Consider the following 969,081-nt stretch of genomic DNA (forward strand, 5'->3'; position numbering starts at 1 on the left):
TTCCTGCTTATTTGCTGAGGAAGAAAAGAAGAAGGCCAATGATTCATGAGCTGGGAAGGCTGAAGGAAGCCGGGATCCGGGGATACTTCATGCCTCACACACCCCAGCTTCAGAGGTCAGCCCTCCCCTCTGGGCAGCTGTCACCTCCTCACACTTCACCAGAAGAGGGAGTCCTAGGCTCACAGATCCCTAAAGAGAGGCGGCTGGGAGTTTCTTGTTAGCATTCAGAGACCTGTGTCAGAGAAGGGAGAGGGGCTTGAAGAACGGTGCCTTCCTTTTTGGAAAGCCAGATTGGGGTGTGGGGGTAGCAGGATAAGCTGGCCAAAGTGGAGACCCATGAGAGAGAAGCATCTTGTCTGCCTGTGCAACCCTGGGTGACTGTGGGGCCCTTATGTGGTTCTCCTGGCTATTGTGAGCTTATGGGGACCAGGGATGAGGAGGCTGGGAGGAGGGAGGCAAGGCTCTGTCCCTAGTGGCTTTGAGTGAGGGTTGGAACCCTCTGCAGAAAATCTCCAGCAGAAAGAAAGAAAACCCCCTCCCTCTCCTGCCGACTGCGGCCAGAAGAATCCCACTCTCGAAGGGCATTTGTGTCAAGCTCTGACTCCTAGGACTGGAGGCCCACGAAGCCTCATTCATTTTTCTTTTTTAGAGACAGGGTCTTGCTCTGTCACCCAAGCTAAAGTGCAGTGGTGATCATAGTTCACTGCAGCCTAGAACTCCTGGTGATCCTCCCACTTCAGCCTCCCAAGTAGCTGGGATTACAGGCACTTGCCACCACACCTGGCTAATTTTTTAATGCTTTTTGTAGAGATGGGGTCTCCCTGTGTTGCCCAGGCTGGTCCTGAACTCCTGGGCTCAAGTAATCCTTCTGCCTTGGCCTCCCAAAGTGCGGGGATTACAGGCATGAGCCACTGTGCCTGGTCCCTCATTCATCTTTGACGACAACCTGAGGGATTATCAGCTCCCCTGCTGAGGGGGTGAGGCTTGAGCTGGGGCACCCAGAGGGACCAGAATGGGGTGGCATGTAGGGGGGATAAACGGGATCAGAAAACAATCTTTTAAACTATTCAGCTGGTGGGAGAGACCTGTGTATGGCCTCATGAGAGGCGACTGAGGGAGGGGCAGTCTCTTTTTCTTCTGGGAAGAACAGAATGAGAGTATTCATGGACTCCTGGGAGTGGGGGGAGTATATTTATTAGGGACAGCTGGCTTGGGATATTGGCTCTGGTTACAGCAGCATCAGCTATGTCTAAGGAGGGGCGGGAGCCTGCGTGCATAGAGGTGCACGTGTGCACACAAGCGCCCAGGGCCACACTCTGGTCCATGCACAGTCTGGTCCATGCAGGCATGGACTGTCTGTGTGGCGCATGCATGGAGCGCTATGGCTATGTGCCTGGTACTGGCACAGGTGTCAGGGGAACACTATGCCACCTCTAATACAGTGGTTACTCCATGGGGACATGGAGAGGCTTATGGAAAGCATCACCAGGATGTTTGTGAGAAGCTCTATGCGTTACGAAGCGCACTTCTGTCTCCCTGACCCATCATGTTTAGGGAAAGGGGAGCGCAGTGTGTTAGACGAGGCAGCTGGTGTGCGGAGGGGCTAAACGAATGTGACCAAGGTCATACTCTGGGCTGGTCCTGGGCACATTACAGCAGGTCTCCCTACAGAACCTTTAGAAAACGTTTTTACAGTCCATCTTCTAATTTTTGCACGCTTTATTCCCTCACCTTAACCCGTAGGTAGCTATCAAGTTGTTTTGTCGTGAAGGACTCCATCTTGGGGAGTTAGGGATTCAGACAACCACAGCTTACAGGCCTACATTTAAAGATCCCCTCGTGAATTCCTGCTCACATTTAGTCCTCACTACAGTGTTGGGAGGCGGGAGACCACCTTCAGATGTGATTTCCCCCACTTACAAGTGGTAGAAACACTCCAATTGAAGCCTAATGCCATTTATTCTCTCTTTCTCTGTATATACACACGTTATATATTATGTATGTAATCTATATTTAAATTTCGGAATTTTGGCCAACCACAGTGGCTTACGCCTATAATCCCAGCACTTTGAGAGGCCAAGGCGGACAGATCACCTGAGGTCAGGAGTTTGAGACCAGCCTGGCCAACATGACGAAACCCTGTCTCTGCTAAAAATACAAAAATTAGCTGGGCGTGGTGGTAGGTGTCTGTAATCCCAGCTACTTGGGAGGCTGAGGCAGGAGAATGGCTTGAACCCGGGAAGTGGAGGTTACAGTGAGCCGAGATCTCACCACTGCACTCCAGCCTAGGTGACAGAGCAAGACTCTGTCTCAAAAAATAAAGTAAAAAAATAAATTTTGGAATTTTGAAAATACAGAAAATACAATAAATTATATAATAAACATCCATATGTATATTACTTATAATTGCCTAAAGTTAACATTTTGCCCTAATTATTTCTAATGCTTAAAAAAAGGTAAAATTTTATCTTTATTCTCCTTTTCTCATCTACCGTCCCTCTCATCTTCTATGTCAACAATTTCTTTTTCAGTAAATGGTCAGTTAATAAATATTTTAGACCTTGCAGGCCACATTTGGTCTCTCTTCCTCCTCCTCCTTCTTCTTCTTTCTTCTTCCCTTTCCTCCAAACACTAAAAAATGTAATATCAATCACCCTTTCCTGATAAAGATTTAATACCCAGAATATATAAAGAATTCCTCCAACTCAACAATAACAACAAAAACAAACAACTTGATTAGAAAATGGGCAAAGGAGCAGGTGTGGTGGCTCATGCCTGTAATACCAGCACTTTGGAAGACCGAGATGGGCAGATCACTTGAGCTCAGGAGTTTGAGACCAGCCTGGGCAATATGGTGAAACCCCATCTCTGTCAAAAATACAAAAATTAGCCAGGCATGGTGGTGCATGCCTGTAGTCCCAGCTACTCAGGAGGCTGAGGAGGAGGATCACTAAAGCCCAGGAAGCGGAGGTTGCAGTGAGCAAAGATCATGCCACTGCACTCTAGCCTGGGCGACAGAGAGGGACTCTGTCTCAAAAATAAAAAAAAAAGGGGGAGTGGAGGGGAAGTGGGCAAAGGACTTGAATAGACATTTCTCCCAAGAAGATATACAAATGGCTAATAGCACATGAAAAGATGCTCAACATCACTAATCATCAGGGAAATGCAAATCAAAACTATAATGAGATATGACTTCACACCAACTAGAATGTCTGTTATAAACACCAAACAAAATAAAACAGAAAAATGGTGTAGCCACTATGAAAAACAGTATAGTGTTTCCTTTAAAAATTGAAAACAGAGTTGCCATGTGATGCGGTAATTCCATTTCTGGTTAGATATCCAAAAGAATTGAAAGCAGGGACTCAAACAGATATTTGTATACCTATGGTCATAGCAGCATTAATCATAATAGCTAAACTTTGGAAACAATTCAAATGTTCATCAGTGGAGGAATGGATAAACAAAATATTGTCTATACATGTAACAGAATATTGTTCAACCTAAAAAGGAAGGATATTCTGACACATGCCAAAACATGGAGGAACCTTGAAGATGTTATGCTAAGTGAAATAAGCCAGTAACAAAAGGACAAATACTGTATGATTCTGTTGGAGGTGTTCAATCTAGAGCAACTCCATCTTGAATAGAGGCTGGGTAAAATATGTCTGAGACATACTGGGCTGCACCCAGGAGGTGAAGGCATTCTTAGTCACAGGATGAGATAGCAGATCAGCACAAGATACAAGTCATAAAGACCTTGCTGATAAAACAGCCTGCTGTAAAGAAGCCAGCCAAATCCTACCAAAACCAAGATGGTGATGAAAGTGACCTCTGGTCACCTTCACTGCTCATTATGTGGTAATTATAATGCATTAGTATGCTAAAAGACACTCCCACCAGTGCCATGACAGTTTACAAATGCCATGGCATTGTCAGGAAGTTACCCTATATGGTCTAAAAGGGGGAGGAACCCTCAGTTCCAGGAACTGCCCATGCCTTTCCCAGAGAACTCATAAATAATTAAACCCCTCTTTATCAAATAAATCAAGAAATAACTATAAGTATCCTAGTCCAGCAGCCCAAGCTGCTGCTCTGCCTATGGAGTAGCCATTCCTTATTCTTTTGCTTTCTTAATAAACTTGCTTTCACTTTCCTCTGTGGACTTGCCCTGAATTCTTTCTTGCTCAAGATCCAAGAACCCTCTTTTGGGGTCTGGATCAGGACCCCTTTCTGGTAACAATTCTACTTATATAAGGTACCTAGAGTAGTCAAATTCACAGAGACAGAAAGTAGAATGGTAGTTGCCAGGGGCTGGGATAGGGATGGTGGGACTGGGGAATCAGTGTTTAATGGGCACACAGTTTCAGTTCAGGAAGACAAAAACAATTTTGGAAACAGATGGTGGTGATGGTTGCACAACAATGTACTTAATACCACTGAACTGTACACTTAAAGATGGTTAAAATGATAAATTTGATGGTATGAATATCTTAACACAATAAACAAAACTAAAGTCATTCTTATCAGAAGACTACAAAAATAAGCTGCTGGCTGGATTTAGCTCAAGGTCAAAGTCTGTTAAACTTTGTGCCATATTATTATTAATTTCATTATGTTTTTAAACAAAATAACTCATTAGGGGTGTTATTATTGTGTATTATAGTCAATTCTTTTTTAGTGTCAGCTACAAGTTTACCCAAATTTGTGCTCATCACTCCTCTTTGGATACCACTTCTTTTTCCTGGTCCAGTTTTCTTTGTACTGAAGTGCATCCTTTAGTGATTCTCTCACTGATGGCCTTGAGAGAAAAGTCTATTTTTTGGTTTTAAAAATGTCTTTATTTTATCCTCAACACTATTTTACCCTATTATTATTTTAATCATTTACTATTAAATAATCATTTAGGTGAATTGAAAAAGAGAGGTTGAGAGTAATTTCTCCTTGGGAATTCAGATAGTATTTCATCATCTTTTGTCCTGTCTTGTTGCTGATGAGAGGTTCAATTACTGTTGCTTGTTGTGGGAAGCCAGGAACCCCAAACGGAGGGACCGGCTGAAGCCATGGTGGAAGAACATAAATTGTGAAGATTTCATGGACATTTATTAGATCCCCAAATTAGTACTTTTATAATTTCTTATGCCTGTCTTTACTGTAATCTCTGAACATAAATTGGGAAGATTTCATGGACACTTATCACTTCCCCAATCAATACCCTTGTGATTTCCTATGCCTGTCTTTACTTTAATCTCTTAATCCTGTCATCTCGTAAACTGAGGAGGATGTATGTCGCCTCAGGACCCTGTGATGATTGCATTAACTGCACAAATTGTAGAGCATGTGTGTTTGAACAATGTGAAACCTGGGCACCTTGAAAACAGAACCGGATAACAGCAATGTTCAGGGAACAAGAGAGATAACCTTAAACTCTGACCGCTGGTGAGCTGGGTGGAACAGAGCCATATTTCTCTTCTTTCAAAAGCAAATGGGAGAAATATCGCTGAATTCTTTTTCTCAGCAAGAAACATCCCTGAGAAAGAGAATGCGTCCCTGAGGGTGGGCCTCTAAAATGGCCCCCTTGGGTGTGGCCGTCTTTTATGGTCAAGCTGTAGGGATGAAATAAGCCCCAGTCTCCCATAGCACTCCCAGGCTTATTAGGACGAGGAAATTCCTGCCTAATAAATTTTTGGTCAGACCGGTTGTCTGCTCTCAAACTCTGTCTCCTGATAAGATGTTACCTATGAAAATGTGTGCCCAAAACTTCATTAACAATTTTAATTTCGTCCTGGTCCTGTGGTCCTGTGATCTCGCCCTGCCTCCATTTGCCTAGTGATATTCTATTACCTTGTGAAGCATGTGATCTCTGTGACCCACACCCTATTAGTACACTCCCTCCCCTTTGAAAATCACTAATAAAAACTTGCTGGTTTTGTGGCTTGTGGGGCATCATGGAATCTACTGGCATGTGATGTCTCCCCTGGACGCCCAGCTTTAAAATTTCTCTCTTTTGTACTCTGTCCCTTTATTTCTCAACCCGGCCGACACTTAGGGAAAATAGAAAAGAACCTACATGACTATTGGGGGCAGATTCCCTGATAGTTGCTTAATAGATTTTCTTCTCTATTTTGCCTCTAAGTACTGGTCTTTGTCTTGAGTGTTCTGCAGTTTCCCTGTAGCATGTCTAGGTACAGAGGTGTTTGTGTTTATCCTTCTGGGGGTGATGCTTCTTCCATCTGAGGACTCATATCTTGTTTCCACTCTGAAAATTCTCATTTATTGTCTCTGGATAATGCTTCCTCCTCCTCTCCATTTTCTTTGCTCTCTCTCTTTTGGCAGCTCCTACTGCATGTTTGTTATACCTTAAGGAGAAGTGTCTCTTTTCTCGAGTCCCCTTTTCCTGCCCTGGGCAGCCCTTCAGGAATTTCACCTGATGGAGGGGTCTTAGGTCTGGTTTCCCAAGCCTTTGGACCACAGGCCATTTCCTGTCACTCTTCCCTGGGGCCAAAGTAGTTGTTCTCTTCATTCAGTATTAATTCCAAGTTTTCTGATAGGAGGGAGTTCATGTTAGCTCAGTTGTCCTATTGTTAGAGCTGGGTGTCCACCAAGGACTTTCTTTTCCACAACAACATAGCTGCCTGCATATGTGTCATATATTGTTATACACATATATTTCATATACTTAAATGAATATATTTCATATAAATTCATATGTATATTTTATTTATATATACACACTCTGCTCTAAGTTATCAAATTATAGTATTTCCTTCTCCATTGTAGCTCCATTTTAACAGGGACCTCTGGCTTAAGAAAATGCATCTCCAAACTTGGAATTGTAGGCACCACAACAAGCTGTAACTTGGGGACAGGGAGATTCACACTTCTTTGGGGATGCTTTACGAGGTTGGCTCTGGCTTTGGCCCTGCTGTGAAGTGCCTCTTTGATTTCCATCCTAAACACACAAATGTGTCCACACCATCTACCCTCATCATTCCATCCATCTGTCAATTCATCTATCCATCCATCCATCCATCCATCCATCCATTCATTTATCCATCCATCCATTTATCCATTCATCCATCCATCCATTTATCCATTCATCCATCCATCCATTCATCCATCCACCCCTCCATCCACTCCTCCACCCATCCACCCATCTATCTGTCCGTCTATCTCATAGGATCCCCTTGGACCCACCAATGTCATATGAGGGTTATCTAAAGCCGAAAACATCTGAACAAACAGCAGCCAAAGCGGGGAAAAAAAGACCCAAAATACCTTATCTAAACTTTTTTCTTTTTTTTTTGATGACTTAATAAAAGTCTCCTGAAAATATAGCTACCATAAATACTCTCTCCAGGAGGTTTACAGACAGAAAGGAGATGGACCACTCACACTTGGATAAGAAATTATATAAACAAAAAAAATCAGAACTTTCCATGCTTTCTGCTTGTTTCTCATTAGTTCCCCATCATTTGCTCTCCTGGAAAGTCTTAAACCCCCTTCTTATTAAGATGATGTATAAATCCTTACCTCTCACTATTCAGAGAGATAGATTTTTGGGAACTCTTAGGTATGCAAATAAACTTTGTCTTTTCCCAACCTGTTTTTTTGTCAGTTAATTTGCAGGCCCCCAACCACTGAACCTAAGTTGGTAGAGGGAAACATTTTTCTTCCCCTCACACCATAGCCATCCATCTATGCACCCCTCTAAGTTTCATGGAGGGTCCACTAGGCATTTGGTATGCTATCATGAATAAAATTAGGCCTTGATCTCAATAATGCATAGGTTGGATGGGGAGCATACTTTTAAACTAAGAATTACAATACACTGTGTTAGGAGTGGCTGCAAAACTTGACAGCTGAGGGTACACACTCTGGTGTCACACTGCTTCCGGTCAGATCCAGGTTCTACCCTTCCTAGCCAAGTGGCCTTGAGCATTTCACTAAAGCTCTCCAAACCTCAGTTCTCTCATCCATAAACTTGACATCAGAATAACACAGCCTCCTTGGGGGTCAGGGTGTGAGGATCACCAGCTAACTTATGTAAACAGCTCAGATCAGTGGCTGGGACCTGGTGAATGCTTGATGAATATTTCCTCCAAGGTAGTGTTGAAGCAAAGAGGAGCCTTGAGAGAGTCTTGCTGGCCCCAGAATGTGGCTCTGTGTGTGTGTATTGGGCTAGTGTGTAGAAAGCATTCGTTCCTTTGATGAACATGTAGCAGAAAAGGTCAGAAACATAAGAAAATAATCACAGAACACTTACATTTGATAAATGAAAAATAACATGTTAAAATATGATCCCATATAAAATGAGAAGGCACTGAATGAAGGAGACAGCTACTTCAGTAAGGAGCTGAAATAAAGTATTTTCTGGGATGATCGTGTCCTTGGAAGACTAGGAGTCAGTGTTCAGGGACAAAGAAAGAGCAGTGCCTATTTCAGGCGGTAGGGAAATCTGGGCACCTATTCAGGAACTGTTATGGCTGGCTCTGTGTCCCCACCCAAATCTCATGTTGGATTGTAATTTCCAATGTCAGGGAAGGGACCTGATGGGAGGTGATTGGATCATGGTGGTGGATTTTTCCCTTGCTGTTCTTGTGATAGTGAGTGAGCTCTCACAACATCTGGTTGTTTTAAAGTGTGTAGCACCTCCAGCTTCATTTTCTTTCTCCTGCTCCCACCATGTAAGATGTGCTGGCTTTCCCTTTGCTTTCCACCATGATTGTAAGTTTCCTGAAGCCTCCGGTACAGCCCGCAGAACCATGAATCAATCAAACCTCTTTTCTTTATAAATTACCCAGTCTCGGGTAGTTCTTTATAGCAGTGTAAGAATGGACTAATACAGGAACACAACAAGCTTTTTATCCAGCAGCATCCACATACTTGACATACTTGACCCAAGTCGTAGGCTTCCATTGCATATGGGATTAGTTAGACATTAGAAAGACCTAGATGGCAGAGGTCTCTGCTTGTTTTGTAGAGCGCCCAGTCCTGGTCCTTCCCTCTGCTAAACCTTAGTCTTTTCTCCCTATTCTTGGGCTTCTAGGCAAAGGGAATTTGAAGGATTGCAGTAACACAGTACTCTTGGGACTTCTGGCCAGTCCTCTGGGTAGGCCTTTGTCCCTGTGTCATGGTTCTTGAATTTTGTGTGTATGGCTCATTACCTTCATCTCAATATATTTCAACAATGGGAACTTCTGTGGGGCACAACTCATGTCCACAGCCTCGTCTATGTACAGAGCCCAAAGCAGCACCACTATCAGTTTGGGGTTTAGGGTGTTGAAGATGTTGAGTTGTCCGTTATTAAGTTAAAAATCTCCTGATTATATAGAAAATGTCCAGATATATCACTTTATCAATGGAGGCCAATATTGTGAATGAGTGGCCCTTTTATTATTTCATTTGTATCTCCCATTTAATCTCTAGCATTCTTGTTAAAACAGATAAAGTCCATGACTTCACAGCAGTCAGTGGCCTGGATTTTTGTCTTTTTAAAAAGATTTCTGGCTGGGCAAGGTGGCTCATGCCTGTAATCCCAGCACTTTGGGAGGCCGAGGCGGGCAGATCACGAGATCATGAGTTCAAGACCAGCCTGACCAACATGGTGACACCCCGTTTCTACTAAAAAATACAAAAATTAGCTGGGTGTGGTGGCGTGCGCCTGTAATCCCAGCTACTCAGGAGGCTGAGGCAGGAGAATTGGTTGAACCTGGGAGGCGGAGGTTGCAGTGAGCAGAGATCACGCCATTACACTCCAGCCTGGGCAACAGAGTGAGACTCCATCTCAAAAAAAAAAAATAATAATTTCTAAAGGTGATTTTACTGAAACACTAGTCGTGCTGGATTAGGGTGGGCCATAAGCCCAATGACCAGAGTCTTCATATGAAGTGGGAGGACACACAGAGGCACACAGAGGTAAGAAGTTCATGTGAAGATGGAGGCAGAGATTGGAGTGAGGCAGCTGTAAGCCGGGAACCCCAGGGATTGCCTGGAGCCATCAGAGGCTGGAAGAGGCAACAAAGGACCCTCCCCTAGCCTCAGAGGGAGCACAGCCCTGCCAAAACCTTGACTTTGGACTTGTAGCCTCCAGAACTAATAGAGAATTAATTTCTGTTGTTTTAAGCCACCTTGTTTGTGGTCCTTTGTTACAGCAGCTCTGGGGAATTCATAAGGTAGGCTTGTATCATAGTTCGATTATTCTCCTACAGATGAACATTGTTTCCAACTTTTCATCAAAACAAATGCTGTTGTAATGAACATCCTTGTACATTTCTCTATGCGCATCTATAAGTATCTCCCTGGGATGGAAACCAAAGGCCAGGTATGGTGGCTCATGCCTGTAATCCCAGCACTTTGGGAGGCCAAAGTGGGAGGATTGCTTGAGCCCAGGAGTTGAAGATAAGCTTGGGCAACATAGGGGACCCTGTCTCTACACAAAATTTTTCAAAAATTAGCTGTGTGGTGGTGCATGCCTATAGCCCCAGCTACTTGGCAGGCTGAGGTGGGAGGATTGCTTGAGCCTGGGAGGTCGAGGCTGCAGTAAGCTTTGATTGCACCATTGTGCTCCAGTTCCAGCCTGAATGACAGAGTGAGAGCTTGTCTCAAAAAAAAAAAAAAAAAAAAAAGGAAAAGAAAAGAAACTAAAAAGAGGAATCGCTGGGTTAGAGTATGCATATTTTAAGACCAATCTTCCATGCCAAATAGTCTTTTTAAAAAATTTATTTTATTATATTTGTTTGTAGAGACAGGGGTCTCCCTATGTTGGCCAGGATGGTCTCAAACTCCTGGGCTCAAGCAATCCTCCCACCTTGGCCTCTCAAAGTGCTGGGATTACAGGCATGAGCCACCATGCCTGGCCACCAAATCGCCTTTTTAAAGTCTGTACTAATTTAGATTGCTACCAATAATGCATGTGTGAGGATAATCATGCCCTTACATCCTAGCTGGAACTGTTAGGAACACTTTCACATTGTTGGTGCTAGCATTTACTGCAGCAGTGAGACCACGTGGGGAGCACCACATTCTTCTAGAGGCCAAGAATGTTAGGGGCTCTGGTCCTCCTGCAAACTCCTAACCCTGGGAGGACAGAGATGATAAGGATGACCAGAGAGACTGCGGGGCATGAGCCTCCCTGCCTGTCCTCTGGTGTATCCTAGCCTGTGCCAGATGATTCAGCCTCAGTGGGGCTTTTGGTGCTTGTCTTGTGCCACCAGCATCAGTGGTCCCAGTGTAAAGCTTAACAGGAAATCAGAGAATCTGTTACATTTCACTTTGTATCTTTTTTTTTTTTGAAACCGGATCTCATTGGTTGCCCAGGCTGGAGTGCAGCGGTGTGATCAGGGTTCACTGCACTTAAACTCCTGGGCTCAGGTGATCCTTCCACCTCGGTCTCCAGTGTAGCTGAGAATATAGGCATGCACCACTATGCCAGGCTAATTTTTTTTTTTTTTGGTAGAGACAGGATTTTTCCATGTTGCCCAGGCTGGTCTCAAACTCCTAGGCTCAAGCGATCTGACTGCCTTGGCCTCCCAAAAGTACTAGGATTACAGGTGTGAGCCACTGCACCAAGCCTGTATTATTTTATTTATTTATTTGTTTGTTTGTTTGTTTTTTGAGATGAAGTCTTACTCTGTCGCCCAGGCTGGAGTGTAGTGGCCCGATCTTGGCTCACTGCAAACTCCACCTCCCAGGTTCAAGCAATTCTCCTGCCTCAGCCTCCTGAGTACCTAGGATTACAGGTGCATGCCACCACACCTGGCTAATTTTTATATTTTTAGTAGAGACAGGGTTTCACCATGTTGGCCAGGCTGGTCTCGAACTCCTGACCTCAGTGATCCACCTGTCTCAGCCTGTCAAATTGCAGGGATTACAGGCATGAGCCACCACACCCACCCTGTATTATTTTAATATGTGATTTATCTTTCTGAAAGTTTGTGAAGTCATTGGGATTGGGGACTATGCAGTCCTCTTTGCATCCCTAGACATAGAAGAGCCTGTTCCTGGAAGGGACGGAAGTGGGAAACTGTTTTAGCCTCCTTGTTGGGGTTCTGCCCTTGAGGTTGCTGGTGCCCTCATGTCTTCCCCAGTAACACATTCTGTCCTGGAAACATAAGTGTGACATCCCACTCCCCTATGGAGTCAGGCTTCAGATGTCAGTTACCAGGGCAGGTTGGCCTGACCCCAGAAAGTGACTCAGATTCCCCAGGCACACCCTTGTCCCTTGTTGTGGGAAGTCTCACCCCGGAGAGGCTGACTCCAGGGTTGTTGAAATAGAGCAGGCAGGTTCTGCCAATGAATGCTTAAAATTCATGTTGCCATGGTAGCATGGCATTAGGCCACCGGTGATCCTGCTGCACAAAGCTTTGATCTCAGAGAAGGCAGAGTTTCTTTTGCTCTCTAGCTGGTTCTAAGGGGACTGCCTTGGGACCAAGCTTTGGCTTTGCTCCTGGGCCTGGGGATTGTCCTAGAAGCAGAGAGCTGGGGACAGCAAGACAGAGAACAAGGCCCTCAGAAGTCAACTAAGCCCCGAGACTGCGATTCCAGTCGGAGGGAGTTGGCTGGAAACCCTAAGGGCAAGAGATCTGGGTCTGAAGAGAGAGCAGTCAGATAGATCTGTAATGAGGGGATGTGTATGCACTGCTTGACTTGAGAGAAAAGTGCAAATGAGATGGTCTGTGTGTGTTTTTAGTAGCAGAGCTAAGAAGAGGGTGGCTTATAAATGGGCTGGCTCAGCATGTCTCAGCATCGTTTGTAACTTACGCATTCATTCAATACCCATTGATTGAGGATATACTATGTTGGTGGTGCCGGAGGATGTGAATGGCTCACATGGCTTCAGTCCTTGAGGACTTTCCCAGCTGTCAGGGCATGAAAATGCACTAAAATAATACAAAGCAGGCTGGACATGGTGGTTCACACCTATAATCCCAGCACTTTGGGAGGCCAAGGTGGGAGGATCATCTGAGGTCAGGGGTTTGAGACCAGCCTGGCCAACATGGTGAAACCCTGTCTCTACTAAAACTACAAAAATTAGCCGGGTGTGGTGGCATGCGCCTGTAGTCCCAGCTACTCGGGAGGCTGAGTCAGGAGAATCGCTCGAACCTGAGAGGTGGAGGTTACAGTGAGCTGAGATGGTACCACTGCACTCCAGCCTGGGTGACAGAGGGAGACTGTCTCAAAAAAGTAAAAAAATGATAAAAATAAAAAATAAAAAATAAAATAATGCAAAGCAGAATGTGATCAATTGTCTGGAGATGATGACATTTCAGAGGGAAAGAATCACCCCACCGGTGCAATCAGGGTGTCCTTAGATGAATTTGGGTTGGACCTCAAATGACAGAGGAAGAAACAGGAAGCATCTAGTTGGAGGGCAGGGCAAGAACAACAGTGTGGCGAGGGGATGGGGGCGAATGTGAGAACCACAAGGAGTTTGGTTCATTAAAAGGATGGAAGGAGATAATATTGTAAAGGTAGGTTGATCCCAGAGCTGAACTGAGTTTAGACTTAATTTGACAGGCCTTGGGGAGCCACAGGAGGATTTTGGGCCTGGCAGTGGCTGATTGGAGCTGCACTTTGAAAAAATGAATCTGGGTGCAGCTGTAGGATGGACTGAGAAGTAAAGCGGCTATAAGTTTTTGAAATCTCCATGGGGCTGAAGAGGTAAGGAGACTGTGTTAGGGTGACATGATGGCTCTGGGATGGAAAACGAAAGAACAGCCTGATAGGGATGAACAGGACCTGGAATGCGACCTGGTGGAGGTGGGAAGGAGAGGTGGAGTCCATGGAGGTTGAGATGCAAAACCTAGTTGTATTCTGGCACTGCTATAAAGAAATACTGGAGACTGGGCAAATTATAAGAAAAGAGGTTTAATTGGCTCATGGTTTTGTAGGCTGTACAGGAAGCATAGCAACATTAGCTTCTGGGGAGGCCTCAGGAAGCTCCCAATCAGGGCAGAAGGCAAAGTGGGAGAAGGCACATCACATAGCGAGATAGTGAGGATGAGATCAAGCAAGAAAGAGGAAGAGACAGAGAGAGAGAGAGAAGCCACACACTTTTTTTTTCTTTTTTCTTTTCTATCTTCCTTTTTTTTTTTTTTTTGAGATGGAGTCTTGCTCTGTTGCCCAGGCTGGAGTGTAATGGCGTGATCTTGGCTCACTGCAACCTCCGCCTCCAGGGTTCAAGTGATTCTCCTGCCTCAGCCTCTCAAGTAGCTGGAATTACAGGTGCCCACCACCATGCCCGGATAGTCTTTATATTTTTAGTAGAGATGGGGTTTCGCCATGTTGACCCAGTCTCAAACTCCTGACTTAAAGTGATCCGCCTGCCTCCGCCTCCCAAAGTGCTGGGATTACAGGTGTAAGCCACTGCATCTGGCCACGCCACACACTTTTAACAACCAGATCTCATATGAACTCAGAGCAAGAGCTCACATATCACCAAGGGTTTGGCTGAAGCCATTCATGAGGGATCCACTCCTCCATGATCCAAACACCTCCCACCAGACCGCACCTCGAAGATTGGGGATTACATTTCAACACTAGATTTGGGCCGAGGTGGCAGGGGCACAGATATCCAAACTATATCACCAGTGCAATAGAGGAAGGCACTGCCAGTCCACGGGGCCAGGAAATCAGGAGGAGGAAGCAATGTGGGGGAGACGAGCTCATGATGGTGAGTTTGAAAACGACTAGCTTGTACCTGGGAGAGGAAACAGGACTGGAGATGTAGCCTTTGGTGACATCATCCTCTTGACATAATGGAAATATTGGGGTCCTGGAAGGGAGGAGGCATTGAGGGACAGAGTTGGGGGTGTGGGAGAGGAAGTATTAGGACAGAACCTGGAGGAAAGCTGGCCTTAGGGAGGGAAGCCAGGCGGGGAGGCCAGAGAAGATGAAGGAGGGCCTGGTGGTGGAAGTGCATGGTGAAGGTTCAGGAAGCATCTGCCACATGCTAAGTACTTGCTGCATACACCGTCATTTCCAGTGGAGCATTCCAGGGAACTGAGACTGAGAAAAAGCCACTGCCTTCTGGAAACCAAATTCAAGAGTTAAGGAATGGGCAAGAGTGGTGGCTCATGTCTATAATCCCAACTCTTTGGGAGGCTGAGGCTGGCAGATCGCTTGAGCCCAGGAATTTGAGACCAACCTGGGCAACGTGGTGAAACCTCATCTCTACAAAAAAAAAAAAAAAAAAAAAAAAAGCTGGGTGTGGTGGCGTGTGCCTGTAGCCTCCAGCTACTATGGAGGCTGAGGTAGGAGGATCACTTGTGTCTGGGAGGTCCAGCCTGCACTGAGATGTGATTCTTCCACTGTACTTGAATGAGACCCTGTCAAAAAAAAAAAAAAAAAAAAAAAAAAAAAAAAAAAAAAAAGAAAGGAAAGGAAAGAAAGGAAAAGGGAAAAAAGAGTTAAGGAATGAATGCTATAGGCCTGAGAAATTTGGCAGTGAAGAGAATGAGAGATGATGCTAACAGGGTCAAGGGAAGATTTTTTTTGTGCTTTTATTCTCTTGCAAACTGAAATTTCTTTTTAGAATGAGTAGACCATCTAGAGTTGTTATATGACCCAGCCACTCCACTCCTAGGTGTATACCCAAAAGAACTGAAAACGTATGTTTACAAAAAACTTACACACACATGCTCACAGCAGCACGATTCATTCATAATAACTGAAAAGCGGAAACAATCCAAATGTCCATCAGCAGATGAATGGATAAACAAAATGTGGTCTATCCATATAATGGAATATTATTCTGCCATTAAAAGAAATGAAGTTCCAATACATGCTCCAACACTGATGAAACTTAGAAACATTATACTGAGTGAAATAACCCAGACACAGAAGACCACACATTATGAGTCCATTTATACAAAATGCCCAGAAAAGGCAACCCATGGAGACAGAAATTAGATGGGTGGTTGCCAGGGGCTGGGAGAGGGGAGAAGGAGGAGCGGCTGCTGATGGGATTTCCTTTTGGGGTGATGAGAGTGTGCTGGAATTACACAGTGGTGATGTTTGCACCACTCTGTGAGTATACTAAAAAACAATTTAATGGTTTGCATTAAAAAAAAGAAGAGGTAGATCAAATACTCTCTTTAGATGAAAAGCTTATGGGTTGAATATTGGAGAGGATAAGTGACAGAGCAAGGAAGATGGGGGAAGTGATCATGGCCAAAGGTAAAACAATGGAATCTAGGAGGGGGATGTTCCTTCCTTCCCAGGGATCAGAGCAAAGAAAGAGACGCAGCAGCCACCTGCTCCACCAGCACAGCAGGCACTGTGGCCAGGGCCCGTGCCACACTTAGGGGTCCACAGAAATGTTTTATTTTCTTTTAAACTTCAGAAAAAAAAAGATCAATGCAATTCAACTTGGATTATATTCATCTTTATACCAACACAGTTGTAATGTACATAATTTTGTATTTTTTTAAATTCTGTGAATTAAAAAGTTTACATCAAGGGCTGGGTGTGGTGACTCACCCCTCCAATCCTAGCACTTTGGGAGCTGAGGCAGGTGGATCGCTTGAGTCCAGGAGTTCAAGACCAGCCTGAGCAACATGGTGAGGCCCTGTCTCTACAAAAAATATAAAAAATTAGCTGGGTGTGGTAGAGTGCACCTGTAGTCCCAGGTACTTGGGAGGCTGAGGTGGAAGGATCACCTGACCCCAGGAGGTGAGGGTTGCAATGAGCTGAGATCATGTCACTGCACTCCAGCTTGGGTGACAGAGTGAGACCTTGTCTCTTAAAAAAAAAAAATTCACATAAGTGCCCAAGGCCCATAAAAGTCATAGTGAGGTCCTGGATGCAGTCCGAGAAGGAAGAGTGAGATATGGAGGGGACACACTGTCTTTTAAGAAAGGCACAAGGAAGGCCAGCAGTGGGAGCTGGAAGGAAGAAACACCTGATTTCAATGAGGTTTTGGCTTTTCTGAGCACGTTCATGGACTTTCTCTTAGGCAATCCTCAAACATCGTTTGCTATTCACAGCCCCATTGACCTTTGAACAACACAGATTTGAACTGCACGGGTCCACTGATACACGGATTTTTTTCAATAAATATACTGAAAAATTAGGGAGAGGGGATTTGTGACAATTTGAAAAAATGGACAGGCAAGCCTCACAGCCTAGAAATATGGAAAATAATTAAGAAAAAGGTACGTCATGAGTTCATAAAATAGATGTAGACGCTGGTCTATTTGTATGTCAGTTGACAGTTTATGTTATTGGTAAAGCGTCTGGTCACTGTTGGCTATTGGTAGTTAAGTTTTGGGAGGAGTTAAAAGTGATATGTGAATTTTTGACTAGGTAGGGGTTGGTGCCCCTAACCCGGGTGCTGTTCAAGGGTCAACTGTATTCACATACTATGCATTATTATAGAAGATTGTAGCCTTTTTCCTCCAGCACCCAAACCGCAAGCACAATGTTGATGACATATAGGCAATTTGCACTCTTTCAGAAGACTTCAGGTTTGCTATGTTTCTTATGAGCTGGTCCCTAGATCCCAAGACTACTAGGGGTTATATGGATAATGTCAGCTCACTCTCCTTGTCACTTAATTTCCTATTCCCTCTCCCTGTGCCCCTGCTAGTCCTTTCAATGCCTTTGTGCAAATCAGAATAAAGGTATCTTCTCCAGATAATCCTAGTCCTTCAGGCATGTGGCTTGGCAAGCACTCTACCCCTTTGTGCAAATTCCAAAAGGCACCCTTTCTTCTACCATTCAGCTTGTGAAGAGGAGCAAAGGCTAGATTTCGGTCTTTGCTGATCCCCACGGCTGGGGACCCAACCTGTCGACTGTGGCAGGGACCCATCTCCTCCTCACCTCTGAGCTTAGGATGTGGCATCCTTGGTATCCTCCATAGTCATTGGCTTACCTGGCACATCCAGACTTTGCAAATTCTTGAAGAAAAACATCATGGCTTTTACTTTTCAAAGGTCTGCATATTTTTACTGCAACGTAAGTTTCTTTCTTTTTTTTTTTTTTAAGATGAAGTCTCGCAGTGTCACTCAGGCTGGAGTGCAGTGGCATGATCTTGGATCACTGCAACTTCTGCCTCCTGGGTTCAAGCGATTCTCCTGCCTCAGCTTTCTGAGTAGCTGGGACTACATGCACCACCATGCCTGGTCAATTTTTTTTTTTTTTTTTTTTAGTAGAGACAAGGTTTTACCACATTGGCCAGGCTGGTCCCAAATTCCTGACCTCAAGTAGTCTGCCTGCCTTGGCCTCCCAAAGTGCTGGGATTATAGGTGTGAGCCACCACGCCCAGCCTTGGAATGTAAGTTTCTTATTTGCTTTTTTTTCCCCATAGGAGATGCCTCATGAATTTTTAGTGTTACTACTACCTTCCAGTTGCTGGGTTCTGTTTTAAAGGCTGAGTGTGTGAGCCAAGCATTACATCTCTCTCTCTCACCCACCCCTAAACACACACACACACAAACACGCACACATGCACTTACACACACTCTCATTGACTCTTCACAGTCGTGTAAAGCAAATACATCTCCATATTCTTTTGATAGGCTGCCGTGACAAAATACCACAGGCTGGGTGGTTTAAACAACAGAAATTTATTTTATCAAAGTTCTGGAGTCTGAAAGTCTGAGACCAAGGTGTTGGCAGATTTGCTTTCTCCTGAGGCCTCTCTCCTTAGCTTGCAGACGGCCATCTTCTCACTGTGTGTTCACATGCTCATCTCTCTGCGCATGTGTGTGCCCAGTGTCTCTGGGCTGAGGACAGATGGTGGAGGCAAGGGTGAAAGCAGGAGGACCATGCATGTAAGAGGCTCTCAGATACCAGGGCGAGAAAGCATGGTGTGTTAGAACGCAGTGGTGAGAGTGGAAGTGTGAGAGGGAGTTGGGTTCTGCTTATATTTTGACATGAAAGCTGAGGGGTTTCCTGATGGCTGGGACATGGAATATGAGCAGAGGAAGAGTCAAGAGTGACTCTAGATTTTCTTTGGCCACAGAAATGGAGAAGATGACACGGACTTTATTGCCTTGGGGGAGAGCAGTTATTGGGAAGAGTTTCCTTATGGACAGGTTAAGTGTGGCTGTTTACTGGATACTCAAGTAGGAAGTCAATATGTAAGTCCAGAGCTCAGAGGGTTACCTGGGACTGAAGTTATAAATATGGGATTTCTCCAACTTATAGATGAGATCACCCAAGGAGTGAGTGTTAATGGAAAAAAGTAAAGGCCCAAGGATGGTCTTGAGGGTGGTCTACAACTGGAGGTTATGTAGATGAGGAAAAGCCAGCAAAGAGTATGGAAAATAGCAACAGATGAAGGAAGAGAACTAGACAAGTATCGTGTCCTGGAGAAAGGGAAGAACATGTTTCAAGAAGGAGAGAGTGATCAGTGGTGTCAAATGCTGCTGATAGGTCTAATAAAGTGTGGGCTTATTCACCATAGCTTTAATGATGTGGAGAGCACTGATGGCCTTGATCATCAATTTTTGGTGGGGTGGGGGGCAGACAGTGGTCCAGTGGACTTTTGGGTTCAAGAGAGTAGGTACAGAGAAAAATAGGAGACAGTATGGAATGAAAACTTTCTTTCAAAAAGTTTTCTTACAAAGGGAGGATGAAAATGGGACACTAGCTAGCACGAGGAGTAGGGCCAAAGAGTTTTTAATTTTAAGACGGAAGAAATAACAGCATGCTTCGCAGTTGATGAGAAAGATTCAATAGTAAGGGGGAAAATGAAGATCCAGGAGGGAGTGGGAGGGGTTCTGGAGTGATGTTTCTGCCAGGGAGAAAGCGGATGAGGAGAACGTGCAAGGGGAGGGATGAGCTCCTGCTGGGAGCACAAAGATCAGAGGAGAGGCCGGGTACACAGGCACAGATGCAGGGAGGTGGATGGATGTGGTAATGGGAGCAGGGGAGAGCTCTCTTCCAGTGGCTTTGATTTCTCAGAGAGAGAGCAAAGGGACATGGAAGAGGAGTTACTGGTAGTGTGTGGAGAGTGGGGATTCCAGATAGTCATGGAGGAGAGTGGGAGTGAGAATGAGTGAGGTGAGTGCAGAGGGTTACCTGGCAGCATTAAGGACCCATTTGTGGTGAGAGAGCACGAGCTGGCATTCTGCATTGTAGAATGCAAAATTGCATGAGCTTGCATTTTGCTTTATGCTACAAGTTTTCATAGGCAAATGCCTCAGCCCCACTACTAACTTATAGGTCCAAATATACGTCCTTTACTCCACTCTTTGTGCAGGCTGACTCTAAATATTTGACCTCATAAGTAATGCTTCTGGTAACTTTCAACTTCTCCTTTTCCCAAGGCATAATTAAAATTCCCTTTAACATTCCCTACTCACCTTTACATAGTAGGTAGGAAAAAAATGCTTTATCCTTAAGCAACTTTTTCTTTCACATTTCTCCATATCTCTTTGACCCACCATGGGTGAGGATATGATTTGGCTCTGTGTCCCCACCCAAATCTCATCTCGAATTGTAATCCCCACAGTCTCCACATGTCAAAGGAGGAACCCAGTGGGAGGTGATTGGATCATGGGGGTGGTTTCCCCCATGCTGTTCTTGTGATAGTGAGTGAGTTCTCATGAGAGCTGATGGTTTTATAAGGGCCTCTTTCTTCTTCGCTCCTCACTCTTCTCTTTCCTGCTGCCTTGTGAAGAAGATGCCTGCTTCCCCTTTGCCTTCCATCATGATTGAAAGTTTCCTGAGGCTTTCCCAGCCATGCAGAACTGTGAGTCAATTAAACCTCCTTTGTTTAGAAATTATCCAGTCTTGGGTATTTCTTTATAGCAGTGCAAAAACAGACTAATACAATGAGCATAAAAGTAATAGTATTATTTTTCCTTTCCTCATACATGTTAGTGGTCACTTATATCCCATCTCAGTGATTCCTAAAACTTAGTAGCATTTTTTTTTTAAGACACAGTTTTGCTCTTGTCGCCCAGGCTGGTGTGCAATGGTGCCATCTTGGCTTATTGCAACCTCCGCCTCCTGGGTTCAAGCGATTCTCCTGCCTCAGACTCCTGAGTAGCTGGGATTACAGGTGTCTGCCACCACGCCTGGCTAATTTTTGTATTTTTAATAGAGATGGGGTTTCACCATGTTGGCCAGGCTGGTCCTGAACTTCTGACCTCAGGTAATCGACCCGCCTCAGCCTCCCAAAGTGCTGGGATTACAGGCATGAGTCACTGTGCCCAGCCTGCAGCTTTTTAAAAAATTATTACTGTATTCCACTCATGTATACCAAGTTTAAAAGGAATTAAGAAATGGAGTTTATTTAGCATTTATATGTTTTCCCATTATATTAATTAAAAATTATGTAATTCTCAGTCAGCTCTTCTGATCTGTAGCTTTTCTGATAGTTTCAGGATGTTGTAAGTCATTCATATGGCCAGAAACAAGTGTGAGGAATGGAGGGACCAGGGACAAAGCTAGAGGAGTGAGCCAGGTTATAAGCACTTTCTAAATAGGGAATTATTCTGTAAGACAGTGGAAAGTCACCAAAAGATTTTAAATCAGGAAAGACACAATAAGATTTCTATGACTGAAGCTCTCTCTAGGAGCAATGTAAAAAATACATTGGCTGAACCAAGAAAGTGGCAATGAAGATGGAAAGAAACAGATTTGAAAGATATGTAGATCATAGATTGAATAGGACTTAGGGAATCCTTTGAGTGAGAGAATGAGGGTTGAGGACAAGAGAATAGTCTTTGGTGGCATCAGATTTAGGGCTGGAACATAGCAAAGTAAGGTCATAATGGATTCCAAAGAAGCAGTCTATCACAGAGAAGAGGCTAGCACCATAGGACACAGGGCATATACACCTGCAGGGAAATGTATAAGCCAGGGCATAAATTCATTTATTCAAATATCAATGCCACTGACATTGATCAGATGCTAGCTATAAGAGAAACCATCCCTTCCTTTGAGAAACTGACTCCTTAGGGAACCAGATGTAAAGAAACAAACATCAATACAGTCTATTATAATAAAAGTATAAACAAAGTTCATTTTGGTATATTTTCTTCAGGTCATATTTATTGCACATACAATATTTTCTTAAACAGTTTACTTTGTTGGCTTCTCTGAAGATCATGCATTCTTTTCCCCCTTTAGGACTGGTCGCAAATTGTCAGTCATGCTTTGGATTTGGCTCATGGTCATATTTCTTTGGCTCAGTGTTTTGAAAATAAGAAGAATTTATTTTCAATATATTAAAACTGAGCTTTTTTTTTATATAAATTCAGGTTTCCAGGTCCTCTTGAAAACTGAAAGATCTGGCAATAATGTTCCCATATGGCAATTCCTGATTGAAGCTGAATAGTGACTTCCTTAGACCGCACAATTTCCATGGGTGCTATGAATCATGTGGCCCATCAGGACTCTCTCTAAGCACCAGCTCTGGGAAGATCAGAGCCAAATCTTCCATGAGTAGTGTGTGTCAGAGCTGTACATGTGTTAAATGTATAGAAAAAAGAATGAAACACATATTTAATGTATAGGAAAGAGAATGGAAAGAAATGTGTTAATGTTTTATCAGCAACATCTTAGGTGGGTTTCCCAAAAGCAGACCCTGAGATGAGAATTCATGTGCAAGGGATTAACTAGATAAGTGGTTCCTGGAAAAATTAGTCAGGGATCGGGGAAGCAGGACAGGCAAGGGGAGAAGCCAAGAAAGGGTGGCATGTCAGTACCATGGAGAGTAGCTTCAGTCTCCTCTCACAGGACAACCCTGGAGTGGGAGGTGCACCTGCCAGGATTTTGTACTCCTTTGAGTATTATCTGCCCAGTTACTTCCACCTCTCTGCACATTTGCACAAAGCAGCTCTGATAACTAGTGGGCAGTCTTTCAGAATCCCAGATGCTGGGGGTTAGAAGCAAAACCACACTGAAGTCTATAGAGGAGCTCCAGAAATGGAAAAAGCGATCCAGGACTCTAAAGAGAGGACCAATGTCCACTACCCAGTGATTATTTCTGAGCAGCAAGATTACATGTGATTATTATACTTTTTGATACATTTTTGTAATGTTCATATTTTTTCTATACACTTGAAATATGATTTTGTAACTAGAATAAAGACTAAAAAGATAAACCATCCCTTGACCCTGTATCTTCCTCTAGGCACAACTCTTTCTTCTGTTCTTATTTGCTAAGCTTCCCTTAAAAGAACATTCAAGATAAATTTAATTTACTGTCTCATTCTAAAAGCAATACATATTTATTGTAGAAAAGAGAAAATACAGATGAGTAAAAAGTAAAAAATAAAACCCTCGAATCCCACCACACAGAGATAACCACTGTAATCACCTTCAAGTATATAGTTCTAGGTGTGTGCGTCAAATAAAAATGAGATAGTACTATAAATACTTGCTTTTAAAAATATTTAAATAAGGCTGTGCACAGTCGCTTATGCCTGTAATCCCAGCACTTTGGAAGGCTGAGGCAGGCAGATTACTTGAGGTCAGAAGTTTGAGACCAGTCTAACCAACATGGTGAAACCCCGTCTCTACTAAAAATACAAAAATTAGCTGGGTGTGGTGGCACATGGCTGTCGTCCCAACTACTCGGGAGGCTGAGGCATGAGAATCACTTGAACCCAGGAGGTAAAGGTTGCAGTGAGCCAAGATTGCGCCACTGCACTACAGCCTGGGCGACAGAGAGAGACCATCTCAAAAAAAAAAAAAATTAAATTAACTTTTAAATTTTAGAATAGTTTTATATTTACAGAAAAGTTGGAAAGATAGTACAGAGAGTTCCTGTATGCCTCTCACCCAGTTTAATACATGCCTTTTTTTCATTTCATTCATTTATTCATTCATCATTCATTTATTCAATTCATTCATTTCATTTCATTTCATTTAAGTTGTCATGCACACTTTCCCATGCCAATAAATATTCATTTCCACACCATTTTTAATAATGGGTATTCAATTGTAGAGATATAGCATAATCTCATTTTGTTGGATATTTGGAATATTTCTAATTTTGTACTATTAAAATTTTTTAATTTGTAATGTTTAATATTTTTTGTGTGTGAATTAATTCTCCTGAGAAAATTTTTTACTTTTATAGGTGTTTCTCACCAAAAGTTTCTAGGGGTAGAATTGCTTGGTCAAATGCAAAAAAAATCCTTAAGGCCCCTAATACCAGCTGATCATTGCCTTCCAGGAGAACATGCTCTGCAGAATATGAGAGTTTTCATTTCACCCACTTAAATTTTACTATTCTTTTAATCCCATGGATAACATGAATCATGTGGCCAATCAGGACTTTCTCTAAGCACCAGCTGGTATACCAACCGATATCATTTGGCTGTGTCCCTACCCAAATCTCATCCTGAATTGTAGCTCTAATAATTCCCACGAGTTATGGGAGGGACCTGGTGGGAGATAATTGAATCATGGGGGTGGTTCCCCCATACTGTTCTCATGGTATTGAATGAGTCTCACAAGATCTGTTGGTTTTTTAAGGGGTTTCCCCTTTTGCTTGGCTCTCATTCTTTCTTGCCTGCCACCATGTAAGATGTGCCTTTCACCTTCCGCCATGATGGTGAGGCCTCCCAGCCATGTGTAACTGTGAATTTATGAAATCTCTTTTTCCTTATAAATTACCCAGTCTTGGGTATGTCTTTATCAGCAGCATGAGAACAGACTAATACACCAGCACTCTGGGTATTATAATTTAAGAAGTACCATCCCTTTCGTCCCACTGCTATGATCTTTGTCTAAATCACGGCCATCTCTGGCAGAGCCCACCTCCTCTTCTCTGGGCTCCCTATCTCTAATCCTTGCTACCTATTCTGCACAATGCCTCCAGTGTGAGTGTTTAATAACACAGACATAAGCATGCAAGCACCCTGCTTAAGATCCTTCTGTGGTCCCACACTGACTTCAGAATGGGGACCAAACTTCCTGGAATGACATCTAAGGTTGTCCTCAAGTGGGTTCCTGCCCATCCCTCCAGGCTTTGCTCTTCCTGTATCCCTCCTACAGGTTTCCTGCTATTTAGGGGACACACAGCTGCTTGCATTCCCTAAACTCATCATGCTGCTTTCTTTTTCCAGAAGTTTCTCATGCTCTTCTTCCATCCTGCCTGCCTGACATATATATATATATATTTTTCTTTTTTTTTTTGAGACAGAATCTCACTCTGTCACTCAGGCTTGAGTATAGTGGTGCGATCTCAGCTCACTGCAACCTCTGCCTCCCAGGTTCAAGCGATTCTCTTGCCTCAGTCTCCCAAGTAGCTGGGATTACAGGTGCATGCCACCACACCCGGATAATTTTTGTATTTTTAGTAGACATGGGGTTTTGCATGTTGACCAGGCTGGTCTTGAACTCCTGACCTCAGATGATCCACCCGCCTTGGCCTCTCAAAGTGCTGGATTATAGGCGTGAACCACTGTGCCTGGCCCTGTGTGACATTATTAAGAAGTGTCTTACGCAGTTTTTTAAGACTCCCTTCAAGCATTACCTTCTCTAGGAAGCCTTTATGGACTCTTTTTCCCTCCTTCCCCAGCCTCCTACCTGGCCTAACGGCTTTCCCTTTTGTGCCTAACTCTGGAGGCCAACTTAGTCAAGGTTGAGTCTCATTCTCCAGTTAACTGACATTTTTAAAATGTGCCATAGGTCCCTAAGGTGGTAACTAAGGGGAGGACAGGTATCCAGTTATGTGTCTACTGCAATGATCCTGGCAACAAACTGTTGTGGATGGGATGAGAGAAGGGGGATTGATTCTGGACATATGCAGGAGATGAAATCACAGGGCTTGGGTGCCCAAGGTGAGAGGAGTGAGAGTGAGTGAAAGGAAGGCTGTAGGAAGAGTCCTGGTTCCTGTTGGTGATTGACGATGCATAATGGTTTCCTAGCACCATTGTTTTTTGTCTTCCCATCAGATCACCAACACCCCAAGGTCTTAATTCCCCAAAGCACTAAGCACAGTGTTAAATATTCAATAGGTCCTCAGTGATCCCCTGTGGCTCATACACACCGTGGCTTTAAATTCAACTCAGAAGTAGCTCCAGGGCAGTGCGGTGGCTCATGCCTATAATCCTGGCACTTTGAGAGGGTGGGGTGGGCCAACTGCTTAAGCTCAGGAGTTTGAGACCAGCCTGGGCAACATAGTGAAACCCCGTCTCTACAAAAATTACAAAAATTAGCCAGGTGTGGTGGCACACACCTGTAGTCCCAGCTACTTGGGGGGTGAGAGTGGGGATGGGGGCTGAAGTAGGATGATTACTTGAACCTGGGAGGTTGAGGCTGCCACAAGCCATGATTTTGCCACTGCATTCCAGCCTGGGTAACAGAGTGAGATCTTGTCTCAATTTAAAAAAAAGAAAAGAAAAGAAGTAGCACCAAACACCATGCTAGGCTCCTCATTGACCTACAGAATTTTATGTTGTGCCAATGTCATTGATTTGTAAGGTACACCTAGTAAGTATTAACATGGAGTTAATATGGAGTTGTTAAAAAGCCTAGAAGGCTATAGAATATTTTAGTGGTGTGGAAGGTGCCTCTCCTACTTTTATCTGCCAGGGCATGGGTATTTGAACTTTTCTGACTGCCGTGCATGGTAAGGAATACATTTTACAGGGCAGAGCCCACGCTGTTGGTGCTCCATCTGTATGCCCTGGGTCTACCCCGAAGTCACTGTAGGCGGCTCCTTTGCACTCCTATGGATGACCCAGCCCTCTCAAGGACATTCTCTGGCCATGGGGGCACACTTGGTCCCTATGAGGCGCATCCTAGGAACTAATGCCCAGGTGAGACTCCAACCAGCAGAGGACGGGTGTTATGGCTGATGCTCCACTTCCTCATCTTAGGTAGGGACAGCTCTGAGGCACGGTCCACAGGGTCCCTCCAAGAGTCTCCATGAGATTGAGCTCCAGGGTCCCAAAGCAGGGGCCCGGTCATAAACAAGTGCTTCACTGACTTCTCTCTTTCGTTGCCTCCTTTCTTCCATTCCCTCGCAGTACATTCTAGAATGACCTCCCCCACAATAACCCATTTGCCCTCAAACCTTTATCTCAAACAATAGGATGACTACAGTCAATGATAACTTAATTGTTTATTTAAAAATAACTTAAAGAATGTAATTGGAGGTCGGGCATGGTGGCTCACACCTGTAATCCCAGCACTTTGGGAGGCCGAGGCTGGTGGATCACAAGGTCAGGAGTTCAAGACCATCTGGCCAACATGGTGAAACCCTGTCTCTACTAAAAATACAAAAATTAGCTGGGCATGGTGGTGCACACCTGCAATTCCAGCTACTCAGGAGGCTAAGGCAGCAGAATCGCTTGAATAGGGACCCAGGAGGTGGAGGTTGCAGTGAGCTGAGATTGCACCACAGGACTACAACCTGGGCTACAGAGTGAGACTCCATCTCAAAAAAAAAAAAAAAAAAGAATGTAATTGGATTGTTTGTAACTCAACAGATAAATGCTTGAGGGGATGGATACCCCGTTCTCCATGATGTGCTTATTTCACATTGCATGCCTGTATCAGAACATCTCATGTACCCCATAAATATACACACCTACTATGTACCCACACAAATTAAAAAAAATAAACTCTTTATCTCAGGGTCTCTTTGTGGGTAAAGGGACAGTGAAGACATTTGGTGATCCAATGTACTCATATCTGTTTTTGTTTGTTTGTTTGTTTGTTTGTTTTCTTTTTGGAGATGAGGTCTTTCTGTGCTGCCCAGGCCGGTCTCAACTCCTGACCTCAAGCAATCCTCCCCATCCCCCTCCAGAGTAGCTGGGATTACAAACATGTGCCTGGCTGCATACTCGTAAGTGAAACAAAAGTTTCGAGAATGCTTATCCTAATATATCAAATGTGCTGATCTTTTCCCTTCCCTTGGAGATCACCATTCCAGAGGGTGGGTGTATTAAGGAGAACTGGGTCTTGATCATAAGCCTAATTTAATAGTCAAACTGCTCCTTGGGAGGCACTGCGAGCCCTGAGGTCAGCTGGGAGGGTTTCTAGTGGCTCGTGGATGCCTCCATTTCATTGAATTTCAAACTGATGTTTCTTGTCAAGGGGCTACTTTATTGGCTTTGCTGACCATTTTGGCACGAAGCCCAGTAGAAACAATGTCCCCCTTTTCTCTGAATAGTTCTTCGGGTCACCTCAGAGAAGACCAGGGCTTGGAATTGAGGGTGGAGAGAGCAATTAGGAAGGAGGAGGAGAAGTGGATGTGGATTTTCAAAGGTCAGGCAGAGTACAATTAGTGAACTCTTAGACTTATTCCAAGTGCCTTTCCTGGCTGGAAAAACAACAATAAAAGAAAGAAAGAAAAAAAAATCCAAACCCACAAGTGGGGTAAAAGTTGAAGAACACTTTAATTCATAAGGAAAAGGGCTTGAATAATTGATGCTGCTGCCATGCCAAAGATAATTTCAGTGCTCTCTCTATCTCACAAAGACATTTAGCATTGATTGAGATCAAAGTATCAGGGATCCCTGCTGCTAGGCTGAAAGGCAAAACTCACAGCGGCCTTTCTCTGCTCTGATAATGTCGTCTTTATGTAGTTAATAAACTGCACACTTCAGTCAAACTATATCATTACAGAAGACTTAGGGAGCTAATAATTTAAAAGCAAAGAATTGCCTCTGTTCTTCACTTTGAACTAAACAACATTCTGTTGAAGGAGGAGGACATCAAAGTCTTGTCACTATTACCAGTGTGGATTGAGCAGAAGGCCGCACAGAGAGGGTACTTCAGTCATCAAGGAAAAAAAAAAGAGAAAGAAAGAGAAAGATTAAAGATATTGGCTTATCAACCCAAAGGCAGTACCAGGTGTTTTATTATTATTTTTTTCAACAATGTAATAAGCATCAGGTGGCTAGCTCATCAGTGAGTGTCCTTGTTAAATGGATGTACATGAACCAGGTCACAGACTGTTCCCTTTCCACCTTGGCCCCATTCTGAACTTTGTCCTTAACTACCTTTATGTTCACTTTCAGCTTGACCACCCCTCTTGCCACCCCACCCCTGGCCTCCCTTAGCCTCCAGGGGTTCTGTTTTGGTGCCTTCCACGACCTCTCTTTGTGAAGAGCAGTAGAGCTCCACATCTCCCACCCCTCAGCATTGGCTTGTCTGTATTTTGCCTCTGAGACTCCACTGGCTTGCTGGAAGAGGTGGAGATGCAACCATTTGAACAGGGGTTTTCTGAGATCGAAACTCCATTCCACCAGTTTTAAAGAGTGACACTGCATAAAGCACATAAGGCCTCTTCCTGACCATCCTCACACACTGCTCTTGGAATCATTCTTAGAATGGATTTGCTAGAAGCAGAGATTCTCATACAAGTGATTTATGGAGGGAGGCTCTTGGAAGAAAATCCTTTAAGGAAGCGATGGAAACAGGGTAGGGAAGAGGAAGAAGCGAAGATGTGGCTCAGCTGAAGTCTCATCTTAGCCTGATCCCAGGGGGAGCTGGAAAGTATGAAAGGCAACACAAGGTGGTCCCCACTTCTGGCCTTTGTACCCTGTATCAGTCACCCGTTAGCTGCAGCTGCCTCAGGGTAGTAGGCTAACGTTCCAGACACTTCCTGCCTCAGTGGCTCCCACAACAGGCCAAGGGCCGTTCTCCGGGTAGCAGCCAGGTGGCTTTTGCATCAACACTCACAGCAGCTGGGAGACGGAGGCATCGTCCTGGCATAGGGGCTTTGGGCAGGTCACTATGGAGGGTCAATCCAGTGATTTACCAGAAGACTGTAGAAAATGTTCTTGTCGTTTAATCTAGCCGCTTTGTGTTTAGGTCTTTATCCTGAGGATTATATCACGAATTTGTGAGAAGTTTTGTTGTTGTCATCATCAACATAACCACCGTCATCATCCTCTGTTGAGCGTGTATTTGCAGAGCACTTTACAGATACTGTCTTATTTAATCCTTGCAACCATTCTGTGAGGTTTAGAGAGATAATTACTCTTGCCTTTGAATGCAGGGCTTGACAGTGGCATGTTCAGGGGATATTCATTGCAATATAATTTACAGTAATAAAGATTTGGAAAGAATCCATTTCTCCAACACTGGGTGCAGAGAGGTAAATTACTTACCTCTGTAGAATGGCATAATGCGTAGACCATAAAAATGCTATAATAATACAGGGGTGAGTCCACAATACACTGCTAAGTGGAAAAATTAGGCCACAAAGCTGCATTATACTGGTGCGTGCGTGTGTGTGTGCGTGCGTGTGTGTGTGCGTGTGTGTGTGTGTGTGTAGACAATATGTTTTAAATATTAAGGGATATTTTTGTGTCCACATTTCCTTTTACTCTTTGTGGAACCTCCTCCCTACCCCCATCCTCTGTATTAAAGTTCAGCTCTTTGGTGCTGTTTGCCTCAGGGAAGGGAAATAAAATAGTAGGCAGTGGAAAAGTTGGAGGAGTAAGAAGAGGGGGAGGAGCTGGAAGCAAGGCGAGGCCACCTGGTCCTGGGATCTAGCATCCATCCACCGACCACATCCCCTTGCCCCCCATTTTCTCCCAATCCTATTCCAAGAGGGGAGATTGAACTGGAGATTTTGAATTCCTGCCTGCAGGAATCAAGAATCACAACAGAAATCAAGCTGAGCTAGAGGAAATAAAGATCTATTTCTTGCCTACATAAAGCTTTGGATGGAGATTTACACCCACTGCTTGTGAACAGGAAAAGAGTAAAAGGAAATACCACAAAACGATGATTCAGTGGTTATCACTGAGTGATTTGTATTTCCTTCTTGGTGCTTTCCTGTGTGTTTCGTGGTTTTTTTTTTCAGTAAAACATTAATTTTGAAGTCAGAAAAAAGTTTTTTCAAAAAATTTAGAGAGTACTTTATTAGTTTCTGTGATCAAACTCATGTAGATAAGACTTTACATATTTAATACAGTGTGTTACCCTTGTACAAATGGAAAAAAAATAAGTTTAACTTTTCTAGAGCAATATGGTTGTTAATTTCTGTACAATGCCACCTCAACATGGTAAACTGGAATATTTTTCCAAAGTGGATAGCACAGCTAAGGTTTCCAAAAATTCCAATTATATGTAGACCAATAATAGCAGTATGTTATGCATTAATAGCAGCAACAGCTTAGGAAAAAGTTATATTTAAAATCTTTTTCTTAAAGGGAACACTCACACACAGTTGGGAATGTAAATGCATTCAGCTACTGTGGAAAACAGTTTGGAGATTTCTCAGAGAACTTAAAACAGAACTACCATTCAACTCAGCAATCCCATTACTGGATATATACCCAAAGGAAAATAAATCGTTTTACCAGAAAGACACGCACACTCATATGTTCGTCACAGCACTATTCATCATAGCAAAGACATGGAGTCAACCCAGATGCCCATCAGCAGTGGATTGGGTAAAGAAAATGTGGTACATACACACCACAGAATACTATGTAGCCATAAAAAAGAATGAAATCATGTCCTTTGCAGCAACATGGATGCAGCTGGAGGCCATTATCCTAAGTGAATTAACACGGGAACAGAAAACCAAATACCACATGTTCTCACTTGTAAGTGGGAGTTAAGCATTGGGTACATATGGACATAAAATAGGAACAATAGACACTGGGAACCACTAGATGGGGGAGAGAGGGAGGGAAAAAAGAGCTGAAAAACTACCTATTGTGGACTATGCTCACTAACCTCTGCATCACACAATATAACCATGTAACAAATTAGCACATGCTCTGAATCTAAAACAAAGGTTGAAATTATTAAAAAAAAATCTTTCTCCTCCTTCTCCTCCAACAAGAAGAAGAAGAACAACAACAATACCAGCTTATATTTATTAAGGAAGCTTAATATGTCAAGCATGGGGCTGGCCACTTCATATTACCCCATTCATTCCTCCCAACTCCCCTATGGGGTAGGTACTATCATTCTTGCATTTTACAGATAGGAAATTTGAGGCTCGGAGAAGTCAAGCAACTTACCCAAAGTGGCAGAAATGTGGTAATAGTCCAGGTCTATCTGAATTCAAATCCTATGCCCTTTCCAGCTCTCTCTATTGTCCATCTGGGGAACTTTTTCTGCTATACACAAAATTAGCCAAGGCATCTGGGGATGGGGTTAGAGACTGCAAGAGAGCCCAGGTGCTGAGCAATGCTAGCCTTGCTGATAAACAGAAGAGCCCATAAAAAGGGCCAGCATGGGGCCTGGGACACAACTCTCTGTATAGTGAAAAAGAAACATTTGCCATGATGAATTATGTTGATGCAATAATGAAAGGAAAATTTTTGGAAGAACTGAACTGTTATTAAGAGACAAAGGCACATGAATCACATCAACATTGATCTACTTAGTATTACTTCTGAACTAGGCAGTATTTTTTTTTGTTTTTGAGACATGGTCTCGCTCTGTCACCCAGGCTAGAGTGCAATTATGTGATCACAGCTCACTGCAGGCTCAACCTCTGGTGCTCAAGCGATCATCCCACCTCAACCTCCCGAGTAGTTGCGACTACAGGTGTGTGCCACCACACTGGGATCGTTTTTTGATTTTTTGCAGGGAAAGGATCTCACTTTGTTGCCCAGGCTGGTTTTGAACTCATGAGCACAAGTGATCCTCCTGCCTCGGCCTCCCAAAGTGCTGGGATTATAGGCCTGAGCCATCATGTCTGGCAGTAGTATTTTTTTAAGGTACATTTCCATTGAAGTTTGACAGAGAAGAGCACACAGAAAACCAGGATACAGCGTAATGAATTTTCACAAAGTGAACACACTCATGTAACCAGCTCCCAATCAAGAAACCGGCATTCCAAGAAACCCAGAAGTTCTCTCATGCCCTGGGCCAGTTACTTTCCCCTCAATAAAGGTAAAAACTATGGTATGTTAATGAGATTTATCCCTGATGTTTATGTGAAGTTTGTTCATGCCCATTGACATATAGCTTTTCACATATTTATCCTGTGTGAGTATATACAGTAGAATTTGCCCATTCTTCAACCCATTCATTATTTACCTATTCATCATTTACCCATGATGCCAATGCTGATTGGCATTCATTGTTTCTTTTTTATTTTTTTGTGTTGTTTGGTAAACATACATATGCATTTCTTTTGGGCATATACCTAGGGGCAGAATCGCTCTGTCACAGGGTATATGTATGTTTTACTTTGGTAGATGCCAAAAAAAAGATTTCCAAAATGATTGTATCAAGTTACATCCAGCTACAAGTGTGTAAGAGTTTCCAATTTCTTTACACTTTTGCCAACACTTGGTTTTCTATTTTGGTGGGTGTACTATGGCATGTCATTGCCTTCGTAAAGTTAAGTACTTGAATACTTTTTCATGGGTTTATTTGCCAATTGGATATTCATTTTCTGAAGTCCTGTTCACATCTTCTGTATAGAGTAATTAAAGAATAATTACTATAGTCCTTTGTAAATGGTAGAATTCTGATCCTTACTGTTGGTCTTGTTGGACATTGTGGTTCGTGTGATATAGTTTTTGATGTTTTCTTGCTCAAAAGTACATGTACCCATTAGACTTTTCACTGATGCATAAAATGTCTATGTCACAGTTTCTATTGATTAAGACATTAGCTGCCTACCCAAAAAAGTGTAGATGTTAGAGAGAGAACAGAGTGTAGTGTATGATAGGTTCTTTTAAGTTGTATGGAACAAGGGCATATTATGATATGGGTATACAGGAAACCCAGAGAGACGGGAAATGTCTCAGCAGCCTCATAGTCAAGCTCCACAAAGAACTGGAACATCTCATAACATGAGTACTGGTATTTTAACAGCAACTTCAGTCACCTAACAGAGTGACCTGGCCATATGCTTGCCTTCTGAGAAGAAGGTGTCATTTATCAGCTGCATGGCCAGTGGACTCCTGCTGTTATTGACAAAGGAGTACTAGATTTTCTTTCTTCCCACTTCCCAGATTCTGCCACATTAAGGCTTCCATAGTCTCAGAGTTTCTATAGCATCTGCATAATATCTTCTCTCCATGTGTCTTTCCATGGCTTCTCCTGCTCCACTAATATCTCTCTTTCTCTGCAGGCCTCACTTTTGAGTGAAGAATCTGATTGGACAGCCATTGTAGGGCACTTTATGAACAGAGCTCTTGCACCAAACCACTTAGAGGGCCACTGGCCAGCCAAGATGGTTGCTTCATGTCAGCCAGCTGTGTCAGCTTCACATGTGCTATGGATTGGATGTCTGTCCTCTCCAAACCTCATGTTGAAATTTGATCCGAGTGTTAAAGGTAGGGCTGAGTAGGAGGTGTTTGGGTCATGGGTGCAGATCCCTCATACATAGATTAATGCCCTCCCTGGGGGAGGGGGAGTGAGTCCTTGCTCTATTAGTTCCCATGAGAGCTGGTTGTTAAAAAGCTGACACCTCTCCCCTCTCTCTTGCTTCCTCTCTCACCATATGATCTGTTCATACACCAGGTCCCATTTGCCTTTTGTCATTAGTAGAAGCAGCCTGAGGCATTCACTAGAGGCAGATGCCCACTTTTGAACTTTACAGCCATCAGAATCACAAGCCAAATAAACAGCTTTTCTTTATGAATTATTCCATCTCAGGTACTCCTTTATAGCACACAAAATGGACTTATATTTTGTTCATTTCGTTTTAGAGAGGAGAATATTGAATGCCAGAACATTTCAGTGGCTTCTGTAATTTACATTCTATAAATGGTAGAGCTGGGATTTGAACTCATCCCTATTTTATTCATTTATTCATTCATGCCATAAATTATTTTATTTATTTTTAGTTGAAAAATAAAACTATACATATTTTTGGTGTATAAAATTATATTTTGAAACACGTATACATTGTGGAATGGCTGAATTGAGTTAATTAACATATTATTTCACGCATTTTTTTATAGTGAGAACGCCTAAAACCTACAATATATTTTTATTAACTATCATCACCATGTTATACAATAGATCTCCTGAAATTATTCCTCCTATCCAACTGAAATTTTGTACCCTTTGACCAATATCTCCCAAATTCCCCTTAATCCCCAGCCCCTGTAAATTACAATTCTTTTCTTTGTTTCTATGAATTTGATTTTTCAGATTCCATATACAAGTGAGATCATGCACTATTTGTCTTTCTGTGCCTGACTTATTTCACTAAGCATAATGTCCTCCAGGTTCTTTCATGTTGTTACAAATGGCAGAATTCCCTTCTTTTTAAAGGCTGAATAGTATCTCATTGTGAAAATGGACATTTTCTTTGTCCATTCATCCATTGATGAACACTTACGTTGATTCCATATCTTGGCTATTGTGACTAATGCTGCAGTGAATATGGGAGAGCAGACATATTTTTGACACACTGATCTGATTTCCTTTGTAGGTATACCCAGTAGGGGGATTGCTGGATCATATAGTAGTTCTATTCTTAATTTCTTTTGGGACTTCCATACTGTTTTCCATAATGACTGAGCTAACTTACATTGTTTCCCTTTTCTCCACATTTTCACCAACACTTGTTATCTTTTGTCTTTTTGATAATAGCCATTTTAACAAATATGAGGCAGTATCTCATTGTATTTCTCTGATTATTAGTGATGTTGAGCATTTTTCAAATACCTGTTGGCCATTTGGATGTCTTCTTTTGATAAATATTTATTCAGGTCCTCTATATTTTTTAGTTGGGTTATTTATTTTCTTGTTATTGAGTCGTTTGCATTCCTTATAGATTTTGAATATTAACCCCTTATCAGATGTATAGTTTGCAATTTTCTCCCATTCTGCAGGTTGTCTCTTCACTCTATTGATTGTTTCCTTGGCCGTGCAGAAATTTTTTAGTTTGATGTAACCCCATTTGTCTATTTTTGCATTTGTTGCCAGTGCTTTGGGGTCACATCAAAAAAATCATCGTCTAGACCCATGTTATGAACCTTTCCCTTGTGCTTTCTTTTAGTCATTTTACTATTTGAAGTCTTTTGTTTAAGTCTTTAATTCATTTTGAGTTGATTTTTGTATATGGTATGAGATAAAAGTCTAACTTTCTTCTTCTGCATGTAGATATCTAGTTTCCCAGTGACATTTATTGAAGACATTGTCCTTTCACTGTTGTGTGTTCTTGACACCTTTGTCAAAAATCAAATGACAACATATGTATGGATTTATTTCTGGGCTCTCTATTCTGTTCTATTGGTCTATGTGTCTCTTTTCATGCCAGTATCATGCTGTTTTGATTACTGTAGCTTTATAGTAGATTTCAAAATCATATAGTATGGTGCCTCCAGTTTTTTAAAATTTTGTTTTGTTTTGGAGTTTTTTGCCCAAGATTACTTTGGCTACTTGAGCTCTTTTGTGATTCCATATGGAGTTTAGGATTTTTTTTCTATTTCTGAGAAAAATATCATTAGAATTTTGATAGAGATTGCACTGAATCTGTAGATCACTTTGGGTAGTATGCACATTTTACCAATTTTAAGTCTCCCAGTTCATTGGCACAGACTATTTTCCATTTATTTGTGTCTTCTTCAATTTATTTCATCGATGTATATAGTTTTCAGTGAACAGATCTTTCATGTCCTTGGTTTAATTTACTTTTAAGTAGTTATGGCTTTTATGAAGGTAAATGTGTCCTAAGGAGATGTGGAGAAAAACATAGTTGTAGCCTGTGGCAGAATATGCAGGTCAGGGTGGTGGTCAGGTAGAATCTTTATGTTCTTCGTGTCTCTCCTTGTGGACATACAGCCCTCCCTTTCCATTCAGCCACCACCACCAATCTGGCCTGACCAATCAGAGTATTTATTCTAATTTTCTAGTCACTGTGATTGGTTCGGGAATAGGCACCTGATCCAAGCCAGGCCTGTAAGAGTTAGCCTTGGGACTTTAGCTAGAACTACTGGGAAAGACTCTTACTTTTTTCACGATGATCATTGCCTGTAAAGACAAGTAAACTTGTAGCTACTTGGTGTGCAGTATCTTTTAAGGCTCCATGTTTAAGAACCTTGGAGAATGAAGCCAAACTAAGGAAAGCAAAACTGAAAAATGAAAAGAGAGTAAGATTTTTGACCGCATTGTTTATGGACCTGATTTCAGCTACATATAGTGGCAAATTTACCTTTGGATTTTTGATGTATACGTACCAACACATCTCCTATGGGGCTGAAGTCAGATTGAGTTAGTTTCTTGCCCTTGCAATTAAAAAATGTTCTGATTCATGTAGTCAGCTTCCTACATAAATATTAACATGGAGAAATTGAATCAGAAGTTTGCAATGTTCTCCTTGGAAAAAGATTTCAAGGTTCCAAGGATATGAAATCATCATGTAAAATAGCTGTTCCTCCTTCAGAAGAGATGAATCTGAAGCAAGGCTGGGCCTGAAAGAAATGACCTATAGCTAAGTGAGACTTGTATGGGTCAGGAAAGAAGGGACACATTTTTGCTTCTGCTGTGACACTCGCTTCTGGTCATTTTTATTATGATAGTGTCTAAGTCCATTCATTCTGCTGTGACAGAACACCATAAAGTAGGTAGCTTATAAACAACAATTTATTTCTCACAATCCTGGAGCCTGGGAAGTTCAAGATCAAGGCACTGACGGAATTGGTGTCTGGGGATGGTCTACTTTCTGGTTCATAGATAGCACCTTCTAGCTGTGTTCTCACGTGTTGAAAGGGGGAAGGCAGCTTTCTAGGGCCTATATATATAGAATTAGTGCCTATATATATGAATAGTGAATAGAATTAGTGTCTACATATGTATACATATAGACACTAATTCTATTCACTAATATATAGACACTAATTCTATTCACAACAGCTCTTCCCTTATGAGCTAATAACCCCTAAGGTTCCACTTACTAATACACATTGGTGATTAGGTTTCAACATATGAATTCTGGGGGAGACATAAACATTTAGATTATAGCAGATATAGAATTCTGGGCAGGGTAGAAAACATTTGTTAGTCTGGTAGAGTTTCCATCCATCCGTCTATCCAACCATCCATCTGTCTGTCTCTATCTTTGCCCATTAATTAAACAAATATCTGTTGAGTTTAAATAAGTGCCAGATACAGGACTTCTGAGAGAGAAGGTTTGAAGCACTAGGTCAAGGTCAAACTAGCAAGACACTTCCTCTCCTGGAGGCCAGGGTTCAGCCAGATGTCCTCTTTTTCATCTGCAAAATAAGAAAATCTAACCTAGATACTTGCTCATGTCTCTCCCAGTGCTATTACTTGACGATTCAAACAATTTTCAAAGCCAGGCATGGTGGCTCACACCTGTAATCCCAGCACTTTAGGAGGCCAAGGTGGGAGGATCACGAGGTCAAGAGATGGAGACCATCCTGGCCAACATGGTGAAACCCCCTCTCTACTAAAAATACAAAAATTAGCTGGGCGTGGTGGCACGTGCCTATAGTCCCAGCTACTCGGGAGGCTGAGGCAAGAGAATCGCTGGAACCCAGAGGTGGACACTGCAGTGAGCCGAGATCACACCACTGCACTCCAGCCTGGCAACAGAGCAAGACTCTGTCTCAAAATAAAGCAAAAAACAATTTTCAAAAGGGCTGATACCTTAGAGTGTTATCTGGTTCAATTTTCTCATGTCTGGGATGAGAAAATCTAAACCTGGGGAGCTTGAGGGATTTGATCTGAAGTCCACTTCACTCTCCTGGTGACGATGACTCAGTGATGCTGTGATGACTGGTGGACAAGGACAGAAGAGGCTGTAGGCAGAACGCATAGATTCCAGGACAGCAGGTTCAGCAAAGACCAGCGGTAGCTGGTATGGTGGCTACCTCAAAGGGCTGGCTCAACCCAGGCACGGAAAGTGGAAAAGATTGGGGTATAGGGACAGAAAAGCTGCCCCGTGGTTTTCTTTCTTTCTTTCTTTTCTCAGCGATTGAAACCCAGCACATAACTGTGTGGGCATTGAGAGAAAACAGGCCCAGCTGCCTAGCAGTGGCCCCAGGAGCCTGTGAAACGTCTGCTCCCACCAGGCTCACGGAGGGCGCCAGGATGCTCTGCCCAATGGCTGTTTCCTTGACTTCTCTCTTCCAAAAAGGAAATTGCAGGCATGTTACTGCTTTGCTCAGGACCGGGGATTATGGAGCTTAAACTCTCTCCTCCAAGCCATGTTCAAGTTTTTGACTTAAAAGGGAAATGTTTCATTTTAGGCCAAATGCATCCCCCTCTTTCCCCCTTCCTGGAACGAGAACAAAGCAATTCAAATCAGAAAACAGGGGGAACTCCATGCGCCCTGTCCACGGGGACCCGGCTCCCAACTGGATCCCACGGAATTTGATTGAAGTGCAACTGAACCCCTCCGCGTTTGTTCAAATGCCATTTAAATAGAAACGTTTCAAATCTCTGCCAAGGAACTGCCCAGGGGGTGGCATGGAATGGAGTCAGGCCCTCACTGCTCTGCGGGCTGCGGCGGGCCCAGACCACAGGGGCGGGACCCAGGCGAGGCTGACTGAAACCCAGCACGAGAGAAAAACAAAGTGGTGGGAAAAGAGGGGAGAGGGGAAAGAGGAGGGACAGAAAGGGGACAGAGGTGGACTCTCTGGGCAGTTTTTACACTAAAGATACAAGATATAAATGAGACACAAGATGTCTGCATTTTGGCATGTTTTCTAAAAAAAAAAAACTTTAATATGTTTAAGATAGAGACAAACTCTCAAAGCCTGAAAGGATTCATGATCAGGATTGCAGCGAGCCTTCAAGATTTTGGCTGTCACCCTCTTTGGTGTCATGACGATTCAAACGTGCATGCATCATCGCAACAGTTTTTAGCTTACCAGTTTGGAAAGAGGACAACAATGTTTGACCTGCCTGGCCTTTGTCAGGGCTGCTGGGTAAGATTTGTCTTGAGGTTTGGGGCTGAGGGTGTGGGTCTTAGTTTCCTTACCCCACTCCATAAAGGCAGCCATAAGGTCAAGGGTTTGAGATACTGTTGGTACCCAGGACTGGAAATCTGCAAGCATTGCCGTGGTGTACTCTGGGGGTGCCCAAGAGGAGGAGGCTGGACTTTCATCCTCCACTCAGCTGTAATGACTACTCTTTGATTTGTTTTACGTTTTGAGTTCTGGGTAAAATTTTGTGGCAAAAAGAAATCTGCCACTAACAGCACTGTTTAGAAGCACTTAAGTAGACATTTCAAAAGATCCATGGTTCTGACATTCTACGAGATCAAAATTGGGGAGAGATTGTAGTGAGGGTCGTTCCTCCATCCCTGAGGACCCATTAGCATGGGATAGAGTTAATTTGCTGCATTAAGACCTCCTTCCTGGCCGGGCATGGTGGCTCATGCCTGTAATCCCAGCACTTTAAGAGGCCTTGGCGGGCAAATCACCTGAGGTGAGGAGTTCGAGACCAGCCTGACCAACATGGAGAAACCCCATCTCTACTAAAAATACAAAAATAGCTGGGCATGGTGGCACATGCCAGTAATACCAGCTACTCGGGAGGCTGAGGCAGGAGAATTGCTTGAACCCAAGAGGCAGAGGTTGTGGTGAGCCAAGATCACACTATTGCACTCCAGCCTGGGCAACAAGAGTGAAACTCTGTCTCAAAAAAAAAAAAAAAAGTCTTCCTTCCTGGCCGGGCCCAGTGGCTCAGGCCTGAAATCCAGCACTTTGGGAGGCCAAGATGAATGGATCACCTGAGGTCAGGAGTTCGAGACCAGCCTGGTCAACATGGTGAAACTCCGTCTCTACTAAAAATATAAAAACTAGCCAGGCATGGTGGTGCATGCCTGTAATCCCAGCTACTCGGGAGGCTGAGGCGGGAGAATTGCTTGAATCCAGGAGGTGGAGGTTGCAGTGAGCTGAGATTGTGCCATTGCATTCCAGCCTGGCTGCTGGAAAAACCATGTCGTCAGGACACTAGAACTTGAGAAGGATTCACATGGGCCTGGATCTAGCAGACTGGTGAGTGACTTAGGACTTATGAAACCCCAAGAAAACTCAGTATTGGTGACGCTATAATATGAGCCCCCTCTGAATTGAAATAACCTGAAGATGTACAAGAAGTGCAGCTCAAGAGTTGCTGATGGTGAAATCTCCCCTCCCTCATAGACATTTACTCTTTTATCTTAGAGAGCCTCATATAGCAGCAGGATATAGTCAAGCAAGGTGCATCCCCTTTCATCACTATGTTCAGCCAAGAAGTAGCTCTGAGACTGAAACTGCCTTTGCAAAATTATAACTAGTAACTGAGACAGTGAAAGAGATTTAACCTAACTGACTCCATCTTGCTTCTAACCTTTAAGCTGTCCTTGCTCCTTCCTGGGTGTAGGTTGAACTAACTTCGGGAGGAACTTAATTTACACTTATAGTTTTAAAAAAATAAAAAATAAAAAATAAAAAAATAAACCTCCTTCTTGCCTGGGGACTCAACTGCCTTTGCAGGACTAACAAATTTAGCCACAGGGTTAGAAATTATGGTTTAGGAGTCATGCAGCTGGAGGCTACAAGATCTGGACTCTCCCTAAACTGCTCCTAAGATCAGTGCCTGAGACATTTTGCAGACCCTGCACTTGATGGATCAGGTGGCACCACCCAGATGGATAAACTGGCTCATCTGATCTTGTGGCCCCCACCCAGGAATGGACTCAGTGCAACAGGACAGCTTCAATTCTTGTTGATTTTTATCTCCTACCTAACCAATCAGCCCTCCTCGCTCACTGGCTTCCCCCCACACACCAGGTTGTCCTTAAAACCCTGATCCCCTCATCAGGAGATGCTTGGGAAGACTGATTTGAGTAATAATAAAACTCCGGTTTCCCACACAGCCGGCTATGTGTGAATTACTCTTTCTCTGTTGCAATTGCCCTGTCTTGATAAATCGGCTCTGTCTAGGCAGCGGGCAAAGTGAACCCATGGTACAGTTACAAGACACCCCTTTCAAGAGGAACACCAAGGGAAGGTGATGGCTCATGCACGAGCAAAGACCCGAGATGCGACGGAGCCCTTCATTCACTAAAACTTGGCTACTTACTGAAACCATAGACCTTCAGAACTAAAAGAGACCTAAGAATCATCTCCGTTTACAGATGAGAAAACTGAGGCCCACATCTATGAATATCATACATAATTAATTACTTCATTAATTAGTGATCTAATTTGGCATACTTGTACCTTCATAACCTTCATCAATTTTCAGTGACTTTGGTTAAAAATCACAAAAGAGGTTGGGTGCGGTGGCTCATGCCTGTAATCCTAGCACTTTGGGAGGCCGAGGCAGGTGGATCACTTGAGGTCAGGAGTTCGAGACCAGCCTGGCCAACATGGAGAAACCCTGTCTCTCCTAAAAAGACAAAAAATAGCCAGGCGTGGTGGTGGGCACCTGTAATCCCAACAACTCAGGAGGCTGAGACAGGAGAATTGCTTGAACCTGGGAGGCGGAGGTTGCAGTGAGCCGAGATCGTGCCACTGCACTCCGGCCTGGGCGACAGAGCAAGACTCCATCTTAAAAAAAAAAAAAAAAAAAAAATCACAAAAGCCATGCCATTTAATTTCAAGATGGTATGCTTAACCCCTAATCAAACTTACTGTGCATCTTGACACTCTTAGTCATAGATTAAATTTGATGCAAATCAGCTCATTCCTTTGCAAGTGGCTATGGAATAAGATAGGCAAATATAAAATGCTCCTTTATTGCACAGATTTGGATAGAAAACTGTGTCATTTTGCTGTCATTGTAAGGTCACAGCCATATTGGCTTTTATCAGTCAGTGTAAGACAATTGGCCTGAAGAACAGACCGTTGTCCTGTTCCCATTATCAGTGTGCTAAGACAGTTCCCTTATCTGCCCACAGCTTTTCTTCCCTTCCCTTTTCAAAGATAAAATGCCATGGGGTCAAAATCCCTGCTTTCCTTTTTACAGGAATTGACAAGCTGGTCCAATAATTCGTATGGAAATGCGAGGGACCCAGAATGGCCAAAACAATTTTGAAAAAGAAAAACAGATGTGGAAGGCTCACACTTTCCCAATTTCAAAGCTGTAGTAATCAAGACTGTGTGATACCGGCACAAGGACAGATCTATGGATCGTTGGAATAGAATTGAGAACCCAGAAATAAACCCAATTCAACTGATTTTAGACAAAGATGCCAAGACAATTCAATGGGGGAAAGAATAGTCTTTTAAACAAATGGTGGGGTCAACTGGATTTCCATATGCAAAAGAATGAGGATGGACTCTGACCTCACACACCATATACAAAAATTAACTCAAAGTGGATTAAAACCCTAAATATAAGAGCTAAAACTTTTAGAAAATAAACATAGATATAAATCTTCATGACCTTGTATTAGGCAATGGTTTCTTAGATATGACATCAAAGGTAGAAACAACCCAAAAAAAAGTTAAATTGGACTTTATCAAAATTAAGTGCTTCAGAGGACACTATCTACAGAATGGAAGGAACTGTGTATTTCTAATACATGTCTAGTATCCAGAACTCTTACAACTTAAAAAAAAAAAACAACAAAAGAAAACCAAAAACTCAATTTAAAAACTTGGCAAAGTATTTGAATAGATATTTCTCCGGAGAAGATGTACAAATGGCTAATGAGGACATGAAAAGCGGCTCAATATCATTCGTCATTAGAGAAATTCAAACAAAAACCACAATGAGAGTCCTCTTTGCATCCACTAGGGTGACTCTACTCAAAAAGATCGATAATAATAAGTATTGGCAAAGACGGTGGAGAAATTGAAACGCTCACGCATTGCTGGTGGGACTGTAAAATGGTGTACGAACTTTGGAAAACGATTTGTCAATTCCTCAAAAAGGTAAACATGGAGTTACTCGAAGACCCAGCATTTTCTTATATATACTTTCTTATTTTATTATATATATATACTTATTATATACTTTCATAAGTATATACCCAAGAGAATGGAAAACAAATGACTGAACAACCACTTGTACACAAATGTTTATAGCAGCATTATTCTTTTTTTTTTACTTTTGAGACAGAGTCTCGTTGTGTCACCAGGCTGGAGTGCAGTGGCGCGATCTCGGCTCACTGCAAGCTCTGCCTCCCAGGTTGAAGTGATTCTCCTGCTTCAGCCTCCCAAGCAGCTGGGACTACAGGCATGCGCCACCACACCCAGCCAATTTTTGTATTTTTAGTAGAGATGAGATTTCACCATGTTGGCCAGAATTGTCTTGATCTCTTGACCTCGTGATCCGCCTGCCTCGGCCTCCCAAAGTGCTGGGATTACCGGCATGAGCCACCGCACCTGGCCTATAGCAGCATTATTCTTTTTTTTTTTTTTTTTTTTTTTTTTTTTTGAGATGGAGTCTCACTCTGTCGCCCAGGCTGGAGTGCAGTGGCGCAATCTCGGCTCACGGTAAGCTCCGCCTCCCGGGTTCACGCCATTCTCCTGCCTCAGCCTCCCGAGTAGCTGGGACTACAGGCGCCTGCCACCCCGCCCGGCTAATTTTTTTGTATTTTTAGTAGAGATGGGGTTTCACCATGTTAGCCAGGATGGTCTCAATCTCCTGACCTCATGATCCGCCCGCCTTGGCCTCCCAAAGTGCTGGGATTACCGGCATGAGCCACCGCACCCGGCCTATAGCAGCATTATTCTTAATGCCCCAAAGCTAGAAACAACCAAAATATTCATCAAACATTATTCGTTTTTATGAATAAGCAAAATGTAGTATATCGTACAATGGAATTTTTTCAGTCATAGAAGAGGAATGAAATACTGCTATGTGCTACAGCATGGATGAACCTTGACATCATTATGCTAAGTGAAAGAAGCCAGACATATTCAGACCACATATCGTATGATTCCATTTATAGAAAATATCCAGAATAGGCAAATCCATGGGGACAGAAAGAAGACTGGTGGTTTCCAAGGACTGGGGATTGGGGATGGGGTAGAGAGTGACTGCTAATGGGTATGGGATTTCTTTTAGGGATGACACAAATATTCTGAAATTATATAGTGGTGATGGTTGCACAACTTTGTGAGTATACTAAAAACCACTGAGTCACACACTTTTAATGGGTGAATTTGATGGTATGTAGATTATGTCAATTTTTAGGAAAGACCATGGAAATTAATTTGGGGGATAGTTTAAGCATGCTAACGGGGACTAATGAGAACTTAGGAGGCATCAAGGCTCATTTCTCTTGGTTCACTCTAGGATTTTTCTTAATCATCAAATGTAGGTGGTACAGGCAAGAGGTTACTTGTCCATCACATCATTGGCCCAAACTGGTGTCATTTCTTTCCTTGCTACAAAACTTTCAAGCAGTCAATGGATATCTTATATTCTCCTATACATGTAGGTGGCTTAGTACAGAAGAAAGGATATGAGCTTCAGAGGCCAGCAGTGTTGTGTTGAATTTTGGTTCTGTCCTTTGCTCACTGGGAGACCTCAGGCAAGTTACCCAGCCCCCTGGACCTCAATTTCCTCATTTATAACATTGGTTGGTGGGAAGACTCAATGTCAACTTTCAGGCACATGGTGCATACCCAGTCCACGTTAGTGCCTTGCTTTTTCCTTCTCCTTGTCTTCCCAGGGTGGTGAGAGCTCAGTGTTTATACACAAGACAGCATAGGTAGGGGAAGTCTGGTTAAAGGGGCAAATTGCATCCCCTTCACTCCTTCACTCAAGTTAAATAACAGGAGGGGAATCTGATCACAGCCAAATCTCTCAGGTGTAGATTTTGTCTGAGGGCAACTTCCATGAGCCGTACAAGAATGCAGCTGAGCCGTAAGAATCAGAGCTGGTTGAATTTTCTAAGCCAGGTAACTACAATGAGTTTCCAGGTACCCAAGCTTCTGCTGCTTCCTCACCTCCCCTAGAATAATTTGGATAGCTTGCCAGACTCGTAGGTATCTGAACCATTGCAAGGTGTCACCTGACTTCCCTTAGTGACCTCCCTGGCACCCCTTCCTTATCATCAGAGAGAGCCCTCAGCAGGGGCAGAAACTGAGTCAGACGCTTCTTCCAGAAGCCAGTCCTTCTCTCATCGCCCTCCCCCCCACCTCCTCTAACCCGCAAGCTGGCTTTCATTTCCCCTCTCTCTCAAGCTGCGAAGAGTATCTCTCCCTAACACTTGTCAAAAATTAAAGCGAGACCTGCTTTCAAATGTTCTGTCTGTACTCGCCGGCCAGGAAGGCGAGTCTGTCTCCAAAGAATTTGCATTTACAATTCCAAATATGCACTCGTGCTAAGACGAAAGAATGTCTCCTCGCTTTCAAGCTGGGTTTGGCATGACCTCTAGGTTTTAATATTTTCAACAAAGTGTCATTTGACAATTCAACCACATTTAGAAAGAAGAGAAAAGCGAATGTCCTCTCATAAACGTGCCGACTGGATTGAGAGTCAGATGAGAAGACTTAGCCCAGAGCCATCGACTTTATTTTATCTTTTGCTTTCACCCATTATTTAATTTTTTAAAATCTCCACAGAAACACAATTGTTTTCATTTCTAGGTCTTAACTTCTGTTTTGGTTACGAGGGTCAACATGAGGCTTCCTAAGAAGACCAGGGAATCTGCATTTCCTGATGCAAAAGCATTAAGCCAAGTGGTTTTCCTTGTCTGTCTCCATGTCTTGCATCCAACCCAGCCTCCCTATCTTCTCCATCCTAGCTCCAACAGGAAGGGGATCTAATCACAGCCAAATCTTCCAGGTGTAGATTTTGTCAGAGGGCAATACCCCATAAATGCTACAAGACTTCCGGGGACTCTGTTCTTTGCCCCCAAGCAATGGTGAATAGTGGCTTCCAAAGGCCCCCTTGGAGTCTCAGGTCATCCCGCAGGCAGGGAGCCCAGTTGTGATGGGTGCAGTCCCTTGAGAGGCCAGGAGGAGGGTGTCTTGTCCTTCAGAAGTCCTGTTATGGGCCGCGGTCCCCCTAGCACAGAAGGCTCCGTCCTGATGAATGTGTGGAATTGGCTCCACGACTCAGCCTGCAGATCTGCTTGTCACAATAATCAGTGACGCCTCAGGCTGTGCCACCCAGCTCCGTTTTACTTAGAAGTCGGTGGAACAGTGGGATTCCTCATGATGGCTTCATTCAGCACTCCAGCAGGTCTGTGGGCACAGGACGGGGGTAGGTTTACACAGATGCTAGCCTCTCTGGCACCCTAGCAGGTGTCTGCTAACCTCCCTCAGACCACCCTCACAGTAAAGAGCCCCTCTCGGGTTTGAGATATGAGAGACCAGTCTCTGGAGTGGCCTTGGGGGAAGGGATCTGCTTCCTGCCTATTGCCCACGGTTTGGCTGGTGGGTGAGGACTTGCGTCCACGTGGGAGGATGATAACACAGGGTCCAGTTTGGCAGAGCACGTGGGTGCTTCATGCAACACTGCATTGATTAGTCCTGGCCGCCCCAAGTGGTATTATATGCCCATTTAGCCACGAGGAAACAGGCTCCGATCAATGGCGTGCCCTGCCAGAGGTCACAAAACCAGTAGGTCACAGACCCAGGTCCTGATCAGCAGCCTTTTGCCCATGCTTGGACTGCTGCACCACCTGTAAAAACAGATCGGCCCCTTGGAGGCTGAAGAAATAGCCAGCCACCATCAGATGCTTTAAACTTATAAAAGCCTTTTCACAGCCAGGCGCAGTGGCTCACGCCTGTAATCCCAGCACTTTGGGAGGCCGAGGCAGGTGGATCATGAGGTCAGGAGATCGAGACCATCCTGGCTAACACGGTGAAACCTCGTGTCTACTAAAAATACAAAACATTAGCCGGGTGTCGTGGCGGGCGCCTGTAGTCCCAGCTACTCAGGAGGCTGAGGCAGGAGAGTGGTGTGAACTGGGGAGTTGGAACTTGCAGTGAGCCAAGATCGCGCCACTGCACTCCAACCTGGGTGACAGAGTGAGACACTGTCTCAGAAAAAAAAAAAAAAAAGCCTTTTCACATCTACTTCTGGTATCTTTTTTGCTTCTCCCAACAGACCCCCTGCTGGTGTGGTTGGTGGGGGATGCCAGACTTGGAGCTGATATCTTCCCTCAAGAGATCCTGCAACTGTGTCGGGCAACCTTACAACCCAGGAAGGTGCAGGCAGCCACCCTCCCACCTTGATACCTCCTGGGCTTAATGGCCTTTATTTGCACTGTGAACTGATGGGACTCACCTGTACCAGAGAGGAATGCAATTGAGTGACATCCTCCAAGCACCTGGAAAGGCCACCACTTAGTGCCATATTTGCAGTGCTTCCCAGCAACGTCCACCTGTGTGTCCTTAACAGCGGAGGCGAGGGAGGATGTCTGAAAATTCTTTGAAGTGTTATATTTTATCTAAAAAGAAAAAAAAAGTTTGTGAGGCCAGGTGCAATGGCTCATGCCTGTAATCCCAGCACTTCGGGAGGCTGGGGTGGGTGGATCGCTTGAGGCCAGGAGTTCAAGACCGGCCTGGCCAAAATGGCGAAACCCTGTCTCAGGTAGAAATACAGAAATTAGCCCGGCGCTGTGGCGGGCGCTTGTAATTCCAGCTACTCAGGAGGCTGAGGCAGATGCGTCACTTGAGCCTGGAAGGTGGAGGTTGCAGTGAGCCAAAATCGCACCACTGTACTCCAGCCTGGGCAACAGAGCGAAACTCTGTCTCAAAAAAAAAAAAAAGTTTGTGGAAAATTACATTCTACTTCATCACATATCTGTTTCTTTCTACTTCTTTTATCTAAAAAATTATAGTAAAATATGCATACCATAAAATTTGCAATCTTAACCATTTTTAAGTGTACAGTTCAGTGGCGTTAAGTACATTCACGTTGTTGTGCAACCATGCTGCCATCCATCCGTATGGCCTATAAATCCTAAAAGATCTGGTTGTGATCAGACCCCCTTCCTGGTGGAGCTGGGATGGGGTATGGTAGGGATGCCAGGTTGAAGGGGAGAGATGAAGAGAGACCGGATTCTTTGTCACATTACAAACTGAAACTTTATACCCATTAAACATTCATTTCCTGCCAGGCACAGCGGCTCAAGCCCATAATTCCAGCACTTTGGGAGGCTGAGGTGGGCGAATCGCTTGAGGCCAGGAGTTCGAGACCAGCCTGGCCAACATGGTGAAACCCTGTCTCTACTAAAAATACAAAAAGTAGCTGGGTGTGGTGCCGCATGTCTGTAATCCCAGCTACTCGGGAGGCTGAGGCAGGAGAATCGCTTGAACACAGGAGGTGGAGGTTGCCGTGAGTTGAGATTGCACCACTGCACTTAAGCCTGGGTGACACAGAGAGACTTCGTCTCAAAAATAATAAAAATAAAATAAAATAAAATAAAATAAAAATGAAAAAGATTCATCCCCACTCCCTGCTCCTCAGCCCCTTGCAACACAATTTTTTCTGTCTCTATGAATTTGACTGCTCTAAATACCTCATATGAGTGGAACCATACAGTATTTGTCTTTTTGGTGATATTTCACTCAGTGTAATGTTCTCAAGGTTCATCTAAGTTGTAGGAATTTCCTTCTTTTTTAAGTCGGAATTTCTTTCTTCTTTAAGACTAATATCCCATTGTACATTTGTACCACATTTTGTTTCTGTATCTGTGTCTTTTAAATAAAATGTCTTACATTACTCACCAGTTAAATGAGGTATTCACATTATAATAAGGCCTGACATGTAAGGCCAGGCCCTAGCAAACTTTTTCTTAAAGGACCAGATAATAAATATTTCAGGCTTTACAGGCCGTAAGGCCTCCATTGCAATCACACAACTGTGAAATTCTTCTGTTGCAGCACTAAAGCCATGACAGACCACGTGTAAATGAATGGATGGAGCTGTATTCCAATAAAACTTTGTTTACAAAAACAGGCAGTGTGACAGATTTGGCCTGTGGTGAGTGGTTTTCAGACCCCTTGTCTAGGAAGTCAATCTGGTGTATCATTAAGAGCATAGGCTTTGGTGTCAATGGAATGAGTTTTTCAATTCACACAAAAAAACCTTTTTCTTCTTCAGGGTTCACATGTGTCCCAGGGTACCCAACTGGATTACTCTGCCCAGAACTGCCCTCACCCCTGATCTTCAGGTCCTGCGACTGAATCTGACACACTCTGGTCAAACTCCTCCCCAAATGATTGATTTTTTTTTCTTGGATGACTCACAGGTCCTCCCCAGCATGACCACCCAAAGTTGAACACATATGCCTGCGGGTGACTGAGTGATGATTGTGTACAAGAAGGTTGATATGGTTTGGCTATGTCCCAACTCAAAATCTCATCTTGAATTTCAATCCCTATAATCCCCACATATCAAGGGAGAGACCAGGTGGAGGTAATTGAATCATGGGGACGATTTCCCCCATACTGTTCCCATGATAGTGAATTCTCAAGAGATCGGATGGTTTTGTGTTTGGAGTTCCTCCTGTATTCATTCTCCTTCCTGCCACCTTGTGAAGAAGGTGCCTTCCTTCCCCTTTGCCTTCCGCCATGATTGTGAGTTTCCTGAGACTTCCCTAGCCATGCTGAACTGTGCATCAACTAAACCTCTTTTCTTTATAAATTACCCAATCTCAAGTATTTCCTTATAGCAATGTGAGAATGGACTAATACCAAGTTTTCCCTGCAGCACTTCTTCAGTCCTGACATAGGCCCAGATGGGTACAGACACTTGGGGAATTGAGTGTCGCTACTGCAGATGCTAAGAGTACCCAAAGGCCAGTCCTGGCCCAAATAAAAACTCTGCATCACTCTGTTACAGTAAAATCTTTGTAGTTGTTTGCAAAGTGTCTATTCCCATCATGGAAGGGATTTTTACTGGGGACAGTTGGCACTTTATCTTGGCCTCCCAGAGATTCTGACTCTAAACCGAGAATGCCAAACAATGTATCTGATGCCTCCACCAATATCTCAGGAGGAGAATACGTGAGTTTGGGGACCAGGTAGGTTGTATAACCTCCAAAACAAGGTTTCCAAGTGGAGGCTTTCTCCCCTGTCTTCTGGACAGTCTTAAGATATTTTAAAAAATTATCTAGGTATAACTGACATATAATAAGCTGCACATAAAGCATATAATTTGATGAATTTTGACATAGGTCTATAGCAATAAAACCATCACTACAACCAAGATAGTGAACAGATCCATCTCCTGCAAAGTTTCCTCATACTCCTTGGTAATCCCTCCCTATCTCTCCAACACCCTTCTCCCCAGGTAACCACTGATCCACTTTCTATTAGTTTGCATTGTTTGGAGTTTTGTGTAAATGGATTCATATAATACAAACTCTTTTTTGATTCACTTTTTTCGCTAAACATTTTGAGATTCATCTATGTCATTGAATGATCAATAGTTATTTCTTTTTATTGCTGAATAGTAGTCTGCTGTTTGTATATGCCACAATTTGTATAGTCATTCTTCTGTTGATAGACACTTGGTTTATTTCTGGTTAATTTGATCAAGTTGGGGTAATAGTTCAAGTTTACTGTATCTTTTCTGATTTTCTGTCTACATGATTTATCAATTATTGAAAGAGAAGTATTAAAGTCTCTGGCAACAGTTGTAATTTGTCTATTTCTCTTTGCAGTTCTGTCAGATTTTGCTTCATCTATTTTGAAGCTCTGTTATTAGGAGCACATATGTTTAGAATTGTTATGTCCTCCTGATTAGTAGATCCCTTTGTCCTTAAGAAATGTTCTTGTTTATGCCTAATTCATGGCCCACAAGGCAACATTCTTATTGCTTAAGTTTAATTTCACCAATTAAGACTGGGGACTCAAGTGAATTCAATGCATTGTAGGAGGCCAAGCCACACTCATGCCTGGCTCACCTTGATGGGCTGTGCACTACACCATATCTAGTTTCCTTCCCGTTTCCCCACTTCGGAGGGGCTTAATGGAAGCCAGATCCCAGATGGGGAAGGATTCGGGTTAGAGGTACAGGACATGGAATATCTTGGCTTATTACTGGGCATGCACCTCAACGTAGTGACATATGAAGACCCAGAAGTGGCAGAAAGGTCAAAGTGACTTTGTCTAGACTCTACATTTATTTTTAAGACAATTTTGGAACCAGAGACCAGACTGTTCAGTGTGTTCTGAGGTGGTGCTAAAAGAATCTACTGTACAGGGGCGACATCCTAGGTTTACAGTTTCCTGACTAATTCCATCATAAACTTAATTGCCTTTTCTTTGGCTTTGAAGCCCGAAGACTCCCTTGGCACAGGGTTTCCTCCCCTTATACCCAGACTCCTGGCAGGAAGTAATGACTGAATATCCAAGTGCCAGGACTCCTTGACTCACTCTCCAAACGGTGACTTCTGCCTGGCCCAAGACCTGGACTCTCCCTCTTCAGGAGATGATGTCAGAGAGAAGGCGCTTTACCAGCAACCCACTGGAGGCTTTAGAAGCAAATGCCCAGGAATCACTACTTCCAACCTGTCTTAAATGCTGTCCCAAGCACTGAAACTTGCAGCTTATCGTCTTATCCCCACGAACGCAGCCTCTACATAGTAGGAGCTCTGCCAGCTCTGCCAGATGCTTTAGGTGCATTGTCTGGACTTCATTTCATTCTTACTGCAACCCTCGGAGCCAGGTAATAGTGTGCCCATTTTATAGAGAGAACACTGAGGGCCTGGATGATGGTAACAAAGTTGTGCAAAGATACACAGCTAGGAGATACAGAGCTAGTTAACTGACTGTAAATACAGAACTGGTCCCATTACTCTACACAAATCTGTATTAGTTTCCTCGGGCCACCATAACACATTACTACCAAGTTGGAAGCTCAAGGCAATAGGAATTTACTTGCTCACAGTTCTGGAGGCCAGAAGTCCAAAGTCAAGGTGTTGGCAAGGTAGGTTCCTTCTGGAGAGTCTGTGAGAGAAGCTGTTCGATGACTCTCTACAAGCGTCTGGTGGCTGCTGGAAACCCTTGGCATTCGTTGGCTTGTAGATGCATCACTAGTCTCTGCCTCAGTCTTCACATGGGTTTTTACATGACTGTTTTTTAAAAAAATTTTAACTTTTGGCCGGGCGCGGTGGCTCGTGCCTGTAATCCCAGCATTTTGGGAGGCCGATGCCAGTGGATCATGAGATCAGGAGGTGGCCAGGTCACCATCCTGACCAACATGGTGAAACCCTGTCTCTACTAAAAATACAAAAATTAGCTGGGCATGGTGGTGCGCACCTGTAATCCCAGCTACTTGGGAGGCTGAGGCAGGAGAGGCGCTTGAACCCAGGAGGCAGAGGTTGCAGTGAGCTGATATTGCACCACTGCACTGCAGCCTGGGTAACAGAGGGAGACTCCATCTCAAAAAAGAAAAAAATTAACTTTTATATCAAGTTTGGCATACATGTACAGGTTTGTTACATGGGTAAACTTGTGTCATGGGGGATTCTTGTACAGATTATTTCACCACCCAGGTATTAAGCCTAGTACCCATTAGTTATTTTTCCTGATTATCTTCTTCCTTCTACTCTTCCTCCAATAGGCCCCAGTGTGGGCTGTTCCCTTCTATGTGTCCATGTGTTCTCATAATTTAGCTTCCACTTACAGGTGAGAACATACAGTATTTGGTTTTTTGTTCCTGTGTTAGTTTGCTAAGGATAATGGTCTCCAGATCCATCCATGTTCCTGCAAAGGATATAATCTCATTCCTTTTTTATGGCTGCATGGTATTCCATGGTGTATATGTACCACGTTTTTTTTTTTTATCCAATTTACCATTGATGGGCATTTAGGTTGATTCCATGTCTTTGCTAATGTGAATAGTGCTGTAATGAACATAAGCATACATGTGTCTTTATGACAGAATGATTTATATTCCTTTGGACATACAACCAATAGAGGGATTGCTGGGTTATTTCTGCCTTTAGGTTTTTTAAGAATTGCCACAATGTCTTCCACAATGGTTGAACTAATTTACACTCCCACCAACAGCATATAAGTGTTCCTTTTTCTCTACAACCTTGCCAGCATCTGTTATTTTTTCACTTTTTAGTAATTGCCATTCTGACTGGTGTGAGATGGTATCTCATTGTGGTTTTGATTTGCATTTCTCTAGTGATCAGTGATGTTGAGCTTTTATTTCATATAATTGCTGTGCGTGGCCTTCTTTTGATAGTAGTGAAGTAAGTTGGACAGTTGGAAGCACTGTAGGAAAGGTAACCTAAGTTAAAAGAGGATTTAGAGTCAGGGGCTTCTGGGCTGAGTCTTGGGGCAATCAACTCCAGCTTCCTACACTTGAGCTTCCTCATCTGTAAAATGAGGACAGTAATGATGTGCACCTTGTGGGGTTTCTTGTAAGAGTTAAATGTTTGTAAAGGGCTTAGCCCCATGCCTGGCACCTAGTAAGAGTCCAATTAATATTAGTCATGAAAAAATATGATTGATAAGATGGCTCCCATCTCACTGTGAATAAAACCCAAAGTCCTTGCCATGGTCAACAAGACCTTCCATTTATGGTCTCATCCTACCCCCACCCTTCTTTCTGATCTCATCCTACCCTCACTCATCTTTTCTCTGCATTTTAGCTGCCCTGACCTCATGCCTGTTTCCTGCCCAAGACCTTTGTGTTTGCAGTTCTTTCTGCATGGCCTGCTCTTCCCTGCATTTGCTACTCAATGTGTTCTGGACTCTCTTTAAAAGTCATCTTATTCGAGACCTTCACTGACATTTCTATTTAAAATACCACCTCCTGCCTTCCATGTGTCCCTTCCCAGCACTTCTGGCCCCATGCATTGCTTTATTTATTTATTTAGCACTTATCATTAATTGACATATATACACACATATATATGTATACACACACACACACACACACACACACACATATATATGATTATTTATTTTTGTCTCCACCAGAGTGCAAGCTCAGTGGGAATCTGTTTGGCTCATTGCTACATCCCTAGTGCCCATGACAGTGACTGGCAGATAGTAGTTTCCAATAACTCGTTGTTACATGAATGAATGAATGAATGAAATCTGACTGGTCTGTTCCAGTTGGTAGTGAGATCCATGTGTATAATCCTGCCCCATTAGCTGTCTTTTGAAGAAATGGCTCAACAGTTGATCGGTAAGACAGTGAACTACAGCAGAGGGTAGCTTTGCTGGATGCCTGGCCAGCTGAGACCACAAGGGAAATGACCATGTATGCTTAGCATATATGCCATGCACTGTATACAGTTCCTTGATTTTATCTTGAAATCTACTTTCATAGCTGAAGAAACATGCTCAGAGAGGTTAAGTCAGTTGCTCAGGATCACACAGTTAGTAAGTAGCGGGAGCTGGAATTCAAACCCATGTCTGCTTGTCTCAGCGCCTGCCTGTTTTCTATCACCCCAAGCTGGGGTCTCCCTCAGCTTTGACTTCTAGAGGAGGAAAATATGGGTAAAGATGGAATTTGTCCCATCAGGGGGCTCCATGGGAAACTCTCCAACCTCAGCTCCCAGAAGAGGGTCTTGGCCTCTGGAATTCTTGGCAGGAGGCGTGAGATGTGCCTGGACCCTCCTGTCACTGACCTTGAAGAAGTATCTCTGGAAACTCTTTTAATCAAAAATCCCCTGCAGCTTCCAGCCACCCACATCTTAAATCGTGTCAGCAGAACCCTCTCATATTTGACATTCTTTCCCGGAGTTCCTGACCCCAGCATTCTCCAGCAGAGCTATCTTAAGCATTCCCACCTCTGTGGTTAGTGGAGCACCAGAGAAGGAGGGGCAGAGGGCAGGATGGGCTGGGAGGCTTCAGCCACTCACCAGGGACAAGAAGCAGCAGTTCCTCCGTGGCTTTGTCTCAGAAAATCCATCTCTAGGAAGGGTTCCAGAAGTTGTCATGAGATATTGGGGGCTCTTCAAGGGATGTCTAGAATCAAGAACCCAGGATTGTGACTCAGTGCATGCTGGGTCCAACTTCAGAGGCAACTGACCCACCCCACAGGCAAGCAGAGTCATCTGCCTGCTGTGGCTGGCTCTGTGCTCAGACAATGGGAAGCTGCCCCCATCCTGGATCTCCGAGTCCATCTTGCATTGCTCCCATCTCCACCATGACACCTCCATTAGAGTGAAGTTGAAAGCTTGTTTATGGAGTCAACATACAACTTGTTTCTGGCTCTGGATCCTTCATGCTCACATGGAATGTCCATCCCACTTTCCCTGCCAATCCATTGCTTGGTCGAAACTTAGCTGTTATCTCAGATGCATCCTGAAGGCTTCCCAGGTTAGCTCACCCAACTTGGATTCCTCCAAACCATACTCCACGTGGTGGCACAGATCTGGTGAGAGCAATCATCCTGCTCAAGAGAATCCAGTGGCTTTCAAAGCTCTTGGAGACCAGGCTGGCTTCCTCTCCAGCCTCATTTTTGCTGCTTCTGCTCTTAAGAGGTGCTCCAGTCTCACTGACCCCCTTCTTTGGTCCCACTTTCTCTTTCTTCTTCCAGGCCTTTGCGCCAGCTATCCCCCCATGTACTGGGTGGAATAGTGTCCCCCCAGGATTTATGTCCTTCCCAGAAAACTCAGAATGTGACCTCATTTGGAAATAGGGTCCTTGCAGACATAATTGGCTAAGATGAGATCCTGCTGGAGAAGGGTAGGCCCTTGAACCAATATGACCAGTGTCCTTATAAGAAGAGACACATGGGGAGGAGAAGGCCATGTGAAGATGGAGGCAGAGATTGGAGTGATGCAGCCACAAGCCAAGGAATGCCAAGGGTTGTCCACAATCATGAGAGCTTAGGGCGAAGCAAGGTGGTCTCCTTTCCTGGAGCCTTCAAAGAGAGACGGCCACTGCCAAAACCTTGATTTCAGATTTCTAACCTCCAGACCTGAGAAAGAAAAACTTTTTGTTGTTTGAAGCCAGCTAGTTTGTGATCCTTTGTTATGGCAGTCCTAGGAAACTCATAGGAAACTAAGACACTAATCCCAAAGCCCCAGCATGGACATGCCCTTGCCACCGCCCAATCCTATATCCACTCTGCCTTCCCTCTACCGCCTACATTCTACTGATCTCCCAGCCTCACCACATCAGACATCACCTCCTGACCTCTCCAAACCAGGTCAGATTCTCCCAAAACATATCGTGTCTCCCATCCTCGCCACATCAGACATCACCTCCTGACCTCCCCAGACTAGGTTGGATTCCCCAGAAATACATCACCTTTTTTCTTATTGAAGCAATGCTCTGTTTGCTTGCCATCCGTCCCTCTTACTCCCATCCCCAGCTGTAAGTTCCTGGAAGGCGAGGGGTCAGGAGTATGGCTCTCTGAGCCATTCCAGGCAGATCTAAGCATATTTTTCGGGCACCTACCAAGAGATTTCCTCTGAATAGTTCCATGGTTGTAGTAGACATGAACATGAACCCGTGTGTCTGCTCAGATTCCCTTCACTATCCTTTTCTTCCTCCCTCTGGGCTGGTGTCCCACCTTGCTGGGACACTCTTTCTCTTTTAGACTTCAATGGAAGCTCATACCTTCAGATATAGAATTTGGAGTGGCTACAAAGGAACCAGATGACACAACCAGATGGAGTCAGTTTCTTGTGGAGGGAAATTTGACCAATGGGACCCGGGAAGGAGCTGGACACATATATTTTCCCTCTTTCTTTAGTGGGGAAACTCTGGAGTGCTTTGCCTCCTCGTAGACATTCGGGAGAAATCCTGTAGGCTCAGCCAGCACACCTGCTGAGCAGCCTCGTTGTAAAGACGGCACTGTGATACTGCTTCCCATTTCAATTTGCTCTCTTTTCCCTTTCTTCACCTCGCTGCTCTGGGCTTGTATCTTGCAAATAAAGTGCCAGGCTTTCATCTCTTTTTATTTTTTCAGGCTTTGCTTTCTAGAAGGCCCAGTCCAAAACAGTGGTCAAATAAGATTAGGAATCATCCAGCACTTTGGGAGGCCGAGGCGGCCGGATCAAGAGGTCAGGAGATCAAGATCCTGGCTAACATGGTGAAACTCCGTCTCTACTAAAAATACAAAAAAAATTACCTGGTCGTGGTGGCGGTCGCCTGTAGTCCCAGCTACTTGGGAGGCTGAGGCAGGAGAATGGCATGAACCTGGGAGGCGGAGCTTGCAGCAAGCCGAGATTGCACCACTGCACTCCGGCCTGGGTGACAGAGCAAGACTCCTTCTCAAAAAAGAAAAGAAAAAAAAGAAAAAGATTAGGAATCGTACATACTTTACCCTGCTCCTCACCTAGAGGGCAGGTTGCAATGCCCATAAGCACATCAAAGGCCCTGAGAAGTTCTGCGGTGGAAAAAAACCCAAACACCTGTTTAACTTATAAGGTAATGTTTACTGGACACTTACTCAATGACAAACAGGATTCTAAGAACTTTACATATATTAATTTGTTAACATTCCTACTACAACCCTCTGAGGTAGGAATTATTATCCCATTTCACAAATAGGGAAACTGAAGCATGGAGCTGTTAAGTAACTTGTCTAGGTAATACAGTTAACAAGTAGAAAAGCCTGGGTTCTAATCCAGGAAGGCTGGCTCCAGAGTGAGTGCTCATAATCACCATGCTATATACATACTTTGCTTCATCTCAAAACTGCCCTTATTTTTTGATGATGGATTGTTTTTAATTGGATCACCTGTTAACATCAACTGAACTGGTTCTACTGAAAAGTTTGCTGTTTACAGTAGGAGTTTATCTTGATTTCCTGCACAGATGTGCAACCAGCAATGATCTTTCTGCCCTTATCTGCACAGAGGCCTAGCCCAACCCCCTGATTAGCGCATAACTTTGCACTACAATAAACACTTTGAGGAAGGGAAGGAAGGAACAAAGGAAGGAAAGGTTGTCCTTATAAAAAGACCAGGGCCCCTGTCTTAAAAGAAGAAACCCTGGGTAGAAATTCAGTAGCATTTTCAATTTCTGGTTATGGCCCAGCCCTCAAGTTGACAGTGAAAGCCTTCTTCTAGTACATGCACGGCCATCAGTTGCTCTACTTCTTTGTGGCTTCTAAACATGGGCATTGCCAAGAAGAAAACTAGGAAGGTCTGCTGTGATGATGAGGCATGATCCCCTGATTTCTGGGAGTGAAGCTGCCAGGTACAGTTGCATAGGTTGTATACTGCACAACTGTAGGGGTTACTGTTCACATCGTTTTCATGGAACACTTGCCCTGCATGAGAACTACACTGTGTGGCAATTGCAATGCTGAGGTTTGGGTGGGGTGGAGTGAGAGTAATTGCAGGACTAAAATCATTACAAACACAATCTGTCTTATCAGGGTGTAGTCCGTGCCATAGCACAAAGCACCAGGAAGTTCTGACACTGGCGCCTGGAAACTTGCCCTGTCTGAGGCGAGGCTTGGGTTCCAGCGGGAGTGTCTGAGTGGCATCTCCCTGACCACACGGCATGGGGCACTCACTTCCTCTAGCATTATGTGGAGCTCTGACTTGCCTCTATGGACATTTGGGGCCAGATCATCCTTTGTTGTAGGGGTCTGTCCTATGCATTGTAGGATGTTTAGCAGCATCCCTGGTCGCTACCCACAAGATGCCAGTAGCATCCCTCATCCCAAGTTGTGCAACCAAAACTGTCCCTAAACATTGCCAAATGTCCTTGAGAGGAGCCAAATCACCTGGGTTTGAGAAACAATACTGTAGAGGTTAGCTCAGTGTTCTCTCATACAGTCACCACTAGCCACATGTGACTTTTTTTTTTTTTTTTTTTTTGAGACAGAGTCTCGCTCTGTCCTCCAGGTTGGAATGCAGTGGTGAGATCTCGGCTCACTGCAACCACCACCTCCCAGGTTTAAGCGATTCTCCTGCCTCAGCCTCCTGAATAGCTGGGATTACAGGTGCCCACCACCATGCCTGGCTAATTTTTGTATTTTCAGTAGACCCAGGGTTTCACCATGTTTCACCATGTTGGCCAGGCTGGTCTCGAGCTCCTGACTTCGGCTGATCCGCCCATCTCCCAAAGTGCTGGGATTACAGGCATGAACCACCACTCCCGGCCCACATGCAACTTTGGAGCACTTGAAACGTGTCTGGTCCAAACTGAGATGTACTCTAAGTGTAAATTATACACCAGATTTCAAAGAGTTAGTGCACAAAAATGTAAAAGATCTCAATAATAATCTTTAAACATTGATTACACGTCAAAAAGAATATTCAGGATATATTGTGCTAATTAAAATATGTTACTTCAACTGTTTCTTTTTAAAACTTTTTAAAATGTGGCTCCAAGAAGGCTAAACATTACATGCATTCCTTGCATTAGATCTCTGCTGGGCAGTGCTGATTTAGCTCTCCTCCACTTGTATTAGTCCTTTAGGCAACATTGTGAAGTCAGTTTCCTGGGGCTGCCTCTCTCTTACCCTAGCCTTTCCCCTCCCCAATTCCTAGAGAACCTTCTGCTGCATCTTGGCACTCTAAGTTGAGATTTTTTTAATTTTATTTACTTATTTATTTTTTTGAGACAGTGTTTCACTCTTGTCACCCAGGCTGGAGTGCAGTGGCACAATCTTGGCTCACTACAACCTCTGCCTCCCAGGTTCAAGCAATTCTCCTGCCTCAGCCTCCCGAGTAGCTGGAATTACAGGCGTGTACCACCAAGCCTGGCTACTTTTCATATTTTTACTAGAGATGGGGTTTCGCCGTGTTGGTGAGGCTGATCTGGAACTCCTGATCTCAAGTGATCCAACCATCTGGGTCTCCCAAAGTGTTGGGATTGCAGGCGTGAGCCACTGTGCCCAGCCCCTAAATTGAGATTTTTAATGATCATCCTCAGATGATCTTTGAAAAGATGGTCTTTGGAAAGATGGTCTTTGAAATTTCACCCCATCAAAAGCACTAAGGAGGAAGGATTCAATCAGCCTGCTCCTCCACACTAACTGGTCACACCCCTGTCCCATGGGCATCTGCATTTTGTGCCACCCGGTCACGCGGTCCTGCTGTTTTTGCCACCCTAGTACCACTCCATCAGTTTCTCAACCACTGTTCCTGACTCTCATCTCTTCTGCAAACTACCAGACGCATTGCTCTGATCCTATTAACCCCTATTTAACAACTTTCGATGGCTCTCTCGTGACACCCGGAGGAGGAAGCCCTGACTCATTAGCTGGAGCTTCAAAGCCCATTGCAAACTGGCCACAATCCCCCTTCAGGAGGCCATCATCATCACGGGCTTTACTTCCTGTTCCAACCAAATGGGTACACTTCCTTGCACTGTTCACCTCTTCCTCACTTGGCATCCTGCCCTCCTTATTTCTGCCCGTCAAAACCTATTTACCTGTTAGGACCCTTTTAAATCCCTCTTCTTCCCAGAAGCCTTCAGGGTTTCCATGGTGACCTTTCTTATCTTTAGGACATGTCGGCACCAATTAATTGGGAACGTTCATCCAATTGTCTTGAGGACACTCTGGTATCAAACTGATCTTAATAGACTGTATCACTCCTTAGCTTTGCATCTTTGTTCAGTTAATTTTTTTAAAGAGATAAGGTCTCAATCTGTTGCCCAGGCTGGAGCGCAGTGGAGTAATCAGGGTGCACTGTTGTTGAATTCCTGGGCTCAAGCAATCCTCCCTCCTTAGCCTTCCAAGTAGCAGGGACTGTAGGTGTGAGCAACCATGCCCAGCTATTTTAAAAATGTTTCTGTAGAGATGGGGTCTCACTGTGTTGTCCAGGCTGGCCTCAAACTCCTGGGCTCAAGTGATCCTCCCATTTCAGCCTCTCAAAGCTCTGGGATTGCAGGCCTGGGCCACCATGCCTGGCTAATGTTTTTCATTTCTTTAGCTCTTCTTCACTCTTCAAATGTCTGAAAGACTTCTGTGTGTTAAAGATCTTCTGTAAACACTGCTTATTAAGTTTGTAAAGTACTTGCCTTATGTGAATATACTCACTGGAATAACTAGAGAGCGTATTTTAAAGTGAGGGATCATCCTCCCACATTGGAGAGAGATGGTGATCTATTTAAGCTTCTTGCTATTCCCTAAAACCTCCACACTGTACATGCCACATCTGTGGATTCAGAAATATTTCTTAGTTAGTTTAATGGGGAATGCGGCCCCCATTCAGAAGAACAAATCAAATGGGAGTTGATTCTGGTAGAAACAGCTGTCCACCGCAACTATGCATGGCCGGACCCAGCCCAAATGTCCTTCCCTCCGCTGATAGGGGCCTTGCTGGCCATGGTGGCCCCCAGTCTTTGGCAGCACATCTGAGGAACTATCTCCTTTGCTGTCTTTTAGGTTAGTGATTTCCTACCAAGCGGCTGTCCTCTCTTCTGCATCCACCTTGCCGCTCATTATTTGAACCGGCAAATGATGGCAATTAACCAGAATGGGGGCCTCATTTCTCTGCATCAAGTGGTGCCAGCCTTGGATGAGGAGTTGTAAACCTGATTCAAAGGGAGGGAGGAGAGACAGCGTGCCCAGGAGGGTGGGCCTTCCAGAATCACACGCCCCACATCAAATAACAAATCAACCTGCCCTAAGCGGTTATTTCTCTCTATTTGCATTACAGAAAAGCCACCCTCGGTTTATTTGGCTGTGAATGGCCCTGCCTCCAGCCTTCCTGGCAACTTTGCCAAGCTGGGATCAGCCTTGTGCAGGGGGCTGGTGCTTTGCCGTCAAAATTACCCCTTCCCTTTTGCTTCTGTGTTCAGGGCAGGACAGGAGGAAGACGAAGGTCCTCCCAGGCCTTTTTTAGGGACCCGTCCAGCTTGGCCTAAGAGCAGCGAAGAACCCACAGGAAACTCTACCAAATGGTTCTGCTCACCAGGCTCTCAGTGGAATGGGGGGACTGAGCCATGTTCCTGGGTTTCCAGGGGCCTGTGCTCAGAGCAGCCAGTAGGTGTCTCCATCACACACTATTCGAGGACTCGCACCAGAGCAGACGTAGATAAGGCCTTCAGCTCTTACCCAGGTTGCTCAGGGAGGCTCTGGGGGTTCCTCAGGCACTGTCTTCTTGGGAGGAAGCAGGAGAGGGCATTTTAGGGATTGGGAGAGGAGCGAAGACTAGGCAGGCAGGACCAAGTGTGAAAGGATGGAGGGAAGGGCAAGTGCAGGTTTGCACAGTGGAAGAGGAGCTGGAAGGTGGAGCAATTCCTGCTGGGGAAAGGTGGGGAGAAGTGGGGAGGGAGGAAAAGGCTGAGGGCAGGCAGGATTTACAGAGGATTTCAGTACACAGCCCCTGGAGGAAGGGCCGGGGCTGGGTTTGCACTGAAGTTCTAGCTCTTACTGGCTGTGGGGCTTTAGGAAAGTGATTCAACCTCTCTGCTGCCACTCACTCATCTATAATTGAAGACCCTACTACAACATAGAGGTGTTGGGCTATTTAAGTGAGAGTCCACATGAATAGTGCCTGCCGCCTAGTAAGCACTCAGTACATCTGAGTTATTTCTTATTAATTCGACAAGATGTTCAGGAGAAGCTGGTGCAAACTTGCGTGGCTCCTGCCGCACTTGCCCGCTCCTCACCCCCCCTTAAAGAAGCAAGAGGAGGCTGGGTGCGGTGGCTCATGCCTGTAATCCCAGCACTTTGGGAGGCTGAAGCGGGCACATCACTTGAGGTCAGGAGTTCAAGACTAGCCTGGCCAACATGGTGAAAGCCCGTCTCCACTAAAAGTACAAAAATTAGCTGGGCTTGGTGGCAGGCACCTGTAATCCCAGCTACTCGGGAGGCTGAGGCAGGAAAACCTCTTGAACCTGGGAAGCGGAGGTTGCAGTGAGCCGAGTTCATGCCACTTCACTCCAGCCTGGGAAACAGAGCGAGACTCTGTCTCAGGAAAAAAAAAAAAAAAAAAGAAGCAGCTGGAAAACTTGGAAGCCAGATCTATTCAAACCAGCAGGACCTGTGGTGATGTTACTCAAGGGGTCCCTAAGGGACTGGCACAAGTCAGGGTGGAGCTATTATTTTAGTGGCATCATAGATGACAAGGGGATCCCCAATGACGGAAAGCAGCAAATGACTGCTCAGCTTTGAAGAAGGAAATGAGAGCAGACCAGCCTGTTAGCCAATGGCCAGCAGGCTTAGCCTTCCTTGAGAAGATGCTAGAATTGAACACCAACTATCTAAGGGACACAGGGGTGACGTAGCTTAGGGACAAAGAGCAGGAGCTCTGCTATAGTAAGGGCCTCAGCTCTTTGTCCCTAAGCTAAATAAATACTAAGGCTATAACTGGTTATGTGGCTGTAGGGCAAGTGACTTCAACCACTACAGTGCCTACTACCCCCCATGAGGGTATTGTAAGGATCCAATGAGTTAGTATGTGTGAAGGGCTAAATAAATGAGGACTATTACTGTGAGACAGGAGGGAATAACCAAATGATGTTGTAAAGACCACATCGTCCCAGCCAAATCATTTACATTCATCTTTGCTTAAGGAGAAAACGTGGAAGGTTGGGGCTACAAGGGGAATCTGATCACTTTGCTGAACCAAAACCCAGAAAAAAGAAAATTATCAAGGTCATAAGCTCATTAAGAGTGAAGGAGGGACCGGGTCTCCTGAGTTTAAATACTTTAAGAAATTACTATTACTCTTCATCCTGATGTCAAGATATAATCTATGACAGTATTTCCCCAAATGTTTCTTAAAGGAATAGTCATAGGTGCTTCTAGAAACAGGATCTTATGGATTATTACATTTGGGGTATGCTGAATTAGAAAAAAATTTACATAGATTTTTTTAAATTGTAGGACTTCTCAGAGCCTTTTTAAAAATTTTTTTATTTTATTTTATTTTTTTTAGAGGAGTCTTGCTCTGTTGCCCAGGTTGGAGTACAGTGACACGATCTCGGCTCACCGCAACCTCCATCTCCCAAGTTCAAGTGATCTCTGGCTCATTTTTGTATTTTTAGTAGAGACAGGGTTTTACCATGTTGGCCAGGCTGGTCTCGAACTCTTGACCTCAAGTGATCTGCCCACCTCGGACTCCCAAAGTGCTAGGATTACAGGCATGAGCCACCACACTCGGCCTTCTCAGAGTCTTTAATATGTCTAAACACATTGTGACTTTAAAAATTAATAGATTTTTAAGTTGCAGGACTTCTCAGAGCATTTAATATGTCTACACACATTGTGACTTTCCTAGACACCAGTATAGGGAAAAGCATTTCTCAAAGGAATAAACCATGCTACTCTTGTTTTCCTGGAATATCTCATGGAGCTAGTATTCATGGAATATAGTTGGGATTACCAATACAATTGTTCCTCAGTATCCATAGGGAATAGGTTCCAGGTCTTGCCATGGATACTAAAATATGTGGATGCTCAAGTCACTTATATAAAATGATGTAGTATTTGCATGTAACCTACACACATTCTCCCATATACTTTAAATCATCTCTAGCGGCACGATCTCGGCTCACTGCAACCTTCGCCTCCAGGGTTTAAGAGATTCTCCTGCCTCAGCCTCCTGAGTAGCTGGGATTACAGACGTGCGCCACCACACCTGACTAATTTTTATATTTTTAGTGGAGATGGGGTTTTACCATGTTGGTCAGGCTGGTGTCAAACTCCTGACCTCATGATCTGCCTGCCTCGGCCTCCCAAAGTACTGGGATTACAGGCGTGAGCCACTGCACCTGGTGTATTATTTTAAAAAATTGTTTTATTATTGTATTGTTATTTTGAATTTTTAAAAGACATTTTCAGTCTGTGGTTGATTGAATCTAAGGATGCAGAACCTTAAGAATCAATCTAAAAGTTCTTATTACATATAAGAACTTTTGATTTCAGAATGTCTTTATGGCAGTCAAGTGTGAATAACTAGCTCTGGGATCATGCTATATTATCAGGTCTGCAAATAAGCATGTCACAGTACAATCTATGCCACTTAATCTATACTGATGAATGTATATATTTAATAAGAAGGATCCATACCAAATGACAGCATTTGTGTCTTCATGGTAGGATTACAAATTGTTTTTGTTTCCTTCTTATGCTTATCTGTACTTTGTGAATGTTCTACAATGAACATATGTGTCTAGAGCCCAGAAGAAAGCTCGGTCTTTATTGCATAATCAGTGATGAGGCATCTACTTGAAAGAAAGCCACTCCTCTGGGGATTAACTGTTGGGACCTATCTTACTAATGACTTAACAACAAAAGGATGGGGCTTGTGTTCATCAGATATTCACATGATACTAAATGTGGTGGGGTGGCTCACACTCAGAGAGCCAAGAATAAAATTCAAAACAACCATGACAAATTGAAAACATGGCCCTACAAAAACAAGATGAAATTCAATAGTGCAATTATAAGGTGATATATTTAGGGCTAAAAACAGCCACCATATGTTTAGAATGAAGGCAGGACCAGCTTCCAGTTGGTCAGCAACTACCAGGGGAACCCCTACCAGGTAACCGACCTCGAGATAAGGCTTGGCGCCAGGCATAGGTTTAGGAAAAAAAGACCTGGTGAGGATCAAAGTCCATGGACCAGGGACACATGAGCAAGATCGTCCCCAGGATCCCGTTGTCTGAATACAAAATCCTAACAAAGTGGTCTGGCATGAGCTACAACTTCTGGTTTGCATAATGGAAGGATCTCTGAAATCAGAACAACCTTCCCATTCCAGGACTGCCATTGTGTGACCTCACCACATCAGGATGTCATCTGCCCCCTGCCAGGCTAGGGGAACACTTTGGTGTCACGTCCATGTGTTAGAGGCACTCTGGAGTCTGCAGTGGGAAGCAGAAAAGTTAGAAGTTCTATGACATTTTACTGGTTTATGGGGACAATCAAATAGAATATTTGAAATCTGAGCCATCTCTGAAGAACTCGTTTTGGAAAATCCAGGGCATCTGGTCGCAGTCAACAGAGCGCTTTGCCTTCTTCAAAGCTCCCTGGATTCCGCACACATAAAAGGCCCATGACATGCTGTGGCCCCCAAGTCAACCCCCTTCTCAAGTCTCGCATCAGTCAGCCCCTTATTAGACTGCTGAGTCGAGTCTGTGTCACTGCCTCCTAAAAGGGCTTGGAGAGGCTGGAGGATGTCCAGGCAGGAGACACAAAAATGATCAAAGAGCTGGAAACTGGGCCCTGTAAAGAAAGGTTAAAGGAATTGGAAGTGGTTTGCCTGGAAAAAGCGAGGGAGAGCCTGAAGCACCCAAAATCAGAGATGAACCACACAAACCTCACATTAGCCTCGGTTTTCCTGCCACTTGCAGCTTTCATTTGCAGGGTCAAATGGAAGCAATAACCAATCGTTCACTTTGATCATGAACTTATGATGCTCCCAGCTTTCTCAGTACTTGGCGTCGTTATCTCATTTCATTGTCATGACCGTCCTATGACTGTCCCTGCCTTTCAGATGAAGAAGCGGAGGCCCAACCGAGAAGTTATGTAACTAGCTTGAGTTCATTCCACTAGGGAGTGATGGGTGCAGGCTACAGACTCTAGGCTAGGGACACTAGGGAGTGATGGATGCAGGCTAAGGTGCACACTAGGGAGTGATGGGTGCAGAAGATGCTTCAGACTACATCTCCAACAGCAAGTGTTTTTATGGGTGTCCTTTTTTTTTTTTTTTAGACACGATCTTAGAGTTTCATTCTGTCACCAAAGCTGGAGTGTAGTGGCGATCATGGCTAACTGCAGTCTTGAACTCCTGGGCTCAAGCAATCCTCCCACCTAGGCCTCCCAAGCAGCTGAGAACACAGGTGCTTGCCACCACACTTGGCTAATTTTTTAAAATTTATTTTTTGTAGAGTTGGAGTCTTGCTATGTTGGCCAGGCTAATCTCGAACTTCTGACTTCAAGCCATCCTCCTACTTCAGCCTCCCAAAGTGCTGGGATTACAGGCATGAGCTGCCATGCCCAGCCTACAAGTGCCCTTTAAAAATGTAGCATCATGTCATACAGTACAGCATGAAATTTGCAGGTGATTGTTAACAACAAAAACTCCTTAAATGACTGAAGGCATTGAGCTGTCACCAGGTTTGGGTTCAGCAATGTGCCCTATACAATGTAATATCATCACTCCCCCTGTTACCTCAGGTGTTGTGGGCTCAATTGTGTGTCTCCTCCCCCCACCCCCAAATTTATGTGTTGAAGTCCTAACCTCCAGTACTTCAAGTTGTGACTGCATTTGGAGATACAGTCACTGAAGAGGTAATTAAGTTAAAATGAGGTCATTAGAGCAGGTCCTAATTTACTATGACTATGTCTTTATAAGAAAAGGAGGTTGGGACACAGATACCCTCAGAGTAAAGATCATATGAAAGCAGAGGGAGGCAGCCAGGCGCAGTGGCTCACGCCTGTAATCCCAGCACTTTGGGAGGCCTTGGCGGGTAGATCACTTGAGGTCAGGAGTTTGAGATCAGCCTGGCCAACATGGCGAAACCCCATCTCTACTAAAAATACAAAAATTAGCCAGGCATTGGTGGCTCATGCCTGTAGTCCCAGCTACTCGAGAGGCTGAGGCTGGAGAATTGCTTGAGCCTGGGAAGTGGAGGTTGCAGTAAGCCAAGATCATGCCACTGCACTCCAGCCTGGGTGACAGAGCAAGACCCTGTCTCAAAAAAAAAAAAGAAAAAAAGAAAAAAAAGACAGGGAGAAGACAGCTGGCTAAGCCACGGAGGGAGACCTCAGAAGAAACCAACCCTGCTGACACCTTGATCTTGGACTTCCAGCTTCCAGACTGCAAGATAATAAATTTCTGTTGTTGAAGCCACCCAGACAGTGGTACTTTATTATGGCAGTCCCTTACAAACAATACACTGGGCAATCCTCAAAATAACCTGTTATTAACCCCCTTTTAAAAAGAAGAAACAGAGACTTGGAGGGTCTTAGTCACTTGCCCACTGTCACACAGAGAGCTGGCGGCAGAAATAGATTCACATCCCTTTCTTGTCACTCAGAGTCCAGTGCTCCTTTAACGTCCCTCCAGAACATAGTGGAGACAAAGAAACACAAACAGTGGGCAACACCTGCCTGGAAGGTCAAACCCTTGCTGACATAGGCTGTGTTTCCATCCTGCAGCTCAGCAGACCTTCCCATCCCCTAATGTGGAGACACAGTTTTATTTAATAGGGAACCCAAACATGGGCAGGAAGACCCTGTCAATTGCAAAGCAAACAGGGGCAGAAAGGCTTGGCAAGGTGCTCTTAAAATGCAAGTCTGGGGCCAGGTGAAGTGGCTCATGCCTGTAATCCCAGCACTTTGGGAGGCTGAGTAGGGTGGATCACTTGAGGTCAGGAGTTCAAGACCAGCCTGGCCAACATGGCGAAACCCTGTCTTTACTAAAAATACAAAAATTAGCTGGGCATGGTGGTGCATGACTGTAATCCCAGCTACTTGGGAGGCTGAGGCACGAAAATTGCTTAAACCCAGGAGGTGGAGGTTGCAGTGAGCTGAAATCACACCATGGCACTCCAGCCTGGATGACAGAGAGAGACCCTGTCTCAAAGAGAAATAAAAATTTAAAAATGAAATAAATGCAAGTCTGAAAAAGCCTAACTGGTTCCTCAGGGGGTTAATGCAATGGGTCAGTGCATCTTGAACTATAAGAAAATTCCTTCAGATGAAAGAAGAACATGCTGGCCATCACCATGCTAGGAAAAATGTGGATTTAGGCCTTCATAATCAGACCTCCACTTCAGTACAGGGGCACGATCACCACTGAATTAATAGAGAAAGATGATTAAGTTCCACAGCCCAGCTGCAGCTCTACAGGTCAAGGTAGGAGATGGAGTCTACAGGAGAAGGCAGTCCTAGGGCTAAGGGCTCTAAGGGACCCCCAGAGATCATCAGGATCTGGTTTCCCTGGAGGAAGCAGGTTTCTGGATGGGGAAGTGGCATCGGGAGGGGGTTGTGGGATTTGCTCATAGATCTTGGATCGCAGGAGATCCAATGTCCTCTGATTTCTGCCCATGAAGGGAACAGTCTTTGCATACCACAGTGATGACTACCACTTACGTCAGGTGCTGTGAGTACCAAGTCCTTTATATCTATTTTATTTCAAGGCTTGGTAACATTTCAAGATATTCTTATTTTACATGGGAAGAAACAGAAGCACAGAGAGGTAACTAAACAGAAGCCACAGCAATCATAAAAAAGGGCAGACCCAAGCCTTGAAACCAAGTCCGCTTTATTCTAAGCTTCCTGCCCTCTAAAATATGCCGTGTTTTCTCCTGACTCCCTATCTTTTCTTTGCTTTTCAACCTTCCCAGTGTTCAGCCTGACGCTATACCCAGTATGGGTGCCCAGTTCTGCTGAATCAAATAACAGCTGTGGTAAAACACAACCCAAAGAATCCATCTCTCCATTGGACCAAAGCATTATTTGAGTGTTTCTCAAAGTGCCCCTTGGGATGCATTGTTCCTCACCAAAAGTGTTCTATGGTCAGATAAAAGTGGGGGCCATGCATATTACAGCCCCTTCTCTGAGGACCAGAAAGCACAACAGAGTGTGGAAGGAGCAGAGGATGCCAGGTGAACTCAGCCCAGCCCAGCCCAGCCCTTGACTTCAGGAGGAGCTCAGCAAATATTTATTGACCAAACAAGTGAATGAATGAATGACTGTGTTGAAACCTGTTCATTTGGCTTACCATAGTGTATTAGCCTGCTCAGGCTGCCATAACAAAATACATTAGACCCGGTGGCCTCAACAACAGAAATTTCTTTTTCTTTTCTTTTTTTTTTTTTTGAGACAGAGTCTTGCTTCGCTGCCCAGGCTGGCGTGCAGTGGTGCAATCTCGGCTCACTGCAACCTCCACCTCCCAGTTTCAAGCGATTCTCCTGCCTCAGCCTCCTGAGTAGCTGGGACTATAGGCATGTGCCATCACGCCTGGCAATTTTTTTTTTTTTTTTTTGTATTTTTAGTAGAGACGGGGTTTCACCATGTTGGCCAGACTGGTCTTGAACTCCTGACCTCAGGCGATCCAGCCTCCCAAAGTGTTGGAATTACAGGTGTGAGCCACCACGGCTGGCCCCAGAAATTTATTTTCTCACAGTTCTGGAGGCTGGACATCCAAGATCAAGGTCTAGTAGGATTGGTGTCTGGTGAAGGCTCTCCTCTCAGGTTGCAGGCAGCTGTCTTCTCACTGTATCCTCACATCACCTTTCCTTACTACACACAGAGAAAGAGAGAAGGAGAGAGAGAGGGAGAGAGAGACAGAGAGAGAAAGCACACTCTGGTGTCTCTTCTTATAAGCACACTAATCTCATTGAATCAGAGCTCCACCTTAATTACTTTCTTGGAGGCCCCATCTCCAAATACAGACACACTCAACATATTAATTTGGGGTGAGACACACATATTCAATCCATAGCACCCAGTATCTCAAACTTATTTATCTAGCAAATCTCCCTTTGGCTGGTGTGTATCCCCAAAACATTGTGTTCTGGAAGCCATTCTTATAGAAAGGCTGGCCTGTGTTAGGGCTGCCTGGCAAGGCAGCCCCAGATAGCTGTGCTGGGGTGGGGAATTCCCACAGGGCCAGGTTTTTCAAAGTCTCTTGGTAGAGAAACTAGAGGCAGAGTGGTGAATGAGCTTGAGGTTTAGGGAGGAAATTCGGTCGTGTCCAGATGCTGTCTGAGGCTATGGTGAACAGAGGAAAACAGGAGACATAAGACCAAGCTCAGCTGCGGTGAGACAGGCAGAATTCAGGGCCATTCTTGTGTCAAACTTCAGGTCACTCTACAAAGAGCAGATTTTCCCTGAAGCTGAGAGGTATGCGGGAGACCTAGTGTCTTAGTCTGTTGGGCTGCTTTAACAACAACAACAAAAAATCCCACAGGCTGGGTGGCTGAAACAACAGACATTTATTTCTCATGATTCTGGAGGCTGGAAAGTCCAAGATCAAGTCTTCTGCAGATCTGGTGTCCAACAAGAGTGCCCTTCCTGCTTTGCAGACAGTCTCCTCCTGGCTGTGTCCTCACATGGGGCGGAGGCAGAGGACGTGTCTCTCTGTGTCTCTTCTTGTAAGGGCACTAACCTCATCACAAGAGCTCCACTCTCACAGCCCAATCACCTCCCAAAGGCCCCACCTCCTAAAGCCTTTACTGTGGAGTTAGGATTTCAACATATGGATTTGGTGGGGGGTGGGGGCGGGCATAAACATTTAGACCATAACATCTAGGAAAAGGATCCTAGTATTTTTCTTGGAAATTGACAGGGAAGAGAAACTGGAGAGAGATTGAAAGAGAGAAAGAGAGAGAGAGAGAAGGAGTAGGGGGTGGGAGGGAGGGAGGGAGGGAGAGGGAAAGAAAGATGGAGAGGGAGAGATTGAAGATTGAATAAGCACAGCCTGGACACCTAGGGGTAGACACAAAATGACCCAGCAGGAGGCAAAACATATAGTAGGATGGAGGCAAAGTCAGTGAGTGCCTGTAAGAACTGAATCCAGTGCCACAGACCCATGCTGAGTCCATGGGTTGATAGCAGCTTGCTCTGCTGCAAAATTTGAACCCTTCATGCCCACCAGTGGGTGCAAGGGCAGTGGGGCTGGACGAGTTGGCAGGATGAGGGCTCAGCATCACGTCAGCAAAGTACCCACTGGTGCCCTGAGTGACTCAGGCTGTGGCATCCCCAGGGGAACTCTGGCTAGGGGCTGCTGCTTCCTGGGGAGGGGGTGGCCCCATGATGCCCCCCTCAGAAAGAGCACTCAGGTTCTCCTCCTGCCTCTGCTGCTGACCCAGTTGGGTTGACCTGCGGTGGTCCACTCTGGCCTCGGCTTTTTATCTGCCCAGTGCCCCTCTGTAAGTTCCCTTCCAATAGTGACAACATGGCTTTACATGATCGTGAGGGCACCTAGGGAGGCTTAGAGCCTATTGGCCCAGGAAGTGAAAAGGTCTGGCTCCATGGGAGGGAGGAAACCACACCACATCCCCTTCCCTTCTCCAAAGCAGGAGCCCAATCTTGTTGAATCCATGACATTACAGAGTCAGTTTGGAATATTTTTGTTCCATTCATGGGACTCTAATGGAATCAAGACCAGGCTATTTATATTTACAGATGGTGCAAACTTGAGTGGAACATCAAATGTGCCAGATGTCGTTAGGATAGAGGAAAATTAGTGAACTTGGCTAATCGAAATCAAAGAGCTTCCCCTCCCACCCCCCGCCCCAGAGAAGGCTTTCTGGTCCCAAAATGCAAAGGGCTGTGAATGTGCAGAAGATAAGGAACTCGGGGACTGGAGACCCGCTTGATTGAGTGCAACTTCTGCAACCCAGCATGGAAAGTTTATTCCAGCATGTTTTGCTTGGGGAAAAAGAAATGCAGTCACTGTCTGCCTCCATTGTTTCTTTTGAGACTGTGCGGGGGACCAAGCAGCAGGCGTTTCATCTCCAATTATTTTCAGCCAAGGGAGAAAACAGATGGTAAATAGCACTGAAAAAATTCTTTTTAGAATTAATATTAATAAAAGATGTGTTGGAGGCTCTGACTGAATCCCAAGGAACTAGGGCCAGCCTCAAGTGTGGGATGGGGGAAGGGGAGGTAGAGGTGTCAGAAGAGGGCTGGGGCAGGAAGAGGGGGCAGTAGAGGAAGACCAGACACATGGGTCTAAGCTGAATTCTCTCCAAGCGACCCCAAGGTGCCAGGGGACAGTGCGATGGCGGTCCACCCTTGGGACCCCAGCATGTGGCCAGGAATTGGAGCCCTAATGCCATGCTGCGCTTCTGGAGGTTGTGAGCACTGCAGGGAAGGAGGGTGGTGGGGCCAGGCGAAGGGCTGCACAGTGCTCCCAAGGAATGCTGGTGCCACCGGGACCCCCTTCCAGCAGGTTGTGGCCCAGATGGCTCTTTTGGGCAACTGCAACACACAGTGGAGGTGGGTGGGTGTACTCACCTCCCTGGCCAATGCCAGACTCTGTTCCCACCCCAAGTGCTATCGAGTGTCCACTGACTGCCCGGCTGTCCTCTGAGAGTTGAGATTCCACATTCGAGCAGAGAAACTATTTGGCTCCTTTGGGGTTTCTAGACTTCTCTGGGAGAAAGGGCTGACACACAGTGGGACATGTGTGGAAGGGGAGAGGCTGGTTCCTGGAGACATTCATTTATTCAGAAGAAAACCTCTTGGGCTCTCACTCCATGCTTGAGATTATTCTAGGCCAGCAGTCCCCAGCCTTTTTGGTACCAGTCATTTATTTCATGAAAGACAATTTTTTCCATGGGCTGGGTGGGGGGAGGGGTGGTTTCAGGATGATTCAAGTGCATTACATTTATTGTGCACTTTATATCTGTTATTATTACATTGTAATATATAATGAAATAATTATACAACTCACCAGAATGTAGAATCAGTGGGAGCCCTGAACTTGTTTTCCTGCAACTGGATGGTCTCATCTGGGGATGATGGGAGACAGTGACAGATCATCAGGCATTAGATTCTCATAAGGAGCACACAACTTAGATCCCTCACATGCACAATTCACAATAGGGTTTGTGCTCCTATGAGAATTTAATGCTGCTGATGATCTGACAGGAGATGGAGCTCAGGTGGTAATGCAAGCCATGGGGAGCAGCTGTAAATACAGATGAAGCTTGGTTTGCTCACCAGCTAATTACCTCCTGCTGTGCAGAAACAGGCCACAGAGGTTGGGGACCCCTTTTCCAGGCCCTAGAGAGACAATGAGGAGCAAAACAAATGAGGTCCAGCCCTCCAGTGAGGGAGAGAAGCAATCATCCAATGCACACTCAAGTGTGTGTGAACTACCATTTACCAAGAGGTTTCTTCTAGCTTCTGTCTCCCTTCAGTCCAGAGGTTGGGGACACATGAGTTTGGAGAAGCTGAGAAGAGAGTTTGTATTGCAGTTATGAACTATAGACATTAACATTAAAACAAAAGCTATCTCACAAGATAGAACTCCCAACATGGGACCATCCCATTTTCCTGTCTATGCATTCTTGTTTCCTTCCTTGCCTTGGCCACTAGAAAGCTTAGAGGCAAAAGCATGGCTTACTTAAGCAATAAACATAAAGGACTTCAAGGTACATCCTTGTGAAATGATCTCATCCCCAGCTTCGGCTTCTCTTTTCTCTCATCTGTTTCTTTTTCTTTCATCTGATATTTGTTGTTTGTATTTTATCTTATTATATATTTATGTCTTTTTTGTATGCTGTTTGAAATTCTTTCTGAAACCCAGTGGAGAGTTCATAAACCAAACAGCATGGACATTGATGGGGTTCAATGAAGACCTAAAGATCATCCTTTACTTTATGTGATTCTGGATAGATCATGAACCGGAAAACAAGAATTGCTATAATGGACACGTTTTGGGGATAGCTGAAGAAATTGGAACAGAACTGTGGATTAGATAAAGCATTGTCTTAATGGAAATTTCTTAAATTCAGTAATTTACTGTGGTTATAAAAGAGAATGTCCTTGCTCTTAGGAAATGCACATCAGAATATTAAGAGGTCAAGGGCTGCAATGTATGCCACCTACTCAAATGGTCCAAAAGTAAGGGGAAAATCTATCTATCTATCTATCTATCTATCTATCTATCTATCTATCTATCTACTTATCTACCTATGTACCTACTATCTATCTAGAAAACAGAACAGGAAAATAGTAATAGTTGCAATCTCATACTTGAAAAATGAGAGCACTTGTATGTCCAAATGAATTTGCTTCACAGTTTTAATTACAGAGGGTGCCCCTTTAAAAGGGAATCTCAAAAAAATGATTTTGTCTTGCTTTCCACACTCCCTTTTCTTACTGCCTTCTTCTATCCTCTCTCCCAAGACTCCCACCCCCACTGGAATGCTAAAAGAAGACCGAATTTTAGAGCGATTCCAGGAAGAATTGTTTTCAGACAATTAGGCATGGTCCACATTTGCCTCTGGCACTGGTGTAGATATAAAAATCCCATCTGGGTCATCAGCAAGTGTTTAAGCTTTTAAGCATTTTCTTTTGGAGGTTTTCATTAATCCACGAAGAAACACCCTCAAAGTCTCTCCCCAAGCCCCAAGTTCTTGTCATTTGCAATCCAACTGCTTTGGGCTTCAGAAGAAAAGAAAGAGAACACTGCCAGTAAGGGTAGTCACAGATTCTCTAGAATCAGAAATAAGCACTTTCCACCAGCTCCGCTGCAGCTGTTGAGTCCCTTCCAGCCCTATGCCCCTCCCTCCCTCTCTCTCTCACATCTCACTCCGCACCCCAGTTAAGGTGGGCTTGGCCAGAGCTCTGCAAGGGAACTGTGAGCTCAAACCTGTACCTGTTCAAGAAAACCCAATGTGCTCCAGACTTCTCCCCACTCTGTACTTTTATTCCCGAGGCATCAAGAAGTCAAACTAAGGAAACACCCTTCTAAGAGGGTGGCGCATATACACATTCCAGTCCCTAGGCTACCTGGCCAAGTCTTCAGTTCTGGCCAATGCTCCCTCTCTCCAGACGAGCCGCTGTCTTCAGACCACAGGGCAAACACCCCAGTGTCTTCTGGGCTGGCTCAAGCCCAGTTGAAAGGACTTTGGTTTGTACCCAGCAAGAGAAAATTGATCACACCTGCCTCTCTACTTAGTGAAACCTCAGTGGCCTTCTTATTTGTTCACCTTCCTCTTTCCAGTGATCCTTAACCTTCTGTGGGTGTTCGGCTCATCTGCACTTAAGTGAATGATAAAGTGATCTTTGACTCTCTGATGGTCCCTTTCTGCAAGTCATGGAAAAGGCTATTGAAATGCACTTCTTTAGCCCAAAGAAATTCCAGGTGACTGGGGGTCAGTAGGAGTTATCCCATTCTATGGAAGGGGGTGGGCAGGGAGAGGGAGGGAAGAAAAGATGGTAATGGCAGAGAGGCTTTTACTGAATTAAAAGGTGGGCCGGGCACGGTGGCTCACTCCTGTAATCCCATCACTTTGGGAGGCTGAGGTGGGTGGATCATGAGGTCAGGAGATCAAGACCATCCTGGCCAACATGGTGAAACCCCATCTCTACTAAAAATACAAAAATTAGCTGAGTGTGGCGACGCACACCTGTAATCCCAGCTACTCAGGAGGCTGAGGCAGGAGAATTGCTTGAACCTGGGAGGCGGAGGCTGCAGTGACATGAGATCACGCCACTGCACTCCAGCCTGGGTGACACAGCAAGACTCCATCTCAAAAAAAAAAAAAAAAAAAAAGGGTGATGGGGAGTTCAGAGAAGCAAAGCGACTTTCCTTGCAATACCTAGAAGTGGCACTTTATCCCCATAGTCCATTATCTCACTCTTTTCCAACACTCTTCTTCGAACCCTTTCATGCACACAGTTCAAAGTGTTTTTCCATCTCAGAGCTCTTTAATCCCAGCAATAACTGCCTGACACAGCAGATGATGACAGTGATTCGACTGGGAGAGGGAGGAACCAAGGCCAGGCAGAACAAGAGGATTTAGCCTGGGACACGGTTGAGTTGACCTTGGCACCCGACAGGCTGCTTCTGGGAGGCTGGGCTGGAGAAGGACTCCAGGGACAGGTAGAGGCATTGTAGGTGGGGAGAGTGGGCTGACCTGGGGTTCCTGGGTCTCTCCAGCCAGGGGCAACGATGGCTGAAGGCCAAGGTCAAGACTGAAAAGTAGATGCCCTTCATCTAGAATCTGCACAACCTCACTGCTCAGCCCCTGCTCCGCCTCAACCCTCCACTCTGTCCCTGGGTCCCTCATACTCTCAAACTGCCCATCCTACAGATGCCAACTGGTAGGTTGGAACTTGAGCATATTTTGGTGTCTCTGGGGAGTCAAGGTGTCTGACTTTCTTGAGGTGGTCTGTACTTGACCTGGACAATCTCATCCCTCTCTTACTCTCGTTTTGTTTGTTTGTTTGTTTTTGAGACAGAGTCTCGCTCTGTCGCCCAGGCTGGAGTCCAGTGGTGCGAGCTTGGCTCACTGCAAGTTCTGCCTCCTGGGTTCACACCATTCTCCTGCCTCAGCCTCCCAAGTAGCTGGGACTACAGGCGCCCGCCACCACGCCTGGCTAATTTTTTTGTATTTTTAGTAGAAATGGGGTTTCACCGTGTTAGCCAGGCTGGTCTCGATCTCCTGACCTCGTGATCCGCCTGTCTTGGCCTCCCAAAGTGCTGGGATTACAGGCATGAGCCACCGCACCCGGCCTGTTTGTTTTTTTGAGACAGAATTTTGCTCTTGTCACCCAGGCTAGTGCAATGGCATGATCTCGGCTCACTGCAATCTCTGCCTCCTGGGTTCAAGCAATTCTCCTGCCTCAGCCTCCCGAGTAGCTGGGATTACAAGTGTGCACCACTGCACCCAGCTAATTTTTGTACTTTTAGTAGAGACGGGGTTTCACTATATTGGTCAGGCTACTCTCGAGCTCCTGAGCTCAGGCAATCTGCCCACCTTGGCCTCCCAAAGTGCTGGGATTACAGGTGTGAGCCACCACACCCAGCCCCCTCTCTTACTCTTAAATGAGTTTGCTTTTATTTTTCTTGGAGCCCTCCTGCTGTCAGCCTACAAATCAACGTATATTGAGGGTGATGTAGGCAGATGGGTGACTGGGGTTCCCCTTCTGGGAAAATGTTCTTATTAATTATTCAGACCTTGTGTCAAGGGCTAAGTGGATGACAAGTGGCATTTGGGTTGAAAAGATGCATTGGGCAATCTGTCTCCCCTGCCCTTTAATTACAACAGTGACAATGACCACCCAAGCACTTACCACCAGAGCCACCAGAGGATTTACTAAGCATTTATTTTAGGCTGGGAGCCATGCTCATTTTGTCCCAAACCAGACTGGCCTGGCGCGGTGGCTCACACCTGTAATCCCAGCACTTTGGGAGGCTGAGGCAGGCGGATCACCTGAGGTCAGGAGTTCAAGACCAGCCTGAACAACATGGTGAAACCCCTTTTCTACTAAAAAAAAAAATACAAAAATCAGCTGGGTGTGGTGGCACCCATGTAATCCCAGCTAGCATCTCTTAAACCTGGGAGGTGGAGGTTGCAGTGAGCCAAGATCACGCCACTGTACTATAGCCTGTGTGGCAGAGTGAGACTCTGTCTAAAAAAAAAAAAAAAAAAGATAGGCTGAGATTGTCCCCATTTTGTAGATGAAGACATTGAGGCCCAACATATTTATGTAACTTATAGAAGGTCCTAGTGCTGGTAAGTAGCCAAGCTGTTCCTCAAATCTGCCCAAAGTCTTCATCTTAAGTCAAAGGCACTTCAAAGAGCTCCCAGGAAATAGACAAAGGGCAGCATTTTATCCATTGATTTAAAAAATGTATATTTCCATTGCCAAGATGTGCCATGTCTTATCCTAGGCATTGGGGAAAAGGGGTGTATCAAATGCAGACCAAGCGCTTGGAGGGTCTGGCGTGTGTTGGGTCCTTAAAGATTGTGGTAAATTCACAGAGCGAAGGGGGCAGTACCTGGCAGGGAAGGGTCCACTTTGGGTCAGGAGGTGACATTTGGGCTGAGATCTGAAGGAGGAGAAGGAGCTAGGAGAAGCAAAATCCTGCTGGACATTACTGCAAAGACAAAGGTCTAGAGGCAGGACTGAGTCTGGCAAGTCGAAGGACCCCAAACTGGCCCAGTGTGGCTGCAGAGAAATGAGCTAAGGCCAAAAAGGCCGCATCAAGGGGGCCTTCGCAAGTCATAGGAAGGTGTTAGAGTTTTATTTTATTGGTGAGATTCTAGCAGGGAGCAGAATGTTCTGATTCATGATCTAAATAGATGGCTCTGGTGTTGAGGGATGGGTTGGAATAGAAGCTGGAGACCCATCAGGAGTGTCAGGGAAGAGGCCTATGCATCTTACACTGTGCAGAGAAGAGTCTTAGGAACAAAATCAGTAAGCAAAACCCTAGCACCGGTACTGATACTTTGCTGAGCCTGGGAGGCGGCCGATGCAGGGCACAAATAGACCACATGGAGCCCATTGGGATGGGGCTCAGCCTGCTTAGACATAGCACAATGATAAGGCCCATTGTAGGCACCATCCAGAGGGCTCAGCACCGACTTCGCCCTCTCCAGAGCTCCCTCTTGAAGGAGCTGCTCCACTGGCACACATGCTGCTCTGGGTAGACGAATCCCCAAACATTCCCCCTTCCCATCAGCAGCTGCAGTTTCAGCCTCTGTTTTAGCCCCTAGCTGTGAGTTCTTGTCCCACACTACACAATGGGCCAGCTCAGGTGATTAAACCCCTTACATGGAGCTATCGGGGGCATGAGGCAGGGAGCAGAAAAATCATGGTAGCTGGCAGTCTGTGGATGTTTCCCTGTACCAGGCACTCTGCTAAGCACTTATGTATTGACTCTGGTCTTGTCCTCAAATAACCCTATGAGGCAGACACTATGATTATCCCACTTTACAGGAAACTGAGGCACAAAGCAGTTAAGCAACTTCCCGAAGGTCACAGAGAGAGAGTCAGGGAGCAGCCAGCATTTCAACCCAAGCTGTCTGGCTGTGGAGTTCCTGCCGTTGTCTTATGCCGACTGCCCTCTCAGAAAGTCTCTCCCAGGGGTTAAGAATGCGCAGATCCTTCAAGGTCTAGGCAGCCTCAGCCTTCTTTAACCAGGAGCAATTCATCTTCCAAAATAATGCCATCAGAAAATGAGGAAACTTCAAAGAGAAACAAAAAGGATGAGCATTCTGAGAAACCCTAATGTGCAAAAATAGTTAAAGAAACAGGATTATCAGAGGAGAAAGGTCCCTGTTGTGGCTGAGCCCACAGCCTTGCTTCCCTGGGAAGGCAGAGGGCTAGGGAAACCCTCTGGTGCTTGGTTGCTGATGCTGGGAGAACCAAGCCCTTCTGTGGGAAAATCAATGATGGCAGTGACTGTTTTCCTGCCACAACAAACCTATACTTAAATATGATTAAATATGCTTTCTGCAAAGGAAATACCCTATGGTTTATCCAAACACGGGGTCACCCTCTCTCTCCCATGCACTGTTCTGGTGGTTTACATGGCACACTATATTCTGAACAGGGCTCAAGTCTATTAGGCCAAGTTCCAAACTATTTTTTTTTTTCTAGCAGTCAGGCCTCACTTAGACGCCAAACGGGTCAGACCACGGGAGCTCCAGCCCTGAGCTCCACTCTCCCCTTGAGACTGGGGAAGGGCAAACACCAAATATCCCCAGATCGTTCCTCTCTGTGACTCTGAGCTCCACCTGCTGACCTTCCAGTTCATTTTTCTGAGTCTCTGAAACATTCAGCTTCCCTTCTCCATGGGGAAACATTGGGAAGAACAGTGTATTTCTAGGTGACAAAAGAAAAACATATATCTTTGTCCCTTTCTCATATCAGGCAATTAAAGGAATTAGAGGGTGACTTGGTAAAACCAATCCCCTTCCCTCTCCTCCCACCCCCAATTCAACTCAGAAATAGAGATAATGGTTTCCATTTTCCCTCTCCAGTGTAGTTGGAGGAAAGCCATTTTATTCCCCTAATTATATGGACACCCACTCACATACATAAATATCCACATACGAGATGATACGTGTGCTTGTGTGTGTGTGTCTACACCCTCATGCATCTGCTTCCAGATCCTGTAATTAACACCCCATAAAGAACAATTCTGTGTACCTGAAGACACCAGCCTAGATCCTGGGTGATTGACAAGCCAGAAAACTTAATTTTCCCTCTTTGCAGGAGAGATCTTTTAAGCTACTGTTTGATAGCCTTACCAGATTAGCTAGCTCTGAACTGCTTTGGAGAATTTTGTTCCTTTACCCAAACTCCCTGACTCTCCCTCCCCACCCCCAGAGCGATAAGGCATCTGTAAACACTCTCTGAAACTCCTTCCCCAGCGTTCTTGGGTTTGCCACTTTGAAGTAAAACTGCAGGAAGACCTCTGTATGAGATGAAAATGTCTTGCCAACTGATAAAGAAGTGCGGATCCAGCTAAAATCCACTCGGAAATAGGGATTAGTGAACCTGAGAAGGTTTGTTTGGATTGAAGACTATGTTGAAAAAAAAAATGGGAGATTTGGATTCCATCAAAATGAACCCAAACCCCAGTCTCCCACCACCCCCAGCCCCAACCTGCAGACACTGTGAGTGCCCCTACCTTCACATTCAGAAAGTCCTTCAATTTCAGAAATGGTTATCACTTTTCCTCTATGTTGTGGTTCTCAAATTTCATCAGGTGCTCAAATTGCCCAAAGAGCTTGTTAAAATGCAGATTCTTGGGGCTATCCTGCCACAGGATCTTATTTGCATAGTCTAGGTTGAGACCTAGTGAACTGGATTTTTAATAAGATTCCAGGGGCTTCTAATGTGATCAAGACTAGATTTTTTTTTTTTTTTTTTTTTTTTTTGAGAAGGAGTATCACTCTATCGCCCAGGCTGGAATGCAGTGGCGCCATCTCAGTTCATTGCAACCTCCACCTCCTGGGTTCAAGCAATTCTTGTGCCTCAGCCTCCCAAGTATTGGCTGGGACTAGAGGCACACCACCACGCCCGGCTAATTTTTGTATTTTTAGTAGAGACAGGGTTTCTCCACGTTGGCCAGAACTCCTGACCTCAGGTGATCCGCCCACCTAGGCCTCCCAAAGTGCCGGGATTACAGGCATGGGCCACTGCACCCAGGGCAAGACTAGATTTTTTAAAATACTGTTCCAGAACCAGCTGACCAGTGGCCCCAGTACCACATATGCAGGGCTGTGATCCAGTGGGACATCCTAGCACCGGGTAGAAAATATTGAAATACTGGGCTAATGGTTGATAAACAGCCATAGCTTCTAGTTTCCTGAGTGCCATCTGCTGTCCCAACTACTTGCCCCCTCTCCCAGGACCTCCTGGACTTCCCCACATTTCAGACACCTAACAGTGAATGACTGACACAGCAGAGGGTCTCTGGGTCCCTGAACCTGCTGCTAGGGCCCGCATCTGCTCTGATTGGCCTGTGTCTTATCACTGGCTAAGTGTTTTCACTATTTCCCTTCACATGCAATTGTATGACAGAAGCATACCCAGCGGTGGTTGACATCGGGGACGTGGTTAACCACTTGCTCCCGCCTGCAACACCTCCCTGCCATTTTCCTGGTTTCCTACTACCCTTGCCCTCTGTCTGCTGCTTCTCTTTTGCAGTTCCCTTTTTTTTTTTGTTCCATATTGGTGCCCTGTCCTAGTCCCCTTCTCCTGTCCAGCCCTAAGTGATTATTTTAAGCACCATCTATATGTCCTGAACTCAGAAGGCAATAGACAAGCTTATCAGACTTGTGTAAAAAGTAAAAGTTAATAATTCTGAGGAAGGCAGAGACTCTTTCTCAAAAAGAAAAGATGCCTATGGTTTACTGTGGTGGTCCCCAGACACTCATTTGTGGATTAACCATAGCAGAATTACCCAGGAATATCTAAACGATGAGGATTCATTCAACTCCTTCCCTAGAGGACCGGTTTCAGTAGGTGTGGAATAGGTTCTGAGAATCTCTGTTTGTTCAAAAGCAGCCTAGGCAAAGGATATGAATAGACAATTCTCAAAAGAAGATAAACAAATGGCCAAGAAACATGGAAAAATGCTCAAATGCATATCACTAATTATCAGGGGTATGCAAATTAAAACCACAAGGAGCTACCACCTTACTCCCACAAGAATGGCCATAATTTAAAAATAAAAAAATAATAGAAGTTGGTTTGGATGTGGTGATAAGTGAACACTTTTACAGCAGCACAATTCACAACTGCAAAAATATTCAACCAGCCTAAATGTCCATCAACCAACGAATGGATGAGGAAATTGTGAGATACATATATATATAAACACACCGTGGAATACTACTCAGCCATTAGAAGGAACAAAATAATGGCATTTGCAGCAACCTGGGTGGAGTTGGAGACCATTAGTCTAAGTGAAGTAACTCAGGAATGGAAAAACCAAATATTGTATGTTCTCACTTATAAGCGGGCGCTGAGCTATGAGGACGCAAAGGCATATGAATGATATAATGGACTTTAGGGACTCAGGGGAAAGGTGGGAGGGGAGTGAGGGATAACAGACTGTGCATTGGGTACAGTACACTGCTCAGGTAACAGGTGCACCAAAATCTCCGAAATTACCACTAAATAATTTATCCATGTAAGCAAACACCACATGTTCCCCCAAAACTAGTGAAAAATAAATAAATAAATAAATAAACCAACAAATAAATAAATAAAAAAGCAGCCCAAGGTGTTCGCATGCTTTTTGGTAACTGCTAGCTGGTGCACAGGCTGCAGGGAGAGACCTTTACCGACTGCCTCTGTGGCTTGCCACTATTGACATTTTGCGAGTGGCAATTCTTTGATGTAAGAGGCTGACCTATGCATCCTGAGGAGTTAAGCGGCATCCCTAAACTCCTTCTACCCTCTGGATACCATAGCACCTCTCACTCACTGTGACAACCAAGTCTGTCTCTAGACATTGCTACGTTTCCCCTGGAAGGCAAAATTGACCCTGGCTGAGAAACTCTGCTCTAGGATTTCAGCTATGTTCTGGACAGATAGATGGTTGATAGGAGACCTCTATATTCTATGGACCAGAAGATTCAGTTACCCAAAATATACAACAACATACGCAGCTGCTCATAAGACCAACTTCTTGTATACGAAATGATTGCCTAAGCTGATAACTGCATCTGTGCTGGCTAATTGTGTACATGAAAATCAAGAACAGCTTTTCACTAATCAAAAAGAGATAGCCCGGTCAAAGCTTATTTGAAGACTGCCATGTTTTAAAACTCGACACGACTTAAAACAGAATCCTCTAAGTTCCTTTGCTAAAATACTTTCAGGATGTGTTAGGTATAACAATAGTTTGCTACATGAAAATGGCTTTGAAAATCTTAAAAGTGTTTTAAAAGAAAAGGGACTTTTTTTTGCAAGGCATTAAATCAGATGTGAATATGACAGATTTCAAAGACTGTCAAAATAACGAATTTACATCATAAATGCGTCGGCTTTCTTTTTAAAGGCTCTTCCACCACTCAGGAAGGCATTTAATGGTGAGCAGGTTCAAAATGTCGCCAGCTCCCACTGGTACAAAAGGGAGGCGATCCCCACTAGAGTCTCCGGGCTTCAGATAATGTCTCTGCCTCTTTTCAAGTTAATAAACTGCACTCCTGTCAAATTGCAGATAAATGAAAGAGACAGCACCATTGTTTTCTCCCACATCTTGCTAAGAAAGATATCTCCCAATATTTCGGGAGGACCAGTATGCCAAAAAATAAACTTGAAATAAATCCACCCTGCCGTGACTTTACCGGATCAAAGACGATGGAATTTCCACAGAAGCACTTTTCTGAAGTTTGCTCTGTTTTAGTTCAGATAGCGGCTCATTATGAAGCTTCTAATGCATTTGATTGTTTCAAAGTTAGCCATCTAAATTTTTAATCATGTGTGGATGCAAGATAGTCACGGGGTTGGGCCCAAACACTGCAAATCCTTGATATTCTAAAGAGTCATGTCAATATAATATTTTCCTGAATAATCAGCAGGTAGGCTTGGGGAGGGGGCTGCTTCAAACAGCTCCACTCTTTGATGGAGGGGTGGACAGGTTTCTGAAGTTGCCTTTTGAAAGAAAAATAAGTCTGAGCGTTTGAAATCTGGATTCCTTTCTTTTTGAGGGAGTGAGGCTGCTGGTCTCTTTTCTCCTCTCTCTCCCTTTCTTTTGGCTGAGATGGGACTGCTATTAATAAGATGGGGAGCAGAGATGTTTAACTGGGATTCAACTCTCTTCAACTGGGGACTCTAGGACAAGAAACTCACTCATTTACTCACACTCTCAGGTTAAGTTTCTTCCACCACAAACCACAAAATGGTTTTTGTTTTTACCTCCTCTTTGGGGACAGTCTGGTTTTCTTTCTCAAGACCCTAGTATTTGGGAGCACAGAAGGGCACAGGAGCTTGCTACCCATAGCTGCGTAGCTCTCAGCCTAGTCTCAGGGCATCAGCTGCTTTGTGCATGTTGGAGTAGGAGCTGCACTTACTCTGGGCAGAAGATGAGGAAGGAGAAGGGGCTTGGAAGAGACCTTGCTGCAACCTCCTTGTAGAAAATATGGCATAGGTGACCTGGATCAGAAGAACCTTGGGGGGCCACCAAATTCATCCCATGGCCTTGAGACAGCTCTTAATCCACTCCATATTTATTGAGCATTTACTCTGTGCTGACCCCTGTTCCAAGCACTTTACACAGATTAACATATTTAATCATTACATCAGCTCTGTGTGGCAGGTTCTTTGATTGGCTCCATTTTATAGGTGAAAAGGCTGAGACTCAGAGCTAGCGAGTTGCAGAATGAGGATTTGAACCTAGGCACTCAGACTCCAGAGTCCATGTTCTGGATGTCTGGATATTGTTCTCATTGATCAAGTCCAGGTAGCGGAGTTGGTTGCCAAGCCTAGAGTTTTTATAAATACAATTAACTTTGCTGTTTTCCAGGGCCATGAAACTGACCCTTCTCCCTGGCTCAACCAGCCCTTGACAATGAACATGACCAGAGATAGGAAGTGAGATGAGATAAAGCACTCAGAGCAACCAACTCTTCCACTGGGAAGATGGCCCTAGACAGGAGGTCCGTGGCCTTGCCTTTAAAGATGAAGTGACATTGAGCATCAATGGCTTAGTTCCATCATCAGACTACTTGGTATTTGGGATAATGAGATTCTGCCTGATCATAAATTCCTTTATGCCAAACCACTGTTTCGTGCTTGGTTACCTTATACTTTATCTCCTGCAAAAACTGTCCTATTTAAATGCTTTGTTGTCTAAGTGAATGCCAGGATAGTATTTCCCATCGAGTGTTGCTTTTTATTTTTTTCTTAGAAGTTATTATATATATCCCAAAGACTCCCATTGTTTTGATGTAACATCCAGGAAGAAATGGCCCCTATGTTTTATAACAGCAACAACAGATTCCATTTACCAAGTGCTTACTATGTATCAAGTTCTGTTTTAAACATTTAATATATATCAGTGCATTTAATCTCGTGTCAAGTGTATGAGATTTTGCAATTATTATAATGGGAAAACTGAGGCATAGCAAAGTTAGGTTACATAGTTAAGGCCATATAGCTAGTAAGTAGTAGAATCAAGATTATATCTATATATCTATATCTATATCATCTGTATCTATATGTCTATGTCTATATGTCTTTATCTGTGTCTGTCTATATCTATAACTATCTATATCTATATTAGAGCAGTATTTATGCTTTTTTTTTTTTTTTTTTTTGAGAAGGAGTGTCACTTTTGTTGCCCAGGCTGGAATGCAATGGCACAATCTCAGCTCACTGCAACCACCGCCTCCTGGGTTCAAGCGATTCTCCTGCCTCAGCCTCCCGAGTAGCTGGGATTACAGGCACATGCCACCACGCCCAGCTAATTTTTGTATTTTTAGTAGAGACAGCGTTTCTCCATGTTGGCCAGGCTGGTCTCAAACTCCTGAAATCAGGTGATCCACCCGCCTCGGCCTCCCAAAGTGCTGGGATTACAGGCGTGAGCCACCGCGCCCAGCCTAATAGGGCAGTATTATACCATGACCCACTTTTGTTTGGAGATTATGAATTCATCTTAGATCTTATTTTAAAAACTTTTCCAGAAACACAAGAACTTCTCTAAACTTACAGTTCACCTATGTGTGCTCCTTTGCACAGGACTCTGAACCTTAGAAGGAAGCCATGGCAGGTGTACAAGAGAATGCTCCAGAAAGTCTCCCAAGAGGCCTCAGATAAGGACAGCAGGATAAATTTTTGGAGAAAGAATCCTCCATGGTGACTCAGGACCCACTGCCAAGAGATGGGCCAGGTCACTGTGTGGGTAGCAGAGCAGGAGCAAGCTCTTATCAGTCCAGCCAGGGGGATCTCCAAGGTAAGACAAACGTATGAGCAGACAAGTGCTCATGAATGCTATTCTACCTTTTGGATTAAAAAATGATAAAACTCAAAGCGGGCACAGATGTGGGGAAATAGTCACTCTCATACTCTCAGGGTGGGAGAGTAAACTGGTGCTACCTATCTGGAGGGCAATTAAACCAACATAAACAGCCCTAAAAATGTGCACACTTTTCAATACACCTAGCAATTTATTCTAAAAGAAGCCTACATACACACAACGATTTAGCTGGATGTTCCTTGCAGTACTTTTTATAAGAGTGATAAATTTGAAGCCATCTAAATATCCAAAAAATAGAATATTGCATATATAATTTGAAGTAGGTCTACAACAAAGAATATTCAATATTAAACATGTTGCAGCCATTACATATGACATATGAAAGAGTAATTAATGACATAGTACACAATGCATACCATACAATTAAGATAAAAAGCAACTTACAAAGTAATATATAGTAAGATTTCATATATAGGAAAGAAACACATTCACAGAGAAAGAAGGGTGTAGAGATAATATTAGTCTGCTCAGGCTGCTACGACCAAGTGCCATAGACTGGATGACTTAAACAACAGAAATCGATTTTCTCATGGCTTCAGAAGTTGGGAAGTCCGAGATCAAAGTGAAGTTGGTTTCCTGCTGAGGGCTTTCTTCCTGGTTTATAGCCACCTTTTCTCTCTGGGGTGACATGGTCTTTCCTCAGTGCATGTGTATATTTAATAGAGAGATCTCTTTCTCCTCCTCTTCTTGTAAGGCCACCAATCCTATAAGATTAGGACCCCATTCTTATGACCTCATTTAACCTTAATTACCTCTAAAAGCTCTGTCTTCAAATACAGTCACATTAGGGTTAAGGCTTCAACATATGAAGTATGGAAGGACACAGTTCAATCCATAGCAGAGAAGAAAATGTTGAGTAATTGTATGCAAATGATGCTGATGATAGGTTTTTAGTTCCTTTATTTCCACTCATTTTTTTTTTTTTACAATAAACATAATTTACTTGGTGTAATAAGTAAAAAAAAAAGTGTTTATAAGCTTCAGACTTTTGGTCCAAGTGATTTTAATCCACTTGGTACATATGAATCCTGCAGGCCTCACTTTTAGCAAATCCTTTGGCCCCATCCCTCCACATCTAGGGTTATTTTATTTTATTTTATGTTTTGAGACAGAGTCTCACCCTGTCACCCAGGCTGGAGTGCAGTGGCGCGATCTTGGCTCACTGCAATCTTTGCCCCCCGGGTTTAAGCGATTCTCCTGCCTCAGCCTCCGGAGTAGCTGGGATTACAGGTGCCCACCACCACGCATGGCTAATTTTTTGTAGTTTTAGTAGAGATGGAGTTTCACCATGTTGGCTAGGCTGGTCTCGAACCCCTGACTTCAGGTGATCTGCCCAACTTGGCCTCCCAAAGTGCTGGGATTACAGGCGTGAGCCACTGCTCCCAGCCTAGGGTTATTTTATAACATGGAGCACTGCCTTTCTCTGCTCTGAAGTAGCCTGAGAAGTGCCCAGATCAGAGCATCTCCTGAGGCTGCTTCCCAAGCAGGCCCTGTGTGTGGCTGACATTGTTGGGCCAAGTAGAACGTGGCAATGGCCGCAGAGTGGCTGGGACTTTTGTAGATAGCACCCTTTTTGTAGCCATGCTACTTAGAAGCGGAACCAAAGCGCATTAGGCAAGGTGGTAACTTGAGAGACAAATATTTGGGGCTTTGTTCAGGAGGATGCCAACAAATCCACAGCCTGAATGTCTGGGAGGAGAAATTCAGCAGACTGGAACAGCCTCAGCTTTGGGGCCAAACCATGAGGTTCAATTACCACGTGGGAGGCCATAGACAGGGAGTCTCCACTTACAAATTCCACCATTCTCAAGCAGGGAAGCCAAAAGGATCACTGTCCTACCAACCTAGAAAACATATCAAGGACAAGATCCAGGCTTTGACATTCGTTCAAGTGTTTCTTCCCCAAAGTTCAGTCTCTTTCTGAGGTCAGGCCTGCAGACTTGGACTAATTTGCACAGATGAGCAGGAAGCATAAAAGTGAACTCAGATATGCACTGTTGCAGCTATCACTGCAATGCAAAGTATGGCCTCAGCCAGGAGACCTGCACCCTAGTCCTCCTCTACTGCTGACTGCAGGTGTAACTCTGGGCAACCCATTTGCCTTTCTAGTCTCCATTGACTCAGCTTTCAAACTGGAATAAAAATATGTGCCTGCCTACCTTACAGGATTATATTGAACATACAGTCCCTCTTGTTTACTGTTATATCCCTTGTGGCTTGTGCAGTGCCTGGCAACAGGACAAAGCTGTAGGGAAAGATTCCGTGGTGATTTGGAAGTTGAAACTGCTTAGCTTAAGGGCTGGGGTCAAGTCACTGTGCAGGTAGCAGAGCAAGAGTGAGCTCTCATCAGCCCAGCCAGGAGGATACCTAAGGGGGAGACAAACCTGTGAGCAGAGAAGCACCCACATATGTTTCTAGGGACAAAGAGGAAGTGCAGAAGACCACTCATGTCTTCTTGAGCACACAATGGGTGCTTAACAAATATATCTTGAGGCACTGGACAAGAAAAGAAAAACATGAGTTAATACCTATGAAAGTGGTCTTCAAAGTATAAGGAACCTTAGACTTGGTGGCAGAGGCTGAGTAGCTAGTCATCTTCTCCCTTTCCTAGACTTGTTGTTGTTGTTGTTGTTGTTGAAACGGAGTCTTGCTCTGTCGCCAGGCTGGAGTACAATGGTGCGATCTTGGCTCACTGCAACCTCTGCCTCCCGGGTTCAAGCGATTCTCCTGCCTCAGCCTCCCAAGTAGCTGGGATTACAGGCGCACACCACCATACTCGGCTAATTTTTTTTTTTTTGTACTTTTAGTAGAGATGGAGTTTCACCATGTTGGCCAGGATGGTCTCGATCTCCTGACCTCGTGATCCGCCCACCTTGGCCTCCCAAAGTGCTGAGATTACATGCGTGAGTCATCATGCCCAGCTTCCTAGACTCTTTTGCTGTGGTAGCACAAAACCTGGCCATGAAAATACCTGGGAAGCAAGGCATTGGACACAGCTCAGCCATGAGATGAAAGGAGACTGCATCTCTGAATGTCCATTTGAGGAAAGCCTGCCACCAAGTCACCAATTAGGCCGACTTCTTTTGATTTTATGTAAATAAGTAACAAACATGATCCCTTATACATCTTGGAGGTTAATGAGCATCTAGTGCTATCTTAACTAACATACAGTCTCTGATATAATTCACATCATTGCACTGTGAGGTTTCTAGAGGCTATGGGATGTTGGCAAGGGGGTGGTTCTGGAATGTTGGACCCAATTCTGTGGCAGTGACTTGCATGGAAATAAGCCTCAAGAGAGTTAGAAGCTTGTAAAAATGTAGCTGTGACTACGCAGTTTCAAATGGTCCCAATGAAGATGCACAAGGGATATGCCTGAAGAAACTAAATGTAAAGGGAATGCCCAGAAAGCTTACATTCTAAAGGACACATATAACAAAAGGTGAAAAGGTAACATAACCAAGAACAAAGATTCTAATTGTGGACAAGTAGTTTAGAATTAGAAGAATAACATCAGGCAGGTGAGACTTCTGAAAAATACTTAGGATGACTCTATTAATTAGAGAAACACTAGCCACTGAAATCAACAAAGCACAGTTTGAAGGGCATATCATAATTAAAGTTTCTTTCTCATTCACGTAACAGTGAGGGTGTCCTTATCAGCAGGAGGCCTTCCATGTGGTGATGCAGGGATCCATGCTCTTTCCACCTTGTGTTTCCACTTTCCTCCAGGGCCTCAGAGCCCTTTGCTGTCATCTCACAGGAGCAGGAGTAGAGGAAGAGGAAAATATCACTTACATCCTAAGCTGTTTAGCCCAGAAGTGACACTTATCACTTCTAGCATTTCACTGGAGAGAACTAGTCACATGGCCTCTCCAGGTGCAAAGAAGGCTGGGAAATGTAGTCATTGGCAAGCAGTCCTTTGCAGGTAAAACCCTACACCATGAAAGGGAAAGGATACATTGCTGGTGGATATCCAGCTGTCTCTGTTACAGCAATATGAAAGACTTTTCTTTTTTAAAGTGATAGTTAAAGCAAGAAGATGACCAAGAAAGGGGTAGACCTACCTTTTGCATCTAATGTTAGAGAATTTATAATGGAAAAAAGAATAGGAAGTTCTTCATCTCCTCTTGCTTTGATTCTCTGTCTGGAAAGAGAATAATCAGACTGACTAGAGTAGAGTTGACACTGGTAAGAAGGAATTAAAGCCAACCTGAAATACTTACTGACTCCAGTTGGATCTATTCTCTTGACTGGATGGTTCTACCCTAGAGATCTCAAGAAAACTTGATAAAATAGTGCCAAATCAAACATCACAAATAACAATAAACACATCTGACAACCAAAGATGGGTAAAATGCACTCCTAATTGTTATAAAAGAGAAGATGGTGTTTTCATGCATGCTTGCTGGTGTATTAATGACCAATCCCAGGTTAAGCCCTAGAAAGTCCTAAAAACAATATTTTAAAGGGTAGTTTGTATGATCTTAGAAAGGTAAATAGTGATAGTTAAGAGTCAGCATAGGACGGGTGTGGAGGCTCATGCCTGTAATCCCAGCACTTTGGGAGGGCAAGGCGGGTGGATCGAGAGGTCAGGAGTTCAAGATCAGCCTGGCCAAGATAGCGAAAACCCGTCTCTACTAAAAATACGAAAACTAGCCGGGCGTGGTTGTGGGCATGCCTGTAATCCCAGCTACTCCAGAGGCTGAGGCAGAGAATTGCTTGAACTTGGGAGGCAGAGGTTGCAGTGAGCCAAGATCGTACCACTGCACTCCAGCCTGGGCAACTGAGTGAGACTCCATCTCAAAAAAAAAAAAAGGAGTCAGCATCGTTCTCCAAATCAAGACAGGCCAGGCTAGTTGCAGTTTTATCTTCCATGGTCATAATAATCTGTAAGTCAAGGAGATGCAGTGAACCCTGATAACTGAGTTTTATGCATCACTTAACAAAGTCTCTTATAAAATCCAGGGGAGACTATATGGCCTGGCAGATGTTACAATTAGATGGATTCATAACTGGTTGAGAAATCATACCCAAAAGGTGCTGATAAATCGGGAGTAGAGGCTACTAACTCAATACCTTTAGGAGTGAGACAGGTATCATCAATGAGTGCGAGTGGTCAGGTGCTTGGAACAGGGAATAGTGTGGGGACAGAGGCAACATAGAGAGCCCATGTCTTGCCTAGTGGCTGCGGTCACTACACGCATCCAGGTGGAATGCGCAGTCTACAACCTATACAATCACACATAGCTGCTCTTGTTGTTGAATTGTGGAGTCAGTGTTGAACATCTTTGATCTTCCAGGGAAAGCTAGAAGTCCAGATGTTGGCCACTAATTCAAAGTTTAAAAAAAAGAAAACATTATCAGGCCAAACAAAACACATCTGCAGGCCACATTTGGCAATCAGACCATCAGTGTGTGGCTTCTGACCCCAAGAAAGATTTCTAGTAGCACAGGGCTGTTGTCATTGGTCAGGTTCTATTCAACATTTTTGTCAATGGCTTGGATTAAGTTCTAGAAAGCATGCGAATAAAATTGGCTGTTGACCCAAAGCCAGAAGGACAGCTGGATGACCGGCTCGGGCTTTTGAATAACCTTGACAGACTAGGGAATGGGCTGAGCTGCACGAGAAGGAACTCTTGGATAGTCAAATGTTAGATCATGTACTTACGTCAAAAAAAAATTAGTAGTACAAGTACAGAATGACTTAACAAGGGCACATGTTAAGAAAAAACAAATGCTGTCAAGTTTTAGTTGCCTGCAAATCAATATGAGGCAACAGTGTGATGTGGTTGCCAAAAGCAAAGGCGATCTTAGGCTGCAGCAAGAGGAGTGAATCTTGCACTGCTCAGGCCAACTGTATCTGGAGCTCTGCCTTCAGTTCTGGGAAACATTTGAGGAGGAACATGGAGAAACTGGAACACATTTGGAGCATTTCAACCAGGAGGGTGAAGAGATTAAAAAGTATTCTAATGAAGGACAGCTAAAGAAGCCAAGTCTCCTTCCCTTGGAGAAGGGAAGCCTCAGAGATACATAAATGCTGGGTTTCAACATTTTGGAGAGTTGTCTTATAGATGAGGACGCAAGTGCCAAGGCGGAAGTGGTACAGAGAACCAGAACTCAGTTCAATGTTCCCATACCCTTCAAACATGTGTCTGGTTAGGGGAAGGGCTGCCCAGGATGAAGTTAGTTCCCTAACCCCACCCCTAAAGTTAGAAATGTGGAAGCAGTCGATGGGTAACCTTTGGCCAGGGATAGGGTGGAGGGAATGGGTGGCCATCACAGCAATGATGGACACACCTGAGATGGAATGCAGAAAGAGTCCAGGTGGGGCGGAGGGCTTTCCTAGTAATTGCTGAAAATAAACAGCCACACAATAGACCTGTGACAGACAGGGCTGGTAGGGAATAGCACATCAAAGAAACTTATGGGGGAGGGAGGCCGGGCATGGTGGCTCATGCCTGTACAGCACTTTGGGAGGCCGAGACAGGTGGATGGTTTGGGTCCAGGAGTTTGAGACCAGACTGGGCAACATGGTGAAACCCTATCTTTACAAAAATACAAAAATTAGCCAGGTGTGATGATGTGTTCATATAGTCCCAGCTACTTGGGAGGCTGAGGTGGTAGGATTGTTTGGACCTGGGAGAAAGAGGTTGATCATGCCACTGCAGCCTGGACGACAGAGTGAAACCCTGTCTCAAAAATAAAATAAAATAAAATAAGAGAAAAGAAACTTATGGGAGAGGGAAGGGCAATGACAGTGTGGATTTAGAAGAAATCTAAGTATGAGCATCATTGCAAACCATAGTCTCAAAAGAATAAATCATGCAAATTAGAGTCAGCTGAAGATGGCACATCAATCCTGCGGGAGGATAAGGGGACTGAATGTTCCGCTGAATTTTCAGTAAGGTTGTGGAATTTCTGGGTCTCCTTATAATTGTCTTCCAATTAGCTTAATTGTATATCACCAATTGAGCTACAGTTCTAGAACAATGTCTCCTTGAGTCCTTAAACCAGAAACCTCATGGATGAACGGTTCAACCTCTTTGTAGCATAAATTAGGAATTTGATTCTCAGGAAGGAAAAGTGTCTTGTCTAGGGTCAGATAGCTGGTAAGTGACAGAAACAGAACCTGAACCAGGTCTCCTGACCCAAGCTTTTTTCATAATCCTCATGACTCAGTTTGGACATTCCATAGAAAACTTGACCTTGCAATCACATTCATGCTCAAAATCATCCCCGTTGTGGTGGCATTAAAAATGGTCTTGGTGGTCATGATAATGGTTTTCAGACACAGAACCCTCAAGAGCCTCAGAGATGGGTCTTCAAATACATCCATTCTGGTTTCCATGTATTTTCCCTCCAGGTGGATTGGTTTTGAGACTCACATTTCATATATATTCTTTCCATATTATAGACCTCTACTTTCTGTGGTTCCTTTGGCATTTTCTTGCCAAAATGCAGGTCTAGTAGGGTCCCTGGGGAGAAACTGGAGCCTTCTCAGTTCATCTGTGGAAGCCAATTTCCAAATCCCCTTCATAGTTGTTTCTCTTCTCTGAAGTCCAACTGGCATGATGAGGGAGGTAGAGGCTGCCAAGGTCCACCCATCTGCCAGATTGGACCTGAATTCATTCCATGGGCACAGACTCTGCCTGAACTCATTGCCATGCCAATCTCATCCCTTGATCTCCTGGGAAATATTGCTGAGACACTACTGTGTGGAGATGAAGACAGCAACTGCTCACAAGGATGGGGTCACTCCATGCTGGGGTACCATCACAGTTCAGTGAGCCCCCTTCACCTTCCACCCACCAGTGGCCAGAAAGGGTGATGGAGCAATGCTAACTGCAGAGTCCATGTGTCATCACACCAAGGTCCACCAGGTAGAAGCTTTCTCTTGGAGGTTTGGATGTTATTCTGTTGGGGCAAGGCTTCCTGGTAATAGAGCTGAGGTGGCATCCACAGGGTTTGGCTCCTTGCACATCAGCAGAGACCTTGGTTCTCTCTGTTGCCTTTCCCTTCTGTCTTACTGAAGTTCAGTGATTTCATACTTTGATAGTCGTGATTTTCTCAAAAGTTATGCGACCTTTTTCCACTCCCAAGTTCTGAAACAGGAGAAACCTGGACCAGGTGTGGTAGCTTATGCCAGTAATCCCAGCACTTTGGGAGGCCAAGGTTGGAGGATGGCTTGAGGCCAGTAGTTTTAGACCACCTGGGCAACATAGGGAGACCCCATCTCTAAAAAAAAAAATGAATAAAAATTAATTGAATGTGGTGGCTTATGCCTGTAGTCCCAGCTATTAGGGAAATAGAGGTGGGAGGATCGCTTGAGCCCAGGGGGTCAAGGATGCAGTAAGCTGTGATCATGCCACTGCATTCCAGCCTTGGCAACAGAGTAAGACCCTGTGAAAGAAAGAAAGAGAGAGAGAGAGAAAACCAAGAAAGAAAGAAAGAAACCAAGAAACCAAGGAACGAAGGAAGGAAGGAAGGAAGGAAGGAAGGAAAGAACCAAGGAACCAAGGAAAGAACCTGCGCCCTTAAGCCTAACTCAAAACAAAGCACGGGAGATCAATTGTCTTCCAATCATGGGAGGAAACGTACATGTTACTATTGCCAAAGAAGGAAGAGAATCTTTGGAGTCCAGAGTCTTTTCCTATGCTCGTGTAGGCCTAAGGCTGCTCTAGGAAGTGTTAAAAGCACCTGTCAGAACAGGAAGTGAGATGACCTCTAGGTTAGGCAGGGAATCTGAGCTAGGGCCTGACCTCCTGGTCCTCTTTTACTTCATATCACTTCATATTGACTGTCCTGTGGTTGAACAAAATGGAACCAAATTTGTTGCAGACCATGAGTCTCGTCCTTGGTTTTGCTCAAGAGGGTTCTGCTCATGAGCCTTTGTTGGCAGTGCAGTGATGCTGGCTCACAGTGAGCAGAGAAGGCCTTTAGGCTGAGACCAACCCTTTTTGTCTGTACCTTTAAGGTGACCTCCAATTGGAGCATTTGTCTGTACCTTTAAGGTGATCTCCAACTGGACCTCCAACTGGAGCTCCAATTGTGCACATCAATGGCACAGTAATTTTCCTGAGTGCAAGAACATCTAATTCAATTTCTGTCCTTAGTACTTGGCCTTGCTCACCACTCTGTGATAGCCAGCCTCCAAGATGGTCCCCAATCATTCTTGTTTTCTGAGGCTCACACCCAGTGCAAACCCCTCCCACACTGAGTAGGGCCAACCTGAATAAGGCTGGCCCATGAGTGAACATGATATTGCAGAAATGATAGTGACTACTTAGCCAAGGTTGTAAAAAATATTGCAGCTTCCTCATTGCTCTTTCTTAAATCACTTGCTGTAGGAGAAGCCAGTTGCCATGGTGTGAGGATGCTCAAGGAACCCTATGGAGAGGTCACATGACAAGGAACCAAAGTCTCCTGCCAACATGTGAGTGAACAAGCCACTTGGAAGCAGATCCTCCAGGCTGAATCAAGCCTTCAGACAACTGTAACCCCAGCTGACCTCTTGACTGCAGTCTCAGGGAGGACCCTGAGCTGGGACCACCCAGCTAAGCTGCTCTTGAATTCCTGAGCTGTAGAAATTATAAAAGGTAATACAAGTTTATCGTTGTTGCTAAATTTTGGGGGTAATCTATCGCACAGTAACAGCTGATACATTCTCCACAAATTCTTGGTGAATGAATGAATGAATAAAAAATGAATGAATAAATATGACAATGTCTTACAAGACTCACTGGTCAGTGCTATTGAAAAGAGGCAAATGGCCCATGTCCTGCCATAAAATGCCTCAATACCTGTCAATGCAGCAGGAAGGAAGTGGAAAGCCTGACATGGCTCCCGTTCTACCAAAATAAACTCATTTTCCACCAGTCCCCATCAGGCAAGGTCCTTTCCCCCGTGCCCCCAACAGACCATCCTAAATATCTGAAACCTGTTCCTTCATACATCAACACTATTGCATGGGCTCTCTACCTTCTCTGAGGGCTCTTCCCTAATTCTTTCTCCTGGTAATTCCTACTTATATCTTTAAAAAATGAGAAGTTATTTTTATTTATTTTTTTTGAAATGGAGTTTCACTCTTGTTGCCCAGGCTGGAGTGCAGTGGTGTGATCTCGGCTCACTGCAACCTCTGCCTCCCGGGTTCAAGTGATTCTCCTGCCTCAGCCTCCCAAGTAGCTGGCATTACAGGCATGCACCACCACGCCTGGCTAATTTTGTATTTTTAGTAGAGACGGAGCTTCACCATGTTCGCCAGGCTGGTATTGAGCTCCTGACCTCAGGTGATCCACCTGCCTTGACCTCCCAAAAAAATAAGAATTAAAAAAATGTCCAGAGTGAACTTATGAATCCCTATAAATCCTCCAGGGACTGTGGACCCCAGTTTAAGAAACTGAACAATATGATGGAATATTATAGTCATTTAAGTGGATATTTTAGAAGAGTCCATGATAAGAAAAATGTTTGTTAGATACTGTTAATTGAAAAAGAAAAACATGCACACTTCAACAAATATTACATCATGTAATATTTGTTATTACTTATATTATTAATAAGTATGATATAGTTGTACATATAAATGTATGGATAACAAAATAAATCCTTCCAGGTATTAAGTCTGATGTAAAAAATAAAATAAAATACATCCTCACATAAACTTAGAGGTAAGTCGATTGAGAGAGGGAGAATATACATAAAATGCTAAGAGTTCACCTCCCCAGGAGAGTATGATGAATAATTTTTAAAATAATTTTTTGATGTTCTGTAATGTCCAGATTTCTACAATGAACATGTGTACAGTGCTTATAATTAGAAAAAATGAGTTTTTTTTTTTTTTTTTTTTTGAAAGGCTGAAGACAGGGCTTGTGGCTGACTCCTCAGGCTCTGGGAGAAACTCTGCTCCTGGGGGCTGGAAGAACAAAGGGACAGTCGTGCCTACTGGTCCTTGGAGAATCTCCTGCAGTCACAGGGCAAGGCCTGATAGGGACCGGAGGCCTCGCCAGGCTCCCACAGGCACGGGGAGCTGGGAGCAGCCTAGGGGCCACCATCTGGGCTGGAAGGTCAGAGTCTTTTCCTTCCAGCCCAGCAGGAGTGGGATGAAGGGGTGTTGGGAGAGTAGGAATACAGAGCAGGGACTGGAAACTAGGTCACCAGGAAATCGAGGAAATAAACAAAGGGTTCCTGTGGAGGGAAGCTCGCTTTGATCCTGGGTGGGAATGGGACGGACTGACTCTGGGAAGAGTGACCAAGTGACTCTGACATCCTCAGCCCACCGCAGGCTGACACAGTGAGAGCCTTAGAGCTGCGCATCTGGGAAGGGGACAGGGCCCAGGAGCCACCCCCAGCCTCCCTCCACTCTCACTCCCCAACTGGCCACCCCACAGCTCCATTCCCACTTCTGGTGACCACACCAACCTCCGAATGAGGTCTCAATCAGACACCCACCTTTGCCTCTGCCGATGCCTCTGCCTGGACCACTCTCCTCAGCTCTGCTTGGTGAACAACCCTCCTTTAAGAGTGAGTTCGGCTCTCCATTATCCAGAGCAGAATTATCCATGTTTGTTTTCTTTCTTTCTTTCCTTTAGTTAATTTTTAGAAATTGTGGTACAATGCACACAACACAAAATTTACTATTTTAACCATGTTTAATTATAGAGAGGTGTTTAATAAATTCACATCATTAAGCAGCCATCACCCCTGTCCATCTCCAGAACTCTTCATCTTCCTAAACTAAAACTCTGCAACCAAAACACACTAATTTCCCATTCCCTACTCCCCTAGCCCCAGGCAACCACCATTCACTCTCTATATGAATTTGACTATTCTAGGGACCTCATATAAGTGGGATTATACAATGTTTGTCCTTTTGCGTCTGGCTTATTCACTTAGCATAATGTCCTCAAGGTTCAGCCATGTTGTAGCATGTGTCAGAATCTCCTTCCTTTCTAAGGATGCATCATATTCCACTGTATGTATGTACCATATTTTGTTTATCCATTCATCTGTCTGTTGATGGACACTTGGGTTACTTCCAGGTTTTGGCTATTGTGGATAAGGTTGCCATGACATGGGTGTACTACTGGGTTACATTTTGACTGCAGCAAATCTTACCTTGGACTGTGCTGACATCCAGCAACACTATTAGTTCAATCACTAGCTTTACTGATGTTAGAATTTTATATTTAATTCTACTTTCCATACTGCTTTTCTAAAAGAGGCCATTGGAAACCTTCTTGTCTCTTGTGCAAGAGAAGTTTTCAGAAAGAGGAAATCCTAGGGCTGCACCTTGCATCAATCTAAACCACAAAAGCAATCAATACAGTTTTTGTCTTCACTGAATACTTACAAGTTAGGTGGAATAATGCCCTCCAAATATGTTCACATCCTAATACTTGGAACCAGTGAATATGTTACCTTATATGGCAAAAAGAACTTTGCAGATGTGTTTGAGTTAAGGATTTTAAGATGCAGAGATTTTCCTGGATAATCTTGGGGGATGCACTGTAATCAAGAATCTTTATAAGAGGGAGACAGGAGGGTCAGAATCAAAGGAGGTGATATGATAATAGAAACAGAGGTCAGAGAAATGCAAGGAAGAGCCCATGCACCAAGGAATGCAGGTGGCCTCTAGGTGCTGAAAAAGACACAAAAATGGATTTTCCTGCAGAGCTTCCAGAAAGAACACAGACCTGTTGTGCTTTTATTTTAGGGCATTTGACCTCCGGAACAGTAAGTTAATAAATGTGTGGGTTTTCAAGCCATTATGTCTATAGTGATGTATTACAACAATAGAAATGAACACCCTGACTGCATACCAAACTTGTTCTAAGCATGTCACTCATTTGTTACCATTAACCTCTTCCTACCCCATGAAATAAACGATATTATTGTCCTTATTATATGGGTAGGAAACTGAGGAAAGGGAGTGACTTGCCCAGAGCCTCCTGGTGATGATTGCTTTAGCTGTCCATAATCTTTGCCCCCTACTTTTGGGAAAGCAGCCCCATTTCTTTGTGGCAGATTATTTCTCTCATCGAGGCCAATGTGTGGCCACATGACATAAACCAGGCCAATCCTAGGATGTGACTCTTGAGCTGAGTCACCTAAAGACATAGTGGTTGCAGCAAATTCTTTCCAACAGAGGCATTTTCATAACTGCCTGCTACTTCTCTCCACCCACTGCATTCCCACTGCAAGAGTGGCCCTGGTTCCAGCCCATTTTCCAAGTCAGAGAGTTTCTGTTGTTATGTGTGAGGAACTTTGTATCAGGTTACAGCCTCCACCTGAGATAAGGTAGACAGCAGGAGTAAGGGGAGCAGATCAGACTTCCTGAATTCGAAAATACCTGCCATAGTCAAATACAGCAGATTTGGAGGGTGTATTAGTCTGTTTTCACACTGCTATAAAGAAATGCCTGAGACTGGAAAATTTATAAAGCAAAGAGGTTTAATTGACTCACAGTTCCCCATGGCTGGGGAGGCCTCAGGAAACTTACAATCGTGGCAGATGCGGAAGCAGGCACATCTTACAAGGTGGCAGGTGAGAGAGTGTGTGAAGGAGGAACTGTCCAACCCTTATAAAACCATGATAACTCACTCATTTTCATGAGAACAGCATGGGGGAAACTGCCCCCATGATACAATCACCAGGTCGCTCCCTCTACACGTGGGTTGTTGACACAATGGTGATTACGATTTGAGGTGAGATTTGGATGGGGACATAGAGCTAGACCATATCAGAGGGTCACATTCCCTGGTTATAATTCTGCTCCCCTCATCTGGGCACAGATAGCCAAGAGTGGACCACATGATAATACGCACACTTTCTCATCCCCCTTGAACAAGCAGGGGAAGGAGCGACAAGCAAGAAGGCCTTAAAGACAAGCCTCTAAACTTGCTGTTGCAATGGTATCCAATAGAAGTTCCCCAATCTGGCAAATCTTACAGGCTTTTCTTTTCCAAGAGGTCCCTTAGGGCCCTGAGTTGCCCTCATGACTCTCACCACCCTGCATGGTGATGATATCATTTACCTGTCTGTCTTCCCCAAAGCCCTACTGAGACTCTTCTTATTTGTTTTTTGTCCTCAGTGCCTACAGAGTATCTGGTATGGTATCCATGCTCCCACATTGTACGTAGGTGAGTGAGCAAATAATTCTAGAAAGAAGATACGCTGCTTGCCTAGATGATAGATTTCTACCCCACCCAGAATAATCTTCAGTGGCTAGACACTTGGGCCTGCCTGGCTTTGCTTGATGTTCAGAGCAGCATGTCCCAGAGAGTGCAGGTCATTCTGACATCCCAGCATTTTCCCATGCTAGGCAAAGCTGCAAGCAGGGGCAAGCCACTGCTCATGGTTAAGTGTTCCTGCTGTCTTCCTACTTCTGTGTATATTATGCACAGAAATGCATGATTTTAATTTGTACTCAAACCTCCCTACCCACTTCATATCTATATCCCAAACATGTATCCCTTAGGTCCAGGAGGCTGGCAGCATGGTGGCCTCAAATGCATAGCATTACAACTAATTTTAAGAAAAAAATCCAGAAAACAAAATCAAAAAAAGGCTGCCTTTGTCTATTGCTACTCTTCGGGGTTGGATTCACCAATAATAAAATGAGGAATAATCATCCTTCAGATTGTCTCTTTCCTTCTCAGACCTGCTAAACACAAGCTACAGTAAGCTAAGGTCAATTTATTACTGAAGAAAGAAATTTTTAAATATTTAGTGTCACCTAAGAGTACAGTGTTTATAAGTCTACAGTCATGTACGGTAACCTCCTAGGCCCTCACATTCACTCACCACTCACTGACACCCAGAGCAACTTTCAGTCCTGCCAGCTCCTCTCATGGTAAATGTCCTATCCAAGTGTACCATTTTTAATCTTTTATACTGTATTTTTGTTGTACCTTTTCGATGTTTAGATATACAAATACTTACCATTGTGTTACTGTTGCCTACAGTATTCCATACAGTCACATGTTACACAGATTTATAACTTAGGAGCCATACGCTATACCATATAGCTTTGGTGTGTGGTAGGCTATACCATCTACATTTGTGTGAGAGTACTCTATGATGCTTACATAATGAGGAAATCACCTAACGATGCATTTCTCATAATGTGTCATCATTGTTAAGTGGCACATGATGTCTCAATGTTGCTGGGAGGACTCAAGGAGCAAGTAACTGTCAGGCGTGTAGCGCAGTGGGAGACACTGTAAAGGCTCTGAATAATGACTGCTATGGTTGGATAGCAGCCCCCATGACTCCAGTCGGAGCTAAGTTAATTATTTCTCTGGCTCTTGATTGCTTTGCCCATGAAATGAGAGAGGAAAGGGCTAGGCTCTGCACTTCAGCTGTACTGATCCCTCCATTCCCTGTGTGTATCTCATTCCTTCTCACCATTGGGACTTCGTGCTCATAGTTAGGGCACGGAATTAGTTAATATTAAATTACTTAGCATAGTTAGGATCAAATTCAGCTGCATAGAGAGAAAAATCTTTAAAGAAAAAAAAAAACCAGTGTGTAAAATGATATAGGAGTTAATTTCTCTCCAGGTAGGTAGGCTAAAGCTGATCTACCAGTTTCAAAACAATCAAGGACCTAAGCTCCTTCTATCTTGTTGTTGCACTATTCTCAACACATAGTTTCTACCTTGTGGCTAATATAGCTACTCAGTTTGGGCAATCATGTCTACGTTCAGCTAGCAGACAGTTGAAAAGTTAAGGCAAAAGGCACGTCGGCTCCTTATAAAGACATTTCCTGGAAGTTGCACGCAGACTTCCACCTATATCCTATTTGTCAGAATTTAATCACATGGCCTCACTTCCCTCAAAGGAGGCTGGGAAATATCGTTTTCATTCTGAACAACAATATACACAACTAAAATTTGTTGAAAATGTGTCAAAAGTTTAGTTCAAACTGAAATATGTTAAAAATCCTCTAGTACCATCGAGGAAACAATAGGTATACCAAGTATTGAGGTATAGCTAGCAGTCTGTGATACAGTATCCTCTTACCTTCCCCTCCTTCTCCTAGTAAACTCCCATTCATGAATTAGGTGAACAATTACTTTCACAAGGAAGTATTATTTCCATCCTAAAAGCCTATTCATTTCCTTTACAACATTTATTTTAGGTTGTAGTTACACATTTTAGTGGGAATATTTGATTAGCCCCTCTTTTTCTTCCTAAAGTATAAACACAATGAGAAGAAGGGTATTGTCTGATTTTATACACTCACTTTATCCCCAGTGCCTAGCATAGAATCTAAAATGTAGTAAACACTTAGTTAATAATGGAGTGAAATAATCGTACATTGTAAGGACCCTACTAGCTCTCACTTACCATGGCCCTGTGATGTTTCTTACATTAGTTAGAGTGCCTCATTTGGCACCTCTCTAAGTTAGCACTTGAATTTCTTCTTCACAGATACACACAGCCTCCCACAGGACTCACAGCTCATCCTCAAAACTTACTGTAAAGCTACAGTAATCAAGACAGTGTGATATTGGTATAAAGACAAACAGATCTACAGAACAGAATAGAGAGTCCATAAATAGACCCATGCATACCTGGAATCTAAACAACTGACTTTTAACAAAAGTGTAAACACACTTCAGTGGAGAGAGAAGAGTCTTCTCAACATATGGTGCTGGAACAACTGAGTATCGATAAAATGAATTGGACATACTGGAAAATATTGAACATGAATAAAAATGGACAATAAAAAGAAATAAAGTTGGTCATCAATAAAAGTGAACTTTGGAAATCAAAAATGAATAAAGAAATGTTGAGCCATACTTTATATCATGTGAAAACAAATTAACTTTAAATGGATCATTGACCTAAATGCTAATACCTAAAACTATAAAGTGTCTGAAAGGAACTGAACTTTTGTGACCTGAGGGTTAGGCAAAAGTTTCTTAGAAATGACACCAAAATCATAATTCATACAAGAACAAATTATTAAATTGGACTTCATCAAAATTTAAAACTTCTGCTCTTTAAAAAAGACTTAAGAGAATGAAAAGACAAACTACAGACTAAAATAAAATATCTGTAAAGCATATATCTAATAAAAGACTTATGTCTAGAATATGCAAAGGATGCTCAAAATTCAATAATAAGAAAACAAAAACAAAAAAACTAATTAAAAAATAGTCAAAAGATTTGAAAAGAAACTTTATCAAAGAGGATATATGGATGGCAAATAAGCACATAAAAAGATCCTCAACATCAATTAATTTAAATTAAAACCAGAGAGAGATACAACAACATACCTATCGGAATGTTTAAAATTGGAAATGTCTGATCATGTCAAGTATTGGCAAGGATGCGGAGGAACTGTAACTCTCATACACTTGTGATGGAAGTGTAAAATGTAAAATGTCACACTATGGTACCTTGGAAAGTAGTTTGCCCTTCCTTCCTTCTTTCCTTCCTTCCTTCCTTCTTTCCTTCCTTCCTTCCTTCCTTCCTTCCTTCCTTCCTTCCTTCTTTCCTTCCTTCCTTCCCTCCTTCCTTCCTTTCTTCTCTCTTTCTCTCTCTCTCTTTCGTTCTTTTCTTTTTTCTTTTCTTTCTTTCCTTGCGTGTCTCACTCTGTCACCCAGGCTGGAATGCAGTGGCAGACAAAGGCTTCCTGCAGCCCTGACCCTCTGGGCTCAATTGATCCTCCCACCTCAGCCTCCTGAGTAGCTGGGACTACAGGTGTGTGTCACCATGCCCAGCTATTTAAAAAAAAATTTTTAAATAGAGATGGGGTCTCATTACGTTGCCCAGGCTGATCTCAAACTCCTGGGCTCAAGCGATCCTCCCATCTTGGCCTCCCAAAGTGTTGGGATCACAGGCATGAGCCACCATGCTTGGCTTCCATTTTTTTAAAAAATTAAATACTTAGCTACCATGTCATCCTACCATTTTACTCCTAGGTATTTATTGAAAAGAAATGGCACCATATGTTCTACATGGCTTTTGCATGAATGTCTACAGCAACTTTATTTGTTTTTTTAATTTTAATTTTAATTTATTTGTTTTTTTAATCATCCAGCCCAAAATGCCAAGCAACTTTATTTGTAATAGCCCAAAGCTGAAAACAACATAAATGTCCTTAAACTATGATATATTCATACAGTGGAATACTACTCAACAATAAAAAGAAATGGACCATTGATACACATTACAACATACCTACATTATGCGGAGTGAAAATTCAAACAAAAAAGAGTACTAAATTATCTTATGTGTCTAAAATTGTAGAAAATGCAAACTAATTTATGGTGACAGAAAGCTGATCATGATTGCCTAGGGACCATCAGGAAGAAGGGAAGGGGCAGAGAGGAAGAAAGGATGAAATATGAAGAAGCGTGAGAAAACTTGAGAGTGATGGATATGCTCACTATCTTGATTGTAGTGATGATTTTCCAGATGCATACATATGGCAAGACTTAAAATATTGTACATTTTTGATATGTGCAATTTATTGTATGTCATCTATACCTCAAAAGATTCTAGGAAGACATTTCTTAAAATGTAAAAGAGGAAAGAAGAATTGCTGTGGAGAGTAAAAAAATACTGCATATCAAATTCAGATATATATATATATATTCATATATGTATATGACCAAGTTGTAAGCCTAACTTCCATAGAAAGTATCCTAGGAATATGTTTCTAATTAACATTAGAAAATCTAGGTATGTGTGGCCGGGCATGGTGGCTCACACCTATAATCCCAGCACTTTGGGAGGCCAAGGTGGGCAGATCTCTTGAGATCAGGGGTTCAAGACCAGCCTGGCCAACATGGTGAAATCCTGTCTTTACTAAAAATACAAAATATTAGCCGGGTGTGGTGGTGTGCACCTGTAGTCCTAGCTACTTGGGAGGCCAAGGCATGAGAATTACTTGAACATGGGAGACAGAAGTTGCAGCAAGCTGAGACTGTGCCATTGAACTCCAACCTGGGCAACAGAGTGAGACTCTGTCTCAAACAAACAAATAAAAAAAGAAAAAAAGAAAAGAAAATCTAGGTATGTGATTTAACACATTAACAGATTTTTAAATGACAACCATATTATCATCTTAGTAAATGTAACATAAAATATTCAATAAATTTACCACCTAACAAATCAGTAATATAAGGGAACTCCCTCATCCAATAACTTTAATAAATTTCATACCTAATGTAGAAACATTACGAGTTTCCCTTTAAAGTCAGAAATGATATAAATACGGTCCCTATCACTGTGTCTACTCAACATTGCACAGGTGATCCTAGCCAATGAAATAAGACAAGAAAAATAAATGAGAGGTAAGGTTGAAAGAGAACAAATAGTATTGGCAAAGATACAAGTTTCCACGTAGAAAATTCTTAAAGACTCTACATAAAACCTATTCGAACTATTAGTATAATTTTTAAAGCTGATTACTTGGGTACAAATTGCATGTTGAGCCAGAGTCAGGCATCCAGGGCTACAAGGAACTGTGATAAATAAATCTAGTTAACTTCCTGCCACTAAGTAAAATAACAATAACTACTACTTATTAACAGTCTGCTATACCACAAATTCTACACTTTTTTAAAAAGAGAATTACATTTGATTAACCATAATATCATCTACCTATAATTGAAAACGCAGGATGGAATGTATGTACAAGACATAGTATTTATATAGCCTATCCATAGTGCCTGGTGCTCCTGCAAATATGCATAAGTTGAAGTAACCCCACCACCCCTAGATGTCTGCAACTAACAGGTTGGGATTCACTGCCATGGAGAATTATAGCCTTTGGAGTTAGTTAAGCTAAACCCTATTTCCTTAAATATTTTTGTCCTGTTTATGCATGTGTCTTCTTTCCTTGTATCCAGTAGTGGGAAACAAAAGCTTTCTTTAGACTTAGGGAAGTCACGGTGTTTGCCTCTTAGAAGTATGTGATGAGTAGCAAATATCTTTGGTGGGGAAAGGGAGAGTCTTTAGATCATAGATATTATTTTTCATATTTCAACAATTATTTAAGGCAGATACTGTTACTGTCTACATATTATAGTTAAGGAAATTGAGGCAAAAAGAAGATATTAATAAGTCAACTTGCTTAGGATCACACAGCTACTAAGAGATAGAGTTCAGATTTCATCCAGGTCTGTCTGATCTTACCATCCAAGCTCTTTCATCCTGCTAGGCTACACCACTCCAAAAAGATGAAGAGTTACACTGTTGTAAAAATATCTTCAGATGACCATATTAAACAAAGAGAACAGTCAAGCAGGTCGTTCAAATTGGCAGATAATCAAACATCAATGGCTTTGAAGTCAGACAAGTTTTAAATCCCTGCTCTGCCATTTCTACCTGTATGACTAGCAAGTTTCCCCCTGACCCTGTTACTTTATTTATAAAATGATAATAATAAAATGCCAGTTTTACAGAGCTGTTTTGAACATTATTTAGCCATTAATTTATTCAGCAAATACGTGTTGAGCAACTGCTATGTGACAGGTATTGTAGTGCTTGAGATTCACAGAACAGAAAAAAATTCTGTCTCAATGGGCCTGTGAGCAATAACAACTCAGTGTCAATAATCACATCTGGAGCCCAGATCATGGTTTCTAATACCATTCTCTAATACAAAGAACCAGGACTCCTTGGAGAAATGGCTGTTTCTGGGCTTTGGGCACAGAATATACAGGATGAGCTTGTAGCATCTTATAGTGTTAGAAAGTAGGAAAGTGCTCAAGGAACAAAACCATGGGGGCATATCAATAACATAGGTGCCAACCAAAAAGGGATCCCAATAGCCAGAACTGAGTAACAAGATAAATAACAGTATTGGGTTATAATCTAGGGTATAAAATAAATATTCATGAGTCAATACTGATATAAAAATGATTGCATAAATAATTGAATGGGGGCACTGCTCAAAGAAATCAGAGACAATACAAACAAATGAAGAAAGAGTCCCTGCTCATAGACAGGAAAAACCAATATTGTTAAAATGGCTATATTGCCCAGAGCAATTTATAAATTCAATAATATTCCTATTAAGCTACCACGAATTTATTCACAGTTAGAAAAAAATTATTTTAAAATTCATATGAAACCAAAAAAGAACCTGAATAACCAACGCAATCCTAAATAAAAGGAACAAAGCTGGAGGCATCACGTTACTTGACTTCAAACTATACTACAAAGCTACAGTAACCAAAACTGCATGGTAATGGTATAAAAACAGAGACATACACCAATGGAACAGCATAGTGAGCCCAGAAATAAAGTTGCACATCTGCAACCATCAACAAAATAAATAAAAACAAAAAACAAACAAGCAATGGGAAAAGTTCTCCCTATTCAATAAGTGGTGCTGGGATAACTCACTAGCCATATGCAGAAGATTGAAACTGGACCCCTTCCTTACACCAAATACAAAAAGCAACTCAAGATGGCTTAAAGACTTAAATATAAAACCTAAAACTATAAAAATTCTGGAAGACAACTTAGGAAATATCATTCTGGACATAGACCCTGACAAAGATTTCATGACAAAGATGCCAAAAGCAATTGACTAAAATTGAAAAAGTGGACCTAATTAAAGAGCCTCTGCACAGCAAAAAACAAAAACAAAAACAAAACAAACAAACCAAAAAAAACTATCAATAAACAGACACCTACAGAATGGGAGGAAATATTTGCAAATGATGCATCTGACAAAGGTCTAATATCCAGACTCTATAAGGAACTTAAACAAATTAACAAGCAAAAAACAATCCCATCAAAAAGTGGGTAAAGGACGTGAACAGGCACCTTTCAAAATAAGACATATATGTGACTAACAAGCATATGAAAAATGTTAAACATCTCTAATCATTAGAGAAATGCAAATCAAGACCACAGTGAGATATCATCTCACACCAGTCAGAATGGCTATTATAAAAAGCCAAAAACTAACAAATGCTGGCAACATTACAGAGAAAAAGGAATGCTTACACACTGCTGGTGTGAATATAAATTAGTTCAGCCACTGTGGAAAGCAATGTGGTGATTTTTCAAAGAACTTAAAACAGAATTACTATTCAACCCAGCAATCTCACTGTGGGGTATATACCCCAAAGGAATATAAATTGTTTGACCATAAAGACACAATCATACATATGTTCATCATAGCACTATTCACAATAGCAAAGACATGGAATCAACCTACATGCCCATCAATGGTAGACTGAATAAAGAAAATGTGGTACATATACACTGTGGAATACTGTGCAGCCATAAAAAAGAATGAGATCATGTCCTTTGCAGCAATAAGGATGGACCCGGAGGCCATTACCCTAAGCAAAATAATGCAGGAACAGAAAACCAAATACCACATTAGTTCTCACTTGTAAGTGGGAACTAAACATTGAGTACACAGTGACACAGATAAGTTAACAATAGACATGGGAGCCTACTTGAGGGTGGAGGGTGGGAGAAGGGAGAGGATAAAACAACTACCTATCAGGTGTTATGCTTATTACCCGGGTGATGAAATAATCTGCACATCAAACCCCTGTGACATGCAATTTACCTGTGTAACAAACCTGCACATGTATCCCTGATCCTATAAATAAATAAATAAATAAAAGTTGAATGAGAGAAAGGAGATAAATCCCCCAGACAGAATAATTTTAAATAATTTATGTAGGTGCTCCACCATCAGTGAGTATGGGCTATTGTATTTCTGAGGCTGCCACAACAAAATCCCACAATCTGAATGGCTTAAACAACAGAGATTTCTTTTCTCATAGTTCTGGAGTCTGGAAGTCCAATATCAAAATGTCAGTAGGTTTGGTTTCTTCTGAGGCCCCTCACCTTGACTTGCAGATGGCCATCGTCTTCTTGTGTCTTCACATGGTCTTTTCTCTGTGCACATGCATATCAGGTTCAAATTTCTTCTTAAAATAACACCAGCCATATTGGATTAGCACACATCTTAAAGACGTCCTTTAACTTAATTACCTCTTTGTAAACTTTATCTCAAATATGGTCACATTCTGAGATACTGGAGGTGAGGACTTCAAAATATAAATTTTGGGAGAACACATTCAGCCTACATTGGCTGTGCTTACTGACTTGCTTCCAAAGAGTAAGCTATAGAAAAGGGGGAGGGGAAATGTAACTTTACGGTGGCAAAACCTGGCAAACATTACCTCAGCCAGTGGATCAAGGTTAACATCCTCAGTGATGAGTTGTGTTGATAATATGATCTTTGCTATAAAGGATGAGAGTAACACTTTACCTCTATGCTCTTCCTTCCAAAAACCCGTAACTCCTAACCATGAGAAAAACATCAGATAAACTCCCTCCTGAAGGACATTCTTCAAAATACCTGGCCAGTGCTCCTGAAAACTGTCATTACCAAAAACAAGGAAAGTCTGAGAAACTCTCACATATCACAGGAACCCAAGGACATATGACAATTAAAAGCAATGTAAGATCCTGGAAGGGACCCTGAAAGAGAAAAAGGACATGAGGAAGAATTAGCGAAGTCCGAATAACGTCTGCAGGTTAGTTAATAGTAATGCACTCATATCATTTCCTTTTCTTTCTTTCTTTCTTCTCCTGTTTTTTTTTTTTTTTTTTTTTTTTTGACAGAGTCTTCCTCTGTTGCCCAGGCTGGAGTGTAGTAGTGTGATCTCAGCTCACTGCAACCTCCGCCTCCCTGGTTCAAGTAATTCTCATGCGTCAGCCTCCCGAGTAGCTGAGATTACAGGCATGCACCATCGGGCCTGGCTAATTTTTACATTTTTAGTAGAGACAGGGTTTCACCATGTTGGCCAGGCTGGTCTTGAACTCCTGACCTCAAATAATCCACCTGCCTCGGCCTCCCAAAATGCTGGGATTACAGGCGGGAGCCATGGCGCCTGGCCCCACTGTCATTTCTTTAGTTGTGACAAATGTACCATAATAATGTAAGAAATTAACAATGGGAGAAACTGGATGTGGGGTACATGGAAACTCTATTATCTTTGCAACTTTTCTGTAAATCTAAAACTCTTCGAAAATAAAAAACTGTATTTTAAAAAACTTCCCGCCCTTGTGGACTTATATTCTGGTAGGTGGACAGGGACAACCAACAATAAACAATAAGTAAGTTTAAATTCAGTACATTATATAGTATGTGTGAAGGAAATACATACTCTATTTAATTATTCATGTGGCAGCCCTGCTTTCCAAATATTTTGGTAGGATGATGTTCAAATGAATTGCATGATACAGTCCACATAACAGAGGGCAAGGAGAAACAACCCTAAAACTCGCTGGTTCACAAGAGGAAGAAAGATTTAAACATTTGCCTACAGGTGATCCACAAAATGAGATGAAATATAGCAACACACCTGAGAACTGATGGCTGTCTATTTCATTAAAAATCTCCTGGGAAGGGAGGGGAACATCACACACCGGGGCCTGTCGGGGGATGGGGGTCAAGGGGAGGGAGAGCATTAAGACAGATACCTAATGCATGAGGGGCTTAAAACCTAGATGATGGGGCCGGGCACGGTGGCTCATGCCTATAATCCTAGCACTTTGGGAGGCCAAGGCTGGTGGATTACCTGAGGTCAGGAGTTCGAGACTAGCCTGACCAACATGGAGAAACCCCATCTCTACTAAAAATACAAAATTAGCCAGGTGTGGTGGCACATGCCTGTAATCCCAGCTACTCGGGAGGCTGAGTCAGGAGAATTGCTTGAACTCGGGAGGAGGAGGTTGCAGTGAGCCGAGATCGCACCATTGCACTCCAGCCTGGGCAACAAGAGCGAAACTCCATCTCAAAAAAAAACAAAAAAAACAACCTAAATGATGGGTTGATAGATGCAGCAAACCACCATGGCACATGTGTATCTATATAACAAACCTGCAAGATCTACACATGTATGCCAGAGCTTAAAATAAAATAAAATAATCTCCTGGGAAAGAGGTTTTATAAGAGCCCATTCTTTTAGGTAACAAGCCCAAGATTTGGAAAGTTCTATTTTAACATTCCCATTATTGGTGATAAATAATGATAACAAAAACGAGTTAAGAGGTTTCTCCATGTTGGTCAGGCTGGTCTCGAACTCCTGACCTCAGGTGATCTACCAGCCTTGGCCTCCCAAAGTGCTGGGATGTATGGAGCTATGTATGTATGGAGCTATGAAAATAATTATAGCCATGTATCCTAAGTGTAGAGTATTATAAAGTCTACAGTAGTGGGCAGTAACATCCTAGGCCTTCATGTTCACTCACCACTCATTCACTGACTCTCCCAGAGCAACTTTTAGTCCTGCAAGCTGCATTCCTGCTAAGTGCCCTGTACAAGTGCACCATTTTGTATCTTTTATATTGTATTTTTACTGCACCTTTTCTAGGTTTAGATATGTTTTCTATGTTTAAATATGCTCTTTGGCATGCCAACTGGGTGTCATAATAACCCTGCAAAGGAGATCATATTTCACCTATTTTACAGGTAAAAAAACTGAAGTACCGTGTGTTTAGAAAACTTGCCCCAAGCAAAGCCAGTAACCAGGTGCGGTGGCTCATGCCAGTAATCCCAGCACTTTGGGAGATCAAGGCGGGCAGATCACCTGAGGTCAGGAGTTCGAGACCAGCCTGGCCAACATGGTGAAACCCCGTCTCTACTAAAAATACAAAAACTAGCCAGGTGGGGTGGCGGGCGCCTGTAGTCCCAGCTACTCAGGAGGCTGAGGTGGGAGAATAGCTTGAATCCGGGAGGCGGAGGTTGCAGTGAGCCAAGATCACGCCACCGCACTCCAGCCTGGGCGACAAAGGGAGACTCCATCTCACAAAAAAAAAAAAGAAAAGAAAAAAAGAAAACGCCCCAAGTCGTGGAATTTAAGCCTTAGTACCTAAATTCCTCTGTTAGTCTTTGACGTTGAGGACCAAGTACAAGGCGAGGTCAGCTCATTTGTTCCATTCTTAGGAGCCATGGGGGCCTAGTACCCCACGCTCCCTTAAAATAGGCTGGCCAGACACCCCCACCCCAACCCACCTCGACGCATGCCAAAGAACCAGAAAAGCTCCATTTATGTGGTCCCACAGGAAGCAAACACACGCAGGGCTGATGACGGTGACTCACAACTTCTAACCCTCCTCCTGGCCCGTTGCATAAACTTTTCCAATGTATTGAAGTCTTGTAGAAACAGTGCTTCATGGGAAGATATCAAGGAAGTCGTCCCAGGAGCCAACCAGCAGGACCTACTCGGAATCCTCGGCCCCTTTTTGAGGTTTCTCTTTTTTTTTTTTCCCTCAGCAATTCCTTTCAAAAAAATTTTTTCCCTCACCATTGACCTTGTTAGAGTTGCTAGTACTTTTTCCCCTTACACTGTAGCACTTCTGTAAATGTTTTTGTTCTTTGTTCTACTTCCTGCACTCTTTGAGCTTGGCTGTGATGTCTGTTCAGTGGGGCCTTTCTGATCCAATTGGCCCTTGCCTGTACATCCTCTCCCCAGGTATCAAAAATGAGGGCAGCACGGCCTGGAGGGCCCCTCATTAGAGGGAGGCGGCTCAGCTCTCCCACCAGTCACAAGCAGAGAGGGCAGAGCCAACTCCACGAATGACCAGTATTGAAAAGAAAGCTCCAGGGGTGAGAGAGAGACACAGACTGGCAGAGTCAGAAGCAGAAGGTTAAAAAAAGAAAAGGGGGAGAAAAAAACCAAAAAAAAAAAAAAATTCTTTCTGACTGCCTCAGCGGCTCCCTTTCACGACCTGAGGCTTTCCAGAAAAATGTCTTGTGAAGAGCGACCATTTCAAGCTGCACACTCTTCCATCAGAGGGCAACACCTTGGTACATTGGGCATTCATTCCCAGGCTGTGGGCCAGGCTTGGCTCTCCACTCTGGAGATGAGGAGATGCCTTTTATCCCAGGAAACTCTGCCACGGTAATCAGAGGGTGTGTTGGTGGCCAGCTCCAGTAGGACCAGAGTCCAGGAACTTTGCTTGGAATCCAGATGAGTCAGTCTCCTTGGAGGGAGGAGGATGAAGAGAGAGGCCTTGGAGCACTGCCCAGGGTGGGCCAGGGCTGGGTGCAAGACCTGGGCAGACAGCTACAGTGGTTGGCAGGGACGTTGGCTTTCCCCAAAATGGAGAGGCTTGGCCCTCTACAAAGAGCACCATTTATTCTGCATAGTGCAAGCAGCACTGGCTGCGGGCAACTGAAGACCTGGCTTCAAGCCCCGGCTGACCCAGTGTGACCTTGAACAAACCATCCCAACCCTCTGAACTTTATTTCCTTTTCCATAAAATGGGGACAATGCCTCGTCTTTATTCTGCGTTGACTGTGTGTTTTCTTGAGCACCTACTCCATGCCAGCTACTGGAAATAGAAAGACATCAAGATGGCAAGATGCCTGCCCTCAAAGACCAATCACTCTAGTAGGAGAGGTGGACACATAAATTGATCATTAAAGTCTGGCGGGATAAGTACAGTGAAAGAGGTATATTCAGGGCGAAGAAATAACACAGGGGAAACAGGGATTCTTTCTTTCTAGGGAGATTATTGATGCTGATGTTCAAGTCTTGAAAGTTAACTGAGGAGTTTGATAAGCGAATGAGTGGAGAAGAGAAAATGGCATTGTAAGCAGCAGACACTCTTGGTAGCAAAGTATGAGGAGCTCAAAAAAACTGGGATGTGTTTTGTAGAGATGGAGAATGGGGTACCAGTTGTGCGTGTGTGTGTGTGTGTGTGAGAGAGAGAGAGAGAGGCAGGGCCATGACTAGAGTGAAGCAAGAGAGGCCTTTGCCTAGTGCCCCAAATTTAAGTAGACAACAAAAGAACAACCTCAGTCATCAAGATAAATAAAATGTCCATGCAAGATTTTAAAAACTCAAAATTAATGCAAAAAAATTGATGGTGAAAACAGTGACAAAATTTTAAATAGAGGCAGGATTGGGCCACGCGCTTGCACAACTCACCTTGGTTGCCTCTCCCTAATCCTGGCTCTGTCAGATCCTCCCACCCTTTATCCAGCCCAAACATGAAGGTTCAATAAACGTGGGTATTTCTGAGCAAGCATTCGGTGTAACACAGCATCTGTTCTCTCTTTTCAAAGAGCATCTTCCTCTAGTCTATGGGGGACAGTGGGGGTAGAAGGAGGTCAGGGCTTGTTAGTTTTTCTGCTGATTGTCAAGCTGTCCCCATTTGACACAGTGCTGCTGCTGCTGTTATGGTGCCCTCAGAGGAGAGGGATAGTCCCGGGGCAGACCCCACTTCCCTTGACCTCTTTAATTGCCCTCAGCACACATACATTGCCAACAATAAGGCTGTCGTTTATATAGTGGATGTTACTGAAAGTATAGAGATAAATAGAAAAAAAAATAATGTAAGGAAAAGTGTTTCAAACTGAATATGAAATATGAAGTTTTCCAGAACTGAAGGGAATCAGGAAAAGAGAAAATACGATAAACTCTTCCAAGCTGAGCTTCCTTGCCTTAAGGGCTTTTTCTTTCCTTCTTTCTTTAGACATAGACTCACCTCAATCCTTTTATCTCTGTTTCTCTTTAGGAAAAACATTTTGTTTTTCCTAAAAGTGTTTGAGGCCGGGCATGGTGGCTCACACCTGCAATCCCAACACTTTGGCAGGCAAAGGCGGGTGGATCACCTGAGGTCAGGCATTCCAGACCAGCCTGACCAACATGGAGAAACCCCGTCTCTACTAAAAATACAAAATTAGCTGGGCGTGGTGGCGCAAGCCTGTAATCCCAACTTCTTGGGAGGCTGAGGCAAGAGAATCGCTTAAACCTGGGGGGCAGACGTTGCAGTGAGCCGAGATCATGCCATTGCACTCCAGCCTGGGCAATAAGAGCGAAACTAAGTCTCAAAAGAAAAAAGAAGTGTTTGAAACATGAAACAAAATGTTTGTTTTGTCTGGGAGCTGTTTTGCCACCCACCAGTGCAATTCATGGGATACAATAATCTCTGAACTAGAATCCGACCACCTGAGTGACACAGCCTGCAGTAACACTGTAGGGGTCTTCTGTGGGGAAAGTCAGGATAGGCACTGGTGATGCAGGTTTAGTCTCTTTCAAAGTCTTGGCACCAGTGAGACTTTAGACTTGGACAGAATACATATAACTTCCATGGATATCATACAGTTCTCAAAGATAGTGGAACCTAAACTCATATTCAGAGTAAGAAATATTTTCTTAAAAAGACATATTGATCAAGAGTTTCCCAGTCCCTAATACAGAAATATAGGCAGAGAAATTTCTATTTTTCTTTTTTACGAATTCTTCTGCTTATAGAACATGTCCACCAGACCTAAGAAATGGGAGCTGTTCCATTACCTTCACAAACAGTCATGCACTCTTTATGTCCATCCTAGCTACATGAAGGCTAGGTAGAAGCTTTGAAATTCCACTTTTTCTCCACTTTAGCTAATAAAATTCTTAATCATGCCTGTCAGCACTCTGGAAGTAGAAGGAGGGTACAGAATCAAGGTTTGTTTGCCTCAATCCAGAGCACGTCTTCAAAAGTAAGGAAAGAGAGGGCTTCTTCCATAAATTATATCAGGCACAGAATTCCTCTGCCACGAATTCTAGGCTTTTCATAGGCATTACTGAGTTTTCTCCCTTAAGTAAAAAAATAGATGGGAACAAATGGTAAAACTGAAATGTTATAACTCTAAGGCCACTGCAGCTTGAGCCATGTGCAGTCAGTGATAGGGAGAGAAAAGCTTGTATTCTAACAGGCAGTCCAATGATTGGTCCAGGAGATCTTACTACTTCTAAATCTACATACCAAATCCAGTGGTTTAAACTATATATTGAAGGGATATAGCAAAGTCTTCTTATAAGATGAGTGCAATTCATGCAATACTGAGTATGTGATGATTAAATAATGCCATCTCAAACTTCACTTCCAGGAATGAAGAACAAGGTAACTTAGACTAATCTCCCAAACTATGTACCATGAGATAAGTTGGATAAAGCAGTCTTAAAATCACTCTAAGGCAGGAGAGTATTAACAAGGTACTGAAGAATTATTGGGCCAAGATCTAGGAGAGGTTGGCAACCCAGAGAGATGAGCCTGGATTTCAGGACTGCTTTTCCTCTGGGAGCTTTTGGCAATTCTAGAAGAGACACTGAGAAGCTGAAAGGCTGAACAGTACCTTCTGCAGACTCCCAGCAGTAAGAGAATAAAGTTGTTGTCCATTGTCTTCCAAGGTTGAATGGCACCTGGTAAGACTTCTGCACTTAGAAAGATCTATGGCAAAGACTACAGTCCAGGTTTCAGTAATCTCAATGGAAATGGGATTAAGGCAATGCCATATTGCTAATATTCCCTATAGAAGCAAAAGAAAATTCTTTCTAGAAGATAGTCATCATCTTAGTTCACAAATTATTCCCAAAAATCATTTTTCAAATACAAAGCCTAGCTCACAGTCATCATCATCATTATGATCATCACCATCATCGTCAAATAAAAAAAAAGACAAGAAAACATGAATGAGAACTAGTGAGGTAAAGATAACAGAAACAGATCTACAGGGACTCCAGATACTGAAGTTATTAGACACAGACTTTAAAATAACTATGCTTATTATGATCATGAAGAAGAAGATAAGAGAGAATTTTTGGCAAGTAACTCTAAAATACTTTTTTAAAAAAGAGAGAAGATAGCATATTTTAAAAGAAACCAAAAAGAAAACGTAGAACTAAAATACATAATAACAAAAATTAGAACTCAATGAATAGATTTTTGTATATAATTAGACAAAACTGAAGAGAGAATTAGTGAAATGGAAGGTAGGTCAAACATAATCACAATGAAGGAGAGAGAAAGGGAGGGAAAGACTAAAGTGATGTTATAAAAACAAATTGGAGCCGGGCGTGGTGACTCACACCTGTAATCTCAGCACTTTGGGAGGCTGAGGCAGGTGGATCCCCTGAGGTCAGGAGTTGAGACCAGCCTGACCAACGTAGACAAACCCCATCTCTACTAAAAATACAAAATTTTCAGGGTGTGGTGGCACATGCCTGTAATCCCAGCTACTTGGGAGACTGAGGCAGGAGAATTGCTTGAACCTGGGAGGCAGAGGTTGCAGTGAGCCCAGATCATGCCATTGCACTTCAGCCTGTGCAACAAGAGCGAAACTCCATCTCAAAAAAAAAAAAAAAAAAAAAAAGAAAAAGTAAGTTAAATAAAAACATTTCAGATGAACAAAAACTAAGTATTCATCACAAGCACACTTACACTAAAGGAAATACTGAAGTGTATTTCAGACAGAGGAAAAGTTTTCTCAGATAAAAAGTAGGAAATGCAAGAAAGAATGAAGACCAAAAACATGAAAATATGTGGATAAATCTAAATGGATTGTCTAAAACAGTAATAATAAAGAGATAGATAAATAGCCCCCTGTTGAGAAAAATTGTTGCAGAGTAACCAGTAGAGAAAGAGCAAAAGAGTGTGTAACTTGCAAGTTACTAGATAAATAAAATAGGATGATAAAATATACTTAATCCAAATGAACCCTCACTGTCTCAAAAGGAAAAAAATAAAGACAATAGGATGGTGAAACAATAGGCAGTTTTGAGTAAAATCATACATGTCAACCCAAATGCTTCAGTAATTGCATCAAATATAAATGGATTAAATGTGCCAATTAAAAGGCAAAGATTGCCAACTTAGATTATTATTATTATGTATATACATTTTTTGAGACAGAGTCTCACTCTGTTGCCCAGGCTGGAGTGCAGTGGTGCAGTCTTGGCTCACTGCAACGTCTGCCTCCCAGGTTCAAGCTATTCTCCTGCCTCAGCCTCCCGAGTAGCTGGGACTACAGGCGTCTGCCACCATGCCCGGCTAATTTTTGTATTTTCAGTAGAGATGGGGTTCCACCATATTGGCCAGGCTGGTCTTGAACTCCTGACTCAGGTGATCCACCTGCCTAGGCCTCCCAAAGTGCTGGAATTACAGGCATGAGCCACTGTGTCTGGCCACCAACTTAGATTATTTTTTAATAACACCTAACTATTTGACTTTCCCCAGAGATTCATATGAAATATAAGGGTATAAAAAGGTTCAAAGTAAAAGCATGGAACAAGGTTTACCATGTAAACATAAAACAAAAGAAGGCCTGTATAACTATATTCGATCAGACAATGTAGATTTTAAGGGAAAAAATAATTGCTAATGACAAGAAAGTTTAAAATGCGAAAAGTTAAAATTCATAAGCAAGTCAGAGAGTAATTCTGAATTGTATGCAGCAAACAAGACCACTTTAAAATATATAAAGCAACAATTTTCAGAAGTGTAAGGAGAATGAGTCCACAGTCATAGAGAAATATTTTAATACAGTTCTTAAGTTACTAATAAAACAGACAAACAATCAGTAAGAATATAGTAGATTGGAATAACATAATCGGCAAACTTGACTTAATTGATATATATAGAATGCTGGAATCAACAACTCCAAATACACATTCTTTTTAAGCATTCCTTAAAAACATGATCTATAAATGAATATATGCTGGATCATAAGGCAAGTATCAATAAATTTCAAATATTGAAATCATACTTAATAAATTCTCTGAACACAATGCAATTAAGCTAGAAATCAGTAATCAAACAATAAGTAGAAAATTCCCATATGTTTATTAAGTGATATACTTCTAAAACATACACGTGTAAAAGAATAAATCATAATGGAAATTAGAAAATATTTTTAACTGAATAATGATGAAATGTGGCACATCAAAATTTGTGGGATACAGCTAAAGTAATGCTTAGAGTAAGCTACATATCCTTAGTTTCATACATTAGACTAAAAAAAAAAGCCTGAAGCTCAGCAACCTAAGTACCAAACTTGAGAAGTTAGAAAAAAAGAACAGTAAATTAACCTCCCTCCCCCACAAAGTAGAAGGTAATAAGAAATAAAGCTAATAGCAGAAATTAATAGAATAGAAAACAAACAAAAATATAGAAATTAAATAATGCCAAAAGCTGATTCTTTAAAATAATTAATAAAACTGATAATTCCCTCATAAGGTTAATCAAATAAAAAGGAAAGAAGACACAAAGAACCATTATCAAGAATTAAGTTTAAAAGGAGACATTACTGCGATTCTTAAAGGCATGAAAATGATAACAAAAGAAGATATTATAAATAACTTTACACTAATACGTTTGAAAATTTAAATGTAATAAATATTTAGGAAAGTTTAGTTTACCAAAACTGACACTAGAAGAATTGAGAAATGTGAATAATTCTAAATCTAATAGACACAATAAATCTGTGATTATAAAGTTTTCCAACATTGAAAGATTCAGGTCCAGATGGCTTCACCAGTAAATTATTTCAAACACTTAAGAAAAAAACAACACCAATTTTGTATGGACTCTTCGAGAAAATAAAAAAAGATGAAAAGTTTTTCAGTTCAATTTATGAAGACAGTGTAACGTTGACATCAAAATCTGATGAGGCATTTATAAGAAAGGAAAATTACAGGCTGATGTATCATATAAATAAAGACACAAATTCTGAACACAAGATTGGAAAACCAAATCCTGAGATACTAAAAAAAGATAATATATTATAACCAAGTTGAGTTTATTGCAGTAATTCTGGGTAGACTTTTATTTCAGTAATAAATTCAACTTTGCTTAACACTAGAAAATTAACCACTGCAATTCACCATACTAGCAAAATAAATAAGCAAAATTGTATTATCTCTATAAATGTGGAAAATTTGCTTTATAAAATTTTACAACCATTTATGATCAAAAAATAAAAGCCTTTATAAATTAGGAATAGAAGAGAACTTTCTTAACCTGATAAAGGGTATTTACCCAAAACAACTTACTACAAACATTATATTTATACAGTCTCCCCTTGAGATCAGGAAAGACACGTGGTTGCTCACTACAACCACTTCTATTTAGCATTATACTGAAAGACCTAGCCAGTGCAGTAAGGCAAGGAAAAGAAATAAAGGTATAAGAAATATTATTCACGAACAGCACAATTGTGCTTGTAGAAAATGTAAAAGAATCTCTGATCAACTGAAATAAATAAGAGATTTAGAAAATTATTTGAATATAAATTTAACATTAAAAATATAATATATTTCTATATACCAGCAACAATTAGAAAATGAAATTTTATTTTTACATACATACAAAGCCATTAAACATATAGGTAAGCTGGAAACTAGTTAAGTTATTCAGGACCACTATTAGAAAATTTACAAAAGATTATTGAGGAAAATTGAAGATAATTTAAAAAAATAGATAATTGTATCATATTCATATATTGAAAGATGTTAATTCTCCCTAAACTGATCTGTAGATTCAATGCAATCCCAATCAAAATCTCAATAGATATTTTATGTGTGTATATATTAACAATTTGATCCTAAAATTTACACTGAAATGCATATAGCCACGAATAGCCAAGAAAATATTGAGAAAGAATGATAAAATACAAGTACCAGCTGTACTTGATATGAAGACATTAATTGCTATATTTAAGACATTGTGGTAATGGTGACATGTTAGATAAATGAGCCAAAATAATAAAATGGAGAATTCAGAAACCTACCAATACATATATAAAAACTTGATATATTATAAAGTTGGCACTACTGGACAATGAAAAAAGCAGAATACATCTTTACAATAAATAGTGCTGGGTCAATTGGATATGCATATAGAATAAAATTAATACTGATTCTTTTTTATATCATCTATGAAAATCAATTCTGGGTAGATTTTAGATGTAAATAGTAAAGCTACAATGCAGAAAAACATCTTCACGATCTCAGAGTAAGCAAAGATTTCTTAAACAGAATTCAGAAAGCACTTACCATAAAGTAAAAGTTTAGCAAATTGGACTACATCGAAATTAGTAACATCCTTCCCCCCCGCCACAGACACCATCATAAAGCGAGAAGGCAAGCCACATGATGGGAGAAGATATTTGCAGTAAATATAACAACAAAGAACTCAATGTAAAATATATAAAGAACTCTTACAAATCAATAAGAAAAAGCCAGAAGTCCCAGTAGAAACATGGTCAAAAGATATTAGTGGGTAGTTTACACATTGGATATTCAAATGTCCTCTAAACAAGAAAAGGTGATTAATTTCATTAGTCATCAAGAAAGGCACATTATAACCGCAATGACTTACCTCTATATACCCGTCACAATGGCTAATATTTAAAAAGTAAAAACCACTAGTACTAATAATTGGTAAGGATGTGAAGTAATTAGACCTCTCATGCGTAGCTTATGGAAGTGTAAATTATTACAATCACTCAGGAAAACTATCTGGCATTCTTTACTGAGGTTGAAGATAGGCTTATCCTGTGAGGAATTTTACTCTTAAGTATATGCCTAACAGAAATATATGTACCTGTGTACCACAAGGCTGACACACAAGTGTCCCTAGCAACATCATTCATGTTGGCCAAAAATTGGAGACAAACCACATGTCTATCAACAGCAGAATGAATAATAAATTGTGGAATATTCACATAATGGAATGCTATCTGGCAATGAAATTGAACGAACCAAAGTAACACAACAGAGTGGATCCGTCTCACGATGCTGCACAAAAGACATCAAATGCAAGAACATGCGTTCCTTTGTGTCCTGTATGATTCAATTTATATACAACTCAAAAAAGCAGGCAAACTGCTATAGTGTTTAGGAATGCACACTTAGGTGATATAGCTATAAATAAAATAAGGAAGAGGTTATAAAATTTACTCGTGGTGGAGAGGGAAAGATTAGTAATAGGGAGGGGATATGAGGGGATATGAGGGATCAGTGACGGGGAGGGGATATTAGAGTGTGTTTTTTTGTTCTGGCTACATGGGTATTCACAATAAATCTGTAGTAATATACTGAGCCATACATTTTTGCTTTGTACACTTTTCTGTATGGATGTTGTCAATCTTGGGTTTATGTTCAGCAGCTCCTGCTGAACCTCTGTGGAAGAGCGATGGGTGCAAATACTATGGAACAGGAAGCAATATATGAGTCCATTCTTATGCCCCATGAGGGATCCACTCTCAGCCTCTCCAAGGAGGAATGACTCTTTTCACCAAACAAGGCTTGAAAACCCTGGCCCATCTCCAGACCTCGGAAGAAAACGGACTCTTCCAGTCAAAAAACCATCATCATCTGCTTCAATGGCTACCCCTAGGGAGGAGAGGGGAATGAGGAACCCGGGCTGGGGAGACTGACTTTCCTGGTGGTTTCTTACTATAAGCATATATTACAGTCATTGAAAAAAAATTTTTTAGACATGGTCTTTTTCTGTCACCCAGGCTGGATTGCAGTGGGTTGATCTTAAGCTCACTGCAGCCTCAAACTTCTGGGCTCAAGTGATCCTCCTTCCTCAGCCTCCTGAGTAGCTGGGACTACAGGCATGTGCCATGCACCCAGCTAATTTTTTGTAGAGATGGGATCTTGCTTTGTTTCCCAGGCTGGTCTCAAACTCCTGGCCTCAAGAAATCCTCCGGCCTTGGCCTCCTGAAATGCTGAGATTACAGGAGTGAGACACTGCATCCAGTCTGAGGAGAGAAAAAGAGAGAAAGAGATGATGACAGTGTTAAAAAAGAATGAGGTGAGCAGGGCATGGTGGCTCATGCCTATAATCTCAGCACTTTGGGAGACTGAGGTGGGAGGGTCAGTTGAGCCCAGGAACTCGGGACCAGCCTGGGTAACATAGTGAGACCTCATCTCTATTAAAAAAAAAAAAAAAAAGAATGAGGCAGAAGACATGAACTGAAATAGAAAGATCAGATAGATAGGTAGATAGGTAGATAGCCAAGTTCAAAAAGGAAGTCACAGAATGATATACAATTATGTATATATAGGATAATCTGATGATTTAGCAATAAAAATTATATATATATAAGTATTACAAATTTTGAAACTCATGTCCAGATGTTCAAAATAATTGACTACTTCGAAATGCAACTTAGTGGTAGGAAATAGAGTCATAGTCGATTCTAAGGAAACTCACTCCATACGATTTTTTCCTCTTTTTTTTTCCCCCAGGTGGCCTCTGATCTTGGAAGGAAGAGTGCTCAGACAGTGTCCTGCTGCTAGAAGAAGGGTCTCATCTGGGGGCTGTGTCTGTCCACGCCAGATTCCCTGTTGATGGATGCTCCAGTCTGGTCCCCAGGAGAGGCTCACACCACACCCACTTCACTGGAGGGATCTCCACTGCTCTGTCCCTACCTCCCAGGTCTCCTGAGCCTCCCTTCTAGCTACTGCAGCGGTCCTTTTATTCACAACAGCAGAGGTGTGTGAGGTTGGCTCTCCCTCAAGCTCCCCTCTAGGACCATGGGACACCCAGTGGCACTGCCTCAGGTCCTCTCTGGCCCTGGCAGCCCTTGTGGCTGGCTCTATTGTTTCCACACCATGGAGACCGAGAGCTCCTCAGTGGCAGCCACTTCCCAGCCAGGGAGCCAGGGGCACAGTTCCACTGTGTTGGTGGATTTCCAGACATTTCCAAGGGAGGGTTCTTTTGCCACCTTCTTGCTCTTGCAGCTTGCTGGGAGTGAGGGCAGCATGTGAGTAGGGGTCTGTGTAGGGTTCACATCCACCAGCCCCTGACTCTCTGACTCCTCCTATTCCTCTGTCCAGACAGTGCATGCCCCAGGCTGGTGGGGAAAAACTCCTCAGCAAGGAAGTTGGTCTCCTGGACTCTGGTTTTTTAATACATAAATGCCAAGATATTTTGATGCCTTTGTTCTCTGCATTTGTGGTCACAACTCTCCCTCAGGGCAACAAGAGGTAGGAAGAAAATGTGAAGAAGAAAGAAATTGACATTTGTCCCTATTATGTGATATCATCCTGCCACCTGTGTGTGGCTGTGGCTGTTGGGGGGAAGATCTGGAAGGAAGCCCAGTGACCCACTCTTGGGGGTTATTATAAGAACAGAAGTGAGCTGGAGCAAGGTGCAGGCAGGGAGAGAGAGAGACTTCATTTTTTATCTTATATGTTAGGTTGGTGCTAAAGTAATTGCGGCTTTGCAATTACTTTTAATGGCAAAACCGCAATTGCTTTTCACCAGTCTAATACTTCTGCAACGTCTGAAATGTTTGAAATGTTTACAGTAAGTCTATAATCACACATTCTTGCAGTACTTTTGAAATTACAGTTTTTTTGTTTTAAAAGGAAACAAAATTGATAGTACTCAGAGGCTTCTGTGGCTGAATGCAGAAGCACAGGTTAAACTTAGAGGTGGAGGCTCTGAAGGGCATTTTGGAAATATTAATATTTCTCAACAGAGAAATGGATGTTTTCATTCCCATCAGCGTAGTAGTCCCCTTTTTGGAAATTTGTCATAAGAACTGATCAAAGATGCATAATTAATATACAAAATTTTCATAGTAACATTTATAATGGCCAAAAATTAGGTGCAATAATAGGGAATTTGGGTGAGCTGTGGTGTAACCATATTATGAGCTACTACATGGTCATTAAAATGGTGATATGGGCCAGGCACTGTGGTTCATGCCTGTAATCCCAGCACTTTGGGAGGCCAGGGCGGGTAGTTCACTTGAGGTCAGCAGTTCTGGGTATCCAGCCTGGACATCAGAGAGAAATCCCATCTCTACTAAAAATACAAAAATTCACCGGATGTGGTGGTCAGTGAATGTAGTCCCAGCTACTCAGGAGGCTAAGGCATGAGCATCACTTCAACCTGGGAGGTGGAGGTTGCAGTGAGCCAAGATGGTGCCACTGCACTCCAGTCTGGGCAACAGAGTGAGACTCTGTCTCAAAAAAACAAACACACGCAAAAGAGAATAAAATGGTGATATGGAAGAAATGTTAAGTGAATAAAGTAGGGTGCAAATTGCATATGACTCAGATTGACTGATGGGTGGATTAATAGATGAATGCATAAATAGATAGGTGTGTATCAGTCAGCATTCTCCAGAGAAACAGAACCAATAGGAAATATATGTATGTATGTACATATAAAGGAATTGATATTGCAGTCTTGCAGCAGAATTTCTTCTTTTCTGGGAAACCTCAGTTATGTTCTTAAGGCCTTTCAACTGTTTGGATAAAGGCTGTATTAGTCCATTCTTGCATTGCTATAAAGAAATACCTGAGACTGGGTAATTTGTAAAGACAAGAGGTTTAATTGGCTCACAGTTCTGCCGGCTGTACAGGAAGCATGATGCTGGCCATCTGCTTGGCTTCTGGGGAGGCCTCAGAAACTTACAATCATGATGGAAGGTGATGGGGAAACAGGCTCATCCAAGGCCACGTCAGGAGGAAGAGAGTGAAGGAGGTTGGGAGTAGGGTGGCACACACTTTTAAACCACCAGATCTCATGAGAACTCTATCATGAAACAGCACTAGGAGGATGGTGTTAAAACATTGGAAACTGCCCCCATGATCCAATTACCCCCCATCAGGCCCCACCTTCAACACTGGGAATTACAATTCGACATGAGATTTAGGTGGAGACACAGATCCAAACCATGTCAGGGGCCAGCCAGATTATGGAGGAGAATCTTTTCTATCCAAAGTCAACTGATTGCTGATGTTAACCACAGCTGCAAAATACCTTCCCTGCAACATCCAGATCAGTGTTTGATTCAATAATTGGATACTACAGTGTCTTAAAATGCAGGTTTTATTATTATTCAGGTATGGTATTCAGATCAGGAGGCGACTGCCATTGAACCGATGGTTATGCTCACACATCTCATGAGGAGGGGTGCACCATGCCACAGTGGGGACCATGGGAAGGCACACACGGGAGCACCAGGATCTGTCAGGAAGCAGAGAGAGTGAGGGGAAAATGCAGGCAAGAGACTTTTTTGTGGTTTCTGCAGGAAGGAATGGGTGAGTCAGGGTAGGCAGGCTTAGGATTGACTCACCTAAATAATTTCACTGGGCTCTGGGGCATGGGGGCTGTCCCTAGTTGCTGACAGCTGGCTCTGGAGTGACTGGAGAAGGGCAATAGTAAGTAGCCCTGTGTGTAAGAGCCCAGTTTTATTAGTCTATTGTCACGCTGCTATGGAGAAATACCAGAGACTGGGTAATTTATAAAGAAGAGGTTTAATTGATTCACCATTCTGGATGGTTGGGGAGACCTCGAGAAACTTACAATCATGGCGGAAGGCACCTCTTCACAAGGTGACAGGAGAATGAGCTGAGCAAAGGGGGAAAAACCTCTTATAAAATCATCACCCCCATGATTCAATTACCTCCCACCAGGTCCCTCCCATAACACATGGGGATTATGGGAACTACAATTGAAGATGAGATTTGGGTGGGAACACAGCCCAACCATATTATCAATAAAGGAGGTGCTTGGGGTGTGGGCTCTAGATTCGCTGGTTTGCCTGTGTGAGGCACTCTAAGTGAATCTCTTGCTATCTCTAGAAATTGACTAAACTTGGAAGAGCCCATGCCTCCAGGGTTAGCAAGTCCTCAAGATGTTAAAGCATTAGAGTAAAGAAAAGGCGTGATTAATTAAACTAAGCGTGGTAATAGGCAATTAGAAAAATGACTAGAAAGCGTAAACAGAATTGTTAACAATGGTTATCTCTCAGTGAGCAGTGAGATTGTGTTGTGGAGTATTTTCTTTTCTTTTCTGTCATTTCTACATTTTTTGTATAATCATGAATTGCTTTTCTGATGGGCATGGAGGAGGAACTAGAATAAATCATCATTTTTGGTGTTCAGAGGGACAAAACTATTAAATAGCTAAGCAGCTGCCCTCTAGAGTTCTGCTCCTGTCTGGGCTGGTGGCAGGTGACACAGGTAACACTATGTCCCTGTCCAGCCCTCACTGTCTTCTCTGTCCCCAAGGGCCAGGCTGACCCAAGGATAGCAATACCTTCTCCTCCCTTGCCCAGGCACTCTGAGAAAAACGGACTCCCTTAGAGGACACTGGGGTGTTTCTTCTGAGGAGCCTGTAAGGAAACCTGGGCTTTTGCAGGGCTGTGTGTAAGCGCGACTGTGTGAGTGCCTGTACATGAGTGTGTGAGTGTGTACAGCTGTGTCGGTATGTGTATATGAGTGTGTGACCAGACATCACAGTGTGTGTGTGTCAGAAAATATGTATATGTATGAGTGCACACATGTGTGTGTGCATTTGTTAGTATGTGTGTACATGAGTGTGTGTGCATACATGTATGTAAGTGGGAGTGACTATGTGTGTGGGTGTTTTGGGGTCAGCAGGCAGGGGGAGAAGGGTGGAAGGCAGGAGGAGGCACAGACACCTGCACTCCAGTGTCCTGGATGAACTATGGTCACAGAACCCAAGAGCCACGGAAGGAGACCAGTCTCAGCGCCCTGCTCTGTCCGGGTTATACCCATGAATTTTCAGGTGCATAACCCCCAGCCAGGAGGTCTGCATGGCTGGCCAAAGAGGCAGGTCTCCACTGTCACTGAGTCCCTCATTACTTCTCAACCAGGAGAGAGGGACCAGCCCCCTCAGGGGGCATTTGGAACCGTAGGGGGACATTTCTTGATTGTCGCATGTCTAGGGAGGACTCTGATTTAGTAGAAAGAGGCCAAGAATGCTAAATGCCCCTCATAGTGCAATGGGCCTGTGGCAGCTAGGGGCTTGGTGGCAGCTGGGGGCTTCGTGCCCGCTGTCTTCCCAGAGCCCTCACTCCATGCTTGCTGGGCCCTGCCTCTGGGGAATGTCAATTAAATGTGAAACAAGACACTGGTGCGAAAACAGTCTCCAGTGAACCTACCCAGCGCCACCAGCATTGCCAAGGTGCAAACAAAAGCACCCGAGGCAATCACACACCAGGAGAGTCCGCGCGTGCCAAATTCCCACTCCTCCCAGCCCCACCCACGTACATCTTCCTGGACCCAGACTGAGATGACATGAAACACATGAAACAGGGGGTGGGAGGAGGAGGAAAACAAGGTCTGTCTTTCAAAAGGGACGTCCTTCCCCTCTGCGATGAGAAGGCCTTTCCTCCGGGGAGTCACCCCCAAAGTGCTAAGCCTTCTCTGAGCGGGAGCTGGCCCCCAGTCACACATTATCTTTGAAGCTGACCTCCCGGTGCTGGGGCTGCGAGGGCTTCATGGGATGTCCCAGCCCCTTGGTGGGAAAGTATTTGAAGTGTCTGGTGAGGCTGAGCTTCTGAGCAGCTGAAAGTTCTGCATCAGACACTCAGGCAGGAGGGGGGTGTGGACTCCTCAGGTGGGGAAAGGCAGGGGATGGAGAAAGGCGCTGAGCCTTGTCTGAAGTTGAACAGGAGCCAAAATGAACAAGGGGCCAGTGGGCCCTTCGAGGTCCTTGTCCCCTCCCTGCTAGGTTGTCAACCCTGGCAGCTGATCCCCCAGATGCTGGGGAGGCCCCGGGCCCCAGGAACTTCTGATTCTGCCGCTCCTGAAGTCAAAGATGGGGACGTGTCCCCCAGGCCCCCTATCCCTGACAAAAGCAGCCAGAGACACCCACTGAAGGGATTCTCACCCTGTGGGCCCCTCCCCTGGCCCCCCTGTCCTCCAGGGCCCTGCCACTCAGGGTGTGGGCTAGGAACCAGCTTTATCAGCTCCATCTGGGTGCTGGGAAGAAAGGCAGCACCTGGAGCCCCACCCCAGACCTGCAGAATTGGAATGGACATCTTAACAAGATCCCCCCACCAGAATTCAGGTGCACGTGGAAGTTTGAGAAGCACTGCTCCACTGAAGTAAATAAACCCTTTGCCTCTCTCTGGGAATAAGATATAATCCCTGTCTGGAATAAAACGGCAGTGGAGAGGAAAGTAACCCAACGCAGCATTAACTGGCACAGGACAAGCTTTCTATTCTGCAAAAATGCCTCAATCCTGGTAACTGCTGGTGAGAGTTACTTTATTTTGTTTTATTTTCTTTTATTTTATTATTTTATTTTATTTTTGAGACAGAGTGTCACTCTGTCGCCCAGGCTGGAGTGCAGTGGCATGATCCCGGCTCACTGTAACCTCCAACTCCCGGGTTCAAGTGATTCTCCTGCCTCAGCCTCCCAAGTAGCTGGGATTACAGACACACACCACCATGCCCGGCTAATTTTTGGACTTTTAATAGAGACAGGGTTTCACCATGTTGGCAGGGCTGGTCTCAAACATTTGACCTCAAGTGATCCGCCCATCTCAGATTCCCAAAGTACTGGGACTACAGGCATGAGCCACCACACCCAGCCAAGAGTTCTAATATGACGAGTGTTTCCATTTTGGAGACAAAGAAATTCATCTGGGCTTGTGTAGAGGGAGGTTATGAGATTTAATGAAGCCACACACCCCTGACAAACAGATACAGGACTGGGACTCAGGTCTCCTGGAAGGTCAGCAGGCCAACTTTCCACCACCCTGGTGACCATTTATCAGCCACCCCAGTGGAAGGATGCTGGATAGGATGGAGAGTCAGGAAACCTCAAATTGGTCTCAGTTTGGTCCAGGCTTGGCTAGATAACCTTGATCAGGTCAATTAACCTCTCTGGGGGTGGGACCACATGACCTAGAAGAATAATTTCTGCCCTGAAATTATGTGCCTCTTTCCTCTCCAGAGGAGTTCACTAGAGAATATTTCCTTTGTATATTTCAAAAGGTGATTCAACATATCAAAATGCTGTTTACATCCACCCATTACATAAAACATGGCACTTGGATGTCCCCGGAGGTCAACAGGGAAGGAGAGTTAGACTCAGGTTTCATGTGTCACTAACAGGGAGGTGACTGTTGCTCAGTGCGCAAAGCAAGGTCAGGAGGAAGTCTGTCTCAGAAGAAAAGGATGCTTCCCAGGTAACCACAGGTCTCAGTGAATGCCCGCTGGCCATTAACTACAAAATAAACATTCCACGTTGGAGGGAAGCCTCCCCTTGCTCACCTCTCCTCTCCCTCCTGTTTTTGTTGCTTTTGTCCATGTGACTTTTAAAAAAAAATTAATGAATAAACTTTATTCCTTTTTTTTTTTTTTCAGGGTCTGGCTCTGTCACCCAGGCTGGAGTGCAATGGTGCGATCATAGCTCACTGCAACATCTGCCTCTTGGGCTTAGACGATCCTCCCACCTTGGCCTCCTGAGTAGCTGGGACTATGGGTGCGTGCCACCACGCCTGGCTAATTTTTCTATTCTTAGCAGAGATGAGGTTTCACCATATTCCCCAGGCTGGTCTTGAACTTCTGAACTCAAGCAATCCTCCCTCCTTGGGCTTCCAAAGTGCTGAGATTACAGGCGTGAACTACCTCATCCAGTCAGACTTTATTCTTTTTTTTTTTCTTTTCATTTTTAATCCAGATCCTGCACAAGACTTTCTTCTTTAGAGTGGTTTTAGATTTACAAAAAATGAGTGAAAATAACAGTTTCCATATTACACCACCACCAAATTTCTCCTATTATTAACATCTTGTTAATAACTCATTAGTGTGGTAGATTTGGTACAATTGATAAGACAATACTGATACACTATTGTTAACTAAAGTCTATAGCTTCCATGAGGGTTTCCTTTTTGTGTTGTATATTTCATGAGTTTTGACAAACATACAATGATATGTATCCATGACAATATCACAGAGAAGAGTCTTACTGCCTTAAAAATGCCCTGTCCTCCACCTATTCACCCTCCTCCCTCTCCCCCCCGGCAACCACTCACCTTTTTATTGCCCCTATAGTTTTGCTTTTTTCCAGATGTCATACAGTTGGATTTTTACAGTACATGGCCTTTTCCGATTGGCTTCTTTCACTTAGCAATATGCATTTCAGTTCTTTCCACATCCTTTTGTGGCTTGTTAGCTCATTTCTTTTTAGTACTGACCCTTTCACCTTTTGATATGGGGCTGAAGGTTCTGCAGGTTGGGCCAGGATCTTCATGGGAGACCCTCCAGTGTCTGGCAGTGCAGTCTTAGAACAGCTGCACACAGCAGAGCCTGCCTCCATCAGCTGAGATGTGCCAACATGTGAGGGACAGAAACAGAAGAAACGGGCCCAGGCTGTTGCTAAAGCCCAAACAAAATGGGTAGAAGGAGCTCCAGGGAGAGCTTTTGAGATAGGCTCTTGGCATCCTCAGATACACACCTCCCTGCAAGTGATGCAGAAGCCATCACCTGAATAGAGGATGATGACTTGTGACAAGGGGACCCCTCAGCACCTCCATGCTCCATCCTGCTCCCTTCCCCCTAACTGGGGAAAGAGAATTCTGGGAGGAGAAAACCCAACTTCCAACCCACAATAAATCACTGTCATCAGGGTCTGAGCTCACCAGCCCATGAGCCATAACAGCTGGCCAGGAACTGGCCAGGAAAAGCAGATTGGCTGTCTCCCAGCCCCTCCTCTGGTAGGTGGTTTTCCAGAGGAACCAGACAGTGTCCTGAATACCCCCAGCATAGGCAGTGTCAGCTTGATCTCATCTGTCTAACTCCCTCCCGGGCCAGGACAAAAGTGTCACTCTGTGCCTGACACCGAGGCCTGATTTGCTCTCACCCCTGCTGTCCCCATCAATGACTACCAACTTTCGAGGCCTCATTCCTGCCTTTAGTCTTTGGCTGCCATTATTTATCACTGCAAAGTGAACAGAGGAACATGATATTCACTCAAGGACAACACCTTTCGGAGGAACTTATCCAAAGTTTTGCAAAACTTGGGCAGAATCAAGGTCTCACCTCCTTCATCTTGGTGGACTCGAGAAGGTCTGGGCTCAAAGAATTTCTGCACAATCAACCAAAGGTGGGCTATAGAGGCAGGAGGAAAACACAAGACACAGACTGCCCCCAAAAGAAGAAAAGGTCCTTTAAACACCATCTGATAGATCCTCCGCACAGGGTTTGGTGGAGCTGTTTTTAAAGTCTACATTTAACAATCTGGTGTACCCCAGGCCTGTGTATCTCAGTCTTAATGCCTCTGAAGCAAAAACTACAAAGGTCTCTGATGTTTCTTCTTTCAGACTTTTTTTTTCCACGATATGAACTTTTTTTAAGGCTCCTGCTTCCCGGTGAACTCGCCTCCATCTCTTTTTCTTGCTGAAGCTGCAGATGTACATTGTGGTAGTGTGAAATAAGCTAATTAAACTGCAGCAGCTCGGCGGGAGGCAGGGAAGGCCCCGCGGAGCACACGGGATGATTGATTTGCACTGTCACAGGGCTCTGCTGGGTGTCATAACTTAGTGACAAATCAAGGATTACAGTGGCCCAGAGTAACTCTCTTCCTTTGTTGTTCCATAGACATCAAAGCAGCCAAGGATATTAGTGTTTTTAATAAGTAGCTAAGTCAGGAGTAGCTTACAGTTTGAAATTACTCTATGTACAATTGAAGGTGTCGGGGGACAGGGGTAAGGAAAACAACAGCTCAAATGTTATTAGTTAGATTTAAAAAAATTTAATAAAATAAAACAAAACAAAATAAAATGCAGCCCATGCACCAGGAGCAAGTTCTTTGTAGGGGTTGTTGGAGATTTTTGCATTATTTGTGTAAGCCACGTGGAGGCCTGCTGTGGTGAGGCATACCCTCTGGAAATTAGGTTTTCTAGGGACAGGAAAAAAATGACTATCAAAGCCACAGGTCTGGGGGGCTTCATAAGCAAATGGCTTCATCTTAATCAGCACAGAAGGAAGCTGGGAGGGTCACAGTGATGTGTTTGAGGACGAATATCCTGTTCCCCAACAATTAGGATCATAAAATGATTGGGGCAACTCACCTTATCTTGAAAGTACACAGATCCCTGAAGACAGCTGCAGCCAAGGTTTGTTTTTCTTGGGATATTTACCTTCCACCACAGAAGAGAGGCCTGAAAATCAGAGCAAGGTGGGAATCTGAAATTCATTCCTGCCTACTATGCAATTATCATCATTGTGTTGCTAATGGTTTCTCCCTGGATGGGCTTGAGTCGCTCTGGAAGATGCTGCTGGGGCCAGGGCTGTGATGAGATGTTGGAATGGATGGCCACCTCGCTCTGTGGGTGCCCATTTCTCCTTAGTGATTTTAAGCTCGGTTAGCCCTGGACATGGAGAAATACCACCATAATCCCAAGATGCACCCTGAGATGCGCATGTTTCCATCGACTGTGGTGCAACCCAGCCCTCTTGGACCCTACCCACTTGGGAGAGGAGCAAAGGTGACTCAGGACAAGTCTGTCAACCTCCCTGGGCCTCGGTTTCTTCATTCTGCATAATTGGAGATCATCCCTTCTTCCTCACTCACTAGGTTATGAAAATCTAATTAAACAACGCTGGTGGAAATATTTCACAAATTCCTAAGCATTACGCAAATCGGTCAGAAAATGGAAGCAAAGGATGAAGTCATTTCCCACGCCCACGCTTCGCTGGTGTGGGTGGAGGAAGCCTGTCATGGAATCACCACTGTGGGCACCCATGACAGATTTGAATCTCCAGCAGTATTTTCACTGAAATTCACTTTGGTCTATGTTGTGCATAAAATCCATTTGGGGTTAAACAATGGTCTTGATTTTCTTTTGTGTGTATCTGTGAATCTATGCGTTCCTGTTTGCATCATTGTGAACAAAACCCAAAACAATTTAAAATTGCAGTCATATGTTCAGTTTTCATTATTATGAATTAAATGAGGGAATCGGCCAGTTTTACGTAAAACAGTGAGGTTGAGTGAGGCGGGCTTCCCCATACAGAGAGGAGGCTGATAAAACAACACCCATTGGGGGAGATGAGGCTTTAAGGAACTGATGGTCCTTCAAGCAAATTCGCGTTGACTGAGGAGCCAGAGGGGACAGTTCCATCTGAAAACTGGGATCCAGGCCCCAACTAGTTAGTGCCATGGGCAGTGCCAGCATTCCCTGACTCTTTCTCCTTTGGCTTTACCTCAAACACATCACAATTATGTGCATCACACTTTTGCCTACTTAGGGCAGTCCACTATCTAACAGGAGAAGCACCCTGTATTCATCGATGCATCCCACGGCTTGGGCTCCTTCCACGTACGCCAAAGTACTTTGTTTATGTGGATTCTTATTTATTAAAATTGCAGACTTACTTTTTAAGAAAAACTAATAAATTTCTTTGTAATGGTTAGAGAAGCTACTTTTGAACCCACCCGGACCTATGTTCCCCTTTCCTAACTACAGAGAGCTTTCTTCAAATGACAGTTTTCTGGAAAACAAAACAAAACAAAAACAAAAAAAAAACAAAAAACAACCAAATAAAAACAAAAACAAAAAAAACGCTCTGCTTTGTCTGGTAAAGTTGAATCTGCTCATAACACTTTGAACCAGCAATTCTGTTCCCCAATGTATGTCCATGTGCACCAGGAGGCAGGACAGGGAGTGTTCATTACAGCATCATATGCAAGAAACCAGAAACCGCCTATATGCCCATCAGCAGAAGGGACAAATTGTGGCATTTTAATATAAAGAAAAACTATTATTTAGAGAAAATATCTAACAGCTGTGGATATGAACATGAATAGATTTCAAAAACATGAAAAAATGATGAACAAAGAAACACATGTCATAGAGGAAGCCATAGCATGTGTGTATGATTTCATTAATACAAAGTGCAAAAATGGCAACAGTAAACAATAAATTGATGATGGATACATATGTAAAGAGTGAAACTGTGAGAAGGAAGAAGAAAGGAAACATGGAAAGAGGAAGAGAGAAAGGAAGGAAGGAAGCAAGGAAGGAACAAAGGAAGGAAAGAAAAAGGGAGGAAAGAAAGGAAGGCAGAAAGGGAGAGGGGAAGGGGAGGGAGGGAAGGAAGCGAGAAGTGTTCTCATTTCTGGGGAGAAGTGGTGTCCTCTCCTAACTCAGAGAGTTAGTGTGTTGGGAATGAGAGTAAAAATAATGAGGATTTCCTAGGAACTTGGAGTCCTTAGCATTACTACACAACATTTAGATCTATAGTTAGTAGGTACCAAGAGTTTACTAGCCAGAATGCTTACATAATTGGCTTATTTTCTTCTTCAGTCCTTTGGAGAAACAAAAGAGGACTAAGGTGGTTCACTCCAGAGATGTATTAAAAACAAAGAGCATCTAGAAGACGGTCTAGGGCTAGCAGATGTTCAGGATGGCCTCCCACACTTCCACAATCTCCAACTTGCATCACACACTTTATATATTCAACATGCTGCTCATGAACTCCTCAGATGGGGTGGGGGACATGTGGAGTGTATAAGGACAGGGGAGAATGGGGTCTTAGTTCCGATACAAGAAAGGGGGTGGAGGGAACAATAGGCGGCCCCAGATGGTGGATGGTCTGAGGCTGCCCCTTTGACTGTTAATGTGTGAATGTCAGTGTGAGTCTGTATAAGTGAGAGATGACATACACATGGCATCGGAGCGACTCTCAACATTAAGTACTGTTAGAGATTATAAAGCTAACAAAGAAGGAAGAGATGTACCAGTTATTCATATTATTCACCTTAAAAGCCATCTGCTTATAGAGAGACTGGGAGTGACCACCCAATTACTTACCAGCATATCAGTCTATTTTAATCCTCTGCCTAATACTTAACACTTATCAGTATCTCACATTTTATGATCTGTTTGTGTGTTTGTTTACGGTTGGATTCTCCGAACCTTGAACCTCGTTGCCTGCCACTATTCCCACCATCAGGAAAGAAGTTTTGTTCTCTTTTTATTCTGTTTTTAAAAAAGGTACATATCTTTTTTTCATTTTTAATTTTTCATTTTTTTTTTTTTTTTGCCTCCCAGGTAGCTGGGGCTACAGGCACACACCACCACACCCAGCTAATTTTTTGTACTTTTGTTTTTGTTATTTATTTGTTTATTTATTTATTTTTCATTTTTAATTTTTGTGGTTACATAGTAAGTATATATATTTACACAGTACATGAGATATTTTGATACAGGGATGCAACATGTAATAATCACATCAGGGTAAATAGGGTATCTGTCACCTCAAGCATTTATCTTTTCTTTCTTTCTTTTTTTTTTGGGATGGAGTCTCGCTCTGCCACCCAGGCTGGAGTGCAGTGGCATGATCTTGGCTCGCTGCAACCTCTGCCTCCCAGGTTCAAGCAATTCTCCTGTCTCAGCCTCCCGAGTAGCTGTGATTACAGGCATCTGCCACCACGCCTGGCTAATTTTTGTATTGTTTAGTAGAGATGGGGTTTCACTATGTTGGCCAGGCTCATCTTGAACTCTCAAGTGTTCTGCCCACGTCCGCCTCCCAAAATGCTGGGATTACAGGCTTGAGCCACCACGCCTGGCCATTTATCCTTTCTTTGTGTTACAAACAATCCCATTATATTCTTTTGGTTATTTTTAAATGTACAATGAAATTGTTATTTTTAAAATTTATACTCTTTTAAAAATATTTTAACTTTTATTTTAGGTTCAGGGCTACTTGCGCAGGTTTGAGTTAATCCGAGTGGCATCCCTTGAAGGCTCTCTGCATTAGGATAATATTCAGATATCCAACAACTTTCATCTCACACAGATCTTCAAGAAACATTTTAAAAAATTACCAAGTAAGAATAAGAAAATAAGAATACCCAACATACTGGTAACAGTAATTGTTTCTGGGAAAACAAGCCAAGGAATTGAAGAGTAGGGATTTAAAGATCAACTTTTCACTATATACTGTTTTTTTTTAAATTTTATTTATTTATTTATTTATTTTGAGACTGAGTCTCACTCTATCGCCCAGGCTGGAGTGCAGTGGCGAGATCTTGGCTCAATGCAACCTCCGCTTCCCCGGTTCAAGCGATTCTCGTGCCTCAGCCTCCCAAGTAGCTGGGATTACAGGGGCAGGCCACCACGCCTGACTAATTTTTGTATTTTTAGTAGAGATGGGGTTTCCCCATGTTGGCCAAGCTGATCTCAAACTCTTGACCTCAAGTGATCCACCTGCCTCAGCCTCCCAAAATGCTGGAATTATAGGCATAAGCCACTGTGCCCGGCCACTACATACTTTTTTAATTGACTATTTTACCAAGCACATGTATTTCCATACTAAAAGTTTACCTTAATTAAAATCTCTTTCTCTTAACTCTCCCTCCCTCTGTGTCTTTTCCTCTGCCTCTGTCCCTGTTTCTTTATGAATTCACGAGAATGAACATTTCAAACTACCTCATTTAAAGTCCCTTGGACCTGACTAATGATGTTTCAAGGGTTCACCTTCAAGTCTTTCCTGCGTTTTCGAATTTAGATAAAATATATGGGTGTTTCTTGGATTTTCTTTTAATCTCCTTCACTGCCTTTTTCCCTGGAGGAGAAAGGAGACATTTCCAGAAGAATCTTGGGAAATGATCTGCTAGTGTGCCCACATCCAGAAGTGATGGCTGGACTTGTTTTGAGCGTTTGTTGCGGTGAACCGCAGCAGGATAAACAAAAGCTTTCTCCTCTCTCTTGCTGATGTCCTGCTGGGTTGGACCTCTGCACCTGAGCACCTCAGCACGAGTCTCCCCAGAGCGGGTCGGTGCCCTCCTTTCTGCACTGGAAAGAGCTCCACTCTCCCAGAAGGAACCAGGTAGAGGGGACTGTCCATCATCCGTGCCAGTTGGCCAAGTTCCTCCCTCAGCGAAATCAGGAAGCTCATAAAAAGACCTTATCTCTGGGTAAGCCATGACTCTTCAGTTCCCACCCGCCTGGCGCCTGGGAAAGGACAACAAAGGGGTGTTGAGAACAATGACCATCTGTAGAGCCGAGCCTGCACCAGCAGAGTCACGGGAACCCCAGGGTCTCAGTGCCTCCCTTCCCCGGCCCCGTGCCCGGCGGGGTCAGGTATCCTCCCTGGTAGACAGGCAGCCCTGGTGGCCATGTGTGCTCTCGGGCTTGTGGTGTTACCCACATCCTATCTTAAGTGTTACACCTCTCCTAAAACAGACTGATGAGTGGCCTAGACTTCTCCTTTTATTTCTTAGAATACTCCTAGTGTCACAGCTCTAGAGTAACTGTGCTATTTCATTTCTTACCACCCCCTTCCTGAACTGGGCTAAAGACAATGTCCAGTGCAACATGTCACACCCTGCCCCTCACTTGCCCCCTGCTCAAGTCGAATCCTCTGTCCACCAAGACCACAGCCCTAGGAGTTAGGAAATGGTTCCATTTTCCTCTGCCTTGCCTGAGCCACACAATTGCCTATAAATGCCAAGACATCTAGTCCTCTCTCCCATGAGGTGTGGTTTCCCCAGACCCTTCAGGCATTTACGGTACCTCAGTAGGTCTCCAAAGTAGGCCTCCAAACTCCCCCACCAGGGCCCTGATCTCCGCTGAGTAACTTCCTAATCTTTTCTTTACAATTCCCACCTGCTGTTTCACCTGTATTTTATTCACCAACCTGAGATATAAATAGATAAGTGTTTTATGGATAAAGAGACTAAGGCACGATTTGTCTAAGGTCATTACGCGTTGCTGACTGAGAGAGAACTCAACACCTTTGACGCCTAACCTAAGGCTTTTTCAATTCTATTACCATTTTGGGCACATGTCACTGGATTTCGGTCCTAGTCCATGTCTCTATTCACATCATAGACTGCTAGGGCTGGGAAAGACTTGAGTGTATCCTTGTCTCCCATGCTCATGGTGAAACTAAGCCCCAGAGAGAGAAGTGGCTTCCAAGGTTATGTAATGAGTTGGTGGCCAAGTTCGGATGAAGTGGTTGGGCCAGTCCCCAACTCGGCCTCATGCCAGACCTCCCAGCTCCCTGATGCCAGGATCCAAAGCCCTTTCACTCTGAACCCTCTCCTCCCCTTCCTCCCTGGCAAGGTCAGCAGGTTTGCCAGGCAGTCCTTGGCCTCCTGGCCCACAAGTCCTTCTGCATGGTGCTTGTTGGTGCTGGTACTCTCTGAAGGGGGCAGGAAGCAGGGAGAAAGCCTGGGGGACTCCTGGGGTCCAGGGAACAGAAGGGGAAGAAAGCGTGAGGTGAGAGAGATAGGAAAAAGGACAAAAATTGCAGTCATCAGGGACATAAGACTTTGGCAAAATCCCTCACCATTTATGCTGATTATTGGTTCAGTCCAGAAGAACTAATAAAATGAGAAAAGAAAACAAAAGCAAACAAACAAAAAAACTGTATCGGTTCTGTAACACCACCACAAATTACAGGTGATGAAGCAGAATGCTGTTCCCTGGGTCTGACTGCCATGTGGCTCCATAACTGTACACGTCCTCAAGCATGTCAGATGGACTTGCTGCACGCTGTACTTTAGTAGAATGGTAAGCTGTATCCCACCTGTTCAGTCTTCTAAGCAGGTTGTCTCGGCAACATGGCTAGAGCTTCAGGGTTAGAAGGGACTTGAAAGGATAGACCCCTATTTAGAACAAACCTAAGGCAAAAAATAGTGTCCTTGAGTTTTGCCTGTGGCTCCTTCCCTTTCTGGTTTCTTTCTTTCTTTTTTTTTTTTGAGATGGATTCTCGCTCTGTCGCCCAGGCTGGAGAGCAGTGGCGCGATCTCTGCTCACTGCAAGCTCCACCTCCCAGGTTCACGCCATTCTCCTGCCTCAGCCTCCCGAGTAGCTGGGACCAAAGGCGCCCACCACCATGCCCGGCCAATTTTTTTGTATTTTTAGTTGAGGCGGGTTTCACTGTGTTAGCCAAGATGGTCTCGATCTCCTGACCTCGTGATCTGCCCTCCTCGGCCTCCCAAAGTGCTGGGATTACAGGCGTGAGCTACCGTGCCCGGCCCCCTTTCTGGTTTCTAAGAGGCCACACTGAGTAGCCAGGGGGGCTGCTTAGGCCACTTATCAGCCCTGAGTTAAGTTCTAGAGAAGCTGGGGTGAAGAGCAAACTGCTCACTGACCTCTTTCGTTCCTGAGCAAGCGGGGTGAGTCACCTTAAACTAGGGACAGGAGCACCATGAAGCCAGGACGGCAGGGACACGGAGTTGGAAGCATGCAGGGAAAAGGACACTTTCTAGCTTTTGGCCTGGAGGTTGTAAGTTTAGTGGATTTCCTCACCTTCCTTTGATGGGAGGTGTGAAACTGACATCCCTCCCAAATTGTAGCAGCTCTTCCCAAAAGCTGCCCAAGCTATTATGCCGCCCAGTAAACACATGCTTGTTTTGCAAACACAGCTTTAAGACTTATCCTCCCACCTCCCCTTCTACCAGAACGATGCCCCCAAACTCTCTCATGTGTAAATCTGGGAGCCGTCATATAAACCTAGCAGTTATTTCCCTGGAGAGTAAAAAATCTTGTGCAGAAAAAAAAAAAACCCCACCTAGAGGGAAATACTCTAAATATTAACGGTGATTTTCTTTCTTTGGTTGGTGGGATAAAGCCTAATTTTTTCCCATCTACTGTTTTCAATTTCTAAATGGGCTATAATGAGTATATAATACCTTTATGCTATAAAATAGAAACTAAAATTTTTAGCAACACTAATTAGCACTGTCGTCCATGTAACAAGAATACAGTGAGCTATCTCCATGCAGACAGGGTCTCCAGAGGGAAAGTTCTTCCCCGAAGGAAAGCAGGTCCTGAACTATATCCCCAGTGCCTTCTGTCAAAAGCTCAGTTTAAGCATCCTTAAAGAGGTTCACATCCTTCAAGAGCTTCTCATTCCCTCCTGACCTCGCAGAGACAGGGCCATATGGGGAAAGACAAATCTCGTTATCCTGCTCAGCTGAACGGTGAGAAAACAGAGACTGGTGCAGGCACCCGTGTTTTACTATGAAGTTTCAACAACTGCTTCTAAGTCTTTCTCTGGCTTGCTTCTCTCCCCCATCAGGTATAAATATCCTCAGAAAAGAAATAAATATCTCTTCAGGTAGCTCCAATGCAGTAAATAATTTTAACCTTTAATGTCCTGCACGAGCTCTGATCTTAAATTCTTTAACACATTAAAAGCTTTAGCTACTTTAAACATAGACTTACCAGGGGATTTCTGCAGCAATTCTACTCCTAGGTATATAATTAAGAGAGTTGGAAACATACCTCCACATGAAAGCTTGCACGTGAATATCTATCTGTAGCACCATTATTTATCAGAGCTGAAATGTGGAGACTACATAAATCTCCACCAACTGTTAAATGAATAAACAAAAAGGTTGCATATCCTCACAAAGGAACATTACTCAGCCACCAAAAGGAATGAAGTACAGTCTGTCCTCCTTATCTGTGGGTTCCACATTTGTGAATTCAGCCAACAGTGGATCAAAAATAGAAAAAAAAACCCAGAAAATGAAAAAAACCATGAAGCTCTAAAATGCAAAACTGAATTTGCCATACCCTAAGTACTACACTGAATCCAAGTGAATGAAGTGATGTGTAGCCTTGTTTGGGGGTATTTATAAGTGATCTAGACATACTTGAGATGATGTGCATAGGTTGGATGCAAATATTACGCCATTTTATATTAGGGACTTGGGCCTCTGTGGATTTGGGTTTGTGAAGGGAGTCCTGGAACCAATCCTCCTCCTGGATACCAAGGGATGACTATACTGACGTGTGTTACAACATGGATGAACCTTGAAAACATTATGCTAAGTAAAAGAAGCCAGTCACAAAAGGCCACATCATATATAATTCCGTTCTTATGAAATGTCCAGAAAAGGGAAATCAATCTACAGAGACAGAAAGTAGACTAGTGGCTTCCAAGGAGGGATTAAGTGGTTGAGGGAAGTCGGGAGTAATAATTCAAGGGACTGGAAGTTTCTTTCTCATCATTGATGAACATATTCTCAAATTGATTGTGTTGGTTGCACAACTCTGCGAATATACTAAAAAGCATTGAGATGTACACTTTCAATGGGTAAATTATATGGTAGGGGAATTATAACTTGACTTATTTTTAAAAAGCTTAGCTAGTTTATTCACAAATAAATCACATGCACACACTTGCATGCAGGTTGTGTAGCAGCTCTGAGGCAGGGCCAGGGAGAAAGTCAAGGTTGAGCCCAGCTCCTGGGCGGCCAGATCAACAATCCATGCAGAAAACAAACATCTGGCTTAGGATCCAGGAGGCCAGAGAGATGTGCCAAGAAGTCAGAGCAGGCATGGGAGGGCTTTGCAGACATCCTGGAAACCCCTAAGTCAGGTGCACCAGTATGAGGTGGGAGAGGAGCAACTGCTCAGAAGAAACCAGAGGTTGCAAGAGGGGCTGGACTCTTTTCTCATGAAAAGCAGTGCAGTTCCCTGGAGCCATGCTGGCCCATGTTTTTTCACCTGGACATGCTTTGCCCAGGGGCTTTTTTGCTCTGGGGTCATGCTCTGTGCCCTAGTTTCTTGGTGCCCTGGGTGGGTTCCCTTCTCCCTGGAAGGCCAACACGCAAAAGGGAAGGGGCAGCAGTCAGATCACCTGCATAGAGTTTTGTGAGGGTTTGCTTTATGGATGTTGATCCCTGTACTTTGGAACATTTTAGTCCTTGAACTAAATTGCAAGCCAGGGACAAGAAGTTCTTTGTACCAGGCAAGGAGCCTATCTTGAGATTTCCTATTTTCCATTAGAGAAAACAGGAGACTGATTCAATGTCACTTCCACACACAAAACCTTTGCACAAAGGTTGCTGCTATGGGGCAGAGAAGGCCAAGGTTAGAATCAAGAGGAAAACCACTCACTATGTGCTAGGCACTGTGCTTTGTAGACATGAACTCATTTGAGCCTCTCAATTATCCTATGATAATTAAGCTTCAGTTTCCTCCTCTGTATAGTGAAAACCAGGCCTCAAGCCTGCAAGTTATTTGAAAGAGTTAAGTGAGGTAATATATGTGAAATTTTCCACCACTCTTAATGCATCAGAAATCTTGGGTCTTATCATTTTACAAGATATTTAGATACTGTAGGCATGCTTTCATTTGGTCCTGGCTGGAAGATATATTATCGATATATTATCTCTTTCTTACAGATGAGAAAGCTGAGATCAAGTAACCAACCCATGGCTATACAGAAAACTAAGGAATCATGGAATTAAAACCACCTCACCTAGTGCCCCTCCCATCACCAGGGGTCTCAAAGTTCGCTTACATCTGAACTATGTGGGCACCTGTCAAAAACAAAGAGGCCCAAGACCTACCCCAGACCTATGGAATTCAAATCCCCAGAGTGGGGCCCAGCCACCTGCATTTTTAAATCTTCCTCAGGAGATTCACGTGCACACTATAGTCAGTCTCTGCACTAACAAGAAGAACTAGGCAAGAGAAAACCTAAAGGAAAAAAGAAAGAAGTAACCAGAAAAACTAAAGGGTAAAGAAAGAATCTAGAAGATACAACCTGCTTATATATTACAGCTTTTACAGTTTTTACCAGGTGCAGGGTATGGTTGTAAGTGCTTTGTAAGTCTTATATGAACTTAGTTGAGTCTCAGAGTCACCCTATGACATAGGTGCTATTATTAGCCCCATTTTACAGATGAGAGAATTGAGGTTCATAGAAGTGATAAGTTATTTGCCCAAAGTCACATAGCCAGTAAAGAAAGACAGGAGATAATTTTTTTTTTTTTTTTTTGAGATAGAGTTTCACTCTGTCATCCAGGCTGGAGTGCAGTGGTACAATCTCGGCTCACTGCAACCTCCACCTCCTGGGTTCAAGCCATTCTCCTGACTCAGCCTCCCAAGTGCTGGGACTACAGGCATGCACCACCACAGCTGGCTAGTTTTTCTATTTTTAGTAGAGACAAGTTTTCACTATGTTGGCCAGGCTGGTCTCAAACTCCTGACCTCAAGTGATCCACCCGCCTCGGCCTCCCAAAGTGCTGGGATTATCCAGCATCGTGAGTCATTGCGCCTGGCCAGCGAGAGAGAATCTTAACCACCTTGATACACCTGTAGAGAGGAAAGTGAGCCAAGATAATGAGAAAGGAGAAAGGGCAAGAAAAGAGGCACCATGGAAAGCTAGCATGAAGCAAAGCTGTGTCCAGGTCCCAATCTAAGTCTTCAGAAACCCACCTGTGGACTTGGCAAGTTTGAGAATGGGACTTGGGTACCTGTAAAAACATTCATGGTGTGTGGATGGCAAAACCAGTCCAAATGCTTCCCTGCCACTTGGCGGGGGGCACCCCACATTGGCTAAAGTGGTTTGAATGGTGACTCCAAACTCTATGTCCATGTTCTAACCCTCAGAACGTATGAATGTGACAGTCTATGGGAAAGGGGTCTTTGCGAATATAATTAAAGATCTTGATTTTTGAAATTATCCTGGATTCTCTGAATGGACTCTAAATCCAATAACAAGTGTCCTCATAAGAGGAGAAGACACAGAGAGGAGGAGAAGATCATGTGAAGATGGAAGCAGAGACTGGAGTAAGCAGTCACAAGCCAAGAAATGCTGACCACCCCAGAAGCTGGAAGAGACGAAAGGAAACTCCTCTGGAGCCTCTGGAGGGAGTGTGGCCCTGACAACATTTTGATGTTGAACTTCTGGCCTCATGTTGTGTTAAGCCACCAGATTCTGGTCATCTGATACACGATATAGCAGCCCCAAAAAACTACACACTGAGCAATGTTCCATTGATAACTGATATATATATATATATATATATATATATATATATATATATATATAATTTTTTTTTTTTTTTTGAGACCGAGTCTTACTCTGTCACCCAGGCTGGAGTGCAGTAGTGCGATCTCAGCTTACTGCAACTTAGCCTGTCAGGTTCAAGTGATTCTCTTGCCTCAGCCTCCCAAGTAGCTGGGATTACAGGAGTGTGCCACCACGCCCAGCTAACTTTTGTATTTTTTGGTAGAGATGGGGGTTTCATCATGTTGGCCAAGCTGGTCTCGAACTCCTGACCTCAAGCAATCCGTCTGCCTTGGCCTCCCAAAGTGCTGGGATTACAGGCATGAGCCACCACACCCGCCTGGCCTGATAACTGATTTAGTGGACACTGCTGTTTAAGTCTGCCTAGCAACCCTTTTTCATTTTCTCTGGTTATAACTCCTCCCTTTCCCTAGACACCTGTTTCCCAAAACCTCCTGCATGTGATTCTGGTGGCCCATTCTAGACACACGAAGTGCCATTCATCCAAAACTGGCCAGTCAGAGAACCCCATCTCTTCAGCTACAGTGATTGGTCCAGGGGTGGCTCATGACCCAGGCTGGGCCAATCAGAGTCTTTCTCTAGATTTTTGTAGAAGTGAGCTGTGAGAGTTATACTTCTCTTCCCTTTGGAATTGTTAAGTTGATGCACCACTGAGGGGCATGTTTTTCTATATGGAGAAAGCCCATCCATGTACAGTAGGCAGGAATGAGGCCAATGTGCAAACGGAGACAGAAATGAGCGGTGGAGTTAGAGCGTGAGGGAATCCTGATAGTGTCTAAGTTTCCGGAGCACCTGTAACATAGTACACACCCATTATTAAGTGTGAAAGAATGTTTCGCTCTTAAGTGAAACAATGTTTTGGCTTAGGCTACCTTAAGTTAGCTTCCTGACCTTGCAACCATCAGAGCTTGGACTAACACAAAGGACTTAAAGCAATTGCTGTTTTCTCCAGGCAAAACAGAGGGCTCTGGGGATAAACTTTACTGCACCATTTGCATCTCATCCATTTCAGAGAAGTTCTGAGGATAAGATCAAGAGCTAGCGGTGAAGAAAAGATGTGGTGAAGAAAAGAAATGAGAAACATGCTTGAGAAAATCAGTCTCCTTTATCTTGATAGCATCAGGCAGAATGTCCTAAAGACGGAATGGGGACCATTTCCAAGCAGAAGCAGGTTAATTCTCATTTGGCAGAGCATGGAAAAGAGAAGGAAATGAAAAGATTCAGACGGGGAGTCAAGTCAGGGGTGGGCAGAGAGGTCCTGATTCCCCTTTTCATAACCGCACGAAGCTACCTATACATCCAAACACCAGCCTCAGGATCGCAGTGACATCTGAAACTTCATTTAGCCATTTCCTTCCCTGTTCAAGTCTCTTTGGGTTACTCAGCCCATACGTTGCTAATTTTTCATCTTTTCAAAGCTCTCCATTGCATTTAAAGTCAGAATGCATCCTATTCATCGCTTCTGAATTTGAGGGGGTGGATTACAGAGGTCAGCAGGCCCTTTAATATAGAAAGTAAATGAGCAAGCGAAGCCGTGCGTGAACATGTGTGTGCATGTGAGCACACACATAGCTTATTATTTCCTGCCTTAATCCACTTTTCAGCTCTACTGTGCAAGATCACAAGAAAGACTTGGACAGTACCTCTAAGAAAGGTTCCTGGCTTCTCCTTCAAGAAGCTTCTTCCTAAAAGTTGCCTTTTGTAGTTCACCAGGTCTGCTGTGCAGGCTTCAGCCAAGCTAATTACTGGTCAGCCGGCAGTCACTTTGAACTAGTCACACACCAGACGCCCTCCAAGGATCTTGTTTGCTAGGTGACTGTTTTCATACAGTGCCTATTATATCTTCACGTGGCAAAGGGCCTTTCTCTCTCACTTGAGGCAGAGCAGAGAGGAAGCCCCTCCAATTAAAGCAGGGACAAAGAAATGGAGGAAGGCTGGGGCACATGGTCTTCTGACAAGGCTCAACAGAAAAGGGGGTCACAGAGAAACTAAATTTGGCTGCTATAATCCACTTAAAGGAAAAACTAAATCAAAGGAAGAGAGTGTGTGGAATAGGCGTGTGAGCCATTGGTGTGCTTTAGGCATAACCACTAGATTTCCAACCTGTTCATGGCCACCTGCAGAGTTCCCAAGGGAGTTGTGTATAGGTCTGGACTTTTGGATCCTATTCACCTAAGGTAGCTTAGAGTGGGTGCTAGGAAAATAGAAAAGTGTCAGGGGTCATTCCGTTTACCAAATCAGGCCTTTACAAGATAAGCAATAGGGAAAAAATAGTGAAGACCAAAAAGTTGGTGGCATTCAGTCCCAGGCTCTTAATAAATTCGTTATAAATGTGACCTTAATTTCCGAACCAAAAATGAAGACAAATGGTCTTATGACTAGGAGTATACATGGAATTCATGTAATGGAATTTTTTAAATTTGACTGCCCCTGAAATTATAGAGTAGTAGTTCTCAACTAGGGGCAGTTTTGGCGATGTCTGGAGACAATTTTGATTGTCATGACTGGGAGGATAGGGTGTGTGTGTAGTATTGGAATCTCTTGCATAGAAGCCAGGGATACTGCTCAACATCCTCCTAGGCACAGAACAGGCTCCAACAACAAAGAATTATTCTGTCTTAATGTCAAATGTGCCACTGTTGAAAAATCCTGAGTACAGGTTGTATAATTGGCAAACCCATCAGAGCCATCTGATATGGTTTGGCTGTGTCCCCACCCAAATCTCATCTTGAATTGTAGCTCCCATAATTCCCATGTATTGTGGGAGGGACCTGGTGGGAGATAATTGAATTGTGGAGGCGGTTTCCCCAATACTGTTCTTGTGGTAGTGAATAAGTCTCACGAGATCTGATGGTTTGTTTTCCCTTTTGCTTGGCTCTCATTCTCTCTTGCCTGCCACCATGTAAGACATGTCTTTTGCCTTCCACCATGATTATGAGGCATCCCCAGCTATGTGCAATTTTGAGTCCATTAAAGCTCTTTTTCTTTATAAATTACCCAGTCTTGGGTATGTCTTTATCAGCGGTGTGAAAACAGACTAATACACCATACAAGACCGTTTTAACCCCTAGGCAGTATATTCATCTTCCCTAAATTATGAGTGCATTTCTCACTAAAGACCTTGGATGCCTCCTCTCTGAAGAGTAAGATATTTTTCTTACAAACTCTCCTTTTGGAAATGATGAAGCCAGGCACATTTTAATCATGATTTATCTCAGCCCCAACTACATCTTATTGAACTGAGATGGACAACTGACCCAGGCTATGCCACTCAAATTCTTCCACCAATAATTTATATTCACACAGGGTCTATTAATTAGGAAAGGATAGGATATGCTGCAGCAGTAAACAACCCTCAGATCTTAGTGGATTAAAAAATAATTTATTCTTTGCTCACCTGTTTATTCCTGGCATTACATGCAAAGGTAGGTTGCCAAGTGTGGGGTGGGGGTGGGAGACTTTCTCTGTTCCACATAGTCACTCAGGCCCCAGGATGACCGAGGTTCACCCATCTTATGACACTGTCATCTCTACATGAAGCTTCAGGGTTCACCTTAGCAGAGGAAGAAACCACAGAAGGGATTCATGCTGGCTTTAAAATCTTTGACTGGTAAGTGACACATGCTTCCTTCCTCTCACAGCCCATTGGCCAGAGCTAGTCACATGGCCCCACCTGCTTGCAATGGTGTAGAGATGTGCAGTCTTCCCAAGACCCAAGAGAAGTGAGGAGCCAGTGAGCTGTGAGAAAGTGGGCTGCAAGGCCTGTAGTACCAGGGCTTGAGTGGACATTAGAAGGAGCCAGAACTGAGGTTACAGGAGAGCAGACCTCAGGAAAAAACAGAAGAGGCTGGTCAGAAAAGAGAAAATGAGGCAGGTGTGCAGGGAGAATCAGAGAGCAGGAGGCTCCTGAGAGATCCAGAAAGTAGATGCTTCAGTCTTGGGCAGCTTCCTGCTCTCCAAGTAGCCTGCTATGCTCTGTTTCATGAGAACTCTAGGTCAGTACACCAACACCTTGCTCTGAGCCAGCATGAATAGATTTCTCTTCCTTGCTACCAAAACAGCTTTGACCCATGCTTGCCATTTGTCCTTCTTTAATATGTAATTCCCTGTTAAGATTGTTGGGTTGTGGAAGGAAGCTGGACTCTCACACTAATGGAACTGCCCAAAGATGACGAAACTCCTGGGGTGAGCTTTTCAGAAGAGCCCAACTTTCCAACAGCCCCAGCCTAACACAGCCAACTGAGCCCAGGCAGGTAGCGGCCACTGAGGCAACTTAAGAGGCTCAGAAGGACAATCCCTATGTCCCAGTGCCACCCGCACATCCAAAAGATGCTGATGCTAGGCTTTTGGCCTGCTTTGTGCCATGGTGCCCTTCTCAGAATGATGCTTTTAAATCATTTAAATATTTTTAAATGCAAAAAATAAAATACATAGGATTACAAAGGAAACCAATTACACTGAAAAGCAGTTAAAATATTTTAAAATCGAGACATAGTATTATGTGCACTTGTTAGTATTGCATTTAGAAACTCTAGTGACAGGTTTATACCTATCATAATTTCAGTAACACTGAGAATAAATAACGTCAAGATATTTGCAACGACTCTAACTTCATATGAAAATATTTATTTGTTTTGATGGTAACAAAGTCAACAAAATCACAGACACTTTTACTATGTAAATGTTTATTCTGTAAGTGTTTATTATGTAAGTGTTATTTTACTATGTAAAACAGTAAAAACCATTTTACTATGGTTTGTTGCCTGCATGTATAATGAACACATATGCCAAATTTCCATTAAAGGTTTGTGAATGGAATGATGTACTTTATTATTTAGTAAAAAAAATACATATTTTGTTGTTAGGGAAAATAAAAACATATTTTCCCAGCCATGTTCATGGACCCCTTGAATTCTATGACCCGTTGGCCATCCATAAACCACAGATTGAGCATCTCTGGCCACAAAGCCCCAGACAAAGCTCAAATAGATTTTCTGAGCAGGAAAACAGTTGGTGAAGAGGAAACAGAAATTATTTATTACTGTAAGGCTAAGCAATAAACACTAAACAATGAGTGACACCTAAGGCAATATTAGTTGATCAGCTTAGTTCTTGTCACCCTCTAGAGACTTGAGTATGAACAGAAGAGGTAAGTCTTAACAAGAACTTGGTGTCTGTAGAGGATGCCAAATCAGAAAACATGAGCGTGGGCTCACTGGGGTGGAACAGCCACTGCCTACAGGGCTATCTTCAGGAGCAGGGACACACTGGAAGTGCCACCAGACCAAAGGAAGAAATATCTGCCACTAGGCTTCAGGCCTGGCCACTGGAAGGAAATGTTGAAAATGTTCTTCAGAAATTAAGGTGATAACTGAGGAAAGAGAAAAAAAGGTGGGGTGGTGGTGGTGGTAAGTCAAGGCAGATGGAATGAAATTCATGGGAACAAAGTTTGTAGGGTGGGGGTGGGGAGGCTGAAGTCAAATGCCTCAATCACTGCAACCCAACCCCTTCGTTCTTTCTGTGGCTGAAGGCACTTGAAAAAACAAAGATTGTATGTGTTTGGGGAAGAACCGAAATTTTTCTGAACACATTTACAAAAGAAGAAACAATGAACTGGGTTCTAATTTCCCTTTTGCCTCCCTAATCTGCTGGGCCATCTAAGTCAAGTCTTTTCATCTCTCTGGGCCTCGGTTTGCTCATCTATAAAATGGGAGAGTTAGACTAGATAATCTCATGGGCAACCATTTTACAACTTCAGGATCAGCCATCAGTACCCTAACACTGTGATTCCCAATCCTGGCTGCACATGGAACTCTCCTGGCGAGTTTTTTTCAAACAACAAACAAACAAATACTGATGCTTGGGTCCTACTTCCAAAATTCTCATTTAATTGGTCTGATGTGGCTTGAGCATGCAGAGTTTTAAAATTCCCCAAGTGATTCTAACATACAGCCAAGGTTGAGAAACAGTGTTGTAGCACAAATTTGTTAATTAGGTTGATTCTAGTCACTTGGGAAAGCACTTTTAGTTGGGTAGAGGACAAAAATCAGACACCTGGGACAGACCAAATGTTCAATAGACTCAGTCACATTGAGACATGGGACCCGGACCCAGAGAAGACAATGGACATCGTGTAGGGGTGAGCAGGGAATTAGGTAGTTTTGGCTTGGAATGCAAGGAATGAATCTGTCCTACTAGCTGAATGAACTTGGGCCAGTAACTTCCTCTTTCTGAACCTCCATTTTCTCTTCTGTAAAATGAGCCGTGTGTAGAGGAAGGGGAAACCAACATACGTTAAATACTCCCTATGTGGCAGGCCCTGCCTGAGGTGCAGTACCTATATTATCCAATTTAATTCTCACACTGTATTTGACAGATGAGGAAACTGCTGTTGGAGAGGTTAATTAACCTCTTTCCCCATCTCATTGAGTTACTGCAGGGCCAAATGAGAACAAGTGTCTGAAATAGTGTTGCCACCTTCCACAAATAAAAATACAATATGCCCAATTAGAGTTTTAGATAAACAATAATTTTGTTAGTCTATCTCAAATGTTTTGTCTGACAACTCAAGTTGGAAATCATTTTATCAACTCATGAAGTATCATTTAGAGTTTTATTGGGTTGTTTGGCTTACTAGTAAGAAATTTTTCGGTATTAGGGATATTAACCTCCTGACATGTGTCCTAAACATTTTCTCTAGTTGTGTTTCATTTTTTACTTTGTTTTCGGTGTTTGTTGTACAGAAGTTTTTAATTTTTTATGTTGCCACAAGTCCCAATCTTTTTCTTTATGGCTTATGGCATTTGTGTCATGCCTACACGTTTCCACCCAAAGATTATACAAGTATTCATCAGTGCTTTCTTTGAGTGCTTTCTTTTACGACTTGATTTTTTACATCGAAAGCATCTGGAATTTATTTGGGGGGATGATGGCACTTCCCCCCAAATGGCTAGCCAGTTGTTCCAATAGTGTTCGATAAATTATCTTTTCCCTTGCTTGTTTGAAAATACCCTTTATCATAGACTGAATTCTGAGATTTACATGTTGATATTTCTGGAACCTCTAATCTGTTCCACTACTTTGTCTTTTCCTTTCTCAGTGACACTATTAAAATAACTGCAATTGTATAGCATGTTTTATTATCTGGGGTCGGGGGAGGGGGCTACTTCTTCCTTGTTTTCCTTCTAAGGATTTCCTGTTTATCCTCACCTTTATATTCTTCCAGATTAATTTTTGAATTATTTTTATCAAGTACCCAAAACACTTGTGAGGTTTTGATTAATGTTGGGTCGAATTTTCAGAATAGTTTAGAGAGAAAGGACCTCTTAACAATACCGTATGTGCCTATCCAAAAACAAAGGATATCTCTCCGTTTAGTTTCCTCTTTATGTTAGCAGAATTTTCTTCATGTAAGTTCTACACATTCTTATTAAATTTATTCTTAGCATTTGATATTTCATTGATATATTCTATTTATTATTTTTGCACAAGGTGTTTATCTTTTCTCTTTCTCTCTCTTTCCTTTTCTTTCTCTTTCCCTCTCTCCATCTCTCTCTCCCTTTTCTTTCTCTCTCCTTCCCTCCCTCCCTTCTCTCTCCCTCTCTTTCTTTCTTTTTCTTTCTTTCTTTCTTCCTTTCTCTTTCCTCTCTCTCTCTCTTTTTGTTTTTTTTTGATAGGTTCTCATTCTGTTGCCCAGGCTGGAGTACAATGGTGTGAAGCTTCAAAATCCTGGGCCCAAGGGATTTTCCCGCCTCAGTTTTCAAAGTAGCTGGGACCACAGGCATGTGCCACCGTGCCTGGCTAACGTTTTTATTTTTTGTAGAGATAGGGTCTTGCTATGTTGCCCAGGCTGGTCTTGAACAGCAATCCTCCCAACTCGGCCTCCCAAAGGGCTGGGATTACAGGTGTGAGCCACCACAGCTGGCATGAGTAGTTTTATTAATGGGAAGAAGACAGGAGTAGCAAAGAGGGAAAGAGAGATAAAAGCAAATTTGGTCCTCAGAGTGTTGCCTTTATCTTCCCAAGAGATTCTAGGGAAGGTTCAATTCATGATGGTGACACCGATTAAAGGAAAGATGGTATGTTTGAGGACACCATTTTAAAAACTGGAGAGTCAGAAGAACCAGATACAATTCTCCCACATAATTCTATAATAACAGACTATTTCACAGCTAAAGAGAGACCCGGGGTGCAAGGACCAGGCTCTTCCCACAGGCGCCCGCCATCTTTGCCCCAACCACGCTGGGCATCCCGTTGGCTCTCAGTGAAAGTCCTGCCCCTTCCTGCTGAGGCTCCACTTCCGGTTCGGAGGAGCCAGTGTTCTCTGGAAATTCTCTCTACGGTTTTTCGTCTCTGGGCTTATTTCATGATAATTTGCTCCTCTGAAGGGAGTCTGGCATCTCCCTGACAAACACGTTTGCTGAAAGATTTACATTTTCGATTTCCTCGCCCATTTTCTGACTGCATACATAAAAGAGAATTGTAAATGTTTAGAAAAATCAAAGTTCTTCTTAGACACCTGCAGTTCCACCCAGTTAGTTTTCTCGATAATACACGCCAAGAAAAGGCTGAAGAAATGAGGTGGAATAACCTGGCCATTTTCTTGCTGAGGTTTTCCAGACTTTATTTCCTCTCATTCTTTGAGTAGCTTCAAATTCTCAGGGCAGTTGGGAAGCTTGTCAGATAGAGCTCCCTGCTTTCCTGGGGCTAGAGGTAGTCCTGGGAGCCTCCTGGTCACTCCTCATGGGTATAAGTGCCAGGGGAGGAAGGGCAAGGACAGCAGCCACTACTGAGGCTTGGAACATTGGCCTGGCCCTGGTTAGGGGCTGGCACTCGGCATGTCTACTAGACGCTGCCTTCCCCATGCCACGGTGTAGACTCTCTTGCCAGACCCTGCTTCTGTCCGTCCTTCTCTGCCTATTCCTCTTCTTTCTTTCTCTCTGTTTTTCTCTCTCTCTCCCTTCCTTCTTCTTTTTCTCTCTCCCTTCCTTCCTCTTTTTCTCTCTCCCTTCCTTCCTTCCTCCTTCCTCTTTCTCTCTTTCTCTTTTCTTTCTTTTTCTTTCTTTCTCATCCTTTCTTTCTTCTTTCTTTTCTTTCTTCCTTCTTTCCTTCCTCCCTCCCTGCCTCTTTTCTTTTCTTTTCTCTTCTCTTCTCCTCTCTTTTCTTTTCTTCTTTTCTTTCCAGAGTCTTGCTTTGTCACCCAGGCTGGAGTGCAGTGGCATGATCTCGGCTCACTGCAACCTTTGCCTCCAGGGTTCAAGCGATTCTCCTACCTAAGCCTCCCAAGTAGCTGGGACGACAGGCCCGTAACACCATGCCTGGCTAATTTTTTTGTATTTTTAGTAGAGACAAGGTTTCACTATGTTGCCCAGGCTGGTCTCCAACTCCTGACCTCAAGTGATCCACCCGCCTCGGCCTCCCAAAGTGCTGGAATTACAGGCGTGAGCTGCCCCGCCGGGTCTCTGCATATTCCTTTTCTTTAATTTACTACCTGTGGGGTGCCAGTGGCTCTGCAGAGGGCATTCAGGGCTGAGGAAGGCTGCAAGCTCTTGACAATTAGCAAACATTTGAGTGTTAATAAAACATTTGAGTGTTAATAAATTCACACTCAGAAAAAGCATAAGCTGGGTTGTCATTTCCATTTTTTCAGATGGGCAAACACAAATGCTGAGAATCTTAAGGCTGTCCCTAAGAAGATGTGGAAGGGGAATGCACTTACTGGTCTCAAGAAGGACCAGTCCTAGACTCATGACCTTGGCCCATTGCAGGGAATACTTGCTGAGTGAGTCTAGGATTTCTAGGCTGAGTGACGCTTGTCTGTGGAACACTGGCGATGAAAGCTGATTGCACAACTCTCTGCAGGCTCCTTGGACAGTGACTTTCAAACCACCCCAACCAAGATTGCTAAGAGAACTGCACTATTAGGTTTCAAGTTCACATCACATTGCCTTAAAAACCCCATGCTGTTCCTACGACCACACCTACAACTTGCCCTTGAAAATGGAAAACTCCATTCCATAAAACAGGTTTCTTCTTTCAAGTGCCCCACCAGGACCCTTCAAGAGAAGTCTGAACTATCATGAATCAAAATTTCCCATATTTTCCACACCCCAGTTATGAAGGATTGGACCACATTACGATTTCCCCAGGGCTTATATAAGACATATTTCTATTTTTCACTTTCCATTTAAAGGAAGGACCCTTTTGGTCATCTTAATCCTCTGGGCAGAGACAGAAGAAAAGACCTTATTCTCCAATTATTTTCCCTGTTAGACACAGTTCTTTTGAATGTTACAAAGAAAAGATACAGACCAGAAATATCTTTCCAGGAACTGATTTCAAATGTTGATTCCATATACTCCAAGAGACTGCTGGCATCCACAGCTGCAATCTTCATTGAATAATGCATCAGGAGACAATTAGCAAGAGCTTGAGACTGTTTTGATTGCATGGAGAGTTGGTTTGGGCAGTTTGTGCTATAACAAGGTCTCAACAGTATAGTTAAGTTTGGAAACACCAAAGTTAAAGAAAAGAATGAATTCTGGACAAGGACCCCACTCCCATCCCTGGGACATTCACAGTGCTCTTCATTTTTGGCCTACTTATGTACATGGGTCCCAATTTTGTGCAAGCTTCTTATCCTTCAACCCAGCCTATAAAAATGAGAGCAGCTGGGAATTCCAAGGCAGGGTGATGGGGAAACAATTTCATGGTTCCTCTCCCTCTCCCAACCTCGTAAGTTTTTATTGCTTCACAGTTCATGATCTCGCTCTTTCCCCCACCTCTCACCACTATCCTTCTGTTCACACAGGTCCTATGGGACACTTAATCTGGAGGGGGCTTCATGTTCCTTTGGAATAGCCACTGGATGAGAATAGGCTCAACCAAAGGCCCAGCTAGGAATATCCCTGCCCCTTTCAACATTCCCTCCATCTGGCTTACTGTGGAGCAATTTCAAGGCTCGCCACAGCTAAGGCTTGGGGTGTTTCCTTGATTTCTGCTTCTCATCTGTTGTACATTCCCCAGGAACAGTCTGGTGATAAGAGTCAGGTAGCAACAATGCAGTGAGTCTCTGAGACCAAAAGATAATTGAAAAATCCCAGTAAGTCCATTCCCTTTGGCCTTGAGTTCACATATGGTCACCACATTACAGACCTTGTCCAAAAGACCAGCTTGGGACATGGGGTGGAGATGATTTCTGTCGTTAACACAGCCACATCTTCCCCCAAGTCAATGGGCAATCAGAGCTCTGTGTACTCTGATTCATTGCAGGGCTGACCATGTCACTGGTTTTAACCCAACATGATGTCCTTTCTAGCATGGTTCTCACTCTAGGAGATAAAGTAGCTGTCTTCATGAGTGATTGCTTCCAGACCCAATGAAGAGAAACTCATGTGTTTGAAATGCCTGCCATTCTTCTCCATTTCACCATAAAGTAGCCAAGTTAATTTTGCACAATACTGTTTGATAACAACCACGTGTGTGTCTTCTGTATTTATATACTCAGGAAAGGACCTACTTGGTCAGTGTGAGATGATTTCACAAGAAAAATGGAACCAGATGTGACTCCTTTTTATTTGGCTCTTCAAGCTCAAGCATTCTAATTCCAGGGTCAGCCTTTACGCAGGTTTTCGGTTACCTTGCAGAAGAGGATCCTTTTACACTACAGCGTTTGCTTTTCCAAGGTCCCTGACAAGCAGAAGTAGGCAAAAGATTTTAGGGAATTTGTTCTCAGCTTAGCACTTTCCAACATTTCCAACATGTCCAGAGATTCAGTGGGACAGACTGTATCCTCTTTTGGAATAATGGAACATGCCTGTTCAGTAGTAGACATCCCCACCTTTAATTCAATCATTCTTCCAACTTCCCAGAATGCACAAGCACTTTGGGCCTGGAACTCAAGATCAGATAGTGCTAAAGTGACTCATTCAAAACTCCAAAGCCAAGGAGTGGGCAGGACTGACATCAGAGAAGGGCAGGCTTTACTCCTTTCATCTTGGTTCTTCTTTTCCTAAACAAACAAACAAACAAACAAACTTTCATCCCAACTTGTGCTGGCAGGCCTGCCATGTACAGCGGTACAGTTTGTGCACTGCACAAAAATGCTTACTGCCAAGGGAGCAATTAGGGGCTGAAATGCAGTCCATGCTACACTTATCAAGACATGTACCCCAGAAAGTGATACATCTTCTTGGAAGAAGAAGCACCCCCCATGAAACGCCTCCCCGCCAAAATATTAACTGCTCACCAAGTTGGCAACCGTGTGCGTGCATCTTTGCAGCAGTGCACTTTTCTAAGAAGCAGCATGTGCTAGTGGTATCTTGCATACTGGTGACAGCCTGAGATATGAATAAATATGCAAACCGCAGAGGATGTGTCATCTAGTCCTGTGTATATTAGTACTGCTCAATGAGCCACACTCAGCCCCAAGATAAGTCATCTAGAGAGGCTTTAGATGCAGGATAACCACTACATGGCACTTGTGCCACGACTGCTATGGCAGATGTGACTCATCAGTCCTGGAATTCTTTCATAGCCCAAATTCGTCACAATCCTTTTCCACTCAGTGGAGCACTCTGCTCAATCACTACCAATTAAATAGAGTTGGCATTCAAGAGAACACCTATCTGCCATCTGCCCCAGCTAGCTCTTGCCATAATAATGCTCCATAACAAATTACCCCACAACTCAGTGGCTGAAGACAGGAATCATTTCTGTTTATTCTCCTATCTCTATGGGAGCTGTGCTTTGGCTAATCGAGGCTGACAGGCCAAGAGTGCTCTGCTTTGAGCTGCCGTCCAGCTGGGCTTGTCTTCTTGCTGTGAGTTGGACTTGAGTCTGCTCAATATGTATCCATTCTGGAGTCTGTGCTGAAAGGTTGCAGCCAGCCAGGGGCCATTCTTCTCATGGCAAGAGAAGAGGCACAAGAGGGCAAGCCCAGCCACACGAGCACATTTTCAGTCTTTGCTTACGTCGCATCCACTAACGTCTCATTGACCAAAGCAAGTGATGCAGCCGAGCCCAAAATCAAGGGGTGGAAAGGATGCCCTCTCACTCCAACATAAAGGCCAGGGTGAAGAATTGTGAGAAAGGCTGGGCATGGTGGCTTATGCCTATAATCTTTGCATTTTGTGAGGGCGAGGCAGGAGGATCATTTGAGCCCAGGAGTTTGATTCCAGCCTGGGCAACATAGTGAGACCCCATCTCTGCAAAAATAAAAAAATTGGGCATGGTGGCACAAACCTGTAGTCCCAGCTACTTGGGAGACTGAGGTGGGAGGATTGCTTGAGCCCAGGAAGTCAAGGCTGCAGGGAGCTATGATGGTGCCACTGCACTCCAGCCTGGGTGACAGAGTGAGGCCCTGTCTCAAAAAGAAAAGGGAGCAAGACTTGGAGCTGCCACAGCATCTGTGCCGTAGGCAAAGGGGCAGGAGAAGTATCAAACCACATTTGGTGTGATGTTCCCTGCTTGACTGGTGCTCCTATAAAGCTGTCATTAAACCCACCTTCCCTAGACAGCCAATCAACCTCTTGGCCTAGGAAGGGAAATAACAGGGAAGGCTGAACTTCAGAGCCCAGGATGAGGGATAGAGTGGCTCTTTATAAAGTCCAGCTGGTGAACCTGGTGAATAATAATTAAGCTGGATCTTAAACAGGTGTTTGCTCTAGGAAATGGGTCCACGTAAATAAGTGAGAGGGCCAGGTGGATTCAGGGTGCTCAAGCTTCAGGGTGTGTGATTTGGAAGAAACAAGAGAGTGAAGGAACAAGAGCAGAAGTGATGGCAGTTTAGGACAGAGCAACCCAGAGCTTGGAAACCCTTGCTGGGCCGCGCCCGAAGGGCTCTTCATTTTCACTCGTCAAAAGGAAAGCATCCCTTCAGGCCACAACATCTCTGATGATGGTGACCGTCATCAAAGGTTAATCTAGAAAATTACAGAGCCAATGTCCTGCCCTCCAGGACTTCACAATCTGAGATGGAAACACAAGCAGCAACTCTAAGGAGTAAAATATAAACAAAGAACCAAGATGATGTGAGGCAGACAGGCGGCAAAGGGAGTTCCAGCTGTAGAGAAGGAAAAGCAGGGATCGAACCCAGCAGGCTACTGGGAAAAATGGGCATTCAGAAACTCCTTACGGGAGTGCTGCGCAACCAGAATAAGGATGTGACTTAACAGAGGACAAGGAAGTAGAGGTGAGGGGTGGGGAGAGAGGACATTTACTATGGATCTGGAGAGAAGAGAGTGGAGGGAAGGGGCTGGTTCATGAGCTCAGTCATGTGCTGCTCAAATGATGGCCAAGAGCTTTGCACTGGTCTGACAAGGAGGCTTTAGAAGGGTTGTAAGGGGCTGGGCATGGTGGCTTACACCTGTAGAACCAGCACTTTCAGAGGGCAAGGCAGAGGGATTGCTTGAGGCTGGGAGTTCAAGACCAGCCTGGCCAACACGGCAAAACCGTGTCTCTACAAAAAATACAAAAGTCAGTCAGGCATGGTGGCATGGACCTGTAGTCCCAGCTACTTGGGAGGCTGAGATGGGAGAAAACGCTTGAGCCCAGGAAGTCGAGACTGCAGTAAGCCATGATCGTGCCACTGCACTACAGCTTGGGTGCCTGAGTGAGACCTTGTCTCAAAATAATGTAAAAAATAAATAAATAAATAAATAAATAAATAAATAAAAGAAGGGCTGTAAGGATTTCCCTATAAGAAACGTTTAGCTGCCTGTTTAAAAAAAAAATTACAATGCTGAGTACAAAACAAAAAGGTTGACAGGAAGACTTGTTACCTCCCAATCGGACATCTTAGAAAAGGGAATTAAAAAGGGAGGAGGTCACCAAGTCTGCATAACCCCCACCCACAAGGACACCAAACCAAATCCAACCCGCCTGTATCCCATCCTAATTGTGTGGATCCATTAGGCCAGGCTCTGTGGGAAGTACTTTATATATTACCGCAAAACTGTGAAGTAAGTACTATTATCATCCCTTTCTACATATGAGGAAACTGAGGCTTCCAAAGTCATGTGGTTAGAGAATGCTAGTGCTAGGAGTTGAACCCAGGCCATCTGAATTTAGAACCCACATCCTTAACCACTGTATAATACAAACCCTAAGAGGCTTCACTTGCTTAAAAGACACAACAGACCAGGCCGGGCATGGTGGCTCATGCCTGTAATCCCAACACTTTGGGAGGCCAAGGCAGGTGGATCACCTGAGGTCAGGAGTTCGAGACCAGCCTGGCCAACATGGTGAAACCCTGTCTCTCCTAAAAGTCCAAAAAATTAGCTGGGTGTGGTGGCACACACTTATAATCTCAGCTACTAGGGAGGCTGAGGCAGGAGAATCACCTGAACCTGGGAGGTGGAGGTTGCAGGGAGCCGAGATCGGGCCATTGCACTCCAGCCTGGGCAACAAGAGTGAAACTGTCTTGAAAAAAAAGACACAACAGACATTGAGTTTACTTTAGCTAGGCCCAGCCAGCAACTGTAGGACGTGTTTGCCAATCAAGATGCCAAAATATGGCTATGAAGTTTTCAGCCACCCAGAAAATTGATGTGGCCTCATTTTCCACATTGTTCTGAAAAGCATGCTTACTAAAATATCCAAGACCCTTGGGAATGTTCTTTTATCAAATGAGTCCCAGGTTTTTCCCTCTGTGCTGCAAAATCCTGGTGTGTTTTCTTTAGGAGAGAAGTAAAGTATTAGTGACAGGCGAAGAGAGGCTGAGGGAAATATACTCTTCCCTTTCAAGCCAGGTTAACCGAGTCTGGTTTGTAGGCAGGTGAATCATTGATTTTCCTCTCTTCTCCAGAGAGCACTGCCATAGTTACATGGATAAAAGCTGAGGAATAAAGACAGAATTGAATGGTCCAGGTTGAAAGGAAACTTTTGAAACAGGTTAGAAGAGTCCAGTCGGGGGTTGGTTTGCAGTGTGAAATGTCTACTATCCAAGCAAGATGCCCAACATTGTTTAGTTGTGGTTGAGAGAGAGGAAAGGTTACATAATTATCATGCCTTCCGAAAGCTTAAAGGAAACCATTTTCTTTTGTCTTCTTTGTTGTTACTTGCAGCTTGTACCCGCTGTTCTGCAAGTCTGACTTTGAGCCTGGATTTTTCTGAAAGAGTTTAGGGTTTTTGCTTTTATAATGCCAAACTTCACACAACCCACAGTCAACTTTCACTGATGCTGAGGCTCCCATCTTGCAAAGAACCATCTCAAAATCATCAGAGAGGGAATGACAATGCTAGGACAGATGGGTGGGAAGGAAGCCACTTTGCCTGGATGCCTGGTGAAGCATGCCCTGCTCTGGGACCCTGAGAAATATTCTTGGAAAAACTGTCTTCCGGTAGAGATCAGTCAAGACATTATCACATCTTTCAAGGGAGGTAATTCGTCTTTGGTAAAAAGAAGGTAGAGGAAGGTGGTGGGTGGGACTGCAAAATAGGAAACATCAATTCACATCCACATATATTCTTTGAAGGCCAGAAAATGTACTAAATAAAGCAAAGAACCAAATGCATTTTAGCCACTTTTCATGAGAACCTCAAGAGACAATCTTAGCAAAAGGTAAGAAAACAAATGAGCAAACTGGGTTCTCTTTCCAGGCCAAAGAACAATAGATTTTTTTTTTTTTTTTTTGAGATGGAGTCTCACTCTATCGCCCAGGCTGGAGTGCAGTGGTGCAATCTTGGCTCACTGTAGCCTCCACCTCCCAGGTTAAAGCGATTCTCAAGCCTCAGCCTCTCAAGTAGCTGGGATTACAGGCGCCCGCCACCACACCTGGCTAATTTTTGTATTTGTAGTAGAGACAGCATTTCACCATGTTGGCCAGGCTGGTCTTGAACTCCTGACCTCAGGTGATCCACCTGCCTTGGCCTCCCAAAGTGCTGGGATTACAGGCATGAGCCACCGCACCCAACCAGAACCATAGATTTTGAATGGAATCAGTTAGGAGAAACAGAATTCTATGCATAAAAGTTTGTGGCAGTTGATGTGAGGGCTGCATCCCTGTAGCCCCATGTGCTCTCTGAAATAAGCCAGAAAAGTCAAGATAAAGATCATTCTGTGGACCTGTCATCAGAAGAGCACAGACTGGAAGGTGATTTTCCAACACTAGATGGGGTAAGTTATGTTGAACCATCTGTGCTTCTCCACTGAGTGTGTCTCGTGACAAACTGCAGATATTTGCCAGGTGGAAGATCAAGGTTAAAGATTTGGTCTGAGCAAAACTATTTGATCCATCTGGCCCAAGGCAACCCCTCAAGTCTTGGCCACATTAATGCTGTTCTCGCTTGTCAACCAGTTCATGCTCTAATTTGCTCACTTCCTTTTTCTTCTAGGTTTCTTAACACATGAAAGAATTTTCACCCCAGTTCTTCCTCACTAAACTCCATTGTGATTCTCTTTGGAAAATAATGACTCCCCTTCAGCCCTTACTTAGCTGGAGAGACTCAGAGATTGGACCAAGTCACAGAGATCCTTTGGGCTCAGCTTGCAAGACTACTTCACAGGTCAAGCCAAGTTTTGAGGGTGAATGAAAATTAGAACAACCTGTGCAGCCAAGTATGTGGGGGTGAGGACTTTGGGACACACAAGAGTCCTCAGAGCCATCTGCCTGGACTGCAGAAGGAAAGACTGCAGATGGCAGGGCCACTTCTCATGAGCAGGAATATTGTTTTTGCACTTTTCACTAGTAGCAAAGGCTGCTAGTAGGCTTTCTTGCCTACTTTCTCAGGAATGGCACTCTCCTTAGCTCTTTCGAGTTGGGCATGTGGCCTGATGACTATATTGACCATCCTTTCTTGCAGTGACTAAGCACTAGCTAATGAGGTACAGGAAGCTGTAGGTGCCATTCTAGGAACATCCTCAAAGGGAAGGGAGTGTGCGCTTATCCTCCCTCTTTCCTCCTTCCTGCTGGCTGCAATACAGACATGATGGCCTGAACTAGAGTAACACTTTCATTCTATGAGGACAAGGGTCTTACCCTAGGTCTTCAGATTTTTTGCTCTTAGGACCCACTTGTTATGGTCTGAATGTCTGTGTCCCCCCAGAATTGCTACGTTGAAGTCATGTCCCACAAAGTGATAGTATTTGGGAGGTGATCTGGTCATGAGGGTGGAGTCCTCATGAATGGGATCCAGGGTGCCCTTATTAAAAAGAGCCTAGAGGGCTAGCCCCGCCCTTCCATGTGAGGACGCAGTGAAAAGTCACCATCTGTCATAGACAGCCAGACTCCAGATTCCTCATGGGAGAAAAGTAAATGAAGCTTCTTTGTAGTTGAAGAGGCTGCTATTTGGGGCCTTTTGTCCTTTGTGGAAAAACATAATCCTAAATCATCTGCTCTTTGAGGGGAGGGTTAGTGGGATATACACAGTGGCCCTATTTCTGCGATTTTTTTTGTCTCCCCAGAGGCTAAAAATAACACATGCATTCTTACGCAATTTGAGCAAATTTTTAAAAGACAAAAATTTTCAGGAAGGCACTCCTTTTTCTCTTTTGTCAGCTTTTAAGATAAAATACCTTCTTACATGCATACATATGTTCACTGCAGCACTATTCACAATAGCAAAGACATGGAATCAACCCAAATGCCCATCAATGATAGAGTGGATAAAGAAAATGGGGTACATATACACCATGGAATATCATGCATCCATAAAAAGGAACAAGGTCACGTAATTCGCAGAGACATAGAAGGAGCTGGAAGCCATTATCCTCAGCAAGCTAACACAGGAACAGAAAGCCAAACACCAAACGGCCTCGCTTATGAGTGGGAGCTGAACAATAAGAACACAGGGAGGGGAACAATACAAACAGGGGACTCTCAGGGAGTGCGAGGGGAGGGAGAGCATCATGATAAATAGCTAATGCATGCGAGGCTTAGTACTTAGGTGATGGGTGGATAAGTACACCAAACCACTATGGCACACATTTACCTATGTAACAAACCTGCACGTCCTGCACATGTATCCCAGAACTTAAAATAATAAATAAATAAATAAGAAGAAGAATTTAAAAGCACAACACAGGACAGAGTTAACATTGATCTTCCCAACACCCCTGCGAGATGAGTGTGGTTATCCCCATTCTGCAGATGAGGAAGCCAGAACATGAAGGAGCTTGGCAATTATTATAATATCATGCTTGCCATTTTCAAAGCTTCCCTCTTCATTAATTAGCACATCCTCTCAATAAGCCTGTCAGGTACATAAGTGTACTTTGTCCTCACATCCAAGCACTCCTATATCCTTTATGAATCCGGAGCTCATTAGTAATCTTCCAACATCCTCTGAAGCTTGTGGAGTATCTGGAAGAAAGAGGAGTAGGTATGTGGAGGAAGGAAGCTGCAACCCCCCGGGTTAAAAAGGAATGAATGAAGTGGTCAGGTCATGCCTGAAGCAAGATCACAAGATTGTTAAATATCAACCTGTTGTCCAGATCATTAGAATGCCCATCTGGGACTCTCTCTACTTCTACTATGAGCTCCTCTCTCAGAGTTCGATACCAGTTATATTCAGGGTAGGACCTACTGCAGCTAGCTCCCCATGAGTGTGTCTTAAATACAGATCCATGAAACATTGCTGTGAGGCCCAGCAAGCCTCCAGCTTCACCTGCATTCTACTGGAAGCACCCTTATTGAAGAAGTACTAAGACCATTCAGTGGTCCCTCCCAACTTCTCTGAAGGTATATTTCAGTGAGTTTAAAATAGACTAGGGAAAGGAAAAACCATCAAGCTATTGATACTCCTCTAATGGCTATAGGTGGTTGAGAAAATGACTGGTAGTGGATCCTGCTGTAAAACATGACATGGTACTTACAGCATGCAACATACTGCCATAAATTGTGCAAGCTCCAATACCATAGGGCATGAAATTTAATTTTTTAGTGAGGGAAGGAAGAAATGGAAATAGTGCAGCCTTCTGGGGGTGGGCATGGTATTCCCCGAAGCACTTTATAAGTCTATAAGGAATTAAATAGTCAAGTTACAGATAACATAATTGGTCATATTACAAGGGAAAATGAATAAAATAGGTTACCATAATTTTTCAGAAGAATGAACTGTAAAAAAATATGTGTTGATTTTTTCCCCATATCTCTACTCCACAGATAATTTCAGCAAGGCAAGAATGTATTATTGATGAATGAGCAAAGATGAACATAATATTATGGCTTAGGATAACACATAGAATTTACTCATTTTCAATGTTATAATGCAAATAATATTATTCTTGCTCATACTTTCTTCATCTCTCCTTGCCTTCTTCCTTGCTAAAAATTTATTCATGGGAAAAATAAAAAATACCTATCTCTATCAAAATCACAGCTCTTAAGGGCCATAATAAGTCACAACTGGCCCAACTCTCAATGATACATCAGTATTTGTAATTCATGACTGGCTTGGCACTCTTACAGAGCTACATTGGAATCCATCCTAATCCGTTGATTAACATAGAAACCAAGAGGATAACCTTTTGCATTCCTTCCCATTATTATGATGTCCATCACCAACAGAATTATGCATCCATTGTATTGTGAGTAACAAAGTAACCTGCAACACTTGAAGTAAAAATTGGACCTACTGAGAATGCCTCCTCTAGGCTAAGGCACTCAAAGCGTGGTCCACAAACTGATGTTGGCCCATGAACTGATTTGACTTTGCCACAACATCTTAGATGATCCCAAATGATCAGTGGACTTGTCTCATTGAACAGTGTATAGATCATTTCTGGAGCTGTCTGACTCCCTTGGTGAGTCATTTTGGTGACGCCTGACACCAGTCTTGTGCAGTAGAACTGCATGTTGGTCTGTAATTTGCTGAAAATTAATGCAAACTAAAATAAAATAAATAACCACGGTGAGGTTAAGAAGCACCATTGTAGCCCATTTTAGTCATGGAACCAATATTCTCTGCAGAGGTGAGTGTCTTGCTGCTGGACAGAGTTGAATATAGAGATTTGAATTTCTTTCTTTTTGAGACAGAGTCTTGGTCTGTCACCCAGACTGGAGTGCAGTGACGCGATCTTGGCTCACTGCAACTTCCGCCTCCCAGGTTCAAGCAATTCTCATGCCTCAGCCTCCTGAAGTAGCTGGGATTACAGGGGTGCACCATCACACCCAGCTAATTTTTGTATTTTTAGTAAGGACAGGGTTTCACCATGTTGGCCAGGCTGGTCTTGAACTCCAAGTGATCCGCCCGCCTTGGCCTCCCAAAGTGTTGGGATTACAGACATGAACCATGGTGCCCAGCTGAGATCTGAATTTCTAATAAGTAAACCCCTTTGGGTAAACATGTCCCTCCAAGCTAAGAAGCGGGCATTTGGGAGAGAATGGAATTGATTTAAAGGGGAAGGACATAATTCTCTTGTTCTGGAGATTGCCAGGACAGTAAATGGAACATGAATTGAGTCCATTATGTGGATCAAACCCTAAGCCCAACAAATCTAATTTCCCAGGTACATCCAGATCCCCAAATTTCCACTTACTGGAAATTGTAATGCAAGGCTCAAAACCTCTCCCTTTATAAATCTCTTTACAGACATAATATTTGATCAGAGAGAAGTTTGAGTCAGTTGTTTTGTCATTGAGTAGCTCAAGAATATAACAGGTTTGCTTATCGAGGACAGGTATCAGAGGTACTTCATGACGGTGTGGTGATGGCGAGCACAAGAACAGTTCTTCCTGGTCCCCATCTTCGTCAATGAATTTCCTTGATCATTTCCTAGGTTTAAATTTGTAAAGGTGAGTTTGCACCAATATGTTCACTCAGGGGACATGCCTCAAAAGGGTCTTTAGAAACTTCCAGCAGCTGGAGGCATGGTATCCAGTGTCACTCTTCTTCACACCACCTGCCAATCCCCTTTGTCATCTCCAGATCCCCAGATCTTCTTTTTTTGTTTTTTCTTTTTTTGAGATGGAGTCTTGCTCTGTTGCCCAAGCTGGAGTGCAGTGGCACAATATCGGCTCACTGCAAACTTTACCTCCCCAGTTCAAGTGATTCTTCTGCCTCAGCCTCCTGAGTAGCTGGGACTACAGGTGCGCACCACCACACTGGCTAATTTTTGTATTTTTAGTAGAGATGGGGCTTCACTATGTTGGCCAGGCTGGTTTTGAACTCCTGACCTCAGGTCATCTGCCTGTCTCGCCTCCCAAAGTGCTGGGATTACAGGCATGAGCCACCGCGCCCAGCCTACTCCCAGATCTTCTAATAGCCAAGTTGGAATCAAACACCCAAGAGAAAAATATTTTAAACCACCGTCCAAAAACAGTATGTCTGTAATTAAGAGAAGATTTTAATCTTTAAACAGGCAAACCAACACATGTTAAATGCACAGAGAACCAGACCAAAAAAAAAAAAAAAAAAGCTGAAAACTTGAAACGTTTCATTTTTTAAAATATGCAGATTTCTAAGAAAATGTTCCTGCTGAGGGTATCTTAAATTTTGGCTTAATATTAATTGACAGTCACATCAATGTGAAAACAGTGGTTTGAAGAAAATTTCTTCGGCCAGAGTGTTACATACTGCTTTGTTCTTTCATACTTTTCAGCAATCAGGAAAGAACGGTTAAGTATCTCTTAGTATTGAATCACAACAGAAAGAACTAAAATTCAAGAATGATCTTAACAGGAATAAGTTGGATACAGTTCTGCCTAGAAATGGGCATGACCCAGAAATGAGAGCTCAGCTTCCTTCCAAGTTTAAACTCCCAGGATAACTAACTTGAGACTAAGGATAAGTCTATTGATTGATTCAGATAAGCTTAATTAAAAATGCTTTTCCTAAATGTACTTTGAACTTGAGTTTTTACAGAGCCCTTCTCTTGAATACCTTATCAACAGGCAGCCAACAGAATCTTCCTTCCCTTCCTTCCTTCCTGCCTCCCTTCCTCCCTCTCTTCATCTGTCTCCCTCCCTCCTTCCCTCCCTCCCTCCCTTCCTTCCCTCCCTTCTTCCTTCTTCTCTCTTTGCATTATTCTTTCTTTTTTCTGCTTTATTTCTCTCCTTCGTGCTTTTCCTTTTTTATCTTTCTTTGTCACCTTCCTTTATTTTCTTTCTCTTTGCTTTCTTCTATTACGTCTTTCTCTTTATTCTTTCCTGCTTTTCTTTCATAGCCTTTTCCTTTCTCCTTGCTTAATTTTTTTTTAATTCTAGATGTGTGGGCAAAACACTTTCTCCAAATTGGTTCCATGCAGTACTTATTCATCAGCTCCAAGCTGCGAAAACAAAAGCAAAAAGCTTACAATCACTTCTTATTTCCAAGACAATAAAATGTTTTGATATTATAGAACATAACTTACTAAAATTAGTAAAAACATTGCCCCCTACTAACACTTTCCTTTGAAAACTTGCTCTGTGCAAGTTTCTTTAAAACCTCAGAAGCATTAAATCCTCATTAATATAAACCCAGTGTATTTACGGTGTCAAAATATGTTTTAGAAAAGCCAAAAGCAACCGTTACACAAGTTGCCTCATTATCAATAATCTAGCATTATGCCTTTTATGTGTCATTTCTTTACACAATATACTATCGTTGACGACTTTTAGCAAATACATCATGGCAAAGGATTACTCTCATCAGAGACAGCCTTTGAAAAGGATATGCTAATTTCTAGGGAGCAAGAAAACATCAAAACAGTGCCAGCAAATAGCCAAGGGACTTTTATGTCTTAATATCCCTCAGAAGTGCTTTATCTCCTAGTGCAACGTGTATCATAGTATAAACAGGAAATGAAACAGCCACAGCATCAAAGAAGCGCCAGGCCATGGCTGTAATTTCAGATCAGGTTTAATAAAGGTTATCTATAGTAGGCTAATCAAACAAAAGGGTGCATGTTTTAAAGAGCCATTTGATAATTTCCATTTAAGGTGCCCTATCAAAGAGATCCTAACAATGTCTTAAGACTCCCGCTGAGTCCCAGCACCTCCTTTCCAACACGACTCCCTTGAATGGTTGCAAGCCTATCTAGATGTCCTAATTTTTAGTTGATTCTAATTTTGAGGTGATCAGCTTAACAGAATTTGACTTACTTTCTTGCAGGCCTTGATTTAAAAATATGTATATATAATTTTTTTCTGTGTGTGTGTATATATATATACATTATATATATGAACAAAAGAATCAAAACTGGAACAGAGTGTGAGCACCAAGAGAAGAGTATCTGGAAAGGCACCAAGCAATTATATCCAGATCCACAGCCAAGCAAAGGCAAGTTATCAGGCAAGTTTTTCCATAGAAATACTTGATGCCTCCAATACGGCACTGAATTTAAGTCCAGCACAGCATCAACTCATGGCTTTCACCAGAGCCTGAACTTGAGAGCAACCACATGAAACAGTCCTTCTTCTACTTATCAGTTAGGTAGAGGAAGTGTCATTAAGTAGTTCAGCCTTCAAGGTTCTGATTTAGGTACCAAAAACGTGTCTTGGTATACCCGTGTCAGTGAATGACCAAGAAAACGAATCCAATTTTCTCTCTGCTCCATACTGACCATAAACGCCTTGACAATGGTAAACCTGAGATCTGCAGACAGAGAGCAGAAGGCAGATGCTTCAACATCGGGCTCAGCCCTGAGCTGGGAGCCATCCCGTGTCTTGGGTGACACAGCACCACACCCTCGTCCCCATGCAACCACTCTGCAGTCCAGCCGGGACTCGGCCCTGCTTCCTAGTTGGGCAGAGAATACCCCTAACATTTGCAAATCAAATGCCTCATTCAGCTCCTCCCAGTTGATGACCATGGAGATGCTGGAGGACAGATGGGCCACCTGTCAAAAAATCTCATCAGGGGAGAGACAGTCAGGAGGGAAAATGTCATCTGCTTAGAGGAGGTCCTGGCTCAGCTGGGGTCCGAGTAAGTCAGTCTGCTGAGTCCTCCCCTCCAGGCATTCCCAAGAAAACTGAGTAGGCTGTGGCCAGTCTCTGGGCTTATTCTGTTCCATGGGGGATGTCGGGGGTAGAGTGGGTAGGGGAGTTTCTGGCTGGGGACATCTACACTTTTGGGTCCCCCCACCCCCACCAATGTCCCAGCTCTAAGCCTCTCCAGAAAACAAGGCCTTCCTGCTTTTCCCCAGGCTGTGCCCCCGAGCCCCTCCACAGACCCCAGGGAGGGGGAGTAGGGGGCCCTCAGGCACATGGCCTGCAGCCCATCCATCTCAGCCCATCAGGCAGGCAGGGCTGAGCTGCATCTCCCCACCCCTCCCATCCCCCAGCTGTTGCCATGACAGGCCTCTGTGCAGTGGAGATCCAGGCAGCCCAGACACTGGTGGCCAGGGCACAGAGGGTCAACGCCGTGGCTGGGGCAATGCCATATGCCAAGGCCCGCGGCTCCGGGCTCTATCCACCAACAGTCGCCCACTGGGACCCCTCCAGCTCATTGTTGAAGCAGCTGGGGGGCGGGACATTTTATGCTTTGTTGAGAGATAGTCTGCCTTTTTCATCTCTTCCTAGACCTCTGGCCCCCAACAGAGGCCTAACTATGTTCAGCCCAAGCGCACCAATTGGCTACGAGCCGGGGCTACGTGAGGGCAATGTTGATGCGGCCAGGGTCGCAGAGTGGAGTCAATGGTCCACACCCCCCACTCCCACCCAGGCCCAGAATCTAGCCCCCACGAGCAAAACTCAAGTTTGACAAATTCCCACAGCACAAGCGACCCAACCCATCCGAATTCCAAACCTGTACTGTAATTTCTCCACCCTTATATTCTGTGTGTAGGAATCTGATAAAACAAAAACTCAATCACTCCCACAAACAATGCCTGCTGCCCCATCCATTCAGGGTAACAGATCAAAGGCACCAAGGACAGACAGAGTCATAAACATCAATCTCAATCCCCCAAGAGCTTTATCCCTGGATCTCCACCCCACCCATTACAAACGTACCAATGTGGTCTGGAGGCTCTGGGATGAGTTTCAGGACAAGTGTCTTTACTTTCTGTGCAAGCTGGCCAGGGGAAAAGTTCTAGGGAAAATAAGCTTGTCAAAATCAATTTTTAAAGGCTTGCTGGTAACTGGAGTGAAGCTTCTAGTTTTTTCCTTTCTTATAACTTAACTTTTAGCCAATAGGGAAGTTGCCTGGCTAATAGGTAAGTTTGTGTCAGTTGGGGCTACAGGAAACTACCTATTACCATCATTTTTAATTTTATTCACTCATTAAGTATTTCTGGAGGGGTTTCTTTTTTTTTTTTTAAGACAAGGTCTCACTCTGTCCCCCAGGATGAAGTGCAGTGGCGCAATCTCAGCTCACTGCAGCCTAGGCCTCCCGAGCTCAAGCCATCCTCCCGCCTCAGTCCTCCAAGTAGCGGGGACTACAGGCATGAGCCACCATGTCTGGCTAATTTTTTAATATTTTGTAGAGATGTGGTCTCACCGTGTTGGCCAGTCTCAAACTCCTGAGCTCAAACAATCCTCCTGCCTTGGCCTCCCCAAAGCACTGGTATTACATGCATGAGCCACTGAGCCCAGCCAGGGTTTCTTTTTACATAAGTTCAGAAGGACACCTACTAGAGTTCAGAACCCACTCTGTTTTATGTGAATATAATATTCCACTCCTCAGAGGGCCGTTACAGCAGTGGGTCACTCTAATTGCTATACTGCCATGAGAGTTTCTTTGGGGAGTCCAAGTGACACATGAGAACTAGAACTTGGATAGACCTGGATTTCAATCCAGCGCTGCAATTCATTATCTGTGAGAGCCTTGATCTCCTCTTCTATAAACCTTATAGGACTGTTGTGAGGATGAAATTGTCAATAATTATAATGGCAAATTCATGAATTCTTAGTATGGACTAGGCATGGTGCTAGGCACATAAACCTTTCTTATTTAATCTCAGCTACACTATGAGATAGGTATTATCATTATTTATATTTCAAAAATGAAACAGGAACAGAGAGGTCAAGCAAGCTGCACAAGATCACACAGCTACCTAATGGTGTAGTTGAGATTTGAACCCAGGCAAACATGCATGAACATAAAATTACAATGTGGAGAACAAGTGAAAAAAAGATGGACCTGTGCTATCTGATACATGAAGACAGCACAGACAGAACATGTCCACCATCACAGAAGGTTCTACTGGGGGCCGGGCACAGTGGCTCATGCCTATAATCCCAGCACTTTGGGAGGCCAAGGCGGGCAGATCACCTGAGGTCAGGAGTTCAAGAGCAGCCTGGCCAACTTGGCGAAACCCTGTCTCTACTAAAAATACAAAAATTAGCCGGGTAGGGTGGCAGGCACCTGTAGTCCCAGCGATTCAGGAGGCTGATGGAGGAGAATCGCTTGAACCTGGGAGGTGGAGGTTGCAGTGAGCCAAGATAGTGCCACTGCACTCCAGCCTAGGTGACAGAGCAAGACTCCATCTCAAAAAAAAAAAAATATATATATATATATATATATTACATGAAACCTCAGTGTATTCCATAAACAAAAGTGCCACTTCAATTAGCATTTATTAATTTTCTAAAGTCAAATTAGACCAGGCACAGTGTCTCACGCTTGTAATCCCAACACTTTGGGAGGCCTAGGCGGGTGGATCACTTGAGGCCAGGAATTCGAGACCATCCTGGCCAACATGGTGAAACCCCATCTCTACTAAAAATACAAAATTTATAGCTGGGCATGGTGGCATGTGCCTGTAAGCCCAGCTACTCGGGTGGCTGAGGCACGAGAATCACTTAAACTCAGGAAGCAGAGGTTGCAGTGAGCTGAGATTGCGCCACTGCACTCCAGTCTCCACTGCACTTCAGCCAGAGTAAGACTCTGTCTGAAAAAAGTAATAATTTTAAAAATAAGGTCAAATTAATAACATTTACTAATTACAAAGTCGGTGATAAACATGATTTTTATATATGGTAATTTATATACTACTTATTTTTAAACAATTTTTATTGTGAAATATTACATATGCATATGAAAATGCATAGAAAATAAATGTGGAGCTTAACGAATAATTACAATGTCGATGCCCAGGTAGCCACCATCCATGTGAAGAAATTGAACATTGCCTGTAATTGAGTCTCAATTTCCTTTCCACTCCCCTCCCTGCCCCTTTCCAATCACATCCCCTTCCACCCCCCCAGAGTTTTCTGCCATCATGAAGCTGTTTCAGTTGATGAAAACAATGTTAAATTTAGGGTTATAGATGCAAAATCAGCAAACAGCTTGTGAGTTAAGAATGGTTTCTAGTGCTACAGTGGCTCACACTTGTAATCCCAGCACTTTGAGAGGCTGAGGTGGGAGGGTCCTTTGAGTTCAGGAGTTCGAGACCAGCCTAGGCAACATAGTGAAACCCCGTCTCTACAAAAAATAACAAAATTATTCAGGTATAGTGGAACACACCTGCAGTCCCAGCTACTCAGGAGGCTAAAGTGGGAAGATTGCTTGAGTCCGGGAGGTCAAGGCTGCAGTTAGCCCTGATCTCGCCACTGTACTCCAGCCTGGGTGACAGAGCAAGACTCTGTCCCAAAAGAAAAAAAAAAAAAGGCTTTAACTTTTTACGTGGTTGCAAAAAAAAATCAAAAGAACATTTCATGACACATGAAAATATATGAAATTCAAATTTCAAGGTCCACAAACAATGCTTTATTGAAACAAAGCCATAATCATTCTTTTACATATTGTATGTAGCTGCTTTTCTGCTGCCAGGGCAGAGTTGAGTAATCAGGACATAAACTGCATGTCCCACATGCAATTTATCATCTGCCTCTTTATAGAAAAAGTTCGCCTATCCCTCTTCTAGATGATAACTCATTCTTAAACCAGCCTCAACATCCAATGTATAAATTATTTCTACATTTTCATTTTGGCTATACAGTAATAAAAAACTTTTGATTCACACAGACTAGAGGTTGAGAATGGTTTGTCTGTTACACACCTCACCTTGCAATCTTAAAATACTCTTCAATTTTAAGTGGATCTGAAGACTCAAAAGAGAAGTAGCCTGAAATTTTATTTCCAAGTTGAAATACACACAATATCTTACCTTGGCTTACATTCTTTATCGGAGATGTACAAGTGAAAGAGGAAGCATCTTTAACCTCGGATAAGTGCAGAAAACATCTATAATACCATATTATCAGGACACATATTATGTTTACTCATTATTGTGCAACTGACAAGACAATGCCAAGAACATGCGCTGAGCAGATGTGCCTGAGTTCTGTCTGCCTGTGAATGGAGTCGAGCCTACGTCAGCTGTGGCAGTACAAAATTTCATGTGAGCAAACCTGCAAAGCCTGAACTTAGGAAAAAAGCAATTCATTCTTTCTAATCAATGACACATTGACAAGGATTTAAATTGACCTACAGAGACAATAAGTTAAGAAAGACATTGGTCGTTTCTGATGTGTTACCATTTGGTAGATAACACTCATGTGTAGACCTGTTGTTTTTGATAACAGTTTTTGAAAGTCTTGATTTTTTAAAATAGAAATTGAATGCAGTGGTTGGGGAACCCCCAGTTACTCACACATGTTCCACTGGAATGTTCCCGGGATGAGAGAAAAAGTTGGGATTTGTTGTTGATGATTCTAAAGTAGTAATTTTCAGAGTCCAAAGATGGAGATGACTCTGCATATCAGAATTGGGGAAGGAGATGTTATATTCATAATACAGACCACACAGAGTCAAGTACAACAAAGCCTTCTTCTTGGGGCCTGTGTTGTAAAAGGTTAATGAGCTCTGCCCTGGCACTGAGCTGAGCTGTCATTAGCATGCTTTGTGGAGACAGGAATCAATTAGCCCACGGCAACGGCTCCATCACCTTCCCAGCACCTTCTAGAATGGCTCCTAACACTCCTTCACTCAGCCAACTATCTTTTCCCAGTCTTTTTCTCGGTTCTGTTCTCCAGCCCCACAACTCCGCTGTCCTATGGACCACAACTTTCATGACCTCCTGCTGCTCTTTCCTCTCTCAGTGCCAGGCCCAGCTGCACCATGTCATCTGCAGACTGATTCCAGAGGCCCCTATCCTGTACCAGGTGATGCCTAACAACTGAAACTGGCCCAAGACCATCAGTTCTTGCTCTGTCCCACTCCAAAACTACATTTCCATGGACTGATTCAGTATGCATCCTTGTGCTAGCTTCATACCTTCTGCCGTATATAAGACTCATGAATGTTACTCAAAGATTCTCATTATATTATTAATGATTAAAATACTATTAATTGATATATTTATTTTAAAATATTATTTAAATTTTAAAATCAGTTCAATATTATTAAAATACTTATTTTAAAAGGAAATGTTATATTCATCCCTTTGATGGAAAAGAAGCAGGACTGCCATGCATAAAAGATACCTCATAAAAATCAATGCAGTGGGAACAAAGCAACATTAAATTAGATTCTATGTGGGTCCTATTTCAGCTGAGGGTTCTAAGCCTGGATCTTGTTCTCTGCCATTTAAAGGTGGGGGAGATTAACAGGTTAGAGGGGTGTTAAAGCCACTCTCATCCCAGGCTGAGCCTTTCTTCTTGCCTGAGATCAAGAGGATTTAAAGAAAGTTGCAAGGAGGGGTAACTGTCTTGCTGTGTGATTCGACACGATTTAGGCTGTATTCCTTTACAATCTAAAATCATCTCTCCTTCCTAGGAGTCACACACATCCCATAGATTGGGAAACAACACACAGGCATACCTCGGATATTGCAGGTTCAGTTCAGACCACAGCAATAAAGTGAGCCACATAAATTTTTCTGTTTTCTCAGTGCCTATAAAAGTAATGTTTACACCATACTGTGGTCTATTAAGGGTGCAATATCATTACTTCTGGGGGAAAAAAAGGACATAATTAAAGAACACTTTATTGCCTAAAAATGCTAACAATTATCTGAGCCTTCAGCCCGCCATCATCTTTTTGCCTCGATGTTGATGGCTACCGACTCATCAGGTGGTGGTTGCTGAAGGCTGGAGTGGTTGTGACAATTTCTTATAATAAGACAACAATGAAGTTTGTCACATCAATTGATTCTTTCACAAAAGATTTCTCTGCAGCATGAGATGCTGTCTGATAGCATTTTACTCACTGTAGAACTTCTTTCAAAATTGGAGTCAATCCTCTCAAACCCTGTTGCTGCTTTATCAATTAAGTTTATGTCGTCTTTCAAACCCTTTGTTGTCTTGTCAACAGTGTTCACAATATCTACACCAGGAGTTGGTTCCATCTCACAAAACCACTGTTCTGTCAGTGGAGCAGAATAGAGAACCCAGAAATAAATCCACATATTTGCAGCCCACTGATTTTGACAGAGATATCAAGAACACACTTTGGGGAAAGGACAACCTCTTCAATAAATGGTGCTGGGAAAACTGGATGACCATACACAAAAGGGGGGAAGTAGACCCCCATCTCACACCATACACAAAAATCAACTCAAAATGGATTAAAGACATAAATGTAAGACCTGAAACTATGAAACTGCTAGAAGAAAACATAAAGGAAATGCTTCAGGACATCTTCCAGGCAAAGATTTTATGAGTAAGACTAAAGGCACAGGCAACAAAACCAAAAATAAACAAATGGGACTACATCAACTAAAAGGCTTCTGCATAGCAAAGGAAACAATCAGCAGAGGGAAGAGACAACACACGAAATGGGAGAAAACATTTGCAAACTATTCATCTGACAAGAGACTAATTATCTAGAATTTACAAAGAACAGCATAAAGGTAAATAATTCAATTTTAAAATGGGCAAAAGATCTGAATAGACACCTCTGAAAAGACATACAAATGGCCAACAGGTATATAAAAATGCTCAATATTACTAATCATCAGGGACATGCATATCAAAACCATAATGAGCTTTCATCTTATCCCAGTTAGAATGGCTATTATAAAAAAAGACAAAAAATAATAAATGCTGGTGAGGATTCAGAGAAATGGAAACACTCGTGCATTGTTGGTGGAAATGTGAATTGGTGTAGTCATTATGGAAAACAGTATGGAGGTTCCTCAAAAAACGAAAGAGAGAACTACCATAAGATCCAGCAATCCTACTACTGGGTATTTATCCAAAGGAAAAAAAATCAGAATACCAAAGAGTTACCTGCATCCTCATGTTTATCGTGTACTATTCACAAGAGAGAAGATGTGGAATCAACCTAATTGTCCATCAGCAGATTAATGGATAAAGAAAATGTGGTATGTATACACAATGGAATACTATGCAACCATAAAAAAATGAAATCCTGTCATCCACAGCAACATGGGTGAGCCTGGAGGACATGAGGTTAAGTGAAATATGCCAGGCACAGAAAGATAAATATCTCTTGTTCTCTCTCACATGTGGGAGCTAAAAAAAAAACTTGAGCTTATAAGAGTAGAGTAGGATACTGGTTATTAGAGGCTGGGAAGGGTGGGTGAGGGGAGGATAAGGAGAGGCTGGTTAATGGATGCAAAATTATAGCTAGATAAGAAGAATAAGTTCTAGTCTTCTAACACAGCAGTCACCAACCTTTATGGCACCAGGGACCAGTTTTACAGAAGACAATTTTCCCACTGATCAGATTTGGGGTGGGATGGTTTCAGGATGAAACTGTTCCATTTCAGATCATCAGGCATCAGTTAGATTCTCTTAAGGAGCGTACACTCCAGATCCCTCAAATGTGCAGTTCACAATAGGGTTCATGCTTCTATAAGAGTCTAATGCTATCACTGATCTGAAAGGAGGTAGAGCTCAGACGGTAATGCTTGCTGGCCTGCTGCTCACCTCCTGCTGTGTGGCCCTGTTCCTAACAGGCTGGACCGCTATCAATCCACTGCCCAGAGGTTGGGGACCCCTGTTGTATAGCACTATAGGGTATACATGGTTAACAATCATTTATTGTATATTTTCAAAATGATAGAATTTTTTTTTTTTTTTTTTGAGACAGAGCCTTGCTCTGTCGCCCAGGCTGGAGTGCAGTGGTTGCGATCTTGGCTCACTGAAACCTCCGCCTCCCAGGTTAAAGTGATTCTTGTGCCTCTGCCTCCTGAGTAGCTGGGACCACAGGCACCCACCACCATACCAGGCTAATTTTTGTATTTTTAGTAGAGACGGGGTTTTGCCATGTTGGCCAGGCTGGTCTTGAACTCCCGACCTCAGGTAATCCACCTGACTCAGTTTCCCAGGGTGCTGGGATTACAGCCGTGAGCCACTGCACCCGGCTCAGAAGAGAGATTTTTAAATGTTCACAATACAAAAAATGATAAATGTTTGAGGTGATGGATATGCTAATTACCCTGATTTTATTTTTACATATTGTATACATGTATCAAAATATCACTCTGTATCCCATAAATATGTACAATTATTCCATATCAACTAAAAGGAAAAGAAGTTTTATCATGAGATTGCAGCAATTCAGTCACATCTCCAGGCTCCGCTTCTAATTCTCTTGGTATTTTTCCTACCTCTGCCGTAACTTTCTCCACTGACATCCCGAATCTCTCAAAGTCATCCATGGGGGTTGGAATCAACTTCTTCCAAACTTCTATTCATGCTGATGTTTTGACTCCTCTCATGAATCATGAATGTTCCTAATGACATCTACAATGATGAAGCCTTTCCAATTTACTTTGCCCAAATCCATCAGAGGAATCACTACCTATGGCAGCTACAGCCTTATGAAATGTATTTCTTAAATTATAAGACTTGAAAGTCAGAATGACTCCTTGATCCATGGGCTGCAGAATGGATGTTGTGTTAGCAGACATGAAAACATTAATACCTTTACATATGTCCATCAGAGCACTTGGGTGACCAGGTGCATTGTCAATGAGCAGTAATATTTTGAAAGGAATCTTTTTATTTTTTTTTCCTGAGGAGTAGGTCTCAATAATGGGCTTGAAATATTCAATGACCCATGCTGTAAAGAGATGTGCTGTCATCCAGGCTTTGTTGTTCCATTTATGGAGCACAGGCAGAGTCGATTCAGCATCATTCTTATAGGGTCCAGGGTGTTCAGAATGGTAAATTAACGTTGGCTTGAACTTAAACTCACCAGCTGCTATAGCCCCTAACAGGAGAGTCAGCCTGTTCCTAGGAGTTTTGAAGCCAGGCATTGACTTCTCTCTAGCTATGAAAGTCCTAGATGGCATCTTCTTCCAATAAAAGGCTACTTCATCTACATTGAAAATCTATTGTTTGGTGTAGCCAAGTACATCAATGATCTGAGCTAGAGCTTCTGGATAGCTTGCTGCAGTGTCTCCACAGCACTTGCTGCCTCGCCTTATATTTTTATGTTAAAGAGATGGCGTCTTTCTTTAAACCTTATGAACCAACCTCTCCTAGCTTCCAACTTTCCTTCTGTAGCTTCCTCCCCTCTCTCAGACTTCATAGAATTGAAGAGAGTTAGGGCCTTCCTCTGGATTAGGCTTCAGCTGAAGAGAATTTTGTGGCTGGTTTGATCTTTTATCCAGACCACTTAAACTTTCTCTATGTCAGCAATAAGGCTGTCTCATTTTCTTGTCATTTATGTGTTCACTGGAGTAGCACTTTTAATTTCCCTCAAGAACTTTTCATTTGCATTCGCAACTTGGCTAACTGTTTGGCACAACAGGCCTAGCTTTCAACCTATGTCAGCTTTCAACATGTCTTCTTCATTAAGTTTAATTATTTCTAGCTTTTGATTTAAAGTAAGAGATGTGTGACTCTTCCTTTCATTTGGACATTTAGGGGCCATTGTAGGGTTATTAACTGGCCTAATTTCATTATAGCTGTTTCTCAGGGAACAGGGAGGTCCAAGGAGAGGGAGAGAGGTGGAAGAACAGCTGGTCAGTGAAGGTCAGAACACACACATTTATTAAGTTTGCCGTCTTATATGGGTCCAGTTCATGGCACCCCAAAACAATTACGATAGAAACATCAAAGATTACCAATCACTGATTACAGATCATAACAGCTAAATAATGAAAAAGTTTAAAAATTGCAAGAATTAGCAAAATGTGACACAGGGACATGAAGTGAGCATATGCTGTTAGAAAAGTGGTGCTGGCTGGGCGTGGTGGCTCACGCCTGTAATCCCAGCACTTTGGGAGGCCAAGGCAGGCAGATCACCTGAGGTCAGGAGTTCAAGACCAGCCTAGCCAACATGGCGAAACCCTGTGTCTACTAAAAATACAAAAAAATTATCCAGGCATGGTCATGCACACCTGTAGTCCCAGCTACTTGGGAGGCTGAGGGAGGAGAATCACTTGAACCCCAGAGGCAGAGGTTGCAGTGAGCTGAGATAGTGCCACTGCACTCCAGCCTGGATGACAGAGCAAGACTCCATCAAAAAAAGAAAAAGAAAGGAAGAAAGAAAAAGAAAGAAAGAGAGAGAGAGAGAAAGAAAGAAGAAAGAAAGAAAGAAAGACAAAGAGAAAGAAAGAAGAAAAAAGAAAAGAAAAGTGGTGCTGATATATTTTGCTCTACACAGGGTTGCCACAAACCTTCAATTTGTAAATAACACTTTATTGCAAAATGCAATAAAGTGAGGTGTGCCTGTAGTTGCGAGCACAGAGGGCAAGGCTCCAGGACTGCTGCTGCCACTCCTGAGCTCTGTGTCCCTGACAAGTTCTTACAGTTACTGTGCCTTCCTGGTCCCTTCTGGACAAGGACAATAACAGCCTCTACTTCAGAGCGACAGTGCCAGCATTGAAGTGAAGTTTTTAAACACAGCCCCCATCACATAGTATGTGTGCAACAAATGCATTCATTTATTCAACAAATATTTTGTGGCTACCTGAAATGTGCTGAGCACAGCTCTGGGCATTGGGGATTGTGGCTCATGCCTGTAATCCCAGCACTTTGGGAGGCCGAGGCGGGCGGATCACCAGGTCAAGAGATCGAGACCATCCTGGCTAACACAGTGAAACCCCATCTCTACTAAAAACACAAAAAATTAGCCGGGTGTGGCGGCGGGCACCTGTAGCCCAGCTAGAGGCAGGAGAATGGCGTGAACCCAGGAGGTGGAGCTTGCAGTGAGCCGAGATCGCGCCACTGCACTCCAGCCTGGGCGACAGAGCGAGACTCGGTCTCACAAAAAAAAAAAAAAAAAAAAAAAGAAGCCCGAGGAAACTCCCTGTCCTCGCGGAGTCACATGCTGTTATTTAACTATGACAGCCACAGACGATCTGATGAAAAGCACTTAGATTACTGCTGGTCTTCAGAGTGACATCATTTTAGTCTGTAACTTGAGGCAGGCTTAGGATCTGATGACAGTCTAGTGTTCTGTGCAGTTGTCCCTGCATCATCCTCTCCCCCTAATGCTCTTGTCACTGAGCTTACAGGGGCATCCTTTGTGCATCAACTGAAAGCTTCATGGTAAAGATGCCTGCTCTCAAAAATGAGATCAAAGACTCCAGGTAACCAAGGCAACCTGTGAGAGAGACTCCAGGATGCCGGCCTCCCATTCTGAATCATCTCTGGCTGCAGCTGAGCTGTGTGGCAAATGTTTTCCTAGTGGGGCTGGCGTGCTTGGAAGAGCAAGGTCTGCGGAACACACAGAACCTTCCCCTTTTCCTCTTGTGAGGAGGGAGGGCCTTACCAATACTGATGATGTCTAAGTTTCAGGACCCCTCACTCACATGGGCCCCTCTGAGTGCTGGCAGGTGCTAGGAGTTCTAGAATGTTCTAGTGGGGAGGAGAAGCCAGGTGGCGATCAAGACACATTTCTCTGTAAGCATTTCTGATACTTCAGTAAAAATTTGTATTCTTTCTTTTTATTTTTTTATTTTATTATTATTATACTTTAAGTTTTAGGGTACATGTGCACAATGTGCAGGTTTGTTACATATGTATACATGTGCCATGTTGGTGTGAAAAATTTGTATTCTTTCTCTTAAAGAGAGACCCCAAAACCCTTACAGAGGAGAGGGTCTGTAAGCTACAGACCCTAGAAAATCTGAGTTTGGCCCTAACTGGGGGTTCCTAGACAAGCTCTCTGGAGGATGCCAGTCCAGGGAAGAGCAAAGCATGAGGCACACAGGTTCTAGCCCCAGCTCTTGCCACAGACAAGCTGGGTGAGCATGGGCAAGCCCCTCTCTGGACAATCACCGGGTAAAGGGGACAGGAAGGCTGGCTTCTCTGAGCCTTCTTGCTCTGTTTGTTGAGTCACTCTTCTCTGCCCTGGCAGGCCCTGGAGCCAGGGGAGCCACAGGCAGAGCGATCACCAAGAGCGTGGCTTCCACACCACTATGAACTGGAGGAAGGTGGGGGCTTCTCCCATCCCAACCCCACTATATGGACCACACCCACCCTAGGCATTACTATGGGGTTTCTGTGCAAGCATTTTCCACAGCACTGTCTCCAAACTGGCAAATAACAATCTAGATATTAATAACCACTCTGTATTTTATTCATCAGAGTATGTATTGAGGTGGGCATCTTTATTTTTTATTTTATTTTATTTATTTATTTTTTTGAGACAGAGTCTCGCTCTGTCACCCAGGCTGGAGTGCAGTGGTGCGATCTCGGCTCACTGCAAGCTCCGCCTCCCGGGTTCACGCCATTCTCCTGCCTCAGCCTCTGGAGTAGCTGGGACTACAGGCGCCCGCCACCACGCCCGGCTTATTTTTTGTATTTTTAGTAGAGATGGGGTTTCACCATGTTAGCCAGGATGGTCTCAATCTCCTGACCTCGTGATCCGCCCGCCTCAGCCTCCCAAAGTGCTGGGATTACAGGTGTGAGCCACTGCACCCGGCCGAGATGGGCATCTTTATAACGAGTATGAGTTGAAATGTGCATCTTTATAACAGGCAGTATACGATTAAAGGTTGCTGATACACACAAGCATGCTCCTGTGTGTGGAACTTTTCTTTCTTTTTTTCTTTTTCTTGTCTTTCTTTCTTTCTTTTCTTTTCTTTCTTTCTTTTTTTTTTTTAGATGAAGTCTCGCTTTGTTGCCCAGGCTGGAATTCAATGGTGTGATCTCGGCTCACTGTAACCTCTGCCTCCTGGGTTCAAGCAATTCTTCTGTCTCAGCCTCCCAGGACGCAGGGATTATAGGCAGGCACCACCACGCCCAGCTAATTGTTTATATTATTAGTAGAGATGGGGTTTCACCATGTTGTCCAGGCTAGTCTCAAACTCCCGACCTCAAGTGATCCACCCACCTTGGCCTCCCAAAGTGCTGGAATTATAGGTGTGAGCCACCACACCCAGCCTGTGTGTGGAACTTTCATGACACGTGACATCTCAGCTGAACCAGCCCAAGGTCATTTTGGTTAAGCAACTCAAGGAAATTCCATATAAAGAAGGTGTTCCCGGTCCTGAAGCTTGCATGCATGACTTCATTCATTAGTCTGGTACTTAATACAAAAAATGTTATTTATCTAAATAAATGGATAGATAAATCCCCATGTAGCAGTGAGGATGTTTTTGGCTACAAACAACAGAAAACTCATATCGAGCTAGCCTAAATACAAAGGGAATTTGTTGGTTCTTATAATGAAAAGCACAAAGGTTGTGTGAGCTTCAGGAGTGGTTTGATCCAGACATTCAAACTATCATAAGGACTCGACTGATTTTTTTCACGAATGTATTTTCTCTGCCCTTTATAATATGTCACTATCTTTGGTTGGGTGCCTGGAAAGGTAGAGTCTGACAGCAGGATTCTCAGAGGCAAGTGGTTTATTTGGGATTCCCATAAAACTCCAGTAGGAAGTGGGGAGATGAGACAGGAACAAGGAAGATGGTGAAAACAGGTGTGTTGTCAAGCAAGTGACCACTAAGGGCAACAGGAGCATAACCCATGGAGCAACACAAGGAGACAATGTAGAGCGTGCATCTTCAAATTACCCTGCCGAAAGAGCAAGGGAGCAGGGCATTTATCTGCCCATCCCAGTCAGTAGTTATTGGTTTAGGGTAGAGTTCCCTTATAGTAACAACGATTCCAAAGCAGTCAAAGGCCTCACTCCTCACCCCCCGCAGAAGGAGAGTACAGCTCTCTCCCAGCTTTCCACACCAAGACTGAGAGCCGCTCTGACACACTGATGAATTGTACACCCAAAAAATGCTGAACTAACTGTATGGCAAGGGAGGGGACAGGATGTGCTGACTGGCTTAGTGCATAGTAGTGCTGTCTTTCCCCAACCACTACATGGCTTTCCAGCACGGACCGAGGACTTTAGAAAAGGGGAAGGGAAAAGAGGATACAGGCATCTACTACACAATAATTAAGTAATGGTCTGGACTACTTAACAAACACTAGATTATTAAACTCAAAGGCACCAGAGGTCTCCTGCATGGTCATAGACCAAAATGCTCCAGTGTCAGGCAATAATGCAAATGGTCAAAGTGGGCCAGCAGGAGGCTGCTGTGTTCTGTAGGTGCACACCCAGGCAGAATAACTAGACCCTGCACTTAGCCCTGGCCAATGGCTGCCATGTGAGAATGTGGGCCCAGGGGTGCCAGATTCTCTGATATTTCAAGAGTAGCCAGATATCTGGATTTTTAAATGAAATCTCCCCATCTGAAATGTTGGAAATGAATTCAAAATGTTTTGGATACTTTGTGGGCCAAATGACACACATCTGTGAGCCAGACGCAATCTTGGATTGCCAGTTTGCAGCCTCTGATGCAGATCCACCCCTTAATTTTACAGAAGGGAAAACGGAACGGTTCCAGAGACACTCAGTGACTTACCCAAAGTCACGCAGCTGGTCAGTGGCAGAGCTGGGACTAGAACCGTTGTCTCGCCATTGTGGTTTGTTATAATTGTTGATCAACTGTGCTTAGGAAAGATCCACTCAGTGCCCAAACTAAGGATGGCAAACTAGAACCCCTGGGGCCAATTCTGGCTGGCAGTCTGTTTTTGTAAATAAAGTTTTATTGGAACACTGCCACACACATTTGTTTACATATTATCCATGGCTGTTTTCCCAATACAACAGTGGGATTGAGTCACTGGAACAGAGATCACATGGCCCACAAATCTTGAAAATATTTGCTGTCAGACCCTGAACAGAAAAAGCTTGCCAATCCTTGTTCTAGATTCTTGATATTTTTAGATGTCGTAATTTTTGTTTCAGCTACTCATGAGATGTCTCAATGGTCTGAGGATATTATTTAATAACCCAACTGAATTCTATTTGCAATGTGGCAGGTCTGGGTTGCAGGTCCCAGGAAGGAACAGTGATTGAGCCAGGCAGCTGAAGCTTATCCTATGCAAGTTATTCCCATGAGATGATGAAAAGAAAACCACCGCTATCACCACCACCATCAACGATGGCAACAACAAAAACACCTTATCTCAATAACCCTGAAAGAAAAAAAGAATTAAGAGGCTGGAGTGCAATGGTGTGGGACCTCGGCTCACCGCAACCTCCGCCTCCCAGGTTCAAGTGATTCTCCTGCCTCAGCCTCCCATATAAAGTCTCTTATAAGTAAATAGAAATTTTAGATAAATAGTAGAATTTGGTCATGGCAGTGAATAGCAAAGACACGCGTACGCACACCCCTCTGGAAACAAGAAAATGTGATTTGTGAAGCAATTTCAGAGACTGCTCCAAGCTGCATAAAAATTGTGTGCAGCCAATGAACGGGACAGCATTGATGTGGATGAAAAAGTTGCTAAACCAAGTGAGACTCAGCCAGGACCCCCACCTCTTGCAGGAAACATGATCTCAGGAAGGGCTTCTGTCAGGGGCACTTCATCCCCCTGGCTTCAGGCTTCCACCAGGGTGGTGTCCAAGCCTTTCTCCCCACCCACCTCTGCCCTGCTCCTGGGAGCAGGGCTTGCTGGTCTGATTGGTGAGGTTGGCAGGAGAAACCGGGCATACTCAGCTCAGTACCTCCTGGGCTCACATTGGCCACAGAGTGGCAGTGCATTCTCAGTGCTTCTCTGACACATGGAAGGCTCTCGCCCTGGCAGAGGGGCCCTTTGCCTCTGCCAGGGTCTGGTTGGGTAGGAACATCTAGCTCAAGGATGAAATATTAGAAAGCCCATTGGGGCCATATGCCTAAGCCATGCCTCCAATCCAGCTTCAATCACTATCTCCAGCCATCTGACTCCTGTCTTGATTTGGAACTTGGAAAAAAGGAAAGAGGTGTTATTTATTAGACATGACTGTTTATAAGGTAGCAGTGTTACTATTTCACAATGCATTTTGTAGAGGAATTATCTTCTACGGCTGAAGTCACAGACTTGGAGATTTTTATGCTCCCCACTCAAATGCCAAGGGCCCTATTGCTGATCTAGAAGCTATCAATGCAGGATAAGAAGCCCAGCCCACAAGATGTTTATCATCTATCCAATAGTTAGTAGATGGTCAATAAGTTAGTTGATGATCAGTTAGTAGATAATCAATAAGTGTTGTTTAAAATATTAAATAAATTATTGAATAAAATATCAGAAAATAATTTGGAACATTATAGAGTACAGGTTTATATATATACATATAATCTCAAATCAAATGGATATTTATCAGGCATTTTCTGTCTGTGATTTAAACCCTGATATAGCTACTGATACACACTTTTTTTCATCAAATAAGTATGTAAATAAAAGTTCTTTGGGAGGAAAGGAACAGCTTCTCGGGTCTCATCAACCAAGAAGTAAAATCACGTTGCTTCAAAGGACAGGCATGTAGATAAACAACTAGAAAATAAAAAATACTTAAAAAAATCTATATGCTCCTGGCCAGGCGCAGTGGCTCACGCCTGTAATCCCAGCACTTTGGGAGGCTGAGGCAAGTGGATCACAAGGTCAGGAGTTCGACACCAGCCTGGCCAATACAGTGAAACCCTGTCCCTACTAAAAATACAAAAATTAGCCAGGCTTGGTGGCGGGCACCTGTAGTCCCAGCTACTCTGGAGGCTGAGGCAGGAGAATCGCTTGAACCCGGGAAGCAGAGTTTGCGGTGAGACAAGATCATGCCACTGCACTCCAGCCTGGGCGACAGAGCGAGACTCCATCTCAAAAAAAAAAAAAAATTCAAAAAATCTGCATGCTCCTTTGACATCATGCTCTCCCCTGTAACCAAAGGGTCATTCTTCACTTGGAGTCAATTCATTAAAGCTCTCAGAATCCACCAGAATGCATGGGAACTGAAGTGAAGATTGTTCAAAGAGCTATTCCTTCTGGTCTTTCATTCTAAGATTCACTAGAACCAAACAGAGTTAGAAGGCTAATTTGGAAGCATGTGTGTATGTGTGGGTATTTATTTCATCGACATTATCTATATAATACACACACACACATATACACATAAATAGCATTTTCATTCTAACTTTTCTGAGCACAAATCAACTGACGGCCAGTGACCAGGACCTTTCTGGGTGGCCTAATAGAAGTGAGATGTGTTATGAAGATACGTAAATGAGCATCTAATTGCAGGTATATGAGCTACTTTATTTGGAGAACAAATTAGCAATTTGGATCAAGTGCTCTCAAATTCAAAGACTTGGACGCTGTAGTAGGAACCTAGGGCTCTATGCTACAGGAAGAATCAGGATGCAGAAAAAGATGTACTTTTTTAAAAAAAATCAGAAAAAGATACAAGACTGTTGGTTGCTGCTTTATTTATAATAGAGAAAAAAGGTATTGATCTGAATGTCCAACAAGAAGACAACAAGTAATTGCGGGTTTTGCCACTGAAAGTAATGGCAAAAACCACAATTACTTTTGCACCAACCTAATAGCCAATCAATTGCAATTTGTTTGCATGGGGAGAGGGAGGGGCAGGTGTCATGATGCCTGACCAGAAGGACAGTGTGGCAGAGTGGTTGAGCATGTGACCTCTTAATCAGATTGCTGGTGACCCCTCATGATGTTAACCTAAGGAAGTTAACTTTTTGTGTTTGGTTTTCCTCATCTGCAAATTGGGGATAATGTTGGTAACCAACCTCATAAGGTTTGGTGAGGATTAATTCACTTAGTACCGGCAGTCCTTAGAACAGTCCCTGGCATGTGATAAGTGATCAGCCATCATTCGCCATTTTATGAAAAATGGGACATTTTGTAGTCACTGGACAGCATGTTTTAGAAAAATCTCTAGTAATACAGGGAATCTCTGTAAGAGCATTCATAAACATTGAGGTCTAACATAAGTACATAAATCTTAAGCTTACAGTCACTGAGTTCGGACACATAGGTAGTCCTATGTAACCTCCACTGCACACCCACCCCAGAGCTAACCACTATTCTGACTTTATCATCATACATTTATTTTGCATATTCTTGAATATCATGTAAATGGACTCAAACTGTCTGGAGACTTGTGTTTGGCTTCTTTTGCTCAACTTCATGTCTGTGAGATTCATGCATGTTGTTATGTGTAGCAGAAGTTGATTTTTTAGTGCTGTATAGTATTTCATTGTATGAATGTATCACGTTTTTAAATCTTTTCTACTGCTGCTGGGCATTGGGTTACTTCCGATTTTTGGTTATTATGAATAAAGCTGCTATGAACATTTTTGTACATTCTTTGGTGAACATAAGCACTTGGGTATTACTAGGGAATAAGTTGTGCCCCCTCATTCATATGTTGAAGTCTTTTTTTTTTTTTGAGACAGAGTCTCGCTCTGTTGCCCAGCCTGGAGTGCAGTGGTGGGATCTCAGCTCACCACAACCTCCACCTCCTGGGTTCAAGCGATTCTCATGCCTCAGCCTCCTGAGTAGCTGGGATTACTGGAGCACACCTCCGTGCCTGGCTAATTTTTGTATTTTTAGTAGACTTGGCCAGGCTGGTCTCAAACTCCATACCTCAGAGATCAGCCCACCTCAGCGTCCCAAAATGCTGGGATTACAGGCAGGAGCCACTGCGCCTGGCCCCATATGTTGAAGTCTTAACCTCTAGTACCTCAGAATGTGACCATATTTGAAGACAGAGACTTTACAGAAGTAGTTAAGTTAAAAATGAGGTGATTGGGGTCAGCCCTAATCCAATATGACTGATATCTTAATAAGAAGAGGTAATTTGAATGCACACACGTACAGAAAGAAGACCATGCAAACATACAGGTAGAGGCGGCCATCCACAAGCCAAGGAGAGAGGCGAGGAAGAGATCCTTCCCTCACATCCCTCAGGAGGAACCAGCCCTGACACCTTAATTTTGGACGTCTAGTCTCCAGAACCATACAGAAGTAAGCTTCTGTTGTTTTAAGTTACCCAGTCTGGGCTGGGTGTGGTGGCTCACGCCTGTAATCCCAGCGCTTTGGGAGGCAGAGGAGGGTGGATCACGAGGTCAGGAGTTTGAGAACAGCCTGACCAACATGGTAAAACCCCGTTTCTACCAAAAATACAAAAATTAGCTGGGTGTGGTGGTGCGTGCCTGTAATCCCAGCTACTCGGGAGGCTGAGGCAGGAGAATCGCTTGAACCCAGGAGGCAGAGGTTGCAGTGAGCCAAGATCACACCATTGCACTCCAGCCTGGGCAACAGAGCAAGACTCCGTCTCAAAAAAGAAAAAAAAAGTTACCCGGTCTGTAGTACTTTGTTACGGCAGTCCTAGCAAACAAATATAGGCACACACCTAAGAATAGAGTTGCTGAGTCATAGAGTATTTATATCAATCATATAATCATAAGCTCTGATAGATACCACTGAACAGCACACAAGTGAAATTTAAAAATCAGGGGAAATTATACATGCTTTATGTTTCCAATTGTATGTGCATACATAGATATAAATATAGACACATATATATCCAGATAGAAATATAGACAAATAGATATATGATAGAAGGAAATTTATCTGAAAGTTAACTATAGACTTTTTTTGTCTTTTTAAAAATAACTAACATGGCTTACTTATGTCATATAGAAATGTAATAGTTACTACAATTTTAATAGTGGTCATTCTGGGCGATGTGATTATCAGTGTTTTGTAGGTAGTATTACACCAGTTTCTGTATTTTCAGATTTTTCTACAGGGGACATAAGTTCCTTTTATAACCAGAGGAGGGAACTGTTCCTAATAAAGAAAAGAGAAAAGGCTGAAAGAAAATATAGTAATGTGTTACTGGCATTGACCTCTGGGTTGTGAAACTTGGGATTATTGTTGCCTGTCCTTCATTTTAATTATCTGCATTTTCCATGTACTATAATGACCATATGTTACTGTTATCATGGGGGTGGAGAGAAGAAACATTCTTCTAGAAAATCAGCAGGAAAAAAACTACAAATCTACAATAAACTACAAATAGAAATCGTGGTAATATCATATTTCAACAATTGTTGACATACGACAACAATTGTATGATGCACTATTATTTTATTTACTAGTAAGAAGAAAAACACTTTTAATTGAACTATAACCCTTCATCAGTTATAAGATGCATACTGATTTCAGGGATGTTCAATTGTAGGGAAAAAAAATGCATCTCACCACTGAAAACATTCAGTGAGTAGCATCACACACTATATAAGAAGCAACGTGATTTCAGAGTCCCGGAGCCTAAGCAGTCCTCACCATACCCAGTAGCAGAAACGATGGAGGGCTGGGAGGGTCAAAACAGAGCCCAGCGGAAGACTGCAGCTAGAGGAGCTGGGATCCTGGCTCTGACCACCACTCCCTGGTGGCCAAGAGGGGACGGAGTCACCCACTTGCTGCGTGGTTCCCTCCCTGGAGGACACCCACTGACTGGGCAGGGAACTGTGACGTTTAATTGGCTAATGTCTGGAGAACGCTTTGAAGATGAAAAGTACCAGGTGGGTATCATCACCATACACTTCTTAAGATGATGCATGAGAATAATCATAAAGTTCTCCCCAACTGGGCCTTTCATCCACGGATTTCAAAGCATTTAGCAAACCTTAATTAACTCTCACAGCACCTCTATGAAGTAAGCATTAATAGCCTCTTACATTAGAGGGACAGAAAGAGGAGGTGAGTGACTTGGCCAGGCCCTCGGAGAGTTAGAGACCAGGTGGACAATACGCGTTCATCAGGCAGGCATGCATTCAGTGTCTCCTCTGTGGCAGGTCTCATGCCAAGCGCTGGGGAAACCCCAGGGGGTGCCAGAGCTGGTCAGTGCCAGCTCGCAATCTCCAGCTGTCAAATTTTCAAGAATTTTGCAAACCAGTTATGAAACAAAGCCATTCTTCAAAGTTAAATTACATAAATGTATAATTAAATAAATTGTATTGGAAACACAGGTAATGAAAGCTCAAAATGTATCACTCCAAATTATTTTACAACTTTCTACTGTTATCTGCACACTTGGGGTTATTCACCTGTGGAATATCTGCGGGGTGGAAATAGTGCAGAAAGCTGCGCTACTGTGCACTCCTTCCCAGATCCCTGTTCAGTGACGTCCCAGTGGGCCCTTGAAATTGACCACGGTGAGAGTGTTTACACCATGGAAATTGGCAGATGCTACAGACCAGGGCTTGATTTACTGTCCTCTGGACTTCCAGACTTTAAAAAGTGATGGAGAAAATGTTAAAAATGCAGGTTAATATTAAAAGCATGTCATTTCTATAGCCATTACATTGTGAATGGCACACACAAAAGATTGAGGAAAGACTTCCAGGCTTCAAAAGCCATTATCCAATTCAGCAAAGAAATCACTCACAACGTCCTAGACAAATGAGTGACATTCCTACATACATCCTCGTTGTTTCACTTCCATCTTACTCCAGAGCAAGGAAGATATCCCACCAGTCTCCATCAAGAGAGCCAAAAGCCAAGCATGGTCCCTCACCCAGCAGAGAGGCCCAAGATCTGGGACCTGGACAGTAGATGTGTCTGCCCAGTCCAGTTTCCCATCCTGCCACCCCCTAGCCCCCACCACCGTGTGACTATCATAGAAACAACCATTTTATATAACAAAACCCTGCTGCCTTCCTGGCCACATTTGATTGGTCAAAGGCAGGCTCCTGGTCTCTTCCTGAGAAATGTGGGACTGGCACTGAGAAAGAGAGCCAGGCCTTCTGGTAGCTGAAGCTGTAAAATATCAATCTACGAAGCTGCAGTAGCCAGGTCACATGAAATCCACCTTACGGATAAAGCCAATCAGGGGAGAGCAGAAAGAAGGCAGCCACAGCAGAAAGATTCAGGGGAGAGACACGATACAGTTTGGCTGTGTCCCTACTCAAATCTCACCTTGAATTGTAATAATCCTCATGTGCCAAGGGCAGGGCCAGGTAGAGATAATTGAACCATGGTGTGTGTGTGTTGTGGGGGGGTTTCCCCCATACTGTTCTCGTGGGAGTGAATAAGGCTCACAAGATCTGATGGTTTTATAAATGGGGGTTCCCCTGCACAAGCTCTGTTGCCTGCTGCCATGTAAGACGTGACTTTGCCCCTCATTTGCCTTCTGCCATGATTGTGAGGCCTCCCCAGCCATGTGTAACTGTAAGTCCATTAAACCTCTTTCCTTAATAAATTACTCAGTCTCAGGTATGTCTTTATTAGCAGCAAGAAAATGAACTAATATAAGATATCTTGGCAATGTGTTGGTCCCTAGATTCCAGGTGGCCCTGAACTCAGTGCTTTCCTGACCCTCTTGCTACTTGGAGTTCAACTCTTCTTTGGATTCTACATTATGCCCCAGTGATATGGTTTGGCTGTGTTCTCACCCAAATTGTATCTTGAACTGTATCTCCCATAATACCCACATGTTGTGAGAGGGACCTGGTGAAAGATAATTCAATCATGGCGGCGGTTTCCCCCATACTATTCTCATGGTAGTGAATAAGTCTCACGAGATCTAATGGTTTTATAAGGGGAAACCCCTTTCACTTGGTTCTTATCCTCTCTTGCCTGCCACCATGTAAGACATGCCTTTCACCTTTTGTCATGATTGTGAGGCCTCCTCAGCCCCGTGGAACTGTGAGTCCATTGAACCTCTTTTTCTTTATAAATTACCCAGTCTTACATATGTCTTTATCAGCAGTGTGAAAACGGACTAATACACCCAGTATTTTTCCAGCAAGTTCCCCTCTTTTGCTAAGCTAGCTGGGTTTCAGAAACTTCAATTAGAATTGTCCTAACTATTATAACTACCAAGGATGCTAAGTTGATTCTTTCAAAAATCTTCACTGGGCTTCTCTCCAAGTTCTTGGTGTGGTATAAAGAAATGGTGCGCATCCAATCCCTGAACACTGAAGTTGACCACCTAGATATACAGCAGGGGGATATATGCATCCCAAAGACAGACAATTGGATAAAACCCAAGTACAAACCAAAAACAATAAAGGTAATTTCACACAACATGAGAATTAGAAGTGAACTTTAAGGCCACCAAATCCAGCGTCTATCTGACATATGAAATGGCTCTAAATTTCGACTTCCTGAAGGATTTCAATCTATTTTCAGTGCGTTCTTATGACAAAAACATTCGTCTAGGTTGAACCAAAATCTGCTTCCCTGTAACTTTGAACCACTGGTCTTAATTATATGCCCTGGAGCTATACAAAATAGATCAAAGATTTCCTTCACGTGATAGCCCTTTAAATATTTAAAGTCAAAATACTATTATTACTATTCCCATTTATTGAGTAATTACTACATGCCAGCACATGGTTATCACGTTTAATCTTCATCACATGCTGAGAAGTAGATGGCATCTGGAGCCTTATTTTACAAATGAGGATACTGAGACAGAGCTGGGGGTGGGAAGGGAAGGGACTAAGATCTGATCATTATCATATGTCACCACCTTCCAGCGAGGCATTCTGAAGAGTTCAAGAATTGGACCTTCCAGGTTGTTCTGAACTTACATATGTCACAATGGGAGGATGGAACATATTTAATAGTTTGTGGGCTTGATTTGTTCCTTTCAATTGTTTAGCTATGTGGTGCATTGGCCTCTATTTGTACTCCCATCCTGAGCCCCACAAATGTTAGGGGTGAGCCTGGTGGGACATCTTCAGGGGGGCTATCTCTTGGTGAACAACAGCTACACATTCCTCTCCATCTCAGCCTCGTACTGCTTACTCTTTGGAGTTCTCGTCTCCTATTTCCCACAAAGGGGGTTTTGCCTCTTATTCACATTTCCATTTAACTGTCACCACCTTCTGCCCCTTCACTCTTGGGTGCTGAAGGCCAGCTGGGTTGAATTCATTCCCAGGTCAACATGTGGGTAGCACCTCAGTTTTCTATTGCTGCAAAACAAACTGTCCCAAAACAGACTTGCATAAGGCAGCCATTCTATCATCCTGACGTTATATGAGCAGCAGTGTGAACATGGCAGTGTGAAGCAGGCTGGTCTCTGTTCCACAATGTCTGATGCTTCAGGGGGGAAGACTTGATGACTAGAGGTGACTGGAATCATCTAAAGATATCACTATTCACACATCTGATAGTTGATATCAGTTCAGTTGAGACCTCAGGGTGTTTGTTGGCCTACACTGGCCTCTCTATGTGGTCTTTCCATATGGGCTAGTTTGTCTTCCTTACAGCATGGTGGCTGGATTTCAAGAGCCTAAAGAGTGAGCATTCCTAGAGGGCAAGGTGGAATTATGTGGTATTTCTCTGCTCTAACCCTAGAAGTCACACAGCATCACTTCGGTCATACTCTACTGGCAGAGGAAGTGAACAAAGGTTTTCCCAGGTTTAAGGGAGGGGATGTGGGCCCCCACTCAATGGGAGAATTGTCACAGTGTAAGAAGAGCATGGCATGGGAGATCCTGTTGTGGTCATTTTGGGAAAATATTATTTTACACAGGGAAGAAAAGAAAGGATGGAAATGGTGCTTGAGACTGTATTCGATTCTCTGTACTAACAACTCCATTGACCATGCCATGTGGGGGTCCTTATTCTGAATTTGCAGGTGAGGAAACGAAGGCTCAGAATAGTTCAGGTTCTTCACTCCTACACTGCTGGTGGGAATGTCAACTAGTACAACCACTATGGAAAACAGTGTGGAGATTCCTTAAAGAATTAAAAGTAGAACTACCATTTGATTCAGCAATCCCACTACTGGGTATCTACCCAGAGGAAAAGAAGTCATTATACAGAAAAGATACTTGCTCACACATGTTTGTAGCAGCACAATTCGCAACTGAAAAAATGTGGAACCAACCCAAATGTCCATCAATCAATGAGTGGATAAAGAAACTGTGGTGTGTGTGTGTGCACATATGTGTGTGTGTGTGTGTGTATATGCATATATATGGTCTCTGTTCCACAATGTCTGATGCATATATATATGCATACACACACACACACACACACACATATATACACCCTTTATATACCATTAATTCATTCCTTTTCATGGCTGAGTAGTATTCCAACATATATATTTATTTTATATATATACTGAGTAGTATTCCATCATATATATATACACACACGTATGTGTATATATATGATGTGTGTGTGTGTGTGTGTGTATATATATATATATATATATATGTGATGGAATACTACTCAGCCATAAAAAGGAATGAATTAATGGCATTTGCAGCAACCTGGATGGGACTGGGGACTATTATTCTAAGTGAAGTAATTCAGGAATGGAAAACCAACATTGTATGTTCTCACTCATAAGTGGGAGCTAAGCTACGAGGATGCAAAAGCATAAGAATGACACAATGGACTTTGGGGACTCAGGGGGAAAGGGTGGGAAGGGGGTGAGGGATAAAAGACTACAAATTGGGTTTAGTGTACACTGCTCAGGTGATAGGTGCACCAGAATCTCACAGATCACCACTGAAGAACTTACTCATGTAACCAAACACCACCTGTTCCCCCAAAAACCTATAGAAATAAAAAATATTTAAAAATAAATTAAAAAAAGAGAAGTTCGGGTTCTTGCCCAAGATCACACAGAAAGTGACAGCATACACCAGTGGTACTCAAACTTTACTGAGTAGCAGAATCATCTGAGGGGCTTATTCAGACACAGATTGTGGGATACCACCCCCAGGGATTTAGATTCAATCAATCTAGAGTGGGCCTCAAGAATCTGCATCTCCAACAAGTTCTCGCGTGATGCTGATGATGCCGGCCCAGTAACCACAGCTGGAGAACTGCTGGTATACAGTTTTTGAAGCCATACCTGGGTGAACTTCTGCCTCATTATGCTTGTATAGGAGAGCACTGGTATTCCTCACCCAGGACCAGAGAAACAGAAGAATGACTCACGGCCATCATGTCTTTAATTTTTTTTTTTTTTTTTTTTTTTTGAGATGGAGTCTCGCTCTGTCACCCAGGCTGGAGTGCAGTGGTGCAATCTCGGCTCACTGCAAGCTCCGCCTCCCCATTTCACGCCATTCTTCTCCGGAGTAGCTGGGACTACAGGCACCCACCACCACGCCCGGCTAATTTTTTGTATTTTTAGTAGAGACAGGGTTTCACCAAATTAGCCAGGATGGTCTCGATCTCCTGACCTCGTGATCCGCCCGCCTCAGCCTCCCAAAGTGCTGGAATTACAGGCGTGAGCCACTGTGCCTGGCCATCATGTCTTTAATTCTAAGAGAAAACATATGTAGCAAGATAAGATTTTCATTATTCCTTAGCCACTTCTCTCTCTCCCTCTTCCACTCACCCTTGGAGTTCTTCAGTAAAACAGCATAAAAGAACATAGACTTTATCAGCATGGTAACCTACCAAAGGTATTCTCTGAGAGGCCATCAATAATAGCAAAAGCAAGGGGGATCTCATTTGGGGCTTCACTCTGAAAAACCAAAGATGTCCTCTTACGCTAATGCTTAAGATTGAGATAAGATGTAATGTGACTATTAGCATTCTTCACGGAATGGGACTCCACGAAGAGAAAGGAGAGGGGCAAAAAAGAAGAGAGAATCTTGAAGAAGAGGAAGGGATATTAAGTAATTGTACATGCTTAACATCCATTGTTTCCAGATCTTGTGTAGGTAAGATCACATGTCCTGGCCCACTTCCTGTTGGGTGGGATCAGGTGGCTAGTTCATGCCAACTAAGCCAAGAAGAAGTGATGGGCATTGCTCCCATGCTGGGGTAATTGATTACCAGTGAGAGACCCTTCAGAGCTCTCTTTTTCTGTTAGCATGGTAGCTGGTGATGTTCATGACTATGGCAGCTAGATCAGTCTGGGGCAGAACACCTGCCAACCCACGATGCACACATGAAGTGAGTGAGAAACTAACATTTGCATATTTTAAACTCCTAGATTTGAGGGAGTATTTGTTATGGCAGCATAGCTAGCCTATTCTAACTGATACAGGAGAAGAGAGAGAAGGAACATCCAGGTGTCTCTCCAAGGAGCATTATGAAGACACCAAAGTAAGACTGATTAGGAAAAGCAAATAAATCCTTTGTATCATTCCCTGGCCTCTGTGAGATTGATGACCTTCTTATAGTAAGACTCGTACGTCTCTTCCAGATTTTACAAGGGCATCTAAGGACATTTGGACCTGCACTTCCTGTCATTCTCCACTGCATCACTTAGCTTTAACCATGTTAAAAGAAAGCTAAACCTTCAGAAGACAGATGCCCTCTGAAGTGTAACTTCAATAAGACATCCTGTAGCCAGATTCAAGGCTGAGATCCTGTGACTCCCGCCCCTCACTGAACCCCAGTTCTGGGTCCTAACAGAGCTTGCTCAACAACATACTCTGTCTTCTGCAGGTGAAGGTGCCAAGGCTTTGTCGATGCTGTTCCTGCAATATTTCTCCCGCCACCTACTTACTGAGCATCCTTTGGAAGATGCCCAGGGCTGCAGCAGCCGGCATTCATGGCATTCCTGAAAGTATGTCCTGCCAGGCAGGAAAAAGGGGCAGCTTTGTGCTGCTGGGTTCTCGGCTCCCAGCACTGCACCAGCGACCAAGGGGCCTGGTTCAGACCATTGTCTTGCTTGATGGACATAGAGGGCCCGAGTTCCAGCAGAAGCAGCTGGGATCCAAGCCTGGATGGCAGAGGGTGGGCTGGAGCTACCCTAACCCCGCCACCTCACCATCTGCCTCTCTGGGTTTCTATTGCTGTCTGATTTTTAAAAATAAGTTCAAATGGAAAACAAAGCAAACTTGTGAAAAACAATGTGAAGCGTTGAAATAATTTACATTTAGAGTCTGACCCAAAAAATGTATCTCCCGATCTTTTGCTCTATAGTCCTATCTTTTTCATCAAACTTTGAAAAGGAGAACAACAACAACAACAAATTCTGGCGTGCCTTTAGTGCACTTGGGGTCACTCTAGGAGTCTCTGTTCGGTCTCCTCGCACCCTCATAACATCATCTCCAAACCACTCCAGGCTGGAAACATACCCTGAAGCGTCCTGTGTGAACAGTAGCCACCCGCCACCGCATTCCGCACATTAGTTATTTTCCCCTTCATGGTCTGCATCTCACCAAGACAGAAGCCAGAAACTTACTTTCCCATCCTCCTCTGCAGCAGGGGCATGGTCATGTGACTTAGGCTTAGCCAGTCAGAAGCACCTTCATGGGATATGGATTCAGGAACGCCTCCAAGAACTGGGCACAGCACAGGATTCATTTAGTAAAGGATGACTATGTAAACAAACATCCGGCTTCCAGCGTAGACGTGGAGCTTCCAGAGCAGAGGCTGTGGGGGCAGTTAAGTGCCAGGCTCTGCCTGCCTTTCCCAAGGAAAATGACCAGGGTTTTAGGGTCATTTGGACATTGTGTCAGGCTGCAAAGTTTCCAGGCCTGGTTCTCTGGTTTTCGTTAATATTTTTACGTAAATTTCTTCTCTGTTTATACTCTCTAGAGTGAGTTCTGTTGTTTGCAGTTATGAATGTTGACTAATATGATAGTTAACACAGCACCCCTGTTATCCAAAATGTATGTTCCCTCTTACGTAGCCGGCCTCATAACAAAGAGAAAGATATTTTCTTAAGGCTCTTCTATCCCCTGCCATCCTGGTGTGGTCCAGAGAAGCATCTGAATTAGGAGGCTTTAGAAACTTTATTCATGGCTGATGTGGTTTGGCTATGTCCCCACCCAAATCTCATCTTGAATTGTAGCTCTATAATTCCCACCTGTTATGGGAGGGACCCAGTACCCCCAGATAATCGAATCATGGGGGTGGTTTCCCCCATACTGTTCTCGTGGTAGTGAATAAGTCTCACAAGATTTGTTGGCTTTATAAGGGGAAACGCCTTTCACTTGATTCTCATTCTCTCTCTTGCCTGCCACCATGTAAGACATGCCTTTCACCTTCTGCCATGATGGTGAGGCCTTCCCAGCCACATGGAACTGTGAGTCCATTCAACCTCTTTTTCTTTATACATTACTCAGTCTCGGGTATGTCTTTATCAGCAGCATGAGAACAGACTAATACAATGATCAGACTAATTCCTTCATTCAAAAGATAGTCACTGAGCACCTGCTGTGTTTCAGGCAGGACATGATGATACCCAGGATGCTAAGTTGATCCTTTCAAAAATCCTTACTGGGCTTCTCCCTAAGTTCATGTTGTGGTGTAAAGAAATTGTGGGCACTCAATCCCTGAACACTGAACTTGACCACCTAAGATACAGAGCAGGAAGATATGGGCATCCCAAAGACAGACAACTGGATAAAACCTGCACTCATGTGGCTCATAGTGTGGTCAGGGAGACTGACTTTAACCAAAAAGCCACACACACTACTGCAAAGCTGCAGTTGTGACAGAGCGCTGAAGGAGAGAAAAACAAAGTAACAGGTGCCTACACGTGGGAGATTTCACCCTATGCAGAAGGTAACGAAAGACTCACTTGAGGATATGGCACTTGTGATGGAAACAAGGCTATGTAGTCATCAAACTTCCATTTTCCTCCTGGACACATAGGAAGACCACATTTCTCAACCTTCCTTACACATAGCTGGGCCCATGTGACTAAGTTTAGGCCAGTGGAGTAAAGGCAGAGTGAGGTAAGCCATTTATAGGCCTGGCCATCAAATATCCTTCATGCAGTCTTCCATAGCCACTCACCACCGCATTCCAATTTCTCTTTGAAATTGGCATCCTCCATTCCAAGATGACAGAGCTGTGCAATGGGAAGATCCTGGATCCTTGAGTGTTTGCTTCAAAGAGACACATCAGCCTTTAATTGTACCAAAAAGGCCAGGTGCGGTGGCTCACACCTGTAATCTCAGCATTTTGGGAGACCAAGGTGGCGGGATCACCTGAGGTCAGAAGTTCAAGACCAACCCGACCAACATGGAGAAACCCCATCTCTACTAAAAATACAAAAATTAGCCAGGCATGGTGGCATGTGCCTGTAATCCCAGCTACCTGGGAGGCTGAGGCAGGAGAATTGCTTGAACCCGGGAGGCAGAGGTTGTGGTGAGCTGAGATCATGTCATTACACTCCAGCCTGGGCAACAAGAGTGAAACTCCATCTCAAAAAAAAATTTAAAAAAAGTAGCAAAAAATAGACTAATTGTGTTAAGCCATTGAGCTTTCAAGGGCTATTTGTTACTGCAGCTTAGCTCATCCTACCCTAACTAATACACAGTTGAGCAGAGAGCTGAATAATGAATAGGACCTAAATATATGAGAGAGGAAGTGAAAGCATTCTAGCAGAGAGAATGACCCAATGCAAAGGCTTTGTGGTGGGAACGAGAAAAGCAAGAAGGAAGAATTGGGAAAGGCCAAGGAAGGTGAACAGAGTGAGGGATGGTGGATTCAAGATAAGGCTGCAGTGGTTGGCAGAGACAAGACTGTGCAGCCCACGTATTGGCCAAGCGAAGGCGTAGCACCTGCAAGATTCATGCCTGTTCACATTCCCACTGCCCAGAGACTCTGGCTGAGGTCCTGTCTGTTTTCAAGAAAGAGACTCTGGAGTTCTTCACTGTTAGCCTTCCTCACTTTCAGATGCTGACAGCCTTGAGAAGACGCTGTACTTTTCCATTCTACAGTAAGCTGCCCACATCAAAGCCCAAGAAGCCACAGGCATTTGGGGGAGTTGTGGGTCAGATATTTAATTATTCTAATCTAGAAGTCTATTCTCCCCACACTGCCAAGAACAGAAAGTTCATTTTGGAAAAAGAGGGTAGTTCCTTGGAAGGGCTGAATCTCATCTTTGATCTGCAGAGCTCTCAGACCCACCTCAAGATTTCCAAAGCCCAGAAACCCACAGACACTATCCCTCGCCCACAATAATGGACAAAACAAGAAGCCGCTAGTGCTTGTGGTAGAGGGAGGTGAGGGATGTCTTGGATGTATTTCATTTTTATTTATTTCTAAGAAAAACCACCTTTAAGATGGGAAGATGTGAGTGGACATACATTTCTAAACAACTTTGTTGATCTGATAAATTCAGATAAAGAAATTACTGTAAAAAGATTGCCTCATCTACAAAGCTCAGGACATTTTTTTCCCTTTTGCTGTTTTTTATCTTTGAGAAAGATAATGAAAGAGGAAGCTTGAAACCCCGTTTCCATTGATGTTCGAACACACAACTGCTGGGTTTAAGAACCAGAGGAGATCAAAGGGAATGGGGCCCATTCCAATAAAATTATAGCAGCGCTGGCAGAGGGTGTGGGCTCATTTAGGAACTTGGAGGCAAGGAGTTGTTGACGCACCTTCATCAGAGCTGAGGACAGAAAGAAAAATGCCTGAAATTCCAAGGGATTAATTAGGAGTATAGCTCATAATGTTACAGCAGCTGCACACACAGTTAGCTGATACGCTTCCCTCGGTGAACACTTCAAGCCCCGGATATCAGTACCGTTCGTAGGAAAAATGGATGGTGGTGACTCCCAGTTCCAAAGGAGAGTTCTTCTGCCCTGAAAATGTAACTGGCCTAGGCCCAGTTACATTAAGTCTGGGGTGAGAGATTGGGAAAAACAAATAAATTTGGAAATATAGTGGCAAGAAAGGAACCAAAAACATTTTGGGTTTATATTATATTAAAGTACCAACATTTTGGTATTTCATTAGCCCCATTTTACAGATGAGAAAACTGAGATTCAGAGAGGCTGAATAATTGTGTATAACTGTGCATAGCCACTTAGCCAGCTTTGACTGAATTCTTATTGCTTTCCACTTAAAATGAGTATTCCAGTGGTTTTCCAGCCCCCTTCACCCACCGGTGGGTGGGGCTTCCATACCCAATACCTGACTATCCAGTGTTTAGGCTGTTGGGGAGGTATGACAAATCAGGTGGGAATGTTTGGGAAAAACCCACCTGGGTGGTCCTTGCAAATGCTATCAACGACTACATAAATCCAGTGCTGCTATTAAGAACTGAGTCTCTGTATTAAATAGTAGAGACGTGAACATTCCACACTGCTGTCCTAATCCTATACTCCTTAGTCCATGCCAATTTAAAGGGCACAGGAAGTTGAAAAGCCTAGCCAACCATTTTTATCCTAAACCAGTCATTGCAAATGAAAATATGCACTCAGGGATGCAACTTCTGACAATCAGTTGAAGTAGATTCCACAGAAACCAAATGACATTAGTATTAGCTTAATTCAAGTGTAACCAGGAAGGTGAATTAATTTCAAAAAGAGGGCCAGGCACAGTGGCTCATGCACGTAATCCCAGCTCTTTGGGAAGCCAAGGTGGGAGGATCATTTGAGGCCAGGAATTTGAGACCAATCTGGGCAATATAGCAACATCCCACCTCTACAATTTTTTTTTTTAAATAGCCAGGCATGGTGGTGCACAACTGTAGTCCCAGCTACTTGGGAGGCTGAGGCGGGAGGATCGTTTGAGCCCAGGAGTTCGAGGCTGCAATGAGCTATGATCACGCCAGTGCACTCTAACCTGGGTGACAGCACAAGACCCTGTCTCAAATATACATATATATACATATACATACTAAAAACATATTTTAAAGCATAACATCCCTGCTTCTTCACCACCTCTTTAATGGAAATAATAATATTATTAACAACTAGAATTTGCTTAGCTACAAAGGGTACTGTGTGTATAATATGCCATTTAAATGTTCTAACAACCTATTGAATAAAGTAATTTACTATCCCCATTTTAAAGATGAGGAAACTGAGACTTGGAGGGACTAAATCATTGTATATCAATGTGCCTAATCAGACAGTGAGTGGGAGGGCCAAGATTTGAATCCCAGTCTATCTGACCACTTTCCTGTCTCTAATACTCGTCAATGCTCTCAGCTGGCTCCCCACCCTGCCTCTCAAGAGGAAGTTCATCAGGTTTCCAGCAATAGAGATTGTAATGATCAAATCAGCAGAGAGGGGGGCAGAATTGACAGATGATTCTAGAGCAGATGATCCCATTTAGCCCTTGAAAATGAAACTTCTCTGAAGAAAAGTAGCCACCCCACCCCCATACTTTAGTTGGTCAACCTACAGTAGAATGAATTACTGAGGAAAGCAGCATTTCTAACTTGGCAGCAAATAACAGTCCAAATTTTAAACAAAACGAGGCCAGGCACAGTGGCTTCTGCCTTGTAATCCCAGCACTTTGGGAGGCCGAGGCAGGCAGATCATTTGAGGTCAGGAGTTCGAGACCAGCCTGGCCAACATGGTGAAACACCTTCTCTATGAAAATACAAAAATTAGCTGGGCGTGATGGCACACACATATAATCACAGCTACTCGTGAGGCTGAGGCAGCAGAATTGCTTGAACCCGAGAGGCAGAGGTTGCAGTGAGCCGAGATCGTGCCACTGCACTCCAGCCTGGGCAACAGAGTGAGACTTTGTCTCAAACAACAACAACAACAACAACAACAAAAAGTTTACCCTCCCAGGGTGTACTGGCTTCTTTGCATCTTGGAAAAGCATTCATAGTAAAACATATTGGGATTTAATGTTACCCAATAATAATGATAGGCTAAGATAATGTAGTTACCATGTATTGTGCTCTTGCTAAAAGGCAGGCACAGTGATAGGCATTTGAAATATCTCATGCTGTCTATCTAACTCACAACAATTCCATAGGTAAGTACTTCCTTTCATCTCATTTTTCAGATAAGGAAACAAAGCATCCAAGATGTGAAATAATTTGCCAATTTCATACAGCTCCTAAGCGGTAGAGTTGGGATTTGAACCTGCATTGTTCCAAAACGTTTCCTCTCTCCAACTACAGCTGCAGGTTCCTGTTATGACCTGCTTCTATCCCAATCAGTTTCTCCTGCCCCGTTTCGAGCAAGGCACCACAATCCAGGCTTCCTACCCAGAAACCTGAGAGTCTTGTCTTGTCTTCACATTTGGTAGCGCCCACATCTAATCAGTCAACGTATACTATCGACTCTAATTCCATTATCAGTCAAAAGTGTCCCCTCCTGTTTGGATCCTTTACCAGCAGACTACAGGAATGGAAAGAAATCACCACCACCATGAGGTCGTTAGGAATGATAAAAGAGCATTTATGGCCAGGCATGGTGGCTCACGCCTGTAGTCTCAGCACTTTGGGAGGCTGAGGCAGGTGGATCACTTGAGGTCAGGAGTTCGAGACCAACCTGGCCAACGTGGTGAAACCCCATCTCTACTAAAAACAAAAAATTAGTCAGTGTGGTGGCATGTCCCTGTAGTCCCAGCTACTCAGGAGGCTGAGGCAGGAGAATCACTTGAACCCAGGAGGTGGAGGTTGCGGTGAGCCAAGATCACGCCACTGCACTCTAGCCTGGGCAACAAGAGAGAAACTCCATCTCAAAAAAAAAAAAAAAAAAAGAGCATTTGTATGTGAAAACCACTTGAAACATAACTACAGGTTTAACTTTCCCCATTACAGGCAGGAGGGGAAAAAAAACACAATAAATTATATTTTGAAATGTTTAAGTCTTACTCCTACTCTCATTGAAAAATACCCCCACATCTCTTGTGGCTATGAAAATTGATACAACCTTTTTGAAAAATAATTTGGCCATATATATCAAGAGCCATAAAAATGTTCATCCCCTTTGACCCGGTAATCCGACTCCCAGGAATTTATCCGAGGGAAATCATTCAAAATAAGAAGAAGAAAAAAGAGCTAGTTGTGTACAGATGTTGGTTACCTCTTTGTAATCGTAAGAATCTAAAAGCAAAATAAATGTAGAATTATAGTGGAATAATGGAGCCAATTTCAGTGTAGTTAACTCAATGGTATATTAGGCAGTTGCAAAAATAATAAATATGGGCACTAGGTAGAACCTAGGAAAAATACACAGGAAATAATGCCGAATGAAATATATATGTTCTGTAATTATAACTACATAAAAACATATTTTTACAGATGAAAAATGAAAGGGGTCATGGAGGAATGTAAACAATGCATATGATTGATTAGCGGGATTACAGACACGGCTTCTTTGATGCTTTAGAGTTGGATGAAAATGTTATAAAGCCTTTTGGAAGCTCCCTAATGAAGGGAGTGGTGGTGACCATGAGAAGGGACCCCAGCCCCAGACCTGGGGAGGGAAGGGGCTTCCTGCTGCTTTCTGTGCCACGTGTAGGGAGGTTGGCCAGCCCCGCAGACAAGACCATGACTGCTCTACAGTAGGCACAGCCGGCAGAACCCTCAGAGGCTTTTCCCGTCTTGGACTGGGATGTTGGTTTAGCAGAGTAGAGACAGAATCAACTCCTTGTCTCCCTGGCTTCTGGGTCTGTGAGAGCAGCCTGAGGCTCTCATTTTACCAAGGTCGGGGACTGGATACGGACCCTCCCCTTAGGATAAAGCTTGTCCAAGTTCCAAACAGCAAGCAGAAGCGCGGTCAGGCCTCCCAGCCAAGGCGAGGAACCCCAGATAAGGATCCCGGTGAGGGCCGGTGGAAGATCAGAGAGATGTGGCAAAGCTCCCACAGAAAGGATTCAAACCCCAAAGGGCCTTGAGCCTGGCCTCACTGCCCACTGCCCCATCAGGGGGTGATCGAGCGGCAGTGCCAACCTAGTGCCCAGCCAATCTGCTCCTCAGCTGAGCCCACTCAGCCATCCCACACGGCAGGGCCCTCTTCCCTCTTGCATGCCTCTCCCTCCATTTTATCCTCCTCTTTTCAGCCCTCCTTGACCCCAGACCTGTGAATGACACACACTCAAGGACACAGCATAGTCCCTTAGTGGGACCCAATGCTGAGTGATGAGTGACTCATTAGGAGCAGTCCTTGCAGACGCAGTGTTACATTCATCCATCATGTCCCTGCTGAGCAATTCCAGATCTGGCCATTTGCTGGAGGCATGGGCGAGGCTCTCCCCAGCGCCATCCTGTGAGTAAACACCCCTTCGTCACAAACAGGATGCGTGCCGACACTGGCTTTCATCTGGCTGCACACAGAAGGGATGGAGAATCCAGGCTTTGGCTGATCAAAACAGTGGGCAGGAAGCCAGCAGGGGTCCATTGTCCCTTTCTGCCACCCTGGACTTTGCTCCCACACAGCTGCCTTCGGATTTTTAAACAGCATTTGTTCAGGAGACAGTGTTTTTGCCAAGGCTGGCACTGGACTCAAAGGGGTTGGAAAATGGGTAGCTCAGAATCACAATGATTCCTCTTAGCTCTTCCCTCTCTTGGCAGGTGTCCTCTGCGTCCACAAGAAGATGCACAGATCCCACTTACAGAGAAACTTGTGGAGAAGAGGCCAGAATTAATTAACAAGAAGATGTTGTTATAAACATTTGCTTAAGAAATGCACTCATTACTTTCACGCCCAAAGACAAATTAAATCAGGCAAATCCAGGAGAGACTAGGAAAGAAACTGCTTCAAGGATATCAGAAAAATGAGGCGTTTCTGCCTATCGTTTATAGATCGGTAGGTCCACCTAAGTTCTCAAGGGCATTTAAAAAATGAAAAGCACTTTGTTTGTTTGTTTGTTTTGAGACGGAGTCTCACTCTATCACCCAGGCTGGAATGCAGAGGCATGATCTCAGGTCACTGCAACCTCCACCTCCCGGGCTCAAGTGATTCTCCTGCCTCTGCCTCCCAAGTAGCTGGCACTGCAGGTGTGTGCCACCACACCGGGCTAATTTTTGTATTTTTTTGTAGAGATGGGGTTTTACCATGTTGGCCAGGCTGGCCTTGAACTCCTGACCTCAGGTGATCCGCCCGCCTCGGCCTCCCAAACTGCAGGGATTACAGGTGTGAGCCAACACGCCCAGCCCCAAAAAGCACTTTTACATATTCCATTTGAACTCTTCTTATACTTTGCAGCATTCGTTGGTGGTGGTTTTTGGTAATTTAAGGCAGCATTTCTCAACCTGGGCACAATTGACATTAGAGGCTGGATCATTCTTTGTTGTGAGGGATGGTCCTGCGCTGTCAGGAATGTTTAGCAACATCCGTGGCCTCCCCTCACCTGATCATGTTAACACCCCCTCGGTTGTGATGAGCAAGTATGTCTCTAGACGTTCCCAAATGTCCCCTAGGCAATAAAACTGCCCCCTCCTCCTTTGAGAACCATTGATTGAGGAGGAAGAAGAAGCTAAGGCAGAGAAAGTTTGCTAGTTCAAAGTAAAATTCAACCTAGCTCCTGCATAGATCCTCACTTCTTTATAACGAGACAGATTTTTATGAATGGGATATTGTGGTGCTTTATATTGGAGTTTGACTAGAAAGGCAAAGTTTCTAATGCTGTAATCTCCAGAGGAAAAGCATTCACTGGAAAAGGCAAAGCTGTTAACGTTGGTTGTATAGGCACATCTGAAATGTCCCTGCTTTTTAAATGACCCCTGTTTGGGCAGGTTTGCTTACAAACTTACATAGCAGACAAAGTAAGGACATTTCTTTTACGAAAAAAGATTCATCTCATGGCTCCTTGAAATAAGCCCCCTTAGAACTTTTCTAGTTCTTAGTGTTGGGTGTTATTAACTTGACAGACTGTCTAGGCTGCAGAGAAGCTGAGAATATTAATAGAAATGAAGAAAGCGTTTATAAAATTCTTATTCACATCAATTTTGTGTAAAGTGATATCTCTCTAATGGTTTTACCCCTGCCTTTTTCAGCTAACATCTATTGGCCAAACTGGGGTTCAAAACAAAGGATCAGGTCTCTGAAAGTATTGCTCATTTTACAGGGATTCACCCTTTGAACACTGTCTGGGCCTAACCTAGACACTCGGTAGTAATGACAAAAGAGTAAAGTATTAGTCACCCACGTTCAAGGTGCACGTGATCTGTTTGGAGAAGCAGAACATGCACTTTTTAACCAACTATGGAAAACAAGTCAGACAACAAGCGAACTCTCCTTTTATGGTTGGCACTGAGAAGAACATTCTTCCAAACAGGTGAAGTAAATCAAAGTAGACTTCCTGGAAAAGGGGGCTTTGAGTCAGGCATGGATCAGTAGAGAGTCTCTGCATACCCCTGCTGGATCCCAGGGAACACTGCTGATCACCAGAGCCTGAATAGCAGTAACTTCAACCTTCTCACTTTTCCTCCCCTCTTTCCTGTGCCTGGCAGATCCTTTTCTGGGGGTTGCAGTGGGCATAGCCGTCTCCTAATCATGTGATCCCATCCTCCTGGCCACAGTTGGTTGGTTCAGGGGGTGGGCATCTGACCCAACCTGAAACCATCCAAATTCCCTCCTCTGGGAATTTGGAAAATGAACTACAAGCTTACATTTCCTGTGACTCCAAGTCACATCCTTTTCATCTAGCAAACACATATAATGCTTACTATGTACCAGGCACTGTCCTAAGTGGTTCATAAATACAAATTCATTGAATCCTCATAAAAGTTTTATGAAGTAGATACTATCATTGTCCCTCATTTTACAGATGGGCACACAGAGGTACAGAGAAGTTAAGTAACTTGCCCAAAGACACACAGCTGGTAAGGGGCAGAGCTATTAACCATGTTGCCTGGGGAATTAAAAATAAGCACGGGCCAGGAGCAGTGGCTCATGCCTGTAATCCCAGCACTTTAGGAAGCCGTGGCGGGTGGATCATCTAAGGTCAGAAGTTTGAGACCAGCCTGGTCAACATAGTGAAACCTTGTCGCTACTAAAAATACAAAAATTAGTTGGGCATGGTGGCGGGCACCTGTAATCCCAGCTACTCAAGAGGCTGAGGCAGGAGAATCACTTGAACCCGGGAGGTGGAAGTTGCAGTGAGTCAAGATCGCACCACTACACTCCAGCCTGGGCAATAGAGAGAGACTTCTTCTCAAAATAAAATAAAATAAAATATCAGCACATCCAAAGCTGGAATCGGGCTTCTCGTCCCATTTCTGTCACTTTCAATTTGCTCTCACGTAAATTGCTTAGCTTTGCTGCATCCAGTTTCCTCAGCTGTAAAAGACAAGGGTGGATTAGATCAGTGTTTTCCAAAGTGTGGTGTGGTGTAGATACTGGTGGGATGAGAGATTATAATTTTTTTCATAGCTATATATTTATCTTCAGGTATATTAGAAAGGACACATAATAGATGATAGATGGATGGGTAGATAGATAGATAGATAGATAGATAGATAGATAGATAGATAGATTTTACATACATATAGATATCCCCAAACCTGTGGTATCACAAATAGTATTGCTTGAGATGAAACCAGAGTGGGTAGTAACATCATAGTTTAGAAGTGAGTTCAGGAAACACAGTATCGTACAATGGGAAACGTGGCCCTTGACGTTCACATGTACCTGCACTGCCTGAGTCAACATGGTTTCAGTGGGGATGACTCCATTCCTGCAGGCCAAGGTGCATTTATGACCCAAGCCGGCCACAGTGATTGTCCTGGGGAAGGACACGTGATCCAAGAGGACAAGTGAGGCCCCCTGGGGGCTTTTGCTGGACCAATCAGGAAAGCCCGGTACTGCCAAGGGCATCTGCCACCACCCAGAGAGGACAGAGGTAAGGCAGAGACACCTTTAAAGGCTGGAAGAGGGAGAGGAGGGCCTGTGAACACGCCATCTAGCCTCAGAGCCAGTGGAGCTGGTATTACATCTACCCCCAGGGTTTTCCCTTACCTAAGGCAACACAGTTTTCTTTGTGCTTTCCACTGACTCTAGTTTGAATCTGCTTTTTGTCCCTTGCTAATAGTTTTGATGAACACAGGTAGGCAATGCAGTCTTAGGATTTAGTGAAGAATTGCTACTTTCTAGTACCAGGTGGTGACACCCAGTTTAAAAAGCCACAATGACTTCGGTGGAGAGAAAGCACAGACATCATAGCTTCCATGCTGAAAGTGATGACTCTGTCTCAGGCAGCATGGGGGAGAGAAGAGAGGCCAATTTTGACAATGACTATCCTCAGCCTCGGTTTCCTCCTCTGCAGAGTGGGAATAACAATATCTCCTACGAATGGACATCCTAGGGCCAAATGGCATAACAGAAGCAAGCTATCTAATGAAGTTTCTTAAGTCAACAAAAGGTAGCTATTACTGTGTTGTGCCAGGAGTTTTATATAAAGTATTGTACCAAATTCCATGTGATCCTCACCACAATCCTATACTTTAAAATCACCAGCTTTACTCCAGAGAAACTGGGATTCAAAGAGGTTAGGTGACTTGCTGTCAAGCAAACAGCCAATAAAGAACAGAGCTGTCCTTCAAGCCAGCTCTAGCAGACACCACCCAAGGCTGGGTGGTGGGGAATATTCCAAGGTTTTGGAAGCAAGACTCCAGGGAGCCAGTCATCAGGGGCGAAGGAATGTGAAAGCCACTGGTGGGGGCAAGTGAACCAGACAAGATAGCAGAGGAAATTCCCTGAGAGCTCTCCTTACTTCCTGCCCACTTTGGAAAGTTCCTTGGAAAATCCTGGGGCTCAGATTTGGAGGAAAATCAGCTTTGTGGAACAAAGGCATAAAATAATCCAGCAAAGCACCCAGTCCCGATGCATCAGGAGGAACTAACATTAATACACGGCCACAGATCCCAGATGTTGTTATGGTTGGATTACACGGACTTGGAAAGTTCAGGCATGAGATGCCTGAATGATAACAATAGAAAACAGATCAAAAGCCCAAAGAAAGAAATCAAGAGAAATGAAAAACAGAAGGAACTGCAGGGGAAGATGAAAGAGGAGAATTATAATTTGACACTGAAGGGGAGCCAGTGTTTAAGGTTTTTCTGGAAGTTGACCCACAGCCAGATGAGACTTTTTGTAGCATTATTGGCCGTATGAAGTTACAATCCTTGAGCTCTTTTGTAGACTTTGGGGACCGCAGGGTTAAAAGAGTTCCCTGAGCATCTCCTAAATCCACCTCTTCCTTGAAATCATGCTGGAGGTGTTCAGTGCCTGAATCTTCATAGACCTTGTCATATTCAGCTCGTCCATCAATACCAGGGAGAGCAGCAAGGTATAGGAGGAATTGAAGCTAAGGTTGTACAATCCCCCTGGCCACAATCCCATAAGAGTCTCATTGCTCCAAATGTCAGAAAACTCCCAGTTTCTCGGTTCAGGTAATAGAGAACCTAATTTACACTGACAAACAAAAAAGGAAATGAATTGACTCAGAAAACTGAACAGTTGAGAGAGGTCTAACTAGCTTCAGGTATGGTTTGATCCAGGAGTTCAAAAGATGTCACAGGGCTCAGTATCTCCATTTCACTCCACATTTGCTTTTGTCTCAAGCTCCACGTGGTGACAAAATGGCAAATTTCATATTTGTATTCTCCCATGTTTGAGTCCAACAGAAAGAGAATATGCCTTTCTCCCAAAAGTCTAAGCACTAGGCTCATCAAGACCCGTTGGCTCTAATAGGGTCTTATGCCCATCCCAGTGGCTAGAGGAATATGATGCTCTGATTGGCCAGGCCTGTACCTAGAACTAGTAGCAAAGTCAACTCCATCCCCAGCCTGAGAACGGAGAGTGGAAGACAAGTGTTTCCCCAAGAAAAAGTGAATTGCATCATTAGGAGTTGGTAAATGAATGCTGGGAATCAAAAAATAATGGGTGTCCACTATTTCCCATCCCAGCTCTGTCTCCTGCATGTGACTCTCTTTTGCAATTTTCTCTCCTCACAAGAAAATAAGAAGTAACAGCATTATCATCTGGTCCTGAAATATCAATGGCATATACAATTTCTCCTTGTCAATTAAAAATCTAAAGCCCAAGTCATTTTACATTTGCTTTTCCAAAATGTATTAAATTGGATGCCTTTAAGTCTTTATGTACAGTACGTAAATAAACAAATAAAAATATACCAGCAGCGGCAGGGCACAGTGGCTCATGCCTGTAATCCCAGCACTTTGGGAGGCCGAGGCAGGCAGATCCCTGGAGTTCAGGAGTTTGAGACCAGCCTGGGCAACATGGTGAAATCCTATATTTACAAAAAATTTTAAAAATTAGCTGGGTGTGGTGGCATGCACCTGTAGTCCCAGCCACTTGGGAGGCTGAGATGGGAAGATTGATTGAGCCCGGGAGGTCGAGGCTGCAGTGAGCCATGATCACCACTCACTGCACTCAAGCCTGGGATATATATCATCCACATAAGAACCACTCGTTGACATCTACTTTTGACCATGCAGTGTCTTAATCACTAGGGGATACAAAAGGGATACAAGACCCCAGTTCCTGTTGCTGAGAAGCCCACACTCTAATAAGGTTTAGGGGAACATTGGCCTTAACGGCAAAATATCAATCTGAAGTTTCTCATTAAACTTTTTTAGTTTTTTAATTAAGTCTCTCAGAAAGAGACCTGTCCTGGCACCCTTCCATCCCTCAAATTTTAACCAACAGCTTGACAGTTAATAACATATTTTTACATTTATTTTTGTATCTGAGACTCCCAATATCTCTAGGAGGGTTGATTCTATTTTTAATTGGCATTTTATGGATAAAGGAGAGAAAAGTTCGGACACGTTGAGTGACTTGCATGGAGTCACATAACTAAAAAGTGATTATACCCAAACTTGACATCCGCTCCCTCATTCCTACCCCTAGTCATGTGAACCTACCTGAAGTCAAAAACATTGTCACTAACGCTGGATACAGAGGAAGCCAGAGGTCCACCAAGAGGCTGTCCCAAGACAGAAGAGCTCAGAAGCCATTTGAGGTCCATGCTGTTATTTTGCATTCTGTACTACTCAAGTCACATGGATAAAATCGCAAGCTTTCCTCCATCATTCTCAGCAAGCTAACACGGAAACAGAAAACCAAACACCACATGTTCTCACTCATAAGTGGGAGGAGAACAATGAGAAGACACGGACACAGGGAGGGGAACATCACACAATGGGGCCTGTCAGAGGGTTGGGGGCAAAGGGAGGGAGAGCATTAGGACAAACACCTAATGCATACAGGGCTTAAAACCTAGATGACGGGTTGATAGGTGCAGCAAACCACCATGGCACATGTATACCTATGTAACAAACCTGCACATTCTGCACATGTATCCCAGAACTTAAGATAAAATTAAAAAAAAAACTGTAAACCTTCCTAAAATGGAACAAGGAAACAACAGCCTTTATTTCTTTGTTTGGTTGGCCTGTCTACTAGATGCCAGGCTCTGGGCCAGGCTCTGGTCCAAGCCCTGGGACTACCCAGATGCAATGAGCCCCTGCCCTCCAGGAATACACGTTCTTGGGAAGTGGAAGAGAAGGACTCTTGACAAAGCCATGTGATGAAGGCAATGGTTAAGAAGTGCCCAGGCAGCTCAGGGAGCTGGGAGGAATATACCTGCTCAGACTGGGAAGGCTGCAGGAAGAGGGAGAAGGTGGGGGTCTGTCAGGTAGCAGGGTTGGACATGGGAAAGAAGGTCCGTGTGAACTGAAGTGAAGAGTAGGAACAGGGGTCAGGGAGATGAGGCTGGTGATTCTGGCAATGCTTAAATGGGCACAAAGGAGATGGCCTGACTGACCCTTGAAGGCCATCGGCAGCACCAAAGAGGACAGAGGCTTTTATTGTTTTGGGTTCCTTCCAGATGCAGTGCAGTAGGTAGGTTGGACATGGGCACGTGTGCAGGTGGAGAGAGCTGTTAGGAAGCTGTCAAAGTTATCTGGGTGAGAACTAATGGCCACTGAAGCTAAGCAGTGCTGGGGCCATGGGGAGAAATACTCAGGTTGGAGAAGGATTCCAGGGCAAGTTCAGACAAGGCCAGGAGGGCTGCTATGGGGGAGCAGGAGAGTGGAGATTCGGAGGTGGCAACCAGGGTCCCAGCACAAGTGACGCTTTTGTGAGAGGGGTGGAGGGCATGAGAGAGGAAGATATGAGATATTTTGTGATGTTTTGAGATTGTGGTGCCCACAGGAAAGAAATGGGACAAGTCCAGCGCGCTGTGGAATACAGAGGAGTGGGGCTTCCAACCTGGGCTGGAAAGACAGCTGGGAGTCATCCCAGGATGTCCACAGCCACGAATGTGAGTGGTGACTAGAGCACTAGCTTGAATGTATCACTCGGGGAGAGTTTATAGAACAAGAAACAGGCCAAGTATAAAGTCCCAGGAGACAAATAAAGGGGTATGAAGAAAACCTGGAGAGAGGGGTGACCTAGGAGCCCAAGAAGGGAAAGCTTCTTAAGGAGAGGGTAATAGTCAAAGCCTGCGGGAAAATTGGTCAGATAAGGACTAAACAGTGCTTACTGGATTTTGCAATAAAGAAGTCCCTAGCTTTGCTGGCAAGCATGTCAGGGAAATGGTGGGACTGGCAGCCAGCACGCAGTTGATGGATAGGAAGATGGTAGGTGATGACATGGCCTTGTGGCTGAGGACAACTCTTTCAGGAAGCTTGGCAGGGAAGGGACGGAGAGAGATAGGGCCACAGGATGGAGAGAGGGTTTAAGGCTTAGAGGTTTAGGCTGTTGTCATTTTAAGAGAGTGAAAGGCTTGGACATGTTTATAGGATGCCTAAGGACCCTCAGCAGGTGGGGAGAGGATTGATTCTGAGTTTAGAAGGCAGGATGCACCTCCTCTTCTGAGGCTGGAGGAAAGAAGAGAAGGGAGCATCAAGATTTAGATAAATGTGGCCGTGTGAAGACAAGATGTCGAGAGAGGTCAGCCTGATAAGCTGGATTTTCTCAAAGAATTAGGGGGCAGAAGTGTTTGCCAAAAGTGAGGGGACAAGCATGGGGTGACCAGGCTAGCTCTGAGACAGTGGTAAAGATTCTGAGCAGCACCAGAGGGGAACAGGAGAGGCAGCTGAGCAGTGCCAGAACCATGGAGCTTAAAGGCTCTGAGGTTCCTAGTGGACCGGAGCAGCCCAGTTGTATGGTTTTCCAATCTTTTGATCTGGAATTCATGGCAAGATCAGTAGGGACTGGGCTGAAATGTCTTGCTTATGAAGAAAGAATGAGCTAAACCAATAAAGACAATAAAATTAAATTAAAGAGAAATGTTTAATCTACTTGAGGGAACAAACTTTTCAGCATTTTGGCAGGATCTGTCTACAGTCCAAGTGATAGGATTATATAAAAAGACACTCATCCATTCATTGAGGTAGGTCTGCAGAATTTCTACTTGACAACACCTCTTAACCTGGATTGCTTTACTAAATGCTTTTGGAAGTAAAACCTTCCCAAATGTACCCTAATTTATACTTTTCAATAATTCAGATGGGGCAATGGGAATTACTAAAAATGCCTATCTTAAAATTTAATAGAATTTTACATTTTAACAAATTAATGCTAAGAACTGAAATACCAGCATACTGGAAAGTTCAAGTCACGTAAGGTATGCAGGCAGCACTCTGGATATGTGCTTTAGACTCGGAGCAACAGTCAATGTACCCCTCAACCCAAAACAGAGTCACTACAGGGAAGGACTAGGGAGGGTGAGCAAAGGCCCATCCTCCCAGCCCTTAGGAGCACTGTATTCTGTAAGACGAGAATGAGGGTGGGGGTAGGAAAGAGACCCAACCTCCCTGATAGAGACCACTGAAAGGAGCTGCTGTTAATTAGCAGGCACCCTGGTTGGTGACAAAAGCAAGAGTCCATGTTTATGGAGGATCCCCTCTAGTTTGACTTTGTGCTAAAGAATTTACATTGGGCTATCTTAGGTGATTCAAACAACAGCTTATGATCTACTTATGGTCCTCACTTTGGAGATGAAAAAATGGCGATCTATTGAGGTGAAGGGTACATCTAAGGTTTCACAGTCAGGAGGGGGCAGAGCCAGGACAGAAGCCCAGATTTATCTTATTCAAGGCCAGAGTTCTAAACCACGGTGCCTTACTGCTTCTAACCTTACATGAAGTCACCACTGCCCACATTTCTGGCGGTCTCAGAGAGGCCCAAGCACCTACAGACAAGCCCATGGGCTTTGAAGCAGGCACTGAGTTCTGAGCATAAATATTAACATAACTGTGTGGGGGCCACTTAGTGATAGCAGCTTTCAATGGAAAAGGTGGTTGCTCTTTTCCAAGCGAGATATCTTATAGCTGGGGTGCTGTAAGATGTGAGAGAGGGAGAGTCAACAAGATTGTGTGCCCAGCACAAGGAAGGCACTCAGTTACGTCGTAGAGGTGAGAAAAGAGAAGCAACTTTGGCAGGAGGGGAGGAGGTAAGAAAGATTCCTGGCTACTGAGCTTGAGATAGCAGGTTTCTTCTTTCTACAAACATGTATGCAGTTCCTAACATTTGAGTTCCTAACATTCCTAACTGCAGAAGGAACTTATGCAGTTTCTAACAGGTGCCAGATTCTTTTCTAGGCAATGAAATGATTGAGCGGAGGGGGTGGAGACTGTGCCTGACCTCAGAGAACCACAGTCTAGACCAGCAAGGACAGCACCCTTACAATAAAGTATGAAGGTGCCATGGCCAAGGACACCTGGGGCATAGAGTATAAAGAAAGAGTGGGAAATTCAGCTTGGGGGTGAGGGTTAGGGATGGACAGACTTTCAGGGGGTTCTGTGAGCCCCACCTGTTTGTATCTATGCTCTTGTGGGTCCCTTCCCCCTTGAGTGTGGGCAGAACCTGTTAATCACCTCTGGTCTACAGAATGTGGCAAAGGTGAAGAGATGTGCATGACCACGTGTATGTGACTAAGTTTACAAAGCCCGTCTTGTGAAGAGACTTCCTCTTCTTTGCTAGATTTAAAGAAGCCTGCTGCCAGTTGTGAGCTGCCATCAGAGAAGGCCACATGACAAACAGCTGAGGGCAGCCTCCAGCCGACAGCTAACAAAAACAAAACAAAACAACTGAAGGCTTCAATTCAGCAGTCTGCAAGGAACTGAATGCCACCAAGAAACACATGAGCCTAGAAGAAGATCCTTCCCCAGTTGAGCCTCAGAGGAGACTGCAGCCCCAGATGACACCTCTATGGTAGCCTTGTGAGACCCTAAGCAGAGAACCCAGATAAACTGTGCTCAAACTCTTGACCCACAGAAACTTTAAGATAAAGAATGCCTGTTGTTTTAAGCAGCCATATTTGTGATAATATTGTCATGCACCGATAGATAATTAATATGGGGGCCAAAGGGACCTTCCTAGAAGATGGAATCTTAATGTCTTTCTTTCCCAAACTTTAGCCATTTGGCTCTACCTTTCACAGAAAGACTAGTCTATCCTCTAGGGTGATTCCTCTTCTCAGGTTTTTCAAAACAGCCCAGGTTTTATGTGCTATTCCTATTTTTTAAATAAAAGTGATTCCTTCTATGTACAATAAAATTTAATAGAAAATACATCATTCATGTCCTAATTTGTATACCAGTGTAATACATTTTGGTGGGAAAAAAACCCTCGCAATTCAGGAAAACAATTTTTATCAGCCTATGTTTCTTCATTTGGGGTTTGGAAAATACAATTTCACCTTTCCTTTTTCTGACACTGGGGAAAGCCACAAATGTACTAAAGTTGCAGTTTGGGAAACTGAGTACAATGTTCAGGTAAGAAAGTTTACTGGCTCAAGTAAATGGCATTCTGTCTAAACTACAGGCCAGTTCGACATGACTTCTAAGGAAAGAGAGGCTATTCTTGCCAAGTGGCCACAGTCATGCCTAAGCGTACAGGAGGCAAGCCTAGTTGGCCAACCCAGAGGGAAAGAGAAAATGCAACAAGTTAGATGGTGAGAGCTTCTCAAGAAGTTACTTTTTTTTGAGACAAGATTCTCACTCTATTGCCCAGGCTGGAGTGCAGTGGCTCGATCTCGGCTCACCGCAACCTCCACCTCCCGGGTTCAAGCGATTCTCGTGCCTCAGCCTCCCAAGTAGCTGGGACTACAAGTGCACGCCACCACGCCTGACTAATTTTTGTATTTTTTTTAGCAGAGACAGGGTTTCACCATGTTGCCCAGGCTGGTCTCAAACTCCTGAGCTTAGGCAATCTGCCCTCCTCGGCCTCCGAAAGTGCTAGGATTATAGGCGTGAGCCACAGCGCCTGGCCAGTTACCTTGGGTTTTGAAAGCAGAAGGGATAGAAAAGAGGCTCTGGAAGAAACCAGGGCAATGCGGATGCTGGATTTCAGGGAGTGCTTGGAATGAAAACAGTTAAGGGAAAATGCAGCCAGATGCTTGAAATGAACTATGGGTATGAGAAGGAAACAGCAGAGAGAAGGGTCTGTGTGTCAAAAGGACACGGGGATAGATGTGCCTGCCTCTGGGACAAAGGAATAGGCAAAGAGCAGGGCAGGAGAGAAAACAAGTAGAGACACAGAGGGCAAAGAAGGAAGAGGACAATGTTGCCCAATGCAAAAGATTCCCAGAAAGATCAACAAGAATATGCAGAAGCAAATGGAGCACCATAACATAAATGCCACAGAAGCAGGGTTTTATCTATTTTGGTCATTGCCATATCCTAAGCCTCAACTCTGTCTGCCACAGACACTCAATAAATATTACTGACTGACTAAACAAAGACTGAAAGAAGTGGGAGAAGATAAAACTAAGATACCAAAGGTGGGGCAGAAGAGAGGTTTTACTCAGTTCATCCATCCATCCATTCCATCCACAAACAGTTGTTGACTCTTTTCTTTGGGCTCAGCACTATAATCATCGGGAATAAAGCCACAATCAAAACAGCCAAGACACCCTGCTCTTGGGAAGTTCACATTCTACTTGGGAAAGACAGGTGTCATACAGGCAAGCAAAGAAAGTAAATACAAAATTTTAAAAATGCTATGAAGGAAGCGAATCAGGATTTAGTAGGGGAGAGTAATTGGGTAGGGGGCAATGAGCATGTGGTCAGAGAAGATCTGGCAGAAGAAGAGGCTGCTGTTGGAGCTAGAATAAGATGATAAGCAGTAGCCAGTTATATGAAGAGATTGTAAAAGTGCATCCCAGTCAGGGTGAACAGCAAACATGGTCTCTGCTGTGAGCTGAATGTTGTGCCGCCCCAGGATTCTATGTTGAGACCTAATCCCCTATGTAATGGTATTTGGAGGTGGGGCCTTTGAAAGATGGTTAGGTCATGAGGGTAGATCCCTTATGAATTGGACCTAGTGTCCTTGTAAGAAGAGACATGCAAGAGCTGATTTCTTTCTTGGCTGTGTGAGGTTACAAGAAGGTGGCTGTCTACACACAAGGAGGAAAATGCTCACAGACACCAGATCTGCCAATGCCTTGATCTGGGACTTCCCAGCCTCCAGAACTGTGAGAAATAAATGTTTATTGTTTAAGACATTCAGTCTATGGCATTTTCATTATAGCAGCCCAAACTAAGAGACTCTCAAAGATGGAAATCCATTTAGGCACACAGAGGGACAGCAAACAGCCCATGTGGGTACAGTAGCGTTCAATGGGGGAGTGGGGGGGTCTAAGGTGAAGTCCTGATGCTAGCAGGAACCAGATGGTGTAAATGGCAAGGAACTTGAGAAGATAACAGGGGTGAATAAATGATGTCATCTGACTTACTTACTTGAAAGTCACTCTCGTGTCAGGGTTGTGAAGGGGCAAAGATAGAAATGAGGAGACCACATAAGGGGACTGATGAGAGAGGACAGTGGCTTCCACCACTGCAAATGGTGGCCCTGGGGAGCAGAGAAGTGGGCAGGCTTATGACCTGCTTACTGTTATTATCGCCCTCATTTCGGAGATGAAAAAATGGAGATCTATTGAACGTACCTTGGAAAAGGAGTGGACCCATCTTGCTGAAATGTTCAAACAAACTGGAAAGGAAGAGAATAGATCAAGAACGGCTGGCATGTTCCTAGCTAAGAACTGGATGGATGGCAATGCCATGGCATGAGATGGGTAAGGGCTGATGGGGACCATGCTGAGGAGGGTGCTCCTCGGGGAGATATGCAGAGTTCCATTTAGGACTGGTTGAGTTGAGATGTCCGTTGAACATCTAAATGGAGACGTCTACCCACTTGGGTGGATTGGGAGTTATGGGCCCATATGGCACCATGCAGAGAGTGTAGAGAGAGAAAGCCATTGATTTAAAAAAAAAGTTTTTTTAACAAGACAGTTTTTTCTAGGCCGGGCGCGGTGGCTCATGCCTATAATCCCAGCACTGTGGGAGGCCAAGGTGGGTGGATCATGAGGTCAAGAGATCAAGGCCAGCCTAGCCAATATGGTGAAACCCCGTCTCTACTAAAAACACAAAAATTAGCTGGGGGTGGTGACACGCGCCTGTAGTCCCAGCTACTCAGGAGGCTAAGGCAGGAGAATCACTTGAACCTGGGAGGCAGAGATTGCAGTGAGCCGAGATCGTGCCATTGCACCCCAGCCTGGTGACAGGGTGATACTCCGTCTCAAAAAAAAAAAAAAAAAAAAAGACAGTTTTTTCCCCCTTTCAAATTAGCTAAAATGAAAAAGAATGGAAAGACTCTGTTTCTCAGTTTTGGCAAAGATGTGGCAAAATGGACACTCTTTCAAACACGGCTACTGAGTGAGCAACCGAGCAATGTGTATTTAATGCCTTAAAAGTCAATACATCCTTAAACCCAGCAATTACAATTCTAGGGATCTGGTGGGGAGGGGGGATGTGGAATGTGCACAAATATGTCTGTATCCATGTGTATGCTTATGGTAGCTTTGTTTAAATATTGAGAAATAGAGTAGTTCAGTACAATGGAGTACCACACAGCCATTAAAAAAATGATGTGGTAGAATTTTACTGTTGTGTCAGAGACAATAACGAAAGATTTTGAAATGAGCAAAGGGGTATGGAATGTCATTTGCATGGAATGCTGCGTGGCATCTAGTGGGCCCTTTGAGGTAATCTCATTCTATAGGTGTCTCCACCTTGCATTGTCTTTGATGAGGCTGTTTTGCAACTCTCCAAGTTGAAAAAAAAAAAAGGCAGTCATTCAAATCAATCTTATTCATAGAAATACAAATGAATTTTGCCCTAATTGTTGCTAATTGTTGTCCACCCTGCAGAAAATATGATTCCAAATGTAACATTTTATGGCCGTGGAGATAGTAACCCATTTTGCATCTGTTAACAAATCATTTTGGATGTTTCTGATGGCCTACAGGCTACAGTTTCAATGCGTCCCCTCCAAAATTCTGGTGTTAAAAATTAATGGCAAGTATGCTAGCGTTAACAGGTATGAGCCTTTAAGAGGTGATTAGGTCTTGAGGGTCTCTCGCTCGTGAATGAAATTAAGACCCTTCTAAAAGAAGCTTTATATAGCAGTCAGCTCTCTTGCCCTCCACCTTCCCCACATGAGGATACAGTGTTCCTTCCCTCCAGAGGATACAGCAACGCGGTACCATCTTAGAAACAGAGACCAGGCTCTCACCAGCCTTCATCTTGGACTCCCCAGCCTCTAAAACTGAGAGAAAGTAAATTTCTGTTCTTTATAAATTAACCAGCCTCAGGCCAGGCGCAGTGGCTCATGCCTGCCGGGCATGAGCATTATAAATATTATAATTTATAATACAATATAATATAAATTATATTATTTCTATAATATAAATGCTACAGACCAAGGACTGGAAAACTATGGGTTGCCAGGCAAATCTGGCCTGCCAACTATTTTTGTAAATAAAATTTTATTGGAACACAGACACATCCATTTCTCTTCATATTGGTTTTGTACTATAGCAGCAAGGTTGAGAAGTTGCAACAGAGGCCTTATGGCCTGCAAAGCAAAGAATATTTACTATCTGGTTCTTTAATGTTAATGTTTACTGACTTCTGCTATAAATGAAAAACTATTACCAAGCAGGACTCCAAAAATGCATTTTATGTGCATACACAACACACACACACACACACACACAGAGTCGAAAGTGCAGGAGGGTAAACAGTAAAACATTTTCTAGGAATCATTATGGATTTGAACATCTTGCCTTTATACTCCACCCGCCAGTCATGACAGAATCCTCTGAATACTAAAGGGAAGTCCAACCTTAGAATTCTCAAAAAATGTTTAATATAAAGTTATTCAAAATGATTCATGAAAGCTGCAAGATGGGGTGGACTTGGAATCAGGTAACTAGTTTGTCCAAGCTTGCCCAAGACTTATCCAGTTTTAAAACTAAAAAGTCCCATGCCCAGAGAACCTCATCACTCCCAGGCCAACTGGGGCTGCTGATCACTCCAGTGGGAAATCATATACTACCGTGGCTTAGGTCCTAGATCTGCTACTCACCAGCCACTTGACACCATTTACCCTCTCTAAGCTGCACTTACTTCAACTGCAAATATATACTCCCCTGTTCTGATATCACCGTGAGTATGAAGTGAGTTAGTGCATGCACGTGTGTTCAGTAAACCATGATGGCAAACAAAAAAAAAGGTCATTATCACTTGGTCCCCTACATAAAATGATGCAATGGCTGGACATTGTGTGATATTACAACATAGATAGGATGAGAGGAAATTACCTAGAAGGTTGTCATGTAATTATAAGGTTACCACATAATATAATTTGTTGTCTAAACCAGGACAGTGTTGAGAGTAGAAGGGGCACCCAATAATTACATTGGCATAACAGGAGTAAACCAAGCCCATCCTGGGCAAGCCTGTACATACTGTCAGGGACCACAGGGTAACATGGCATTAAGGCTGGCTTCATGGGTGTCAACCTGTACAGTCACACACGGCCTCACACTCAGAGGGCCGTGTGCTTGGTTTCATGCTCTGATACTTCAGAGAGTGAAAAATTGCTCTTGAAATGCCGTCTTGAAATTCTTAATAATTTTTCAATATGGGGCCTCACGTTTTCATTTTGTGCTAGGCCCTGCAAATGATGTAACCGATCCTGCTTAGGGAGAATCCTATTGGGCAGCGAGACCAGATGGCATGACCTCTGAAACCCCTTCCAGGCCTAGGCAGCTAAGCTTCCCTAAGGAGAAAGTTTCAGTTTTAACATCAGCTAGTTCAGATCCCCTGGAGTTAAAAATAACAGTCCATGATGAAGGAAAGGATGGAGGCTGGGGTCCCCAGGCGGTCTCCCTGCCCACTCAGAGCAGATGCCAGCCTGCTGTGAGGAGCCTGCCAACACAAGCTCAGAGGTGCTGCTCAGGTTCCACCTCACGCCTGTTTGAACTCTGATTTTGTCTGTGGCCAACTTTTCTGCAACCTGGCAAAGGCTTGGGCAACTCAACAGCTGGATGAACCCTAGAGGGCATTGGAGTGTTAGTCATCCCACAAAGTTAAACTTACCAATCTGGCAACCCCCAGCCCCACTAATGGCTGCGAATGCCATTTATGGGGCTTTCAAGGGCAATAACTGTAAAATCCAGCTCACTGTCTTAACAAACCAGAACAAAGCCGGGTGGCATTGCCAGAGAACTGCAGCTGCTTGCACAGCAACTAAAAAGTCGATCTTAAACTCTGGGGCGAACCCTAGAAAAGACAGCAAGAAGTAAACCAATAGAAAAACCACTCCAGGTTTATTCTGGAGAAGGGAAGGGGCCATGGACACTGACCATTTTCAGGTTGCACCTCCCAGAGCCCCAGTCATTCCCATTAGTTACAACAGACTTTCCCAACCCCAGCGCTACTGACTTTTGGGCTGGATCACGCTTTATTGTGGGAGCTGTCCTGTGCACTGAAGAATGTTTAGCAGTGTCCCTGCCCTCTGCCCAGAGAGGCCAGTACCACCTCCCCCACTCTCCCACACATTGTGACAATCCAAAACTGTCTCCAGACTTTGTCACATGTCCCCTGGGGTGCAAAATTGCTTTCAATTGAGAAGCCCTTGTTTACGGCATAAAAGATCGTCTACATGAATGTTGATTATGGGAATCAAATGAGTTTAGAATGGTTCATCCTCTTAGGGCAGTACCTAACAAGTTAAGCACTATATAAGTATTTGTTAAATAAATGAAATGATTGTACCCCACTACCCCCACCCAGCCCACGTGCCAGCAGGAGCGCCCCACTCACCCTACATAGCAATCATTCCATGCGCTTCTCTGTGTCTCTACAGCACCTCCACCTCTATTTTTTGCTTTTGCCTCTATTTATAGCTCTGCCACTTGCTACCAGGGCAAATGTCTTCACTTCTCTGAGTTTCTCAGCTGAAAACAGAACATCTTATTCATCTCATGGAATTGTTTTGATAATTAAATGTGTTCCTGCATGACAGGCACCTGCAACAGTGGCTTGCACACAGTAGGTGCTCAGGGCCTAATGAAGAGGTATTGTTTTTACCACCCAACATTGCCTGACAGGTGTTTGAACAAAAAATGCACCTACATTGCATGGACACCGTGTGTGTGTTTAAGACTAGAAACTTGGCACTGGATTCCAAAGAACAACATGGGATTTTTCTTTCTCTTCCCTCTCTCGCTTATAAATGAGGGCACAGCTGTGTTCTGTGATAAAATGCCCAACTCCACCTGCTCTAGATGTTGCAAAGGTAAGTTTGGGCTCCTATAATTCTGCTCTGTGACACACCTGCTTCTGCAGCTCCTTCCTGGGGTGGGGAGTGGGGTGGGGACACCTGATCATAGGGTGAGCAAGCGGCTCACCAGGACCGAGGGGGTTTCAGGGAGGTGGGACTTTCAGTGCTAAAACCCAGAATGTGCTGGCCCAACCAGGATAAGTTGATCACCGTCCCTGAGAGTTTGGGATTCTATGAGGACTCCTGTCTAGAGTGCAGCACCACTGCGAGGGTGGTCCTTTATTGTCAGAAACCTCATTCCCAGAAGGAGACATGCAGTGGAAACTGAGCGTCCTCTGCCCTGCGGTGCCCAGCTCCATTCAAGGCAAGCTTGGTCCCTCTGGCTTTCATGGGGATGTGAACGCCTTGCCAGGCTCCTCTCTGCTCCTTCCTCACTCCTTGGCACTGGCCTTGGCATCCTCTAGCTGAGCCCAGGTCCTGTCCCTGAAGAGCTGCCGCCCCAGCCCCACTGCCAGCACAACCCCTCCCACCCCACTTGTCCCAGGGCCACCTGTGCTCTCTTCGGCTCTATCTCTGCTTGGGGGCCACCCTAACACTGGTTCTCTTTTCACCTTAAAAAGAGTTGCTGGAACCAAACCCCAGTGACTTGTCAGCATTCACGCCACTCCTTCCAAACCCTCCAGAAAGCACACCTGTGGATGAGAGGCGCAATTAACGTTATCAGTCGTGAAGGATCAGAAGGAAAACCCAGTGGCCGTTGGGAATTGTGAGTGCCATAACCGCTTCAAGCATTTGGGGTTTTGTTTTATTTTCTCTGGCCTGGAGGGGTGTGGAGAGGGGCCATATATAAGACAAAGCCAGTTTTCTCTTTTTGAGACAGAGTCTCCTTCTGTCACCTAAGCTGGAGTGCAGTGACGCAATCTCAGCTCACTGCAACCTCTGCCTCCTGGGTTCAAGCAATTCTCATGCCTCAGCCTCCCGAGTGGCTGGGACTACAGGTACACCCCATAATGCCCGGCTAATTTTTTGTATTTTTAGTAGAGATGGTGTTTCGCCATGTTGGGCAGACTAGACTCGAACTCCTGAACTCAAGTGATCCACCCACCTTGGCTTCCCAAAGTGCTGGAATTACAGGTGTGAGCCACTGTACCCAGCCCACTTCAAATTTACCACTCCAGACCTTTGTTCTAGATGGGGAGAACTGGACCCTATGGGAAATCATACAGATCTGAAATTCACCCCTGGAAACTGACCTGGGGTGAGGACACCAGGTGGAATGAAACCCCAAGGAGACCCTACAGAGGCAAGGAAGGAGATTGAGACCCTTCTGCACAAAGCTGTTATGAGCCTAGAATTTTAACTTATGCTATTGACACCATGCCAAGCACCCAAGGAAAAGGAAAGAGAAGAACCTACACTGCCTCCTCCTTGCTAGTGAGTGAGGTAAAATGATCTGGGGAGGAAAAAAAAACAAAAAAAATGAGGTGAGAAACACCAGATGGAGCAGAGAGACTGCCCAGAAATTGCTGCTTTTGTCAACCTAGATTTGTTTGCAGGTGAGTGCAGTGTTGATAGAAAGCAAGTCTATTTCCAGAGGGGATCCCCAGGATCTCCTATCAAAGAGCAAGCTCTGGAGCTAGTCCCCAGATGCAGACAGATCTACTGACCGAACCACGATCACTCCAACCCCAATCTCCCAAGAGGTTCTGAGGATACAATAGTTCTCAGTCCTTAGGTGCACACATTGTTCACAGGGAGTGACTCAGTGGTTATTAATGGCTTATTAGGCTGTTCTTGGAGGTAATTTACATCTCGTTTGAGCCTCTGCTTTTCAGGCATTTTTCTGCAATGGCTGTAGGCTTTTTTCTAAAAAAAAAGAAACTAAATCCATTTAATACTCATGCATATTCTCCAAAATGCCTTAAATCAGTACCTAAAACTTGAAACTAGTTTTTCCCCCATTGAAGAAATTATCTGGCCCTGATCTCTCTTACTTGCTGTCCTGTGATTGAAAAGCACTTTTGTGGGGGAATTTTTAAAATAATTGCCACCAAATACTTCAAATGGAATTCAGATGGCAGCCTATTTCACATTTCATGCTTTTGTGACATTCTTGCTCAGGAATGAATCTTTTATGAAAGGTCTATTTTAAGTTGCACCTTCCAGAACCTTATTTTTGTCTCTGAAAGAAAGAGGCAGAGCAGAACCTGGATTCTTCCAATTCACCGATTTACTGTGAGCTTAGCATTGGCTCTCCTGGGGGTCGGCGGGGTGGGGGGTGATGGGCTCCAAGCAGAGGCGGGGGGCACTGGCTTTGCACTCAGCCTTGCCGTTTTTTTCAATCAGGCTGTTTTATTCAACTGAAAACAACCCCCCGAGGATTTAAGCACGCCTTCTCGCGCTTTCCCCAGCTCCTCCCTGAAGGTGGAAAAACTCACTTGATCTTAAGCACCAACTGCTGTCCTGTCAAATTTCTCACCTCTGCCAGGGAGCCATGCCTTCGAGTTCCCAGCGCCTCGTGGGGTCTGCAGGCTGGTTGTGGCCTCTGTCAGCGGACCCAGAGTTGTTTTTCCAGGTGTGGGGAAGGGTTTCCCCTGAGCCTTCTCCACCCACTCCTGTCTGTTCATTCCACAGATTTTTTTACTACCTTCCTTAAGAGAAAGTATCTAAAAACTCATAAATGAGGCAAAAAGACACCTTCATGCCCTTTCCCCAAAGCCACCCTAGCATTGTGTAATAAGTCCTGTGTTAGATTGGGTTCCCTTGATACCGACTCTGAGACAGGCAGGTGCAAGACCAGGGTGTACTGGGGCTGCTCTGGGGAGGAACTCTTGTGGAAAGGGAGGCATGGGTGAGGGAGAAGCTCACCCGCAGCGAGGCTGCCGCTGAGGCCTCAGCCTGTCCCATGGAAAGCTCTGGAGCCCAGGTGGCCATCGGTGTTGTTGCAAATTAAGGCAAGAGCACCAGGCTTTGTATCACCTGTTCAAGACCAACCAGAAGTAAGGGAGGGAAGGTACACACGTGGGGGAGGAAGTTTCCTTCCATCTCAGGTGATTTCCAGGTAAGAACAGAGCTGTAAGCCATCTACCCATATCAGCAGCTGATACTCCCAGCAGCTGTGGGGACAGGGCTGAACCCCAAAGAGGGGATCTGGGTAATACCCGAGGGTCCGTCAATGTGAAGGGATGGGCACTTTGACTTAGTACTTATTACCGATTAAGGCCCAGATTCTAGATGCTAACTTAAAGGAAATTGCTAAATTGCAAATAGTGTTTGTCTGGTAGAGATGCAGACAATTCCTGTCTGATAGAAAAGATAGCCCCGGGCTGGGCACGGTGGCTCATGCCTGTGAGCCACTTTGGGAGGCCGAGGCAGGCGGATCACCTGAGGCCAGGAGTTCCAGACAAGCCTGGCGAACATTGCGAAACCCCGACTCTACTAAAAATACAAAAAAATTAGCCGGGCGTGGTGGCAGGCACCTGTGATCCTAGCAACTCTGAAGGCTGAGGCAGGAGAATTGCTTAAGCCAGGGAAGCGGAGGCTGCAGTGAGCCGAGATCGCGCCACTGCACTCCAGCCTGGGCCACAAGAGTGCAACTCCATCTCAAAAAAAAAAAAAGAAGATAGCCCCAAAGGTTATAGTTTCATTGTCCTATGTATAGGACATAAACCAGTTTTGAATTTGATTTAGCAAAACCATTTTCAGTACTCCCTCTTTCAATGGCTACATCTACGTGAGTCTGTCATATACTCCTGGGACCAATGTTACCATCCTGCTGGTTTCCTACTCTCTTGCCTCACCCTAGTCCTGGCCCCAGCCCCCATGTTCCCTATATTTGCCTGAGTCATGTTTTCAACATTTTTTTTTTTTTTTTTTGAGACAGGGCCTTGCTCCATTGCCCAGGCTGGAGTGTTGTGATTATAGCTCACTGCAGCCTTGGCCTCCCAGGCTCAAGCAATTCTCCCACCTTAGCCTCCTGAGTAGCTGGGGCCACAGGCGTATACCACCACACCTGGCTAATTTTTTTTAATTTTTAGTAGAGATTGGGTCTTGCAATGTTGCCCAGGCTGGTCTCAAACTCCTGTACTCAAGTGATCCTCCCACCTTGGCCTCCCAGAGTGCTGGGATTCCAGGTATGAGCCACTGCACCGAGACATGTTTTCAACTTTGACATCTGTGAGTGCCTCCTCTAGAAACGGTGTTGATGCAGCCACCCTCTGGTGAGCTCTGGTGATTTGTCAGGGTCCGTACCTCACTCTAGATGTGATCAGAGGTAGACACGTGCCTACTATGATCCAGGTGTTGTCCCAGATGCAAGGATGAAGCCAAGAGGCTCTACAGGTGTGTTGCAGCTGAGACCCTAGGGCCAGTCAAAGCTGGGCTCAAACCTCACTGCTCACTGTTAGCCATGTGATCCTGAACAAATGATTGAGCCTGTCTAAGCCTCAGTTTTCATATCCTTAAAATAAGGCTAGTAACAATGAGTGCCTTGAGGAACTAATGCCCATAAAATGCTTTGTCTAGGGAATACTATATTCAACGAATGGCAGATATTATCGATAACCATTCTCTATTTTTATTGTGGTAAAATGTATGACAAAATTCACCATTTTAATCATTTTCAAGTGTACACTTCAGTGGAATTAAGTCCATTCACATTGTGGTACAACCATGACCACCATCCATCTCCAGAATGTATTCACCTTTCCAAACTGATCCTTTGTGCCCATTAAACACTAACTCTCCATTCCCCTCTCCCTCCAGCCCTGGGTAATCACTATTCCACTCTCTGCCTCTATGAATTTGGCTGCTCTGGGTACATCTTATAAGTGGAATCATACACTATTTGTCCTGTTGTGTCTGGCTTTTTTCACTTAGCATGATGTCCTCAATGATGTTGTAGCAGTATCAGAATTTCATTCCTTTTAAGGCTGAAAATATTCCATTGTATGCCTGTATATCACTTTGTGTTTATCCAATTCCTCCATCAACCAACATTTGGGTTGTTTCTACCTTTTGGCTATTGTGGCTAATGCTGCTATGAACACAGGGACACAAATATCTGTTCAAGTATCTTCTTTTGATTCTTTTTGGCATATACCTAGAAATGGAATAACTGGATTGGATAGTAATTCTATATTTAATTATTTGAGAAGCATCCATACTGCTTTCCATAATGACTGCATTATTTCACATTCCTGCTAGCGAGGCACAAGAATGTTAACTTTCCCACATCCTCATCAACACTTGTTATTATTTTCTGTTTTTTGTTTTTTTATAACAGGCATCCTAATTGGTGCAAACTGGTATCTCATCATGGTTTTTATTTGCATTATTTGCATTTTCCTAATGATTAGTGATAGCGAGCATCTTTTCACATGTCTATTAACCATTTGTATATCTTCTTTGGAGAAATGTCTACTCCAGTTCTTTGCCCATGACTCTCATTGGGTTGTTTGTATTTTTTGATGTTGAGGGGTAGGACTACTAGCTCTTCTTCTTTTTTTTTAATTGAGACGGAGTCTCGCTCTGTCACCCAGGCTGCTCTGTCACCCAGGCTGGAGTTCAGTGGTGCAATCTCAGCTCACTGCAAGCTCCGCCTCCTGGGTTCACGCCATTCTCCTGCCTCAGCCTCCCGAGTAGCTGGGACTACAGGCGCCCGCCAACACGCCCGGCTAATTTTTTGTATTTTTAGTAGAAACGGAGTTTCACCTGTTAGCCAGGATGGTCTTGATCTCCTGACCTTGTGATCCGCCCGTCTCGACCTCCCAAAGTCCTGGGATTACAGGCGTGAGCCACCGCGCCGGGCACTACTAGCTCTTCTTAAGAGGAGGAAAGCCACTCTGTGTCCTCCCAACAAACACTCATACACACACTCCAGGCGATGGCCATAGAGTCGAGCCAATGGGACAGATCCCTGAAACACAAAGCAAGAAAGTGCTGCAGCAGTGCACGGACTTGCCTGGAAATCAGCCCCATGAGTCAGGGGTACAGGCTGTACTCATAAGCGGGATACTCCAGCCAGCCTCTGAGCTCACTGGAACATTGGTTTCATGAGTGCAGCACACTCTAACCCAGTGAGATAAGAGGCTACAGATGAAGCAACTCAAATACCAAGACAACTTGGCTCAGCACCCGCTGGGAGAGGACGTGGTCTTTTCACACCAGCTTCTGTACTGGGCTCGTCAATCTCACCTTGCTGAGAAGCTGAACAAACCTGGGCCTGCTCTTCGCACCCTACCTGATGCCAAGGCGATGAGGTAGCCAGTGACCAGGAATGTCTGAGCTTAAAATAGAGATGCCCCATGCCAAAATGAAGGCTTTCCTTTGGAGTAAGTAGAAGCACCCTGATGTCTTCTAAAAGTCTGGTCCGGTTTCTTTGGGCCATGCATCTAGCTCAGAGCCTGGAACATTAGAAGGGGTTTAACAAAAGTTGCATAGAACTTTATGGCCCTGGGTGAAACCTGGGGAGAGCCCACAGAAAAGTGACTCTCCCCCTTTGTAATGAAAATCAAGGCACCCGCCTTCCTGAAAATCTGACATCCTCACAGCCATCTGAAATCGTTTCCATGGCAAAGCAATGAACAACACATTATATTCATATTAATTTGCTAGGGCTGCCATAACAAAATACCACAGGCGGGGTGGCTGAAACACCAGAAAAAGTTCTGGAGCCTAGAAATCAAGCTCAAGGTGTCGGCATGGGTGGTTTGTTCTGAGGGCTGCCAGGGGAAGTCTGTTCCATGCTGCTCACCTGACTTCCGGTGGTTTGTATTCTTTGGTGTTCTTCGGCTTCTACTGCTTCACCTCAATCCTGGCTTCACCTTCATGTGGCATTCTCCCTGTGCCTCTGTGACTTTCCGTAGTCATCTTCCTATATGACACCAGTCATACTGGACAAGTGGCCTGTCCTTCTCCAGTACAGCCTCATCTCAACTTAATTACATCTGCAATTACCCTGTTCCCAAATTAGGTCACCTTCTGCAGGACTAGGGGTTAAGACTTCAACATATAAATTTTGGGGGACACGATTCAACCCATAACAGCATCCAAAATCTACTTCAGCCTGTATCAAAACATCTTATGTACCCCTAAATATATACACCTATTATGTACCCACAAAAAAATTTTTTAAGTAAAAGAAAATTTAAAAATGAAATCTATATCTGTCACCTCTTTTCATTCGGAAAAGCCACAAAATAGCAATGATAATATTTCTCAAATAATGTTTGCAGAAGGTTTCTTTTCATTTGGGGAATCCCTACCCCCTAGCACAGGCCTTATAGAAAAGGTAACAACACAGGTTTCAGAGTCAAACAGGCTTTGCCTTGAAGCCCGGCCTCACCATTTCCTTCCTGGATGACCTAGAATGTGTTACTTAACCTCTCTAAGGATCAGATTTCTCATTTATATACAGAAGATAAAAATATTGGGTTGGTGCAAAAGTAATTGCAAAACCCACAATTACTTTTGCATCAACCCTAATAATCAAATTGCAGAGTTGTTGGGGCAAAGAAGGTAACATATATTACTAATCCATAATAAAAGCTTAGATGCATCAGTGTGGGAGAATGCTAATTGCCGCCTTTTCTCGTAGCAATAGAGACCCCAATTTTTGGTGGCATATGACCACCCAACTTCTCCATGCTGCTAAGTGTGATCCCATGGCCAAGTTCAGCCAATGGCATTGAAGCATACACGTCAAGTGGCAGCTTCTAGGAATCTTCACTAAAGCGAATGCTGTGCACACTCTGACTTTCTTCATTATCTCTTCCACCTGTCTGTTGTTGATGGACATGATGGCTGGAGCTGGAGCTGCCACCTTAGACCATGAGGTGACACTGGGAATGGAGACATGTATGGTGGACCAACAAGACAGAAGGAATCCAGGTCCATAATGCTTCCTAGAGCAGAGCCCCACACCCATCCTGGACCACCTGCCTCTGAGGTTTTATGGGAGAAAGAAACAAATTAGCATCTTATTTAAGCTGCTGTTACTTGGGCAGGGGCGGCCTCTATTACTTGGCAGCTGAACCTAATCCTGACTGATACAGTTGGGTCCTTTCCCTGGCTCAGCTGATCCTAATCCTGACTGATACAGTTGGGTCCTTTCCCTGGCTCAGCTGATCCTAATCCTGACTGATACAGTTGGGTCCTTTCCCTGGCTCAGCTGATCCTAATCCTGACTGATACAGTTGGGTCCTTTCCCTGGCTCATACTAAGTGATCTTTAAATGTGTGTTGAATTGGATTATGCCTGTGGTGTTGCATCCAATTTCACAAGTTTCCATAGTTGGACTTCAGGGTTAGGCGTTCTGTCTCTGAAGAGCAGAGGGGCAGGTGCCTCTCCTTCAATCCATGGCCCTGTGCAAGTAGTGGTGAGTTTGTGACTCAGAATAAAAACCCCTCTAGCCCTTTGAGCACAACGGAGCCTGTTACTGAAGGCCTGTGCGGTAGTTTGTTCTATTTGCAGTAGAATGAGGGTGGGTAAGAGGGACGAAGAGAAAGAAGTAGAGAAAAAGCAAAGCAGTTCTCTGTGCCATTCCACTTTCTCTCCCAATCTCCCAGGAATAGGGATACTATTTCTTTTTTTAATACAGTGCTTTTTTTTTGTAGAAATATAGGGTCTCACTAGGTTGCCCAGACTAGATTCAAACTCCCGGGTTCAAGTGATCCTCCTGCCTCAGCCTCCCAAGTAGCTGGGACTACAGGCATGCTCCACCATGCCTGGTGCAGAGTTGCTATTTCTTGAACACAGTTTATATCCATGATTACCAATCCTGCAGGCCAGAGAACATTTCCCCCGCTTTGCACACGGTGTTCTATGGTTTGCTCAAGGCTCACAGCTATGGAACCACAGAGCCAGGATTGGAGTCCACGTCTGCTGGGCTTCAAAACCTGAGCTCTCCTCAAACCCACATATTATACATCTCCCCCAAAACCCTGTCCATCTTGCTGTTTGGAAAAACTTGTAATCCCAGGCCTGCAATCAAGTTGTTCTGAGTTGCTGTGACTGCAGGAGCCCACCATAATCCAGGACACACAAGGTGGTGGAGAGGATGGGCTTCCGAATGCTGGGAGATCAAAGTACAAATCCCGGCTCAGCATTTGTGTGACTTTGGGTACATTCCTCGGCCTCTCCATATTCATTTCTTCATCTGCAAGCAGTAAGAACACCCATCTCAAGGGTTTTCCATGAAGGCTAAGTTTTAACCAATGTGATAACTTATATAAAGTGTCTGGCAAAAGAAGGAGCTTGTATTAGTCCATTCTCACGCGCTATAAGGACATATCCAAGACTGGGTAATATATAAAGGAAAGAGGTTTAATTGACTCACAGTTCCACAGGGCTGGGGAGGCCTCAGGAAACTGACAATCACGGTGGAAGGGGAGGCAAACACGTCCTTCTTCATATGGTGGCAGCAAGGAGAAGTGCAGAGCGAGGCAGGGAAAGGCCCCTTTTAAAACCGTCAGATCTCATGAGAACTCACTCACTGTCATGAGAATAGTATGGGGGGGAATCACCCCCATGATTCAATTATCTCCCTGTGGTCCCACCACCTGGGATTATTACAATTCAAGATGAAACTTTGGGTGGGGACACAGCCAAACCACATCCGAGTTCAATAAGTATAACTAGTAACTCTCTTCCCCTTGGTTTTTTCCAGAAATTCTGCCTAGTAAGAAATATGCGGGAACACATGGGGCAAATCTAACTGGTCCCTCCAAACCACCCTCAAGCCCTTTCTGCCTCTTGCATGGCATCCTGGGAGAGTGGATAGAGATGAGTTAGAGAATTGGAAGGCCCATGAGCCAGTCCTGTCTCGGCCACTTGCCAGCTGGGTGACCTTGGGCAAGAAATATAACCTCTCTGGAGACCTGAGATTGCACACTGAAAGAATTTTATAAATGATAAAGGGCTGGTCAAACAAAGATGGTGGCACAGCGCTTAGATGTAGCGTGGGGATAGAAGCCATCACTCCACATGTTTTATTTTTAGAGGACAGCTGGACAAAGGACTCTCCTCCACAAAAGACTAGGGAAGGCAGTTTGGTTAATGGTCCTTCACCCACAGGCCAAAAGGTGAAAGGTCACAGCAAGTCCTTGTCTACCAGGAGGATTCCTGCTGGGAGGCCTGGGGGCTAGCCGCCCTTGCGAGGCCCAGAGCGACTGGTTTTCCAACCAAAGAAAAGGACACTTTGTATTCAGGATTCTAGGGAAGAAGAAAGAGAAGGAGGAGAGTGGCGAGACTGAGGCTCCCAGAGTCTCCCCCTTGCTTCCTCACTAACTGAGCAGAATCCAGTGGCTCATTTAATGGCGGCCATCGTTGCTATTATTAGTTAATACCTACTGAACACTATCTAGGGCCCAGCATGGTGCTAGATAAGCACTGTCTCATTGAACCTTCACGACTGCCCAGTGCAAGGTTGATATACCTTAAGCTCCTCATTTGGCTGATCTGGCAACTGAGGTTAGAGGCACTTCCCTGCCTGACTCCAAGTATGTGGCATCCTATGTAAGTGCTCATCACCAATGTGCCATCCTATGTAAGTGCCCATCACCAGTGTGCCATCCTATGTAGTCTATCACCAATATGCCATCCTGCGTAGGTGCTCATCACCAGTGTGCAATCCTGTGTAAATGCTCACCACCAATGTGCCATCCTATGTAAGTGCTCACCACCAGTGTTCCACCCTATTAGTTGTCCATCACCAATGTGCCATCCTATGTAGTTGCTCATCACCAATGTGCCATCCTATGTAAATGCTCACCACCAATGTGCCATCCTATGTAAGTGCCCATCACCAGTGTGCCATCCTATTAGTTGTCCATCACCAATGTGCCATCCTATGTAGGTGCTCATCACCAATGTGCCATCCTATGTAAATGCTCACCACCAATGTGCCACCCTATGTAAGTGCCCATCACCAGTGTGCCATCCTATGTAGTTGTCTATCACCAATGTGCCATCCTATGTAGGTGCTCATCACCAATGTGCCATCCTATGTAAATGCTCACCACCAATGTGCCATCCTATGTAAATGCTCACCACCAATGTGCCATCCTATGTAAATGCTTACCCATTACCTGCGTGCCATCCTACATAAGTGCTTGCTCATCACCTGCACGCCATCCTATGTGAGTGCTCATCACCTGTGTGCCATCCTATGTAAGTGCTCACCACCCATATGCCATCCTATGTAAGTGCGGCTCATCACCTGTGTGCCAACCTGTATAAGTGCTCACAACCCATGTTCCATCCTACGTAAGTGCGGCTCATTACCTGTGTGCCATCCTATGTAAGTGCGGCTCATTACCTGTGTGCCATCCTATGTAAGTGCTCACCACCCACATGTCATCCTATATGAGTGCTCATCACCCGCATAACATCTTATGTAAGTCCTCATTACCTGCATGCCATCCTACATAAGTAAGTACTCATCACCAGCATGTCATCTTATGTAACTGCTCATCACCCAAGTGACGTCCTACGTAAGTGCTTACTGTAGATCAGGGTGTATCAGTGAAGCACTGAGGAGATAGAAATGATCCTGCAAAGTGCCTGGGTCATAGTCCATGAAGTGGGCAAAGGCCTAAACAGACAGAGGGTCACACACAGGGCTTACAGGACCCCACATCCTATCTCCTCCTTGTTCCTATGCTCAGTTTTGGAACCACCACCCACAAACTACCCCAGGATTCTAGAATCACGGGGTGCAGGGTCTCCTTCTCCCCTCCCCTACACTCAGCCACTTGTCCAGGCCAATCATTCTGATGCAAGGTCAAGCTGCAGGTGCTAGGCTTAGGAGTGACTGACAGTCTTTATTATTGGATCCTATCACTGAGCGTTGGAAGGCAACCAGTACCAGTTTTGTTACAAGGAAAGGAACAAGACGGAGAAAAGGAGCTGGGTGCAGTGGTGCATGACTGCAGTCTCAGGCACTCAGGAGGCTGAGGCAAGAGGATCATTTAGTCCAGGAGTTCAAGATGAGCCTGGGCAACCAGGTGAGAACCTGTCTCAAAACCAAAGCAAAACAAAACAAAGATCAAGAAAAGGGCAGGTCATTGCAAATACAGAGTGATCTTCTTGGGCATCTTCACTTAACTGGTGATTTCACGGGCTCTCATTTCATCCTCTCAACAGTTCTGGGATGTGATTGGTGTCCCTATTTCATAGACAAGGAATCTGAAGATCAGAAAGGGAAGAAACTTGCCTAGGATCACACAGTGAGGAAGTGGGCAAGCCAGATGTTCCCATTCCAGTTCATTTCCATCTAGATCTACAGAGCAGGGAGAAGGAAGCCATTAATCAGGCTTGTAATAGACGCTTGTAAAAGATGCTTCCAAAAAGACTTCTAAGAGGAGGGGCTTCTTGGGCTTAGGGGTAAAGAGAATGGGTTTGGAAGTCAGGCTGCCTGGGTTTGAGTCCTATCTCCACACTCACTAGCTTCCAGACCTCAGTTTCCTCTTGTAAACAAAGGTGATAATAGCAACTACTTCTTGGGGATTGTTGTGAAAATTAAATAAGCAAATGAAGATAAAGGACTAGAATAATGTTTGAAACACAGTAGCCCAGGCACTATTCTATCATTGAAAAGTAATAATATTATTCCCACTATATGACCATTGAAGGAAGATCATAATTTGTTGAGCATCTATTCTGTGCCAGGTACCATGACTGAGGGTATTTCTATTATCACCATTCCACATTATAATACTACAAAGTAGGTGTGGTTATTATCCCCAGATAGAGAAAGCCAAAACCCAAGAAGAATATGGTAGCCAGCCTCCACGGTGCTCCTCTGGTATTCATGTCCTGCTGTGACCTTCTCCCACATCAAATAGGGCAGATCCATGTAACCAATAGGATGTGGTGGAAACAAGGGTGCGTGACTTCTGAGGCTACATCATAGAAGACATGGAAGCTCCCATCACTTTCTTAGATGGCTAACTTTGGGGAGGCCAGCCGCCATGTCATGAGGACACTCAAGCAGCCCTGTGTGGAGGCTGGCATGGGGAGAAACTGAGGCCTCTTGTCAATGGCCAGCACCAATTTGCCAAGTAAGTGAGCTGCCAAGGTAGCAGATTCTCCAACTTCAGCTGACGTGTTTACCACACACAGCCTCATGCAAGACCTGTAGCCAGAACCACCCAGGAAAGCCACTCTTAAATTCCTCACCATAGAAACTGAGAGATTAAAAAAAAAAATTAAGCCTCTCTCTCTCTCCCTTCCTCTCTCTCTCCCCCCCTCCCTCTCTCTCTCTCTCTCCCTCTCTCTCTCTCTCCTTCTCTTTTCAGTGATGGCGTCTTGCCCTGTTGCCCAGGCTGGAGTGCCATGGTGCAATCATAGCTGACTGCATCCTCAAACTCCTGGGCTCAAGCGATCCTCCTACCTGAGCATCCTAAGTAGTTTTTTTGTTTTTAAGTCTCTAAGGGTTGGGTAACGTGTTACAGAGAAAATGACAGTGAATACAGAGGATGGACAATATGCATGAGAATAAGATTGAGATGCAGGTGTGCCTGGCTCCAAGTCCATGCCCATAAACCCCACATCATGAAAAAGAAGGAGAAGGATATTCGGGTTGTGCCATACGCCTTCCTCCCCTAGCCCCTTTAACCACAGTCCAGCTGGCTGGGGAATAATGGCACACGAAGACACCATGCTGAAGGCTAGAGCCAGTCCAGACCTGGCTCAAGAGGAGAGGTGGGGCTGCCCAGGGGCTGGAGGCAGCTGGCTGTCTGCCTCCCTCCTTGTTTTGGGAGGCCCTGCGGAGAGGAAGGGGTATTCACCTTGTTTGGAAGCTGCCCACTCAGGCCAGTGGCCAATGCAACCCTCACCATTCAGAGCTACTCCTCCAAGCCTGGAACTGCCCAGAGTACCAGCTGCCACCCTCGTATGTACCCACCACGGCCCAGTCTGCCACCTTCCTCCAGGCAGAGCCTCCCACAGCTGCTGGAGCCTTCCCTAGGGGCTCCACTGGGGAGAAGCAGAGGTCCTCTCCTACCCCTGAGCCCTGGGGTCTGGAATCCAACCCTCCCCCACTCTGTCCCCAGTTGCCCTCTGTTTGGCAAGAGGAGCCTGGAAACCACCTCGATCCAGTCCTCAAACTCCCCTTCCCCTGTGCCGCTCTGAATTCCAGGCTATCCCCACGATATAGCCAAAGCACCCTGGCTTGCTTTGAAAGTGTCTGGGGAGTTTTTGATCCCCTGAAAAAAAAAAAGGCATTTATTATCAGAGACTGTTTGTACCATATTTTAGTGTCCTCAAGAGACAAAGAGAATTCTCTCTGCAGTTGAGTAAGCTTCAAAATAGAATATCGGAGGGTGGGGTAGGTGACGGCCAAAAAGCAATCATTTATCAACCAGCGGGGAAGCAGGGACCGTAAACCTCTTTGGTGGCTGCAGGTTTCATCACAGCCTGACTTATGCACCTCACTCTGGAGAGGAGGTGAGAATGGGGTGTGCAGAAGTCAATGGGTCCCGCAGTCTTCCCTCCTTCAGCGTTGGTGGCCACAGTCTGTCTGTGGTCACCTGCCCCCACAGCCCCCCGCTCTGCCTTCCATTCATCGAGACCTCTCCCTTGCATTTGCGGAGGGGGAAGAAGCAGAGGTTAGGTTGCTGACATTCTGCACACCCCACAACTCCCCAGAGAAATCCTGGGGCTGATCAGTAGAATCCAGCCACCTTTCACTGGCAGAAGGCACAGTGTTTTTCTCCCTGGAGGTTTTTAACCTGTTACTTCATGTAAGCCTCCTGTTGTCAAATAGAGAGAAACTGAGGGGCTTTGGAAGCAAACAGACTTGGGAAATTCTTGGCAAATTCTTAACTCTATCTCTTTGTGGGTGACCTGGGATATGTTCCCGGTGTCCTCAGCCTCTGAGTGCTCTTGGAAGATTAAATGGGATAATCCATGTGGAGTGACCAGTGCGAGGCCCAGCATGTTCTAGAAGCTCAAAGGAATGGCTACCACAAGTCAAGGTAAGGATGCTACCACCTTTCACAGATGACACAACTGAAGCTCAGAGAGGGTGAGTAACAATCCCAAGGTCACAGATATATTGGGTGCAGAGCCCAAACCAGGACCTGGGGCTCCAGGTCTCCAACCACCTTGCCGTTTGTTTCTCTCAATCAGACAGACATTTTCATTCCCATCTGTAAAATGGGGATAGGGATAGTACCTATTCGTAGGATAGCTGGAAGGACAGTGTGGGAGGTGGTCAGGCATGTGGACTCTGGTACCAAGTTCCTGGGTTCAAATCCCAGTTCTCCATCTACGAACTTTGTGACTTTGTGTAAGTTATCGACATCTGGGTGCCTCATCTCTCCCATCTGTAAACTGGAGCTAATATGGATCTAGCTCACAGGCTTGTTGGAGGAATAACTTGGGCTAATAGTCAGTAAACAACCCTCAATAATCTAAAACCCCACTGCCTGTGGTTCCCACACCCAGAGGTCTAGGCTAACCAAGGCCGGGGCAGGTTTCTGGGAGATGGTGAAGCTGGCTGCAGACCGTCCTGACCCCACAGAGGGCTTGGTGGGATGAGGAGAGGCACTGCCCTGGCAGGACTGGGACTGGGAAGGAAGGCCAAGAGGACTGGAGGCCTCTACCCCATGCCACCTTCAGGCAGTACTACCCGAGAATTGTTCCCTCTCTAGCTGAGTGGAGTGTCGGGCATGCGGGCCAAGTTCTTGAGTAACCCAGTTTTGAGCAATTCTCTAAAGGAGTGTTAAGCCCCAGAGGAATGCATGTCGGCTGTGTTGGTACAGCTTCTGGGTTTGATCTCTGTTTTAAAGACATTCATTAATCAGCCTCCACTCTATTTTTAGACAACTCATGCCTAGCCTTCCACCAGACTCTGGCCCCTCTCTGAGACTGGACTTTGTTTTCTGATTTAAAAAAAAAAAAAAAATGAGAGCGAGAAGTGAAGCAATTTTCTTAATGCTCCTTTAAGGAGGGGGTAATACAGAAATCACTTCTCAGCACATCAGCAGTTTGCTAAATTTACACAAAATTAGCTGTCCTGATAAGGCTGTGTTCATTCCTCTACATTTGGGATGTTTTGCCTGTTTTGTGACTGTTTCTTTAGGAGTCAGCTTCCTCTACCAGACTGAGAATAAGCATAGAGTCTGTTTCTCTTGCTGTTGACATGATTTCTTCATTAGCGTCACCAGCATCCAACGCAGTGTCTGGCACCAAGGATTTCCATGAATATTTGTCAGGCGAATGCCCATCCTTCCTGTCCCCATTCCTTCTTTCTCTTCAGCAAGACATACGGCACCTTGAGGGTGGTCTCTGAGGGCTAGAGATTTTGCTGGTCCAGCTAATTCTCTTTCCTCTACTTTTCATACAGAAATCCCCTTTCCACTAGGATTTCCACTAGGGACCCATTTCATGTGGTTCAGACAAGGTGAACCTTGTTCACGGGGTCAGACATGTGACCCAGACCTGGCCACAGTTCCCAATCTCCGTGAACACAGTTGGTTCAGACACGGACCCACGAGCTAAGAAAAGCTGATGAGAGCACCCGCAGGAGAGTGAGGTACAGCACAGTTTGGGATCTAGAGCTGTGCTGTCTAATACAGTAGCCACTAGCCGTGTGTAGCTATTTAGATCTAAATTTGAATTAACTAAACTAAAATAAAAAATTCAGCTCCTCAATCACATTATTCATATTTCAAGTGTTTAATAGCCAAGTGGTTACTGCACTATACAGCACAGATATAGGAGAGTTCTATTATGATAGAAAGTTCTGTCGGACAGCAGAGATACTGCCATTTCTGAACCCAATCCCAAAACATTTCTTGATCGATCGACCTTCCTTCCTTCCTTCCTTCCTTCCTTCCTCCCTCCCTCCCTCCGTCCCTCCCTTCCTCTTCTCTTCTCTCTCCTTCTCCTGCCCCTTCCCCTTCCTCTTCCTCCTCTTTTTCCTCTTCTTCTTCTTTTTATATTAAGTTTGTTTGAGTTGAGTTTCTATTATATAGAACCCAAATAGTCTTGACCAAGATAGATAGGACTAATTATAGTTCATCAAGCACTCACAGATGCTGAAGTTCATGCAGATGAGATCATTTAACACCCACAGAGTTATTCAGTTTCCAGACAAGCCCTTATCAGTGGATCACAGAATACCAGTTTATCTTCTCAACTTTGACCAGGCAAATATCTCACCCTTTATTCTGGCTATTGATGATTCCAGATAGATGATTGTTTGATAGATAGATAGATAGAGCATCACTCACTCACCTGGCACAGTAATCTTACATCTTTCTTCACTTAATTGCCTCCATTCTGATCTGATATCCAAGTTGTTCCTATTTGCACAATGAAAACCTCCAGCCTTTGAGAAGCAAGGATCTGAGGCTTAATTGGACCCCCTTAAATTTGAGGGCTACCTCAAATTTAAATTAAGGAACTTGGGTCAGTAAGAAAGAGAATTCTCACAAAAATACCAGAACAGCTCCAAACTCAGGCTTTCCAAAGGTTAAATGAGATGCAGAAAATGACAGGAAGACCAGGAATCAAGACACTGTTCTCTTGCATCTTCTGTAGCACCTGATTATTAATGTGACTCTATCCCCACTACTAACTGCTAGACTCTCAATTTCTATACCTTCAGCTCAAATTTTAAAGAAAGATACTCTGAGGAACCTAATTTATTTCCCCTTACCCCTGCTAAGAAAGTTCCAGACCAGAGCTCCCCATAGGCTACCAGCCAGCCAATGAACTGGTTGCTCTTGGGTCAGGTGCTTTCCTCTGGTCCAATCAGCTGAGGTGGAAGGGGTTACATGATATGAGGACAATCACAGGTCTGATCTCTCAGCAGAGATGGTAGATGGAGCAATGGTTCTAAATATACAGTGTTAGAAAAGTATCAATGGGACCAAGGTTAAATGTACAGACTGTGAGGCCAGACTGGGCTCAAATGTAGTTCTTCTGTTCGTTAACTGTGACCTTGGGCGAGTTATTTCAACTCTTATCTCTAAAATGGGGGTAATAATACTTATCTCACTAGATTGGTTAGCAGAGAGCCTGTTGGCAGCAAGCACACATACTCTGTTAGCTATGTTTGTATTTATTTGTTGAATTTATTATTTTTTGCATTATATGATTAGCCTATTCTAGATACCGAGGAAGTTGTCCACAGAGGGAAAAAATTATACCAAGAAGCAAGAGAGCCTGTTTTCTGACCCCCTCTCAGTCACTTGGTAATTATTATTCCTCAATCTTCACATCTGAGGATATAACTATTTTACCTGACTGAAGACAGAAGGGGTATACCAGATGGTTTCACCAAGATCCATCAAATTCTAGTCAAAGATTCTTCCATTTTAATTAAGCCCATTGCTTCCTGTTTGATCTTCTAAGGGCAGAGAATAACAATGTAAGCTCTGACCATTTAAAAAAATCATCATTCCTGCTCTAATCATCTCAAACCATTCATTCACTGGTCATCCCGGGAAGGTCAACAGCAATCTCCGAAGAGTCTGGTACCACGTCCTCCTCACAAGTCACTGCTATAAGACTGACACTTATCAAAACGTCTGCCCATCTCCACAGAGACGCTCCTAATGTGCCTTGTTTCTGCTTTATGACAATGACCTTGGTTACAGCCAGTTGGTCCAGGAATAGGCACCTGACCCAGTCTGGGCCAATCTGGCCCCCTCTCTTGGGAATGGTGACCAAAAGAGTCTGTCTCAGCAGAAACTGGAAATGTAACATAAACAGTCATAAGCCAGGGGCCTGCTGGCAGTGCCATGGGGACTAAAGAACAGAAAAGGCTAGTCTACGAAGAAAGAAGAGAATGAAATTGATGTCCAAGAAAACTGGATTCAAGACACCAGAGAGAAAATGAGCCAACCCATTCACACTTCCAGGGCCTTTCTGAGGCATGACAATGTGGCAGAATGTATTTTCCAATATTTTCCATCCCATACGCTCTTCCAGAACCTTGCCACTGCATCAAAAGATGGTGTCTATATCCCTTCCGCCTGAAACGGTGAGCCTTTGTGACTGCTCACACTTCTAGGATGTGGCAGAAGTGACGCTGTGTGATTGCTGAGGCTAGATCATAAAAGGCAACACAGCTTGCACACAGCTCTATCTCTTTGGACACTCATCCTTGGAATGGCAGCCACCATGCTCTGAGGAAGCACAGGTCACATGGAGCGCCCCACTTGGAGACAAATAGAGGCCCCCCAGCCCTCAGTGCTGGCTGAGCAACCAGCTGACAGCCAGCACCAACCTGCCACCAGGTGAGTGTGCCATCTTGAAAGTAGATCCTCCAGTCCCAGTGAAACCAGCCCAGGTAACACCACATGAAGCAGAAGTGAGACTTCCCCACTGAGCTCCATGTGAATTGCAGATTCAGGAGAAATATATGATTGTCATTTAAAACTGCTAAATTTGAGGTTGGTTTGTGAAGCAGCAATAAATCACTAGAACAATGATGTCTCTGTCTTCAATTTACAAAAGACAGCCCTATATCCTTAGAGCAAAGCCCCCATTCTGGCTTAAGCTAGTTCACATGGGTTTATTTGACCTACAACTAAAGAATGAAAGCTATTGAAGGCTTCTTTTCCCACTTTAAATAGGAGTGAGAGGAGGAAAAGGAAATTAAGGCTCTCTTTCTAATCTGCAGCCCACCACATGCGTTCAGGTACTCAGGCAAGGGTCCTTAGTCTTTTCCACATGTATGTGTATATTTGCATAGCTGGAACCTTAAGCTTTTTTACTCCCTTAAGCATTAGTTATGAGGTTTTGCTCACTGTGGACACTTAACCCCAAAGACGACTGTCAGCCACAGAGTGTTAACAAAACCAAAAGACTCTTTCCATTAAGAACAATGATCCTGGCCAGGCATGGTGGCTCACACCTGTAATCCCAGCACATTGGGAGGCTGAGGCGGGCGGATCACCTGAGGTCAGGAGTTTGAGACCAGTCTAGCCAACATGATGAAACCCATCTCTACTAAAAATACAATAAATTAGCCAGGCGTGGTGGTGGGCGCCTGTAATCCCAGCTATTCGGGAGGCTGAGGTGGGAGAATCGCTTGAACCTGGGAGGCAAAGGTTGCAGTGAGCTAAGATAGTGCCATTGCACTCCAGCCTGGGCAACAAGAGTGAGATTCCATCTCAAAAAAAAAAAAAAGCTGGGCACGGTGGCTTACGCCTGTAATCCTATCACTTTGGGAGGCTAAGGCAGGTGGATTACCTGAAGTCCGGAGTTTAAGACCAGCCTGGCCAATATGGTGAAACCTTGTCTCTACTAAAAATACAAAAATTAGCCAGGTGCATTGGCATGCGCCTGTAATCCTAGCTACTCTGGAGGCTGAGGCAGGAGAATCACTGGAACCCGGGAGATGGAGGTTGAGGTGAGCCAAGATCACACCACTGCACTTAGCCTGGGCTACAGAGCAAGACTCCATCTCAAAAAAAAAAAGAACAGTGATCCTTCCTGGCACAGGCTGCTCTGCCCAGCCCCCGTCACATAACATGTATCACATGACATAGATCACATAACATGCATCACATAATGTACATTACATAACTTTGTCATATAACACATCACATAACACTTAACGTAGCACTGCATCATAGAACATACATCATGTAATGCTGCATCATATACAACACATAATACCACATAACATAACATACACACCACATAACACTGCATCATATAACATGCATGATATAACACCACATCATATACCTTACATCATCATATAACACACATCACATAACACTGCATCATATTATATATCATATAACACTGCAACATATAACATGTCACATAACAGACATCACATCATATAACACTGCAAAATATACATCACATAATACCACATCACATACCATACATCATCACATTACATATATTACATAGCACAGCATCATATATATCACATAACACTGCAACATATAACATACCGCATACCATACATCACATAACATGTATCACATAACATGGTATCCTATAACATCACATAACTGCAACATATGTATCACATAACGTATAACACATAATGTATGTCACATAACACATACCACATAACACCACATCACCAAATGTACATACTTCAGTAATTCATTATCTCGTGCAGAAGAAAAAACAAAGATACAAAGTCTGGGTGACCTGGATGTTGCCCCCTAAAAGTCAGAGTCTGAGCCACTGCCAGGGACACTCAGGACTCCTGAGTACCTTTAGGTTGAGCCGAGCCTTCAGCCAAAGGGACTAAGGATCCACCATCAGGAAAGAGGTGAGAAGGAACTGGAAACAGTTGTGGCCCACAAGAAGTTTCAGCCAGTCAGGATGGATCCACCATCAGGAAAGAGGTAAGAAGGAACTGGAAACAGTTGTGGCCCACAAGAAGTTTCAGCCAGTCAGGATGTATCCACCACACATGGTTACCACAAACCCCATCATAACAAAAACTCTATGTCATATAAAGATTTCCAAGCCCTGGCAAGAACCAATATACTGAGTTCCAGGGAAATCAATACATTTCAACAGAGTCTTGGTATATATGGCAGTGTCATCTGATTTGACCCAGTGTCATCTCCAGGGTTGAAGAAATGTTGGAAATGAGTTCCAGGGAAATCAATACATTGCAACAGCCTTGGCATATATGGCAATGAGACTCGACCCAGTATCCTCTCCAAGGCTGAAGAAATGGCAGAGCAAAAAGCCATTGCTATACCACTCTCCTGACCTGGCCATGGAGTAAGGACTAAAATGAAGGCCAATATTAATATGCCGCCTTGATATCTGGTGAGACTGGGAAGATGTTGCATGGCCTAACCACAAGTTCCTCTCCCCACTCCTATGGCAAAGATCCCCCAGCCAGACAACCCTCCTTGGCAAAGGGACCAGGTGCAGTTCCTGCTTATCCTTGAGTAGTGGGTTTCAGTTCTCTGCCAACTATGGACTTATTCAAACAAACCAATCACATCCCCTCATGGAAATAAGGTGCCACCTCACCCTCTTGATACTACAAAACCTGACGCCCACGGCCCTGTTTGTTCCTTCTGTGCCTCCTCAGCATAACCCCTGCACTCAGCTGCTGTTGGGCTCATCTGCCCTGTGTCAGGTGCTATGTATTTGGCCATTGCAGTAACCTTAGTGTGGGAGTCCCCTTCTCACCCATTGGGTGAATAGGAGGCAATTAAACCACTGGCCTTTCAAAAAGGTTCTGGTGCTTCCCATCCAGCAGCCTTGGTGGTATTGAGCATCAGGATTCGTTGGCTCTGCAGTCCATTCATTCAACAACAGTTATTGCATGGGTTTTGGTGCCAGGCACTGTCCTCCAGGGCCATATGCCCAGTTGCTGAGACCTTGTCCTTGACCTGTTATGGACATTAGTCAGCATCATTTACTGACAACACACACCCACCCAATTCCCAATCATTGGGAAGCAATTGGCCCAACAAACCAGTCCTCCGCTGTGGGATGTGTATGGCATGGGGCTGCAGTAAGGTCCTTGGTGCCATATTTAAGCTTCTACATGTTCTAATCCTGGTTCTTTCTTCCCCTCTAGAAGGCTGGAAACTTTTCAAAGAAGAAGAGGGTGACTTTCTCTGACCATATTAGCCATGAGCAGCCACAGTGAAAGAATTAATGAATTAGTTGCCTTTGCTTATCTTTGCCCTGGACTTCAGACCTCCTTCAGGAGCAATGGAGGGATCCAAAAGCCAACACTGGAAGATGTGGATGGTGCTTCCAGCTCAAGGACGTGGCCTCCAGCAAGTCCCTGAACATCTTTAAGCCCTCACCTGCCAAACAGGGTTGATGATTACCTTTTTTTTTTTTTTTTGAGATGGAGTCTCACTCTGCCTCCTAGGCTGGAGTGTGGTGGTGTGATCCAGGCTCACTGCAACCTCCGCCTCCCAGGTTCAAGCAATTCTCCTGCTTCAGCACCACCCCCACCACCCCCACCCACCCCACCAAGCAGCTGGGATTACAGGCATGTGCTACCAAGCCTGGCTAATTTTTGTATTTTTTTAAGTAGAAACGGGTTTTTGCCATGTTGGCCAGGCTGGTCTTGAACTCCTGACCTCAAGCGATCCACCCACCTTGGCCTCCCAAAGTGCTGGGATTATAGGCGTGAGCCACCACGCCTAGCCAATGATCACATTTTCCTACCTAACTCCCTGGGCTGCTGGGATAGCAGATGCGAATGGGTGAGAGGTTCTTTGGAAAGTGAAGGTGGTGCTGTCCAGCAGCTATGTCAGACTGCTATGGTCGGAGTGTTTGTGTCCCACTACCCTGAGACAGATATGTTGAAATCCCAAGCCGCAGTGTGATGGTATTCACCTTTGGGAAGTGATTAGGTCATGAGGGCTCTGCTTCATGGGGTTAGTGCCCTTATGAAAGAGGCCCAAGCGGGCTGGGCGCGGTGGCTCACGCCTGTAATTGCAGCACTTTGGGAGGCCGAGGCGGGCAGATCACCTGAGGTCAGAAGTTTGAGACCAGCCTAACCGACATGGAGAAACAACGTCTCTACTAAAAATACAAAATTAGCTGGGCGTGGTGGCACATGCCTGTAATCCCAGCTACTCGGGAGGCTGAGGCAGGAGAATCACTTGAACCCAGGTGGCACAGGTTGCGGCGAGCCGAGATTCCACCATTGCACTCCAGCCTGGGCAACAAGAGTGAAATTCCATCTCAAAAAGAAAGAAAAAGAAAAAGAAAGAGGCCCAAGAGAGTTCATTCACCCCTTTCATCACATGAGGACACAGCAAAATGATGGCTGTCTATGAACCAGGAAGCAGGTCCTCACCAGACACCGAATCTGCTGATGTCTTGACATTGGGCTTCCCAGCCTCCAGCACTGTGAGAAATAAATGTCTGATGTTTAGAAGCCACCCAGTTTATGGTATTTTGTTATAGTGGCCCGAATGGTCTAAGACAGGCACCCAGTAGAAGGCAGCCCCTGTGTGTGGGTAGGTTCCACACAAAGGCAAGCCTAGCCCCAAGGTCGCCACCAACAAACCCCAGAGCCATTTTTCCATGGGGCCTGAAAACTGCACCATTAGATGCTGCTTCGTTTAGGACTTTATATTGGGTTGAATTGTGGCCCCAAAAAAGGATGTCTGAGTCCTAAGCCCTGGTCCCTGTGAATGTGACCTTATTTGGAGCGTCTTTGAAGTTGCTATTAAGGATCTGAAGATGAGATCATCTCGGATTAACCAGGTAACCCTAAATCCAATGATGAGTGGTTTTTTTTGTTTTGTTTTGGTTTTGGTTTTTGTTTTTTGAGACACAGTCTTGCTCTGTTGCCCAGGCTGGAGTGCAGTGGTGTGATCTCAGCTCACTGCAACCTCTCTGTCTTTCTGGTTCAAGTGATTCTCCTGCCTCAGCCTCCCAAATAACTGGGATTACAGGTATGTGACACCACACCCAGCTAATTTTTGTATTCTTAGTAGGGACGGAGCTTCACCATGTTGGCCAGGCTGGTCTTGAACTCCTGACCTCATGATCTGCCCACCTCGGCCTCCCAAAGTGCTGGGATTACAGGCGTGAGCCACCACGCCCGGCCTATAAATGCATTTTATAAGTTCAAATTGACATTTACTTGTTATCGAAGCTATTCATTGAGAATAGTTAGTGATACAGTTCGGCTGTGTCCCCACCCAAATCTCACCTTGAATTGTAACAATCCCCACATGTCAAGGACTAGGCCAGGTGGAGATTACTGAATCGTGGGAGCAGGTTTACTGTGCGATTCTCATGATAGTGAATAAGTCTTGTTAGATCTGATGGGTTTCTAAAGGGAAGTTCCCCTGCACATGCTCTCTTGCCTGCTGCCATGTAAGACACGCCTTTGCTTCTCCTTTGCCTTCTGCCATGATTATGAGGTCTCCCCAGCCATGTGGAACTGTGAGTCCATTAAACCTCTCTCCTTTATAAATCACCCAGGCTCAGATATGTTTTTTTTTAGCAGCATGAGAACAGACTAATACAGTTTGGCTATTCAAATAAATGCAAAAATCTGGAATATGGATTATAGATACAGTGAACATATTGCCCAACCTGGGCGATATTAATTAAATGGGATGACAGGAACTGTCCCCAGATGACCAGGATCAAATGACCCTACTTATGCATGACCTTTGTCTTCCATCAGACCCCAGGGCCCGTTAAACTCAAGTCAAATATTTTCTAGTTTCCCAGGCACCTCTGTGGAATCCAGTTTGAAAAACAGCATCTTAAGCTACTCTTGGCCTGCCGAGGAGATGTTATCACATCACCCGATACCCCCAGCAGATGTGAAGATTAGAACCCTGGGCCAGGAATGTCTGAGGAGGGAGGCTGGGGGTAGGTGAGATGGCAGAGGAAGGAATGGGAAGAACAGGAAAAGAGGAAGAATCTGAAAGGTCCGCCGGGGATAGGTTTTGGAGTTCAGGGTAAGAAAGACTTCACCCAAGAGAGATGTGGAGAGGACACCACCTCCCAAATCTGTGCTGTTCATGAGGGTACCTGACAGTAACCTTGTTGATCCCCCAGGGCAAGCAAACATCTGAGGCTCAGTGAGCCTGGAGGGAGAGCAAGCTGGTGAGGTTCTGCACATCAGGTGTGTTTTAGGAATTATTTGCCAGGCTTTGAGAGAATGTTCTTCAGGCTTATCAACTGTGTTCAGCTTCCATGGTGTATTAAACAAACTGGGTGGTTTCAAACAACAAAAAGAGTGTTCTTTCACAGTTCTGGAGGCTAGAAGTCTGAAGTCAAGGTGTTGGCAGGACCACGCTTCCTCTGAAGGCTCCAAGGAAGAGTGCTCCTTGTCTCTTCCAGATTCTGGGGGCTCCAGGCTGTCCTTGGTGTTCCTCGGTTTGTAGCTCATCACCCCAGTCTCTGCCTCTGCCTTCACACGGCCTTCGCCCATCTGTGTGTCTCTGCGTGCACTCCTATTCTTATAATATAAAGACTACAGTCATTAGATTTCAGGGCCCACCCTAATCCAGTATGACCTTATCCTAACTAATTACATCTGCAAAGCCCCTATTTCCAAATAAAGTCACATTCAGAGGTTCTAGATGGACATGAACTTTGGTGGGGGGTGGACACTATTAAACTCACTATGCATTGCATTCATTGGTATTGTAGATCAATAACTTATTGGTTTATCCAGTACTGACTCCAGCCAAGGAGAAGGCAAGCTTTCTATAAGCAGAATCTGCTGCTTCTAGTTCCCCCAGAATATTCTCTCTTCAATCCATCTTCTGAACTCTCCATCTTCCTTCTTTAGAGGTCCCCCTTCTCCTACATTCCCTGTGTTCCAAATAGAGCAACCACATGTTCAGGAACTACTCACGCTAAAAACTTGCAGGTCAGTCTCAATAGCTCATGCTCACTCACTTCCGCCACCACCGATCCTAAAACTCACACAAATCCCTGCGTGATTATTCCCATTTCTGTTATTCCCCTCCTCTCTCATTCCTGCTTTATGTCTTTATTGCCGTTCACCTGGACTGCCATGAAAACGCCGTGTCCCCGTCCACTCTGCACTTCATTGATCTCAAATGCAAGACTAGTCACACACTCCACAAGCCCCTTTAGGAATCACTTGAAAGTAATAAACCCTCTGCTTCAGAAAAATGTACATAAGCACCTACTGCACACCACACTTTGAGTAGCATGCATAATAATGCAAATTAGTACATGCATAATCAAGACTCCTTCCATCATAATAATTGTACTCATTATTATATCATCTTATTTAATCCCTCCAGCAACCCTGCAAGACTGGCATTATCATGCCCCCTTTATGGGTTAAAGAAACAACGACAACAAAACAGGTTTGGGCAGTGAAAGTAAACGGTCCAAGGTCATACCACTAGTAAGTAGCAGCAGAGCCAAGATTTGTACCCAGATCTACCTGTGTCTACATTTTTGGCTCTTAAACCAATAGTAATGCTCCACCCCTCTTGTCATCAAAGCAGACAAGATGTCCCCTCCTTGGTTACTCATAGCAAGGACTTCTTTCAAGCACTGTTAACATTTCAATCCTAATTCCTTGTTCACATATTTGTCTCTGGTGTCTTTGAGTTCCCAGCATTTGGGCAATGCCTGGCACAGAATAGGTGCTTAACAAATGTTTGAGTGACGGAGTTTCTCTTGCGCCTTACTGAGCTGGGCCCCCATCTCTCAACTCAGTCTGAGATTAATTGTACTTTATTTTTAAGTCAGCAGGAGACCCCTTCAGATAAGCTACATAAGCCTGAAGTGGCAGCCAGGCACAGTACTTGGTCACTGGCCAGGGCGGGAGGCTCTCTAACCCAACAGGTGGCCCCCAGCCCAGATCTTCAGGGAGCCCCACCCTCCAGGAGACCGTGGCTGAGAGGCCCATCTGGCCCAGCCTGTGCCTGAGTGCCAAAGATCTTTGTGTCTCCAAGCTGAGAACTGGGTCCCTGCTCCTTGCCAACCATTCACAGGGGAGAAATGATTAAAACACTGGAGAGACTGACTCATGGGGAAATATGAAAAAAACACAATAGCCCCAAATATGTTTAGCTTGGCCCCATCACAAAGGGGGGATGTGACAAGGGCTCCAAGCTAAAAGGAGGCAACATAAAGGCGGGAGAATTGTGCAGAGCCTGCTGACTGGGAGGGACCCAAGGGAAAATGAAAATGAGATGGAGGGGAATAAAATGGGGCATCGAGTTGGAGGAAAAAGAGTTTCTGGAGCTCAAGGGCATCTTTCCATAAAGAGATCAGAGTTGGGGACCACTGCCAGAGATTTTAAACAACCTCCTCCCCACTGGCCAGGCATTGCCTCCTACTCTGTGCCAGGCATTGCCCAAGTGCTGGGAACTCAAAGACAACGAAGACAAATATGTGAACAAGGAATTAGGATTGAAATCTTTGGCCGGGCGTGATGGCTCATGCCTGTAATCCCAGCACTTTGGGAGGCCAAGGCGGGCAGATCACCTGAGGTCAGGAGTTTGAGACCAGCCTGGCCAACATGGTGAAACCCCATCTCTACTAAAAATACAAAAAATTACCCGGGGGTGGCAGTGGGCGCCTGTAATCCCAGCTACTCCAGAGGCTGAGGCAAGAGAATTGCTTGAACCCGGGAGGCAGAGGTTGCAGTGAGCTGAGATCACACCACTGCACTCCAGCCTGGGCCACAAGAGCGAAACTCCACCTAAAAAAAAAAAAAATAGTTTCTGGAGCTCAAGGGCATCTTTCCATAGCGAGGTCAGAATCGGAGACCACTGCCAGAGATTTTAAACAACCTCCTTCACACTAGTGGCTCCCGGCTTTGGCAGCAGGAGACTGAAGTCTCATTCATTCCTTCAGCAAACACTTCCATGCCCACCGCAGGCCAAGCACAGTGCCAGGCTCGAGGTTGCTGAGTGACGAAAACAGTGTCTCTACTCTCAGACAGCTTATATTCTACCAGGAAGAAGCAGCCCCTGAGTCCTCTGCCTTAGCCATGCCATCTGCCTAGAACATTCTTCCACTGGGTATTCATATGGCCACCTCCCTCAACTTGGTCAAGTTTTATTCAGAAAACCCCTACTCCATGGGGCCGACCCTATTTATTATGGAAACTGTCTTACTCTGTTCAGGCTGCTAGAACAAAATGCCTTAGACTGGGTAGTTTAGAAACCACAGAGATGTATTGCTCACAGTTCTGAGGGCCGGAAAGACCAAAGTCACGGGGCCAGCAGGTGCCGCATCTGGTGAGGAGCTTGCTTTCTGCTTCAAAGATGGCACCTTGCGGCTGTGCCTCACATGGCGGAAGGGGCTGGGGAGTTCCTTCCAGCCTGTCTTATAAGGGCACTGAATTAGTCAGTTTTGCATTGCTATAAAGAAATACCTGAGACTGAATAATTTATAAAGAAAAGTTTAATTGGCTTACGGTTCTGCAGGCTGTACAGGAAGCATGGCCCCAGCATCTGCCTCTGGTGAGGCCTCAGGGAAGGTGAGGCCAGACCCAGTGCATCCCATGGTGAGAGGGGGAGGGAGAGAGAGAGAGAGAGGTAGACGGAGAGGAGGAGGTGGACAGCGGGAGGGGGAGAGGGACCGGGAGAGGGGGAGGAGTAGAGGGAGAAAGAGAGGGAGAGGGAGAGAGGGAGGGAGGGAGAGGGAAAGAGAGAGAGGGAGAGGGAGAGTGAGGGAGAGGGAGGGAGGGAGACAGGGAGAGAGAGAGGGAGAGAGAGGGAGAGGGAGGGAGGAAGAGAGGGAGGAAGAGAGACGGAGGGAGGGAGAGGGAGAAAGAGAGAGAGGGAGGGAGAGGAAGAGAGAGAGAGAGGAAGAGAGGGAGAGACAGAGGGAAGGAGAGGGAGAGAGAGGGGGAGAGGGAGAGAGAGAGGGAGAGGGAGGGAGAGAGAGGGAGGGAGAGAGGGAGTGAGAGAGGGAGGGAGAAGGAGATGGAAAGAGAGAGGGAGGGAGAGAGAGAGGGAGATGGAGGGAGGAAGGGGGAGTGGGAGAGAGAGGGAGAGAGAAAGAGAGGGAGAGAGAAGGAGGGAGGGAGAGAGAGGGAAGGAGGGAGAGAGAGGGAAAGAGGGAGAGGGAGGGAGAGAGAGAGGGAGGGGGAGAGACAGAGAGGGATGGGGGAGAGAGAGGGAGAGGGAGGAAGAGAGGGAGGGAGGGAGAGAAAGGGAAGGAGGGAGAGGGAGGGAGAGAGAGGGGGAGGGGGAGAGAAGGAGGGGGAGGGGGAGAGAAGGAGGGGGAGGGGGAGAGAGAGGGAGGGGGAGAGGGAGAGAGAGGGAGGAAGAGAGGGAGGGAGGGAGAGAAAGGGAAGGAGGGAGAGGGAGAGGGAGGCAGAGAGAGGGGGAGGGGGAGAGAAGGAGGGGGAGGGGGAGAGAAGGAGGGGGAGGGGGAGAGAAGGAGGGGGAGGGGGAGAGAGAGGGAGGGGGAGAGGGAGAGAGAGAGAGGGAGGGAGAGGGAGAGAGAGAGGGAGGGAGTGAGAAAGAGAGAGAGGGAGGGAGAGAGGGAGTGAGAGAGGGAGGGAGAGGGAGACAGAAAGAGAGAGAGAGGGAGAGGGAGAGAGAGAGGGAGAGGGAGGGAGGAAGAGGGAGTGGGAGAGAGAGGGAGAGAGAAAGAGAGGGAGAGAGAAGGAGGGAGGGAGAGAGAAGGAGGGAGAGAGAGAGAGGGAAGGAGGGAGAGAGAGGGAAAGAGGGAGAGGGAGGGAGAGAGAGAGGGAGGGGGAGAGACAGAGAGGGATGGGGGAGAGAGAGGGAGAGGGAGGAAGAGAGGGAGAGAGGGAGGGAAGGAGGGAGAGAGAGAGGGAGAGGAAGAGAGAGGAAGGAGGTGCCACACTCTTTTAAACAACCAGATCTTGTGTGAACTCAGAGGGGGAACTCACTCATTATCACAAGGACAGCACCAGGCCATTCATGAGAGATCCACCCCCATGACCCGAACACCTCCCACTAGGCCCACCAACATTGGAGGTCCCATTTCAACATGAGATTTGGAGGGAAAAAAACATCCAAACCATATCAGGCACTGATCCCATTCTGGAGGGTGGGGCTCTCATGATTTAGTCACTTCCCAAAGGCCCCACCTCTTCATACTATCACATTGGGTATTAGGTTCCAACATATGAATTTGGGGTGGGGGGGACACCAATATTCAGACCACAGCAATCACCTTATTACTGACCACCTTATTCAATAGGGTCACCCACACAAAGCCCCACCATGCCCGCTGCTCCACTTGTTCTGTGTTCTAGGGGATTTCGCACCCTTCAACACACTATGTAATTGCTCTTATTTTGTTTATCATCTGTTTCTTCCCACCTTGGAAAGGCCCACAGGGCCTCAACTGAGGGCTGCGGAAGTGACCTAAGGAACAGACACAGTTATCCTGTCTCAGAGCTCGTCCCCTCCTCACTGTCTCTGTTACCTGTAGCCAGGCCATCTGCAGAGCTGCCAAGCAATGGGACAGACGTGGAGCTGATGCTGGCATTGTCTCTCTAGTTTTGAGTCTGAACCAAGGCTCCTGTGTGAGAGTCAAAACACCTCTTCACATCTCTTGCCTCCTTCCTCACCTCCTTTGGGCCTCTTTTCTTCCAGCTGTCTGGGAGCCAGGCTGAGTTCCCCACAAATGTAAAGCAATCATAAATAATCATCAGGCTAATGAGGCTGGGGGTGATCGTGCAGGAACTCCCTGCCACATGACAAACAGCCGGCTGCTGATTTATCATGGGACAGACGTAAATACTCGCCTCTCCCCTGAGCAGGAACACATGTTCTTAGTCATATGGTAGCTGCTGAAAACACCCCATTGGGGTTGTTCACCCTCTGCTGAGATGAGAAGGAGGCAGAGAGGCCCAAGCTTTGCCAGGAATGAATGGTGGTTAAAAGGGGAGGGTTCTTTCTCTTAGCCCATCAACCTGGCCACCAATTTAAAAAACTCAAATAACCAGTGGGTCTAGCATAGGAGTGAAGAGTGAGTTTTAGGCCCAAAAGCTCAGGATGCTTAAACTCCAACTGCCACCCAGTAGGGTGGGACCTCCATTAAGTTGCTTAACAATGCTGAGCCTCAGTTTTCTCCTCTGAAAATGGGTTAATAATAGTATCTTCCCCATTGGGTTGTTGTGAACATCAAGAATGAATGTCAACTGTTTAACACAGAGTAAGACCTTAATAAATGGATGGCTGGGCATGGTGACCCACACCTGTAATCCCAGCACTCTGGGAGGCTGAGGCAGGTGGATCACCTGAGGTCAGGAGTTCAAGACCAGCCTGGCCAACATGGTGAAACCCCATCTCTACTAAAAATACAAAAATTAGCCGGGCATGGTGGTGCACACCTGTAATCCCAGCTACTCAGGATGCTGAGGCAGGAGAATTGCTCCAACCCAGGAGGCAGAGGTTGCAGTGAGCCAAGATCATGCCACTGCACTCCAGCCTGGGCAATAGAGTGAGACTCTGTCTTAAATAAATAAATAAATAAATAAAGCACAGTTAGTGTCAGCATGCTCCATTGTTAGTCAACATGATTCTTGCTCTTATCCTGGAAGACCCCTTGCTCTCCCATGGGCACCTGGTTATGCTCACTCCATCCCATCTTTGTCCTCACCCAGAGCCCCTCTCCTCTTCTCTCTTCCTGTCCAAATTCTAACCATCCCTCCCAACTGCTGCCCCATTTTTTCCAGCCATTCCCGATTTCTCCTTGCCTTGATCTTGTACTGGAAATAGTAAGTGTCTTTTAAACATTTTTTTAAGCCACAGATCCCTTTCTTACAAGGAAATCGCACACAGAAATAAACACAAATAAGACCAATAAAGGCAGAGCTGTGAAGGCAAGGAAAAGTGAGAACTAGAGTCTCTACCATCCATGGACTCACCTTAGGGTTAGGAAGATGAGCCCCACCCCCTATGGACGTAGAGTGAATGAGATCATTGGATCATGGTGTCACCATGTTCTGCCTTGGACTTTGAGTCAGGCAGCTGCCATCTTCAGCCCATGGTGCACAGTCCTGCCCCTTCACCCTGCTTCATTCCTTTGTCCATCTTTCTCTCTCCTCCAATAAGCTTCTGGGGCAAGAACCATGCCTCCTTCATGTCTTCCTACTCACATCCCAAAACTAGGACAGGGCTCTGTACCTCCGCAGGCACCCAACATACATCTGTTAACATGAAATGAGATACATCCAGACAGTTTATAAATATACTAAGCAAAGCCTCTCCTCATTATAGATGGGGGTAAACTGAGGCAGGGCCACCCAGGTATTTATCAACAGAGTCAGCCCTGGAATAGGAGCCCCCAGACGCCTAGCTCCAGCCTCACCCACTAGCCTTGGAGGCTCCCAAATGTAAGTGACTTGCTGTTCATATTCCCTGGCATCCAGCAACCCAAGAATTTTGCTCTTGCTATCAGGAGGATGGAAAGATAGGAGCTTAGGGTGAGTAAGACAAAAGCTCTCTGAGAAAGAACTGTTGCTGTCTGGGCAAGAGAGACAGGGAAGAGAACCCAAGAAGTTTAAGGCAAGAATGATACACGTATCTTGTTAAATGCTAACTTCTACTGTCCGGGCCAGGGGTTTTGAAGCCACAAGGACTTCCCAGAGGCAGATGGAGGTAGGAGGGAAGCCAGGAGTGTGTACAAGGGAAAAGGCCCCAGTGGGGAGGGTCCCAGACAGCCTCCTCCCCTACCCTAGATTTCATCTGAGCAGGTCTGCCTTTATCAGTCTTACTTGTGTTTATTTCTGGGTACGATTTCCTTGTAACAAAGGGATCTGTGGCTTAAAAAATGTTTAAAAGACACTTGCTATTTCCAGTACAAGATCAAGGTGAGGAGAAATCAAGAATGGCTGCAAAAGATGGGGCAGGCGTTGGGAGGGATGGTTAGAATTTGGAGAGGAAGAGGAGAGGGGCTCTGGGTGAGGACAAAGATGGGATGGAGTGAGCATGACCAGGTGCCCACAGGACAGCAAGGGGTCTTCCAGAATAAGAGCAAGAATCATGTTGACTAACAATGGAGAATGGAGAGGGTTGGGTGTGAGAGGGGGTGGGGTGAGGGAAAGTATAAGGGTGGACCTTCACTCTATTCTCCCGCAAATGCCTTCCTTAGACAATGGCTCCTGATGGGCCTTGTAGATCCAACCAACAAAGCCCCATTCCCTTCCCCATCACACATCCCTAGTTGCCCTGAGCCACTGCCAGCCTATCAACTATAGGAGGATGCCTTTCTCATGACCCTTTGTCATGAGGTTGCCAGAGTCACCCCCCCCCCAACTACCTTGCGTGATCACCTGTCAGCTGTGTGAAACTTGATCAGGTGGCTTAACCTCTCTGAACCTCAGGTCCTCATGTACCAAATGGGGTGACAGTGTTGTGAGAATTATACATGAGGTAATTTATGATCGCACATACCAAGGTGCCCGGCCCTTGAGGAATTCTCAATAATTACAAGGTAGTTGGCTCTAGAAGACTTTGGGAAACCAAGCTCGGGTTGTGGTTCATTATGGGTTACCATGGAAACCAGACCTAAAGGCTGGAGAACAGACAGCCCTAGTGTGCCCAGAGCACCTAGGCCTGATTCACATTAGGATCTATTTTCTTGAATCCTTAAATGCACCTTAGAGTTCACGCAGGCATGAAGGAATGGCTCCATGCCTTGTCCTCAGCCCCTGAGCAAGGGAGTAAGCCCAGTTCCACACAGGGGCAATTCCTGAACACACATTCACTGCGTGAAGAAAGTGCTGAGGACCTAGCTCTGGGCCGCGTGTAGACAGGAGTGATTGATGAGTTTAACTTCATGCATCTCATTGCAGCCTAAAAGGATGTGACAAGTCCGGGCGCAGTGTCTCACGCCTTTAATCCCAGCACTTTGGGAGGCCAAAGCGGGTGGATCACTTGAGGTCAGGAGTTCAAGACTAGCCTGGCCAACATGGCGAAACCCCATTTCTACTAATAATACAAAAAAATTAGCTGGGCGTGGTGGCACACACCTGTAATCTCAGCTACTCGGGAGGCTGAGCAGGAGAATCGCTGGAACCCGGGAGGCAGAGGTTGCAGTGAGCTGAGATCACACCATTGCACTCCAGCCTGGGCAACGAGAGCAAAACTCCATCTCAAAAAAAAAAAAAAAGATATGACAAAAAGTCAGGTAAACTTGCTGGTTTCATTCTATCCAAGTTGGTGCCTCTCAGAGGTTCCTTGTTTAGTTGACTTGTGCTGGGGTTAATGGAAGATATGCATCACTAACAGGTGCTTTTCATTGGATACTTTGATACTCATCACCAGCCAGCAGATTCCAAGGTTGAACCACTGCTTGTATGTCTGTTCTTAAGTGTTGAACTGATGGCTGCTCTCTCCCTGGTAATAGGGTATCTGCCCCATTGGTAGCTATCAGTGGCAGGCACTCAGATGGAACCCGCATAACTACCACTTCTAGCTCTATGAACTTGGCACTGGTCACTTAATCCTCTGAGCCTCAGTTTCCCGCTCTGAAAAGTAGGTATGGTGCTGACACAAGCTGCCCTGCCTGCCACTGGTTTGCTGGAATAAAATCAAAGGTATAGAAATGGACCTTGGGAGGTCGAGGCAGGTGGATCACCTGAGGTCAAGAATTCAAGACCAGGCTGGCCAACATGGTGAAACCCCGTCTCTACTAAAAATACAAAAATTAGCTGGGCATGGTAGCACACACCTGTAGTCCTAGCTACTCAGGAGGCTGTGGCAGGAAGGTCACTTGAACCTGGGAGGAAGAGCCTGTTCCCCAATCCCTTCCATTTCTATACTTTTTTTTTTTGAGCCAGAGTCTCGCTCTGTCGCCACTGCACTCCAGCCTGGGCAACAGAGCAAGACTCTGGCTCACAAAAAAAAGTATAGAAATGGAAGGGCTTGGAGAACAGGCTCTGTCTCAAGCTGTCATTACCAGATGGTCAGCTGATCCCACACAACTTACTGTGAAAACACAGTAAGTGTGTTCCTGAGAATTAAGGGGGTGTGGGGAAGAATGCATCTTTCTGATATTCTAAAAGCCACTCTCTAGAGAGATTAGTTATAAATGCAACACAGAGGCCTTAATACAACTGTAATATACTTGACCTGTTTGTCACATGGTGCTGGCAAATTGCTTAATGTCTCAAGACCTCAGTTTCCCCATGTGCAAAATAAAGGGACTTGGGTGGATGGTTTGCTCCTTGGCTCCAACCTTCTGTGACTATTGATAGGCATTAGATTTTGAGAGATATGAACCATAATGTCTACCGTCCCAACACAGTCTGTTTGAGCACAACTGAATTATCTCAGCAAGCACATGCTTGACTTTGGATAGGTTTCATCTCATACTTCCTCACAACAAATTATCTTGCCAGTGAGAAAAGAGAGTCTCAGGGAAGTTCAGCTTCTAAGGCCACATAGCTAATAAATGACTGGGCCAGGACTTGAACCTGGACCTGCTTGTCCCAGGACCTGCTTGTCCCAACACCTATGTATCTTCCAAGACACAGTGCTTTTGCCAAGTGACAGAGGTTTTCCAGATTTGCAATGAGATATTTTTATGTTGTTTGGTAGGGAAACCAGATATATATAATAATATATATAAAATTACATATACATTTATAATTATACATAAAATTACATATACATATATAATTATATATAAAATTACATATAATACGTTTATAATTATATGTTATATATATGACATATAGTATATAATATATATTTTTCTATGTTATATTTTATATGTTATATATGTATTTTTGAAACCCGCTAGAAGGTCAAGACTCTTCAGAAGGTCAAGGTCATTTCACGGGTGAATGGTTAATCCCCCCAAGCAACAACACCGTGTGTATAAACTGCCCCCAGAATGCAGCCCTTTCAAGATGGAGAAGGAGGGGCCTCAGGGAGGGCAGAACGCCCAGCGCACCTGCCAGGTCTGTGAAAGATGGGAGAGGTTGAAGAAGAAAGAGTAGGAAAAAGCTTTCTTCCCCCCTCAAGTTAGAAAGCGGGCAGAGCAAGAGAGAGAGATCAAAAACCACTAAAGGTCCCTCATGTCAACCTCTCCCTGTTTTAATTAAGCAGAGAGTCCACACCCCCACCCCCACTCCCTCAAAAATGCTTTGCACTCAGCAAGAGCTGCTTCACAGCAGGTTGCAGTTAAGCCTTCAAACAACCAGCAGCCTCAGGAAATGCCAGCAGCCCACAGGTGCGGGGCGAGGCGGGGCCCCTCCCCTTCTCCGCACCCAGGCCGAGCAGCCACAAGATGGACTAAGGAGCCGCAAGAGCATTCCCTGAACCCTTCTCCACGGGGCGGTGATTCTCGGCAGCGAGCCTCCAACTGCGGCAACCCTCGGTAAGACAGGCATCTTCCGTGGGGACCCAGCCAACACCTACAGACATCCATACATATCAAGCTCAAAAAAAACTCACAAAACAACTCTTGCCGCTGTTATGTGCGATGCATTCACATTTTCTACTCTTTTTTTTTTTTTTTTTTAATGCTGATTGCAGCCTTCTATATTAGCGTCACGATTCACTGAAGGTTTCCAAACTCATTTTGAAAACGCAGTCTGCTGGATGGGGGTATTAATGTCCTCCAAGTCAGGCAGAGCCTGACCTACTCTCCTTCCTTGCCTCATTAGCTCTACCCAGCCCAGGTCCCCGCTCCAGCAAACTTGCAGCTCTGGAATGTCTTTAGCTCCTCCGCACCTCCAGGCCTGGGCCATACACCTTGCTAAGCCTGATGCCCATTCTCCTGCCCCCCTGTTCTTCCTACAGTTGTGACCACCTACCTCTATGTCTCTGAATTTCTTTTTTTTAATTTTATTTTTTACTTCTTCCCTTTTTTTGTTTGTTTGTTTGTTTGTTTCTGCTGGGGTTTTTTGTTTGTTTTGTTTTAGACAGAGTCTCGCTCTGTCGCCCAGGCTGGAGTGCAGTGGCACGATCTTGGCTCACTGCAACCACCACCTCCCAGGTTCAAGCAATTCTCCTGCCTCAGCCTCCCGAGTAGCTGGGATTACAGACACATGCCACCACACCTGGCTAATTTTTGTATTTTTAGAGACAGGTTTTCACCATACTGGCCAAGTTGGTCTCGAACTCCTGACCTCAAGTGATCCGACTGCCTTGGCCTCCCAAAGTGCTGGGATTACAGGCGTGAGCCACCACGCCCTGCCTCCTCCCTGAATTTCTCATGTGTAACTGTTGCGGATTGCAAGCGCCTCTGTTCCCCACTGATCACCCTAGGTGTGGCTGTTCTATGGAGACCAGGTTATGAGTCCTCCAGGGCCTGTTTATCCTGTGGCTGGAGTCCTACTAATCAAAGTTTTTCCATCAACATTTCTAAATGGAAGAGAGAAGGCAAAAAGTGGGGTGGGGGTGGGAGGGGCGCAGGAGGAGGGAGGACTGGGCCCTCCCCCAGAGACAAACCCCATTCCTAAGGAAGGAAAATTGCAATTATTGTCAACTTTCTGTGGGGGACCTTCCATGCTTAGCAGGAAGAGGACAATGGTTTTCAGACCCAGCATTGATGGCAACACCTGCCTTCCAGGCGGGAGGCAGGGTTCCTCTCAGAGGTGAGATGCTGAGAGATGCCTTGAGGGACCTTCTCAGAAGAGAAAAGCAAGGCTCGCTGGACCTTCCAGAAAGGCAGGAATGAGGGGGAGGCAATGGTTAGCAGCCAGCCACTGGGAAAACACCGTGCAGGGTGGGCCCCTGGGGACCGGGGGGGAGCTCCAGCGATGTTGAGGAGGGCATGGCGGGTGCATTGGGGGCTTCGTCTATTCCATCAAGCCCACCCAGAAAGGCAGGGCAGGCTCCGTGTCCCACTGGCCAGGTTCAGTCCTGGGACCCTAGACTAGTTACCAAACCCTGCTGTGTTTCTGCTTCCTGGCCATCACATGGGGACCTGCCTCTTAGGGTTCTGTGAGGACCCAACGGGTTAAGACAAATAACACACTTAGAGCATGGCCAGATACAGGAAAAGTGTTCTATTCATTTTATTTCTTCATCACATCAACTCATGGAGGTAATTTTTTTTTTTTTTTCCGAGACGGAGTCTCACTCTATCATCCAGGCTGGAGTGCAGTAGTGCAATCTTGGCTCACTGCAACCTTTGCCTTACAGGTTCGAGCTATTCTCCTGCCTCAGCCTCCTGAGTAGCTGGGACTACAGGCGTATGCCACTGCGCCCAATTAATTTTTGTATTTTTGGTAGAGATGGGGTTCCACTATGTTGGCCAGGCTGGTCTTGAACTCCTGACCTCAAGTGATCCACCCCCCTCAGCCTCCCAAAGTGCTGGGATTACAGGCGTGAGCCAGTGTACCTGGCCCAAGGTGAATATTATCCCCATTTTGTAGATGAGGAAACTGAGGCTCAGAGGGCCCCAGGAGAAGTGGCCTCACAGAATCCACTACACAAAGAATGTTTATTTAGCAACTGTCACGGGAAAGGCAGGAAATTCAGAGGAGGCTAATAGGCCATTCTGTCCCAGAGAGGTTTATGTTTCTAGTGGGGTGGTGATTGCAAACCCCAGTAAAGTTTTTCTGCTTTCAAAGTGCAGAGAGATCCCAGGGGAAGGAAAGTGGGAGAGGAAGGGGATTTGGGCTGGTTAGAGGAAGCTTTGCCAGAGGAACTAAGCTCCAGGATAATCAGGGTTTGTGATGGGGTGGGGAGAGAAAACCATCAACTCAGAGGCAGAAGAGGTTTTCATAGTATTTGTATCCTCTCTCCTCAGGCTCTGCACTGGCTGGTCCTGATTACAGAAAAAAAAAAAATGATCTGCTTCAGAGTGGGTCAAGAGACCCGCGGATTAAAAGCCTCAAATGTATGAGTACATATGGGCACCAAGAAGGGAACAGGCACCGAGGCCTATTGAGGGTAGAGAATGGAAGGAAAGTGAGGAATGAAAAACAACTATGTTTATTACCTGGGTGGCAAAATAATCTGCACACCAAACCCCTGTGACATGCAGTTTACCTGCACCTGTCCCTGTACCCTTGAACCTAAAGTAAAAATTAAAAAAAAAAAAAAAGAAAGTTGAAATGACTAATAACAAAAAAAATTTTTTTTAGAGATGGGGATCTTGCTATGTTGCTCAGGCTGGTCTTAAACTCCTGGCTCAAGCGATCCTTCCCCCTTGGCCTCCCAAAGTGCTGGGATTATTTTTAATGATGTTTGTTCATACTTTGTTTGTAATACTTATGGAGATTCTCACCCACCGTTACCAGTTAGCTTTCCCAAACTGTGCTTTAGCTGTTGATTTTGTAATAAAAAGCAGTATCTTCAAATAAATAAATAAAATGAACACATTGAAAACACAAACAAAAAAGGCCTTGGTGTAGGTTTCCAGTCTCTGAGTGAGGCTGTATACACTCAGCCAGGGAGGAAAGGATCCATGATCATTGTTAGAGGTAAACATGGAAAAGATAGCACAGTGACAAGCCAGTGGTCCTCAACTTCGGTGGCATATTAGAATACCCTGGGAAGTCCCACTCCATCCCAATTAAGTCCGAATCTCTGAAGGTGGGGCTGAGGCATCAGTAGGTTTTAAAGCTCCTGGGGGCTGCTGTGCAAAGGAAAACTTGAAGCTCTCTTCCTTCATTTCAAAAAGAAAGAAAGAAAATGGAAGTGGCCAGAGCCTCTCTCCAGGCGAGGAATAGAAAGCAGAAAAGAACTGGCTTCTTTTTGTGATCTTGGTCCAAACCTCTTTTTCCTCTCACTGAAGGATTCTCCCAGCAACCTCCAAGCAACCAGTCAAGAGACGCTGCCCTGAATTTTTGGTCCTCAGCTATAGAACAAAGAAGTCTTTGAGGTTTAACAAGAGGCTGCTCAGCTCTCTGGCCCCTGGGCTACTAAGATCTAGATTGGGAGCCTGGACTGCCACATGTGTAAGGGATGGAGCCTCGGATCAGGGCTGCCAGCTGGTGCCCTCCAAAGGCAATATCTCACCTCCTGCCCACCCTCCTCCCAACCCTCAGGAGGGTGCTTGCAGTGAGATGAGATGCCGCAGGGAATAAAAACCACCAGCACCCCCTCAGCGTCCCTCCACTGTGTCAGGATCACAGACAGTGAGCCCCAGCCCCCAGCCCAGCCCTCTCTCCCCTGGAGGGAAACCAGCTTAAATTTGACTGGTTAGTAGGAATCCCTCATCTGGTCAGTGCCAAGATATCCCCAGCCTCCTGCTCCCTAACCCAGCTCCTCCGGGAGTGCTCTTCCAAGCAGGTGGAAACATAGCTTGCCTGAAGTGGTGGTGAATCTCCTCATAGTAGGGGTTGGGAGGATAGGTGGTACTTGGACTAGAGTTGGGAATATGGGAGTGGGAAGGGCAGTGGAAGGGGGATTTTGTTCCATCTTTTTTTTTTTTTTTTTTTTTTTTTTTGGCTTTCTCCAGTCTCAGAGGTAGGAGATTTGGGCAGCAGTCAAGAGAAAGTTCACCTCTCCAAGCTTTACCATAGGCAACTGGCCACCACCCCTCCTCACTCCAGCGGTTTGAATGGTTTGCTCCTAACTGTGCCCTCTGCATTTGCCTTCATCCATATCCATTCTTCTTTACGGTCAACATGCCAGGACCCTACATCTTCTCCCACATCAGTTGTTCACAGGGGCTCCTTCCCATGGAGTTCTGTCTAATGGCTTCCCAAATCTGAGTCTCATGGACATGTCCACTCTTCTTGTCCAACATCTCAGGAGCCTTGAATACTGCTGACCACTGTGGTTGTAGGGTGGTGGTAGGGTGGTAGTAGGATGGTGTAGGGTGGTGGTAAGGTGGTTGTAGGGTGGTGTACAGTGGTGGTCAGGTGGTGGTAAGGTGGTATAGGGTGGTGTAGAGTGGTGGTAGGGTGGTGGAAGGATAGTGTGATAGGGTGGTGGAAGGGTGGTTGTAGGGTGGTTGTAGGGTGGTAAGGTAGTGGTAGGGTGGTGGTAGGGTAGTTTTAGAGTGGCAGGGTGGTGGTACGGTGGTGTAGGGTGATGGTAGGGTGGTGGTAGGGTGGTGTAGGGTGATGGTAGGGTGGTAGGGTGGAGGTAGGGTGGTGGTGGTAGGGTGGTGGTAGGGTAGTGTAGGGTGATGGTAGGGTGGTGGTAGGGTGGTGGTAGGTGGAGGTAGGGTAGTTGTAGGGTGGTAGGGTAGTTTTATGGTGGCAGTGTGGTGGTAGGGTGGTGTAAGGTGGTGTAGGGTGGTGGTAGAGTGGTTGTAGGGTTTTAGGGTGGCAGGGTGGTATGGTGGTGTAGGTTGGTGGCAGGATGACGTAGGGTGGTGGTAAGGTGGTTGTAGGGTGGTGTACAGTGGTGGTCAGGTGGTGGTAAGGTGGTATAGGGTGGCATAGGGTGGTGGTAGAGTGATGGAAGGTTAGTGGTAGGGTGTGGTGGAAGGGTGGTAAGGTGATGGTAGGGTGGTGGTATGGTGGTGTAGGGTGATGGTAGGATGGTGGTAGGGTGATGGTAGGGTGGTTGTAGTATAGTGGTAGGGTGGTGGTTGGGTGGTGGTAGGGTGGTGTAGGGTGGAGGTAGGGTGGTTGTATGGTGGTGTAGGGTGATGGTAGGGTGGTGGTAGGGTGGAGGTAGGGTGGAGATAGGATGGTTGTAGGGTGGTAGGGTGGTGGTAGGGTAGTTTTAGGGTGGCAGTGTGGTACGGTGGTGTAGGATGATGGTAGTGTGGTGGTAGGGTGGTGGTAGGGTGGTTGTATGGTGGAGTAGGGTGATGGTAGGGTGGTGGTAGGGTGGTTGTAGGATGGTAGGGTGGTGATAGGGTAGGGTGGTGGAAGGATGGTTATAGGGTGGCAGGGTGGTGGTAGGGTAGTTTTAGGGTGGCAGGGTGCTATGGTGGTGGTAGGGTGGTGGTAGGGTGGTTGTAGGATGGTAGGATGGTGGTAGGGTGGTGTAGGGTGATGGTAGGGTGGTGTAGGGTGGTGGTACTGTGGTGTAGGGTGGTTGTAGGGTGGTAGGGTGGTGGTAAGGTAGTTTTAGGGTGTCAGGGTGGTGGTACAGTGGTGGTAGAGTGGTGGTAGGGTGGTGTAGGGTGATGGTAGGGTGGTGTAGGGTGATGGTAGGGTGGTGTAGGGTGGTGGTAGTGTGGTACAGGGTGGTGGTAAGGTGGAGGTAGGGTGGTTGTAGGGTGGTAGGGTAGTTTTAGGGTGGCAGGGTGGTGGTACAGTGGTGTAAGGTGGTGGAAAGATAGTGGTAGGGGGGTGTAGGGTGGTGGTAGGGTGAAAATAAAGTTACATGTATATATTGAGGCCTGGCACACAGTGTTCAAAACATGTTAGCTCTCTCTTCCCTGCGTACTCTCAAGAGTGTATGTATGGTGTTGAATGTACCCTGGGCCCTGGCTCTGGGTCATTCAGCAATGACTGAGGAGGGCTGGAAACAAGGAGGTGCCTGTGGAGAACAAATCCACTTCTGGTTACTGGTTTGAGACCTGGTAACAGTGGCCATCCCCGACCTTCTTGGGCTGCCATCTTTGAAGACCACCATCCCTAAGGTGAACAGAGATGGTTCAGAGATTTTTCCTTTATCTTTCCATAGAGGAAGTACAACCAGAAGTTGGGATGAGTCGGCCTTGAGATGGAAGAGATTTGAGATACCCTACTTTTCCCAGTGACTGCTTTGATAAGCAGACAGTCTTCCTTTCTCTTTCCTTTGAAGATTTTGGTCCAATTTGCAAAGGAGCTAGTATCCCAGTTGTTTTAAGAATGTATAGTCCTGGAGGCAGACACCAACTGAGAAAATGGAGCACCTAGAAAAAGGCAGATAAGGGAATTAAAAAAATGGCTAAATTCATAATTTTTTTAAAATTATGAGAAACAGAAGAAAATAGTTATGAGCTTAAGTAGGGAAGCACTTCTAAGCACACACATATTAAGAACATATAATGGAAAGAGTGATAGATTTGAATACATTTAAAAAATGTATTTCTCTATGTTAAAAAAACTTTTTTTTTTTTTTTTTTTTTTTTGTGATGGAGTCTTGCTCTGTCACCCAGGCTGGAGTGCAGTGGTGCAATCTTGGCTGACTGCAACCTCCACTTCCTGAGTTCTGGCAATTCTCTTGCCTCAGCCTCCCTAGTAGCTGGGATTACAGGCGCCCACCACCACACCTGGCTAATTTTCCTATCTTTAGTAGAGACAGGGTTTCACCATGTTGGCCAGGCTGGTGATTCACCTGCCTTGGCCTCCCAAAGTGGTGGCAGGCATGAGCCACAGTGCCCAGCTGAAAAACAATTTCTATAGATTAAAAAGAAACTATATATAATTTTATAGGTTAAAAAACAAAGTATTTGAAATATATATAACAAAATTAATATCTTTAATATATAAACAGCTTTTACAAATTAATAAAAAAGGAAAATCCCAGCTAAAAAGTTCAATGCACGTAAATATGCAATTTACAAATAAAGACATACAGATATAAAAAGTATATCCTTTGAGTAATAAAATAAATACAAACTAAAATAACAGTAAAATTCCTTTTTTTCCCCACTTAGCTTATTGTCAATGATTAAAAATAAATGCTTAATGTTGGTAAGATTATGGGAAACAGAAACTCTGATTCAAAGCTACTGAAAACATAAAGCTATGTAACATTTCTAGGGGCAGTTTGCCAGTATGAATGAAAACTTTTATATGATTTACTCACGTTCACTCTTAGGAATGTCTCTTAAGAAAATAACTAGAAGTGGCTGAGCATGGTGGCTCACTCCTGTAATCCTAGCACTTTGGGAGGCCGAGGCAGGCGGATCACGAGGTCAGGAGATTGGGACCATCCTGGCCAACATGGTGAAACCCCATCTCTACTAAAAATGCAAAAATTAGCCAGGCATGGTGGTGCGTGGCTGTAATCCCAGCTACTCAGGAGGCGGAGGCAGGAGAATCCCCTGAACCAGGCAGTTGGAGGTTGCAGTGAGCCGAGATTGCGCCATAGCACTCTAGCCTGGCGACAGAGCGAGACTCCATCTCAAAAAAAAAAATAACTAGAAGTGTATACAAAGAATTGCATATAAAGATGTTAGTCAAAGCGTTCTTCATAATAATTTTTAAATTAAGAACAACCTAGGCTGGGCGTGGTGGCTCACACCTGTAATCCCAGCACTTTGGGAGGCTGAGGTGGGTGGATCACAAGGTCAGGAGTTCGAGACCAGCCTGACCAAAATGGTGAAACTCTGTCTCTACTAAAATTACAAAAATCAGCTGGGCGTGGTGGCATGCGCCTATAATCCCAGCTACTCAGGAGGCTGAGGCAGGAGAATCGCTTGAACCCGGGAGACAGAGGTTCCAGTGAGCCAAGATCACATCACTGCACTCCAGCCTGGGTGACAGAGCAAGACTCCGTCTCAAAAAAAAAAGAACAACCTAAATGCTGAGGCAGGATAATCGCTTGAACCTGGGAGGCAGAGATGGCAGTGAGCCAAGATGGTGCCACTGCACTCCAGCCTGGGTGACAGAGCAAGACTCTGTCTCAAAAAAAAAAAAAAAAAAAGGAAAGAAAAAAAAGAACAGCCTAAATGTCTGCAAATAGGGACTTGGTTTAATATAGTTTGGCATAAATATATCAGATAGAATGCTGTACAGCAATAAAAATCATAATTTCACCAGGTGCAGTGGCTCACACCTGTAATCCCAACAGTTTGGGAGGCCGAGGCGGGCAGATTACTAAGTTAGGAATTCAAGACCAGCCTGGCCAATATGGTGAAACCCCGTCTCTACTAAAAAATAGAAAAAATAGCTGGGCACGGTGGCGGATGCCTGTAATCCCAGCTATGCGGGAGGCTGAGGCAGGAGAATAGCTTAAACCTGGGAGGCAGAGGTTGCAGTGAGCCAAGATCATGCCACTGCACTCCAGCCTGGATGACAGAGTGAGACTCCGTCTCCAAAAAAAAAAAAATATATATATATATATATATATGTATATATGTATATATGTATATATATAAAATTTCAAAGAATATGAAGACACAGAAATATTCACAATATAATATTGTGGAAGGAAGCTGGGAAACAAAGGAAATGTGGTTTATAAAAAACAGGCTGAAGGAAATGGCCAAGAGAAGAGAGTCCTTGAGTGCTCTGCGTAGATCTTGTGTCCAGTCCTTTGGCAGGAAAGGTAGGGCTCTATGATTGACAGCTCATCAGAGTCACCTGGAGTCCGGCAAGGAGGTTTCCCCAGGAAGGGAGCACAGGATAGACAAATATATAGGTCATCTGTGCAATTGAGAAAGTTGATTGTGGTGGTGGCGGCGGTGGTGGTGGTGGCGGCGGTGGTAATGATGGAGCTTGGGGGCAGGGGGAGATTGAGAAGGTGGCATCTGCAATACTGGAATTCTCAATGACAGTCGAAGCATGTGCTTTACAGTCACCTACAAAGCAGGGTCCTAAAAAGTAATTTTGCTATATTTCCCAAAAGCTTTGAAATAGGAAGAAATCCAAAACTGCTCATTTCCTTATATTTATTTTGTTGTTTAGCATTCTATTTGTTTGCAGCAGAGTCTCAGTCTGACCTCCCAGCCCACCCAGAGGGCCCGGGCGACTGCAGGAGGGCCACTGCTCCTGCCCGCGGAGCTGGAGTGGGGCCCAGAGACAGAGACTGGGGTGTCCACCAGGAGACTCCCAAGGCTCCCAGACCGGAGCTCCGTACAAACCCTGGAGGGCAAAGCGGGGAGAGGGAGCCAAGATGAAGAGCCCAGGAGCCTGGAGAGCAGGGACCCTTTGTCTGAGGAAGCTCCAAGGAAACGGAGGGGACTCCCTGAAGTAGATTCCTTCATGTCTTCAGGGTGGCTTTTTATGCTAAGCCCCACCTGGGATGCTGGTGTGCTGAAGCATTTAGGGAGCTGGCCCAGCAGAGAGGATGCAGGGAAAGCCTGGGGGTGGAGGCCAGGAGAACCACAGACCCCACCATCTGAGAGCCTGACACCAACAACAAACTTGTGGCCAAAGCACAGTGGGTACTGGGTTTTGTACCAGGAGTTTCTGGCTGTATAGCAACCCACGCTTGTGGGAAATAATCCATCCCCTCAAGAACTAATCCAGTCTCGCCAGAGCAAGATCTCACTCACGACCAGGAGAACAGCACCAAGCCAGTCATGAGAGACCCACCCCCATGACCCAAGCACCTCCTGCCAGGCCCACCTCCAACACCACCACATTGGAGATCAAATTTCAACATGAGTTTTGGCTGGGACGAACAAACCCTATCCAAACCATAACACATGCCATCGTTAAATGCCAGAAACTGAAAGCCTAAGCGTGGCCCTATACAGTCTAGGCCCCTGCTCTGCCAGGGACCAGATTCAGCCGCATGGCAACGTCCCCAGCTGGTTCATGAGCACATTTGAGAAGCACTGAGGATCGTGTTAAACTGCAGGTCTTGATTCAGTATGTATGGGGGAGGGACTGAGATTGTGTTGCTAAATAGATCCTAGATGACCTTGATGTTGCTGGTCCATGGATCACAGTTTGGGGGGAAAAGGGGGTCTACTGTATCTGTTCTATGACCCACCCCCCATTTTGATGAAAGCTGCCCGCATCCCTCTCGCTTGCACCACTACCTGGCTCCACCCTCTAAGTGGAGCCCCTCCCTCTCTCCAGGCTCACAGCCTCTCCACTGCCTCCCTCACCCACTTTCACTGACAGGTTCTCAAAAGGCTCATGACAGTCAGGCGCGGTGGTTCACACCTGTAATCCTAGCACTTTGGGAGGCTGAGGCAGGCTGATTACTTGAGCCCTGGAGTTTGAGACCAGCCTGGGCAACATAGCAAGACCCCATCTCTGCAAAAAAAAAATACGAAAATTAGTCAGGCATGGTGGCACATGCCTGTAGTCCCAGCTACTAGGGAGGCTGAGGTGGGAGGATCATCTGAGCCCAGGAGGTCGAGGCTGCAATGAGCCATGATTGCACCACTGCACTCCAGCCTAGTTGTCAGAGATCCTGTCTCAAAAAAGAAAAAGAAAAAAGGCTCATGACATTATCTGCTTCATTTTCCTCACCATTTCCCTCCTACAAAAGCCTAGCAATTAGCCTTTGTCTCAGACCTCTCTCTCTGTCTCTCTCCTCTCTCTCTGTTTGTGTGTGTGTGTGTGTGTGTGTGTGTGTGTGTGTGTGTGTGTGTGTGTGTCTCTCCCTGCTGAACAGATTTTCAAAAGTCACCAACAACCTCTTAAAAATCCTGCTTATTGCCGGGTGTGGTGGTGCACACCTGTAATCCCAACAATTTGAGAGGCTGAGGCGAGTGGATCACCTGAGGTCAGGAGTTCACGACCAGCCTGACTAACATGGTGAAACCCAGTCTCTACTAAAAAAAAAAAAAAAAAATAGGTGTGGTGGTGTATGCCTGTAATCCGAGCTACTTGAGAGGCTGAGACAGGAGGATCGCTTGTACCTGGGAGGCAGAGGTTGCGGTGAGCCGAGATCATGCCAGTGCACTCCAGCCTGGGCAATAAGAGCAAAACTCTATCTCAAAAAAAAAAAAAAAATCCTGCTTATTGGTCTTTTCTTAGTCCTCTCTAAGAAAGGGGACTTCTGTCCCATTAAATGCTGTTGACCAAACCCCATACAGTTTAGCATAAAATTTTTGCCCTGTTTTGTCCTGATTTCTCCCTACCTCTCAGGCCTATCCCCTTTATTCCAGTTCTTCATTCTCCCTGAAATTGTATCTCTACCTCGAAGTTCAGAGGGCATGCAGAACCAAATCTGCAGCTCCAACTTTTCTCTGAATCTCAAACCATGCATTTCTGATTCCTGAAACTCAAGGTCTCAAAGGACACTCATTATTTTTCCATTTAATTCAGTGGAATGCAATAAACATGTTACTAGGCATTGTGCTGTGAAAACAAACTGACGGAGCCTTCCTCCAAGGGGTTCCTAGAAGCAAACCTTCCTGATACCAGTGGTATGCTGGTAAACCAACTCTCTTAAAGAAAAAAAAAAAAGCCCCAATTTATAACATTTACCAATCTCCACCATGGCTTATTTAAAGCTTCTGCCATAACATTGCTGAACACAGACAGGAAGAGATACGCAGAATCGGCTCTCCAGAGCCAGAATGAGCCAGCTTCAGCACAGCACTGTTGGCCCTCACACAACTACCAGTTATTGTCCCAGTCATCCACCCTCAAATCTTAGAACCAAAGCATCCTTGATACAATGCTTTCCCATTCACCCTCACATCTAGTAAATCAGCAACTGTGGTGACTTTTACAGCAAGGCCCTAAAACTCTTTGAAGGTAAGCTATGATAAATTAGAGAAGAAAAAAGAATAAGTGGCAAATGGAAAAAAAGTAGCAAGATGGTAGGGACTTAAACCCAATCATGTTGATAATTACATGAAATGTAAGTGGTCTAAATACTCTAATTAAAAGTCAGAGACCTAGATTTCTTCCCCCCTGGAAAAAAAACAGCAAGAGCCAACTTTTTGTTGTCTACAAAGACACACCTTACATCATAAGACACAGATAAGTAAAAAGGATGGAAAAAGATATAACATGCATGAGAAAGCTGCCAATTGAACAAAATTAACTCCAGAACAAAGAAGATAAGAGACAAAGAGGGATACTTCTTTTTTTCTTTTTCTTTCTTTTTTTTTTTGATACAGGGTCATCCTCTGTCACCCAGGCTGGGGTGCAGTGGTGCAATCACAGTTCACTGCAGCCTCGGCCTCCCTGGCTCAAGCACTTCTCCCACCTCAGTCTCCCCAGTAACTGGGATTACAGGCACATGTCACCATGCCTGGCTAATTTTTGTATTTTTTTTTTTTGTATAATTTTGTAATTTTGCATAATTGGGGGGGTTGGTATAGTTCTATAATTTTTTGTAGATAGAGGGTTTCACCATGTTGCCCAGGTTGATCTTGACCTCCTAGGCTCAAGCAATACACCCACTCAGCCTCCCAAAGTTCTGGGATTACAGGTGTGAGCCACCACGCCCAGCAGATATTTCTTAATGATTTAAGAGTTAATTCATATGTACACTGATTATACATCCATTAGAAGATTTTTTAAAATAAAACTTCAAAAAGATATATCAATCAGAAATGTATATGCACATAAAGACAGAGCTTCAAAATGCATAAAATATCAACTGACAGAATTTAAAGGCAAAATGAAAAAATCTTCAAATCTACCTAGAGATTTTTTTTTTTTTCGAGACGGAGTCTTGCTCTGTCGCCCAGGCTGGAGTGCAGTGGCGCAATCTCAGCTCACTGCAAGCTCCGCCTCCTGGGTTCATGCCATTCTCCTGCCTCAGCCTCCCGAGTAGCTGGGACTACAGGCGCCCGCCACCACGCCCGGCTAATTTTTCGTATTTTTAGTAGAGATGGGGTTTCACCGTGTTAGCCAGGATGGTCTAGATCTCCTGACCTCGTGATCCACCCGCCTCGGCCTCCCAAAGTGCTGGGATTACAAGCATGAGCCACCGCGCCCGGCCCTACCTAGAGATTTTAAACCTCTTCTCAGAACTGATAGAGCAAACAGAGAGAAAATTAGTAAAGATATAGAAGACTTCAACCACCCTGCTAACCTAACTGGCCTAATTGACATGAATAGAACACTCCATTGAGCATCAGGAGAAGACATGTTCTTTTCAAATGAACATGGAACATTCAAGATAGACAGTTTGCTATACCATAAAACAACTTCCAATATATATGAGTTGAAATCATAGATTATATTTGCTGACTACAAAAAAGTTAAAATTTTAAAAAGAGAAAAATATGTTTGAAAAACCCTGAACTAATGTGAAACTAAACAAAATACATTTAAATAGCATATAGATCATAAAAGAACTCACATGGGAAATTAGAAAATATTTTGAACTAAATGATAATGAAAATACAACATATCAAAATTTGGAGGATGCATCTAAAGCAGTGATGCTTATAATAGAAAAGAAGAAAGATCTAAAATCAACATTTAAAGCCGGGCACAGTGGCTCACGCCTGTAATCCCAATACTTTGAAAGACTGAGGCAGATGGATCATCTGAGGTCAGGAGTTCAAGACCAGTCTGGCCAACATGGAGAAACCCTGTCTCTACTAAAAATACAAAAATTCGACAAGCATGGTGGCACATGCCTGTAATCCCAGCTACTTGGAAAGCTGAGGCAGTAGAATGGCTTAGAGGCGGAGGTTGCAGTGAGCTGAGATTGCGCCATTGCACTCCAGCCTGGGTGACAGAGCGAGACTCCATCTCAAAAAAAAAAAAAAAAAAGTCTACATTTAAGCTAGTAAATAGTAAGAAACTAGTAAAAGAAAACCAAATTAAATCCAAAGTAAGCAAAAGGAAGGAAACAATAAAAATAAAAGCAGAGGCTGGGCGCAGGGGCTCACGCCTGTAATCCCAGCACTTTGGGAGGCTGAGGCGGGCAGATCACCTGAGATCAGGAGTTCAAGACCAGCCTGGCTAACATGGTGAAACCCTGTTTCTACTAAAAATACAAAAAATTACCCGGGTGTGGTGCACACGCCTGTAATCCCAGCTACTTGGGAGGCTAAGGCAGGAGAATCACTTGAACCTGGGAGGTGGAGGTTGCAGTGTGCAGAGATTGCGCCATTGTACTCCACCTTGGGCAACAAGAGCGAAATGCCATCTCAAAAAATAAATAAATAAAAATAAAAATAAGAGCAGAAATCAAAGAAATAAAACATAGACTAATAGTTTAAAAACTCAATGGAACCCAACGCTAATTCTTAGAAAATATCAATAAAATTATAAACCTCTAGCTAGACTAGCCGAGGGAAAAAAGACAGAACACACAAATTATCATTATAAGGAATGAAAGAGGGACTTCATTAGAAATCCTACATATAATGAAAGGATAATAAGCAAATAGCATGAACAACTTTATGTCAATAAAGTCAACAATTTAGATAAAATGGACAAATTACATGAAGGACAAAAATCACGAAATCTAGCCCAATAAGAAATAAGAAGTCAGAAACAGGCCTAATCTATTAAAGAAATTGATTTTCTAATTAAAAATTTTCCCTGAAAGAAAACTCCAGGCCAGGTGGCTACACTGGCAAGTTCAATCAAACATTTAAGGATATCTAATGCCAGCTTCTCTCGAATTCTTTCAGAAAACAGAAGTGAGATCTCTTCTCAACTCATTCTATGAGGTCAGCATAACCTGATACCAAAACCAGACAGCTATTACAAGAAAAGAAAACTACAGACCAATATTTCTCATGAACATGAACAGAAAATTCCTTAACAAAGTATTAGCAATTTGAACCAAGAATAAATTAAAATAGATAATACATCATGACAAAGTGGGGTTCATCCCAGGAACACAGGATGATTTAACATTTAATAATCATCTAATGTAAATCATCCTATTAACAATAAAGGAGAAAAGCCATGTGGTCAACCTGACAGATATATAAAAAGGATTTGATAAAGTACAACTTGCATTCATAATAAAAATTCTCAGAAAGCTAGAATTAGATAGGCACATCTTCAACCTAACCTACAGTATCTACAAAAAACCATCAGCAGCAAACTTTATGATGAATGACTGAATACTTTGCACCTGAGATCTGAAATGAGCAAGGGTATTTAATCTCATAATTTTTATTTAACATTTTTAACAGGTTCTCATTTGTGCAGAAAATGATTTTAGACATAGCCAATCTTTATGAAACTTAACAATCTAACAGAAATAAGTGAATTCAGCAAGGTTATATGATACAAGGTCAAAATAAATCAATTATATTTCTATATGCTAGCATAGAACAATTGAAAAACAACGTTTAAAATACCATTTATAATAACATCTAAAAATCCATAAATACCTAGGGATAAATTTAACAAACTATATCCAAAATATATACATGAATATAATTTTGGTAAACAAAAAAAGTTACCGAGAGAAATTAAAGAAGACTTAACCAAATGGTAAGATATGTCGTGTTCATGGGTTGCAAGACTTGGTGTATTAGTCCATTCTCACACTGCTATAAAGACACTACCTGAGACTGAGTAATCTATAAACAAAAGAGACGTAATTGACTCACAGTTCCACATGGCTGGGGAGGCCTCAGGAAACTTAAATAATGGCAGAAGGCAAAGGGGAAACAAGGCATGTCTTACATGGTGGCAGGAGAGACGGAGAGAGAAAGTGTCATGCTTTTAAACCATCAGATCTTGTGAGAACCCACTATCAGGAGAACAGCATGGGGGAAATCCACCCCCATGATCCAATCACTTTCCACCAGGTCCCTCCCTTGACATGTGGGGACTACAATTTGAGATGAGATTTGGGTGGAGACACAGAGCCAAACTATATCACTTGGTGGTGTCACTATGTTAGTTTTGCCAAAATTGATCTATAGATTCAGCTCAGTCCCAATCAAAATCCCAGAGGGTTTTTTTTTTTTGTTAGGTAGAAATAGACAAGGTGATGATAACATTTATATGAAAATGCAAAGGACATAAACTGATACCCCAGAATTTTCAAGTATTCTTTTAAAGAATAAAGTTGGATGACTTACATCTAAACTGATGTCAAAACTTATTATGAAGCTAGTAATCAAGACAGTGTGCTATTTGGCATAAAGACAGATCAATATATAAATGGAACAGACCAGAGAATCCAGAAAAAAATCCACACATATATGGTCAATTGATTTTTAATGAGAGTGCTAAAATAATTTCACACAGAAAGAATAGCCTTTTCAAAAATGCTCCTGGAAAAACTGAACATACACATGAGAAAAAAATGAACCCTGAATCTTACCTCACACCATAGACAAAAATTAACCCAACATCAAGCATAGAGCTAAACTTTGTAAAATCTAATACCACAAAGAATTCTGGAGGAAAAATAGGCAAACATCTTTTTGATCTTGGCACAGGCAAAGATTTTTTAGAAAGGATACAGAAAGCACTATGGAAAAGAAGAAAAATGGGTGGATAAATCAGACTTCATCAAAATTAAAAATATCCACTCTTTGAAGACATCATTAAATAATTATAAAAGACAAAGACTGGTAAAAAATTGAAATACAAATATCTGACAAAAGACTTGTACCAAGATATACAAAGAACTCTTATACCTCAAAAATAAAATAAAGACCCAATTTTTAAAATAAGTAAAAGATGTGGTCAGACATTTCCCAAAAGAAGACATACTAACAACCAACAGCACACAAAAAGGTGATCAATGTCATTAGTCATCACAGAACTGCAATGAGATGCACTACACTACATAGACACTAGAATGTTTAAAATTAAAAAGATTTATCAAACCTTAGAGCAGATGTAGGACAACTGGGAATCTCATACGTTTGCACATATTGTTAGTGGAAATATAAAATGATACAATCACTTTGGAAAACAGTTTGGCAGTTTCTTATAAAGTTAGACATATACTTACATACAAACCAATGATTTCACTTTTAAGAGAAGTGAAAACATATGGCCATCCAGACTTGTAAACAGATGCTCATTGGGCATTTACTGAGCATCTTCTTTTTTTTTTTTTAAGACGGGCTCACTCTGTCCCCCAGGCTGGAATGCAATGGCACAATCTCCGCTCTGCTCACTGCAGCCTCAACTTCCCCAGGCCCGAGTTTTTCTCCCACCTCAGCCTCCCGAGTAGCTGGGACTACAGGCATGGACCACACCACATCTAGCTAACTTTTGTATTTTTTGTAGAGATGGGGCTTTGCCATGTTGCCCAGGCTGGTCTTGAACTCCTGAGCTCAACCAATCCACCCACTTCAACCTACTGAAGTGCTAGGACTACAGGTGTGAGCCACCACACGTGGCCCCACTGAACATCCCAATGGATGAATAAGTCTGAAGTAGCAGACTTACTCATAATATCCCCAAATTTGAAACAACCCAAATGTCCATCAACAGGTAAACATGTTATGTATGGTATAATCATGCAAGGGACTAATAATCAGCAATAAAAAGAAACAAACTATTTACGTATACAATAAATCCCAAAACTATGCGGAGCAAAAGAAGCCAGACATGAGGCTGGGGGCAGTGGCTCGCGCCTGTAATCCCAGCACTTTGGGAGGCCGAGGCGGGCAGATCATGAGGTCAGGAGCTTGAGACTAGCCTGGCCAACATGGTGAACCTCATTTCTACTAGAGATACAAAAAATTGCCGGGCGTGGTGGCGTGAACCTGTAATCCCAGCTACTCAGGAGGCTGAGGCAGGAGAATCACTTGAACCCAGCAGGTGCAGGTTGCAGTGAGTTGAGATTGCGCCTTTGCACTCCAGCCTGGGCAACAGGGTGAGACTCCATCTCAAAAAAAAAAAAAAAAAGAAAGAAAAGAAGAAGAAGAAGCCAGACATGAAAGAGTAGGTGCTAAATGATCCATTCATAGGAAATTCTAGACTTCTTAACAGTGGATGATTTTGGCCTCCAAGGGACATTTGGAAATGTCTAGAAATATTTTTGGTTGTCACAAGTTGGGATAAGCTACTGACATCTGGTGAAAGGAGGCCAGGGATGCTGCTAAACATCCTTTAATGTACATGACAGACCCCCACAGCAAAGAATTATCCAAATTATCCACTACTGACCCAAAATGTCAATAGTGCCAAGGCTGAGAAACCCTGGACAAAACTAATCTATAGTGACAGAAAAAAGGTTGGTGATTGCCACTGGCTGGGGGTGGGAAAGTGAGGGTTGATCGCAAAGGGGCATGTGAGTGGAGAAAATGTTTTAGGTCTTGGTTGTGGTAAAAGGGAAGCATTTCATTTTACACAAATTATACCTTGGAAAATTTGACTTTTGGAAAAATTGACTTTTAGAAAAACGACTCTGGCTGGGCATGGTGGCTCATGCCTGTAATCCCAGCACTTTGGGAGGCCGAGGTAGATGGATCATCTGAGGTCAGGAGTTCGAGATCAGACTGACAAACATGGAGAAACCCTGTCTCTACTAAAAATATAAAATTAGCTGGGCATGGTGGCAGGTGCCTGTAGTCCCAGCTACTTGGGAGGCTGAGACAGGAGAATGGTGTGAACCTGGGAGGCAGAACTTGCAGTGAGCCGAGATCGTGCCACTGCACTCCAGCCTGGGTGACAGAGTGAGACTCTGTCTCAAAAAAAAAAAAAAAAAAAGAAAGAAAAATTACTCTGAATGCTACTTCAAAATACTTTTTTTTTTTTGTCATTCCCATCCATCAGTTAACTACCTTGTAAATTAGCCTGAGCAAACATCTCAGTAGTGAAGCTATTTTCTTTATTGGATGAGACCTTAGGTACAGAAATTGGGAAACCCCACACATCCCACAAAATTGAATCCATGTTTTCTAATAGGAATTTGAGGAGAGTGGAACCAACAGAGTAGCAAGAACGAAGAAACCTCCCTGTCAGCCAATAGTATTATAGTATCATATTATTACATACATACACATGTGTGTGTATGGAGACACACACAGCCATTTGCACATGTGCTATTTGCATGGTGCCTGGTACAAAGAAAGGATAAAACGAGTGTTAATAACCTGTGCCTCAGTGACACATTCTTTATGCTTTTATTTCTACATCCATTGATGCTTTAATAAAGCCAAAAGGCCAGGCACAGTGGCTCACACCTGTAAACCCAGCACCTTGGGAGGCCGAGGTGGGCAGATCACCTGAGTTCAGGAGTTCAAAACCAGCCTGGCCAACATGGTGAAACCAGGTCTCCACTAAAAATACAAAATTAGCCAGGTGTGGTGGTGCGCACCTGTAATCCCAGCTACTCGGGAGGCTGAGGCAGGAGAATCGCTTGAACCTGGGAGGCAGAGGTTGCAGTGAACTGAGATCATGCCACTGCCCTCCATCCTGGGCAACAGAGTGAGACTCTGTCTCAAAAATAAATAAATAAATAAAGCCAAAAGACTCTTTAGCCTTTTAGCTAGGGTGCAGTCTTTTGGAATGAGGGTACTATGAAGAGAAGGCAGCTTCTATCAGAATACTCTCAGAAACTCACCAGTTTTGGAGTCCTTCTCAGTCGTGAGTTGGAATGAGCTCACACTGGCTTCTGAGAGCTGATCGTGGTCTTCTCTTCCAAACTCCCAGTTTAGCGACCTCAAGTTGGTAGTTGGAAATCGACCATGGTGGAAGTCTTTACACCATGGAAATTGGCAAATGTGACACATCAGGGCTTGTTCCCCTGGAGAGCCAGGCGTGAAGTGTTTGCCGGCACATCACTGCCTCTGACTCAGAGAGAAGTGAAATTCATATGGAAGAGAGAATGCACATGGGTGTGAACATGAACGTTGTGGTTTGAAATTTGTGATTTTTTTCCTCTTATGTCATGAAGACAGTTGGAATTGCCCTGACGATCCATCTTCCCATGAAAAAAAAGCCAAGGGGCTGTGGGTGGGGAGCCTGGATAGGTTCCATACAGTATTTTAATAAAAAATTGTAATGTAGTCTGGGGGCTTCTGGTTAAACAAAACAAAATATTTAGTTTAAAAACCTGTTCTTCACATTAGAATAAAGGTGAATGAGAGTATAGAGTTGGGTGAGACCTTAGCCACGTTCTCAAAGGAAGGACAGAGAAGCCCTAATTCAGGGAGGGTTTGGCCACAGTCCCTGTGTGATGTGCTTCAGATATTCGTCATCCTGCAACAAGCTGGAGAAGACAGAGGCGTTTTGCTTAAGGGCCCCAGCGTGAGTGCCAGGCAGGGCTGAGGCATCCTGCCCAGCGCTTCTTGCCCCTTACTTCCTGGCTGCTTCTCCAAGCTGGCAAGGTCAGGGTGGATGGAGAGAAACATTTCCCAGAGGCCAGAGTTGCCCATGAGAAGTGGCTCTGCCCTGAACTGTCTCTCATTTTCTGGGGGCCAGACTGGCCTGTGAGGCAAAGTTGACTTCTTCCTGATATGGGGAACAAGGAGCTCAACCAGATATCCAAGTGTGGCTCAGCTTTTGCTGACGCTTGGGAGAGAGCTGGGAGCCAGAGACAGTTCTGTGGCTTGAGGGTTCCTCTATGGATTTTATTTAAACCACCTTTTTTTTTTTTTTTTTTTTGAGATGGAGTTTCACTCTGTCACCTGGACTGCAGTGCAGTGGTATGATCTTGGCTCACCGCAACCTCCACCTCCCAGGTTCAAGCAATTCTCCCACCTCAGCCTCCCAAGTAGCTGGGATTACAGGTGCACACCACCATGCTTGGCTAATTTTTGTATTTTTAGTAGAGATAGGGTTTCACCATGTTGGCCAGGCTGGTCTCGAACTCCTGACCGCAAGTGATCTGCTCACCTCGGCCTCCCAAAGTGCTGGGATTACAGGCGTGAGCCACTGCGCCCAGCTAAACCATCTTTCAAATGGGATTTTAGGAACAGTGTTGGGTCACTACAAGATACCAGCCCATGTTCCTGGGCTTGGAAATGAGACCTGGAAAGTTGAAGGCCTTCTCTGAGCCCCATCTGAGCGCGTATGTAGGAGAGCCTAAGCTGCCTCCATTACCCCAGGCAAACAAGGAAGAGCAGAGAGAAGTGGAGAACCCCACAGCCAGGAGACCCTCTGAGCAAGCCAGAGCTGGGCCCAGAATCCAGCCCACAGCCTTTGCCTCTAAAGAACCTGGAGGTGGAAGCATCACCAGCGCAGTCCCCAGCCTCCCAGCACAACAGCCAACAGCGGGGCAGGGCAACCTGCTCTCCCGGGTGGGGCTCGGGGAGGAGACCTCTCTCTGCGGCCTCCTCCCTCTGATAGTGGGACTTTTAAAACTTGATCAAAAAAATAATAATAAATTAAAAAAGAAAAGAAAAGAAAGCAAACAAGCACAAAAGAGCAGGCGGGGAAAACCCTAGGTAGGAATCAATGAAGCCTTTCAACCTTCTTCCCTGCAAAAGTCTGCATTTCTCTGTTGTCTTTGGGAACCCGCTGAATGGCTGGGAAACTGTTTTTAATAAACAAGAGTTCAAACGCTGAGTCTCCATAGCCAACAGTCACGCCTTAAACTCTAAACTTTACATGAAAACTCTCCCAGTCCCTTTGAACTCTCCTTCCCTCTCCGACGGAGCATTCCAGTGTTTATGCATTTTTCGAGATTGCTGGCAGGATTGCGAGGCGCTTTGAATACTTTCCCTCTCTTTAGCAATCTCCTGCCTTCAGAACCCATTAATGCCCCACTCAGCAACATCAAGGTAATGCTTTGAAGTCCCTTCTGGCTACAGGCCTCTCACACTCTTTGGTTACTGTGCAATCAAATAATTAAATGGATTCTCAGGGAAAAAAAAAATCATTCTTTTCCTTGGTAATTAAACACTCCAGGTTGGACAGGAGCGCTGTGTTGCCAAGGGAGTGAGAATCTATAAAGACTCCAAGCCCAGAAGTCTATGCTGGTGGCCCCCAGGGGAGAAAAATAATAACAAGAAAGTCAGCTCAATCCTCACTTCCCTTTTTGGCTGGCAGCAACCCTGGCCCACCCCGGGCTCTCCTGTCTCAGGGCCTCCCTTCCTAGGGCTGGGGATGGGGGCGGCGGGGGCATCTTCTTTTGGCCAAAATAAGCTTGTCAGAGACTGTGGCTGCTGGAGGTCAAGGAGCAGGTTCTACTCCCCTCCCAGGGGGATTATGCCCCTAAGGAGGCAGAAGGGGGGCAGGAAGACAGGGCAGAGGGTGGAGGAAGGGAGGGTAAAAGGAGCAGGGGGGAGAAGAAAGAAGGGGAAAGAAGAATGAGGAAGAGAGATGCGGAAGGCAGAGAATGGGTGAAGGGGGGGCAGGGAAAGGGGAGAGAAAGAAAGGAAGGAGCAGGGAGAGGGGTGAGGGAGAGGTGTGGGAGGAGGGAGAAAATGGGGGAGGAGGGGGAGTGAAAAACTGTTAAGGTGGCAGCTGTGGCTATTGGTTTCTTTCCTCTCTGTCTTCCATGCCTCCACCAGGGTCTGCTTCTCCCAGAACAGATCTGACTCCCACCCTTCGTCTGGGTAAAGCCCCAACCTGGAAAAGTCCAGGGCAGCCCCTCACCACCTGCTTTGCCCTTATAGCCTCAACTCTCACTTCTTTCCCACCTTCTTGCCCTTGCCCAAACTGCTCTTTCTCCCTGAATTACCCTTCCACTGTCCTCCTGACCACCCCCAGGACCCCCGAAGTCTCAGCTCAGCAGTGACCTTCCTCTGGATGTTCAGACAAGTTTTATTCAAGCAACTTTTTTTTTTCCCCCAAGATGGAGTCTCGCTCTGTTGCTGGAGTGCAGTGGCTCAATCTCAGCTCACTACAACCTCCGCCTCCCAGGTCAAGAGATTCTCCTTCCTCAGGCTGGGGTTACAGGCACCCACCACCACACTCTGCTAATTTTTGGTATTTTTAGTAGAAACGAGGTTTCACCATGTTGGCCAGGCTGGTCTCCAACTCCTGACCTCAGGTGATCCACCAGCCTTAGCCTCCCAAAGTGCTGCGATTACAGGTGTGAACCAGTGAGCCCGCCAACTTTTTTTTTTTTTTTTTGAGATGAGGTCTCGCTAGACTCCTAGACTCCTTGCTAGACTCCTAGACTCCTAGAGACTAGACTCACTAACTCCTAGATTCAAACAATCCACCCACCTCAGCCTCCCAAAGTATTGGGATTACAGGCATGAGCCACCATGCCAGGCTATTCAAGCAACTTCTCCAATGAATCATGATCTCTCAATCAGGTGCTCCTCTGGGTTGGGGACCACATTTTCATGGTCTGTTTCCCCACCCCTACCACCCCCTCCACTCCCAGCACAGGCCCATGGTAGTCCTCAGCAGGTGCTGGTGATGCTGGCAATGACAGTGATGTGCAGAAGACCGCCAAAGAGGCTTAGGTCCCAAGAAGCACTTTTTAAAATGGCCGCCATATACCCTATGCTTTGTTTATGAGCATCTCAACATGGCATCCTCTGTGACTGGAACTTGGAGCATCTCTTCATCACTCCCATCTTGTATTCCAAAGTGGCCCATTCCCCCTCTCTAACCGTCTCTCCCCATGTGGTGTATGCACCTGAATGTCCAGGAACTTGGGCTCCCTGACATCCAAATTGGCCTTGAGAATAGTTCCCCCCCAACCCCTAGGACAGGAGCCATATTATTAGTCAGAATTATTTGCGTTGGCCATGACAAAAACCCAAGACAAATTGACTGAAGAGGAAGAAAAAAAAAGATGACAGGATTTATTGACTCCCAAGGCTGGGCTTTCAGAGCAGTTGAATCTAAGGACCCAAGTAAAATCATAGGACTTAGTGGATCTTTTTCTTTACCCCCACCCTGCCACCTTGTGGCTCCGATTTCCTCCTTAGTGGCTTCAATCCCAAAATAGGAGCCTTTCATACCATGGCCCCCAGAAGCCTAAGGATTTGGTTATCCCATTTCAGAAACTTCAACAGGGAGAGAGCACCTCATTCTCTGAATTCATGGCACAAGTCCCAGGTGTGACTCTCATTGGAACAACTTAAGTCACATGTCCCTCCCTGGACCAATCACAGTAGCCAAAATGATAAGCTCTACTAATTGGCCAGATCATATGAGCATCTTTGCAGCCGAAGGGTGCTCCCCAAAGGGATACCAAGATGTTAACATCAGGAGGTGAAAACATGGATGTTGGGCCAGCTAAAACAACAGATAACCACTGCAAGAACAAATCTTACTGGTGCCATTTATGGAGATTCTTAGAGGGAGGTGGCTGGAAAGACACTGTGTGTTAGGGATGAAAGGGTAGAGACAAACTAGGATCAGAAACAAGATCTCATCAGATCTTGTACAAAGGTGGAAGGTGTGGAGCAATGGAACCAGGCAAGTAGTAGACAAGCCGAGCAGGTGACCAAGGAGCAGGACCTCCCAATAGGTAAGGGGGCAGGGCAAGGCGGCAGGAACTCCAAGCCAAATTCTGTCCCAGTCCGGAAGTCAATGATACAATTCCTGGGGAGTCAGTAGCCTATCCTGGTTTCAGCCTACCTCCTGCCTCCAAGTGGGAGAGGCTATGCTATGCCTCTTGTTAGAAAAAGTCGAGGCATCAAAGCAGTTCTAGATGGGGGTGGAGGTGGTTTGCAGAAATGTCCACAAACTCTGCTTGAAGCAACGAAAGTCTTCACACATGGAGAAATTTATCCTGAAAAATTATGAGATGCTCAGAACGCTTTATTTGGTCAAGAGAAGATGTCATCTATTGAAAGGAAATAAACCAAAATGTTATCAGATGGCGTCTCCGGGTAGTGGGGATTACAGTTGAATTTCTTTGTCTTTTTCATAATTCTATGTGTTTTCCAAATTTTCTACCATGACTATTTATTTTTGTGATCAGGAAAAATACAAATTAAAGGGGGGAAAACATCCTGAAACTGTTCCTATCGAATGCTGTATAAGCCAATCTTTCACGATCATAATCCACTTTTCCATTTATTTTATTTTCTCGCCGTGTCTCTGCTTCTCACCCTGGGTATCCCTCAGTCTGGATAATTGGCCTCTGGCTGCCTGGAAGCAGTGGCTGAAGCAGTCCTATTCCCTAAAGTGAGGTTGGGAGGGGGCCCTGTTTCTCCCAGCTGAGGCTGGGCCAGGAAGCCCTAGCAGTGGTTCCCACTGAGCCCGGCTGCTGCTGATGAAATAGGACTCAGATGTCCAGCAGCTGTGACCCTCCCCAAGCTTGGATCCCTCCCCTCCTCTCACCTCCTGGGCTTCTTCAGGCAGGATGAATGAACAACAAAGGCCTTGTGGCCAACTCAGCCATGCCAAGAAATGGGTGTCATCTGGAGGACGTGTCAGCCCAAACCTTTTATGTTGACAAACCATGTAGATCAGAAGACTAATTGCTTCTTCCTGTCTTCAGCCCACCAAGGGCTCAACAATGATCCACAAATCATTTATACAATTGATGATCACAAATGACTTTACCCTAGTGGAACTAGACACCCACGCACCCATTGCCTGATTGGGGATGGGATTTGAGACTTAATTTACAAACAAAGATCCCAGCCAGCACAGGAAACCCTCCCCAAGAGTCAATAAGACCACTCCCACCCTCAAGCAACCCAGTAGTTAATTCCTTCCCTTGGAAAAAACATGGTGGACTCACATTCACAGGCCTGTGCCAGACTCAGAATCCCAGAGAAAAAGAGATTTGGACAGCTAGTGGAAGACACAGCCTCCAGGCCAGTGGTCCAAAAGCCACGGAAGATTCAATGCTTTCAATGCTTTATATTATCTCCCTGGAAATCTTTGGAGACAGAGATTTCATAGTTTCTCCCAATGACCTACTGCAGAGTTTTATATCCTGGTAACTGAGATGGTTTTTGGAGGAACCATTGCATCTCCTGCTTTTCTTTTTTTTTCTTTTTTTTTGAGATGGAGTCTCGCTCTGTTGCCCAGGCTGGAGTGCAGTGGCGTGATCTCAGCTCACTGTAAGCTCTGCCTAATTTTTTGTATTTTTAGTAGAGACGGGGTTTCACCATGTTAGCCAGGATGGTCTCGATCTCCTGACCAAGTGATCTGCCCGCCATGGCCTCCCAAAGTGCTGGGATTATAGGTGTGAGTCACCGCGCCCGGCATATCTCCTGCTTTTCATCCTGTTTTGTCTTCCATGAGCATAGAGGGAAAGGCTCAGATCCTATCTTCATCTTCAGCTGGGCAAAGACAGGCAACTTGGATTTTCCAGTTTGGCCCAGGCTGGGTAGAAATGAAAACTAGAGCTGTGTGTAGTAGTCAGGAGAGAGTAAGTTCAAGAAAATCTGGCTTAGCTTGCTCAGGTTTGTGAAGGGAGGTAGGCAGGGGAAATGTAGTTACTGAGACGATTTGCAGGGAGGAGTGCTGATGTCTTGCACGTGATAATGTAAGTTTCTCCTGGAAGTGATGCTTAAAGTTTTGTTTTTTGAAAAGCTGTCCTTTTCTTTTTCTGTTAGGATGGAGAAAATGACAGCTGTAATAATTTCATCAGTCCAGAGACAGACAGCACTCTAGATCACTGTTATGGGTTGAATTGTGTCCACCCAAAAAGATATGGTGAGGTCCTAACTCCCAGTACCTCAGAATGTGGCCTGATTTGGAAATAAGGTCTTTGCAGATGTAATCAAGTTAAGATGAGGCCAGGCCTGGTGGCTCACACCTGTAATCCCAGCACTTTGGGAGGCTGTGGCAAGTGGATTACCTGAGGTCACGAGTTCAAGACCAGCCTGGCCAACGTGGTGAAATCCCATCTCTACTAAAAACACAATATTAGCTGGGCATGGTGGCACATGCCTGTAATCCTAGTTACTCAGAAGGCTGAGGCAGGAGAATCGCTTGAACCCAGGAGGCGGAGGTTGCAGTGAGCCAAGGCCGCACCATTGTTCTCCAGCCTGGGCAACAAGAGTGAAACTCTGTCTGAAAAAAAAAGAAGAAGAAGAAGAGGAAGAGGAAGAAGAAGAAGAAGCCAGGTGCAGTCGCTCACACCTGTAATCCCAGCACTTTGGGAGGCTGAGGCAGGTGGATCGCCTGAGGTCAGGAGTTTGAGACCAGCCTGGTCAACATGGTGAAACCCTGTCCCTACTAAAAAGACAAAAAATTAGCTGGGCGTGGTGGCAGGCACCTGTAATCCCAACTACTAGGGAGGCTGAGGCAGGAGAATCACTTGAACCCGGGAGGCGGAGGTTGCAGTGAGCCAAGATCGTGCCATTGAACTCCAGCCTAGGCGAAAGAGAGAAACTCCATTTCAAAAAAAAAAAAAGGAGGGAAATTTGATTTGATTTGGACACAGACATGTCCAGAGAGACAACTGTGTGGAGGGATGCAGGGAGAAGGCCATGTGAAGACTGGAGTTGTGCTGCCACAAGCCAAAGAATGTTTGGGGCTACCAGAAGCTGAAAGAAGTAAGGAAGGCTTCTTCTCCCCGAGGTTTCAGAGGGACCATGGCCCTGTTGATACCTTGACCTCAGATTTCCAGCCTCCAGAACTGTGAGACAATATATTTCTGTTGTTCTAAGCCTTCCAATTTGTGGTACTTTGCTACAGCAGCCCTGGGAAATGAATACAGTATTTTAAACAGAAAGTAAATTAATACAGAGAATCTGGCACTTTGAATTTTGTTTAAAGAGTCGACAGAGGCCGGGCACAATGGCTCATGCCTGTAATCCCAGCATTTTGGGAGGCTGAGGTGGGTGGATCATGAGGTCAGGAGATCGAGACCATCCTGGCTAACATGATGAAACCCCGTCTCTACTAAAAATACAAAAAATTAGCTGGGTATGGTGGCAGGTGCCTGTAGTCCCAGCTACTCGGGAGGCTGAGGCAGGAGAATGGCATGAACCCGGGTGGTGGAGCTTGCAGTGAGCCGAGATCACGCCACTGCACTCCAGCCTGGGCAACAGAGTGAGACTCCATCTCAAAAAACAAACAAACAAACAAAATATATTTACTCCCTGTCTCATGGATAAATAAGTATGCAATTAAATAATCACAATTTCGTTACAAATTAGAATGCAGGGAAATGAATAAAGGAAGTTCTGCAATGGAGAGGATCAGACGGTCACACACATGGATCCCATAGTCAGAGAAGACCTCTGACATTCGAGACAAAACCTGAAGGCTAAAAGAAGACAAACGTAGGAAAGGGTAAAGGAGGGTGCGTGCCCAGCAGAGGGGCTGCATACACAAAGCTCCTGAGCAGCAGGTCACTTTAGGGCAGTGGACCCCAACCTTTTTGGCACCAGGGACTGGTTTCGTGGAAGACAATTTTTCCATGGACGAGGGTGGCGTGGGAGAGATGGTTTGGGGATGAAACTGTTCCACCTCAGATCATCAAAGCATTAGATTCTCATAAGGAGCACACAACCTAGATCCCTCGCATACGCAGTTCACACACAGTTTGCACTCCTGTGGCGATCTCATGTCACCGCTGATCTGACAGGAGGCAGAGCTCAGACAGTCATGCTCCCTAGCCCGCCGCTCACCTCCTACTGCGTAGCCTGGTTCCTAAAAGGCCACAGCCCAGTACAGGTCTGCAGCCCAGGAACTGGGGACGCCTGGTTTAGGGGAACAAGAAGGTCAGCCTGGAGGGAGCACAGAGGATTTGTTTTCAAAACTAGGCATTGGATGAGGTGGAGGAGGCCCTGTTCCAGGGCCGTGGTTCTACCTGAGGCAGACCCTTCTAAAACACTCCCTACACACACGTCTCGTGAGCTGCCAGACCTAAGGTCCTAACCGATTCTCCCTGTTTGGGCCCAGAGACTGTACCAAGCAGGCGGCCTGCTCCCTGGGATAATTCTGGTAATAGACAACATTTATCAAAATGCCTTTCGTTTTTTTCTCCAAAAATTAGCCAGGTGTGCATCTGTAGTCCCAGCTACTCAGGAGGCTGAGGTGAGTTGGGAGGATCGCTTGAGCCCAGGAGGTTGAGGCTGCAATGAGCCGTGATCATGCCACTGCACTCCAGCCTGGGAGATAGAGCAAAACTCTCAAAAAAAAAAAAAAAAAAAAAAAAAAGCGTTTTTTGTTTTTTTTTTTGCTGGTGGTGGTTGTTTTTGTTTGTTTTTAAACCAAGTCACCACTACCCACTTCCTGAGACAAATCATGGAGTAGAGTCTACTCATATCAGATTTCTAAGAAATACAGTTGAGAAAGTGAGATAATAACCACTAAGAAGGACGTAAAGCATTCTTTTGATCCTTCTGTGTAATTTGGGGTGTTTCTATACAACTACATTATCTACTAAAGGTAAAAAAAAAGGGAGAGGAACATTTTTCTAAACCCTAAAACAAAAACAACTTTACCTGATTATTCAAGTAGACTGTAATATTTTCTCGGGGGTAATTGCCAATTTCCTTCTTTTTGACAGCATGATGATGACCCTAAAATTTTCTAGAGTGGGGAGAATAAAATGGGATTTTCCCCCCAAAATCCAACATTTCAGACTCTTTCACACAAACTGCCATCCTGGCTGCGAGCCCATAGAGAATTTCCAAGTACTGTAAGGCCCTGGGCTTGATAAAGAAAAATTTACAGATGCTTTGTGGCCAAAGGCTGCCTCCAGCAGCAAGTCTGTTTCCAAATAAAGCAAGCTGCAAACCCATTCTCCCACTACCTTGGGCAAGAGAGCAGATGGCAGCCCCCAGGTGGTACAGCAGGAAGGCTGTGAGGGTGGATTCCACACGAGGAGCAAATGGTAACAAGTGGGTGAGACCCTCACCCATGTCACTATCACAGCCACTCTAGACAGAGGACTCACGTATTATCCTCATTGAACAAACAAGGAAACCATGGCTCCCTACGCGGCCCAGCTGCGAGTGGACTCAAACCCAGGTCTGCCCGACCCACAGCCTGCTCTTGACCTCTGATCATCTGGTTAAGAATTAATCAGATAAATAAGGTAGCAACATAGGGAAAAGCCCAGGAAGTGAAGGCGAAGTTATGTGATTTGAAGCTAGAGATGAAAAACAGGAAGATCGGGGGGGATTAAGGCAACAGGACACTGGTGTGCACATGAGTCCCCTGGAAAGGCGGGAAACACGCAGGTCCCGTCTATCCAATGGAATGGGGCGAGCCTCTGCCTCTCTCAGGCTCCCACGTGAGGCCACTCCATGGTCCTCAGACCACACTAGCAAGAGCCTGGGGGAGGGAGGGAAAGGTTTCTGGAAGAGTTGGGTCTTAAATTATTTGGGGACAAGGAATAGAGAAGCTGACAGTCCAAGCCATGGGTTTTAGCATTTTCTCTGAAGGCACAAATCCCTTTAAGAATCAAATAAAAAATATAGACCCTTGCCTCAGAGGAAGGCATGCGCAGGTGATACTGTGAACAGTTTCAAGGGCTCTCAACTCCCAGAAGCACATCCACATGGGATTAGGAGGCCCTAAGTGTTAATATGACAGAGAAGCACAAAAATGGGCCCCTCTTAGAAGAGGCAGAAATATACAGTTCCAAAATATATAAGAGCCCCTACAATTCAATAACAAGAAATCTAATAGCCCAATCTTTTTTTTTTTTAAATTGGAGATGGAGTCTCACTGTGTTGCCCAGTCTGGTCTTGAGCTCCTGGGCTCAAGCGATCCCCCCACTTTGGCCCCCAAAGTGCTAGGATAACCCAATCTTTAAACGGGTTAAAGACTTTAATAGACATTTCTCGGCCGGGGGCGGTGGCTCATGCCTGTAATCCTAGCACAGGATTGAGAGGCCGAGTTGGGGGAATCACCTGAGGTCAGGAGTTCAAGACCAGCCTGGCCAACATGGTGAAACCCCGTCTCTACTAAAATACAAAAATTAGCCGGGCATGATGGCAGGTGCCTGTAATCCCAGCTACTCAGGAGGCTGAGACAGGAGAATCGCTTGAACCTGGGAGACAGTGGTTGCAGTGAGCCAAGATCACACCAGTGGACTCCAGCCTGGGTGTCTGAGCAAGACTCCATCTCAAAAAAAAAAAAAAAAAAAAAAAAAAAGACATTTCTCCAAAGACACACAAATGGCCAACATGTATATGAAAAGATGCTCAGTGTCACTAACCATCAGGGAAATGCAAATCAAAATCATGATGAGGTATCATCTCATACCTATTAGGATGGCTATTATCACAAAAAACGAGTGTTGATGAGGATGTGGAGAGATTGGAACTCTTGTATACTGTTGGTGGGAATGCAAAGTGGTGCAACCACTATGGAAAACACTTCGGAGATTGCTCAAAACATTTAAAATAGAGCCGCCATATGATTCAGCAATTCCACTTCTGGGTATTTATCAAAAATCATTGAAATCAAGTTCTTGCCAGGTGTGGTGGCTCACGCCTGTAATCCCAGCACTTTGGGAGGCCAAGGCAGGTGAAATACTTGAGGCCAGGAGTTCAAGAACAGCCTGGCCAACATGGCAAAACCCCATCTGTACTAAAAATACAAAAAATTAGATGGGCATGGTGGCGGGCGCCTGTAATCCCAGCTACTCGGGAGGCTAAGGCAGGAGAATCACTTGACCCCAGGAGGCAGAGGTTGCAGTCCATTGCACTCCCGCCTAGGCGACAGAGTGAGACTCCATCTCAAAAAAAAAAATAGAGATGATCAAGGTCTTGAAGAGATATTGGCACTTCCTTTTTTATTGCAGCAATATTCACAATAGCCAAGATGTGGAAATGACCTAAGTGTCCATCAATGGATTCGTGGATAAAGAAAATGTAATATAAATACACAATAGAATACTATTCAGCCTTAAAAAAAAGAGTAAAATCCTGTCATTTGTGACAACACGGATGAACCTACAGCACATTGTGCTAAATGAAATAAGCCAGGCACGGATTGACAAATACTGCAGGATTCCAGTTATATAGGTATCTGAGTCAACTTTGCAGAATTAGAGAGCCAAATGGTGGTTGTCAGGGGCTGGAGTGAGGGGGTAATGAGTTGCTGGTCAATGTGCGTAAAGTCTCAATTATGCAAGATAAATAAGTTCCAGAAATCTTCTGTGCAACACTGTCCCTATGGTTAACAATACTGTATTGTATACTTAAAAGTTTAAGAGGGGCCGGGTGCGATGGCTCACTCCTGTAATCCCAGCACTTTGGGAGGCCGAGGAGGGCAGATTCACTTGAGGCCAGGAGTTCAAGACCAGCCTGGCCAACATGGCGAAACCCAGTCTTTGCTAAAAATACAAAAATTAGCCGATGTGGTGGCACATGCCTGTAATCCCAGCTACTTGGGAGGTTGAGGCACGAGAATCGCTTGAACCCAGGAAGCAGAGGTTGCAGTGAGCTGAGATTGTGCCACTGCATTCCAGCCTGGGCAACAGAGCAAGACTCTTGCCTCCAAAAAAAAAAAAAAAAAAAAAAAAAAGGTTTAAAGATGAAAACAGGGGCCAGGTGCAGTGGCTCATGTCTGTAATCCTAGCACTTTTGGGAGGTCTCAGGAGTTTGAGACCAGCCTGGGCAACATAGCAAAACCCCATCTCTACTAAAAAAATACAAAGATTAGCCAGGCGTAGTGGTGGGCGCCTGTAATCCCAGCTAATCAGGAGGCCGAGGCCTGAGAATCGCTTGAATCCAGGAGGTGGAGGTTGCAGTGAGCCGAGATTGCGCCATTGCACTCCAGTCTGGATGACACAGTGAGACTTTGTCTCAAAAAAAAAAAAAAAAAGAATGAAAACAGGAGATAGAAACATGAGTGATCAACTAGTCCAGTTCTCTCTCACAAATGCACCTTAGAAGATGCCAGGAACCCGCTCATGGCACCCAGAGGGTGGTGGTGCTGGGCCTTCAGTCCAGTTTGTCTGAGGCCCACCCCCAACCTCATCACTCTCCTCAATCAAGAGGCCTGAAGATAGAGATGAAAAGCCATCCACAAACCCCAATCTTCACCACACACAATAGGTTGCATCTCTTCATCCTTTTGTCTTGGAAAGAAGTTTACAATTTGGAAAGTGTTGGACACCCTGGTATGAACCCCCATTCCAGCCAGGAGGGGAGGGCACAGCACCTGCATGGTTAGGGACAAGTTCAAGGCATCAGAGCTCCTCCAGCCTCTTGCCAGATGCCCTCACATCCTCGCCTTCTCAGAGGGTAAATCAGGACTCTCCCAGCAGCCTTGACAACTCCTACTACTGCCACCACACCGAGGCTACTGGGTTCGAGTCCATCCCTACCCCGCATGGCCAGAACCCTGGCCTTTCTCTATGCTGCCGGCCTGACGCCAGTTGGCAGCAGGAAGAACAAGCCAAGCAGATCCACTGCAGACCACCGAGTTCATTTCATGAAAACTCAGCACACCAGAAGTCAAGTCCAACTGCAGTTACAGATCCTGTTTTTAAAAAGGGTTCTTCCTAGGACTCCACTAAAAAGACCTGCTTTCCCAGATCTAAAGTATGGCCTGGCATGCAGGCCAAGTACTCAGGATACAGGGAGGGCACGTTTGTTGAGCGGGCAACTGCCTGCCAAGGTCCTTGGCCACATAAGCACACCTGTCCACTGAGCGGTGCAGAAGCTGCCCGTGTCGCCTCCTCCTGAACCACCTCCTTGCTATGTTCCCGACACCTGACCGGCCCTGAGCCTGATGGCTCACGATAAAATACTGATAGGATTAATAGTCAGCCTTGTTGATCAGCTCCCAGAATGGGGAGGGTGCCTGGCTAGCTTTGATCTCTAAGTCCATTGGCCCCACGTGGACATTCCAGTTCTATGAAACCATCTGCTGAACGGCTTTCATGTCGGAGACACCTGTTGAAACTCCTGGGAGGGCCTCCTGTCATCCCCTGGTCCCCTGCACCTACCCGGCCGGACTGGAGACAATCTGCCCAGGAGGAAGAGGCTGAATGGAGGTGTTACAGGGAAGAGGACCCCCAAAGGAGATGTCATCTACAGCCTGCTCCAAGGCAAGAAAAGCCTCAGCCAGTAGCCAGGTGATCTGAATAAATGGTTTTACAAAACCTCCAGGTGGGTCCAGATTAGGTCAGGGCTCGAGGTCAGAGACGGGCTTGGGCAAGGTGGGAAATCAAGCACAGATGTCTACACACAAAAGGGCCCCTCGGCCCTGTTCCCACCCTGGTGATTCAAAGACGAGGCCAGTGTTTTGAAAAATATAAAATTTTAATAAAGGCTACATCTCTTAATTACAATAATTATTGTACCAAGTAATTTTCCTTAAATGAACTCTTTATAATGCATAATTTACAGTATAAGTAGAACAAAATGTCATGACAAAAGTCATTGAGTACAAGACTTGTAATAAAAAGGCATAAAATATATTTATACATAAACCCCTTTCAAAAAACAAGGGAAAGCTTGAGCCCTCAATATAGGGCGACACACGGAGCGGGTGACCGTGCAGGTACAGGTACTGTACTGATTTAAAGTCAAGCACTAGAGATAGTGGATTAATACTCTTTTGCCGTACACTATATACAGATGTATAGTACAAGTAACAATGGCAAACAGAATGTACAGATTAACTTAACACAAAACCCCGAACATCAAAATGAAGGTGTGTGGAGGAAAGGTGCTGCTGGGTCTCCCTACAACTGTTCATTTCTTTGTGGGGCAGGGGGTAGTTCCTGAATGGCTGTGGTCCAATGACTAATGTAAAACAAAAACAGAAACAAAAAAAACAAGGAACTGTCATTTCCACGAAAGCACAGCGGCAGTGATTCTAGCAGGCCTCAGGGCCCTGGGCCTGGGGAGGCTACATGAGGGGGAGCCTCAGTCACAGGATCAACCTGGGGCCCGAAGGAGCGGGGTTCCCTGCCTCTCCCTCTGCAATAGATCATCCCATCCAACACAACCCCCAAAATGTTGATGATGACGCAACATGGTCAACCCTCAAGACCTTTAAGACAAAACAGAGCAGCATAGGAAAAAAAAAACAAAACGCACCAATTTCTGCATGTGTCAATGGTAGGGCACCATTTTAAAAAGTCTGTCTAAAACAGTCTGTCTTCACTTGGAGGGACGTAGTGCAAAGCATAATTCCTCTGTTAGTGAAGAAACCATGAACGCACTCCTAGCTCAACTCCTAAGTTTAGTCAGAACAATTAAAACTTCCTGTCTCCCCCTTCCAAGTTTAAAGCAGCATATCCATAAACTGGGGATGGGGGAAATCAACTGTTCTATAAATATCAGTAAGGATTCCTGTTCAGGTAAGCTATACACAGTTTCTCTTAGTTTATGGATTTCAGATCCCTAGGAAGTCATATATTATGTATGGCAGTCTCTCAAATACAGGCAGCATCTTCAATAGCCAAGAGTGGTCATGTTTTTAATAAATAGTTCAGGCTTTTCTTATCTCAGTCAGTACCCAGCTCATGAATCATGAAAATCAACCTCCCCCCGCCCTCCCGAAGGCCCACTGGCCGATTCTTCCTTAGACTTTGTCTTCTTCATTGGTTTAATTTTCCTTCAAAATGTTTTGTCGCAGTTGCTCACAGCCAAGACAGTTCACAAGAGCTTCGGGCTCCAACAGTTCACCAAAGCCAGACCCCAAGGCTCAATCGATCCGCTCCACTTTGCCCAGAATCCGGCCTTCATACATCGGGAGCACCGTCTCATCCTCCCAGATCTCCTCAAACACCGCTCCACAGGCAAACTCATCGCTTGCTTTTTTGAAGTAATACCTTAAAAGGAAAACCAAAAAAGCTTCTTGGTAAACTGCATTTTCCACATTGTTGAAAAGAAAAGCATACCAACATGGAGGACTGAGGTATCCTAGGAATTTGCTATGGCAGGTGTGCCTGTACACTGTTGCCCACATCTGCTTTAAGACGGCAGCTGGGACTGGCCACACCACAAGAAGCAGGTGGGCCGAGATGATGAAGGCCAGGCACCCATTGAGCAGCAGCCTGGGCTGGGCCTGCCACCTGCAATCTTCAACCCAGCACCTCTGCTGTCTCCTGACACATATACACTGTGAAAAGCAGAGCTGCTTTCCCCCGCCAACCTTTTTCAGCAGTGGGGTGGGGGAGGGAAGGGAAGGACAAATGCCTGCAGTTCATTTGCAGCAGGAGCCAAGCAGGTCCTTCAAAGAGACTCCAGACTATCTCCAGGTTCAGCCATCCTGAACCCGTCACACCTGGAGAGCCGGAACCTGCCGAAGTCTGTAAAAGGCTGACTTCCAGATGGTTTAGCAGTCCAAAGGCCTCTCGGCCTTCCCATCCTCCAGGTCCCAAGTGCAACACTCCTGGATGGCCCTGGCACAGCCACACAGGAGGCAAGCCAGCCCAGCGCAGCTTCCCAGGGCCGAACAGACGGCACTGGCCCCATGATGCCCTCCCCTCTTCTCCCCATTTCCAGGCCTCTTCTCCCATCCCATCCCTCCAGGGTCAAACACCAAAGGCCCTTCTATTATGCCCATTGATTAAAGGCTCCTTTCATCCCTCCCCAGCGTTCTTTCTTCTGAGGCTGTTTAATTGTACAGATGCAAATGCCTGGCCTCTCAGGAGTGCCACATTCGGAAACAACTGCTGTCCTCTTGGGCCAGGCCCACCCCCAAACCCCTTCTGAGGAAATTAAGCAAGGGCCTCTTCCTTCCCTGTCCCCAGCCAAGGGAGACCCCTCAGAGGGATTAAACTTGCCCCTGCAAGCTGTCATTTCCAGCCCATAAAGGCCACTCACAGAGGGAAGGTCACAGTCCCCTGGGGGGATGGGAGAACCTTTCAAGCATTTAATTGTGTCTCAGGGTTATGGTTGGGCTTTGTCTTTTCCCTTTAAAAATAAAAAAAAAATTAACTCCCCTTGGTTAGAGCTCAATTTTTTCCCTCTTTAATAAAGGCAAGCCAAATACTTTCGTAGGAGATAAGGCTAAATACAGTGAACAGCTGGGTTTAGTCAAGGTTCTTTGTTTTTAGCATTCCTGACCCAGCTAATGCAGTGGGGTGAACAACGGCACGGCTCTGACTAGGCAGCACTGAAGACACGTCATGTCAAGGGGTCAAAATTCTCGGGGGAGCGTGAGAGGAGACAGTGAGAAAATGGGGAGGGGCTCTGTGCACAGCAGACTCAGGACAGTGGGGGGAAAAGTCACTTCTCCACATAAGAGGCTCAAATCCCAACGCCACCCTCCGTCAGACCCCTTTGGCCCCAGCTCCGACCCCTCCAGGGTTTACCAAGTTGGGCTTTCACAGCATGTCTGAGCAAACACGCAGCGACCTTTTACATAATTGCAACCTCCTCCAGAGAGGAGAGAGGCCACATTCTCTCGGCCCCACCCCCAGGACTTCAAACACACTGCACTGCCCTCATTTTCTCCAAGAAACAGGCTTTTCCACTGCAACATGCTTTATGTGGCAAACTTTGCTTTCTTCTGACATCTGGCACCAATAGCGTCTGGCGCGTCTAAAGGGACTGTTTGCTTTTTGAACCCCTGCCATGTTGAGATTACTCAACGCATCCCAGGTCCCCCCCACTTCCCACCCCTGCTCCACGGCCCCAACCTCACTGGGTCTTTTTTATTTTTTTGAAGGGGGGATGTATTTGTACAAATTGAGATGTTGAAGCACCAGCCCTGCTGGGAGGGTGAGGCATGACACTCTGTGTCCCTGTCCTACCCCAGGAGGACACTGAGTCTAGCTCAGGCCCTGCAGAGATAAGGCAGCTGGGAGGGCCTTCCCACAGCCTGATCCACTCAGGAAAGAACTGGAGAGGATCGGAGAGTTGACCATTTGTGCAAGTCTTTGTGCATTAAAGGGGAGGCCAGGGCTTCAAAGCCAGGCTTATTAACTGTGCCTCAGGGAGAAAAAAAAAAAAAATCAGAGCCAGATGTGGCCACAGCAGCTGAAGGAGGCACTTTCCCCACAAGCCTATGCCAGCGCCACATGGCTCTTCTCCAAGGTCACCTGCAGTTCCACTCGAAGTCCAGCCGAGACAAAGCCAAGATCAAAATGAATCCCCAGAGGGACACACTTGTGTCATCAGTTTCACCTTGTGTCTTTTCAAGATAAAAGCAGCAGCAGCAGCAGCCAGGCCTGTTCCCCCACCCCTTTGATACCTTTTCACAATTGTCTCTGCCCAGGTGTAAAAGGGACTATCCAGACCCAGCAACACTCCCTGCTGGCCAGTTACCTCCAGGGGCTCAGTCCAACCTCCATCCCCTCCCCACTCCAAAGAGAATCACTTTGAGCCCCCGCCCAAACTAACTCCCAGATGAAGGTGGCTGGTAAAACTATACAAGGCCTGCTCTAGAGGGGAGGGTGTCTCAGAGCCCTGCAGGTGGACTCATCCCCGTCCAGGAGCCCATGCCCACCTGGCAGGTTACCAAGGGCTATTCAGAGTTTTCCACTCACACCCCTGGCCCTGGTGGCGGCAATGGGTTCACACCTGGGAATAGACTGTGGTCCTGGCACAGGGACAACGGCACACAGCTGAGGAGTTGGAACTCTGTCTTGGGTGTAGACCCCAGAGTGAGCAACTCCTTAAACTAGGGTGCCCCTGTCTCACCCTTGTCCCAGCCTGGAGCCCTAAACCTGGGACAGAACTGGAGCAGAATCCACACATTCTCTTGGGCTGCAGGCCATGGAGAGGGGCAAGGGAGGACTCCAGAAGAACTGAGGCAGAGTCATCACCTGCTCCTTACGAGGGAAATGATCAAGAGAAGGAATGGCCTAGGGCTGGCCCTCATCCTCCTCAGCTCTTGAACCCTCTCAAGGGCCCTAAAAAGTCAGCATGGACCTTCTCAAGGGCACCTCCGTCCACTCTGCAGACAAGGTAAGGAGACCAGGAAGTTCCCTTCCTGAAGCCCCTGCAGGGGAGAAGGCAGCGGGGCCCAGGCCCGGACAGGAGGAGTAGACTGCCCTATTCACCCTGTGCCCACTCGCAGGTCCAGCCCCTTCTTTGTTATGGACAAAGGCGCATCCCTGCTTCTAATGGCCCATAAAATCCAGGGAGGCTGTTCAGGTGGAAAGGCAGGGTAAGAAAAACACGGGGGACTTTTCCTAGGCATGGTTCCTGACTATTTGGAGCCTTCAATGTGGGGGTCTCTCCTAAACTCAAGCCAGGAGGGCGGCGCTTCCAGACCCTCCCTCCTAATCAGTGTGCCTGTCCCTCTTTTTGCTCCCTGCTCCCCGCTCGCCCACAAGCCCCTCAATTGCAGGTAAAGCCTCTGCAGTGTGGCCTGAGCCCCACTCTCCTGTCAGTGCAAGCAGCTGCTCCTTTTCTCTCCTCAGTCTGGTTCACCTGGTGGAAAGAGCCTGGCCAGGTCCCCCAGAGAACCCTCCACGCAGCCTCCCTCTTGCGGCTGCTGCTTCGTTATTGCTGCTAGCGGTGAGGGGAGAGAAGAAATGAGAAGGAGCCTCCCCCAGCGCCTGCTGAGCCCCCTCCCACCCTGCCCCACCCAGGTCTGCTCAGCCAGGGGAGCTGCTCCAGGCTCTGGCTCTTGGTTCTGAGCAAACAAACTGAGAGCAGAAAAAAGCCACAGGACTCTTACCTATAATTTCCCTTTTTGCTGAGCTGCTCTTTAAAGTGGCCCAGGGTCAAGCTCTGAGCCTTCAGCATCCTCCGGTATGGAATTTCTTCCCCACAGAAAAAGTAAGTGACAACCAACTCACTGGCCTGGAGCGCGTGGACACCTGCCAGTTTCTTTGGCTCTTTGTGACTGAAAATAAGATGGAATGGAACAAGTTTAGCATTTTAAAGCAGACACACATCTAAAACAAATACACACGTGCGCACATGTGCATAAGTGACAGGGTATCCAAACACTAGGGCTGCAATTGTAAACCCAAAGTGGGGGCTGGGGCAGAGCCCCACATCCCAGAGTCAGGCAGCTCTGGGGGACACACAGTCCAACCCCACATGTGCTGCATGCAGCATGCAGAAAAGGATGATTTCCTTTTGGTTGTACAAATTGGTATCATTTCCCCCACCGCCACCAAATGAAAGTATACAGCGGCCTCTTTCAGGCTGGCATAAATGGGGTGCTTCCCCAAGAAGATGAGAGAAGAGAAATTATCACAGAGATGCCGGGTCTCACCTGGATTGGAGAGTGCTAAAGAGACAAACCCAGAGCAGGACACCTTTGGGATGGCATGAACTCAGAATGACTAAAGCCCACCCCTTATTCCAGCAGAATGAGAACAACTAATGGGGGTTATCACACAGTCATGTCCATTTCCCCATTTATTCTGAGATTTTGTAGAATGGCTTGAAAAAAAGGCTGCTAGGCCGGGCGTGGTGGCTCACGCCTGTAATCCCAGCACTTTGGGAGGCCGAGGTGGGCGGATCACTTGAGGCCAGGAGTTTGAGACCAGCCTGGCCAACATGGCGAAACCGTGTCTCTACTAACAATACAAAAAAGGAGCTGGGCGTGGTGGTGGGCGCCTGCAATCCCAGCTACTCCGGAGGCTGAGGCAGGAGAACTGCCTGAATCCAGGAGGCGGAGGCTGCAGTGGGCCAAGATTAAGCCACTGCACTCCAGCCTGGGCAACAGGGTGAGACTCTGTCTCAAAAAGAAAAAAAAAAGTGGCTGGCCCAGACCCAGACAGCTGGTACACTTAGGGTCAACCAATTGAAACAATGAAAGGGTCCAGGGCAGTGGCCTATTGAGGACTTCAAACATTGCTCATTGCTCAGGATGAAGACACTAAGAAAGAAAACTTGCTACAGACCATTTTAGATCTCTTTAGCAGATTTCTTTTTAATTGCACCATCCAGTAATTAAACTGAGCAGGCTCCTCAACCTACTTTGAAAGAGACTAAATTTACAAAAAGAATCACTGCCCAATTTGGGGGAAGATATTCTGTCTTCTCCAAACAAAAACACAAGGATGGTCCCCTCCACCTCTGCCACAGTGGAAAATGATCTTTCTGCTCAGGGGTGACAAATGTTTCCAGTACTACTAAATTGCAAGTTGAATGGGGGCAACTTTTCCAGCTGAATTTGAGGTCCCTTCTACACTTCTGCTAATGGCTTCATGTCCCAGCTTTTGATTTGTGTATGACCAGAAAAACTTTTGCTATGATGCATTTGTCGGCAGGACATGGATGGCAACATCTACGTTTACTGTTCCTCATCACTAGCGCTAAAATCAAAGCGATTTTAAAAACCAAAAAAAGTTTCATGAAAATGAAACTCCAGATAGCGAATATTCTGAAACATAAACCACTCGGCAGATCTCAGTAATGTCAGGTAAAGACACTCACTCTTCTGGAGCCAGGCTTGGATTGGAGAAGGGTGTGGCTCCCGTCTGAACAGTGGCCGAGTGATTCCTGTCCCTCTGCTGACTGGCCACACAGCACCTGAGGACACAGCCAGGGCGAAGGATTTAGAGGTACACTGTTGTCCCCAGAGCAATTGAAAAGCAGACAGAAAATTACTATTTGGCCTCCTGAAGAGACACGAACCCGACTTCCATCCTTATGGAGACCCAACCAAGACCCTGGGTTAACAGTGGCTGAAGAGGCCAGGAAGACGTCTTGGAACAGCTATTCTAAGCCCCCCTGGGAGCCCAGGATGGGACATTCTCAGCCCCAGCAAAGGGCTGAGGACTCTTGATCCTCCATCTCACAGCTTCTTATATACTCAACTAACCAGCCTTAAACAATCAAGACATTTGTAGGGAATGGGATTTGTAAGCAATTGCTGAAATTCATTCTCCCAATTCTAGGCATGACTTGCCTCACAGATCCTGGCTTAACTCTAGTAGAATGAACATAACTGAAGGGAACAATTTCTAGAAGCTGGAAAGCAGCAGCTTACTCATCCATAAGTAATTCTTCTTCTCATGGGAGGGTTTGAGACCCAGGCAGAAAGAGAGACCCTCCCCATTAGCCACAGACCAGGTCTCCACCCAAACCCAATCCCTGCCTCAACCTAGGACCCTTCACTTCCACTCACCGCTGCTTTGGGGGCTTCGACACCTCAGCTAGCCTGCGACAGGCCTCCTCCAGCTGAGCCAGAGTGTTGGGTGGGGTCAGGGGAGGCATCGCAGGGTCCTGGGTGAACAGGTGGGCACGGGGGGTGGTGCGGGGGTGCCCGCTGTTGCCCCCCCACAGATGGTGCCGGCTGGCTCGTTCGCCTGGAGACGAGCGGGCAGACTCCAAGGGGTAGGCCTTTTTTGTGCTTTGGGCACTAAACAAGGAATGAGCAGAGAGAAAACAGAAGGAAAGAAACTGGGTTAGAAGAACTGGAAAATGTGACTTCAATAGAAACTTGTCTATTCTGCTCAGAGAGAGAGAGTAAAAAAAATAACTACCATAACACGAACAGGGGTCAGTGCCAAAACATGACATTTTTGTGGTCTGCTCAGTCCAACGTTTAATATTAAGATGGCAGGAGCAAATAGTCACATTTGTATTCGGCGGACTGCAAAAACAGCCATTCCCACAATACCTCCGTACTGAGTGCCCATGACCCTCGCGGCCGCGGCGGTGGCAAGCGGTGTTTACCTATGGGGCTTGGGCTTGCTCTGCCGCTCACTCTCCAGCATCCACTGCCAGACATCCTGCGACCTGTCTCCTTCCTCCCGGGGAAGCTGCAGGGCCCCAGCTCCGCCGGGGGCCCCTCCTTCCCTGGCGGGCAGGGCCAGGCCCGGCTCCGTGCCTTTCCCATTGCGTTTGGGCAAGGTACTGCCTCTGCTGCCGCTGTGGGGAACCAAGAACCACACCCAACCCAGAGACCCGGTTAAATCTCCGGGACTCCTAGAATCAGACAATTCAGCAAGTCGGGGGGCTGGTGACACGAAAGACCCATGCACCTGCTCCCCGCACCCTCACCCGGCCGTGCCCTCTGCCGCCCTCTTAGAAACTAAATGCCTGTAATGCGGCTCCCACCTCACACCTGCCCATGGACCTGGCTGGGAGACAAGCCCCACACGGGACACTGCGGTCCGCCCGGCACTTACCCAAACTGCTCGCTGGGCATGGTTTCCGGAGCCTTGGGGTGGCTTTTGCATTTCGAGTAGCAGTAATACTCGCTGCCCCCAGGGCAGAAGCAGTGCACCCGCTGCGTGGCCTCCGCCTCGATCTCCTCCTTGGTCTTGGGGACGGCATGGTGGTGGATGTAGTGGTGGTGGACATGCTTTGTCGTCTGCTTGGTCACAAAGCCTTTGCCCCCGAGGAGGGGGCAGGCGCCCGGCGAGGCGGCCGCGGGAGGCAGCTTGCCACCGGGCGGGAGCAGGGAGTGGTACTGCGAATGGTGGTGGTGGTGGTGGTCCGGGGAGCGGGAGCGGGGGCTATAGCGGCCTACGCCCGGAGACTGGCAGCCAGGGGTCTTGAGGACTCTGGACAGGTGATCGTCCAGTATCGTCTGCGGGTCTTCCTCGTAGCTGCCTGAGGGCAGTAGGGAGAGGGGGTGCTGCGTGGGCGCCCCCTCCCGCGAATTGAGTGTGAGCTCGGAGCCCTCCTTCTCTTCATCCTGAAAGGGAAGACGTCAGAAGGGGAAGTGACCCAGGAAGCAGAAGGGCCAGAGGCCCTGGGGTTGCAACATTCGGCTCCCTACGCAGGAGCACGCACACCCGTGTGCACGCCCACAGCCACGCCTATGCGCACACGCACAGGCCCGCCTACACAAGCACATATCCACACGCATATGCACACCCACACGCAACCCATGCACATGCGCACACAGCCCACGCCCAGGCACACACCCACACGCAGCCCACGCGCATGCGCAGCAACCCATGCACATGCGCACACCCTAACGCACCCCACGCACATGCGCATACACATACGTGCGCGCACGCCGTGGACGGAAGCAGGAAGAGGGCCTAGGCCGCATTACCTCTCGGATCTGCTGCAGGCGCTCCTCCAGGCTGTGGCGGCTCTCCAACTCCAGCTTCAGCTTTTCCAGCCTCGAGATCAGCTCAGCTGCAAAGGTGGCGGGTTCCACGGGGGTCATCTCCTTGGGCAGGCGGTGGGTTCTCTACAGGACGTGGAAAGGAAAGGGAGGAGGCACGTTCAGCAGGCTGGGTGGGCGGTGGCTTGGCCGGAGCTTCCCGCACCAGGCGCTGTGCACCGCAAACCCATGTTCGGGTGTAGGGTGGATGGCAAGGCGGCCTGGGCTGCTCGGGACTTTTATGCGCTAGCGCCATGGCCTCATGGAGAGCCATGGTCCCCACCAGCGTTTGCCTTGGGCAGGAGCAGTTGGTCGCACTCCGAGAGGCCCTGCTTGTTCTCTCTGTAGTACAACCAGCCCATCAGTAGCTACTCTGAAGTAGAAAATCTTCAAAGACTGTTGTCAAACATCAAAAAAAAAAAAAAAAAAAAAAAAAAACGCAGCCCTCTGAGGTGGGGAGGGGAGAGACCAACTCAAGGAATAGAAAGTAGAATCTAAACAGAAAGAGTTGAAAATTTAAAAAAATAAGATTGGAAAGGAGGTGGGAGGGAAGAAAGTGGGGGGAAAGGGAGTCAAACGGCCTGGATCAGAGAATAAGTGGTAATTTATTTCCTGGCCGCACACTGCGCACCTTTGAGGTGGTGTTGTCTCAACACTGTCCTCGATCTCCCTCGTTTTTCTCCTTCCCTCCTCCCTCTCTCTTTGTATAGAAAATGAAGAAAGCTGCTGCAGGCTAGTAGCAGAACACTGCTGAGCTTGGCTGCCTGAAGCTGATCTATCAAGGGAAAAGGGAACATCTCCAAATCAAGTGCAGAATATAAAAAGGCACCGAGTACGCCTGCCAAAAGCAGCAAACAGAGAGAACCCCTGCTGCCCAGCTTTCTGTCCTTTTCCTGTCATCTCGCTCCCCCCACCCAACCCCCCACCTCTCCAGTTGTTCTACCTCCTTCTTCCTAATCTCCCTCTTGCTTAGCTCCTTTCTTTGGGCTGGGGTGGGGGTAGCAGAAAGCTAACTTGCAAAGGCTAGCATCTCCCCCAGCTGAAAAGATGGGCCTTGCCACGGCAACCACTTAGCTGCAGAAACTGGGAGAGAAGAGAAAGGCTCCTGTGTAGGTGGCCATTCTCACACAGGCTGGCTCCTTGCAGCCCCTGATCAAAGCGCTGCCTGATGGAGAAAGTCGATTTGCACACCCCAGGACAAAATCATCTAATTTACAAGCTTGGGCGATAGAACTTTTCTTTGTTAACTCACATATCCCCCAGTCAAAAAAACAATGATAGTATGTCATCAATACTTGTTATCTGTAGAGGGAGGGGATGCTAGAGGTCCTCAGAAAAGCAATTTTAATATGCTAATTTTAAAACAAGGTAAGTCTGCCCTTGTCTGTGTGAGGAGCTTTCAGAGAAGAGCTATAGTTTGTGCACTAATGCAACATGGGTTTAGCAATTCAATGTGTTAATTTTTTAAACACAACATAACCAGACCAATTAGATTCTCTGAAGCTGGCAGGACGGATTCATAAACACCTGCTGTGAGCTGGGTGCTTTCTTCCCCTCCCCTCCTTGCAACCTGGATCTGAGGCTGTTGTAAACAGCACAGCCCTAAAATGGGAATGTAGATGGGGAAGTTCTCTTGAGTACAGCCATGTGCTGGCTGCTTTAGCAAGCATGGAAATAAAAGCAGAGGCCCCAGAAGAGCCCTTCATCCACCATCTCAGTCACAGGAAGAAGCTGCTCAGGAGATCCTCACTTCTAAACACTTCGTTCATTCCGCATTTGATAGGCACAGACTCACCAGCAGGTACCAAGCCAAGTTCTGGAGTTGGAAAGGAACAGCTACCCTCCAGGGCTTTAGGAGCCAGGAGGAGAAATGGTCAATGAATACATAAATAAATGACTAAAATCACTGACTAAAATGACTTGGAGTCCTGTGGTTGACCCAAGAAGTAGAATGTCCCAGTGAAGAGAGCAGGAGAATGTCCCAAGGGGGGCAGAGGTTCCTTATTCATTCACTCAAATGTTTATTGAGCACCTATTATGTGTCAGGTACTGTTCTAGTCTCTGCATACAGAGGTTAACAGAATAGATAAAACTCCCTCCCATCAGAGGGCTTCCATTCTAGTGGAAATACAGTGAGCTCACCAAGCTGTAGAGAAGCATGGATCATCTAGCATTTCTTAGTTTCTGGGAAATAAGTGCTTCAGTTTCTTTCTGATAGGGAATTTTTTTTTTGAATTCAGAAAATGCAAAGGTTCAAAAATAGGTCATCAAACCTCTCACATAGTTGGGATGTTTGTCTCCTCCAAATCTCATGTTGAAATATGATCCCCAATGGTGGAAGTGCACCTAGTGGGAGGTGTGTTTGGTGCCCTCCCTGCAGTAATGAGCAAGTTTTCCCCGTAGTTCATATGAGATCTGGTTGTTTGAAAGAACATGGGATTGCCCACCACCCCCCCAACCTCAGCTTGCTGCTTCTCTCCCTATGTTACAAACTGGCTCTCCTTCCCCTTGCATCATGACTGAAAGCTCCCTGAAACCTTCACCAGAAGCAGATGTTGGCGCCATGGTTCTTGAATAGCCTGCAGATCCATGAACCAAATAAACCTCTTTTCTTCGTTTTTTCTTTTGAGACGGAGTCTCGCTCTGTTGCCCAGGCTGGAGTGCACTGGCATTAGCTCACTACAACCTCCACCTCCCAGGTTCAAGTGATTCCCCTGCCTCAGGCTCCCAAGTAGCTGGGACTACAGGCGCGCGTCACCACGCCAGGCTAATTTTTGTATTTTTAGTAGTGGTGGGGCTTCACCATGTTGGCCAGGCTGGTCTCGAACTCCTGACCTCAGGTGATCTGCCCACCTCCGACTCCCAAAGTGCTGAGATTACACGCATGAGCCACTGTGCCCAGCCGTAAACCTCTTTTCTTTATAAATTACTCAACCTCAGGTATTCCTTTATAGCAAAACTGACTGATACCTCATAATCACATCACTGTGCTCACCATCACAACCCAAAAAACCATGTAATGCCTATTGTCCAGTTCTTTTCTCTCCCTTTGCCCTAGGGGACCTTAGGTACTGCTTGTTTCTACCTTCCCTATACCTCTCCCCATTCCACCACCCATTTCTTTTCTTTAGGACTCAACATGGCAGAAAACAGCTGTCTCCTCACTCCAGACTGTACTCACCGGGAAATGAGGTAGAGACACTTGGCCATTGGCCTTCACACTGCGATGCATTTCTCTCTGGAGCTGTTTCTTACTGCCCACACGATAAGGAGGAATTCCATCTCTAAGGGAAAGGAAAAGACAGAATCCACAGGCTTACGAGGATGTTTTCAGCACATCACATGGGCTACTGTCATATGCCATCTTGAGATCCCGCCGACAGGGCCACATGCTTCCATAGGAGTGTCACATGTCTCCAGATACCATCGGTGCTCCCACAGGGAAGGACCCACCCAAGGTCAAATTTAAATCCTGCCCATCAATCATCTATGGAAACTTGGCTTCCTTGGATGCAGAAGCATCAACTTGGAAAGAGCCTGGAAAGTTAATCTCTTGGGCTGTTGTCTTAGAACTGGGTTACACTCCAGCCACCCTAGGCAGAGCAAAGGCTCCCCTATTTCACAGGTGCCCCAAGTAGGAGATTCTCAGGCCCCACTGGTCCTCCCACTTGTTCCCACTGCTTCAAACCAGGAACCAGTGCCTTATGGATAGGGCCAGGGCAGAAAGTTGTAGGGATAAGAACCAAACCTACAGAGGGCTACATCAGGCATTAGTGAAGCATGCATAACTCTCCAAGTCAACCTCCCAGTCATTTCCAAATGTATTTCTTTTTATAAACCAGTACAGGGTGATTAATAAAAAGAATATATAACATTTAGGCCCCTTCTCTCAGCTCCAAACCCTACCACCCCCAACCAATGAATTTTCAAAGACACATGACCAATGTGGGCATGAAGAGAAAAGCCCCTACTATGTGGTGGTCTGTGCAATCCATTTAAAGATTAGCACCTACTATGTGCCAGATCTTCTCCCAGGCACTAGGCAAGAGAGCAGTAGACAAAGTGGATACATAATTCAAACAACTGCCCTCTTGAAGTTTACATTCTAATGGGGAGGCACAGGCAATGAACAAAATAAAAAATAGTATGTTAGTGATATGTACTATGAATAAATACACAGCAGGAAAAGGAGAATCACTGGTGAGTGGGTAAGCTGCAAATTTAAATTGGATGTGGGTGTCAAGTCCTCATTGAGAAAGGGACCTTTGGGCAAAGACCTGAAGAAGTATGGGCCCCTATCCATTATATTTTTAAAAACAAAACATTAACAAGTAGAAGAATTTTTAAAAAGCCGCCACTCCAGCTAGTGTTCACTACAACTATGACCTAGAGTTGCCATGATTTTTTCCAGAAAGAATTTCCTTCTTAAAAGCAGAATGGTCAAGGTGTGACTATTTTCCCATTGATGTCCCTTCAGGAGGCCACTTATTTACAAAAGCCTCAGGGTGCAAACATTTTCATAATGAATCATACTTGGAGGCTGTAAATATTGAAATTGGGTGTTTGGCTACTTCCCTTTCCCCAATGTCTGGTTCATCATAGGGTGGAAGAAAAATAGGATAATTAGCAATGTCTAAAAATACCCAGGGGGCAAGCCAGGAGTAACTAGTCAACCTCTAGCTCCTTATCTGAAATGCCCTAGAATTCTAAATAGCTGCATTTTCAGGAAGTCTACTGACCTAGGTCAGAAAACAGGAACACAAGGGACAATGAAGATTCCAATAGATCAACAAACCAATGTATGTTAATCAAACCCTGGCTAAGGAGTGCATAAAGGATAATTGCACTGAGGTGAGTAGGGAAGGGAGAGAAGAGAGATCAGTATCCAGAGCAACAACTTACCCCCAAGTGTGAGTACTGCCCCAAAGAAAGGTGAGTATGGAGCAGAGACAGAGCACTGTGGGAAGGATTTGCAGCAGCTGGTTGACCAGTGCTGGAGAAACACGTCTTCTACTCATGACTGAGAAACAGCCTCCTACTCATGAGGCTCGGCACCTGACCAAGCCCACCTAAAGATTATTTATCAAAACTCTGTGTCTTCACCTTGGGTAGTTGAAAACGGGACTTATAAGCATGCCTGGCTTGACCAGAAACCAAATCGCACCCAAGGCAACTGATGCCAACCTGAGAATGCCATCTCGTAGATACCGAGTCCCTACTGTACGTCAGACATTGGACCTATAATCAGACTTCATTCTCATAAGAACCTTAATGAGCCACATTTTACAGATGACCAGAAATGCTCAATAGCTCACCTAGTGTTACAGTCAGTAGCAGATTGACAACTCATACCCAAGCCACTGCTGGACTCCAGAACAGGCATCTGTAACAACCTACACTTGGTCATTTCAATAAGATGCCCTTCCCAGCCCCAATCAGCAGTCAAGCTTCCTGATGGTCTTAATGTGGAGATGCCATTTCCTAAGCCCCACGCAGTCACCTGACATTGATAAGGCATGAGGGGGAAATTTGTGGAATTTTCTGGAAAGTCCTCCCCAACCACCTAGTACTCACTAGCTATGGGGCTCACCAGGTGGTTCCCAAGCCATGCTGAATATCCCCATCTCTCACCTAAGATACCTTGTATGGTAGGGGTGGCGGTATCCCACAGATTGGGCTCATGCTGGTCTAACCAAATTCTGCTGCCCTAGGGCTGTAAGACAATGTCTATCCTCCATCTCTCTTCCAGGGACTTAGACAGTGGATGACTCTGCTTCAGCCCTGTTCCTGACAGTCTTGGGGGCAGGAGTCAAGCACTCCATGGACCCCACCATGACACAAGTGACATAAGGCTTCAAGAGTCCTAGAAGAGTCCCCCATCCACCCCCTCCAAGACTCTTGACATTTCCACTGGTAGCTTTCACTCTTCCTTCTCCCAGACGAAAGTCAATGGTAGAGCTTTTATGCCTCTTTTTCTTCTTCCATATAATAAGGTTAAAAAAAAAAAAAACAGGATGGGGGTAGGGATGGGGAGGGGAGTAGATAACTGCAATATTGAAGGCAAAAGGAACAAATGATTTCATAAGCACCTCATACCCCGCCCCCCCATCCCCCACCACCACCACACACACTCCATTACCCAGGGCAGGTGAAGGACTAAACTGCTGGAAAGGCAACTTGTAACCAGAGCAGAAAAGGAAGATGTCAGCCTGTAGAGGCTCAGAAAGGCTTAACAGGCACCTTCAAGGAAATGTGGCTTTAATTCCCTCCAGCCAAGAATCTTCTTCCAAAACAGCCCCTCATTCCAAAAGGGGGCCTCTCTTCTTTTATTCAAGCTCTAAAAGTCTGTGATCAGTTTCCTGGCTGCTCAAGCCTGTGGGCTGGAGAGCACCAGAGTTTTGGTCCCTATACGGTCTCCTTTAATTATAAACATTTTAGTTAACGAGCCTGCTGCCGGGCCCAGCTGTTTCTGGGGAGCATGGTTTTGAAGTGTGGACTCCACTTAGCTGCCATTTGAGCCGAGCCAATTAGCTTAGCCTTTTGACTCCACCGTGCCCGACCTAACCTGAATGTCATTTTCTGGCGACTTTGAAATAGCAGACTCATGCACACATGCGTCCACTCGCATCTTCATTTGGCAACCACTCTGAAGGCAGCCTCTGATCACAGCCAACATCAAAAGCCTGGTTTGTAGGAAAAGGTTAATATTTGAAGTTCACTCAGATGCATTTCCTGGTGTCCAAAGTAAACCCCCATAAATAAGATATAAAGAAATACAAATAAATAACTCGCGACATTCCCTGTGTGAAACACCAAAAAATCATCTTGTGCTGATTTGGGGACACTCAGAGCTGAAGCAACATACAAACGTAGCTGATCCTGATTACAAGAGCAACTCCTAGCAGAAAGAAGAGACAAAGGCCTCCACACCACTGACTTAGCTTTCATGATTCCTGGCAACATCTAACCATGGCTACACTTGGGCGGCAAAGAGTCTGCTGCTTCTGACATTTTCACCCTCTTCACTCCATCCTTCTAAGCCTGATGCCCTGGAATGGCCCACAAGCCTTCTGCCTCCAGTGCTGCAAGGATTTTGGTGGGAGTCTGGCAGTTAACGTTAAAAAAATTTTTTTTTGGCAGGTTGCGGTGGCTCACGCCTGTAATCCCACCACTTTGGGAGGCCGAGGTGGGTGGGTCACGAAGTCAAGAGATCGAGACCATCCTGGCCAACATGGTGAAGCCCCATCTCAACTAAAAATAGAAAAATTAGCTGGGCGTGGTGGTGCACGCCTGTAGTCACAGCTACTCAGGAGGCTGAGGCAGGAGAATCGCTTGAACCCAGGAGGCGGAGGTTCCAGTGAGCCAAGATCGCGCCACTGCACTCCAGCCTGGCAACAGAGTGAGACTCTGTCTCAAAAAAAAATTAAGCCATTTCTTCCGAGAATGCAGGTTTCAGAGTAACAGGCTCATAAAACAGCCTTCTCAGAGGCCCAAATGCCCAGCCATCTTTAACAGGACTTTTTACTTAGCAGGAAAACAGAAGTCAGCAGTAGGCTTTGGGAGAAGGCAATGATTTCTTTAAAGCCCCTGCCTGCTCTGCACACTCAGGCCCCGGCGTGTGGCTCCCTGGAATAACCAAGTGCAGGCCAGCACTGCCCCAACTTCTACCCAGGCCTCTTGCAAAAGCCCCCAGGACTTAATTGGTTCTGTCGCAAATGAGACGATTGCTTTCCTGGGTTTGTGTCTAATGAACTCCAACCTTCTGGAGTCTATTGAAGGCTGCCTGTGACCCCCTCTCTCCCTCTCCCCCCCTCCACAGCCCTGTTCCCTCCCCAGCTCCCAGCAGGGCAGCCAGCCCCCCTCCCCAGCCCCTCACAGCCCGCACTGGCCATTGTGACGGGAGAAACAGCCAGGGCTCTTTTCATGCTTTATGGGGCGCTCCTATTCACTTGTTCAAGGAAATTTCAAAGGGGCCTGCTACCCTCTTATCCCCTCTAAGCTTCCCGGGATGAACAATGGGCTGAAAGCGATTCAGTTCAGCTTTTCATCCCCCACACACTTTATTTCTCGCCCGGCGCTCTCATCTGCACGAGGCCTACAATTGGCAGAGTTCTGAAGAGGGGGTCTGATCCCAGCCCTGGGAATCCCGGGTGACCGCCCGGTGCTGGGCAGGATCACACACACCCAGGGCCAGTCGGCCAGAGAACACGTTGCATCGCGAAGTCTGCTTGCAGCAGAGTGGGGAGGGCCCCAGAGACCCCCATGCCTGGCACCCAATGGCAGCTTGAGTCAGTGCCAACAAGTCTGGAGACCCTTCTGATGTTTTCTAGTGAGCCCCACTAGAGGCAGCATGAGACAATGCCCAAGAGACAGTGACCCCGCATGGATGCCAAATGCACTCCTAATTAGTATAAATGCCCAGGTGGGCACAACTGTGACAGTTAATCTGATAACCTGCGCACTTGATTGGGAGAGGGCACAGAGCCACTCAACACCACCAGGACGAACAGAGCCAACACCATGAGCCCACGGGTCTCTAGGCCTTGCAGCACTTCCTCCTGGCTTCCTGGTTTATTCACTTTCCATCCAAGGCAGCTTTGCCACAGGATAGGCTTATTAATACTCACAGGTTCTGCCACCAGGAACCCAAAGGTATCTACTGTGCCCCAAAGAGAAAGCCGCTACATGAGGGACTTGACCTGTTCTGTCTCTGTATCCAAGTGGACCTCACTGAACTACACACTAACCCTTGCCACCTAGAATAGGGACTGGCAAAGGTAACCTTTCTGATCCCTGAAAAGTGGCTCCCCCATGCTTGGAATCCAAAGTGCTTCAGCTAAAGGGGGAAGGGTGAAAGCTTTAAAGTCACCTCTAAATAAAAGTTTTTCTTCTGGGAAGGGGATAAAAGAAGAGGAAGTAAATGGGGAGGCTGCAGGGGAGAACTTAGAACCTGCTCCCTTCTACCCCTCCCAGAACCAGTCTTTCTAAAAAGCAGTCTTGATTACTAAGAAATATAAATAAAAGAAACCCAAAGTGGCTCAAAGGTCTCATGACCAACCGGTCCTATTCACAGATCTCATGTTGAGAACGCTCATGCCTGGGGGAAGGGCAAAGCGGGCAAAGTACAGGGCCTGTGTCTGGCCTGGACCTGAAGTCTGTCTCAGAGGTGCATGGCTGTGGAAGCACCAGGCCTTATTTCCTCATCTGTAAAGTCCCAAGTATCTGCCTGCCTGCCTTCCTGATTGGGTCTTGGGAGGATCAAACAGAAATAAGTATGGGACTACACCCAAGTTATCTCATCATGAACCCAGAATAACACCTCAATGATGGGGACTGACATGCAGCCAAGGACCAGGAAGCAAGCCAAAAATAGTCTCTAAGAAAACTAAACAGAAGTCTTATCGTCTTAGGTAAACTGCATTTGACTTAGGAGATTCACTCAATGCCTTCAATCAATTTCAACTTACTCTTATTTTACACATAATGCTAAGATTCCCACACAATCCACAAAGTAATATATGCTACAGGAGGAATGCTTGCTAGAAGCAAGCACACAGACAGCAAAACACAACAGCAGGGAGAATGAAAAGAGAAAAGAGAAACTTTTCAAAGGGGAAAGGGTCAGATAACCCTATGCACCCTCATTGCCTATGAGAGAAATACCACAACAAAGTACACAAACAGATCTTGATATTATTTGGATAACTGAGAGATAAATTATGCCCTGTCTAATACTATGCAATAATGACAGAGCAAAATGTATTCTAAGAAATATGTCCACCAAAAAATTATCAAAGCACAATTTTTTCAAGTATGGATACCGAAATTTCAGTCAATATGGAAAACTCACTTCTGTGAAACTTCTCATATCTCCATATTGGATGAAAGATGTGTACTTTCCTGTTTCCATATTGGATGAAAGACGTGTACTAATGCCAAAATGCTATTTTTATTAAAATTCAAACTTTCACCTTGAGGATATCTCTCCCTGTACTAACAAGGGAATTTGAGGTAACACAATAAAAGCCACCAGCAAAATAAATAGTAGGTTCCCAAACTCACCTCATCAACTTTCCCTCCAACTGGTCCCATGCCACAGGCCAGGCAACAGGACACTGGCCAATAAAAACCAGATAGTTTCAAACAAACTGGAAGAATAGATGGTCCAGTTTTAGGAAGCTAAAAGGAACAAACTCTAAATAAGTGTGCCAGAACTTACATGGTTCAATGGGTTTGCCTTTCAAAATTGTTCCTTTAGCAGGCGAAATTCTGACTCCAAAACATTGAAAAGCTTTCAAGACCATTTCTGGAACAATGAATCTCAACTGGGTGTTGGGTGAGAAGCCTTTGGGGAATTTTACCCATCCCCTATCCCCAGGCTCCACTCTGGGTCTCCTGAACCAAAACCTCAAAGGACAGCCAGAGACAGGGATACCCAGGCCACAGCTACACATCCCTCCTCATGAGACTCACTGAGGATCACTGCTGTCCATCCACAGAGATTGCCATGACTTGACTTCAGATGACCTAAAATTCAAAATGTTACCTTGACTAAGGGCCTTCTGACCTCATCGGACCACGCCAATGTCTTGGGTTACTTTCAAAAACCAAAGGCTGTCTGCCAAAGATCCAGATCAGACACTACTTTGGAGAGAGCCCCTACTTAGGGTCCTCAGTATCTAACACAGAGTATCTAACACTCCACCCACACTTACTGAATAAACGATGTCCATTTAAAAACAAAACAATGCGGAACATTACACACTGTGGCTCTTTAGAGATTTCTGGCTTTCTCACCCCCACTTGCAATGCCTTTTCCTCCAAAAACAATGAATACCTAAACACAGACCCTTCTAATGCCACCTTGTCTCCCAGCTGTTGGTTCTGCAGACAGGATACCTGGGTTTCTGGACCAGCCAAGCAACTGTTCCTACAGGGACAACCAGATGATGACAACCAGAAGAAGGTTTTTTAAACTCAAGGAATCTATAAATATTCATTCATCCTAATCTTCTACTGTCCTTTAGTTTTTCTTCTGTTACAATATCCTCCCAACTTTCAAAGCTCTAAGCTTTACCCTACCCAGATGACCATGTCATCCTCCTTAATCAGCACCATACCCTTGTCATACTCCCCTCCCACCAAACTGATGTCCATACATGCACAGGTGGGGTCTGCAAAGCCAGCTGAGGATGACAGACGATTCTGGCTAAGTGCTCAGGTGGCATCCACTCCCAAGCAAGCCCACAGAAGGGCGGCCAGGATACTCACACACTGCTGTCCGTCATGGACATGGAATCATCCGTCAGCGCATCACTGGATATCTCACTGTCGTTGGCGCTGGTGGCTGGCGCAAAGACATAGCCAGAACCTATGTGATAAGGATTAACAGGATCGCTCCTCTTGAAGGACCTATGGGCAAAGTACAAAAGTGGTTCAGTCACTGACCCTCACCAGAAACCCAGGTAATCAGGTGACCCCAGGACAACCCAGCACACTATCCCACAATCTGCTCAACGCCAACCTGCTGCCCAGGTCCAGTTGCTCACCTGGGCAGAAAGCAGGGGCCACAAAAGGGAGGCCTCCTGAGCCACCGGTTCACCCTGGGGAAAGCAAGCTGGTTCCTCTGCCCCCAGTGGTGGGTCTGCCAGGGCAGAGAGTATTCCAGAGGCAGCCCAGGGGATCCTGTGAAGCTCTAAATGCACTTAGAGGAAGGAACTGGACTCTGCTTTAGGAGAGGAGGCCATGGAATAGAAGAGGGGAACGAGTCAGTGAAGATGAAATATCTTTCTCTGCTCCACCTCCCTATCCAATCCTGCACCAAAGAATACAATTTCAGGGCCCCAAGACATCTTAAGTACCTAAACTCCTTGTCTGGGGTCTGTTAGCCCAGTCCAGAGATGCAAACAGCTAGAGGCCAGTGTGGCCTTCTCACTTTGACCCTGGGCCCACAGTGAGCTGGACAGATGGGACAGAAAAGTTCAAGACAACGTTCAGGACTCCAATCCCACCTGTGAGCTCTGCCATGAGCCGTTGCCATGCCCCTTCCCCCACCCCCGGCTTCCTCTCCCCAGGGCTGGCTAGTGCAGCAGGATTGAAATGAGCAACACAGCTGTTTCAAAGGAAGGCCCAGGCCCCTCCTCTGGTGTCTCCAGCCCTTTTGTTTCAATGGCCTCTGGCTCCTCATTTCACCCTCTTGATCTCCTTCCAGAACAACCGGTGTGCACATCTCCTGCTGGGCCGCATTCCTCTTGTGTCACCAGTGAGGGGCTTAAATAGCGGGGAGGGGCAGATAGGTCGGCAGGCTGCAGGAAGGGACCACGTTAAGGCCTGAAGTCGCAGGAGGCCTATTTACAAAGACCCTGGCATCCTCCACTGGTCCCACCAAGTCTATGCCAGCAGCAAAGAAATCAAGTGAGGGAGAAAAGAGAGGCTCAGAAAAGAGAATATATTCTATTAGTCCACAGCAGCTGGTCTGTAAAGATGGCCGTGGGGTTGGCAAATGAAAAGGACCCAGAAAGGTGACAGTCAGCTGTCTGCACATGTTCACCAAGCTCCTACTCACTCGCTACATGCTGAACTCTGGTCTTCCAGCACCCATGGCCTGGTGGGGGCATGTCACCATACTGTGGGGGTGTCATGAGGGAGGTACGCTCAGTGTTATCACAGGCTCACGAGGAGGGGAGAAGGAGCACTGGACTGTGCCCATTCTACAGATGAGACCCTTGGAGTCCAGAATTCCAGCAGCCTGCCCAGATCACACAGCTGGAACTGGTGGGCATGGATTGAGTCACGTGGCTCTCAATCAAACTGCCTCCCAATACAAAGACTAGACTCAACATGTTTCCAAGTTCTCACAGAATAAAAAGCAGGAAAGGAGTGCCTTAGTACAGGTAACCCAGATGACAGATAGAACATTTCTAGGAGGGACAGTTGGGGACGGCTCCCTGGGACAGATGGGACTCATGGATGAGCAGGAATTTGAGGAGATGACAACCCAGGACTAGGTAAAGGGAAAGGTAGCGAAAAGCTCTCCCTAGACTAGGGAGAGAGAGGGGTCTAATTAGCCAGGCTAAGAAGGCCTGGCAAAGGACGTAGGTCTTCAGTGCAAGGTCATAGTCCTGTCTTAACTGGATGGGGAGAGGCCAGGGGACAGCAGGGGTGCCAGGGGACCGGCAGGGAGAAAGCATTCCCATCAGCACATAGCATCCAAGGTCTGTCACCAGACTGGATGGAAAGGAGGGGTAGGTACAGGCAGGGAGCCCTGGGGGAAGCCACTGCCACAATTTGGTGTGAGGGTCTGTCTCAACAGGGGATGGTGGGATGGAAAAGAAGGTAGGAGAGGCAGTCTCTGCCTTTAAGGAGTTTGCGCTTGTTGGAGTCACCAAACAAACACAAAAAGTTACAGGGCCATAAACTTTTTAAGCCAGAAGGGACCCCTGTAATCATCACAACCACCCAAGGAGGTAACTTAGCACCATGTGGGCCAAAGGCCTTGTCAGACTTGGCCAGAGGAGCCGGACCACAGCTGTGCCGTGGATCCTGTCTGACTGCATCAAGTCAGATCTTAGAAATATGCTGTAGGCATAGAACTGACCAGAAGGTGCAGACCAGGAGCACTGCACATGAACCCCTCAACACTTTTGACCAAGTGACTTGTGACCATCACTTGGACACTCTGACCCTGTTCTCATATCTGTAGAGGGCAAGAAGTCTCACGACCTCCTGGGATTTTTTGGTGAAAATTAAATGAGAATGGTAAGATCTTCCAGGCCTTCCTCCTGGTCCATGTGTCCTCAATCCGGAATTCCCCAACACCAAGGGCAGAGAGGAGTGGTGAGAGTAAAAAGAACAGTTCATTCTTCTGGAGAAGAGAAGGTTGATTCGGTGAAAAAGGCCTCGTAGTTGAGAAGGGGGACTCTCTGTTCAGCATCCCCACTAAAGGAAGAACAAGGGGAAATAGGCTTCAAAAGTTAGAGAGAAAAAAATACTTCTAAATGGTCAGAGGAAATCCATAAAGTAGGTGGGGACAGGCTGTGAAATCACCCAAGTCTTTAAAACAGGCCAAAGTGCCCAGCCATCTGGGTGCGTAAGTAAGGCGTGGATACTGCCTTGAAGCAGGATGCACAAGATGACTTCCTTGGGGCCTTTTCCTGTTGTTAGGAATCCAGTGATGAGGCCACATTCTGTAAACTCTCAGTAGGGACCAGAAGTCAGAGGCTGGGCACTGCTGCCGGCTTGGCTGCAGTGCTCGCTGCTGGGCTGAGTCACAACCCCTCCAGAGGTGGGCACCCACCTGAAGAGCAGGCAGTTGGATCATGGCCTCTGCACCAAGTTCTGAGGTCCTCCAAATGAACCAACAAAGGCACAGTAATTTGGGGGAAATCACAGGAAAATTCCAAGAAAAAACCGAGTGCCAACAAAAACAGAGAGCCCCAGCCAGGCACGGTGGCCCACGCCTATAATCCCAGCACTTTGGGAGGCCGAGATGGGTGGATCACCTGAGGTCGGGAGTTCGAGACCAGCCTGACCAACATGGAGAAACCCCATCTCTACTAAAAATACAAAACTAGCCGGGCGTGGTGGCGCATGCTTGTAATCCCAGCTACTCGGGAGGCTGAGGCAGGAGAATCGCTTGAACCCGGGAGGCAGAGGTTGTGGTGAGCAGAGATCACACCATTGCACTCCAGCCTAGGCAACAAGAATGAAACTCCATCTCAAAAAAACAAAAACAAAAACAAAAAACCAGAGAGCTCCCATTTTCTCAACTGCCCTAATTTCCTTCATCATCTTTATCATGATTTATAATGACTGGACACTGGTGTTTCCATGTTGAACACCTGTCCTGTGAAACCAGACTGTAAGCTCCATGAGGGACAGCCCTGTCCTCACACGAATCTCCGACGCTGAAAGTAGTGAGTGGCACGTGGCAGTGACTGAAAACCTTGTTGACTCTCCTTAAAGGACCTAAGACCATTAGATGGGTCACTGGAAAAGTTTTTTAGTTTAACAGGCATGGTGCAACACCAAAAAAGCCAAAACAGCCTTAAATAGCATTCAAACACTCTTTCTTCCATGCCTTCAGTCCTGCTATCTTGGTGGTATTAACACATCAACCATGTCTCCAATGTAAGAGCTATACTTCAACCTCTGTGGGGAGAAAATGACTCAATAGAAAATTCCTTCCTCCCAGCAAAAAAGACACCTAACTCAAACCCTATGTGTGCTCACACGGCTTTGCACTCGTTGTTTAACACATGGATCCCAAAATAAACTTGTCTCCCTTCACTTCCAAAATAGAGGACTACTGTGTGACCAGTAATTAAAAATGGAATATACTGCTCTTAACTCAGTTGACTGCAATAAAGTACTTGGATTTTCCCACAATCATAACAAGACAGGGCAGAGAAAGGAGGCAGGGTTGTGGGGAGAGGCAGAGACTCGGTATTTCAGAACCCAGACCTTTGTCAAAAGTGCCACATAATTTTAAGAAAACGGAGTGGGGCTGTTTTCTTGTGATTACTTAAAAAAAAAAGGGGGGGGGGGAAGAAACTCAAACCACGCTACAGTAATTGTACCCAGATGCTTTATTTCTTCAGGACTGTTGTGCTTCCAGTTGCTGCAAGGATTTTAAATTCCTACACAGAGTAGAGGCCTATGCTGCAGCTTCTGCATCAGCCTCACATCCACAGACCTGGTTTGCAACCTCAGTAAGCAAAGGCTTTTCAGCCTGCAGGTGGCAGAGACCCCCGGAACCTTCAGGGAAAGGAGGTGCCGGCTGCTTTCTGTTTTCCCCTATCCTGTTCTTATCTCCTCTTAATGAGATGCTGTGGCCCTGCCCCTCCCCATAAACCAGAGGGGAGCCTCCAGGCAGGGAGCACAGAACTGACCTGACAGAACTGACCATAGGGATCCTCCTCCTTCTCCTCCTCTTCCTCTTCCTCCTCCTCCTCACGTTCCCTTCTCAAAATAATGCAACTTCAAAAGTATATGCTTCTAAGTCTGTGCGTTCAGGGCTTTCCAAGAGCCCTCTGAAAATTTACTCACAAGGTCACTGCCCAAAAGGCAATACCCTCTTCAACAAGCATTTTCTAAGGCAAGATCAAGGGACTCCACTCGGCAAGGGGCCAGGACTCCAACAGCACTGGGCAACGGGACCTTTTGAAAACAGGCAAACTTTTACAAGTGGATCTTAGCAAACTGCCCTCACCAGAGCTCCCATCCTCTAATTGTGGACTACTGCTTCCAGCATATCTTTCCTATGGCATCATTTTCTTTGATAATTGAAGCCAAGCTTGATTCCAATGGCTCCGCACAAAAACGGGCCTCATCAGCGAGTTCTTTCAGAGAACTGGAAGCAGCACTCGGAGCCAGCAGAGGGCCATCTGCTGGGCCCGACTTCTTTTAAGGGAGGCCAGAGCAGAGGGCCCAATGGGAGGCAGATGAGCCCCACCTTGGGCAGGACACACAAGGGCACGTGCAGAAAGGCGAGGACACAGGGAGGGCTCTGTGCACCCAGCACCTTATTCTCCTCCCCAAAATAAATGCTAGGCCCAGTGCCTAATCCCACAACCCCCCTTCGCACACACCTCGACACTGTGCGTGTGTGTGTCTGTGTGCCGGGGATTTTACACGTGCTCCTACCAACAAGTTGCTTTTGCTCTAGGTTATTTATAGCCATCGTCAAAAGCCCAGGCATCCCCCTCAACCACTCAGACCAGAGTCCTGCCCTCTGAGGATAATTCCTGCTCTTCCGCCCCAACTATTTATATTAAACCTGACACCAAATCAGTAAGGACACAAACAAGTCGTTAAAAACGAGGCTCCTTTGAGTGCCCGAGGTAAACACAGGGCTTGCAAGCCTGGCCAGTGCCCCAGGCATCCGGCTGCCAAGACCGCTCCTCAGCAGCTGATGAAGAAAGACCATCCTCAGCAGGACTGACGTTTCTGTTCCATTCATTTTACTAACTTATTAAGCCCATCCCAGATGCCAGGTACTCTGCAGAATGAGTGAGTGTGCGGGAGAGGGAAGGGGGGAACTTAAACCTTAGATGGGATCTCTACATTCCAAGAACTAGCTGGAAAAACAGACTTCAGTTCAATAAGAAAGTTGAGGCATGGGGGCCAGGGGGCCACTCTAAAATCTTACAATGGAAAATGGGCTAAGCCAAGAGTCACCCTTTAAAAGTGACATCCCAACCTGGTTGTCCTATTTACATCATCATTACTAATTATACTAATTATAACACTTTGCGGCGGTTCAAAACGTTTCTCTCTACAAAAGGCTTTCATGTTTATTATTTTGGTCCTAATAACAATCCTATGACACAGACAGAAGGAATGGTGCCCACCCATTTTACAGATGGGCACATGCCGTTCAGAAAGGCTTCAACACCCAAGCAGTAAGTGGTGGACCGGGCTGGAATGCAAGCCTTTGAATAAGGAGTCAGCAGACCTTTCCATGTACTGTGCACACACTCGAATATCTTGCACGTTAAAATGATGTGAGATCATCTGGCTATGTCTTAAATTCTCTTTAAATATGCCCAGTTAAGACATATGAGCTTCAGAGAGTCCTTTAAGATGCTTCATCTCAACCCAACAGTGGGAGAAGGCACACATGAATCTCGTATGGAAACTCTCAGGTCAATGACAAGCTGTCACCTCTTTATCAATGATGTCCACGCTTCTGTCCCTGCCTTCTGGATCTCAAAAGCTTCATGAGTTGCATCCTGGTAATATCCCAGATGAGGCAAGCCCAGGCTGGGTCGCAACTGCCCACCCACAAAGGGGAGGGTTCACAGCAGAGCCCTGCCTGGGGAGGGCGTCCAAAACCACACACTGTGCTGTTTACGAAGGTGACACTCTGGTCCCGACAGTGGGAGACACAGAAGCCCCAGTCAGGAGGCCCCTGGAGAAGCAGCCTTTACCACGGCTCTTAAGTAGTCTCAGCTCTGGCTGCCAGGCTAGAGGGCAAGGAGGCCAGCGCCAGAGGCTTACCCAAATAGTCTCATAATGGGGCGGGCAGGTGTAGCAGGTGCCCGGCGACTGACCTACTGCAGAGGCCAGACCCAGGATCTTCCTCCCAGACAACCTGACTCCACAAGCATAAAGACACTGAAACACCTCCCTGGAACCTGTGCTTCCTTGCAAAAGTCAACCTGGTTCCACTTAGGTGTAGACCAGATGTCTGAGTAAAACTGGTTCCCAAGCCACAAGCGCGCCCCCTGGTGGTTGGAGAACAAGCCCTTCCTCTCCTCGCCAACAGTCAACTCTCTCCGCCGCCCCTAAAATCATGGCCCGCTAGGCTCAGACCTGGCCACCCTGAGAGGCTCAAGATCAACCATCTGGTGCCCACCTCTCTTCCTGCTGCTGGGCACTAGAGATCACATCCTACAGAGAAAGGGAAATCCAGAGGCAGCTATCAGACCGCATCCTGGGCCCCTAACACACACAGAAATTCACACAGAGAGCAAGATAAACCATTCAGAGAGCAGTCAAGTGCAGCCCCATCCCCTGCCTGTCATAAACCACACCCCGGAATTAAGAGGCTCATTCTCTTTTCGGATATTTGGAAGTCGGGAGGAGGGGAGAAAACAGAAAAACTCATTCTAACAAGAGGTCTGAAGTTGCCTCCAAAGGTCAAGAATCTTAAGACTTGGCCATTCTGCAAAGAACTATTTGTCTTTGAAGCCTCAAAGAGAAAGTACTCCAGGGCCCCAGTACTCCCGGGCCAAGATCTCTTCTCCATCAGCACTAACAAAATAATCAACTGAAGTCTGACCCTCGGACTCATGAGCATTTAAAACCTGGATTAATATGCCAGCAAGCTCTAAAGGTAAGGGTCCTTCATTTGGGAAAGTCACAGGACCTTCCCTAGTTAGAGGCCTTTCTTGCTAGGTAAATATGTAATTGTACAAAGGGAACCACAAGTTCAGTTAAGCCAATTGCTGGCTCTTATCTTAACAGAAAAGTTCAAAAAAAAAATCCCACTTACCCCTCAGTGGGTGCACATATTATTTCCTGTGCCTCCACCACAACCCAGCTGCCTCCCTAGCCACATTAATTCCACCCTCTACTGATTAGTGGTGAAGTGACCCCTTCCAAAACCGGCGCTTAGTGGATCTGGTGACTCAGAGGCATCAAAAGCTGCTGTCCTCTCTCTCTCTCTCTCAACCTCTTCTGAGACACTAGCCCGGGATAATAAGTAACCCACATTAGCGAATACTGCTTGCCACTGTTTGAAGTCAGCACTGGAAGACTGCAGGTATTTACTGTATGTGCATCGCTTTCCCCCTCTTTCAACAACAAAAAGCAAGATCAAAAAGGGTTCATGGCCAGCAGTCCTAACTCAACAGACCTGTCAGTCTCTGCAGCACACCCATCCATCCATCCACCATACTTAAAACATCTGCAAAGTCCACAGCATCAGCCCACCCGCTCCCGTCAAAGTCTTACCTATATCCACTGTCAACAGTTTCCGTGGACCTCACACTCGCCGTGGCCCTCAGAGTTTTGCTGGACAAGCCAACCACGGTTGGCGAAAGTTTGCACTTGAAGTCGGCACAAGTCCACTCCTCTTCTTCATTCAAGGTGGGGAGATAGCCACACACGACCTTTAGGCTCCCGAGTCCCCCATTACTCATGTAAGCTGTGTTTTCTCCCCCACTCCTCACATATTCGAGGTATATATCAGAAGTCAAAAACATCTGGTAGGCATTTTCCTCCATCACCGACTGGATCTCGGTCTGCGCCTGGTCAAACATGATGGAATCAATCTGCTGCTTCTTGATGCCATCTCTTATGTAGGTCTTGGTGGCAGGCTTCAGCTGCTTGGAGACAATGCTGTTGTTCTCAATGTACCTTTTGTAGATCGCTTTGGCTACTCGTAAAGTTTTGGTATCCTTCAGGTTCATCTGCCTGAATCCATTGCAGGCAAACCAGAAGTCTAAGGTATCCACGCATTTCTCCCTCTCCAGGAAAGTTCGGAACAGGTAAGCACCGTCTTGATCGCCCAATAAGGAGTGTAAGGACTTGGTCCACCGGGTCAGAGGGGAATCCGGAGATGCCCGCCCCTCCGGCTCCCCCAACCCATCTTCGTTCCGCCTGGTGTTGGAAGAGACAGGCATGGGTTTGGTGACCTGGCCCTTGCCCACCCCTGGCTGACACGGTGGGGTCTCCCCTTCTTCCCCTGGCACTGGGGGCCGCGGGGCATCCTCACGGAAGCTGCTGCTGGGGTCCGGGAGGCAAGTCACCAACATAGCGCTACTCATGGTGAGGGAGCTCTTCCCACTGAGTCTGGGAATTTTTCTTCTTCCAGTTCCTCTCAGCAATCGGCGTGGTCTCTCTGTCTCTCTCAAGTCAGCAGGGGCTCATCTGAACCTCCTCTCTGGAAAGAAAAGGAAGGGGGGAGGTGGGGAGAGAGAAAAGGGTATTGATCTAATCAAAACCAGATCTACCCAACATCAAAGCAAGAAAGTAAACAGGCTTTTCAACTCCTCAAATTCAAATCAAGCAACCCAGCTATCTGCGAGGTGCTCATCTAAAGTATCTGGCGCTGCTTTTCAAAAGCGAAATCTGAGCTCCCTGCACACTTTTCGGGGTTGGGGGTGGGAGGGAGCTGTTGGGAAAGAGGCGGGGAAGGTGAGAGGAAGGCAAGAGCTGGGGACGGCAGGGGGACACTGGAGGTGTAAGACACAACCTTCCAAAAACCCACTCGGCCAGGGCGCACGCAGGGCAGCTCAGCCCGCGCCTCGCCTCCCCTCCCTTCCCCTCCCCCGATACCATCAACTCCAAAAAGGCGCACTCCCAGCCGCTAGGCTGTGTGCAGGTGAAACCAATTTCGGTATATTTCCCCACTCGGCCCTGCACAGATAACTCGAGCTCCAAACGTGCCCTTCCCCGGCATCTGGTTCCCATTCTCCCCACCCACCCCCTCCCTCTGCGCTCCCTCTTCCCACTCCTTAAAAATTCAGAAGATCCTGGCCCAAGAGAAGCCCGCCCAGCACAGGCGGATTGGGCTCCCGGACTCCCAGATTCAGCACGCAAACACCCCCTCCCCAACTCAGATTTGAGTGTTCGCTACGCGCCCCCTACCCCCACCAAGAATCCAGCTCAGTCAACACCTCTGTCTTCCCTGACCTCCCCCCAAACCAGAAACCAACTCACTCAGTGGAGACTTTGATCTTCAAACTTTGAGAGAGAGCTGAGAAGCCTCGGAACCGTCGCCCCCGTGCCCCCAACCCACCTCCCGGATCCGCGAAACCTACAAAACTGGATCACCAGCCGTCTCACGCCACTACTGCCTGTGCCAAGAATCCCAAACTCTACTGATTTCAAGCCTGTCTTTTTTCCAAAGAAAAAAGTCTTATCTAACCAATAAACAAGCTGCTTTCCCTAGCACGGAAAAGATCAAACTAAGAAGGGTAGGGGCTGAACGGGGTGCAACCCGGGGCGAGAAGCCAGGGACCCCGGATCTGGGATGGGTGCACGCTGAACCCGACCAGAGCCTCGAGCCGCGGGGCTGGGCGGCGCGGCCCACGGAAAAGTGGGGCTGCCGTTAGCACCGCGCTACCCGGGCGGTGGGAGGTGGAGCGGCCCCGTTACCTGGAAGACGAAGGCCGCCGAGGCCGGGCTCTCATGTCCTCCGAGCCCCTCCGGCCCGGTCCCCCGGCCCAAATGCAACCGAACGCCTCCAGAGCCCCGGCGGGCACACCTCGAGGCCGGAACCCCGGGACACGCCAGCAGCGCCCCGAGCCCGGGCGGGGGGTCGGTCCCCGGCGCCGCCGCTTGCAGAGGCGCCCGCAGAAAAAGCACAGAAAGCAGCAGCCTAGTCCAGAAATGGCGACGCGCGGAGTCTCTGCCTCTCCGCAAAAGGGGCCGGGGCGGCCACGGGCGAGGGGCCCGGGCCGGGAGGAGGGACGCGAGGGACACGGGCGCCCCGGACTTGGGCCGGTCCTGCGCGCAGACTGAGCCTCCGCCAGCGCTGTGGGCCCCTTAGTGCGGACCCGCGGCAGGGAGGGGAAAAGGGGAGGGGGAAGAGAAGTAGGAGGAGAGGATGGGGCGGAGGAGAGGCGGGGGGCGGGGGAGGGCAAGCGGGGGGCGCCGCTACCCTTTCATCCCACCTCCCAAAGGCACTCCCGCGCGCACTCACACGCCGACTCACATCCATAACCGCGACAGCGACGCGACCCCCGGGGGGTATCTGCCCCCTCTCCGCCCCCGCCACTGCCGCCACTCGGATAAGTCTCCTCTCCGGGCCCCCCGCCAACCCGGTCCCCGCGCTGGGGAGGGGGCTCCGGCGCAGGGCGCGCAGGGCTGCCCGGCCAAGCCCCCCCGGAACGCTGGGCGCCGGGTCCGCCGCTCCCCTCCGCGCCGGCCCCTAGCGCGCCCCGAAATAGCCGGCCTGCCAACTTCAAAGGGCCGCCCCGCACATCAAAGCGCGCGGTCCGCCCGGCCGCCTCGGCCTCGGCACTCACCATTGATCCCCGCGCGCGCTCCGCGGCGAGACCTCGCAGGCGCCCCTGGCGGGGGCCCGGCCCCGGCCCCCGGCTCGGCTCGCGGCGGCAGCCCCGGGCCCCCCCGGGCCGGCCGCGGCGTCGGGGAACATGGGGAGTCGCGCGGCGGGGGAGGGGGTGCGGGAAACAACAATCCCGGGTTCAGAGCGAAAGCCACCGGCCGGGGAGGGGAACGGCGCGCCCCGCCGCCCCTTTTATGCAAAAGATCCGAGCGGGCCTCCGCCCCCGCCGCGGCCGCCCCCGGCCCCTGCGCCCCCGCCCGGTCCGGCTTTCAACACAGGTCCTGTTTCCAGCAGTCACTCGGCGCACCAAATGTCCTCCGGGCGCTTCCAACAAAAACTGCGCTGTGGATTTAACTGTGCACTTCAAAGGCGCGAGCCGAGCGCACGGTCCTGAAAGGGAGGTACGCGCCGGCCGCGCCCCGGGCCGCCCCCCGCAGCCCCGCCACCGCTCCGCAGGGCCGCCCCGCCCGCGCCCCTCTCCAGGCCCGGCCTCCGCCTGGCCGGGCCCCCTCCCGCCCCCCGCGCCCACGCCGCGGCTCGGCGCGACCTCGCCCCCTGTAAGAGGGGGACTTTCTTTGAAGCGGCTCCGCTGGGGCCGAGCTTCCACCCCCACCTTTTACAGCAGGGCCTTCGGCGGGCGCCTCGGCCGCCGGGCGGCCCCGAAATCCATCGCTCTGAGGGGTTATTTTTATTTCCCGGCTCTCGGGCTGTTACTGAGTTGCCAGGACCTTATCAAAGCGCAGCCGGCTCCAGCCGACTCCCCCGGGCCAGGCTCGCGGAGCCAGTGATCCCGCCGCGCCAATCACAGCCGCGCTCGGCCGGCCCGCGCCGCCCGCCTTAAAGGGACAGCGCCCCGCGCCCGCCCCGCCCCGCCCCGGCCCGCCCCCGCCGCACGCTCCGCTCCCGCGTTAACCCTTCCCCGGCCTCTCCTCCGCCCCCTGCCAGCCCCCCGCGGCCCCGAGGGCGTTCTCAGCCCGAGTTCTGATTTCTTCTTTCAAGTTCTCCGGCCTCTTTGCTCCCGCCTCCTCCCCCTGCCTGCCCTCGCTCTCCCCGGCTCTGGAATGCAACAGTTTCTGGTAGCATTATGGCCATCAGAAGAACTGCAAGCAAGCAGATTTTTTTTTTCTATCATCAAACGCTTTTCTGCCTCTATTCAAGTTTCCCTGGGAATTTGGGCTTGGAGGACTTTATAAAGGGAGTTCCGGCCCTGGGGTTGGCTGGCCCGCTGTCATAGGGCGGAATCGGGCCCAGCCGCTGGAGGCGTGTGCATGCCTGTGCGCGCTTGTGCACGTGCATCTGAGTTCGGGTAAATATAGGACTGCAGTTGGTGGATGAATTGCGTTTGTGCATGTGTGAAAGTGGGGTGTGAATCCGCCAGTACCGCCAGTATAGGCCTGAGTGCTAACACCAGTTAGGAGGCATACCTCAGTGCCCTGAAGACCTAGGTCCAGCTTCCTAACCTGCTGGCCATAAGACCCTCATAGCGGCACACATTGGCCATCTCTCCCCAACAACTGCATACCCGTTACTCTTCCAAAGTCCCCTCTTCTGCCATATGTTACATATTAAACCGATAGGAATATCTTTTTTCCCACTCCAAACGACAAGGCATGCATGCCGTTTTAATGTATCGAAAACTCCTCACCCCATTGTCACCTTTGAATTTCTCCCACATTTGCCCAAAAACGTTTATAAGGCACACACAACCTTCTCTTCTCCGTTAAAATGAGAAAATATGTCACAAACCCAGAGCATTATGTATTTATTCTGCTGCTGCTATAGAATGATTCCTTATGTTATGAGCGAATAATTAACTTTTCTTCCTTTTAAAAAACAAAGGGCCGGGGACGGTGGCTCACGCCTGTAATCGCAGCATTTTGGGAGGCCCATGCTGGAGGATCATCTGAGGTCAGGAGTTCGAGACCAGCCTGCCCAACATGGCGAAACCCCGTCTCTACTAAAAATACAAAAATCAGCCGGGTGTGGTGGCACGTGCCTGTAGTCCCAGCTACTCGGGAGGCTGAGGCAGGAGAATCGCTTGAACCTAGGAGACGGGGGTGGGGGGGTTGCAGTGAGCCAAGATGGCACCACTGCACGCCAGGCTGGGTGACAAAGCGAGACTCCCTCAAAACACACACACACACACACACACACATAAAGGTGTGAACCAAAGAGATCCAAGAAGTGAAAGGCAGAGTCCTGGCCTCAGGGCTCTGCGAGGCTCTTACTCTCCAACTTAATGGATGACAAGCCCTTTTAAATGCGAGATGGCCTGTCATTAGGCCTTCAGAACTTTAAAACATGCAAGAATTGTGGCTCTATCTAGGTATCCATAGAAAAAGAGAAGGAAGAGGCTAGGTGTGGTGGCTCACCCGTGTAATCCCAGCACTTTGGGAGGCCAAGGCAGGCGGATCACCTGAGGTCAGGCATTCGAGACCAGCCTGGCCAACATAGTGAAACCCTGTCCCTACTAAAACTACAAATATTAGCCAGGCGTGGTGGGGGGCGCCTGTAGTCCCAGCTACTCGGGAGGCTGAGGCAGGAGAATCATTTAAACCCAGGAGGTTAAGGTTGCAGTGAGCCTGGGCGACAGAGCAAGACTCCATCTCAAAAAAAAAAAGAAAAGAAAAAGAGGAGGAAGATCCACCACCCATGATCTGCTGGAAAGGGGCAGGCGGCAGGACTGTGCACCACCTGCCCTCAGCCTAAGGGGCTGTGACAAGGGACTAGAAAGCTCTTGGACTTTCTAGTCTAAGACTCTGGACTCTGGCTCGTGGGTGCCATGACAGGTGGCAGCTCCTCCCCAAAACCTGCCTTTCGGTGCCCATGGTCTGCAGCTCCAGGCTCTCGACCCCAGGCAGCCAGGTTGGCATAAAGACAGCAGTACCAGCCCTGAAATGTGGCCCTGAAGCCAGCCAGGAAGGCCAGGGAAAGAGTGTGGCCTGATGACTCATCTTTGCCTTAGGACAACTGCTGGTGTGAGGAAACCAGTGGGCTCTAAAAGCCCCGGCCTGCTGGTATTCTGGGGGGTCAGTGGCCCATGGACCCTCTTAGCCACCAGCTCTGAGCTGGCCCAGGGCCAAGAACACAGCCACCACCTTTGGCCACCCCAGGAGTGCCAAGAGTAAAACTGTCACTGTGGTTCCAGGGAGTCTTTGGGCCACAGAGGGTATTATTACTGGAACAGAAGTGTAGACAGAGGGGTATGGATTGCCATAAAAGTGTCTACCATATAAACAACAGTAAAGTCACACACACACACACACACACACACACACACACACACACAATGTGGGGGGTGGGGGAGAGAGAAAAATCAAAACATCTAAAATCAAAATAAACAATGTTCAGAAAAAAGAGGTTTTCAAAAAGGAAGTGGAAACTTGGTCTTCGTGGGTGGTTTTCCTCTCCTCCCAGTTGTCCCCACCGACCCGTCACTGCCTCCCCCAACCAGCCCTAATCACTGTAGGCTCAACTTTAACCAAAGGACTACCTCATTATCCCATGGCTGCGACTGTAGCAAGAGGGGACTGGGACTGGGACTGGGGACCCAGGAGCAAGACCCGGTTTGGTTTGGATCTTCTCGGTCAATAATAACTGCTCTGAGGGCCGGGGTGCGGTGGCTCACGCCTATAATCCCAGCACTTTGGGAGGCCAAGGCAGGTGGATCACCTGAGGTTATGAGTTCGAGACCAGCCTGACCAACATGGAGAAGCTCCGTCTCTACTAAAAATACAAAATTAGTCAGGCGTGGTGGCGCATGCCTGTAATCCCAGCTACTTGAGAGGCGGAGGCAGGAGAATCACTTGAACCCAGGAGACAGAGGTTGTGGTGAGCCGAGATCGTGCCATTGCACTCCAGCCTGGGCAACAAGAGCAAACTCCGTCTCAAAAAATAAATAAATAAATAATAACTCCTCTGAGAGCATGGTTTCCAGAACAGGTGCTCGGGTCACTTTAGGGCAGTGACTCCCTCCACCATCACCCCTGGCCTGTCCGCTTTCCTACAGCTTTATATCTGGTGGGACACTTCCCTCCCAGCAGGAGGCTGGGCCAAGTACTGGAAAGCCCTCTCTCTAGCCTCTGGGTCTCTGACTACTTGTTGATAATATTTCTAGAGGAGAATCCAAAGTCCTGTGCTTATAGCAGCCCCTTTCTCAAGATAGCACGTTTTCCATTTTCCCCTTGTCCCTGGCAGCAGCGCTGTCATGTGACTTGTTGTAATCCTGCACGGTTGCCTGGAAACTGGAAAGCAAGGTGATGGATTTCTGCACATGCTCACTCACCCCCCGCTCCACCTTTAAAGAAAAACCCTACGGAGGATAAACAGTCCACTTTGCCTAAGTGCAGACAAGTTTAATAAAGCAGAGAGTGATTCTTTGCTGGAATTATATACTGGGCTGAAATCCTAGAATCCCAGAAAACAAGGACTAAGGGCTCCCTGGGAGGCATCTGGCCAGATCTCTGACCTTTAGTCAGCCCCACAAAAACCACTGTGGAGGGGAAGTCACACCAGCTGGGACTTCAGAGGAGCTGAGACCCAGGACACTGCTCTCTCAGATTCAGTAACTTTGTCTTTTATTCCTTTGGAAAAGTGCTGCCTTAGACAATGTACCTTTGTTTGGGGAGGAAGGTGAAGAGAGACACAAGTAACCTTTCCTAAGACTGGAGGTTACCTAACCACGCTGAGTTTCCATTTGTTCACCTGTAGACTGGAGGAAACCTCCCCTGCAAAGGCTGTTGTGAGCCTGAGCAATACGATAAATGCCTGGCACAGAGCTGGACACACAATAGAACATGGTGGTTATTTTCGCAGAGTAAGTCTGTTCCCTCAATAGCCTGTTACCTATTCTGGGAAGAAACTCCCTATCTCCAAAGCAAAGATACCGTCCATTGGGAGCGACAATCTGGGGAAGTAGGACCCCAGGAGGCTGACCATAGGGGGCCTAAAGGAGACAAAGGAGGCTGTGCCCTGCTACCATCTTTCAAGGACAGTCCTACGCAGAAAGAAATAAGCCCAGGGGCCATTCAAGTGTTATCTAGTCCAACCCTTCATTTAAGAAACCAGACAAATTGGCTGGGTGTGGTGGCTCACACCTGTAATCCCAGCACTTTGGGAGGCTGAGGTGGGTGGATCACCTGAGGTTAGGAGATCGAGACCAGCCTGTCCAACATGGTGAAACCCTGTCTCTACTAAAATTACAAAAATTAGCTGAGCATGGTGATGCATGCCTGTAATCCCAGCTACTCAGGAGGCTGAGGCAGGAGAATCGCCTGAACCCGAGAGGCAGAGGTTGCATTGAGCGGAGATTGCGCCATTGCACTCCAGCCTGGGCAACAAGAGCGAAACTCTGTCTCCAAAAAGAAAGAAAGAAAGAAAGAAAGAAAGAAATCAGACAAATTAAGCAAAGAGAAAGTGAGATTTCCCCAGGATCACTTTGCCCATATCAGAGATGAGCTGGAACTTCTGAGGGGTCCTGACTCCTGGCCCAGCCTCTTTTTCCTCCACACCATAGTGAGGAGACCCAGGGAGGGGCTGGCTGAGATGGAGGGGGCGAGACCATCTGGAAGTCTTGACTTTTACAACAGGACTAATACATACAATCTGGGATACTTTCCTGAAAGAATCACAACAGGGCCTCTGTCTGAAATCCCTCTAAGGCACGCTTCATCCAGCCCCTACCTGTAGGTAGGTTGCCTTGACTCTGCCAGCTGGGCTACCCACAGCCTGATCTGGGACAGTTTGACCCACGTCTTTTAGAGTGGCAGCCATTTACATGGGCATCTCCGTGGAGTTGATCCACCTAAGGAGGAATGGACCTACTTCCTCTCCCCTTTGCAGAGGAGGGACTGGGAATGCCAAGGTGGAGATTTTGAAGCCACAAGGGGAAAAGTAAGGTTTCCCTAAGAAATCCCATCTTCAAGGCCAGGTGCAGTGACTCACACCTGTAATCCCAGCGCTTTGGGAGCCCAAGTAGGTGGATCAGCTGATGTCAGGAGTTCAAGACCAGCCTGGCCAACATGGCAAAACCCCATCTCTACTGAAAATACAAAAATTAGCCTGGTGTGGTGGCAGACACCTGTAATCCCAGCTACTCGGGAGGCTGAGGCAGGAGAATCATTTGAACCCGGGAGGCCGAGGTTGCAGTGAGCCGAGATCGTGCCACTGCACTCCAGCCTGGGCGACAGAGTAAGACTCTGCCTCAAAAAAAAAAGAAAAGAAATCCCATCTTCAGAAGTGTTGGGGGAATTTATTTGTTGATAAAATATCTTTTTTTAATATGAAATTTAAAACACTGTTAAACAGTAATTTAAAACTTCCTAATTGGACTGACTTTCAAGTGCTTTTATTATGGATTGTAAATAGAGCTGCAAACTGCTGATTTTTTTTCAGCATCTCACCCTTCGTGGTCTTCAAGTTTGGCTTTTAGGAGTTGGCCTGAGCTTGCAACCAGAGGAGAGCACCGATATACCTATATTAAAACAAATCCAGAAAGAGGTTTTGCTTTCTTTTTTCTTTATTATTATTATTTTATTTTATGTATGTATGTATGTATGTATGTATTTTTGTTTTTTGAGATGGAGTCTCGCTGTGTCACCCAGACTAGAGTGCAGTGGCATGATCTCGATTCACTGCAACCTCCACCTCCCGGGTTCAAGCAATTCTCCTTTCTCAGCCTCCCAAGCAGCTGGGATTACAGGCACCCGCCACCACGCCCGGCTAATTTTTTTTTTGTATTTTCAGTAGAGACGGGGTTTCCCCATGTTGGCCCTGTGATTCCCCCATCCTGACCTTGTGATCCGCCTGCCTTGGCCTCCCAAAATGCTGGCATTACAGGCGTGAGCCACCGCCCCCGGCCCAGAGGTTCTGTTTTCTTAAGTGATCTTCTCCACAGTGAGAGACACCAAAACAAAGGGCGAGATTGGGGGAGAAAACAGCCCCCCAAGGTCATTTTTAGAAAAGGAACTGGAAAATAGAAAGGAATCCCCCTAAAGTCATCACGCCAACCTGCGACGCGTGTTCCTAAACCGCCCCCCGTAGACATTTTTCTCACCTTCTGATATCTTATTTTGCTCATTTTAAACAACTTCTGGAAAGCAAAGTTTAGCTGAGCTTGAAATAAGTTGCCTTATTCACCTCTGGGCGCAGTGGCTCATGCCTGTAATCCCAGTACTTTGGGAGGCTGAGGCGGGCGGATCACGAGGTCAGATAGAGCCCATCCTGGCTAATATGGTGAAACCCCGTCTCTACTAAAAAAAAATACAAAAAGTTAGCCGGGCGTGGTGGCACGCGCCTGTAATCCCAGCTACTTGGAAGGGTGAGCAGGAGAATAGTTTGAACTCGGGAGGTGGAGGTTGCAGTGAGCCGAGATGGTGCCACTGCACTCCAGCCTGGGTGAGAAAAGCCAGACTCTATCTAATAAATAAATAAATAAATAAATATCACATATTTGAAGTTCTTCAAAGGTTACTGGAAATTTCTATTGAAATATATCAAAATTCTAATAGATTAAGAAAGAAATATCAAATTATTTTGAGATGTTACTGAGTTACAGGATAGAGACATTTGGTCACACTCAAAAGCAATATTTGCTTTGCTGCCACCTTTTTCTTCCCAAATGGAAAGAACTCACTGGTCTAGGAGGTAAATGTGAATAGTCCTTGCAAACTATTGCATTCAAATTAGAGGAGAGGAAATGCATCTTCCCTATGGAGCGACTAGGAACCTGGGAGAAAGAGGCTAATAAGAGTATCGTGTGACGTAAATGTGATAGCAAAATTAGCGGGGACATGGGCTAATTCTATGCATGATGATGGTTTTTAGAAAGCAGACCTCGGAGTCCTTGTCACTGAATTTAGATGGGAAGTGGTGGGGGCGGGGATTGGCGGGGATTGGGGGAGAGGATTCCTGAATGGTATGGCTCAGAAAGACTTTGAAGAAATCTTGGTATTTGATGACCCTTTTAATGACAGTGTGCCCTGGGAGTATGTTCTCTAAACAAACAAGGAGAAATGGTCTACAGATCAGTATGGTTGAATGTTAATAGCTTTCTTAGCAAAAACATTACTATCACAAACAATAAAATGTGTAGATTGGCCAGGCGCAGTGGCTCACGCCTGTAATCCCAGCACTTTGGGAGGCTGAGGCGGCAGATCACGAGGTCAGGAGATAGAGACCATCCTGGCTAACATGGTGAAACCCTTGTCTCTACTAAAAATACAAAAAATTAGCCAGGCATGGTGGCACGTGCCTGTAGTCCCAGATAATTGGGAGGGAGGCAGGAGAATCGCTTGAACCTGGGAGACGGAGGTTGCAGTGAGCCAAGAATGCGCCACTGCACTCCAGCCCGGGCGACAGAGCAAGACTCCGTCTCAAAAAAAAAAAAAAAAAAAGTGTAGATTGAGACTCACCTCCTGGTAGTCATGCTCTTTTGGTAAATACTTTTGCTGATAACTTTTGAGCATAGAAAAAGATACAATAATTATTGAAACTAGAAAATCTATCTTGATAGCTTCAATGAATCACCCAAACACCTAAGGGATGTTGGGGGAAAAAAAAATTGGTCAGGTGCAGTGGTGCACGCCTGTAATCTCAGCACTTTGGGAACTGAGGCAGGGTGGATCTCTTGAGCCCAGGAATTCAAGACCAGCCTGGGCAACATGGTGAAACCCCATCTCTATAAAAATACAAAAATACAAAAATTAGCTAAGGGGGGCAGGGGGAGGGAGAGCATCAGGATAAATAGCTAATGCATGGTGGGCTTAATACCTAGGTGATTGGTTGATAGGTGCAGCAAACCACCATGGCACACGTTTACTTATGTAACAAACCTGCACATCCTGCACATGTATCCTGGAACTTAAAATAAAATAAAATAAAAATTATCCAGGTGTGGTGGCGCACACGTGTAATCCCAGCTATTGGGGTCAGGGGGCTGAGGTGGGAGGATTGCTTGAGTCCAGGAGTTTGAGGCTGCAGTGAGCCGAGATCGCACCACTGCACTCCAGCCTAGGAAACAGAGTGAGACCTTGTCTCCCTGAAAAATAAAAAAATAAAGAAAACAAAAGAAAGAAAGAAAGAAAGAAAGAAAGAAAGAAAGAAAAAATTCAGTGAAAAACAAGTATTGAGCTAGCCCAGCTTTTCAGATAAGGAAGACTGGAGCAAGACATCCCACCAGCTTCAACGGGTCAAGCGGAGTCAGGTTAGGTGACAAGGCACCACCCCCACTGAAACGAGTCTTTCTTTTTGCAAACTGCCTTGTTTTCAAGACGCTCAATTTGTTAAATGCATTCATCTCTCTACCTTTGTATAACTTTTCACAGGAATCCATTGGTTCACAAAGCAGAAAATGATCAAGACCTGGCGGCCTGACTTGGGGGTCAAAAAATACGGTCACAAAGAGCAGAGTGCAGTGAGTAAGGGGCTCCATCCCCACCTTCTCTTCTACTCCAAGGTCAGAGAAGAGCCAGAGCAATTTGTAAGAGCACAAGAGGTGTGAAAGGCAGGTGCCAGACGCGGCCTGTCCAGGGAAGAAGGGGGAGGTAGGGTCGCTGTCTGCAGAGTGGATACTCGGAGAATGCCCTTGGGGACACCCTCAGCTGTAGAACAGATTCCCGAGGTCAAGACCAAGAAAGGCACCAGGGCCACCCAGGAAGGGAGTATGGGGCGCCATGGGGTGGCCTCGGGACTTCACCCATTTCCGCTCACTCAGGCAGCCACCCACTTTGTGCAGGTCCAGCAGCTGCTCCAGCCGAACTTGGCTTATCTGTAACAGACCTGACCCTCCCCCACTCCATTCCCATCCCTTGAACTTTGACCTTTTCTCCCCAACAAAGGCCACCTGCTTTCCTTTCTCTCGCTGTCCCCAGGAGATGCCCTGCTCTGAATTTCCCTGTGAAAAGGCATCAACCTCAAACTCTACAAGACAATGGAGGGTCTTGCATACGCCTAGGGAGGCAGTTGTGCCTGGGAACATGGGGCTGGGCCTTTTCTCGGGGAGCCAGGGCGGCACGAGGAAAGCAGGCACCCAAGGCAGCGGGCACTGGGGCCCCAAAGTGGAACCCAAGAGCAGGGTCTCTGCCCTCAGCAGCCCCCAGTCTGGGGGAGGGTGGGAAGAGGACACCGATAATCCCCGTTTTGATATTTTTTTGTGCCACATGATCGGCAGGAGAGGTGAGACAGACACAGGGCACAGGAGAGTTGGAGGCTGTGGGCAGCTGAGAACAGGAACTGCAAAGACCCCAGGCAAGAGGAAGCTCTGCCTTTTCCAGAAACTCATAAAAACTGAGAACCAGGGAGAGCAGGGAGGGAGAAAGGTGAGGTGGGGCAGACTGGCCTAGGCCGGCTTGGCAGAGCACTGTGGGCCACGGGAAAGAGGTGTTTTCTTTATCCCAAAGTGTCTGGATAAGCCAGGGGAGTGTGGCTCAATGGTTCAACACAGAGGCTCTGGAAATGGACGGCCCCGCCTCCTATGGAGAGTCTGTCATTCCTCTGTGCCTTGGTTTCCCCAAGTGTATAATGGAAGGAATGGCAATGCCTGTCTGGTGGGTTGTTGGGAGGATTAAATGAAGAAGTGATGCAGCCGAGCGTGGTGACTCACACCTGTAATCCCAGCATGTTGTGAGGCCTAGGTGGGCAGATCACTTGGGGTCAGGAGTTCAAGACCAGCCTGGCCAACATGGTGAAAACTCAACTCTATCAAAAAATACAAAAATTAGCCAGGAATGGTGGCATGTGCCTGTAGTCCCAGCTACTCGGGAGGCTGAGGCAGGAGAATCGCTTGAACGGAGGAGGAGGTTGCAGTGAGCTACTGCACTCCAGTCTGGGCGACAGAGTGGGACCCTGTCTCGAAAAAAAAAAAAAAGAAAGAAAAGAAAAGAAGTGATGCAGTAAAGCGGTTAGAACCCCCCTGATGCCCAGGGAATACCTGGTAAGGGTTAGACATCTTTAGAAAAAAAACAAAGAGAGCAACCTGGCCTAGGGCCCTGCTCCCCTGGCTAGGGAGGTCCTACAAGTTATTAGGCTCTTAAAGATGCCCCTCCCTTCCCTATAAAGTGGGAATGAAATATGACAGATTTAAGGTGAGGTTTGAATGGAAATAGTCTAGCCAGTACATTTAGTTTCTGAAAGATGTAGGTGCTCAGCTTTCTGGCACAAATGGCTTCCCAAGGCCCATAAAGGTCTTGGCGCACATTTAATCTTTTCACTGCTCATTGCAAGTCTTCAGCTAGTGGTAGTGGCTGCAGCCAGGTGACCCCTGGTGAGTCTCTGTCAGAATGTGCCCACTCCCATGCTCAAGTCTTGCTGTGATGACAGTGGGGACTTCTAGGTACTTGCAAATGGTCACGTGTTCTTTGAATTCAGGAGCCCTGAACCCTGTACAGCATCACAGCCCCCAGCTTTGCTAGGTGCCCCCATCACCACTACCCTCCAGGCCTTCCTCTGGTGCCAAACGCTGCATTGATGTGTTCTATAATTTTTTTTTTTTTTTGAGATGGAGTTTCGCTCTTGTTGCCCAGGCTGGAGTGCAATGGCGCGATCTCAGCTCACTGCGACCTCTGCCTCCTGGATTCAAGCAATTCTCCTGCCTCAGCCTCCGGAGTAGCTGGGATTACAGGCCTGTGATACCATGCCCGGCTAATTTTTGTATTTTTAGTAGAGATGGAGTTTCACCATGTTGGCCAGGCTGGTCTTGAACTCCTGACCTCAGGTGATCCACCTACCTCGGCCTCCCAAAGTGCTGGGATTATAGGTATGAACCACCACACCCAGCCTTGTTCTATAATTCTTGTTCCTTCTCCCAAGAGCTGTAAGATGGGCCCCAGGGGGCACCCAAGACCAGGTCCAAAGGGGACAAAGGAGGGGATGCACAGAGGTAGGAAGCCACAGTGAACCTCTCTCAGAAGTATTTGCTACCACGTGTCTGCATACAGCCCGGGCGAGGCTGTTTGTATTGCATATATGAGGTGCTGGGTTTTTCTTTCTTTCTTTTTTTGTTTTGAGACGGAGTCTCACTGTCGCCTAGGCTGGAGTGCAGTGGTGTGATCTCGGCTCACTGCAAGCTCTGCCTCCCAGGTTCATGGCATTCTCCTGCCTCAGCCTCCCCAGTAGCTGGGACTACAGGTGCCCACCACCACGGCTGGCTAATTTTTTTGTATTTTTTAGTACAGACAGGGTTGCACCGTGTTAGCCAGGCTGGTCTCGATCTCCTGACCTTGTCATCCGCCTGCCTCGGCCTCCTAAAGTGCTGGGATTACAGGGTGCTGGATGTTTTCTAAAGGTGCTTGTCCAGACAGCCCAACCAACATGAAGCCATGAAAGTTGCCAGGGCCAAGCCTTCCACTTGTTTTGTATCCAGCACCATGTAATATTAAGAAACAAGTGGGCCGGGCGCGGTGGCTCACACCTGTGATCCCAGCACTTTGGGAGGCTGAGGCGGGCAGATCACAAGGTCAGGAGATCGAGACCATCCTGGATAACACAGTGAAACTCTGTCTTTACTAAAAATACAAAAAAATTAGCTGGGTGGTGGCGGGTGCCTGTAGTCCCAGCTACTGGGGAGACTGAGGCAGGAGGATGGCGTGAACCTGGGAGGCAGAGCTTGCAGTGAGCCGAGATTGTGCCACTGCACTACAGCCTGGGTGACAGAGCGATACTCTGTCTCAAAAAAAAAAAAAAAAAAAAGAAAAAGAAAGAAACAAGTGAGGAAATTAATGAACAAGAAGTAACACCACACTATGGACTTTGGAGTCAGAAAGACAAGTCAGATTTCAAATCCTGACCCCACACTGACTAGCTGAGACCTTGAGTAAGTTGTACATCCTTTTTAAGCTTTAATATCACCATTCATAAAATGGAGCTAAGGATAAAGACCCACTTTGTGAGGGTATCCTTCATCCGCTGGGTGAAATCACCTGTGAGCTATCCTTTTTTTTTTTTTTTTAGACGGAGTTTCACTCTTGTTGCCCAGGCTGGAGTGCAATGGTGCGATCTCGGCTTACCGCAACCTCCGCGTCCTGGGTTCAAGCAATTCTCCTGCCTCAGCCTCCCCAGTAGCTGGGATTACAGGCATGCGCCACCACGCCCAGCTAATTTTGTATTTTTAGTAGAGACGGGGTTTCTCCATGTTGGTCAGACTGGTCTCAAAATCGCGACCTCGATCCGCCCACCTCAGTCTCCCAAAGTGCTGGGATTACAGGCATGAGCCACTGCGCCCAGCCGGGCTATCCTTTTTCATATGTTTCCCACCTAACAGGTCCAGGATATTGTGGGTATCAAGATAATATATGCAAGCCGGGCATGGTGGCTCACGCCTGTAATCCCAGCACTTTGAGAAGCTGAGGCAGGTGGATCACCTGAGGTCAGGAGTTCAAGACCAGCCTGGCTAACATGGTGAAACCCCATCTCTACTAAAAATACAAAAATTGGCCAGGTATGGTGGTGGGCGCCTGTAATCCCTGCTATTTGGGAGGCTGAGGCAGGAGAACTGTTTGAACCTGGGAGGTGGGGGTTGCAGTGAGCGGAGATCGCGCCATTGCACTCCAGGTTGGGCAACAAGAGTGAAACTCCGCCTCAAAAAAAAAAAAAAAAAAAAAACAAGATAATATATGCAAGGTGCCCACCACAGTTGCTGGCACAGAGGGATCAGAACGTCTGCTGGCGTTGTGGTTGGTGTTAGTATCTTCTTCGGAAGTGCTCTAATCCAAAAAGCCGACCTTGGATACCTGACCAGAGTAATCAGGCTGTCCTGTAAGAATGGCTGCTAGGCCAAGTCAGGCGCTCCCGTAGACCCTTGCAGACTGGCCTGGCACCAGCCACAGGGAATCCACTGCCCGGCCCTCAAAGGGAAGGTGGACCAGCAACATAGCTCAGCTCCTTGGCGCCATCTTCCCTCACAAAAGAGCGGCACTGTCTGAACCCTCAGGGCCAAGGAGCAGTAAAAGGCCGTAAAGGCAGAGGGAGGAGCCGCCATAAACTGGAGGCAGAGTCCTTAGCAATTTCCTTTCTGATAAGGGCTTCAAGGGTTTGGAGGAGACCTGCTGTGATTTTCTAGTCTGGGCTCGCGTGCCCTGGATGTTTGAATCCTTGGGTCAGAGTGCACAAAGGGAAGATCAAGGAGGAGAAACCATCAGAGGGGACAGGAAAGGACAGGAGGGGGCATCCGACGAAGGCCAAGAGGCAAGCTACAGAAGGGGCCGTGGAATAACACCAAAAGGGTGGCTCGGGCGAAGGCTACTTCCTGCACGCCAGGCCCCTGTGAAGGGATCACCTCATTCGCTCTCCCACCCAACTGAGAGTGAGACGGCCCCCCATTACCAACCTATTTTTCAGGAGACCCAGGTTAGAGGCAGGATCTGCTACATCATGTGTAGGGTACAGTGCAAAATGCAAATGTCGGCCCCCTTTTGCACAATTTGTTAGGAATTTCAAGATGGCAACCACAGAAGGTTAAAGCTAGTGGGCGGCCTTCTGAGCGCGGGGCCCTGTGTGACTGCACCGATCTCATGTCCATGAAGCTGGCCCTGTCTAGAGGGGTTGAGACGCTTGACAAAGGTCACATGATAGTAAGAAGCGGTGGCTCTGATGTAAACACAGTGCAGTGGGATAGGACAAAGCCCCGGATGGGTCTTTAAGTTCTTCCCATCCTTTCTACAAGATGGACAGTGCTCAGAAAGGGTAAGGGAGTTGTTGAGGGTCACACAGCTCCCTGAGAGGTGGGTTCTTCCAGTAAGGCAGGGAATTCAAGATGGGCCATTGTCTTGGAAGATGTCAGTCTCTACTTGCTTAGACAAGCAAAACACACACCCAAAACACACCCAAACCAGGACACCAGCAGCCTGGAAATGCCAGACAAGAAAATGGAAGAAAATATATAATGAGGCCAGGCATGGTGGCTCATGCCTGTAATCCCATCACTTTCACACCCAAAACACGCCTAAACCAGGACACCAGCAGCCTGGAAATACCAGACAAGAAAATGGAAGAAAATATATAATGAGGCCAGGCATGGTGGCTCACTCCCGTAATCCCAACACTTCAGGAGACTAAGGGGGGCGGATCACTTCAGGTCAGGAGTTCAAGACCAGCCTGGCCAACAGGGCGAAACTCTGTCTCTACTAAAAATAGAAAAATGAGCAGGGCCTGGGGGCACACGTCTGTAGTCACAGCTACTCAGGAGGCTGAGGCAGGAGAATTGTTTGAACCCGGGAGGCAGAGGTTGCAGTGAGCCGAGATCATGCCATTGCACTCCAGCCTGGGCAACAGAGTGAGTGAGACTCTGTCTCAAAACAAACAAACAAAGAAAAATCACAACAACAAAAAAATACATATATATATATATATATATATATATATATATATATATATATAAGGAGTTGTATAGAATTGTAAGCTCATTTTCTGAGCGAGTACGAACAGATAGGAGTGATAACTTTCCTGGCCCTACAGTCCTCTAGCATTTCCATCCCCTTAGACACCCTGCTAGGACAGTGGTAGTGGCCAGGGCTGGAAGGAGCTGCTGCATAAATGTCCTCCAGGATGGAAGTGTGGACTCCACCGCCAGGAACTCACCTGCCTTGGGCCCAGGGCACAGGTCTGCCTGTCTTGTGCCCTCTTTTGCAGACAGGCGTTTCCTTAAACCCCTGGTCCCGTGTTAGCTTTTCCTTCTCTGAGTAACAAGCATCAGTGTTCATAGGCCCCCAACTCTGAAGGCAGCTAGTCCGAGCTGCTGTTTTTAAGAGCAGAGCCATCAAACTAAAGTGGCATTTTTATTAATTTTCCGGTTGACTACATGTTCTTATCAATTAAATGGACAGCCAGGAGGGTTAGTGGTGAGAGTCCAGGTTGGGCTCAGAGGCCTACATTCCAGTGCTGGCTCCAGCTCCTGTGACCTCAGACACTCTGGACTGCCAGAGGTCCTCATCTACACAAGGAGGGGCTTGAACATCAGCCTCTGCCTCCATGACTCTTATATTAGCAGCTCTCCTATTCCCATTCTTCTTCCTCACTGCATATCTTAGCCTGGGAGGCAGCTCAGCCTCACCTCCAAGGTGGACAGACTCATCGGAGCAAAGACTTCAGAAGGCACCCACTCACTCTTCCTCCCTTTTCACAGCCTGGGTTGTCGTTGGCCTCCTTGGAGGCTGGCAGGGAGAGGAGAGATCCTGGTCTGGGCCTTGAGTCTAGCTCTCAGGTACAGCATTCAAGGACAACAGCAAGGATATAGGCAGATGCTAAGAGGTTGGGACCAACCAATGTATTCCCGCTATCCCTGTGGCCTCTTCCAAAAAGCCATCATACCTCCACTTCAAGCGAAAGAGCCAGGTTTCCTAAACACTCCTAGAGTTAGTGGAGTCTAAGATGTCATCCTGTAGATTCCTGAAACCATTCCAAGCATGTGGGGTTATGTATAATCATAGGAATTAGGAAATAACATTTATGCCTATAGGGGATTAAGAAAACCGTGGCCGCACATGGGAACATTATATAGTCATTGAAATGGTAATGGTGTTGTAATGATATTGGAAATGCTTATGATGTAATATTAACTCTGAAGAGCAAGGTGCAAAACTGGATAGAATATGTACTCAACCAGGTAAAATACATAGAAAAATCCACCAGGGTCGGGCGCGGTGGTTCATGCCTGTAATCCCAGCACTTTGGGAGACCGAGGCAGGTGAATCACCTGAGGTCAGGAGTGCAAGACCAGCCTGGCCAACATGGTGAAAACCTGTCTCTACTAAAAATAAAAAATCAGCCGGGTATAGTGGTACGCCCCTGTAGTCCCAGCTACTTGGGAGGCTGAGGCAGGAGAATTGCTTGAACCTGGGAGGTGGAGGTTGCAGTGAGCCGAGATCATGCCACTGCACTCTGGCCTGGGTGGCAGAGTGAGATTCCCATCTCAAAAACAAAAAATAAAACAAAACAGCAACAACAACAACCAGTACAGAGGATGGGATTGTGGAACGTTTTTTTTCTTGCTTTTTGTATTTGCATTAGCATGTTTCTGTTGCTGGCCACCCCAGCCCCTTCCTGAAGCCAGGCCTGGCTGGCTATTTTTTGTACCATGTGACCCCCACCCACTTCCCCCTTCCGCCTTCCCAGGCACCGCTGACTGGGATGTCACTTGTGGGTAGCCAGCTATAGGCAGGCCAACACCATGTGACTTGAGTAATCTGGCCTAGAATGATGAGCTGAGTTATTTGTTCAGCTTTCTTCTTGAGCTCAGAAATGTGAACTGGGAAACAAAGAAAAAATTTTGCTCCACTGGATTGAAGCCGTGGAGGGGACCAGAACACTGCTAGAGGAATGGCCACCTTGGGCGAGGGGCTTGTTGAGGCTATGAGGGGGCAGGGGCCAGAGGCCAGCAGAGAAAGCCAAGTCCTGGGGACAGAGAAGTCAACAGCAGCCACCTTGGCCAATTCCCCCACAAGCAACATTATTCTTGCAACACACCCCCATTTTCCCTTCAGGTCAACTGAGTGGGTCTCTGGTCCTTGCAACTGAAAAATGTTATCTTACACCTTCCAAAATTTCTATGGCTCTATACTATTATTATTATTATTGCTTTTGAGACAGGTTCTCACTCTGCGGCCCAGATTGGAGTGCACTGGTGCTATCACAGCTAACTGTGACCTTGAACTCCAGGCCTCAAGTGATCCTCCTGCCTCAGCCTTTGGAGTAGCTAAGACTACAGTGTGTGTCACCACACCTGGCTAATTTATTTATTTATTTGTTTATTTTTATTTTTATTTTTTTTTTGAGACAATTTCACTCTTGTCGCCCAGGCTGGAGTGCAATGGGGTGATCTCGGCTCACTGTAACCTCCGCCTCCTGGGTTCAAGGGATTCTCCAGCCTCATCCTCCCGAACAGCTGGGATTACAGGCATCTGCCACCATGCCTGGCTAATTATATTTTTAGTAGAGATGGGGTTTCGCCATATTGGCCAGGCTGGTCTCGAACTCTTGACTTCAGGTGATCCACCCACCTCAGCCTTCCAAAGTGCTGGGATTACAGGTGTGAGCCACCACGCCTGGCCCTGGCTAATTTTTTTTTTTTTTTTTAATTTTTTCGTAGAGATGGAGTCTGGCCACGGTGCCCATGCTGATCCTGAACTCCTGGGCTCAAGCAATCCTCCCTCTTCACCCTCCCAAAGTATTGGGATTACAGGTGTGAGCCACCGCATGCAGCCTATATAACTTTTAATAAAATAGAGAACCACCAAAAAGGGAAATCCACAACATGTCAGGTGACCCTGCCATTTTGGAATGCCTTCTTATACCCAGTCACATACTATAAATTAGCCTGGTCTTGTGTCTTTCAACCAGGACTATAGAAGAGCTAGGGTTCTAGGCTGTTGGGACATTGTGCACCCCTGGATGTCCATCTGGGGCTTTGCCATTAGACAGTCTCAGCCAGGGCCTGTTGGAAACAAACTGCCAGGGAAACAGGGCCTCGTCACCTCTGACAGGCACCTTGGCATTGCCTATCTTGTGCTGATCACATCCTCAGACAACGTTTGGTGGATCCCCATTCTGTACTGCCTCACACACTCTCAGCTCTCTCTCTTTCTCTCTCTCTCTCTCTCTTTTTTTTTTTTTTTTTTGATGTTGTTTCACTCTGTCGCCCAGGCTGGAGTGCAGTGGCACGATGTTGGCTTACAGCAACCTCTGCCTTCCGGGTTCAAGCAATTCTCTTGCCTCAGCCTCCAGAGTAGCTGGGATTACAGGCGCCCGCCACCACATCCAGCTAATTTTCATATTTTTAGTAGAGATGGGTTTTCACCATCTTGGCCAGGCTGGTCTTGAACTGCAGACCTCAAGTGATCTGCTCACCTCGGCCTCCCAAAGTGCTGGGATTACAACTGTGAGCCACTGCGCCCAGCCTCTCTCTCTCTTTCTCTCTCTCACACGCAGACACTCACACACGTGTGCACACACACATGCATATGCTCACACACACACACAGATGCTCAGACACACCCAAACCAGGACACCAGCAGCCTGGAAATACCAGACAAGAAAGTGGAAGAAAATATATAATGAGTTTGATAGAACCGGAAGTCCATTTCCTGAGCGAGGGGACTTTTGTGAGTGAGTACAGACAGATAGGAGTGATAACTTTCCTGGCCCTATAAGCCTCTAGCATTTCCATCCCCTCACACACTTCTTCCCTTGAAGTTTCTGTTCTTCACACTTCCTGCTGTCTCAGGCTCTTGGCCAGATCTGCGGACTTGAAAGGCACAGCAGAATGGCCTCAAATGTTCTTCCTCCTGGATAAAATGCACACAACCACGCTTACCTGTCTATTAGCGGACTTTCTTCCTATTTGCCTGAAGTGTGGATTGCTGAACAGAAGAGGCCCAGGATGAAGTGGGAGAGAGGGACCGAGGAGAAAAATGGGAGGAGTATGGACTCTTCTGGTTTTTTTTTTGAGATGGAGTCTCGCTCTGCCGCCTGGGCTAGAGTGCAATGGTGCAATCTCAGCTCACTGCAACCTCCACCTCCTGGGTTCAAGCGATTCTCCTGCTTCAGCCTCCCGAGTAGCTGGGATTACAGGTGCCTGCCACCACACCTGGCTAATTTTTTGTATTTTTGAGTAGAGATGGGGTTTCACTATGTAGGCCAGGCTGGTCTCGAACTCCTGACCTCGTGATCCACCTGCTTCAGCCTCCCAAAGTGCTGGGATTACAGGCGTGAGCCACCGAGCCCGGCCATCTTCTTAAAGTCTAGCTTAGTGCACCCACCAAGCCTAGTGCACCCACTGCCATCTCCCTCCAGGCAGACAGGTTTGATGCATCCCAAAGAAAACTGGCTTTGGTGACCTCAAGTCTGGGCCCATATCCCAACTTCAGCATTTAAAAGCTGTGTAAGGCAGTGGCTCACACCTGTAATCCCAGCACTTTGGGAGGCCGAGGCAGGAGGATTGCTTGAGCCCAAGGGTTCGAGACCAGCCTGGGCAACATAGCCCCATCTCTACAAAAAAAATTAAAAATTAGCCAGGCATGAAAGCTTGCACCTGTGGTCCCAGCTACTTGAGAGGCTGAGGCTGGAGGATCGCTTGAGCCTGGGAAGTCAAGGCTGTAGTGAGTCGTGATAGCGCCACTGTACTCCAGCCTGAGCGACAGTATGAGACCCTTTCTCAAACCCAACTCTGTGAGCTTGAGCAAATTTCTTTTTTCTGATTTTTTTTTTTTTTTTTTTTTTGAGACGGAGTCTCACTCTATCACCCAGGCTGGAGTGCAATGGCATGATCTTGGCTCACTGCAACCTCTGCCTCCCGGGTTCAAATGATTCTCCTGTCTCAGCCTCCTGAGTAGCTGGGATTACAGGTGTCTGACACCACAACTTGCTAATTTTTGTGTGTTTTTAGTAGAGATGGGGTTTCACCAGGTTGGCCAGGATGGTTTCGAACTCCTGACCTCAGGTGATCCTCTTGCCTCAGCCTCCCAGCTGTAATCCTCAGCTGGGATTACAGGTGTGAGCTACCACACCTGGCCTAGCTTGAGCAAATTTCTCACCCTTCCTGGGCTTCACTTTTCCCAGTTGCAAAATGGGAATAAGCCGTTCTGTTACGGGAAGGATAAAAGGAGAAATGGACATAAAGGTCCATGCATACCGCAAGTGACTTTCTTCATCTTAGGGAGTCAGACTGTGGCTGCCTTCCCCTCCCGCTCCCCTCTGGCTTCCTCCTGGGAATATGTCCCTCCCAGGAGGCTGGTGGGGGCTGCGCAGTCACCACAGGCTAGGGGGGCGTCCACCTTGCAAACCCTTCCATAGCAGACTGACTGCTTGCTTTGCAGACTGTCAACGGGCAGCGCAGTCCGGGCCCAGGGAAGGGCTAGTGGCAGCTGCAGCTCTGCAACAAGGCTTGGAAACACGTGTCAAACCCAATTCCAACCAGATGAGGCTGGCCTGCTTCCAACGGCCGCTTTCCATCCAAGGTCTGGCCAAGGGGAGCTTTGCCCAGATCCCCTCCACAGGCAGCCCAGGCAGCAAGTCCTATTTGTTCCCCTGAGTCCTCGGGTCCAGACTGACAAGCTCACCTCTCTATTCCGGAGGCTCTGTTCAGAAGGTCCAAGCCATGAGTCATGCAGCCCTGCACTGCTGGGGAAGGTGGGAAGGGTAGGTGCAGGCTCCAGGGCACACAGCAACTGGAAGAAGCCATCTGCCCATCCTGTAGGTATGGTCCTCTCCCTGACAAGGCTGGTCCTCTCCCTGACAGGCAGGGGAAGGAGCTGGGTAAAAGAAGAGGACAAAGAGATGCTCTCCAACCACCACAACATGGGGCAAACATAGGCCTCCTCCAGCGAAGGGAAATATCCCATATGCAGCAGATGGGCCTGAGGCAGTTGGCCAGAGAGCCAGTGACTTCTCTTTTTGCTGCTTAGAAATGGTGGCTGAAAAAAACACACACGCCACCACCACCCAAAAAAACTAGAGAATGCAGCATACCAGCAAAGAGTCACAGAAGGAAAGGAAATCCAAATGTTTTGAGTTTAGCTATTAAGCATAGTTTCCAGCGAGTGTACTCATGTCTTGAAATGAAACAGATGAAAGCAACATGTGTCAATGGTTGTAGGAAGGCAATAATGTCATCAACAGGAAATAAAGAAATTGAACACTGAAGCCTCAGCCCAGAACTTAACTCTTCTCTTGCCCAGGTCCCCAAGGCTTTCTGCATGAAGACTGAGGACATTTCCTGCAAGACTAGGTCACTGCCTCTCTCCACCTGCCTGGAAGGTCCTTGAGGCACCCCCTGCAAGGATCACGAGCACCTAAGAAGGACTTGCTTTGTTTCTTAAGGGATGTGGCCTTGGAAGAAAGGGAACCCCAAGGGACCCTGGACCAGCTGAAGAGGAAGCCGCACAGCCTCTCTCTCCATGAAGAGGCTACAAAGCCTTGGCTGTGGGATCACAGTTCCTGGCAGGGACAGTGCTGGCTGCTGGAAGAGCCAGCAAAGCCAAGGCCAACGTGCTGGCACTAAAAGGGCTGGTGGCGCCACCAGGAAGTCCCGCAGGCCCCAGGAGGCTCTGACTGCTGCTCAGGGCCCAGAAGCTAGGAGATCCCTTCTTAGCCAATCCCCCAACCCGAGGCAGAATGCAGAGCGCATACACTGGCCCCTCTGGCCCATCCAAGAGAACCTCAGGAAGAGCAGGGACTTTGGGCCTTGGAAGGTGAGGCTAACGTTCACATGCCTTGAGAGTGGCCGGGATGACTCCTGCAGGCCAGTCTTGCTGGTTGATTTTATCTCTGATGAATCCACCCTATTTGGCTTTGGGGGTGCCTGACTCACTGTTGACATTGTATGTCACTTGCAAACAATTCATGAAACTTAAATATCAAACAGATCACGCTGGATCAAATAGATCAAACAGATCAAGTGGGATCTTGGAGTGAGAGCATTCATGAGTTCAGTTTCAGACCTGGCCTTAGAGCTTTTAGGGCCAGGGGTGCCAGACAGCACCATGGGCTGCACCTGTTCTCTGCATCAGAGTCCTGGGGGAGGTCTACACAAAGCCGGATTCCAGAGCTTTTCTCTGGAGACTCAGGAGGTCAGGCTGAGGGGTCAGCAGCTTAGCCCAGTGATTTTTAGACCACCCTGGATCAAGATAGCCTAAAACAATGGATGTAATTGTCATTACATACAGATAAAATTAATGGACAGAAATGCCTCAATTCTTTCTCCCATAATTAAGAAAAACCAACCCTAAAAAATATTTGGTAGGTCTTGACACTGAATTCTAGAACAGGATCTTTGGTATTTGCCCAGAAATGTACATTTGGGTTTACTGTACCCATGGGCATTAGTCAGCTTGGGCTGCCATAGCAAAACACCATACACTGGGTGGTTAAATCACAGGTATTTACTTCTCACAGTTCTGGAGGCTGGAAGTCCAAGATGAAGATGCTGACGTCTTTGGTTCCTGGTGAGGGCTCTCTTTCTGGCTTGCAGAGGGCTGCCTTCTGGCTATGTCCTGCTATGGCTGAGAGACAGAGAGAGAGCAAGCTCTCTGGCATCTCTTTTTTTTTTTTTTTTTTTTTAGACGCAGTCTCACTCTTATTGCCCAGGCTGGAGTGCAGTGGCACGATCTCAGCTCACTGTAGCCTCTGCCTCCTGGGTTCCAGCGATTGCCCTGCCTCAGCCTCCCCAGTAGCTGAGATTACAGGCACACGCCACCACGCCTGGCTGATTTTTGTATTGTATTTTTAGTAGAGATGGGGTTTCACCATGTTGGCCAGGCTGGTGTCAAACTCCTGACCTCAGGTGATCAGCCTGCCTCAGACTCCCTAAGTGCTGGGATTACAGACGTGAGCCACTGTGCCTGGCCTTTGTGTCTCCTCTTATAGGGGCACTAATCCCACCATGAGGGCCCCATCCTCATGACCTCATCTGAACCTAATCACCTCCCAAAGGCCCCATCTCTGAATATTGGGGGTCAGGGCATCAACATGGGAATTTTGGGGAGACAGATTGGGTCCATAGCACCATGTTTCATGGAGCTCCTCTGGGAGCATCACCAGGTTGTTCTGACCCACATGTCAGGTGCCTGCCAGGTGGGCACTGGCTTAGACTCGGGGGCAGTGTCAGCAATGGTCAGACCCGGACTTTTGCTCTTCAGGAGCTCTCATTGTGTGAGAGATCAACATAGAAACAGGGTAACGACCAAGGTGGAGATGTACCCAGGGTGCTAGGGGAGCAAAAGGGGGCACTGAGTCTACTTTACAGGAGATGACAAGGGGTAAAATCAGCTCAAGGAAACTGAGAAGGGCAAACCTGGAAGATGGAACAGCATGAGCACAGGCTCTGAAGCTCAACGCAGCCTTGGGAGAGGGGATGGCTCCCTGTGGAGCCGGACAGTACGTAACCCACAGGGGGCTGTCTGGAGTGGAAGTTGTTGTGGCCAGATCAAGGAGAAACCCAGGGCTCTGCTAGGAGTATGGCCTTGACTTCGCAGATAAATTGTCTTAAACTGGGTAGTGGAGGAGCTACGTAACCTGAGCTGGGTTTTAGAAAGCTCCCTGTTGTGGGCGTGTTGGGGCTGGATGTAATGAGAGGTAGGATTCAGGCAGCAGGGACCCCATGGGAGTCCATTACACGAATGTAAGCGATCATATTTGTTTAGATATTCACATTTTATTTCAGCAACTGTCTTAGATAGGGCTCCCCAGAAACTGACTCTGTGAGGGGAATGCATGTGAATTACTAGGAAAAGTGTAAGGAAAATCCTGCAGGGGAGCGAGGGAATGGAAGGGAAGGAAGCCAAGCAAGGCTGTGACACCGAGCAGTGTCCACAGAGGGGGGACTTTGGTTCCACCCATGGGGAAATCTGGAGACAGCGTAGCCCACTGCTCACCACTGTTCTGGCTTGGGGACAAGGGAGCTGGAGGATTTATACCCCAGCATCTGTCCACCACTAGTTAAGGGCTGGGAGGAGATTAAAGGTATGCAGACACTTGCCGCTCTCCCAGTTGCCAGCAAAACACATTCTAGAAGCTTCCACCAGAGAGGCAGCAGGAAACGCTGCGAGTGAAGCAGGAAGAAGCTGGTCTCCAGGGTGGGGTGGGGGTGGGGAGAGAGGGGGTTGGAGAGCAGAGCACTGAGGGCATCTGGTGCCATGTGAGGCTGCCCAGGGACTTCCAGTGCATCTCATGACTAGCCAGGGCCAGCCAGGAATTCCTGCTTGGGAAGAACTTAGTATGGTTCAAATCTAGAATGTCGAGGAAAGCCCAAAACAGGACAGCCGCATCAGCTCCTTTTCCGGGATTATGGGGACTTTATAACTCGAAAAAATTTTTTCCAGCTGGGAGTGGACAAGGGATTTGGCAAGCAAGGATTGCCCCCATACTGACCTCACCAGCTAACCGAGAACCACATCAGTGGCTACAATAGGGCTTTGCTGCAAGAATCGGGGCCCATCCAAGGGCTGCCACTGACTGGTTAACTAATGTGGGGAAGGCCAAGTTCTCATCCATCGGTTACTCAGTGCCCTTTATCTCCACAATCACAACGACTCTACCTGCCCTACTCATCTCTAAGATGGTTATAAAGATAAAAATGGGATTCCAGCTTGGGCAAGTTTTCCAAGAATGTTCAAGGCTTGTTGTAAGTCCATAGTATATGCCACTTCTGAAATGCTGAGTAATGTCAGACAAGGGCCAGCAGGGAGAAAAGTGACATTTACTGAATGTCCCCTACAGGTTGGCGGCTGCCTTTGCAAGCTTCATGTAGGTGATGAGAAGGTGCATAGGGAGAACTTTGACCTTCAAGGCTGGATACTGACAGAAACCTTGGTCTGTCCCTGTGGCTGCAGCTATCACTAAGGCATGTGGTCTCCACCCAAAATGCAATTAATCACTGAGCACGGGCGTTACCTCTTCAGACTTGTGAATAAACAGAGATCAAAGACAGCCAGTCAATGAGACTGATAGGCCTTTAACCAGGCCCGGTGCCAGCTCGCTGGCCGCCCGCACTCCTGATCCAGCCAGACACACTCAGCCACCCATATGTCAACTGCCTGTCCTGCCCCCCACCCTCCAGGGCCAGGCCAGCCTTCCGCAGTGTCCCAGAACCATTGAGCTTCCAGGTTAACCTCTTCCCTGTTATAATGACGCATGGAAGTCACCTTTCTCTTGGAAAACCAGGACTGTGGATGACATGGCTGGGACACCATCCCTTTCCCCCTTCCCCTTGACAGCCCACTGGGTCCTGTCACTGATAGACCCAAAAGCAGAGCATCTCCCTCTGAAACATTCAAATCTGCACCCTAGGCCCATTTACAAAGCTGACTTGTCTGGAGCCTCAAGACTGCAAGAAAACGAGACTCTGACTGTAACATCTGAACTGTCAGGGAACTCCTGTATAACCTTTGTCGGCCTCTCTGCCAGGGTTCATGCCCCACCTCACTGTGGGAACCCTGGTGCCCCAGATGTGGGGATGAGAGTGAGGGGGACGGGGAGTCTGTGCCATGCTCCAGGATGGCCAGGCTCTCCTGGCCACCCCCAGTGTCTACCTCAAAGTCCCCACCCCATTGCACGGCACGGGAACCTCTGCCCACAGCTCTACAGTGTGAGCTCTTTAAGGGCAAGAAAAAGATTCATTCACCTTTGCATTTCCAGAAGTTCACCCAAAGCAGGGGCCCAGCACAGGTAGGTGTCTTTCATGCGGGACTCACCACACACCACCGGGAACACTGAGGATCTGAGAGCCTGTGGGACTTGCCCAAGCTAAGCTGGTCAGTGAACGGCAGGGTCTGGACTTGAACACATGTCTGTCTGACTTCAAAGTCTGGGCTTGTTCCAATACATCACACGTATGTCTGAGCTAAGACATCTGGGTTTACAACATCATAAAAATCAAAGGTTGGAAATACGTTCCCAGCATCCAGTTTCACACATGGACCAGTTTTGTCCCAGAGCCAAGGACTGGCGACCCTGGCTTCAGGCACCCCTTTGCTGATAGGAGCTCTAGGGAAGACAGTGCAGAGGGCACTGTCCATGCAGCCTCTCTGGGGGCAAGGACAGGCCATACTATGGATATTTTCAGTTACCACCAAGTTCTCTCTTCTCTAAGAGGATGTAGGCTGCCTTGTATAATATCTACATTAGTGGCCAGGCATAGCGGCTCATTATAGACATGAGTTACCAGCACTGGGAGGCTGAGGCGGGTGGATCACCTGAGGTCAGGAGTTTGAGACCAGCCTGGCCAACATGGTGAAACCCCGTCTCTAGTAAAAATACAAAAATTAGCTGTGTGTGGTGGCATACACCTGTGATCCCAGCTACTTGGGAGGCTGAGGCAGGAGAATCGCTTGAACCGGGGAGGTGGAGGTTGCAGTGAGCCGAAATTGCACTACTGCACTCCAGCCTTGGCAACAAAGCAAGACCTTGTCTCAAAAAAAAAAATCTAAATTAGCAGATGATTTTCAAAGTTTTTGGACTGGATTGTGGAACAAATCATATCATTTCCCTGTATCAGGCTACATTGAATATTCGTCATAATTTTATTTTATTTATTTTTATTCTTAATTTTGAGGCAGGGGCTCGCTGTGTCGTCCAGGCTGGAGTGCAGTGGTGTGATCATGGCTCTTGGCAGCCTTGAACTCCTGGGCTCAAGTAATCCTCCCACCTCAAACCTCCCAAGTAAGCTGGGATGACAGGTGCACACCACCATGGCCAGCTAATCATCAGAATTTTCCAAGAACAAATCAAATGAATGCATAACCTATCTGTGATCAAGGAGAGTCTATGTTACACACTGCTACACATTACCTGCCCTTCTTCAGGGAACACTCTCTATGATCTCTGATAATCCAGGCACAGTTGGCCACAGTGTTTCTCTTTTCTTTCTTTCTTCCTTTTTTTTTTTTTTTTTTTTTTGAGATGGAGTCTCGCTCAGTTGCCCAGGCTGGAGTACAGTGGCACAATCTCAGCTCACTGCAGCCTCCGCGTCCCGGGTTCAAGTGTTTCTCGGGCTTCAGCCTCCCGAGTAGCTGGGATTACAGGTGTGCACCACCACACCTGGCTAATTTTTGTATTTTTAGTAGAGATGGGGTTTCACCATGTTGGCCAGGCTGGTCTTGATCTCTTGACCTCGTGATCCGCCCATCTCGGCCTCCCAAAGTGCTGGGATTACAGGCGTGAGCCACCACGCCCGGCCACAGTGTTTCTTTCTGAGCTTAAAAAACCAGAAAGGGGGATAAAAGGTTGGAAGTGAAATTTGGTCAGCTAGTTAGATCATGAGTGTTAAAAGGTAATAAAATCAAGGGGGCTGCTGGCTCTGGCCAGAGTCATCTTCCCAACACAGCCTTTCTGCAAAGGTCTGGCAGCTGCAGGGCAGCCACACCACGGTACAAGAGTCAGTTGCAGACGGAGTAGGAGGTCCCCAGCTCTCTCCTGCCCTCCTTTGATTCTTCCACCTGAGGCCCAAGTATGGCTTGTGTCTTGAGATGCTGCAGTCTCTTTCCCTAGGGTACATTTATACTGCTTCAGAGAAGCTTTTGGTGTTTTTGGTTTTTTAAAGAATAGAGACAGAGGCCGGGCATGGTGGCTCACGCCTGTAATGCCAGCACTTTGGGAGGCTGAGATGGTTGGATCATTTGAGGTCAGGAGTCAGAGACCAGCCTGGTCAATATGGTGAAGCCTCATCTCTACTAAAAATACAAAAATTAGCTGGGCATGGTGGCACATGCCTGTAGTCCCAACTACTCGAGAGGCTGAGGCAGGAGAATCACTTGAACCCAAGAGGCAGAGGTTGCAGTGGAGTGAGAATGAGCCATTGCACTTCAACCTGGGCGACAGAGCAAGGCTCCATCTCAAAAAAAAAAAAAAAAAGAAGAAGAAGAAGAAATTATTTCAGCCTGACACGGTCGCTCACACCTGTAATCCCAGCACTTTGGGAGGCTGAGGCAGGTGGATCACTTGAGCCCAGGAGTTTGACACCAGTCTGGGCAACAGAGTGAGACCTCATCTCTACAAAATTTTTTAAAAAATTAGTTGGATGTGGTGGTGCATACCTGTAGTCCCAACTCACCTGGAGAGGCTGAGGTGGGAGGATCCTTGAGCCCATCTCAAGCTGCAGTGAGCCATGATCAAACCACTGTACTTCAGCCTGGGTGACAGAGCGAGACCTTCTCTCTCTCTCTTTCCCCCACCCTGCCATATATATATATATATATATATATATATATATATATATATATATATAGTTTTTTTTTTTCCTACAGAGACGAGGTCTCACTCTGTCACCCAGCCCAGGCTGGTCTTGAATTCCTGGCCTCAACCAATCCTCCTACTCAGAGCTAGGGTTACAGGTATGAGCCACTGTGACAGCCATCTTTTGTAAGGAATGGAGTGAGGGCTGCAGATGGATGGGCCACAGTCTTCTCAGGTGTGCTGGTGATTGTCTCCTGAGAGCTGGACAGAGGCCTCTGCACTCTACCTGCACTCAGGAAACATTTACAGAATCACACTCTGTGTGGAGCACTGTGTTGCCCTGGTGGGTCTGGGGTGCATTTCCTGGTCCTTGGAGGACTCAGATGGCTCTCTGTCTCTGTAGAAGCCCAAAGGAGGGTTGGTGGGGCTGAGGCATGTTGGCAGTGGTGAAGATATTCTAGTAACCTCCCCCAGCACCCAGCCTTCCCACTGGTTGGGCCTAGGAATGTGGTCAGAGAGCCCTGCCCCGAGTTTGCAGAGAGGCTATAGCTGCCCTGGCAGCTGGTCAAGCATCTATCCATTTCAAAGGCTTTTTGTTAAACTTCTAACAGCCGAAAGGACAGCCTGAAGCCATGCGCCAGGAAGGCCTCCCAATTTTGGTGGCCAGGAAGTCTATTGAGCTCCCCTCCAACCTCTCCAACCCCTAGAATGGAGACCTGAGCTGGGCAATCAGCCCAATAAATCAGGGGATGGCACCCCAGGGGCCATGATGACCCAGGGGAGGCCCCCTCTGGCTTTGGGATTTACTGAAGGGCAATGCACAGGTGTGCAGGGCAAGAAGCCGCCAGGAGGCCTTGGAAAGATGCTAGCCAGGGCTGATGCCAGTGTCATACAAGTGTTGGGTCTCCCTGGGGCGATGTTCTAGTTGGATGCAGTCTTCCTTTCTTCCCCAGGTCCTGTCTGCTCATCCAGCTCTAGCTGTGGGAGTCAGCTCTGCCTTTGGTGGGGGTTCTGCTACTACCAATTCACGGGTGCTCTCCAGGCAAGCCATCTTGGCTTTTGAAATGTTATTTTCTCATTCATAAAATAAAGATGTTGGCCGGGTCACCAGGTCTGCTTCTCTCTGATGGGTGTCGGGGACGTCTCAGAGGATGCAAGGAGAGTGAGAGAGGTGGGGGAAGTGGGGGAGGCCCCTGAGGGATCAAGCCCTCCTCCCACCCACAGGGCTCCCTGGTCCCTGGGGATTCCCAGCCTGCCCTGCAAAGCCTTCATGGGTGCCCTGGGCCCACCCATGAAGACCCAGGTCCACTGACATCAAGAAAGGAAGGCTTTCCTCCCCTCCGCCCCCAAACCTTGTGCCTTTAAGTGTCTTTGTTTGATCTGAATTCTTGATTGCCGTTGTGGAGGGGTGTGGCTGAGTGGGACTTTTGATCTCGCCTCCCCAGAGTTTCTGGGGTCTGGTTTGGCAGAGAAGTTTGGGGTTAGCAGCAGTCACTGCCATCCGTATGAGGGGGGCGCTCAGGCCCAAATTGATGTCAGGTTCCCGGCCGGGCGGAGTGTTACCTGGAGCTTTGAAGCTCGTAATGTCTCCAGACCGTCTTCTCAAGTCAGCGGCTACAAATGTTAATAAAATTAAAGCCACCTGAGAGTTCAGCTGGGCGATCCTTTGAAAGCAAGTCTGTGATGGGTTATTACCCTCAATTACCTAGTTGTCCACTCTCTTCGCTTGGGGTTAAACTCTTAACTCTTCCCTTTGAAGTCATTATCCTTTTATCTATGACTGGACCAAGGAATTTCAGGACAATAATCAATGGAAACTTCATAAGAATAGAAGACCCGGGAGGGGAAAAGGTGTGAATATCCCTTTAACCGTTGGGGGGAAGGGGGATGGGGGTGGGGGATGGGGGCCGAGAAGGCCCCGTGTCCCCAACTTGAAGAAGTAAAAAAGGAAGTGGGGGTACCTGATAATGACCCAGTGAGCAATTTTCAGATCTTCTAGAAAATAAAGAGAAAACGATAATTTGGGGGCGATCAGAGAGGTGCAGCCCTCATCAAAGGGGAAGGGAAAGTAATGAAGCAAAAAGACACAATTAAAGAATGGGTTTAATTAGGGCTTTGATGTCTGACATGGTGCATGACACTGTTAAAGGGGGAGGGGGACCAACTATTCAAGCGCCAGGAAATGGCTTGTTAAAAAGATCCACTGTCAGAAAGAGGGGAAACTTCCATGCCGCTTCTCCCACCAAAGAGGAAAGTCAGTTTCACTTAAATCCTCACCATCAGGAGGAAAAAACATCACAACTCTTTTTTTTTTTTTTGCAAAAGTCTTTCTGGGTTCCCAGAGGCAGCAGCTCTTTCAGGATTATAATACTTGGTGCTGGCCTCTCCCTGTTTAAAGAGAGAAGGAGAGAGAGAGAGGAGAAAAGAAGGAAACAAAACAAAACAACAACAAAAAAAACGGAGTGTGTGTGCACTAACGAATGTTGGCAATGTGTGTTTCATTTCTCCTTTTCATTTAATCCCATTTGGAATGCTTGTCTACACAGAGAAGACGAAAACACAGGGGGGAAGAGCCAGTCGCACTGGAATGAGCAAGAAGCCTTCTCCAGTAACGAGGAGCTGCCCCAGCTTGGTTTTAGATGTGACAGAGCCGCGTCTGCCCCTCCACCGCGCAGCCCGCACCTCTCAGCCTGACACACACATGCACACACAAACACCGCCAGTTGAGGATTTGAAAGCTCACATTTTGCCCTTGTTACAACTCCCCTACTCCTCATTAAAAAAAGAAATAATAAAATAAAAACTCCTTTTATTGTGTGCAACATCTGGAAAGCTCCCTTCTCCATCTGCTAGGTCCTGACAGTGTTTGCAACCACAAAGCCAGCATCTCCTCCTGCAATGTGTCATGAAGGCTGGGGGTTGGAAGCCCTGGTGAGAAAGCCTGGGAGGGGGTCAGACAAACAGGCCTGCCCTCTGCCTGCTGGATGTTGGAGCCAGCACGGGTCCCCTTGGCCTGGGTTCTGGGGTCTGGGCTTCATGTGACTCTGAGTTTAAGGGAGGCAGCCGGTAGCCCCCTGAGTCTGTTCAGACAGGAAGCAATGGCTGAGCATTCTCATGTTCCTGGGAATAACTTGAGTCAGGCCCTCCTGCCAGTGCCGGGAAGAAGGACAAACAGCTTGGAGACCCTAATGTGTATGCTTGGGATTCAATTTGAAATGAGCCTGTTGGGTTTTTATTTCAAAACGCTCCTGTGTTGGGTTTTTATTTCCTCTCTCGTATTTACACACACACTCAGCTAGCACTCTGGGGGGAAAAAAAAAAGACAGCAGGTTTTGAAAAGTAGAGTGGTTTATGTGAAAAGATCAAAATGTTTCTCATACTTTCTCCAAAGGCCTAGGGCTTTTTTCTCCCAGGGACTGAACTTTTTCTCAGACACAGTAATCCTTTAAAGCCTCAGCCCTCATTTCTTTTAGGTCACTCTTCCATTTCTTGGATTTAAAGAAACCAGAGGGGTCAGAGATGTGGACATGTCACTCAAAATGAGCCACGGGGCTCTGGTCATCCTGCTTTGAAGGATGAGGGTTAGTTAGAACGAGAGCCTGAGTGATGATGGGCTGGTGGACAGAGTCACATGATCCAGGCCCAGCCAATGAGAAGTCACAGAAGTTTAGGATGGCTTGAGCAACGGTCAGGGTGGTGATGTCCTCAGCTGTGATGTTCTTGGACACAGTGCCTAGACAGATATGCATGTATTTATATGTGAACCAAATGTGCTGGGCTGTCCAGGATGCTATGATGTATCTGCTCCTAATGAAAGCGAATGCTAAAGTTAGCTCAACAAAAAGCAAACTTCTTCAGATCAAGTGTCATTATTCTAGATACCTAAAAGGGGCTTTATAATACAATTTATGCAGACCCTGGAGGAACTTCTACTTGAATTGGAGGGACTCCTTTGCTTTTCTGCCCAAACTACAACTGCTTATGCATTTCTACTGTAAAGAAATAAAAGATTTGAAAAGCACGGTAAGGCCAGGCACAGTGTCTCATGCCTGTAATCCCAGCAGTTTGGGAGGCCGAGGAGGATGGATAATTTGAGGTCAGGAGTTCGAGACCACCCTGGCCAACATGGGAAAACCTCGTCTCTACTAAAAAAAAAAAAAAAAAAAAAAGCAAAAAAATTAGCCGGGCAGTAGTGGCACACACCTGTAATCACAGCTACTCGGGAGGCTGAGGCATGAGAATCGCTTGAACCTGGGACAGGGAGGTTACAGCGAGCCGAGATCGCACCACTGCACTCCAGTCTGGGCGACAGAGTGAAACCCTGTCTCAAACAAACAAACAAACAAACAAACAAAAAACATGGTAAGCCTAAATTGGCCCACATTAAGAATAACTGTAATCTCTCCTCACTTTAGGATTTTCCATTTTATGGTGGTTTTCTAATCTTTGCATTGTAAGATTAGAATTGGAAAGTAAGATACTTGGGGATCCTTATAGCATCTTATTTTCTATGCGGAGGGGAAAAAAACCATTATGGAGGGCCTGGATTTTGTAAAGAGTTTTTAAATGCCCTGGGTTATTCTAAAAGTTTCTTTCCTCACAAAAGGAAGACGTGACATGAAGTATATATATTTTTTTATTTTTAAAATTTTTTATTTCTTTTTGGGACAGAGAGTCTCACTTTGTCGCCCAGGCTGGAGTGCAGTGGCATAATCTCAGCTCACTGCAACCTCCACCTCCCAGGTTCAAGCGATTCTCCTGCCTCAGCCTCCCAAGTAGCTAGGATTATAGGCATGCAACACCACACCGGGCTAATTTTTGTATTTTTGGTAGAGACGGGGTTTCACCACGTTGGCCAGGCTGGTCTCGAACTCCTGACCTCAAGTGAGCCACCCACCTCAGCCTCCACAAGTGCTGGATTACAGGCACAGCCACCATGCCTGGTCTGAAGTATATTTTTGATGATCCGTTTTGGGACAGTCTCATCTTGGCTTCGGATATGCAATTCTGCTGGGCAGAAAGGACTATGGGGAAAGAGGGCTCTGGGCTGGCACTGAGGCCCCAGGAGTCTAGCTGGGCAACGTTGAAGGCTTTCGGGTAACTGGGGTCAGGGATTGGCTTGATCCCAGCATCATTTTTCCATATTACCCACTGGAATATGCCAATATTTCACCTTTACATAGTGTTGGTGGCGGGGGCTGTTTGTTTATGTGACAAACATTTCTGCAGCAAGAGAAAACGGATGTTAATTACCAAGTGAAGCTAAACCCCAGTTTACGAAGAGCCTTCTCCAAAAGAAGCTGCAGGCTACAGAGAGAAGTCTTACTTTAGGAACCAAGTAAAAGGCTTTCCTTTCATGTTGTTTTCAGAGAGGAAGTCTTCGTTTGTGATGAGAGTAGGTGTCAGAAACAGGCTCCTATTAAAGGTGGTTTTGCTGGAAGCAGGAGAGGGCCCGAAGCCAGGGATATTCTTTTTAATAAGTCCCCGGCCTCAAAGCAGAAACAGGGCCTTGGTCCCACTCAGGGATGGATGCTTCCCGTCCAGTCTCACACTGGAGGTGGGGTGGGGTGCATGTGAGTGTCTGAGTGTGCATGAGTGGGGGTGTCATTCTGCGGGAGCAGGGGACACTCCAGAATGCTTTTCACTCTTGTAGAAGGCAAGAGTGAACTTAAGACCCACAGTCCCCAGGGTAAGTCACACCTACCGCCCCAGGAATCCGGGCTTTGCAGAGTTTTCTCTATAGGGTATAGCCCGAGTCCATGCATCACTCTGCCACATACTGACTGAGGATAGGTTTCCTGGGACAAGTTACCCAATCCCTCCATGCCTCAATTTCCTAGCCTGTAAGACAGAGGAGGACTCCTGCATCATAGGATTGGGGACTATTAGAGGTGGTGTACTCTCTTTGCCACATTGTATCAGGCACTCAGTATACTCATTATTTCCCCCCCCCCTTTTTTTTTGAGACAGAGTTTCACTGTTGTTGCCCAGGCTGGAGTGCAATGGCGCCATCTCAGCTGACCGCAACCTCTGCCTCCAGGTTCAAGCGATTCTCCCGCGTCAGCCTCCCGAGTAGCTGGGATTACAGGCATGCGCCACCACGCCCAGCTAATTTTGTATTTTTAGTAGAGACGGAGTTTCTCCATGTTGGTCAGGCTGGTCTCAAACCCCTGACCTCAGGTGATCCACCCGCCTCGGCCTCCCAAAGTGTTGGGATTACAGGCATGAGCCACCACGCCCGGCCTTATTTTTCCAATAATTCTTCGGTGTGAACAAAAATAGGTAAGAATGGGTTTTGTTTAGGCTCCAAGACTGTAAGCTTTCTGAGAGTAGGAACTGCATCTCACTCTGTAGCCTCAAGTTCTAGCACACTGCTGGGAGTATGATAGACACTAATACACAGTTGTGGTTGCTGTTATAGATCACTGGAGAACTGCTGTTGGTCAGGAGAGGATAGGGGATGAGAACTACAGTAGTCTTTGCTTTACAAAAGCATAAATCTTGGCCGGGTGCGTTGGCTGTAATCCCAGCACTTTGGGAGGTCGAGGCGGGTGGATCACCTGAGGTCAGGAGCTCGAGACCAGCCTGACCAACATGTTGAAACCCCGTTTCTACTAAAAATACAAAATTAGTCGGGTGTGGTGGTGCACGCCTGTAATCCCAGCTACTTGGGAGGCTGAGGCAGGAGAATCGTTTGAACCCAGGAGGCGGAGGTTGCAGTGAGCTGAGATCATGCCATAGGACTCCAGCCTGGGCAACAACGGCAAGACTCCATCTCAAAAGAAAAAAAAAAAAAAAAGCATAATCTTACAGGATTGTTAAAATCGGACCCATTACTTTTATCGAACAGATGGCAAACTTTAAGGACAAGTTGAAGTCTGTGTGTATTAAACAGGGGCATCTACTGATAGAGCTTGGAAATGCAACCTCAGTCTATTAGATGTTGCAAAGGAGGAGGAAGAGGAGGAGGTTCAGAGTTTAAGGATCCTCAACCCATAGAATCAGTAGAAGAGGAGATAAATGTGGAGGAGGCATTTCAACTTAGGAAGAGTCAAATGCTACCAAGTTAAATTGCTGGTAGTCTGCCACACTTGGGCCATTAAGCACATCCAACATGCCACAGACATCCTTCCCACAAGAATCTGATCCTAGGGAGTGGCTCTGCTTGGCCAGCACTTGAGATAAATCTGCCTCCATCTGCCCTAGCTATCTTGTCTGAGCTTCATGACCCACCACAAACATGTAAAATGACTGACTAGGGCACAATTTCTAATGGTGGCACATTAAAAAATGGGATGCTCCAAGAGCGGTTCAGAACCATGGACTTGATGGATGGTCTGATGGACTGAACTAACCAACTGGAGAGGCTCCCCTCCTCCACCTGGAAACAGTATCTCCAGTCTTGCAATAGAAGTCAATGGGAAAACAGTATTCACTTCGTAGCGATCTTTGCTGGAACCCGTGAGTGTCATGCCCTTGCCTTAGTGTTTGCTCTTGGGAAGAGGCGCTGTGCGGATAATCTGATGAGGTTGTCTATTCACTTGTTTCCATGAACAGTTGCTGAACACCTACTATGTGCTGGTCACTGTGCTAAGGACTGAAGCCCTACTAGAGCACCACAAAAGGGGTACTCTAGGGGACACATTTGTTCTCGTGCTCACCTCGTGTTAGAGTCATTGGAGCAATTCAGCAGTACTGATGATCCCTGGCTAGCCATGTGGCCGTGGCCAAGCCATTTACATTCTCTGTCAATTAGTTGCTTCTTCAGTAAAGTGAGGGGTTGGACTAGATCATCTCCAAAGTCTCTTTCAGCAAAAACATTCTAAGCATCATGCTCTGTGTGGAAAAGAGCAGGTAATCGCCATCACTCTGGATAAACACAGTGTTACTAAAGGGTGGTAATACATTTTCTCACTGTCTGTCATAATCATGTTCTGCCACATCATCTCTCTTCACACACAGATGTCTTTTTCCTCCATCAAAAGCCTGCTCCCTCCCTCCTGAGCACCTCATCACTGTTGGTGCCATCCATTCTGGCAGGCTCCTTATTAGAACTGCCAAAGCACTAAGGCCTTGATGCCATGCCTGTCCCCTGACGCGAAGGGAAACAAGTTAGGTACATGACAGCACATCCACTCTTCTCTGAGCACCTCCTGAAGGGAAGGAGGAAGCTGGGCTATTTGAGGTGGAAGAATACAGACAGGGAGAGTTCTTTCTCTAAAACAGCCACGTTGATGGCACAGTGGCTCTTCCCAGACGTTCCTCGCCTTTGCGGGGCTTCTGATAGTCACCTGATTGATTGCCTAAAATCTGGGGACTTTCCTGGGAGCTGCTGAATGGCATTTGTTTCCATATCTTTGGAGAAGATTATCAGGCATGAGCCTTAACATCTTAGCATTTTTGTAATTAGTATTTCTCCACCGAAATGGAAATGTCTTCTCTCCTACCCTGTTTTACTAGAACGTCGTGTAGGGTAGGTCTTCTGTTGTTCAAAAAAAGAGCGACTGTTTGGAACAGTATGAAATATCTTTAAAGGAACAGTCAAATCATCCATTCAACTAAATAGGAGTCAACTCCCCTAGAAATCACTTCCAAAAACTTCTTTGGAGTATGATATTTTCAAAGCAAAATTCTTTTCTTTTTTCAAAATACCACAAGCAATGCATTGAGTTCAGGGAATACTGCCTGCCAAACTTCAATTTTTATATTTAACCTTTCTTCTTCTTTTTTAATGTCTTGCAAAAACATGCTTGAAACTCTTCAAAAACCTTTTCAGCTTGAAAGTTTGTGAGAGAGTCTTAACTGATGAAACTCTCAGTTCTTAGCTTCCCTGTGTCTTCCCTTCCCCCTCCTTTGGTTAAGGAGAAAAATTATTATTGTCTGTTCACCAAACAAGGTCAACTCTAATCAGCCTGGGAAAGGGACGGGCATTCGGTGCTGGCTGCTGACTTTTCACGTCTACATTACCTGAGTGACTCTTAATCAGGTCCCAGTGTATCTTTTTAAAACAAAAACTCATAGGTTCTTGGGCCATTAAGAGTGAGAAACCCTAAAATTGTGATTGTGGTAGAAACATGACATTGAACACAGCCAACTCCCCCTGTGTCAGGACAAATAAGCATTGTGTAGTCAAGTTCTGCCAAAGAAATTGAAAATATATCTATAAAGTGGAGCTACTGGCTAGTCAGTAGAAGAATTGAACTTTTAAAAAGGTGTTGATAAAATACTTGTTAGAACAGGAAAATTGGATTAGTGGTGGTGTTCTGGGCATGACGTCCTTTGGGCTAAAAAAAGAAAATAATCATGTTGTTCTATTTTTCCCGGGGCCCAGCAAAGCAGTCTCAGCCCAAACATCAGGCCTCTAATCTTATTTTCTTTTTCTCTAGCATGTATTTTATTAACCCATTTTCTCATTTACCCACTCTGAATAGCTCAGTGGGTAGCATCCTTCTCAGGAAGTGAAAACCTCCTTGGAGATGCTGTGTCGAAGCAGAAATGCACACAAACCCCCACCCTAGTTGCAGCAAAGAAAAGCCCCTTCTGTAATCCTGTCTGGTGAATCCACACATTGTATTCCAGCCTGCCAGGAGTGCTCATGCCTTATTAAAACATGGGCCATCAAGGAATGCAGCTGGCAACAGGCTGGCAGCTTGCAAAGTGATTAACATCTAGGTAGGGATGAAAAGAAGTCCTTCCCATCCAGGGCCCAAGGCAAAGGGTTTCCACATATCTGCCACCTGGCAACAAGCTACTGCCCCAAAATAGGATGGGTCCAGAGCTGATGGTCTTTTGAAGGCATCAAAGTGCAGCGTGCCTTGGACTGCATGTTGTAGGGGATCAGCCATGGGTTTAGATTCAGCCAGGTGACGTGTGTTCACATCTTATTTTTGCTACCATCTTGATTTAATGACCTTCGACAGCCACTTTCCTTCTTGGAGCCAAATTATAGGGGTAGTCCTGAGTCATTGATCTCACTGGACAGATGTGTTGTGAAGAATTCTAGACCCTCGAAATAAAGGGTCTAGAATGCCCAGTTCTAGCACCCTTGGAATACAGATGTAGACATAATGTCCCTATTTCAAAGGCAAAGCCTTAAGGTGGGGAATAGGTATGTATCCCTGCTTCCCCACTACCAATTTCCCATTTTGACTTTTACAAAAGTCTGTCCCATAGTCTCTTTGCAAAAGTGAGATAGGGTGGAGGCTGATGAAGAGCTGCACAGGAAGTGAGCTCACTCAATCAAAACCAACAAACCCTCAGTGCCCACTGTATACCCTAGTCTGTGTCAGTTGCTGGACAACACAACATATACATCATGTTGTACTGGGGAAGACAAAACCACAATGAGTTAACACTACACTTTCACCAGAATGGCTTAAGTTTTAGAAACCGTCAATACCATGTGTTGGCAAAGATATGAAGCAATGGGATCTCACATACCTTGTTGATAAGGGTGTAAATTCGTTCAACCACTTTGGAAAATTGTTTGGCAATACCTGCTAAAGCTAAACATATGTCTGTCCTATGTCCTGGTAATTCTATTTCTAGTACATATCCAGGGGAAATAATTGTACATGTTCACCAAAAGACATATACAATAATATCCATAGCAGCTATATTCACAATAGTTCCAAATGAGAGAACCAGCTCTATTACTGGAACTGGAACTTGACACAATCTTTATGATCTTTGTCTCTTAATCTTTTGTACAATTAACATATCCATTCATCCAAAAAATAAGAAAAATGCTGTGGAGGTGATTCTTTTTTTTTTTTTTTTTTTTGAGATGGAGTCTCGCTCTGTCGCCAGGCTGGGATGCAGTGGCATGATCTCAGTTCACTGCAACCTCCACCCCTCCACCTCCTGGGTTCAAGTGATTCTCCTGCCTCAGCCTCCTGAGTAGCTGGGATTACAGGCACGTGCCACCACGCCCAGCTAATTTTTGTATTTTTAGTAGAGACAGGGTTTCACCATGTTGGCCAAGATGGGCTCAATCTCTTGACCTCGTGATCCGCCCACCTCAGCCTCCCAAAGTGCTAGGATTACAGGCGTGAGCCACTGCACCTGGCTTTTTTTTTTTTTTTTTTTTTTTTTTTTTTTTTTTTTTGAGATAGGGGTCAGAGTCTCACTCTCTTGGCCAGGCTGGAGTGCAATGGCACCATCTTGGCTCACTGCAACCTCTGCATCCTAGGCTCAAGTGATTCTCCTGTCTCAGCCTCCTGAGTAGCTGGGATTACAGGCGCGTGCCACCACACCCAGCAGCTAACTTTTGTATTTTTAGTAGAGACGGGGTTTCACCATGTTGATCAGGCTGGTCTTGAACTCCTGACCTCGTGATCCACCTGCCTTGGCCTCCCAAAGTGCTGGGATTACAGGCATGAGCCACTGCGCCCGGCCTGTGGAGATGATTCTTATGCCTTGGAACATCTAGGATGTGTGTATGTTTCTGTGTGTGTATGTTGGAGGGGGTGGTGTCAAGGAAAATGGCATCCAAGGGGATGGCTGGGTCTGCTCCTATTTGAAATCTTTCTATGCATCTGTGGGGGTATGGCATTGGGATAAACACTGGGGATTCTTCATGGTAGAGACCTCACCATCTGTGCTTCTGAGGCACTGGGGCCAAGAAAGCATCTTGCACAAAATCAAAAGTCAGCAAATGTTGACCTGAACTGAATTCCCTGCTCTCAGAGATCTTACAACATTGTCATAGAACAACAACAACAACAACAACAACAACAAAATTTCACCCAGAAACACTGCAATTTATGGCAAATCATTTAGTCCCAGTTGAAAACAGCTGTGTGGTAAGGTACTTTGGGCATTAAAAAATTTACACCTGTCTTAGTCCATTTCGTGTTGCTATACCAGAATACCATAGACTGGGTAATTTATAAAGAAGAAGAATGTATTTCTCACAGTTCTGGAAGCTGGGAGTTCAATATTAAGGTGTTGGCATCTGGTAAGGGCCTTCCTGATGCTTTATCCCATGGTGGAAGATGGAAGGGGAAAGGGCAAGAGAGCAACAGAGTGAGCAAATGGAGCTGAACTCATTTTTATACCAAAGTCACTCTGGTGATAACTAACCCACTCCTGAGATAACAACATTAATCCACTCATGAGGGCAGAACTCTTATGACCTAATCACCTCTTATTAGGCCCCACCTCCCAACACTGCTGCATTGGGAATTAAGTTGCTGACACATGATCTTTGAGGGATGCATTCACACCATAGCATCATCTAATCTTAGATCCATCACTAACTGGCTATGTGATATTGGGTAAGTCTCTTCTTATAATTTGGTCTCAGTTTCCTCATCTTCAAATGATGAGGGCCTAGCCATATGACCTAGATTTTCTTGCTGTGGTCAAACAAGAACATGAATGTGTTTGTGGTTCACAGATAGCAAAGGAGTCCTTGCTGACACTTCTGCTTGGGGACTTGAATTGAAGCTCAAAGCTGCAGGGTGACGTTGGCCTGAGTCAGCTTCCTTTCACAGGAAACTTGCAGGTGGTCAGCTGCAGCTCAGCCTGGGCATGAGATCCACTGGGAGGAAGGGGATCCCCTGGCCCACTCACTTCTCCGATGCATATTCATGAGGACAGCCAGTCACCCGAATGATAAGGATGTGTTTGTGGAATCTGTTTGGTCCTTTCTAAAGCTCGAATCCCTTCAGGATTCAAGGTGGCACAGGAGCAGTAGTGTTGATGATGACAATCTGGAAATAGCAGCCATTACTTCTTGAGCACCTCCTGTGTGGCGCGTGGCACTTTATAAACCTGGTGGGGGCCAGCAAAAGCTGACTACGCATCTCAGACTCATCACAATCAAAACCAAGCTCCTGGTTGTTCCTCTCAATCTGCTCCATCTGCAGTCTTCTCATCTCTTTTCGGGAAAACTACCTGCTTTGGGTTGCTCAGGCCAATCATTTTGTTTTTTGTTTTCTTTTTTTTTTTTTTTTTTGAGATGGAGTTCCCTCTGTCACCCAGGCTGGAGGGCAGTGGTGTGAACTTGGCTCACTGCAACCTCTGCCCCCGCGTTAAAGCAATTCTCCTCCCTCAGCCTCCTGAGTAGCTGGGATTACAGGTGCCTGCCACCAAGCCCGGCTAATTTTTGTATTTTTAGTAGAGATGGGGTTTCACCATGTTGGCCAGGCTAGTCTCGAACTCCTGACCTCAGGTGATCCACCTGCCTCGGCCTCCCAAAATGCTGGGATTACAGGCGTGAGCCACCATGCTCGGCCAGGCCAATCATTTTGGAGCTTGCATTTTCTCTGTCACACGACACATCTCATCCATCAAGAAATCCCATCACAACTGATGTGACACCATGGGCTGTGACTGCACTGCTCTTCCAAATGCCTAAGTCGGCCTCTCATAACAATAGTGATGTATTTGCTACCCTTTGTTTTTTAACAAATCAAAGAAAAGGCATTTTAGTGGTTCACTAATTCAATTGACTAAACAAAGCCACATGACCATGGCTTCAGGCCACATCACGCTCAGCTCTGCAATTTTCTAGTCGGTGAACTCGGGCCAAAGCCCCCTTCATAAGTTCACTGTGGTTGCCTTACCCCATCCACCCCAACTGGCCTTGACCTAAGGATGTCCCCAAATGCTTCCACTTTTGCTTTGCTTCTGTCTGCAAATCTCCCCTCCTCCACCTTCCACAAGAGCTTGGGCAGGCTTGGCATTGCGTGGTCTCTTAGGATGAAATTCCTCAAACTCGGTCTCCACAGTATCTGTGGGCAGTGTCTCTTCATTTCCTCAAGGATCAGATAGCGGGGATTAAATCTCATGGTGTCAGGGCTGGAGGATAGCTGACTCTCAACCCAAATCCCTTCTGCCAGCACCAACCAACTCCATAAGGAAAAAGGCCACTTATTACATTGCATTGGGAATTAAGCTGCTGACGCATGATCTTTGAGGGACACATTCACACCATGATACCTTGGAATATCTAGAGTATGTGTATATTTCTGTGTGTGTATGTTGGAGGGGGTGGTGTCAAGGAAAATAGCATTCAAGGAGATGGCTGTGTATGCTCCTATTTGAAATTTTCCTAAGCATCCGTGGGGACAGGGCATTGGGATAAACACTGGGGATCCTTCATGGTAGAGACCACATCATCTGTGGTGTGTGTGGGGACTCACCATAATTCTTAGGTCACCCATGAGAGATGCTGCCACTGAAGGGGGAGGGGTATTTGAATTGGATACATAGGTTGTAGATTTAAAGGCAATGCTTGCTATGTTTTCAAAACGGAATTTTAAAATGAAGTTTGAAAAGTCCTATTGATTTTCAATTAGAAAAATTTCATCTTGGGGGTGGGCACGTGGCTCATGCCTGTAATCCCAGCACTTTGGAAGGCTGAGGCGGGCGGATCACGAGGTCAGGAGTTCGAGACCATCCTGGCCAACATGGTGAAACTCTGTGTCTACTAAAAATACAAAAATTAGCTGGGCGTGGTGGCAGGCACCTGTAATACCAGCTACTCGGGAGGCTGAGGCAGGAGAATCGTTTGAACCCTGGAGGTGGAGATTGCAGTGAGCTGAGATCACACCATTGCACTCCAGCCTGGGTGACAGGATGAGACTCCATTTCAAAATAAATAAATAAATAAGTAAATAAAATTTCATGTAAACCTCTGGTCCCTTTTGGTCATTATGAAGAAGACACAGTGAATGGTATAATAGGATCTTTATTTAAATGGATTTGGTTGTACAATGCTCCCTGGGATCTGGAAGCGAAGGAGGATGGATCCTAAAGTACTTTTCGTTTGAAAAAATGATGTGCTCTGGAGCGGAAGTGAGGACAAGCTGGGGTTGGGGGTGGAAACTCTGAAGGGGTAGGAGGCAGAGGACTGATTCTAGGAGTCAATTTTAGGGATTTTGATAAAAGGTGTATTTGCCTGCCAGCCCCAAATGTCTGCTCATCTTGGGACTCTGAAGAAAGATTTTTTCTGGGCTAGGGTGATGTGTCACCTTGGAGGGGAAGAGGCAGTGCTAGGCTTAGTACAATGAGGGGTAGGGTAGGTGTAATATCCCTATTCTGCAGGTGGAGAGACTAAACTCAGTGTGACCAAGTTGCCTCCCAAGGTTGCAGAGTTAGTCAATGGCAGAACCAGACCTAAAGGCAGCTCAGGCTTGAGTCAGGTCTGAGCCATGCTCTACCCTGGTCAGGTGCGTGCTGGTTCCTTAGGTTTCTTAGGAGCAGATTCTTATCACCCACAGTCCCCTGGCCAGGAATGGGCCAGTCCCAGGCTGAGCCGTAAGTGAAGAGAGTGATGAGGAAGAGTCTGGGTTGTGGGATGGTGGTGTTGGGCAGGGGACGTCTCAGTAGGAGGGCCCTGGATTGAGTGCCTTCCTGTGTATTCCTAAGAACCTGGTGTTGAGACCCCGGGCTTGGCGGGGTGGGGCAGGGCACCAAAGCAGAGAAGCACACTGGAAAAGTAAACGGCGTCCTCCTCCTCATTGCCATCGCTCCTGTCGCCGTGTGTGGGGTGCTCTGCAGGTGCTAGGCCCAGGCTTGGTATGATGGGCACCACTGCCTTTAATCCTACAGCAACCACAGGTTTTCTGACCTAAGGAGTGAGGCTTACGAGGGAGGGGTAGGGGATCTGAGGACAGTGCCTCTGTTTCTTTGCTGGCACCAAGGGCTGGCAGACATGACTGCACAGGTTCTTATGAGAAGTGGGTATCTGGGAGAGCTTCCGTTTAGGCTGGGAGACGCAGAGGCAAGGATGTGTTCCGTTCATTCCCAATGCAAGGGGTAATGAGAGCAATAAAAGCATCTGCAGGAAAGAGGGCACCACCTGGCAGCTCCAAGTTCACACTGGACTTTGAAGCAGTGCAGGCCCCAACTATTCATTCCTCCCCCATAGACAGCCAAATGGCCATACTGTGCAGGGGGTCCCCTACCTTCACAGATTTATTTCCCCAGTATCAACAGCAGAGGCAGGGGCACACCTCATGAACAGCTCATAGGAAACCTCATTCCACCACAAGGCATCCGCTCCCACCCACCAGAAAAGGCTTCAAAGTGGCAACCAAACCTTGATCTAGTGGCCAGTCTGGGCACATTCCCTCCTCCCGGGTGACTTCCTTCTCTATTCTTTATAAGAAATTCTTGTAAAGCTCTATAAAGTCTAAAATGAGGGCCAGGCACGGTGGCTCACACCTGTAATCCCAGCACTTTGGGAGGCCAAGGCGGGCGGATTACCTGAGGTCAGGAGTTTGAGACCAGCCTGGCCAACATGGCGAAACCCCGTCTCTACCAAAAAAAAAAAAAAAATACAAAAATTAGCTGGGCATGGTGGCGGGCACCTGTAATCCCAACTACTTGGGAGGCTGAAGCAGGAGAATCGCTTGAACCCAGGAGACGGAGGTTACAGTGAGCTGAGATCATGCCACTGTGCTCCAGCCTGGGCAACAGAGTGACACTCTGTCTCCAAAAAAAGAAAAACCAAGAAGTGTGACATCTGAAGGTCTTCTAACAGTGGTTCTCATCCTGGATGCACCTTTGAATCATTAAGAAGTTTTAAAAACATTCGCAACCCCAGCTCTGAGCTTTTAATTTAATTGGTCTGCAGTGGGCTCCAGGCCTGGGTGTGTCTTAGAAGCTCCTCAGGTGATTTTGATGTGCAGCCCAGGGTGAGAGGCACTGTGCCCTCTCCCTAAGTTAGTAGAAGTCCTCATCAGGCCCTGCTGCATCACCACGGCTGCTTCTCCTTGAGGGATAACCTCCCAGACTCATTTCTTCATCTGAAAAGAAGAGCTAAGGGACTCTACCTCATAGAATGGCCATGAAGTGGGTTCAGGGAGCAATGCCTGTAAAAGGGCCATGCCCTCCAAAAATAGATGATTTACAATCAGAACTGATCCACACTTGAAAACCCTGAGTTCAAAGTTTTCATGTTTTATGTTGTTCAAGAACAGGCCGGGCACGGTGGCTCATGCCTATAATCCCAGCACTTTGTGAGGCCAAGACGGATGGATTGCTGAGCTCAGGAATTTTAGACCAGCATGGGCAACATGGCAAAACCCCATCTCTACAAAAAAAGAAATACAAAAATTAGCCAGGCATGGTGGTGCACACTTGGGAGCACTCCCATGCTACTTGGGAGGCTGAGGTAGGAGGATCCCTTGAGCCCAGGAGGTTGAGGCTGCAGTGAGTCGTGATCATGCAACTGCACTCCAGTTTGGGTGGCAGAGTGAGATCCTGTCTCAAAAAAATGAAAATAAAAAAGAATAAACACAGCCAGTGACTCAGGAACTGTCTACACCCCGTTTTTCACCTCTGTGTAAACTATAGAAAGTGGGGCTCCAGGCTTATTCTGAAGGAAACCTGCCTCCTGACTTTCAAGGGTTTGGAAGCTGCTGGCTCCTGAGATATGATTTGCACATTATGCTCTCCTGGAGCATTTTATTTTAAGCAAAACAAAAAAGAAATGTAACATTTTGAATCTGTCTTTGGCCACAGAGAGAATCAAGCTTGGAAAAGAGGGGGCTCAGCTTCTTTCCTTCCTGGCTGCCCTAGGAACCAGAAACATTCCATCCACATCTCTCCTCAGCTGTTTTTCCATCATCTCCAAACAGAAAATCAGAGACATCAGCAATGTGAAAGCCAAATCCTATGTGTCTGAGGTGTTGTGAAGGGATCCAGTTTTAATAATGTCCCAGTGTGGGGACATCTGGCTGGACATCAAAGATCTGTTGATTGCTTCACACTTTCCCCACCCATTGCTCAAGGTTAGCTACTTATCTGCCCACTAAGATTTTGTCATAGAGTCTTGGTGTTACAAAGACCCAAGAGATACAGATCACGGGCTCACATAATGCAATCTCCCATCTCCCACTGCTTCCCTGACACCACTGCTCCAGGACTTAGAGGAATGAGGGCCCGCTACCTTCAAGGACAAGGGAAGACCTACCTCAAATGGTAACTCTAACCTCGCAAATAATGGGAAAGGCTGCAGCTTCCTCATGGATCCTTTCCCAACTGCCCAGAGGAATCTCCCTCCAGAGAACTGGGAGGAAACTGAGGGCCCAGGCATGGAAGAATCAACAGTGAGCGAAGCCATTTGGAAGGGATGCCAGGACTCCCCTCTTGCTATTCCCACTCCATTTCTCAAACTCTTACCCAAGAGCAGACTCGTGCACATACCACTGTTTAGGACCCTGGCCAAGTGCTGTTCTCCTATAAAATGTCTTATCAGATGGTTTATGAAATTAAGCTTTGTTGCTGTATCCTACATTTCCAAACACACACTGTTACCAGGGCCACGGCAGACTAAGCCTTTCAACCTTTCTACATCCCAAGACACATAAAATCCTGAAGAAACTAGTAGATGGACATTGGCCCATGAGTGACCATTGTAAAGAAAAAAGACTTGGCTCATCTCACCATGGGTTAAGTTGATGTGTCTAATACTCCACAGTAAGCTGTGGGTGTGTATTTGTCTGTTCTTGCACTGCTATAAATAAATACCTGAGACTGGGTAATTTATAAAGAAAATAGGTTTAATTGGCTCATGGTTCTCCAGGCTACACAGGAAGCATGGCTGGGGAGGCCTCAGGAAACTTACAATCATGGCGGAAGGTGAAGGGGAAGCAGGTACGTCTTCACGTGGCCAGAGCCGGAGGAAGAGAGATCTTCTGATAACTCACTCATTAGCATAAGAACGGCACCAAAGGAGAAATCTGCCTGAATGATCCAATCACTTCCCACCAGGCCCCACCCCCAACATCGGTGATTACAATCTGACATGAGATTTGGGAGTGGACACAGACCCAAACCATATCAGGATGTCAGGGAATAAGCAACAGGAAAGAGACTTTGAAGCCAAAAACTTGGATTCTAGACCTAATTTTAGCAACTAGGTAGCTGACCTTTGATCTCAGAAAAATCATTTTACCTTAGAGATTCTCAGCTTTCTCATCTGTAAAAAAAAAAAAAAAAAGTGTGGGGGCATTATTAATACCAGCTATAAGGGTTTGTCCACACCTTTGGGAAAATTGAGTTAATGGATGAAACAAGATTTTTATAATGATAAAGTGAAATGAAAAGGAGGTGGTATGTTTAATTCCTAAGACAGGAAGACATTATAACAAGGGGGACCACTTCTGGAAAGAAATGAAGGCCTTGGGTCAAAGAACCAAGAAAAGGTTTTTTTTAAATGTATGAAAGTAAAAGGAAGGAAAACAAGGGAAAGGCTTCTGGTTGGCCACAGGTCAGTAGAAGCCAAAACAATAGACTTTGAGTGGTTGCAAGGAGCAGAAACTCCTCTGTCAGCCTTGAATAAGGCGGGTGGCATCACCAGCACATCAGCCCCATTCCTTTGCTAGCTCTGAGCTTTAACTCCTGTCAATGGGAACCTTCTTGGATGAGGCCAGGCCACAGGTCACTGGCCCAGTGACTGAGAAGGGGGCTGGGTTGGCTGCAGCTAGAACAGGGGCTAGGGGAAGGGCAGGTCCCCTAAAGAGGGTGCTGTGAGTATGGCAGGTGTCTTGAGGTTTAACCTGACGCAGCAACCAGGAAAGTATACGTACCCCTAAGCTGCAGTGATACATGTACAGGATCCAGATCAAAGCAGGTAGAACCGGCTGGGCATGGTGGCTCAAGCCTGTAATACCAGCACTTTGGGAGGCCAAGGCAGGCGGGTCACATGAGGTTGGGAGTTTGAGACCAGCCTGGCCAACATAGTGAAACCCCGCCTCTACTAAAAATACAAAAATAAGTTGGGTGTGGTGGCGTGTGCCTGTAATCTCAGCTACTCAGAGGCTGAGGCAGGAGAATCACTTGAACCTGGGAGGCGGAGGTTGCAGTGAGCCAAGATAGTGCCATTGCACTCCAGCCTGGGTGACAGAGTGAGACTCCGTCTCAAAACAAACAAACAAAACAAAGGGGACAGAACTCATTCATTCATTCTTCAACAAACATTTATTGAAAGTCTACTATGTGCCAATTCAAATTTTATATCTTTGCTTTCAAAGAGCTCAAAGTCCAGGGAGACCCAGAAATAAACTATTATCACACACGCAGTGCATTAGGAGCTACGAGAGTGATGTGGACATCACATTGCGGGAATCAGAGCAGACGTTTTTTATCCTGAGGAGGTGATGGTTGATACAAGCTGAATCCCGAGGAATGGGTGGGCATTAGCCAGGGGGCTGCCTGGAAAAGGGAGCTCCAGACAGAGGGAATGGCATGTGACAATACCACAAGGCATGAGGCCACATGGCCTCGCAAGAAAGCTGCAAGTCATGTAGCAAGGCAGGGATGCCTGTGGGTGGGACAGTAGAGGTGGCTGCTGGGGGTAAGACTCCTTCGCTTGGGAAATACTGAAATTAGTACCTGTGAAGTGCCTGCTAGATGCCAGGCTCTGTCAATACAAAGATGGAAACAATACAACTCTGCCCTTAGGGAGTTTCATCCAGTTGGGGAAGACATCCAGGCATGGACAATATTGTGTGCATAGGATGTGCTCATTGCCTGCTATGGACTCACAGAGGAGGCATCTCAGGTTGTAAAGGATATTGAGTACTATGATACGGAGAATGGCCTTGATTAAGATCAGCTAGAGCAGGGGCTAGGGGAAAACGGAGATTAAGGAGTGCAGGCAGGAGAGTAACAGGGTGAGAGCTGGGTTCCCAGAAGATAGGCTGGAGGCGGTGGGGAAAATGGACAGCAGAGCAGTGAGGCTGCTGAAGAAGCTACTGCAATAGTTGAGAAATCACAGAGGCTTGGGCTACGGTGCTGACAGTGAAGATAGAGAAAACGAGAAGAGCCAGAAAGCTCTGTAGATGCTTGAACTTGCAGAAGCTGGGAACTAATTAGATGTAAGCATGAAGGGAAAAACAGGGTTCAAGCATCTGCTGGGCTTCTGATGTGGGTAACTAGTAAAGGGGACAAGTTTAGTTCTAGACATTTTGAAATTCAGTCGCTCACTGCGCATGAGGGTGGAGACATCCAGTAGTTAGTTGAAGAAATGGCTCTAAGTTCAGAAGAAAGGCCTGGGTGGGTGTCATAGTTGATGGGTAAAAGTTGAAGCTTGGATACGGAAATGATCCTATATGGAATGAGGTCTACAGAAACCAACAATTAAGGAAAGCAGGAGGCCGGGTGCAGTGGCTCCCAGCACTTTGGGAGGCCAAGGCGGGTGGATCACCTGAGGTCAGGGGTTTGAGACCAGCCTGGCCAACATGGTGAAACCCTGTCTCTACTAAAAATACAGAAATTAGCCGGGTGTGGTGGTGGGTGCCTGTGATCCCAAATACTCAGGAGGCTGAGGCAGGAGAATTGCTTGAACCCCAGAGGTGGAGGTTGCAGTGAGCCAAGATCACGCGCCACTACACTCCAGCCTGGGTGACAGAGTGAGCCTCCATCAAAAACAAACAAACAAACAAAAAAAAACATAAACAAATGCAGAAGAGAAGCCCATAAAGGAGACTGCAATGGCAGAGACATGGAGGCGGTGGGTGGGGGGTCGGGGTGAACCAGCCAAAGGAGAAGAGTTTGAGAGAGTAGAGAGTGGAAGAAAGGCAGATGAGGCAAAACTGGGGATATCCTTTGGATTTGACAATGTTGTAACTTTAGCAAGAGCAGTCTCAGTAGTTACAGGCACGGGAAGCGAGTCTGTAGTGGGTTGAAAAGTAAGAGAACAGTTGGAGAGCGGAGACCTATGTGTAACAGCTTTTAAGAAAATCATGGCTGAAGGGAAGAGAGCAACCCAGACCATGTCTGGAAGAAGGCGTTCAGTGGGCACCGCTTTTTTTTTTTTGAGATGGAGTTTCACTCTGTTGCCCAGGCTGAAGTGCAACAGCGGGATCTTGGCTCACTGCAACCTCCGCCTCCCGGGTTCAAGCGATTCTCCTGCCTCAGCCTCCCGAATAGCTGGGATTACATGCACCCGCCACCATGCCTGGCTAATTTTTGTATTTTTAGTAGAGACAGGGTTTTGCCATGTTGGCCAGGCTGCTCTTGAACTCCTGACCTCAGGTGATCTGCCCGCCTTGGTCTCCCAAAGTGCTGGGATTACAGGAATGAGCCACTGCGCCCGGCCTGGGCACCACTTTTTAAGAGGATGATCAGCAAACCAAGTGTGCCCAGGAGGTTCCACAAGTGGATGAAGGATCTGGAAACAATGGCACTTAGGAGCTACTAAAAGAACTGAGGATTCTTCATCTGAGATGGTGGTTGAGGGAGCCTTCTTCAAATACCCAAATGCCTGTCATAAGGGAGAAGAACTCATTCCCTTTCAGGTATTCCTAAAGAGCAGAAATAGGACTAATGGGTAGAAGTTACAGGAAGGACAATTTTGAGTCAATATAAAGAACAGCTTCCAACCAAGAAGCGTTTCTGACAATGAAATGGATTGTCTTGGAAGATAAAAATTTTACCTTTTGACTGGAAGCATTTAGCTGATTCAAGACCAGCACATGATGATGCTGGGGAACCATCCAGAAGCAGCCTGACTTGGATGCTACTTTTCCATCATCCATTGAATCCCACCCCTCCGTCCTGGGCCTCATTCCACAAGAGACGGAGCCAGAAGTGACCTTAAGGGCTCCTGGCAACCTAGAGATTTTATGAGCCTAAAAAGTTTCTAGGCCGGGCGCGGTGGCTCACGCTGTAATTCCAGCACTTTGGGAGACTGAGGCGGGTGGATCGCCTGAGGTTAGGAGTTCGATACCAACCATGGAGAAACCCCATCTCTACTAAAAATACAAAATTAGCAGGGAGTGGTGGCGCATGCCTGTAATCCCAGCTACTTGGGAGGCTGAAGCAGGAGAATCGCTTGAACCCAGGAGGCAGGGTTTGCGGTGAGCCGAGATCGCGCCATTGTACTGCAGCACAGGCAACAGGAGCGAGACTCTGTCTCAAAAAAAAAAAAAAAAATTCTAATTAAAAGCATGCAAATGAGGAAATCAATCCACTGCAAGCTTCACCTGTGGGCCAAAGCCTGTCTGCTGTCTGTTTCTGTGAATAAAATTGTACCGCAATGCAGATATACATGGTCTATGACTGCATTTGCACTGCAACTGCAGAATTGAGTAGTTGCAACAGATAGCATATGGCCTGAGGCTGAAAACATTTGCTATCTGGCGCTTTATAGAAAAAATTCGCTGACCTCCTCTCTACATCCCTGAGATAGAATGGTTGAACACACTGGTCTCCCAGTCTAAGCTATACATCTAGCTGAGATTTCTCAGCTTATCTTAGACTTAGTATACATCTTTGGGAACCTGAATTTGTAACACAAAAAAAGAGACCAACAGAGACTCAGGCCTGGAGCTGTCAAACAAACCCAACTACAGGCGCATGTTTTATTAGGTTCAGGCTGGGTTACAAATACAAACTGTGCAAGGCAAACTTTGCATACTCCTTTTTTTTTTTTTTTTTTGAGATGGAGTCTCACTCTCTTGCCAGGCTGGAGTGCAGTGGTGCAATCTTGGCTCACTGCAACCTCCACCTCCTGGGTTCAGGTGATTCTCCTGCCTCAGCCTCCCGAGCAGCTAGGACTACAGGTGTGTGCCACCAAGCCCGGCTAATTTTTGTATTTTTAGTAGAGACGGGGTTTCACCATGTTGGTCAGGATGGTCTTGATCTCTTGACCTCGTGATCTGCCCACCTTGGCCTCCCAAAGTGCTGGGGTTACAGGCGTGAGGCACCACGCCTGGCCCACACACTCTTAAGGTAGAAACAAAATAGCCAAAGGAGTCCGGCAGCTTCCCTCAAAGGGGGATGAAGGGGCTTTCTAAACCACACAGACTTGGGTCAGATTTGACGGAAGGGAGTTCTAGCCAAATTCAGAGAATGTTTCTTCCTCCTGTGTCTACTCTATGGCTAACAGCGACGCAGACAAGAGTTCTTGTACAGAGTGTCCAAAATCTGCTCTGTACTGCAATCTAAGAGGGTCTGCTCAGCCACGGGCTTCTGGAAGGTGTGTATAAATAGGCCTACCTTTCTGACCCGAGTTTTCTCTTCCCTGTAACATTGGGATTGGCTGTTTTCACCAGGAAGTGGCCTCTTCTTTACTCCCGTCCAATTCCACAGAAGTCCATGCTCCCTTACACTTGAGAATATGAAGCTGAGCCTGTAGCTACTCTGATGGGGTTGCACTCATGCAAGGCTGGGAAGGACACGCACTGACCTTACATATACCAGTGTTTCTCCAATGGAACACACTGTTCTAGAAAGGGGACAAGTTCTCACTCGTCCTGAATCCTGGATCATTACAGCTACTCTTCCTTGAACTCTCAGGTTAGGAGACAGCACTTCTCCTGGGCTCCTATTTAGAACCCTCTTATGAAATGTACCGCCAAATCCTATACATTACAGGTATTTATATACCACTTTATTATTTTTTTTCTAGACTGTGACCTCCCTGGGCACGGGACTTGTGCCTAATTCATCTTTGAATCAGTGCCTGACACACAGAGGATGTGTCTTGAATATACACAGAATGAATCATGGAATCTTTTTTTATTTTTTTCAGATGGGGTCTCACTCTGTCACCCAGGCTGGAGTGCAGTGGTATGATCACAGCTTACCACAGCCTCGACCTCCCTGGGCTCAGGTTATCCTCCCACCTCAGCCTCCCAAGTAGCTACTACAGGCATTTGCCACCATGCCCAGCTAATTTTATCATTATTATTTTGTAGAGATGCAGTCCCAGTATGTTGCCCAGGCTGGTCTCAAACTCCTGGGCTCAAGTAATCCTCCTGCTTCAGCCTCCCAGTGTTGGGATTACAGGCATGAGCCACTGCACCTGGCCTGAATCACTAAATCTTTTTTTTTTTTTTTTTTGGAGACAGAGTTTCGCTCTTGTCGCCCAGGCTGGAGTGCAGTGGCATGATCTTGGCTCACTGCAACCTCCACCTCCCGGGTTCAAGCAATTCTCCTGCCTCAGCCTCCCAAGTAGCTGGGATTTCAGGCACACGCCACCATGCCCAGCTAATTTTTGTATTTTTAGTAGAGATGGGGTTTCGACATGTTGGCCAGGCTGGTCTCAAACTCCTGACCTCAGGTGACCCGCCTGCCTCGGCCTCCCAAAGTGCTGGGATTACAGGCGTGAGCCACTGCGTCGGGTCTCACTGAATCTTAAAATCTGCTAAGTAGTGGCCACCTGAATAGGCTACACCAAAGGGAAAAACTGGCCTCATTCCAACCAGGGTCAATCACTCTACAGGGGGCTGGGAGAACTGGGAGAAATCCATCTCATTAGATAATTATGACTGTGCCCAAATTTATGACTGGCCAGTTTGGCAACACTAGGCACAGGCTGTGTATTCATCTACCTGCAGGATGAATCTTGGATGAAAAATTAAATGAGGCATGTTATTCTTATAAAGCAAAGGAAGGAAATGAGGAGTCTGAACATGAGCGGTGTATTAGTCCATTCTCAGGATGCTATAAAGACATACCCAAGACGGGATAATTTATAAAGGAAAGAGGCTTAATGGACTCACAGTTCCACATGGCTGGGGAGACCTCACAATCATGGCAGAAGGCAAAGGAGGAGAAAAGTCATGTCTTACACGGTGGCAGGCAAGAGAGCATGTGCAGGGGAACTGCCCTTTATAAAACCATGAGATCTCATAAGATTTATTCACTATCATGAGAACCAAACAGAAAACCCTGCCCCCATGATTCAGTTACCTCCCACCCGTCCCTCCCATGATTATGGGAGCTACAATTCAAGATGAGATTTGGGTAGGGACCCAGCCAGACGATATCAAGCAGACTGGAAAACGTTCCCTGAGTTGGTGAATGAGAAAGGGAACTGGTTACGGCCTGGGCAGACGAGGTAAAGTACACCATGCCATGGAGAGTGTGCAGCTCCCACAGTGGTATGTGGAAGGCACTGTGCCCTCTGTCGAGGAACGTGGCCCAGTCTGTCACCCAACTTCTCCTAGACGGTGTGGGTCACTTCTTAGCCAGCTCCGTCCTCAGAGTGGCACTGAACCGTTGATGAAGGGTACCTATCTGCCAAAGGAGCAGCCACGTGGGCCACTTGCTAAGCTGATCTGAGGAAAGGAATCTTCCAGACACATTCTTAGAAAGTTCTTGATTCAGCAAAGGCCATTTTCTCTGACTGCCCAACAGCTCTACTCTTTCCACCCTTCTTGGGTTATTACAATGAAAAGTTCTACATGTTTTATCTTTATAAAAGTTGGAAGAAGTGAATTTAACAATTCTTGGTTCCAGATTCACTAAATAAAGACAAACAATCCTCAACAACCTAATTGGTTACCAAGCTGGTAACAAGTTAAATTATTCTTATTTTTTTCTTTCTTTCTTTTCTTTTTTTTTTTTTGAGACAGAATCTCACTCTGTCACCCAGGCTGGAGTGCAGTAGTGTGTGATCTTGGCTCACTGCAACCTCTGCCTCCTGGGTTCAAGCGATTCTCCTGCCTCAGCCTCCCAAGTAGCTGGGACTATAGGTGCCCACCACCACGCCCGGCTAATTTTTGTATTTTTAGTAGAGATGGGGCTTCGCCACATGGGCCAGCCTGGTCTTGAACTCCTGACCTCAGGTGATCCGCCTGCCTCAGCCTCCCAAAGTGCTGGGATTACAGGCGTGAGCCACTGTGCCCAGCCTGAAATGTTCCTTTTTGAAGGCTTTTCTTCATGGGCTGAACTGGTTGAATTTTCTAAAAATATGAGCTCAATGATGTCGGGCAGAAAATATTACCTTCATATCAGCATTTTTCATTGATCCAAGGGCCTTGGAACTGCATTCAAAATTACAGTCATCTCTAGAAAATAGTTACTGTGGACTTACTGTGCATGGATGATCTAGAAATCCATTGAATGGTAACTGCAGGAAGAGAAAAATTCCCTTGTCTCCTTCATTGATTTTTCTGCACAATTCTTTGATGCGTCTGAATAGGTTTTTAAAGCTTTCTCTTGTCTGTTGACATCAAGCCAACAAGTTCATTTTTGGAAGTGATGAAACACTGCTTTGGTGGTGCTAAAAATGTCTACATGTTCTCATGTGTTTAGAAGAGAATTTGTTCTAGGCCAGGCACAGTGACTGGTGCCTGTAATCCCACCACTTCAGGAGGCTGAGGCAGGTGGATCACTTGAGGCCAGGAGTTGGAGGCCAGCCTGGCCAAAATGGTGAAACTCTGTCTCTACTAAAAAATACAAAAATTAGCTGGGTGTGGTGCTGTGTGACTGTAGTCCCAGCTACTCAGGAGGCTGAGGCAGGAGAATCATTTGAACCCGGGAGGCCAAGGTTGCAGTGAGCTGAGATCATGCCACTGCACTCCAGCCTGGACGACAAAGCGGGACTCTGTCTTGAAACAAAACAAAACAAAACAGAACAAAACAAAAATTAGGTGGACATGGTGGCACGTGCATGTAGTCCCAGCTACTCAGGAGGCTGAGACAAGAGAAACGCTTGAACATAGGAAGCAGAGGTTGCAGTGAGCCGAGATTGTGCCACTGCACTCCAGACTGAGCAACAGAGCGAGACACTGTCAAAAAAAAAAAAAAAAAAAAAGGAAGAGAATTGGTTCTTTTACTCAAACTACCGCTTGATTCTGAAACATATGGATTCATCTCATCTGATTAGGTTTGTAGTATCCTATCAAAATTTTTCCTCCTCCATAAATGAGTCTATCACATTCTCTTATAACTGAGGAATTGGCACTTTACATGCTTCAAATACTTTCTGTGTCCTTCAAAATTGTGCTCACCATCAAATGAAACCTCTTACTTTTGACTAAATGCGTTATTTCCAAAACTATGGCCTTTCTTGATCATTTCATTGATTTGAAAATCTGCACATCACATTTACTTTCCTTAAATATAGTGAAGCATGAAAACATTTTAATACTTGAATTTTTTAAAAAATGAAGTGTTGCCAAAAAGATCTGTTTTTTTTTTTTTTTCCTGATGCTCGGGATGAATCACTAGCAATCTTGACTTTGACTGGTAAGACTGATATAGGTGATAGTAAATACAGGTTTTTGTGGTTAGTAGGAGTCTTAACTCTGGTTAAGAAAAGACCTTAAAGAAGGGACACATAGGGCCAGGCGTGGTGGCTCCCACCTGTAATCCCAGCACCTTGTGAGGCCCAGGTTGGGGGATCACCTGAGGTTGGGAGTTTGAGACCAGCCTGGCCAACACATGGAAACCCCATCTCTACTAAGAATACAAAAATTGCCGGGTGTGGTAGTACATGCCTGTGACCCAGCTACTTGGGAGGCTGAGGCATGGGAATCACTAGAATCTGGGAGGGGAAGGTTGTGGTGAGCTGAGATTGCACCACTGCACTCCAGCCTGGGTGGCAGAGTTATAGCAGCGCAATTTGCACTTGCAAAAATATGGAACCAGCCCAAATGCCCATCAATTAACGAGTGGATAAAGAAACTGTGCTCTATATATACTACGGAATACTACTCAGTCGTAAAAAGGAATGAATTATTGGCATTCACAGGAATCTGGATGGAACTGGAGACTATTATTCTAAGTGAAGTAACTCAGGAATGGAAAAGCAAACATCATATGTTCTCACTCATAAGTGGGAGCCAAGCTATGAAGATGCAAAGGCATAAGAATGACACAATAGACTTTGGGGACTCGAGGTAAAGGGCGGGAGTGGGGTGAGGGATAAAAGACTACAAATTGGGGCCGGGCGTGGTGGCTCACGCCTGTAATCCCAGCACTTTGAGAGGCCGAGGTGTGTGGATAACGAGGTCAGGAGTTCAAGATCAGCCTGGCCAACATGATGAAACCCCGTCTCTACTAAAGATACAAAAATTAGCCAGGTGTGGTGGCGGGCACCTGTAATCCCAGCTACTTGAGAGGCTGAAGCAGAGAATTGCTTGAACCCAGGAGGCGGAGGTTGCAGTGAGCTGAGATCACGCCACTGCATTCCAGCCTGGGTGACAGAGCAAAAAAAAAAGAATACAAATTGGATTCAGTGTATACTGCTCTGGTGATGGGTGCACCGAATTTTTACAAAGAACTTCATGTAACTAAATACCACTTGTTCCCCCAAAACCTATGGAAATAAATTGAAAAAAAAAAAAAAGACTGTCTCAAAAAAAAAAAAAAGAAGGGACAGATAACAAGACTAAGCTGTTCAGCAAGAAGGGTGAGGGGCTGTTTACAGTCAATATCAGCTGCAGGTAACATTTCTCTTTCAAGATGGCCTAAGCGGGCCGGGCATGGTGGCTCACGCCTGTAATCCCACCCAGAACTTTGGGAGAGCGAAGCAGGTAGATAACTTGAGGTCAGGAGTTTGAGACTGGCCTGATCAACATGGTGAAACCCTCTCTCTTCTAAAAATACAAAAATTGTGTGTGTGGGGGGGTGGTATGCGCCTGTAATCCCAGCTACTTGGGAGGCTGAGGCAAGAGAATCACTAGAATCTGGGAGGTGGAGGTTGCAGTGAGTTGAGGTCATGCCAATGCACTCCAGCCTGGGTGACAGAGTGAGACTCCACTTCAAAAAAAAAAAAAAAAAGATGGTCTAAGTGATTTCTACAGTGTGGCTTCTACATATTAAACACATCACTAGTTTGATAAGGCTGCAGTCATTATCTCTTGTCTATTTATCTGGATGGAGAAGCTAAGCATACAGAATTTAAGTGGCTAGCCTAAAGGCCAACTTAACCCAAGTGTTAGAAATGGAATCTGGCTATCAATACAAGCTCTCTCCTTAAGTATTGTGAACTATACTTTCACTACAAAGAATTTGATAACATGCCTGAAGACGCAGTAGAATTATACCTTCTTTTCTCCATGGTCAGAAGGCAATTAAGTAAAATTCAACTATCCTTAGGGGTGTAATCACTTTACTAATACAGATAAAACCATTATGACCAAGTAGGAATTATAGCATAAGCTCAGCACATAAAATGGAATTATTTAAATTATACTACAGTGAAGCTAGTCAGGAATAAGACTCCATTTATTTTTGGCCTGAACACTTCTTTCAGATGAAGAGAAATGTTACTCCCAGTTTTACATATATTTCTGGGAACGAAACTCAGGGCTTGTCGACAATACTACAATTTTCCTGCGTTGGGATCCTCTCTACTTGAAGTGCCCGGGAGAAAAGCACATCCTACTCAGCAGTGAGTGGTAAGTAGTCTAAAAATCAAGCTCACCATCACCCCCAGCATTTCTTAGCTTGATTTCAGCCAATGCCACCTGGCAGAAAAGTGGCACCACTTTTACGATACCAGCCACCGAAAAATCCCAAGTCCATGCTACCAACTTCTCTCTCACTGTTCGGTCTCTGCGATTGACTAGCTAACTGACATGCTTTAAAGTTGCAACTTGGTCTCAACTTCTCTTTTTCCACCCGGGAGAGGCACATTCTATTACTAAAAGAGAAATCCAGGGCTGGATTCATGGTGGCACAGCCCCCAGTTTTTGGTACATCTACTCAAACCATAGTCAATTCTACAGGCTTTCCTGGTAGGGAATGCTACCCCCAACACGCTCTCAAAGCTATGCTACAGTCAGTTTGAGCTGACTGAATTTACCCAACATCTCAAGAGCATCAGGACAAATTGGCTTTCCTTTGCCACTTCTTTGAAGGACAGTTAGCAGATCAAAAGCATTTACTGAATTTACTTCTCTAGCTCCCTCCCCACCCCTGGAGACTGTAAAGTACCCAAATGTCCTGTTCTCAATTTTCGTTAGTAGAAAAAGTCATTTTCCCCCTTCCTTCCTCTAAATAAGCTCACAACCTAAACTATTTGACAGAATTGTAATGTCTTGCCTTGCTTTGTAAGTCCCTATTAATAACTTTTAGTGTTGGCATGAAGGAATTTTGGTGCCAAACTATGAAAAATATAAGCAAAGGAAGATATTTATGACTTCTAGACATTGTAGTAAGCATTTACAAAATTTACTAAAGAATTTAGGATATGAAAATGTTTTTATGTAGTAAGAAAGTCTTACCAGTATTTACAGAATTTAACAAGTTTAATTTCCCTTTTAAAGAGTTGTATTATCTTCTGGTGTTCAATACTAAAGCCCCTTACATGGCTGTTTTTTGTTTTTTTGAGATGGAGTTTCACTCTTGTTGCCCATGCTGGAGTGCAGTGGCGTGATCTCAGCTCACTGCAACCTCCGCCTCCCAGGTCCAAGCGATTCTCCTGTCTCAGCTTCCTGAGTAGCTGGGATTACAGGTGCCTGCCACTATGCCAGGCTAATTTTTGGTATTTTTTTTTTTGGTAGAGACAGCGTTTTACCATGTTGGCCAGGCTGGTCTCGAACTTCTGACCTCAGGTGATCCGCCCGCCTCAGCCTCCCAAAGTGTTGGGATTACAGGTGTGAGCCACCACACCCAGCCTACATGGCTGTTTTTAATGCATTCTTCTCTACCCCAAAATGTTTCTATAGTTTGGATGTGTGTCTCTGTCCAAACCTCATGTTCAAATGTAATCCTCAATGTTGAAGGTGGGTGGGGCCTGGTGGGAATTGACTGGATCACGGGGGCATATTTCTTTTATTTTTTTCTTTTTTTTGAGACAGGGTCTCATTCTGTTGCCCAGGCCAGAATGCAGTGGGGTGATCACGGCTCACTACAACCTTGACCTTCCAGATTCAAGCGATCCTCCCACTTGAACCTCCCAAGTAGCTGGGACCAAAGGCACATACCACCACGCCCGGCTAATTTTTGTATTTTTTGTAGAGACAGGGTTTTGCTATGTTGCCCAGGCTGGTCTCAAACTCTTGAGCTCAAACAATCCAATTTGCCTCGGCCTCCCAAAGTGCTGGGATTATAGGCATGAGCCACCACGTTGGGCCAACAGGAAGATATCTAATGTATGATTAAGCACCAGCTCCTTGATGCTGTCCTTTTGATAGTGAGTTCTCATGAGATCTGGTTGTTTAAAAGTGTGTAGCACCTGCTCCCACCTCCTTGCTCCTGCACCTGCCATGTAAGACACCTGCTTCCTCTTCACCTTCCACCATGATTGGAAGTATCCTGAGGCCTTCCTAGAAGCTGAGCAGATGCCAGCGCCGTGCTTCCTGTATAGCCTGCAGAACTGTGAGGGAATTAATCCTCTTTTTTTTTTTTTTTGAGATGGAGTCTCGCTCTGTCGCCCAGGCTGGAGTGCAGTAGCACGATCTCAGCTCACTGCAAGCTCCACCTCCTGGGTTCACACCATTCTCCTGCCTCAGCCTCCTGAGTAGCTGGGACTACAGGTGCCTGCCACCAGGCCCAGCTAATTTTTTTTTTTTTGTATTTTTAGTAGAGACGGGGTTTCGCCGTGTTAGCCAGGGTGGTCTTGATCTCCTGACCTTGTGATCCTCCGGCCTAGGCCTCCCAAAGTGCTGGTATTACAGGCCTGAGCCACTGTGCCCCACCCTCTTTTCTTTATAAATTACCCAATCTCAGGTTTATTTTTTTTTATAGCAATGTAAGAATGGCCTAATACAATGTCTTCACAATCATTTGCCTGGGTTAACTATTGTTTGCTTGTTTTTTGAGGGGGGTGCTGGACATTATTAGTAAGAGTAGTTTTGTGAATAAGTATACTAACTTGAGGTTAAGTTCTACCTAAATATCAGCTTAAGTCAAAGTTGACATTCTGTTGTTGTTAGAATAAAAATGCCTGAAAACCAATGATAATTCCAGAATTTAATATTAGTAAGGATCAGAAGCAAAAATATTTTACTGAGTGCAGAGGAACTTCTCTCTCAGAGGATCCATTTTATTATCAGGATTTATCCCGAGGGAGGGCTAGCTGGCAAAGTGGCTAACTTCGTTTAGCAACTCTACAAAATTTATAAATTGGTGCAGACTGCAGGATGAGAGAAGAGCTGAAAAACATTTCCCTGAACTTTCATAAATAATCCAGGATACCAATTCACATGGCCAGGCCTGTATGAGCTCCAGTGATTTTGTGGGTTTAGTGTCTGGTGGGGCCACCCCCCACTGCCTACTGTTATCTAGCATCAAAGGAACTTCCTCCAATCCCTAAGGAACTCTCAGAATGTCTGGTCCACTCGCCACTAAGCTCAGGACTCTAGATGTCTGGGAGCCACTACACTCTTTAGTTTGGACCCTCAAGGAATTTAGATGTGTCCCTCTAACCCACTGCCCATTCTGACTTCCTCCTCAAAGGCAAATTCAAAGGACTTTATCCTCTTTGAAGTACCCTTTGTCTAACCCTGCTGGCCACCCCTCTCTTATCCACTACTTCTCTTTTAAAAACTCACGCGGTGGCTCATGCCTATAATCCCAGTACTTTGGGAGGCGGAGACGGGCGGATCACAAGGTCAGGAGTTCGAGACCAGCCTGACCAACATGGTGAAATCCCATCTCTACTAAAAATACAAAAATTAGCCAGGCGTGGTGGCGTGCACCTGTAATCCCAGCTACTCAGGAGGCTGAGGCAGGAGAATCGCTTGAACCGGGGAGGTGGAGGTAGCATTGAGCCGAGATTGCGCCACTGCACTCCAGCCTGGGTGACAGAGTGAGCGCCCATCTCAAAAAACAAACAAAAATCAAAAAAACTCCTTTCCTCAGCTTCCAGAAAGAACAGTGCACTCTCCCCTGGTCCTCTCCGATTCCTCTTCCTCTCCTTTTCTGTTTTCCCCAAGACCTTCCCCTTCTTGGTGAAACCACTGGCTCTCCCAGCATCAACTGTAACCCAGATGCTCCTGGCTTGACAAATCTCTGGGCCCTGACCCAGGTTTCCAGTTGCCTGATGAAGCTCATTATGTCTAAACCCAAACTCATCCTTCTTCCCTGACTCAAACCTGTGCCACACATCTTATGAGGCTAGAAGCCTTGGCCCCATGTCTTCTGAAGCTGGAAGCCTTGGCCCCACATCTGTTTCTTTTTTGCAATCATCTCATTTATTCAGGTGTCATGGTGGCTACTGAATCTTTGCCCCACTTTCCATTCACAGAGAAATGCCTCTCTCACTGACGACTTGGACCAATTTATGGGAACACTGCACACGTTGCTTACATTTTTCTCTGCCTGCAGCCTCTTGTCTCTTCTAATCCAGGGGTCCCCAACCCCCGGGCTGAGGACCTGTACTGGTGTGTGGCCTGTTAGGAATGGGACCTCACAACAGGAGATGAGCCGCCTTGGAGCAAGCATTACCACCTGAGCTCCACCCTGTCAGATCAGGGTGGCATTCGATTCTCACAGGAGTGTGAACCCTATTGTGAACTGTGCATGCGAGAGATCTAAGTTGCATGCTCTTTATGAGTCTAATGCCTGATGATCCGAAGTGGAACCATTTTATCCTGAAACCATCCCCACCGCGTCCTACCCCCTGCCCCTACCTTGTTCGTGGAAAAATTGTCTTCCATGAAACTGGTCCCTGGTGCCAAAAAAGGTTGGGGACCGCTGCTCTAATCCACCCCATCTCCGCCGGGTGCGGTGGCTTACGCGTGTAATCCCAGCACTTTGGGAGGCTGAGGTGGGCAGATCACCTGAGGTCAGGAGTTCAAGACCAGCCTGGCCAACATGGCGAAACCCTGTTTCTACTAAAAAATACAAAAACTAGCCAGGCGTGGTGGCAGGTGCCTATAATCTCAGCTACTCAGGAGGCTGAGGAAGGGAGAATTGTTTGATCCCGGGAGGCGGAGGTTGCAGTGAGCCGAGATCGTGCCACTGCACTCCAGTCTGGGCAACAGAGTAAGACTCCATCTAAAAAAAAAAAAAAAAAAAAAAATTCCATCCCATTTCATGCTGTAGCTGGACACATGCTTATACAGCAATTTCTGATGATGTTACTCCCCTGTTCAAATGACTCTAATTGCTCCCTCTTGCTTATAAAATAACCTCCAAACTTTTCCTGCATGGAGACAATGCATTGTAGTGAAAAGAGCAAAAGTGAGTGAATCAGAGACACAGGGGTTCCAATTGCTGCTTTTGCCAGATGTTAGATATGTGGCTTTGGACAAGTTTCCAAACTTCTCTTTGCTTCAGCTTCCCCAAATAGAAATAAGACTTATAAACTTATTAAGAATTGTCATAAAATTAAAACAGCCTTCATTTATTGAAAGTTTATTGCATGTTAGACTTTTTAAAATGCAACACCTCATTTAATCTTCATAACCATGTTCTACTATTCCTCTATTTTCTTTTTTTTTCTTTTCTTTCTTTTTTTCTTTTTTCTTTTTTTTTCTTTTCTGAGACAGAATCTCTCTCTGTCACCCAGGCTGGAGTGAAGTGGCGCGATCTTGGCTCACCACAACCTCCGCCTCCGGGGTTCAAGTGATTCTCACGCCTCAACCTCCTGAGTAGCTGAGACTACAGGCATGCACCACCACACTTGGCTAATTTTTGTATTTTTAGTACAGATGGGGTTTTGCCATGTTGGCCAGTCTGGTCTTGAACTCCTGGCCTCAAGTGACCCACCCACCTTAGCCTCCCAGAGTGCTGAGATTACAGGCGTGAGTCACTGCACCTGGCCTTATTCCTCTATTTTTTAGGATCAGGAAACTCGGACTCAGAGAAGCTAAGCACCCAGCCCAATTCCAGATCCTTAACTGACCTGTGCTGAGGCCTCGCCTAGTACTGCAGGTAGACAGTACATGTAGTTCCCTTTGTCTTCCATAATCTGACTCTGACACACCTTCAAAAGCTTATCTCATGCTAGTTTTCTCCCAGCAGTTGTCATCTCCATGGTCTGAACTACCTGACCGGCTGCGACTCCACCTAAAAGGCCCTTCCCTGCATTTCTACCTATTGAAGTCCTACTGCTATCCTAAACTCTAGCTAAGTGTCACCTCTTCCTAGAAGACCTGATTGCAAATGTTCCTGCCTCCCTGGAAATCTCATAATACTTGCCATTTCTTTTACGCAAAGATCATGTTTTCTCTTGTATTATCATTTTTTCCCTTTTGTGCATATGTTTTATTTTCCTTCTTGAATCACAAACTCTTTCTGGGCAAGGAGCATGTTGCCAAAGTCTTATTCAACCTTGTTTGCCTTTTAGTTCCAGGCTCAGTCCCTGGGACAGATGAGGCACTTGCAAAATTCTGTAGAATATTTAATTTTTGCACAAATTTAATCCAGGTTTGAAGCGTTGAGCTCAGTCTACAGTCTGCATGAAGTGAATGTGTTCCTCACGTGTTAGAGGTGATATCACAGGGAGCACAGTAATTACAATGTGAGATGGAGATGGGGCCAATTAGTCTTTCTTCTTTGCCAATAAAAAGGCAGAGAGAGTGAACATTATATGGTTTTAGGCAAAAGTACCTGACAGCAGGGACCAGCAGTAGGAGGTCTACTTAGGTTTGCTATCTTAATTAGCCTATTTAAAAAAGATTTCTGGCACTATAAAGATGTGCGGATTTGCCTTTGAAGGTATATGGATTTACCATCACTCGCACGTGCACGCACACACACCCTCCCACACACACCCCACAATCCAAATAAGACAGTAGAAAGGGTTTTAAAAGAAAACTCTTAATCTACCCCATTTCTATTTCAGCAGCTTCCAAATTCACATGCCCGAATGCAATCAATAAAAATACTGGAGAAGAAAATCAGATAATACAAGTGGGAACTCAGTCAGAGAAAGGTTCCCTAACATTGTAGGAAATATCACTCTAGGCAGAAAACTGCTACCAGATCCTTAACTCTGAGAAAGAACAGGTGGAGACATGATGAGTCAACGCCACTGAGGCTTCACGCAGCAGCCACCACGGCCCGGCTTGGGTAAATATTTTTATTACAAACACAGTGATGCGTAATGGGCCAAACGATCAGTCCTGACAAAGATTGCCCACAGGACTGTGACACTGCAGTAGCTGGGAAAGTGGGCTAGAACCCGAGCTTACACGAACCTGACGAGCAGCATCAGGGTTGATGTCAGGTTAGTGACAGCTGCCGTCACCTCACAGGAAGCAAAACTGGGAAATGCAAAATTCAGTTTTGAGAAATCTCAGTCGATGGCAAGACGTTTCTTTAAAAACTGCAAGATTCGCAGGACCGTCCACGATCCTCTTAGGCAAATATTTCTTCTTAAGGAAACAGTGTCTTTTCTATTTTTCTTTCTCCTTCAAACTCTCACAGGCTCTGCTTCTTGGACTGAGCTGAATTCAGTCAAACCAACCGTTTAGATGTCTTCTTCCTTCCTTCCTTCCTTCCTTTTCTTTCCTTCCTTCTTTCTTTTTCTTTCTCTCTTTCTCTCTCTCCTTCCTTCCTTCCCTCGGTCCCTCCCTTCCTCTCTCCCTTTCTCTCTTTCTTTCTTTTTTAGAGATGGAGTCTCACCCTCTCACCCAGACTGGAGTGCAGTGGCGCGACCTCGGCTCACTGCAACCTCAACCTCCCGGGTTCAAGCGATTCTCCTGCCTCAGCTTCCAAAGTAGCTGGGATTACAGGCATGCGCCACTACGCCCAGCTAATTTTTGTATTTTTTTAGTAGAGACAGGGTTTCACAATATGTTGGCCAGGCTGGTCCCGAACTCCTGACTGCAGGTGATCCGCCGGCCTCGGCCTCCCAAAGTGCTGGATTACAGGTGCAAGCCACCTTGCCCAGCCTGTTTAGATATTTTCAAAACACCTGCGGATCACAGGGTTGGACCAATTGTCTGGTGACTGTGGCATTCAGTAAGATGTGGAGAGTTAAGAGAGCAGAGGGGCCGCCCAGCCCCTGCACCTGGCTCCCTTTACACAGTTACCTTCTTCCCCGACCCCCAGGCTCAGGCTGAGAAGAATGAGATCCAGGAGATGGGCTAAGAGGCCAGGAGAGAGAGAACTGGGCTGTGGTGGTGAGAAAGTGAGAAAGCTAACGGGGCAATTAGAAGGCTGATTCATTTGTTTATCTAGATGATTATGCTCTACTTAGTTGAATAGTTTTGAAGTGCTCTGTGGTTCAGGAAATTTCCTCTCACAGGCTTATCAGGTCCACAGCCTTCCATGTGCCTGACAGTTCCACGAAAGAAGGCTCCTGAGCACAGGGTATGGGTTTTGAGGGACCTTTTAATAATACGCTTGCTAATATAATTAAGTCAAGTAACGCATACCAAACCTCAAGCCGAGGAGAGGTGAAAAAAAATTCAACTAAGGTTACTTCCATCTTTTAAAAGAACAGAGAAAAAAGACATGGCCTCTTAAATATCCCTAACTCAGGGTTTCCCAAGAAGTGTTTCTAAATCCCCAACTGGACCTGTGATTCTAGAAATGCAACATAGATTAACAGAATTTTTGAACAGGAAGGAACTTTGAAGCAATATCTTAGGTTTGGGCTTCTCTGATCAATATTTCACAGAACTCTACAATAAAATATGTGAGTCACAGAAGAAGCTGAAAGATAATTCCATGGATCAAATCATTTTAGGAAATTGCAGATTAAAGAAAGGTAGGCCGGGCGCAGTGGCTTATGCCTGTAATTCCAGCACTTTGGGAGGCTGAGGCAGGCGGATCACCTGAGGTCAGGAGTTTGAGACCTGCCTGACCAACATGGTGAAACCCTGTCTCTACTTAAAATACAAAATTAGCCGGGCGTGGTGGCACATGCCTGTAATCCCAGCTACTCGGGAGGCTGAGGCAGGAGAATCACTTGAACCCGGGTGGTGGGGGTTGCAGTGAGCCGAGATCACCCCCATTGCACTCCAGCCTGGGCGACAAGAGCGAAACTCTGTCTTAAAAAAAAAAAAAAAAGAAAAGAAAGATAAATTGGTTTCTTTAGCAAAGGGTGTGGCAGCTTACAGACGGCAACAGATTCTTTGCCTTTGCTGGGTCTGCGTCCTCCGCCCTTGTCTCTGGGTAGGTTCTATCTTTGACAGTTGAAGTGATCCTGCCAGTTTCTGGGCGCTGGCCTTATGGGGTTGGTAGCTTCGATGTCTGGTCTCTGGCTGGGCTTGCACCGGAGGGCGCCTCAAAGCTGCCATTCCCCAGCAGACGGGCAGCATCAGTTGCCCACCATGTGAATGGGTCTTGTGGGCTTGAGCCCTTGCCTCCCATGACTGCCACGCCAGCCAACACCTGACTGCACCTGCCTGAAACCCAAGTGAGAACAGCCTAGCTGAGCCTGATGAACCCTCAGCACTGAGCGAGATGACAGGAAGTTACTGTTTAAGCCATTAAGTTTTGGGGAGGTTCATGTTGCTGTATGGCACACAGCTGGCAATCAGCAACTATTTATTTAATGAATGAATGACTGAGTGAGTGACTGAGTAAATTTGAATCTTCCAGAGGGTGACATAGCACGTCACATTTCCTAAATATGACACCTGAATACTTCAAGACAAATCTTGCAGAACAGGGCTTGACGGAATGCTAGTCTGAGAAACAATAAATGAGAAGATTGAAATGGTAGAGTTTGGGAAATATTGGTCGAGTTATGCCCTTTTATGTTATAGATGAGAAAAGTGAGCCAGACAGGTCAAGAGAATTGCCCAAGGAAACAAAACTAATTGTTAGACTCTACCTGTGAACGAATCTCCTTTCCTAGCTAAAGTAAAGGGTCCCTACAATGGTCTCCCTCCCATAGCCACATTTTAGCTAATTAAATAGATCAGGCTTCTAACTTGGTAGCCCTCTCTTTCTGTTCCATGATAAAGTCTTTGTGTCCAACTAGCTATTTTCCATGAGACCTCTTTTACATGGCAGACTTCCAAAGATGATATAAGAGTATGAATTAGGCTAGGTGCAGTGGCTCACACCTGTAATCCCAGCACTTTGGGAGGCCAAGGCGGGCAGACCACTTGAGGCCATGAGTTTGAGACCAGCCTGGCCAACATGGTAAAACCCCATCTCTACTAAAAATAAAAAAAATTAGCTGGGCATGGCGGTGCACACCTGTAATCCCAGCTACTTGGGAGGCTGAGGCAGAAGAATCGCTTGAACCCACAAGGTGGAGGTTGCAGTGAGCCGAGATCGCACCACTGCACTCTAGCCTGGGCAACAGAACAACAGAGCAAGACTGTCTCCAAAATAAAAAATAAATAAAAATATATATATGTATTAGCCTAAAGTCTAGATTAAGCGTTCTCAAAATAGCAGCACCCATAGCAACATCTTGGTTCTTTGGTTCTTTTGGTTTTCGGTCCAGTTCATTTGCCTGGACTGGGTGCGGTGGCTCATGCCTGTAATCCCAGCACTTTGAGAGGCCGAGGTGGGTGGATCACCAGAGGTCAGGAGTTCCAGACCAGCCTGACCAACATAGAGAAACCCTGTCGCTACTAAAAATACAAAATCAGCTGGGCATGGTGGCTCATCCCTGTAGTCCCAGCTACTCGGGAGGCTGAGGCAGGAGAATCGCTTGAACCCGGAGGTGGAGGTTGCAGTGAGCCGAGATCGCGCCATTGCACTCCAGCCTGCGCAACAAGAGTGAAATTCCGTCTTAAAGACAAAGAAACAAAACAAAACAAAACAAACATTTGTCTGACGGAAATCCTCGCTTAAAATGGAAATGTCTGGAAGAACAGATTTTCAGTGGAACTAGCTATCAGTGAGGAATCCAGATTTTAAAATTTCTTCAGTCTTATGTTACAAATTTAATTTCTCTTCCTCCATATGAGAAGTAAATCACATGATCTGATTTTAAAACAATATAGTGAAGAATGTTAACACTAGCCAGCTCAAAATCTAGGGTATTCCATTTTACTTTTCTTTCTTTTTTTAGACAGTCTTGCTCTGTTGCCCAGGCTGGAGTGCAATGGCGCCATCTCAGCTCACTGCAACCTCCACCTCCCAGGTTCAAGCAATTCTCCTGTGTCAGCCTCCCGAGTAGCTGGGATTACAGGTGCACGCCACCAGGCCCAGCTAAATTTTTTTTTGTATTTTTACTAGAGACAGGATTTCACCATGTTGGCCAGGATAGTCTCGATCTACTGACCTTGTGATCTGCCCACCTCAGCCTCCCAGAGTGCTGGGATTACAAGCGTGAGCCACTGCGCCTGGCCTCCATTTCCGCATTTCAAATACCATTACAGCCTATGCCACTGCTTCCTAATCAAGTCTCCAAAGCCAAGAACCACTTCAATATCAGTTGAAAGAAAGTTTTATCTAATTATCTTCATTCCCCACTTTGAATTGACCAACGATGTATCTTTTTCTGGTTTTATCAAAGGGGCTGCCAGGACAAAAGCACATCCAATTTTAAGTAGGCTTTAGTTAGCAGACTTAAAATTGATCATGCATTTTAGTTTCAGTAACTTGCAATTCCTACACCCTTTGATAATTCACTTTAAAGAGCAAACTGTCTTTAATGACAAGGCTTAAAAGAGACGACCTTTCTGAACAAAATATGAAAGCTCAGAAGAGATAGTTCTTTTAAGGAAACTATGAATTAAAATGACCTTGTGTTCTGAAACTTTTCTCCCACCATTTTTGATGTTTTACCTTTCCTTTTCACTCTTAGAAAGAAAGCTAAAACACCACTGCCTTCTATGGATGGTGATGCACTTCAATAAGAGGGCTGTTAATTGTTAATTCCAACTCACAGTTTCTTCTGTCTGCACTGTCTCTGCAGATGCCTTTAATGAGGTTGCTCACCACTGTAAGCATACACCTGTTTCTGAAGAAATCACTGTTGATATGTGACATTACAGGATAATGTTTGAATCTGAGCTATTTCCCTTTAATCATAGTCAATTCTTTCGTACGGTCTATGAAGCAAGTCCGTCATTCTCTGTTCCCTCAGTCTTCCTGTTTTCTTCATTATGCCCCTGATGGCTGCCTTCTGTGAAGTTCATTGTTGAGTGGGGAGGTTGCAAAATCAGAGCTCAGACCCCTGAAAGGGCGCACTGCTTGGTGATGCAGAAATGGTGGACTCGAACAAAATTGTGATATACGTGGATGACTGAATAGCTAACTTTGCTGTTAGCCCTTCTCTTCCCTGACCCCGTAAGTGGATAATAACAAACACCAAGAACCTGGGGTTGCAGAGTGTTTCTTCTGCTTGGCTTGTTCCAAACCCTTTACCAGCCACTACCTGTTGACAATTATGTGTTGAAATAGAAAAAGCACAGGTGGATGACTCACGTACAGCAGCCAATAATGATAACTTGAGATGTAACAAAATTAGGTACTTGTGATGAACAATTGATCTTCCAGCAGATAAAAGAACGGATGGAATCTTAGATGATTTTATAATAAGGCACAGTGTTTATAATTTATTTCCTGAGCACTTTCTTTTTCTCCCAGTAGCCATTTCTATACTCACTGCTCAACTCAGTAAGGAATTTCAAACATGCCAAATGCAATTTTTCTTTCTCTTCCTTTATCAGAGAACGTTCACAAAGACATTAGTGTCAACCATCCATTCCTATCACATCCAATCAAAGTGACCTAAAGTTTCATTCCCTTTACTCCCAGACATACATGACATGGTTCAGAAGGGAAACAGGATCTGGGTAATGTCAAAGGTTCACCAGTGTTTGTAATTTCATAACCCTTGAAATAAGGAAAAGAAAGAATGGCAGGCAACCTTCCAAAACACCTACTGATATTTACTCATGGAAAACAAATAGTCTTGAGTGGGAGTTCCAAAGCCAGCATACAATACAATTCACAAAGTATTTTCACCTCAAGCACCTAATAACCTTACTAACGAAATCTGGTGAGCTTCAACTTGTTTTCCATGGTCTGTACAGAAAGAAGTACTTAACGGGAATCCTGTAGGAATCTTTCCTTTCAGACTAAATCATAGTCTGAGTACCAATAATCCTCATTTGTTTCAATAGCATCTGCAATGATTTTGCTCTTTCCTAAATATTCTTGAAACCAGTACTATAATTTATTGTATATGCAGGAAAAACCTCATCTTCCAAAAGACAGAGACTTATATTCCTGGGGGAGGTGTCAGGGTGTCTGAACATTACCAGGCTGAGTGGTAGCCCCACAGAGATGAGTTAGTACAAGAATCCCAGGCCTCCTACTGATGGCCACAGCCCAGCCCTGTTTATGCCAATTCCCTCCCTGGCTTTGGAAGTTGCTGTAAAACCTGTTACTTCCTTATCATCTTTGTGGCTCAGTTACAGTACAAAAAGGGGTAATTAATCCTTGGGCTGCAAACAACAGACTTGGGCGTGGGAAAGAGAAAAGAATTTTGAAAAAGTGTAAATAAACTTTGTGCCCTGTCCTTTTACAGTAAACCAGAGGATCACAGCCCCACCCATGGGCCAGATTTTTAGAGAGCTCAAAATGCCCATGGCACACACCACACTGCAGTCGAAAGAATCTGGGGCATCCATTCACTCATTCTCCGCAATTCAAAATTTCCTTGGCAAATGGGTTGACCAATCATCACAGAACAGCTCTTGGGCATTTGGGTGGGGAGAGGGACCCAGACTTAACCATCCACTCATGGAAGCAACACCATAGTCTCTCAACCAGGTGGTGACCACATGCAAACCGGACCGAGTAAAGCACATTCTGTGACTACTTGCCAATGTGTTGTGTCCTCATAACCTGACCTCTAATTTTTTAGGCTTTCTTAAGGATCATCGATTGATATTATAATTAAAACAACAACCATAAAAAGGGAGATCAAGAAAGTAACAATAAAACCACAGCAGTTATCTAAAATTGTTATACCATATTCTGCCTCTACGGTTCCAGGATGTGATTGGAGACCAACAAGACAAATACTTGGACTGATATCAGATGGTCCAGCGATTTTATCCTAAACACCAATTCATGCACTAATTATGGATTTGATTGTTGACATGATATAAGGTATATTTTCCCAAAGTACAATTTGAGATTGCTAACATTTGCTTGGGAAAAATACCATATATATGTCACACTTATTTTAGCAAATGAGGTTCGATAAAAAGTAGAAATAAAACTGGTAAGTACAAAATAATATTTTAATAATATAGGAACATGAACATGAAAACAATGTAAACAGGTTAGAATTTTTGATATGATACTACAAACGTGATTTTGATCGTACGCAACTGGTAAAATTCTATGCAAAAGGATTAACAAGGCATATCATAGGAAATCACTTTGCCCAAATAAGCAGTTCTCAGCACATACTCAAATGCACACAAACATGAAAATCGGAAATAAAGGAATGTTAAAAAAAAACTTAGGCAGACACAAATAAAACCACCCCACTAGTGTATGAATGATGCATGTTTTTATGATCTTAATTACATTTAAGGATTTAAAAAATGCCACTGATCTCACAGTTTACAATATCCAAATCTTCAAACCTGCTGGAAGAAGTCCACAGCACAGCCTGGAAATTGCATCCGTTGCATTCTCTCGTGCAGTTACCTGTAAACCAAAAATCGCAGTCACGACTTTCTCTAGGTTTAACAGGTATGTCAATCAAAAAATAAGCTTCAATTCTGGAGAAGTTGATAGGGGTTGAAAAGGCTATTTGATATCAAAATGTCATAATTTATGCTTATCTATAAGGGATCAAATCTTACCTACACCGAGCAAACAGAATCTTTCGAAAAATGTGCGATTCACAAGATCTTTCCTTTTAATTCAAAGCCAAATAAGTAGTTCAGTCTTTCACTGCACAAACAGGAAGGGTGTTTGATGGAATTACAGCAGGTAAACACAATCTATGTTAGTGATGGCACTGGGAACCTTTGACTACAAAAGGTCTCATGCATCCCCAAAAAGAGCACTGAGGGTACTCAAGTCACTGTGAGTGCTGGATCACTGAGCTGTTGATCTATTCTGGTCTGGAGAACAATGCCAAACCCTTAGGGGAAAGGACTTTGAAGATGTGAGCTATCCTAGCAAGTACTGCATCATCTCACTATCTTAAAGGAAGATCGTGTCTCCTTCACTCCATCACTGGGCCTCAAGACAACGTCTTGTCCTCTTGTCCAGGTAAGGCCTGGACCTGCCGTGCCCCTGCAGATCCTTTCATCTTTCATCTTTCTTTTTCTTTTTCTTTTTGAGACAGAGTCTTACTCTGTTGCCCAGGCTGGAATGCAGTGGTGTGATCTCAGCTCACTGCAACCTCCACCTCCCAGGTTCAAGCAATTCTCCTGCCTCAGCCTCCTGAGTAGCTGGGATTATAGGCGTGTGCCACCATACCTAGCTAATTTTTGTATTTTTAGTAGAGACAACGTTTTACCAAGTTGGCCAGGCTGGTCTTGAACTCCTGACCTCAGGTGATCCTCCTGCCTTGGCCTCCCAAAGTGCTGGGATTACAGGAGTGAGCCACTGTGCTCGGCAGATTCTCTCATCTTGTTTTGATAGTACAGACTAAGCACTGGGATGAGAAGGGGGGTGACTTCTTAAAGACATGCTACTTACTAAAAACAAGTCTTTTTCAAAACTTGTATTATATCCAAGCATTTTAATAAAGACAAAGGCCAAACAAGGAGGCTCACAGGTGCCACAACACAAACTAATCAGGAGACAGACACCTGCTTATGGGCTGTACCTTCTGCCTTGATATGTAGTCAGTTCTTCTTGAAGGATGGAAGCTCTCTTTTGCAGAAAATTAACCTAGAAAAGACACCTTGTGTGAGAAGAGGTGGACGTGGCTTACATGTCAATATTGTGCAAATAGTATGGCAAGATTTTATTTAAATTCAGACAATTCCCTAGATAAAACTCAGAGGATTTGTTGAATGTCAATGTTGTGTTTTTTACATTTGGTCACATCCCATCCTTATTGAAAATCCATCAGATACGACAGAATAAAGTTCAAACTCCTCATTGCAGAGCCATTTTGATCTGGCCCACCCCCATCATTGTGGCTTTACCTGTCCTCACGCCCTGCCCACCATTGCTGCTTCTACACCATGTCTTTCTCGCTCCGTTGCTCTTTGGCCCAGGCCATTTTCTCTCTTTGGAACACTTGTCTTTCTGTCTCCCATTCATCCTCCACCATTTGGTTTAAATGTCACCTCTCCTGTGGAATCGTTCACCTCCTCCCCAGCTGCTCCTCGCCTCCTAGCCCCAGGCAAAGCCAGCGGTCCCCTCCTCTGTGTTCCTCCCCTCTATTACTGGTACTTCTCAAACTGCTTTGTGGTTATTTGTTTTCATATCTCTTCCCTAAACCTGAGAGCTTCTCTTGGGCAGGAATGACTTTTCTGTCTCTCCACCCCAGTTTCTTTTACAGGGCTGGGCATGTAGCTGGTTTCACTAGCTGTTGAATGAATGAATGAATGAGTGAGTGTAAGGAAAATTACTGCTTTCTGGAAACCTCAATCCATTCTAGGGATTCCCGGAGGTTGGAGAGACAGAACTTCATAGCGGAAAGAGCCTGAGCTTTGTCTGGAGTTAGGCCAACTTTGGTTCAATTCCTGGCTTGCCATCTGTGGCTCTAGGAAAATTACTTAAGCTCTTGATGCTTAATCTGTGAAATGGGATTAATGACAGCTACTTCCCAAGGTTATGAGGATGACATGAAACAACTATAGAAACCGCCTAGTGCAGAGCTCAAAGCAGGTACAACCCCCAGACCGCCATTCTTAGGGGGCTGGAGGAAACTGGGTTGTTTAGCATATTCTCTTAAATCAGACCTTTACAAAGCATTTGATTATTGTGTAGCATACATTTCTATACTGTTAAAGATGCCTGTATCAGGCATGGATTCAAAAGCACCTTACACAACCCAAATGGTTTGGGGCCAACTTTATACCATGGCTTAATGTAATCAAGAGTCAGTGGTATTTGATCGTTTCAGAATTGTTTATTCTTGCATCTTTGGTCTGAACTGAAACCATGGCAACGGTTGATCCCGAAACATAGTTATGCAAGGGAGTACAGCTGGCAGAACAGAAAATGTGCTTGAAAGAGAAGAAAACACAGTCTTTCTAAGTGGGTGCATCTCAAAGTGGTCCTCCTGGTTTTGCTTATTTGTATAGCACCCTGGTCTTCATTTTATCCAATTGCTCAAGTGACCCATAGGACAATTGATAATTTTGACAGATGCAGGGATTACACTGATTCAACTTCCCTCCCCCAACCATGCTCTGTAATCGGAATTCCAACAATTCTCAAAAAACACAGGCACCTGTGCTTTCAAACTAAATTTGCTCACTGTATGGCCTGTGACTCCTCCGTGCAGCTGCCAACTCTGAGGCCCTATCGCAGCTGGCAGCACTCTCTTTCTGGGTCAGCATCCAGTTTTAGGAGGCTGAAGTGGCTTTTATTACAGTGAAATGATATGAATGATAACAGAAGCCCTGCAGGTGGGTATCAGATTCCTTTTTTTTTTCCTCTTCCTAAAAAAACTCCTCTGAAGGCGTCAGGTCCTACATAGCTGACACTATCTGTAGCTCACCTACAAACTTAATGGGTAAACCACACCTGGAGTGGAGCTTTTCATGTAAATAAAAATTATTTAACCCTTTGTATGTTCCCATTCTCCTCCACTACTTATTTTTATATGCAGGCGTGAACAAAATTTCATAGCCCTTAGAAGCAAAATCGCAAACAGTAGCATATGGATTGAGATTATGAACATTTCATTTTCAGATGAGAGAAGTTTTACTAGGGGAATATAAAAGGAGCAGCTAAAATGTGTTCCACATTTTATCTTACATATTATAAATAGATAATGTGGATATCATCAAACCATATCATTTATTTTATTCATAAATATATTTATTAAGTACCTGTTATGTGCCAGGCAAAGTACTTGATACAGGGAGTAAATAAATCCTTTCCTTCATGGAATTTTTCAAGGAAAAAATATGTCTTAAACTTCAAAGTGGGCTGGGTGCAGTGGCTCATGCTTGCAAAGTGAGGCTGAGGTGGGCGAATTGCTTGAGGTCAGGAGTTCGAGACCAGCCTGGCCAAGATAGCAAAACCCCGTCTCTACAAACAAACCCCCATCTCTAAAAATTAGCTGGGTGTGGTTGCATGCATCTGTAATCCCAGTTACTTGGGAGGCAGAGGCAGGAGAATCGCTTGAACCTGGGAGGCAGAAGGTGCAGTGAGCTGAGATAGCACCACTGAACTCCAGCCTGGGTGACAAAGTGAAACTCCGTCTCAAAAAAAAAAAAAAAATCAAAGTATATTGGAGATGTGAATATGTAAACTCTTTCTCATGATACCAACAATACGTAAAACATTCAAACATGTTAGAAGTTTTTCTCACATCGTGAACCACATCACATTTCTTTTTTTTCTTTCTTTCTTTTTTTTTTTTTTTTTTTTTTGAGACGGAGTCTTCCTCTGTCACCCAGGCTGGAGTGCACTGGGCGTGACCTCGGCTCACTGCAACCTCCGCCTCCCAGGTTCAAGTGATTCTCCTGCCTTAGCCTCCTGAGTAGCTGGGATAACAGGCATGCACCACCATGCCTGGCTAATTTTTGTATTTTTAGTAGAGACGGGGTTTCACCACGTTGGCCAGGCTGGTCTCAAATTCCTGATCTCAGGTGATCTGCCCGCTACGGCCTCCCAAAGTGCTGGGATTACAGGCGTGAGCCACTGCACCCGACTATATATATATATATATATATGTATGTATATAATTTTTTTTTTTTTTGAGACAGTCTTTTTCTGTCATCCAGGCTGGAGTGCAGTGGTGTGATCTCGGCTCACTGCAACCTCTGCCTCTGGGGTTCAAGTGATTCTCCTGCCTCAGCCTTCCAAGTAGTTGGGATTACAGGCACGGGCCACCATACCCCGCTAATTTTTGTATTTTTAGTAGAGACGGGATTTTGCCATGTTGGCCAGGATGGTCTCAAACTCCTGACCTCAAATGGTCTGCCTGCCTCGGCCTCCCAAAGTGATAGGATTATAGGTATGAGCCACCATGCCCAGCCAAGAACCACACATTTCAACAAGAACTATTTAACCTAATTGTTTGAATACCTTGTCATTATTTTGCCTTAAACTTAGAATACATCTTGTTATCTCTAACGACCATGTAAAATACACCAGAATAAAAGTGCTTCTAACATAACTGTGCTTTCAATTTCTCTGCCCTTCTGCACAGTGAAGAATCAGCCATATGCTAAGTGATGGCATTTTGGACCTGATACCAAGAATAAAAGGATGAGGCTATATTGGAAGGTAGACTGTAAATGAATTGAAGTTATAACTGACTGAACTTTTCAATTTTAAGGGTACTTTAAAGAAATTCTTATTGAGACAGTGAGTTATTAAACAAGTAAGAAAAAAATTTAAAACAAAATGAAAATTTATCCTGAGTAGTAGGTTATGCAATAACATCACATTGATTTCTGGCAACAATTTGGAATCAGATTTATTTGCAAGTTTCTTTTCAGAGTATCCCCTAAATCCTTGGAAAATGCCTTGATTCTAGTAATTACCTGTGATTTTAGGGAGGAAATGGTGTCTTCAAGTTCTTGTCTTAGGGATGCTGGCATCAATCCTTTCAATTTTGTTTCATATTCTTGTCGTATGTAAGTTATCTAAATTGGAAAAAAATTAAGAGTTATCTTTTTACCACATAAATGATTGTTTTGAATTTAAGAAGTCCCAGAACAGTATCTGTTCATCACAATGAAAGGTTTGTTACATGCAGTCAGAAACCAGACAATAAAGATGAAATAAGAAGAAAGAGTTAAAAACTGAAAAGGCTACCCAGCCTGACCCTGTGACTCTGAGAGAGATGGTCCCTGTAACAATGCTTTATTTCTTTAAAATCCTCATGAACACAATTTTCAGCATCTGATAAGTAAAATAATTTTTCTCTCCTCTTCACTCATGAGGTTCCCCACTATACTAGCCCTGCAGCCTCTCCTTGATCAGGATGTGAACTCCAACCATACTAAGCTGTCATCTGAGGACAACTCATAGCATGTCTCTGCTTTGATTAAAATACTCCTTGAGGGGGTGGTGGCTCACGCCTGTAGTCCCACCACTTTGGGAGGCTGAGGTGGGCAGATCACTTGAGCCCAGGAGTTTGAGACCAGCCTGGGCATCTCTAAAAAAATATAAAAATTAGCTGGGCATGGTGGTGCACAACTGTAGTTTCAGCTACCTGGGAGGCTGAGGTGGGAGGATCCTTTGAGCCCAGGAGATCAAGGCTGCAGTGAGCCAAGATCAGGCTACTGCACTCCAGTATGGGTGACAGAGTGAGACTTTTTCCCCAAAAACCCCCAAAAATCCCTACTCCTCCAAACTGTCAGGTAGTTGGGGCACTAAATGTGATTCATATAATCATGAAGACATGAATGAAGGAGAATCTGCATAGCTGTGTCTCCGACCCTCTTTGACACAAGTAGACAGGTAGAGTGCACTGGGCATAGGAAGGTTCCTGGTTCCTGGTTTCTTTCTGCCTCCCGAATGCTATCGGGCCTGTGTTTAACTAACTGATGCTCACTGGGCTAGTAAAAAAAATAGGTTGGTGGCTCATCCCATTCATCTCTCTCAAGGCTAAAGGAGTGAGTGAGAGGGTAGAAGAAAAGCCTTTGGAAGAATATGCCTGAGCAGGATGAAGATGTGCATGGATGAGGCGTGAATATGCATGTGTAGATATTGGTGTCTTTTTCCAGCTGTGTTTCTGTGTTTCTCTTCCACCTACTGTGAAATAGGATAGAATTAATTATTTTAAAAATCTGTTGCATGTGCTGTGCATGACTTAACCAAACATTAAAGCTGAGTTGCAGTGTATCATACCAAGTGATTCATCATACGCACCTGGAAATAGGCAATATACTATGAAAATTGTGTACGACTGAGTTGAGTTGGATAAGCCTATCAATTTGCTGAAGACAATTTCAAATTAACAGTCTTTAAGACCGAACTTTTCTTACACTAAACTGAATTAAGGAAAAAATGTGCTTAACAATTCATTTCATTACCTACTAAAATCCTGTGGCCACTGTTATAGAACATAAATTTTCAATTTTTGGCAAAGTGCTTTTTTTGGGATATGTTAAAATCCTGTGACTTATATCTAAAGGAAAAAAAGAAATAATAAAACATGATCTCTCCCACAGATGCAAAGTCTTTGCTGATGAAATATCTGTTGATTCTCCTGTCTACTGATTTTTCTCACCTTCTCTTCTTCAGCTTACTTCCAAGTGAGCCAGTTCCAGCTACTCACTTACTTGAGTCAGTTAGCTGACTCAAATGAAGGAAAAATGCAAAGCAAAACGCATGCTTTATAAACCAGACCTCAGGGTAACATTTATTGAGGGTTCATGGGTTATATATTGACTATTTTTTTTTTCTATCACTCAACACTGGTTCTGAAAGTTTGAGTTTCGACTCTTTTAAAAACAACTCATGCATGCACTATTTCCTCTTTAAACAAATTTTATTCTGTATTTTACTACTGAAATATGTTGTCCTACCCATCCCACCCCACAGTAAAAATCTCATCCAGGCTCTCTATTTCTTTCCCTTATCCCCTCTTCCACCACACCATCCCGGGACAAGTGCTCCAGGATTCCCTGCCCACTGGCCATTCTGGAGTGTGTCCTTTGGGTAGCAATGTGGAAACCACCAGGGCCTTTGGGGAGAAAATGGAGGGGGCTGAAGGAGTCCCAAGAGGGGCTTATTTGAGGGCCTTGGATCCTTGCTCATAGGTGAGCTTGATCTCATCATCTGGACAGGTGGAGGCAGATTCTTCCTGAGCATAGGCATTGCTCAAGTACTGCTGCACGCCCTGGAAGGCCTCAGGGATGGTGAATCCCTGGTATTTTTTTTTCTTTTGAGATGGCATCTCAATCTGTCGCCCAGGCTGTAGTGCAGAGGCATGATCTTGGCTCACTGCAACCTCTGCCTCCCAGGTTCCAGCTATTCTCTTGCCTCAGCCTCCTGAGTAGCTGGGATTACAAGCACGCACCACCACACCTGGCTAATTTTTTTTTTTTTTTTTTTTTTTTTTTTAGTAGAGATGGGGTTTCACCTTGTGGGCCAGGCTGGTCTTGAACTCTTAACCTCAAGTGATCTGCCTGCCTCGGCCTCCCAAAGTGCTGGGATTACAGGCGTGAGCCATGACACCCGGCCCCCTTGGTACTTCTTACACACCACTTGTACTATGTGGAGCGTTGGCAACAGGTTGCAGTCAGCCAGGGTGAGCTCACTGCCATCCAGAAACTTCCTCTGAGAGATGCCTTCATCTTCAGCACTGGTTTCATCCACTTCTTCTGAGTGGCGGGATGTCAAGTGATTGTCTAAAACCTTCAGGGCTTTCAGGAGTCCCTTCTCCAGATTGTCACTGAGTGCTGGGTTTGAATTCTTGATGTAAGCAGAAAATTTGGCAAATATGTCCTGCTCAGCTGTGTTGGATTCAGGGTTCAGAGCTGCCAGCTTGGGGTACCTAGGAGGGCACAGCACTGCCTACAGAAATTCCTCAATCTTGTTGGTGTCCTTGTGCTCTTCCATGCCATACAGCAGGAATGGGAGCTGCCCTCCTGGGCACAGCTTTTGCACTATCTTGGTCTGCCTCTTGGTGTCAATGATGGTGACATTGAAGGTGACTCCCTTGAGCCACAGCACCATGAACAGTCTCTAGGAGAAGGGGCAGTTCCCAATCTTGGCCCCATCACTGCCAGCCTTCACGAACAATTCAACTTGCAGTTGTTCTTCAGCTATGGTTGCACTGGGGACCAGAAAGTGGCCATAGCTGGGGGAACTGGGGCATGAACTATTTCTTACATCTTTATCTGTTTAGAATGTCTATCTGTTTTCCTAAGCTGGCACTCAGCAAGAAGGCCATGTTCCGTTTGAGTGCCAAGATGGTGAAGCCCAATGGTGAGAAGCCGGACAAGTTCAAGTCTGGCATTTTCCAGGGTCTTCTGAAGCTGGAGATGAACTCGGACCTCAAGGCTTAGCTCAGTTGCATTTATAATGCAGTCCTTGAGGATTTGGTCTTCTCACGTGAAACTGGATGGCAGCCAGCTCATACAGGTTAATTTGGACAAAGCACAGCAGAACAATATGGAAAACAAGGTCAAAACTTTTTCTGGTGTCTATAAGGAGCTCATGGGCAAAGACGTTGATTTTGACTTTCCAGAATTTCAATCGTAAACACAAATTATAAAGTATATTCACAGTAAAAAAACAAAAAAGTCTATCCATTGCCTGTATATTTAAAAGACAACTTTGCTGGGTATAAAAATGCTTCAATCCCACTTTCTTTCTCTCATAACTTTGTGAACACAAAGATCAAGTTAGCTAGGCATGGTGGTGTGCACCTGTAGTCCCAACTACTTGGGAGGCTGAGGTAGGAGGATTACTTGAGCCCCTCAGAACATTTCTACAGTGTTTTCTGGCATTACATATTGCCATGGTAAAGTCTGAGGCCAATCTGATTTTTTTCATGTTGAATATAACTTTCTTTTTCTGCTTGGATGCTATGATTTTCTTTTTCCTTCATTTAGTAACTTCACTGGGAAATGCTTTGATACTAATTATTTTATATTAATTTCCTGAGACATTGTGTGTGCCCTTTCTACCTTTACATTGTATTAGTTGAACAAAAGTTTCCTTTGTTAGAATAATTACTTGTATTTTATTATATATATATACTTATATGTATTTTTTTCTGTTGGTTCTCTTCTTCAGAGACACAAACTTTGCATGTGTTGACCCTTCTTTGACAATCTCCCATAATTATACATTTTCTCTATTATAACTTTTATTTTCATATCATTTTATTTTGAGACAGGGTCTTGCTATGTTGCCCAGGCTGGTCTCCAACTCCTGGACTCAACCAATCTTCCTGCCTCAGCCTCCAGAGCAGTTGAAATTACGTGCATGCATCACTGCACCAAACGCTTCTTATCGTTTATATCTATTTTATATTTTCATTTCATTTTGTATAATAGCCTCTAGCCTAATTACTATATTTCCTTGGATGGTTTTAGTTATGATTTTTCTATTTTTGTTTCATCTACTATGGTTTCAATCTCTGTAATCTTTTGCTTTTGTCTACCATTTTTCCTAAGCTCTGAGAGATCACTTTTCATCTGTCTGTTGACTTATATCATCTTTAAATATGTCTCTTCTTTTTTCTACTTCTCTATCTCCCTCCACCATTTTCCTTGTGAGAGAGATGTCTAAATGTGTTTTGTGAATGCTTTGACACTGTGAAGAGCTGTTATAAAGAACTGTAATTAGTCTGAACCTTCCTCCTGTAATTTTCCATTTGATATACAGAACATTATTTGCTTACATTCTTTCTTCTCCTCTCTTTTAATCCAGCAAAGATCATATGCTAGTTCCTTTTTCTAAAAGAAAAATTACACCTCCTTTTTGAATGGAACCAGCTATTTGCTGAGAGTTGAGGTGTGGCAGGGGCAGCTGGGGTCAGGCCACAGCTATGCTGTGGTTTTGTTGTCTTCATTACACTTTGACCAAATCTATGATTTCATTTGCTCTGGGGGCCTATGTCCCTCAGTTTTCAAGTACTTTGGAGGTCACGGCCAAGTACTTAAGCCCTTTGGTTCACGCTTATGGTTGGTTTCTCTTGACTCTCCTTCCTCCCACCCTGCCCACTATTCACATGTGATGGTTTCTCTCTAGTAGGAGGCTAGGCCATAGAGAGTAGAAGATTGGGTGTGACTAAGGTTGCTCTTTGATCACCATTATTCCTTCCATCACTTTTCAAATTCAGAAGTTATATTTTCCAACATTTATTGAAGATTCGTGCATTTATACTTCCTGTCTACTCCTTTATTCTTAGTTTTTGTGATTTTAGTGAGTTTGAATGAATTTAAAATAAGCCTCTGGAAAATATGAAATTACCTCATGTGTGAGTGAGACTATCAACTGGGAAAATATTACTACCCTGAATTCTTAAACTCAAATGCTCAATTTAAAAATCATTATATAAAGCTGAATTCTGTTACTTTAATAAAGTCATGAAAAACTTTAACGAATCTGTTTTCATTCTATTTATGAGGTTAATAAAATTACCACGAGCAAACATTTACTGAGGACTTTCTGTGTGCCAGGTGTGACTCTCCATGTTTTTATATGGACTTAATCCTTCTGATGACCCAATGAGGGAAGCACAGAGAGGTAAAACATGATTTGAACTCAGATAGTCTGACTCTCAAGCACATATGATTGTCCACTTTGCTCTACAGTTTCTCAAATAATCCTTCTAAATGCTGAGCTGATTTTTCCACCCCAGGGGGAAGAGAATGCCAGAGACACGTGGGTAAGAGGAGTCTTTGCTACCACGCTCTAGTGCTTTCCCCAGCACAACAGGGGCCAGGACCAGGGGATGGGGCGTTGAACTGCAGTGCTTCCAGACATCCATCTAGTCAGCGATCTTTTTAAAAATGTGACAACAATAACAATGACAACAACAACCGGTTCCAGAGGACTCCCCACGCCTTCCCATTGATTTTAAAATTTTAGCTTACTACAGATTTATATATGACCAACTGAAGAAAACCTACACAAATGCAACGTATATGTCTGACCTAAAATAAAAGTTTCACAAATTCCCCAAAGAAGCACATATTCAAAAATCCAACCAGTGAAGGATACATGTAAATTTGTCACATGGCAAAATGACAAAAGAAAAGGAAACAATTAGTTTATATGCCTATATATCACTCTTGATTCTTGTTTTTTTTTTTTTTTTTTTTTTTTTTGAGACAGAGTTTTGCTTTTCTTGCCCAGGCTGGAGTGCAATGGCGCGATCTCGGCTCAGCGCAGCCTCCGCCTCCTGGGTTCAAGCGATTCTCCTGCCTCAGCCTCCCGAGTAGCTGGGATTATAGGCATGCACCACCATTCCTGGCTAATTTTGTATTTTTAGTAGAGATGGGGTTTCTCCATGTTGGTCAGTCTGGTCTCAAACTCTCGACCTCAGGTGATCCACCCACCTTGGCCTCCCGAAGTACTGGGATTACAGGCATAAGCCACCGTGCCCGGCCTTTTTTTTTTTTTTTTTTTTTTTCAAGAGACAGGGTCTTGCTCTGTCATCTAGGCTGGAGTGCCATGGCACAATCACAGCTTATTGCAGCCTCAACCTCCCGAGGCTCAAGTGATCCTCCTGCCTCAGCCTCCCGAGTAGCTGGGACTACAGGTGTGTGCCACCATGCCCAGCTAATTTTTTTTTTTTTTCCCATATGGATAGTTTCTCACTATGTTGCCTAGGCTGGTCTCAAACTCCTGGGCTCAAGTGATCCTCATGCCTTGGCCTCCCAAAGTGCTAAGATGATAGGCATAAGCCACCATGCCTGGCTTTTGCTACTGCTTTTCTATCCCCACCTCTGACCCAGGCTGTGTTTAAGGGGAAACAATGAGAGAATGAGAACTTTTACCTGTGGACTATTCATGAACTTGGAACTGCTTGACTATGAAACAATCTGGCCTTACAACAGACCATGAAGCAAGATGAGGTTGAGTGGAGTTAAGCAATGGGTTTGATGGACACAAAATTCCTTTGATTCAAGATCAAAATTTTTACTCATACATGTATTTTATTACTATATTTGAATATTAAATTCATTAGCATAAAGTGTCCTATTATACCAGTGAGTGATGTCTATTAAACACGAAGGTATTCAAAGGCTGGTCTGCTGTGGCTCATTTCCATCCTCTCTCCATTCCCACCATCCTCAAAAAGCACTGTGGATAATCACGTGCTCTTCCACATCCCTCAACCACATTGCACCAAAGAGAGGGGCTTCCCTCTCTCCACCACGGTTACTTCTCTCTCTACCTTCCTTCATCTTCCTTCCTTTAGCAAAATAAAATTAGGAAACTCACTCAGGACATTGTGATAATGACATTTCTATAACTAGTAATGACTCCTGTAAGCTGAGTGGAAATGGGGTCTTTATAACATGGTGCCCATGTGACTAAAGGGCTGTGCCCTGCTCCGTGGCAACAGACTGCCCACTTTTCCCTCCAAGGCACGGCACTGACACTATGATTCCCTTAACTTTTAAAGTGAACTGTGAAGACCAAGACCATCCCTAACTAGAGTTTCATGTTCCAATCAAGTAGAACTGAAATCAAGGGTAATCAGACAAATGATCATTTGCATAAATAATAGACTATAAGGTGTATGGAATGTGCAGTTGACTTGAGCCAAAGGGTCCCTAGAGATAAAAATTCAAAGTGACATTGGAAAAAAGGAGCCTTGAAAATCTATAATTTCATTAAAAATAGCGAAGGGAGAACTAAAACATATTTTATCATGTTTTTATTCAAAAAACACTGCATTGACCGGGCGGACTGGCTCATGCCTGTAATCCCAGCACTCTGGGAGGCCGAGGTGGGTGGATCACCTGAGGTCAGGAGTTCAAGACCAGCCTAGCCAACATGGCGAAACCCCGTCTCCACTAAAAATACAAAAATTAGCCAGGCATGGTGGCAGGCGCCTGTAATCCCAGCTACTCGGGAGGCTGAGGCAGAAGAATCGCTTGAAGCCAGGACGTGGAGGTTGCAGTGAGCCAACATCGTGCCACTGCACTCCAGCCTGGGCAACAGAGTGAGAGTCTGTCTCAAAACAAACAAACACACACACACACACACACACACACACACACACACACACACACTGTATCAACCAGTCATGTCAATATGTCAAAACCATGTCAAATATGTCAACTTGTTTATAATAAAACAAAAACTAAGATGGAAATGTGCAGCTCTGTGCAATCAGCTTAGGCACAGGCCTCAAATGCAAGTTATTTTATTGCAAGCTCCAATGTGCCTAACACGGAATTGTCTTTTGAGGAGCTGAGAAAAGAGGAACCTCCTATTCCATTGCCACTGGTTTATGCTACAGTGGTGGTTTATATGTCTCTGCATAGTCCTTTATTATCATATTTTGAGGTAAGCGTGAAGCAGTTCAGGAAAATAAGTGTGCATGAAGCCAGGTGTGGTGGCTCATGCCTCTAATCCCAGCACTTTGGGAGGCTGAGGCAGGAGTATCGCTTGAACTCAAGAGTTCAAGACCAGCCTGGGCAACATAATGAGACCTCATTTCTACTAAAAATAAAAAAAAATTAGCTGGGCGTGGTGGCATGCATCTGCGGTCCCAGCTACTTGAGAGTCTGAGGTGGGAGGGTCACTTGAGTCCAGGGGGTCCAGGCTGCAGTGAGCTATGTTTGTGCCACTGCACCCAGCCTAGGCAACTGAATAAGACCCTGTCTCAAAAAAAAAAAAAAAAAAAAAGTGTGCCTAATATTACTTTACAAAGCCCAACAAGCATTTCTGGGGGCAGTTCAGCAGAGAAAAAGGGGAACTAAGTAAGAATTCTATGGATGTTATCTCCTTAATCTCTTTCCACTTTGCCACTGGTACCATCCCAATCCAGAATACATTCAATACATTCATCTTGCACCTGGATGACTGCAATATTGGCATGTTGGTTTTGCTTTTCAAGCAGAATTTGCTTAACTTTTAAGATGAAAATTAATATCCTGTATATGGCCAACAAGGCCCTGTACTGTCTGGCCCTATCCACCTGCTAACCTCCTGCAACTCCAGAGAGTCACCTGGCCTCTGGAATACCAGACATGTTTGCTTTCTTTCAATTCATTCACCAATGCCCTGTGCTTTTTCTCACAACAGGATGGTTCTTGTTTTTTCTCTAATTCTTCTTTCTTGTTGTGTGGGGTTTTGCCACTGTGTCCATCTGGACCTCTGGATGTTGGGGGCCCCTGCTCTGTGGTGATGTCAGGGAGGGTGCAGATCTAGGCACCCAGGGGGAGGGAGCTTGGCCAGACCTTCATGATGAGGCTGTGTTGGGGCCAACTGACTCCCCTTTAGACAAGCCATATAGCCCTGAGTGTGGCAGGCATGAGCTTCATTAGCAAAAACGGACCCCACACCAGCCCTTGCTTTCAAGCTGCAACCCAGGCTCCTAGCACTTTCCTGGCAAGAAGCACTTCTAGCATTTTTAGCCCCTGTCATCCCTAACAGGTTTCCTCCCAGCTGCCTCTGCTTGCTGCTGGGCTCAGTACCTGGAGGCTGTGGCCTCACTCACCACTTGGGTTCTGCTCTGTTTCTACATCACAGAGATGTTCGTCTTGCTTTTAATACCAAATACTGGCCAGGAGCGGTGGCTCATGCCTGTAATCCCAGCACTTTGGGAGGCCAAGGTGGGCAGATCAGCTGAGGTCAAGAGTTCAAGACCAGCCTAGCCAACATGGTGAAAACTCTCTACTAAAAATACAAAAAAAAAAAAAATTAGCTGGGCATGGTGGCAAGTGCCTGTAGTCCCAGCTACTCAGGGAGGCTGAGGCAGGAGAATCGCTTGAACCCAGGAGGCGGAGGTTGCAGTGAGCCAAGAAAACAAATCCATCTTTCTAATTCTCTCTCTCGCTCTCTTTTTTTTTTCTCTCTTTCTCTATATATTTTTTATGTATATATATATTTTATTTCCATAAGGTTTTTGGGGAACAGGTGGTATTTGGTTACATGAGTAAGTTCTTTAGTGGTGATTTGTGAAAATTTGGTGCAAACCATCACCCGAGCAGTATACACTGAACCCAGTGTATAGTCTTTTATTCCTCGCCCCCTTCCCACCCTTTCTCCCTGAGTCCCCAAAGTCCATTGTGTCATTCTTATTCCTTTGTATCCTCATAGCTTAGCTCCCACTTACGAGTGAGAACATATGATGTTTAGTTTTCCATCCCCGAGTTACTTCACTTAGAGTAATAGTCTCCAACTCCATTCAGGTTGCTGTGAATGCCATTAATTCATTCCTTTTTATGGCTGAGTAGTATTCTATTGCATATAGACCAGAGTTTCTTTATCCACTCATTGATTGATGGACATCTGGGTTGGTTCCACGTTTATGCACCCCTTGTGAATTGTGCTGCCATAAACATGTGTGTGCAAGTATCTTTTTCATTTAATGACTTCTTTTCCTCTGGGTAGATACCTAGTATTGGGATTGCTGGATCAAGTGATAGTTCTACTTTCACTTCTTTAAGAAATATCCACACTGTTTTCCATAGTGGTTGTACTAGTTTACATTCCCAACAGCAGTGTAGAAGTGTTCCCTTTTCATTGCATCCACACCAAAATCTATTATTTTTTGATTTTTTGATTATGGTCATTCCTTCCTTCCTCTCTCTTTCTTTCTCTTTCTCTTTCTTTCTCCTTCCTTCCTTCCTTCTTTCCTTTCTTTTCTTTCTTTCTTGTCAAGTCTCACTCTGTCACCCAGGCAGAAGTGCGGTGGCATGGTCTCAGCTCACTACAAACTCCAACTCCCAGGTTCAAGTGATTCTCCTGCCTCAGCCTCCTGAGTAGCTGGGATTAAGGCATGCACCACCACTACACCCAGCTAATTTTTGCATTTTTAGTAGAGATAGGGTTTCACCATGTTCGCCAGGCTGGTCTCCAACTCCTGACCTCAGGTGATCCGCCTGCCTTGGCCTCCCAAAGTGCTGGGATAACAGGCATGAGCCACTGCGCCCAGCTGATTATGGCCATTCTTGAGAGTGTAAGGTGGTATACAAATGGCAAAAAATGCTCAACATCACTAATGATCAGGAAAATGCAAATCAAAACCACAATGCGATCTCTTTTTATATTTTATCAATCATTGTAGAGTGTTTGGAGCTGAGGGGGTGCCTGGTAATATGAGCTAATAGAGCCATCTAGTAGAAAAGGACAGACTGTTTTGTAATCTTTTGATTTAATAAAGTGTAGGGATTAAGAGCCCAGATGCTGAAACTGGGGTATCTGGAGTTGGGTCTGAGTTGTGCCCCTAATCTGTGTGCTCCCAGAAAGAGTAACTTCTCTGTGCCTCAGTTTCCTTATCAGGAAAATAACTTTTCAAGGCCACTGTGAAGATTAGATGATTTAACACCTGCAAAATTTTTATAAGTTGCACATAATAGATGTTCAATAAACATTAGTTATCATTATATGACTTAATGGAGATTTTTATTATACATATTTCATTATATTATGTATATAGCATGAATTATATTTATATATATATTCCATTTAGCCAATTCTCTATCATTAGACTTTATTGCTATTTCTAATTATTTGCAACATTAGAAATCCTTATAGCAAATTATTTGCATAAATTAATGATTGAGGACTCCATTGAAATGTTTTTGTATTTTTTAGTATCTGTGGATTGAGAAAGTACCTTACCAAAAGCTCCTATGAATCCAGAATCAATTTTAAATGAATTTAGATTTTATAATTCAAAACAATCTATATATATTTGAAAAACAGTAGTGCCTGTTTATCCAGGATACCAACAATGGCTAGTGAGTGTCTTAGTTTGGGCTGCTATAACAAATACCATAGATTGAGCAGATTAATCAATAAGCATATATTTCTCACAGTTCTGGAGGCTGAAAGTCCAAGATCAGGGTGCCAACATGGCCAGGTTCTTGGCAAGGGCTCTCTTCCTGCTTCCAGTTTACAGCAATGTGTATGTGGACCTCCCCATATGGCCTTTCCTTGATGCGCTCTGGTCTCTCTTCCTCTTTTTATAAAGACATTCATCTCATTATGGGGGACCTACCCTCATGACCTCATCTAGATCTAATTACCTCCCAAAGGCCACCTCCGAATACCATCACATTGGGGATTAGGGATTCAACACATGAATTTGGGAGGGGACACAAACATTCATTGTATAGCAGTGTGCATATGAATTTTCTCAGATCCTTGTCAATAACTCTGGTCCACAGGTGGGGAACCATTGCTTTATTGTAAATGACTTAATTTAAGGGAAGGATCTCAGCTCAAAACTCTCTTTCCATCTGGATTTCCACCAATACATAGGAGGATTAAGGGAAAATAACATACTTCTACTCATTGTGGATTATTCAGAAACTGTTCTTTGAATGTCTGGCTTAGCAGAATGTGTTAAGTAAAGTGAGTTTGACTGGTGGGTAGATTGAAGGGGGCAGGAGGAGGGGAGGGAGAAAAAGAGGTGACTTTGGAGCATGGCATGTACTCTGAGGGAGGGTGGACAAGGGCAGGCACTGCAATTGGCCATCTGGTGTAAGAAGAGTGCAGCAAAAAGACACAGGGCTTCTGAAGGGTGGCGAAGGGCCAGAGGAGGTGGGCAGGAGCTGGGCACAGGAAGGCTTGCTGGGAGGGATCAGATGTAACATAAACAGGAATGTGGAGGATGTTTCTGAGGGATGGGCCTTTATGCAGCCAAACGTTTTTGCATAGGCTTTTTAGGGGAATGAGTATATTTTGGTTTCAAGAATAAGAATGAGGGCTGGGCACGTGGCTCATGCCTGTAATCCCAGCACTTTGGGAGCCAGAGGCGGGCAGACCACAAGGTCAGGAGGTCAAGACCAGCCTGGCCAACATGGTGAAAACCCATCTCTACGAAAAATACAAAAATTAGCCGGGCGTGGTGGTGCGCACCTGTAGTCCCAGCTGCTTGGGAGGCTGAGGCAGGAGAATCGCTTGAACCCAGGAGACAGAGGTTGCAGTAAGCCGAGATTGCGCCACTGTACTCTAGCCTGGCAACCAGAGCAAGACTCCATCAAAAAAAAAAAAAAAAAAAAAAAAAGAATAGGAATGAAAGAAATAGTAGTAAAAGATGATGCCAAAAAAATGCTGTAGTACAGGTGAGAAAATGTACCGCCTTCTAAGAAATTCCATTTTTATTGGGGTTAAAGTATCATCTGTTGCCACAGCAACTGCCAAGAAAAATCCGTTTTAAGAAAGGTGCTCTGCTGCAGAGCTCATGTACTTTGATTCTGAAGTATAAAGTGAAAATGTAGAAATAACTGCAATTTTCTTAACAATCTTAAAAATATTCATTTCCCCCCTTTCTTCAATATCATTTCCTCTTCACTTTCTTTATTCTAACTGGCGTCCTCTCAAACTAAGCGTGCAGCGCAATAGGAGTCCTCCATTCCCGGTTCATAGGAACCGTTCCACCGCAAGGGAGTGAAGCCTGCTGCTTAACAGGCCTGGGACTCCAAGGCAAGGGGTGGCTGGTGCAGGAAGCAGTTGCCGACCTCTGTTGTTTGAAGGGTGGCATGAACTAGTTTCTGGAAAGGGTTATATTTTCAGGACCATTTTCTGATCCTGTGGAGAAAAAGGTGGCTTTAGCATGAGTGAATGGTTCAAACCTAGTACTTTAATTAGGTTTAGATGCTCTAAATCCAGCTTCAGGTAGTTCAAAAGATTCTCTGACACCAAAAAGAAAACAAAGGTCTGGTAAGTCTGCCTCTAAGGATTCACACACAGAGGAAAGATAGAAAATGGATAACATAGTCAAAGGCCAGAAAATTACTAATAAACTGTCTGAATTTGTTCATGAATCAAAGACTTAAATTCTGAATAAGATTGAGGTTGTCATTGGGGTCGTACCACGGCAGCAAAGACTCAGAAGAGGAACTCGGACAGCGATCCATCCTAAAGCACAAATTATTGCGGAAGCCGGGCCAATAGTGATTGGCAAAGGGAACCTGACAGAAGAACAGGCCCTTATCATAAATGCTTCCTCGGATAATGTCACTCTTGACACTGGAGATCCAGAACCAAAACCTATGATCATTGGCACCAATAATGTGTTTAAAGTTGGCGTCATTCCCAAGCCATGGAGATGGGAGATAATAATGTCATTGAATTAAAAGTGTATGTAGGCAGAAATCTAATATTGACAAGTGGCTGTCTCACTGGCGCTTGTTGCAACCTAAACACTTTTGAAGTCATCCCGGAGAATACGGTGATCTATGGTGCAGACTGCCTTTGTTGGGTGCAGGCTGAGCGACCGCAGCCTCAGACACTACAGCTGGATTTCTTGATGAAAATCTTGCCAAATTACCACCACCTAAAGAAGACTACCAAAGGAAGCTCAACTCCAGTAAAGAACTAAGAACAGTACATGACATGAAGATAACATTTTGTCTTTGACTGCTGTATTTTGAATGGGCCACAGTGTTTATGTACTCTTAGCAGCTCACAGAATAATACATGTTGACTTTATATTGTAAAATTGGGTTGAGAGGAAAGTAATGGATTTTCATTGTAACTGTCCTTTATAATTCATGTAAAATGTATTATTTTCCTTTATCCTTGCTTCTTTTCTGATAATTTACAGATTTAGCTTTTCTTTTGTTATATAAACTGCTAGCCACAAATTTTAGTTATGTAAAAGACTACCCATTACAAGAAAGGACATATTGTTATGTATTATTTATATTCTAGCATAGGCTAAACTGAATAAAAATACTGGTAACAGGAAAAAAAAAAGATTGAGGTTGTGATGTAAAATAAACACATGTGAATATTAAAATTTTGGACAGTATTTTGCATATAAGCAATACCCTTTACTACCTGATGGAGATGGAAAAGCTGAAACCATATTACAGAGCTCCTATTAATAAATGTGGCCTTGGGAAGTACTCATTTAGAATTTCTCAAGACACATGTAGCGGAGATTTTATTCAGCAGCATTCATTCCAGCATTTACTCCAGCATTATTCACTAGTTTTCTGGTAACTGGAATCTACCCCTCTCCCATTCTCTGACCCACCCAAGGGTCAGGGGTAGAGTATGTGATGGGACCCTAAGGCAATCATCACGTCGCATTATCTGGAGCCATAACTATTGAGGGCCTGGTAACATGATCCAAGTCCAGGTAACCAGAGTCACTGACAGTCAAAGGATGCAGACTCTCTCATCCACTGGACTTTCCCCATTGATGTCATTCTGGAATTGTGACAACCATCTCGCTACCACAGAGTAAGAAGTGAACTGAGGGTTTTGGCAATCCAGGGGAAGAATTGAGAAGTGGAGAAAAATAAACTAAGCCCTTTATCAATCTGTACCTAAAGTTAGCCCTGTCTTTGGATTTTTCAGTTTGGGTTAGATTTTCTGTCACTTGCAACCCAAACGGTCTGAATTGAAACAACATAGAATATGCAAAATATTCACTTACATTTATGTGTGTTGCATCTGTTAGACCAGGGGTCAACAAACTTCAGCCTGCAGACCAAATTTGGGACACTGCTTGTTTTTGTAAATAAAGTTTTACTGGAACACAGCCATGCTCATTTGTTTACTTATTGCCTGTGATTGCTTTCTCATGACAATGGCAGTATTGAGTAGTCTTGACAGAGACCTTATAGCTCACAAAGCCCTGAAACATTTGTTATCTGGCCCTTTATAGAAAGTTGGCTGACCCCTGTGACTAGACCAAGCTCCACTAGGTAGGGACTGAGTTCATTTTGCTGAATGCTATGGCCTCAGCATTTAGCATGGTGCCTGGCATATGGTAGCAACTCAATACAATAAATATTTGTTGATGAATGAATGAATCACACAGAGCTTACAACCTTTGGTGTTAAGTCAGTTTTTGTCTCAAAATGACAAGGTCTTCGGAATGTCTAGAGTAAACTCATCACACATGCTCTCCCTAAAGACAGAGAGAAGATTCTGTCATCTCAGTATTGCAGTTCTTAATCAGCACAGTGGCTATTAATAAGTAGGCTGGCTTCAAAGCTGAGAAAGTCGGAGGCAAACACCAGGGCCTACGGGGCTGCTGAGATCAAAGAGGATCTTAGAGATTCACCCCGAAGGAGGGGAGTTGGTTTCATCATGCTCTTGCCTCCTCTGTGCTTCTCCAGTTTACTCACTATCAGACTTTTTATACATGGTTGAGATAGTCAATGACTCATGCCTCTTTTCTTCTAAAACCAAATGCCAGCTCCTTTCTTGCTAGAATATATAATTTTGGTCTCATTTCTAATGTTTTTCTTGTTAATAATAACATTCCTAATATTTTTTGTTTCCTTAGGTTGATACATACTATGAATACACCATTCTTTTAAAGAAGAGCTGGTACAGGTCCTAAAGCAGTTTGAGCAGTACAGCAATTCTACAGGCATGGGATGAGAAAGGCTGAATGTGGAAAGTCTGGACAGGTACATGTTGAAGAACGTGAATATTTGGAGGACCAAGTTTAAACAAGTTGGAAGGAAGCACCTTCTCTATGTTGCAAGGTACATCCCTGAAAGCGTTTGGGGAAAAACCTGGGGGAGGGATAGGGTGTTTTTCACTTCTGTTTACAATGTCTGACTTTCCTCTCAGAAAGAGGGTGACTAGGCCTTTTTGGTTGGGGCTAGACTTCCTAAAAAAGGTAGTTTTCATCAACAAAGGAACAAAACCCCAACCAAAGAGTAGGTGAGACTCTTGAGGTTTATAACTGACTTTGTTAATAAAAGACCCAAGAAAACCTACAGAATAAGGCTGATACTCAGTGAGGCTGATGGGGGTTTTGGAGTCTCCCTGATATTTACAATTTATACATAGAAGTAAGGTTGGAGCACTGGACACATAGCAAATGCTTAGTAAATATTGTTTTAATGAGTAAAAGGCTGAACAAAGTTGTTGTTGAATAGGTAGGTGGCACCTTGAAATTATGGAAGGTAGTAAAGGTTATGTCAACAAATTTAGATTGAACGTAGTAAAAAATAGAAAAAGCAAAGAAAACCCCACATTATGAACATCTTATATGTGCCAGATACTGTATTAAGCAATTGCTGCATAATCTTTTACATACTGTGATGATTCTATTTAATTCTTACATACAATTTGGAAGACAGACATTATCTACTCACTCCATAGAGAAGGAAACAGGTTCACAGTGTGTAACTGCTAGAACCACGATTGAAACCTGACATCTAAGCCTGTACTGTGCCCATTTATTACTGGGAGGTGGAGAAGGGAATAGGATTGATCTGGAAATATTGTGATGAAATCTCAGGAGAGGAGATTCTGGGATTCAGGGGGGCAGCTGGGAGCTGCTGGAGTGATCTAGGAAAGTGAGGAACTCCCAGTCTGATCTGAGGTGATGGCTATGGGAAGGTCATAAAATAGAAGTTGATTAATTACCTGTCTCATAGAATAGAAGCAAGAGATGAGCTGTATGAGAATAAATGCTTCAGCCATGTGCCTAGAAGAAGGGTGATGTTCCTGCGGAGACAAGGCAATGGGTACAGTACAGGGAGTTGGTCTGGGTGTAAGCAAGACACAAGGTATGTTTGGGGGTTTGCATTTACTTAGTTTGAGGAGCAGAGGAGACATTCATAAGGAAATATGCGAGTAGAGCTCAGGAGAAAAGCAGGACTAGAGGCCCAAGAATCACAGGCCAGAAGAAGAAGCTGTAGCCCCGGGAATGGAAGAGCTCTCTGAAGGGGAAAGGGGAGAACAGGAATGTCCCAGGAGCCAAGGCTCATCTATAAGGGACTTCCATATTTAGGATGTAGAAGAAGGAAGCAGAAGCAGGGAATGACCAGAAATGGCCCCAGAGATGAGATGAAAGTTAGGAGAGCGGGGAGCAAGCCTTTAGGTTTCACAAGGGAAGGAGGGAAAGTAGGTGTTAGGTGCTGCCAAGATCAAGGAAAATAAGCAAGAAGACCAGGCCATTTCAGTTGCAGTGAGCCAAGATCACGCCACTGCACTCCAGCCTGGGTGACAGAGCGAGACTCTGTCTCAAAAAAAAAAAAAAAAAAAAAAAAAAATCAGGCCATTTCTATCCCCTGCCTTGAATATCACCACCGCATAGGAAATAGAATGGTCTAGATAGCAGATTAATCACGATGGATTTTGGTGATCAACAGTGCTACAAATAAGGGGAGTTTAAGAAGAAATTAATTTGTTGATAAACATATAGTTTCCTATTTTAAAGCAAAACTTAAAAGATCCACATCTAACCTTCAGTTAAATATCGTTCAAAATATCTGATTTACACAGAGAGTTCTGACCTGGTTTGAGGACATTTTTCAAAAGAGGCAAGCTACGACTGCTCTTTCTTTTCTGCATATTTAAACTCTTGACAATTATAAATAATCTAAACCTCTCCCTCAAAGTACCAATTATCTCCTTATGTTTGAGAAGGCATGTCTTGCCAGATATGGTATTCTATACAAAACACAAAATAGGAAGACAAAGGCAGCCGTTGTCCCACCGGTGCACCCCGGATTTACTTAGGCAGCTCGATGAACACTAATGAGGATTTTGTGCATGAATCTCCCACCTTCCAGCTAAAGGGAACTGAGACCCCACAACCTCACAGCAGAACATTTCTTAACACCATTGTAAACACTGACTCCATTCAGGAGTTGTTCACCTTTACACAGCAGAGAGAAAAGAATTTTTTGTTCAATTAAAACTTAGGGAGTGTGACGTCATCAAAATACTTCCTTTAGGCTTTCTGAAAGAAAAAAGCTTATACTTTTTACACGAGAAGTAAAAAGGAGCTTCAGAAATACATAACTGACATATAATAGGCCAGGAAGGGAAGAGGAGACATCAGTAACTCCTATGTGGGATAATGGAGGCCTTCACAGAGGTGATGAGATTTGACTGGGACATTGAAGAATGAGTAGGAACTTTCAAGATGGATGAGAGGAAGAAAAAACTGCTAGCGGAGGAAAGGGCAGGAAGCATAGACGTGACTGTGTGTGGCATGCTTAGGGACTGTCACAGGGTAGAGTATGGGTGGAGGTCATGGGGTGGGCAGGGGATAAGTGAGATCGGTGGAGACAAGGTGGTTAGGACTTTGAAGCTTATGCCAAGGTACCTGGGCTTTATTCTGAAGACAATGGAAAAACTCAAGGTTTCTGATTGGATACTAATATACCTTGATTTCTCCTTCCTTCCTTCCTTCCTTCCTTCCTTTCCTTCCCTCCCTCCCTCCTTCTTTCTCTTTCTTTCTTTTTTCTTTTTTCTCCTTCCTTCCTCCCTCCCTCCCTCTTTCTCTTTTCTCTCTTTCTTCCTTTCTTTCTCTTTCTTTCTTTTTCTCTTTCTCGTTCCTTCCTCCCTCCCTCCCCTTCCTTCCTTCCTCCCTCCCTCCCTTCCTTTCTCCCTCCCACCCTCCCTCCCTCCTTCTTTCTTTCTTTCTCTCTCTCTCTTCTCTCTCTCCTTCCTTCCTTCCTTCTTCCCTTCTTCCTTTCTTCTCTTTTTTTCTTCTCGTTTCTTTTTCAGACAGGTTCTCACTCTGTTGCCCAGGTTGGACAGCAGTGATGCAACCACAGCTCACTGCAGCCTCCACCTTCTGGTCTTAGGTGATCCTCCCACCTCAACCTCCCAAGTAGCTGGGACTACAGGCGTGTACCACCATGCCTTGCTAATTTTTGTATTTTTTTTTTTTTTGTAGAAACAAGGTTTTTGCCATGTTGCCCAGCCCAGGCTGGGCAATCCACCTGCTTGAGGTGAGCTCAAGCAATCCACCCGCTTTGGCTTCCCAAAGCACCGCCTGGCCATACCTTGATTTCTGTTACAGGAAGAGAAACCTAATGTCACCATCCTGCTTCTAGTTTTTTTCTTCTCCAGCTGATTCTCCACACTGTTGCATGTTTCTCTAAAATGCAGATCTGATCATCTCACCCCAACCCCACTCCCATATAAAAACACTTCTGTGATTTCTTTCATCTGTAGATTAAAGACAACCTCCTTTGCATGGATCATCTAAGAACCTTCTCACATGATCTTAGACTAATTTTCCAGGACCTTGTGCTCCAGTAATGACTTGGTATTTTCCCCAAAAGTCCCATGTCATGTTGTGACTCATGCCTTTGCACATGCTGTTTTGTGCTCCTCTGCGCCCTTCCTTCCTCTGAACTGGCTAGAGAACCACTCTCCATTCTTACACAGGACCTTCTCCACGACACCCTCCGCAGCCTTCTAGTCACGGTAACCAACCCCTCCACTAAAATGCCTTGGTATTATGTTCAACTAACAGTTACTGATTGACACTTATGGAGTGTTTTCTATGTATTAGGCACCATATTGTACTCTTTTGCATATAGTATATTTCATTTAATCTTCTACGAATGCTATATGGTACTTTTATGGCTGTTTACATAAGAAGAAATAGGCTTATCCATAGTCACACAGCTACTTGGTACCTGAGTCGGGACCTGTACAAGGTCTTCCCTACCCGAGAGCCTCCGCTTGTACTTCATTATCAGATACTATTATAACTATTGATTTGCACACTGCTTTCTCCTATTAGACTGTGGGTTCCCTGAGAGTAAGTTCTATGTTGAACCGGAGATCAACGTTATTTCAAAAGTATATAAGATTAAATAATTATTCTTTTGAAGTTTGAGACCATTACATGGACTGTTTTTGCCAATGTAAAGACATTTTTGCTAACCTATTATGTAGGCTGGAGTTTGCATGAAGCAGATCATATACAACCACGTAGACCTGGGCTCACTTAATCGGCATTTCATCTGCTCTAGGTGAGATGGAGAAACGGCAGCCAGTTAGTAGCTCATTTTCCATCTTTTAAGAGAGATTGACATCTATATTTTTTTTACACAGCAGATAAACTGGTAATGAATATATATATATGTGTTTATAATGAATATATATATATGTTTATTTATTAAAAAATTTTTTTTGAGATAGGGTCTCACTCTGTCACCCAGGCTAGAGTGCAGTGATGCAATCATGGCTCACTGCAGCCTCAACTTCATGGGCTCAGGTGATCCTCCCACCTTGGCCTCCTGAGTAGCTGGGACCACAGGTGGGCACCACCACACCTGACTAAGTTCTGTATTTTTTGTAGAGACTGGGTTTTGCCATGTTGCCCAGCCTGGTGGTAATGAATATTAACTTGGCTTGGTCCACTTAGACATACATGAAAGGACAATTTCTGTTAGAAACACTTACATAAGAATATGAAAAAGATAAGTACACTGTTACTGACTTAGACAAAACCAGTGCAACCTTAAGAAACAGTACTGGGAGAGCAATAGCTATGTTAGATTGAGCAAGAGGCTGCATCTTCTAATCTTTTTTTCATGATTATTTTCACTAGTGTGCTCTTTCAGGAATGTCTCTGTGCATTCTTTATAAAACTGTTGCCCAGATCTTTTTTTAAATCACATCAAACCGAAAAGGGTCAAATAAAGAGCAGGAAGATTTTGTTCTTTCCGTTGAAGGCATTTCTTTAATATTAAAAATGTACTGAAATGTAGAAATCATATTCTGATGATGTCTGAAAAGAATTCATGGTAAAGAGTAAAAAGACAAAGAAAAAAGCTCTCAACAATCACTGGTGGCTGAGGGCCGCAGTATCCTCATTGGGCCAGCTTTTTTCTTTACTTCAAATGGCAGAAAAAATTCACGATTTAAAATTAGAAAAAAAATCCTAAACGTGTGTGGATATTACGATGAATGCCACTCTTCATGTTTATTGGCCCACATGGTAAAACACATTATGGTGAAAATTCCAACTTCATCTATAAGTGAAAACAAACCGAAAGGGCATCTTTTCTTATTCAAATAGAGTTCCAGAGGGTGTGTTTTTGCTTTATTTCCAACCATAAGAGGCTCCTATCTGAAGGATCTTTCTGTGTAGCTTGAGTGCCCAAGTTGGCAACTTAGGTCTCTATAGCAATTTCATTCCCTCTCTTTATCTTGAACGTGTATTTAAAACTGATGTTGGCAGCAGAAAGGCTAAGATTTTAGGGATAAGGATACTATTTTATCTTGTATGATGTTAACTTTTTTCATCCAGCTTTGAGAAAACTCTTTTTTTCTCCTTCATTTTGATGAGCTGAATTAATCTTGCTTCTTTATGTCCTTAGGAAGCTTTAAAATACTAAGACAGGTGAAACCAAGTCCCTGTACTAAAGGTGGCTTATGTGATCTTTGTCATATCCAGTAATCTTCTGTGATCTTTGTCATATCCAGTAATCTTGGAAATAAAAGGGTTGTTGTATTGTAAACTTAGGTTAATATATACTTTAAATGTCCCTTACGGCAAAGCAGATGTTTGATGGAATGAGAACTTTCAGAAGACTTGTCTGAGATTTTTTTAGTCTACACATGGTATAGCTCAACTTAGTTTGTGGATCACATATGGCAACCATAAGAAGTCTGAGAGAAAAAGGGGGGTGGCCAGTAGAAGGTAGGCGCTCCCTATATTTCTTAAACTATTCTGAGCCAATTGGATGGTAGAGACTGGTGGGTAGTTAGGTGAGAAAGTGCTAGGATGGTGGAGCTGCCTAGGAAACCCAGCCCGCAACCCAGCACAGAACTAGACATCTGCATTTTATGCCAGCTTCCTCCTTTGCCTCCCTGAACAATGCTGAATGCCTAAGAGTTGACCAGAAGTAGCCTCTGTTCTGTGCAGAACACAAAGGAGGAATCAAACCCTGTCTTCAAGGAAGTAACAGTTTTGGGGGGAAGCAAAATTAACCTATAAACATTATACAAGGCCGAGGCGGGCAGATCACGAGGTCAGGAGATCGGGACCATCTTGGCTAACACGGTGAAACCCTGTTTCTACTAAAAATACAAAAACTTAGCCGGGCGTGGTGGCGTGTGCCTATAGTCCCAGCTACTCGGCAGGCTGAGGCAGGAGAATGGCCTGAACCCGGGAGGCGGAGCTTGCAGTGAGCCGAGATCGTACCACTGCACTCCAGCCTGGGCGACAGAGCAAGACTCTGTCTCAAAAAAAATAAATAAATAAAAAATAAAATAAACGTTATACATCCAGCTACAGGGAAACTCAGTATAATAGACATTTGGGGAAAGAAAAAGATCTTTGGCCATGGCATTGCTTGGGAAGGTCTGTGGGAGGTGAGTCTTGAGCTGTGCTCCCAAAGCTGAGTAGCAGCTGAACAGGCAGAAGTTTGGCAAAAGGAAATTCCAGGTGAAGGAAAAACCACGAGCCAAGGCGAAAATGAGTGTGGCTGGTGTGAGAGCTGAGCACCCACACACACTTGGCTGAGGGCTTGACAGGAGATGCTGGGGAATGCTTAGAAATAATATTGGACAGTCCATTAATTAAGTTTTAAGAGAACTTAAAAGTCTGGCAGAGAGATCCAATAAGTGAGTGTGAGGCAGTTGTTTTTCTGAGCAGGGGAATAACATGATGACAATGGTATTTTAGGAAGATTGCCCAGATGTGACGCAGCTAGGAAGAGACCATTTTGTCCAAATCCAAGGTGATTAAGAGTCAAAGATGTCCATGGGGAGAATGGAGATGATGAATAGAACTAAAGTGACATTTTGGAGGTAGAAATAACATGACTTGGTGATGAAATAGTTATAAGATGTGACTGATGCAGCAGGTAGAGCCCAAGACAATGAATGCCAAGGTTTCCAGCAGTCTTCCTCTCAATCCTGATAACACCATCAAGGACACAGCGTCCCCACTGAACTATCTCTGATACCTTTGGATTCCTGGTTTCCACTTGTCTTAGTCAGCTCAGGCTGCTATAACAAAACACTGTAGACTGGGTGGCTTAAACAACAAACGTTTATTCCTCATAGTTCTAGAGGCTGGGAAATCCAAGATCAGGGTACCAGCATGGTCTGGTTTAGGTGAGGGCTCTCCTCCTGACTTGCAGGTGGCTGCCTCCTTACTGTATCCTCACATGGCAGAGACAGTGCAATATTTCTCTTATGTCTCTTTTTGTAAGGGCAATAATCTCACCATGAAGGCCCTACTCTCATGACCTAATTACCTTCCAAAGGCCCCATCTCCAATACCATCACACCGGTGCTCAGAGCTTCAATATTTTGGCGGGGTGAGAGGCATTAACATTCAGCCCATAACACCACCTCAATTTTAATGCCTTTTATTTCCACACCAGAGACTTTTTTCACCCCCACTTTGCTGTGTCACTGGCCTCCTTTCCATTGGCAAGCCTAGCCCTACACCAAACTGCTGAGACAATGCAGGTCAGGACAGGAGGTACATTAAGAGCCTCAGTCCATCAGCTGCAGACAACCGAATTCTTCTTGCTATTGCAGACCCAGTATCAGGGGCCTCAAGACCACCTCAAGGGTGTGCTTCATTAACCCAGTTCATATGCATGGGTTTCTGCCATTCCCTCCTGCCTACTGCTCTAGGTCTCTGCTAGAATTAGAGCACAGGGCAGATGAAAGACAAGCCTAGGATACTGCGCGAGGTTCTGTGGAACAGAACTTTCTCTTTTCTTCTGATATGAGCCTGGAAACACAGGCTCAGGAACTGATAGCAGGTATCTTGCAACCATGAAAAGGACAATTTGTGGAGAATGGAGCCAACAATAAGGGAACAGAGTTAAAAAATGGAGAGAGAATAATTGGCTTTTGGTCACATAATTTGAGCTATTGGATTAAGCCTCCCCTGAAGCCAATGCTACTTCTCAGTTGACATGAAGCAACATATTCTTCTTATTGGTTAAACCATTTGTTCTTCAACCAATTATTTCTAATAAATTATTTGACTGGGGCTGAGATTCTCTGCCAAGGACCTAGACTTTGTACCCTATGAGCTGGCCCCAGCAGTCCCCCAGCAAGGTAGTAAGGGCCACTCGATTTAAACTCTGCCACACCCTACTGGCTGGACTGGATTGCTTTGGGTACTGACACCTGCCCCAGCTCCCAAACCAACTTCCACATCTCCAAATACCTTGCCTACCTCACTGTTCATCTGCATTTCAACTCTGATCACTCAAAACTTGCCTACTTTCTGAATTAATGAGTTAGTTTCCTTGTGTAGTCTCTTGGGGACTTAACCTACAATTTATACACAAAATCATACGTTGCCAGGTTTTTTGGGCCAAATCCGAACTCTGGGAGCTCCCTGACACCTGCATGCTTTATCCCCAGGCTACCGCCTGTTGCTACAGAAAGTAAACAACAATAATAAAACACACACATGCTGTTTCAATAGGGTCATCTACAAATTCATGCTATTTAACCTCAATGGACCTTCTTCACTGCTGGTCAACCTTTAACTGGTCTCTGTTTTACATAGTGTAGGGGCCTTTTTCATACAATGTCTACCTCATGGGACACCCACATACTTAGTAGCCAACATTACTGACGATCTGCTGATGACTGACCCTGGTGTAATCTAGGGTTCATTAGTCCCTTGTGCTGGGTGAAGCCTTTGGTAATACCTAGGGAGCACCAGAGAAAATAACTTTACACAAAGACAACAAGTTTAGTTATTTGCTGTATGTCTTAATTGATGCAAGCCATCAAAGTAGGAATTGCAGAGAACAAGGTATAAATCAATAAAATAAGTAAATGGAAGTGATTGAAGGACAGAGCCACTTTAAAGCAAGTGTCGCTCAATTTCCTGAAAACATAACGAAATTGCTTTGCAAAAGAAATCATAATGGTTTGCTTTTAATTTTTCCTAAAGAGCACTAATAACAAATAATGGAAAGTTCAATTGATAATTAAAGAAAAAAAACACTTCACTTTTGAGCATTCATAAGTGAGGCAGTATTCTTTTCAAATTATTATACTCTGGCAAGGCATACTCAAGGTACTTGGTTCCTTTGTACTCTTTCCCTCTGTATTTCAGGTTTTGTATGAATGAAACACAATGAGTAATTCCTTCTCTTTGGATCCTTCAGGATATTATTTAAACACTGGCATCTGGTCTAAGGGAAACTTAATGCTAAGTCAGAGGAGTATTTGAAAAATAGTTTACATCTGGTTTTGTACTACCCATCCCTGGAAGTATGCAGGGAGGGTGGAGGAAATGAGCACATTGCTGGCTCTCTGGGCTGTGGTGCTGGTGGGGCTGGGTCTTTTGGTGTAATGCATACCACAGCATTCCCTTTTATAAAGTGAGGGATTAGTGCCACCTTCTTTGTAGCAATGTCGTGACCTCTATAATGCTTCTTAAATTGAGGACAATGATGGACCCACCAAGCCTTAACACATGATTTAAATCTGATCTGACAGTACTTAAACCCAGAACTCCAGAGGGCTAATGGTTGAACAAGCTTGGGAGAATGTCCAGGGAACCAAATGTAGAAGCCCGATGAATTACAGAGGAATCACAACTCCAGGGCAATGGAGGGGGGAGTAAAATGACATATTCTGAGTTGGTACCTTTTATAGGATTGACTAAAACTGTGGTCCCACTATAATGTGCTAGAAAGCAAAAAAATATATATTATTTTCACTCGTACATCTATAATTTAAGAAGGATATGAGTTTTAACAACATTTGTACTCTTACACACACACACACACACACAACCTATCGAGAGGAATCTCTCATAGAGGCTAAAAATTAGAAGCAATAATATTTTAGGGTGGTCATTAATTTTAGGTACAGGTATATAGTATTTTAAATTTCTCACATTTAGACAAACTTAGAAACCTGATTAAAATCAGTTTGTGATATTTGTATACTGAGGATAAACGTAACTTGTAGAACCATGAAGAGCAAAACACTCAATAATGAGTCACAGCAGGACCCATGGAAGCTCACCTAGCAGTGACGTCTGACCTGCAGCAGCCACTGTGCTCAGAGGGAGGCCGATGACTGCGCCACTCCCTTGGGCACTTTTTTTTTTTTTTTTTGAGACTGAGTCTCGCTGTGTCACCCAGGATGGAGTGCAGTGGCGCAGTCTCCACTCACTGCAACCTCGGCCTCCCAGATTCAAGTGATTCTCCTGGTTCAGCCTCCCAAGTAGCTGGGATTACAGGTGCCCACCACCATGCCTGGATAATTTTCGTATTTTTAGTAGAGATGGTTTTCGCCATGTTGGCCAGGCTGGTCTCGAACTCCTGACCTCAAGTGATCCGCCCGCCTCAGCCTCAAAGTGCTGGGATTCCAGGCATGAGCCACTGCGCCCGGCCTCCTTGGGCACTATTCTTAGGGGACCTACTCCATTTCAATAAACTACAAGTTGGTGACAGGGCCAATGTTTATTTTGTTTTTGGCTTGTAAACAATTCACACATCGAAAACATCTCTGCCCTGCTCCTTCACTAATCCCCAGGGCCCTCCAGGTATGTCAAGCTGTTCAATATACACGTTAAGCCTTCGGCATTAAGTCAGGAACTTTCTACCCACATCCAAGAGACCTTATTACCCCTGTGACTTGTATTTCTGCATTTTTCTTTTCCTAACTCAGATCCCCCACCTGGAAGATCTTCTGTTTGTAGTTAAGTACTAAAAGTCTATATAATTCATAACCGCGAGGGCAGAGAAGGCAAAGAAAACTCTAAAACCACCTGCCTGTATGTAGCTTTCGGGAAGCAACATTCCTGTGATCACACAAGCTGAAAAGGAATAAAAGTGCTCTCTGACAATAGCATCAAGTTGAGGTACTTTCCCTTCTTTCCTGGGATGGAACAAGAAGTGTTTCCTTTCTTTTCCATGTTTGTTAGAATTTGGATGGTTTCTATTCTCTCAACTCAGTGTTACTGATTGGCTGGAAGAGTTCATTCCACCCTTTTAGCCAAAGTCACTTTTGAACAGGCTGTTTTCGACTGCCAGGCAAGCACCATACAAAATTGGCAAGAGATACTTTTCTTTGGTTCCATTGGCCTCTCCTTTCTCTCTCCATCACTCCACTTACAGAATCTTGCCCTCCCCATCTAATGCCCCATATTGTCACATTTTCTCCCAGCTAACTTTCTTTTGGTAAAATCTCTAATGTGTGACAATTTCAATGGGTAACTTGCATTAGAAAGCCTCTGATTGTCAAGTAAAGTTCTAGTCTCGCAGTGAATTTTTTTGGCCCCCATCAGTTCAGTTTTCAGCAGGTGGGCAGGGGAAACATTTTAGGAGAGGGGCAGCTGGCCCTTCTCTCCTCACTGAAATCACACTACCAGTCTGACTTCGCCTGGTGTTAAGATTAATCCTTTTACTACTGCCTATTACTGACTCATTTCTCTTTCCTTTTGAAAATATGTTATGACATCGAGCCCCAAATTCAAGTATAAAACTAGATTTGGTGACAAGAAATTCTCTTCTAAGGAATAGTTTTAGACTTTAGAGTCTGATGAGCCAGACTGAGATGCATGTGTTACCACAGGGGTATAAACGTAGGGTTGGAGTTTGAAAAAGGGTATGTATAGCCTGGCGATAACAATTTGAGAATCATCACAATAAATGAGACCTGAAGACAATGGGGATAGATGATATCATTGAGGGAGAGAGAATGTATAGCTGGGAAAGAAGTAGGGAATAGATACCAGAAAACAGAGATTATTTACTGTATGGGGAAGGCCAAAAATCAGAAGTCAATAGAAGAGATTGAGAAGCTGCGGTCTAAAAAAGAAGAAAAGGCCAGGTACGGTGGCTCAAGCCTGTAATCCCAGCACTTTGGGGGGCCAAGGCGGGTGGATCACGAGGTCAGGAGATCGAGACCATCCTGGCTAACACGGTGAAACCCTGTCTCTACTAAAAATACAAAAAATTATCCAGGCGTGGTGGGGGGCACCTGTGGTCCCAGCTACTCAGGAGGCTGAGGCAGGAGAATGGCGTGAACCCGGGAGGCGGAGGTTGCGGTGAGCTGAGATCGCGCCACTGCACTCCAGCCTGGGCGACAGAGCGAGACTTCGTCTTAAAAAAAAAAAAAAAAGAGAAGAAAAATAGAATTATGCTGGGGTAAGAAGTCAATGCAAATTAACCTTGGGAATCTCTTCTACTTGGCTATGAGCTCCTTCAGGAAAGACTCTCTTATTTATCTTACAGTTGAAGGCTAATGGCTCCTGGCACATAGTAGGTGCTGAATAAATGTTTGCTGAATAAGTGCCTTCTCTTTTTAAAAATAACCTGTTTGTCCCTTCAGTGGGGCATATGTTCTTTGAGGTTTTTTGTTTTTGTTGTTGTTGTTGTTGTTTTTAACTGATGCTTAAAAGAGGGTCTGAAACTTTTGTGTTCTGTCATTTTCAAAATACCCGCTAATTATACCCTAATAGTTATATAGGTATCATAGCTAGAATTTCCCAACAGGCAGGATTTCAACTCACTGTTTGGGTCCTGTTACTTTCTGTATATTTTTATAACTCAGTTGTAACTAAAAAAAAAACCCTCATAATTGAAATTCTCAAGAACTTTTCTATTTACTGGCAGTATATTAATATACACAAATGCAAACACATTTATTATTCTTTGTCCCCTATTTAAAAACTGAATAACAACAAGTGTCAACTTTTAACACCCATCATGCATTCTTCAGGCTTCACCTTAACCCCACCTTCCTCTAGACTTAGAAGCTCCAAAATATCACAGCTCACAAAGAAATAGAGCCTGCAACAATTAACCAACTTAATTTTCACAGATGCTACCATCAATCAATATATATTACATATTAATTTTCACATATGCTACAATCAGTTTTTCACAAGCTTCACTAAAAAGGTCAGTATACACCGAACCAAAAATTTAGCAGTTTTAAGGATTAATGAAAACTAAGTAGATACTACTTCAGAATTATGAATCTGATTGTCAGCCAACTCGGGGTCTAAAACCTTATGGAATGTTATTACTACTGTATTTACTGATCATGCAGTTGAATGCCTGCTTTGTACAAAGCACTGTGGTAGTGGGCGGGGGGGCGGGGCAGACCAAGATTAAGCTCAATACAGATAACTGGGGAATCAACTCACACTACAGTCGTTGAAAAAATAACCCATTATTATAAAGAAATGCATCAAAACAACATAATAGATTATACAAAGAATATAAATATATAAATATGCACTATTATTTCTGAAAGGAAACTTATTTCTCAGATGTCTGTTAGGGTTGTTTGGCTGAGAAGGGGGTGGGTAAAACAAATAGTACGCAGCTGGTGGAAAGAGAAGGACTATAAGCAGGTGGCAAAAGGGAAAACAGTAGTCACTGGGGGTCAGGAATCTGAAGGTCATACCACAGGGTGACATCACAGAAAAGAGAGCCCTGACTACACTTTAAGAGCTCCCGAAGGGGAAATTGGGAGGTAGCATCAATAAGGGGAGAAGTACCCCCATGTACAGGGAATGCTACATCTCAGAAAAGAGGATCTTGCACTGTGTCTACGGGAGCCCATGATGAGTGTAAGACAAAAGGGTCAAAAAGTCTCTTTGTGACTGATGTAAGGACAAGAAGAATGGTGTTTCTATCCTGCATATGCAAGAGGACTTGGAGGCTTTCTGTCTCTCATTGGTACAAACTCCCTGAACCAACTGGAGATAAACTCTGTTCATCTTCTATGTGGTGAAAGTTGACTGTGGAACAAACAGACATACTATATACACCAACACACAACATATATATGTGTGTGTGTGTGTGTATGTATATATATAGTATGTATGTGTGTATGTACATATATAGTATGTGTGTGTATGTATATTTATAGTACTTGTGTGTGTATGTGTATATATATATTTATTACATATGTTATGTGTGTGTGTATTCCTACTATAATATATTCACTGCCCTCAGAGGAACCTTAGTCTAGTGGAAATGACAAAATATGTCCACAAGTAATTAGAATGAAGGTGATGTGTCTGAACTCAACAAAAGGCAGCTATTAGAAATCCTCAGGAAGCAAACTCTTTCAGTGAAACTTAGGAATTCTCATTAAAGATAAGAAAAAAACAAGGACACATACTATCACTGGTACTACTTGATATGGAACTGGAGGCCTCACCTGTGCAATATGACAAACATTAATAAATAAGGATGAAATACAGGAAGGAAGATACAAACATTAAATCTGTTTAGGAATGATACAATTGCCTACTTAGAAAATTTAAGAAATCAACTGAAAGATCATTAGAAGTAATGTTGGTAAGAGCTCTGGTGAGACAACTGTAATACTCCTAAATACCAGAATTATCCATTTAGAAAAAACAAGGGAAATCCATGAAAAGAAAATATACCATAATATATTTGGGAATAAGTTTAATAAGAAATGTACAACACACCCATCCATATTAGGATAGATTTCAGTTGTAATGAAAAAACTAATGAAATGCAAAGAGATGTAAAGTTCCTGAATGGGAAGACTCAATATCGCAAAGATGTCAATTGTCCTGAGACTAATTCATAAATTCAATACAGTCCCCATAAGACAATCAGTGGGATTAAAAAAAAATGAACTCTACAATCTTAGCCCAAGATTCATGTGAAGGAGAAAATGCTGAAGAATAACTAAGACAATTTAGTTTAAATTTTTAAAAAGATGATGAGAGGAGTCTTCTCTTTATAGATGATATTTACTACATATTAGTACTCTTCAGAAAGGTTTTGCTTGTAATACCTGATTGGATCCTCACAACAAATTCATAAGGTGAGTACCACTATTAATCCATTTTCAAGATAGGGAAACTGAGGCAAATCAAGCAAGTAACTTGCTTAACGTTCCATAGCAAGTAAGTGGAAGTGGCAGAGCTGGGATCTGAAGCCAGGCACTGTGGCTCTGGAGCTCATGCTCTTAAGTACCATAATAGATGGCTCATATTGGCACAGGAAATCGATAAATGGGAAAGAAGAGAAAGTCCCAGATTCACACACATATCAAAAATTTGATTTTTGAAAATGATGGCATTTCCAAAAAATGGGAGAAATATATCTCAGTCAATACATGGTATTAGTATTAATAACTGGCTATTTGGAAAGGAAACTAGTAAAATTCCTGTATTAGTTTTTTATCATTGCTGTAACAAATTACCCAAAGTTAGCAGCTTAAAACAACACAGATTTATTCCCTCACAGTTTTGTAGGTTGGAAGTTTGAGGGAGCTCAGCTGGATCCTCAGCTCTGGGTATCACAAGGTCAAAATCAAGGTGTCAGCTGGCCTGGGCTCTTATCTGGAGGCTCTGGGGGAGAATTCACTTCTAAGCTCATTTGGGTTGTTGGCAGAATTCACTTCCTTGGCACTACAGGGCTGAGGTTCCCATTTCCTGGCTGGCTGTGAGCTGGGCGTCCCTCTCATCTCCTTGCGACTGCTATTCCTCATCATGTTGTCCTCTCCCTCTTTAAAGTGGCAATGGCGCAATGGTTCTTAGGCTTCAAATCTCTCTAGCCCCCCCGCCCTCTTTTGCCACATTTGCCATGTTCTCCTGCCTCCAGCTGCAGAAAGTTCTCGGCCCTTAATGGTCATGTGTCTGGATCAGCCCCACCACTTGGATAATCTGGGATCATCTGCCTTTTTTAAGGTTACTGATTAGTAACCTTGATTATATCTGCAAAATCTCTTGCAATGCAATGTGCATAGTCACAGATGCCAGGGACTGGGGTATGGACCTCCTTCAGGGGCCATTCTGTCTACCCCAATCCTTCTCCCACATAATATATCCCACATAACATAACAAATTTGAGGTAGATTAAAGAGTTAAATGTATGAAACGAAACTCTCAAAAGTATAAGAAAATAAAAGAGAATATATTTCATAATCTAGGTAGAGAGTACCTTCCTAAGCAAGCTTGGAAACCATAGGGAAAAAGATAGAAGATAATCTTCTCAAAAAATTAAAATATTGAATAAAAAATTAAAAGATAAGCAATTCTGAATTCTGAGAAAGTATTTGCAAATTATCTAACTAACAAATAATTAACATACAGACTATGTAAAAAATAAACTTTCTTTTTTTTGGAGTTGGAGTGTCACTCCATCACTCAAGCTGGAGTATAGTGGCACAATCTTGGCTCACTGCAACCTCCACCTCCTGGGTTCAAGCCATTCTCCTGCCTCAGTCTCCCGAGTAGCTGGGATTACAGGCGTGCGCCACCAAGCCCAGCTAATTTTTATATTTTTAGTAGAGACAGGGTTTCACCATGTTAGTCAGGCTGGTCTCCTGACCTCAGGCAAATAATAAACTGACCAAAAAATAAACTTCTATAGATCAAATTAGAAAAACAAATCAATAGAAACAATTAGCAATAAATGTGATCAAGCAATTCATGGAAATGCAAATACTTTCCACTCTTAGTAATGAATGTTTAGATAATCCATTCCCAGGTCTGTTTCAAAATGTTAGGCAAGGCAGGGAAGAATTATGGGGTCAAGATCCTGGAGATGACATAAAGCAGAAGAATTTGTAAAGCTGGCATGTGGGGACATTTTTACATGGTGGCCTTTGCCAATTCTAGAGTGGTTGGTGAGAGGCTGAGAAGCTGAACAAATCTTTCTTTTAACAGTTTCACACACAAAAAATCCAAAGAGACAAAAATTGCAGTCCCAGGCTCACTCAGGAGGAGTGTCTGATAAAATCCCTATACTTTGGGTGGATTCCAAAGGGCTACACTCTAGGAGTAGGAGTGAATTGGAAATAAACCAGCTCTCTCCAGAACTGAAGTTTAGCTTCAAGTCATCTCAATCTCTGAAAATAAATTAAGGCTATTCAAGATTACAAGTGCCACTACCCGTCTATCTAGAAACAAATCTAAGTTCTCTGGAGGAAATTAACATCATCCTTTGTCTTAAAATTGTTCCTATAAATTTTCATATAAAATATCTGGCACTCAATCAAAAATAGGCAGACTCACAAGAAGCAAGACAACATGCCAAGAGAAACAAAAGACAATGAAACAAGATCCTTGTGAGCTCCAGATCATGGTTATGAGACTTAGACTTTACAAGAACCAAGACATAGGTCCAACAGAATAAGAAAAATGATTGTGAATTTTGATATAGAATAAGTAATTTAAAAAGAACTAAGTAGAAAGTCTAGCTCTGGAAAACATAATAAGCAAAATTAAGAATGAGTTTAACAGTAGGTTAGACACAGCTAAGGAGAGAATTAGTGAGCTAGAGACTGGGTAAAAATAAAATATCCAGAATAAATACAGACATAGGAAACAGGGCTAGAAGGTCTAATATATACATATTGTATTTCCAGAAGGAAGACAGAGAGATAGAGTTAGGCAGAAGTAAAAGTAGAAAAATCTAAATACCATAACTACTAAAAAAAGTATATCTATAATTAATTACAAATCTTCCAACAAAGAAAAGTCTAGGCCCAGATGGCTTCATCAGTGAACTCCACCACCTATATTACAGGTGTTCACCATCATGTCCAGCTAATTTTTGTATTTTTATTAGAGATGGGGTTTCACCATATTGGCCAGGCTGGTCTCGAATGCCTGACCTCAAGTGATCCACCCACCTCGGCCTCCCAAAGTGCTGGGATTACAGGTGTGAGCCACCATGCTCGGTACCCCAAATATTTTAAAGGAAGAAAGACTATCAACTTGATACAAATTCTTCCAGAAAATAGAGACAGAATAATTTGTTTTATGAGGCCAGCAAACTTTAACACCAACATCCGATGAGAACATTATAATAAAAGAAAACTATAGGCCAATATCCCTGAGAAACATAGATGCAAAAATCCTAAACAAAATATTAGTAGACCAAAATCCATCTACAGGTTAAAAAAAAGGGATAACAAATGGGATTAATTCCATGAATGCAATATTATTATATTATTAATATTATTATATCAATAACATTAGAAAATAAACCTGTAAATTTTACTGCTTTCACTGAATAAGAAACAAAATTCATATGATTACTTCAAAAGATGGAGAAAAGGCATTTAAGAAAATTCAACATCTACTTGTGATTTTAAAAATGGAAAATGAACTCTTACTAAGAATAGAAAGAAAATTCCTTACTGTGATGAAGGCAGTCTATACAAAGTCAATTGTATTTCAGTATGTCAGCAACAAACTGTGAGAAAATGCAATTTTTAAAAATGCCATTTAAGGCCAGGCGCAGTGGTTCACGTAGCACTGCACACTCTGGGAAGCCAGAGGTGGGCAGATCACTTGAGGTCAGGAGTTTGAGACCAGTGTGGCCAACATGGTGAAACCCCATCTCTACTAAACATACAAAAATTAGCCAGGTATGGTAGCATGTGCCTGTAATCCCAGCTACTTGGGAGGCTGAGGCAGGGGAATCGCTTGAGCCCAGGAGGCGGAGGTTTCAGTGAGCCAAGATCATGCCACTGCACTCCAGCCTGGGTGAAAGAGGGAGACTCTGTCTTAAAAGAAAAAAAAAAAAAGAAGCCATTAAAAATAGCATCATAATATGTTAAATAAATAGGAGCAATCCTACCACCCAGAAGATGTTAAAGATATCTTCATAGAAAATGTAAAACAGAAAAATTAATTAATGTTTAAATAAAGTAGAGGGATATACTATGTTCACAGTAATGACTGGAAGACATTAGAAATTGACAAACCGAGTCTAAAATTTATATAGAAATCAGAAGAACCTACCACTGAAATGTAAACTTCACAAGGGCAAAGATTTTCATTCGGTTTGTTCAGCAACGTATATCCAGGCCATATAGTAGGTGCTCAGTAAATGTTTGGTGAATTGAAGTTTCAAAGTGTCTAAAGAGTTTACAGTAAGAGTTCACGCTGAGCTTCATTCAGTTACCATGGCACATTCTGATATACCATCTCATTTACCTTCCTGTTTATGAAATCACACAAAGCCTCAAAATCTTATATGCTGAATGGAGCAGTTGGGATCATTCGGTTTAGTTTTTCATTCTTTCTTCAGGGCATTCAGGCAAATAAAACCTTAAGCTGAAGAGTAGAAAAATAAGAGAAATTGCTGCTCTGGTTTCAACTGGGGGAGCCTGGCCTGGAACACCACCCCTTGGATTATCAACCCTAAGAAACAGGACAAGCATCTGAACATGATATCTGTGCCCTTTCCAACATGGCTGCTACCTAACTGAGCTGAGAAGAGCCCCCCAAATAAGTTTGTCAGGGCCAAGACAAACAGGTTGCAAATTCCTTCTTATTAATAATAAAAAACTGGACAATCTGGCTGTCAGCGTGCTCTTTACCTCCTATTTCTTCTCACCATTTTAGAATAAACCTGTCTGTAAATCTCACATACAAAACCTAAAAAGGATCTTTAAACTATTTATTTTCCTTTATTATAATAGAAGTTCCTAGAGTATAACCACATTTTCTATGCTATTTGTATATACTGAGAGCTAAGTACGTATTAAGTTGCTGGATTCAAAACAAACTTTGTACTTAATAAAATTTAAATGATGCCAATTACATTATATTCTTTACTAATTCTTAGTTTTTCATTTAATTCAATAAGTTACATGCATTTGAACATTTTCTAACTATATTTTTTTTCTACTGGAACTATGCCTTCTAATTTTGTATATAAATCCAACAGGATATCTACATGGAACATACATTTAAATGGCCTTTTAAACTTCTGAATTGTCTGTTGCATTGAAAAATCAACTTTCTTTCCTTGTTTCTAGTTTAAACTGATGTACATCTGGTACCTTTAAAACATCTCTACTTCGGCTGGGTGTGGTGGTTCACGCCTGTAATCCCAGCACTTTGGGAGGCTGAGGTGGGTGGATCACTTGAGGTCAGGAGTTCGAGACCAGCCTGGCCAACAGGGTGAAACCAGGTCTCTATTAAAAATACAAAAATTAGCCAGGTGTGGTGGCACGCGCCTGTAATCTCAGCTACTCAGGAGGCTGAGGCATGAGAATAGCTTGAACCCGGGAGGCAGAGGCTGCAGTGAGCCAAGATTGTGCCACTGCACTCCAGCCTGGGCGACAGAACAAGACCTTTATCTCCAAAAAAGATAAATAAATAAATAAATACATCTCTGCTTTTTCATTTGTTTGCCAATAAACAATTGCAATTGCTTCTACCTCAAAACAGCCCTTTCTCAACAGAAAAAGGGCTGGACTATAGTAAAAAAAGGAACTGCAAGTTAAGTGGCCCCTCGGAATGTTTGATACGTTTTTCCAAACATGAGAAGCACAATCAGTAGTCATCAAACATTTCTCTCTGCTGACTCAACCCCACCCTCTTTTTAACATCACTGTGTTGATCTCTACTTTCTCTTTCTACCTGTTCACTGAATTCTATGAATTCAGTGCTTAGTAGCTGTCAGATCAGGAAGCCTTGATAGAATACTGTGGGAACATAAACATATATATTCCTTTCTATCTTCCTGGGAAACTATATTTGATCACCCAGGTTAATACTTGATAATTCTATTCTGCTTGCCCACCAATTTTAAAAGGTGGGATAGAACACATCTTGGTTTTAAGTTTTTTCTATTTTATTCTTTAAGAGCCTCCATAATTTACTTGTTTGGAGTAAATCATATGTTTTGATCGAAAACATAATTTTTAATAAGGCTAAAATGAAAGCCAAAACTGTCTTAAAAATTAAACGGAAAGACATGAGACTATACCACAACATTACTTCATTCTAAGAATAGAAGATGAGACCCAGCCCCAAGGCAGGCACAGCCTGGCTTTGAACCCTCCAGTCCCAGGTCAGAGATCTGTGTGCTCCTGCGGCCCTCCCCGTGGTCTTCGTCATCCCTCAGTATTCACTGTAGGGACGAAGAGCCACTTCAACAATGTAGAAAATGTTTTATGGAAAAACAGCTGCAGCGATGCAGTCGGTGCTTTGCTGACACGTGGATTTGATATGTCAGCAAAGCACAGGATTAAAAACATGCAGCAAGCACATAGAGGATCCTGCCTCTTCTCTCCTCCCCCAGCACACTTAGCCCAGTGAGGTTAAAAACAAAGAGAATCTCAAGAAAGCAAAGATGAAACAGAGCACGTTAACACCAGAAGAGTGCTTCAAGTGATCCTTTAAAAATGGCATTGCAATCATTGTGTATGGTTTTTAGTGAGGGTTTTGGGTACAAGTGTTTGACTTGCTTTGGCGCTTTGCCACCAAAATCTATTAGAATAACTGATTTATAAGAAATATTTTGATAAGATGTGTATTTAATAAAAATACTAATGTCCTTGACACTGTGGTTCAAGGTTTTTTTTTTTTTTTTTTTTTTTTTTTTTCAGAAAACAGAGGCAAGTGTTCAAACTGTCACGGAGAATAACATGTGGCCAAAATTAAATGTGGTTCTATCTCTCATAACAAGTCTTAGAATGATGCATCATACCAGCTGTCTGGGAACAAATGTATTTTGTTGGCATGGGAACAAAAGAATTAGTCTGAATTTTGTAAATAAACTGTGGTTATTAAAATTACTCGAAACAAACCAGAATAATAACCATTAAACATGAAAAGTCAATAAAAGTCTTTGAATTACATTTCTGTTGCAATTCCTGTTTTCATAACATGCTTTGGGATGAAACATAGCTTTGAGTTGTTAGTACTTTTAAATAGACTTCACTGCAGATGAGTTAGCCAACAGCAGCTAAGACTGTGAAGTTTTAAAATCCTTTATGGAAAATGGAAATTAAAGGCTTGGAAATCTGTAGAAGACCAATTCTTTTTAACAATTGTCACAATTATTGCACCATTGATTTTCTGTCTCTATAGCATCTTATTCTTTAAGGCTGTCTGTGACTCCATAGATTTGTTGGTTACCCTTGATGATGACTGAGGTGGTTTAAAGATAAGCAGTGCTATCCACTGAAAGCTTTAAGTTTATTGATTTTGGTTCTCCTAATATCCATGCTACTCCTGGATAGATCACTGGGCATTGTGGGAGGCAAATCAACTCTTTGGGAATACAAATGATACTAGTTGTAATGGTATAACAGGCGGAAGGAGCTAAGGAGCTTCCAGAGTCGTCTAATATTACCCGAAAGCTACTTATACTAAAGAGACCAAGTTTTATTCTTTAAAAACCCAGAGACCTAGGAAGGAATCAGCAGAATGCTAAGTTCATCTATATAGAAAAATCAAGGACTTTTTTGGTGTCTTTTCTGCTTTGGCCTTCTTATAGGAGAGATTTGAAAGAAAAATCTGTCTTGTTTTAGAGGAGAGCAGAAAGGTGGGCGGCACGGGCAGGGCACTGGCATTTTGCTTTCTCTTCATCTTTCCCTGACCTGTGAATGCTTTTTGGTGCTATAATGTCTGAGGAATAGCTGAGGGCCCAGAGAAGCCATGAATGATCCTACCAGATGACCACCCCGGATGAAAATGATAAAAGAATATCTTTAATATTTGTTTTGATAAAAGTCTAGACAAGAATACACTGAGAAAAAGTCACTTAGAATATGTTTAGGAGGCCCAATACCAAGGGCCTGTGATCAGTACCCAAGTTCAGCAACTTTTGGAACTCTTTGTCCTCAAAGTCCCTGTGGCCTGTGATGCTGCTAATTCTTCCTCCCTCCTTCTCTCCATCTGTCACCCTCCCTCTCCCTCTTTCCATCCCGTCCTTCTTCCCCCCATTAATTCACCGATCGCCATTGGGCCTGATTTTGGGCTAAATGCTGGGATACAAGGATAAACATGACACAGTCCCAGCTCAGGTCCCACCCTCAAAGTGTACCATCTACTGAGGGAGTTTGATGGAAAAAGCTTTAATGCGGGGGGCGGGGAGGTGCATTTTAGTCCGTTCTCACACTGCTATAAAGATACTACCCAAGACTGGGTAATTTATAAACAAAGGAGGTTTAATTGACTCACAGATCTGCATGGCTGGGAGGCCTCAGAAAACTTACAATCATGGTGGAAGGGGAAGCAGGCACCTTCTTCACAAGGCGGCAGGAGACAGAGTGAGTGAGACAAAGGGGAAGAGCCTCTTATAAAACCATCAGATCTTGTGAGAACTCACTAACACAGGAACAGCATGGGGGAAACTGCCCCCCATGATCCAGTCACCTCCCACCAGGTCTCTCCCTCAACACCAGGGGATTACAATTCAAGATGAGATTTGGGTGGGGACACAAAGTCTAACCATATCAGGGGGCCACAGAAAGTACTGCAAAGGCACAGATAGATAAAAGTGGGACATCAGGTGGGCAGGGCTGTTTTGAGGATAGGGGCTCCGGAAAGCAAAGGCCTTACAGAGTGATTCAATTCAACAAGCGCTGGTGGATGCCATGAAGATGACAGATCGGGTCCTTACCCTAAGGGGCATAATGTCTAGTAGGAAATTCTCTTTCGTTTTCCTGCCTTTAAATTCTCCTGGCTCTGCTCTTCCTGCCCATTCCTTTTCAATCCTCTTTGCATCCTCCTCTATCTTCTCTGGTCCCTTGGCTGTGACCCTGCCTACCAATCTGCTCATGGCCCTCTTATATCCCTCTATGCTCTTCTTTGTCAATATTATCCACACATTCTGGGCTTCTGCTATATCTGCATCAAGACGACTCTGACATGCTTAAAGTCCTAGGGCTCTTTCTTGACTCCTGGATTCAGATTTTCATTTAAATGCCTCCAAATGAATGTCCTCCTGCTAGCATCTAGGATGCAACATCTAAAAAAATGATAGTGTCATTGTCCACTATACACCAGCTTATCAATTAAAAAAGGTATTATTTTCAACACATTCCTTTCTTCCACTCTCTAAATCTCTATATTCTGTGAATTTTTCCTTTTTTTAATTTTTTTTTTTTTTTTTTTTTTTTTTTGAGACAGGATCTCCCTCTGTAGCCCAGGCTGGAGTACAGTGGTGCAATCTTGGCTCACTGCAACCTCTGCCTCCCTGGCTCAAGGGATCCTCCTACCTTAGCTTTCTGAGTATCTAGGACTACAGGTGCACATCACCACACCTGGCTAATATTTTTGCATTTTTTTTTTTAAGAAACGGGGTTTCACCATGTTGGCCAGGCTAGTCTGGAACTCCTGGGCTCAAGCAGCCTGCTTGTCTCAGCCTCCCAAAGTGCTGGGATTATAGGCATGAGTCACCATGCCAGGCCTGAATTTTTCTTTTCTTTCTTTCTTTTTTTTTTGAGATGGAGTCTCACTCTGTCACACAGGCTGGAGTGCAGTGGTGTGATCTCAGCTCACTGCAACCTCTGCTGCCCAGGTTCAAGCAATTCTCCTGCCTCAGTCTCCTGAGTAGCTGGGATTATAGGCACCTGCCACCGCGCCCAGCTAATTTTTGTATTTTTAGTAGAGACAGGGTTTCAACATCTTGGTCAGGCTGGCCTTGAGCTCCTGATCTCGTAATCCACCCGCCCCGGCTTCCCAAAGTGTTGGGATTACAGGCATGAGCCACTGCGCCCAGCCTGAATTTTTGCTTTTAAATGCATCTTCACATTTACCCTCTTCTTTCTACCCCTTTTGACAATATCCAGCTCAAGCCTTCCGTATTTCTCTTGTGACCAGTGATGTGAATTTTAGGCCATAACCTCTGAATTGGTCTCCTTTCATTTCTTGTTCATCTTCCCTGATGGACTAATCTTTGTAAAATATAACCTCAGTCATCTAGCACTCCCCAGCAAAGAAAAAGTCCCCCATTGCTGACAACTGCTTTCTAACGAATGACTGAACTGCTCAGCATTCCATCCAGAATTGGCTGCTGGTCCTGACACACAACACAGCGCTCAATAAAGAGTAGACACTCAGTAACAAAGGATCCCTCTTCCCTTTTTTTAATGGATGAAATGAACAAAACAAACTTTCTGGTCTTGTTTTCCTCTTCACTGATATCACACCTTCTGGCCAAGATGTTACTCAATGTCCCTTGAACGCTCGGCATGTTCTGCTCTTCACTCTGCCCTCTAACTAGAATGTCCTTCCTCTCTGTTAATGCCCAGCCCAGATGTTCCCTTCTCCGCTATAAACAACTATAATCACACACGTTGCATCTCTATGATGTTTGATAGTTTTTGAAGTATTTTTACACACTTTATCTTGTTTTGATGTTCCCAAGAACCCTGTGGGAAGATATTTTACTAACATTTTACTGATTAGGAATCCATTATCCAGAAAGGTTGAGTGGCTTACCCATGATCACATGATTAATAGTGATAAAGGTGGACTGAGAACCAGCAGCACTTTTCCCACTAGATCACGACAGTCCTTGAAGCCTCTTCTGGTTTCTCTCCCTGTGCCTTGGTGAGGGTATCTGGGACTCTGCAGCCCACGAGGGAACCTCTTTCCCCACCCTGCAACCCCTAAACACACACAATTACCATGGAGACCATCTTTGGTCACTAGTGTCTCTCCTAAATTAGTTGATGTGTCTAGGCCTTAAATATGAAGTTGGTTGCTGCAAAGCTGTGATCGAAATGTTAAAGTGTGACTTTTAGCTATTCTAAAATAATTTATGAGTCACTTGTGCCTGCACAGTCCAGACCTTTAATGCTTGCAAAACCAGATGAGACTTAGAACTAAACCAGCTGGCTGCAAAAAAATACTGAGCAGAAAACCGAAGAGGACCCCAGGGGCAACCCAAGACAGCAAGACAAGGTAGAAGCCAGGAGCCTTCAAGAGAAGGCTGGCAGAATGCTGATTCCTGACGAACAGCTTTGGAAGGACCCGGCTCCCCAGAGGGCTGCAAGCTCTTGAAACAACCCCAAATTAGCAAGTGCCACACACTGCCTAGGCAGTGGGACCCTAACCTCTTCCTGGTTAAAGATCCTCTCCTTCCTTCCCATAGGATCAGGGAAGATGGAAGGAAGGACCAGTGCTTGCATTCTTTCTGCATATTGTGATTCTGAGCCTCCAAGCCATTTAGTAAAAGAACCAACTTCCAGCTGGGTGCGGTGGCTCAGGCCTGTAATACCAGCACTTTGGAAGGCCGAGGCAGGCAGATCACCAGGTCAGGAGTTCGAGACCAGCCTGGCCAATATGGTGAAACCCCGTCTCTACTAAAAATACAAAAATTAGCCAGGCATGGTGGTGGGCGTCTGTAATCCCAGCTATTCGGAAGGCTGAGGCAGGTGAATCACTTGAACCCGGGAAGCAGAGGTTGCAGTGAGCCAAGATAGTGCCACTGCATTCAGCCTAGGCAACAGAGTGAGACTCCATCATTAAAAACAAAAACAAAAACAAAAACAAAACCAACTTCCATTCCATGCCTGGGGTCTACATTTTATACACATCCCATTTACTCTATCAGACTGTAAACTCCTTGAGGGCAAAATCTATAACTTATTCATCTTCATTTCTTCTCAGACCTAACACTGTTTAGCAAAATACACCTGTTAAAAGAATAAAATGTTGAGTAAAAAAAGACTGAGTCTCCTGTGAAACACTCAGCATTGTATTTTATTTATTAGAACATCTCTAAAGTATTGTTTTTTTCTCACTAATTTGTTTAATAAAATATCCTTCTGGGAAACTGAGTGATCAATGTAATTAAAGCTATTCATACTTTCAAATTTTAAGATAGCCAGTTTGAAGCAGGGAATTTTGCTCTGTGTATGTTAATATCCACAGATTGGTATGTTAGAATCTGACATTGTTTGGTGTCTTTGTTATAAATACATGCTTTACACAGTGTTAAGAATAACAAGAAAACTTTTAGACTATTTATTTTCTTCCTTTTCTTTTCTATAATTTATCAAACCAAATTATCTAGTCTCATTGTGAATAACGAAACATTGTTTGCTCTCCATTGTGAATAATGAAACTAAGTGAATTTTAGTTTTACCCAAAATATTTTAATCTGTACCTGTACCCGAGTGACAGATGGCATATATCCATTTTACGCAGTGTTTAACACAGTGGAAAATAATATTCTGGGAGTAAGCAGACCACTTACAGACCTACCCTGGGTCTGCCACTAGTGTGTTGTACATTAGGGAAGTCACATCCTTCCTGATGACTCAGTTTCTTTGCACAATGAAAAAGTCTGACTCAAGCTCTGATCTCCCTTCTTTGATGAAATTATGGGGTTCTTGCTCAGAATAAACTGGAATTAGAAATTATTACCTCCTCCTATGAATAAAAATAATGGTGATTTTAAACTGCTGTTTATTGATTAGAGAAAACATCACGTTTTTGTAAAGCTGACTTAGAAAATTTATTTTCTGATTCTATTAGTGTTATTTCTCTTGAATCTGCCCAAGGAGAAGGTTAACCCTTTGTGCCCCGCAATGAGCACATCTTCCCTGGGGACTCTGTGTGCTGATCTGTCCGCTTGAGGGGACAGAAGGGAGAGTTGGTGGCACCAAAGCATGTGGTGGACAGCAAAGATGCCACCCATCAAGACCTGATGAGAAGCAGCTTTTGGTTTTTAATTAAAAACATAACTTTTACAATGCCTCATTCATTTCTTGTTTTTATAGAATCAAAACACAGAAATTTTTCTTAAATGAAAACCAGAAACCATTTAAACATTTTTAAAGCAAGCAAGTTAAAAAAAGCAGCTTAGGATTGTCTTTTGTAATTCTGCCAGTTTCAATTTTGATTCCTTAATGCAACCAGTATCAGGATAACAATATTTGCTTGAAAAGAAAGAGAAGATAGTCCTCAGGGGCTGTTTCAAACACATTTTAGTTGTTCGATTGGCTGATGTGAGGCTAGCTACTGTTATTGAAGTTGCTTTGATGAACAGTGAAAAATACATTCATAATGTAACAATCTCAACATTTTAGATATCCTTAGTAAACTCATATTTAGCAGATCCTAAAAAGTGTCTATGACAATAGTTCTAATTTTTTTTTTTTTTTTTTTTTTGAGATGGTGTCTTGCTCTGTCACCCAGGCTGGAGTGCAATGGCACAATCTCGGCTCACTGCAACCTCCACCTCCCAGGTTCAAGCGATTCTCCTGCCTCAGCCTCCCAAGTAGCTGGGATTACAGGCGCCCGCCACCACGCCTGGCTAATTTTTGTATTTTTAGTAGAGACAGGATTTCACCATGTTGGACAGGCTGGTCTCAAACTCCTAACCTCAGGTGATCGGCTTTCCAAAGTGCTGGTATTACAGGCATGAGCCACTGTGCCCAGCCTAGTTCTAATTATTTTTGACTACTTGTGTTAGTGTCACAGATTTAAAGGGGGACATAGGTCAAATTTAGATAAAAGATTAAGTTAAATATGGATGAATAGTATTTGTTAAATATCTATTATTTGTTATGCAGTTTAATTGAAACAACTGGCTTTTTTTTTTTTTTTCAGCTACATCCTAGGACCTTGTGGAAAGAACCCAACATCTCTTGGTTACAAAGATTATGAAATATTCAGCTTTACCCATGGGTATTTCCTGACATTTCTTTGGTAAACTGTAGCCTAATAGAAGATATCAGGAATTAGTGTAAGAAATATTCTAAAAAGCTATTGTCACTACAAAGATGAAAGTAACTTTGATGATCAAAAAGAAGTCAATAAAAAAAGACTGAAAGTAGTTCCTGAATCCTTCTCTATTGTTCATTTGGGATTTCCTAATTTCCCTACTCTCAATATATTATGGAATTTTCCGTGTGAAGTTTTGCCATGAATTAAATTGATGTCAACAAAAGTTTTACCTTAAGTCATATTTTACCACAAACTAGAGAAGCCCCAGTCCTCCAGGGAGCACCTTTTCCTGCCTTTAAGAAGCTTGTCTCTTCTCCTTCTTTTAATTACAAGCATCATCTACAGAGGATGGGGCTCAGTTGACCTTCAGTGACAATTAGACCTGCTGATTTGACATGAACAAATCCATGCTCCCATCCGAGGAGGCATTTTCATCTCTTTGACTTGGCACATGATGGGCAAGTGTGCTGTGCTTGTGTTTCCTTTGCTCGTTGCTTTTCTCTGCCCATGGAAAGCCAATGGCATTTGCTCCTCTACCAGGAAGCAGGAATACAATGTCTGTTTGCCTGCCATCCTTGATAAGTTTACTTTCTCTATCATTGCTATCCAGTTTTTTTTTTTTTATTTGCTAGATATGTAACTTGAAAATTGTCATGGAAGGAGCAAAAGTTTGGAGTTCAGATAAACCTGGATCTGAATACTCTTCTACTACTGTGTGATCTTGGATCTACTGCTGTGTGATCTTGGATGAGTTAATCACTCTGGATTTTGGCATGCTATTCACAAAATGCAGATGATAATACTGATCTTACATGGTTATTGTGAAAATTAAATGAACCAGTATGTGTAACATTTATTGTACAGTGTCTGTCATCTTGTCAGCATTTGATAAGGTATAGTTATTATTAATTTTTTTTTTTTTTTTTTTTTTTTTTTTTGAGATGGAGTCTTGCTCTGTCTCCCAGGCTGGAGTGCAGTGGCGTGATCTCGGCTCACTGCAACCTCCGCCTCCCCAGTTCAAGCAATTCTCCTGCCTCAGCCTCCTGAGTAGCTAGGACTATAGGCACCTGCCACCACGCCCAGCTGATTTTTGTATTTTTAGGAGAGACAGGGTTTCACCATGTTGGCCAGGCTGGTCTCGAACTCCTGACCTCGTTGATCCGCCCACCTTGGCCTCCCTAAGTGTTGGGATTACAGGTGTGAGCCACTGCGCCCGGCCTAGTTATTACTAATTTTTTATTCTAGTATTATTCTATTTTGTTATCCTATTGTTGGGTGTATTACATAGACATTATATAAAACGTATATGTATATATGTATATTTATGCATCTCATATACATGATATGTACATACATATGTGATATACATATGACACAGAGTTCATTAGAGAGTAGGAAGGAATTATAGGAGGGCAAGTCAATTCAGTAAGTATTAACAGTCAGCATCTATTAGGTGATTACTTTCATCATTTTGTACAATCCTCTATCGTGGGATCCTGTTTGTAAACATCTCCAGAGATTAAAGAAGAAAAGAAAACCTTCTCTATCAGCCTTACTTTTGTGTTTCCCCTTCTCCCAAATTCAGAATAAGCTAATATAATATGCCAATATTCCTGTACTGAGTTTTACAACCAATGTATAAACATCTGTCAATTCCTATGACTGTTTCTGTACATAATGGATTGGTGGCACTTAGATCAATATTAGCAACGCTACACTCAACGGCTGAGGGCAATGCATTTATAAAGGGTTTCATCAAGATTCATGGTCTCTAGTGATACATGTTGACCTTTTAGTTTAAATTGTCAAAATTACCACTAAGTGTAATTTATTATAACCAGAAGAATTGGGTGAAAATAATGCTGTCATTTAAAAATAAAATAGGTCATTAGCTATTGTCATAGCCATACTATTCTGGGTTATATTACATTATTTTGAAAAGAATGGAAAGAAAGAGGAGAAAACTAAAATTCAAAAGAAAATGTGATTTATGCCTCTAAGCAAAATAATATCCATTTATTTTGAAATGATGACATAGCAGACACTGTTGGCTGCATACTCAACACTCCATTTCCCCTCCTTTTTGTTCCAGTTTTCATTCTTCTCCCAGTTTCATCACCAGCAGGTGGGTCCTGATTATTCTAGGCTAGTTTTGTATACTCAGTTCTTTAGCCAGGGACTGGGTATGCCAGGCTAAGCATGTGACCTTCTCTGGCCAATGACATGTAAAGGGAGGGGTTAGTTTCCAGGAAAGATTTCCTTACTCATTAGGCCCTAGAAACTGGCAGCCCTTTTCTGCCTCCGAATAGTGCAGATCTGGGCAGAATGCCTGGCACTGCTGCAGCCATCTTGAAGTTGGTTCTAGAATGAAGCCAGCACCGGAGGGAGAGTCATGAGAATGCTTTACTTGTGGACTTCTTGTTCTGTGAGATAATAAATTGCTTTATTTTTTATGTCAACCATGGGTGGGATATTCTGTTACTTGTACCCAAAGCATCTTAACTGAAACAGGCAATGTGTAAACTTGTTTTTTTTTTTGAGACGGAGTTTTGTTCTTGTCACCCAGGCTGGAGTGCAATGGTGCGATCTCGGCTCACTGCAACCTCTGCCTCCCGGGTTCAAGTAATTCCCCTGCCTCAGCCTCCCAAGTAACTGGGATTACAGGCACCTGCCACCACACCCAGTTAATTTTTGTATTTTTAGTAGAGACAGGGTTTCACCATGTTGGCCAGGCTTGTCTCGAACTCCTGACTTCAGGTGATCCACCCACCTCGGCCTCCCAAAGTGCTGAGATTACAGGTGTGAGCCACTGCACCTGGCTGCACACACTTCTTGACCTAGAGAAAGTAAACAAGAGAGTCAAATAGTAAAGGAGAGGGTACCTGTTCCTGTGACTCCAATTCTTTGTGTTGTAATTTTTTCTCTGCACATCGCACCTGATTAGAACGGTTTTCTAATTCATCTTGTAAAACCTGAAACAGTATAAAATAAAGATATCATTAATAATTAGCACACTTGGAAAAATAGTTCTACACCATGAACTGGCACTAAAAAGGCCTCAGATCTCTAGTTTATTACTCTTGTTCCAAAGCATTCAGGCAAACAATATCAGACTTTTGTGTGTCAGGCCAAGATGTTTTCTGCTTTAAGAATACCTAGTATAAAAAATTCCAAAGTTATAAAATAGACAAATTGGCAGATGTCAATCATATATTAAAATGTCTCATATTCCCAGCACAGAACCACAAGCATGTAATAAAGCATATGTAATAAAGCATAACACTATTGCAATGAAAATGGCTCCCTCAGGACACCTGCAATGTACACTTACACTCTGAATATCATTGTGAAGGATAGGAATTGTAATATCTGACCAGCATAACATTTTTCAAAATTATATTATGATAATTTGAGTAAATTATAGCAGCCTTAAAGGAATTTCTTTATAAAGTCAGAGAGGATGGTATGGAACTTGAGGAACTTGTAAGAAATGGAAAGAGGTGAACTCTTTCCTTTGCCAAGTAGCTGTTTGAAATAGCATTCAGGTTAATATGGGAAATGGAAATCACAAAGACCAATAATTACCACTGCATCAATTACTATGTTAAGTAAAGAGGTGAACTAGAAAAAGAACTTGTAGTTTCCATGTGCTATTTCTATAATGACACTGGATTGTCCATTCAAACAATCCAATGTAATTACAGAAATACTACATGGAAAGTTACAGTGAGCAGAATGCATGGGGTGGTAACAGCAAAGGTGCCAAATTCACAAAATTCATTTCATCCAGTCAATATTAGTGAGTTCCTGCTCTGTGTCAAGAATTACGATAGGTACTCTAGACATAGCAATGAAAGAAAACAGACCAAAAAAAAAAAAAAAAAAAACCCTGGTCAGGCACAGTGGTTCACATCTGTGATCTCAGCACTTTCAAAGGCTAAGGCAGGAGGATCACTTGAAGCTAGGAATTCAAGATCAGCCTGGGCAACATAGCAAGATCTTTTCTACAATTTTTTTAAATTTAATTAGCTGGGTGTGGGGGTGCAAACCTGTGGTCCCAGCTACTTAGGATGCTGAGGCAGGAGGATCACTTGAGCCCAGGAGTTTGAAGCTGCAGTGGGCTATGATTGTGTCACTGCACTCCAGTCTGGGTGACAGAATGAGACCCTGTCTCAAAAAAAAAAAAAAAAATCCTTGCATTCACATGCTTAGATTATAGTGGGGTGGAGGTAGGCAATAAGCAAACAGTAAGTGTATTATATAACCGTGATGAGTGCAGAAGAAAAATAAAGCAGGGAAGGGGACATTCTGGAGTGGTGTGAGGAAGGGGGGATTGAGATTTTAAACAGATGGTCCAAGAAGGCCCAGCTGGGCGAAGACCTGAAGGACAAGAGAGAGCAAGTCACATGTAAATTTCCACAGGAAGAGCCTTCCAAGCAATGGCCACTGCATGTGGAATGACTCCGAGATGGTATGTTTGTGGAAGCCATAAGGTCACTGTTGAGAGTGGTCAAAGCAGCAGCAGTGAAGTCAAGGACATAACAGGGTTCAAGTCACATCAGGTCACGTGGAGTCTCACAGGTCAAAGGCTTTAGATTTTGCCCAGAGATAGACAGGAAGTTGCTGGGGGGTGGGGAGCAGGTGCTGTCTGAAGAGCAGACTGAGGGGCAAGGCAGAGGCAGAGAGCAGGGGAGAGGCCACTGCAACACCAGGAAAGGGAAGATGGAGAGCGGGGCCAGGTGGTAGCAGCTGATGAAGGAAGGATCAGGTCCAGGTATGAAATAGAGATGATGGCCCTGAAGGAGTGGAAGCAGAGAGAGGAAAAAACAGGACCCCAGGGATTCTGGCCTGAGGAGCTAAGACTGCAGTTGGCATTCATAGAGACAGGGCAGGTGTTGGGGGAGAGGAGCCGGGGCTCAGCCTCAGTTGGGTTCAGTTTGAAATGCCTATTACACATCCAGGTGGAGACACGAGTTCAGACACAATGGCTAAATTAGTGTCCATTAAAGATTCCTGCAAACACAATGCCAGTCTTTTTTATGTCCAGATAAACAGTGGTTCTTAACCTTTTGGGAGGTTCTAGACTCCTTTGAGAATCTGATGAAAGCTATGTAGTTACTCCCTAGAAAGAGAAAAACCATAGTTTTATGACTTTGCCTCTCAGTGTAGGACATTCATAGATTGCCTGAAGCCCATCTGTGAATGGACCCCAGGCTAAGAACTAATTTAAAAAGTGAAATGGTCTGTGAATGAGCTTGCATGCTTTAGGGTGTCTTTGATATTAGACTTGATCATAAATCTACAACTCAACCAGGTCTGAGAATGAGCTTGGAAGTCTCTCCATTCTTGAATTGTCTATAATTCCATTGTTGTGTTCTACTTCCAAAAGGATGAATGCAATAGTTCCTGTGCTTGTTGATGAGGTAGCCTTTCCCCCACCCCCTACTTTCATAGCTACCAACAAATAGGATCTTATCAGCTTCTTTTATTGCATAATTGGGGAAAGTAATGATTACTGTATTGGGAAGAATAGTTATCTATTTTTTTTGTCACCACTTTTTCCTGCTCTCTAATCCATCCTCACACCACTGTCAGAGTGATCTTCTTAAACTTAAATCTGATTATGTTGTTCCCTGACTGAAATGCTTAAACAACACTCCAGCCCCGCTGAGAGACAGCTCTCACTCCTTAGCACAGCATACAAGGGGCTTCATCAACTGGCTTGGTCTCCAGCCACGCTGCGCCGTAGGAAGCCTTGGCATGCCGTGCAGATGTCATTACCAGCAATAACAACGGGAGCTATCATCCACGGAGTGGATTTTGTTTTTAACCCTTATGACAATTTTGTGCACCCAGTATTATTTCATCTATGTTAGAGAGGATGTAATTGAGGCTCCATGCAGTTAAAACTACCTTGCTCAAGTCCATGTGGTTAGCAGTAAGACACTGCACTGGAATTTTTTTTTTTTTTTTTTTTTTTTTGAGACAGAGTTTCGCTCTGTCACCCAGGCTGGAGTGCAGTGGCACAATCTCGGCTCATTGCGACCTCCACCTCCCGGGTTCAAGCGATTCTCCTGCCTCAGCCTCCAAGTAGCTGGGATTAAAGGCATGTGCCACCACACCCGGCTAATTTTTTATGTTTTTAGTAGAGACGAGGTTTCACCATGTTAGCCAGGATGGTCTCGATCTCCTGTCCTTGTGATCCACCCACCTCAGCCTCCCAAAGTGCTGGGATCACAGGCGTGAGTCACCACGCCCGGCCTGGACTGGAATTTTAACATATTTCTGTAACTTCAAATTGAATATGTTTGTGCTACTCCATGCTGCCTCTTTCCCACTCTGTACTGATTTTCTCTTTTCTTTGCCTGGAAGTCCCTACCGCACCTACTCTGCTCAATGATGTAATTGCCCTAATCTATACAAGAGCTAAGTATGGACTTCTCTGGGCTTTCATCCATCTAGTGTTTAAGAGAATTAATTTACATGTCTGGGTGGCATGCAACTGCAGCTCAGGGCTCTCCTCTCTTCATCTCTGCAAGCCCAGTGCCAAGCCAGCTCAATGCCTGGTACACAGGTGACACTGAATTCATGTTTGTGGAAGGAACTCATAAACATTTGAACTCTACTCCCTAAAGATATGTACTTCAATCATCAGGGCTTCTGACTGTCTTTCATGTGGCACATTTAACCAAAGGTGATTATGTGTCCTGAGACACAAAATACACAAATATATCCTCCAAATGTCTATATCTATCTCTGAACATACACACACATATCATAATGATAATAACTGATAATATATTATCTGGTTTCTGCTACAATAAAAAATACTCCTTTAATTTTATTTCACAGAAGAGAAAGATGGCATGCCTCTCCCTTCTCTTAAACGAAGAGTTGTTTCCCACTTCCTGGCTTCTCTCCCTCCTTGCCTTCACCTGCAGAACCCTGAGAGTGCCACACTCGGCGTCCCACATCCTCCCCCATTCACTACATACCCCGTTACACCTGCCCCCTGTCCCCACTGCTCTCCTGAGTCAGTTTTCACACCAGTCACTTGTCATCTACCAAATGCCAAACCCAGAAGCTAACTTTCTTCCTTTTTCCACAGAAGCATTTGGCCCTATTCATGCCCAATTGTGTTTTTCTCTTGAATTTTGAGGAAATAATTCTGCTCAGTGAAGTCAAGGGATTAAAAAAAAAAAAAGAGGATGCTGCAAAAGTGAAGGCCAAAGACAATAGGCCTGGAAAGAGGGTGGTGGATATGGAGAAGGGGATGGGTGTAGTGGAACCATTGACAGGGAATCAGAAAAAAGGGACTCAGAGATACCCCAAGGCTTTGAGATGGAGTGACCAGAAAATAGTGAATTCTTGCTAAGCACAAGTCAGAAGCGGTGGGGCAGTGTGCTTTCTGACATGCTGGGTTGAAGGTGCTGGTGGGACTTCAAGGAGGAACTATTGCTAGACTCCAAATATCGCTAGACACTATCTGTGCCCCCTCCAAATTCATATGTTGAAATCTTAACCCCCAAGGTTATTAGGAGACGGGACCTCTGGCAGGGAATGTCCTCAAGAATGGGACTGGTGCCCTTCTAAAAGCTCTGAGTGAGGTCCCTGGCCCCTTCCACCATGGGAGGACACAGTACAAAGATGGGTGTCAACGAACTAGGAATCAGGCAGGCTCTCCCCAGACCCTGAATCTGCTGGTGCTTTGATCTTGGATGTCCCAGCCTCCAGAGCTATGGGAAATACGCTTTTGTGTTTAGGAGCCAACCTGTCCAAGGGATATTGTTACAGCAACCAGAGCTCACTAGGACCCCTGGCTAGCAGATCACGTTGCTCAGTGGGTCTGAACAGTGGGGCATGCTCTCAGACAGAGGTGCAAATGTGGAAACTTCCTTAGGGAAGTTTCCTAAAATGAGAAGAGGTTCTAAAACCTGCCCTTTGGGTGATGCCCACACTCAGACAGGCAGAGGAGGAGATGGAGGCCAAGAAATCTGGTGGAAGTCCAGATAGGCAGGAGGCAATTGAGGAGAAGTTAGGATGACATATTACGGAAATCTAGCCAAAAGAAAGTTCCAAAGAAGGCAGGGTAACATAACTAGATCTGATCCTTTTTCCATACTTCACATAGTGAACAGACTATGAAGTGAACCATATTTTATCAGTATTATTAAAATGGAATTCAAATTACATTTGCTTTTCAAAAAGGCAGGCCTTTAAAAATTTCCTTATAAAGATGTAAAGTGTGATCTTTCTAAAGTTAATCAGAGAAAGCAGTTGTATTTAGAAATGACTTTCGTTACCTATTAAAGATCAGTTAAAAAACTGAAAAGTCACCAAATAATATTTCACTTTCAAAAAAGTTAAAATGTACGGCATGAAAGGAAAACGACAGTTTATATTGGCAGCTGGTCCTGGTTTTATATTCTAAAAGATTATTAGGTTATTAGAGTTCCAACCTCAGAATTTGACATAAGGACTATGTGGAAATGACCACAATTGCTCAATAAGTACAACCGCGGACTTTAAGTTGTGTCTTCCTTATTCAAAAAAGCTTCAAATTTGACATTTCACACACACACAAAATCACAACTTTTAGTTTCTTCCTGAGAAAAGCCCAAGATAATTAAAGAACAGAATGTCCAACACTGGGTCAAAAATATGAAACAAAACCCAACTTGAACAGTTAAATTGTTTATTCTGCAGAACTGTCCCTCCTCTCCTAGCTCTGCAGTGTTAACTGGCATCATTACTGAAAAGACAGTCCTTTTCTCCCAATTAAATCTGCCTTTAAATATACTGTAAGTCAGCTGGCTGTGGGAAGCTACACCGCTCCTGACTTTCAGAGTGCTTTCTGCTGGTCGGGAATAAAGAATGACACTTTCCAGAAGAAAAATGTAAATGACATAAGCAGCTCCACAAGAACAATGAGCGCACACCACACTCTTTAAAAGGGAGAGCATTGTAGGATAATTTGATTTGTTCCAAATCTGAAAATATGAGAGCAAATTAAAGTGTCAAAAATTGAACATGTTAATGGGCTCTTCAGAGTGAGGAAAAGGACCTGGTAGCTAACATGCCCATTGAATGGCACTTGTGACAGTACAGGGCTTTTCTGTGAGTTTGGGGAAAAAAGAGTATCTAGTCAATGCTATTTTAATAATATGTATGAACATAATTCAGCTCAAGCCACTCCTTAACTTGTAAAACCACACATTAAGGAATTATGTATAGTCTTACCAAAGTTTTCTCTTGTAGTTCTGCGTCAATTAAACAAGAATAAAGTGATGGCAGATACATGCCTTTTAATAATGAATAAATGAAACACAAGTTCATTTCAATTATAAAGTGGTTAAAAGGTTTTTTAATAAAGGGAAACTTTATTGGAAGAGAGAAATACTAGGTCACAATGATAAAAACAATTTTTAAAAAAATGTTCCCAGAATACAAGGTATATAACAGAGAGAGGCTTTCAGATGTAGTGCTGTAGCAAGACCGGACGTCTTTCCAGAGATTTCTGCTCTCGCCTTTGGCCCACTTCTTAGCCAGCTCCATTCCAGCAACCCAAGAGCTGTTACCTTAGTACCCTTTTCCCAACAGGCTGTCTAAGCGTATAAATTGGTCTTCAGCTTATAGCTCAGAATATTGGTACTCTAAGTTCGTACCAGAGAATACAATTTCAAACTCTACTTTCCCATCTTTATCAAAACTCCATTTATGAGACATCTGGAAAAATCCACTTGCAAATCAAGACAGAATCATCAGCAGTATAAAAGTCACCCTTCTGAGTCAGTGGTCCTGGAAACACTGTCCTAGCAGAGTGGACTGCAGAGACACATTCTCTTACACATTTTCTGTCATGCAGCTTGTAGAGTCGCGTTCTTGCCCCCTTTTAGAGAGTTTCAAAGCAGTTCTCATTGAGTTGAAATTTAATGTGTTTGACACATATTCTGCCTCATTCTATGTTGTTAAGTCTTGGTAAAATGCTAATAGTGCCTGGCCTTTTCACAAATCATCATGAGGTCTATGAGCACATTTTTCTGGGCCTGCCCTACATGATGGGGCAGAGTGTAAATGGATCTTGTCCTTGCTTCTGTCCGTAGGTTCACCCACATGTCCTTTGGGAAGTGGGAACCTTGAATGCTATAGTGTTCTGTTATTTAAAATAAACTGGATTGAATCACATGTAAGCAAAAAGAGTGTTGATTAAAGTTTTGCCCTATATAAATACAAAACTGGGGTCGGTAGAGTTGTGGATTTTAAGGGCCTTGGGTACAGTCTGTGGCCGTGAAACAAGGAACCAGATGAACCTCCGCTGGGTGAAACGCAGAGAGGGGCCTTGCGAGCTGCAAGCTCTGCAAAACTGAGTTTTAACAAGAAGAAAAAGCCAGAGTATTTATACTGAAGATGCTGCCAAGAAGAAGTCACCCTGGCAAACTGCGGGAAACTGCTTGAAGCGGGGTGATGGGTAGATGGCGGATCTGTGTACTCTTCTCCCTACTTTTGTGTATGTTTAAAAGCTTCCGTAATAAAAAGTCAAAACATTGAAAAAAGAAAAAAAGTCCCACTTAAAAAAAAATGAGGTCATCATATCCTTTCCTTCACGAGGCTTGAATTTACTATCCTACTTTGGAGAAAACAGATGATTCATTTGCCACTCAGTGGGGAGGAGGGATGCGGGAGGATTTACCCCATGAATGTTTTGAACACAGAATGAAGAGACCAGGGGGGTAGGATGTGCATATTTTGACTGAAGGAGAAGATAACTAGAAGAGGAAGGCCTATTTTTATTTTTATTGGGGTATAATTTACATACAATCCAATTCAATGTTTATTTTTTCATGGTAATGGTCTGTTTTCCACTTAAAACATGTAAGATGATTTTTAAATGTGTGTCATCAAATATTTGTTAAGTTATAAAATCTTGACGTAAACCTCTCTTCCCCTGGCTGCTTGGTCCTTCAGACAGACGTGATGCCTGAGCTGTGACTACAGTGAAGAGACACTAATTATAAAGGTGAAATAAGGGTGACTCTCATTTAAACCTTAATTGCCTTCTTAATAATGCCCACATTTGTTTAAGCAGCATTACTCCAATTCAGTCTATTAACTGGGCTGATAATATTTCTGATGAGTAGGTCTCCTTTTGCCATGTAAATTGACACCGAAACAGTAAATGTTTTTCTTTCTACTACTGCTAAATGAAGGCTAAGGTAAAATACAAATAAAGCAGTAAAATCTCACTCTATTTTCATGTGAGATTTACAGACTTATTTTTTTTTAAATCATATTGTAAATGACTAGGACAAAGCAAGAGGATCAAGCCCTGTCATCCACACAAGGAGCGATAAATGTGGGGCTACCGAAAGTGACACAGTGGCAGCGTGACATTTTTACTGGGTGGTCTCACGGGCTATTTACAGAGGCCACTATAGTTTCTGTTTTATTATTATTTTTAAATAGGCTAAATCTACTAACAAAAGTAACTAGTCTTCTTCAACTGAAATGCCACTCAAGATTTCTTTTAAAGCGATTTCTTCATTCAGACCTACCCAGGATGAATAACAAACCATAAAAAAAGTTTTATTAGTGATTCTACAGTCATGGAAAACGGGTTATGCTGCAGATCTAAAGCCAGAGCCGCAGCTACTACTGCAGAGGCCACTAATGCATTCACAACGCAACTGTATAATTATTTTCCCCTATGGCTTATGTTCAGGTTTTCAGTTTTTTTTCACATCCAAGCAACACTTATTTTTTGTTCAGGTTTTCAGTTTTTTTCACATTCCCAGCAACACTTATTTTTTTTTCTTAAAAAAAAAAAAAAAACCCTGATAATTCTCTTTCGTGATACTGATGTGAAGGTTTTTACCCAATACATATGTTACTCTTCACATAAGGCAAAATTCCTTCCACGTGAAAACTTTTTAGTTGTTGCTGCGACAAACCACATGCATGAGAAATTGCACTTTCATATGAGCTATTGCTATAGTACTTATTAGGCTACTGATTCAACATCAAAGGCAAAAATACTGTGGCCACTATATAAAGCAAGAGTTTTTCTTGTTTGTTATTCTCCAAGTACGAAAGTTTTCACTTATTCTCTTTCCTTCTCTCGCTCACCTATTTTCAGTCCTTTAAAATTCCTAAAGGACTTCCTTTAAAGGTCTTAAAAATGCACTTTTTAAAAAGTTAATGTTTCCTGGTCTTAACAGAGGTTCTAGGAAAAGAAATCATGTTATTTCAAGACTTTGATGATCTAAGGAAGCCGGAATCTCCTAACGCACCTCATTCATGTTTTCCTAGTCACACAAAAGACCATCCTGACATTACCCGCAGCTCCTCTTAAAGGGGCCAGTCTATTTCTACTCAGGAAATTCAAAGCACATTCCCCCCCCTTCGTGGCTCTAGACAGCTTCACTTGTGAACAAGTTCTTATCTCGGGTGGTAGAAATCTAGGATCAAATTCAAGAACCACAGCTAGGATTTTGCAAGATCATAGAGGAATTTCCTCGTCTGGCCAGGATGATAAGCACTCGAACTTGAGTTCAGTCTCTGTGGAACAGAGTGTTAACTGTTAAATCCTCACAGACCACCCCTCTTCAGTGCAAGCCCAGGGAAGAGGGAGGACCCATAAGCCATTCATTTAAATTTCGATTTTCTTACAAAGACTAATTCACACATGCCGTCCCCTGAGCCTGCAGTATCATTTCCAATCCCCTCCACCAAACTTTCTCCTCCGTGTATTTCTCCTCCGTGAAAACTGAAGATTCATTTCTTCCATGAAATATTTCAAATACAGATTAAACTATTTCACATGTTATTATATTCCCTATATGATAACATATTTATAGATCTCTTCCTATTGTGAATTTATCTAACTTCTTTTCTCATTTTAGGCTCTGAACTTCACCAGAGCAACAGCCTTTGCCCCTCCATTATTTGTTAAGTGGTCTCTGAAATGCTTGGCAAAGTGTTATTTACACTACAGTAATGAGCATTTACTGGTAACATTAACCAACTCTATAAAGAGCAAGTTGCCTTTCATTTAAAACAGTTGGGGTACTCCCATTAAAATTCTCAGATTTTTTTCCCCCTTAAGCTATATTTCCTCTCATTCTGTCCCTAGAGAAAAATAACTGAGTTTTACCCAGTCTGCTCCCTCGAGTGTCAGAAGTGGTCTCCCTTCTTGTTTTTTAATAATAACACATCTATCAGTGCCCTTTTTTCACGATCTAGAGGGCTAGTCACCACTGTTGCTCTCTCCCTTTTGCTAAGTCCCTCTCAGTGTCTACACTGGCACGTTGTCTTTACCCGTTTGCCCTTCAAGAAATTGGCCACATTTCTTTTGTTTGTTTGTTTGAAGAGATGGGGGTCTCACTATGTTGCCCAGGCCGGAGTGCAGTGACTCACAGGCATGATCATAGCACCCTATAGCCTGGACCTCCTGGGCTCAAGTCATCTTCCTACATCAGCCTCCCAAGAAGCTGGAACTACAGAGGCGCACCACTGCACCTGGCTGTTTTTGTTGGCCACATTTCTCAAGTGTTTGACTCCAGTACCCTTATTTCTCCCCCATTAGTGAACTCCTTCCTCATCAGTGATCTGATTTTGGTTTCTAACCAGTTATGAGACTTGTTCTCTGCAAGGTCAGCAATGATTCTCTTACTGATGATCCAGTGGCCTTTTCCACAACTCTATTCTCCTGGACCTCTCTGTTGCACCGGGCACTATTAGAATACTCTCCTTCCAGAAATCCTTCCCTTTGACACCACCATGTCATGCTGTCCTCCTCCTCCTTCCCACATGCTTTCTGCTCCTCCTCCTCTTCCTCCTCCTCCTCCTCCTCCTCTTCTCTCTCACTTGCGGATATTTCCCTAATTAGGTTCTTACCTCTCTAGCCTTCTTTCTATACACTGTGTCCTTCAGGTCATTACTTCCGTAAGTTAATGGAAGTATTTCTATAATCTGGGCATATAGCATGTACCAGACGTGGTACTAAACATTACCCTCAAAAAGCATCTAATCTAATGTGTACGGCAAGCTTATAAAGGAACTATTACAATACCACATGAGCACGGCTAAAAAGAAGTCTTACCAAGCATTGTGACTGAACACAGGAGGAAAGCAACAAACGCCAGGGAAAGTTTAGACAGTGAGAACTTCCTCAAGGAGGTAATGTGGGAGCTGGAGGGTTTCCCAGGAGGAGAGGAGAGTGGTCCTGGGGAGTGAATCTCAGAGGGAAAGGCATGGTGGCATAGACCTGCAATGCTTGTTGGCTACACCGAAGGCATGGCCAAGCAGAGGGGTGGCACTGAAGCAGGAGAGGCTGCATGGGTTGCGGCTCAAACTTATCAAGTCCAAGACTAAACTCAAGGGTCTTGTGTGCCAGGAGGACTATAGATTTTACCCTGTAGGAATGGGAACCACAAAAGGGCCTAAGATGATCAGATTTCCAATACAGGATGAACATTCAGGTGACAATGTGGAAAATGGTGGCAGGGAGGCCTGCTGGGGACAATTAACAGAGTCTTGGCAAGACATGGGTGAATCTATGGGACAAGACAGAAGCAAGGATCAGATTCCACTCAGCCCTCTCAGCATATAGGAGAAAACCAGGCCCAGAAAAATACACCTGTAAGCTTCACGATCATTTGTAAAAAGTCCAGGAATACAGAATGAGGCTTAGGACATTAAATTTTCGGTCAATGAGAAGTGCTTTAGAAACTCTAAAAATGAAAAGAATAAAAAAGCACAATTTTACAGACTGTGTAACCAAACATGCAAGAAAATCTGTCTCAGGAGTTCACTCTGCCATGGCTGGGAGGCCATTAGGAGGCCATGTAGTATCACGTGGGAGATGAGCTTGATCTGGACAAGAGATGGCGAGAAATGATGGGCCCGGGGGAATGCATGTGCCGGGATGGCAGCAGAGCCACAAGACAGGTTGCAGGGCTTGGTCATGCAACGAATGTGCCAGGTGCAAGAAGGAAGTTTAAAGAATGACTCTGAGGCTTTCAGAATAGGTGGCTAGGGTGCTGTCATTAACTAAGACAGAGAACACAGTAGAATTAAAATATACAGAAAGGAAGGGGAAGAATAAGTTTCTGCATGACACGGATTCAACAGGAATGATGATGCCAATGGCTTGACCATTAGAGTATGGTGTCAAAAAAGAAATCATGGAAGGAACAGTTTTGGGGAAGTAAGATCATGAGTTCCATTTTAAAGTCACTGAGTTTGAATGCATATCACGACATCCAGCTCTCCTGCCTGATATGGGCAACAGAAACACTAGCTCTAACTAGGGCTTGCCTAGTGACGACTCCTATACTCATCTCCATACCCAGGATCGCACAAGTCCTCTAATCTGACATCTCCAACTGTCTCTCTTGTGTGTGTCTATGGTGGCCTTACCATCATCTCAAACTTCCAAGTCCAAGACCAAACTCATAATTTTCCCCCTCAACCAGCTTCCCTTCCACCTGTCCTGCTGATCGATGACAAAGTCATTCATTCAATTACCAAGTTCCTGGTTTTAAATCTCACAATCATTTGTAAGCCCTACTCTCTCTGTTCTCCCTCCTAGTTAGTTGCCCACATTCCTTCAACTTCTTGTTTTTTTTTTTTTGAGACGGAGTCTTGCTCTGTTGCCCAGGCTGTCACTGCAACCTCTGCCTCCTGGCTTCAAGCAATTCTCCTGCCTCAGCCTCCTGAGTAGCTGGGATTGTAGGCACCCACCATCACACTTGGCTAGTTTTTATATTTTTAGTAGAGATGGAGTTTTGCCATGTTGGCCAGGCTGGTGTTGAACTCCTGACCTCAGGTGATCTGCCCGCCTCGGCCTCCCAAAATGCTGGGATTACAGGCATGAGCCACTGTGCCTGGCCTAACTTCTATTTGAAATGACTCCACTCTACGTCCTGATTTCTGCCCACCAGGATTCCAGACTCTTTCCCAGTTGTGTCCTCCTGCATCCTGGCATGTAGGATGTGTTAAGGTTAGCATCCTGCACCCTGCATCCTTATCCTGTCAAGGTTAAAATTTCTTCCCTGGCTCTGAATCCCTTCCTAAACTAGCTTCATGTATCTATCTGGACTTCTTTCTTACTGTGCTCAATATACGGGAATCCCCATTGATCTGTGGTTTTATTTTCCACAGTTTCAGTTACCCATGGTCAACTGTGGTCCAAAAAGAGGTGAGTACAAATACAGACAAGAATATACATTGTGAGAGAGGAGAGAGAGAGAGAAAGACCACATAATTTTTATCACAGTATATTGTTGTAATTGTTCTATTTTATTATTGTTGGTAGTCTCTTATAGTGCCTAATTTATATATTAAACTTCATAATAAATGTATTAGTCCATTCTCATGCTGCTAATAAAGACATACCCGAGACTGGGTAATTTATAAAGGAAAGAGGTTTAATGGACTCACAGTTCCACATGGCTGGGGAGGCCTCATAATTATGGCGGAAGGTGAATGAGGAGCAAAGGCACGTCTTACATGGAGGCAGGCAAAGAGACAGCATGTGTAGGGGAACTGCCCTTTATAAAACCATCAGATCTTGTGAGACTTATTCACTATCACAAGAACAGAATGGGAAAAACTCGCCCCCATGATTCAATTAACCCCCTTCCAGTCCCTCCCATGACACATGGGGATTATTACAATTCAAGGTGAGATCTGGGTGGGGACACAGAGCCAAATCATATCAATAAGTATGTATATACAGGAAAAACATATGATACATCAGGTTCATTGCTATCTGTAGTTTCAAGCAACCACTGGGATCTTGGAATGGAACCCCTGTGCATAAGAGGGGATTGGTGTCCTAACTCAAAGCTGTCATGCTAGGTCCAATATGCAGGCACTGTGCTGTGGCTGTAACAGCTTTACTGACTTTCACAATGTCCCTCTGAGGTAGAAACCTCACCTTATAAGAAAGAGTGAAGGGCCAGCCACAGTGGCTCACACTTTGGGAGGCTGAGGCGGGTGGATCATGAGGTCAAGAGTTCAAGACCAGCTTGGCCAACGTGGTGAAACCCTGTCTCTACTAAAACTACAAAAATTAGCCAGGCATGGTTGCAGGTGCCTATAATCCCAGCTACTTGGGAGGCTGAGACAGGAGAATCGCTTGAACCTGGGAGGTGAAGGTTGCAGTGAGTCGAGATTGTGCCACTGCACTCCAGAATGGGCAACAGAGTGAGACTCCATCTCAAAAAAAAGAAGGAAAAAAAAAAAAAAAGCTAAGGTTCCTAGAGGCTACTCAAGGCTACCCAGCTGCAAAGTCTTGCAGACAGGAAATGGCCCAGGTCCCTCTGCCTCTCAGCCTCTACGTTTTGCCACCAATGGGCCCAGCTCCACACATTGCCCTGTGAGCTCTGTGGGTCTTATCTTCATCATATCTAGAATGCCATTCTCCTGCCATTACTTCCATCCTTCAAAAGCCTTCTTTGTCCCCAAATGCTCTGGATTTACTATTAATATTAAGATATTTAGTCTTTAATCTAACAAATTAAAATGTACAAAAAAACCCAGAAAAACAAGTTTTTGTGTCACAGATTCAACAGTCATAATGATTCCGAAGGCTTCCCTATTAGAATGTGGAGCCAAAACGACAGGGTATTACACAAAGTGATGAGTTGAATTATATCCTCCAGAGAGACATGTTGAAGTCCTAATCCCCAGTACCTCAGAACGTGGCCTTATTTGGAAATAGGATCCTTGCAGACATAATCAGACGAGGTCACCCTGGAGTAGAGTGGGCTCTTAATCCAGTATGACGGACGTCCTCACAACAAGAGACGCACAGGAAGAGGTTGGCCCTGCGACGACAGGGCCACAGATGGGAGTGATCATCTAGAAGCCATGGACACCAAGGATTGCTGGGAAACATCAGAAGCTGAAAGAGACACGGAAGGATTCCTCCCTAGAGCCTTCTGAGGGAGCACAGCCCTGCCCACACCTTGACTTCTTGTGGCCTCTAGAACTGTGAGATAATAGCTTCTCGTTGTTTCAACCCACCCAGTTTTTGGTTCTTTGTTACAGCAGCACTAGGAAACAAATACACATGGGAAGAAACGTCCCTTGTTTTCCACATTTTCTCTTCTAAAACGTGTAAAATACACACATACACACAAACATTTCTTTCAACTACCCAGTCCTACTAGACCTCATTTTACCCATGTGAGGGCCAACAGTCCACTCATTATGAGAAAATCCGGAAAATGGCATTAGGGTATTACTATGTTATATTGATCTATCGGTATTTTCTTAATTTTGTGTGTGTACATGGTCATATCAGATCATTAAGGAAGCCACTCCAATAGAATAGATAGCTCCTTCTTAGCTGATGAAAGAGATACTGCTTGAGGTGCAGAGGTGGAGATCCTCAGGTGAGCCTGCCTCTAACACTCCACATTCACATGACGGATAGAAATCATTCACGCCAGATAAAGTGTTTTTCTTTTTTTAACCTTAGGATTCTGTGATATCTGGAGCCAATACTCATGAAGGAAGAAGTTTAAAACTTTCCATTTAAACCACTTAGAATGAGAGGATTTACAAAGATCCTGTTTAATGTTCAGCTGACACATTGTCAAAAACGTTTATCATGCAACCTTTTGAAGTTTCTTCCACTCCCTCCTAGTTATTAAAGCTTGGATTGCAGTTAGTTATCAACAACAAAGCATACACGTGATGGTGTTTTTAGAGTCAGCCTTTCAGTTTGATTTCTGAACTACTAAGCAAAATTCAGTTCTCCTGATCAGAAAAATGATTAGTGACCTACTTTTCATGCTGAATGCACAAAACCGTTGATTTCTGAAATCACTTCTATATGGACCTAGGGATAATGCAAGGGACATGGAAATTTCATTTGTATCATAATGCTCCAAACTGCAAGAATTTTCAGATATAAGAATCTGCCACTTCAAGTGAGGCTGTAATTCTTTCAGTGCAAATGAGGAAATAGTGACCTACATTATTGAGAAGATTCCTCTGGCAACTTAATTCCTAATGTAAATTTCTTCAGATTGAGAATAAGCTTCAGTTCGTGTTTTGGCAAGAGGAATAAAACTCTTTCTGAATAATTCAAACGAATACTATTTTTTGAGTCTGTACAATGTATTAGAAGGTACAGAGTTGGGTAAGACATAGCCTCACCTTTTACGGCACTTACATTATCATAGAAAGTATGTGATAAGGACAAAAAGCAGGAGAGCATGGTAAGTGTGTTAAGTGTTCAATTGAGAGAACAAAAAGAAAAAGGAAGGACAGAGGAAGATGTTCAATGACACCACAAGGAAGCGGGCAGATAAATCCAGAATGTGGGACATTCTACAGGACAACTGACTTGGTTTCTGCAAGAAGTCAATGACATGGGAAAAAAGTGAGGAAGGGTCTGCTTTAGATTTGAAAAGACATGAGAGCTGTAAAAATCAAATGTAATGTTTGGATCCTGATTCAGACAAATCAACTGTAAAATGGCATTTTAAAGTTAATTTGGGATACTTAGTTATGAAGTAAATATTAGATGATACTAAAAGATAATTGTTCACTGTCTTAGGTATGACAATGGCACTGTGTCTGTGTAAGACAATGCCCATGGTTTCTGAGAGGCATTCTGAAATACACAGTGTAAAACGACTTGATGTCTGGAATTTGCTTTAAAATATTTTAGCAAAGAATGAGGGGGAAAAGGCAAAGTAAATGTGACCAAATCTTGATAGTTACTGAAGGTGGGTGACAGGCACACCGGAGTTCATAGTACTATTATCTCTACTTTTGGGTATGTTTGAAAATTTTCATAATAAAACTAAAAAAGAAACAAACATTTTATGTACAGTCAAATGATATGAGAAAAACACAAAGAGACTGGGAACGTCTTCAGGAAGGAAGCAGTATTTGGGAAAAGCCTTGAATAATAGCTACAGTTCTGACAGGCCTAAGGTGGAAAGGGGAAAGAATTGTCTGCCAAAGAAGTTGCATTTGCAAAAGTAAATACAAGGAAAATGGGGGTGTGCTCAGGACACCCTGGTGCAGTCCCTGGAGCAGGACCTGGAATATGTGAAGGGGAGGCAGACCTGAAAAGAGGAGACCAGAGCACAGTGAACTTCAGAGCACAGGCTTTAGTTACACTTAACTTGGTGAAAAGGAGAGGGGCTTTTGTGCAATGCCTAAAATCAAGAAAGATACACACAGTTACTTCCTAGACATTTACAACATGCGTCCCAGGCTTAACAGGTTCAAAACTGGACGTATTATCAGTTTTCCCAGTTTATTTCCCTCTCCTTCCACTCACCCCTTTGCCTCAATCTAATTATGTTCCTATATATTCAGATCTAGATTAATGGAACCCATATTCACCTAGTTATCCAAATCAGGAACTGCGAGGACACCCTTGAATTTTCTCTGCCATCTAACCATTTACCAGCCTTCCAAATATTTCTCCTCTTCAGCCCTATGGCTATTGTCCTTGTCTCTTTTCCTCTGGATGATGACTACACTCATAGATCTCTTCGTTCCAATTCATTATTGCCAGAGCAATATTCCGCATCATCTTCAAGTTTCTCTATCTCACTGCACAGTACCACTACCACCCACATGATCTATCACATTATCCAAGGCAAAAACTCAGGAGATCTCTTTGACAACTTGCTTCTATTCCACATGTTCCCTCCCAAAGACTCCTGTTTATTTGCCACTAACCCCTGTGGATTCAATCTCTTTTAATTTGGTCCACTTCATGCCATTTTTACTGACATTCTCTGATTATATTGTCCCTTTTCTGGTCTCCATCCATTCCTCCGGGCTCCCCTCGGTCTCATCTTCATACAGCGGCCACTTACTTTGGAAGTCATTATGTAGGAGTTATCATTGAATCCCTTCGTTCCCTCACTTTACCCTGCCACATTCAATTTTCACTAGGAGTGGTGCAGGATGAATAGAAAATTATAAGTCTTTGACAAAGAAAAGCCTTAAAAACATGCAAAACCTACCCACTTCTCTCCATCTCTAGTACTACCTCCTTGGTCCAAGTCATGGCCATCTTTTACCTAAAGATGACTCCAATAGCATAGCAGTCTCCATCTCCCTCCCATACATTCTACACGTCAGGTCTGTCCATTCATCTCTCTTACCTGCTCAAAGTTCTCCAATGACTTACAATTACACTTAGAATAATATCTAAGCTCCTCACCATGCTTAGAAGGTCCTATAAGGTGTGGCTTCCACATGCCTCTCAGGCCTCTCCTTGTACCAGTCTCCACTTTGGTCCAGCCACACTTGCCTTCCTACTATTCTCTGAACCTTACAAATTCATTACCATTAGCACTTCCCTTCTTTCATCTTTAATCTTTCTCATTAAAGTTTCTTGTCAGGAACGTATAAGCATTTTCTTCTCACACTAGCAGTATATAAGGAATAGAAAAATGTGTATTTTACGAAGAAAAACTCTTAATATTGTTTTAACACCTTTCAAAGTAACTTTAATTAAAGAGACAATGTGCAAGGTGAATCAGAACTTCATGTACTGTGAAAGAACTGGTGTGATTCCAAACACCCAGCATACTTAACAGAGGAATGCAAATAGTCAAAACTATATTATTAAGCACAAACCAAGACTGGTTCTTGGCAGTGTAGCCAACATTTTAACAGTGTAGTTGAAAATGTGTTCAAGCTTAACCTTTCATCTAAGGCTTTCCTTTGCTAATGAATCATGCCTGTAACTAAAACGCTAAGGTTAGCATGGCTTCTTTGAAAGGAACCACCACAAACCAAACATCTAAAGCTTAAGATATAGTGTTTCTTTTCAAAACTGACAACCCCCCGCACTTTTTTTTTTTTTTTTGTATTACATGACCAGTCTTCTTGAAATAAGTGTGGTCTAGGAAATCTGACTTTTAAAATTAATTCTCAAAAATTCTATTTCCCCATTGATGTGCTGTTAGTATGGTTTGTCAGTCCAATTTCTGAAATGCTAAGTCCATTTGATCTCCCACTAAGGGATCAAACCCTATTTTAGGACCTAATATCAATTTTAAAAATTTATGTTTTACCTCAGATTATAAAATAATACAGGCTAATTGAAGAAAAATGGAAAAGCATCAAGAGGGAAAAAAATTTCCATAATTCCTGCACTCAGATATAACCACTATTAGCACAGTGCCTTCTTTCCACGTCTTTTTCCTATTCATATGAAACTGGCACGTTGGCTCTGTAGGACTCCCTGAGTGTAATCGTAGAAGCTTCTCTCTCTCATCTCCCACTGTTCCTTTAATCCTGCTTAGTGGAGACAGTTCTTCTCTTGCCCCTTGGTGAAAATTCAGAAGGGTGCCTTGATTTTTCAGGTCACTCTAGTCCTACAGTCACTTTAAATTGCAGACAAAGTTTTAAAACATTTAGATCGTTCTCAACCGAAATTTAAATGGTTCTTAAGAGCAATTTAACGTAAGGCAAGACATATCTAAAGGATTCCAGAACACCGTTATTTGACCTATCATCAAGGTACTTTTACTTCCTGTTTGTCTTTCACCCAGGGACTTGAACCCCAGTGGGGTGGTTGTGGTGCCTGCCTCACACACCAATGTCCCTAATGATGACTAAGATTGGACTGGATGTGTAGGTGTCTCCTGGCCTCACCCTCCTACTTGTTATATTCTGTTCTCCTCTGGGAATATCCCTCAACGTCTGTTTTACCCTATTTCCCCGGCTTCAGCTCTTTGTTGCAGGTCTCTGCATTTTTCTTGGCCTGCTGGATGAATACTCCTCTTCACTCTCATCTCCCTTCTGCAGATAAAGGTCAAAATAACAATAATCTCCCCTTCATAGGGAAATAAGATGCCTGAACTCCAGGTTCTTGCAAGAGAGTAAAACATCAAATCTGCGGCCTAATTATAATAAAAAGATTACTTTAATTAACTAACATTAATAAAGATTTGCAATATATATGTTACAACAATTCTTAGATATTTGTATTAGTCTGGTTTCACATTGCTGATAAAGACATACCTGAGACTGGATAATTTATAAAGGAAAGAGGTTTAATTGACTCACAGTTCCACATGGCTGGGGCAGCCTCACAATCACGGCGGAAGAGCAAGGGACATCTTACATGGTGGCAGAAAAGAGAGAGAATGAGAGCCAAGTGAAAGGGGTTTCCCCTTATAAAACCATCGGATCTCGTGAGACTTATTCACTACCATGAGAACAATATGGGGGAACTGCCCCCATGATTCAATTATCTCCCACTGGGTCCCTCCCACAACACGTGGGAATTATAGCAGCTACAATTCAAGATGAGATTTGGGCGGGGACACTGCAAAACCATATCAATATTCAAATTTTAATTCATGGATAAAACCATCATCTGGTCCCAGGTGGATGCATGTGCTTTAGGTGTGTGCCATCAGTCCACATTGAGCAGCATTATACAAAATAGCTCTGAGAAACTTGATGCTGCTTTTCCTGTAAGAATATTCTTAAGAACATCAGCTACATCTTACAGTTTTTCTTCCACTGATCTTTCTTTGCTCTGCAATGTCTTCTACATTGCTACCAATGATCTTTCCAAAACAAACCTGACTGAGACCCTCTGCTGAAAAATCATCAGTAGTTCTGCTCTATCTACAGAATAATTTCAGACCCCTAAGCATGGCACATATCCTTGCTACTCAACGCCTGCTCTGAGAGCCAGCAGCGTTGTAGGATCTTGAGCCCTACCCTAGACTGACAGCATCAGAGCCTATATCTTAACAAAATTCCCAGGTGACCTGCAGGCACATTCAGGTGTGAGAAGCACTTATACAGTGCACCCTTCATGAGGGTCCTACAGCTGAAATTCCTCTCCGGTGTCAGTGCTAGGAAAAGCTGTGCTTCTCCTGAGCACTTGACTTGGTTTCTATTAAGGACACAGGCTACTGAAATTCGATTTCTTCTTGTCTTTAGCTGCTATGAAGCCCAGGCCAAATATGGAGCTCTCCTTTTAGCAGCTTTATTGGACTTCATGGCAGGCATTTTGTTTATGAATTCTATTCTTGATTTCATATTATTTTCATATCTTTTTTTCTGTGATTTTCTTATTAATTTTTATCCTTTTGTACCATATGCATCTCTCTAAGTCACCTGAAATACTTTTGGGGATTTGGTGAGGTATGAGCCCATGATATTTGTATGCGTGTAAGACAGCAAGGAAGTAATAAAGTCAATAAATATTTCATTTCCTGGCCTTTCCTTGCCCTAAATGGTATGTTTAACACCAGTGCTAACTTCTCCCAATCCAACACGTCTGTGTGTGCAGAAGCCTCATGTCAGATACTTTCATCACAAACCTAGAGGTATTTTCCATAGAAACCTCTTATGTAAGAGGAACTGAAGATATGAAGGCAAGAGATCATCGGTGTTAAGGCTCGTGGCAGGCTGGATGTCACAGTGGGAGGTCTAGGTTTCTCTGTAGCTTAAGAAGTGCGCTGGCCATCCAGGTCCCAGCTCACTCTGCGTCCCCGCTCTTTTCTAAATAAGGACTTTCTGCTGTTGGTCTTTTCTGTCATGAGCTGGGCTCCAAAGTGGCAACCTTCATTAAAAAGTGAAAACTGGGCGCTTCTGTCTAAAAACTAATTAATTCCTGGGGAGACATAAGACAAAACACAAACAGGTTCATGTAATGACAGTCAACTGCTTGTCATGGCATTCCTGGGTGAGACAGCATGGCTCGTTGGTGGCGACGAGTGGGTGGCGAACTGGAGCTTCACTTTCTCTCTAGCGGCGTGGCTGGAGGCAGGACATGTGACCTCTTTGAACCCGTGTTTTCATCTATATCACAGCAAGACATTTGAGAGGTCATCTCCCAGCACTAAATTCAACTGTCATACGATCAATTGAGTTTCTAGTATTAGAGAGGTCATTAGTCTAGTGGTGAAACCTTCAAATGCATGGTAGAGTAATGAAGCATTCAAGGTTTCCAGTCTGGCTGCCTGAGCTGGAATCTCTGCTCCAACTCTTTGCTAGTTATGTGACTTTGGGCAAGTTATTTACATTTTTCTGGGCCTCAGTTTACTCATTTGTAAATAAAGGAATAATAACAGTACCTATCTCATATGGTGGACATGAGGATTATTACATAAAAACACAATGTTAGCACATATAAGAGCTCAATAGATGTTAGTTGCTATTTTATCACAACTGGGGAATAAGAAATGGGCAACCATATTTACCTATATGATTATATATCACACTTTTGTTAAGTTTTTGTAATTATTTTTCTTATGGAAACTCTATATTAGGGCCATCTAACTGTATACTGCTGACCAAGCTGGGACTCTCCAGCTTTTTAGAAATTCATCAAGATTTTATCAAATGCCTGAGTCAAAGCATTTGTGAAGTCAAAACATTTTTAACATAAATTTCCATTCCCTCTATCTCCCCCTGCTATAGTCACAAAAATGAACAAATGGCAATAAAGTACAAGAAGTGCAAGAGGGTTGGGAGCTCATTCATGATCTTCTGGTAGAGCAGACAGATTCCACTTTCTGTTTCAGGTACCACGTCCGTTACCAAACAACCACACGACTGAACACATAACTCCCCCGACACTTTGCCCATTACCAAAGTAGCATGTACTCACTGCATGCATTCTGGCAAAGTACAAGGGTAGAAACAAAGCAAAAATAAAACACCACTACCACTTTCCCCATAGCCAGAGGCACCTACTGCTCAGGTTAATTTGCATCACAGAGTCCATCGACTGCTGCGAGTGCTGCATGCCCAGCAGCCCTTCCCTGCTTGGTCAGAGGGCACTGCCACCCTCACACCAACATCTGAGAGTCAGCATGTTGAAAGGGAGACTTACCACCACCCTCTGTTCATTTAATGGATAGGTACTTGAATGCCCACTGTGCTCAACAAAATAATTTTTGAAATGCCATAAGTAAGGAAAATCAGGGTATGAAATTAATGGTCTGGCCCCCATGGGGCAATTATGATCATTTCTTCTGTAATTCATGGCTATGATATACAGAAGATGAATAGCGGAACAAAAAATAAACACCTCCTTATCCACTTCTTTTAGATCTCTAAGGAGACTGAAATATTCTGTATTTATATGTCAAGTGGAACGCTGCCTGGAGAAATGACGGCTAACATTGCTTATATCTCAGGCAGAAATAGTTTCAAGTACTTTTGATTTATGGCATATTAAAAATGCTTGCAGAAATAACATAAAACAGGACAGGGCTATTCGCGTCACTATCCTCATCATGTAGTTACTGCCCTCTTCTATCTGACTGGCAAAGCCCAGACAAACATATAATTTCTGCTGTGCTGTGGGGCTTCAAAAGGGCTTTGAGCAACAACAAAAAAAACCCTCTGCTTTTTTCACCAGCAAATGTAAATAGTGACCAAAATAGTACTAGAAAGTAAGTTGGGTTAGAACTGTCTGGGTCCTGCTCTAATTTTCACTTTTGATGAGAAGATGTGAACAAAGACTTTGCCCTCTGTGTAGGTGGGTGCTGTGGGCGATACTCAAAAGCAAGAACCAAGGAAGGCAGAGAGCTGTGCTTATCGGCAGTGCAGAACTATAATGAAGCTTGCATTCATGCCAAAAATCACCTTCGCCAAGCGAAATTGGCTAATGTTGGGTCAGGAAAGAGAAAGCTGGACATAAAAAGTAAGAATGGCAGACATAAGGCACAAAATAATTGGAAAACACATTCAAAGTATAGCACACTGACAACTGAAACCACAGTATAATCACCATACATTGGTCGTTCTCACTTTCCCTGCATACTGTTTCCATTGCTGTGCTTTACAGAAAGGTAGGTAGACAGTACATGGCAACTCAGGATTCTGGCAGCTTTATGGAAATGCATAATATGTGAGTAGGGTATGTCTTTCTACCAGCTAGTGGTGGTCCGGGGGGTTACCAGGTAGGCAGACAATTAGAACCTGTGGAAATCATTAAAATTATTATGTAGCCTTCTGAAATTGCTGTTTTTATTCTGGGGAACAGCAAATCCAAATCTGCACAGGATACAAATTATATTAACTTTGGAAACAAAAACATAAGAAAATCTAAATATAGCTAATGAAAACCTATACTGTCTAAAGAACAATTTAGAATTTATTTTAAGAGCTGTACCAAAGTGTTGTGCTACACATTGGTTCCTAGAAAACATACTCTTGTGAAGGCAAAATTCAAATATTTCACAAATAATAGTTCGTTTCAATCCCTCCATTTCTTTAACAGCTATTATTCCCTCTCATGTCAAGTCAATGACTTTCTTTTTTTTTTTTTTTTTTTTTTGAGATGGAGTCTCGCTCTGTCGCCCAGGATGGAGTGCAGTGGCACGATCTCAGCTCACTGCAAGCTCTGCCTGCTGGGTTCACGCCATTCTCCTGCCTCAGCCTCCCAAGTAGCTGGGACTACAGGCACCAGCCACCACGCCTGGCTAATTTTTTTTGTATTTTTAGTAGAGACGGGGTTTCACCATGTTAGCCAGGATGGTCTCGATCTCCTGACCTCATGATCCGCCCGCCTCGGCCTCCCAAAGTGCTGGGATTACAGGAGTGAGTCACCACGCCCAGCCGTCGATTGACTTTCCTTCTTCCATAAATTCATCTCCAAGGAGCTGAAGAACACCAAAGCCACCTCTTCTCTCTCGGTCTGGCCAGTCTTCATCTGTCAATTGGATTTTGTTTTCTTTTTTAGGCCACACTTCGAAAGGAGCCTTTGAATGTCAGTTCTCTAAGCCTTGAATATGCCCCTTGCCTAAATTATGCAAGTATCCTCTACCTTCCCCTCTTCAAAAAGGTTTGATGATTCCCAAGAGAATGTATCCCTTTGAGCTCCAAGCATCATCTCTCTCCTGTCACTCTCTTCCATACACAGGTAAACACACACACATATACATATATACGTGTGTGTATATGTATATGTGCATATCTCTCTCTTCATGTACATATGTACATAAATCTTGCCCACAACGTAAAGATGTAACATATTTAGTTAATTCTGCTTGTTACATCTAATTTATTCTGGGCTGTGATAACCCAACTGATCAAAATGTGAAAAAGTCAACACTATATATTTTATGGATCTTATTAGTTTTGGATCCATATGAATATCAAAGTTTTTAAAAAATAATTATTAGCCATTTAAATGAAGATGAACATCTTTAATAGTATATATATATCTGTCGGTTTACTCTTGTCCCCTTACTGTCAGTTCAGAATGTGAGCCCAGACCTAGCATCGCTTTCCCCAGCTCCTAACAATTACATGACTTTGACGTCTTCATTCATTAGCCACCTGCGTACCTAGCCATACTATCAGTTCTTTCATTTTCTCTCCTAGCTTCACCTCCATTTTGGGAACCCATTCAACTACTCACAACAGTATTGTATTATTATTTGGAATTGATGCAAGTCTGAAAAATTAAGCAATCCCATATTCTGGTAAAAATAGCATTACCAAATATTTATATACAAGAAAATATTGGTATATTTAGGCAGAAAAAAATAGTCTGCCCTAGATGATGTTTAGGGCACATGTAGGTACAATGGAGGATGAGGGGTAGGCAGGCTAGTGGAGCTGTTAGGCAGTGGGGAGCAGTTGAAAGCTTTTGAGTAGGGGAGCTGTATGAATAGACCTGAATGATGATACAGGATTGACTTATTTGCAATGGTAATAATACAAGCAGCAGGTGGAGCAGAAGGAGCAAGGAGACCCAGGAAGAGCCCAGGGGAGAAGTAGTAAGTGTAAAGTGAATTAGGGTAATGGTAACAGAAAGGAAAAGAGTAATACAGAACCAGGAAACAACTGATGTGATGTAGGAAGCGAGAAGGGAAAAAGTCAGTTGACACTCTCAGTCGAATTTAAGTCAGGAGTAATAAGGATGGAGGGGAAATATGCTGAGTTATAGAGGCCAAAAGATCATCCACGCAGAGGTGTCTATTCAGTCTGGAACCTGAAGAGAAGCCAGGGTCAGGTGCTCAGTCGGGATTGTTCTGCAAGAGGAATTAGAGTTGAAATTGTAGGAGTGAGTGAGTTTGCTAACAGAGAAAGAATAGAGAGAAAAACAACATACAACTTTGGGGCAGAATTTATAGTTAGAGTCCCTGAAGAGAAAAGAAGAGGCAGCAAATGTATTAATAACCATAGAATAAAATTTTTTTTTTTTAGACGGAGTCTTGCTCCGTCGCTCAGGCTGGAGTGCAGTGGTGTGATCTCGGTTCACTGCAAGCTCCACCTCCCGGGTTCATGCCATTCTCCTGCCTCAGTCTCCTGAGTAGCTGGGACTACAGGCTCCCGCCACCACGCCCGGCTAATTTTTCATATTTTTTAGTAGAGACTGGGTTTCACCATGTTAGCCAGGATGGTCTTGATCTCCTGACCTTGTGATCTACCTGCCTTGGCCTCCCAAAGTACTGAGATTACAGGCGTAAGCCACCACGTCTGGCCAAGAAATTTTAAGTGTCGTGTAGAATCTGGGGAGTCAAGGGAGAAGAGGATTTCCAGGAGGTGGTTATCAGAGTTGAATGCCGATCAGGGGAGTTAGGGGGATTTGTGATTAACGTTATCCTTACAATCATCACCCACATAACAATGATCCCAAGAACAGCAACGACTACTACAGTACTACTGTTACTGTTGCTAATACTAAAAATATGTAGGAGGAAGTTGATTACTTCTAAGCATGTAGTTTTATTGGTTGATAGATGTAAATAAACAAATCAATTTCTTCATTCGACAAAAATTTACTGAGTACTTATACCAAACCGAGCACTGGATATAAAGCAAAGAATAAGAAACGAACGCATGGTAAAAGCAGAGAACATAGGCATAGCCCTACTCTTTTTCTTTCTTTGTTTTTTTTTTTGAGACAGAGTCTCGCTCTGTCGCCCAGGCTGGAGTACAGTGGCGCAATCTCGGCTCATTGCAACCTCCACCTCCCAGGTTCAAGCAATTCTTTTGCCTCAGCCTCTCGAGTAGCTGGGATTACAGGTGCCCGCCACCATGCCAGGCTAATTTTTTTTTGTATATTTAGTAGAGATGGGGGTTTTACCATGTTGGTCAGTCTGGTCTCGAACTGCTGACCTCAAGTGATCCGCCCACCTTGGCCTCCCAAAGTGCTGGGATTACAGGCGTCAGCCACTGTGCCCAGCCAGCCCTATGCTTTTAAGAGTTCGATGGTTGAAAGAGACTGAGCGGGGAAGGTAGAGCGGGGCAGGGGAGGGACTACTTGGAGTCAAGTCAAAGTTTTAGGGAAAGACCTGAATCTGAAAAAGATTATTTAACCTTTATGTGTCTGATACTAAATTGTGCGAACTGTACCGTGAGACTCATCCACCATTTATAATAATGTTTCTGTTGGAAAATGTGTTCAAAGTTTCCATCTGGGATACAAGGAACACATCCTTCCCTGCAATAGTCTTGGTAGCATAATCAATTCAAAATGTGGGGATAATGATGAAAATGAGAAAAGGAACCAGGAGACTATGAGGAAAAAAAACAACTGAAGTGCATGATGCTGTAGAGGGGCATTTCAGGGACAAAGGGGTTCCAAGGCCCTTGCTAGGAACAGGGCTGGGGCAAGAAAGTGACAGGAATGGAAGGCTGGGAGTCATGCTTTCCTGACTACAGGTCTGGATTCTAGAAATCATTTATTATTGCCATCCCCTTTAAATATGAAATTGCATTTAGAACCTTCAGAAGCCAGGAGTCTGTAAACAATGGTGCAAACAATTCAAACCCGAAGACATTCTCAGCTGCAATAAAATTTCTATTTACATGTTCCATTTTTTAAAATTCCTAGAAAAATGCTACTTTTATGACTGGGCTCTCATTGGGAAATATAATTTGCTCAGCTAAATAAATCGGTATATTTCAGGACATGTAACCACATCACACTTACAAGTCTTTGCTATGAATTTAAAAAGGTTCCTTGCCCCTGGAAACAGCCTTTTAAAGGCTGTTGTGGGCCTCACGCAAGTGGCTAGATGGGCGGTATTCAGCACACATGTCCTGTCTTTAATCTAGAATGATCTCACAAACACAAAAACAAGTCAGTCCCAGAAGAGAGAAGATTCCGCCCCTCACCCACAAAAAATACTAGAAATAGGACAAAAATAAGGTTTTGAAACTTATTTGCTGGTTTTCAGAACTGTCATATTATGACCACTATCCTTAATACTTATCTTTTCTTTTGGTTGGTTTTTCCTCCCTAGCTTTTGAATCCTAGCTCTTCCTTCTGGTTCCAGGGCTTAACCAAAAGGCAGATATTTGACACTTGAACACGAAGTTCAGTGTCCAGCACAGTGGGCCTACTTTATGGATGCTATACAGTAAATACAAAGCACTGCTTTGCAAAATGTTTGTTTGTTTTTCTTCTCAAACCCTGTATCCCAAACTCTCACAGCTTTTGAGTTTTAATTTTCCCACTCATGATTTCTTGGAAAGCTAGCAGCTAGAGAATGTGTGCTCAAGTGAAGGCATGGGTGGCTGAAGGTGAAAATGTTTAAAAGGGTCCCTGACTTCTTGGCCAGGAAGAAATAAGCAACACAAAAGCAGGGAAGCCAACTGAACTGAACCATCCACTGACAGTCATTTAAGGTGGTGGGCTCACTCATTAAAAACCAAATGGAACAACAAAAAAAATCCTGTACATTTTTTTCTGATAACTTTTCTCTATTAATATAAAATTTGACTTGTCTCTTCAACTATCTATATATAACTAAACAAAAGCACGGGGGCATAAATGTGAAATTTTGCTATATTTTAACTGGAAGTTGCATTTACTATTTAAATTTCAATCAAATATTTACTATTTTTGGCTGGGCGCGGTGGCTCACGCCTGTAATCCCAGCTCTTTGCGAGGCTGAGGCAGATGGATCACCTGAGGTCAGGAGTTTGAGACCAGGCTGGCCAACATGGTGAAACCCCGTCTCTACTAAAAATACAAAAAATCTAGCTGGGTGTGGTGGTGGGCGCCTGTAATCCCAACTACTCAGGAGGCTGAGGCAGGAGAATTGCTTGAACCTGGGAGGTGGAGGTTGCAGTGAGCCGAGGTTGCACCATTGCACTCCAGCCTGGGCAACAAGAGTGAAACTCCATCTCAAAAAAAAAAAAAAATTTACTATTTTTTCTGTAAAATATAATCAATGATGGGGTTTTTGCAAAGTGCCTCCTTCAACTCATCCCATTACAATACTATGTTTTCATGAGCCCCTTAATTTTAATGTCTATTTCAGTAGAAGTTCAATGAGTATCTCCTAAATTCTATTGACTTTATTTTGGGAGGGTTTAGTTTAGCTTTCTTTCTTTTTGTGATCTATTTGTTTATGCTTATTGATAAAATCAAAGGGATTTTTATGTCATGAAATAATATGGCCTTAACATGGATGAAAGAAAAACTTGGATAAACATTACAAGAAGAAAGGAAAGGGAAATCCAACATTGCAGACCTTCTAGATAGTTTAGGGATTGACGATTGAGAAGGGACAGACCAGAAAGTGTTCTTATCTTGGGGTTAAGCCTGTAAGTGTGATTGTTCTCTTAGCCCTAAAAATTTTGTCAGATGTTTCCACGTGAAACCTTCAGAGAAACACTATAAATAATTTGCATCAGAGAGAGGTAGAGAGAAAGGGAAAGAAAAGGCAAGTGGGAAAACAGATCTGAGGACTCACCCCCAAGCATGGAAAATCGAGGATGTGGGGATACTTAAGAAGTAAAATTTCTTGTTTTCTCTGCATATGTGTTGCCACATCACTGAAGAAAGAAAGTGCTTTCTGAAAGGAACTCTTTTTTGTTGTATACCTTTCACACAACAGTGGGTTTATTTGACAGTGAACACTAGGCACGGGGCTCTGCTGTGAACAGCCCTGTTCTTGCCAGGATTAGGGGCCAGTGGGAGGTGCAACAGCACCCAGTCCATTGCATCTGGCTCTGCTACAGCAGGAGAACCAAAGGGCACAAGAGGTGAATAAAGAATGGAACATTAGTCCGGGCGCAGGGGCTCATGCCTGTAATCCCAGCACGTTGGGAGGACCAGGCAGGCAGATCACTTGAGGTCAGGAGTTCCAGACCTGCCTGGCCAACATGTTGAAACCCCATCTCTATTAAAAATTAAAAATACAAAAATTAGCCCAGCGTGGTGGTGGCCAGCTGTAATCCCAGCTGCTCGGGAGGCTGAGGCACGAGAATCACTTGAACCCTGGAGGCAGAGGTTGTAGTGAGCTGAGATCATGCCACCGCACTCCAGCCTGGGTGTTAGAGTGAGACTCAGTCTCAAAAATAAAATAAAGAACATAAACCAGTCCTAGAGGCTGGAATGGTCCAGGAAATCTGTCTAGAAACAGAGATATCCAAGATGGGACCTGTAGGAAGAGTAGGAGTTGGCCAGAAGAAGGGAGAAGAAACAGCATATGCCAAAGGCTGAAGATGAGAGAAAGCTCATCCTAACTGAAGATTTTTTAAAAGATCAGCACTGGTAGGGGGTGCGAGCAGCAGGAAAGGAAGAGGAGACAGAGAGGACTGGGGCAGGCAGGGCAGCCTTGCGAGCGCATCTGGGCTGCATCCTCAGGGCCGTGGGGACCCAGTGAAGAAAGATCACTCTGGATGTGGTGTGGAGGAGGGGTTGGAAGGGGACAAGCCTGGGGGCGGGAGCCTGTTCAGAAGCAGGGGAGGGCTAGTACTTTCCTGAACTAGGGGAAGGGCCTTGTGAATGCACAGAAGAGGATGAGCCAAGCTGAGGCTCAGAGGGCTGGGTGATGGACTGCTTATGGCAATGAAAGAGAGGAGGAAAGGAAGGGTTGGGTCAAATGGGTGGACACTGCCATGAACTGTGTTTGGGAACACAGGAACAGCAGCAGCAGGTTTAAGGGGGTTCAGATAATGATTTCCATTTTGGACATGGAGAGTTTCAGTTTTCAGTAGGACATGTCATCTGTTTTGATATCCAGGGAGGTTTTGGAAAGGGCTAGAACACACTATGATCTAAAAGATCTGGGCTAGAGATAGAAAGTTGCCAGTTGTCAGAACATAGGTGGTAGTGGCTGAGGTTGCCTAAGAGAGATTGCAGAGCCTAATAAGAAAAGGAAGCCAGGAACAGTTTCCCTGAGGAGCAACAGGGTTTCAAGGCAAGAGACAAAGAGGGGCCGTGAAGGTTTCTAGGAAACAGCTGTCAGAGAGGCAGAGGGCATCCCATTGTGTCAGATACTTGAGGGGAGTCAAGCTGGTAAAGACAGAGGCAGCAAGGATGTCACTGGCAACCGTAAGAGCAGTTTCTGTGGATTGACGGCAACAGAAGCTGGACTGTAAAGTAATAAGAAATGAGCAGGGATGGAGTACAGACAGAAGCTAGAAGGGAAACGGGATTAAGATAGATTTATTTAATATGGGTTACACTTGAACATACCTCAACACTTATTGAATAGGGCCTTTTTCAGTAATTTAATAGTTACATAAATATATGTAGGACCTATTAAGTAGCAGTCACTATTCCAATGCTTTCAAACATTAGTTCACTCGATTCTTGCAATTCCTATGAGACAGGCTTTATTGTTTCTCTCATTTTGGAAATGAGGAAACTGCTGCACAGAGAGGTTAAATAACTTGTTTGAGATCACATAGTTTCTAAATGGTGGGTCTGGGATTTGAACCCAGGCAGCCTGGTTCCAGAATCCATGCTTTTAAGTTTTATCTCTCTCTCTCTCTCTTTTTTTTTTTTTTTTTTTTGAGACGGAGTCTCGCTCTGTTGTCCAGGATGGAGTGCAGTGGCATGATCTCGGCTCACTGCAAGCTTCGCCTCCCCGGTTCATGCCATTCTCCTGCCTCAGCCTCCAAGTAGCTAAGACTACAGGTGCTCGCTACCATGCCCGGCTAATTTTTTGTATTTTTAGTAGAGACGGGGTCTCACCGTGTTAACCAGGATGGTCTCGATCTCCTGACCTTGTGATCTGCCCGCCTTGGCCTCCCAAAGTGCTGGGATTACAGGCATGAGCCACCGTGCCCAGGCTTTAAGTTCTATATCTCTCTTTAACGCAACACATGGAAGATAATCTAAGAGGATACTTTAAGCCTTAAGAAAAATGCAACAGTGGTAGCATTTAAAAAGATTGGGCTCCAGGTAATACTTCATAGTTTGGCAAAGGTTGAAAAATTACTTAAAGTAGCACAGAGCCTGACATCTTCATACCACTGTGCTGGTATCCTTCCAAAAGTAAAGAATGCTGCTGTATTGATCTCTTTTATTTATATATTGATCATCTAGCATCATAGAAACAAATCATTTGAACTAAATGGATTCTCAAAACAACTGGCTTCCTCTTAGAAAACAAATTCCTCAGGCTTCTTGCAAATCAATCTTGGCATAAGTGTCTTTGCTGAGCCTCCACATCTATGAGGCTGCAAGAGATCGTTATTGATCAACAGTTCCTTCCTTTGGAACGCTCTTTAAATTAGTTAGTGTTTAAAAAGATGCCTTTTCAAATCATAACCTCTTTTCTAAATTGGCCTTGGACATTTTGTTTGCAAGGACCACTAGCATAATTTAAAAAAAAAATCACAGCAAGCAACAAAGCCAACTATTGAAGGAAAGAAACATTTCTCAGACTGCCCACATGAGAAATGGCTTTGCTGAGCCCCACTCTAAAAGCCAAGGGAAATTTCTGCTTGAATTGCAAGGAATCACAGTAGAGGTGAGAAAGATGCTCCATCCATTTTAGCAGTTCACATATATTTTAAAGTAAAAGTAGTGTTTTCATTTTCTTGTGCATTTGACTATGTGGAGTAGGAGGGGAAGACCAGGCTTAGAAGTTCTGGATTTGAGACTTGGTGTTGCTAAGAGCTGCCTAAAAAGAACCAGGCACTTACCCTCAGGTGGGCTTAAGATTTTCATTTTTGAAGTGGGGGATGAGGGTAGAAAGACTGGGAGGTCAATAGAGCCAATTTTCTTTCTTTCTTTCTGTTTTTTGAGATGGAGTCTCCCTTTGTTGCCCAGGCTGGAGTGCAGTGGTGTGATCTTGGCTCACTGCAATCTCTGCCTCCTGGGTTCAAGGGATTCTCCTGCCTCAGCCTCCCAACTAGCTGGGATTACAGGCACACACCACCACACCCAGCTAATTTTTGTATTTTTAGCAGAGACGGGGTTTCACCATGTTGGCCAGGTTGGTCTCGAACTCCTGACCTCAGGTGATCTGCCTGCCTTGGCCTCCCAAAGTGCTGGGATGACAGGCGTGACCCACCATGCCTGGCCAGTAGAGCCAATTTTTTAAAGATTCTTTTCAGCTTCAAGATTCTGTTAATCAATGAAATAACATGGAATTATGATTTCAGCTGGTATAAAACAGATTCACATGAATCCAGTATAGTTAATACTCTGCTTATTAAGCTTTGTTAAGAACAGAAGAAGAACGGATGAGAGAGAACACGATGTTTGAGAACAGAGTGATGGTGAGCTTAAGTGGAAAACTGCCATTTAGAAGAAAAGAAGATCAGAATAAAAACCTAGCTAGAAAAAATGGGGCGTAGGATCTGAAAGACAAGTCTGATATTTGAAGTGATCGGAGCTCAGGATCAGTCTTCGTGAAAAAGCATTAGGTCAAGAAGTGAAATGGTAGATTTGTGAACAGCAAGGCTGAAACAGAGGCCACAACATGGAAGAATATCCATTGTCTAGCTGGGAGGGATTTGAGGTCAAGCACACATTCTGAGCTTCTCCAAATAAGCCTATCTACACAGTATCTAACCAAACACTATACAGTGTGTTCACGAAGAATACATGTGCTTCAGATGTAGAACACAATCCATCTTGTGATGTTAATGACACACTTGTTTTATATTCAAACAGGGAGCCCAAACTGCTTCTGTGTTCTGTTCCATGGTAGGTAGACATGAACTTACAATGAGATGCTATTTATTAACCATGCCAAAGAAAAAAAACTGGCCAAACTCGGAGACTTTGTAAACAAGAATTTGCTGACGCTATTTTAAAAACAAAATGAAATCAGATAAGCCAGCTTGGAAAATAGAGAGGAAAGTAAATATATCTCTCCAAAGAACATCAATATTTGCTAAAATATGGAATAATTAGTTTTTTAGGCAGCAATGAAATACTACCTACAAAAATGATTCACTGTATTAAAACTGGCAGTCCAGTTGAGGTCTTGTAAGCGTTGTACAGGAAGCCAAGTTTATTGGGAGGAACCTGAGAAGAGCTCAGTTCTCCAGATGAGAGAATACAGGCTAACATCACTTGCGAATTTGGAATGAATCTGCTACTAGAAATGGCAAGAATATAAAAGATGGGAAAAAAGTAATTGGGAAGAAAAGAAAAATAATGCTTGTCTCTAAGAATGCTGCTGCTTTGTTTTATGAACTAGTCTATTTGTTTTGGCTCCAACTAAACTCAAGAATGTTTCTGCATATTTTACAGTGTAGTTTATAGACATCAAAGGAACAATCTCCCCTTTCATCATTATTTACACATAAAAATAATGCAATTTGTGGTACATGTAAAATGTTACTTCTTAAAAAGCTCTCGAGTCTAATTTATTAATTGCTTGAGATTTAAAGTTAAACAAGGGTGAGATGCAAATCATCTGTTACTCTGAAATATTTTACCACCAAATCCTGTTTTATTAATGAGATGTTGAGCAGCCATATGAATATTTATTTAGGTGGTTAGAGGGCTTTATGAAGAATCCTACAGCAAGTGACAGAGACATAAAAGCTGAAGGGTTCTGCTTCTTTTGAAAAAATGGGGGTTGTTCTTTTTTTTAATTCCACTTTTTCCTCTGTGTTTCCAACATTAAAGCATTCCTGTAACCCACCAACCATCCCGGCCTTCTTGCTCCAAATCTTTTGCTTTTGCTGCTACTACTGCTGCTATTATAGCAATAGCCTCCCATTGACAACTCGGGAAATAACAGCCTGGTCTTTTTGGATGGCAGGACAGCATCACATTAATTTTTGCCAATTACATACACTTGAAAAACATGATATATGTGTACTACTAGGTTTATTTTGCTAAATTTATTGATTTTGGTTCAGTTCCTTAGAAACTGCATAATTTACCATGAGATATTATAGATTTCCTGATGCAGTAGCAACAAGTCCCTTAAAAATAACTATATAAATGTAAAATAGAATGCGCTAGAAATGTCTTTAAATTGTTCCACGATTTATAAGGCACAGTTATGCAGAATCAGTTATGATAATACAACTGTTTATTCATAACTTCACTTTTCTCTCAGTAGCATATAACTACTATTGGAAAATATACATATATATGCATATATTCATTCTTTTTCTAGAAATGTTTACATACATGTACAACATACGCATACATTCCACTTTCTTTTAAAAAAATTATACATATGTCTCAACCTATACATGTAAATATAGGATCAGGCACAATAGTGTTTGAAAGACTTCTGAAGTCAGGTGTTAAAGTTCTACAGCAACAAAGATGATCTGAAATGAAGTCCACCAACAGGCTGGCTCTCAGCCTAGTCCTGCCCTAGGGGTAATTCTTCCCATTTCAGTCTAGCCCCTTTACCCCTCTTCCACTGAACAGCCCCTCCTGCTGCCCCCAACGCTGCCCGCTCCCCACTTGCAGACACCTTCAAGCTCTATTCCTCAGGTTCCTAAATGACTTCCTTGCCCTCTTCTTCTCCCTCCCTGCCCCAAATACCTCCTCCTACTCCTTCAAGTGAGATGATCTCATCTAATTGTTAGGAACAAAGTCTCTGATTAAACAGTTTCACATTAGACTGTGAATTACTTCAAGTGGTTTAATATGTTAATACATCAAGGATGTCTGAATCTTAAAAGAGGAGTTTGTTAAACTGAAGGCTTAGATATTTAACTAATCCAAGAACTAACATTTTGTAGGGGTGGGGATATGGGGTCCCTACTTCTTTTAACACTAAGGTTGGTGTTGATGTGTTTAAAGCTGCCTTGAAAACAAGCAATAATAGGTATAAAATAAATTAATATATTTAGTAACCAGGGATTATATGTGTATATATATTTTTTGAGACAGAGTCTCACTCTGTCACCCAGGCTGGAGTGCAGTGGCACAATCTCAACTCACTACAACCTCCACCTCCTGGGTTCAAGTGATTCTCCTGTCTCAGCCTCCTGAGTAGCTGAGATTACAGGTGCGCACCACCGCACCTGGCTAATCTTTTGTATCTCGTAGAAACGGGGTTTCACCATGTTGGCCAGGCTGGTCTGGAACTCCTGACCTCAAGTGATCCAGTCGCCTGGGCCTCCCAAAGTGCTGGGATTACAGGTGTGAGCCACTGTATTAGTCTGTTTTCATGCTGTTGGTAAAGATATACCCAAGACTGGGAAGAAAAAAAGGTTTAATTGGACTTACAGTTCCACATGGCTGGGGAGGCCTCAGAATCATGGTGGTGGCAAGAGAAAATCAGAAGGATGAAAAAGCGGAAACCCCTGATAAACCCATTAGATCTTGTGAGACTTATTCACTACCACTAGAACAGTATGGGGGAAACTGTCCCCATGATTCAAATTATCTCCCACTAGGTCCCTCCCACTGGGTCCCTCTCACAACATGTGGGGATTATGGGAGTACATGATGAGATTTGGGTGGAGACACAGAGCCAAGCCATATCAGCCACCATGTCAGGCCAGTATCCAGGGATTATATTCTTTAAATCAATGAAGTCTTTATGTTTGAGCACCCAGTACTGTGGGTGTTATGCAGAAACGGAAAGTGTGAGGCATGAAATAATCAAATAATTATTGGCTGGGCATGGTGGCTCACGCCTGTAATCCCAGCACTTTGGGAGGCTGAGGTGGGTGGATCACAAGTTCAGGAGTTTGAGACTAGCCTGGCCAACATGGTGAAACCCCGTCTCTACTAAAAATACAAAAAATAGCTGGGTGTGGTGGTGGGTGCCTGTAATCCAAGCTACTTGGGAGGCTGAGGCAGGAGAATCATTTGAACCCGGGAGGCAGAGGTTGCAGTGAGCTGAGATTGCACCATTGCACCCTAGCGTGGGTGACAGGGTGAGGCTCCATCTCAAAAAAAAAAAATTATTATTAAGGATTAATAACAGGACCTCATGAAAGTGTAAGGTTCTTGAGGACTGGGGCAGTCAGCAGAGCTTCATGGAGGAGGGAGATAAGACCTCGAGATGATAAAACTTGACAAGTCTGAGGGTTAAAGATGCTGCTGAGGAGGAAGGTGAACAGCATGAGAGAAGGCAGGTTGCGTGGCTGGCGAGGTGCTTGTGGATAGTGAGAACCAGCTTGATTGGAAGAGAATGTGTGTGTCAAGGAATAGTGAGAAACCTGGATGGGCTCTGAAAGCTAAGCAGAAGAGTTTGATCATGATGTTATAAGCAACCCTCTAAATTCAATTTAGTCATAAGACGTTTTCAGAAATTAAGACATCATCAAAAGATATAAAATAAAAAATGGAAAGTCCTATTCCCCCCAAATAATCACTATTACCCATCTGGAGACCTACTCAGGACATCTTTTTATGTATATGACATGCTGCACTCTTTTCATTTATTATATATTAGCAATCTTGCCTCATTTTCAAAGAGATCTATTTCATTCTTTAAAAAAGCCTCATAATATTCCATTGTGTGGATGTGTCATAATTTGCTTTCCCCAGCTTTTTGCTCAAACAATCCTGCAAAGATATTGTATAGACTTGCAAGTATATCCAGAGATAGATTCCTGTCAGGGGGAACTGCTGGCCCAAAGGTTATGTGCATTTGAATGTTGGTAGATAAGACCATACTGCCCTCCACAGAGGCCACACTGGTTTATACTCCCAGAAATGGGGAACGAGCCTGCTGGTTTCCCTGTATCTTCATCATTGACCACGTTTTCAAAATGAAAACTTATACTGGTCGGGTGGCAGTCAGTCCCTTCAAAACTTTGGACTTCTGATTTACATTTATTTGATTATGAGTAAGAATGAGCATTTTTTTTTTTTCATAAGTTTGCTGGACATTGATGTTCTATGAATTCTGCACTCATGTTCTTTGCTCTTTTTGTCCACTGGGTTGTTAGTTTTCCTATTGATTTCCAAACCCTCTTTGTAAGACAAGGACATCACAGTGATTTAAGATTTCTTTGGCAGAGTTCTTCACACTGGACTGAAGCTGAGAGCCTTTTGGCAGGGATATCGGCTGAGAGGAGGCTGTTTTAAGTCAATCACAAGTTGAGAAGGGCTCCAAATAGGGTCATATCAGAGGAATAAGAAATACATTCAAGGACTCTGGTGAGAGACTCGAGATAAATTGGGATGAAGGAAAGAAAGGACAAAGATGAACTCAAAGTTTCTAACAGGAAACAGAAAGACTGGAGGTAACCCTGATAGACTGGAAAGAAGGGCCAATTTGGAAGGGAAGATCACAACTCAATGTTGTAGATGGTGACTCTGAAATAGTAGTGCATCTTCAAAAGAAGATGATTTACAGGCAGTGCAAGATATAGGACCCAGCTAGGAATCAGGCCAGGGCTTCTGGGAATCATCTCTATAGAAGTGACAGCTGACATCACAGAGGAGATGATCTTAGTGTGGAAAAGAAAAGGAGAAGCAAAGCCCAGGACATAGACTCGAGGAACACCCACTGGGAGGAAGAGAGACTAGCAGAAGAAAGACAAGTAAAAGAAGTATCATATAAGCTAAGATAAGATAAGGGTTGGCAAACTACAGCCAGCTGGCCAAATCTAGCATTTACTTTGGTTTTGTCAATAAAGTTTTATTGGAACATAGCCATGCCCATCTGTTGACATACTGTCTATGGCTGCTCTGAGGCCACAATGTTAAAAGCTAAATAGCTTCAACTAGGACTATATGGCCTGCAAAGCCTAACATTTTTACTATTTGGCCCTTTACAGAACAAGCTTGACAATGCCTGTTTTAGAAGGAAAATTGTTGGTCAATCAATATAGTCAAATGCTGCATAGAGCTAGAGGATGATTAGAAGTAGAAAAACACTATGGAATTTGGAGAAGAGGTGATAGGTTACTCTGTCAATTTTCTATATTATGGTGGGATTACAAAAGGGACTTTAAGAGAATAGATGGAAGAGTTGAATCATATACACATCAGAAAAAGAACAAGAGGTTGGTTGGTAGCTAGGAAGGGTTGCAAGAGAAACAACGCCATACAGTCTATCCACTTGTCTAGAGACCACACTCTGCTTGTTGGGCTTAGCTATGACTATAGGGCCTGGAGCTGTGAGTCAATTTCATCAAGGACATGGGAGAAAGAGAACTGTTGTACCAGTGGTACTTGAGTAAATGTATTCAAGTACATTTCCTGCACCTTATGCCATTGTGGTATAATTGCCTATAGTACAGCATGTTACTATACTGTAACATTACTGTATCATTACTGCACTATAGGCAATTATATAAATATATCTAAGCAAAGAAAGGTACAGTAAAAATACAGTATAAAAGATACAAAATGGTGCACCTACATAGTGCACTTACCATGAATGGAGCTTGCGGGACTGGAAGTTGCACTTGTGAGTCAGTGAGTGAGTGGTGAGTGAATGTGAAGGCCTAGGACATTACCGTACACCACTGTAGACTTTAAGATACTCTACACTTAGGCTATGCTAAATTTATAAAACAACATTTTCTTTCTTCAATAATGAATTCATCTTAGCTTACTGGAACACTTTCACTTTATAAACTTAAAAAAAAATTTTAACTTTTTGATTCTTTGGTAATAACATAGCTTAAAACAGAAACACATTGTGCAGCTATACAATATTTTTTCCTTTGTTAAAAATTTATTTTTATTTGACAGATAATAATTGTACATATTCCATTTTTCTTTATATCCTTATTCCATAAGCTTTTTTCTATTAATTTTTTTGTTTTTACTTTTTAAGCTTTTTGTTAAAAATAAGACAAAAACACACACATTAGGCTAGGCCTACAAAGGGTCAGGATAATTAAGAAGTTACTAGGTGGTAAGGATTTCTCATCATTTATTTCATTGTAATCTTATGGGACTACCATCATCTATGTAGTCCATCTTGACTGATATGTTGTTATGTGACATATGACTGCATATATAAATATGTGCATATACACCTATGTAGCATATATGAGGCTGGTGCAAAAGTAATTGCGGTTTTTGCCATTACCGCAATTACTTTTGCACCACCTAATTCATATTAAATCATTCAGTAATTTTGGTTGCTGAGGCTTACATTTATGTCATTCAATGATCATTACGTTCATTATACTGCCTTTGAACTATCTCCGATACAGTTTAGCATTATTAAAGATTAACAATGTCCAAGTCGTTTTTTGTTAAATTTTTAAAATTAAAAAACTAAAATTATCCATATATATTCCAATAGTTTACTAACCAAAGTACTTCATTTTGGACCATGCAATAATACAATTAACCACCAGCCTGGGCAACATGGTGAAACCCTGTCTCTATTAAAAATACAAAAACTAGCTGGGTGTGGTGACGCGCATCTGTAATCCCAGCTACTAAGGTTGGGGTCTGTGGAGGGAGGATCGCTTGAGCCCAGGAGTTGGAGGCTGCAGAGAGCCAAGATCGTGCCACTGCACTCCAGCCTGGGCCACATAGCGAGATCCTGTCTCAAACAAACAAACAAACAAACAAACAGAAAAACCAATTAACCATATATAGTCACCTAGTGACTTCCAAAGAGTACAATTTAGCCATTAGTGAAGAGGAATCTACTTTCACCTGTGTTCTTTTGATCACACTCTCCCTACTCACATATTCGTGTATTCGCTCATCAAACCTTAATTGATTCCTTAACGTACACAAGGCAATGTTCCAGGGGCTAAAAATATCTCTCATAGCACTTGAAGGATTTTGTCCACTGAACAAAGAATCTTATTTGACTAGTTTTAAAATAAAATAAAAACTGCCAGAGAATAGAATCGGAGGGAAGCTTTGGGGTAAAAAAAACTTTTGAGAGAGAACTGTTCCTTTCTTCTCCGCTCATTTATTGCTATTGCTTCTCCTTGCTCTAGGAAGCAAGGTCATAATTCACAGCCACAGTGTATCCAAGCCTATCTTCCAGAGCATTCTTCCTGAAAAATGGCACTTAACGCTTTATGCTACTATGACTGAATGGCTCTGTCTTTCTTTCTGAGTGAGCAGGCAAACCTTCTTAGGTGGGATGGAAAATACATTTCTATTCTTAGCATTATTAATTCTAATTCAGGAGGGCACAAAGAAAATGCCACTTTCCTTGTGCCGTAAGGACGTGCATACAGGGGAGACAGGAATTAAGTAATGAACAGGTCCCAAACAATGCCATTTGATGCTAGGCATCGAGATTTCTTCCTGTTTCTCAATGCTACTAAAACACCACAATGAGGTTTGTAATTTTATTCCTTGGGAAATTGATTCCTGTAAGCTTTTAGGACAGTAAGAATTGCCCAATCTTATGAAATATTCTACACCCCCCACCCCCCGCCCCCAACCAAGCCCTTCTGGTAACACAGACCAGATTGCTAGATGTCCTACTGGCAGCTGACCTTGTCTTGTGAACTCCAGTCAGTAGCCAAGGGAGAGAAGCATCAATGCTGTAAAATCTCTTTTCTATGCCTGCAAGCAAAAATTTTACAACATTTCTCCTTGATATGAAATCTCTGCTTGGACATCTGGCTTCACAGTGAGAAACTTTCAATACGCTAGCTTCAAAGAAAGGACTTAGCCCTGGTGGTGCAGTGATGCCAGAAGAATGTTCCACAGTCTCTTTAAAGAACTATTTCTAACGTTTCCCCAAATGAACTTCTGTGAGCTCAGTGGATAGTGCCAACTCACATTTAGATAACTTGGCTTTGGCATACAGCCTTTTGTGGGCATTGCCCCTGGAGTATACAAATTGTGTTCTTAGATAATACAGGCATACCGCGGAGATACTCCAAGTTCAGTTCCTGACCACTGTAATAAAGTGTATACCATGATAAAGAGAGTCTCACATATTTTTTTGGTTTCCCAGTGCAAATAAAAGTCATGTTTACACTATACTATAGTCTATTAAGTGTGCAATAGCATTATGTCTAAAAGAACAATTAAAGTTTAATTAAAACTTTCTTATTGCTAAGATATGTTAACAATCATCTGAGCCCCCAGAGAGTCCTAATCTTTCTATTGGTGGAGGATCTTGCTTTTGATGCTCATGGCTGCTGACTAATAAGGGTGGTGGTTGCTGAAGGCTGGGGTGGCTGTGGCAATTTCTTAAACAAGATAAAAATAAAGTTCACTGCACCAATTGACTTGCTTTCACGGAAGATTTCTCTGTAGCATGCAATGCTGTTTGATTTAACCACAGTAGAATTTCTTTGAAAATGGGAGTCTATCTTCTCAAATCCTGCCACTGCTTTATCAACTAAGTTGATATAATATTATAAATCCTATGTTGTCATTTCAGCAATGTTCACAGCATCTTCACCAGGATTAGATTCCATCTCAAGAAAACATTGTCTTTGCTCACCCATAAGAATCAACTCTTCATTCAAGTTTGGTCATGAGGTTGCAGCAATTTGGTCACATCTTTAGGCTCCATTTCCAATTCTAGTTCTCTTGCTATTCTACCACATCTGCAGTTACTTCCTCAAAGTCATTCGTGAAAGTTGGAATCAACTTCTTCCAAACTCCTGTTAATGTTTATATTTTGACTTCCTCCCATGAATCAAAAATGTTCTTAATGGCTCTAAAATGGTGAAGCCTTTCCAGAAAGTTTTCAATTTACTTTGCCCAGTTCCATCAGAGGAATTACCATCTATGGCAGCTACAGTCTTATGAAGTGTATTTTTGACATAAGAAGACTTGAAAGTTGAAATGACTCCTGGATTAATGAGCTGGAGAATGGATGCTGTGTTAGCAGGCAAGAAAACAACATTCATCTCCTTGTACATCTCCATCAGAGCTCTTGGGTGACCAGGTGCATGGTTAATCAGCAGTAATTTTTTTTAAAGGAATCTTTTTTTTCTGGGCAGGAGGTCTCAATAGCAGACTTAAAATATTCGTGAAACCATGCTGTAAACCAAGCTGCAGTGCAGCCTTTCTTGTTCCACTGAAAAAGCACAGGCAGATTAGATTTAGCATCATTCTTTAGCATCCTAGGGTTTTTGGAATGGTTAATGAGCCCTGGCCTTAGTCACCAGCTGCACTTGCCTTGAACAAGAGAGTTAGCCTGTCCTTTGTAGTTTTAAAGCTTCTCTAGTAATAAAAGTCCTAGATGGCATCTTCTTCCAACAGAAGGCTGTTTCATCTACACAGAAAAATCTGTCATTTAGTGTAGTCACCTTCATCAATGACCTTAGCTAGATCTTCTGGGTATCTTGCTGTAGCTTCAGCACTTGCTGCTTCACCTTGCATTTTTATGTTATGGAGATGGCTTCTTTCCTTAAACCTTATGAACAAACCTCTGCTAGCTTCAGCCTTTTCTTCTGCAGCTTCCTCACCTCTCTCAGCCTTCACAGAATTGAAGAAATTTATGGCCTTTGCTCTGAATCAGACTTCGGCTTAAGGAAAGGTTGTGGTTAGTTTGATCTTCTACTAGACTACTACAATTTTCTCCATATCACCACAAAGCTGCTTTGCTTTCTGCCATTCATGTGTTCACTGGAGTAGCACTTTTAATTTCCTTCAAGAACTTTTCCTTTGCATTCACAATGTGGCTGTTTTGTACAAGAGGCCTAGCTTTGGGCCTGTCTCGGCTTTCAACATGCCTTCCTCACTGAACTTAGTAATTTCTAGCTTTTGGTTTAAAGTTAGAGATGTGTGACTCTTCACTTGAATGCTTAGAGGCCATTGTAGAATTATTAATTGGCCTACATCAATATTGTTGTGTCTCAGGGAAGAAGGAGGCCCAAGGAGATGGAGAGAGATGGGGGAATGGCTAGGAAGTGGAGCAGTTAGGATACACACAACACTTATTGTTTGTTGTCTCCCATGGGTGCAGTTTGTGGCACCCCAAAACAATAACAATAGTAACATCGAAGATCACTGATAACAGATTACCATAACAGATATAATAATGAAAAGGTCTGAAATATTGCAAGAATTACCAAAATGTGACACAGAGACACAAAGTGAGCACACGCTGTTGGAAAAATGGTGCCAATAGACTTGACACAGAGTTGCCACAAACCTTGAATTGTAAAAAACACAATGTCTGTGAGGTGCAATAAAATGAAGTGCAATAAAACAAGGTGTGTCTGTATATACAAGGCGCACGATATTTTTTTAGAATCTGCATAATTAGGCAAAATATATGACGGTTACCACAAGATCTGAGTTCTCTCCCCATATCTGCTATACCATTACAAAATATTTATGAGCTTGCTGCCACTAAAAATAAAATGACATGAGAATAAATGACACTATTCGTTATCAGAACCTTTTATGATTTATGAGGGAACATCATTCATTTATTCTGTGTATTTCCAGCACTTCCATTGAAACAAACATTGCACTAAAGCTTGCTCTCAAAAACCTCACAGTCTAGTTGGTGAGAAAGACAATTCATCTAAATACAGGTCCACAATGTTCTATCTGCAATCCTGAAATCCAAAAGTCCTCCGAAAAACACAAATTCTTTTTGAAAGTCTGCAGTTAACTTCTTTGGGAACAAAACCTGACTGATGTTGGGTGGGTACTTAAAATCTCTACTTGTCTCATTCACTGGGGACACTCACACATTTCACTATTCCTGTATGTGTCTGAGTAGACTGTGCTGTCCCAGTACCCACTGCAGATACAGCACAAGCACCACTTTCCTAGAACCTGCAGATTCGGACTGGGTGAGGGATTGTGGGTCAGCACTGTAATACAGCAAACACTTCATTAGAGGGATGAACGAGGTTGGCATGAGTTTCTCACTCTGATGCTTCGCAGAAAAGATGACCTTAAGTCAAAGGGAAAGGACACTTTACATAGAACTCATGGGCATTTCCCATGGGGCATGGGATCATAGAGAACATGGCATCTATGTTGAGCACTGGCAGCTGATGAGGGAGACTGCAGGGTGATGTCTAGACAGGTGGTTCTCCAAGTATTGGGTTTCAGGATTCCTTTCCACTCTTACAAACTGACAACCCCAAAGAGGTTTTGTATATGTGGATTACATCTACTGAGTTTATCATATTACATATTAAAACTAAGAAATATTAAAACATTTTACTCATTAAAATAGTAATAAACTCATTATGTGTAAACATAAATATAATATTTTAATAGAAAAATAACTATTTTCCAAAGCAAAAAAAATTAGTGAGACAACTAGCTATGTTTCATTTTTTGCAAATCTTTTCAATGTCTGATTTGATAGAAGGCAGCTGATTCTCAAATATGCTTCTGCATTCAATCTCTTGCAAGATGTTACTTTGATTGGAGAATAGGAAGAAAATCTAGTCTCACACAGATAAGAAGTTAGAAAAGGGAGGAGTATTTTAGTAGCCTTTTTAGATGACTGTGGATATTTTTGTTACTATGCCAAAACTTGACAAGTGGTAGCTTCTTAAAAGTTAGTTGCAATGTGGAATCTGAAACTCTATCAGTGAGCTTTTCATTCTATTACACTAACATCCATTGGTCTCTTTTGCATTTTGAATGGATCTTTTACTCAGGCATGGTTTTGTAACATCAGGTGTTTGTCATTTGGAAAACATGGTTCTGTGAGTTATACAAATCTTCCAAATGTTGATACACTTCATTCTCTTCCTTCCCCTTTCTTCCCATTCACATCACTGATAATATCACTGATCTTATCAGAAAAGTCTGTAAGTATTGTGAGGCTGTCAGGCTCACAGTGGTGGTATTAGTTTTCCAAAATTCTAATTTTGGCTTGAAAGCTTAAATTTTATCATTAGCAACAATATAGTCAGTTGTTATCCTTGAAATGCCAGGCTTGTTTCATTTCATTCATTTTCAAGAAAACATCTGCCAAATACTCAAGTGTGAATAAGCATAGCTTGCCTGTCAATCGTTCTTTCAGAGTGACTAGAGTTCAGCTCATACTCATACAGACACAGAACTACTTTTCTCTAAGACAGCCATCCTACTTCAGTATGCAGCAGAAGTGCTTCATGTGTACTTCCTACTAATATTAAAAGAGATGTATCCTCGAGGTTTGAGATTTAACAAAATCAATACAGACGCTCTTCAACTAAGATGGTGTTAAGTCTCAATAAACCCAATGTAAGTAGAAAATATCATTAAGGTGAAAATGTACTTAATATCCTGATTAACCTATCGTAAAGTTGAGAAATTGTAAGTTGAGCCACTGTAAATCAGGGACCATCTATATATTTTATTGCTTTTTATTTTTAACCATAAGTACATGGTAGTGAAGAAAATAATGACTAGTCATATGGTTTCATGTTAAAGCCTTGTTTTGTGTGAAGCCACCAGCAGTTTTACCCACCACTGCTTCTATATCATCTGTGTAAGTATCAATATAGTAAAAAAGGAAAGTGATATCTTTGTGTTATTATGAAAATAGTTTGACCTTGTGGGGCCATTGTAAAGGTCTCAGGGACTCATCGGAGTCTGCAGAGAATACCTTAAGAGCTGCTGGTTTAGATCATAAAGTGTTTTGTATGCCATATTGACAAGTATAGGTTTTATCCTGTAGGCAATGGAAAGCCATTGATGAATTTTAAGAAAAAACAACATGCCCATATTTGCGTTTTAGAAAAGTTACCTTATCAGTAGTGTGAGGCATAGATTTGAGAGGGTCGAGTTATTGGCAGTGATTCTAGATAACGGTGATTGTGCTAGGCAAGGTCAAAGATAATGATGATCTGACCTAGACGGTAGGATCTAGTGATTGGGGAGTGGGGTATGAGTTTGGAGATATTTAGGAGTTTTCTCTAGGAACTGACCTATGAGAGGTAAGGGAAGGAAAGAATTAATTCAGGGGGATTTCTAGGGAATCTGACTTCCGTGAGTAGGTGGATGATGGTGGTACTTTAATTCAGATAACCAATACAAGAAGAAGAGCAGGCTGGGGCTGGGAGAAGAGCAAGAGGAAGATAAATTCAGTTTATGACAGGTCTAGATTGTACAGTCTATGGTCCATCCAAATGGAAATGCCCACCCCAGTAGTAGTCAGAAATGTGGATTGAGGGCTCGGGAGAAAAGTTTGAATGGTGATGAAAATTCAAAATTCATTTGTCTGGAAGTTAACATGAAGGGATAAGATTGTCCAGGGACAATCCAGTGTATATAGAGAAAACAAAGTAGGCCCTAACTAATACCATTATTTCAGTGCAAAAAAGAGGAGACGGGAACAAGAATGGGAAAGAGGGGTTCCGAAAGGTAGATGCCCCAGGAAAGTGCTGCCATAGAGCTAAGGAAGTTTTTAGAGGCTAGTCATGTGCAGATTAGATCGTTGTTCACAGATGTTCATGGTCTTCTAACTAGAGTTAGTATGTAATTTCCCTGCCTCGTTGACGTGGACAGAAATGAGGCTGAGGATGCAGGGATTTCTTTCAACCCATCCTCTTGCACTTCTGTAATCTACCATTAACAGGATATTCCGGACAACTACTAGTCCAAGCTGACTGTACAGACGTCTAGAGCTGGCCTGAATCCGATCTAAAGCCTGGAGTCAAACCCAGTCAGTCAATGCACATTCTGAATTTGAGCCACAACAGCGACCCACAGACATGTTCCAAGAAAAATAAATGTGAGTGAAAGTCACTGAGTCTCCAAAAGTGTTTGTTAGGCAGCATTATTGTGGTAATATCTGAGCAGCAGAAGATCCTTGTTAAATGTTATAAAGAAGTCAAATAGACTTCTCAAGATTAGATAGTAGATTGAATGTCCCTCTCCCAACACCAAATAAAATGAGTAAAGAAGAGTAAAAGCTAGCAAAAATGCACCAACAGAACAATATCGGGTGGTAAGGTAGACATCACACAAAAAACCATCAAAAACCTGGGGTCAAGGAAAGAAATGTAATTCTGGAGCACAGTGAAGAGTTGCACAGGGGCTCAACTTCAAAACTTGCCCATGCCCCTAGGATCATTATGTTGTTATGAGTCAAAATCCTGAGAATTCTCAATACTATCACCAAATCTGGAGAGAAGCAAATGGCATGGCAGCCTCATTTTTTCCTCTTCTGGCTGAGAGTAGGGGAGATGGATGTGGTAGAAAAACGGATAAATATCAGGGCTGGCTACCTCTGACGAAAGGACTTCAGAGATATACACCAAATTGGGATCATTACAAACTCAAAGGAATAGAAGATGCCGCTTCCATGTAGGTAGTGTGAACCCTGAAACACACTTAACATAATCTCAAAGCGAGAACAGTCAGACTGCCAGATGCATGCTGGCTTGTGCGCCAGCTCTGCCTTCTCCTTCCCTCAGGTCAGAGAACACACAGAGACACTACAAGTCAGTTTCACTTACAAGGAGAACCACTATGCTTCAGAACCATTTGCTATTGAATACTGAACATGTAGACATATCTCAGTCGCTTACTGAATTTATCCTGGTTAATCTACTAAACTTACATGAGAAAGAAAGACTTCTTCAGGAATGCCTCAGAAAATGCAAATCACTTCTACGGAGGTGCATTCAGTCTATGTCTGCTGGTCTGCAGACAGAAAAGTCTGCGGGGTCATGTCTGCTGGTCTGTCTAGCCCAGGCTTCTCAGAGCAACCTTAAATGCTCGATGAGCCGTGTTTACACATAGGAAGAAAATGTGAACAGGAACACCGCACCCATGTAACATGCCATTCAATCATACAGGTTAGCCAGAAGACATTCTTAAACATGAAAAAACTCAGGGAAGACAGCACCATCCAATCAATTAAGAAACAAATCAAAGTAAAAACTGTGGGAATGGGGCCACTATGGTAAAAGGCCTAGTATAAACACTGCATAGATTGAAATATAGCATGAGAATTAAACTATAGGATATGGTTTAAAAATTGTGAATATCATAAACCCGGACAGTGTGAAAATACTACTACTATCCAAGGTAGGAGGTGGCAGGGAAGGGTTATGGCAGAAAGTATGAGGGTGCAAAAGTACACGTTTTTCAGCCAAAATCAACATGTTCTGTCCAAAAATTCAACAATTCCTCTGTTTTACTCTAGTTTCTTTTGTCTGTTGAATTAAAGTAGAATTAAAGTAAAATTAAAGATTTTTCTAAAACAAAAAAAAAAAATCAATAGTATTCATTTCAAAAGCCTACTCGGCTTTCTGTTCTTTTTCCCTTATACATAGTAGGATATCAGAAATAATGTTTACCTTAATTCTATGGTGGTTATTTCTGGGTGATAGGATTTGGGGTGACTTTAAAAACTGTTACTGTTTTTTATTCTTGCATTTTAAATTATTTATAAATGAGCATATGACATTTCTACTACTTCAAAAACAAGAGAATAGATTTTCTTTATAAAAAAAGATGGATGCAAATATGCCACGATGTTAATTAATGTTGATTATAGGTAGTAGCAATATAGATATTTTCCTCTTTGTACTATTTTGTATAGTTGAGGAATAAATGGGAGATAAAAACCGGACCTTTAGTATAGACTACTGTGGTAGATTTAAAATGGTCTCAAAATCTATGTCATTCCTCCCACTATTTCTCCTCTCCTAGATTGGCCACTATTTCTCCTCTCCTAGATTCTGGGCTGGCCCTATGACCTATCTTGATCAATCGAATGTGGTGGAAGTGACTTTGTGAATCTTCCTAGGGCAGGGCTTAATGGAAATACAGGTTCTGCTTTTACCCCTTTTAATTATTTCTCTTTGACATCAGCTACTAGGTGAAAAGTCTGATTAATCTGTTAAAAAGGCCATATGGCATGGGCCTGAAACCAGCTCAGACATTCCAACCCCAGCCAAGCTTTCTGCTGAATGTAACCTCATGAGGCACCCCAGCCAATGCCACACATTGAGTAGATGAACCACCCAGCTGATCCCTGCCCAAATTTCTGATCCAAAGAATTATGGGCAGATAGATGTTGCTCTAAGCCATCAAGTTTTTGGGGTATGCAGTGGTGATAATTCTTTTGAAAGGCGTGACTTTGAATATAAGGAGTGAGCTAAGGCAGTAAATAAGTGATAAAGAAGATTTTTTTGCTCTTGATTTTTAAAAGATAGGGTGTTACAGCATAAAAGATCTACTTTTGCCGGGTGTGGTGGCTTATGCCTGTAATCCCAGCACTTTGGGAGGCTGAGGTGGGCAGATCACCTGAGGTCAGGAGTTTGAGACCAGCCTGGCCAACATGGTGAAACCCCATCTCTACTAAAAATACAAAAATTAGCCAGGCATGGTGGTGGGCACCTGTAATGTCAGCTACTTGGGAGGCTGAGGCAGGAGAATTGCTTGAACCTGGGAGGCGGAAGTTGCGGTGAGCTGAGATCGTGCCACTGCACTCCAGCCTGGGCAACAGAGCAAGACTCCATCTCAAAAAAAAAAATCTACTCTTATGAATTTTGTTCGTTTGTGTAACTCTTTTTACACTAAAGGAATTCTGTTTTCTAAAAGACCTTACTTCATCTTGTTTCTTGGACAGTGAGGATCATGCCTGCTGTTAGTCTCACCTACCACTATTCCCATAATGTTCAATGGATTTCTTCAGGCTGGTAGCTTTTCCCTTTTTACCAAACAATTTTTATTGCTTCTCTGTGCAAAAGTGCTATTATAGTTTAAATATAGATAAAATTAAAAAATCATAAATTCTACCACTCAGAGATATCCATTAGTAAAATTTTGATATAATTGTAGTCTTTTTTTCTCTTGAGTTATACTTTTGTTTTGCAAAAATGAGCTCATATCTATATGTTTTGGGATGTGCATTTTCACTGAAAAATATCATGTGAACATTTTCAATATCCTTAAATATGCTCTCCAACATCATTTCCTATAGTGCACAGTTGTCAGTGTATTTGCTATAGTTAAAAATATAGAAAGGATATAGAGAATGCTGGTGTTGCAGGTACCTGTCACATAAGAGGAGCTGAATAAATAACTATTGACTGAAAGGATGAAAGCTAGAACAAGCATCTTTTTGATTAGCTAAAGCTTAGTGCGATTATTAATTGCCACCTTTGGGCAAATTCTGAAAATGGTCAAAGGCTAGGCATATCTCTCAGGCAATTTAATAATGATAGGTATTGCCAAATTACCCTTAAGAAATGTTTTATCAAGTTATATTGCACCTGACTGGTGACCCTTTAAGTGGGTTTCAGTATACCTCAAATTTTCTCTAGAATTACTTTAATGATTTATCTGCGGAAGCATTATCATAAGCTCTGACAGAATGAGTACTAGGTTTACTCTCTGTCTCCATTCTTGATCACCAGCTTGAAAGAGGTCAGTTCATCATCAACCCAGAAGTGGAGTGAAGTATGTCTCACAATTAGCATGCACGCTACTTTTACAGCATTATTGAATATATCTGCAGACAAATGTATTTGGTCCCAGAAAATCAAGCCTCATAGTGGCTGTGCCTCTCTCTGAGTATCAATATCTATTCATGTACCTAAATCTATGTGTACAAAACACTTAAATATAATCAGAATGTCCAAATCAAACACCTGTTGCAAAAATGTTATATCATTCATGCAGAGAGAAGAATAGAATGAGAATATCTATCTAGGTTCATTTTGGCACTTGGTCATTTGACTCATTTTCATGGACAGAATGTAGTACACTGGGGTATGGTATAATAGTTAATAGTTGAGGCTCTCAAGTAAGACAGATTGTGGCTTGAAACTGCCTCTGCCAACTGTTCAGCAGGATGATCTTGGGCTAGTTATTTAACCTCATGGTCACAGTTTCCCCATTTGTAATATGGGGATGACAGAAATACCTTCCTCATGAAGATTACCATAAGGCTTAAATGAGATAATGGAACATGAGATGAATGAAAATGGCAGAGCCTGGAACATAGTACGTGATGAGTAAATATCAGCTATTATTCACAGTATTTTTTGTGATGTAGCCTTAAGGAGCCAAGGCAATGAACACTAATGAATCAATTACCTTAGCAACTTTAATGTAGGTTAGTAAAAAAAAAATGTCATTTACTTTATGTATAATCTAAGTGAGTGAATCAAAACTTAGCTATATCTTACCTATATTGTAATTTTAATTTTTTTCAGGTAACATATGGTACATATGGTTTTTATATATATTATAAAACTGTAAGAATTAATAACTAAATTATTACTAAATAATTTAAAAATTAATTTAAAAATTAAATAATTAAAATTGTAAGAATTAGTTTAAAATGAGCAACTGTACTAATTATAATTCTTTCAAGATTTTTTTAATCATCAAGAAACAATACCAGAACTATGTTGTCAGGAGTATATTCATATTTTCCATTTTTGTTTATATTTAGATTTGATTGTTTATTTAAAATTTGGATATTACCTACCACTTGGTATTTGGACATAAAGTGAAACAGAAATGCACTTAATATGTAAATTTCATAGAACTAAAACAATTTAAACAAAATATGCAATGCAATTTATGTGAAGCAAAACAGTTATATAGATCAAGGGAGGTACTTCCTGTGCATTTGTAAATGAAAAAAACTTGAAAGATGTTTTTAAACCACCAGAATATGAAAAAAAAATCTCTCTTTTTTTTTTGGTCTTATAACACAGGTAGGGGAAATAAGCTTGCAGGTGGAAATACATAGGAAAAATGTCATTAAAAAAAAAAAAGTCCTCAATGATAAAGTGAAGAGGCCAGATGTAATGGCCTTGAAGGTTTTATCCATCTGTTAAGGCTTTTTATTCTATCTAGTGTTGTCTTAGCTTAAAGGGAATATATAAAAAGCAACTGACATTAACACTAACTCTTCCCAACGTTACTCAGATTGCCTTCAATAGGCTATAGAAAAAGAAGATGCAGAGGTGAGGCAGGAAAGGGCAGCTGTAAAACCCAAATTTTTCTTTTATTGTTCTTTGCTTTGTATGATTACTCCACACGCTTTAAGTACTGTTATGTCAAACTAAAGTCGCTGAAAAATAATCTTTTGCTGGGAATTCTTTAAAAATTTTTTGTTCTCTTTTAAGCCTTATTTATAAAGGTTTCCAGATGCTTATCCTCACACATTAAACCCAGTATGATGTAGACACATACAATAATATTCACTGCTATGAAGCCAAGAAAAAACTGCTTGAAGATCTAACTGCCTATCACTGAAAGAATCGGGGTCCAGAGAATTTTCTGGTGCTATTAAGGGTGTGATTCTCTGAAGTCATTTGGAAACAACCTAGTTTCTCAGCAGCAACACATCTATCCTGTACTGTGTCAAAGCACATCAAATGGTTGGCATTCCAAGCTTCGAACAGGTTATTTCTCATTATGCGAATACATAATGAAAGGATGTGGGCAAAGAACAGAATGCAAATTGGAAGCTGACTTCTGACTTTAACAGCCAGCAGTGCTGGGCTCAAACAGTCATTCTAATTTCAAGAGACAATTCCAAAGTGGTTCTCAAGAGAAAGGACAGGGTATTTTAAAAATATTTGTTCAATGTGAATGGATTGGGCTTGCCAAAAATGACTTTTTATGCTGGCATGCGATCTCTTAGAGGGAAGTCAGCCTGAGTCACTGGATACATCAAAGGTAGAGTCCAGTGAATGGAATTACTGCAGGCTGTGTGAACAAGCCAGATACCCGCATTCATCTGCCCACTGCTGGGATTTCAGCCCTCCTTTTAATTACATTAAAGCAGCTGGTACCACTGGTTACTGAAGTCTTCAGATTACCTTGATTGCTTGGTCATTATCTCTAATCAGCTGCTTCTTCTCATCTTCAAACTTTTGTCTAACATCCTGGAGCCGCCTTTCTGCAGCAAGCTGCTGCTGGCTGTTCTCTTCTTTCAGAGAGGAAATGGTTGTCTGAAGTTCTGCTATGATCTAAAATGAAAACAGCATGCTATAACTTCAAATTCTTCTGGGAGAGGCATCTATTTTATATGTATTGATGCTTAACAAAAGAATGGATTTGACAAAACTCTATTCCACAAATTAAATATTTTCAATTAACATATCACACACTATAATGCATGAAATGCCACACAATAAAAGACTTTAATAAAAATGTGAATGGTGAACAACTGCTGAACCAAATATACTTGGAAGACGTTTCCACTCTAACATTCCACAATATTTACTCATCAGAAGAAAGAACATCTGTGATCTCAAAAATATGAAAAGTGTCAGATTTTATTTTACTGAGAAATATACTTATTAGAATGAGAAAAGCTATTCTGCTTTTCATAATACTTTGAACTGTAATAACCAAAGAAAATAATGAACAGAGTTTATTCTTCAGTCACCTAATTCTATACAGTAATTTTTGGGAATTCACTAATGTTTGTGTATTGTGTTTAACACTTTAAGTTCTTATGTCATTTACTACTGTGAAACAGGTATTATTATTGCCTATCTTTGATTTTTTTTTTTAATTTTAATTTTTTTTGAGATGGAGTTTCGTTCTTGTTGCCCAGGCTGGAGTGCAATGGCGTGATCTTGGCTCACTGCAACCTCCACTTCCTGGGTTCAAGTGATTCTCCTGCTTCAGCCTCCCGAGTAGCTGGGATTACAGGTGCCCGTCACGATGCCCAGCTAATTTTTTGTATTTTTAGTAGAGATGGGGTTTCATAATGTTGGCCAGGCTGGTCTCGAACTCCTGACCTCAGGTGATCCACCCACCTCGGCATCCCAAAGTGTTGGGATTACAGGCGTGAGCCACTGTGCCCGGCCTGCCTATCTTTTATAAATGAGGACACAGAGGCACAGAAAGAGGACAAATATCTTACGTTGTTGAAAATGACATCCAACTAAAGAGACAGGCAGGATTTGAACCATGCAGTCAGACCAATCACTGCACTAATTGGGTCCTTTAACCTGCCGACTTTATGGGTTTTTTTGTGGTTTTGTTTGTTTGTTTGTTTGTTTGTTTGTTTGTTTGTTTTGAGACAGAGTCTTGCTCTGTTACCCAGGCTGGAGTGCAGTGGCGCAATCTTGGCTCAATGCAACCTCCACCTCACGGGTTCAAGTGATTCTCCTGCCTCAGCCTCCCGAGTAGCTGGGACTACAGGCCACCACGCCTGGCTAATTTTTGTACTTTTAGTAGAGACGAGTTTCACCATATTGGCCAAACTGGTCTCGAATTCCTGACCTTGTGATCTGCCCGCCTCGGCCTCCCAAAGTGCTGGGATTACAGGCGTGAGCCACCATGCTTGGCCACTCCGTTATGTTTCTTTAAAACAAGGTTTTGGTATTGCAGGGAAGTTTATACTTCCAAATAGGTTGTCTTCTTCCTAACTCATGGATAGTTATTTTGGTTTACATGGTGCCATTTTCATTCACTCCTGTAGTATTCCCTGCATTTAAGAATCTGTTCTCTCCAGACAGCGTTCTTCTAACTTCTCAAATTAACCATCTGATGAGAAACTTTTATATTTAATTGGCCTTCTGAGAGCACTGTCCTTCCTTTGGTTTGGATGTATCCATTTCCTTGCAAATTCAATAGTGATGACTTTTTAAAAGCAGGAAATAGTTGTTTCTTCTAATAAAAGAAACAACATTAGACCCACGTTAGAATATAATTCTTTTGGTCCTAAGCAGAGGGGAGGGCAGTTGGTGAGAAACTCTGGACAAGTTATCTTTCTTGAAGCTCAGTTTTTCCAACTATTATTTGGTGACAAAACAAGATTACAGCATTATAAGTCAATAAATAGAAACTGTCTGGAGTCCCCCAGAAGCCAAATGCTATAGAAATACTAGTTGTTACTACTGACATAAATAATAGCATCTTGACAATAAAATATGGAGTATTTATGCTTTGAGAAGTGAGCAAATTCACTATACCAAAGTTTGACACTTGGAATTTGTCAATAATCAAATATTTAGCCGATTGTGAAATGACAAAATATATAATAACAACATGTCAATATTATTACATGCCAACTTCAGCCTTCTGCTATGAGTGGAGGCATTCATTTACTGAGAATGAAGATGTTTTCATCCATTTTCTGAATTTTGATTAAATATTGTTTCCATTCTGGCATCAATTCAATTAATTCTCATAGCACTTCTGTGAAACAGGAAAGGTTAAATTCTCATAGTAAATGTCAAAAATTGATGCACAGAACAATCAACTCACAGTCACAGAGCCAGAGGAGCCAGGGATAAAAAAGAGTCAGATTTCCTTGGCCTAATATGAAATTTAAGATTGATCTTTTATGAGAACATGGGGCCAAATAGTAAAAAACAACTTAACTATTTCAATGTTTTAAGCTGAGTAAACTATAACTTTGTAGAAGTGGGTTTAATTCTGGAGAGAGAAGGAGGGCAAGACAGAGAATGACAGAGAGAGGGTGTGTGTGTGTGTTTAGTTCTGCGCAGTTTAACACATGTATAGATTCATATATCCACAACTGCAGTCATGTGATATATTTTTAAAGTACAAAGTAATTTTTTCTTTAAAAAATACTAAGATTAAGACTAGCTTGTAACTGACCAAAGAATAAAGATAAAAATATCCTGGGATACTTCAAACGGTCAAAGGCCATGGAACAGGGACATTTCTCATTTTCAGAACATTTAGGACAAAATAATTCAGGTTTTGAGGCGGCCGGATCACCTGAGGCCAGGAGTTCGAGACCAGCCTGGCCAACATGGCGAAACCCCGTGTCTTCTAAAAATACAAAAAATTAGCTGGGTGTGGTGACACATGCCTGTAATCCCAGCTGCTAGGGAGGCTGAGGCTGGAGAATCACTTGAACCCGGGAGGCGGAGGCCGCAGTGAGCCAAGATTGCGCCATTTCACTCCAGCCTGGGCAACAAGGGTAAAACTCTATCTCAAAAAAAAAAAAAAGAAAAGAAAAAAATGCAGGTTTTGGAAAGGACTACAAGTGAAGTCCAGGATGTTCTAAGAAGGACGTGCTTGCTTTTGTGTGGAAAATAAAACCTTACATTCTTTGGGGGAATAAGGAGAGATTCCTCTGGGGAAAATAATGAGATTATTTTTGGAAAGATATTTTTAAAACTTAGGAAGGCGATATAAGGGGGAGAATGTTAAAACACTTCAGGTGAAACACTTGGCTAGATAAATAGATAAATTATTTGGTTGAAAAGACTCACAGGTGATATGGATATGGAACAGTAACTAAAATAAGGATAATTAAAAAAACAAGATTTAATACTTTAAGATTGAGAAATAATCATCATAATCAGATTAACATGCTTCAGGTAAGGAACAAAACTCTACTGGTTGTAGACCTAGAGTATAAGAAAATGGACTACTTTCTCCTTAGCTCAGTGTATGTAATAACTGGCACCCAGTTTAAGTGGTAGAACTATAATCATGGTAAGTAATAAAAAACCATCACCTGGCAAATTGAATTCAGATAACCTACCCTTCTCGTAGAATAATAATGTTAAAAGTTTCTAAGAAAAATGAAAGCTAATATATACAATCATAATCAAAACCCTCCAGTTTTGATTGAATCATAATTAAAAACCATAGAACAAAATACTAGCACTCAGCTAAATGTTTATACTGTATTAGTTTCAAAGAAAGAAGCGGATTAGAGAATTTTCATATGGATATTAAAAATTAGTATTTTCAGAAACAAAAGGAGAGCTATTTTGAGCTGATGGTGTAAGCATCCGAACTCATGAAAGTCATAATAGTTAATAATAATTGTTAAGCAATTAACGCTTTGCAAAAATGTTAGTGGTCTTAAAAAAAAAAAAACAGGATCCTAAATAGGGGTTAGGATTTCATCTTCAACTCATTCTATTGCTTTTCAGATTGTAGTACAGTTTGAGACTTTTATAAAACTCTTCTTTAAAACATAATACAATAGAGAAGACAAGCCACTTAGGAAGCCATGCTTAGGAACGTTAGGTGAACACTGACACTCCTCACAAAATAAGTGGATGCCTTGTGCATTCTGGGTTGGCCCCCAGGAGGCTGGCATAGAGATGGGCACAGGGGTCATGTGGAATATTCGCAGGTACTAATATGCATCAGGCGTTGGGTAGTGTGGGACAGTGGTAGGAGACACTCGTCCCTTGGCAGCAGGCAAGCTCAACTGACATTCGAACTTCAGTCCTGCCCATGTTTCTAACTATGGACATTCTGGCAAAATGGCAGTATCTTTCCTTGAAAAATGGCCACTAGATGACTAGGCTGAGTGGGGAAAACTATATTAACATTGAAGAGGCAAGGTTAATACATAATCACTTATTATTTCAATGTTTTAAGCGGACTAAACTCCAGCACTCACCACCACTGCAGTGTATGCATCATCTCCATTCTTTTCTTAAGATTAAAAAAAATGTGATTCTGATGGAAATGATATTTGGGGGCGTGCCCAGAGATGATGCAAACACTGCAGTGGTGGCAAGGGTGAGTGCTGCAGATCTCAGAACGGGGCATAGGTCTCAGGTGTGCCAAAGTTTCAGTGTACATGGTCTATTAGGTCCTACAGGCTTGATAAAATCATGAAAAGTAAGCAGCTTCCTCTAAAGGAGGAAAATCTTTAAAATATTTTCCAAATTTAATCTTATGCTCTCTGAGGTACCAACACATTCATTACTAATGCACTCATTTTCTTTTTTTCAGAGAGGGATTTTTAAAAACCCAATAGAGTTAAGCACTTTGCTTTTAGTGTTCTCATCAGCCTAATGATATATGAGTTAGAGATTCCAACAAACTATCACTTAAATATGGAGAGATCCAATCCACAGTCTTGTTTTATAATGCTCATTTTTAAATAATCTGACATGCTTCTCTGAACTGACTGGCATTGTAGACTAATGCTTCTCAAATGCCAGTTCACAGATATAAATATTTAGAAGTTGGCAAACAAAATATTATCAATGTAAGGTTATCATCCTAACTTTTATGAGAAGGATGGACTATCTTTTATTATATTACACCCTTTCTAAGATTTTTTTGGTGTTGCGCTGTCCCTTGATTAATGAAATGATGGTAATAGTATATGACAGCTGTTACTAGTTGCTTTTTCCTTCTCCACCTTCAAGTCTTTTCTTGGGAAAACAGTTAGCAACCCTGTGCCTCTCCAAGCTTTTCAGGGAGATTTTATCAACTTGTGAACACCCAAAAACATGGTGTCTGAAGCAATAATTTGTTCCACCTTCCAAACCTTTTTTCATTCTTCCCTGCTTCCTTTCCTCTTTCTCTATGGCAATTTTAGTGCTGATACTATAATAATTCACATTCGTTAAGTGCTTTAGGGTGTACTAGGTACTATACTGAACACATTTTTGGCATTGTTTTACTTAATAGTTAAAACCGTCCTATGAGGTTAGTACTGCTCCTCCATTTGACAAATGAGGAAATTGAATTCCAAAGAGGGCAGGTAACTTGCTCAAGGTCACGGAAGTGGTAGGGCTGGTATTCAAATCCAGGGGTGCTGGACTCCAGAGCTCAGGCTTTCTTCTGCATTAACTTACATTTAATTTGTTTTAACATCAACTAATCAGGCTTCTTCATACATTCCTTTAGATAAATACTCCTGTTTACACTCTCATTATTTAGGCATTTTTATTAGCTATCTTATATCTCACTCTCGGTCTGCTTCCCCCATTTAACATAAAGCGAAATAAGCAGGATGTTAGGATATGCCAACTGGGGATTTTTAATGTTTCAATTTAAACTTTAACTTTTGGCCTAAATAGATTTCTTTTGATTGCAAGAATCTTTTTCGGTGGATTAAAAGGATATTTCTCCATGTTCCTTCCTCAAGGAAGGGCTGGAATAATGGCAATCAAGACATAATCATCATTTCTTACATAAACGCATACGACTCTTCATTTGGACAAAGACTTTTTGCTTTTCTAATGGGATGTCAATTAGTAGAACTGAAATTTTAGGCCAGGTGCGGTGGCTCATGCCTGTAATCCCAGCATTTTGGGAGGATGAGGAGGGAGGATCACCTGAGGTCAGGAGTTCGAGACCAGCCTGACCAATATGGTGAAACCCTGTCTCTACTAAAAATACAAAAAATTAGCCGGGCGTGGTGGCAGGCGCCTGTAGTCCCAGCTACTCGGGAGGCTGAGGCAGGAGAATGGCGTGAACCCGGGAGGTGGAGCTTGCAGTGAGCCGAGATTGCACCACTGCACTCCAGCCTGGGCAACAGAGCAAGGCTCTGTCTCAAAAAAATAAAATAAAATAAAATAAAATAAAAGGAAAGGATTGGGCCAGGCTGGTAGTGTTAAGGTTAAGAACTTCCACTTTGAAGTCAGATCCAGACTGGGTCCTGGCTGAGTCACTTGCCAACTTGTGTGATCTTATCTCTCTGAATCTCAGTTTTCGCAAATGGAAAAATGGCACCAATAATAGTTCCTAATTCCAGAGTTATTGTGAAAGACTGAATGAGTCAACATGGTTAGTGCCCCATGAACATTAGATATTATTATCTTTTTGTTGTTGTTGTTACTACTATTATGTTGCATTATGTGGTAGTATGGTAAATTCTAGTTTACTACCAAATACCACTGTATATATATAATTCGTAAAAATATGAAGACAAGCTGATTTTAACAATCATTAGATATGCTCACAAAACCAAATGGCTTAACTTACCTACCTGCAAAGTAAAGATAAGTAGTATTTATTTGTTCTAGAATCACTTATACAAGTAAGGAATACTTGGAGTTCCTTAAATGATACTACTGGATATCACTATAATAACTTATGCTGAAAAAGTACTCTGAGCATCATATTTCAAATAGAGACAGGCATTCAATTATTGGCCTTTCTTATACTAAAACTACAACAGTAAGTACAAATAGCAAGTTATAGATGTAGGGACTTAGAATTCTCTTTTTCCTAAAAAGAGTCAACAGTTGAGCCGCAGACTTAACCTAGAATTATTTGTCATTTTGAATTTTGTTTGAAGAAGCCTTTGGTAGAGCAAAATGGAGTAGTACAAAAAAAGCACAGATAGTACCAAACTGCTTACATCACAAATGTAGGTGTATATCTCCTGTCCTTGTGAAGTATGTTTCAGCCTGGGCTTGTTCAAGTGTACAGGCTGGTTTTACAACATCTGAAAGTGTGTGTGTGTGTGTGTGTGTGCATGTGTGTGTTGTTTCAAATGGTTAAATATGCCTAATTTTTCTTGATTTTTAATGACTGAAATATTAAAACCATATTCTGTTTATTTGTATACCCATAAAAATATGATACCATTCCACAAAAAAAAACTGAAAAGAATGAAGTTTAACTTGAAAGTGCCAAGGCTTTTATGTGGAGGTTTCATTTTTGTTTTGGTTTTACCCTGTTTTGTGTCTTTTAATGTTGCTTACCTGTGAAGATTTGGCAAGCTTCTGAGTGTATTCCTTCTCAATCTGCTTCAGCTTGCTGTTGGCCTGAAAAACACATGTACATGAACACATACACAGTGACCTGTGAGCTTGGTATCTCTTCCACATGCCTATCACCAGGCAGCTGGGATGCCTGCCAGCTGCACCGCCCTTCTGGGGCAGCCAGAAAACCACAGGGCTTGTCTTTGATGTTACGCCAACTATTCATCACTTAAAAAGCAAAAAAAAAAAAAAAAAAATCTCTTCTGCCAATTATTAGACAAACATAAGACTTCTGTGGATAGAAAGAGAGACAGAAATAGACACAGCAAAAGTATGAAGGCTCAGAAGGTAAAGTAAGGGAAAGAGAGAAGAAACAAGAGGGGCAAGGAAAAGGGAGAGGGAAGTGAAGGAAGAAGAAAGGAAGGTAAATTTAATACTTTTTCACCTTAATTAAAAAAATAAAAGAAATAGATGCTTCTGGACAAAGGAGATATGGGATTTTGAGAATCACTGAGCAGAAGTGAGCCCCTACTCTGCCAAATACATAAGAGCTAATTTTTACAGTGACAAATGCATCTAAATCAAACAAGTTTTAAGTTTTATGTCCTGGAAATAGGGTGGCCTTTCCACAATCAGTCCACATTGCTTAGAACTTGGTTATCCCCTCTGCCACTCAAGTTCCAATTCTTTTTATGTGATCTGTTTTCTGCTCTCTGGAAACTTTTGGGATCTTTATTTCATCGTCAAGGTTTAAAAATGTCACAGTGACGTGCCCTAGACTGTGTCTTTTCCCCATCAATCATGCGGGCACTAAAGAGGCTCTTTCACTCTGAACTTGTGTCTTTTACTACTGGGAAAGGCTGGTCATTACTCTCATGATTTCTCTCGTCTGTCTGTACGTCTGTTTCTCTCCCTGAATATGTCTCTCCCTGCAACTCTGATTTTGTACCTCTTAGATTTAGTGTCTCTTTTTCTTGTTGTTTCTATGTTCCATTTGTCTTTTTGATTATTCTTAGAATTTCCTCAACTTTTACCTAAAACTTTATATTCTGCCATCATATTCATAATTTCCAACAGTTCCTTTTTGTTCTTTGAACAGCATCATCATTATCATCCCTCTTTTTACAGATGAGAAAACTAAGGCACAGAGAGGGTAAGTAACTTGCCCAGCATCACACAGCTAGGAAGTGATGAAGCCAGGACACAAACTCACACTTTGGCTGCAGAGCACAGGTGCTCCACCAGTGAGAGCACTGCGTCATGCCTTGCAATACAGTCCTTCTATCTATCTATCTATCTATCTATCTATCTATCTATCTATCTATCTATCTACTGTTCCATCCATCCATCCATCCATCCATCCATCCATCATCTGTCTATATGTCTATAACTATCTATCTATCTACACATACATTTTAATTTTTTTCTGCTCAGTAGAGTGTGTGTGTGTGTTTCTGAGTTTCCTTTGTTTATTTACTTTCACCTGTCTGTTTTGGTCTTTGTCTTTCACTTTAGATACTTTCCTCAAATATCTGGTGATCTTTGATGTCCTTTCTTATTCAAAGTGAGGTCTCCAAAGCTGGACAGAAGAATCTTGCATATGTGTATGGGTTTGTGGATGGGTGGGCATCACCGCACGGTGTGTTACAAAGGGGCCTGGACTCTCCCATGCCAGCATCTGACTGGATTTCCCTCTTGGATCAGTTTGCCCAGAGCTGCATCCTCCAGTTTCCTGCCAGGCAGCACAAATCTGATGGCCAGTATTTTCAGAAGGGCATCGAGGTGTTCAGGAGAGTGACTCTCGTGCAAGACTAGCCTCACATTTCTCCTCAACTGTACCTGAGGCCCTTTCTCATTCCACCTCTCCAGAGAACAAACCAGGGGTAGGGATGGGGGCAGTCTTGGGATAAAATCTGGGCCATCTGTTCCAAATGCAGACTTTCAACCAATCTTCCAGTTCTTCACTTCACCCCATACCCAGTCTCTCCAATTCCTGAACCTTCCTGAAGTTCTACCACAGGAAAGATCTTGCTGCTTCTAATTGGTATCCTTCAGGTCTCCCTTCCCCCAGAAATTGTTCAGTTTTTAGGATTCTTAGTTCTGCTAAGTTAATTTCAGGCCCAGCCTTTTTCAAGTTCTCAATGTTATTGATTTCTTATGTGTATGGTTGTCTCTTATTTTCTTTGAAAAAATATATAGTATAAAAATCTTGATGCCTGAGTCTCATCTGCAGAGGTTCTGATTCAATTTATCTGGGCTACAGGCTGGACACTAGGATTTTTAAAAATCTCTGCTGCTATTTCAAAAGTTCAGCCAAGGTTAAAAACCACTGGTTCATGCCTTTTTCAATTTCCTTACTTTCATTTTGATGGGACTTCCTCAGGGAGTGGAGATAAAAACAGGTGAGTTCTGTCCACTACCTTTAGTTGGAAGCAAATGATTTGTTTATTTTCATATCACAAATAGGGTGAGGAAGCAATCCCGTGCTCACAGCCCGCTCCAGGCTCACCTCTATGGTAGTACTAAGGCTGAATTAGTCATTGTTGGTTAACCTGTCTTTTTCCCACTAGATAATGAGATCCTAGAAGGCAGCTCCTAGCCCCTAACATAGTGTTTGGGGCATAATTGTCCATCTAATGAATGAGTGGATGCCGTACAAGCCCTTTGCCTCTTCTATCGCCTCAGTCCATACCTTTGAAGTTTTCTTTTCATAACCATTTTTTTATGGACTTAAGTTCAAAACCAATTCTTTACAGTTCATTCCATAAATCTCTTTGTATCTATAATCCCATCGAGTACACAGGGTAGTTCTGTTTCTTCCAGAATAGAGAGGGCATGTGACTATTGCTATTTTTCTAGTAAGTCATCAGACTTGACTCCAGCTCTATTATGATTAAAGCCACTCTCCGCCAGAATTAGGGCTACTCTGAACCTCTTGAGGTTTATTTGTCTTGGCTCACATTCTGTCACTATTTTTTTTTGTCACAAAATGCTTAATAAAGTATTTGTTGCTTTTAAAATAAACACTTAATAGAACTCATACCATGTCCCAGGCACTGTTCTAAGTGCTTTAAAAATATTCACCCACTAGAAAATCTAAAAATTAATTCTAGTGTCATAAAGATGAGGTTACTTTTCCCTAAAAATGCTAGAGTCACGGATAATAGTTAGTGCAGGAAGGCCTGTGTCTCGGTGCGAGCTACTCTTCATGAGTTTATGGCCAGCCCCCAAATCTCACAAACCCAGTGAAGCTCCTTTATAACTAATTATCCAATTCATTCATCCACTCTAGGCAGCTGGACAGCAGCAATGAACAAAACAGCCAAGAATCCCTCTCCATTTTTATGAAACATCTAGAGAGTAAACAAAGTAACTTTGAAAAGTTACATGGTGCAAGGCCTATGGAGAAGTATCAATCAAGAAAGAGAGAGAGGAAGTGATAAAAGTTAGGGGGTACTTTATAATTTTAAAAATACTGAAGTAACAGATGGCCTCCCTGAGAGGGTGACTATGAACAAAAACCTGTAGGAGATGAGGGTAACCTCTAGGGAAACAGCATTCCAGGCAGAAGGAAGAACCCATGCAAAGGCCCTGAGGCAGAGGCATGCACAGCATGTTCAAGACACAGTATGGAGGCCAAGAGCAGTGGCTCACACCTGTAATCCAGCACTTTGGGAGGCTGAGGCTGGCAGATCACTTTAGGCCAGGAGTGCGAGACCAGCCTGGCCAAAATGGTGAAACCCTGTCCCTACAAAAAATACAAAAATTAGCCAGGTGTGGTGGTGCATGCCTGTAATCCCAGCTACTTGGGAGGGTGAAGCAAGAGAATCATTTGAACTGGCAGGCGGAGGTTGCAGTGAGCTGAGATCGTGCCACTGCGCTGCAGCCTGGGCAACACAAGCTTCTGTCGCAAAAAATAAAATAACATAAAATAAAATAAAATAAAATAAAATAAAATAAAATAAAATAAAATAAAATACAGTGTAGAGGCCAGTGTGGTTGGATCAGTGCAACCAGTGGAGCACTGGCTCCCTCAGACAACACAGGGCTGTGAGAGAATCAGGTCCTGCACGGTGTTGAACGTGATTGTAAGGAATTCGGCTTTTAAGATCAGTGAAACAGAGAGTCACTGAAGGGGTTTGTGTTAGTCCATTCCTGCACTGCTACAAACCAAACAGTGCATGTTCTTACTTGTAAGTGGGAGCTGAACAGTGAGAACACATGGACACATGGGGGCGGGACCCACTGGAGCCTGTTGGGGGTTGCGGGGAGGGAGAGCATCAGGAAGAATAGCTAATGCATGCTGGGCTTAATACCTAGGTATGGGTTGGTCTGTGCAGCAAACCACCATGGCACACGTTTACTATGTAACAAAACTGCACATCCTGTACATGTAGCCCAGAACTTAAAAGTTGAAAAAGAACAAAAATACAAATAAAAATAATAAAAAGAGAAATACCCAAGTCTGGGTAATTTATAAACAAGAGACTTAATTTGCTCATGGTTCTGCAGGCTGTACAGGAAGCATGGCTGGGGAGGTCCCAGGTAACCTGCAATCGCAGTGGAAGTTGAAGGGGAAACATGCATATCTTCACATGCCCAGAGCAGGAGAAAGAGAGGTGGAGAGGTAATACACACTTTCAAACAACCAGATTGCATGACAACTCACTCACTGTTATAAGAACAGCACCAAGAGGGAAATCTGCCCCTGTGATCCAACCACCTCCCACCAGGCCCCACGTCCAACACTGGGGATTACAATTTGACCTGAGATTTGGGCGGGGACACACACCCAAACCATTTCAGGGTTTCAGTATAGGAGAAATATATGATTTGACATAGGTATTAATAAGGCCACTCCAGCTTTTGTTTGGGGCAAGAATGAAGCAAGTAAGACAGTTAGGAGGGTACTGCAAATAATCTAGGATGGCAATAAAGGAGGTGGTGAGAAGGGGTCAGATTGGAGAAAAATTAGAAAGTAGAACCAACTGGACATACCGTATAATGGAAAGAGATGAGTCAAGGATGACTTCAAGATTTTTGTCCTAAGCAACTAGACGAATGAGGTTGTCATTACCTAACATGGGAAAAGCTACAGGTGAAATAGGTTTTTGCAGAGAAGATCAAGAGATCAGTTTGTACTTATTAAACTTGGAGATGCCTATTAAATGTGCAGTATTGAAGTATCTGGGTATTCAAGTCTTGAGTTTATGGTTTAAGGTCTAGGTTAAAACTATGAATTCAGAAGTCATCAGTTTATATAGGGTGTGTGAAACCATGCTACTGGATGAGATCCCAAGATATCTAGTGTATATACTGGATGAGATCCCAAGTATACACAAGAAAGCAGAGGTCTAAGTATACTCAGCCCTGGGCCTGCAAATGTTAGGAGGCTGGGACATGAGGAGGAAACAGACAGAAGTAATAGCCACAGAGTCAAGAAATCAGGATAGGCTGGTGGCTCATGCCTGTAATCCCAGCACTCTGGGAAGCCAAGGCAGGTGGATCACCTGAGGTCAGGAGTTCGAGACCAGCCTGACCAACATGGTGAAACCCCATCTCTACTAAAAATACAAAAAAATTAGCTGGGCGTGGTGGCAGAAGCCTGTAATCCCAGCGACTTGGGAGGCTGAGGCAGAATAATCACTGGAACCTGGGAAGTGGAGGTTGCAGCGAGCTGAGATCGTGCCATTGCACTCCAGCCTGTGTGATGCAGCAAGACTCCGTCTCAAAAAAAAAAAAAAAAAAAAAGAAATCAGGATAATACGGAATCTTGAGCCAACTGAAGAAAAGTGTTTCAAGGACTACTCAGTTGTGTCAAATGCTACAGAGAGGCCATAGAAAGTGAGGCCTGAGAATTGATCACAGTAGTTTGGCAACATGGAAGTCACTGGTGATAAGGATAAAAGAAATTTTGTTGTAGTGGGAGATATGAAATCTGGATTAAAGGAAATTCAGAGAGGAGAGGCATTGGAATTTGTTCAGAATTTTATTATAAAGGGAAGGTGAGAAATGAGATGGAAGCTGCCCAAGAAGTGGGTGAATAGAGAGGTGAATTGTTTTGTTTTTTGGTAAGTTGAGGAAATTAACGGCATGTTTGTAGGCTGATAGGAAAGATCTAGCAGTAGAGAGGGAGGAAAAAAACCAGATGATGCCAGAGCTTTCCTAGAGACATGTCCTTGAGTTAAGGGGAGGGATATGTCATGGAGTGAACTGTGTCCTCCCCAAATTCCTATATTATGTTGCAACCCTAAACCCCAATTTGACTGTATTTGGAGATAGAGCCTTTGGTGAGGTAATTAAGGCAAAATGAGGTCATAAGGGTGGGGCCCTACTCCAACAGGATAGGTGTCATTATAAGAAGAGGAAGAGACACCCATCTTTCTCTGCCTGTCTCTCTGTATGCACACACAGGAAAGGAAACAGCAAGAATGCAGCAAGAGGCCTCAGGAAAGCAATCCTGATACCACCTTGATCTTGGGCTTCTAGCTTCCAGAGCTGTGAGAGAATGAATTTCTATGGTTTAAGCCACCCAGTCTGTGGTGTTCTGTTATGGCAGCCCAAGCCAGCTACTACAGGGTGGGACCTCGAGCACGAGGGGAGGAGATGGCCTCTGCTGGAAGTGCAGGCAAATGATCCCCCAGGAACAACGATGGGAGCTTCTGATTGCTCTCATTATCTCTGCAAAGTAGGAAGAAAGATTCATCAGCTGAGCATGAGGATGGGAGAAAACATCTTTGGGAAATTTCAGAAGTGAAGGAAGGCATAAAATAGTCATCTAAAAAAAGCAGGAAAGGGAAAAGACAGAGAAATCCAGTATGAGTCCCAGGACTCCAGGAAGCATCAGGACCCACTTGAAATTGCCAATGCTGAATTTAAAATGAGGCCAGTCTGTAATACAGAAACACTTCTGGAATTTGCTAACAGCTAAATAGAGTAGAATCAATACTTTGGAGAATACGAGTAACCAAAGGAATAAAATTAACTGATCAACTTTTGTGGTTTTTACTATTAATATTTTCTTCAGTGTAAATCATAGCTGCCTGAATTCCTGAACCCCTCTTATATAAATCTAAAAAGCTCTGGTTTATCATGGTTGAAAATTCATGGCTAACTTCTCAGGCAAACTGTCCCTAAAGCATTTTTTGAATAGCTTTAGTATCAAGATGGTACTGAGTGTACATTTCATTTCCCTGCTTAAAGGAAGGCTTAGTTATTTTAAACCAAGTCTTATTTTTATAGCTATTATTTGTATATAGAAACATAATTTTTAAACAACTACCAGCAGCATAACTTGAACAAATATATAACAGAAGAGGAGGGAACCACAATTTGGGAACCACATAGTGAGACAGGGTCTCACTATGTTGCTCAGGCTGGACTCAAACTCCTAGGCTCAAAGGATCCCTCAGCATCGCAAGTAGCTGGGATTACAGGTACATGACACTGCCCTTGGCTCTGCTCTATTTTTATTATTTCCTTTCTTCTGCTACTTCTGCAAAGTAGTAGTAGAAATAGTAGTAGTCATAGTCGTAGTAGTAGTAGTAGTTGTTTTCATCTTTGGTTCTTTCTGACTGTTGCCATTTCTGATTGGTTGTGCCCGTCCTCCTCCAGACAGTATTCAGTTCTCTTCTGTTTTTCTAGGGCTGCTTCCTCAGATCATTCTCCTTATTAAAGAGCCCAATGTATCGGTTCACTTTTAATTCCTAACAAAAGCTTGGGTTTAAAACTCAATTAGAAAGGGGGAAAAATACGACCAATTTACAAAAGTGTCCATGGTTGTAATTATCTTAATATGCTACCCTTTTCTTTGCACTATGCCTCAATTTTTAAAAAGTCCTTCATTCCTTCATTTTCCATTTCCTACCATTAATGGTGAAGGTTCAGGCATTCATGATTTCCAGGAAAGTGATTTGGAGAGAAGAAAATTAGGAGATTTGTCTAAAATATTTATATTTAAGGCAAGCCCAGATCTTACTATGATAGCTTTAAAATATAATAGCTATGTCTTTAAAATCTTCAAATATCTTTAAAATATAATAGCGTAAGTTTCTGAATAAAATAGTTGTTTTAGGATGAAAGAAAGCAAGAATGCTTCCCAGATTCTTGAAACATGGCATAAAGCTCAGATAATTATGCAGTACTACTTTCTACTCAAAAGCTTTGTAGGCATCTATTTGAACCTTCTTGGAACACTATTGTCAGAGGCGTATGAACCAGAGCAACTCCATCTTGAATAGGGGATGGGTAAAATGAGGCGGAGACCTACTGAGCTACATTCCCAGGAGGTTAAGGCAGTCTAAGTCACAGAATGAGAGAGGAGGTAGGCACAAGATACAGGTCATACAGACGTTGCTGATAAAACAAGTTGCAGTAAAGAAGCCAGCCAAAACCCACCAAAACCAAGATGGTGACGAGAGTGACCTCTGGTCGTCCTTGCTGCTACACTCCCACTGGCACTCTGACAGTTTACAAATGCCAAGGCAATGCCAGGAAGTTACCTTATATTGTCTAAAAAGGGGAGGCATGAATAATCCACCCCTTGTTTAGCATGTAATCAAGAAATAACCATAAAAGTGGGCAACCAGCAACCCTAGGGGCTGCTCTGTCTATGGAGTAACCATTCTTTTATTCTTCTATTTTCTTGATAAATTTGCTTTTACTTTGCGGACTCAACCCTGAATTCTTTCTTGCGCGAGATCCAAGAACCCTCTTTTGGGGTCTGGATGGAGTCCCCTTTCATGTAACACTATGAATCCAGTTATGGCCAGCCTGGTAAAACTCTGCACCATCCTACCAGCAAAAATATTTAGAAAATTTATAAGAAATATTCATATTTAATTTAAAATATTTACAAAACATTCAAACTTGAAAATATCTGTATTTTACTTCAAAATAAATGTGCAAATTTGTAAAACAATAAAATTCATGACTGCTGCCCTGGCTGTGATGAAGTAACTGGGACCACATTTTATCTGCCACAGTAAACAATGAGAAAACTGGACAAAACAAAGGAGAAACTGTTTTAGGATATCAGGCAACAGGAAGCAGAGGATTGTGACCCAAAGAGAAGGGAAACAAATGAGGTAAGCGCTCATTTAGTTGTTCTTTGATTTATTTAATTCTTCTCTGATTCTTTCATCAGAATTCTGTAGATTTCATCATATAAATCTCATACATACAGATGGTTCTTGACACACAATGGCATTTCACCCCGATAAATCTGTTGTAAGTACAAAATATCTTAAGTAGAAGATGCATTTAATACCTCGATAAACCCATTGTAAAGTCAAAAAAATCATGAAGTTGAACCTTTGTAAGTCAGGGACAGTTATTATAGACGTATACCTAAGTAGTTAATTTTGGGGGTACTAATGTAAATAGTATTGTGTTTTTAGTTTAAAATTCCACTTATTCATTGCTGGTATAAATGAAAGCAGTTGATTTTTATTTATTAACCTTGCATCCTGTAAACTTGCTATAATCACTTATCAGTTCCAAGAGTTTGTCAATTCTTTTGGATTCTCTATATAGACAATCACATCATCTGCAAACAAAGAGAGTTCTATTTCTTCCTTTCCAATCTGTATACCTCTTATTTCCTTTTCTTGTGTATTGCATTAACTAAGATTTCTTTGATGTTGAAAAGGAGTGGTGAGAGGGGAATCACAATCAATGCCCTGTTTCTGATCTTAGAGAGAAAGCTTCTAGTTTCTCACCATGAAGTTCAATGTTAGCTGTAGGTTTTTTGTAGATGTTCTTTATCAAGTTGAGGAAGTTCACCTCTATTCCTAGTTTGCTGAGATTTTTTTTCATGAATGGCTGCTGAATTTTATCAAATGATTTTTCTGCATCTATTAATATGATCATATGATCACACAGATGCGATGGATTACATTCGCTGATTTTCAAATGTTGAGACAGCCCTGCATACCTGGGATACATTCCACTTGGCTCTGGTGTATAATTCTTTTTGTACATTGTTAGATTCAATTTGCTAATATTTTGTTAAAGATTTTTTCATTTATGTTAATGGAATATAATGGTCAATAGATTTTTTTTCTTATAATGTTTCTGTCTGGTTTTGGTATCAGGGTAATGCTGACCTCACAGGATGAGTTAGGAATTATTTCCTCTGTTTTTATCTTTTGAAAGAGATTGTAGAGGATTGGTATAATTTCTTCCTTAAAAGTTTGGCAGAATTTACCATTGAATCCATGTAGGCCTGGTGTATTCTGTTTTGGAAAAGGAGGGTCATTAATTATTGATTCAATTGCCTTAATAGATATATCCATTCAGATTATCTTTTTCTGCCTGTGCAAGTTTTGGCAGATTGTGTTTTTGGCAGATTGTGTCTAGGTTATCAAATCTATAAGCATAGAATTGATCATGGTATTTATTTATAATCCTTACAATACTCGTGGGCTCTTTAGTGATACCTCATTTTTCATGACTTTTATTAGTAATTTATATTCTTTTTCTTTTTTTCTTAGTTTGCATGGCTAAAACCTATCAAATCTATTGATCTTTTCAAAGAACCAGCTTTTGGTTTCATTGATTTTCTCTATTGATTTCCTGTTTTCAAGTTCATTGATTTCTGCTCTAATTCTTTTAAACTTTTTAAAAATTATTTTTATTTTTATTTTTAAAGACAGGGTCTCACTATGTTGCTCAGGCTGGATTCAAACTCCTAGGCACAAGGGATCCCTCAGCATCCCAAGTAGCTAGGATTACAGTTACATGACACTGCCTTTGGCTCTGCTCTATTTTTATTATTTCCTTTCTTCTGCTACTTTGGATTTAATTTGCTCTTCTTTTTCTTGTTTCCCAAATGAAAGCTTAGGCTATTGATTTTAGATATTTCTTCTTGTCTCATAAATGCATTCTATGTTATAAATTTCTCTTTAATCACTGCTTTCTCCATATCACAAAAATTTTGGTAAGCTGTGGTTTCATTTAGTCCAAAATATTTTTAAATTTATATTGAGATTTCTTCTTTGACCCGTGTGATTTTTAAAGTGTGTTATACAATCCCAAAGTATTTGGGGATTTCCACCTATCTTTCTGTTGATTTCTAGTTTAGTTCCATTGTGGTCTGAGATCAGATATTGTATGATTTCTACTTTTTTAAATTTGTTAAGATACGTTTTATGGCCCAGAATGTAGTCTATCTAGGGGAATGGTCCATGTGAGGTTGCAAAGAATGTGTATGCCGCTGCTGTTGGATGAAGTAGTCCAAGATATCCACTATTTCCAGTTGATTGATGGTGTTGTTGAATTCAACTATGTCCTTACCGATTTTTCTGCCTGCTGGATCTGTCCATTTATGATAGTGGGTATTAAAGTCTACAACTATAATAGTAGATTCATCTATTTCTCCTTGCAGTTCTATCAGTTTTTGCCTCATATAGTTTTTGTTTGTTCGTTTTTGGTTTTTTGCCTCACGTATTTTGATGTTCTGTTAGGTAGGTATACACCTGTTAAGGATTGATATGTCTTCCTGGATAATTAAACCCTTTATCATTATGTAATGGCTACCATATCCCTGATAATTTTTTGTCCTAAAGTCCACTGTATCTGAATTTAATATAACTACGAATTCTTTCTTTTGCTTAGTGTTAGTATGGTATATATTTTTTTGATCCATTTACTTTAAACCTATATATGTCTTATATTTAAAGCAGGTTTCTTGGAGACAATATATAGTTGGGTCTTATTTTTTGATCCACTCTGACAATCTCTGCCTTTTAATTGGTATGTTTAGGCCATTGACATCCAAAGTGATTACTTGATATAGTTAGATCATAGCTACCATATTTGCTACTACTTTCTATTCATTGTCCTGGTTCAGTTTTCCTATTTTTGTCTTACACTGTTTTTCCTGCATTTTGTGGGTTTTAATTGAGCATATTCCATTTTCTCTCCATGATTCTTTTTTAAAACATATTTTTTACTGGTTGCCCTAGAGTTTATAATATATATTTATAAATAATCCAATTCCACTTTCAAATAACACTATATCATCTCATGGATAGTGGGAGTACCTTATATGAATGAAATAATCCTAATTTACTCCTTGTTATTTTTTGTATTACTGCTGTCATTCATTTCACATATATGTAAGCTTATGTAAGTATATATGTGTGTATAAATATATATGAATATTGTTGCTGTTAATATTTTGAATAAACTGCTATCTGTTAGGTCAATTATGAAGAAAAATAAAAGTTTTAATTTTATCTTCACTTATTCATTCTCTGATGCTCTATGTAGATCAAAGTTTCTTACCTATATCATTTTCGTTTTATCTAAAAACTTCTTTTTAACATTTCTTGTGAGGCAGGTCTACTGGCAACAAACTCCCCCAATTTTTGTTTGTCTGAGAAAGTATTTCTCCTCCATTTTTGAAGAATAATTTTTCGAGGTACAGAATTCTAGATTCGTAGAGGTGTTTTCTCTCAACACTTGAGATTGTTCACTTCTCTCTCTTCACGCTTGCATGATTTCTTAGAAAACTGATGTAATTCTCACCTCTCCTTTTTATACGTAAGGTGTTTTTCTTTTCCCTCTGGCAGATTTCAATACTTTTTAAACATTTTTTATTTTCTGCATTTTGAATATGGTATGCCTAGGTGTGTAGCATGTTTTTTCTTTCATTTATGCTGATTGGTGTTTTCTGAGCTTACAGATCTGTAGTTTGGTGTCTGACATTAATTTGGGGAAGTTTTCAGTCTTTATTTCATTAAATATTTCTTCTGTTCCTTTCTTTCTTCCCCTTCCTTTATTCCCATATGTGTACATTACACCTTTTGTAGATGTCTCAACTACAAAAGATATTTTATTGGTTTTTTTCAGTCTTTTTTTTTCTCTTTGTTTTACAACTTTGGAAGTTTCTACTGAGATATCCTCAAGCTCAGATATTCTTTCTTCAGCTGTGTCCAGTCTACTGATGAGTCTATCACAGTCTTCATTTCTGTTAGGGTTTTTGATCTCTAGCATTTCTTTTTCATTCTTTCTTAGAATTTCCATCTCTCTGCTTATACTGCCCATCTCTTCTTGCATGCCATCTACTTTATCCATTAATGCCCTTAGCACATTAATCGTAGCTGTTTTAAATTCCTGGTCTGATAATTTTAAGATCTCTGTCATATATGAGTCTGGTTCTGATGCTTGCTCTGTCTCTTCAAGCTGTGTTTTTTGCCTTTTTGTATGCCTTGTAATTTTTTTTTCCTTATAGCTGGACATGACGTATTGGGTATATGGAACTGCAGTGAAAAAGTCTTTAATCATGTGGTGGTAACGTGTTAGGGAAGAGGAAGTGTTCTATAGTCCTATAACTAGGTCAGTCTTTTAGTAAGCCTGTGCCTCTGGGCTGTAAATGTCACGGTGCTTCTCAGTTTCTCCCCCTCCTAGCTCAACCAGGATGGTTCAAGAATGGAGGGATCTGGACTTGTGCATTTTCCATCCCCCATATAGAAGGCTAGAGTTGGCTGTAGGTGGTTATCTCCCTTCCCCCAGATTGGTTAGGCTCTGAAAAATCCCCAATAATTTAGGTGCTTGTAAAACCATTTTTCTTGGTATTTTGTTGCTGTTGGATACAAAGTTATATATAGCCCATTTTGTCTAAAGCACAATTCAATGTCAGTATTTCCCTTTTAATTTTCTGTCTCATTATCTGTCTGTTGTTGATGGGGGATATTGAAGTCCCCACTATTACTGTATTGCTATCTATTTCTCCCTTCATGTCCATTAATATTTGCTTTATATATTTAGGTGCTCTAATGTCTAATGTCTAATGTGCTCTAATGTCTAATATATATTTACACTTGTTATATCCTCTTGATGAATGTCCTCTTTATCATTAGTGACTTTTTTTGTCTCTTATGAAAGTTTTTGACTTGATGTCTATTTTAAATCTAAATATGGCCACTTCTGTTCTCTCTTTTTTTTACCATTTGCGTGCAATAGCTTCTTCCATCCCTTCACTTTCAGCCTATGTATATCCTTAAGGCTAATGTGGGTCTCTCATAGGAAGCATATAATTGGATCTTGATTTTTTATTCATTAAACTACTCTGTGTCTTTGGATTGGAAAATTTAATCCATTTGTAATTATTGACATTTAAGGACTTACTACTGCTATGCTGTTTATTGTCTCCTGGTTGTTTTGTATATCCTTTGTTCCTTTTTTCCTTTCTTATTTGCCTTCATGATTTGGTGATCTTCTATAGTGTTAGGTGTTTATTCTTTTTTCTTTATTTTTTTGTGTATCTGCTATAGTGTTTTGCTTTGTTTGTAAAGCAATTCAAAATAAGAAAAGGAAACTCAAAAAAATTACAAGAGAATATAGAGAGACAATTTGATGATATCAATCAGTTTATGATCTGAATGAGAAATTCAACAGAGATAGGTATCATAACAAAAAACCAAACAGAAATCTTGGACCTGAAGAATTCAATGAATGAAATTTAAAAATGCAATAGAGAGCTTCAACAGCAGACTAGATCAAGCAGGGTGGAGGATAAATGTTTAGAGTTTTTGTATGTGGAAAAAATTAAGTTGTTATCAGTGTAAAATAGTCAATTATTATATAACTATAAGACATTTTACATAAGCCTTGTGGTAACCACAAAGCAAAACACTATGGCAGATACACAAAAAATTAAGAAAAAAGAATAAACACCTAACACTATAGAAGATCACCAAATCATGAAGGCAAATAAGAAAGGAAAAAAGGAACAAAGGATATACAAAACAACCAGGAGACAATAAACAGCATAGCAGTAGTAAGTCCTTAAATGTCAATAATTACAAATGGATTAAATTTTCCAATCCAAAGACACAGAGTAGTTTAATGAATAAAAAATCAAGATCCAATTATACGCTTCCTATGAGAGACCCACATTAGCCTTAAGGATATACATAGGCTGAAAGTGAAGGGATGGAAGAAGCTATTGCATGCAAATGGTAAAAAAAAAAAGAGAGAACAGAAGTGGCCATATTTAGATTTAAAATAGACATCAAGTCAAAAACTTTCATAAGAGACAAAAAAAGTCACTAATGATAAAGAGGACATTCATCAAGAGGATATAACAAGTGTAAATATATATTAGACATTAGAGCACATTAGACATTAGACATTAGAGCACCTAAATATATAAAGCAAATATTAATGGACATGAAGGGAGAAATAGATAGCAATACAGTAATAGTGGGGACTTCAATATCCCCCATCAACAACAGACAGATAATGAGACAGAAAATTAAAAGGGAAATACTGACATTGAATTGTGCTTTAGACAAAATGGGCTATATATAACTTTCTATCCAACAGCAACAAAATACACATTCTCCTTTAGTGCACATGGAACATTCTCCAGTACAGACTACATGGTGGGCCATAAAACAAGTCTTAAATTTAAGAAGATCAAAATCATGTCAAGTATTATTTCTGGCCACAATGGTATAAAATTAGAAATCAGTAACAGAATTAACTTTGGAAAATTCACAAATATGTGGAAATTAAACAACTGGCTCTAAATAATCAATGCATCAAAGAAGAAATCAAAAGAAAAATTGAAAACGATCTTGAGACAAATGATAATGAAAACACAACATACCAAAACCTATGGGATGCCCAAAAGCATAAACGTCCCATAAGAGGAAAGTTTATAGCAATAAATGTCTACATTTAAAAAGAAGATCCCAAATAGCCTAACATTAAGCCTCACAGAATTAGAAAATGAACAAATTAAACCCAAAGTTAGCAGAAGGAAGGAAATTAATAAATATCAGAAAAGAAAGAAATAGAGAATAGAAAAACCACAGGAAAAAAACAATAAAACTAAGAGTTGGTTTTTGAAAAAATGAACAAAATTGATAAACTCTTAGTTATACCAGCTTAAAAAAAGAAAGAGAGAGAAGATTCAAATATATAAACTCAGATATGAAAGTGGAGACATTACAACAGATGTTCTCCGAAACGAAATAGATCATAAGGAACTATTATTAACAATTATATGTCAACATAGTTGATCATCTAGGGTAAATAGATTAATTCCTAGGAAAATATAACTGAAGAAGGTTGAATAAACAAGAAATAGCTTGAACAGGCCAATAACAAATGAAGAGATTGAAGTAGTAATTTAAAATCTCTCCAAGAAAGAAAAGCCCAAGACCAGATGTCTTCATGGCTGAATTCTACCAAACTTTCAAAAAAGACTTAATACCAATACTTCTTAAATACTTTCAAAAAAAAAAGAGCTGGATAACACAGCTGACCCTTGAACAACATGGAGGTTAGTGGTGCTGACCACCCCCCAAATGCAGTAAAAAATCTGCATGTAACATTTGATTACCCCAAAACTTAACTACTAATAGTCAACTGTTGACTGGAAGCCTTACTGATAACATGAACAATCAATTAACACATATTTTATATATTACACTTATCCTATACTTTATTTTTACAGTAAAGTAAGCTAGAGAAAAGAAAATGTTATAAAAATAATAAAGAAGAGAAAATATATTTAATATTCATTAAGTGGGAAGTGGATCATCCTAAAGGTCTTCATCCCTGACATCTTGATGTTGAGTAGGCTGAGAAGAAGGAAAAGGAGTTGGTCTTGCTGTCTCAGGGGTGGCAGAGGCAGAAGAAAATCTGCAGATAAGTAGACCCATGCAGTTCAAACCTGTGTCGTTCAAGGGTCAACACTACTTCCTAACACATTTTATGAGGCAGCATTACCTTGATACCTAAGCCAGACAAAGCAACATACGAAAACTATAGGCCAACCTCTCTGAAGAACATTGATGCAAAACTCTTCAATAAAATATTATCAAACCAAATTCAACAACACATCAATACGTCATGATTAAGTGGGTTTTACCCCTGACATGCAAGGCTGGTTTAATATACACAAATCAATCAATGTGATATATCACATTAACAAACCACATGATCATATCAATTGACAAAAAAGCATTCAATACAGCTCAATGTCTGATTTGATAAAAACTTTTAACAGTTTAGATATAGAAGGAAAGTTCTTCAACATAATAAAGCCTATTTGAGTAAAACCCACAGCTAACATCATAATCAATGGGGAGAAACTGAAAGCTTTTTCTCTAAGATCTGGTATAAGGTAAGGATGCCAACTCTTACCACTTCTACTTAGCAGAGTACTGGAGGTGCTATCAAGAACAATTAGACAGTAAGAAGAAATAACAGGTATTCAAGCTGGATAAAAATGAAGTAAAGTTATCTCTATTTGCAGATGACATGATCGTGTATGTAAAAAATCCCAAAGATTGCACACAAAAAACTATTAGATCTAATAAATTAACTCCATAAAGTTGCAAGATATAAAATCAATATATAAAAATCTGACATTTCTATACACAACAATGTAGCCAAAAAAGAAATTGAGAAAACAATCTCATTTACAATCACATCAAAAAAATAAAATAGGAATAAATTTAACCAAAGAGAGACCTGTACACTGAAAACTATAAAACATTAATAAAAGAAATTGAAGAGGACACAAAGAAATAAGATATTCCATGCTCTTGGATTGGGAGAATTAATATTTTTTAAATGTCCATACTACTCCCAAAGGAATATATAGATGCAATGCAAACCCTATCAAAATTTCAATGACAGTCTTCACAGAAATAGAAAAAAACCCTAAAATTCATAAGGACCCACAAAAGACCCCAAATAGCCAATGCAATTCTGAGAAAAATAAAGTTGGAGGCATCACAAATCCTGATTTAAAATTGTATTACAAAGCTGTGGCAACCAAAATTGTATGGTACTGATATAGAAACAGATGTCTAGACTAATAGAACAGTATAGAGAGCCCAGAAATAAATCCAAACATATATGGCCAACTAATTTTCAGCAAGGGCAACAAGAAAACACAATGAGGAAAAGATAGTTTCTTCGATAAATAGTGCTGGGAAAACTGTATTTCTACATGTAAAAGAATAAAATTGGACCCTTATCTTACGCCATACATAAAAATCAACTGTCTCTCCAAATTTGGGGGCAGCAGTTTGCCCTGTGAGTTTACTTCTCTGATAAATATAAAAAATGCTGATCAGTTTTTTTCCTGCTTTTTACTTGTTGTTAGGATGAATGGCAACTTCCAAGCACCTTACATGCCAGGGCAGAAACTGGAAATTAAGCTAAAAATAACATTTTAAATATCCAAATGGTTCCCAGAGAGACAAGGAGTAAGTTTACTGAATAATCTCAGTTATCTCTGAGATAGTATCACATCATCTAACATATGTGTAGTTGTATCCCAGAAAGAGAAAGAGATTTGGAAAAATATTTGCAGATGGAATGGCTGAAAATTTTCCAAAATGAAAAAAAACCTCTAAGACCACAAGTCCAAAAGATCATCAAACAAACAAACAAACAAACAAAAGATGAGATAAATACAGACAAAACCATATCAAGGCGTAACATAATAAAATTGCAAAGAACAGAAATAAATATAAAATCTTATAAGCAGCCAGAGAAAACAGATATATTAAAAAGACAGGAATCAATGAAGATTTCTCATCTGAAACTATGCAAGTCAGAGAACAATACAATGAATCTTTAAAGTGCTGAAATTAAAAAAAAATCTGTTAATCTAGAAATGCATATCCAGTGAAACTATCCTGCCAAACTGAAAATGAAAAGCACACATATTCAAAGAAAAATTGGAGAGAATTTGTCACCAGTAGATGTGCACTACAAAAAAGGTTGAAATAAGTCGTTCAGGCAGATGGACATGATACTAAATGGAAACCTGGATGAAACCAGGGAACAAATAGTACTGGACATAAAAAAAGTGTGTAAATATAAATTACTTTTTATTCTCACGTTAAAATTTCTTTAACAATTGTCTTTTAACAATTGAATATTTAAAGCAATAATAACAAATTGCGAGGTTTATAATACTTGCAGAAACATAGAATATGAACGTGGAAATGGAAGTATACTGTCTAAAAAAAAAAAAAAAGAAAAAAGAAATAATTCAATAAAAGGTAGGAAAAGAAGAGAAAGAAACAAATAGAAAAGAAATAGCAAAATGGTAGATTAAAACCTAACAATATCAATAACTATGTTAAATATAAGTAGCCTAAAAATTCCAACTAATTGGCAAAGCTTATCACTGTGTTTTTTAAAAAAGTTTAACTACATGGTGCTTTCACGATAAATGCTTAAAAATCTTTTAAAAAAGGTTAAGATTAAAAGGATGACAAAAGATGTACCATGCAAATAGTAATCATAAGAAAAGTGGAGTCAACATATGAATATCAAACAAAGTGGATTCCAGAACAAAGAAACTGCTCTGTATCTCTGTAGAGATACAGAGGGGCATTTCACAATCATAAAAATTGAATTTATGAAAATGATCTAACAATCCTAAATATGTATGTACCTAATTTTAAGGGCTTCAAAATACATGAAACAAAATCTGACAGAAATGAAAGGATAAATAGGCAAATTCACAAATGACAACTGAAGATAATTCAAAACTCCTTTCACAGGAATTGATAGGACAAGTAGACCGTATTAGTGAGGATATAGATAATTCAAAAACTGCTATCAACCTACTTGACCATTAATCAAGATAGACCATATTCTGGGCCATAAAACAAATTTCAGTAAATTAAAAAGGATTGATCTCATACAGAGTAAATGCTCTGACCATAAAGAAATTAAATTAGAAATCCATAACAGAAATTTATCTTAATTTTTGTAAAGTAAAAGATAGACATATACTAATATTAGAGTCAAAGAAAGAATCATGGCTAGGCATGGTAGCTCATGTCTATAATCCCAGTGCTTTGGGAGGCCAAGGCAGGAGAATTGCTTGAGGCCAGAAGTTCAAGACGAGCCTGGGCAACATAGTGAGACCCCATGTCTAAGAAAAAAAATAATTTAAAAATTAGCCAGGTGTGGTGGTACATGCCTGTATTCCTAGCTACTTGGGAGTTGGGAGGTGGGAGGGTTGCTTGAGCCCAGGAGTTTGAGTTTATAGTGAGCTGTGATAGTGGCACTGCTCTCCAGCCTGGGCAACACAGCAAGACCCTGTCCCTGAAAAAAAAATTGCAAAGGAAATTAGAAAATATTTGGAAATGAATGAAAATGGAAGCATATACTTATACAATGCAGCTAAATCAGTACTTAGAGGAAATTTTTAGCTTCTGAATTCTTTTATTAGCAAAGAAGGGAGTTCAAAAATAAGTGGTATAAGCTTTCAATTGAAGCAACCTGAAAAAGAATAGCAAATTAAAGACCAAGTAAGCAAAAGAAAGAAAATAAATATAAGAGTTGAAACCAATGAATTAGAAAAGAGGAAAACAATGGAGAAAAATTAATGAAACCAAAAGCTGGTTCTTTAAGAACAATAAAATTGATAAATTTCTAGATGTATAGATCTGAAAAAGAAGACACAAATTACCAATATCAGAAATAGAGACAGAGGACATTACTATCAGATTCTGTAGACATTAATAGGGTAATAAGAAAATATGAACATCATATTTACAAATGTTTGATAATTTAAACAAAATGGATAAATCTCTTAAGTGTTAGAAATTACTCAAAGTGACTCAAGAATTAGAAAACTCAAAGACCCCTCTATTTATTACACACACACACACACACACACACACACACACAGCCCTTTCTGAAACCCTGATATACCCCTCTGCACTGTGTTAGTTTTGCAAACATTTACTTTGAGGACCTTCTCTGGGTTAGGCACTGTTATGTTTACAGAAGTAAAAGATTTAATGCAGTTGGGGAGGGAAGAGACAGATGAGTGAATAAATAAAATACTGCATAATAAGTGTCATGAAAGAGATCTGCACAGGGTGTTATTAAGGAAAAAATATGAGATACCCTACATGAGAGAAGACTTCCATAAAGAGGTGAATATTAAAGGGTAATGATGATAATGATGACGATGATGACAATGATAATGATAGCAACAACAACAAAATAACTGTTTACTTTTCTCTTGATCTATTGACCCATATTGGCTAAATGTGTTACACATATGAACGAATCTAAACCTCTCAAAAACTCTGCAGTAGGCACTATTATCCTCACTGAAACCGAGAGACCCAGCAGATAAAGAACTTGTCTACGGCTATGCAGCCAGGAATGAAAACGAATCAAGTGACTGAAAGAGAAGAAAGTTTCAGATGACAGGAGTGACGTGCAAAGGTACAGACGCTTGAGGAAGCATGGTAGGTAGATTTGAGGCTGCAAGCTTCTTTCCTTCCTTCACAGGCACATTTCTTGAAAGGTAATATCTACCCTCTGCCTTCATTTTCATTTCCTTATTAGTTCAAGAAATATTTACTGAGCTCCTTGGTGACTACCCAGTCTTTCCTTGATGACCTGAAATTTGACCCTGTCCCTTCTATTCAACTTGCCAACAACCTTTTTACTGCTGTAATAAGAGGCCATTTTTTTATAATACTCATTTTCTTCTGATTATAAAAGTAAATTCAGATTGTGGTGATGGTATACAATTCTGTAAATCTGTTAAAAATCATTGAACTGGACACAAAACAAGAATGTCTCCAAATGTAAATTATACTTCAATAAAGATGGGTTTTTTTAAGTAAATAAATGCTCATTATAGAAAAACCAAGAAATAGAAAGAAATACATATGGTGACTATCTCCTGTAATCTATCACCACATGTAGCTAGTGATTTTTCGGTGCAATGTTTTTGCACATTACCTGGATATTTCTGAAGTCTTAAACCTGATATTTTCTTCTACTCAGCCCTGCCCAGCTTGTCATTCTACCTTCCCTGCCTCGTGGGAAAGTATAGAAAAAGCAAAGGAGGTTGGGCACAGTAGCTCACGACTGTAATCCCAGTGCTTTGGGAAGACGAGGCAGGTGGATCACCTGAGGTCAGGAGTTCAAGACCAGCCTGGCTAACATGGCAAAACCCTGTCTCTACTAAAAAAATACAAAAATTAGCCAGGCATGGTGGCACACGCCTGTAATCCCACCTACTTGGGAGCCTGAGGCAGGAGAATCACTTGAACCCGGGAGGTGGAAGTTGCTGTGAGCTGAGATTGCACCACTGCACTCCAGCCTGGGTGACAAAGTGAGGCTCCATCTCAAAAAAAAAAAAAAAAGAGTCCATTTCTGGATTTAAACAATAACCAGGGCTGATTGGATCCAGGGCGGGGCATAAGAATACTACTTGAAAGTCGGTTTTATCTCCCTGCTTCCCTCACCCCCAGACTAGAAAAGAGGGATGGGGCATAATCGGGAATGAAGGAGAAAATGTTTACCTGCGGTTTTGTTCCCGAGAAAAGACCCTATTTCTTACCCTGCCTTCTCCATTAAGCCTGGGAGATGGGGAAACAATAGAAGCCCCATATAGTTCAGGGGTCCTCTGAGAGCAGAAGGAGCCGGTGTTCACAGACAGGTCAGGAGAGGTGAGAGGCTGTGGGGCCACACTGTAGAGCAGAGAGACACAAGCAGAGATGAGCTTGGCAGCGTATGTTCAAGCTGGCCAACAAGACTGCAGGACCCGTTTCCTGTGGGCTCCCCACTGCCCCCTGACCACACACAGGAAGAATACAACATTTCCTGGGTGTCTGAGAGCAGCACGGATGTAGCCAAAATAATGTCCAACCAAAGATTAGTGGGGATAATCGATGTCTCCGTGGGTGCCTGGGTGGGTAGGTGACATCCAGGATCGGAGGCCCTACCCCATGGCATGATAGAGCCACTGGGGCTTACATGCCATCCTGGAACCAGGGGAGTGACTGAGGCCTGAGGTGATGAAAGGCAAGTAGCAAGTTTCTGCTGCACAGCCAAATGGTGATTCAAAACAGAAATGGATTCCAGTGAAGCAGGCACCTCTGACTTTATGGCCTGAGATCCAGACCCTTCACAGCATATCAGCAGGAAGGGTTCGGCGAGGCTTTGGTGGTATTTGGCTCAGATCCTGGTTTGCTGCCCTGCTTCCTCTTCACGAAGGAGACATGCGGGAAAGGAGTAGTAGCAGCGGAGACACAAAAAGCTGCTTTATTACAGGCTGCTTCTGTGCTCAATACCCTTGATGTGGCAAGTGGGCGGGAACATGAGGCTCAGTTTCTGAGCCCCATGAGGTCAAGACTCCCTCCTCCCAAGCTTGAAAATCAGCATTTGACCATCTTTTGGTCAACATAGGGTAGAGGAACCTGAAGCCGTAGCAAGCTCACTTAGGCCTAAAGAGAGAGCGAGACAACTGGGCCTGCCTGGGAAGACTCCAGCCCTGTCATACCCTCACAGCTGGGACACGGAGTCAGAGGAAGCTAGGGCCATGCAAGTGTGACACCAGGGACCCTGCTCACCCTCAAGCATGGCAGAGACAATGTCCTCACCAGATCAGTGCTGCCTCTGCACGCAGGGGAAGGGGGTTGAGGAAGTAGAGACGGCAGGAAAGCACAAGCATTTTTATCACGGTTTTCCCCACTTTGCATTATATCATAAACATTTTCTCATGTAATTAAAATTATTTCAAAACCTAATTTTTAAAATTTTATTTTAAATTTTATTTTTTTGAGATGGAGTCTCGCTATGTCATCCAGGCTGGAGTGCAGCGGGTGCGATCTTGGCTCACTGCAACCTCTGCCTCCCAGGTTCAATCTATTCTCCTGTCTCAGCCTCCCGAGTAGTTGGGATTACAGGCATGCGCCACCACACCCGGCTAATTTTTGTATTTTTAGTAGAGATGGCATTTCACCATGTTGACTAGGCTTGTTTCTAACCCCTGACCTCAAGTGATTCACCCGCCTCAGCCTCCCAAAGTGCTGGGATTACAGGCATGAGCCATTGCGCCCAGCAAAACCTAATTCTTAAAAGCTTATTATTTCATCATGTGAGTTGAGACTTTTAAAATGTTCCCATAAATTCAGGAAAAAACTGATTCTTCCGTAGCCACAGTAACATGTAGCCATCAGAACTGGTTTTAAATCCGTTCAATTAATCAATGACGACTGGCTTTGGTGAACACACTTTCGTAATCAACCAAGAGGTGTCAGCCCCTGACTTCAAAATGCCAGCTAATCAGAGATGGACTCGCTGCAGCAAACATACCTCTGAGGCCAACCAATTGGCAACAGTCTCACACAAGTCGCTGGACTTCTACTTCACAACGTCAAGCCGTGGCTTCGAAAGGACCTCCCACCTCCATCTCTATGCCACCCCAAACCCTATACAAGATCTACCATCTGCTCTATTCAAAGGGACTGTGCCTGACCGGCATAGCTGCCTGCCCCCATCCCCTTTTTTTTTTGAGACGGAGTCTCGCTCTGTCGCCCAGGCTGGAGTGCAGTGGTGCAATCTCGGCTCGCTGCAAGCTCCGCCTCCCGAGTTCACACCATTCTCCTGCCTCAGCCTCCCGAGTAGCTGGGACTACAGGTGCCCGCCACCACACTCAGCTAATTTTTTGTATTTTTAGTAGAGACGGATGTTAGCCCGGATGGTCTCGATCTCCTGACCTCGTGATCTGCCCGCCTTGGCCTCCCAAAGTTCTGAGATTACAGGCGTGAGCCACCGCGCCCGGCCAGCTGCCCCTTTTTATAGTTAGTATGTGATCACCTTTCTCTTTTTATTTGAGATACTGACAGGAGATAGCATGACTTATTGAACCATTCTTCTATTGCTGGATATTTAGATTTTTTCCAATACTTAATCATTATAAATAAAACTGTGGTATTTATCTGCACATAAAAATGTTTCATTGCACCACTGATTATATTTTTAAGATAAATCCCAGAAAGTGAAATGACTAAGTCAATGGATAGAAATGGCTTTAGAGATTTTTATAAATATTGTCACAGTGCTTTCCAGAGAGACTGTATCAATTTACACTCATATATATCATTGTCTGGGGTGCCCATTCTGCTATATGTTTGTAAGAATTAAGTATTTCAATTAATACAATCTTTGCCAATGTAATAAGAATAGTTTCTTATTTTAATTTGTATTTATTTCTGAGAATGAATATGCTAGTTGTTTCCATAACACCTATTCTCCCTTCTTCCATAGGAATAAAATTTTTGGTTGGGCATCTGCTGTCCAGAATAAAGACTACATTTTGCAGCCTCCTTTGCAGCTGGACGTGGTCATGTGACCGCATTTAGGTGGCATGTAAATGGAGGCACTGTGTGGCAGCTTCTAGAAACTTCCTTTTGAGGCGCCATGTAGGTGAACTTGGATTCTTCTCTGCCCACTTCCCACTCCTCATTCTGATGCCTAGGCTTTAATGCAAGCTTGGACCACAAAGTTGAGGACTGCACCATAGGGATGGCATAGGGTAAGCCAGACTGTGATCTGAATGTGAGAGAAATAAACTCTCTTGTTTAAGCCACTATTTAGATTTGGAGTTTTCTGTGACTCGCTGATGATTCTAATCATAATGAATACACCCCTGGTTTACTGGCCATATTTCCTGACCTTCTGTTCTGATTTGCCACCTGCTGACTTGCCACTTCATCTAAGCTGTCCCCCTGAGAACATAACAATTTCACATCTCAACAGTTCTAAGTACTTTGAGGGTAGGAGCTGTGCTATAGTCATTTATCATCCCACTACCCACACCCTACACACCAAGGCCAGTGATCAATAAGCAGGTGCTTATCGTAGTACTCAATATGTGTCTAGTGGTTGAAGTTCTCCTCCCCTTCATGAATATTCTTAATCTGGAGCTATAGCTAGGCTTTAAGAGTCCATAGACCACTCCCTAAAGTTTTATTCAAACTTTTTATTTTAGTTTATTATATTTTATTCATATATAAGTTTTTTACATATATCCTATATTTTTTTCTGGAAGAGAATCTAAATATTTCAACATATATTTTCAAAGGACTAAATGACTCAAAGAAGTTTGAACGGCACTGTACCTATGAAACACTGGAACCACCATTCTGCCCCACCAATAGGCTTAAAACCATTACTTTTTCTTCAGTTCATTGGTCCATCACATTTCCTCTGCCTTACCCAATTCAGTTATTTCTCAATCTCATGTTGACAGTATTCTCCTGACCTGTCTCCCTACCTCAATCGTTAGCCCATCTCTAATGTGCCCTGGACCTCTATGGTGACTGTCCTGCCGAAGAATCAGTCCTGCTTACCAAGTCCACAGTCCCCACCCTGGTACTCAAGGTCCTTCGTGATAAGGAGCCCATGTCTCTTTCAAACACTACCTTTATCCTGTTGGAGATCAACTTCTCAAAGACAGGAATCTTTTGTCTGTTCTGTTCACTGATATATCCGAAGACCAACACACAACACAACCAATAACTGCTGAATGAATGGAGGAATGAATGAACGTTTTCTAATATGGATTAATGGGGCTTTTCCAGATCACTTTTTTGCTTTGCAGTCTCTGTCCCTCTGCCATAATCCTACCAATATACCATGACTAGTTCATATGCTAACATTGTTTTCTTTGTTTATTTCCCTTAGAAGTGATTTACTTTTTGCCCTTTAGTATTTAGAGTCCTGGTAACATGCATGGCTGTTCTATAGTCTTTTGAAAATGTGTCTTCTTTCTGAATAGGTTATTAACACAGCTCATGGCTTTGGCATCATTGTTCAGCCCTTAGTAGTTGCTTGAAAAATACTGTTTAATGAATTAATTAAAAAAAGAAGGCTGTATGGGCTGAATTGGTGAGATTTTTATAGCTTTTAGATAAAAAGATGGCTATTTCTTTATCTCCACTTAGCATATTAAAGGTAAGGCAGAGGGAGAGGTGGAAGTGAAAAAGTTTCTAAGTATAGAAAAATATGATTTACTATACTTTTTATTTTTTGTTATTTCTTCTAAGTGGAGATAAAAGAGAATTTGGGGTAAAATGAAAATTGGACATAAATTTACCCAAAAAAAGGCATCTTTCAGGGTGCAGTGACTTGCACTTTTAATCCCAGCTACTTGGGAGGTTGAGGCAGGAGGATCATTTGAGCCCAGAAGGTGGAGCCTATAGTGAGCTATGATTGCACCACTATACTTCACCCTGGGTGACAGAGCAAGACCTTATCTCTTAAAAAAAAAAGGCATTTTTTTGTCTTGGTAAACAATTTGTTTTATATGCCATAAATAGTTTAAGGCATTTAAAAATAATTCAAATATTTAAAGAAAGTTGATGATAAAAAATAACCTTTTAAAGACATAATTTAATATCAATTCAAAGAAAAAACTCTCACATTGCAGTTATAACTTCCCCAAACATTGTACTAAACAATAAAATCTTACTAACTTAGTTGAAAACACAAAAGCTAATAATTGTTCCTAGCAAGTTACTATTAAGTAGTAGGCAGACTGTCATTTACAACACTTCTGATTATCACATTTCTAATTTGAAAGCCCCTTCTTGAAAAGAGTAATCAAGACAGGAGAGTGGTAGGAAGTGAGCAAACATTTGTGTACTATCTACTAAGTGTCAGGTATGAATAAGATTGTTCTTATTCTTGATGTTGTATCCTAAGACTTTTGAATCTTATCTTAAGTCAAGGACAAGTTCTCAGTTTGATGTCATCATCACAGGAAAGGGTACTTTAATTCAAGAATTCTTGTCCTTTTTCATCATTACATATAAATCCCAACTCAAGAAAATGGCAAACTAGTTTAAATAGCAAAACATCTGCAAATGTCACTGATCCATATTTAGTGACTCCTCAGTTTCAATTCGTTTCTAGAAAATTGACTGAATCATGTTAGATGGTTGCTTTACCCAGAAACAGAAGCTAATAATTAGGAACTACAAGCGCTCAGGTTTTTGTCACTGCCTATTCATTTTATAAGAATCCCATGGGAAAGCCACATACTTTATTAAAGAAGGAATAAACAAGACCGTTTTTGAGAAGTGTTGTAGTGTATGCTTATCAATACCTCAATACCCCTATTTACTAATACTTAACAAAAGCTCTTTTTCCTATACTGGACCTACTGAGTTTTCCATTAAACTCAGTACTGAGTTTCTCATTAAATACTGGACCTACTGAGTTTCTCATTAAATACTGATGAATCCATTCTAAGAAGAAATGCCCATATATTCCTGAATTTGGTCCTATTTCTGAATATGTCTATTGGTACTGGATACATTCCCTGTCCACACAGAGTTAGTAACTGTGGTCAGTTTTGTGGACTTTTATAATATTTATTTAATGGCAGTTAACCTAAGGAATAGCATGGGACAGTTGATTTTCTTCTCTCACTATAATTCAGGACTAATTTTCTCACCATTGCAACATATATTTACATGGCTAACACCCATAAATGATCACATAAGATTTACATGCATTTCCCCACCCTGCTCACTGAATAAGAAAGCAAACTGTGAAACAAGCTTATGGAAATAGTTAAAGAATTAAGATCTAATCATATTTCAAAGCTCACCCTCAGAGAAGCTCTCTGAAGCAAAGGCTGCAGAAACTGAAACTCATTTATTACTTGGGCTGAAATACAAACTTTAAGAGAATGAGGGAGAAAAAAACCTTTACTTTGCTCTAGGGAAGAAGCAACTATTCTCTGATGTGCAGAAAATAATTTATCCTCAAAGACCAAATGTAAATGGGGTCAATTAATTTTTTTTAAAATCTCTACCTTCTGTAATATTTTTCTAAGTCTTTGACACTGTTACACTTTATACTAAAATCTAATGTGTGATTTGACAAATGTCAAAGGAAACTGACTACTGTATTTAACAAATTTTAATAAGCATAATGTATACTTTAAATATACTTAACACAAAATTTACATGAGTGGCCATTCTGTGGTATAGTACTCTTAGGAAGCAGATAGAATACCTATGTCAAATTTTGACTTCAAAGATTTAAAAAATAGTGACATTGTTCAATGATCAAATGACACGAATCAGCCAAGTAATAAATTATTTGAATTATAAGCTTTGAATCTAGGCATCAGATGCCCCAATTTGGCATGCTCATAATATCTTACTTTTTGTTTTTAAAATTTTTTTACTTTTTGGTTCAATTGGGTAAGAAAAAAAGTAATGTATATTAATTGGAAAGTTTATAAAATGTATTTGCACTAAGCTATGCTATGTCAGATTTGTAGACAGTTCAATATAAAACAGTGGTCTCAATACTTAACAAAAGCTCTATTTCCTATACTGGATTATTTTGAGTTTAGAATAGCTGCTGAAAGGATGTTCTTGAGATTTAAGCATTAGCTGTTTCTAATTTAAAATGACCTAGACTCAAGGATACAAAATCAATGTACCAAAATCAGTAGCATTTCTATACACCAATAACATCCAAGTTGAGAGCCAAATCAGGAATGCAATCTCATCTACAATAGCTACATACTCACAAAAATAGGAGGGGAAAGATCTCTGCAAGGAGAATTACAAACATTGCTAAAATAAATCATAGATGAAACAAACAAATGGAAAAACATTCTATGCTCATGGATTGGAAGAATCAATATCATTAACATGGCCATACTGCCAAGGCATTTTACAATCTACAGATTCAATGCTATTCCTATCAATCTACCAATGTCATTTTTCACAGAATTGGAAAAAAAACTGTTATAAAATTCATATGGAACCAAAAAAAAAAGCCCAAATAACCAAACCAATCCTAAGCAAAAAGAACAATGCTGGAGGGATCACATTACCTGACTTCAAACTATACTATAAGGCTGCAGTAACCAAAACAGCATGGTACTGGTACAAAAACAGACACATCGATTCATGGAATGGAATAGAGAACACAGAAATAAAGATGCACATCTGCAGCCATCTAATCTTCAACAAAGTCAACCAAAATAAGCAATGGGGAAAGAACTCCGTATTCAAAAAATGGTGCTGGGATATAGATAGCGGGCTAGCCATATGCAGAAGAATGAAAATGGATCCCTTTTACCATATACAAAAATTAACTCAAGATAGATTAAAGACTTAAATGTAAGACCTCCATCTATAAGAATCCTAGAAGAAAACTCAGGAAACACCATTCTGGACCTTGGCCTTGGGAAATAATTTATGAATAAGTCTTCAAAAGCAATTGCAACAGAAACAAAAATTGACAAGTGGAACCTAATTAAACTAAAGATCTTCTGCACAGCAAAATAACTACCAACAGAGTAAACAGACATACTACAGAATAGGAGAAAATATTAGCAAACTATGCATCTGACAAAGGTCCATCCAGAATCTATAAGGAATTTAAACAACTCAAACAAAAAACAACCTCATAAAAAAATGGGCAAAAGACATGACCAGACATTTCTCAAAAGAAGACATACAAGTGGCCAATAAACATATGAAAAAAATGCCCCATATTACTAATCAGAGAAATCCACATCAAAACCACAATGAGATACCATCTCACACCAGTCAGAATGGCTATTACTAAAAAGTCAAAAAACAGATGTTGGTGAGGCTGCAGAGAAAAGAGAATGCTTATACACTGTTGGTGGGAATGAAAAGTAATTCAGACACTGTGGAAAGCAGTTTGGAGATTTCTCAAAGAACTAAAAATGGAACTACCATTTGACCCAGCAATCCCATTACTGGGTATACAACCAAAAGAAAGTAATTCATTCTACCAAAAAGACACATGTACATGAGTGCTCACTGCAGCACTATTCACAATAGCAAAACCATGGAATCAACCTAGGTGCCCATCAATGGTGTATTGCATAAAGAAAATGTGGTACATATATACCATGGAATACTATGCAGCCACAAAAAGGGCAAAATCATGTCCTTTGCAGCAACATGGATACAGCTGAAGGCCATTAGCCCAAGCAAATACCACATGTTCTCACTTATAAGTGGGAGCTAAACATTGGGTACTCATGGACATAAAGATGGCAACAACAGACACTGGGGACTACTAGAGGTGGGAGGGAGAAGAGGGTAGGGGTGGGAAAACTAACTGTTCGGTACTATGTTCAGTAACTGGGTGACAGGATCATTTGTACCATAGACTTCAGCATCACGCAATATACCCAGGTAACAAACCTGTACCTGTACCCACTGAATCTAAAATAAAAGTTGAAAAAAAAATAAAAATAAAATTGAAAAAGAAATGTAGGACTATGCAAACTTTCAAGACAACATACATTATCTGCACTAAAAGTTTACTACTTTCCAAGAAAATATTTTAAAAAATAATAATAATTCACATTTTAAAAATGGGTAAAGAACTTGAATAGGCATTTCTCAAAACAAGATACACAGAAGGCTAAAAGCACCTGAAAGTTATTTAACATCATTAGTCATTAAATAAATGCAAATCAAACACATTGAGGTACTGCTACATACCCAGTAGAATGGCAATAGTAATAATAATAATGATGATGATGATGAAAATAACAAGTGTTGATGAGAATGTGCCAAAATTTGAACTCTCCTAGATTGTTGACAAAAATGTAAAATGTTTCAGCTGTTCTAGAAAACAGTTTGGAAGTTCTTCAAAAAGTTAGGCATAGAATTCTTATATGACCCAGCAATTACGCACCCAGGTAAATACTCCAAAGAACTGAAAACAGGTACTCAAACAAATACTTGTACACAATTTATCATAACACTTCTATTCACAATAGCTAAAAGGTGGAAACAATTCAAATGTACATCAACCAATAAATGGATAAGAAAATTGTTGTATAAAAATAAATAAAATAAAATGACTTAGAGTGTATCTAGTTTTCCAGAATCATCTACATCAAGGCTGAATTACTTCGCCACTTCATTTTAATATAATATTCAAAATGTTTGAAAGCAATGAGTATGATGCCCATACAAAACATGTCTTATTTCCCCGTTCAGTTGACAAAAATAAGGTGTCCAGTTGGCTCTGTTGCTTTATAGTTGAATTTCCCATCACCCAGACCCTAAAATCTACTCCCACCATCTTTTTCATTACATAAAGTTCCTTTGATCGACTATTTCAACTGCTGCCAGGTGGTAAGCAGTAAAGCATGTGGTTAACAGCATGGGCTATGAAGTTAAACCAACCTGGGTGGTGTGACCATGGGCAAATCATTTAACTTTCCTGGATATTATTTTATAACATGTAGATAAAGTGGACAATAAAGATTAAATAGGACTGAGGTTTAGCAATGTAGGAGTGATGCAAGTGCAAGATGGCAATGGATCAGAGAGTAGTGAGTCAGCACTGGAATGAAGACAAACACTAGGTTCTTTATGCGTGAGAAAATGGGAAAAATAAAATGCAAGGCAAGAGCGATCAAAAGGAGAATTTGGTAGACTGAAATCTTGGAGGTGAACTAGGCGAGTAATGTTAGGTCTAAGGCATGGCTGCATTTTTGCATGGTCTAAAGTGGAAACAAGATATAACAGAAGTGACTTTACTACAGCTGAGCTTATAAACTTGCAGGGTCAGACTGTTAGAAAAGACACCTACCAAAACAGTCTTTTCCGGTAGATTCTGGTTACTCTTTCTTATTCATCTTTCCACTTTAAACCCAAAAGAACTATTTGCCTCAGCTTCTTTACTGGGGAAGCAATTTGCTTCCTGGCATGTCCCCAAGACTGGGGTGCTCTGCTACTTTTTCTTTTTGTTTGAGACGGAACCTCACTCTGTCGCCCAGGCTGGAGTGCAGTGGTGCGATCTTGGCTGGCTGCAACCTCTGCCTCCCGGGTTCACACCATTCTCCTGCCTTAGCCTCCTGAGTAGCTGGGACTATGGGCACATGTCACCATGCCTGGCAAATTTTTGTATTTTTAGTAGAGACGGGGTTTCACCACATTGACCAGGCTGGTCTTGAACTCCTGACCTCATGATCCGCCTGCCTCGGCCTCCTAAAGTGCTGGGATTGCAGAGTGAGCCATCATACCCAGCCAGATTTTCTATTTTTAATAACAGCTGTAGTAAGATATAATTCACATATCATAAAGTTCATATTTTAAAACTGCACCATTCAGTGGTTTTTAGTATATTCATAGATCTGTACATTTATCACCACGACAAAATTCTAGAATATTTTCATCACCTCAAAAAAACAAAAAAAGAACCCATCCCTATTAACAGTCACTTCCCATTCTCCCATCCTTTGAGCCACTGGCAACCACTAATCTATTTTCTGTCTCTAGGGATTTTTCCACTCTGGGCATTTCACGTAATTTAAATCATACAACATATGACCTTTCATGACCAGATTCTTTCACTTAGCATGTTTCCAATGTTCATCTATGTTGTGGAATGTATCAGTACTTCATTCCTTTTCCTAGTGAAATCCATTGTGTGGATATACCACATTTTGTTTATCCACTCCTCAGTCAAACATTTGAGTTTTTTCCACTTTTTGACTACTATGAATAATGCTTCTGTAAACATTCTTGTACAAGTTTCTTTGGGAAATATTTTTTCAGTTCTCCTGTGTGTACTTAGGAGTTGAATTGCTGAGTCATGTGGTAACTATGTTTAGCTTTTTGAGGAACTGCCAAACTATTTTCCAAAATGACTGCACCATTTTACAATCTCACCAGCAAAGTATGAAGGTTCTAATTTCTCCACATCCTTGCCAAAACTTTCGTCTGTCTTGTTGATTATATCCAGTCTAATGGGTATGAAGTGGTATCTCATTGTTGTTCTGATACATGATTTGTGATTATTTCCTTCTATCTGTGGGTTGTTCTTTTACTTTCTTGGAAGTTTCCTTTAAAGCTTTTCATTTTGATGAAGTTCAGTTTATCTATTTTGTCCTTTGTCATTTGTGCTTTTAGTGTCATATCTAAGAATTCTTTGCCTAATCCTGAAATCTCATGAAAATTTACTTGCATGTTTTCTTCTAAGAGTTTCATAGCATTTTTCTCTGATATTGCTTTTTTCTAAAAGTTTTATAGTTTTACCATTTATTTTTAGGTCTGTGATTCACTTTGAGGTCCTTTTTTGTGTATCTTGTGAGGTAGAGGTTGAACTTTACTCTTTTGCATATGGATATCTAGTTGTCCCAGCACTATTCATTGAATTTCCATATAAATTTTAGGATCAGTGTGTCAATTTATACTAAAAAAAGGCAGTTGGGATTTCGGTAGGATTGTGCTGAATCTGTATATCAATTTGGGTAATACTGGCATCTTAACAACGTTAAGTTTTCTGATCTGTAAATATGAATGCCTTTTCATTTATTTAGATTTTAATTTTTTCATTGATGTTTTGTAGTTTTCAAGATATATATTTTGCACTTCTTTTGTTAAATTGTATTCCTAAGTATTTAATTATTTCATGCTATTTTAAATGAATTTGTTTTCTTAATTTCATTATCAGATTGTTTACTCCTAGTGTATTGGAATACAATTGATTTTTCTATATTGATCTTATATCCTGAAACCGTGGTAAATTCTTATTTTTCAAACAGTTTTTTTTTTTTGGTAGGATTCCTGAGAATTTTTCTGTACACAAGATTTTGTCATTTGAGGATAGAATTTTACTTCTTCCTTTCCGATCTGCATGACTTTTCTTTTCTTGCCAGACTTCCTAATTTCTGTCAATCTATTAGATATAACATTTCATTAGTGTCTTATTTTTCATTTCCTTGGTTACTGACAATATGAGCAGTTCTTCATGTATTTATGGGCTACTGATATTTACACCTCTGTAAAATGCTGTTTTGTCTTTAGCCAATTCTTTTTTTTTTTTTTTTTTTGCTGTTGTTGTTGAGGCAGGGTCTCACTCTGTCGCCTGGGCTGGAATGCTGTGGTGCAATCACAGCTCACTGCAGATTTGATCTCCTGGGCTCAAGCTATCCTGCTGCCTCAGCCTCCTGAGTGGCTAGGACCACAGGCATGCACCACCACATCCGACGACCTTTTTATTTTTAGTAGAGATAAGGTCTCACTATGTTGCCCAGGCTGGTCTCAAACTTTTAGGCTCAAGTGATCCGCCTGCCTTCATCTCCCTAAGTGCTGGGATTATAAGCAAAGCTGCTACACCTGGCCTTAGCCAATTCTTTTATTAAACTCTTCATTTCTGACACATGCCAAATTTCTATGGCGTGTGTCAGAAATGAAGAGCTTAACAAAAGAATATTATGCCAAGTTTCCATAACTACATCTATATCATCTATATATATCAATATATGGCTTTATGTGCTCTCTATTCAGTTCCTTTGGTCAGTCTATCTATACTTGTACCAGTGCCAAACTACTAACGTTCATACCTTTGCAACAAATTTTGATTTTGTATGTGGTAGGAGGGAAATACTTTTGACTTTTTCTTTTTCAGAATAATTTTGGCTGCTCTTGGGCCTTAGGCCAGGCACAGTGGCTCACACCTGTAATCTCAGCACTTTGGGAAGCCGAGGTGGGAGGACTGAGTGAAGCCAGGAGTTCAAGGTGAGCCTGGACAACAAAGCAAGACCCCCATCTCTACAAAAAATTTTAAAAATTTAGCTGGGCATGGTGGTGTGCAACTGTAGTCCCAGCTACTTGGGAGGCTAAGGTGGGAAGATCACTTAAGCCCAGGAGTTCAAGGCTGCAGTGAGCTATAATCGCACCAGTGCACTCCAGTGTGGGTGACAGTGAGATCCTGTCTTAAAAAATTAGATTTATTTTTGTCAGATAAATCCAAGGAATTGCATTAAATCTATAGGTCAAATTGAGGACAATTGACATCTTTAAGATACTTAAGGTATTCAAGATTTAGTGGGTATATTTCTCCATGATTTAGGTCTTCTTTAATTTCTTTTAAAACAGTTAAAAGTTCTCCAAATAGGACTTATACGGCTATTCTTAGATTCATTCCTATACACTTTCTATTTTGCTGTGTTAGCAGAATCATTTTTTAAATTATGTTTTCTGTTTCTTGCTGGATTATATATTTAGACAACTGCTAAACTGTCTTATTATTTCCAATAGTTTACTGATCCACTTAGGTTTTATGTATAGATTTTATGTATAGACAATCATATCATCAGTGAATAATATCAGGTTGCTTCCCTCTTTCTAATTTGTATCCTATTTCTTTTTCTTGTATAGCTGTGACCAATGGCATCTGTATTTCACTGTTGAACAGCAGCAGTGATAACGGGCACCCTTCTCCTTTCCTGATTTTAAAGGGAATCCTTCTAACATTTCACCATAAAAATGATGTTTGCTCTAAGTTTTTGATTAATATTCTTTATCAGGGCAAAGATACTCCCTCCTATTCCTAGCTTATTAAGATTATCACAGATATGAGTTGAATTTTGCCAAATGCTTTTCTTTACCTGAGATGATCACATGGTTTTTCTTCTTTCAGTGTGGCAACGTGATGGATTATATTAATGGATTTCTAACATGAAATCACCCTTGCATTCTTGCATTCAGTCCAGCTTGGTTGAAATGTATAATCATTTTTATGTACTGCTAGATTCTGTTTCTAAATTTTGGTTAGGAATTTTACACTTAAAATTAAATGTAAGATTGGTATGTAATTTGCTTTTTACTGTTCCTGGCTGACTTTCATATCAAGACTATACTGGCTTTAGAATAAATGGGGGATATTACTTCTTTTTTTCCTGTCACAGATTTTGTTTATTATTGGAGTTTTCTGTTCCTTGAATGCTTGGTAAGAACTTGACCAAAATCATTTGAGTCTGATGTTTTCTTTAATAAAATATTTAAAACTAAATGCTATATTTATTTAATTTCTACAGGACTATTAGAGTTTTCTATTTCTTCTTTCATTTAATCACGTTTTCTAAAAATGTTTCCATCTTATCCAGATTTTCAATTTTATTGGCATAAAGTTATTCATTAAATTATCTTTTCTATGTCATTTGACTCAATCAGCAGTCATTTTTCCTATTTCCTCCTTTCCCTATTTGTGTCTTCTCCCTATTTTTCTGACCGGTCTTCTAAAAAGTTTATATTTTACTAGTCTTTTCAAAGGATCAAACTTTGCATTTGCCGAATTACTGATTTTTAATTAAAACCTCTAACTCCTATGGCATCTATGTCCTTATTTCCTCCTGGTTCTCCAGGGACCTCTCTGACAATTGCTTATCGATCTATAGCCGGTTTTAAATAATTGCCCCATTCCATCTGCCCTTTCCTTACCATAGCAACCTCTCCCTTTTTAATCCATTCTGTTAGTACATCATCTTTTTGTTGATATGACTTCCAAATTCATCCCTAGCCACTACAGCCTTGGTACCCAGATCCAGACACCTCTCTGTGATGTCCCAAAGGCACTCAACTAACTGAACTCAATCATTTCTCCTTGAGTCTGTTCCTCCTCATCTTAGTTAGTGGCACTTACATTTAGATACCCAAATAAGAAACTTAGTAGAATTTTTTAGAATCCCTCTCTCTCGCTCTTGACAGTCCTGCCAACTTTTACTTCTAGATTTTCACCTTTCTCTCCTGAATTTTTCCAATAGCCTTCTAACTTATTGTCCTATTCACTCTAGATATTTCATTTTTGCTGTCTGATATAGATCCACCCACCATCTTTCAACTGATACTCTATCTAAAGTATAAATATGATCATATCACTTTGTAATTAAAGAAGCAATTTTCATTGCTTCTTAGCAAATACCAAAGTTCAAGTTCCTTAATGGGGCATACAGTACCATTCAGGGCCAGGATTTCACCTCTCCAGCTTCATGTTTCTCTACTTCCCACTCTAGCTTTTATGCCTCTGTGAACACCAGACTGTAGTTCCCTGAATATGCTATTTCACACCCTGTGTTTTTGTCCCATTTTTTTTTTTCATGAATATCATTCATTTCCTTGGTAGGATCTTTTTTTTTTTTTTTTTTTTTTTTTTTTTTTTTGTGACGGAGTCTCGCTCTGTCGCCCAGGCTGGAGTGCAGTGGCGCGATCTCGGCTCACTGCAAGCTCCGCCTCCCGGGTTCACGCCATTCTCCTGCCTCAGCCTCCCGAGTAGCTGGGACTACAGGCGCCCGCTACCACGCCCGGCTAATTTTTTGTATTTTTAGTAGAGACGGGGTTTCACTGTGTTAGCCAGGATGGTCTCGATCTCCTGACCTCGTGATCCGCCCGCCTCGGCCTCCCAAAGTGCTGGGATTACAGGCGTGAGCCACCGCGCCCGGCCCCTTGGTAGGATCTTAATCATCTTGCAATAATCATTTGAACATCATCTCCTCCAGGAAGTCTTCCACAAAACCTCAAGAAATCTCAGTTTGGGCCAAGTCACATTTCTCTGTCAGCCTATACACAATTATTTTATTGCTTATTATATTAAAATTATCTATACAACTAGACTGACAACTCTTTAAGGGGAGGGGGAATATGTTGTACATGTTAACTCCAAGCATCTAGCATATAATAGGATGCAAATTTAGCTTCCTTGAGAGAACTGTATCGTAGCCCACCCTTCTGCTCCAAGTCTATATCCTAACTGTTGCCTGACAGGCTCAGTGTGCCTCACAGGAAGGGAGTAGCAGCTGAAACTGCCCAAAGGAACAGAGGAAAACAAAATGGGTAGCCTTGCCTCTTCCCTGCCTGTAGAAGAAGCTGGCAGCTTAAATCCTGGGCAAGAGTAGATTAGACAGTTTGCTACTGAAAGTGCTTAATTTGAGAATGCAGTATGGGACTTGGAAGGCAGAGCTTCTAGACAGGGGTAGTTCTTGACATTTGTGTCCTAAAGGAAAGAGAGCCATTTTTGGCTTTATAAGAAGAATCAGAAGCAAAGACTATAAGGGATCAAGGTTTCCAATAAACCAAGCTAGGGATCACGGCCTGATTCAAATCCCAGCACGGATCTATGATGGGAACTGAGACCAAGGACCCAGGTAGAAGCCTGGGGAATAAAGAAAAAGGTGAGCAGTAACTAGGGAAGATGCAGATCATGACTACAAGGGCTCCTCAGGGGTCAGTTCAGTCGAGGCCCAGCAGGTGCTGAATGTGCAAGCTGCATTTCTATACTCTTGAAGCAGCAGTCCTCAAAAACCACCAGCTTGGGCCCAGCTGGCTTCAGTGACTGGGCCCAGTCTAAGTGCTCTAAATCATTCTCTCTTCAGTCTTAACCTCTCCAGTCCTCAGCTCCTTCGATTCCTCGCATGGAAATAGCCTTAATTAGGACCTATATTTTCTAAACACAGGGCTCAGGCCATTTTCTGAAAGCTCTGCTTGCTTTTGGCTTTTCACAGTGATGCTCTAACATAGTGGCTCCCACCCAGGGGCCTTAGATTTAGGAGGCATCTCAGCATTATCAGAGGACCTGAGGAAAAGCCTGTTAGAAGAGCTTGGGGCTTGTAAATAGAATCTCTGTGATCTTCTGCTAAGTTCTTCAAACTGTTCAGTCTCTTCTAACTAGGCCTTGGCAGCATCACTGCTAAACCTTCCATCTTAGTCTAACACCCTTGCGTTGGGGATGTACCTGACATAGAGGCACCAACTGGCATTTTATTTCCTTTCAGACCAAAATCAGCACTGCAGGCTACCCTATCTATATCCCAATTACACTTTATTTTGATCCCATTTGGAATGGGGGGGAGGCTTAATCTTCATATGATTTTGGGGGGGATTTGATTAAGTCTAATGTCAGACTGATTTATTACAGCATTAGTGTAAATCTTTTAGATTTCACGAGAGGAAAAATATCAATAAAAGGATGACAGTAGGGGATGAAAAATAAAACAAGAAACCAAAACCTTGAGAAATAATTTTGTAAAGCTTAAATGTCTGTTAATGGGCTATAGCATTTAAAAAATATTTCTCCAAACAGGATTAGAATGAAGAAAGAAAGTAGGAAAGATGATGCCAGCGTAACAGGAGAAAAACGCTTTTGAGCTTTTTCTACTGAATCAGCCACCAGGATCTTGTGGCCCAGGAATCTGATTTAAAAGCTCCCTGGTTGCTTCTGATAATCAGCTTTAGGTGAGGAACCACTGTTCTAGCTAATGAGGACAAAACAGAGGGCACTTCCCTAAGTAAAAGTATAAGGACAGTAATTGATACAAAACACATGATTTCTGCTAACCACTTCTGCCGTATTATCTAGTTTCTATGAAAACTTTTTCTCTGAAAAGAACCCAACCAGTTGAGATTATCTATTCTAAATAAATGAATATCATCAACTTTGATAACCCCTAAAGAGTTTCTATAGTAACACAGAACAAAGATAATAACCATCAAGATCTAGGTAATCAAGACTGCTTAGTGTGCTTAAACTGGCTTACTTTAATGGTTTTAAATGCAGTAAAAACCAAAGAGCTCAGCTCTAAGGAATCAGACAGCATCGCTACAAGAATATTTAATTATGTGGTTCCCCCTAAAAAAACCCAAATAAAATACAATGAAATATATTGTTTAATCACAAAAGCAATTAAAATACATAAAGACAATTTTCACTGAGTCCGCAACTCTCAGCATGTAATTATTTATCTAATTCAAGTCATGCAGCTAGGTGTTGGAATTAACTTCTCTGAACTAGATACAAAAATGGAAAGTCATTTTGGGATTTGATCCTCATTCATTTTCAACCAAATATCCAAATTCATTTCCAATTCACATAAGAACTGCCGCAGCTTTACCTAAATCAGTTTTCTACAAGTTAAACAGCGCTCCTACACTCAGATGTGATTGTGGAACTACTTTGATCTTTATTCCCAAACTTATTGCTGCATGTAATCCATGACAAAATATAATGTGATTTACTATATCTCTATATGACAGCCCAGCAGCTGACAGAACTTAATAATTTAGCATAAGAAAAAAACCTTCTGGCACCAAAATACACAGATCGTAATGGGGACTCTTTAGTATCAGTTTACAATGAAGCCTATACAAGCTGATCCTAAGAACTTCAAAACAATTCTTTTTTTCATCATGCATTTAATGAAGGAGATTTTTATTCCTTAAACATGCTTTGTAGCTGCAAGCAAGTAATTCAGGAACATTTTGTTTTTGTTCTCATTAAAACAATGCAGAACTAGTTACATACCGATGTCTCTTTCTCAAAGAAAAGTACTAAATTTCTCCATTTTCAAGTAAGTGAAGAAATACATCATACGGGAAGCTAAAAACTCTTTTAAAAAAAAGTAAATTTACGTTGTGTTATGTTACATAAAAAGCAGAGATTAGATAATTAGGTACTGTATAGAGAACCATCAGAATTAGGTGAAATCAAGACCTGTCTCTGAAGCTGCTAGAGCTGAATTTTCTCTGACCTGCACATGTACCCCTGAACTTAGATGTTTGAAAAAAGGAATAGAAGCTATATACCAAAAGAGGGTACTGTTAAGTCAGAACATATGGCTGGCACTGATATGTTTTAGTAGTGGGTATTTAAAAAATATATTTCATGGAGGAAATTGCCTATACCAAAGATTATATAACTTCCTTAGTAATCTAGAAGGTACTGTTAATTCATTTTTAGTAATCAAGAAAATACACGATTGAACACCTCTTTTTAGCTGGACGCCTAGTGGGCACTGAGGATGTAGCCATGTCCAAATCGAAGCTCCTGTCTACAGAAAGCTTACCCTGCACTGGTGGGGGGCGAGGGAGGGGGCACACACAATAAACATATAGACCAATAACAGAGTAACAGAGGGATGCATGAAATATGAAATAATAACCCAGAGTAAGAGAGTGGAGAGTGAAGATAGCTCATTTCTTTTTAGCACTGAATAATATTCCATTGTTTGGGTAGTACAGTTTATTTACCCATTCATTTATTCAGAAAACCAAATACCGCATGTTCTCACTTATAAGTGGGAGCTGAATGATGAGAACACATGGACCCATGAGGGAGAACAACACACACTGGGGCCTGTTGGAAGGTGGGGAGTGGGAGAAGGGAGAGCATCAGGAAGAACAGCTAATGGATGCTGGGCTTGATACCCAGGTGATGGGATGATCTGTGCAGCAAACCACCATGGCACACGTTTACCTACGTAACAAACCTACACATCCTGCGCATGTACCCCTGAACTTAAAAGTTGGAAAAAATAAACAAAAAATAAAAACTAAAAATGTCTTCCTCTAATTCCTACAAGAACTCACACTTTATCTCACATATTCTCTCTCTCTCTCTGCCCTTGAGGCAACAGGTGGCAAACTTACCTAAATCTGCTTTGCTAATACTTTGAACATAGACACATTTTCCTTTATTTCTCAGCCTTACTTAGTCCATCATTTATGAAAACTGGATCTAAAATTGAGATAAATCTGTACCCTCTAGGTTTGTTAATATATTCTTCTGCTCCAATAATTGTTCTACAGAAAAATAGCATTTGTGTATTCCTGGAAAAGTTCTTCTGGAAAGGATAATCTTTGTTGTACAATAATCCTAACTTCATTACCTTTCTCTTATTCCTTCAGTTTGACCCATATCTCATTTCTCTGTGAGTGCCCCCATTCTAGTCTCCATAGCTACGAAGCAGTGATTATGGAAAAGAACTATTCCTGATGAAACAAAAAGAATGATAGTTTTCTTGAATAATTCAGATATTCTCTTTCCACTGAAACTTCTGTCTATTCAACATTTATTAAATGCCTGCTATATTCTAGGTAGTCTTCCAGGCACTGGGGATACAGCAGTGAACAAAACGGGCAAAATTTCTGTTGTCATAGAAGTTACACTCCGATGGGGAGTAATAAAAAGCTGTATTGGCATGTACAGTCTTCTGTTGTAGGGTAAACTCACTTAAGGCCATATTCTTAATAATCATTTTCATCTTTGTACGCATCCCCATGACAAAATATTTCGCAAACCATAGAAAAAGGATAAATATTCATTAAAAGAATAGACAAATGATCTGTTTCATAGCTTCAATCTTTCTCCTTCCACTGGCTCATTTCCTTTGCCAAATCTGAAGACAGAATAAGCTACTTCTCAAGCTGCTTTCTCCTTCTTTCCTTTCCTTCCCTCTATAATGCATTTAAAGGTTAGTCTGTGCCTACAATTTCTACTCTCTAATTTCTCCACATCCCACCACTTTACTGAAATTGGTTTACTGAGGGTCACCAATTACCTACAGGAAACTCCCCCTGGCGAAACTCTCAACTTCTCTAATTTCAGAAAAATATTTCCCATTGCCTACTAGAAAGCTCCAAATGGGTATCCTGATGGCATTAAACATGTGAACTCCATCATTTTCTCCTTCGAATGTACCTTTCCTCTATGCTCCCTCTGTAGGTTGATGGATGGCATGACGACCTTGGACACCCTCCTCAAGTCTCCCTTTCCTTTCCACCCACACCCAGTCAGGAATCGCACCTGCGGCTTCTACCGTCTCCCCTTCCACCACCACTGCCTTAGTCCAAAACCTGTGTCACTTCCCAAGACAACTGCAATAGTCTTTCAACCAGTGTTCCCTTTCAACAATAACAGTGGTCACTTAGAATGTGAGATCCACAAGGGTGGGGACTGTGATCTGTTTTGTTCATTGATATATTCCAAGTACATGGAACAGTATCTGACACAAGGCAGGTATTCAGCAAACGTGTTGAAAGAATGAATAAACTAAGTGCTAGGCATATAAAGCCCTTTAATATATACTCTCTCATTTGATCAACACAAAACCTATGAGGCTGGGATTGTCATCCTTATTTTATAGATGGCAACACTGTCACTTGGTAAGCTGTCCTAGTCACAGAGCTAATAAGAGTGGGAGGTAGGATTTGAAGCCAGGTCAGCCAGTCTCACTCTGAAACACCAGCTCATGATCACACTACTAACTGTCTAAACCACTGAGATTCTTAAAAATTGGTTATTATGATTAAAGGGGTAGCTACTATTTAATGAATTCTTACTAGGTGCCAAGGCTTTGCATAATTACTTCACCAATTACAATTCTACAGGAGAGGTATTACCCCATTTTACAATTATGTAACCTGAGGCTCAGTGAGTTTAAGCAACTTGTCAAAGAACAGTAAGCTATAAAGCAGGAATTCAGACTCCAAAATTCTAGACTACCCCTGGTTTCTTACAAGTACTATACTACAATTATCTCTCTAAAACTCACCATTCTGGCTGGGCACAGTGGCTCATGCCTGTAATTCCAGCAGTTCAGGAGGCTGAGGCAGGAGGATCACTTGAGGTCAGGAGTTCAAGACCAGCCTGGCCAACATGGCAAAACCTCTTCCCTACCAAAAGTACAAAAATTAGCCGGGCATGGTGGTGCGCACCTGTAATCCCAGCTACTCGGGAGGCTGAGGCATAAGAATCGCTTGAACCCAGGAGGCAGAGGTTGCAGTGAGCTGAGATCACGCCACTGCACTCCAGCCTAGGGGACAGAGTGAAGCTCTGTCTCGAAATAAATAAATAAATAAATAATAAAAAGTAAAACTTACCATTTTATTCCACTAAAAAATCTTCAATGGTGCCTAATCCACAAAAAATAAGGCCCAACCCCCTGAGTAAGGCATTTAACACTGTTCACACTTCGGTAATTAGCTCTCATTTACCCATTTCAGGTAGAGTTTGCCCTGGCCACACGGGGTCTGCCCTCTGAATGTTTTCTGGGCCTCTATATTCTTCCTCGAGTGCTCCCAACAGTTAGAAAGCCTTTGCCACTTGTTCCAGCCCATCCTAGAAGAACCAGTTAAAGTTACATCTCTTCCAAGCTTTCTCAGATGCCACCACTGAGAATGATGAATTCTGCTTTCCCCTTGATTACACGAGCCCTGTGTACCTCTAATGATGGCTTCTGTAACAGTTCGTCTGTAGCAGTTATGTAGATATGTTTGTCTTCCTTTATTAGACTATGATTCCTCAGAACACAGGAACCTTCTCTGAAACCCTTATAAGATTAGCACAGTTCTTTGTGCAAAATCAACCACTGCAGCCTGCCGAATGAACTGAGAGAATGGCCTGGGGCTCATCTGTTGCAGGTAGGATAATACATCAACTCTGTATATGAGGGTATTTTTCTTTTGTACTCATTGATCATTACTTTAAAAATTAGCAAACAATACTTAAGCAATATAAACATTTAAATTTCTTCTACGTAGAAATCAGATACTAAACTCTATTTTTTAAAAAACCTCACTGAAGCGGGAAGATCCCTTGAGCTGAGGAATTCAAGGCTGCAGTGAGCTCTGATTGACCCTGACTCTAAAAGCAAAACAAAAACAAAAATGCCTCAAACACCTCATACAGTTTGAAAATATCAGTTAAAGTCGAATATTGTAAAAATGTATGTGTCTTTAATATTGGTGCCTTGGTCATTCATTATATTAATAATATCTTGGGTTGGGCATGGTGGCTCACGCCTGTAATCCCAGCACTTTGGGAAGCTGAGGTGGGTGGACTGCTTGAGTCCAGGAGTTCAAGAGCAGCCTTGGCAATATGGTAAAACCCCATCTCTACAAAAAAAAGACAAGAAAAAAAATTAGCTGGGCTTGGTGGTGCACACCTGTAGTTCCAGCTGCTTGGGAGCCTGAGGTAGGAGGAACACCTGAGCCTGGGGAAGTCGAGGATGGAGTAAGCTGTGATTGTGCCACTGCACACCAGCCTGAGTGATGGAGTAAGACTCTGTCTCAAAAACAACAACAACAACAACAACAACAACAAAACCCATCTTTGATAGCCATCATGGTATGTACCATGATATTCATTTGGATATTAAGACTGATGATCAGTACCACAGATTTCATATCCTTCTGTTCCCATTCCTTGGCTTCCACAAGAGTGACTGGTTCTGCTGGAGCAGCATAACATCTGGAGTCATATACTCACCACCCAAGCCCGGACACAACTTTGTTGATATTCATCTGCAAAGGGATTGTTGAGATGTCCACTGATTACAATGGTAGCTTCTGGACATAGATGCATCTTCTAGTACCCAGTACCAGCATCTAACCCTGGCTCATTTGTTACTGCCTGTTTGCTAGCTTATTCTTGAGTACTTAAACAGTTTGTTTACCATTTGGGAGGATAAAGATACCTGCTGATCTCTTAGGCTATCATACCTACCTCACTAGCATGTTTGTTTATCCTATCTGCAAATTCAGCTTATGATTTTCCTTCATCAAAATGTCTTGCTTTTCCTGTATGACCTTGACTCCAATGTCATGCTGACAGACATGAGTCATGTTTCCAGTTTCAAAATATCACTTGATTATAAAAATGTCCAGTAGCTTCATACCACACACCTGAATAGTTTAGAAAGGAAGACACGGCAGTTCAAGGAAGGCTCATTGACTTTCTTCATTGAATCTGGTTAAGTTTGAAGAGGATTAAGTCATTTTTTAAGCCCAGTTGAAAGCTGGTTCAGTGCTTATGCTAGTCACCTCTTCTATCCACTTGTGAAAATCTTCTTTTGCCTGACAATCATATTTAATCTTGTTCTTGACCCTGATAAATCAGTGGAGGGACCCTTCATGTAGAGTATCATTGTGGTTCTAGTAGTGGGGGAGACTGCACACGCATGCGAGGGTCTCTGATGCTACTGGCTAAAGTGGAAACTGGTGGGAGATGCTGGCATCTTACTTGCATAGCGCCCCCTGGAGATGACTGGGTGGTATATGAGTGTGGGCCTCAGTCATATGGTCTAGCTGAGTTTGCAGAGCTTCAAGGTCCCTTCTGGAATCCCACTGGTTTTCCATCACTATGGTTCTCAAGAAAATGCCCCCAGCCCTCTACACTCCTTAGAGCTTTAGGAATTGTCAGCCTATGACCTTGATCAATGGAGAGTTACCTCCTGATCTCCTCTCCAGGTATTTAGTCATAAAAAAAACACATTATATATTTATAACTTCAAAAATTTGAAACCCATTATCTTCTCATATGTATCTGAGTGAAATATTCTTTATCTGAATTAGTGTATACTGGGGAAAGGCTAGCTGGCTGGCTGGCTTCTAAGAATACTCAAGCACCTTTTCTGAAGTCATCAGTAAGATCCACCATGCATCATAATCTGGTTCCCCATTTTTGTACAAAAATTCAATGTTCTGAGTACCCCTGTGTGGTTATTTTAAAAGACTGACTCACGGACTAAAGTTATAGTAGACCTAGGTTCTAGGGATATCTCCCTACTCTCTTATGTTCTACTCATTATTCAATTTCATTTAGATTTGCACATCACCTTGCTTGCATTCTAAACCAGCCTGATGACATGCTTAATACCTGTTATTTGTCACAAGCACTGATCTCCAGTACTGTAATCGCAGAACAGAATTTGGAAAAATCCGAGAATTTTTACTGTCTCTTGTTTAGAAAGGTTATAGTTAATTGCTTTAGAATCCAAAGCTACTGACATCCTTGAAGTGCTTTTCTGATGAACTATGTGACCATGGTTTTCAATTCACTGAAAAATTAAGAGCAAATAAAATTCTACATGAAAATGCATTAGGAACCAGAATTTGTTCTGGAGTGCTTTAGTGAATCTTAATTTTTATTAATGACCAAAAGCCTTCAGAATATTAAAATACACAAAAAATGAACTAACTCATTTACTAGCCAAAGAGGCAGAAACCAAATGTTTGAATTTCCTTGACTGGTCAAAGGTATAATACACATATTTTACCCTAAATTAGACTCAAAAGTTGTTCCCTTCCACTTGGTTTAAAAGGTTTAAGTATATGATAATGTAGTATTTAATTCTCTAGTGTTACTTCCCTTTTATTTTGAGGTGAAATTAAGAGAAAATATTTTCTAGGCAAAAAATTTCCTGAATAAGGTGTATTTTCTTTCCCCTCCAATTCTGAAACAAATCTGTGGCTAACAAGAATATCTACCAATAGAAACACTTTCCTCTTGACAGCTTAAACAAGCTTCCAATGCTGGGATACAGAGCTGGGAATGTAAGCTGGCACCGGATCCTCTACCTTACCCACATACATCTCATTGTTGGTTATATCTCATGTCTGTCTCCCACTCAATTCTGGGGCTTCAGGGTCAACAATTCAGGGTTTTGGTCAAATCAAGGGGTCACAGGCCAAGAAACTGGATTTCATTTTGGATGCAGTGGGATGGGGAAGAGGTCTGTGAGCAGGGAATAAAATGAATAGAAGTCCAGTTGGGAAGATGAATCCTCTGGCACTGTGGAGAATGATCCAGAAGAGCAGAGGAGACAACTGTGGCAATAGTCAAAGAGCACTGCTGCCCTTAGGCAAGTCCTAAAGCAACTACAGTTCTGAGGAGGCAAAGGCAGTGAAAAGGGACTATCTCAGCCTTGTGCCTCTTTCTGAAACAGAAAGCCACATTGACGCAAGTCAAACAACTGAACAAAAGGAAATAACTAAACAAAAGGTAATAATCCTTTATGCACCATCTACCTTTCTACCCTTCTACCATTGCTCACACACACACTGGCATCCACACACTGACACATTCACAAATGGATTTTTCTATAGTTGTTTTATGTTTAAAATTTTTTAAGTTTGGGTATATTTCTCAGAGTACATCTAGAAAAAATGCAAGATGATGTATTAAGAGATTTATATAAACTACAGGTGAGTCATACATAATTCCTCGGAAACTAAGAATAAGAAACTTGTCCTCTGAACATGAAATCAGTTTCTCACATGTTCTTCTGCCTCTTGATAGACTCTTTTTCAATATTACTAACTGCCTTTTCTTCCATAGCCATCTCTTTAAAAAACTGAGATATAACTCATTTACCACAAAACACACCTTTTAAGAGTATACATTTTAATGGTTTTTACTGTATTCTTAAAGTTGTACAACCATCACCACGATCTGATTCTGATTTTTTTTTTCACTACCCAAAAAGGAAATCAATAGCCATCATTCCCCATTTCCCTCGACTGAAACTCTAATCCACATTCTGTTTCTATGGATTTGTCTATTCTGAACATTTCATATAAATGTAATAATACAATATGTGTGCTTTTGTGTCTAGATTTTTTTTATTCACATAGTATTTTCAAGGTTTATCTGTGTCATAGTATGTATCAGGAACTCATTACTTTTTACAGCTGAGTAATATTTCATTTTATGGATATACCACATTTTGTTTACCTATCCATCAGTGACTGGGAATTTGGGTTGCTTACACTTTTTGGCTATTTATGAATCATGCTGCTTTGAACATCTGTGCACAAGTTTTAATGCAAACCTACATTTTCAATTATCTTGGTATATCCCCTAGGAGAGGAAATGCTGGATTTTATAATTCTAAGTTTAATTTTTTGAGAAACCATCAAACTGTTTTCTAAAGTGGTTGGGCTGTTTTAAATTCCCATTGTAAAATACGAAGATTCCAATGGGTATTCATGTCTTTTCCAACACTTCCTATTGTTTGTCTTTTTTAATACAGCCATCCTAGGGGGTGTGAACTAGTATTTCACTGTGGTTTTGGTTAGCATTTCCATAATGACTAATGGTGTTGAGCATCAGTGGTGTTGATCTGCTTACTGGTCATTTGTATACATTCTTTGGAGAAATGTCTATTCAACTCCATTGACCATTTGTCAGTTGTATTATGTCTTTTTGTTGTTGACTTGCAAAATTCTTTATATAGTCTATTAGGTTTTTATCAGCTGGATGATTTTCTCCCATTCTGTGGGTTGTCTTCATTTTCTTTCTTTCTGTCTTCTTCATCTTCTTTTTTTTGTCACTCTGTCACCCAGGCTGTAGTGCACTGGTGCACTCACTGCAACCTCTGCCTCCTGGGCTTAAGCTATCCTCCAACTTCAGCCTCCTGAGTGGCTGGGACTACAGGCACATGCCACTACATCTGGATAATATTTCTAATTTTTGTAGAGACAGGGTTTCACCATGTTTCCTAGGCTGGTCTGAACTCCTGGACTTAAGCAATCCTCCTGCCTTAGCCTCCCAAACTGTTGGGATTACAGGCATGAGCCACTGTACCCAGCCATCTTCATTTTCTTGATGTTGCTGTATTCTTTGAAGTACAAAAGTTTTTAATTTTGATGAAGTCCAATTTACCTCTTTTCTCTTTTATCACTTCTGCTTTTGTTGTGATATTTAAGAAATCATTGTCTTATCCAAGGTCATAAACATTTTCTGGTATGTTTTACACTTTTATAAGTTTTATAATTTTAGTTCTTACATTTAGGTCTCACAAGTTGCTATTGACAAATTATCTCGGTTTGTGTTTATCTGAGAATATTCTTCATTTTAAAAGGACATTACTGGAAGTAGAATTCTTGGTTAACAGTGTTTTTCTTTAAGGGCTTTTAGTATTTCATTCCACTGCTTTCTGACCTTCATGGTTTCCAAAGAGAAATTAGCTGTTAATCTTTATTTCTTTAGACATAATATTTTAGTTCTTTGAACATATTTCAAGTAACTTATTTAAAGTCTTTGTCTATTAAATCCAACATCTGTGCTTCCTCAGGAACAGTTTCTATTATTTTTCCCCCTGCCCATGGGAAATAAAGTGTGCCCATGCCACACTTTGTTTCTTTGCATGTCTCATAATTATTTTGCAGAAAACTGGACATTTTGAATATTTTAGTATGGCAACTCTGGAAATCAGATTCTCTTCCTTCCCCCAGGGTTTGTTGTTGTTGATGGGGACTTTTGTTGTAATAGTGGTGGTGATACTGTTTATTTAGTGACTTTTCTGAACAAATGCTGTGAAGTCTGTGTTCTTTGTCATGTGTGGCAGCTGAAGTTTCTGCTTGGCTAGTTAGTGGTCAGCTAATGATTGGGTAGAGGTTTCTTTAAATGCCTGCAAACAATAAGTCTTCCAGTTTTCTCATTGCTTTTATGGAAAAGAGACTTTGTGGAGGCTTTTACTCTGTCATTTTCCCTGACATCCTCTCAGTACACTTGTTCACTGTTGTTTGCTACAGGGTTACATTCTTTCCCCTTTTCTCTTATTCCACAAAATTTCTCTGGGCAATATCATACACATCTAGGTCTTAAAATTCTACCCCAAATTTATTGACTTGCAAAACTACATCCTCAGCATAAACATTTTCCCTGGAAGATGTATTTGTAAATGATCAATAGTCATTTCTATGTGTATGTTTTACAGATGTCTCCAGCTCAACAGGTCTTAAACCACTCACCCACTCAGTCACACAAACTAGAAAACTGGGAGGCACGCTAGACTACTCCTTTATCTTCAATTCTTCACTAAAACACCTCCTATCAAATCTTACAACATTCCACCAAGCTCATCATTATCTTATCACATTATACATACCCCCATGGAAAGCATTTATTTACGTGGATGTTCTTACTAGACTATAGGCATCTTGTGAGCAGGAATTGTATATATTTATCATCTTATTCTAGGACTCACCGTGATGCCTAACTCATTATACTCAGCCAAATGCTTTATCTGTGTAGCAGGATTGTATTTTCCAAAGATGGCCGCATCAATATATTCCTCTTCCCACACGCTCTTTTCCCTATATAGTGTCGATGCTCCATCAAGGGGTGGAGTCAAGGAGCTCTCATCTCTTGAATGTGGGAAGACCTTTACAAGTGCCTTCACCAAATGAATGTGACAGAAATGACACCACTTGAAATCTAAGGCTAAGTCTAAAAGGTGATATGAATTCCACCTGGCTTTCTGTCCCAGGACATGAGCCATGGAGTACTGAGCTAACATGTGAGATATCCAGCTACCCTGAAGCTGTCATGTGGACAGACTACATAGAGATAGAGATGCCAGAGGAGCTCCAGCTATATGTATCTTCTCTCTCCAAGTACCAGGAGCGTAAGTGAAGAAGACTTCAATATGACCTCAGTTCCGGTTACTGTCTGACTGAAACCACATGAGACACTCAAGGCCAGAACCATTCAGTTAACGAGCCTCCAAATTCCAGAAACAGTAAGAGATAATATTGCTGTTTGAAGCCACTACACATTTTGTGGTGATTTTGTTATACAACATTAGATAACTAAAACAATAAATGAAGAAATGAAGATTAGAGTGGAGATATATCAATATCCCCTTTCATTTCTCTACCATGCATCATTTAAAAGTGGAAAATAGTTTTAAATATGTGCTTAAAACAAAAGTATCTCAAATTTATATCAAAAAGTTTCAAGATGTAATTAATGTGGATATAAAATGAACATACATCTAGCAATGAAGTCCTTTCTCCAAATACCTTAGGTGTTACATTATTTTCTCAAAATATAAATGACTGCACTATGTAATCAAGTACCACATGCCATCTTAAAAGGTAAAACCCCTGTTCTTTACTCCCTCCCAATAGATAATTTCATGAAGATAATTTCCGGATCATCCACGTTAGAAGTTTCTAGTACTATAATATCTAAGTGCATCATGTTCATGCATTGACTGCTCTTAGGCAAACTTTTGCTAAATTAAATGTCTTACTGTGTTTTTGTAGTTTCCTAGTCAAAAGAGCATTTTTATGAATCATGAGCATTTCTGTTGATTCTTATTTTTTACACAGCAAAATTTAATAAACTTAAAAATAATTTATAATGATGGACTATTCAATATATCCTAGATGTAGACAAATCCACTGTGTGTGTGTAGCACAAGTTTAACCTCAAGCTAATAGCTGTTAATATCTTAAGATTACATTTCTTTAGAACAGATGCTTACTTAACATAGATAAAAGAAACAATATTAAATGAAACCTCATCCAGAAGAATTTTCTACCTTTCAATAACCTCTCAGCATGTTTTAAAAAAAGAGTTGGGATTAATTACTTTTAATTTTTAAAAATGTGTTTCATCTGGTTTCCCTAAGCCAAAAGACATGTTAATTTAAATAAACACAAGAGAAGCTTTGTATTTTGATTCACAAATATAAAAGAAAATTTCTCTGAATTATTAAAATTAGATGAGCAATCTATGCTCATAACACTGTTTTGTATTCTATGTCTATAAAGCTCTTTTCAAAAGAACAAATTTCAGTCATTTTTCCATTTCAAATGTAGATGAATACATCTAATTACTCACTCAACACGTATGTTTGAAGCCCCATATCGACACAAAATTTCTCCTAGAAGAGATATTAGGAGAAATTTCCTTAATTGACATTTCACTTTGCTTAATACATTAATCATAATTTCCATTAAGTGTGTTTCTGATGACATCATTTAAAAAGTATCTTCTCTGAGTTTTAATTTCTAATTCCAGTCTGCTGCATTCAGGGCAGAATAAGAAACTGAATGAAAAAATTACTACTGCTTTGTGAATTATTTAAAATGCATTATATAGAGGGTAAATATAAAATTTATTTTCAAAACTAGACAAATTTTGAGAATAAAAGTAATGTTAAGAATTATACTGAAAAATAAGCATTGAAACTGGAACCTGTGGTCATTCTAAATATGAATCATATCCTCAGCATGATATTAACAATATTAAATATCACCATGTTAGGTGAGGGCCACAGTCCATCTAGCAAAGGACAAACCCTGTACAATTAATTTTTTTTTTTTTTTGAGATGGGGTCTCACTGTGTCACCCAGGCTGGAATGCAGTGGTGTCTCAACCTCCACCTCCCGGGTTCAAGCAATCCTCCCACCTCAGCCTCCAGAGTAGATTGCAGTACAGGTGCACACCACCACACGTGGCTAATTTTTGTATTTTTAGTAGAGATGGGATTTTGCCATGTTGACCAGGCTGGTCTCGGACTCCTGAGCTCAAGTGACCCGGCCACTTTGGCTCCCAAAGTGCTGAAATTACAGGCAGAAGCCACCATACCTGGCCTACAAGTAATCTTTATAGTGGCAGGAAGAGTCATAAGTGTCCTCATTAACATCATCATTTTCATGTGTTTTATGATATTTTACTATTTCTATGACTACCGTAATACCTCACTTGCCCAGAGATCAGAGTTCCAGTGGCAATGGTGTGTATTATTTAGGAGCTGCCCTTAGTCCCTTGCTCATGCTACTTGTTGTATAAACTCAGTCAACAAATTAAAAGCAGCTGCCAAAAGCATAAAGTAACAACTGAAAGAAAAGGGAGGAGATGGAAGAACTATAAAAAGGAGAGAAAACTGGGATAACAATGTGGGGTAGATTTTATTGTAGGGAATCTTTTATGTGGTATCAAAACATTCTCAATGATGACTCTGAGTTGATGTCTTTAGCATTTTTCGTTTAAAAGAGTAGAGGAGTAAGTAGAGCGTGCTAGAAAAATATCCTTCAAAATGGTAAGCTTTGGCACATATATTGAGATTACATTTTAGTTTTTTGGAAACTGACTTGCGGAACATTTTATTCCTGGACAATATCTGATAAATGAGGTATTCCTGTACTTCCTTTTATTTGGCTTGAAACAATCTCTTTAAAACTCTTTTAAGCAGTGCTTTGTTGAAAAAATAATCTGAATTAACCCATCCATGGTTTTAGCAAATTTCGCCATAGAATCTCTCAATGTTCTGCCTAAAATCAAAACTTTAAAAAAATCTTCATATGGAAACAGCTTCATTCTCTTTATCACTTTAGTTTTTCTGTTTCAAATGTTTACCAGTTCTGTATTATTTTCAGAATTTTAAGCTGCACTATGGATCCACTCAAATAATATTTGACACAAAAGCAGAAAAAAAATTTTATTATTTTGTCCTATTCTGTTTCCAGAGGGTTATAAGTATCTGTGTCAATACTACTGTTTGGTGAAATCAAGACCCAAGAATTATTCTTGACAGAATCTTTCCAGTCTCAATTAGGGTGCTATAGTTGGAAAACATTAGAGATTCATCCATCTATCTATTCAACACACTTGTACTGGTGCCTAAAACATGCCAGGCATGTGCCCAGGGGAAACAAGCATGCATAAACAAGTAAACCAATAACAAAAACAGTAATAATAAATCATAAGGATTGAGAAGTAGTGTAGAGAAAAAAGGTAGTGTACAATAATAGAAAGTGATGGGGGATATTCTAACATTTGGGTGGAGAGTAGGTAGTAATTGGAAAATACAAGATCCACTATGGTTTGAACGTGTCCCACGATATTCATGTGTTGGAAAGTTAATCCTCAAGGCAACTGTGTTAAGAAGTGGGAACCGTAAGAGGTGATTAGATCATGAGGGCTCTAATATCATTAGTATGGTTTGGCTCTGTGTCCCCACCCAAATCTCATCACAAATTGTAATCCCCACATACTGGGGGAGGGCCCTGGTGGGAGGTGACTGAATCATGGGGGCGGAATTCCCCTTGCTGTTCTCGTGATAGTGAGTGAGTTTTCATGAGATCTGATGGTTTAAAAATGTGTGGCACTTCCCCCTTCTCTCTCTCCTGTTCCACCATGGATGGGAAGATGTGTCTTGCTTCCCTTTCACCTTCTGCCATGATTTTAAGTTTCCTGGGGCCTCCCAGTCATGCTTCCTGTTAAGCCTGCAAAACTGTGAGTCAATTAAACCTCTTTTCTTCATAAATTACCCAGTCTCAGTTCTTTGTAGCAGTGTGAAAATGGACTAATACAGAAAATTGATACTAGTATTTGGGCACTGCTATAAAGATACCTGAAGATGTGGAAGTGACTTTGGAACTGGATAATGAACAGAGGTTGGAACAGTTTGGAGGGCTCAAAAGAAGACAGAAAGATGTGGGAACGTTTGGAACCTCATAGAGATTTGTTAAATGGTTTGAACAAAATGGTGACAGTGATGTGAACAATGAGGTCCAGGCTGAAGTGGTCTCAGATGGAGATAAAGAACTTATTGGGAAGTGGAGTAAAAGTCATTCTTGCTATGCTTTAGCAAAGAGACAGGCTGCATTTTGCCCCTGCCCTCGAGATCTCTAAAACTTTAACTCAAGGGAAATGATTTAGGGTATCAGGTGGAAGAAATTTCTAAGCAGCAAAGCATTCAGGATGTGATTGGCTGCTTCTAAAAGTGTATGCTCATATGCATGAACAAAGAGATGTCCTGAAATTGTAACTTATATTTAAATGGGAAGCAAAGCATACAAGTTTGGAAAATTTGCAGCCTGACCATGTGGTAGAAAAGAAAAACCCATTTTTGGGGGAGAGATTTAAGTAGGTTATAGAAATTTGCACAGAGGAGCCAAATGTTAATAACCAAGACAATGGGGAAATGTCTCCAGGGCATGTTAAAGACCTTTGTGGCAGCCCCTCCCACCATAGGCCTGGAGGACTAGGAGGGAAAAATGGTTTTATGGGCCCCTCTGCTCTGTGCAGCCTGGGGACATGGCACCCTGTATCCCAGCCTCTCTGGCTCCAGTTGTAGCTAAAAGGGGCCAACATACAGCTCAGGCCATTGCTTCAGAGGGTACAAGTCCCAAGCCTTGGTGGCTTCCACATGGTGTTGGGCCTGTGTGTGCACAGAAGGCAAAAGTTTGGGAGCCTCCACCTAGATTTCTGAGGATGTATGGAAATGCCTGAATGTCCAGGCAGAAGTCTGTTGCAGGGGCAAAGCCCTCATGGAGAACCTCTAGTAAAGCAGTGCAGAGGGAAAATGTGGGGTTGGAGCCCCCATACAGAGTCCCCACTGGGGCACTGCCTAGTGGAGCTGTGAAAAGAGGGCCACCATCCTCCAGACCCCGGAATGCTAGTTCCACTGACAACTTTCACCTTGCATCTGAAAAAGCTGCAGCCACTCAATGCCAGTCCATGAAAGCAGCTGCTGAGGCAGTACCCTGCAGAGCCACAGTAGCAGAGCTGCCCAAGGCTGTGAGAGCCCACCCCTTGCATCAGCATGCCATGTATATGAGACATGGATTCAAAGGAGATTATTTTGGAGCTTTAAGATTTAATGACTGCCCTGTTGGGTTTTGGACTTGCAAGGGTCCTCTAGCCCTTTTCTTTTTGCCAATTTCTCCCTTTTGGAATGGCAGCATTTACCCAATGCTTGTACTCCCATTGTATCTTGGAAGTAACTAACTTGTTTCTGATTTTACAGGCTCATAGGTGGAAGGGACTTGTCTTAGCTCAGATGAGACTTTGGAATTGCACTTTTGAGGTAATGCTGGAATGAGTTAAGACTTTGGGGGACTGTTGGGAGGGCATGATTGGTTTTGAAATGTGAGAAGGACATGAGATTTGGGAGGGGTCAGGGATAGAATGATATGGTTTGGCTCTGTGTCCCCAACCAAATTTCATCTTGAATTGTAATCCTCATGTGTCAGGGGAGCGGCCTGGTAGGAGGTGATTGAATCATGGGGGTGGACTTCCCCCTTGCTGTTCTTGTGATAGTGAGTTCTCATGAGATCTAATGGTTTAAAAATGTATAGCACTTCCCCCTTCTCTCTCTCTCTCTCATGTTCCATCATGGGAAGATGTGCCTTGTTTCTGCTTAGTCTTCCACCATGATTGTAAGTTTCCTGAGGCCACCCAGTCATGCTTCCTGTTAAGCCTGCAGAACTGTGGCCTCCCAGTCACGCTTCCTGTTAAGCCTGCAGAACTGTGAGTCAATTAAACTTTTCTTCATAAATTACCCAGTCTCAGGTAGTTCTTTATAGCAATATAAAAATGAACCAATACAATCATGAATAGATTAATGTCATCATTGCAGAAGTGGGTGTGATACAAAATTGAGTTTGGCCCTCCTCTTTTTCTCTCTCACCATGTGCCTTCTGCCATGTTATGACACAGCAAGAATGCCCTTACCAGATGTAGCTCCTTGATCTTGGACTTCCCATCCTCCAGAACCATGAGCCCAAGGAATTTCTATTCTTTATAAATTACTCAGTGGTGTTCTGTTATAGTAGCACATAATGGACTAAGATAAGATCTGAGGGGGGAAATCCAGACAAAGAGAAAAAATAACTTCAAAGGCCTTAGGTAGGAACAAGCTTGAAATAATACTTATAAATGGCAGGAAAACCACATGCTGGATCCATGTAACTGAGGGGGAGAGGAGTAGGGGATAAGCTGAAGAGATGGGCAGGGGCCAGATTTCCATTTTGTTTCAATACTGATGAGAAGCCATTGGAGGGTTCTGAGCATGGAATTATATAATCTCATTTATTTTCCAACAGATCTGATTGTTGTACAAATGAACTGTTGGAGGAAGTAGGTATGAAAATAGGAAGACCAGGTGGGAGTTACTGCAACAGTCCAGTGAAGACTCAATTTAGATTTATTTTAGACTTGGGTGGTAATGACAGACGTGATGGGAAGTGGTTTGATGTAAGATATATTTGAAGCAGCAGGAATTTTTGGTAGGAAGAATGTAGGCGTGAAAGAAAGAAATGTGTCAAGTATGACTCAGTACTAGTTACTGATATGAAGAATATTGGGGAAGAATTAAGAGCTCTGTTTCAGAAATATTAAGTGCCAGACATCTATTAGAATTTCAAGGAAGGTGTTTAGGAAAAGGTTGAATACCAGCCTGGAACTTCAGAAAGAGACTAGGACTAGAGATACAAACTGGAAGTCATCAGCATATAGATGGCATTTAAAGCAATGAGACTGCACAAGATGAGTTAGGGACTGAGTAAAGGAAGTGGGGAGGGAAGATAAGGTGGTGCTACTAAAGGAGATGGAGTAGGAGCAGCTAGCCAATTAGGAGAAATTCCTGGAGACCACAATGTTCTTCCTAACTGATAATGTGATTAAAACCTATCAGAGAAGGAGTGATCAATGGTGTCAAAACTTCTGAGAAGTCAACTGTGATGAAGACTAAAGACAGAGCACTGCATTTAGTGCAGAGATCACTTGTTGATTGGACAAATGTTTCAACATATTGAAGTGGTGAAGAGCCTCATTGCCATGAATAAAAGAAAGGAGAATATAAGGCAGTAGAATAATTAAGTATTAATAGAAAGACCTTTTGAACACTCTGGTTACAAAGATAAACAAAGACGTGGCACAGTGATTGAAGTGAGATTTGGATTGCAACAGAGCATTTACTGGTAGTTGAATATATACCCGCCTCCCTATTGCATCTCCCCTTCCCCACACACATTTCCTAGCCCCCTGCAGGTAGGTGGAGCCTTTTGTCTAGTTCTGGCTAATGGGCTGTGATTGGAATATGGGTCATTTCTGGGCCAAAGTACAAAGAATTGGGTGTGAGCTCTTCATATCCTGTCTCCTCTAGCCATCAGTGACCAGTAGTGTTCAAGATAATGGAATCTTTCTATCAACCAACATTGAACTTACAATCTGAAAAAGTATTAATCACATTAAATTATTGATAACTAACCAGTTTAGATCTATAAAAACAGCACTTTCTTATGGTTTCACTTAACAAATCTTTGCTGAGTGAAGCCACTGAGATGTGGGGGTCAATTTGCTACCACAGTATAACTTAGAATAATTTGGCATACGTGATCAAAGAATTCTTTAACATATTATTTCATATTTTTATATTTTTGAAATAATGTATCAGAGAGAAAAATATTGATATAAGAGAAATGGTGGATAATTATAGGAGAAAAACCCTTGAATAAGGATGAGGAGTGTAGTGTACTAGTGAAGACCTTAGACAGAGGTACACATTTCCATAAGGAAGAAATCCATCTACCCTAAAGGAGGGAAGGTGGAACATGGATATAGATGCAATTGCAGAGTAGATTTGGGATGGGCAGATAAAGTGGTTCTCTTCTGTTTGCCTCCACTTTTCCAGTGAAATCGAGGTCATCATCTCAGAATAGAAATGAAAAGGCAGTGTTGGAGGTTTGAGAAGAATAGACGGAGATGAAATTTTCTACTGGGAAAATGAATTAACATTGCAGTGCTGAGGGCTCTTTGGCCTTACGTTCAAGGGAGGATAGTTAACATAAGTGTCTTCTCTTGAACCATGGTCAAGTGTTTAGATACTGTAGTAGGGTACATGAGTGTTTGGTGTAGCCAGGGTTGGGGATTGCCAATGAGGAAGGTAGAGGTAAATAGGGGCAAGGAAGCTGAGAGTAGTTCAAGGAAGTGGTTACTCTGATGGACCATGAAATCTAAGCTGAGAAGTGAAAACATGAAGAAGTTAATGGAAAGTGGAAAATGATGTTAATCGATTGTAAGTCCCACAGGGCAAAAAACTGCTAGTGTGAGGATGCTAACCTAACTGAGTTAGAAATGTGGGGGTTGGGGAGGGCAGAGAGAATGGAATGCCAGAAACCAAAATTTTCAAGGTGGTACAGTTACTGGAATTGTTAAAGACTCTAGTCATACCCCTGAACAGGTGGCTGAGGTGGAGAACTGATGAGCTCAAGAAACCGAGAGGCCAATGAGTTGTAATAATCTCATTCATTGGCTAATCCATCCAACGTCATATTGGCTATGAGCAATTATGATTTAGGGTAGGACATGCTTTGCTCTTCCTGTGCTAGTTTTATCACATACAAGTTATAGCCATGAAAGTGAAGCGCTGTGAATGAGATAGTGTGAAGCAATATCTAAATTTTTACAAGCGAAGTGTTATTTAAATGAAAATTTCTTGAAAAATTGCTTTTCTTAATTTTATAAATCTCCTATTTAGAACTGAAAACTAAAGAGCCTGGCTTTTCTGTAATAACAGAATGACTCATTTTTGGTCTACAACTCTAAATTGAAGTGGTATTTTACTACTAAATACCTGTAAATTATTCTCTTTTTCTTTCCATAATTAATACATAATTTTCTGTCATTGCTGCTTTCCAATCCTAATCATATGTATTAAAATACATTTTTTTTTTCTTTTTTTTGAGATGGAGTCTCACTCCATTGCCCAGGCTGGAGTGCAGTGGCTTGATCTCGGCTTACTGCAAGCTCCACCTCCCGGGTTCATGCCATTCTCCTGCCTCAGCCTCCTGAGTAGCTAGGACTACAGGCGCCCGCCACCACGCCTGGATAATTTTTTGTATTTTTAGTGGAGACGGGGTTTCACCATGTTAGCCAGGATGGTCTTGATCTTCTGACCTCATGATCCACCCGCCTCGGCCTCCCAAAGTGCTGGGATTACAGGCGTAAGCCACCGCACCCGGCCTAAAGAATTTTTTATTGCTGAAAAGTATCTTACTTTCCCTTGATTTTTCATTTTCTCTGGGATATTTCTCCAGGATATTTACATGGGGAAGAAAATGGCCTTTTCCTCCTTGTAGATGATTCAGTTAAGAAAGGAATAGAATTGGCTTAAACCTCATTGCTCCAAAACGACCCTAAGAGCTCCAAGAAAATTTTTCCACATTTATCAAAATCTGTAGTCTGAAGCAGCTGACAAGGGCACCTGAAGCAATCCAACAAGTCAGCCCCTTTATAATTGAAGGCTTTTATTGAACTATTTTTGGATCCTGTTATATATTATCTCCACAAGAAAACAACCAGATTAAAATGAAATATTACAATGGAACAACAAAACTTCAGTTTTATTTACACAAAAGGCAACCTTCTAAAAAAGCATCCCTAATCTCTCAAAGACAATGATAAGGCAATCTGGCAGCTTGAAAAGTCAAAGTGACTTTCAAGCGTTGTTGTTTAAACTGACAAAAATTTCTACAGATGCCAATGCAAAATTAAAAAAAAGAAGTAACACGTTTAAAATATATACACTTTAGAGTTTATATAGAATAAAAGCTTTTTTTTGAACTTTTCTAGGATTGAAAACAAAAGCAAACATTGCTCTTCCAAAGCCATTATCGAGCAGAAAAATATTCATACAGAAGTAAAAATCTACAGTGCAAATTAAAGCAGAGAGAAACAATCTAGAATAAAACATTATTTCAAATAAGATAATGTATGCATGAGTGAGCATTTCCTCTGAATCCAGGTGACTAGCAGGGCATGATGGGAAGATTACACTTCTCGTCATCCTATACAGAAACACCAAGAAAAGGTCTGGTGTCTCTCCAGGGGCAAGGAACAATAATTCTTCGAGAAAAGGCATACTGAGAGGATTCCTTAAGTCAAATGGATCTAAGATCAAGTCCAAAGTGATCAATAAGAGCTGAAAGATCAGTCAAGTACCAAATACTCAAGGAAACTCATCAACGTAGAAACAAGAAACAGGGAAGGGACTTGTGAACAAAAGGTGTGGGCAATGAGGAATTAGGAACCCAATCAGAGCCTCGTTGGGAAATGAGGAATGTGGCAACAAGCATGAATTGGTTCCTAAAACCAATGATCTTGTGAAACAGGAGCTGCTTCTATCTTTTGCTCATAGTGACCTAACTGAGCCAACAGATGGTTGGATTTGCTTGGAAATAGCATGAGAAGCCAACATTCCTGACATAGGTGTTGGAGAAAGACACACTAGAATCTTGGTTCTGCAACTTGTAGCTGTGTAACTCTGAGCCAGTTGTGTAATTCCTCTGAGCCTCAGTATCGCCTACAATTCTAAAGCATTCAGTGAGTTGGGAGAATTAAAGTAGATAAGGTGCGTGAAAGTGCTTTACACATGGAAAGCACACAATCAGGATCTTCTTCCATTAGGCCAATACACCTGTATATTGCTTATTGTTTAATTTACACCAATTATTTTCAGGAATTTATTTGAGCACAAGGAAGTGTGGAATTAAGAATCTGTGTTGTATCTGACTTTAAAAAATACAGAGAAGATCGTTCATTTTTTTTCATGACATTGACAATGTCAACGTTTAACACAAACAATTCTATTTTAAAATCTTGTATTTCCTGATCAATCTGTTGGGAGTGAAAATTAGAAGAGAGGGTAGTAAACAAAGTAAGAATTTGCAAACATAGTTGAACTCAGATAATAAATACCTATATCCTCTACAGGTGCCCTTTTCTCACAATAGAAAAGAGATGAGAAGACATGAAAAGTGAAAGCTTAAAAAGACAGTACCCATGTAAGGCAAGAGCAGAATCTGTTCAGAGAGGTTACTTGTCTAGGGCTGCTTAGCTAGTTATTGACAGGGGCTTTGCTAGAACTCACATCTCTTGTGGAATGTGTGTCTAACATATTCTCACCAAAGAAGAAGCGTATGCATTATTTCCTCAGTGAAGCCCTTTCTTGGTCCCAAAACCAAGCTGTCTGCTCTGTATGCTCTCATAGCTTTCTCTATTTCCCTTTTCAACACAGTCATCAGGCATATTGTTACCATGTGGATAATGGAGTGAGTGGTTAAAAGCATAGGTTCTGGTGTCAAACTGTTTGAATCTTGTCTCTCCAAATTATTCAAACGATTTAAGCATCCAAAAAGAATAAAAGCACTTAATTTACAGAGATGTAGTGAGGAGACAATAAACCTTTACAACAATGCTTGACACAGTGCAATAAATGTTGGCCATTTGTATTATTAGTAAGGATAATTAAGGCAAGGAGTGTTTAATACTGGATGTCCAACACAGAGTGGTGCTCTCCCCAGAGACAGCACAGGATGTGTCCCCTGTCAAACCCTCAGAGGAATTGCAAACCTATAAAATTAATAAACTTTGAAAGTAGTTGTGTGATTATGTTTGTTAAATAAAGGCAGTTCCAATTGGCACAAATTTCAGTTTTCATGGTTTAGTTTAAACAAACTCAGTGCCCTACCAACATAGTTAAAATTTCAGTTACCACAGTCTATCTTCTGTGGTGAAGAGCCTATTAAACCATTTTCTGATTTTTAAAAGTATGTTTTCTTCTTATTGAGTTCTTCATATATGCTGTATAAAAATACTTTTTCAGGTATATATTTTGCAAATATTTTCTCCAAGACTAGTTTGTCTTTTTATTTTCTTAAGAGTGTCTTCTGAAGAGTAAAAGTTTTATTTCTGATGATTTCTAATTTATCAATTTTTTCTTCCATAGTTCATAATTTCTGAGTCCAATTGAAGAAATGTTTGTCTAAATCAACATCACTAAGGTGCCCTATGTTTCTTCCAAGGGTTTTATACTTGCAGCATTTATGTTGAGGTCTACAATTAATTTCAAGGTAACTTTTGTGTAACTGTGAGGTAAAAGTTGAGGTCTTCTTTGTCTCCATGTGAATACCCAATTGTTCAGAACTATTTGTGGAAAGACTATCCTTCCCCCATTCATTATCTTAGCACATTTTTGTCAAAAATTGATTGATTATAAATGTGTAGGTATATTTCAAGACTCTTTATTTTGTTCCACTGGTTGATATGTTAATCTTTACACCAATACCACATTCTCTTGATTACTATAGCTTTATGGTTAGTCATGAAATCAGGAGGTGTAATTTCCCCAACTCCGTTCTTTTCCAAAATTGATTTGACAATGCTGTAATGAAATTTAGAGCCAGCTTGTCAAATTCAACAAGAAAACTGCTTAGGTTTGGATGAGGACTGCACTTGATCTAAGGATCAATCTGGGAGAAATGACATTCTTACAAGGTTGAGTCTTCCTGCCCATGAACTTGGTATTTCCTTCCATTTAATTACATCTTTACTTTATGCCACAAAAGTTTAGTTGTCAGCACACAGATCTTGGATATATCCTGTTAAACAAGTATTTCATATTTGTGATGATGTTGTAAATGGCTGATTTTAAAAAATTCAATTTCCAACATTCATTGCAAATACATAAAAATATAACTGATTTTGCATATGGACTTGGTACACCGTGACCTTGCTAACTTTAGTTATTGGTTCTTGTAGTTTTGTATTTTTGCAGATTCCTTTTATCTCATGTAGATGACATGTCTGCAAATAGACAGTTTTACTTCTTCCTTTCTGATTTGTATGCCTTTTATTTCTTTTTCTTGCCTTGTTGCACTTCCTAGGACCTCCAGTATAAAGTGAATAGAAGTGGTAACAGTAGATGTCTTTTCCTTGTTACCAATCTTGGGAAAAAATAATATGGTCTGTCATCATTAAGTATGATTTTAGTTGTTGGTTTTTCTTTTTCTGGCGTCTTTTCTTTTTAAAAAAGTTTTTAAAAAACATTTTTGTTGAAATATAAATCACATACCATAAAAATCACCCATTAAAATGTCCAATTCAGTAGTTTTGGTATACTCACAAAGTTGTACAACCATCACTCCAGTCTAAGTTGTTTTTTAAAAATTTTTTTAATTTTTTATTCCCATAGGTTATTGGGGAACAGGTGGTGTTTGGTTACATGAATAAGTTCTTTAGTGGTGATCTGTGAGATTCTGGTGCACCCATCACCTGAGCAGTATACACTGCACCCAATTTGTAGTCTTTTATCCCCCACCCCCTTCCCACCTTTTTCTCCTGAGTCCCCAAAGTCTTTTGTATCATTCTTATGCCATCTGTTCTTTATTGGCTCTTTGAATAGGTGTTAAACTTTTAATGCTTTTTCTACATCTACTGATATAATATGATTTTTCTTTTTTAGTCTTAATATAGTGAATTACATTGATTTTTTAAAAATTTTGAACCAACTCGGCATTCCTGAGATAAACCCTACCTGACCTTGATGTGCTATCCTTTTTATATATTGATGGATTTGATTGGCTAATATTTTGTTAAGTGATTTTTTGTGTGTGTCTGTAGTCTGTAGTTCTTTTTCTCTTGCAATATTAATATCTAGTTTTGTTATCAGGATAATGATAAGTTCATAAGGTGACTTGGAAAATGTTTCTCTTTTATTTTCTGAAACAGTTTGTGTTGAAATGGCATTATTTCTTTCTAAAATGTTTGGTAGAATTCACTGGTGAAGTCACCTGGTATAAAATGCACTTGTTTATTCATTATTCCTAAACTAATTCCATAAAAACATTGTGGAGGCAGTTGCTTATAATTCTTTCTTCCAGCAAATGCTAGCAGTTACTTGCATACAGAGATTGCCAAATAAGTATCTGTGAAAGCAAAAACTAAAATGTTACATACCTTTGTTTTTTCCTGCCTCACTTAAAAATATTTTGTGTGTGAACAAACAATATGAGTGATGATTTATATAGGTATATATTATACAAAATTAATTTTAAATGAAGTATACTATTAAGGGCTATTTTTAAAACCCAGGTATAAGGAGATTGCTACTTATTATTTAACAAACATAGATATTCAGCATATTGACTAATGTTCTTCATTTAATTTGGTGGTTAATTAAACCATTTAGGTTATGAGAACAAAATCAAAGTACTGTCTAGTTAAAAACATTTCAAAACAGGTGCTAAAATATGGGACTGAAACAACCAATAGCTATTTAACGGAGAAAGATTACAAAATCATTTCCTAAATAACTTTCTTCTTTCCTTCTTGCAAGATCAGATCAAAGCAAAAATCAGATTCCCTTCATGTTCATGCAAGTTCCTGTTCCTGTGATTTTTAAAAATCTGATTTCTCCAAAAATTGTCTTTCAAAAACTGTCCTATTTATTTCTAGCTTCTTGAACAATAACAATTAGGTTTATAAAAATTGGACAAATTTTGTTTTGGCTCTATTCATTAGATCTCACAGGGTACTTCAAAAATAAACCAATTCCAACATCTGGATTTTTTATCAAAGTGCTGTCTAATTCCTTGGCCATATGAGGCATATTTTAAAAAGATGGTACAGAGCAGTTAAAAATCATGCTGAAACACCACTCTGGAAACTTTTATAGTATTTTATTTTCAGCTTATAACCTAGTAAATGCAGATAACATGGAAATTCTACAGAGCCTGACAAACGTAATTTGCTTACCCCAGGTAAGCTTTTTATTTAATTTGAGCTACTATGTTGGGGTTATTTTATGCTTAGCTATATTTTATGTGAAATAAACTAATTCGTATTTTTTTAAAAACCTGTGTTAAAATATATTTTCATCCATTAGGGTCCTGATCAATTATGACGCCTTTTCTTCTTCGTATTGTCAACACTTAACACGCTGCCCAGTTTACACTGTCATTACTCAATAAATGCTAAACTTGAACATGAAGTTTAACTGAACTAAACTGGTCTTGCAGCAATTTACAAAGTAACCCAGAGGGTCAGATATCAATGTGACTTACAGTGAAGGAAGTCATTACACATTTTTCTTTCACTTGAAGTGGTTCTAAATATACAAATATATTTACTTTGCTTTCCTCAGGTAGGCAGCCCTTTACCTAACTACCATGAAAAGAGTTTTTAAAAACTTTTTGTTAAAATAACAAAGCCCTCGTTGCAGAACATCAAAAGCCACATATTTTAAGATATCAAAATCTTCAATATTTTTAGCTCTTTAGAAAGAGAAAACTAGCAAAAGATAGCACCATCAGCAAATAATATCTCAGCCCCTTCCTTACTACTCCCCCACCATCCTTCTTCAGGATTCAGTTCCAGTGAATGATAATCAGAAGCAAAACCTGAAGCAAAAATCTTTCAAAAATTACAACAAATAAGGCACATTCTTGGCAAGTCTCAATTTTGTGATAACTTTCTCCTCAAGTTTAGTATTATAAAACTATCTTGTAATAAGGTTATTTGGGGACCCCCTTAGATGGTCTGAGACTAAATGATTTCTACTTCAGAAAAAAATACTCTATAACAGGGTTTTGGTTATTTAACACAGCAGCATTCAAATAGCAGGAATTCAATTTTTGTTCAAGTAAATACTATCTGCTCATTAATTTGTTTAATCACAAAATGATTTCACAAAACAATACAGTTTGTGACTTCTTAAAGAACTTCTGGTGTTCAGATTGACTTTTAATACATTATGTCTCACACTAATAGTCACTCTATTTTCAGAAAAGTTAAAATCAAAATAATACCTATTACACCTCCATTCTAAGGGAAAAAAATATGTTTCATGAGGATGTTGCTGAAGATGTTAATTAACCATATTACACTTGTCCTCTTGGTGAGAATCTCTTGTAATTTTTTCTCTAAAGATTTCAATCCACTAATTTTTGAAATAATGACTTTTAAAAGTTTATTGCACTGAATCTTGTTTTAATTGTGATGCTTTTTATAAATTGACATTTGCTACTGAAAAATGTGGAGTCAAATATAGGTCCTTCAGCAGAATTTATCCAACGCTTAGAGTGTGTTGTGTTTTCATGAACACTACCACTAGCCTCACCTTATTTTTTCTTTTATTTTCTGTTAGATGTGATTCCTTACTTTAAAAGAATCTTGCATTTTAAAAGCAACCTTGAGCTTCCAATATTTTCTCTCCTAATGATATGAAACAATAAAAATAAAAATAAAAAACCCCACACCCTCAGCATAACTTAAAGCTAGAAAAATGACAAAACTTCAAAGTAACTGTGAGTAAAAGAACAGGTAATTATTTCAGGTAAGATTCACCAATGGTTCAGACAAAATTAGTGAACAAAAGTCTAAGAATATGTGCATAGTCTCAAACTATGTCTCCCAAGATATTTTACCTCTTAGAAATGAAAATTGATTAATTTTACAGCACAGAAACCTGGCAGATACCATCTTTAAAAAGTGATCAATGTTTGCATCACCAATAACAAGATATTTTGATACCATGCATCCTTTGATATAATGCATCTGAGAAAGGCACAATATCACTTCTGCATTATTCTTGCCAGAAATGCATAACCTCAATCTAATCATAAACAAAGTGAGAAAATTCTACAAAATAACCAGCAGCTAGTACACTTCAAAAGCGTCAAAGTCATGAAAGATAAGGAAAGACAGGGGAGGTGTCATAGATTGAAGGAGAATAAAGAGATATAACAACTAAATGCACTGTGAGATCCTGCATTGGGTCCTAGAACAACAAGAAGAAAGGACTTTAATGGAAAAGCTAGTGAAATTAAAATAAGATTTGTAGTTATTTAATAGATTGTGCCACTGTTAATTTCCTGGTTTTGGCAATTGTACTATAGATAAATAAGATGTTAACATTAGGGGAAGCTGGGTGAAGGACATATGGCAATTCCCTGTACTATTTTTGTAACATTTCAGTAAGTGTAAATAAAAGTTTAAAAACAAAAATGTTAAAAAGGCATCTTCAATCTTTTTAAAATAAGTGGGATTTTCATAAACAATTACTGTCTGACATTCTTCCGATTTTTCCTAAGCTCATAGCTTCCTCGTGTTATCCCCTTTGACTGCCTCAGAAAATTCTTCATATCTAGTGCCAATTCAAATATTGTCTCTCTTCCATAAAAGATCCCGATTCCTACAGACCTCAGATCTCCCAGCATTGTACCCTAAAGTAGAAGTTTACCATGCATGACTAGATAGTTTTCTAGTTCTTTTTTTACCTGTATTTCTCCTTGTCACTGCAATAAGAAAAGCTCCCAGAATGCAGTGACAAAGTTACATGTCTTTTCATGATTTTCCCCAGCACTGACCTAAATATACAGTAAATGCTTGTTAAATACATGTTGACTCATTCACTCATAAATTATTTAAGGAAACTAGAGATTTGTAAGTTCACGTCATCCATTTTACAGCCTCTCTGTGAAATCAGACATCAAATACAGGACTGAATGGGCCATTCGCTATAATCTAAGTATGGCAATTCTGATAATTTCTTATTCTCAGGAAGTCTCTAAAATGTAAAATGTATGATACTTCCTTCAACTTCATAAGGTAGTTGGGGTTGAATAAACACCAGAATCCATAGAAATAACAGGCCTAAATTTATAGAAATATAGGCCTAAATTATAAATCTTTAAAAGGTCATTGAAAACTGTTAGAATTCCTCATTCAATATTAATATGAAATGTACAATAACATAAGCAATTGTCACAAATAAGATTCAAAGATACTGATGTTTGATGAGATATTTTCCACGACCCAGGGTTGCTTCCTTAGAGTATTCCTAGGATGTCTACTGATCTGTTAAAGTCATGCAATGGGAACAAATGTCCATTTTCTTTGCCAAGAAAATACCATAGATGAATATTAAAAACAGTTATGTAAGCCAAAACTCACATCTGCACACACTTAAAATGTAGCTCTTTTTTTAAATAATAATTTGTAATACATTCTGAAAAAAAAACAAAAAATGTTGTACAATGCTCTACACCTGGCTGGGTAACCAGTGTTTTTAGCCATAAGTGCAGTGATACAGGCTATGTAATTACTGAAATTGATTAGTGTACTCTAAATTGTGGAAATATGTATGTGTTTGTATATTAGTAACTCTTTTTGGCATCTATTTCAGGCTTGTTTATATTATACTATGTGTATATATATACATATATGTAGAACATAAAGTTCAAAATATACTCTACTGATGTAACCAACCAATTAAAGGAAATAAAATCTGTTCAAGGGGAATATAAAGCATGGAACTTAACGGGATTTTCTACACAATCTGGGGCTTCCAATACTTAAAAAATTATCAAATTATTAAACTTATATATATATAATAATATATATAATAACATATATAATATATATATAATATATATAATAATATATATATAATATATATAATATATATATAATATATATATAATATATATATAATATATATATATAAAATATATATATATATATATATATTTTTTTTTTTTCTTCTGAGACGGAGTCTTGCTCTGTCGCCCAGGCTGGAGCACAGTGGTGCGATCTCGGCTTACCACAACCTCTGTTTCCCAGGTTCAAGCAATTCTCCTCCCTCAGCCTCCTGAGTAGCTGGGATTACAGGCATGTGCCACCACACCCGGCTAATTTTTGTATTTTTAGTAGAGATGAGGTTTCGCCATGTTGGCCAGGCTGTTCTCGAACTCCTGACTTCAGGTGATCCACCCACTTCAGCCTCCCAAAGTGCTGGGATTACAGGCATGAGCCACCGTGCCTGGCCTAATATTGTTTCTTTAAAAAAACATTTAAAATGTCACTAATTCACTAAGAAGGTATCACAAACAATGCTTTAAAAAGCTTTTTTAAAACCAATTTAAAAAATATGTGTGGGGAAAAATATATTTTGGTCTGATATTGAAAAAGAAATGATTTGCAAAATTTTTAAAATATTTAAGTAGTCAAAATTCCCAATTCAATGGAATATTTAGCATACATGCATATATAATATTATTTTAAAATATTTCTATATCATTTTATTTTTAAAAGAATGATTACTACAGCGAGTTAGGATGAAGAATAATTTGTATCTTAAAAATAGGTATTTAAAAACATAGATCACTTTTCCTATCCATGTTGGTTTATATTGTTGTTATAAAAAAAAAATCAGATGTATGGCGTAGGACACAACAAAGTACAGTCTTCCTTAGGTACCCACAGGGGATTGGTTCCAGGACTCCAGTGATACCAAAATCCAAAGATACTCAGCACCTTTAAACAAAATGGCAGAGTATTTGCATATAACTATCAACATTCTCTTGTATACTGTAAAACATCTCTAGAGTATTTGAAATACCTAACACAATGTAAATGCTATGTAAGTGGTTGTTATACTGTATTGTTTTTACATTTGTATTACTTTTTATTGTTATATTGTTATTTTTATATTTTTAAAAACATTTTTGCTCCACGGTTGGTTGAACCCATGAGTACAGAACCTACAGACACAGAAGACAGATTATAAACTGAAAAATTACAAATGCTCATGTATTTTCCCTGGTACATTTGATTCTTCATAGGTTAGATTTGTTTTGAGGAGTCATTTTCCAAAATTCACCAGTTTATTAATAACATATACCACTGTGAAAAATAAAATATGTTGACATATGTGGCATAATTAAAATTAATCCTTCATAGGGAAAACTATTAAGAAACAGGTATTCGGCTAATTATATATGTAGAAAAATTCCAAGGAATCTACCAAAAATAGTGACTAGAATTAATAAATGAGTTTAGAAAGGTCACACTGTATAATATCAACATTAAAACATCTATTATATTTATATATTAGCAAAGAACAATTGGGAATTGAAGATAAAATCATGATTCAATATCATCTAACAAAATATGTGCAACCTCTAGATGCTGAAAACTATAAATGCTGATGAAAGAAATTAAAGAAAACCTAAATAAATGGTAAGATCTTCCATGGTCATGGATCAGAAAACTCAATTTCATTAAGATTTCAACCTTAATGTAGATTAAACACAAATTTAAAAAATATCTCAGTAGGATTTTGTGTAGAATTCATTATGCTGATTCTAAGAAAAACAAAGAAACCATCATAGGCAAAACGATCTTGAAAAAGATCAGTGTTGGACAACTTATACTACCTATCTCTAAGACTGACTATAAAAGCTACAGTAATCAAGATAGTGTGGCATTGTAAAAGGATAGACATATAGATCAATAGAAGAAAAACAGAAAGTCCACTAGTAGGCCACATATATGTGGTCAAATGATTTTCAACAAAGCTGCAAAGGCAATTCAATGGAGAAAGGATAGTCTTTTCAACAAACAATACAGAAACAATTGAATCTTAATCCATACATTGCACCATCCACAAAAATCTACTCAAAATGGACCACAGACCAAAAAATAAAACCTGAAACTGTAAAATTCTAGAAGAAAACAGGAGAAAAGCTTTGTGACCTTAAGTCAGGCAAAGATTTTTTATACACAACACCAAAAACATGATCTATAAAAGAGTAAACTGGTAAGTCAGACTTCATAAAAATTAAGAATCTCTGCTCTTTGATTTGGGAGAAAGTGCTTGCAAATCACATATCTTATAAACAACTTGAATCCAGAACACATAAATACTCTCAAAATTTAATAATTAGAAAATAGCAATAAAAAATCAGAAAAAGATTTCAATAGATACTTCACCAAAAAAGATATTCAGATGACAAAATATACACAGGAAAAGGTGCTCAACATTATTAGTCATTAGGGAAATGCATGAATGGTAAGAAATGTGTATTTGGATGACTAAAATAACATTATTAACTCCACAATATGAAGGGTGCAACCTAACTGGAACTCTCATACACTGCTGGTGGGAGTGCAAAATTATGTAGCTACTTTGGGAAACAGTTTGGCAGTTTCTAATAAAATTTAAAAATATACTTAACATAAAGCTCAACAATCTCATTTCTTTCTATTTACTCAAGTTAAATTAAAGGGCATATTCACACAAAATCTTTATGTGAATGCTTACCAACCCAGATATTTCCCAGCTGGAGAATGGATAAGTTTTGTACTCCCATACAATGGAATACTACTAAGCAATAAAAAGGAACAGATTACAGTGACACACAACAACATGAGTGAATCTCTAATGCATTATGCAAAGGGAAAGAAGCCAGACTCAAAAAGCTACCTACTGAATATTTACATGACATTCCAGAAAAGGAGAACCTATGGTCACAGAAAATAGATGAGTGATTACTAGGAGCTGGGACATGAGAAAAGAAGTGGGGCTGATGACAAAGGTCTGGAGAAATGTTTGAGGTGATGGAACTGTTCTTCATCTTGATGTGGTGATGGTTTGTCAAAACTTGCAGAACTGCACATAACCTATATAAGTTATAAGAGGAATAAATGAAGAGTTAGAGGAATACAAGAAAGAGCTTGACTGCTTCTGAGTTGGTGTGGAAAGGAGGAAGGCAGGGACATCTTTGAGGAAGAAAGATGAGTTACCAAGTCTTCCAGGCAGAGGGGAAAATGTGTGTGAAGCCACAAAGGGAGATTGTTTACAGCCTATTTATGGAAAACAGAGTTGTCTGGGAGTGGGTACAGCACAGACTGTTATCTGTGGTGGGAGAGACAGTTAAGAAAGGTAGAAGACATCAATTCACACCCATTACAATGGTTATTATAAACAGTGTTGGCAATCATGTGGAGAAACTGGAACCCTTGTGCACTGCCAATGGGAATGTAAAATGATGCAGATGCCATGGAAAATATATGGCAGTTCCCTGAAAAATTAAAAACAGAATTATATCGACCAATTCCTACTTCTGAGTATATACCCCAAAGAACTGAAAGCAGAAACTAGAACAGATATTTACACATCCATGTTCACAAAAACATTATTCATAACAGTCAAAAGGTAGAAGCAACCCAACTGTCTGTCCATCGGCAGATGAATGGATGAACAAAATGTGGTATACACATACAATGGAATATTATTCATTTTGAACAAAACAGGAAATTCTGACACATGCTACAATGTGGATGAACTTGAAGACATTATGGTAAGTGAAATAAGTCAGTCATAAAAGAACTACTACTATATAATTCCATTCATATCAGGTACCCTAGAGCAATGGTCCCCAGCCTTTTTGGTGCAGGTTTCATGGAAGACGACATTTCCACAGGATGAGGGTAGAAGGATGGTTTTGGGATGAAACAGTTCCACCTCAGATCATCAGGAAGTAGCTCACCTGCCACTCACCTCCTGCTGTGCAGCCTGGTTCCTAACAGGCCACAGACAGGTATGGGTCTGCAGCCCAGGGGCTGGGGACCCCTGCCCTAGAGCATCAAATACATATAGACAGGAAGTAAATGATGCTTGCCAGGGGCTAGAGGGAGAGAAAATGGGAGTTACTGTTCAGTGGGCACAGGTTTAGTTTTACAAAATAAAAAAAAATTCTCGAGACGGATCGTGGTGATGGTTGCACAACAATTTAAATGTACTTAACACCACTGAACTGTACAGTAAAAAAATAGTTATCATAACTTAAAATTAATTAATTAAAATAAATACATAAGAAAGAAAAACAATGAAAGGTACAGAGGGGAAATGAAATTATGCAAATCTTTGGCCAGACAACTAGGAAGCTGTGGCAACTTCACTTTTTCTTGGGCTACAGCACTTTGTAAGTTTTTGAGCAAGGGAGAAAATGCCATTAGCTCACAATCTACCTCTTCCAGAAAGTTCTGCCGGATTCTGCCTGTTGCCCCCAGATGTCAGACACCTCCCTGCATTTCCCAGGGCATGCAGTCCAGCATATCTAGATGATGGCCCTTATTTCTGTTCAATGTGATTGCAGTTTGTTCCATCATCCCTGCCCTATCAAAATTCATCTCCTTGAGATGAATTACCAATGCCTAACTCAGCTCAGCAATGAGATTTATTTTTTCAGCAAGATCCCTATGTCAGGAGGACAGAGGTTGTCTTGTTCTTACCTTCTTCTCTTTGAGGTTAGATTTTCCTGTATCCCTCAGAGGCTTCAAACTTCCTGCCTGCTCTGTCTTGGGGACATTACCATTCTCTTCTCTCATCTCTATCAGTCTCAGGGCTTGGTTTTCCTCGGCAGATGGATGGTCTAAACTCAGAGAAGCCCACATCTTCGTTGACCCCCATTAAGATCTCAGAAGCAGTGATGAGAGCCCTCAGTGCAGGCTGTAGGGCAGGCAGAACTTCTAACAAGAAGCCAGTGAGAGCACAGCCTCCCTCCCCTGATAGAAAGGTGACTTGGGCCCAGAGGGTTAGAGTGTCTGAGATTCCCCACCACAATCTCTTAGGTGGGGGTGAGGTGAGATAGTGACATCACAACCACACTGCCTGGCTCAGTTCCTGATGTCAGCTAATGTGATGCCAGGGCTAAAGGGCCAGCACACCCTCTTTGTGATTCTGGTCTCCCAGGGGCAGAAAATAGGAAGCAGGCTAAAGATGCCCTAGGACTTAGGGACAAGGCAACAGTATGACGAAAGGTTGACTTCTGTGCATCACTGTTCAGCTTACAAAGTGCATAATAGAGAACATTTTGAAATACAGAAAAATACAATTCAAAATTCACATATCCCATCTCACAGAGAAATGAACTAGCATATTTTTTCCATGTTTTCCTGTGTGTAAGTATGATGATTAATACTGAGTGTCAACTTGACTGGAATGAAGGATGCAAAGTATTGTCCCTGGGTGTGTCTGTGAGGGTGTTGGCAAAGGAGATTAACATTTGAGTCAGTGGACTGGGAGAGGCAGACCAACCCTCAATCTGGGTGGGCACCATCTAATCAGCTGCCTGCATGGACAGAATAAAGCAGGCAGAAGATGGTGGAAAGAGCAGACCTGCTGAGTCTTCTGGCCTTCATCTTTCTGCCATGCTGGATGCTTCCTGCCCTTGAACATCAGACTCCAAGTTCTTCAGCTTTTGGAGTCTTGGACTTACACCACTGGCTTGCCAGGGGCTCTCAGGTCTTCAGCCACAGACTGAAGGCTGCACTGTTGGCTTCCCTACTTTTGAGGTTTTAGGACTTGGACTGGCTTCCCTGCTCCTCAGCTTGCCACAGGCCCATTGTGGGACTTCACCTTGTGAGTCAATACTCCTTAATAAACTCCCCTTCATATATACATCTATCCTATTAGTTCTGTCCCTCTAGAGAACCCTGACTAATACATGAAGCTTATCTATGGCTTACTTTCTTGCTCTCATGCCCCCTATCAAATCCATCAGAAAATCATATTTACTCTTACTTAAAGTATATTTTAAAAATATATCCAGAATATGATCACCTCCCCAGCTACCACTCTGGTCTAAGCCACCATCATTTCCTCTCATCTGGATTACCAAAGTTGCCTTCTCATTGGTTTCCCACCTTTGTTCTCATGCAGCTAGAATGATCTTTTAAAGCCTAAGTCAGGTCATGTCCCTTCATGGCATAATACCCTCTTACTCTCTCATTACTCAGAGTTAAAGTCAAAGTCATTGGAACAGCCTCAAAGGCCCTACATGACCAGGCCTTGGAATGCCTCTAATGTCTTTTCCAACTCCCCCATGTCCACTACGTTCTCGTCACACTGGCTTCCTTAAGTCCTCTAGCAATGCCAGCCATGCTCTTGCATTAGGGTCTCTGCACTAGCTCAGCTCTTCCTTCTATCGGCAATTTCTTCCTCCGAATATCAACATGCCTCACTCGACTCCTTCAAATTTGTTTGAATGTTACCTTCTTGATGAAGCCAGCTTTGGCCACACTATATAAATGGTACCAGCCCTGGTACTCGAGAGTCTCCCTGAATCTTCTCTATCATTTCCTTTTCAATAGCACTTTGACACTTAAAAAAATTCTATATAAGTTACTTATGCAGCATGTTCATGGCTAACAATGTATCTCTCCTACTAGAATGAGCTCTGAGGGGACAGGAATATATGCCATTTTGCTCACTGCTATATCCTAAGTGCCTAGGGCCATTGTACAAAAATTAAGCACAAAATGCTGAAAGCAATGAGTGTGTGCCATTAGTCTGTTAACTGTTCCCCAGTACCTGTTCTTCATTTCTTTTCAAAATAGTCTCCCTGCAACTTTTAGCACAGTGCATGCAAATAGGTCCCTGCTTCCCCAGGTGTGCCCCTGGGACTGTTTTCTCCAGTAAAATGTCAGAATGATATGCACAACTTTCATGGCAATTCCCTAAAAGGAAATATTTGTCTTCCTCATCTTTTTCCTCTCTTCCTGCTGGTTAAGAAATGGTGTCCATCAGAAGAGCAGCCTTCAAAGCAGAGATGGAGACAGTATGTTGAGGATGACTGAGGAATCTCACTAGTCAGCCTAGGTTCCTAAGTGACCTCATGAAAGAGAACCATTTGATCCTAGCCCTGGGCCATCCTAATACATCTGGATTCTTACGCAAAACAGAAATAAACTTTCTTATTTAATTTCTCCACTGCATTATGGGGTTCCCTCTTACAGCAACTTAGGCTTACTCTAACTAGTATATAAAGGATCACAAATAATTTTTCTTTTTTGATTTATCAGTATAGTAATTTATATTATTAATAATAGTGCTCCTAATATCAAACCATCTTTGCATTCCTGGAATAAAATCCATGTGATTATGATGTACAATATTTTAAATATGCTACTAGATTCTCCTGCTTAATATTTAGTTTTTTACAATATTCAAAAGTGAGATTAATATGTTTTTAGAGAGTTTTTTTTTTCAGTTTTGACACTGATGTTATGCTAACTAAGGAATAGATTACTAGGTCAAAAGATAGGGATATTTTTAAGGTTCACAGTATAGATAACCAAAGGCTTTCAGGAAGGTTGTACCAATTTATATTCTCAACAATAGCATTTTAGAGTGTTTATTCACTGCACCCTAGGCATCTTGGTATTATTAATTTAAAATTACGCTTGGTAATATTTAAACTAATTTACTTTTTCAATATATTAAAAAATAGTATGTCTTAATTAGCATTTTCTTTATTACTTTTGAGAATGAAGAGGTTTATTTAAGCCAACTGCAGTTTTAGTGGTCATGTACTTTCTATTTATTTTTTTACCATGTCTCATAATGTATTCAATTTAGTTAAATTACTCAACCACTTTCAATTTTTAATTTATTTAATCTGCACAAAGCTGGATCAGGCAAACAAGGCCCATAGAGAATTTTTTTTTTCCATTATGAATATGAGTTAGAACCAGACCTGACTCTCAACACAGAACCCTTCCACTATACTAGACCCATAATATATCTATGCAGCTTTATGCCCATCAGTTCATTCTATTGTCCTCCCCTCAAAGAAGGTCTAAACATAGGAGGCGGGAGTGTGAAATAAGAGACTCTGTCCCTTTATCCCAACATCCCTGAGTCTCTTAATAAAGAGAAAATAAGTTTGGTTCTAAGTGCATAAAATGCTATTCGAAATGTTGATGTGGTGTGGAATAAACATCAGAAAGGCTGCTTGGAATATTAAAATAATTACAGTCTAGCTATCTATAAGCTAAATTTGGTATTACTGTCAAAAAAGCACTCATTTAAAATATATATAGTGACTACAATGATATTCAATAATTAAAGTACAGAAAACAAAAAAAGAAAAGGTACATCGTTTACATAAAAAGTACTCAACTTAGCATGAAAGCTGGGACATATTTAACAGTGAAAGGGATAGCAGGAAATGCTAAGTCACACAAGATACTGGGACAACAGGTAAAAGTGAGAATGTTTTGGTCAAATTAAAAGGTACAGACACCCTATTAATGGTAAGATATCAAAGTAGTACCATAAGTAATTATTTCTGTTCTTATTTGTAATCATTTCATCACTGATAAAGATCCCAGTAAAATATATTTTTTCATTTTATTAACTTTAGTGTTATAAAAAACAGATGCACTGTCCAATTAGGCTATTACAAACTTAGCCATGAAGTTGAAAGGATCAAAAGATTTACACAGGCAAAGACTGGGAGTGGCATCAGCAAGATGGTGGAATAGATTGTCTGGCATCACTCCTGCCAAAAAATATAACTAAAAACTATCCAAAGACAAGAATACCATCCTGAGTTCACCAGAACTTGGAGGAAAGCAGAGAAACTCCCTGGGCCCCCAGAATCAAGAGAAGCCATGACTGGTAAGAGAAATATTCATGTTGGACTATGCTGTCCTCTCCCACAAGCCATCATAATGTCCCTCACACAAAATTTCTCTAGATTCAGTTTCCAAGGTAAGAGGTTGTAGACATTAGATCTCCTCCACAGTCTGGGAATCTTCACAGGAAGACCATTCTGGTCTTGTCCCACAGGAACTAATGGGAATGCCAGGAATACTGAACCAAACTGGGGTGAACTGGGGACAAACAGCCGGCACTGATTACTTGAACTAGTGCATGGATCTTGGCAGCTACTCTGTACTTCAATCAGTGAGGAAGCCATATTAAAGAGACTGGTTGCTGCTGTATTGCAGCAGTGGGGCAGAATCTGTGGGAAGGCTCGAATTCCTGGCTAGATTTTTCCACAAACCCCAACTGCTCTATGGAGCCTTGACCTGACCCAGAAACAACTAAAAGGTTAAGATTAAGTTCTGGTGCCTGCTTAAGTCTTCCTTACACTAGGAAACAATGGCAGGTCAGCAAGGTAGTTCAAAGGCAATGTTTAACTTCCAATGCTCACTATAAGTCTTCCCCAGACCAGAAAACAGTGGCAGGCAGTGATTTTGTTTCAGAGAAGCATTTAAGTTCTGGAGTCAACTATAAATCTTCCCCAGACCAGAAAAAATTGGCAGGGCAATGAGTTTGTTCCACTGCAATGTTTTAGTTCTAATGCTCACTATAAGTCTTCCCCAGAATGAGAAGTAACAACAGGCCAGCATTTAACTTCTAATGCTAAGTAGTAAAGGTCTGATACCACCAAAGAATACGTGCATAAAATAGAGAAAGTGGATGTCTCCTCAAATGTGCAGCCACCAACATAAAGATGCAAGGATTGTGAAAACTCAGGGGAATATGACACCACCGAAAGAAACTACCAATAGACTCAGAAGAGCTGACAAACTGTGAAATATCAGAGAATTCAGAATAATACTTTCAAAGAATTTCAGAAAATCAGGCCAGGCGCAGTGGCTCATGCCTGTAATCCCAGCACTTTGGGAGGCTGAGGCGGGTGGATCACGAAGTCAGGACATCGAGACCATCCTGGCTAACACAGTGAAACCCCATCTCTACTAAAAATACAAAAAATTAGCTGGGCGTGGTGGCAGGCACCTGTAGTCCCAGCTACTCAGGAGGCTGAGGCAGGAGAATGGTCAGAACCCAGGAGGCGGAGCTTGCAGTGAGCCGAGATCGCGCCACTGCACTCCAGCCTGGGCGACAGAGTGAGACTCCTTCTCAAAAAAAAAAAAAAAAACAACAACAACAACAAAAAAACAAATTTCAGAAAATCACAAGCAAACATGGATAGAAAACTAAAAGAAATTTGGAAAACAATCCGGGAACAAAGTGAGAAATTTGACAAGGAAATTGAAATAAATAAAAAACCAAATAGAAATCTTAGAAAAGATAATACAATAATAGAACTGAAAAACTCTTTTGAAAGTTTCAACAGCAGACTTGACAAAACATAGGAAAGAATTAGTGAGCCTAAAGACAGAACATATAAAATTACTCACAGAAGGAAAAAGGAAAAAGAAAATGAGTGAAGAAAGCTTACAAGATTTATAGGGAAAACAACAGAATATACATTCATCTCATTGCCACATAGAACATACTCTAAAATTGATCACATAATTGGACAAAAAACAATCTTCAGCAAAGGCAAAAGAACCGAAATCATACCAAACACACTCTTGTACCACAGTGTAATAAAAATAGAAGGCAAGACTAAGAATATCATTCAAAATCATGTAATTACATGGAAATTAAACAACATGCTCCTGAATGACTTTTGGGTAAACAATGAAATTAAGGCAGAAATCAGGAAGTTCTTTAAAACTAATGAAAACAAAGATACAACATACCAGAATCTCTGGGACATAGCTAAGGCAGTGTTAAGGGGGAAATTATACAGAGCACTAAATATCCACATCAAAAAGTTGGAAAAATCTCAAATTAACAACCTAACATCACAACTGAAAGACTTAGAGAAGAACAAATCAACCTCAAAGCTAGCAGAAGAGAAGAAATAACCAAAACGAGAGCTGAAATGAAGGAAACTGAGACACAAAAAGCCATTCAAAAGATCAATGAATCCAGGAGTTTGTTTTTTGGAAAAAAAAAAAAAAACTAAAAAGACAGATAGGCCACTAGCTAAACTAATAAAGAAGAAAGAGAGAAGATCCAAATAAACACAATTAGAAATGACTATGGGAATGTTACCACTGACCCCACAGAAATAAAAATAACCATCAGAAACTCCTATGAACACCCCTATGCATACAAACTAGAACACCTAGAAGAGATGGATTAATTCCTGGACACATACATCCTGCCAAGGCTAAACAAGGAAGAAATTTATTTCATGAACAGACCAATAACAAACTCCAAAACTGAATCAGTAATAAATAGCCTAACAAACAAAAAAACTCCAGGGCCTGATGGATTGACAGCCAAATTCTGCCAGATGTACACAGAAGAGCTGCTACCATTCCTACTGAAACTATTTCAAAAAATTGAGGAGGAGGGACTCCTCCCCAACGCATTCTATGAGGCCAGCACCATCCTGACACCAAAACCTGGAACAGACAAAACAACAAAAAAAGAAAACTTCAGGCCAATATACTTGATGAACATTGTTGCAAAAATCCTCAACAAAATACTGGCAAACTGAATCCAGCAGCACATCAAAAAGCTAATCCACCACGATCAAGTAGACGTCATCCCCAGAATGCAAGGTTGGTTCAACCTACACAAATCAATGAATGCAATTCATCACATAAACAGAACTAAAGACAAAAACCACATGATTATCTCAGTAGATGCAAAAAAAGGCTTTCAATAAAATTCAACACCCCTTCATGTTAAAAACTCTCGATAAACCAGGCATTAAAGGACCATACCTCAAAATAATAAGAGCCATCTATAACAAACCCACCACCAATATTACGCTGAACGGGTAAAAGCCGGAAGCATTTCCCTTGAAAAACAAAACAAGACAAGAATTCCCTCTCACCACTCCTATTCACCACAGTATTGGAAGTCCTAGCCAGAGCAATCAGGCAAGAGACAGAAATAAAGGACATCCGAATAAGAAAAGAGGAAGTCAAACTTTCTCTGTTTGCAGACATGATTCTATATCTAGAAAATCCCACAGTTTTGGCCCCAAAGCTCCTTCAGCTGATAAAAAACTTCAGCAAAATTTTAGGATGTAAAATCAATGTACTAAAATCACTAGTATTCCTGTAGACCAACAACAGCCAAGCCAAGAGCCCAATCAGAAAGCAATCCATTCACAATGCCACAAAAAGAATAAAATACATAATATACCTAGGAATACAGCTAACCACGGAGGTAAAAAGTCTCTACAATGAAAATTACAAAAGAGTGCTTGAAGAAATGAGAGAAGACACAAACAAATGGAAAAACATCCCATGCTCATGGATTGGAAGAACCAATATCATTAAAATGGCCAAAGCAATTTATAGATTCAATGCTATACCTACCAAACTGCCAATGATATTTTTCACACAATTAGAAAAAACTATTTCAATATTCATATGAAACCAAAACAGAGCCTGAATACCCCAAGCAATCCAAAGTAAAGAGAACAAAGCTGGAAGAATCACCTTACTCAACTTCAAACTATACTACAGGGCTATATTAACAAAAACAGCCTGGTACTGGTACAAAAACAGACACATAGACCAATGAAACAGTATAGAAAGCCCAGAAATAAGGCTACACATTTATAACCACCTGATCTTTGACAAAGATGACAAAAATAAGGAACAGGGAAAAGACTCCCTATTCAATGAATGGTGTTGGGATAACTGGCTAGCCATATGCATAAGACTGAAGCTGAATCCCTTCCTTAAAATAAAAAGAAAAATCAACTCAAGAATAATTAAAGACTTAAATGTAAAACCTATAACTATAAAAACCCTGGAAGACAATCTAAGCATTACCATCCTGGACATAGGAACAGGCAAAGATTTCATGACAAAGACACCAAAAGCAATCACAACAAAAACAAAAGTTGACAAGTGGGCTATAATGAAACTTAAGAGCTTCTGCACAGCAAAAGAAACTATCAACAGAGTAAACACACAATCTACAGAATGGGAAAAAATATTTGCAAACTATGCATGTAACAAAGGTCTAACATCCAGCATCTATAAGGAACATAAATAAATTTACAAGAGAAAAACTACCCCATTAAAATGTTGGAAAGGACATGGACAGACACTTCTTAAAAGAAGACACACATGTGGCAACAAGCATATGAAAAAAAGCTCAATATCGCTGATCATTAGAGAAATATAAATTAAAACAACAATGAGATACCATCTCACACCAGTCAGAATGGCTATTAGTAAAAAGTCAGAAAATAACAGATGCTGGCAAGGGTGTGGAGAAAATGGAACACTTATACACTGTCTGTGGGAGTGTAAATTAGTTCAACCATTGTGGAAGGCAGTATGGCCATTCCTCAAAGAGTTGAAAACAGAACTACCATTCAACCCAGAAATCCCATTACCAGGTATATACCCAAAGGAATATAAATCATTCTACCCTAAAGACACATGTACATGAATGTTCACTGCAGCACTATTCACAATAGCAAAGACATCAATCAGCTAAATGTTCACCAATGACAAACTGGATAAAGACAATGTGATACATATATACCATGGAATACTATGCAGCCATAAAAGAATGAGATCATGTCTTTTATGGGAACATGGATGGAGATGGAGGCTATTATCCTTAGAAAACTAACACAGGAACAGAAAACCAAAGACCACAGGTTCTCACTTGTAAGTAGTAGCTAAATGATGTTACCTATGCAACAAACCTTCACATGTACCCCCAAACCCAAAATAAAAGTAAAAAAAAAAAAAAAGACTTAATAGGACATCAGCAAGTGGATGAATCTCCACATAACAGAAATTCCCAAGACAGAAAAAGGCCCACAAAGCATATTTTTAAAAAATGACTGAAAATTTCTCAAATCCCAAGAAAAATTATACCATCCACGCACAGGAAGAAGTAATCAATCAAATTTAACCCAAAGGGGAAATCCCCAAGGCACACACTAATCAAATTAGCAAAAATGAAAGACAAAAAAAGAATACTCAAAGCAGCAAGAGAAAAGACACATATCATATTCACTGGAGCCCCAATACGGCTTTCAATGGATTTCTCAACAAAAACCCTGAAGGCCAGAAGAGAGCAGGATGCTATATTCCAAGTTTAGGGGTTGGGGGTGGAAAGGAGAGACTGACAACTAAGAATACATACCCAACTTCACTATTCTTCAAAAATGAAGGAAAGATAAAGATTTTCCCAGACAAATCAAAGCTGGGGTTATTTATCAACACCAGACCTGTCTTACACAAAATGCTAAAGGGAGTTTTTCAATCAGCAAGAAAGAAATGAATGCTAACATGTAACAAGAAAACATCTAAAGATATTAAACTGACTTGGAAAAAGAAGAAAACAGACACATTCAGAATAGTCTAATACTGGAATGGAAGCACTTAAACCACTATGTCTTCAGCATGCAGACTAAAAGACAAACTATTTTAAAATAATAACTACAATAATTGGCTAAGAGGCAATATAAGAAGATTCAAATTGAAGCATCAAAGAGTCAAAATGTGGTGAAGGGGATGGTGTTAAAGTGCAGTTTTTTTCTTATTTTTCTTTTGGTTGTGTTCAAAGTTAAGTCACTATCAGTTTAAAATAACCTCTTATAACTAAAAGATTTTTTTGTAAGCCTCGTGGTGGCCACAAAGCAAAGTAAATACACTAAAAATAGCACAGAATCAATAGATACACTAAAAATAGCATAGAATCAAAACATACTACCAAAGAAAATCAGTTAACCGCAAAGGAAGACAGTAAAAAAGGAAGGAAGGATTTACAAAACAATCAGAACACAAGTAAGAAAATGGCAGCAGTAAACTCTTTCCTATCAATAGTAACTTTGAATGCAAATGGGTTAAATTCTCCAATTAAAAGACACAGAATGGCTAAATGGATTTAAAAGAAAACAAGATTCAACTGTACGCTGTCTTCAAGAAACTCACTTCACCTATAAAGACACACACAGACTGAAAGTGAAGAGATAGAAAAGGATATCTCATGCAAATGGAAACCATAAAAGAGCAGGAATAGTTACACTTATATTCGTTTATGTTGACTTTAAGAACTGTAAAAAGAGAGACAAAGAATATTATATAACAAATAAATTAATACAGAAAGATAATATAGTAATTGTAAATATACCTGCACCCAACACTATAGCACCCAAATATAAAAAAACAAAAATTAACAGACCAAAAGGGAGAGACTGACTGCAATGCAATAATAGTAGTAGACTTCAACATTCCACTTTCAGAATGGACACATAATCCAGACAGAAAATCAGCAAAGAAATATTCAAGGTAAACTGTCCTCTAGACCAAATAGACCTAACAAGACATTTGCTCTCCCTCTCCCCCTCCCCTTCCCCCTCCCCCTCCCCCTCTGATGCCGAGCCGAGGCTGGACTGTACTGCCGCCATCTCGGCTCACTGCAACCTCCCTGCCTGATTCTCCTGCCTCCGCCTGCCCAGTGCCTGGGATTGCAGGTGCGCGCCACCACGCCTGACTGGTTTTCATATTTTTTTGGTGGAGACAGGGTTTCGCCGTGTTGGCCGGGCTGGTCTCCAGCTCCTAAATGCGAGTGATCTGCCAGTCTCGGCCTCCCGAGGTGCCGGGATTGCAGACGGAGTCTCACTCACTCAGTGCTCAGTGTCACCCAGGCTGGAGTGCAGTGGCGTGATCTCGGCTCGCTACAACCTCCACCTCCCAGCCGCCTGCCTTGGCCTCCCAAAGTGCCGAGATTGCAGCCTCTGCCCGGCCGCCACCCCGTCTAGGAAGTGAGGAGCGTCTCTGCCTGGCCGCCCATCGTCTGGGATGTGAGGAGCCCCTCTGCCCGGCCGCCCAGTCTGGGAAGTGAGGAGCGCCTCTTCCCGGCCGTCATCCCGTCTAGGAAGTGAGGAGCGTCTCTGCCGGGCCGCCCATCATCTGAGATGTGGGGAGTGCCTCTGCCCCGCCGCCCCATCTGAAATGTGAAGAGCACCTCTGCCCAGCCGCTACCCCGTCTGGGAACTGAGGAGTGTCTCTGCCCCGCTGCCACCCCGTCTGGGAGGTGAGGAGCATCTCTGACCAGCCACCCCGTCCGAGAAGTGAGGAGCCCCTCTGCCCAGCAGCCGCCCCGTCCGGGAGGTGGGGGGCGGCCTCTGCCCGGCCGCCCCGTCTGGGAAGTGAGGAGCCCCTCTGCCCGGCCGCCGCCCCATCTGGGAGGTGTACCCAACAGCTCATTGAGAACGGGCCATGATGACGATGGCAGTTTTGTCGAATAGAAAAGGGGGAAATGTGGGGAAAAGAAAGACAGATCAGATTGTTACTGTGTCTGTGTAGAAAGAAGTAGACATAGGAGACTCCATTTTGTTCTGTACTAAGAAAAATTATTCTGCCTTGGGATGCTGTTAATCTACAACCTTACCCCCAACCCCGTGCTCTCTGAAACATGTGCTGTGTCCACTAAGGGTTAAATGGATTAAGGGCGGTGCAAGATGTGCTTTGTTAAACAGATGCTTGAAGGCAGCATACTCGTTAAGAGTCATCACCACTCCCTAATCTCAAGTACCCAGGGACACAAACACTGCGGAAGGCGGCAGGGCCCTCTGCCTAGGAAAACCAGAGACCTTTGTTCACATGTTTATCTGCTGACCTTCCCTCCACTATTGTCCTATGACCCTGCCAAATCCCCCTCTCCAAGAAACACCCAAGAATGATCAATAAATACTAAAAAAATTTAAAAAAAAACAATGATACAATTAAAAAATACAAATAAAAAATGGATTAAAAAAAAGACATTTACAGAATTTTCCACCCAACTGCTGCAGACATTTACAGAACATTTCCTCAACAGCACATGGAAGAGTCTCCAGTATAGACTACATATTAGGTCACAAAACAAGTCTTAAGAAATTTTTAAAAATCAAAATCATATCAAGTGTCTTTTCTGATCACAATGGAATAAAACTAGCAATTAATAACAGAAGGAATGTTGGAAACTGTACATATCCATGGATATTAAACAGCAGACCCCTCAATAAGAAATGGATCAATGAAGAAATTCAAAGAGAAATGTTAAAATTTCTTGAGACAAATGAAAATAAAAATACAACACATTAAAACCTATGAGATACAGGAAAATCAGTTCAAAGAGGGAATTTTATAACAATAAATGCCTACATCAGAAAAGCAGAAAGCCATCAAATAAACAATCTAACACTGCACTTCTAGGAAATATAAAAGGTAGAACAAACCAAACCCCAGATTTGTAGAATAAATGAAATTATAAAGATTGGAGCAAAAATAACTGAAATTGAAACCAAAAAAAGAAAAATCAGCAAAACAAAAAGTTGTTTTTAAAAAAGATAAGCAAAAACTGGCAAACCTTTAGCTAGACTAAATAAGAAAAAAAAGAGAAGAGACCCAAATAAATAAAACCAGAAATAAAAAGGGAGACACTAAAATTGATACCACAGAAATACAAAGTATCAGTAGAGTCTATTATAAACATCTACACGCCAACAAAATGGAAAGCCTATTAACAGAAGAAATGGATAAACTTCTGGGCACATGCAACGTACCAAAATTCAACTATGAAGAAATAGAAAACCAGAACAGACCAGTAATACATAATGAGATTGAAGCAGTAATAAAATCTTTCATCAAAGAAAAACCCAGAACCTGAGGGCTTCACTGCTGAATTCCACCAAACATTTGAAGAACTAATATCAATTCTACTCAAAGTCAACAAAAAAATGAAGAGGAGAGAATACTTCCAAACTTACCCTACAAGACCAGCATCAACCTGATACTAAAACCCGACAAGGACACACACATACACACACACAAAGAAAACTAGAAGTTAATATCCTTCATGAACATAGATGTAAAAATCCTCAGGAACATACTAGCAAACTGAATTCAGCAACACACTAAAAAGATCATTCATCATGATCAAGTAGGATTTATCCTGGGGATGCAAGGATGATTCAACATAAATATATCAGTAAATGTGATACATCACATTAACGAAACCAAGAACAAAAACCATATGGTCACTTTAATAGATGCTGAAAAATCATTCAATAAAATTCAACATCCCTTTATGATTAAAAAAAAAAACCTCTCAATAAACTGTGTATAGTAGAAACACTTCACAAAACAGTAAAGGCCATATATGACAAACCCAGAGCTAACATCATAGTGAAAAGGGAAAAATTGAAAGCCTTTTCTCTAAAATCTGAAATTAAACAAGGATGCTCACTTTCACCATTTCTATTCAACACAGATAGTATTGGGAGTCCTAGTCAGAGCAATTAGGCAAGAGAAAAAAATAAGGGGCATCCAAATTAGAAAGGAAGAAGTCAAATTATCCTTATTCACAGACAACATGATCATATATTAAGAAAAACCTAAAGACTCCACCAAAATAATGTTAGAACCAGTAAACAGATTCAGTAAGGTTGCAGGACATAAAATCAACATGCAAAAATCTGTAGCAATTCTATACACCAACAGTGAACAATCATGAAAAAAAATCAAGAAAGCAATCCTATTTACAGCAGTGATAAAAAAAAAATCTAGGAATAAATTTAACCAAAAGTAGTAAAAGTTTCTACACTGAAAACTTAAAACACTGATCAAAGAAATTAAAGAGAACACAAAAATGGAAAGATACTCCATGCTCATGGATTGGAAGAATTAACAATGATAAAATGCCCACACTACCCATAACAATCTATGGGTTGATTGCAATCTGTATCAAAACACCAATGAGATTCTTCAGAGAAATATAAAAAACAATTCTAAAATTTGTATGGAACCCCAAAAGACCCCAAATAGCCAAAGTGATCTTGTGCAAAAGTTATAAAGCTAGAGGAATCGCACCATCAGGCTTCAAAATATACTGCAAAGCTATCATAACCAAAACAGCATGGTACTGACAGAGAAATATACACACTGACCAATGGAACAGAATAGAGAACCCACCACACCTTTACAGCTAACTCATTTTTGACAAAGGTGCCAAGAACATACCTTGGAGAAAGGACAGTCCCTTCAATAAACAGTACTGGCAAAACTGGATATCCATATTTAGAAGAATGAAACCAGGACCCTATCTCTCACCATATACAAAAATTGAATCAACATGGATTGAAGACTTAAATGTAAGACCTGAGAGTATGAAACTACTTGAAGAAGATATTGGTCTAGGCAAAGATTTTTTTTGGTAAGACTTCAAAAGCACAAGCAACCAAAGCAAAAGCAGAAAAATGGGATTATATCAAGATAAAAATCTTGAAAAATATTGAAGTAAATATACATTAGTATTGACTTTCTGCAAGCAAAGAAAACAATCAAGAGTAAAAAGAAATGAGAGAACATATTGGCAAACCATCCATCTGACAACAGATTAATAACCAGAATTTATAAGGAACTCAACAGCAAAAAAACAAATAATCCAATTTAAAAATTGGCAAATGATCTGAACAGACATTTTTCCAAAGAACACATACAAATTGCCAACAGGGCATGTGAAAAAAATGCTCCACATCACTAATCATCAGAGAAATGCAAACCAAAGCAATAATGAGAGGATATCCCATCCACTTAAAATTGCTATTATCAAAAAGACAAAAAACAAATGCTTATGAGGATGCAGAGAAAGGTGAACACTAATACATTGTTAGTGAGAATGCAAATCAGTATAGTCACTATAGAAAACAGTATAAAGGTTCCTCAAAAAACTAAAAATAATCTAGCATATAACCCAGCAATTCCACTGCTGAATATATATCCAAAAGAAAGGAAATTAGTATACCAAAGAGAGATCTGCACTCCCATGTTTATTGGAGCATTATTCACCATAGCAAAGATATGGAAACAACATAAATGTACATCAGCAAAGGGGTGGAGAAAGAAAATGTGCGATATATACACAACAGAGTATGACTCAGCTATAAAAAGAATGAAATTCTGTCATTTTCAGCAACATGGATAGAATTAGATGTCATTATGTTAAGTGAATTAAGCCAGGCACAGAAAGACAAATATTGCATGTTTTCATTCATATGTGGGAGCTAAAAAAGTGGATCTCATGCAGGTGAGAGTAGAATGACAGTTACCAGAGGCTGGGAAGGGTAAAGAGGAGAAGACATAAAGAGAGGTTGGTTAATGAATACAAAAATACAGTTAAACGTAAGGAAGAAGTTCTAGTGTTTGACAGCACAGTGGGGTGACTATAGTTAATAATTTATTGTATATTTCAAAATAGCTAGAAAAAAAGATTTGAAATCTCCTTAACAGAAAGAAAAGATAAATGTTCGAGGTGTTAGATATCCTAATTTTTCTGATTTGATCACAACACATTGCAAGAATGTATAAAAATCTCACATACATCTGATAAATATGTACAATTCTTACATATCAATATAAATTTTTTAAAAGTTTGCATAATTATCAGCACTAATCATAAACAAACACACATACAACAAAAAACAAACCAAAAAAGTCTCCCCAGACCTAAACTGTATGTGTGTGTACACACACACACACACACACACACACACGAGACTTAGGGCACAAATATCTGCTTATTTTACTCACTCCCACTTCTCTCCATTTAAATATAAAACTTTGATGATAGCAAATAAGCTCTTCTACTTTCAATAACTTCCCAAGTCGAGTCACTGTCTTTTGCTGTATTGACCTAAGGCATTTTCATTTATTCTAAATAGAATTTTTTTCATCACAGGGCATCCAAAAAGACAAAATCAAAAACCTCTGAGGAATACAGAACTCCAATTTTTAATGGTTCTATTAGAATACTAAAAATTAGGCTACAGAAGGACAAAGGAGGATTAATCTTGTAATTTTTAAATGCCTACTTTAAAACTAAACTAATTCATTTATAATTCTAGGTTTTATTTTCAAATAACCTTAACATAAAATATACTCTCTTTTAATTTTCTCCAAGTAAAACATAGTTTTCTAGCTTCAGACAACTAGACTTTGAAGTTAAGCTATTGACTTGCTCTCCTGGATTGCCAGAAAATAAAGTGCTCTTTAATGTGCAGCAGAAGGCAGAGGGAGAAAGAGGAAAAGATTCTTCGGGAAACTGTGAAAGCCATTGAGAAGGGAGCAGTCTATTTCCATCTACATCCATGACTCCACACTGACATTGAGCTTTGTAGTCCCTCTCAGGTAAGGATGATAGACCTTTGAACATGTAAATACTCAAGCATTAATGATGATAGGTACCCCTGCTTATTTTGTTAATAAACAGATGCTCCAGATATTATTCTAATACTTGTTTAGTGGACTCACTGTGATACGAGTGCCTCACATACAAACCAGATAAAGTAGGAGAGCTGGGGCTCATGTAAAAAAGGGTCTAAGGAACATCAATTTCTTCTTGTTACATAGGAGATACATAAATACATTTAAAATATTTCATTTGGTTTGATTTGTGTATTTTGTCAAAGTAACAACAAAAGTCTTAGTTTTTCTTTTTAATTATGCCAATAATTATTTTTTAAGGTTTTTTTTGGCTTTTTAATTTTTTATTTCTTTAAATACTTATCCTACAATAGTACTCCAAACCTCAGTATCACACACTATACCCATGTAACAAACCTGCACATGTACCCCCGAATCTAAAAAGTTGAAATAAAAAAATTATCCTATAAAAAGTCTTAGTTTTTGTATAAGACAAGATTATAATCCCTGTCATAGTCAAGAAAGCTTTACAATTTAGGTCATTCAAAAGCACATTAATATAAACCTTCATATAAATGAACACCAATTCATCGCATTCAAATTATGTACACATCCTAAGTTTTCCAAGTTATTTGTGTATGTTTTTACCTGGTAAATTAAATTATTGTTGTATTTACAGGTGCCATTATCTATTACACCAGGCTATAGCTTATATATCCAGAGGAAAATGCCAACTTTAGGTTCACCAATATTTGTGGAACATAATAAAAAATATACGGGATATTGTTGGCCAATCAATTTTATAATTCTAACCTGAGGATAACATTTAATTTAAAGTTTAAGGATATAAAACTTCACGTTTTTTAGCAAAGGAAAAAGTCATGGAAAAGATAAAAGTAAAAAGAACAAAATTGAGGTTGGAAATCCATCTTAAGCCAAAATGACAATGTCTTCATAAGTTAATATTAATCCTTTAATTATAAATTTTAAAGGTTTAAGTAGTTTCTATGACCTTAACTTTGAATAATTATGCCATATGGAGCTTTTCTTAAATTTGAAAAAGATGCTGAATTGTTGCTCAAAGCCTTTTCATGATTTCAGGCTGGCAGAATTCCAGTATAATCCTTCAGACACCACTTAAAATTACAGACCAGGAACCCAAGCTGGTAAATGCTACGTCAAAATGCTAAGAGCCTTTTACTGAGTAGAGCACATTGTAGAAAACGTTTGATGTGTTGGTATATTTATAAATATCAAAACATGAAGCTGAAAACAACTATTTATAGTGGAGAATTTACAAAGGAAAAGATGAACAGATTAGACGAAATTTAAATAAAATGTTTGTGTATCATAAAATTAAATCATAAAAGGCAAATGCCAAAGATATTTGCCACAAAGATAAGGGTTTTATCATTCTAAATATAAAAGGAGTTTATTAGATGAGCTGATGAGAAAAACATTAGGACCCTAAAGGAAGAAAAACTGGCAAAAGACATGAACAGGCAATTTCCCGAAAATGAAATATAAATAAATAACAGGTAAATCCATTGTAAATGTTCAATCTCTCACACTTAAATAAACAAATTAAAACAACTGTTTTTCACAAACATGTACTACAAATTAGGTAAAACTACTAATAAATCTACAGACTAAGTAGATACTCTACTGAAGTAAATATACATTAGTATAAACTTTCTGAAATGCAATTTGACCTGTTAATTCTACTAGGATTTTAACCTAAAAAAATTGAAATTGAAAATGTCAACAAAAGTTTATGTATGATGATGCCAATCTCCACATTAAACAATTAAAATAAAATCTAAAAGTTTGGCTGGGTGCAGTGGCTCACGCCTATAATCACAGCACTTTAGGAGTCAAGGTGGGCGGATCACCTGAGGTCAGGAGTTCAAGACCAGCCTGGCCAACATGGTGAAACCTTGTCCCTACTAAAGATACAAAAATTAGCTGGATGTGGTGGCACATGTCTGTAGTCCCAGCTACTCAGGAGTATGAGGCGGGAGAATCACTTGAACCCGCAAGCCAGAGGTTGCAGTGAGCCGAGATCAGGCCACTGCACTCCATCCTGGGCTACAAAGGAAGACTCTATCTCAAAAAAAAAAAAAACCTAAATGTTCTAAAATAAAGAAATAACACAATTAATTACATCTGGCTGGGCGCGGTGGCTCACGCCTGTAATCACAGCACTTTGGGAGGTCGAGGTGGGCGGATCACGAGGTCAGGAGATCAAGACCATCCTGGTCAACATGATGAAACCCCGTCTCTACTAAAATACAAAAAATTAGCCGGGCATGGTGGCGCGCATCTGTAGTCCCAGCTACTAGGGAGGCTGAGGAGGGGAATCGCTTGAACCTGGGAGGCAGAGGTTGCAGTGAGCCGAGATCGTGCCACTGCACTTCAGCCTGGCGACAGAACAAGACTCTGTCTCAAAAAAAAAAATTATGTTATATCAAAGGCCGGATGAGGTGGCTCACGCCTGTCCTCCCAGCACTTTGGGAGGCCAAGGTGAGTGGATCACTTGAGGTCAGGAGTTCAAGACCAGCCTGACCAACATGGAGAAACTGCGTCTGTACTAAAATACAAAATTAGCCAGGCATGGTGGCACATGCCTGTAATCCCAGCTACTTGGGAGGCTGAGGCAGGAGAATCACTTGAATCTGGGAGGTGGAGGTTGTGGTGAATCGAGATTGTACCATTGCACTCCAGCCTGGGCAACAAGAGCAAAACTCCATCTCAAAAAAAACAAAACAAAAAAAAATTTGTTATACCCATAAAACAGGATATCATGAAACAATGAAAACAATATTTTCAAAGAATTTCAAATGACATGGGAATATTCTTAGTATAATGCTTTAAAAAGCAAGAGATCAAATTAATTAGTTTGATCTTGGGCAGCTAAGTTAGTATGGCCATTTTACATATACATTAAATTATTACTATTATATCTGAGTGGTGGTAGGAACAGGGAATTTTACACCTTTCTCCACCTTCCCTATTTTCTAAAATATCTTCTATTTCAAGGAAGGTTATTTTTAAAATAGCTGAATAGGTTTCTAAAACCATTGTCCAATTTAGATACCAAAGTTTAATCAAACTTCTGAAAATTACACACTATCATCACTTAGTAATGTTCTTTAATTTTTCAAAAGTTCATATTTTATGGACTTTGTTTCAATTAGGTTTGAAAAGATTTTAAAAGGCCACAAAAGAAGCTTTCACTTTGCAAAATGTCAATCATTTACTCTCTTGGATTCTTTATTTGAAGCATTTTGACCTTGTGGAGGTATTTCATGTTTCTCTTAACTCAAAATCATTGAAGATATCATTTGGGTCTAAATTGCTGCTGACAGAAACTCAGGTAGGATGTGGACTTAGGAATTCTTTTATAACCTTAACATCGTAAGTGCTACTGAAACAACACAGACCCATATAGAATGTCACACTGAGATTATTTATTATTCTGGTATTATTGTCCTCTCCTCTTTGAACCTCAACTTTATACTCAATGATAGAAAATGAACTTCTAAACCTCTGAATTCTTGACTGGGTTTTAAACTGCTGGCAAATATTTTAAATTTCAGATTTATTTAAATACGATAAAAACATCCAACTTAAAAAGATACTGTGAGAAGAGTTCAAGCAACTGGCAGAATGACATAACAGACTCACAACAGAATCAGCAGCTTGCTAGTTTTATTCAAACTCACAGTAAAAACTCAAATTTTAAAAAATTTGTGTAGAAAAATTCAAAGTATGTCTCAATAAAGATTAATGCTATGTTTTTAACTTATTAAGTGATATGAAGGAAATCAAAACACTAAAAGAACATATAAATGAGTATTTGAATACAAAGATGTATCATATCCTACCCAAAGTATTTATAATGATTTGAGATCAAATGTGGATAAATCAATATTAGTTTATTCACATGACCAGGCACAGAGGCTATCTTGAATTTCTCAGTAGATTATCATTCTTTTTGTTTTGTTTTGTTTTGCGAGACGGAGTCTCGCTCTGTTGCCTAGGCTGAAGCACAGTGGCGCAATCTCGGCTCACTACAAGCTCCGCCTCCCGGGTTCACGCCATTCTCTTGCCTCAGCTTCCCGAGTAGCTGGGACTACAGGCGCCCGCCACCACACCTGGCTAATTTTTTGTATTTTTTAGTAGAGACGGGGTTTCACCGTGTTAGCCAGGATGGTCTCGATCTCCTGACCTTGTGATTCTCCCGCCTCGATTATCATTCTTTTATTCACTCACTTAATATTTAATGAGTGCTTACTGTGTGTAAGGCACCATGCAAGCTCCTGGGGCATTAGAAACAAATATTTCCTGCTTTCAGGGAATTCGGAGTCCAGGTCTTTACTGCATTTGAAAATGCTAAACTCCTTTGACTATTTATGTAAAAATATCAATCATTGGAAATACAAATTACTCGATGTGAGCACAGCATTTAGATATCATCATATGGACTCTGAGGTTGGTGAATTCCACCAACTGGACAAAAACCGAACTCATCGCACTCAACACCAGCCTATGTAAAAGAGAGTCTTCCCTTTCCCCAGACTCTCCCTTTTTGTCAACAAGTCCCTCCACTCTGGTTCATCTCAGTACCTCTACCCATGTCAGCTAAAAGAACTGTCCTCAAACCTCCCTTCTAAATTCTGGGATCCCTTGTGTTCTCATTTCAATCCAGGAGCATTCCATTCTTCCAGATGCAGGATACCCATGCTCCCTCCTCTACCTGCAGAACTCCAATTCTATAGGAACAAATTCCCTTATATCTTCTTCCTTTCCAAGGCATTCCACTGTTCAGCTGGAAGCCTGTTTCGCTTTTTTTGAAACTCCTCACCTAAGCAGACTACTCTGATTCTTTACTAAGAATACAGATGCTATTAGCTACAAGGTCTTTTCAAGTCTTGTCAGAGAGCTTCTCTATATCTTTACCAATGCTTGACTTCCTTCCTCCCTTGGTGAAGGTCATGCCTCCTGTCACTCATTCATGTCATACCCGGAGGGCACCTGCCCCGAGCTGGGTTTTCTAGGCACTGGTGGTACAGAAGTAAACAAGCTAGACAAGGTCCTGCTAACAGAGCTTATGTTCTAGTGGGTGGGAGGAAACAAGCGAACAAATAAAAGGATGATTTCAGGTAATGCTATGAGCTATGAAGACAATGGGACAAAAAAAAGGTGGCATAGGTAGGCCAGACTTTGGATGAAAAGGTCGGGGAAGGATGCTCTGAGGAGTGTAGAATGATGTCAAGGAGGTTGGCCATTGAAAAAATCATGTGGAGAAGCATTCTGGAAGAGGGTGACAGCAGCTGCAAGGACCTGGAGGCAGGGGAGAGTGTGGCACATTCTGGGAAAAGACCAATGGACCCTTGCAGCCTTGTAGCCAAGGGCTGAGGTAGCCTGTGCTGCGTCTGTGCTGGGGATGCCATTCCCACCTGCACCACCTCACAGATCACAAGCCATCAATGATCTCTGATTCTTCACATCATTAAGCTGTTCCTCTCCATTAGTCCCTTTGTGTACTTCAAAATGCTCAACCCATGTTCAGCCCCAAAATACATTCTCTTTAACTCCTGCTGCTCTTTGGAACTACATCTTTCTTTTAACATCGTATTTTCCCAAACAACAGGATGTTCCCTCACTTCCACTTCCAGACTTATCTTTTGAAACCCTGTTACTGGGCACACAATCATTTTCAGCGCACTGTCCAAGATCATCAATGACTTTGTGGTTTCACATCCAGTGACCTTTCTTCAACCCTCATCCTTCCTGAGTTTGGGTCACATTCTTGACAATCTCCCTTTCCAAATAGTCTTTTCCTCTATTTCCATAAAAATGCATTCTTCTCATGTTCCTTCTACCTTCGTGACCCTTCTTCGACTGTTTCCTCCCTGGCCTCTCAAATGGAGCTGTACCCCTAAGTTCTTCCTTCACAGTTGCCCTCTCTCTCCCTCCCTCCCTGCCTCTTTCCCCCTTGCTTTAACAGTCCCACTCACTCTCAAGGCCACTGGCCAGGCCTTCTCTGTGGGTGATTCCCACAGCTGTTTGTCTCCAATCCTGCCTGCTCTTGGGATATCCAGAAGCATTCTTTCAACAGCAAGGGAAAGTGTAGTGTCACTTCAAACTCCACATGTTCTTAACTCAGTTCAGCTTCCTCCTCCTCCGACCAGAAACTTCTACATTCCTGATCGATTTATATTTAACCAACCTAATCAGTGCTATCTCTATGATGATTTTCAAATGTCCTCTTTGTCCCCTTGCTACTGCCGACACTCTCACTGCCTTCTCACGCACATCTGCTGTGCCCTCAAGGACCTCCTGCCTGGATTAATCCAGTCCTTGTTACCTCCTGCTGCTGCTACCACATCTTGCCAACACCAAGAGGATGATGTTCCTAAGAATCACTGGAATCTTGACACTTCATTTCCCCAAAACCTTTGGCAACTCCTCACTGTTTACCCAATGAAGCAAAAATGCTTATCACAGCTTTGGAGACTTTCGATGATCCTGAAGCTATCTTAGCTTGGTCGCTAGCTCTCCCCTGGATCAACCTCTATGTCATGGAAACGGTTTTGTTTGCTCTTGCTTTCCTTATTCTTTTGACTTAGAATGCCATCCAACATATCTACTAATTAAAATCCTACTTATGTTACTTATGTCTCATTCAAGTAACATCTCTCCCAATTAATTTTCCCGATTTCCTCAGCAGAAAATGATTTTCCCCAAATTCACACTGTCTTGCATTATAGTTATCTGTGTAGTGTACTTGCAGTATTTTTCTTGCAGTCACTATTATTTTTTCTATTTGAGGACAGTGGCCCCCTCCCCTGTTTTTTATATACCCACAGTGCCTGGGATAATGCCTTTCTGGAATATAAAAATTCAGGTTTCTAATACTAATTTTAAAATTATCTTTACCCTGTAAATTAGCATCACGTATAAACCTACGTTTCACGAAGTTCATCTCCTATTAAAAAGAGGCATTTGGAATGTGAATATATAATGCAGGAAAATTATGGCCTAAATTGGATGTGTTATATGTCTGACTTTGGCATATCCAATTTTCTTAAATCAAGGTGCACAGGTATCTGTGCTATTTAAGAACATTTACTTAGAAATACTTTGAACTGCTAGAAGAGTTGACTGAAGCCAAGGTGAGGTGAGTGTAAGAGTTAACAGAAAAGATAAGTGGCAACACCACTTTCCCTGTCCATCAGTCTCTCTTTTATCTGCTATTGTCAAAGTCTGAGACTATACCATATAAGAATATTTCCTGGCCTGGCGTGGTGGCTTACGCCTGTAATCCCAGTACTTTGGGAGGTCGAGTTGGGTGGATTGTCCAAAGTCAGGAGTTTGAGACCATCCTGGCCAACATGGTAAAACCCCATCTCTACTAAAAATACAAAAATTAGCCAGACGTGGTGGCAGGTGCCTATAATCCCAGCTACTCAGGAGGCTGAGGCAGGAGAGTTGCTTGAACCCAGGTGCCGGAAGTTGCAGTGAGCCAAGATCATGCCACTGCACTCCAGCCTGGGCGACAGAGTGAGACTCTGTCTCAAAAAAAAAAAAAAAAAAAAAAAAAAAAGAATATTTCCCTAATTCCTGAACTGTATATTTTAGCATCGAGACATTATTATTTTATCCTGCTGTGAGGGAATTATCACTAACATCCCACTTAGCCTGAACATGTCCTGAGAGGCCCAACCTATTGGTCTTGTAGTCTTCTTCCTTTCGGCAAAGAGGAATTCCATCTGTCCACTGGCTTGGGAAAATAGCCTTGGTGCTGCCCGTGACTGTTCCACCCTACTTCCCACCCCCCAGCATATTCCATGAACCAACAGTGAATGCTGTCAGGTCTACCTTCAGAACATATCCCAAATCTGATCAGGTTTTACTACCTTCATTGCTATTGGCTAGACCCAGCTCTCTATTACCTTTCCTCTATATTTTTGCAACAGCGTTTTAACTGTTCTCTCTACTTCCTCCTTTGCCATCAATTCAGTCTATTCTCAGCACAGCAGATGATGACATCCTATTCAAGTGTGAGTCAAATCATGTCACTCCTATGCTCAAAATCTGCCAAGTTCCTCTACTCATAGAGAGTCAAAGCAAAGCCCTCTCACTGGCCTACTCAGACCTACGTGACCTGGACCCACACCCTGAGGTTTCTTCTCTGGCCTCATCACTTTCCCTCTTCTTCTCACTCATCATTTCCAGACACACCACTTTCCCTGCTGTTCTGCCAAGAAGTCAGGCTCACTCCTGCCTATTTACAGTCCTTTTTCCTATTTATTTCTGGGTTCATAGCTATGCCGTCAAGGGCCAAATCTGCTGAAATCTGACTTTCAAATTAATTAAAGTACAATAAAGCAAGTACCTTAGGATCTCAGTCTATGTAAAATCAATGTAGTAATGGCTAGTATGGTATTGCATACTCTTTAAAAGCTCAACATTATTTGAAGATGAAGAGGGATAGGTGGAAAGAAATTAAACAAAATTTAGATGATTCTTAAGTTACCCTTTTCAAGTTTCTCATTCCCAAGATAAAGACTGGTCTTAAGAAACTCAAGAGGCAATTTTGGAAATAGCAATTCACATTTAGTACCTGACTAAAATAGTTATACTTTTTCTGAACGTCAAAAGAAAGAATATTTGAGATTGCACCTTTAATATAAGTCCAATCAAAATGTGTAAACATTATATTGACATTTATTCCAATAATATATACTTCTAAAAAGACTTTTCTTATCTCGACTGAAATATCAACCTGGGAAAATAAGTCATCATTTATGTGACACTGTTATAGAAAGCTGTAAAATCTAGAAATGCTTATTAGACAACTGAGGGAAGATCTGAAACTTAGTCCCATTTAGGAAAATTTAGGGATACAGCCCCAGTATTTCTAATCAAAATAATATTGGACAATATTATAATATCACTTTATTACAACGTGTATTTAATTACTATGGAATAGGATATTCCATATAATCCCTTCCATGAAAGCCAAGGGAAAAGTTAGGAAATTCGCTAGATTATTTTACTGGTACTTAGACATAGGAGCAAGATACTTAAATTCCTCGATTGAAGAGTTTATACATTTAAAGAGTAATGCCATGTCTACTACCTTTTGGAGATTAAATATAAGGGTGGTGGCAATGGATTTTAAACACGGATTTCAACTGCCTATTAAAAAACTAGTTAAATATCTTACCTTTTCCAGTGTCATCTCTGTCTCAGCAGCATGAGTCTTTTTCAGCTCTATTTTCATCTTTTCTGATTCAGCCTTCAGTTTATTGATGACAATCTCATGTTCCCTTGTAGCCCTTTGCTTTTCCTCTTCACGAAGAAGACCAAGCTCTACCAGCTGCTGTTTCCGCTGTGAGTTCACATTGATCAATTCTTCTCTCAACTTGTGAACCTGGACCTCCATGTCGGCAATAACCTTGTTTTTAAAAATGGAAAAATGGGCAGAAGATATGAATAGGGAAGTCACAAAAGAAGAACCAACGGGCAAAAGCCAATAAATGAAATATGAACATATGGAATAGAAAGCTTAGATTGCACTCCATCCTTCCTTCTTTCCTTCCTTCCCTCCCTCTTTCCCTCTCCCTTCCTTCCTTCCCTCCCTCCCTCTTTCCCTCTCCCTTCCTTCCTTCCTTCCCTTCCCTCCCCTTTCCTTCCCTCCCTCCTTCCTTCCCTTCCCCTCCTCCCTTCCCTTCCCTTTCCTTCCCTTTCCTTCCCTCCCTCCCTCCTTCCCTTCCCCTCCCTCCCTCCTTCCCATCCCCTCCTTCCTTCCCTCCCTCCCTTCCCTCTCCCTCCCTCCCTCCCTCCCTTCCCTCCCTTTCCTTCCTTCCCTCCCTCCCTTTCCTTCCTTCCTTCCTTCCCTCCCTCATTCCCTCCCTCCCTCCCTCCTCTACTTCCTTCATTCCATATTCCCATGTCATTCCTTCCTAGCTCAGAGGCAAATACCACCTGGAACATTTTACCATACTTTTGGATCTTTAAACAACATATTGTTTAGTTTTACTTGTTTCTAATTTCTATGTAAATGGAATATTACATGTATTTTTCTGAAACTTGCTTTTTCAAATATTCAATATCATCATGTTCCTGAAATTCATCCAGTGTTCCCTATTGGATTTTTACTTTTTATTGATTGATTTCTGCTTTTATTTTTATGTCCTTCTTCCTACTTTCCTAAGGTTTATTTTGTATTCCTTCTTCTAACTTCTTATTTTGGATACTTAACTCATTTATTTTTTATCATTTCTTCTTTTCTGATTTATAAATGTAAGACTACAAATGTCTCTCTGGATACTGATTTAGTTCCATCTCTTTGGTTTAGATATGTGGTATTTTCATTATCGTTTAGTTCAAAATACTTTTTTAACTTCCATTATAATTTTTGTCTTTGACTTATGAACCATTTAGAAGTACGTTTCTTAATTCCCAAGCATATGGGACATATTAGTTTCCCAGGGTTGCCATAACAAAGTAGCACAAACTAGATGGCTTAAAAGAACAGAATTTTATTCTTTCATAGTTCTGGAGGCTAGAAGTCTTAAAATCAAGGTGTTGGCAGAGTTGGTTCCTTCTGGAAACTCTGAAGGAGAAGCTGTTCCATGCCTGTCTCCTAGCTTCTGGTATTTCCTGACAGTCATTGTGCCTTGGTGTGTAAATGCATCATTCCAATCAGTGCCTTTGTCTTCAGATGGATTTGTTCTCTCTGGGTGTCTGTGTCTCTGTGGTGCTGTATTTTATAAGGACACTGGTCATACTGGATTTAGGGCCCACCTTAATCCAGCATCACCTAATTTTAACTTGATTACATCTGCAAAAATTCTATTTCCGGCCAGGCGCAGTGACTCATGTCTGTAATCCCAGCACTTTGGGAGGCCGAGGCGGGTGGATCACAAGGTCAGGAGTTCAAGACCAGCCTGGCCAAGATGGTGAAACCCTGTCTCTACTGAAAATGCAAAAATTAGCTGGGCATGGTGGTGGGCACCTGTAATCCCAGCTGCTCGGAAGGCGGAGGCAGAGAACTGCTTGAACCTGGGAGGTGGAGGTTGCAGTGAGCTGAAATTGCGCCACTGCACTCCCGCCTGGGCAACAGAGCGAGACTCCATCTAAAAAAAAAAAAATTCTATTTCCGGTTCTGTGTAGACAGGAAATTTTGAGAGGGACACCATTCAACTCAGGAAATGGACTTCAGTGGTTATTGTTTTGTCATTCACTTCTAATTGCACTGTGGCCAAAGAATGTAGTCTATCTCCCATTAATTCTTTGCAAATTTTGAGAATGTTTGATGGCAAGTTATGTAGCCAATTTTTTAAAAGCTTCATGTATGATTGCTAAGAAATGTCTATGCTGTATTTTCTACAGTTTTCAGTGCTATATCCTATACATGCCTATCATATCAAGCTTGCTACATAGTTGAAATCTTCTGTCACTTACTTACTGCCACTAACACATTAGCCAGCAATGCAACATTTTCCAAAACACAATGATAAATGTTTCATTTCATGCCTAATGTATGTTCAACAAGCACAGCCTAAACCAACATTTCCTTGACTGGAAACCAGAAAAATAAAAAAGTGACAGGAATCCAAATGTCACATTATGATGCTGGGAATAAGAATACAAAGCTAAATGATGAGAAGTTGCTTTGGTCAAAATATCTACAAGAATTATTTCATTTTCAATATAAATATTATATTCATCCGATTTTTAATTTTAACAATTTTGTGATTTCTACATGATAAATAATAATTGCTATAATTTTGAGTGTTTACTTTGCACCAGGCATCTTATTTTGGATTGTGTTCAGTATACATTAGCTCAACTATTAACCCTGTGGCCTCTCTACACTAGACTGGAAAAGACATCTAGAACAGTAACATCTGTGTTAGAGGAAAGAAAATGCTTTATAGTAATAAATCTGAGCCTTCGAGGCTGGAGGTGATAGGATGTCCCATTTTTATCCTGCCTTTCTAAGAAAAGCTTACTTGAACTAGTCCCAAAGGAATATGTGAGAGGACTTTATATAAAAGGCTGATGCTTGTAAACCTGTAGTGGAAAAATTAGTTATTTTTTCTTCAGGAAATCTATGCACTGTTTTAGCATCTATTTGTTTCTCTATTTCATAGATTGATATCTGTGTATCAATAATCAGCTGTGGATCAATTGTCCGTGAAAACAGTCTTTTACCTTTTGTTCTTTGTTTTATAATGATTCTTTTGAACCCAAGAGAAGAGATAGTCAATGCAATCAGATTCTGAAATAGAGGATACATCTTCTAAAAGCAGATAGACTTTAGCAGTGACAACAGTTATGTGTTTGGGAGGCAGAACATTCTTTTTTTAAAAAAAAGCTCAGGGATATCAACATGGCAGACAAGGATGGGTTGCTGGCTCCCTTCCCCAAAATCAATCCTGGAGAAAGCACAGGAAGCACGAATCTGAGATACTAATGATTATAACAATAATAAACATAACAAAAGCAAATTTTGAGAAGCTCCTGGGTGGAATAAAGACAGTCCTAAGGGGGTACAGCCTGGGGAAGAAAATAATAGAAAACCGCTGTAAGAAGGTGGGTTGCAGGAATGCTTTACCTTCTGCTCTTGTCTCTCTCTTGCAGCCAGGTAAAATCATATCTGTTCCATTACCGTGTTGGGAGCAAGAACTCAACATAGTGTTGACATCAGTCAGTCAATACCAAGGAAAGCAAAGCCCTCCTTGGGTGAGGAGTTGAAGAAAACAGGCACAGACTTCTCTGAACTTCCTGGGTATTCCCCCTTCCAAAGGCTTCCCTCCAAACTCCCAGGACTAGTGACTCAGTCATTAGACACTTACTTCCAGGAGCTTAGGTAAATTCCCGACCAGCAGGTTTTCCTGATGAAGTAACTGTGAAAGGGAGTGGTACGGCAATGAAGGGCTCTGTCTTGGGGTTCATAATCTTGTCCTTCTATAAGCTCATCCAACAGGTCAGGGACTAAAGGCGGGCTTCTGCTCTTCCCCAGTCAGGATATCTGATCAGGGGAAAATGGGCTCCCTGGCCAAAGTAAATAAACCTGAGGAGCAAAACTACTACCAAAAAGAGACACCTAAATAACATATATTATCTGAAGCAGTATAATTGGAACAGATGAAACAAGAATTTTTTAAGTGCGTAATAGGCCGGGTGTGTTGGCTTATGCCTGTAATCACAGCACTTTGAGAGGCCAAGGCAGGTGGATCACTTGAGCCTAGGAGTTCAAGACCAGCCTTGGCAATATAGTGAGGCTCCTTCTCTACAGATAATACAGAAATGAGTCAGGTGTGGTGGGGCACGCCTGTAGTCCCAGCTACTCAGGAGGCTGAGGAAAGAAGATCAATTGAGCCCAGGAGGCTGCAGTGAACCGTGGTCATACCCTGTACTCCGGCCTGGGTGACAGAAGGAGATCTTATCTCCAAAAAAAGTCCATAATAAACATACAAATAGTAATATATATATACTTAATATACTGAAAAGTCTAACGGAAGAAGTTACAGACATGAAGCTGCAATTAATGTCATAGAAGAAGGAAAAAGTGAAAATGATAGGAAAAAGAGCAAGTTAGCTAAAGCCAAAGAATAGAATCGTGCATTGGAAGGATGGTAAGATTGAAGAACTCCCTGGGAGGCAGCAGAGAAAGATAATAATACAGAAAATGTAAAAGAAAAGCTAATATTTGTGGAGGACAGAGGAAGTGACAACATCTAAATAATAGAGTCTGAGAAAAATAGATATGGAAAGATTTTATCCAAGCTCAAGCTGATTTGAAAGTCTGCTTTTTATCACATACTGTATCATCTCAAAGTATTAAGAATTTCTCTTAAGGAAGAGTACATATTTATTGTACTTTATTAATTTGTTATTGTGCATTTCTATCCCCTAATTTTCACCATGGTTAGTACAAAGTTAACATCCAAAAGCCATAAGGCCATAATGTCTTTTTTTGAAAATTAAAAAATACATATATTTTTATAGATTTGGGAGCATAAGTACAGTTTTGTTACTTGGATATATTGCATAGTGGTAAAATCTGGGCTTTTAGTGTAACTACCAACCAAATATTATACATTGTGCCCACTAGGAAAATCTTTAAAAAATGAGCAAAAATGTTAGTTTTCCAAAAGCAGTGAGACCATCCCAAATCAAATTTCAATCTCTGTCAATGTAAATAAAAGTATTTTTATGCACATTGTCATCACAGTGTAGATACTGTTCTATATTTTCACACACCCAATTTTAATTTAATTCCCATTTATTAGCATATTTGTCACATTTAGTGGCTCCCTAGTATTTCATCCTTCCAGTACAGGCATATCACAGAGATATTGTGTGTTTGCTTCCCGACCACCTCAATAAAGCAAATATTGCAATGAAGTGAATACTGCGATGAAGCAAATATCTCCATAAAGTGAGTCACATAAATTGGTTGGTTTCCCAGTGCATATAAAAGTTATAGACTATTCAGGAGTGTCCGAGGGAGAGAATACAGTCATGGGTTCTTGGTTTCTGTTTCTGGTTGGGCCAGTAAAGCCCCTTCCTCATCCCTCTTTTCTGCTTATCACTAAAGACAGAAACTTTAAAACCATGGCTTCTGGCTGCTAAAAGCCTAAAGCAAAACAAAACAGAACAACAACAACAAAATAAGGTGGGTTGGACAAGCTTGCAGTTTATTCAGTGAGCATTATGTCTAAAAAACAATGTGCATTCCTTCATTTAAAATACATTATTGCTAAGAAGGGTTAACGATCATCTAAGCCATTCTTAAGTCCTAATCTTTTTGCTGGTGGAGAGTCTTGTCTTGATACTGATGGCTTGCTAACCGAACTCCTGACCTCGTGATCCGCCCACCTCGGCCTCCCAAAGTGCTAGGACTACAGGCGTAAGCCACCACACCTGGTCAATGTTTATTATTTCAATGCATTAATGGAGTAAATTATATTATAGGTTATTTTTAAACGTGACATCAACCTTAGGTTACATTCAATTTTTTCCATAAGATAATATTACTGGATTCAGTTTGCTAATAATTTGCTAATGATTTTTGAGAGACTGACCTGAGGGATTTTTTTTTTTTGGACTCTCCTTGGCATATTTTTAAATTGATGTTATGCTAGTCTCATAAATTCAGTTGCTGAATGATGCTACCTTTTTCATCCTCTGAAAGAATCAGTATAAGATGAGTTATTTGTTTCTTAAATATTTAGTGGAACTGGCCAGTAGGGCCATCTGGGCTTGATATTGTATATCTGGAAAACATTTTGACTACTATTTCAATTTTTCTGATGGTTATAGGATGATTCACATTTTCCGGTCTTTTACAGAGTCAGTTTTGGTAAATTTTTATAGTTTAGGAATTTTTCCTCTTCACCTAAATTTGACATTTGTTGGCATTTATAAATTTCTATGTCCTTGCATTCTCTACAACTTGGTGATTACATAAGTTATTTTTATACATTATTGGACTTGATTTGCTAATAATTCCAGATTTGTATGTGTGTGTTCATGAGTGAGTTGGCCTGGAATTTTTATTTCTCTTCTTGTACCAGTCATCTTTTCTATCAATATTACAATCTTTTAAATTGGTTTGAGAGTATTTTTCTCTTTCTCTCTTCTCTGGAAAAGTTTGTAAAAGACTACAGTGACCTGTCCCATGGAAGATTTTTATAGAACTCACCTGTAAAATTATATGAACTCAGTGTTTTCTTTGTTGAAAGATTTTTAACTGTTTTTAAAATTTGCTTAATTATATTAGATTATTTAGTTTCCTGTTTTGTCTTGCGGCATTTTATGTATTCCTGGAAATTTGTCCATTTCACCTGGGTTCTCCAACTATTGGCATAATGCTTTTTTAATATCTTATTTTTTTAATCTCTGATGATCTGGAATATATACTTTTTAAAATTTAATGTTATTAATATCTCTCTTTTATTGATAACATTACCATAGCTTTATTTTTATTCCCAATATTGTTTATTTGCACTTTGTTCTTTGATCAGTCCTACCAGAAATTGCTTCATTTTTCTAACTTCTTAAGCTGGTTGCCTACTTCATTAACAATTAACCGTTTAAAAATAAATGGCAGGTTAAGTGCACCCATTTCTCTCATTTTAGCTTCATCCTTCAAGATTTGAGAAGTACTATTTTCATTATCAATTATTTCTAAGTATTTTAATTTAAATGTTATGAATTTATTTTTGATTAGGAAATACGTTGACATTGATAAGAATTTATAAGCCACAAAAGTAGATACAGTAAACTATCTTCCACTCACCCGGACTGTCATCAATAACCACCTCATCCCCACCCAAAATAGTACCAATGTAAAAAGTGTCAAAAGTGTCTTAGGTCTAATTCCAGAAGATCAATTCTTAGGTCTAATTCCAGAGATCAATTCAAAGTGCTTTTAATTTTACCTTAATTTTATCTTATGGAAAAAACTGAATGTAACCTAAGGTTGATGTAACGTCTGAAAATAACCTATAATATAGTTGACTCCATCAATGCATTAAAAGAAAAAACATCGGCCAGGTGCGGTGGCTTATGCCTGTAGTCCTGGCACTTTGAGAGGCCGAGGCAGGCAGATCACGAAGTCAGGAGTTCAAAACCAGCCTGGCAACATGGCAAAACCCATCTCTACTGAAAATACAAAAATTAGCTGGGCGGGGTGGCGGGTGCCTGTAATCCCAGCTACTTGGGAGGCTGAGGCAGGAGAATCGTTTGAACCCAGGAGGCGGAGGTTGCAGTGAGCTGAGATCGCGCCATTGCACTCCAGCCTCGGTGACAGGGTGAGACTCCATCTCAAAAAAAAAAAAAAGAAAAGAAAAGAAAAGAAAAAACATTATGATTATCTGAATACACAGAAAAACATCTGATAAAATTAAACAACAAAAATTCTTAGCAAAAGAGAAATAGAAAAGATCACTTTAACCAGATAAAAGGTATTTGACAAAAGACTCATCAAATTTCATTTATTCTTTATTGTGAAGTTTTAAAATATCCCTTTTAAACTAGGAAGAAGAAAAGAAGGTCTACTATCATTACTTGTATTCACAAGTGTATGACAAGAACATAAAAAAAAAAACTGGGCCAGGTGCGGTGGCTCATGCCTGTAATCCCAGCACTTTGGGAGGCCGAGGCGGGCGGATCACAAGGTCAGGAGTTTGAGACTAGCCTGGTCAACATAGCGAAACCCTGTCTCTACTAAAAATACAAAAAAAAAAAAAAAAAAAAATTAGCTGGGTGTGGTGGCGGGTGCCTCCAGCTACTTGGAAGGCTGAGGCAGGAGAATCTCTTTAACCCCGGAGGCAGAGGTTGCAGTGAGCCAAGATTGCGCCACGGCACTGCAGCCCAGGAGACAGTGTGAGACTCCATCTCAAAAAAAAAAAAAAACAAAAACCTATCTTTAATCATAGATGCCATGACGGTATATATAAAAAATGAAAATGAATGTACAAATTATTAGAAATAATAAGAGCTTAGCGTGATGTCTGAATAAATGATCAATGTTCAAAAAGCAACTGCAGTTTTTATACATCAGCAAAAAAATTATAAACATTTACAGCTATGACAACAAACAAAGAATCTTAGAAATAAGCCTATCAAAAGATGTGCAAAACCCTAAGGAAAAAAATATAAGGCTTTTTGAAAGACATAAAAGGAAGATCTAAATAACTAAGAGATATATCAGGGTGATGAAAGTCTCTTCATCAGTTCTCTGCAGATTAATCTAGAGTGTAAGTCCAATTAAAACTTCAAGAAGAGCTTTCGACAAGGTGGATCTAAAATGTACAGGGACAAACATAGTACCATGACACCCCTAAAAAGAACAGGTGGTGTGATATTCCCTACAAGAAATTTGGGTCTAACATAATGTTATCATAATCAACACAGTATAGTCTTATCATAGAGAACAGAAAAAAATTGACCAATGAAACAGAATTGAGAGCCTAGAAACAGGCTCACACTGGACAGAGCTGGCATTACAGTTTAGTGGGGATGTGACAAGCCAATGTATTCTAAAAATTACGCTGACACAAGAAGTTATTCATATTGGGAAAAATAAAAGCAAGCCCCTATCTTACACAATGGACAAAAATAAGTTATTTCCATTTTTAGGTCTATATCCAAGAGAAATATAACTTATGTTAACACAAAAACTTGTAACATGAATGTTCATAGCAGCAATTTTCATAACAGCCCCAAAGGAGAAACCACCAAAATGTCCATCAATTGATGAACATGCAAATGAAATACAGTATATCCACACAGTGGAATATTATTCAGCAATAAAGAGAAATGCAGAACTAATACATGCTACAGTAGGAATGAACCTTGAAAACATGCTGAGTGAAGGAAGCCAGTCACAACATATTGTGTGATTCCAATATTTTACATGAAATATCTGAAACAAGCACATCTATAGAGATAGATTAGATTAGTGGATTGCCTAGGTCTGGGAGTGTTGAGTGGAAATGAAGAGTGACCATTAATGGGTCTGAGTTTTTGGAGAGAGGTGACACAGTTAATGGTGAAGATGGTTTTGCAACCCTGAAGATACTGAAAACCACTGAATGGTACAGTGTAAATAGGTGAATTGTATGGAATGGCAATTATATCTCAATAAGACTGTTTCTTTTTAAATCAGTTCTTAGTGGATGAGAAACCAAATGTGAGACCAAACTTTTAAAAATATGGGAGATGGCTTTATGACTTCAAAGTAAGGAAAGGCATGACTTAAAGGGCACTAACTTGAAAAGATTGATGAATTAGATTGCAATACAGTTAAGAACATTTGTTCATCAAAAGACACAAGAGAATGAAAAACTAAATCACAAACTGGAAGAGAACATCTGCAACATATGTAACTTACAAAAGAATATTATCCAGAATGCCTAAAGTATATCAACAAGTAAAAGATAAATAACCCAACAGAAAATAAGTAAAACAATACATGACTAGGCACATCATAAAAGGCAACATTTTAATGGTAAACATGAAAAGGTGCCCAACTTCATTAGTCATCACAAATGCAAATTAAGGCTATTTTGATATCATTTTACAATCACCATATTTGCAAAACTCAAGAAGTCTGACAATACCAAATGCTGGCAAGAATGTGTATCAATGGGTACTCTTACACATTATTGATTTGGGTGTAACGTGATAAAACCCTACTGTAAGTTAACTTGGCACTACCTCGGAAAGTTGGACACGTTCATAAGCTATATCTGTTGAGAATCTCTTACACGTGAACACCAGGCACATGCCCAAGAATGTACACAGCAGTATTTGTACCATAACTCAACTTGTCCCTCATAGTTGTCATTGATTTATCTTGATACAATGGAATATTATATACAGCAAAATGAATTAACCAGAGCTGTGCACGACACAATGGGTGAATCTTAAACATAAGATACTGAATGAAAAATGCAAATCAGATTACCTACAACATGCAACCATTTTTACAAAGTTCAAAAACAAACAAAAATAATATTTTGTTCAGAGTATATATGTACAATAAAGCCATAAAACATTATTAGGTAACTATCAACACACAATTAGGAATAATGGTTAACTCTGGGGAAAGGTGGTTAGGAATATGGGAAAGGAAGGCGCACACAGGTACAGGCAGCAATTTTAATAGTGTTCCAATTCTTGGCCGGGCATAGTGGCTCACGCCTGTAATCCTAGCACTTTGGGAGGCCAAGGCGGGTGGATCACGAGGTCAGGAGATCAAGACCATCCTGGCTAACACGGTGAAACCCCATCTATACTAAAAATACAAAAAATTAGCCGGGCGTGGTGGTGGGCACCTGTAGTCCCAGCTACTCAGGAGGCTGAGGCAGGAGAATGGTGTGAACCCAGGAGGCGGAGCTTGCAGTGAGCCGAGATCGTGCCACTGACTCCAGCCTGGGTGACACAGTGAAACTCCACCTCAAAAATAATAATAATAATAATGTTCCAATTCTCAACTTGAGTGGTCAGTTCATGATGTTCATTTTGTTGTATGTATTAGTATTTAAATATTAATTATGACATATATTCTTTGTATGTATCAGACACTAGATAAAAATTTTAAAAAGATGACGCAGACGTTTTAAGCCCAGCTGACAAGAAGAATGCTTCTAAAAGATAATTTCTTAAATTTTAGGACAATAATTATTTTTAATACATTGTAAGAGTCCTATTTATTATGGAAATGCACATAGCCCAACAATTTTGCTTTTTTTGTGAATATTTCATAGGAGACACTTAATTCTAATTACGTTTTTGAATATTACATGGCTTCATTATTCCTTACTTTTGTTTAGTATTTAATAAAGTTAATTTAAAAATAATATATTCTCTTCAGAATAACATATTAGTAGTTCTAGTATGCATTTTAATTATGTATTGTTAATATTAAGGCCACCAAATTTATGATTTTAAATCATATGAAATGTATCAAAATTATTCCTCCATTTTCATTATTCTGGACACAATACACATACTTGGATTTAAGCTTATAAATTCAAAAAATACATTATTTTAATTTACGGTCTTTTAGTCTCCTAATATTATTTTGTAAATGTCACATGCAAAAGAATTTTCTTTCATTTTATAAACAACTCCCATAAGACCTTAAGCATAAAAGAATTTAACCTTAAAAGAAAACATGGCTTTTGCCTTCCAAAGATAAAAGTTACCACTAGAAATAATGACAGATGGTTAATTTGTTTCTAACAAATTAAATACAATAATTAAATACTAATCAGCTCTGTTTTGAAGCAGGAGAATGGTGTGTCATGAGCACGACGGGTTCAGGCCATAGGCATGATTAAAAATAAACAAAATGGGCCGGGCGCGGTGGCTCACGCCTGTAATCCCAGCACTTTGGGAGGCCAAGGTGGGCGGATCACAAGGTCAGGAGATCGAGACCACGGTGAAACCCCGTCTCTACTAAAAATACAAAAAAAAAATTAGCTGGGTGCAGTGGCGGGTGCCTGTAGTCCCAGCTACTCGGGAGACTGAGGCAGGAGAATGGCGTGAATCTGGGAGGCGGAGCTTGCAGTGAACTGAGATTGCGCCACTGCACTCCAGCCTGGGTGACAGAGCAAGACTCTGTCTCGGAAAAAAAAAAAAAAAAAAAAAAAGAAACAAAATGGTAGAAGACAGACTATTAGGAGGTTTTAATTCAGTACAGTTGGAGGCAGAGGTGTTCCTAGAAAGATGAGTGCCTCCACGGCCAGGCGCAGTGGCTCACGCCTGTAATCCCAGCACTTCGGGAGGCCAAGGCAAGCAGATCATGAGGTGAGGAGATCGAGACCAACCTGGCCAACATGGTGAAACCCCGTCTCTACTAAAAATACAAAAATTAGCTTGACAGGGGGCACGCACCTGTAGTCCCAGCTACTCGGGAGGCTGAGGCAGAAGAATCGCTTTAACCCGGGAGGCAGAGGTTGCAGTGAGCCAAGATTGCGCCACTACACTCCAGCCTGGGCGACAGAGTGAGACTCCTTCTCAAAAAAAAAAAAAAAAGTGAGTGCCTCCTGGGAACTCTGGATTTGACACAGGTTTCAGATCTTTCAGATTTTTGATCCTCGGGCAGTTTGCCACTCCATGTGTCCACCTAACTATCCATTACCTCTTCGAGTCATATTTTAAGATGCTGGGTTGTCTATGTTAATGTGCCTAAGTGTCCCTTTCAGAAGAGCTGTAGCCTTGTTTATACCCAAGATGTAGCAAGGAAGCAGAATTTTCAAGATGTGGATTAGGTTTCAAGAGAAGCAGTCCAAGCTCCTGACTTCCTCATCACTGGAAATTTCTTCCCACAGTGAAAGGGCAAGGACCCTAATAACTGGGGCCCTGACGCCATTCTTCCACCTTCCTCGACATTCTTCAGCTGGTCACAAACACAATTAGTTAGTGATACACTATGGAAGTGACTAACCTTTGGTCAGGCATTATCAGAACTGCTTCATTCAGGCTTCTGAGAGCACGATGTCACAGAATTCAAATGTACTTGTGCTTCTTATGTAAATTATGAGTGAGCGTAGACTAGAAAGGCTGAGGCGTGCCTGCTCATGGCTGTTGGCTGAAGGAAAGAGCAGTACAACACCACCGGCATCTTTATTATTACAAGGACGTAAATGCCGCAGGACTGAAAACCTCCCAGATGAGTAAAGATGTAAAATGAACATCTAATTTCTCTACTGGTCACATCATGTAGAAAAGGTCAGAGTGCTACTATAGCCACTATAGCCACTCCTGCAGTGGGCGGGCTTTTTAGGGGTAAGCAAGTGTGTGTATGTGTGTGTGTGTGTGTGTGTGTGTACATATCTATGTACCTTTTATTCACTTGGTCCTTTCATTTTACTTTATACAGGAAAGACTGTTTTTTTGTGTGTTTTGCGGATTTTTTTTGAGACAGGGTCTCACTCTGTTGCCCAGGCTGGAGTGCAGTGTCATGATCTTGGCTCACTGCAGCCTCACCTTCCCAGGCTCAAGCGATCCTCCCACCTCAGCCTTCCCAGTAGCTGAGATCACAGGCGCATGCCACCACGACTGTCTAATTTTTGTATTATTTGTAGAGACAGGGTCTTGCCATGTTGCCCAGGATGGTCTGGAACTCCTGAGCTCAAGTGATCTGCCCATCTTGGCCTCCCAAAGTGCTGGGATTACAGGTGTGAGCCACTGCGCCCAGCCAAGAAGGACTGTTGCAGTTGGTGTGCATGGCTTGTATATAAGTGAGATAACTAGCTTATGGTAAGTATCATACAGTGAGAACTAAGCGTACTATATTGAGGAGGGCAAGTTGCTAGATATATATCTATAATACTGATGGCAGCAACGGGCCGTCCAGATCCCCAAGGCAACCTACTGCACCACCCACACCCTTGCACAGCTGGGCAGGACCCACTTCCAGGCCTGGAGCCTCTGCCACGGCCTCAACCTCCCTCCCCATAGGTCTCAGGAGCCCACCAGCACGTGGCTGAAGGTGCAGCTGGGGACTCCTGAAGCCGGTCCCAAGAGCATCAGGTTTGCTTGGGCAGGGTTGGCTGGGGTTGCCAGGCCACCTGCCCCTCACCTGCCACTGCTGCAGGGAAAATGCAGAGAGAAGGTGTGCAGTGTGCAGAACCCACTCCTGGGAGGCCCCTGGAGCCCGCCACTCTGGGAGCTGTTTTGATGGGGTCCGGCCGCATCACCTGACAGTGGCGGAGCAGCACAGTTGGGCACAGAGGGGCGGACAGAGAGGTGCCCTGAGGTGGAGCTGGGCCCAGGGCGGTGCTGCGCTCTACACAGCCGGTGGGAGCTGGGAGCAGGCAGGAGCCTCACCCTCCTGGGTGCAGCTGTGGTCACTCAGGTCGGGGCTGTGGACCTGGGCCTCCCTGTGCTCTAGGGGTCTAGAAGCAGGCAGGAGCCCTGCCGTCCTGGGTGCAACTGCAGCCACCCAGACGCAGCCACGTACCCAGGCATCTCTGCACTCTCGGGGGCCTGGGAAGGCCCCCCATTTCCCCAACAGGGTCAGAGATGTCTGCTCCCACTGCCTGGCCTCTCCCTGCTCCCGGCACCCACTCCAATCCTGGAGCAAGGTTGGGGCCGAGCCCAGGTGCTGTTGCAGCCTGGTCGGTTGTGCGCACCCTCGAGGTATCACGGACACAGCAGCCCCCTGCTGCCTCAGTCCCCTCCAGACTTTGGGCACCAACGGGCATGGGAGGGAGGCCAAGGCGGGGCTGAGGGCAGCTTGGCACTGGCCTGTGCCCCTTGGCACAAACAGCCTGGGCAACATGAATGGCAGCAGGAGGCAGACAGGCTTCTGGCAGGAGGTGGGTCCCTGGTGAAGCCCTACCTTCAAGCCAGGGAGGGACTGAAGCCTGGGAGCTGGGCTGCTGGTCCCCGCAGATGGCAGTGGAAACCTGTGGTGCTTTTTCCCGGCCTGCCATGGCCATCCATGGACCAATCACAGGCACTTCCTCCCCTCTGAGGCCCATAAAAAGTCCCGGACCCAGCCAGATCAGAAGAGACAAAGGATGACCAGCTGCCAAGAGGAGCTACCCACCTCAGGGTCCCCTCTCTGCTGACAGCTGAACACTCATTGGGACAACCTGCCTGCAGAGAGGAGCTACCCTCTCTGCTAAGAGCTGAACACCTGTCTAGACACCCTGGCTACGGAGAGGAGCTACCCACTCTGGGTCTCCTCTGAGCTGTTCTATTGCTCAATAAAGCTCCTCTTCATCTTGCTCACCCTCCACTTGTCTGCATACCTCATTCTTCCTGGACACAGGACAAGAACTTGGGACCTGCCAAAAAAACAAACCCATGCCCCTTGCTCACCACATTGCAGATGACAAGGAGAGAGGAGAGACGAGAGAAGGAGAAGAGCTGCAGCCCTTCAGGGAGCCCAGACCCAGGAGCTCCCCAAGCCAGGGCTGTAACATCCTCTTTAAAGCTCTGCGGTTCCTGATGTCTCCAAGCTTCTGGGTGCCACACCACATTCCCCTGTGTCAGCCATGGCAGCTGCTTATGGTATGCCCAGTCCAGCTGCAACTTTGCAGGGAGCTAGCACACCTGGAGCTGCCCGCCCCACCGCTGCTGGCATGCCGGCCTGTGCACAGCAGCTGGACCCCATGCTCGCTCACATACTATTCACCACTTTGAGTGGGATCCAGGCAGGTAATGCAAGCTGACACAGCCTGCCAGGCCAAGTGGGTGAAACAAACCCAGCGGACCAGAGCAAAACCCAGGCAAAGACGCCACTGGCCACAGAGGTTTCTGGCTGGTGAAGCAACACCCCAAGGATCCTGTAACAATACTCTAATCTTACTTTGAAGATTTTGAAAATACTCCAGGACCATACAGTAATTCAAAGTCATTATTACAAAGACCAATTATCAATGTAAAGTCACATAAATGTATAAAGTTTAAGAGATTGGGGTTAATCTACAGAAGCCAGATGAATATCCTGTAAGTAATTTTGAAAAAAAAATTCTTGTTTTTAGCTATTTACTTTAATGGAGCCTATACATTTAAATTCTCCTTACCTCTTTTTCTTTAGATTCTAAATAATAAGGAGCTTATTATTTAATAACTTAGCTTTATTTATTACTATGTATTTCCCATTTTAATGTTTTTATATAAATCACCCCAAATTTGTTCTTAGTTATATGTCCCTAAAATTTCACTGAGACTGTTGTCAAGTTGGAAATACTGGGAGATAACTTTTAGTGTCTGCAGCGGCCAACTTATGAAGTAAAGGGGGAATGAAGTCACCCATGGCTATTTTTTCAAATAATGTTGAAGGGGGAAAAAAAAACCTGATGACTAGGTTTGAAAATACATATTTCTGTTATTTATAACATAAAATCGAAGTATATATTTATTATGAGTTTATATTATATGTATTAATAAATTTTTTAAATTAAAATATAAAGAAGAGATATTCTTTCTGTTATATTTGGTTCTTGTTCGTTATGTCAAAGTTATGAATGAGGCAAAACTTCAGATTTTTATTTGTCTAAAACTTTTCCTCCACCAAAATAAAATATCTCATTTTACTTTTTAATAAAAGAAATACATTGATGGCCAGGTGGAGTGGCTCACACCTATAATCCCAGCACTTCCCAGAGGGTGAAGAAGACGGATCAATTGAGGTCAGGAGTTCAAGACCAGCCTGGCCAACAAGGTGAAACCCCGTCTCTACCAAAAATACAAAAATTAACTGGGCATGGTGCCGGACACCTGTAATTCCAGCTACTCGAGAGGCTGAGGCAGGAGAAACGCTTGAGCCCAGGAGATGAAGGTTGCAGCAAGCTGAGATCATGCCACTGCACTCCAGCCTGGGCAACAAAGTGAGACTCTGTCTCAAAATTAAAAAAAAAAAAAACCTTGAAAGAAATATGCATTTTGAGATTTATCAAATATATAGAATTGATGTTTTGAAATTGAATATTCAGATTTCAAAGGACAGCATACACATTAAAAAACAGAATATATTAGGAAAATACTGTTGTATCAATAAAAAAGAATATTTTGGATAGGTTCAACCTGTCAATTTATTTAATGGAGACTGAATTTATATAATGCATACAACTATATATATGTTCATTAGCATTTAAAAACTGAAATTCATTTAAACAGTGAAAATTAAAAGCATATTTTACTATACAATTATACAATATGCGTTTTAACATTTTTTGGAAATGATTGATTTCAAATTAAGTCACAAGTTATATAGTTATTTTATAGGTGAGGCAACATTTTGCTGTACGTTTCTGAATTAAAGTTTACATTTTTTATAGTATTTTTATAGGGCTCAAATTTGAACACGTGTTCTCATAAGTTATTGCATAGACAGGTAGCTGGTAACAGTAGAAAAGAGACACATTAAGGGATGCAGGTAAAGTCACATAAAAGTCCGGGCAAGAAACCAGCCCTTCAGATACCTAGGTCAGCACATTTTCTATTTTTAACCTGCTGCATTCTAACCTGCAAATAGAACTTTCTTCACTAACATTGTCTGTGCTTTATCAAGTGGAAAATATTTTTAAGATCCCTTAAATGACTGAGAGCTATTTAGAAATACAGCCAGCAGATTACCTTTAAAATGATTCAAAAATTGTTCTGAGAGCCAATAAGGCATATTTGGTATTATCAGAAGTGCATCTGTGTTTTTCAACTCTTGTTCTACTATTATTATTAGACCTAGTAATTGGAAATGAAATCATTAGCCCATCTTGTGGTTCGGTGAAAATATTTCCTCTGCAACTTGTAAAGATGAAGAAGAGGCTTAAATTCACCCAAACTCCAAAGAATAGGTTAGCTGTGGAAGGAATTCTATACACAAGACTAAAGTGTGGCACCTTTGTTCACAATGACACTAGTAAACTACAAGATGAAGGAGAGGACAGAACTTAACATATAGGAAAGGCAAGATAAACTTTCTTTTTTTTTTTTTTTTTTCAGACAGAGTCTCACTCTGTCGCCCAGGCTGGAGTGCAGTGGTGCGATCTCTGCTCACTGCAAGCTACGCCTCCTGGGTTCACCCCGTTCTCCTGCCTCAGCCTCCTAAGTAGCTGGGACTACAGGCAGGCAACCGCCACCATACTCGGCTAAATTTTTTTGTATTTTTAGTAGAGACAGGGTTTCACCGTGTTAGCCAGGATGGTCTCGATTTTCTGACCTCGTGATCCACCCGCCTAGGTCTCCCAAAGTGCTGGGATTACAGGCGTGAGCCACCACGCCCGGCCGATAAACTTTAATTTGGTTAAAAACTTTAGAACAATTAATACCTAGGTTTGGAGCACACTACAAAGGTCTAATGTCAAGAAAAAAAAATTATCTTGCCTGCAAAAGAGGACAGTACTCTAGGTAGAGAATAAGAAAGAAAGAAAGAAAGGAAGAAAGAAAGAGAAAATACAAAGAAAAAAAGCAATCAGTGTATGTGCTTATCTGAAAGGGGAGAAAACTTCAAAAGGAGAATTAAAACATGTTATGAGTTCACATGAACTGGAAAGCATTATGGCTACATTTGTTTTTTTGTGAGTAATGATACTGGTAAAGATTCATAACTGATGTTGAAATTTCTAGTTTTATTTTAAAAGAACTAGCCACATCATCTAATTAAAAATAGATCTTAAAGAAAGTGAGTTAAAAACTCCATAACAATTTGCTCCTAGGTTAAGTTAAAACTAAAAAAGGAAAAAGAAGTTTCATAGCACATTGATCTATTTTGGAAAATTGCAAATGAAATATCTACTACACGTAAAATAGCTATGTAGAAGCATTTATTATATAAATTAAATGATTTTAAAGGTAATAGAAGTACTATATATTTTTTTCTAGACTCAAATAGAATTATAAAAGTAGAAACATTCCACTTGAGACTGACTGAATGACACTGAAACAAAAATACCTTCAAATTGCACTTTGAATAACCTTATCCTGAAAAATGCAGAAAATCAGTATTAAAAAGCCAATACAGGTGCATTATCCATAACTCACTCTGGTGCAACATCAGGGCTCACAAACAGAAGGACTACGTGTCAGGAAGATGTTATTTGCAGCATCTAGAAACACCTAAAGTTATTTTCTTGACAGAGTTTCCAGGAGTGACAGGTAACCTATTTGGCCTTCGAAGAAGAATAAAATTCAGGCTGAATTCTTCTTCACTAGAAAACTACTTTTATAAAGAATGTCATTCAAGTAATTGGAGAGAAGGTTTTCAACACCCTCTCCACTTACTGTACTTCCCCTTTCCAGGGAAGCAGAGTTTTGACCTAGGTTTTTTGCCAGTTCTGTATTAGCTGCTCAACCCAAACACGCTACACACTAAGGTTGCAACCACCCACCCACATTTTATGAGTGTCATTCAGAACACACTAATTACTGTGCTAACAATGGTAGGACATTACTAAAGTATTCTAAAGTTTTGGTTGCTTAAATATAAGAAATTCTACAACACTGGGACACAAATAGTTGAATTTTTAACAATGAGATGAAAGAAAGGAGAGTGCTGCCCTCTGTGAAGTGGATTCCAGTGGCTGCCTCGGTCAGAATCATCATGGTGATGATGACTTCTTATCATGACTTCTAACGTCATTTCCCTCCCATCATGTGCACGTTTTGGTGCACTGTGTTCACTCTGTGCAACTACTACTTTAAATACATGCAGGCCGGGCACTGTGCTGTGGCTCACGCCCAGCACTTTGGGAGGTCAAGGCAGGCAGATCACGAGGTCAGGAGATCAAGACCATCCTGGCTAACATGGTGAAACCCCATGTCTACTAAAAATACAAAAAATTAGCCAGGCGTGGTGGCAGGCGCCTATAGTCCCAGCTACTCGGGAGGCTGAGGCAGGAGAATGGCATGAATCTGGGAGGCGGAGATTACAGTGAGCCAAGATCGCACCACTGCACTCCAGCCTGGGTGACAGAGCGAGACTCCGTCTCAATAAATAAATTAATTAATTAAATTAAATTAAATTAAATAAATAAATACATGCAGAGAGAGGAAATCACTCTAATGCCATTAATGCGTTGGTGTTGAATATCTCCAGGACAGCAACATAGTATCCTCGCTAGACAACTTGACCTCAAAGGACAACTTTACTGACCAGGTGGGCCTCCCCAAGATATCTTCAGTGTCAGATGACCTTGCATTATGTTTATTGTGTCAGTAGAGAGTGGAGTTACCTTGCTCTTAATCCCTGCACCTGTCAAAGCATCTTGGATGACTTTTACATCAATGAAGCAACCCCATGGGACTATGCAACAATCAATTTACTATAATAATTTGTACTTTTGTACATCACCTTCTTATTTGCTGCTTTTTTTCTCTATTCATAAAATGAATTCACCTGATATAAAAATAAATTGTGTGGGCAAAGCCAAAGTAAATAACTAGAAAAAATGCACTAACTAAATTCATGGTAATATTATTTGCCTCTGGTTAAAAATATAAAATACATAATTGTTAATTTTAAGTTATTTATCCCTTTTCAACATTTAAAATTACCTTTTAATTATATTAACATTTTTGGGTTTCTTTTAGCTGAGGCTTTTATAAGATTTAACATAAAAAGGCTATTCTTAAATAAATTCAAGTGTATATTCAAAAGGTATAAATAGCTCTATAATAAAAACTGGCCTATAGACATTAGAATCATAATATATGATTATTACATACATACATGAGAACAATAATATAAAAATAAAGGTTTTAAGTTAATTTACAGAGGGATTTAGACTACCAGTTTTAAGAATTCATCTTACTAAATATAATGTTAAATTCTTGTCATTATATTCTTGCATCTGGTAAAACTAGACAGTTATGAAATTTAAGAAAACTTATTCATCTTAGATATTCAACCATTTAGCTACAGACACAATGATCCTAATTATAACAGTGTTTAAAATAAACCAAGGAACAAAAACTACCTAGATCAAAACCATGGACACCAATAGATTTTCAAGACCCACAGAGAAATGCAGTAAGCAAGTTTAGAGGTGAACAACTAAAAAAGTAAATGTGGTTTCATTAGCTTAACATTTTAAAATAGCTTTGTGAATTAATTTTTTCACTGAAAACTAATAAACATCAAATGTATTTTGAGCTTGACATTTTTGATAACAAAATCTTCTACCCAATTTAGCTCACAGCTCTTCTAAAAACATTCCGCAATTAAAAAGCTTTGTCCATGTAACTTCTACTAGTCCATATTCAATGGGTTTCCAATGCCTGTTAAATGACTGGTAGCCTACTAGTTGCATGTTGTACTTACCGAGAGTACAGAACAAGGTCACCTGATAGTAGATGAGGTACACAATTTACGAGATTGTTTTCCTTTTTGTTAACCTAAAAGGTCCAGAAACTCCTTTCATCCTCTCTATCCCATGCAACTTCAGGCACCAGCTTGCACTCTCCCTCCCACTCATTGGATCATTCCCTGGGAAGGAAGGACATACCCACACTCAAGCCAAAATGAATTTTGCCTCCAAGATGGGCTCGCAGCTAGGAACTTTGGTCATGGTCCCATCGGGCTCACCTGCCTGACTAAACCTTTTTGTTACCCTCCATCTCTGATCTGGATTTCTTACCTTACACTTGTCGCTAAACTGAGGTTACCACCAGTTTCTCAAATTGTTTTGTGATTAGATTCTTGACTTTCGGTAATTATGTTCTTTTATCTCTTGCTTTAACTCCCTGGACTCTTGAAGTTCATTCCTTGACCTCTTGATCTGACTTCATTAACCTCAAGCTGACTTACTTGAGTTTCTGACCCACCATCTGACTCTCCTAATAATTTAATGGTCCCTATTAATGCTTAGCTTAGCTATCCAGCTTCTATTCTCCTCCCTTTGCCACCCCCTGCAGTACTGAGATTACTAGATTTATTCTAGTAAATAAATATCCATTTATCCCCCAGCACACCTAAGTAAGTTCTAGCAGGAAAATAACTACCTGCAAAATGTTGAAAGAGAAATGCATGTTGCCACGGATACAGACTATATTTATGACCTAACCTTTATTCCATGTAGTTCCAAAGCAAAGAACTAGCCAATAAGGAGGCAGGAACTTAACTAAGAATGTGATCCAAGAAATCAGAAACTACATATTACTTTTATTAGAAGAAAATTATATAAAGTGTTTTTGTTTGGTTTTTGTTCTTTGTTCAGTAAAAGATGCCTTGAATATGGGTATATAGCATATACCAATTTCATGTCATAAGGAAAGAATTTTTCCCAGTCCTGTATGATTACAATTGAGTGTATATAATAAAGTAGATGCTGTTGATTAAAATGCTCTGCTTAATACAAACCACATCAGTTAAATACTACTCTGCATTTCAATTCTACATTTCAGAAAACTATTATATGTATGCATATGTGTACAGACATTTTATTTGCTTAAAATTTTACAAGTAGCTTCACAGAGTTATTTGAAATCTTTATAAATATGTAGGTATTGTCATTTCCATTGAAAATGATAAAAATGGGTGCTCAAAAAGATGGGATTAAGGTATCTGCTTTAGTTCACAAATCTTGCAAGTAGGAATCAGAGTTGACACCCATACCTTCTGATTTCACTTTTTTGTACTTTTAGACAGCACTGTCTTTTAGTTAACAAAAGCTTATTGCTCTAGATATCATAGAAATTATTTACAGAGGCTTAGATTCCAGTGATGAGGGCACTTTCTTAAATTTTTAACAAAATCTTTAACGACCATTATTAATTTTGTTTTACTTTATCAACAATTGCCAGCTGGACCAATAACACTGATTCAGCTAACATGTCAATACAAAAGAAATCCAAAGTAACATTAGTGGGAAAAAGCACATGTTGGTTTCATCCAGATGAAGGTACTTCCCATGTATTGGCAAATTTTCTCTCTGAAATAATGTCATTTTATTAAAGCCTGTAATTTTGCTTCTCTCTTAAAATTTTATTGCATCATAAAATTACATTTCAACAGGATGTTCAAGATTTATTATGAAAATTTTGACTCAATCTGTCTTTGATTGATTGCCACTAATATTTTGGTTTTCCATGCAGTTTCTATTTCTTACAGCATGCTTCCTAATCCTTCTATTAGATTTGATATCTTCAACTTACTACCCATGTAGACAACTATATTACAAGGATTATCTAATGTGTTCTCTATATTGACAAAACTATGCCTGTAAATTATTCTTTACATCGTATTCAAAAATGTGTCAATCTTTGTTAAAGTATCTATGGTTTCCCTATGCTACCTTAACTGTTCATGATAGTACTTACCTAAATGATACTTATCCTTGTCTTCTTAACCCTAAAATGTATATACCTTTGTTCCGCTGACAGTAGATATATCTTACTGACCATTCTCATAAGAACATAGTAAATGATGGTATCAAAAAATGTTTTACAGGAGGCAAGATAGCTGTATTCCAAAACATCAGATAGAGACCTAAAATGTCTTTTAAATATCTCCAAATTTCTCTGAAAAAAAATTGATGATGAATTATTTAGTCAGAAATTTATCCAAACCACAGAATCTAATTCTTTGGAACATATCAGGAAAGTTGACACAAACAGAAAAAGAACAGTTAGACCAATGCATTGCCAAAAGTTTTCTTTACAAACTTTTTCCACTGAAGTGTTTGTTTTAATTTAAAAATACACATAATCAAACCAAGTAGTATAGAAATGCCCTTAATAAAATCATTACATTATGACTTATGACTACCCATCTGCAAGTCACTCCCCAGCGGCAGACACATTTTGTTCTTTCAGTTATCTGTTTTCAACTCTGATGATCATGACCTTCATACCTTTACGTACTTCATAAATTAATTTATTCACAACCCATTGATTTTCTGCTATAAAAAATATTTAGTTTACTTACACCATTTACTCTTTTTCACTTCAAAATACAGTTGTGTCACAATTTTTAATTCTCTTATTGGTTATTTCTATAACTTTCAATAGAATAACTAAACTTTTATTTTTCCAGAAATTATGTAGCATCTTTTAATTCCTCACTTCATGCGATGAGAATATTAGTACTGCCTAACCTTCATTTGGCCTATTCATTCTCACAACCCCTATTATCTAAATTTTCACTTCTGTTACCTGCACTTTGGTTAAAGTTGGAAACATTTATGTTGTGTCTGTAACCATGAGTATATTTTCTATGCTTTATGTATAAACTGATTTCAAAATGTGAAATTTAATACATAGAGTCTAATCATTATTCAAAACACAACCAGATAATATGTTACATAACTACATCTTGTTTCTGGCAGTTTTTTGTTTCTCCTGAGGCTTCTAATTTTCTTCTTTCTCCCTTGCATTTTCTGCTTTTACTGCCTCCTAACATTGTTGAGAATTCTCATGAATAGTATCTAGAGTCTTCTTCCTCACACTCCACTTCTGTTCCAATCTGGACTGGATGTTCTTTCCAGACTCACTGCACAGCTATACTGTGCAACTTCTCTCTTCTCTTCTCCTGGACAAGATCCACTGTTCAACGAATCTTCTGTATTTCTCTTTCATATTTATTCCTCCATTTTATTTAAGAACATCCACGCAACCTCCAAAGAAATGCAGAAAATAAACTTTCCAAATCCTTGCATGCTTGTAACGTCTTATCCAACCTGAGATTCCTATACAATATTGAATATTGGCTTATGTATAGAAGTCTGACTTGTAATTTTTCCTTTTCATAGCTCTAACAAAGGCATTTTTCTCTTTTACCATTTATTATTTGAAATCTGATGCCAATCTATCTTGTTCCTACATAGAGGACCTGATTTTCCTCTGGGAGTTTTTGGGATCTCTCTTTTATTCCTTCTGTTCTGAAATGTAGCAATGATATGTGGAGACATGGGCCTTTTCTTTTGTGATGCTGGTACTTATTAACCTTTTCAACCTATAGACCTATACCCTTCGGCCCTGTAACTTCATTGACTTCACTATCATTATTACGTAGCTAATTCCTCCACTACATTTTCTGTTTCTTGAACATCTTGGATTAATCATCAATGTCTTAGCTTTTTGAAATATATTTTTACACTCTATTTTTGTCTCTGCTTGTTGTTCTGTTTTGTGAAAAATATTCTTGATATCAATTTTGGCTGGCCTTTAAAAAAATTAATTTCTAAGAGCCCCTTCTTATTTTGATTGTTACATTTTCAGAGCAGCCTGTTCTTCTTTTATGAATATTATATCATTTTCAATATTTCAGCTTTGCTTTCCTTTAATCTTCTTTTTTGTATCCTGAGGTTCTTGTTTTTTCTCTGTGGTCATCTGTTTGTTTGTTTAGTCTTTCTCATGCCTCTCAGGCCAGCCTTAAACTTCAGATAATCTGCGATTATCTGCTCCTATTCAAGGCAGTAAAATGCAGATGAGAAGCTCTGCACCTGTGTGTGGCTAGAGTCGGCTTGGTGAGGGGTTTACTGCCTGATTGCAGCCCAGCCCTCTGTCTGATTGCAGTCCAGTTGCAATTGAAATCTAATCCAGTTTTCCCATCTTGGGCTTTCTCCAAACCCAGGGAAGGCTGCTAAGCCCAAGTGCAGGTGTGACCAGGAAGTACAGGAAGAGGCAGGAAGTGCAGGGCCATGCAGGAAGTACAAGTGTGGCCAGGAAATGCAGGGGCAGGTGCCCTCTGGGAGCACCCTCAAACACAAAGAGCTGGAAGTCCAGGGTTAAGTGCTGTAGACTCCCTTTCTTTGGTGGGACAACTCTGTGTACATTCTAAAAGATTACCCAGGGGTCCTCAGTGGAATGGAGTCTCCCTTACTCTTAAAGTAGTAGCTTGCTCAAGGAGGCACCCTTTATTTGTTGTTCTCCCTTTTCTCTCTCACTCTCCTCATTCCCTCACTTCAGACTCCTACAATTTGCCATCTCAAATAAATGGTCTCAGGGGCTCTATTTCTAGAATAACCCAAAACTAAGACAATACCATGCAAACTGAAGCTCTTAATAAGGTTCTTTGTAACACTATGTAAAAACCCTATGTAAGAACACTATGTAAAAAAACACTATGTAAAACTGCAAGGAAAATGGTAGGCTGATTTCCATGAATATGTCTAGTTATCCTTCATTCCAGTCGATTTCAATGGCCATTAGTTTAAAAATTAGTAGGCATGAAATTATGTGATGTGATATGAGATGTACACATGTACACAATGGAATATTATTCACCCTTAAATTTCTTCATATTTGTGACAAAAATGGATGAACCTGGAGGATATTACGCCAAGTGAAAAAAGCCAGACACAGACAGACAAATACTATATGATGCCACTTATATGTGGACTCTAAAATAGTAAAACTGATAGAAACAGAGAACAGAATAGGCAACTCCTCATTCCAGGGAGCATTGGGAAGTGTTGGTCAAATGATACTGTTTCAATTACACAAGATGAATAAGTTCTGGAGATCTAATATATACCAATGTGACTATAATTAACAATACTGTTTTGTATACTTGAAATTTGTTATGAGGGTAGATCTTACCTGTTCTCATTGCAAAAAAAGAAGGAAGGAAGGAAGGGAGGGAGGGAAGAAGGGAAACTGTGAGATATTGGATGTGTCAATTAGCTTGATTGTGGTGATTATTCCACAATGTATATGTATGCTAAAACATCAAATCATGCATCTTAAACATATAAAGCTATTTGTCAATTATACCCCCAATGAAGCTGAAAAAATGATGAAGCAAATATACACATTTTTTAAAAGTCTGCTTTTAGTGACCTTTAACCAATTTAGTGAACTGCTAAGCGACCTTGAGTAAAACAAAATGATATATGTACAAAACAAAGCCAACCATAAAGACAAAAAATGGGACAGGCGTGTTTGGGGGACACTCATCAGTTAAGAACAGCTTTCCACCACTTTTGGAGGAGAGAAAATAGGACAATATCGAGGTGTTGAGGAATGGAACATGCTGTGAAAGCCAGAACTAGTGGGGAGGCTTCAGCAGACCTAGGAGCCCATTTAGCTATCACACATTCTCAAGAGGCTCTGGGCTCTGGTACTATAAAGATGGAGAAAACAGTGAGAAGTGAAAATAAGGACGAGCCCCCAAAAGCCTGCATACAGAGGGGTTGGACCCACCCCAACCTACAGATTGTAGGCAGTCCAGGTGAAAAACAGAAGGCTCTTCCCTAAAAAAAAAAAAAAAATGGAATGAACAATCTGGGAAAACCCACGGCTTCTAGTATGGCTTCTACAACCCCAGAATAAAGCCTCTCTTCATTCCAGCCCTTAAGGGGCCTGAATTCTAACACATCTATTCCCCCAAAACCAGAACTCACTCTAAATTCCCACTCAGGGAGAGATATATTGGGAGGAGGGACAGAAAAGAAACTCCATTTACACAACAAATCACTATCCCATCTGCGTAAACTGAATAATGCATCCCTTTCCCAAAATGTTACCTTATATGTGAAAAGGGACTCAGCAAATATGATTAAATCAATGATTTTGAGATGGGAAATTCCCCTGAATTATGTTGTAGGCCCAAGGTAATCATAATCATGAGGGTCCATATCACAGCAAGGCCAGGAGTGACAGAGTCAGAAAGAAGGCATTGTGACAATGACAGCACCAAGAGGACAGGTTACATGACATAGGGCTGCAAGCAGGAATGCTGTGGGCCTGTAGAGGCTGGAAAGTCAAGGAAACATACTTTTTTCCCCTGGAACCTCCAGAAGGAGCCAAGGCTTCCAAAAACTTCATTTTAGTTTTGTAAGACTAATTTCAGATTTCTCACCTTCAGACCTGTAAATTAACAAATTTCTGTTCTTTCCAGGTACAAAGCTTGTGGTAATTTGTTACAATAGCAATAGGAAACTAATACCATTTCCCTTTCGTAAATGTGACTCAAAAGCAAGAATCATCGAGCAGATAAGAAAAGCCAAGACAAATAACTATGAAAGATAAACAGAAAAACCAACCCTGAAGGAAAAAGATATTTCAGAGAATAGAACTTAAAAAGCAGTCTAATTCATAAACTTGGAAAGAGGAAAATTTATTATATTTATTAAATGAAAACAAGATGCTCTGAAAAAGAAATAGGAAAAGTACAAACAGATCTTTTCAAGTTTAAAAATATGATTCCAGCGCATAAGGGAAAGCAAATCTAAAAAAACATTGAGTGAAAAGACAAAATGAAAAAAAAAAAATCGCAAAAAAAAAAAAAAAGTCATGCAGGCAAATCCAGGAGGTTCAATATACAACTGACAGAAGCCCAGAAAAGACAATAAACAACAACAAAGCTAGGAGAGAAAAATTATCAAAGAAATCATCCAGGGGAATTTTCCAGCCATGGAAAGGAACCTGTACCAAGTCACATCAATAATGAAACTTTAGAAGCCCACATATTTTGTTAGATTTATTTCTGGGAACCTTGTGGTTTTGTGCTATTGTAAACGGTATTTTTTTTAAAATATGTTGTATATTGTTACTCATGTATAAAAATACAGTTGATTTTGTATACAGAATTGATTTTATATCTACTTATTTTGCCTAATTGTTAATAGATTTAGGAACTGTCAAACTATTATTTAGATGACCTATAATAACGATAGTTCTGTTTCTTGATTTCCAATCTTACCTTATTTTTTCTCATCTTACTATGGAGACAGGGACTTCTTTAAAATATGAGATAAAGTCATGATAATGGATATCATCATGATTTTTGTTACTATGAGCAAATACTATTTTGAAGAACATACGTATTAAAAACAGGTTAAAAACCAACAAACATCAAATTTAAAAAATGGGGGGGGGCTATCTTATGGAGGCAGACAATGTGCTGAAGGCAGTTTCCATTAATTTAACTGACTGTGCAAGCTACGACTTCTTTCTTGTAAAATGTGATGACTATTTACTATCAAAGACCTTTCTAAGTTAGGCTCATGGTCTCTTCTAAAGAAGCTAGCATTGTCTGCTTTCTGAGTTCCTTGTCTGCTAAGTTCCTTGATTTAGAGTTAGAACATAACTGACAGAGGCAATGAGGCACCTTGTAACTGTGAGGTGTGAAGACGTGCTCTGAGGCTGGGGCTAGCTCACACCTCTGACCAGAGTATGGACACGTGTGGCCAGTGCTCAACATCAGTTAAACGTCTGAATGTTTTTTATTCAAGCAATAAAATCTTTTGATTGTTCAACCTCGGGTCTTTACCTAATAAAGGAGCAACACTTATTAATTCCAAAATGAACTCAATTTCAAATGAGAAAGCTTATAATTATGATAAAAACACAAAAATGGGCCAGGTGTGGTGGCTCATACCTGTAATCCCAGCACTTTGGGAGATCAAGGAGGGCAGATCATGAGGTCAGGGGATCCAGACCATCCTGGCTAACGCGGTGAAACCCTGTCTCTACTAAAATACAAAAAATTAGCCAGGCATGCTGGCATGCACCTGTAGTCCCAGCTACTCGGGAGGCTGAGGCAGGAGAATCACACTTGAACCTGGGAGGCGGAGCTTGCAGTGAGCCGAGATCGCGCCACTGCACTCCAGCCTGGGCGACAGAGAGAGACTCTGTCTCAAACAAATAAACAAACACCCAAAAAAACCCCCACAAAAATGGAATGGAAAGTCAAACACTCTCTGGAACATGGAGGAATGCTACTTTTTTTTTTATAGCTGATGTATTTTTCCCTTTTGCATCATTTTTATGAGAACAGGCACAGCCAAGTTTTACACATTAACTTCAGAGGCAAAGCAGAAAACAGGTGTGTGTATGTGTGTGTGTGTGTATGCACATACATATACATTCATGTTGCATGTTTTCCCCTTGGCCATCAGACATAGCTTCAAACAACCATCTTATTATTTTATCCCTTAAAAGTTAATTTATTGCCTTGGAAAGAGCTAAAGAGGTTTCTGAAGATGATCTCAGACAATCTTTTGTCAATTAACTATCCTCAATTATAACATCATACCCACTGGACATGGATAAAAAGAACAAGTGATGGCTCCGTGGTACAGCAGTGCCCCATGACACAAATACCACATTCATCCTCATAATGACAACATGCCAATGGTATAAGAGAAATATCTCTAAATACTGAATTTAGTTTATGTACCAGAGAAGTACCTAAAAAGTCAAACCACATCAATCTCAAGAATCACTACAAGGAGACCACAAAATTAAAAGCATTCTCTATTCTGAACTGCATTTTGAGGATTTCAATATAAACTTTGGAGAAGAAATTAAAACTGTGTAGGAATACTACTGTTTCCTCACTGCGGAATCAGTAGCACAATTCACTCCCTGGTTGATTGTGGTAGCTTTTAGCAAAGAAGGAAATATGGGACTTTTGACTGTGTTCCTGCTTTTCATGGACATGGTAGCCTCCACAGGGAGAAATTATATGGAAGTAAAATAATTTTGTACTTACTGAAAAACATTAAAGGAGTAATAAAGGGGGAAAATTATACTCGTTTTGATTGAAACTAAAGTCCACAAGAGCAGTGCCCACAGGGCATGCACTACTGAAAAACAGAACCTCCCTTCTGCCTGCTGCCCGCTCCCAGAATGGCCTACATCTCCTTCTTCATGGTTCATCACAACTGATTACGTCTCTAATACTGTACTGAGCACATAATTTTATATGTATGCTTCTTTGCCTTTTGCCCCTTAGGATTAAGTGGGTCTTATTCATTTTGGCATCTTCAGCAGCTAGCAATGTGCCTAAAACTAAGAAGGCCCGTAGTACATGTTGGACAAATATTCTTTCATTTTAATCATATTGCCAGAATGGTTCTCGGAAATCATTATTATTTGGAGATTTAATGACCATCTCTGCATATTTTAGAAACCTGAGGGTTAAAAAATATGATATGGAAACAAGCAAAGCCCAGATCTAAAGCAATCTCTGCAGCATAGTTCAATGTATTGATTTGTGTTCCCTCGTTCACTGATTAAGCATCGGCACTTGGGCCAGGTGCTCTAGTAGGTTATTGGGATTCAAAACAGACAACATATAGTCCCTCCTCTGGAAGACACAAACATGCACAGGATAATGACATTATAGTAAGTATAGGCTTATGTTATACATATGTCTTTGTCACTGTATGTTAAAAATTTTGTGAGAGCTCAAAGAGATGAGAATGATAAATACACTGGCAAAGCCACCATCCACTGAAGAGGAAACAAACAAAACCAAAACACTAAAACAAGTTGCTGGCTTCTCTGAGAGCACAGCAAGCCGTGAGCCTCCTTCCCTGTGACCCTACTCAATTCTTAGTTTGACTCCTCAAGGGGCCCTTCCTTGGCTTTTCTGTGGCTCTAATTCATCAGTGAATCTGCCTTCATTAATACAGCCACATGCATATGTTTGCTGAGGTCACAGTCTGTACTAGGAACCTTTTAGGCATAGGGTATACAGAAGTGAGGAAAATTAGTAAGGTCTCTTTTGTTTCAGTCTCTGGGTGGAACAAACAAATAGAATAATAAATCTGCAATTTAAATGGAAAAAAGTGTTATGAAGTTCACAAACAAGGTGCTCTGATAGAACACAGCAAAAGAAGATGCTGGGAAGGTAACAATTAGGTCAGATCATACAAGGTATTGCAGCTCATGCTAAGAAGTTTACATATATATATATATGAAGTGTATATATATATACACACACACACTTCATCTATATACTTCGTATATATATGATGTATATGTGCGTGTATACACACACATACATTTTTCCCCCCAAGACAGAGTCTTGCTCTGTCACCCAGGCTGGAGTGCAATGGCATAATCTTGGCTCACTGTAACCTCCGCCTCCTGGGTTCAAGTGATTCTCCTGCCCCAGCCTCCCAAGTAGCTGGGATTACAGGCATCTGCCACCATGCCCAGCTAATGTTTTGTATTTTTTTTAGTAGAGACAGGGTTTCACCATGTTGCCCGGGCTGGTCTCTAACTTCTGACCTCATGATCTGCCTGCCTTCCTTGGCCTCCCAAAGTGTTGGGATTACAGGCATGAGCCACCGTGCCCGGCCAGAAGTTTATATTTTACTCTAAGTGCAAGCTATGAAAGGATTTTAAGCAGGGGAGTTTTCTAACCCAATGTACATTTTGAAAAAGATCATCATGTCTGTTGAGAAAAATAAGAGATAAGGCAAGACTATCAGTTATAAGATTACATAGAGGCCTGGACTAGAGGAGTGGGTGGCAGTGAATAAAGTGAATGGATTGGAGATCAATTTGGGGGACTGAATCTATAGAATTTACTGACAGGTTAAGAGAAAGGAAAAAAATCAAGAATTATTTCCAAGTTCTGCCTTGAGCACTGAATGTACGGTACATAGGGAGGTTGGGAGGGAGAGGTTTCAGTTCTGGACCTATGAAGTTTGAGGTGTTTGTGAACAAGCTAATAGAAGATGTCAAGAGCACAGAACACAGATGAGAGACGGGAACTTGAAGGTTATTAGCAGCATATAGTTGTTAAGGCCACTGAAATGCAGGTAATCACTTAACAGAAACATGAATACAGAAGAAAAAGTGGGGGTAGACTCCAGGGCTCCACGTGAAACAGAGGAGCTAGTGGAGACAACAGAAACTGACGTGGAGAAGTAGAAGTGGAAGAAGCAGGAGGAAAACTGGGAAGATACAGATAATTCGGTAAGACAGCATGAAAGCGTTATTTGCAGTGATGACTATCTAGCTACCTGGTGAAAAGCAATGAAGACTAGCTAGTCAGGGTAATAAAAAAGAGGGAACTAAAACAGAATTACAGAGTGAACAGAATTATACTGCGAGAAATCCAACTTCTTCCATGTAATTCAGTAAACTCTTACATATCTACGGAAAATATGTAAGGAGTAGGTAAAATATCTTTCCTGATACATCCTATACAAAAGTGTCTTATTTCAGGTTTTCTTCTAAAGAGGGAAAGAAAAGTCTATGAAACATTCTAGAATATGAGGTAGGCTATAGACAGTCATCTATAGGACTTTTCCCAACGGTTAATGTTTTGCAAATTTAAAACTATACATGTTCAGAATTTATTCCAACTATAGTTTGGATATTAGTTTGTAGTTTCTTTTTTTTTTTTTTTTTTTTGAGACGGAGTTTTGCTCTTGTTGTCCAGGCTGGAGTGCAAGGGCGCCATCTCAGCTCACCGCAACCTCCGCCTCCTGGGTTCAAGCAATTCTCCTGCCTCAGCCTCCTGAGTAGCTGGGATTACAGGCATGTGCCACCACCCTGGCTAATTTTGTATTTTTAGTAGAGACAGGGTTTCTCCATGTTGGTCAGGCTGGTCTTGAACTCCTGACCTCAGGTGATCCACCCTCCTCGGCCTCCCAAAGTGCTGGGATTACAGGTGTGAGCCATCGCACCCGGCCTAGTTTGTAGTTTCAAATAAAAATCCTATTTGAAGAGCTTGAAAAGAATGTTGTATAATTATTAAGTCTGCACAATTAAATGGTACCTAACCTCCCAAGTAAATGGAAGAATGATTTTTATATTCTGAGAAATAGCAGATTTCTAATATAAAAGCAGGTGCAGATTATCTTGAGAAAATTTTCTAATGGATTGAGATTATTTATACTGATTTATATTTAGAACATTAAAAATTATCACTTTTTACTTTAAAGTGAACTTGGGTTTATCTTCTAGGTTTGTAATGTCCCTAAACTACTCATTCAGTTACTTAACTATTTGGCTGAAGATAATATTTATCATTCAACAGCAACAGGGCAAAGACGATGTTGAAATCTGCTTTCATAAATGACTTTTTTCCAGATCAATAGCAGAGTAAGGGGAACTATTTTAATGCAAAACAAGTCATTGTTTTAAAGTTATGTTGTTTTCCTTTTAAAAAAAAAACGGTTTGAATTAACTGCCTATGCTTCATTACCCTGCAATGTACTTCAACACATTTACACTGCAAGAAGAATATGTAATAAAAGAGAAGCTGCATCTTCAAATCTTTCTTGTCAAATTTGAAGAGATACCAATCAACCAAACACCTCACTAATAGTCATGAGACTGCTGTTTTAATTAGCTGGTGATATTTCTGACTAAGACTCTCAGATGATGAAACTGTTTTTCCTTGTATTGAACCAGCTTGGCCCAGACTAGCCTGTCCTGCAGTGACATGTATATTGAATACAAATCAGACAGCACAGCTTTAAATCTGTGTTGCAGCTCTCATTTCCAATTCGAGAACTGTACTATAATCATAAGCTTCTGGTGGATGAAAGGAAATCAGCTCTCTGAATATTAGCTAATGCCACATTTGCAAGTCCTGAAGAGATCTGTGCTGTTAAAAAAAATAGATCATTTCACGTGAACCTATATATATGAATTGCTTTGTACTGCTCAACTGATAGAAGCAATGCCTGTGCTGGGATTAAACCCTTTTCATCATAAAACCTCATCTGGTTCGGAGTCCAAGTCCATCAAACCTTTTTCCTTTAAAGTCCCGCCTTTGGTTCCACATCAATTTATTCAAACCGCAGCTGGGTGGCTGAAAACGAAAGGACAGCATCATTTAAACCAACCATGTTCCTAACTTGAAAGAGGGGCTATAATTAAAAAAATGGGCATAAAAGAATGGAAATGGGATAATATTTTTTAATGGTAGTTCAAAGGCCGACAGATGTCAGAGCCTTTGAAGATGTCAGTACACTGAGTAAGAAGTTGCCATAAAAGAGCTTGCCGGAGAGGTGAAGCAGCTTTTTAATGGCTAAAAAAACCCTTGCAGACACATCCTTGTGTTTTTAATTTGTCAGAGTTTCTGCAGTATTTTCTGATTAATGACACATGATTATAACGGCATAGCAGGCATATTTTTATACTTGGTTAAATGAATAGTTTATTTCACATTCTTTTAGAGCTAGATAAGAATAGGGACACTTTCCTAGGAAGTCCAAAACTATTCTGATTGATTCACATATTTATGCTAATTTTGTGGGACTGGCCCAATTCGGAATTACTATATGTTGCCAGCTTTTGTTCTTTAATAGTCTGTTTGCTAATAACATTACAATTCACATGTGGTAGTTAAAATGCAATTCACTACAGTTTCATTCTTTTCATGTACATGGAACAGTATGTGCCTGAATAATTAATTTGTGCACCAAGTCATGTCAAACCAAATTAATGTTTTAAGACATTCCTGAGCTCAATCTACACAACCGCGGGCTGCCATAGGGTTCAGAAGAGAAAGGGTTGCTTAGGGGAAAAAATGCAGCTATAACTATAATATAACATTAATGCTTACTCAAAAAAACGAGCTGGAATACTATGTGCAAAATGCTGGGGGACACTCTTCTAAGATTTGGGGGAGGGACTTAGAGTATTTCCAAACTGTATGCCCTTCTAAATAGTTCTAACATGTCAATTTGATTTGTTCTGTGAAATTGCCCTCACAATATTCATGAATGTTAACCACAAGTCTCTAGTGAGTAGTAGCAAGAAAAAAAAAACAGGTTTCCCCACCAATGGATATGCCTGTAACTTATAACCATGATGAGGTGCAGGGGAGACAGAGTTCATGGCTTTGAAGTGAGACACATTCGGGTTCACATCCTAGCCCTTGCACTTAAGAGCTGCATAGCTTGGGTCTGTCTTCCCACCTGTAAGAACTGAGACAATACATAAGTGCCTCCTCCCAGAAAGCATGTGAAGGTGTCTAGCACGTAATATTGTTCCTTTCTCAAACTACATGATATACAGAAAATTTAAAATTAGGCCATTTTCTGATTGAAAATGTTTATATATCACAAAATCACATTTTAATGAGAATAACCATTCTTTTAAAAGTGGATGTTGAAATTTCCCACTGCTTCAGGACCAATAGATTGTAAGTACTGTCTCCATCCTTATGTTGTAATCTTATATGACCATGACTGGTCAAACCTGTAAGCATACACCTGTTTGTGTCTGAAATCTAACCTTCAGCCCAGTGCTACAAGCACACCCATGGAAGCAGCTCAGCAAATGGGGTGCTAGGGCTCAGGCAGGGATGCAGGAGAGAGATAATATTCTCACGCAAGATCAGGCAAGAGACCTAGGAAGCAGAGAGGTGGAGTAGGCAGTGCCCCCAACCCAGAGAGAGCAGATCTTGCAGCAGGCAGGAGCCCTGCAGCCTAATCCTGAAGAAGCTGACCTGCAGTCCTCTTGCCACCCCTCTCAGGCTTTCTCTGGAAACAGGAGCATCTTGGGGTTTACCTTCCTCAGGGAGGGGGTGTTTCCTCTTTCAGGTCTCTATGTGACTATAGTTTTGTATCACTAACCCTGGGGACAATTTCAAAGCAGGTAAAGTTTGCCTTAAGCATCTTTCTACCCCCTTGTTTGCACTTCCCTGTTTTTTTTCTTGCCTTGCTCCAACCCACCTCCAGATGTCCACGTCTTCCAAAAACTCCCCCAGGGCATCCCACCAGGAGGTTATCTTCCGGCAATATCACTCTTCCTTCTCCCTTTACAGTCTTTCCATACATCAAAACTCCCATTTCTTGAGTGTAATGGATTTCAGCTTGATGAGAGCAATTTAATTAGAAATAATTTCACAATATGGTACGTACAATAGCTATTTTCCTGCCCAATTCAATGTTGTTCAGATCTTCCCTTTGCTATGAAGACTACCCCGTTTCCTTCAGGCAGTCTTCTGGCTTGGGGTACAGGGCAGATAGCCTTTATCCTACAGTCTTCTGGCTTGGGGTACAGGGCAGATAGCCTTTATCCTACTTATCATGCTACATCCACTTGCTAAATTTTCTGCTAAGAATCCTTGCAGGGGAGGCCTTTGTCTTGTTTTTGTATACTTCCTCTTAGCGCAGTGACTGCTACACGAAGGTGTTCAACAAACGAACGAACAAAGAGATCAATGAAAGAAGATACAATTTCATCTTTAAAATGATCTTTTTTTTTTTTTTTACCATATATCGTTATTCATTTAAGTTTTAATACTGTTCAGGAATTATCTATTCAGGTATCCATTTTACTGTATATATTTATCCATTTTGAATTTTTGAATGCATTCATGAGTTACTTATTCAAAGCAAATGCATTAAATTAAAATCAAGAAAAGGGCAAGCAAGAGAGAGAATGTTACTCAGCCCAAACAAATTCTACTTAGAGATACTTCAAGCAATGTAATGGACAGATTCCGGGGACAGCAAAGTATGTGCGGTAGGAGCATTCTTAAAACCGAGTGACTCAGTCTAGGAATCTGGGCATTTTAGAGGAGCTTTCATGCAGCTTGTGGTTGGAAGCTCCTTATCTCCCATTAGCTGATCCAAGATATGTTCTCCCGCTGATCAGCTCCTCAAACTCTTGGCTCTTAGATAGGCCCAGGCAAAACCTATTTCTTTTTTCCTGTCAGAATTGAGTTTGTGCTTCATTGGGTGATCCTGCCAGTTAATCCCTGCTTCCCTAGGTGAGGCGTGAAGGCTTTCTTAGTACCTAATTGGCAAAGTTCTCTGTGGACATGAAACCTTACTGCTCTCAGGAGCAACCATAGGACTGGAGATGCTGGGCTGGTTGGGTGTTGTATTGATCCTCCCCATATCACTAAACAAGCCCGGTTTACTGCTGCCTGAAAATCATGCCTGTGTCTGTCAGTAATGGCCCGAGTTGCTTCCTTCAACTGGATCTCATTTTCCACCTCTAAAATGGACTCCCTGATCTCGCAGCCCATCAACCACTTCAGAATTAGGTGAGAAACAGCCAGTGTTCATGGACTGCTGTTCATTTGGTGTAGTAGTCCATTTATGTATAACCACAATTCACAACTCGAGAAAATAAACTAATATTGACAGGGTTATTCAGAAGCATTTGCCCATTCCAAATTCTCACAATAATCCACGAGTTAGGTATTATTGTTACTTTTTTCCTGGCTCATGAAATACCACTTTCTCATGGTTCCCTGCCTCTCTCTCTTGACCCACCTTCCCACTTTCTTAGTCTTCTTGTCCAGCTCTATTTCCTTCACCTTCTCTTTAAGCAGTGTGTCTCTTCTTCTAATTCTCTTTCCCTCCATAGGAGATCTCATCTTCACTGTTGGTATCCATTACCCTCCATGCTCATGATTCTTTAATGTTATTTTCAATAGAGATGGAGAGCTGTCCTTTGAAGTCAGTCCTATACTTCTGCTTGCTTAAGTAGCATCAACACATAAATGTCCTACAGCATGTCAAACTATAACTCGAGGTCTGCTCTCTCTCCCTCACTGCCACATCAACTTTCCCCATTGTCACTGCCTTGGCTAAGGCCCTCATCATCTCTCGCGAGGGTGACTCTAACTAGTCACCCAGACTCCAGTCTCACTGCCTGCTAATTCTTAATCTTCTGCTTAAAATTCTGCAGTGACTTTCGATTGTTGACAATTATGGTCTCTAAACTTTTTTGAGACACTCCTATCATAAAATATACAGTGCGTGTATATATATAAATTTGTAACACTATTAATATGTTAAATACATTATACAAATTTGCACAAAGTAAGTATTTTTAAAGACAAAATTCAAACACACATTAACAGAAGTTCTGGGTTTTTTCTTCCTATACCCTAGTGAACCCCACTTGGGAGAACACTGCTCTAAATAATTACTAAATGGGATAATAAGTGTAACAAGTGGAATATTAAAGTGGAGGAATGGTAGAGGCATTGCAGATGGCGGCACAGACAGTATAAACCACAAACTGGAGATCACTGGCCAAGCGGACCCAGTCCGAACTTCTCAACATGGTACGTGTTCTTCATATATTAATCATGCTGCTCTTTCTGTTAAGAATGCTTTTTCCATTCTAATTTGCAGAGAACATTTCAGTCATTTTTTAAACTCAAAGCATCTGATGTCTACTCTAATGGAACCTCTTCTGATGACCTCCTCAGACCTGATGCCCCCACATCCCATAACTTCCATCTCTACTTTTCTTGGGATCAAAGCTTCATTATGACTTTGTTGTACTTTGCTGTAACTCTGGCAGGCCTGAAGGGTGAGCACGCTAGAGGAGGCCGCAGAATATAACCTTCTATTTGCATACTCCCTCTGTCATTCTCAGAAAGATGCTGGCATTGTCACCACTTACATACCTGGTGGACAGGCAGGTGTACAGTCAATGTTTCTAGACAGTAGAAATGGACCAAGGGGATATTAATCTCCTTCCATACCAAAGAATGGTAAAGAACATTCCTTAAAGGGCCTGATTAAATCATCACAGCAATCCGGTGATATCATCAGCAAAGGGTGCCTTCATAACAATGTGAGAGTGAGGGGAGCTTGTCCTTCTGACCAGGGTTATTGTTACTGTGTCTCCTGTACCACGCAGCCTTTGATGTGTGGTAAGATGCGTCCTCTGTCTACGTTAAAGGAAGACATTCTTTACTCATATCTGTTGGTATGAATTATAGTATTCTCCATTTATGACAGATGCACAATGCCTGTTTCCCCATAGACTGTAAGCTTGAGGGAGAAACCATTCCTTTTTTATATACTTAGGTCCGGCATAGGGGCCTGGCTCATAGTAGGAGCTCAATGAATGCCACTAAATGAATGAATGGATATCACAGGTGTGGAAAATGATGATTGGGGGTATTAAGGTAATTAGCTAATATGAACTCAGGTTTATAGAGCCAGTAAATGATAGAGACTGGCCATGAACCAGCATCTCTATCTTAATATTCAATAAGAAATTGGTAATTGCATCTGGGCCCATGCTTTAATTATTATCTATATGCTCAGTTCGCATCTCTGGAATCTCAACCTGCATATCCAACTCGCTGTCTGACACACTTCCCTCTGGATGTTTAACATGCAGCTCACACTTAGCTTGGCAACAAAAGACCTCTTGCTTTTGCTTCTGTTCCCCGGCAATCTTCCTCGTATTTGACACCACCATCTATACAGCTGCTCAAACCAAAACTCTAGGAGTTACTCGTACTTCTTCTTCCCCTCATTCCCCACACTCAACCCATCTGCAAGTCCTGCTGCCTCACATACGCATGCCATATAGGCATCTAGGACTGTTCACAAACAGAGCGATCTGTAAAAAACATGAATCAAATCATGTTACCTTACTGCTTACAGCCTCTGTCTTCCCATCACATTTAAAATGCAATTCAAACTCTTCACCAGGGCTTAAAAAACCCTGTGTCTGCTACTCCCTGCCCCCTTTCTCACACCTGCTATGCTCATGCCAGACAGGTCTCCTTTTTCATTTCAAGAACACACAAAACTTATTTTCCTACAGGGTCTGTGCACCAATTGTTGCCTCAGTCTGGCTGGCTTCTTATCAATCAGATCTTAAATGAGATATCTTTTCTTTGGAGAGGCGTTCTCTGATGGCCAGCTAACACAATTGTCACTGTATCATATCTCTCAATTTTAATTCTCCACCTACAAGTTATTGCTATGTGATACTCTCCTTGTTAATTTGGTTTTTGTCTTATGACCTGTCTTCCCCAATGCAGCTGTAATTTCCTTTAGAGCAGAGTACTGGTCTATCTTGCACTGGGTACAGGAATACCCTTACGGCCATATAGGCCATGCCCTGTACAACTCTGGGGCAACATTCACATAAATCAGGATGTGAAAGGCACCTCCTAAAGGTGTGCATGCCCAGCCCTAGGGCCTGGCACAGGGTAAGCACTCCAAAATTCTTAATGAAATGAAGTTGAAAAAAGTTGATGTCTGCCTAATTTTTGGCCAGCAAACTTACATGGAAATAAATTTGATTTACATATTATCTGAAGGGTCATAATTATAAAATGTCCAAGTCACAGAGTTCCATGTTTTTCTATATTAATCTGAAACAATGAGATCTCAAAAAGCAATCAAAACAGTTAACAATAATTATGATTTTTCTTGAGATTTACTCTACTACTCTTGTTCCTGAATTGAATAATGTTTTTAAGAAACACCAACATTATGGCAATAGATGATGATTTTTTTTTTATTGTGTGCCACTAGAAATGGTTAGAGAGGTGACATCACAGAAGCGCATTTCCAAATTTTGCCCCAAGTCTGAAACATCTATGCACAGTCCGGACTTTAACAGGGGAGCCTGGAACACACTGCAGCTCTTGAACTCATGGCATTTGTCTAACGACAGCTTTGGCAGTAATTGGTGGATAATTGAAGAGTAAAAGTTTTCAACCCTCACACTCCACTTCTCTTGTTGCGCCTGTCAACGTCACTATAACTGGAGCTATCATTTTAGCCAACAAGTGAGGATAACATTTACATTTCAAAAAATTAGCTTTTCAGGAAACATTTGGTGAACACATGCATTTTGTACATTAAATGACATCTTTGAAAATAACGAAATAAGTAAGGTCCCACTTGACCCTAGGGATCTGGGGTTTGTTTTCGTAATAAATACTGACTTAAGGAGCAAACTTAAGATGAATGAATCACCAATTTAATTTTAACCTTTTTAAAGACCTGTGACTTTCAGGTCTTTCCACTGGAAAATCCCCTTGTTTTAAGATGGTGGGCCTGGCTGAACTACTGGATCTCTGTTCACTGAAGGCTCTTCTGTATCACAGAGCCACAGTTATCCGGTGAAATGACACACACACTCCTCCAGACTAGTGCAGCATTACAACTGTCCCTACAAACGAGGGAAGCGACCTAGATCCAGGTCACATCATTCAGCACACTTCAATCTCTGAGGACACCATTAACTCATATTCAAATGTTACTAATACTTTCAGTATTACTTGACTAATACTTGACTTCATACCTAAGCAAAACAAATAAAAATAAACCAGAAAAATAACACATTTTCAAACCCTGGAAGTCTAATTGTGTATTGTTTCTTTGTGATTTCTTATGATTTTTCCCAACCTCCCAATATACAAATATCCAAAAGCACTCAAGAGATCAAGACGTAATTTAAAATAATTATTAAAACAAGTGAAAAAGTATAATTTTCCTTGAATTTTAATATTTGTTTCAACTAAAAAACATTATCTCAAGTTGCACACTAACCTACTGATTCAATACTTGGGGCCTCAATTCAGCCCGTTTTTATTATCTAAAACTTTCTACTTAATGACAATATTTATAAAATATTTTCTGTACACAAATATTACAGTAGTTCAAAAACAGACCATTATTTTCATACAGTGCTGTGTTCTCTTCTCCAAATAGGCATTTAAGGTCTCCCTGACACCAATTTGTGACATTTTTGTCATGAAAAAACTCAGGTGTTAAATATCTTTCATATCATGCAAGTAGGCATGATTCCAATTAGTCCTGAATGGGAGACAAAATGACAGTTTAATAAGCTTCAATTTGCCAGCTCTTTGAACATTTGATGATATCACCATTTTGCCAATCATTTCTTGCACTTTGGCTTCAACCTCTCTGTCACAAAAAATTACCACAAATATACAAATGAAGACATCAGGGATGTCTCTTACAGAACTGATTGAGTCAGAAATTCAAAAATGACTTTTCCAAGACATTAAGGAAGAAGAGTTATTCATCCAATACTTTCTCAGAGATAATTTCTGCCAATATTCCTAGTAATTTCTTCGAGGCCTAGGTGAAAAGGAGAAGGAAGAGTAATATGCTAAAAATAACTCAAGGCATATTTCCTTATGTCAATGGAAATGACATTCTGCATGCAGAATAATGCTTTATCTCTGGAGTATTTATTTTAGAAAAGAATTCATCTTAAAAGTCTTTACTTTGAGCAAAATAGCTCTAGGATGAAGCTAACACTGCATCAACATAAATTGTTTTTGAGGAGTCTAGAAGAAACACATTTTCTAATTATACCCTTGTATCGGTATGAAAAAATCTCCAGGTTTGAACTTCATAATCTTTGACCTCATTTCTAAGTGGCTTTTATTGGATTCTGTCATGCGATAGGATCCTCATTCAGGTTCCTTTAGGAAAAAAATACTAACAAACATTGAACTCTGAGAGTTAAAATTTCATTCTATAAAATGAATGGATCATATGTAATATTCCAAATTAGTATGTGAATATAACAAATATCCACAGATCATAAACCATTCACAAAAAACCATACCTTACCACTACTAAATGCAAATTCCTACGCTGTTTTTATCAAGACTGGTAGGCCTCATTGACCTAAAAACTTGGTGGATTCTTACTCTGGGCACTCCTTATTTCAGTAATAATGTGAAACCAAAAGTGAACCCATTTCAAAAACGTACTCACTACTCACTGTTCTATTCTACAAATTCTGAAACTTGTTGGAAGAAACTATATTCCGAAGAAAATATTAAGGATTGCATATCTCTTTAGAGTTTAATTTACCTCAAAAGAAAGACACAGTCATGGCTTGTGGTCTTGGAGAAAGAGTGAAACTACCGGCTAATACTTGATTTGGATATATGTAGTCTGAATTATGACTATCAGTATTTTAAATCTAGTAAGGTAGTGACAATCCAAAATTAGCAATATAATGGATTTATGCAGAATAAATAAAATTCAGAGACAATGTGCTCATACAGTAGCAGGCACATGGGGTAGAGGACTTTGCTATGAGTCCCAGTACACTAACTCTTAGTTACATAACCTTGGGCAATTTATTTATGCTCTCTGAATCTTTCCTCGTTGGTAAAATGAAAATACATATAGTCATCTTCTGACCCAGGTAAAAAGATCAAAACAGAGTTTCCAGATAGGAAATGTCATCCTCATAAGGTATTAAAGGGTTGCATAAGAGGATGCAATGCAAAGGACCCAGCAGAGAGCTTGGCACATGGAAAGCACACCATAAATACTTGTTGTTGTTGTTGCTGTTGCTACTGCTGCTGTTAAACACATACAAACATAAAAACTCAGTGTTGTTGGAGGAGCTACTACATACTCAAACTGGAAATCAAGCAGCATTATTCAAGCATTATTATGACTTTGAAGCAACATCAAATATGGCAAATCGCTGAAAGAAATGCAAACTGCTATGAGAAGCTCAGCAGGGGAGCAGAGTACCAGTGTCTCTCTCTCCCACGCCAGGCAAAGATTCCTATATAATCCTGTTCCTTTTTTGCCATGTCCAAGTCTCTCCAAAAATCTAAAATCTTTCTTGGAGGAAAGTATGATAGAAAGAGCACTAAATTCAGATTAAGAAGCTCTGGTTTGCTACTTCTGTGACCTTAGGCAAGAGATTGTCTTTGAATCATAGGTTTCTTATCTGTAAATGGAATACAGTTGGATGTGGTCATCTCTTTAGATTACTTTATCTGACTATCCTACTGCTGGATACTTACACACCTGATATAACTAAAAGCTTCATGTTGGCAGAACATATGGTATACAATGACTTGTGGTCCCTTGCAACCCTCCCAGTTCTCACCACTGCAGTGATCATATTTTACTCCCTATTTAAAATCTCTTCCATATTTAATTACCTCTTCTTCAAGAACAATTTTAATATTTCTAAAGAAATCCATTAAATATAATGAGAACAAAAAGATAGATTTTTAAAACAATCATTATTAGTTGACACAAAGTTACTAATGCAAATGGAATACTTTATGGTATTATTTAGAAGGTTTGTCTTTAAAAGAAATGCTCCCTATCTAAAAGTGGACCAAATACCACAGAATGTGGTTTCCATGGTAACTGCCACATTTAAAAAATATGCACAGGACTAAAGATACACTGTATCTTCTACAAATGGATCATTCTTAGAGCAATCATTTTTCTTGCCTCATCTTGTATTTTTTGCTTTTTAAACAATATAATTTTCTCCATGATGAGGGCAAAGTTAAATTGTTTATAATAGTTTAATCACAGGTATATATACACTAGATTTATGCCTTCAGGATGAAAACAATTACAGAACTTTAGAATTATAATGGAAAAAGAAAGCTGGTGACCTACACAAAATGTAGGCTTTACTTAAAATAGCATTTTCCTATATTTTCTGCTAACTAAATACTTAAGAAATAGTATTATTTTACATATTAATTTGTATAGTAATATATAAATAATGCAAATTTATTATTAAATTCACATGTAATACTAAATAGACACAACATTATTGCATACGAATGAAACATGATTTTCACATCAGTGCATCCAAGCCAAAATATGCTGAGAATTTTTGCCCCCTCTATTTGGAAAATTCTGTATGACCTATGCTTTTGGTGTCAGAAAAGCAGCATTTCCCCCACACACTTTTTAAAATGGCCTAGTTATGAAAAACTCTATCAATATTTTGAATATATACAGAAAGTTCCTGGGCTATCTTAAATACAGCACTTGGATAATACGATAAAACTTCATCTAAAGAAAATAAAGAATTGTAATGTGTAGTTTTACCAGGAGTCCATCAAAAGTATCTTATTTTCTTTTTACAAAATTAAAGTGAAATAATAAAAACTTTTCCCACCAACCTTCTAATGCCTAACATTAAACTTTGTACATTGCAGTAAAGCCCACTTAATACTTAAAACACACTCTGCTCTCTCTAATACAAATAACTCAGTCCATCAGGGGATGAGTAGCACAGCTTGGTGTGTACACAGCTGGAACACCAGGCCACCACTCTGATGTGACCATGTGTGTCACTAGGGAGAAGAGGGGAATGAAAAACAGGGTTACATTAACAGCAACAGCCTCATTAGGCTGGGGGAAAAACAGAGTTTACATAGCTTGGTTTTTCCAAGCAATCAGTCCAGTTTGATCCAAAGAAACAAAAATATATACTACCTCAGGACCAAGCAAATGGCATTAATGGATAAATATTAGTGATGAAATACTATTTTGGTTATGCAGGTAGGATATGAATCATTTTAACACAGGTGTAAGTATCTTTTACTCTTGGAGTGAATTACCATTTGATTTTATAATTTCTTTTTATAGTTTTTCATAATAAATTCAGAGACAAGAAAATCAGATATAAGAAAGAGATAATAACACTTGGAAATTAATATTAGGCATTAACTCCTAAATAATTTCTAATCTCACCTATGTTTCTAATTTCTACTTCCTAAAGACACTTTGTAAGTATTCCTGGCACAGTGATGAAACAACTGTCCTAGAATTTGCTAGGCTGTGACTTAAAATATACTTTCTTATGACTCATAATATCTACAAAATTGTATTTCTTAAAGCACTTTGTTTTTTGATTTGAGAATAATAATATTCTCAATAAATTAAAATGAAATTTTAGCACATTAAAATAAAATCTAGTAATTACATTTTATGAAAGTACTAAAGAATCTAAAGTTTCCCCACCAGATTTTATTTCCAATGTTTTAACATATGGAAAATATCATCAATTATATTGGTCAATGTCCTTTATATTAAGTCTAATGGCATAAATTTCTCTCAGAACTGAGAACTAGAAAAAAAAGAACTGCTATGATTTTTTTCATTACATAATTAGAATTATACAATTCACAGCAAAGTTTCCCTCTTTGCTGTGGCTTCTAGGCAAGCACAGAGCTAAAATTTCCGCTTAACTGTAATATTTTTTCTTCAGTATAGATTTTCTAATGTGGTGAATATAATTTATTGCTTAATTATTTTCAGTTATTTTAAGTGTATGTTTATTGTAAAATGCTGCTTTAGATCCTTTTGATAGTAGCTGGCATATAAAAAAATTAAAATGTTTTCACTAGAAAAATGCTACCAAAGACCAAAAGCCATGTATATAGGTATAACAAGAACGTTCAGACTATACATATTGTTAAATTTACCCTTCGAGTAATCTTTAAAGAATGATAGCCAATGTTCAAGCCCCTGGATGCAGGCACACACTCAGTTTATAAATGGAGATTTTTATCTTGGGCCCAAATTTGCAAATGCATGGAAAATCAGGTAATGCAACTGAGATACAATTTTTAAAATTAAAATTGTCCTATCAATATCTTTCTAGGAAAACTTTTTTCTAAGTAGAAAAGAATTATTACAAATTCCACATTTCAGAATCAGTGATAAGTTCAGCTCTTAATGTGAATCACTATGGCAAAATCAAGATAATCTGTCCATTTATTATGTAAAAATTGTTCATATTAGATTTATGATGCTCAGTGTAGGGAATTAAGAAAGGCATTTAGATGCCAATGTTTTGCAAGAGCCACTGTACTATATATCCAAATGCTAAATTCAATATATTTTTCAGATATGGCTGATGACCTTCTGCAAGGTTGCTGCATTTAATTTGCATGATACTGATGGTGATGCACAATGGCTGCTGGTTACCCTAGGTGCCTAAATGTCTCTACTGCAACAGGTCACATAGCGGTCCTAAGATGGTGATGCCACCTCTGGGGAGAATCACAAAGGTTCTATGCAACAATCTCTATGGTAGTCACACACACCACTCACTGTGGCAACAAACGTAAAACATCAAGCAATCTCTAAATGGTTCAGGGCCCTAAAAGGACAAGTAAGGGATCAAGGAACCTATGTTCTATTTTTCCTCTAATTCAACAGGATAAACTATAGAAATTCTTTCATTATATTATAGTTCAAAAGCAAAATAAGAATTACATGTAGAACTTCCATGTCAGAAGAAGCTAAGATTATATTTATAAATTTTCTTCATATTAAAATATGATTGAATCAATGAGATCATTCTCCAAAATAATTTCAATAAGAGAGACCTGGTAAATGAGAAATATTCGACAATGAGGTTATGAATTTCTACAAGTCTTGATTTCTACCAGTCTGAATGCTTTTTCTTAAACATATGACCTTAGATAGATACCAGACTGAACATCTGGTATGATGGTGGTAAAATTTAATGTGCACATTAGCAAATTTAAGTATCAAAATATAATATATCCTACCATTGAAAATCAAAGTACTATAAAAAAAATATAATATAGACATAAAATAATTACCTAACTGAACCAAATAAAATGAGGAGACTAGTTCATTGTTCTTGGTGCATTTCTATGTCTTATCATTGCTCTTTAAAACAGAAATTATTAGAATAACAATTAACCTATAATAATTATAAAACACATTCACCAAAAGGGAGTCCCCTAGTTGGAACGATTCACCTTAAGGTTGGTAACTATACTTTATAATAATGATTTTCTAATCAGCATACAATGTACTACATATTTGGAAGAAATCAAAAGCAGATTTTAAGGAAACTGTACTCATTTAAGAATCTGGTGGAAGGGAAGCAGCAAACAAAGCCATAGATTTCAAAATAGATATTTCACTGGTCCTCTTTTGGTTAAGTATTTCAAATAGCCCTTTTTACAAAATGGCCTCCATTGCTAGACTAGAATAGCCACACATTAACTGAAAATCAAATCTCTAACTGAAAATCAAATTTAAAAATTATACAATCTAATATTTAATATGTTTGTTCTGCATCAAACTACAACACAGTGATTTGAAAAAGATCTATTTTGAAAATTATATGCCTACTTTGTTTTCTTGAAATTTGTGAATGAATTTAGAACTTAAAAGGTATTATACATTACATTATTTAGACCACAACCATGAAGAGATAGATTTTGAAAATTTAAGACTTACCTGAAGGAAATTTTGAATTAATATCCTCAGTAAATAACCAAAGATAAATACAAATTATGAGTATTTTGTTACACATGATAAGATTTTTTAAAGTACAGCTCATTGCTAAAAGTTTAAAAAATTGTATTCTCTAAGAACGACTAAGTACAACATACACAAAATTATTTTCCTTTTGAGCAAGAATGCATTTAGCCTGTTTCCATTGCTTACTGGCATTCCCTTGACAGCAATTCCAATTAGTAAAACGTTCCAAGAAAGACACGAAATATGAGAAATACAATCCTAAATTACAGCATTTGAGGAGGTCATATAGTCCTCATAATGTTTCAATAGGAAGAAATTCAATTAATAGCCTCATTGTACTATCCCTGTGGCTTTATTATACGTAATAGAACTAAAATTTCCCTTTTGTTATGATTGGATGAACCGCACCCTATATGGCAGACACGACTCGTGCAAAATCACAAAGGTTCCCTCTAAATTTGGCCTCCACTTGTATCGGCTTCCCATAGCAGCCCCCAAATAATAGGAAGTTATGCAAATTAGTGTATTTTATTTTATCCATTATACAATTCTACTATGCAAACAAATCCTACACTGACTCAGAACCCATATCTCTTACCATGGGAAAACAATGGTAAGGTTTAACATCATATTTGAAAGAGAATATGAACTAGACAATATTCCTAATAAATTGAATGGCTAAGAGTCAAAACACCAGCATATATTTCATAAAGGCTCTAATGAGGCTGGTGGCAAAAATATAATACACGATGATTTAACAGGAACCACCTAAGTATTCTGGTACCATGGGCACTACAATGACTACCTTTTTAGGTAGCAAACCAGCGTAAAACAAGTTGAAAATAATTGTACTGTAAATGTATACCATTGACAACAAAACCTGTGCTGTGTATATTCATATTGCATCAGTTATTCTCTGAAAACAGAAGACAACTCAAGGTCAAATGAAAAATAACCAATAACTCCTATTCTTTGCCTTACCACCTCCCGCTGTCCACTCAAAAAAATTAACATCTTACTTAATTAGTAGTGTGTTTATGTTTAGATAATCACAAGATTGTTGAAAGATATAATATAACAGAAGGTTTGTTTTGTTTGAAAATTATATTATTTGGGGAGGAAGAATAACTACAGGAAGAAGCTTGTGTGGTGTGGTTAGCATGGTTAGATTTCAATGGGAAAAGGGGTATTTAGACCTAGTATACAATATGTTTTTACTAGAAAAGAACATTATCTTTTTATTGTTATCAATTGCTCTTAAATTTTTCTTTAATGCAATTTCACAGCAATCTTAAGAGGATACACTAAAGGCCCTTGATTATATATACTCTATAGAATGTATTGTATCACAAAGATACACATCCAATAAGATTTCTTTTTTCATCTGAAATTTATAAAGATAATTTTCCATGCTGACAGTGCACATTTCATCCACAAGTTTGAGGAGTCAAATGCTACCACAGCTGGGGGTTATTCTGCCAAATGGCTTCCAACAGGGACTACAGAGATGTGGGCTAGGAGGCATGTGTGTGTGCAGGAAAAAGCAACAGACCTGATGGGAAATAGCCCTTCTCTGGAGTCATTTTTATCAATTACCATCTGAGTGATCTAATCAAATATAGTCTAATGAAAACAGCAACACTAGGAAGGAAAAGCAAATATTAAAACAGCTGCTTGATTACCTACAGAGATTAAAACAAAAAGCAAGAAGTGAGGCTGATATATTTCATAGGGATTTGCTAAGGCTGAAGGGAGGGGTAAGGGGCAGATACCTTAAAAAAATCCATCATGAAAGGAACTGAGACAAGATTATAAAAAAGGGGGCCAAGTTATAGCGCGCCATGGGATTTTTAATCTGGCTACCTGTGGTTTCTGTAGTTAAGGCTTTATTCATCCCAAAACGGGGGGGGGGGGATGGGGGGGAGAAAAACAAAAAAAAATCACATTTATATGTCAGTTTTGCAAATCATCAAACAGCGTGCATCAATAAGAATAATAAGAAAACATTAAACGCTGATGACTTTTTAAAAACAGATACCCGTTTTATCAAATATTATTGATAATTACCTGTGCATCTCGTTTCTTGAACTCCTGAATTTGATTTTCGTGCTCCATATTGGCAGCGCGAAGCTGTTTTTCCAGGTTTTCAATTTCCCGTTCATGGTCTCGGACTAGGCTATCCTTCTCTGCGTTATGCTGCTGTAATAGGTGCGTCTTCTCCTGTTCATGCTCCAGCTTCAGCTCTACTATCTGATTGGACAATGAGGAGGACAGTTCATCAACAGAACATCCTTGTCGTCATGACAACTCATGTACAGCTTAATTTTTCTCTAATTTGTCCAAGTTGAAAATTTTTATTTTTACATCATTATTACCTCACCCTCGAAATACTCTCATTTGTTGGGGTGGTGGTTATGCAAACCTCCTAATATTCAAAATAGTTGGGCATATTCAGTAAATCCTTCTTCAATCTGTTGACACAAATGTCTGAACATTGAAAAAAATTATCTCGAATGCTAGTCACTTCCTCCCCAAGAATTCGGGTATTACTGATCAGCAATGGATATAAATGGTTAATAGTACGCTTTGCTTTTTGCTTAAATATACACATGTAAAAAGCAGCAATTAAATCGGTCAGCTTTCTTCATGATTTACAAATAAAAGATCGGAGCTAAATACGCATCTGGATTCTTGTATATACAGTTGTCTTTTAAAAAATAAAATGATAAATTTCAAAGCTCTATTATCTCGTTGTCAGCTACGGTATACCAACATAAACAGATGTTATGTGTTCCAGAAGGGCACCTGCTGTGCTGCAAGCTTGCGCCATGATTTCATAAAGAGCATTCTATTCTCAGGATCCTTTCCCAGTCCACTCCACACTGGAGACTGTGACCTTGGCCAGTCTTAGCCTCTCCCCGCTAGACTGAATGGCAGCCCGAGACCAAGGGCCTGGTTGCCGCAGCTTTGATACTAATCCTCCCAGACTGTGCACAATGGCACCCTACCTGGCCTGCAAACTATAGCCAGCCAGGCTGTCTTTGAAGCAGGTGATGAATAGGGGACGGCAGGAAGCCAGCTTCCCCAGTGAACTCCAGGCCACACAGCTGCTAAGAACAGTCACTTGGATTTTTCTTCAGTTTTGGTGGATTTCAGGGGGAAAAACTGCTGTTATCTAGAATATGTTGTGTTATTTTCGGCGTGAGAATCCATCTTCAAAAAAGCTAACAGTAGGAGCCTGCTCCAAATCGATCTTGTTTCGTGCAATGAATCACCAGACTACCTTATCTTAAAGCTATAGCATTCATTTCTCCAGGCATGCACAGTGCACTAAATTTCAGAAGTTTTCTTTTTAAATTTGAAATTCTTATCCCTTATGACAAGTCAAGAATCAAAACACAAATGAAATTTGCTTTAAAACATAGGTTTCAAAATGTTTTCTTATTGTGATTAAAGAGTAGCTGGTACCATTCCTTCTGAAACTATTCCAAACAACGGAAAAAGTGGGACTCCTCCCTAATTCATTTTATGAGGCCAGCATCATCCTGATACCAAAACCTGGCGGAGACACAACAAGAAAGAAAATTTCAGGCCATTTTCCCTGATGAACATCGATGCAAAAATCCTCAATAAAATACTGGCAAACCGAATCCAGCAGCACATCAAAAAGCTTATCCACCATGATCAAGTCGGCTTCATCCCTGGGATGCAAGGCTGGTTCAACATACGCAAATCAATAAACGTAATCCATCACATAAACAGAACCAATCACAAAAAACACATGATTAACTCAATAGATGCAGAAAAGGCCTTTGATAAAATTCAACATCCCTTCATGCTAAAAACTCTCAATAAACTAGGTATTGATGGAATGTATCTCAAAATATTAAGAGCTATTTATGACAAACCCACAGCCAATATCATACTGAATGGGCAAAAGCTGGAAGCATTCCCTTTGAAAACCGGCACAAGACTCTCACCACTCCTATTCAACATAGTATTGGAAGTTCTGGTCAGGGCAATCACGCAAGAGAAAAGAAATAAAGGGTATTCAGATAGAAAGAGAGAAAGTCAAATTGTCTCTGTTTGCAGATGACATGATTGTATATTTGGAAAACCCCATCATCTCAGCCCCAAATCTCCTTAAGCTGATAAGCAACTTCAGCAAAGTCTCAGGATACAAAATCAATATGCAAAAATCACACGCATTCCTGTACACCAATAACAGACAAACAGAGAGCCAAATCATGAGTGAACTCCCATTCACAATTGCTACAAAGAGAATAAAATACCTAGGAATCCAACTTACAAGGGATGTGAAAGACCTCTTCAAGGAGAACTACAAACCACTGCTCAAGGAAATCAGACAGGACACAAACAAATGGAAAAACATTCCATGCTCATGGATAAGAAGAATTAATATCGTGAAAATGGCCATGCTGCCCGAAGTAATTTATAGATTCAATGCTATCCCCATCAAGCTACCATTGACTTTCTTCACAGAATTAGAAAAAACTATTTTAAATTTTATATGGAACCAAAAAAGAGTCTGTATAACCAAGATAATCTTAAGCAAAAAGAACAAAGCTGAAGGCGTCATGCTACCTGACTTCAAACTATACTATGAGGCTACAGTAACCAGAACAGCAAGGAACTGGTACCAAAACAGATATATAGGCCAATGGAACAGAACAGAGGCATCAGAAATAATGCCACACATCTACAATCATCTGATCTTTGACAAACCTGACAAAAACGAGCAATGGAGAAAGGATTCTCTATTAAATAAATGGTGTTGGGAAAACTGGCTAGCCATATGCAGAAAAATGAAACTGGATCCCTTCCTTACACTTTATACAAAAATTAACTCAAGATGGATTAAAGACTTAAATGTAAGACCTAAACCCATAAAAATCCTAGAAGAAAACCTAGGCAATACCACTCAGGACAGAGGCATGGGCAAAGACTTCATGACTAAAACACCAAAAGCAATGGCAACAAAAACCAAAATTGACAAATGGGATCTAATTAAACTAAAGAGCTTCTGCACAGCAAAAGAAACTATCATCAGAGTGAACAGACAACATACAGAATGGGAGAAAATTTTTGCAATCTATCTATCTGAGAAAGGGTTAATATCCAGAATCTACAAAGAACTTAGACAAATTTACAAGAAAAAAAAAACCCCATCAAATAGTGGATGAAGGATATGAACAGACACTTCTCAAAAAAAGCCATTTATGCAGACAACAAACATATGGAAAAAAGCTCATCATCACTGGTCATTAGAGAAATGCAAATCAAAACCACAATGAGATAACATCTCATGCCAGTTAGAATGGTGATCATAAAAAGTCAGGAAACAACAGATGCTAGAGAGGATTTGGAGAAACAGGAACACTTTTACACTGTTGGTGGGAGTGTAAATTAGTTCAACCACTGTGGAAGACAGTGTGGCAATTCCTCAAGAATCTAGAACAAGAAATACCATTTGACCCACAATCCCATTACTGGGTATATACCCAAAGGATTTTAAATCATTCTACTATAAAGACACTTGCACGGCTGGGTACGGTGGCTCATGCCTGTAATCCCAGCACTTTGGGAGGCTGAGGCGGGTGGATTACGAGGTCAGGAGGTCGAGACCATCTTGGCTAACATGGTGAAACCCCGTCTCTACTAAAAATAAAAAAACAAAAACAAAAACAAAACTAGCCAGGCGTAGTGGTGGATGCCTGTAGTCCTAGCTACTTGGGAGGCTGACGCAGGAGAATGGCATGAACCCGGGTGGCGGAGCTTGCAGTGAGCCAAGATAGTGCCACTGCACTCCAGCCTGGGCAACAGAGCCAGACTCCGTCTCAAAAAAAAAAAGAAGACACATGCACACTTATGTTTATTGCAGCACCCTTCACAATAGCAAAGACTTGGAACTCACTCAAATGCCCACTAATGATAGACTAGATAAAGAAAATGTGGCACATTTCCACCATACTATGCAGCCATAAAAAATGATGAGTTCATGTCCTTTGCACAGACATGGATGAAGTTGGTTGGAAACCATCATTCTCAGCAAGTTAACATAGGAACAGAAAACCAAACACCCCATGTTCTCACTCATAAGTGGGAGCTGAACAATGAGAACACTTGGACACAGGGAGGGGAACATCACACACAGGGGCCTGTCGGGGGGTAGCGGACTAGGGGAGGGATAGCATTAGGAGAAATACCTAATGTAGGTGACGGGTTGATGGGTGCAGCAAACCACCATGTCACGTGTATACCTATGTAACAAATCTGCAGGTTCTGCACATGTATCCCAGAACTTAAAGTATAATAATAATAATAATAAAGAGTTAGAAAATCAACAATGTATTTCTAACCATAAATGTATTGTTATTTAGAAAAAGAAAAGTATGCAAACTCTTGAACATACACACTTATAACAATAAAATAATGTATAAATAATAAGGCAAAATGTATTTTACATCTCAGAATTGTGATGTGTTATAGTGAATTTATATTTAATTAAAATTTAGGGGTTTTCCCCATATTATTCTACTATTGGCAATATTCAGAAAAAATAGTATAAACATTTTCTCCTAATACATACTATACCGAGTAAGAAAGTTTTCTTTATTTAAAATAAATGTGTATGCTTTGTTCTGTGTCTCACAGAACTATGTTAATCCCAACAAAAGAGAGATTTCATATTGTATTGCTGTTATGACATTTTGCTCAGGAAGCTGAGTGAATGAATTACTGAGATGGAATATTTTTAGTTCTTGGACATGTTATTTCTATTCAGCGTTATACCAACAAGGATCATTATAATAAAATTATAAACTTAAATCAAAATCATTTAAGCATGTAACACACTGAAGGGAAATGGGAGGTAGAAAGTTCTATTGAGATCTTCTTGAAAGCCTCAGAAATATTGGGAGAAGGGATGTGACTTAAAATTGGTTAAAAGCAAAATATTTTACAATATTCTAGAATGAGAAAAGTAACCAAATGAGCCATAATTGGGGCAAAAGAATTGCAGAATTTTCTCCCAACAGAAAACACATGACTAGAACTAGCTGTGAGATCGTTAGTAATGATACCTCCTTGTTCTGTGCTCTAGTAGTAATGTACTTTCACAGTAACTTTCTAAACAGAGACATTTGAAGTTTCTTATAGACTCATCAATGATCATGCCCATGTTCAAATTTCACTTTATTCATTTTTAAAAATCAGGAAAAAAAGGAAATTGCGGTTATCACATTTCAAGCATAAACATAAATAGTCATAAATGATTGTTAGTTTGATATTTTGCCAGGGCCTATTGCTCATGATTCTACTTAATGAACAAATCTCAAGGTTGCCAAAGCCTTTTAAATATCATTCACTTTTACCTCTCCTGCTTGAACGGAGAATAAGGAGGATAATTTTCAATTTAAAATGCAATAGCTCAGGCTTGTCTGCTAAGTCCAACACTACATGGCTAACTTCTGGATGTCATAAGCCCTTTCTGGTCTTTTCCTAGGCTTCCGCACCATCAGCATCTTCTGGCAAGGGTGTCTTCTCCAGATAAATGGTAGAGTCCAGAGGAGAAACCCTAATGTTGGGGGAATATCTTGACGATGGTATTCGTAACTACAAAGGATGTCATCAAGGTAGATATGTAAATAAAAAGTTTTACTGGTGCCTAGCCCTATCCATGTAAATAAATGTTAAAAGAATCATCTGGACTTTCCATTTGTCCTTTACTTGTGGACACATCTCAAAGGTAAACACAAAGTAGCACATCTTCTTCATGTTGGACTAGTAGATACTTCGGTTGACCAACAATAATGTCTAACGGAGTTAATGATGACCAGGAGGTGGTAAATTATGGACATTGTAGAGGACATAAAAGCAGACAGAACCCACAAAATGAATATTAAATGGTTAATAAGCCTTCTAAGTTAAGGGGTGTGGGGCATCTGGACCCATAACATGCTACAAGGGAGAACTGGATGCACCATGATCAAGGACCCTGCTTAATTAAGGCTGGCTAAGGAGTTCCCTGTAATAAAAGAGGGAAGGCTTCAAGTTCCATAATCCAAAAGCATTGAGCTATGAGACAGATAACAATACTGGGTATGTGCCCACCCTAAACATATTAAAGAAGACTGGAATGTCTTCCAGGGACACTGGTAGTGTCAGCCCTCATGTGCAAGCACCTGGTGGCATATGATAGTCCTTTGAGATGCTAGGGTTGACGGCTTGGTGGTTGGGGTTCATTGTCTAGAAAATACTGGGTTGACTCGTAGGAAATTGTCATTTTTAAGGTCGAAACAGGAGATGAAAAAGGGACCGGGGCAGTGGCTCACGCCTGTAATCCCAACAGTTTGGGAGGCTGAGCCGGGCAGATCATCTGAGGTCAGGAGTTCAAGACCAGCCTGACCAACAAGGAGAAACCCATCTCTACTACAAATACAAAATTAGCCTGGTGTGGTGGTGCATGCACGCAATCCCAGCTACTCAGGAGGCTGAAGCAGAAGAATCGCTTGAACCCGGGAGGTGGAGGTTGCGGTGAGCCAAGATCATGCCATTGCACTCCAGCCTGGGAAACAAGAGTAAAACTCTGTCTCAAAAAAAAAAAGAAAAAGGGTCCTGCTCCACCCACTATGCTACTCCACAACACATGCAGAACTTGAAATTCAAGAGTAAAGTTTTGAAGTTCTGAAGTTCCTAAAAGCATCGGCCTCCATTTCAGAACAGACGAAATCCTTCTACAGCTTGATGATGATGTCTTCATTCCAAATGAACTTTCATGTAAGTGCCTAAGGGCAAGAGCACATTCTAGGTCCCAAGAAAGACCAAGATGGAGCCACTGGACATACAAGTCCCTAGATCTTGGGATATATATTTTAAGTCCTGGTAACTGTTTTAAAGTGAAATTAGTGCTAGCGAATATGGCCTGAACCACTTTTAATAATCATTTAAAGAAATAGAAAAGGAGATGGAAAAAGTCATTTCTTCTCAATATACAATATGTGGAAGACTAATATATCCCAATAACATAACTTAATGTCAGGAATGCCAGTGCTAGAAACATAAATTATAGAAGGATGTACCACAACACATTGAAAAGGGGAAATGATGGTATAAAATACTAACCAAAATAATCTTGAAGGTAATCAAATTACAAACTTTATATTCTACATAGCCCTGGTGTAAAAACGGGTTACAGCTAGAGAAGGTAGGGAGAGTGGTTCTCCATATTCTCTGGCTAGAAAAGGAGGAAGAAAGGGAGTCACAGTTAGATGCCCTGGGGTTATATTTGTCCTACAACTCAATGATAATTGCTCTCCCTTAAGTGAATAGAAATATGAAAGTTTAAGAATTTGGAAGGACTTAGAGGCTAGCTAATACAATGTTAATCTTAATCTAAAAACCTTCCCTATAAAACCCTGATAGTTGGTCATTCAGCTGCTGCTGGAATGATTTTACCAACAGGAGAATAACCATATTCCAAGAGAAACCGATGCCTCATACTGAACATATTTGGCGCTGGAAATTCTGGGTAAAGATAATAGGGGAAACTGAAAATTGTGAAAAGAACAAAAACAAACGTTAAATACAGAACATGAGAACATTCACTGGCAGTGAACAAACAAGAAAAGAAGAATAATAACTTGGCCACAAATTTCAAAACAAGGTAGCCAAGGAAGGAAAGAGAAGATTCTGACATGGTTTGGTGAGACATACTCTTTTGTCCCTATACCCTAGAAGTAGAACTGGTAAGTTGAAATTATGCTGAGGATTATTTTCCAGTATCCCAGTTTTAGAGAAAAATGAACTGAAGATGTATCATTCACTTTTCCCCCTTCTGCCTGGGTGGAAGAATAGGAGGACAATTTCAATGGAGTAAAAATGGCTACTAGAGAGAGATGAATCAAGTTAGGAAAGTAGGAAACTTGGGCTGATTCTCTCTGATAGAATATAGGAGTTAGAGTTCACATAAAAAAGAAAACACTCTCTAATACACAGAAAAACCCCAGTGTAAGACATTAATAAATTGTTAAAAGACAGAGCCAGTATCAGTTTCTCTGACAGAAGTTGTTCAGAACTGCAGCTAAGCTCTTTTTCTCCATCCCTATCACGGTCTCATAAAAAAGTAAAGGCAATGAAATACCTGTGCCTTCATACTGAAATTCAGAGGAGGACAGACAGGCTGAAAAGTAGTCAAAGAGAATTCATGAATATTATATCAGTCCATTTAACAGATTTGGACAGAGGTGCCCACGTTAAGCCCAAGCAAGATGAGGGAGAAAAGTATCTGAAAACTAGAGAAACATTAATTACATTAGGAAAAAGGTGAACTTAGTGACAAAGAAGAGGAAAAGAAGAAAGTAAGGAGGAGGCCCATCATTAAAAACCAGAAACAACTGTAAGAGAACTTAATAAGAACATGAGTGTAATGAAAGAATAATGCAAGGATAACAAGATAAAACAACAGAATTAACCAAGGACTCAAATAACTCCATCACAAAATTGATTCTAAATCAGAAACAATGAGTTGAATAAACATGGTGAAAAATCAAATCATTGACATAAAGTCCTTGAGGTAATCATAATAAAGGTCCAGGAAAAAGACAAAGAGAAGCTAAAGTAGGAAACGTGAAAAGAAAATCCATGTAAACACAGACCATGGTATCCGAAAATTTCCCTAAAATGAATGAAGAGATAAATGTGTATATCAAAAAGACACACTGTAGACCAAGAAAGATAGATACCAATTGAGGAAAAGAAACATGAAAGAAACTCAAGGACTGTAGTCCCCAAACCACTCTTGAAACCAAAAAACACTTGGGGATAAATTTCAAGCAAGAGATGACCAGAGAAGCTGTTTAAGACCAATGTTTGCTCCAAAAGGCAATGGATGATGTGTACAAAGTGTCAGGGGAAAAAAGAATGATCAAAAAATTTTATGCCCAGCTAAGGTATCCTTCACAAATAAGAGAACACATAGTGATGCTCAAGCATGCAAAAATGCAGTGAATACAACTATAAGCCCTTCTTGGAAAAGCTACTTGATGAAATCTCAGTAGTCAATAATAGATCAAAATAAGAATTCAGGTATGAAGTTGTGCAAAAATCCTGGTGGTGAGCACATAATTGATTTAAATAAAAAGCTAAGTTTATATAACTGTGAGAATTATGGTTATGGAACAAAATATAAATGTTATAAACTTCAACAATGTATAAATAATACTATGGTTGACAAAATAGACTGGTATAAGTAGGTGGAAGGAAATATGGGCAGTTTAATTTTTCTCTAATAAGGAGTTAACTAATGCCCTCAAAATTGAACCACAAAATTTAAAAATTACTCTAACTTCAATGTATTTTTAATTTCTAACATTCTAAAAATAATCTCTTATGTGGTTAAAAAAATGTTTTTCTAAATTTTAGAAATCTTTCCATTTCCACTGGGCACAGTGGCTCACCCCTGTTATCTCAGCACTTTGGGAGGCCGAGGTGAGATGATCACTTGAGCCCAGGAGTTCGAGACCAGCCTAGGCAATGTATCAAGACCCTATCTCTATAAAAAATAAATAAAAAAGAAAAAATGAGAGAAATCTTTCCGTTTCCCTTGTTTCTTCAAATAATTTCACATATAATTTAATATTTTAATTAAAAGTGGCAAATGTAGCATGGTCCTGTTTCTAGAAAATTGTTTTTGTCTATATATCTACTTATCCTTCTATTTATCAATCTCTCATAGAAATTTCTGGAATAATGCTCACCTAAGATTAACAGCAGTTGTTTCCGGAAGGTAAGATTTGGGTAAAATTTTTGTTTTCTTCTTTGTGTGCAGGACCATGTCAAATGCCAGTAGCTCCCTTCGGGGGGAATATTTACTTCTGGGGGCAGTACAAGACTCTTAAACAAGGGATGTGGTCTCTCTTATAACAAACGGGTTCTGGTTCTGCGAACCAACTCAGATCGGGAAACTTGGTAGAGGACTATGATTTTCCACCCTAAGTGGAAAACTGTTTCAGTTTCACTCATCAGTTTTGGACATTTTCTTGATGTTGTACAAGCCAAGTAGTATTCCCACTGGCTCTCTATCTTATCTCTCAGAACACAGCTCATTATCACCACAGATCCCTGCAGGGTAAGACACCTGAAGGGCCTGTCTAGCCTTACTATCCAGTAGAGTAATCGCGTCTACCTTCCATCTGATATCCAAGTGCCCCATGTAGTGCCTGCCATTCTGGAACCCAACTTTCCAGTTGAAAGTAGGCAGCTCAGTTCCATAGCAGCATCTCCTACTGTCGGCCCCGGAATACAGAGGAAACCACCATGGAGCTGGCTCAGTGCTATCAGTGCCCCTCCCACCAGTGCACCTTAGCACCCTAGTAAAGGCCATATCCTCTAGGCCCTCCCATGCACTGGCTTCTCCGATCTAAAGCAACAAAACCACTCTCTCATATTCTCACATTTCTGATACTTTGACCCTTCCTCCATAGTAAGCCAAGGCAGTTCTGCCATGGCTGAAGTAGCATGGAAGTAAGTGGCAGAAAAACTACTGCCTAGTAAAAATCACAAACAATTATCAACATGCCACATTTTTTAAAAATAAAGATGAAGGACAGTTCAAACATTGTAAACTGTATCCAAAATTATATTGATCATCAAATTAATAGTTCAAGGGGCACATTGCTTTAAAGGATTGGCCATTAATAGACAGATTTTTCTACAGGGCTTGCCAGGTAACACTTTCCTCTCACGTTCTACTCAAGGGCTCTCTGTGGAAAACCTTTGCTTCTGGGTTGTAAAATTTAGCACTAGTTTTATTACGTTGGTGCAAAAGTAATTGTGGAAGTAATTGTTGTGTTTACCATTACTTTCAATGGCAAAACCCGCAACTACTTTTGCACCAACCTAATATATAGGTCATTAGACTCATGATGTTAAGATGCATACTAAGAAACAGGCAACAGGTACATCAGGGCCCTGGTATTTTTCATGCAATGAGATATATATTTAACATCATCAGGTTATGTCTCTGAACAATTTGCATCTGCAAAATTGCATACTTGAAATGTCAAAATAAGTTACTAAATTTTTTAGACTGCTGAAATTTTACGCTAATGGGGCAGTCTACCACAAAGGTAGTAGTTTCACAGATTGATTTTATATCCTCACTAAAAGATGTTGGAATCTTTCTTTTTAGTCACAGTTATATGATATAAAATGTGCTATTGGATACTTCACTATATGAGAAAAGCTCCCTTAAAGATAAAATAAGGACATATACAATCTTCTCTGAGTCTTTGGAGTCAGAGTAAAGATACATTTTAGCACAGAAAATACTACAATCTGGTCTTACTTTCTGAACACTTTAATAGAAATAGGCACAGAAAAATTGTAAAAAGCAGGCAGTGTGTCAAGAACAGAAATAGAATGTGTCATTTGGGGATGGCCATGTGGCTCCCAGATCAGATATTTGCTACATCCATGAAATCTGTCAATCAACAGTTCAGTTTACGCATGGAAGTTCTCCTTATTTAAAAGTTTAATGTTGCTGTGATAACCGCTGTTAGAGATGGTACCAGGGCCTGCCAGCATACACTGCTTCTTCATTCCTTTTCCTCTCCAGCCAACCATCAACAGCCAGGACTACTGCCTGCTGAAGCTCCCGAAGCTCATGATACAGGGAGAGCAGAGGGCTGGAAGCACAGCTGTGATTAGCAAGCTGATAGATGAAGCAAGGCTGGAAGCAGGCACTATCTCCTGCGGTTATCTTCCCATTTAACACTTTAAAACACTTCTCCAGCACCTGTAGGTGATGAGTGACAATTATCCTGAGTTTTTAAAACTTTTTGAAAAATGAGCTATTACTTTCTGTGTTTTTATCTGCCAGATCTCAGTTGAAACTCAGGAAGAAGCCAGATAGTCAAATGCTTCAAAAGGATTTTTTTTTCATGGTTCAATAATGGACAACTCAAGCCACACAAATTGAGAAAATTAACTAAATTTAATTAAGATTAATTAACTAATTAACTAAATTAATGAACTCCATATAGATGGAGTTCAAAATTTTTAGAAAAAACATGTCTTAACTGCATATTTTAATTCATTTTACTTTATGTGTTTCTCTACAACACATTCAGTTCTTTACTTTCTTTTTACTTTCCTTATCTTGCCTACCACAATGCTTCGTAAATTATTCATCATTTTGAATGAAACAAGGTGGCATTCGAAAACAGAATTACAAGTAGGTAGAAGACAGCTGCTTCATCTTCCCCATCACCAAACTGGCTGGTCCACCTGCAAAGACCCTGCCTTACCTATGGCTTGAACGCATGGCTGGCCTTGCAGCTACCTAAGGCAAGTCCCTTCATCTGTACACTGGATTCCATCCTTTCTTGCCAAATTAAGCATGCTGCTCTTGAAATTATCCCATCACTCTCTGCATCATTAATATTTTCTTCTCTAGTGGATCAGTCTCATCAATAAGCAAACATGTTTTTAGCTTATCTCATTTTTAAAAAAACTTTCCCTTGACCACACACGTCCCTCTAGATACCACCCATTTCTCTGCTCCCTTTTCTTTCAAAATTCCTCAAAACGGCTGCTCACAACGCATTGTCTGTCCACCCACATAATTCAGGCGTTGGTTCCCACATTCTACTGAAACCAGTCTTGTTGAGGTGGCTAAAGACCTCGCCATGCAGCGGTCAGTTCCCAGTCCCCATCTAACTTCCCTTCTTGGCAACACCTGAAACAAGTGGTTACTCACTTCCTCCTTCCTGAAACACTGCACACGGCTTATGGGAAATCCCACCTTCTTAGACCTTCCTTTTACCTCACTGGTTGTTCCTTCTCAGTCTCTTTTGCTGCTTCCTCCACCTCTTCCTCATATGTAAGTGTTGGCAGCCCCTAGACTCAGTCCTGGAAGTTCCTTTCTCTTCTCTCTACTCATGTATCAGTGTCTGTCACCACCATCCACCTGGTTGCTCAGTTGGGAAACTTTTAAGTCACATTTTAGCCCACTCTTTACCTTACATTCTATTTCACAACCATTGACAAGTCCTGCCTGCAAAATAGATCCCAAATCTGACTACTCCCCGTCTCCCCCACCACTCCCACCCTAGTCCCAGCCTGGGTAACCGCTAACCAGCCCACTGCAATCATCTCCTAACTAGGTCCCCTGCATCCTCTCCTGCCCCCATCATAATCAAAGCTCCACACAGCAACTGGAGAGATCTTTCAAAAATGCAAACTAGGCTGGGTGCAGTAGCTCACGCCTGTAATCCCAGCACTTTGGGAGGCTGAGGTGGGTGGATCATGAGGTCAGGAGTTCGAGACCAGCCTGGTCAACATAGTGAAACCCTGTCTCTGCTAAAAATACAATAAAAAATTAGCCAGGCGTGGTGGTGGGTGCCTGTAGTCTCAGTTACTTGGGAGGCTGAGGCAGGAAAATCGCTTGAACCCAGGAGGCGGAGGCTGCAGTAAGCTGAGATCATACCACTGCACTCCAGCCAGGGTGACAGAGTGAGACTCCAACTCAAAAAAAAAAAAAGAAAAGAAAGAAAAGCAAACCAGATCTTGCTCAAATGCTCCAGTGACTTCTCAACACACTCAGAATAAAATCCAATCTCCCACCATGGTCCATAGGATGTGATAAAATCTACCCTGTACTGTACTTTGGCTCCTACCACTCTCTTCCAAGTTCACTCCATTCCAGCTACAAACTAACCCATCTCATGGCTGTTGCAACCATCCACCTGGAATGTTCTTTCCTTACCTCAGGTTTTTGTATGGTTTCCTCCTTCACTTCATCCAGGTCTTAATTTGAATATCATTTCAGTAGAGTCCTTCACTAACAATCTTATCTACAATAACACCTTGTATAAAATAATAACCATTTATAAAGTAGCCCTTTCACTCACAAACACTTTAGCTTGCTTTATTTTTCTTCACAACAGTTATCATTACCTCACCCTACCTTAAATTATGTTTTGAAAAAGACTGTGTGTGTGTGTGTGTGTGTGTGTGTGTGTGTGTGTGTGTGTGTGTGTAGTAGTGGTGGTGGTGGTGGTGGTGGTGGTGGTGGTGGTGGTGGTGGTGGTGGTGGTGGTGGTGGTGGGTAGTGGTAGTGTTCTTCTCTTCCATCACAAGGGTAAAGACTCTGTATTTTGTTCACTGTTATATCCCAAGCACTTGGAAGAGTGTTTAGCACATAGTCATTCAATAAACATGTGTGAAATAATGAATGATTGAGAAGGCATTAGTTCTACTTTATATTTTTAATGTACTTAAAGAAGGAATAATGAGTTAGTCCATATCACTATCCAGGAAAACAGCTTCTTTTTTTTTTTTCTGAAATGGGTGGGTGGGGTCTTGCTCTGTCACCCAGGCTAGATGGAGTGCAGTGGTGCTATCAAAGCTCACTGTAACCTTGAACTCCCAGGCTCAAACAACCCTCGCACCTTAGCCTCTAAAATAGCTTGGAACACAGGTGCAAGCCACCATGCCAGTCTAATTTTTTTTTTAATAGAGATGGGGGCCTCACTACGTTGCCCAGGCTGGTCTCTCACTCCTGGCTCCAAGCAATCCTCCCTCCTGGGCCTCCTGAGTTAGTGGAAATACAGGCATAAGCCACTGCACCCAGCCCATCTTTGCTCTTTTAATATTCACTCTAGCTAAAGGTGCCACTTGTTTTAACCTAGATGAGAACAGCTCCAGGTCAAAAGAAAAAAAAAGAGGAAGAGAAGGCTCTTCAATTGCCTTTCACTAAATATCAGCACCCCTTCTATGACTCTAGGCTCCGACCACTGGACCTGGACACAGGGGCCCAGGCTCTGTAGCATCACGGCCTGGGTCTCTGAGTCTGGCAGCCTAATGGCTGGGAATCTGGTACTTTGCCATTGCCTGCAGGACCAATCTGTGACTTGTGGTGTAGCTGCATTCCCTGAATTTGGTGCTTATTCAAAGAAGTAAGTTGAAAGGAAGCATCATTAGATCAAGGATTGCATTTGTCTCGATCACCACTGAGGACCACAGGGGCTGATATGTAGCTGGGGTTCAAAAATGTATTAGGAATTGGAAGAGGAAGGTCAAGCAAAAAAAGACTTTCAAAAAGAGTATGATAAGGTAAGCAAGAATAAAAGAGAGTAAGAGCAGCATACTGGATGTACCATAAATCATACATATCTAGAAATCAATAAGTCATATGGAAATCCATTTGGAAGGGATTTTAGGGAGCCCCACAAATCCATGGTCATTTACCACATTTACCTCAATACCGAAGAGAAAGTTTACGAAGTCTTTCTACTTGGATCAGTCTTGCTATCACCCAAATAATTTTAAACAATTCCCACTTTTATTTGCTCTCCTGTCCATGTAATTCCTCCAGTCTCAGCAAATGATTTTGCCGCCTATCTGACAAAGAAAAACCTCAGTAATAAGAATGTCTTCATCTGCTTTTTGCAGATCCACAAACTTCTACACACCTGGCCTTCCCTTCTTTTCTCACGAGGCACAGGAGACAGACCTGGCCATCATCCAAGGCCAGCAGCTCCCCGCGTGATGTGGGGCGCTGCCCAGTATCTCCACCTTCCTGGGAACATACACTAGTGAGTGTCTTCCCCTTTCCTCCCTCTCTTCCTTTCCACCATCTCCTTTTCCAGTGTAGACTAAATAGTCTCATTTAAAAGAAACCTGGCCGGGTGCGGTGGCTCACGCCTGTAATCCTAGCACTTTGAGAGGCCAAGGCGGGTGGATTGCCCGAGCTCAGGAGTTCAAGACCAGACTGGGCAACAGGATGAAACCCCGTCTCTACTAAATACAAGAAAAAATTAGCCGGGCGTGGTGGCGTGTGCCTGTAGTCCCAGCTACTTGGGAGGCTGAGGCAGGAGAATTGCTTGAACCTGGGAGGTGGAGGTTGCAGTGAGCCGAGATTGTGCCACTGCGCTCCAGCCTGAGTGACAGAGCAAGACTCTGTCTCAAAAAAAAAAAAAAAATTAAAGTTAAAATAAAAGAAGCCTAAGCTTGAAGGTTATACCACCTAGCTAATTAATGACTAGAATATTTACAAAGGACAAGGATTGGGAATCGCGTGCTATCTGCTTTTTAAATATCCCAACTGACCTTCACTTAAAATTTCCTACTTGCTTATCTTGCAGAATTTGTTTTGTCTTTGCTACTGTCTTTGCTAACAAAATATTTTAAGTTTTAAATAATGGCAGCTTGTAAGAAGTTGGCCCTTCAGTGTTTTTTGTTTTTTGTTTTTTTTGTAATCATTGACAATAAGCACTTATTCTTTCTGGAGAAGCTGGCCACTTGTTTATCTGCTGAACTACATTTCTCCTTCAAGGCTTTGTAGTGGAAAGCAAAGATATAAAACACAAGATTAAAGAATGATATCATGGAGTTGCCAAAGAAATCTCTATAGTCCAGGAAGTCCTAGCATGCCTGGTTGGTTGTTTGTTTCCAACTTGAATGAGGTTTGTGAAAAGACAATTAGAATTGTCTTTTTGTTCCAATGGGTTATACAGGAAAGAAACAGGAAATCTTGATGAAAGCTTGGGCTTTACAGGATATTTGTGTGAGCATTTAGCCCATGTGTTTGATGTTTTTCTTTCCACATCTGCACACTTTATGCCTGGATTTTGGCTAAGATACTTTAAAATACTACTTCGCTGTTTTCACTTCATTACAGTTCCTGGCACGGTGCTTTCTGTAAGAGAGGGGCTCAAAAATTAAAACTGGAGAAGGAAACTGAGGCCCAGAAGGCACAAGTCCATTCATTCCCTCTGAATGTCAGTCATTTCCCTCATTATAAAATGTGAGGATTAGACCGGATAAGTGCTTTTAAAACTTTTCCACCAAAGTACTCTTAGCAGCAGTGAAAATGAATAGGACCCCCCTGGGGGATCTGAGGGCATAGCCTGAAGCAGCCTCTGCAAGCTGGAAGTTTCTTTGAAATGTCCTATTTTGTCTTAAAAATTCATGAGAACTTTGCATTTTACAAAACAGGAAAGTCTATGTTTGTTTTAATAGGAATGTTACCTCAATAGTAAAACTACGTTGCTTTCCCACAATCGAACTGAGTGGATGCAACACTCCAGGAAGCATGTACGCAGCCTCAGGAACCCCTGGCACTTGCTCACACTCCCCCGGGGATCACCTTACCTGAGTTGGAGAAGCAAGGGCCCAGATGCTCGGCGTCTAAATCCCCTCCTGATGTGAAATGCTATCATCATAACACTGACAATTTTACCTTTTAGAGAAAAGTAAAACAAAGTAATAGAAAAATGTTCACACTTCCATTTGAATGGCAACTGAGAAAGTAGGCAAGAGTCCTGACACGGGGAAATCGAGCCAGACAGGTACCTAAGTGAATGAGTCAGCGGTGGAATCAGAGAAGTCGGCCTGTCAAGAGGGGCTGGGAATCTAATCAGGCAGATGAACAGAAAGTCCCAGAATCTTGGTTTTGGAAGAGACCACTGCAGTAGGACAGCCCCCGCAAGGCACAGTATCCCTCCAGAATACTCCAAAAACACACCGCAACCCACTCACACTGGAAACTTACTTTCTCACAAGAAAAACTGTTGCACATTTGAAGGAGGAGTTCTTTAGAAAAGAACTACCTTGAAACAATTCAAAATATTCCTCACGGTACCATCTATGTATGGGTTCAATTTCTGCCCCCGGGAACTCCGCGGGAGTGCATTTAGAGTGGGGGTCAAGAGCAGGCCTCAGGTTCAGGTTCCGAATCCACCACCTATGAACTCTGTGGGACCCTGGGCCATTTACTCAAATGGATGTACTTCAGTTTCTACAACTAGAAGATGAAAACAATAAACAGTGTAGCTACCTCACAAGATTTCTGTGAGTCAGGTGCAGTGGCTCACGCCTGTAATCCCAGCACTTTGGGAGGCAGAGGCAGGTGGATCACCTGACATCAGGAGTTCGAGACCAACCTAGCCAACATGGTGAAACCCTGTCTCTACTTAAAATACAAAAATTAGCCAGGAGTGGTGGCGTACCACGTGTAATCCCAGCTACTTGGGAGGCTGAGGCAGGAGAATCACTTGAACCTGGGTGGCAGAGGTTGCAGTGAGCCGAGATTGCACCACTGGCACTCCAGCCTGAGTGACAGACCAGGACTCTGTCTAAAAACAAACAAACAAACAAACAAACATATATATAATTATTATATATAATATGCATTATACATATATTTTATATATATATATTACTGTGAAGATGGGGAGTGGCTGAATATGTGTAAAGCAAGCATAGTAGTGCCTGGTCCAGGGTAGATCCTAATAACTGTGGGCTTTTAGGATTTTTATCACACAGACCAAGCCCAGTACTCCCGGAAATTCAGACCTTAAATTTACAAACAGAGAGATATGCAATCCTCCCTTTAAATATTCCCCTCTGACATAGTTCCAGACCTTTCTACACTCTGAAAACTCTTCTCTGAACATGTTCGAGTTTGTCAGTGGCCTGCTTAAAATGTGGTGACCAAAATCGACCTATTCCTTATGTGACCTGAAATGTAAACAATACCTGGGACCATATCTGCCAACCCTCTTGTCCCCTGTGTCCCAGGCACCACACTCCCCTTATCTCTGAGGCTTTCTGTCTTCCTTCTACTTTTGCAACTGATTTTCTAAACCAAAGCATGGCATTTTATATTCAACCTCAATAAATGTAATCTTCTTAATTCCAGCCAGCTTAAAGCTGCAGAAAACTCATTTTTTTTAATCCTACATATTAACTATTCCTCAGAACTCTAAGCATTGGGAAACTTTCAACTTTTTTTTTTTTAATCCCTTATCATCCTCGACTGACTGAGAGACACAGAAATCTCACTTCAGGTTAACACTAATCATTCAGAGATGGCCCTTTGAACTATCACTTAACCACATAAAGGTACCAATATTCAAACCATATTTCCCCATACTACCTTCATGTAGGCACCGTCAGACGGCTCCACGAAAGCCAGATATATTACATCTACTCCTATTTCCTTATCTACCAGCCTGGCTGCCCTGTTCAAAGAAGGAAATGAGCTTAGTTTAATCGGCTTCATTCTTAGTGTACTCATGCTGGCTTGTAGAGCTCACTACTGTATGCCTAACGTTTGTCATGATAAACTTCCACAGGAAAAAATCCTAACAATTTGGAGTGGTCAGGGGAAACACTGTTACAGTTAATAGAATATTCTGCTGAAAAAAAAAAAAGCTAACTAAAAAAGTTTGTATATTGTCACATCAATAAATATTCTCCTAAAATGTACTAGCTCATACTCCTGCCTTCATCTTTCCTTAGTGAACTACCACCTGGGATCTTCATTCTCAGCATTGATTCTAATGTATAGACCTCTAGATATAGAAAGAATAAAAACAGGTGAAATCTGCACCCACCTGAGGTACGCTTGTGTGTGTTTTTACATTCCTGTTACATACTACATTTGTATCATCTCTTTTCATGAAAAAAAGAAAGAAAAATGGATGCAATGGTGTATGGCTTCCATTAATAGTATCAATTCTTTAAAGAATTTATCGGTATCCCTTATTGTGTTAGTATTATTTTTGATCAATACAAAGACAAAACTTTGATAGATTTTAAAATCTATCATTCTGAGAAAAGCCTTTGAAGTTTACATGCTTCCAGACAAATTTATATATATTTTTTACATTAAAAAAGTGAAACTGTCACAATGTGGATAATAGGGGGTATAGAAAAAAAGAATTCACCATGATTCCATCCTCTAAAAAATAACTAACATCATTGTTTTTATATTTCTGTCTGATTTTTGAGATTAAGGATAATTGGGTCAGAAGGTGTAAGCGTTTTTCATGACTCTTGGTAGAATCTGCAAAAATCCTTTCCAAAAAGCCTGTAATGCCACTAGCATGTATAAAAGTACCAATTTCACTAAACTTTTACCGACTTTAGATGGCACATCATGGTTAATTCTAATTTGCATTTTTATTAACACCAAGAGTAACGATGTTTCTACACGGCTGTTCACTTAATTCATTTCTTATCTCTCTCTTTCCTTTGCCAGGTCACTTATTGGGACATTAATGATTTTCTTATGGTTTATGCTAATTACTATATTTAATCTGCTAATTATTTTTATATATTATACATTTATTAATTTTATAAGGAGAGTTACTCTTTGCCTAAGATATCTGCTTCAATTATTTCTTCAATTACTTTTTTAACTCAAAATACTTTTTATTTAGTCAAATGCATTTCAATTTTCCTTGGCGTTTTTTTCTTATTGTGTCTGACTTTCAAAGTCAGTGGTGTGCCAAAACAATTGCAAAATAGATGCAGATCAGGTGCTGACATCATTTGGCCACACTTGGTTATAAATTTGTGACCCATGTGATTATCATCAAAATGAGAATAAAATTTTAAAACTCCCACAGAGAACTCTGCAACATCTTACACTCATCCTGTAGTATCATAACCTCTGACTAGCATTTGTGTTACATAAAGAGCTTTAAATTTGGTTTTCCCTTCTCCCCTGTTCCTTCATCAGTTTACTTAGAGGAACTGACATTTTTCTTATTTTTCTTAGTGCTTCTAATATTGTTTTTAATACAAAATTACCTCAATTATACTTTGTAACTATAGCATAATAAAAAGTAACATTCATTGCCCTTCCTTAATATTTTTATTTACATTTGATTCTTACCTCTGTTTCCCTCTTACCACCCCTTCCTCCCCAATTCCAGCCTCCAATTCTTCATCTAGTTTTCTAAATCTAGTTTCTGAAACCAGTTTCCAAGCAACTTCCCCCATCACTAAAGTTGTGGAAAACATCCTCCATGGCACTTCAGATAACAGTGTATTTCAGGGGAAATACATATTTTTAATTTAGCATGTGTCAGAATGACTTTCAGTTGCCATCACATATTAATTGGAAATTACTTCATTTTTATATAAAACCGTTTTTTTTAAAAAAAGAATCTGATAGAATAACTCCATTGCACCAGCTTTTGCAGTTAGAAAGTCTGAAGTTATCCATACTTTGGCACTATTGAAAATGATCTGTCAGCTCTATCGTCTACCTTTTCTTCTCTTTTAGGCTTTTCATTTGTTGGTCATTTTTTACATTGCATATAAATTGTCTGAATTTATTTTCTATTTCATTAATCCAAATTTATTACCCACTTAAAATGTTACAGAATATAATATAGACCAGGCACGGTGGCTCAAGCCTGTAATCCCAGCACTTTGGGAGGCTAAGGCAGGAGGACTGCTCAAGCCCTGGAGTTCAAGGTTGCAGTGAGCCATGATCATGCCACTGCACTCCTGCCTGGGAGACAGAGCAAGACCCCATCTCTAAGAAAAAATATATATAATATAAATGCTCCAAAATATTATTCCATTTTAATGTTTCTTAGCATTCATAATTTTAATGTTTTACTTATCCAAGTAATGCATAACATATGATCATTATGAAATTTGAAGTAAAAAAGTTTTATTTAGAGCATACAATGAAAGTCTCAGTTCATCATAACCCTAACCCATAATACCAGGCCAATTCCATAGTCATGTATAATCTTACAGAATTTTTTCACTGAATTTACATATCTAACTTTGAGACATGTATGTTTTAATTTTACTTCAATGGGATCATAATATACAAAGTGTTCTAAAAAGCGCTTTATTCCCCTCACCAATATGTCTTAGAAATCTGCATATGTTGGCACCTTCAGATTTATATCAATCTTTTTAATAAGTATATAGTATTCCACAGTAGGTATTTAGCATTATTTATTTATTTATTTTTGAGACAGAGTCTCGCTCTGTCACCCAGGCTGGAGTGCAGTGGTGCGATTTTGGCTCACTGCAGACTCCACCTCCCAGGTTCACACCATTCTCCTGCCTCAGCCTCTCGAGTAGCTGGGACCACAGGCGCCCACCACCATGCCCGGCTAATTTTTTGCATTTTTAGTAGAGACGGGGTTTCGCCATGTTAGCCAGGATGGTCTCGATCTCCTAACCTCGTGATCCGCCTGCCTCGGCCTCCCAAAGTGCTGGGATTACAGGCATGAGCCACCGCGCCCGGCCAGCATAATTTATTTAATCATTCATTTTATTCATAACTTTTTTCAATATTACAAATAATCCTCCCGAAACATATGTGAACATGCATCTTTTTGCACATGTATAAGTATTTCTATAGGATAGGTTCTAAGAAATAAAATTTTGGGATTAAAATCTATATGAATTAGTTTTTTTGGAACAATAGAACATATATATCCTATATATGAATATGTATATATAGAGTGTACATATTCACATATGCATATGTGTCTGCATACATGCACACGATTTTTAAAAATAAAATGGTAAAGATCATCTTCTAATAAAAAGTAACAGGTCCTTGCCCCATCGCACTCCTGTACTGGTGGCAACTCTTTTAAAACATGTCTGTGCTCCTTTCTGTGGTGATTACTTCCCTACCTCTACAAAATATGCTACATAGCTCTTTCTTAATTTACCAAAGCTAGACATTCCTTATAGGCCTTCTACTAGGACAAATGGGGATTTAGCTCATTTACACTCCCTTGCTGCTCTCTCCCACTCCTGTCACCATTTTACTAGTTACTCCACTCCTCTCACTTCCTCCAGTGGTCAACCCTGTAATTAGGAATATACTAAAGCCTCTGTGTTTTGTTTCATGATACGGGCAGCTGCTCAAATCCACACTTCATGATAATACCTCAGTGCTCTCACCCTTCCCCTCCCAGCCCCTCCATCCCTTTCTTCCACTTCCATACCTACACCGTCTTAACCTTTACTGTTACAATAACAAGGCTGGTGATATGGTTTGGCTGTGTCCCCACCCAAATCTCACCTTGAATTGTAATAATCCCCATGTGTGAAGGGCGGGACCAGGTGGAGATAATTAAATCATGGGGGCAGTTTCCCCCCGTACTATACTCATGGTAGTAAATAAGTCTCACAAGATCCGACGGTTTTATAAATGGGAGTTCCCCTGCACAAGCTCTCTTGCCTGCCACCATATAAAAGGTGATTTTGCTTCTCCTTTGCCTTCTGCCATGATTGTGAGGCCCCCTCAGCCATGTGGAACTGTAAGTCCATTAAACCTCTTTCCTTTATAAATTACCCAGTCTCGGGTATGTCTTTATTAGCAGCGTGAGAACAGACTAATACAGTTGGTAACATCTATGTCCTGTTCTGTAACCCTAAGCTAGTTTTTAAAGCTGAAAACAATAAATGTCATCTAATTATTATGTCTATGTATATACTGTTCACTGATGAATATTTTGTCTGCTAAGACTACATTTCCTTTTTTACTGGTCCAGCATCATAACGCCTGTGCTGCTTGATGAAGAATGTGCCTTTAAAATCCAGTTCCAGCATTTTCTACGTTTTTACATTTTCTAAGTTTGCAATCGTAGTCAGCATGGTAAATTGTTTTACGCTAACCCCATTTGATGGTCTTCTCTGTGATACTCCTTCCAGGCGGAGGATTACAACAGGGAGGCCATGTTTGCTTTGGCCAATAAAATGTGAGTAAACTTACTTCTGAGTCAATTTTAGAAGACAGCAAATGCTCAAAATATTTCCTTTTCCATTTCCCATAGCAATGTTCCAGTTCATTCTAAAAACTGGACTCAAGATGACATGACATGGGTCAGAGCTGCAGTCAATCCTCAAAGGACACGTGACATAAGTATGAAATAAGCCTTTTTTGTTCTAAGCCATTGAGGTTTAGGATCATGTTTACCAAAGCAAAACCAAGCTAAAAATTAATGGTAATCTTAAGTATTCTGGGAATAAGCAGAAATATATTTTTAAAAGAAGAAAATAAAACTTTGTATTACTAAGTAAGAGGCAGAGCACTGACGACAAAATCTCAACTCCTTACACAAACCGGTCCTAACCTCCCTCTTTCCCTTCATCTCCTACAGCAGGAACCTTTCTCCCCATACTCTGGCTAACCTGGTTTTCATCATCATTTATTTTCCTTGAACACTTCCAGCTTGCTTTCTTCTCAGGATTTTTGAACGTGCAGTTCCGTCAGACTGGAATACTATTCCTCCAGAGCTCATGGCTGGCTCCTTCCTAGTTTTTAGAACTCAGCACAAATGTCAGGGAAACCCTGACCAGTTATTCAAGGCTATAATCTCCTTCCCACCCTCCACCTGGCAAAGGCTATAAAGGTACCATCTTTTCTTCTTCATAAGTCACTCTTCAGGCCGGGTGTGGTGGCTCACACCTGTAATCACAGCATTTTGGGAGGCTGAGGTGGGCAGATCACCTGAAATCAGGAGTTCAAAACCAGCCTGGCCAACATGGTGAAACCCTGTCTCTACTAAAATTACAAAATTTAGCCGGGCGTGGTGGCGTGTGCCTGTAATCCCAGCTACTCGGGAGGCTGAGGCAGAAGAATCGCTTGAACCCGAGAGGTGGCAGTTGCAGTGAACCAAGATGGCGCCATTGCACACCAGCCTGGGTGAGAGAGTGAGACTCCTTCTCAAATAATAAATAATAATAATAATAATAACTCACTCTTCAAAATTATTTCACTTTTTAATTTGTAGACTGATGACTCATCGAAAAGCAAGCTCCAGGAGAGAGGAGGCATGTTCTCTCTGTTGCTGTTCTCCCTCATGCCAGGGACAGCACCTGGCACATAGTAAGTACTCAACCCTATTTCTCAAATAAATGGAGGTTTAACTAGTGCTCTGACAGGATAGAAGAATGACTGATATTGTTAGGATACTTGTTCCCACCCAAATCTCATGTTGAAATGTAATCCCCAGTGTTGGAGGTGCGGCCTTGTGGGAGGTGTTTGGATCATGGGGGCGGATCCGTCATGAATGGCTTGGGCCATCCCCTTGGTGATAAGTGAGCTCTCACTCTGAGTTCATGAGTGACCTGGTCATTTAAAAGTGTACGGCACCTCCTCGCTTCTCTCTCTCACTGGTTCACTTGCTGGTTCCTGCTTTTGCCATGTAAGGTGCCTGCTTCTGCTTCCTTCTGCCATGATTGGGAGCTTCTTGAGGCCTCTCCAGAAACAGAGGCCACTATGCTTTCTGCACAGCCTGCAGAACTGTGAGCCAATCAAATCTCTTTTCTTATAAACTACCCAGTCTCATCAATTACAATCGATGTTTCAATCAAACATTCAGATAAAACAAACTGTCAGAATAAACTTCAGTGGAGTGTTAAAATTCTATTTATAGATTTTATAGAAACAAACATTATTTTAAATATATTGGTAATAACAGCTCTTAGTAATATTTTCATTATGCAGATATTTTGTGATAGTGATTTTTAAAAGATAAATTATATATGTATTTTAAAAATTTAATGGCAGCATCAAAATGAAAGACCAACCTGTTGTTCATACCGCTGTCTGATGTCCTCCAGTTGCCATAAAAACTCCTTTGATTGTTTCTCACGAAGAGATTTGGATCTAGTTAGATCTGCCTCCACTTTTTCCATCTATAAAATTTAAAAATCAAATATTAATTTTTTAAACAAACAATTGTGTTCCATGTTTTTGTAATTTGTCCATTTGTTTAAATGACAGATTTTAAGCACCTCACCAATAATAATGATGAATTTAAATGTATTAAAATAATGAGACATTTATCAATTCATTTTAATATATTTTAATTATTTAAGGAGGGAAATTAAAATTGGTATATAATTGACTAAATTCTAAAATTACAACAATAATGCAGTGAAAATATAATTTAAGGCATTCTAATATTTATTGAACAAAATTTAATTAAGCCCTTGGTATGTGCTGAATGAGATAAAATATTTCCAAATCATATCTCTAATAAGAGACATATCTTGAATATATAAAGAACTCTTATAGCCCAATAATAAATGGATAATTAAACTCAATTTTAAAGTGGGCAAAGAGCCTGAATAGATATTTCTCCAAAAAGATATACAAAAGGCCAAAAAGCATTTGAAAAGATGCTCAACATCACTGTCTTTAAGCAACTACAAATTAAAACAAGAATGACATATCACTTCATGCCCCAAAGAATAGCAATAATAAAAAAGGACAAATAGTAACAAGTATTGGTAAAGACGTAGAGAAGTCAGAACCTTCAACACTGCTGCTGGGAATATAAAATGGTATAGACATGCTGGAATACAGTCTGTCTGACAATTCCTCAAAACATTAAATAGAGTTACATGTGTCCCAGTAGTTCCACTCCAAGGTAAGAAATGAGAACATACATCTACAAAAACTTTGTCTACAAATGTTTATAGTAGCATTATTCATAACATCCAAAAAGAGGAAACCACCCAAATATCCATCAGTTGATAAATGAATAAACAAAATGTGGTATATTCTTACAGTAGAATATTATTCAATCATAAAAAGGAAAGAAGTATTAATACATGTACTCTGGGAGGCTGAGGCAGGAGGATCGCTTGAGCCCAGGAGTCGGAGACCAGTGTAGGCAACATAGTGAGACTGTGTCTCTACAAAAAAGAAAAAAAATTAGCCGAGCATGGTGGCATGGGCCTACAGTCTCAGCTATTCGAGAGGCTAAGGCAGCAGGATCGCTTAAGCCCCAGAGGTTGTAGCTGCAGTGAGCCATGACTGCACCACTGCATTCCAGCCTGGGAAAAAGAGTAAGATCCTGTCTCAAAACAAAAATTAATTATAAATAGAAAAAAAACTAACACATGTTATAACATGGATGAGCCTTGACAGCATTAAGCTAAGTGTCACAACAGACCACATACTGTAGGATTCCATTTATATTAAATTTCCAGAATAGGCAAATCCATAGAAACAGAAAACAGATTAGTGGTTGCCTAGGGTGAGATGGTGATCTGGGACGGTAACTGTTAAAGGGTATGGTGTTTCTTTGGGGGAAGATGAACATTTTCTAAAATTGATTGTGATGATGTTTGCATAACATCCTGAATACATTTTTTAAAACCACTGAATTGTACACATACGAGTGAATTGTTGGTATGTGAATTTTATCTCAACAAAGCTGTTATTAAAAAAGAAAACGGAAAAAGGAAAAGTCAAAGATTCCACCACACCCATGAGGCCTCACATAATCCAATCCCAGTGACCTCTCACAGCTCATCTCTACTGCTCTATCCCACTACCACCACCACAGTCCACCTACCTGCTGCCCAGGCCTATAATGTGTCAGAAGTGCTCTCACCTTGTGGGCAGGAGGTTCTGCCTGATATTCACACAGTTTCTTTCTCAAAGTATTGAGGCTTTGTTTAGCATCACCTTTGTACTGAGACCTTCTAGACCACTCAATTTTAAATTGTACATTGCAATTCCCCAGCCACTAAGTCCACCTAGTCCCCCTATCCCTGCTTAGCTACCCTTTTGTTCCACAGGATATATCACCTTCAGATTCACTATATAATCTACATCTTCATTAGGGCTGTTTGTAATGTCTCTCTCCTGCAGTGTAATGTCACCCCGTGTTCACTGTCGTCAGTGAAATAGTATCAATGATTTATCACAGTGCCTGGCACATACAGGGAATCAATAAATACTAATCAAATGAAAACAAAGATTGCACAGTGTACCCAACTTGGTTCAAGACTTGCTGAATTTACAGTTTCCAACGTTTAGTTCCAAATTCTTTAAAACACACACGAAATAAATAAAAGCATGTTGGATCTAACTTTTTCTATCACTTTGTCCATGTTATGATCAGATGCAATGAGAAAGAGATGTTCTTACAGTCATGAAAAAGCTCTCCATGTCAACAACATGAAAATGGTGCCTTTTATTCAAAGCAATGCAGTATTTTACTTGTCTTTAAACCCCTGCACATTTGGGTATAACTTAAGACAATATTTTTTGTCTGAGGCAATTACCAGTTAACGTGGCAACCATTCTACCACTGGCTACTTTATATTACTTATTATTCTGCTTCACTGGTATGTGGAACTACTTGTACTTTGTTCAGCTTGTACACAATGCCTTCTTTCAGGTTACCTTTTGGTAAGCACTAAGATTAGTTAAGATACGAATATTGGAGGAAATGAACTATGAAAAATGCTTCTTTCACAGTTTTTCACAATATATTTGAAAAAAACATTTCAATGCATTTATTCAGACATGATTAGACTTTAAGGTTCTAGGAACAAAGATGTTCAGTGAAAGGCAACCAGTTTCACTGCATGAGAACAAAATGCATATTACCACCCACTACTGTGTCTAACACCACATTCCAGTTTCTGGTTCTTACATTGAAGTTTGAATGCCCTCTAGATTATAGCATGATATTTAGCACCCAAGTATTTCTTTGTAAATACCAAGGATTGCAATCCCAAAAATATTAAGTCATCAGTGTAAAATTCAATTAGAGTTCTAAGATTACTGATTCATAGATAATTAGTATTGTGGTCAAGAATAAATTTAAGGAATGATTAAAGGAAGCACAGTCAAGCACACTTTGGTTTTTTGTTTCTAACTCAAGACTTTGGTTTCAAGACTCTCTTTCTTTCAGTGCTTTTCATATTGGACCTCAAGTGAGATGCTCCTTAATCTGTCCTCAGCAATCCAGACTCCAGTACCCTTGATATTTTCCAAGCAAGCCATGGCTGTTCTTGACTCTAGGGCCTTTTGCCCATCATACTATCAGTAGGTCTTTTCATTTTTTTTTTTTCATCCAGTCAGTCTTTTCAAAGTTGACTCAAGTTTTCCTTCTTCTCTAAGGTGTTCTTTAATCCCACTAACTGAATAAATGCCTTCCTTCTCTCTATGCTCTAGGACTTAACATCTTTATTCTTCTAGCACATTGTGTATTTCTCTATAAAATGGAAATGTTTCAAATATGTAAGCTTTGTTTAGTAATGCAGATAATGAGCCCACAAATAAAAGAACTATGGCAAGTCTTTCTTTTGTATATTTATTAAATAGCTGCCATGGTATGCGAAGTAAAGATGTATTAAATTCTTAAGGATGAGGAGGAGGGACATCAGCAAGATGGTAGAATAGAAGTTCCACAGCTCCAGTCTATCTCATAGAAATCCAACTAGCAACAATTCACAGACAAGAAAACCTTCGTGAATATTCCAGAACATAGGAGTGAGGCTGAGACATGCTCTTGGATTACAGAACTGACAAAAGTCACATTACAAAAATAATAGAAATGGTTTCATGTTGACTGTATCATCCCTCCCACAAACCACCACAGTGCCACACAGAGAGGATTCCCCTGGGCCCATGGTTTCTACAGTGGGAAAGACGTGAACATCCAGCTTTCCCAGCATTCCAAGATGTTTGGCAGGAGGCCCACTTCTGCCTCGCCTTAAAAGGAACATTGGGAGTATTAGCAGGGCTAGAACATCTGAGATCAGCTAGAAACAAAGAAGGGAAAATGGAGCTCACAGCAACCTCTGCATTCTGGTCAGTGGAGGCACCCAACCAGAGAGAACAACAAATAGCATCACTGAGCAGGAAGCACAGTTGACAGATCTGCCAAGTTCAAGTCCCTAGCCAGATTTGCCACCCAGCCTCAGAGCTTGGCATACTTCCCCAGGCTCAGAGGCAAGCCCAGATCCCTGCATATCTGCAGAGCAGAGCATGTAGTCCAATCCAATCTTAGCAGTGATTGCCCCTGTCTAGTGTTGGAGCCCAGCCTGAGGTGCAGGCAGGGAGCCAAGCCCAAAACTACACATAATTGTGGGCATAGCATCTAGCTTTGCCCATATGAGTGGCTGGCTGAGCAGCAACCCCAGAGACCTTGACAACATTGGAGTCTGACCTTCAGCCCTGTCCAACTACAGATTTCAAACATGAGTACCACCATGCCAGGGAACCCAGCCTGCAACCCTGCCTAATCAGAGGTTATCACAGAGCCCAGCCAGCAGCTGTGCTTGATTATGCAGCCTAGCCAATGGTCTCACTGGACTGTGAAGCACAACCAGGAGCCACACCTGACTTCATATAACAGGCAGCAGCCCCTCGTAACTAAAGAACCCAATAGCAAAATCTGCTTGCTCATGGTCACTATCAGCTGGTCCATCCAGAATCTTAGGCTAGACTAAATATTGAAAGTGTCCATCCCCACCAAAAGACATCTACAAAGGCCAAAAGAGGAAGCCAATTCATCAAACGTACAGACATGAAGGTAAATACACAAAGATTACAAAAAAAATCAAGGAAATATACGCCACAAAAAGAAACTAAGAGAGAAAGCTCCAACAATGAACCCTAAAAATATGAGGATCTATAAAATGACTGACAATTCAGAATATTCCTTCTAAGAAGATCACGGATGTATTAGTTTGTTCTTGCATTGCTATAAAGCCCTGAGAGTAGAATTTATAAAGGAAAAGAGGTTTAATTGGCTCACAGTTCAACAGGCTGTACAGGAAGCATGATGCTACCATCTGTTCAGCTTCTAGAGAGGCCTCAGGAAACTTACAATCATGGCAGAAGGCAAAGGGGGAACAGGTGCATCACATGGCTAGAGTAGGAGCAAGAGAGAGTGAGGGCGAAGGTGCTACGCACTTTTAACAACCAGATCTCATGAGAACACCCTCACTTTCACGAGAACAGCACCAAGGGGATGATGCTAAATCATTCAGGAGAACCCACCCCCATGATTCAATCACCTCCCACCAGGCCCAAACTCCAAAACTGGGAATTACAATTTGAAATGAAATTTGGTTTGGGACATAGATCTACACCATATCAATAGAATTATAAGAAAATATGGATAGAAAAGTAAATAAAACTTGAAAAACAATATACAGACAAAAGAATTAGTTTGACAAAGGAACGGAAATTATTTTTAAAAATAGAAATCCTAGAGATAAAGAATACAATAACTAAACTGAAAAATTTTATTAAAAGCTTGAACATCAGACTCAAACAAATAGAAGAAAGAATCAGTGAGTTCAAAGACAGGACATTTAAAATTATTGAGTCACAGGAGCAAAAAGTAAAAAGAATAAAGAAGGCTTATGAAAATTATGGGACACCATCAAGAGACATAACTTTCACATAATAGGAGATCCAAAGGAGAAGAGAGAGAGAAATGCCCCCCAAAAAAGCATATTTAAGAAAATAATGGCTGAAAGCTTCCCAAATCTAGAAAAACATGTCAATATCCAGGGACAGAAGATTCAGAGGTTACAATCGAATTCAACCCAAAGACAGTTCACGAAGACACATCATAATCAATTATCAAAAATCAAAAACAAAGAAAGAATTCTGAAAACCAAAAGAGAGAAGATACATATCACATACAAGGGAGTTGTAACATGGCTATCAGCAGATTTCTCAGCAGAAACCCTGCATGCCAGGAGACAGTGGGAAGATATATACTCAAAGTACTGAAGGAAAAAAGCTGTCAATCAAGAATACTCTACCTGGCAAAGTTATCCTTCAGAAATAAGAGAGAAGTAAAATCTTCCCGCACTTCCATCTTCCCCCCAAAATGAGGGAGGTCATCACCATGAGCCTTGCCTTACAGGAATTATGAAAAGGAGTTATTTAAACTGAGAAACAGTCACTTTCATATGCTAATAACATAAAACATATGAAAGTAAAAAACTCAATGGTATAAGTAATACATAGTCATATTCAGAAGACTTTAGTGCTGTAAGTATGGTGTGTAAAGCAATTTTATCTCTAGTATGATGGTTAAAAAACAAAACTTTTAAAAGCAACTATAACTGCAATAAACTGTTAAGGGAGGCCAGGTGTGGTGACTCACGTCTGTAATCCCAGCACTTTGGGAGGCTGAGGTGGGCAGACCACTTGAGTTCAGGAGTTCAAGACCAGCCTGGGCAACATAGTAAGACCCCATCTCTACTAAAAATACAAAAGTTACATGGGCACAGTTGTGTGTGCCTGTAGTCCCCGCTACTCGGGAGGCTGAGGCACGAGAACTGCTTGAACCTGGGAGGCGGAGGTTGCAGTGAGCTGAGATTACACCACTGCACTACAGCCTGGGTGACAGACCAAGACTCTGTCTCAAAAAAAAAATTGTTAAAGGATACAAATTATAAAAAGCTGTAAATTGTGAAATCAAAAACATAAAATTAAGGGAGAATAAAAGTGTACAGTTTTTATATGCAATAAAGTTATTATCATCTTGAAGTAGCTTGTTATAAGTAGAAGATGTTTTATGTAAGTCGCATGGTAACCACAAAGTAAAAATCTATAGTAGTTGCACAAAACATAAAAAGAAAGGATTCAAAGCATATCACTACAGAAAATCATCAAACTGCAAAGAAAGATAGCAAGTGAGGAAGAAAAAAAGAACAAAGAATCTACAAAACAACCAGAAAATAAATTATAAAATGGAAGTACTGAATCCTTACCTATCAATAATTACTTTGAATATAAATGAACTAAATTCTCCAATCAAAAGACATAAAGTAACTGGATAAATAAACAAAACTCAACTACATGTTTCCTACAAGAGACTCATGTCATGTTTATGGACACAAATAGACTAAAAGCGAAGGGATAGAAAAGATATTTCATGCAAATAGAAATGAAAAGAGAGCAAGGGTAGATATATTTAAATTGGATAAAATAGAGTACATTAGTCCATTCTCACACTGCTATCAAGACATACATGAGACTGGGCAATCTATAAAGGAAAGACATTTAATTGACTCACAGTTCAGCATGGCTGCGGAGGCCTCAGGAAATTTACAATCATGGTAGATGGCAAAGGGGAAGAAAGACACCTCCTTCACAGGGCAACAGGACAGAGTGAGTACAAGCAAGGGAAATGCCAGATGCTTATAAAACCATCAGCTCTCATGAGACTCACCCACTATCAAGAGAACTGCATGGGGGAAACCACCTCCATGATCCAATCACCTCTACCTGGTCCCACACTTCATACGTGGGGATTATGGGGATTACAATTTGAGGTGAGATTTGGATGGGGACACAAAGCCAAACCATATCATAGAATTTAAGTCAAAACTGTAAAATGAGAAACAGAAGGTCATCATATAGTGATAAGGGGCTCCACTCATCAAACGGATATAACAATTACAAACATATACACACCCAATATAACAGCACCTAAATATATAAAGCAAATATTCATAGATATGAAGGAAGAGATAGACTGTAATACAATAACAGGAGAGAACTTCAGTACTACACTCTCAACAGTAGACAGATCATCCACATAGAACATCAATAAGGAAACATCAGACTTAAACTACACTTTAGAGCAAATGTACCTAAAAGACATTATGCTCAGCATTCCATCCAACAGCAACAGAATACACTTACATCTCAAGTACACATGAAACATTCTGCAGAACTACGTTAGGCTACAAAACAAGTCTTAACAAATTTAAGAGGATTTAAATAATATAAAGTGTCTTTTTCAATCACAATGGTATGAAATTAAAAATCAATTAACAGGAGAAACCTTGGAAAATTCACAAATATGTGAAAATAACATAATCCTGAACAACCAGTAAGTCAAAAAAATCAAAAGAAAAAATTTAAAAAAAACTTGAGACAAACAAAAACGAGACACAGGATGCCAAAACTTATGGGATATAGCAAAAGGAGTCCTACAAGGGAAACTAATGGCAAAAAAACACCTGTATCAATTTTTTTAAAAAAAGAAAGAAAAACCTCAAATCAACAACCTAATATTATACCTCAGAACTAAAAAAAAGGAAAAATGAACTAAGCCTAAAGTTAGGAGAAGGAAGGAAGTCATAAAGATCAGAGCAGAAAAAAATGAAATAGAGACTAGAAAAACAATAAAAAAGATCAATGAAACTACGAGTTGGTTTTTCAAAAAAATAAAATTTACAAAACATTATCTAGACTAAGAATAAAAGAGAAGACTCAAATAAATAATATCAGAAATGAAAGGGCAGACTTTAAAACCGATAATATAGAAACACAAAAACAAGGGAGAATTACGAACCACTATACATCAACAAATTGTATAGCTGAGGAAACAGATGAATTCCTACACATATAGAACCTACCACGACTGAGTCATGAAGAAATAGAACATCTGAACAGACCAGCAATGACTAAGGAGACTGAATCATTAGCAAGAAACTTCTCAACAAAGAGAAGCTCAGGACATGATGAAAAAGAGAAGCTTCTCAACAAAGAGAAGCTTCAGCTCACTGCTGAATTCTACCAAACATAAGAAGAACTAATACCAATCCTGCTCAAATTCTTCCCAAAAAACTGAAGTAGAGGGAATATTTCCAAACTCATATCGTAAGGCCAATGTTACCCTGATACCAAAAACACACAAGGACACAAGGAAAGAACATTACAGGCCAATATCCCTAATGAACATAGATGCAAAAATCTTCAATAAAATACTAGCAAAAAAAAAAAACCCAGAATTCAACAACACATTAAAATGATCAGCTAACCACGATCAAGAGGAATTTATCCCTGGGATGCAAAAGTGTTTCAACATATGCAAATCAATAAATGTTAGACAACACATTAATAAAATGAAGAATAAAAACCACATGATTATCTCAATAGATGCAGAAAAATCACTTGCCAAAATTCAACATCATTTCATAATAAAAACTCTTAACAAATTAAGTATAGAAAAAAAAATACCATAACATAATAATCAACATGTATGACAAGCCCACAGGTAAAATCCTACTCAATGGTGAAAAGCTGAAAGCTCTTCTTCTAAGATTTGGAATTAGACAAGGATGTCCACACTTATTTTCAACATACTAGTAGAAGTCCTAGCCAGAGTAATTTGGCAAGATAATGGGGAAAAAAGGCATCGAAGAAGTAGAATTGTCTCTGTATGCTGATAACATAATCTATATACAGAAAACCCTAAGGATTCCACACACACACACAAAAACTGAATTGATAAATGAATTCAGCAGAGTTGAATAAAATCAACATTCAAAAATCATCTGTGTTTCTATACAATAGTAACAAACGATTCAAAAAAAAATTTTTTTTTGAGACAAAGTCTTGCTCTGTTGCCCAGGCTGGAGTGCAATGGCAAGATCTCGGCTCACTGCAACCTCCCCCTCCCAGGTTCAAGCAATTCTCCTGCCTCAGCCTCCTGAGTAGCTGGGATTACAGGTGCTCGCCACCATGCCCAACTAATTGTTGTATTTTTTGTAGAGATGGGGTTTCACCATGTTGGTCAGGCTGGTCTGGAACTCCTGACCTCAGATGATTCACCTGCCTCAGCCTCCCAAAGTGTTGGGATTATGGGTGTGAGCTACCACTCCCAGCCCAAAAAAGAAATTTTTAAGAATCTCATTTATAATAGCAATAAAAATAAAATAATTAGTATTCATTTATCCAAAGAGGCAAAAGATGTATACATTGAAAACTATAAAACACCAATGAAAGAAATTAAGGAAAACACGGGTAGAAACATATCCTGTGTTCTCGGATCAGAAGAATTAATAGTGTTAAAATGCCCACACTACCCAAAGCAATCTACAGATTCAAGCAATTCCTATCAAAATGCCAATGTCATTTCTCACAGAAATAGAAAAACCAATCCGAAAATTGGTATGGAATCATAGAAGACTCCAAATAGCCAAAGCAATCTTGAACAATAAGTAACAACAACAAAGCTGGAGGCATCACACTACCTGATATCAAAATATAATAAAAAACTACATTAATCAAAACAGCATGGTATAGGCACAAGAGCTGATACATTAGCCAGAGCAACAGGATAGAGTTCAGAAATAAACATCCATTTATAGACAATTGATTTCAATAAAGGTGCCAAAATCACACAATAGGAGAAAGGATGGTCTCTTCAATAAATGGTACTGAGAAAAGTGGCTATTCACATACAGAAAAAAATGAAATTGGGTTTTTATCATACACCATATACAAAAATATACTCAAAATGGATTAAAGACTTAAATATAAAAGTTGAAGCTCTAAAACTAGTAGAAAATACAGGGAGAAAGCTTCCTGACATCAGTCTTAGCAAAGATTTCTTGGATATGACAATAAAAGCACAAGCAACAAAGGCAAACACAGACAAATGGAATTACATCAAACTGAAATGTTTCTGCACAGGAAACTAAACAATCAACAAAGTAAAAAAACAACCTACAGAATGAAAGAAAATATCTGCAAACCATACATATTATAAGGGATTGATATTCAAAATACATGAAGAACACAAATAACTCAATAGCAAGAAAAATAAACTGATTAAAAAACAGGCAAAGGACCTAACCAGATATTTCTCAAAATAAGACATAAAAATGCCCCACAAGCTGATGGAACAAAATGCTCAACATCACTAATTAGGGAAATGCCAGTTCAAACTACAATGAGATATCACTTCACAACTGTTAGAACAGTTTTTATCAAAAAGATGAAAGTGAACAAGTGCTGCTGAGGATGTGGAGAAAAGGGAACCCTTGTACACTGCTGGTGAGGATGTAAATTAGTATAACCACTACAGAAAATGTATGGAATTTCCTCAAAAAACTAAAAATAGAACTACCATTTTTTCATCCAGCAGTCCCACTACTCAGCATAAATCAAAGGAATTGAAATCAAAATTTCAAAGAGATCTATACACTCCCATGTTCATTGCAGCATTATTCACAATAGACAAGATATGGAATCAACCTATGTATCCACTGAAGGATAAAGGGATAAAGAAAATGTGGCATGTATATATCTTGGAATACTATTCAGCCTTTAAAAATAAGGAAATTCTGTCATTTGTGATAACATGGATAAACCTGGAGGACATTGTGTTAAGTTAAATAAGCCAAGCACAGAAAGACAAAATGGCATGATCTCACTTACAGGTAGAATCTGAAAAAGTTGAACTCAGAAGTAGAGAGTACAATAGTAGTTAGGAAAGGCTGGGCGAGAGTAGGAAAAGGGAATTGGGGAGATACTGTTCAAAGGGTACAAAGTTTCACTTAGACAAGAAGAATACTTTCTAGTGATCAACTGCAGAGCATAGTGACTATAGTTAATAATATATATTTCAAAATTGGTAAGAGAGTATATTTCAAATAGTCACCACAAAAAACAAGTAAATGAGGTTATGGCTATGTTAATTAGCTTGTTTTAATCATCTACATTGTGTGCATGTGTGCATTTTGATATATATATCAAAACATCACATTGTATCTCATAAATATATACAATTATGATTTGTCAATTAAAAATATAAAAAATTAAAATTAAAATTATTTGGGGTCAAAAAAATCTCTTAAGGATGAAATGGTAAGCAAAAGTGATACAGGAACTAAACAGAAGGTAAATCAAGGATGGTAGGCCTGACATATTCAGCATTTTTAAGACAAATCTACATATAAAATTGGTTTTTGTTTCTTTTACTTTGGGCAAGTTGAAATATTAAAAATAAATAATAAACATTAAAATATTTAAAATGTTAAACATTTAAGTACTTAAAATAGAAGAATTTTATGTACTCAAAGTTGGTAAAAATAGATTATCTTCTATCTAAATAATTTAAAACACATTAAAAGGCTTTTGTACCAAAAGATTTTAAAAAATTCAAAGTAAATAACAACTGATATTATAACAAAACAAAATACATGTTATTTTAGATGATACTGACCGAAAATGCCAGACCCCATTCCATTCTCTTTTCACAATATAACAAAAATTCAAAAATCATCTTACAAAACACTTTGTAGAAAAACACAGCGTTCTCAGTTGCCATAGATACACAACATTCTGCTTCATCATGCAACATTCTGTATTCCATTCAACTTCAAGTAAAAAGAAATACATAAAGGAAACGCCTTTATTGTATAACTCAGGCTTCAAGAGAACTTAAGATTAAAACCTAGTGGCCAAAAAAGGTACAGAAAAGGGCTTGAGTACATTTCTGTGGCTGTTTAGTGTTCAAAGATAATAAAGTGTGTTAGGTTTTGTTTTGTTTTGTTTTGTTGTTTTTTTTTTGGAGACAGTGTCTTGCTCTGTGGCCCAGGCTGGAGTACAGTGGCACAATCTCAACTCACTGCAACCTCTGACTCCCAGTTAAAGCGATTCTCCTGCCTCAAGTCTTCCAAGTAGCTGGGATTACAGACAAGTGTGAGCCACCACACCTGGCTTGAAGTGTATTAGATTTTCCTGATATGGTGCTTCAAAAATTACTTGTTGGTATATGTAAGAGAAAGCCCACGTATCCATAGCTTTAACAAGGGGTCCCCAACCCCTGGGGCCATGGACTGGTACTGGTCCTTGGCCTGTTAGGAACCCTGCATACAGCAGGAGGTGAGTGGCAGGGTGAGTGAGCATTACCACCTAAGCTCCACCTCCTGTCAGATCAGTGTTGGCATTAGATTCTCACAGGAGCGTGAACCCTATTGTGAACTGTGCATGCGAGGGATCTAGGTTGTACACTCCTTAAGAGAATCTAATGCCTGATGATCTCAGGTGGAACAGTTTCATCCCCAAACCATCCTTCAGGTCCATGGAAAAGCTGTCTTCCAGAAAACTAGTACCTAGTGCCAAAAAGGTTGGGTACTGCTGGTTTAAATAGTATAGGTGCTTATTTTTTTTTCCCTTATGTTACAAAAAGTTCAGAAGTAGTCTGCTACATTGGCAGCTCAAAGATGTCAGGGCAACTGCAATTCAGCCTTCTCCTAGCGGTTGCAAAATGGTTTCTGTAGCTTTGCATATCTGGAAAAGGAAGGGTAAAGGGTGAAGGGTAAAGACTGAAGGGCAAAGGGTAAGTATCAGGTGAGTTGAATCCCCTTTTAGGGGGCTTTCCTGCAAGTTCCTGCCGATAGCAAATTAATTATCCTATTTGCATCTCAACTTACTTGAACTACTTTAAATGTCCAGCTCCATCTACAAAGTAAGAGTATAGTTTTAAAACTGTGTCTCATGTTGCCCTAAGTAAAATCAAGGTTCTATTACTAAGAAAGTAGGAATGTATATTGGATGAGCATCTGGCAGTCTCCATCAGATACAGTCATAATAAGTCATTACTCTTTCTCCAGTAAAGTACTATTGTGTTATTATACTCTAAGTAATTTGACATATACAATTCATATTATACAATTATGCAATTATATATAAGTACACAATTCAAAATATATTTTGTTGTATTTAATACATATTTAAGGTGTAAGAAATAATTCTTCAAATATTTTCATATGTAGCTAGACAGATACATAGATATGAATAGATAGGCTTAAGGTGTAAGAAATAATCCTTCAAATATTTTCATATGTAGCTACATAGATACATAGATATGAATAGATAGGCAGGCTGGCAGATAGACATAAATGGCAGAAAGATAAACATTTATTTCTGTGCCTGGCTAAAGAACCAATTGGAACTAATGTTCTCAACAAGGAAAATCAATGACCATGTTAACTGATGATATCTGTAGTGCATTTGTGAAAGACAATCATCAGTTGATATAAGAAAGACAACATGTCTTATATGTATGTTAGTGTGGGTGAAGAAAGGTATGAAATAGGAGAGATAGGAAATGTAGAAATATTTCTGGACATTTAACTACATTACTAACACCATAAAAGTTTACCTAAACAAAACAACAAGCCTAACATATCTATTTGCCTGAAAAGGATTTTATTTCTCCTTCACTTATGAAGCTTAGTTGCCCGATAAGAAATTCTGGGTTGGAAATTCTTTTCTTTAAGAATGTTGAATATTGGCCGCCAATCTCTTCTGGCTTGTAGGGTTTCTGCTGAGAGGTCTACTGTTAGTCTGATGAGTTTCTCTTTGTAGGTGACCTGGCCTTTCTCTCAGGCTGCCCTTAACATTTTTTCCCTTCATTTCTACCTTGGAAAATCTCATGATTATGTGTCTTGGGGTTGATCTTCTCATGGAGTATCTTACTGGGGTTCTCTGAATTTCCTGAATTTGAATGTTGGCCTATCTTGTTGTGTTGGGTAAGTTCTCCCAGATGATATCCTGAAGTATGTTTTCCAACTTGATTCCATTCTCCCTGTCTTTTTCAGGTACACCAATCAGTCATAGGTTTGGTCTTTTTACATAATCCGATAGTTCTCAGAGGTGTTGTTCATTTATTTTCATTCTTTTTTCTCTAATCTTTTCTGCCTGTCTTATTTCAGCAAGATCTAAATTATTTTCCCTGGTCTACTTAACTTTTGAGACTTGTCGTTGCATTGTGAAGTTCTATGCAGCCATAAAAAGCAATGAGATCATGTCTTTGCAGGGACATGGATGGAGCTGGAAGCCATTATCCTCAGCAAACTAACACAGGAACAGAAAACCAAACACTGCATGTTCTCACTTGTAAATAGGAGCTGAACAAAGAGAACATATAGACACAGGGAGGGGAGAGCATCAGCATAAATAGCTAATGCATGTCGGTCTTAATACCTTAAGTGATGGGTTGAAAGGTGCAGTAAACCCCCATGGCACATGTTTACCTATGTCACACCTGCATGTCCTACACATGTATCCCAGAATTAAAATCAAATCAAATTACATTTTTTAAAAATCTATTAATGAATTAACTATTCTTCCCTGCTCAAAGCACTGCCCCTTACTTCATTATTCTACTACTTTTAGATAATCAGCTTTCATATATCTTAAGAATCATATTTCTTTATTAATAAAAGAAAAGCAATAAAGTTAAATGGGTTATTATTACAGTTATTTTCATGAACATCATAATTGTTGCAGAATATCACTAACGTTTTGGAAACACAGTTAAAGAAATTAAAACTTTATTTTTTTTTTGTTTTTGTTTTTTGGAGAAAGGGTATTGCTCTGTCGCTCAGGCTAGAGTGCAGTGCAGTGGAGTGACCATGGCTCACTATAACTTCAAATGGCTGGGCTCAAGTGATCATCTTACCTCAACCTCTGGAGTAACTGGTACCATAGTTACATGCCATTTTGCCCAGATAATTTTTTAATTTTTTGTCAAGATAGGGGGTCTCCTTCTGTTTCCCAGACTGACTCCTGGGCTCAAGTGATCATCTCACCTCAAAAGTTCTGGGATTATAGATATGAGTCACCACGCCTGGCCAAAACACTTTCTTACATATTAAAATAATAAATTCCTTTTGGACAAGTATTAACATTCTAAAAACATTTTATTGAAACATAATAAAGCTAAAGAAAAGGGAACATGGATGATTTTCTCAAATTGAATACCTCCATGTAACTAGCACTCAGGTCAATAAATTGTATCTCAGAAGTCATTACCTCTCCATCCAAGAATAACTTGCATTCACTAATTTTGTTTGGTTCTGTTTCTAACATAAATGGATTCATATAATAAAAACTGTTTGTGATCTTTGTGGCTGATTTCGTTCAACTTTACATCTGTGAAATTCAAACATGTTATTAGGTAGATTTGTAGACTCCTCATTCACATTGCTGTATAGTACTCCGTTGTGTGACTAGACTACAGTTTACTTATCCATGTTACTTCTGATGGATTTGGGTATTTTCCAGTTTTTTTACTATTATAAATCATGCTGCTATTAATATTCTAGTACATGTCTTTTTGTCAAGTACATACATATTTCAGTATGGCATATATGTAGGTGCAGAATAGCTGAGAATAAGGCACGCATATATTTAGTTTTCTTAGATATTGTCAAATAGTTTTCCAAAATGGTTGTACCCATTTATATTCATATTAGTAGTATACATCAGTTTCATTGTTCCGCCATTCTTGTAAACACTTTTTATTTTCTGTTTCATTTAAGGCATTCCATTGGATGTGTAATAGTATAGCATTGTGGTTTTATTTTTGCATTCCCCTGATGACTAAAGAAACTAAGCCCCTTTTTATTTATTTTTTTTGAGATGAAGTCTCGCTCTTGTTCCCCAGGCTGGAGTGTAATGGTGCAATCTCGGCTCACTGCAACCTCTGCCTCCCGGTTCAAGTGATTCTCCTGCCTCAGCCTCCCGAGTAGCTGGGATTACAGGTGCCTGCCATCATGCCCGGCTAATTTTTGTATTTTTAGTAGAGATGGGGTTTCACCATGTTGGCCAGGCTGGTCTCAAACTCCTGACCTCAGGTGATCTGCCTGCCTCGGCCTCCCAAAGTGTTGGGATTACAGGCATGAGCCACCATGCCCAGCCCTAAGCCCCTTTTTATATGTTAATTGGCCACTATATGAAATCAACTTTTGTGAAATATCTGTTCAAGTATTTTACCCATTTGTCCATTTGAAGTCAGCCCTTATTGATTCGCAGTTCTTTATCTATTCTGGGTATGAGTCTTTTGTTCAACACATGAATTTCAATTATCTTCCCCAACCTGGAGTGCCTTTTCACCTTTGTACTGGTCTCTTTTGATGAATAGAAGTTCTTAATTTCAATGAATCCCAATTTTAAAATATTTTGTTTCTTATGCCTTTTTGTTTCCTATTTAGAAAATCTTTATCTATTCCCAACTATCAAAAATGTTCCTACATCTTCGTTTGAAAATTTAATCGTTTTACCCTTCATTTGTATATTTACAATCCTTTTGGAGTTAATTTCATAAATGGGGTAAAATAAGGGGCAAGATTCTTTTTCCCCCCATATGACTATCTACTTGATACTGCACCATTTATTGAATTGGTCATTTTTTTCCCCATTGCACTGCTCTAGCTCCTTTTGACATGAATCAGACTGATCATATAGGTGTGGGTGTTTTTGGTCTCTTTCTTCTGTTCCACTGGTCATCTTGTGCCAATACCACACTCTATTAATTACCATGGTTTAACAGTATCCTCAATATCTGATAACATAAGTTCTCCAATTGCATTCTTCTTCAAGATTGAATTCACTTTGCATTTCATGTACATCTTGAAATCAGCTTCAGAGTCCCCCTCTGTTCCCCTAAAATGGCACTGTTAAGATTTTGATTTTTTTTAATTTTTTTTATTTTTAAGATTTTGATTTTTATAATTATGGTGATTCTATAGATTTGAGAACTGCCATTTTTATAACATGGAGACTTCAAATCCATACACATGATATATCCCTCAGCTTATTCAGGTCTTCTTTAGTTTCTCTCAACAACACTTTCTAGTTTCAGAACAGAGACCTTGTGCATCTTTTGTTAGATTTATTCTTGGGTAAGTGATGCTTTTTGATATTACTATAAATGGCATCTTCTTCAAGTTTTATTTTGTATTTGTGCTGGTAGGTAGGAATAAAATGTATTTGTAAAATGTATTTGTATATTTGTATACAAAATTTACTTGTATATTTATTTATATTTAGTGACCTAAGTTCATTACCAATAACATTTTAACAAGTAAACATTTTAAGAAACTCATAGTCACACAAAGATGTCACAATGCAGATACGTGCATAACTCATCGGGCTACCTTAGATGACTCTCCTCTGTGCTCTCTTAATGACCTGTGAACTCCACTAGTTACACCATCTATTATAATCATACACCTTTATGCATTGGTCTATCACACAAGCCACAAACATGCCTATAAATAAGCTGTGTATTCCCAGAATCTACAACAATGGCTACTAGAGAGCAGGTATTCATAAATTTTTTATGAATAAATGAAAGAAAAAATCCCGTCTGTTGAATCCTTTGACTGGCCAGTAAGTCAATAAAACAGTCCCTGTATTAAAAAATAACAATGTTACTATTTTCACAAATCAGCCAAGTGGAGACATAATGACATGTTTTCTAGCCTGATATTCTCAGTAAATGATTATTTTGCTTATTTTCTTTCTGCAAAAGAGATTAGTCACTGATGAATATTAGTAGGAAAAAGCTTCACTTACTATCCAATTAAGCACTTAAAGATACAAGTTTTCTTTTAAGTGTTTTGTTTATTTTTTGTTTTTCAAAGCCAAATACTTATACATATTCTTTGGAAGCTGTCATTTAGAATTCATTAATTATCATAATAGCATCTATTTAAACATTTAAAGGTATTCTAAAATTTTATCTCTGCTACCTAATCTTAAAGACAATATTTAATAGAGACATTTCTCCATTATCATCAATAATTAACCGAGAGAAAATGCTTCTATTTATATTGGGTCTCTTATTATCATAAAAGTAGTCTTAAAAGGCTGATTTAAAATTACATGAGCTAATACAAGCCTAAAAGGACAATGAGACTAAGGTCCAAGTCATAATGAATGGTTTGTATGATGATTGGTTTTGTTCTTTAAGTCTATTTCTTATCCAATGACACATAATGACACAAACATATCCAGATAGCGTTCTTGCTTCCTTGTAAGTTGAGAATTCTTTTCATTAATTCAATAACAATAATAGGATGATACACTAAAACTTAAAAATCTCTAAGAATGCAAGGAACTGACTAGCCAGTTTCAATTGTGCTAGAAACCAGGATAAACCTCACTCATCAACACCAGCGCTTTTCAGAACTTTGTTTTCATGACAAACCAGTGGGTTTTACAGGTATAAAGTTAGCATCATATATCTAATGACTGTTAAAAAGAAAAGGAGTAGAATTTAAAGCCAGATATTTAGCAGCAAATAGCATTTAATAAGGATGTATTTTCAAGAGGAGAAAAATAAATTAGGAAAGTCAAGTGGCTAGTGGAAGCCCCAGGAGGAACTAGTTAGCTGACATTCATATTGCTGGTATATAAGATTTAAAAGATTTACTTTAATAGAATTTCTGCCAATACTTCAGAGAACATAGCTGTCTTTTTCAGTCATTTATGTGTTTCACAGAGAATAGGTAAATATAGAACGCTGTTTCTTTGAAAAATATGATTATATATATATACACATAGAAATAATTCTAACGATAATGCATTTTCACAATTAAAATATGTACATTTTACACAATTAGTTGCTGCGAGCTAAACTTATAATAAATTTCACCATTTCAGTATAAATTAGATTATTTAAGCAATATTAAATGAGATAAATGTTCTTCAAAGCGAAAGAAAGAGTGTGCAGCAATTTTTTAAAAAGTTTAAGTCTGTTACATTTTGTCTCATGGGCTTTATTTTTGAAATAGGAATTCTCTTTCTACAACAAACTCAAAGCTTTTATTTTTTAATTCAAAATCCCACTGTCTGCAATCTGCAGCAGTTTCCAAATGGAAAAAGATGCCCTACAGCTCTGCTGGCTTTTAAACAAAATATTTCTGTAAGAAGAGAAAAGCGGTTCAAAACAAGAACAGAAAAGGAAGACTTAAAAATATAGACTATGGAAAAATCTAAACACATTATGATTATCCAAATAATGACTCTGCTGATTGATTTCTTTTAGAATTTGAGTTATATCAGATTCACATTTTTTTAATCAACTGATAATCTGTAATCAAAGACACAATTTACCATGTTTGACATATATATTTTAATATTTTAACATCTGTTCAAATTTGCCATGTAAGAATTACTTGATTTGCGAATAAGCCTAGCTATAAGGATTATGTTCTAAATGGGGTCCCTTGTTACTACACTCACACCAAAGGTGCTTTCTTTATTTCAGAAACCCAACTGCACTTGGCAAAACTACATATAATTTAAACCAGTGAAGAATATTTCTTCAACAGAAGACAACCAAAATAATTTCCTGTTCATGGGTTGCTGTTACTATTAGTTTTCGAGGAGTCTGAATCTAGCACACTAGACAGACAGATCAGGCCTGGTGAGGGCTGCTCAGAAAGATGGGACATAGGAATCAGGTATGTGGGGGGAATTTGAGGGGATCCTAGAGGCATGCGCCAAATTGGGTTCTTCATTGGATCATTTAACCAGTCCACAGCAATGTAATACCAAGAAGACAGAAACACATGAACTCTTAGGTAAAGAAGAAGGAGACTCAAGTAGGTCTGGCAGAATTGAAGAAGTAAGATCGAATACAGACGATGAGCCAGGATTCAACAAAACAGTCAGAGATGATATGAGGAGTGGACCAATTAAAAGGGTAGTTCTGGAACCAATTCCACAAATAGGATCTTTCATCCCTGGCTATCCTTATCTGGTAACATCCTCATTTTGTCTGGATAGGGTTCTTAAGGTTTCTGAGATTATATTATCTCCGGGGCTTTCAATTCTCCCACAGAAATACAATATTCTTTTTTTAACTTAAAAAAATTAATCATTTCTCCATTCTCTCCAATTTTTGGACATGTATTTTCTAATTTTTCCTCATTAATAAATAACATCACAATAAACATCCGTCAGCACACATCTCACACACTGTATTTTTTAAAAAATAGCCTTAGAAGTAGAATCAACAGGTAAATGGAGACACAGTGTTAAAATGATCCTTCAAAAAGGTTATACAACTTTACATGCCCAGCAGAAATGCATGTCACTACCTGTTTCCTTAGGCCTTCATGAATTTCTATCTATGTGTTAGGTGGAAAATAGCTTATTGCTGTTTTAATTTTTTTTAAACTTTACTAGTGAAAATAAAGATTTCTTACTGTCAATTTCTACCAAAAATTACATTGGAATTTTGAAAGAAATTGCATTGAATTTGTAGGTCAATTATCGGAGAATTACCATCTTGACAAAATTGAGCTTTCTAATCCATAAACAAAGAATAGCTCTCCACTTACTTAGATCTTTTTAACATTTCTCTTAGGAATATTTTGTTTTTAATGCTTAAGTCTTCAATTTATTTAATTGTTTACTTGTAAATATTTTATTCTTTTTGACGTTATTATGAATTAAATGGCTTTCTTAATTTCATTTTCAAATATTTCACTGCTAGTATATAAAAGTGTGATTTTTACATATTTTATCCTGCAAGCTTGTTTAAATCATGTATTAGTTCTAGTATATCTTTAATAGATTTTGTGGGATTTTCACTATACAGGATCATAATATCTGATACATTTGTACTTCTTTCTTTCCATTCTGGATACATTACTATTAGTAGTAGTAGTAGTAGTAGTAGTAGTAGTAGTAGTAGTAGTAGTATTTTGCCTTGGTGCACTGGCTAGAAGTTCCAATACAATGTTGAATAAAAGTGGCAAAAGCAGACATCTTTGCCTTGTTCTTAGGAGGAAAAGAATTAAATCTTCCAACATTAATTTTATTAGCTGTGGAGTTTTCATAGATGTCCTTTATTAGGTTGAGTAAATTTGCTTCGAGTCCTAATTTGCCAAGAATTTTTAAAATCATAAATGGTGCTTGAATTTTTCAAATGCTTTTTCAGCCTTTATCAAGACAATCACGTGATTTTTTCCATTATTCTATTAATATGATATGTAACATTAATTGATTTCCTAATGTTAAAACAATCTTGGATTCCTGCGACAAATCCCGCTTGGTCGTGGTGTATAATTGTCTGTATATGTTGCTAGATTCCGTTTTCCAAAATCTCATGAAGGGCTTTTGTGACTATGTTCATGACAGGTATCAATCCATAGTTTACTAGTGAAATATTTGTCCAGCTTTGATATCAGAGTAATACTGGCCTCACAGAATTAACTGAGAAGTATTCCTTCTTCCTCAATATTCTGAAAGAGTTTTCAAAGAATTAAAATTATTTCTTCTTTAAATAGTTGATGTAATTCGCCAGTGAAGCCATTTGTCTTAGACTTTTCTTAGTGAGAATATTTTTAATTGGCAATTAAATTTCTTATTATATTTCAATTCAGATTTTCTATTCTTGGGATAGTTTTGATCATTTGTATCTCTCTAGGAATTTGTCCATTTATCTATGTTGTACAAATTGTTGGTATACAAAGTTTTTAGTAATATCACTTTATAATCCTTTCATTTTCTAGAAAATCAATAGTGGTATCCTATCCTTTGACTCCTAACTTTGGCAATTTCTAACTCCTCGTTTTTATGGTTTGTCAATCATGCTAAAGTTTGTCAATTTTGTTGATCTTTTCAAAGAACCAGTACTTGGCTTCATTAATTTTCCATATTTTTATGTATTTAAATCTTAGCTTTCTGCTCTAATCTTCCCCCCCCACCTTTCTTCCACTTGCTTAGAAGCTTGCTTTGCTTTTCTTTTTCTGGTTTCATCAGGTGAAGTTTAGGTTACTGATTTGAGAACTTTATTTTTGGATATAGGTGTTTAAAGCTATAAATCTTTCTCTAAGCACTGCTTTTAGCTGCATTCCATAAATCTTGATATGCCATATTTTTGTTTCCATTCAGCTTAAAATATTTTCTAATTTCCCTTGTAATACCTTCTTTGACCCATTAGTTATTTAAAAGTGGGTTATTTACTTTCCAAATATGTGAGGATTTCCCAGATTTTCTTTTGTTGTTTACTTCTAATTTATTATTGTTGAGGTCAAAGAACATACTTCGTATTTCCATCCTTTTAAATTTGAGACTTGTCTTGTATCCAAGCATATGGCTATCCTGGAGAATGTTCCATGAGTGCCTGCAGTCATTGGGTGGGGTGATTTAAATCATCACCCAAGTCTCAGACTTACCCATGAGTGGCATAAGTACAAACAGATCCAAAGGAGCACAGCAAAGACTGTGAAACAACTGAAACTGGAATCCGCCCACAGAAGATGAGACAAGACTTTCTCACTGAAAAGAACTGGGAATTCTAACAGGACTCAGAGAATACAAAACACTCAGTATATACTCTTCTGCTTGCATATTCTTTCATTCAGCAGGATTTTGAGATCCATCCATGCTGTTGTATCAATAATTCATTCCTTTTCACTGCTGAGTAATATTTCATTGTACATACCACATTTCATTTATCCTTTCACCTTCTGAGGAATATTTTGGCTGCCCAAGTTTTGAGCTTTTATGAACAAATCTGCTGTCAGTATTTGTGCAATAGTCTTTGTCTAGACATGTCTTTATTTCTCTTTGGTAAATACATAGGAATGGAATGACTGACATATATGGTCATTGTGTATTTAACATTTTAAGAAAATTGGCAGTTTTCTAACGTGGCTATACTGTTTTATGTACCCATCAGCAGTGTATAAAAGCTTCAATTGCACCACAACTTTGTCAGCACTTGGTATTGTCAACCAGTCTTTATCATCTTAGTCATTCTAATGAACATGTAATAGCATCTCATTTTGGTTTTTAATTTGCATTTCCTTGATGAATGATGATGATATTGAGCATCTTTTCATGTGGTTATTAGTCATTTGTATATCTTTTTTTGTGAAGTGCCTGTTCAAATCTTTTGCCTGTTTTTAATTGGATTGTCTTTTTATTATTGAGTTCTAAGATTTCTTTTACATTTTAGATGCAAGTTCTTCGAAATACATGTATTGTAAGCCTTGTCTTCCATTTTCTGGTTTGCCTTGTTTTTGTTTTTTTAATGATGTCTTTCAAAGAGCAAAAGTTTTTAGTTTTGGTGAAGTCCAATGTAGCAATCTTAACTGAAATTTAATTTCTAGTTTTATTGCATTGTGGTAAGAAATATGTGTTCTCAGACATGTTAAGTTTTAGAAATATACTGAGGGTTCCCTTACAGTCTACTAAGTCTTTTAGCTGTTTTATGAGAACAGAGATTTAATATGTAGTGTCAAATGGTAGAAAGTTGAAATACAGATTAAGATGGCAGACAGGAGGCAGGACTAGCTTGCAGCTCCTCTCCGATGGCCAGAGCAGTGTATGGAGACTCACATCGTGAACTTTGGCTCCAAGAACTACTACAGGAACATAGCAGGAAAGCTGAGAGAATCCACAGACCCTTTGAAAGAACTGGATCACATCACTGCTGCAGGCTCCCTGAGACAACAAAAAACTGAGAGTCTGCTTGCTTTCTCAATGGGAGGCTCGTGATCTGGGGCAAGTTCTCAACCCTGATTGCCAGTTGCCTGGAAATAGACTCGGTGCTGTTGGAAGGACACAGTAGGAGTCAGACAGGCCTTTAGGACTGAGGGCTGTGTGGGAGCAGGGTGAGGCCTGTGACTGCTGGCTTTCCCCTACTTCCCTGGTGACCTGTATGGCTCACGAGAGGCAGCCATAATCCCCCTGGAAATATAACTCCACTAGACTGGGAACCACACTCCCATCCCCCACAGCAGTAACAGCCAGCCCCACACAAGGAGAGGCTGAGCTCAGACATGCCTATTGCTGCCCCCACCTAGTGGTCTTTCTCTGCCTACCCTGGTATCAGAAGACAAAAATCGTAATCTTTTGTGAGCTCTATGGCCCTGTCCACTGTCTGAGAAAACTGAATACTTAAGCCGGTGTCCCTAGGGCAAGTTTGCATCTTCCCTATAGGACCATAGCTGACGCACTCTTGAAGTGCCACCTCTCGGCTGGAGGCCAAACAACACAAAACCAGCACACTAAACAAAAACACAACCAAGAACCCTCACAGAGTCCACTTCACTCCCCTGCTATTTCCACCAGAGCAGGTCCTGGTATCCACGGCTATAAGATGTAAAGACAGATCATATCACAGGACTCTTTGCAGACACTCCCCAGTACCAGCCCACAGCCTGGTAGCTCCACTGGGTGGCTAGACCCAGAAAAACAAAAACAATCACTACAGCTCCGCTCTTAGGAAGCCTCATTCCTAGGGGAAGGGGGAGAACACCACATCAAGGGAGCACCCCATAGGACAAAAGAATCTGAACAGCAGCAAACCCCAGATCTTCCCTCTGACATAGTCTACCCAAATAAGAAGGAACCAGAAAAAAAATTCTGGTAATATGACAAAACAAGATTCTTTAACTCCTCCAAGAGATCATACCAGCTCACCAGCAATGGATCCAAGCCAAGATGAAATCTCTGAATTGCCAGAAAAAGAATTCAGAAGGTCAATTATTAAGCGAATCAAGGAGGCATCAGAGAAAGGTGAGGTCCAACATAAAGAAATCGAAAACATGATACAGAATACAAAAGAAGAGTTCTTCAGTGAAATAGACAGCATATATAAAAAACAATCATAATGTCTGGAAATCAAGGACACACTCAGAGAAATGCAAAATGCACTGGAAAATCTCAGTAATAGAATTGAACAAGCAGAAGAAAGAACCTCAGAGCTCAAAGACAAGACTTTCAAATTAACCCAATCCATCAAAGATGGAGAAAAAATATTTTTAAAAAATGAACAAAGCCTCCTAGAAGTTTGGGACTAAGTTAAACATCCAAACCTAAGAATAATTGGTGTTCCTGAGGAAGATGAGAAAGCTAAAAGTTTGGAAAACATATTTGAGGGAATAATTTGGGAAAACTTCCCCAGCCTTGCTAAAGTCCTAGACATGCAAATACAAGAAGCACAAAGAACACATGGGAAATTCATCACAAAAAGATCATCGCCTAGGCACATAGTCATCAGGTTATCTAAAGTCAAGACAAAGGAAAGAATCTTAAGGGCTGTGAGCCAAAAGCATCAGGTAGCCTAGAAAGGTAAACCTATCAAATTAACAGCAGACTTCTTGGCAGAAACCCTAAAAGCTGGCAAGGAGTGGGGTCTTATTTTTAGTTTCCTTAAACAAAACAATTATTAGCCAAGAATTTTGTATCCAGCGAAAGTAAGCTTTATAAATGAAGAAAAGATATAGTCTTTTCCAGAAAACAAATGCGGAGAGAATTCGCCAATACAAAGCCACCACTAAATGAACTGCTAAAAGGTGTTCTAAATCTTCAAACAAATCCTCTAAATACACCAAAGCATAAATCTCACAGGACCTATATAACAATAACATAATTAAAAAACAGTAGGTATTCAGGCAACAAATAGCACGATGAATAGAATAATACCTCACATCTCAATACTAACATTGAATGTAAATGGCCTAAATGCTCCACCTAAAAGATACAGAATGGCAGAATCGATAAGAATTCACCAACCAAATTTCTGCTGTCATCAGTAGACTCACCTAACACATAAGGACTCACATAAACTTACGGTAAAGGGGTAGAAAAAGATATTCCATGTAAATAAACACCAAAAGCGAGCAGGAGTAGCTATTCTTATATCAGACAAAACAAACTTTAAAGCAACCGCAATTAAAGAAGACAAACAGGGACATTATATAATGGTAAAAGGACTAGTCCAACAGGAAAATATCACAATTCTAAATATGAATGCACCTAACACTGGAGCTCCCAAATGTATAAAACAATTACTACTAGACCTAAGAAATGAGACAGGTGGCAATGCAATAATAGTGGGGGAGTTTAATACTCCACTGACAGCACTACACAGGTCATCAAGACAGAAAGTCAACATGAACAACGAACTTAAACTATACCCTACAACAAATGGACTTAACAGATATTTACAGAACATTCTACCCAACAACTGCAGAATATACATTCTATTCAGAAGGACATGGAACATTCCCCAAGATAGACCATAACAGGCCACAAAACGAGTCTCAGTAAATTTAAGAAAATCGAAATTATATCAAATACTGGTGGGAATGTAAAGTAGTACAACCACTATGGAAAACACTGTAGAGATTCCTTAAAGAACTAAAAGTAGATCTACCATTTGATTCAGCAATCCCACTTCTAGGTGTCTACCCAGAGGAAAAGAAGTCATTATATGAAAAAGATACTTGCACACGCATGTTTATAGCAGCACAATTTGTAATTGCAAAAATATGGAACCAGCCCAAATGCCCGTAAATCAACGAGTGGATAAAGAAATTGTGATATATATACATACACACACACACACACACACACACACACACACCCCATGGAATACTACTTGGTCATAAGAAGGAACAAAATAACGGCATTCACATCAACCTGGATGTTACTGGAGACCATTATTCTAAATGAATGGAAAACCAAACATCGTATGTTCTTACTCATAAGTGGGAGCTAAGGTATGAGGACACAAACACGTAAGAATGATACAATAAACTTTGGGGACTCAGGGGGAAGACTTTGGGTGGGGGAGGTGAGGGTTAAAAGACTATACATTGAATACAGTATACACCGCTAGGGTGATGGGTGCACCAAAATTTCAGTAATCACCACTAAAGAAATTATTCATGTAACCAAGCACCACCTGTGCCCCAAAAACCTATTGAAATAAAAAAATAAAAAATTTAAAAATATATACATAAAAATAAAAATGTTAAACTTGATCAGCTATTCCACTCCTAGGTACAGTAGTCCCTCCTTATATGTTCTAAGACCCTCAGTGGATGTCTGAACTTTGGATAGTAACAAACCCTATATGCACTATGGTTTTTGCTATATAGCTGCATTGTATAGGGCAGGTAGGGTATACAGCATGGATATGCTGGATAAAAGGATGAGTCATGCCTAGGGTAGGACAGAGCAGGACGGCATGAGATTTCATCATGTTACTAAGAACAGTGCACAATGTAAACCTTAAGAATTCTTTATTTCTGGAATTTTCCATTTAATATTTTTGGACTGTGGTTGATGGAAGGTAACTGAAACCATGGAAAGTGACACTTTGGATAAGGTGGGACTACTGTACTTATTGGAATAAAATGGAAACATATATCTACAAAAGTAAACGTAAAAAAAAAAAACACTAAAAAAGAAAAAGTCAAAATATAGCTGTCATATAATTTGTTAGTTACACCCCATTTGGATTTTACCCACTGACCTGTCAGAGATGGAGAAAAATATATGAAAACACCCCATGACTATCTATGTCCATTTCTCCATGTGTTCCTAACATCTTTTCATATTTCGATTGAGTACTCTTGTCTTTAGCATGCAAAAATATATCCCTTTGTCCAGTTTATTGACTTGTATTGATTTAATTTGTATGATAGTGTTACAATCCTACTTTCCTTTTTTTCTGAATATAAGTGATATATTTTCATCATCCATTTATTCTAATTGTTGTGTTAACTTTATTTTAGTTATTAGTTTTATAAATAGTATATTTATGGATTTCAGTCTTCTAATCAATACCATTTTACTAGAAAAATTTAACCTATTAATGTTTATTATTACAATTATATACTCTATCTTATTTTGGACATTTTGTTGTATTTCTGCTTCTGTTCCTTTGGCAGCCTCTACTCTCAAGCTTTGCTTTTTAACTTTTCAAGACTTTTATGAGAATGTACAACTTGTTAATTTTATTAATGCTCATATTTAAACATTACAAAATTATTTTTACCTACATTTCCCTAATTTTAAGAATTTTATGAGTCTCACATATTTATGACAAAGAGTTTTAGTATATTTTGCTTCTCCAACTCTTGCTATTCATCTACTTTTGATCCTTGTTAATGTAATCTAGGGATACAAATTCAAGTTGTTAATACATTTGTATTTTCTGTTTTATATACCTTCCTTTTCAAAAAATCAATTAATATTAGAATTCTATTCTTAAGTAGATTCGTAACAATTATTTAAATTTGTTTCTACTTCTTTGGGGTTCCAGGGTTCTCTACTCATCCTTTCATATGATGGTTTCCTTATGTGTGGGAAGTCTTATGCTTCATTTCTGGATTGGTTCATGTATTCATACAAATTTTTTCCAGAAAAATGTGGTATATATTATATGAGCTCTTACATATAAGAACATGCTTTCCTATTGTTTTTGTAAGCAAAAAACTCCTTGGTTGTGTATAAAATGGAATCACCACTTTTTTTTACTGCATGCATATTACATACATGTATATTACATGCATTACATTATATGTAACATGAATGGTGCAGTTTCAGCCTACCATACCATGGCTGTGGATCCAGGCATTTCTGTACTCCTGGGGGCTGGGGAAGGTCCTGCTGCCCTAGCTGGCTCAGAAATGCTTGCTCCCGCTGTCTGGTTTCTCCTTGCTGTCCGTGCCCACTACAATGTTGGAGCAAAGTTAGGGCTGAGCCTGGGTGCTGTCGCAGCCAGCCAGGTGGGCACACACTCAGGGTAGTGCTGACATGCCAGCCCCCTGCTGCCTCAGCCACCTCTGGACTTTGGCTGCCAATGAGCATAGGAGGGAAGCCAAGTGGGTGCTGATGGCAGCTCAATGCTGGCCTGCAGGCAACCCTTGACACCTACAGCCTGGGCACCATGAACAGCAGCAGGGGGCAGACAGACCCCTGCTCATAAGGGGATGGGTCCCTAGTGAGGCCTCACCTTCAGGCCAGGGAGGGCCTGAAGGCTGGGGGGCCTGGCTGCAAGTCCCACAGACTGGAGTGGGAACTCGTGGTGCCTTTTCTGGGCCTCCCCATGGCCACCCATGGACCAATCAGTGTGCACTTCCTCCCCTCTGAGGCCCATAAAAGCCCCAGGCTCAGCCAGAGAAGAGCAGATGTGGGGACAACCAGCTGCAGAGGGGAGCTACCAACTCCAGGGCCTCCTCTCTCCTAAGAGCTGCAGATGTCAGGACAACCAGCTGCAGAGAGGAGCAACTCATCCCAGGGCCTACTCTCTGCTGAGGGCTGCAGAGACATCGGGACCACCAGCTGCAGATAGGAGCAACCCACTCCATGGCCTCCTCTCTACTGAGAGCTGGGGAGATAAGAGGAGGACCTGCCTACAGAGAGGAGTAACCCACTCTAGGGCCTCCTCTCTGCTGAGAGCTGCAGAGATGATGGGACTACCTGTCTGCAGAGACGGGTTTACCACTCCAGGGTCTCCTCTCTGCTGAGAGCTGCAGAGATGATGGGACTACCTGTCTGCAGAGACGGGTTTACCACTCCAGGGTCTCCTCTCTGCTAGGAGCTGAACACTCACTGGGACACCCTGGCTGCAGAAAGGAGCTACCCACTATGCGTCTCTGAGCTGTTCTATTGCTCAATGAAGCTCCTCTTTGTCTTGCTTACCCTCCACTTGTCTGCATACCTCATTTTTCCTAGTCGCAGGACAAGAACTCAAGACCTGTCGAATGGCAGGGCTAAAAGAGCTGCAACAAAAACAGGGCTGAAACATGCTCCTTGCTCGCCTTGTTGAAGGCAAAGAGAAGGAGAGAAGAGCTACAGCCCCAGACCTGGGCGCTCCCGAGCCAGGGCTATGACTTCCTCTTTGGGTTCATGTGGTTCTTGGCTCCTCCTTGGGTTCCTGTGGTTCCTGGCATCTCCAAGCTTCCAGGTGCCACCACATTCCCCAATGACAGCTGTGGAAGCTGCTTGCAGTATACCTGGTCCAGCCACAGCCTCACAGAGAGCTGACACCCATGCTGGCACCTGGAGCTGCCCACCCACTGCAGCAGGTGGCATACCTGACTGCACAGCGGCCAGACCCCATGCTTGCTCACATACCCCTTGCTGCTCCATGCCTGACTCACCCTTGGCAGGTGTTGGATCCAGGCAGCAGCATGAGCCAAGAGCAGCGTATCAGGCTGAGTGGGTGGAATGAGCCCAGTGGGCCTGAGCAAAACTCAGGCAAAGGTGCCACTAGCCACAGAGGTTTCTGGCCAAAAAAGTGACACCCTAGGGATCCCGTAACACAGGGCTCAGTCCTCAGTCAGATTCAAACATGAAACCTTCCTTAGGCACATTTCTCCCACCCAGTGTGTGCTTGGGACTCCTAAGGAAGATAACTATAGTGTAAAATAATAAGTGAGTATTGAAACATTCTTTATAATCAGGAAAAACTGAAAAAGACTAAATATGCTTGAGTAGGGGAGCTGATAAAATATACTATATTCATATGATAAAATAAATTTAGTGTTAAAAAGATTGTACTAAAACAGCATGGTTAGCACACAGATACATAATATTAGATATAAAAGGGAAAACAGAAATAGTACTGAAAATCTGTTCATATTTATCTAATTTTTTAAAAAAACAAAAAAACATTTATGCCTGTAACATATTAATGCATAAATAATATATACATACATATTATCTATGGGCATTATGTATGCATATAAAATAAACTGAAATAATGCAGCCATCTCCAGTATCCATGGGTGATTGGTTCCAGAACCCCCTCCAGATACCAAAATCCACAGATAGTCAAGTTCCTCATATAAAATGGTCTAGTACTTCCATACAACCTGTGCACATCCTCCTGTGTACTTTATCATTGCTAGATTACTTCTAATACCTAATACAACATCTACATGTCACTTCTATCACATGGATTCAACACAGTCCTCTGCACATGGCAAATTCAAGTTTTACTTTTTGGAGCATTGTCAAATTTTTCCAAATATTTTCGATCCATGGTTGGTTGAATCTGTGGAGGCAGAACCCACGGATACAAAAACACATGGATACAGAGGGCTGACTGTATACACTCAATTAATTATAATGGATTTCTCCATGGAAGAAAGAATAATGTGATTAGACATGAAAACAAAGTAAACTAAAACTTCACCTGAATTTTTTAGTTTATATAAACCACGTTAACAATTATTGCATCTTTGCGATGGGTACCCAGGTGTTTGTAATAATTCCCTTTATTCTTTTACAAATTTTGTATTTTCTTTAAAAACTAAAAAAAAAAAAACTACCCATCTTATATAAGAATTGGAGACAGCCTTTGTTCTTCACAACTGCCAGTTGAAAATAATTTGCTGTAGCTGATCAATAAGACACTATTTATAGAACATGAAGAAACACAGACATGGTTAACTGGAGCCCCTGCTCTAAGAAACTGATCAGTCATGGGATTTTTCTCTTAGGATTATCTATCCTTCCAAAGCAAGGTACATGCTTGCCATTACTACATTTATACAGGGGACTTTTAAATGATCATTCTGGCATTGCTTGAAGGATGAATCAAGTGGTAACATCTCTTTCTCATTCTGAATCTCTGACCCGATTGTATGGCTAATTTTGATACAGCTCTTTTAAAAAGTGAAATGTTTCTGTCATATTTAAGATGAGAATGTACCTTCCTACTGAGAGAGTGACTTTCAAAAGGGATGGTGTGGCAGCCTCCTTACCTGCTCTTTCATTTCAGCATAGACTTTCTCTGAGTTCAGTTCCACCTGCCGCTTAAACTCTTCCAGAGCGGCATCTGCCTGCTGGGCCTGCAACCTCTGAACTTCAGTCACACGAGTTAGCTGCTCCTCTTTTTCCCTAGAAAGGTTCAGAGAAGCTTCAGAGTTAAAATATAAAAGAGCTAGGCCTGAATGAAAGAACAATATTTAACCCCCTCTAAAATAAAATCCAGATTTTAATTTTTTTGATCCAAATCCTACAAAACTTCCCTTTAGAAATTTGACAATAAACTAATTTGTCTCAAGAGAAAAAGGCTATAAACATATATTGTGTATTCTAATGAAGGCAAAACTGCTTTCAAAGATTTCTCTAAAAACAAAACTGAGTAAAACCATGTGTCTCCATCAAGTGATGAATGAATAAACAAAATGCGGAATAGCTATCCAATGGGATATTAGTCATTCTTAAAAACGAATGAAGTTCTGATACCTGCTACGACATGGATGAACCTTAAAAACATTCAGCTAAGTGAAAGAAGCCAGTCACAAAAAGTTACATATTGTATGATTCCATTTATATGAAATTTCCGGAATAGGTAAATCCATGGAGACAGAAAGTACCTTAGTAGTTGCTAGGGTCTGAGAGGCTGGGGAAATAGGGAGTGATTGCCAAGGGATATGAAATGAGGAAAATATGAAAATGTTCTGGAATTAGATAGTGGTGATGGTTGCACATCCTTGTGAATATACTAATATCCACCAAACTATACACTTCAAAGGAGTGAATTTTATGGTATGTGAATTATATGTCATGTTTTTTTTTAAAACAATGTACAAATAGAAAGATGTATGTCTACCAGAAGTTAATCTTCAGTGAAGTCAATGCAACAGAGAAACATGATGGCCTAAAATTATTTTACTGCCTTCTAGCAGATTGCCTAAAAGAACTGATAACCATCTCATTTCTTCATACCTTAGGTGGAAACTATATAGCTGAAAGGGTCCAACAAAACAAAAGGAATCTTTGCATGTTGATAGAAGAAAAAATTAAAGCCTTCAGTTTATAAATGCATGTCATTTAACAATAGTTAACTTTGAGTTCTAACTAGGTGCTGGATATTGTGCAATGGAATTTTATATGGTTTGGCTCTGTGTCCCCACCCACATCTAATCTTGTAGCTCCCATAATTCCCACGTGTTGTGGGAGGGACCCAGTGGGAGATAACTGAATCATGGGGGCAGGTCTTTCCCATGCTGTTCTCATGATAGTGAGTAAGTCTAACGAGATCTGATGGTTTTAACAAGAGGAGTTCCCCTGCACAAGCCCTCTTTTTGCCTGCCACCATCCATGTAAGATGTGACTTGCTCCTCCTTGCCTTCCGCCATGATTGTGAGGCCTCCCCAGCCACGTGGAACTGTAAGTCCATTAAACCTCTTTTGAAAATTGCCAAGTCTCCAGTATGTCTTTATCAGCAGTGTGAAAATGGACTAATACAGAAGTTTGTGTCTTCTCTCATTTATTCTCACAGTAAACCAGTATAAGAGTGTTATTACATCCTTACTTACACAGAACAGGAAACTAGGGCTTAGAGAATACTTCCAAGGTTACACACCTAGAGTAACAACAGGTCAAGCCAGGATTCCAGTCCTGACAGTGTGCTTCTAGAGTTCCTGTTGTTGGCTGCTATGCCACACTGCTTTCCTGATCTTCCAGATGCCACAGGTAAGATTAACTTAGCTCACCTTCCCTAAATGGGAAAGCTTACACAAGTAAAAAATATGTTCTTACTATTAGCTGTAACACTGAAGGATGCTGGGCGGGGGTGGGTAATTTAACTCACTCAAACCAAATTTTAGAGAAATATCATAAAGGGGAGAAAAGACGTTTCTAAAACAAGATGATGCAATCTTTTAAGACTTGGGCAAAAAGTAATACGAGTTTTTCCAGGTTACTCATCTGAGTTTAAAATCCACTCTAAGACACAAAAATTTCTAGGCTTTTCAATAAGAACGTACATATCATATATCAAAATACCAAACTTTCTCCCTCTCCCCCACCAAATTGAAAACCTCTTTCAAAGCTTAAGTGGTCAAAAGACTGATAAGAAAAAAAGTGTCACCTAATTTCTACTTCAGCAAGACTCTCTTGTCCCTTTACAATGAGGTTATCATCGATACAGATATATAGATATCGATATAGATATAGATATAGATAGGGGGGTGTGTGTGTGTGTGTGTGTGTGTGTTCTCTCCTCGCACCCATATCCCATCCCCACCCCTGTATTTGGGATCCGCAAACAGGCACATTTTTGTTGACAGGCTGAAAGAGCATATCGTGCATGTTTATTTATCATTTTAAACACTACCTTGTGTCTATTTATCTCTTCATATCCCATGCATCCATCTACCTGAAGGTGACAATAATCATTGCAATCCCATGATAAACAAAACAGTTTTTCCACTAAATCCCTGTTCCTTTATGTGTCTGTTTTACAGATGTAGCCACCATTTTTATGACCTACAGAGTTTAATACTGCCCCAAGGTGTGTGATGCCCTGCATGACAGTTAAGCCATTCCAGGTCATGAGGCATGCCACATGTGGCTCTCAGTAACTGCATTTTGCAGCAATGGGGTACAGGATTCTGGAAGTTTTTAAAAGCTATTCTTCAACTTGTCTACTTTAATGAACTGGGACCTGAGTATCTTGTTGTTCACCATGTTTCTTACATGTTGTTAAAGCAAAATGGTCTTAATGTTAACTGGCTGTTAAGTTCTAAGGTCCTAACATTAGTGAGGCTTTTTTGCCACCTAATGTGAATATTAGCTCAAAGATAATGGTGACTAATAACTGAATATCATACTGAAGGCTGATTTTGGGGGCACCACTATATGAAAGACTGAGCACTCTGATGGCTATAGAGAATTTTAAATTGTTCTGGTGCATTTTCACTCTTTCTATATTATTCTGTTCAAGAACAGGAGGCTTTAAGTTGTATGTAGGATTTCCCTGCTACAAACATTGAATAATTTGTTTGAATATAAAAATATCTAAATACTAAAACAGCACATGGGAACAACATAAAGTCATATAAATTGTTATTGGGTACCATGGTCTAGACCTGGCTTGGCAAATAGATGCTCTCTGGTGTGGTGGTCCCAATTGACTGGAAGGGGCTGCCTGGAATGTACTATTTAAAGGATTCTGAGAGCAAGCTCAGAGGGAAAGGGTGCTGTGGTTGATGAATGGTGGCACTGTTTACAAGGCACTGGGGTTAGGCAGTGCAATGACTGTTTAGAGATTATAGTGACTAGTTTATGTTCCTCTTTAATTTTTGAGGCCCTTCTAAAAGCACTTGGGAAGACCATTTTATAATTAAGATTAACATTTATCAAAGGATTACCTTTGGTCAGTTTGTATATAAATACAAAAGAAAGTATATTGAACATGATTTGAAAACTTTAAAAGTGTATATATCACTTACTTTTTAATTATGGAACATTAAATAGCCAAAAGAAAGATAACACATTTTATAAAAATATATGACCTATAGCTGAAATAGCAACTTTGTCCTATCTATGTTGAAAGTTAGTTTTTTATATTATTTGTGCAATAATTTACATGAACTATTTAAACACTTTTCATTTAATAGGATGAATCTTTTTCCCTATAACATGTCATTCTTACCTACTAAGCTTAGTTCATTTACTTTATAACTAATTTATGACCACATAAATCAAAGTCATAAACTTTAGCTATCCGTCAGGTAATTAGAGGCCATTTTAAAATATGAAAACCTTGCACAATAAGGCACATTGTTTTTAACTGATCATTTCTACCCTGATTTACAAATAGCAAATATTGTTTTATACTCAATTATAAGCACAGGGAAATATGTAAAATCTGGTTTCCAGTCCCGCCATACTGTCTGAACTAATCTAATAGTAACACTAAATATCAAAAGTGGCCTCATTCAATGTAATTCAATGTTTCTTGTCCAGTAAAACCATAATGAATACATGGAGCTCCACTAATATTTAGAAACCTTCTGCCCCCCCCCCCTTTTTTCTTTTTTTTTGAGACAGGGTATTGCTCTGTCACCCAGGCTGGAGTGCAGTGGCACAATCAGGGCTCACTGCAGCCTTGAACTCCCGGACTCAGGTGATCCTCCCACCTCAGCCTCTGGGTAGCTGGGAATATAGGTGCAAGCCACCACCCCTGGCTAATTTTCTTCTTTTTTGTAGAAATGGGGTTTTGTCAAGTTGCCCAGGCTGGTCTCGAACTCCTGGACTCAAGCGATCCACCCCAGTCTCCTAAAGAGCTGGGATTACAGGCATAAGCCGCTGCACCTGGCCCCTCTGTCTTAATATAAATTAAATCTGTCAATTCAAATAAAGAGGTGATAATCATTTTAAGGAGAGATCCATTTTAATTTCTACATGGTAATGAAGCAGAAATGAAAATGCTGAAGCTTTGAAACAGGCAAAGGTCTGCTCCTATCACAGGAACAGCGCTCCTTTTTACCATGATCCCAATAGTGCATCCTGAAAGAAGGAGGAAAAAAGGACTGAAGATTTTTTTTTTCCCAGTGGAACTAGTTGTGGGGCCAAGTAGAAACGCATCACTCAAATGCCTTAAAGCTGGGCCTCCATGAAGATAAAAAGGTGGAAAGAAAATTTGCTTTTTAGCTCTGATTTATTCATAAAGTGCAGTAAATTTTCCTCATCTGAGTATATAAAGGATAAAGAAAAAAGAAGCTGCATTGTTAAACAACCACAAGCCAGCTCAGATTAAAGGATGTTCTGAAGTACATGATTATTCCAAAAAGGGCAATAAAATGTAGGGAACTAATGGATGACAGTTTAGTATTTTTGAGCTTTACAAGCTAACATGTATATGTACGGGTGAACCTTAATTTGAAAATCTTCCTTTTGCACATTTCTGTTCCAGTACATTTGATAAAGATGGCTGCAATCCAACATGTATGTATAAGGCTTCACATTACAGTATACTTCATTTGCTGCCAACTTGGCATCTCCCCTGGAAACTCCAAGAAAAACAACACAAAACAAGAAACTTCAAACAAGTCTGAAAAACAGCTAGAAGAGTCCACATGCCCTTTCCAGCTGGGCTGGAAAACAAGACTCACAAGCGGCAATATCACCTATATTCATGGCTGCTGGTTGTTACTTAAACTGATTAAATTGAATGACTCAAAAATATTTAAAATAACACCTTTCATAAGCATGACAGATGAATAAACTGCTTTGGCCTCTTCTTCACTTGACTTCTAAAACTAGTAGTCTCTGCTAAATTCTAGTTTAAAAATGGTAAACCCTGTAGACAGCTAAACATTTGATCCTTCAACAGTCAGAAAGAAATGCCCAGTAAAATGAAAATTAGTATTGGTCTTAATATTGAATATATGGTAATACTTCCCAAATTGATCTACAGATTCAACATAATCAATGCATGCAGGGCCACAAGCCAAGGAACTGGGGCAGTGTCTAGAAGACGGAAAAGGCAAGGAATGGATTATTCTCATAAGCTCAATGAAACTATGATGATCCAAAACACTAAATCAGAAATTATTCTCTCGCTACTAAGGGAAAAGCTTGAAACAGGTATGATAATAGCATAAAGAAGTTCTACAGAACTCTATTCTGACAAAGACCTTTTATTGCCAACAATGTAGGCTTACCCAGAGAGCTTGCCCACAGGCTCAAACACCAGTCTTAAAAAACCATGCCTGTTGGTTGAAGCATGTTAGTTATAAATAGAAATGAGGAATCTTCTTAAACAATTCAAAAACCTCTTAAGAAGATATGGATGTCAGCTAGGACGTCTATAAATCTATGACGCCAACTGGATTTGAATCGTAATTCAAAAGAACTAGTTCTGGCATCAACTTTGTAGCCTTTATTCTCAGTAAGTTAGTTTTGTTCTGGGAGCAGAAACAAGGGTGCTGGCAGCAAATTCTAAGATCTGCTCATTCAAATACTATAGAAAACATAAAAGAAGTGTAAAACATGGTTCCTATCTTGCAAAAACTATAATCTGACTAAGGGAAAAGATGAAAATATAAGGAGAAAAATAAAATGATGCAATACCGTACACATTAAATCTTGTGACAAATTTTAAGTGCTAAAAGAATACAAAGAACGTAACAATGAAGTAAGAGGCTATATAAGAAACAATTCTCAGAAGATCAAATTTATGTGTAAGATAGGAAATAAAGCTATATAAGTAAAATTAATGAAAGTTTTAAACGGTTTAAAGTTTATGTAATAATTTTATGCTAAACTAACTTCTGCCTGTAATATGGGTCCATAAATAAAACAAACTCTAGCTCAGCAAATACAAAAGCAAGTAATACTTCTATGGTAAACTAACAAAATATTGAGAAAATTATCCTTAAAGATAAAGCAGTCATGGTTTATGGTGAAGAAAAATTCCTTTAAAATCTTTAAATTCTTTAAACTTCAAAATAAATCCCACATATGATGCTATTTTCGTTTATGTCCCTATATTTAACAAATGATTAAAACTTCCATTTATAAATTGTACACCATATATGCAGAGTTTACATACAAACTCACTAATGTATTTCATTACAGATGTAGTATTATATCAGTATATAATAAGGAAATATACGTTATTCTTGTAAAATGACAAAACCTAAATATTCTGGAATAGGTGAGGACCACTTCTTGTTACTAGGAGAGGAAGAAAGACAGTATGAAGTCACTCAAGCAGAATGATAAGTAAACCAAAGCCAGATCAAAGGAATAAAGAAAAAAGGCTGAAATGTGAATCTGAAATATTTATTTCCTTCAAAAACATTATCCATGCCTTGTCCGAGGGCAGTTCAATATTTCAAAGTAACTGGAAAATATTCTCACTTACATTCATCGCTATGCACAAATAGATCAAATTTCAAGCAGGCAAATTTTCTCCTATTTATCAAATATAAATGTAATATTTATCATGTGAGAGAAGCTTTTCTGCTCATTATAGATGATTTCTAAGTGATATGAAATGAAAAGTCGCAATAGATATGTCCCACTACTTTTAGAGAATTATATTGCTACAAAATATAACATTTATAGTGTAGCCATAATTTTTAAATCTTTGGAAATGATGAAGCAGAGTGAACATTTGAATGTCTACCCTGCTCATCACAGTTAGGGCAGTTCACATATTATTTCATGTTATTTCTATTAGAAAAGTTACTACATTTTCTAGATGAAAACACTGAAACTTAGAATAGTTAAGTGATTTGCTCAAGTTCACATAAAAGTGCCAGAACAAGCGATGAAAACAACCCATCTGACTGGAAGTCCAAAATAGTTTCGCTACATGTAACATTATTTCTTTAAATCTGTACATACATTTTTTATTAAGTTACCATTTCATATTAATTAGCTGAATTTATAATAAGTACTTATCGTAATTTATCCTTACGTAGCAATATTTGTATATCAAATATCTAGAGTATTTGAAAGCTAAAATGTTCATTAGCATTTACTTAACATCTATCACATGCCAAGATCTGTGCTCAGTATTAGAACTGCAAAAATGATTAAGACGTTATATCAGTTTTTTGTTTTTTTGTGTGTGTGGATTTTTTTTTTTTTTGAGACAATGTCTTGCTCTGTCACCCCAGCTAGAGTGCAGTGGTGCGATCTCGGCTAACTACAACCTCTGCCTCCTGGGTTCAAGTGATTCTCTTGCCTCAGCCTCCCAAGTAGCTGGGATTACAGGCATGCAGTACCATGCCTGACTAATTTTTTTTGTATTTTCAGTAAACATGGGGTTTGCCATGTTGGCCAGGCTGATCTAGGAAAACATTGTAAAGGACTTCTCATTTTGGTAAGATCATTATGAAAAATATTTAAGATTAACATATTACATGTACATTGCATAATGCATACCACATGCATATCACATACAAGCATATTACATGTACATTATATGCATACACATCACACATGTATCACATGCATTTACACACAGGTATACTGTATTTGCATTACTTGCATGTATATTGCATGTGTGTTATTTAAATGAATATTGCATGCATGTATATTACACACAAGTATACACATATATTGCATGCACGAATATTACATGTGTGCCGCATGCATTGCACGCATATTGCAAGCATATATGACATGTATAACACTGCATATTGCATGCATGTGTATTGTATGCATATTACACGCATACAGGAATATCACATAAATGTATATTGCATGCATACACTACACGAATGCTTATTACATGTAAATCACATAGATGCATATTACATGCATGCGCATCACATGTATATTATCTGCATACATATTACAAGCATATCATCTATATATTGCATGCATGCAAATTACATGTGCATTATGTGTAAATTACATGCATGCTTAACACATGCATATTACATGCATATCACATGCACTACAGGCATGCATATCACAGGTATATTAAATGTATGTATAACATGCATATGACACGCATGTTACACACATATCACATGCATATCACATGTGTATTGTGAACATGCACGCAACATGCATATTGCATGCATGCCACATCACGTGTATTGCAAACATGCATGCAACATCACGTGTATTGCAAACATGCATGCCACGTGCATATTACATGTATGCATAGCACATGCATATCGCATGTATATTGCATTTATGTATTTTGCATGTGTATAGCAAACATGCATATTACATTTGTATTACATGCATATATGCTGCATGCATATGTCATGCATGCAGCATATATGCATGTATATACCATGCATGTTTCACGCATATTACATGCATGTATGTAGCATGGATGTCATACTGCATGTGTATCGCATATATGTATAACACATATTGCATGCATATTACAAGCATGTGCACTACGTGCCTATATTACATGCACACATAATGCATGTATATTACATGCATGCACACTACATGTATATTATATGCATGCATATTAAATACATGTATAACACATGCATATTACATGAAAGTTACCTACATCTTACATGCAAATTGCGTGAATTTTACATATTACCTGTATATTGCAGGCATATGGAATGGACGCATATTACATGCATGCACGCATGTATATTACATGCATGCATATTACACGCACATCACACACATGCGTATTACATGCATACACATGACATGTACCTTTATCACATGCATGCGTTAATACATGCACATTACAGGTATGTTACATGTATATTACATGTTACATGCATGCATAAATGTATATTGCACATGTGCATGGCACATGTATATTGCATGCATGGCACATTTCTATCGTATGCATGTGGCATATTACATGCATGTATAACAAATGTATATCACGTACATATACATTTGCATCACATATATCACGTGCATGTATCATACATGCATATCACATGAATATCGCATACATGTAAAATGTGTGCACATCATGTCGCATGCACGTTGCGTGTATTTTACATTCGTGCCACATGTATAATGCATGCATATTGCATGCATGCACATTACATACATATCTCATGTATATCATCTGCATGCTGCATCGCATTACATGCATATCACATCTGTGCGTTGCATGTATGTTGCATGTATGCAGTTATTGCACCCATATTATATTACATACCTATTACATGTTGGCCAGGCTGATTTTTTAAAAACTTTCTAAAGGGCTTCTCATTTTGGAAGATAATTATTGGAAATTTTTAAGAGGCTTGTATTACATGTCTATTACATACATGCATGTCACATGTCTTACATGTATATTACATGGTACATTGCATATTCCTTGCGTGTATGAGATTTATATTGCATGTGCGCACGATACGTGTACATTACATGTACAGCACATGCATATCACATTGCACGTATGTATATCACATGTATATTACATACGTGCATAACATGCACATCACATGCGTACTGCACACATGTACAGCACATGCATATAACAAATATGCATGTTACATGTGTTTTACAAGTCTTAAAGGTATATTACATGCGTAAGTATTTCAGGAACACATGTATATCGCATGTATGTACATTGCATGTATATAGCATGTATATTGCACCCATGCGGCACATATATTGGATTCATGTAATGTTGCATGCATGCTGCATGCATGTTACATGGATGCCGCATGCATGCATATCAAGCACATGTATCATGCATGTATATGACATGCATGTCATACATATCACACACATGCACATTACATGTGTATCACATGAATGCATGTTGCATGTGCGTTACATGTGTGTTGTATGTATATGGCATGTATATTACATGCATGCATATTGTGTGCATATGTATATCCCATGCATATTGCATTATATTGCATGCATGTCACATGCATGTATATTACATGCATATTACATGTGTGCATATTACATGCATATTACATGCATGCATAAATATATTGCAGGTATATTGCTCTAACAGCACTAATCAAAAGAAAGCTGGCGTCATGATATTAATACCAGACAAAGCCTATTCCAGGGCAAAGAATTTTGCCAACACTAAAGAGAGTAAATTTACAGTACTTAAAGAGTCATATCAACAGGAAACAAATGTGAAAATAAAAGAAGCAAAGACTTATTGAAATGCAGGGGTGAATAAACACATGCACAATTACATTTCGAGATTTCAATATCCCTGTCTATCCATAATTGATAGGACAAGTAGACAGACAAGAATAAAGAGCTAGGATAACTAGGATTTGAAGAACACTATCAAGCAGCTAGGCCTAATGGACACTTATGGAATATTCCACCCAATCAAAGAAGAATACACATTCATTTCAAGAGTACATGGAACATTATCAACATAGACTATTCTGGAACATAAAACAAGTCTCCATAAATTTAAAAGGATTCACATCATGCAATGCATATTTTGTGATCATTGTGAAATTAAAAATCAGTAAAAGAAAGATATCTGGGAAATCCCCAAATACTTGGAAACTAAATAATGTTTTTCTACACAGCCTACGGACCAAAGAAAAAATAAAATGAGAAATTAGAAAGCATTTTGGATTAATGAAACTGAAAACAAATATCAAAATTAGAGAGATGCTGCTAACAATGTACTTGAAGGAAACTTTATAGAATTAAACATTTGTAGTAGAAAATAATATACAGGTTTCAAAACAATGGCATTAGCTTTCACTTTAAAGAACAGTAAAACACAAAATAAGTAGAAGAAAGGAAATAATAAAAATCAAAACAGAGATCAATAAAATGGGAACAGAAGAACAATAGGCAAAAATCAGTGAATCCCAAAGCTGGTTCTTTGAGAAGATCAATAAAATTGATAAACCTCTAGCTAGACTGGTCAGAAAAAAAGAAACAATACAAATTATCAATATTACAAATGAGAGTGGTTATGTCACTACAGATTTTATATGTGTTAAAAGGACAAGAAACCAGTATCATAAAAGGAGAGAAAAAATAATTTTTGTTTTGTTTTTTGTTTTTTGAGACAGAGTCTCACTCTTGCCCAGGCTGGAGCACAGTGGTGTGATCTCAGCTCACTGCAACCTCCACCTCCCTGGTTCAAGTGATTCTCATGCCTCAGCCTCCCGAGTAGCTGGGATTACAGGCACCTGCCACCACGCCCAGCTAATTTTTGTATTTTTAGTAGAGACGGGGTTTCACCATGTTGGCCAGGCTGATCTCGAACTCCTGACCTCAGGCGATCTGCCCGCCTTGGCCTCCGAAAGTCTTGGAATTACAGGCGTAAGCCACTGCTCCCAGCCTGAGAAAAAATTTGAATCCTTACTTCTTCCCAGTATATACAAAATTACTAAAAAGTGATCAAAGTCCTAATGTAAAATTTAAAACTATAAAACTTTCAGAAGAAAACCTTTGTGACCTTGGGTTAGAAAAAGATTTCCTAGATATGACACCAACAGCACAATTCATAAAAGAACAAATACTGTAAACACAGTAGACCATCAAAATTAAAAACACCTGCTTTTTGAAAGAAACCATTAAAAGAATGAACAGGCAAGTCACAGACTGGGAGAAAATATGCAAAAACATCTATCTAATAAAAGACTGGTAAGCAGAATATATCATGAAATTTCAAAACTTAATTATAAGAAAACAGTCAACCCAATTTAAAAATGGACTAAAGATTTGAACACTTTCCAAGGTAGATAGGCATATGGCCAATAAGGACATGAAAACCTTTTTAACATCATTAGTCACTAGGAAAATGCAAGTGAAAACCACAATAAGATACTACTACACACTTGTGAGCGTGGTGAAAATTTAAAACACTGATGATATCAAGTTTTGGGAAAGATGTGGAGGGACTGGACAAACGATACATACTGTCTGCTTCCATTTATCTAAAATTCTGGAAATTGAAATATAAGGACAGGAAATCAGTGGTTGCCTGGATATGGGGAGGTGGAAAGGGGTAGACCAGAAGGATGGCATGAGAGCACGAGAGAACAAGAGAACGTTTGGGGTGATACATATGTTCACACATATCTTTTTTGAATTGGTAGTTTCATGAGTATGTACATAGTTCAAAATATATGAAACTGTATACTTTAAATATGTGAAATTTATTGTATGACAATTCTAACTAAATAAGTCTGTTAAAATGGCCCTTAAATGTAATAAAATGTTTAATCTCACTTACAAGAGTACTGCAAATTAAAACCGTGTCATTATTTCTCACCTACCAGATTTACAAAAATGTTTAAATTGTAACAACATTCTACTTGGGAGTCTAAAAGGCTTCGCTGTTTTCTTTCTTCTTTTTTTTTTTAAGACAGGGTCTCACTTTGTCACCCAAGCTGGAGTGCAGTGGTGAGATCACAACTCACTGCAGCCTCAGCCTCCCCAGCTCAAGCAATCCTCCCACTTCAACCCCCCAAGTGGCTGGGACTACAGGCACACACCACCACGCCAGTTAATTTTTTTGCATTTTTTGTAGAGACAGGGTTTTGCCATTTGTCCAAGCTGGTCTCAAATTCCTGAGCTCAAGCAATCTGCCCACCTTGGCCTCCCAAAGTGCTGGGATTACAGGTGTGAGTGACTGCGCCCAGCCCAAAAGGCATCCTCCTTATTTGCAGCCAAGAGAAACTTAAGTCAGTGTAACCTTTATGGAGGAAAATTTGCCACTACATAACAATACTATATACATGTCATTTTGACCCAGCATTCCCACTCCTAAAAAGTTACCCTGAATCTATATCCCAAACAATACAAAAATTCATATCCATTAGGTTATTCATGACAGCATCACATGCAACTGCAAATATTGGGAACAACCTGTATACCCATATGTAGAACAGTGGTTGCATAAACACACTGGCATACTACACTGATGTAAAAAGAACGAGTGACTTCCAGGTTATAATAAATGAAAAAAGCAATGTGTACAAAAGTATCCATGCCTTTCATGTAAGGAGGAAGAGAAAACAATGAGATATGCATGTATCTGCTTATTTGTGCAGGAACAAACACAGAAATGATCAACTAGAGACTAGTAAGATCATATATCCACAGAAGTGGCTTGGAATGGCAAAGACAACACAGAAGGAATGAAGGTAGGGTGACACCTCTCTGAATATACCTAATAGTCCAGGTCTGGCGTTTGGAATCATATTAATGTTTTATTTACTAAAAAAAAAATGAAATAAGGACAGGAGAGGGAAATTCTGAAATGAACTACAAACAGAAACAAATAAACATACTTGTATTTCAAATGATTAATAATCACACTGAAGGGGGAATAAATAACCAAATCAACTTTAGAATACAATCTTTGGATCATGTGCTCTTGGGCTGAAGACGAAAAGAACACAAAAGAACTCTTAGACTCTAGTTACAGGTTTCTTTCTTCACAGAGATATGGTCTATCAATTGAAAAACCGTTTCCTGCTATTCTAGGTTTGAGCAAATAAGTAAATACATAATGGAAGTCAGGTTTCTCACAGTCAGAGGGTAATAAAACATATACGAAGAATAAAATAAACACTGTTGAATTTGACTAGAAATGGAATTAGTGTGAGTTCATACTTTCTATATATTTAGTGAGATATAGAAATATAGATGTATAAGTATGGGATATGTGTATGATATAAAAACACACATATGTAAATATATAAACAACATACACAAATATATACACCCACAGGAATGTATATGTATGTGTCTATATATTCATTTGTTTCCTAATTCCACCTGCTGAAAGGGGCTAAAAGCAATTTCTTTGGAAAGGACAAAAACATACTTTTAGATAATTTCTCAGTGTCAAATAAGAAATCATACTGAAAATCATGAACTATACTGGAACTGAACCACAAAAAATACACTACATATAAAAATGTGTGTGATACAACTTAGCATTTCTTAAAACAATTTAAAACTTTAAATGCATAAGATAGAATAGGAAAAGCAACTGAATGCCTTTTTTGGAATATTCTGTTTTACTTAAGGTACACTCAGGAGGAGTCCTAATTTGGGACTAAACATAGCCTTGAAATGACATGGCAAAAGCATAACATGTGGAAAAGAAAGGTGATTATCCCCAGGGAAGGAGAGAGAAAAAACCCATACCTATCGTAATTTTTTCTTTAAACAAAAAGAATCTGAAATGAATATCCCAAGAAGTTACCATTTGTTAAATGCGTACACGTGTGCTGGATGTGTTACGCAATCCTCCCGACTTCCCTAATTTGACCTATAAAGTAAGCTCTTCAGCGCTTTCAACGAGAACTGCTGCCCTTTCTTCGCACACACTAATCACCATGGACTCGGACAAGCAAGTGTGAACACAGTGTTCAGCCCCCTGCCTCTCTCTCCAGGGAGGGCCTATTGTCAGAATGTCCCCCTCCCCTGCCTTTACAGGCCCTAGTGGGCGGCTCTAGCTGTGACCTGGTGAGCACATTTAATCTAATGAGAAAGGATTCCCAACCTTCACCTGGCCACACACCCAAACCACAACTTCATCTATAGGATTCTTCTATCTTCCTGAATGTGTTCTAAATTTGAGAGGGGAAGAGCATGTTATTTATTGGCCTTGACTGTCTCCCAAATCAAAAACGTTACCCTTTTTTTTAGGTTCTACACAAATTTACAATAACTAGTTTATAGTTGTTTAGAGTAGTTTACAACTACAGAAAAAACCTGAAATGTATTGTTCCTAATAAAGCAGCAATGTCATTAATTTTATTTTCATGAATAATCTTCCTTAAAATTTCTAAGGACCCTATAGAAGTATGCCATCTGCATACTAATTCAGACTTTGTTAGTAAGAATTTGTGATAATTTTGACAGGGGTGAGATATTAAAGTTCACCTGTATTTGTTCTTAAAAAGATATTTTTAAAAAAAACATATTGTAATAACATTATATAGGCCATATTTAACCTATTTTTTAAAGTAAACTTATAACTTTTTCTTTTTCTTTTTTTTTTTTTTTGAGACAGAGAGTCTCACTCTGTTGCCCAGGCTGGAGTGCAGTGGTGCAATCTCAGCTCACTGCAACCTCCGCCTCCCAGGTTCAAGCGATTTTCGTGCCTCAGCCTCCCAAGTAGCTGGGATTACAGGCATGCGCCCCCATGCCCAGCTAATTTTTGTATTTTTAGTAGAAACAGGGTTTCACCATGTTGGCCAGGCTGTCTCAAACTCCCGACCTCAGGTGATCCGCCCGCCTACCCAAAGTGCTGGAATTACAGGAGTGAGCCACCAGGCCTGGCCGCTTTTTAAACAAATGTTTAAAATGCCTTTTAACTCATGGTAACCAAATAAAAACAGCTGTATATTATAAAGACATGAGATCTCAGTGAAGGTGTCTCTTGAGATGGAACTGGAATAAACGAGACTCTGCTATGCATGGCTGCGTTTCTTACAGCATCTGTGCTTCTCTTTGTGCATCTGCCCCGCTTTCCTCTTGGCATTAACACAACTACTCGACACTTTAGCTCGCGTATGGCCCGTAGTGGCTGCCTAGTCAACCTTGCTCATAGAAACGTTCCAGGTTTTCAGCTTCTGCATTGAGTCAGTCTCGCGGTTTTCCAGTTCCGAATTCCCAAGCTTCAGGGAAGAAGAGCAATGCAGTATAGCACAGTGGTTAAGAATAGAGGCTTTAAAGTCAAACACACACAATTTCAAATCCTGGCATCTCCACCAGCTGTGTGACTTAAGCTCTTTGTACCTCAGAACAAAATGATTCGGCTGCCTTTGGATCAGGTGTCCACTCTAGACCCAATGTGGCAGAGAAGGGAAGATGGTCCTACGGCAGAGAACATGGTGGGCAGCGGTCAGAGCTGTGGGCAGGGCAGATTCCCCAATGTGGGGTTAAGTGAGGAATAAGTGGCTGAGTACAGTGGCTCATGCCTATAATCCCGACACTTTGGGAAGCCGAGGTGGGAGGATCCCTTGAAGCCAGGAATTTGAGACCAGCCTGGGCAACAACGTGAGACCCTGTCTCTAAAAATAAAAATAAAAAGGCCAGGTGCGGTGGCTCACACCTGTAATCCCAGCACTTTGGGAGGCTGAGGCAGGTGAATCACTTGAAGTCAGGAGTTCAAGACCAGCCTGGACAACACAGTAAAACCCTGTCTCTACTAAAAATACCAAAACTAGCCAGACATGGTGGCAGGCGCCTGTAATCCCAGCTACTCAGGGGGCTGAGACAGGAGAATCACTTGAACATGGGAGGTGGAGTTTGTGGTGAGCAGAAATAGTGCCATCACACTCCAGCCTGGGGGACAAGAGTAAGACTTTGTCTCAAAAAAATTTTTTTAAATAAAAAATAAAATAATTAGCCAGGCATGGTGGTGCATACCTGTAGTCTCAGCCACCTGGGAGGCTGAGGCAGGAGGATCACTTGAGCCCAGAGGTTGAGGCTGCAGTGGGCTATGATCATGCCACTACACTCCAGCCTGGGTGACAGAGCAAGATCCTATCTCTAAAAGAAAAAAAGAAAATAAGTAATGACATATCTAGTATATGTTGCCATCTTTGAATGATTTGGATCCAATCATTTAAAAAGCACAAAAGGAAAATACTTTGGTGACATAAAGGTAAACATTGGCATTCTATCAGGAAAAGAGCAATGAAGTAGGACTCGGTGTGCCCCGGGGCAAGGCCCAGCTCGGTCACGTGCCAACTTTGCAATATTGGTCAAATTGCTTGAACAATCGGTGAAATCTCTATGAACCTCAGTTTCTTCCTTTCAAAATGCAGATAATAACAAACAGCCACATAGGATTCTTTCGAGGATAAATATATTAAAACCATTTTGTTAACTTGAAAACACTCAAGGAAGTATTATTGTCCTTTATTAGCATATTTTACTCCCCATAAGGGTTACATTTATTTCACACTTCATTGCTAATGCAAATTTTGACTGCAGTAAAACTCAAGAAGCTAAATATATAAACTGCTAAAAAATGGGTTTTGCAAACTCAATTCCTAAGGAAAGCATCCAAGAAATGTAAAAATATGTTCCAAATTAAACCTGTTGTGTGAAAATGTGTCAAAAATGTCTCTGTCAGTAGAGGCCTCTTGACCATCACATTCTACTGACACTCATTTAAAGCAGTATGTTTTTGTGAGAAGTGCTGAGTTCTATAAAGACATATCTACAAAGAAAGACTTCACAGAATGAAAATTTCCCTCTCAACTGGAAGCAAGGTCACCACACATTGCTCTCTTCTCTTCGAGCTTTACATTGTGCTTCTTGGAGGGTTAAGCCAGCATGTTCACTGGAGCTAAGGAATGTTTACAATAAACTGGAAACCTTGCCTGCTCTGGATCTAAAATGGTTGCAGATGCTCAAGCAGAGAGGAGAAAAGAGAACAGCTGCTCCCCACCCCCACCATTGATACTTAAGAGAGCTATTTTTAAGAAGAAAATTATATTCAGAGGTTTTAGGCATTTTGTTTATTTTTAATTTTATTTATTTATTTTTTTTTTGCTTTTTGAGACAAGGTCTCACTCTGTCACCCTGGGTGGAGTGCAGTGGCAATCAGTTCACTATAACCTCAAACTCCTGCAATCCTCCCACCTCAGCCTCCCAAGAAGCTGGGACTACAGGTCCACACCTCTACGCGGGTCTATTTTTATTAAAAATTTTTTTGGTAAAGATAGAGTCTCACTATGTTGCCCAGGCGTGTCTTGAACTCCTGGCCTCAAGCAATCCTCCCATCTCAGCTTCCCAAAGCTCTGAGATGACAGGTGTGAGGCCACTGTGTCTGGCCTTAGGCTCTTTCTAAATGGTAGGGATAACTTTTCTCAGTATCACACAAATTATTATATCAATACAAAACTGAATACCTTAAATTTGCCTACCAGAAAGGAAAGTAAATTCTTGTTATTGCCTTCTAGTAATTTAGCTATCATTTTCAACTTAAAACATAACGATTCCAGTTACAAGAAAAGCAAACTATTACATTCCCAGTAAATTTAGAAAATTATTAAAATGAAACATCTTTAATATATAATAAACATATAGTCACATCATAGCCACAACCTGCAAAATGAATGAGCACCCAACATGGGTAAGATAAACCTTGCATGATGAATTGGAACATTCTCTGGTAAAAAATAGTTTGAAACTATTAATAATAGTTTCAAACGCTATCACCATTCTAAACTACACGATTTCGTCATAATAAAGTAAGCTAAGGAACAATTAACTTACCAAGTAAAGAACTTAAAATGTTTCTAATTATAATCACATAACACCCCATTAAAAAAGAAAAAGCCAAATCAAAGAATCAGACATCAAAAGACCATTAGGTCTCTCGATACAGACCATTTCCAGACCTAGTTTACTCCACATAAAACTCCATTGGGGCGTTTTCATTTTTCACTAAGAATAGAGATATATGGTTCAAATTACTGTTTCTTCAAAGTCCCTCGACATTTGTGTACTCTACAACTAAAATGAATAAATTTTATATCAAGTAATAAAAAACTTGAGGATTCAGGCTTTAACAGTAACCAGTTTTAAAAGACCATTGTTAAAATTCATGACATCAAACTTCAGGGACTATGATTTAGGAAGGAATAAAGGAAATTCAGTGAGGAAATAAACACAAGTTTTTGAAGGATAGAAATGTTTGACATTTATTTATCTATTGTTTATTATAATCTGACAAAATCTTTCTTCCAGAAAATTAGGTCTGTTTGCTGTACCTCTAACCTCATGCTTGGACATTAATATGTCATCAGACTCATGCCCTTGGAACATGTTATTCCTTCTGGTTGGAAAATTCTCTCTCCTCCACCAGTTTATTTTCTGTCCCTTCCTTCAAAACTTAGCTTATTGGCAAGAAATACTCAGGGAAGTAAGCTTTTCTCCAATGTCACTTTGATCATACACTCTGTTACCAATTCTTCAACCATTGACCATTTGGGGGAATTTAAGGTCTCCCTCAAAATGTACCACCAGGCTCTGCGCTTTCTGTTCCAGCTGGCTCATCTTCTCAGCTTTTTTTTCTTTTTTTGAGGGGGACAGAGTCTCACTCTGTCACCCAGGCTAGAGTGCAGTGGCACGATCTCCACTCACTGCAACCTCTGCCTCCCAGGTTCAAGTGATTCTCCTGCTTCAGCCTCCCAAGTAGCTGGGATTACAGGTGCCGGCCACCACACCCAGATAATTTTTATGTTTTTAGTAGTGATGTTTCTATTAAAGAAATGTCTTTAGTAGAACATGGAGAGGGGTTTCTCCATGTTGACCAGGCTGGTCTCGAACTCCTGACCTCAGGTGATCCGCCCGTCTCAGCCTCCCAAAGTGCTGGGATTACAGGCGTGAGCCACCACGCCCGGCCATCTTCTTAGGTTTCTTCACATACACCCTTGCACTCTCCATCTCTACATATTAGTTCATGATCTTCTAACTTCCTGGGTAATTTTACTATATGGAAGAATAAATCTATAGGGTATACAAGCCACTGTGTTCAGGATATAACTTGGGAACACCATTAGGAAGAGATCTACTATTAAAATTAGTACCAGATTAACAGTTAACTTATGGAAATTTATTACTTATGAAACTTATTTTCTGAGTCTCTATGAAGAAACCAGCATATTCGATAGCTAATAGCCAACATATCTATGAGAAGTCACCAACATGGAAGATGTTTTTCCTATATTTCAGAGCACTGTTTAATTTTGCTTTCTTCCTTTAAAATTTAACACACAGGCTTAACTCCAAAGTGAACCTAATTGAGGTTGAAGAAGTATTGTTTTGGTATGGCTGATCTTTTCTCAATCGTGGTTTTTGATTTTTGGGTTTTTTTTGTTTTTGAAATGGAGTCTTGTTCTGTCACCCAGGCTGGAATGCAGTGGCACAGTCTCAGCTCATTGCAGCCTCCACCACCCAGGTTCAAGTGATTCTCCTGCCTCAGCCTCCCAACTAGCTGGGATTACAGGCATGCGCCACCATGCCCAGCTAATTTTTGTATTTTTAGTAGAGACGGGGTTTCGCCATATTGGCCAGGCTGGTCTCGAACTCCTGACCTCAAGTGATCCATCTACCTTGGCCTTCAATCATGTTTTGGTTGTAAAACTTCATTTATCATTGTGATTGGCACTATTTTTTGGATTTCCAAATATATAAAAAAAATTAAAATAAATACCTAAATGAGCTGCTACAGGAAAAGATGGCAATACTGACATAGTAAAAATGGCCAGCAAGTATAACAACCTAACGATTTATTGTAACTTTCTGGGTATAAGATAATGATGTTTTTATTTACTATGTATTTTTAAATATTTTTCTTTTTAATTTTTGTGGGTACATAATAGGTATATATATTTATGGAGTATATGGAATATTTTAATACAGGCCTAATATGTGTAATAATCACATCAGAGGAAATGGGGTATCCATCACCTCAAGCATTTATCCTTTGTGTTACAAACAATCCAATTATATGCTATTTTTTATGATAATAATTATACATGGACGGATATGGAAGGTAAAAATTTGTCAGAGTGCTTTTGGTACTGATTAGCAGAGAAAAATGTGCTTTATGATAGCTGGCATAAGACATACAGGCAAAATATCCCCGAAGTAGAGAAGGGCAACTTGCCCAACTTAACTGCTTATCCTAACTAGATAGAAACACCATTTAAGAACACACAATTCTCTTAATTATAATTCTATGATTATCAGACAACATTTCAACTGATGGTTTGAATTCTTGAACAGACTAGCCCACTAGAAAAACATATTTTTATCAAGTACCTGGAAACCCTTTAAATAATTTTCAATGGCTTTCCTCCTTTTGTGGGTGATAGCTGCAGTTCCAATTAGGGTAAAAGGGAAATGTGTGTGCCAACTGCCAGAGTATTATTTTGGAGACCAATACTGAAAGCCAAGTATACAAACAGTAAGCTGTCCCAGCAATTCCACTCCTGGGTATATACACAAATAATTGAAAATAGGTACTCAAGCGAGTAATTATACATAAATATTCATAGCAGTACTATTCACAAAAGCCAAAAGGTAGCAACAACCCAAATGGACATCAATAGTTGAGTAGGTAAACTAACTATGGTATATACACACAATGGAATATAATTCAGCCATCAAAAGGAATGAAGTGACGATATTTGCTGCACTGTAGATGAACCTAGAAAACATTACACTAAGTGAAAGTAGCTCCGGACACAAAAGGTCACATATCATATGATTCCATTTCTATGACATATCCAGGAAAGATAAATCCCTAGAGACAGAAAGCAGAATGGTGGTTAGGAGGATCTGACAGAAGGCGGGGAATGGGAATCCACTGCCTAATAAGTATAGGATTTTATTTGTGATGATGAAAGTGATCTGGAACTAAATAGAGGTAGTCATTGCACAACAACGTGAATGTACTAAATGTCACTGAATTGCTTACTCTAAAATGTCAATTTTATGTTATGTAAATTTTACCTCAATTTAAAAATAAATGACTGTAGCTGTAACTGTGGAGCAGGAGTCCAAATTCAAATGCCTACAGGGGCCAACTAACAAAAATGAGGACAGTGAACCAAAGACCGCATGCCCGCCATGTAATTATATTCCTTTAATGTTGTTTAATTTTTGCCTTTTAGTCTTTTATATAGTTGGGATATGTGTCCCCTCCAAATATCATGTTGAAATGTGACCTTCCAATGTTGGAGGTAGAGCCTAGTGGGAGGTGTTGGCTCATGGGAGTGACTCCCTCATGAGTGTCTTGGTGCCAGTCCCTTGGTGATGAGTGAGTTCTCACTCTATTGGTTCATGCCAGAGATAGTTGTTTAAAAGAGTGTGGCAACCCTTCCTCTCCCTCCTGCTCCGTCTCTTGCTCTGTGACATACCTACTCCCCCTCCACCTTCTAACCATGAGTAAAAGCTTCCTGAGGTCCTACAAGAAGCAGATGTTGGCACCAAGCTTCTTGTACAGTCTGTAGAACTATAAACCTCTTTTCTTTATAAATCACCCAGCTTCAGGTATTCCTTTATATCAATGCAAAATGAAATAAAGGAATCAGAGAAAATGGAGACTAACAGTCTTTTCTCTGCTTTTCCTGACCAGTCTAACAGAGACCTGTTTAATTTGTTCACTTATTTTATTAAATTGGTTTTGTTATCTCTCTACATTGTGTTTCTGATTTCACTGATCTCTGCTCTTAGTTTTACTATATTTTTCACACTTACTTTGTTGCTTTTTATCTAGTGTTTTGAGGTTAAGGCTTAGCTTATTTCAGTCTAGATACCAATTTAAGATACTCTACAACATTTGATGAGTAATGCTGTCATTATCTTTCAGTTTTAAATATTTGACAATTTTATTGTGATTTTCTTTTTAACCCTAACTTATTTAAAAATACAATTTTACATTTCCAAACCTAAATCCAAGGGTTTTTTTAACTGGCTGCTTATTATTGATTTCTAATTTGATTGCACAGAGAACATAAAATGTTGTCTCTATGACAGTGATACTTTAAAGGCAGTTGTGACTTCTAATATAACCAATCAGTTCCACTTGTTGCCTTGACAAGGCAGGGGTCAGTGGTGCCAGATCTCACATAGTTCAAAAGAAACTAGAAATCTAAAATTTATGTGAAATCTTCTGATTTTATAATGTTGGCAACTAATTGAAAATTTTCAAAACGTTGCGCAGGCCAAACTAAATATATATGCAGATGACTCAACCTGCAGCCCAGGAATTTATAACATCTGCTGGAAAGCCTGAACCTGAACAGAAGACCGACAAAACAGACAAGAAAAAAAGCACAAAAGCAGCAAAGATAAGAGTAAGCTACAGGAGAATATTACGAAAGAAAGGAATGGCTTATATGACACAATCCTGGAACTCTGCCTAACACAAATTTTAAAGTAGAATTTTAAAATTGGAACATACATAAAAATATTAAAATATCATATATTAATAAGTGCCATAAAGAAAATTAAGCAAATAGCCCAAGGCCAAGATACACATTTGTATATCATTGCTGTAAGGATGGCACAGAATGATAGTTACTGAAGCTATACTTTCGAACTGGATTGTCTCATGAAATAATCTAGAGTAAGACAAGAGTAGGATGAACATGCAAAAAAGACCAAGAGGGATGATGAAAACCAAAAGAATGTGTGCCACAGAAAATGAAGAAGAAAATGTCCTGAGGAAGAAAGACTGAACAAAATCCATATTGGAGGTCACTGGTATCCCTAGGAGGAGAAGTTTTGGTAACATCAGGGAATAAACCAAACTGCATTGGCTTGAAGGTAGATGATGAGAAATCTGAGGCAAGGAGTAAAATAACTCCTTAAAGAAACCTGAATATAAAAGCAAAGAAAGAGAGAGAAGCCGCAGTTGAAGGGGTTGGAGTGAGATTAAGAAAAAAGTTTTAAGATGGATACTTACTCATGTCTAAGTGTTGAAAGGACCAATGTAGTTAAGAGATACCAAGAGGGCCCTGAATTAGATTTCAAAATGGAGGAAGATGCAATAATTGTTAAGAGGAAGCAAAGAACTGGTGGAAGGATTGGTACAAAGAAAACACCCTATAAATTAACAAAATACAAGAAGGCAAGAGTTTAAAAGAAGAACATTAATGAAACCAGAAACAATATTTTGGCCTGGAGTCACAAGAATAGAAGTAGTATCACTTTTACATCTAACTAGTGGTGGATGACAGGAGAGGTAGAGGAGGACCACTTGTCAGTCTAAAAGTGATGGCTAAGGCTTTACTATACACTCCATGAACAAATGGTGGCAGGAATAATTTTTTAAGGGATAAAAGCTTCAGAAGAAGTTGTCTATGGTCTACTATATTAATAAAGCATATATTCAATGGTGTGAAAAATCAAAGAACCGTTCATGACAACAGAGAAAATGATGATGTTTCTGGAGTAAAAGAAAAACCATTTGGGAGATCATGAGTCAGTCTTTGATTCACTTATTAATTTTGTAGAAAGCTAACCGTGTTCCACTGCTCAGGAGGTCATACAGCTCTGCATGCCTCACTCCATCCTCTTGAAGATGAGGCATAAGACCACAAAGCAAGCTGAGATCAAGGGCTTTTGTTTTTATTTTTTTTTAAGAAATCAAGTTTCAAAGTAATGGAAAGGTCAGTGTGCATTTAGAGTTTAGGCCTACAAACTAATCTGTGATTGAATCTACAGCAAATCACGATAATTTATTCCAAAAGTGATGATGCTGACTTATCCTAAACTTGTTCATTATGCAACTGTAAAGAGAATTGAAGTAATAGATCACATTTCAAAAAGAATCCTATCAAAAAATCAGAGTAAGAATAGCTCTAGGTTTCATAGATAAAATGATATCTGGCTAACATCTCTCCAATAGTCTCCCCCAAGTGCTCACTAAAATACCTAGAAAGAGAAAGGGGGAAAAAAAATAAAACATCGCAAGAACAGTAATAACTCAGATAAACAGAAAACACAGTGAAAGAACCTGGGCAGAATCTCCAACAACTATAAAGTACATGGAAATAGACTAATTAAAAATGTATCTATACAGATCTACCTGAAAGCAAATGTAAATTAGCTTCAGGAAACAGAACCTAAGAAAAATTATATAGGAAGACACATTGTACCTCACTCAAGTCAAAGATTCTGTGTTGAAAAAAATAAAAATATTTACTATGTGTGATTCTTCTATGATAATGCTTTTTCCTTCCATGGTGGTACGTTTTTCTAACATCTACTAGTGTTTCATACACAATCATTCAGAGCCAGCAACTCCCAAAATGCATCGGATTAAAGTAAAGTACAAATGATGTTGGTGTACTATATGTAGGGAGCCATCATCTCCACAGCTAAAGGAATATACGTGGACACAAAAAGAGGGAAAACAATCTGAGTTCAAAACATACTGAGAACTATACAATTCATTATTTCATTCAAAAAAATCAAAGACTTATAATATAAGTTATAAAAAGATATATCACCAGTAAAGCAGAGTTTCTACAGGTAAAATAATCCTAGAAACTGGGAACTTCACTGGCAGCTGACCAATGTTTTTATCCACCTGAAAATCTTCAAGAGAATATGACCATTATACAAGTTGACATGGAGAAGACACAAGACAATCCATACCCAAAATACACAGTAGACTAATATCAGAAAGTCCCTAGAAAAGTGTACAAACAGTGAGAGCTCAACATGTGTTTGTTAAATAAACGAAACACCAAGACTTTACAAAATCTCCCTTATTCATTATTGAGTAATGAGAAAAAAATACCAGTTGGAGACTAAAAGCTACTGTAGAACCAGGGGAAAAGAACCACATCCTATAAACACAGAATAAAAATATACCATCAAAATAATCTAATATCCAGAAGAAAATATCAGAAAAGTATGAGGAATCATAAAGAAGACCGTCTCTATGAAATACAGGTAAAATCTTAAGAATTGGCTAAGACAAAAAGAGAACAGAATAATATTTAAAAGGGAGTATGATTAAGATGAAAAATAGAAAAGAAGCAAAAATGCAGAGCACAATAAAAATTCATAATGGAAGTGGCAAAGAGCAAAAATGCAAATCAGTGATGTTGTAAACCATCCCATATACTCAGAGGACAAAAACAACACATGAAAATATGAGAAAGAAACTAGAAATATGAAAGAATGATAAAAGAGCTACAAAAGTGAAAATGGAAAATAAATGCTAAAAAAAGGAAAACAATATTAGAAATAAACTAAGCTTAAACTTTTTAAGGGAAAATTTAAAATGTTGATGTCTTACTGTATCCTAGCACAAACAGAAAAAAAGAGAATTACATCTGACTCAGATTTCTGGTTTCAAAATGGCGGCATAGAAGCTGGCTTCACTCTCCCACACAGAAAACCAAAAACAAACAGACAGCACTGAGATTATCACCAGCAATATCACAGAACTCAAATATGAGAATGAGGCAGTTCCCAGGACCACAGAGAAGTAAAAAACAACTCTGAGCAGAGAGTAGGAGAACCACACTTCCATGTATACAATGTCCCTCCCCTCCAATCTGCCCAGGCATACAGAAAATTTCCCCTCGACCCAGAGTTTCCACACTAGAAAAAGATCAAGGTGGACAACCAGCTTCTCCAACATCTTGGGTTCCCTGGCAGAGGACCTGTCTCTGCCTTAAGCCACAGGAAACATTGTGAGTTCCTGAAGGGAGAAATATTCCTGAGGATAGCCAGAGACAAAGGGAGAGGTGAGTCTATCATTCTCAGTCCTGGAAACTCTGTTCTGTAACTTGGCCAAAAAAGACACCAAATCAGAGTGACTGTTGAACAGCACAGGTCCCCTAGGCACAAACTCCTAACCCGCCTTCCCACACTACTAGGATATCCCATTTAGGACTTTCCATATTCAGGACAGGTGGCACTCTGTTTACTAGAACCAAGCAAAACCTGGGCTTAAGGTGCCATCTAGTGACAAAAAGGAGGCAGTGATCTAGCGAGATAAGAAAGAAAGAAATCAACAAATCAATTATAATGAATCACTAAAGCAAACATATCCCATAAAAAACAAAACAAGTCAGGCAAGGAAAACTGAATAAATAACTAATCCTTCAATGCAAAGACACAGATGAACATCCTCAAGAAACAACAGCAAACAACGAACCATGAACTCCTCAAAGAGACAGAGCAAGGAACCAGCAACTGACTAGTATGAAATGATATATGAACTCTCTGACCAAGAATTCAATATAGCATTTTTAAGAAAACTCAGTGATCTCCAAGATAACACAGAAAAGCAATTCATAAATTTATCAGAGAAATCTAACAAAGAAATTAAAATAATTTTTAAAAGATCAAACAAATCTTAGAGTTGAAAAATACATTTGCTGAACTGAAAAATTCATTTGAGACTCTCAATAGCAGAATGGTTCAAGCATTGAAAGAACCTGTGAGCTTGACAACTGGCTACTTGAAAACACACACTGAGAGGAGAAAAAAGAAAAAAGAATGAGAAAAAAAGATCTCCTACAAGATACAGAAAATTATCTTAGAAGACAAAATCTAAGAATTATTGGTGTCCAAGAGGGAGTTGAGAAACAGTGAGAGGTAGAAAGCTTATTCACAGAAATAATAAAAGAAAACTTTCCAAAACTTAAGAAAGAGATAAATGTCCAGGTACAAGAAGGTAAGAAAGCACCAAACAGGGCCAGACGTGGTGGCTCACGCCTGTAATCCCAGCACTTTGGGACGCTGAGGTGGGCAGATCACCAGGTCAGGAGATCGAGACCATCCTGGCTGACACATGGTGAAACCCTGTCTCTACTAAAAATACAAAAAAATAATAAAAAAGCCGGGTGTGGTGGTGGGCACCTGTAGTCCCAGCTACTTGGGAGGCTGAGGCAGAAGAATGGCATGAACCCAGGAGGCAGAGTTTGCAGTGAACCAAGATTGCACCATTGCACTGCAGCCTGGGAGACAGAGTGAGACTCCATCTCAAAAAAAAAAGAAAGAAAGAAAGAAAAAAGAAAACACCAAACAGATTTGACCCAAATAAGACTATCCCAAGGCATATAAACATCGGGCACTCAAAGGCCAAGGACAAAGAGAGAATCCTAAAAGGAGCAAGAGAAAAGAAGCAAATAATATAAAGAAGCTCCAATTCATTTGGCAACAGACCTCTCAGGGAAAACCATACAGCCCAGGAGGGAGCAGGATGACAGTTTCAAAGTTCAGAAAGAAAAAAAAAAACTGTCATACAAAAATGCTATATACAGCAAAACTATCCTTCAAATATGAAGGGGAAATAAAGTCTTTCCCTGACAAACAAAAGCTGAGAGAATTCACCAACACCAGAACCATCTTACAACAAATGCTAAACGGAGTTTTTCCGTTAGAAAGAAAAAAATACTAATGGGCAAAAAGAAAACATTTGAAGGTAAGAAACCCACTGGTAAAATTAAGTATATGAACAAACCCAGAATAGTCTAATACTGTTAACTGTGCTGTGCAATTCACTCATAACTCCAGTATGAAGCCAAAAAGACAAACCTATAAAAAACAATACTACCTACAGGAACCTGTTAAGAGACGGGCAATATAAAGATGTGTAATTGAGACAACATAAAGTCTAAATGTGGAGAGATAAAGTATGTAAGTTTTTTCATTTTTTGTTTTTTTCTATACTTTGAGATCTAAGATAAATTTTCATCTCTTTAAAATAACTTGTTATCGCTATAAAATGCTTTTTGTGAGCCTCATAGTAACCACAATGCAAAAACCTATAATAGATTTACTAAAAATAAAAAGCAATTAATTAAAACATACCACCAAAGAAAATCATGTAACCATAAAGGAAGAAAGGGAAAGAGAAGTTACCAAACAACCAGAACACAAACAACAAAATAATAATATTTAAGTCCTTACTGATCAATAATAACATTGAATGTTAATGAACTCAATTCTCCAATAAAAAGGCATAGAGTGTAGGGCAGAGCAAGATGGCTAAATAGAAGCTTAAATGATTCTTCCCCTCAACAGAAACACCAAATTTTAACAACTATGTATAAAAAGCACCATCACAGGAACCAAAACTCAGGTGAGCAATCACAGTATCTACTTTTAATTTCATATGGCTGAAAGATACATCAAAGAGGGCAGGAAAAACAGTTTTGAATTGCTGATGCCACTCCTCCCCCATCCACCAGCCAGATAGCATCTGTGCTCTTGGGAGAAGGAGAGCACAGAGATTGTGAGGCTTTGCATTGAACTTAGTGCTGCTCTGTCATGGTGGAAAAGAGAACCAGGCTGTAGTCAGCTGACATCTGCCTGCAGAGAGAGCACCTGGACTGGCCCATGCCCAGAGGTGAATCGCTCATCCCAAAGGTCAGAACTTGAGTTCTAGCAAGCCTTGCCACCACAAGCTGGAGTGCTCTGGGACCTTAAGTGAACTTGAAGGGCAGTCTAGGCCATAAGGACTGCAATTCCTAGGGAAGTCCCAATGCTGAGCTGGGCTCAGAGCCAGTGGACTAGAGGGGCACACAACCTACTGAGACACCAGCCAGAAAGGCTGAAGGGAATGCCTGTATCAGCTCTCCCAAGCCCTGGGCAGTGGCCATCTGGCATGGAGAAATCTGTGTGCTTGGGAGAGGAGGAGAGCAGCGACTGGGGAACTTCACATTGAACTCAGTGCTGCCCTGTCACAGCGGAGATCTGGCAGGATTCATCACCTGCTAACTAAAGAGCCTCTGGTCCCTGAATAACCAACAGCAATACCCAGATAATACACCTTGGGCATCAGGCTCTGAGATGTCCTGGCTTCAGAACTCTGGGTAGGTTCATTTTATCACAACCTTCTATTACAATGGTATACAAAATAATTCTCTTTTGGATTACCCTAGAACTTGAGTGGCCACGACAAAGAATAAACTTTTAAAATAATTTAACTATAATATAATTCAGCAATTTCTGGTTACTTTTAATCGAACTTTGATATAATTCATTGAATTCTAGGTAAGTGGAATCCAAGTTGATTTCATACATGTCAAATATTTCCCTCTTGCTCCCCAACTCTATACAGTATCTATGTTGTGAGAGGTAACGTTATACTCATATATGAAAATCTGACATATTTTGGTTGAATGATACGTTATAAATTGCATGTGTTCCTAATTTTAGTAATAGTAGCAATAGAAAAAATATATTCAAAAGTTACAAACTTAATTAATCTTTAAATATATATGCATCAGTTAAAAACAGCACCATATCTTCTTTATTAAGTATCATAAGTTATAGGTTACTTTTATATTCTGGTAGAATAGTATTTAGAACTAATCTTTCAAGAATACTTTTTGAAAGTTCGAATTTGTTTTCTAAACAGAATAAAATTTCTTATGAAGGAGACCCTACAAAGGTGTTTTCACTTACATATTAGGTACAGAAATCTTTGTGTTTACTATTCAAGTTTGCAGGCTTCCTTTTAGGCTATTTCTAGATGTCTCCTTAATTCAATTTTTTTTCCATTTTAAATATCACTATTAATTCCTTGAGATATTTTTCACCAACCTTACAAACAAAATGATCAAGTCACAATTCCTCACTTTGGCAATTTTAAAACTAAATTCAGATTTATAATATTCAGTTATACTTTAAAATCCCATACAAGACCAATTTAACCTAGCTTTCCCTGTCTACCAAAATTCAAAATTCAAGCTCCTAGGTAAACTGGAAGGCTGTCTGCTTTTAATACAACTTCATCCAGATTTTTGCAGTAGGCAATGTTCCATTAAAAAAAAACAAACCTAATCAAAATGAAGTTCACTCTTTCTATGAATAATCACAAGATTGTTTAGTATTCCATTTAAGTCTTGTATTAAGATTAGCGTCTAGCAAATAAAAGTACAAAAACAGTCATTATAACTTTGCAGTTTTAGTATCTTTAAGGTATTCCTATTTGAAGATTAATCCCTATTTCCCCTAATATTATAAATGTTGATTTATAACAACAAACAAGCAACAAAAGATAAATGAAGAAGATTTAAAAGTGTTATAGGAAAGCTTTTTCACTCATGTTTAAAAATATAACTTTAGGGGTAAATAATGTTTTTCCACCATAATGGAATATTATAAAAACTATGCATATTAAGCAAGAAAAGATATGTTTCCAAGAAGCTATATGTCAGTTTGTTGGAAAAATAACAAGTAAAAGTGAAGAAAGGCCTCCAATAACTCCAATAACTTCTTTCCTTTGGTCTCAAACTGACTGGGTCCACTCACTTCTATTGGTTCTTTGATAATGCCAATGAATAGTCTAAAATTTCTGCTTACTCCAGGGACTGAATTAGGTACAGAAATCTTTATGTTTACTATTCAAGTTTGCAGGCTTCCTTTTAGGCTATTTCTAGATGTCTCCTTAATTCAATTTTTTCTCCATTTTAAATATCACTATTAATTCCTTGAGATATTTTTCACCAACCTTACAAACAAAATGATCAAGTCACAATTCCTCACTTTGGCAATCTTAAAACTAAATTCAGATTTATACTATCCAGTTATACTTTAAAATCCCATACAAGACCAATTTAACCTAGCTCTCCCTGTCTACCAAAATTCAAAATTCAAGCTCCTGGGTAAACTGGAAGGCTTAATTCTTCCCACATATGTGTATTCTTTTTTGTTTTTTATTTTTACTTTTAAGTTCGAGGGTACATGTGCAGGATGTGCAGGTTAGTTACATATGTAAATGTGTGCCATGGTGATTTGCTGCACCCATCAACCCGTCACCTAGGTATTAAGCCCAGCATGCATTAGCTATTTTTCCTAATGCTCTCTCTCCCCCACCTCACCCCCTAACAGGGCCCAGTGTGTGTTGTTCCTCTCCCTATGTCCATGTGATCTCATTGTTCAGTTCCCACTTATAAGTGAGAACATGTGGTGTTTGGTTTTCTGTTCCTGCATTAGTTTGCTGAGGATAATGGCTTCCAGCTCCATCCATGTCCTTGCAACTGACATGATCTCATTGCTTTTTATGGCTGCATGGTATTCCATGGTGTATATGTACCACATTTTCTTTATCCAGTCTATCATTAATGAACATTTGGGTTGATTCCATGTCTTTGCTACTGTGAATGGTGCTGCAATGAACATACGTATGCATGTATCTTTGTAATAGAATGATTTATACTCCTTTGGGTATAATATGTGTATTCTTAACAAAACATAAAAGCATGATGAAGATATATACCCAGCAGAAGTGTGTATAGTTACCAAAAGAAACATATAAGAATGTTCATTGCAGCACTATTAATAATATCCCCAAACCAGAAGCAGCCCAAATGAATATTGACAGTAGAATGGATAAATATATGGTGGTATATTCACCTTGAAACACTATTCAACAAATGAGCATGTAAAAACTACAATGATACACAACAATATAAATGAATCTCACAAACCTAAATATTGAGCAAAAGAGGCCAGGCACAAAAAACTGCATTCTGTATGATTTTATTTATGTGCAGTTCAAAAATAGATAAAAAGTGAAAATAGTGGCTGCTCTTGAAGGTGGGGCACTGACGGTTAGGGACTTGGGAGGGAGGCTTCTGCAATGCTGTTAATATTCCGTTTCTTGATCTAGGAGCTGCTTACATGGGTGTGTTCAGTTTGTGTGCTTTTTGGTATGTATGTTATACTTCAATAGAAAGTTATAAAAACCATGAGACTGCAGGATGAGTCCCCTCAATAAACTTTGGTTCATAGGAAAAAAAAACTGCATGGAGTCAGAAAAGGGGTGTTATATGTCAATATCAGATACATATGAGCAGAAGACATCTCCAGTTCATGGCCAATACGGCTTGTGGCTAGGGTGTTTTCTAAAACCCATAATCTGAGACGAAATAAACATCCTAATCTGGGCATGACAGTAAGATTTCAAAGGACAGGATTAGTGCAAGTCCAGAAATGTCACCATGCACTTTTTCCCTTGCATAGTTAGGCTTTCATTGAGTTGACCACATATGTGGTTTACCTCTCAATCTGTGGGACCTCAAAACATCATTTGGCTTCTTTTTGTTGTTGTTATTGAGACAGGCTCTTGCTCTCTTACCCAAGGTGGAGTGTGGTGGCGTGGTCATAGCTCACTGCAGTCTCCAACTCCTGAGCTCAAGCAATTCTCCTGCCTCAGCCTCCTTAGTAGCTAGGACTATAGAAGCATGTGCCACCCAGCCAGCTAATATTGTTGTTGTTGTTTTTAGAGATGGGGTCTTGCTACATTGCCTAAGCTGGTTTCAAACTCATGGCCTCAAGCAATCTTCCTGCCTTGGACTTACAAAGTGCTGGGATTTCAGACATGAGCCATTGCACACAGCCCTCATTTAACTTCTAATAGGAATTTTGTCCACAATGTACAGCAAAATAGTTCTAGGAGAATAGGATGTGGGGGAAAATAGGAAACACACGGAGAGCCAAACATGTAAAAAAGAACACACTCATGGCACTTCCTTGAAAGGAAAAGAACATTCCAGTTTCAACACTCCCTGTCAAGTGATTACAATACTAAGTGATCATTTGGGGCAGTTCATTTGTATCCCTGCCTGCTGTGGGGCCACTTTCGGTTCTCTTTCTCTCTCTGGTGCCATTGGCCTAATCACAAGTGAGAATGCTGCCTCTAAGGGCTCCACCATCAACCCCTGAACTAAACATCTTTCATGTGCCCCTTCGGCACACTCATTACCCTTTTGCACCCAGTTCTGTGCCCCAGGGGTGAGTCTCTTTGATCTCCATCAAAACCGAAGAGCTCCCTTGCCTTTGGGTTTCAAGTTGAATTCAGCAAGGAGCCTGATCATCAGAGTCCCATGTTGTTAGGGATTAAAAGAAAATGGAAAGGCTGAAGAGTTCTTGGAGTGGGGTGGGGTGGGGGGTGGGGAGGCAAGTTTTATTCCCCATTCCTCTTGGAATTCTAACCTGGCTTTGATTGTTTTTGTTCTTCCTTCCTTGGGGACAAGGAAGTGGGTAAATTTATCTTCAAAGATTAAAACTTCACAAAATGTTGGACAAAGGAGAATGATATACAGAAGTGCTCATTTCAAAAAAAGAAAAGGCAAAACTGGATCCTGTTCAAATAGACATCTTTGATATAGGTGGGAAAATAGAAGAGGGTACACCTAGATGTTCTCCAGATAGCAGCTCCCTTGGCTGAGGTTCAAGTATAGTTCAAAATCTACTGCTCCGTCTCTGGTCCCTGATATGTCTCCAGTTAGAGCATCAAAAAGTCACCCAGGACAAGTGCTCTTGTTCCAGGGCCCACCCAGCACTTCCCCCAGTGGGCTTATTCAGTCCTCGGAGCATTCTGGGCATTTAGTAGGCAATACAAGAAACAGCAACATCTAAAAACAATTTATCTCTGAAGTTTTATTGAAATTTCTCTTTTACAAAATGTCTGATTTTTACCCTAACGACTGCATTCTCACCCAAATCTCATCTTGAATTGTAGCTCCCATAATTCCCATGTGTTGTAGGAGGGGCCCAGTGGGAGATAACTGAATCATGGGTACAGATTCCCCCATACTGTTCTCGTGCAGTGAATAAGTCTCACGAGATATGATGGTTTACAAGGGGAAACTCCTTTCACTTGGCTCTCATTCTCTCTTGCCTGCTGCCATGTAAGAAGTGCCTTTCACTTTCCACCATGATTGTGAGGCCTCCCCAGCCACATGGAACTGTGAGTCCATTAAACCTCTTTTTCTTTATAAATTACCCAGTCTTGGGTATGTCTTTATCAGCAGCATGAAAATGGCCTAATACAATTCCTAAATATTTTTTCATCATGGGGTGTTTTGACTCAAATCCTACACCATGGGGAAAAATATACGTGTGTGTGTGTGTGTGTGTGTGTGTGCGTGTGTGTGTGTGTGTGTAGTACAATAAGTTAAATTCCAGTGTTTCAAAGTTTTTAAATCATTATATTTGTATCTTTATAAATCATGAAACAGTATTTAAAAATTCAGTATTTCACTAAAGCCCCAAAACCCCCCCATTATGCAGTATATCCATGTAATAAACCTGCACATGCACCCCCTGAATCTAAAAGAAAATATTTTTAAAATCAATATTTACACTTCAGATTTCCATTTACTCAATCTATGTTATATCTATATGAAACAAAAATATAAAACTATGCAGCTTTTCATCAGCTATCTCTTAGAAATTATTTGTCAAAGTTTATTAACTGTGGAAGAAAAGGTACTCAGATGAGACTGAAGAGTTCCAGAGAAGCTCCTTGTCCTGGCACATCTGATCCGCTGTGGCTGCAGCCAACCTCTCCATCACAGGCTCACCACTGTCCCAGAGTCCACTGTCTCTTACATGGACTATTATGATAGCTTCATCTTCCTTATTTTCCTGCTTCCACTTTCTCATTACTTAAATTTATATTTTCATTCCTGCCAGGATAATCTCCCTAAAGTATAGTTCATTCATGAGATTTACTTACCCTGAAATGTTAGGATATTTAGGAATCAAAATAAGTATGCTAAAATCAGATTCAAGTTTACAAAGTAAGATTGATAAATTAAAAGTAGAAGATGAATCTATGTATTTACACTTGAATTCACACAAGAAGAAAGCCTGAAGCCTCTTACATGGAGAATACTTTTTCTTTTCATTAAAAAATCCTGGATGGGCACGGTGGCCCACGGCTGTAATCCCAGCACTTTGGGAGGCTGAAATGGGTGGCTTGCCTGAGCTCAGGAGTTCACGACCAGTCTGGGCAACACAGTGAAACCTCGTCTCTACTAAAATACAAAATAAATTAGGCAGGCGTGGTGGTGTGCACCTGTAGTCCCAGCTACTCGGGAGACTGAGGCAGAAGAATTGCTTGAACCCAGGAGGCGAAGGTTGCAGTGAGCCGAGATTACGCCACTGCACTCCAGCCTGGGCAACAGAGTGAGACTCCATCTAAAATAATAATAATAATCCTAATTGTACACTTATTAGAAAGCTCTCTTTCCTATTCTATAATCCATAAGCCTCCTAACAGCATCTCTTAACAGGCTGTGGTAGGGTGTCCTTTCATTCTAGGCGAGAAAAACTCTCACCTGTTTAAAAACAAAGTGTGTCATCCCTGACAACTCTCCATTTATTATATGAAATACACAGAAGGCTGTTCAGTCAAAAACTCAAAATAGAGTTTTAGCTATTTCCAGAAACCTGGTTTACACTCTGCTCCACTCCTTACTGGCTTAAGTGATTTGGGACAAATTGAAACCATCTCAGGACCTTGAGGAATCCTCAGACACGTTTAATTAAAAATATATGCAAAACATAAATAAAATTTTTAAAACCTCATATGCTTCCCAACTAGGGTGAGCATACAATATTTAACTACTATTAATGTTTTATTATAATTTTTCCTTCTAAAACTTTATTGGTTTGTCTTTATTATTGTCATAAGCTATAAAACATACATATATATGTATGTTTTTATATAAATATAATGTCTAGATCCCTTTCAATGCATTTATACACACACCCTAAACATCCCCCCACACACACACACACAATCTTTTTTCTAAATTCACTCTTGTATCAAAGTTAAAATATTGGAAAGCAAAGTAACCAGGAAGCAACATATTGAGGCTACCTTAGCTTAGGTCTCTACAATATGCCAAAGTACATTTTAATATAATAACTTTCAGCTTTTATTGAAAGTCAAAATAAGAAATAGTCTGCATTTTCTGCAAAATGACTATTGAAGATCTTGTCAGAAAAAAACAATCATTATTTTATTTTAAAATTTGGTGCCATGAGAGATCTTTTTGGGGTGATAGAAATGTTCTAAAATTGTACTTGGGGTGGTGGCTCACACCTGTAATCCCAGTATTTTGAGAGGCCTGAGGTGGATGGATCACTTGAGCTCAGGAGTTTGAGACCAGCCTGGGCAAAATGGTGAAACCCTGTCTCTACCAAAAATCCAAAAAAATTAGCTGAGCATGGTGGCACATGCCTGTGGTCCCAGCTCCTCAGGAAACTGGGGCGGGAGGATCGCTTGAGCTTGGGAGGTCAAGGTAGCAGTGAGCCGAGATCAGCCCACTGCTGTCCAGCCTAGGTGACAGAGTAAGGCCTCGTCTCAAAAAAAAAAAAAAAAAAAAAAAAGGAAATGTTCTAAAATTGAACTATGGTGATGGTTACAAAACACAAAACTCTGTGAATTTACTAAAAATCATATATTGTGCACTTAAAACAAGTTATTTTTATGGTGTGAGAATTGTACCTCAATAAAGCTATTTTCTTTAAAAAGAAAAAAAACTGATGTCAGGAAAAGATTACTTCTTCTGGAAAACCTGTTCATATGATTTTATAAGGCAATGAGAAACTAAGTAAACAGAGCTAATACACGTATATAATATAGTCGTTATAATAATAATATTAATAATACATATATAACAGACACTATTCTAAATGCTTTATATTAACTCTTCTAAGCCTCTCAATAATCTTAGAGGGAACATCTTATTATCTTATTAATTATCCTCATGTTACAGATGTAAAGCCTGAATCACATGGAAATTAAGCATCATGCCTAAGGTCACACAGTAATTTAAGCTAGAAGTTGGACGGATGACAACCGGGTCCAGAGTCCATGCTCTTAACCCACACTAAATTCAAACTGTTCCCAAAACCACCTAAAAGAGTTCAAGTCAAAGCAAATTTAGAATTTAAATACAGAAATACTTTTATATCTAGTATAATAATATCTACCATTCTCCACGTTTGTTATATTTTAATTACATGTTAATATGTGTTTACAAGTCATTTTAAGTCTGTTCTAGAAGTAAAGACAAATATTTTATTCATCATTTCTTATAATACTTTCACTGTATCAGTGTTTTATAAATGCAGGAAATATTTACTTGCTGAAATGAACTCCAATAGAAATTACTAAATTCTTTTTTTTTTTTTTTTTTTTTTGAGACGGAGTCTCGCTCTGTCGCCCAGGCTGGAGTGCAGTGGCGCGATCTCGGCTCACTGCAAGCTCTGTGTCCTGGGTTCACGCCATTCTCCTGCCTCAGCCTCCAGAGTAGCTGGGACTATAGGCGCCTGCCACAGCACACGGCTAATTTTTTGTATTTTTAGTGGATACGGGGTTTCACCGTGTTAGCCAGGATGGTCTCGATCTCCTGACCTCGTGATTTGCCCGCCTCGGCCTCCCAAAGTGCTGGGATTACAAGCGTGAGCCACCACGCCCGGCCAGAAATTACTAAATTATTTTTCCTATATTTACTCATTATTTAAGTGATATAATCCTGAAAGCATTTTTTTTTTTTTTTTTTTTACTTAACTTTTAAGTCTGGGGTACATGTGCAGATTTGTTATATAGGTGAACTTGTGTCATGGGGTTTGTTGTACAGATTATTTCATCACCCAGGTATTAAGCCTAGTACCCGTTAGTTATTTTTCCTGATCCTCTCCTTCCTTCCATCCTCCATCCTGCCATAGGACCCAGTGTGTGTTGTTCCCTTCTATGTGTCCATGTGTTCTTATCATTTAGCTCCCACTTATGAGTGACAACATGCGGTATTTGGTTTTCTGTTCCCACATTAGTTTGCTAAGGAAAATGGCCTCCAGCTCTAGTCATGTTCCTGCAAAGGACATGATCTCATTATTTTTTATGGCTGCATAGTATTCCATGGTGTATATATACCACATTTTCTTCATATAATCTATCACTAATAGGCATTTAGGTTGATTCCATGTCTTTGCTATTGTTAATATTGCTGCAATAAACTTACATGTGCATGTGTCTTTATAATAGAACACGATTTTCTATTCCTTTGGGTATATACTCAGTAATAGGATTGCTGGGTCGAATGGTACTTCTGCTTTTAGGTCTTTGAGGAATTGCCACACTGTCTTCCAATGGCTCAACTAATTTACACTCCCAACAGTGTATAAGTGTTCCTTTTTCTCTGCAACCTCACTGGCATCTGTTTTTTTTTTTTTTTTTTTGCCTTTTTAGTAATAACCATTTTGACTGATGTAAGATGTTATCTCATTGTGGTTTTGATTTGCATTTCTCTAATGATCAGTGATGTTGAGCTTTTTTGCTTTTTTGCTTTTTTTTTTTAAACTGTTAAGAAAATGTTTGTGGTTTTATTGTATCATGAGGCATTGAAACATCTGAACAAATCAATGTCTGGGCGGGGTGAGGCAGCTGCTTTCTCCTTCACTTCTTTGGATTACTAGAGCAACTTGTCAGTAGATTAAAAAAAAAAAAACAAGGATAACCTTTTGCATTACTTAAGTCTTTCCAAGGCATGCACTGGTACAACACAAACTTCTCCCGTAGATGGAACTAGTCTAGCGTCCAAACATCATGCATAACACTTCGGTGGCAGCAGAGCACTGCGCCCACTCTCACCGTGGTGCTGCTCATTTGTGCATGATATTTGGAGCATCTGGAGGAGCAGGAATAGTATTGGGAAGAGGAGGGAGGAGGAAACAGCGTGTCTGGCTGAGAGGAGGTCAGCCGAAGTTGTGCAGGGCAAGCCTGAACATGTCATTGGTGCAAACCCAAGCATCGTTGATGTTCTTTAATAGGAACATCTGGTGGAACCCCATGATGGGGTCTTCATGTCTTAAGCTGGTCCACAACCATGCTGATGATGCAGCTATCTGGCATGGGCTGATCATCCTGCGCTGTGATGCTGTGCTGGATTTTCTGGAACGGAAGGCTAGACAACTTCTCTACAATGGCAGCTTTCCATGGAACTGTTGTCCTTCCCACATAAGGCATGACACGTCAATGTAAATTGAGCCTAGTTGGGTTCTATCATTATCAAATAACTGGTAGCAACGTTGAATGAAGCTGGATCCAATCTGCTCCAAAATGGGCTTGTCTCCCACTCTGGAGCGTCACCCGGCCTCAGGAAGACCTGAGGGGCTGGCACAATGGCAGCAGCGGTGGCAGCAAACCATTGTGGTCTGCGTGAGCTTTTTTTCATATGATGGTTGACCACATGTATGTCTTCTTTTGAAAAGTCTATTCATGTCCTTCGCCCACTTTTTAATGGGTTTTCTTAATTGTAAATTTAAGTTCCTTATAGATGTTCGATATTAGACCTTTGTCAGATGCATAGCTTGCAAATATTTTCTCCCATTCTGTAGGTTGTGTTTCTTTTCATATTCTAGTGAACTACTACTGTACATATACTTAATACTAACTGAAAAATAGAAAGCTTGTCCATATTAGTGTCAGGGTTAAAAATATTTAGAATGTTTATGACAATGCAAAAAGAGTTTAAAATATCAGAATAAATATGTTAAGGCATTTTTGTATTTATTGTAAAAACAGAGTTTGAAAAATTAATCAAAAAGATGGTTTTGGAAGTTTTAATTGAATACTTTAAAATAGACTATACACTGTCTCAAAATAATTCTTCATTATGTTTACAGCACCAAAAACTTAAAAAATTAAATTTGATAACACAAGAATATTGAAAAAGGAATAAACCAAACTTATACTATCCACATTTGTTGTTTATGAATTTTAACTCCTCTGAAAATACTATTTGGTTTTATACCATCATTTTCCTTTCATTACAGTCTATTTAGTTCCCCATATGCTTTAATTACTTATCTTTGAAAAATGAAAAATGAACATGTACAACTCATACCATTAAAGTTTCAGATAACTTTCCATTTCTGGAGGTTATTAAAATTATTTTCTACAGTAAAAAACGAAATAGGAAGCAAAAGTATTTAATACATATGTAGAACAAAAATTGAAAAGAATAGTAAGGCAACAACATTAAACTAGTTTCATTTTTAGAAACAATAGCAACAGGCAAATTAGCTTTAAGGAGTTAGCATTTAAAGTGAAACATGCTAACTACAATCCTCCTTCTTAAATAATGATAGGTTCTGAAATATCAACTTGAGCTCTAAACCAAAGATGAGTTGACAGTTTCAATTGCTTGGAGAGAGTATAAATATCAAGCACATCATCCTCTCATAGAAAAATTCCCAGCCTTTGTCTTTGATACAATTACTGTGTCAGAATAAAGCCACTCAACTTTTCCATTAACATCTCAAACACATTATATATCATCCCAATTCACAAGACTATCCCTACATGGTCGCAAAATTCTATAATCTGAGAGAATCAAAGAACTTGACACTTAGAAGTCATTAGGAGAAAAGGAAAGGTATTCTATGGAAAGAGTATATCTGGTCATGTAACAAGGTGAAGAAAGACAGCTGGGAAATAGAAAAGAAAGAGACAAAACTAGTAGAGACCAGCATCTCTACAGAGACAGGAGAAGATGGGACCAAAATCCCAGGATAATTTATTCTCCACTTTTCCTTCACAACTCAGTTAAAGACTTTTCCTTCTCTAAGATGCCTCCCATTACCAGTCCATCTTACTGATTATTACCTTATTATGTTTTTAAAGTATTTTGCTTTATACAGCATGTATCATGTTTTTATATGTATATAAATTCATATTTATATATCCCGGTTTTCTCTGATAGCCTCTCTACTATATATTCAACATGCACAGAAGAAATAAACCCTTATTAAATGAATGAAAGAAATAATAACTACCTGGATAAATAACACTACATTCTAAAACTGAGATTTTCCTTCTTTGCATATTTTTAAAGAAAAAATTTTGTTAATAGTCAAGGCAAATTTCTACATCACAAAGCTGTCTTGCAGCAAAATGGAACTGTCTCTGGGCCAACCAGATCTAACGCTATTCTTAGATTCAAAAGCAGTAGCAGTCACAATATTCTCCTTTGGGAAAACAGCCAACTTGTGCTGTTTACTTTGAAGTTAGACCTCACAATAATTTACTCTTTTACTTTCAGACTACATTATTACTACTATGCTGGGTACTGTACTGTTAAGATCATCCAGACATTTAGCCAAAATGAAGGTATTAACTATATGGAAGATGGATAAATAATCTACAGAAGAATTTTATTTAACATTCTAAAATATCTTCTTTTAACTCCAAGCAAAATTCAGTATTTTGGCAAAGACCTTTGAAGTACCTAAAGAGGGTTACTTGGCTCAGAAAATGATTATATTATATATAGAAAACTGCAGAAACTTCAGAGCTCTTTGACTATCTACCAGCACCACTAAAAGATACTATATTGTTATATACATAAACTCCTAATATCACACTGAAACGATCAGTCTGAACTTTAATTGCTGTTATGGTCAACAAGTTAATACCTAGTTATTCTAAGTACTTCAAATGCCTAACCTGGACTGGAAAATCATTAAGAACATCATTACATCTTGAGCTGTCTTCTAAACCTTTTATTTCCTTTAGTATGATATTACAATGTGTAAACATTGTAGGTACTAAACAAATATTTGTTGTCTTACTGCTATTTAAAGCAAAGGTCCCAAACCCCTGGGCACCATACAGGTCCATGGCCTGTTAGGAACCAGGCCACAGCAAGAGGTGAGCCCCGGGCAAGCCAGCATTGCCACCTGAGCTCCACCTTCTGTCAGATTAGATTCTCACAGGAGCGTGAACCCTATTGTGAACTGTGCCAGCAAGAGATTTAGCTTGCACACTCCTTATGAGAATCTAATGCCTGATGATCTGAGGTGGAACAGTTTCATCCCAAAACCATTCCCCACCCACCCCCTATCCATGGAAAAACTGTCTTCCATGAAACCGGTCCCTGGTGCCAAAAAGTTTGAGGACCACTGATTGAAAGAAATTACCCCCTCCTTAGATTTATAAAATATAAATCAATAAACCAATGAAGAAATGAAGGATAAAGAAATTTAAAAAGAACAAAGGCAAAGTAGAACAAGAGAGAAAAAATATGGTAAATTTCATAAAGTTCATGGAGAAATCTTCATGAAGAAAGTAGTTAATTATTTTAAAGAGAAAAAATGAACTAATGAAGAATAGAGAGCATCCTATTCATTAAAAAAAGCAAGACTGGGCCAGGTGTGGTGGCTCACGCCTGTAATACCAGCACTTTGGGAGGCCGAGGCGGGCGGATCACGAGGTCAGGAGTCCGAGACCAGCCTGACCAACATAGTGAAACCCAGTCTCTACTAAAAAAAATAAATAAATACAAAGATTAGCTGGGCGTGGTGGCGTGTGCCTGTAATCCCAACTACTCAGGAGGCTGAGGCAGGAGAATCACTTGAACCCAAGAGGCGGAGGGTGCAGTGAGCCGAGATCGCACCACTGCACTCCAGCCTGGGTGACAGAGTGAGACTCCACCTCAAAAAAAGAAAGCAAGACTGCCCTAGTTTTGTTCAATATTTATTTGACTTAATATCTAATGAATATTATTGTTCTCTCCTGATTTCATCTAATTCATATTGACAAGGTAAACAAATAAGTCCCTCTGTAGATAAAAATATGAATGTCTTGTGATGCCATAGTTTATAAATCACATTAAAACGTTCTATTCAGGAACTGAGCCAATATATTTTATTAACAAGCAAAGTGAGACAGAAGGAATGGTTATGCAATCTTCCCAGGCAGAATTCGATACTAAATGTGTTTGATCTTGGGTATTCTTTTTGGCCTTTCTTTAAGTCATTCTTATTTGCAGGTTTAGGGAAGCAAGTAAAATAAAATTACTCATTCTCTGGGAGTTAGCTAGGTATATTGAGCTCAAGAAAGCTTCTCCTCTTAAATCACTTTCTTGGGTCAGTCACCGTATTGACCTTCCTCCAATTAAACTCTTATCATTCTGTACCAAATTGCCAAATGTCTTGAATATTTCTCCAACTAGACTATATGGTTCTATGGGAATGTACTGAACATTGGCTGACACATGATGGGAACTCAATATTTATTGAGTTCAGACCTCACAATAATTTATGTTTTAAGTTATCTAAATGAATCAATGTTTTTTCAGCTAAAAACTCCAAGGTCAAACCTAGTAATAGGAGAGCCCAATCAATTTAGTAAATGAATGGAGAAGACAAATAAAATCTAATATTTTAATGTATGCCTAAGTACAGTAAAACATTAAAATACTGAGTATATCATAAGACAAACTCTTTCCTAAATAATGCCTGTATAGTAATCCATTTTCAAATATAACAACTGGAACATTTCATTTCCCAAACTGCTCAACAAAATCGACGGAGGAATTTCTAAATGTCCTAAGACCTAAATCTCATTTTTAAAAAAATCTGTTTTCGTTTAAGAGGGAGAGAGCATCTGAAACCACTACGTTCTATTTTTTTACATTCCTATCACTTAAAAACAGCTGAACTGATTTTTCTTTTAAAAAAAATTACTGGCTAGTAATAAAATCTTGAAGATAGAGATTTGTGATGGGAAACTGATGCAAACGAATCCATAGCAAAGCTCTTATAAAAATATAGTGTTTAGGTCCCAGTTACTTAATTTGGCTCACAGTTTAATAAAGGGTAGTTTTAAATCAAATGCATTACAATTTTACTCACTTCAAAGCTTCCTCAAATTTATGAATTTTCTTTTGAGTATCTTCTTTTCCTTTATCAAGTTCACTCTGCAAGTCATGAGCCTGCCATGACAAGAACATGGAAAATTTATTGGAAGACAAGTAAAGTTTACTTCAAAGAGACATACAAACAATGAAACAGTGATCACAAATCCATTTTTAATATAAAATTAGATTTAGATATTTCAAGATAGAAACTTGGTCTACCATAGAATGATTTCAATACTATACTCAAATACCTATTTTCTGTTCAGAATGAATTTCTTGAGTCTACCTGCAGGTGAATTCTTTTAAAATAAATTCATAACTTAAAAGAAAATAAAAAACGGAATACTTCAGATTTTTTAAATTATATTTTAATCAAAGAAAAGAAATCTTACAAGATTCAAGAGAATACAATAAACAATGTGTCTATATTCCCTGAACACATAATGGTTATGATGAAATGGTCTTCTCTTCCACTGCTGGGAATAATTTGTGTAACTATTTACTGAGTTTGGAAGGAAACTGCCACCCCTCCCCACTCCCCCCACCATGCCTACCTCTTTCCTAAATGTGGATCATTTGAGTAAATGAGATGGCAGCATCAATAACAAGGGTGAAATGAAAATTTGTCTTCGGCTGGGCACGATGGCTCACATCTATAATCCCAGCACTTTGGGAGGCCGAGGCAGGCGGATCACAAGGTCAAGAGTTTGAGACCAGCCTGACCAACATGATGAAACCCTGTCTGTACTAAAAATACAAAAATTAGCCGGGCATGGTAGCGCACGCCTGTAAGCCCAGCTACTCAGGAGGCTGAGGCAGGAGAATCGCTTGAACCCAGGAGGTGGAGGTTGCAGTGAGCCAAGATCACACCCCTGCACTCCAGCCTGGGCAACAGAGTGAGACTCCATCTCAAAAAAAAAAAAATGTCTTCACAAAAAGCTCTTCATATGCATATGCAGATAAACATAGCCAATGTGGACATTTTACGGATCTTAAAATGTAAAAGGGAAACTTTGGTACAGCTGGATGAAAAGGAAGGAATGAAACAGCAGCCATGGCTCTACATACATGGCAACTGAGGATGCAGAGCCCAGCTGGGAGGTGGGAAAGCTCAAGTTACTTGGTGGGGTGGGAATACCCGCTACAGACCTGCTGGTAAGCAAGGTAAGGCTGAAAGTGAAACGAGTGGCCAACAGGCTTAAGAGAGAAACGACAAGAACAACAACAAAACATAAATACACTATGACAAACTATATCAAACACTGAATCAGGGCTAGCCAAAAATACCTGTAGTTAGCTATTTATATCAGTTTAAATGGAGACCTATTTAACTCAAACCCTATCTTTAACCTCTTCTTTTAAAAATTCTTTTGGATTTCTGCTCTCAGTGTTTTAGTAAATAAATAAATTAATAAAATCAATGTTTGCTTATAAACTGAAAGAAAGTGAGGGTAGACAGGACATTTTCCAAGATAATATCGAAAAGCTTCTATGGGCTGCTATGATGATAATCTCAAAAGTAAGAATACACTGAGAGGCAGAGAAGAAAAAGCAAGAGAATTAGGAACCTGTAGCCACCCTCCCCCATAGTTTAAATGGTAAATTTAAAGTATCTCATAAAGACTATTTGTCTTATGTGAAAGAGAAAGAGCAGCTTGTCTTGCAAATTTTTGCCACTACATTTATTTTATCTTACATGCAGCAAAAAGAAGTCTGCTGTTCAAGTTTTTACCACGTTCAAGTGTTTAATTATTATTTTGGATCCCTAATATGTATTACAGTGTTTGGCACATAGTAAGCATACTATACTAGAGTACAAACATTACTAAAGCAACAAAAGCACCATTTCAATGCAAATCTAGTCTTTTTAATGTAGAGAGTCAAAGACTAAAACCTCAAAATGAAATTCAGATCTGACCTAATACAAAGATCCTGGAAACATGTTTTTATATCAGTAAAAAATAAAATCTTAAGTGACAAATCACCCACCAATTTAGGAAAAACACACAGAGAAAAGTCAATGTATTCAAGTGAAAGGGTGGGGGAAGGACAATTCAGAAGAAAGTTAAAGGGAGAAACTAATATGTGAGATGTTATCTTACACTGGTGTTTACTTACACATATTCACCTCTCCTTTTGCTTTAATCGTTCTTTCTTAGTCAAGTTCTCTCGCAAGTTGAATTTGGCCCAAATCATACATTTTTTTCTTAGATTTATTGCTAGCACTAAAATACTATTTATGCCGTTTTTTCCTGTTTCCTAATTTTTTATGTTACTTTTTATACATGGCATTTTTGTTACTGTCCTCAACTCCTCCATGTTCTGACAGATTGACACATAGAGACAGAAAATGATTTTTCCAGCTTTATTGCCATATAATTGGCAAATAAAATTATACATCTTTGAGGTATAAAACATGGTGTTTTTAAAATTTATTTTAATTGAAAAATGACAAATCGTATATACATATGTGTGAAGTTTTGATATATGTATACATTGTAGAAATATTAAATCAAGCTAAGTCACATATTCATATCATACATATACTTATTTTTGTGATGAGAACATTTAAAGTTTGTTCTCTTAGCAATTTTCAAGTATACTACAGATTATTACTAATAATAATCACCATATTATATCTCCAGATACTTATTCCTCCTGTCTAAAACTTTTTTTTTTGAGACAGGGTCTCACTGCCACCCAGGCTGGAGTACAGTGGCACAATGGTAGCTCACTGTAACCTCAAACTCCTGAACTCAAGTGATCCTCCCATATCAGCCCCCCAGGTAGCTAGGACTACAGGCACGCACCACCACACCTGGATCATATTTTTTTAGAATCGGGGTCTCACTATGTTGCCCAGTCTGGTATAAAATGCCTGCCCTCAAGTGAACCTCCCTCAGCATCCAAAAGTGCTGGGATTTTAGTCATGAGCCATTCTGACCAGCCTAAACTAAAACTTTGTACCCTTTAACCAGCATCTACCCATTCCCTGACATCCCTCCCCACCCAGCCCCTGGTAACCACCATTCTATTATCTGATTCTAGGAGTTTGATTGCTTTTTCAGATTTCATGTATAAGGGAGATAATGCAGTACTTGTCCTCCAGGACCTTCCATGTTATTGCAAATGACAGGATTTTCTTTTTTAAGACTGCATAGTATTCCACTATATATATATACCACAGTTTCTTCCATCCATAGATGAACACTTAGGTCAATCCCATTCATCCACAGATAAATACATAGCTTGATTCCATATTTTGGCTCTTGTGAATAGTGCTGCAATGAACATAGGAGTGTAGATATCTCTTAAACATACTGATTTCATTTCCTTTGGATATAAACCCAGAAGTGGAAATTGCTGAATGATACGGTAGTGCTATTTTTAATTTTTTGAGATACTTCCATACTGTTTGCCATAATGACATTCCCACCAACAGAGTATAGACGCTCTCTTTCTTCCACATCCTGGCCAACACTTGTTATCCCTTTGTGTGTGTGTGTGTGTGTGTGTGTGTGTGTGTGTGTGTGTGTGTGTGTGTTAGCAAAAGCCATTCTAACAAGTGTGAGGTGATATTTCATTTTAGTTTTGATTTGCCTTTCCCTGATGATTAGTGATGTCGAGAATGTTTCATATACCTGTTATTTGTATATCTTCTTTGGAAAAGTGTCTATTCAAGTCCTTGGCCCATTTTTTAAACATCAGGTTATTTGTGTTTTTGCTATAAAGTTGTTTTAGTTCCTTATATATTTAGGATATTAGTCCCTTATCAGATAAATGGTTTGCAAATATTTTCTCCCATTCTGTAGTTTGCCTCTTCACTCTGTTGACTGTAAATCTTTGCCACTTTGTATATCCAGAATGGTATTTTCCAGGTAAACTTTCAGGATTTCTACAGTTTTCAGTTTTACATTTAAGTCTTTAATCCATATTGACTTTATGTTTGCTTATGGTATAGGGAAAGGGTCCAGTTTCAATCTTTTGTATATGGCTAGCCAGTTATCCCAGCACCATTCATTGAATAGGGAGTCATTTCCCCATTGCTTTTTTGTGTTGACTTTGCTGAAGATCACACAGTTGAAGGTACGCAGCCTTATTTCTGGGTTCTCTATTCTGTTCCATTAATCTATGTGTCTGTTTTGTACCAGTACCATGCTGTTTTGCTTACAGTAGGCTTATAATATAGTTTGAAGTCAGGCAATGTGATGCTTCCAGCTTGTTCTTTTTGCTTACGATTGTCTTGGATATTCAGTCTCTTTTTTGGTTCTATATGAATTGTAAAACAGTTTTTTCTAATTCTGTGAAGAATGTCATTAGTGGTTTGATAGGAATAGTATTGAATTTGTAAATTTTTTAGGGGAGTATGGCCATTTTAACAATATTGATTCTTCCTATCCATGAGGATGAAGTGTTTTTTGATTTATTTGTGTCATCTCTGATTTCACTGAGCAATGTTTTTTATCCCATTGTAGAAATCTTGCACCTCTCTGGTTAGGTGTATTCCTAGGTATTTTATTCTTTTTGTGGCTAATGTGAATGGAACTGCATTCTTGATTTGGTTCTCAGCTTGGATGTTGCTGGTGTATAAGAATGCTAGTGATTTTTGTACATTGATTTTGTATCCTGAAAAAATATAGCTTTTTTATCAGATGAAGTTGTTTATCAGATCAAGGAGTTTGGGGTTTTCTAGGCATAGAATCATATCATCCGCAAACAGGGATATTTGACTTCCTCTCTTCCTATTTGGATACCTTTTCTTTCTTTCTCCTGCCTGATTGGTCTGGCCAGGTTTTCCAGTACTATGTTAAATAGGAGTGGTGAAAGAGGGCATCCTTGCCTTGCTGAGGTTTTCAAAGGTATGTCTCCAGCTTTTGCCCACTCAGTATTACGTTGGCTGTGGGTTTCTCATAGATGGCTCTTATTATTTTGAAGTATGTTCCTTTAATGCCTAGTTTGTTGAGGGTTTTTAACATGAAGAGATGTTGGATTTTATCAAAAGCCTTTTCTGCAGCTATTGAGATGATCCTGTGGGTTTTGTCTTTAGTTCTGTTTATGTGATGAATCGCATTTATTGATTTGCATATGTTGAGTCAACCTTGCATCCCAGGGATAAAGTATACTTGATTGTGGTGAATTAGCTTTTTGATGTGCTGCTGAATTTGGTTTCCTAGTATTTTGTTGAAGATTTTTGTATCAATGTTTATCAAGGATATTGGCCTGAAGCTTACTTTTTTTGTTGTGTCTCTGTAAGGTTTTGGTATCAGTATGATGCTAACCTCACAGGATGGGTTAAGGAGGAGTCCCTCCTCCTCAATTTTTTGGAACAGCTTCAGTAGGAATAGTAGCAGATCTTCTTTACACATCTGCTAGAATTAGGCTGTGGATCCCTCTGGTCCTGGGGTTTTTTTGGTTGGTAGGCTTTTTATTACTGATTTAATTATGGAACTCATTATTGGTTTGTTCAGGGATTCAGTTACTTCCTGGTTCAGTATTGGGAAGTATTCTTGTATGGTTTTTCGCATCTCAATTTCCTTCAGTTCTGTTCTACTTTTGGTTATTTCTTGTCTTCTGCTAGCTTTGGAGTTGGTTTGCTCATTTCTCTGGTTGCTCTAGTTGTACTATTAGGTGGTTAACTTGAGATCTTTCTAACTTTCTGATATGAGTGCTGAGCATTATGAACTTCACTCTTAACACTGCCTTTGCTATATCCCAGAGATTCTGGTACATTTTATATTTAATCTCATTAAAGAATTTCTTGATTTCTGCCTAAATTGCATTATTTACCCAAAAGTCATTCAGGATCAGGTTGTTTAATTTCCATGTAATTATATGGCTGTCAGCGATTTTCTTAGTATTAATTTCTATTTTTAATGCACTGTGGTCCAAGAGTGTAGCTGGTATAATTTTGCTTTTTTTATTTGCTAAGGATTGTTTTGTGTCCAACTGTGTGCTTGGTTTTAGAGTATGTGCCATGTGCAGATGAGAAGAATATATATTCTGTTGTTTTGGGTAGAGTGTTATGTAGATGTTATACATGCATTTGGTCAAGTGTCAAATTTGAGTTCTGAATATCTTTGTTAGTTTTCTCCCTTGATGATCTGACATTTGACTAATACTGTCAGTGGGGTATTGAAGTCTCTCATCATTATTCTGTGGTTGTCTAAGTCTTTTCATAGGTCTCTAAGAACTTGCTTTATGAGTCTGGGTGCTCCTGTGTTGGGTGCATATATATTTAGGATAATTAGGTTTTCTTGCTGAATTGAGCAGTTTACCGTTATGCAATGTCCTTCTTTGTCTTTTTTGATATTTGTTGATTTAAAGGCTGTTTTGTCTGAAATTAGAATAGCAACCCCTGCTTTTTTCTGTTTTCCATTTGCTTGGTATATTTCTCTCCATCTCTTTACTTTGAGCCTATGGGTGTCACTGCCTCTGAGATGTGTCTCTCAAAGACAGCATACCATTGGGTCTTGCCTCTTTATCCAACTTGCCTTTATCCAACTCTGTGCCTTTTAATTAGGGCATTTTGCCCATTTACATTCAAGGTTAGTATTGATATGTGCTTATTTGATCCTGTCATCATGTTGTTAGCTGGTTATTATGCAGACTTGTTTGTGTGGTTGCTTTATTGTGTCATTGGCCTGTGTACTTAAGTGTGTTTTTGTAGTGGCTGTTAACGGTCTATCCTTCCCATGTTTAGGACTCTCTTCAGAACCTCTTATAAGGTAGGTCTGGTGGTAATGAAATCGCTTAGCATTTGCTTGTCTGAAAAGGATCTTATTTCTACTTTGCTTATAAAGCTTAGTTTGCTGGGACATAAAACTCTTGGGTGAAAATTCTTTTCCTTAAGAATGCTGAATATAGGCCCCCAATGTCTTCTGATTTGTACGGTTTCTTCTGAAAGGTCTGCTGTTACCCTGATGGGCTTCACTTTGTAGGTGACGTGCCCCTTCTCTCTAGCTGTCTTTAATATTTTTTTTATTTCGACCTTGGAGAATCTGATAACTATGTGTCTTGGGGATGGTCTTCTTGTGTAGTACTTTGCAAAGGTTCTCTGCATTTCCTGAATTTAAATGTTGGTCTCTCTAGCAAGGTTGGGGAAATTTTTATGAAAGATAACCCAAAGTATATTTTCCAAGTTACTTGCTTTCTTTCCCTTTCAGAGACACCAATAAGTCATAGATTTGGTCTCTTCACATAATCCCGTATTTCTCTGAAGTTGTTTTCATTTTACTTTTTTTTTCTTTATTTTTGTCTGACTGAGTTATTTCAGATAGCTGTTCTTCAAGTTCTGATATTCTTTCCTCAGCCTGGTTGATTCTACTGTTAACACTTGTGATTGTATTCTGAAATTCGTGAAGTGAGTTGTCCAGCTCTATCAGGTAAGTTTGGTTCTTCGTTAAAATGGCATTTTCATATTTCATATCCTATATTATTTTATTTTATTCCTTATAATCCTTGGATTGGGTTTCAAAATTCCCCTGAATCTCAATCATCTTCGTTCCTATTCATAGTCTAAATTCTACTTCTACCATTTCAGCCAGGTTAAGAACCATTGCTGGGGAACTAGTGTGGGTGTCTGTAGGTAAGAAGACACTCTGGCTTTTTGAGTTGCCAGAGTTCTTGCTCTGGTTCTTTCTCATCTGTGTGGGCTCATGTCCCTTCAACCTTTGAAGTTGCTGTCCTTTGGATGGTGGGGTTTTTGTTTTGTTTTGTTTTTTGCTTTTATCTCCATTGATGTCCTTGGGGGTTTGTGGCATAAGGTGGGGTCCATCGACTGGCTTCATTTCTAGTAGATTTTGAGGAGCCAAGGCTCAGCTCAACACTCCCACACTGTATACTCTAACTCTAAGGGGCTGGTATCGGGTCACTGGCTTTGTTCTCTGGTCCCTCAAAGTTGGGAACCTGCTGTGTTAAATGGGCCAAAGTGTTCCTGGTCCGATGGCCACAACACTCCAATGAGTGGTGCCAGCCAAAGCGCTTCATCAGCCAGTGGCAATGTGATTAATGCTTGTTTGCATGTGCCAGCAGCAGTGGTAGTACACCAGGGTTCACCCTTGTCAGCTGGGGTGGGGCGCTGGCAGACCAGCAACTGCCAGCCTCTGTATGCGCATTCACAGTGGCAGCAGTGGCACCATGGAGGGGAGGGGTCACTGGCATCTGTGTGTGCATTCACACTGGTGGGCAGTGTTGGCATAGCAGTGGATTTCTGGCTGGGGTGGGGCTGGCAAACTCCTTGTGCATGTTCACACTGGTGGCAATCGTGGTGGGAGGCAGGGCCACTGGCCTTCCTGAGTGCTTTCACACCAGAAATGGCAGCACTGCAACACAGCAGCAGGTGGGGGACGGGTACACACGCTGGCAGCAATGGCGCGGTGGGATGCACGCACATCACTGCACCAGCATGGAAGGGCAAGGTTCACCCATGCACACATGTGCCAATATGGCAATAGGAGGATGGCCATGGGTGAGTGCTTGCTGGTAAAGCAGCATGGGGGAGGCTGCAGTAGAGGGAGAGTGTGAGTGGGCCAGTGCAGGTCAGTGGGGGCCACTCTGCTGGAGCTCTCTGACAATCTGGCACAGTCTGCCAGCACAGGAGCTATGATGAGGGCCCTAGGGAGGCATCCTGGTTGAGCATCTGAGACTGCACTGTAAGCAGGCAAAGCCAGGCTATGGTCCCAGGAGAGGCCAGCCGATGGGAGAGTTCAGGTAAGACTGGCCCCATCTGCTCTGTTCAGGTTCAACAATTCTTTTAAGGCTAAAGTCTCCTAGAGGAACATGGCCAGCCTGAGGGAATGGGCATCCCCGGCCATGCCCCCCTGCAGACATTCCCGCATCAAAACTCTCTGGGCTCTGTACAGGCTGGAGTCCTGCCCCAACCATCTCTCTAAGCAACTCTCTCTGCCAGCTCAAGTGTGGGGGTCATGGGGTCTTCTGCTGCCAGGATTCCAGAGGTCCAAAGCAAGAGCAGCTCGCTCCTTGCCTGCTCAACTCACCCATTCCCCAGGAGACATTAGGAGCCAGGAAGAAGACCCAGTGTGTGGCAGCCCCATGCAGGATTCCCAGCTTCCTCCCCTTTAAGCCCAGTGTCTCTGTCCTCCCTCTGTCCACTCTTAGTAACTTTCCTCTGAAGATCGACTTGGAATGTGCCAGTCTTCCCAATGTCCTAGCCCCTTGGTGGCAGATATTCTTTCTAGCTGCATCTAGTCAGCCATCGTTTCCCACATTTATTGATTTACCTATCTTGAGCAATCCTTGCATCCCAACAATAAACCCACTTGGTCATGGTGCCTGATCACTTAATGTGCTGTTGAATTTGGTTTGCTGGTATTTTGTCAAGGACATCGTCTTTGGAAACAGATTTTAATTACACTAATGATGCCATAAATATTTCACAATTATTTTTAACCTACATCCCTCTAATATTTAGCAAGTTAAAAATTAATACCTCTGCCCTGTTAAAATAATAGCTTGGCATATGTTTACTTCTCCCTCTCCTAGTCATTTTGGTTTTCTTTTATATAATCTTGAGATGCTGAGGCAGATAGTGGTTTTAAATTGTTTTAACTTCACATACCTTCTTTTTCAAGATTCTCTTCTGACATTTCCATTGTTTATATTGTGTACACAATAAATATTTAAATTCATCTCTATTTTAATTTTGGCATTCACCAGTACTTTTTCGTTCTTGAGTATTTTTTTTGTTTGATTTGATCTTTTGCTTATCCTTAGGCTGATTAAAGTCCATCATCCAGTAATTTTATTTTTCAAAAAGAATATCCTAGTGATATATCTTCTGAGGCTTTGCACATTCAAAAATGTCATTCTGTTGCCTTTATACATGAAGGAAATTGTAGGTATAAGATTCTTAGGTCACAACACTTTGGCCTAAAACACAGCACACGTTAAGTTTCTCTATTGTTTTATGACATTTAGGTTTGCAAATAAGAAGACTAAAGTCATCTAAACTTTGCTTTCCCCTCCCCCTGGGGTCTGGGCATTTATAAAAATCATTCTCTTTGTACTGTAATTCAAACATTTTTTAATCTTGTATTGATTTTTAGCTGATAAAGAGTGAAATCTTTAAAATTACATACACAGACCTTCTGAAAAGTTTTCTCATATCTTTAGTTATTTTTGTGTTATTTTATTCTGAGCCTTCCTTCAGAAATATCAGTTGTTATATACTGGTTTTCTATTTTCTGCCTTAATATCACCTTCCTCAAAATTTTTGATTCTCTGTCCCTTTCTTTTGCAGTCTGAAAGGTCATTATGCCTTGCCTTCATATCGCTGATTTAATTCTTTACAAAATCTGACCTAACCCAACCAGCAACTATGTGATCGTAAGTCTGCTATTGTACTTTTGGTTTCCTTACGATTTCCTTATGACAATTTTCACTTCATCCCTTTCTTTCCTTATGGTGTCTGTTCCTCCTTCATAGATATCGTATCTTCTTGTATGCTACTGGTGAATTTTTAAACATTTTCTTCCGGAGTAACACATTTTCAGGAGAAACTCCTTCCTCTGAATCTTCTGTGTAATGCTCTCATTCCTTTCCTCTATAATGCTTTCCCACAGACTCCATTTTGGTTCTGTTCTCCTACTCATTCTTGAACGCCGTACACCACTCAGACTTGGTGCTTGATATTCAGAACACCATTCAGTTTGCTGCTTGACAAAAACTACAGGGGCTGTAACCGTGCTTCTATTACGTGTCTCTAAGTGTGATCTCTCTCTCAGAGATACAGCTAAAACCAATTCCCAGGAGGGTTTGAACTAGGTTACACTGCTCTACTGAGGAGGCACGTTTCTCCTCAAGCCACAGCCTGCTTCACTGGTACTCTAAAATGATATGTTACACAGCCTGCTTCACTGGTACTCTAAAATGATATGTTACATGGGAAACCAACAAGGAATTGCTATCAGAGTTGCTGACAAGTCAATAAGTATTTTGCAAATTGGCACTGTGCCTCCAATGTACCATGTACCAGTAGTTTCCCCTCTATTTACTGTTGATTTTTTTTTTCTGGGACTCAGAACTGCCACATAAAAGCACAGTTGAGATTTACGCCTTTAAATGGGAAGCTTCAAACAATTAACAATTTTTGAGAAAAATCTATCTCTAAAATTACACGATGATTACGAGTCCAAGCTCATAATCAGATGGCATGGATTTGTGTCCCTGTTCCTTCACAAACTACATAACATTCTGTGCCTCAGTTGGCTCCTCTGAAAAACTGGGATAACAATGAGTATATCAAAGAATTGTGATAAGTTAATAAATTATTTGATGTAAAGACCTTAGAACAATATTAGGAACATAATAAATAATCAGTATATGTGAAACATTATTATTACTTCCTCAGATTGAATAACTCAAGGTTATTGTGAACACCCAAAATCACAATGTGCCACAATACAGTAATTCTCTTAGTCTGTCTACCTTTTCAGAAAGTAGTACCTGAATTGCCAATTTTGTCTTTTTGTAACTGCTTTTTATCATTAATTATTGAATCTTCACCTCTGACAAGTTCTTAGCTGCCATTTCTTGACACTGGTCAGTGTGCTAGCACAAGCACCTTGATCTAATTTATTGCTTCTAAAATTATTAGAATGAAATTATCTGGGTGGGAAAATAAGGGACTCCCCTCTGAGGTAAACATCAATGTGTCAATGACCATACTTTTGAGCTGGGGGTTTCTTAAGGTAGAAGCTGTTTCTCATTTTTATATCCCTAGGACCCAGGATAATATCTAGCCCATACTCCAATAGTCAATAAGTATTGTTTTAAATTTGTTTTTTCTTAATTGAATATATCTGTATTGTTTAAGAGCCTTTTTGGATTGCATTTTTAGTTTTTAACCTATATTCCAGACAGCTGTGGGTGACATAAGTAAACACCAGAAAAGTGAGAGATCATTGCATACAGATCTTGGCAAAAGAGAACAGATCAATACTTTTGGTGGGTTAAAAAAAAAATCCTTGTTTGTGCTGGGTGCAGTCGCTCACACCTGCAATCCCTGCACTTTGGGAGGCTGAGGCAGGCAGATCACGAGGTCAGGAGATTGATACCATCCTGGCTAACATGGTGAAAGCCCCGTCTCTACTAAAAATAGAAAAATCAGCCAGGCATGGTGGCACATGCCTGTGATCCCAGCTACTTGAGAGGCTGAGGCAGGAGAATCTCTTGAACCCGAGAGGCAGAGATTGCAGTGAGCTGAGATTGTGCCACTGCACTTCAGCCTGGGCAACAGAGCAAGACTCTGTCTCAAAAAAAAAAAAAAATCCTTGTTTGTACCTAAAAGAAAATTAAAGAACAAACAACCTAGAAAGAGATAATGCTATTTCCACCCCTTCCTTTTTAATGTACAAATGGTAGTAAGCAATAAATGATTTGCTTATAATCCTTTCCCCACTTTAAATTGTTAATACCAGAAAAGTATTTGAAAGTGATAGGTAATGACAACACAAACCAGATAGTCAAGGATACATAATATATTTTCAAACATGAGAATTTGCTATAAATAATTGATTTAAGTAGCCATAAGCACATTTATTGAATATTCACTGAATATATTTTTTTGCTCCCTTGCATCCCAAGAATTTAGGTAATCACAAAAGGAATATTGTGTAGATAAGAAAGAGATTGTGCTATATATCAGAAACTAGATATACTGTGGCAGACACCATAGCATAGTAAAGTGCACAGAGGAGGTACTGACCCAAACACTGACTAGCTGAATAACTCCACAATGCCTCTTAACTGCTATGACCTCTGCTTCCCAATATGAAAAATAAGGGTGATTAGATTGCATAACTTCTATAAATCTTTTCACTGCACAATTTCATGTTTTAAAACATCACTAAAGGCACACGTACTCTTAAAAATCATGTCAGTGGTAGTTCAAAAATACTATCCAATATGTTAAATATAAGGCTGTGACTATTTTAAACATGATTTTAAAAAGCGTGCATGATTGCTAGGCATTGGAATAACTATATTTTAAGGATTGTGAACTCCATTAGACTTCGTATCTCATTTGTTAAACAGTTCCATCAGAATGATTTTAAGTAGATATTTCAATTCAGTACATTTTAGAACATAGGTGCTTAACATATGTCTGGCATGTTTCTCTAGGTAAACAGCACCATCTTTTACTCTCTGGAACTGTTTGGAAAACAAGCAATAGGTTATTTGTAGGGGGCAGGTGTTTCCTTGCTAGTCAAATCATTTAGTCTAACCATTTCCTGATTTAACAGATGAGGACAATTCATCAACAATGACATTTTGGTTTACTACTTATTATTTGTTTGATGTTCAAAGATCTTAAGAGCAGACAATAGCCACTAGAGATCAATAAAGACCATTACATAATATGTGTGTGCTTAAATTAGGGACAGCATCTGATGCTGTTTCTTTTACCTCAAAGACAAGTTAGAATCCTATGCTCCTGTCCTGCTGCTGTCTCATAGGCAGGATAAAATAATGTCATTCAGATGGCATTTCCTCCCCCTGAAGAGATATTTAGAACTAAGTTTTATACCAAAAGTTATTGAATGTGCACACCTGTAACACTAACAACAACAACAAAAAAAGCCCTATACATCCCATTTAGCTCTACAATTACATAGTCCAGAGCTACGGAAGATTTATGTCAGGTCTTCGAGCTATCAAAAAGGATATTCCCTGAGAGGGATATAAGACATCAAAACTTCAAGGCTTGAGATCACAGCAGGTTTAATAAAGAAAGAAAAACAGATGTCAATGTAAAAGGGGGAGATTATGAAATTAATTGTAAAATAAAAAGTGGCATGCTGAGCAACATTTTCTTCCAATGTAAATAATGTTAGGAACATATGCAATATGAACAATGATGGCTATTTTTCTTTTAAAGATTGTTATTATTTTAAACAAATCTTAGTTACAGTGAAAACAACTAATATACATTAACAAGTAACGTTATTAAAAAGCTAGGCCAATTGATACCGCATGGAAAGGGAATCACTGTAGTTATGACACCTAATAAAAAGGATTTAGGTCTGCTCCTTGAAGTGAAATAGAATAGGAATGGTCAGCAGGCTACTGGATACAGATGAACTGAGCTCCAATATTCCCTTTCTAGTGTACATTCACCAGGGAGGGAGACTGATAGCAGAAACCTTAGTTTACTTCGAGGCTAAATACCCAAGAAAAGATAATGGTAGAAGAAAGATTTCCTTTCTAGGTCTATCTCTATGTGCGTAACAGTCCTCAGCAGGATGTAATAAAGTTTGGGATAGGAATACCTTATTTTACAAATAGCCAGTGCATCCCTTTCTCCTCACTACAGCCTGTCTGTCTCACAGGTACATACATACCAGGATATCAGGAAGAGGGCTTACCAGACTGCAACAGAGCAGGAAGCCAGGAAGCTCTTCCTTAATGGATGGACAGCCAGTGATCTGCCCAAAGAATGAACAGCGGACAAACAATACACCTAAAGGATACTGATGCCTTATACAGGAAGCAAGGATTATGAAAAAGTATGTCCATTTCATATGAAATATACTTAACATTTTGTATTGAGCTGCATTAAAACTGCAACAATAAGGAAATTTATTATGATTTAAAAGAGCACTCATGCAGGTCAATACGTGTTGCTAGAAACACTTTTCCAAATGACAGAAACAGATTTCTTCCTATACACTAAGCTCATGAAGGGCAGAATCTATGTCTAATTCATCCTCAACCCCACCCCAGTACCTAATATAATACCTTCCCCAATATAACCATTTAATGGGTATCTGCTGAGTGACTATATGGATAAACAAGATGGTGGTATTACAAAGTGTTTTTTAACATTTTGTGATATAAACCATATTTAATTTTAACTTGTATGTATTCTAAATAGTTTAAAGGTTAACTTTTTTCATTTTCTATTATTTTTGTATTTTACAAGTAGATTGACTTGATAAATGTTAAAACAGCAGATAGTGACAAAAGCAGCAACAAACATTTGCCATTTAACTACTCTTTTACTTTCTATATCTTATGGCAAAAAAGAATTTAGAAACTTAAGTTTCATAGTCAGAAATCTATAGAACTCTGTTTTTCCCGAGATGGTGGACCAGAGGCCTTTCCAACGTGCCTCATCTACTTGGAAGAATTTTGTCCAAGAAGGAAATGAAAAATCAACAGAAAGTGAAAGAAAACTTCAGATACTGGGGAAGAGAAGGTGAGCAGGGAGACAGTGGCTAGGTCTGGTTGAGAACTGAGTGAAGCTCCAATATAGGAGAGGGGAAGAGAATGTCCCTCTGCAATCTACCTGTCTACTGAGGAACTGTGCAACCTAGGCCATGGGGAACACCCTATCCCTCCCAAGCCCTGGATATAACTAGGAGAGAGGCCAGGAGCGTGTGAAAAGGAATGATACCAGGAAGTACCCCAGGCATTGTCCCAGACCTGGGACCCAACAGGACAATGCCATTCTTGATTCTAACTCATATCAAGCTCGGCGGGTCTCTGAAATCTAGCAGTGGCGGCAGCACCAGCATTAGTCTTGGGCCAGGATTTGGAGTGCTGGATCTGGAGCAGGGGAAGAGCCCCCACAGCCAGAACTTAGAGGTAAGTGTGGTGTGCAATCCAGCTGTGGGTGCTAGAATTGGGATACCCCTCCTTCATAGACCGAAATAGGAGAGTTGCTGAAGAGGTATGGTTTTGCCTGGGTAGCAGGTTTTGTGGCCACAGGCAGCTTTGAAAAATAAAGTAAAAAAACTGCACGTAACATTTCTGAGTGTTCCAACTGGCTCCCTTGCTTGGAATAGGGGTGTGAGCCCCCTCAGGTCTGAAGAGTGAGAGGTGGGTCCCCCTCCTGATCACCTGGAGTAGGCATGTGGGACACCCATCACTTCCCATGCAGAGAACTTGGTGCAGCAGTGGTTGCTCTGTTTCTTGCCCAGCCTTATCTCCAGCCACCTGCTGACTACCTCTAGACCCCTGTCAGGGCTGGTGCTTGTGCCTACTGTTGGGAGATGTGAATGCAGACTTGCCCAGTCCAGCTCTGCCCAGATTTGGCCTCCACTGAGACTGAGCACAGGACCCAGTCCACTGAATATTCCATGGCCCAGCCATTGTCTGGGCAATGAAGTACTTCTCATGGTTAACAAATGTCAAGCATAAACTTTATTCCTACAAGATCAACTGGCTTTTTTACCTGAAAGTGCCACCTACTGGTCTGGACGTTGACCTGCTAACCCCATAGTAAATCTGCTGACACAAATGCACAGTGCTTGGGAATAACGTAAGATTCCCACGCCCCTTGCTACCACAATCATCAATGCCACTGTGGCTTCTTAGGAGGCTGTGAGCCTGCTTACCTTCCAGGTACACCACTACTACAACCAGTATTTGAGAAAGCCACCACACTAAGTCTATTTATAACCAAGGAAATCATACAAAGCCTTAACATTCAACATACCCAGAAGTAAACAGCTCTACCCAACATACTTCATAGTTATATCCGCAAGAAAAAAAGTTACATTTCAATGAAATTCAAAACTAAGAAGTTACTATTTCTCCAGATGTGAATAAATCACCATAATAATACCAGAAGTATGAAAAAGCAGGGTAGTATAGCACCCACAAAGGAACACAGTACTTTTCTAGCAATGAATCTTACCAAAATAAAATTTTTGAAATGCTAGATAAAGGCCAGGCACAGTGGCTCATGCCTGTAATCCCAGCACTTTGGGAGGCTGAGGTGGGCAGATCACAAGGTCAGGAGATCGAGACCACCCTAGCTAACATGGTGAAACCCGTCTCTACTAAAAATACAAAAAAAATTAGCCAGGTATGGTGGCAGGCACCTGTAGTCCCAGCTACTCAGGAGGCTGAGGCAGGAGAAGGGCATGAACCTGGGAGGCAGAGCTTGCAGTGAGCCGAGATCGTGCCACTGCACTCCAGCCTGGGTGACAGAATGAGACTCCGCCTCAAGAAAAAAAAAAAAAAAGAAATGCCAGATAAAGAAGTAAAAATACTGATTTTAAAGAGATTCAATGAGATAAAAGATATTCTGAAAACCAGCACAAAGACATCACAAAATCAATTCAGGATATAAATTTTAAAAACTTGCCAATGAGATAGATATCTTAGAAAAAAATAATTTCTGGAAATGAATAATTAAGAAATTACAAAATACAGTTGAAAGCTTCAACAATTGACTGGACCAAGCAGAAAAGAAAATTCTCAGAAATTGAAGACAAGACTTTTGAATTAATCCAGTTAAACAAAAATAAACTAAAAATAAATTTTAAAAAAATGAACAAAGCCTTTGAGAAGTATGGGACTACATAAAGCAACTGAAGTTACAAAAGATTGCCATTCCTGAAAGAGAAGAAAAAGCAAAAAGTTTAGAAAACCTATTTAAGGAAATAATTGACAAAAACTTCTGTAGTCTAGCAAGAGATTTAAACATCCACATACAAGAAGTGCAACAAACACTAGAAAAAGATATTGCAAGATGCAGTTTACCATGAGAAATAGTCATCAGATGTTGTCTAAAGTCAACATGAAGAAAAAAATCCTAAACTCAGCAAGACAAAAGCATCTAGTCACCTATTAAGAAAAAAAAACATCAGACTAACATCAGACTTCTCAGCACAAACCTTTTCCAAACCAGAAGAGATTGGGATCCGATCTTCAGAGTGCTTAAAAAGAAACTGTCAACCACAAATTTTATATCCTGACATAACAAGCTTCATAAATGAAAGAAATACAAAGTATTTCCCAGACAAGCAAATACTGAGGGAATTTGTCACTATTAGGCTGGTTCTATAATAAATGCTCAAAGGAGTTCTAAACATGTAAATGAAAGGTCAGTATTCACCACCATAAAAACACATTTAAGTATAAAACTCACAGGTCTTACAAAGCAATTGCACAAAGGAGGAAGAGAAAGAAATTAAATAGCAACATGACAAAACTCCACCAACCCACAAAGAGAAAAAAGAAACAAATAATTTAGAAAACAACTAGATAACATTATAACAAGAAAAAAACTCACATATGAATATTAGCCTTGAATGCAAATGGAATGAATGCTCTACTTAAAAGGTAAAGATTGACAAAATTGATTTTTAAAAGCATGAACAAAAAAAGTAAAGACCAATATCCCTGATGAACATATATGCAAAAATCCATAATAAAATACTATGAAATCAAGTCCAACAGCACATCAAAAACATAATACACCATGATCAAGTGGGTTTTATTCCAGGGAGGCAAGGATGATTCAGCATATGCAAATCAATAAATGTGATTCATCACATAAACTGAATTAATGGCAAAAACCATATGACCATCTCCACAGATGCAGAAAAAGCATTTGATAAAACTGACCACACCCTAATGATAAAAACCTTCAACAAATTAGGCATAGAAGGAATACACTTCAAAATATTAAAGGATCTGTATGGCAAACCCACAGCCAACATCACGCTAAACAGGGAAAAGTTGAAAGTAATCCCAATAAGAACTGGAATAAGACAAGGATGCTCACTTTCACCATGCCTATTCAACATAGAACTAGAAGTCTTAGCCAGAGCAATCAAGCAAGAAAAAGAAATAAAAGCCATCCAAATAGAAAAAGAGGAAGTCAAATTATCTGTTATTGATAATATGATCTTATACCTAAAAAACCCTAACAATTTCTCCCCCCAAAAACCTCTTAAATATTATAACTGAATTCAGTAAATTTTAGGATACAAAATCAATGTATAAAAATCAGTAGTATTTCTATGTATCAAAAACAAGCTGAGAACTAAATCAAGAAACAATCCCATTTACAAGTTATAAAAAAAACCTAAGAATATATTTAACCAAGGAGGTAAAAGGAAAACTACAAAACACTGATGAAAGAAGTTGTAGATGACACAAACAAATGGAAAAACATCTCATGCTCACGGATTAGAATAATTAATATTGTTAAAATGACCATACTGCACAAAGCAATCTAAGATTCAATGCAATCCCTACCAAAATACCAATATCATTTTTCTCAGACTTAGAAAAAACAATCCTCAAATTCATATGGCATTAAAAAAGAGCCAGAAGAGCCAAAGCAATCCAAAGCAAAAAGAACAACACTGGAAGCATAACATTATTTGACCTCAGATTATACTACAAGGTTATAGTAACTAAAACATCATGGAACTGGCATAAAAATAGATCAGTAGAACAGAATACAGAACCCAGAAACACCACCACATAACTACAGCCAAATGATCTTTGACAAAGTCAACAAAAACATATACTGGGGGAAGGACACCCTTTTCAATAAATGGTGCTCAGCAAATTGAATTACCATATGCAGAAGAATGAAACTGAATCCCTCTCTCACCATATATAAAAATCAACTCAAGATGGATCAAAGAATTAAATGTAGGACTTGAAACCTTACAAATACTGGAAGAAAACCTAGGGAAAACTCTTCTGGACATTGGTCTAATCAAAGAATTCATGACTAAGACCTCAAAAGCACAAGCAACAAAAACAGACAAATGGGATTTAATTTTAAAAAAGCTTCTAGAAAGCAAGGTAAATAATCAATAGAGTGAAAAGACAACCGGAAGAATAGGAGAACATATTTGCAAACTATGCATCTGGCCCGGGGACTGATATCCAGAATTTACAAGGAACTCAAACAATTCAACAACAGCAACAGCAACAAAATAATAATAATAATTAATAACCCCATTATAAAGTGGACAAAGGGCATGAGTAGACATTTTTCAAAAAAAGACACACAAAAGGCCAACAGATCTATGAAAAAATGCTTAACATCACTGAATATTAGAGAAATGCATATTAAAACCACAATGAGATATCATCTTATTCTAGTCAGAATGGCTATTATTAACAAGTCAAAAAATAACAGATGTTGGTGAGGATGCAGAGAAAGGAAACACTAACACTCTGCTGGTGGGAATGTAAATTAGTATAACCTCCAAGGAAAACAGTATAGAGACTTCTCAAAGAACTAAAAATAAAACTACCATCTGATCCAGCAATTCCACTTCTGGGTATCTACCCAAAGGAAAAGATCATTATTCATAGGTTTCTCATAGCATGATTTACAATAGCAAAACATGGAATCAACTTAAGTGCCCATAAATGGATGACTGGATAAAGAAAATGTGGCATACACACACACACACACACACACACACACACACACACACACACATAGATATATATAGACCACACACACACACACCCCGTTTGTATGTACATTATCTTAAATGAAACAACTCAGAAAGGGAAAGTCAAATGCCACGTTCTTATTTATAAGTGGAAGCTACATAATGGGTACACATGAACGTAGAGTGTGGAGAGTGTGGAATGACAGACACTGAAGACTTGGAAGGGTGGGAGGTTAGGAGGGGGCGAGGGATGAGAAATTACTTAATGGGTACATTATTTGGGTAATGGTTACACTAAAAGCCCAGACTTCATGATTATGTAATATATCCATGTAAAAAAACTGCGCTTGTACCCGTTACATTCACACAAAATTTTTAAAAATAAATCTATAAAACTCTGCACTTTACTGCCTAAGGTATTAAGTGTGTCAATAACCCCCTAGTTATTACAGGAGGGATATCAACATGTGTCAGTTGAAATAGTACTATAAACAACAAGGAACAATTGCTAATCTTTTTCAAGTAGTAGTCAGTACTTTCATTGTTTTAGGTTCTTTTGTTAAATGTTTAAAGTTCTTGTTGCATATATGACACAACAGAATACCAAATACATCCCATTGATTGTGTAGTTTTAAACTAGTAGAAAGAAAATATAATTTCAACATGTTATTATGAGAGGTTAAGATAATAATACAGTTGTCCCCCAGCATCCATGGGGAATTGGTGCCAGGGCCCCTTGAGGATACCAAAATCCATGGATGCTCAAGTCCCTTTTATAAAATGGTGTAGTATTTGCATATAACCTACACACATCCTCCTATGTACTTTAAGTCATCTCATAATAACTTATATAGTACCTAATCCAATGCTTACACATCACTTCATTCACATGGATTCAACATAGTACTTGACACACAGCAAATCCAAGTTATGGTTTTGGACCTTTGTGTAATTTTTTTTCCTGAATATTTTTGATCCATGTTTGACTGAATCCACAGATGTGAAATCCATGGATATGAAAGGCCAACTGTACTCTTCACTCATTAAATATAACACACAAGCAGTGTTTTAATGTTGATATAACTAATAATTGAACTGAAGCAGTTGTTTATTATATAAACAGGAAAAATAAGCAAAATTTAATTACTGGTTAGCTGAAATTAACTTAGAAACAAATTATTCTTGGCTGGGCGCAATGGCTCATGCCTGGAATCCCAGCACTTTGGGAGGCCAAGACGGGCGGATCACTTGAGGCCAGGAATTCCAGACCAAGCTGGCCAAAATGGTGAAACTCCCTCTCCACTAAAAATGCAAAAATTGGCCAGGCATGGTGGTGCACACCTGTAGTCCCAGCTACTCAAGAGGCTGAGGCATGAGAATGAATCCCTTGAACCTAGGAGGCAGAAGCTACAGTGAGCCGAGATCGTGCCACTGCACTCCAGCCTGGGTGACAGAGCAAGACTCTGTCTAAAAAAAAAGACAAAGAAACAAGTTGTTCTTTAAAGGTGAGAATGTATGGTTTCATAAAAATCAGTCTGCATTAATGCCTCATTTGCCATTTTAAATATTTTATAGCTTCCATAAAACATATTACCTTTTTTTCATAGATGTGTTTTAAATGACTTTTCTCCATCTGAAACTTATTTTCTTGATCCTGTGAATGATAAATGTTTATATTTATTATACTTTAAATTATACTAGAGTCAATAAAATTAGCAACCTAATTAAATCAATCTACTTAATGTTAAACTTTAGTTCAGAGTTTTGCATATTACTAAGTAAGCCCTACAGGTAGAAATTGGAGTAGCTTTGTATTACGAGGCATAAAATCTTAGTCACCTGAAGATATTACTATTCTCAAAAGCACTTGCTTTACAGTGTAAGAAAATCTTTCTGACCCTTAGGATTAAGAGATTACTTCAAAAATGACCAAGTCAATAAATATGGAAATGATAAATTTGAAGTTACATCATGTAACAGTCCTTGGTATTTTTTGATCACGAGAGAAAAGAGATCTAAAAGGTGCAAAAGAGACAGAGGGAGAGAGAGAGACACAGAAAGAAAGAAGGAAAGAAAGAGAGAAATTATGAAGATTGGCCGGTAATTTAAAAGAAGGAAATTATTCTAAAATAATGATATATTTAAATAAAATTTATTTTTAAAACTAATCTCAAAAGAGATCATTCCAATTCAAATTATTGTACTTTATTCTCTACATCTCATTAGCATCAATCTCTATTAAGATAAATAAAATGTAAAATTATACAATGCGATAAAAGAATCAGAAAAGATGACCTGCATTTCTGAGTTTTATTTTTTTAATTGACTCTCAATGATACATCTAAATCAAGAAAACTGTGTTTGACCATTGTTCTTCTGTGTAGAAATACAAGACTCACCCTTAGTTGTTGCTTTCTTTGAAGTTCTGATTCCTGTAACTGCTGTTTTAATTGACAGACATTCTGCTCTAATTCTTCAATCATACTAGATGCCTACAAGGATTTTAAGAAGAATAAAAAGCAGAATATTGATTTTTGTACCATATTATACTTTCCGATTGAAAAAATATGCCTTTTGTACCCCTGAAAGTCCAATCAGAATTAAAATTATCTAGAAATTTGAATGAAAAATGTTTTTAAAAGATACTAGAAAAAATAATCTTTTAAAGTAAAAATATAAATTAAATGCAGCATAGTATTAAATATTATGAAAATGTAATGCTGACATAAAAATATAATCTTTTAAAGTAAAAATAGAAATTAAATGCTACATAATATTTAATGTTATGGAAATGTAACACTGACATAAAAATAATAGCTTTACAGAAAACTTCAAAGTTTTAATTATAAAATGAAAGCAGAACCAAGATTTCAAAACAATAATAACGCATATAGTAACTCTATGAAATGTATTATTCATACAACTAAGCATTGGAATTTATATGTTTCCTCCTTTTAAGACTTTGGCAATTAAAATGATTAGCTTATAGCAGAATTCAGTTTATTAAATATTTGTCTTGTGCTATATAGTAGACATTTAGAATTTTAAACATTTTAAATACCAATAAAAATTCCTGAAGTTCCTGTTAATTTAAGAATAAAGTGAAAGAGAGATTAATTTCAAATGCCAAATAATTTCTACTTGGCTATCTATGGCTCTAGGCTTAGTGAATAAATACTTCATGTGGATTATCTATTAACATAAATAATACCTTAGAAGCTGAAAGAGCATGTTCTTGTTTTAGAAGGTTTATATCAGCATCATATTTGGTTTGTAACAGTTTCATGTTTTGCTCATAATCATTTACAAGATGGTCCTTCTCTTTATGCAGTGTGTTACGCCTAAAAACAAGAGAATAAAATAGACTTTCAATGTATTTAAAACCAATCTCTAAAATGAAATTTTTTAATCAGCTAAATCCAAATACATTTCCATTCAATATATTAAATAAGTATCCACAATTTTGTCAACTGCTTCTAAACATTCTGCTTATGTTAAAAACAGGTTGGGTACAGTGACTCATGCCTGAAATTTCAGCACTTGAGGAGGCCAAGGCAAGAGGATCACTTCAGAAAAAGAGTTTGAGACCAGCCTGGGCAACAGAGTGAGACCGTGTCTCTACAAAAAAATAAAAATAGAAAAATTAGCCAGGCATGGTGGTGCATGCCTGCAGTCCTGGCTACTTGGGAGGATGAGGAGGGAGAATCGTATGAGCCCAGGAGTTTGAGATACAGTGAGCCATGATCACACCACTGTACCCCAGTCTGGGTGACACACAGAGACCCTGTCTCTAAATACATAAATAAACAAACAAACAAACAAACAAACAGCAGTATTTAGATTAGAAACTTCCCAAGGCTAAACGCACAAGGTGTAATTAATTTTGGCAGATAACTTATACAGTTAATATCAGTACTTTATAGCTACCCCTGATAAATATCTGATTTCAGACAATACCTTGCCTTTACTTCTTGTAATTCACTACACGTTATCTGGTAACATCTTTCAAGTTCTGCTTTTTCTTGAATTAATTTCTGTCTCTGTAAATTACTGTTCTCTGCTTCTCCAGTCAGCTGCTGGACACGGGCCTCCAGTTCTTTGATCATGTGGTTCTAAAAGAACAGGTCATGGTTAAGAAAGTCTCTGACTCAGTTGTAACACTTTTGTATCTGTAAGAAGCTTGAGGAACACGTATAATCTATAAGAATAAATAAAACAAATGTATCATAAACCATGGTAGTAGAAATTAAATCAACCTTGAACTTAACCAAGTCTTTAAAAAAACAATGCATACTACCAGAAAAATAAGAACATCACAGTTATATACTTTTAGCCTTTTGTTCATTTAATGAATATTTACTGAGGCTGGTAATATTCAAGAATGTAGATACATAGCAGTAAATAAGACAAAGTTCCTATCCTCAGGAAGGTTTCAGTCTCTATGCCTCTTTATACGTACGGCCATTAGCTGACTACTTACCAGTGTTCTTTGCGTTTGATTTTAAGTTTTTGAAATGTGTTATAAGAGTAATGTAATAGTATTTTTAAAGGAAATCCATAACCCCAAAATTGTAGCACAAAGGTGTTCACATAAGTGATACACTTATTTTTAAGTGTATAGGAACATTTAATTAGTTGTGTTAGTGTGCAAGATTTTTATTCATTTTTTAACATCTTTGCCATTTTGTAAAATGCACTTCTCTACTCTTCCACAGTATTAAGATTATCACTCAACTAAATCATTTCTCTATTATTTAATATTTATTTAGAATTTTTCCCCTTTGTAGAACTGCAATTTAAAATGTGGATAAAGGTATTTATCATCTTTTAGATACTTTATCTAAAATTAGGGTAAGCAAGCATTAGATGAAGGGACAATTAATTTTCAGTTTTAAAATTAAACTTCTAATAAGTGTGAGCAAAAAGGATAGGTTAGTATGATGTTGCACTCAACTATTGTGTTATTCTAAGAGAACCATTTTAAAGATGCAGTTTAAGCATTAGATAATATTACAACCCTGACATCCTTTCTTCATCTCATCCTTTCTTCATTACAATACCAAATAGGTATACAAGTTAAATTTTGGTGTAACAGCTTCCAATCTATATAAATGACTTATCTAACTTAAAAGCATGGTTTATAGGCTAACTTCTTTAAATGCATACAATTCTAGACTGACAAACATCAGAAGTTCTGATTTCTTCTTCCTGCATCTTATTCACTTTGTCTCTTCATTATCCCTCTGCTTTAGGAGCTCCTTTCAGAAAATAGTTTCCATTTCCTAATATATATTCTAAACACCCTTTATGTCCTGCGTATTCATTAACTGGAAGAAACAAAGAACATATACTTTGCCTTCCAGTTTTAGATGGAGGAATAAAGATGATTTGTATTCCTTCGTCTCTTGGAAACCAAAAACAGACAAGATAAACTAAAAATAGAAATGCAAATTCCATCCTAATAAACCCTACAAGAGGATATTCTATTATTGGCTATAAAAGAGTAGCTTGCAGCAGATCACACTCCCAATGCTAACAACTGAAAAACCCAGTTTTTTGTTTTTTTTGTTTTTTTTTTGAGACAGGGTCTCGTAGCACAATCTTGGCTTACTACAGCCTCAACCTCCCAGGCTCAGGTGATCCTCCCACCTCAGCTTCCTGAGCAGCTGAGACTACAGGTACATGCCACCACACCTGGCTAATTTTTGTACCGTTTTTGGTAGCGATGGGGTCTCGCTATGTTGGCCAGGCTGGTTTCAAACCTCTGGCCTCATGCAATTCACCCTTCTCAGCCTCCCAAAGTGCTAGGATTACAGGCGTGTGCCACCATGGCCAGTGAAAGATTTAATTAGTAGGAAAGCACTTGAGAACTTCTAAGGCAGTTTGAAAACATCATAGAGATGAGGCATCATCCTGTAAGGTGCTTTTACCCTAGAGGTATTTTTCAATGACGGAAGATGAGGATGGGGCAAGGAAACAAAGGCAGATGGTGGCCGAGGCAGCCAGGACTTGAGGAAACAAGATCCCTCAGAAAAGCAACACACAGAGAAGTGGGCACCACACCAGCAGTTTTCTCAAGAGAATTTGTCAAATTCTTTCTTTTTCTTTTTGGAGACGGAGTTGCACTCTGTCCAGGCTGGATCTCGGCTCACTGCAACCTCCACCTCCCAGGTTCAAGCAATTCTCCTGCCTCAGCCACCTGAGTATTGGAATTACAGGTGCACACCACCACACCTGGCTAGTTTTTGTAATTTTAGTAGAGGTGGGGTTTCACCCTGTTGGCCAGGCTGGTCTTGACCTCCTGACCTCAAGTGATCTGCCCACCTTGGCCTCCCAAAGTGCTGGCGTTACAGGCATGAGCCACTGCACCTGGCCAAATTTGTCAAAGTCTTAGCATTCGCAGGGCAGGAAGCCAAGAAACCAAGTGAAAAAAAAAAAAAACTCAGAAAAGCACACTAGAGTTTTCTGCAGTATCAGTGTACTTAGGAGTAAAATAGATTGTCCAAGGAGGAGAGCCCCTAGTATTAATAATATCACAGGCTTTCAGTTGAGACCTGTGTTGAGGACTACCACTAGGAGCGAAAGTTAGTCAAAAGTAGACCAAAGATTACAAAGATTGCAACTCAGCCTTGAGTCAATTCAGTCCCTGAATGGATCCAGTGATCTGTCTCTACACCAGCTGCCTCTCAGAAGTGAGAGAAGAGCCTCTCTGGAAGAAGATAACATCATCCACAGCCTTTATTATTTTTTGTGCACAATGTTTGGCAATTAATCACAAAATAACAGGCATACCAAGAAATAAAATCAGAGGAAAAATAGAAATAGACATGCAGATGCCCCATATATTGAAACTGTAAAACATATGAGGCATGTGCTTTCCTGACTCAAAATATATGAGACATCATACAAAATTAAGTGAAGATCAAATATAATTACAGGAATAGTCCAGAAGAAGAAGTCTCGTGGCTGGAAATCCTGAAAATGTCATCAGAACACACTTGTACAAACTAAGTGGCATGCAAATAACATCGCTGGTTCAATAATAACAGATGCATACATTCCAACTGTAGCTTCTTTCAACATAATCTGGCACGAAAAAGAAGCAAGAAAGATTATGCTGAATGAAAAAATCACACAAACCATTTTTGCACAAAGCAATCTATGGATGAGATTGATTAAGGGAAAGAAATAACATTATGAGCAAGTAAAAACTGTAAGAGCAAACAACCAACATAGAAGAAAACAAAATGGAGATCCAGCATTTACCTAGTTAGTGTACCTAAAGAACAGAAATGGTAGAACAAGAAAATGTACCTAATGACATACAAGAAAACTATACATGAAAATAATATACAAATAGAAAGAGTATACTGTAAAAGTCACACAGAATGAAGAATGCCAAGACATAAGTAAAATTATTAAACTTCAAGGAAATGATCCTTTTAAAGCATTAATCAGACATGTCACTCTCTTGCAAAACCCTCCAATGGCTTCTCTTATCACTCAGAATAAGAAGAGACTATCATGGCCTCTGATTTCATCTCCTACCACCCTCCCTCTCATTTACTATACTCCAGCCATACAGGCCTCCATGCTGTTTCTCAAAGTCATCAAGCTAGCCTCAAAGCCTTTTCATTTACTGTTCTCTCTGCCTAAAGCATCTTCCTCCAGGGGCCTGCATAGCTCACTTCCTCACTTCTTTCAGTTCTCCACCTAAATGTCATCTTGTGAAGGAATCTTTCCATAGCCATTCTATCTAAATAAGCAGATCTCTACTGCCTATATTTCTGTGGCCTCTTACCCTTTCTTTTGCTTTTTCTTTCTTTGTTGTTTGTTTTCCACAATAAAGTATAAGCTTAAGACAGCCAAGACATTGCTTTATTTGCACTAGATCTCCTGTTTCTTTCTAGCACACTGCTTAGCTTGTAGTAGGTATTCAATAAACATTTGCCAATTATCAAAACAGCTGACCTTGAATGATACGGGTTTGAACTGTATGGGTCCATTTATATGCAGATTTTTTTTTCAACTAAATGGTGATCAAAAATACAATATTCACAGGATGTGAGACCCACTTACATGAAGGGTCCGCTTTTTCTGTACCCAGACTCCACAATGCTGATTGCAAGACTTGAATGTGTGCCAATTTTGATATACACAGAGGTCCTGGAACCAATCCCCTGCATATACCAAGGCACTACTGTATTCTCAAAAATGAAAACAGGATAACTGCTAAAATGTCAAAATGTCCCTTCCATATTCAAAACTGGAGTGATTTCTGGCCATATTATAGAAAATATTAGCATTTTATAAGGTTATAACAGGGTTACAATGAGGAAATAACAAACATCTGTCCAATATAGAATATATCAAAATGATTTTTGCATGTTTTATAAAAAATAGAGATAAAATACAAGAAATCCAACATAGAGGTAAAGATATTCCCCTCTATATTAAAAGAATTTCTGGAAATCTATTTCTTTTTTTCCTTATATGAATCCAAAATAAATGTGAACATCATAAAATTTTAGAAAGTATCAAATTGCTAAAGAAATAAACCAAGGCAAAGGGGGTTGAATTACACAAATAAATAAATCCACAGACTTTGCCTAAAGAAAAAGGGTTTCTGTTAGCCAGAAAAACCAGACAGCTCTCTTTCTACAATGTGAATAATTAAATACAGTGGAGATGAGAGAAAAAATGCTCAGATAAAAGCATAAAACTATTTTTATGAGAGAAAGAAAAAAAGAGATAAAACAGAAAGATATCCAACAAATCAGAGAAGAAAAATGATAGACATTGAAGCAATATTGTGACCTCAGCTATCTGTATATCATTGAACAAAGTAACAGTGATAAAGTGAACTTGAATTTTTTTTGTTTTTGTTTTCGTTTTTGTTTTCATTGAGACAGAGTCTCACTCTGTCGCCCAGGCTGGAGTGCAGTGGCGCAATCTCGACTCACCGCAACCCCTGCCTCCCAAGTCCTAATGCTTCAGTCTCCCAAGTAGCTGGGACTACAGGCATGCGCCACCATGCCCAGCTAAGTTTTTGTATATATATGTGTGTATATATATATATATTTTTTTTTAGTAGAGATGGAGTGTCGCCATGTTGCCCAGGCTGGTCCTGAACCCCTGACCTCAAGTGATCTGCCCACCTAGGCCTCCCAAAGTGCTAGGATTACAAGCGTGTAACACCACGCCCAGCCTGAACTTGAAATTTTGACTAAGGAATTATTAAAATGATGAAAAAAATTATCAGATCTGAAAGGAAGAGATTTGTGACTAAAATAGGTAACCCGAGGACTGTACCTGTTCAAAAGGAGCAGAACTATGAGAGGACGTGGTTCCTGTTCATTGCCCTATTAAATGCTGTGGTCTGCACTACTGGCCAGTCTTTTTGAGGATATGCATGTATTGTAAGTACCGACAAGTGAGTACCTCTGTGAACGTGCTACTTGCCCATCATTATTTGTCTTCACCTGTTGACAAACCTTCAGGTTCCAACAGAAAACAACTGTTGGTGAAGTTGTGGAGAAACTGGTACCCTTGTGCACTGCTGGTGAGAATGAAAAATGGTATAACCATTATGGAGAACAGTATGGAGGCGCCTCAAAAATTTAAAAATAGAACTACCAAATGATCTGGCAATCACACTTCTGCTTATTTATCCAAAAGAACTGAAGTCAGGATCTCAAAGAAATATTTGTACTCCCATGCAAAATTATTCACTATAGCCAAGATGTATAAACGGCATAGCATTAACCAGAGAAAATGGTGAATAGGAGATGGGACTAATGTGCAGCTCTCTCCTGGATGGACAGAACAGCATCTGGAGACTCACATTGTGAACTTTTGCTCCAAGAACCACCACAGAAACATACTAGGAAAACCAAAAGAATTCACAGACGCTTTGAATAAAACAGCTTGCCACTGAAAACACCACAAGACAGCCGAAAAACTGAGCTCCCGAAGTGTGATGGGGGAAAGTCAGCCTCCAAATACACATCCACACTGGGGAGCCTGAACAATGTAAATGTCCATGGATGAATGAATAGCTAAAGAAAATGTGGTATATACATGCAATGGAATATTATTCAGCCATTAAAAAGGGAAAGCCTGTTTTATGTTACAACTTGAATGAATCTTGAAAACATTATGCTGCATGAAATAAGGTAGTCATGGAGGGACAAACACTGCATGATTCCAGTTATAGGAAATATCTGAAATAGTCAAACCCATATAAACAAAGTAGAGTGGTGATTGCCAGGGGCTAGACAGAATGGAAAATGGGAAGTTGCTACTCAATGGGTACAGAGTTTTAGTCACGCAAGACAAAAAAGTTTTAAAGATATGCCATATAATATCATGCCTATAGTTACTAACACTGCATTGTACCTTAAAAATGTGTTAAGAGGGTAGATCTCACACTATGTGTTTTTACCACAATAAAAAGAAAAAGAGAAAACAATGGCTAAAACTTAACACCACATTAAATGTGCATACATGTAAAATTCTTGCCCAATAACCAAGGCTTCATGGACCACCGACGTATTTTGATGATGAATATAATGACAACAGCCACCACTGAACCCTCATTATAGGTCAGGCACTGTGCTAAGTGTTTTACCAGCTTTAGGCCATTTCTCTTTCCCGCAAAACTATGAGGTAGGTATCATTAACATCATTTTAAATATGAAAAAACTAGGACTTAGGAAAATTGATTAACGCGGCCACACTTGCCCTACTGGTGAACTGGTAAGCAGCAAAAAAGAATTTGACCCAAGATCTCCTTGAATCAAAACCTATTCCACTGCATTACATCTTCTCCAGGACTTTGATATTCTGCTCATGGAATTAACATAAAATAAATTTGCAAAAATACCTCGGGTAGACATATCATTTCAAAACATAAAGTAAACAAAGAAAAGCTAAAATGCAACACTGCAATACTTGAGGTCTCTTTCTTAACCTCCCACATTATTACTGCTATTATTACCAGTCCCAAAATAAGATATTTTTTAATTGTGTAATTTGAAGGCTGTAGTGTTTTCTACCTTGAACAATCTATTATAATAAAGGGCTGGCTAGTGAAATTCTACTCATTTCTAAGCCCCTTTATTAAAATGCTCATTCCAGGAGAAATGAGACTCATGAATGGGATATTATAATCTATTTGCTAAAGGAACAGACCAGTAGAAATAATCTGTTACCAGAAAATGTCTCCCAAATATGTGTGGAAATAAAAGTGGCTCATTATCCAATGATTTCTTAAACATATACTTTAGTTAGCTTAGATTAATAAAGTCAAAAGTTATCAGGTTTAAAATATAATAATTTTTAAGAACTAAATTTTAAAATATACAACCAGAATGCTCTAAAAATAACATTTCAATATCCATCCACTCTCCAGCTCTCCTTCTTCCCGTGACCACCTCTCTCTCTCCTCTCCCTGTTCTCTCCACTCTCCTCTGGCTCTCCCGTTCTGGTCATGCTAATGTCACTGCGGTATTATGTGATTATCTTCTGGCTTTTGCATTTCAAACTACATTGAATAATTCTAACTATAATGCTAAGTAATGATTAAATCATCTTTCTTTCCAGTATTTATGCATAGTCTTTCCCCCATTTCAACAAATTAAACTGCCCATCCTGAATTTTATCATGACTTCCATAGGATGATTTTTCTAATACTACAAGATTATGTTTGTCTTTCCGTAACAACAATTCTTACTCTAGTACCATAAAAGTATGAAAAGTACATTCCCAATTACTTCATCAGTAATAGAAATAAAAAGGACAGGCCCCAGAACCAGTCCCTTCAGTACACTACTCACCATATTCCATCAGGCTCATACTACTTTTTAAAATGAATTTTACAACATACCTGAGGCCAAACTTTACTGGTTTGTCAAAAGACTACTTCTCCTGAGAATTCTTCAGAAAATAACTCAAAGAATGCTATGTATAATATAGATTTTAAGTATATACATAGATATGATTATTATATATCTGAGGCCCACCAGATGGACAAAACCAATCTAGCTGGTACTGTCTGTGAAGGCTGACATAAGGTTAGGAAGTCCTGGGGCTGTACCAGATACAACAGGGAGTAGGAGGTTGCAGTGAGCTGAGACCGCGCCACTGTACTCTAGCCTGGCTACAGAGCAAGACTCTGTCTCAAAAAAAAAAAAGAAAGAAAGAAAGAAAAGAAAAGAAAAAAGAAGATTCTGATACGATTTATTCAAACACTGAACACCTGCCAAGACATAACTGCTGTTAGAAGCTGGCATGCTTTCTCACATGCAGATAAGTATTACATGAAATGAAAAAGTGGCCTCTGCATTAAGATCTCTATTTGTCAAACAAATACTTTTGTATATACTGATGCCAAGTTTCTGACTGAAGAAGCAAACTATGTGACGTCACTTATTCATTTTATTTTTGATTTTTAAAGCATTTTCTGAACACTAATGTTCTGCACACAATTTTACACACAAAGTACATAAATTTTGAACCTATAACATCAAGGGAAAGCCTATAGGCATATATAAAGTATCTTAAAAACAACAACATTTGCCAAATTAATTTTTTAAACAGAATAAAAGAGCTGAGAGGATGCAAAATAGTGGAGTTCTTAAAATGGAGTAAAAAATCAGTCAAGAAAAAGAATGCTGATGTAGAACTATGTTTTGCCGGCTGTAACAGACAATGCAGAAGCAGAATTCAGTGGTATATGACAACAGAATCAGGGAAGAAATAAGTTACTGTACAGAAAATGATGAACAGATTACCTTGTATGAACAGGATATCTTCCCACATTGGGAACTGAAAGGTAGCACTTGGAAAACTAGGTTGGACTTCGTGAACTGATGTAACTTGTAAGCATTAATTATAATAGGCATGATATTAGGAACTCAGATTCTTAATCATGGGAAAATTAGAAAAAAATGCATCTGTTGGCTATGGAGTAAGAGGAGACAGGGAAGAGTAATTGGCAGGTTACTGGAAGAGTCAGGAATGAGGCAACAACGGCCAGGACTCAATTGGTAGCTGTGCAAACAGAAGGGAAGAGAGCAGATCCAAGAAAATTTTCAGAGAGGTAAAATGGATGATTCTGTAACATACTAAATAAGGGAGATGAAAAGTGGGAAAAACATAAATCTTCCAGGTTCAAAATTTAATGTGCCAACAGAATGATGATGATGCCAACTGACAAGAGGAAATTTGGGAAAGGGTATTATTTTGGTATTAATTATCATAGGTTTGATTTCCTATAAGTTAAGTCTTAGAAAATATAAAATGTCTCATGGTCTTTTCATCGTACAACATCTACTGATATAAGAAGTCAGTACTGGAGATATAAATGTTGGAGTTTTACATACAAACTTAATTCGAAACCTTGTAGGAGTTAAAAATTAAAAAGGGTTAGTATTAGGCAACTACTTGGTATCCACAGTTCTCCTATGGCAAAAAGAGCAACTAATTTTATCTTATTTCACAAACTTCTTATGAAAATAGGACATATTTTCATAAGAAGAAGAATTTATCCATGAAAATAGGACTATTTTCATAAGAAGTTTGTGTGCCACTGCACTCCAGCCTGGGCAACAGAGCAAGACTGCATAAGTCTTAAAGATAGAGTTTATGATTTATAACAAAAGGTGCTTAGGTCTTAAAGATACATACGTTTATGATTTATGAAGTTATAAATCATAAATCTTAAAAATAAATTCTGATAACTTTTTTAAAAATTGAAAACTCATGAGCCACTAGAAGTGTGAACATTGCCAGCCTCCCTAAAGCCTTATTAGTTACCCTCCACCCAAAGGTAACCACTATTTTGACCTCTATCAGTACAAATAAATTTTGTCCTTTTCAAACTTTGTATAAATGGAATCACAGAGTATATAACTTTTTGGGGTCAGGCTTCTTCATGCATATTATATGCCTATGGGATTCATCCATGTTGTGGAATGTAAGAGTAATATTTTTCAGTACTGTATATAGCATGCTAAAATAATTTATCCATTCTATTGATGAGTTGTCTTCAGTTTTTGACTATTAAAAATAATGTGGCTATGAAAACTCTCATACATGTTTTATGATGCATACATGTACAGATTTCTTTTGGTTATACATGTTGCAGTGAAACCGCTGTCATAAGATGTGCCTATGTCAAGCCTCAGTAGTTACTATCAAGGAGCTTTTCAAACTGGATATAAAATTTTGAACTTCTTACAGCAGTGTATGAGACTTCAGACTATTCTGTATCTTTGTCAAAACTTTGTACTGTGATTTTGTTTTTTTAATTTTAGCCCTTTTTGTAGGTATGTAGAGATACTGAATTTACATTTCCCTGACTATTAATAATTTGAGCACCTTTTTAAGTGTTTATTAATCATCTGAATAGCTTCTTTTGTGGGCTGCCTATTCAAATACATTGCTCTTTTTTATTGAATTGTTTTTCTTGATGATTTTTTTCTATATTTAAAATGCAAGACCTTTATTGAATAAAGGAATTGCAGATATCTTCTTCCATTCTGAATTGCCTTTTCCCTTTTTTTCTTTTTTTTTTTTTTTGAGACAGAGTCTTGCTGTGCTCTGTTGCCCAGGCTAGAGTGCAGTGGTGCAATCTCGGCTCACTGCAGGCTCCACCTACTGGTTCAAGAGATTCTCATGCCTCAGCCTCCCGAGTAGCTGGCAGCATGTGCCAACCACACTTGGCGAATTGTTGTATTTTTAATAGATACAGGGTTTTGCCATGTTGGCCAGGCTGGTCTCAAACTGCTGGTCTCAGGTGATCTGCCTCCCTTGGCCTTCCAAAGTGCTGGGATTACAGGCGTAGGCCACCATGCCAGCCTCTTTTCCCTTTCTTAATGATACCTTTGGTGATCAAAAGGTATTAATTTTAATATATTCTAATTTATTAGTATCTTTCTTTAAGGTAAACATTTAATTTCCCTTTTAAGAAACCTTTGACTAGTCCAGGCCAAGAAGATATTCTAAGATTTCCTCTTTAAGTTTTATCATTTTATCTGCACATTTAATTCTAAGATGTTCCTAAAATGGGTTTATTAAATGATGTGAAGGTTCAAGATGCATTTTTTCTATATGAATATTCAATTGACCAATTTATTGAAAGAACCACTTTTCACAGTAAATGGCTTGGTAAAAAAAAAAAAAGTAAATAATTGTAATTTTCATTAAAACTATTATCCTATATTACTAGTCCCCAAAATTCAAAAGAACAAGGAGAAAATGATTTTAGAATTATTATATAATGAATATACATTGAGAAACAAAAAATATAGCCATCACCAAAATAAGTATTGTAGGAAATTAAAATTTTTGTCAAACAAGGAAAAACACTATGTTTGACCTAAGTGGCAAATAGAGCAGAGTTTAAATGTTAATTTATTTAAAAAAACCTTTAAGAAAAACAGTGTATAGCAGGTCCTCAAATAACATCATTTCATTATAATAACGAGAAAAAAAATTTGGTTTCATTATATGTCACTTCACTTATAATCAGTTTCCAAAAACCTATCAATGACATTAAATAAGGACTTACTGTATACACAGGCTAGTATATACTGTATACACAGGTCAGTATTTCCTTGGTCAGGTGAGAGGGTGCAAGAGAAATGATACCCCAACCGCAGCATGCATAACTAGCACACAGATATTGGTTTCCAATACCATTTCTCCATATAATCCGTATTGATGGGGCCATGTCCAAGAAGCACAGAAGTCAAATGAAAGAGCTCCCAATGGCCAAAGCTGGAACAATTCGAGCAACAAAATGAAGAAATACTGGCTTATAACCCAAAGCATAAGAAAAATATCCACATTCTCATATTAGTATGAATAAATAATAGAATAAATTGATAAATAAGGAGAAAAAGTCTCCCATGCAGAAAAATTCCAAAAATTTATATAGATACCCCACCCTCAAGAGCAGGGAGTAAAACTCCCTACTTCTTAAACATGGGCTGCCAAACGGTAACTTCCTTTCAAGTAGTACAGTATGGAAAGGTGGGGAGTAACTTTACACTGGAGAAACCTAATTAACACTACCTCAGCCAGATGATCAAAATTAATATGCACAGGTATGATGTCATGTTGATAATATGTATTCGTGGCTGGGCACGGTGATTCATGCCTGTAATCCCAGCACTTTGGGAGACTGAGGAAGGCAGATCACCTGAGGTCAGGAGTTCGAGACCAGCCTGGCCAACATGGCAAAACCCTGTCTCTACTGAAAACTACAAAAATTAGCTGGGCATGGTGGCACACACCTGTAATCCTAGCTACTCAGGAGGCTGAAGCAGGAGAATCACCTGAACCCAGGAGGCGGAGGTTGTAGTGAGCTGAGATTGTGCAACTACACTTTAGCCTGGGTGACAGAGAGAGACTGTCTCAACAAAATAAAATAATAATAATAATATGTATTCATGATATGATATGATGAGAATAGCACTTTAACTCTGAGGATCTTCCTGCCTAAACCCACAACCCCAGTCTAATCATGAGGAAAGCATCAGACAGTTTCTACTAGATAGGCATTTTACAATATGCCTAACCAGTCAATACTCCTCAAAACTGTCACAGTGATAAAAAACAGGGACAGTCTGAGAAATTATCACAACCAAGAGGAAAGTAAGGAGGCCTAACAACTAAATGTCATGTGGTATCCTAGATGAGATCCTGGAAAAGAAACAACATTAGGTAAAAACGAAGGAAATCTGAATAAATGAAAGACTTTAGCTAATAGTGTATCAATATTGATTTACTTATTGTGAAAAGTGTACCAAGATAACCTAAGATGTGAAAAACAGGAGAAACCGAGTGCAGGTTATATGGGAATTCTCTGCACTACCTTCTTAAATTTTCTGTAAATCTAAAACTATTTTTAAAAAGTGTCTATTTTTAAATGGTCATTTTATTCAACATGATGAATTGGTGCTATTTGGAGATTCTCTCGATTATAATCATTGTGAGCTTGGGAGAAGAAATGGTGATAGAAACTACAAAATCAAATTCTAGCTATCTCAGTGTGTCCATGAGTAGTTCTATGAATTATCATATGTCACTACTAACATAGTTAAATATTTCAGATGTCTAAGGCTTTTGGCACTCTTTAAGGTAAAGGATCTTAACCTACCTTAACCTACCATAGAGGATCATGGATGGAATTCAGACTGTCGCTGAATTTGAATTTTTTCTTTAAAGTTCACTTTCATTTTCACCACCCTAACTGAAAGTTAACATTTCCCAATTGTGAATGTAGTCATCAGACAAAGGTAGCATTAGCAATACCTGGAACAAACAGAAATCATGGATATTTTTATAGTTCATTACACTACTGAGCAATCACTATACACTGTTTACCCTCATTAGAAATTACTATCATGCCTACTGCTAGATTTTGATATTTACTGCATTAATTTAGAAGCATATGTATTACTTTATCACAGTTTTGATTTATGAATATTTTAACAACTGTAACTCAATATAATTTTTCTTTGTAATCTTTTATTTTTAAAATACTATTCTGAGAAGGACTACACAGAATTCACCAGATTCCCAGCAGGGTCCATGGTACAAAAGACGTTAAGAACTCCAGTAAGAAAGCCTAGAATCTCAATAAAGCCGCCCACAGATTTTCAGTGTGTCTAAACCCTAATGTCAATAGACCCTATCATTTTACAGCCTTCATCTTCCCAAGCATCTAGCAAGGAAGCTATAATTTTTATATTTACGTTTTAATATTTGTTTTAAAAATCTATTGTTTGCATATTTTCACTATGAGTTTCTCATAAGAAAATCCCTGCCAATACCAAAATGCGTAAGTCTCATAATCTATACAAGTGTCTGCTTACAATAAATGGCAATAAGACAACACTAGACTCAACAAAAAAGAAAAAAGCCTGAAAGAACAGCAAAACAGAGAAACTGATTCTCAGTGACAGTCCCATCTTTCATCTTAAGCCAGGCCTTGAACTCTACCTTGTTTAATTATTAAATCAGGAGCTGCTCAGCAAGACCTGTCTACTTTTGACGATTCTTAAATTCAATCCTGCTGACAGACTCCGTCCATGTTTCTCTATATTTACTAGTATTACCTATGACAAGGTTTGAATGCTAATTTTTAAAATTCAACTTTCATTAAAAATAGAATGAAAGTTCTCTGACAGGTACCTCTTGGCTCCAAAGCATGACTTTTCTTTTTATCCCAAACTTATAAAAATTAAAAATTCCATTGTGAATGATATTTCTCTCAATATTATTTAATAAATAAAATATACCTATGCAATAAACATCAAAGCAATATATTTTACAAATTTCCATTGTAACATATATTTAATATATTTATTAAATATATTCACTTTGTGAAGATCTAGAATGTTGAAATAATGAAAATGTATTTTAGATTTAAATTTGTTTTTTGTCCATGCCTTTAAATATCAAAGAGGTATCTGTACACCCATGTACACGGCAGCATTATTCACAACAGCCAAAAGGCAGAAGCAACTCAACTGTCCATCTGCCAATGAATGGACACACATGTGGTATATGCATAGAGTGGAATTATTATTTAGCCTTTAAAAAGGAATTTTGACACAAGCCACAACATGAATGGACCATAATGACATTATGCGAAGTGAAATACGCCAGTCACTGAAGGACAAATACTGCATAATTCCACTTACGTGAGTTTCCTAGAATGGTCAAATTCGTAAGAGACTAAAAGTGAGGAACTGAATAAAGACGGCAAATGGAGAATTATTGTTTACTGGGTACAAAGTATTAGGAAAGATGACAAAATTTGGAGCTGGATGGTAGTGATAGTTGCACTACAATGTAAATGTACTTAATGCCACTGAACTATATACTTATAATTATTAAAATGGTAAATTTCATGTTACGTCTATTCAATAAAAAAAGAATGACGAAAAAGAATGTGATGATTTATTTGTATCCTAAATATATAAAATGTTCCTATAAATCAAGGAAAAGAATAACTCAATTTAAAAATAGACAAAGGGGATGAATTGGCTATTTTAAAAGGCCAAGAAATGTAAGAGCCAAAAGGGAAATGGAAATTAAAATAATACAGTTTTTCAAGCTAGAAACAAAAAAAAAAAATTTTTTTGAAACAGGGTCACACTCTGTCACCCAGGCTGGAGTGCAGTGGTGTGATTATAGCTCACTGCAGTCTTGGCTTCCTGGGCTCAAGCAATCCTCCCACCTCGGCCCCACAAGTAGCTGGGACTACAACGTGCACTACCACGCCCGGCTAATTTTTTTATTTTTTGTAGAGATGGGGTCTTGCTGTGTTGCTCAGGCTGGTCTCAAACTCCTGGGCTCAAGTGATCCACCTGCCTCAGCCTCCCAAAGTACTGGGGTTACAGGCGTGAGCCACCATGCCTGGCCAAAACATTTTAAAATTTGGTAAGTCCAAGTCTTGGCAAGGATGTGAAGACAATTCCTACTCTTGTTGAGCAGTGCCATAAACTGGTATGACCACTTTGAAAAGCTTACTATGGATACAGAAATTACACTCTTAAATACATACTCCCTAAAGCAGTGATTTTCAAATTGTGGGTCTCAATCCATGTGAAATCAAGTTTTAAATCACAACCCAGCAATTTTTAAATGAAATTAAACAAAATGAAAAATACAGAATATGTTACAGTAAATGGCCAATAGTAAAAATGAAACTTTTGTTTGAGTTATAAATATGCAGACAGATGTGTGCTCATATATGTACTTGTGTATGTTCTGGGCATAATTTATAAAATTTATTTCTTACTGAGAGTCATGGTCAAAAATGAAATGAAAGCCAATGGCTTAGAGCAGCAGTTCTCAAAGTTTGGTCAACAAACTCCTGAGCTTCCCAAAGACTCTTTTAGTAGATCCACAAGGTCAAAACTATTTCTATAACTATACAAAGACATAAATTGCCTATTTCACTATCATTTCCTCACAAGTGTACAGTGGAGTTTTCCAGAGGCTACATGACACATGATACCACAACAGAATAAATGCAAAGACAGATATGAGAATCCAGTTGCCTGCTAAGACAGACGTTAAAAAGTTTTTTTTTTCTTTTTCTTTTTTTTTTGAGACAGAGTCTCGCTCTGTCACCCAGGCTGAAGTGCAGTGGTGCGATCTCTCCTCACTGCAAGCTCCGCCTCCCGGGTTCACGCCATCCTCCTGCCTCAGCCTCCCGAGTAGCTGGGACTACAAGCGCATGCTGCCACGCCCGGCTAATTTTCTGTATTTTTAGTAGAGACGGGGTTTCACTGTATTAGCCAGGATGGTCTCAATCTCCTGACCTTGTGATCTGCCCGCCTCGGCCTCCCAAAGTGCTGGGATTACAGGTGTGAGCCACCACGCCCGGCCAAAAAGTTTTTAAAAATATAGTCCCCAAAGAAAGCATACACCATACTAGTGTGTTTAACTACTAAAAATGGGTCCCAAATTTGACTCTGAGCAACCTAAACAAAATAGAAAACATGATCGTTTATAAGGATCTTCCATGAGCATATTAAGCTTTTCTCCTTCTTAAATCCAATGGTTTAATTTTCAATATTTTCATTTATAAGTGATAACATAATTAAAACAAAAATTAAATCACATTTTTTACCTATTTTGTGAGCTGAATTGTGTCCTCCAAAAAGATATGTTGAAGGACAATCTCCCGTACCTATGAGTGTGGCCTTATTTGGTTGGAAATAGTGTCTTTGCAGATGTAAGCAAGTTAAAATGATATCATACTGGATTAGGGTGGGCCCTAAATCCAACAACTTCTGTCATTATGAGAAGGCCATGTGAAGACATCAAGACAGAAATACACAATGAAAATGCAAATGCTGACAGAGCAGGACTGCCATGCTGCAGCTGTAAGCCAGAAAATGGCGAGGACCACCCGCAGCCACCAGAAGCTCCACAGAGACAAGAAGAATTTTCCTCTACCAGAACCTTCAAGAAAAGCAGGTTCTGCTGGTGCCTTGCTTTCATTCATACTTCAGGTCTTCAAAACTGTGAGGCAATAAATTTCTGTTGCTTTAAGCCACTCGGTTTGTGGTCATTTGCCACAGCAGCCCTAGGAAATCAACATAACTATCAAACTGGCCAACTTTCGGTTTGTTTTTATTTATTTTTATTTTCATTTTTATTTATTTATTTTTTTTTTGAGATGGAGTCTCGCTCTGTTGCCCAGGCTGGAGTGCAGTGGCATGATCTCAGCTCACTGCAACCCCTGCCTCCTGGGTTCAAGTGATTCTCCTGCCTCAGCCTCCTGAGTAGCTGGGATTACAGGCACACGCCACCATGCCCGGCTAATTTTTGTATTTTGAGTAGAGACAGGGTTTCACCATGTTGGCCAGGCTGGTCTCGAACTCCTGACCTCAAGTGATCCGCCCACCTCGGCTTCCCAAAGTGCTGGGATTACAGGCGAAAGCCACTGCACCCAGCCTGTTTTTAATTAAAACACCCATCTTTGGTTTGAAAATGTAGAAGAATGGACATTCACATATACTTTCAATTAGAGAGTAATTTTATTATGTAGATATTAATTTTTTTCTTTTTCATCATCTCTTTTCTAAAGTTTCAATAGTGAGCTTGTATATCTTTTTGCAATAACAAAAACTTTCATTTTAAAACCACTATTGTCACCATTATTTAACATTTTTCTGTAAGTTCTAGTCAGTGTATGATAAATTATAAAATACTTGCTACATACATGTAAAGGGTTGAAATTTCTAACACACATTTATTCTTGAGTCTTTTATACAGCAGAAATATAAAACTTTATACAACAAAAGTTTGAGACTCAGGAATAAATATTACAAAAGATGTCCTAAAGACCCCAGAGTACTGTTTTCTTTATTAACTTGGTAAATTGATTCTAAATGTACAATCATCCCTTGCCATCTGTGGGAAACTAATTGCAGGACCCCCTACAATACCAAAATCCAGAGATGCTCAAGTCCCTTATGTCAAATGACATAGTACTTGCATATACCCTATACACCTCCTGCTGTATATTTTAAATCATATCCAGATTACCTACAATATGTCTAATACAATGTAAGTGCTACATAAATAGCTGTTATGCAGTATTTTTATTTGTATTATTTCTATTGTTGTATCATTTTTGTTTTTTTTTAATTTTTTTGAATATTTTTATGTGTGGTTGGTTGAATCACAAATGAGGAACCGATAGATCCAGACAGCTGACTGTATTTGTAAAAGGAAAGGGCCCAGAGTGGCCAAGACTCTTCTGATGAACAAGGAAGGAAGACTTCCTTATCAGACATCAAGAGTAATTATGAAGCTGTAATAGAGATGACAGTATAATCATTGCAGAGCCAGAGAAATTATCCAATGTTCACATATATAGAAGTTCAATATATAAGAGCAGGCATGACAGATCAATGAAGGAAGGAGGAATTACTCTAAAGTGAAGCTGGGAAAAAAAAAGTTATCCACATCGAAAAAAACAAAATTAAATCTCTTATCCTGCATTAGTCACAAAAACTAACTCCAGAAGGATTAAGGCCTCAATGTTAAAGGCAAAACTTTAAAGTTTTTCATAGAATATATAGGCGAACCTTCTTGCACTTACAATAGAGACAGATTTGTTTAACAAGACATAAAAAGCACTATTTTGTTTTTTTTATTTTTGAGACAGAGTCTCGCTCTGTTGCCTAGGCTGGAGTGCAGTGGCGTGATCTCGGCTCACTGTAACCTCTGTCTCCTGGGTTCAGACAATTCTCCTGCCTCAGCCTTCTGAGTAGCTGGGATTACAGGTATGCATCACCAAGCCCAGCTAATTCTGTATTTTTAGTATAGATGGGGTTTCTCCATGTTGGCCAGGCTGATCTCGAACTCCTGGCCTCAGGTGATTCGCCCACCTCGGCCTCCCAAAATATTGGGATTACAGGGGAGAGCCACCGCGCCAGGCCAAAAAAGCACTAATTGTAAAAGACTTATACATTTGACTAAGTTAAAATAAGAACTTCTTTCATCAAAAGACCATCTTTCCCTCCAAATCCTATCAGCTGATGTATTACAATCTAGGAGACTGTCGCTCTCCAAAGTTGTATTTCTCTCCCTTAGGATTACAAGGCTTGCTGATCGCACATGGGAATTTGCAAAGGAGAGTTCAACAGTGGCCCTGTGGTATTATGGAGATCTCTCCCTGAGGTTCACCCCATCCTTGCTACTTGAACAGACTCTAATTGACCAAAACAAGGACCTAGTCTTCCAGGTTTTCCCCAATATGCGTAAGAGTAACTTATAAACCCAAGGGACATGGGCTCACAGTCCAAAATATCTAGATACCTCAAAAAAAAACACTATGAAAGAAAGTCAGCAGTACTTGCATATATATAATAATATTATCACCTATATTATCATTCATAATACACAGCACATTATGACTTATATAACATTCTGAAGATAAATTATGAGAACAGATGAACTAAGAATTTTAAATAAGCTTAATTAATAAAGAGTCAAATGAGGCCAGCTGCAGTGGTGCACACCTGTAATCACAGCACTTTGGGAGGCCAAGGTGGGTGGATCACCTGAGGTCAGGAGTTTGAGACCAGCCTGGCCAACATGGCGAAACTCCATCTCTACTAAAAATACAAAAATCAGCTGGGCCGTGGTGGCACACACCTGTAATCTCAGCTACTCTGGAGGTTGAGGCAGGAGAACCGATTGAAGCCAGGAGGTGGAGGCTGCAGTGAGCTGAGATTGTGCCACTGCACTATATCTGGGCGACAGAGTGAAACTTCATCTCAAAAAAGTAAATAAATAAAGAGTCAAATGAAAATACTAGGTATAAAAAATAATCACTGAAATAAAAAGTAATAGATCCCTAAGCAGGAGTAACTCTACCAAAGAATTAACTGATGAGAATAAAAGCAGAATGAGAAACTATCATAGAAATAAAGAATAGGAAGAAAATACAAAGAGATAGAAAATATAGCATAAGACCTAAGAGGTAGAAGGGATAGATCTTTTCAAAGAAATAATGATTGTAAATACTCAGAACTAAATAAAAAAACTCAAATTTAAAGGGCTCAAAATAATGCCAAAAAGTCCACAACTAGAGACATTATAGTGATATTTACATATATAAAAATCAAAGAGATGATGTTCAAAACTGCTCATCTCAGATGTTCACACTTGAAAACCAAGTGGGGTCACATTTTTTTCTAATGTTTATTTTTTATTAATAGATGTGGCTCCAGTGTCTTCTGGAAATGGATATTGAGATAAAGAAACCTAAAGGTATTTCGCATTTTTTCTCATATTAGTGACTTAATTTTTTGTTGTTTTTTCTTCAGGGTAGGGGAATGGGGAGAGGATGTCAGTGTTTTACAATTTGGACACTCAAAGGACTCTAGAGCCTCAAGGACTCCCAGGGATCTGTTCACCACACTTGGCCAGTTGCCATGGTAAAAACCTCAACTGTGCCTGAAGTCTCCCAATCCAGAGACTGTTGTATTCTCTCCAGAAAATAACCTAGTGTCTTCTGCTGAGTTGTAGAAGAGACAATCCCATGCTTCACAAAATGGGGGAGAAGACATTAAGATTTGGTCATTTTTTATTTTATTATTTTTAAAAAGTCGTATTATCAAATATCTACAAAATTACAAGGAAGAGTATAAAAAACCCCCTTGTACCTAACACTCCAATTAAACATCTAGCTGCCTCTTAAATAGGCCTTCTAGCAATTTATGTGTTGAAGGGCCACTTATCAGCCCTCTTCCAGAGATGCCTGGAGCCTCTGGAGCTCCCATGGTGTAATTCATCTTGCTTCTCAGGTTCCTTCACTGCTGATTTAGGATTATGCTTTCTTGAGCCTGCTAGATCAATTTCAACAAATCCATTGCCTTTCCAACTCCAAAAATTGTATTGCTCTCTTATTCTCTTTGTCCATCAGGGCTTACACCTTTTTCTTTACCCTATTCCTATTATTTCCATGGAAGGGAATGGAGGCCCAAACAATTTTCCACTCTTCATCAAACAAATGTGTTAATTTTTTCTTTTTTTTGGATCCATTGCCCAAGCTGGCATCCAGTAGCACAATCACACCTCACTGCAACCTTGACCTAATGGGCTCAAGTAATCCTCCTGCCTCAGCCTCCCAACTAACTGGGACTACAAGCACACCCCACTGGGCCTAGCTAATTTTTTTTTGTTTTAAGAGACATGGTCTCACCATGTTACCCTGGATGGTCTTGAATTCCTGGGCTCAATCAATCTAACTACCTCAGTCTCCCAAAGTGCTGGGAACTTCTTAAACTGAGTCCTTCTTTTTCGTTTGTGTGTCTCTCTTGATTGTCATTCTTGTATGTTTCATTTTTGAACATAATATTAACAATGATCTGAGTGTTTATTATTGTGTATATTAATATATTTTATGTATATTAATATATGTATATATTATATACTTAATTTATGTATATTAATATTTCCAACAACTTACATTATATTGTACTACTGTTATTCTATTCCACAAATAAGAACAATTAACATCTGAAGAGCTTAATGACACTCAAGCTATTAAGGAGTTGGGATTTGAACCCACAACTGTCTGACCCTAAAGTCCAGGTTCCAAACAACTGTGCATACCACTTCTCATTTCTTTTTCAATGTGAGGTAGACCTTAGTGCTGGTCCAAGGGTGCAAGGTAACACACTCTAAGATATATGTGTGATACGCCTGGGTAACAACTCTTGTTTAAATTCCACAGCTTTAAATTCAAGAAAGTACTTGGACCAAGCCAGGCTGGCCTGGGGAGGTTGTGAATGGTAAATGAGACAGAGTTCATGCCTGGGATACAACACTTGACTATTCTATGAGGTCATATTACATACAGATGCTCCTTGACTTAAAATGAGATCATGTCCCAATAAACCTATCATTAAGTTTCAAATATCATTAATTTAAAAATTCATTTAATACACCTAACCTACCAAACATCATAGCTTAGCCTGGCCTATCTTAAATGTGTTCAGAACATTTACATTAGCATACAGATGGGCAAAATCATCTAACACAAAGCCTATTTTATAATGAAGTATAGGGTATTTCATGTAATTTACTGAATACTGTATTGAAAGTGAAGAACAGAATGAATGTACAGATGGATGGTCCCCAACTTACAATGGCTTGACTTACGTGACTTTTTGACTTTACGACAGTGCAAAAGCAATATGCATCACTTTAAGTACCCATGCAACCATTTTTGGAAATAAGCCCATAGTAAATTGAGGAGCATCTGGTATTCTACTGAATGCATCTTACCTTTGCACCAACATAAAGTCAAAAAATTGTAAGTCAAACCATCGTTAAGTAGGGGACCATTTGTATCAGTAACAAGACTGATGCGATGCACTGAACACGGACATGAGGAGCCACATGCAGAGTAGCCTTCCAGCAAAACTGGTCCAGGCTTATGGATCTTGAGATGTAAGGCAGGTTCCTAAAGAGCTGAAGACAGTCACTTCCCCAGACCTAGACTCCACAGCCATATATATATATAATCAATGAAGAGTCTCTTTGGGAGATCCTCTATCTCACCCTGACCAGTGTCACAGGTCTCTCTGCTGTGTAGCCTGACTGTGGTGACCTCCTTCCTGAATTACTTCAGTAAGGACCATTTTGGGCTTACCCATGTGATGTCTATGTCTGGTTCCTGAGTTAATATGATCTATTAAGAACACTGGTCAGAGTGGTCACACTACTCCAATCTCCCTCTTTGATTTCCTTCACATTAGCATTATTTTCAGAAAAACAATCAAGTCTTCCATTTAAAAAAAAATGAAACAAACAAAAAAAGATAGAAAAGAAATGGCCAGGCGTGGTTGATCATGACTGTAATCCCAACACTTTGGGAGGCCAACGTGGGCAGATCGCTTGAGTCCAGGAGTTCAAGACCAGCCTGGCCAACATGGCGGAACCCTGTCTCTACTAAAAATATAAAAATTAATCGGATGCTGTGGCATGCACCTGTAGTACCAGCTACTTGGGAGGCTTAGGCACAAGAATCGCTTGAGCCTGGGAGGCAGAGGTTGCAGTGAGCTGAGACTAAGCCACTGTACTCCAGCCTGGGCAACAGAGCAAGACCTTGTCTCGAAGGAAAAAAAAAAAGAAAAGAGATTATCTCTGAACTGAAAGTCAATGGAAAAAAAAACAAGAAGAAAAAAGATTTATAAAGCCTTCTGAGGGTTAAAAAATAATAAATAAGACTAGGTACAGGGGCTCACACCTGTAATCCCAGCACTTTGGGAGGCCAAGGAGGGTGGATCACAAGGTCAGGAGTTCGAGACCAGCCTGGCCAACATGGTGAAACCCCCTGTCTACTAAAAATACAAAAAAATAGCTGGGCATAGTGGCGGGCACCTGTAATCCCAGCTACTCAGGAGGATAGTTTGAACCCAGGAGGCGGAGGTTGCAGTGAGCCAAGACCATGCCGTTGCACTCCAGCCTGGGTGACAGGGTGAGACTCCATCTCAAAAAATAAAAGTAAAAATAATAATAATAATAAATAAAAAGCAGCATTAAACACACTAGAGTCAAATCCCTCACAGACTTCAAGGGTCTGTCCATGGCCACACATAAATCTGTATGGAGTAGGAAGGTAAAGTTTTTCTTTTGATTCTGTAACACACTTCTTTCTACACTGTGCACATCAGGGAAACATGAGGACATGGAAATTGAGAAGACGGGTTCTAAGATGTCAAGAACAGGTTTAAAGACTCACTGTGGACTGTGTTTGCGCCATGTATTCACTCTCCATTTTATTCAGACGCACATTTGTATCCTCAAGCAATTCTTGAATGTTTTCAGTGTGTTGCTTTTGAAGATCAAACTTTTCCTGTTCCATTTCTGCTACAGCATTGTGAAGCTACATCAGGAAATCAAGAGTTGACTCTTTTACTACTATGGAATTGACTATTTTGTAATTCAGTGGAAAAAATGGTTTCTATATTCCTCTATTTATATATATGATGACCTGAACACCAAAAGATATAAAAAACCACCAGTAAACATTCAAGGTAAAGATATCATATAAAAAGCAGGATCAAGAAACACTTAATTTTTCCTTTACTTTCCTGAATTGAAAATTTTAATGGATGAACAAATATTAAAAGGAATTATCTGCCTCAGGTAGAAATGGTAAATAAATCAGGCAGATAATACAAGTGAACATTACTAGTATTAGTCTGAAATGAGAAAACAGAAACATTATAATATTGTTACTAATTAGGAATATTGTCCCATTGTCCCCATTATTCATCCTATTTGCATGGAATTTTGTACACTAGTAATGTTAAAAACTGCTTTCTCCCCTACCTGCACCTCAAACAAGAAATTACTTCTAGCCATTCCCTAATCTATACAAAAACAGACAAAAAGATCACATTTAATCAGTCAAACAATATGGGTAGGATGACTAAGCAGAATTGTATACTACATGTACAGAGGTCTTTATTTATAAAAATCATTATGTATATACTGTTTAAATGGATGAGCTTTTAAAATTTCTACACAAACTAAGGTAAGGAAAACAAAGGCAAATACAGGAGGTCCAGACAAGCTTCAATGGACATCTTCCAAAAGGGGTTGAAAATCTGTGCTCCCAGCCTTGTGGGCATTCCTTCACTTATCTTAATGGGGGTACAATTCCGAGTCTAACTTCCATTCCCTGCATCCAACCCCACACCTACCCAATAGGAGAAGAGACCAGGAGTCCAAACAGTCCAAATGATATATTTGGCTTTTTGTTTTTGTTTTTGTTTTGAGATGGAGTCTCACTCTGTCACCCAGGCTGGAGTGCAGTGGTGCAATCTCGGCTCAGTGCAACCTCCGCCTCCCAGGTTCACATGATTCTCCTGCCTCAGCCTCCCAAGTAGCTGGGATCAAAGGCAGCCGCCAAAACATCTGGCTAATTTTTTATATTTTTAGTAGAGCCGGGGTTTCACCATGTTGGTCAGCCTGGTCTCGAACTCCTACCCTCAAGTGATCCACCCGCCTCAGCCTCCCAAAGTGCTGGGATTACAGGTGTGAGCCACCGTGCCTGGCCCCAAATAATACATTTGATTCACTACCTATATATAGGGAACAGAGAAAGGACAAATAGAGGCAGTGTGGACTCTTATTTGACTAGGAAGATACTGGAAGGACAGGGAAAACCTGTGAGAGATGGAAGCTAGGGCAGAATGCAGGCAATAATTATGATAATTGTACTGGTAAAGGTCTCAAGAACGCTTCTTCTAGTTTCTAGCTGAATAGGAAGAATGAGGATGCTCAGTAATAGCCATACAGAAGACTCCTGGATTTTGCAAGTTTAACATACACAGTTTTGATTATTCGTAAGTGGTCCCCGAAATCCCTGATGTATCTAATTTTTAGTTCTGCTGAAATAAACATTGTAAAGCAGTATTAGGTCTGTTGTTCAAAAGTGAGTCACATAGCTGGTACAATGCACCCAAATCTCAGTGCTCCTTCACAGCTGTCGAGTGACATGATAGTAACTCAGATAATGGGCTCTAAAGGAGTCACTTAGAATTTTACAGTTGTACTTACAGGAGCAATTATATGATGTAGTGGTTTCCTCATGTTTACGGTCTCCCAAAGCCCCTAGAACATATGCCTGCCAAATGTCAAAAATCTAATAGCCCATCAAAACTTAGTGGTTTCTCACGTGTCTTCCACAGTTGTTTTATAAAGGGACCGTCGCTGTCGGAGGGGTGTCTGTAAGTCAGTCTACAACACTCATCCAAGGAATTTGTAGTTGAGACTACAAGGGTAAAAATGGCACTGGCAAAAACAACTATGCTATTACTTGGCTGATGTGTTTGAGGACTAGATAGGCATCTGGTCTCATAGTCTAACCAGAGGTGATTAAAATGTATTCATTCAACAAATTTTATTAGTACCTGCTATGTATCAGGCATAATGCATCAGTGAGCACTTTCCCAAACCTAACAATGAATTGGAGTCCAGGTCACTCAGTCTAGGAGGCTTTAAAGGGCAAACGTTCCTTTAAGGGATAAACTATCTTAGTAGCAAATATTATTAGGCTATAGGATACAAATCTTGCTGGAGTTTACGAAACCATAGGAAATAACAATGAGTTGATCCATAGGAATTCTCAAGAAGAATTTTCACCCAGAGTTTGATAATGGGTACAGGAGACACCAATGCCCTTCCCAGCATCCTACATATTCGTCTTTAACCATATAGTTGGCTCATGCCAGAGGAGACCCAGAGGCAACAGAAATATGTCCCAAATAAAGGGAAAAGTATTACAAAACCCCACAGATCAATAGCGCAGCCACTGTGGAAAACACTTTGGCAGTTCCTCAAAAAATTTATCAAAAAGATACACAGAGTTACCACATAACCCAGGAATCCTACTCCTAGGACTACACCTAACAGAATGTAAAAACACACACAAATGTTCACAGCAACATTATTCACGATATCCAAAAAGTGGAGTCAACTCAAATGTCTATCAACTGATGAATGGATAGGCAAAATGTGGTCTATCCATACAACGCAATATTATTTGACCATAAAACTGATTGAACTATTGATTCATGCTACAGTGAGGGTGAAACTTAAAAACATTACGGTAAGTGATAGAAGCCAGTCACAAAATGCCACATATTATATTATTGTATTTATATGAGATATCTAGAATAGGCAAATCTATAAAGACAAAAAGTAGATTGGTGGTTGAAGAGCCTGGGGTGTGGGGAGTGGTAACTGACTGCTGATGGATAAAGGTTTCTTTCTAGGGCAATGAAAATGGTCTGTAAATTATATTGTGGTGGAAGTTGCACAACTTTGTGAATACATCAAAAAAAACCAATGAATTGTATACTTTAAGAAGGTGAATTTTATGGCATGTAAATCATAACTCAATATTTTTTAAAGGCCCACAGAACAGCAAAACGTGTTGACAGCTGGGGCAAAAGTCAAGACAGGAAGAAGAATTGTGAGAAAAGATGAGGCTTGAAAGATCACCAGAGTCTTTATCATGAAAAGCCTTGTAAGTCCTAAGAACTAAGGAAACAATGGGAGCCACTAGGACAATGGGAAACACTAGAGTGATTTAAACATGATTGTGAGGTCAACCAGATTTGTGTTTGTGAAAGACCAATTTGGCTGTATTGTGGGACATGGAATGACGACGGACAGACTGGAGGTAGAGGCCAGTTACAGGTGATCTAGGCAAGAGACAGGGGTCTCCTGAACTAAGGAAGGAAGAGTGGTAGATACATTCAAAAGATGGATAATTAACAGAACTTGGCAAGGCATTAGATGTGTGAGCTGAAGCAAAAAGAAGAGTCTTTAAGTAGCTGAGTTGATCCCTATCCCATAGAGAATACCCTACTGGGTAGGTATATCCCTCCATGGGATAGGCATCTCCATGGGATAGGTATTCTCCATGGGATAGGGAAAAAGGGAATACCCATTTTAGCAACAAACAAAGAAGATGAAGTTTAAGGACAATGATGGAATTCAGACCAAGGAGAGATTTTAAATAGGTAGTTGAATAACTGGGACTTAAGGTGAGAGACATAGGACGCATATTTCTATTAGGGAATATACACACACACATACATATATCACCTTGTCCATGTAGAATACATAATAATTGTTGAATGAATGACTACATAAATAACAAAGTGTATCTATCATGTGCTTATTAATTTTGGTGCCTGTCCTGCTTGTACTCAGTTTTCATCTCAGCCCAGATTTACATAAAATTACACTACACACACACACACACAGCCTTCAGTGAGGGGGCAGTTACAGTGGCTCACACCTGTAATCCCAGCCCTTTGGAAGGCCAAGGCGGAAGGATCACTTGAGGCCAGGAGTTCGATACCAGCCTGGCCAACATGGAAAAACCCCATATCTACAAAAACTACAAAAATTAGCCAGGCAGTGGTGGCCACACCTGTTATTCCAGCTACTTGGGAGGCTGAGGCATGAGAAGAGCTTGAATCCAGGAGGCGAAGGTTGCAGTGAGCTAAGATTGCACCACTGCTCTCCAGCCTGGGTGACAGGGCAAGACTCTAAAAAAAAAAAAAAAAAAAAAACTTCAAGCAGGTTTACGTATTTACACATCCACTATTTATTGTATAACTAGAAAAAAAGCTTTACTAATCCAGCAGAAAGAAAAAGACGTACCCTTGTAAGTGGCAGAAGCCTCTTCTCTTCAAATACCTGACAATTTAAACTAGAATATATGAAACTAGGGAATTCAGACAAAGGAAAGAAGGGGACTTGCTAGGTACACAATGTCATTGAAGCAAATACAAAAATATGCCAAATTTATAGAAAAGATAAAACCAAAACGTGAGAAAGAAAAACCACATGACTAGAAATAACAAAATAAAAACTAGAAAAGAACCAACTAAAAAGCAATCTATAGATTCAACACTATCCTATCAAATTACCAATGTCATTTTTTACAGAATTAGAAAAAATGATTCTAAGATTCATATGGAACCAAAAAAGAGCCTGAATAGTTAAAGAAATCCTAAGCAAGAAGAATAAGTCAGGCATGGTGCCTGACTCCTGTAATCTCAGCACTACTGGGAGGCTGAGGCAGGAGGATCGCTTGAGGTCAGGAGTTCAAGACAAGCCTGGGCAACATAGTGAGACCCCACCTCTACAAAAAAAAGTTTTAAATTAGCCAGGTGTGGTAATGCACACCTGTAGTCCCAGCTACTCAGGAGACTGAGGCAGGAGGATCACTTGAGCCCAGGAGCTCAAGGCTGTGGTGAGCTGTTATGGTGCCATTGCACTCCAGACTGGGTGACAGAGCAAGACCCTGTCTCAAAAACAAAATAAAACAAAAGAACAAGGCCAGTGGGAATCACATTACCCAACTTAAAACTATGTTATAAGGCTACAATAACCAAAACCACATGGTACTAGCATAAAAACAGACACATAGACCGATGAAACAGAAGAGAGAACCCAGAAATAATGATGCACACCTACAACCATCTGATCTTTGACAAAGTTGACCAAAAAAATGGAGAAAGGACCCCTTATCCAATAAATGGGACTGAGAAAACTGGCTAGTCATATGCAGAAGAATGAAACTGGATACCCCACAAAACACAAAAATTAACTCAGGATAGATTAAAGACTTAAGTATAAGACTTAAAACTATAAAAATCCTAGAAGAAAACCTAGGAAGTACCATTCTAGACATTGACCGTGGTAAAGAATTTATGATTAAATCCCCAAAAGCAATTGCAACAAAAATAAAAAATGGACAAGTGGGACGTAATTAAAATAAAGAACTTTTGCACAGCAAAAGAAACTATCAAGTAAACAGATAACTCACAGAATGGGAGAAAATATTTGCAAACTATGTATCTGACAAAGGTCTAATATCCAGAATCTATAAAGAACTCAACAATTCAACAACAAAAAACAAATAACTCCATTAAAAAGTGGGCAAAGGACATGAACAAACAATTCTCAAAAAAAGACATACAAGTGGCCAACAAACATACGAAAAAATGTTCAACATCACACGTCATCAGAGAAATGCAATTTAAAACCACAATGAGATACCACCTCACACCAGTAAAAATGGGTTTTATTTAAAAGATTAAAAACAACAGATGCTGGCAAGGTTGCAGAGAAAAAGGAATGCTTATATACTGTTAGTGGGAACGTAAAGTAGTTAAACCACTGTGGAATGCAGTTTGGAGATTTCTCAGGGAATTTAGAACAACTACCATTTGACCCAACAATCCCATTACTGGGTATATACCCAAAGGAAAATAAGTCATTCTACAAAAAAGGCACATGCGCTTGTATGTTCATTGCCATGCTATCCACAACAGCAAAGACATGGAATCAACCTAGATGTCCATCGATGGTGGATTGGATGAAGAAAATGTGGTACATATACACCATGGAATACTAGATGGCCATAAAAAAATGAAATCATGTCCTTCGCAGCAATGTGGATGCAGCTGGTGGCCATAATCCTAAGCAAATTAATGCAGAAATAGAAAACCAAGCATGTTCTCACTTACAAGTGGGAGCTAAACATTGGTATATATGGACATAAAAATAGGAACAATAGACACTGGGGACTCCTAGAGGAAAGAGGGGGACAAAGGCTGAAAAACTACTGTTGGGCACTATGCTCACTACTTGGATGATGGGATCATTCATATCCCAAACCTCAATGTCACACAATATAACCATGTAACACACCTGCACATCTACCCTCTGAATCTAAAATAAAAGCTGAAATTATTTTAAAAAATGAAATAAAGTATCCATAATATTCAAAGCAATATACAGATTCAATGTAATCCCTATCAAAATATCAATGACATTTTCACAGAAATAGAAAAAGCAATCCTAAAATTTGCATGTAACCACAGAAGATTCTGAATAGCCAAAGCAATCTTAAGCATGAAGAACAAAGGTGGAGGCATCACAGTAACTGACATGAAAATATACTTCAAACTTGTAGTAACTAAAACAGTATGCTATTGGCATAAAAACAGACACACAGACCAATAAAACAGCATGAAGCACCCAGAAAGAAAATCCACACATTTACAGCCAGCTGATTTTTGACAAAAATGCCAAGAACATACAATGGGGAAAGTATAGTCTCTTTAATAAATGGTGCTGGGGAAACTGGATATCCACATGCAGAACAATGAAATTAGACCTGTATTTCTCACCATACACAAAAATCGACTCAAAATGAATTGAAAGACTTAAATGGAAGAACCAAAACTATGGAACTACTAGGAGAAAACATAGAGGAAAAGCTCCATGACATAAATCTAGGCAACAATTTCTATACAGGACCTCAAAGCACAGGCAACAAAAGCATGGAAAAAAAAAAAGACAAATGGGATTACATCAAACTAAAAAGCTTCTGCACGGAAAAAAAAATCAAATCAACAGAGTGAAAAGGCAACCTACAGAATGGGAAAATACATTTGCAAATTATACATCTGATATGGGGTTTATATCCAAAATATATAAGAAACTCAAACAACTCAATAGCAAAAAAACAAATATTCTGATGATTAAAAAATAACCTAATGACTTATTTAGGCCAAGGACCTAAATAGACATTTCTCAAAAGAAGACACAGAAATGGCCAAAAGGTAGATGAAAAATGCTAAACCTCACTAATCATTAGGGAAAGGCAAACCAAACTTACAATGAGATATCATCTAACCATAGTTAGCATGATTATTAATAAAAAGTCGAAAGATAGCAAGTGTTGGTGAGGATATAGAGAAAAGAGAACCCTTATATACTGCTAGAGGGAATACAAATTAGTACAGCCATTAGGGAAAACTGTGTGGTTCCTCAAAAAATTAAAAATAGAACTACCATATGATCCAACAATCCCCCTACTAGATATATATCTGAAGAAAATAAAATCAATATGTCAGAGATATCTGCATTCCCACATTTACTGCAGCATTATTCACAATAGTCAAGATATGAAATCAATGTAAGTGCCCATCAAAGGATGAATGGATAAAGAAAATGTGATAGATACGCACACACACACACACACACAAACACACACACACTGGAATACTATTCATCCATAACAAAGAATGAAATCCTGCCATTTGCAACAACATGGACAAACTTAGAAGGACATTGTGTTCAGTGGAATAAACTGGGAGCAGAAAAACAAATACATAATCACACTCGTGGAATTTTAAAAGTTGAGCTCATAGAAGTAGAGAACAGATAGCGATTACAAGAAGCAGGGGAGGAGAGGGAGGAAAGGGGACAGAGAGAAGTTAAAAAGCAGGTATAATGTTACAGTTATTGATAGGGTTTGGCTGTGTCCCCACCCAAAATCTCATCTTGAATTGTAATCCCCATAATCCCTATGTGTCAAAGGAGAGACCAGGTGGAAGTAACTGCATCATGGGGTCAGTTCCCTCAAGCTGTTCTCATGATAGTGAGTGAGTTCTCATGAGATCCGATGGTTTTATAAGTGTGTGGTAGTTCCTCCTGTGTTCATTCTCCTTGCCGCCTTGTGAAGAAGGTGGCTTGCTTCCCCTTCACCTTCTACCATGACTGTAAGTTTCCTGAGGCCTCCCCAGCCATGCTGAACCGTGAGTCAATTAAAGCTCTTTCCTTTATAAATTACCCAGTCTCAGGCAGTTCTTTATAACAGTATGAAAATGGACTAATACAATAATATAGGAGAAATAAATTATGGTTTTCTAATGCACAGTAGAGTGATTATAGTTTATAATAATGTATTATATATTTCAAAAAGTTAGAAGAGAGGAATTTGAATGTCCTCACCAAAAAGAACTGATAAATGTTTGAGGTGATAGAAATGCTAATTACTCTGATTTTATCAGTATATAAAGTATCTATGTATTGAAATATCACACTGTACCCTAAAAAATGTAAAATCATTACATGTCAATCAAAAATAAAATAAGTTTATACAATAAATTCTAGTCCATATTATATTATCTAAAATTTCAGGAAAGAAATACTCCATGGCCCAAATACAAAATTAAAATGGCTTAATTTCCAAAAACTGTTTTAGTGCTATTTAACTAATTTTGTTTAAAATCTGTTGGCTGATAAGAAATCCAGAACATTAATTAAATTCAAGAGCTAGTCAAAAGAATATTTTCTAAATGAAAACTATTTTATAGACCATAGACTTCCAGAAGAAAATATACCAAAACATGAACAGTAGCTATTTCTAAACAGCCTGGAATTTTAGTTATTTTTTATACTTTTCTGTATATTCTGTGAAATCTATTACTTTTATAATTAAATATGTTACTTGGAAGCATAAACTTTTATGTTTTCCATTAGTATTTTATGTAGCTTACCTTTTTTTCCCAGTCATTATTAAGAGATTCCGTACTTTGTTCACATATCTTTTTTAGCTCTGCAATCTGGTCTTCTTTAGTCTCTCTGATAACCTGACAGTCACGTATCAGTGTCTGAACTGTCAAAAATTTTGAAAACATAGTTAAACCAATTCTAGGTACATAGAGTTTGATGATATAAAATTTAGTGCACCAGTTAGTAGGTAATTCAATTTTTCACCAAGTCTTCTCAATGCTTTCTTCTAAAATATCTTTTATTCCTTGCTCTTTTTCTCGATTTCTACCACCACAGACAGCCTTGGTTAAATTCATCATTACTGGCTCCCTAGACAATTGTAACAGTGTATTGGTCTCAAGCATCATTCCCCTCCAAGGAGTCCTCTGTTGCTTTGAGGAAACCTTTCACCATTATTCTAAGTGAAGTAACTCAGGAATGGAAAACCAAATACCATATGTTTTTACTTATAAGTGGAAGCTGAGCTATGGGTATGCAAAGGAACACAGAATGGTATAATGGACTTTGGAGATTGAGAAGCAGGGGGTGGAAAAGGGGGTGTGGGCTAAAAACTACATATTGGATACAACGTACACTACTTGGGTGATGGGTACACCAAAGTCTCAGACTTCACCACTGTACAATGAATCCATGTAACCAAAACCACTTGTAACCTAAAAGCTACTGAAATTTTAAAAATTTAAATAAATAAAGAGGCCTTTCACTGGTGCAAATCTGGTAGTTATGCCCAGGCTTACAAACGTTCTACAGCTCTTCTCATCTAAAAGATAAGTATAGGTCAAAGCCTCTGACATGGACAACAATTCCTCATGGTTCTGGCCATATCTCTTCCCACTTGCATGTTTTAAACCACTATTATAAACACACCGACCTATATGCAGATTCCTGAGTTCATATTCTTTCTTATATCACTGCCTAAATATGATCATCTATCTACCTAGAATGCCCTTCCCTCCCTTATTGAAAAACTCCTACTCATCCTTAGACTCTCAACTGAAAAATCACACCTTCTTTATGAACCAGTCATAAAGAATCACTAAATCATGATTCACTCAACCAGATTTCTCCCCTTGCAGGGACAGAAAGAAATTCCTCTTTATTCCCATGAAACCTTGAGTATTTCTCAATTAAATCATTTATTAACATTATAGTGATTTACTTGCCTGTTTCCTCTTTAATGAGACTATGTTCATGGAGAAGAAAGAGATTTCAACATTTTATCCACAGGGCATAACAGTGCCACACAGGCAAGTGCTCAAAAAGATGCGTACTGAATGAATAAATAAAGGAACCCCTCCTTTCAATATATTGTTGCTGCTAGATACTTTTAAATCATTTTTGAAGTTTATGTTACTAAAATGAAATAGGTTTTAAATTATATAAAATATTTGCCTTATAAATCATTTCTCTTTCTATCTTCTTTACTAAAATTATTTAAACAGTCACTGATTTAAGTGAAAATGTGTTTAATATATTCATCTCTTCTGGATAGTAAAATAAATTCAGCTCTATTTTTAATTGGATATAATCTTATCATAGCTTACTAAATATGTTTTTATTCATTTACTTCGAGACAGCAAAATTTTTGTAAACATTTCCCTAAAAATTGTTTTCACTCTTATACCTCAACTACACAACAAATAAGGAGAGGAGATGAATCCAAGTTAACCTAATGTGAGTCTTTACCATCTACAATATATTTTACTTTACACTTCCAAAATTAAACTAAGATCTGATTGCAATTCAAAATGCCTTTAGAAACATTATTTTTAAAACCTCATCATTTTTAAACCTTAGGCATGTTTGAATTACCTATTTTGAATCAGGGTAAAGAAGAAGACCTGGAAATAAATTTAAAATATTTTTCTAGACACTGGTAATATTTGGAGAAAAAACCTAAACGAATTTATAATTGCTTTTACCAACATTTAAGGGTGGAAATGAACCTACAAATATTTATTTAATTGGTTAACTTATCTATGTAATGGCTGTCCTAACTTGTCAAAGCCATTATCATTCACTCAGATATACTCAGGTTTGATCTCGGGGAGAGCCAGTAAGTTCCATACAGAAAATCCTAAATGAAAACTTTCCCTTCTCCTTTTCTCTTATTCATTGCCTAGATCTTCTCATTCACTAAATCATGATTCACTCTTAAAAACTTCTTCTTTTCTTCGGTTCCATTCTAACTACTCCCAGTGCCATAATTCAGAAATCCTTCTCATCTTAACATGCAAAATTACAGCAGCACAGAAGCAGAATATCTCTGAGTTGGCAGGGACTTTATATATTATTTATTCTGATCTCACCATTTTATAATGAGTAAACCAAGACCCAGAGACAACTTGCTATCATACATCGGACACTGGTAACAGAGCTGGAATTACAGCCTATGTTTTCTAATAAGTAGAATTCTCTCTCCTTCACTCCATTCTGCCTCTGCCTAACAGACTTGGAATTGGCCTACTCTGTTCAATACACCCTCCATTACCAGGCTACTCCTCCCAAAACATGAGGTCCTAAAACTCACATCTCAAAATCCTTCCCTGGCTCTTTACATCCAGCATCTACAGGACAAAGTTCAAGCTTCTAAATCTAAAATTCAAGGTCATACTTAATCTAGCCCCAAGTCAACTATCTTAATATTTTTAAATCTTTTTTTTTTTTTTTCTGAGACGGAGTCTTGCTCTGTTGCCCAGACTGGAGTGCAGTGGCACGGTCTCGGCTTACTGCAAGCTCCACCTCCCGGGTTCATGCCATTCTCCCGCCTCAGCCTCCTGAGTAGCTGGGACTACAGGTGCCCGCCACCAGGCCCAGCTAATTTTTTGTATTTTTAGTAGAGACAGGGTTTCACTGTGTTAGCCAGGATGGTCTCGATCTCCTGACCTCATGATCCGCCTGCCTCGGCCTCCCAAAGTGCTGGGATTACAGGCGTAAGCCACCGCGCCCGGCCTAAAATCTATCTCTTAATGCATGGGGTATCCACTCTAGCTAAGTAGTTGAGAAGTACCCTTCCTACAACTTACCTATTTCAGCATTCCCATCCCAGTACCTGCAACTCTTCTCTCCAACTAACCAAGACTTTAAAATTTCACAAAATTTTACAGAAGTTCCTTTCCCGAAACAATATTTTCAACACTCTCTCTCATGACCACCTATTGATGTAGATGTTTCAACCCATAATCATAGTCAACTACGGTCAGAGTTAGCTCAAGTGGTTACCTCCTCATGCCGGACTTTCCATCTGTCCATAGTCAACTTAATACTTGATTACATGCTTTCTTTTCCTTCTTAATTAAAGTGCAAATAGGAAATACATTTTAATTTTTTTCTGTCAATCACAATACCAGCAAATACTATCAGACATAAAAGTAGATACTTAATGTAATGAATTTTACTAGATAAAGAAGAATAATTTCCTTTGACTTCCTCATGAAAGCCAGTAAGTCCTAATTCTATGACTGCCCTCAATACTCTATGGCAGCTGTATCCCAATGAGGCTAGAGTTAAGAAGAGGGAGTGAAAGCAACATACTCTTCCAACTCTGTATCTAAACCAACCACCAGTACTACTCCATCACTGTCACTACACAAACACACACACAGACACACACATACACACAAATAAACACAGTTTTTGCCCCTTCATATGGAAGCCTAAATAAATATATCCATTGATGAAACCCCACATAAACATTCCTATCTCATACTATAAAAGGTCAGAAATCAAATTTTATTCTCCACATCACTAAAATAAAATGGAAATGTTATTAAAAGATGTATGTAACAACACAACATCACCTTTCTTTTCAAGCTTTCTAATAGTCTCTTCAGTTTCATGTTGTTTACTCCTGTATAAAGTTTTCAGTTCTTCTATTTCATTATTCTTTCTTTCTAAAATCTGCAAATAAATTTAAAATATTTCAGTATATTGTACTACTTTACATATAGGACACTTTTTTGAATCCTGATATATTTAATTCTAAAACATAAATAGAAAAAGTGATTTTAACAAATATGACTACACTGTGAAATTATACACACACACACACACACACACACACACACACAAAGTAGTATCTCTTATCCACAGCTTTACTGTCTGCTGTTTCAGTTAGATGCGTGTGTTTTTGTGTATGTCCATGTTAATAATTCTAGCCTAGTCAGAAGTTCACGTTTTGCTCTTGCAGCAGCTAGGAGGTAGAATCTATATGATCTGCCACACTTGGAAGCTTCCAAGTTGCCTGAAATCATGAGATTTTCCTCCTTTTGACTAGTGAATATTGCCGCAAATTGGCATTGTAGTGATTTAAGTGACTTTTTAAATTGATTCTCAAATGTCAGTGTTTTGTAAATTAGGTAGAAGTGTTTTGTCCTGAAAGGGAGTTAGGGATTCTTTTTCTCAGATTAACATAAAAATAGCTGAAATTGTATGTGTCTAATATTTCTCTTCACATATTTTTCTTATACTTACGATATCTACTGTTGTTTATCTGCTAGCAAATTCCAGCAGATAATAAGTGAATGATGAATTAGTAGGTATACATTAATAGAAACTCGTAAAGAACCAATCATATAACTTTTCAATGAGCATAATATTTTTGTAAGTCTATCTCAGCTAATCTCATAAATGGTTTCCCCCAAACTGTAAAAATTATATTATAGTGCATTAAGAAAATTATTAAATATACAAGAATAATTATTATCTGAAAGAAATACGTTATCTGAGATTTTCGTATAATAATTTTTAAGGACAGTATAAATAATAATTTAGGTGATTCCCTAAAATATAATTCAGAAATTAAGCTGTCATAAAGTGGCAGAGAGAAGTCATCAGAAACTTGCCAGGTTGGGAGAGTATAATTCATCACATTGCACTGGGATAGAATATTCTTCAGCTGGGCATGTCCCTGGATCCGCCCACAAGCACCCTTCTATCCTCCTAGTGCACAGTAAAAGAATTCCCAGATACATGAGGAGATGACATGTAATCAGCCTCCTTTATATCTAGCTCTGCTACTGTGAATCAGAAAAATCAGCTCAAAATATGTCAAAAATTGCATTAAAATCTATTGTTAATTTATATTATGTCAGAAGTTTTAAATGTAATCATTTAATACAATTTGTGATTTTATACTTAAAAATACATCTATACTCACAAAAACTACAGAAATAACCAAAATGTAAAAAAGATAGCAAGTAAGAGAAAATGCTAATCAAGGGGAAAAAGGAATATCTACTTTTCTTATGGCTGGGGTATATTTCCCATACACCCAAAAGTCAGCTTAACAAGAACAACAGAAAAGAACGGGGCACAGTAGCACATGCATATAGTCAGCTACTCAGGAGGCTTACAGATCACTTGAGCCCAAGAATTCGAGGCTGAAGTGAGCCATGATCATGGATCATGCCTGTGAATAGCCACTGTCCTCCTCCAGCTTGAGCAACATAGCAAGATCCCATCTCTGGATAATAATAGCCATAAGGAAGCAAAAAAGAAAAAGAATGTATACTAATAGGTAAAACACTCTAAATTTTACGCCTTGCCAATTCCTGATGCTTAGAAAATGCCAGACAAGCAGTAAACTGATGAATATACTTTTCAAATCTAGCATAAAGGATTTTATTTATATTTTACTTGGCACTTCAAACTAGTTGCACTGTCTGCTGCAAATAAATTTCAGGATTTATTTTAAAGAGAAATTGCTGGAAAGAATTTTATTATTAAATATGTTACTTTGAGTAAATCTTTGTAACAGACATACCAAGAAACCTATTTCAAATTCCATCACCATAATTTTTCCAAATAAATTTTTATATTCATTTATCTTATACATCAATAGACTCTATTTCAATTGTACATGTTATATTGAAATTATATTACTGACTCTCTAACATACTTATGATAGAGAACTATTATCTAAACAATTTAAACTAAAGTAAAACTCTAGTAAGAGCAAAAAAATTTGCCTGTAATATCTGAATGGGTGAGAGGAAATTGGAAAAGGAGAGTTCAGTTTTTTTTTCTCTAATATCCAGTCAGTGGTTTCCTCCTTATTGCTTTGAAGGACAAGCCAAATACGTATTTTACGAAATATTAATATATATATATTAAGCTTTTAAGAAAGCTTGGATACATAATCCTGATGCTGTAACTACTGCAACTACCTGCCTCTGTCTCTAGTATTCAGTTTTGGGAAGCAGAATCATAGGCTTAGTTTTGAAACATTAAATGCAAAGTTTCCATTTGGATCAACCTCCATGTATTTCAAAAAAACACATACATACATTATTATCACTAAATGTTTTAATCATTACTAAAATATAGTAACAACCCAAATCCCATATAGGATAACCATAATTAACAATTTTTGCTGTGCCAGCTAAGAAAAAAAATAAGTTTTATTTGAAAATACAGGCTGAAAGATTAGAAAGCATCAATCCCAATGAGCTACTTGAAAAACAAGCCTTTATTGTCAGTGCCAGCACTAAAATGCATACAAGTCCAAGAGTTCCTTTTTAAATTAAAAAGGAAATTTAATTACCAGAAAACCAAAAGAATATTAGAATAAAACAAATTCTAATATTTACCATTGATGTCTTATTTCAACTTTCATGAAAGGTAATGACAGAATGCAGATAAAAGACTATAAGAAGGTCAGCCTAAATGCAATAGTTAAAGAAGGACTAAAAGGTAATGTAAACATAAGGTTTTAAATAAACACATATGTTTAGCTAATAAAGTTAAAAAATCAACTTTTGCTGGGATATTAGTTTAGCATATTCCACTTATAACAGAATGTCATAAAGTACATAAATAAGTGGATGGATGGTTGGATGAATGGATGGATAACTGGATGGATCATCATAAAACCTAGAATATTTTTAGTGTTCAATATAATTAAAACACGAGATATATATCCTACCTTCTGAACGTCAGCATCATGTTTCTGTTGCAGTTTAAGCTTTTCTTCATGAAATTTAGCTTCCATCATTTTTGTTTTCATGTCCAGCTTCAAGAAAAATATTTCAAGGGTGTTATTAATTTACTTTCCCTTTGGCAAAAAATACACAATTAAACTAAAATAATTCCCTATAAAAAAGACAGTTATCATTTTCCACCTTTACCTTGTAGTCACAGATTCTAGCAATCACATTACATATACCAATATGTTTATTTCAGTCCTCTAATTACTTTCAAACTAGTTAAAAGTCTTTAAAATAAATTTCACCTGGTAGGCAAAACTGACAATATAAAGTACAGATTCACTACTCTCCCCATTCTCTCCCGCACAAAAGAGAAAGGCATTTTAAAGTGATATTTTGCTTTTACATTTAAATCCACACAGTATTTTACTCTTCATTATTTTTCATTTCAGTAAGTCTCTTCCAACCTTTTATTTTTTTTCTTTGATCTACTTGCTCATTTTAAAATACTCTAATTAACCTACATATGTAAATATGACTTGAGAATGAATATCCATAAAAATGGCAAATTACTGATTAGTGCATATCTTTCGACAGTTTTTCAGTTCTCTCTCCCGGAATCATAGACCCCCGCTCCCTCAAGGGAGTGACTTTATCTCCTTCCAAGCATTCCTTAACTTCTATCCTCTCCAAACCAACACCACATGCAAAGGTGCTCTGAGCAAAGCCAAAAATGTAACCAATCTTGTTAATATAAGAAGTGTATCCTAGAATTAAAAGAGCAGTAGTGACAGGTTTCAAGAAGAGCAACATAAAATTGATTATCTCAAATGTGAAAGTATTTGGCCACATGATTCCTCACAATTTAAGAGAGTTAAGTATTATACATTGGAGTCTGGCAGACCTCTTTTCCAACTCTAATTCCAATCCCACCATATATGCACTGTTGTGACTTTGAGCAAGTGACCCTTTGACACTCTAGTTCCTCTTCTGCTAATTAAGGAAAAGTATCCTTACCTCAGTGGATTGTGAAAATCATATTCAATAAAATAATTTAAATGACCATACCCAGGACAATGTGTGGCACAAAGTAAGTATGCAAAAATATCAATCAACCACATTTAGGAAAAACATTTTAATATTATTAATGTACCTTCAAAATATTTTCTTGAAAATTTTTGAAATACACTTTATATTTTCAATTACTTTTTCAAATACAAAATAAATTTAGCAAGATAAACATATATATCATATTAACATATCAAACTGAGATTTTATATTTCACAAACAAAAGTTAACATAATACAAATTCATGACTTAAATGTTATGAATGGTGGAGAAAGAGACAGTTAACCATTTGCTATGCAAAAAAAAAATTCAATTCCCTTGCCTCTAAATCACACAATATTTCTTCTTCGTTTTTGCAGAAAGGAGGCTAGACAATCTAATTCCATGTAAAGATCCTTCACAGAAGCATTTTTGGGGTCTATTAAAAGGGAACTAAAGCCAAAAAACAGTATGACAAAGCTGGCCAGGTCTAAGAGACATGATTCATTGCCAGATCTTCCCATAACACCTTCTAGAGAACTTGTCATACCCTCAGCTTTTGAGGGTAAGCCCTAAATACCATGTGAGTGTGCTACCATAACCCCAACCCAACACCTCTCACCGGCCCTACCTCATTATTTATTGACCAAGTTAGGAATAAATACCTGAGATATGCTTAAGCAATCCATTAGCTAGCAAAAATTCATTCAGATTCTCTCTCAAGAATCTGAACTAACACACCAAGTTAGCTATTTTGGGGAGCAAACCCAAGTTCTAAAGTGCAGCAACCAAGAGAAAGCAGGCCAATCCAGTATATAGAAAAAAGTAGAGCAAATACACAAAGATTAGAAATCAGATAGCATCTGAAATACGAGGGAAGCAAACTCAGGCTCCAACAATCTCAATGACACTAGGGTTAGTTGAACTCAAAAGGATTTTTGTGTATCTTTTTATTTTATGTAGCTTGATGGATCTCTGTTCTTACAACCAAAGATATTTATCTAAATTCTTCTGGTTATAACTTTTTGCCTTGGCATAATATTAAACTTAAAGAAAAGTTGCAATAATAGCACAAGGAACTCCCACATGCCCTTTACCCAGATTTACCAATTTTTTATATTTTGCCCTATATGCTTTGTCATTTTATGTCTATATCTACCTCTACATATATATAAATGCATACATATTACTTCCTCAATTATTTGTAAATTAGAAGCATCCTGACTCTTTATCCCTAAAAACTTCAATATATATTTCCTTAGAACAAGAACACTGTCTTTGATAACCAAAGCGTGGTTATCAAATTGAGGAAATGTAATATTAACACAATGATATTATCTACTGCACAGTTTATACTCAAGTTTTACAAATTATCACAGTAATGTCATTTATAGCTATTATTTTTCATAATCCAGGATCCAACCAAGAATCACGCATTGCTTTTAGTTGTCACATCAACTATTTATTTCTCCTTTAATCTGGAACAGCCTTTCTTCGTGTTTAGTGACCTTGACATTTTTTAAGAGTACAGACCATTATTAAATGTCTCTCCATTAGGATTTGTCTGATGTTTCCTCATGACTAGGTTTATGAGATTTTGGCAAGAATGACACTAAAGTGATACTGTGTCCTTTTTCATTGCATCATATTAGAAGGAGGCTAGTTTGTCCCAATATCTCCAATGTACAGCTCAGTAACTTGGTTAAGACAGTGAGCACCAAGTTACTCTAAGGGTAATATTACAAAGAAAGTCTCTCCACTGCCATCCTTTTAAAAAGTTAAGAGTATCTCATCTCTGGAAACTCTTACCTTGATGCTACAGAATACCTCTATATTTCCACCCTGTACTCTAAAGTAGAAATCCTGGATGTATTATGTACAACTAGGGCATGATGCCTGATGAAACATCAGGATTAGAATATAGAAACAATCTTGCTACTATATTATATAAAGACAGTATAAGGATGCAGATTTAGATGTAGATGTAGATATAAATATAGATATGTACCTATGTGTTCATCTATATAGACTGAAATTGAAAAACATTTCTAATTAGTTTGACCTCCAAGGAAGCCTGACTTCAAAAAACAATTAAGTTTTCTTTTTCTGACATCAGAATATACATTATCAATTTCAAATGTAAGATGTAAAAATTAGGCTTGCAGATCTACTTCAGGCTATAATGAAGCAGGGTACCACACTAACCTCCCACTGTTAACCATAAAATGGGATAAAATATATGAGATAACCATTCTCAAGTATTGGACAATAGGTAATGCAGTACTGTGATCCTCAAGAATTGAAGACCACGATAGTCCCAACTTTCCGCCTGGGTACAACAACTGGAGTCCATGTGGAGCACCACAGGCCTACTGAGCTGAGAAAGCAGAGGTCAGAGTTCTGGGCAGTTAAAGAATCTTAAATGCAGGGCACTAAAAGAGGTATAAGCTTCCCAGAAGATTTCCCTGTCACTCCTCAACCACAGGCTGATGGCTGGGATGTGTGCACCCTGGGTGAATAACAAAACATTACTGCTACAAAGTAGAAAATGTAACAGCTGCTACAGGTTAAAGTGCTGGGAAGCACCAAAGACCTGCCCAGCCAGGTGGAGACAGCTTCCTAACAACTTGCAAATACCTGGGAATTCAGCTGAAACAACATAAAGGCCACACCTTAGGACTACTCTAAACCTACCTACAAGGACTGAAAGCAAGCCTCAGAAAGATAGTTTGTAAGACAGGTCCCATGGTGTTGGATAATATCTTTGGCTTTCTATGTATTTGCCTTAACAGAATGTAAAAACCAAGTCTACACAACTTAAAGGTGATTAACTAGTAATTGAACAGCCTATAAGAACAACAACAACAAAAAAATTCTATGGAGAAAAATAACAGAATCCAGAGTCCCTACAAGGTATCAACCACAAGGTCCTTTATCTAGAAAGTAATAAAGATGCACCAAAAAAATAAAAAAGAAAAGAAAATTTTGTCCTTAGGCAAAATCAATATAAATAAATAAGTTAATAAGGCCCAAGATGACTCTACTTCCGCACACCACAGTTTAAAGAAGTTCATATAAATACCTTCAAAGAACTAAAGGAAAACATATTCAAAAATTAAAGGAAAATATTATTTTAATGAAAGAACGGATAGGGGATCTCAGCAGATAAATGGAAATTATAAAAAGGAAACAAATGAAAATTCCAGAATCAAAAAGTGCAATAATTCAAAGGAACAAAAATTCACTAGATGAGCTTAATGGATTAGAGAGAACAGATAAATGAGTCTGTAAATTTGATGACAGAACAACAGAAATTATCTGACAGAAAAAAAGATTGAAGAATTGATTTTTAAAAATCAGTAACACTTTGGAAACTGTGAAACAAAATCCAAGAGTCTAATATACATGTAATTGGGGTTCCTATAGAAGCAAATAAGAATAGGGAAAGATTATTTAAAGAAATAATGGCCAAAAATTTCCCAAGTTTGATAAAATATAAAAATACTGACTTAGAGAACAAGATGCTCAATCAACTCTGTGCAGGATAAATGCAAGAAAACAACACCTAGAAACATCACAAACTGCTGAAAAACAAAAACAAAAAGAAAAATCTTGGCTGGGCACGGTGGCTCACGCCTGTAATCCCAGCACTTTGGGAGGCCAAGGCAGGCAGATCACAAGGTCAAGAGTTCGAGGCCATCCTGGCCAACATGGTGAAACCCCGTCTCTACTAAAAATACAAAAATTAGCTGGGCGTGGTGGCACGTGCCTGTAGTCTCAGGTACTCAGGAGGCTGAGGCAGGAGAATCGCTTGAACCCAGGAGGCAGAGGTTGCAGTGAGCCAAGATCGTGCCACTGCACTCAAGCCTGGTGACAGAAGTGAGGCTCTGTCTAAAAAAAAAAAAAAAAGAAAAAAAAAAGAAAAATCTTAAAAGCAGCCAGAGGAAAACAGGCATTACATTCAGAGAAACAACAGGCTCCCCAACAGAAACAATGGAAACCAGAGGACAAAGGAATAACATCTTAGAAGTGCTAAAAGAAAAATTCAGATGACTTAACTCATCACCAGTAGAACTGCACTAAAACAAATAGTAAAAGGTATTCTTAAAGATGAAAACTTAGAAACTCTGAAATGAAGGAAAGTACTAGAAATAGTATGTAAGCAGAGAGACATAAAAGTCATTTTTATCTTCTCACAATTCCCCAAAACACAACTATTTAAAGATAATACAACAACCTCAAAAGTTAGGTTTCATAAGGTATTTAGAACTATGACAATAGCACAAGTGATTGTAGGGTTAAATTAGATTATACTGTTTTAAAGTTATTAGATTTCTGAGGTGGAAATTAGAAAATGGGAAAAGTCCCGTGTAAGCGGCACAATATTGACACTAAAAATTGACTTTGATACAGTAAGGATGCATAATTTTAGCCCAAAAGCAACCAATAAAGAAAACATACAAAGGGAAAGTATAGCCAAGAAGTCAATAGAAAAATTAAAATAGAATAACAAAAAATAACTAAAAATAAGGCAAGAAAGGAGCAACAGAGTAGTGAAAAATAAAAAAAGGGGGTACCAGTGGAAACGAACACCACAAGGTAGATTAAACCTAACCATATCGATCAGTAACTATATTAAATTTAAATGGACTAAACACTCTAATTACAAGAGACTGTTAAAAAATTAGCAATGGGATCTTGAATGGGAATCATTATGGTGGATGAGAGGCATGAGGACTAGATTGCAGCTCCAACTCGGACAGACAGAGCAGTGTGCAGAGGCTTGCATCATGAATTTTAGCTCAAGAATGACTGCAAGAATGAACCAGGAATCCCGAGGGGACCCCCAGACCCTCTGAAGGAAGAGGACTGCTCCTGCAGGACCCGGGAGACACCCCAAATACTGTGAGTTCCCAAACTGCAGAAGTGGGAAAGGGAGACCCTCCATTCCCAAACACACACCCCCACTGGGAAAACTCAAGGTCTGGTTTGCAGGAGACGTTTCCGACCTTACCCACAGCTGGGTCAATTTAGAGGGCTGAGTGAAATACAGGGGTAGAGGAAGTAGTAGGAAAGGCCCTGGGAGCTCGCTGGGTCCCCAAGCAGGCCATTCCTGCCTGGTACCACAGGGACCTTTCACGAGGGCAGCTAGAGGCATAGGGGGAAATACCACAGAGAGAAGGAAGTCTCCAGCTGAACTTTGTAACAATTTGAACTGGGCGAGAAGGCTCTGGGCCAGAACTCAGAGAAAGGTGCGAACCCAGTGTGCAGACTCCACAGGCGGGGTAAGAACCAAAGCCCTCTTCTTTTGCAGCTGGGAACTAGGTAGCCTGGGGCAAGTTCTCAAGCCCTGCTCACCCACTGCCTGGAAATAGACTCGGGGCTGCTAGGGGGACATGGTGGGGGTGAGACCAGCCCTGAAGACTGTGTGGGAGCTGGGTGAAAGCTGTGACTGCCAGCCTTCCCTCACTTCCCTGACAACCTGCATGACTCAGCAGAGGCAGCCATATTCCTCCTAGGTACACAACTCCATTGACCTGGGAACCTCACCCCTATCCCCCACAGCAGCCACAGTAAGAGCTGCCCAAGGAGAGTCTGAGCTCAGACATGCCTAGCCCTGCCCCCACCTGCTGGGCCTTCCCTATCCACCCTGGTAGCTGAAGACAAAGGGCACATACTCTTGGGAGTTCTAGGGCCATGTCCACCACTGGTTCCTCTCCATAGTACCACAGCCGATGCTCTCTGGAAAGTGTCACCCTCTGGCAGGAGGCCAACCAGCACAAAAATAGAACTGTAAACCACTAAAGCTAAGAACCCTCACAGAGTCCATTTCACCCTCATGCCACCTCTACCAGAACAGGTGCTGGTATCCATGGCTGAGCAATTCATAGTTCACATCACAGGACTCTGTGCAGACAACCCCCAGTACCAGCCCGGAGCCAGGTAGACTCGCTGGGTGGCTAGACCCAGAAGAGAGATAACCATCACTGCAGCTCAGCTCACAGGAAGCCACATCCGTAGGAAAAGGGGGAGAATACTACATCAAGGGAATACCCCGTGGGAAAAAATAATCTGAACAACAGCCTTCAGTCCTAGACTTTTCTCAGAGCCTACCCAAATGAGAAGGAATCAGAAAATCAACTCTGATAATATGACAAAACAAGGCTCTTTAACACCCATCGAAAAAATCACACTAGCTCACCAGCAATGGATCCAAACCAAGAAGAAATCCCTGATTTACCTGAAAAAGAATTCAGGAGGTTACTTATTAAGCCAATCAGGGAGGCATCAGAGAAAGGTGAAGCCCAATTCAAGGAAATCCAAAAAAACGATACAAGAAGTGAAGGGAGAAATATTTAAGGAAATAGATAGCATAAAGAAAAAACAATCAAAACTTCAGGAAAACATTGGACACACTTAGAGAAATGCAAAATGCTCTGCAAAGTCTCAGCAATAGAATAGAATTGAACAAAAAGAAGAAAGAAATTCAGAGCTTGAAGACAAGGTCTTCTAATTAACCCAATCCAACAAAGACAAAGAAAAAAGAATAAGAAAATATGAACAAAGGCTCCAAGAAGCCTGGGATTATGTGAAACAACCAAACCTAAGAACAATCGGTATTCCTGAGGAAGAAGAGAAATCTAAAAGTGTGGAAAACATATTTGGGGGAATAATTGAGGAAAACTTCCCTGGCCTTTCTAGAGACCTGGACATCCAAATACAAGAAGCACAAAGAACACTTGGGAAATTAATCACAAAAAGATCATCACCTAGGCACACTGTCATCAAGTTGTATATTCTGGTTATTAGTCCATTGTCAGATGTATAGATTATGAAGATTTTCTCCCACTCTGTGGGTTGTCTGTTTACCCTGCTGACTGTTCCTTTTACCGTGCAAAAGCTCTTTAGTTTAATTAAGTCCCAACCATTTATCTTTGTTTTTGGGGTTCTTGGTCATGAAATCCTTGCCTAAGCCAATGTCTAGAAGGGATTTTCCAATGTTATCTTCTAGAATTTTTATAGTTTCAGTTCTTACATTAAGTCCTTAATCCATCTTCATTGATTTTCATATAAGGTGAGAGAAGAGGTTCCAGTTTCATTCTCCTACATGTGGCTAGCCAATTATCACAGCACCATTTGTTGAAAAGGGTGCCCCTTTCCCCACTTTATGTTTTTGTTTGCTTTGTTGAAGATCAGTGGGCTGTAAGTATTTGGGTTTATTTCTAGGTCCTCTATTCTGCTCTATTCTGTGGTTTTGTATCTTTTTTTTTTTCTTTGCTTTTCTTTTCTTTTTTTTTTTTTTTTTTTGAGACGGAGTCTCACTCTGTTCCCATGCTGAAGTGCAGTGACACGATCTCAGCTCACTGCAACTCTGCATTCCTGGTTCAAGGGATTCTCCTGCCTCAGCCTCCCAAGTAGCTGGGACTACAGACATGCGCCACCACGCCCGGCTAATTTTTGTATTTTTAGTACAGACGGGGTTTCATCAGATTGGCCATGATGGTCTTGAACTCCTGAACTCATGATCCACCTGCCTTAGCCTCCCAAAGTGCTGGGATTACAGGCATGAGCCACTGTGCTCGGGAAGTTTTATATCTTTTAAGTGGAGCATTTAGGCCATTTACATGCAATGTTAGTATTGAAATGTGAGGTACCATTGCATTCATCGTGCTCTTTGTTGCCTGCATACTTTGGGTTTTTTTTTATTTTTGTTTTTGTTTTTTAACTTGTATTTTTGTTTTACAGGTCCTGTGTGATTTATGCTTTAAAGAGATTCTGTTTTGATATGTTTCTAGGATTTGTTTCAAGATATAGAGCTCCTTTTAGCACTTCTTGTAGTGGTGGCTTGGTAGTGGCAAATTCAGCATTTGTTTGTCTGAAAAAGACTGTACCTGTCTTTCATATATGATGCTTAGTTTCACTGGATACAAAATTCTTGGCTGATAATTGTTTTGTTTGAGGAGGCTGAAGATAGGGCCCCAATCCCTTCTAGCTTGTAGGATTTCTGCTGAAACATACGAGGGGCCAACAAACATATGAAACATCACTAATCATCAGAGAAATGCAAATCAAAACCACAATGAGATGCAATTTCACACCAGTAAGAATGGCTATTACTAAAAGGACAAAAATAATAATAATAATACTTAACATACTGGCAAGGCTGCTAAGAAAAAGGAATGCTGTGGGGCACAGTGGCTCATGCCTATAATCCCAACACTTTGGGAGGCTGAAATGGGTGGATCACCTGAGGTCAGTAGTTCGAGACCAGCCTGATCAACATGGTAAAACCCCGTTTCTACTCTTGCATATGTATATCAGGATACACATACAAGGTTATTCATAGAATTATTATTTGTAAAGGCAAAAAATTAGAATAAAGTTTATCAAAAAAGGCAAGAAATATGACATTCATTAAATAGAAAACAGTGCAAACAAACCTATTACAACTATATGGCACAACAATGCCTCTAACATACTATTGAGCAAAAGAAGCAAGACATAAAAGAATACGAAAAGTTTAGTTCTCTTTGAACACAAACAAATGAAAAAACATTCCATGCTCATGGATAGGAAGAAGGAATATCGTGAAAATAGCCATACTGCCCAAAGTAATTTATAGATTCAATGCTATCCCCATCAAGCTACCATTGACTTTTTTTTCACAGAATTAGAAAAAACTACTTTAAATTTCATATGCAACCAAAGAAGAGCCCATATAGCCAAGACAATCCTAAGCAAAAAGAACAAGGCTGGAGGCATCATGGCTACCTGACTTCAAACTATGCTACAAGGCTACATAACCAGAACGGCATGTTCCTGGTACCAAAACAGGTATATAGACCAACGGAACAGAACAGAGGCCTCAGAAATAACGCCACACATCTACAACCATCTGATCTTTGACAAACCCGAAAAAAACAAACAATGGGGAAAGGATTCCCTATTTAATAAATGGTGTTGGGAAAAATGGCTAGCCATAGGTAGAAAAATGAAACTGGACTCCTTCCTAACACCTCATATAAAAATTAACTCAAGATGGATTAAAGACTTAAACATAAGATCTAAAACCATAAAAACCCTAGAAGAAAACCTAGGCAATACCATTCAGGATATAGACATGGGCAAAGACCTCATGACTAAAACACCAAAAACAATGGAAACAAAAGCCAAAATTGACAAATGGGATCTAATTAAACTAAAGAGCTTCTGCCCAGCAAAAGAAACTATCATCGGAGTGAACAGGCAACCTACAGAAGGGCAGAAAATTTTTGCAATCTATCCATCTGACAAAGGGCTAATATCCAGAATCTACAAGGAACAACTTTACAAATTTACAAGAAAAAAAACAAACAACCCCATCAAAAAGTGGGTGAAGGATAGAAACAGACACTTCTCAAAAGAAGACGTTTATACGGCCAACGAACATACGAAGAAAAGCTCATCATCACTGGTCATTAGAGAAATGCAAATTAAAACCACAAGGAGATACCACCTCACACCAGTTAGAATGGCCATCATTAAAAAGTCAGGAAACAACAGATGCTGGGAGGATGTGGAGAAATAGGGACACTTTTACGCTGTTGGTGGGAGTGTAAATTAGTTCAACCATTGTGAAAGACAGTGTGGCAATTCCTCAAGGATCTAGAACCAGAAATACCATTTGACCCAGCATTCCCATTACTGGGTATATACCCAAAGGATTATAAATCATTCTACTATAAAGACACACGAACACGTATGTTTATTGCAGCACTGTTCACAATAGCAAAGACTTAGAACCAACCCAAATGCCCATCAATGATAGACTGAATAAAGAAAATGTGGCACATACACACCATGGAATACTACGCAGCCATAAAAAAGGATAAGTTCGTGTCCTTTGCAGGGACATGGATGAAGCTAGAAACCATCATTCTCAGCAAACTAACATAAGAACAGAAAACCAAACACTGCATGTTCTTACTCATAAGTGGGGGTTGAACAATGAGAACACATGGACACAGCGAGAGGAACATCACACACTGGGGACTGTCAGGGGGTAGGGGGCTAGGGGAGGGATAGCATTAGGAGAAATACCTCATGTAGATGACAGGTTGATGGGTGCAGCAAATCACCATGGCAAGTGTATACCTATGTAACAAACCTGTACGTTCTGCACATGTATCCCAGAACTTAAAGTATAATAAAAGAAAAAGTAAAATAAAATAAAAAATAAAAATAAATAAAAAGTTTAGTTCTCTTCATATAAAGTTCAAAATCTGGTAAAATAAAAATATTTCAATTTTCAAAGATGCAGGTATTAATGCTAAAATCAATATTAAAACAAATAGGTGAAAATTATCATCAGAAAAATCAGAATAGTGGTTACTTCTAGGAAAGATGGAAGAGAATATGATTACAAATGGTCAGACAGCAGGCTTCTTAGGATATTGGCAATTATCTAATTCTTGCCTGGGTGGCATTTACAATGGCATTTCTTTGTACAATTATTTATCAAATTATGTGACATTATGCATATCTGAATGCTATGTTTCATATGAAATCTATACCTGTTCTCTCATTTATTATGTCAATAACTGTGGCTTTCTTTATCCTAGAGTTATTTAAATTATATATTTGACTAGCAGACTCACAGACCAAAAAAAAAAAAAAAGGCCTAATTCCAAGCGCAGTGGCTCACGCCTGTAATCCCAGCACTCCGGGAGGCCGAGGCAGGTGAATCACAAGGTCAGGAGTTTAAGACCAGCCTGGCCAACATGGTGAAACCCTGTCTCTACTAAAAATACAAAAATTAGCCAGACATGGTGGCACGCATCTGTAGTCCCAGCTACTCGGGAGGCTGAGGCAGGAGAATCGCTTGAACCCAGGAGACAGAGGTTATGGTGAGCCGAGATTGCGCCACTGCATTCCAGCCTTGGCGACAGAGCAAGACTCCATCTCAGGGGGAAAAAAAAGACCTACTTGGCATTACACATAATAAAGAAGCAACATCTCTTTTTAGGCAATAGATGGAAACATTCAATATGGGTGAAAAGAACGGTCAAAGGAAATGTTCTATTTTATTTCACAAAAAGAGTAATTTTTTACTCCAGTTTCTCTTCAGATTGTATAAATCTTTCGCCTTTTACCAAAGGAGCAATTTCTACCATCTGTTCTCTGAAAAATTGACCTCTTCTTGTTGTGTTGTCTGTTCTTTCATTTTCAGTGAGAAAACTTTTCCAAATGTCATAATGTCAAAAAGCCTTTTTTCAGATTACTAAAAAAAGAAAGAAAGAAAGAAAGACCCGTTGCTTGATGATGCTCACTGTCACACAATTCTGTGATGTGGATATCAGAGAAAATGTGTTAGCAATTACAAAGGCAAGCAAGTCCAAGTATGTTTGTGAATGATAGGCTAAAGTTAAAATAAAGGATCACTGTCACTGAACATATGTTTTCCCATAACATATGAGAAATATGCCCAAAATAAATTGAAAATTGTTAAGAACATCTTAAAATATTTAATATGTGGGTCAGGTGCGGTGCCTCATGCCTATAATCCTAGCACTTTGGGAGGCAGAAGCAGTGGATCACTTTAGGTCAAGAGTTCGAGACCAGCCTGGCCAACATGGCAAAACCCTGTCTCTACTAAAAATATAAAAATTAGCCAGATGTCATGGCGTGTGCCTGTAATCCCAGCTACTTGGGAGGCTGAGGAACAAGAATTGCTTGAACCCAGGAGACAGAGGTTGCAGTAAGCCAAGACTGCACCATCGTACTCCAGCCTGGGCGACAGAGCGAGACTCTGTCTCAAAAAAAAAAAAAATTTTTATATGTGTATCTGTAGCCACCAAAACAAACCACTATAATTCTTTAACTCCAATAAAAGTAGATATTAATAGTAATATTAATATTAATTAGTAAATTAGGTTAAATAACCATTAATTCTATTAGTAATTTTACATATTTTACTCATGTTAACATCTAAGGTATCTTCTGAACAATATGAATTTAATATGGAAGTTGTATTTTATTAAATAGCTCCATTTCTAAAGGCTAAATATTTTAAGACTCACTAAAACTTCAACAAAATTAAATACTTTAATAAATCCTTCATGACTGATATGGTTTGGCTGTGTCCTCACCCAAATATCATCTTGAACTGTAGCTACCATCATTCCAATGTGTTGTGAGAGGGACCCAGTGAGAGGTAATTGAATCATGGGAAAGGATTTTCCTCGTGCTGTTCTCATGATAGTGAATAAGTCTCATGAGATCTGATGGTTTTATAAAGGGCAGTTTCCCTGCACATGCTCTCTTGCCTGCCACCATGTAAGATGTGCTTTTGCTCCTCTTTCGCCTTCTGCCACGATTGTGAGGCCTCCCAGCCATACAGAACTGTGAGTCCATTAAACCTCTTTTTCATTATAAATTACCCAGTCTTGGGTATGTCTTTATTAGCAGCATGAGAACGGACTAATACAATGACACAGATAAACTCTATAATCTGTAAAAAATTGGTATCAATTAATTATCTCCAGACTTACTGGATCCTTTAATATAAGTATTTCAAACTCCTAAATTTTTATTTTATACCATTAAGAACTGACTAATGAGGTCAGGCGTGGTGGCTCACGCCTGTAATTCTAGCACTTTGGGAGGCCAAGGTGGGCAGACTGCCTGAGCTCAGGAGTTCGAAACCACCCCGGGCAACACGGTGAAACCCCGTCTCCACTGAAAATACAAAAAAATTAGCCAGGCGTGGTGGTGAGTGCCTGTAGTTCCAGCTACTCGGGAGGCTGAGGCAGGACAATTGCTCGAACCTGGGAGGCAGAGGTTGCAGTGAGCCAAGATTGTGCCACTGCATTCCACACTCCAGCCTGGGTGACTGAGCGAGACTCCGTGTCCAAAGACAAAACAACAAAAAAAGAACTAACATAGATTACTATCAGTATTTACAGCAAAACCTCTGAAAGAGATCTAATATTTAAATAGAAAAATAAAATTTTTAAATAGACAAAAAAGAGGTAATTTTTTGTTATGTTGGAAGGTGAAAGGCTTTTGTAAGCATAATACAAAAACCAGAAGCCTAGAGAAAAGGCTGACAGATGCAACTATTTAAAAGGAAACTTCTCATGCATATCAAAACTACCATGAGATATCATTTCAGTCCAGTTAAAATGCCTTTTATCCAAAAGATAGGTAATAACAAATGCTGGCAATGATGTGGAAAAAAGAGAACCCTTGTACACTGGGTTGGTGGGAATGTAAATTAATACAACCACAATGGAAAACAGTTTGGAGGTTCCTCAAAAGAAAATAAAAATAGAACTACCAATCCACCAATCCCACTCCAAGGTATATACTCCAAAAAAAGAAAATCAGCATATTGAAGAGATATTTGCACTCCCATGTTTATTGCAGCACTAATAACAATAGTGAAGATTTAGAAGCAAGCTAAGTATCCATCAGCGGATGAATGGATAAGGAAAATGTGGTACACATACACAATGGAGTACTACCCAGCCATTAAAAAGAATGAGATCCTGACATTTCCAACAACATGGATGGAACTGGAGGTTACTATGTTCAGTGAAATAAGCCAAGCACAGAAAGACAAACTTCATATGTTCTCACTTATTTGTGGGAGCTAAAAATTAAAAACAATTGAACTCATGGAGATAGAGAGTAGAATGATGGTTATTAGGGGCTAGAAAGGGTAGTGGGAAGGCAGGGGGGGAGTTGGGATGGTTAATGGGTATAAAAAGTAGAAAGAATGAAGAAACCTATAATTTGCTGGAACAATAAGGTGACTACAGTCAAAAAAATAATTTAATTGTACATTTTAAAACAACTAAATGAGTATAGATTGTTTGTAACACAAAGGATAAATGCTTAAGATGATGGATACCCCCATTTACCCTGATGTGATTATTATGCATTGCAGGCCTGTATCAAACTATATCATGTAACCGACAAATATATACATCTACTATGTACGCACAAAAATTCAAAATTAATTTTAAAAAGTTAAAAATAGAAGAAACCTTCTCTACACTAAAAAGTAGCACAAATCAAAAGATATTCACAGAGAAAAATATTTGCAAGACATACAAAAAAGAAGTGATACTTTAACATGCAAATTGCTCGAGTGTTAATAACAAAATGGAAAAAGAGGCATTCTCTATACCATTAATGTTAACTTAAATAGACATAACCCTTCTTAAGTTTTACTGAAATATAATTTATATATCATAAAATTCACACATTTAAACAATACAAATCAAAGGTTTTTAATATAACAGAGAGTTATACAACCGTTAGCACAATCTAATTTTAGAACATTTTAATCATCCTAAAAAGAAACTCTATATCCACTAGCCAATACTCCATACACTCCCATGCCTGCAGCCCTATGCAGACATAACCTTATTTTAAGGACAACTTGTCAACGTCAATATAAAATGCAAATGTGCCATCCTGTGACTGAGCCATTCCATTTCACATCATTTATTCTGCAAGAAAAGACACATAATACACAAAGATATGCATAGGGGTATTCTTGAAATACCATTTGTTATAGAAAAATACTCTAAACAGCCTATATGCATCAATAGCAAATTATATTCATAAAACATGACGTATCAGTAAAGTAAAATTTATGTAATTATGAATAAGAATGGGGTGATATTTCTGATATGGAAAAAAATCATCAGAATATATATGTCAGTCAAAAAGCAATGAAATGGGCTGAGCACGGTGGCTCACGCCTGTAATCCCAGCACTTTGGGAGGCCGAGGCAGGCGGATCACGAGGTCAGGAGTTTGAGACCAGCCTGACCAACCTGGTAAAACCCCGTCAATACTAAAGATACAAAAAATAGCCGGGCATAGTGGCGCACACCTGTAATCCCAGCTACTCAGGAGGCTGAGGTAGGAGAATTGCTTAAATCCGGGAGGTGGAGGTTGCGGTGAGCTGAAATTACGCCACTCTACTCCAGCCTGGGTGACAACAGAGCGAGACTCCGTCTCAAAAAAAAAAAAAAAAAAAGCAATGAAATGGTCTATATACAGTATATGATCTAATTTTACTTAAAAAGAAATAATCCTAGAGAATTTTAAAGAGAATACCCATTAAATTTTCAGCAATAATTATCTCTGAAGAATGAGTTGAGAAAGTGATGATTAAATACTTGAGAGCTAATATTTAATTTTAAATAAAGTTGACTCACTTAAAAGAATGCTATTTATTGTTTTAAAAATATTACCCAGCAACAATAAAGGCATTTTTAGATGAGAACATGCACAAGAGTTGTTTTATAGGGACATGTAAGGCTCTAACAAACTTCGAAACAGAACAGCATTTATCCTCATGCCAACAATTAAATGTTGAATAAAAGGGATTTAAGCAAGTAGACATAAGATTTTCTTTTCTTTTTTTTTTTTTTTTTTTTGAGAAGGAGTCTCGCGCTGTCGCCCAGGCTGGAGTGCAGTGGCGTGATCTCGGCTCACTGCAAGGTCTGCCTCCCGGGGTCATGCCATTCTCCTGCCTCAGCCTCCCAAGTAGCTAGGACTACAGGCACCCGCCACCATGCCCGAGTAATTTTTTGTATTTTTTTTTAGCAGAGACGGGGTTTCACCGTGTTAGCCAGGATGGTCTCAATTTCCTGACCTCGTGATCTGCCCACCTAAAGTGCTGGGATTACAGGCATGAGCCACCGTGCCTGGCCATACCAATTTTCTTAAGGAAAACATATGTTTATAGAACACATAGAGAAAAGAAAAAAAACCATAAATATATTACCAGTATTTTTTATTTCTAGGTGTTGATTCTATAGGTGATTTTATTTCCCTCCTTACATATGTCTCTATTTCCCAAAATGTCTTTAATAAAAATCTACATAATTTATTTTATAATCAGACATGCTACTTTAAAAGATAGATGAAACTAAGATAGTTTTTACACAGGGGCAAATCAGCAGATACTTTTAAATATTGTGCAATGGAGAAAAATATGATAAAAAAACTTCATCAAAATAAGTCAGAAATGACTGTAATTGCACAAAGGATTATTTTAGAAAAATGTACATTGAATATATTTTAATATATGGAATAAGTTTATGATTACATGCAAACTTCTCAATGATACCTCAAATATTTTTATAGTATGCCCAAAAGAAAAACAGAAACATAAGGATTTAGGAAAAAATAAAGTCAAACACATTTAAAAATGAATTTCTGATGCAATGCATGATAGCTTTAAATGTTTTTTCTTTGAAAACATATGTGGGTGGCATTGGTATGCTGACTCCTGCCCCAAGTTGTCATCAACAAAATTTTTAAGTGATGACTTCCTTTCAATTCATTTAATTATTTATGGTAAGCAGTCTCAACAGTAAGAATTAATACAAAATAAAATTAAAAGAAAAAATAGTTGGGAATGACTCAAAATGATTTTTATAATTAATGAATGACAATTTTTAGAAAAAGAAATTCAAAACAAGAGCTCAAAGGACAAATATGCTTTTTAAAATGTCATTTGTTTTTATTTCAACAGTTTTTGTAACACCAGGATTATACAAGAAAGAAAACCCTGAGTCTAATGTCAGCAAGATGGCAGACTAGGACTTTCAAGCCCTCGTCCCTCCACAGAAAAATCAATTTGAACATAAACATGCACAAAAATACCTTCATAGGAGCTAAGTAAACGAGATGAAATATTACAGCACGAAATAGGAAAAGACATAACGCAGAATGTAGAAAGGACAGTTTTACTCAGAAGTCCGAGGCTGCAGGTTTTAAAATACTCACATCACCCCTCCCCCAACTCCAGACAGTAAAGCGTGGAGAGACCCTCCACTTGGGAGGAGGAAAGAAAGGTGAGCACTAGACTTTACCTCAGACCTCAATAACAGGTCAGTCCCAGTAAAATGTAGGACCAGGCAGGACTCCTCAGCCCTAGACTCCCAGCCAGTACCCCAGGACTGACCCTGCAAATCCACCCTGGCACAAGGAAAAATCTCACAGCCCCAGGCTCCAGACTGGCCCAGTAGATTTAGTCCCTGGGTCCACCTCACCCCACCCCATGCTGATCCCAGCAGCCACAGCATCCAAACTAACCCTAGTGCTGGACTGACCCCAGCAGCCTAAACTTCAGCTCCACCCCAGAGCCAGACCAGCCCCTACAGACTAAGGTTCCTGGCTAGCCTCTGTAGCCCCAGGCTCCAGGTCAGCTCCCAAGACCCAAGACTCCAGGCCAGTACCCATAGACTGAGCCTCTAGGCCTAATTTGGCACAATGCAAGATCCCACAGCCCCAGGTTCCAAAGCCAGCCCAGCAGACTCAGTCTCTGGACTCACCACATTGCCAGGCGGGCCCAGTGACCTTGGGCTCCAGACTATTCACAGCACGAGGCTGGCCCCGACAACTTCAGGTTTCAGGCCTACCCAGGAACCAGGCCAGCCTCCAGAATCCCTAGTCATCAGGCCAGCACTCACAGACTCAGCCTCCATGCTGGCCCATGTGAATATAGGCTCCAGACATACCCAATGTCAGGCCAGCCCATCTGGCCCCAGGCTCCAAGCATAACGCAGGATTCAGAGCCAGGTCAGCCAACACAACCCCATGCTTTAGACCCACCCAACCTCCCAGTCAACACCTCTGGCCCAGACTCCAGGTCGGCCACTGGGGCCCCAATCTCCATATTAACCCCTGTGGTCCCATACACCAGGAGACTCAGGGTCCAGACCTGACTAACAGACCCAGGGTCCAGGCTCATCCCAATAAACTGTGGTGCCAAGCCAGCCCTCAGAAAATAAGATTCCAGGTCCATCCCTACAGAATCGTGACCCAGGCCCACCCCTGCACACTCAGGCCCCTGGCCTGTCCCAGTGGACCAAAGAACCAGGCCCATCCCAGAACCTGTCTGGCCCCTGCAGATTCAGGCTTAAACCCACCCTAGAACCAGGTCAGCCCTTGCAGACCTAGGCTTCAGGCTAGCCTGGTGGATACAGATTTCAGGCTTACCATGCAGACCCAAACTCCAAGCTCACTCCCATGGACCAAAGCAACACATCTACCCAGTGGATCCAGGCTCCAAGCTCAAACATGAGGACCAAGATACCAGGCCCACCCACTTTCTGACCCTGCCTGAGGACTGTAGGAGAGAGCCCACCAATAGGCCAAACAGCCTGCCCAGAATCTCTGGATAGGCTCAATGATGACTGGCTTTCTCAAATGAAGCCAGTCTACAAAGACTATAATAATTTCCTACTTCTTCAAATGTGCAGACACCAACATAAAGCAACAAGCAACATAAAAAACCAAGGAGACATAACCCCAGCAAAAGAAAATAATCTCCCAATAGCTGACCCCAAAGAAATGAAAATATATAAACTGCCTGACAAATAATTCACACTAATTGTTTTAAGGAAGCTTAGTGAGCTTCAAGAAAATACAGAGAAATAATTTATTGAAATCAGAAAAACAGTAAGTGTATAAAATGAGAAATTTAACAGAGAAATTTTTTAAAAAATCAAATTCTGGAGCTGCAAAATATAACGAATGAAAAGAAAAATATAACAGCATTCACAACTGAATTGATCAAGCAAAAGAAAAAATTCAGTAAACTCAAATATACAGGTTATTAGAAAATATGCAGTCAGAGAAGAAAAAGGAAAAAGACTGGAAAGGAATGACGAAAGTTTACAGGACGTATGGGACAGGATCAAAAGAGCAAATATTCAAGTTATAGGAGCTAAAGAAGAAAAACAGAGACAAACGTGTAGAAAGTTTATTTAAACAAATAATAGCTAAAAACTTTCCAAATTGAGGGAAAGATATATATATCCTGGTACAAAAAGGTCAAAAGTCTCCAATCTGATTTAATTCAAGCAAGACTATACCAAGGCATGTTATAATCAAACTGTCAAATATAAAGAACAAATGGAAGATTCTGAAAATATCAAGAGAAAAGCAAATTATATACAAGAGACTTCCAATAAGACTAGCAGTGGATTTCATGGAGGAAATCTTACAGGCCAGAAAAGAGTAGGATGATATATTCCAAGTACTGAAAGACAATAACTGCCAACCAAGAATATTGTGAGTGGCAAAGCAGTCTTTCAGAAATAAAGAAAAGTTAAAAATGTACCAAGACACAAAAAAGCCTTAGGGAGTTCATGACCACTAGACTTGTCTTACAAAAATGCTCAAGTGAAATCTTGATGCTCAAAGAAGAAGAAACTAATGAATAACAAAAAATATATATATAAGGATAAAACTCACCAGTAAAAGTAAGGAAACAGTCAAATACAGAATAGTCTAATAATATAATGTTGTGGAAATGACTTATATCTTTAGTATGAAGATATTATATTATTTAAATATAATAGCCACAATAATTTCTTTCTATACAATATAAAAAGATGTAAATTGTGTCATCAAAAAATGAAACAGAGTAAAATGTAGTTTTTATATGTGATAAATCGAGGTTATTATCAGTTTAAAATAGCCTGTCATGAAAATAAGATGTTTTATGTAAGCCTCGTAGTAATCACAAAGCAAAAACCTACAATAGTTGCACGAAACATAAAAAGAAAGGATTCAAAGCATACCACTACAGAAATTCATCAAATCACAAAGAAAGATAACAAGACGGAAAGGAACAAATGTTCTATAAAACAACCAGAAAACAAATTACAAAACAGAAGTAGCAAGTCTTTACTTATGAATACTTATGTTGAATACAAATGGATTAAATTCTCCAATCAAAAGACAGAATAACTGAATGGATTTAAAAAAAATTCAACTATATGCTTCCTATAAGAAATTCATTTCATGTTTAAGAACCTACATAGACTGAAAGTGAAGGAAGAGGAAAAGATATCTCATGCAAACGGAAATGGAAAGAGCGAGGGTAGAAATACATCAGATAACACTGACTTAAAATCAAAATTATAAAATGAGATACAGGTCATTATACAGTGACAAAGGGCTCAAGTCATCAAAAGGATATACCAATTATAAATATATATGCACCCAAAGTAACATCACCTAAATATATAAAGCAAATATTCATAGATATAAAAGGAGAGAAGGAGTGTAATACAATAATAGTAGGGGACTTTAAGACCACAATTTCAGCAATGGACGGGTTACCCAGAAAGAAAATTAATAAGGAAACATCAGATTTGGTCTATTCTTTAGTGCAAATAAACCTAAAAGAGATATACAGATATACAAAATGTACCATTCAGTGGCCACGGAATACACATTCTTCTCAACCAAATGTGAAATATTCTTCAGCATAGATCATATGTTAGTTCACAAAAGAAATCTTCACAAATTTAAGAAGACTGAAATCATATCAAGTATCTTTTCTGACCACATGTTTAATACTAGAAATCAGTAACGAGGAATTTCAGAAAATTGACAAATACATGGAAATTAAACAACACACTCTTGAACAGCTACTATGTCAAAGAAGAAATTAAAAGAGAAATTTAAAAATATCTACAGACAAATGAAAATAAAAACACAACATACAAAAACTTATGGGATACAGCAAAAGCAGTTCTAAGAAAGAAGTGAATAGCAATAAATGCCTACATCAAAACAGGAGATCTCAAATAAACAAGTTAATGTTACACCTAAATAACTTCTAAAAGAACAATCTAAGTCCAAAGTTCACGGAAGGAAGGAAATCATAAAGATCAGAGCAGAAATAAATGAAATATAGACTAGAAAAACAATAGAAAAGGTCAGTAAAATTAAGAGTTAGTTATTTGAAAAGATAAACAAAATTGACAAAACTTTAGCTAGACTAAGAAAAAAATAAGAGAAGACAAGTAAAATAAGAAATGAAAGAGATGTTAGAACTGATGCCACAGATATACAAAGGATCATGAAAGACTACTATGAGTAATTATACGTCAACAAATTAGATAGCCTAGAAGAAAGGAATAAATTCCTGGACACACAGAACGTATGATGACTGAATCATGAAGAAATAAAAAAGCTGAAGAAATCAATAATAAGTAAGGTGACTGAAGCATTAATTTATGTATTTACTTTTTTTTTTTTTTTTGAGATGGGAGTCTTGCTCTATCACCCAGGCTGGAGTGCAGTGGTGCGATCTTCTCACTGCAACCCCCACCTCCCAGGTTCAAGCGAGTCTCCTGCCTCAGCCTCCCAAGTAGCTGGGATTACAGGTGCACACCACCACACCCAACTAATTTTTGTATTTTTCATAGAGATGGGGTTTCACCATGTTGGCAAGGCTAATCTCAAACTGCTGACCTCAGGTTATCTGCCCGCCTCAGCCTCCCAAAGTGCTGGGATTACAGGCGTGAGCCACCGAGTCTGGCCTTGAAGCATTAATTTAAACACACACACACACACACACACAGATACACACACACACAACATATGCCCAGGACCTGATGGCTTCACTGTTGAATTCTACCAAACATTGAAAGACCTAATACCAATCCTCCTCAAACTCTTCCAAAGAAAACAGAACACTTCCAAACACATATTATGAGGCCAACTTTACACTGACACCAAAACTACACAAGAAAACAACAAGAAAGGAAAATTATAGGCCAATATTAAGGATGAAGATAGATGCAAAAGTCCTCAACAAAATATTAGCAAACTGAATTCAACAGCACACTCAGAAGAGCATTCACCATGATCAAGTGGAATTCATCCCAAGAATATAAAGATACTTTAACATATGCAAATCTATACATGTTGTACACCAATTAACAGAATGAAGGATAAAAACCATATAATCATCTCAGTAGATGTGGAAAAAGCATTTACAAAATTCAACATATTTTCATAATAAAAACAACAAATTAGGTATAGAAGAAATGTACCTCAATACAATAAAGGCCATACATGAAAAACCCATTGATAACAATATATTCAACAGTGAAAAACTGAAAGCTTTTCCTCTAAGATCAGAAATGAGACAAAGATGTCCACTCTCACTACTTCTTTTCAACATAGTACTGGTGGTCCTAGCCAGAGTATTACACAAGGGAAATAAAGAAAAGGGTGGCCAGGCATAGTGGCTCATGCCTGTAATCAATCCCAGCACTTTGGGGCGCTGAGGCAGGCAGATTACTTGAGGTCAGGAGTTCAAGACAAGCCTGGACAACATGGTGAAACCTTGTCTCTACCAAAAAAATAAAATTTTATATATATATATGGCGCACAGTGGCAAATGCCTGTAATGCCAGCTACTGGGGAGGCTAAGGCAGGAGAATTGCTTGAACCCGTGAGACGTAGGCTGCAGTGAGCTGAGATTGCACCACTGTACTCCAGCCTAAGCAACAGAGCATGACTGTCTCCTAAATAAATAAATAAATTGTATCCAAATTGGAAAGGAACGAGTGAAATGGTCTCTATTTACAGACGATATGATCTTATATGTAAAAAAAAATTTTTTAAAGACTCCACCAAAATGCTGGAACTAATAAATGAATTCACTAAAGTTGCAGAATACAAAATCAACATACAAAAATCAGTAGCCATTTTATACACTGACAATGAACTACACAAAATCAAGAAAACAATCCCTCTCTTACTAGGTACCAAAAAAAAAAAAAAAACCACTTAGAAATAAATTTGATCAAGGAGATTAAAGACCAGTATAATGAAAACTGTAAAACACTGATAAAAGAAATTAAAGAAGATACAAATAAATGGAAAGATATCTCATGTTCATGAACTGGAAGAACTAATAATGGTTAAAATGTCCATGCTATCCAAAGCAATCTGTATATTTCATGCAATCCCTATCAAAATTCCAATGGCATTTTTCACAGATATAAAGAAAACCCTAAAATTTATATGAAACTAAAAAGACCCTGAGTATCCAATGCAATTTTGAGCAAAATGAACAAAGGTGAAGGCATCACACTACCTGACTTCAAAATACACTATAAAGCTATAGCAATCAAAAGAGCATAGTAACTGGCATAAACCAGACACACAGACCTAATGAAACAGAACAGGGAACCCAGAAATAAACCCATACATTTAGTGTCAACTGATTTTCATTATTATTATTTTTATTTATTTATTTATTTTGAGATGGAGTCTTGCTCTGTCACCCAGGCAGGAGTTCGGTGACACAATCTTGGTTCACTGCAACCTCTGCCTCCCAGGTTCAAGCGATTCTCCTGCCTCAGCCTCCTGAGTAGCTGGGATTACAGGCATGCCCTACTACACCCGGCTAATTTTCGTATTTTTAGTAGGGATGGGGTTTCACCATGTTGGCCAGGCTGGTCTCAAACTCCTAATCTCAAGTGATCCGCCCACCTCAGCCTCCCAAAGTGCTCGATTACAGGCGTGAGCCACCATGCTTGGCCAGGTCAACTGATTTTTGACAAAGATGCCAGGAACACACAATGGGGAAAGACAGTGTCTTCAATAAATGATGCTTGGAAAACTGGATGTCCAACATGCAGAAGAATGAAATTAGACCCTTATCTCACACCATATACAAAAATCAATTTAAAACAGAGACTTAAATGTGAGACCTGACATTTTAAAACTACTATAAGAGAAATAGGGGAAAAGCTCCATGACATTGCTCTGGGCAATGATGTTTTGGATATGAACCGAAAAGCATAGTCAACAAAAGAAAAAATAGACAAATGAGATTATATCAAACTAAAAAGCTTCTGCATAGCAAAGGAAACAATCAACAGAGTAAAAAGACAGCCTACACAATGAGAAAAATATCTGCAAGCCATATATCTAATAAGGGGTTAACATCCAAAATATATATGGAACTCAAACAACTCAATGGTAAGAACATTAGTAACCTGATTTTAAAGTGGGCAAAGGATCTGAATACACATTCCTCAAAAGAAGACACGCAAATAGCCACCAGATATATGAAAAACTGCCCAACAATCCTAATCATCAGAGAAATGCTGACTAAAACAATACTGAGATATCACGTCACACATATTAGAACGGCTATCAACAAAAAGAAAAAAGATCAGTATTGGAGGGGATGTGGAGAAAAGAGAACCCTTGCCCAGTGTTGGCAGTAATGTAAATTAGTGCAGCCATTATAGAAAAACAGTATGAAGGTTCCTTGAAAAATTAAAAATAGAACTACTACATGATCCAGCAATCTCACTATTAGGTATAAATCCAAAGGAAATGAAATTGCTATATTGAAGAGCTATCTGCACCCCCATGTTCACTGCAGCAATAGCCAAGATATAGAATCAATATAAAGTGTCCATCAACAAATAAATGAAAAAAATGTGATATATATATACACATACACATACACACACACACACACACACACACACACAATGAAATGTTATTCAGTTTTTAAAAAGAAGGAAATCTTGTCATTTAGTACAACATGGATGAACCTAGAGAACACGATGTTAAGTGAAATAAGCCAGGCACAGAAAGGCAAATACCACATGATCTCACTTATATGTGGATTCTAAAAAAGGTGAACTCACAAAAGTAGAGAAATGGTGGTTATGAGGCCAGGCGACAAGGAGTGGAGTTGGGAGATACTGGTCAAAGGATACAAAATTTAAGTTAGATGAGAGAAATAAGTTCTAGAGATCTATTGTACAGCATAGTGACTTTAGTTAATAACAATGGATTGTATTTCAAAAATCACTATGAGAGTACATTTTAAGTATTCTCATTATAAAAAAAAATGATAAGTCTGTGAGGTGATTCATATATCAAGCTCAATTTAGCCATTTGACAATGTATACATATTTCAAAACATCATGTTGTACACAATAAACATCTACAATTTTGTCCAGGTGTGGTGGCTCATGCCTATAATCCTAATGCTTTGAGAAGTCAAGGTAGGAGGAGGATCACTTGAGGCCAACAGCTCAAGACCAGCCTCGGAAAAACAGTAAGATCCCATCTCTACCAAAAAAAAAAATTTTAATTAGCTGGACGTGGTGGCACAGCTGTAGTCCTGGCTACTCAGGAGGCTGAGGTGGGAGGACTGCTTGATCCCAGTGAGCTCTGATCACACCACTGCACTCCAGCCGGACAAAAGATAGAGACTCTATCTCTGGAAAAACAAAAACAAAAAACAAAACAGAAAGATGAACCCTGCCTACCATGCATCATGTTTTATATTTGTTTCAAGTGCAACCTCTTCCTAGAATATACCATTATTTTAACTAAAACCTGAAAACCTACATTACATAAAATATTAAAACTGTATTATCAATGGGTTTATCAGCAATATCTCATTCCTACCTCTTTCTCACGTATTCGAGAGAGAAAATGATCATCATGGAAACTGCTGGATTTTCTCAGGCTGAGTTTCGGTGTCATCTGCTGAATGAACAGGAGTTATTTAACATGTTTTCAAATCTGGTTTATCCTTAACCCCAAAGAAAACTTCTAAATTGCCTGAGGCCCGTACCAAAATAGTACTAACACTGCAGGAAAAAATCACTTCCAAGTGATAAAATTCAAAAACTATTATGTTTCCTAATGTAGATCCGCATTATTTTCTATAAATAACTTAGTGATTATTTTATTTTAAAATACCTGCCTCTAGAAAAAGTCCAATGGATTTCCCACATACCAGAGAAACTGGGATAGGCTTCTGTCTCAGGTATCGAGGATTTTCTATCTGAAAATTTAAAAATAAAACAAAATAAGGATTTATTAATTTTGGAGTTTTAATTATTATTTGATAAAATATAGAATTAAGCTGCCATATGAAACATTTTCTAGATTTCTTAATATTTAATTCATTTTTAGAATGGGTATTGTATGATACATTTTTAGTGGCTCCCTACAAGTAAAATATAAAACATAAACTCCCTTGCATGCCAAAATGAACCTTCATGATCCTCTCACTGCCTAACTGCCCACTCTCATCTTCCATTACCCTTCACTTCACATTTTATGCTCCCAGGATCCACAATGATTTATATTACCAGAACATGGCAGATGTTCTCATGCCTGTCCACCTCTGAATTTCTCTGCCCAGCCCTCCAAACCCTGTAAGCACACACCTATTTGTTCTTACAGTCGCAATTTAATCACTGCACTCCCGGATGTATTTGGTATATGAATTCTTAAACATACCTTTCTAATAGCAAAGAGAACACAAAATTCCTTTGGGACTCCCCCTAAATCTCCCTTTCAGATTCATCTATCTCCACCATACCCCACATTCCAAGGACACCAGACAATTTGTTTTAACTTAAAAGCACTATACTGTCTCCCATGTCTGAGTTTTTACAACCTGTAAGATCATTCCCCCAACTTCTACACATGGTAAACTTACTCAAGACTCGTAGTTTAAAAATCATCTCCCCCAGGAAACCTAGTTCCTACTACTCCAGTAGTACCCTGGATGCTAGTTCCCTTTTACAATCTGGCATCTCCCTGTTTCAAAACAGTGTGGACTCTGAAAGCAGAGACCATGACTGCCCTGTTCACCACTCTATCCCTAGCACCCAACTCAGTGCCCAATGAATATTTCTTCAGAAAGAAGGAAGAAACAAGAGGAAAGAAAGGAGTAACCTGTACCTGATTCCACCTTCTTATCAGCTCCTAAAGTATCCTATGTCCACTCTCTCATAGCCCTTATGTAATACTTTGAGTGTTTATCAGTATGTCTCCACATCTGTCTTTGAACAGAAGGAGTACTGGGATGACATCTTCTCAGTTTTGTACCTCTGGGACCTAGCACAATATCTAATGTATAGTAGCCTTTCAATAAAGTATTTATTGCATGAATATACTATATGATAAAGTAGACACATTGATAGTTATCTCTACTATTTCACTCACAAATAAAGTGATAATTAAAAATCTTTACCGTGAAAGTCTAATTTCTTCATATCACAAACCCACAAATTACTACATGGATAATCTCACAAAGTACAAGAACACAAACTATCACTTCAACCTAGGGTAGTGGTTCTTACACTTGTTAAATTAAGATTCACCTAAAGCTGCCTCCTCACATATTTTTAATTCAGCCTAAAGGTTTCTCCATTCATGGTGAACTGTAACCTAACTGGATGTGTAAACAGACTACAGCTTACTCTTGTGCCACTCACTGAGTTTTGGCAATTAAAGGCAATCAATCGTTCAAACCAGATTCAAATAAGGCAAACGCAGAGCTGTAACCAATCCTGCTGTTTCTGTACCTCGCTTCCATTTTGTGTACATCACTATCCTTCTTCTGTCCATAAATCTTCAATCATCCAGTAGTGCTGCAGCCTCTCTGAACCTATTATGATTCAGGGGCTGCCTGATCCATGAATCATTCTTTGCCTACTAAACTCTGTTCAATTTAATTTCTTTAAGGTTTTTCTTTTAACATCCTGGAGTGTACTATGAGGATCAAGTGATAAACATTTCAAATATAAATTATTGGATTCTAGTTCTCCAAAATCCCATTGTGTTTTCAAAAAGTTCCCCAAACGATTTATTACGGTTAATAACTCTTGAAAATGAACAATCCACACCCAATTTGACAATAAAGATAAGGGTGAATGAAGAATCAATTAATCAAAAAATGTAGAAGTCATAACATTTATAATATAATCCAATCAAGTAAAACTTAAAAGGAATATAGCAATAGACAAGATATAAAGTGTAATTATTTTAGCATCTAGGTTAAAGGAAATACACAAAACAATTTTCTTTCGTGTGGACGCCAGATCCTATAAAGTAATGGCAACTGTATGAATTTAAATGTCTCTCCCCATCCTCCAAAGACACATACAGATTGATAAAGAGACCAAATAAAAATGCCCATCATCCATGACTACATCATAAAAAGGAGAAAGGGAATACAAATCCCTGGATTAACATGTAGGTGGCCAAATAAAGATACCAAATCAGCAGAATTAGATCCTGAGCCAGAGTGGTAGCATGGGGAAAAAAGGAAGTACCTCAGGGTCCTAGTAGTGGTGGAACTAAATATCATCAAATACTGACCTGTCAAAGAAAAGTGGCCTACCTTAAGTGGGCCACACAAAAAAACTTAATGGCTCAGAGTGCCAGAGATGGGCACAAAACAAGGGGCTTGGAAACTATGAAGAACCAGAAAGGCAGTTCTAGGAAGGAATCACTTCTGAGGTAGAGAGAAGCACCTTTGAAGGAAGGTTGTTCATGATAAAGGGAGATAAAAAAGCAGCTGAAGATAAGGGCCCTGCAGAAACAAGACAGAATCAAAGAATCAAAAGAAGACAAGCCATGGCCAGGAGCTGTGGCTCTTGCCTGTAATCCCAGCATTTTGGGAGGCCAAGGCAGGCAGATCACCTGCGGTCAGGAGTTCAAGACCAGCCTGGCCAACATGGTGAAACCCCGTCTCTACTAAAAATACAAAAATTGGCTGGGCTTAGTGGCAGGTGACTATAATCCCAGCTATTCAGGAGGCTGAGGCAGGAGAACCTCTTGAACCCAAGAGGTGGAGGCTGCAGTGAGCTGAGATCATGCCACTGCACTCCAGCCTGGGTGACAAGAACGAAACTCTGTCTCAAAAAAAAAAAAAAAAAAAAAAAAGAATAAAGAAGACAAGCCAGGCTGACAACCACAAAAGGCACCATTTGTTAAAGAAATTAAACTTCAGTGTAGCAGAGGAGGAGGGCTGTCCAGAACTAAGAAATAAAGTAAGCCACCCACTACCACTTCCCACATAATCACTGGCTATTACTTGTTCAGAAAAATCTAATAGATAATCATGAACAGAAAAAAAGAATCCAATATCCACAAAAACTTACTATATAAAATAGAAGATCAAAATCAAAACCTGCCAGCAGAAGGAAACACTTTTTTAAAAAGCTAAAATACAGGAAAACAGTAATACAGGCTTCCTTTTGATTCCCATGTCTCCCCACTCTCATACACCAGGGTTTTTGTGCAACCCACTTAAAATAGGATGCTCTCCTACATGTCAATACTTAATAATATTTTTGTTCCACCACCACTAGGACAACAGGTATTCAAATATAACTTTTAAATAACTTCAGGCATAAAAATACTACAAATCAAAATAAAGACAAAAATACAAAGATGTTAAATAGGAGGTGACTAGATTCAGGAAAAAAAACATGGAAGAGTAACAAAAATCATCCAAGAAATGAAGACTAAATTAAGAGTTGTACAAGAGAGAGGCTGGACGTGGTGGCTCATGCCTGTAACCCCAACACTTTGGGAGGCCGAGGTGGGCGGATCACAAGGTCAGGAGATCGAGACCATCCTGGCTAACACAGTGAAACCCCATCTCTACTAAAAATACAAAAAAATTAGACGGGCATGGTGGTGGCAGCCTGTAGTCCCAGCTACTCGGGAGGCTGAGGCAGGAGAATGGCATGAACCCTGGAGGCAGAGCTTGCAGTGAGCCAAGATCACGCCACTGCACTCCAGCCTGGGCAACAGAGTGAGATTCCCGTCTCAAAAAACAGAAAAAAAAAAAAAATAGTTGTACAAGAGAGAAAAGATAACTATAGTAACAGCAAGAGATAAAGATAGGACCTGAAGCCAAAAACCAGGAAATAAAACTGACATAAAAACGTGTTTAAAAAGGATCCAAGAGAAATGGATAAAGAAAATGAGAAACAAGAATACAATAAATGTATAATTGGATTCCCTGAAGAAAATAAAATAAATGCAACTAAATATTTTAAATTATTAAGAAAATATTCTTAAATAAAATAATACCTGAATCATATTAAATACTCTCACTCTTTACCTTGGAAAACTGACCTAAGACCATCGACTGAAACATAAACAGTTGGCCCTCCATATTCATGGCTTCTACATCTACATATTCAACCAACCAAACTGAAAATATTCAAAGTAATAATTAGAAAACAAGAAAACAGTACAGTATAACAACTATTTCCATATCATTTATAATGTATTAGGTACTATAAGTAATATAGAGATTATTTAATGATTCATAGGTTATGTACAAATACTGCACTACTTTATGTAAGGAACATCAGCATTTGCTGATTTTGGTATCTGTGAGAAGGAAGGAGGATGTTCCGGAATGAATCAACTCTTGATACTGAGAGATGACTGTACAATATATTGAATAAAATTCGATGTGATATACCGAATATCTTTCAGAGTATAATATAAAAGTCCAAATATTAAACTTTATGAATATTTTTTAAAAATTCTCTGGACCCTCAGTCAAAAAGATTAGACATTTATAACTTTATTTATTTATATATTTATGAAAAATGAAAAGTATATATCACACTTCTCAACTGTAACATACATCATATAAAACATTGTATTTAAGGAACTCAGGTAAAGAAAATGCAAATCAAATATTTTACATACAATCTAGATTTCCTCCAAGAATCAAGACCATAAGAAACCATTTGAAACATGCAAGAATTCAGAAAATACTGTATCACAAGGTCCATTCAGTAGACTCTACTAGAGCATGAACATTTTATCTTAGTTAAAAGATAATCAAGAGGGAAAAAAAAGATAATCAAGGAACCTTCAGTCAAGAGACTGATGCTTCCTGATTAAGTATTATAACATCTGCAATTTACTTTCAAATAGTTCCAATAAGGCAAAATCACAAAATTTAAAAGGCAGCAGCAATAAGTTACTGTTGTACTATTCTTTTTCTACTTGAATATTTTCATCATAAAAATTGTAAAAAAAAAACTGGTTTCTTTAACAAGATAGCATAAACCTAATTGATAATTATCTTATATTTTGATTTTGGGAAACCAAATACTATTGATTAGTCCAGTTAAATGGCAGTTTCTGATTACTGTATAGTTTAAATACATGCTGGAAAAAAATGCTTTTTAAATAATGTTAATTCTGAGGAAAAAAAACAATCATGCTGAGTTTTTGTGAAAAGACACTGCAAAAAACTTAGTGGTTATTTGGGACTAGCTAAATGAAATCACCATGGAATTTAAAATAATACAAGCTATTAGATAGAAGCTATAAATGTATTTTAGAAAGAAGAGATGGCTATTTTTTAAGAAAAATGTGAAAATTATTTTGTGTACATTAAAAAACATCAAGCTGAGAAAAGTTTCACCATCTCAACAGTTATTTTTCCACCTTATATAGATAAAAGCATGGTAGTTTTGAGAAGACAAAAAATCTGAGAGTACGTAAGTAACTAGAAAACAATATCAGAGATCCTTCAAAGAAATAATTTCTTGTGTCACACCTGGGGTTATGTCATATTCTTTCAACAATTATTTACTAAACATCTACCATGTGCCAGGTACTTTGAGAGACGTTTATGACAAGCTGTGAGAAAAAGAACTGTAAACACCTGAAAATAACACCTGATGGAAACTCTACATAAAGTAATAAATAGGCCATAAATGGTAAATGGTTGCATAAATAGATAAGGCTTTTAATTTTATATTTTCAATCCATTCAATCAATATATAACTATTTAAAGGAAAATGAACAAAAACATAATATAATGAAAATAATATATTGTGGAGTTTATAACATTAATAGATTAAAGGAAGAAACTATATAATCCTCTCAAAAGATAAAGAAAAATTCAGGCCAGGCATGGTGGCTCACGCCTGTAATCCCAGCACTTTGGGAGGCCGAGGTGGGCAGATCACAAGGTCAGGAGATCAAGACCATCCTGGCTAACATGGTGAAACCCCGTCTCTACCAAAAATACAAAAAAATTAGTCGGGTGTGGTGGCGGGCGCCTGTAGTCCTAGCTACTCGGGAGGCTGAGGCAGGAGAATGGCATGAACCTGGGAGGCAGAGCTTGCAGTGAGCCGAGATAACCCACTGCACTCCAGCCTGGGTAACAGAGCGAGACTCCATCTCAAAAAAAAAAAAAAAAAAAAGAATTAAAAAATTCCACAACCATTCATGATTTTTAAAAATATCCTGACAAAATAGAGACATTTTTAATTTGATAAATGGAATCTACCAAAAAAACTATAAGCAAGAAAAAACTACAAGTATGAAAAACTAGCCAGGTGTGGTGGCTCACGCCTGTAATCCCAGCACTTTGGGAGGCTGAGCTGGGCAGATCACCTGAGGTCAGGAGTTCGAGACCAGACTGGCTAACATGGTGAAACCCTGTTTCTCCTAAAAATACAAAAAATTAGCCAGGCATGGTGGCGTACACCTGTAATCCCAGCTACTCGGAAGGCTGAGGCAGGAGAACTGCTTGAACCCAGGAGGTGAAGGTTGCAGTGGGCCGAGATAGTGCCATTGCACTGAGTGAATAAGAGCGAAATTCCATCTCAAAAAAAAAAAAAACCCATGAAAAACTGAAAGCATTCCCTTTAAGATTGGGAATGATACAATGAGTACCACCCCCTATGAACATGCTCCTATTCAACACTGTAGTGGAATCCTAAACAGCATTTTTTTAAAAAAGATAAGAAAAGGAAAAAGGAGGAGGATAGAAAGAAAGAAGAGGGTACAAGATTAGAAAGTAAAAACTAGAACACCTCATCATTTGCAGATACCTACTTACATAGAACTCTATAAATGAATAAATAAACAAGTAAATAATAGAACTAATAAGAGTTTGGCAAAGTTGCCAGATGCCAAACCAACATATAAAAGTCAACTGCGATCAAAGAGGCAGAGCAAAATGTTCAAATAGAAGCCTTTAGCAATTTTCCCCGCAGCATGAACATCAAATTGAACAACTATTCACATAAAAAAGCACCTTCATAAGAAGAAAAAATCAGGTGAGTGATCACAGTACCTGGTTTTAGCATATTAAGGAATGAGATGCCAAAGAAGGTAGGAAAGACAGTCTTAAATCACCTGCATCACCCTTCTCCTATCCCCCAGCAGTGGCTACATGGCATGAAGAGAGAATCTGTGTATTTGGGGAAGGAAGAGCACAGTGATTGTGGGATTTTGCATTGAAACTCAGTGCTGCCCTGTCACAGCAGAAAGAAACAGCAGGCAGAATTGAGCCTGCACCCACAGAGGAACATTTAGACCAACCCTAGCCAGAGGCAAATCATTCATCCCAGCAGTTGGAACCTTAGTTCTAGCGAACTCCACCACCACCATGGGCTAAAGTGCACTGGAGTCCTAAATAAACTTGAAAGGCAGTCTAGGTCACAAGGACTGCAAGTCCTAGGCAATCTCTGATGCTGTGCTGAGCTCAAAGCCAGCGGGCTTGGGGGTGCATGTGACATAGTGAGACACCAGCCAGGGTAGCCAAGAGAGTGCTGGTGTCACTCCCAGGCAACACAGTTTGCAGCTCTGAGAGAGAGACTCCTTCACTCTGCCTGAAGAGAGGAGAGGGATGAGTAAAAAGAATTTTGTCTTGCAACTTGGATACCAGCTCAGCCACAGTAGACTATGGCACCAGGCAGAGTCCCGAGGCCCCCAGTCCAGGGCCTAGCTCCCAAACATTTCTAAACACATACTGGGTCAGAGGGGAACCGACTACCTTGAAAGAAAGGACCCACTCCTGGCAGAATTCATCATCTGCTGACTAAAGAGCCCTTGGTCTCTGAATACTCAGCAGTGACAGCTAGGCAGTACTTGCGTGGGCCTGGGGTAAGACTTAGTGTCATGCTAGCTTCAAGAATGATCCCGCACATTCCCAGATGTGGTGTCTAAGGGAAGAAATCCCCTCAGCTTGAGGAAGGGAGAGGGAAGACAAAAGGGAACATTGTCTTTCACCTTTGGATACCAATTTGGCCATAGTAGGGAAGAGCACCAAGCAGGCTCCTGGGGTCACCAATTCCAGGCCTTGGGTCCTGGTAGGCATTTCTGGCAGCAGACTTCTCAGTGGAAATGTAACAGGCCAAAAGAGAGGGGCATGACATATTTAAAGTGCTGAGGAAGAAATGCTTTTATCCTGGAATAGTATACCCAGCAAAAATAACCTTGAGGGATTTGATCAACACCAGACCTATCCTACAAGAAATGCTAAAGGAATTTCTTTGATCCGAAAGGAAAGGACATTAATGTGCAATAATGAATCATCTAAAGGTATAAAGGTCACTGGTAATAGTAAGTATTATACTTAGTAAAGTAAGTATATTACTATTATAACACTGTAATTGTGGTGTATAAACTACTCATATCTGAAGTAGAAAGACTAAAAGATGAACCACTCAAAAATAATAACTGTAACAATTTTTCAAGACATAGTGTAATAAGATAGAAACAACAAAAAGTTAAAAAGTAGGGGGATGAAGCTGAAGTGTAGAGTTTTTATTAGTTTTCTCTTTGCTTGTTTATGCAATCAGTGTTAAATGATCAGCAGTTTAATATAATGCGTTAAATTACATGCACATTTCATGCTAATCTCAAACCAAAAAACCTACAACAAATGCACAAAAAATAAAAACCAAGAAATTAAAACATACCATGTGAGTAAATGGCTTTCACTAAAAGGAAGACAGGAAGGAAGGAAAAAGGAAGAGAAGACCACAAAACAACCGGAAAACAACTAATAAAATGGCAGGAGTAAGTCCTTACTTATCAATAATAACATTCAATTTAAATGAACTAAACTCTCCAATCAAAAGACATACAGTAGCTAAATGAAAACACACCTGGGCCAGGCACAGTGGCTCATGCCTGTAATCCCAGCACTTTGGGAGGCCACGGTGGGCAGATTGCTTGAGCTCAGCAGTTCAAGACCAGCTTGGGTAACATTGTAAAACCCCATCTTCACAAAAATTCCAAAAATTAGCTGGGCATTGTAGCGTGCACCTGTAGTCTCAGCTACTTGGGAGGCTGAGGTGGGAGGATGGTTTGAATCCAGGAGTCAGAGGTTGCAGTAGCCAAGATCATGCCACTGCACTCCAGCCTGGGTAACAGAGCCAGACCCCATCTCAAAAAAATGAGCCTAATAACTATTTACAGAACATTTCATCCAAAGGATGTAAACATTCTTCTCATCCACATATGGATTATCCACAAGGACAGACTGTATGTTAGGCCACAAAATAAGTCTTTAAAAACTTTTTTGAATTTAAATTGCATCAAGTTTTATTACCTCTGACCACGAGGTAATAAAACTAGAAATCAATAACAGGAAGAATTTTGAAAACTATACAAACACATGGAAATTAAATATGCTCCTGAATGACCCATAGGTCAATAAAGAAATAAAGAAGGAAATAAAGAAGGAAAATTTTCTTGAAACAAATAAAAATGAAAATACAACATACCAAAATCTATGGGATACAGTAAAAGCAGTAGTAAGAGGAAAGTTTATAGCAAGAATTATCAATATGAAAAAGGTAGAAAAACTTCAAATAAACAACCTAATGATACATCTTAAAGAATTAGAAAAGCTAGAGCAAACCAACCCCAAAATTAGTAGAACAGAAATAATAAAGATCAGAGCAGAAATAAATGAAATGAAAATTTAAAAAACACAAAAAAAATCAACAAAACAAAAAGTTTCTTCAAGAGATCAAATCAACAAGCCTTCAACCAGATGAAGTAGGAAAAAAAGAGAGAAGATTCAAATAAATAAAATCAGAGATGAAAAAGAGACATTACAACTGATATGGCAGAAATCAAAAAATCATTAGACGCTACTATGAGCAACTATATGCTAATAAATTTGAAAACTGAAAAGAAATGTATAAATTCCTAGACATATACAACCTACCAAGAGTGAATAAGGAAGAAATCTAAAACCTGACCAGAACAAAAACAAGTAATGAGATTGAAGCTGTAATAAAAAAATCTCCCAACAAAGAAAAGCCTAGGACCCAATGGCTTCACTGCTGAATTTTATCAAACATTTAAAAAAGAACTAATATCAATCCTACTCAAACTATTCCAAAAAACAGAGGAGGAAGGAATATTTCCTAACTCATTCTCAAGGCTAGTATTACCCTGATACCAAAACCAGACAAGGACACACCAAAAAAAGAAAACTACAGGCCAATATGACTGATGAACATTGACGCAAAAATCTTCAACAAAATACTAGTATACTGAATTCAACAACACATAAAAAAAAATCATTCATCATGACCAAGTAGGATTTATCCCCAGGATGTAAGGATGGTTCAATATAGGCAAATCAATCCATGTGATAAATCATAACAACACAATGAAGGGTAAAAACTGTATGATCATTTCAATTGATGCTGAAAAAGCATTTAATAAAATTCAGCATCCCTTCATGATAAAAACCTTGAAAATTCTGGGAAAGAAGAAACATACTTCAGCACATCAAAAGTCATATACAACAGACCCACAGCTCATATCTATATTGAACAGGAAAAACTGAAAGCCTTTCCTATAAGATCTGGAATATGACAAGATGCCCACTTTCATTACTGTTATTCAACATAGTACCGAAAGTCCTAGCTAGAGCAATCAGACAAGAGGAAGAAATATAGGGCATGCAAATTGGAAAGGAAGAAGTCAAATTATGCTTGTCTGCAGATTATATAATCTTATATCTTAAAAAAACTTAAAGACTACAACAAAAAACTATAAGAACTGACAAACAAATTCAGTAAAGTTGCAGAACACAAGATCAACATACAAAAATTAATAGCATTTCTATATGCCAACTGCAAACAACCTGAAAAAGAAATCAACAAATTAATTCCATTTACAATAGATACAAATAAAATAAAACACCTAGAAATTAACTTAAATAAAAGAGTGAAAGATCAGTACAACAAAAACTATAAAACACTAATGCAAGAATTTGAAGAAGACACAAAAAAATGAAAAGATATTCCATGTGCATGGATTGGAAGAATCAAAATTGTTAAAATGTCCATACTACCCAAAGCAATCTACAGAGTCAATGCAATCACTGTAAAAATACCAACAACATTCTTCACAAAAATAGAAAAAAATAATACTAACATTTATATGGAACCAAAAAAAGACTGAGAATAGCCAAAGCTATCCTGAGCAAAAAGAATAAAACTGGAGTAATCACATCACCTGACTTCAAACTATAGTACAAAGCTACAGTAACCAAAACAGCATGGTAGTGGCATAAAAACAGACACACGCACCAATGGAGTAGGATAGAGAACCCAGAAGTCAATCCATATATTTACAGTGAACTTATTTTTGACAAAGATCACAAGAATACATATGCTGGGGAAAGGATACTCTCCTCGATAAATGATGCTGGGAAAGCTGGATATCCACATGCAAAACAATGAAATTAGAGCCCTATCCCTTGTCATACATAAAAATCAAATAAAAATGTAGGAAAAACTTAAATCTAAGACCTCAAACTAGGAAACTACTAAAAGAAAACACTGGGGAAACTCTCCAGGACATTGGAGTGGGCAAAGATTTCTTCAGCAATTACCCCACAAGCACAGGCAACCAAAGCAAAAATGAACAAATGGGATCTTGTCATGTCAAAAAGCTTCTGCACAACCAAGGAAACAATCACAAAAAATGAAGAGACAACCCACAGAATGGGAGAAAATATTTGCAAAGGAGCTCAAACAACTCTATAGGAAAAAAACCAATAATCCGACTTGAAAATGGGCAAAAGATCTGAATAGACATGTCTTAAAAGAAGACATATAAATGTCAAACAGACATATGACAAGATGTTTAATATTACTGATCATCAGATAAATGCAAGTCAAAACTACAATGAGATATCATCTCACCCCAGTTAAAATGGCTTCTATCCAAAAGACAGGCAATAAATGCTAACAAGGATGTGGAGAAAATGAAACCTTTGTACAGTGTTAATAGGAATGCAAATTAGTACAGCCACTATGGAAAACAGGGTAGAGATTCCTCAAAAAACTAAAAATAGAATTAACATATGATCCAGCAATCCCACTGCTAGGTATATACACAAAAGAAAGGAAATTAGTGTATCAAAGAGATATCTGCATGCCCATCTTTGTTGTAGCACTGTTCACAATAGTGAAGATCTGGAAGCAAGCTAAGTATCCATCAACAGATGAATGGAAAAAGAAAATGTGTTACTTACACGCAATGGAGTACTATTCAGCCATAAAAAAGAATGAGATCCTGTCATTTGCAAAAACCTGGATGGAACTGGAGATCATTAAGTTCTGCAAAATAAGCCAGGAACAGAAAGACAAACTTCACATGTTCTCAATTATTTGTGGGAGCTAAAAATTAAAACAATTGAACTCTGCAGATCGACAGTAGGATGATGGTTCACAGAGGTTGGGAAGGATAGAGGGGGTTGGGGAAAGTGGGGATGGTTAATGGGTACAAAAATATCGTTAGAGAGAATGAATAAGACCTAGTATTTGATAGCACAATAGGGTGATACAGTCAAGAATAATTTATTGAACATTTTTAAATAACTATAAGAGTGTAACTGGATTGTTTGTAACACAAATGAAGGATCGATGTTTGAGATGACAGATATCCCATTTATCCTGATGTCATTATTATGTATCATATGCCTGTTATCAAAATATCTCATTTACCTCATAAATATACATACCTACTATGCTCCCATACAAATTTAAATTTTTTTTACATTTAACATGTACCCTAAAACTTAAAGTATAATAATAAAAAAAAAATCAACTGCATTTCTGAAATGAGTAAAAATCATCTAGGAGAAGAGTTTACAAAGATATAATTTCTAATATACTGTACAATTCCTAGATAAACTGACAAAATGATACCCTAGACCTTTATAGAGCAAATAAGCTTCATCAAAAGATTAGGGCTAAAGACTGAAAAAAAAAATAGAGAGTAGAATCCATTTTGGACAGTCTCGATATTGCAAAAAATGTCAGTTCTTAAGTTGATCTAGCAATTAAATGTGATCCAAACCAGAATTTCAACAGGGTTTTTGTAAAACTTACAATGACCTTATAAAATGTATATAAACAAAAACAGGGCAAAAGTAGTCAAGACATGCCTGATGAAAAAAATCAAGGTGGGGCAATTGGCAATTTATAAAGATATAATAAAACCATCCGGGCATGTTGGCTCACGCCTGTAATCCCAGCACTTTGGGAGGCTGAGGCGAGCAGATCATGAGGTCAGCAGATCGTGACCATCCTGGCTAACACAGTAAAACCCCGTCTCTACTAAAAATACAAAAAATTTGCCTGGTGTGGTGGCAGACACCTGTAGTCCCATCTACTCAGGAGGCTGAGGCAGGAGAATGGTGTGAACCCGGGAGGCGGAGCTTGCAGTGAGCCGAGATTGCGCCAGTGCACTCCAGCCTGGGTGACGAGCGAGACTCCGTCTCAAAACAAAACAAAAAAACAAAAAGTTAGCCAGGCGTGGTTGTACACATCTGTACTCCCAGCTACTCGGGAGGCTAAGGCAGGAGAATCACTTGAACCTGGGAGGCGGAGGATGCAGTGAGCAGAGATTGCGCCACTGCATTCCAGCCTGGCAATGAAATGAGACTCTAGCTCAAAAAAGAAAAAAAAAAGAAAAAAAAAGAAAAGAAAAGATACAATAAAACTATAGTAATGTAGACAAACCAATTGAACCAACTGGAAATTGGCAGAAACTCAAGTATACTTATTTGATAATGTGATTTGTGAAAGATCTAGCATTGCCAATTTTTGAGAAAAGAAGGGAATGTTCAATAAATAGAAGAATATAAAATCAGATCACTTCCTCACACCATATATAATAAATTCCCAATGGATTAGATCTTATCATTAAAAGCAGAACTACAAAAACTTTCAGAAGACAATTTAGAAGAATGATGTTATGGCCTCAATCTAGAAAAGATTTGCCAAACAAGAAATGAAAAAAAAAAAAGCATAAATACAAAAAATCAACTCAAGATGGATTAAAGACTTAAATGTAAAACCCAAAACTATAAAAACCCTGGAAGAGAACCTAGGCAATACATCCTGGACATAGTCCTAGCAAAGATTTTATGACAAAGACACCAAAAGCAATTGCAACAAAAGCAAAAATTGACAAGTGGGATCTAGTTAAACTTAAGAGCTTCTGCACATCTGCACAGCAAAAGAAACTATCAAGAGAGTAAACAGACAACCTACAGAATGGGAGAAAATGTTTGCATCTGACTAGGGTCTAATATCCCGCATCAATAAGGAACTTAAACAAATTTACAAGATAAAAACAACCCCATTAAAAAGTGAGCAAAGGACAGGAACAGACACTTCTCAAAAGAAGACATACACGTGGCCAACAAGCATACGGAAAAAAAACCTCAATATCACTGATCATTAGAGAAATGCAAATCAGAACCACAATGAGATAAAATCTCACACCAGTCAGAATGGCTACTATAAACAAAATCAAAAAATAACAGATGCTGGCAAGGTTGTGGAGAAGAGAACACTTATACGCTGTTGATAGGAATGCAAATTAGTTCAACCATTGTGGAAAGCAGTATGGCCATTGCTCAAACAGCTAAAAGCAGAATTACCATTTGACCCAGCAACCCCATTACTGCATATATACCCAGAGGAATATAAATCATTCTACAGTAGAGACACACGCGAATGTTCATTGCAGTACTATTCACAATAGCAAAGACATCGAATCAACCTAAATGCCCACCAATGACGGATTGGATAAAGAAAATATGGTATATATACCCACGGAATACTATGCAGTGATAAAAAAGAATGAGATCATTTCTTTTGCAAGAACATGAATGGAGCTAGAGGCTATTACACTTAGCAAACTATTAAAAACACAGGAACAGAAAACCAAATATTGTATGTTCTCACTCATAAGTGAGAGCTAAATGACAAGAACATAAGAACACTGAGAAAGAAACAACGGACACTGGAGTCTACTTGAGAGGGGAGGGTGGGAGGAGGGAGAGGAGAGAAAAGGGAACTATTGGGTACTGGGCATAATACCTGGGTGATGACATGTGTTTACCTATGTAGCAAACCTTCACAGGTACCCCCAAACCTAAAATAAATGTTTTTAAAAAGCATCAATAAGAGAGAAATTAATAAACTTGACCATTTTAAGAACTTCTCCAAAAAATACATCATCAAGAAAATGATAAAAACAAGTCATAAACTGAGAGATGTTTGCACAAATGATTAGTCTCCAAAATGTGTAAACAAGGCCCTTAAAAATCAATGAAAAGGCCGGGTGCGGTGGCTCACACCTGTAATCCCAGCACTTTGGGAGGCTGAGGCGGGCGGATCACCTGAGGTCAGGAGCTTGAGACCAGCCTGGCCAACATGGTAAAACCCCATCTCTACCGAAAATACAAAAATTAGCCAGGCATGGTGGCAGGCACCTGTAGTCCCAGCTACTTGGGAGGCTGAGGCAGGAGAATCACTTGAACTCGGGAGGCGGAGGTTGCAGTGAGCCAAGATGGGGCCATCGCACTCCAGCCTGGGGGATGAGAGTGAGACTTTGTCTCAAAAAAATAAAAAAATTAAAAAAAACGATGAAAAAAAGATGTCAATACACTTGAGAAAATTGAGGAAAAAACTTGGGGCACATTTCACTGATGAGGAATTATGAATGGCTCATAAACATATAAAATATGGTCAATATACATAGAAATATAAAAAATATAAAGTAATATCACAATGCGGTGATATTTTACAATTTTATAGATTGGCATAAATTAAAAATTTACAATAAAAATGTTCAAGATGTGAAACACTACTAGTGGGTACATGAATTGGTACTTTTACTCAGGGAAACAATTATTAAGATAATAATACAATCTACCTCAACATGGTACCAGAGAAATGTGCATATTCTTCAGTAAATAACACAGTGCCAGCCAGGCATGGTGGCTCATGCCTGTAATCTCAGCACTTTGGGAGGCCGAGGCAGGTGGATCACTCGAGGTCAGGCGTTCGAGACCAGCCAGGCCAACATGGCAAAACCCTGTCTCTACTAAAAATACAAAAAAATCAGCAGAGCATGGTGGTGCACACCTGTAATCCTAGCTACTTCAGAGGCTGAGGCAGGAGAATCGCTTGAACCCGAGAAGCGGAGGTTTCAGTGAGCCAAGATCATGTCATTGCACTCCAGCCTGGGTGCCAGAGTGAAACCCTGTCTCATAATCCCAGCTACTCAGGAGGCTGAGGCAGGAGAATCACTTGAACCTGGGAGGTAGACGTTGCAGTGAGCTGAGATCACACCATTGCACTCCAGCCTGGGTAACAAGAGTGAAACTCCGTCTCAAAAAAAAGTAAATAAATAAAATAAAGTAAAAATAAGTAGCCCAGTGCCATATACACACGGCAACTTGAAAAATAGAGGCAGCAAATTTCCAGCAGGCAGCAAAGTACATGCAATTAAATATGTACCAGCTGAAGGTATAAATATACATCTTCATATATACATATACATATGTATACATATGTGTATATATACATATATTAGGTAATAATTTATTTTTGGAATGTTGCAGGGTTTTGTATAAAGCAGCATAGGAAGTAAGTTCTTCAAAGATACATGCAATTCTGCAAATATACAAAACCCAATTCACGAAGCAGAATCAAAATATAAAGGAAAAAATAAAGAGGAAACAGGAATTTCCAAAGATGCTCAAGCTCTAATTAAGTTTAAAATTTAAAACCAAAAGCCAAGAAAACCATCTGTGATTTATTTTTATTCAGCTCTACATTTACAAGCAGGGTACAAAATATTGGTTCAGCTAATTACAATGCAGCATTTCAACTATGCAGAAGTAACTCCTATTTCATCCTTTTCATCTTTAAAAGCCATTAAATAAAGAAGTTAAAGACTCATTCTAGCATCATAAATTTCCTTTCTCAAGTTGACAAATAAATAGAAAATGTCTATTCTAATTTTTTAAAGCAACAATGAACACTGTAAACAACAGTGAATTATGTTGTTATTCATTTACAATACACTGAGTTTGTCTCATAACCAATTTTAATATGCAATGGGAATTATTCATGGTAAAGCATGTTCTTGAGTCTATTTGGGGGAAATAAGCAATCTATTTTCTGATTTTGTAACAGCAGCCAGATGTGCTTTGAAGTTCAATGTTCCCACTTTGTAATCCACAAGTAACATGGAACTTGAAGCAATCTGTAAACAGTCTTAACATTTTTTATGCTCTTTTAGAAAAGTTCTTGTTCTCTCATACTACCTCAAAAAAAGAATACCACAATAAATGTCCAAAATGGAAAATAAAAAAGTCTTAAATGAAACACTGAAGTCGAAGAAAATACTGTATAGAAAGCAAAGCTGAAAATAATTAAGTTTCAATGGCACGAATAAATAACATGTTTGCACATTTCTTGCTTAACAGGCAAATAGAATCGCAATAATAAAATATGTAATAACTTAGGCTAGACATGAAAACAGACATCTGAATACTTTTTAATGAAAACTGGCTTTTGACATTTTATTTTGTTTATTTTTTTTAGCAGATTTCTTTGTTGATTGTCAGGGTTTTCTGTCCACTTGTTTTTTAAAATTACTTGGCATTTGGTCAAACTGACATAAGCAAAGAACCTCTTATAAACTAATGGTTATCAAATAGAGAAGTTTTACATTTCCAGAAAAATTAAAAGGCACTTTATCTGATATACTATCTTAGCAAGAAGGACATTGTCAAGCAATATATTACCAGCAACACAACTAAAATAAATGTTTTTAAATCATAGCATCAGTCAGAAGTGCCAAAACTCTCTCCATAGAACAAAATAAATTCACTCTTCAACACCAAATTGAATATGCTCCAAAATTATGCTTTTAAGTCAATATTTTAGAACTTTAAAACCATTTTTCCACAGAAAATTTACAATACTATATTCCAAAAGGACTCTCATGCAGAATAGAGAAAAAGCTCTTATATAGGAATAGGAAAAGGGCAGACAACAGGAAAACTGACAAAGCTTTCAGTAAACACTTTGAGAGGCTATCCAAATTGACAATAAACATATTAAAATGCACCTAACTGTATTAGTCATCAGGAAAACACATATTAAAACCACACAATACTATGTCACTAACTACTCTCAAGAATGGCTTTTTTTAATTAAAAAAAAAAATTGCCTGGCCAGGCGCAGTGGCTCATGCCTGTCATCCCAACACTTTAGGAGGCCGAGGCAGATGGATCACCTGAGGTCAGGAGTTTGAGACCAACCTGGCCAACATGGTGAAACCCTGTCTCTACTAAAAATATAAAAATTAGCCAGGCATGGTGGCGGACACCTGTAATCCTACCTACTCAGGAGGCTGAAGCAGGAGAATCACTTAAACCTGGGAGGCAGAGGTTGCAGTGAGCCAAGATCATGCCACTGCACTCCAGCCTGGGTGACAGAGACTGTCTCAAACAAACAAAAAAAAAACCCTGACAATACTAGGTATTGGAGAACAGGCAGAGTAATGGGCTCTAGCACACAGTGCTGCTGAGAAGGTAGATTGGCACAGCCACTTTGGAAAACTGGCAATATCTATCATATCAGTTAGCTTTTTGCTGCATAACAGATCATCCCAAAACTTCATGGCTTGAAACTACAACCATTTTATTTAGCACCCAATTCTGTGAGTCAGCAACTTGGGCAGCTCATCTACTGGGACAGTGCATTCTTGAAATCGACCCAACAGTCCCATAGACAGTTCTTTTGGATAAACATAGAAATGTGCTCTTCTGGTCTTAAAGTTTGAAACTTGCATTTGTTTTATCTGAGTTCCCTCCTCAGGCATCTCAATAAAATATCAAAGAACTGAAACTGACCAGATCACCACATCCAGACAATGCAATGCTGGACCCCTCATTCACCATGATTGCTCCTTTATTCCTCCCTAGTTCCTGTTTTCTTACACATTGTTACAGTTCTTCCCTGCTATGTAAACCTCTAATTTTAGTCATTCAGAGAGATTAATCTGAGATTGATCTCCCATCTCCTTGGCTGCAGCACCCAATTAAAGCCTTCTTCCTTGGCAATAATTGTTGTCTCAGTGATTGGCTTTCTGTGCAGCAAACAGCAGGGGCTAGACTGAACCCCTGGTGTTTCAGTAACAATCTCAGCTGGACTTCCTTGTCTGTTGGCTATGCCAGTGTGATAGCTGCCCTCAATAAGCCCCGAAATGAAGGTTAAAGCAGGTCTCAATCAGCCCCAAAATGAAGGCCACACTGAGTACAATGGCCAGGTTTCCCACATTTCTTACAGGAAGAACAGAGGAAGAAAATTTTGACCCAGCAGAGGGTTAGAAAAAATTTGACCCAGCTACAAGACAAGGGAAGGGTAAGTAACGAAAAAGTATTTACCAACTTTTCCTTGAAATTCGTAACGTTCCTTACACACTGATGCATTTTATATACCAGCAGATACAGTGCTTACCTATAATTGTGAGAGCTCTGTATCTACCATTATGATCTCTTTTCAACAATTAACATTTTTTTTTGTCCTCTTTCTTGTTTCTAGATCACATTGAAGACACCATAAAGTTTTCCGTTTTATTGTTCTTTGCAAAGATCCAGCTTCTGTTTCATTGATTAGTTCTAATGCTTTGGGGGAAATTTTGATTGTTTCTTGTAGGTTTTTGTTTATATTTTGGCTTTGTTTTTTTAATTGATTAAATTAAATAAGGGATCTTTGATCCTCAATATCACTTTGGGCACATGACAGAATGTTTTGTCAAATTTTACCATGATTTATTTTAGTCTGCACTTGGTTTTTATTACTGTTTTTACACAAAGCTATTCAGGAGTGTGTTTGTACTTCATTTTAAGCTTTCAGGTGAAAACACGGAAAGGGAACTATCCTTTTGATGTTACTGTCTAGCTTTATTCAAATGAACTCATTTAATTAGAATTTCTTTATGCCTCAGTTAAATTAGTTTTATAACTATCCCATGACTATGTGAAAAGTCTATAAATCCATATCCCATTCTTTTAGTTGGTCTTTGCTCTGGAACCATACTTTTTATTCACTTTTAGAAACTGCCATACCATTTTAAAAATTATACATGAAGCATGGTAATTTCTCCAATCTCCTTTTTTTTTTTTTTTTTTCTGAGACGGAGTCTCGCTCTGTTGCCAGGCTGGGAAGCAGTGGTGCGATCTCGGCTCACTGCAACCTCCGCCTCCCGGGTTCAAGCAATTCTCCTGCCTCAGCCTCCTGAGTAACTGGAACTACAAGCACATGTCACCATGCCCAGCTAATTTTTGTATTTTTACAAAAATTTTTACAAAAATACAAAAATTAGTAGAGACGGGGTTTCACCATGTTGGCCAGGATGGTCTGGATCTCTTGACCTCATGATCCACTTGCCTCAATCTCCCAAAGTGCTTGGATTACAGGTGTGAGCTACCGTACCCAGGCTCAAAATTTTTTTCAGTTCTTTCAAAAAGGTAACTCTAGGTGAATCATGATTTTTAAAAGGAAACATACTACATAGAAAAACAGAAATTATTAGTCACTCTGATAGGCTTCAGCTTTTTTACCCATCGTTAGCTATAGCTATAAATGGAATATATCCTTGCAGGTCAGGAGCACAAATAATTTCTTTCTTTTTCCTTAAAACAATAAATAAAGCACAAGACAAAAAAAAATAAAATGTTGCTCATGGCTGACTCCTCATGGAAAACAGCAGAATATATTAACTTTTTGAATTTTTTAAATTTAAATTCCCTCTATGCCTCTGTGAGCTTTGACAAAAGAATACAGTGGTATAACTAGCAAAATACCAAGAAAACAGTTCTGTTGGTGAAACACTCCAGGATATTGGTCTCTGCAAAGATTATTTGAGTAAGACCTCAAAAGCACAAGCAGCCAAAGCAAAAATGGACAGATGGGGCGACATCAAGCTAAAAAGCTTCTGCACAGCAAAGGAAACAATCAACAAAGTGAAGAGACAACCCACAAAATGGGAGATATTTGCAAACTAAGTATCTGACATGAGATTAATGACCAAAATACATAAAGAGTTCACACAACTTAATAGGGGGAAAATCCCTCATTTTTAAATGGGTAGAAGATCTCAATAGACACTTCTCAGAAGAAGACATACAAATGGCCAGCAGGTATATGAAAAAAATACTCAAATCATTAATCATCAAAGAAATGCAAATCAAAACCATAATGAGATACCATCTCACATCAGTTAAAATGGCTTATATCAAAATGACAGGCAATAAAGGATGCTGACGAGGATGTGGAGAAAGGGGAGCCCCTAGACACTGGTGGTGGGAATGTAAATTAGCACAGCCACTATGGCAGTATGGTGGTTTCTTAAAAAATTAAAAATAGAACTACCATAAGATTCATCAATCCCAATGCTGGGTCTACATCCAAAAGAAAGGAAATCAGTATATGGAAGAGATATCTAATAGTGCTGTAGTAAACATGGGACAGATTACTGCATTTATACTAAACTCCCATGTTTATTGCAGCACTATTCACAGTAGCCAAGATATGGAATCAATCTTATTGCCCATCAAAGGATAAATGGATAAAGAAAACGTGGTATATATACACAATTGAATATTATTTAGCTATAAGAATGAAATACTGTCATTTGCAACAACATGAATAGAACTGGAAGACATTATGTTAAATGAAATAAGGCAAGCACAGAAAGACAAATATCACATGTTCTCACTCATATGTGCTAATGTGCTAGCTATAAAAAAGAAAATGAACTCATGGAGGTATAAAATAGAATGATGGTTACCAGAGGCTGGAAGGGGTAGTGGGGAGTGAGGGTTAAATAGGGACGGGTAAATAGGTACGAAAATATAGCTAGATAGAAGGAATAAAATCTAGTGTTCAGTAGCATGGTAGGGTAACTATAGTTAACAATAACTTACTGTATATTTTAGAATAACTGAAAAATGGGATTGAAATATTCCTAACACAAAGAAATGGTAAATGTTTGAGGTAAATGATATCTCAATTACTCTGATTTGATTATAACACATGGTATGCTTGTATCAAAATATCACGTCCCCATAAATATGAACTAATATGTATCCATAATTAAAAATTTTAAAATAACAAAATAGTTCCATCAAACAAAAAAAAATCCCTAGTGCTTATTCACAATAGCAAAGACATGGAATCAACCCAAATGCCCATCAATGACAGACTGGATAAAGAAAATGTGGTACATATACACCAAGGAATACTATGCAGCCATAAAAAGAAAAAAGATTATGTCTTTGCAGGGACATGGATGAAGCTGGAAGCCATGATCCTCAGCAAACTAATACAGGAACAGAAAACCAACCACCACACGTTCTCATTTATAAGTGGGAGCTGAACAGTGAGAACACATGGACACAGGGAAGGGAACAACACACACTGGGGCCTGTCAGGGGAGGCTAGAGGGTTGTGGGGAGAGCATTAGAAAAAAGAGCTAATGCACGCTGGGCTTAAGTGATGGGTTAATAGGTGCAGCAAACCATCATGGCACACGTATATAACAAACTTGCACATCCTGCACATGTACCCCAGAACTTAAAAAATAATAAAATAAAAATCCCTAGTGCTATTTGGTATACCCTTGTAGCCAAATTCTAGCCCAACACCTAGAAACTACTAATCTGTTCTCCATTCTTATAGTTTTACCATTTCCACAATACCATATAAATGCAATTTAAAAAACAGCCTTTTTAGTCTGGCTTCTTCCATTCAATATAATATATTTGAAATTCATCCACTTTATTGTGTGATTTGATAATTGAGTCCTTTTCATTACTAAAAAGTATTCCATTGTATAGATGTACATATAATTTGTTTATCCAGTCTCCAGTTGAGGGGCATTTAGGACTATTTGCAGTTTGAACAATTACCAAAAAAGAGGGAGAGAGAGAACTGTTAAAAATACTTGCATATAAAGTTTTTGTGTGAACACAGACTTTCATCACACTTGAGTAAATACTTAGGAGTGAGATTGGTGGGTCATGTGATAAATGTGTTTTAATTTTTTTTAAGTGCCAACTGTTTTCCAAGTAATATTTTGCAGCAAGAGGGGAGGGTTCCAGTTGCTCCTCATCCTCACCAGCATTTTGTATTGTCAGGTCTTTGTTTGTGTTCACCATTATAATAGGTGTGTAGTGGTATCTCATCATAGCATCTTTTGTCCCATCTTTTAATTAGGTTGTTTTCTTATTGTTGAGGTTTAAGAATCTTTATATATTCTGGATAAAGGTATTTGCCAGATATGTGAATATCTCCCTAAGATGAAACTGGCCTCACAACACAAATTGGAAAGTGTTCCCTCTTCTGGTGGAGATGGTATAGAATTGGTATTATTTCTCCCTTAATTGTTTAATTAAATTTGTCAGTGAAACCATGCAGGCCTGAAATTTTCTTTGTTGGGAGGTTTTTGTTTTTGAGATGGAGTCTCACTCCATCGCCCAGGCTGGAGTGCAGTGGCATGATCTCAGCTCACTGCAACCTCCACCTCCTGGGTTCAAGCAATTCTCCTGCTTCGGCCTCCCATGTAGCTAGGACTACAGGCACATGCCACCACACCCAGCTAATTTTTGTATTTTTAGTAGAGACGAGGTTTTACCATGTTGGCCAGGCTGGTCTCGAACTCCTGGCCTCAGGTCATCAGCCCACCTTGGCCTCCCAAAGTGCTAGGATTATAGGTGTGAGCCACTGCGCCCAGCCTGTTGGGAGGTTTTAAAATATAAATTATATTTATTTAATAGCTATAGGATTATGCAGGTTATCTATTTCATCTTAAGTGAATTTTTGGTAGTTTGTGTTGCTCAAGGACTTTTTCCCTTTCATCTACATAGTCAAATGTATGCCCATAGAGTTGCTTGCAGTAATCTCTTATTATACTTTGAGTATCTATAGTATCTGTAATCATATCTTCTCTTTCATTCTTGATATTAGCAAATCTATTCTTTTCATTCTTTGTCAGTCTGGCTAAAAGTTCATTGATTCCATTCATCACTTAAAAATCCAGCTTTTGGTTTCACTGATTTTCATTATTGCTTGTGTTCAATTTCATTGATTTCTACTTTAATCTTTATTATTTCCTTCATCTGCTTACTTTGGGTTTAACTTGTTCTTTCGCCAGTTTCTTTAGATGGGGGTTTAGATTCATAATTTAGAACTTTCTTTTCTCTCTTGGTGCTTTCAAGATTTTCTCTTTGTTGGCCGGGTGCAGTGGCTCATGCCTGTAATCCCAGCACTTTGGGAGGCCGAGGCGGGCGGATCGCCTGAGGTTGGGAGTTCGAGACCAGTCTGACCAACATGGAGAAACCCCGTCTCTACTAAAAATACAAAAAGTTAGTCAGGCATGGTGGCACATGACTGTAATCCCAGCTACTTGGGAGGCTGAGGCAGGAGAATCGCTTGAACCTGGGAGGCAGAAGTTGCGGTAAGCTGAGATTGTGCCATTGCACTCTAGCCTGGGCAACATGAGCGACACTTCGTCTCAAAAAAAAAAAAAAAGATTTCTCTTTGTTTCTCAGCAATTTTAGTACTGTGGCTAAGTGTGACTCTTTGTATTTAAATTTGAAGTGCATTGAGCTTTTTGGATGCGCAAATTGATGTTTCTCATCAAACTAGAAATTTTGCAGCCAATCGTTCTTCAAACGTATTTTCTGCTCCTTTGTCTCCTCTTGTTCTGGTACCCGCATTACACATATGTTGGTGCACTTATGGTATTCCACATTTCCGTGAGGCAATGTTCATTTTTCTGCATTCTTTTTTCACTCTCTTCTTTGGCCTGCATAATCTCTATCAATCTATCTTCCAGTTCACTGAATCTTCTGCCAGTTCAAATCTATTGCTGAGCCCCTATGGTGAATTTTTCACTTCGGTTATACGGTTTAACACTATAATTTCCATCTGCTTTTTTTTTTTTTGCTTTTTGTTTTTAGAGATAGGGGTCTCACTATGTTGCCCAGGCTGGAGTACAGTGGCTACGCCTCCTGAGGAGCTGGAACTATAGGTGCATGCCAGTGTGCCCAGCTCTGGTTCTTTTTCATAATTTAAATCTCTTTATGATATTCTGTATTTGATGTGATATGGTCATCACAACTTTCTGTTTTTTGCTCTTGTTTTTGTTTTTTTCAGACGGAGTCTCGCTCTGTCGCCCAGGCTGGAGTGCAATGGTGCGATCTCGGCTCTCTGCAACCTCCACTTCCCAGGTTCAAGTGATCCTCCTGCCGCAGCTTCCCAAGTAGCTGGGACTACAGGTGTGCACCACCATGCCCAACTAATTTTTTGTATTTTTAGTAGAGATGGGGTTTCACTATGTTAGCCAGGATGGTCTTGATCTCTTGACCTCGTGATCCGCCCACCTCAGCCTCCCAAAGTGCTGGGATTACAGGCATGAGCCACTGCGCCTGGCCCATCACAGCTTTCTTTACTTCTTTAAACATCGTTTCCTTTAGTTCTTTGAACACATTTATAATGGCTATTTTGAAGTCTTTGTTTGTTAAATCTGGTCTCACAGGCCATTTCTGTTGCATAATTTTTCTCTGTATAAGGGCCATACTTTCCTGTTTCTTTGCATGTCTTATAATTTTTTTTCTTGAAAATTGGACATTTTAGGTAATACAATGTAGCAACTTTGGACACTGATTCCCCTCTCCATGAGAAATTTTAGTTGTTTTCATTTGTTTATTTGATTAGTGGCTTGGCTAGACTATTTCATAAAGTATATTTCTCCCACAGGGTGAAGACTTTGGAATCACCCCTCAGTGTATGCAGCCTTGGGCATGCATACAGTCACCTGTGATGACGGTGGATTTAGCAGGGCTCCTCTGTTTTTTCTCCTTATCTTTTTGTTGAACTCTATATCTAATTTGATATGACACCCAGCTATTATGTCTACTAATTGCTGGCTGTTTGTTCTATTATTTTCAACAACACCCTGGGTCATAAATTGCTCCATAGGCTGATCCAATTAAATTCAGGCAGGGGTAGATGCTGAGGTAGTCTCTGAGGATTGTTCTGACCCCAGGAGGACTCTTCTTAGCTGTCTCTGTCCCTGGTTCTCTCTGGTGAATGTACTAGCCTGTGGTTTAGCTTACTGCTGTTAATTAGTAGGAACTACCAGTCTCCTCTTTAAAAATCTCCATTGTTTTCTACAGCATCCTTAGGTTTGAACTTCCCAACACTGTTTCCATTAGTCCATTTCTTTGAGGAGAGCTTCTGATCTCACTGGTCTTCAGACTGCCTCTCCCCCTGTGCAAAAATCTATGAGCTACTACACTGGGCACTGTGCAGAGGGAGTAGCTTTCTTGTTCCCGGCTTGCATCTCTTGGAGTGAAATCTCTATCCTATGAACAAGTCGAGGTAAAGACAATGAAGGCCACAGTATTCTTGACCTACTGTGTCTGGGGTAGAGCTTCTGCCCTATCAGTCTTGGCTGAGTGGAGGAAAAGAGCCCTTTCCCCCAACCACTAAGCTGCACTCACCAGGAATTTAGCCACCTCCACTTAGACTTCAAAGGGATAAGAAATGCTGGCAGCATGCCCCTCCCAATATGATACTGTATCCCTTGATTGGGAGCTCAGGGGAGAGAAACTTCATCTTCTTTGCCACACCCACTGGGAATGGAATTTCTGTGAAGCTGAGCTGGAGAAGGAACAGGCGAAAAGTGAAAGCGAGTCATAGTTGAAGTGCCAAAAACTCTTGCTGTTCTTACCAAGCTGTAGTTGATTTTCTTGAATAAATGTCTTCATTTGCTCTATGCCTTTAGGACAATTTCCAGATTTAATTACCAATTAGCAATTATGCTTGTTTTGCTAGGGAGCACATCTGTGGAGCTCCTCATGCTACCATTCTAGAAATAGAACCCCCCTCTTCTTTTCTAAAATAAGTATTTCATGCTGTAAATTTCCCAATGAAACCTACTTGGGCTACATCCCACACATTTTGATATGTTGTGTTGTCATTTTAAAATATTTTCTCATTTCCCTTGAGATTTTTTCTTTTACCCCTGGATTATTTAGAAGTGTGTTGTTTAATTTCTAAATATTTGTGGATTTCCCAAATAATTTGTTACCAATCTCTAGTTTAATTCTCTATGATCTGAAAAATTATTATCTTAATCATTATAATTATATTGTGAGGTTCTGAAAAATGGCGATGCTTGTTCATTTGTCTCAGTGGACAGTCAACTGCATTCAGATCAGTCTGCGAATTCCATCTCTCCTACGGACAGTAGCTCTGGTGTCAGTTTCAAGTTTGAAGTCTTTACTATGTCATTTGAGTCTGCCTCTCACACGTACCAGTCAAGGGGTGGTCTGGGACTAGGGCAATAGTTTACATGACAGTTCAGTTCTCTAAGACTTCTATGAGGCTATGATTTGGGGGCTATGTTCCACACTTGTCCACCTTGGAGAGAGACTGGAACTTGTATGGTTCATACACAGACTACCAATCCCCTTCTCCCACTCTTTCCATTCCTGGATTTCCCTGCATACTCTCTGGCTCTGAGAGCTTCTTTTCCAGTCCCACTGGCCAAACTCTGAAGGAACCTCATTGCACTATTGTACAGTTCCAGGTGACTAGGCATACTCTCAGAGGAAAGTATAATAGCAAGCGAAAATACATGGGAAAAAAAAAGTATATAAAATGTTCCTCCCATATTCTTTGCATGAAGAGAGGTTTCTTTTATCTGTTGATCCAGCCAAACAGATGGGTGCTAACTGCTGCCCTTATACCACAATAGCATAGTTTTTCCACTGGGGCTGGTCTAGAGGCAGGGCCAAGAAAGAAAAAAAATATCCCCTCACATTCTTCCATTCTCCCACTTCTCTGGCCAAAAAGATGGGCTGCTCTGTAAGTTTCTGCCATCCATGCCTGCTACACAATCCCTCAATTTGGCCCACCCTGGAGTCAATGCTGGGAGTTAAGGAAGAAAAAAAACACAAACAGAAAACCAGGAAACTTCTTGCCACTATATCAGTGATTCTTCATATTCCAACTTCCCTCTCAATCGGCCTGTTATTATTGACTTTTCAGAGTCCCCAATTGGTTTGCTTTTTGTATTTTGTCCAGAATTCTTGGTTGTGGGAGAACCTGGCTGTAATAGATTTACTCATGGCCAGAAGTTTACATTCACTTTTAAAAGAAATAAATGTCAACTTCTCAAATAAAACTCTGAATATAGTTACACTCCCCAAAAGCAAGCTTTGGGGAAAATGCTATAAATACTGTTACGGCTTTGTTTGTTTTTTATGAATAATAAATATTTACTATTTAAAAAAACACTTAAAATGTTAAGAAAATAAGTGCTGATATTTTACCATGTGGAATTATCAGTTACCATTTTGAGTAGATACTTCCAGGTATTTTTAAACTCTAGAGAAAGACAAAGAGAATTTGTCTTATCAAAGTTTTAAACTCTAGAGAAAGACAAAGAGAATTTGTCTTATCAAAGTATTAATTTTTTATGTAAACCACTCTCATAACTCTTCTTCATTCGGGTAACTTTGTCCTAGTCTCAAAATCTGACACTTTCACTCATTTGTGGAAAACTACAGCCAAATGAGAAGCCTAAAATATCAGAATTTTCAGCTCAGTTTCTCTCCCAGACCATTGCATAGTATGAAATGGACAGGAGTCAGGCATGGTGGTGTGCACCACCAGCTACTCAAGAGGCTGAGGCAAGACGATCACTTGAACCCATGAGTTCAAGGCTGCAGTGAGCTCTATGATCATGCCACTGCACTTTAGCCTTGGTGACAGAGCAAGACCCTGTCTCTAAAAAAAAGAAAAAATAAGAAAATGGGCAGGTTTCTAACCTACATGAAAAAAAAACCATGAAATTGCCTAAAATAAAACTAGATAAGACAGCTGAAATTAGATGCTTACTTAATGAGAATTGTCCCAACTAATCATACCACAAAGTACCCCATTAATGAACACAACATATTTCCCTTCTCTGTAACCTTAAGTAAAATTACAATAAAGACCCATGAAGAAGAGGAAAAGAAAAGAAAAAAAAGAAGAGAAAAAAAAGAGAAGAGAAAGGAGAAAAAGGAAAAAATAAGACAAGAGACTACAAATCTCTGTGTAATTAGAATTGCAAAGAAAATATTATCAATTCAATTACCACACAAGAGTAAGAATAACATAATTTTCTTAGGATAAAAGTTGGTCTTTCTATGTATGGCCATTTTTCTTTTAAACCATCAGTCAGTAATGACCATGATTTTTAGTGCTAAATTTAAAAGCTTCATTCAATGGAAGATTTCAAGTGTGTCAGCAAGCTAATTTTTCCCATCCATTTCTATACCTATAAGGTAGATAAAGGGATTTAAATTCAAAGAGAAACAGGATGCTTAACTTGTTTCATGATTGTGATTTTCATTGAATGTTAATATTATATGCCTCACTTATCAAAGAAAATTCACAAGCACATTCTAGAAACCAGAATGAACATACTTATGACTTTTTCCTACTACCTTAAAACTGTAGCACTTTACAAAGGAAGCTACAAATAATTCCTAGTCAACATCAAAAACTTCCAATATTCCTGACATAGATCTCAAGATATTACATTAATCGCAAAATAAATAGAATCTAAAACTTGAAAAACCAAATAAGACATAATTTTTAAAGTTTTTTTTCAAATGGGTACACATACAGTGTTTCACAATGATCCACGAGTCACTAAAGGGAGAATGTTCCAAAGCCTCCATCCATGCAAGCACTCAAATGAACTTACAAATAGCGAATACCCACAGCACAAACATTCAGCTTGTGACTTAGAGAGTCAGACACGAAATAGGTAAAAAATATATTGAGAAAGCAAGAAAGCGTCACAAAAACTAAATGTTGAAAAGGTTAAATATTAAGAAAAAATACAAGAGAAAAATATCATTGCTAGTTTTTAATAAATAAATCTCTATTTGAATTATGTATTCCTAGAAAAAATACTAACATACTCCTGGGAAAATAAAGAATATATTTGGGAAAAATTTGATTTTTTAACAAAAGCTAGAAAATTCAAATTCTGCAACATCTAAGGCATCAGAATGAAGGTGTTGACAGTAATATCAGTAATATAAAAAATGTATCCGTAGTCCAGAGCACAAAAATTAACTCTGGCTACTAATGGATCACTCAGAGGAAGAAAGAAAACAAGCCAGTCACGCATTCTCATACAAAACTAAAATCAAAGCAAAATCTAAGCTTTCTAATAAATTGAATACTTAAATTATTCTATTTAAAGAGATATTGCTCAGCCTGATTAATGCCTATATGGTATAAATATATAAAAATGCAAGACTTATATTTTACACTGTTAGTGTATTCTTTGAACAATAAAAATGTGAAACAAAACCCTAGACAGACCTACTTTTAAGGTATTACCTCACAATATCTTAAATGTTTTATTTTAATTTTATTATACCAAGGAAAGATTTAATTCTCAGAACAGTTAAACAACCGTGGAAAGTACTCTATGTGCTAAGTAATGTATATCATGTTTCAAGTGGCTAAGGGCAAAGGTGAGTTTAAAAGGATAGCTCCAGATTTTTCTTTTCCACTTTGATGTTGCTCTCTGGCAAAAGGAATTTGTCTTTCTGAAGGATTTCCTGTGCTCTTCTCCCACACTGGTAACAGGACTTCCCTCCAATGGCAACTTCCCCTGCACCTTAAAACATGAAAATGTTTTTCTTTTGATTTATTATCCTCCTCTCATCAATTCTACTTCTCTCCTTCTCTAGAAAACTCCCAAAATTAATAGGAGGCCCACATTACTTTAATTTCCTATCCATTTCCCAACCTTCTAACTGTGCCCATTCCATGAACCAGACATCCTCCCTTACTCTGCTCTCCACCCAGACCTCCTGACTCTCTGAGCTCTCCAAAGATTAGAGCTGTTCTAGTCTCCGGGCGCAGCTGCCTCCTCAAACAGCGTGACTCCAACATATACCTCCAGCTCTTGACTCTCAGGAAGCTCTAGGCCTTGAACTATCCCATTTAACCTTACCAGTTTTCAAACTCCACTATTTAAATTAAAACCTTTAAAATGGATCCGCCCTCATCTGACAGTCAATTAACTGACAAAAGGCCAACATTTCCGTTTCTCAGAACCAAGCCTTTAGGTGCCCTTCAGTTCAGCCTTTCAATCAGTCACTTAGCACATTTTACTCTCTCAAAAAGTTTTTCCTTTTTACCTTTCCCTCCTCCCAGCAATCACACTAACATGGAGTCCACTATAAAGACCTAAAACGGCCAGGTGCGGTGGCCCACACTTGTAATCCCAGCACTCTGGGAGGCCAAGGTGGGCGGATCACCTGAGGGTCCGGAGTTCGAGACCAGCCTGACCAACATGGTGAAATCCCCGTCTCTACTAAAAATACAAAAATTAGCCAGGCATGGTGGCACGCACCTGTAATCCCAGCTACTTGGGAGGCTGAGGCAGGAGGATTGCTTGAACCCAGGAGGCAGAGGTTGCAGTGAGCCACAATAGCACCACTGCACTCCAGCCTGTGCGACACAGCAAGATTCTGTCTCAAAAAAAAAAAAAAAAAAAGACAGAAAGAAAAAGAATAAGAAAAAAAAAGACCTAAAAGATAATCAAGACCTTGTCTCCATTTCTACTCATATCCAATAGAACTTTCATAATCCCACCAAGTCAATTTCCCTAAAGCACTGCTTTCATTAAAGACCATTATTAGTAGGAAGTTTTTAAGTTTTTTGAAATTACAATCCCTAATGTCAGTGAATAGGTGGAAAATGGACAACTGATATACTGCTGGTTGAAGAAAATGGACAACTGATACTGCTGGTTGAAATTGGTATGAACCTTCTGGAAGACAATGTACCAAAGATGTAATGTAAGCTAAGAAAGCAATCAAATATGTATAAAAAGATTCTTATAAGGAATTTTACTGCAAAATTACTTGTGTTAAACAAACTGGGAGCAATTCAGATGTCCAAAAATAGCAGAACACTTAAAAAGTTTATGGAATATCCATCCGAAAGAAAAATAAATGCTACCATTCACAGTCATTTATATAGAATTCTTATAAATTCATATAAAATGTTAAATTGCATATAAGATAGCATTTATAATAAATTTTGTTGAATCTTATAAAAACACACAGAAAAAAGGGAGAAAAAGATATGTTATATAACAAAATGTTAACACAGGTCTCTGTTGATTTTTATTCCTCTGATTTTCTATATTTTTCAAATTACAAATTATTTTTATAATAAAACATATTCTAAAATCATTCTAAGCACTTTTTGTTGTTTCCTCAAAGCATTTAAACAGTTAGCATTTATGTAAAGTGAAATGAGAAAAAAAAAATGCAGGGCTCAATGTTGCCTAAAATTTAAAAGCTAAACTTCTCAATTTAGCCTTCAAAGCTCCAATGCAACGCAGCCTGACACAGTGCCCACAGATTCCATACATAAATTCCAAACACCCAATCACGACAGCTCACTTACCCCACTACATCTTTCTTCGTGCCTATTTCTGCCTCCAATTCCCACCTCTCTACCTCTCCAAATACTTTCATGACCCTCAGCCTCTATAAACTGTTTTCCGTAAGAGCTGCTCATCCATGGGGTCCCCTTGAGTGTTTTTAACCCAAATGGCTGTGTTGCTTCAAGTTCTCCCTTCCCTCCCCTCCACCTCGGGTGACTCACATAACTCATCTTGGTATTCTACCATACACTATCTTTAATTATTATTTATTATTATTTAACTATTTTATGTGTATATCTCTTATTTCACACATAAGAAAGTTAGCTTGTTGGGGACAGGGACTATTTTATGTTTGTTCAGAATGTTATTTATTTCCTATACTTAAGCCCTTCTCAAGGCCACACAGTAACATATGTCTAACATCCAACGTCCACTGAATAAAATCAAATTAGTTCAGATATTATCCACATACAATATGATTTTGACACATCTATATATACATAAAGCAAATACTTTTTTTTACCCCAAGATTCCAACTATTAAGGCGAGCTTCAATGTCACTATCATCCAAAGAAACAGGAGATTTTTTCGAATAAACTTCCTGAAATACAAAAGGGAAAAAGGAAGAGGAGAGGAAGGAAAGATGGAAGAAATAAAAGGAAAAGATGGAAGAGATAAAAGAGGAAAAGATAGAAGAGATAAAAGGGGAAATAAAGAGGAAGGAAGTAAAAAAGGAAAGAAGGAAGAAAGGAAGGGAGGAAAAGAAGGGAAAGAGGGGGAAGGGAGGGAGAAAAAGAACAGAAAGAAGTGGGAAGGGAGGGAGAAAAAAAGGACAAAATACATGTCATTCAGCGCAATGAGAGTTTTGTGTGCTTGTCTGGTGATGCTGTATTGCCCTCAGAGGAAAGGATTAGCTTACAACTGAACTAGGGTTCTCAGTTCTAAGTAACGACTGCTGAGGGCTATGAGCTGCCTTAACAATATATTCACACAGCAACTAGATTTCAAAAAAATAAAAATTAAAAATTAATCCAGGCTCTTCTCTTTAAGTTCTTTTACAAAAAGTTTTAATTGTGGTATACCACAGTAGCTTTAAAGTGTGTTGTCGGGGGCAGGGGCGACGTGAAAAGATGAATTATTCTCATAAAAATTAGTTAACAGGGAAGTTTTGTGATGATGTCCAAGAAGCTCTTTGTTCTTAAATTAATTCTCACTCACACACTGAATATAAAGATAAATAATCTTTGGACTCACATCATAAAAACACAATTATGGTTGGGCACAGTGGCTCACACCTGTAATCCCAGCACTTTGGGAGGCCGAGGCGGGCGGACCACGAGGTCAGGAGATCAAGACCATCCTGGCTAACACGCTGAAACCCTGTCTCTACTAAAACTACAAAAAATTAGCCGGGCGTGGTGGTGGGCACCTGTAATCCCAGCTACTCAGGAGGCTGAGGCAGGAGAATGGTGTGAACCCGGGAGGTGGAGCTTGCAGTGAGCCAAGATCACGCCACTGCACTCCAGCCTGGGCGACAGAGCGAGACTCCGTCTCAAAAAAAAAAAAAAAAAAAAAAAAACACACAATTATGCTGATTCTTCACTTTTTAAAACATAACAATTCCACGCTTTTTTCCCTCCTGTATAATTTTTGTATTACACATTTATCAGCCCCAGATTAAAACTATAATGAACTAGAGACAACCTAAGATCTGTACCCAGAAATTGACAATGACCAGAAAACCCTAAAAACTTAGAAAGGTAAGTCTGTGGAAAAGAATGGCTACCTGACAGCCCAGAAAGTGTATTTTAAAATTAGATTTGTTGATACAGCATTCTCATGCTTTTAGAAGGCTTAATTGCTAACAAATGTACCTATTTATATCTATGGTCATTTAAATTACTATGAAGTAATTTTTTTAAATGCACTAAAATGTTCTTCATATTTTACTGAGTTTCTACATTTCTTTTCAATACAATACTGCATTATTATTTATAATACTATATTAAAATTCATTATCACTTCTACTAGTGGTCCTCTGCTTTTTGTATGTTTTTCTCATGAACAAGAATTTCTTAAATAAGACAATGTACCTGCCTTGCTTATTCTGAGTAAATATAATGATTGTAGTTTATCACTATTTAAAATATGCTGCCCTTTATATTTTTTAATTCCAAATTATCATTCGATAAAATGCAATGAGTTATGTATATAGTGCTATGTTCTAAAACAGTCATGTGTTGGCCGGGGGCAGTGGCTCACGCCTGTCATCCCAACACTTTGGGAGGCTGAGGCGGGCGGATCACGAGGTCAGGAGATCAAGACCATCCTGACTAACACGGTGAAACCCCGTCTCTACTAAAAATACAAAAAATTAGCCAGGTGTGGCGGCAGGTGCCTGTAGTCCCAGCTACTCGGGAGGCTGAGGCAGGAGAACGGCGTGAACCCGGGAGGCGGAGCTTGCAGTGAGCCGAGATCATGCAGGTGCCACTGCACTACAGCCTGGGCGACAGAGCAAGACTCCATCTCAAAAAAACAAAAACAAAAACAGTCATGTGTTACACATGCTTTCTCTTGTAACTAAAAGTCATGTAACTCAAGACAGCCAGAGTTAGGCAATAAAGACTGGAATAAGCAGGCACAGTGTTTCTCTTTTCAAAGCTAACTGGGGCTGGGTGCAGTGGCTCATGCCTGTGATCCCAACACTTTGGGAGGCTGTGGCGGGTGGATAACTTGAGGTCAGGAGTTCAATACCAGCCTGGTCAACATGGTGAAACCCTGTCTCTACTAAAGATACAAAAATTAGCCAGGCATGGTGGTGCATGCCTGTAGTCTCAGCTACGGGAGGCTGAGGCAGGAGAATGGCTTGAACCCGGGAGGCGGAGGTTGCAGTGAGCCAAGATTGCACACCACTGCTCTCCAGCCTGGGCAACAGTGAGACTCCATCTCAAAAAAAAAAAAAAAAAAAGCTAACTGGAGTGCTCATTAGCACCTTGTCCAAAGCAAATCTATGTTGAACAAATAGATGCAAGACAGACATTCTTATTTCAAAATATACAGTTTACCTTCATTAGAAAAGCAGTGTTCCCTACTTCACTACAAGTTAATTCCAGTTTCTTCTTAATTTTATGATCACTGGTTATATAATCATTTCCACATAAATTCTGAACAAAGGGAAAATGTTATTCTTTGACACACAGGAGAAACAACAGATTGATGAATATAACACCTCAGAATCATTGAGGAAGTAGAAGGGATACTACACTATATACCAAACACCCCACCTTCTTTAACATCAGGATGTTCACCAGAATCATCCAACTTTATTCTGTTTTGAAGCAATCATTGGTACTTCAACAAATGAAATTAAAACTTTGTTCAGTTATTTTAAAACAACAAGCAAAAACCAAACAAAAGTAAAATCTAATCTTACACAAATCTTTGGGGTAATATTTTGTCCATCTTCTCTGTGAGTTGGACTCAAGGAGTGTGATCTCACTCGGAGCTTCCCAGTGTACTGTTCCCTGCTAAGAGACCAAAATAATCGCAATCACAATTTGGAGAATTCAGAGGACACAGAGTATTAGAATCTAGGATTACCATTTTTTTCCCTTGGAAATGAGATGATAGTTTGTATTAACAATGATGTTCCATAGCCGGGCGTGGTGGCGAGTGCCTGTAATCCCAGCTACTTGGGAGGCTGGGGCAAGGAGAATCACTTGAACCTGGGAGGCAGAGGTTGCAGTGAGCTGAGATTGTGCCACTGCACTCCAGCCTGGGAGACAGTGCGAGACTCATCTCAAACAACAACAACAACAAAAAAAAACACACAAAAAATGATGTTCCACATCAAAAAAAAAAAAGAAATACAAGTAATAAACTTTTTATTTATATTTCATTTCATTTAAATTATAAGAAGTTACATAAATGCCACAGACTTGCTTATGCAAATGCTATTTTTAAGTCAGACTATAATAAATCACCTGTATTTAAATCTTTTCTCCTCCTTTCCCATTTTTCCCAAGTGTAAAAAGAGAGAAAATGAAGCATATATTCTACAGGAAGAACATTGTTTTAAGGTCAGCAAACTTGGTTGGATTCATGTTCCACATCAACATGAAGCCTTAAAATATATAAAATAACAAAACCTTCATGTAGTTTAAAGTTTCAATTAATTTGAAAGCATGTCAGAAACCACAGATATATCAAAATCTTCTATTTAAAAACACACCATGTTAATTTAGGTAAAATGTGAAATGCAGAGTAAGTAGGAAATGAGTTTAAATGGACTTCATCAAAGACTCGTCTCTAATATAAATATCATATAAAATACATTCTTAAATGGCCTCCTTTAGCCTGGAGTCTCTCTTATATGATTTTATTCAAACCACTTCAATGCAAGTTCCATGATTATGAACACCTATTCTCTGAACAACTGCTTCAAGATATATTAAATGGAAAATAACCATTATACAATGAATTAAAGTCACTAACATTCAACCACAAACCATATCAGGATTTCCTTCACAAACTGTGACCTACACTAAGTATTTCTAAAAGACAGAATATTAATTCAAAAGACAATATTAAAACAAATGTATTTTGTAATTAAAACTCATAGAATAACATTCCTTAGACTAGTTAATAAGTAATGTAAAATGGCTGAAAAAGCTGTTTTAAAGAGAGCTGTTTTTTTAATACCCCTATTCAGTATTACAAACATCCAAATAGTTAAAAGCAAATGAGAAAAATGGGCAAAGTTAATATTTTGAGTATAATTGTACCAGTCAATGTGCATCAGCTGATACAAGCATCTAAAACTCTATGAGGAGAGGTAACCTGATATGTCATACTAAGCAGTGGCGTATTTTTTAAGAATAGATTAAATAATCATAAAAAGATCTATACTTAAAAATTGAAAAATGCTTAAATATTAAAATTCTTCTCATAAAAAAATACTAATTTAAAAATGAGCCTGAAATATTTATCTATTTATTGCACAGGGTTGCATACATAAAACGACACACCCTCTTGATTCACTTGTAGCTGTCCTTCTGTACCAACCTCTTTACCCTCACGATAAATTTTCAAAAATGTTATTGGGTCCATGCTCTAACTTGTCATATATTTTTCAATCAACTGCAGTATGACTTGCATTCATCCCAAAAGTCCTATAACTAAGGTCATCAACAGTCTCCTAGACACTCAAGAAAATGAGTCATAATCTGTCCTTAATTTAGTTGATCTCACTAAAACATTAGAGATAGTAGTTTAAAGATGCTGCATTCAATGGCTCCATAAAACCATTCTCTGGCCAGGTGCAGTAGCTCACAACTGTAATCCCAGCACTTTGGGAGGCCAAGGTCAGCCTATTGCTTAAACTCAGGAGTTTGAGACCAGCCTGGGCAACATGCGACAAAAAGCAGTCAGTCGGGCATGGTGGTACATGCCTGTGGTCCCAGCTACTTGGGAGGCTGAGGTAGGAGGATCACTTGAGACCAGCGGGAGGTTGAGGCTACAGTGAGCTGTGATTGTTCCACTGCACTCCAGCCTGGGTGACAGAGTGAGACCCTGTCTAAAAACAAACGAACAAACAAAAACCATTTTTCCATGGTTCTCATCCTATCATTCAGAGATCTCCTTCACAATAACCTTCACTAGCTTTCTTTGCCCATCCCATACACGCTGTGATCCCAGAGTTCTGTGTCTAATTTATTTTCATTTTACATGCTTTCTCTGGATGATCCAATGTATTAGTTTTTCAAATAATAAGTTTTGCTTACAAAATCTACATCTGTAGTCCAAATTGCTCCCTTGGTCTCCAAACCCATTACAAAACAAAATGAATAGCCCTACTTCCAATTCAACATGTCCATTATTATTAACTAAACTTACTATGTTACCCCTAATACGTGCTCCAATGAAGCCCAAGTAATGGAGAGGCATTGCAGAAGCCAGCTTCTTGTGAAGGCATTTGAGCCAACTGAAGGAGAAGGTTGGTATCATTGTTAAAATCTGGCTGGCACAAGAAAAACAGGACATTAGGTACAGACGTTTCATTTTCTGCCATAAGACTGTCTCCAGCTGGAAACAACTTAAAACTCTAAGTAAGTACAAAGGCTGAAATTCAGTGATGGCACTGGTGGTCTGAGTGAACAGTGAAACAGAAAGTGGGAGAAAAGTTCAACCTTAAAAGCCTTTTTATGAATAACAAGTGCCACACGCCACACAGAATAGCAAGTCCTGGTGCTTATAAGGACAACCTACAATTGGTACAGGGGACCTGATCACAGTGAGCTCATAATATGGTACTTGTGCCAAGCAGAAAAGCGGTATTGTGCCTCAATTAATTTCAGGATGCCAAAACCAACATGGAAAGAAAAAATTCAGTACATTTGTAACATTCCCTGACATGCCCTTTACTACTCTTAAGCCATAAAACTAGGAGAATATAAATTTTCCCTTTCACTTTTTCCTAATGAGAAAATATTTCAACAGGAATTCACAAACACTCTCAAAGTATCAATGCTGATTCTTAATACTAGAAAAATATAAACTTATCCCTGTACAGATAAAGAAATAAGGAATGATATTATATATAGATATAGATATATAGATATAAAGCCTAAAGGAAGACCAATCAAATGTCCTCCTGTAAAAGAAAATTACTTTAGGGGGTGACGTCAGATGTCAGCAAGACTCTCCTTCTCTCAATGGACACATAAATTCAACAACAATACATAGACCAAAATTTCCTTTGTGAGACATCCAGAGACCAGATGAGAGGCTCCTGTACCCCAGGCAAGCATGAAACCAACCACACTGAAGCCAGTAGGAAAATTTGTGGAATCCTCTTGCGCCATAAGCAAGGTTACTTAAGGGACTTGTTGCTGTCTTGCCTGAATCTTAGCTGTGACAGGAAAGGGTCCCAGGTTGGGAACTGCTGAGAACGAAGCCTCCAGTTTGGACTAGTATGCAGTAACTGACCATAGCCCCTCCCACCAGCTCAGAACTAGCAGGTGGAAACCCCCAGTCCCAACTTCTCCCTGGGGAACGAAAAAGCTGAAGCATCTGTCCAACATTCTGGCTTTTGGAAGGGGCTGCCTAAGGGACCGGATTCTGCAAGTACTCACAGGACTGGTATTCTCTAAATGCCTGGGGACCACTGAGAACAAAGGTGGTGGTTTGGACTAGTAAGCACTCACGGCCAGAGCTCCTACCCCTGGCTCAGCACAATTAGAAAAACTCATGGTCCACAGCTTCTCCCTGGGGAGGGAAAGAGAAGACTAAAGCATATATCCAACATTCAGACTCTTGGGGGACTGCCCAAGGAACTTGTTTCTGTCTCATCTGTCTTGAAGCACTGGTGGGACGCAGCATAAACTAAGTGCCTAGGGGCAGCTGAAACTAAAAAAGCAAGTAATAACCAAAAAAGGATTGAGCCAGTGTGCTACTAGCTCCAGAAGGCCCATGGTACAAGACACAGAATAAGAAGGAACAAGAGATTATGATCTCCTAAAAACAGAAACCAGCAAATCCCACTATTTAGAAATTTACACACAGAAGTCCAGAGAAGACATATCCACAGAAAAAGTTTATGAGGACCCCAGAATCTCTACTCAGGCCGATTCTTGAAGGTCTGCCCCTGTACAAAGCCAATCCATAAAGACTGGGAGAAGCGGCTGTTTTTCAAATATGCAGACATTAACACAAAGGGTCAAGGAAAATGAAAAATGGCCCAAAGAAAGGAACAAAATAAATCTCCAGAAACCAACCCTAAAGAAATGAAGGTAAATGGATTAGCTTGTAAGAATTAAAAATAACCATAATCAAAATATTCAATAAGCTTAGGATAAATTATGCATAAACAAAATGAGTATTTTAACAAACAAAATATTTTTAAAAAGAAAAATCTGAGGGCTGAAGAATACAATAACTGAACTAAAAACTTAACTAAAGGGGCTCAACAGCAGCCTTGATGAAGTACAAGAAAGAATCAGTAAACTCAAAGACAGGACATTTGAAATTATACATTCCACAAGAGCAAAAATGTTTTTAAAAGACTGAAGAAAACATAAGAAACTTATGAGACACTATCAAGCAGGCCAATTTACATATTACTAAAGTTAGAGAAAGAGAAGAGAGAGAAAAGCAGTAAGCTTATTTAAAGAACTAATCTGAAGAGAAAAATGGACATCCAGATTTATGAAGCTCAAAGAATCCCAAGTAGGTTGAATGTAAAGAGATCTACACCAGGACACATTATAATCAAATTGCCAAAAGTCAAAGACAAAGAATTTTGAAATCAAAAAGAGAAAAGCAACTCACTACATACAAAGGAGACTCATAAAACTGTAAAAGGATTTTTCAACAGAAACTTTATAGGCCAGGAGAGAATGGGATGATATATTCAAAGTACTGAAAGAGAAAAACTGCCAGTCAAGGATATTATTATATACCATGCAAATCTGTCCTTTAAAAATGAAAGAGAGATACGGTCCCAGATAAACAAAAGTTGAAGGAGTTCATCACCACTACACTTGACTTAAAAGAAATTCTAAAGGGAGTTCTTCAAGTTGAAATGAAAGGACACTAGTTAGTAGCATGAAAACACATGAAAATATGAAACTCACTGATAAAATTATATATAAAATACAGATTACTCTATTGATATAATAGTGGTGCATAAATCATTTTCAACTTCAACATAAAAATGAAAAGATGAAAGTCTTAAAAATAACTATAACAGTTACCGAAACACCAGGAGTCCAGTCTAGGTCCCGTTGCTCACCACACAGAAAGTCAATCAATGAGATCAATGAGACAATGAGTATTGCTAGGGAAGAAGGCTTTATTTGGGCACTGCAGCCAAGCAGATGGGAGATCAGTATCAAATCCATCTCCTCGCCCAACTAAAATTAGTTTATATAGCAGGAAGAACTGTAACTACCTATGGGAAAACAGGAATTAGGGAGTGGTAAGGAAGAGGAGTTCGTCAACAGGAAGCAGGTGGTTGGTTAGGCAATCATGATAGGTGAGGGGTCTGGCATAACATTGTCTAGATGCAGTGATCTGGTAAGTTTCAGTTCCTTGATACTATCCGGGATACCTGATGGTTGGTTTCCAGAGACAGGAACTCAAATAAGACAAACGTTAAGTTTCTCCAGTGTTAAGACTGGGTGGGTTAATTTCTATGTTTATTCAAAAAAACCATAAACATCCATTTTATGGGACAACTTCGATGGTTTCATACCACAAAATAATTTGTTAATGAATACAGAATATTAAAAGGTGAAAATTGGGACATTAATAACAAAGTGTGTGAGTAAAAGTATTGAATTTTTTAATGCAATCGAAGTTATCAGCTTAAAATAGGTTGTTACAACTATAAGATGATTTATGTAAGCCTTATGGTAACACAAATTCTTTAAATATAGTAGGTACACAAAACATAAAAAAAAAGAATCAAAGCAAACCACAGTAACAACAAACACATCATCAAATCACAAAGAAATATAAGGAAGAAATGAACAAAGGAATTATATAACAGTCAGAAAGCAATTAACAAAATGACTTATTAAGTCCACAAATGTGTGAAAATTAAACAACAAATTCTCATCAATCAATGAGTCAAATAAGAAAGCAAAATAAAGGAAATTAGAAAACATCTTGAGACAAATGAAAACAAAAACACAACATACCAAAATGTGTAGGATTCAGTGAAAGCAGTGCTAAGAGGAAAATTTACAACTGTAAAAGCTTATATTAAAAAAGGAAAAAAACTCTAACAACCTAGATGCACACCTTAGGGAACTAAAAAAAGAACAAACTAAACTCAAAGCCAGCAGAAGGAAGTAAATATTAATAGAAAGGATTAGGGCAGGGATAAAACAGAAAATAGAAAAACAACAGAGAAAATGAAACTAAGAGTTGATTTATTGAAATGATCAACAAAATTGAAAAACCTTTGGCTACACAGAATAAGAAAAAAGGAGAGAAGGCTAAACAACTAAAATCAGAAATGAAAGACAAGACATTACACTCAATTTAACATAAATAAAAGAATGACTGGGTGCAGTGGCTCATGCCTGTAATCCCAACACTTTGGGAAGCTGAGGCAGGAGGACTGCTGGAGCCCAGGAGTACATGACCAGCCTCAGCAACATAGTGAGCCTCATTTCTACAAAAAAATAAAAATAATAAAAATTAGCTGGATGTGGTGGCACACACCTGAGGTCCCAGCTACTTGGGAGGATGAGGTAGGATTGCTTCAGCCCAAGATGTCAAGGCGGCAGTGAGCAGTGATTGCACCACTGTGCTCCAGTCCGGGTGACAGAGTGAGAATCTATCTCAAGAGAAAAAAAAAAGTTATAAAAAGAACTGTAAGAAAGTACTATGAGCAACAGTATGCCAATGTATTGGATAACCCAGATGAGATGACCAAATTACTCGAAATGCAAAACTTACCAAGATTGAATCATGAAGAATAGAAAATATGAACAGACCAATAACTAGTAAGGAAACTGAATCAGTAATTAAAAATCTCCCAACCAAGAAAAGCCCAGAACCAGATGACTTCACTGGTGAATTCTACCAAACATTTGAGAAGTGATGCCAATCCTCCTCAAACCCATTCAAAACACTGAAGAGGGAATACTCCCAAATTCATTTTACAAAGCCAGCATTACCCTGATACCAAAACCAGACAAAGACACTACAATAAAGGAAAATTACAAGCCAATACCTGAATAACATAGATGCAAAAATCCTCAACAAAATACTAGCAAACTGAATTCCATGGCACATTAAAAGAATCATACACCATAATCAAGTGGGATTTATCCCTAAGATGCCAGGATGGTACAATATATGCTAAATAATAAATGCAATACCCCACATTAACAGAATGAAGAATAGAGATTATATGATCATTTGGATCGATGCAGAAAGAGCATGATGAAATTCAACATTCTTTTATGATAAAAACTCAATAAATTCAGTACAGAAGGAATGTACATCAGAATAATAAAATGCATATATGACAAAGCCCATACCTAGCATAATACTCGAACAGTGAAAAGCTAAAAAAAGCTTTTCCTCTAAGATCAAGAACAAGGCAGGAAGGCTCACTGTCACCACCTATTAAATAGTACAGCAGTCCTAGCCAGAGTAGTCAGGCAAGAGAAAGGCATCCAAATCAGAAAGTAAAAAGGAAAATGGTTTCTATTTGCAGATGACATAATTGTATATGCAGAAAACCCTAAAGACTGCATTAAATAACTATTTAAACTAATAAATGAATTCAGTAAAATTTCAGGATACAAAACCAACATACAAAAATCGGTAGCACTTCTTTACACTAACAATGAATTATCCAAAAAGAAATCAAGAGAGCAGTCCCATTTACTGTTATTTTTGCTCTTGTTGCCAAGGCTGGGGTGCAATGGTGCAATCTTGGCTCACTGCAACCTCCACCTCCTGGGTTCAAGCAATTCTCCCGCCTCCCCGAGTGGCTGGGATTACAGGCACACACCACCACGCCTGGCTAATTTTTTTTTTATTTTTATTTTTAGTAGAGTTGGGGTTTCGCCATATTGGTCAGGCTGGTCTCAAACTCCTGATCTCAAGTGATCTGCCCGCCTCAGCCTCCCAAAGTGCTGGGATTACAGGCGTGAGCCACCGTGCCCAGCCTTAAGTTCATTCTTTCAGGCTCTTTTCGGTATAATCTTGATGAGCATTGTGAGTACTACTTCTTTATTGCTTCTCCAGTTTCTGTTTGTTTCCTCTTGGAATTCATATTATCTCTGTATTGGGGATTTTGAATCTATATTCTTCATCTCTTACACTTCCATTTGTTATAGCCATCTTTTTATTTTTTCCTTTGTTTTCTTAGAAAATTTTTTGAGCTGGTTTTCTAATTCACTGATTTGATTTTCTGTAATATTTAATCTGCTGTTTTCTGTTTCCATTGTGATTTTCAGATTTAGTAATCATGTTTTTCAATTGTAAGCACATTTTTATGATCAGACTGTTCATCCCCTTTTCACATATGAAATGTCTACTTGAATCATATTGAAAAAAATTAAATAAACATTTTAGAAATTTCTCTTTTTAAAATAGTTTTTTTCTTTTATTTATTGTGGTAAAAATACACAACATGAGATCTACTTAAGATTTTAAGTGTACAGCACAGTATTGCAGCTATAATCAGTGTTGTGCAGCAGACTTCTAGAACGTTTTCATCTTCTGTAGCTGAAATTTTATATGCATTGAACAGCAACTCCCCATTTTCCCCGTCTGTAAGCCCCTGGCAGCTACCATTCTACTCTCCTCTTCTATGGGTTTGACTACTATATAGTATTTATCCTATTGTGATTGGCTATTTAACTCAGCAAAAGTCCTCCAGCTTCATCTATCTTGTCACATATGATAGCATTTCCTTTTATTAATGTTGAATAATATTCTATTTTATGTATGTACCATATTTTGTTAATCCATTCATTTGTAGATGAACATATAGGTTGTTTCCACATCCTGACTATTGTGAATAATGCTGCAGTGAACACAGGAGTACAGACAGCTTTTTGAGATCCTGATTTTTCTTTAGCTTTACACCCAGAAGAGGGATTTGCTGGATCATAAGGTAGTTCTATTTTTGATTTTTTGAGGAACTTCCACACTGTTTTCCATAATGGCTATATCAATTTATGCTCCTACCAACAGTGGACAAAGATTCCCTTTTCTCCAAATCCTGGACAACACTTGATATCTTTTGTCTTTTTGATAATAGTCATTCTAACAGGTGTGAGTGATAGCTCATGTGGTTTTGATTTGCATTTTGCTGATGATGCGTGATGTTGAACATTTTATATATTGTATGTCCACTTTGGAGAAACGTGTATTCAAGTTCTTTGCCCATTCTAAAATTGGGTTGTTTTGGGGCAGTTGAGTTGAGTACTTTATATAGATTGAATATTAACCTATTATTACATATGTGGCTTGCAAATATTTTATCTGATTCTGTAGCTTGTCTCTTCACTCTGTTGATTGTTTGCTGTGCAGGAGATTTTTAAGTTGATAAAATCCCATTTGTCTATCTTTGCTTTAGTTGCCTATGTTTTGGGGTTATATCTAAGAAATTACTGCCTAGACCAATGTCAAGAAGCTTTCCCCCTACGTTTTCTTCTAGTCGTTTACAGTTTCAGATCTTATGTTTAAGTCTTTAACGCATTTCTAGTTGATTTTTGTGTATGGTGCAAGATAAGGGCCAAATTTTCTTTTTATGCTTGTGGACTTCCGGTTTTCCTAACACCATTTATTGAAGTGATTATCCATTAACCATTGTGTGTTCTTGGCACCTTTGTCAAAGATCAGTTGACTGTAAATGCGTGGGTTTATTTCTGGGCTCTTTATTTTGTTCCATTGGTCTATATGTCTGTCTTTACGCCAGTATCATACTGTTTCAATTACTATAGATTTGTAATACATTTTGAAATCAGGAAGTATCATTTCTCCGGCTTTGTTCTTCTTGCTCAAGATTGCTTTGGCTATTTGGAGTCTTTTGTGATTCCATGAATTTTCAGATTTTTTTTATTGTTGTGAAAAAAGCCATTGGAGTTTTGATAGGGATTGCATTGAAATTGTAGATTGCTTTGTGTATGGACATTTTAACAATATTAATTCTTCCAATCCATGAGCACAGGATATCTTTCCATTTATCTGTGTCTTCAGTTTCTTTCACTGATGTTTTACAGTTTTCAGTGTATAGATCTTTTACACCTTTGGTTAAATTTATTCCTAGGTATTTTATTTGATTTTTGTTGCCAAATGGATTATTTTAGCTGTGTATGAAACAGAAGAAATCAACAGAAATGAAGCAGAGAAGACAAGGCTCAGATTTCAAGCAGGGTCCAGAGATATATTCATATGTCCAACATAGGATATATAAGATGGTAAAAGCAAATTATTTTTCATTCTTAGCTTCTTCCACTAGCAAAAGGCTCTGAAGGAAGAAACAATCCAAGGGCAAAGATCAAGTCCAAGGTTTTGCCAGTAAAATATGGACTCAGGATCAAAATTTCAAGGACACATCTTTACACACTTGGTTAAGACCTCAGAAAGATTTGGGCAGTGCCTGAAAAAAACAAAACAAAAAGGCTTCTAAACGTTTCCATGTTGTACCTCTTAGAAGCTCTCTGACAGATAAGAGGGATTCTAAGAATCATAAGGGTGTTGTACTACAGCATCCTGATTCCTGGACCAAAACAGAGAAAGTCTGTCTCAAAGAAATTTGTGAATACGGTGTTTGTCTAATGGAATGGATTACAATTTGATACACAGAAAGGTGCAAAATTTTTAAAGGAATTATAGCTTCATTTGAAAGAGTTCAAAATGAAAATATGCATTTGGTTCCCCAAATTCATACAAACAGAAAGCAGGCTGAAAAAACTATTCAGCTGAAAGCAAATTATTTCTTGTGGTAACAGAAACATAGCTCAGAGGGAAGAGCCAAGATCATGAAAAACAGAGCAAACAGCCATGAAGAACCACTCCCAAGAAGCAGCACTAAGACCTATCATGAAACGGGCAACAAATGCCTGGCTAGATTTCAGAACTGCTATAAACTATCATTGCAATCTGCCTCCCATTTCTCTGCTCTTTGAATGGGAAAGTTTACTGCAGTTCTCCGGTCCCTCTCTCACCATTGTTGGCTGTGTAGGTGAGTGTGTGGGAAAGAATAATGCCTTCCTTTAGTTCACAGGTTCAGGCTGAAAGAAGCCACACCATGGAAGACAGCCACACCTGTACCTGATTTTTATTGTTTACTGAGGTATAGCTTGCATACAGTAAAACCATATCCTTGTAAAATGCAGAGTTTGATGAGTTTTGACAAAAGTACACACCTGTGTAACCACAATAAATATACATATTATTTTCATCACACCCAAAAATTCTTTGAGCCTGAGAGTTAAGAGTCAACTTACCTCTTCCTCCAATTCCAGACAAGCAGTATTTTCAAGAGTCTCATATGTATGAAATTAAACAGTATGTACATGTTTATGTCTCGCTTGGCCTGGCCAAGAATATTTCTGAGATTTCTCCATGTTGTTGCATGTATCAAAAGTTTATTATTGGCCGGGTGCAGTGGCTCATACCTGTAATCCCAGCACTTTAGGAGGCCGAGGCAGGCGGATCACCTGAGGTCAAGAGTTCAGGACCAGACTGGCCATCATGATGAAACCCCATCTCTACTAAAAATACAAAATTTAGCCGGGTATGGTGCTGCACACTTGCAGTCTCAGCTACTCCAGAGGCTGAGGCAGGAGAATTGCTTGAACCCAAGAGGTGGAGGTTGCAGTGAGCTGAAATCGCACCACTGCACTCCAGTGTGAGCAACAGAGCAAGGCTCCACCTCAAAAACAAAACAAAAAAAAGGTTCATTATTGCTTTGTAGTATTCCATTATATACATAAACCATAATTTGCTTTTCTATTCATGTGTTTATGGACATTTAGATTGTTTACCCCTTTGGGTTATTATGAATAAAGCTGCTATGAACATTCAAGTATTTATGTGGACATATGTTTTCATTTCTCTTTACCAAGTATCTAGGAATAGAATTGCTGGGTCATATGGTAAGTTGTCTTAAAATTTATAAGAAATAGCCAAACTGTTTTCCAGAGTGATTGTGCAATATTATACTCCCATCAACAGTGTATGAGACTTTCAGCTTCATCACCTCACCACCATACTTGGTTTTCTCAGTCTTTATAATTTTAGCCATTTATAAATTTTAGTCTTTATAATCCCAATGGGTATGCAGTGGTATCACAATGTGCTTTATAATTTGCATTTCCCTGCTAAAGAATGCTGTTGGCCATCTTTTCATGTATGTATACTAGCCATTTACATATTTTCTCTTGTGAAGTGTCTGTAAACTCTTTTGCACATTAACTGGATTGTGTGCTCCCTTAAGTTGTAAGAATCCTTTACGTATTCTAGCCACAAGTCCTTTATCAGATATATGTGATGAAAATTTTTCTCCCATTCTGTACCCTGCCAGGTAATTTTCCAAATGGTACCTTTTTTAAAAAAAAGTTTTGATAGTTCAGTTTGTAAATTTTTTCTTGTTTTGTGTTTTTTTATATCTTATTTTAGAAATCTTTGCCTATTCCAACATCACAGAGATTTTCTGTTTTCTTCTAGAAACTCTATACTTTTAGCATTTTCATTTAGGCCTATAACTCATTTCAGTTTTTCCCCAGTGGATATTCAGTTCTTACAGCATAATTTGATAAAAAGACCTTCTTTCCCTCAATTCCACTGCCATCTTTGTGGAAAATCAAATGACCATGTATATGAGGGCTCACTTCTGGAATTTCTATTCTATTCTATAAATCCATCTATCCTTTCACCAATACTACTGTCTTCATTACTACAGCTTGATTTTAAGCCTAAAAATCAGGAAAGTGAAGTCCCCTAACTTTCTCTTCTTTTCTATAATTGCTTTCATTTCTCATGGATAATGAATCAGGCTGAGGAAGTTCCCTTCTATTCCTAATTTGCTGAGAGTTTTTAACATGGATGAGTGTTGCATCTTGTTATATGCTTTTTCTGTATCTAGTGAGATGATTACATTTCTAAAACTATGATGAAATACATAAATTTTCAAATGTTAATCTCAAATTATTCAAAATATAATATTCTTTCCATATATTAATAGATCTGATTTGATAATTAAGAATTTTAAAATCTATGTTAATAAGGGAATGCTGCTAGGTAGGTTTCTGTTCTTGAAAGGTCTTTGTCTTCTTTTGGAAGCAGAGTAATACTGACCTAACAAAATGACTTGGGAAGCATTCCCTCCTTCTCTATTTCATGTAGGAAAAAAAACTCAGGGAAGATTGATAAAATTTCTTCCATAAAAGCCTTAAAGAATTCACCAGTGATACCATCTGGGCTTAAGAGATTTGTGAGGTGGTTAATTATGAATTCAATTTCTTTGGTATATATAGAGCTATTCAGATTTCCCATTTCTTGAGTCAGTATTTAGTTTTTCTGTCTTTCAAGCAGTGTGTCTATTTCATCAACAATGTCACTGGTATAAAGTGGTTTATAACATTCTCTTATCTTCTTAACATCTGTAGGATCTGTGTCAAGTCCCTTCTTTCATTCCCGATATTATTATATCTTCTTTTTAAAATGTTTTATTATCAATAGTGGTAAAATACATATAACACAAAATTTACAGTCTTAATCATTTTTAAGCATACGGTTCAGTGGTATTAAGTATATTCACATTGTCGTGCAATAATCTCCACCATCTGTCTCCAGATTTCAACCTGAAAAACTGAAACCCTACAGTCATTAAACAATAACTCCCTATTCCCTGCTTCCCACTGCCCCTATAACCACCATTCTACTTTCCGTTTCTATGAATTTGACAACTTTAGAGACCTCATATAAGTTAAACGGTATCTGTCTTTTTGTGACTGGTTTATTCACTTAGCATAATGTCTTCAAGATTTATCCATGTTGTCCCATGTGACAAGACTTTCTTCCTTTTTAGGGCTGAATATTATTCATTCTAAATGTACCACATTTTGCTAAGCTATTCATCTGTAGATAGACATTTATGTTGCTTCTACCTCCTGACTATTGCACATAATGCTGCTATGAAGATGAATATGCAAATATCTCTTCAAGACCCTGCTTTCAATTCTTTTGGATGTAAAAAGAATTCCCAGAAGTGGGAATGTTGGATAATGTAATTCTATTTTTAATTTTTTGAGGACTACCATGTCATTTCCAACAGCAGCTGTACCATTTTACATTCTTACCAGCAGTGCACAGGGCTCCAATTTCTCCACATTCTCACCAACACTTTTTTTTTCATAGTAGCCATCCTCATGGATGTAAGGTAACATCTCATCATAGTTTTGATTTTTATTTCCCTAATGGTTAGTGATGTTGAGCAACTTTTCATGTGCTTATTGGCCATTTTTATATCATCTTTAGAGATATGTCTATTCAAGTCCCTTCCCCATCTTTTAATCGTTTTTTTTATTGTTGTTGAGATGAGTTCTTTATATATTCTGGATATTAACCCCTTTTCAAATATATGCTTTGCAAATATATTCTTCCATTCCATTGACTGCTTTTTCACTCAGTTGATTATGTCCTTTGATGTACAGTTTTTAATTTTGATGTACATAGTTTTTAATTTTAATGTATCTTTTTTTTATTTGTCTGCATATTTGGCCTCATATCCAAAAAAGAAATCACTGCCAAGACCAATGTCATAAAGCTTTTCCCTATGTCTTCCGTATGTTTCCCTATTATAGCTCTTATGTTTAGGTCTTTGATCCATTTTTAGTTAATTTATATATGATGTAAAGTGAGAATCCAACTTAATTCTATTGCATTTGGATATCCTTTTTTCCCAACACCATTTGTGGAAATGACTGTCCTTTTCCCACTGAATGGTCATAGCACCCTTATCGAAAATTATGTGACCATATATGTCAGGGTTTATTTCTGGGTTATTGTATTCCATTGGTCTATATATTTGTCTTTATGCCAGTACCACACTGTTTTGATAATAGTGGCTTTGCAGCAAGTTTCCAAATCAGGAAGTGTAAGACCTCCAACTTCGTTTTTTTTCTAAATTTGTTTTAGCTACTCAATGTCCCAAGTGATTCCATGTGAACTTCAGGATACTGTATTAGTCTGTTTTCACACTGCTGATAAAGACATACCCAGACTGGGGAGAAAAATAGGTTTAATGGACTCACAGGTCCACATGGCTGGGGAGGCCTCACAATCATGGCAGAAGGCAAAAGGCACTTCTTACATGGAGGCAGCAAGAGAAAATGAGAAACAAGAGAAAGGGTTTCCCCTTATAAAACCATCAGATCTAGTGAGACTTATTTACTACCACAAGAACAGTATGGAGGAAACAGCCATGATTCAATTATCTCCCACTAAGGCCCTCCCACAACATGTGGGAATTATGGGAGCTATAATTCAAGGTAAGATTTGGGTGGGGATACAGCCTAACCATATCGGATGCATTTTTCTATTTCTGAAAAAAAATACACTGTTGGAATTTTGACAGAGATTGTATGGCATCTGTAGATTATCTTGGGTAGTATTAACCGCCTAATAATATTAAGTCTTCCAATCCATGAATACAGGATGTTTTTCATTCATTGGTGTCTTTTTAGATTCTTTCATCAAGGTTTTGTAGTTCTCAGTGTACAAGTCCTTCACCTCCTTAGTTAGGCTTATTCCTAAGTAATTTATTCTTTTTGATGCTATTGTAAATGAGATTATTCTCTTAATTTGCTTTTCAGATTGTTCACTGTTAGCATATAAAAATTTAATTAATTTTTTGCACTGATTTTGTATCCTGCAACTAAGCTAAATCCATTTGTTAGTTCTAACAGCTTTTGTGAAATCCTTAGGGTTTTCTACACATAAGATCATGTCTGTGAGCAAAGATAATTTTCCTTCTTCCTTTTCATTTTGGATGACATTTTTATTTTTTCTTTTTCTTTTTCTTGCGAATTGCCTATGTTGAATACACAAGGCAAAAGACAGCATCCTTTCTTTGTTCCTGATCTTAGAGGAAAAGCTTTCAGTCTTTACCATAAGAATAATGTCTATAGGCTTTAAATAGATGGCGTTTATTTTGCTGAGGTAATTTCCTTATCTTCCCAATTTAAGTTTCTTCTTATCAAAAAAGGGAGTTAAACTTTGTGAAAAGATTTTTCTACCTCAATTAAGATGATTGTGTGAGGGTTTTCTCCTTTGATTCTGTTAATGCTAATGTAGTATATCACATTTACTGATTTTCATATTTGGAACCATTCTTGCAAGTTACGAATAAATCTCATTTGGTCATGATGTGTAAACCTTTAATGTGCTGTTGAATTCAGTTTACAAGTATTTTCCTGAGGCCTTTGCAGCAAATATTTGTCAGGATATTGGCCTATAGTTTTCTTTCCTTGTACCACATTTGTCTAGTTTTAGTATCAACTTAATGCTGGCCTCACGTGATAAATTTAGAAGTGTTTCCTGTTCAATGTTTTTGAAAAGTTTGAAGAGGGATTGGCATTAATTCTTCTTTAAATGTTTGGTAAATTCACCAATGAAGCCACCTGGTCCTGAGTTTTTGTCTGTTGAGAGGTTTTTGATTATTGATTCAATCTGCTTACTAAAGGTCTGTTCAGATATTCTATTCTTCATAATTTAGACTTGGTAGGTCGTGTGTTGTGAGAAATTTGTTCATTTCACCTAGGTTATCAAATATATTGACATATGGTTGCTCATAGTCCTCTCTTACAACCCTTTTTCTTTGTGTTAAATTTCTCTCTGATTTTAGTTAATGAGTCTTGTTTCTTTTTTTCTTACCAATGTAGTTAAAAGTTTGCTCATTTTGCTGATCTTTTCAAAAACCCAACTCTTAGTTTCATTTTCTCTACTGTTTTTCTGTTTCATATTTTATTTCCTTCCTTCTGTTAGCTTTAGGTTTAGTTTGTTCTTTTTCTAGTTCCTTAAGGTGTAAATTTAGGGTTTTTTTGTTTTTGTTTTTGTTTTTGAGATGGAGTCTCACTCTGTCTCCTAGGCTGGAGTACGTGGCATGATCTCAGCTCACTGCAACCTCTGCCTCCCAGGTTCAAGTGATTCTCCTGCCTCGGCCTCCCGAGTAGCTGGCACTACGGGCGCATGCTATCATGCCCAGCTAATTTTTTTTTTTTTTTTTAGTAGAGACAAGGTTTCACCCGGTTAGCCAGGATGGTCTTGATCTCCCGACCTCATGATCCGCCCACCTCGGCCTCCCAAAGTACTGGGATTACAGGCGTGAGCCACCGCGCCCGGCCTTTTTTTTTTTTTTTTTTTAAGATGGAGTCTCACCGTGTCACCCAGGCTGGAGTGCAGTGGCACGATCTTGGCTCACTGTAAGCTCCACCTCCCAAGCTCCAGCAATTCTTGTGACTCAGCCTCCCAAGGAGATGGGACTACAGACATGTGCCACCATGCCCAGCTAATTTTTTTTTTGTATTTTTACAATACAAAATACAGTACAATACCCCTAGTAGAGACGGGGTTTCACCATTTTGGCCAGGCTGGTCTTGAACTCCTGACCTCAAGCGATCTGCCTGCCTCATCCTCCCAAACTGCCGGAATTATAGGTGTGAGCCATCGCACCCAGCCACTGGAGTGTTCTTTATGTCTGTTAGGTTCAACTGGTCTATTGAATTGTTCAAGTCCTCTGTTTAGTAACCTTCTGTCATTTGTTCTATCCGGCGTATTGAAGTTCCCCACACTGGAGTATGTGCATTCTACAGTTATTGGATGGGGTATTTTATAAAGAAAAAGGAATAATAAATGCAATAATGTTTATGCATTTGTCTGTTTTTCCCTTTGGCACTATTAGTTTTTGCTTCATGTATTTTTGAAGCTCTTTTGTTTGCTAAATACACATTTATAATCATTATATCATGCTTATGAATAGACTCTTTACCATTACAAAATGACTATTTGTCTTATAATTTTTCCTTGTTGTGAAAGTCTATTTTATCTGATATTCAGTATAGCCATTCCAGCTTTTTTATGCTTATTGTTTCCATGATACATCTCTTTGCATCCTTTTACTTTCAAGCTATTTATCTTTGTATTTAAAGTATGTCTCTTATAAATAATATAAAGTTGGCTCTTGCTTTTTTTATCCAATCCAAAAAGCACTGTCTTTGGCTTCCAGTGTTGAGTTCATTTATATTTAATGTAATTATTTATGGTTCTATTTAGTCTGTCATTTTGCTATTGGTTTTGTCACAGCTCTTCTTTGCTCCTCGTTTTTCCTTCCCTGCCTTCTTTTATGTTCACTGAATATTTTATAGTATTCCATTTTAATCCTTCTAGTTACACATCTTTCTAGCTACACCTAGCTATATGTCTTTTCATTATATGCTTAGTATTTGTTCTAAGTATGTGCTAGGCAACATCTAAGATGGCTCCCAATTTTCCCCAATTCCTGGTATGCATGCCCATGTGGTATGTCCTTTCCCTTGAGTATAGTCTGGACCTAGAAACTTGCTTTTAATAAACAGAATCCGACAAAAGTGATAAGCTATAATTTCCAAGATTAGCTTACAAAAAGATTCTAGCTTCCATCATGCTTACCTCTCTCTTGCTCTCTTACTTGTCCACTTTGATGGAAGCCAGCTGCCATGCTGTAGGCTATCCTATAGAGAGGCCCAAATAGGAAAAAACTGAGAGAAACTTTTGGATGACAGCCAGCAAAGACTGACGCCCTCAGAGCAATACCCCAGCAAGGACCTGAATCCTATTAACCATACGAGTGAGAATAGAAGTGGATTCTCCCCCAGTCTAGACTTCAGCTGGGACCACAACCCCAGTCAATACTTTGTTTGCAACCTTATAGGAGAACCTAAGCCAGAAAACCCAGCTAAGCCATGTCCATGAGAAAAAAATTAAAAAATAAATGTTGCTTTAAGCTGCTAAGATTTAGAGTAATTTGTAATGGAATTTCTCTCAGATGTTGCCTAGCACATATTTAGAACAAATACTAAGCATATAATGAAAACATGTATAGCTAGGTATAGCTAGAAAGACATGCAATAGATAACTGCAGATATCTGTATTATAGATAATACAGATTTTGGTATCTGAAAGTAAAGTACAGCCTAAGAATATGGAAACATCTTTGTGTGTAGTGTGCTAAAGACAAAGTTGATTTGAAGAGGTCATTAGTAGGAATCTGGAATTTGAGGATATTGCCATTGGGGCTCAAGAGGAAGTAAGAAACCTGTTATTGGAAATGGGAAGAAGGGGGATCCTTTTTACATAGAGATAGAAAGCTATACCATCATCTTCAGTAACACAAAAATTAGAAAATATGCTTGATGAACTAAGTGAGTAATATAGCTAAGAAGATTTACAAAGTATTTGCTATTACTTTAAGTGCTGCTGCTCTTAGGTGCAAGAGTAGAGTAAAATTGAGTCAAGGAAAGTTAAAGAAAATGGAACTAAGACTTCATGGTTTTAAAAATTCTCAGCCTCTCTAGATGGCAAAATATCCTAAATTAAGAAAGTCCAAGCAAACTTCAGACACTGCATAGACATAAAGCCAAGGGTATAAATGTAAAATATTTTGTGAAGATCGAAAAGTTAAAAGATGGTATATCTCAGAGTACTACGCATTCATCCACAGATCCCCTTAAAAAGATTAAGAGTATGCCTGACAGATCCTCTCAATCAAACAAGAGGGCCTCTACAAAACTTAAGAATGACTTAACTAAGAAAATTCCACTACTTGCCTATCTGGATTTCAGAATTGTTATGAACTAGTGACTTTTTAGAAATGTCTGTGGAGGTTATCCTCTGCTTGGCCCATTGTATGTTGGGTGTGTTAGGAGAAGATAACTATTAGAACAGACATTTCTTCAAAGAAGACATACAAATGGCTAATAAGCACATGACAAGATGCTCAGTGTCATTAGTCACTGGGGGAATGCAAATTAAAACCACAATGAGATACCACTGCATACCAACTAAAATGCACAAAATCAAAGCCACTGACAATACCAAGAGTTGATGAGGACGTGAAGAGACGAGAATACTCACGTGAAGAGACTGGAATATTGGTAATGGGGATACAAAATGGAACAGCCAGTTTGGAAAAGAGTTTGATGATTTTTTAAGTTAAAAATAAATTTACCACACAACCCACTCTTAGATATCCGTCCAAAAGAAATGAAAAACATATGTCCGAATAAAAATTTGCAATGAACGTCCAAAACAGCAACATTCGTAATAGCCAAATACTGAAAACAATCCAAATATCCATTAACTGGTGAATGGATAAACAAAATGTGGTATACTCATCAATGAAATACCACTCAGGAACACGAAGGAATGAACTACTGATACAAGAAACAATATGAACTTCAAAAACAATATTGTAAGTGGAAGAACTAGATACATAGGACTATGTATTACCCATGAAATTTCTAGAAAAGGCCCCCCCCAAAAAAAAAAGATAATTGCTTGCCTGGGGCTCTGGGTATAAGTCCATATTATAAAGATACCAATTCTTCTTAATTTATCTATAGATTCAATGCATTCATAATAAAATATCTCAACATGCACGTACACATGCACACATCACATTTATATGCAAGTAAAAACTGGTGAGCTAATCCTGAAATGTATATGGAAATGCAAAGAACCAAGAATAGCCAAGGCAATCTTGAGGAAGAAAAAGAAAGCTGGAGGGCCTACACTACACTATAAAATATCAAGATTTATTTTAAAGCTACAGTATTAAGGCAGTGTAGTATTAGCACATAGATAAACAGGCCAATGAAAGAAACTAGAGACCAGAAAAAACCCACACAAACAAGATCTCCTGGTTTACACAAATGGTGCCAAGGGCCGGGTGTGGTGGCTCACACCTGTAATCCCAGTACTTTGGGAGGCAGAGGTGGGTGGACTGCTTGAGGTCAGGAGTTCGAGACCAGCCTGACCAACAGAATGAAACCCTATCTCTACTAAAAAAAAAAAAAAAAAAAAAAATACAAAAATCAGCCGGGTGTGGTGGCACATGCCTGTAGTCCCAGATACTCAGGAGGCTGAGGCAGGAGAATCTCTTGAACATGGGAGGTGGAGGTTGCAGTGAGCCAAGATCACGCCACTGCACTCCAGCCTAGCAACAGAGTGAGACTCCATCTCAAAAAAAAGGGGGGGCCAACTATAGCAGTGTGAATGACATTTAAAAATAATGCTAGGCTGGGCACGGTGGCTCATGTCTTTAATCCCAGCACTTTGGAAGGCCGAGATGGGCAGATCACTTGAGGTCAAGAGTTCAAGACTAGCCTGGTTAACATGGTGAAACCCCGTCTCTACTAAAAATACAAAAATTAGCTGGGTGTGGTGGGGGGAGCCTGTAATCTCAGCTACTCAGAAGGCTGAGGCAGGAGAATCACTTAAGCCCGGGAGGCAGAGGTTGCAGTGAGCCAAGATCGTGCCACTGCACTCCAGTCTAGGCGACAGAGCGAGACTCTGTCTAGAAAAAATAAATAAAATAAAATAAAAATAATGCTAGATCAAACACATATCCATTGTGATAGACAGAGGGAATTAGCCATGACCCCTACCTCACTTCATACATAAAAATCAATTCCAGATGTACCACATACCTAAATGAGAAAGGTAAAATAAGAAGCTTCTAGAAAATAACATAGATGAGTACTCTCTGATCTTGTAACAGGCGAGATAAGAAATCTCAAACAGGAAACAAAAAAACACAACAACAGAGTCAACTGACAAAACTATATTAAAATTAGTAACATTCAACAGAAGATACCAGTTGCTATGGTTTCTCTGCTCCAAAACTCATGTTTAAATGTAATTGCCATTATAACAATATTAAGAGGTGTGACCTTTAAGAGGTAGTTAGGCCATGAAGGCTTTGTCCTCATAAACAATTATTGCCAAAGTGGATTAGTTATAGAAGGGCTAGTTAGGCCCACTTCTCTTTCTCCCTCCCTCCCTCTCTCTCTCTCTTCTCACTTTCTGCCATAGGATGATACAACAAGAAGGTCCTCATCAGATGCCAGCACCTTGATACTGGATTTCTGAGCCTCCAGAACTGCGAGTCAGGGCCAAATAGAAACAGCTCCAGTCAGGAGCTCCCAGTGAAATCAATGCAGAAGGCAGTTGATTTCTGCATTTCCAACTGAGGTACCCAGCTAATCTCACCGGGACTGGTTAGACAGTGGGTGCAGCCCACAGAGGGCGAGCCGAAGCAGGGTGGGGTGATGCCTCACACAGGAAGTGCAAGGGGTCAGGGAACTCCCTCCCCTAGCCAACAGAAGCCGTGAGGGACTGTGCCATGAGGGACAGTGCATTCTGACCCAGTTACTAGACTTTTCCCATGGTCTTCACAACCCACAGACCAGGAGATTCCCTTAGGTGCCTACACCACCAGGGCCCTGGGTTTCAAGCACAAAACCGGGTGGCTGTTTGGGCAGACATCGAGATAGCTGTAGGAGGTTTTTTTTTTTCATATCCCAGTGGCACCTGGGATGCCAACAAGACAGAACCGTTCACTCCCCTGGAAAGGGGGCTGAAGCCAGGGAGCCAAGTGGTCTAGTTCACTGGATCCCACCCCCACAGAGCCCAACAAGCTAAGATCCACCGGCTTGAAATTCTCACTGCCAGCACAGCAGTCTGAAGTCGACCTGGGATGCTCGAGCTTGGTTGGGGGAGAGGCATCCGCCATTACTGAAGCTTGAGTAGCCGGGTTTCCCCTCACAATGGGGAAGTTCGAACTGGGCAAAGCCCACTGCAGCTCAGCAAAGTCGATGTAACCAGACTGCCTCTCTAGATTCCTCCTCTCTGGGCAGGGCATCTCTGAAAGAAAGGCAGCAGCCCCAGTCAGGGGCTTATAGATAAAACTCCCATCTCCCTGGGACAGAGCACCTGGGGGAAGGGGCGGCTGTGGGCACAGCTCCAGAAGACTTAAACCTTCCTTCCTGTTGGCTCTGAAGAGAGCAGTGGATCTCCCAGCACAGTGTTTGAGCTCTGCTAAGGGACAGGCTGCCTCCTCAAGTGGGTCCCTGACTCCCATGCCTCCTGACTGGGAGATAACTCCCAGCAGAGGTCGACAGAAACCTCATACAGGAGAGTTCCAGCTGGCATCTGGCGGATGCCCCTCTGGGACAAAGCTTCCAGAGGAAGGAACAGACAGCAATCTTTGCTGTTCTGCAGCCTCCACTGGCGATACCCAGGCAAACAGGGTCTGAAGTGGACCTCCAGAAAACTCCAGCAGACCTGCAGCAGAGGGGCCTATTAGAAGGAAAACTAACAAATAGAAAGGAATAGCATCAACATCAACAAAAAGGGTGTCCACTCAGAAACCCCATCTGAAGATCACCAACATCAAAGACCAAAGGTAGATAAAGCCATGAAGATGAGGAAAAACCAGCACAAAAAGGCTGAAAATTCCAAAAACCAGGACGTCTCTTCTCCTCCAAAGGATCACAACTCCTTGCCAGCAAGGGAATAAAGCTGGACAGAGAATGAGTTTGACGAATTGACAGAAGTAGGCTTCAGAAGGTGGGTAATAACAAACTCCTCTGAGCTAAAGGAGCATGTTCTAACCCAATGCAAGGAAGCTAAGAATCTTGAAAAAGGTTAGAGGAATTGCTGACTAGAATAACCAGTTTAGAGAAGAACATAAATGACCTGATGGAGCTGAAAAACGCAGCACGAGAACTTCGTGAAGCATACGCAAGTATCAATAGCCAAATTGATCAAGCGGAAGAAAGGATATCAGAGATTAAAGATCAACTTAATGAAATTAAGTGTGAAGACAAGATTAGAGAAAAAGAATGAAAAGGAACAAAGTCTCCAAGAAATATGGGACTATGTGAAAAGACCAAATTTACGTCTGATTGGTGTACCTGAAAGTGATGGGGAGGATGGAACCAAGTTGGAAAACACTCTTCAGGATATTATCCAGGCAAACTTCCCCAACCTGGCAAGACAAACCAATATTCAAATTCAGGAAATACAGAGAGCACTACAAAGACACTCCTCAAGAAGAGCAACCCCAAGACACATAATTGTCAGATTCACCAAGGTTGCAATGAAGGAAAAAATGTTAAGGGCAGCCAGAGAGAAAGGTCACGTTACCCACAAAGGGAAGCCCATCAGACTAACATCGGATCTCTTGGCAGAAACCCTACAAGCCAGAAGAGAGTGGAGGCCAATATTCAACATTCTTAAAGAAAAGAATTTTCAATCCAGAATTTCATATCCAGCCAAACTAAGCTTCATAAGTGAAGGAGAAATAAAATCCTTTACAGACAAGCAAATGTTGAGAGATTTTGTCACCACCAGGCCTGCCTTACAAGAGCTCCTGAAGGAAGCACTAAATATGGAAATGAAAAACCAGTACCAGCCACTGCAAAAACATACCAAATTATAAAAATCATCGACACTATGAAGAAACTGCATCAACTAAAGGGCAAAATAACCAGCTAGCATCATAATGACAGGATCAAATTCACACATAACAATATTAACCTTAAATGTAAATGGACTAAATGCCCCAATTAAAAGACACGGACTGGGAAATTGGATAAAGAGTCAAGACCCATCAGTGTGCTGTATTCAGGAGACCCATCTCACATGCAAAGACACAAATAGGCTCAAAATAAAGAGATGGAGGAATATTTACCAAGAAAATGGAAAGCAAAAAAAAAAAAAAAAAGCAGGGGTTGCAATCCTAGTCTCTGATAAAACAGACTTTAAAGCAACAAAAATCAAAAAAGACAAAGAAGGGCATTACATAATAGTAAAGGGATCAATGCAATAAGAAGAGCTAAGTATCCTAAGTATATATGCACCCAATACAGGAGCATCCAGGTTCATAAAGCAAGTTTTTAGAGACCTACAAAGAGACTTAGACTCCCACACAAGAATAGTGGGAGACTTTAACAGCCCACTGTCAATATCAGCCAGATCAACAAGACAGAAAATTAACAAGGAGATTCAGGACTTGAACTTAGCTCTGGACCAAATGGACCTAACAGACATCTACAGAACTCTCCACCCCAAATCAACAGAATATACATTCTTCTCAGCACCATATCACACTTATTCTAAAATCGTCCACATAATTGGAAGTAAAACACTCCTCAGCAAATGCAAAAGAACAGAAATCATAATAAACAGTCTCTCAGACCACAGTGTAATCAAATTAGAACTCAGGATTAAGAAACTCACTCAAAACCGCACAACTACATGCAAACTGAACAACCTGCTCCTGAATGACTACTGGGTAAATAACAAAATTAAGGCAAAAATAAAGATATTCTTGGCTGGGCACAGTAGCTCACACCTGTAATCCCAGCACTTTGGGAGGCCGAGGGAGGCGGATCATGAGGTCAGGAGATCGAGATCATCCTGGCTAACACACTGAAAACCCATCTCTACTAAAAATACAAAAAATGAGCCGGGCGTGGTGGTGGGCGCCTGTAGTCCCAGCTACACAGGAGGCTGAGGCAGGAGAATGGCATGAACCCAGGAGGTGGAGCTTGCAGTCAGCCGAGATCACGCCACTGCACTCCAGCCTGGATGACAGAGCGAGACTCCATCTCAAAAAAATAAAAAAAGAAATAAAGTTGTTCTTTGAAACCAATGAGAACAAACACACAATGTACCAGATTCTCTGGGACACAGCTAAAGCAGCGTTTAGAGGGAAATTTATAGCACCAAATGCCCACAGGAAAAAGCAGGAAAGATCTAAAATTGACACCCTAACATCACAATTAAAAGAACTAGAGAAGCAAGAGCAAACAAAATCAAAAGCTAGCAGAAGACAAGAAATAACTAAGATCAGAGCAGAACTGAAGGAGATAGAGACACAAAAACCCTTCAAAAAATCAATGAATCCAGGAGCTGGTTTTTTGAAAAGATTAACAAAATAGATAGACCACTAGCCAGACTAATAAAGAAGAAAAGAGAAGAATCAAATAGACACAATAAAAAATGATAAAGGGGATATCACCACTGATCACACAGAAATACAAACTACCATCAGAGAATACTATAAACACCTCTATGCAAATAAACTAGAAGATCTAGAAGAAATGGATAAATTCCTGGACACATACACCCTCCCAAGACTAAACCAGGAAGAAGTCAAAACCCTGAATAGACCAATAACAAGTTCTGAAATTGAGGCAGTAATTAATAGCCTACCAACCAAAAAAAGCCCAGGTCCAGATGGATTCACGGCCGAATTCTACCATAGGTGCAAAGAGGAGCTGTTACCATTCCTTCTGAAACTATTCCAAACAATAGAAAAAGAGGGACTCCTCCCTAACTCATTTTACGAGGCCAGCGTTATCCTGATACCAAAACCTGGCAGAGACAACCAAAAAAGAAAATTTCAGACCAATATCCCTGATGAACATCGATGCAAAAATCGTCAATAAAATACTGGCAAACCGAATCCAACAGCACATCAAAAAGTTTATCCACCACAATCAAGTCGGCTTCATCACTGGGATGCAAGGCTGGTTCAACATATGCAAATCAATAAATGTAATCCATCACATAAATAGAACCAATGACAAAAACCACATGATTATCTCAATAGATGCAGAAAAGGCCTTCAATAAAAATTCAACACCCCTTCATGCTAAAAACTCTCAATAAACTAGGTATTGATGGAATGTATCTCAAAATAGTAAGAGCTATTTATGATAAATACATAGCTAATATCATACTGAAAGGGCAAAAGCTGCAAGTATTCCCTTTGAAAACCGGCATAAGACAAGATGAGCTCTCTCACCACTCCTATTCAACATAGTATTGTAAGTTCTGGCCAGGGCAATCAGGCAAGAGAAAGAAATAAAGGGTATTCAAATAGGAAGAGAGGAAGTCAAATTGTCTCTGACATGACTGTATATTTAGAAAACCCCATTGTCTCGGCCCAAAAACTACTTAAGGTGATAAGCAACTTCAGCAAAGTCTCAGGATACAAAAATCAGTGTGCAAAAATCACAAGCATTCCTATACACCAATAATAGACAAACAGAGAGCCAAATCATGAGTGAATTCCCATTCACAATTGCTACAAAGAGAATAAAATATCTAGGAATGCAACTTATAAGGAATCTGAGGGAACTCTTCAAGGAGAACTACAAACCACTGTCCAAGGAAATCAGAGAGGACACAAACAAATGGAAAAACAGTCCATGCTCATGGATAGGAGGAATCAATACAGTGAAAATGACCATACTATCCAAAGTAATTTATGGATTCAATGCTATCCCCATCAAGCCACCACTGACTTTCTTCACAGAATTAGAAAAAACTACTTTAAATTTCATATGGAACCAAAAAAGAGCCCACATAGCCAAGACAACCCTAAGCAAAAAGAACAAAGCTGGAGGCATCATGCTACCTGACTTCAGACTATACTACAAGGCTACAATAACCAAAACAGCATGGTACTGGTACCAAAACAGATATATAAACCAATGGAACAGAACAGAGGCCTCAGAAATAACACCACACATCTACAACCATCTGATCTTTGACAAACCTGACAAAAACAAGCAATGGAGAAAGGATTTCCTATTAAATGGTGTTGGGAAAATTGGCTAGCCATATGCAGAAAACTGAAACTTGACCCCTTCCTTACATCTTATACAAAAATTAACTCAAGAAGGATTAAAGATTTAAACGTAAGACCTAAAACCATAAAAACCCTAGAAGAAAACCTAGGCAATATCATTCAGGACATAGGTATGGGCAAAGGCTTCATGATTAAAACACCAAAAGCAATGGAAACAAAAGCCAAAATTGACAAATGGAATCTAATTAAACTAAAGAGCTTCTGCCTAGCAAAAGAAGCTATCATAAGAGTGAACAGACAACCTACAGAATGGGAGAAAATGTTTGCAATCTATCCATCTGACACAAGACTAATATCCAGAATCCACAAGGAACTTAAAGAAATTTACAAGAAAAAAAAAAACATCAAAAAGTGGGCAAAGGATATGAATAGACACTTCTCAAAAGAAGGTATTTATGCCGCCAACAAACATACGAAAAAAAGCTCATCATCACTGGTTATTAGAGAAATGCAAATCAAAACCACAATGAGATACCATCTCACACCAGTTAGAATGGCAATCACTAAAAAGTCAAGAAACAGATGCTGGAGAGGATGTGAAGAAATAGGAATGCTTTTACACTGTTGGTGGGAGTGTAAATTAGTTCAACCATTGCAGAAGACAGTGTGGAAATTCCTCAAGGACCTAGAACCAGAAATACCATTTGACCTAGTAATCTCATTACTGGGTATATACCCAAAGGATATAAATCATTCTACTATAAAGATACATGCACACGTATGTTTATTTCTGCACTGTTCACAATAGCAAAGAATTGGAACCAACCCAAATGCCCATCAATAATAGACCGGATAAAGAAAATGTGGCACATATACACCATGGAATACTATGCAGCCATAAAAAAGGATGAGTTCATGTCCTTTGCAGGGACACGGATGAAGCTGGAAACCATCATTCTTAGCAAACTAACACAAGAACAGAAAACCAAACACCGCATGTTCTCACTCATAAGTGGGAGTTGAACATGAGAACACATGGACACAGGGAGGGGAACATCACACACCGGGTCTGTCAGGGGATTGGGGGCTAGGGGAGGGATAGCACTAGGAGAAATACGTAATGTAGATTATGGGTTGATGGGTGCAGCAAACCACCGTGGCATGTGTATACCTATGTAACAAACCTGCACATTCTAAACATGTATCCCAGAACTTAAAGTATATTTAAAAAAAGAATAAAAAAACTCTGTACGAAGTTAAAAATAAGTAAATACATAACACATTACACTGTAAAAAAAAAAAACTTAAAGTATAATTTTCTTAAAAATCAGATGCAGAACTGTGAGTCAAAAAATTCTGTTCATTATAAATTACCCAATCTCAGGTATTCTCTTACGGCAGCACGAAACAGACCAAGACACAATTGAAAGTGAAAATGCAAGCCACAGAGCGAAAAAAGATATTTGCAATACATATATTCAACACAGAATTAGTATCCAGAATATACAAAGACAAATCGACAGTGAAAAGACAGACGAACCATTTTTTCCATACTTAAAAAAGATCAAAGACTCAACCAGAAACTTCACATAAGAGGATATCCAAATCGTCGATAAACATTAAAAAAGATCTTGATATCATTAGTCATGAAGGAAAATGCAAATTCAAACTATACATCTGCCATACCAGAATTGCTAAAATTATTAAAAACTTACAAACCGAGTTTCAGCAAGGATGGAGAGCCACGGGAACTTTCAATCTTGCTAGTGGAAATGTAAACTGGTACAGCCACTTTGAGAAATTTTATCAGCAGTGCCTACTATGATTACACTTCTAAGTCAACACTCAAAAAAATGTGTATACTTGTGTACTAAGAGACATGTAAAAGAGTATTCACAGTAGAATCACTTGTAATGTCAAAAACCAAAAGTCCAACCACGGTACAATGGATATATAAATTGTGATATATTCATAAAATAATTTTTAAAATCCATTGCTAAATGCAATAACATGGATCAATCTCACAACATAATGTTGAGCAAAAGAAGACAGAAACAAAAGGGAACACGCTTTATGAATCAAAAACAATGAAAACGAATCTATGGTAACATAATACAGAATAGTGGTTCCTTCTTCAAGAGGTGATAAATGACCGGGAGAGAGCAAGAAAGAGTTTCTGGGGAGGTAGCTATGTTCTCTATCTTGACCTGGAAAGAGATTTCATGGATATATACATTTTGTAAAACTTCATCAAGCTTTACACTTTGATGTGTCTTGTTGTATGTGTGTTGTATTTTGATTTTAACAGTTTACCAAAAGACAAAGAATGAACCATAGCTATATTTATTAACATGGATAAATCTGAAAAATATGATGAGTTAAAGGAGCAAGTCTCAAAATAATATATACAGTATGATTCCACTTACATGAAATTCAAAATAAAGAGAGAGGTAAATAACTGATTAACACAAAATACAGGACAGTAATTTCCTCTCAAGCAAAGGGAAGAGGCAATCGGAGAAGGGTACCCAGCGGTCTTCTTGAGAACTGTAATATACTATTTATTGGCTAGGTTGAAAGTATAGAAATGTTTATCTTCTAGTGGCTCTTTAAACTGTACCTATGCACTGTACACGTTTTTTGTATGCATGCTATGTTTCACAGCTGTAAAATATTTTAAGAGTAATACAACTACTGAATTACAAATTATCAGAAAACCAAAACGAGAACTTCTGATTTCCTGTCTTTTCATTTATCTGAGCAGCAGGTAATATTGTTATATACCATCTGCAGAACAGTCTTCTTTGGGTATATTACTAAATATACTTATGAAACATAAAAATAAATAACAATTAATAATCCAGTAAAGTATCAAATAATGCTGAAAATTAAAAAATGAAAATAACTTCCAATAATCCACAACATACTTATTTTAATTTTTCAAAAAGAACTTTATTAGAAAGAAAAAGAAAACTAAATGAAAAAAAATGAGATGCTTAACAAAACTAGAAAAAGGTGAGCACAGATCCATAAATACTTTAAGACTTCGTATTTCCAACTACTTACTTTAAAATGGCACACTTGATTTTAAAACTTAAAAATAAAAACAAATTTAAAAATCGTACATTTAAATCATTGTTTATTAATATATCTCTGACTTAGAACACTCAATATTTAAATTTCATTAAAATTAAATGTTAAAATATAAGCTGTTATCCATTTTTGTTTATTAAAAAGGACAACCCAAACTGTTCAATATTACCTGACAAACAGAAACTTGTTTGTGAAATTAAAAGATGTTATTACAAAGCCTCACTCATTAAAAGAAAGAAAAAGAGAAATGTGACTAAATTGTCAGAAAGCTGACTCACTGGGGGAGAAAAAAGCCTAAATGGCCTAAGGACCATTATTTTCAAAGCTGCTCCATCCCAGGTACAAATAGTTGCCACTTGGCCTCATCTTAGTAAATACCTAAGAGTGACATTTAATTAGCACATTAATGTTGAAAATTAATGAGTAACTAAGAGGTTTTATATGTGTGAAATGTTGTATTTTACTGTGTACTCTAACAAGCAGTTTTCACTTCTCATTTATGTAGCAGTCCTATTTCTAGAGTACAAGGTTAAGTGTCTATCAGCAAGCGTCCATGGTATAAAAGATTGTCAAATTAGTCAGATTTGGCCAGGCACAGTGGCTCACGCCTGTAATCCCAGCACTTTGAGAGGCCAAGGCGGGAGGACCATTTGAGGTCAAGAGTTGGAGCCCACCCTGGCCAACATAGCAAGACCCCGTCTCTACCAAAAATACAAAAATTAGCCAGGCGTGGTGGCAGGCACCTGTAATCCCAGCTACTCGGGAGGCTGGGGCAGGAGAATCACTGAACCCAGGAGGCAGAGGTTGCAGTGAGCCGAGATTGCGCCACTGCACTCCAGCCTGGGCGACAGTGCGAAACTCTATCTCAAAAAAAAAAAAAAAAAAAAAGGCCAGCATGGTAGCTCACGCCTGTAATCCCAGCACTTCGGGAGGCCGAGGCAGATGGATCACGAGGTCAGGCGTTCAAGACCAGCCTGGCCAAGATGGTAAAGCCCCGTCTCTACTAAAAATACAAAAATTAGTTGGGCGCGGTGGCAGGCGCCCATAATCCCAGCTACTCAGGAGGCTGAGGCAGAGAATTGCTTGAACCCAGAAGGCAGAGGTTGTGGTGAGCCGAGATCGTGCCATTGCACTCCAGCCTGGGCAACAAAGTGAAACTCCATCTCAAAAAAAAAAAAAAAAATATATATATATACACATATATATGTGTGTGTGTGTGTGTGTGTGTATGTATATATATATATATTTATTTATAAACAGTTTCTTTTTTGTTAGTAAGAGCTCCTCTGACAGCAGAAATCGACCAAGAGAAGAGCAACTAGATGTTGATCATGGGTGATCATCACCAAAAAAGGGAGCTGCCCGCGAAATGCAAGTAAGCACAGAAGAAAGGTCTCCCATGTGGCAGAGCCAGTTTCTATGCACCAGCACCCAAGCCCTAGTCCCCATCCCTACCCCACATCCCCACCGAGACAGAGAACAGGCCACCAGCTCTCCATCTGGTCAGTCAGGTTTTGCAATGGCCAAGCAGAAGATTCAGATCTGGTACTGTTCTGCCCAACACAGTAGGCCCTAATCACATGTGGCTATTTAAGTTAATTAAAATTAGAAATTCAGTTTTTCAATCACACCAGCCACATTTCAAGTGTTCAATAGTCATGTTTACTGGTGGCGACTGTATTGGACAGTGCCGCCTATAGAACATTACCATCAGAAAGTTCTATTGAACAGTACTGCTGTAGAACACATATCTGCCCAAACATCAGGGTTATTCACAAATAAAATGAATGTACTTTTGGCAGGTAATATTTAAGAAGGTTTTACTAAGAAGGAAAGGTATTGATTGGCTCCTTGATAAATTATCCAACAATTTCAGGAGGAGCAATTTATAATGTTAGTATAGTATAATTTACATATAAAAATGGAGTTTAACAAAGTAAAAAGATTCTTTTGCATGCCCAGACTAAAAAATTAAATCAATATTTTTAAAGTGAAAAATGTTTGCTCACATAGATTAACTTCTTCAACCACAAGTGGATTTTCATTATACTTGATCACCATCTGCTGGCCATGTTATTAAACTGCACACACAAATGAAATGCTAGCTATATTGGGGTAAGACATACAGAATCCCAGCTTTTTGCCACAATGCATTCCTGGAAAACCACATCATAAAGAGGATCATTATAAAGCAAGTCACATTTTCCATAAGGGCAGGACCATAATTAGAATCTTCATTCCAAACTAAAATCTAGCATCAAATAACCCATGGCAAAATCTCATTAAAGCAAAGATGTAAAAACTATATCCTCTATAATTATTTAAAATAGGATAATTATTCTCCAAGTTCTTTCTTACAGGTATGAACACATGTATTATTTAGATGACCCAACATGAGTTAAAAGATAAATATAATTTACATAAAATTAGCCTAAATCTGATATGGTAAAAATAGTAGGTAGTTAATAATAATTATTTGCACTCTCCTAGAAATCCTAAGCAATCTGGTGTAGGCTCCTAATAAAATGGCACCTAAAGAAATCTAATTAAATGCCTTCTTTTTCATCAGTAAATTCCTCTCAAATAAGCAGAAGCAACATGTTTCTTCCACTGTAAAGCAGTGTTTAAAGGTCAGGGTTTATTTAACATTACTCCTCTTCACCCTACCCTAACTTTTAATCAAAGTTTTCAGTAAAAATAATAAGTGCTATTAAATCATTTTTTTACATCTTTCCCTATCCCAGAACCTAACTGCACTTTGGTGATAAGCTACCAGACCACACATACTTCACTGAAAAGACATAAAATTACTACAAGCCATTAACAAGCAGCTTCAAAACATTTTTCACAGAATTGTAAAGCAAGAATACAACCTATTACTTTTGTGTTCTTTGAGATAAAGCATGAAGAGTATATAGATGATGTGAACTAAAATCAAAATATTAGTTACCGGCCGAGCACGGTGGCTCACACCTGTAATCCCAGCACTTTGGGAGGCCAAGGGAGGGGGATCACCTGAGGTCAGGAGTTCGAGACCAGCCTGGCCAGCACGATGAAACCTCGTGTCTACTAAAAATAAAAATAAAAAAATTAGCCAGGCGTGGTGGCACACACCTGTAATCCCAGCTACTCAGGAGGCTGAGGCAGAAGAATCGCTTGAACCCGGGAGGCAGAGGTTGCAGTGAGCCGAGATCGTGCCAGTGCACTCCAGCCTGGGTGACAGAGCAAGACTCCATCTCAAAAAAAAAAAAAAAAAAAAAAACACTTAGTTACTTAGGCAGCTTCAAATATATGGCGTGAAAAAATGTAAACAATGAGGCCAGCCACTCTGTGTTCCTTCTATCCTTGAAAAAGAGGCCTATCACATTGTTTAAAGATTCCTATAAAGCCTCTTTTAAAATACGATTACCATTCTTTATTTTGATATTGTGTAGGATTCATACTTACAATCATAACCTTTCTGCAGAGTCATAATTTATTTTTCTCAGGGAATACAAAATGACTTTTAGTAACTGAAAATAATTAATGACCAACAGACTTTAAGATAATACCCTTTGGGAGGATGAGTAATTAGAGAAGCAAAAGCATGGTCAAACAATCTAACAAGCAAGGCCCTGATGAACTATTACAATAACGATCACCATACCAGTGATGATGGTGGTAGCCGCAGCTAACACTTAACAGGCCCTCTGTCAAGGGCTCTACACGTCTTATTTCACTTTGTCCTTACAACACCATTTGCAAATGGAGATAGTGGTAGTACTAACCCCGAAGTTAGTACTACCACTATCTCCATTTACAAATGATGAAACTGGGGTTTAGAGAAATTAAGTAACTTGCCTGAGGACAGATGGTTGCCAAGTGTCAGAAGTGGAATGTGAACAAAGGCAAACTGCTTTCTTTCAGCTCAACCTAGAAATAACCAAAAACAAAGGTATAGCTGCCCAGGATTGCTGATGCAGCACAAGTGGAAAAAAACAGATAAAACTGAAATTTCCATATTTGCTGCATAAAGTACTTATGCCTATATGATACACTAGAAAGAACATGGGTGTGAAATCATAAGGCCCTGCATTCCAATATTGGATCCATCACTGGAAAAGTCACTGGACTTTCCTGAAGCTGTTATCTCGTCTATAAATACAAAAGGGCAATGATGTCAACCTCACTGGACTGTAGAGAGGATTCAATCAGATGACTTGGAAAAGATTTCTAGAACAGTACCTAGCATGCAGTAGGAGATCCATAAATGGCATGACTTGCCTCACTTGGCCTCTGCTTTCACAAATTAGAAATACAAGTGGAATCCACAAACATTTATTTACTAGAAAATTTTTTATTTTTATGTTTAAATGTATATATATCTGTTATACAAATTTATTAATTTGCAATGTGTATGCACAAACATTTTAACACGATGATATTTCAGAAGGCAACTGAACAGTATCTATCAAAATAAGAGTGTGATTATTAGAAATACCATAGACACATTTTTTTTACAAGAACGTTTTTAAATGTACACTCCAAACTAGTCCCAATCCCTAAAGCTAACCACCTTTAACAGTTTCATGTGTGGTACCCAGAAAGATTCCCTGCACACGAACACATATGTATCCATAGAGCCTCTAAAACACATATACACAAACACAAACGGAAGCTTCCTATACTTTATGTACTTCTTTTTAACTTTATCCTATTAGATCTTGCCATAATAACCTATATATATATGTGTGTGTATATATATGTATATATGTGTGTGTATATATATATGTATATATGTGTGTGTGTATATATATGTGTATATGTGTGTGTGTATATATGTATATGTGTGTGTGTATATATGTGTATGTGTGTGTGTATATATGTATATATGTGTGTGTATATATGTGTGTGTATATATATATGTGTGTGTGTGTGTATATATATTTTTTTTTTAACCATTGCACAAGATGTTGAACCAACTAATAACCCCACCAACAAAGCAATTTCTCATCTAGGAGTCCATAATAGCCCAAAACAGATGCAGGCATATAATAATCCTTCTTGATATTCTAACTGATAATTTGGCATCTTGAAATCATGGACCAAACTAACAGCCAAAGTTGTCCACATCCTTACCATTCCTGTCTTTTTGTGGGCACTTGGAAATTATATTACAAACCCTCCAACTACAAACCCCAACATCGGTATTTCACTTTCTGTCCAATAGGGAACATCCCACCACTATATAAAAAGGCTCTCACCCATGCTTCTCCTTGCTACTTCTGCCTCCTGACCAACCCTTGTGCTTCTCCACATAGCCTGCATGGTGTGGCATGCCTCCCTCCTCTTGGAAACTGTGAGAAATAAACTCTTCTTTCAAAGGCAACTTGTCTCTATGTCTGTCATCGTATAATATCTGATTAAAACAAACCCTGGGTGCATTTTTAAATAAGGCGCCTGATGATGGATTACTAGGATGTAAACTCAGGCATTCTTTATAACAATAAAAAATTAAAAGCAGAAGAGACAGGTTAAATTATAGTATATCCACATTATGGATTATCTGTAATTTAGAAGTCCACATGATACAGGTTTAAGACATAGCTGAGTAAAAAAAAGAGCAAGTCTCAGAACAGTATGTACATTATGAGCCAATTTATAATTTCTTTTTTTTTTTTTTTTTTTTTGAGACAGAGTCTCGCTCTGTCACCCAGGCTGGAATGCAGTGGTGCGATCTCAGCTCACTACATCCTCTGGCTCCCGGGTTCAAGCGATTCTCCTGCCTTGGACTCCCGAGTAGCTGGGACTACAGGCACCCACCACCATGCCCAGCTAATTTTTTTGTATTTTTAGTAGAGACGGGGTTTCACCATATTGGCCAAGCTGGTCTCGAACTCCTGACCTTGTGATCCGCCTGCTCTGGCCGCCCAAAGAGCTGGGATTACAGGCACAAGCCACCGCACCCGGCCTGTAATTTCTTAATTATATAGGTGTGGATGTCTATTGTAAAATGATATGCACAAAATTGTTAATGGTGATTACCACTCGAAAGTGGGATAAAGAGGACACAGAAGGATTGTGACTTTTTACTCTAAATATTTCTATACTGAGGTTTTTATAAACATGTATTTTATATATAGATTGCATACTTTTCTAAAATGAGGATAAAGACTGTACTAGTCATCTATTGCTGTATAACAAATTATTACAAATTTAACAGCTTTAAACAACACATATAAATTTTCGCATGTTTCTGCAGGTCAGAAGTCCAGGCACAGCTGAACTGGGTCTTCTGTTTAGGGCCACAAAAGGCTGCAATCATGATTGGACCAGACCTGGGTTCTCATCTAGAGGCTCAACTAGGGAAGGATTCACTTCCCGACTCGTGTGGATGTCAGCAGCATTCAGTTCCTTATGGCTATCTGATTCATGTATGATTTGTGGCAGCTGCTTTTTCCAAAACCAGCAAACGGAATGACAGCAAGTCTACTGGCAAGATGAAGTAATGTAATCCTGGGAATAATATCCCATTACCATTGCCATAATCTATTGGTTAGAAGCAAGTCACAGGTCCTGCCCACACTCAAGGGGAGGGGATTATATAAGGGTATGAACACCAGGAGGAGGATCATGAAGACCACCATCAAGACAATTAAGGTCTTTATCAGACCTCCATGGTAAGTATCTGAAGGCTGATCAGAAAGATAATATATATTGATATAGCTCATGATTGTAGATCTAAATGAAATTAACCAAACTATACATGCATGAGATCAAAGTCTATGGTCTCCTTAGTAACACTTTCTAAAGTCATGCTCCAAACTCCAATATAACTAAAATATTTCATTGTCAAGAAAATAGGCAGATAGGCCAGGCATGGTGGCTCACGCCTGTAATCCCAGCACTTTGAGAGGCCAAGGTGGGCATATCACTTAAGGTCAGAAATTCGAGACCAGCCTGGCCAACATGGTGAAACCATGTCTCTACTAAACACAAAAATTAGCCAGGCATGGTGGTACGCACCTGTAATCCCAGCTACTCTGGAGGCTGAGGCAGGAGAATCGCTTGAACCTGGGAGGCAGAGGTTGCAGTGAGCCGAGATTGTGCCACTGTACTCTAGCCTGGGTGACAGAGTAAGACTCCATCTCAAAAAAAAAAAAAAAAAAGAAAAAGAAAATAGGCAGATATTTGACATAAAAATGCAGTAACAGATACATAATAGCAATGCAATGTGGAACAGTAGTTTTTCTTATAGAAAATATGGGCAATAAGATTATCTTAAACCAAGAAATATGAAAAATGAAAGCAAAGAAGAGAACCAGGACAGGACTACTAGCTAAGTGTTGAAGCTGTTTGGTGTGAAATGCTAAGTACACTAGTATATAATGTATACTTGGTGGAAAAAATAAAGCGTGAGAATAAGCCAGATGGAGTATGACCTCACCATACTTCTAACAAGTTTGGAACAAGACTATATACCATATCCTACAGGAAGAATAAAAGTAAAGGAAAGGTGCCATCTCTACTAAATAGAGAGTCCTAACAAAAAGGCTTCAAAAGGACTCTGCATCTTTAATAATATAAAAAGGCTAGGACACAAACAGCATCATCTAAAATGCCATTAGAAATACATCACATACAAAAAGGTCTAAGTAAAGCAGGATTTTATAAAGTGATCAAAAAAGAAACACTAAGGGGGAAAAATCTTTTAAGATTAAAGAGGTTTTTCAAAGGACAAGTTGAAGTGGCTGTAAAATTTATGAGGCAGCATTAAACTTCAGTTCTAAGTAACAATAAATTATTCACCATAAAAACATACATGTGTCAAATATTATAAGCCTCTTAAACTTTCTAAAACAATTTCTTGCAGAACTGATTAGATATATTAAGTCAAGATTAGCAGATACTAACTTTTTCATTAGCATACTATGATCACTCAGAGTAAAGGAGGAAATTTAGAAAAGAAATAAGAAGACAGAACCATCAATAGCCGATTCACCACCAAATGTGATCTGATGTCACACATGATACATATTTCACCTTAAGATTAGTTTCCTTGGCTTTAGCTAAAGTAAATGTTAGTTTTATTTTTAAATGTCTTCATGTATGTAAAAACTACAAATATCTGTTAACTAATGTAAATCAAATTAAAATTGTAAAAATAATCAAGTTAAAACTATTAAATTAAAAGAAACATAAGATACCCTGAGATATTTTGTTTTGGCAGCCCTAATTGACCTTAGTGATTCTGACATTTGACAGAGGATATTTTAAGCATGTCCTTTCCAGCTCCTTCATTGTCATATTCCTCACAGTGTGTGAAGGGAATCGCTATAAACTACATCTAAGCTTCCCTCCATATTTTCTAAAATTTATGCTTCCCTCAACGTTTTCTGAAATGTTAAAAAGAAAAAAAAATCCTTTTAGGCCATTTCCTCTGTCACAATATACCCGTTTCAAAGGGATTTTGTACAGATTAAATTAAATATGTGGCAGTGTCTAACACAATCTACTTGTTCATGCATGCATTCACTGTTGAATATAGATACTTACAGAATTCCTAACACGTTCCTTCCCAGTGCTAGGGGCTGGAAATATAGCAAATACAGCAAACAGCAAAAACACAAGTTCCTACCTCATGAAATTTACAATCTAGCACACAGGACAGATAGTAAGCCTCTACGCATGGGATGAAGGCAGCAAAGAAACACAGAGTACTAAAGGAGTAAATAGCGGGGTCGCCTAAACTGCCCTGGGATATCAGATAAGGCTTTTTTCACGTTGCGATCTCTGAAGGATGGGTAGGACTCACCAGAGTGCCTGCTTTTCCCATTACTTATTATATAACTGACAACGAATGCCTCATACTCTAGCAATCCTTTTGCATTAAAACGCCATTTAATAATAGGTGAACAACAAAGAGAATTAAGTTATTTTTTACAATTGTGGGGATTTTACTATGGTTCCATTTCTCAAAAAAGTCAATGGCTAATAGTTGAAGGATATTCTCATTGTATTTTCTCAAACTTTATCCTGTATTCCAAAGAAGAAAAAAATCTATTCACCCGGACTCCCTGGAAATCTCAAGTCTATTTCCTATCCTGAACCTTTCTCTTATACACACCTGAATCCTTGCAAATACTTCCATGACTACGCATAGCCACTGCACTGAAACTATCCATGTGCTCATCTTTCTCCCCCACTCATCTAAAACAATGGTAATAAATCAAAAGTCTGGAGGATTTAACAGATGAGTGATTATACTACCAGATATAAGGATATCCTTCACTTCTACAAAGACATAGTGTCTGTCTCTCCCTTTCTGTTTTTTTGTTCACAGATGAGGTCTCACTCTATTGCTCACGCTGGCCTCACACTCCTGGGCCCAAGCTAACCTCCTGCTCCCACCTCTTGAATAGCTAGGACCACAGACGCACAGGCTGTGCCCAATCCTCTCCCCTTCTTAAATCACATGATCCCTCTTTTCTGCTTTTCTTCTTTCACTTGATAGAACATAAAAATAGAAAAACAAATACTTCATTTTCCTCTTAACCCTACTTAAAGGGGAAAAAAAAACGTCAAGCTCAACAGATGCAACAGACATCAAATTTGGTGTCAGGAATTAGAAGGAAATCATGAAGGCATATGCTAAGGGGGGTAACCAAGCACTACTTAGCTCCAACCTATGGCTGTCTCCTAGAAAGATTTCTAGGTGTCCAGTTTTAAAGAGAAGCCAGAAGTTGGGCTTTTATATGAAATTCCCCAAATGTTAATTTTGACAACTCATTTAAAATTGTTAAAGACATTGTTTAAGTCCAACCAAGCAAATCTACCCACACGATTCATTCAGTCCAGGAAGATCACATATTTTTAAACTATGCTCTAAGCTCTAAGATACAGGAAACTACTTTAGTTCACCTTTATACTGTAAACTCCACATTCATTACATCTAGAAAGGAACCCAGAATTTAGCTGGACTCTTAGCAGATATTTTGGCAAACAACTGATGTATTTTGCAGCTAAACTAAGAATCGTATTTTTCTTTGTATACAGACCACAATCTCTTTATACCTCCATATAAAAAGATTGCTTCAAAGGCTACAAAAATTCTACAATTACACCTCTTCTAATTGTAATTCTCCTATGAATGTAAAAATAAGTATTTTAATACCACACTTCCTGCAGACTCATCTATTCGTTTCTTTTTACTCTTCTGAATATGCCCTTAATTATTTCACCTCTTCCTTTTTGCCTCCCCATTCTGTTTCTCCTTTCTACTGAAATAATTTCATATGGACTGGATCTCTCACTTTTATTTATCTTTTTCTTTTCTTTTCTTTTCTTTTTTTTTTTTTTTGAGACAGACTCACCCTATCGCCCAGGCTGGAGTGCAGTAGTGCAATCTCGGCTCACTGCAAGCTCCGCCTCCTGGGTTCATGCCATTCTCCTGCCTCAGCCTCCTGAGTAGCTGGGACTACAGGCACCCGCCACCATGCCTGGCTAATTTTTTGTATTTTTAGTAGAGGTGGGGTTTCACCGTGTTAGCCAGGATGGTCTCGATCTCCTGACCTCGTGATCCGCCCACCTCAGCCTCCCAAAGTGCTGGGATTACAGGCGTGAGCCACCACGTCCGGCCTGTTTATCTTTTTCGACCATAATATCTCAGGTCTGAAAAACATATAAACAGACTACATCAACTGTGGAGACATTTCAAATTACTAATAACATTTCTATACCTGTTTAAGGAATAAACCAAAAAAATTATAGTGGACAAGAAAGATTATACTGTTAACAGAAACAGATTTCTAAAATTAAAATTACCAAGAGAATGGTGAGGAAGGAAGTATAAAGTATGGTACATGGTAATTGACACTGTCCTATATTTTACTAAAACATTTCAAGGAATAAGGCCAAACGGAAAAGTAAAAATTTGATAAAAGTCCAAATTTAAATCTATCCCTTCCCTAAAGCCAAAAACTATGCTACCACAATAATGGCCTTTTTGAACATTTCAAAAATTCGGAAATTTATTTTTATTTGCACTAAAAAAACCTATTTAAGTTTAATACTCTAGTAAGAAAGCACAGTCTAATGGGGTTTATGCTTACATTCATTATATCATTAAGTGAAAACAAATATTGTTCAAGGTGGATTTGCAGGATATTATATTTTGTTCAAGTTATTGATAATGCTTTTAATGTATGCTTGTCATAAAGGAAAATACATAATTGTGTCATTTAAAGATGCTCAGGGACCACTTGTCAAGCAATCAAAAATATATATGAAGTTAACAGGTATCTATTAAATGGCTAAAAATATAAAATAATCTTGAATGTGCAGTTAAGGGAAAAGTAAACTACTTCCATTATAAAAAAAAAGGAAAAACAGAATGTATAAATCAGTTCAAAAGACAGACTAAATGATGAAACACATTCAAAATCCCATTCTCTTTACATACCTGTAGACATCAGTTGGCGACTGTACCAAAGTGTTATCTTCTCCAGAAGAGAGTTTCCATGATTCATTTAATTTGTGTTCACTTGTCTCCAGCTCACCCAGTACCCAGGCTGGTAATCCCTCTGGGCTTGAACCTTTTGCTCGTGCTGGATTTGGTTCATCAAAATAGATGGACTGATTTTTTAAAATTAGAAAAATTATTCTTTCAAAATGTACTATAATAAACAACTAAAATTTCCATCAAATTTCAAGTTTGAAAACAGCCTTTCAAATATTCAAATTCAATTACATTCAAACATTTAAAAAATTAAATGTACATTGAATTATGAGATATTAAAATACATTAAGTGATAACATATTTACATTTTAGTTGCACTCTACTGTCTAAGAAATACAATAAACAGAAGTACATAACAGATAAATCTGATAGTAATGTTTATATCACAAAAGGAATATTAGTTAAATATGAAAAGTTAAATACAAAGTTTTTGTTTAATTATGTGCCATCCTATCTCTTTCTGTAATCACTAACTACTTTACATACACAAAAAAAGAAATCAGTGGGACGAGAAACACAAACAGTGCAACCCAGGAATTAAAATTAGGAATCCCTTGATAAGGTGGGAACAGCAGAGTGAAAAACCTGGGATTTAGTTCTGGCCACACTGCTAACTAGCTGGGGAACCCAAGAGAGTTCTCTGAACTTTCACATTATTATTATTTGTTAAATAAAGCCCTTCCCTTTGATTCTATGAAATTAAGTGTGAATGGGAAAACATGATACAATGTACTCATATCTTCACATCTAGATGTGCTTCATAAAATGTTCTACCTTTACACGTTTCTAAAGAAAACTCTGCATTGACTGCACACCTCTGCAACAATTCTCCCAATCCTACAGACAGAATCCTCAAGGCACTGTTCTTTAGGGAGGATGACACAAGACCCTCCACTCCATATGGGACATGCACAGAAATTTCTTTTTAAATGACATAGTCATTAAAACTTTTGGCATTGTGCCATGGAAAACAGGAATTATTCTCTAATGTTCAGCGTGCCACTTGACTAAATTGTGCTTTAAGTAAACTGATAAAACATAAAAGTTTTAAAATACATCACACAAGAATTCTGCAGTTCATTAAAAAAATACATATATATCCTAACAGCAACTACCAAAGCTACCAATACCTAGTACTCCAGATTTCTTAAGTACAGGCACTCAAATACCACACAAACCAAGGTATATTTTATGGTTACAAGGACCAGGGCAGTGACAATTTATCCACCAAGCATAATAATAACTGCCTTTGCAATAAAGCTGATTTTGACAATGAAATTAATTTAAGTACAGAAAATGACTTTCAAACTCCAATTTATTACTGTCATTTTATTAGAGTAAAAAGGAACTTTTACAAATCATGCACTCCAACCTCTCATGAACGTTTAAATAATATATATGAAAGAGTTTAAAAACTAGAATTTACTGAATTACGTAAAAATTACCATTATAATCCAGTGAAAATTAGCAAAAAGTAAAGCTCAATATAAAAAATTTCATTTTCAGTTTTTAGAAGTACTGTTGAATACTGAGGCATAACTAAATCAATAAGGATACTCCCCTTATAAGCAATACATGTATTTTATTAAAGGTGGAAAAAAATTGAATCAGGAAGAAAAAAACAATTTTAATATATTATCTAGCACATACAACCTAATAGTATTACCATTCCCCAAAGGGATGATAACTTGACGCTTTTTTTTAAATGAAACTAATATATACCTTTTGTTCATTGATACCTACCATGTATGAAGGTAGAATTTTTAGTGTCCCGGGTTCAGGTCGGTGTGTAAAAGGGCCTTCAAGCGCACCTCGTTTAAGCATATGCAATAACAATTTTGCATACAGGTTCCGATTCTTCCTCCCCATTATTCCTGCACCTGTTCCTGAAGGTTCGCACAGCTTTCTAATCCAAAGAGCACACCTCTGCCGTTCTATAAATACAGAAGAACTATTAGAAATTTTATTTTTTATAAAATGAAACATTCAATTACAAAGACCTATAATAGCACCTGCTTTAGTCTAAAAGAAGGACCAACAAACCTTTTCTGTTAAAGGCCAGAGAGTATATACTTTAGGCTTCACAGGCCATATGATCTCTGGCACAACTACTCTGCCACTGTAGCATGAAAGCACTCAGAGACCATAAGTAAACAAATGGCATGACTATGTTCCAATAAAACCTGGCAAAAAAAGACTGTGGGCAGGAGTTGGCCCATGGGCCATTGTCTGCTAACTCCTGGTCTACAATTTCACTTTATTAGGTAATTGGTAAATGAGAAAGACAAATGCAAAGAAATATTTTCTCAAAAATAAAATCTCTAGATTATCATTAAATAACTTTAATTTTTAATTATTGTGAGTACACAGTAGATATATATATTTAGGCAGTACATGAGATATTTTGATACAGGCATGTAATGTATAATAGTCACATCAGGATAAATCGGGTATCTATCCATCACTTCAAGCATTTATCCTTTGTGTTACAAACAATCCAATTATACTCTTAGTTATTTTTAAATATGCCATTAAATTATTAGTGACTGTAGTCACTCTGTTGTGCTGTCAAATACTAGGTCGCATTCACTCTATGTTTTTGTACCCATTAACCATCCCCGCTTCCTCCCCACCCATCCTTCCCACCCTCTGGAAACCATCCTTCTCTCTATCTCCATGAGTTCAATTGTCTTAATTTTTAGCTCCCACAGATTAGTGAGAATATGTGAAGACTGTCTTTCTGTGCCCAGCTTATTTCACTTAACATAATGTCCCCCAGTTCCAGCCATGTTGTTGCAAATGACAGGGTCTCATTATCTTTTATGGCTGAATAGTACTCCATTGTGTACATATATCACATTTTCTTTATCCATTTGTCTGTTGATGGACACTTAGGTTGCTTCCAAATCTTGGCTATTGTGAACAGTGCTGCCACAAACATGGGAGTGCAGATATCTCTTGGATACACTGATTTCCTTTCTTTTGGGTATATAACTAGCAGTGGGATTGCTGGATCACATGGTAGCTCTATTTTCTAGTTTTTCTGAGGAACCTCAAACTCTTCTCCATAGTCACTCCACTAATTTGCATTAACACCAAAAGTGTAGGAGAGTTCCCTTTTCTCCACATCCTTGCCAGTGTTTGTTATTGCCTGTCTTTGGATAAAAGCCATTTTAACTGGGATGAAATAATATCTCACTGTAGTTTTTATCTGCGTTGCTCTGATGATCAGTGATGTTGAACATCTTGTCACATGCCTGTTTACCATTTGTATGTCTTCTATTGAGAAATGTCTATTTAGATCTTTTGCCCATTTTTAAATCAGATTATTTGATTTTTTTGTATAGAGTTGTTTGAGCTCCTTATATATTCTGGTTATTCCCTTGTCAGATGAATAGTTTGAAAAGATTTTCTCTCATTCTCTGGATTGTCTCTTCACTTTGTTGATTGTTTCCTTTGCAGAAGCTTTTTAACATGATGAGATCCCATTTGTCCATTGTCGCTTTGGTTGCCTGTGCTTTTGGAATATTACTCAAGAAATCTTTGCCCAGACCACTACCCTGGAGATTTTCCCCAATGTTTTCTTTTAGTAGTTTCCTTGTTTGAGGTCTTAGATTTCAGTCTTTAATCCATTTTTATTTTTGTATATGGTGGGAGACAAGGGTCTAGTTTCATTCTTCTGTATACGGATATTGAAAACTTGATATCCATATACAGAAGAATGCCTTTAAAAATGTTTGCATTTTTGCTGTGGAAATTATGTAATCACAGAACAAACTAATGAAATATCAGGATTAATTTGTACAAGAAAATACAAACGTGAAACTGATAAACTTAAGTAAATGGCACCATTTATTGAAGAGACTGTCCTTTCCCCAGTGTAAGTCCTTCACACCTTTGTCAAAAATGAAATTCCTGTAAATGTACGGATTTGTATCTGAGTTTTTAATTCTGCTCCATAGGTCCATGTGATTGTTTTTACGCCAGTACCATGATGGTTTGGTTACAATTGCTCTGTAGTATAATTTGAAGTCAGGTAATGTAATTCCTCCAGTTTTATTATTTTTGCTCAGGATAACTTTGGCTATTCTGGGTCTTTTGTGGTTCCACATAAATTTTAAGGTTGTTTTTTTCTATTTCTGTGAAGAATGTCATTGGTATTTTGATAGGGATTGCACTAAATCTGCAGATTGGTTTGGGTAGTATGGACATTTTAACAATATTGATTATTCCAATCCATGAACATAGGGTATCTTTCTATTTTTTTGTGTCTTCTTCAATTTCTTTCATTAATGTTTTATAGTTTTCATTATAGAGATCTTTCACTTCTTTGGTTAATTCCTAGGTATTTTATTTTATTTGTAGCAATTGGAAATGAGATTACTTTCTTGATTTCTTTTTCAGATTGTTTGCTGTTGGCATATAGACATGTTACTGATTTTTGTATGTTGATGTTGTACCCTGCATCTTTACTGAATTTGTTTATCTGTTTTAATAGGTTTTTGGGGGAGTCTTTAGGTATTTCCAATATAAGATCATAGCATCTTTAAACAAGCATAATTTGACTTCTTCCTTTCCAATTTCGATGCCCTTTATTTCTTTCTCTTGCCTGACTGCTCTAGCTAGGACTTCCAATACTATGCTGAATAACAGTGGTGAAAGTGGGCGACCTTGTTGTATTCCAGATCTTAAAGGAAAGGCTTTCAGTTTTTCCCCATCCAGTACAATACTAGCTATGGGTCTGTCATATATGAATTTTATTATGTTGAGGACTGTTACTTTGATACCCAGTTTTTTTTAGGGTTTTTATCATAAAGGGATGTTGAATTTTATCAAATGCTTTTCCAGCATTAATTGAAATGATCATACAGTTTTTGTCCACCATTGTGTTGTTATGATTTATCACATGGATTGATTTGCATCTGTTGAACCATCCTTGCATCCCTGGAATAAATCCTAGTTGGTCATGATGAATGATCTTTTTAATATATTGTTGAATTCTGTTTGCAAGTATTTTGCTGAGGATTTTTGCATTAATGTTCATCAGGGATACTGGCCTGTAGTTTTCTTTCTTTGATGTATCTTTGTCTGGTTTTGGTATCAGGGTAATACTGGCCTCGCAGAATGACTTTGAAAATATTCCTCCCTCCTCTATTTTTTTGAATAGTTTGAGTAAGATTGGTATTAGTTATTCTTTAAATGTTTAGTAAAATTCATCAGTGAAGCCATCAGGTCCAGGGCTTTCCTTTGCTGGGAGACTTTTTATAAATAAAATTCTGTGATAAAATTTTGTTATAATTTTGCATCTCTAAAATAATTTTAGATATATTGAAAAATCTTTCTATAATTTTAATTATGTAAACCTTGAAAGAGATAAAATGCAATCTCTGATTTATCTAAGCATTTTCAACTTACTCTAAAATTAAATCTTGAATGTTTTATTTATGAAATCCAATAATACCCAGGGATTTGTAGCTGATTGATTGAGGGTTTTAACATCTTTAAAAATAATTGAGCACTACTGACATGTCATTTTGTGAAATAATTATTCTTTTCAAAATCTACCTAAAAATCACACCACAGTTTAATCTACATATAATGGTCTATATTATCTTGCCATGACACAGGATTGTTTTAGGTCTCATGAAAACTATTCTGGTATTAATTTTTTATCAGTCTAAGTCAATTTGAGGATTATATATCTAATGCAAATCATAAATCTGCTCTAATCTTTTAGTTTACAAAGGTCATATTCATTTATTGTTTTACCTACAAAAATCACTAAGACCGGATTTACTATGGTGCAAACATCATTTCAGGTTGGAATCTTATGCCTTTAAACTTTTTTATATTTTTTGATATGAAAATTATATAATCATAAAATAAACTTCATGAAATATTGGGAACACTTTGAACAAGAAGAAAATACAAAAGTGAAACTGATAAACTTAAGTAAATAGTTTTTCAATCTACATACTTTCCACATCCCATAGCAAACTGAAATCTATATAATATTCTAATGTCCAGAATTTAGTACAATTTGGTTAATGAAAGCATTCCTCTATGTAAAATAATGGGAAAACCCATTATCACAAGTTGAATTTAGCAATAAGATGTAATTTATTATGAATTTCTAGTTCTTGTTTAAGATGTGAGTTTCAGATTGCTTATTATAAACTAATTAAATAAAAGAATGCCATAGATGTACCAATACTGACAATGTGTCAAGGAATCAAAGATTATAATTAATGAATTCTATGTACCTAACTTTTTTTTTTCTTTTGAGATGGAGTCTCGCTCTGTCACCCAGGCTGGAGTGCAGTGGCGCGATCTTGGCTCACTGCAAGCTCTGCCTCCCGAGTTCACGCCATTCCCCTGCCTCAGCCTCCCAAGTAGCTGGGACTGCAGGTGCCCACCAACACGCCCATCTAATTTTGTGTGTGTGTGTGTATTTTTAGTAGAGTCGGGCTTTCACCATGTTAGCCAGGATGGTCTTGATCTCCTGACTTCGTGATCCACCCGCCTCAGCCTCCCAAAGTACTCAGATTACAGGCATGAGCCACTGCGCTCGGCCCCTAAAATCTTTTTTTAAAGAAGATAAAATATGGGGATGGTTCGATTTGAAATACATTTACAATGAGAAATTTTAATACAAATGTTTCCTAATCAGCAAATCTAAGACAAAAAGAAAAAAAGTAGTGAATATCAGAAGAGGATGCAATATAAAAATATCATTAGATATCATTCAAATAATCATGAACAAGTCATGGGACATGAAATAGTCATTTGAAAAATAGCAGAGGAAGAAAGAAGAGGTTAAAGCCTGACAAGGTCAAGAGCAGAAGGCAGAGGAGGAGGTCTTCAAGGGAAGACCATGGCAACTTACCCAGGACTAGGAAAGGTTGAAGGCCCTAGAACAATAAGTGAACACGGAATGCATACTTTATATATCATACTCCCTTCTCCTAATACAGCTCCCTGGAATAAATGCAACAGTCTCCACTTATCCATGGTTTCGCTTTCCTCTGTTTCAGTTACCTACACTCGAATGCAGTCCAAAAATAGGTGAGTACAATACAATAAGATATTTTGAAAGAAAGAGGGAAATTACTTTCACACAATTTTTGTTACATTATATTGTTATAATTGTTCTATTTTATTATTAGCTATTACTGTTAATCTCATACTGTACCTAACTGATAAACTAAATTAAATCATCAGTGTGTATGTATAGGAAAAGACAGAGCGTATATAGGTTTTAGTACTATCAGCTGTTTCAGGCAGCCTCTGGGGGTCTTGGAATGTATTCCTCAAGATTAACGGGGATTGCTATATTTAATACTGAGTCAGTTCCTCACTGAATATAGAGTCTACTCAGACACCTTAGGGAAACAGGCAACTTAGAAAAAGTAAAAGCCATAGTTTCTTGGTCCCACTCCAAACCTACCACTCAAAAGCTACCAAGTCATATTTACCTTTACAGACAATCTTACACCTACTATGCCTTAGAGAATCTTCCCAGTCCCCAAAATTCTCTCCAATTGCTCTCTAGTGTCTTAAGTTACATGAAAATTCTCTAACTTGAGAAAAAGACTTTCATTCCATAATTAGAAATAACAGGCCAGGAATTGGAGACAAGATAGCAACAAAACTTTATTCACACTGGATTTTGTTCTGCCAACAAATAAGCATAAAAAACCAATAGATTATTTTCTGCTTTGATAGACAGGGCCGGAGAAGAGGAGAACACTAGGCTCCTCCTGTCTCTGGCCCTTTCCATAGAAAGGAGAAAAATTTGCAAGAAAAATTTCCATAGAGAAAAGAAAAAGATGCAAGGAAAAAGGTTGTAGCTAACTTTAGAGATCCATGTGCTATAAGCTCATGACATGTGAGACGAGGCATCACAATAAGATCTTTCCACAGTTTGGCAGGACATTATCACTGAATGTCTACCTACCCTTGAACAACTCAGTGTAAACAGTCCTATGTCAATGGCAAAAATTGTTACTAGAGAAATTCAGTTTTTCTTCCATGTTGATAGTTCATTGGTTTGACTAAATAATATAAAGAAAAAAATTAATCTTAAGAATCTAATCTTCAAACATAATCTTACCTGTCCTATGAGGTAATTTTAAAACAAAGGGCTTCATATCAACCACAAAGTGATCAAATTCTGCATCCAGCTTCTCCCATTTTTCTTCTTCACTTCCCACTTCCATAATCCAATCTGTAAAAGATTTTAAATCAAAATATTAAGGATTTGTATGCTGAAAACTACAAAACTCTGATGAGAAAGATAAAAAAAACTCTTAAGTGTTAGATATCAGTTCTCCCCAAATTGACCTGTAGATTTAATGCAACTCCCATCAAAACCCAGCCGTATTATTTGTAGAAATAAGCTTAATTCTAAAATTTACATGAAAAAGTAAAGGAACTAAAGAGCCCAAACAATTTTGAGAAAGTACAAAGTTGGAGAACTCACATTACCAGATTTTAAGATGTACTCCAAAGCCACAGTAGTCAAGACAATTGGTATTGGTGAAAGGATAGACAGATCAGTGGAAAAGATTAGAGAGTCCAGAAACTAGACCAAAACAAACATAAACAACTGATTTTCAACAAAGGTGTGATCCATGAAGAAATGACAGTTATTACAACAAATGATGTCATAACAATTGGATATCCATATACAAAAAAAAAAAAAACGAACTTCAACCTAAACTTCATCCTGTATATAAAAATTAATTCAATATGAATCACAGACCTAAGTGTAAAAATGTAAAACTATACAACTCTTACAAGAAAGCATGGGAGGAAATCTTTGCAAACTTGAGTAAGGCTAAGATTTCTTATATACAACATTAAAAGCACTATCCACAAAAGGAAAAACTGACCAGGCATGATAGCTCATGCCTGTAATCCCAGAACTTTGGGAGTCCCAGGCAGGAGGAATGCTTGAGCTCAGGAGTTAAAGACCACCCTGGGCAATTTGGTGAGACCCCATCTCTACAAAACAAAAAAAAATTAAAAATTAGCCAGGTGTAGTGGCACGTACCTGTAGTCCCAGCTACTTGGGATGCTGAGGTGGGAGGATTGTTTGAAAGTGTGAGAGGTCAAGGCTACAGTGGGCCATGATCGCACCACTAAACTCTAGCCTTGGTGACAGAGCAAGACCCTATCTCAAAAATAAAAAAGAAAGCTGATATATTGAACTTCACAAAAAAAAATTGTCCTGCAAAGGACGTTGTTAAGGAATTGAGAAGATAAGCCACAGACCAGAACAAAATATTTGCAAATCATACATCTCATACGAGACTTGTATCGAGAATACATAAGGACTCTCAAAATTCAACAATCAGAAAACAAACTACCCCAATAATCAGCAAAAAAAATTAGTCCCTTTACCAAAGAAGAAATACAGATGGCAAGTAAGCACATGACAAGATGCTCAATATCATTACAGAAATGCAAATTAAAACTATACTGAGATACCACTAACATTAAAAATGCAAACAATACCAAGTGCTGGTGAGGATGGACAACAACAGAAACTCTCATGCATTGCTGGTAGAAATACAAAATAGTACAGGCACTCTGGAAAACAGTTTGGCAGTTTCTTACAAAAATAAACATACACTCAGCCTATGACCCAGAAATCCCACTCCCAAGTATTTAGCTAAGTGAAAAGAAAAATCTATATACGCAAAAAAATCCAAATGTGATTTTTTTTAAATAACCACCAAACAACTGAAAACAGCCCAAATGTCCCTCAACTGGTGACTAGATAAACTGTGGCATATCCACACAATAACATAGTACTCAGCAACAGAAAGGAATGAACTGCTGATACACACAAAACATGGAAACTTCAAATCCTTATGCTAAGTGAAAGAAGCCCTTCTCAAAAGGCTGCATACTGTCTAATTCCATTTGTGTGACATTCTAGAAAAGGCAAATAATATAGGCATAAGGAACAGATCAGCAACTCATGGGGTTAGCAGTGGGGGCAGAGTCTCAACACAAAGGGATGGCACAAAGAAACGATTTGGCATGTTGGAATTTTTCTGTACACTGTCTATGTAGGAAGTTATAAGAACCTACAGTGTGTAAGAACTGATAGAACTATATGCCAAAAAAAGTGCATTTGCTGTATATAAGTTTAAAAAAAATTTTTTTGAGACGGAGTCTTGCTCTGTTCTCCAGGCTATGGAGTGCAATGGCACAATCTTGGCTCACTGCAACCTCCGCCTCCTGGGTTCAAGTGATTCTCCTGCCTCAGACTCCTGAGTAGCTGGGATTACAGGCACACACCACCATGCCCAGCTAATTTTTCTATTTTTAGTAGAGATGGGGTTTCACCATGTTGGTCAGGCTGGTCTCGAACTCCTGACCTCGTGATCCATCCACCTCAGCCTCCCAAAGTGCTGGCATTACAGGCATGAGCCACTGCGCCCCGCCAAATTTAAACTTTTTAATCCTTTTTTAAAACTGTAAAGTATTGGTCAACATACTTCCTTCTAATTAACAAGAAAAACACTGAATACAAAGGGGGTGAATCCCAAAAATCAAAAGTGTAGGTTTTGACAAAATTTGTTAAGTTAAAAATACATACACACACTACATGTTCCTTTAAACTGTGAAATGTCCTGATAGGGATGGGCGCTACCTTTACATTATGAATAGTGCCAATTTGTCATTTATTCCATTTACAAATTCTATATTTGGTGAAAAGCTTTGTTCTGCCTCATAAGCTATCTTGCTTCACAAACTGCCCTCTATCTGCTAAACCAGCTTCTAATATTTACCACATTATCAAATGGTTTCCATCATTTCATCATCAACAACCTCTTCATAGAAAGTTCTCTCTACCCTGTCTCTGTAAGTAAATCGTAGCTTTTACTTGCTGACTTTACTTTCCTCAGTCATTAGAGGTAAGCCAAGGTCTCTCATAATCTCTCTCATTCTCTCTCTCTCTCTCCCCACCCGCTCTCTCATGCATCCTCTGTAGTGTTTCACTTTCTCCACTCAACCATGCAATGGAAGGAAAACACTTACCAAGATCCATCCTGCCACTTCCCAACTACTGCTCTTCCTCCCTCAGCCCCAAAATCTCTCATGAGGCTCAACACCCCAACCATCTGACTACCATGTACTCCCCTTTCTCATCTCTGTCATCTTGCAAAGAAACCCGTCTGAAACTAGCCTCTTGTCCTCTTTTTTCTTTTCTTTTCGTTTATTTCTTTCTTTTTTTGAGACAGAATCTCACTCTGTAACCCAGGCTGGAGTGTAGTGGCACGATCTCGGCTCACTGCAACCTCCACCTCCCGGGTTCAAGGGATTCTCCTGCCTCAGCCTCCCGAGTAGCTGGGACTACAGGCGCCCGCCACCACGCCCAGATAATTTTTTGTATTTTTAGTAGAGACGGGGTTTCACCGTGTTAGCCAGGCTGGTCTTGATCTCCTGACCTCGTGATCCGCCTGCCTCGGCCTCCCAAAGTGCTGGGATTACAGGCATGAGCCACCATGCCCGGCCGCCTCTTGTCCTCTTAAATGCTCTCTTCTTATTCCACTAGATCTTTCCTTTCTACTTGGCAAGGCTGCAATCCCTTGATGCCCTCCTTCATGCTCTACAGGGTTGCTGGGAAAAAATGGCACTGCCTTATAGTCAGATGGCTTCCAACATTACCTGAACCCTCAGGAGTCTTGCTATTTCCTACTCCACAAAGCAACTTTAAAACTTTTCCCAAATATCCTACAGCCCCTTGAATAACTCCAGCTTCTCCTAACTCTCAATTTAAAAATCATAAATCTTGCTTCATGGAAAAAATAAGTCAGGTGGTACCACCCCAAGATGTTATTCCTCCCACCTCTCAACTTACCTCTCAGAGAAAACACTCTTCCACCTCTGCTCCTGTATCAGACGCAATAACTCTCCCTCTACCTGTCCTCTATCAATTGCCTATTTGCTATGTAAAATTTTCCATCTCCACTCACTCCTTCCCCTCTGATGGCAGCTGAGAAATATCTCAAAATCTGCCTGCTTCTCTATTCTCACTGCCACGATCTCAGATAGAGGCCTGCCCACCACTTAACTTGAACTACTGTGGCAGCCTCATCATCTGTCTCCCTACTGTCAGTTTTCTCTACTTGAGTCCATTTTCCTCACCTGTTCCAGAATGAGTTTCCTAATGACAAAGCTGTCTATCACTTCCTGTTTAAAAATCTCCCCTCATTCTAGCATTCCATTCGCCAAATCCACTTACTTTCTCCACTTCATCAACTTCTATCCAGATCTCACCCCCTGTATATTACCTCTTCTATCTCCACCATGGTAGCAAAAATCTTTCAAAGTTCACCAGTGATCCACTAATTGCCAAATCCAAAGGGCTGTCTTCAGTTTGCATCCTATTTGACATCTCCACAGCATCTTCCACTTCTGACAACTCCCTGCTGCTAAGAAACTCTTCTTTGATTTCAGTGGTTCCATTCACTGCTGGCTCCCCTACTGCCTCAGATCATTCCTTCTCGGTCTCTCAATGGCTCTGGCTTCTCCAGTCAATATGGACTCTCCAGTGCTCCTTCCTTAGTCTCCTTTTGATCTGACTTTTCACACTCGCTTAGTGATTGTATTCAGTACCATCACTTCAAGTATTCGTTTCATGACATTCACCCTTAAATTTTATTTCAAACTCCAGCCTCTCTTTGCAACTCCAGACTCATTTACAATAGCTCCTGGACCTATTCACTAATGTCCTATTTATTATCTAGATTTATATGTCCAAGAAAAAAATCCTTGATGTTTTTCTCCATAAATCTATGTTGTACTCTGCTTGATGACATCATCATCTACTTCATCTCCCAAGCTAGAAGTTTCAATGTTCCCATCCTCTGAACCCCCATAAACCAATACATCAATAAATGCTGAGAAATATCTCAAAATCTGCCTGCTTCCCTATTCTCACTGCCACGATCTCAGATAGAGGCCTGCCTACCACTTATTTTAACTACTGCAGCAGCCTCATCATCTGTCTCCCTACTGTCAGTTTTCTCTACTTGAGTCCATTTTCCTCACCTGCTCCAGAATGAGTTTCCTAATGATAAAGCTAAGCCTATCGCTTCCTGTTTAAAAATCTCTCGTGACTGCCTAAAACAGAATACTATCCAAACCCAAAGTTAGGCATACAAGTACCTTTGCATTTAGGCCTGTCTCTCACACCACACACACAAACAAACACACACACACACACACACACACACACACTTTGCCTAACTACACCAACCCACAAATGCCCACTTCCCTCTTGCCACAATGAACTCCTCACCATGGTCAAACCCCTCCCCCCCGAGCCCTTATCTAATCCCACCCCCTTTTCATAGGCTATTCCCTCCACCTGGAGTCAGGTAAATGCAGCTCAAATGTCACCTGAGTGAAGCTGCCCCCCCCCGCCCCTTGCCCTAGACTGGCTGTTGCTCTGTTCTCAGTGTAAACTGTTCACATCTGGATACAGCATTTATCATGCTGTTTTTTTTTTTACACATCTGTGTATTATTATGTATACATCTTCCATTATCTGTGAGAAGCTCCTAGAAGGCAGGGACCATGATTTACACATCTTAGTAAGTACCTAGCTTATTACCTGGTACTCATCATTTTTTGTTTGTTTGGTTGGTTTTGTTTTACATGTATACAATATATTCCATCAGTTATGCACGTGGTAACATCCAGTGCTGGATGTGAGATCATAATGTTGAAAAGCAACAATTCAAATAGATGAACAAACCAATGGAAAATCATAAACCCAGAGTTTTAAAGCACAGCTCTGGCCTAGATGTACTCCAGGGCTTAAAGACTATATACTGCCCATGTACTCAAACATTTGCCTGAGAACATCTATAGCTAAAGCAAAATAAAAAAGATTCCTCCTAATCACTGATTCTCAATAAATGTTTGACATGGGCAGGAAATGTTAGTGTTTAACATTAGAGGAAACTAAAATTCAACCATTAAATGACTAACTCAAAATCATGAAATCAAGCACAAAGCTCAGATTAAAATTCTGAAATCTCTAGCCCTCAGATCCATTATATTGGCCATTTACATATAAGTGAGCAATATCTCCAACTAATTAAAAAGTATTTTGAAGGCCGGCCGCGTTGGCTCACGACGCCTGTAATCCCAGCACATTGGGAAGCTGAGGCAGGTGGATAACTTGAGGTCAGGAGTTCAAGACCAGCCTGGCCAACATGGTGAAACCCCATCTCTACTAAAAATACCAAAACAATTAGCTGGGCAAAGTGGCACATGCCTGTATTCCCAGCTACTAGGGAGGCTGAGGCAGGAGAATCGCTTGAACCTGGGAGGCGGAGTTTGCAGTGAGTTGAGATGGTGCCACTGCACTCAACCTGTGTGACACAGCAAAACTCTGTCTCAAAAAAAAAAAAAAAAAAGAAAAAGTATTTTGAAAAGTAGAAAGGCAATTGGAATTGCTATATTGACATGCAATATTGAAGTATACATTTAAAAAAAAACAAAATAAAGAATCAAAGTAACATTTGGTAAAAACTAAAAATCTGCTTCTTCTTATCCCTTAATTTTTCTCCAAAAAAATAAAGAAATGGAAAAAGAAACAAAAAAACTAACATTTCAAACCTTCAAGGAATTATTGCTATACAAATTACATCTTATTGGCCAGGTGTGGTGGCTCACACCTGTAATCCAAACACTTCGGGAGGCCAAGGTGAGTGGATCATTTGAGCCCAGGAGTTCAAGACCAGCCTGGGCAACATAGTGAGACCCTGTCTCTACAAAAAAATACAAAAATTAGCCAAGCATGGTAGCATGCATCTGTAGTCCCAGCTACTCGGGAGACTGAGGTGGGAGGATCACTTGAGCCCAAGAGGTCAAGGCTGCAATGAGCCAAGATCACGCCACTGCACTCCAGCCTGAGCAATAAAGTGAGACCCTGTCTCAAAAAACCTGAAAATGGAACAGGTGCAATGGCTCACACCTGTAATCCCAGCACTTTGGGAGGCCGAGGCGGGAGGGTCACCTGAGGTCAGGAGTTCGAGACAAGCCTGGCCAATTAAAAACACAAAAATTAGCCGGGCATGGTGGCAGGCACCTGTAATCCCAGCTACTCAGGAAGCTGAGGCAGGAGAATCGCTTGAACCTGGGAGGCAGAGGTTGCAGTGAGCTGAAATCATGCCACTGCACTCCAGCCTGGGTGACAAGAGCAAAGCTCCGTCTCAAAAAAAAAAAAAAATTGAAAATGAAAAATAAATAATTTAAAAACAAATTACATCATATTCACAATTGTATCTAAGTTCCAACTTATCAAAAGTTTCATACCATTTATCAGAATTGAAAATTTAAATTACTGGAATTGAAAAATAAGTAAAGCTACATCTTTGGCTTAGGCTTAGAGTAATTATAGTGTGCCTATCAGTTATATAAATTATTTCAAAGGTAACCCAGGTGACGGACGTTGCAGTGAGCGTGAGCTGAGATTGCACCACTGCACTCCAACCTGGGCCACAGAGCAAGACTGTCTCAAAAAAATAAATAATTCCAAAGGTAAAAAAGAAGTAAATTGGGTGACTCTTGCTTATAGCTACAATCTATATTTGGATCGTGTCTTTTATTAAACTCACCCATGCTGCCTTTTTTTAAACTTTTTGGACAGCTACAAAATGGGCTTACCTACCCTACAGTCAGCAAACATAACCAAACCACAAGTATTAAAATGTCTGGGAAAAAAAGGAGTCACAACTGCCAAGCAAAGAATACACTTCATTCATATCACACTCCTTGCCAAACAAAACAAACGTTCTTGGAAGTTGTGTAAAACCCATTTTGTTCAATCAAATCATATTTTAAATATATTGTGGGTCATTAAAGAAAACTGGAAACGTCGACAAATTAAAAAGGATTAGAGGTGCACGTTTTCTCTGGCTTACACGTGTGGATGTTTTGACAGGAGCCTTCCCTGACTCTACCCGTAGCTCAGTGTGTGCTTTAGAAACAAATCTCAGTTTATTCTCTGGCCCGGCCCTACCATTTCCGCACCATTTCCATGGTCATTTCACAGAGGAAGAAGGAAGCTGAGGCTTAAGTGAGGTGAAGTCACTGACCTAGGTTCTTAGGGGACAGTGACAGCTGGGCCTGAACACTGCACAAATTATTAATACCATGCATTCCACTAAGCTGCAGCCTGACCACTGTGGAGAGGCTCATGGAATTTAATGTGCCTTTTCTATCTTATTTTGACTCATCTTAAAATATTAAAGACAAATAAAAATAGCCGTGCAATGATCAGAAAAGCTGTTCACATTTACTTATGTCGTTCTCTTGAACACTTAAAAATAATTAACTCAGAAACACAGGGTAGCATCCTACATGCGGCGGTGCTGGGCTAGGGCCTCTCCAAGCGGCCTATGACTTTCTGCAAACCAACCAGCGCCCTGGTTCTGTCCCCGCAAATCCAGCTGATTGTTCTGAGACTCTTTTCTGGGACGGAATTGAAAACTCCAGCGGTGCCGTTCCTGGCAGTCCCTTCCTCGGCCCGCCGAGGCCCAGGCCCAGGCCGCGCTCCTACCTTGTCCAGGACACAGATTTCCTCTCCCAGTCGCAAACCCTTGGGTCAGACTCCTGGACCACGTCAGACCGATCAAACCGGCTGATCAAACTTTACTTAGAACTTTCCCAAGTCGTCCCGGCCTGGATCGCGCTCTGCCTGCCGGGGACACCACAGCGGGCAGCGCCGGGACCCCAGGGGCGCGCGCCCCTCAGGCCCGGAGAACGGGCCCAGGGCCTGAGGGCGACGCCCCTTCCCGAACGGGCCCGCAAGGGCGGGGCGGCAGCCACCGGCGCAAAATTCCACTCAAGAACCTGGTGGGAGGGGCGGGGGAAGGAAATTCGGAAAAAAACGAGAACCTGGCACCACCACACGCAAGCTTTCCGCTCGGCCGCTGCCGCCAACGCCGCCGCCACCGCCGCCCCTGCCAAACGGTTTCAAATCCTTGCCGGCCGCTGGGTCGCCGCCGCCCAGCAGCCCGGGGGCGGGGACTTTCGCGCTCGCATTTCCCCGCCCCCTACTCCACCCCTCTAGCCTGCGGTGCGGTTGCCATGGCGACGTTCCCGGCGGCGGCGACCACCGGCGCCCCAGGCTGGGGGCGGAGACTTCCGCGCGGGCATTTCTCCACCCACAGGTGGCGGCGTGCGCGCGGCCCCGTTGCCATGGCGACGCTCCTGCTGGCCCAGCAGCCGCCAGACTCGCACCCCAGCTTGTGGGCCCCTTGGCGGGTCCCCAGTCGAAGCTTCCGGGATAACCCGACCACAGTTTGAATGCTGCTGCCCTCCCGCATCCCGCGCAGAGTCGCTTATGATCACCTTAGGGGCCGTGGCGAAAAAATAAGGGCACAGAAAATGGGGCGGCTGGAGGATGTTCACAGAAGGGGTGATCCGTTATGTTGGCAGACATCAGAGTTGAATGAGTCTCAAGTGAAAATTTCCTCACTCTCTGATAAATCAAAACCCAAGTCAAATTCTTCAAAAGGTTCTTTTTAAAACCTATCCCACTGGAAGTAAACACCAACAGCTCTTCCTTGTCTCAAAGACAAATCATGCTAAGGAAAATAAAGGGTACAGAATGCTTTTAAGAATGTTTAGTTTTCAAAAGCATACTTGAACATGTTTATAACTAGGGAATGATCTATAATCCAGATAATTAGTACTGAGAATCAAGGATGCAAAATCAAGCATGCAATTGCAGGAATTTAACCAGTCAGTTAATACATTCAAGATAGATAAACTGGCCGGGCGCGGTGGCTCACGTCTGTAATCCCAGTACTTTGGGAGGCCAAGGCGGGCGGATCAGGAGGTCAGGAGATCGAGACCATCCGGGCTAACACGGTGAAACCCTGTCTCTCCTAAAAATACAAAAAATTAGCCAGGCGTGGTGGCGCACGGCTGTAATCCCAGTTACTCGGGAGGCTGAGGCAGGAGAATTGCTTGAACCCGGGAAGCAAAGGTTGCAGTGAGCCGAGATTGCGCTACTGCACTGTAGCCTGGGCGACAGAGCGAGACTCAAAAAAAAAAAAAAAAAAAAAAGATAAACTACCCTACTCCAGCCTCAGGAGGAGGAGGACATTGGTCAAAGGAAACAAAATTTAAGTTAGATTGGAGGAATAAGTCTAAGCGATCTATTATACAACGTGGTGACCATAGTAAATGACAATGTATTGTGTTCTTGAAAATTGCTAAAAGAGTACATCTTAAGTGTTCTCATCACAGAATTAATAAGTATGTGAAACAACGCTTATGTTAATTAGCTTGACTTAGTCATTTCACAATGTTGTGCATAACAAATATATGCAATTTTTAGAATCATAAACTGCATTGCTGAAAGAATATGAAATGAATTTGACAAATGGTGTCTAAATAAACATGAAAAGAAAAATAGAAGATAAATAAATAGAAGATAAATCAAAGAAAAAAATGTAACAAGCTCAAGCTCATCTCAGAGGAAATAACTATAGCAGAAGAATATAACTGAAAATGAAAAATGTCTTTAAATATTTCCTCTACTTAGGTGAAAATAAGATGAGTAGATCTCCCTTCCCGCTTTTAAGAACAAGCTGATTGTCACTTTTTTCATTTATATATATCATTTTCATTTATATATTTTTCATTCATATATACACACACATGCAAATAAAAATATTAAGATATGCATATAGAGTTTTATTATTTATGTTATGTGTATATAACATGAAAGGGATACCAGCTTGAGCCTGAGCTGTGTTCACCTTGGAACTCAAGCCTACATGTCATGTTTAGATGACTGGTAGGCAAGTTTCACTTGGAAACTCCTTACCTGAGAACCAAGGAACCGCCTAGAAATTAAGTCATCCTGGCTGAGCATGGTGGCTCATGCATGTAATCCCAGCACTTCGGGAGGCTGAGGCAGGTGGATCATGAGGTCAGGAGTTCAAGACCAGCCTGGCCAATATGGTGAAACCCCATCTCTACTAAAAATACAAAAAGCAGGTGCAGTGGTGGACGCCTGTGATCCCAGCTACTAAGGAGGCTGAGGCAGGAGAACCGCTTGAACCCAGGAGGTGGAGGTTGCAGTGAGCCAAGATCACGCCACTGCACTCTAGCCTGGGTAACAGAGTGAGACTCTATCTCGAAAAAAAAAAGAAAAAGTAAGTCATCCTAAAGAGATCTGGTTCAATGGCAATATGCAAAATTGAAGGGGAAAGTGATGATGCATGAAGCAAAGTGTTGGTCATGAGTTGCCCTTCATGTAGCATCTTCCTCTTTGTATAAGAGAGTGATTCCTAATCTTACAGTGTAAAGAACTTCCTTTGAGAATTTTCTTTTTTCTTTTTTTAGAGGCAGAGCCTGGCTCTGTCACCTAGGCTGGAGTGCAGTGGCATGATCATAGCTCACTACAGCCTCCAACTCCTGAGCTCAAGCAATCCTCCCACCTCAGCCTCCCAAGTAGCTCAGTCAGAGACAGAGCACTATGATAGGGTAGTTCCATCATATACAGAGCACCCATGTGACTCACCCTGGGGACCTCTACAAATATTTGGGAAGAAATTGCTGAACTCAGAGCCTATTCAGGAACCTCAAGGATGAAGCCAGGTAAATATTCTCTTGTCGGCCAGGCGTGGTGGCTCATGCCTGTAATCCCAGCACTTTGGGAGGCCGAGGCAGGCGGATCATGAGGTCAGGAGATCGAGACCCTCCTGGCTAACACGGTGAAACCCCATCTCTACTAAAAATACAAAAAAGAAAATTAGCAGGCGTGGTGGTGGGCACCTGTAGTCCCAGCTACTTGGGAGGCTGAGGCAGGAGAATGGCGTGAACCTGGGAGGCAGAGCTTGCAGTGAGTCAAGATCGTGCCACTGCACTCCAGCCTGGGCAACATAGCGAGACTCTGTCTCAAAAAAAAAAAAAAAAAATATATATATATATATATATATTCTCTTGTCACTGTTGTAGTGTAGCTCCAGGCTTATGTGGCCTAAAAAATGCAGTGTCTTATAAATGTTTTATGGCCAAACACCTATGGTAATCAATGAATTTTCCTTCTATGTCTAGTTACTGCATAAAGATAATAATCTTCCAACTCAATGTACATTTATTGAACATCAGGTATATGCAGGCATATTAAGGGAATGTTTCCTCCACTGGAAATGCTATGACACTTTGTTCTTCACCTTAGCTTAAATATCAGTACCTCAGAGAGGCCTTCACTGATTCTCAAACCAGCCCTTATTTCCTTTCAAATCCCCTGGTTCTCTTTTCTTCATTGCATTTATCAAAATTTGTCATCAAATATTAATTAGTGTAATCTATTTATTTATTTATTTATTTATTTGAGACGGAGTCTCGTTCTGTCGTCCAGACTGGAGTGCAGTGGTGTGATCTCAGCTCACTGCAACTTCCGCCTCCCGGGTTCAAACAATTCTACTGCTTCAGCCTTCAGAGTAGCTGGGATTACAGGCGCGTGCCACCACGCCCCGCTAATTTTTTATATTTTTGGTAGAGATGGGGTTTCACCATGTTGGCCGGGCTGATCTTGAACTCCTGACCTCAAGTGATCCACCCACCTCTGCCTCCTAAAGTGCTGGGATTACAGGTGTGAGCCACTGCACCCAACCCAGGTGTAATCTTTTAAAAATGCCTATAGTTTCCAAAAGAATGAAGACGATACCTGTTAGGTTCACCATTGCACAGACAGCACCTTGCAGGGTAACTACCATATAGAAACAATCCATAAATGTTCACTGAATCACCAAATGAATGCACATTAATTTTCGTGCTTTTCTCTGCACAAGTGGTAGAATATGACCACCCTATGCATAAAGCTTCCAGTCTAGAAACCCGGAAGACTAACTTTTCTGAATATAAATCTCTTGCTATGGAGAGTGAAAGTGAGTGATCTAATTTGAATCAGGTAAGCACAATTAGTCCAATGAGATATGGCCAGGAGATAGGGCATCCTATTGTATAAACATGACTTTCTTAGCTCATCTTTGCACTTTGGGGAGAGGGTTTGGGGTTATTTTCTCAGAGGACTGAACTGATGGGTAAACCCAAATGGTTCTAACTACAACAAAGATTCTGGACTTATGACAAAAAAGATAAGTCTCCACCCTCCAAAAATTTATGAGATAGTAGGAGGTAATAAGACAAATACCAAATAACCACATTTCAACTCAGATTATGTCACCTGGCTTAAAAGGTATATAAATAATGCAGCTGGGCGCGATGGCTCACGCCTATAATCCCAGCACTTTGGGAGGCCGAGGTGGGCGGATCACAAGCTCAGGAGTTCGAGACCAGCCTGACCAACATGGTGAAACCCCCATCTCTACTAAAAATACAAAAATTAGCCAGGCTTGATGGTGGGCACCTGTAATCCCAGCTACTCAGGAAGCTGAGGCAGAATTGCTTGAACCCAGGAGGCAGACATTGTAGTGGGCCAAGATCGCGCCACCGCACTGCAGCCTGGGTGACAGAGTGAGACTCTGTCTCAAAAAAAAAAAAGATACAAATCACGTTTTGGGATAGAGAGGAAATAAAGAAAACACCGTGCTGTGCTTATAAAGTCAGCATAGGAAAATATATACAGAACCTTGTTTTATCTTTGATAAAAAGAGAGTGACATTGAAACACTATTTCTATTGAAAATATTGTTTCCTAACAGCTACAAATGACTTAAATGAAAGTAGGTTTGTTTCAAAAACAAATGACATCTTATCTCAATTTTTAAAAATCAAATGGTGACATTGTTGATAATGGTAGTACAAAGAGGACCCTAAAAAAATTTGTTTTTATTTTCTGTGTGGGAAGATAATTGTGCTATACTTCCCATGTTGAAAGGGATCTGCTTATTTTCAAAATATAAACTTAAGAATTAGTCTAGATGACATTGAACAATGTGAATTCAATTATTCTCTACAGAAAAAAATCAATAGGAAAATGTGAGCTTTTATTAATTAGAAAGATAATAATTATTCGTCTGTAATTTGAACTAATCTGCATCTTGAAGGATTAAATCTGATGATCTGTATACATATGTATGTGTGTATATATATATATATATTTTTTTTTTTTTTTTTTGAGACAGAGTTTTGTTCTTGTTGCCCAGGCTGGAGTGCAATGGCGTGCTTACTGCAAACTCCACCTCCCAGCTTCAAGCGATTCTCCTACCTCAGCCTCCCCAGTAGCTGGAATTACAGGCATGTGCCACCACACCCGACTAATTTTTTGTATTTTTAGTAGAGACAGGGTTTCTCCATGTTGGTCGGGCTGGTCTCGAACTCCCAACCTCAGGTGATCCGCCTGCCTTGGCCTCCCAAAGTGCTGGGATTACAGGCATGAGCTACCACACCCGGCCAATCTGTATAATTTAAACTCTTGCTCCATAAAATTAAAGTAACTATAGTGGGAGACCTAGAGATTACCTTTGTTTGTTTAAGCCACTGTTATTTGAGTTTTTTGTTTTGCAAAGTCAAATGTAAACGTGAGGGAAGAAGAGCCTGGGCCTGATGGAGCCCCAGGGAAATCACTACCGCTGCCGGTGTTTGCAGGTCGCAGGGAGCCAGGCCTGGGCGAGGTGTGTCTCGATGCCAGAGCTGGCAGTACAGAAGGTGGTGGGCCACCCCCGGTGCTGCTCAGTGTGGTGGATCATTTCAACCGAATTGGCAAGGTTGGAATCCAGAAATGCGTTGTTGGTGTGTTTTGGGGGTCATGGCAAAAGAAAGTACTTGATGTATTGAACAGTTTTGCAGTTCCTTTTGATGAAGATGACAAAGACAATTCTATGTGGTTTTTAGACCATGATTATTTGGAAAACATGTATGGAATGTTTAAGAAAGTCAATGCCAGAGAAAGAATAGTTGTCTGGTACCACACAGGCCTGAAAATACACAAGAATGGCATTACCATCAATGAACTCATGAAAAGATACTATCCTAACTCAGTATTGATCATTATTGATGTGAATCCAAAGGACCTAGGGCTGCCCACAGAAGCATACATTTCAGTGGAAGAAATCCAAGATGATGGAACTCCAACCTTGAAAACATTTGAACATGTGACCAGTGAAATTGGAGCAGAGTAAGCTGAGGAAGTTGGAGTTGAACACTTGCTACGAGACATCAAAGACACAACACAACGGTAGGCACTCTGTCCCAGCGGATCACAAACCGGGTCCATGGTTTGAAGGGACTGAACTCCAAGCTTCTGGATATCAGGAGCTACCTGGAAAAAGTAGCCACAGGCAAGCTGCGCATCAACCACCAGATCATCTACGAGCTGCAGGATGTCTTCAACCTGCTGCCAGATGTTAGCCTGCAGGAGCCTGTTAAAGCCTTTTACCTGAGGACCAATGACCAGATGGTGGTAGTGTACTTGGCCTCACTGATCCATTCTGTGGGCCTCACTGATCCATTCGGTGGTCGCCCTGCACAACCTCATCAACAACAAGATTGCCAACCAGGATGGAGACAAGAAAGAAGGGCAGGAGAAAAAAGAGAGCAAAAAGATAGAAAAGCTGACAAGGGGAAAGATAAAGATAAGGAAAAGAGTGATGTAAAGAAAGAGCAGAAAAAGTAAAACATGTATTAAATAGCTTTTTTATGCCTGTAATCCCAACATTTTGGGAGGCCAGGGCGAGTGGATCACCCAAGGTCGGGAGCTCGAGACCAGCCTGACCAACATGGAGAAACCCCGTCTCTACTAAAAATACAAAATTCGCTGGGCATGGTGGCACATGCCTGTAATCCAGCTACCCAGGAGGCTGAGGCAGGAGAATCGCTTGAACCTGGGAGGCATAGGTTGAAGTGAGCCAAGATCACACCATTGCACTCCAGCCTGGGCAACAAGAGCGAAACTCCGTCTCAAAAAGATAAATAAATAAAATAAAAAAATAAAAATAAAAAGTTTTCATGGTTTCAAAGTTTCATTTCCCTTATAAGGAAATTGAAAAATACTGGAAAGTTTAAAGGAGAAAAAACTTATGTGCAATCCTGCCATTAAGTAATAACTACTATTAACATTTGTATATATTTACTCAAATTTTTATATCTATGTTATCATTTTTAATATCTACTTATTATATCATCATGTAGATATGACAATTTTCTCAATTACTCTCCTGTGGTTACCAATTCTTGCCCTTATAAATAATGTTGCAATGAATGCCTTTGAATATATACATCTTGGTTGAAATTTTAGCTCTCTCCATAAAAGATATTCTTATGGGCATTATAAAAGCATTAAGGCTTTTGATCAGTACTGCCAAATCACTTACTGGAAGTATTTTTCAAATTGCAACTTCACTCAATGGTCTGTGCAAATGACTGTCTCACATTAATGGTTTTTTAGATCTGTGCTAATTGTATGTAAAAAAAAAAAGCATCTCTTTTTACTTTGCATTTTTCACTATTAGAGAAGTTGAAATATTTAAATATCTCTATTAGTCTTTTATTCTTCTGCAAAGTATCTCTTTTGTCCTTTATCTATTTTTGTGGAATTTTATATATAGTTATATAGATATATTAGACAGATATAAGTATCTTCCATATTTTTAATTTATTGTTTCAAAATTAGCAATATGCATAAGCTAACATTCAAAGCAATCAAATTTCCGTGATTCACCATTTTGCATTATTAAGATACTCCATCATTAGAGTGAAAAATGTAAATGACTTTTAGCTATCTAGATGGAAAACAATTTGTAAATACCAAGAATTATAATTATTATATAAACACATTAGAGACAAATATGAAAACAATCCTGTACCTGGTAAATTCCTTAAACTGAATGGTGAGTAATGCAGAACTTTCTATTCACAGACCACAGAAGTGTAGATTATACCACAAATGAATGCATTATAGGCCAGGCACAGTGGCTCACGCCTGTAATCCTAACACTGTGGGAGGCAGAGGAAGGCAGATTGCTTGAGCCCAGGAGTTTCAGACTAGCCTAAGCAACATAGCGAGACCCTGTCTCTATTTTTTTAATAGAATAAATAAATAAATACAGTATAAAGATTGCAGAAACTAAGAATGACGAGGCATGTTTTCTTTTTTTCACTACTAAGAAAAGAGTCACTGCCTTTAGCACAGTGACTTTGGATTTCTTCCTTATGCTAGAACTAAGCAATATTCACCATTTCATTCCTCCTTCTGCTGCTTATTCTATCTTAGCCTCTTGGGCAATTCATGCTATAGGATATTAACAGAGATAAACTGGCTACTCTTTCTCCCTTCCCTTCAGTGATATACATATTGCCATAGTGCCCTAGCCAGTATCCATAAAAACTAGCAACCTAGGATACTTCCTAGCCTTGCATATACAACAATCTTTTCTACCAACTTCCTTCAGGAGTAGGCTGTAAAACTCCAACTTTAGAATGCAAATATTTCCAGAAAGCTACTGGGAAAAATCATAGCTTAACTAGCAGTATAAAAATGGTACGAAAGAAATCATTCTGAAGTTTAGATATCTGGTTCTGTCACTTATTAGCTTTGTGACCTCGGTAAACTAAGTTACATAATCTTCCTGAGCTTCAGTTTATTTATTTTCCTTATGGGATGATTGGGGAGATTGAATTAACAGAGGTGAGATATGTAGAAAAATGTACCCAGTGCCTGACACAGGAAACTTCAATATGAGGGCTTCTTTTCTTTCCCAACTGTTTTGCCAGCACTTTGGAAAGGAATAGATGCCACTAGGAGGCAGCAATGGCACACAAAGAACTAATTATCATGTGCACGTGCATGCGCAGACACACACACACACACACATGCATACGCATGGGCACATACACAAAGCACACACACTCAAACCACATACACAAATCCACATGCATGCCACACATACCACATATATACTCACACTCACACAAAAGCAACAAATATTTGCACAGCAACCACATACACACCCACACACAGGCATACTGGCACACACATGCACACAGCTCAAGCTGTTTTCTTTCCTTTTCTTTCTTTCATCTTTTTAATCTTTTATTGAGAGATTAAAGCAGGGAATGATCCTCAGGTTAATAGATAGGAAATGTCACTGAGGAATAGTACTTATTATTAAGTTTGGGGCACAGGAAAGAGATCCTATATATTGAAAGATTGGTCCATGTATTAGAAATGAGAGAATTATGTTATAAACTTCTTGCAGAAATATAGCATAAGAGATACGTGAAAACATTGATCCTTTGCATTTAGAACACCATCCTGCCATAAACCAAGAGAAAAAAGACGGTCATTGAGAAGCATCTTCAGGGACCTACTTGTCTTGGAAGAAGGCCTCCCTAGCCATGTGCATTTATAGAGTGTATAGTTATATAGTTATATGCATTTGTAGAGTTACAGTTATATAGTATAGAGTTCATTTAGTCTATGATTGCTAGGTGAGTAATATTACTTTGGGAAGATTCAGTTCAACTGTGCAAAAATAGAGGATGGGCGGGGCGCAGTGGCTCACGCCTGTAATCTCAGCACTTTGGGAGGCCGAGGCGGGCGGATCGCGAGGTCAGGAGATCGAGACCATCCTGGCTAACACGGTGAAAACCCGTCTCTACTAAAAATACAAAAAATTAGCCGGGCGTGGTGGCGGGCACCTGTAGTCCCAGGTACTCGGGAGGCTGAGGCAGGAGAATGGCGTGAACCCGGGAGGCGGAGCTTGCAGTGAGCCGAGATTGCGCCACTGCATTCCAGCCTGGGAGACAGAGCGAGACTCCATCTCAAAAAAAAAAAAAAAAAAAGGAGGATGATAACCAGCTCCTTATGGCTGTGGTTCTTTCTTCACTAGGCTACCTGTGGCGGTTAGTATTTCCTGTACCATCTCCAGCAGGGGGAGATCACTGCAAACTATGGCTAGGGAGGGTACAGCACAACTGTGATGACAGGCAACCTGGTGATCAAAGCATTTAAGAAGAAAAACACTTGAAAAGGGGAATCTACTTATGGCACAAAATAGACCACATAACCACTAAATAGAGGGGCTGCAATTGGGCAGTTTCTACCGATGGACTCCTCAAATCCAAATTGCCTCTTCCAATTACAAAAATAGCAGATTTTTATTTCTGTGAAAATACCATTAAATGAGAGGAATCAGGACTATCGTCTAAGCTCTAAAGTCTGCTCTGATTATTTTTCAGTGATCCAAACCTATCCAGCCCCCTAAAATGCCTTCCAGTGAACAAAATGGCACAAAACACAACCTTCAACAAACTTGCCATATCCCAGGAGCTTCTTTGTAGAATAGGCTGGGGAAGGGAGGAGCGTTGGAAAAGTGCTAAGGGTTTAAAACAGAAGTGCTGAGGTGTCAAAGTTAGGCATGCTGACTATCTGGTGCTATCAAAATGCAGACCTAATTATTGTGTATATGAGTAGTGTATGTGTACATAAATATGTGTATGTATTTCCTAGCTCTGTCTGTTGAAGAAGACCTAGAAGCAGTGATGCCTCTGTATCAATGAGCACTACACCCAGACACAATGCAGACCTTGATTTCTTTTTTTTTTTTAAGATGGAGTCTCACTCTGTCACCCAGGTTGGAGTGCAGTGGTGAAATCTCGGCTCACTGCAAGCTCCGCCTCCCGGTTCACATCATTCTTCTGCCTCGGCCTCCCGAGTAGCTGGGACTACAGGTGCCCGCCACCACGCCCGGCTAATTTTTTGTATTTTTAGTAGAGACGGGCTTTCATCGTGTTAGCTAAGATGGTCTCGATCTTCTGACCTCGTGATCTACCCGCCTCAGCCTCCCAAAGTGCTGGGATTACAGGCGTGAGCCACCACGCCCGGCCCAGACCTTCATTTCTAAACACCGTTATCTTCAGTTCATTGGGGAAATGGCTGAGGTTTAGAAAGCTGAGGTTTACAAATTATGACAAGCTTGGAGTATTGTGTTTTAACCAAAAGCATGGTGGTGCACACCTGTTGTCCCAGCTACTGGGGAGGCTGAGGCAGGAGAATTGCTTGAAGCCAGGAGGCAGAGGCTGCAGTGAACCGAGATCGTGCCACGGCACTCCAGCCTGGCTACAGAGTGAGACTCCGCCTCAAAAAAAAAAGTGGTGGAGCAAGATGGCCACATAGAGACCTCCAGTGATCATCCCCCTCACAGGAACACCAAATAGAACAACCATCCATGCAAAAAAGCACCGTCATAACCAAAAATCCCTGTACCTGGCTTTAAAATTATATCAAGGAAAGGGGCATTGAAGAGGCTGGGAAAGACAATCTCGAGTTGTCGACACCACCCCTCGCTCATCCCCATCAGTGGCCATGTGGTGCAGAGGGAGAATCTGTGTGCTTGGGGGAGGGAGTGTGAACTGTTTGTTGGACTTTGCATTGGAATTCAGTGCTGTCTGTCACAGCAGAAAGCCACACAGGGCAGAATTCACCTAGTAACCACGAGGGAGCATTTAGACCAGCCCTAGCTGGAAAAGAATCATCCATCCCAGCAGCCAGACAGAACTTGAGTTCCAACTAGCCCCACTACCACGGGGTAAAGTGCTCTGGGGTCCTAAATAAACTTGAAAGGTGGTCTAGGCCACAAGGACTGAAATTCCTAGGCAAGTCCTAGTGCTGTGCTGAGCTGGAGCCAGTGGTCTTTTTGTGCACACAACCTGTGAGACACCAGCTGGGGTGGCCAAGGGTGTGCTTGTGTTACCCCTCCCATGACCTCAGGCAGAACAGCTCGCAGCTCCAGGAGAGACTACTTCCTTCTGCCTGGGGAGAGGAGAGGGGAGGGTAAAGAGAACTTTGTCTTGCAACTTGCATTCCAGCTCAGTCACAGTAGAATAGGGCACCAGGCTGAATCCTGAGGTCCCCGTTCCAGGCCCTATCTGCTGGACAACGTTTCTTGACACACTCTAGCCACTGCCTTAAAGAGAAGTACCAGTTCCGGCAGGATTCATTACCGGATGATCCAAGAGTCCTCGGACTTGAATTAACACCACCAGTTGCCAGGCAGTACTCACCACAAGACTTGAGTGAGATACCGCGCCATGCCGACTTCAGGTGTGACTCAGCACATTTCCAGCTGTGGTGGTCACAGGGAGAGACTCCTTCTACTTGAGGAAAGGAGAGGAAAGAGTAAAGGGGCTTTGTCTTGCAGCTTGGGTACCAAGTCGGCCATAGTGGGATAGAGCACAAAGCAGGATCCTGGGGTCCCTGATTCCAGGCCTTGGCCCCTGAGTGGCATTTCTGGACTTGCTCTAAGCCAGAGGGGAGCACAGTGCCATGAAGGAAGAGACTCAAGCCTGGCAGCCTTTACCACAAGCTGACTGAAGAGCTCTTGGGCCTTGAGTGAACATCACTGGTAGCCAGGCAGTGATCGCTGCAGGCCTGGGATGGTGGTGACCAGGGGGAGAGACTCCTTCTCCTTGAGGGAAGAAGATGGAAGAGTAGGAAGGACTTTGTCTTGCGGTTTAGGTGCCAGCTCAGGCGCAGTGGAAAGAGCACCAGGTAGATTCCTAAGGTTCCCAAGTCCAGGACAGCATTTCTGGACCTGCCCTGGGCTTAGGGAGAGCTCACCACCCTGAAGGGAGGGACACAAGCCTGGCTGGATTCGCCACCTGTTGACTAAAGAGTCCTTAGGCCTTGAGTGAACAACAGACGGTAGCCAGGCAAGACCCAGTGCCGTGCTGGCTTCAGGTCTGACCTAGTACAGTCCCAGTTGTTGAGGCCACAAGGCTGCTTGTGTCACCCAGCTCCAAGCAGTTCAGCATGGAGAGAGAGACTCTGTCTGGGTGAAAGTAAGAGAAGAGAGCAAGAGTCTTTGCCTGGTAATCCAGGGAATTCTCTTGGATCTTACTTAAGACCACCAAAGTGATACCTTAAGAGCTCTGCAAGAGTCATCATTGCTGGGCTTAGGGTTCTCCTGGTGCACATATTGTTGCAGTGACCAAAGACTTAGATCACAACACTCGATTGCCTTTGAATACTTGGAAAGCCTTCCCAACAAACAAGCCCAGACTGCAAAGACTGCAATAAATACCTAACTCTTTAATGCCCAGACAACAATTAATATCCATAAGCATCAAAACCATGCTGGAAAACATGACCTCACCAAATGAACTAAATAAGGCAACAGTGACCTATCCTAAAGAGAGAGAGATATGTGACCTTTCCTACAGAGAATTCAAAATAGCTGTTTTGAGCTTCCTCAAAAGTCAGGATAATACAAAGAAGGAATACAAAAGGATAATACAAAATTCAGAAAAGTACAAAGAAGGAATTCAGAGTCCTGGGCCGGGCACAGTGGCTCACACCTGTAATATCAGCACTTTGGAAGGCCGAGGCGGGCGGATCACCTGAGGTCGGGAGTTCAAGACCAGCCTGACCAACATGGAGAAACCGCATCTCTACTGAAAATACAAAATTCACTGGGTGTGGTGGCGCATGCCTATAATCCCAGCTACTCGGGAGGCTGAGGCAGGAGAGTTGCTTGAACCCGGGAGGCGGAGGTTGTGGTGAGCCAAGATCGCACCATTGCACTCTAGCCTGGGCAACAAGACAGAAACGCTGTCTCAAAAAAAAAAAATTTTTTTTTAAATAAAATTAGGAAGTACCCAAAGGATATGGAGACATATCAAAAAGACACATGAGCCACTTGAAGTGGCTCCCACTGATCAATTCTGTGACGACTCAAGCATCAAAATAATGAATTATATTAGTGAATCATAACTCACTGAATAAGGATCCATGTGTTCACACTAATATTAATTAACTAATTAATTTGGGGAAATGGGAAAGTACTCCCTTACAGCAGAATGAGAAATAATAAATGTAGAAGGAGTGATAAATTTAAAAATTACTTGTTGGCAACCATCACAAAAACAATTGATTTAGGTAAAAATCTAAAATTATTGGATGAAAATTTGATGAAAAACAGGATATCCACATAGTTGTGAAGTATCTCCCCATGAGATACTGATTAATTAATTACAAAGGACAATATAGTAAGATTACAATGTAGAAATCTGGCAGACATCAGATTTCTAGCCCAGTAATCATAGTTAACATTACCAATAGTAATGGCATAAATTGATATCATGTACTTCCTGATATGCTGCACTAAGAAGATTACAATCTCACTTCTCTTGTAATCCCGGCAACAATACAACTGAAATCGCGTCATAATATAACTTCAGACAAACCCAAATGATTGTCCTCTACTCTTTAAAAATATTAAGATTGTGAGGGGGCACAGTGTCTCACCCCTGTCATCCCAGCACTTTGAGAGGCCAAGGTGGGCAAATCTCTTGAGGTCATGAGTTCGAGACCAGCCTGGCCAACATGGTGAAACCCTGTCTCAACTAAAAAAAAAAAAAATTAAATAGGCATGGTGGTGGGCACCTGTAATCCCAGCTACTTGGGAAGCTGAGGCAGGAGAAGTTGCAGTGAGTGAGATCGCACCACTGTACTCCAGCCTGGACAACAGAGCAAGACTCCATCTCAAATATATATAGATTGTAAGAAAGGAGGAAGAAAAATGGAGGAACTCTTCTAGATCTAAGAAGACTAAAAAGCAGGGCCATCTCACCTGC

General features: G+C 41.1%; 2 protein-coding genes and 4 pseudogenes across 35 annotated transcripts; 2 read left to right on the forward strand and 4 right to left on the reverse strand.

Moving 5' to 3' along the window:
• Positions 1–295,982: 295,982 nt before the first annotated feature.
• AXIN2 (axin 2) lies at positions 295,983–329,003 on the reverse strand. Of its 9 annotated transcripts, none has more exons than XM_034942745.4 (11): positions 328,804–329,003; positions 325,130–326,060; positions 316,943–317,083; positions 308,853–308,955; positions 305,618–305,758; positions 304,740–305,251; positions 304,285–304,479; positions 303,734–303,967; positions 303,040–303,135; positions 301,325–301,492; positions 295,983–297,521 (listed from the first exon to the last, which is right to left on the reverse strand). In XM_034942745.4, the coding sequence occupies exons 2-11, from the start codon at positions 325,942–325,944 to the stop codon at positions 297,395–297,397; spliced, it is 2,532 nt and encodes an 843-aa protein (XP_034798636.1). In that variant the 5' UTR covers positions 325,945–326,060; positions 328,804–329,003; the 3' UTR covers positions 295,983–297,394. The 9 variants fall into 9 exon arrangements, with proteins under 9 accessions (XP_034798636.1, XP_034798637.1, XP_008962982.1 ...); XM_034942746.3 differs by lacking the exon at positions 328,804–329,003 and adding an exon at positions 328,150–328,481; XM_008964734.5 differs by lacking the exon at positions 328,804–329,003 and adding an exon at positions 327,278–327,661.
• Positions 329,004–400,595: 71,592 nt separating this feature from the next.
• CEP112 (centrosomal protein 112) lies at positions 400,596–954,703 on the reverse strand. 26 transcript variants are annotated; one of them, XM_063599328.1, is made up of 27 exons: positions 954,422–954,703; positions 945,603–945,716; positions 939,233–939,423; positions 937,433–937,605; positions 895,150–895,240; positions 892,240–892,317; positions 859,045–859,092; positions 858,711–858,788; positions 832,401–832,487; positions 829,276–829,375; positions 825,460–825,578; positions 816,318–816,461; positions 792,479–792,633; positions 791,733–791,862; positions 790,921–791,013; positions 790,116–790,175; positions 768,337–768,416; positions 723,933–724,068; positions 691,623–691,730; positions 666,297–666,479; positions 615,974–616,204; positions 515,590–515,652; positions 508,006–508,155; positions 454,119–454,208; positions 406,010–406,111; positions 402,160–402,224; positions 400,596–401,024 (listed from the first exon to the last, which is right to left on the reverse strand). In XM_063599328.1, the coding sequence occupies exons 2-27, from the start codon at positions 945,706–945,708 to the stop codon at positions 401,021–401,023; spliced, it is 2,865 nt and encodes a 954-aa protein (XP_063455398.1). In that variant the 5' UTR covers positions 945,709–945,716; positions 954,422–954,703; the 3' UTR covers positions 400,596–401,020. The 26 variants fall into 26 exon arrangements, with proteins under 26 accessions (XP_063455398.1, XP_063455397.1, XP_003812397.2 ...); XM_063599327.1 differs by having other exon boundaries at positions 858,711–858,791; XM_003812349.5 differs by having other exon boundaries at positions 895,150–895,243.
• Positions 408,060–409,173, reverse strand: LOC103785076 (chloride intracellular channel protein 1-like; annotated as a pseudogene).
• LOC106633997 (dynactin subunit 6-like) lies at positions 417,058–420,480 on the forward strand (annotated as a pseudogene).
• LOC106633998 (nuclear transport factor 2-like) lies at positions 759,348–766,321 on the reverse strand (annotated as a pseudogene).
• A 5,429-nt stretch (positions 954,704–960,132) lies between the features above and the next one.
• Positions 960,133–961,750, forward strand: LOC100991451 (26S proteasome non-ATPase regulatory subunit 7-like; annotated as a pseudogene).
• Positions 961,751–969,081: the final 7,331 nt, after the last annotated feature.

Source organism: Pan paniscus, chromosome 19, assembly GCF_029289425.2.
Source record: "Pan paniscus chromosome 19, NHGRI_mPanPan1-v2.0_pri, whole genome shotgun sequence".
Taxonomy (NCBI): domain Eukaryota; kingdom Metazoa; phylum Chordata; class Mammalia; order Primates; family Hominidae; genus Pan; species Pan paniscus.

Bases quoted from the DNA above. Each gene is read 5' to 3' on its own strand.
- CEP112 (XM_063599326.1), bottom strand. From the start codon at position 945,708: ATGGAAGTGGGAAGTGAAGAAGAAAAATGGGAGAAGCTGGATGCAGAA. The intron at 895,244-937,432 runs GTATGTAAAGAG...TTGGTCTCTTAG, and splicing joins TCGCCAACTGATGTCTACAG to CAGGGAACAGTACACTGGGA. The intron at 829,376-832,400 runs GTAGGATATATA...ATTTATTTGCAG, and splicing joins ATGATGCTGACGTTCAGAAG to ATTTTAGAAAGAAAGAATAA.
- AXIN2 (XM_034942745.4), bottom strand. From the start codon at position 325,944: ATGAGTAGCGCTATGTTGGTGACTTGCCTCCCGGACCCCAGCAGCAGC. The intron at 305,759-308,852 runs GTGAGTACAGTC...CACGTCCTGTAG, and splicing joins TGTCTCTACCTCATTTCCCG to AGAACCCACCGCCTGCCCAA. The intron at 304,480-304,739 runs GTAAGTGCCGGG...GGTTCCCCACAG, and splicing joins ATGCCCAGCGAGCAGTTTGG to CGGCAGCAGAGGCAGTACCT.